The 1,153,433-nt window shown below is 40.8% G+C and overlaps 10 protein-coding genes, 2 long non-coding RNA genes, 3 other non-coding genes and 6 pseudogenes across 46 annotated transcripts; 14 read left to right on the forward strand and 7 right to left on the reverse strand.

Annotated features, from left to right (window-relative positions):
• Positions 1 to 1,173: 1,173 nt before the first annotated feature.
• Positions 1,174 to 58,617, forward strand: ZNF143 (zinc finger protein 143). Of its 6 annotated transcripts, XM_047690575.1 has the most exons (17): positions 1,189 to 1,257; positions 12,115 to 12,190; positions 16,890 to 17,008; positions 17,211 to 17,303; positions 18,145 to 18,228; positions 18,744 to 18,827; positions 20,224 to 20,420; positions 21,202 to 21,276; positions 30,834 to 30,953; positions 32,443 to 32,518; positions 33,441 to 33,566; positions 36,889 to 37,068; positions 41,498 to 41,725; positions 46,643 to 46,791; positions 50,534 to 50,695; positions 56,438 to 56,584; positions 57,621 to 58,617. In XM_047690575.1, the coding sequence occupies exons 3-17, from the start codon at positions 16,897 to 16,899 to the stop codon at positions 57,702 to 57,704; spliced, it is 1,917 nt and encodes a 638-aa protein (XP_047546531.1). In that variant the 5' UTR covers positions 1,189 to 1,257; positions 12,115 to 12,190; positions 16,890 to 16,896; the 3' UTR covers positions 57,705 to 58,617. The 6 variants fall into 6 exon arrangements, with proteins under 6 accessions (XP_047546530.1, XP_047546531.1, XP_047546528.1 ...); XM_047690574.1 differs by lacking the exon at positions 12,115 to 12,190 and having other exon boundaries at positions 1,174 to 1,257; XM_047690572.1 differs by lacking the exon at positions 12,115 to 12,190 and having other exon boundaries at positions 1,200 to 1,257; positions 16,894 to 17,008.
• A 6,899-nt stretch (positions 58,618 to 65,516) lies between these two features.
• On the reverse strand, positions 65,517 to 76,450 carry LOC125078255 (uncharacterized). Its single transcript, XR_007120836.1, has 3 exons — positions 75,963 to 76,450; positions 65,800 to 66,223; positions 65,517 to 65,592 (listed from the first exon to the last, which is right to left on the reverse strand). It is a non-coding gene; the product is annotated as an uncharacterized LOC125078255 (long non-coding RNA).
• LOC125080312 (uncharacterized) lies at positions 73,619 to 73,761 on the forward strand (annotated as a pseudogene).
• A 5,750-nt stretch (positions 76,451 to 82,200) lies between the features above and the next one.
• WEE1 (WEE1 G2 checkpoint kinase) lies at positions 82,201 to 99,212 on the forward strand. Of its 4 annotated transcripts, XR_007120835.1 has the most exons (13): positions 82,201 to 82,939; positions 84,391 to 84,596; positions 85,299 to 85,362; positions 85,564 to 85,736; positions 86,438 to 86,559; positions 90,330 to 90,476; positions 92,607 to 92,702; positions 92,790 to 92,875; positions 93,940 to 94,110; positions 94,207 to 94,352; positions 95,283 to 95,371; positions 98,059 to 98,147; positions 98,976 to 99,082. XR_007120835.1 is itself a non-coding variant. In XM_047690568.1 (12 exons), exons 1-12 carry the CDS (start codon positions 82,364 to 82,366, stop codon positions 99,092 to 99,094), a joined length of 1,995 nt encoding a protein of 664 aa, XP_047546524.1. In that variant the 5' UTR covers positions 82,201 to 82,363; the 3' UTR covers positions 99,095 to 99,212. The 4 variants fall into 4 exon arrangements, 3 of the variants coding, with proteins under 3 accessions (XP_047546524.1, XP_047546526.1, XP_047546525.1); XM_047690568.1 differs by lacking the exon at positions 98,059 to 98,147 and having other exon boundaries at positions 98,976 to 99,212; XM_047690570.1 differs by lacking the exon at positions 98,976 to 99,082 and having other exon boundaries at positions 98,059 to 98,950.
• Positions 99,213 to 142,134: 42,922 nt separating this feature from the next.
• Positions 142,135 to 146,397, reverse strand: LOC125078730 (uncharacterized). Its single transcript, XR_007120971.1, has 3 exons — positions 146,320 to 146,397; positions 143,728 to 143,819; positions 142,135 to 142,906 (listed from the first exon to the last, which is right to left on the reverse strand). It is a non-coding gene; the product is annotated as an uncharacterized LOC125078730 (long non-coding RNA).
• On the forward strand, positions 142,883 to 142,989 carry LOC125080208 (U6 spliceosomal RNA). Its single transcript, XR_007121244.1, has one exon. It is a non-coding gene; the product is annotated as a U6 spliceosomal RNA (small nuclear RNA).
• On the forward strand, positions 145,686 to 210,735 carry SWAP70 (switching B cell complex subunit SWAP70). Of its 2 annotated transcripts, XM_047691803.1 has the most exons (13): positions 145,736 to 145,886; positions 157,289 to 157,386; positions 167,350 to 167,490; positions 182,146 to 182,319; positions 193,485 to 193,712; positions 195,981 to 196,127; positions 197,364 to 197,472; positions 199,868 to 200,049; positions 204,228 to 204,335; positions 205,894 to 206,060; positions 208,003 to 208,201; positions 209,190 to 209,286; positions 209,621 to 210,735. In XM_047691803.1, exons 3-13 carry the CDS (start codon positions 167,458 to 167,460, stop codon positions 209,725 to 209,727), a joined length of 1,551 nt encoding a protein of 516 aa, XP_047547759.1. In that variant the 5' UTR covers positions 145,736 to 145,886; positions 157,289 to 157,386; positions 167,350 to 167,457; the 3' UTR covers positions 209,728 to 210,735. The 2 variants fall into 2 exon arrangements, with proteins under 2 accessions (XP_047547758.1, XP_047547759.1); XM_047691802.1 differs by lacking the exon at positions 157,289 to 157,386 and having other exon boundaries at positions 145,686 to 145,886.
• An 8,096-nt stretch (positions 210,736 to 218,831) lies between these two features.
• On the forward strand, positions 218,832 to 225,372 carry LOC125080130 (uncharacterized). Its single transcript, XM_047693989.1, has 3 exons — positions 218,832 to 219,273; positions 220,256 to 220,518; positions 224,342 to 225,372. The coding sequence occupies exons 1-3, from the start codon at positions 219,172 to 219,174 to the stop codon at positions 224,670 to 224,672; spliced, it is 696 nt and encodes a 231-aa protein (XP_047549945.1). The 5' UTR covers positions 218,832 to 219,171; the 3' UTR covers positions 224,673 to 225,372.
• A 5,173-nt stretch (positions 225,373 to 230,545) lies between these two features.
• Positions 230,546 to 714,312, reverse strand: SBF2 (SET binding factor 2). 2 transcript variants are annotated; one of them, XM_047693702.1, is made up of 41 exons: positions 714,097 to 714,312; positions 611,884 to 611,969; positions 503,068 to 503,205; positions 477,889 to 478,011; positions 476,488 to 476,598; positions 474,430 to 474,535; positions 447,489 to 447,621; positions 446,132 to 446,240; positions 443,909 to 444,022; positions 439,679 to 439,756; positions 438,448 to 438,561; positions 437,331 to 437,459; positions 433,812 to 433,910; positions 422,523 to 422,727; positions 403,194 to 403,303; positions 401,274 to 401,423; positions 332,256 to 332,324; positions 297,307 to 297,477; positions 292,407 to 292,669; positions 290,075 to 290,247; positions 289,179 to 289,252; positions 287,463 to 287,658; positions 284,533 to 284,660; positions 282,918 to 283,093; positions 280,579 to 280,724; positions 278,246 to 278,444; positions 274,388 to 274,584; positions 271,845 to 271,985; positions 270,869 to 270,964; positions 261,987 to 262,171; positions 258,527 to 258,703; positions 255,930 to 256,031; positions 255,045 to 255,230; positions 243,444 to 243,570; positions 241,228 to 241,355; positions 239,324 to 239,557; positions 238,240 to 238,344; positions 236,390 to 236,583; positions 235,219 to 235,306; positions 233,341 to 233,472; positions 230,546 to 232,302 (listed from the first exon to the last, which is right to left on the reverse strand). In XM_047693702.1, the coding sequence occupies exons 1-41, from the start codon at positions 714,149 to 714,151 to the stop codon at positions 232,204 to 232,206; spliced, it is 5,646 nt and encodes a 1,881-aa protein (XP_047549658.1). In that variant the 5' UTR covers positions 714,152 to 714,312; the 3' UTR covers positions 230,546 to 232,203. The 2 variants fall into 2 exon arrangements, with proteins under 2 accessions (XP_047549658.1, XP_047549659.1); XM_047693703.1 differs by lacking the exon at positions 270,869 to 270,964.
• On the forward strand, positions 391,655 to 394,788 carry LOC125078548 (60S ribosomal protein L28-like; annotated as a pseudogene).
• On the forward strand, positions 496,068 to 496,215 carry LOC125080196 (U4 spliceosomal RNA). The gene has a single exon (XR_007121234.1). It is a non-coding gene; the product is annotated as a U4 spliceosomal RNA (small nuclear RNA).
• LOC125079957 (elongation factor 1-alpha 1-like) lies at positions 528,057 to 529,668 on the forward strand (annotated as a pseudogene).
• LOC125079956 (cell division cycle protein 16 homolog) lies at positions 670,602 to 672,774 on the forward strand (annotated as a pseudogene).
• Positions 714,313 to 726,424: 12,112 nt separating the features above from the next.
• Positions 726,425 to 728,768, forward strand: ADM (adrenomedullin). 2 transcript variants are annotated; one of them, XM_047693823.1, is made up of 4 exons: positions 726,425 to 726,585; positions 727,051 to 727,169; positions 727,323 to 727,472; positions 727,680 to 728,768. In XM_047693823.1, exons 2-4 carry the CDS (start codon positions 727,072 to 727,074, stop codon positions 727,993 to 727,995), a joined length of 564 nt encoding a protein of 187 aa, XP_047549779.1. In that variant the 5' UTR covers positions 726,425 to 726,585; positions 727,051 to 727,071; the 3' UTR covers positions 727,996 to 728,768. The 2 variants fall into 2 exon arrangements, with proteins under 2 accessions (XP_047549779.1, XP_047549778.1); XM_047693822.1 differs by having other exon boundaries at positions 726,428 to 726,585; positions 727,677 to 728,768.
• A 5,808-nt stretch (positions 728,769 to 734,576) lies between these two features.
• Positions 734,577 to 735,248, forward strand: LOC125079783 (tubulin beta chain-like; annotated as a pseudogene).
• Positions 735,249 to 784,976: 49,728 nt separating this feature from the next.
• Positions 784,977 to 790,796, reverse strand: LOC125079784 (translationally-controlled tumor protein-like; annotated as a pseudogene).
• Positions 790,797 to 860,310: 69,514 nt separating this feature from the next.
• On the forward strand, positions 860,311 to 907,326 carry AMPD3 (adenosine monophosphate deaminase 3). Of its 10 annotated transcripts, none has more exons than XM_047693298.1 (15): positions 860,311 to 860,424; positions 870,964 to 871,189; positions 881,470 to 881,674; positions 885,215 to 885,377; positions 887,555 to 887,774; positions 889,626 to 889,755; positions 893,849 to 894,043; positions 895,367 to 895,498; positions 896,011 to 896,174; positions 896,946 to 897,072; positions 899,658 to 899,821; positions 900,951 to 901,071; positions 902,438 to 902,611; positions 904,197 to 904,307; positions 905,388 to 907,326. In XM_047693298.1, the coding sequence occupies exons 2-15, from the start codon at positions 870,969 to 870,971 to the stop codon at positions 905,562 to 905,564; spliced, it is 2,304 nt and encodes a 767-aa protein (XP_047549254.1). In that variant the 5' UTR covers positions 860,311 to 860,424; positions 870,964 to 870,968; the 3' UTR covers positions 905,565 to 907,326. The 10 variants fall into 10 exon arrangements, with proteins under 10 accessions (XP_047549254.1, XP_047549256.1, XP_047549255.1 ...); XM_047693300.1 differs by lacking the exon at positions 860,311 to 860,424 and adding an exon at positions 860,606 to 860,629; XM_047693299.1 differs by lacking the exon at positions 860,311 to 860,424 and adding an exon at positions 860,716 to 860,785.
• RNF141 (ring finger protein 141) lies at positions 905,860 to 946,473 on the reverse strand. Of its 3 annotated transcripts, none has more exons than XM_047693306.1 (6): positions 946,329 to 946,473; positions 934,757 to 934,949; positions 932,094 to 932,202; positions 922,654 to 922,835; positions 917,453 to 917,560; positions 905,860 to 906,350 (listed from the first exon to the last, which is right to left on the reverse strand). In XM_047693306.1, the coding sequence occupies exons 2-6, from the start codon at positions 934,897 to 934,899 to the stop codon at positions 906,335 to 906,337; spliced, it is 558 nt and encodes a 185-aa protein (XP_047549262.1). In that variant the 5' UTR covers positions 934,900 to 934,949; positions 946,329 to 946,473; the 3' UTR covers positions 905,860 to 906,334. The 3 variants fall into 3 exon arrangements, with proteins under 3 accessions (XP_047549262.1, XP_047549259.1, XP_047549260.1); XM_047693303.1 differs by lacking the exon at positions 905,860 to 906,350 and adding an exon at positions 908,007 to 912,143; XM_047693304.1 differs by lacking the exons at positions 905,860 to 906,350; positions 946,329 to 946,473 and adding exons at positions 908,007 to 912,143; positions 946,086 to 946,309.
• A 23,126-nt stretch (positions 946,474 to 969,599) lies between these two features.
• LYVE1 (lymphatic vessel endothelial hyaluronan receptor 1) lies at positions 969,600 to 985,772 on the reverse strand. Its single transcript, XM_047693302.1, has 6 exons — positions 985,370 to 985,772; positions 981,280 to 981,451; positions 981,031 to 981,170; positions 974,615 to 974,929; positions 971,748 to 971,826; positions 969,600 to 971,005 (listed from the first exon to the last, which is right to left on the reverse strand). Exons 1-6 carry the CDS (start codon positions 985,449 to 985,451, stop codon positions 970,819 to 970,821), a joined length of 975 nt encoding a protein of 324 aa, XP_047549258.1. The 5' UTR covers positions 985,452 to 985,772; the 3' UTR covers positions 969,600 to 970,818.
• Positions 985,773 to 995,679: 9,907 nt separating this feature from the next.
• Positions 995,680 to 1,119,196, reverse strand: IRAG1 (inositol 1,4,5-triphosphate receptor associated 1). Of its 10 annotated transcripts, XM_047693285.1 has the most exons (23): positions 1,118,802 to 1,119,196; positions 1,101,391 to 1,101,527; positions 1,074,410 to 1,074,566; positions 1,060,440 to 1,060,575; positions 1,056,269 to 1,056,369; positions 1,054,747 to 1,054,817; positions 1,052,170 to 1,052,343; positions 1,051,542 to 1,051,619; positions 1,050,713 to 1,050,765; positions 1,050,475 to 1,050,522; positions 1,048,696 to 1,049,313; positions 1,046,813 to 1,046,891; positions 1,034,018 to 1,034,141; positions 1,027,558 to 1,027,588; positions 1,024,790 to 1,024,930; positions 1,024,179 to 1,024,310; positions 1,022,755 to 1,022,896; positions 1,015,820 to 1,015,869; positions 1,015,176 to 1,015,283; positions 1,012,905 to 1,012,969; positions 1,004,088 to 1,004,207; positions 1,002,590 to 1,002,724; positions 995,680 to 997,581 (listed from the first exon to the last, which is right to left on the reverse strand). In XM_047693285.1, the coding sequence occupies exons 2-23, from the start codon at positions 1,101,431 to 1,101,433 to the stop codon at positions 997,338 to 997,340; spliced, it is 2,850 nt and encodes a 949-aa protein (XP_047549241.1). In that variant the 5' UTR covers positions 1,101,434 to 1,101,527; positions 1,118,802 to 1,119,196; the 3' UTR covers positions 995,680 to 997,337. The 10 variants fall into 10 exon arrangements, with proteins under 10 accessions (XP_047549241.1, XP_047549239.1, XP_047549238.1 ...); XM_047693283.1 differs by lacking the exon at positions 1,101,391 to 1,101,527 and having other exon boundaries at positions 1,060,440 to 1,060,572; XM_047693282.1 differs by lacking the exon at positions 1,101,391 to 1,101,527 and having other exon boundaries at positions 1,050,475 to 1,050,519.
• On the forward strand, positions 1,083,651 to 1,083,794 carry LOC125080193 (U4 spliceosomal RNA). Its single transcript, XR_007121232.1, has one exon. It is a non-coding gene; the product is annotated as a U4 spliceosomal RNA (small nuclear RNA).
• Positions 1,119,197 to 1,153,433: the final 34,237 nt, after the last annotated feature.

Here is a 1,153,433-nt window from a genome sequence, read left to right on the forward strand (position 1 = left end):
CATAATCACCTGAAATCCGAGTCACTAAATCAAACGCCGTCCAGCTCTCCAGTTTTTGTAGGCAGGTCACCATTGTGTTGAAGCGATCAGCCACCTCATTCTCTAATTAACTACCTAATTCTACACCTGGAATACACGACTGAACAAATCTTGTCTCCACACTATCTCACCTTTACTAATTAAGCCTTGTCAAAGCAAATGAACACTTAATGAATATTCCTGAAAAGACTAGTATTTCCAATAGTTTAGAAAAACTCTGAGCTGAAGAGTTTTGCGGAGCCTAACCAAGACAATGCTTTCCCCACCCTTCTCGCTTTTAATTCTCAACAAAAAGAAAAGGGAAAGTTAAAAACGAGGGTGGCGACACCATTTCAGCCCACTTCAAACTTACAACCTAAGCAACATGAAAGCACAAAAGCACTCGCAGTGTCTCCCAGCAGAGACCAAGACGACCGCCCGTTGCCAAGCTCCATCGGAGCTTCGGCAGAGGCAGGAGGCCCACTCCCCAAACAAATGATGTCCCGGCGACTTGAAAAGCCCGGGCAGGCTTGGCAGCCAGTGACCGGCATATAGCAGCTCCTGGGAAAGCAGGGCCCTCTCCCCAAACCAAAGGCCTCGGCTAGCACCGAGAGCCCCCAGGGAGCGGTCAGGCATCTTTTCCTGTCCTAGGCCTCCCTACCACTGTCCTCCCAACGGGGCGACACTCGACAATCTCTAAGCAAAGCCCAACCATTCACCAGAACGCGCTCCAGGAAGCCCACCGGGAGAGCCAAAGCCACCTCCTAGCCCCTGTGGGGAAAATGGCGCTTGTCACCCCATCTCCCTCCCGGCTAGTCACAAGGACCAGCCTCCCTCCCTCGCTACAAAATGGCGCCTCCCGCTGGGGCCCCAGAATCGGCATAAATCACCTGTCAGCGAGGCGGTATCTGTCTAGGATGAGCGGTTCTGCCAACCAGTCATACACAGGAACTTTGATTCCGCACTTTGCACAAGCCATTCAGGCGCTGGCTGCAAGGCCAGACGAGGCTAACGTCACGAAAAGGGGGCGTGAATGAGGAGGTCTCCTTTCGCGTCGCCTAAATTTGAGCCAATGGCAAGCAGAAAGCGTCTCGTGAGTGACGTAATGACCGCCCAATGGAGGCTGGGGGCGGGCCTCAGACTCGCTATGCGGGTTGCGGGGCCAGGGGGCCGGGCGGCTGTTTCCTGTCCTGGTGCATGGTGGTCGGACGAAGGAATTGTTGGAAAATTTTCTCGGAGGTTCGTATATAAATGTGTTTTTACCCAGTGTGCATTATTCTCCGCCCGGCCGCCGCCCTCAGCGCGGCGGCGCGGGCCCGCTTGGGCCCGGGCTCTGACTCCGGCTGCTCAGCCTTCGCCGCAGGCCTTGCCGATCCTACGGCAGGCCTCGGTAGCCGCGCTTGGGCAGAAGCGGAGTTTATTAATAACCCGCGGCCGCCACTCTGGGTTGGCGGAGCTTTTCTCGCTGAGGACGCACCCCCCCCCCCCCTTGTCTCTGCGCGTTGCGCCCCGCCTGTTCCCCTCAGGGGACCGCCGAGGGGAGGGAGTGAAAGAGGGGAGGGTGGAGCCCTTGGGAACCTGGCGGCGCTTCTCCGCTTGACCTCCGCGCGGGGCGAGTCCCCAGACGCCGCCGAGGCAAAGCTCCTCCGGCTGGGGCGCCGGGCCACGGTCCGCACCAGGCCCCAGCCCGACGCCGGCAGCAGAACTGGCCCAGGGCCCGCTCGGGATCCCGTTTGCAGATCGCACCCAGAATTTTCCTTCTATCTATATCGTGCACACATTTCTTGTTTCTCTCATTTTTTTTTTTTCTTTTAAATTTTTAGGTGACTGGGGCCTAACATCGAATATTAGAAGTTGTCAGTTTTACCATTGCCTTTTTTCTCGGTTTTGGCCAGAACTAACGAATCTTTCAGTTGCTTTGTACTGTATTACTGTGGAACGTGAATCAATTTTTATTCCCTCCCCTGTTGCTTTTTAAAAAACATTTTAAGTTTTTTTTTCCGCATTAACGAAGTTAAGCAAAAATAGGAAGAACACCATTGCTAAACCCATTATTTGTTTAAAATCAGCTAAAGCTTTTGCTTTGGAAGTGTCTAATCAGCTGATATGATCTGGTAATGGTGTGATGAAAAATTGTAGGTTCAAGGTTGTGGTCGTCTTTTTCCTGAGTGTTAGTAGAAGATAAATGTTTGCTGAGTTAAAAATCTGTGCAGTATTTAATGTTTGCTCTTACCGGATTCCTAGTTCATTGTTAAAAGTGTTTAGTAAGAGAACAGGTAATAAGGACATCACTAAGATAAGAAGCGTAACTAATTTTATCCAGGCAGATTTTGACTACTTTGGAAAGTAATTATTTGGCAGTTTACAAATACTTGAGTGGCTATTTTTTCAATACCACCCTTTTATTTTTCAAAAATAATATCTGTATTGATAAAATTTATGTACCTTACAATTCACCCATTTGAAGTACATAATTAGGTAGGTTTAATAAATTCTGTTGTGTCCCCATCACCACAGTCCATTTTAAAACATGTTCATCACCCCAAAAGAAACTGCCAGTTAAATTACTCCCCATTTACCCTTAAGCCTGCTTCCTTCTCCAACCACTAATCTACAGATTTGCCTATTCTGAACATTTTATGTAAATGGAATCACACAGTATGTGGGCTTTGTGACTGACTTTTTTCACAGCGAAATATTGCCCAAGTTCATTAATGTTACAACTTGTGTTAGTAACTCATTTCTTTTTATTGCCAAATAATATTTCATTGTATGGACCTAAATTTTATTTAAATATTCATCTATTGATGGACATCTGGGTTTTTTTGGTCTATTCTGCTGTGAACATTTGTGTGCAAGTTTTTGTGTGGACTTATGTTTTCTTCTCTCTGAGATATGTATATATACCTAGGAGTAGAATTTCTTGGTCATTCAGTAACAGTATACTCTGTCTTTTGAGGAACTGTCAAATTTTTCCAAAGGGGCTGCACCATTTTGCATTCCTCTCAGCAGTATGTGTGAGTTCCCATTTCTCCTCATCCTTGCCAACACTTGTTATTATCAGTCTTTCTGGTGGTAGCCATCTTAGTGGATATGAAGTGGTATCTCTTGTGATTTTGATTTGCATTTCCCAATGGTGTTAAGTGTGGTTTTCATGTGATTATTGGCCATTTGTATATCCTTTGGAGAATGGATCTTTTCCCCTATTTTGAAATTGGATTGTCTGTTATTCAGGTGTAAGACTACTTTGTGTAAAAGTCTTTATCAAATAGATGATTTGTAAAATGTCCAGAGCCCTTTGCTGTAAGCTGGGATATTGCAGTGGAATAAGCATTCTTCATGTTCTTTTTTTTTTTTTTTAATATTTTATTTATTTATTTGACAGACAGAGATCACAAGGAGGCAGAGAGGCAGGCAGAGAGAGAGGAGGAAGCAGGCTCCCTGCAGAGCAGAGAGCCCGATGTGGGGCTCGATCCCAGAATCCTGGGATCATGACCTGAGCCGAAGGCAGAGGCTTTAACCCACTGAGCCACCCAGGCGCCCGCATTCTTCATGTTCTTCCCGGAATGATGACCTAGCTAGGTTGGGGAATTATACCCCCACCATTACTTTTAGCTGTTATTATTTATGATGTATATGCAGTGTATTATTTTTTTTTAAAGATTTTATTTATTTATTTGACAGAGATCACAAGTAGGCAGAGAGGCGGGCAGAGAGAGAGAGGGGGAAGCAGCTCCTCACTGAGGAGAGAGCCGGATGCAGGGCTTGATTCTAGGACCCGGATCATGACCTGAGCTGAAGGCAGAGGTTTTAACCCACTGAGCCACCCAGGGGCCCCAATACATATGGAGTTTATGATCATGTTAGGAGAACTAACCAACTTACTTTCTTTATTTCGTTTTATTTATTTATTTATTTGTTTGTTTGTTTGTTTGTTTATTTGAGGAGTGCTTGGTTCGCTCAGATGGTTAAGCGTCTGCCTTCGGCTTAGGTCATGATCTCCTGGTCCTGGGATCAAGCCCCGTGTTAGGCTCCCAGCTCAGCAAGAGTCTGCTTCTCCCTCTGCCTCTACCCCTGCTTGTACTCTGTCTCTCTTAAATTAAGAGAGAATTAAATTAAATCTCAATAAATTAATTAAGAGAATAAATTAAATCTTAAAAAGAAAATAAAGATTTATTTATTTGAGAGAGAGCAGGACCCTGAGATCATGACCCGAGCCAAAGGCATATGCTTAACCAACTAAGCCATCTAGGAGCCCCAGGAGAACTTTGAGTCCCGAGGTTTTTGTGATTATTTAATTTTGAAGCTTTGTTTTGCTTTGTTTTGTTTTGTTTTAAAGCTGAGGTTTTACCTAGTTCTGAGTCTTTTTGCTCCTGGCTTGATTTCAGGACATAATTCTTAGAGTTGTGTTGTGGTGTTTCTCCTTACTATGCTCAGTTTGCATTCATTTTAAGGGATGGCCTTTATAGGACAGTGTTTTAAACTTTACTGTCAATCAAAATGATTTTGTTTGTAAGATGGATTTGGACTGAGAAATCTCTCTCCCCCTCATAGAAAAGAAAAATTAAAAACAGTGATACACTTGTCTACACTTTCCCATAAATCGAATCCCAGTTTAAAACTATGCTACAGGGGCACCCGGCTGGCTGTCAGTAGAGCGCGCAACTCTTGATCATCTTGGTCATGAGTTTGAGCCTCACCTACTTGTGATCTCTGCCTGTCAAATAAATAAAATCTAAAAAAAAAAAAAAATCCATTGCATTAAAAAAAAAGATTTTATTTATTTGAGACAGAGAGAGAGGGAGAGAGAGATCACAAGTAGGCAGAGAGAGAGGAGGAAGCAGGCTCCCCACTGAGCAGAGATCCTGATGCAGGGCTCCATCCCAGGACCCCAAGATCATGACCCGAGCGGAAGGCAGAGGCTTAACCCACTGAGCCACCCAGGTGCCCCTATACATAAAACTATTACCTTCATTATGAACTTAAGTCAAATACCAGAGTTATTATTCAGTAACATACCAGCTTCTTTAACTTCTTTAACTTTTAAAATGTAAGATGTCTGTAGTTCCTAGAAAGATACAGTTGAGTACTGTACATAAGATGGCATAGGAGGGATGTTTTCTGTTATTTATGCACGTCTTTAAATAACAATGCCTTTGGCCTTGTATTGAAAAATAGAGTTTTTTAAAATATAGTACAGATGTAATGGTCACAAGAAGTTGGAATCCTTTAAATGAATGGCGGTTTACATATGCTATATATACACAGTACATAACATATAAAAAGTGAGGCATAATGAAAAGAGCACTGGAATAAAAGAAGACCTAGTCTTAGACCTGTCTCAGGCAGTTAATTTGCCATGTCTCTATACAAATTGTATTCATTTGTTGAACAAATATTTAGTAAGGATACACCATGTGCCAGGCATTCTTGTGGGCCCTGAGAATTCAGGGGTGAACAACAGATGGGGGCTCAGCCATGATGGAACTTAGAGTTCACTTAGAAGTTCTGATAAGTACTATGAAGGAGATGGAGTTCTGTGGTAAAGAATAAGGGGATGGTGGTAGAACGGATATTTTAGATAAGTGACACGGAACAGTACATGCTAAAGCAGGAAGGTCAGCATGGCTGGACGTATACAACGGAGGACATTTGTAAAGCACTCTGCAACAGAGTTATGTTAAATTCATTAGATATTTATTGAATATATAATCTTAGGTATCAAAAATTTTAAAGACTCACAGAACACAGTACCTGCCTTAGGAGGCTGATAGTCTAATTGGGCAGACTGGACATGAGATTTTAAGGATTGGTAAGAGGAGAGAGGAGCAGTAGATATCAGGAATCAAGACTTTCAGCCACAAACGAGGTTTGTAAACCTCATTTTTCCTCACCTGTAGGAAGAAAACTGGCAGGTTTTGAGTACATCTTGAGTGCTGAGGTCTTTATGTACTAACTTCCTTTCTCACAATAGACTTTTCAGGTGGATATTAGCTCATTCTTTCAAAAGAAAAAACGGAAGCTCAGCAGCAGGTTAATTGCCAGGAACTGAGCAAGATTCAAATACAGAGGATACCAGCAAATTACGAAGCCATATAAAGATGAAACCTATGATAATAAAAATGTGATTGGTAATTCCCAGTGATCTAGACTATAAGCCAAATAGCTGCAAATACTATGGGATTTAGGTGATGACTGAGGGACGCCTGGATGCCTCGGTCGATTGAGCGTCTGCCTTTGGCTCAGGTCATGATCCCGTCCTAGGATCAACTTCCATAGTGGGCTCCTTGCTCAGCCAGGTTCCTGCTTCTGCCTGCTGTTCTCCCTGCTTGTGCTGGCTCTCTTGATCTCTCTCTCTCTGATAAATAGAAAAAATAAAATAAATAATTGATGACTGAGATCTGGCTAGTGAGGGAGAGGCACCATGGAAGAGCCAGTGGCAATTGTAAACTGTTTCCTGTGCCTAAACTGCCCCTTCTCCTACCCCTAGGAAATGTTTGTCTTTTTATGCCTAAATTTACATACCATCATCTTTGCATCTCTGAGGCAAAATTAGGTGCTTCTTACTTTCTTAATGCTTCTGTTTATAGTAACTTTTTAAAGGTAGATTTATATATTTATTTATTTTAAAGATTTTATTTATTTATTTGACAGGTAGAGGGAGAGAGAGCACAAGCAGGGGGAGCAACAGGCAGAGGGAGGGGGAGAAGCAGACTCCCTACTGAGTAGGGAGCCTAAGGCGGGGCTCAGTCCCAGGATCCTGGGATCATGACCTGAGCCAAAGGCAGAAGCTTAACCGTCTGAGCCACCCAGGCCTCCCACTACTTGAGTTTTTAAATATAAATACTAGCATGTGCAGGTATTTATATACATTTTTAAAAACATGAATATAGTCAGCATAAATACTCTTCTTGCAGTTTGCTTTTCCACTCCACTTGCAATATATCTTGGATCTGTTTCCTTCCATTTCATATCTGTCCCATTCTTTTTCTTTTCGTTCGTTCGTTTTTTTGTTTTTTTTTTTTAAGATTTTATTTCTTCATTTGACAGAGACACAGCGAGAGAGGGAACAAAAGCAGGTGGAGTGGAAGAGGGAGAAGCAGGTTTCCTGCTGATCAGGCAACGCTGATCAGGGAACGATGCAGGGCTCCATCCCAGGACTCTGGGATCATGACCTGAGCGGAAGGCAGAGGCTTAACGACCGAGCCGACCAAGCCACCCAGGCGCCCCAGTCCCATTCTTTTTCATTTTTGCATGTTTCATTTATGAATGTCATATAATTTATTCTTTTGGGTGCACTTTTAGGTTGTTGACTATTTTTACTACTGTAAATAATACTACAATGAACTTTGCACACTTGAGAGTGTCTAATAAGTCCCAAGAAGAATTACTTGGTTGAAGATTTACATTTAAAATATTGATAGTTTTGGGGCGCCTGGGTGGCTCAGTGGGTTAAAGCCTCTGCCTTCGGCTCAGGTCATGATCCCAGGGTCCTGGGATCGAGCCCCACATTGGGCTGTCTGCCCAGCGGGGAGCCTGCTTCCTCCTCTCTCTCTGCCTGTCTCTCTGCCTACTTGTGATCTCTATCTGTCAAATGAATAAATAAAAAAATCTTAAAAAAAAAAATGTTTAAAATATTGATAGTTCTAATTGTTGTGTGGTCCCCCGCCACCACACATTGTGTTTTAATGATCTGTTTTCTTTTTTTTTTAAGATCTTATTATTTATTTGAGAGAGAAAGAGCACGAGTGAGAGAGAGGGAGAGCATGGCCAAGGGGAGGGACAGAGGGAGAAACCGACTCCCTGCTGAGCGAGGAGCCTGACACAGACTGAGATCATGACCTGAGCCATGACCTGAGCCAGAGGCAGACTTAGCAAACCTTAACTGACTGAGCCACCTAGGTGCCCCCTAATGATCTGTTTTCACTTGTGTCCCACCATGGAATGAGTTTCTTTTTTCTTTTTTTTTTTTTTTTTTAAAGATTTTATTTATCTGACAGAGAGAGATCACAAGTGGGCAGACAGGCAAGCAGAGAGAGAGAGAGGAGGAAGCAGGCTCCCTGCAGAGCAGAGAGCCCGATGTGGGACTCGATCCCAGGACCCTGAGATCATGACCTGAGCTGAAGGCAGAGGCTTAACCACTGAGCCACCCAGGTGCCCCTGGAATGAGTTTCTTAAAGGCAAAGACTTCTTTTTTACCTCTCTAAAAGCTTGTGTGTGCACACATACATACTTAATACATATACATGTGTGTATACACATATTCACATGTCTGTATATACACATACACGTATATATTATGTATACATATACTACTCAAAATATCAGTCCTAGATACTTATCTAACAAACATATTTTTTTTCAGTAGTTGATCATGGTAAATTTAAAGACCTAAAAGAATAATAGGAGATGAAATTTGAAAAGTAAATGGGAACCAGATTGGAAAGTAGCCTGAATGTCAGACCAAGGAACTGGACTTAGACCTCTATATGGTACAACTATGAACGATCATAGGGGAAAATGTTCAAATCTGGAGGATTCTATCTCAGGATTCATTTGCAAGGATCTTAAGTCCTTGCTCTACTTCAGAGTAACCCAAACTTGGGGCACCTGGGTGGCTCAGTCAGTTAAGTGTCTGCCTTCAGCTCATGTAATAATCCCAGGATCCTGGGATCGAGCCCCACTTCTCGCTCCCCGCTCAGCGGGAAGTCTGTCTGCTTCTCCTTCTCCCTTTACCCCTCTCCTTGCTCCTTCTCTCACTCTCTAAAATAAATAAAATCTAAAAACAAAACAAAACCCTTTAAAAAAAATAACCCAAACTAGAATGCATCATGCTAGTGATTTTTGTAAAAAAGTTGATGTTGAATAGATCTACACATCCAATTCTCACAGAAAGGGCCTTGACCTGTCAAATTGATGAATATGTCCAAATATTTAAAATATTTAAAGTATGTATCATTTTCATGCTTCCCTTTAGTCTTTTTGAGTAATCATCCATCTGTTCTTAGAGCTTCTAGTATAATAGCCAGGGCCAGTAAAGATGTGATAAAATGAGCATAGTAATTATGTTACTGGTGACAGTGCAGTCACTGTACCACTTTTATTTTTATTTATTTTCTTAAAAGATTTTATTTATTTATTTGACACAGAGAGATCACAAGTTGGCAGAGAGGCAAGCGGGGCAGGGAAGGGGGGAAAGCAGGCTCCCTGCTGAGCAGAGAGCCAGATGTGGGGCTCGATCCCAGGACCCTGAGATCATGACCTGAGCCTAAGGCAGAGGCTTAACCCACTGAGACACCCAGGCGCCCCCAGTGTACCACTTTTTAAAAAGTAAAGGCAGCAAATTGTAATAGTCATAACAATGCTCATATTTTTTGATCCAATAATCTTAAACCTGGGAATTTAAGGATGTAATCTACTTCATACCTCTAGCCCCAAAAAACCTGTCTTTATTTATAAACATGTCAATTAAAGGAATGCTTTTTATGAGAAAATGACATGTACCTGGCATGTAATAAGAAAAATGCTAAATGTCTTGAGAGGGAAATTAGTTTGTCAAATGTGAATTAAAAGTAATCATTGCGAAGATTATTTGGCAACTTGGAACACTATAGAAATGAAAAGAACTGAATACAAAACATTATGTATACTATAATTACAATGCTGTGAAAATTATGTTTGCATACAATAGGAAGAAGAGTAGAAAACCAGGAAAAAATGAAGATTTGATTTGTTTAAGCTATTGGAAATGATTCTTTTTAACTTTCACATTTATATTACAATGTTGTATGCGATGAAAATTTAATGGTGTACAAAAACAATATAAGACAGTTGGCAATATTATTAACTGGAAGGATGAGATTGGAGCAGAGAGTGGTAAAGATGTTATTGCAATAGTTAATGTGTGAGGAGGTGGAAAAGAAAGGTTTTGAAGTATAAAAGTCATGAAGTTGGCAGTTGCTCTGTTGTGAATTTAAGAGCAGGTTTAGGGGCACCTGGGTGGCTCAGTCAGTGAGGAACTGACTCTTGATTTCAGCTCACATCATGTTCTCAGGGTCATGATCTCAGGGCCTTGAGATCCAGCCCCATGTTGGGCTCCGTGCTCAGCACAGAGCCTTTTGGTCCCTCTCCCTCCCCCTGCTTGTGTGCATACACTGTCTCTCTCTCTGTAAAACAAATAAAATCTTACAAAAAAAAAGAAAAAGCAATCCCTTCTTCCAAAATCTACTTATATTTTTACCTTTTTAACATAAGGTTGTAGTGATGGTTGCTGTTTTGCTTTAAACTACTTTTAAACAAGAGATTGAAATATGTACATAATTATTTTGTGAGAACTAATTGTAGTTTCCTTATGTTGGCTTTTTTTTTTTTTTTTTTTTTTTAAGATTTTATTTTTGAGGCTGCCTGGGTGGCTCAGTCGTTAAGCATTTGCTTTGGGCTCAGGTCATGATCTCAGGGTTCTGAGATTGACACCCCCTCCCCCCACCACCAGCCACTGGGCTCCCTGCTCAGCAGGAGGCCTGCTTCTCCCTCTCCCTTTTCCTCCTGCTTGTTTTCTTGCTCTGTCAGATAAATAAATAAAATCTTTTTTAAATTCTTTTTAAAAAATATTTATTTATTAAAGAGAGAGAGCACAAGCAGGGGGAGCTGCAGGCGAGGGGAGAAGCAGCCTCCCTGCTGAGCTAGGAGTCAGATGTGGGACTCTGATCCCAGGACCCTGGAATCATGACCCCAGCTGAAGGCAGATGCCTAACCACTTAACCACTTAACCAGGTACTCCTGCCCTCAGTCTTTTACAACTGGTGATTCAACTTGAAACATTAACTGTATGAAAGTCATATATGGTGAAGATTTTTTTTTTTAACCTACAGAATGCATACAGTAAAAATTATACTGTTGGGTTTTTTTTTTTTTTTTTTACGATTTTATTTATTCAACAGAGATCACAAGTAGGCAGAGAGGCAGGCAGAGAGAGAGAGGAGGAAGTGGCCCCCGCTGAGCAGAGAGCCCGATGCAGGGCTGGATCCCAGGATCCTGGGATCATGACCAGAGCCAAAGGCAGAGGCTTTAACCTACTGAGCCATCCAGGTGCCCCCCAAAATTACACTGTTCTTTAATGCTGATCTATTTAACTGAAGCATACTATGAGAATTTTAAAAACCTGGTTATCCTCTGAACTAATCTTGTGTAAATTATGATTGTCTTTTTGTTTCTTTTGGTTATTCAGTATACTGGGTGCATAAACCTGCTCTTGGCATATATTACCTTAATTTGAAATTTTCAATTTAAGCAGTCTAATTCTCATTGATTGAGTAAAGTCAAAGGGTTGCACTTAAAAATGTATTTATGGGGCGCCTGGGTGGCTCAGTCTGTTAAGAGTCTGCTTTTAGCTCCAGTCATGATTGCGGGCTTTCTGGATCCAGACCCCTGTCAGGCTCTCGGTTCAGTGGGAGTCAGCTTCTTCCTCTGCCTCTCTTCTGGCTTGTGCTCTCTCCCTCTCTGTCTAATTAAATAGTCTTTTTTTTTTTAAAGATTTTATTTATTTATTTGACAGAGAGAGAGAGAGAGATCACAAGTAGGCAGAGAGGCAGGCAGAGAGAGAGGAGGAAGCAGGCTCCCCACTGAGCAGAGAGCCCAATGCAGGGCTCGATCCCAGGACCCTGAGATCATGACCCGAGCCGAAGGCAGAGGCCTAACCCACTGAGCCACCCAGGGGCCCCTAAATAGTCTTTTTAAAAAATACATTTATGGGGGTGCCTGGGTGGCTCAGTCATTAAGTGTCTGCCTTTGGCTCAGGTCATGATCTCAGGGTTCTGGGATCGAGCCCTGTGTAGGGCTCCCTGCTCATCGAGAAGCCTGCTTCTCTCTCTCCCGTTTCCCCTGCTTGGGTTCCTTCTCTTGCTGTGTCTCTTTCTGCCAAATAAATAAATAAAATCTTTTTTAAAAAATGCATTTATAATAAAATGCTACTTTTAGCTGTTTCTTATATTTGGGTTCGAGATAATATTTAGTTTGAAAAAAGGACCCTAACTGCTAATAAAGATTTAAAATCTTCCATAATATGCACTGAATTTGAAAATAGTGTCCATTTCCCAGACTGAATTGGTGGTTTGGAAAATGAAGTATACCAAGAGTTTAAGTATCAAAACTAAAAATCTGAAGATTCTTCAAGGTGAGCATCTTTTATTTTATCCCTTGTTGAAACTGTATTCCTTGAGGCTGAATAGGAGGACAACCCACAGAATGGGAGAAAATATTTGCAAATCCTCCATCTGATAAAGGATTAATATCCAGAATATATAAAGAACTCTTAAAATTCCACGATAAAAAGACAACCCATTTTAAAAAATAGAGAAAGCAGGGGCACCTGGTTGGCTCAATTGGTAGAACATGCACTCTTCATCTTGAGATCTTGCATTCAAGCTCCACATTGGGCTTGGAGCCTACTTAAAGTTAAGAAAAAAAAAAAATTAAAAACTTAAGAAACAGGCAAAAATAGACATAGGATCTGAGTAGCTATTTCTCCAGAGAAGATATACCAAAGGTCAGTAAGCATATGAAAATATGGTCAACATTATTAGCCATAAGGGAAATGTAAATCAAAACCACAATGAAATACAACTTCATACACACAAGAATGGCTATAATCAAAGACTGATAAACTGTTTGCTAAGATGAGAAATTGAGAAATTGGAAGCTGATACATTGCTAGTGGGAATGTAATATGGTGCAACTGCTTTGGAAAAGTTTGACAGTTCCTCAAAATTTATGCATAGAGTTACCATATGACCCAGCAATTACTTACATACATATCCCCAAGAGATGTGAAACCTATGTCTACACAAAAACTTGTACACCAGTGTTTGTAGCATTATTCATGATGGCCAAACAGTGTAAAATGGCTCAAATATCTAGATACAAACAATTCAAATGATTGGATAAATAAAATGTACATTCATACAGTGGACCATTATTTAGCAATAAAAGAATGAAATACTGATCTATGCTACAACATGGACGAACCTTGAAGACATTATAAGTGAAAGAAGCCAGTCACAAAAGATCCCATACTGTGGAATTCTATTCATGTGAAATATCCAGAAGAAGATCTGTAGAGATAGAAAGTAGCTTAGTGATTGATTGCCTAGAGCTTTAGGGGGTAGGGTGGGAATGAGGCTTTCTTTTTGAAAGTGATAAAAATATTCCGAATAGGGGCGCCTGGGTGGCTCAGTGGGTTAAAGCCTCTGCCTTCGGCTCAGGTCATGATCTCAGGGTCCTGGGATCGAGTCCCGCATCGGGCTCTCTGCTCTGTGAGGAGCCTGCTTCCCTCTCTCTCTCTGCCTGCCTCTCTGACTACTTGTGATCTATCTCTGTCAAATAAATAAATAAAATCTTAAAAAAAAAATATTCTGAATAGGGGCGCCTGGGTGGCTCAGTGGTTAAGCCTCTGCCTTCAGCTCAGGTCATGATCTCAGGGTCCTGGGATCAAGTCCCACGTCGGGCTCTCTGCTCAGTGGAGAGCCTGCTTCCTCCTCTCTCTCTCTCTCTCTCTCTGCCTACTTGTGATCTCTGTCAAATAAATAAATAAAATCTTAAAAAAAATATTCTGAATATAGGTTGTGGTGTTTGCACAACTTTGAATATACTAAAGCCATTGAATTGTATACCTTAAATGGGTAAATATTGTGGTATGTGGATTATACATCAGTAAAGTCATTTTTATTTTGTTTTTTTGTTGTTGTTGTTGTTTTTTTAAACTCAGAGCTCCATCTCAGGACACTTAACTGAGCCACCTAGTTCTTTTTTAAAAAATTACGGTAAAAAAGCAGAACATAAAATTTACATTTTAACCATTTTTAAGTACAATACAGTAGTGTTTATACACAGTGTTGTGCTACAGACCTCTAGAAAGTTTTCATCTTGCAAAAATGCATCTCTTGGGAGGAACAAGTCCCTTTTTCCCCATCCCCTAGTCCCTGGCAACCACCATTCTACTTTCTAAGAGTTTGACTACTTTAGATACCTCGTATTAGTGGAATCATGCAGTATTTCTTTTTTTTTTTTTTTAAGATTTTATTTATTAGAGAGCACAAGCAGGGGGAAGGGCAGAGGAAGAGGGAGAAGCAGACTGCCTGTGACAGGGAGCCTGATGTGGGGCTCCAACCCAGGACCCTGGGATCATGACCTAAGCTGAGGGCAGATGCTTAACCAACTGAACCACCCAGGCGCCCAATGGTATGTTAGTTTTTCTTAGGCTGACCTGCATTATTACCTTCCAGAAAGGCAGGGAGTTTGTGTATTACACACTGTGTCTTCTTGGAGTTTCCTATGGTGCTTCAGGATAGCCTCTTCTGTGTCTGATTTTGGCTCACGATTTATTATTAAAGCACATGAAATTGACTACCTTTCATAAGGTGGCCCTTTCTAAGATATTGTATATATCTCACATGTTCATTTCCACACATCCCAAAAATGTCAGTGACAGAAATGATCAAGAAGACATGATGGATAGGATGTGAGCAACAGCAGAGTGTTGGGTCTGTGGCCCATTTATGCCTTTTCTTCACTGTCCTATTTCCCCCCTATGTGATCGTTTTCTAACAAAGGCCTTTGTATCCTAGTCCTTTCTTTTTAAAAAGAAAATGCCCTGTATACCTGCCATCACTTATTATCTCTGGTAGTTGTGCCATTTGAACTCCTCTAAGCCCTTTCTCCCATCACTCCTTCATGTATTTGCCACCAGTTTGTGTCCAGGAAACAGTTGTCTCTTCTTCCTTCAGTTAATGTAGCTTTTTTCCCCCCATTAGGTTGAAACTGTAGGTGCTGAAGCCTTCCTAAAGAAATTTAACAGTTGACCAGCTTTCAGGCAAAGGAGAATTTTTATTTATTGCAGATGTGTTAGTTACCTATCGATATATATTGTAGTGATTTGGAGATTGTAGGTAACTGAATGAAAATGATAAACCTTGGACATTTCTTAATATCATGACCCAAATTATCTTGTAATCTGCCTTTTAAAAAATTCATCTCCTAGAATACTCCAGAAATCACAGTGCTTACTTACTACATCTTTATAGGTGTTTACTTTCCATTTCCTTATCTTAATTTATTTGCATTACAGAGTGAGAGAACTTCTTCGAAAATTAACCTCTCCCAATCCTATTCTCATCAGGCATCTTCACTGCAAAATACTACTATTACTTTGAGACTTCTCTGTTAGCCCTTAAAGGCAGCAAGGAAGTGTTGAGGTTTCAGATTGCTCCGTGAACAGTTGTGGGTGTGAATCTTTCAGGACTCCGTGAAAATTCAGTCCTTGATTGACTTTTATCACAGTGGTGATTGTTTTCTGTGAGCCTAAACTACTGTTTCTGGCTTTAATCCAAAGGGTTTCTAAAACAAAGTCTTCAAGTAATCATAAATATAATAGCAAATTATTACTTTCTGAACATTGTTTTAAATATTGACATTAAAATCAGATCTTTAGACCTGGAAAGTCCTCAGGAGATCCTCTGGTCCAATTCCTTGGCACGAGGCCGCTAAGTTATCCCATCTCCTGTTTGAAGCAACTCAAGGCCCACAGAGATAATAATGGGACCTGGAAGTAGGAAAAGAGAGGAAGGAGGTTGTGATGGTGACTGGTAAAAGAGCCATTCATCCATTTATTTAGCACCTGTTGTATGTCTGTTATGTGTGAGTCAGCGGTGAGCAAGCTCCCAGTATGTTCTCGTGAGGGAAAAATAGATAAGAAAGGAACTAAATAGGGGTACCTGGGTGGCTCAGTCAGTTAAGCATTGACTCTTGATTTTGGCTCGGGTTATGATCTTAGAGTCATGAGATTGAGCCCCATATTGGCCTCTGCACTAGGTGTGGAGCCTGCTTAAGATTCTCTCTCTTCTCCCTCTGCCTCTCTTCACCCCCTCCCCTTCTCCCTCTAAAACAAACAAACAAACAAAAATAAACAAACTAAATATATGTCATATATCAAATATTAAGTGCTATGTAGAAATATAAAGGAGGGAGGAGGGCTAGGGTATATCATGGTTGGGAGGTGCAGCTTGAAATGAAGTGAACAAGGAAGCTCTCATTGGGGTGACAACAGTAAACAAAGACTTGAAGAAAATGAGGGAATAACAGTGAAGAGACTGTAAAGCATGTTTCGGGCAGAAGGAACATGAAATGTAAAGGTCGCGAGGCAACATCACCCTGTATGTTTGAGCAAAAGGAGGGACACCAGTGTGGCTGAAATGAAATGAATGAGATGGAAAGCAGTAGGAAGTGAGGGGCAAGATCATCGGGCTCCTCGGCCAGGGTGAAGACTTTTGGCTTTACTCTGGTAAGTTATCAGAAGGTTTTGAGCAGCAAAGGGACATGATCTAACTTTTCCCTTCTAAAGGGCACAGTGACTGTTGTGTTGATAAGAGACCGTGGGGAGGTCACAGGGCCAGCAGGGAGACCCGTTAGGATGCTGTAGTATGGCAGTCATGTGGGCAAGAGGTGGCAGTGGCTTGAATTAGGGCAGTGATGGCGAAGTGAGAAGTGGCCAGAAGCAGGGCAGCTCTCTGCAGATCGAGGCAACAGGATTGTGGGAATAAGTGGGAATCTTACGTTAAACCCAAAGTTGTGAACACTAGACATGGGACAAAACCGATGGGCCAGAGTTGTCAGTGTGCTCAATAGTTTTCTGATGGATTATGAAAAGTGTGCTTCGGACTGTGGATGGATGCTCTTACCCTGCATATTAAGTGAAATTTCAGCTTATTTCAAACACTGTTTATTTCTGTAGCACATTTCTGTGGTTCCTAAATATTCTTTGTCGTTTTTGTTTTATTTGCATTGTTCTTTGTTCTCAAGTGCCTGTATTTTTCCTCAAGGTAGAAAATGTTGTTAGCCCAAATAAATCGAGATTCTCAGGGAATGACAGAGTTTCCTGGAGGAGGAATGGAGGCTCAACACGTTACCCTGTGCCTGACAGAGGCAGTAACAGTGGCAGGTGAGTAGTTTCATTTGAGGGGATCATGGGCTTCCCCTGCAGTGGACACTGGGTACAGGAGGGCAGGGAAATATTTTTTGTAAATGCTAGAAGAAATCCCATTTGAGTCTTAAGCAATCTGCCTTATGCCTGATTTTCATTTAAAAAATTTAGACAGCATGTACGTATGACAGCTAAAGAAAATAACTTTTTTTTATAATAGATGGTGACAATTTAGAGAATATGGAAGGTGTAAGCTTGCAAGCGGTAACACTTGCAGATGGTTCCACCGCTTATATACAACATAATTCTAAAGGTACGTGCCGCATACACAGCCCATTGGTTAATACCGGCAATTCGTAAACTCGGAGTTGGAGTGCCTAGCAACTACCCGCCCCCCTTCCTGGCCCATCATTAAGCCTCTGTATTGCATATGTTAATTTTCAGTAGTTTCCGGTTCACTTAAATTTGTTTTGATAATTCGGGGACAACCTGTGAGACATTTGGAATATACTCTGGGGTGTCGAAATTAATGGGGGGTTGTCCCCAACCACTTTCTAGTAAGACCTCTCTTGCTTTTTTACTTCCAAGTTATCATGTAATGTCTTTACAAAATATGCATGGAAGTATAAACGTTTGGTTTTGCTTATATAACATTATCTGTAAATCAGCGTTTACTTTTGCCAAAAAATAGCTCAGTTCTCCCAACTCCTTGTTTTTATGGGAATCTACTGAACGCATGTATACATAGTTGAGGGACGAATAGCACGTAGGAGTGAGAAGGACATCTGGCCTCAGATACACTGATGAATCTGTCAGTCTTCTCAGTTTCAGCTTCCCTGCAGTCAGGGTCACTGTTCCTAAGTGGCTCTGAAAGGTAAAGAGATTCAGCTCCCATAGCTTGCCATGATGAGCCACTCTTCCTCTTGAACTTAATTAATTGAAAATTCGAAGGGAGGAAGAATGGCTGAGGGAGGATTTTCTGCTTTCTGTAGGATCACTGGATGTGTTTTTGAATTGCCTCAACATTGAGGGAAGAATCAAGATGAACATGATCTTAAGTAGTGTATGTTTTTATAGTTGATACCATTTTGAAATTGTATAAAGTTTAAAATGTTTGCTTGGGCTAATTTATTGGTTTAAATCTTTTGTTCCAGATGGAAAACTCATAGACGGCCAGGTCATTCAGCTGGAGGATGGTTCTGCTGCCTACGTTCAACATGTACCCATACCTAAAAGTAGTAAGTATTTGATACTTACACTCCTGATTCTCATCCTTCGGTATTTGCTGCCTCCAGCTACCTTGGTGTAAACTTGGTTCAGGTCTCTAGTCCTCCTTTTGAAAGGGGAGATCAGTAGGTGGCAAAGAGAGGATCTAAAGACCATTTGGACTTCATTGAGACTTTGTCTTAAAAATCATAGAAAAGAAATTACTGGACTGCACTCTGGAGATAAATGGACAGTAGTCCTACGTGAATATTTCTATCACTTGAGCTCACTCCCGCATGTCTCTCATTTTCTTTTATCCCCCTCTTTTTTCAACTCTCCTTACTCACTAGTAGATATTCCTAAAACAAGTATTCTGCTATTTTTTTACTAACACTTACTTAGAGTAAATAAGAGTAAATACTGTAGTGTTCAAGGACTCCTAAAGCACGTGTAGGTTTTTATAATGTGTTTAATGGTTTATTGACTCATTGCTGAGTTATCCGGTCGTTAGGAAACGTGGGATCTAAATGTAATCATTGTTCTTGAGCAGGGGACAGTTTGCGTTTAGAGGATGGTCAAGCAGTGCAACTAGAAGATGGAACAACAGCGTTTATTCACCATACCTCCAAAGGTAAACTAATTTTGCAAATAGGAATAAGGGAGGAGTGTGAGAAAAGTAAGACCTGCCTGTATTTGCTGAAATGCTGTCACGTAAAAGAAGATTTGTACTTGTTCTCTGAAATACAAGATGGCGGATTTGGGCACAGTCTAAGGAAAAACTTTGTGATCATTTGAGCTGCCCAGTAACAGGTTGGAAGGGCAAACCCCTGGTCTCTGATAGACTTTGAGTAGAGGCTACTATTTGAATATAAAATTAAACATTCGAAATTTAAATTATTGATTTTTTTTTCCCTCTTAAATATATATTTTTTAAGATTTTATTTATTTGAGAGAGAGAGTATAAGCTGCGGGGGAGAGGAGGAAGCAGGCTCCCTGCTGAGCAGGGAGCCCAATGTGGGGCTTAATCCCAGGACCCTGAGATCATGATCCGAGCCAAAGGCAGACGCTCAACTGACCGAGCCATCCGGGCACCCCTCGAATATAATTTTTAAGCAAGATCCTTGGCCTATTATGTTGGTCTTTAAGATGAAATAAAAATTTTAAATTTATTTGAAGCCAATGTGGCAAAAATGTTAACGCTTATTAACTTCATGTAGGGAGGCCCAGGGGTTTGAGGTGGAATGCATAGGAGTAATGAGCATAGCTCTGAAGCCAGACTGTCTGGGTTCAAATCTGGGCCTGCTGTCTTTTAGCTGTGTGACCTTGTTCAAATTACTTAACCTGTGCTTCAGGTAAAATGAGTGTTACAGTGAGTATCCACATCATAGGGTAGTTTTGAGAACAAAATGTGCAAACATATGTAAAGCACAGTATTTGTCACCTAGTAAAGGCTTGAAAAATGTGAGCTATTATTACCTTATAGAATATATTATAGAATGACATTACATGTTTTAGAAAGACTTTAGTTGTGAAACCAAATGGGGAAATTTTTTAAAATTTGGAATACTTAAATTTGTAAGTAATTTAAAGTTAAAAAGACGTAAACTGAATTTTTTTCTTTGGCAGGGGGACTTAATCACAGGTTCATTGTGATTGTCTAGATTTATGATTTCACAAAGCTCTATATATGCTTATTTAGAAGAGAAAAAAAGCCCATGGACTTTGGAGTCATCCTGGCATGAGTTTAGATCCTGGTTCCTCTACTGATTTTGACTGTTAATTGTTAGTTTTTTCCATTTTCTGGTTCCTAAGGAAAGTGACTTGACTTCCCCCAGAACTCAGTTTCCCTTTTCCTGAATGAGGGTGGTACATACACCCACCTCACAGAATTGTTATGAGAAACTGAAGGAGAGCACACATGTGAGGCACATGGACCTACTCAGCCAAAGTTCCTTCCCTTCTTCCTTTAAATCTGTAACTCTGTCAGACTACCTATAATTTCATGCCCTTCTCTTCCTCTCCCCCAGACAGTTATGACCAGAGCGCCTTACAGGCAGTGCAGCTGGAAGACGGCACCACTGCGTACATCCACCATGCGGTGCAGGTCCCGCAGTCTGACACCATCTTGGCAATTCAGGCTGATGGGACGGTGGCAGGTCTGCACACCGGAGATGCCACGATTGACCCCGACACCATCAGTGCTCTGGAACAGTATGCAGCAAAGGTACAGCATTTTACAATGTCAAGAACGTCCCAGATATAGCTTCTTTACTTTTCATTAAAATAAAACAAAAAAAAGTCTACTTTATCGAAGAAGAAACTAGCAATTCAAAGTCAAAATCAGACAGCCTTAAGGAGATCAGCATTTATCTTAAAAGAAGTGAAGTGTAGGAAAAATAGTTAAGTACAGATAACAGGAATGGAATAAGAGCTTATAGAAAAGAAATGGGGACTGATAAGTCACAGAAAGATATATTCAAAGATGAGTGCCGTAAAATAAATAATAAAGTATAGATGGAACAGCTTATGAATTAAGAAGCAGAAATTAGAGATTGGAAAAAGTGAAGGAAAGTCTCAGTTAAGTTTTACATCAAAAGTACTGGGTTTTTTCCTTACACGGAACATGTATCTTTCATACATTTAAAAGGTTTCTTTTTCTTTTTTTTTTTTTTTAAGATTTTATTTATTTATTTGACAGAGAGAGATCACAAGTAGATGGAGAGGCAGGCAGAGAGAGAGAGAGAGAGAGGGAAGCAGGCTCCCTGCTGAGCAGAGAGCCCGATTCGGGACTTGATCCCAGGACCCTGAGATCATGACCTGAGCCGAAGGCAGCGGCTTAACCCACTGAGCCACCCAGGCGCCCCTAAAAGGTTTCTTTTCCCCACTTTTTATAGTAGAAAATTTCAAACACACACAAAAATAAATGATAATGAATCCCTGTGTACTTATCACCCAAAGAAATGTCAAAAGGTAAAACTTTTTAAAGCTTTATTTTATTTTTCTAGGTGTCCATTGATGGCAGTGAAAGTGTAACAGGTACTGGGATGATTGGAGAAAACGAACAAGAGAAAAAAATGCAGGTATGTAGAGCTACTTTTTTTACAGAAGAATTTCTTTCCCTTAGCATTTGAAGGCCCTTCTGTGAGTGAAAGTGAGAGTAGAGAACTCACTACCTCCATAGGAAGATTTCCCAGGGAAAGAGTGTACATATTGGGCAGTAGGTTTCTCGAACTACCTCCGGTCTCAGGATTTATTATGGATCCACAGTGGCACTAAAGAAATAGAAGTACCCCAGAAATCCCAATGAAGTTCATGTTCTGGAATCCGAGGCAGTTTTGGAGGCAGGCATGGCAGGTTATGGATCCTTCCTCTGAGGCACCACCATTACTGTGACTAACTCACCCTCCCTGCTTTGCTCGTTGTGTCTTTTTGTTTCCACCTGGTTCCCCATATACTTTCCTTTTCAACCTCCATAGAGAAGGTCCAGCCTTGCTAATCATCCTTGTTCCTACTGGGCAAAGCCGTTTCTGCTTTTTGTACCAGACTGCTTCCCGGGCTTCACATGGCCACGGGTTGGCTATCCTTAATTCAGATGCTCACCCTGGGTCCAGTCATTGGACATCCGTTACCCAAACAACAGCCCACAGCAGCAGTGTCTCTAAAAGTTTTATACTAAGTGCGAAGTAGTCACAGATGCTTTCTGGGAGATATACAAGTCAAAAATCCCAAACTGGCATAATTCAGGATTCTGCTTTGAATTACCTGTTTGTGTGGGGAGTTTGGTAGGTGTTTGGGAGTTATATAATCATTGTAGAATATTCTTTAATGTTGCGCCTTATTTTCTCAGCAGCTACCTCTAATAGTTTGCCGATTGTTCCCTCGTGGCAGTTGTTCGCATTCTTTGACAGTTTTGTCATACTTAACTCCTGTTCTAAAGTGATTCCTTCTGGGCCACAATTTTAACTTGAACGTTAGTATCACCACTTACCACGGAGTGATACTATTAGAAGTTACGGGGGCACCTGGGTGGCTCAGCGGGTTGGGCCTCTGCCTTCAGCTCAGGTCATGGTCTCAGGGACCTGGGATCAAGCCCCGCATCGGGCTCTCTGCTCAGCAGGGAGCCTGCTTGCCTGCCTCTCTGCCTGCCTCTCTGCCTACTTGTGATCTCTCTCTCTGTGTCAAATAAATAAATAAAATCTTTAAAAAAAAAAAAAAGAAGTTACGGAGAAGATTTTACATTTATAATAATAGTAAATGATTAAATGACAGGAATCACTGAAATCGTTGGTAGAAATGTGATACTTCTTTTATTTTATTTTATTTATTTATATGTCAGAGAGAGACACGGCGAGAGAGGGAACACAAGCTGGGTGAGTGGGAGAGGGAGAAGCAGGCTTCCTGGAGAGCAGGGAGACCAATGTGGGGCTCGATCCCAGGACCCCAGGATCATGACCCGAGCTAAAGGCAGACACTTAACCAACTGAGTCACCCAAGCACCCCCAGAAATGTGATACTTCTGAACATTGGTGAAGAGCCAGCATTTCTGTTTGTTTTCTTAAGTGGTATCATGAAGGGGCGGTAGTATGAACAGTAGTTGGCAATTCACCAAGCCCATCACCTTTGATACTGTGTGATTCTTGGTGAAATTTTCAAGTCTTTGAAGTCATAAAATGAGAAATATTTTTTGTACTGCAGTATGTCAAATCCACCGAGTCAAGTTCTACTAAAATGCAAATGGGGTATGAATATACTCAAGAGAGGTAGGTCAGTGCCTTGGAGTCTGTCCCTTATTAGTGACTAACAATTAAGTTTTTAAATAATGGAATATTTTTAAAGAGAGACAGTTGTAGCTACACTTGTAATAAACTAACATAGAATGGGTCTTAAAAAATCGAGTGAATTTACCACTGGACTGTATAACATTATACTGTTACCATAAAAGTCTTTTTGTCTATTACAGGGGCGCTTGGTTACTGTTTCTTTTAACATTTTAAATGTGGTTACTAGAATATATATATATTTTTTTTTTTTCAGTTAGCCAACATATAATTCATCATTAGTAGAACATATTTTTTTAGAATTAGACTCCAAGCCCAGTGTGGAGCCCAACACCGGGCTTGAACTTACAACCCTGAGATCAAGACCTGAGCTGAGATCGAAAGTCGGAGCTTAACCGACTTAGCTGTGCCGGTGCCCCTAGAACATTTTTAACTATATACATGGCTTGCACCTGTGACTCCTATTTCTCTTCATTAATGCTGGACCAGAAGTTCATGAATCCTCCATCCTTTCATGCAATTTAGTACCATAGTTGACGTTGAGAGTCCAGTACATAGTATTAAAAGGTCAAATATCGCAAAAGAACCACTGCAAATAAGCAACACCTCCTCTTGGTACTCCTACTTCTGCCAGAATGCTTAAGAACTTTTAACTCCATGCCTGGCTGAACTTTATTTTTTTTATTTTTTTTTTAAAGATTTTTTTTTTATTTATTTGACAGAGAGAGATCACAAGTGGGCAGAGAGGCAAGCAGAGAGAAAGGAGGAAGCTGGCTCCCTGCAGAGCAGAGAGCCCCGATGTGGGACTCGATCCCAGGACCCCGAGATCATGACCTGAGCCGAAGGCAGAGGCTCAACCCACTGAGCCGCCCAGGTGCCCCCTGGCTGAACTTTAAATAAAGAGATCTGCAGCTAATACAGTAGATTTTTTCTAAGTAGTCTTGTTTCAAAGCTGTAGATTTTTTTTTCATTCTGATGCTTACAGTTTAGAACTCTTTCTTTCATCTATGACATAAACATATATAATTGTGCTGCTGAGTTGTTCTTGCATGAAACCAGATTTCATAAGACAAGAAATACCTAGAGGATCTAAAGCAGCTGTGCTCATGGGGGTGGGCAGAACTCCCCCCCACCCCACCACCACCAGAAGACAGTTAGCAATGTCTGGAGACAATTTTGGTTGTCAAAATTGGGGGAATATTACTGGCATGTAGTGGGTAGATGTCCTGCAAGGCATAGGACAGCCCCCACAACAAAGAATTATCCTGTTCAAAATACCAGTAGTGCCAAATTTTTTAAAACCGTGATCTAAAGTACTTGATTTAAGAATGCCCAAGTGTTCATTTGTGGGAACTGTAAGGCTAATGGGGTAGGTATTTGGGGGAGATTCTGACTGCTGTCATTGCCCTTATGCTGTACCACCCTTAGTTAAGTAGAAAACAGCATGGTATTAAAGTAGCACACCTGTGTAATAAAAAGTCCATGTAGTTTCTACTCTGCCATGTAATAGCTGTGTGACTGAGCAAATCACTTGACTTCTCTGGATCTGAGTTTTCTCATCCGGCAAATGAGAATAACTTGCCTTACCCATCTCATGAGGTTATGAAAACCAAATGAGATTTTCATTTGGTTGACACTTTGGGTAACACATGAGAACATTATTTTTTAACTATATAAGTATTATGTGACATTGTTCATGCTTTACAATATGAATACTAAGAATACTAGAATACTAAGGGTTTTTTTCATGGTAGCCATTAGTTTATTTTAACTTCATTTGAAACTACTTGGAAATATTGGAGATCAAAGTGCTTTGGCTTGGTACTTTTAATCAGATAGATATTAATCAGATAGATATTTAATCAGATCAGATCTGATTTAATCAGATATTACTTTTAATCTAATAGAAGGTACAGAAAGCCAGTGAAGCCAGCTTAGGAAAAAAAAAAAGAGATATTGTAAGGATACAGCAGAGCTTATAAGAAGCCAAAAGCATGAACTGATGGATAGCCAGGCTTCACAGGAACCAGAATTGCAAAGAAGTCACTCCTTTTTCTTCCTCCTCCCCTCTTCCATGGCATCTCTGCTTTCTTTGCAGATAGGTGTCCTGTTTTCGTTGTATTTGCATCTGGCTCATCACAGCCATGCTTTCTCAGGTTTACCACCCACAACTAACTCAAGATTTTCCTTTATTTCTCAGGTCATATTCCAGGGAAGGAAAGTTCATGGACTTAGCTTGATTTTTAAGTTGAGCCGTGTAAGGCATAGGTTACTGGTCAGCCTTATATACACCATCTGTTCTGGTTATCAGGCTCTGTGGCTGGTATGGCAGATCTCCCAGAACATGGGTTGGGTGATTACCCCCAAACCTGTCTGTATATATAGGCAGTTTTAGTGTAGATCCTATTCCATGCGTATTTTCTGTACTTTTCTCTAGCTATGTGATCTTGAGTAAACAAACTTTGCTTTTCTAGGCCTCTTCTTTTCATCTCTAAAAGGAAGGTATTTGATCAGTGGTTATTAATCAGGGGCAAACATGAGATTGAGTTACAGAAGTTTTAAAAATAACCCCTGACTGGGGCACGTGGCTCTGTCGGTTAAGCCTCCATCTCTTGGTTTTGGCTCGGGTCATGATCTGAGGGTCATGGGATTGAGCCCTGAGTGGGCTCCACACTCAGTGGGGAGTCTGCTTCCCCTCCCTCTGCCTCAACGCCCCACTCACACTTTCCCTCTTTTGTTAAAATAAATAAATAAATCTTTTTTTTTTTAAAGATTTTATTTATTTATTTGACAGAGAGATCACAAGCAGGCAGAGAGGCAGGCAGAGAGAGAGGAGGAAGCAGGCTCCCCGCTGAGCAGAGAACCCGATGCGGGGCTCGATCCCAGGACTCTGAGATCATGACCTGAGCCGAAAGCAGCGGCTTAACCCACTGAGCCACCCAGGCGCCACAAATAAATAAATCTTAAAAAAAAAAAAAAAAAAAAAAAACCAGGACTAAGATCATTTTCCAGAGATTTGATCAGTAGGTCTGAGATAGAACCCAGGATTTTTTCAAAAAATACATTTAGTAGTTTTTTTTTTTTAATTATTTCAAAGAAGTACATTGGAAAAAACCAAAATGACCAATTATCTTACTATGTAGGTAGCTACTGCATACTTTTTTTTTTTTTTTAAGATCAGCATGTTTACTTATAGAAAATCCATTTGTTGTCTTATCTTCCATTTCTCTCATCAGTGTTTTATAATTTTCAGACTACAGGTCTTCATCTCCTTGGTTAAGTTTATTCCTAGGTACGTTATTCTTCTTGGTACAATGGGAATGTACCGGTTTTCTTAACTTCTCTTTTTGCTGTTTTATTATTAGAGTATAGAAATATAACTAATTTCTGTGTTTTAATTTTATATCCTGCTACTTTACTGATTAATTTATTCTAATAGTTTTTTTTGGTGGAATCTTTAGGGTTTTCTATATATAGTATCATGTCATCTGCAAGTAGTAACAGTTTTAACTTCTTTCTTCCTAATATAGATGACTTTTATTTCTTTGCTTGTCTGACTGCTATGGCTGGACCACTTTCTTATACCATATAGAAAAATAAACTCAAAATGGATTAAAGCCCTAAATGTGAGGGGCGCCTGGATAGCTAGGTGGGTTAAGTCTCTGCCTTTGGCTCAGGTCATGATCTCAGGGTCCTGGGATCCAGCCCTGCATCAAGTTCTCTGCTCAGCAGGGAGCCTGCTTCCCTTTCTGTCTCTGCCTGCCTCTCTGCCTACTTGTGATCTCTTTCTCTCTCTCTGTCAAATAAATAAATAAAATCTTAAAAAAAAAAAAAAGACCTAAATGTGAGACCCGAAACCATAAAACTCCATAAAACTCTTAAAGAAGAACAAAGGCAGTAATTTCTCTTGACATTGGCTATGGCAACATTTTTTGCAGCCAGATCTCCTAAGGCAAGGGAAACAAAAGCAAAAATTAACTATTGGGACTATGTTAATATAAAAAGCTTTTGCACAGTAAAGGAAACCATCAATAAAACAAAACAGCCTACTGAATGGGAGAAAATATTTGCAAATGATATATTCAATAAGGGGTTAATATCTACGTTATATATTAAAAAAACTTAAACAATTCAAGACCAAAAAACCAAATAATTGGATTAAAATGGGCAGAGGACCTGAAATACTAATTCAAAAAGATATATGCACTCCTATCTTTATTACAGCATTACATACAATAGTGAAGATATGGAAGCAGCCCAAGTGTCTATTGACTGATGAATAAAAGAAATTATGGTATATATAAAATGGAATATTTTGCAGCATAAAATGAAAGAAATGAGATCTTGCATTGGTGACAACTTGGATGGACCTAGAGGGTATGCCAAATGAAATAAGTAGGAGAAAGACAAATACCGTATGGTTTCATTTATGTGTGGAATCTAAAAAAACAGACAACAAAAAAGCAGAATCAGACCTCTAAATGCAGAGAACAAAACGATAGCTGCCAGAAGAGAAGGAGTGTGGGGGGATGGGCAAAAGGGGTGAAGGGGAGAGGGAGATACAGGCTTCCAATTATGGAACGAGTACATTGAGGGAATAAAAGGCACAGCACAGGGAAACTAGTCAGTGTTGCATGATGACAGGCGGTAGCTACATTGTTGTAAGGGTGGCATGTCACATAGAGACATTGAACCACTATGCTCTATACCCATAGCTAATATAACGTTGTGTGTCAACTATACTCAACTAAAAAAAGTTAGATTTAAAAAACCCCTTATCTCATTGTACCCTTAAAAAAAATCCAAATGGGGTGCGCCTAGGTGGCTTAGTCAGTTGGGCGTCTGCCTTCCGCTCAGGTCATGACCCCAAAGTCCAGGGATCAAGCCCTCATTGGGCTCCCTGCTTGGCGGGGAGCCTGCTTCTCCCTCTCCCACTTCCCCTGCTTGTGTTCCCTCTCTCACTGTATCTCTCTAAGTCAAAAAAAAAAAAAAAACAAAAAACAAACAAGTGGTACAGAGAGATAAAAATAAAAAGTGAAGGACCGCTACCCAATAATAATCATTGTTAGAATGGCTGTGGAGGATTTTTGTTTGTTTCTTTAAGTAGGCTCTACACCCAGTGTGGGACTCAAACTCAAGACCCTGAGATCAAGAGTCACATGCTCTACCGACTGAATCAGCCAGGCAGGCACCCCTTTGTTTTTTTAAATCTTCCTGGCAATTCTGATGTGTCCCATGTTCCCTAAAGGTCCCTCTGTTGCCACACTTCTTCGATTAATTCCTCTCTTGAAAGAGAGCATACTTTTGAGAATTCTTCAGGTTGCTTGAATTTTATCCTTTCCCAAGCATATAAATTATTGACATCCTAATATATACAGGTTTACATAAGTCAGATAACAAAAGTCCTATCTTCCGTGTATATCAGACCTTTACAGTAAACTGAATTTCAAGTACTGAGCTAGGCAGTAAAAGCACCAGTTTTCCACAGCCCTGTCAGCTCAGTCACTGCAGCCACAGAAGCTCTGCCATTCAGTTACCGCTGAGCTGCTGCAGCCTGAAGCCCGGTGGCTCACTAGCGTGAACTCTGGAGCTCATCTGCTTCAAGTCCTACTTCCCAGCCTTTGACCTTGGGCAAGTGACATTACTTAACTATCCTGAGCCTCATTTTTCTTATTTGTAAATCATAGGAAATAGTTAATTCATTGGAGGACCAGCAAGGTCGCACACAAGCAAAGCACCCCCCACCACGCAGCACATAAGTGCACCCCCTCAGGGAAGGGCAGTGAACCTCTTTAGTATTGAAGTCACTTTGGAATTCAGTCTTAGGCTCCGCCCTTTATTTAACCAGTGGGATTTGCACCTCCTCAGAACCCTGGAATGTTAAAGCTAGAAAGGAATTAGCATTATCTTCTCCTACCTATGGTGGTTTTCAAACTCTGATTTTTCGGTCCTAGGGTTTCTTTGCCATCCCTCCGGGACAAGCAGAGCTTTGAGCCACCCATACCTGCCTGGGCCAGCAGAGGCAGGAATGCTTTCATCTGTTTTGCACAGTAGAATGCTGTGTAAGATCTCATCTAGCAAAGGAATTTAACTCCTTAAAAAAAAGTTTAAAAAAGAAAAAAAAAAATCACTGATTTAGGACAATGTGTTCTTTATACAGATGAGCAAGCCCTACTGACTTGCCGAAGGTCACACAGTGAATTTATGGCAGAGCTGAGGTTCTCTCTTAATTCCCAGAACATACATTAAGCAAGATAGTAATGAAGTCATTTTCTGTGGATGGTTTTAGAAGCTGATTAGCATTACACTGGTATTAGCTTCTCTGTTGCCCTTGAGACATTTCCCTTACGGTAATACATTAGGCTTTTCTTTCGACAAAGACTATGTCTGTCCTATACTGAAATAACCAATACAGCCGTGCCTCTTCATTTAGCTTTTGAAATTTGGACTCTGTCCACCTTCATCCTTAAAATATCTGCAGAATCATCTATTGCTTTCTATTCCGTGGTCATTGTCCTAGGCTGATTTTCACCACTTCTTCCCTGCATATTCATGATTACACAGACTTTAGTTTCCTTGCGTCTTTTGTCTTTCACTGTTGCACGCCATTACCAGAGTTCTCTTTATAAAACACAGAACTGATCTCGGTCAGTCCCTTACTTTAAAAATGTTGGGTCCCCAGAAGAGCATGCGACTCTTGATCTTGGAGTTGTGAGTTCAAGCTCCACATTGGGTGTAGGGCTTGGTTAAATAAATAAATAAACTTAAAAAAAAAATGTTAATACCTGCCTTTGCATTCATTATCTAGATTTACTCTTCAGAATGGCTTCTAGGGACACCTGGGTGGCTCAGTCTGTTGGGTGTCTGCCTTTGGCTCAAGCCATGATCCCACAGTCCTGTGATCAAGTCACACATCGGCCTTCTTGATCAGTGGGGAGCCTGCTCTCCCTGCTTGTGCTCTCCCTCTCTGACAAAATGAATAAATAAAATCTTAAAAAGAAAGAAAGAAAGAAAGAAAGAAGAATGGCTTCTAAAGCTCTTCCCAAATGTGATCTTCAGCTTCCCTTTCTTTTTCATGTTACTCACTGCCATATAGACATAATCCTCTCATACTAAGTTTCCAGTTCTTCCAGGCACACTTCCATATTTTTGGTCATACTCTTCTTCTGTCTGGACTGCTTGCCTCACTCCTCATTTTCAGCCTTTAAATTTCACTGTGAAACAAGGCACCCTAACCTACAGCTCTGTCAGCCCAGGGCCCACAGAGTAGAAAGTTGTTCTTCCATTTTTATGGTATCTTAATTTCTAAAATAGGTGGTCATCTTTAAAAACTTCTGAAATCAGGAAAATTGTTTGAAGTCTTGTGATGTTGAGTCCCAGAAAAATCTCCTGAATATAAGTACCAGACCTAGGATCAGATGCACTGTACTGTCTCCCGCAGGTGACGGTAACAGCAACATAAACCCCTCTTTTTTCAGTGCTTTGAAAGGCTTTTGAAGTTGAAAATGCGTTTTACGTTGTTTTTAGAACAGATGTCCTATATATATATATATTCCTTGAACCTGTCATGGAATACTTGCATACAATGGTGATGCTTCCTGGATAGAATTCTCTAGAATGGAAATAGATCTGTGAGCTCTAGCTCTGCCCCCTCGTGGAGCTCATCTTTTGACTTCTTCCCAGCTGCTGACTTTAGCTCTGAAACAGAAATAACCTAACTGGTTCAACATGACAGAATCTTTGTAAAATGATAATCTGAATCTGGAAACCCACATTACAGTTTTTTTTTTATTCTGCAAACAGTAATTTCATCTACCTTATTTCTGTATGAATAAACCGTACTTTTTGGTTTCATCTAGATTGTCTTACAAGGACATGCGACAAGAGTAACTGCTAAATCCCAGCAGAGTGGAGAGAAGGCATTTCGCTGTGAATATGATGGATGTGGGAAATTATATACAACAGCTCATCACCTTAAGGTATGTTTAAAGGAAATGCTCTATCTAGGTATGACAATACTGAGGACATTAAATGCCAGCACGATATATTGATAGCATTAAAAAGCCGTTATTTTCCCTCACTTACCAGGATAAAGACACACGCTCATGCTTGAACAGGCCATGCAAAACCCTATGCAGATTTTAGAAACTCTCAGCTGTCCGAGAGCTTGAGCTTTTCCTTTCTATCTCCCTAATGTCTGTTGTTCTACCTGGCACATGGTAGATACTCTGTGTATTTGAATATATTTTTGTCAGATGTGAAATTTATGTTAAGTTTAGGAGAGCTGGTGGTGTAATTCTGTTAACAGTGATTTGCTGAAATCTAGCAGAAGTTGCTCTTAATGTGCCCTGTCTTTCAAATATATGGGCCACATGTTTTGATGGCAGCTACACACAACATACCACAACTCAGTAGCTAACACTCACTGAATAACTTACAGTGTGTCAGGAGGTGGTCACTTAGCCTGTTTAGGATAGCAGTCCCCATTACTCATTGGTGTGTAACCTTGACATGTTACTTGGTGTCTTAGGGCCTCATTTTCCTTATGATAAATCACCTCCCTCACAGAGCGGTTATGAGAAATAAATAAGTAGATTTTATGTACGTAAAATAGCGAAAAAAATGGCGTGGTAGAGATTCAGTAAATGTTGGCCACTGTCGTGATTCTTCATTTGCCACAGCAGCCCTCTACAGTAGATACGGTTATGTCTTGGCTTTACAGAGAGGAGTTGAGGCTTAGAAGGCACCTGCCTTGGCCATCCCACTAGTTCACGGTGAAGCCTTGCCTCGGGGCAAGGCCCCTCTCGCAGCAACCTCCATGCCTCTTAACCTTACGTTGTGTAGCCTTTCCCTACGGTCTGCTCCTAGCTCTCACCATGTCTGTGTTCCATACAGACACCTCTGACCACCTCCAGTACTCCTGTTCTGTAATTAAAATGAGTACTTCTTAACATACAGCATTTAGGTCTGTATTGAGAATTGGTGGGCCATAGTTTTTGAGTAAAGCTGTCTTTTGTTTAAAAAAAAAAAAACACAAACAACAAACTGCAGTTCAGCCTCGAACAACACAGGTTTGAACTGCGCGGTCCTCTTACGTGTGAATTTTTTCAAATACGGTATAGTACTGTAAATGTATTTTAATAACATTTTCTTTTCTGTGGCTTCCTGTATTAGAAGAATATAGTATGGGAAATAACGTGATAACATGATAAACTTTCATTATGCTTTATGCTCTTGGTAAGGGTTCTGTTCATCAGTAAACTATTAGTAGTTTACATTTTTGGGGGGTCAGGAAGTTATACACAGATTTTCGACTGCATAGAGGCAGGGGTCAGCACCCCTAACCCCTGTGTGGTTCAAAGGTCAACTGTAATTCAATGGGGGGAAAAAATAAATAGGTCTCTCTTGAGACCATCTACCTGAGGGATGCCTGAAGAAAATAGACTCATGCCTGCATTTTAATGACAGGTCCATGAGCGATCACACACGGGAGACCGGCCTTATCAGTGTGAGCATCTAGGCTGTGGGAAGGCATTTGCAACAGGTAAAAACATTAATTTTCTTCGTTTCATAGTTTGACTTAGGGGGCAAGCAGGGACTGGCCAGGGGCAGTTACTGGCCAGGAGCAGGAATTGACCGCTTGCCTTTGTCTGAATTAGTAGATGCTCAGTAACCAGGGTTTCGGTCTCTCCCTTAACTTCCTCCTGTCCTGCTTGCTCTATTCTCTCTCTTTCTCTTTCTGCTTCCATTTTTCTCCTCAGGCCTACCTCTGCCTACTGTGGTGTTTCACTCCACACTCTGCTTTCTTTTTGCAGAAAAATAAAGGCCAAGCATTAGAAGCAGACACAGAATTTAACATTAGGACAGACCTGAGGAAACCATGGGCAACTGGGACTTAGCAGGGGTTGGGGCCTGCCTGGGGAGACATCCAGCAGGGCCAGCACTGGGACCAGGCCTCCTGACTTCCACCCTGTTCCTCATTTTTTTTTTTAAGATTTTATTTATTTATTTGACAGAGAGAGATCACAAGTAGAGAGGCAGGCAGAGAGAGAGGGGGAAGCAGGCTCCCTGCTGAGCAGAGAGAACCCGATGCGGGGCTCGATCCCAGGACCCTGAGACCATGACCTGAGCCGAAGGCAGAGGCTTTAACCCACTGAGCCACCCAGGTGCCCCCCTGTTCCTCATTTAATGTCTCAATTCCACCTCAAGCTTTTGGGGTAGGAGTTGTGAACATCTAATAAGATTGGGGCACTTAAAAACAAGAAACACATACAACCTCTTCTAGACAGAGTTGAAACTATGGAATTTCCAGCATGATGACCCTTAGCTGTCATATTCTTGTCCATTGTTGATAGCTGCTCTGTTGTGTTTGCCAGTATTATATCATATTTTTCAATTGTTTAATCTCAGTTGGCATGCTTAGAGGGATCTCAAATAATGAAATTTCTTTTATATTTTTCTTAAAGGTTATGGATTAAAAAGTCATGTCAGAACTCATACAGGAGAAAAGCCATATCGGTGTTCAGAAGATAATTGTACTAAGTCTTTCAAAACTTCAGGAGATCTACAGAAACATATCAGAACTCATACAGGTACTGATAGAATAAATACCATATGTAGGCCAGGATTTGACTGATTGATTTAAGGCCAGGAATTTTTTTTTTTTTTTTTTTAATTTTATTCATGTATGTGAGAGAGAGAGAGAACATATGTGCCCATGAGCTGCGGGGAGGGGCAGAGGGAGAGAGTGAGGGACAAGCAAACTAAGCAGACTCCCCTATGAGTGCAGAGCCCGATGTGGGGCTTAATCCCAGGACCCCAAGATCAGGACCCAAACTGAAGTCAGAAGCTTAACTGACTGAGCCACCCAGGCACCCTGAGGCCAGGAATTCTTAAAAAAAATTTTTTTTTAAAGATATTATTTATTTATTTGACAAAGAGACAGCGAGAGAGGGAACATAAGCAGGGGGAGTGGAAGAGGGATAAAGCAGACCCCCTGCCGAGCAGGAAGCTGGATGCTAGGGGCCCATTGTAGGACTCGGGATCATGACCCCAGCCAAAGGCAGGCGCCCAGGTGCCCCGAGGCCAGGAATTCTTAATCTGTAGGGAGGGGACTTGGGGAAGGAGTCTCTGGAAATTTCAGAGTTAGCTTCAAGGGTTTCTCTTAAACTCCTTGCTGTTTACATCTTTCCAGGATGAAGGCCCATAATTTTGTTAGATTCTCAAAGGGGTCCATGTCCCAAGAAGGATGAGCAATAGTCATAGATACAGTTTGTAGGTATTATAGTCATAGTCAATCGACTATAGTCATAGATACAGTTTGTAGGTATTATCTGAGCAATAGGCTTATTTACCCAGGATTGCACATCTACTTAGTAGCCCAGCTCAGACTAGAACCTAAGGCACCCAGTTCCTTCTCAATTCAGCATTGCTTCTCCTGTGTTAAGTTGCTGCTAAAGAAAATGAACTCCTACAGCCCTACAGAAAAAAAGGCTTATTACTTCCTTGTGATCATCTCTCACCCCCTTTAATTTCCTCCTCTCCTTTTCCTAAAAGGTACTTTGTTTTTATCTCCCCTCCCCCTCTCTTTCTTGTTCTTAATTATCTGTAGAATTGTAAAGGTAATTATTTGCTTTGGATGAGAGCTGGAGGAATCTCAGAAACTGTTGATAAGAGATGCTGTTACAAACTATTGATTAAGCTTATTTATAGCTTAATAATTTAGTTTCAAATTTTACCACAGATGTTTTAAACATAGTCTGATAACTTTGTCCCCAGATACTTCTAAGTATTCTAAAATAGTTCAGCAAATTTCCATTGAGGACTTGCTAGTCATTAAAATTTAGCTTATAATACATATATGATCCCAGATACGCTTTGCTTTACAGTGTTCAGGAATAAAGCTATAGATCTCTGCTTCTATTTTATTCATGTATTTATCTTTATTCATTGTTATCAGATGCAAGTGTTTCCAAATTCCTGCAAATTCTATTTGGATTTGCTGTATAATGCCAACCTGTTATATAAAAGTTACATAAAAACATAATCTAGTTCCATTAATATTTGGTCAAAACATTGGAATTGTGATTCCTTTGATAGAACTCACTTAGCAAATCATATAGTCATGCATCAGTTTTTAAATTGTGAGTATTTTCATTGGTAAGATGCTGGATTGAGTAAGCGGGCTTCAGGGATGTCTATTACAAACAAATGATTTCAGCAAAAACAAAGCAAGGTGCTACAGGGTCAGAGGAGTAGTGTATATAACACCATGGGAATTGCTGGAATGCTAGATTCCTCATCACAGCATGTCAGAGCTGGGAAAATGTTAAGGTCATCTAGAGCCAGAGAGAAGGGACTTACCCAAGATAGACTATTTTCCTTAGGTTAACATATTGGGGGGGGGGGGGACTTTCTCTAAAGAAAGGATCAGAGGTTCCTGCTCCTTTTTAAATGATTTCATACTGGGGCGCCTGGGTGGCTCAGTGGGTTAAGCCGCTGCCTTCGGCTCAGGTCATGATCTCAGAGTCCTGGGATCGAGCCCCGCATCGGGCTCTCTGCTCAGCAGGGAGCCTGCTTCCTCCTCTCTCTCTGCCTGCCTCTCTGCCTGCTTGTGATCTCTCTGTCAAATAAATAAATAAAATCTTTAAAAAAAAAAATAAATAAATGATTTCATACTCGATGTAGAAATATTTTGGAATGATTTTTACCAGCAGGTAAATCATAATTTCACTTGGCCAAAAGAAAAATAACCAACTTTTATATATAGGTAAATATTTGTTTATCTACACACATAGAGATTATTATTAGGATATAAGCTTTTGGGGGATTCTAGGGTTCAGATTTTTTTTTCTAGTTTATTGATTTTTAAATTTATTTTTATTTTTTATTCAAATATTATTCTTACTCTTTTTTAAAAAATTTTTTTAATGATTTTATTTATTTATTTGTCAGAGAAAGAGCAAGAGAGAGAAAGAGCAAGAGCGCTCATGCAAGCAGGGAGAGCAACAGGCATAGGGATAGGGAGAAGCAGGATCCCTGCTGAGCAAGGAGCCCGATGTGGGGCTCGATCCCAGGACCTTCGGATCATGACCTGAGCCAAAGGCAGATGCTTAACCAACTGAGCCCCCCAAGTTTCCCTATAATTCTTATTCTTGACTCTATTTTTCTTTTGTATTTCTTTATGATATTTTTTTCTCTACTTTTCTTAGCTCATTTTTTTAATATGTCCATCTGGATGACTCCATCTTGGAAAGTCATGCAATCAGTGACAAGTTTTTAACAATATTCAGATTTCCTATAGAAATTTAAATTTGGGGGCACCTGGGTGGCTCAGTGGGTTAAGCCTCTGCCTTCAGCTCAGGTCATGATCTCAGGGTCCTGGGATTGAGCCCCACATTAGTCTCTGTGCTCAGCAGGGAGCCTGCTTCCTCCTCTCTCTCTGCCTGCCTCTCTGCCTACTTGTGATCTTTCTCTCTGTCAAATAAATAAATAAAATCTTTAAAAAAAAAAAAAAGAAATTTAAATTTGGAGTTGAAGATACTATTTATAGGGAAAAAAAGGAAAAAGCCCTGAAAGGGAAGCCCTGTACCTGAAGGCTAGGGTCTTTAGTATAATCCTAGGCAGAATTGAAGGATAAGACATTTCAATTTTTGGAGTCCCTGGGTGGCTCAGTCGGTTAAGCGTCTGCCTTCAGCTCAGGTCGTGATCCCAGAGTCCTGGCATCGAGACCCACATCAAGCTCTCTGCTCAGTGTGGAGTCTTTTTCTCCCTCTCCCTCTACCCCTACCCCTGCTTATGCCCTCTCTCTCATTCTCTCTCTCTCTCAAATAAATAAAAGCTTAAAAAAAAAAAGACATTTCAATTTTCTATGTATTTTTGTACCATGTAATTTATTCTTTTTTGTGTTTTCAGGTGAAAGGCCTTTTAAATGTCCTTTTGAAGGCTGCGGTCGGTCTTTTACAACATCAAATATCAGAAAAGTGCACATTAGGACACATACAGGAGAAAGACCGTATTACTGCACAGAACCAGGATGTGGGAGGGCATTTGCCAGTGCAACCAATTATAAAAATCATGTGAGAATACACACAGGTAACTGTCTCCAATTTTTTTTGTCTCTGTCTTTCTTCCATAAACCATTTTCCAGTCATTCCTTCCCTCCTCCTAACACTTGGTATGGTGGAGGGGGATTAAGCAACTTCAAAAAAACCTTCACATAGCTTTTATACATTGATTTATTCAACAGACACTGAACATCTGTTGTGTGTTCCCCTGCCGAGCATCAAAGATACAGAGACAAATACAACATGGTCAAGGGCAATTGAACTGGGGAGAGATGATAGACCTCCAATTGCTACGGAGTGCAGAGTGTCTCCCATTCCTTGAACAAGATGTTTTGGGAGTAGAGAGAGGGAGCAGCCATCTCTGTGGGAAGGGAGAAGCATTCAGGGAAGGCTTTCCAGGGGAAAATTGACTTTTAGACTGAGTCCTAAAATTTGCTAGGTAGAAGACAGGGGGACCGTGATTCCTGACAGGGAAAATGTCACAGTTAAAGGCACAAAAGTACAAAAAGCATGATTTATTTGGAGAATATGGCAGGCCTAGGGCACACATAGAAGACAAGCGTGAAGTGAGGTTGGAGAGGCAGGCAGGGGCCTTGTGTATGTGCTATCATGGTGAGGGTGTTTCTTAAACTGGCCTTTGTGGTGTTTATGGGGCAGAGGGGAAGGGGCAGTCTGTGGCTATATTCTTCTTTAAAAAACAGCTTTAGGGACGCCTGGGTGGCTCAGCTGGTTAAGCAGCTGCCTTCGGCTCAGGTCATGATCCCAGCGTCCTGGGATCGAGTCCCACATCGGGCTCCTTGCTCGGCGGGGAGCCTGCTTCTCCCTCTGCCTCTGCCTGCCATTCTGTCTGCCTGTGCTTGCTCTCTCTCCCTCTCTCTCTGACAAAAAAAAAAATAAATAAATAAAAATAAAAATAAAAAACAGTTTTATATAATTCACATAATATATAATCACTTAAAAATATGATTCATTGTGTGCCAACTCTACTTCAGTAAAAGTGAATAAATTCATTAACTAAAGTATATAATTCACTTTTATTTAGCATAGTCACAGGGTTGTACCATCAGCACGACCCAATTTTAGAGCATTTTCACTCCACCTAAAAGAAACTCCATACTTAGCAGTCTCCTCCCACCGCCACCCACTAACTGTAAGCAGTCTTCGTTCTGTCCTTATGGATTTGCCCATTCTGGACATTTTAGCCACATGGAATCCTATAACCTAGGGGGTTTTGCATTTGGCTTCTTTCACTTAGCACAGGGGTTCGAGGCCCAGCCATGTCACAGCATGTATCCGTAGTTCTTTCCTGTTAATTACTGAATAGTGTTCCATTATATGAATGTGTCACATTTTATTTCTCCATTGACCAGTGGCTTTCACTTTGGCTGTTATGAATAATGCTGCTCTGGGCATTCATGTACAAGTTTGTGCATGGAATTCTATTTTCATTTCTGTTGGATGTATACTTAGGACTGGAATTGCTGGTTCACATGGCAACTCTGTATTTAACATTTTGAGGAACTTCCAAACTGCTTTTTCACAGTCTCTCTAGTGACATGTGAGGGTTCCAGGGCTCCACAATGCAGCTAACAATTATTATCTTTTTGCTTGTAGCCATCCTAGCAGGTGTGAAATGGTATCTGTCTCATTGTGCTTTTGATTTGCATTTTCCTGTATCCGAAAGATGTTGAGCATCTTTTCCTGTGCTTATTAACCATATGCAGGTCTTTGGGGAACTGTCTACTGAGATCCTTTGCCCATTTTTCAAATTTGGTTCTTTTAATTGTTGAGTTGTAAAAATACTTTATTATATTTTGGATACAAGTCCCTTATCAGATACATGATTTACATATATTTTCTCCCATTTTGTGGGTTTTCTTTTCACTTTCTTCTTTTTTCTTTCTTTTCACTTTCTTGATGGTACCATTTGCAGTACAAAGGTTTTTAATTTTGATGCCGCACTTTGCAAATGTGTTTTTAGTGGTTGGAAAGGGAAAGGCAAAAGGGAGGCTAAGGCAGAATGTACATTAGTTTTTCAAGAAGTTGTTTAATACATTGTCTTGATTTCTGGTATTAAGAGTAACTTTGGGGATGCCTAGGTGGCTCAGTTGGTTGAGCAGCTGCCTTCGGTTCAGGTCATGATCCCAGCCTCCTGGGATCGAGTCCACATCGGGCTCCTTGCTCATCGGGGAGCCTGCTTCTCCCTCTGCCTCTGCCTGCCACTCTGTCTGCCTGTGCTCACTCTCTCTGACAAATAAATAAATAGATAGTAACTTTGCATTAATTTAAAATTAAAAGACATTTTTACAGAAGTTTCAGTGTTTCTCTGGCTGCATTCCCCGGAATACTTCCCCTGAAGTCATATTTCTGTACAGTCATGTCTTGTGCTTACATTGTGTAGTATGCGTTATTGCCATCGTGTTCCCTCCATTATTACACTGTTCTCTAAGAAAATGGAAAAGAAAACCATAGATTAGAAGGAAAAATTGTATTTTCCTACTATAATGTGTATTTCTTTTATCTTTAAGATACTTGATTTTTAGATTATAGTATGTTTGTATTGTAGAAGGAAAACAGAATTCCTGTCTGATTCTGTACTGTATCATTGTGTATTACAAATCATCATATACCCACTACTGAGTTCACTGAATGTTAAATAATTAGATAATTGGTGTTTGAAGTGCTTCATATTAGGTAGATGTTCTTGGTGGATTATAACACAGGTGCTTAAGAGCCTTTGTATGATATTTGGGGAAATTGGCTGTTTTTGTTTTTTTTTTTTTTTAATTTTTAAAAGATTTTATTTATTTCTCAAAGAGAGAATGCACAAGACAGGGGAGACGGGCCTAGGGAGAGGGAGAAGCAGACTCCCTGATGAGCAGGGACCCTGGGATCATGACCTGAGCCGAAGGCAGATGCTTAACAACTGAGCCACCCAAGCGCGCATTGGCTGGAATTTTTAGATGGGCTGGGAAAACATTATTTTTCCCATTTAAAGCAAGTGGAATATAGATGCATTACCTAAGAGTTTACTGTTCCACATGTTTAATGGGCAAATTAGATTCCAGTAAGAGGGATGCCTACATTAAGTTTAGAGCTTTGGAACATTTAAATAAAGTCGTGCTCTTGAATGTGACTGTACATTGGATTCACTTTTCTAAAAATAGACTTATTCCCCATATTCTGTCTGCACAAATCTGACATAATTTTATGGAATGAAGCCCAGGCATCGGTATATATTTAGAAAGCTCCAGGTTGTGTGTGTGTGTGTGTGTGTGTGTGTATAAAAATACATAAAGAAATTACCACCCACCTGGTCTTTTATGTGATTGAGAAGCAGTGAAGTAGAGAGATGCAGTACGTAGCTATAATTTTTGGTCTGACCCAGAGGAGGTCTGGAGTGGAAGAAAGATTAGCTAATGATCATCAGGTAGATAATAACAGTAAATGCCCACATTATGCTATAAGTGGGGTGCAAATATTCAGCTATGTAAAATGCAACCCATTCTTTCAGGTTTGGTTAGAGGACCCAGTTGAGGCTGCGCAGATAGCCAGTAGGGAGCGCCAAAGCCCAATTTAAATCCACTTCTGTCTTGCCTGTGGTTTGGTGCCACCTAGGGGCGGTTTCTGTTCCAGCCTGAATATCAATGGAGCAGTTTTTCTGTTTGGAATCGCCTGCCATTTCCCTTCCTGGCCTTGCCCCTACCACATCTGTCCCACAGACATTTACCAAGATAAGAACATTAACCTACCCGGCTTTGGGAACATAGACTGGGCAGAGGAAGGAAGCAGTTTCCAATTACTTTATGCTCAAGCTTATGTTACAGATTACATTGAGATTTTACTGTTTGTGGGTGGTTCTACTGTGTTTAGAACCATGCAAGAAAATGTGATTACAAGGAATGGTACAAATGAGAATAACATAAGACATGTGCGTGTATACACACGTGCATGTGCACATTTTAGAAATTATATGGGTATGTCCTTTTAGATTTCTAAGTGTCTAGACCATGTCTAGTAGACTTTTTAGGCAATCATTTTTTATTGTCCTTATAAAGCCCTTAGGGAAAGATGCATTTGTTTTAAAAATAACTGCATTTATTACTTTTTAGTATAGTATTAATATCTAGCTTGTCTAGTTGTAGTTAACAATGAGTTTTATCAAAGCTTAGCATTAAACTTGGCAACATCTCCGTCCTTTTCTCATCCCTTGAAATTAAGGGAAAAATGGTATTCAGGCATGAGATAAGACTCAGAATTCAGACTACCTTTTGAGCCAAGACAAAAACCATAGTTAAGGGAGTCTATTCTTATGTTTTGTCTTATGGCGGTATAGGAAGAGATCTGAGAACTATCTATTTTTGCTATTAGTTGCCTCCCCACCTCCTGTGGGAGAGATGGAATGATTATGCCTTCATATGCAAAGTTGATTTTTTGTGTGTGTGTTCTTTACTTAGGTGAAAAGCCATATGTTTGTACAGTCCCTGGGTGTGACAAAAGGTTTACAGAATATTCCAGTTTATACAAACATCATGTTGTTCACACTCATTCCAAACCATACAACTGTAACCACTGTGGGAAGACCTACAAGCAGATCTCCACGCTGGCCATGCACAAACGGACAGCCCACAATGACACTGAGCCCATTGAGGAGGAGCAGGAAGCCTTCTTTGAGCCTCCCCCAGGTGAGTGTACTTTCCGGTAAAGCTCTATGTTGGGGAATTAACAGCTATCATAATTTGTGATTCATAGCATTTTCTCAGATCACAGAGTTTTATTCAAATAATCACACAGACATAGAATTTACAACTGTAGTAAGTACTGTCAAAGAAATGGACTTGGTGCTCTGGGATATCTAAGGGAAGTTAGCCTAGTCTGGGAGGTGTTTTTGTTTTGTTTTGTTTTGTTCCCTGTTTGGTTCCCCTCTTGTTAAACAGAAGGATCACAATAGAGTGGGTTTAGGACACACAGCTTAGCTCAAATGGCAGTTTTTCTTTTGTCAGACCTGGCTCCACTTGCATATACGAGGGAGGGTTTTAGCGCTTGACTGTGGCTTCTGTTCAGCAAGGAAAGCTGTAAGTGTCACTAAAGAAGTCCTGGAACCTGCCAGCCTGGAGATTAAGCTTATTTCAAGAGACAGTGGCCTGAGTGGTAGGAGCAGAGGGGTCTGCCACACCGGGAAGCAGAGGAAGGACCCACTGCCTCCCCGATGTCTAGAGCAGTCTCGCCTTGCTTTGAGCTGAGTTTGAGTGACTTCTTTTGCTGCTTAGTAAGTGACCGCTAGGTATAATAGATTGTGAAGGCAAAGAGTTGCAGTCAATCACTTGCACAGGCCATGTGAGCTTCCTGGTTTTGTAAAGTTCATTACAGGTTAGCTAGGCACACTTCTTAAATAGGTTAAAGTGACAGCTACTAGGAGAGATGGGAGAGGGTGGATGGAGGTAAATTTGGTGGAGAGGCAGGGATTTGGCAAGAAGGGGAAATAACGAGCAAAGTCAAGAGGACATTCCAATAGAGGGAAGGGCACGTACAGAAAGCACTCAGGGTGAAGGGAGCAAAGTAAATTGGAGAGACTAAAAGAAGTCTGGCCAGGGGTGCCTGGGTGGCTCAGTCAGTTGGGCAGCTGCCTTCAGCTCCGGTCATGATCCCAGGGTCCTGGGATTGAGCCCCGTATCGGGTTTCCTGCTCGGCGGGGAGTCTGCTTCTCCCTCTCCCTCTGCCTACTGTTCTCCCTGCTTGTGCTGTCTATCTCTCTATCAAATAAATAAATATAATCGTTAAAAAAAAAAAAAAAAGAAGAAGTTGTCTGGCCAGTGGGGCGCTTCTGCCCTAGAAAGGGAGGGAGGAGCAGCTAGGCTATTTGGGTGCCCTAATGATGTTGGCCTTAAGCATTAGAGCGGTGTAGCATTGCCAAATAACTCTTTGTTGATTCATGTGCTATTTAGTACTGTTGTAGGAGACAGAAGCATTCATTTCGATAAGAATAAACTCTTGGGAAAAAACGTTAGAGGATTACATTCTGTAATTATATAGGTGAGGAAGTAGAGTAAGTAAAGGTTTTCTTAAAAAACAAAACAAAACCTAGGTTGTCCTGCTGGTCACCGCATACCTCCTAAACAAGATAGATTTGCAAATGAAAAGAAATCATATTTTCCCGTTCTTAGAGTGAAGCATTGAAAAACTTTTAGGTGAAAAAAGTTGGTTGGAGAATGAGGGGTAGAGCACATCATTTGCTCCCTGCTGCAGTGGTTCCCTGTAGTTCTAGTTTGTCTTTTCAGACGTCTGTCATGTGTCGAAGTAACAGCTCCTTCAGTCCTGGGTGCTGTGTTTTTGGCAAAGCGCTGTGAGTGCACACGGTCCAATAGCCCCCCAACTGCTGGGTCCTTGCAGTTAGAAAGCAGGCTTTGTTTGTTTGTTTGTTTGTTTTTTTAAAGATTTTATTTATTTATTTGACAGAGAGAAATCACAAGTAAGCAGAGAGGCAGGCAGAGAGAGAGGAGGAAGCAGGCTCCCTGCCGAGCAGAAAGCCCGATGCGGGGCTCGAACCCAGGACCTGGGATCATGACCTGAGCCGAAGGCAGCGGCTTAACCCACTGAGCCACCCAGGCGCCCCTGTTTGTTTGTTTGTTTAAACAGGCTTTAATGATGACAAGCTCAGGTTTTTAAAAAAAATTTTTTTTTTTAAGATTTTATTTATTTGTCAGACAGAGAGAGCACAAGTAAGGGGAATGGGCAGAGGAAGAGGGACAAGCAGGCCTCCCACTGGGCAAGGAGCCGGATGTGGGGCTTGATCCCAGGACCCAGAGATCATGACCTGAGCCAAAGGCAGACGCTCAACCCATTGAGCCATCCAGGTGCCCTGAAAATTCTTTTTTTAAGCTTCTTCAGTCTCTTCCTTCGAAGTTGATCTTGCAGATGGTCTGAATTTCTTGTATTCTGGAAATAGTCCGTGAAATACTGGCGCACATTTTGTTAAAAAAAATAATCAACGAAGATTGTTTTTCCAAGAATACCGATGGGTTTGCATTCCTTTCCTCTCATATGATTCTTGAGGTTTTGTAGCCCATTCAGATAATAATATCTGAATGGCTGTGACACAGAACAGACAGGCGTGAAGTAACGACTGCCGTGGAGATTACACGCCCAGGATCAGAGCCATATGCGTGCAAGTGTCAGCCACTACCGTGGAGAAGTACTCTTAAATTAGCATAAGTCCTTCCTCGAAGGGAAAAGAATATCCCATATTTGCCCTTTTTCTGGCTTCGTGGGAGGTAGAAAGCCATAGAAGAGAAGGATCAACAGGCTTCCTGGTTGCCAAGTATAGCAGTAATGGACTGTTGAAATTGCTGTTTACTTGCTGGTTCTTTATGAAATAAAGAAGTGGATGGGGGTTCCCGTTCTGTCCCTCATTTAATGATTAACCTTACCCCAGATAATATGTCATTACCTTGTCTTTACACAATGTGGTCATTGTGTACTGATGACTTGCAATCAGTCACTTGTGTTAAAGAGTGAGTAATTTAGTATTATAGTAGTTTCTGTTGACACCACATTCTGGTTTTGTGGTTAATGTTTATGAAGATTGTCTTATCATTTTTAACAGCTTCTTAAGTGATTGTAAGAACTTCATGCATACTTGCCCTGTTGGAAGGGTTGTCTCCCAGGCAGTCTTCCTGTCCCGTACCCCCCATGCCCTGGCACACGCGCATGGTATCACAGAATGACTCCAAGTAAGAATAAAAGGGGTCTCCCAAAATTAGGACTTTTTTTTTTTTTAAGACTATTTATTTGAGAGAGGGAGAAAGAGAGATCCTGAGCAGGGGGTGGGACAAAGGGAGAGGGAGGAGCAGGCTCCCCGCTGAGCAGGGAGCTTGATGTGGGGCTCCATCCTAGGACTGATCAAGACTTCAGTGGAAGTCTGACGCTTACCCAACTGAGCCACCCAGATGCCCTTGAAATTAGAACATTTAAATTTGATTTGGAAAGGTTTGGTTTGGTCTGCTTTGATTCGTTTTGGCTCTACAAAAGTGGAGGTGGAAGAATTGGAAAGAGGTGCTAGAAGCCATTTTTATGATTTAGAATATAATACATATACACTTTAATCTATACAAGTATTTCTGTCGTGTTTAAAATATTGTCTTTTTTTTTTTTTAAGATTTTATTTATTTATTTGACAGAGAGAGAGATCACAAGCAGGCAGAGGCAGGCAGAGGGAGAAGGAGAAGCAGTCTCCCCTCTGAGCAAAGAGCCCGACGCAGGGTTCAATCCCAGGACCCCAAGATCATGGCCCAAGCCTAAGGCAGACGCTCAACCACTGAGCCATCCAGGCGCCCCAAATATTGTCTGTTTTTGAAATGCAAATCAGAACTACACTGCAACATCACCGCACACCTGTCAGAATGACTAAAATCACACAGGTGTTGGTGAGAAAAGAACCCTTGTACACTGCTGGTGGGAATGCAAACTGGTGCAGACACTGTGGAAAACAGTATGGAGGTTCGTCAAAAAAGTTAAAAATAGAATTACTCTATGATTCAGTAATCGAATTACTGGGTATTTACCTGAAGAATACAAAAACTCAAGGGGCACTCGGGCGGCTCTGTTGGTTGGGTATCTGACTTTTGGTTTCAGCTCAGGTCATGATCTCAGGCTTGTGAGACTGAGCTCTGAGTCGGGCTCCAGCTCAGTGTGGAGTCTGCTTGAGATTCTTACCCTCTCTCTCCTTCTGCCCCTCCCACTCGTGCTCTTTTTTTTTTTTTTTTAAAGATTTTATTTATTTATTTGACAGAGAGAGATCACAAGTAGACGGAGAGGCAGGCAGAGAGAGAGAGAGAGGGAAGCAGGCTTCCTGCTGAGCAGAGAGCCCGATGTGGGACTCGATCCCAGGACCCTGAGATCATGACCTGAGCCGAAAGCAGCGGCTTTACCCACTGAGCCACCCAGGCGCCCCCCCACTCGTGCTCTTATTCACCCTGTGTTTATAGCAGCATTATTTACAATAGCCAAGGTATGGAAGCAGCCCAAGTGTCCGTCAGTTGATGAATGGATAAAGATGTACAGACACCCACACACACACACACACACACACACCCACACACACACACGACGGAATGTTACTCAGCTATAAAAAGGAATGAAATCCTGCCATTTGCAACGATATGGATGGAGGCAAAGAGTACTATGCTAAATGGAGTAAGTCAGGAAGAGAAATACCATGTGATTTCACTCATGTGGAATTTAAAAAACAAAACAAATGAGCAAGGGGAAAAAAAAAGGAGAGACAAAACAAGAAATAGACTCTTAACTATGCCAAGCAAACTGATGGTTACCAGATGGAAGGTAGGCAGGGAGGGGGTGGGTGAAATAGGGGACGGGGGTTATGGAGTATTGTGATGAGCACCGGGTGATGTATGGAAGTGATGAATCACTGTATGGTACGTCTGAAGCCAGTATCGCACTGTGTGTTAATGAACAGGAATTAAAACAAAAATTTAGGGAAAGATAAATAAATATTCAAAGTGACTTAAAAAAGAAAATATAGCCTCTGTTTTCTAAACAGCTTTGTTGGTTGGTCAAACAAATGATTCATTTGTTTTAAATAGGTCAAAGTGAAGATGTTCTTAAAGGATCCCAGATCACGTATGTTACAGGCGTGGAAGGGGATGATGTTGTATCTACACAAGTAGCCACGGTGACGCAGTCCGGGTTGAGTCAACAAGTTACACTTATATCCCAGGATGGGACTCAGCATGTGAGTATCCACCAAAAGCCAAACAAGTTAAATAATATTTCTTTGAACATGGACATGGAAGGCAGGTTCAGCCCCAACTGAGGAAAGCCTTGAATATCAGCTCCTAGGCGGTGTGAGACCTGAAGGTGTTCCAGTAGGCCACTGAGAGAGGCTCCGTACAGGGGCATTAGGAGAGGAAGGATGCCTGTCACTCCAGCATTGGTACTGTTGGAGTGATATTGGTATAGTTACTGGTATAGTAAAGGTCAGAACCACAGTGAAATTGAGGGCTTGAAAAGTAAAGGGTTCATGAGAAATATAAATCAGAGAAGGGCTAGGATTATTTAGTAGCTGATTAAATCCAGGAGGTAAGATTGAGAAACCAGCAGAGCCTTGACTGAGGAGATGAGGATAGGGAAGCAGCATTAAAAGATCCTGGGAGGGGGTGCCTGACTGGCTCAGTCAGTGGGGCATGTGACTCTTAATCTTGGGGTTGTGAGTTCAAGCCCCACATTCAGTGTAGGAATGACTTAAAAATAAAATCTTTTAAAAAAAAAATCATGGGAAGTTAGCAATGGGCAAAACTGTAAAATTTCCAGCATGTGATTTTCTCCCTACCTGGAGTTAATGGGATTTCACTTAACTTACCTCCCAGAATTAATGGACCAAGTATCTTGATTTCCCCGGGTAAAGCAATGTAATTGTTACTCTCCAAACAATTGGTTTCTAGATGCCACTAACCTAAAATAATCCAGACTTGATTTCATTTTTTTTTTTAAGATTTTATTTATTTATTTCACAGATCACAAGTAAGCAGAGAGGCAGGCAGAGAAAGAGGGAGAAGCAGGCTCACTGCTGAGCAGAGAGCCCGATGCGGGGTTCGATCCCAGGATCATGACCTGAGCTGAAGGCAGAGGCTTAACCCACTGAGCCACCCAGGCACCCCACTGATTTCATTTTTAAGCTCCAGTTAAGGTTGTCTTAGTACCTGATAGAAACCTGATATGGGGCTCTTTATCCACCTGTAACTGTCTCCATGGAGAACTCTCTCTTTCCCTGTCTTTCTCAGAGCTTACCTCCCTACCCCATGATGAATCTGCCCTCGTGTTGGTAACTGTTACTATGCTGATGTTAATTAGGAGACGGAACATGTTCAGGATTGGCAAGTTCAAGGTGTTTTTACCATCCCATTCATTCCTTCCCCCCTCACAGCACTACTTTCTCACCATATTCTTTGTCTGCTCATTGCCATGAAAGATTAAATATATTTACTAATGCAGTTTTAATTTAGCATCAAACCCAAGACTTTCTTGAATTAGATCAAACAGACAGAGACCCTCTTGAAGTCGTGGTAGGTAACCTCCCTCCCTCCTGATACAGGAGAATTACCCGCTACAGCAGCCCCCAAACAGATAAGGCAATTTCTTTCGTAAGAGGCACCCTGTTCCATTGTTGGATAATTCTGTTGTTTATCAGACTGGAACCTACTGTTGTCAACCAATCCTGGCTCCTCTCTGACCAGATAAAATGAGTCTCATCCCCCTTCATGTGTTCCAGAACAGCTATTTTCCTTATTGTGAGGTATTTTCTCCAGATGTAGCCTTCCCATTTCCTTCAGGGATTAGATTTTTTCTTCCATTCCTTTAGTCAACTAAATAGTAAACAGTTACTGAATTCTACCCAGTGCCAGATATTTTGATAGATTTAATGTGAGGAGTACAGAAAGTAGGGGTGGGTATCATAGTCTAGTAGGAGAGAACTATTCCTAAATGACCAATGACTTCTTATAATGATGGTCATATGATTGAGGGATGTGTAAAGCGCAGCATCATCCTGGAGGAAGAAGTAAATAATTCTTTTTTTTTTTTTTTTTAGATTTTATTTATTTATTTGACACACAGAGACACAGCGAGAGAGGGAACACAAGCAGGGTGGGTGGGAGAGGGAGAAGCAGGCTTCCTGCTGAGCAGGGAACCTGATGTGGGGCTTGATCCCAGGACCCCGGAATCATGACCTGAGCCAAAGGCAGATACTTAATGACTGAGCCACCCAGGCACCCCAGGAGTAAATAATTCTTCCTGAAGGAATGTTGGAAGCCCTTATGGAGAATGGGCATTTGTTTTGTTTTGTTTTGTTTTTTTAAGATTGATTTATTTATTAGAAAGCGAGCAAGCATGAGTGTGGGGGGAGGGGTAGAGGAAAAGGGAGAAGCAGACTCCCTGACGAACAGGGAGCCCAGAGTGGGGCTCATCCCAGGATTCTAAAATCACAACTTGAACTGAAGTCAGACACTTAACCAACGGAGCCACCCAGGTACCCCGAGAGTGGCCATTTAGTTGGATCTTGAAGAATTTTCATAGTTTGGCAAGCAGAATGAAGGGATGGGAAAAGTCACGACGATATAACAGAATATGACACTCAGGAACTGCAGACGGTTAGTTGTGGCTGGGAATGCCAGATGCTGGTTTTGAAGTAATAGAAGATGAGTCTGGAGAAGCTGTTAAAGGCCAGATTGCGAAAGGTCACAAATGCCATGTAAGAAGTCTGAATTCTGGGGCGCCTAGGTGGCTCAGTGGATTAAAGCCTCTGCCTTCAGCTCCGGTCATGATCCCAGAGTCCTGGGATCAAGCCCCGCATCGGGCTCTCTCTGCTCGGCGGGGAGCCCGTTTCCCCCTCTCTCTCTGCCTGCCTCTCTGCCTACTTGTGATCTCTGTCTGTCAAATAAATAAATATAAATAAAAATCTTTAAAAAAGATGTCTGAGGGGCGCCTGGGTGGCTCAGTGGGTTAAAGCCACTGCCTTCAGCTCAGGTCATGATCCCAGGGTCCTGATCAAGCCCCGCATCAGGCTCTCTGCTCAGCGGGGAGCCTGCTTCCCTTCCTCTCTCTCTCTCTGCCTGCCTCTCTGCCTACTTGTGATTTCTGTCAAATAAATAAATAAAATCTTTAAAAAAAAAAAAGTGAACTCTAGTGATGTGGGGGTCACTGGGGATGTAAGGAGGGAGCAAAATGAAATTTGTGGTTTTTTTTTTTTTAAGATTTTATTTATTTCTTTGACAGAGAAAGAGAAGCAGTGAGAAAGGAAACACAAGGAGGGGGAATGGGAGAGAGAAGCAGGCTTTCCACTTAGCAGGGAGCCAGATGCTGGGCTTCATCCCAGGATCCTGGGATCATGACCTGAGCCAAGAGCAAACACTGAGACACCCAGGTGCCCCGAAATTTGTTTTCTTAAAAAGGTGTCAGGGTAGAGGATGGTTTAGGTAAGGTTAGATTGGATCCCTAGAAAGAAGTTGTATTATTGCAGGAGGTCAGACGAGAGGAAAATAAAGGTCTAAATGGGCAGTAGAGATGGAGAGGAGGAAATGTACTTCAGAAATAGTCAGTTTTGGGGCACCTGGCTGGCTCAGTCGGTAGAACATGTGACTCTTGATCTCAGGGTTGTGAGTTCAAGCCCCACATTGAGTGTAGAGATTACTTAAAAATAAAACCTTTAAAAAAGAAAAGAAATAGTTTTTCTGATTATCTCTTTCTAAAAGAGTTTATTATTATTATTTGCTCCCTCAGAGTAGATTTATACAAGGATCGGGCCTAGTCCTCAATAAGTATTGCCAAATATTTGGAGCACCTGGCTGGCTTAGTCAGTACAACGTGCAACTCTTGATCTCAGGGTCATGAGTCCAAGCCCTACATTGGGTGTAGAGCTTATTTTAAAAACTGGAAAAAAAAAAAAAGGAGACTGATTTGTAAAATGCATTGTATTGTAGGTCAACATATCTCAAGCTGACATGCAAGCCATTGGCAATACCATCACAATGGTAACGCAGGATGGCACGCCCATTACAGTTCCGGCTCACGACGCAGTCATCTCCTCAGCAGGAACACACTCTGTTGCTATGGTTACAGCCGAGGGCACAGAAGGCCAGCAGGTAATGCTATTTTTTTTGGATATGAGTCAGTACATGTGTCAATATCATAACCGTTATGTAGATATGCAGTGTGATATGGTGTTGTGAAGCACACAGACTTGGATTGAATCCCAGCTTTACAGCTCATTAGCCACACAGCTCTGAGTCTCGGTTTTTCTTCCTCTGTAAAAGAGGAGTGATTGTTGCATCCACACCAGAAGGCTGAGATAAGGACTGAATGAGAAAGTGCGTATAAAGTAGTTAATACAAAGCCCGGGTGTATATCAAGGTGTTCGTTAATCTTAACCCCTCCAGTGATCATCATCAGATAGTTAGGAAAAGTTGATTTGCAAAATTTAGTTTATTTAATATTTTGAATATGTAATATAGTTCAGAAATCAAAAAGTATACACAAGTATGCAGTGGAAAGTCTTCCTCCTAGCCCTGCCTCCATCAACCTAGTTCGCTGCCGCAGAGATAATCCACTCTTACTAGCTTCTTGTGTAGCCTTCCAGCAATTCATGAAGTGTATACGAACAAATACGGTCATCTTCTCCCCTTCCTTTCTTTCTTATGGTAGTTAACTATACTGTTCTTCACCTTGTTTGTTTTTCTGTTTAACTTAATTATACATCTAGGTAATATTTCTATTTCATTATACAGACCACTTCCTCATTTTTAAAAACTGTACCATGTTTCATTATATGAACACCATGGTTAAAGACTTCTGCTGTTTCAAACAACATATCACCTCGTGCTCGTGTGATTTGGCACGTGTATAAGTCTGCTAGGCAAATCCTGGAGTGCATTTATAATTGTGATAAGTAGTGCCAAGCTTCCCTTCCTCATGACGGTGCCCAGCCACATGACCACCAGCAGCATTTGAGACCGCCTCTTTCCCTTCTGTAGAGTCAACACAGTGGTATCAAATTTTTGCATTTTTGCCAATCTGATGTATCTCTTTGTAGTTTTAATTTTTCATTTCCCTCAAAATACAGGCTATTAATACATTTTACAGTTGTTCTTACGCTATGCTGAAAGCAGTGTTGAGATTTGCTGCAGCTGCCTTACCGTGTTCAGTGAAAGAGTCGGTCAAAATTAGTAGCTCTCATTCTTCATAAATTCATTTATAAATTCCATAGCCTCACAATCAAAATTCCAGCATGCTCTTTTGAAGATATTAAATAATCTCATTTTAAATTTACATGAAAATGAAAGGACCTTTGATAAATAAAAACCTAGAAAAAAGAACAAAGTTGAAGGTCTTTACATCTTGAAATACAAAACTCAGAATCATAAAGCTTCTGGAAGAAAAGTGAATATTATTGTAACCCTAGGATAAAGATTTCTTAGGATTAAAAAATGCACTACCAATTTAAAAAGATAGATTGGACTTCATCAGAATTAATTCTGTTCATCAAAAGACCTCATTAAGAATGAGATTGAGAAAAATTTCAGATTGGGAAAAATATATTCACACTATATATCTGACACTGGATTTATATTGAGAATATATAACAAACTTCTACATATCAACAATAAAAAGATGAATAGCCCAATAAAAGTGAGCAAAATAAATACAATATTTTATTTAAAGATTTTATTTATTTATCTGACAGAGAGAGAATACCAGCAGGGGGAACAGCAGGCAGAGGGAAAGGGAGAGGCAGATTCCCCGCAGAGCAGAGAGCCTGCCTTGGTGCTTGACCCCAGAACCCTGGGATCATGACCTGAGCCCAAGGCAGACGCTTAACCATATGAGCCACCCAGGCACCCTTATAATTTTTTTAAATGAGCAAATCATCGACTGTTCATTTGAACAGACCTCTCACAAAAGAACATATAAGAATGGCCAGTAACAAGGGCACCTCGGTGGCTCAGTGGGTTAAAGCCTCTGCCTTCAGCTCAGGTCGTGATCCCAGGGTCCTGGGACTGAGCCCCGCATCGGGCTCTCTGCTCAGTGGGGAGCCTGCTTCCCTTCCTCTCTCTCTGCCTGCCTCTCTGCCTCCTTGTGATCTCTGTCTGTCAAATAAATAAATAAAAATCTTAAAAAAAAAAAAAAAAAAGAATGGCCAGTAACAAAAAAGTGTTCAAATCTGTAGTTATCAAAGAAATGCAAATTAAAATCGCAATGAGATACCACCATTTCAGACACAGGAAGATTACTAAAACTGTGAAAAGACTAAGAAAATGGTAAAGATGCAAAGCAACTAGAACATTCATACATGCTAGTGGGAGTGTAAAATGATATAAGCGCTTTGAAGAACTGTTCGGTGGTTTCTTACACCCCACCACCCAGCAGTTCCACTAGAATACGTATCGTATGATTTCATTTACATGGAATCCAAGAACAGACAAAACAAATCCATGGTGATGGAAATCAGAAAATGCTGCTTGCCCCGGGGGAAGGAAACGATGGGATGGAATATGAAGGAACTGTCATCTCTTGTTTTAGGTGGTGGTTCTACAGATGTATCTAACAGCCAGAACTCAACAGAACACCTAAAGATTTGTACATTTTTATTGTCAATTATAGTCTCTGCAAACACAGAAACAAAAGCAAAACCCAGCCACTAGCTTTTAGGCTGTCTTACGGAGTGGTCCTGGTCATTTCCATGAGTGTAGGATCCCTGGATGGCTGCACGGTACAGCGTAGGTACATCCACCTTATGCCAGTTAGAGTTGCAGGTCTGGAAGGGTAGTGACCCTAAAGGAAATAGTCTTTTGTAGTTTATCTGTAGCCTGGGGAGTAGGAAAATTTTCAGGAGAGGCAGCTTTGAGGGCTGGAATGAAGCCAGGCAGCTTCCAGCAACCAGGAATGTTACAACAGGAGTGGGGGTTTCATTGGAGGACCAGATGCCCCCACTGCTTCTGCTGCTGCAATGTAGGCCATTGGGCAAACATCGGCTATCCACTTGTGTCCAGACACTACCTGTGAATTATCTGTAACGCTTAAATTGCCTGGTTCTTCACATGCATGAGAAGAAAGCAAATGGTCCTTCACTGGCTTTTCTTTTTTTTTTTTTTTTATTGTGTGTGTGTATAGAGTTAGGATTATAATTTTGTGCTTGTCATCCATTCTTTGACTCAGTTTTGTAGATGCCTCTGGAAGCCTAGTTAGGGTAGAGAGAGAAGAGTCCATGCTCTCAATCTGTTTTAGTTTGAGATTACGAAAGTAATAAATATTCCCAGTGTAATAGAATAGAAAGTCAGGAAACAAACTCTCACATACAGTCAGTTAAATTTCAACAATTAAAATTTGACCATTCATTGGGAAAGGATGGTCATTTAAACAAATGGTGCTGGGAAAATTATATCCACATAAAAAGGAGTGAAGTTCAACCCTTACCTTATAGCATATATGAAAAATAACTCAAAATATTTTAAAGACCTAAATTTAAGAGCTAAAACTACATAATGCTTAGAAGAAAATATAGATGAGACTCTTCATGACCCGGATTAGAGAATTATTTCTTATGCATGATACCAAAAGCAGAGGCAATGAAAGAAGTAGATAGTCAAACTTGTTCAAAATGAAACACTTCACTCACTAATTAGAATTTAAAGAAAATTTTGAAAAAGAAAAAAAAAATATATATATATATAATAAAAAATTAAAGAGTTTGTGCATCAGAGGCCAGGACCAGGAGAGTGAAAAGACAATCTACATAATGAGAGGAAGGTATTTGCAAATTACATATGTGATAAGGGATGAATATTTAGAATAAAGACTTTTTATAACTCAACAACAAAAAACTCAAAAAACTAAGCCACCCAATTTAAGCCACAACAAATGACTTGAACAGACATTTCTCCATCAAGATTTAGAGATGGCCAATTAAATCATGAAAAGATGTTCCACATCATTAGTCATCAGGGAAATACAAATCAAAACCACACTGACATACCACTTTGCTCCCATTAGGTTGGGCTATTATTCAAAAGTCAGTAACAAGTGTTGCTGAGGATCCAACTCAAAAATTGGAACTCTGGTGCATTGCTCATGGGAATGTAAAATGATGCAATACTATGGAAAACAGTATAGCAGTTCCGGGTGCCTGAATGGCTCAGTCGGTTAAGTGTCTGACTCTTGGTTTCAGCTCAGATTGTGATCTCAGGGTTGTGAGATCGAGCCCCGCCTCAGGCTCTGTGCTGAGCATGGAGTCTACTTGGAATTCTCTCTCTCCCTCTGCCCTGTTCACACTTTCTCTCTCTCTTTCTCTAAAATAAATAAATAGGGGCATCTGGGTGGCTTAGTGGGTTGGGGCCTCTGCCTTTGGCTTGGGTCATGGTCCTGGAGTCCTGGGATCGAGCCCCGCATCGGGCTCTCTGCTCAGTGGGGAGCTTGCTTCCCCCCCACCTGCCTCTCTGCCTACTTATGATATCTGTCTGTCAAATAAATAAATAAAATCTAAAATAAATAAATAAATAAAATCTTTAAAAAAAAAAGTTGAACATAATGGGGTGCCTGGCTGGCTCAGTTGGTAGAGTGTGTGACTCTTGATCTTGGGTCATGAGTTCAAGCTCCATATTGGGCATAGAGCCTACTTAATGGACATAGAATTACATGTGATCCTATAATTCCACTTGTAGCAATAATATATCCAAAGTAATTAAAAATAGAGACTCAAACTAAAAATCTGCTGTAATCGGGGCACCTGGCAGGTTCAGTCAGTGGAGCATATGACTCTTGATCTCAAGGTTATGAGTTCGAGCCCCACAGTGGGTTTAGAGATTACTTAAAAATAACGTATTTTTTAAAAATCTCTATACTCTTTTGATGTTAAAATAACTAGTCTCAACATTTAGAACTACTTAACTACTTACTTTTTGTGTGTGTGTGTGTGTGTGTGTGTACAGAGTTAGGATTATAATTTTGTGCTTGTCGTCCATCTAACACTATTCTGAGCACTTTCTCATACCAATTAAATGGTCTTTTAAAAGGATTTTTATCATTTGTAAAGTAATCCATCAAATGGACCTAATTAACTCATGCCATATACATAAATTGTTGTATAAGACTTTGGTTATATTCATAGGAATAAATTCTAGACATGGAATTATTGAATTAATGGTATAAAGTATTTTAAGCTGTTTGCTACATACTGCCAAATTGTTTTCCAAAAAGTTTTAAAAAATTATGTCATGGGTCTAAAAGCTTCCTGGTTCTTCTGTACTCTTCTTGCTAGTATTGAGGATTTTTTTTTTATATTTGCATAATTCACAAGCAAAAGTTGAATTCTGTTTTTATTGTCATTTGACCACTAACGAGGTTTTTCATATCAGCCTACAATCTGTTTTTTCTTAATTGAGGTAAAATTTACACACAATGAAACATACAGATCTTTTTTTTTTTAAAGATTTTATTTATTTACTTGACAGAGATCACAAGTAGGCAGAGAGGTGGGGAGGGGGGTGGGGAAGCAGGCTCCCCGCTGAGTAGAGACAGCCCTATGGTGGGGGGGGCTTGATCCCGGATTGAGCCCTGTGTGGGGCTGCGTGCTCAGCAGGGAGGGAGTCTACTGGGGATTCTCTCTTTCCCTCTCCCCCTGCTCTGCTGTCTCTATATAAAATAAACAAATCTTAAAAAAAAAAAAAAAGAGTTTAGAATAGACAATATGTAAGTTCCCTTCCAGCTTTAGGCTTCTACAAGTCTGTGGTCAGAAGGGAGTTTTTCCTTTCAGATCCAAAGACAGCCCCTTGCATTAAGCGGAGTTTAATGTACTTAATCATAGCTTTCCTTCTGTGTCCTTTTTGATAAAGGTTGCAATTGTGGCTCAGGACTTGGCAGCGTTCCATACTGCCTCATCAGAAATGGGGCACCAACAGCACAGCCATCACTTAGTCACCACAGAAACCAGGCCTCTAACCTTAGTGGCCACATCCAACGGCACCCAGATTGCAGTTCAGGTGAGTATGGTGACAGCCAGACTCCTTCATAGCTCTCGGCCTCGTACACTGCCCTTTATTCATAACCTTCACAGGAGGCAGGACACAGAATAATGTATGGCACTTAGCTCCTTGAAGAGAACTGCTGTTTGCTGTGCACTCAAAGAGACCGGCACTTTGTTCTCTAGTATCTCTGCATGTTTTAGGGGGTTTATAGCAAGAAAAAAGAAAAGCTTCTGGTAAATATCCCAGCATGCCCCCACCCAGCCATCTTTACTTTCCAAATAAGTCTCATTAGGCGGATTCTATAAAGCACTTAACAGCTCCTCCTTGCAAATGAACCTCGTGTAAATAGAGACCCTAGGTTAATCCCCTAAGAGTCCCTGCACAGCTGTATTTTACATTGGGGGAAAATCAGAAGACAGAAAAAACTTCTTGGGGAAGTCACTGGATTGAAGCCGAGAGTCTAGAATGCTAGGCGCAGATTACCTTTCCTGGGGAAGAGTTGTTTCTCATGTATTTACTTGGAAAAGAGAACACATTCAGGAAAATGCTGACCATTGGTTTTAATTTAATTTATGGGCAAGGAAGCCAAAGGCGCAGGGTGTTCTCAGTGCCCCCATTGGAAAAGATGAGCATCTTTTTTCTGTTGTACGAGTGAAGGTTAATCAAAATCCTACAGAAAGAAGTTACATCATTCTCCTGCAAGGATTTTTTTTTTTAAAGCTCTTAATGATTGGATCAGCAGTAGTGTCTTAAGTCCAGCTATCAGAATTACAGAAAGAAATTTTACTTCTGGGGGCACCTGGGTGTCTCAGTCGATTAAACGTCTGCCTTCAGCCCAGGTCATGATCCCAGGGTCCATGATCCCTCTGCTCAGCGGGATCTTGCTTCTCTCTCTCCCTCTGCCTGCAGCTCCCCCCCTTCTTGTGCTGTCTCTTTCTCTCTCTCTCTATGAAATAAATAAAAGTCTTGATTTTTTTTTTTTTAAACTTCTGGCATATACTATTTCTTTGGTATTATCTTAACTATGCCCATGGGTTTGTTCCTGTTCCAGCTTGGAGAACAGCCATCTCTGGAAGAAGCCATCAGAATAGCATCTAGGATCCAACAAGGAGAAACGCCAGGGTTAGATGATTAGTCCTCGAAACAGTGGAGCACTACATCGGGAGGAGCCTTTCATCTTCAGGCAGCAGACATCCGAGAGCCCGGGCCCAGGAAAATTAGAGTTTTTCCATTCCTGACATACTGTACACATTTTTATGCAAGAGTGGAGAACATTTTATTCTTGATGCTTTTGTGTATATAACTCTTGGAATAGATTCCCAAACTGATTCATTGTGTACAAGGATGTATGAAATTAGGGCAATACGGTAAATTTTCATGTTACTCTTTTATCACTTTGCAAACTCCTAAGTCTACATGCAAGATCAGTGGAGTCTTTCGGGGTCTTATGATGGATTTTTAACTTACTGTGAAAAAATAAAGGCTGTATCTAAAACATCAAAGGTTCTATACTTCAAACAATCAATTCCAAAAGCCATCATGGATAATAAAGGATGTAAAGCCTTCGGATATTTCCCCAAGTTAATAGAGTGTCTGCAGTTTTTGTTCTACTGTATACTTGTATGTTTTTATTTGTACCTCACGGTTTGAAGACTATTCATTACAGTTTTCCATCCCTGTTAAAATACCACCTCTTCAAGCTGAAATGCTAATTATATTGAATTGGATCCATTACATTGGATTATGTATGAAATGACAAAGTTTGGTTATTTAAAATTAAAAAGTTAAATCCAGTGCTTTGGTTTTGTTAAAGATTTTACTTAGCGTTCAATTTTTTGTTACTGTTTTTGAAAAATAATGAACTATCAAAGTTTGACCACAGGCTGGAGCCCAGGATAACAGTGCTGTAATTGAAAATGGCTTTACTCTGAAAATTAGGTTAGTGGGTCGGTGTAAATTATTTATTTTTGCTTATGTACTTTTGTTTTAAAGCTTATTTACCCTAAAGTTTATTATTAATTTTGAATACAGCGATTTTTAAATTGTTACCTTTACCTTTGTTTTATTAAACTGGTATGGGGGTGGGGGGAAAGTGTTGCAGAAAACACCACCAATGGCATCGATTATAACCCAACACACGTATATCGGGAGTTTATTGTTGATCAAGCACAGAATAAGTATTTTTTCATACATTTTAATGTACTTAAAGCAATTTTGTGAGATACAAAGGATTTATTATCCCCCTTTGTACAAAGGGAAACAGTTTCCAAAGAGGCTAAATGTCTTCTGGGGCCTCTGGCTGTGCAGGAGGGCAAAGACAGGGCAAAACCCGGACTTTGTGACCCCTCGTCCCACGAGCCTTCACCACACCGAAACTGTGCCTTCTCAGATGAGAATTTGTGGCAGAGATGATCAAGATGAGCTCTGGTGTTTTCTGATTGCCTAATGACCTGAGCACTTGAAAAACCAGGTCTGATGTCAGAGATTCAGCTTAGGGGCCACCAAGGTCCAAAAAAGGGGGGGGTGAGGGAGGGAAGGTTTGTCTTGCAATAACCACTCCTTCACTGTGGTTCACTGTGCTTTGTTTGCCAGAGAGCTGAAATGGGGTTCTCGTGTTTCATTCCAAGCTTTACAGTAAAAAAGGGAAAACTGTTGTACTTGTTTTCTTCAATATAAATGTTATCTTTGATGAGGTTTCTTTGAAGTCTTGTTAAAAACGGTCATGACTCAGTCATCTGAAGTGGGGGTTGGGCCCGGGACTGGTTGCTTTCCCTTCAAAGCTCCTCACAGATAGTTAACATTAGAAAAGGTCTTAGTCAGACACAGATCCAGTCTTCAGTCTTAGATTGGCATACACATAGAAGAACTGCCAGCTGAGGCCTGCTGAGGCTCAGATAGGGGCTGACATGGGAAAACAGAGGAAGAAGAGGAACTGCAAAGTCCCAGGGTCATGGCCACTGACCGGGAGCTCCTCCGCTGTGCTGCCCAGAACCAAACCCAGGCTCGCAGCCTCCCTGCCCCGCTGACAGCGCCTTTGCTCAGATCCCAGGCTTTCTCCCTCACCCTAGCTCCTTTGCTAGCTGGACTGGACAGGGCAGAGCTGGACTGCACTGGCAGGCCCGATTATCCCTCAGCTTAAAAGAAAATGCCTTCCTACCGGCACCAGAGAAGAGGGCAGAGGGAGGCTGCCGGTGTGTCCCCTGCCTGGCTGCCTGCCTGGGAACAGGACCTCGGGCGCCTAAGGAAGGGGCACATTTCCCCCAAGGGAAGACCAGCTGATGTGCAGAGAGTTGCTAGTAAAGCCGGTGTGCGGTTTCTTCCCAGTGTAGGATGCAGAGAGGAGCCCTCCGAAGTTGAAAATTCCCCAAAGACACTTGATGAAACAAGAGTACTTTACCGATGGAGCTGCTTGGAGCATAACTCAGCAACGTGAGCTGGACAGGCCTCAAGGCAAAACTTCGTCCAAGAAAAACCCCCACTCTCGCAGACACAACTGGAGGCCACTACAAAAAGAAAGGATACTGCCTATGGTCTGCAGTTGTAAGAATTCAGGGAATAGAGTGAGAGAAAGGCTTGGCTTCCTCAACCCTTCAAGCGCTGCAGCTGCCCAGACAGCCAGGGGAGCCCTATGACCCCACCCCCAGGCTGGCTGGGGGCAAACCAGCTTTGGAGGGTCTCCCATGCTACCCATCATGCATGGCAGCTCTGGGACTACGGAAGTAACTTGGGAAACCCCGCACTCAGAGCTGAAATGGACTGGATTCAGGGACTTATGGTCCAGTATTTCCTAGCTCAGGTAAGACTGTAGACCAGTCAACAATTGGCAGATCCCAACAGTGAGCAGGGAGTGAGAGGGTGAAAAGGACAGGGCACAGCTGAGGTCTGCTGGTGAGCGAGAAAAGGGAGCCCAGCCCCCTCTGCTGTAAGCACTCTACCCTTAGGTTTCCTTAAGGAGGAGGAGATCTGGGGCACCTGGGTGGCTCAGTGGGTTAAGCCTTTGCCTTTGGCTCAGGTCATGATCTCAGGGTCCTGGGATCGAGCCCCATGTTGGGCTCTCTGCTCAGTAGGGACCCTACTTCCCCCTCTCTCTCTGCCTGCTGCTCTCTGCCTACTTGTGATCTCTCTGTCAAATACATGAAATCTTAAAAAAAAAAAAAAAAAAAAAAAAAGGATGAGGAGATCTTACAAGGAAGACTCCAGCCAAATACCCTCTCTCTTTGGCCTGAGAATGTGGCTGGCTCATGGATGTGTGACCAGTACAGTTGAACAAGACTTTGCCCTTGGGATTTAATGCACTGTGGTTGCAAATATTGGAATTCTTAATTGTTTTACCTTGGAGTTTGTGTTCTGTGAAGTCTCGTGGAGCAATAGGACACAGTGCCAACCCCCACGTCCGCCCTACATGGGCTCTCTGTCAGTCCCCTACCTGCCCTCCCGTTCTCTCCCTCACCCCGCACCTACCACTGTGCCCTCTTGCTTTTGACAGGTCGGTGTCGGGCACATGCACCCTCTGGAGGCTGACGAGATGGTGGCACCACAGAGCTTGAGGTGGGCAGCTGACCCCAGCCAAGAGGCTCATCCCTGTGCTGAGTGCTTCTCAGTTCGAATTTTGGCTATACCTGGGGGTAACCTGTTTGTTGTGGGCTGGAGGGGTAGGCCTGTGGGAGGTGGTAGGCCTGTGGGAGGCCTGGGCTGTATGGGAGGGGGACCTGGCAGCTGTCAGGTCCAAGATGTACCCTCCTCAGACACCTGTGAAGTCCCATGCCCTGGAGGACTCTTTCTACAGGCTCTGTGCCTGGGTGATCCTAGCTTCCTCCTCCTTCCACCTTTCCCAAGCCTGTCTTGAGTTTGTCTCTTCCAGCCAGCACGAGGTACCCTCTGGGAGCAAGAAAATTTGAATTGCGTAATTTCAGTGATTTCAAATACAAGTTAAATACTTTGATATTTTCATTTAAAACTAGCATTGCACTTGGGGCGCCTGGGTGGCTCAGTCGGTTGAGCATCTGCCTTTAGCTTTGGTCATGATCCCAAGGTCCTGGAATCAAGCCCCACATCAGGCTCCTTGCTCAGTGGGGAGTCTGCTTCTCGCTCTCCCTCTGCCTACCGCTCTGCCTGCTTGTGCTTTCTGCCTCCCTCTCTCTGTCAAATACATGAATAAAATCTTTTTTTTAAAAGATTTTATTTATTCATTTATTTCTCAGAGAGAGAGAGAGGGTACACATAGGCAAGAGAGTGGCAGGCAGAGGCAACAAGAGAAGCAGGCTCCCTGCCGAGCAAGGAGCCCAATGTGGGACTCGATCCCAGAATCCTGGGATCATGACCTGAGCCGAAGGCAGCGGCTTAACCAACTGAGCCACCCAGGCGTCCCAAATACATAAACAAAATCTTAAAAAAAACTAGCATTGTGCAATAAAAAGATGAAGGGTAAAATTCACACTAAAAATTTGAGATTAATTTTTCTTTACTTAGAACAATATTAGATAGCAAATTAAAAAAACTCAAGACAAGTCGAGAGAGAGACCTTGAGAGAAGGAAAAAAACTCACGTATTCCTGTGTGTGTATCTGGGGGGGGGGGAGGGTTGTAAAATATATATAACATAAAATATGCCATTTTAACCATTTTTGAGTGTAAAGTTCAGTATCATTAAGCGCCTTCAAATCATTGTGCAAATATTCCCACCATTCAACTCCAGAATTTTTTCATCTTCCCAAACTGAAACTCTACCCATTTAATGGTACCTCCCATTCCCCCATCCTCCCAGCCCCTGGCAACCACCCTTCTTTCATTTTCTATAAATTTGATTACTCTCAGGACCTCATATAAGTAGAGTCACTAGTTGTCCTTCTTCTTCTTCTTCTTCTTTTTTTTTTTAAGATTTTACTTATTTTTGTGTGAGAGAGTAAGAGCACTCCAGCATGAGCGGGCGGAGGTGGGGGGTGTTGGCCAGAGGGAGAAGCAGACTCAATGGTGAGCAGGGAGCCCGATGTGGAATTGGATATCAGGACTCCAAGATCATGACCAGAGCTGAAGGCAGATGCTTAACCCCTGAGCCACTCAGGTGCCCACTATTTGACCTTTTGTGTCTGGCTTTACATGTACCTTTAACAGAACTTTATTCCTGTTTTTTGACTAAGAGGCTGGCATTTTCTTTTTGCACTGAGTCCCACAGAGTCTGTAGCCTGCCCAGCTGAGGAAAGCGCTTCTCTTAGCCCTTCTCTTTTCACTGCCACACAAGAGGTATGACTTGTGTTTTGGAAATACATTATCTGCTTCTCTTTTTAGAGCATGGGCTCCCTTAGAGTAACTGGGGACTGCAGCTTCCCCATAACTCCCAGAGGCCTCACAGAGAAGCGGGTCCCCTCGAGCTGCTGCCCCCAGCTCTAAGCTCACCTGGCTTGAGGGGTAGAGAGAATCCTCCAGTCCCCATGCAGGGGTTTCATTTAGCTTCTGAAGCACATCTAAAATTGAAGGGCAGAAGGTCACGCTGAGAGCAAACAATGCTCAAGATCTGGGAAAATTGCATAAATAGTTAAAATGAAAATTACCCAGGGAAAGCTTTTTCTTGTTACTTTTCTGCATTCTCATGAAGGAGGATGGGATTCCTGCTCTAATGTCAATCCCAAATGTCTCCCTGGTTTGCCTCACCTCCACAGGGTTTCTCTGGGCCCACTGGCAGCATCCACAAAACAACACTTTTGGTAATCTGTCCCAAAGCCCCACCTGCCCAAGAAAGGGTTGTGGAAAACAGCTCTAATCTTGGTTACAGACTCAGTTCTAGTGACCTCCAAATTCTGCAATTTCTTTTTTTTTTAAAGATTTTATTTATATTTATTTATTTATTTGACAGACAGAGATCACAGGTAGGCAGAGAGGCAGGCAGAGACAAAGAAGGGGAAGCAGGCTCCCCGCCGAGCACAGAACCCGATGTGGGGCTTGATCCCAGGAACCTGGGATCATGACCTGAGCCAAAGGCAGAAGCTTTAACCCACTGAGCCACCCAGGCGCCCCCAAATTCTGTAATTTCTATGGAAAAAACAAAGAGGTAAAATCTCTTTTGCCGCAAAGGGGTTGTCTTATCTTTCTCAGTGGGGAAGTTTTTCTCCAAGCCAGCCACGGGCTTTTGAGCCCATGAGGGCCCTGGGAGCAGCTCTTCACACTCAGAAGATCTCTTATCCAGATACAGTTGATCAGGCAAGCAGCTTCTCCGCAGTCTTAGGGCTAGTTTCTAACATCCTGAAATTGCTTAATGTTCCTTTCAACAGAAAATCAGGAACAGTAGAAAACTGGACCATTTTTTTCTGCAGAAGTAATCTTAGCTGGGGCACCTGGGTGGCTCATTGAGCGGCTTGCTTCACCACATCCTTCTCGAACAAATCAACCTGCTGTGCCTGGGCCAGAGTGGGGGGGGGGGGTGGTGGTCTTCTCTACCTGGAAGGAAATTATTTAATGCTGGGAGAAAACAGGTTGAGTGATGGGGAAAGGACCCCAAATGTCTCCTCAGGTTGCTGGGATGATACTAAGGAGGACGTGCCCACACCAGACCTGGGAGACTGGCTTTGTCTCCTTGCCTGACAGTCACTTTTGGATCTCTAATCAAATTGACTAAAGATATTTTTTCAAGGGTGTCTCAGATTCAGTCCTGAGATGCCAGTGGCAATCTTTGTGACTTGGATGTGCAGAGGACTGAGTATCACTCTTACACGAGCACTGACAGGGCAAATCTCTGCCAGACCTGAGGAGTCCCAAGTCCCAGTCACTTATTCCTAGCAACACTCAACACTCCTAAGGCCAGTCCTAATGGATGGCAGGTTGCTGGCAGTATTTGGCATTCTGCATCACATTACAGTCTCACGGGAAGTGGAAGGTCTATAGGGACACTGTCCTCTATCTCCAGAGTCACTTGCTCACCCAAAGACAGAGCACAGCCCAGGGACCCAGTGTCTACCATGACTGGAGGCAACAGGATGCCCATAGATCCTATTCCATGTTTTTAGACAGCAGCTCTTGGGATAAATGCCCTTTGCTGCCCTGTGCTTGGCTCCAAGTTTAGTAAGTGGGCTCTGACCTTGTTCCCGAGGATTGACTCTGTCTTGGTCACCTCTCCTGGTCCCCATACTTGCTAAACTGTGGCCACTGGTCCAGCCCATCTGACCCAGGGACCAAGGACAGCATCTAAGTGAAGTGCCCACTGAAGGTGAAACCCGTCCTTTGCTGGTTCTCGGTGCCCCCATCCATGCATTGGCATTGGAGTTGGAGCCCAATGGAGTTGACAGAGAAGTCAAACCACCACTTGTCCAGGCCATGAGGAAAGAGCAACCTGATTCTTCTCTCAGAGATTATTTCATGAAAAAGGCATGGAAAGGCCTCCACCCGCACTGGCAGCTCTCACAAGGGCAACTGTATCGACTGGCCCATTGGCATTTGCACCTTCTACAGAGATGTCCTCAGATTCCTGTTCTTTCTGGCCCCTGAGTTTGGATTTTTGAAGCACACAGATGCTCTGGCTTGATGGTCTTCCCGTACTTGCAAGTTGAGTCACGAGGGTCCTTCCCAGCAGGAAGGAGGGCACGCTCTCAAGGAGGACCCTGAGGATGGCCAGGTAATGACTTCCTCCTGGAGAATCACTTCCCCCCGTGACAGTCCAGGAGTGCCAATGCCCTGGTCAGAGCCAGCACAGTGGGAAAGGCCTAGAAGCCCTTCCTCTGTGCTCCACTAGGGCTCTGTTTTTGTTTTTGTTTTTGTTTTTTAAGATTTTTATTTATTTATTTATTTATTTGACAGAGAGAGAGAGACAGCTAGAGAGGGAATGCAAGCAGGGGGAGTGGGAGAGGGAGAAGCAGGCCTCCCACCGAGCAGGGAGCCCGACATGGGGCTCGATCCAGGACACTGGGATCATGACCTGAGCCGAAGGCAGAGGCCTAACCCACTGAGCCACCCAGGCGCCCCTAGGGCTCTGTTTTGATCATGCTGTGTATCTGCCCTTCTCTCCTCCCTGTGAGAGATGAAGAGAACAGGATCCACCTGCTTAGTTTTTTTTTTCTTTAAAGATTTTTATTTATTTATTTGACAGATCACAAGTAGGCAGAGAGGCAGGCAGAGAGAGAGAGGAGGAAGCAGGCTCCCCACTGAGCAGAGAGCCTGATGCGGGGCTCAATCCCAGGACCCTGAGATCATGACCTGAGCCGAAGGCAGAGGCTTTAACCCACTGAGCCATCCAGGTGCCCCCACCTGCTTAGTTTTTGACTGGAGAATTATGGATTTTGAAAATACATATCTAAATGAGGCTATACATTAACAGGAACAGAAAGGTACATAACTCTAGTTTTAACACCAAGGAGGAAAAAAGGGCCAGAGAAAAACAAAAAAATGCTCTAATTTTGGAAGAGCAGATTCAGAAAATAGAAGTTTTATTTGCACTGTATATTCCAGTGTGACATTTCCCCTTCTGGAGCATGAGCTACGGACGGCCGTACATCGGAGGCAAGAGAGTGCTGACTGACTAGAGCTGAGGAAAGAGGCAGAACTACAGCCATCTGATGCTACTAGCTTCGTGCTCTGGACCACAGGACGACAGGGCTACCGCGCGCTCTTCTGCAAGTCTGTGTTCTCCTGCCGTCACCTTCCATTGCGCTCTATGTAAGCCAACCATGGGCTATGAGTGGAACAAGACACACACACTCTGATCAGCCCGGTGACCCTCAGCTACATGCAGGGTACCCGCCCAAGAAAGTGTGTTAGTGAATACGAATAGCTCTGTGCTCTTCTCCCAGGGCAATCTGTAGTCATTGTAACTTAACTACTGATCATCATGACCAGCAACCTTCTGGAGGGAGTGATGCTTGCCCATTCCAACTACTTATTTTGGGGACACCTAGCTGGCTCAGCTGGAAGATCTCAGGGTTGTGAGTTTGAGCCCCATATTGGGTGTAGAGATTAAAATACATAAACTTAAAAATACATAAACTTGAAAAATTAAAAAAAAAAGATTACTCATTTTTGATGAGGAAAAGAGTAAAAGCAAACAGCTCACTGGCAGAGCATTCAAGATCTCCTTCTCACTTTCCAAATTCACAGCAGCCTTGAATGAAATGGAGAATTGTGACTCTTCAAAAGAGAGGAGCAATACTATATAAGGTTTGAAATGCTCTCAACACATTGTCACCATTCCAAATCCTCTCCAGTGTTGTAAAACAAAAGACCATGGCCCCAGTAAAATGAATTAAAATGAATTAAAATGAATTAAACTAAATTAAATTAAAATGAATTAAAAATGAATTAAATGAATTAAAATTAAATTAATTCATTAAAATGAATTACTGAGAAGGAAAAACAGAGTTTAATTAAATAGTTAAAAGATAAATTATAGGCATAAGGAAACTTTTTGGGCTGACAGAAACATTCTAAAACTGGATTGTGGTGAGGGCACATAACTATAAATTCACTAAAAATCACTGAATTGTATACTTTCATAGGTGAATGTTATGGCATGCAAATTTACTTCAATAAAGATGTTAAAAAACTTTTTAAAAAATTATGGTTCAGGGCGCCTGGGTGGCTCAGTGGGTTAAGCCGCTGCCTTCGGCTCAGGTCATGATCTCAGAGTCCTGGGATCGAGCCCTGCATCGGGCTCTCTGCTCGGCAGGGAGCCTGCTTCCTCCTCTCTCTCTGCCTGCCTCTCTGCCTGCTTGTGATCTCTCTGTCAAATAAATTTAAAAAAAAAATTATGGTTCATCTAGACAATGGAATACTATGTAGCCTTTAAAAAGAATGGGGGCATCTAGCTAGCTCAGTTGGTGGAATATGTGACTCTTGATCTCAGGGTCATGAGCTTGTGCCTCCTATGGGTATAGCAATTACTAAAAAAAATAATAATAATAAACCTTAAACAAAATAAAAAGAATGAACGGACTAGTCCTATATATATTAACATGCAGCAACATCCAAGAAACAGTAAATGAAAAAGCAAGGTGCAGAACAGTATGCATGATATGCTATAAGCTCTTATACAAATATTTAAAAGATTTCATATATTTGCATAGACCATTTCTGAAAGGATAGACAAGAAAATAATAATGCTGGTTGCCCCTGAGGAACAGGCTAGAAGCTGGAGTTGAAAGGGAGGCTCACCTTTGACTACATACCTTTTTGTGCCTTTTGAATTTTGTATTATGAGCTTTTTATTACCTAAAAATAGATAAATCTCAGATTCAGTGATAGACCTTTCACCTCTACCTGTAGCACTTCGTTGAAAAGATTGTCTATGTTTGGTCACCAAATTTGTGCTATAGGCCTTCATTAAATATAAGGTTGGCTGGTGCAAGTTGATTATAGTAAAATAGTTTGAATTTAGCCTTCAGCATTAGGTTGGAAGTGTGAAAATGTGACTGGCTTTTAGCAATACTTTTTTTTTTTTTTTTTAAGATTTACTTATTTGAGAGAGAGAGCGGAGGGGCAAAGGGGGAGGGAGACAGTCTTAAGCAGACCCCCTGCTCAGTGCAGAGCCCGACCCAGGGCTCCATCTCATAACCCTGAGCTGAAACCAAGAGCTGGGGTGCCACCCAGGTGCCCCTAGTGATGCATCTTTTAAGGACCAGTGGACTACTTATCTGGTCTCATCCCCGAATATCCAGCCATTCGCAATGTCAGGACTGTAGCCAGTTGTCCCCATACATAGAAAGGGCCCACTGGTCACTGCTCCAGGACAGCCTGAGGTAATGGACATTCAGGGGACATTGCTGTTTGGATCCATGAGAGAAGCCCTGTGCTTTCCTTGACTTGACAAAGGACCCGATTTCTTTCCACTTTCCTTGGCAACTCACAGGCTGACAGCACGACCTCGGTCCCTTTGTCTACCATCTGTGTGTGCTACTACTCTGGCAAAATTAAAAAAAAAACCTCTGCCTGGAGAGCTTAAAAAACCTGTTGCCTTTAACTTTGGCTAACTTCTTTCTTCTTCATTGTGTATCAGGAGAACATGAGGAAGGAATAAATCTCACTGTTTCTTACTATATGTTTTTTTAATTAATTTATTTATTTTGAGAGAGAGTATGAGCAGGGAGAGGAACATAGGGAGAGGGAGAGGGAGAGAATCTCAAGCAGATTGGGCGTGGATGCGGGGCTCAATCCCAGACCCCTGAGATCACGACCTGAGCCTACATCAAGAGTCCCACGTTTGGGGCGCCTGGGTGGCTCAGCAGGTTAAGCCGCTGCCTTCGGCTCAGGTCATGATCTCAGGGTCCTGGGATCGAGCCCCGCATCGGGCTCTCTGCTCAGCAGAGAACCTGCTTCCTCCTCTCTCTCTGCCTGCCTCTCTGCCTGCTTGTGATCTCTCTCTGTCAAATAAATAAATAAAATCTTAAAAAAAAAAAAAAAAGAGTCCCACGTTTAACTGACTGAGCCACCCAGGCGCCTCTCTTACTCATAGGGTACGTTCTATGAGTAAGGACTCACTCATTCAGAGGAAAAAGAGCCTGAAACTAGGCAGTTGGTCCTTAGTCAGCCTGATGCACTCAAACTAGGAAAATTTTCAAGTTCTCTTAAACAACTCTTCGATCAGCAACAAACCAAAACTGAATTACAGACTCATTTTAACTATGTAGCAATGAGAAGGTATGGACTTCAACTACATGTGAAAGTATGGATGATCTTCACAAATATAATGCTGAGCAGTGGGAACTAGACACAGAAGAGCTCAGGCAAAGCTATCCTTGCCATCTGAAGTCAGGAGAGTGGACACCCCTGGCAAGGAGGTGGGTTAGGGATGGGCGGAGAGCCCAGAGGCGTGCCCGCCGGGCCAGCTTCGTTAGTGTGCACACAGGACCCTGTGTTTAGAAAGATCCCATGGTGAGGGATGACTGGGCGGCTCAGTCGGTTAAGTGGCTGCCTTTGGCTCAGGTCCTGATCCCAGGGTCCTGGGGTCGGTCCCCAGTGTTGAGCTCCCAGCAGGGAGCCTGCTTCTCCCTCTGCCTGCCGCTTCCACTGCTTGTGCACTCTGGCTCCCTCTCTCTCTGAGATTTTTAACAAAATCTTAAAAAAAGGAAAGAAAAGAAAGATCCCACAGTGGCTTTAATGATCTGCTGTCATGCATCTTATAGGTCTTAATAAATGTGAACATTATATTTCCATTTCTCACCAGGCCCTATAAATTATGTAGTAGTCCTGGGTATTGGTAATATCCTTTCTTTCTTCCTTTCTTCTCTCTCTCACTCTCTCTTTCTTTCTTTAGATTTTATTCATTTACTTGACAGAGAGAGCACAAGTAGGGGGAGAGGTAGAGGGAGAAGCAAGCTCCCTGCTGAGCAGGAAGCCCGATCCAGGGGATCCAGGGCTGCATCTCAGGACCCCGAGATCATGACCTGAACCAAAGGCAGACGCTTAACCAAATGAGCTACCCAGGTGCCCCAGTTTGTTAATCTAGGTGTTGAATTTGTGAATATTCACTAAACTGTACATATGTTGATGTGTTTGCCTTTCTGTCTGTGTATCATAATTCAGCACAAAATTTTAAAAACTGAATTATAGGCTATTTTAAAACAACTCAATGGGGGCGCCTGGGTGGCTCAGTGGGTTAAGCCGCTGCCTTCGGCTCAGGTCATGATCTCAGGGTCCTGGGATCGAGCCCCGCGTCGGGCTCTCTGCTCAGCAGGGAGCCTGCTTCCTCCTCTCTCTCTGCCTGCCTCTCTGCCTGCTTGTGATCTCTCTCTGTCAAATAAATAAATAAAATCTTAAAAAAAAAAATAAAATAAAAAAATAAAACAACTCAATGAAACACTGTTTATGGAATGCTGCCACAGTTGTATTCACAAGAAAATGGATGGCTCTAAACACTTTAATTGCTAAATAAGAAAAAAGAAAAGTTTATTAAGAAAGCAGACAACACAGGGGCACCTGGGTGGCTCAGTGGGTTAAAGCCTCTGCCTTCAGCTCAGGTCATGGTCCCAGGGTCCTGGGATGGAGCCCCGCATCGGGCTCTCTGCTCTGCAGGGAGCCTGCTTCCTCCCCTCTCTCTCTGCCTACCTCTCTGCCTACTTGCAATCTCTCTCTCTGTCAAAAAAAAAAAAAAAAAAAAAAACTTAAAAAAAAAAAAAAAAAGAAAGCAGACAACACAGGAAATTAGAAGGGGGAAAAAAAAGCCACAGCAGAAAGCGAAATGCAAAGACAGTGAAAGGAGTTAACAAAGACACAAGAAACCTGAACGATTTCAAAATCAGAGAAAAGACATGATTGATGAATAAATCTAAGATCTAGTTCTTTGGGTTAGGAGGAAGCAAACAACAAAACTAATAAGCCACCACCTAACATAATAAAAAAGAAAGACAAAACAGAAATGCACAAATTAGGAATGAGGAAGCGTTTACAGATGGGTATAGAAAAAAATGGGAAATACAAGGGAGAGGGTTCAGTCAGCATTTGTCTGATTCTACCTATGCTAATGTAATTTAAAATCTGAATGAGGGGCGCTTGGGTGTCTCAGATGGTTGGGTCCTGCCTTGGGCTCAGATCCTGATCTCCAGGTGCTGGGATCAAGCCTTGCGTTGGGCTCCCAGCTCAGCAGGGAGTGTACTTCTCCCTCTCCCCTTGCTCATATGTGCTTCCTCTCTGTATCGCTCTGTCTCAAATGAATAAATAAAATCTTTAAAAAATAAAAATAAAATATAAAATCTGAATGAAATGGGTAATGCTCAGGAAATATAAATTACCAATAGGGACTCAAAGAAAAGAGAAAATCTAAACACAAATAATCATGGGCAAAAGCTGTCAAAAGCTATACACCTCCAAAAAAAAAAAAAAGCAGAACCTAGATATGTTCATGAGCAACTTTTTTCAAACTCTCAGGAAATCAATCATTCTTACTATTAAAGCTATTCCAAAGCATAGAGAAAGAAGTAAATAGCCCGGTGTTTCATGAAGCCAAAATTTTATAAATTATCTTATAAAAAATCTTATAAATCTTATAAAATCTTATAATCGAGCCCCACATCGGGCTCTCTGCTCAGCAGGGAGCCTGCTTCCCCCTCTCTCTCTCTGCCTGCCTCTCTGCCTGTGATCTCTGTCTGTCAAATAAATAAATAAAATCTAAAAAAAAAAGATTGTACAACAGAAAAACTAGGGAGCAGTCCTATTTATAAATACAGATGCCTAAATGAAATATATGAATATAATTTTCCAGGGTATTTTGAAAATGACTTGACTAAACACATTTATTTGTTTCAGGAATGATAGAGTAGTATAAGGAAATCCATTAATCCAATTCACAATAGAGATAAATCAAAAGAGGAAAAAGCAGAATAATTAAGAGAAATGCTAAAAATTTAATATTTATTCCTAACAAAATTCTGATAAAAGGAAAAGAAGACTTCTTTAACATAACACAGGTAGAAATCCTGTGCTTGTGTACTCACACACGTGTATACATCTATCAACCAGTATTACTTTTTGGGTGTGTATGTATGTATGCATGTATGTATTTAAGGTAAGCTCTATGCCCAGCATGGAACTTGAACTCACAACCCTGTGATCAAGGGTTGCATGCTTTACTGACTGAAAGAGCCAGACGCCCCCAGCAGTATTACATTTTTTTTTAAGATTTTATTTATTTGACAGACAGATCACAAGTAGGCAGAGAGGCAGGCAGAGAGGGAAACAGGCTCTCTGCTCAGCAGAGAGCCTGATGTGGGGCTCGATCCCAGGACCCTGGGACCATGACCTGAGCCAAAAGCAGAGGCTTTAACCCACTGAGCCACCCAGGCACCCCAGTATTACTCCTAATATTACCATTAAAGTCAGGAGGAAGACAAGGCTCCTCACCACCTCTCCTATTATTAGCACCATGCTCTAACCAACTGAGCTAACTGGCCATTGAAGACCTCTCCTATTATTTATTTTTTTTAAAGATTTTATTTATTTGACAGACAGAGATCACAAGTAGGCAGAGAGGCAGGCAGAGAGAGAGAGGAGAAAGCAGGCTCCCCAAGGAGCGGAAAGCCTGATGTGGGGCTCGATTCCAGGACCCTGGGATCATGACCTGAGCCGAAGGCAGAGGCTTTAACCCACTGAGCCACCCAGGCGCCCCCAAACACCTCTCCTATTATTTAATGTTGTTCTGCAAGTGCTAGTTAATACAATTAGACAATACAACCAAAGAAGTCATAAATACCAGAAGAATTATTATTAATTATATGATTGTCTACCTAGAAATCAGAATAATCAACTGAAGAATTATTAGAAACTGTGTAAGGCCACAAAACATTTTTTTTTTTAAGATTTTATTTATTTGAGAGAGAGAGACACACAGAGAGAGAGAGAGAGAGGGAACACAAGCAGGAGGAGGAGGAGAGGGAGAAGCAGGCTTCCTGCTGAGCAGGGAGCCCGATGTGGGGCTCGATCCCAGGACCCTAGGATCATGACATGAGTCGAAGACAGATGTTTAACGACTGAGCCACCCAGGTGCCTCAGAACATTTTTTGAGTATTTATTTTATACTGGCCATTTTTCTGTGCTGTGTGTTGTTTCTAACAACTGGTTGACAAGCATATGGATACACAGGGCTGGGGGAAGTCAGAGGAGTTTGTTAGTAGTAGTGGGGAGTAAGGGTGGGCACCAAACACTTAAGGGTTAACTACTTCAGAAACCTCGATGGCCATGCAGGTGGTTTAGTCAACAATGGCAGGAACCCATGTGAGCAACCCTATCCCCCAAACTGAGCTCCTGGCTCGGTTATATTCTGGAGCTGGAAACCACGAATGAAGCCTTTTTATTCTGCCCTTAGAAGTGAGCCTATAATAAATCAGAGGGGTCCTGGAAGCCCTCTTCCTTATCAGCATCTCACCACAGACTGCAGCCAGAGCACAAGGTTGATTGTGTGAGAAGAGAAGGAAGACCAGTTCAGATGGAGTAACTGGACTAAGAAAACAGAAGCTCAGGATCCTTTCTCAAGAGCAAAAGGAGAGGGGGGGATAGGGATGTGGGGAACCGAGGAGAGGGGAGGAGGGCTCAGACATCAGCGACCTGAGAGGAGAGCTCCAAGTACATCAGAAAAGGCAAGGGTATACTTCCCTGGCAGTGGAGAGACCATGATCATGAAGGTGGTTTTCCCAGGGTTATCTATTGCACCCCTGTGATTTCCCCAGATGTGGGAAATTCCACTTCATAATTTGTGGTCATGGGCGACTGCATTTGTGCTCTCCCCTGATTGGAAAGAAAAAAAAAAAAAAGGACAAAGGTATGGGTCTTCAGGACTTGTGTCATAATCCTGTCTGCCCCATCTGTTTTTAGAGACTGCAGTAAGGCCTACCTTACTCTTTATTTAGGCTCTTTCTTTAGTTGGCACCTAGGCACTTCGACCTGTTCTCTCATCCAATCCATACAACAACTCTTTAACAGGTGGTTGTTATTTTTTTTTTTTTTTGACACTTTTGTGTATTTTCTTAGATGTCTTCCGTGGGATAAATATATTTGCTCAGGATATTTTTTAAAAAATTGAATCATTCTGCAGTTTTTGTAACATTTTTTTCATCTTATCTTAGCTATCTTTTCATTCTGTACAGACAGCTCTCTCATTATTTTGCAGAGTGTGGTTACTGAGTACTTGACAGACATTTGGGTAGTCTGTAGTTTTTGGTATTAGAAACAGTGCCTAGAATATACGTCCTCCAGATGTCATTTGGCTGATTCCCTCACTTCATGCAGGTTCCTGCTCAATGCTGCCTTCTCAGAAAACCCTTCCTAGATGACACGATATAAAATAGCATTTCCATCCAAACCTCTACCACTTCTTAATCTATTTCCCTTTTTGATGGCACTTATCACTATTTGATTTTTTTTTGTACATTTGCTCACTTATGCATTGTGTTTCTCCACCAGAGGCCTCAAAATTTTCATGAAAGTAAGGACTTTGTTTTATTTCACTCATGTGTGCCCAGAGATGTGCCCAGAGATGTGCCAGGCTCACAGGAGAATCTCCCTAAGTATTCCCTGAATGAACTAATAGAACAATAAACATAATTTTACATATTTTTTGCAAATCTGTACAAACATTTCAGTAGAATTGCTAGGCCAAAGAGTATACATACTTAAATTATAACAGAAACCATCAAAACAATCTTTTTTAAAAAAGATTGATTGATTGATTGAGAGAAAAGTTGGGGAGAGGGAGAGAGAGGGAGAGAATCTCTAGCAGACTCTCCACTGAGTGTGGAGCTGGAGGCGGGGCTCCATCTCACGACCCTGAGCTGAAATCAGGAGTTGGATGCTTAGGGGCCCCTGGGTGGCTCAGTCGTTAAGCGTCTGCCTTCAGTTCAGGTCACGATCTCAGGGTCCTGGGATGGAGACCCACATCAGGCTCCCTGCTTAGCAGGGAGCCTGATTCCTCCTCCCCATGTCCCTCCAAGTTCCCCTCCTCTTGCTCACCCCCTCCCCATCCCCCCTCCCCTCTGTCCCTCTCACCTTGCTAATGCATGCACTCTTTCTCTCTCTCATAAATAAATAAAATCTTAAAAAAAAAAAAGAGTTGAATGCTTAACTAACTGAGCCACCTAGTCACCCCCAAAACAATCTTTTTTAAAAATGGTGGCAATTTATACCCACCCCCCACATAGTAGACAAGAATGCATTTCCCTACACCCTATACAACATAAGATAATATCAATCTTTGTAACATTTCCTCTTGAGTTTAAAATGTAAAATACATGCGGGTTTTATGTAAAACAAAAAAGTAAAAGGTGCAAGTCTAACTCTCTCTGGATCGCACTTCCCTCACACCAGATGAGGCGTGTGGCCTGCTGTCAGAATTCTAGCATCATACTGCATGACTGTCTGACTCACTGGCTGGGGCCAGCAACCTTACCTTCATCATGTCTTTTTTTTTTTTTTTTTTTTTTTAAGAAAAAAGAAGGCACCCACCTTCATCATGTCTTACAGTTAATTCTCATCCTCACCTTACCCCACTCCTGCTGGAGTAGAAAGAGCTAGTCTGAAAGCCAGTAGTAATACAATCTGCAGAATATAGTCTCAGTAGTCCTAGCGCTATGGCTGTGTAGGTAGGCATCGAACCTATCTGGCTTTCATTTCCTTCTGTAAAGTGTGAATAAAGTACTTCTTTCATTAGTACTTTAGAGAGTAAATAAGGGGCGCCTGGGTGGCTCAGTTGTTAAGGATTTGCCTTTGGCTCAGGTCATGATCCCAGGGTCCTGGGATGGAGCCCTGAATCAGGCTGCCTGCTCAGCAGGGAGCCTGCTTCTCCCTCTCCCACTCCCCCTGCTTGTGTTCCCTCTCTCGCTGTGTCTCTGTCAAATAAATAAATAAAATCTTTAAAAAGAAATAAATGGAGTGAATAAGATAAATATGTAAAGCGTCTGACTCAGTACCTACCATATAGCAGGCAGTATACCTACCTTTCCCAGCTCCTTCAAGCACCCTAGATCTTTGTAGCACTTAACACAATTCTCATATTCTAATCTTCATAAAGGTAATGGGGAATGGGTAGAACATGGATGGTGCTTGAACACAGCAGGCACTCAACAGGTGACTGCCAAGGACAGTTGATTTCTGCATTCAGAAATAGTTTCACCCTTGCTGATATGTTTTTTCGACTACATATTTACACCACCAATCAGCTGATTGGATCACACACAACTCAGTCCTCTCTACCCAATGAGCTATCAAACAAGCTCATTGTAGTCCTGTCTGAGCTGAACAAGGCCTTTTACAGAACTTTAAAACTGACTCACTACTGAGTCATCAAAATAGCAATACCCAAACACACTCCTGTTGCTACACAAAAGAGCAGCATGGGACGTCTGCCTTATCTCCTTTCCCTCCCCTAATGGGACTGAACCCCTTGACTCACTGAAGAAGAGTCATCACATCTTTTGTGCTGCAGTAATAAGAACAAAGCTGGCTTAAATAATCACAGTGTGGTCAGCAAACAACAGTAGTCCTTGTGGTTATCCAGGTCATTTCCTGAGCATGTCACTAACCCAAGAGGAGAGGCAATTAATCAATTACTCAAATGTGTATTGAGCACCAGCTTTCTGTTGTGCACTCAAGATTCCTCCTGTTTATAACATTTTTGTGAAGTGACCTTTTCAGTTATTGAAACTCACTGAGAATGTAGGGAAAAACAACCCCTTTGCGCTTCTGTAAAGGGAAAAAAAAGTATTATTGGAGAAAATGGGGCTACTCGGTTCCATCCCAGTAGAAAGGATTTTTAAAATAGCAAAGAGCGCCTGGGTGGCTCAGTGGGTTAAAGCCTCTGCCTTTGGCTCAGGTCATGATCCCAGGGTCCTGGGATCGAGTCCCACGTAGGGCTCTCTGCTTAGCAAGGAGGCTGCTTCCTCCTCTCTCTCTCTGCCTGCCTCTCTGCCTACTTATGATCTCTGTCTGTCAAATAAATAAATAAAATCTTAAAAAAAAATAGCAAAGAGGAAGCATGGTGTTTTGGCTAACTGCTTTATAGAGCTCTAGTTTTGTTTTTTTTTTTTTAAGATTTTATTTATTTATTTGACAGACAGAGATCATAAGTAGGCAGAGAGGCAGGCAGAGAGAGAGAAAGGAGGAAGCAGGCTCCCCGCAGAGCAGAGAGCCCGATGTGGGGCTCGATCCCATGATCCTGGGATCATGACCCGAGCCGAAGGCAGAGGTTTTAACCCACTGAGCCACCCAGGCACCCCTAGAGCTCTAGTTTTAAATATGTTAACTGAGAACTCCTTTCTCATCTAGGACTGATACGGTCAGTGGTCAGTATTTTTTCTTGGGAAAAGTCTTGAAGTTAGTATCATTGCCAGAGGCCTGGCTGATTGCCACGGACTATCAAGTCTTTCAAGATTCTGAGGCCTGTGTAAGGGCTAAGATAACTGGGAGCAGGCCTGAAGGCTTCTTTCACAAATAAGACCTGTTACAGTCACGGTTTTGGACATGTGTGGATACAACTTTTGAGTACCCCAGCAGGACCTCTCATAGCTGAAGACACTAAAGGAAGAACTGAATGAGAATCTTAGGTCCTCAAACTTTTTGTATGCAGACCATATCATTGATATAATCCATAGTTAAAGGATGTAATGAAATGTGCCCTTGATCTACCTGATAGAAATGTTAAAAAGATAAATAGAATATGTGCTGCCGAAGCGAGCACTAAAAAGATAAATAGAAATGGTAGTAGTCGTCTTTAAAGATTAATTAGGCATGACAAGAAATAATATTTATTTCATTAAAATACAAGCTTTCAGCAGGCCACTTTTCCTGAAGTATACTTTTCAATTTCTTATTATAGCAATACAGTTGACCCTTGAACCACATAGATTTGAACTGGGCAGGTCCACTAGTACATGGATTTTTTTCTATTAATACAGTACACTACTGGAAATACATTTTTCCCTTACAATTTTTTTAAGGTTTTATTTATTTATTTGACAGAGAGAGCATAAGCAGGGGGAGCAGCAGGCAGAGGGAGGAGAAGCATACTCCCTGCAGAGCAAGGAACCCGGTGTGGAGCTTGATCCCAGGACCCCAGGATCATGACCTGAGCTGAAGGCAGACACTTAACCAACTGAATCAACCACTAGCCCCTGGCTGCTTCTGCTTCTTCTTTTTTTTAAAATTAGGAATCTAGGCATGCCTGGATGGCTCAGTTAGTTGAGTGTCTGATTCTTAGTTTTGGCTCAGGTCATGATCTCAGGTTATGAAATTGAGCCTCAGGTTGGGCTCTGCGCTCAGCACTTCTGAGTCGGCTTGAGATTCTCTCTACCCCCATGTGCCCCTCCTCCCAGCGCCCACATACTCTCTCTCTCACACTAGAATAAATACAATCTTAAAAAAAAAATTAGGGTGCCTGGGTGGCTCAGTGGGTTAAGCCGCTGCCTTCGGCTCAGGTCATGATCTCAGGGTCCTGGGATCGAGTCCCGCATCGGGCTCTCTGCTCAGCAAGAAGCCTGCTTCCCTCTCTCTCTCTCTATGCCTGCCTGCCTCTCCATCTACTTGTGATCTCTCTCTCTGTCAAATAAATAAATAAAAAAAATCTTTAAAAAAAAAAATTAAAAATCTATCAGAGCAGGCTCTTGTTTAGAGAGAGTTATTGTTTCCCAGAATCAAAAGCATAAACTAGAAAAGATTCAGCTTTGGGTAAAGCCTAGCTATTCTTACGAAACACTCCTACAGACTATGAAAATTAGTTACTAGTTCTGTAGGATCTTTTATTCAAAAGTACAGGCTTATGTTAATAAGAATATGCATACGTATTTATGTGCTTGTATGTATTAAAAGTATTTGGGAGGGTGATTTAGGACTCTCAATTATAAATCTTCAGGGCAGGAATATTGCTTATTTTGCTAAGGTAGGCGAATGTGACAACAATGGTGGTATTAAAGCCTTATACTTGCTAAGTCATCTGTCTAAAGGGATAAACTGGTTAAGTTTGTTCTCCCAACACTTAGAGGCAAGATTTTTACTCAGTTATTACAACATTACCACAAACTTGTGGATTCTGCAAAAGTTGCCTAGCAACATTACAGTTAGGTACAACACTGGGTGGAGAAAGAACAGTAAATTTGAATTAGATATGCCCTGGGGCAGGTGGGCGTAACCCCATCCTTCCAGTACAGTGAGTCCTGTACTTGGAGGAGCCTGAAATTGAAAAAATCAGAACAATCATTTAGAATTTCAGTTAGGACACTGCTATAGTTAAACCATAACACTATGCCATGTTGTCAGCTGGAGGGGGTAAGGCCTGGGTTTCTTACTCATTTTGGTACTTTTGTTTTAAAGAACACCGAGATTTTTATTCCAGAAACATTTATTTAAGTACCTTCCCAGGGGCTAAGGCACATTGCTGGCTCCTGGAACTCTGAAGACAAATAAAACTTGATCTGAGCCCTGGGTGGAAGGGCAGCCAGACAAGTAAACAAAGAGTGTTTACATTGTCCATTACAGGTATGGTGGAAAACCTGGTGCACAGTGTCTCTTTTACCCAGAAGTGGAGAAAGTTAAGGAAAGGCTTTAGAGAAGAAATGGTTTTCCAACTGAGCCTTGTTCCCAACTTTTAAAGACACTCCTTCTTTCCTCTAGTCATTCCATACATTCAGTGGAAATTTACCTTTCCCATTCTGTGGGTGGGCTTAGGTGCCAAGTATTCGAAGTACTGGGGCTGTGTAGCAAGAACGCTTCCCTTCCTGTTCAGAAGCCAGGCCGGTTTGCTCCAGCCTACTTAAAGGACCTCCCAGTTTAGAGAAGCAGACAGGTGGCGTAGTTAAGAGTTGAAAAAAAAAACAAAAAACGTTAAGGGACAGTTTACCTCCAAGAACAGGCTATACTGGGGTAGCTGGGAGACTTCTGTACCAGTTGAATTTATACTGAGAGAGAAAAATAAACCAATCAACAAATATTTAAATAAGGGCTCTATTATCATTCAGAAGATATTGAAGGCCTAAGCCACGCTAGAACACTGCAATAAACAAAATAGAAAAGGTCCCTACACTCAGAGAACTCATTTTCTAGAAGGGGATAGTAGTAAACAAAGAATCAACATACTTTGAGATAGATATAAGTATGTCAGGGGAATAAAGCAAGGTGTTGTGGAAGAGTGAAGGGGGAGGGGATGTGAGTTTGCAGGGATAGCAACAGAGGATACAGAATTCCTACATAGGAGGGGGTTAGGAACAACATTCTAGTTGCAGAAGAGGTTATCTACAGGGCTTTAAAGTTTACTTCGGAAACACTATTTTTACATACAACTCATGTTAAAGATCAATAAAAAGTCATTTTCTCAAGTTATTTTTGTTTACACTCACATGAACTTGAGAAAATCAACTCAATATAGTCAACTAAGCATATCAAAGAATCATATTTGCCATTAGGAGTGAAGGAGAGGAGGTGTTGGAGGGAGAGTGCTAAAAACCATTCCTTGGCTTTGGCCTGCAGGCATCAGAGAATGCCTCTCCTTGAAACATACAAAAGGGTAGATAGAGTTCCTGTCTTGCAGGGAGCTTAACACTGAATTTGGATTAACATGAAAAAAAAAAAAAAGACACATATATCAGTTAGCAAATGTCTGGAGAAGACAGCTGTCTACTATCTACTGCATCTTCAGTTATGTGATCTCAGGGAATTTCCCATGTGATAAGTATTAAAGTATGTTCCCATTATTAAAAATCCAGTTTGAATTTAGCCTTTGAAAAGTGTTAGAACAACATATATGGCAAAGTGTTAGTATTCATAAAGTGCTACAATAAGAAAAAGACAATAGAAAAGTATAAGTGGCCACTGGCACATGAAAACTGTCCAACGATATGTATCAAAACAACAAAATTACATTAGCAAACATTAAATATCCACTTACGTCCAGAATTCATGAGCAGTGTATTCTAATCCACTGTCAATGACAATGTAAATTGTTTTTTCTGGAGGTTAGTTTGGCAGTTTATATCCTTTGACCCAGTAATTCTCACTTCAGTGAATTTCTTTAAAAAAACCAAAACCCAAACCCTCAAAGAACACAGAGAAAAAAACCGCATGAGAAGTTAGAATATTCATCACGGGGCTATTTGCAACTGAAAAATTACAAGAAACTTGTCTGTGTAACGATAAAGGGCAGATAAAATCACTATTTGACAGAGTCCTGGGGGAATTTTTTTCTCAAGTTGCGTTTAAGTTTGCAGAGGGGTGTGCCAATCTTCTTTGCCAACACTTGCCCACGTGCTGACAAACCAATATAAACACCGTGGCTGCGTGGTGGGTGCTGGGTTTTGGGCTGGGGCGGACTACGGTGCTGCTGCTGTTTACTCTGAACAAATGTGGGGGGGGGGGCGGGGGGAAGACTGCAAAGGGGGCCACGACCTAGGGGAAGTTCACCTCGCAGGGGACACACCCGACCCTAACAGCCATCCGGAGGAGAACTGAGGCCTTCCCCACAGCCGGTGCCTCGGCCGCAAGCTCTCGTTGTTCGCTTTCTTGTTGATTACGGTGTCCACCCTAAGCAACCGGCTCAGTTCGGAAAACTGAGGCCCGAGTCACCATTTCTGGCTCAAACCTCTACAGGGGAACGTGACTGCCCACAGCCACGCCCACAACGCCCCAGGCCCGCACCAAAGGGACGCGGGACCCCGAGGCCGGACTCCCTGGGCTGAGCCCAAGGGCCACCGTGGTTCCGCGAACGCTCCGACCCCGCGGGGACCAGAAGTGTTCCCCACCCCCCATCTCAGATCTCAGAGCGCCTGAGGCACAGCGAGCAGGTCGCCTCCAGGCTGGCGTTCGGCTGGGCGCGTACCCTTCGCCCCTCCCAGAGGGCCGCCTCGGCTCTCCCGCCCGGCCCCGACCGGGCGGCTCCCGGCGCCGCTCCCAGAAGTCTGGCTTCCTCATAGGCCCTCGGCCAGGCCCGCTGAGGGGGGGCGGGGGCGGAACCAGCGGGTTCGCGCCAAAATCGCGTAGTTGATCCCTCCCCCGCGGGCTACGTCGCGCCCTCCTTTTTTTTCAAACCCGGGGCTGGGCGGGGATTGGTCCGTCGGGCACTCACGTGGTTAACGGTCGCGGGAAGCCGCGGAGCCCGAACCTGCGGCTGGACCTCCGGAGACCCCAGCCTCGGTGCTCAGGCCGCCCCGCCTCTGCTGGACAGTCCACGCCGCCGCCGCCACCGCCGGCTGCAGCCCCGAGCGCCCCGGAGCCGCAGCCCGCCACCGCGCAGGTCCGCCGCCGCGGCGACTAGGCGCGCCCAGTCGCACGTGGCGGACCCGCCCCCTGGGCCGTACGCGTCCTGGACTCCTCCGGCTCCAGCTCTCCGGTCCTCGGCCCGGGACCCAGGGGCGCGATGAGCTTCCTGAGCCGGCAGCAGCCGCCGCCGCCCCGCCGCCCAGGGGCTTCCTGCACTTTGAGGCAGAAGCTGATCTTCTCGCCCTGCAGCGACTGTGAGGAGGAGGAAGAGGAGGAAGAGGAGGAGGGCAGCGGCCACAGCACCGGGGAGGATTCCGCCTTTCAAGAGCCCGACTCGCCGCTGCCGCCCGCTCGTAGCCCCACAGAGCCCGGGCCCGAGCGCCGCCGCTCGCCCGGCCCGGCCCCCGGCAGCCCTGGGGAGCTGGAGGAGGACATGTTGCTGCGGGGCGCCTGTCCGGGCGCGGACGCGCCGGGCGGCGGGGCCGAGGGCGACTCGTGGGAGGAGGAGGGTTTCGGCTCCTCGTCGCCGGTCAAGTCGCCGGCAGCCGCCTACTTCCTGGGCAGCTCGTTCTCGCCGGTGCGCTGCGGCGGCGCGGGGGACGCGTCCCCGCGCCGCTGCGGGGCGCGCCGGGCTAGCGACGGCCCCTGCTCGCCGCTGCCGGACCACCCAGGCACCCCGCCGCACAAGACCTTCCGCAAGCTGCGGCTCTTCGACACGCCGCACACGCCCAAGGTGAGAGGACGCAGGGCCCCGAGCCCCCAGAGCCCGCGCCCGCCCAGCCTTTTAAAAAGGCCGCGGCGCCGGGAGCTGAGCGCGGCGCTGCCCGGGTTCGGTTACATAACCGCCTGGCCGCACCCCCACTCGTTCCCCTGGGCCGCAACAAAAAGTTGGCAGCCCCTCTTTTTGGCCCTGCCCAGAAGTTGTCCGTTAAGATTATGTAACTGAATAATGGGCCTCTTCTGGAACTTCTTCATCTTTCAAAGGGGTTGATCGGCGCCGTCCAGGTGGCTGATGATTTCACGCCCGTCGAGTGGGGGCCTTCCCGACAGTGTCAGCCCGGAGTGTGGCCCTGATAACGTGGTTTGGAAGGATGTTGGAGTGCTGCTGGCCCGGCCACTTGACACTCCTGAGCGCCGCAGCCATATGGTGCCTTTTAAACGCAGTGATGGGCCCTGTAATTTGGGCGGCGCACGTAGGAGTTCGGTTAAAAAAGTTCATGCGCTTATCGTTTCGTGTCATGTGGCCTTAAGGGGTTAAGTTTGAGGTATGGAGGGGGACTGCGCTTCGACTCCGGAGAAAAGGCTGGCCTTCCAAGCATTTCCAGTCTTAAAAGACTCCTTAACCCAGAGTAGCATTTAAGCTACTGTCCGTACATGGTATTTATTGGGTGAGCGTTTGTTTACACCCTTGGGTTTGCAGTGCCCATGTGTGGTCCCCCTAAAGTGTAACGATTGGGGACATCCAGCTGTTAAAAGCCAGCATCGGTGGAGTTTCTTGGACCCTTGTGCTCTCATATTGCTGATAATATATCACAATGAAGGAGGACCTGTTTGTTGAGTAGCAAGTGAGTATGCAGATTAGTACTTCTGAAACTTTAGATGTAGCGGCAGATTTTAAAAGCGGACCCGTCACGAAATTGAGACAAGTATCGCGTTTATAAGACTCATATGGAAAATGTACCTTTTTGAGTCCCTTTCAGTACCGTGGGTCGTAAACTTAACGAAGAAGTGTGTTTTTGGAGCGTTACTGTTTATTAGGGACTTGCCCAAAACATGATCCCTCTGGAAGTGAGGGGAGGAGTCCGCCGGAGGTGGTTTTCAAAGCCCTATTTGGATGGGGGGAAGGGAGCTTTTATGGGGCTCCCTGACTGCTTTCTATTTTTAGATGGAATGAAAGGTTTTGTTAACTCCTGGACTCTAGAATAAACTTAATTTCAGTCTGCATTCCTACTGTTTTTAGGGTCAGAGACCTATTTTATGTGGCTATCTGTTTTAGAAAGGGTGGTTGGTATTTACCTTTCAGACTGCTATAGTTATCCACGGTTTGTTTTGCTGGAGATGTGACAGAGGCTTGTGTGTTGCTTTGATCTACACTATCAGACCTGTGAAAGGCTTGTTGAAGGTTGGGTTGAGAAGGCTGTCTGTAGGACTGGGAAACTAAAAATTTCATTTTTCCTGTCCTAGAGTTTGCTCTCCAAAGCGCGAGGAATCGATTCCAGCTCTGTTAAACTCCGAGGTGGTTCTCTATTCATGGATACAGAAAAATCAGGAAAAAGGGAATTTGACATGCGACAGACTCCTCAAGTGAATATTAATCCTTTTACCCCAGATTCTGTGTTACTTCATTCCTCAGGACAATGTCGTAGAAGAAAGCGAACACATTGGAATGAGTAAGTTATTTAGTATTTCACAGTGTGGTCCCCAACCACTCACGACTGGTTTGTGGTACTTACCAAATTCAGTTTCACCTGAATTACATGGAAGTTTGTGCTCTGAAATTTTTCTGTTGCTAGCACCCACTTCCCAGGAGAGGTAGGTGGAAAGTAATCAGCTGTGGAAAAGTAGTGGTGTGAAAAAGGAAGGAATAAAAAGCCTAGATAGCTTGTAGAAAATCTGCTGGTGTCAAAAATGAGGCAGGCAGAGAGAGTTGATTTAGACTTTAATTTTGATATGTGTAGTGGTGTTGTTGGCTTGTAGTTAATAAGTATATTTCAGCAGGGACAGCATTTTCATCAACTGAGCTATATCTTGTGATTATAAAATTAAGTGCTTATCTTTTTTTATTTAAGATTTTATTTATTTTGGGGAGAGAGAGAGCATGCGCATAAACACAAGGCTGTGGGGAGGGGCAGAAGGAGAAGCAGAGTCCCCGCTGAGCAGGGAGCTGGACACAGGACTCAATCCCAGAACCCTGGGATCATGACCCAAGCTGAAGGCAGATGCTTAACTGACTGAGCCACCCAGACGCCCTTTCTTGTCTGTTTCTGTTCATTAAAATATAATTTCACTGTACACCTATCAGATTAAGTTTTGGATCTCTAGTTGATGTATCTGTTAGATCTCTTGATGGAAAAATACATAATATTTTTCAGTTCTTGTGGTGAAGACATGGAAGCCAGTGATTATGAGTTTGAAGATGAAACAAGACCTGCTAAAGTAAATATCTTTTCATTTTCTTTTTATTGTTTCTGAGATTTCATTTTCTACTTCTTAACGAGTTACCATGTATACATTTTAAATATCCATTAAAACATAAGATATAATGACTTTTAAGTTTCACATACAGTGCTATCATCATAGCAAAAAATCATTTTTATATCTTTGTATTACGTATATGGATACGCTTTTTTATTACAGAGAATTACAATTACTGAAAGCAATATGAAGTCTCGGTATACAACAGAATTTCATGAGCTAGAGAAAATTGGCTCTGGAGAATTTGGTTCAGTGTTTAAGTGTGTGAAGAGGCTGGATGGATGCATTTATGCCATTAAACGATCAAAAAAGCCATTGGCTGGCTCTGTTGATGAGTATGTATTAAAAATTTTGTCTTTTGCTCTTTTATTCCCTATGGTGTTAACAAACCTTAAGGTTTTACATAATCAAGCACTAAAATTCTTTCACTTTTGAGAAGCTATAATAATTTAAACATATCCTTTTCATTTTGTGCGCCATTCTTATTGGACTTGGGAGAATTATATGAGTAGTCTGATTTTGAAACCTAACTTTTTTTTTTTAAAGAATTTATTTATTTGACAGACAGAGATCACAAGTAGGCAGAGAGGCAGGCAGAGAGAGAGAGAGAGAGAGAGAGAGAAGCAGGCTCCCTCCTGAGCAGAGAGCCCGTTGCCAGGCTCGATCCCAGGACCCTGGAATCATGACCAGAGCTGAAGGCAGAGGCCCCAACCCACTGAGCCACCCAGCCACCCCTTGAAACCTAATTTAAATTTCTTTGTTCTGATAGCATCCATGAATTCAGAGTAAAATGAAGTTTCATTTTTCTCAAGTTCTAGGGCCAGCAAGTTTCCTTATTTGTAACATTCTTCTTTAATGGAATCCTTTAGAAAAATCTGGTACAGAGGTTCTCACCCCCTCTCTCTTAAGCAAGTTATCCTTCAGCATAATGATAGATGACAGAAGTTAAGTTTCTCTTATGAAGTCAGATAAATTTGTTCAGTTTAGGCTTGAACAAAAATGATTTACCATTCTATCAATCTCAAATTTCTCCTAGGCAGAACGCTTTGAGGGAAGTATATGCTCATGCAGTGCTTGGACAACATTCTCATGTAGTTCGATATTTCTCTGCATGGGCAGAAGATGATCATATGCTTATACAGAATGAATACTGTAATGGTGAGTAATATGTTGGTTCTGTTACAGACTTGTGAGCTCAAAAAAATGAACACTGAGGAAATAGTTTTTATTTGAAATCCTGCTCTAATTCTATGTCTCTTTTATCTCTTATAAATTCAAAGAGAGCCTATCTTTTATAAATTGAAGTAGCCTAACCTGAGTTTCAGTGAAGTTCATTGCTTACCTGGATATTAAGTAAAGATTGAAAACCTTGTCCCGGTTACTTCAGTAGTAGAATTGTGCATGATAGTGTGCCTGTTAGTCAAACTGATCTTGAGAGGACAGTGGTCTTGCCATACATATTTTGGCATCCCTAGCATGTAGCATAGTGTATGTAGGGTATGGTAGTTCATAATATAGGTTCAATTCATTTTAGCCTTCCCTTTCCATTTTATGAAATGGAGTTAAAACTGATGCTGGTTAATCATAAAGTGACAGTAACTCTCCATTGTTCCAACTTCAGCCATTTGTTAAAGTATTCTGTAATCTTGCCCCCATTCCCATTTTTCCAACCTAGTTTACCATTAGAATTCTCTCACAATTTTCTATTAAGTTATGCCTTTAGTTCTCTAGCTGTGCCTCTCTCCCTCATTTCCCCCCCAAAACAAGAAAAAAAGCATCTGTAGAGGGTCAACTTTGGACCTCTGGAGAGCTTTCAATTTTCAAAAAGTCTCTCAAGGACCAACTTTGTTCCCCCCTTTGTAATTAAACCTTTATCAAAACCCTAGTCTCAATTCTGATTCTTGTAAATACCTGTTATTAAATAGGTAAATCTTTATATATGCTGGGTTTCCATTTCTGTATATCTTCTGTGAATATTAGAGAATTTGGAATTTAGTGAGCAGTTGGGAGGTGATAGCAAAGGTTTGTTTGTTAATTTTTTTTTTATTCTCGTTATTTTTTCCTTCAACAAGACCAGCCTTCTCATAGCTTGTTAATAAATAAGTGGTGTAGGTGTAGTGGATTCAGGTTTTCAGTATTTAAAAACATTGAACAAAAAGGAAGTAAAAGATCCATTTCTCACACCTAGCTTTTTGTTGAGTTGTCATTATATTAATTCTCTGTACTTGAAAAAACTAAGTGCTCAGTATATAGCATTGGTGCTAATTTGTTTCACACATCTCTTGAAATGTTTCTATTCATATCATCAGAATATTTATGTAGCTATCATGACCTTGTGGACTAATCTATTTCTTAACCTTCAGTTTTCAGTTACTGCACTTAATTTAGGGCAATTTGACCATGTCTTTTCCACTAGATGTTTGCTAGATGCCATCTTCTGTTTTCTTTCTCCCTTTCACTTTGTTGATGTAGTTGGTCCTCTTAACAAGTATTTCAGTAGCAGTCCAGGGATCACACATTTGTAACAATCCACCAAATAAATATGTGGTTGTATAATTCAGATGATTTTGAGAAAACTTTGGGCCTGGGGGGATAGGGAGGGGTGAGTTGATGTCCTACCCTCTCAGATCCTAAAAAACAAAATAAAACAAAACCCTGTCTTGTTATACAGTTAGATTATAAAATAATATTTTGTAACAGTTTATTATTTTGGAACAGTATAAAACACTTAAAGAATACACAGATCTTTAAAAATAAATAGACCTATGTGAAACAGGGTTGCCTCTTAGAATAGTTGTCTTTTCTGTTTAGATGAAAGGAAATGAAGCTACCTAAATACATTCCTAAACTCTTCTATTTCCTTCTGCCATCATTGTTCTCTCCACATAAAGCTTTGAATGTCCTAATAATAGGCCCGATCTTCAGATCGTTTTCCACGGTTCTACGGGGAACTCATTCTATTATTTCATTTATACATGGTGATTAACTGATGTCCTTTATCGTGACTAAGTTTCCTTATTATCTCAAACAGTCATTTTGCATTTTAAGCCTTTTGTCTTGATTTGGTGATAGACTGAAATTTTTACCCCGGTAAACAAGTGTGGGAAAATGTGGATGGGTAGGGGAAGAGAATGTGAAATATCAGATGAGTGTCTTGCTCTTCTTACTTCTCTTTGCCTTTCAGCAGTGAAATAGAAGGAACTGGCCTAGCTATAGCTGGTAGATCCACTAAAATGTTTATTAAACTTAGACTAGGACTTCAAGCCCTTTTATAGACCTCCCTTCTAGAGCCCTTTTTCCTGCAGCTCAATATTTGTTATGAGTATAGAGAACATACTTAAGTCTAAAATACTGAGGCGTGTGATTTATTTTTATTTTTAAAATACATTGGACATTTTGCTACCTAGTCTTATTCAAATTGTATGACTTCCTTTCCTGACTAATGTATACTAATATACCTTCCTGATTTTATTACCCTGGTTCTGATTTCATTATTCCTAACTAAGCTTTAAACAGAAGTGGTTTGTTTTGGTTTTTGATTTTTGTTTTGTTTTACATAACTCCTCTTTTCCTAAGATAAGTTATAAACTTAAAAATGTTTTTAATAAAACTTAGAGTATAAACTTAAAAGCTTTTTTAAAGTGTAAACTAATGAACTGGTTGGTTTGACCTATCCTACAAAAGCAGATTTTATTCTCATTCATAGTAAAAGTAGTGTAAGTTAAAACTATTAAAATACTGGTTTTTACCTATAAAATTTATAGACTGTTGTCAAGGGTGTGGGGAAAACCGTTTTTCTCATACATTAATGATAGGAGTGTAAATTGGTACAGGATTCTCTATGGGGAACTGTGTATGTGTGTGTAAGTGTAAGTAAAATTGCCCCATATTTGTCTTCCAGAGCCCCAAATTCACATAAGGCACATGTTAGCAGAGTTTAAGTACCGGCCATTTTGAAATCAGAAACAGAATACGCTGTTACTTCTTTTATGTGGATTTTCACAGGCCCTGAAGTTTTGGCACTGATGGTGTAAATACCAACCCTAAGCTGTTTTGTAGCAGAATAAACAGAGAAATGTCCCTCTCAGCTATAAATACATATTCTATATATAAGGTAGTATTTCACACACATACTTGAGCCACATATTATCATTGTTTTGTGACTAAGCATATCCTTTAATTTTTTAAAAAAGATTTTATTTATTAGAGTATGTGCATGAGCATGAGGGTGGGCTACAGAGAGGAACAGAGAGGGACAACAGCCAGCCCGAGGAGGGCTCGATCCCACGACCCTAAGATCATGACCGGAGCCAAAACCAAGAGTCAGATGCTTAACCAAGTGCCACCCAGGCACCCCTGTATATACCCTTTAAACCAGCAATTTGTTTCTATAAGATATGTTAAATGTGTGTGAAATGACCAATGTACAAAGTTATTCCTTAGACTATAGTATATAGTAGTAAAAGCTTGGAAATTACTTTAAAATGTTCATCAATTAGGAGACCAGCTGATACATTGCCATTCATTTACACTATGAAATTCTGTAGAGACACAAGAGAGAACAGGGTAGCCTTTGTATGTTAGTAAAGAAGGATCTTCAAGATAATGAAAATATGTTGTCATTTGTGTGAAAAGGAGTTGAGAAAAATATATAAGAAACCAATAACATTGCTTTATTCTGGGAAAAAGAAACAGGTAGGATGCTGGGGTATATGGATGAAAAAAAACTTTACATTTTATTTTGTACCCATGTGAGTATATTACTTATTGAAAGAATAAATAAAATTTAGATTTCACAAGCAGGAAAAAGAATAGGTTGTATAAAATGCTACTTTCTTTCTTGAGTTTGTGGCCACTCAATAAAGATGGAGGGAAGAGAAGTAAGATCTCATGAAGAGGAAATTGCTAATTTTTCCTGTGTTTGTTAGGTGGAAGTTTAGCTGATGCCATAAGTGAAAACTATAGAAGCATGAGTTACTTTACAGAAGCAGAGTTGAAGGATCTCCTTTTGCAAGTTGGCCGGGGCTTGAGGTATATTCATTCAATGTCTTTGGTTCATATGGATATAAAACCTAGTAAGTATTACAAATTCTCTGACCTGTGTTCTTTAGTGTTACAGAGAATAAATTATTTCATTAAAACAATATGAAAACATATACATCTTACTATGTTTTTTTCATTATTGGTTTTAAAAGACCTTTGAGCCACATACTGTTTTATGATTTCCATTCACTTCTTCTCCTGTTATTCCAAAGTATTTGAGGCAATTCATTTTTAATAAAAGTTGGAAAAATTTGCTGAATCTTACGGAAACCCCCCATAGTTATGAAGTGGGACTCTGATGGGAAGACTAAGAACCTATTGTTTAAAGTCCCTCTCTTCTAGGTTATAGAACTATAGTTACAAAATAGTGCTGGTGCTGCTAACAGGGTTGTTAGAATAAAATGAGATATGTGAACATGTTTTTGGAAACTTAAGTGCTATGTAAACATGGTGATATTTCTAGCCTGTATACCATGAAAGTGTTACTGCATTATTCAGAAAACAAATGGCATAATCAGTATGATTATCTTGCATTTAAAAAGGGTGCAAGTGAATGCAGCCATAACAACGTGCACATTCCTCTCATTTTATTAAAATAACCTCATAATGTGTACTTTTAAAAGTTGTAAGTCAACTCTACCTTTTTGTTTCAGTAAATTTTCATCTCTTCTAATAGCTAGATCATATTAAAATTTTTTCCAAGTGACCCAAGTCTTTTTGTCCAAACTAGTATCCATTTTCAGGACCATGCATTCCATCTGCTTCTATTTCCACCCCCCGCTTCAGGTTTTGCCCTTCCTCTTCCTTAAAAAAATAATACTGATACGGACTTTGTCTTATAAGATGTCCTTTCTTCTGGATTTGATTGGTTGCTCCATTGCATCATTTATCTTACTCCTTTCCCCCCTATGTTTCCTATAAATGGGAAGTTAAAACTAACAGATTGATTAATTCAAGTATGAATTTTAGGCTAGGTATTTCTTTCTTTCTTTCTTTCTTTTTTTTTTAAGATTTTATTTATTTATTTGACAGAGATCACAAGTAGACAGAGAGGCAGGCAGAGAGAGAGAGAGAGGGAAGCAGGCTCCCTGCTGAGCAGAGAGCCTGATGCGAGACTCGATCCCAGGACCCGAGATCATGACCTTAGCGGAAGGCAGCAGCTTAACTCACTGAGCCACCCAGGTGCCCCTAGGCTAGGTATTTCTAAGTTGAACTTAATGAAGGTTTTTTTGTTTTATTTTTGTCTATGGAAATATGTGATTCATGAGAATTTAAATCATTTTACACAATTACGTGAAGAATTTATCTGTATGTTAATAACTCACTAAAATTTTTATTTTTCAAATGGGGAAAAAATAATATTTGAATTGATGGCAGTAAATAGAAATTAGTAAGGTTTGTCTATACTCACTCATACTTTATTTTAAGTGTCAAACAAACATAGTAGACCCTTATAAGTACAGAAGTTGAAAATATTAAGATGTGAAGTTTTAAAATTTCAAAATATCATTGAAAAATAAATTATTCCATAAATAAAGTGAAATTGGAAAGATGACTTAAAAAATGAGTGTAACATTTTTAAACTCAGTAGTTTATTTACATTTTACATTTACTTTACATTTACATTACTTATTTATTTACATTGGTAAAACTATTAAAATGAAATCTGTCACTGAAACTTAATGTTAAATCATGAACTTACCTGAATTTGAAGAAGAAAAGTGTGTGTACAGCAGAGGAACCACAGAGCCACATTGGGATGTAGATACAGCCAAACTCAAAAGTTACATTACTTGTATTTTTTATACCAGCCCCTAGCATTAGGTTAAAATTTATGATTTGGAAGCACCACAGATTACTACATTATTGCCTTTTTTGTATTGTTTCTATGTAGTTAAAACTAAAGATCAATGTGTAGATGACAAGAGTCTAAGGAAGTGGTTTCCAGGTGTTCAAAGATCAGTACTAGGCCAGAAAATACGTTCCTTAGAAAATACAACCCGTTTCTTATCCCCTGAGATTCTTATTTGGTTTTAGGGTAGAACATATGAAAATCTATATGTTTGAAAGCTTTTGGGATGATTCTGATGTATGGCCTTGTTTATGAGTTTTGGTTACACTATTTATTGTTAGTGCAGCTGACATACATAACTGTTTGACAGGTAATATTTTCATATCTCGAACCTCAATCCCAAATGCTGCCTCTGAAGAAGGAGATGAAGATGACTGGGCTTCCAACAAAGTTATGTTTAAAATAGGTAAGAAAGAAAGATAACCAGATTATTGCCTTAAAATAAAGGAAGAGCCTATTTAACTTTTGACTCTATTTTTTTCAATACTTATAGGTGATCTTGGACATGTAACAAGGATCTCTAGTCCACAAGTTGAAGAAGGTGATAGCCGGTTTCTTGCAAATGAAGTTTTGCAGGAGGTAGTTTTTTTCTTTAATAATGCTATTTGTTTTGTAACAATGCAGACATATTAAAATTTTAAGCTCTAATAACTAGTAAGATCTTAAAGAAAGCCTAAACCTTCAGCCAGGGATATTTAATCTAGCAGCATTCAGTAAAGGCAAAGATTTATAGCGTTCAACGATGATGGAGTTGTAAAAGAAGTTCTCATACGCTACTGGTGCAACTGTAAAATGGCATAGCCTTTTAGGAGATCAAAGTATTTGTATCTATCAACATTTTAAAATGCTGTACCCTTTTACCCAGAATTTCCTTTCTAGGAGTCTTATCCACAGAAATGTTCATATGCAAATAAATTGAGAACAATGTAAATGTTTAGCAATAGAGAAATGGTTAAATAAATTATAGCATATAGTTAATAGTACTGTTTGAAAAAGTGTGACCTAAAAAAAAAAGTGTGACAAAATATTTCTTGATAAAGAGTTTAGAATGAAAGTAGAACAAGCAGAACAAATAAATTGCATGATCCCATTGTTTTTTCATAAGTATATATGTATTTATAACTTGTCAATGTATGTATGTCTCCTGTATTCATATATGAGTGCCCCAGGATAGGAGTTTATTCTGAGAGATGAATTGGACTAGTGAAAGAGAGAGGGCATTTACTTTTACTCCTCTCCCTGATTATGTATGATTTGTGATATTAAAAATCTCCTCAAATTTAACTTCTTCTCTGAATAGGGTTGTTTTTTTTTTTTTTTAAGATTTTATTTATTTATTTGACAGAAATCACAAGTAGGCAGAGAGGCAGATAGAGAGAGAGGAGGAAGCAGGCTCCCTGCTGAGCAGAAAGCCCGATGTGGGGCTCGAACCCAGGACCTGGGATCATGACCTGAGCTGAAGGCAGCGGCTTAACCCACTGAGCCACCCAGGCGCCCCTCTGAATAGGTTTTAAAGGTTAAATGTGGCATTGGATATTTTAAGTTAGTCTTATTTCTCACCTAAGTCATCACTGAAGTGTAATTCTACTTTATTTTGGCCATTTTTATATTCCCTTAAAAAAATTTTTTTTATAATTTTACAGAATTATACTCATCTACCAAAAGCGGATATTTTTGCCCTTGCCCTCACAGTGGTATGTGCTGCTGGTGCTGAACCTCTTCCCAGAAATGGAGACCAATGGCATGAAATCAGACAGGGTAGATTACCTCGGATTCCCCAAGTGCTTTCCCAAGAGTTTACAGAGTTGCTAAAAGTGAGCATTTTTGGTACATAATGCACTTTTTATTGACATGGTTTTATATTTTTTTAAATTGCATGTCTTTGCCTTATTTTTACTTCTCTTTCTAAGGTTATGATTCATCCAGATCCAGAGAGAAGACCTTCAGCAATGGCACTGGTAAAGCATTCAGTATTGCTGTCTGCTTCTAGAAAAAGTGCAGAACAATTACGAATAGAATTGAATGCTGAAAAATTCAAAAATTCACTTTTACAGAAGTAAGTGAGAGTTTTATGGAATGTTTTGTTTTAACTTTCTCATCTTCATTTTCAAATTTTAATGAGCGATGATTTAGGTTTTCTGTCAATGAAGGCTCTAGTGGTTTGGTATGTTATACAGTTAAATTTTGGGGATTTCTGCCTTAAATTAATTATTTGTGACCTATTACTTGGTATTGTTCCTAAACTTGGAAATTATGGACTTAAAAATTTTTAAGACTAGCACGTATTTGCAAGTGGTATTAATCCCTAATCCTTAACTTGTAGCAAAAGCTAAGTGAGCCTGTACAGTAGACAGGCTTTTTTTTCCCCCTTAAAGGCTCACCGTAGATTAAGTTTCCTTCATTCTTTCTGTTTATTTTTTATGGAGGGATTAAATGAGTATCGGTTAAGTTAGTAGATGAGTCTCATATTTTGAATGACTTTTGACATTTCAGAAAATTGATGGGAATGATAATTCTAATTCATTTGTTTTATTGCTGATTTTAACCTAATAAAAACTGACTTGAAATATAAAAGATTTATTTGCCACTAGTTTGATAGCCATCATAGTTTATACAAATGGGAAGTAGAAGTTTCCTTTCATCTCTATTATGTAATGATATTTTCACAATATGAATTAGAGTTCTGTTTGAAATTATTTTGTATTACAACTCAGTCATTACTAACATCTTTATTACTTAGGTCCAAGCATATATGATATTTTAATTCTGAGAGCACAAAATAAAATCATTTCATAAATTTAAGTTGTTTGAGCACAAGCTAAAGTTACATACTGTAATTTTTTTCCTCAGTGGTATCTTAGAATAATCATAGCATGCTAATAAGATCTCCCAGCTGATAATAAAGTTTGTGTTTGGCCTCTTAGGATCCTTTCCTAGGATTAATACAATAGGTGAAAAGTCTTGTTTCCTATTTTTATGTTCTCAGAGAACTCAAGAAAGCTCAGATGGCAAAAGCTGCAGCTGAGGAAAGAGCACTCTTCACTGATCGGATGACCACTAGGTCCACCACCCAGAGTAATAGAACATCTCGACTTATTGGAAAGAAAATGAACCGCTCTGTCAGCCTTACCATATACTGAACTACTCAATTCCCACCTCCCCAAAAAAACTGTGACAAGAGGAAGCTAGGTTGAAATCACTGCTAGAATCCAGTTTGCAATTACTTTCTCAATCGGTGTCAGTAGTTTTACTGAAATACCTTTTAGAACTTTTATTTGTGAATTACAGTTGAAAGCTGTATCTTGACCAGTGGTATATCAGGCTTTCGTCTAGTCTTGCTAGTGTGTCTTCTGTAGGATATCAGTGACTGTTGGACGTTACACCAGCCTTTCCAGGGTTAACCACTGTGGTGGTGTGCTGCTTATAGTTTGCTGTTGCATTGTAATAAAAGGGGTCTTTCCCTGTAGTGACCTGTAAAAGGGACGCAAGGACTTTATTACAAACATATTCTCCCTTTGAGAAGGGGAATGCTAAGAGACTCAGTACTACTCAGCCTTCAATGTACCTGTGTGTCAATCTTATATTTCTTTTTTTTTTTAATTGTGAATTATACTTGTATATCCAACTGGGAGCACTTTGTAGGCATTGCATGAACCATGGAATGATAATTCTGTGGAAGTATTGCCTTGTGAATTTGCTGCTATTTTAGTTTTGTCTTTGCTGTAAAATTGTAGCATTAAACAATCATTGTTGTTAATAGGCTTTTTTGGAAAACAATTATGTGAAATACATAGCTGCTCTTGATGACAAGCAGCTATTTGCCTTTTTTTCTTTGAACTTTGAAGCTAGTGCATTGGAGTAATGCACCTTTTTTTCCCTTTTGGATTGCTGTATTAATGTAGTATAATTATTACTGGTTTTGTAATTTTTCCTGATAAGCCCTTCCCTGACTCTTTTTTAAAATGTTCCGTCCCTCTACCCAAGTTTTGTACTTGATTGTATTGTTAGTCTGTTTTTAAATGTTTTGCCCGGTTTCTCTTCAATATTTGTGTATATAAACTAATCTTGGTGATAGTGTATATAGCTGTTTGAAATGCCAGAATGACTTCTGACTATTCCAAGCTTTACACAAAATATATTTTATCAATGATAAGCCATTTGACTAATAATACTGGCTAACCAGACATTGCAAAAAACAAAAACAGAATTTGTCTATTGTTTGTTTTCCTATTAATTTTGGTTTACAATTTGTTTGCACTTGTCTGTCTGACTTGTGTTTTATTAACATTGATTGGCATATTAAAAGTCACTCTGAGCTTACCTTAATTGTCTAATTCCTTATGATGCCTGTTTTCTACCATTTTATCTCTAGTATCACTATATTTTAACATTTTAGAGTATAATGTATATAAAATACTAAAAGAGGGCACAGTTTTTGATAGAGTATGGAACATTATTTAATGATGAGTTTTAGGCTATATCAGTTACATTTGGTAATTGGAGGAAAATTTGTCCATCAACCACAAACTTTTTGTCACTGTAAATATTTAATATTTGTGTATCACATTGCATATTATGCATTTGATCTGCTAGAAATGTAAGATAATGTAGTTTTAAATAGCTTTAGATTATTAAGTGGATATAATGACTCAGCTTTCTAATTTAAGCTGAGTCACACAAGAGCTTCAAAGTAAGGCTGTAACTCAACTAGGCCAGATTTTTTAAGAACTGAGAGTGCAAATTTAAGTGATAAACAGTGCTAATTCTATGTGACATCTTTTTCTGATACAGATTAGAACCAGAGTAAGCAGCAAAGGCCTTAGAGCTTAGAGTGGATTTCCCCCACCCCCCAACCAAAAACAAAATAAAACAAAACACCCCAAAAAGGATTTCTCAAGATCCCTATGCTTTTTGATCATGGGTACATAATTTCTGTTGATTAGGGTTTCTTTCTTCCCACTATAAACATTTCTAATAAGCTTAATTACTTCAGCTTTGAAGCTTATGGCATGTTAAAAAGCACATTTTAGAGGTGTGAGAGGAATTAGTGCAGACAGGTAAATAAGATAAAAACTCTGATAGGTGGGGTTGAGGAAAACATACTGCAGAGACTGGAGCAGGTAACACATTTCAGTAGTCACTGAAGACAAAACTATAAAAAGTATAATCAGTGTACATTAGGGTCACTCAAAGTCACTAAGGTGCATTTTTCTAGTGCACTAGCTTCAAAGAAAAAAAATCAGGTGTTTTCCAAGTTGATATTTGCAGTAAATTTTTCATATTGTTTAAGAATATTAGATTAAGTAAAAAAATGTCTGGTTTTCTAGGAAGGAATTCTTAAGCCATCTAAAAGCTGATAGAGTTGGGCTCATATTCACCACAGGATACTTAGGTTGAATGCCTTTTGTGTACTAACTGGTAGACCAAAGACTTGTAAGAAATAGTCTTTGCCCCTCAGTACTCAGGATAAAATAGAGGAGACCCATGTAAACATAAAATGACAATAAAATGTGATAAGTGCTATGTTGGAGGGATTCTGCAGGTAGAGAGTTCAAAGGACAATTACATAGCTTGCAAAGGTGCTGGTGGTAGAGCAGTGATCAGATCCAGGGAATGACATTTAGACTGATTTCAAAGCCATTGTACTGACTCAGGGTAAGAGTAAAGGGCCTGAACTAGGACCCCTGTTGACAAACGAGAATAGGGATTTCATTAGATGGGAGCACTGCACACTAAACAGTTTTTTTGTTTTTATATAATAGAATGAGAACTTGTTAGCATAACATCGAGAGGAAACTACAAGTGCTAATATGGAAGCATTGAAGAATTTTCCAGAAAAGTTAACTAAAATGTAAGGGCCTGTTATTATTTGAGACCGATCTCTAACTACTGTTTTGGAAAGCTGACTTTAGTAAAGAAGAAAAATTTTTACATATTGACTATGTAGGTAGGTAGGAGGAATCATAAATTGCAGTTGACTGCAAATTAAATTGCCTTACCTTTAACTTGACATGAATTCAAGGCATCCCCCTTTAACTAGGGAGCTAATGTCTTGAAGAGCCAGTTCTGAAGCTTTGGTTTTCACTCTGTTCCAGAGGTCAAGAAATAATGGCATTTAAAATATTGCTAACACCTGGATTTGGGTACCGCTTTCAGCTGTCTCCTAATCCTTAAAGCAGCAGCATCCTGACATTAGTTTTCTTCCTCCCCAATTCATCTCCACAAAGCATCTCCCTGACTTTAGCCAACAGATCAAATAAGTGATTGCATCCCTAAGGTATTTTTATGTGTGAAATTTTTAAAGACCAATTAAAGCAATCAACAAAGGATGGATCAAAAAAATTTTTGGATGTGTTTTGGATATTGTGAAAATTGTAAGTGAAGCCTGGAACTAGGAATTTGGAGGAAACTGTCTCATTCAGTATTTTGAGGCATTTGTATAACTGTAAAAAAACATCACCGTAACTGATTTGACCCTGCAGAGTGAGTGGATCTAGAAGTTTCTCCTGCAAACCCAGTTATGTTGTTAGAAACTTGTCAGAAGCTCAGCAAGGTAGATTTTTATAAAAATGGAGGAGTAAGACATCATTGAAACTGCCCCTTTCCCAGCAATTAGCTTTTTAAAACTTTGAGAAGCATTCATCTGAACATCATTGAACTTTTTTTTTCTTTGTGGCAGATGACCCTAATTTTCAATGCAGTTCAAAGGTCTCTGGAATAAGGAAAAATATCTATGTATGCTCTAGGAAGATTTACCAGGAAAAGATGACATATTCTGTCCAAACTTCATTAAACTAAGAGTCTAAGAAACCTCGGCCAGTCCAGCCCATGAAGAAAAATACCTCAAGGAACATTTATATCATAGTTCATATTGTTTAGTTTTATATGGTTAATAAATATTTTGAAGAGCACCTTATTTGAGTTTTGACATTCTTATGATATGAACTGGGTTTCCAGGCCTGGAATTCCAGCTTATGCCTACTAATCCATAATGCCAACGGGAAGTATGGGTTTAATTAAATGGGTTTAATTTCCCACTTAGCTCAGTTTGCTAAGTGGGAAAGCCAGAATTCCAACTCAGATGTTATGGCAAAGAATCCTGCTTTTTCCAGACACGTGAAAGTTGAGGACAAATACTAATTAAGGGAAAGAGTGCAGGCAACAAAGGAGAGTTAAGAAGATGCTGTCTGAATATTAGGAAAACTGGGAAGACTAATGTCATAGTAACCAAGAGAGAAGTTTGAAGAGAAATTAGGTTACGACTGTATACGGAAAAGATTAAGAAGTGACTCAAAGCTCCATGAAGGCATCTAGAGTGGAGATCTTTGGTGAGCAGTTTTAGTGGGGGAAGAGGGGTGTGGGGAACAAAAGCTAGAGTGTAGTGAGTTGGGTATAAATGGGAGATGAGCGAATAGAGATAGCATGTATAAATCATTTTCAAGAAACATGGCTGAGAGGCGCCTGGGTGGCTCAGTCGGTTAAGTGTCTGCCTTCGGCTCAGGTCATGATCCCAGGATCCTGGGATTGAGTCCAGTGTCAGGATCCCTGCTTGGCTAGGATTCTTCTTCTACCTCCTGCCCCCTTGCTTGTGCACCCTCTCTCTCAGTCAAATAAATAAATAATCTGTAAAAAAAAAAAAAAAAGAAAGAAAAGAAACATGGCTGAAAGAGAAGGGCAAGGGAGAAGAGGACTATAGCTAGATGGGAATCTGGGTTTTTCTGTTTTCACTACCACTTATTGATCACCTAGTATGTGCTAAGTGTTTTACATACATAATATAATTCTCATAAGAGCTCCATAGCAAAAAAATCCCCATTTTACATATAGTATTTGGAGGAGAGGCAAAAAGGAATTTCCCAGATTATATCACTACAAAGTATTGGGATTTAAACCTGAACTTTTTACACCACTATCCAAATTCATAGCAAATCCTCTGAGCCTGGAACAGGGGAAGGATAAGTGAAGATGAGACAAGTTTGGAAGTGTTTAGAGGAATGCAGGAAATGGGGGAGGAGAACTCCAGTATGATGGCCCCTTTTCTGTAGCTGGAATTGAGTCCCATGAACTGTATAGTGCCTGAGGACAGTGCATGTGTATGGGAGGAATGCTGACTCACTCCACCACCTTTTTTCCTTCTGAATGAGGTGGTTAAAAAGTTTTCGACTTTTGGGGCACCTGGGTGGCTCAGTGGGCTAAGCCGCTGCCTTCGGCTCAGGTCATGATCTCAGGGTCCTGGGAATGAGCCCCGCGTCGGGCTCTCTGCTCGGCGGGGAGCCTGCTTCCTCCTCTCTCTCTACCTGCCTCTCTGCCTGCTTGTGATCTCTCTCTGTCAAATAAATAAATAAAAATCTATAAAAAAAATATAAAAAAATAAAAAAAAAGTTTTCGACTTTGTGTTGAAATAAAAAGCCATACACACACACACACACACACACATACACACACACACTATAACTATTTAAAGCAATGTTTTAAGAAGTTTTATGGGGAAATGCCTGTGTTATACTGAAGTAAGAATCAGGAAGAAAAGTTACATATATGGGATTTAAAAAAAAATATTAAAACAGAAGGCTAACATGGCTGTCGTTTGGTAAAATTATGGGATATTTCCCACTCCTTTTTCCAGTCCAAACTTTATGTTTTATTTTTTATTTATTTTTTAAGATTTTATTTTATTATTTTTTAAAAAGATTTTATTTATTTATTTATTTATTTGACAGAGAGAGAGAGACATCACAAGTAGACAGAGAGGCGAGCAGAGGGTGAGGGAGAAGTAGGCTCCCTGCTAAGCAGAGAGCCCGATGCGGGGCTCGATCCCAGGACCTGAGATCATGACCTGTGCTGAAGGCAGAGGCTTTAACCCACTGAGCCACCCAGGTGTCCCTAAGATTTTATTTTTATGTAATCTCTACACTAACATGGGGCTTGAACTCACAACCCTGAGATCAAGACTCATGTGCTCTCCCTACTGAGCCAGGCTGGTATCCCTGAACTTTCTATATTTTGAACAATGAGAGGTGCCTGGGTGGTTCAGTCAGTTAAGTGACTGCCTTCGGCTCAGGTCATGTCTCAGGGTCCTGGGATCGAGCTCCATGTGGGGCTCTGGGCTTAGTACAAAGTCTGTTTCCCTCTCCTTACCCTTCTGCTGCCTGCACCACCCCCCCAACACACCCTCACCCCACCCTGTGTTTAGTCTTCCTCTTTCTCAAATAAATAAAAATGAGATTTAAAAAATGAAAAGGTATCTGACATTATTAATATGCAATCAATACAAATTATCAAGTCGCCTAATTGACAAAGATTTGTCCAGTGATCATGCTTGTTCTCCTCCAGATTTCTAGTAATGGAGACCACTCCCTTGAATACAGGTGCACTTACATGATCTCGCCTGAGCCAAATGGAGTTTCTCCTGAAATCTTGTAGATGCCCCAGTTGCTATGTTGGCCAAGATTTCCACTGCCTGGAAAAGGCCTATCCACAGGAGAAGGGAGAGAACAAACACAGAAGCAGACTTGAGAAAGGAGGAAAGTTAAGATCTGACAGTGATCAGTCCCTGAAGCTAATCTTGGTTTGATTCCAAGTGCCTGGGTGGCTCAGTCATTAATCTTGGTTTGATTCCATAACTCTGCAATTTTGCAAAACAGTAAGCTATTTTGAGGTGGGTCTGAGGTGTTGCTTGCAATTAACAGTTTGACTGGTGCAACCTATTTTTCTAAACTGGCAGCCATAGTCTAGATGTTGTATGACTGAGAAATGTATGCCACAGATCCTAAACTTCCTGGATTACTCCTTTGTTGAGCCTCCTGCTCTGTCAAGACTAGCGTGGGACATCACAGACTCCCCAGCATCTCCTCCTGGCCTACCTCATTTTTCTGGTTGCATATGGTAAGAACATAAATTTTCTTTTTCTTTTAATTTATTTACTTGAGAGAGAGAGTGAGAGAGAGCACAAGAATGGGGTGAGGGGCAGAGGGAGAAGCAGATCCCCCCACTGAGCAGAAGTCTGATGTGGGGCTCAATCCCGGGGCCTCCAGCACCACGACTGAGGCTGAAGGCAGACGCCCAACTGACTGAGCCACACAGGAGCCCCAGGAACATAAATTTTCTAATGACTACTTTGTGTAAAGCACCACCACTACAGTTCTAGAAAGAACTCCACGGGTAGAAGTTGATCTCTGCTGAACAGGATGAGACATCACACGGTCCCATTAATAGTTAAAGGGACTTGGGGCTCCTGGGTGGCTCAGTGGGTTAAAGCCTCTGCCTTTGGCTTGGGTCATGATCCCGGGGTCCTGGGATCGAGCCCCGCATCGGGCTCTCTGCTCGGCGGGGAGCCTGCTTCCCTTCCTCTCTCTCTGCCTGCCTCTCCGCCTACTTGTGATCTCTGTCTGTGAAATAAACAAATAAAATCTTAAAAAAAGAAAAGTTAAAGGGACTTATGCAGCTAGAGGATTTGGGCAATAATTATAATATGCAGTTTATTTGCCTGTCCGCCACTACTGCTCTGTCAAAGATGCTATTCATAAAGAAAGAAGATGGAGATAAAAGCCAATGAACAGTCTTGAATTTGTATTTGTATTTGACATAAGAATTTGAAAAAAAGTGCTATTTTTAAATCTCTTCATTGTGAGGAGTGGAGGGAGTAATGGGAAGGCAGAGGACTTAGTTCCACCAGTGCTCCCCAAACAGATTCCTGGCTCCAGCATCGAATGGACTGAAATGTAGAGTGGCACTGTAGCCATGTTCGCTGTGTCGATTGCATTCTTTGGTTCATTTTTTTCAGTCAAGTATATTTTAAGAACCTGCACTGTACTCAGGTTTAGCAGCTTGTGCTAGGCACTAGGATACAAATGCAAACAAGATAATCCCCACCTTCTGCAATATATGGAGATATTAGGCAGAAACAACTAACTATATACAGTAAAACAAGGGCTCTTTGAGGGTTCGCTAAGATCACTTTGGAACAAAATGATAAGCAATTAATCCAGTGGACAAAGGGATGGATATTGCTGTTCCCAGGAGTGGTAACACTTCATCTAGGTCTTAAAGATTTTATTTATTTATTTGACAGAGAGAAATCACAAGTAGGCAGAGAGGCAGACAGAGAGAGAGGAGGAAGCAGGCTCCCCGCCAAGCAGAAAGCCCGATGTGGGGCTCGAACCCAGGACCTGGGATCATGACCTGAGCTGAAGGCAGCGGCTTAACCCACTGAGCCACCCAGGCGCCCCTCATCTAGGTCTTAAAAGACGAGTAAAAGTTTGCAAAGTGGATAGAGTAGAAGGGTTTCCTAGGCAAAGGGATTTGCATGAACAAGGCACAAAGAGTGAACTGCACGGGTATGAGGAAGGCGAGGGCACATTGTGTGTGTTAGAGGAGAAGTAAGCCGGCTGTGCACAGTGATACTGGGAACCCAACTTCATTTTTGCCAGGTTTGTGATTTTCATTTCTAGGTGTCAGTTCTGTGATAAACTGCTGAGAAAAACAGATTTCTGTCTATTCTTATTCAGAGAAGAGTTGAAAATAAATGATGAATGGAGCAAGTGAAAGAAAAATATGTAAGAGGTCCGAGGCCTTGCAATCAAGGACTATGAGTCCTAACAGTTCTAAGAGGAAAAGGAGAGAAGAGTTTCCACCACCATGGAAACTTTCGCCTTTTCCAAGCCCCATTCTCTCCTGGGCCGGGCCCAGAGAATCTGGTCCTACCACAACTTTGCCCCGGCTCTCTGCTCCTTCCGCCGGTCAACCCTGGGCACTGTCCCTCCTGTCCCCTGTGTTCCTGGTGCTGTCTTCCCTGGGCCTGGGCCCTGTGCCTGATCCTTGGGTGTTGCCACCCCTGTTCCCCTTCCTATCTCTTGGTCTCTGAATACTGAGCAGCCCCAGCAAAGAGATAGGACTGGCGGCTGGTGGTGGTGGCAAAGGGCTCTGCCTTGGAGTTGAACATCTCTTCCCTGTTGGTAGGGGCAGCTGCCTCTCCTTTCTTCTTCCTCAGTGCCCAGAAAGAACCAAGAAAATAGTTGCCTCTCTCATCTAAAGACAACATATCTGCTGGTGAGCCTCCACGCTGTTGCCATTGTGAGCTTGGCTGGTGTGCTTGCCAAGTCAGCTGGGTTGGGGCTTTCTGGGTCAAGGCTGAAATTAGAGAGACAGATCCTAATCAAAGTTATTCACCAGAGGCTGAATAAGAGCTAAAATCTTTGGGGGCAACAAGAGCCAGTGCAGAAAACCAAATTCGACTCCAAGTCCAGGCAGAAGGCTCGGATCCTGGCAGGACCCGGAGTAAGTGGGGTGGGGGGCGGCACGATCCCCATCTGCTCTCTCTTAGGTTGTCAGCCGTGTCCAGCTAATGTGGCCAACTGGCTCACACTCTTGTTCACACACATTGGCTCACATCTGGGGGGCCAGGGCATACCTTGGTTTCACCCAGGGAGGGACCCAGACCCATTTGTGGCATCTGCAACACGAATGCTCCTTCCTTGACTCATCTTTCTGCACCTGGCCTTGGAAGGAAATCCTTCCTGGACCACCAGTCTCCGTCTGTGAAATGGGAACATGTGCAGACTTACATCTGTATGCCTTTTTCCTTCTCAGGAAGATGTCAAGTCTCTTTCCCTTTGGGCATAGTAAAGAAAGCAACTCGGAGGCTGCCAGTGAGAGGGAGGAAAAAAACACAGAGGGCGGCCGGGGCAGTCTTGGAGGCTCAGGCAGCTTGGGAGAGGGGCCATGGGCTGCAGCCTTAAAAGGGAGGGTGGCCGAGGGGCCTAAGAGGGAGGAGGACAGAGCAAGGAGACTTGGCTCAGATCATGATCCCAGGATTCTGGGATTGAGCCCAGCGTCAGCAAAGGCTTCAGGATCCCTGCTGTCAAATAAATCAAATCTTAAAAAAAAAAAAGAAAAGAAACACTTATTTAGTAGTGATGTAGTAATCCCTACTAGGGATGGCTGCTTGCATTCCAGTTCCAATATTCTTTTTTTTTTCCTTTAAGATTTTATTTATTTATTTAACAGAGATCACAAGTAGGCAGAGGGGCAGGCAGAGAAAAAGAGAAGGGGAAGCAGGCACCCCGTCAAGCAGGGACCCCCAATGCGGGGCTCGATCCCAGGACTCTGGGATCACGACCTGAGCCAAAGGCAGAGGCTTTAACCCACTGAGCCACCCAGGCACCCCCCAGTTCCAATATTCTAATTCTTTTTTTTTAAGAGTTTTTAATTTATTTATTTGACAGAGAGAGACACACAGAGAGAGGGAACACAAGCAGGGGGAGTGGGAGAGGGAGAAGCAGGCTTCCCACTGAGCAGAGAGCCCTATGCTGGGCTCGATCCCAGAACCCCAGGATCACAACCCCAGGACCTCGGGATCATGACCCTAGCCTAAATGCCCCTATTCTAATTCTAATTCCAACATTCTAACACTTCCTTCTACCCTGGAAAGTATCTTTGTTACCTCAGGCAGGTGCCTAACAGCCAGGCTATACTATTAGACCCTATCCTCGTGGCATAACTGTTTGGTCCAGTGGTAGACACTCAAATCTAGAGGGCTCTTCACAGTCCAGCCATAAATAGTATGGGAGCCAGCCCCAACCCCAGCCAGGCCAGAATCCCTCTTCACAGCAAAGAGAGAAAAGGCGAGCCCCCTCTGCTGCAGGATAGGTGGGATGTGAGAGAGGCCAGAGTATTGGCACTCAGCCACTCCAAGGAGTCCAGTCTGTAGCAAGGACAGTTGAGCCAGCACTGAACGAGACATTGAATCTTCTTGTCAGTTGGATCTAAGGTCAAACTCAGGGTTTCCTCCCCATCCTCCAGTTTAGTTGATACTTGAAACACTCAATTATCCTTCCAGGAAGCCCCACTCTCTATTTTTCTTTCTTAAAGCAGCTGGTTCCCTTTTAGTTTCATGCATCACGCACCAGGAGTTCTCACACAGATGACAAACTAGGGAGATGAAATTAACGCTATCTAAAACTTTGCTTGGGACCCCTGGGGGGCTCAGTCCGTTAAGCATCTGCCTTAGGCTCAGGTCCTGATCTCAGGGTCCTGCGATCAAGCGCTGCATCAGGCTCCCTACTCAGCAGAGAGTCTGCTTTTCCCTCTCCCTCTCCCTCTGCCCCTCCCCACCCCCACTCGTTCTCTCTCTCTCTTCTCTCAAATAAATAAATAAAAATCTTAAAAAACACACACACAACAACTTTGCTCATCCTCAGACCTCAGATTACTCTGCATCTGTCAGAGAAACTGTCAATAGGCCATTTTTGGAATGTTCTGGTACCAGAGCTAGCATTTGCCTTTCTAGGAAACTTCACTTAGGAAAGAGCTGATCCCTAACTCTGGGAGCCCACAGTTCAGGAGAAGAGAGGAAACCCAGAAACCTAGGCCCTTTAACTTGGGTCAACTGCTACATTTGGAGAATGGGATTTTGTCAGAGTATAGCTCTGCTAAACGATGACAAAGTTCAGAGTGTGGGCAAGGGGTAAGTGGCCCAAGTGGAAAGAAGGGTCATTGAAGATGACAGAATCAGAGACTTTAAAATTAAGATAGAGAATGTGTCACCCACAGAAACACTAAGTCATCCAAGATGGTGGCAGTATTTCCCCCTGGGAACCCTGAGAACCAGGGGCCCAAGTCCTGGTGAACATTGGGAGGTAGGTAGATGGTAGTGTCAAGAAACGGAATCTCAAAGAAAGGTGATGGTCCAAGAGAGACAGTGAGGGATGGAAGGATGCTGACCACCCTCCTCCTTGTGCCATGGTAGGCGGGCTATGGGAATGAGTCAGCCTCTCTCAGGATGGTAGCAACAGAAGCCGTGTCCTCAGCGAAATTTCAGTTAAGGCAGAAAATGGAGGAAGCTTCTTTCTATAGGTGAACAAAGGTTCCAGGCGATAGGCTCAGGAGTCTGGGTGTAGTGGTGGGCAGGGCAGAAAGCAGCATCAGCCTAAGAGTGCAGGAGAAGTCAGGTTACTGGACTCACTTGCATTTAGGAGTTTGCCTGAGATGATGGTGGGGAGGGAGTACGGTGGGACTGATTGATCCGAAGCCAAAGGAGACCATGATTGAAATGGCCTCCATGCTGTGCTGTTTAGGGATCTGTACCAGGTTCCCAACAGAAATTTGGTGACATTTTTTGGGAGCCTCTGCAGGGTCTGGCCCTGATGAAGGGTGGGTAATTAGACCTGAGTAAGAAAAGGAGTAGACAGTGGTCCTCCAGCATCTCCAGCTCTGGTCGGGGAGGGGATATGCCTTTGTTGTGGATCCCATGGTGGGTCCCTCATCCATGCCACCCTTTCCTCTAGATGGAGGGGCCCTGCTCTTTAGGTAGGATTGAGTTCACCTCCATCTCCAGTGGTGTGTCTTCAGCCAGTTAGCGAAACCCCCTTCCTGGCCGGTGACTGGTTCAGGGAGGGACCTCAGCCCTCTCGTCCTCCTCTGCATGCTGGCTTTCCTTTGGCCACAGCAGTTGCTTGGGGGTGGACACATGATGGACATTGGCCCCAACAGACTGAAGCCCAGTCATCTGTAAGGATGCTGCGGTGTAAGGATGTACAACCTGAAAAAAACCACAGCTGTTTCTGTACCCATTCGGAGAAACAGAATAAGGTCAAGGCCAACACACAGAGCAGGGCAGAGTTGAGGGAGTCCTGAAAGAGGCCAAGACATTTGAAGACCTTGGGAATTTCTGGATCAAACCATTAGTACCATTAGTCAAGTTCTCATTGCTTCTGAGACAATAAAGGCCCTTTAGTATTTAAACTAATCTGAGTTGAGTTTTCTGTTACTGTCTTAGGCACCCCTTTCTCCCATTAGCTCTGCCACATCCCACTTCAGGGTCAATGTATGTCTGTGGGGCAGGGCATGGCATGAATTCCAGTGTTCTTACCCCTCAGAGGACTGTGATTCTGAAGACGGAGCTGGAGGTATATCAACTAGGAGTCAGGGAGGGAGCCAGCCTCTGCCCGAGAAGAGCTGGCCTCCAGCCTCTATCTTGGTGACCCAGACGCTTATTTCTGTTTTGCAGAGTCTTCTGCACTATTAACCGGTATTCTTAGCAATCTCCCTAAGTGACTACTCTGTTAATGTTTCTCCTCGTCTCTTATCTTTACCACATTGTTATTATCTGCTTTCCCTTCCCCCTCTCATTCAATCAATGAGTATTTTTCCAATGCCGACCAGGTGGCAGGCACTGTTCTGGGCACTGGGGGTACGTCAGGGAACAAAACAGATATATGTCTGGGGGATGCCTGGGTGGCTCAGTTGGTTAAGCCGCTGCCTTCGGCTCAGGTCATGATCCCGGCGTCCTGGGATCGAGTCCCGCATCGGGCTCCTTGTTCTGTGGGGAGCCTGCCTCTCCCTCTGCCTCTGCCTGCCACTCTGTCTGCCTGTGCTCGCTCGCTCTCTCTCTCTCTGACAAATAAATAAATAAAATCTTTAAAAAAAAAATTAAAAAAAAAAACAAACAGATATATGTCTGTATATTTAGATTTAGAGAAAGTGGAAAATCCAAAGTAGGGAGACTTTTTTTAAAAAAGATTTTATTGGGGCGCCTGGGTGGCTCAGTGGGTTAGGCCGCTGCCTTCGGCTCAGGTCATGATCTCAGGGTCCTGGGATCGAGTCCCGCGTCGGGCTCTCTGCTCGGCGGGGAGCCTGCTTCCCTCTCTCTCTCTCTGCCTGCCTCTCCATCTACTTGTGATCTCTCTGTCAAATAAATAAATAAAATCTTAAAAAAGAAAAAAAAAAGAAAAAAAAAGAAAAAAAAGAAAAAGATTTTCTTTCTTTCTTTCTTTCTTTATTTTAGAGAGAGCGAGCGAGCGCAAGTGCGGGAAGGAGCAGAGGGGGAGGGAGAAAGGGAGAAGGAAAGAATCTCAGGCAGACTCTGTGCACTGAGCCCAACTCAAGGATCCATCTCACAACCCTGACATCATGACCTGAGCTGAAACCAAGAGTCCAACTTTTAAGTGGCTGAGCCAACCAGGTGTTTGAAAGCTGGGAGTTTTGTGGATGCTTGCCTCACTGAAAAAGTTGTTTTGTTGCTTTGGCTTCTGAGTAAAGATCTGAAGGAAGGGAGGATTGATCATATGAGACTCTGGAGGGAAAAAGCATTCCGAGCAGAGGGAACAAGTCCAAAGTCCTCTAAGTGGGCTGGTGCCTGGTGTGTTTGAGGAGAAGCAAGGAGGCTGGTCTGGCAGACAGGAGTGATGGAAAGGCCAGAGAAGTAAGTGAAGAGGTCAGAAAGGTTGGGCCGTTAGGGCATAGTGAACTCTTCAGCTTTTACATCTGGTAAGTGGGGAAACAAGAACAGGTTTAAATAGAGGACTGACATGGCTTGACTTAATTTTAAAGGAAAGAGAAGTCGGGGCGCCTGGGTGGCTCAGTGGGTTAAAGCCTCTGTCTTAGGCTCAGGTCATGATCCCGGGGTCCTGGAATGGAGCCCCGCATCGGGCTCTCTGCTCAGCAGGGAGCCTGCTTCCCCCACCCCGCCCCCGCCCTCTCTGCCTGCCTCTCTGCCTGCTTGTGATCTCTGTCTGTCAAATAAATAAATAAAATCTTAAAAAAAAAGAGAGAGAAAGAGAAAGTCAAGGATGACTCCGTGTATTTGGTTTGAGCAAATGAAAGAATTGACTTGCTATTAACTGAGAGGAGACTGTTGGAGTCTTCTTTGTGGTGTGTGTTGGCGGGGTATGTGTGATGGAGGGATGGAGAACAGGTGGTCACTTTTGGACATTTAAGTCCGGCATCCATTTGGTGAGGTCAAGTGGGCAGATGGATGTTTGAATCTGGATGAAGTTCAAGGCTGAGGATCAGGTTAGGCATCTGTTTGAGAATGGTTAGGCTCGTTGATCTCCCAAACTGGATAAACCTACTAAAAAACAACCACATTTTTGTCTTTACTTTGAACACCCTTTCTCTAAATTGTGGCAATACTTTAACTCATATCTTTGTATGCTTCATTTAGAGAAGGGCTGAGTGTGCTGGAAATGAATAAGTAACATTTTATGGAAGATGATGGGGCTAAAACAATCTTTTTGTAATGTCACCTACCATGGGAGCTAAGGTTTTGTTAGTTTAGTGAAGATAAAATAACAGATAATTGACAATACTATATCATTTCAGCTTAATGAATTCATCATTGTTGTAATATGTATATAAAGTAAACCAATTTTTAAAATTTTCCAAGTATTTTATTTAATTTTTTTCCAAGCATTTTATTTTATTTTTTTTTAGTTTCAGAGGTAGAGTTTAGAGTTTGTGATTCATCAATTGCATATAACACCCAGTGTTCATTACACCAAGTGCCCTCCTTAATGTCCGTCACCCAGTTAGCCCATACCCCCCCACCACCTCCTAAAATATTTCAAGTACTACTGCATGATTAAAAAGGAATCAAATGGTGTTCTACTAGTCACATGCCCTTGCCTCAGGGTCGTTGTCCTTTCTGTTCCCTATAACCTGGAGCACTCTTCCCACAAATATGAACAAGATTTGTTCCCTTGCTTTGTTCATGTCTCTGTTCAGATGTTATCTTATCCCAGAGCCTACCCTAGCCAGATTCAAATAGCACATCCCATCACTAGTTGTTCTATTTTTCTCCTGTGGTGTACATGTTTCTTGTCTGTTCTCCTCCATGGCAATGAACTTCTCAACAGCTATTTGCTACACGAATGTAGATCAGTACGTTGCTGTTCAAAAGAACTGTATGAACTATGGTGACTTTATTATTTTACCAATTTGCTAATGTTATACATTGCAATCTTACAATATTTTTGCTACTTTAGTAGGTGTAAGGTACTGTGTCAAGGTTGTTTTGAGTTTAAAATTTTTGATTGTCAAGGACAGCCAACATTTCCCCATGCATTTGTGTACTAATTTTATTTCTCTTGGTGAATTATATTATTTATTACCTTCTTTGTCTATTTAGTTATTGTTATCTTGATTATTTTTACATGTTTAAATAAGCTTTTATACATTTTTGGCGTTTCCTGATACAAATATTCTTTTTCCTCAAGATTTTGTCTTTTCAAAATCCAGTTTAAATTTTTTTTTTTTTTTTTTTTTTTTAAGAGAGGGGCAGAGGAGGGGCAGAGGGATAGAGAATTTTAAGCCCAGGGCAGATCTCCTGCTCCATTTCAGGACCCTGAGATCATGACCAAAGGCAAAATCAGGAGTCCCACGCTTAACCGAGTCACCCAGGCGCCCCGAAATCTTTAAATATTAATCTTTGTTTCTTCTATTGTTTGAAAGCCTCCAGAATGTTGACAATTAGCCACAAAATAAGTGTTTTATCCTACTTAATATAGTGTCTCTAAATACTTAGCATTTCAATCCTTTCGGAGTTTATTTTGATGAATAATGTGGAACTTAGATTTTTCTTCTCTCCAAATTTTCATTCCTAAGTAACCCTTCCTTACAGCGTGTTTGGGAATACTATGCATGTATCCCATGCATACACACTTTCTGTTTATTCAGTCTCGTTCCTTTGCGTTGAGCTCAGCTTCTATTTTTAGCTCAGATCCCAGGTCCGCAGACCGCAGTCCCCCGCCCCCGGCTCAGAAGTACCAAAGGAACATTTCGCCCCCTGCAGGCGGTCGTGGTTTCCCAGAATCAAGGAAGTCTGCGACCCAGCAGCAAGGGCGCTCACAGCTCTGAAACCTGCCCTCCGGACCCCGGAGAGGTGTCACTCTGCCCCCCCCCCCCCCAGGAAGATTTGGGGCCTGCAGAACTCCTGGGGCCTTTAAGTTTCCCTGATCCCGTATCTCTGGTACCCAGTGGAGCCGGACCTGAGCCCTACCGTCGAGTGAGGACCGTCGCCCTTGGGCTCTCCTATTTGTATCTTTCCACCCCGCTGGCCCCGGGGCACTCGGCCTGCTGTTCCCACCGCGGGCGCTGAATTCCGCGACCCCGAGGCGCAGCGCTCGGACAGATTCTGGGTGCAGCTTTTCCTGCGTACCAAGAAGCTGCCTCTGGGCCGGCACATTTCCCTCCACTTCCTCACTCTCCTTCGCACATTACTGACTGTACCCACTCTTAACAGGGGGCTAGCTGTTGGAAGTGTTGAAGCACACGCAGTTCAAACAGGAAAAAGAAATTATTTGCTATATTCAACACATGCACACATATCTACTGTGTGCCAAATACTGTTGTCAGCTGAGTCCCGTCCTGAGCCAGCCCCGCGCTCCCAGAACCAATCGGGCTTGGTGGCCAGAGTTGAAATGGGGTCTTTGAGCATCTCCGGAAAGAAGCAGAGAGCCGGGTGGGGCGATGGTCGTGGCGCTGGCAGCAACGGGGTATGGGCTGGGCTCTGCACCCTTCTACTCTCTCTCTTCCCATGAATCTGCCAGCCGCCGAGATGGGGGGTGCTGTCCAGGGACGCACAGCCCCGGCGCGGCACCGGCCGGCACAAGACCGGCTTGTCTTGTCTGGGGGCTTGTCTGGGGGCTCCCGGCTTGTCTGGGGGCTCCCGGCGCTCCCGCGTCCGCCGCCGCGCGGCAAGCGCCCCTCCAGCAAGAAGGCGGTGGGCTCCCCGGGTCAGGACCTGGCGCACGGGCGCTTCCAGCGGAGGGAGCTCGCGGGCTGGACATCCCGCCCACGCTCGGGCCTCTCGCGGCTCCACCCAAGGGCGCTCACCAGCAGCGACCTCAGCGGCGGCCTCTCGCGGTGGGGGGCCACGCCCGTAAGTCTGGACACGGGCTGACGGTCCGCGTCCGGAAAACCCAGTCGTAATTGGAGAGTAATCGTAAATACATGCGAACCGACCAGCCGCTGCGGCATTTCCGTGAAACACCCCCCCCCCCCCCCCCCCCCCCCCCCCGCTCCGAAAAGCTGGGGTAGGCTTCAGCAGATTCTCCAAGGTCGCGATCTGGAGCCCTGCACCCTCCAGTTGCCTGGGGCCTGGGGCAGGGGAGCGGCCAGCAGGAGACAGCCTTGCAGCAGGGATGAGGGACACCTGGGCTAAGAGGCGGCTTTCCTCCTGCACAGGCACTTACTGTCTCTCTGGAGAACATACCCAAGTCTCTGAACCAAGTATTTCTTTCTTTTTTTTTTTTTTAAAGATTTTATTTATTTATTTGTCATAGAGAGAGAAGCGAGAGCGAGCACAGGCAGACAGAGTGGCAGGCAGAGGCAGAGGGATAAGCAGACTCCCTGCCAAGCAAGGAGCCCGATGTGGGACTCGATCCCAGGATGCTGGGATCATGACCTGAGCCGAAGGCAGCTGCTTAACCAACTGAGCCACCCAGGCGTCCCTGAACCAAGTATTTCTTTTACATGAATTTGTATTTATTCATCACAGTCCTCTCAACAGGCTTGGAAAATAGCGTTCACGTTGTATACCTGTAGGTAAGACATTGTATCTATTATGGCCCAGCGGGGGTTCTTAATCTGGGGGACAAGTAGGATTGTTTAGTCGGATTTGGTGGGGGTGGGGAGGAGATATCTATGAAAAGCATGAAATTGTTTCAAGTTTTTGGGCTGATGTGCATTTTTCTGGAAGGAGTTCTGTAGCTTTTATGCTTGCCAAAGAGCTTACAACCTTAGTTTGGTTAAGCAGGGCCGGTCTAAAGTTAAGGCTCAGTGGGTTTAGGGACACCGAACCGTTTGCGCTAACACTGAGGGTCTGAGCGCCACCAATCTGGACCCCTGTGACAGAGTATGGTTCTCTGCTGAGGGTCGCGGCAGCCTGAATTTACTCTCGCTCCTTACAGAAGGTACTCCCCCTCCCCCCACTAAAACTTAAGGGGCAACTTTGGTTTCCTTTTAAAGGCAAGTTAGGTTCAAGTTGATTTACTTCTGCATTTCTCTAAGCTTAAATAGAAATAACTCTCTGGTGGGTTTTTTTCCCTGGGTTAGTCATGCAAATGCCCTACGCTTCATTTGTACTTGGTTTCGGCCTCTGGGGCAGCCCTCTGCACATGCCCAGCCCAGGACCCCTCCCTCCAGGCGTGGGAGTCTCTGGGGGGAACTTAGGTGCTGACTTCACTGGGCTGGGTTTTCCTCAGCCAATGTGACCAGGGAGTTAAAACGTGTTCCTTTTAAGGAAAAAAGAATGCAAGATTTTTGTGCCTATATGAAGAAAAAAAAGTTAGAAAACCACCCATAAACCCACTAATAGGCCTAACAACAATAACTAATTTTGTTTTTAATATCAGCTCTCCTATGTACACATAGGATTATGTGATTATAGCAGTATCATTATTATATATTAAGAACTGTTCTTGTGGTAGCTGGCTGACTCAGTTGCTGGAGCTTGCGGCTCTCGCTCTCTGGGTTGTGAGTTCCAGCCCCACGCTCGGTATAGAGATTGCTTCAAAATAAAACTTTTTTTTTTAAAAGAAGTTATTTATTTATTTGACAGAGAGTGTGTGTGTGCACAAGAAGGGGGAGTGGCAGGCAGAGGAAGAGGGAGAAAGTAGGCTCCCCACTGAGCAGGATGCCTGAATGGCTTGATCCCAGGGCAGCATATCTGGGATCAGAGTTTCCCACCTTCCCAAACAGCTCTTGTAGGGCTGCTGTGTACACTGAGAGCCTTCCCTTCTCTCCCCACCTCCTGTGAACCGCCTGAGGCCAGTCAAGTCCTGGGGTAGGGTATGTTGGCCCATGGAGGGGGTGCTGGGAAGACCTATCAATTAGAAACTCATCTGAGCTAACCAGCAGGGGTTTCATTCGTGCAGGTTTCTGAAAGGAGTGAGATGATTTGGAATTAGGTTTAGCAGTACCCCAGGAAAGGAACCTACCTGTAGGGGTTACGCACAAAGGTCCTTGGCCCCCAGGATCCAAAAGCCACTGGACACACGAAGGGTGTCGCAGTTTTATCCTTAACCATCCTGAGTGTCTACATTTGTGTATCACTTACTCCACATCATTTCCCACTTGGGTGGTGGTATCATAAAAAGCATCTCATTTTGTAAGTATGGTTGCAGAAATAAGATGGCGCAGGACAAGGCGAAACTTTCACTTTTTATACTTTGGTGTTATTTGAATTCTTAAAATGAGAGCAGGAGTTAATTTTTGTTATTTAAAAAATCGATGGTGGATAGGGCCGGTGTAACAAGATCACTCCGTCTCAAGGGGGGCCCTGCACTGGAGTCCTCAGTAGATTGACTAAATTTACAGCAAGTTATTCTGATACTTTTAAAAGGAAAATAGGAGGGCGGGGGAAGCGCCTGGGTGGCTTAGTCTTTAGGCGTCTGCCTTGGGCTCGGGTCATGATCCCAGGGTACTGGATTGAGCCCCGCATCAGGAGCTCAGTGGAGAGTCTGTTTCTCCCTCTGCCTCGCACCCTGCTTGATCTCTCTCTTGCTCTCTCTCCGTCTCTCAAATAAATAAAACATCTTAAAAAAAAAAAAAAAGAAAAGAAAGGGGCGCCTGGGTGGCTTAATGGGTTAAGCCTCTGCTTTTGGCTCAGGTCATGATCTCAGGGTCCTGGGATTGAGCCCCACATCAGGCTCTCTGCTCGGTGGGGAGCCTGCTTCCTCCTCTCTCTCTCTGCCTGCCTCTCTGCCTACTTGTGATCTCTCTCTGTCAAATAAATAAGAAAATAAAATCTTAAAAAAATTTCGGATAAAAACACAGACACACAGATAAGCCAGTGAGTGTCAGTATTCCTGACCTCTTTCCCCCCATCCCTACCCTCCATGGTCCTGCCTTGATTTAGCCCTCATTCTCTTTCTCCAGGCTCGTGAACTCCAGGAAGGCAAGGCCGGGGTTCCTATCGGGTGTCCGGAGCACAGTACAGCTCCCAGAAGAGTGGCCAGTCTGTCCATCAATAAATATTAATGGTGAATGGGCTATGGCAATGATCGCCTATTGGTCTCCCTGACTCTTACATGTGCTGCTAATTAAATTCAGCAGCCATACACCTGATGCTCCTACAGGCCACGTGTTCCCTGCTATCGTCCTCAGCCAGCAGTCTTTGAACTGTCCAGTTTCTGTGTTCTCTGAAATCAGTTTTGGAATTTGTATTATAAGTTTGAATAATTTCAAAGGACATAATAATTTCTGGCTTATTGTATATATTGACATTTAAAACTGTTATAACATCTTTTAGAAAATGTAGATCTAGTGGAATCTACATACCTGAGTAGAGGCTGATTTAGTTGGTAGAACATGCGACGCTCGATCTCAGGCCCATTAGTTGACCCCGTATTGAGCGTGGAGCCTACTTAAAAAAAGGAGAGAGAGGGGTCACCTGGGTGGCTCAGTCGGTTAAGTGTCTGCCTTCCTCCCAGGTCTTGATCCCAGGGTCCTGGGACTGAGTCCTGTGTCAGGCTCCTTGTGTAAGGGGGAGTCTGCTTTGCTCTCTGCCCCTCCACTAGCTTTTCTCTCTCTCTCTCAAATAAATAATTAAAATTTTAAAAAAGAGAGAGAGAAAGAGAAAGAATGAGAGAAAAAAATAATCTGAATACCTTCATGAATACCTGAATACCTGCCCTTCTTCCCACAATATTTTATCCTGATGTAACATATTCTTATCCTTGAAAGTCTTTTATTGATTACTTTATTATTCTTTTCTGTAATAACAAAATATATAGGAATTAAAATTTTTAAAAATTTCCTGTCATCATTAGGTTTATAGGTGCTGTATTTCTTCTGGACTGAAGAGCATTGCAACGATTATTAGTACACACTTGGTCAAAAAAATACAAGTATATTATAAGTTATAAATAATTATTAAACATCAAAACAAAATTTTAGCGACACTGTCTCTCTTGGGCCTGTGTTTTTATTAGTCCATGTATTGGTGATTAAATGTTATCCTGCTTACAGAAATCAGTAAGTGAGAATGGAAGGAGTTTTGTTAGTTCAGTCTTTCTTATTTAAGCCCCTTCTGAGTTATGTGCCAAAAATCACATAGTAATCTATTATCAAAAATTACTTTTAATAATTGATTGGCTGGTAATTTGATTTTCAGTTTTGTTAAAAGCAAAGGCACTGGAAACCACCTGACTTTCAAAAGGATTTGTTGCCCAGTTAGACTCATTCACTTTTCAATTTCTGGGAAATATACCAAGAAAGGCTTTACCAGGTTTAACAAATTAATGTTACTTGTATCTTTTATTCTTTCATATAGAGACTCTTTCTTTAACCCCATGTACTCAGAATTGGGAACATAACAATATTAATTTTAATATGCCTTGCCAATATAATTTTTACAAATCAAATGCTTTTATCTTATTGTAGGTTTTTGTTTGTTTGTTTGTTTTTAAAGATTTTATTTATTTATTTGACAGAGAGAGATCACAAACAGGCAGAGAGGCAGGCAGAGAGAGAGGAGGAAGCAGGCTTCCTGCTGAGCAGAGAGCCCGATGCGGGGCTCGATCCCAAGACTCTGAGATCATGACCTGAGCCAAAGGCAGCGGTTTAACCCACTGAGCCACCCAGGCACCCCTTATTGTAGGTTTTATGTATAATTTGTCAAAACCTTGGAGCTGCATATGTGATTCATTCAATTTAAGAGAAATGTCTACCATTATGAAAAATTGGTGGGCACCTCAATGGCTCAGTTGGTTAAACGACTGCCTTTGGCTCAGGTCCTGATCTTGCGTGGAGTTCTAGGATCAAGTCCTGCATTGGGCTCCCAGCTCAGTGGAGAGTTTGCCTCTCCCTCCGACCCTCTCCTCTCTCATGCTCTCTCTCACTCTGTCTCTTAAGTAAATAAAATCTTAAAGAAAAAAAAAAGGAAAAGAAAGAAAAGAAAAATCGGCAAAACCAGTGTATTATCAAATCAATCAGCCAACCAGGCTTTCTTTTTTGAGTGTGATAAGCATGTTGTGGTTCTATCAAACATATCTCAACTGAATTCTAGTTCTTTCTTTCTTTTTTTTTTTAAAGGTTTTATTTATTTATTAGAGAGAGAAAGTGTGCATGCACTCATGAGAGAGAGAGCAGGAGTGGGGGGAGAGGGAGAAGCGGACTCCTCACTAAGCAGAGAGAGCCCGATGTGGGGCTCTGTCCTGGACCCTGGGATCATGACCTAGGCCAAAGGCAGATGCTTAGCTGACTGAGCCACCCAGGTGCTCCCAGAATTCTAGTTCTAAATTGACTGGCTGGAGAAGGCAAGAGAGCCTGGCCATGAGTTTGTGTCTGGATGATAAAAGATGTTGCCACTCTCAGTATTTCCTACTCGACTTCCCTTCACTTTGCTCTCACAGAATTCTCTCTCTGCAGCAGAGCTTTCTTTTACAGCAGTGTGAGGCGGGAAGAAGTAATAAAGCTTGTCATTATTCCTTGGACCCATTCGACCATTTACCTAAACTGGAACATTTCAACATGCGCCAAGTTACCCCATTTCCAACATGGTACTTCAGACTTAACAGAAATGTGTATAGGACAGGGGAAGACACAAAGCCTACCATAGGTTTCCTGTTTAAAGAGATGAATTTTTTATATTTTGGGTCAATAATACAAGCTTTAGGATGGGTGAGAGATAAAACTCTTTCATCAAGAGAAGGATTGTGAACAGGGTAGAGGGGAAGGTCAAGAGGCATAATGGTACAACCAGAAGGTCATTTTTCAGCAAAAGTACATATGGAAGTCAAAGACCCTCCCTGAACAGGGGGTCTCGAACACTCCGTGCTGCATCCCCCTTGAAACCCCACTTTTAAGACCACTATCTTCAAGCGCTGTTCTGATCACCAGCTTGCTGGCTGGAAGATGGAGGGGACAATGTGACAGGGATATGGGCAGTTTGGAGAAGATGATAAAGGCTCCGGGCTCACAGCCAGCCAGGAAGTGGGCACCTGAGCCTTACAACTCTGAGGAATGGAATTCTTTTTTTTTTTTTTTTTAAGATTTTATTTATTTATTTGGCAGAGAGAGCAAGAAACAGAGCACAAGCAGGGGAACTGGCAGGCAGAGGGAGAGGGAGAAGCAGGAGGGAGCCTGGGTCTCGTTGTAGGACTCCATCCCAGGGCCCCAAGATCATGACCTGAGCTGAAGGGAGATGCCTAACCGACTGAACCACCCAGGCGCTCCAAGGAACTAAATTCTGTCAACAACCTGAGTGAACTTGGAAGAAGTTTTATCCCCAGAATCTCCAGAGACGAATGCAATCCCATATCTCATGGCCTTTCTGAGAGTCTGAACAGAGGACCCAGTTGAGCCATGCTGACCCTGCATTTCTTTCTTTCTTTTTTTTTTTTTAAGATTTTATTTATTTATTTGACAGACAGAGATCACAAGCAGGCAGAGAGGCAGGCAGAGAGAGAGGAGGAAGCAGGCTCCTTGCTGAGCAGAGAGCCCGATGCGGGGCTCGATCCCAGGACCCTGAGATCATGACCTGAGCCGAAGGCAGCGGCTTAACCCACTGAGCCACCCAGGTGCCCCTGACCCTGCATTTCTGACCTACACAGAACAAGGGGATAATCCACGGGTGTTGTTTTAAACCACCTCATTTCTGGTAATTTGCTATGGCAGCAACAGAACATGAATCCACCATACTGTAATTATTTGACCTTATTATATAAGACACTGATGCCACCACACTATCATTACTGATCAGCCCCCTCATGCCTTTACTTCCCTTCTTTTCCAACTTAGACTCTCTAGTCTGCCATTATAATTATTTCCTTATAAGGATCCTTAGCTCTCTCGTTCTTTCCTTTTATTGCAGTGCTGATCACCTTGACTGGGCATAGCATCAGAATCATCTGAAGGGCTTGTTAAAGCATAGATTGCTGGGCCCTCTTGCAGAGTTTCTGATTCAAGAGTTCTGGGGTGAGGCCTGAGAATTTGCACGGTCTGGAGACCATGCACTGAGAATCACTGCTTTGCTACAACCCCCTGACTGAACTCACTTCTGTCTTCTCAAGAGAAACTACTGAACAGGGTGACTGTTTTTGTTGAAATTCATGATTATTGACCCCAAATGAGTCTTCACTAACTTCCTGGCTATCCTTTCACAGTTCCCTAGGACGGTCTCTATCCGTCTGTACACTCTTCTGTCTCCTCTTCTCAAACTTCCAATCCCCTGCCCACCCCTTAATTTCAGCTGGTAACTTCACCTCCCACACTTGAGTGAGGTACTAGAAGCCAGAAGGGAACTCCCTCATCTTGCCATCAATGAGGCCTTAACCGCTCGATGTTGCTCTTTCCTCCTGTTCAAGGTAAGGGTAGATCTCTGCCCATCACAGTCAATCTCTCCTCCTGGGCTCTGGCCCCTGTTGTTTTCACCTCTCCAAGAACTTGGCTTCTTCAATTTTTCCTTTTTCCTATGCTATTAATATATGTGTCGATCTGGATTATTCCTTGTATCCCCATTGGTAACCCTCCTTTGACCATATAACCTTTTCTGGCCACTATTCCATTTCTTTGCTCCCGTTCCACAGCCAAATTCTTGAAAAAGTTGTTGATGATGTTTTTACCTCCCCATTTCCCATTCACTCTTTTATTTTATTTTTTTTAGAATTTATTTATTTATTTGACAGACAGAGATCACAAGTAGGCAGAGAGGCAGGCAGAGAGAGAGGTGGAGGCAGGCTCCCTGCTGAGCAGAGAGCCCGATGTGGGGCTCAATCCCAGGACCCTGGGATCATGACCTGAGCTGAAGGCAGAGGCTTAACCCACTGAGCCACCCAGGCGCCCCTCCCATTCACTCTTTTAAAAGATGTGTGGGAAGTGGATTTATTTCTGGGATAAATATTACACTGGATATTTGATATTTGTTGAGCACTGCTCTACTCCCGCTTTCATGGAGTTCATGGACAGACCACTAAATATGGCATTTGCAGCTGGTGACAAGTGTTATGCTGAAAACAGAGGGATGTGATGGTTTTCACAACCCAAAAGGACACACAAGGAATACACACGGAGCACCCACAATGCACCAGGAGCTCTAGGCTCTGAGAATGCATCAGTGAAGAAAGCAAAGATTCTGGTCCACACATTTACATTCTAGTGGGAGGATATAGAAGAAACGCAGTGACAACAAAAGGTAAAAAATATATGTCAGTGATGTAAGATATAGAGAAAAATAAAGCAGAGAGAGAGATGCAGGGAGATAATAATTTTCTTTCTTTCTTTTTTAAAGATTATTTATTTATTTGACAGAGAGAGACAACACAAGCAGGGGGAGTGGGAGAGGGAGAACAGGTTTCCCGATGAGCAGAGAGCTCATGAAGGTCTTCATCCTGAAACTCTGAGGTCCAAACAGAAGGCAGATGCTTAAAGACTGAGCCACCCAGGTGCCCGGGATGGTAATTTTCAATAAGGTGGTCAGATAAGGCTCACTGAAAAGGTGCGTTTGGGTAAAGCCCTGAGAGAATAGGACTCTGGATGGCTAACTTGGGGAAGAACATTCTACGCAGAGAAAACAGCAGGAGCAAAGACCTCAGGGCAAGGGCGAGCGTGGCTGGTAGGAGTAACTGTAAGAAAATGCAAGGAATGAGCAGGTGGCCAGTCTGCCTGGAGTTATGTGTGCCGAAGGGTAGGTGAGCAGGGGAGGAGATGAACAGATTCACCAAGGGGCCAGCTGTGCAGGGCAGAGGTTGGCAAATTTTTCTGTAAAATACCAGATAGTAATTTTTTTTAATAAAGATTTTATTTATTTATTTGACAGAGATCACAGGTAGGCAGAGAGGCAGGAGGAGAGAGAGGAGGAAGCAGGCTCCCTGCTGAGCAGAGAGCCTGATGCGGGGCTCGATCCCAGGACCCCGGGATCACGACCCGAGCCGAAGGCAGAGGCTTTAACCCACTGAGCCACCCAGGCGCCCCAGATAGTAAATATTTTAAGTTTCGAAGGTCACATATGGTCTCTGTCATGCGTTCTTCCTCTCTTTTTTATTTTTTTTAATAGCCTGTTAAAAAATAAGTCTGGCAGTACAAAGATTTGGCAAATGGGCGAGAGTTTGCCAGCTCTTGGGATCTTGTAGGCTGTTGTTGTAAAGATTTTGGTGTTCCTCTGAGATGAGAAACATTGGAGTATTGTGAGCAGAGAAGTATACACACACACATACACACGTATATATAGTATATAAATAAATAAATAAATATATATAAATGTATATATATATTTAAGATTTTTTTATTGACAGAGAGAGAGAGGGCACACAAGCCAGGAGGAGGGGCAGGCAGACAGAGAAGGAGAAGCAGGCTCCCCGCTGAGCAGGAAGCCCAATGTGGGGCTCGATTCCAGGACCCCGGGATCATGACCTGAGCTGAAGGTAGAAGCTGAACTGACTGAGCCACCCAGGTGCCCCTAATCTCTTATATTTGAAAAGAATCAATCCAGCTATTATAGAGAGAATAGACTGCAGGTGGCGGGGTGTGAGGGTGGTAGTGAAGGAGGAAGCGGGGACAGTAGAGTTTATGTTATATTTTGTGGCAAAATAAACTCCCCTATAACTTAAAGGCTTAAACAAACAAACTCTTATTATTAGTCATGGTTCTGTGGGTAAGGAATTTGGACCAAGCACAGCCTGGCTAGCAATTCCTCCTGGACCTGGAATGTGCACCACGGCTTCTTCATTCACGTGTGTTCACCAATAGCTGGGGGCTGGCTGCGAGAGCCGCGTGCGCATCAGGTGTCTGGGCGCTTTGCCGTTGCTTGGACTCCCCGGTTTACCTCCAGGTGGTCGCATATGCTCTCCCTCTTCATGTGGCCTCTCCAACAGGATAGCTTCTTACATGGCTGCTCAGGGCTACGGGGCCTTCTTGGATTTTTGTTTTTTTTTAAAGATTTTATTTATTTGAGAGAGCATGAACACGGGCAGAGGGAGACAAAGAATCTCCAGCAGACTGCGCTGAGCACAGGGCTCAGCGTGGGGTTCGATCTCACGATCCAAGATCATGACCCTAGCTGAAACCATGGGTTGAATGCTTAACTGAGCCATCCAGTCACCCCAGGGCTATGGGGTCTTCTTAAGGCTTTGGCTCATCACTGGCAAGCATCAGTTCTGCCACTTTCTCTTATTTAAAGCAGGGTACAGGGCCAGTGCGGATTTGAGGGAGTGGGCCCCTCAAGAACATGAAGACTTTAAAAAAAGGAAAGAAGAAAGAAAAAAGGGGTATGTGGCTGGCTCAGTCGCTAGAGCATGCAACTCTTGATCTCAGAGTCGTGAGTTCAAGTCCTACATTAGGCATGGAGCCTACTTAAAAAAAAGAAGAGAAAGAAAAACAAATATGAATATAGGAGCTGTAGTTTATTGGGGGCACTCAATGATAAGGGACAACAGTGATAGTTCAACACCACTGACTTGAAGGCTAATAATTGAGGCCAAACTTGATGTGGTGTAAACCAAGGTGTTAGCACTAGAGATGGTAAGAATTCACTGGTTTCTGGGTATGTTTCGAAGGCAGGGTTGAGGGGATTTCCTGACAGCATTGAATGCGGGTGTGGCACAAGGAAGAGTCAAGGGTGACTCTGAGGTTTTCAGATCGAGCACATGGAAGGCCATTTACTGAGGAGCGGAAGATGGAGGAAGAGGCAGGTTTACGGGAATGTCAGGAGTTTGGATTTGAAATGTTAAGTTTGAGGTTTCTATTGGACATACACATGGAGGTATCAAGGAGCAGCTGACTGCAGGTTTGGAGAGGTCTGGTGTGGATAAGTAATTTGCTAGTTATCATTATAGATGGCGTTTAAAGCCATGAGCTGGGACGATATCACCAAGGCAGCTTGGGAGCAAGAAAGGGAAATCCCCAGGTGCCAGAAATAAAAGAGGAGCTCAAAACTCATATGGTGAGCAGAATCTGAAGCTGGAACAAAATAGGGAAAAGGCACTGAGGATGGGATTTTAATGTTTACATGGAGGTGAGGCCTTCACCCTAAAAAACTTGAAGCTAGAATGAAGGCTTCATCATGAAGTACGAAAGAGTCCATTAAAAGTCTAGCAGAGAGTAAAAAAAAAGGTGGGGGGCGCCTGGGTGGCTCAGTGGGTTGAAGCCTCTGACTTCAGCTCAGGTCATGATCCCAGGGTCCTGGGATTGAGCCCCTCATCAGGCTCTCTGCTCATCAGGGAGCCTGCTTCCTTTCCTCTCTCTCTGCCTGCCTCTCTGCCCACTTGTGATCTCTCATTCTCTGTCCAAAAAAAAAAAAAAAAAAAAAAAAGTCTAGCAGAGTGAATGAAAATGAAAATAGGTACTCTATGGAGAAATTCCAAAACAGGTGGGCAAGGAGACATTCCTAAAACCTTTTAGAAGGGAAGAACAGTTTTCCACCAAGGCTCAAGGATCAAGGTGCATCTGAATTCTCAGTTTTCTCATGGAAAACTATGAGACAATGGGAAAACGCCTTCAAAATACTGAGGAAGAAATAATTTCCGACTTAGAACTCTAACCCTAACAAGATATCAAGTGAGAGTAAGAAAATATTTTCAGAAGTGCAAAGTCTCAAAAAATGTTCCTTCCAGTGCACTGTTGGGATACAACAGGAGAATTTGCTCCACTAAAAAAGGGGAAAAGGGGCACCTGGGTGACTCAGTTGTTAAGTATCAGCCTTCGGCTCAGGTCATGATCCCAGAGTCCTGGGATGGAGCCAGCATTGGGCTCCCTGCTCGGCGGGAAGCCTGCTTCTTCCTCTCCTACTCCCCCTGCTTGTATTCTCTCTCTCACTGTGTCTCTCTCTGTCAAATAAATAAATAAAATCTTAAATAAAATAAAATTAAAAAGGGGAACAAACCAAGAGGGAAGAATAATGGGACCCAGGAAACTAGGTCTTCATCACAAGACAGAGGTGAAGGAAATCACCAAAATGATGCTGAATAGAAATTCTAAGGTAGGGATGATGCCATAGGCTTTGAGAACAGCCAGTTCATTCTGGAGCAAGTCTGAAGGCTCCAGGAAGAGCTCTTCAAGTAGCTAGAACAGACAGAGTGCCTAATGGGAATGATCCTGGAGAGCACATTTGCACAGCTGTTGGAACATTCAATGGTACATTAAGATAAGTATCTAGAAGACTAAGCAAATAAAAGTCTAGACCTTTCTTTTAAGAGCAAACAAAACTAAAAATAAAAGTTTCTGATTGGGGGCGCGTGGGTGGCTCAGTGAGTTAAGGCCTCTGCCTTCGGCTTGGGTCATGATCCCAGGGTCCTGGGATGGAGACCCTCATCAGGCTTTCTGCTCAGCAGGAAGCCTGCTTCCCCCCACCCCGCCCCCGCCCGCTCTCTCTGCCTGCTTCCCTGCCTACTTGTGATCTCTGTCTGTCAAATAAATAAATAAAAATATTTCTTAAAAAAAGTTTCCGATTGATTGTAATACATATAATGATTTTGGAGGCGTGAACATATAAACAGACGCATGTGTTAGAATCAAAACCCTGTAATTTAGCAAGGACCTGTGAGTAGCAAACATTTCTCAGTTTTTATATGCTGAGCTCCCCCCTGCCCCAACATGTGAATAATAATTTGGCTGAGTATAAATTTCTTTCATTTGTAGGATCTTTTCTTAAATTTTGGGAATAAAAAAACTCAGTAATTTTCTCTTCAAATATTGCTTTTTCTGTTATTTCTTTCAATTGTCTTTCTCTGGAACTCCTATTATATACATATTTAAACCTCATATATTCTGCATGTTTTTAATTGCTGGTTTTTTTTCTTTTAATCTCATGCTGTGTTCTGAGTGAATTCCTCTGTTCCCTCTTCCAATTTTCTAATAAACTCTTTGAAAGTAACTTACTCTAGAATTTCTCCCTTTTATGGCCCTTAGATTTCAACTAGAGTATTTTTCTTTTCTTTTTTAAAAGAATCTCAGCCCCCAAGGCGGGGCTTGAACTCAAGACCCCGAGATCAAGAGTCTCATGCTCTACTGACTGAGCCCAGCCAGGTGCCCATAGGGTATTTTTCATTTCAAGGATTTCTATTGGTTATGGTGCACGTTGTTTCATTTCTGTGTATTTTTGCTTCTCACTTTCCTTTTGAAATGGAAGGTGTACATTCATCTCTGAACATGTTCAACATACTATTTTAAAGCCTCCTTATGCTCTTATACAAATTTCCAGAGGAAATTTCAGAAAATTTCTGATCTGGTTGTTCATTTTAAAGGCTAGCTTTCCCACAAGGAGGTTCTTTCATATGTTTTGGAATTATTATGAATTAGTACTTGGAATTATTACTATTCATAAGCTTTTGAATGAGGAAGTATTTATTTTTGTTTGATTTCTCTCTCTCTCTTACTTTCCCCTCTTCCCTTCCCAGGATGCCTCCATCTGGCCTTCTGGGTGTCAGCCTAGAGCCAGGGCCTCTGCCCGTGGTTCTCCACCCCCAGATATTAGGGAAATGGCGGATCTAGTCATGGCGGATCTAGCCAGCAGATGACTTGACAATTTCTCTTTGTTCCTCACCTCTTCGGGCTCTAATAAAGACAGAGCCCACAGACTGACAGCTATTTTCTTCATTTTTTTTTTTTTTTTTTTTTTTAAATAAGCTGTGGAGCCCACATCATCCTCTGGTATGGAGCTGTGAGCATCAGTCTCCCACAATGAGGGGAGCACTTTATTCCCACAGGAGCTGAACTCTTGACCAGCTGCTGCTCTACAACTTCTAGACTTAGAGCCCCTAAACCTGAGACTTCATACTGTGTTCTATTCCATTTTTGGTTTATGGGGATAGCTAAGAGTTCAGTTACGTCTTTTTAAAAAATCATTTTTATTTAAAATTTTTTTTTCATTTTTACATTTTTAAATGCCATGGCTATATGTTTGAAGCAAAGGGGTTTTTGGAGATATAAATTTACTTCCTTGTGTTGACTTCAGCGTTCTGGCATCTGCTTTCTGTCCTCCACCGCCCCCCCCCCCCCCAACTACTGAAAACATGAAAAACATGAAGTCAGGTTTGCTTGTGATTTCTAGTTTACCAAATCCAATGGACGTTTCTCTGCCCTAATTGTTCTTGACTATTTGGCAGCTTTTTAAAAAAATGATTATTTATTTGTTTATTTGACAGAGAGAGAGAGAGCGAGCGCCCAAGCAGGGGAGCAGCCGTCAGAGGGAGAGGAAGAAGCAGGCTCCCTATTGAGCAAGGAGCCCAATGCGGGGCTCCATCTCAGAACCCTAGGATCATGACCCAAGCCAAAGGCAGATGTTTAACCACCTGAGCCATCCAGGTGGCCCTATTTGGCAGCTTTTGACATAACTAACCACATGTTTTGTTTTTTTTCTTCTAATTGTGATATAACTGACATATAACATCATATTTTTTTAGGTGTACAACGTAATAATTTGAGATATATATATATATATATATAACAAAATGATTACCACAATAGGTTTAGTTAACAACCATTACCATACATATTTACAATATTTTTCTTGTGATGAGAACTTTTTTTCTTTAATGGTTTTATTTATTTGTCAGAGAGACGCCTAACTGACTGAGGTATGTTATATCCCCATGACTTATTTATCTTATAACTGAAAGTTCGTACATTGACCACCTTCACCCATTTTGCCCACTGCTCCAACTCCCAGCTTCGGTAGCCACCAATCTGTTCTCTTTATCTATGAGTTTGAGTTATTTATTTTTTTTAGACACCACATATAAATAAGTGAGATCATACAGTATTAGTCTTTCTCTGACTTATCTCACTTAGCATAATATCCTTAAGACCCATCCATGTTGGGGCACCTGGGTGGCTCAGTGGGTTGAGCCGCTGCCTTCGGCTCAGGTCATGATCTCGGAGTCCTGGGATCGAGTCCCGCATCGGGCTCTCTGCTCAGCAGGGAGCCTGCTTCCTCCTGTCTCTCTGCCTGCATCTCTGCCTACTTGTGTTCTCTCTCTCTCTGTCAAATAAATAAATAAAATCTTTAAAAAAAAAAAAAAGATCCATCCATGTTGTTACCAAAGGCAGGATTTCCTTTTTTATGGCTATATAATATTCCAGTGTGTGTGTTTTTGTGTGTATTACATTTTCTTTTTTAAATTTTTTTTTAAGATTTTTATTTATTTATTTGACAGAGAGAGATCACAAGTAGGCAGAGAGGCAAGCAGAGAGAGAGAGAGGAGGAAGCAGGTTCCCTGCTGAGCAGAGAGCCCGATGCGGGGCTCGATACCAGGACCCTGGGATCATGACCTGAGCCAATGGCAGAGGCTTCAACCCACTGAGCCACCCAGGCGCCCCAACATTTTCTTATCTATTTATTCACTGATGGACAATTAGGTTGTTTCTTTGTTTTGGCTATTGTAAAGAATGCTGTATTACTGCCTGGTTCTTAAAACATCAATCTCTACATGATTCCTTGACACTCTCCTGATTCTCATTCTTGTCTTTTGCAGTTCCATAGATTAGCAGTTTTTTTTTTTTTTTAATTTTTATTATTTATTTATTTGACAGAGAGATCACAAGCAGGCAGAGAGGCAGGCAGAGAGAGAGGAGGAAGCAGGTTCCCTGCTGAGCAGAGAGCCCGATGCGGGGCTCGATCCCAGGACTCTGAGATCATGACCTGAGCCGAAGGCAGCGGCTTAACCCACTGAGCCACCCAGGCGCCCCCATAGATTAGCAGTTTTAAGATATCTCTTTGTCTTCTGGCATTTATCGTTGCTGATGTTGAGTAGCTTGCTACAGTTTGTTAGTCTTTTGTAGGTACTCTGTATTTTTCATAGATTGCTTTTAAGTTTTTTGTTCCTTATAATTGATGTTCTCCAATCTTATTATGCTACCTAGGTATGAATTTGCTTGTATATTACTCAATATCTTGGGACGTACCCCTAATGGATAAGGCACAGGACCTGATGTACCTGTGAGTTCAGGTCCCATGCTGGTCAAAAACAGGTTTGGGGTTCCAGTTTATCACAGACGATTGTTCTCCTTGTAATCCGGGCTAATGGCAAATTCTCTTGCTCCTTCCCCCCGTTGGTTATCAGAGTTTTTCTATCCTCCTATGGGGAGCAGGTAGGACCTCTTTTACCTGTCCACATCTCATCAGGGCACAATACCTTATCTTTTGTTGCCACATCGATGTTAAAATGTCCTTAATCTCTAAGGCCATCCTGTCCCAGATTCAGATTCTGTTCACTGTGCTAGCTTTGGCTTTTATTTCTGGTCCCTGAGAACTTCCCTTTCTTGATTTCAGTCTCAAAGAGGTGAGTCTTGCTTCAGATCCATCATCTTGTCCTAGTTTCACGATACCATTTTGGAACTTAGAGCCAAGAATGTGACTTTTTCTCCTCACTGGGTTCTTTTGAATCTTCTTTCTAGGACCTCATCCCCAAGACCTAGTACAAGCAAGCTTAGCCAAAACTGAGTTCCAGTCAGTTGAGACCAATTCTTCAATATAGTGGGGTTTGGAAATTTCTGACCTTCAGGATAAATTTCAAGTTCCCCAAACATGCTGATCATAAATAAGCTTTCTATTATCTTCTCTTGTCCACCCAAAGCATTGGACAAACTGAAATACTTGCTATTGTCCAGCTACCCCTGAGTTTCTCATACCCATGACCTTGCATATGATGTTTCCTTTACCCATAGTTCTTTTGCTATCAGCTTGGGCGGAATCCAGCCTGTCTTTGACAGTCCAGCTCAGCTGGTACTCTTATGAAGCCTGGCTTATCTCTCCAGCCTAGTTATTTGTGCTTCCTCGGGATTTCTGTGACTGAGGGAAGCAGCTGTGATGTGAAGGACTGAACCGACAAATTGATATCAGGGCTTGTGGGTTCTGGATGGGGCTCTGCTACTCCTTAGCTGGGTTTTTATTTTGTTTTGTTTTTTGTTTTGTTTTTTTGCCTCCGTGACCTTCAATGTTTCTTTTGTGACACAGAGATGGACATATTTATCTCATAGAGTTAGAGCCTTTTTCGTGACTCTTTATGTTTCAAGTAACAGAAAACCCAACCCAAATCAGCTTCTGACAAAAGGGCACTTACTGGTTTACACAGTTGAAAAGTCTAGGGGGAGAGATGGCTTCAGGCATTGGTGAATTCAGAGCTCTGGTGATATTATCAAGACTCTCAGCGCTGCATTTTACTGACGCCTTCAGGCTCAGATTCAAAGAGTGACAAGATGGCTGGCAGCAGTCCCCGAACCCAAGTCCTTCTGCTTCAACTCCAGCAGACAAGCTCGAGAACTTTTGCAGAACTCCCAGCTAAATTTTCGTTGCTCTAACTGGGTCATGTTCCCATCCCTGAGGTGGTCCCTATGGCCAGGAGAATTGGCTGCTTGGATCAGCTGGGACACAGGAGACTTGTCTGACCTCAGACGCTGGGGTGTAGTCTTGGCAACAGCACATGGGATGAGAATGGGTAGGTGGAGCTTCTCCAGTGAGAAGTTAGGGTACATTGATCAGAACGGTGAGAGGATGCTAGAGAAGAATCACAGCAGGTGTCTGACACAGGTGTGCTGAGGAGCAATTGAGATAATATAAGGAGACTGATTTTAGAAAGTCCCATTTAAATATAAATGATGAGTATTATGTGGTTCTCGTTCTTTCTCTTTCTCTCTCTTGTGGTACTTAGCATTTTCTTCCTTCTTTCTACAGCCTTCTAATTCATGCTTTGTCTCCCCTCTACCCCCTGAGCAGCTGGAGAGCAGGATCTGTGCTCTCCTCATTCTGGAGTACTCCCCCACTCCTAGCTCAGCACCTAGAAAGTCAGTTAATTCCCAATAAATGATTGTGGGATGACTGAATGAACCTAAAATCCAAAGCATTCCCCAGAATTCTGTTTTTCCCTAGGCCAAACTCTCAGAAGGCTTTGGAGAGCTTTAACCTTCTGCTGGAGTCATAGATAAGTCAGCTCTGGCTTTTTTTTGTACTGAGTGGAGGGTGGGGTGAGATAAACAATTTCAGGCAGATGTGTCCTTGCACTGATTTATTGACCTGGCCAAGCTACGATCAGTCAGGAAAAAAGAAAAGACCTGACTTATTTTTTTAAGTTTCTGCTTTACTTTTTCTCTCTCCGTCCTTATTGTAGAGCAATGTGCATCAGGAAAGCACAGACCGAGTGAAAAATCTTCCCCCCCAAAACTCTGACCAGTGGGACAAAGTTGGACCTGCCTTCTGATCCTCGAGGCCTAAGCTCCTAGGAAGTTTTGAGTTTAACGGAAGAAACTGGGTGTCAGTTCTAGTAGAACAGCTGGGAACTCAACCCAGTGAGTCTGTTGTTCTGTTTCTCTGTGGTTGTGCTAATTTCTTTAGATTTCCTATTTGAGCACAGAGTCTGGAGTCCCTACAGCCCTCTGGAGTTTGGGAAACCAAGCTGTTAAGAGCACAAACTTCCAGTTATAAAATAAATAAGTCACGGAGATGAAAAGGACAGCATAGGGAAATATGGCCAGTAAGATGGTAATAACGTTGTTTGGTGACAGCTGGTGACTGCATTTGTGGGGAGCATTGGGTAATATATAGAATTGTCAACTCATTAGGTTGTACACCTGAAACTATGGTAACACGGTATGTTAACTGTGCTTTTTTTTTTTTTTTTTTTTTAGATTTTATTTATTTGACAGAGAGAGACACAGCAAAAGAGGGAACACAAGCAGTGGGAGAGAGAGAAGCAGGCTTCCTGATGAGCAGGGAGCCCAGTTGAGGTGGGGCTCAATCTCAGGACCCTGGGATCAAGACCCGAGCTGAAGGCAGATGCTTAATGACTGAGCCACCCAGGTGCCCCAATGATACTTCAATAAAACAGAAGAGGGACCCAGATTACCTCTTAAAATAACGTATAGAGAGTCTTCCCCCCACCCCCGCCCCCGCCCCCGCCCCCTGCAACCAGAGTTGTCTTGGAGCTGCTCTTTGGCTGATTTCACAATACAGATACTAACTCTTTTCAGCCACAAGGGTTAAGTAGGAAAGTCAGTGTGGCTTAACATACCATATACTGGGGCTCTAGGGACCCATTGGTTTCCAACCTGCCCTCTCTTACGTAAGTAGCCATGATGCTATTCCAGGAGCCTGGGCCCTAGCAGGGCAGAAGCAACAGGGCCAGTATTTTAGAGAAGGGAGGTTATACCATTTACAGGTATTCTGAACACAAGCATAAACCCCTGACCACATTGCAAGGCCATTGCTGGAAAGCATTCCAGTTCCTGTACATCAAAGACAACTGCTGGTGGGTGGGACAGTGGGAACAGGAGTTGTCCAAGGGCGCTGTTAGCAAGTCAGGAGTCACCAAAGGAAAATCTGAGCTGGGAGGGTCAGCGGCATCCAGCCTGGTGCTTGGCAGGCTTGGCAGCGCAAGGGGGGTGTTGTATCAAAGGAAGTCCCTGGTCACTATCTTCATTTCCTGGACTGTCCATGTCTGTGTAGACTCATATTCTAAAAGGAAATCCCTTGACTTCCAGGTTCTGAACTTGCCTCCCCTTTGTGTCTCTTTCTCCTCTCCGGTTGGCATCTTATCTCTCTTCCTGACACTGGTTTTCCTTTTTTGGGTCTCAGCAGCGCTCTCACAACTGTTTTGGGGAATATTTTCCTTGCTGGAACCTGCCCTTTGGTCGCTCTTCCCCTAGGTAGTTATGGGGGCTCTGCCAAGGGACCTGCGGCAACATGGTCTTATAGAAGGAGCCTAGGCTTGGAAGTCCCACAGAGGTAGGTTCTAACCCTAACCCTGCCAGGGTGAAGCAAGTTATTTTCATCTCTCTGAAATGAAGTTCAGCTTCCTCATCTGTAAAATGGGGATTATTGGTCTTACAGGGGTTTCTGGAAGGACTTGTTAAGGACCTACAACAGCGAGCATGTTATCAATGGCAGCTCGTACTAAGTGAGGAGCAGGCTGGCAGAGACATCTCACACCAGCGCTGCTGACTTCAGTGATAGCATCTGACCGGCAGAATCAGGCGTTTACCCTCGCAGAAAAGTCCAGCAGAGAAGGAGCCTCTACTTCCTCATTCGTAACCTGCTCTCATGTTTCACAATCTGTTCGTCAGGAAACTGTTCTTAATATCTAACCTAAGTTCCTCCTGTTACAATGTGTCATAGCACACGTATTTTAAAATAACACACAAATAGACCCATGAAAATGAGCAGATTTTTCTATGAGTCAGAGGCATTCACAGACCTTGGGTTTACTCTTAAATCTTCGAGAAACCAGGGAATATTTGTCATGTGACCCCTGCAGACTGCGGACTGTGCTGGGCAAAACTGGGAAGGTCTGGAGATGTGTGATGAGGTTCCAGCGACTAGCAGAATCAGTCTCTGTGTGTGTGCGTGCATGTGTGTGTGTGTGTGTGTGTGTCTAGTTTCTTTCATCTGTGAGTGAATGGTTGATCCTAATTTAGAAAGCCTAGGAACACAAAAAAGGAGTTCAGCAGGACTGATCACATTTGTGGCTAATCACTGTTATGCAGCTTGGATCTGGCAAGGATGGAAATGCAAATTATGTGTCACTCTGCTTTGAAGCAGAGGACAACATTTTTTTTTTTTTTAAGATTTTGTTTATTTGAGAGAGAGTGTGAAAGAGAGAGAGAGAGAGCAAAAAAGAGCGAGAGAGCATGAGCAGGGTGAGGGGTAGAGGGAGAAGGAGAAGCAGGTTCCTTGCTGAACAGGGAGCCCGAAGCGATGTGGGGCTTGATTCCAGGACCGTGGGATCATGACCCCGAGCCCAAGGCAGCTGCTTAACTGACTGAGCCACCCAGGATCCCCAGAGGACAACATTTAAGCAGCCCCACGTGACAAATCATTCACTCAACTCTGCAGGTGCATTTTGCAGCTAATCCTTCTGGCTGGGCTATTGGTATGAATCACCTCTTTTGGGCTTAGTGGCCCCAAATTTAAGTGTCTAAGAAGCACCTGTGGGAGGGAAATGGTGGCCCTACTGGCAGCACAGGACAGATGTCACAGCTGTACACATCTGCCCTATGGGCATGCTGCAAATCTGTGGGGTGAGGTTGCAAGCTGGCAGCCTGTGGGTAGCCTATAGATGTGTTTTGTTTGGCCACACAATGTTTTGTTTTTATTTTTGAAGTTGAATCAGTTGGCTTGATCTAAAAATTCATATGATCCAGGTTTCTGGCTTTTCTTAAAAGGGGACAGTCTGGCAACACTGAAGCTGTGGCTTTTCCTCATAGTAACACCATCTGGGGCTGGGATCCTCTAGGTAGGACCACCATTTCCTGCTGCCTCACTTCCACTCAATTTCAGTCACAGAAATTGCCTGAACCCTAAAGGCATTTGAGTTGGGGACTCTTGGCCTGTGAAGTCTCCTTTGGTCACTGATGGAGAGCATGACGACTTGTGTTTTGTTCCTTTGGGTTCTCTAACTTCTCTTCCTCCACCAGAAACGATACCAGAAGAAGTCAGTATTTGTGATTCGGGCAGATATGTCTTCTCAGAGTTTATATTTAATGCCACGGTTGAAGACATGTGTCAAGTTACCAGTAGGTTTTCATACGAGGATCAAGGGAATGAATCCCTCTTTGAAAATTGTCTGTTGGCGCTGCTTCTAGGTTCTTCAAAGTCCAAGGGGCTTCTGTGTGTGCAGAGGATTTCTCTCTGCAACTCCCAGTATCAAGACAACTGATGCTCAATTTATCAAACTTACACGCTTAGTAAAACTTAGAAAATAAAAATTTCTTAAACATTTTTACATTTAAATCCTGATTATATCTTCTATTTCTTTGGGGGTGACAATAACAGAAAACCCTAACTCAAAGTGGCTTAAATAATAAGGAAATAGCTTTATTATAATAAGGTGAAGCTTTAAATAATAAGGTGAAGCCCCACGGTAGGGTGGGCTGTGGATGCACAACCTCTGGGTTCTAGCTCCACTTTGCTGGGATTCTCTTGGTTCTGCCCTTCTCCGTGTTTTGGCAACACCCTCAGGCTCTTCATGGCGGGGCTGCTGCAATGACATTATCCTATGCAGACACAACATTTCAGATCAGGAAGTGGGACTTTTATTTCCTTGTTGCGGGGTGGAGACCATGGAAACCTTTCCCAGAAGCCCCATGAGTGGACTTTTGCTTACATCTCATTGGTCAGAGTTGTGTCACATGCCTATTCCTAGACCAATCACTGGCTAGGACCATGGGACTGCCAATTGGCTTCTTACTAATTATCCCAGAGTAAATGAGTGTAGGGCAATCCGCCTTAATGATTACTGCATACACTTAGTTAAATTCACTTAAACAATCCAAATTAGATGCACAAACCGATCAATTCTTTGAACGTTTCAAACATCCTAACACACAAAATGGCAGGCAGAAACACGAAAATAAAATAATCACAGGCTAGAACTACGCTTAAATCTAATTTTAAAATATTAAAACCACAGATTTTATTTATCTCTATAAGTAATATTTATTTTGATACTCTTCTAGGGTTACAGTAATTTTAGTAGATCTCTAATTAAAATAATACCATTTCATACTGGCCAAGGTTGTAGGTTACTTATGTTTGGTTGTTTGTGTAGGTTGGAGTTATTTGTAATTGATTTGTTATTTGTAATTATTTGTAATTGGCTGGCAGCAGGGGAGTGGTGGGAACTTCTAAGCCTGAGCTGTCAGACATCAGGCTGCCCTTACTTTCATAACAGCTTTATTGAGATAAAATTCACATATCATGCAATTGACTATTTAAAGTATACAATTCAATGGTTTTTAGTATCTTCAGAGCTGTGCCACCATTACCACAATCACTGTTAGAACATTTTCATGGAGGGGTGCCTGGTTGGCTCAGTCAGTAGAGCATGTGACTGGTGATCTCAGGATCATAAGTTCAAGCTCCACATTGGGCATGGAGCCTACTTAAGATAGAAAGAGAAAGAAGGAAAGAAAGAAAGAAAGAAAGAAAGAAAGAAAGAAAGAAAGAAAGAAAGAAAGAAAGAAGAGAAAGAGAGAAAGAGAAAAGAAAAGAAAAGAAAGAAAGGGAGGAAGAAAGAAAGGAAAAAGAATATTTCCATTGCTCCAATAAGAAACTGGTTAGCATTCACCCTCCATTTCTTCCCTCCTCCAAGCCCTGAACAACCACCGAACTACTTTTTGTCTGTATGGCTTTGTCTACTCTGGACATTTCATACAAATGGAATCATACACTATATAGAAACTTGACTCCTTTAAATCATTAAACTTGGGGCACCTGGGTGGCTTGGTGGGTTAAAGCTTCTGCCTTCTGCTCAGGTCATGATCGTGGGGTCCTGGGATGGAGCCCTGCACCGGGCTCCCTGCTCAGTGGGGAGCCTGCTTCCCCCCCATTCCCCCCAGCCTGCCTCTCTGCCTATTTGTGATCTCTGTCAAATAAATAAATAAATAAAATCTTTTAAAAAAGTTATTAAACTTTACTTGCTCCATCAGTGTTATTTGTCAGGCCTACACCTTTCATGGGGGGGTTCCTGAAATTATGTGTTATTGTTTTTTTTTTTTTTAAGATTTTATTTATTTATATGACAGAAACACAGTGAGAGAGGGAACACAAGCAGGGGGAGTGGGAGAGGGAGAAGCAAGCTCCCCACTGAGCAGGGAGCCCCTTGCTGGGCTTGATCACAGGACTCTGGGATCATGACCTGAGCCGAAAGCAGATGCTTAATGACTGAGCCACCCAGGCGCCCCTGAAATTATGTATTTTGAAAGTTTTACTTGGTATTGTATGATTGGTTGTATTGTCTTTTGTTATGTGTTGACCCAGTTATTTGGAATAACTGGAAATAAAGAGAAATACAAACATGCCATATATATTAGTCACTCACTCCCTTCTTCTCTTTCTCCATGCCTGCCTGCCTGCCTGCCTGCCTTCCTTCCTTCCTTTCTTCTCTCCTACCATCTAACCCTTGACATACCATCCTTCTATGTAATTATCATCATTTATATAAACTTTTCCAGTGGTGGCTGGGTAGCTCATTTGGGTAAAGGTCTGCCTTTGGCTCAGGTCATGATTCCAGGATCATGGGATCCAGTCCCACATTGGCTTCCAGCTCAGTGGGGAGCCTGCTTCTCCCTCTGCTTGTGTGCTCTCTCTCTCTGTCAAATAATAAAAAAAATCTTTAAAAAAATATATAAACTTTTCCATCATGCTGAATTATCTTATTACAATAACAAATCATGAAATATATATGAGTTGCTTTGTTATCAGGTTTCACTTGATTACAACACTAAACTATTCTATTCATTTATTTTATATTTATACCAAGATTCTTACGAAAAAAAGGGTTTGAATTGAAGCAGAACACAGGTCATCTATAAATAACCATGGTATAGACAATAAGAGTTAACTGGAAAATCTTTCTTACAGTTGAGTACTAAATTTATTTTGGGCCAAAAAAGAATACAAACAAATTTGCATCAATCAAGAGACTTCTGAATGGTGATAGGTGATTCAAATAAAGATTATAAAAGAGAAGTCGTTATAATTATAGATTTGGTGAGAGGTTAAAAAAGGAAGTATATGGTATGTTAAGGAAGTATATTTTTGTTAGAACAAAAGGAATTTCCAGTTGGATAAAAATTGAAAGTTTTCTTTCTTTTAAAGAATTATTTATGTGTGGGGCACCTGGGTGGCTCAGTGGGTTAAAGCCTTTGCTTTTGGCTCAGGTCATGATCCCAGAGTCCTGGGATCGAGCCCCGCATCGGGCTCTCTGCTTGGTGGGGAGCCTGCTTCTTCCTCTCTCTCTCTGCCTGCTTCTCTCTATTTGTGCTTTCTGTCTGTCAAATAATAAATATATCTTAAAAAAAAAAAGAATTATTTATGTGAGAGAGAGAGAGGGTTCGAGTGTGTGCAAGAGAGTGCACGTGTGAGTGAGGGGAGGGGCAGAGGGAGTGGGAGAGAATCCCCAGGCAGACTCCGGACTGAGTGTGGAGCCCACCATGGAGCACCATTTGGAAATCAGTTCCATGACCCTAAGGTCTTGAGATCATGACCTGAAGCTGATTATAAGATTATTCTATTTTTAATTTTTTGAGGAAACTCCAAACTGTTTTTCATAATGGTTATACCAGAAGAAAAGATGTTTGATGCCTCTCCCAGAAAGAGAATGGATGGAAAGAGATGTCCTCTTCTCTACTACTCTCTCCATCAGTTTCCTCTATGGAGTCTGAGGACCTAAATTGTTCTGTCCTCCTGAGAGTCAATAAAGGGAAAGAAAAAAGAAGGATATTCAGCCTGAAACTGAACTACACCCAGGACACTACTGTTTGGCTTGTCCTAGTTCCCAGAGTTTCTAGGTATGCATGGCCATCAGTTAGACGTTCCCAGCAGATTCAAACCATGAATGCCCCCCATTAAAAATGGAGAATAGGGCTTCTGGGTGGCTCAGTTGGTTAAGTGTCTGACTCTTAATCTTAGTTCAGGTCTTGATCTCAGGGTCATGAGTTCAAGCCCTGCATTGGGCTCCACGCTCAGTGTGGAGGCTACTTAAAAATTAAATTAAATTAAAAATAAAAATGGGAGGTGGGAAGGAGGGAACCACGTGAGTGTCACTAAATTAGGACTTCAGAGGGAATTCATAGCTGCTTTCAACTCTCTCCTCTGCTTCTCTTCCCCAAGCTGAAGTAAATAGCCAGGGTGGCCACAACTGAAGTTTTCTTTACCCCTCCCAAGTAGGCTGAACGTTTATCCACTGGAGATTAATTTACACTTGGAGATTTATGCTCAAGGATGAAGGTAGAGAAGAATTGGTCATTCAAACCTAAACGTGGATCACTTTGACTCAGATTGCTTTCTCACACTCAGAAGAGGAGTTTTGGTGGAGAGGGTGGACGGCAAAGAATCAAGAATTAATTCAAGAATGAGGGGCATGACCTCTCTGGCTACATTTTTTTAGTCCTTTTCAAGGACTCCTCTTCAAACCATCCCTTAAATTTTGGTGTTCCTGGACTCTAGACCCTTGTTTCATCTTCTGCTTTCTCTAGCTGGTCTCCTCCACTCATCTACTTGTATGTCCCATCTGGGCTAGACATTAACCCGTAAGCCCTCAGGTCAACCTCTTACCTTTGACCACAGGAACCATGTACAAATCAAGCACTTCTTCAGGCTCTGCCTCCCACCCTTGGGTTTGGAGCTTTGGTTTGGCTGCTCTCCCTGATTTCTGCACCACTGCTTTTCTACCCAATTCCCCTCCTCTCTGTGTAGTCCTTTTTCCAGAAGTGAAATCTAGTAGATTTCTACTCATTTGGAGGCCCTGTCTGGCTTTTGCATTCAGTTTCACCTTAAACACACACACACACACACACACACACACCACAAAACTCTTTCTTTGGTCATCTTTCTGACTGCAAAGACCAAGGTGTCTTAACCTATAATTCTGAAACCAACTATGATGTGTGGGTTTTTCCCACACCAAGCAATTCTCCCACACCAGCTGGTGTCAATTCCGACATGATCTACCTGGAGATAGCATCAGATGCCACAGTTTAAGGGCTCAGTCCCACAGGGCAGATGTTAACCACCAGTCCAAGCATGGGTTATTACCAGGGCTTCTGATAGACTAGCTAGAAATCAGAGGTTCCTACACCCCTCTTCCCTGTGTCCAATTGGTTTGTTAGAGTGCCTCACAGAACTCAGGAAACCAGTTCACTTACAAGATTACTGACATACTACAAAAGATTTTAAAGAATAGGAATGAACAGCCATATGAAGAGATACATAGGGTGAGGTACACATGGAAGCTGATTTCTGCTGAGTGTGGGGCCTTGCACATGGGTGTGGGCTGGCTCACCAACCCAGAAACTCTTCAAACCTTGTCTTTTTGGGCTTTTAGGGAGGCTTCATCACATAGACATGAATGATTAAATCACTGGCCATTGGTGATTGATTAAACCTCCAACCCCTCTGCCCTCCCTTGGCGGTCAGAGTGGAACTGGAAGTTCCAACCTTCTAATGATATGGTTGGCTACACTGGCAACCAGCCCTCATCCTCAGGTGATTTCCAAAAGCTCATGAACATAAAAAAGACAATTTAGTCATTCTCATCACCTAGGAAATTCATGGGCTTTCTAGGAATTCTGTGCCAGGGATTGGAAGAAGGCCAAATACAGTTGACCCTTGAACAACACAAGTTTGGACTGCATGGGCCCACTTACATGTGGATTTTTTTGAAGCAGTGGGTACAATAAATGTATTTTCTCTTCCTTGTGATTTTCTTAATAACATTTTCTTTTTTCTAGCTTACTTTATTGTAAGAATTCAGTACATAATACATATACAAAATATATATTGACTGTTTATGTTATCAGTAAGGCTTCCAGTCAACAGTGGGCTATCAGCAGTTAAGTTTTGAAGAAGTCAAAAATTATACCTGGATTTTCAGCTGTGAGGTGGTTGGTGCCCCTCATCTCCACACTGTTCAAGGGTCAACTATATATGTTTCTTATTATAAATCACAACATCATGTAGCCAAAATACCATTTTTTAAAAGATTTTATTTATTTATTTGAGAGAGAGAAAGAGAGAGAACAAACAGGGGGAGGAGGAAGAGGAGTAGAGGGAGAGGGGGAAGCAGACTCCCTGCTGAGCAGGGACCCTTACTTGGCTTGATCCAGGGACTCTGGGATCATGACCTGAGCCCAAGGCAGATGCTTAACCAGCTAAGCCACCCAGGAGCCCTTAGCCAAAATACCATTCTACATTCTTCCTTCTCCTTTATCTCCCTCAAGTTATTTTTTATTTTTATTTTTTGGCTTTCATACTTCTCTGCACATTCACCTACCTCTTTCTGAAATGTCCTTCCTTCTACTCTCCAGCTGTCTGTAACCTTTTATTAATTTTCAAGACTCAATCTCCACTTTTGTGAAGCCTACCCTTATCCCTATCCTCAGTGGGTAATGTTGACATTGACTTTCATGCATTCAGTGGGTCTGTAGATCTGACTTTGGTCTCAACAGAAGATCATTAAGTCAGGATATTCCATAGAACCCTGGGCTCAGCCTAAACTCCAGCTACTGTTGTCTGAGAAGGCTTTAAGAATTAGTCCTGTCACATGGTTCTCATCATTAAAAGCTCAAATTTTGCTCCTTTTGCACCTTGAGCAAACCACCCAACCCTAAAGCCTCAGAGGTTTTTTTCCTTGTTGGCATCAGAACTCTATTATTATTCTCCTTCTTCTTGTTCTTCACTATTGCCCCTACCATTTAGATAGGCTTTAGTGATTATGGGTGCTTTCACAGATGGTATCTTATTTGTTCCTCACAATAACCCACCCCTTTGAGGCAGAGAGGGCTATTGTTTTTCCCAGTGGAGGGGACTGCGATTTCACCTGGCTTTGAGGATGTGGAGCCGGCCTGACTCCCATAACCCGATTTGTGAAATTTCCCATGGAACCAGAAGCCTCCTTGTCCCCAGGAAAGCTGTGGTATGGCTGTAATGGAGATGCTATCAGCAGCCGAGCGGCCAGGGGCTGGACACCACTCCCACATCTGCAACTTCAGGCCGAGCTGTTCGACATTTCTGCTCCTTGTTGCCAGGTAGTGCCACTGATTACGTGGTATTTCAGACCCCTGGGGAAGATAAGAGCTCTATAGACCTGACAGGCCTGGCGCTCCTGGCTTATTTGGCCTCAGATGCCAACCTCTCCAATTTCCTCTCCCATCTCTGCTCTCTCTGTTGTTCTCCACACTCTACTCTGGCCTTCACTTGGGTTTCTTGATTAAACCATACTCTACGTAGGCTCTTATTTGTCTGGAAGTTTCTTCTCTTACATTGGCCCAGTTAGCTACAACTCATCCTTCAGGACTCAGCCTCACTGTCCCTCCTCATTTGCAGCTTTCCCTGTTCTGGAGAGCGTAACATGTTCACCTGTACACACTCGTATCAACCCATACTTTTTCTCTGTAGCACTTAGCAGAAAAACACAGGGTGGTCTGGAATGGGGCCCAAGGGGAGGGAGTGCCCTTTGTAACACTTGTAAGCCATAAGTATTAGCCATAATTAAGCTGGTCCTGAATGAAAGAACAAAGTCTATCTAGCCAAAACTATTTGAAAAGATTTCAAATCCTTTATCTATAACTTTCAAAGGCTGTGAAGCTCATGGAGTCTTCCATGAGACTTGTTAGAATCCCCCCTTTCCTACCCATTGCCTTCACATGCTAGAGCTGCTTTTCTTTTCTTCTCAACAACTGTCCCTTCATCTCTTCCCCCCACACCTCAAATTTCTGCATTGTGGTCTTCTTTCCTTCTTCTTTTCTTCTTAATTCTTCATGACAAAGAACAGCTTAAGAACTAGACTGGGAAGGTAGAACTCTCCTGGAAGTCAGGGGAAGGGAAGAATGAGTAGGCCAGACGAGAATCTTCTTTGGTAGGCAGGGGAAGGAAACATTATCTTGGGAACATTATCTTTTCACTGTTGTTCAGTTATCTAATCCTACATAACAAACTACTCAAAACTTAGTGGCATGAAACAACTACCATTTCATTATACTCATTCAGGGGGTCAGAAGTTTGGGCGGGGCACAAAAGGGATGGTTTGTCTTTGCTTCCCAGCGTCTGGGGGCCTCAGCGGTGATGGCTCAAAAATGGCTGGAGATGGTAGGGACAGCTTGACTGGGGTCATATGTCTGGGATTTGGGTTCTTTTCTATACAGTGTCTGCTGGGGCTAGACGGTCCAAGATGGTTCCTTCATTTATGTCCAGGCTGGTATGTTTAAAACAGCTAGGATATGGCCAGTATTGTTTTTTCTCTTCATGTGGCTTTTCCATGTGACCTTAGCTTCTCACAGCATGGTGGCGAGGTTCCAAGAAGGAACATTCCAAAGTAAGAATTCCGAGAAATCCAGGTGAAAGCTGAAAGGCGTTTTGTCATCTGATTCAGAAGTCCCAAGCTGGTGTTCGCTTCAGCAGCACATATACTAAAATTGGAATGACACAGAGAAGATTAGCATGGCCCCTGTGCAAGGATGACACACAAATTCATGAAGCGTTCCATATTTTTGATTATGCTGAGTGTAATAAGTCAAGCAGAGAGAGTCAATTAGCATATGTTTTCACTTATTTGTGGAGCATAACAAATAACATGGAGGACAAGGGGAGATGGAGAGGAGAAAGGAGTTGAGGGAAATTGGAAGGGGAGGTGAACCACGAGAGACTATGGACTCTGAAAAACAATCTGAGGGTTTTGAAGGGGTGGGGGGTGGGAGGTTGGGAGAACCAGGTGGTAGGTATTAGGGAGGGCATGGATTGCATGGAGCACTGGGTGTGGTGCAAAAACAATGAATACTGTTACGCTGAAAAGAAATAAAAAAAAAAAAAAAAGAAGTCCCAAGCTATTACTTCTGCCACATTCTGTTGGTCAAATAAGCCACTCAGTCCAGCTCATATCCGAGGGGAGGGGAATTAGATTTACCTTTTGATATTTATTTATTTAAGATTTTATTTATTCATTTGACACATACACACACAGAGAACAAGTAGGCAGAGCAGCAGGCAGAAGGAGTGGGAGAAGCAGGCTCTCCGCTGAGCAGGGAGCCCGATGTGGGGCTCGATCCCAGGACCCTGGGATCATGACCTGAGCTGAAGGCAGAGGCTTTAACCCACTGAGCCACCCAGGCGCCCTTACTTCTTGATCTTTAGATCAGTATGGATCCATAGAGAGGAAAAGAGTTAATTGCTGCTATCGTGGAGACCATCCACCATAGTCCTTACCTCATCCCAGCCACTACAATTCATGTACTTTTCATGGAATTGCCTTGAAAGTCCAGGATTGCTTCAGTCACGTCCAGGTGTATGAGGCTCCTTGACTGGAGCTCTATTTCATCTGAAGACCTGTGAATTAAAGAGACAAGTTATGTGTCCCATTCCTCCCACTGGAAAATATGAGATTTTTTTTCTTTTTTGAGATAATGTTTCTTATTGTTTTTTATTTATTTATTTATTTTCAGCATAACAGTATTCATTGTTTTTGCACCACACCCAGTGTTTGTTTATTATTGTTTTAAGCTAAATTTGGTTTAATTGGTTACACAGTACTAGAGAACTAATATGATCTGTTAGGTTCCAAAGCACAGCTCTTTTCATGACATCTATCTGCTTTAAAACTTGTTTGGATTATGAGAATTGGGATTGTGGGAGAAATGGGAATTTGGAAGTTCAGAATATCCTAGTCATGTGATTATATATATGTAAAAAGCTTTGAAATACCTGGTTGGTTCTAACAGATACTGAGAGAACCACCTACTGGTTAAGCTGAACCCTGAGAATAAGGAGTTTCTTTTTTGTCACTGCCTAGGGAAAGCTGAGTTGGCCTTCAGAAATTAAAGGTTGAATCATGTGTTTTTCCTGACTGGCAGATTTAGACTGGAGCTGGGAAGATAAATGATAGAAGTGATACAGGCATGTCAACATAAGTCCTGGCAAATGGTGATAGAGTGAGGTAGGGCCTCAAGGTCAGAGTGAGGGACCAGCAGTCCCTCTGCTTATGCCCCCTCCCTTCACCTAGGTGATCCTTTCCTCTGGCCCACCAAGTTCCCTTTGATCTCCAACTCATTGAGCAGTTCCTTCCTTTTCTGCTTTTTCCCAATCCCCTTTCCTTATGATGCTTTTTTCCTTTTTTATAAGGTACATATGTGTGTATTTAGGAACATAAAAGAGGAAAACAAAAACCAAACTTGATCTGAGAATGACCTTCTTTTGAAAACTCTTGGTATTTGTTCTTCTGTCCATATTGCCCAGATTTAGTCTTGGACTGGAGAGGCAAGGCACTAACTGTGCCTGGTGACTTCATCAGATTGGAGTCAGCCAGCAATCCTTATTATTCCAGGATGTGAACAAGAGAAGAACCCCTCCAGAACAGCTGGTGCAACATGCTCATTTGTATGTGGAGAATCTGAAGCCCAGAGAGCTGAGGTGACCGTCGTTAACAGATACTAATTACACATCTATGATGAAGAGGTTGCTGTTATAGGCTTGGCTGTGTTCGTTTAAATGGTCCGCCCATTCTGACTAGTAAAATAGGTGGAGTGATTTGCTGTGATTCTCTCATAACTCCTATTGTGCAAGCACAGAAGTACCAGGAACAGCACAATAACCGGCGTCAAACCCTTCCTAAATTGTGAACTGACCCTCAAAAGCTGAGGTTCAGGAAGAAAGGGTTGCCTGACTCTGTGGCTTCTCAACCAACCTTAAACCTCGTCTCTGTGCCCCCACGGCCCACGACATAGTGGGCATCAAGGAACGTTTGAGAAGTTAATATAAACCTTCTCCCAGAAGCCCTTCCCTGACTCCCCCTCCCCCCAACATCCTCTCCAGCTAGGAGCTGCGCTTGCATTGGACCCCCTGCTCAGGGACTTTTCCGGCTCTTCTTAGTTCTCCCGAAGACAGTGGCGCGTCCGCGGGACAGTTGCGGGGCTCTTTTTCTCCCACTGCGGTGTGCGGGCTGGAGGTTGCTTCACCCCGACTCTCATTTTTCCTAGGAATGGGGGTCGCAAGCCCCAAAGGTAGCTCGAGTAGGTTTGGGGTACACGAGGACCTGCGGGGCTGTGCTCAGCTTCCAAGTCGGGAGGGAAGACCCGCACGGGTGGGAAGACCGGTGCACTGCCGAGTCCACCCTGCACTCCCACCCCAGCGCGCCCGGCTCGGAGCAGGAGCCGAGGGGGCGGGGCTTACAGGGGGCAGGGCCTGCCACGGTCAGGTGACTGAAAGGCGGGCGGCTGTGGCGGCGGTGACGGAGGGGCGTCAGACTCGCCTTGGGGTCGGCGAGACAGGCTGGCAGTTAGGATAGCCACGCCCGCGGCCATGGGGGGCTTGAAGGACGAGCTGCTCAAGGCCATCTGGCACGCCTTCACCGCACTCGACCTGGACCACAGCGGCAAGGTCTCTAAATCCCAGCTTAAGGTGGGCGCCCCCCCCAACCCCCGACGTCCCAGTCCCCAACCCAGACTCTCCCCGGCGCGCGCTCCACCACCCCCCGGTGGTGGAAGCCGGCCCGGGAGGGCGGTGACCCCAGGGAGGGGTGAGCAGGAATGCGGACGGGCGGCCTGCTCCGCGCAGAGGGGCCAGAGACCGGGGTTTGGCGTTCTGCCTCCCTCTTGCCTTCGGGCGGTGCCCTCGGGCGGGTAGTTAGTCCCCTCAGGGCTTCCCGTGAGCGGTGGCAGGAGGGTTAGGCGGGGCTGGGGTCTGAGGGGCCAGGAGAGCTCCTTTCGGCAAGGTACGGTGGGGGTCCGGTTGAGGGGACGCCCAGAAAGTCTCAGACTCGGAGAGGGCGATGGGAAGCTCCAAATTAGAAGACCCAGGTTACCGCTCTACTCTGGAAGAGGAAGGCACTTACCCAAGGTCGCTGGGCAGAACCTTCTTCAGAGCGCACGCTCCACACCCGGGCAGCCCTCAAAACGGCCAGCTGCACCCGAGGCAGTCTGGCTGTTCAGAGGAGGGAGAAGTGCCCGGCGCCTGGTCTCCAGCGGCTTCCTCCTTTGGGGGCTTTGGTGATGGGGCACTTGTTAGAAACACCTCACCGCCTAGGGGCCTTTAGGTCGGTCACTCGTGTGCTGCGTCCCTCAGGACGGTGAGGAGTTTCGGTGAGTAGCTCTGATCTTTCTGGCAGAGTCTTTATTGTGACTGCCAAAGACCCCATCATTGAGAGTATAGGGTATAAATAAAGGAATGCTTGTAAATTGAGAAACCCCAAGCAGGGAAAGTGGCACTTAGCCAGGAGAAATTGGCAGCTTCTTGAAAGTATAAAATATAGAAACAGACAAGAAGAGCCATTCACAGGCATTTTCTAATATCCACATTTTGGATTTGAATGTCTGGTTTTCTTAGCCTCTTTTGGGAATGAGTTTCTGAAGATTGGATTTGCTTTGTTTATTTTGTGCAGTAATCAGGAGGGTTTTATGAGTGGTGGCTTTTATGTTAGTAGGATTTAGCATTCACTCTCCTCCCATGATCTTCCTTTCACACTCCTTTCTTCTTCTCATTCATAAAATCATAGTCTGGAAGGGTTCACAGAGATCATTCTCTTAATCTTTATTTTACTTTTAAACTCCAGTAAAATTGACTTTTTGATGTATGGTTCTATGAGTTTAAACACATGTACAAATCTCTATGGAATTTAAATCAGGTTTCCATCAGTTCTGTCATGCCAGAAAGTTTCATATTGCCGTTGCACCTTCAGCTGTGGTCAGCCAATAGTGTGTTCTATTCTTAATTGCTATAGTTTTGTCTTTTCCACAGTGTCATGCAAATGAAGCCATTTGATATGTAGCCTTTTGACACCGGCTTCTTATATTCAGGGTAATGCCTAGACATTCATCCATGTTATTGTGTGTATGTATTAATACTTATTTTTAAAAAAATATTTTATTTACTTATTTATCAGAGAGAGAGAGAGAGAGAGAGTGCAAGTACAAGCAGGGAGAGCAGCAGGCAGGCGCAGAAGCAGGTTCCCTGCTGAGCAAGGAACCTGATGTGGAACTCTATCCCAGGACCCTGGGATCATGACCTGAGCCAAAGGCAGATGCTTAACCAACTGAGCCACCCAGGCACCCCAGTATGAATACTTATTTTTTATTTTATTTAATTTTTTATAAACATATAATGTATTTTTATCCCCAGGGGTACAGGTCTGTGAATCGCCAGGTTTACACACTTCACAGCACTCACCATAGTACATACCCTCCCCAATGTCCATAACCCCAGCAACCCTCAGTTTGTTTTGTGAGGTTAAGAGTCACTTATGGTTTGTCTCCCTCCCAATCCCATCTTGTTTCATTCATTCTTCATTCTTCTCCTATCCCCTTAACCCCCCATGTTGCATCTCCACTTCCTCATATCAGGGAGATCATATGATAGTTGTCTTTCTCCGATTGACTTATTTCGCTAAGCATGATACCCTCTAGTTCCATCCACGTCGTCACAAATGGCAAGATTTCATCTCTTTTGATGGCTGCATAGTATTCCATTGTGTATATATACCACATCTTCTTTATCCATTCATCTTTTGATGGACATCTAGGTTCTTTCCATAGTTTGGCTATTGTAGACATTGCTGCTATAAACATTTGGGTGCACGTGCCCCTTCAGATCACTACATTTGTATCTTTAGGGTAAATACCCAGTAGTGCAATTGCTGGGTCATAGGGTAGTTCTATTTTCAACATTTTGAGGAACCTCCAAGCTGTTTTCCAGAGTGGTTGCACTGAATACTTATTTTTATTAACTAATCATTGTATGGATATACCCAAGTTAATCCATTAATCTTTGAACATCTGTGTTATTTCCCCTTTTTGATGATTACGAATAGAGCTGTGTTTTACTTTTTACCTTTTTTTTTTTTTTAAAGATTTTATTTATTTATTCAACAGACGGGAGATCACAAGTAGGCAGAGAAGCAGGCAGAGAGAGGGAGAAGCAGGCTCCCTGCCGAACAGAGAGCCCGATGTGGGGCTCGATCCCAGGACCCTGAGATCATGACCTGAGCTGAAAGCAGAGGCTTAACCCTTTCAGCCACCCAGGTGCCCCTACTTTTTACCTTTTTTTAAAGATTTTATTTATTTATTTAAGAGTGAGAGAGTGGGAGAGAGTGCACAGAAGCGGGGGGGAGCAGCAGGCAGAGGGAGAAGCAGGCTTCCCATTGAGCAGGGAGCCCCATGCTGGACTCAGTCCTAGGACCCTGGAATCATGCATGACCTGAGCCAAAGGCAGACACTTAAGGGACTGAACCACCCAGGTGCCCTTACTGTTTTTACTTTTAATTTATTTATACCACTATATTTAAAGTGGATTTCTTCTAGAAATCATGTAGTTGGGTCTTGTTCTTTAATCCATTCTGACAATCTCTGTCTTATAATTGTTGTGTTTAGACCATTTACATTTAATGTAATTATTGGTATGGTTAGATTTAAGGCCACTAATTTTACTATTTGGTTTCTGTTTTCCAATATTTTGTTCCACTGTTTCTCCTTTCCTTCCTTCTTTTAGATTACTTGAATATACTTCAGTATTACATTTTAATACTGAGTTTTTGTTTTTGTTTTTTTAAGATTTTATTTGTTTATTTGACACAGAGAGAGTGAGCACAAGCAGGGGATGCTGCAGGCAGAGGGAGAGGGAGAAGCAGGCTCCCCGCTGAGCAGGGAGCCCAAAATGGGGCTTGATCCCAGGACCCTGGCACCATGACCTGAGCTGAAGGCAGATGCTTAACCGACTGAGCCACCCAGGTGCCTTGATACTGAGTTTTTTTACTTTATTTTTTTGTATAGTTTCCTTAATTGCAGCTCTGTAGATTATAATATATACCTAACTTTTCAGTCTACTTAGAATTAATATTTTACCACTTTAGGAGAAATGTGGAAAACTTATGACCATTTAAGTCCTATTAACATCCCTGCTTTATAATTGTCATATTTATTAATTTACACACATTGAAAACTTTACCGATGTTAAAATTACTCAGTTACCTTATCCTTAAGAAATGTAAAGTCTGCTTCTCCCTCTTCCTCTGCCCTCCCCCACCACTTGTATGCTCTCTCTCTTGCTCTCTATCTCAAATAAATAAAATCTTTTTTAAAAAGTTTTATTTATTTATTTATTTGACACACACACACACACACCCACACACACACACATCATAAGTAGGCAGAGAGGCAGGCAGAGAGAGGGGGGGAAGCAGGCTCCCTGCTGAGCAGAGAGCCCGATGTGTGGCTAGACCCCAGGACCCTGAGATCATGACCTTGGCCAAAGGCAGAGGCTTAACCCCCTGAGCCACCGAGGTACCCCAATAATTAAAATCTTTAAAAAAAAAAAGAAATGTAAAGTCTGGCGGTTGAGATAAGAAATAAGTATTATTGGATAGAGGATGTTGAGTGGGTTAGAAGAAGGCGCCATTAGACTTTAAAGGAAGAGGTGATTACTTTTTACTGGTGAGATTATTTCATGAAAAAAGCTTCTTTGAAATAAACTCAGAAGATGGGATGTGATTATATAGAAACAAACAAACGCTGGAGGGAGGGGTAAGCCCATTCTAGTCATTCATTCATTCATTCATTGGATATTTGTTGACTGCTGTTAGCTCCAGGGCATCCCTGTGAACTATAGCAGCAGACAGGAATTAATCAGTCATTTATGGGGACTTCCTTTTAATTTATTTTGATTGCAGTATAGAATTTTCTCTTAAATATAGAATATTTAAGAGAGAGTTATTGCTGGTGATAAAGCAATAGAAATAGATTGTGGTTAATGCATGGAAGAGTTTGAGTACTGGGTTAGTGGGGTAGGTGCCATAGAGCCTCCAAGTTTTCTGAGAGGTGATGGGCCATGATAAGAAGTGCACTTTAGGAAGTCACTTGGACTGTACCATGTGACCTGGGTTATAGTGGATTGGGCATATTGGAATTAAGAAACTATTGTAGTAGCCCTAATGAGAGGTTATAGGGCCAGAGGTGGTGAGGATGAACAAGTAGGGGATGGTGGGTGAAGGAATTTTGCTCTCTTGTAGCTGGCTCATGATTGGGTGTGAGAAATGAAAGGGACAGTCAGAAAAGTTTCAAATTTCAACTGTGGATGACCAATGGATAGTAGTGGTTTTTAACAGAAACAGGAAAGCTATGAAAAGGAACTCTTTAGAAAAGAAAGAAAAGTTAGCTTTGAACATGTATAGGGTTTTGTTTACTTTGTTTTGTTTTTGAAGTCCTTGTTGGAGATGATGTCCTTGGCAAGGGTGGGGCTGTCAGTACAGGATCTGATTAGTTGAAACTTGGAAAAAAGAGAGGCGAGATTAATTAATGGCCTTGGGGAATGGCTAGAGTATGTGGTGAGAGGAAGAATAGAAGCGAGAGCAAGAACCACTTTGGAGCAACACTGGAACTGAGGGAGAAGAGATTTCAAGGAAGACATGGTCTCTTATCTTTGAGAGTTGAGTTATTATTATTATTGTTCTATACATATATTTTGGAGATTGTAAAGTAATGAAAGTGTCTCTTCGCTGCTGTAGCTTATAAACTACATATTTCTTCTCTAAAGTGAAGTTGTGAAAAGTTTGAAGTTTTGGCATCGTTTTGGGTATAAATTCATTTTTTTACTTTTAGGAGATTACTTTGTAGTATAGTACTCATTTAGGTAGATGTGTTTGAGTCATTGCTATAATTAGTAAATATTGGGACACCCAGCTGGCTTAGTTGGTTAAGTGACTGCCTTCAGTTCAAGTCATCATCTCGGGGTCCTGGGATCCAGCCCTGTATTGGATTCCCTGCTCAGTGGAGAGTCTACTTCTCCCTCTCCCTCTGTGCTCCACCGCCCTCCCGCCCCTGCCCCGCATGCAGGAACACTCTCTCTCTCAAAGAAATAAAATCTTTTTAAAAAAATTAGTAAATATTTTCCTTCAGGGTCTCCGGTTTAGTACAAAAACTTGTTTTATACATAATTTTTATTAATTAATGGTCTCTTTTTGAGAAAACAAAAATTACTACCTCAATAAATTTGAAACTTGAAATCCAAAGAATAAACAACATATTATTTTGTTTTGCAGCCATAGACTTTCATTAAATTTATCCATAAGATAAAAATATGGAACACAAAATTGGAAAACCATTTGGGACTTGCATAAGCTACTATAGAGGCAAGATGTTGAGGTTGTTTAGTCACAGTGATGCTTCCTTGTTAAGACAATTAGGCATGAGGTCAATGTAGGTCAGTATATTCGTGGTCTTCATTAATGCACCCTTCTCCTCCCCCTGAGCCCCTGTTCCCTGTACCCTCCAAATAAAGGGGAACCACCTCTGCCTCACTTTTCTTACCCTTCATTCTCCTCTTCCTTCCGCATTCCCTGTGATTTCTCAGGCTTCTTTCTTGGAATCCGTGCATCCTCCGCAGGAGCCTTCTCTTTGTCCCCAGTTGTGTTTCTGGCTCCCCACCTGAGCTGCAGATGTACAAGTCTTCATTCCCCACCACACTCAGACTGTGTACTCCCATAGAAGTCATCAGCTGTATTAGTGTAATTTGCAGTGGGATTGTTAGAAGGCAGCTTGTTTTTTTAAATTGTCATATTGATTTGGTATTATTCTGTTTTTCAGGCTGGATACAGAGGGACATTAAACTGAATTATTATTTTATTTATTATTTTAAAGATTTTTATTTGAGAGAGAGAAAATGCAGAGCAAGCCAGAGAGCTCTAGTTGTGGGGGAGGGGCAGGATGAGGGGGAGAATCAGGCTCCCTGCTGAGAAGGGATCCAGATACAGGGCTCTCCATCCCAGGACTCTGTGATCAGGATCTGAGCTGAAGGGAGACCCTTAAATGACTGAGCCAGCCAGGTGCCCCTGAATTACTATTTTAAATTAAGCTTTTCCTAATTGTGTAGTGATTTAGTTGTTGATGGCTGAAGTAGATATAGTGGGGAAGGAAATCTTCAGAAACACATTCTCTACTTGCTTTTAAACTTGTATTTATAGTCTTTCCTTAGAACAAACTATAAGACTATTATTTGTTTTGAATGCAATTTTTTTAAAAGTTTTTTTTTTTAAGATTTTATTTATTTGTCAGAGAGAGAGAGAGAGAGAGAGTGCACACAAGCAGGGGGAGCAGCAGGTAGAGGGAGAAGCAGGCTTCCTGCTGAGTAAGGAGCCCAATGTGGGACTGGATCCCAGGAGCCCAGAATCATGACCTGAGCCAAAGGCAGTCACTTAACCAACTGAGCCACCCAGGCACCCCAGACTTTTTTTTTTTTTTTTTTTAAAGATTTTCTTTACGGAGACGCCTGGGTGGCTCAGTTGGGTTAAGTGGCTCAGCTGGGTTATTAAGCATCTGCCTTTGGCTCAGGTCATGATCCCAGGGTCCTGGGATTGAGTCCTACATGGGGCTTCTTGCTCAGTGGGGAGTCTGCTTCTCTCTCTGACTGCTGCTCCCCCTGCTTGTGTGCGTGCTCACTCTCTTTCTCTGACAAATAAATAAAATAAAATCTTTTAAAAATTAGTTAAAAGTAAAGACTTTATTTATTTATTAGAGAGAGAGATCATGAGCAGGAGGGAGGGGTATAGGGAGAAGCAGACTCCCCGCTGAGCAGAGAGCCCAAAGTGGGCTTGGTCCCAGGACTCTGGGATCATGGCCTGAGGCGAAGGCACATGCTTAACCTACTGAGCCACCTAGGCATCCGTGAACAGACATTTCTGCAAAGAGGACATCCAGATAGCCAACAGACACATGAAAAGATGCTCAGCATCACTTACCATTAGGGAAATGCAAATCAAAACCACAATGAGATAACACCTCACAGCTGTCAGAATGACTAAAATAAAAAACGCCAGAAACAGCAAGTGTTGGTGAAGATGTGGAAAAAAAGGAATCCTCCTTCACTGTTGGTGGAAATGCAAACTAGTGCAGCCACTCTGGAAGCCACATCTGGAAGATGGTATGGAGGTTTCTCAAAAAATAAAGAATTACTGTGTGATCTAGTAACTCTATGACTGGGTATTTATGAAATATGAAAACAATAATTTGAAAGATATATTCACCCCTCTGTTTATTGAAGCATTATTTATAATAAGATATGGAAGCAACCCAAGTGTCCGTGGATAGTTGAATGTATAAAGAAGATGTGGTGTATGCATACAATGGAATATTCCTCAGCCATGAAAAAGAGTGAAATCTTATCATTTGCAACAACATGGATGGATCTAAAGGGCACGATGCTAAGTGAAATAAATTAGGCAAAGAAAGACAAATACCATATGATTTCACACATGTAGATTTAAGAAACAAAACAGATTAAAAAAGAGAAGAAAAAAGACAAATATAGAGAACAAATTGATGGTTACTCAAGGGGAGGGTGGTAGTGCGGGAAGGATGAAATAGGGAAGATTAGGAGTACATGTATTGTGATGGGCACTGAGTATTTTTTTTTTTTTAAAGAATTTATTTATTTGAGAGAGAGGAAATGAATGGGGGGGTGGCAGGAGGGACAGAGGGAGACAGAGAGGCAGACTTCCCCAATGAGCAGGGAGCCCAATGCAGAGCTCAGTCTCAGGACTCTGGAATCATGACCTGACCCAAAGGCAGATGCCTAACTGACCGAGCCACCCAGGTGCCCCAGAGTAATGTATTCTTGAATCACTATATTGTACACCTGAAACTAATATAACACTGTGTATTAATTATACTGGCTTAAAATAACATAAAAATTTAAAAAAGAAAAAAATGCGTGTAATTCAAGAAGGTAAGATAATGAGAGCTATTATGTAAACACTTGTACATCAAAGAGAAACTTTCAAATAATTCATATAGGCACATGGTATAGGATTCATAAAGTTCGGTGTGCCTGGATGGCTCAGTCAGTTGGGTGTCTGCCTTTGGCTCAGGTCATAATCCCAGGGTCCTGGGCTCAAGCCCTGTGTCGGGCTCCCAGCTCTGTGGGGAGTCTGCTCTCCATCTCCCTCTGCTCCTCACCCCCACTTATGTTCTCTTGCTCAAATAAATTAAAAAAAAAAAATTCATAAAGTTCAAAAGGGCATTTACAGAAGTGAAAAGTAAGTTTTCTTTAACCCTTCTCCTACACTATTTTCCTGCTCTGGAGGTAACCATTATTACTAGTTTATTATGTTCCTTCCAGAGATCAAAATGTACCTTAAGATTAATACTCTTATTGCTTTAGTAAGTGTTGTCCTTTTATTTTTTATTTATTGTTATTATTTTTTGAATATTTTATTTATTTATCTGACAGAGACAGAGACAGTGAGAGAGGGAACACAAGCAGGGGGAGTGGGAGTAGGAGAAGCAGGCTTCCCACTGAGCAGGGAGCCCAATGTGGGGCTCAATCCCAGGACTCTGGGATCATGACCTGAGCCAAAGGCAGATGCCTAATGACTGAGCCACCCAGGCGCCCCAAGTGTTGTCCTTTTAAATAGAGCAAAGTCTAGTGATATTTTTTGCAACCTTTATTATAACTTTACTTTGCAATTATGGTTGCAGTGTGAATTACATGTCAGTCCTGGAAATGTCTTGAAATAAGCTTTTTGGTTGTGCACTTTTCTCCTGTTGTTTTTAGAAACACAGGGTTTTGTTTTGTTTCAAATTGTGCCCTTTTGAAGTAAAGCGGAATCTAAGTGGAAAAAAATTTTGGGGAATATGGGTAGTTTGAATCTTTATTCATTTCTCAATGATCATTTTTAGCGAAATATTTTTATTCTTTGCTTTGCAGTTTTTGTATCTTATGAATAGAACATTATATGTTCTATTCCCATGTAAGCATTTAGCCTTAAAATTTTTGAATCTTATTAGTTACAAAAGTAATTGAGCCTGGGCAGTGTGTCAGTTGAAAATACAGTAGTCCCTACTTATCTGCATTTTCAAATTTCACAGTTTCATTTACCTGCAGTCATCTGTGGTCTGGAAGCAGATGATCCCTATTCTGAACATTTTTCAGAAGTTCTCTAATAGCATAACAGTATGTCACAGTGCCTCCATCATTCACTTATCTCATCACATAGGCCTTTTATCATCTCTTATAATTACAGGAAGGGTGGGTATAGGACAATATTTTGAGAGAGATATGACATTCACATAACTTTTGTTACAGTATGTTGTTATAATTATTCTATTTTTTTAAGGATTTTATTTATTTATTTAACAGAGAGAGAGAGAGATTACAACTAAGCAGAGAGGCAGGCAGAGAGAGAGGGGGAAGCAGGCTCCCCACTGAGCAGAGAGCCTGGTGTGGGGCTGGATCCCAGGACCCTGAGATCATGACCTGAGCCGAAGACAGAAGCTTAACCCACGGAACCACCCAGCCGTCTTATAATTATTCTATTTTATTATTAGTTATTGTTGTTAATCTTTTTACTGTGCCTAATTTATAAATTAAACTTGATCATAGTTATATATGTATCTAAAAAATCATATATCTAGGGTTCAGTACTATCCGATAGGGTTTCAGGATTCCACTTGGAATATGTCCACTGCATAAGCAGGACAACTGTATACAGGAAGCAAGTTGTAAAGGGCTTTTATCGTGTGAAACACAATGTAAAAATATGTCTAATTTTTGTGAACTTGGCATGTATAATATTTTTCCCTAATTTTTTTTTAAGGTGTTGAACTTTATTTTTTTAATATTTTATTTATTTATTTGACAGAAAGAGAGCACAAGCAGGGGGAGCAGCAGAGGGAGCAGCAGAGGGAGAGGGAGAAGCAAGCTCTCTGCTGAGCAGGGAGCCCTGTGTGGGGCTTCATCCCAGGACCCTGGGATCATGATCTTAGCTGATGGCAGACGCTTAACTGCCTGATCAACCCAGGCGCTCCTTTTTCCTTAATCTTTAGTATTACGTTTCTGTTAACCTCTGTGGTAAAAGTTCTTTCTGTTGAAGAACTAAAAACTCTAATTAAAAAATGGGATTTGGGAATTGGAATCATGAATAAGCCTATAAAAGTTTTGTAAGTATTTTTTATATTTCACCAAAACAAAATAGTAAAGACAGCTCTCCAAATAAAGAACATGTAAGAGACTTTAAAAATCTTAAAATGGTAATAATGGATTCTGGGTTATTTCCTTTCCTCATTCCTTATTTGATAACAGCTTTTCAGTGAGGAGGGGAGTTGGGAGTTTTGGGTTTTTTTTGAAATAACATGTAAACTTCTGCTTTATTGAAGGTAAACTGTAAGGCGCTGTGTGTGTGTGCGTGCGCACCTCCATCTTAAGAGCCAGAGTGCATTTCTAATCTTATGACTCAGAGTTCTTAACCTTGATCTCCATTTCATACTTCCTTTTGGGTCTGAGGTACATAGTACCTGGAAGCTAGAGACAGAAGAGGCTTTGCGTGACCTTTACTCATTTGCCATCACAGAGTAGCTATGTTCTCACTCCCTCCCGACAAGAGGCTTATTATGTAATCCCCTCAGTGACTAATTAGCACATTGGACCTCGAGGTATTCCAGCTTGCCTCCACAGTTTCTCTTATGTGTGTCTCTGTTCCCGTCCTACAACATAAGTCTAAGGTAGCCCTTTGTCTCTGCTTCCTTTATCTTCCCCAGGGATTCATTTCACGAATCTATTTTTCTGCTCTGCTTTCTGCTTTATTTCCTTTTCATTGTACCTTCAGATTCCTTTTTTTTAAAATTCAAAATCTGTGTTTCCTTGAAACTGCAATGCTCAGCAACTAATTAACTGTAGAAAGGTGTTTAGGAGTAAATCTGCATGTAGTTGAATTTTATAAATGAAGAGATCTTGTGGTTAGGGAGAGATTTCTGCAATATTGGAAAAACTAATTTTTTCATCTTGGGATTCCTCTCTGCTTTCTATACCTTTTGCTTCCTTAGGAATAATTACCTTTGTTTGGTAATCAAGCGTGGAGAGTGGTGTGTATGTGAGCACGGTGTACCAGCCGGACTCCGACACATGCTGAACAGTGTGGAAGGTATTCTATTTTCATTGCGTACGTAGCTGTGGGAGGATGGAGCGTTGCCTTGCCAGGCAGCACATCCCCATCGGTTCTTTCAGCTCATAGGGTGATGGATGTGGGGTTACATTTCCGATGTTTTCATTCCTGTACAGAATAGATGGTTAACATATATTTGTTGACTGGCTACATTAGTGTCAGTACTTCAGAACTGATCCTATAAAGGGGAAGTTACGAAAACTTTTTAGTATTTATGACAAAGGTAGAGTTTTGAGATTATTGTGATGATGTGGGTGTGGTAATTAGAGGTGAGAGGCTGGAGATGGGAAGACCAATTGGGGAGCATCTGTGAAAGTTGATGAGTCAGTTGATGAGTGCTGGACTGGGATGGTGGCCGTGGGAATCAAAACAGGTTTGTTCCTTACCCTTATAGAGCTTTAGTCCTGGGAATGATGGAGACCCAGCAAACTGTCAATTCAAATATAGGGAGATAAAGTACACATTTCACCAAAGGCTTGTGGAATCTATTCATAACACTTGTAATGAATTATTTTATTGTTGGGTGCAATATAGTGATTTTTTTTTAAAGATTTTATTTATTTGACAGAGATCACAAGTAGGCAGAGAGGCAGGAAGAGAGAGAGAGAGAGTGGGGGAAGCAGGCTCCCCGCTGAGCCGAAGGCAGAGGTTTTAACCCACTGAGCCACCCAGGTGCCCCAATATAGTGATTTTTAAGATTAGTTTTATCATTTTTGTCCATTTATTAATTGTCATTCTTGTTTAAAGACAAGCATTCATTTTCTAACTATTTTTAAATTAAACTTTCACCAGAAAAAAAGTGCTGGGTGCACAGAGGAGGAGAACTTATCTAGCTTAAGGGGAGGATTCGAGGAGTTAGGTCAGAGAATACTTCTAGAGGCAGAGGCATTTGTCGTGGACCTTAAGGGATGATGTGTCACACTTGTCTGTAAGAACATCTATGATGAAAGATATAGAAAATAAACCCTCTGGAAAAACAGGAAAAAGTCTCAGGAAAGAGCACTTGTTGGGGAGTCAGGAGACCTGTCTTTGCTCTGATACTTGTGTAGCCATGGGAAGTCACTTCTTGCTGGGCTTCAGCTTCCTCATTTGTAAAATGTAGAGTACCAGATGAGGTCTTTGAGGGTTAGCCTTCTAATTTAACTATGTTAGCTTATTTACCACAGTCATATCCTGTTGAGTGTTTGCTCTGCAGCAGCTCTTTGTTGGAGTCTCAGAAGGGAGGTTGGAACCTGCTGCTGAGGACGGGGAGCCCCTGTTTCACCAGCATTACATTCTCTGGTTAGCCATAAGTTGATAGAACAGCTCATTCAGTGGAGAGAGGAGTTGGCCTTGGGGGGTGCTGAGTTAGATTTAGCAATAGGACAATCTGTAAGTTAAAGAGGTACAAGAAGAGTAGAGTCTATGATTTGTTGTGAAAGGAATGATAGTACCAAAGTTAGCATCAGGGTGGGAAGCCTCTTTTGGGGAAAAAGGTGATGAATTCTTTGGGTTTTTTTGGATGTGAGGTAAATTTAGTGTGGAAATCTCTAGATGTAGGGATGTAAATCAGAGGGAAAGACCAGAAGAAGATGTGAGAGTTATTAAAATAGAGGTAACTTAACATCGTCAGAATAAAAGCACTTTAGAAGAAGAAAATAGGGAGAAAGAACTCAGGGCTGAAAATTGAGCTTTGGTAGAGGTGCCTTTCGGGGATCACCTCCCTCACCCCTCATTTTCCTAAGGAGAAGAACCAGCATAAGTCTAAGAGGATGGGGGTGATCCAGCCTGCCAAGTGCCAGCACCTTGGGAGAATGACTTGTTCAGAAGGTGTCTGTCCTATGATAGGTTCTCCAGGAAGCAGATGGTAAGACAGAGTTGGGATTGCAAAAGGGCTACTGAGAAGAAACACCTAGGGCGGGAAAAGGAGAGAAAGAGGAAGCAGAATTGGGAAAAGGAGGTATCAAACTGTGATACGGACCTGACAAAACTAGGAGCAAATGATATCACCATCTTGCTCGGTCATTGGCTGAGGAGCCTAAAGGTGTCTGCCACAGAATCCTTTTGAAAAAGCAATTTCATGAGATTGATAAGGATGGGAGCCATATTATGGGGACCATAAGGAGACAGAGTGATCAGAAGAGGGGACAGCAGTGATAAACCTGAGATTTGTGATGTTTATCATCACTTTGGGTGTATACTGTGTCTTCAGATTTTCTTTTGGAATAGAGTGTACTAAATTGAACTACCTAACTTTTCTCTCTTCTGTTACAGAGTTCTCTCTCACACTTGTTGATTCTTACTGAGTCCCTTCCTCAAAAATCTCAACTTGAATTTTGAGGAAATGGATTGCTTTACTAGACTGCAGGTCAGATGAATTACGCCTGCTAGTTCTGGTGGCGTGAATAACTAAGGGGGGCATTGGTTTTTACTCTAAAAATGATCTGAGTTAGAGATTCCAATTAAACAAAAATGCTCTCCAGTAGAATATAGTGGTAGTACAATGAAGTAAATTCAAACACCTAGATCTAGATAAAAATGATGGAGAAGCAAAATAAATTAAAGAGAGAGAGACATAAGAAAATTCTTAAATAGGGCTCATTTAGCACACATTTGTTGAACATCAGGCACTTTATTAGGCTTTGGTATTGTACAGTTGGATAAAATATAGATCTTCCCTTTACGGAACTTACAGAGTAGTGGGAGAGATAGATACACTTATTGGAGTTAAATATTTTTATACATGATTTATCTTAAAATATTTGTTTATGCTGTAATCCAGCAGGAGGGAGACTGGAATCTAAGGAAGTTGTCCCAGATTGGGAGACTTTGTTGTCCATCATGTGGCTTCTTTAAGAGGCATGGCAAAGCCTAGTTCTTTGTGATGACTGAACTGAGTTAGTTTAATCAATTCTATATTCCTAGAGTGATCTCTTCATATTTTGTAATTTTTTGTAATTTTATTGGTGTCCCCTGGAACCTCCAGACATACTTAATTTTTAAATTTTCCATAAATATAAGAACTTCACTTTTTCTGATTATATATTCTACATATTATCTTTGTAAAAGATAATATGTAGAATATTCAAACAATGCATTGAAGTATAGAGGCAAAGGTAAAAGTACCCAAAATTCCACCACCAAGGGCAGATGCAGTTAACTTTTCAGTGAATATCTTTCTAACATCTTTTCTGTTTCTTCCACCCCTTTTTCCTCCCTCTCCTTGCTCTGTACACATATACACATGCATGCACACACTTGCATATACACAAACATACATATCCTTTTATATAAATGGGACTGTATTTCATATACTTTTGTAACCTATTTTCTTTTCTTTTTTCTTTTTCTTTTTTTATTTTTTAAGATTTCTTTTGTTTACTTGACAGAGAGAGAGAGACAGCGAGAGCAGGAACTCAGGCAGGGAGAGTGGGGGAAGAGAGAAGCAGGCTTCCCGCCCAGTAGGGAGCCCAATGTGGGGCTTGATCATAGGACCCTGGGATCATGACCTGAGCCAAAGGCAGACACTTAACAGACGGAGCCACCTAGGCACCTCTGTAACCTATTTTCTTAAAGAGGTGTTAGGGTTATCTTTGCATATCACTCCTCATAGATACAGACAGCATTCTTTTTTTTTTTTTTTTTTTTTTTTTTTACAGACAGCATTCTTAGTAATGGCTATAAACTATTTCACTGTGTTGATGCACCATGTTTTATTTAACCACTTTCCTATTCTTAGATATTTGAGGTGTTTAGATGCTTTCAGCCAGTAAACTTGTTTGGTGGGATTTGTATTGTTGGTACAGAAGGGTAGGAAGAAATGCTAGAAAGCTAAAGAGGGCCTGATTTGTCGAGTGGACTTAAATACACGGATGAGATACTTATTTGGTTTTTTACTTCTGTAGGCTTTTTTTGAATTTTAGATGAGGGAATAATGTGGTATAAGCAGCACTTAAAGATTAACTTAGTAAGGGGCGCCTGGGTGGCTCAGTCCTTTAAGCATCTGCCTTTGGCTCAGGTCATAATCCCCAAATCTGGGATGGAGCCTGCTTTGGGCTTCCTGCTCAGCGGGGAGTCTCCTTCTCCCTCTGCCTCTGCTGCTCCCCCATGTGCTCTCTAGCGCGTGCTCTCTCTCTGTCAAATAAATAAATAAAATCTTCAAAAAAAAATTAATTTGGTAAAAGTGTCTAGGATTGCTTTTAGGGCTGAATCAACATTGAGTTGGAGATTTCTGAGGCTGAATACAGTAAAGATAATTTAAGAGAAAGCAAGCAAGATTGAAACAGTGATAAGCAGGATGAAAGGATATTGTCAGGAAAGGGAAAATGACTCTATGTGGTAAGGGGCAGGACTTCTATTAAGACAATGCTCTTAAGGCAGGGCATAATACTGGTAGGAAATTGGTCATTCTGCTTCATTGTTAGGAAGAGTTTTCTGTAATTTGCCATTAGCTTGAAATTTTATAAATCAGAGAGGAATTCTCATGTTTTTTTTTTAAAGATTGCTTATTATGAATTATAATTCTATAATTGTGTTGGTTCATATAAGCTTGTTGGAATAGAGATCCCCACCCCCTTTTTCTTCAGTGCTGAAGTTTGCCCATTACGCACATCCTGTAAAGGGAAACTGTGTGACTTGTGGGGGGGCACATTTCAGAGAACCTTTATAATCTCTACATCTTTGGGAGGGAGGAGGGTAAAGATTATGCACTCATGTGTGTTAAAACACTGCTTAGTCGTTCATAATCCTTGGTTTTGTTTTCATGATAGTTGGAGTAAAGTGCTTAAAAGGGTAAATGGCAAACTACTGAATAAGAACAGACCAACGAACAGGGCTCATGCGGCTAATTAGTCATCTCTCATCAGCAAAGGCCCTGCAGAGGCAATAGTAGATATGAAAGGGCTGGAGAGATGGGTTGTTGGCATGGATATGGATCTTTTATTGTAGTAACAATAATTTATTCTTCAAATCAAGGGAATGAGAGCAAAGTTGCTTAGCAATCATGTGGGCGCTAGAAGAATGGCCTTTGGAAGCAGGCATTTGAAGTGGGATCAATTCAACTTTTTTGAGAAACTTGCAAACAGTCTGATTAGAGTGATTCAGGGCAGTCCTCATGCAAATCAAGAACTTGGAGCCCTCTTGTCCTGATTGCTTTTGTCCTGATCTACTTTCCAGCTTCCTCATCTGGAGAGGCTAGCACTTCTTGGAACTGGTTCCCCCAAAGGTGGGTGCTAGGAGATGGGGGCTCCCTGAGAGAGAATGGTTCTAGAGTTCTAGGCATGTGTAGTTCTTCGCCACTGGATTTAACTTGGCTCCACAAAATAGTGCCAGACATCTTATTGGGTCCTGGAGAACTGACTAGGTAGGGCTAGGCGAGCACCAGTCCATCAGTGCACCTTATCTATAACATGCATACGTGGCCACAGGGTATTGGGCTCTCTGTTCTTCCAGAAACAGAGGGCAAGTGGCAAATGTGGAAGGGGCATCTGAACAGGAGGCTTGGGTTCTGGCCTAGTTTCACTGTACATAAAATTCTGTGATTTGGGGATATCTCCGAACCTCTGACTCAGACTCTTTATCTGTAAAATAGCAATAATACCTACCTTTCTCCGGGGTGACACTAAAACCACCAATGGACAATGCCAGTCTACTCTAAAAATCATAAAGTAATCTACAAGCTTATGGAGTATTTACTTCTTACTAATAGTTTGTATTCTGGCCTTTAAGATTTTGATTTCTTTCTTTTTTTTTTTTTTAAAGATTTTATTTATTCACTTGACAGAGAAAGAGAGATCACAAGTAGGCAGAGAGTAGGGAGGAAGCAGGCTCCCTGCTGAGCAGAGAGCCCGATGTGGGGCTCGATCCCAGGACCTCGAGATCATGACCTGAGTTGAAGGCAGTGACTTAATCCACTGAGCCACCCAGGTGCCCCAGATTTTGATTTCTTTATACATTTTTTTATTAAAAAACTTGAGATACTGTTCAGGGTTTAAAAAAAATTACTGATAATTTTTTTTTTAAAGATTTCATTTATTTATTTGAGAAAGAAAGAGAGAGCATAAGAACAGGAGGAGAAGGAGAAGCAGACTCCTCACTGAGCAGAGAACCCAATGTGGGGCTCTATCTCAGGACCCTGGGATCATAACCTGAGCTGAAGGCAGATGCTTAACTGACTGAGCCACCCAGGCGTGCCACCCCCTACCTTTTTAAAAGATTTTATTTATTTATGCTGATAAAATTTTTTGAAAAGTTTTAAAGATAGCACACTTTTTTTTTCTCTTTTAGTAACAAAACCTTTTCAGTTATCTATTATTCAGTTTGTTATTTTGTTTGATGAAGACTTCCCTATTCTAGGCCATATTAACAATGAAAAAAGCCAATTTATGATCAAATTATAGTGCTTTTGCTGAATTCATAAAACAAGTTTGGGTTGACAGTTAAGGATTGGTCTTTAAAAAAATTTTTTTTAGAAGCAGGTTTAACACCTTATTCTGCCGTGAGTATGCTGAGAATGAGCAAATAGATAGCAAAACATTAAACCATTATAAAATGGTAAGTTGCAAACCACCGAGCAGGAACAGACTGCATGAGCAGGGCTAGCGCTCAGATCTTCTCTAGGGTCATTGTTACTATTAAGTGTTGTCTCCCCTGGTTTGTTTAACTAAATAAAATAAAGAAATTTCGGCAGTTAAGAAAATTCTAGAGAAGATTCTAGAGTTCAAATCTAAATCTTCTTTGGTGGGATCACTGAATTGAACTAAGCACCTACACATACAAAGAGCATTGTTTACTTTAGAGAACTAAAACTATGATGTCCCTAATTACTAGAGAGTGTTGGACCAGGGATTACAAAACCTGAATTCTAGTCTCTGTTCTGCTAAGTAACTTTAGTTAAAAACAAAACAAGAGGGGCGCCTGGGTGGCTCAGTTGGTTAAGCAACTGCCTTCGGCTCAGGTCATGGTCCCAGAGTCCTGAGATCAAGTCCCATATTGGACTCCCAGCCCCATGGGGAGTCTGCTTCTCCCTCTGACCTCCCCTCTCATGCTCTCTCTCACTCTCTCTCCCTCTCTCAAAATAAATAAATAAAAATCCTTTAAAAAAAAAAAGAAACAAGAGAAATTTTATCTCTTTAAGCCAGTACTTATCAACTATAGGATGAGGAGGATGACAATATGGCACCTAAAGCCCCTGCCAGGACTTTAGTTGGAAGATCTATAAAACCTGAAGGCAGAGAAAGAGGGGTGTGGGAGAGATTGGTGTATCCTTTTTGTACCTTTGGGAGTTTGCATTAATCACCTACTTTTCTCATGTTACTCCCCTATCTAAAAGCCTGCTAATTGCCCTTTTCTGTCGAAAAAGCTCTCCTTATTTTAAGGCCTAGGTTACATTTCACTTCCTCTGTGAAGTCACTTTAACACACATTGTTTTTCTTTTCTGAACTCATTGATTGTCCTTACATCACACTCATCTGTTAATCATGGTAATTGCTGTGGAAAATGCCTTCCTTTTATACCTATCTCTAGAGAGTAGATTAATGTGAAAGAAAAAATAGACTTCGAAGTTAAATAGATCTAGCTGTATGATCTTATGTCAGCCACTTTCTAAAAATACATGTTTAATTTCTTTTAATAGAACATTTTTGATTAGATAAAATTTTTTTCAAGCTTAAGAAAAAGAGGAGGTGCAGTGAAAAGTCCTTTTCCTCAGGTCTACCACCAAGCTAGTCTTTTCCCGACTATTATAGTTTTTTATATATTCTGCTAGAGTTTTTAATTTTTTAAAGAAATAGAACCTTTATTTATCTATTTTTAAGATTTATTTATTTGTCAGAGAGAGAGCCCAAGGAGGGGGAGCAGCAGACAAAGGGAGAGGCAGGCTCCCTGCTGAGCAAGGAGCCGGGTGTGGCACTCGGGCACAGGATCCCAGGGCCTTGGGATCATGACCTGAGCTGAAGGCAGACTCAACAGACTGAGCCACTGAGGTGCCCCTCTGCTAGAGTTTCTTATTTTTTCTTTCTTTTTCTTTTACATAAAAGATGGCACACTAAACATAATCTTAAGCATATTGCTTTTTTCACTTAGAGATCTTTTCATATCACTAGATGGTGAGCTTCTTTATTGTTCTTAATGTTTTATGAATGCATCATAATTTAACCAGTGGTTGGGAATTTTTACTTGAAGTCCCAAATGATTTCAGATTTGAATGACCTTTGAGCCTTATCTGAGAAAATCACTCCTTATTTCTCTAAACTCCTATTTCTATGATGCTTTACAGGTTTTAAGCGCTTTATGTACTTGAAGTTGATCTTCACAAAACCTCTTTGGAAGTAGGTAATTTACTCCATAAGTTTTACTAGGTAAATAGAGAAAGGAAATATCTATTTAGGTTTCTGCTGACTGCGGTGCAAGTTTCTTCAGCAAAAGCTCTACCGTGCTCTTTTCATGTGCTCTACTATTGGCAAATAGAGATTTTGTTTGAGAAACACAGCCTGCTTTGTAGGGGCTGATAAAAGTCTTCATTACTTCATTTATAACCATTTGTGAATTTACTTCCTTTACTTTACTTACTTCCTTAAAACCAGTAGAGCATGTTGAAAAGGATCTCCAGATAAAGGAAGCTTTGAGAAACAAAACAAATATAGAGAGAAGATATGCAAATATTCTTTTTATAGGTTACTTTTTTTAATCTTAAAAAATCCTAACTGAAACGTGTGTATGCAGAAAAAAGTGACTTGCTTAATGGCATTGATATGAATGTGGTTCTTCAAGTGATTAAATGTGTAGGGCTGAGAAAAGTAGGTAGTATTTTAACCTGGGATTTAACATTTGGTAAGATTCTCTGTTAAAGTACAGCCAGAGCTCTGTAATTGACCTGTTCAGAATGCACAAATGAAAGTGGGAGGGATTTAAGTTTTACTGTAAAATTTTCATTTAATGCAAAATGAGGTTAGTACTCAGGTAGCCCAAACTGCTTCTTGAACTGCCTGAGTATTAATTATGAGCTCAGGTTATGCCAAAACTAGTAACGCTTTATATATGGAATGCGAATTTTCTACAAAAGTCTTTCAACCATTTTGGTGACTTCTGAGATATTTTTTCAATAAATTTTCTCCTATTTCTTCTAAACCAGGCCCTTGGTTTCTTTTTTCTTTTTATATTTATGTTTTTTATATTCATGCTGAAAATAGTCTAGTATCCTAGGATTTTAGAGATATTTGGACACTTAGAGATTGCTAAATAATGTTTTGTACCTTTGTATATTAGCTTGGCCCTTTGTCTTTTAACAAGTGAGAGAACACTGGAGCCCAGAAAGGTATGATTGGCCCTGGTCAGTCACTTTGTCCAGAACCCTCGGCTGCAGCTGCCCGGTTCCATCTTCTTTCTCATACAGCTCTGACTGACACTGCTCTACCTGGGGAATTTAATTTTGAAAACATTCTTTTGGCCCTTCCCAACCCTTTTTTCTTTCTAATGTGGGCCAAGTAATAAAAAACTCTAAGGAATATTATAGTCACGGATATGTAAACATTTTTGTTTTTAGTAGAGTTGACACACAGTGTCTAGTAGTTTCAGGTGTACAGCGTCGTGATTCAACTTCTCTATACTTGATGCTGTGCCCACCACAAGCGTAGCTCCATCTGTCACCGCCCAGCACTGTCACAGTCTCATTGACTGCATTCCCGTTGCTGTTCCCTTTGTTACTGTGTAGAGTTACAGATCTGGCGTGGAGCCGGCTCATTGTAGGCACGTAAAAGAGACTTTTTGAAGTGAGCCAGAACTGGGGAGGGAAGGAGGTAACAACCAAGTGAGGAGCAGGCAGCCGAGCAGTACTCACCCAGCATTTGTTAGCTCATTTCTCCATCTTTCTCTCCCTAGGGCAGGGAGCAGCCAGTAGTGTTCAGACAGTGAAGCTGCCATGTGTTGGTTTGTGGATGCCTTTAAACGACTTTCTTTCCCCCTTAGGTCCTTTCCCATAACCTGTGCACGGTGCTGAAGGTTCCACACGACCCTGTTGCCCTTGAAGAGCACTTCCGGGATGACGATGAGGGGCCTGTTTCCAATCAAGGCTATATGCCGTATTTAAACAAGTTCATTCTGGAAAAGGTATGCTTCCGATGTCTTCTTGCTTTCAGAGTGGTTTGATTTGCACATTTCAAGTGGGCCCCAGAGCCCCTTGCTGGTGAGCTCACTAAGGAGTTCAGGTGTGAGGCATCAGGAGGATAAGTCAGTCAGAAACGAAAGAAAGAATGGGAGACTGACATTTCCTATTTCTTCCTCTTCACTGTCTTAAAGTTGGTTTGGTAGTTTACAACTTGGCTCATTTTTTGAAATTAAGAACTGTATTTTGTACTAGTCTGTAATGTCTTCTTAGAGTGCTTCCCCCCTCCTTTTTAAATTCTGGTTCCACATGTACTGGCAATGATTGTTAAAGCATGGGTGTGTTAGGGTAAAATGTGAATGCCAAAGGTGATATTAATTATCTTTACTAAATAGCTATTGTACAGCAAAGTTTTCATCATAGACTTTTCAGGGTACCACTCAGATGCTCCCTCTGGGGTATATAATGAGTAAAGATGCTGCAAAAACCTGTTATGTGTTTGGAAGCCAAATATAACCTATTGGCATTGCTGCCATGTTCAGTTTCTCTTCTGGTTTGGATAATTAAAAATTGACAGAAGAAGGGGTTAAATTTAATGTACTTCTATTTCTGTTTAGAAGAAAATAAGCTGGGACGCCTGGGTGGCTCAGTTGGTTGGACGACTGCCTTCGGCTCAGGTCATGATCCTGGAGTCCCGGGATCGAGTCCCGCATCGGGCTCCCAGCTCCACGGGGAGTCTGCTTCTCTCTCTGACCTTCTCCTAGCTCATGCTCTCTCTCACTGTCTCTCTCTCAAATAAATAAATAAAATCTTTAAAAAAAAAAAAAGAAGAAAATAAGCTGATGGCACCTTCAAATTAAAAAAAATCGGTGATTAAAAATTATGAAAGGTTGTATATGCTTATTAAATAGGCAGTTAATACAAAAATACATGAAATAAAAAGTGAATGTCTCTTTACTCTTTCTAGTCTCACTCTCCAGGAGTAACCACCCTTAACAGTTTGGTGAATATCTTTGCCAGTCTTTTTAAATATATGCATGTAAATATCCCTGTACATAATACGTAGTGTTTGTTTCCATAGGGCTCAGATCATGCTATACATAAACTTCTTCAAATTTTTTTTTTAACTGAATGATATATTAGTGTCATTTTTCCATATTGTCTAACTTTGTTTAGGTATGAAATTAATTATATATTCACATGAATGGCTGGGAAATTCCTGCTTTGGCTATTTATAACACCAAGCATGAAATTTTTGGATATATCTTAAAAATGCCTTTCAAAAAATGACAGTGATAATACTTTTAAATTAAAAAGAAAATACATTTAGGGGCACCTGACTGGCTAAGTCAGAGGAGCATGTGACTCTTGATCTTGAGGTTGTGGGTATGAGCCCCATATTGGGTGTAGAGATGATTTAAATAAATAAACTTAAAAAAAATTTAAAAACTATATTTTCCCATCACCTAAATACCACAACTATTTATGTATTTTTTCCTATGGTTTCTTTGGATTTTTTTATTGCTGTATTTGTATACATTTATTACATTCGTTATCTTTTTTTAATAGTAAAGTACAGTAATTAACATTTATGATAATAAGTTAGTAGTTTGGAAAATGTCAAGATGTTGGTGAAGGTTCTTTTAAAAAGTCTCATGTTGGGACGCCTGGGTGGCTCAGTTGGTTGGACGACTGCCTTCGGCTCAGGTCATGATCCCGGAGTCCCGGGATCGAGTCCCACGTCGGGCTCCCAGCTCCACGGGGAGTCTGCTTCTCTCTCTGACCTTCTCCTTGCTCATGCTCTCTCTCACTGTCTCTCTCTCAAATAAATAAATAAAAAATCTTTAAAAAAAATATTTAAAAAGTCTCATGTTTTAGTGTGCCTGGGTGGCTCAGACGGTTGAGTGTCTTGCCTTCAGCTCAGATCATGATCCTCGGGTCCTGGGATTGAGCCCTATGTTGGGCTCCCTGCTGAGCAGGGAGCCTGCTTCTCCCTCTCTCTCTCTGCCTGCCACTCCCGCTGCTTGTGCTCTCTCTCTTTGTCAAATAAATAAATAAAATTTTAAATTATAAAAAAATCACGTTTTTCAGAAATTTTATTGCAAAGGTTGTCAAGATTACAATGTGTTCATTTATGTAGTATTCTTTGTACCTGTGTCTATTACTCCATATCAGCCTCACAATACAATTTTCTTTCTTCTTTTTTTTTTTTTAAAGATTTTATTTATTTATTTGACAGAGAGAGAGAGAGAGAGATCGCAAGTAGGCAGAGAGGCAGGCAGAGAGAGAGAGGGGAAAACAGGCTCCCCGTTGAGCAGAGAGCCCAGTATGGGGCTCGATCCCAGGACCCTGAGATCATGACCTGAGTGGAAAGCAGAGGCTTAAGCCACTGAGCCACGCAGGCACCCCACAATACAATTTTCTGCTCTTTATTTGTGTTTGTTTTATGTGTATATGTGTTATATGTGTTTTAAGTATTCCTTGTAGAGATGATAACATTGCTTTGATCATGCCTAATAATTAGGAAAATAAGAGAAATCTACCATAATGAAATACAAGATTTAATAAGACTCACAGAAGCCACAAATTACGTGATTCCACTTATATGAAATGCCTAAAATAGGCAAGCAAATAGAGATAAAAAGTAGATTAGTGGTTGACAGAGGTTGAGGGGAGGTTGGAATGGTGAGTAACTACCAATGAGCTTGGGGTTTCTTTTTGGAATGATGAAAATGTTCTAGAATTAGATAGTGACGGTAGTCGTAAAACTTTGTGAGTATATTAAAAACTATTGAATTGTACACTTTAAAATGCAAATTTTATGGTATGTGAATTATGTTTCAATAAAAAAAATGTCTAGGGTTGCCTGGGTGGCTCAGTCAGTTAAGTGTCTCCCTTTGGCTCTGGTCATGATCCGGGAGTCTTGGGAATGAGCCCTGCAGGAGGTTCCCTGGTCTGCGGGAAGCCTGCTTCTCCCTCTCCCTCTGCTCTACCCCCTGCCTGTGAACTTTCTCTCTCTCTCTCTCTCTCTCTCTCTGAAATAAATAAATAAATAAATCTTTAGAAATGTTTTAAATCAGATTATACGGAAACTGATTTGTGAGGTCTCAAAATTTCATAGTAGGATGCTGTACTATTTTCTGGAGCTTTTCCTGGGTGCTCTTCTGTTCATTGATGAGGTAGTTCATTTGTGTTCTGTAGTTGTATTATAAGTAAATATGTCTTAAATTCCACAAATATTTGGTGCCCTGCTGTGTGAATGTGTTTAATCTTAAAAATTAAAGATAGTCAGTGGCACCTTGGTGGCTCAGTTGGTTAAGCATCCCAACTCTTGATTTTGGCTCAAGTCTTGACCTCAAGGTTCTGAGATTGAGCTTTACCTTGGGGTCTGCACTGGGTGTGGAGCCTGCTTAAGATTCTCTTCCTCCCTCTCTTTCCGCTCTCTACCCTCCCCCCAAATTAAAAAACAATCAGCAGAATTGTGTCTGTTATTAAAATATAGAATGTACTGGGAAATATTCAGAAATCTGAAAATTGCCTTTTCAGTGCTAGAATTTGTGTGGGGTGGGCCAGTGGATAGGGAAACATGGTTTCATGTCTCAAAGTGTGGTACCCTAATACTGTATTTTGTTCTCCTTGGTGTAACTTTAATTAAATACCTTGAATTTTAAGCTTTAAAATGTTTTTTTCCTTTAGTATTTAGGTGTTTTAAAGTTTTGTAATTGGGGGAGCAAATATAGCAGTATTTAAAAAGTTCAAAATTAGCTACTTACTAATTACTAATACTTACTTGAGAAAAACTTACTCAAAATGAATGAGGATATGATGAAACAGTAAGTTCTTGTTTATTATTGCTTAGCCACCTGGAGTGGAATTTTGCCAGTCCTTCAATCCAAATAAAGCAGCCAAGGTTTCCATGGTGTGGGTTTAAATTGAAAAAGATTAGTGCCTTGTTTTGAAACTTGGTTGAAAAAGTGCCAATAGTGACTGGAGAATGTTAACATAAAGTTTAGAGATTCTAAATGGTTATGCAAAAGAAATAGAAAATAATTTACAATTTGATTAAATTTGCAAGATGTGATACACATATCTGTGTGTGTCATACATATACATAAACATATATGTAAACATATATATATAAATACATATCACACACTATCTCATTTGATCCTCATGTTAATCCTGTAATGCATAACTGGAATTCTTACTTCCATTTAAGTCAGGAGGAAGCTGAGCATAAGGTTGCCTAACTAATAAGGGTTAGAGAGATTTTAAACCTAAGCCATTTAATTTCTAGATCAGTGTTCTTTTAACTGTACTGTTGAGGGATTAATTACTTCCTTTAAGAATTATTGTTTTTCCAATTATGGGGTATATAGGGGAAGGGGGAGAGGCTTAAAAGCTATTCTGACAAATCTCAAACTTTGTCAGCCTCTAGTTCTCTTAGGTTTTTTCTCAAAAGTTTTAACATGAGTCTTTTCTCTTAATTAGTATCTGGTGTTCAAGGTGCCTCCTTAGCGCAGTAGGCAACGCGTCAGTCTCATAGTATCTGGTGTTCTTCAGTGTTCATTCTCATCACATTTTCCCCAGGTGGTTTTAGAGGTTTTTTGCCTTTGCCTAGGTTAATTATTCTGAAGGGGCTGGGACTGAGAGATAAAGTATGTTGAAATTCACTTTCTAAAAACTAATTTTTCCAATTGATTTCTGTATTTGCTTTCAGAGATAATCATATACCTGTTGTTCTTCATGATGATAGGATTCATTTTCAGCTTTCCTGAGACATCAAATGATTAATATGCCTGTGTTCTTGTATCAAATATTTTGCCTTCCCCGAGTGTTAACTTTTATTTTTTTGCTTTTTTGTTAAATTTCTTCTTTAGTAAAGAATGGGATGCTGTGAACATTTAGGAAGAATGTTTTTGTGAGCCTCCCCTCTCTTTTTTTGCAAAGAGACATTATACCTGGATTATCTGACAGTAAATAATTGAAGAAAGCAATATATTTGTTACCTTTTTACTACTGAGCCCCAATAGATTACATCAACAGGTAATTCTGCTTCAGCGTATTTATGTGGCAATCTAATTCTCTTATGAGATTTAATAACTTATTAGGCTTTTGGGTCTGAATCATTTTCAGTTCTTTTTCCTGATTCCACATTTTAAGGGTTGTTCTGAGCTATTTATGACTAAAACTAATAGTAATCTGTTAGCAAGATGCCTAGTCTCATTGGGGAATTTGCTGCTTTCCTAGAAGAATCCTTTTCGTTTTTGCTTTTGGCTTTTTGGAAACATACATACACATGGAAGAAAAGCAAAAAGAAATGTTTTGGTTTAATATAATGTCCTTTCTCGAACAGCTAGTAGCTTCTGCATTCTGTTTCCTAGGCTGACATACCAAATGCTTGCTGTTCATGTCAGTTCTAGTTCTTCCATAAAATGAGGTTTCAGATTTCTGTTGCTTGAATCCGTATATCATCAGCTATCAAAATATCTTCAAATGGGTGCCTAACAACTGTCATTTAGTAGGAAGTCCTACTGCTCTCAACTACCCAAAACCATGTTTTTGTACAGTTCTTTTTATTTATTAGCCTGTGTTATTTTTTCTTTCATAGTTGCTTAAGAGTTATGTAGTATTATTTTGGCATAATGTCCAAGTCAGACTCTATATTTTCATCACATTTGTGAAGTTATACAGCACTAAGGACTTTTTTTTTTAAATTTTTTAATTTTTTGAGAGAGGGAGAAGCATGTGTTTGAGGTGGGGAGGTGGTTGGAGAGGGACAGAGAGAGAGGGAAGGAGAGAATCTTAAACAGGCTCCATGCCCAGCACAGAGCCTGATGGGTGAGGCCTGATCTCATGACGCTGAGATCATGACCTGAGCGGAAATCAAGAGTTGGACATTTAATTGACTGAGCCACCCAGGTGGTGCCCAGCACTAAAAATTTCTGGTGAAAAAAGAGGTTAAATGCTGAAAATTGTGGATAACTTTATGCCACTGAGTACTGTGGCCAGCAATATAAGAGTGACATGGTTTAAAGAAATACTGTTTTTTAAAATAAAAGCCTTATTTAAAGTGTATAATTCAGCGGTTCTTGGTATAACCACTTCTTTTTTAAGATTTTATTTATTTGTCAGAGAGAGAGTGAGCATACAAACAGGGGGAGTGACAGGCAGAGGGAGAGGCAGGCCTCCCGCCAACCAATGAGTCTGATGTGGGACTTAATCCCAGGACCCCGGGATCATGACCTGAGCCAAAGGCAGACGTTTCACTGACTGAGCCACTCAGGCATCCTAGGGACTTTAAAACAAAAAACAAAAAACAGTTATTTGTGTATTTTAGGGAGAAAGCACGAGTGTGAGCAGGGGGAGGGAGAGAGGTAGACAGGTAGACTCCTGCCGAGTGGGGAGCTTGACATGGCTCAATCCCAGGACCCTGAGATCAAATGGCCTGAGCTGAAGCCAAGAGTCTGATGCTTAACATACTGGGCCACCTAGTGTAGTGTAGTGTAGTGTAGTCATCTACATCTGTATGGTGCAGACATCACCGTAGTCAATTTTAGAAAATTTTAGAATATTTTCTTTACCTTCCTTCAAAAAAACTGTATCCATTAGGACTCACTCTCTCCTTCCCCACACTCCTAAGAAACCACTAATCTATTTTCTATTTCTATAGATTTGCCTATTCTGGACTCATAAATATGAGGCCTTTTGTGTCTGCCTTCTTTTATTTGGCATGTCTTCAAAATTCATCTACATTGTAGCATGTAATGGTACCTCATTCCTTTTGATGGCTGAATATTTCATTAATTTTTTAAAAAGATCTATTTATTTTAGAGAGAGTGCATGAGGGGTGGGGAGGGGCAGGAGAGATAGTCTTTTTTTTTTAAATTTATTTTATTTTTTATAAACATATAATATATTTTTATCCCCAGGGGTACAGGTCTGTGAATCACCAGGTTTACACACTTCACAGCACTCACCATAGCACACACCCTCCCCAGTGTCCATAATCCCACCCCCCTCCCAACTCCCCTCCCCCCATCAACCCTCAGTTTGTTTTGTGAGATTAAGAGTCACTTATGGTTTGTCTCCCTCCCAATTCCATCTTGTTTCATTTACTCTTCTCCTACCCCCTTAACCCCCCATGTTGCATCTCCTCTCCCTCATATCAGGGAGATCATATGATAGTTGTCTTTCTCCGATTGACTTATTTTGCTAAGCATGATACCCTCTAGTTCCATCCACGTCGTCGCAAATGGCAAGATTTCATTTCTTTTGATGGCTGCATAGTATTCCATTGTGTATATATACCACATCTTCTTTATCCATTCGTCTGTTGATGGACATCTAGGTTCTTTCCATAGTTTGGCTATTGTAGACATTGCTGCTATAAACATTCGGGTGCACGTGCCCCTTTGGATCACTACGTTTGTATCTTTAGGGTAAATACCCAGCAGTGCAATTGCTGGGTCATAGGGTAGTTCTATTTTCAACATTTTGAGGAACCTTCATGCTGTTTTCCAGAGTGGTTGCACCAGCTTGCATTCCCACCAACAGTGTAGGAGGGTTCCCCTTTTAGAGAGAGAGTCTTTTTTTTTTTTTTTTTAAAGATTTTATTTATTTATTTGACAGAGAGAGATCACAAGCAGGCAGAGAGGCAGGCAGAGAGAGAGGAGGAAGCAGGCTCCCTGCTTCGAGCAGAGAGCCCGACGCGGGGCTCGATCCCAAGACCCTGAGATCATGACCTGAGCCGAAGGCAGCGGCTTAACCCACTGAGCCACCCAGGCACCCCTAGAGAGAGAGTCTTAAGCCGACTTCCTGCAGGTGGAGCTCAATCTTATGACCTGAGCTGAAATCAAGGATCAAGAGCTTCCCTATGACCTTGCAATTGCCTACTGGGTATTTACCCCAAAGATACAGATGTAGTGAAAAGAAGGGCAATCTGTACCCCAATGTTCATAGCAGCAATGGCCACAGTCACCAAACTGTGGAAAGAACCAAGATGCCCTTCAACGAACAGATGGATAAAGAAGATATGGTCCATATATACAATGGAATATTACGCCTCCATCAGAAAGGATGAATACCCAACTTTTATATCAACATGGACGGGACTGGAGGAGATTATGCTGAGTGAAATGAGTCAAGCAGAGAGAGTCAATTATCATATGGTTTCACTTAACTTGTGGAGCATAAGGAATAACACAGAGGACATGGGGAGTTGGAGAGAAGGGTGTTGGGAGAAATCGGAGGGGGAGACGAGCCATAAGAGACTATGGACCCTGAGGAGCTAACTGAGGGTTTTGGAGGGGCGGGGGGTGGGAGGTTGGGTGAGCCTGGCGGTGGGTGTTGTGGAGGCCACGTATTGCATGGAGTACTGGGTATGGTGCATAAACAATGAATTCTTGAACACAGAAAAGAAACTTAAAAAAAAAAAAAAATGGATGCTTAACTGACTGAGCCACCCAGGCGCCCCTCTGCTAAATATTTTAAACAAGTGTTCTGATTAATTCTTTATATCAGCTCCATGGGTTAAGTACCATCATCACTACCACTTTAAAGACAAAGAAACTGGGCTTTGGGTTACATTACTTGCCTCAGGTCACCCAGCTTCTAAGTGGTATTCAATGACTATATGATAATTTTGTCCTGTGGCTTTGTAACTATGCCATTTTTGGTGGGCTTATATTTTATTTTTTTCCACTACTCTTATAAACAATAGTGACTATTCTAAGTAAATCATTATCTGACTCTGATTCTCTTTTTAGGATAGATTATTTGAAGTATAATTATTGATGGGAGAGTATGAATACTTTTTTTTTTTAAGATTTTATTTATTTATTTGACAGAGAGAGAGAGATTACAAGTAGGCAGAGAGGCAGCAGAGAGAAAGGGGGATGCAGGCTCCCTGCTGAGAAGAGAGCCCAATGTGGGGCTTGATCCCAGAACCCTGGGATCATGACCCGAGCCAAAGGCAGAAGCTTTAACCCACTGAACCACCCAGGCTCTCTGGGAGAGTATGAATACTTTCTGAGAAAACAAATTCTACAATCAATTTCCAAAGCATCAAACTGGCCAATTTCCCTATCTTCTGAGGACTGTGTCTGTGCCACAGGAACTTTAGTCTTGAGCTGGTTTGGATGAAAATTCTAGTTTAGAGAACATGTGTGTTTAGTTTTGTAAATACTTTAAGTCCTTTAGTTAGAATTGAAGTCTATAAATAGCATTGCTATCTTGTATGGATTTTAGTGAGAAGGAAATATGTTGAAAATGACAACAACTCTATACATTTCTTTCTAGGATATTATCTTCCATTTGGATACCTTGAAACCACTGGCAGCCATTATCAGTTTTTTAAAAGATATGAGACTTTTGATTATGTGTGATGCAAACTGGGATTTTGGAGCAGTTTGTAATCTTAGATAAGATGGAGTATGGAATCATAGATTTCTTTTATAGTTAGAACAGACCTTGAAATCTTCTCATTGTGTAGATTTATTTTAATCTAGCAAGCATTAAGTATTGAGCCCGTATCCTTCAATGGCTTGTGTTTTTTAGGTGAAGCCCAACATCCTTATCATGGCATGCAGGGCCTGTTTGATTTGGCCTCTGCTGCCTTCTCCAGCCTCCTTTTCTTCCTCTCCCATTCTCGTGCACTTCAGTGCAATTATGTTGGTCTTCTCTCTGTTCCTCATATTACCAAGACCCTTCCTGCCACAGAGCCTTCAGACATGTCGCTTCCTCTGTTGTAAGGCTTCCTCCACCCTTAAAATGCATCTAATTCCTGTTCATCCTGTAGGTCTCAACTTGATTGTTACTTCCTCAGGGAGGTTTCTCCAGGCAGCACACTGCCCTTCCCAGAGCTAACTTGCTGTCTTATAAAGTGTTCTTACACTCTCCTGTGTTTTCCCTTTGTAGCATTTACCAGAGTTTTCATCATGTAGATGGTTAGGTTATTGCTGTATTGTTCGATACTGATACCCCTCCTCCTGGAGTGTAACTTCTGTGATGGGCAAGGACTGGTTCACCATTGGGCAACAATAGAGCCAATTAAAATAATCTATTTTTTACTTTAATTTTGTGCAGAAGTTTTAAAAGTTTGATGTAGTCTTAGTTGTTTTTTTTTGCTTTTGTTGCCTTTGCTGTAATTGTCATATCCAAGAAATCATTGCCCATTTCAGTGTCGTGAAGCTCTTCCCCTCTGTTTTCTTATAGGAGTTTTCTAGTTTCAGGTCTTACATTTAGATTTTTACTCCATTTTGCATTAATTTTTGTATATGGTGTAAGATAAGGACCCATTTTATTCTGCTGCATATGGATACTTAGTTTTCCTAGCACCACTTGTTGAAGAGACTTTATTTTCCTCGTTGTATATTCTTGGCACCCTTGTTAAAGATCATTTGACTACATACATGAGGATTTATTTCTGGGCTCTGTTTTACTGGTCTATATGTCTCTCCTTATGCTAGTACCATACTATTTTGATTTCTGTAGCTGTGATATATTTTGTATAAGTATAAGGTCTCCACTTTTGTTCTTCTTAAGATTATTTTGGCTATTCATGGTCCTTTGAGATTCTGTGTGAATTTCAGCATGATGTTTTCTGTTTCTGGAAAAAAAATGCCATTGGGATTTTGATAGGGATTACATTGAATCTGTAAATTGCTTTGGGTAGTGTGAACATTTTAGCAATAGCAAGTCTTCCAATCCATGAACATGGGAGGTCTTTCCATTTATTTATGTCATCCTTAATTTCTTTCAGTAACATTTTGTAGTTTTCAATGTACAAATCTTCTGCCTCCTTGGTTAAGTTTATTCCTAAGTATTCTTTTTGATACTATGCTAAATGGGATTTTTAAAATTTATTTTTTATTTTTTATTTTTTATTTTTTTTTTAAAGATTTTATTTATTTATCTGACAGAGAGAAATCACAAGTAGGCAGAGAGGCAGGCAGAGAGAGAGGAGGAAGCAGGCTCCCTGCCGAGCAGAGAGCCCGACGCGGGGCTCGATCCCAGGACCCTGAGATCATGACCTGAGCCGAAGGCAGCGGCTTAACCCACTGAGCCACCCAGGCGCCCCAAAATTTCTTTTTTAGATTGTTTATTGTTAGTGTCTAGAAACAGAACTGATTTTTAAGTGTTGATTTGTATCTTGCACCTTTGCCAGATTTGTTTATTAGTTCTCACAAGTTTTCTTTGTGGAATCTTTAGAGTTTTCTACATATAAGAAAGAGCACGTTATCTGCAAACAGGTAATTTTACTTCTTCCTTTCTAATTTGGATGCCCCTCCTTCCTCTCTTCCTTCATTCCTCCCTCTCTCCCTCTGTCTTGTTATGTCTTGTCTTTCCTTTTTCCTTTTCTTTTTTTCTTCTTTCTTTTTTCCCTTTTCTTTCCCTTCTTGCCTGCCTGACTGCCTGCCTAATTGCTCTGGCTAGGACTTTCAGTATTGTGTTGAATACAAGTGGTGAGAGTGGGCATCCTTGCCTTGTTCCTGATCCTAGAGGAAAAACTTAGTTTTCCACTGTTGTGTACGATGTTAGCCATGGACTTTTCATACATGATCTCATTTTGTACTTTTAAAAAAATACGTAAATGCCTTTATTTAGTATGTTTTTATTCTTGAGCATGATTAAACTAAAGAATAGTGCATTAAATTTTAGAGAAAGGAATGAGCCAAACAGATAATTTATTAAAATTAAGTTATATGATGGATTTGGATCAAAAAGCCACTATTTATTTCCTGGGAAAATTTATGGAGAATTTGCTTGGTTTCTGACGTCGTTGCAATCTGATTTTTACCCAAACTTCTTGGCTATCTTGAAGGTAACTAGTAAGCACTAAGTTGCAAAACCAGTGGTCTTTTCTCAAACAACTCCTTTTTAATCTCTGTAATATTTGGCACTATTGATCAAACTTTAACTGTTTCCTCACTCAATTTTCATATCTTTGTGATTCTTCTACCACTTTGATTGTTCTTTTGGTCATCATAATTTCTCTTCCTCCTCTTGCTTCGTAAATGTCTGTATGCCCTGAGGTTTTGTTTTTTGATCCCATCTCTTTTCTCGATTTACGTATTGTGTCAGTGATCTCATTGACTATCATGGCTTCTGTTGTCAACAGCACACAGTTGATTCACAGATCTGCTTCTCCTCTTAGGCTACATTTCACTTTGTTTGTCTTTGGACACTTCCATCTAAATATCTTACCAGACCTTCAGGTTGAAGATGCTCATAATTGGAAACTTTATCTTTCCTTCCATCCTGTGACTATTCCCTAAATTTGGTTGGTGTGATGTTTCTGCCATACCTTTGTTCATGCCATTTCCTTTTCTGTCTTTTGTAATACTTTCCCTTGCACTCTTCATATACTTCAAGGTCTGCCTCAAATACCATCTTTCTGCAAAGTAGTAATCAGGGCAGCTGATGACCTGTTCTCATTCTCTGCTCTAAAACCCTTCAATTGTTTCTTATTGTCTGTTTCTTAAAATTACAAAGCTGTTTGTGATTTGGTTTGTTTGCTTTTCTAGCCATAAGTCTAGCCACTCCCCCTCAGGAACCCTATAATTCATCAGATAATACACGTAGAATCACTTCTTGTTCTTCAGGGTAAGGCTACATGCGTTAGTATACATGTGATTTCCACAAAGTTTTTTTAGGGGTGCAGGTGGATAGAGTTGATGGTGGTGACCTGTGAAACAAGTCCTGTAGAGATGTCTTCTATCACATAGAGGTCTTCCATCTACTGAGTTTTTGTAAGCAGTTTAGCATAGTGGAAAGATACAGCATTTGAGCTTTGATTTAAGCTCTAGTTTTTATATTTACCAACCATGTGAACTTGGTATGCAGTTTTTCTGAACTTTTGTTTCCTCAGATTTACAAGCCATGTGAACTTGGTAAAAGTACTCAATTTTTCTTAACCTCTACTTCCTAATATGTAAAATAGGGGCAATATTTGGCCTTACATGGTTACTATAAAGTTTAAGTCAGAAACTGAATATAAAATGCCAAACATACACACAAAAAGTCTTCATAAATGGTGTTAAAGAAAAAAAGAAAAGAAAAACAAGCTGAGGCAGCATCTACTGCTTTCCCTTCGTGAGATCAATTGTGTACAATTGGGGTGTGGGAAATGGTGTCAGACTGAGACAGGATACTGAAAACAGAGCATAAAGGATATCTTCGTACTCCCGGGGAACTGGTGTGCCCACCACAAATTCTAGGTAGAGATCAAGAGAAATTTCTCACTGCTGTCAGTTAGTGACTTCTTCCTTATGGTCCACATAGCACTTTGTTTCTCTCTTTCCAAAAAGAAATGCTTTGTTCATATTGTCCTGCCACCCATTCTGCCTTCTCTAGTACATTTTCCTTATGGATATGGATTTTAAATGCAGATTGTAAGGGGCACTTGGGTGGCTCAGTCAGTTAAGTGTCTGATTCTTGATTTCGGTTCAGGTCCTGATCGGGTCCTGGGATTGAGATACAGCACAACTTCTTTATCCATTCATCTATCGATGAACATTTAGGTTTTTCCATGTCTTAGCTATTGTAAATAATGCTGCTAGGAACATGGGGATGCAGAAATTTTTTTGAGTTAGCATTTTTGTTACCTTTGGATACATTCCCAGAAGTGGAATTGCTGGGTCATATGGCATTTTTTAAAAAATTATTTTGAGGATCCTCCATTCTGTTTTCCATAGTAACTATAAACTGTTTGATATTCAATGATCCTTTAGGACTCTACTCTGTTGTCATGTCACTTTTTCTGCAAATCTTCCCCCAGTTCTTAAGATTAGATTAGTTTCTCAGTGTTCCCACAGAACCCTCTGCTTACCTCTATTATAGTACTTACCACACTATATTGTAATTGTCTTGACATTACTTGGAGACATGGGCTAGTATTATATTAAGTATCTTTGCATTATCCCTAGCAAATAATAATTACTATCTAAATCTTATCTGTTGAATGAGTAAAAAACTATTGCATTATACATGGTATTATATTAGGATTTGTCTGCTGCATATCTATTTTCCCTAATAAACTGAATATTTTATGAGCAGAGACCAGTTCTTAATCTTTACATCCTTAATTTATAGCATAGTACTTGGCTCATGGTAGATGCTGAGGGAATATCGAATGCATGATTGAATGACTATATGGCAGGGCTGTCATTTTAGAATTTCAATTTAGAAATTCAAAATTTTTAGAATTAGAATAGAATTTAGAACTTCAATTAAAGCTTCCCTTTCCCCCAAAAAGAAATTGTCTTCTTTGATTGTACAGGTAGAGATGAGATATTTGCATATGGCTCATACTGAGTAATTGACATTCTCTACTCCTCTGTACCAGGGTTGGTAGTTTTATTTAGAAGAGAATGTGTACATGCAAAAAAATAACTATTCAACAAGCTAGTATTTTATGTGCCAAGTGAGTGATTTGGACAGGTAGATGTTACTTTACTGTCCCTCTAAATATAACATTCTTAATTGGGCTTTTGAAAGTGTGGTACACAAGCAAGTACTTAGAAAATGCTTATTGGTTAATTGGATTGGTTAAAATGGAAACCTGTATCTGTTCTATTTGGCTTATATCCTGCATATTTTGGAATATTTCCTCACTCATTGGAATTTTTTCACTGAAATTTTAACTCATTCTTTTTTAGGTCCAAGACAACTTTGACAAGATTGAATTCAATAGGATGTGTTGGACCCTTTGTGTCAAAAAGAACCTCACCAAGAGTCCTCTGCTCATTACAGAAGAAGATGCATTTAAAATATGGGTTATTTTCAACTTTTTATCTGAGGACAAGTATCCATTAATTATTGTGCCAGAAGAGGTAAGGTGTGGCTCTGGGAGAGTCTTATGTGGTCATCATAGTACTTAATAGATCTAGCATGGAAGTATTGCTAATTCAGTGTAGATATAGAAGGAGATCCAGGACTAGTGTTTTTGGATCAGAGGCAAAACAGCCCGAGTCCAAAAAAGTCCAAAACTCAGTGATTTGGGGTCATGTCATATCCTGGAGATTTGCAGACAGGGTGGGACTTTTCCTCTCTAAATTGCTATAATTATGGATGACTCCGTCTTCATATCCAGAGTCTTTATTCAGTACAAGTTACAACATAATTTTCTGTCTACTTACATATTCGCAAAACCAGTATGGCATTTTAGGAGAGCAGGGCAAAATTGGCTGAGTGATGCTGTATGGAAAGCATAGACTCCACAGTGTTATTCTCAAGGCTGTTTCGTGTGAGGAAATACTATCCTCATTTCAAAGTCCAGAATGGTGACTTTTTATTGTGCTTTCCAAAGTAAATGAAAAAGGGCATTTGCTTATTCTGTTTTGACTTACTTTCCCTGAGCTTCCAAAGTAAAAAAAAAAAAAGACAGGAGGAGGGTTTCTGTGCTATCTTACTGCCTTAAAAAATTACATATGTAATGCATTCTTATTATAGTAGTAAGTATAGAAAAGACTAATTCACAGAATTTACAATCAGCTGTAGTGCTCCCCTTAAAAGAAATCTGTCATTCCTTAACTTTTTTTTTTTAAGATTTTTTTATTTATTTGTTTGACAGAGATCACAAGTAGGCAGAGAGGTAGGCAGAGAGGGAGAGGTGGAAGCAGGCCTCCCGCTGAGCAGAGAGCCCAATGTGGGGCTCAATCCCAGGACCCTGGGATTATGACCTGAGCCGAAGGCAGAGGCTTTAACCCATTGAGCCACTCAGGCGCCCCATTCCTTAACTTTTGACAAATTATTTCACCTCCTGAGTTCTAATTTACTCACCTATAAAATAGGGCTCATCACAGTGTTTAAGGGTTAGGAGGTTCTGCATTTAAAGGACTTAGCTCAGTACATGGCATGTAGGATGTACTCAGTAAATGCGTCAGCTGCTGGGACTACTGTTGTTGCATGTTTGCACATTAGGCTGCTTATTTCCTTAGGACAAATTTCCAGCAGTGGAATTCTGACTTCTAAAAAACACACTTTCAAGGTATTTGCTGAACAGGCAGTATTGCCTGTCAGAAAGGCTGTACCAATTTATACACCTACCAGCAGTGATTGAGGGGGCCTCTTGTTACCCATCCTGTCAATTCAGAGTCTGTGATTTCTGTGATTCATATTTGTGTTAGGAAAATCTGTTTAAAAGTTCATACTGCAGTACTTTATTTAAAGTTAGCCAGCATTTGTTGACTGCCAACAATAAGCAAGGTGCCAAGAGGAATGCAGAGTGAAAAAGATTACTTCCTGCCTTCAAGGAATTTGTAGTCTACTCAAAGAAAAAAGTAAGTCAAGTGTAATTCGAAGCAAAATAGGCTACCTGTTATAAGAGAGGTGCAAAGGCCATGCAAATACAGAGAAGGGAAAGATTTATTCCAGCGTGGGGAAGTAAGGAAGGAAAGCTTTGTAAGAGGCAATGTAATCGAATGGGCAAAAGTAGAGTCTTAAACTTTTTTTCCATAAAGGACCAGACAATAAGTATTTGAGGCTTTGTGCCCTTTTGGGCCGTACTGTCTCTGTTGCAGCTACTTAAATCTGCTGTTATGGTAAGAAAGCAGCCATAGACCATATGTTGCTGTGCTTTAGTAACACGGACTTTGAAATGTGAATTTGTGAATTTTATATAATATTCATGCGTCATGAAACATTATTCTTTTTTTTTTTTCCCTCCAACCACTTGAAAATGCAAAAACTGTTCTTAGGTCTTGGATGTATACAGACATGCCATAAGCCAGGTTTGGCTGATGGACTAGAGTCGATCATTTGCCGTTCCCTGGTTAAGGGCAGAGGTCTGCAGTCAGATTTCCTGGATGTGAATTGTAGCTCTATCACTGTTCACTAGCCATGTGACTTTGGGTGATATACATTGTTTGTTTTTGCTGTAGTTTCAGCTATAAAATAGGGTTAATGCTAGTATCTGTCTCCTACTGTTCTTGTGAAGATTGGACAAGGAGAATGCCTGGCCTTTGGAAAGTGGTCATTAAATGTTTGCTTTTATGTTTATGGGGAAAGTAGCACTTGTGCTGGGCCTTAAAAGATAGGAAGAATTTTGACTCATGGAGAAGAATCCTGGGTGGAAGAAACAGGGGGCAAGGTCATGTGAGTCAGGAAAGCAAAGGGCATGTTTTGAGGTGAGTGAGGTATTCCACTTGTCTGAAGAGCTAGTCAGGAAGCTTACTGAGAAACAGCTGGACGGACTGAGTGATGCCAGAAAGGATATTGGGTAGCTCACAGAGTGGTCATGATGGCTGAGAAACCAGGTTTGAATGCTATCAGTCTGGATCCATACTTTTCACTCCAGTGAGGAATCACAAGGAAAACGCTGCTGCCTCCAGAGGGTGGGGACTGTACTTGTGCTGTGGGACAGCTCTGGCCCTGCACACTTTTTGTGGCCCAGGACTCCAGTCTTCCTGCAGTTGTTCTTGCTACCAGAGAGAATTCTCTGTGCCCACTTTCCAGTTCAGTCGGGATAACACATCTGATTGGTATGGCCTGTGTCAGGTACCATGAGGTAGCTGCAAAGCAGGCCTGTAAAAGATCCATTTGGATTTTTAGCTTCTATATTGGGTGGTAGGGAATTGCCTAGACATAAGAAGGGGATTAGATGCTAGGCAGTCAAAAAGAATGACACATGCCTTTTCTAACTGGAACATGATGGCTATGAAGAGGAGTGGTACTAGATGAGGCTAGGAAGAGTTCTAACTTTATCCTGTAGGCAGTGGGGAACTCTGAGCCACTGATGATTTTTAAACAAGAGAGTGACGAGTAAATAAATGAAATACGGAGAGAAAGGAGATGGGAAGTTGAGAGAAGGTAACTGGTATCTGAGGACTGAAGTATGGTAATGTCAGTGGGAGTGGAAAAGGTCAGATGGGAGAGATTCGGAGGTGACAGGACGAAGTTCATAGTGCCTGGCTGTGTAGGACTATGGATAAATTTCAGGCCTTGACAATCAGAAGGTAATATAGTGTGGTTGTTTAAAGCATGATCTTTGAGGGGCGCCTGGGTGGCTCAGTGGGTTAAAGTCTCTGCCTTCAGCTCAGGTCATGATCCCAGGGTCCTGGGATTGAGCCCGCATTGGGCTCTCTGCTCAGCAGGAAGCCTGCTTCCTCCTCTCTCTCTGCCTGCTTTCTGCCTATTTGTGATCTCCATCTGTCAAAAAAAAAAAAAAGAAATCTTAAAAAAAAAAAAAGCATGAGCTTTGAAATCAGATTGCCTGGTTTAAATCCCAATTCTACCACTTTTTAATTATGTGACCTTGAAGAGATTACTTAAGCTCTTTGGGTTTCCCCATCTGTAAAATGGGGAAAACTGTTCCATTTATTGGACTCTTGTGAGGACTGAAATATTTGATGATGTGAAGCATTTAGCATACTGTCTAGCCCCATGATAAGTGCTCACTAAATGTGTGTGTGTGTGTGTGCGCACGCGTGTGTGTGTATGAATGAATGACTGGATTATGAATAAATTGGGGATATGGTATCTGATGATGGGTTGGATATATTGGTATTTTAGGTGGAACATATTTGTGGAGCTGTCCTGTATTCAACTGGAAGTGGACTTCTAGGGCTTGTGAGAGGCCTGGACTTTTTTTTTTTTAAAGATTTTATTTATTTGACAGACAGAGATCACAAGTGGGCAGAGAGGTAGGCAGAGAGAGAGAGAGAGGAAGAAGCAGGCTCCCTGCTGAGCAGAGAGCCCCAGGTGGGGCTTGATCCCAGGACCCTGGGATCATGACCCGAGCTGAAGACAGAGGCTTTAACCCACTGAGCCACCCAGGCACCCCAGGCCCGGACTTTAGACAGAGATTGAGAAGCCATGGAAGTAGATTAGATCAGGGAAGAAGAAACTGTTGTGGGAGAAGTGAGGGCTGAGGACAGAACTTTGGGACTGTTTGTAGCAGGAAGAGGAAGTAGATTTGATACAGGAAGCTGAATTGAATAGTCTATAAGGTGGGAGGAGAACTGGGAGAGTGTTGAGTCATGGATGCCAAAGAAAGAAAAAGTTCTAAGAAGCGGGAAAGTAGTTACTGGCATTAGATGTTAACAGAAAAATTAGAGGGTGATGAGTAAGAAGTTGCCTTTGGATTTACTAATTAGGTGGTCATTGGTAATCAGGTAGAACACAGTTTTACTGTAGTGGTGGGAACAGTTTCTTAGTGTTAGTAACAATAATTATGTAATAGTGCATGTATGGTAAAGGAGATATAGGGAATAAAATGTGCTGTAGAGTCTTGCACACCAAAATTGTCTAGCTTAATACAGAGACATATAGAAGGGGATGGAATATTGATAGGTGTTGAAAAGATGTACTGATGGCATTTTAAAAACCTAGCTGTTGCTTGAAAGAATTATGCTAATAAACTTCCAGTATTGCCTTTTAAGACATTTTGTAGTTACTCTGTGTTCTAAATTTGTTTGTGTTTTCTTTGGCACTGGAGGTGGTGTGGGTCTCTTACTTTATCTTTGCGGGCTGATAGTAACGTATTTGCTCCTTTTTCTTTCTTTTCCTTTCCTTTCCTTTCTTTTCTTTTGTCTTTTCTTTTCTTCTTTTCTTATTTTTACCAGATGCTATCTAGTATTTATTTATATAAAATATTTTTTGTTTAAATTAGATTTATATATTATTTTATTCATTTAGGGAAAAAACCAAGCTGTTAGAATGTTTAGATTTTTTTTCCCCTCTGTTCCTCTTTCTAAACAAATTAATCTCAGTTGAAAAGGGAGTAACCTCTCTTTGACTTGTTTAGAATAGGCAGGCAGCATACCTTGTCAGTGATACTATTTGGACTTACTCTGTTTTGACATCCTTAACTCTTCTCAGCATTTCTGCCTAGATCTAGAATTTCTCTGTGGCCTGGAGTACTTGGTGGGGAAAGAAGGAATCATTGGGAGAGATTTATGTGGAATTGCTTTGTCCGGTTGCTGAACCAGCCTCCTGAAGTTTAAAATACAGCTTTGTATTTATTAAGCTCTTAGCACATCTCTTGTCCTTGGACCAAGCACTGTAAACTCAAGGTCACACTATTTTATGGAAAATACTGAATCATAATATTTCTTACGGTGGCCATTGTCTGGGGATGTCTGGGTGGCTAGGTTATTTAACATGTCTGCCTTCGGCTGGGGTCATGATCCCAGGGTGGTGGGATCGAGTCCCACATCAGGCTCCTTGCTCTGTGGGGAGTCTGGTTCTCCTTTTGCCTACCACTCCCCTGCTTGTGCTTGCTCGCTCGCCCTCTCTCTCTCTCTCTCTCTCTGATAGATAAATAAGTTAAAAAAGTGGCTATTGTCTGTTACGTTTTGCTTCCTTCCTAAATACTTTAGTAACATTTTTTAAAAACATGCTTTGAACTAGTTTTAGACTAGTTAATAAATTTATTAATTTTAATTAATAAAAATTAAAAATTATTGGATTTTATTACATTAATAAAATCTAATGTAAAGACAGGCATATTTTAAAAACAAAATTTGGAATATAAGGTCTTAATTTGTCACGAGTGTATGTATGAGTTTAATTTGTAATCTTACCAACAGTTTTTAGGCTTTATACATTTAAGGTAATTTTTATGTTTCTAGTTATTCATCTATCATAATGATTATTTGTATTTTGTTTAGGTCTAGAATTTTTTTTTTTTAAGATTTTATTTATTTATTTGACAGACAGAGATCACAAGTAGTCAGAGAGGCAGGCAGAGAGAGAGGGAAGCAGGCTCCCCACTAAGCAGAGAGCCCAACGTGGGGCTCGATCCCAGGACCCTGAGACCATGACCTGAGCCGAAGGCAGAGGCCCCAACCCACTGAGCCACCCAGGTGCCTCAAGTCTAGAATGTTTTTAACTAAGATTTTATTCTCTAGCTTCGATTAATGCTATAAAAGATATAAATAACAGTGGTAGTTATATGAATGACATAAGTTATATAAATGCTTTTGACTCTGTTTCCCATCACCTAGAAAGTAGTGTTAAAATAGTCAAAAATATTAAATATATATATTTATATATATTAAAAATATATATATAAAATAGTCAAATATTAAATATTTAAGTGAGTTAATCATGTAGAAGTCAAGATACAGTATGTTCCCGTTTAAGATGGTTCTGTAATTTTTGTCAAATGACATTCCTGGAAATGTGTGTCGGTAGTTTTTTTATTAGTATTCATTTTCCACAGAGCCAAGAACAAAACAGGATGTATCTGTTATGGGCTTATTTGGAAGAATTGTCTTGATGCAATTAAATACAAACCTAAAATAGTTTTTAGAGACCCTTAGTGAAATAAAACCTGAGTTGTTGTTAAGCCAATGGAGGCCATTTTTAATGATGACAGGGAAAGAACTTTTAACAAAATAATTTTTGGAGCCAAAGGCCTTAAAAATCACATGCAGCCTGAAAGTTCATTCTTTGTTATTTTTGGTGAAACTTGCTTGGAAGGAGGAAGTAAGCTGCTTCCTGAAACTGAATGAGCTCTTAGAATTGATGCAGGCCACTTGATACTAACACGGTGGCACGTGATTTATTATTTAGTACAATTGAGTAGTTGAGAATGGTAATGTTTGTCTCCCTGTCCCAATATAATGAATTAAGAGGTCCTTCAATTATTTGCTAATGATAAGTATATGATTGCGTTGAAAGTCAGCAGGAAATGAATCTAGATAATTTGCCTGGGACAGTCTAGGCAGATGCTCAGTGCTGATGACAAACTCAAAAGGCTTTGGGAATGCACCTTCAGAAGGTTCAGGAGGAACCTGGGAGGCTGCCTCTAGAGCTGAGTTTCCTACTAATAGGCACTCTGAGTTACTAACATTATAAAAGACCATTCCATATATAAGAGGAACTGAAGCTTGGAGTGGGAGGGACTTGGGTGTATTCACAGTGGTATGTGAGAAAAAGCTGAGGCTGTTTCCTGACTGTAGTATGAATGGTCATTCAGATGCACCATTTTTTTGTCATGCGTGTACACGTGACCATATGCGTGTACGTACCTTCTGTTGGCTTTACTACTAAAACATGTGATCAGACAGCCTGGGCCTTTCTTTGTGCTGCGTTAGGGAGACTGAAGTTCTGTGCATGTTAATTTAATGCCTCTAAGATATTTTACTTTGGGCATTTATTTATCTTAATGTCCTTTTTGACTTTTTCTCTCGTCTCTCTTTAATCTTTTCTTGTCGATAATCTTTCTTCCGTTTCTTTTCTGCCCCATTCTCTCCTCCTCTCTTTTTTCTCTGTCTTGTTGACCATTTTTTTTTCTCTCTCCTCCACTGACTATCCCTGTTACTACTTCTTCTTTTTTTAAAAGATTTTATTTTTAAGAAATCTCTACACCCATCGTGGGGCTTGAACTAAAAACCCCAAGATCAAGAGTTGTATGCTCCACCAACGGTGCCGGCCAGGTGCAAATGAACTTTTTTTTTTTTTTTTAAAGTAAGCTTTACTCAACGTGGGTCTTGAACTCACAACCTGAAATCAGGAGTCACATGCTCTACGGACTGAGATAGCCAGCCCCCCTCTCCCATCCCTATACTTCTATTTAAAAGCCAGGAAAGTAATAACGTCTGATAAGCTTAATAGTACATGATCTGTTTCCAACAAGAGAAAGGAAAGATTTAAGTGTGTTTTTTCTCCAACAAGTAAACATTGTTGATTGTCTACCATATGCTAGATTTAGAAGAGAAGATCATTTCCACACCAGAGGACTTATTTATAGTATTCTATCAAATTAAATCCATAGAACTCTTGATATTTTTGACTCTGTGATATTTTGTGGATGTACATTTCTTTGCAAGCACATTTTTCCTATTGTTGCCCTTCTTTCTCTGCTAAAATACATTATTTCACAGACATCATTACAACCAAATTAGCAGAAGTGCAAAGAAAAGAAAGAAAAATTAACTCACAATCTTATCTGTAACAAATTAGACTTACTGTTTCTATGTTTTCCTCTAGTATTTGTCAAAATATTTGTAGACTCTTTATGCAGTGGAAATTATAAGTAAATTTAATTTTGCATTCTTCTTTATGTTATTTCATAAATGCTTTCTAAAATGTAATTTTATTTTGTTATATATATTTTTAAAGATTTTATTTATTTATTTGTCAGAGAGAGAGCACAAGTAGGCAGAGTGGCAGGCAGAGGCAGAGGGAGAAGCAGGCTCGCCTCTGAGCAAGGAGCCTGATGTGGGACTTGATCCCAGGACCCTGGGATCATGACCTGAGCCGAAGGCAGCCACTTAACTGACTGAGCCACCCAGGTGTCCCCTAAAATGTAATTTTATTTATTTATTTATTTATTTATTTATTTTTATAAAACATTTTATTTATTTATTATTTGAGAGAGAGAGAGACAGTGAGAGAGAGCATGAGCGAGGAGAAGGTCAGAGGGAGAAGCAGAGTCCCCGTGGAGCTGGGAGCCTGATGCGGAACTCGATCCCAGGACTCCAGGATCATGACCTGAGCCGAAGGCAGTCGCTTAACCAACTGAGCCACCCAGGCGCCCTAAAATGTAATTTTAAATGCTTGAATAATACTCAGTGCAAAAGGAAGTAATGTTGATGGGGTACATACTGTGTCAGACACTATACAAAATAATTAGTACTTGTCTCATTTTATCCTCATAGTAGTTCTTTATGACAAGTGTTACTATGTCCATTTCATAGATGAAAAATTGAGGCTTAGCTTAGTTTATTTCAGTTTAATAAACATTAATTGAGCTCTACCACATTCTAGGTATGATGCTGATTTCTGGAGATTCAAAGATGGGTGGGACATGGTCCCTTGTATAAGGAATTCAGAAAATGGTAAGGAAGAAAAGAGATGATTTCAGTATAGTATGATAAGTTTAGTGACGTAGAAGACCACCTGACCTGGATTAGGGTTGGTCAGAGCTGTTTTGCTAGAGCAGTGCTTCTCCAACATCAGTGTGCATGGGGAAGTACCTGGGGTTCTTGTTATAAAGCAGATTTTGATTTTTGCATCTTTGGTAGGGTCCAAGATTTTTCACTTCTAACAGGCTTCTAAGTGGTGCTGTTGCCATTGTTCCACATACCTCACTTTAAGTAGGAATATCCTACATGATACAGATTTTGAATAAATACCAGTTAGCTGGATATAGAAATGAAGAGAGGTATTCAAAACAGAGAGGACAGCATGGGGAAAGGTGTAGAAGCATAAAAAAGTGTGTTAAGTTGGTAAACTCTTTATAATCTATGGCAGGTGTTGGCAAACTATGGCTCATTGCTAAATCTAGCCCATAGCCTATTTTTGTATAGCCCATGTGCTAAGAATAGTTTTTACATTTTTAAAGTGTAAAAAAAACCAACACCAACCAAAACAAAGTAAATTATAATAGAGATGCACAAAGCCTAACACATTTACTACCTAACCCTTTACAGAATAAGCTCGAGACCTCTGATCTGTGTATGGTGAAGTGTAAAGTCTGCCTTGGGCATGGGGGAAGACATGTTGGAGACAGATAGTAAGCCGGGGTGGGGCTGGGAGGGTCGTGCTCACCAAGGGATGCAGAAGAGCTTGGCCTTCATCTTTGAGGTGACACAGAGCCAAGACAGGATTTAAAGAGGGAGGTGACAGGCTCAGCTTGTGTTTTAGAAGAATCTCTCTAACAGTATAGATGCAAGGGAGCAATGCTGGAGTCAAGGATACCAACTGGGAGGCTGAACCAAGGCAGATGGAAGGGATGGATTTGAGAACTGCTGGGACAACGTTTTTCATTCTCTTTTGACTGTAATCTGTAGGAAGATAAGTATTTTATTTCATGACCCAGCATACATAGACACACCACAAAGCCAAACTTATCACAAAACATTTATCTTTATTATAGGTGAACTCAAATATTTTCATTCCATTAAGGAAAATGGTGGTTATTACCTAATACGTCGATTTTATATTGGGTTATAATGTACAGTTTGAAAAACACTGATCTAGGGAAGTAAAAGCAGTAGGTTATTATCACTGATTTTTGGTATAAAGGAGTGGGGAACAAGGATTGGCATGGACGAATGGTGGTGTTCCCAGCTGAAATCAGTAATAGAAGGGGAAGCCATTTGGAAGGTAGAAGTGATTCATTCGGTTATTTTTGGACCTGTTGAATTCAAGAGCGCTGTAGGAAACTCAGGCTTTCTGGAAGATAAGATACCAATTTTTCATTCAGTGAGTATTACTGCCTCACTCTTTTATTCATCTGCTGCTACTTCAATAACAATATTTTCTACTGTATTTCTACACAAAGGTATGTGTTTCAGGATTTCATAAGCTTTTCCAGCGTGGGCTAGAAGTTCAGCCATTGTTGCCGACATTGTCAATGTTATAATGGGAGGAAGCATTATAACTTTCAAATAATTGGTTATGTGGAAAATTTGTAAATTGAGGACTAACTTGTACATTCTACTTTGAAATGCTTATTTAATTTAGTACTTGCATATTAGTTCAGTAAAATCAGTATTCTGGTATATTGAAATACTCATCCAACAGAGAGTAATAAAATCACGTCAGTTAGTTTGTGTATGGTACTGTATGTATGCAGTTTGCATACTGATACACTGTACTTTTAGAGGGTTATCAGTTTTTGAAACCTTTACTTGTTCTATAAGGTTAGTATAAGACCAGTGTATCCATACCTTTCCCCATATTAATATCATGATTATTTAAAGATATGCTTTTGTAACTGGAAAAAAACATTTCCTAAGTTGACCATATCAGTGTAAGTAACACAGATATATATCTAAGTTTAAAAGTTTTTTTTTAAGGGGCACCTGGGTGGCTCAGTGGGTTGAAGCCTCTGCCTTCAATTCAGGTCATGATCCCAGAGTCCTGGGATCGAGCCCCACGTCGGGCTCTCTGCTCAGCGGGGAGCCTGCTTCCCTCTCTCTCTCTCTCTCTGCCTGCCTCTCTGCCTACTTGTGATCTCTGTCAAATAAATAAATAAAATCTTTAAAAAAAAAAGTTTTTTTTAAAACTAGGAATTAATACTTTTACATTTTTCTTTGTACAGATTGAATACCTGCTTAAGAAACTTACAGAAGCTATGGGAGGAGGTTGGCAGCAAGAACAATTTGAACATTATAAAATCAACTTTGATGACAGTAAAGATGGCCTTTCTGTGTGGGAACTGATTGAGCTTATTGGAAATGGACAGTTCAGCAAAGGCATGGATCGGCAGACAGTGTCCATGGCGATTAATGAAGTCTTTAATGAGCTTATATTAGATGTGTTGAAACAGGTAAGAGTCCTGTCTCCTCACCTTTAGAATGAATGTTTGAAATAAGATATTTTCATCGAGTACAAGTCATTTATACTTTTACACTGATTAGAACAGGAATAAAGTTTCTTATTTTCCTAGTCTTGTATAAGGCTTTTTTTTTTTTTAAATTACTGATACAGTTTTAAAGTACACTTAAGCATTAGGAAATTACTATTTTGAAAGGACTGGTTAAGTGAACACATTTCTTACTATTTTTGAAGTACTTTAATGTTATGTGTATAGCCATATTTGTTGATCTGAAAGATCCTTATGGCATATTGTTCAGAGAAAAAAGCAGGTTGTTGAACAGGAAGTATCTTGCAACCCCTTAGATGGTCACCAAAATGTTAAAAGTGATCTGGATTGTGGGATTTCTGTAAATTTTATTTTCTTCTTTATTCCTTCCTTGTTATTGAACTTACTACTTTATATGAGTCTATTCATGAACGTATGTATATGATTTTATATATATATATATTTTAAAGATTTTATTTATTTATTTGATAGAGATCACAAGTAGGCAGAGAGGCAGGCAGAGAGGTGGGGGAGTAGGCTCCCTGCTGAGCAGAGAGCCCGATGTGGGGCTCGATCCCAGGATCCTGAGATCATGACCTGATCCGAAGGCAGAGGGTTAACCCAATGAGCCACCCAGGCGCCCCTGATTGTATATTTTATAAAATCGGAAAAATACCCTTATTTTGGGGAGAAATACCTTTATATAGCAAAATTGCATTTATTTTATAGATTATGACCTGCATAGCATCTGATATACATATGGGAAGCTTAATGTTTAATAGAATTTATATAATTATATATTTTTTAGTGGCTCTTTCAGATTTCTTAATTATTATCTAATTATACTGAATAATAACTCCAAGTTGGGATTTCCTTACCTTGGTCTTTTATTTATTCAGCAGGTGATATTGTTGTCTTTGCTTTTTTTCCCTAATTGATTCCCATCAATAAACATTAATTGAGGTTTCATTTGTCTAGGTTTTTAGGGCTAAAAAGAAGTGTGAGACATGGTCTCTGTCCAAAAAGTTCTAGGCCCACCAGGATGGCAGGATAATCAGACTACAGGTGAATTTCAGTATGAGATAGCTTTTACTTAAATATCCAAGTATTAGGAAACTGAACAAGTATATGATTAGAACTTGGCATAATAATCAAATGATACAGCAAGGTAATAAATATTTAATGATAACGTATAGTCTACTATAGGCCATCAGCCCTTGTACATTTAATACTTAAATGTTAGCTATTCTTGGGGCTCCTGAGTGGCTTAGTCAGTTAAGTGTTTCGCTCTTGGTTTTGGCGCAGGTCATGATCTTGAGGTGGTGAGATTGAGCCTTACACTAGGCTCTGTGCTCCGTGGGAGTCTGCTTGGGATTCTCTCTCCCTCTGCCCGCCCCCTTGAGCACATGAGCACTTTCTCAAATAAATAAATAAATAAATAAATCTTTAAAAAAAGAAAAAAGGTCAGCTATTCTCAAACAACCCCAAAGGGCTTGACCTATAATAATGTCTCATTTTGTTTAAGTAAAAATATGAATTATGCACCTTCGTGACTGCTATCTGGGAAGGAAGTATAGGCCTAGATGAAGTGTGAGTGTAGAAGCTACATTTAGAAGCCAGAATCCTAACTGCTCATTCCTTTTCTGTTCATCTGGAGCAGAGTTCTTCCTCCAGAGTAGTGAGAGAGAGAGGTCGGTAGAAGGCTAGGTTGGTGCCTTTGGTTGAAAGATATATTTGGCCAAGTTTACTCTTTTCATTGATTGAGATTTTATTTACTGAGAATCACTATAAAAAGTTTATATATAATTTTTTATTAACCAGGGGCACCTGGATGGCTTAGTTAGTTAAGCATCCAGCTCTTGATTTTGGCTCAGATCGTTATCTTAGGGTCATGAGATTGAGACCCATGTCAGGCTCCATAGTGGGTGTGGAGCCTGCTTAAGCTGATCTCTGTCTTTAAAAAAAAAGAATTTAAAAAATCACAATGCTTTTAGCACCAGGAGTTCTAAGGCTATATGTATATAGCACTGGAGGATGGGGAGTGGGGTGGACTGTTGTCTCTGCATGTCCAGAATTCTGTGTAAACTTCCATATGCATGTATTTGACTGGATTTAGTGCCCCCGGCCTTCATAGATCCTTAGTGGGTTCAGATCCACAAAGGTCAAGAACCACTGATATTGGCTCCAATAGGTAAAAGGCCAGGCATTTATACCAGATTTAATCTTTCGTAGGGTTACATGATGAAAAAAGGCCATAAACGGAAAAATTGGACTGAACGTTGGTTTGTACTAAAACCCAACATAATTTCTTATTATGTGAGTGAGGATCTGAAAGATAAGAAAGGAGACATTCTCTTGGATGAAAACTGCTGTGTGGAGGTATGAGTCTCTTGTTACCTCTTTCTGATGCTGCCCCCTGCTGCTGAAGTCTTTTATCTTGCTTCTAGATTATAGAACCTTAAAATAATCTTAAAATTAATACTTAGATGTGTAAACCTGGCGATCCACAGACCTGTACCCCTGGGGATAAAAATATATGTTTATAAAAAATAAAATAAAAAAAATTAATACTTAGAAAATAGCATAGGCATACAGTTGCAGATTTTCTGAACCAAAACCAAGATAACCTGACAAAAATTTTTTGTGATGTGAATTTATTTTTTGTCTCATGAATAAAGTATAGGGATTACATCAGATTTATTTGAACATTTAAGGAAACACTTATTGAATAAAATGGAGTTATAAAAAAGAAAACGCAAATATTCAGTAAGACAGTGTTTGAAATCATGAATATATGAGGAAATCTGGGCCATTTTGAGTACAGTAAATAAAATTAAAGAAAATACAAGCATTATCTTTGAATATTTTAGGTGACTTTCAGTCAGGACACCTTATTCATTGCTGTTAATTCTGTAAAGAGTGAAGTCTTCAAGAAACATAAATTTTGAGTTTTTAATTTATATCTGAACTATCATCATATCTGTATTTGATGAAGAACATTTAAATTACCTAAAATCTTGCTCATAAGTGACAGTGTATTTTGATAGATGAAATAGTGTAGCTATATTAATACCCCAGGGTGTGCGCTGTCCACGAAGGGGTCTTCTTAGATTCGGCTAAACATGGAGACTCACAAGATTTACCATAGGCCATACCAGTCTACTTACGGATATAGGACAGGAGCTACAGCTTGCTCTTAATAACAGCCCAAGTGCAAAGATCTGATCTGCATCAGGCGGACATGGGAATCACCCTGGCTTAGTAGTCTAGTAGCGCACTAGGTCAGTACCTGTTGTAACAATGTGGATATACCTTCCAGGGTTCCTGTAAGGGATGTGCTCACATATAAGAGTCCCTGTGCTTAAGAAAGCCAAAGCATGGTGTCCCTATCAGATGTTGGGTGGTTCACACAGTCCAGATCAAGTATCCTAATCAGAGGTCATTGTTACCATAGGTAATGTTGCCTAAAGAGTAGCATTTTGTAAATCAGAAATATGCTCTTACAGACATTTTTCATTGATGTTGAATTTCAGCCGGATTTGTATAAATAATTGAGATTAAATTTAAATGCTTAAAAATAAAATTTTAAAAAACCGATTTTGCTTTCTGTGTTAGTCCTTGCCTGACAAAGATGGGAAGAAATGTCTTTTTCTCATAAAATGTTTTGATAAGACCTTTGAAATCAGTGCCTCAGATAAGAAGAAGAAACAGGAGTGGATTCAGGGTAAGACAGTTTTTATTATTTGTCATGATATAACTTGAAAGCTCGGCCTTTGTATTTTAATCTCATTAAAGATGCTAAAGGCATTGTTCTCTCATTGTTCTCTTTTCTGCCTGCAGCATAGTAGCTGAAAGAAAAACAAATTGAGAAGAGTTCCCAAAGTTTTCATCAGTTTCATTTGTATAATAAGCTTATGGGAAAATTATAGACTGGGTATTTTAGGTTTTATTAACTTTTACTATTTAAAGAGAATGGAACTTCTACTTTTAAGGACTAGAAGGATTTTGAAGTGACCATCCTGAATTTTTAATAAACAGAAAACAAAAGAGGAATAATGCAATCACTTTTGAATATTTCCAGTAATTTTTAAGATCTGTTATTTTCATAAGAAATCACTAGTTTTAAATAATTATTTCAAGAACACAAACTTTTGATTTAATAACTTATAAAGTATTCTAAAATTAATAAAGAATGAAACACTACATATGAGATTTTTTTTTTAGTCATGAAAGGAGCTTCTGAATATGATATCCTTGGACATAAGTATAATTATACTGAAAATTTTGGTCATTTTGATGTGGCTTAAGATTTTGAGGCAAGTGCACCTAGGTTTAAATCCTCTTTCCTAGGTCACTTGAATTATGAATTTTGTAGCTGTTTTTCCTTTTCCATAGAATGGGGATAATAATAGTACCTACGTCTTGGGGCAGCTGGGTGGCTCAGTTGGTTAAGCTTCTGTCTTTGGTTCAGGTCATGATCTCAGGGTCCTGGGATTGAGCCCCACATCAGGCTCCTTGCTCAGTGGGGAGCCTGCTTCTCCCTCTCCTCCCTGCTCATGCTCTCACTACCTCTCTCTCTCTCAAATGAATAAATCTTTCTTTTTTTAACTGACAGAAGTCTTCTTTGTTGTTTCAAGTGAAGTTATACATAATTTTTAAAAATTTTTATTTTTTAATTTCTTTTCAGTGTTCCAGAATTCATTGTTTATGCACCACACCCAGTACTCCATGCAATACGTGCCCTCCACAATACCCACCACCAGGCCCACCCAACCCCTCCACCCCCTCCCCTCCCAAACCCTCAGTTCCTCAGAGTCCACAGTCTCTCGTGGTTCGTCTGAATAAATAAAATCTTTTAAAAAAATAGTACCTACCTCTTAAGGTTTTTGTGAGGGTTAACAGATAATGAAGATACACTTGCACATTTAAAAAATGGCACATCATTGCAGAAATGTGATAGATTATAGATAACCTAAATGTCCATTAATTGCAAATGGTTGAATAAATGATACAAGAAACAAAATGGGGTTCTGTACAGTATGTATAATGTTTTATTTATTTGTTTTACTTATTTTAAAAGATTTTATTAGAGAGAGAGAGAGTGTGTGTGTGTTTGTGTGTGTGAATGAGAGAGAGCATGAGCAGGGGGAGGGGGAGAGGGAGAGAGAGAGAGAAGAAAACTCCCAGTTGAATTGGGAGCCTGATGTCAATCCCAGACATTGGGCTCATGACTCCAGCCGAAGGCAGATACTCAACCAACTGAGCTACCCAGGTGCCCTGTATAATGCTTTATATGTTGATACAGAAAGCTATCTAAGATAAATTAAGTGAAAATAACCAAGGCTCAGAAAAGTGTATTATGTCAAAAGAAGATGGAGGATGCATAAACATATTTATTTGTATATGCTTAAAATATCTCTGGAAAAGATGCACAAGAAACTGTTAACATTAATTGGTAATGGAGAGGGGAAGCCAGAACTTGGGATAGGAGCAGGAGGGAGACTTTTCCTGTATGTCTTTCCATGCTTTTGAATTTGAACAATGTGAAAGTAATAGCTGTTCAAAAAATTAATTAAAATAATCAGGAAAATACATAAAAATGAGATGATGCATGTAAAGATACACATATAGCAAGTATTCAATAAATGGTAGCTACTCTTACCATCTCAGGAAGGGAGTGTATAAGGATATGGTTTCATAAGGCATGGATAAGGGCACACTAAACCCAGCATGTAGCAAATCAGATATCAGGAAGTTTGAATCTCAGCTCTTACTACTTCTTGTTCTTATTTGGCCTTTTAAGAAATACAGAGAAGGGAATTGAAAGTGTTGTAAGTTCTTCAAATGTGTGCACTATTCCCGTATCAAGTATCTGTTTAGGAATAGATACGCAGTTATGGAATTTTAGAGCTAGAAGGGACTCTGGAGATCACATCTTTCATTTCAGAGATGAGGAGACCGATGCTGCAGGTTATGAGTTACGGAAGGGCGGACCAGCACTCAGTGGCAGAAGCAGAAAGTCCACTGGGCCTCTTGTTTTCTTCCCAGTATGCCATCCTCATTTTAGGCTTACGAAGAATAAACAGTCCATCCCTTTTTCTGTCCTACACCTTTTATAGCCATTCATTCTACTATCCATCTGTTGAAGTTGGGCAGCCCCCCACCACATAAAGAAGCCCGCCAGCGTCGGAAAGAACTGAGGAAAAAGCTGCTGGCTGAGCAGGAGGAGCTGGAGCGACAGATGAAGGAGCTCCAGGCTGCCAACGAAAACAAGCAGCAGGAGCTGGAGACCGTGAGGAAGGTGGGCGTGGACGCCGGGCTGCGGGGGCTCTCTCTTCCCTTGTAGGGGCCACAGCTACCTTCCTGACAAGCTTTGGGTCTGCCAAGACCAGGTGCGTGCAGTTTTAGACAGCTGCCTTGGTAAATTATTTTCTCAGGAAGTGTATCTAGATTGCTGAGTGAGACATCCTGGTTTTCCCAGCCTTGAAAGTATGAGGGTCTCAGGTCAGCAAGGCATTTCATTGACTGGACAAGAACATTTATAAGAATAGTGAGCACAGTTGAATTTTGTCAGAGAAAGATGAGAAATTTTATTTCCTCGATGTCAAGGTCACTTTTGGTGACCTGGGCGTGGTGTGTTGCTTTTTTAGCTTTTTCCCCCCTTAGCTTTACTCATGAATACTCTTAGTATAGAACTGTGGGTCTCACTTACCGTTTGGAATCAAAGATGCAGTCTGGGTCAATTTCTCCTTCCATCTCTGGGCTAGGAGATCAAGTACTATTGATTGTATAGGATAATTGACATTCATTGGAAAACCTTGTTGCTCAGCTGTATCATGGTTCTGGAGGTGATGGTCCTCATTGTATGGCCACTCTCCTTGTTTCTGCCTTGAATCAGTGAGCACCCGCTATCCACAAGATCAAAGACCCTTTTGTGTCTCCTACCTCTTTTGTAGCACCTTTGCCGTGGAATATGGGAGATACTCACAGTATAAGCCCCCACATTCCTGGTGGGGTTCTCCCTTTCTAGTCCATGGAGATGCCACACTTTGTGCTGACATCCTCTGAGTTAGATTCACAAAGAATTTTCTAGTACTTTTGTAACCTTGGGAATTAATGTGGGTGTATGAAGCGAGAAAGTTGTTCCCATCCATCATACCTTACTTTTTTAAATTTTTAATTTAAATCCAATTTAGTTAACATGCAGTATATTATTAGTTTCAGTATATTATTAGTGATTCATCAGTTGCATACAACACCCAGTGCTCATTATATCATGTGCCCTCCTTAATGCCCATCACACAGTTACCCCATCCCCACTCACCTCCCCTCCAGCAACCCTGTTTCCTGTAGTTAAGAGTCTCTTATGATTTGCCCCCCTCTCTATTTTATTTTTCCTTCTCTTCCTCTATGTTCATCTGTTTTGTTTCTTAAATTCCACGTACGAGTGAAGTCATATGATATTTGTCCTTCTCTGACTTATTTTGCATAGCATAATACCCTCTGGTTCCATCCATGTTGTTGCAAATGGCGAGAGTTCATTCTCTTTGATTGTCGAGTGTATACACACCACATCTCTATCCATTCATCTTTTGATGGACATCTGGGCTCTTTCCATATTTTGGCTATTGTGGACATTGCTGCTATAAACTTTGGGGTGCAGAATCACAATGTTTGCATCCTTTGCATAAATACCCAGTAGGGCAATTGCTGGGTCATAGGGTAGCCCTACTTTTAACTTTTTGAGGACTCTTCATACTATTTTCTAGAGAGCTTACCTACTTTCTTTTTTCTTTTCTTTCTTTCTTTCTTTTTTTTTTATGATTTTATTTATTTATTTGAGAGAGAGATAGCATGAGCAGGATGAAGGGCAGAGGGAGAAGCGGACTCCCTGCTGAGCAGGGAACCCAATGTGGGGCTGGATCCCGGGACTCCAGGATCATAACCCAAGCTGAAGGCAGGCATTTAACAGCTGAGCCACCCAGGTGCCCCGACATGCCTACTTTCTAAAAGCAGCTTCTCAGGTCTTGTTGCTCTTCCTCCTGAATCACTCTTGCATCTTGCCTTTCTGCTGTAATGTGTTTTCTTTAAAAACTCCCGTAACAGGCTAGGATGAGCACCTGTAGTATGTGATCACTGCTTCCTTCATCCACTGTACACATGGCAGTAGTGGATATTAGAAGAGTGGGGTGGAAATCTGGGCTTGTTGTCCTTCTTTCATAATTTTTAAAAAATTATACAATAGGTCCTACAGAAGAGAGTACAAAAGAGTGTGTACGAAAGCATCACAAAATGAATACCCCTGAAACTATTACCCAAGTTAGGATAGAGTATTGCCAAAATTTGAAAGTTCTGGTGTCCTTTTTTCTTTCGTTTTAATTTTTTGGCAGTTTACAAACAGTAAGATTCATGGTTTATATATAGTTGTGTGAGTTTTTACATGTGTCTGGATTCTTGGAACCAGCACAGACAGAATGCAGAACAATTCTACTGCCCCACAGAATTTCCTCACGCTGCCCGCTGTACTCAGATTGTCCACTAATCCCTAACCCCCGGCAACCACTGATCTTTTCTCTGTTCCTGTATTTTTGCCTTTTCCAAATTGTCATATAAATGGAACTGCACAGTGTATAAGTTTTCAAGGCTGTGTTCTTTGACTTGGCATCATGCATTTGAGATTCACCCATCTGGCATCTTTTTGAGCCTTTAGACTCTTTTAAACTCTGCCTCCCATGAGGATGTAGGTGCCCTGTTCTGCTTTATGTGAATGTATGCCCAGAGCTGGCAAGGCCTAGACCAGACTAGACAGCTCTCCTCCTACCTAGATTTACAGAATTATTTAAGAAACTGATTTGGGATTTGTTAAGTGTTGAGAAGTTATTATAGAGCCTTAATAATCTTTAGTTTTCCTTTTCTCATAAAGAAATAAAATTCATCAAGTTTTTGTTGAAACATATTTAGGGAAAAAACTGCTTAGATGAATATTTTAATCACCTGGAATTCAATAATGTTTGTGGGTTTTGTAAGACTTGATTGGCCTCACTTAATTTGGAAGAAAGAACAAGAAATCATGTAGTTTTTGTAAATTAATATGTTTCTTTAAGGGGGTTGCCCACATTTTTTTTTTGTTTGTTTGTTTTTGAAAAAATGCTTTATTTTTGTAGGGCACTTTTAGGTTCACAATAAAATTTGAAAGGAAGATACAGAGATTTCCCATGTACCTCCGGTGTCAACACACGCACAGCCTCTCCCATTCCAGAGTGGTACATTGGTTAAAATTGATGAATCTGCACTGATACTCATAGCACCCAAAGTCCATAGTTTCTCTTAATGTTCATGCTGGTGTTCTGCATTCTGCGGGTTTGGACAAATGTATAATGCCATGTATTTACCATTACAGTATCATTCAGGCTTATTTTCACTTCCCTAAAAATCCTCTGTGCTCTCCCTATTCATCCCCCTCCTCTCCCAAATAACTTTTATTTCTACTGTGGTTTCTTTAGAAAATATATAATCTTTTTATAGATAATATAATCATATGGCTCAAAAATTTAGATTATACAAAAGAATAAATCCCACTTGATCATGGTATATGATCCTTTTAAAGTATTATTGAATTTGGTTTGCTAATATTTTATTGAGGATTTTTGCATCTGTGTTCATCAGGAATACTAGCCCCTGATTTTCTTTTCTTGTATCTGCTTTTGATATAAGGGTAACACTGGCCTCATAAAATGAGTTTGGAGAGAAAGTTTGAGAAGAATAGACATTACTTCTTCTTTGGATGTGTGGTAGAATTCACTAGTGAAACTGTCTGGTCCTGGGACAGCTTGTTTGTTGGGAGGTTTCTGATCACTAATTGAATCTCCTTCTAGTAATCAAATTGGTTGTATGTTTTTAGGAATCTGTAAATTTCTTCTAGGTTGTCTGATTTGTTGGTGTATAATTATTCCTAATCTCTTTTGATCCTTTGTAGTTTGTGGTATCCTTTGTAACATCTCTTTCATTTATTTGAATCCTCTTTTTTCCTTGGTGAGTCTAACTAAAGACTTGTCAATTTGTTTATCTAACGAGCTTAGTTTCACTGATCTTCTCTATCATTTTGGTCTCTTTTATTTATTTCTGCTCTAGTCATTGTTACTTTCCTTCTACTAACTTTGGGCTTCATTTTTTTCTTTTTCTGGTTCCTTGAAGTGTAAAGATAGGTCTTTTGAGACTTTGTTTTTATTTATTAGCGAGAGAGAACGTGCAAGAGTGAGCAGTGGGGAGGGATAGAGGGAGCGGGGAGAGAGAATCCCAAGCAGACTGTGTCCAGTGGAGCCCAATGTGGGGCTTTATCCCATGACCCTGATAATATGACCTGAGCCAAAGTCAGATGCTTAACCGACTGAGCCACCCACGTGCCACCATTTTTCTTTCCTAATGCACCTTCACTTTAATATTTATTGCTTTTCTGGGGGTGGGTTTTTGATTGGGTAGAAACTGGAAGAAGCAGCATCTCGTGCAGCAGCAGAAGAAAAGAAACGTCTTCAGACTCAAGTGGAACTACAGGCCAGGTTCAGCACAGAGCTGGAGCGAGAGAAGCTTGTGAGTGCCACACAGCTGGGAACCTGGGACCTGCTACATTTGCTCACAGAGCCAGTTTGGGTGAAGAGGGAGGGACCAAGGCCTGGGAGGCTGGAGGGAGGCCAGCTTGTCAGCTGGGCTATGCTTCTGACCTGCAGGGGGCTCATGGGGAAGTTCTGTGTTTCTTCATTCAGTATGGGCTTATTGAGCACCTTCTATGTGCCAGGCACCAGGCCAAGGATATAAAGGTAAAAGACGTAAGCCTTGCTTTTAGTACCCCAGAATAGAAATTCATGGAATGGGGTGATAAGTACTGTGGTTAAGGTGACTATATGTCTTGGTTTGCTGGGCTAGTCCTTGCCATCCTGATATAATTATTAACAGCATTCTTTTTCCTTCTCAAAGAGTCCTGGCTTGGAAAATAAGTAGCTATGGAAAAAGAAAGCACGGGTTCCATGACATTCTTCTTCTGTCATGAGCAAAGTGGGAGGTTCTGAAATCATGAGAACATATAATTCTGGTCTGCTTCTCTTAGCAGTTCTGATCCATCCCCCAAGACACCCAAGAGCCAGGTTGCTGGAGGTGGTTAGCTAGTTCATTGGAACACAGGTCTTACGTGGAGTTGTAATGTATGGGAGAGTACTGAGCCCAGTGCCCATCAAATAGATGCTGGTGACATTTATTAAGTTTTTGTTGCTTGGAGTTGAGATAGATATATTCGTGTTAGGGAAGAAATGTTCATAGGCAAGCAGCTGTTGGGGGAAGGAGTGCTGTACTCACAGCCAGAAGAGCTGGGTTCTTTCCTCTCTGCTCCTGCTTTTGAGCATAAGTTTTCTCTTTACATTGGAGGTGTTGTCATGTGATCTCTCATGACTCTTAGGACGAGGAAGTGAGCAGTGAGAATATTTCATAAACCACGAACACATATGCTGATGTGTGTGCTGTTACATTCAGATATCCTTGTCTTCCAATTTTTGAGATTCAAAACTGTTTAATACAGAAAGGAGAACCCATATACTTGTTAGGGTGCTAACTTGGGTGCTTGAGTCCCCCCAAGGTTGGATGTGTCCCAGGGAGGAAGAAGAGGGGCCTGGAGGCAGCCAGGTAAGAGGAGTCGCTGGCTGCTGGTCAGTCGTCCCTTTCCCCTTTAACCCTCCCTCTGGCTGTTCTAACTGGGCAGAGGTTCATTCCTTTTAGAGAAGACTGTGGGTAAAGAGGTTGTGGTTGTATAATAGAAAGGAATTTAAAGAGAAATTATTCAGGGAAACGATTTTTTTTCTTGACTTGAATCTTAAAGTGTGGAGTGGAAGGGATGGAATGTTCCCTGGGCAGAAAGACAGCATGAGGGCTGTAGCCTGTGGCCCCGACTGTGCGTGCGGTCTCAGTGTTAGTATTGGCTGCGGTGTTCTCCTTGCTCCATCTTTAGTCTGGGAGTACGCGACGGGGCCCTGCCCATCCTGCTGGGCTGTGGCAAGGGCTGGCCATTGGGAGCAGCCCCTTGTGAGCAGCGGGAGCAGCGGGAGACGTTCCCTGGGGATAAAGTCAGCCTGAGTGTAACATGACCCTTTTATGCCATCAGATCAGACAGCAGATGGAAGAACAAGTTGCCCAGAAGTCCTCTGAACTGGAACAGTATTTGCAGCGAGTCCGGGAGCTGGAAGATATGTACCTAAAGCTGCAGGAGGCCCTGGAGGATGAGAGACAGGCCCGGCAAGACGAGGAGACTGTGCGGAAGCTTCAGGCCAGGTGCCAGATCTGTTTGTCTCCTGTGTCTTTATGTGCTTCGCTGGGGCGAATGTCGTTTCTAGGAATGACTAACGTTCTGGTGAAGAGGGAGGCGTGTCTGCCGGACCAGAGAGACCCTGGAGGCCTAGCTAGCCAACTTGTTTACTCTTGGTCTAGGGCCCTGGAAGGCCCTGGCTTCTAGGGCCCTAGACAGGCTTTCCATCTGTGTAGAGCAGGCAGGTGGCCTGGTCTGAACATAGGCATGAACCAAGGCTGAGCAGCCCAGCCAGAGCACCAGCCAGGCTGGGGGAGAGCCCACTGAGGATGCCACTGACGTCAGCACTGGCACCATGTTTTGGTCCCCACGCCTTCTGCTGTCACTCAACACAGGATGCTCACACCTCCAGCAAGATAAAGTCTCCACTGTCTCTGCTCTTATGTGTCGGCTGCTTCGAGTCCACGTTCCAGAGTCTCGTTTCTTCCTAACGCGTCTGCTTAGGCAGGCCCAGCTCGGGCTTCCACTGTGCCCTGGCTGCCAAAGGGCAGGAGGGCAGGGGTCTGGCCTTGGCTTCCGTAGTGGGAGATGGGCCCTGCTTCCCATCAAGATGCCCATTGTGCAGATTCCTTGGACACGTGAAGGGGATTCAGACTGGGCAGCCTGAACACCTGCAAACGTGCATCCCCTTCTATACTCTAACCACTAGGATGAAGAAATAGGCCTTTCCTGTTCTGTGTTGTATCACCAGTGCCTAGAAAAGCACACAGAAGGTGCATCATACATGCACACGTTGAGTGGGTGGACGAACACTGGTCACAGCACATTTGCAGTGTTGTGTTCAGCTGTGGGTCTTACACTCTGGAAGGAGGGAGTGGCCGGTCCTGTGTAGAACTAGGGACAGTAGATGGGAGAGCTCTTCCTAGTCCAGGAAGAACTTTCCACGGCTACCTATAAATAAACTTGCTGGATTCGTGAAGCAGTGGGTGGGCCATCCCTCAGACGGTCGGATAAGTGCCCTGCAGGGTGTTGCAGAGGTAGTTCTTGCGGCAGGGAGGCTGGGGCTGGCGACATGTGGCCGTCTGGTCCGTCACTTTACTCCTTCTCTCGCTGGCTTTGGAAGAGTGTGCTGATGGTCGGGCCACTGGAGGTGTGTTGGTACTGGGCTGGCATCTAACCACACCGTCTGTACTTGGTACAGGTTTGGGCTGTACCTCAGTTTATTTAAACGCCTCTGTAGCTCGATATTTTAGATAGGCAGCCTGTGACTCAAAGATAACCTTTTGGAGTCACACAAACCTTGGTGAAAAATCCACTACTATCTGTGTAATGTACTTACAAGCACCCTGATTTTTTATTGCTTCATCTGGAGGGATGACAGTACCTTGGGAACTGATGGGTTAGCAGTCGAGAAGTCAAGGGAGTGACATACATGTAGTGATTGTTCAGCCGAGTGGGAGCTGATTTAGTCTGCCTTCTGTTGGCTCCTTCTTCCCTCACTTCATTAGTTTGTTAGCGTTGTCCTCTGTCGTAGGTCTGTACGAGATGAGAGCTGTTTTGCTGTTACAGCAGCCCGGGCACATTTCACAACTTGGCTCTACCACCTGCCCGGTGAATGACGTGGTACAGGTCACTTAGCTTTTGTGCCTTTCTTCATCGTTGAACTATGAATGCTGATAGCACTTAAGTTTATTGTGGGGATTCTTTAGGAAAATACACTTAGTTCTTGGCCCAGTTTGTGGCACAGTAAACCTCTCATAAATGTTAATTTGTTTTCAAACAAGAGTGCAACAGAGAGGAGCAAGACAGGCGGCACGGGTCGCCTTATCAGCTTTAGGAATGTGGGCCTCTGTGGCTCGTTTCTTCCTCGTGAAAGAAGAGGGTTGGCTGAGATGGCCTCGGGGGCTCTGGCATCTGCCGGGGTGTGGGCGCCTGGGCAGGTTAGATCCTGAGCCCTCTGTGTCACAGGTTGCTCGAGGAAGAGTCTTCCAAGAGGGCTGAACTGGAAAAGTGGCACTTGGAGCAGCAGCAGGCCATTCAGACGACCGAGGCGGAGAAGCAGGAGCTGGAGAATCAGCGCGTCATGAAAGAGCGGGCCCTGCAGGAAGCCATGGAGCAGCTGGCGCAGCTGGAGCTCGAGCGGAAGCAGGCGCTGGAGCAGTACGAGGTGATGCCTGGATTTCAGGTTTCCAAAACAAACATTTAAGCACCCGAAACTAATCTAGCCCTCTTGCTTAACTAACTGGACTTAAAGTAAAAACTTAAACATTTAGAAAGAACAACAGTTGCTTAGCTGTTAAGAAGCTGTAGTGAGAATTTTGCTTAGCTGTGAGAAGTAGTAGTTTTTATAGGTGGTGAGGGGGATCAGGTCAAGTCCAGTCAAAAGGCACACAGTAATTTGAACAGGAGAGGTCTAATATAAGCAGTTATTAGCCACAATGAGGGGATTGCCTGCTAGGCAGTGAAGACTCTAAGGAGGCAGCAATGGCAGGTACAGGAAGCAGCCCATGTCTCTGCGCCTGAGGCAGGGGACCCAGCTGGAAGAGGGTCCCCCTTGATCCTTGCCCCTTATGCCCGTGGCTGTGATCCTGACCTCCTTGGAGAGAGCATGGCCTTGGCCCCCGGGACGGCAGAAGAGCTATGACTGGGAGGCTGTCCTCTGGGCATGGGTTGAGCCCCTGGGGTGCCCCCTGCCATAGGAGCTGCTGAGAGAGCGGCAGGTTCTCCGCAACCGAGAAGGGTCCAGTGGAACCCGGAAGCAGAGGCCCTTCCTCCAGTGTCCCTTCAGTCCCCTTTACTGACCAACCTTAATGGTGCCCACTGGCAAGGAGAGTTACCTGCTGTCACACGCAGGACAGGGGAGGCGGCGTTTGGAGCCAAGGAGTGGCGAGCCGTGATGCTCACACAGCGGTCTTACCCGTTCATGTGTAGCAGTGTGAGTAGGTCCTCTAGCTGACCTCAGGCAGGTTACTCAAGCTCTCTGCATCTGGTTTCCACATCTGTAAAATGGGGGTAATAAGAGTTCCTCCTCTTGAGAGAGACTGGGAGGATTTCCTGGAATAACCCGCAATCATATAGTAAGCACCCAGTCATTTTTTATTTGGCTCTTGAACTCCCGTTGTGTTTGCATTATCCAAAATCTCCTTGTGTTCCAGGGAGTTAAGAAGAAGCTGGAGATGGCAACTAGTAAGACCAAGAGCTGGAAGGACAAAGTGGCCCAGCACGAAGGATTAATTCGATTGATAGAGCCAGGTAACACACTCCTTAGAGTAATCAGATATTTTCCCAATTTTTTCCTCTGTTTTATTTATGTGTTTGAATTGTGCTAAAAGTCTTCATTAGTCCAAATACATAGAAAGCAAACTGTTTGGGGTCAATTGCTCTTGAGTAACTTGCCCTGTAATAGATAAGAAGACCCAGGAATTCCCTTTGCATTCGTCTTCTGGTGGTTTTGGTGGGTATGACATTGATGGATATTCCTCAGAGGAGAAATAAAGGAGAAAGGGACTGTCTTATCTGTGGGGAAATGGTTATGTTAACTGAAGGGTATGGTACTTCCTATATTTAATGTGTGTTTGTCCCTTAGGTTCCAAAAACCCTCACCTGGTCACTAACTGGGGCCCTGCGGCTTTTACCCAGGCAGAACTGGAAGAGAGAGAGAAGAGCTGGAAGGGGAAGAAGAGCACGGAGTGAGGGGGTGACGAGGGGCAGGGCCCGTTGGGGGCGCAGCTCCGTAGAGCTGGAAAGCTCGATGCTAATGACACAGGAACTGGCTTTGCCGCTTCTGACCTTTTTCCTTTTGCGCCTCCTATCAGGTCAATATACTAAGGAAGCCTTCTGATTTCTCTGCCTGAAAATCAGGGCTCACCTGAAAAGAAAAAAAATTTGACCCTATCAAGCTCTTTATCTACTCTTTCCTTGAAAACTTCAGCTTCTGAAAATTCCCTTTAGCTCCCTCAGGTGCTCATGGGAATTGGGCCACGCACACACCGTGCGGGGGGTCGCCATCAGCCGCCGTCGGAGACAGGGTTGGGCTGTGGCCCGCTCTCCCTCCTCTGTGGCAGCAGGTCCCTGTCTCCGAGCGCAGCCTTCTAAACCAGCCCGCCGGTCTGCTGCGGGTGCCACTGCCCGGGAGGCTTGCGACTGCTGCTCCGGCTGTCCTGGCGACGTGTGACCCTTGTCCCCGCTGGTGGTTCCCAGTGCAGTTGTGCGGGGCTTTCTGCCCAATGCGCTGCCGCTGATTCACGTCCTGGCCCCGGTGGCCCCAACTCAAGGGAGCAAGTGCTTTGGCTGATAGATCCTGAGGAATGAAAGACAGCACAGAGATGAACTAAGCCCCATTGGAGTGGTAATTTGATACTAACTGAATTCTTTCTAATATTTAAAATGGTCTGGAGGGTCAACCTGCTGCCAGACCCCCTTGCTTTTTCTTTTGTAGTTACTGTACAGAAAATTTCAGGAGTTTGTGAATGCTTGTTATAATCAGGCCTTTTCCTTAATAAATAGGGATATGATCATTTATAGGAATTACACATGAAGAAAGTTTTTAAAAATGTATTTTTATGATGTCCTATGTTGAGAGAGAACAAATATTTATAATTTGCAAACATTCTTACCTAAATATTGTACAATGTAATATGCTGAACTTTCTTAATTTTTTGCTAATTTTCTAAGATATATTAAAAATGTTTTGTATGTTTGTTTTTTTTTTGTTTTTTGCGTTTTTTTTTTTTTTTTAGTAAAATGGACTTAGAAAATAAAAACACAAGAACAGCATGCATTTTAAACTGCCTGATTTAATACAACAGGGTGAGGTTTTGTGTATATCTGTATATTTTCACATAATGAGATGGACTTGAATTGAGGGATACTCCCTGAAAACCCTGATTTTGGAGCTTGGACCCGCAGACGAGTGCTGTCACGAGGTGAACTAAGTCCTTATGTTTGGTGTTTGAGTCACTCCTGTGGGAAACCATGGCAGATGTGTGCGCTCACAAACGGGAACTTTTAAGATATCTCCCTCATTGTTGCTCTTACCTCCAAATCCTCTTAACCTCTGCTTTCCTGAATTTTCTTTTTATGCCTTTTGGTTTTTCTTTCAGTTTTACCAGAGTAAATAGTGTGGTTTTTTTGTTTTGGTCTCACATGGTTGCCAAGACTAAAATGCCTACTGTGGGCTAAGCCAGCCCACTCACTCAGGCCAGCTTGATTGTGTCTTGGAAAGCTGATCTTTCCCTTCTAGAAGGAGAGAACACACTCGCTAGTGTTTTCTTAAACATCTTTCTCTACTGTAGTGGTTCTCAACAGGGGACACTTTTGCGCCCCCCTCCCCTAGGGGATATTTGGCAATGTGTGGGGACATTTGTGGTTGTCTCAACCGGTACTGTTACTGGCAGTCTGGTTGGGTAGAGGCCAGAGATGCTGCCGAACTTCCTACAATCACGGGACACCTCCCTGTAGCCAAGAGTCCTCTGGCCTGAGCTGTCGGTGGTGCCAAGATTGAGAAGACCTGCTCTACAGAAAGGCAAGTTCTAGTGCCCAGAACACAGGGTTTTCCCTCAAAGAGTCCCAGGAGTTGGGGTGCCTGGGTGGCTCACTCATTAAGCGTCTGCCTTCGGCTCAGGCCATGATCCCAGGGTCCTGGGATTGAGCCCCACATCGGGCTCCCTGCTCAGTGGAGAGCCTGCTTCTCCCTCTCCCACTCTCCCTGCTTGTGCTCACTCTGTGTGTCTGTCTGTCAAATAAATAAATAAAATCTTAAAAAAAAAAAAAAGTCCCAGGAGTTGTCCTGTTTGGTAGAAACGGGAGGGCGAGAGGCCGCCTGCTCTGGTAGCTGGCAGAGAGCCGGGGGCAGGAGGCCTGGCACAGCCAGCGTGGGATGATATGCTTCAGAAACTCTCGTCATTTTGCCTTTAAAAAAAAAAAAAATTTTATTTGACAGAGAAAGAGATAGCAAGAGAAGGAACACAAGCAGGGGGAGTGGGAGAGGGAGAAGCTGGCCTCCTACACCTGAGCCCAAGGCGGACGCTTAACCACTGAGCCACCCAGGTGCCCTGAGTTTGCCTTTTCCACGAAGATCCGGAGGGAATTGCTTGGTATGTTTTAAAGTCTTTCTGTGTTGCAGGTTGCTGAGGTGTGAAATATGCAAGTTACCATGAGCTTGATTTTCTTTGCATGAAAGAGAGGGTCTCTCACAACCGTTGAGCAGCTGGTGAGGAACGAGTCGTTCAGAGTCACTGCCCTGCATTGCTGGGCCTTGTACTGGCGCCTGCTGCGCTTGGCAGAGCCTCGTACCCTCAGCCGAGGCCTGCAAGGCACGAACGGCCCTCGGAGCTGGGGTCAGGCTAACCTGAGGCCGTGAGCAGGTGCGGCAGACGCACAGCTCAGCGGTCCCCAGTTCACCGCAGGTACTCAAAATGTATCGAAAGGATCAGTCCTGGGAATTGTTTAAGGAATATGTTTCTTTCTCTTCCCTTCTATTTCCTTGTTTATTTATACTCATTTTGAGGCCCATAAAAGTCACGTCCCTGCTTGGGGAAGCTATTTGGTAATATCTACTAGAGCTAAAAACAACATGTGCCTAGCAGTCAGCAGTTCCACCCCCAGGAGAGCTGAGGTCCGTGTCCCCACCAAGACCCTGCGGGAGGGTTGTTCACAGCAGCTTTGCCGGGATGGCCCCAAAGCAGAAACCACCCAGCGCCCACCAGCAGGAGACTGACGAACTGGTGTATTCAAAGGACACTACATTGTAATGAGAAATAACACATCACTGAAGGATGGGAAAACATGAATGAATCTCACAGACATCACGTAGAGCAAAGAAACCGGAGAACATTCTGCGTGATTATAGTAATTTCCAGAACCAGCAAAGCTAATCTGTGGATTTCCAAATCAGAAGTAGAGTGACCTTGGGGTAGGCGGGGTGGTTGATTGCAAAAGAGCCTAAGTGAACCTTCTGGGAAGCTGGAAATGGGCAGCTGTTCTATAAGTAAAATGCATCCACTCGACACACAAGATTTGTACTGTTGACTGTTGGTAACCTTAGTGCCTCTAGAATGCTAGAACTGGCTAGTCCCTAGAGGTCAGGGAGTCCAAACCCCTCACTTTGCAGAGAAGGACCTGGAAGGGGAGGAGCCAAGTCCACACTGGAATGACTCTTCTAGGATGTGGTTCAGTACCCGCCCTGGCTCCCCTTTACATTTGGACATCAAACGTGTTCGTCTCCATGTGTTTCTGTCCCCATCACCAGCCAGTTGCATGTCTATGCCTCACCTTGCTATGGAGGAAAGGCCGTGACCGCTCCAGTCTTATGCTCAGCTTCTGCTGGCCTGAGGCTGCTGCGTCTTCGGCCCCACGCCGTGGCTAAGCTGCGGTGGACAGGGAATGCCAGCCGCAGCTAGCCTCAGATCCCTCCTCCTCTACGCAGACGTAGCACACGGTTTCTTCTGGTTGTGTACCCACAGGAACGCAGGCCTTCCCCCTGTTTGGGTCCACCTCCTCAACAGTGGTCCACAGCGCCTCACTGAGAGCCAGCAAGGCGTGAGGAGGGGGGAGAGGGAGGCAGCCCCCTTTCCTTTCAGCCCCTGAGGCTAGCAGCTGACGCTCCCTCCCCATCCGAACCCCTCATTTCCTGTCCCTGCTACCCTGCCTCTTCCCCTCAGTCAATGCTTTGCTCTGACCTGCAGCCCACACGGGGTCTCTGGGAGCAGGCCTCTCTGGGCCCCATTTTGTACATTCCCCCCCCTCTGATCTCAGGCCCCCTGCCCTCCTGATGGACCATCGTGGGCCAGCTCCCTGGAGAAGACGCCCTGTGAGCCCACAGGCTGGTTTCGGGGCGGGGGGGGCCCGGGATGAGAAGAGGAACCAGCGCTTCTGTTGGTGCTGCCAAACCGGGCTCTCTGGTCCCATTTGGAGGCCATTTGCCTCCAAAATACTCGCTTACCAGGAACACACAGGGGATCCAGAAGGGGTGCAGAAGATTTCACCCCTGAGTCCCGAGGCCCTGTACTGCCCACAGCACGGTGAGCTATAAGATGGCTAAAGGCTAAAGGGACAGGGTGAATGTCTTCTTTCCAGTGTGGCTGCCCTCCCAGCCCGAGATCACAAGGAGTCAATGTCCTTCAAAAGTGCTGAGCTGGAGAGAGGCTGGATTTCAGAGCGACACAGTCCTGGGTTCTACTCATGGTTCTACCTTACTGTGTCACCTGAGTTAGATTCTGTATTCCCAGAGGGGTCCTGCACAGGTCGTGTGTCCTTCTGGGGGTGTCACACCTAGAAGCACATGATGTTCATCTGTCCATCACTGGTGAGGGAATATCAACCCGTTCAGGTTTCTCCACACCGCAGAGATGTGCTCTCCCCCGAGCCCCTGGCCGCCTTGCTTCATCCGGGTGCATTTTCTTTAGAAAGGTGGTGAAGGGGCTTTCCATCTTGGCTGGACCAGGACACAACAGAGAAATTGCTGGTGAACTGGCAGGCTCTGAGAAAATTCTGTAGGTGACTGAAGTAGGTGATCACGCAAAGCCACTGGAGCGCGCTCTCTTTGCATTTCCATAGCAGGCGTCCTGCAAAGGCCTGTATTTGGCAAACATTTGCATGGCAGAGGTCCTAAAGGTGATGGCTCCTGTCCAGCGAGACTCCCACTTCCCAGTCACACAGGCCCTTGGGGGTGGGGGGGCGCAGCCAGGCTCTGAAGTGGATCTCAAGGGTCTGGGACTACCACCTCCCAGGGCCTCCCCCAGCTACTGTTCCTGCTGCCAATTCTGATGTTCTTGCTGATTCTGTCTCAACACCTGTGGGGGGAGGCTCCCCACTGCTCTCTAGCCCTGATGCACTTTCTCAGCAGTGAGCCCAAGGCTCCTTTTCTTTTAAGATTTTATTTGAGAGAGAGTGAGAGCGAGAGAGATCACTGAGGGAGAGGGAGAAGCAGACTTGCTGAGCAGGGAGCCCGATTCGGGGCTCGATCCCAGGACCCTGAGATCATGACCTGAGCTGAAGGCAGCCGCTTAGCTGACTGAGCTGCCCAAGCCCAAGGCTCCTTAAGGGCGGGAGATCCTCCTCATGGCTATATTGACACTGAGTAGGTCCTTAGTAGAGGCTGGCTTTTTAATGGCCCCTTTGGCACAACACCCTTGTCCTCAAATAAGTCCTGGATATAGTCCCCTGGGCCTGTTCAGAGCTCACAGGAGACAACAGTGACTGAGAATTTCTGGTCTGTTTAGAGCATTTACGCCACCCTGTGCTGAGGCTGGGGCTACTTTTTCTTGCCTTTCTTAAGAGAGTTAATGCCAGCTTATGTGAAGGATGGTCCATCATTCCTAGTGTCTCGAGTCCTAGTCTCCATTTCTCCCAATAGAGATACTAGAAAGTCTGTCAAAATTCCCTGATGGACAAGTCAATTAGGCCCCCTCCCTGTTTTTTTTTTTTTTTTTTTTAATAACGTTTGGGGGCTCTTGGGTGGCTCAGTCAGTTAAGCAACCGACTTGATTTCAGCTCAGATCATGATCTCAGGGTAGTGGAATCTAGCCCCGCATCCCCGCATCCTTGAACCCGGTTTCAAGCTGGGTGCAGCGTCTGCTTGGGATTCTCTCTCTTTCCCTTTGACCACTCCCCAAAATAAATAAAATCTTAAAAAAATGTTTGTAGTTTTTTCTCATCACAAAGTAGTACATACCAAATGTGGAAAATGGAGACAAAGGAAGTATGCAGAGAGAATAAAATACCGCTCTAATCCCACCCTCCAGGGACAATGGACCATGGTTGCCTGGGGTCTCAGGCCTACTTTCGGCTGGAAGGAGGGACACGACCACCCCCATAAGAGACGAGCCCCCTATCCAGAGTCTCTCTGGCAGGTCCTGAAGCAGCCCAGACCCGGGAGCAGTGAGCTGTTGGTGCCTTTTGGGGGAATGACCCTGTGTCCCTGCAGCGCGTGGCCGGGCAGAGCCGGGGATGCGGGATGCTCGGCTGGGCGACGCCGCTGGGGGCCGCCAGGTGGCAGGCGTGCGCCGCGGCCACGTTCCTGGCCGCCCGGCCGCCCTGCCATCCCTTGTCGCACCCGCAGCGGGGCGGTCCCATTGGGGCGGGTGGGAGCGCCAGTGGGTGGTGGCTGTGTCCGCCAAGGACTGAGGAAACCCACGGGCACTGAGCCTACCGGAGGCGGCCGTGGGCAGTACCACTGTGTCATCAACAGCCCAAAAAGGTGTCTTTTTCCCCATACTTTACCGACGAGGGGAATGTGGTAATTGCCCAAGGGCAGGCAGTGATGGATGGGGGACAAAACCCAGGTGTCCGGACTCAGAGCCTCTCCCAGCCCTTGGGCATGTACCTCATGCCTGCAGTGCGGGCCTGCAGGCTTGGGGGGCCTGGGAAGCGCCCTGCTGGTAGTTTGAGGCATTCTGGTCATGACTCGCCCCTCCCTGCTGCCCCCAGCACACACAGCCCGGGCCCTGTTCCTGTAAGAGCCTAGGAAGGGACAGTCCTCTCCCCTCTGTGTCCTCTGTGGACAGGCTTGGCTGGGGGCCCCCCAGGACTGGGATGAGCGTGGGTGAGGAGGGAGGGGAGCAGCCAACAAGCAGGGGCCTGTTTCCTGACTGGTCTGACCCTGGCTGTCCCTGCGGAGGCCCCAGCAAACGGAGCAAGGTCATCCAGGGCGAAATTCCAGCCTGAGCCCTGATCAGGAACTTCAGTTTTGCTGATAAGGCTCAAGAAGCGACACCAAGTGGCCTCCCCACGCCCCCACCCTGTCAGCACCTCCACTCCTGCGAAGCCTCCGCTGCAGACAGTCTGCCTCGGAAAGAGACAAAGACAGACCTTTGGGCAGATAAGGAGAGAGACCACCGGGGATAGACAGGTCAAGGAGCACAGAGGAAGAAGATGGGGAGGGACCAGGCGGTGCCATAGCTGAGGCTGGGGGTCTGGAGCCCCAGAGACTGGAAATGCTGCCGGGGTTGTGCCTGCTAAGGCTGCAACTGGGAGGTGGAGAAAGGTGATCATGGCTGAAACGGGAGGAGTTTGGGGTATGGGAGGAAACTGGATGGGGCTGGCAGCTCTGAACCCCTCAGCCTGGTTCCTAATGTGTGCAGACCTGGCACTTGTGGGTGGGGGAGACGGAGGAGTCTGCATGGGGCACAGTCTCTAGGCTCCAGGAGGCCAGGCCGGAGAGGTTGGGATGAGGGCCCTTTGCCAGGGGAGGGGCGGAAGCAGTGGGGCCCGGATCGCTTACTGGAGGCCGCTGACTTGGGACTTTGTCCCTGCACACTCCATGCAGAATATGTGCACCCAGCACTGGCTGTTTGGCTTGGCAAGTGAGCAAGGTATAAAGTCACAGCTGGCCTGGGGGCACCCAGTCACGGAATGCAGCTGAGTCAGTCACAACTGCTTCCCCTACCCCCTGGGGGCAAGGGCTCGCGTGGCACACACAGTCCTATCCGCACAGGTACGGTACAGACGCCGCGTATGGCTGAGTCACAGCTGCCTCCTCGGAGAGCACGTGCCTGCACGCACACGCTCACAGGTGCCCGCAGACGCCGCTGAGCCCCAATCCGGAGTCACAGGCAGCGTGGAACCCTGAGGAGGGTGCTGAGAGGATGTTCTGCCGTCCCCATTTCTACACAGATACCCACATATACTTGCATACACACACGTGCCCACCATACATCCTGCTGTGCCCGGCCCGTCATACGAGGGGATCAGTAACTATGGGGAATGAATCAGTGAGGAACTGAATGAATGAATAAGCAGGTACGTGCGAATGTGAGTGTCGCTCACACCGCTTGGATAGGTAAAATTGGTTGGGGCAGCGCTGCAGGGTGGGTCCCTAGTCTATGTCTGTAGGGAGTTGTCTTGCTCCAAATATAGCCTCCGTGGGCGGCAGGGAGCCAGGGCTGCCTCCCAAACTGTGACTTCACTGGGCCCGAGGCCCAGCCTCTGAGGAGTTGGAGAAAATTAACAGAGAAGCGGCCCCAGCTGTCTGCAGCCCAGGCTGAGCTGTGACACTGGAGTTGGTGGTGACAGTGTACTCTGGAAATGTCACTTGCTCGGGGGCTTGAGCTATAGGGCAGAGGGCTCTGTAGATGGGCCCAGAAAGGACCCTCCTCAGCCCCTGAGAACTGCCTGTCCTGAACTTCTGGGGCCGTATGTGCAGGAGGCGCAGCCCTACCTGAGAGCTGGGGCAAGCATGGTGCCCAGGCCCACCTCGGGGCTGCCAAGCTGAGGCCCATTAGATGGTCCCCCACCTGGACAGGCCTGCTCCCAGGCTGCTCCGGTCTTCTCCTCGAAGCTTCCTTTCCCTAGCCACTCAGTTTCTGCCCGACTGCATCATCTGAAGTATTGGATTATTACCCCAACCAGTCTTCCTGCTTTAGATTTCCTCCTCTAATCCATCTTCTTCACAACCGCCAGTGTTCTATTTCTAAAATACCAATCAGATTATATAACTTTTCTCTCTTCCATAGCTCCGCTGGCATTCAAGACCCTTCATGATCTGGCCCTATGCTACCACGTAGTTTTGAGGGGCTGACGTGCAGAGGGACAGTTGTTTGTTCTATCTGGTAGGTGGCTGGGTGGACTCTGGGCAGGCAGGTGCTCTTGGGGATGAAGGGCCCAGTGGGCTGTTGGACTAGTCATCTAGATGACCAGATGTCTAGATGGTTGGAAGGCTGGATGTAGGGTGACGATGTGGAGGGTGGGTGGAAGGACAGTGCTTGAGTCAAGACTGTTTTGCTTCCAAGGAACAGAAACCTGCATCATCAGGAAAGAGGTGGGAGACAGCGGAGGATAAAATGAGCTCCCCTGCAGCCCTCACCAACACTCAAGTCTCACGCAGATTGGACCTAGCAGGTCTCTCCATTTTTTGTGGATCTCTCAGTCTGTCCTTTCTGATCCTCCCTTAGCTGGCTGGGAGTCCTCCCTGATGCCCAGTGACCATCCTCTCAGCTACTTCTGCTCCTTCCTCCAACACGTTCCTACCAAGTGCTTATTTATGTGCATGTTTGTGCCTAACCATGTTTGTGCCTAACCATGCTTGCATGTGTTGAGAGACTCTGAACAGGAATTACGGCCTTCACAAAGCCTGCTTTCTGAGGGGAGGGACAGGCGGCTGCTCCCTGTGAATGGTGAGGCTCTGGACACACCCAGGATATGCTGGGATGGAGAGGGGAGGAAAGTGAGGGGGGAGCTCAGGGAAGTCTTCGGGAGGAGTGCCCCAGGAAGAGGGCAGGCCAAGTGTGCTCGCTGCTGGTGCTGGTGAGTGTGGGGCCCTTGGGCAGAGACGAGGCCTGGCTGGCAGCAGAGCGAGGGGTCGCCACAGGTTTTGTAGGTGTAGTAAAGTCTTAGAGACTTCCAGTCCAAGGAAGAGGGAACAGCACTGGGGGATGCTGGGCAGAGGATGCCCTGAACTTACATTTATAAGGGCGCCCTTGGCACTGTTGGGTGGAAGCAGGGAGACTGCCAAGGGCGCTCCCGCACAAGCCTAGGTGGGAGGTGGGCCAGGCTGGCAGTGGCGAGGGTGATAAGTGGTGAGGCTGAGGGTGTATTTTGAAGGTAGTGTCAGCTGTGGGTGTGAGAGCAAGGAACATTCCGTGGAGGACGACTCAGCCTGGGGCTAAGGGCAAGTGTAAGGAGTTCCCAGTTCAGAGGAAGTGAAGCAAGCTTTCTTTTTCGGTGGGCAGGGAGTGCAGGGAGAGGAGGTGCACCTGTCACAAGGTCAGGGTGCCTTTGGGTGCTCGGGTGGAGGCGTCTGGAGGCAGCCAGGGCTCGCGAGGAGGTTTAGGCCTGAGTTGCCACAACGATGAAGCGGCAGCAACAGCTCTCCAGGGAGGGGGCAAGCAGAGACAGGGTCCTGGGCGGCTGGGGACAATAGGCAGCACTGTCGGTCCGTGCGGAGTGGACGGGGTGGACGGAGTGGAGGAGAGGCTGGAGGGAAACCACGAGACACTGGGTGAGAGCATGTCTGAAGCCAGAGGGGGTGCTGGCAAGAGCCGCGGAGAGCGCGGGAAAGGCGAGGCTCCCGCTTACGACTGGTGTCTCCATGCCCCAGGGTGCCGTGCCCCACTCAGCTCCGCGGTGCACAGGGAGGGCCGGGGTACGACGTGGCCATCCCAGCTCCGCCTTTCGGCACAGGTGCCTGTGTCTCCGGGGGCCCCCAGGGGCCTAGCGCGGGGACGCGGTTGTGCTGGCGCGGCGCTGGCTCAGCGCTGGCTCAGCGCTGGCTCCTGGCTCTTTCCAAGTAGAGGCGAACAGCAGCTTCGTGGAAAACCCAGGAGTGGAAAACTTAGCGCCACAGCAGCTTGCCGTCGTTCAGGATGGAGCCTGGCACTGGGCGCGACTCGACTTCTCAGGGATGCCCCACACTCCAATGAGAAGTGTGTGTGACCGTAGGTCCGTCACCACTGGGACACACGACCACTACGTCTACGTCCGTCACCTCCCGCACACACGACCTCATAGTGGCCGAGGTCTATGCCGGCTCCCTAGACTTTCAGGCGCGTGCGTACGGGTGCGCGTGTGCGGGGCGGGGCGGGGCGGGGGCGGGATCGGCGGGGAGCCCAGGCAGCGTGGACGTGTGCGCACCTCCTTCGAGCTCGGTCCCTGAGGTGCGGAGTGGCCCTGGCGGAGTCCCTGCAGGCTCCGGGCCATCTTTCTGAGGGTCATCCCTGCTCTCGTGGTTATTATCAACCCCTCGCTTCTCGCTTGCCCTAACACGAACAAGCCAGATCCTGTCTTTGACCCCACAGTCCCCCTGCCGCTGCACAGGGCAGTTCCTCCCCAGGCCGCTCCGCTGCTTACCTCTCACGGCCTCCTGGCCCACTGCAGCCTGCCTCTTCGGCCCCTCACTCACCTAGAATGTGCTCCCTGAAGTCGTCAGTGACCCCAGGACACTGTCCAGTCTTGCGCTTCCCAGTTGTCCAGCAGCCTTCAGCGCTGGCCTCTCCAACTGCCCTTCTCCCTTCCTTGCGGGGCGCAGCATTCTGGGTTGTTCCTGTATCTCCGGCCGCTCCTCGTGGCTCCTTGCGGGTCCACCCCGCACAGGCCGGCCACTCGGCATTACTGTCCTTGGGCGCAGGCTGGCTCTCTCCTCTTCTTTGAACTCTCGCCTGGGGCCCCCTGTCCGCCTCTCAGCTTGGGTTACCATCTACTTTCCTGCCTCCCTAGTGTGCACTTCCGTCTCATTCCTGTCTGTATCCAAATATTCACTAGGGCATCTGAAAGGCACCTTAGCCTGGATGATCCAAGCAAACTGGGGTCCTCCCCCACAGCCCTGCTCAGCCCCTGCTGCTCCCCAAGAGTCTTTGCAACTCAGGAAGCTAGGGGGCCTCACACACCTCACCCTGCAGCCTCGAGGCCAGACTACCACCTGTTTCATCCTGTTGCCTCCATAGCTCTGAACTCTTCAGTTCTTCACAGCCTCACTGCCCCTTCCTAATCCTAACCACCTGCACTCTTCCCCTGGATCACAACAGCCTCTTACATGGTCTCTCCACAGCCCTTCTCACTTGCCTCCCTCCAAGCCAATTTCCATGTTGTAGCCACTCTGCACACGGGCTCTGCCTCAAGCCTCAGACATGGGAACACCAGTCTCCTAGAGAGAGTAGGGCCTGCTTAGGGTCACAGTAGGGCTGGAGTTTCCAGGGCAGGAAGGCGAACCCGCATGCAGGCTGGAGGTTAGACACAGAGCTCACCCAGGCCTCCTTGGGAATGGAGAGGAGGCTCTGAACTTAGCAGTATCGGGTTTCAGAAAACACGGGGTCAGGGTCAGCAGAGCAGCTGGTAGTGGGGAAGGCCAGGCCCAGCTAATTTCCTGTCAGAAAGGCCCAGAGGCCCCAGCCCCTCTCTGGGCTGGCCACAGGGGAGGAGATGCCGGGAATGGCTCACATTCCTCTGGCTGGGGCTGCACTGAACCTCGAACCTCGGGGGAACTGCGGGGAGTGAGGAGGTGGATCTCTGAGGCCAGAGTCGGGGGTTCTCTGCAGGGACCAGGCATCTGGTGTGCAACCCTTCAGCTGGAATGGGGCCAGAGACTGTAGAGCAGACACAAAAGAGTGTCACAGTTGCTGAAGCTTTAGGGTAAATGAGCCCAGCCTCACACTGCAGATGAGGAAACAGGCTCAGACAGGACCAGATCTCACCAGGATCACATGAGCGTCCTTGTTCTAAGCCCTGAACTCTGTTTCTTCTGGCCGGGTGTGCATTTCCTGGAAGGCCCAGCTTTGCTGAGCTGTGTGACAGTGGGGGATGAGCTGGGCTAGGCTTGTGCTCTTCTTGGCAGGGAGGCAGGAACCCTTGCTTCCAGACAGGGGTATATGCTTCTCAGGTGGTCTGTGGGGTGCGTGGCCCGTGTGGAGAGAATGTAAGGGAGCTGAGTCAGTTGTGGGCCCCTCTGTCCTCTCCTGGAGGCCCTAGCTCATTCCACCCACAGAAGAAACTTGATGTCCTGGTCAAGTCCCCAGGAGGACGAGGTCATGGCAGTGTGCTTCTGGCCTTGAATGGCCCTCTAAGTGGCCTGGCTTGGCTGGTTGGGAGGTGGAGGTCAGCGGTCCCTAGTAATCTCCTTTCTCTGGTGCCAAGACTGGCCTGGTTGAAGTATGGATGACTAGGGAGGGCGAGATCGGGACACAGTCAGTCACTCAAGCCTGGGTTCAAGCCTGTCTCCATCAGACACTACCATCTGACCTGGGCATCTGACCTCTCTCTCCAAAGCAGGGAGCCCTCAGCTGCAGAGCAGAGGGTGGCCACTCCAGTTCTCTCAAGTTGTATGGTGTGTCTGTGACTTGGGCAGGGGGGCCACCTGCCTGATGCTGTGGGACACAAGCCCTCCCAGAGCCTGGCAGGGCTGCCCACCCCTCTCTCCAGCAGGGCCTGCCTGGCCATCTTTCCTCCACTGGACTACTCAGAGGCTGCGGCCATTTTCAGGTCTCTCGGGCACCAACCGGATAGTCTTGTCCCTCTCCCCTCTCTCCCCACTGACCCCAGCAGGTAGGCCACCTCAGGAACGTCTCTTCAGCCCCGCTGCCTGCCTTATCAGATCTGAACAACCACAACAGCCCCCAACCGCCCCCCCCCCCCCTTCCCAGTCCCCCTGTGCATCTTCACCAGGGAGATCTTTCTAAACACATGTCCCATCCTGGCTTACCTGCCTTTCCTTGCCCTCCTACCCTTCCCCTTTGCCCAGCTGCCTCCCTCTTGTCCTAAGACTTAGCCTCCATGTCATGTATTCGGGTGTCAACTCGAAAATAAGGAGCCACAACAAGAGGAAAATGAGGGTGTATTTGGGATCCAAGAATTGCAGTGTGCGGAGCACAGACTCTGGCAGTAACCGCGTTGACTGTAACTGATTGACTCTTGGGTTAACAAACGGAACTATTCCTGGTATGCTCTAGAGACCTGCTCTGTCTTTCCAAAGCCCACAAGCAGCAGTTTTATGGCCAAGAAGCCTGCTGTCCACAGACTGTTGAGTCTGTGGACAATTTTGCCTGGTTCAAACACGGGCAGGTAAGGCGGTTTCTCTGTAGTGACCTCCTCCCCGTCGACTCTGTTTTAAAATGACTCCAGTCACGTCAGTTTTTCACGCCGGGAGGTCTTCTCTGATGCCAGGGGCTGGGCTGGGGTCTCCTCCCATAACTGTCCCCACCTGGTCACAGTTCTGATTACGCTAGATAGGTCACCTTGCAGGTGTGGCTAATGGCTTATTTTACTTGGGGTCCAAAGTAGCCTCAACAGGCACCAGCACACAGCAAGTACCAATAAATGTACTGACTGACTGAATAATGAGCAAATGCATGGAAAGAGGGGCTTTCTCATCTCACGGTGGGAGGTTTGGGGGGAACGCACACCCCATCAGGCTTCCCTGGCACCTTGCCTACTGAAGTCCCTGCAGAGAAATGACTTCCAGCCGCCTCGCACTGTGAGGCCTCAAGTGATGGGGTCACAGCAGAGATCCCCAACCCCACCTGTCAAACTCAGCTGCCCCTGGGAAACATGGATGTTGAGAGAGGTCACCAGAAACAGGTGGACTGTAGGTGACAGGTGGGCCTGTGTCTGACAGTGTCTGCATGCAAAGTGCCTGTGTCACCAGGGTGGGCACGTGCAAGTCAGGGCCTGGCAGTAAGCCCCTGCTGGCGCAACCCCCCCAAGCCCACACCTCTCGTGGCACTCAGGCCCTCTACCTCCCTTTCCCCTCTCCCTGGGCCACCCCGCAGCCAGCATCCCTGTCCCGGGCTCCTGTGCCCCACACGCTTCTGTCACTGCGGGTCATTTGTGTCAACCTGTATTTGTTTTCTGGTGCTGTTGTGACACATTACTGCCAACTTAGAGGCTTCAAACAGCTACTGATTGGTCTCTGGGCTCAGACTTCATCTGGTGACATGGCTATGTGCACCAAGAAGGGCAAGGCTGTTGCTAAGTGTGGCATCTGTTGTGGTGCCTCCCTCAGGAAAATGGTGAAGAAAATGGAAATAAGCCAGCATGCCAAGTACACCTGCTCCTCCTGTGGCAAAGCCAAGATGAAGAGACCAGCTGTGGGGATCTGGCATTGGGGATCCTGCATGAAGACGTGGAACGCGTGCCACCTGGACCCACAGAACCACTTCTGCCATCACAGTATAGCCCGCCACCTGAAGACTGAGGAGCTGAAAGACCAGTAGAAGCTTCACCATTTGAAACCTCGCTAGTCTGTAATAAATGGGTTAATTTATGTAATAACAACAAACAAAACCCAGATTTATTATCTTACAGTTCTGAAGGTCTGAAGTCCACGGGTCTCACTGGGCAAAACTCCAGGTGTTGGCAGGGCTGCGTTCCTGCTGAAGGCTTGAGGGGAGGATGTTTTCTTGCCTTACCCAGCTTCCAGAGGCTGCCCACATTCCTTGGCCCCCAACCTCTGGCCCCTTCCATCTTCTAAGCCTGCAGTGACTGGACGTGTCTCTCATGTCGCCCCTCTCTGCCACTCACTTCCGCCTCCATCCTCAGCTTACAAGAACCCTTGTGCGTCAGGATGATCTCTTGAGGTCAGCTGATGCACAGCCTTAATTTCATCTGCAACCTTAATGCTCCTTTGCGGCAGCAGGTAGCACATTCACAAATTCTGGGGGATGTGGCCGTGGATGTCTCCAGGGGCGGTGGGCATTATTCTGCACACCACAGATGGCCTGTCTCTTTCCAACTCTTTGGGCCTCTGACTCATCCACAAACTCCTCAGAACCCAGCCTGTACCGGGTTTATTACATATTTCAATAAATCTGATTCAAATGATATACTGAGAACTCATTTGTGCTGGGTACTTTCGTACGTATTATCACGACTTTTGTTCCCATTCTACAGGTGAGGAAAATAAGGCTCAGAGAAGTTAGGCCAAAGAAGCTGGTATGTGACAGAAACAAGGAGCTTCCGTATATACTCCCTCAGGTGGGAAATGCAGACATCTTTGCTCCTTTGGGTCTAGCGCTCCAATGGAGAGAAACCCCTAGAACTTGGGTGGTGGCCATGAAAATGCACCTCTCAGATTTCGGACTGGCCCTTGTGGCTGCGTTCTCATATCCTCAGGGTTTGCGCTGAGGCCCACAGGCTGCTCTCAGCCAGTGACTAAGATGGGTTCATTCTTGGGAGATACAAGATTTCTCTGACAGGTGGTTTTAACGGCACAAGGGCTCCCCATTGGCCTTGCTCCTTTTAGATCCCACCTGCAGCCTCCGACTCTTCCACCCCGCTCCCGTCCTTCTGTCTCTTGTTCACAGGGTCAAACCTACATCACTGCCTCACGTCCCTCCCAACCTTCCCGACCTGTGCCCTGCTCATCTTCCCTCACACATGTTCCCCCTCTTGCACACAGAGAGTCCTGTCTTTGTGGAACGACCAGAACTAACATAAGTGGTCTGAGGAAACAGTGGCAAGATAGGGATTTGGGCCTGTTGAGAGCGGATGGGGAAGAGGAAGCCGTCCTGGTTGATGGGGGCCCCAGATAGTCCCTTGAGTAAGGTAGCAGCTCAAATGCTAAAGATTTCACTGGTAAAGACCTGGGAAAATTTCCTAGGGGAGGGGAATGTTGGGGTAGGTGCGATCATCCAAACATTTAAAAAATAAGGCGGGGGTAGGGGTGGGTGGGTGGGGATGGAAAAATGTCCGCCAAGAGCTGACTGGTTACCGTGAAGGCAAGCTGATGTTCTGCGGAGGACTGAAGAGGGACCGCGGGCCACTGACAAGTAGTTACTGGGGCAGCGTGGGAGCCAGCAAGCCTCCCTGGAAGCTTACAAAGCAGCACTTATCTCCGGCCATGGAGAACAGATGCAGCTGAGCGGCAGGCTGAAGATCAGAGTTGCACAGATAAGTCTGAACGCTCAGCCAAGCTACTTCTGTGAAGGTCAGGGCCTGGTGGGGAAAGTCTGGAACCCTGCGACATGAGATAAACACATCAGCGTGGATGCCCTGAGGATGTGGGGGCTGCAGCCTTCCTGAGCCTCCGGGCTTACTTATAGAGACGGCCTCCCCTCCTCCTAAGAGCTACCATTTCTGCTGTGCTGAAGGATGCCACAGAGGCCTCACCCCTGCTGGGCAACGGGTACCTTCTAGGGAGTTGCCCCCACTTCTTCCCCTGCTGGCCACGGACGGTGATTAGGGTTGAATTCCAGAATAATCCGGCTGGGGACGTACTGAGCCTGATAGCAAAGGAAAGAGAGTAACATGAAAGAATAGTTAACCATCCCAGACGCTCGTCGGAGCAGAGGAATGGTTCTGGGCTTGGATTTGGGGAACGCTTGATTAAGGGGTCTAGAAAGTAAGACTGGATAAGCAAGAAGTCATGGATTTGGGGGCACTTTCCTGAGACACAGATTTAATACCCTGGATGGGACAGGAGGCGATAGGGCAGATCCTGCTGGGGGTGGCTCTTAGAAGTCTGGAAAAAGCAGTGGAAATACCCGAGTTTTCCTGGCAGATGGCAAAGAAGAAATAAAAGAAGCTGGGCCAGAGTGGGGGTGCTGGAATGGATGTATTATGTAAGGCCAGTAAGGATGGAGGGGTAGGCAAGACGGCTCAACCCACAGAAAGTTGTGGAGAAGGCAGGTGGACCATGGTGTCTCTAGGTACAAAACAGGCAGCCTATAAGGTTCTGCTTCGTAAGTACAATGAAAAAAGCCCACAGGAATGGAGGTGCAGGAGGCAGGCTCAGTGTAAAGTCTTGGTCCCTTGCTCAGTTCCCAGACCTGAGCCAGTCTGAGGATCCGGAATCCGCAGTTCAAAGAGGGGCCAGGGGTGTAGAAGGAAGGACCCTGCAAAACTGCAGCAAGTATATATGGTGATTCCTGAGATTTTCTCCCAAAGGTCTATGGCCATTTATTTGGGTGACTGTTCACTAGAGACAAGGGACTAGTGGATACTGGAGTTCTAGTTCACATGAACCTATGAGACTCAAAGCATCATCATGGGCCCTTTCTTAGAGTGGGGCCCCTGGAGGTCAGGGAAAAGGGGAGTCACAGCTAAGGTCTGACTTGCAGTGGGCTCGCTGGGTCCACAAAGTTGCCCAGCAGTCCCTTGCACCTAAGTGCTCCATCAGAACTCATGTGCTCTGACAGCTGGAGTGACCCCCACATCAGGTCACACTGGCTTACTGGGTGGGAACAGTCATAGCAGAGAATGCCATGTGCAGACTTCTGAACCTGCTGCCTTCTCCCGGCTCCCTCGCCTTGCCCAAAGTAGTAAATGAAAACATCTCATCTCATACCAGGGGATATGGCAGAAAGTAATGCCACCATTAACAACTTAAAGGGCGAAGGGGTGGTGGTCCCTGCCGTTTCTCCTTTTAATTCACCTATTTGACCTCTGCATGAATCTGCTGGATTCCTGAGAAAGACTAGCTAGACTGCCTCTGGCTGAACCAAGGAGGAGCCCTGCTCACAGATGCTGTGCCAGACATGGGATCATTGCTAGAGCAGATTAATAAGGCCGTAGGTATGTGGTTTGCAGTCATTTGGTCAATGTGTTCTTTTCCATTCCAATTGGAAAAGAGGATTGGAAACAGTTCATATTCACATGGGATGGACAACAATATTCATTTACAGTTTGCCTCAGGGTTGTGTAAACTGCCTTGCCCTCTGTCTTAATGTCATGTCAAGAGATCAGGGTCATGTGGTCATCCCACAGAACATCACACTGATCCATTACATCAATGACCTTGTGCTGATCAGGCAGGATGAGTAAGAGGTATCCTGTGCTGAAGGCCATGGCTCAGTCACATGCACTCCAGAGTGTAGCATATAAAACCGATGAAGATTTAAGGAACTGCCACTTTAATGATGTTTTTAAGGGGTTCAGTGGCCAGCGAAAGAAAGTCAAGAATAAGAGAAATTATTGTATCCTCTATCCCTTGCCACTGTGAAGGAAGCACGGTGGATGGCAACTGTCTCTGGGTTTAGGGACAACACAGTGTTCTGGATGATGTGTAGGGCTGTCGGCTGCAGGCGGGTCCCATAGCAGGAGAAGGCTCTGCAACAGGGCCAGGCTACTGTGCTTGGAAGCTGGAGGTGTTGGGAATGTTGGCAGTGGGAAAGGGGAAAGATGTTCTATGGAGCTTACGGCAAGGCTCAGCGGGAAAGTCCCAAAGCAGGCCCCTCGGATGTGACAGCAGGGCCATGTTAAAAGCAACAGCGAATTACACACCATTTTGAGGAACAGTTTCTAGCATGTTACTAGAGACAGAACATTTGACCAAAGTACACCAAGAGGGAATCTGAAACTGTCCATTATGACTTGGGTTCTGTTGGATGCATCAAGTCATAAAAACGGATGGGCCTGGAAGCAGTCCGTAAGATGGAAATAACTACCTCTGGGATTGAGCCTGAGTAGGGCAAAGGGCAATGGGTAAACTGCATGGGGATACAGCATTAATAATTTTTTGGAATGATTACATGTTGAAATAATATTTTTTTATACTGCATTAAGTAAAAATATATTAAAAATAAGATGAAATGTTATTAAAATCAGTTCCATCTGTTTTTTGAAATTTTATTATTTTTTACTGTGTTATGCTAGTCACCATACAGTACACCATTAGTTTCTGATGTAGTGTTCCATGATTCATCATTTGCGTAAAACACCCAGTGCTCCATGCAGTACGTACCCTCCTTAATACCCATCGCTGGGCTCACCCATCTCCCCACACCCCCTTTCTAAAACCCTCCATTTGTTTCAAAGGGAAAAATGAAGGGGGAGAAATTGGAGTGGGAGACGATACATCTGCTTTTTTACTTTAAGAAATATACATTATACGGCTTGCTTTATGTATCTGACAGTGCTGCTCAAAGCCCTCTGTCTGCATCAATACTGCCTTATTCTTTGCTTAACCCATCGCTCCAGTGGCTGCTGCTGAAGGCATTTCCCAGTTATCACCCTGAGATGGTTCAGAAATTCTTTATGGGATGATGGGGTTACTTAATAACTCTTAAGAGAACTCCCAATGAAGTATCTAGAAATATCTATTTCTGTCGAGAAGCAAACATGCTGTGCCATTAGCAGTCTAAGCTCTAGCTCTGGAACAGAGGCTACTGGGCAGAGGGCTTTGGGAAGTGAGAAGAACGAACCTGGGCCAAAGGGCTTGGGAAGCCGGACCTGTACAATGTGCTCCTTTCAGGATCTGCATCTTTCCAGAGCCCAACCATAGAAAGGTTTGTCACAAGCGCCACAGGGGAGGGGTGGTGGCAGCTAAGCTCCTTACACAGTGCCAGGCCTTAATCTTTCTTCCTTGGAATCCAGTGTTCTTCCCCCCCTCATAGCTAAGACCTGAAGAACGAAGGGCATCCGGATATTCTTGTACTCAACCCCCAATCTCAGTAGTTTCCCTTGTGAGTGAATTTCAGTGACAAATCAGGGGCAGAATCCTGGGACCAGTGAAGCCTGAGAGCCCCTGCCTGGATCACCTGAGCCCTCCAGACTGAGGCAACCTGAAGGCTCCAAGGGCCCATTCTGCCTGGCTCAGAGTGGGATCCTGGATATCAAAAGACTGAGAGGTTCAGCCCTGGGGTGAGAACCCCAATTCTGTTGGCTCCATGTTGAGATGTAGCTAAGGTCCCCAAAGTAAACTCAAGGGTTCAACCAGGAGAAACGTTGCCCAGAACGGAAATCACCGATCCTTCATTTGTGCTGTTTCAATGATTTCCTGTAACAGAAAAGCCAGCCACCTGACTACAGTTCAGTTGTTCCTGCCTAAAATTCTCACTAACTGCCACATACCATACATAGGTGGTAAACCTGTGACCCAGAAGACGAAAAGGACTCCACCAATTTCACACAGCCATGAGAGGCACAGGGTGGGAAGAGTGGCTTCTGGTCTCTTACCTAAACTTGGCGGCTGTGTGTCTAGAGCCCAGAAGCTCACGCCAGCATGTCCAGTGCCTAGTGACCACCTAAGCAAGGCATGAAATGGGCTGTTCCACCCTTGAATTTTTAGTCTCATACATAAATCCTGGATGTTGCCTTCTGAGCGGTATGCACTACACAGTGAGTTTTATTTCACAGCAAATGAGGATGCTTTTTCTTAAGAAATAAATTTAATTCAAGGTGGTTAGTGACTGTAAGGCATGGAACACCTTTACGAAAGTTAAAAGAATCCAGTTATAAAAGAAGCACTGTGCACAGTCTCAAATAGCTGAAGGTACAATGGGCTCCATATTTTACAAAGTACAAAAATTATTTCATATACAAAGAAAAAATACAAATAATGTGCAAAAATCATTTTCACAGGTGGCAATTTATAAAATGAAAATGATAGAAAAATCCTTCATTCTTATTTTTCCCCAATTTCTTATATATTAACACAGTTCTATTTCCTAGTGTGTAGATAATTTTAAATTTGAAAATCTGATTTATTTGTAATCTACAAAGACAAAGTGGTTTTTTATCTTTTAAAAAGGGAACTATTTTCATGACTGAAATCTTATGCATGAATCAGTTAATTTTATATTAAATTATAAGTAGGCTATCTGAAAAACAAGGATATAGAAATCATATATACATATTTTTGAAATATTAGTTTGGTATTTAACATATTAACATTCCAAAATGACGCTCTAGCTACCTCTGACTCCAGCCGGCCACAGAGCCTGTGAGCAGGGATTTCGCTGCGGCCGCTGGCGGGGAACACACAGCAGTCCTCAGATCTTCAGCTGAACAAAGACAATATTATCAAAAGTAAAGAAAATCTACCGACCATGCTTACTCTTCATGTGCATAAGTGCTGTTTGGGCACCTGATCAAGCCACCGTGTGACTGCTGTCTACACAGCCTGTCACAGGTGTGCTGTGCTCATGGACAGCTGGCTTCTGTCTTTCCAACATCTTCACTTCATTAAGAGTTCAGTGCAAGGGTTTATTTTGTGAGTTAGTGCATTCGGCTTTTTGCATGTTATTTTGTGTAAGAAGCTGTCAGGGAGCAGAAGAATACATAGGAACACAAAGTCCTGGATCCTCAGGGCACCTTTGGCCTAGAAAATTCAGTGTTTTGGAGGCAATATTTTCCTGCATTGGCCTGGTCATTGTTGCATCATTCCCTGCCATCTTTTTCCTTCAGGAGAATCCTCTGTGTGCCCCCTTTGCCTGCCACTGAGCACTGAGGTTCTTGTGTGATCCCCAGTGGCCAAGCAGGGGTTATGGAAGCACCTTTAGGCAGCACCAGAGAACTGAGCATCTCTAAGGTCAGGCAGTAAGAGTAGGAACTATTCTGCTGGGAAACCTGTTCCAGACAGAATGTAAGATCATCTTGGACAGTTTTGATTTTTGCTTGTCAGAAAGCTCTCCAAGGAAATTATGACCTTGGTAACAAAAAGGATCTAGTTTCATCAAGAAGGAGTCAAGTAAATGGTAGCCATTTTGCTAGGGGATGGATGACAGTTGGCTCAGGAAGCATTCTTCTGGTCCCTAACCACTAAGACCCTGTTAGAACGACCTAGTGCAAGACACAGGGAGTGCCTGGGGCTCTTGGCCAGCCCTCTGGGATGCATTCAATCAGGCTAAGCAGATATAGCAACTGCTCAAAGAGGGCACTGGGTAAGACCGGGCAGGAGAACTTCAGGCCAGGGATGACTCTTTAGAATCAAACAGGAAGCTGTCAGCTCCTCAAGGATTCATGCACTTTGTTCTATCTGACAGCTTGAGTCCTTCCTCCCTCTTCTGCTTGGGTTGACCAGGGACATCAGGCATCAGAGATACAGCTCTGAATCCTGTCCATCCACTGCTGGGCACTCTGTCCATCCTGGGCACAGAAGTTATACACACGTTTGCTGGTCTTGAGCTACAAAACCGAAAGACAAGAAGCACAGATGAAGGGCAGGCCTGTTCTATGGCTTTGGGCAAGTGTGCGAATCAATCCCAGTGAACTCCCCTTCCTGTGCCACCCCAGAACCTCTATGTTCTCTCTCCCCTCCACTACCATACTGTCATTGCCTTGACGGTCACTTTGTGTTTTTGGTCCCCAGAGTCACTGAAGATATTAATAGAAGGGCACTGGCAGAAAAGGAGACATGCTAGGAGAGTCTAACTTTGCATTTTCCTGGGGCCTTCCTTGACTAAGAAGGAGGGTCAGGAAGGGCTGCAGAGTCTCTGGCCTCTCGCATGCACTGCACAGATGCAGCAAAGGTGCCACGGAAGCTTCCTGTGCTCCTCTGTGAAACCTGAGAATCATCCACACCATGAGCAAGTTGCCTTTCCTGTCCTCTTTCCATCCCTTTCTCTAAGGCTTCAGCTGGGGCCACCCTGGAAGCCCAGACTCAGAGAAATGGCTTCATAGCCAGAACAGAGCCCTCGAGTATGACTGTGCTCTTTATGAAGCCCTGCTTGGCTATGGAAACTAGGTAAGAACCCCATCGTGTGGCCCATAAAATGCCCCAAGGCTCACCAAGGGCTGCTGAAGATGTTAGGGCAAACAGTGATCATGTGTGACTATGGACAATTTTTATGGATGGTCAAGCATGAAGAGTGCTGGATCCAAAGGGAAGTAGCATCTGTTCTTGACAGTAGCTGGTGAGTAAAATAACTAACAATATTTAACAGGGAATTCATTTTCCTCCATATGTGGCTGGATACCTGCTGAAGAAGTCCTTTGTGCAAAGTAATATGCAGCCTTTTTGAGACATCTGAACAGCCGGGAGAGGTCAGATTTGGGCATTGAGTGCAGAATTCAAATTCTGTAGCAATTCCCATAGCCAGGGGGTCTGCAACCTATCTGCTGTCTCCATCAATTGGTCTGAGGCCCCATAATTCTTGTAGATGGATGGATTGTAAGGAGTCATGTACAGATAGAGTGAGAAAAAGACAAGTAAGATCAACTTACATCAAAGAAAGCCTTGTCACTCGTGTGCTTTGGGGCTCCCATGCTGGGGCCAGCAGGGATGACCATTTCTACTTCAGCCAGATCAATGTGGCCTTTACAGTTTGTGTCCTCACCTGAGTCATAGTATCGCAGCTGGAACCAAAAGGATACAGATGGGATATAAGACACACAGAAAGGGAAAATGGCATGGCTTTTCAAAATGTATTTGAATACCTTCCTCTGTATCTGGCTAACCTATGCCTAAAAGAATAAATAAGAAAATAAAAACACTGCTTGCTTCTTGGTGGCTGACAGAAAGGAGGAAAAAGACTTATATTTTTTTGAATTTTGAATGGATAAAAATATTACATATTAAAAATAAAATTAAATGTCAACTAATAATTGTAAAAAATATATGTAACATATAAAAAAGAGGTTGTTTAGAATATGTACAGAATTCCTAGAAATTGGTAAGAAAAAGATAAATATAAAAAGCTCAATGGGCAAGTCACAGAAGAAATACAAATGACTTATAAACATCTGAAAAGATGCGCAACCTCGGTGATGTAAAAGGTAATGTAATCAGTAAGATTTCACTTTTCACTTCGATTAAGAAATATTAAAAATGGATGATAATATTCAGGTTGATTGTAAGGCACTAAGTATTCTCAAACATTGTTAGTGGGGATATAATTTGTTAGAAATCTTTTGGACTAAATTTGGCAACAGCAACTCAAATTTAAAATGTTTATGCCTATTGATATGTCCTTCTCACCTCGGCAGAAACACTCCCACAAGCATGCAGAGACACAGAGAAAGAGGTTTCCTTCAGCTCTATTTTTATTAGCTAAAAACGGAAGAGATGTATCTGTCTTTCAGTGGGGGTGTCTGTTAATTAAATGATGGTTAGTTAATTATGTCAGTAATATGAAATACTATAACTTTTCAAAAATGATAAGGAAGATCTTTATGAACTGGTAGGAAAATATGTTCAATTATATTATATAAAAATATAAGTTGCCAAGTTACAGCACGTAGATATAAAATGATTTTTGAAAAACTAGCTCAACATTTGATTGAGTGGTTATTATGTGCCAGGACTGGGTATCACTCTGTAACTTATACAGCACAGAAGTGTCTAGTGCCTCTGTCACTACAGCCTGGCCTCATACTTACCTCTGTTTCTCCAGTCAGGCATGGGTAAAAGTAGGTCGAAAATGGAAAACTGTACGTTTTGTGTTCGACAAATCCAAAAGTTGGTAAGAATGCAAGTATAATTTGGTGTAATTATAAATAACAGAAAAATTATGACATTGTCCTGTGTTATATTTAATGGTTTAATGGAACTTGTCTCCACAGCGTATTCTTTATGATTTCAGAGACATTGTTATGTTAAAGTACAACCTCCCCTAAAGGGCTTCCATTGCATATTTGTAAATAAATTCTCTATATTCTTCCACAAAGATTCTGTAACTTTTATGAAATGCCCTGAGCAGAGGGAAATGTGGTCCCCACCTAAGATCTTTATGTGGAAATGGTCTTCTAGGCGTAGGTCCTACAGAACACTGTATAGGGGTACCAGTTTGTATCTTTCTCAACAGCCTTTATTTTTTATTTTATTTTATACATCTTATCTTAAAGTAGGCCCCATGTCCAGCATGGAGCTCAACGTGGGGCTTAAACTCACAACCCTGAGATAAAGACCTGAGTGAGATCAAGAGCTGATACTTAACTAAGTCATCCAAGTGCCCCTCAAAAGACTCCATTTTAGAGATGAATGTGTTGAGAAACAAAATGGGTTCTCTGCCTCCAGGCTGACTGGTCAGTTCTAAGGTAGAATGAGGCCACAGTCTAGCCTAGAGAGAAGTGATTTTTTGTAGGCTTTGACAGTATTATTACCTGATGTTTTGTTACATCCAACACAAACCAACGGGGTTTCCAACCTTTCAGCAGAGCCCCTCTTTTGTAAAGCGTTCCCTCGAAGGACCTAGAAGAAATGATGACAGGTCAGTTAATTTTGGTTTTTCATTTAAAAAGTGCTATGAAGGGCGCCTGGGTGGCTCAGTGGGTTAAGCCGCTGCCTTCGGCTCAGGTCATGATCTCAGGGTCCTGGGATCGAGTCCCGCATCGGGTTCTCTGCTCGGCGGAGATCCTGCTTCACCCCCCCTCTCTCTGCCTGCCTCTCCATCTACTTGTGATCTCTCTCTGTCAAATAAATAAATAAAATCTTAAAAAAAAAAAAAAAGTGCTATGAAGGGGATGTCTGTTGTTTTTGTCAAGCCTTTCTTTCCCTTGGTAGTCCAAAAAAGCCAATCAGAATTCTCTCCAGAATCTTTTTTACTAGACCTTTGGGGGAAAGACTGCTTCTTTCTGCTGGAATTACCAAACTTGTAAGGTTTGGAGCTCTCAATAGCCATCTTTTGTGCCATGTTGGGAATGATGCAACCACTAGAGGAAAACAGAGCTAGCAAATGAACAGAAGCCTGAAGAAAACTGTGAGAAACTGACACATCCTTGGCCTTCCCAGTGTCTGTGAGTAAATGCCTTTAAAAAAAAAAAAAAAAAAAAAAAAAAAAGATTATTTATTTATTTATTTATTTGACAGAGATCACAAGTAGGCAAGTAGGCAGAGGCGCAGGCAGAGAGAGAGAGGTGGGGGGAGGGAAGCAGGCTCCCCGCTGAGCAGGCAGCCCTATGTAGGGCTTGATCCCAGGACCCTGGGATCATGACCTGAGCCAAAGGCAGAGGCTTTAACCCACTGAGCCACCCAGGTGCGCCAGTAAATTCCTTTTTGCTCAAGCTAGCGTGAGCTGAACTTCTGATGTCTGCCACTGAAAAAGTGCTGACTAACACATACTCTCTCAAACGATCTGACAGGCATGAGATAATAATAACCAGGACTCAACCACAAATCACCATAACCTCTTGGCGTTATTTTAGTTGTAATTTTGACTTCTCCTCTTCAAAGAGCCATCTGACACATTTACAACAGAAACGAAGAATGAAAGCAAATCCATCTCAAGGTTACAGAAGGCTGTTCTGCCCAGGCCCAGCAGCTCAGCACGCCCACCTGTTCTCGTCATTCCTGGACGCGTACTGGCTGTACAGCGTGGCTGCTCTGCGGTCCACGCCATTAGACGGGGAGACACCGGCTCTGTGCTCCTGGCCCACACTGCTGTCTGGGAGGTGCAGCAGAGACCTCTTCTGACAGGAGGTCAGGTTGGTAGACACAATTCCTGGGGAGCCTGAGGGGTGTCTCTGCAGCTGAAAAAGAACCATACTTTGATAAAAAAAAAATAACCCCCCCCAAACTGTAAGATGATAAATTTGCATTTTAAATTAAAGAAAAAAAAGAGCTAGGAAAGCCTTATAAAGATTTTATTGAGCAACTCATCCAGTAATTTCATTTAAAAAAATGTATCTCTAGGAGAAAAATGAATAACTCAAGGAGCAATTAAAAAATACACATACAAAGATGTTTATCCTGAAGTTGTTTATGATAATAAAAAACCAGAAACAATGAAAATGTGTATCATTAGGGAACTGGTTAAAAAAATGGTATTTCCGTAGAGTGGAATTCTAGACAGCCAATAGAACTGCTGTGCTGACATATGTAAATGACAAATGGAAGGTCATGTATGCCTCATATATATTTTTAAAAGATCTTATTTATTTATTTATCAGAGAGAGAGAGAGCACAAGCAGGGGGAACGGCAGAGGGAGAGGGAGAAGCAGACTCCCTGCTAAGCAGGGAGCCCAATGCAGGACCACAGCCCAGGATGCTGGGATTGTGACCTGAGCTGAAGGCAGATGCTTACCTACTGAGCCACCCAGGCGCTCCAGAAAGCTGGTTTTAAAATAGTATGCATAGTAAATCCCTTTCTATGTGTGTTTAGAATGATACAATAAGTTTGACAGCTCGCAATTTATTTCTAGGCTATAAATTGTAGGTGATTTTTATCCTTTGCTTATAACTATCTGTGTATTATCTTACTTAAAAGGATAAATATGTCTCTCATAATCAGAAAAAATGTCAAGAAATGGTTTTATTCTTCTGAGCATTGAAGAATAATGCTTCTGAGAATTAAAGTCAGACACCACCTGCCTGTGGCCTGACAACAGTTCCCTGAGTTGCCATCTGAAGGCAAGAGTGAGTGCCTGGAGGACCCCTTCTAGCATGCTAGAGGCTTTCTTCTGTGCCCCACTCTCCCTGTCCCTCTGTGACATGTGAAGTCCTTTTTAGAACACCCACAGCCGTCCTGACCTCCCTTCCGTTGCATCTGGAGCCAGTCTGAAGTGGGTTTGATGGTGGCTGTATCCAATATGAGGTGTGTGATCTCTGTGCCTATCCCCTCGCATGTGAGCAGGGATGCCACCCCTCCCTGTGGGCTGCAGAGGACACTAAAGTGTGGGTGGGGCTCAGCACGGTCTCTTGCACCTATTCCATGCCTGACAGAAGTTGAAGTCAAAAACAGAAGAGGGGCTGTGAAAAGCAGAAAACAGTGTGTGTTTTTAAAATATTGTTATGATAAATGTTTCTTAATTCAGAAAAAGAAAAGGGGGTGTGAGCAAGAGAAAGTAGCATAATTTGTCTTTTAAAAATATTTTCTTTTCTCTGGCTATTTCTCTGAAGGAAAGATGGTCCTGGGGTTCCCCTCCCCATTCATGTGGTAGAAAATCAGCTGAAACCACAGAGGCGCAGATAGAAAAGAACCCAGTAATTTTCCCTGGATACGGGGCCCTGAAACACAAGTCTTATGTCACTGTGGTAAAGTGAGACACTCAGGAAGTATTCAGTCACTTGGAACCTTCTGCCCTGGACCTCCAGGGCACGACTCCACCCTCTGGCCATAGGCCCCACCTGACCTAGCACGCTCAGAAAGCTCAGAAGTAGCTCCTCACAGGATTTTAGCAACTCACACGGTCTGCTCTGGGTTCTTCCTTAAGGTCCACTGTTACTCTTTCCCACAGCTGCTGCCACTTCTCAGGGGTTTGGTTCAATTTATGCTCCAATTTTTCAATTTCCTGTGAAGTAATTAAAAGGAGTTTTCTGACACTAAGAATTTCATAGAAATCAGAATGTGTCCCCAGAGCCAAATCTCCTTTGTACCGGGCCTGATAAACACCATGGCCAGAAGGCAGAGAAAGTTGGTGGCCTCAGAGGTCTCTCAAGGCAGGAACAGGGGTGGGAGCTCTAGCTGGTGTGACGTACTGTGGCAAAGGTACACCTTCACCTCTGGCCACCCTGCAGGAAATCTGATGGCCACAGTAAAAGGTCAAGCATTGGGCTGGTGTCCAAACCTTAATAGCAAGGTGGAGGTCTGTTCTTGACAGAGGAACCCCCATCTCTGATGATTTAAAACCGGATGTGGAAAAAATGAGCCAAGAACTGCCCAAGAACGGAACTTCCTTTGGCGAGGGATGCCAGTGAGCAGAGCAGCTGCCCTGTGACAGCACCTTCCCTGCAGCACACCTATGCCCCACTGGTCACAAGAAGGGACAAAGACTCTTCAGGAACTGTTTTGTCCAGATCAGGGCTCAAACACTTTCCTCCGGGCTGCTGCTCTCATCAGGGTGGCTACTGCTGGGACTGTTTCACTCCAGAATATTCCCTGGAGAAGATGGTTGGCAGCACGCCCACCAGGCCATCAACTACCCACACTTCTGACCAGAGGAAGCAAAGCACCCACAAAAGCCATAACCCAGGACTGACTCAGGCTGCTGGGCAGCTAAAACAGCTGGGAAGCTGCAAATTGCTCCATTTGCTTGATTGCTTCCTCATAATGCTGGAAAACTTACTTTTTTTACTCTTTTCCAGTAGTTGAGTCTGATCCCCTGCTACTGCTGGGGAGCTAATTCGGTTTCCTCACCCTCCTGGGGTGCCACGTAGAACACTAGCCCAGAGGGAGGAGAGCCATGTCTGGAAGTCTGAGAGCCAGTTTTAACTTAACCTCGTTCCTGAGGCCTCAGGTGTCCTACATGCATGTCTCCGGGCCTGACTTACACCGAAGAGGCTGGTGAGTGCATCAGGCTGAGCACAGCCGACATCGTCATAGCATGGCCACACCGTTCTCCTTTGGCTCTGGGGCCCAGCTCCTCCCGCCGCTTCAGAATCCTCACAGGGGAATTGCTTGGGAGTCAGCATCATCCAGTCATATGAAGGCCCTGTGGAAAGGGTTTCCTCTATGTAGTAATCCCACTTCTTGAGGCTGGAGACATTTACATTGGGCTTCAGGGCCTGTTCAAAGAGAATTCTGAAATATAGTTTCATCTTGACCTCAAAGTACCTCAAGTGCACAGGCAGTCTGGCCCCTAACATCTGCAGGGTCTAGGGCAAGAGCATGAATGGATGTTCAATACCATATTCTAAATATTTAAATGTTATACATCAAGATAAACTATTAGGGGCACCTGGGTGGCTCAGTGGGTTAAAGCCTCTGCCTTTAGCTCAGGTCATGATCCCAGGGTCCTGGGATCGAGCCCCACATCGGGCTCTCTGCTCAGCGGGGAGTCTGCTTCCCCGCCCCCCGCCTGCCTCTCTGCCTATTTGTGATCTGTCTGTCAAATAAATAAATAAAATCTTAAAAAAAAAAGATAAACTATTAAATAAAATATGTCTCTCCTCCTACCTTGATAAATAAAACTTCCTAATGACCTGCAAGACCACGCTCAAAATGAGAGAGCTTGGATTCCTTAGAATTCTACACCAGACAGTGATAGCACTGGAGAAGCTGGGCCCAGCAACCAGACTCCTTGGCCTAAGTCCCTGCTCCTCTCACTCTGGCTCGGTCCTATATTGTGAGGGTCTTTTATGAATGTGTATATATACTCCAACCCACAAGGCTAAACCCTGTTTACTCCCTGCCAAACAGCTATTTCTTAGGCACGCTTGGCACTGAATGAAGGGCACATGAACTGGCTCAGGAGACAGACTGGAAGTAGCCTCGTTAGTAACTTGGATTTGGGTAAGAAATTTTGGGGTAACAGAGCATGGTTTAGATAAAGAAGGAGTATCTAAGCACAAACACTTGGGGTTTTTGTGTTCTGCATCTTATGAGGAAGGGGTTGCTGGAGAAGGGCCAGAGTGGGGTCCTAAGTATGGAGCCAAGGACAAGGGCCTTCTTGCCCCTGAGGAAGGTGGTCCTGCTCATCACACCAGTCTGTCCCATCCCAGAGCTTACTTCATACAGATGTGCATCACACAGCATGGTTGCCCCTGAGATGTCATGCTTCTTGGGCTGGGCTCCAAACATCCCTGCTTCCCATGGCTTTGGTATAAGTGGACTTTAAAGAAATCTTTCCCAAAGTATTTTAGACTTTTTTTTTTTTTTTTTTTAGCTTAGATAACCAGTTGCGGTTTCAAGTTTTGTTTGGTCTTTCATCCTGTGGAAAGTTGCCTTGCTTTGACTTTCTTTAAGTTACCCTTTCTAGATTTGGGGGTCTAAGCTCCTAATTTTTATGGTCAAGAATATGAAGAACAGTTTCCATTCCATCATAACCCAAACCCATGGTGTATCAAACTTTTAAATAGCTTCTGGTATTTTCAATAGCTTCCTAGTCCAATGTTTATAAAAAGCTTAAACAGCTTATATATACTTAAAAGTAACAAAAAACACGGAGGACGTGGGGAGATGGAGAGGAGAAGGGAGTTGAGGGAAATTGGAGGGGGAGATGAACCATGAGAGACAATGGACTCTGAAAAACAATCTGAGGGTTTTGAAGGGGTGGGGGGTTGGAGGTTGGGGAAGCCTGGTGGTGGGTATTATGGAGGGCACGTATTGCATGGAGCACTGGGTGTGGTGCATAAACAATGAATTCTGTTACACTGAAAAGAAATTTTTAAAAAAGTAAGGAAAACTTTAACACTAAACATTCAGAAAATGAAAAATAAATACTTTCTTACTATACCTCTATTTCTACTGGTGAATATAAATAATTAAAGAAAATGGGACTCCTCTTGTGCATTCTATCGATACACTCCCAAATACAAATTCCTTTTTTGGCATGCTTGTCTCCTTTATCATCAAACAAAGTTCCTGTAAATTAAAAAAAAAACAACACAAACAAACCCAATATACAAAAGTCAAATAAATCAACAGTTTGCCTAAAACTCTGATGCATGTAGCAGATGAAAAGTGAACTCTATCTTATGGCTCTCAAAACAGCAATGTATGTGCAGAAACCTTAGGAGGTCACTGCAAAGCTAAGGACAGGAATGAACTTACTGCTATAGGGAAACAAACCCAAATGGAAGGAAAACATCTGATAAGGTTTTCCTAAGTATTTAGCAGCACATCATGACCTTCTTTTAATCCACATCCTATGTCTATATCTAGATTCAAAGAGCTCCAGGCCAGGCGTCATTCTACACAATTTTCAGGAGAAAAGGGAAGGACTTCAAGTTGATGTGATGAAGTTCGGTTAAAAACATAATTTTAGGTTTCTTTTTCCAGTTGTCAGCTGTTCATTATGAAGCTGTTTAAAGTTTCTTCTTGTTTAAATAGTTTATGTATACTGCAAATCGTGGTCATGAAGACGTTGGATGATAGAAGGGTGTGGTCTGTATCTTTGGGTGACTTAACAAAAGCCAAAGGTGGGGGGGTGCTTCAGGCTTTCTCTGATCTTATTCTATACCTATCAAACCCTCAATCTGCCACTCATATAAGCTCACTTTGGTTTTAACAGAGAAGATGTGTAAGGGTGAGGAAGAAGGGTACTTCTTCAAAGGGCCAGGAAGGGTGTCTCTCTTACAAGTGCTGTCTTGCTTTGAATGAAATGACACAGTCGAAAGTCAACAAGCATTTTACCAGTTGATCAGAAAAGATGTTTCAAGCCCAAGGCTGCACGAAATCCTACAAGAGGCCTCCAAGACTAATTATTGTTTCTTGTCTAACTTTTACCTGCAGAGCCCAGTATGGTAGCTCTCAACCCTGGCCACACATCAGAAAAATCAAGGGCTTTAAAAAATCCCAGTGCTTATTAGGTCTTGCTTCGGACCACTTAAATCAGAATCTCTGAGGATGGGTCCCAGATACTAGTCATTTTAACAGCTCTCTAAGGGACTCCAACGTCCAATGTAATCAGTTCTCCTTACTGTCTTTCCAACACACAGTGTTTAAGAAATTAGTTTCTGATTATGACGTGTGGAATGACAATTCTATGAGTCAAAAAAGATCTGGAGTATAAATAAGAACCAGTGCTGTCTCCTTTACCAAAAGTATGAAGCACCCTACTAGACCACCTAATAACATCACTGGAACTGTAACATTTTCAGATTTCATTTTTTAAATTGAGGACATCAGTAAATATTTTTAGCCAGTGAAGAGTTCTCTTTATGAATATCCAGGTACATATATTGGAAATAGCTACTTTTTTTTCTTAACAAGATCCTGTATATCATCCCTTCCCTTCTCCCTAAAACAACAATGAATGTAAGAATGTAAAATCCCTGTGGGGAATGTTTTCATAGAGGCTAACTTTCAAAATCTACTCTTTACAAGTATTACTACTATTAAAAATTATAATAATGATGGGGATATCTAAAATTCAATGAATGATTATTAAAAGCTAAAAACTGTGCTAAGAAATTTATAACTATTTCCTCGTGTGATCATCATGGCCAAAGGGGTAGGTGCTATTATTGTCATCATTTTTAGAGATGAGGACACTGAGGAAACTCAGAAAGGCACCTAACTTGTCCAAAGTGCTCAGCTGGTACTGGAAATACTGGAACTGAACCCTGATCTATTTGCTCCGGAGCCCATGGCCTTTCCTGCTATTCACACTGCCTCCAAGAGCAGGAGCTTTCCCTACTACAGTGAATATACCAGGGATGGAAAAACTAAGTAAAATGTTCTCTTTAAACAGTGATACCACTTTGAGATGTTAAAATGGTAAGCAGATTTCACCTTTGCTATAGGGATGACCACTTGTAGTCCTTAAGAGTTAGCACAGCACATAACCTGAGAATTTGGGCACTCACTCATATCTATTCTACTTTTATAGTTCAGGGTAAAACCCTAAAATGACCTTGCCACACTTGGGGGTAGTATGTTACTAGAAATTTTAATTAAAAACACACAAAACTAACAAAAAAGATGGAACAAGGGAGTGCAAACACATACCATGCTCTAATCTTTCATAGTCTGAATCCAGGAGAAATGTTTTAAAGCGATTAGACACATAGTGGAAAGCCAAGAACTTTAAGTAATAGAGATTGAATTCAAACTCCGTTGGATATTGGTTGTGAACCTGAAACACACATGACAAAGAAAAGAGTAAAAATCAAACTTAACAAAAACTGGATGCTATGCCACTGAATAGTGACCTGAAATCTGTGGGAGACCATATGGTCAATCAACTGAGCCCCTACCATGAGTGGAGGTGGGAAGGGAACCAGGCATTCTCAGTGCCTACTACATGCTAGACACCATGCTAGGGATTTTTATAAACATAATTTCATTTAATCTCCATAACAACATTATAAAATAGGCATTACTCTTTCCTGGCTTTATTGAGATATGACTGACATATAACATGGTCAATTTACGGTATACAATGTGATGACTTGATACACATTATCTATTACGAAATGATTACCACAATAGGATTAGTTAACACCTCTATCCCCTCACATAAATTCATAAGCTTCTTTCTTAGTGAGAACATTTAACATCCCGTCTCTTAGCAACTTTCAAGTAAATAATACAGAATTGTTAACTACAGTCATCAAGCTGTACATTGGGTTCCCAGAACTTATTCTTCTTACAACTAGAAGTTTGTACCCCTTGACCGGTATCTCCACATTTCCTCCAACCCCCAGCCTCTGGCAACCAACATTTTACTGTCTCTATGAGTTTGGCTTTTTTAGATTCCACATATAAATGAGATCGTACTGAATTTATTCTTCTCTGAATTATTTCACTTAGCATAATGCCCTCAAGGTCCAGCCACATTGTTGCAAATGGCAAGATTTCCTTTTTTTTTTTTTTCTCTCATGGCTGAATAATATTCCATTGTGTGTGTGTGTATAAAACATTTTTTGTCCATCTACAGAGGGTCACTTAGGTTGTTTCTATATGTTGGCTAGTGTGAAGAATGTTGCAGTGAATACAGGAGTATAGGTATCTCCTTGAGATACCAAATTCACTCCCTTGGATTCGTACCCAGAAGTGGGATTTCTGGATCATAAGGTCATTCCGTTTTCATATTTTTGAGGAACTACTTTTCCAGTGGCTACACTAATCTACATTCCCACCAACTATGCACAAGGGCTCCCTTTTCTCTATATCTTGCCAATACTTGTTACCTCTTGTCTTCATGATTCTAGCCATCCTAATAGATGTGTGGTGATATCTCGTTGTGGTTTTGATTATGCATTTTCCTGATATTAGTGATGTTGAACACTTTCTCATAATACTCATTGGCTGTCTGTATGTCTTCTTTGGAAAAATCCCTATTCAGAGCCTCTGAAGATAAGCATTATAATTCCCACACCCCTCCTCATTTAGAAACAAAGAAGCTGAGGATGAGTAAGATTAAGTAATTTCCCAAGGTCATTTGACAGTAACCAGTGAGACCAAAATTGAACCCAAGGTTTGTGCCTCATTCACTGCTTTATACTGTGCTAGGTTCTCGACAGACATACATTACCATAAGTTATAACTTGCTTTTCAGGTACTTGTGGTATATAGTAGTGTGTAATAAAACAAAAGTTGTACAGAGAAGTTTGGTAGAGAAAGGAATGAGAAGAGGAGATGGTGGTTTAGAGTACAGCAAGAGATCTTTTCAGGACAAAAGAAATATATGGCTGTCTGAAGACAATGCAGGAGAAGCCAGTAGAGAGAGAACAAATTGTGGCAAAAGATCTGATAACTAAGAGAGCAAGGCCTGTGAAAGCAAGAATGAATGAGGCTAATGGCTCAGATATAGGGAATAGCTTGGAAATGAGAAGGGATAGAAGAGTAGATTAGAAGAAAGAGATGTTCAAGTGCCAAAGGAAAGGGGAAGAGCTTATGCCTTTTAACTTAATTTGTGATCATTAAGTTAGGCAGTGAGGTCACTGGATGTAGGAATAAGGATGAAGGCATGATATGGGAGAGTAGGAGCAAGGCAGAGCTTGGAACGGTCACTGAGCTACAGCGTACTTTAGACAAGCTGTATGCAGACTCCGTGGAGCCTTCTTATGTTCACAGAAGGTGGCTGATGACCTTGTGACACTCCATTCCACCTTGCAATCCCACCTGTATATTGCTCAATCTCTCATGACCATTAGAGAATTCTGTTTGGTTGAGATAAGTTCCAATCACAATTATATTTGCTTAAAAGCTGTTTCAAATGAACATGTTAGGCAGGCTGTCTAGAAGCCAGCTTTTCTCTCCATGTTTAATTTGGCAATGTAGGCCTACATTTGGTCAGCCAAAGTGAGCAGGCATGTGTGTAATATGTTGATGTTACTGCCTAATAGATCAGTGAGAATTTAAAGTCATGAACTGGGTATCATTGATTTATCAAAGTTTATCATCTGGTTAGAAACCTAGTTTTCTGTGATTAAAGGTTTTTTTCTCCCTACAACATTTTCTTATTGACTTTTAAAATGAACTAAAATTTTAGCTCATAAGTAATTAAAATAAAATGGATTTTAGGAAAACATATTAAGAGAGAGTGACTTTCATTCAGTGGGCTTGTATATTGCGGAGCTGCTTCCCTGATCTCAGCCAATTTCTGTTGCATCAGATCTCCATAAGACAGGACAGCTTTCCATGGGACAACTGTGACATGGCCCTGAATAGCCAGGTGGTGTGTTCTGTGTGTTCTGAAACCCTATCTCAGGGTTTGAGAACTGCACGCACTCTAGCCTGAGCTCCTGGTTTGGAATCAATGGCACCACTGCAACAGCCAGTGTTGATAGAGAGGGGTGACTCAGATTGTGGCTGGTAGGACAGAAGGAGACAGACCCAGGATGGAACTTGGTTCCTCTCCATCTGAGAGTCTCAGGGAGGAGGAATCTGCATGTGCTCAAGAAGAGTGAGCTCCAAGAACAACTTTGCCCCAACAGACGTTGGAATAAACCTTGTTAGTCACAGGGGAAGAAAAGTTTAGGGCTATTTCTATGGACCCAGTCCATAACAGGTTCTAAAAACTTTTAAAAAAAACTTTTATTAAACAAAGCTCCAAATAACAAAACTGTTCTCTCAATGACCACTCTCCATAGAAACCACTGCCTCATACATATCTGTATCTTTCCTTGATTATTCTGACACTTTATGTGCTTAAGTATATGATTTTGAAGACCCATTTATGAGGTAAAGTAGAATGGAAATGATAATGAATATGACCTTAAGTTGAACTTACAGGCATTTCAGGGAGATCATATGCTAGGACTAGAAGCAAAACTCCTCTACAAGTGGAAAAATACTTTCATAGCCCGCTATACTGAGTGACTGGGCCTTACCACAAATCCTGGAGCCTACAATTATGTTAGAAAGGTTAGATACTTCTCAAGGCCACTGGCACTCACCCTGCTTGAACTGTAATTGGTGCTTAGATAGCATCATGGTGTCAGTACTTGGGGGCACTGTGTGTGTGTCTGTGTGTCTGCATGCCACAAGGGCACCTGCTGGCTCTAACTGCTTGAGGTCAAAAAACAATCTGCCCCTAAACTGGGGTTAATTATCAGGTCTACTGGAAGTAGAAAAGAAGATATAAGCATTTTTTTTTTAATTCTTTAGCCACAATTTAAGAAAAAAAAAATCAGACTGACCTGACCTGAATGCTGGGTTGATTAATATGTAGAAAGCCACATTTGGAATCTGACATTAAGAAACATGGGAAAAATACCTATTTAGATCCTCTGCCCATATATATATATTTTTAATCACTGAGTTGTAGGAGTTCTTTATATATTGTGGATACTAAGCCCTTAACAGATAGATGATTTGCAAGTATCATCTCCCATTCAGTAGATTGCCCTTTCATTCTGATGTTTCCTTCATGTGCAGAAGCTTTTTGGTTTGATGTAGTCCCATTTGTTTATTTTTGCTTTTACTTCCCATGCCTTTGGAATCTTCTAGGAATTTTATAGTTTTGGGTCTTACATTCAAGTCTTTAATCCATTTTGAGTTAATTTTTGTGTATGGTGTAAGATAGTGGTCTAGTCTAGTTTCATTCTTTTGCATGTAGCTGCCCAGTTTTTCCATTTATTAAAGATTGTCCTTTCTCCATTTTATGTTCTTGGCTCCTTTGTTGTAAATTAATTGTCCATATATGTGTGGGTTTACTTCTGGGCTCTCAATTCTGTTTTCTGAAATGTCTTCTTACCATAATGAGAGACAAAGACCTGACTGTATTTGCATGACAAAATATGGTGCTTAGATTCCCAGTAAAAAAGAAAAATTATACTTTCTCCATTTAGTCCTATCTCCCAAGGACTCAGTTTGTCTACTTCATTGGCATTTTTTCCTCTTTGTCAATGAGACACCTAGATTCTTCTGCTATAAAATACCACAGTGGTCTCCAAAAAAGCACAATCCACATGCTTCCTTCCCCTTCTGTTAAGTATTGTTTTGTCGTTTTAGTATTTTTATTTTTTGTTTTAATTTTTTATTTTTATTTTATTTTTTTGAAGATTTTGTTTTTGCATGTACATGCATGAGAGAGAGAGAGAGAGAGAGAGAGAAAACAAGTGAGTATGCATGCATAGAAGCAGGGGTAGTGAGGGTTGTAGGGGAGGGGCAGAGGGAGAGGGAGAAGTAGACTCCACTGTGAATAGGGAGCGCAATGCGGGGCTCAACCCCAGGACCCTGGGATCATGACCTGAGCTGAAGGCAGATGCTTAACAACTGAATCACCCAGGTGCCCCATCTTCCTATGTTTCCTTTTAGAAATTGTATAATGTTAGGTCTTATATTTAGGTCTGTGATCCCTTTTGAATTAACTTTTATATTGGTGCTAGATTTGGATTGAAGTTGGTTTTTTATTTGTTTGTTTTTGCATCTGGAAATCCAACTGTCTAGCACTATTTGTTGAAAAGACTACCCTTTCTCTATTGATTGCTTTTTCACCTTCATTGAAAATCAGTTTTCCACATATTACATATAGTGTGGGACTATTTCTGGACTCTATTCTGTTCCACTGACCTATCTTTATACCAATTATCACACAATCTTGATTACTGTAGCTTTATAATAAAATCAGATAGTGCTAGTCTTCCAATTTTTGTTATTTTTCAAAGCTGGTTTTTTTTTAATTTTTAAAAAGATTTTAAAATTTTATTTATTTGACAGAGATCACAAGTAGGCAGAGAGGCAGGCAGAGAGAGTGGGGGAAGGAGGCTCCCCGCCAAGCAAAGAGCCCGATGTGGGGCTCGATCCCAGGACCCTGAGATCATGACCCGAGCCGAAGGCAGAGGCTTAACCCACTGAGCCACCCAGGTGCCCCTCAAAGCTGTTTTGGCTATTCTAGATACTTTGCATTTCCATATGGATTTTAGAATGAGCTTGCCAATTTCTACAAAATAGCCCCTGGTAGTTTGACTGTGATTGCTCTGAATCTTTCCATCAATCTGGGGAGACTGACATTTCAACAATATTGAATCCTCTGACCCATAAACAAGAGGTATTTCTTGATTTATTTAGGGCTTTACTTTCTCTCAGTAATGTTTTGTAGTTTTCAGTGTCTAGGCTTTTAACATATTTTGTTAGATTTCTTTCATGTTTCTTGATACTGTTGTAAAGATAATAATTTTTACATTTTAATTTTCCAATAATTCATTGCTAGTATATGGAAATACTAGTGATTTTTGAATACTGATCAGGTATCCTGTAGCTTTGCTAAATCCACTTATTCTAGTAGTTTTTTGTAGATTCCACAGACAACTATGTTGCGTGTTAATAAAGATAATTTCACTTCTTTTCTAATGTGGATGTCTTTATTATCATTATTTTCTTGCCTTATTGCATGGCTAGGACCTTAATTTAGTACAATGTTGAAAAGAAGTGGTGAAGTAGACATCCACATCTTGTTCCTAATCTTAGAGGAAAAGCATTTAGTCTTTCACTGTTAAAACGGAATGATGTTAGCTGTAGGTTCTTAAGAAATAGATACTATTTAGAGTTTGAGGAAATTTAAATATACAGATTTAAAAGACAATAGCTATGTGAGGTATTTTAGTTTTGTTTTCCATTATGGAGTGAAACCTGCCACTTTTACTTATAAGAAAAGGCTCTAAAATGGAATTTGGAGAAACATGAATTTATAGGGTCTTATTTTTTGCTCATGTGTCACTAAGTACTTTATAAAATTTAAAGGCCCATAAAATAAGCTATGACTCAAATCCCAGGAAAGATCAACATTTTGGGAATAAAATATAGTAAGTTAACATTGGATTTTGCTTTCAAGAACTAGAAATGTTAAGCTACAAGAGACCCTATAATAGAATGGTATCAACATTGGAAAAACTGTGGGTATGACAGACACAGCCTAGAAAATAGGTAACTAATGTTAGTTTTTATTATTTCAAGATAAAGATTTAACAAACATTAACTGTGCAGTCTTTACTGTGCCGATCGCTTTACATAAAATTTGTGATCCCTCTGATAGCCATCTATCCACGTATCTATCTAGAAACCAAAGCACAGAGAGGTTAAATAATTTATTAAAGATCAAAAATTAGTAAGTAAGACTGATATGTAGACACAAATTTACTTTATGGGCTCAAAATATTAAAAACTTAAATGTAAAATTGCTTTGATATAAAACATGTTGGGTTATGTCAATTTCTGCCAGTTTTCAAGTGAATGGGAAGTGGCAGACACAGAAACTTTGAATATACCATTAAGCCATTAACTTCAGTTATTTTGCCAGTATTAATGGATAAATTTTGGAGTAACCAAACCATCTGAGGGCAGCTTAGCTTCTCACACGTGTTCACAAGGAAAGTTCCTATCTTCAAGAGATGAATAGTTTTTCTTTTTGGAATATGACCTAGCACGGTGCTGGCATGTGGTAACCGTGAGGAGGACTGTATCACACAGCCAGACCAGAGAGAGTAAATTTACAACTTGAATAAGCTTCAAAGCAAAGTTATAACTGTTACTTGTTTTTCTCAAGGTAGGAAATAATGAAAAAGTTCTAAGAAACACTCAAAGATTTACTCTAATGTTGACATAGAGGAGATACTTTCTTATACTTCATGTTTTCGTTCATATTATACATGTCTGGTCCCCTGGTATTATATTTTAAAAATAAATTTTAGGTAAAAATTTCATTTTGTATTTTGGATGTATTTCTTTTTGAATTTGGTTCAACTATTTTAAGAAAAGGAAGCATCCTGTAATGATATCATTTGAACTATGCCAATTTCTTTTAGAAGCAACAAAAAATTTGCCAGATGTTGTTATTATGAAACAGTGATCTAGCATTTATAATTCATCTGACACCTGGACATACTGGCATAAACAATGGCTTTTTATATGATGAGGCAGTTCTAATTTAAGATCAGTGCTTCATCTGTTTTCTTTGTAACTCTATTAGTACTAATGGACAAGTCTAGGCAAATTTCCATAGACTGCCTTTTGGCATTCAGCATGTTAGAAATGGTTAATAAGCAGTGAACACATTCCACCTGGGAGTTTCGTTTGCTGCTGCGTAATTTCACGGTTTTTTTTTTTTGGTTTTTTTTTTTTTTTTTTTAATGTTGTTGAACCTGGCTCTGTTTTGTGCCCCTGAGAGACTGAGGACAGCAGTAATTCAAATTGTCTGGCAAAAGTTGGAGACATGTAAAGCACTAGTATTCACTTGAAAGGTATTCAAAGAAGGCGTTTTCTAATGCCTAAAACTAGTATGTAGGAGATGATGAAACACTACCTTATAATTAAGTCAGCAAGAGTCAGAAGCACTATTTGTTAACTACAGTCTTCTATAGTCCTCTGTTTTTGAATGAATAAACAATCCCTATTCAGCACAAAGTAATTTGCTTCACCAAAGCTGATACCTATCATGGCCAAGCATCCTTTAAATACTGCAATTAAGGTCATATGCTTGCTTTGCCATGACTTGCCTCCACTCAGGTTTTATGTGTGAGGGTACTAAGGCAAAAGAGGGTTCAGGCAAATTTTTAAAAATTCATACTTTAATTTAAAAAATTTTAATGTAAGGGCACCTGGGTGGCTCAGTAAGTTAGGTGTCCAACTCTTGATTTCAGCTCAGGTCATGATCTCAGGGTTGTGAGATCGAGCCCTGCGGCAGGCTCCATGCTCAGTGGGGAGTCTGCTTTCTCTCTCTCTCCCCCTCTGCCTCTCCCCCCGACTCGCGAGCTCTCTCCAAAATAAATAATCTTTAAAAAAATTCTATAAAAATTTTTAATGTGGCACAACCAGATTTAAATACATACTAAAGGAGTCTTTAGGCCCTGAACAATATTATTTTCTACAGTTTGTGAAGCATTCACCTCAAATCACTAAGCTGTCACTAAGGCTCAATTTATACAGAACATTTGAATTTTAACTCATTATTTAAAATAAGAAGTTACTAGAAATTAAACATACATCCTAAGATGTTTTAGATAACATTATATGGTTTGAGCATCTATTATAATGTATTCTAAAGACAATAGGAAAATAATTTATACTTCACTTTTGTTTATATTAAGTTACTTTGTTTATACCACTTAAGGGGTACTCACAAAATACAGGTTACTTTCCAATTCTAGACTACTCACACTACTCCTACCTATCCCCAACAATAAAATATAAGTATTCCATATCAAGTAATTATTATTATACTTAGGGTAGAATGTTGTTCTCATTTTCAAGAACAATATGTCTTCTATGATAACCTCCCATCTCTTACTGATGGTGAGTGGATTCTTTTCCTGACTCTCATGTTAAGGTATGCAGAACTCTGCAAGTTGAACATGAATACTTAACATATCTATCTATTTATTATTTTAAAAGATTTTATTTATTTATTTGACAGAGAGAGATACAGGGAGAGAGGAAGCACAAACGGGGAGAGGGCAGAGGGAGAGGAAGAAGCAGGGAACCTGATGTGGGCTTGGTCCCAGAACTTGGGATCATGACCTGAGCTGAAGGAAGACGCTTAATGACTGAGCCACCCAGGAGCCCCATTTAACATATTTAATAGTGCACTTAACTTAAGCCAAATTAGGCCATATACACTTAGCTCCCTGCAACTCTCCCTTAATTAAAGGAAAGGAATTTCTGTAAGACAAAAAACCTAAAAGGAGGTGGGGAGAATGGGAAGGGAGATAGTAGCATGTCGAGAAAATTCAGTACATTTATGAACAATGGAAAACAGAAGGAAGAATAGCAATAAATGACAGAAGATGAGAAGCTACATTGGGATGCTTGTAGGATGAAAATGATTTGAGAAGGTAACAGCTTGCCCTGTAAACCCAGAAAGGCTCAGGACTCAGAGGCCCAAGAGTGGAGAAACATATAGAGGGGAGAAATGGGAGCGAAAAATGAGGACTAGGTGTAGGTCTATAGAAGAAGTGGTAAGATCTCCAGGGTCCTTTCCTACTCCAGGTAGTAATGTGACTGCCTCCTTGAAAGCAAGGGATTAGAAGTCTGTCCTCTGGAAAAACCAAACTTGATTGAGCTCTGGACTTGGGAACAGCACGTACAGCTGGGTTAGTGATGAGGCTTGAAACTGAAAATAGCATAGATAAAGAACAAATCTACACACTTAAGAGGGATCTCCCCAGACCTATTTCCTGCCCTATTTCTAAAGAGCAGACAGCCAGGCTTGTAAGTATTCTCTGGGCACCAGACTGACACATTTTCCTCTGGAGAAACTAGATAGCTGCTCTTTTCCTTTTCTGGAACTCCAGTTAACTGAAATGTTAGACTTACTAACTAAAATTTTGTTTTTCAGATTCATTGATATCCAATTTACACATAATAAAATTTCCCTATTTACAGCATACAGGCTGATTGATTAGCTTTGGTCATTTGTGTAATCACCACCACGATTAGGACTGATTAGTTACCTCATCTTAAAAAGTTTGGTCATGCCTCTTCATGGTACCTAACCACTGGTCCCAAGCGACCACTGATCTGTTTTCTGTCACTACAGTTTTGCCTTTTGTAGAATTTTCTATAAATGAAATCATATAGTGTGTAGTTGTTTTTACCTGCCTCCCCATACCTCTGCCAGTAATACTGAGAAATAACTGACATACATCACTGTGTAAGTTTAACACAGACAGCCTAGACAGCCTAGTTAATAAGCAAGACAGTAAGAAGTGCTTTCATGAAGAACTCATATGCTTTCACCCATCTAGACATGAGAAAAAGATGCTTGCTCCTCTCCCTTGGTCTCAGTTAAATTTTCTGTTTCAGAGACAATGGACTCCAAATGTCTCCCTCATCTATCTGCCAAAAGGAGTATGAAAAAAAAGGGCTCATATTCAAATAGTAAACAAATACACCATCTGATGCAAAGATTTAAAATGTAAGCTCAACCTTGTGACCAGCTTCTCCAGATGCTGCTCGGACAGAATTAATTGAAATTACTCAATAGATTTTTTACTTAAGAAGCTCACTAGAATAATCAAAAACAATCACCAGAGTGTGTGAATGTGGGGATGGGGTGGGAGGGGATGGAAAGTCACTGCTAATGGGTATAGAGTTTCTTTTTGGAGGGGTAACATGTTCTAAAATTGATTATGGCAATTATACAACTCTGTGAATATACTAAAAACTACTGAAATGTATATACTTTAAATAAATGAAAAATTATGTAGTGAATTAATAAAGCTGGTCAAATAATTAATAGACTAAAAAAGTGAAACAAAACAAAACCCACACACCAAGCTGGCCTCTTTAGAAGACCCAGTTTCAGTACTGGTTCCTGAAAACATTTCCATCTCTCCTTCCAATATACCTGAGGCCAATTTATTTCAAAGAGGCTCACTGTTCTGACAAATATGCTCGACATGCCAGAACCCATTCATTGTTGTGGTGCAGATGAAACAGAGCTGGAAATGTCAACCTAGCTTTTCTTAGGCCAATTTAGCAAACCCAGTGCCCTGCAATTCTCAAGCCCAATTCTGATTCAGGCCACATTAGGAAGTTTTTACCTGATGTGCCTGAGAGGAGGGTCGGAGGGAGCCTAGAGCATTCGCATCTCCCCCAACCCCTGCTCCCACTGGATCTGAGTGGATTATATACCTGGGTTTCTGTCTGGTCTCTTGATTAGCCTGATTAGGTCACTCAGTAGAACCAAGCCAGTGTTCTCAACCTCACAGGCTTGCTTGATTGGGCCCTGATTCTTTCTCAAGGGTTAGGCTCTACCTTCTATATTCCTAGGCACAAGATAAGGTCCTCCCACACTGGGAAGACCACCTGCTGGATTCCAGGTCCTGCCATCACCTAGAGATTCCAGCTGTTCTACCATAGAGCAAACCTTCCTGGACAACAAACCCAAGTGTGCTCCTCTTCTTGGGAGATGATAATTTAGAGTGCTGGCCACTTCACAAGGGGGCAGCCCAAAAGACAACTCGGCTATCCGAGTTTCAGAAACCAACAAGTTCTTTTCCTTCTCTATTCCCAGGAATCCACTGCTAAGATTTCAACAAGTCTTATGGCTGAGTTCATCAGAGTCATGACATGAAGATATCCGGCACAGCACTGCAATGTGCGATAAATGCTAGTTCTTCTCTTTCCTTCGTATCAAGATCAATTTAAGTTTGCTCTACTTACCTGGTGTACGCAGTCTAAGAACTGCAGGAAGACTGGAGTAAAACCACTACCCTGACAGTTGAGGGTCAAGCTGCTCCGCTGACTGAATTTATGACCAAAAGAGAGCCATTCTTTTTCGACCAACATCCGGAAGCCTTCAAGTGTCCTATAAAAGGGATCACTGAGTAACTGAACCAGGGATGTCACCTAGGGCACAAGCAGGATGGATATTTCATTACTTTCAGTCCTGAAAAAATTTTGTTACTAAGACAGATAAAGTCACCTCAACAGCAGATTTGTTCACTAACTGCCTCAGAAGAGCCAATCAAATTAATTCTGCTAACTTTCCAGTAAAAATGAAAACTCAAATTCATTTTGGCTACATGTTTCCTTTCAGAGAATTATGATTTTAATCTTTACCTGAACAGTTTGCTGACTGTAGCCCTCTCTTACAGGTCAATTAATAAGGCTAGAGGATCAGTTCAAACCTATTATCTATTTTCTGGCAGGTATAGATTAACGTCTTACCTAGTTTATATTTATACTTTTTTTTTTTCCCACTCTGGAGTGGGTAAAGGAGGAGCTTATTGAAAGCCAGGGAAAGGACTGACAAAACCCAGGAAGGATGGCCCATGTCCTACCCTCTGATCAAGGGCTCCATTTGTGTGCTCACACGGTGTGTCTGTCATGTGGGCTCCTGTGGTCCTGGGCCACAGGTCCAGGCTGTGTAGCACCTAGAAGCTCAGGGCACAGAGCTTTCTGATGGACACTAAGTGGTTTTTAACACAGGACTTTCTCTATCTATAAACACATTAGTCATTATACAAAAGATTCATCTGCAGAATTTAAAAACAACTGAATTTAAATATAAATCTAAGTATATAAAACTATGTTTTAATAGTTTACTTGCGCAGTGATGTCCCAGCCTTCCTCCAAACAGACCAAAACTGAGGAACCATTCTCAAGTACTTCTGATACAACCACAGCCAGCTGCATTATCCTGTGAAGCTAAGAGATAAGAAAGGAGGCGCAATTAGACCGGGCACTTTCTGAGCACCACAAACAGACCCATTATCAACCTTAGATAATGAAAGGAGTTAGAATAAAGTACATGGACAAAAGAACCACATAAGTTTTAAATGCTTAAAGTTCTTTGTCAAAATCAAGATGAAACAATGACTTTAAAAGTAGACATGATTTAAAACAATGTGTTCAAATGATAGACAATGAAATAAACTGACCGTACATGATCCCCCCCCAGGAGAAGAGCTAAAGAATTCCATACAATGGAAAAGACAGAGTCTAAGTGACTCTACCAACAGTTACTGGACTTAAAATGTGTTTTCCTATGATGTAGTCAGTTCTAGTTCAGATACTCTTATTTTCCTGTAATTAGATAGGAGGACTATTGCACAACTCTGTGAATATACTAAAAAGCACTGAACTGTATACCTTAAAGGGCTGACTTTTATGACAAATGAATTTTATTTATTTATTTAAGATTTTATTTTTTTTATTTGACAGAGGGAGACACAGCGAGAGAGGGAACAAAAGCAGGGGGAGTAGGAGGGAGAGAAGCAGGCTTCCCGCTGAACAGAGAGCCCAATGCGGGGCTTGATCCCAGAACCCTGGGATCATGACCTGAGCTGAAGGCAGCCACTTCTTGATTGAGCCACCCAGGCGCCCTGAGTTTTATTTTTTTAAGAAGATACTCTTGGGGTGCCTGAGTGGCCCAGTTATTAAGAGTCTGGCTTCCGCTCAGGTTGTGATCCTGGGGTCCTGGGATTAAGCCCTGCATCAAGCTCTGCAGGAAACCTGCTTCTCCCTCTCTCACTCCCCCTGCTTGTGTTCCTTTTCTCGCTGTGTCTCTCTCTGTCTAAAAAATAAATAAAACCTTTAATAAAATTTTAAAAAATATAAAAGACACTCTTATTTGTCTGTACTGTGTAGTCAATGGGAAGAAAACTCGTATTTGTGCTTAGCTTTTTAAGCCATCAACAGACTCAAGTCCCTAATGTACAACTAGGTTGTGAGCAGAGCATATAGATTCAAAACTGATTGTGTATTATAGCTTAAGACTGTATTTTATGTATCATTTGATATAATTTGTAGGATAAATCCAACTGTCAACTAACATAAAACAAAATACCTGCACCCCCCCATCCCATATTTTAAACAGAGCTGGGCTACTTTAAACCCAGGAACAAGGCACATGTGCTCTCCAGCATTGGGAAGCTCCTCACTCACTGTTCCTATAACATAGCTACTGTCTTGGGCTTAGCATTTGCCCTGAGTTAACTTTGTAAATGCCAATATCCTGAGCAGGGCGATATTTTCTGCTATTTTTTGTCACTAACTTCTGGTATGGATTCACTTTGGAGTAAGAAGCAGAACAGAGAATGTACCAGAAAGAGACAGGTTGGGTGGTGGGAACAGTTTGGGGCTAGGGCTCATAGCTGAGGGACAGAATGGAGTTTTGATCAGATCTTCCATGGGCATTCAAAAGTATCTTGAACTGTCATAATAGGCATTAACACATCCTGATCTAGATTTATAGCTAACTGTTTATGTGGCTGGATTTTTTTTTTTTCCTCAATAGTTAGAGTATCTCGAGAACAATCACTGCCCTGGGTACTCCCATTATTTGCTGACTTATGGAAAACAACTCTTTTTCCTCCTTAAGAGAGGTAGGAAGCTTGGAGGCGATAGGAACAGGGGATTAGAGGGGCTGAGAACTCCTACAGGGGGCAAAGGAATAATGGGCATAGCATTAGTGGCCTAAAGACAAGGCTGAAGGATATACTGCAGAGATGCTCTTAGCCAAATGTCTGCATCAGTGTCTAAACCATGCATGTCATAAATACCTCTCTTCTGTGGTTTGGAAGAAAGGAGGGCTATGTTGCTGGCATACCTATTTCTCCTTTATTTCTCAATAACAGTTTAATTAAAAACATCCCAAGCTTGACTGAGCTGAAGAAAGGATATGCAGTTTTTCCTAAACCCTAGGGAGGCTTTAGGGCTTCCAATATGACCTTGGTGGCTGCTCTGAGGGAGAATCTAAAATCTAGACACATGGAAAAGACAGACACACATGGGACGTGAGAAAGTAAGAGGGAAAGGTTCTTGGAGTCATCTAGAAATCACATTCTGTCCTGGATCCTTACTCTGCTGACAACAGAGAAGGATTCCTATAAATATTTGTTGATTAAATTTATTACATACAAAAAATTTCCATCTAACAATAAAGACTTCCTCTTTAGCATCCTATGAAGACCAAGTTTTCAATGATAGAGAGAAGAGAGCCCTAGGATGAAGAATTCTAGACCCATCTTCTAGATCACATGGTTTCCTGGAACTGAAAAGCCTTTATGGAGAGCATACAGTAAGGGGAGAGTGTCAGGTGGTAGAGGAACACAATATATTTTCCCCTCAAATTTCAATTCTGTATATACAATTGGACTTCTCTTTCCTTGAGTTATAAGATAAGCTGTTCCAGACATTACCTGTGGGAACCACTCAGAGTCTCCCAGGGCTTTCAGGAAGGTCACTTCTGAGTCGGTAGGGATGGTGCTTGGGACACAAGCCCTCATCAATTTTTTAAAACTAGCTTTAACTTGTCGGATGTCATGAAATTCAACAGGAACAAACTCACAATTTAAAGCAAATTCTAACTTGAAGTTCTGTGGGTAAAGATGCAGAGAATTAGGCAGATGAAGTGCTAATACGTAAAAGAGCAGTTTTTAACAGGGCAATACTTAATGATGTAGTTGAGGCCAAGTAGCTACAGAGGTTGAAGAGGTGAAGAAAGTCAATCTTGTGTGGCTAATGTGTCAGTATTACTGGAAAGAGCCATTCGGTAAGGTCTTGTGGTTTGACTTGGCTTGCTGTCATTCTGAGAATCTGGAGAGACTACTGGTAGGCTGGAACCTGATGGAATTTATAACAATATATATAAGCCAATTGTAAGGCCATGAACCTGGAAGTCTAAAGAGGAACCAATGACACGTGGACAGCATGATTAATCCAAAACTGTAAACTAAATCTCCCCAAGATATATACTGTAATAAAAAGGTAATATGCTGTTGAGTTCCAGAACTCTACAAATTAAAGTTTGTAGACATACACATATTTCTTATTATGCAAGTAAAACAAAGTCATTGTAAAATGAAAAAGAAAGTAGAGATAAACATTGAGAAGGAAATAAAAATCACTACCTCACTGCCCTAAGACTACTGACATTGTAGTTACTCTTTTAGAGTTAATAATACAAAATTTTACATAGAGTAAAATCTGAAAGATTTTGTAATTTCTAGCTTGGGACAATATTTTATCTACTCAATATGACACATGTATCAATCTATTTATTTGAGTATTTTTATTATTTATAACTTTAATCCATATGAAATTTATTCCACATAAGTTGTATCTACTATTTAAAAATGCTAAACTGATGGCCCTTTGATCTACTTTGTTTTGATAATCTAGTTCTGCTTCTGAAGATTTAAAAGTTCTCAACCTTTTCATGCCTAAGAATGAATTAGTTTTCTCACATTCTCTGTGCTTTCTTCACATTCTGCCAAAATTACTCTATTGGATTATTTGCTTTTCTGAGTAAAACTGCTTTCTGGAGATTGGGTGTATAACAGTGTGAATGTACATAACACTACTGAACTGTGCACATTAATATGGTAAATTTATGTTATTTGTATTTTATCACATTAAAAAAACTGTTGCCAAGGACTTATGCATAGGGTCTGTTTAATGTTTTATACTGGTTATTTTAGAGTATTTTTAAAAAGGTATATCAAAGTTTTAAACTAAAAAGCAAAAACTCCTAATTCTTTTTTTTTAAATAGCATTTCTAATATGTATTAAGGAAAAGAAGTTCCAAGAAAAAAGTTCCTTTGTCTTAATAATTCCTCTTTTAAAAAGGAAGCTACCCTAAAGAAATAATCTAAAATGTAGAAATAAAACCCCACAGAATTGTAACTGAATAAAAAAATAAAAAACTATATGCCTGTAAATGTGACTGCAATTTAACATATAGAAGATAAATGTAAAAATACAACAATATGGGGTGCCATGTCACTACATAAACTAATTATGAAGACTATTATACAACATGGAAACATGTTCTTGAGATAAGAACTTAGAAATATACATGAGTTCTTGTCTGTTAGTCTTTTTAAAAATTTGTAATAGATAAAAGATAGTTTACTTTCCAGGAAAACCTGGTTCCTTTCTATTTCTCAACTCTACATGAACTAGGTATGCTTATCTTATGGACCAGGAATTATCAATCACAGTGTTGACATAAACTACGTTATGAGGAATTTGATTCTAAGTATAAGGTATTAGAGTATGTAAACTGAAAAAGGTAAATAAGGGCAATTCAGGATTAATTAGAAAAGGTCTTTCTCTACTTGCTTTCCCATATGTCTCCTTTGTGGAGAGAGGAAAGTGTTGGGCTGCAGCTAGACAGAATGTGGCACACATCCATCAGTGTATTTGTACACTGTACAGATACAACTGAATAAATAAAAAAGGAAAGCTTGAATGGAATATATAGAAATCCTAATAATTACTGTGCTGAGATGGTAAAATTTTGTTTTTAAAATATAATACTTTATGGATAAAAGGAAGAAAAAGCAAGAAGGAAGAAGAGAGATGGGGGAAAGGGAGGGAGGGATGGAGGGAGAAAAAGGAGGAAGAGTCGCAAGGAGTCAGTCCTTCTTACTCAGATATGCAGGAGCACACAGCTCATCTGAGGACTGAGTGCAAAGGCAATGGCAGAGGAGAGAATTTAGGAGAAAAAGCTTGGAGAGTGATTTAGGTCATGAATAAATGGTGTGCTGAAGTGTGGAAAGCCTGTGCTCTGGGAAAGACACTGGTGCCAAAGAGGCTGGACAGGCAATCCTGGGTTACTGCTGAAAGTGTTCCAACTATTTTCTGGTTATAAAGTTTCCTGCTGTATCAGAAGACACGTGTGCACACTTAAAAATTGAGCATTACCCAGCAGTTTCATGCCCTCTCCCCTAAAGGTTGTGACTAAGTGATTGCAGCAGGCCTGGCAGTGGGAGAAGAGCGAGCAAAGCCAGCTTGCCGGAGAAGAGATGACTCAGTCCCTGGCATCTTGAGAAGCAAGCGTGTGGGATCCTGCTCAGAGCCCTGGCTCCACAGTTCAACTGAAGGTCTGTCTAGATTGCCCAGCGCTGACTGGGGCACCGGGCTAAAAACCAGGAGGGGATTTCTGAATTAACAAATACTCTTATTTCCCACAAACCTATCAGTGGTAGTGAAATTTATTTTGTAATGTAGGCATTGCTAAAACAAACCCGAGGAATAGATGCTTTTGGAGGTAGAGACTATCTTTACAACTGATAGGACCTGAGCATAGTCCTCAGCTCTTCAGCATAATCATTTAAAAGTAAGAAAAAAGTTGATTAGCATCTAATATTGTGTAATTTCTGACTTGCTTTAGGACATGTATCTCTGTATCTATAGCCTTGCAGAGCTTTTAAAAAAAATTTTAGCTTACAAAACAGTCTTGGCACTCCCTTGTCTCCATATGCAGTGCCATAGCCTTCTTTTCACTCTCCTACCTTCCTGTAGCTTTTTTTTTTTTTTTTTAAATCAATAGGGATCTATTTTGCCTGGGGCACAGATTCCTATGGAAGCTGAACTAAGACAAAGGAAAAACACAACCTGAAAGAGCCTCATTTATTTTTTGTACATATACTTCCTAATACTCCTGATGTTTGATTTTTTTTAAGCAATTATGAGTAAGTATATTTAGACTATATACATATATATATGAGCTAAAATTTGTTTGAGTCTGATTATTAACTCCAGGTTAAGAATCTATGCTGTAAAACAAAATTTCTAGAAAAACATGTTTGAGATAAGTTTTATAACTGCCTTCATCTACCTATAAAGCTTCCAAGTGAGAAAAAGAAATCTTACCCTTAGTTGCGACTTTTCACCAAATATATAAAGGGCCGCTTGGCGTTTTGAGAGCTGGTTTTGCAGGTAGGTGCTGTTACTAAAGGAGGCTGAGTGGTCCCTGCCTGCCAGCCGGGCACCAACATCAATGAAACATGTTGGAGAGCTGATCAGGCGAGTGCTAGAGCGAAGACTTGCCCATACACCTTCACAAAAGCCAAAATAATAGAGTGAGATAATCTGATGTGGGAATGCCACTGAATAGGGAAAAAGATGCATGCTCTGTAGGTACAGTTTTAGAGGTAACAGCAAGTTAATTCATCTAAGTAATCATGGATCATATTGGTCATTTGTAGTTTATGTTTGCAACACATAAGCATTATTCAATACAGCATTTTCAAATCACACAATCTTAGGGTTGAAGGGACCTAAGAAATCACCAAGTCAATCCTATTTTTGCATTTTGATATAAAGTCAGTATTTATAAATGAATGCTGAGATCATAAATAGAAAGAATGCATGACACAGGGAAACAAAAAATGTGGGGAGAAGGCAACAATGAGATAACACAGAGTGACTCAATTTCTCAGGGTTTCATGAAAGATGTAAGGAACACTCCTCTGCTTTAGCCAATCAACACAACAAGAAATGTACATTAAGTAATAAATTAGAACTTTACTACACCTACTAAAATCTGAGGCTGGATTTAGAGTTAATATTTGTGTGTCATGCCAAAATGACATAATTTTAAACCAGCAAATATTATATTATTATCTTTTTGTCCCAGTATCCATGAAAAATGGTAAGAAGTTATAAATTTAGTAATTTGTATTTCACTGATACTTAGGAGGCTTTATTTAAAATTTCAGTCAAAAGCAGATGTCTTCTAAGGGAAAGGCCAAAGCTAAGCTGCTAGAAGAATCTCATGTTATAATCTGACCTTACTTATGTTAATTAGAAAAATCAAGAATTTCTACATGCAAGTGAATAGTAAATATTCCATATCCAAATACAAAGGCAAATACTAAGCCTCAAAATTTGACTAACACTGTAGTACCTTCAAAACAACAGATCTTTAGAAATGTCCATATGGTATTCATGCTGGTGATGGGGTCACTGGGGTATAGGACACTGCTACTGCTTCCCTGAAGTGAGATTTCTTCTCTAGATGTAGAAAGCTCTTTGAGAGGCTTTAATATTTGTCAATCATTAAATTAATCCATGTTTCCAGGTGACTGGAAGTCACCATAATAATGTTTATCTCACCTGCTTCTCTCTTTATAAACATTTATAGGGTTAGGAGACCTGTTCCCAAGAAAAGGTTTTGTAGGTGATTTCTGCTTAACACGGATGAATCTTTCTATGTAACCTATGAGTTCATCTTAGATATTATGGCAAGTGTTTATAAATGGAATCACAGAGCAAATTCAGAATGTGGATGAAAATAAAGGACAGAGTTTGACAAATGTGAAAAAGTGACTTGTAACAAATATGCTTTCATATGAAGATGGTTAAAAAGAGTGACACATCAGGACAGATAATACAGTACCTTGATTATGGACTCTTCCCTTAGTTGAAGATTTGGAATTTGACTGAGTAAAACATTTATCTCTGTACCCATGCACTGGTAAGTGAGATTAAAGACAGAAGGAGGAATGAAATGTAGATAGCAGCAAACAGAGCAAATTGAGTAAGAGAAGAATTGGTTATTTAATTTTTGAAATTAAGTTAACATAGGGGGAAAACGTAAATATAATAAAGGTAGAAAATATGATTAACAAAAAGCTGCACAGTCACACAAAAAGGATGAACTGAGCGCCTGTTAAACGAAATGTCAGCACCTGATTATAAATATTATAAGCACAATGAAATGGACAGCACAGCAGAGTGCCACAAACAAATTATACCAAATGGAATAAGCTTTTGAAGATTGTCATTTGGTGAGAAAGAAATTTATATAATAAAATTAAGTAATTGGGGGTGGGGCATAAACATTAGGAATGCATTGGTCCTAGTATTTAAGGAGGCTGATTGGCAAATGCTACGTGTTGTACAACACGCTCATTCTTCGAGCAAGGTCATCACATAAGGAATGAAGCTCTAGTCACCATTTGGAATAACTAAGGGCATATTTTTGCAGTAGAGCATCAAGCATTGCCACACTAGCTTCTTTTTTTCCTTTTCCTTTTGAAATTATGTTTATTTTTAATAGATGGTATGAGCAGCAAAAATTCACGGTCCTGTGACAATCCCCAATGCCACTAAAAAATACAGTTTGGGATGACTGAAATAATGACTTCTCCTAAAATCCCTACTTGCACCAAAATGATAGGCAGTATTAGAGATAATACTTTTGTAATTTGAGTAATATTGTTTTTTCCCTGACAGAAAAAAAGTGCTCCATGACTGTGGCAAAATTCAGCTGGTCGTAATAGTTCTGTTATTTCCTAAGCAAAGGAACTGCTCAAGTAAATTAAGGAAAATGATTCTGCATTTATTCAGGATTGAAAATGTTAACAGCAGTAGTAAGCTATATGTTGCAAAACTGCACATGATGTAATTTGATAAAAGGAAAATCATTAGCAGTGATTTTTCATTTCTGCCTCACTCCTTTCAGAGCAGAAAATGAAGGGCATTAATGTCTTTAGTGGCCAAAGGAATTCAGAAAGCTAAGGGTTGTGGAGGCGCTGGCTGATTGCACACGAGGAATTCTATTGCAAGACAGAACAAAGACCATGGGACAACATGGTAAAGGCACAAGGCCTCCTGTGTGCTGGCCAGCACCTGTCCTTTCTGCTAAGATTTTGAGCTTTCCTAAAGGAATATGGGATCCTAAGTGTTAGGGGGAAGTTTGACTCGTTGGTTCCTGATTCTGAGATATTGTTTCCTGAACATCTACCACTTTTGTATGTCAGTCCCTTTGCCTGGAACTAATTCTCACACTTCTTTACCTGACAAACTCCTTACCCCTCAAAATCCAGGAACAACATGAACTCCTCTGAAAGCATTCCTCACTGTCCCCAGGGTTGTAGAGAGCTCTATTTGAACTGTGATCACACTGCACTATGATTATTTTGCACACTATATGCTACTAGATTTTGTGCTCCAAAGGGTAGGGACCTAATGTATTTATTCTTACATCCATGCTGAGAGCCTAACATATCAGCACTAAACACAGTTGTTGATTATTTTCTTTTTGAAAATTGATACATTTGGAGATGCTGTGGTCCTTCTACTGTAACTTCAACTCTGATTACTTGCCCCCAGAGAATGAAAAAAGGGGTATTAACTAATAAAAAAAATTAAGCACTTCCCCAAATAGAGGCTCATTAATGAAAAACTGCCAAGTGTTCATCACATAGCAGAAAATCAACAATGAGCAAATGGCCTGTACTGATATGGGGTCAGCAGAGGGCTTTGAGAACTATAATCCCATCTGGCAGCCATGTTAACCAAGGGCATTACACCCCGCCTTAGTGGTTTTTATAGTCACTTTACTAGGTCAAGTCGGTATTTTTAAAGAAGTGAAATAGATTAGAATTTGAAAATACTATGTACGCTGCATGTGGTACAGATGAATATTATTTTGTGAAACTTCTGTTTTAGTATATACACATTTTTGCATTGTGCTTAGTGTTACCTGATACTTCTATATTGTAATATAATATTAAATATATTTTTAACTATGAATCATGATCAAAAAAGTTTGTAAGTTGTTGGCCTAGACCTAGAGCAGATGCCTTCTATCTTCTTGTGTGAGGCCTGTAAGGAGCAACCTGGTTTAAGGTAATTTAAATGCAAATGTAGACTTTCCTCCCATTTCAGTGGAGTATTAGGCAACTATGACTAATAACCACCAACAATCATGGAACTAACATTGACTGAGTTCCTAATATGAACCAGTTACTAAGCTAATTGCTTTACATACATTATTTCATTTATTCCTCATAACAACTCTAAAGCTAGATACTATTTACTATTTGTGCTTTACAGATGAAGACATTGAGCACTAAGAGGTTTCCTAAATTGCTTAACGATCACACATTAAGTGGTAGCACTGTGGTCTGAACTCTCAGTATCTTGTCATGTAAGCAGCCATGTGGACCTGGAATTGTCCAGCAGGGTTTGGCTAAGCACACTGCTTCAGGGAAGAAGTGGTATAGCCCATCCCACCGATGGGAATGCACCCGTGTTCAATATGAGTGTCTCCTAAGCACTGGTACTGTTCCCTCCACTCTGTTCAGGCCAAAGAAGAGGAAAGAGATGCTTGGGTTGGATGTGGGGATGGCTCTGAATTTATCAAGGTGGCCTTACGCCTAGCACAGTGCATGAGGTACACGCTGTATTTAGTGAATGTTGCACTGAAATGGACTGAACCATTGCCAGTACCAGCTATGCTATTTGCTAAGTGATCTTGGCCAAGTCACTTCATTTCTCAGAGCCTCTTAAAATATGTATCCTAGAGATTACTATAAGGATAAACTATCACATGTAGAGAAACTCAAAGGGCCATGGAATAATAAAGGATGAAAAATTAAAAGGCTGCCTCCATGTGACTACTTCTTAAATACACTGAACTGTTACATTTTTGTATTTAAGAGGCAGTAGCAATTTTCTTTTTAAAATTAATTAATCAATTTAAAATGGGCTCCACAATAGGCTGGGTTTTAACTGACGATCCTGAGATCAAGACCCAAGCTGAAATCAAGAACTGGACACTTAACTGACTGAGCCACCCAGATGCCCCTTTCATGACATTTTTCTAGTCAACCAAATAATTTATCTAAGTTATATGTGCTTTCTCCACAGGGCTCACAAGTGATTTTAATTTTAAACGAAAAGCAACGTGCTTTATTCACATCTTCACTGTTTCTCAACTGGTTCTTGTGTAAGAGAGGTTGCTTCCCTGCCTTAGGAACTCATCAACAGGCACACAGAATGCAAATCGCCCTGACTGAAAAAAGGGTGATGGAGAAGGTGGAGGTCAATCTAAACTCTTGTTCGTCATGAGTGAGAAAGGCATACGGTGAAAATAACCTAGAAAAAAACCAGGACCCAAGACCATGACAACGAAAGGAATGCAAAGATAGCAAAGATGCAGAGAAGAGGAAAAAAGGAGAAGTTCAGAAGAAAGATTTAGAGCTAGGAGGCTCTTCCCACACAGGATAGATAAGGAACTTACGAAGAAGTGGTGCCGAGCTATCTGGAAAAATGAAGAGACTATCACTGAGCGTAGGTACAAGGAAATGAACTATTTACAGGTTGTGCAAGTGTCTACACCTCATCTTGCCCTGGCCTATCTGAGTGTGTGTCTGCCTGTCATGGTCATGTTAACAGGGAATCTTCTAAGACTCCCAAACTTGCTTGCCCCAGGCCATTCCTGCTACTCTGTGTGAGGAGGAATGATACTGTTGGAAGAGACAAAGGAAGCAGCTCTAGGGATCAGAGAAGAAGTTGAAGGTGCCAGGAAACAACACTATCTTATTTTCCAGTTAACCACTGGGACCCTGGAAGATTTGGGAGGCTTTGGGAGAAAAGAATGAAGAGATGGAATAAAAATATAAGATTTGCGTTTCTGGATCCTAGTTTAAGATGCCAGAATGATGGGCAAAGAAACTGTTGTAAGGGAACATACTAAGTTCACAGTAATTTTCAGAAGAAAATAATTTCAAATTATTACACAAGAACCAGTTAAGGGTGTCAGAAATAATATTATGGCCTCACTATGCATAGAATGGGTCAGAAACAAATTAAAGAGGAGATTTTGACCCTAAGAGGTAAAGATAGCCTTTTAGGTACCTTTGAGAATAGTGAAGAATGAACTCATGACTAGACTGCAACCGTAAATGGGGATCCCCTTGCATAAAAAAAGCTGAGTCAGAGGCCAACATTAAAAAAGAGAAGATAATGTAGGTGAAACTTGGTGAATATCCATGAGCCTTAGGTACTAAGATAGAAGAGATAATTTTGTACCTGAAATTTATATTACAAGTCATCTGGCCAAGTGGAGTAACAAATAATGTGTTCTTGAAGTTTACAAAGGCAAAACTCAAGAGCAGAGTGTGGAATAACTGCTGACATGCCTTGCTGACAATATAAACTTTCAGATGGTAAACAGAACAATAGGGGGAACTGCAACCTTGAGCCAAATTCTGACAGGAGCTCTTGGCAACAGAAATAGCAGGCAGGAAACTTAGGAGAGAGTCACTGTACTATTTTTTAGTTCAAATTCACCAAGAAATGGTAAGAGTGAAGTATGTATCTTAAACTTTAAAACAGTGGTATTTTAAAAATTCAGAAGAAAGCTTTTTATGACTGTTATGGGTTAAACTATATGCCTCTGCTCCAACTCCTGTGTTGAAGTCCTAACCCCCAGTACCTCAGAATGTTATCTTATTTAGAAATAGGGTTATTGCAGATATAATCAGTTAAGATGAGGTCATATTGAGGGGGGTGGGCCCCTGATTTATATGATTGGTGTCCTTATAAAAAGGGAAAATTTGGAGCCAGACACCCAGAGAGAACATCATATAAAGATGAAGGCAGATATCTGGGTGACACTTCTACAACCCAAGGAATGCCAAAGATGGCTAGCAAACCACCAGAAGCTAGGGGAGAGGCATGGAACAGATTCTGCCTCATGGCCCTCAGAAAGAACCAATCCTGAAAACAGCTTGATTTTGAGCTTCTAGCCTCCAGAAAACTGTCAGACAATCATTGTTTAAGACAATCAGTTTGTGGCACTTTGTTACAGTAGCCCTAGCGAACTAATACAGTGACCTTCAGGCCTGAAACACTAATTCAGAAAATGACTGAAGAAGGTTGAAAGCTATTAGGAAATCCTGCATTTGCATGATGTTCTGATGAGGTAGAAAAAAAAAAAAGTATATGACTGCCAGGAGATGTGCATAGTAATCTTGGTCTTCATAAAGGGAAAAAGTGATTTTTGTGAAATAGAACCTTCCTTTATGTTGATTCTGAACCAAATTATAGAATGGATTGCTAATGGATAATTTATGATTACTTAGGAAAAAGCACTAATCCCTATAATGAGTCATGGTAAACTAACCATATAATCTTTTGTGATATAGTTAACAGTTGAGAAAAGTGGAAAATATAGAATTAAAAAGATTGACAGAGATTTAGAAATATGGGTCAGGAGGGTTTAAGTAGGACTTTTAACTAGTATATATTAAAGATAATCTTTTTCTTCAGGGAGGCTTCTAAATCATTTTGATGAAGACTTCTGCCCTTGGGTCTGGGTTGTTCAATATTTTTTAAACAACAAATTACACCACAACAGAGATCAAACTGATGCATGATAAGAGGCTAATATACAGGTAGACAAAATCAGGATCCAGAGCCTAAAATAATAGCCCATATAAAAAAAGATGGAATTTTGTAGGTACAGTCCATAGTATATTTAGGTTCAAAAATCAACCCTCAAGGCTAGTACTATATACTGTTAAGAACAATAGCACAGGCTAGGGAAGGGACTCACTTCTCTAATCACGTACCAGAAGTGGGCCCCTATAGACTGCAAAAGAGAGGGCTGATCTTACTATACCTCCGTCCTGGTCTACAGTAGAGCCCTGGTTTAATGGAGGGAGAGCTGGGTGCCAAGACTGTTTCTTTGTCTGATATACTAAAAATTGCTACATAAGAATGGTGGCACTTACGTTGAGGTGGGAAAATTTCTCAAACGAGAGTGAAGGCAGTGCATATCGTTACATACTAGATACTCAGTGAATATTTTTGGAATAGAAAAAAAAGAACAGCAGCACACGGGAAGATATTTCAAGTGATATTAATGTCAATATGGGTCAACCTAGTGATGGGGCCATCCTCATACCTAACGTAATCTGAGGCTGCAGGAGTTCAAATCAATGGAGCTCACTGGGTGACAAAGATGGTGAAAAGAAGGCAAACATTCGAACTGGGGGTATTTGGAGTTAAAGTTCTCAGAGCGAAAAGATGATACCAGCTTTTAAATCCAAAGGGCTGTGGTGTGGAGATTAAGATTTAGAATTTTCTAACTTTAGTGGGCACAGAGCTAGGGCCAATATGTAAAAGTTACATAGTGGCAGATTTTTAGATCAATATGAGAAAGAACTTTCTAACAATATACAGAGTTGCTTACAAATGCCAGGGACTACTTATAGGAAGAAATGAGTTTCCCATTACTGATGATGTTCAAGTAACTTGGATCATTCACTTGGTATGTTTTCAAGGGGATTCAGCACTGCTGGAGTGAGAAGAAAAGCCCAAGATTCTGTGAATCCAGTGGGAAGTAGATTTTTACAATCAAGATACTTGCTTTGGAATTTCCTCTGAAAAGTAAAAGAATCTCACATAATCTCCAGAGACCAAAATGGACCACCTCTGGAGTTAAAAGAGCAAATACAGGCCTTTCTCTACTTCCTTATGCCAACAGTGAAAGCCCGGAGGAAGAAAAGAGTAACCTGAATATCATTCTCTCTTGTTCCCTAACCTAGTATTTCAGAGAACAGGAGTAAAAATTACAGGCACAGGGGAGGCACAACTCTCTGGGTCTCGTATTACTTCTCTCTAGCTGCTTCTGCTCCGTGATCAACTTTTCTACCCTGCAAACCTGAAGCACTGTAGGTATTTGCAGGGCTGACCATTTAGACACGTTCCCCTTATGTCCCGTGATTTCCAAACTCATCAATACCTAAGATTTCAGCAATTATTATGCCTCTTGTTCCAGGAGGCTAAACTCATCGGTCAGTGACACCAGTAACAAATTCGCTAATTTATTTAGAAAAGGGTAATTAAGAACAATCGGAACCATAATTAGTTGATTTCAAATATGACTATCTAGAGTAAATTTTTTTAATTTTAAGGTCATATCAGTGCTCAGTTATAAAATCAATCTTACTAACCTCCTCGAGCAAAGCTATTGGATGGGTTTACATCCAAATGTCCTGGCACTACCTGCTTAAGCACAGTGGACATTCTTGAAGTCCTCCTTTCAGTCCCTGAAAGTCAGCCAAAAAGAAGAACAAAGACCATGTCGTTCAGGTTAACATTACTCAAATGACAAAGAGTTATCTTCATGTGCAGCATGTCTAATTGCTGCCAAACCCTGTACTTTTTAAGTGCCCACCACTTTAATAGCGATAACAAGGCACTGTCACTATTTCCTCAGAGATACACACATTTGCAAGATTGTAGAGAGTTAGGTTTGGCAAGTGCAATCAGAGAACTTAATGATAAATGAAGCAAGGCATGCATGGTGTTACTTTACAAGAAAAGCCACTTTCTGCTTATGTTGAGCTAATTCAAATAGCTGATTAAGCCAAGGAGACCAACTTTTCAAGTCACATGCTCCTGTGTCTAACACATTAGGGTTACCTCTACATGAACCCTTTGGGGTTCCATCACATGATAACTGAAACAGAATATTAGTACAAGTCTTAATGGTTTCATCCAAATCTAGTGAAAACAAACTGTACTACAAATCATAAAAGGCTGCAGAAATTTCAGGAATTTCAAACTTATACATGGCGATTTACTACATACACATTTCACAATCAGGTGTTCAACTTAAACATTCAACTTTGTAATAATATGTTAAAGTCTATGTAAAACAGATTCTAGGAAAAAAGATGACTTCGTTTATGTTCCCCACTCCTATTATTCTTTTAAAAAGGAAAAAACTGAACCCCCACATTTGGTTACTAGACATTAACAGTGGCATGCTGATTTTTAAGTAAAAGGAGCTAAAGTTATAGCCCCACAGGGCAAAGCTTTAAGGGGTCATACAGAAGGAACAGTATAAATAACTAAAGAGACTAACCCTGGGAATGAATCTGACTTCTCGTGGCTGTCAAGAAGAAAAATATTATCAGATCTTACCTGGAGACAGAGCAAGTGCTGGCCTGACAGTAAGGGTGTTATTGCCACTGAGTTTCTGATGGACAGAAACTGCATTCAGTAAGGCTTGCAGGTATTTTTCTTGTTCTATGCTACTGGAAGAGTCTAAGGAGGAGGTAGGAGCTGTAAAAGAATAAGCGAATAGAACAAACTGTCTCTAAATTAATAAAAGAGATATTTACTGATGTATCTTATTCTTTCTGTATATAATCTTCAAGTTACCACACCCAAATACAGAAACCAGACCCACTTTAAGCTGTAAACTATTAGATGGCTCTTCTCCTTTAATATTGGTTTCACCACACCTATTTCTTGGTTGCCTCATCATCCTCCCAGAAAGAGCCCAGGTCTGGAAAACCAGCACAGGGCTGTCCTTCCAAGCATAGGTGTAGCTTCTCATTATACAAGCAACTTAGAATGAAGAGTCACAAAAGGCAACATCCGCTTGATGATGTCCCCTAAATTATGCTGTCCATGCTACTGTCTGGGACCAGAGGATGGAGTGGGTTCCTTTGGCAACCTGGAATGGGCAGAGGTAAGAATTCCCACACTGGTAGCTTTCTTCTAATTCCGCCACACAGGTCTAACATGGCACACAAACTTGTGGGGGTTTGTTGTAGGAAGAGTAGAGGAAGATGGGGAGAAGGCAGCAACAGCTACTGCCAGATTCCCTGGTCTTTCTAAGAGAGGGGCAGAGGATATGCACAGAGGGAAACAAATGTGAGAGCAGTTCTCAGACTCAGTAGTCTGAGTCTGGTTTGTGTGGAGCAAAGAATCATTGAAATTAGCCTGGGCACTTTATTTTATTTATTTATTTATTTATTTATTTTTAAAGATTTTATTTATTTATTTGACAGAGAGAGATCACAAGCAGGCAGAGAGGCAGGTAGAGAGAGGGGAGGAAGCAGGCTCCCTGCTGAGCAGAGAGCCCGATGTGGGACTCGATCCCAGGACCCTGAGATCATGACCTGAGCCGAAGGCAGCGGCTTAACCCACTGAGCCACCCAGGCGCCCCAGCCTGGGCACTTTAAAGAGGCAGCATTCTGGACTCATTGGAAGGACAAGAGATATTAACAAATTTTTTACATCTTGAATTTAAAAAGTTAGCAAAATTATATTTTATGAACTTTTAAGATGCCATGATTGTATTTTATAAACTCTAAGATGTCATCAATTATAAGATCTAATTATTTTATGTACTAAGAATTTAAAACTCTTCCATTTAAACTATGACAATTCTTTCTGATCACATAAATTTTAAGATGCATCCCAATTTCAAAGATATTAAAATGCAGGCATATGTGTGAGCTCAAAAATATGAAATGTTTTATTTTGTTTATTTTTTTAAATTATTTTTATTAACATATAATGTATTATTTGCCCCAGGGGTACAGGTCTGTGTGAAATGTTTTTATATTATATTAAAAAAATCAGAAACCAGTGGAATAAAATAATTTCAATTTTTTCCAATGAAAAGCTCAGTGATATATTTATCAGGGCTCCTGAAATGACTCCCTCACTTTATGTAACTTCCATATGCCATGTTCTATTATATCTACTTTGTGGCTTGGGAGGATTCCCCAGTGTCAAAATAGTTCAAAGCCAATTGCCTTTAATTATACCAATGCTGAGACTCTAAGACAAGTTGGATAATAATGACAATGATGCTGCTGATGTGTGTGTGTGGTACCCTTAGTCAAGTGAACAGTCAAGGACACACTGGTCAACTTTTAGGAGAAAAGGAGGAAAATGGATGAGAATAAAAAAAAGATATCAAAAGCACATAGTTTTACCTACTGAACCACAGAACTTGACTTACCTCATTTCCAAAGGGTTAAGAACACAGCCAAGCCTAAATTGGATCTGATATCTTGGTGGTCTATTGTTTAATTTTATTGAGCATCTACTATAAGCTAGAAATTATGAGAAAGGTCAGCAAAATACAGCTCCTGACCGACTTCAAGACCTCAAACACAGTGCTTAAAAATATCCTCAGAATAAAAGGACAGCAGTACTGCCTGCTTTCTTAAGCTGGTGTCCCTCTAGCTTCCAAAAATATCGTTTGCTTGAGAGCTTCTTTAAAGGCAGCATTTTGGTCAGTAGTTTGCTAACTTGTTTGTGTGTGTGCATGTGATTTATAGGAATGAGATAAAATATCTCAAATTACGTGGGACAGAGGATCCCTACTTGCTTCGAAAGCTGTTAAGTATTCTTGGATGCTTCCCAGAAGGAAAGAGAAAGATCAGCATAATCTAGTTTTCATCTGTGGATACTTTGGTTTGCTGGAATGAAAACAGCCTAGAACCACAGACTTTATTATGATACAGACAGACATATTAAGCAAAATGTCAAATTCAAGGTGTAACCCCACATTGTCAAGTAGTACATGTTTTATATTGCATTGCAGAAAGCCTGTGAGAGAAGGCTCAATATAAGGGCATGGTTGGCACTCCAAGACATTACCTCCTTTATTTTATTTTCTCTGAAGTGAAATGATCATAACTGTGCTATGGAGAGATGCTTACCTGCCTGAGGGGAGTTCTGAGATTTGAAAAGACCAACTACTCCCTTCCCATGGAATCCTCCAGATCGGAGAAGCAGGGTACTACTTCTTGAGTTCTTCCAACATACAACAGGCAGGCGATTGTGTCGATAGCAGCGGGCGACTCTTGGTAAACTACTGTCTTGTACAGCTTGAGGTACAACTAAAAGGCCAGGATAGCTTCAGGGACATAGAAAGGAGAAAGCGAATGATTTGGGTTGCAGGGGGGCGCGGAGGGGAGGAAGAATGGGAAAGAAATGGGGGGAGAGAGAGAGAAAATATGAGAACATGAACATCATCATATTCTGTAGTTTTCTAAGGCTCAGAAATACACTGGTTGAGGGGTAAGATATTTTTTATTTTTTTAATTTATTTTAATTAATTTATTCTTTGGGGGGTAAGATATTTTTTAAACATGGAACTTAGTTTCAGCTCAGTTCTTCAGGGGTTGAGAAGAAACAGCCAAGATGGTGAAAACAATTAAATGAATCCATTAATCTGTAGTCTTTTTTGAAATAAGCCCCCTTTAGTAATAACTGCAGACTCATGTATAATAACCTAAACTTAGAAAATAAAAATGCTATGTAGCATTACTAAAAAGGCCTCTGTTAAACTGATGATTCTCTTTGCCTTATACACTACTTTCTGTCAACTTGAAATAAAGATTGTAAGATTACTGGATTAATACCAACTTTATGAGGATGACAAGTCAAATTGTCAACTCATTAGTCTGCTGAAATGACAACTGAGCATAGAGTACACTAATATTAGCCTGCCTGACATGTTGAAAGAACTAAAAATCAAAACCAAATGATTTCTGGTATGAGAACAGTACATTCAAATGTCAAAATAAGTTTAAATATTAACACTACATGTTGGTAATTTTTTTAAAAAGGATTAGCTCATAAAGTTATAGGATATGACGCTGGGGAAATACAAAACAGACAGGAGTACTTTGTTTTTATAGACTAGGAAACGCAAGAAGATAGGCAGGTTTCAGAGTCACTTCCTTTAGTTTATTTAGAAATATTATACTAAAGAGATTTCATATTAGTAACCTCCCAACCTCTAATCCCATATATTTACATGTGAGTACATTTCCTGTTCTTCCTCTTTTTCTTTCTTTCTTTCTTTTTTTTTTAAATGTGGGTTCCACGCCTCGTGTAGAGACCAGTGTGGAACTTGAACTCATGACCCTGAGATCAAGACTTGAGCTGAGATCAAGAGGTGGATGCTCAAACCACTGAGCTATCCAGGCGCTCCAAGCTAACTTACTCTTAATCCCTATCACCTATTTCATCCATCTCTCCATCTACCTTCCTCTGGTAACAATCTGTCTGTTCTTTATAGTTAAGAGTCTGGTTTTTTGGTTTGTTTCTCTCCTTTTTTTTCCTTTGTTCATTTGTTTTGTTTCTTAAATTCCACATATGAGTGAAATCATATGGTATTTGTCTTTCTCTGACTGACTTATTTTGCTTCGCATTACATTCTTTAGCTTCATCCACCTTACACTCTAGATCCATCTATGTTGTTGCAACTGGCAAGATTTCATTCCTTTTTATGGCTGCATAATATTCCATTATATATATATTATATATATATATATATTTAAACACACACACACATCTTCTTTATCCATTCATCAATTAGGTTGTTTTCATACTTTTGTTAATGTAAATAATGCTGCTATAAACACAGGGATGCATATATTCTTTTGAATTAGTATTTTCCTATTCTTTGGGTATATATCCAATAGTGTGATTATTGGATCAGAGGGTGTTTTTAACTTTTTGAGGAGTCTCCATACTGTTTTCCAGAGTGGCTGCATCAGTTTGCATTCCCACCAACAGTGACTGAGGGTTCCTTTTTCTCCACATTCTCACCTATATTTTTTCTTGTGTTTTTGACTTTAGCCATTCTGACAGGTATGAGGTGATATATCATTGTGTTTTTCTTTTTAATTTTATTTTAAATTTTTATTTATTTTTTAAGTTAACATTTCTAAAAAAATATATTGTATTTGTTTATTTGACAGAGAGCACAAACAAGGGGAGCAGGAAAGGGATAAGCAAGCATCCTGCCAATCAGGGAGCCAGAGGAAGGGCTCACTATCAAGACTCTGGGATCTTGACCTTAGCCTAAGGCAGAAGTTTAACTGACTTACCCACACAGGTGCCCTAAAGACATTTTTTTTTTTTTAATGCCATAGTTAAACACAGAAAGCAGTACAATTGGGCAAAATTTGTGTTAAAAAAAAAATCCCATCCCTTTGGCCCAACCCAACTCTTCATATATAGGTATGTGCATAGACTGACAAAGAAAGTTTACATTTCTGAATAAAGATGCGAAGTATGCAAAAAACATTAACACTGATGCAAAAAATAAAAAGAAAAGAGAACCAAGGCAGAGGAAGGTGTTTAAGCTCTCCTGGACCCACCGCGGCCTGGACCAGGAGGATCCCAGGGCTGCCTGGAGTGGGGCAGTGTCCCCCCACGGCCCAGAAAGAGCACCACTGCCACCGCCCCAAGCCTGGCCAGCCCTGCGGAGAAGAAGGTCCCTGCGGGGGGGCAAGGCCGCTGAGTCAGGCTGGGCTGCGGCCGCTAACAGGGAGGCCGCCTCAGATGCCTTCTGAACGTATCACTGTGGTTTTGATTTACATTTCCCTAATGATGACTGATGTTGCGCATCTTTTCATGTGTCTGGTGGGCAGGTATTTGTAAATTTAAACTGTCATTTAAAATAAGAGATCTATAGCTTCTAAAAAAAGAGAGAGAAAGAGAGAGAGATCTACGGCTCTCCAGGATCAGAGGAGTTGAAACAAATAGTAACATTAAACCAACTTTCTAAAATATGTACAAGGCTTGCAATATACAAAGTACTCTCATAGCATTATTCTATTCAATCAAACTGGGAATTTATGAATGCAAAGGAAACAACTTACCCAGAGATGAAAATGATTAAACTTGTGGATGGTAGAAATGTAGTTTTAATAAATATAAATATAAAGCATGGAACAGAACTTAACTGACATAGGAAACAGTGAGAGATGGCAAGAACAGAAGAAAACATGTTCATTTACATTCTCTAATATCTGTTGAAAATATTCTAATTAAACAGCATAAGAACACCCTGCCTACACTTGGGTCAACAAATACAGTGTGTGCCCAAACAGGCCCCACCCATTTATTTACTTCCCATCTATGGCTGCTTTTGTGGCAGAGTAGGGGCAATGAGACCATATGGTCTGCAAAACTGAAAATGTGTACTATCTGGCCCTTTAAAGAGAGGGAAAGTCCTATTTTCATTTCAAGTTCATTTATCTTCAGGCATGGTAGAAAAGATGCAAATGCGAGGAGAAAGACAAACAAAATCATAAAAGGGACAAAAACTTTTACCTTTCACCTTTCTCTCTAATCTAGACACTATTCATCGATGTAATTGTACTTCTGAGAATGCCAAGGAAATGCTTGCTCATGCTGTTAAAAAGTGTCCCTTAGGGGCGCCTGGGTGGCTCAGCGGGTTAAAGCCTCTGCCTTCGGCTCAGGTCATGATCCCAGGGTCCTGGGATCGAGCCCCACATCGGGCTCTCTGCTCAGCAGGGAGCCTGCTTCCCTTCCTCTCTCTGCCTGCCTCTCTGCCTACCTGTGATCTCTGTCTGTCAAATAAATAAATAAAATCTTTAAAAAAAAAAAAAAGTGTCCCTTAAACACACATACCCCTGGAGATCTTGCTCCTGATTTTCTGGTATTTTTCTCTCTCTGGGTTATGGTGACAAATAGCCCATTCAAGACAAAATAGAAGAAAGAAAAGGTGTCTTTTTGGAGCCCACTAACAGACTTACCTCCGGCAGAGTGAATACATCCTATTGGAGGCAGTGATTCGAAAATACTCTGGTTTTGAGCGAGAAGAGCTGCCACTTATGGTTCCCAGACCTAAACGCTGATAGTCTCTGAAACATGCTTTTTCCACTAACTGTTCCATTGTAGACTTCTCTGACGCCTTCAGAGTGGTACTTGTGGGGAGTTCACTATCATCTGAAACTGTGAAGGCAGAAACAGATTTTGAACAAGTGATATGGCTCAAAGTAGAGGATTAGAAGCTTCCTTTTGAAGAGGATTCTTAAACCAAGAGAGGTTTGTATTAGGGCTACAGGCGCTATGTTTATCATAAATTAAATCCAGTTAATTCTTTGAAGAATCATTATGTTCAAACATAACTTAAAACAGTAATGGACAGTCAGGAAATAAAATATCAGGAGCTCAAAATGTCAGGGGCATGCCTGGTTGGTTCAGCTGGAAGATGAAGTGACTCTTGATCTTGGGATTGTGGGTTTGAGCCCCACACTGGGTGCAGAGATTACTTAAAGAAACAAATAAATAAACTTATAAAAATGCTAGGGCAATTAACTCAAAATTTCTAAAAATAATACAATTTTGAATTCATTAGCCATATTTTTCTGTTTCAATCAGGCTTGCTTATTAATGCCAAAATATAGTGATTTCTATTAGGACTCTATAAAATAAACATTCAAATTTTGTTAGAGGTTAATCCATAGTAAAATTTATCTTTAATACGATCACTATAAAACTTTATCATCCAGGTTTCAGTTAACTTTTCAGAACATAAACTTTCACTAGAAATTTCTAGATTAGGCAGAAGTTCATTCATGGGAAAAGACCTGTCTTAGAGAGATATCAAGAGGTTATATTTTTTTGGTGGAAAATATTTTTGTCAGAGGATGTGGTATACATGGGAAACTCCCTCATAATTTTGCAATCACAGGTTACAGAATCCCTTAAGATTTTAGATATGGAAGGATTTACCCAATAATCAAGCATTTTAGGGAGGATTTGAGAAAAAAACCCCCAACATTCCTAATTGGTACTGAATGTTGTAACTTCAAAAAAAAAAAAAAATCCATGTTAAAAACTGTCCTAATTTACTTTCTTATTTATTTCTACAGTGAGAGAAGTCTAATTAAGGTTTCAGAATTTTTGGATATGTATTCAAAGTTCTAATGTCAAAGGGAATTATATGGCTCTCTTCCATTAAAAAAAAAAATAAGCCATTTAACAGTTTATCCCTACAAATATAAAAGACTTTGTGTTTTAGTTGTGAACTTCACAATGCAAATACACCATCAGCTATCAGTTTTGTGTTGGCTTTTTCTTTTCAGAAGAGCAAAGAGCATTATATAATTTGGTCTTTTGGTGGAATAAATGTCAAATAATAGTTTTTCGTCCATGATCCAAATTAGAGGAGTCAAATACCCATGGGTAATGTTTTTATGGCTTTCTATGTGACTGTCAGGAGGCCAGGGTTCCAAAAAATGGTCATTCCAGTAATGCAATGGTGGGTCTTTTCATTGCTCTCAGAGTACGTAGGTACACATATTGAAAAGGAGATCTTTAGCCAGTGATCTTTCTAAATATGAGGTTCTTTCTTTAAAACATCCTTTTATTATTAGAAGTAGTAGTATTATAGTTACTGGTGATTGACTCTAAGATCCTGAAAAGAAAAAAGGTACAAAGGCATCCTGCCTCCTATTAGATCAGATTTTTCCCTAGTGTTAATTCCATAAACATACTCCATAGTGTTTTAAGGAACAGAAAACAGTCAATAAGAAATTTTATGACTGGTTTCCTGCCTCTATTTTCCCAACCAAGAGGTATCTCAGCTTCTCAGATTCTGCTCTTTTTTTTTTTCGTACCATCTAAGAATCTCTTCATCTTTGGTCCCTCATTTTGATTCAGAGTACCCACAATGTTCTTACCCCAAACCCAAATCTTTAATTTTGAATATCCAATGTCCTTGTTTCCTTATTCTTACTGTGTAACAATAAGGTACAGGGGATTACTTTCTACCTAAAGTTCCCATGCACTGGGTTTCTTTCTTTCTCCCTTTGATGAGACCCATGTAACAATGGCCAAACAGCTCTGTGGATTTATTAAGAGAAAAGCATAATTTAGCAAAATCTTTTCTGAACAATGGAATCTTGGGAAAATAATTTTTCCCCCTATTTTGAGAAGCTGGTAAGTGCCCTCCACTCTTCTTATGAGATCTAGGTTCTTGTGAGTCAAAGTTTAAGGACAACTACATCTGAGATTCTTATTCTTATTCATAAGAAGAAAGAATAAAACCAATTCATGAAGGAAAAAAGGAGTTCTCACAAACCTGATATATCATCTTCTTCATTCCATCCAGGACGATTCACTCTCTCTTCTACAATTGTCCCTGTCCTCCTCTTCAGTAAATACTGCCGCCCAATTGTCATTTTCCCTGCCCTTTTGGCACCTTTCACAATTGTTTTTGAGAAGGTGCTGTAAGTCATAAAACCAAAGAGACCATCAGTTTAATATGAGGACACCATTTACATTTATTTTTTAAAGATTTTATTTATTTATTTGACAGACAGAGATCACAAGTTGGCAGAGAGGCAGGCAGAGAGAGAGGAGGAAGCAGGCTCCCCACTGAGCAGAGAGCCCGACGCGGGGCTCGATCCCAGGACCCTGAGATCATGACCTGAGCTGAAGGCAGAGGATTTAACCCACTAAGCCACCCAGGCGCCCCACCATTTACATTTTTTGACACCTACACAGCTCAACTTACTCCTTTTCTACACCCATAGCTACTAGGATTATCAAGCCCTTCAGTAAGTCTCTCCTTCTTTAGATCATTTTGTATATGGCAGAGACTAATTTCCTATAAAACACTGTTATCATCAGGACAGCTGAAGGCAAAAAGTGCAAGAACCCAGAGTGGCACAGAAGCTACTTATTCCAAATCTAAACTCAGTTGGACTTTTTGGTCAAACATGCCCCTTAACGCACTCTGGTTACCCATGCCACTGCCTCCACCAGCTCCCACAAACTATGCTGGTAGAAGTCCTCCTTCATGGAGGCCTGTCTGCTCCACTCTCTACTAATTCAAACTCTTTCTACTAACTCATAGGCTTTTCTTTGAGATCATGTAAGAATTATGTTTAGCCAAAAAAAAAAAAAAAGAAAAAAAAAAGAATTATGTTTAGCACCATGTTTAAGTGTGTATGTGTGGTGTCCTGCCTTCTGACACTGTAAACCTTTACATACTCAAGACAATTCTGAGTTGTTTTAAATCTTAAAATTGCTACATCTATCTTGTAGCTGGATAGATTAAGCTCAATACAGAAAAAGTTGATTTTGTGTGTGTGTGTGTGTGTGTGTGTGTGTGTATTTCCTCCCATAGTCCATAGATTCTAAACATAAAATGCCATACAAAGCTTCACATCTTCCATAAAGGGTTGGAATAAGAGATGTCACAGGCTTCCCTATGACTCCATACTGCAAAGACAAGATGTCTGGCTCACTGCTATAAATGCCTAGGAAGCTGCTCATGTTTCAGTGTATCTTTTCTGGATCTCCATGGGCCCCTTCACTTACCAGGGAACTGTGGTACAGGTGGTCAGCTATGCAATTTAATAATGACACACTGTCTGGAACTTCAACTCTTCTATAACCTCCAGCGTACCCCACTTCTAGGCAAAGAAAAGGGCTCTTCTCCAAAGTCTGCAGAGTACTCCCTAGTACGTAATTTGTACTGGCAGATGCCCAAATTCTAAGTGATTAATAATGAATGAACTGAGCTTTTGGCCCCTATATTTTATTACTAATTGAAGATAAATTTTAAGCAATTGTTATTTTGTAATAACCAAAATGTAAAAGTTTCAACATAAATTACTAAAAATTTTCAGAAAACAAGGGGTCCCACAAAGAAATATGACAACTAAATGTAATGTCTGATCCCGGAATGGATCCTGTACTAGGCAGAAAAAAAAAAAAGTAGCTATAAAGGATTATCAGCAATTTGAACAAGGATGCTGGATTAGATAAAAGTTATATACCAATTCAACTTCCTGGTTATATACCATGGTTTGTTCTTAGAAAATACATATCAATATATTTAAGGATAAAGGGGTATTATGTATATAACTCAAATGGTTTAGAAAAAATACATATGTGAGAGAAAATGATAAAAGAAATGGAGCAAAACCTAAACAATTGTTGTATCTAGGTAAAGGGTATATAGGAATTCTTTGTGTTATGTTGCAACTTTTCTGTAAATTTGAAACTAAACCAAAACAAAAAGTTACAGAAAAAGAAAAAACAAAGGCTCCCATCTCTAGATCAAAGCAAAACTGTCTACTAGGTCTGGATATCAAAGAAAACTGAAGGGCCTGCTCAAAGCCAGTTAGAAAGGAATCAATATGGGAAAAAGGGGGAACAGAGTTTCACATTCAAAAAATATATCATGAGCAATGGACATATTGGTCAAAACCTCTTATAGCATTTAGTTTTTGAAACTTGCTCCACACATCAGTGCTACTGCTCTATAACTTTCCGAGCTATGTCCAATGGGCTTCACAGGATGGCAAACAAAAACAGCAGTCACGTATACACTGACACAAAGGAGAGGTCACTTCCCCTGTCGGGGAGTTATGAAAAGGCTGAAATGAAGAAACTTGACTGTCTTCTTACCGGAAGGATGTGTTCTTTTCCTTCTGTTTGGGTAAAATTATTTGTGGGGTAGTTTGTCCAGCAGCAAAAGCAAAGGTGGTGAAAATGGACTGAGGATAACGGAACTTCATTAGCTGTTTCTTAAAGATCTCTACTACCTCTGGACTCACTTCTTCATCAAACGCTACTTTAATCAACTAGAAAGAAAAGAGAGAAAATACCTCAGAAGGATTAATTAAGGATTTCCAGATAACATCCTCTCAAGTTATTGAAATACCAGAAAGTTAATACTAAATGGCAGAAGTCCAGAGGTTGAGGGGACCTTGGATATCATGTAATATAATTTTTTATTTAAAAAAGGGGCTCAAAAAATTTTTTTTAAAAAGGGCTCAGAAAGGTATACTTGTCATAGATGGTTCACTGGCAAGGAAAATCATGTATCTTGAAGTTGGGTTTCTTTAAGACTACCTTTTCTATGATGGGATAGAGAAATTAACTTACAGTGTCTGAATTAGGAAACATGTCTTTCTTTTTTTTCAACTATTGGCTCTAGATGGGGAATTTGGCCTAAGGAAGCTTCTTCTTACCCAGAATTACCATAAATCTAGGAAGAAAAAGTCTGCTTGACTAGAACCTAAGCAATATAGCCAGGCAATATTCCAGTATAGAGTCCTCTGGCAGGTGGACCAGTGAAGAAATCCCTGGGAGGACCCTGCCCTCAGGTGATGGGAGTAGGTCTGGAGCCTAGAGATCAGTAGTAGCCTCACATTTCACACAATGAGCACATGGAGGTCCTAGGGGTAGCAAGAACTGGCGCCCTCAAAAATCTGAGAAGACAGAGACAAGGCATAAAAATAGGAAGAGCAAAATATTACAGACTAAGAACTGTAAAAAGGAAAAACTAAAAGAAGATCACTCTTCCCATGTCTGCTTTTATCAGTAATTCAACAAGTTCTGATATGTTTAAAGCCCCCTAGAAAATCCTCTGCTTAATTAAAAGTTATTTAGTTAGTACCAATAGTACTTTAGCCCTGACTATAATTCTTAGAGTTTTATCTCTTCCACAAAAGTGCCATAGGGCATTTCCTTCTGAAACAGGTGCCAAGAGAATTGTTTTCTCTCTAAAGCCTTTATCAAACACAAAGGTATGACTTGGCAGAGAACAAGAGTCAACTGTATGTGTCTGAATTTCTAAGATCACTAAATATTGACAGATAATCTGTTGGTACTCAGTTGGCCAAGGGGTTCAGGAAGTGAGGGATTAAATACAGAATGATTTGGGTTTACTCAGTTGAAGAGTATCCTCTCAGACCCTCTAATCCTCATCCTCTAACGTCTGAGTCCATTACCACAGAAAGTAGCCACATCATTTGTGGAAAACTTTTAAATAGTAGAGAAATAGCTCCCTTTCTTTCTTTAAAAAAAATTTTTTTTTTTAAAGATTTTATTTATTTGACAGACAGAGATCACAAGCAGGCAGAGAGGCAGGCAGAGGGAGGGGGAAAGCAGGCTCCCTGCTGAGCAGAGAGCCCCATACAGGGCTAGATCCCAGGACCCTGGGCTCATGACCTGAGCCGAAGGCAGAGGCTTTAACCCACTGAGCCATCCAGGTGCCCCTGGCTCTCTTTCTTAATACCTGAAAAGATGCTGATGTAATCTGTAGTCCCTCTTGCATGTTCTGCTGCAGCTGGTTCTGCATGGTAATCTTCTTCTCCTTGGTGATGGAGGCAATAGGAAAACTCCGCACAACTGTCTGCTCACCAACTACAGGAAAGCAGGACACAGACTCAGCAACAGCACTTTATTGCTTATTTAGAGTCTCTGCTTCTCATTTTATCAGCCTTTGCTAACAAAATGTATCAGGAGAGGCTGATGCCCAGGAATGCAGTGAGAAAATGCCATGATTCTAGAATCACATTCATTGATTTTATTGCATGGCAATTCAATCCTGAGACATGATCCTTTCCTGGAGTGAATGAACCGTCACAGTCTGCTTGCCTTCATTCTTTCTACTTCTCCGAACGGCTGTGTGTCACACCAAATCACCTGGTTTAAGGTAATCTTAAAGATTCTTAATCTTAAAGGCATCCATGACATTTAATGTAAGTATAAAGCAAAGGAGAAAAGATTTTTTTTTTTTTTTTTAGGAGAAAAGATTTTTAAAATGTGTTTCCATACATGATAAAAGGTGCTGTATCGTGTATTTGTGCCTTCAGAAGATACAGGACTAAGTGTAAGCTGAAGAGTTTTGGAAATTTAAATATTAAAGCAAAGAAGGGAAAATGTAAATAATTATCAACTACTAGAGGTTGTGAAGATGCAAGCCTAGAAAATAAGTAGTACACGCAAAGCCTTACTTGGAAAGTTCAAAGATCCACCTGGGAGAGGAGAGTCACATGCTGAATATAACATGTCATTAGCTCCTAAGTTTGAGGGAAGAGAGATTTAAATATTTCAGAAAGGGAGAAGATTTCTGCGAGCCAGATGGCTAGAGAATGATTCCTGGAGGAAGTGAGAGGGAAGGTGGGATTTGAAGAGAGCGTAGGCTTGGATCTGCAGAAGGGGAGAGGAGGGAAATTCAGGCAGTGGTACAAGTGAAAGACCAGGAACAGCAATGAGCAAGGCGCCTTTGCTAGTAAGGCAGATGGGTGAGAACTGAACTAGGTTTATGAGTTCACCCATACATCTACTTATCATCATCAGAATTTCTCATTCCCTGGATCTATCAACTCCTAACCTAGAAAATTCTGATTATCCTCTTATGTTGAGCTCATATCCAGAGGCTAAACTAAATTAGGATGTATACAGAATTTAGTCCCAGGATGTATCAAACAACCTATACTTATACAACGCAAATAAAATTATCAGATTTCTAGGTGTCATTAAAGGAGATATTTTAAATTAGAAATTTAAAAAGAGAAATGAAAGAGGCAATAAGAAGGCTTTCTCTGATAAAAATAAGTTCCCTAAAATACAAAATTAACCCCAAAATTGACAGGAAAAAACAAGAACAACTTAAGTGACCAAATATCTTATATATTTATATCCCCAGAATATGTTTGTGGCCACTAAGCTCACAAGCCACAGTACAAAAGAAGTTTTAAGTACTAGATATTTAGTTTCTTTTAAAATTACATTTGCTTTCAAATACAAATATAATTTATATGTGGTGATATGGCAGGAGAGGGCTGAAAAATTTTGCTCCATTTTCTCTCTTTTCTAAATGAATACAACTATGTCCATAGATTCATTTTGTTTATTGAATTTTATGAGATTTTAAAAAATTACATGGTAAGCACTCTTTTATGAATAAGACAATAAACCATCTTGATTTTATCCAACCGAGGAATTACGCAACTGTGAGATTTTAAGGATACTACATTTTATACACCTAAAGTCCACTGTCTAACAAAATGTGCAGCACATATAGTACATCTCATCAAATGTTACTGAATGAAAAATTGCAGATGAGGAAGGAACTTTAGTGACCATTTATCTCAATGGTTCTCAATCCTTACTATGTATCAGAACCACTTCTGGGGCTTAAAAACGCACAGATGCCTGAGTCTTTCCATTCCTAGAATCCTATTCCAGGTATTAATTCAACTGTGTGAGGGTTGGGCCCAGATTGGTAGGTTTTTTTAAAGCTTTCCGACAATTCAAATATGTAGTCAGGGCTGAGAACCACCGAATTGTCACAAATCAAGCCCAATACCCTAATTTTATAAAAGGGGAAACTAAAACTTGGAGAGAGGTCAGGGGACTTAAGATATCACAATTAGCCAACAGCAGTCTGAATCTGAGCTTCTTATTTGGAGAGCAACAGTTGTAGCCCAAATGTTTTACGCTTTTCCCATCAACCAAAAGAGTTTAGAGATTACAGTGATTTAAAAAAGATAATTCAGACTTGATAGGGCATGCTATTCCTTTCTAATATGGAAGAGTGCACAGAGTAGTAGAGTATGGAAATAGAAGTTGAGGGAGTTTAGTGAATGGAAGTTGTCTGCCAAAAGAGAAATGGGGTTAGTAGAAATGTGACAAGAGGAAGTGGGGTTAGTTAGTGCTGTACAACCCTGTGATGCTTAGCATATCTTTCCACAAAAGGTATCATGTGTCTGGAAGACCTGAACCTTGCAGTTAACTACGAACCTTGCAGTTAACTATACGACTCAGAAAGGTGGGAGAAATCAGCAGGATACCTCGTTAGCAGCTTTATACTATGAATATCCCTAAGTCACAATATACTGCCTCATGAAATTATGATTGTTTCAGTGAATAAACCTCATGAAATTATGATTGTTTCAGTGAATAAACCTCATGAAATTATGATTGTTTCAGTGAATGAACCCTTGATGTACTGTTTAGAAGATACCCTTGGTTCTTTAAATAAGACTTTAAAATCCAAATAATCATTAGCTTTGACAGACAAAGGATTCTAAAAACTACTTGGTGACAAAAGGCTTTCTTTGAATCTGAAATGATCTGCAAATTACTGCATACAAATGGAATCAAAACCTCAAGCAGCACATGGATATCCATATTCTGATGGCATAATATGAGTCATACCTAGCTGATCATGGGGAGTCCCCCTGAAAAGAATTCTATATGTGGTGAGGAACAAGGCTCCTTCTGCTGGCAGGAGCTGAGGGCCTCCAAGAAGGCCTCCAGTAGCTTCTTCTCTTCCATCAGGGTCTAGCAGGACTCGAAGACCTTCACAGACGATTTCTTCTCCTGGCAGGAGAGCAGGCCTAAGAATCTTGGGCTAACAACAGAGAAAGTATTTCAAACACAAATCTTGTGGGGTTTCCAACGCTTAGACCAAAGTTATCTTTTCAGTTGCAGATCTAAAAAACCTAAGTCAGACTGCTTAAGTAGCCAAAATGAGAAAACAGATTAGGGAAGAGGCAGAAATGACATTTTTGCATCCAAATGTAAAAAGATCCTTTGTTTATTTATTTATTTTTTTTTTAGATTCTTTGTTTATTAACAGTAAAATCATTGGAAATTACTAAGATGTTTAAAATATCTATTCAATGGAACATTTTGCAACCATTAAAAATATGACCTAGATCTGTATGTGTTAACATACAAAGATATCAAGGGTACACTGTCAAGTAAAGAAAGCAAGCTGTAAACCAGTATGTATATTATAATTCCCTCTTTTTGGAAAAAGGAAAAATGGTGAGAATATGGACTAAACTGTTAAAGGTGGTACTATCATAGTTAAAGGCAGAGGTGAGGTGGAGTTGGAAAGACCATGGAGGACTTTTACCTTGTATAATGTGTATTTCTTTAATAGTTTAATTTTATACAAAGAACACTGTTACTTCTATAAACTTAAAAAACAAATAATTAGAAAAACAGATGCATCTTTGAAAGGATCTGCCCTTCTTGGCCTTTATTGAAGATTAACACAAAAAGTGGCCAAGTAATGAACATTTACACATCTTGGGAAATGCACAACCATATGATACTCTCCTCTGGAGATAACAGTGCTAGGGAAAAAAAATAACCTCTCCTGAAGATCTAATACGCTTACTTTTTACTAAGCGATAAAAACTATATAAATCAGTACTATTCTTCTTGTTGGCTCTAGGAAGCTCAGAGCTAAATGTACAGCCAAAGTTATAATGATCTTCAATTTCTCATAGAAGTATCTTTCCTATCCATCTGCCTTCTGATTTTTCCTTTGAATTTATTTTTAATAGTTCTGTTATAGAGGTAAGTCCCGACACTAGTCCACAGACTGGTGCCAGACTAGCTGCAAAATAATCATCTGGGAGGCTTGTATTTGAAAGTATAGATTCCCAGTCCAAGTCTCAGGGAACTCCAATTCAGGAGGCTGGGGTGGGGTTCAGGACTCTCAATTTTTAATAGACTTCCCAGATTCCCAGATGCTTGTGAGGTATGCTTACAACGGAAACAGATTCAGGAACCTGGTATTTTTATGGTAATTGCCTTAAGTCCTTTTTTTCTGGAAGTGGGCAGGGCATAAAATCTTGGCTTGGGCTTGGAAGTTAGAATGTTCATAATTTATGCCCTGCCTATAAAAATAGACTCAACAAGAGGCTATTATGGCTCCTTTGTTGAATCTACTATTCTCCTTCAGTATCTGTTTTATGAGGATCTACGTGGTTAACTCCTCTGAAAGTTTAATGTATCATTAAAAGTGGAGTCTCTGTAAAAAGTTAGGTGAAGGTGCTTTGTGGGGCACAAAAGTGTATTGTTGCTGTTTTTAAGAAGAGATGTTATAACCCGAAAGCATACAGTTGGAATAATTACCTTCTGTATAGGTGGGAGTCTTCTACTCTCTCGATGTACTGCTTCTAGGGTCTCAATGTGCATAGCTACAATTCCTAGGATAAGTCAGGGTATTCAAAATAAAAGAGAACAAAATAAGCAGAATTAATATAAATTCTGAATGTTTTAGAATTAAAACTAATCACAGTTTGGTGGTTCCTCAAAAAGTTAAACACAGAATTACCATATGATGTAGCAATTCTACTCCTACGTATATACCTAAAAAATCAAAAATAAGCACTCAAACAAATACTTGTATGTGGATATTCATAGTAGCCAGAAGTCAGAAACAATCCAGATGTCCACCAACAGTTGAATGGATAAACAAAATGTGGTATATCCATATAATGGAATAGTATCTGGCCATAAAAATGAATGGCATTCTGATACCTGCTACAACATGGAAGAACTTAGAAAACATTATGCTAAGTGAAAGAAGCCAGACACAAAGGAACATATATTATATGATTTAACTTATAAGAAATATCTAGAACAGGCAAATTCATAGAGATATAGAGCTTACCAGGGACTACAGAGATGGAGAACAGGGAGTTAGGGCTTAATGGGTAGAGTGTGTATTTCAGTGATGAAAGAGTTTTTGGTAAAGGATAGTGGTGATGACTGCACAACACTGTGAATGTGATTAACATCAGTGAATTCTACACTTAAAATAGCTTCAAGTGGCAAATTTTACATTATATATATTTTACCATAATTTAGAAATATTAAAAAAATTAATCAGAACATAAAATGGCATGACTAAACTACATGAAAGACAAGTATTGTAGGTGTTATGCTGAAAAAAATAGATCCCTAAAAACAATTCTTACTCAATTATCTCGAATATTCTTTTTCTCTAATATCTGTAAATTGGTTACCTGGTATCATGCAATGAAGGCTCTTGATGTGATCCTGAGTAACTCCACTCTCTGTGCAAACCTTGTCAATAAATCGGGTAATGAATCGCACAACAGAATTGGCGATGTCATTATTCTCTGAATCTTCAAACCCACTTTCTGTATCATAGCTCTCAGCTACACTTCCTGCAATACTGAGAAAATCAAGGAAAGAAATCATGGTTAGTACTCAAATGTAACAAATGACTATTCTATCACCGTTAATTCTGACAGAAATTTAAATTTGCCTACATTAGGAGATTCTACTTGTCTACATTTGAAAGCTACTGTCGGGCATTGTCCTTTGGACCCAGATTTATTTTTGTAAGAAATACCTCTGTCATTCTCCTAAAAAGGAACTCAGGAACCACAGAAACTAAAGCAAAAACAGACTCTTTCATTTATTATCTGATACTTGAAACTTCTAAAAAAAAAAAAAAAACCTGTTCTCTCAAGTTAATTACCACACAGAACCAGACAAAGTAATATTGCTATCTTTGGCCTTTGACAAGTAGGAGACATGTTCCCTGGTAGGCGAAGTAAAAGAACTTTTCCCAGAAAATAGCATATTTTTTCAAATGGAAGAACCAAACTGTCCTGCGAGCCTTTCTGTTGCCAATATTTGTCTCTTTGAGTGAACCACAGCACTTTCAGACACTTTGAAGCCATCAGTCTTCTGTACGTGATAAAATCATGCAACAGAAGGGAACGAATTTGAAATAGTGGATGTGAAAGCTCAATCCCTATCTTTGCTGCTTATTCAGTTTCCACTGTTTGACACACACTCTGGCCTCCTATGCCTTCTTTTAGACTGCTCATCATGGAAAAGACTCCTTTGTTTGTTCTAAACTACTTAGTTCTCTTTCCTCCAAATCCAACTACATTAGCTGAATCAGTCTTAAGGTAAAGCTAAACTGTGAATATGGCCTCACACCATCCCAGAGCATTAAAGAACTTTAGTGTCTTAGCCATTCACTAGGTAGACTTTCAAGTAGCTTGGTCATCTATTTTTTGAAGCAATGAAGGCCTAGGCTATATTGTTCACATAAAATAACTTCTCTGCAGGAGGAAATAAGAGACCTGTGCAGTTGACTGCATGGGGTAAAAGGCTGACTTTAAAACAACAAAAAGTTGTTTAGCCTGGAAGACTAGAAGCTCTCGGGTATTCTTGACAAAAATAAAATATCTGGGATAGAGAGATTGAGAGGTTGGGGTCAGAGATGTGGGCTGTGGATGAGTTTCTAAGAGAGTATGAAGTGTGTGGAAAAGGGACTAAGAATGGGGGAGAAGAGAAGCTGCCTGAAAGAGCCTGAGAAGGATTTACAAGAGTTAGAAGAACTACCAGCATGTTAGAGTATCACTGAAGACCTGAGAGGTTAGAACATCACTACTGTTGGGTAAGCAGTTCATGAATTCATTCATTTCATCATATGTTCAACCAAATACTTACTGGGTATGTATTACATGCAAAGAGCTGGGGGTACAGCAATGAATGAGTCATACAATAAGCAAATATATGAAAACAAATCAGGTTGTGGAAAGTGCCATGAAAGAAAAAAAATGCAAGGTAGGACAAAGAGTGATGCCTGTGCTACTTAAGATAGGGAAGTCAGGAAGACCTCTCTAGGTAGATGGCATTTGAGCAGAGAATTAAGTGAAGTGAGGGAGTGATTCTTGTGACTGTTTCAGGGAGACTATTCCAGATTGTGGGAACAAATACCAAGACCCCGAGGCAGTATTATGTTTAGAGTGTTTGAGGATTAGCATTAGCAGGGAGACCAGTTTTCTTGACAGAAGAATGACAGGAAATAAAGTCAGAGCAGTCGTCAAGAGCTAAATCCTGTTAGGTCTTGTAGTCCATGGGTTTATTCTTAGTGGCACTGGAAGTCCATGTCGGGTCGGGAGCAAGGTACGGTTGAGGTCATGATTATAGACAAATGCAATGCATACATTGAAAAAAGGAGGGCCCAGAAACAAAAAATAACTAGTGAACAAGAAGTTCATTAGTAATTTTCCAGAGTGCTCTCTGTAAATTGCTATGGCAGAAAGTAACTGAAGGGCTTGATCAGTAGTGGGTGAGATAGTTGAAAAAATTAGGTCATGAAAGAAAAGAGACTGTGGGAGGTGGTTACGAACAATCAGATGAAGTGAAGGTCTTTTATACGGAGTTGGAAAAACGAAAGAGTTGAGCAGCTCTGAAGGTAAGGTAAATGCTTAAAATTTTGAAATATATACAGCAGTATTTGCCCCAAATACTTTATTTAGTCTGTTAAGCAAAGAACAGGAGGGTCTCTGGATGTGCGCTTTTTGGTACCTGTTCGTGACAATGCTGTTGCTTCCACTCTCCCAGTCGCCTGGTGCCGACGTTCTCAGGAGCTTGTTTTTACTCGTATCCAGTGGAACTAGCAGGTTGACCATGAGGTTTGCAAAATGAATGGCCTGACTGAAGACAGTGCTTTCCTCACGCTGCACCAGCTCCTGCTGAGTTGCTTTGCTCAGAGAAGGCCAAAGGCGTAGCTGCTCAGCTGCCAGGTCCATTGCTGTCTTCTCCTGATACCGGTCATCTGGAAGCTTCTCCTAAAAAAATGAAGCAAAACAATGTAAATCCATGACCCAAGTTTCAAAAATCATGGAACATGTCTCAATTATCCATCTATTAAATACCTATGTCACCAAAAAAAAAAAAAAAAAAAAGAAAGAAAATATATAAATAAAACATAACAACAACAAAACAAAATCAACTCTTCTTTTTCCTGCCAGCTCCAGCCGGACTTGAGTGGAACAATGTGCTAAATCCAAGAAAGCAGCAGCAAAGCCTTTTACTTCGAACATTTCATTGCATTTATTTATCTCTATGGCCCTGTTCCTTTCAAACAGCCAGTTATAACAAACTGTCGACGGGAAATACGTATAAATGAATGTAAGTCCAGTAGCATTTACTAATATTCTGATATGTTTCTTCTCTTCTGCTCTTTGGGAGGAGAAGACAGAATCACAAAAGTCACACAAAATAGAGCTAGATATCCTGGTAAATGTGGGAGTCAAATACTATCAGGACATAAGTATAACAATGGAATCTATTTTATTTTATTTCATTTTTTAAAAAGATTTTATTTGGGAGAGAGAGAGTGAGAGACAGCATGAGAGGGGAGAATGTCAGAGGGAGAAGCAGACTCCCCACGGAGCTGGGAGCCCGATGTGGGACTCAATCCCAGGACTCCGGGATCATGACCTGAGCCGAAGGCAGCCACTCAACCAACTGAGCCACCCAGGCCCCCATCTATTTTATTTTTTAATCAAGTTTTTAATTTTATTTTTATTTATGTATTTATATTTTATTTGGGCTGAGAATTTTTTTGGCATATTTAAAAAACATTATTTTTATTTAAATTCAATTAATATATAATGTATTATTGGTTTCAGAGGTAGAGGTCAGTGATTCATCAGTCTTATATAATACCCAGTGTTCACTACATCATTTGCTTTCCTTAATGTCCACCACCTAGTTACCCTATGCCCGACTCCCCTCCCCTCCAGAAATCTCAGTTCATTTCGTATGCTTAAGAGTCTCTTACAGTTTGTCTCCGTCTCTGATTTCATCTTGTTTTATTTTTTCTTCTCTTCCCCTATGATCCTCTGTTTTGTTTTTTTAATTCCAAATGTAAGAGAGATCATTATGATAGTTGTCTTTCTCTGACTGACTTATTTCCCTTAGCATAATACCCTCTAGTTCCATCCATGTTGTTGCAAATGGCAAGGTTTCATTTTTTTGGTAGCTGAGTAGTCTTCCAGTGTGTATATATACCACATCGTTATTCATTCATCTGTCAGTAGACATCTGGGCTCTTCCCATAGTTTGGCTTTTGAAGTCCACTGACCTTTAAAACTCCAGGTTTTAAGCCCTGCTGGTTGTAAGAACTCATGAAATTTGGGCCCTCTTACTTTCTAAGCCAAATGCTATGGGAATTTGTTTTCCCCATGCACTCCCCTGTGTGCTAGGTAATCTCTCACTCTCCTGTGCAACCTTGGCTCCCTCCCTACTGCAGTGGCCATGAACTGTTTCTCTCCCAAACCTCATCTCTGCACTTCCTACCTTCTTTGACATGGCCTTTTCTCTATCTTAGGTTGTGGAGTTGGTTTTGCCAGTCTTCAGACTGATTTCTGGGATACTTAGGATAGCTGGATAGTTACCTAGCTGTATCTATGGGATGAGGCAAGCCTATGACCCTCCTATTCTGCTGCCATCTTCTCAAAATCCTTTATTTATTTATTTATTTATTTAATTAACATATGATGTATTATCAGCCCCAGGGGTACAGGTCTGTGAATCACCAGGTTTACACACTTCACAGCACTCACCATAGCACACACCATCCCCAATGCTCAAAATCCATTTTTCTTTTTTTTTTGAGTCTGACAATAGGATTTTATTTTTATTTTTCAAAAAGATTTTATTTATTTATTTGACAGAGAGAGAATGAGATCACAAGTAGGCAGAGAGGGAGGGGGAAGCAGGCTCTCTGCTCAGCAGAGAGCAGATGTGGGCAGGCCCCTGGGATCATGACCTGAGCTGAAGGCAGACACAATGCAATGAGCCACCCAGGTGCCCCTGACAATAGGATTTTTTTTTAAAGTTTTTATTTTTCTATTAACATGTAATATATTATTAGCCCCAGGGATACAGGTCTGTGAATTGCCAGGTTTATACACTTCATAGCACTCACCATAGCACATACCTTCCCCAATGTCCATAACCCACTCCCCCCAACCCTCAGTTTGTTTTGTGAGATTAAGAGTCTTTTATGGTTTGACAACAGGATTTTGAAGAGGAGTTTCTTAGTAGGCTGAAATGCTAAGAAAAGATAGTATACTAGTCTCACTTGTATCTAATCAAGGTATCACTGAGAGACTTCTTTAGAAGAAAGAACAGAGAAGCAGTGACATGTGTTTGCTCTACAAATGCTTTTGAGATATATCAATGTTAGCTTTATATCTGCTTTAAAAAACTATCAAAAGCACCACACTATCCCAAATATTTCTGGAGCATGACCTCAAACTAATTTGCATCTGTTATAGTTACCCATTACCCAAGTGTATTTGGTGTTTTGAAAGAAAAGTCTGAGTTTTACATTAAATTAAGTAAATAATTCACACTAACAGTGTATAATAATAATTTGGAATACAAGATAAATGTCAGATAGTGGTATTTTTTTATTAAAGTTTCCATTTTTATCATTGTCAAGAATAGACAATATTTAAAATTACAGGAGACATAGAAATATTTGAATAGTACTATGTAGTTTCTAAATTCATTCATCTCACATAATATAAAGTCAATTTAAAATAGCGGTTGAGGCAAGATGCTAAACTGACTAAGCCACCCAGAGGCCTGTAATTTTCTTATCTTAAAATATTTTCTTGATATTTTTCTTAAGTATAATTCATGTTGATAAAATATATGGAAACATTGAATATTCCTAAAAGGAGAAATAGATTTATTGCTGACATACTTTCAAGAACTACTGAATTTTATATTTATTTCAGAGTCATTTTGTTTTCTTTTGTTTTTGTTTATTTTGTTCAAATTCAATTAATTATTATATGATATATTATTAGTTTCAGAGGTAGAGTTTAGTGATTCATCAGTTGCATATCATACACAGAGCTCATTACATCAAGTGCCCTTCTTAACTTCCATCACCCAGTTACCCCATCTTACCACCCACCACCCCTCCAGCAACCCTCAGTTTGTTTCCTGAGTATAAGAGTCTCTTATGGTTTGTCTCCCTCTCTGATTTCATTTTACTTTATTTTTCCCTCTCTTCCCCTATGATCCTCTGTTTTGTTTTTTAAATTCCAAATATGAGTGAAATCATATAAAATTATCTTTCTCTGCTGACTTATTTTGCTTTGCATGATACCTCTAATTCCATCCAGGTTGTTACAAATGGTAAAGATTTCATTCTTTTTGATGGCTGAGTAATATATATATATATATATGTGTGTGTATATACACACACACACACACACACACATATATATCATGTCTCCTTTATCCGTTCATCTGTTGATGGATATTTGGGCTCTTTCCATATTTGTGGCCACTGCTGCTAAAAACATTGGGGTGCAGGTGCCTCTTTGGATCACTATGTTTGTATTCTTTGGGTAAATACCTAGTACTGCAATTGCTGGGTCATGGGGTAGCTGTTTTTAACTTTTTGAGGAACCTCCATACTATTTTCCAGAGTGGCTGTACCAGCTTGCATTCCCACCAGCAGCAGTTTCCCTTTCTTCGCATCCTTGCTAACATCTGTTGTTTTCTGACTTAAGCTTAGCCTTTCTGACTGGTGTGAGGTGGTATCTTATTGTGATTTTCATTTGTATTACCACAATGTTAGTGATGTTGAACACTTTTTCATGTGTCTGTTGGTCACTTGTATGTCTTCTTTGCAGAAATGTCAGTTGATGTCTTCTGCCCATTTCTTGATGGGATTATTTGTTTTTTGGTGTTGAGTTTCAGAAGTTCTTTATAGACTTTGGATACTAGCCCTTTATCTGGTTAGACATTTGTAAATATCTTCTTCCATTCCATTGGCTGTCTTTTGGTTTTGTCGACTGTTTCCTTTGCTGTGCAAAAGTTTTTTATTAGAGTCATTTAACTTTAATTTGACACTTCTTCAAAAAGTTAATTGCACAAAGACATCTGCTCAGGTATTTTCATTTTCTTTTTTCTGTTCAAGTTACTATAATCATTTCCAAAGAATTCCTATTTATTAGCATGTAATAAAACAACTCCACTGCTAAAGACTGTATTAAGAAGCTATTATGGAAAAATATAATACCAGAAATCAACAGAAGAAAGATGATCACCACAGGACTCCCTAAGATGAACCTCAAATACACTGGCAGAAAGTGATTAGATTTTCTTTTGCTCTGGGAATACCTGAATAAGCTTTCCTTGAAGCCACGACACCAGTTTCCACACTAGTATCTTTTTTTTTAAATTTAAAGATTTTATTTATTATTTAAGAGATGGAGATCATAAGTAGGCAGAGAAGCAGGCAGAGAGAGAAGAGGAAGCAGGCTCTCTGCTGAGCAGAGCCCGACGCAGGGCTTGATCCCAGGACTCTGGGATCATGACCTGAGCCGAAGGCAGAGGCTTCAACCCGCTGAGTCATCCAGGCACCCCCACACTAGTATCTTTCTTCTCTTACCTTTCGCTTTAGATGTGGGGCATGATTGTCTTCTGTGGCTGAGAGATACAGGGAGCGCACCTGTTCCTGCACTGCATTGTAGAAGGTTGTCTCCCAAAATTGCTGATTTGTCCAAATGGGGTGGTCCTGAACACAGGTGTAAGCAAACTGGCTGACTCCAGGGGCCAGTTTCTGTGAGAACACACAATACACATCACCACAGGGCTGACAGAGTCATGACAATTCAAAAAATTACAGGGGTCACGGTTAACCACAGATATCATTAAAGGGTTTATCTAAACAATTATCTTAGGGCAGTACAAGCTTAGCAATCAGAAACATTCATTTTTAACTGGCAACTTTGGGCTTGCTATTGAATCCTTCAGGGTCTCAGTCTTTCTATGGACATTTTAGTAATAGCTAGAAATCGAAGTTACCATATGAATTAGAGAATGTATGAAAAGTACCTGGCACTGTACTGTGCACACTGTAGAGCTGGTAGCTCTTAGTGCAACTGGGATATGTAAATGAAATCCATCACAACCTAAACATTAAACTTCAGACAATTTAAATTTTTTCTACAGTACATTTTTGGGGGACACTAACTGAAATGTGAGTGAACCTGCAGCTTGGCCTTACACACAGATTGAGGGCATATCATGCATTCGAGACTCAAGAAGAGTCACACCCTCCCTACTCTAGCTCTTTACCTCCCACCAAGGCTGCTGCCTGCCTCACATACTCCCTAGCAGACTGTCCTGGGCTTTGAGGGCATTTTCTGCCCACCAAATGGTCATGGGAAGGTAATCTCAAACCATACCTTCCCTTCCAGGACTTCTGTTGGGCTTCAAATTAAGAGCAAACCTTACTCTGTGATTTACAGTAGAGAGAAGGAAAACTAACTCTGCAGGCATTTAGGGCACTTCATAAATATTTACACACCTCATTTAATACTAAATATAAGATGCACATTATTATTGCCAATTTACAGAACAGGAAACAGAAGTTCAGGGAGGTTTAAGCGATTGTCTAAAGTCAGATACCAAGTTACATAAGTAGTAAAGCTGGTTTTTAAGCCTAAAGTTTGCTTGGTTCCAAAACCCCTGCTCTTTTTTCTATACCGAATTGTCTTGCAAAAGAGCATCATAAAATAAATACTAATTAGCACTGCTGTTTTTTTCTGCACTTTAGGATTTTGTTTCTCAAAGTAATATTCTGCCCTGAAGATCTGATATGATTTTAATTAACATTGTATTTTTACTTTTACATATGATTCATATTGTCAAGTTTCAGTTAATGATTTAAACCATCTTTCTACCGCTCTTACTTTCATCTCTAAAGATTAAAGATGTTTCAAAACTTTTTTAATCCATCATTTCTCAGGAAACAGCAGGTAACATTCTCAATAAACATCCTTTTTGTCCATTTTATTTTTTTTGGAATTGAGTAGAACTAAAGTTTCTGATATGTTTTCTTTTAAAGCAATTCAATAAACTGACTTCTTTCCACTTGATCTTAGCCAAAAGGCTGAGAAGCAAGTAAACTGACTGACTTCTCTCTTAGAATATCAGGCACTGAAGATTACATTAAGGTTACACATGTTACTGTTATGTACCAAAAGTTGGTTCATTTCTTAGGGATGCTTAACAGATGAATAAGACATTTGGTAAAAATGATATCCTCAATACATGCTAATTTTCTTTTTGGTCTAGAGCAGACTAACCCTAGAACTGAAAATAGGCACCACACATACCATGAAATGTAGTAATTATGTAGTACTTACATGCACTAACGCAAGTGGGATGGCTGTTATTTTGCCTATGAGGGTCTACATATTTCTGCATCCCATGTGTAAGTCCCTTTCAAGACAAGACTATGTACTGCTGCTGAGGTGATTGACTGTAACTCCAATCAGGTGGCTATAAGTTGGGATTGACTGTGATATAAAAATCAAGAGTTCCCCAACGGTAAGCTGCATAAGGATCGCTGTTGATCTTCATATGCCTATATACTCGTTTAAAAATACAGTTCCTACCTCCCAATGGGAAATCATGGGCAAAATGTGGTTCTGTGAGTACGTAAGCAGAAGCCACAGACAAAGTGAATCACATGTTCCTCCTATACTCTGCTTGCAGATATGTGGGATGCAGGTTGTGTGTGTGTGTGTGTTTGCCCCACAGCAATCTAAAGACTAACAATGTTCATTTTGAAAGGGATTTTAAAGATACGAAAGTCAAACAAGACAAAAATAATTCTCAGTTGCCTTTCCCGTAGGTGTAGTCAGAGGCAGCACTATTTCCTACAAATGTGATGTAATAAATACCAGCTCTTCAAATTTTGGAGTTCTGAAATTAATACAGATGGGCTCAGAAAACCAGAGCTTTTAACAAATCCTTATCAGTTTCTCACATAAAGTACTTTTAGGATCGCTGACACACCAAAAAAGCTATTACTAATTATAGATCTTTTATTACAAATTGACAGAGCTCCCCAGGGATCTGAAAGTATAATGAAGTCCTGTCTTTGTTTCTCAGCATTTTTCTTACTGATGTTGCATATTCACTCTCCTTGGCAATTACTTACCAATTATTATCTTCCTATTTATTGACAAACTAAAAATGAATATGCAAAAGCTCACTCCCCTAAATCTTCCAAACAAAAGTGGACTATATATGTTCCAAGGCAGGAACATGGTATAAAACAATGACAGCGGCTCAAAGAGTCAACCACAACGTGTTTACCAAATGAGAAACTGTAGCAGGGGGACAAGTGACTATTGGATAAATACTTTTTGGTGACAAGACAGTCGCACATGGTTATGGCATCTGATATATGCATAAGAAATCGTTAATTTCCAAATACTCAAATATAATTATTTTTCCAAACATGAAATTCACCTCCTTTTTTTGTGGTTTCCTGCTACGTCTTCCCAAGCATAAGCAAGGGACACCATGTCCAAGCATAAGCAATAGACACCGTGTCTGTCAGTGTTGGGATGGGCAGGGCCACTGCCCTGATGGACAGGTGTGTTCTTAGGACCAGCAGAGGGCAGTAGCACATTATTCTGCCTACATCCCATCAAGACTTAAGATGGGAATTACAAAAAAGGAGCATTGTGGTCTGGCTCTCTTGAAAGTAGGTGGTAAGGTGAATACTTCATGTCTTCACTGTATATTTGAGAGACCTTACAAAGAAAATGGATTTACCTAAGGTCATGCAGCAAGGTGGGCAGAAGAGAAAGGAACAGAAATAAGGTTTTCTAGTATTCAACATCATTTCTGTAAGTTAAAAAAAACTGAGATATTCCACAAAAGAAAACTATATTATAATTGTCTAGAGAAAGATGTGATGAGACTGTTTAGGGTTTCTAATGCGCTATATCATATGCTAATAGTTTCAGTCATAAACAAGGAAAATAAACAGCTGTCTATAAAATTATCTCCTGATTCTAATCATCTCTTTGAAGAAAAACCTTTCTTAAAATCAAACTGGCCCATATGCCAACTTCATGACCTTTTATTTTGCTCAAAGGTGAGACTCAATCCCCACAGAAGGTCTAAGGGTAGTGGTGGTGGTGGTGGTAGGGAATGTTGTTGTCAAATGACATCTCTTCCTTTCCCTCCAATTTTGCAACACTATTTATTTTATACTTCCTAATAATTCTTATTATTCTTCCCTAAAGAAACAAGTGATATTTTGGCATGCAATTTTATGAGATGTTAAAAAATATGTTGACTGCCTTCCTTATCTAGAAAAAAATAGCCCTGATGGTACTAGATTAAGCAATGCTATTCATTTTACACAAAGCATTCAAAGGCAACCTCAGCATGAGATAGGATATGGAGAATAACTTAATGAGGTCACCGATCAGCAGGCCAGATTCAAATACAAATAAATGGACACAAATCATCTCAGAGACAAGTTGGTCAAGGGAAAGGTCAAAATACCAGTGTGCGGGGTCTGTCCTAAGGTCTGCCTGGCTAGACATGTTTGGTCTCCAGGCCCAAGGCCCCAGTTAGGGAGCTTAGAGGGAAACCAGATTTCAGGAAAAAAAGTTAGCTGGTAGGACCAATTCCAAAAATACGTAATGGTCTTAAGGAATAATGCAGAATACAAAGATTCATTGTTTAAGTTGCTGGGTATTTCCTATCCAGCTCTGGATACCAGAATATAAGTATACCTCTTTGCATGGTTTGGGGATAATGCCAGCCAGTCCTTTTATGATTCTACACCAGCCTGACCAAGTCCAGATATTAAGTCACTTTAAAAATTTGAGTATTTTTTTGTTTCAAGTTTTTATTTAAATTCCAGTTAGTTAACATACAGTGTCATATTAGTTTCAGAAGTAGAATTCAGTGATTTATCACTTACATCAACACCCAGTGCTCACCACAAATGCCCTCCTTTAACACCCATCACTGCCCCCATCTTCCTCCAGCAACTCTGTTCTCTGTAGTTAAAAGTCTGTCTTACAGTTTGCCTCTCTTTTCTCACCCTCAAATGCTTAGTCTTGAGAGGCAAACTAAAGGAAGACAGGAATAGGAAAAATGTGAATCAAAAACCTGTATTTATCAAATCTTTTTTTTTTAATTTTTTTTTTTAAGATTTTATTTATTTATTTGACAGAGAGATCACAAGCAGGCAGAGAGGCAGGCAGAGAGAGAGGAGGAAGCAGGCTCCCCGCTGAGCAGAGAGCCCGATGCGGGGCTCGATCCCAGGACTCTGAGATCATGACCTGAGCCGAAGGCAGCAGCTTAATCCACTGAGCCACCCAGGCGCCCCTATTTATCAAATCTTAATCAAACCTTAAACAAACCTTAAACATATTGGCTTCATGCATTTTTTAAAACAAAGAATATTCAACATTATAGATATGATTGAAGCCCACCATGTACCTCTCTTGATCCCATCTGCCTCTGAATTCAGAGGTAACAATGATCCTGAATTAGGTATTTTTCATTCCCATTTATATGGCTTTTATACCTGTGTATGTCCACGAAGAATATTTAGGATTATATTGCAATTTCATTTTATCTCTTATTGGTGATACTTCTCAAAGTACACAACTTTTTCACTGATTTATGTTACATTTAATTAAACTATGTAATTAATTGAAGCAAAACACAACGAACTCTATGTAAACATACAATCAAAAGGAGCAGAAAGCGAGTGGCCTACAAGCAAGGAGTATATAGGATACTGTGTGCATTAGTCAGTGTAATTTACAAAACGGCAAATAATCCTAATAGTTAAAAAAAAAGGTAACTGTGAGAATCTACTATAGCTTTTTCTTTTCTACTACCTGATACTCTACGTTTGAACAATGAAAGTAACCTCAAATTCGTAATGGTCTAAACCTCTCCTGAGTTACTTAGAAAATCTTGGCACACAATTCCTACACAAGAAGTATTCATTCACTAGCACTGCCCTGTATTCATTTGATGTGCCATTTCAGTAGCTGGAATGACAGGGTTGAAGTCTTTAAATGACTTATCCTGGTAATGATTCTTTGTATTAAGTTGCTCAGTAAATATTAAGAGATCAGATGACAAATCAGACTTTTTTCCTTTGTGGTCCAAAAATTAGAAGGAATCAAATACAAGCTTGTTGTCAAGTCCTTTGTCAATGTTGTTTTTTTTTTTTTTTAAAGATTTTATTTATTTATTTTAAAAGACTTTATTTATTTTAGTAAGAGAGGGTGAGAGAATGAGTAAGTCAGGGGAGGAGCAGAGGGAGAGGGAAAGCAGCCTCCCCACTGAGTGCAGAGGCCAGAGCCCTGACAGGACCAGCAGATTGATCCCATGTCCCTGAGACCGTGACCTGGACCAAAACCAAGAGTCAGTCACCCAACTGACTGAGCCACCCAGGTGACTCCCTGGGTTTGGCATTCTTAAAATTACAAGACAGGACCCAAATTTCTTCCCTCCCCCACTTTCTGCAGGTTTTTAAACTTTATATAAATGATACCACATTGTGTTTTCTTCTAGAAGTTGGTTTTTCATATATTATATGCTAGACTTACTTAGTTAATAATAACAAATGATAATAATTATTAAAACTAACCTAACTGAGCTTTCACTATGTATATTTATCAACATACTTAGTCTTTACGCAACCAGTGATCCACTGAAATAAGTACTATTATTTAGTCTGGTTTAAACGTAAAGGAATTGAGGTACAGAGAAGTTAAGTAACTTGTCCTAGAGAAAACTGCCAGGAAGTGGTGGAACTAGAGTTGGAATCAAACTCTAGTAGTTTAGCTGTGGAATCTAGTTTCGTAATTACTGCATAATTTAACTAAAGTGTATGGAATTCCATTACATGAATATATAGCATTTCCTTGTTCCTGCTAATGGACATTTTTATTGTTTTCAAATTTTTCCTATTATAAACAGTGGTGTATGAACATTATCAACACATGTCAACTGTCAACTCTGATTATTGGTTTCAGCACCATTTAATAGTGCCTGGAAATGCTTGAGAGGGGCCTAAAAAAAAGATAATTCCCATTGCTTCCTTTACCAATAAACATTTTTGGGTTATTGATAGACTGGCCATATTGTCAAAAAGAAATGATTTCATGCAGATTTTTTCTAAATCCACTATTTAAATAAATTAATCATTCTTTAATATCAAATATCTAGTCAGTATTTGAGTTTTTGATTATCTTATAAATGTTAAATATTTTTGTTTTTTGTTTTTGTTTTGTTGCACAGTTTGTCTGATTCAGGAAGGACCCATATATGATCCATATGGATCAATAGGTTCCTCCATCATCCATCTGTCTCTTTCTGTCTCTCTTATTTTCCCTCCCACTTGTGATCTATTTGTTGAGAAATTGGATCATTTATCCAATAATTTCCGTTAGTCTGGTGGTCGCCAACTGCATCCCAGTGGTACCACATGATATATTCTTTTGTCCTCTGTATTTCCAGCAAATTGACAACTGGATCTAGAAGCTTGATCATTTTCAGGCTTGATTGTTTGGCAAGAATACTTCATGGATGGTACTACTATTATATATGGTTGTCTCTCTTTTTGTGATGTTAAAGACTATTGACCATCAATGCTTAGATTCATTAATTATTAGGAATAATAAAATAGTTATATACTCATTTTAGCATTATTTCCTAACTTACTAGTGAGTTTCTGATTAGTGAGTTTCTCTTTTAGAGAAACTCATCAACCATCTGGTGACCAAACATGTAGCCTGTATTGGATAAATACATGAGATTATCCCTTCATTTATCAGTTTTAAAAACAACATATTGTTTTCTAACATTCATTAGAAATGACCAGTTTTTTTTTATTCATATTTTTATGAGCTCATGGATTTTTTTTTAAACATTTTATTTATTTATTTGAGAGAGAGAGAGACAGTGAGAGAGAGCATGAGCGAGGAGAAGGTCAGAGGGAGAAGCAGACTCCCCGTGGAGCTGGGAGCCTGATGTGGGACTCGATCCCGGGACTCCAGGATCATGACCTGAGCCGAAGGCAGTCGCTTAACCAACTGAGCCACCCAGGCGCCCATGGATTTTTTTTTTAAAGATTTTATTTATTTATTTGACAGAGAGCGAGAGATCACAGGTAGGCAGAGAGGCAGGCAGAGAGAGGGGAGGTGAAGCAGGCTCCCTGCTGAGCAGAGAGCCTGATGTAGGGCTCAATCCCAGGACCCTGAGATCATGACCTGAGCCGAAGGCAGAGGCTTTACCGACTGAGCCACTCAGGCGCCCGAGCTCATGGATTTAAAACATATTTAACTATTCTTTTTTTTTTTTTTTTTTTTAGATTTTTAAAAATTAGTTTATTTGACAGAGAGAGATCACAAGTAGGCAGAGAGGCAGGCAGAGAGAGAGAGAGGGAAGCAAGCCCCCCCCTGAGCAGAGAGCCTGATTCGGGGCTTGATCCCAGCGCCCTGGGATCATGACCTGAGCCGAAGGTAGAGGCTTTAACCCACTGAGCCATCCAGGCACCCCTGTTCTTGATCCTTTTATTCTTATCAGGAAAAAAAATGAGAATAAATTTTTTTTTAATTTTCTTTTAAAGATTTTATTTATTTATTTGACAGAGAGAGAGAGATCACAAGTAGACAGAGAGGCAGGCAGAGAGAGGGGAGGAAACAGGCTTCCCACAGAACAGGTAGCCCAACATGGGGCTCAATCCCAGGACCCTGGGATCATAACCTGAGCCGAAGGCTGAGGCTTTAACCCACTGAGTCACACAGGTGCCCCCATATTTAACTATTCTTAAACCTGTTTAGGATGAAACAAACAAAAAAATCTATCCATAAGTGTTTACTGGAAACTTGCACTTTTCATTACCTCAATAGCAAGTCCTATGGGACTTCTGTCTACAAAGTGCTTATAATCTCTATGGAGAGACAAGACTCCGCATGTGATAACTGATGAGCCTAATGATGTTGTGTATAACAGCACCGTAAAGTGGTACGACTGAGGGCCTGACTGGGAGAACATCCTCAGCAAAGAGGCTAGTAGATATATAACAAGGTGTTTTCTCTGAGATATAACTACAAAAGGAACCAAAGAAGAAGAAGCATCAGTAGGTCCTGGCAGAGGAAATGGAGGAAATTTGGTGAGTCATAGCCCTCACTATGTGTACTTGCAAATGGTGCCAAAGCTCTACAAAAATGTTTATTATGGCATTATCTCTAATAACTATACCCCCCTCCAAAGTTAGCAATTTTAATGTCTAATCATAGAAAGGTTAGGCAAATGACAGAACATTATTAACACAAAAGAATATTATGCTGCCATTAAAATAGTTAATACGATGATGTGTTTATGAATGAAGTAATTATGCTACATTTAAGAAAATCGGCCAAATATGCTATGATTACGTCCATAAGTACACAAAGACTAGGAGAAAAAGGCAAAATGAAAATGAAGTAAAAGTAACAGAATTTTGACAATTTGTTTTCCTTCTTCCAAAATAATTTTAAGGGATTTTTTTTATTAAATGTGGTAGACTGAATATTCTTTTGCCCCTGAACCCCAATGAAATGACAACAAAAGAGAAAAATGGTAAAACATATAAGAGTAAAGAGAATGAGAAAAAAGACAACACCATCAGTGAGGTTAATATAATTTTAGAAGTCATAAAGTGGACTTATAAGCAGTAGCAAATTTTGAAGATCAGATAAAGCTGAAACTCCATACTACTTAGAGAAGGAAAAGCCCTTTACATACTTAAAAAAAGTGAATTTTATGGTATATGAAAGAAATCTCAGTAAAAAAATGGAAACAACTCAAGTGTTCATCAGCTGATAAAATGTGGCACATACATGCAATGTAATATTATGTGGCAATAAAAAGATATGAAGTACTGATACATATTATACCATGGATAAACACTGAAAACATTATGTTGAGTGAAAGAAGTTAGTCATGAAAGATCACATGTTGTAAAATTTCATTCATGTGAATGAAATGTCCAGAATAGGCAAATACATAGCAGCAGAAAGTACCCTGCTTGACTTTAACAGCACAGCAACAAAATACCCATGCTTTTCAAGTGCATACAAAATATTTACCAAGAAAACCTGAATTGTGGGTGACAAAATAAGTCTTGATATATTTTATTTTTTTTTTAAATTTTATTTTTTTTTGAGAGATAGAGAGAGAGATAGTACACTTGCACAAGTTGTGGGAGGGACAGAGAGAGAGGGAGAAGCAGACTTCTACTGAGCAGGGATCCTGACACTGGGCTCAATCCTACAGACATTGGCATCATGACCTGAGCCAAAGGCAGATGCTTAAGTGACTGAGCCACCCAGGTGCCCCAGTCTTAATAGATTTTAAAGGGATTCAAACTATACAAATATATTCTCTGACCAGAATGGAATTAATTTAGAAATCAATAACAGAAAATTATCTGGAAAATCTCCAAATTTGGAAGCTAACTAACTCATGGATCAAAGAATAAATAAAAGGGGAAATTAGGAAGTACTTTGCACTAAATGAAAGTGAAAATATATCAGATTTTGTGAGATGCCACTAACCCATTTCTCTGGCGGAGATTTATAGCACTAAATGCCTGTGTTAGGAAAGAAGAATGGTTTCAAATCAATGACCTCAGCTTACACATAGAAAAATTAGGAAAAAACAAACAAACAGCAAATTAAAGTCAAAGCAAGCAAAAGAAGGGAATTAAGATTAAAGCAATCATTAATGAAAGAGAAAACAAAAATAAAAAAAATCAATAAAACGAAAAGCTGGTTCTTTGAGATTAACTAATAAATTTTTAGTCAGACTGATTAGAAATAAAAAGACAAAATTACAAATATCACAAATGAGAGGTACCATTACTGAAGATTCTACAGATATTTAAAAAACCATAAAGAAATATGAACAACTTTATGTCAACAATATTGACTACTTGGATGAAATGGACAAATTCTTTAAAAGAAAAAACAACTAAACCACACTCAGGAGGAAACATAACTTGAATGTGCCCATATCTATTAGAGAAATTGAAATTGTAGTAAAAAGTCTTCTCACAAAGAAAGCCCCCAAAAGAAATGGCTTCATTAAAAATTCTCTTAAACATTTAAGAATAACTTATACCAATTCAACACAAACTCTTCCAAATAATTAAAAACAGAATACTTCTCAACTCAATCTATGATTGTGTTATCTGATTATAAAACCAGAAGACATTACAAAATTATACCAATGTGCTTCATGAATACAGATGTAAAAATTCTAAACACTATTTTAGCACATCAAATCTAGCATATATTAAAAGGATAATACATTATAACCAAGCAAATGGGACACCTGCAAATTCAAAACAAGGCAATGGCCTAATGAGTGAGGGTGGAAGAGGCAATGATGAACTAATGGTTCCAAAGCCCAGGCCCTTATGCTTGGCAGATTCCAGAGATGAAGCGACAAATAAAAAGAAGCTATATATTTACCCCAAATAGCACATGTTCTCAAATAACTTTAATTCATCCATTGATGAAAATGAATACTGTTCCTAGATAAAACTAATAGATTAGCCACTCTAAAAATAGCTAATATTTCTTAGATTCCACTTTATCAGAGATTAAGGGAACTTAAAGCAATGTTTTAGAACTTAATGCAATGTTTTCAGTAACCTGAAGCGATCACTCTAAAGCAATTTTTATAGTGTGTCACAGAGGTCTAAAGAGGTGGGAATTACAACAGTATAAAAATATTAGGACATTGGATTTGACAATGATTTCTTGAATCTGATATTAAAGGCATCAAAACAAAAGAAACAGAGATAAAATGCACTTCATGAAAATTAAAAATTTTGTGCATCAAGATACTATCTACAGAGGGGCGCCTGGGTGGCTCAGTGGGTTAAAGCCTCTGCCTTCGGCTCGGGTCATGGTCCCGGGGTCCTGGGATCGAGCCCCGTATCAGGATCTCTGTTCCTCAGGAAGCCTGCTTTCTCCTCTCTCTCTGCCTGCCTCTGCCTTCTTGTGATCTCTGTCAAATGGATAGATGGAATCTTTGAAAAAAAAAAAAAAAAGATACTATCTGCAGAGTAAAAAGGCAATCCACAGAATGGGAGAAAATATTTGCACATACGAGAGCCATACTCTGATAAATATTACAAACCACGTATCTGATAAATATTCAGAATATACAGAGAACTTCTAAAACTCAAAAATGACAGTGACAAGAAAAACACCTCTGATTAAAAAAATAATGGTTAAATGACTTGAATGGACATTTCTCCAAAAAAGATAAAAAATGGCCAATAAGCACATGAAAAGATGCTCAACATCACTAACCATAAGGGAAGTGCAAATTAAAACTGTAGTGAAATATCACTTCATACCCATTAGGATAGGTACTATCCAAAAAACCAACCAACCAACCAACCAACCCAGAAAATAGAGTGGGGGGGATGGGTAAAATGGGTGAAGGGGAGTGGGAGATACAGGCTTCCAGTTATGGGGTGAATAGGTCACTGGGATAAAATATACAGCACAGGGAATACAGTCAACGGTATTCTAATAGCATTGTCTGGTGACAGATGGTGGCTACATTCGTGGTGAGCACAGCATAGTGTATAGACTTGTTGAATCACTATGTCATACACCTGAAACTAATGCAACACTGTGTGTTGGCCATACTTCAATTAAAAAATACTTTTAAAATGCACAAATAAAAAAAATTATGCCATGAAAAAGTGCTCCACATCACTCGGCATCAGGGAAATACAAATCAAAACCACAATGAGATACCACCTCACACCAGTCAGAATGGCTAAACTTTTTTTTTTTTTTAAGATTTTATTTATTTATTTGACAGAGAGAGATCAGAAGTTGACGGAGAGGCAGGCAGAGAGAGAGAGAGAGAGAGAGGGAAGCAGGCTCCCTGCTGAGCAGAGAGCCCGATGCGGGACTCGATCCCAGGACCCTGAGATCATGACCTGAGCCAAAGGCAGCGGCTTAACCCACTGAGCCACCCAGGCGCCCCAGAATGGCTAAACTTTAAAAGTCAGGAAATGACAGATGCTGGCGAGGATGCAGAGAAAGGGGAACCCTCCTACACTGTTGGTGGGAATTCAAGCTGGTGCAACCACTCTGGAAAACAGCATGGAGGTTCCTCAAAAAGTTGAAAACAGATCTACCCTACGACCCAGCAATTGCACTACTGGGTATTTACCCTAAAGATACAAATGTAATGATCCGAAGGGGCACGTGCACCTGAATGTTTATAGCAGCAATGTCCACAATAGCCAAACTATGGAAAGAACCTAGATGTCCATCAACAGATGAATGGATAAAGAAGATGTGGTATATATATACAATGGAATACTATGCAGCCATTAAAAGAAATGAAATCTTGCCATTTGTGACGACGTGGATGGAACTAGAGGGTATTATGCTTAGTGAAATAAGTCAATCAGAGAAAGACAATTATCATATGATCTCCCTGATATGAGGAAGTTGAGAGGCAACGTGGGGGGCTTGAGGGGTAGGAAAAGAATAAATCAAACAAGATGGGATTGGGAGGGAGAGAAACCATAAGAGACTCTTAATCTCAGAAAAAAACACTGAGGGTTGCTGGGGGTTGGGGGGTAGGGAGAGGGTGGTTGGGTTATAGACATTGGGGAGGGTGTGTGCTATGGTGAGTGCTGTGAAGTGCACAAACCTGGTGATTCACAGACCTGTACCCCTGGGGTTAATAATACATTATATGTTAATAAAAAAATAAAAAATTATATTTAAAAAATCATGCCAGATACCTTAAAGTTACATAGTTAAGCATGTCAATTATTTCTCAATGACCTGGAAAAAAGCCCCCCCCCCCCCAAAAAAAAAAACAAGGGCTAGTGAGGATGTGAAGAAGAGGGAAGACTTGTGCACTGCTGTTGGGAATGTAAAAAGGTGCAGCTGCTGTGGAAAACAGTACTGTGGTTCTTTAAAAAAAAAATCAGGGGCGCCTGGGTGGCTCAGTGGGTTAAAGCCTCTGCCTTCGGCTCAGGTCATGATCTCAGGGTCCTGGGATCAAGGCCCGCATCAGGCTCTCTGCTCAGCAGGGAACCTGCTTCCTCCTCTCTGCCTACTTGTGATCTCTCTCTCTCTGTCAAAAAAAAAAAGAAAAAAAAAAGTTTAAAAAAAAATCAGGAAAAGAATTTCCATATGATCCAGCTCCTCCACTTCAAAAGAATTGAAACAGAGTCTCAAAAAGGTATGTGTACACCCATGTTCATAGCATCATTATTCAAAATGGCTAAAATGTGGAAGCAACCCAAGTATCCATCAACTGACAAATGCATAAGCAAAATGTGATATACACATACTAATGGAATATTACTCAGTCTTGAAAAGGAAGGAAATTCTGCAATATGCTATAACATGGATGAATTTTAAAGATACTATGCTAAGTCAAATAAGCCAATTACTGAAAGACAAATACTGCATGATTTCACTTACATGAGGTACTTAGGTAGTCAACTCATGAAGACAGAAAGTGTAATGGTGGTTGCCAGGGGCTGGAGGTTAGAAGAGTGGAGAATTATTGTTTAATAGGTACAGAGTTTACAAGTTGAAAAAAGCTATGGGGATGTATGGTGGCAGTGACTCCACAGTGATATGTAGAATGTATTTAATACCACTGAACTATACACTTAAAAATGATCAAGGGGCACCTGGGTGGCTTGGTTGGTTAAGCGTCCGACTCTTGATTTTGGCTCAGGTCATGATCTCAGGGTCATGGGATCGCGCCCTGGATCAGGCTCCGAGCTCAGTAGAGAGTACTTGAGATCTCTCTCCCTCTCCCTTTGCCCCTCTTCCCACTCACACATGCTCTCTCTCCCTAAAATAATCAAACAAATCTTGAAAAAAAAAATGGTCAAGGTAGTAAATTTTATGTCTGTTAATAATGAAAAAGAAAAAAATTAGCTCACAGTCATGAATGGTAGTTGTAGTCATTCATCACAGTCTGATAATTCAGAAGATATATTATGGAAGTAAAGCTACGAAGATTATGTTATACTATGCTAACTTCATTTTCGGGTAGCTCTGCCCCATGGAAGTGGGAAGATGTAAAAATACTCATCATAGTACCTGGCACTTGATATATATTTAGTAAACAGTAGCAGTAGCCGGGCAATCATGGAGATAGTACGGGCAGTAGCATAGTTGTACAGGTCATAGTACAACAGGTGAAAGCCCGTGTGGGAAGGCATGGATATCTTGGAAAAATATGAGCAACTGCCTAAGTAGACAATAGGCAGTTTTAGAGGTCTGCAGAGGCAGCAAGGCAGGCCAGGCACCAAGAAAGCTGCCTATGGCCGTTCACCTCTAAATAACTTGCATGTAATTGGTCACTACTATATTAGGATAAAAAGACAAAGGTGTATCCCCTGGAAGCACACATTTCATTCTTTGTGTGATTAAACTTTAGAGTTAAATCTTCTGATTATATTTGGATACCATCACTACTTGAGAGACTATTCTGATGACGAAGAGAATCCAGAGGAAAAAAACAATTAGCAAGCTCTGATTTTCTTTTTTTCAAGCTCTGATTTTTGAACTTGAATTATATTACCAATAATCTAAGAAAAATGAACTTCTTCCTTATACTATTTTCTGCTTTTTATTAGATGAAAGCAGAAACCACAGTATTATTGAATTACAGTTCTGTAGTACATCTTTTCCTTTCATAGTTTCCATCTACTCAACTTTTCCAGAGACAAAGGGAAAAAAAAAAAAACCAAAACATTAAATTATTTTGTTAGAACTATGAAAAGCTAAGAAAGTCTTGAAGGCATTTCCTATAAACAACAGAATCAACATCTTGGGGCCTACATTTCTGAATTTCACCGAAGTTTTGACTCAAAAATTTAAGGCCTTTGTCAATGACCAAATAAAGACTCAAATTGTAGGTTGCGTCCATGGTACACTCAACCGTGGGTGAAGTAACTGCAACTGTTACTTCAGTGCCTACATTTTCTAAGGGTTTTATTTTGAAACTGTGGTCTTCAGAGAATGAGTGACGGATAGCCAGTGTGATTCACTAAGGTGGTGCCTACGCAAAGTGGAGGCCACAGAGCGGTAAATACTGGGGTTGGACCTTGAACAATTTCTGACTGATAGAATATTCTCAGATGAGTCACCTAAGCTGTAGCTTAAGTTCATTATGAAGATAACACCTTCCTGACCTGGATGTGTATCTGAAAGAGGTAGGCTAACCTATTTTTGAGAAGAAAAACTTAGTATTATAAGTTGACTAAATATAGTGTGGAAAGAAAATATATTTCTTAAAAAGAAATATGCCTGTTTTTGAGGAAAACAATTCTTCTTCAACTTTAGTTCTACTGCGTCTTATTTAGGTTGGAAAGATTCATTAAAACTAAGCCTCTAAAATGAGGAAGAAGTTCTTAACCCAGTAGCCATTTTACAGGAAGAAGAATTATCTACTCAATCATATAGACTGAGTCAAAGTTATCCAAGTGTTTGCATAGGTAAGCCTGCAAGTATACCTAGAATTCTAGAAAATAAGAAAATAGTTGTAATTATTTTGCTAAAAAATAACCAAGACAGCTCCAGAGTTAAGAATAGGTAGTTGTAAAGTATATTAGAGTGCTCTAGGACTGAAGATGGTCTTTAAGCTCCAGGGGATCATTTTTCACTTCTAAGGTTTTTAGGAACACCATAAAATTCACCTCCTCACCCCATCCCTACACTCTATGTCCATTTATTGTCTAGAATTTTACTGTTTATATTTCATTCATGTAGCTTAAGGCCTAGTTCCTGTTAAAAAGGAAATATTGCTTTGAGTCAATGGATTCCTTACCCAGGTGCCTACCACTGACTATGAAAAAAGGCTTTGAGATTAAGTTTCTTTAACAGGGCAAAAAAAAGCAGTCATGAAAGAATCAGAAGCCTAAAACAGGAGAAAATAAAAGAGCCAATGAAGTTGGAAAAGGGCATGGAACAAGGTTGGGTATTTCCCCAATGTGCCTGGTCAACTCTCCCTGGGAAGTCCAGTTGAGTCATGGCAATATGCAGAAAAAAGTTCCCAATTCACACTGAGGTGGGAGGAGTGTAATTCAGGTTGGTAAGTGGCAGCAGATTTTTCTGCCTATCATCAAACACTTGCAGAAGTGTGTATATCTACTGCTATGAGAGCACAAATGTGAAAGTATATGGGCACACAGAAACACATAATACTTGTGAACTTAAATCACTTACTTTTTTGAAGTACAGACTCATTAAAGTAAATGAAACCCCAGGGATAATTTTTTCATTGACACATGGAATGCTGAGACACACAGAAGTAGTGGGGCATAACCAAGGTCACAGAGCTAGTTATAGCAGTGCTGAAACCAGAAAATGATGTTTTATAAAGTACAAAATAATTTGGCCACATCCTTTCCACATCCTCTTTGACTTCCCGAGTATTATTCACTTGTGTAGATGTCATCCTGCAGGTGAAAGAGCTGATTCCCTGTGTGCTAAATTTACTCTTTGCTTTCTCACTGCTGTGACACGGTTAAGCTATTTCCTCCTCTTGGAGTCTCTCCTTCCAATCTCTCATGGTTAAAATCCTACCCATTCTCCAAGAGCCTATTCAAATGCTACCTTTTCCAAAAATGCCTTCCCTAATTGTTTCCTGTTTCCGATCTGTTATAAACTATTTATGTCTCCTAAAATTCATATGTTGAAACTCCAGCCCTCAGTAAGGTGTATTTGAAAGAATTAAGATTAAATGGGGTCCAAAGGGTGGGGCCCTAATCTGATAGGATTAGTGTCTTTCTAAGAAAAGATACCAGAGTGTTCTCTCTCTCTCTCCTCCTTCCCTTTCTTGGTGCATACATGCACTGAGGAAAGGTCATGTAATGACACAGCAAGAAGGCAACTTCAAGTCAGCAAGAGTGTCCTTGGGACGCCTGGGTGGTTCAGTCAGTTAAGTGTCTGCCTTCAGCTCAGGTCATGATCCCAGGGTCCTGGGATCAAGTCCTGTATCAGGCTCCTTGTTCAGTAGGGAGCCTGCTTCTCCCTCTGCCTGCCATTCTTCCTTATTGTACTGTTTCTCTGTCAAATAAATAAATGAAATCTTAAAAAAAAAAAAAAAGAGTGAGTCTTTAACCAGAAACTAAACTGGCTGGAATCATGATCTTAAATACCTAGTCTCCAAAAGCACAAGAAAATAAATGTCTGTTGTTTAAACCACAGTCCATGCTATTTTGTTATAGCAACCCAAGCAGACTAAGACACTGTCTTATACAGAACGTTGTTTATACTTCTCTAATAATTATTTCATTCTATTTCTACATTTAGGACATTTTTTTTAAGCATGTGCTGAAATGATAGATTGGAAGAGTTTTTGACAGATTTTAATTGCCATTATGCTTTATTTAGTAGCAAGAAGAAGTACTGGTATTTTTATTGTAAAAATAATCAAGATACAGAGGGTTTTTAAAAATAATTCTTTACTGTTTTATAAGAAGATATACTATATGAAATCAGTTCCTACAGTATTCTGTTTTTACATGCTCATTAAGAGGATAATAAATACTTATTAAAAAACCAACAATTTACTAGGTTTTATAAACAAAGTACTGAACTATTAATCAATTAAACATAAATAATTTAAAAATTTTGTGTATATATAATCTCTCTCCTAATAGCCTTTGAAAGCAGAAACCATCTCTGGCACATCTTGGCATCTACTCAAATGTCTGGTTAAAGTATCTTAAATATGAGTATTACAGATATATGGAATGCCTGCTGAATTCTAAAAAAGTTAATTACATATTTTCCAGGGGTTTGCTTCTAACATTACAACTTTTATTCTAATTTCATTAGTTGGAAATATCACCTAAGATTATAATAAAACTATCTGGTTTCTCACAGCCATTCCAGATGGTTCTCTGATTTTTTCCTGGTAATCCCCTGACATCAGTATGAAAGCACCCCAGTGACTCAGGGTTCCCCCAGTACTTTCATTTCCCCAATACTTAAATCTCCATCTGAACGTGGTCTATCTTTATGTCTCTCACATCATGTAAAAATCTATCAGTGACAAAAAGGGACGACTGCAAAGCTGAAGAAATTAAAAACAGACCTCATAAGTTAGGTACAACATGTTTCCCTTTGGACATAAAGGGAATTTGCTGAGTCACTGAGTCAAGTATTTATAGCACTACATAATTTATTTTCTGCTGTAATAACTTCTGTAATTCAGCAGCTCCTCCACAAGTCCCCGTCAAATCTATGATTTCTCAGAAATGCCAACAATGCTGACTAATAAGAAGGAAACAATGCTACCTAAGCAAAATTAAGCTAAATGAGCCATCTATTTATAAAATGCTCTTTAGGGACAAGTTGTTAATAAAATCTTGGCTTTTGCTACCCATAAAGAGAGTCATGAGTTTTACATTTTCCATTCTTTTCTCAATTATGTTATCAGGCTGTACTCTACCAGAAATTTTCTAATTCCTGTCCTTAGGTTTTTTTCCCTACTATACTACACAATAAGAATTCACAGCCAGGGGCACCTGGGTGGCTCAGTGGGTTAAAACCTCTGCCTTCGGCTCGGGTCATAATCCCAGGGTCCTGGGATCAAGCCCCACATCGGGCTCTCTGCTCCGAGGGGAGCCTGCTTTCTCCTCTCTCTCTGCCTGCCTCTCTGCCTGCTTGTGATCTCTGTCAAATAAATAAATAAAATCTTAAAAAAAAAAAAAAGAAGAAGAAGAATTCACAGCCAGAGAAGCTAAAAGCTACAGGTTATTAAAACTGGCATTCTACTAGCTGCAGATGTGGGCTGTTTTTGTTTTCATTTGTTTTTTTAGCTGTCTAGAAGTGTTTTTTTTTTTTTTAATTAAGCCAACATTTACAAATGTAGAGATTTCATTTAAAGGCTAAATTTTCAGCTTCTCTTCAAAATTTGAAAAACGTGGTAACAATTGTTTCTGCATTCCTACATGGTGACAACTGATGGAGCTCAGTGGTGGCTGCCCTCATTAGACTTGTTCTTCCTTTGACCTGCTTAACTCATTTGCATTATTTGTTGGCCTCTTTGGTTTGTAACCCCCCCGCTAAAAGCAAACCATGCTCCAGATAACTTTCCATGTGGATTTCTCCCTAAGTACTATAATCAACATTTGTCTGTCATACTAGCCCACTCCATGGCCTCTGGGACCTCTGTTCCTCCAACCTCTAAATCCTCCTGAATCTCTTCCACACCGTTAAGTGTCTGAAACACAACCTTGTCACTGCCTTGTTCAAGAGTATGCTATTGGATACTTCTTGGTGACTAGAGAAAAATATTAGTCTAAACTCCTTAATATGACATTCTGAAACTGCTAGAGAAAAGTAAAGATGGATGGAAATTAAAATGGGACACATAAATGCTTCAGCAAGACTTGACTTTAAATTCAACAAACTTTCTCCTCATTCTCGAAGCCTCCCTCTCCCCTTTTCTTGTTTTTCTGTAGAATCTTTTGTTCCAGGAACCTATATTAAAACTGACATCTCGCTTACCTCAATGCATACTTAGTAATGAGATTCAAGATTCGGATGGTCAGAGCCAGCGCTAGTCATGCGACCACCTTGACAACATAATGAATGTGGCTGGCAGCATGTACCAGGTTCCTATGGAAAATGTCCAGATCCTGTGTTTTCTTATAACACCCCTCAGTCTTTTACCCTGGGAGGGTCTGCAGTTTTGAAGGCGTTAGCCTGCTGCAACCTCCTTTGCCTGGCGAAATGATAACACCACCGTTCTTCTTTATCTCAAAACTCTGTCTTTGTGTTGTGTTGTGTTTTGGCTCCAGAGCAAAGTCTGGTTTTTGAAAATTCTAGGCAATTTGTGATTTGATTCCAAATTATTTTACCCATCACATTTTCTACATCTAATGATTAAATAGAGTGACACTATTCTAAAAAGAAGTGTCAAGTAGTCTGCTATGAAATTCTGCTCTTTCCAACATTTTTATCAATGACTGAGATAACACGAAGTATGATTTTCAAATTTAAGTAGGAGAAGGAATGGGAAGTATTTATAATTATTTACATCAATCCCATGAGATGCATGCCTTGATCCTTTTGCTGCCTTTGGCAAGTGCTCATCATAGGAAACAAAAAGATCTGGAGTCAATGGTATTTTAAGATTACATACATGTCAATCATAAATGTAAAGACACTAATATTCCTTTGCCTTTTATAGCACAGTAAGCATTCCTAAAGCATTTTTGGATTAGAATCTCATTTTTTCAAGACCCAAAAGAAAAACATGATGACAGACAAAAGAATTAAGCAATGATTAAAAAAAATAAGATCTATATTTGGCTAGAAGACTCTGCACAGCCACAGGTACCTAAGGATAAATTATAACTACGAACATTTTTCAGAGCACCAAAGACGCGGCTAGCACTCTGCTGGGGGCTATGATGGTAATTCTAAAACATACTGTCATGTACAAGGTTTAAAACATTGGGATGAAGGGGCGCCTGGGTGGCTCAGTGGGTTAAAGCCTCTGCCTTCGGCTCAGGTCATGATCTCAGAGTCCTGGGATCGAGCCCCACATAGGGCTCTCTGCTCAGCGGGGAGTCTGCTTCATCCTCTCTCTCTGCCTGCCTCTCTGCCTACTTGTAATCTCTGTCTGTCAAATAAATAAATAAAATCTTAAAAAAAAAAAACAAAAAAAAAACATTGGGATGAAGCCACTGGCATGGTATACAGTTCCGTTAGGAAGAACAAGTAACTGACAATTGTGACATAGCACCCCACTAATAGAGTGAATTGTTCTGTAAAAATGTAACGTTGATAAATTCCAAAAAAGGTGATATAGTCCAGATAATTTATTTTTTATTCAATCCTTTGAGAGCATTCAGTTCCATTCCTGGTGGACCAATCTCTCATGATAACACTTTGGTATGGGGCACACCCAGATGTCAGCTACAACGCACTTCCCAGAAGTCATATCAAACTTCAGTTAATTTTCTTGGATGGAGAAGACAACAGATTTTAGTGTTGGCCAAGTATAGTCTCTGCAGTCCCCTCCACCCCCAACTAAATAAATGAATTTATTTTGTAAGAAAAACCAGTAAAGCAAAATGCCCTGTTTTTCCACAGCTTTCCTTGTGATACCATAGATCTTTACAACATAATGAGTCAAGCCATCAAACACGCAATTGGGAAATCAATTATTTGGTAAATAGATAAAAATTCTGGTCTAATACAAATGCCTTCTTAACTTGAGACATAGCAAAAATGCAAACAGCAGCCAGAAAGCCTTTCAGAAACAGCATTCTGAGGTTTGCTTGAACAAAACAAATCTCTTCATTATTTGTTAAACTCAGAATTATAAATTAGTACTTTCATTGTTATTCTATAGAAAATCTAAAAAAAAAAAAAAATTCTCTCTCCTCTCCCTTTGTCTCTCCTGCTTGTACTCTCCCTCTCAAATGGATAAATAAATAAATAAATAATCTTCAAAAAAATCTTCTCTTGCACTAGTCAATATTCCTTTTAAGCCACAATCTGCTATAAAGTTAATAAAATATTATTTAATTAATGTTGTTCCCCTCACCTGAGCACCTATAACAGCCCCTCATCAATCCTATCTGGATGTCAGAACTTGGCATCAAAGATCTACAGAATAATAATAACATCGATATTAGGGGAGAACTTACTATGGGCCAGTATATCTGTTATCTATTGCTGTGTAAAAATAACAGCCCAAAAGTTAGTGGCTTAAAAACAACCATTTTATTATATCTTACTACTTAATTGGTTGATGGATGACTAAGGAGAATGGGTTCTGAACTCAGACTACCTGCGTTTCAATAACTTTGGATAAGTTAATTTTTCTGTGTTTTATTTTCCTCATCTGTTAAATAAAGATAAAAGTAGGGGTTTTAATTTCACACTTCTCAAGGTTATGACTGTGAGGATTAAATAGCATGGTACATGTAAGGTGCTTCATATAGGAAATGTTCAATCAATGCTAGGTATTATTATTATTACTGCATTTACAAGTTCTTTTTTTTTTTAAAGATTTTATTTATTTATGTATTTGTCAAAGAGAGAGAGAGAGAGAGAGAGCGCACAAGCAGGCAGAGGCCGAGAGAGACGCAGGTTCCCTGCTGAGCAAGGAGCCCGATGTGGGACTCGATCCCAGGACCCTGGGATCATGACGTGAGCTGAAGGTAGCGGCTTAACCAACTGAGCCACCCAAGCATCCCTACAAGTTCTTTTTCTCCAACTCAACTATAATAAATCACAAGTTCCTCAAAGAGAGAGGCTAGATCTTTTATGTTAAGGTTCCTCGTTTAGCTTACCAAAGGGTTCAGCTGAATACATACTTTTTGATTTAAATCAATAGGTGCAATTAATTAAAACAGGAATCTTTCATTTTTCATTGACCTGTCTTTCAGAATTTTTAAATTATAGATCTGAAAAAAGGCATGGAGTTATTTTTTGGGCCCTAAAAGCACCATTCCCTCTCCCCATCAACTCTGGAGAGTACTATCTCTACAACAATGTCTATTGGCAAAGTATGTTAATAAGCTATATGAGATAGCATCAGCACTTTCACAAAAGGTAATGACAGACTCTCTGGGTTTTAGGACCCTTAAGGACTTCTGAGTCCAACTGAGCAACTCTTAAGACACTGATGTCCAGACCTTAGCCCCAAGGATTTTTGTCTTTTGATGGGAGTTTTGCACCTGCTGTCTTTACAATCACTCAGGTGAGTAATGTGCAACATGGATGAGAGTCATGGATCCAGGCCAAAGGATTAAAGCAAAGAATTGATCTGGAGTCAATCAAGGGGGACTTGGGCTCTTGTACTGAACACTGGATAATCAATTAAACAAAATTTTTGGTGACATTTTCTTGACCATTTAAAGATGGGAGTGGGTTTCAGGCCTTTTTTGAAAGTGGAGTTTAAGCTTCAAATGAAATCTTATTTGTAAGTTCAATGAGTGTAAAAGACACACAAGATACATGAGTTGGGGTTAGGAAACTCTACAATATTGTATTAGCCTTCCCATTGCTCTTTTATGTAGGAAGTTGACTCTCTAACTCTGCCTTTTCCTCTTACAGTTTTGGTAGCACACTTGCTTCTTACATCAAGGCTGGGAATTTTACTTTTCCTGCAGCACAGCTGAAATGAGGATTAGCAACTGTCACAGAGCTGAGGGTGGACAAAATACTTGTCCAAGAATCCTGGCCCAGGAGGGTCTCTATCTACTCAAGCCCTGTGGAAGGCACTGTACTATGTGTCCAGCTTCCGACTTCTCACCTAAGATGGTCACATGTATCTTCTGAACTGAATTAAGAATTAGACACTTTTTTCCAATTATTCTCTGTAATATTAAAAGAAAACCTAACAAAATAAGCTATGTATTCAATCATGTTGAATGATTGATTCATTCAATCAACATTCCAGTGAAACACCCTAAGGCAGTAAATATAAAAGCCAAAGCTTTGTGGTATCTAGATATTCAAATAGTGTAACATTTTCCCATTACTACACATCATGTCAACACTCCCAAGTGGCTCATGTACTTTTAATTTCATTATTTAAAAAATTAGAAATATTCTCTAAATAATTTAAAATCTATAGTCTAATATTTTCTTCCAACCCTCATGTTGCCCATGAATAAAATCCTATCTAGTCTAGGCCTGTATAATTCATAATCATCTCCCCTACCACAGTACTCCTCCTCATCCAGTTTTGCAATACGTGGGACAGTGGGTAGAAATAGCAGAGATTTTACTGGTTCTAAGAAAAACCAGAGTGTACATTAAAGCTGGCTAGTTCCTTTCTCAATTTGGGGGACACAAAAATTTTATTTTTAAAAAATTTATTTTTATTTAAATTCAATTAAGTAACATATATTATTGGTTTCAGAGGTAGAGGTCAGTGATTCATCAGTCTTATATAATACCCACTGCACATTATATCACGTGCCCTCCTTAATGTCCATCACCCAGTTACCCCATCCTTCCACTCCCTCCCCTCCAGCAACCCTCAATTTGTTTCCTTTGATTAAGAGTCTCTTATGGTTTGTCTCCCTCTCTGATTTCATCCTGTTTTATTTTTTCCTCTCTTCCCCTATGATCCTCTGTTCTGTTTCTTAAATTCCACATATGAGTGAGATCATAGAGTAATTGTCTTTCTCTGACTGACTTATTTTGCTTGGCATGGACATAACCATTTTATACTATATTCTATACATGATGATAGCAAAGTAAGAAGAGATATACTTTTGAGAGAAGTTCATTTTCTCTAGAAGACAGAAACATTCAAATTTTCATGTTTTGATTAAGTTATTCTATAAAATTTTTTAATTTTTAAAAAAAGATTTTGTGTATTTATTTGAGATAGAGAGCTAGAGTGAGCACAAGCACAAGCAGGGGGAACAGTAGGCAGAGGAAGGAGAAGCAGGCTCCTCGCTGAGCAGGGAGCCCGACGTGGGACTCGGTCCCAGGACCCTGGGATCATGAACTGAGTCAAAGGCAGATGCTTAACTATAAGCCACCCAGGTGGCCCTAAACTTTTATTTGTAAATCAATACATCAGGAATTATCTGACTGCCCTGGAATCCTGCAATAGGATCCAGGATGCTAGATATACTGAGTCTGCGGCAGAATCAGAAACATAGCTAAAGAGGACCCACCTCTGCAGCCCTGTCCCCATCTTCTTGTGTGACTCTTCAGCAGATGGGATGCTGCCTCCCTTCAGTACATTTTCAGTATATTCTCTCTAAAAAGAAATCTACTTGGAGGGGCTAATAGAATACATCAAGTTCCCTGTTCCTGTGGAATAAATTAGAGCCTAGCTTCAGCTCATAATTACACTTCCTTTCTCATTGTTTCCTCGTGAAATAAATGATTAGTTGATTTTAACAGCACTACATAACCTACTAAAAGACCGCTCAAATTAGCAACTTGCTTTTAACTTCTATTCTGAAGTAGGAATTCAGCAATTTCTTTTGATCTCCTGTATGTGAACCTCTTGTGCTGTCTCATTCTTTGGCTATTCTTCCCCTTCTCATTCCACAGATTTTTTCCAAGTTTCTGAGCTCTACTATTTTCTCTTCTTTCTCCTCCCAACTGGGCTTGGTAGCCATCTCTCTTTACAAGACTCTCAAATTCGTATTTTTAGGCAGAACTATCTTTCAAGTTAAAGTGCTACAATTCTCATTGTTTCCTACACAGCTCCACACAGAAGTTCTATAGCAGAAGCTACAGACTGGCAGCTTGTACTTCTTTTGTTTTGAATTTTATCATTAATAATTAGGAAAAATTGTAGAAGTGGATGTCCTCTTTGAAAAATGTGGGACCTGGTAATACTGTGCCCACATTTTTGCCTGACAAGAAATGACTGGAACTAAATAGATGCTCCTCTAACACAAAACAAACATTTTCCAGTTCTGTACAATTTCCCCTTCAATCATTTATATGACTTGTCTGGTTTCTTCAAGCATTTGAGTTTGTAATCTTGAAAGAGAGGATAGGAAGAATAGATTGTGGGGTTGGTTAGAACTTTTAGATCCCTTTTATCCCAAAGCATCAAATGTTTAGTGACAGATTGCTTCTAAACACACATATATGACATGATACCATTGGGAAGTTAGTCAGATATTTTGCATGTTTTCAGTTCAAGTAATCAGCATATGACCTTTTAGTAGGGAGTGTATAGGCTGATAAAGTATGTATGTGTGTATGGGGGGAGGGTTGTTATGGAGCTCTTGGAAGTTTATCCCAAAGTTCTCTTGATCCAAGAGCAATATACAAACCATGTCCTCCATGCTTCAACTCCACCCCTTCCCCACATGATAGACACGTTCTTGCCATCAAAACTCAGCACAGACAGAGCCAATTGCACAGTTGGTCTGAATGTTGATTCTTGTGTTAAGACACCCAGGATGTCCACCTATAGGACTTTTCATTGGCTTTTCCCACATTTGTAAGACCTCTTGGGAGAACTGAGTTAACTCGACAAGAGGAAGGGAAAGAGGAAAAAGAGGAGCAAAGGTACAGTAACAACAAAAAAATCAGAAGCAGTCATTGACATTTATGAAGGGCTTATCATTTGCTGGGAGGGAAGCATTTTACATGTGCTATTGCATCCAATGCTCATACTAACCCTACAAGGTAGATATTATTATCATCCTTATTTGTAGTTAATGACACTGTGGCGCAGAGAATAAAATAAGATGCCCAAGGTTACAGAACCATTAAGGCCTTGTCAGTGGAACTCTGATATCCAATTACTAGATAGCAAATTTTGTGAAGGTGGAAGGAAGCTGTATTTTGGAAGCTGTGTACTGTGTAATGGTTAAAGGGATGGATTCTGGAATTAGACAAAATGGAATCTGAAGTCTAGTTTTTTCTTCAAAAAAAAAAAAACACTTTGAGCTGTGTTGATCTTCCTTACTCTATTTTTGTTTCCACATTTCATTAATTTCCTTTAGTCATTATGGAAGATCAATTATGTACCAGATACAATCTAGGAGATGAGGATATACCAATGAACAAATGAAACTTCCTGCTTTCCTGGAACCTATGTTCACATGGCAAGACATCTAGAAAACAAATATAATAAATATATGTGATGCACACACACACACATAAGAGCAGGGAAGGGAGAATAAGAGCATTGGAGAGGGATGGATAGAATTTTAAATAGGGTTATCAGAATAGACCTCACTGAGAAAGTAACATCAACTTAATATAGACTGCTATGTGCATGCAGAAGAGGTTATATATAAACCTAATGGTAACCACATATCAAAAACCCCTAATAAATATACAAAGAATAAAGAGAGAGAAATCCAAATAAATCAATAAAGAAAACTAGCAAACCATGAAAGAGAAGGATCAGAGAAAATCTCCAGAAACAACAACAAAACCAGCAATAAAATGTTAATAAATAGATATTTGTCAATAATTACTTTGAATGTAAATGGGCTAAATGCTCCAATCAAAAGATATAGGGTGAAAGAATGGATAAAATAAGATGACTCATATATACGTTGCTTACTTTACTTATTTACTTTAAAAGATTTATTTGAGAGAGAGAGAGAGAGAGAAAGAGAGAATAAGTGCAAGAAGGGGAGGGGCAGAAGGAGAGGGAAAGAATCTCAAGCAGACCCCAACCCCCCAAAGAGTGTGGAGCCCTAAGGTGGGGCTCGATCTCACAAACCTGAGACCATCACCTGAGCCAAAATCACGAGTTGACACTTAACCAACTGAGCCACTCAGGCATCCCTACAGAGGTGCATTTTAGATATAAAGACACCTGCAGATTGAAAGTGAGGGGGTGGAGAAACATTTTCTCATGCAAATGGATATCAAAAGAAAGCCAGAGTAGCAATACTTAAATCAGACAGACTAGACTTTAAAACAAAGGGGAGGTGAACCATGAGAGACTACGGACTCTGAAAAACAATCTGAGGGGTCTGAAGTGGCAGGGGGTGGGAGGTTGGCGGAACCAGGTGGTGGGTATTGGAGAGGGCACGGATTTGCATGGAGCACTGGGTGTGGTGCAAAAACAATGAATACTGTTATGCTGAAAGTTTAAAAAAAAATAAAAATAATATTAAAAAAATAAAGTGAGGATACACACAAAAATAAGTAAATAAATAAATGAATAAAACAAAGACTGTAACAAGAGATGGAGAAGGGCACTGTATAATAACAAAGTAATAACAAAAGGGATAATCCAACAAGAAGATACAACAACTGTTGAGGTTGAAGGTTTACTATTGGTAACAAATTATCCTTTGTGAATCAATTTCTTTATAACATTAATAAGTGTCTTGATTAGTATGGCTTTCATGTATATTACATATATATTTTAAAGATTTTATTTATTTATTTGAGAGAGAGAGGAGAGAACACACGAGATGGGGGAAGAAGGGGTTAGAAAGAGAGGGAGAAGCAGACTCCCCACCGAGCAGGGAGCCTGGCTTGATCTCAGGACCCTGCTCTGAGCTGAAGGCAGATGCTAAACTGACTGAGCCAGCCAGTTGCCCCAGCTTTCATGTATATTAATGTTGAAGGAAGCTCTAAGACTTGCTGCAACAGAAGCAATAACAGAAAGAGGATTCTGAGAAGGAAAAGAGGAGAGAATGAGGAACAAGTCCAGGAAAGTATGGAGAGTTGATTAGAAAGCCTGGCGGAGAAGGCCCTCATGTGAGGGAGGGAACAAAACTCACACATACCAAGGCCTGAACCCAGAGGGAAAGGGAAGAAGGGGAAACAGTCACCGTAAATCAGTGTCATTATGTAAGGGAGACTACAAGGGTATGAGGTATTTAAATAAAATAGGGTAGTCTCCTTTGTTGTTGGCACATTCTTCAGTACCACAGTTCACTTTGTTTCCTCCTTTTTGTTTACTACTAATGATTTTCATGCCTGCTTGCCCTATAAGATAATCAAGTACTGGATAGCAGAAACCATGTCTTCTGTATCACTGCAGCGCATCCAAGGCCTAGTACAGACTTTTACACAAAGGACACACTCAGCAACCTTGGTAAAATATAATTTTCTACCAGGTGGTTAGTATAACTTCGCATTTATAAGTAACCATGTTCCTTCAGATCTTCAAATTCCATAGTTGCCTTATAGTACTAGCTTAAACAGTGAAGATAAACTAATATTAAGAAAGAATGGTAATTCTAAAGTATTATAATAATTGAGTTTCTCAGAAGCAGAGGTTTTCCAGGACTAGGACGAAAGGAGTAGCCACTGCAAAGAAACACTGGGAGAAGCAAGAAGAGGTTGTGCTGAGAGGGGAGGAGGAAGGAATGCTAAGTTGTCTGAAAGAACAAGAAAATGAAGGGAGGAAATAAAAGCAAGGCACTATCTCTGGCCATTCTAAAATTCTGCTATGCTGGAGGCATCTGCTGTAATAAGCACATTCGTATCTCTCCCAGGCCAAATTTGGATTCAGCCCACTGTCGATGCCTATCTTCACTCTCAAATGTTTTTCTGCTAATTTATTTTCAAGTTTAGTATTTTATTTTATAGCAAAAAAAAAAAAAAAAAAAAAGATGAAAAAAGACCCTTCATCACCACCCCCTGCCAATTTTCCCCAAAAATGTAATCCTTTGAGACTGGCTGTAGGAAATGCAATGTATCCAGATCATGAAGTTTAAGAAAAACAAAATTCTTTTCCTATTTTGTAGACTTCTAAGAACCTCTCTTGTCACTTACCAATAGGGGGAAAAAACGGAATGATGAAATACCATTTTTTATATTATTTTAAGATTTTTCTTCTAGTAACAATCTTAATAACATGAATGTGGGCTCATCTGGATTCCATTGGTTAGAATTACCTATAAGCTGTCATATCTGTAGTAGGACAAGCAGGGTCCATATTAATGACTAATGGGCAAAACCAGTTAGTTATTCAAGGAACTTCTAAATCATCAGAGAAGTACAAAAGTGCATCTGCTGTGATTCTGAGTACTTAGTATGTTTTCTATTAGAAATATGTGGAAGTTAGAGATTTACATATAACGATATGTGATAATTATTAATTGAACATTCAATTAATCAGCATATTCTGATGTTTCCTTACAATTTGCTCACATTTCTCTACTTTTAATGAGTCGATTGTAACTCATGCTTTAACTTATGAAGCCTTTCCTGAAGAAGCCAGACATAAAAGAACATATATCATATGATTCCATTTATATGAAACATCCAGAAAAGGCAAACTTATAGGGACAGAAAGTATATTAGTGTTTACCTGGGAATGAGAAGTGACTGCAAATGTACATGAGATTTCTTTTTGGAGTGATGGAAATGTTCTAAGATTAAACAGTGTGATAGTTGTGTAAAACCAAAATATACTAAAAATTGCTAAAATATACACTTAAGATGAGTGAATTTTATGGTATATAAGTTATACCTCAACAAACCTGTTAATAAGAATGAACCCTCTGTGTGTCTGGACACTAGAGATTTTTTTTACATGTTTAATGAAATGAAAATTTTAAAGAGGAACTAAATCTACTTCTATTGAGAGTGAGAGCCTGAATAATGCTCTTATGAAGTAAGACCTATCCTGAACAGTAAATCATCTGCAAAGTGCCACCTGCTTATGGGGGATCTTTGGAATCTGGGAAGGGCATGTACCACTTCAGGGTGCTTGAATTTAAGATAAATAGGTTATTTCTACTTTTTCCCAGGGTAAACATGAACTACAATGAGTACCAGGAGAGAAAGCTTCAGTTCTTCTGGGGATCATTTTGAGCATCAGTAACCAACCAGTGTGTCTCAAAGAAGTAAAAGAAGGAATCAGTCCTATTTTGATAGATTCTAGGATACTCTCTGGATTACCTGGGTGATTAAGAACTATAAGAGGGTGACTCTAAGAGATATAGATCATGGAAGAGAGGGCATTACACAGTGACTCATAGTGAAGGGACCCATGGCCTTCACTGTTGCCCAAAGGTATCCTATTTTGTTTCTATTTCTGCTCTGACTATTGAGTTTTAGCTTAATCTTTAATTCTTTTTACTCCAAAAGAGTGACATTTACACAAGAACCCCTGCTTTAAACTTTGAGTATATACTTCAGTTCTTTTTTTTTTAATTAATTTTTTATTTTTTCAGCATAACAGTATTCATTATTTTTGCACCCCACCCAGTGCTCCATGCAATCCATGCCCTCTACCATACCCACCACCTGGTGCCCCCAACCTCCCACCCCCCCACCCCTTCAAAATTCTCAGATCGTTTTTCAGAGTCCATAGTCTCTCATGGTTCACCTCCCCTTCCAATTTCCCTCAACTCCCTTCTCCTCTCCATCTCCCCTTGTCCTCCATGCTATTTGTTATGCTCCACAAATAAGTGAAACCATATGATAATTGACTCTCTCTGCTTGACTTATTTCACTCAGCATCATCTCTTCCAGTCCCGTCCATGTTGCTACAAAACTTGGGTATTCATCCTTTCTTTTTTCTTTTTCTTTTTTTTTTTTTTTACAGCTTTATAAACATATATTTTTATCCCCAGGGGTACAGGTCTGCGAATCGCCAGGTTTACACACTTCACAGCACTCACCATAGCACATACCCTCCCCAATATCAATAACCCCACCCCCCTCTCCCAACCCCCTCCCCCCATCAACCCTCAGTTTGTTTTGTGAATTAAGAGTCACTTATGGTTTGTCTCCCTCCCAATCCCATCTTGTTTCATTTACTCTTCTCCTACCCCCTCAACCCCCCATGTTGCATCTCCTCTCCCTCATATCAGGGAGATCATAAAGAAGATGTGGTATATATACACAATGGAATACTATGCAGCCATCAAAAGAAATGAAATCTTGCCATTTGCGACGACGTGGATGGAACTAGAGGGTATCATGCTTAGCGAAATAAGTCAATCGGAGAAAGACAACTATCATATACTTCAGTTCTTAATTTAACAAACATGGTTTTTGATAAAAAGGACCTAAGTAAACAAACGGTAACCCAACGTTATTATTCAGTAACTATGAAATGTTCCTCTGTCAATAACTGATTAATGAATACGAAAGGCCATTAGACAGTTTGTTTCTTCAGGGTAAGGACCCAGGTGCTATTCACTTGCAACTCTGCAACGAAGTTAGCACGGGGCTTGCCATTCCTAATTACTGTTTGCTGAACTAAGAATGAAAGCATCATATAAATGATAAGCATAATATAAATGTAAATGATTACACTGTTTTTCACCATTAAAGTAATCCTTAACTTTTTTTTTTTTAAGATTTTATTTGAGAGAGAGAGCATAGGTGGGGGCAGGGGGAGAGGCAGAAGGAGAAGGACAAGCAGACTCCTCAAGGCGCTTGATCCCAGGACCTGGAATCAGGATAAGAGCTAAAGGCAGATGCTTAACTGAATGAGCCAACCAAGGTGCACCAGTAATCCTTAGCAATTTAAACCTGGTGGATATTCTGCCTAAGCCCAAGAGGTAGTAGCTGCACTCTGTTTCTAATACTGCTCTATTCCTTAGAATTCTCTTTACTTTTTACTTTACTTCTTAGCAGTTAATCCCGTTACTACTTAATAACTTAATAAAATTTTCCTGCTCATATAACTGGTGTGGTTTCTGGCTCCTAATTCATGTGCAAACCAAATCAAATCAAACCAAGCCAACAAGAAATAATTAAATTCATAAGCCCACCCCTACAACGTAAGTTTGAATTATTGTTTGATAATACAGAGAAACAGTATGGCATTTAGCCCAACTTATTAACTACTTAAAAACTCCCACAAAACTAACCAGTATGATGGTTTTGCAGTGTCCTATCTTACTAATCTAAGGTAGGACAACACTTCCCAGAACTTTCTTTCCACTATGATTCTAGGGTTTGGGTTGGCCACAAGAGAAATTTCTCTAAGATTTGGACAAAAATGAAGCAGCAGTCATTACACTCTGAAGGCAACATAGGATGCACTGCTACAGCTCATATGCCTTGTCACTGATCTGCTGGCTCATGTTGATATAGGGAAGGGACTCAGCTCACAGTTCCTCCAGCTCCAGCCGCATCTCCTTCAGCTTCTCCTAGCCCAGGGCCAGGTGCATGTGTAGCTCTGTGGCTAACAGTGCTCCTTCTTTTGCAGGTCATTTGCATTGTGGAGGTTAGAAAAAGTAAGAGATACACACAGATTGCAGTTTGTCCTTGGTCTTCCCTGTGTCATGACTGACAGGGACTTCAGGCCCACAAGTAGAGCCTAATTCAAAGCTTTCTATAAACTTTCCCCCCAGTTTCTGTAACAATATAAGGGCTGGTCCCTTATAATAAGTTACTTAATTATATCACTCATGGTACTTCTGCTATCATGATCAAACCCTCACTAATATATACTGTAAAATGGTTGAATGATTCTCCTTAAAAAAGAATCATAAGCGATGAGTCACTCAAGCAATTGAGTTTCTATTGTCAATTCTTATTTTCCCTATGATTCTTATTTATTTCTACATAGTATTTAAGTTTAAAAAATATTTTAGACATTGAAAGTGGGAAAGATTTAAAATGCCATTTTCTTTAACAAATGCCAGGTGAGGGCCTATATGAAGACAAGTTAGACAGTGGACTAAGTTTTCTAGCTGCTCTGAGATATAGAAACAAATTTCCTAGGTGGTTTAGGATTCAGGACAGCCTGGCTAATTTTTGTAACAGTGTTCTCCATGCTAGCAGGGGAATGAGATGAAGGGATCAGGGAGTTCACAGAAGGTTAGTATGTATGCACTGAAGGAAAAATGGAGTAGGCCTGGAGCTAGGGCTAAGCTGGGGAGGGAAGGTCAAAAGATGATGCACAAGCTCCAGTTAGTCGTCATTAGCGTCTAAACCTAAAATTCATTTGTTTGACTTTTTTGAGATTTGTCCTGTTTCCTGAGCGTGTTCAGTATGACTTGCCAGTTCTCAGAAGTGTGAATGTCAAGAATTCCACTTTCTGTTTTAAAAGAGGGAGGGAGGGAGGGTAAGTAAGAAGAAAGAGGGATATGCAGTGACTTAGAGAAAGAACTTCTGATTACAGAGAACCTTTGGGTTAAGATCTTTAACTGTGGACGGGCTGTTTGAAGTAAAGTTCAAAAAAAAACCCCCCAAAACTGGCCTTATCAATTAATATCTCTGAGAAAATATCCTAGACTCATGGAATTTATTTTCTGTGGTAGGGGAAAATACTCAAACGTAAATAAATGAATATACAATTGCAGGTGTTACAAAATGCTATAAAGAAAAATAAAGTAGGGGCGCCTGGGTGGCTCAGTCATTATGTATATGCTTTTGGCTCAGGTCATGATCCCAGGGTCCTGGCCCTGCTTTGTGCTCCCTGTTCAGTGGGAAGCCTGCTTCTTCCTCTCCCACTCCCCCTGCTTGTGTTCCCTCTCTCGCTATGTCTCCCTCTGTCAAATAAGTAAAATCTTAAAAAGAAAAATAAAGCAAAAAAAAAAAGAAAAAAAAGCAGGGATGGAATGGGTGGAGTTCTATCTTAGGAGATGATTTAGTATTATGTATTAGATTTTTCTACACACAGTACATTTGGCTCTTGAACAATGCGTGGTTGGGGGCACTGACCCCTTGTGCAGTCAATAATCAATGTGTAACTGTTACTCCCCTAAAACTTCACTATTCATGGCTTAGAGTTGACTGGAAGCCTTACTGATAACATCAACAGTTGATTAACACATATTTTATATGTTATATGTACATATACTGTATTTTTACAATAAACTACAGAAAAAGCTATTGAGAAAATCATAAGGACGAGAAAATACATTTGCAGTACTGTACCAGAAAAAAGCCACAAATAAGTGGACCTGTATAGTTAAAATCTGTGTTGTTCAACGGTCAACCGTATGCAATAAATATTATAATAAATATAACCACAGATATATCTTTGATATACAAGTGGAAAAGATTCATGTTGTTCCATGATAAACCAAACTTCATATATTTATATAAATCATAAGGAGCTTACATATAAACCAATGAAACTTACCCTGTAGAAAGCACTGGTCAAAGGGAGCAATGCTGCAGCAATGTTATATTCTTCTAAACTTGAACAATCCTTAAACAAAACAAAGAGAAACGAGCATAATTAGGACATTTACCAGAAATCACAAATATATGGACACAAAAATTTAGGACATACTGTTTACTGTCTTAGGGGGTTTTTACTTTTATTCCAAATTGTCACTAAGTCTTACTTAAGTAAATTTGAAAAACAAAACAAAACAAAACTGTCCTTGAAGCACATTATTTTAGAAAAGAGATGAAAATACATTTGAGATAGACTTTTTAAAAGTTTTTATGTAAATTCCAATTAGCTAACATACAGTGCAATATTAATTTCAGATGTGCAATATAGTGACTCACCACTTCCATACAATACCCAGTGCTCATCACAGCAAGTGTCCTCCTTAATCCCCATCACCTGTTTTCACCCATCTCCTCACCCATCTCCCCTCTGGGAACCATTCGTTTGTTCTCTAAAGTTAAATAAGAATCTGTTTCTTGGTTTCCCTCCCTCTCTGTCTCTTCCCTTTGTTTGGTTGCTTGTTTTATTTTGTCAATTCCACATGAATGAAATCACATGGTAATCGTTTTTCTCTGACTTATTTCACTTAGCATAATACTGTCTTGCCCCATCCATGTTATTCCTAATGGTAAGATTTCACTTTTTTTATGGCTAAGTAATATCTCAATGCATGTGCAATGCATGTAGACACAGACACAGACACACACACCCCACTTCTTTATCCATTCATCAGCCAAAGGACATTTGGGTTTCTTCCATAATTTGTTATAAATAATGCTGCTATAAACATTGGGTATATGTATCCCTTTGAATTAGTATTTTTATATTCTTTGGATAAATACCTAAGTAGTGCAATTGCTGGGTCACAGGGTAGCACTATTTTTAACTTTGTGAAGAACCTCCACACTGTTTTCTGTTGTGACTGCATCAGTTTGCATTCCCACCAACAGCGTGAGTGGGTTCTCCTTTCTCCACATCCTTGCTAGCACCTGTTTTGAGATTTATGTTAGCCCTTCTGACTGGTGTGAGGTAGTTTTGATTTGCATTTCCCTGATGATGAGTGATGCTGAGCATCTGTTCATGTGGCAGTTGGGCACTTGTATGTCTTCTCTGGGGAAATCTCTGTTTATGTCTTTTGACCATTTTTAAATTGATTTATTCGTTTTTTTAAGAAAATTTTATTTATTTATTTGACAGACAGAGATCACAAGTAGGCAGAGAGGCAGGCAGAGAGAGAGGAGGAAGCAGGCTCCCTGCGGAGCAGAGAGCCCGATGTGGGGCTCGATCCCAGGACCCTGGGATCATGACCTGAGCCAAAGGCAGAGGCTTTAACCCACTAAGCCACCCAAGCGCCCCTGATTTATTCATTTTTTAGGAGTTGAGTTTGACAAGTTCTTTGTATATTTTGGGTACTTACCCTTTATCAGATATGCATTTGCAAATATCTTCTCCCATTCTGAAGGTTGCCTTTTAGGTTTGTTGATTGTTTCCTTCACTCTGCAGAAGTGTTTTATTTTGATGAAGTCCCTCCCAATAGTTTATGTTTGCTTTTGTTTCCCTTGCCTCTGTAGACATAACTAGTAAGAAGTTGCTACAACCTACATCAAAAAGGTAGCTGCCTCTGCTGTCCTCTACGATTTTTATGGTTTCAAGTCTCACATTTAGGTCTTTAATCCATTTTAAGCTTATTTTTGTGTATGGTATAAGAAAATGGTCCAGTTTCATTCTTTTGCATGTAGCTGTCCAGTTGTCCCAACACCATTTGTTGAAGAGACTATCTTTTCCCCACTGGATATTCTTTACTGTTTTGTGGAAGATTAATTGACCATATATAGTTGTGGGCTCATTTCTGGGTTTTCTGTTCTGTTCTATTGATCTAAGTGGCTATTTTTGTACCAGTACCATACTGTCTTGATGACTACAGCTTTGTAATATAGCTTGAAGTTAGAAATCACGATGCCTCTGCTTTGCTTTTCTTCTTTTCTTTTTCTTCAAGGTTGCTTTGGCTATTTGGGGTCTTTTGTGGTTCCATACAAATTTTAGGATTGTTTACTCTAGCTCTGTGAAAAATGCTGATGGTATTTTACAGGGACTGCAATTAAATATGTAGATTGCTTTGGGTAGCATAAACATTTCAACAATATTTGTTCTTCCAATCCATGAGCATGGAAAGTCTTTCCATTTCTTTGTGTTCTCTTCGATTTGTTTCATCTGTGCTCTATAGTTTGTAGAGTACACATCTTTCACCTCTTTGGTTAGGTTTATTTCTAAGTATCTTATTGCTTTCGGTGCAATTGTAAATGAGACTTATTCCTTAATTTCTTTTTCTGCTGCTTCATCCTTAGTTTATAGAAATACAACTGATTTCTGTACGTTGATTTTGTATCCTGTGACTTTACTGAATTTGTGTACTAGATCTAGCAGTTTTTGGTGAAGTCTTTAGGTTTTCTAAATAGAGTATCATGTCATCTGCAAATCGTGACAGTTTTACTTCTTCCTTATCAGCGTGGATGCCTTTTATTTCTTTTTGTTGTGTGATGGCTGTGGCTAGGACTTCCAGTACTATGTTAAGCAACAGTCGTGAGAGTGAACATCCATGTCTTATTCCTGACTGAAGAGGAAAAGCTATCAGTTTTCCCCACTGAGGATATATAAGCTGTGGGTTTTTCATATATCTCCTTCATTACATCTAGGTATGTTCCCCTCTAATCCTACTTTGTTGAGGGTTTTTTTTTTTTTTTTTTTTTTTACCATGAATGGATGATGGATGTTGTACTTTGTCAAATGCTTTCTCTCCATCTATTGAAAAGATCATATGGTTCTTATCCCTTTTATTAATGTGGTGTAGCATATTGATTTGCGAATACTGAACTGCCCTCATAACCCAGGAATAAATCCCACTTGATCGTGCTGAACGGTTACTTTAATGTATTATTGGATTTGGTTTGCTAGTATTTTACTAAGAATTTTTGCATCCAAGTTCATCAGGGATTGGCCTGTAGTTTTCTTTTTTAGTGGAGTATTTACCTGGTTTTTGTATCAGGGTAATGCTGGTTTCATAGAATGAACAGAATGAATTTGGAAGTTTTCCTTCCTTTTCTATTTTTTGGAATAGTTTGAGAAGAATAGGTATTAACTATTTTTTAAATGTTTGGTAGAAGTTGCCTGTGAAGCCTCTGGCCCTGGTTTTGTTTTTTGGGAGTTTTTTGGTTATTGATTAAATTTGTTTGCTGGCTATTTGTTCTTGTTTTCTATTTCTTCATGTTTCAGTGTTGGTAGTTTATATGTTTGAAGGAATTATTTTCATATGCTACTGGTGAGCAGCTACCTTTACTTTCCTGTTTTATAAAGTTGTATTAAAAGCTGTGTAATTTATATTTAAAAAAACTTTTGGAAGGGATTTCAGTATATTTATTATATTTCACTGCCTCTAAGATACACATTTTTTTTCATACTTCAACTTCTCCAAGACTTGAATCCCTCTTGCAACTAACTGGAAATGTTTTTTCTTAGTGTTGAATACAAAGGGTATTTTGTTATTGATCAGGCAAAAGAGATGTTATTGATGCCAAAATTCATTGGGTGAAATGTTGGGGAATGGAACAGTCAGAAGATCTCAGTGGGAATGTAAAATGGTGCAGCTGCTAGGAAAACAGTATGGCAGTTCCTCAAAAATTGAAAAACAGAATTACCATATGTTCCAACAGTTCTACTTCTGGGTATATATCCAAAACAACAGTAAATTGAACAGATATTTGTACATTCATGTTCACAGAGGTATTATTCACAATAGCAAGAGGTGAAAGTAACCCAATCCTTAGCTCTGCAAGGAATACTCCTTGGTTCTCCAAGGAAACATACCTAAAAGGTTTCCATAGGAATGCCAAGGGGAGTGTACTCAAACTTGCACAAACACTAGTTTTACAGAGTATTGATAGCTATTATTTGTGGGGAGTTGGGAGTTGGGAAAATGCTGGGTAAACAAAATTAAATGAAATGCCCTTGCTTGTTTTTTAATTTTTTAAAAAAGACTTTATTTATTTGAGAGAGAAAAAGAGAGAAGGCATGAGCAGGCTCCCCACTGAGCAAGGAGCCTGATGCAGGACTTGATCCCAGGAACCTGGGATCATGACTTGGGCCAAAGGCAGACACTTTTTTTTTTTTTAAGATTTTATTTATTTATTTGACAGACAGAGATCACAAGTAGGCAGAGCAGCAGGCAGAGAGAGAGGGGGAAGCAGGCTCCCTGCTGAGCAGAGAGCCAGGTGCGGGGCTTGATCCCAGGACCCTGGGATCATGACCTGAGCCGAAGGCAGAGGCTTTAACCCACTGAGCCACCCAGGCACCCCCCAAAGGCAGACACTTAACCAACTGAGTCACCCAGGTACCCTCTTGTTTTGTTTTTCTTTTTCTTTTCTTTTCTTTCTTTCTTTTTTTTTTTTTTTTTTAACTGTAGGATTTCTCAGGGTTTTTAAACTGTGACTGTATGGAGACAAGTTGGTCGGCAGCATCTCCAAACAGAATTTGAGTAAGAACATTTTTTAAGAAAGTAGTTGAAAATATGGGCGCCTGGGTGGCTCAGTGGGTTAAGCCGCTGCCTTCGGCTCAGGTCATGATCTCGGGGTCCTGGGATTGAGTCCCGCATCGGGCTCTCTGCTCAGCAGGGAGCCTGCTTCCCTCTCTCTCTCTCTCTCTCTGCCTGCCTCTCCGTCTACTTGTGATCTCTCTCTGTCAAATAAATAAATAAAATCTTTAAAAAAAAAGAAAGAAAGAAAGTAGTTGAAAATATATTTTGGAAAAATGATGATTCAATATCATCAAAAATCTGAGAGAATTCCCACCAAAGGATCACCTTAAAACTTGTTAAGGACTTTTACTTTTTTTTTAAGTTGAAGTATAACTAACGTACAATATCCTACCACTTTCAAGGGAATCATAGTGATTCAATATTTTTCTATATTACCAAATGATTCCCATGATAAGGCTAGTTAGTGTCACCAAATAAGTTATTACAATATTGACTAAATTCCCCATGCCGTATATTATATCCCCATGACTTATTTTATAACTGGATGTTGCTACCTCTTAATCTCCTTCACCTATTTTGCCTAAAACCCAACCACTCTCCCTTCTGGTAAGCAACAATTTGTTTCTTGTATCTGAGTCTATTTATGTTTTGTCTGTTCACTTATATTGTTTTTTAGATTCTATACATAAGTGAAATCATACAGGATTTGTCTTTCTCTGCCTGATTTATTTCATTTAGCATAATCTGCTCTAGGTCCATCCTTGCTGTCACAAATGGCAAGACCTCAGTCTTCTCTCTCACACACACACCACATCTTTGTTCATCTACAGAAGGACACTTAGGCTGCTTCCATCTCCTGGCTATTGTAAATAATGTTGCTATCAACAGAGGAGTGCATTTATCTCTTCAGATTGGTGTTTTCTCCTTCTTTGGATAAATACCCAGCAGCAGAACTCCTGGCTCATACAGTAGTTCTACTTTTAATTTTTTTAGGAACCTCCATACTGTTTTCCATAATGGTTGCATTTCCCAACAACAGTATATGAGGGTTTCCTCTTCTCTATATCCCTACCAACACTTGTTGTTCTCGGACTTTTTTCTTGACTTCTGTTAATTTCATATTTGACAGACACTTTTGTTGAACAATTAAAAGATGCTAGATAAAATGTTTAAAAAATTTTAATGCAAAGCAATAAACTGGGAAGGACCTAATGAATACTCAGACCAAACTGTAAGTTAAGTGGAACCTGGAGTGGTAAACAGAGCACTGAAGTAAAATTTTACCTCAGAAGCAGCTTGTGAGCAAAGTAAATCCGAATATTAATTTTGAACAACTAAAGGACTCAAGGGACAGGAAACAAAGCCCAGTGCTTGCTAAAGGTAGGAAGTCCATTAGGAGAGCTACCATAAACCTCGAATCCCTAGAGCCATCTAGAACACCAGATAAGAAGGCTGGGGTATAAAAAAGATAATTACACAAGGAAACTGATAAATATGTGGGTAAATCTGAACACACAGTGATATAAAACAATGATAATTATGTCTTTTGGTATTAAAGAAAATTAATGATACAAGTAACATGTACAACCACAGAAGCACAGAAATTGTGAGGTGGTAGTCTAGAATTGGATATTGATAAATTAAGTGAGCATTTAAAGTTTTCTGTATTACTACCAAAGGAATATAGAATGGGTTATAACTTCTAATCTAATGGAGAAAAAAAATGGAGAGGAAAACAAACACAAAACTTATAACCCAAAGGAAAGCCAGAAAGAGGAAAAGAAACCCCCAAGGAGAAACAATCAGAAAATAACAAAATAAGATGGTAGAAATAAATAAAATTGTGATAGCCAAAATAAACCAAATATTCTGGCTAAAAAGCAAAGACTGTCATTGAGTAAAAAGCTAGAGTCTAAATATTTGTTGTTTAAAACTTAAGAATACACGAAAGGTAAAAGGCTGGAAAAAGATGTACCAAGCAAATACCAAAAGGAGTTGAGATAGCTATAATAACATACAAAATAATCTTTAGGAAAAAGGCATTACAAGAAATAAAAAGAAGCATTACGTAAAATAGCTCAACTTATCAGAAAGATGTAACAATTTTAAATGTGTATACACTTAATTAACTTAGTCTTCGTCTAAAAACACAGAAAACAAAAATTGACAGACATATAAAAACATAAATTCACAATCACACTGAAAGATTTTAATATACCACTGCCAGTACTTAACATCTCAAGCAAGTAGAAAAATCAGCACCAAAAATTTTGTTAAAAGTCAGAGCTAATGGGTATACACTGAATACTATATACAGAGGGGGAGTAGCAAGATGGCAGAGGAGTAGGAGACCTAATCTGGTCCCAGGAATTCAGCTAGATAGTTATCAAACCATTCTGAACACCTACAAACTCAACAGGAGATTGAAGAAAAGAGCAGCAATTCTATGAACATAAAAGTGACCACCTGGGGCACCGGGGTGGCTCAGTGGTTTAAGCCTCTGCCTTCGGCTCAGGTCACGATCTCAGGGTCCTGGGATAAAGCCCCACGTCAGGCTCTCTGTTCAGCGGGGAGCCTCTCCCGCCGCAACCCTCTGCCTGCCTCTTTGCCTGCTTGTGATCTATATCTGTCAAATAAATAAATAAAATCTTAAAAAAAATTGACCACTTTCTGGAAGGTAGGATGTGAGGAGAAGTGAATCTGAGGCAAAATATGGGAAGATAGACCACAGTGGGGAGGGAGCCCCCGTTAGCTGGCTCCCAGCAAGTGACAGAGCAGCAGATGACAAAATCATAACTTTTAGAAGTCTGCTCTTGTGAGGGATGTCGCTCCAGTGGCTAAGGGGGAGGAGGGAGTGAGGTGGAATCCTTGCTGGCATGGTGTGGTCTCAGGACCCTCAGGGTCACAGAAAGACAAGGGGTGCCTGAGTGTGGTGGAGCTCCCAGGTATCAGAGTGGGGAACCTGGCTATAAAGACAGAGATGAGGAGTGGGCTGTCAGATTGGGGTTGCCATAAACTGTGATCCACAGCACAGTTGGGCTACTACTCTTTGAGCAGGGACCCAACAAGCCACTGATCTGGGGAGATGCCCTCCCTTTCCTCCACTGGGAGGAGTGGTGCAGGCTGCAGGACTCTGCTGGGTTTGGAAACTCCAACTGAGGTTGTGTGCCAGAGACAGAAACACTTGGTTTTAGGCTGAGTGAGCACGGAGTGTGGCCAGAGACCAGGGAGACAAAAGTGATTGACTGCTTTTCTCTGAGGACACACTGAGGAGTGGGGCCCCAAGTTCTTGGCTTCTCTGGGGCCAGAGATTGGGAGGCCGCCATCTTCATTTTCAAAGCCTTCATAGAACAAAAGCAGTTGAGAGCAAACCAGAGTGGATTACTCAGCCTGGCCACTGGCAAGGGAGGTGCAATTCCACCTCAGGCAAAGACATTTAAGAATCACAGCAATGGCTCCTCCCCCAGAAGATTAGCAAGAACATCCAGCTAAGACCAAGTTTACTGATCAATGAGAAATGCAAAACTCCAGCACTAGGGGAATACACAAATAGAATTCATGGCTTTTTTCCCCATGATTCGTTAGTCTTTCAAAGTTAATTTTTAAAATTTTCTTAAATTTTTTTTTCTATTTTTTTCTGAAATTTTCTTCTTTCCTTTTTCAACCAACACCTCATATGATCAATTCCTTTTTAAAAATCTTTTTTAATTTTCATTTTTACACTCATATTCAATCCCTTTATTGTATTTAATCTTATTTTTTTTGTATATATGTAAGTTTTTCTTTTTTTAAATTTTGGGATACACTTACTTCTTTTTTATTTTTAGACCAAGATTTTTAATTTAAGACGTGCGGGTAATGCAATTACATTTGCTGAATAACACTACTTAAACAATCAGATGTAGGCTTCTTCTTACACTTACTTCTAACAGACCAAAATATACCCTGAATCTAGTGTATGGCTTTGTTCTAGTTTCCCACCTGATCACATTCACTTTTCTTTTTTTTTTTTTTTAAATTTATTTTCTTTCTTTTTTCAACCAACTTCTTATCAATTCTTTTTTTTAAATCATTTTTAATTTTCATCTTTATAGTCATATTCTATCCCTTTATTGTATTTACCCTTATTTTTGTATATATGTTTCTCTTTCTTTAAAATTTTGGGAGGCAGTTTCTTCTAACAGACCAAAATACACCCAAAATTTAGTGTATGGCTCTGTTCTATTCACCAGCCTAATCATATTCTTTTTTTTTCCCCTTTTCTTTTTCCCCCAGTTTTGGGTTTCTTCTGATTTGTTTAGTGTATATTTCTCTGGGGTCGTTGTTAGTCTTTTAGTATTTGGTTCTACCATTCATCTATTCTTCTCTGGACAAAATGACAAAATGCAAAAACTCACCTCAAAAAAAAAAAAAAAAAAAAAAGAACAAGAAGCAGTACCAATTGCCAGGGACCTAATCAATACAAACATTAGTAAGATGTCAGAACTAGAAATCAGAATAATGAATTTAAAGATAGTAGGCGGGTTTGATAAAAGCATAGAAGATACTAGAGAATCCCTTTCTAAAATCTAACAAAGTCGAAATAAAAAAGGCTATTAGTGAGGTGAGGTGTAATAAAAAAATGGAGGCTCTAACTGCTAGGATAAATGAGGCAGAAGAGAGAATTAGTGATATAATAGACCAAATAATGGAATAAAGAAACTGAGAAAAAGAGAGAAAAACTACTGAATCGTGAGGGTAGAATTTGAGAGATAAGTGATATCATAAGACAAAACAGTATTAGGATAATTGGGATCCCAGAAGAAGAAAGAGAGGGAGGGGCAGAAGGTAAAATGGAGCAAATTATAGCAGAGAAGTTCCCTAATTTAGGGAAGGAAATAGGCATCAAAAAACAGGAGGCACAGGGAACACCCCCAAATCAATAAAAATAGGTCAACACCCCATCATCTAATAGCAAAACTCACAAGCCTCAGAGACAAAAAGAAAATCCTGACAGCAGCTTGTGACAAGAGGTCTGTAACCTACAATGGTAGAAACATTAGATTGGCAGCAGATCTATACAGAGACCTAGCAGGCCAGAAGACTGCCATGATATATTCAGAGCACTAAATGAGAAAAATATGCAGCCAAGAATACTACAGCTAGCTAGGCTGTTGTTGAAAATAGAAGGAAAGATAAAAAGTTTTCAAGACAAACAAAAACTAAAAGAATTCACAAACATCAAACCAGCCCTACAGGAAATATTGAAATATTTGAATATTTGAAATATCTAAATATTGTCCTCTAAGCAAAGAGAGAGCCTAAAAATAACACAGACCAGAAAGAAACAGAGACAATATACAGTAACAGTGACCTTACAGACAATACAACGGCACTAACTTATTATCTTTCAATAGTTACCCTGAATGTAAATGGGCTAAATGCCCCAATCAAAAAACACAGGGTATCACACTGGATAAAAAATAAGACCCATTGATATGCTGTGTGCAGGAGACTCATTTTAGACCCAAAGACACATCGAGATTTAAAGTGAGGGGGTGGAAAACCATTTGCTATGCTAATGGAAATTGAAAGAAAGCTGGGTTGGCAATCCTTACATAAGACAAATTAGATTTTAAACAAAAGACTATAATAAGAGATGAGGAAGGACACTATTTCATACTTAAAGAGTCTATTCAAAATGAAGATCTAATAGTTTTAATTATCTATGCCCCTAACATGGGAGCAGCCAATTATATAAACCAATCAGAAACAAAATCAAAGAAACATATCAACAGTAATACAATAATAGTAGGGGACTTTAACAACCCCCTCACTGAAATGTACGGATCATCTAAGCAAAAGATCAACAAGGAAATAAAGGCTTTAAATGACACACTGGACCAGATGGACTATATTCAGAACATTCCATTCCAAAGCAACAGAATACACATTCTTCTTTAGTACACATGGAACATTCTCTAGAATAGATCACCTCCTGGTTCACAAATCAGGTCTCAACTGGTACCAAAAGATTGGGATCATTCCCTGCAAATTTTTGGACCACAATGCTTTGAAACTAGCACTCAATCACAAGAGGAAATACATGGAGGCTAAAGAGCATCCTGGTAAAGAATGAATGGGTCAACCAGGAAATTAAAGAAGAATTTTAAAAAATGCACGAAAACAAATAAAAATAAAAACACAACTGTTCACCTAACACCCCCATCCACTTTCCCTCCAAAACCCTCAGTTTGTTCCTCAGAGTCCACAGACGTATTGCATGGAGTGAGCACTCTCTGTGGTGCATAAACAATCTTGGAACACTGAAAAACAAATTAAAAAAAAAAACAAAACTGTTCAAAATTACACAGCAAAGGCAGTACTAAGAGGAAAGTATATAGCAATACAAGTCTTAAGAAACAAGAAAGGTCTCAAATACACAACTTAACCCTACACCTACAGGAGCTGGAGAAAGAACAGCAAAGAAAGCCTAAACCCAGCAGAAGAAGAGAAATCATAAAGATCAGAGCAGAAATCAATGAAATAGAAACCAAAAAAATAGTAGAACAGATCAACGAAACTAGGAGATGGTTCTTTGAAAGAATTATTAAGATTAATAAACCCATGGCCAGACATATCAAAAAGAATAGAGAAAGGACCTAAATTAATAAAATCATGAATGAAAGAGGAGAGATCACAACCAATACCAAAGAAATACAAACAATTATAAGAACACAGGATGAACAACTATACACCAGCAAATTTGACAATTTGGAAGACATGGATGCATTCCTAGAGACAAATAAACTACCAAAACTGAAACAGAAAGAAAAAGAAAACCTGAACAGACCCATAACCAGTAAGGAGATTGAAGCACTCATCAAAAATCTCCTAACAAACAAGAACCCAAGGTCAGATGGCTTCCCAGGGGAATTCTACCAAACATTTTTTTCCCTACCAAACATTTAAAGAAGAATTTATACCTATTCTCCTGAAACTTTTCCAAAAAATAGAAATGGAAGGTAAACTTCCAAACTCATTTTATGAGGCCATCAGTATCTTGATCCCAGAACCAGAGAAAGACCCCATAAAAAGGAGAATTACAGACCAACATGCCTGATGAACATAGATGCAAAAATTCTCACCAACATACTATCCAATAGGATCCAACAGTACATTAAAAGGATTACTCCTCACGACCAACTGGGATTTGTTCCTGGGTTGCAGGGGTGGTTCAACATTCGCAAATCAATCAATGTGATAAAATATGTTAATAGAAGAAAGAACAAGAACCATATGATACTCTCAATAGATGCAGAAAAGCATTTGACAAAGTACGGCATCCTTTCTTGATCAAAACTCTTCATAATGTAGGGATACAGGGTACATACCTCACTATCATAAAAGCCATCTATAAAAAACCCACAGCGAATATCATTTTTAATGGGAAGAAACTGAAAGCTTTCCCCTGAGGTCAGGAACATAGCAGGGATGTCCATTATAACCACTGCTATTCAACATAGTACTAGAATTCCTAGATGTAGCAATCAGACAACAAAAAGAAATAAAAGGCATCCAAGTTGGCAAAGAAGTCGTCAATCTCACTCTTTAGCAGATGATATGATACTTTATGTGGAAAACCAAAAGACCCTACCCCAAGACTGCTAGAACTCATATAGGAATTCAGTAGTATCCGGATATAAAGTTAATGCACAGAAATCAATTGCATTTCTATTTACTAAGAACAAAACAGAAGAAAATAAAATTAAGGAGTCAATCCCATTTACAATTGCACCCAAAACCATAAGATACCTAGGAACAAACCTAACCAAAGAGGCAAAAAACTGTACTCAGAAAACTATAAAGTACTCATGAAAGAAACTGAGGAAGACACAAAGAAATGGAAAAACGTTCCATGCTCATGGATTGGAAGAACAAATAGTGTGAAAATGTCTATGCTACCTAGAACAGTCTACACATTTAATGCAATCCCTATAAAAATACCATCAACTTTTTTTAAACAAATGGAACAAATAATCCTAAAATTTATATGGAACCAGAAAAGACCCTGAATAGCCAGAGGAATGTTGAAAAACAAAACCAAAGCTGGTGGCATCACAATTCCAAGCTTCACACTCTATTATTACAAAGCTGTAATCATCAAGACAGTATGGTACTGGCACAAAAACAGACACATAGATCAATGGAACAGAATAGAGAGCCCAGAAATGTACCCTCAACTCTATCGTCAACTAATCTTCGACAAAGCAGGAAGGAATGTCCAATGGAAAAAAGTCTCTTCAACAAATGGTATTGGGAAAATTGGACAGCCACATGCAGAAGAATGAAAGTGGACCATTTCCTTAAACCACACACAAAAATAGACTCAAAATGGATGAAAGACCTAAATGTGAGGGAGGAATCCATCAAAATTCTTGAAGAGAACCTAAGCAGCAACCTCTTCAGCCTCAGCTATGGCAGCTTCTTCCTAGACACATTGCCAACGGCAAGGAAAGCAAGGGCAAAAATGAACTACTGGGACTTCATTAAGAGAAAAAGCTTTTGCACAGCAAAGGAAATAGTCAATAAAACAAAAAAAAAAAACAACTGACAGAATAGGAGAAAATATTGGCAAATGACATATCAGGTAAAGGGCTAGTATCCAAAATCTATGAGGAACTTATCAAACTCAACAACCAAAGAATAAATAATCCAATCAAGAAATGGGCAGAAGGGGGCGCCTGGGTGGCTCAGTGGGTTAAAGCTTCTGCCTTCGGCTCAGGTTGTGGTCTCAGGGTCCTGGGATCAAGCCCTGCATTGGGCTCTCTGCTCAGCGGGGAGCCTGCTTCCTCCTCTCTCCCTGCCTGCCTCTCTGACTACTTGTAATCTCTGTTTATCAAATACATAAATAAAATCTTAAAAAAAAAAAAAAGAAATGGGCAGAAGACATGAACAGACATTTGTGCAAAACAGACACCCAAATGGTCAAAAGACATATGAGAAAGTGCTCAACATCACTCCGCATCAGGGAAATACAGATCATTAACAAGTCAGGAAATGACAGATGTTGGCGAGGATGAGGAGAAAGGGGAACCCTCCTCCACTGTCGGTGGGAATGCAAGCTGGTGCAACCACTCTGGAAAACAGTATGGAGGTTCCTCAAAAAGTTGAAAATAGATCTACCCTACGACCCAGCAATTGCACTACTAGGTATTTACCCCAAGTATACAAACGTAGTCATCCGAAGGGGCACATGCACACCGATGTTTATAGCAGCAATGTCCATAATAGCCAAATGATGGAAAGAGCCTAGATGTCCATCAACAGACGAAGGGATAAAGAAGATGTGGTATATGTATACAGTGGAATATTATGCAGCCATAAAAAATTAGAAATCTTGCCATTTGCAATGACGTGGATGGAACTAGAGGGTATTATGGCTAGGGAAATAAGTCAACCAGAGAAAGACAATTATATGATCTCACTGATATGAGGAACTTGAGAAGTAAGATAGCGGATCATAGGGGAAGGGAGGGAAAAATGAAACGGGATGAAACCAGAAAGGGAGATAAACCATTAGAGACTCAATCTCAGGAAACAAACTGAGGGTTGCTGGACTGGAGAGGGGTGGCAGGAGTTGGGTGGCTGGGTGATGGACACTGGGGAGGATATGTGCTATGGTGAGCACTGTGAATTGTGTAAGACTGGTGAATCACAGACCTGGACCCCTGAAACAATAATATATTTTATGTTAATTAAAAAAAAAAAAGAATACTATATACAAAAACCTACTTGGATCTATTTATACTCTAAACCTGCACCTGTAACTGCTCAGATGCATTCAGAAAACCTGACTTTATACTAGGCCAACAAGTCTCAGGAAACTTCAAAAGATTAATAGATATGGTTATCAGACCACAACACAATAAAGTTAATAATCACTAATGCAAGTAAAATACTTAAAATTGTACCTAGCACAAAGCAAAAACTCAATGTATTTTTTTTTTATTATCACAGAGGTTAGGAAATACTTAGCATAGCACACTACATCGTAATTACCTATTCACTTTTCTGTCTCCTTACTAAACTATTAGCTCTTTGACGGTACTTTTAAGCAGTGAATAAGAAGCATTATCAATGTTTATGGAAAGCTGATGAATGATTTATCCCTTTTCTAGACTTTTACAAAGCAGAAAGATTTGTAGAAACAAATTATCTTGCTAAGCCTTAGATTTCCAGAATGAGGGCGCCTGGGTGGCTCAGTGGGTTAAGCCGCTGCCTTCGGCTCAGGTCATGATCTCAGGGTCCTGGGATCAAGTCCCACATCGGGCTCTCTGCTCAGCAGGAAGCCTGCTTCCCTCTCTCTCTCTCTCTGCCTGCCTCTCTGTCTACTTGTGATCTCTCTCTGTCAAATAAATAAATAAATAATCTTAAATTAAAAAAAAAAAAAAAAGATTTCCAGAATGAGTGTTGAGAGTAGTTCGCAGGATATTCCTTTGAAAACAATTTTCATTCATTCAACAAGTATTATCTTAATGAACTCAGGCAACTATCCCAAGAATGAAAACATATAACAAATAAGAACACATTTTATAGGGCTAAGATAAATCCGTGACTGAATGGAACACATCCTTGAAATACGAGGGACAACCATATTCACCCATGATGTGCCTTTGGAAACGATTGCTGAAGTCAGCTTATGGGTTGGACAGATCTTAACTTAGATCAAGTGATCTTTGGTTTTAAATTCAGGAACATGAATTTTATTTTATTTTATTTTTTAAGATTTTATTTATTTATTTGACAGAGAGAGATCACAAGTAGGCAGAGAGGCAGGCAGAGAGAGTGAGAGGGAAACAGGCTCCCTGCTGAGCAGAGAGCCCAATGCGGGACTCGATCCCAGGACCCTGAGATCATGTCCTGAGCCGAGGGCAGCGGCTTAACCCACTGAGCCACCGAGGTGCCCCAGGAACATGAATTTTAGATACAAAAAGAGTGACTAATAGAACTATTTGAGTAATGTGTTTCAGTCATACTAGTAGAAAAGGGTGTGTATTAGAAGGAGAGGAAGAAAAGGAGGGGAGGAGAGAAGCAAGGAGGAGAGGGGAAAAGGGGGAGAGAGAGAAGGAAGAAAGGAGTAAGGGAGGGAGGGGAAGGGGAAGGAGGAAGAATATGAATCAACTAGAACTCACTTGAAAGACAATGATATAATCAACTAAGAGATGATTTTGAAGGCAGTGACTGCATAACCTTGGAGTCACATTTAGGTTTTTATTTTAAGATATAGTCAGGCTGGGAAAACTAGGTATCTACATGCAGAAGAATGAAACTGTACCCCTTTCTTATACTATACACAAAAATCAACTCAAAATGGATGAAAGACTTGAATGTAAGACCTGAAACTGTAAAACTCCTAGGAGAAAATGTAAGTGATATTGATCTTGGTAATAGTTTTTTGGATTTGTTACCAAAAGCAAAGATAACAAAAGCAAAAACAAACTAGCAGACTACATAAAAAGCTCTGCACAGCAAAGGAGACCATCGATAAAATGAAAAGGTGACCTATGCAATGGGAGAAAATATATGCAAATCACATATAGAGTAAGATGTTATTTTCCAAGCTATTTAAGGAACCCACAAAATGCAATAGCAAAACAAATGGACGAAAACAATAAAACCCCCCAAATAACCCAATTTAAAAAATGCGTAAAGGAACAGAACAGACATTTTTCTAAAGAAGACACACCAATGGTCTATGGCTACATGAGAAGGTACTCAACATCATTAATCATCAGGGAGATGCATATCAAAGCCACAATGAACTATCACTTCATATCTATTAGAATGGCTATTATCAAAAGACAAGTAATTACAGGTGCTGGTGAGTACGTGGAATATACTGCTGGTGGGAATGTAAACTGGTATTGTGGCAATGGAAAACAAAAGGGAGGTTCCTCAAGAAATTAAAAATATAAGTATCATATGATCTAGCAATCCCACTTCTGGGTATATATTCAAAGGAAAGGAAATCCTTATCTTGTAGCGATATCTGTATTTCCATGTTCACTGCAGCATTATTCACAATAACCAAGGTATGGAAACAACCTAAGTGTCCATCAATGGATGACTAGATAAAGAAAATGCGGTATTCATTTACAATGGAATATTGTTCAGCCTTAAAAAGAAGGAAATCCTGCTATTTACAACAACATGGATGAATCTAGAGGGTATTACGGTAAGTGAAATAAGCTGGACAGAGAAGGAAAAATACTGCATGACATTACTTATAGTTGGAACTTTAAAAAACAAAATGTTGAACTCAATAACAGGGTAGAATGGTGCGGTTTCCAGGGGTTGTGGTATGTGGGAAGTGGGTAAAGATTGCTAAAAGGGTTAAAAACTTAATTGTAAGATGACAAGGTCTGAGGATCTAATGTATAACATGGTGACCTATAGTTGATAATACTGTATTGTAGAAACGAAATTTGCTAAGAAAATAGAACTGAAGTGTTCTTACCCCCCAAAAGGTAAATATATGAATATGTGAAGTGATAGATATGTTAACTAACTCAATTGTGGCAATCCTTTCACAATATATAAATAGTCATGTTGCACATTTTAGATATATTACAGTTTTGTCAATTTTACTTCAATAAAGCTGGGAAAAAATATACAGTCAGGCCATGTAGGAAAATATCACACCTTTTTCCTATATGTTATCACCCACTGTATGTTCTCTATCACTTCCACGGATTTTATAAAATAATCCCAGAACAAGTAAAAAGTGTGAATCATCTTTTTCTTTCTTTATCCTCACTCCCTTGCTTAGAACACCGCTATGCACAAGAATGTCATCCCCTGTGTCCTAGCACATCTGAGTTTCTTTAACAGAAATGCCTTGCATGTTTGTGAAGACTGTCATGAGGCCCAAGGCAATAAAATTCAACAGACTTGAGCTGTAATCTTCTCCTAAGGAAATGGTTGGGATGCCAAGATGCCTTTTGACTTTGATTTCACAGCAGGGCTTCATTTGTAATGATGCTGTCCAAACTTTAAATGACAACAGCTGTGATATGAAGCCCCACACACTCATTTATAAAAATTTCCCACAAATTAAAAAAAATTAAACAATGGGGATTTTCAATCCATGACCAATTAGGAGGGAACAGGCAATCATAAAACATTTAGGAGCTATTTATTATCGTACAAAATGTTTACACATTGTAGTGCATGTCTCAAACCTGAGCGCCAGTCAAATGCTGATTGCAAAATATAAAGTTCTTTGCAAATCACATTAGAGACATTCTAAGTTAATTAGGTTGAAAAATGGAAAAATTTTAAAACAATAAGCCTAAAACTATTGACATAGCAATAGCATTCCGGAATAGTGTAGTTATCTATTGGGCAATCAGTCCATAAATACACATCCTGAAGTCCCCTGTGCTTTGGCCACATAATAGCAATGTAGTTGCAGACGTAACAGGCAATTTATAAACTTGCAAGGACTTGAATACTTATACATGTTTTATTCTGAAATTTGTTATGTAGTTTACCTTTAATTTTCTTGCTACAACTGAAGAGTGAGCTCTGCAATCTTAATTTCCCATTACCCACAGTTCCTTCATACTTTAAACAGCATACCTTTGAACTGTTATGGCTCAGCATTCCTATTTCACAAAACTCTGGAATTTCTCAAAAATGAAATATTTAAATATTAAAGAAAAATGAGAACGAAAGGCATAATGTCTGTTTTTTTTTTTAAATAAAGACTTTTATTTATTTACTTGACAGAGACGCAGCGAGAGAGGGAATACAAGCAGGGGAGCAGTAGAGGGAGAGGGAGAAGCAGGCTTCCTGCCGAGCAGGGAGCCTGATGCGGGGCTGGATCCCAGGACTCTGGGACCACGACCCCAGCCAAAGACAGATGCTTTACAACTGAGCCACCCAGGCACCTAAAAGGCATAATGGCTTATAGAACTATTCTTTAGAGTTCAGATATAAACTCAGAAAAATGTTTTGTTTTGTTTTGTTTTAAAGATTTTATTTATTTATTTGACAGACAGAGATCACAAGTAGGCAGAGAGGCAGGCAGAGAGAGAGGAGGAAGCAGGCTCCCCACTGAGCAGAGAGCTCGATGTGGGACTCGATCCCAGGACCCCGGGATCATGACCCGAGCCAAAGGCAGAGGATTCAACCCACTGAGCCACCCAGGCGCCCCACTGAATTGCCCAAAATACTGAGAAATTTATTTATATTTTCTACATAGGGATAAAAATTAAAGCTACCATAGCCAAAAATATCTCTTTAGATCATATTACTCTCCTGTTCAAAAATCCCTGACCATGACAGAATAATGACCAAACTCTTGTGTCAGTCTTGTCAGCCCTCCATGGTGTGGACCTATCTCCAAAACCAACTGACCAAACTGGCCCTCGTACTACAAGCCACAGCTCTAGCCAGTCTGCTTTATTTATCACCTATTCCATATCATAGTAATTCCTACCATATCTAATAGCCTTGTAATATCATCCATGCCTTGCTTTGTCATTTACACTCTTGCCCCTTGGCTCTACATATGATGTCCTCTTATGTTCCCGTACTTTTCAAATACAGTTCTAAGCACAAAATAAACAAAAGGATTCTTACTATAGTTTCAGCCTCAGTTTATATTTTAAATTAATTTACACAACCATAGAGAATGTATCATAATTTTGAACACTGTGGTTATTTAATACGTACCATGACTCCTACTGCAATAGAAGGTTAGGCTAGACAAATATCAATCTTCGTTATAGTTTTTGAGTGAATGTTCCAAGTCTGCTTCAATTTTATATGCCTGGAAATGAGAACACTGCACCTGGCTATAGTAATAATAGCTAACATGTAATGAATGCTTATAAAGTACCAGACACGTTTTAAGTATGAATTTACATAAATTATTTCATTTAATTTTCACATCTCTACAAGATAGACTATAATATGTCCATTTTGTTAATGAAGGAACTGAGGCTTTCAGAAGTTAGAAGGCTACAAATGGCAGAGCTAGAATTCAAACCCAGGTAATCTTACTCCAGGACTTATACTTTAAACCTCTGTCCTCTTTTCTCTCAAATGCAATAAGGTATGATAATGGAATCTAAAAATGGCATCTGTGGAAATATATAATTCAGATTAAAGTAGAAATCTTTCAGTAATTATAAATAATATCCTCAAGAGAGTCTGAAACTATATTACATCTATGAAAAAGCAACTAAAAATTTAAAATGTACTTGCTAAAATTAAAATACAAAGGAAGGACTGGAAGATAATTTTTTTTCTCATGGTATCGTTTTATTCCATCTCTATCTTCAGGAATTTGAAGCAATTAAGAAACAGGGGATTAAGTTTCAAAAATAAACCCAACAGGAGTGCTACAAATAGAAAACCGAGAAAGTAGATAGGAGAAAGTAAAATAAATAATGAAAAGAAAATAATGGCACTGGTGAGTGTCGAATATGATGAAAAAAGATATTCAGCAAAATGAGTAAAATGTGGTATAATGATACAAAGGAATACCACGTGAAAGTGAAAATGAATGAACTATAGGTATACCCACATCATGGATGAGTCTACCAAACAGTTTTGATCCAAAGAATCAAAACAAAAAGAATATATCACCACTATCATCATTACCATCATCAAATTAGTCACTTCTGAAATATACCTTCTTGATTAACATTGGCTTCTACCTCTACTTATCCCATCAAATCACATTATGGTAAACATGTGCCAATAAAATATAGGATGTCATGAAATCTACTATAGTGACGTCAAAGAGTTGCTTAAATCAAATCATACTGACAAAGGAGAATCTAACAAAGTCAGATCAAGTTAAAAAAAGATAATGAGTTAGGATAACTTTATATGTGCATTAAAAGAAAACAATTTGATGTCAAAGTATTAAGGGAGTCCTTTGGGAAAAATAATGAAGGCTTTAAATATTTTTGCAAAAATGATCTTTAGGAAAGTGCTTTATAGCCAAACACAAAGTAAGCCATCATATGATTTTGTTAGAAAAAATATTTTAAATACCTTTCCCTCAACCAAATAAAAATCAGATTTATACTTTGGTTCTAAAATAATCAACATATGGTAAAAATTGTAACCTAAATATTTTTAAAATAAAATTTTATATATTTTTTAAAACCCCTACTTTATTTATAAAATATAAAATATTTTATATAAATATAAAATATTATTTATTTTATTTAGTCCCTATTTTAGATGGATTTACTGGTGGTGATAATGAAACTTAGTTCCACTCTTATGGATCGAAAGAATTCAGGAGTAATGGTCTCTGTCTTACCTCTGTTTAATTCTCCAGTCTGGTGTCTGTAGGAACCAGATGCAGTTATGTAACAAAGATGTGTTGTCCTTGCTAAAGCAGATTATCATAGCCTCCCGTATGCTACATGAAACCATTGATTTGGAAAAAGTTCTTTTCTATCCCTATCAGAGAGGACAATCTGAAACAGTCCACATTTATGTGAAAGGGACAATGGTAAACAGGATTATGGTAAGCAGGATTATGTTAACTAAAACCCCTTCCATTCAAATTCTATGTGAAGATTTTGGGACCATTTGAACATCACACAGAATATTATATTTGTTGAACTACATTGATGACATCATGCTAATCCGGCTGGATAAGAAAGAAGTGGCTATCATATCTGGAACTCTGGTAAGGCATATGTACCCAGAGGATGGGAGATAAGCCTTATGAAGATTCTGGCATTCTGGGACATTTCATTCAAAGTATATGATAATTTGTTGCATCTTATATCTCCCACCATGAGGAAGGAAGCACAACTTCTGATAGGCCTCTTCAGATTATGGAAGCAGCAAATTCTACATCTGGGACTACTGTTCTAGCTCATACCACGTGATGCATAAAGCTGCAGCTATGAATGGGGTTCAGAGCAATAAAGGGTTCTGTAGGAGATCCAGGAATCATAAGCCCTAACTGCTTCTCATTACACATACGGACCCACTTGGAGAATTTGCATTTTCCATTGATATATGCCCTAGGATCAGTAGATAAGAAAAGAGTCATCATTTTGGCAGAGAGAAGTGGATTGAGTTAAAATATTTTTATGAAGTAAAAATCAAGATAACCTGATGTCAGGGATGAGGCTGAAGGTGTCAAGGATGACACAGGTTTTGGTTTGTGTAACTGAATCAATGATGGTAAATTTGCCAAGACTGGGAACAATAAAAAGGGATCAGGTTTTTAGGGCTGAGGAGTAGAGAAAATAGGTATCGTAAGTTCAGTTTGTAACCGAAGTTGAGGTGTCTTTGAGATATGAAAATGAGATATTAGGTAGTCAGCTGGATATCTGGGTGTAGAGCTCAGAGGCAAGGTTTGGGGGAGAGAAACAAGTTTGCAAGTTAAGTTGTGGGTATGGAAGAGATCATCTTTTAAGAGGATACAGAATGAAACAAAAGAGGAATATGAAGCTTTACAAACTAAAAGCCAAGTGGAGAAGGATAAGCTTTCCAAGATGGAAAAGGAATGGCCAGAGAAGTAGGAGGACATGTAGGAAATGTTTCATCATGGAAGCCAATGAAACAGAATGCTTCAAAAAGAAATTCTAAGTAATAAACGACTTCCTCTATCTTCAAAGTGAGGAAAAGCTGGTGGACTTCTCCATGAAGAGATAACATTAATAATTTATATAGTTTACATAGTTTCAAGGTAGCTTTTATACTGTATTTTTTTGTTTGCTTTCCTTTGTCCCTCCTCCCTCCAAAAGAGCATATTTTAAGTAAGTTCCTTTGAGGAAAAAAAAAAAAAAGTAAATTATAAATCTGTCACAGAGTGGCTAATCTGTCATATTTGGAATGGCCAATAAAGAAATAAAACCTATTGGAAAAAAGCTTTCTACATTAGAAAAGCCTTCATGTATGTATGTAAATGTGGTTATAAAGAAAAACCAACAGTTATTTTAGTATTTTAAATCCGTAAGTTACCATTATGCCGCCTTTATAATATTAACAAAAGATAAAATACTTGTATAACTAATTATCATAAATAACTAGAGATAATTTTCTACATGATCTACCTTGTGAAAATAAAAAGATCAGAAAAACCTTACTTAGCTCTTAGTTTCAAGAAGAATATTCTGAAATGTGTAAGACAATTATAATTGCTCAGCAGCAGCATTTACGAAAATCTTTTTGAAAGTCAAAAGCAGATTCCATACAATGAATGAAATACATGAAAGTGAGACTCAATTAACCACATCTAATCTTCCTTAAAGATAAATAGGCAAGGAATTGTCAACTCTGTGGTTATTATTATTTTTTTTCTAAAGCACTGATAAGACAGAAAGTAAAATGTGAAGTGTTATGTAAGGTTAGGATAGTAACATGAAAGCAGCCCTGGGAATCCTAAGAAAACAATGTTCTGCACTTATTTCTTAATGACAACATAAAACTAGACCCTGACTAGAAGATCAACCCCCCTCCAGATTGGCTTTGGCCTTCTGAACCCCTACCCCCACTTTCACTGGCAAAGGTCACCAACAATAACCTCTTACTTGCTAACCAAATGGATTATGTTTAGACATTTAATTTAACCTCTATACCATTTGTTAAAATTAAACACATGCTTTTTTTTTTTTAAACGACTTCCCTTAAACACCACCACCACGACCAAAATGCACAATCTTCCATTTCATTACAAAAGACGTCTGAAATATAGGTAAGTAAAAACAAAGAAAAACATCTTTGTGATAAATCCCACAACCCTTAAACAACCAATGTTAACATTTGGTGTCTATACTTCATATTTTTCCTAATCACAAATTATATGCTTATTCATACAATTTAATTTTTTTTTTAAAGATTTTATTTACTTATTTGACAGAGACACAGCGAGAGAGGGAACACAAGTTCAGTGAGTGGGAGAGAGAGGAGCAGGCTGCCCAAGGAGCAGGGAGCCTGATGCGGGGCTTGATCTCAGGGCCCTGAGATCATGACCTGAGCTGAAGGCAGACGCTTAGCAACTGTGCCATCCAGGCGCCCCTAACGTTTTTTTAAGTAGTAATTTTATTCTTAAACTAATTTCCTTCCTTGGCCTCCATGACTCTTTTTTCCTTTTACATCTTTTCTTCTTTTATATCTATGATCCTTTCATCTCAATATCCTTTATAGGTTTTTATTATTCTGCCAACCCTCTAAATGTATTTCTCAGCTCTTTTTTCATCCTTGGATCTCCTCTCTTACAGTACCTACTTTCCACTGGCTAGCTCGACCATTTCTTTTTCTTTCTTTTTTTAAGATTTTACTTATTTGACAGAAAAAGAGACATGTCACTAATATTTACACAGTATCGAGCCTAAAGAGTTATCCACGATTGCTACACTCCCCTAATACACTTGCCTCCTTACTGAATATTATTTCTGATTTCCTCAGTGATTATAGGACATATAAGACACTAATTAGTGTTCTAAAAGGAATGAAGAAGAAGCTGTTTTAAATCTTGCTGGAAAACCATGTAGCTAGGCTGTCATGACAGCCTCTTAAATTCTTTTTCTGATTTTAATTAAACATTTTAGAGAACTATGTATGTTTCTTCCATAAAACTTCTGTAATGAACACACACACACACACACACACACACATACACAGTCATGGTATTTTCAAAAGTATGTAAGTTTGAAACTAACAATCATCTAGATACTTAATTCTTACTGTTATCTTAGGTAAAAACAAATTACACCATTGGATGGACTTCTTTTAAAAAAAACCAGGCTCTTTCTGGGTGTACTTTTCCTAAATAACACAGAAACACAAAATAGATAGTATTTGGCTAGCTTATAACTACTTCAGAAAAGACAAAAGCACTATAAGGATTGCAAAGGTACTGGACATGAGAAAAGGAGTCACAAGTTTACTAGAAAAAAGAGAGGAATCCTTGTTGGAGAAGGGATATCAGGATTTTTTTTCCCCCATGAAAAGACAGGCAGAATTGTGAAGGAGAAAGAATTTATTCTAAGTAGGTCATCAAGCTTTGGACAGGAGTAGGAGGTTGAAGGTATAGAAGGAAAAGGCAAGAGCCAGGCCAAGCTCTTGTATAGAAGGGAGCTATCAGTTCTGAGTGTAGTTTATAAGACCTAATATGGATACCATAAGAACAAGCATAAGAAAACATATGATCAATTAGCACACATATGCTAATTCCAAAAATAGAAGGGACAGGAACATTTCTAAACTCGTTTTACAAAGCCTGCATTATCCTGATTAACAAAGCTGGATAAGGAAGCATAAGAAAAGAAAATAACAGGTCAATATCCCTGATGAACACAGATGAGAAATCCTGAACAAACTACTAGCAAACTGTATTTAATAATACATTAAATAACCATGATCAGGTTGGATTTATTCCAGGGATGAAAGGATGGTTCAACACTTGCAAATCATTGTGTTACTCCACATTAATAAAATGAAGGACAGGCGTGCCTGGGTGGCTCAGTTGGTTAAACAACTGCCTTCAGCTCAGGTCATGATCCCCCAGGTCCTAGGATCAAGCCCACATCCGTTTGGGCTCACTGCTCAGCAAGGAACCTGCTTCTCCCTCTCCCTCTGCCTGCCACTACTCCTGCTTGTGGTCCCTGTCAAATAAATAAATAAAGTCTTTAAAAAATAAATAAAATGAAGGCTAAAAATCACATTATCATCTCAATAGATGCAGAAAGAGCATTCGACAAAATTTAACATTGGTTCATGATAAAAACTTTTAACAAAGTGGGTATAGAGAGAACGTATCTTAATGTAATAAAGGTCATATAGGACAAGCCCAGAGCTAACATCATACTCAAAGGTGAAAAGCTGAAAGCTTTTCATCTAAGAGCAGGAACAAAACAAGGATGCCCATTCTTGCCATGATTATTTAACATAGTACTAGAAGTCCTAGCCAGAGCAATTAGACAAGAAAATAAGTAAAAGGCATCAGAATGTCTGTCACTGTTTACAGACAACATAATATTACACATAGAAAATCCTAAAGAATCTACTACAAACCGTTAGAACTAATCAACAAATTCAGTAAAGTTGCAGGATGCAAAATCAATATAGAAAAATCTATTGTTTCTCTACAGTAGTAACAAACTACCAGGAAAAAAAGTGAGAAAACAATGCCATTTACAGGTATATAAGGAAGAGTAAAATACCTAAAAATGAACTTAATGAAGGAGGTAAAAGACTTGTACATTGAAAACTATAAGAAAATGATGAAAAAAATTAAAGACAGAACTAAATGGAAAGATATTGTGTTCACTGATTGAAAGAATTAGTATTATGTCCATATAACGCCAAATACTCTAGATTCAATGAAATTCTTATCAAGATTCCAAAGATATTTTTAATAGAAATAGAACAAACAATCTTAAACTTCGTATGGAACCATAAATGACCCCAAGTAGCCAAAGTAATTTTGAGAAAGAATAAAGTTGGACTAATTTCTCTTCCTGAATTCAAAGTATATTATACAACTACAGTAATCAAAACAGTATGGTACTGGTATAAAAACATAAACAGAGATCAGTGGAATAGATGAGAAAGCCCAGAAATAATCCTACACATACAGGGTCAATTAATTTATGACAAAGGAGCCAAGAATATACTATGGGGAAAGAGCAGTGTCTTCCATAAATGATGCTAGGAAAACTGGACAGCCATATGCAAAAGAATGAAACCAAACCATTACATTATAGCATATGCAAAAATCAACTCAAAATGGATTAAATACTTTAATTTAAGAGCTGAAACCATAAAACTCCTAAGAGAAAACATAGGTGGTATGCTCTATGACATTTAGGGCCTGACTCCAAAGGCAAAGGCAACACTGTTCATTGACTGATGAATGGATAAAGAATATGTGGTGTTTACACATACACCCGGGGATGTTACTCAGCTATAAAAAAGAATGAAATCTTGCCATCTGCAAGGACATGGATGGAACCTGAGAGCATTATCCTAAGCAAAATAAGTCAGAGAAAGACAAATTCCATATGATTCCACTTGTATGTGGAATTTAAGAAATAAAACAAATGAACAAAGGGGAGAAAAAAAGAGAGGGAGAGGCAAACCAAGAAAAAGAAGAAAAGACTCTTAACTAGAGAGAACAAACTGATGGTTACTGGAAGGGAGGTGGTTGAGAGGATGGGTTAAACAGATGATGGACTGTAAGGGGTGCACTTGCTGTGATGAGTACCAGGTGTTGTACAGAAGTCTTGAATTGCTTTATTATATACCTAAAACTAATATTACACTGTAAGTTCACTAATTGGAATTTAAATAAAAACATAAAAATTAAACAAAACAACAACTCAAAGGCAAAGGAAACAAAAGCAAAATAAACAAAAGAGACTATATCAAATTAAAAAGCTTCTATATAGGGAAGAAAATCAACAAAATGAAAAGGCTACCTACTGAATGGGAGAAGGTAGTTACAGATCATATATCCTGTCAGGGCTTACTAACCAAAATATAAAAAATTTATACAGTTCAGTAGCAAAACCAACAACAAAAATCTCATTAAAAAATGGGTAGAGGATTGGAATAGACATTTTTCCAAAGAAGATACACAGATTGCCAATAGCCACTTGAAAACATGCTCAACATCACTAATCATAAGGGAAATGCAAATTCAAATAATGAGGTATCATCTCACACCTGTCAGAAAGCCTATTACCAAAAAGACAAGAAATAACAGGTATGGGCAAGGATGTGAAGAAAAGGGAACCCTTAGGTAGGAATGTGAATTGGTGCAGCCACTATAGAAAACAGTATGAAGGTTCCTCAAAAAATTAAAAATAACAGTATTATATGATCCAGCAACTCACTTCTGGGTATTTATCCAAAGGAATTGAAAACACTAACTTAAAAAGATATATGCACCCCCATGTTCACTGCAGCATTATTTACAATAGCTAAAATAGGAAATCAACCTAAGTATTCATCAGTGGATGAATGGTTAAAGAAAATGAAATATATACAAAATGGAATATTATTTAGCTACAGAAAAGGAAGAAAGTCTTGCCATTTATAACAACACAGATGGAACTAGAAGGTATTATGCTAAGTGAAATAAGTCATATGTAAATACTGTATGATCTCACTTACAGGCGGAATTTTAAAAAATCAAAACACCAAACTCACAGACAAAGAGAACAGATTGTTGGCTGCCAGAGTTAAGTATAGGAGGGTGGGTAAAATGGGTGAAGGAGGTAGAAAGGTATAAACTTCTAGTTATAAAATAAGTAAGTCATGGGATCTAATAATGTATTATATAATTGAAAGTTGTTAAGAGAACAGATGTCAGATGTTCTATCACAAGAAATAAAATTTGTAACAGTGTGTGGTGATGGATGTTAACTAGAATTACTGGGGTAATCATTCTGCAATATATACAATATTAATTATTGTATAAATATAATATATAATACAAATTGTTGTATATCTGAAATTAATAAAATGTTGTATGTCAATTACATCTGAATAAAAAATAAAAACAGACAACAAAAGCCCTGCCTGGTCTGTCTTTCACAGCATAAACCTACAGAGATTTTGTAAACAGAATGAAGATGACTGTATTTTCTTCTCGAGTAATGAAATTTTTTTCTTTTCCAAGAAAGAAAAGAGACATTATCTAAAAGCTCTATATGATTCTACTTTTTCTTCCTTAAGATTTTAGTGCTGGGTACAAAGTAGTCACTCAAAGTACTGGTTTTCAAAGACTAGCTACAGAAAGAGGCCAATTTTATGAAACAAAACTGATTGGTTGGCAAAGAGAACTTTTGAGAATGTCTAGTACTTTTGAGAATATCCAGGTGTCAGGGCAGTAGCATCCTAATCAGGGAGGTAAGAAGTGGAAAGAGAACATGTCTTCTTAATGTTTTGGTGTTCGGTCGGGACTCCACAACTCTCCTACCATTAATCTTCTCTCAATGTGTACATTGGTCCTACTTTTCTCTTTCCTTGCTTCAGTTTGCCTCTATTCTTTTTTTAGTCTATTTGTCTGTAATAGCAGTTCACAAAATGTTGGCCAATGGACCAGCAGTGCAGGTATGATCTTACAACTTGCTAAATATGAAAATTTTCAGGCTCTATTCCAGATTTACTAAGTCAGAAATCCAGGTGTGGGGACCAGCAGTTTGTGTTATAACAAGCTCTCCAGTTATTCTTTTTTTTTTTTTTTTTAAGATTTTATTTATTTATTTGACAGAGAGAGAGAGATCACAAGTAGGCAGAGAGGCAGGCAGAGAGAGAAGGGGAAGCAGGCTCCCCGCCAAGCAGAGAGCCTGATGCGGGGCTTGATCCCAGGACCCTGAGATCATGACCCAAGCCGAAGGCAGAGGCCTAACCCACTGAGCCACTCAGGCACCCCTACAAGCTTTGAGAATCACTGGTTTATAGTGAACCAATATTGTCCTTTCTGATATGACCTTGAACCACTCAGAAAAATAGGGCTGTATCTGACTTGATTCTTAGATTCATGTGAATGTGTGAAATATATTGTTATTCAAATTACTCTACATTTGCTTAAAGTAACCGGCACCAACTTACTTAGACTAAAATCCAAGTGTTTAGGGAAGCCTGGGTGGCTCAGTTGGTTAAGTGGCCAACTCTTGATTTCAGGTCTGGTCATGATCTCAGGGTCCTGGGATGGAGCTCTACATCAGGATCACGCTCAGCACAGAGTCTGCTTAAGATTCTCTCTCTCCTTCTCCCTCTGCCTCTCCCCCTGTCTCTAAAATAAATCAATTTTTAAAAAATTAGAATCTAAGTGTTTTTTTAAAAAAGTTTATCTCCATTTATACTTATGACTTCATTTTTCAACCAATAAATATGGGCCTACAACTTACATATGGTATCTATCATTAGAGTTAGTCTGTCTTCAAGGGGCTTACAAACTAATGAAACTAATACACAGGTAGGCCTAACATGAGCTAAAGCAAATCAATGTGTTTAACATGCCAGAAGTAGAAAAAGGTGTTATGGGAGCAAAGAATAGGGAGTGATTGTGCCACAGCAATCAGAGAATGATTTATGAATGAAGGGCATTTAAGCTGAATGGGAAGATGAATAGGCTTTTTGGATTCATTTCTCTCCTTTCACTTCTCTAATTGTTTCCTTCTATGTACCATTAGTTAATGGCTATTAGTTTGCATATGGTTATAGTTGTAGTGTTTTAAATATAAAGCTGGATACAGATATATATGTATATATATATGTATATATAGATTGGAAATGAGGTCCACTGATTTTGATTTTATGAAAAGCATTATGTTTTGCCTCAATAGAAATTTCCAACATTGAGCAAGTTTATGTTTATTTAAATGAATTTAAAAATTTCCTTAAATAAATTTGAAAAAATATTATGGTTATAGACCAAACACTAGTTTATTGTTTAAAGACCATGTGTAGTATACTAGAAAAAGAACAGGGAAGAACATTATTAGACCACATTCTTTTTTATTCCCCCTGTAAGATCATTTATTATTTACACAGAGACATGACTACAGATATTATTAGACCATATTCTTATCCATAGTATGCCACTATCTTCGTTGTGGACTTATGGGGATCATGCTACCTCTCTGAACTTTAGTTTTCTTCACCTAGAAAAGAGTTTGAACTCGTTGATTTCTAATGACTTTTATTTATTTATTAATATTTTTACCTAAATCCTTTTAAGTGCCATTTATGATTTCAACTGGTTCAATTATTAAAATATTCATCAAGAAAGGGAATGCCTCTTTTTGCGGCTATCTAGGCAAATATCTTCTGCAAATAATTTGGCTACAAGGGTAGATTCCAGAAGCTAGTCTCATGAAGTTTACAGAACACAATGTTAGGCTCAAAATGTGCTCATGACAGACTGCGTTAGGAAAGAGTGTCCTTAAAATTACATTACTTCATCTCTAACGAGAAGTGCCTCATGAGGCTAAGGCAGTGGTCAAAACTTTGGCTGAACAACTTTCTGATGCATTACTGATAGAAGAGTCATTCCTCAAACTGCGAAACTTGCTTTAAAACATACCCTAACTGAAAACAACAACACAGATAAGGCCAGAGATGCATCCACAATGGGAAGCCTGAGAAATTTAAATCAAGTGGAAGAAGGTTTGCAACTGTGAGACAGATGGAGATTAGACCCTCTGAAAATATGGCTACGATATTTCAGTCCAAATATAATTTTTTTTAAAAGATTTTATTTATTTATCAGAGAGAGAAAGAGAGTGCACAAGCAGGGGGAGCTACAGGCAGATGGAGAAACAGGCTCCGGGCTAAGCAAGGAGCTGACCACGGCACTTGATCTTAGGACCCTGGGATCATCACCTGAGCTGAATGCAGACAATGAACTGACTGAGCCATCCAGGCATCCCACCAAATATAATTCTTAATGCACAGGAATATAATAGCAACTGTATACTACGGTTGTGAAATTTTGAACCTGTCAAAGGTTCAGTAACCTTGAAGAATGAAAAGTTACTATAAAAGGGGCATATCTTCTTGACTATAAAATAGGTTGTAAATCTTTACCATTTTTATTCTGGCTCCTTACACATGGAGGTCATGCTATGAACTGTAGGAAGAAGGGTGTAGAAGTGACCTTTTGGAATGTACCAACTTACTGGCCAAGTGTCTGTACAAATTGATTTTCTTCACCCTATTAAGAGTGTATCTCTAACTCCTGGTCCCAAATGCCTGCCTAAAGTTCAGCTAAATATTGCAGTAAGATCCAAGTTACATAGATTTCACTAAAGTGTGAAGTGTGAGGCAACACGGAGTTACAGACCAGAAAGTTTAATAGCTTGGGATGAGTTTTGTGCTAATTCCATTATTAAAAAGCATCATTAAGAAATCTCCAGAAGACTTTTGTTGTTCTCAATTATTCTTTTTTAAAACCAGTCTTTAAAATGAATATAGGTAGAGTGAAGCAGGATTAATGTCGTGGGCTGAGGTCTGAGTATGGGATTCTATAGCAATGCCTGACAGAAATATAATATACATGCAAATAATTTTAAAATTGCCTAGTAGTCTAATTTTTAAAAAGTAAAAAATAGGTAAAATTAAATGTAGTAATAATATTTTATCTAACCCAATATACCTAAAGTACAATCATTTCAACTTGTAATCAATATAAATACCATTAATGAGGCACTTTATGCTTTTAAAATGAAGTTTTCAAATTCCAATGTGTATTTCACACTCACAGCCCATCTCAATTTTTAAAAAAGATTTTATTTATTTATTTATTTGAGAAAGAGAGAGAGAGAGAGGCAGAGGGCGAGGGAGAAGTAGGTTCAGTGTGGGACCTAATCCCAAGACCCTGGGATCATGACCTGAGCCAAAGGCAAATGCTTAACTGGCTGCGCCACCCAGGTGTTCCAACCCATCTCCATTTTGACTAGCTACATTTCAGGTACTTGGTACCTAGTTTTATATACCATCTGAAGTAATGCTGCATTAGACTGCAATACATTTCGTATCTGGGTCTTAGAGATCCAAAGTTATGGAAACTGAGTTTTCCTTCCTTTTTTTTCCCACAATAACTTCATCCCTGAGTTTTGAAATATAATTTTTGAAATATAATTAAGGACAATTTATGGCAGGGGATACTAAGCCAGTGCATTAAACTCCCTCTAAGACAACCAAAAGTATCAATCGCTGCAGCTAAAGAACAGGAGATTTTGAACTAGGTAATAAAGTGTTTTTTAAAAAATGAGTCATAGGGGCGCCTGGGTGGCTCAGTGGGTTAAAGCTTCTGCCTTCAGCTCAGGTCATGATCCCAGGGTCCTGGGATCGAGCCCCACATCGGGCTCTCTGCTCTGCGGGGAGCCTGCTTCCTCCTCTCTCTCTCTCTGCCTGCCTCTCTGCCCACTTGTGATCTCTGTCTGTCAAATAAATAAATAAAATCTTAAAAAAAATAAAAATAAAAAATGAGTCATGGAGAAAAGACAAGAGATCAGTCTGAAACTCAAAGAGGGTTCCTTTTCTGCTACATCCTCACCAACACTTGTTGTTTCTTGTGTATGAGATTTTAGCCATTCTGACAGGTGTGAGGTGATATAGTAGTTTTTGATTTGCACTTTCCTGATGAGTGATATTGAGCACCTTTTCATGTGTCTGTTGGTCATCTGTATGTCTTCTGTAGAGAAATGTGTGTTCATGAATTATTTAATTGAATTATTTGGTTTTTGGTGTTGAATTGTGTTCTTTATATATTTTAGGTACTTACACTTTATCAGATATGTCATTTGAAAATATCTTCTCCATTGAAAATATCTTCTCCTAACTTCAGTAGGCTGAATTTTAGTTTTGTGGATTGTTTCATCTGCTGTGCAATAGCTTTTTGTTTTGATACAGTCCCAATGGTTTACTTTTGTTTTGTTTCCTTTGCCTCAGGAGACATATCTAGAAAAATGTTGTTACAGCCAATGGCACAGAAATTAATGTCTCTAATTCTCTCCTAGGATTTTTACATTTTCAGGCCTCACATCACAACCCATTTTTTAAAAAATATTTTATTTATTTATTTATTAGAGAGAGAGAGAACACTAGCAGTGCAGAGGGCATGAAGAGGGAGAAGCAGACTTTCCGCTGAGCAGGGAGCCTGATGCGGAGCTTGATCTCTGAACCCTAGGATCATGACCTGGGCTGAAGGCAGATGCTTAACTGATTAAGCCACCCAGGTGCCCTTAGGTCCTTAATCCATTTTTAATTTTGTGTATGGTATAAGACACTGGTCCGGTTTCATTTGCATGTAGCTGTCCAGTTTTCCCAACACCATTTGTTGGAGAGACTTTTCCCCCCTCCATTGCATATTCTTGCCTCTCTTTGTGTATTTGTTATAGATTAACTGATCATATAATTGACCATATAATTTTCCTCCCATTGCATATTCTTGCCTCCTTTGTGTATTTGTTATAGATTAATTGACCATATAATTGCAGGTTTATTTCTGGGCTCTATATTCTTCTGTTCCATTGATCTATGTGCCTGCTTTTGGGCCAGTACCATACTGTTTTGATTACTACACCTCTGTAATAAAACTTGAAGTCTGGAATTATGATGCCTCCAGCTTTGTTTTTCTTTTTTAAGATGGCTTTGGCTAGTCAAGGTCTTTTGTGGTTCCATACAAATTTTAAGATTGTTTTTTATAGTTGTGGAAAATGCTGTTAGCATTTTGATAGGGATTGTAGTAAATGTGTAGATTGCTTTGGGTAGTAAATACATTTTAACAATATTTGTTCTTCCAGTCTGTGAACATGAAATATCTTTCATTTCTTTGCGTCATCTTCAACTTTTTTTCAGCAATGTATTATAGTTTTCAGAACACAGGTTTTTTACCTCTTTGGTTAGATGTATTTCTAAGCATTTTATTATCTTTGGTACAATTGTAAATGGGATTATTCTCTTAATTTCTCTTTCTACTGCTTCATTATTAGAGTATAGAAATATAATTGATTTATGTACATTGATTTTTGTATGCTGTGACTTACTAAATTCATTTATAAGTTTCTAATAGATTTTTGGTGGAATCTTGCAGGTTTTCTACACAGAGTATCATGTCATCTGCAAATACTGAAAGATTTACTTCTTCCTTACCAGTTTGAATGTCTTTTATTCTTTTTCTTTGTTTGATTGCTGTGGCTAAAACTTCCAGTACTATGCTGAATAAAAGTGATGAGAGAGGACATCCTTGTCTCGTTCCTAACTAGAGAGGAAAAGTTCTTTTTTTCACCATTTACGATGATGCTATTTGTGGGTTTTTCATATATGGCCTTTATTATGTTGAGGTATGTTCCCTCTAAGCCTACTTTGCTGAGGGTTTTTATCATGAGTAGATGCTGTACTTTGTCAAATGCTTTTTCTCCATATACTGAAATGATCATATGGTTCTTATCCTTTCACTTATCAATCACCATTGACTGATTTGCAAATACTCAACTGCCCTCATAGCCCAAGAATAAATCTCACTTGATTGTGGTGAGTGATTTTTTGAAATATATTTTTGGACTGATTTGCTAATATTTTGTTGAGGATTTTTGCATCTATGTACATCAGAGATATTGGCCTGTAGTTTTCTTTTTTTGTGGTGTCTTTATCTGGTTTTAGTATCAGGGTAATGCTGGTCTCATAGAATGAATTTGGAAGTTTTCCTTCCTTTTCCGTTTTTTGGAATAGTTTGAGAAGAACACATACTAACCTTTCTTTAAAAGTTTGGTAGAATTTGCCTCTGAAGCCATCTGGTCATAGACTTTGCTCTTTGGGAGTTTTTGTGGTTTTTTTTTTTTAATTACTATTATTATTACTGATTCAATTTCATTGCTGGTAATCAGTCTATTCAAATTTTCTATTCCTGATTCAGTTTTAGAAGGTTGTATGTTTCTAGGAATTTATCTATTTCTTTTAGGTTGTCCAATTTGTTGGCATGTAGTTTTTAAAAATACTGTCTTAGAATCTTTTGTATTTCTGTGGTGTTGGTTATTATTTTTTCTCTGTCATTTCTGAGTCCTCTCTCTCTAGTTTTTTTGTTTTTGTTTTTGTTTTGGTGAATCTGGTTAAAGGTTTATCAATTTTCTTGATCTTTTCAAAGAACCAGTTCGTGATCTGTTCTATTGTTTTTTTTTAAATAGTCTTTATTTCATCAATTTCTACTCTAATCTTTTATTATTTCCTTACTTCTACCAGCTTTCAGTTTTGCTTGTTATCTTTTTCCAGATTGTTTGGTGTAAGGTTAGGTTGTTTATTTAAGATTTTTCTTGCTTCATGAGATAGGCCTGTATTGCTATAAACTTCCCTCTTAGAATAGCTTTTGCTACATCCCAAAACTGATTCCTTGAGAAATTCAATAAAACAGACAAATCTCTGGCCAGACTAAACATGAAAGACAAAAAAGACAACATATTATTGCTAGGAGAAATAACACAACTATAGATTCTACAAATATTAGAAAGAAAATAAAATGTGATTAGCAACTTTGTGCTTAAAAATCCAACAACTTGGATGAAAAAGACAAATTCCTTGTAAGAAAAAAGATGCCAAAGTTCTAAAAAATCAAACAAACTGAATAGTACTACATCTATGAAATAATTAAACTGGTAGTTAAAAAAACCTCCCCATAAAGAAAAATTCAGGGCTGGATGGATTAATTAATAAATTCTACTAGATATTTAAGGAAGAAACAATACCAATTCTGGACAACCTCTACCAGAAAATTGAGTAGGAGGATACACTTGCCCACTCACTTTATAAGATAGGCAATGCCCTGTTTCCAAAATGAGACAAAGACATAAAAAGAAAACTGGATTAATATCCCTCATAAACATAAATAGAAAACTTCTAAACATCATTTCAGCAAATCAAATTCAACAATGTATTTTAAAGTTAATACATCATGACCAAGTGGAATGGAGAATTGGGTTTCCATATTAGAAAACCAATACAATTCATCATGTTAAAAAACTTAAAAGAGGGTCGCCTGGGTGGCTCAGTGGGTTAAAGCCTCTGCCTTCCACTCGGGTCGTGATCCTGGGGTCCTGGGATCGAGACCCGCGTGGAGCTCTCTGCTCAGCAGGGAGCCTGCTTCCCCTTCTCTCTCTGCCTGCCCCTCTGCCTACTTGTAATATCTGTCAAATAAAATCTTTTTAAAAAAAGCTTAAAAGAGAAAAAAAATATGATCACCTTAAAAAATATTTTTAAAAAAATGACATAGTGCAACATCCATTCTTGATAAAAACTCACCATTGTAGGAATCAAAGAATCTAAAACAGATAGAGTATCAATAAAAAGCCTTTATCTAACATGTAAAATTACATCTACACTTGATGGCATAAGACTGAATGCCATCCTCCTAAGATCAGGAAAAACAAAAGCATATCTGCTTTTACCACTTTCACTCAATGTTTTAATGGAAGAGCTAGTCTGTGCAATAAGGCAGGAAAAAGAAGTAAAAAGCATTTGGATTGGAAAGGAAGAAGCAGTACTGTTTTTATTCATAGACATGATTACCTATGTAGAAAATCCACTTAAACCTATAAAAAAGTCCTTATAGATCTTACAGATCTAAAGGAGTTTAGGAGGGTTGCAAGATAACAAGATCAATATACATACAGTGATTATAAAAAATCAACTTCAGTCCACAATAGCCAAACTACGGAAAGAACCTAGATGTCCATCAACAGATGAATGGATAAAGAAAATGTGGTATATATACACAATGGAATACTATGCAGCAATCAAAAGAAATTAAATCTTGCCATTTGCGATGACATGGATGGAACTAGAGGGTATTATGTTTAGCGAAATAAGTCAATAGAAATAAGTAGCAAATAAGACAATTATCATATGATCTCCCTAATATGAGGAAGTGGAGATGCAACGTGGGGGGTTTGGGGGGTAGGAAAAGAATAAATGAAACAAGATGGGATTGGGAGGGAGACAAACCATAAGAGACTCTTACTGTCACAAAACAAACTGAGGGTGACCTGGGGGAGGGGGGTTGGGAGAGGGTGGTGGGGTTATGGACATTGGGAAAGGCATGTGATATCATGAGTGCTGTGAAGTGTGTAAACCTGGTGATTCACAGACCTGTACCCCTGGGGCTAATAATACATTATATGTTAATAAATTAAAAAAATTTAAAAAAATAACAGTAAGGGGTGCCTGGGTGGCTCAGTGGGTTAAAGCCTCTGCTTTCGGCTCAGGTCATGATTCCAGGGTCCTGGGATCGAGCCCCACATTGGGCTCTCTGCTCATCGGGGAGCCTGCTTCCCCCTCACTCTCCCTGCCTCTCTGCCTACTTGTGATCGCTCTCTGTCAAATAAATAAATAAAATCTTTAAAAAAAATAGTAAAACAAAAAAAATTGCAATTTTACATATAATCAACAATTAGAAACTGACATTTAAAATACTATTTATAATTGAATAAAAATAATATGAAATGCTTAGAAACAAATATGATAAAGATGTGAAAGACTTGTACAATGAAACTACAAAATATTGCTAAAATAAATTAAAGTTAAATAGATAGGTATAGTTCATGGGACAATTCAATATACAAATCCTTATATATATATGAAACATTCAATAAAGGACTTAACATCAAAACTCATACATTTGATAAAAGACTTGTAAAAATCATATATTTGATAAAAGAATTGAAAATAGATGTTAAGACATTAATTTTCCTGAAGTCGATATAAAGATTCAATAAATCTCAAATCAGAATCACAGGAGGCTTTTCTGTTTGTTTTAAGTATTATTTTTAATTATATTTTATTATATATATAAAATATATATTATATAATATATATTATATTTTATTATATTATTTAAGTATTTTTTTAAGCTCATGATTCTTTTTTTTTTTTTAAAGATTTTATTTATTTATTTGACAGACAGAGATCACAAGTAGGCAGAGAGGCAGGCAGAGAGAGAGGGGGAAGCAGGCTCCCTGCTGAGCAGAGAGCCAGGTGCGGGGCTCGATCTCAGGACCCTGGGATCATGACCTGAGCTGAAGGCAAAGGCTTTAACCCACTGAGCCACCCAGGCGCCCCTACACAGCAGGCTCTTTGTCCAAATTGAAAAACTCATTTCAAAAGTCATAGGAAAATGCAAAAAACTTCTTAGTATAACCAAAACAAATCTGTAAACGACAAAGCTGGAGAACTAACTATACCTTATTCTAAGATGCATTATAAAACTACAGGGATTATAAACAGCATGATATTGACTAAAGTAGAAAAATGCATCAGTGAAACAGAATAGGGGGTTCAGAAATAGACTCACACAAATATGAACAACTAACTGGTCTTTCCCAAAAGTGCAAAGCCAATTCAATGAAAAAAGGATAATGTTTTCAACAAATAATCCTACAACAATTAGATATCTATTTGTAAAAAAAACTGAACTTGAATTCCACATCTTATACCATATAAAACAATAAACTCAAAACAGATCACAAACCTAAATATAAAGCCTCTATCTATTTTTAGAAGAAAAAAACAAAGAAAAAAAAAACTTCTGTTACTTTGGGTTTAGAAAAGACTTCTTAGGAATACTGAAAGCATATATATCTTTAAAAAAGAAACTGATAAAATGGACTTCATGAAAAATAAAAACCTAAACTAAAAAGTTCTGATTTTCAAAGGACACGGCTCAGAGAATAAAAAGACAGTATCTGAAAGAAAATATTTAAAATCATATATCTGATAAAGGACTGGTATCCAGAATAGAGAAAAATCTTCTTAAATGCAGCAATAGGAAAACAAGCAACCCAATTAAAAATGGACAAAAAATTTGAATACACACTTGACAAAGAAGATATAACAGATAACAAGTAAAGATGGTCCACTAGTTATTAGGGAAATACAAATTAAAACCACGTTGAGATACCACTACACACCTATTAGGATGGCTAAAACTAAAAAGAATGACCATTTTAAGAGTTAGAAACAATGTAGACCTCTCCCACATTTGTGGTGGAAATAAAAAATGATGTAGCCATTTGAAAAACAGCTTGGCCATTTCTTAAAAAGTTAAACATACACCAACTACAAAATCTAGCCATTCCACTACTGTAATTTCATCCAAAACAAATGAATGTTTATGTCCATTAAAGATTTGTACATGAATGTTCAGAGTACCTTTACCTCAAATTTGAAAGAAATTTGAGGTAAAAGCCTCAAATTTGAAACAAACCAAGTACTCATCAAGAGGTGGATGGATAAACAAACTGTGATAAATCTATGTAATGGAGTATTAGTCACCAATAAAAAGGGATGAGTTACTGACACATGATAAAACACAGATGAATATCCAAATAATGATTTGAGCAAAAGAAAGCAGAAAAAAAGATTGCATAATTCCATACCATAATTCCATTTATATAAAATTCAGAAAATGTTTACTACTCCCTAGTGACAGAGACTAGTGGTTACCCGAGGATGGGAAGGTAGGGTTTAGAAAACAGGAGATAGAAGAGTTACGAAGAGGTACCAGCTAACTTGGGGATGAAGTTCATTATCTTTAGTGTGGTTATGGTTTTATAGGTGTACACACCTATTAAAAATGTTATCAGGGGCCCTGGGTGGCTCAGTGGGTTAAGCCTCAGCCTTTGGCTCAGGTCATGATCTCAGGGTCCTGAGATTGAGCCCCGCATTGGGCTCTCTGCTCAGTGGGGGTTCTGCTTCTCCCTCCCTCTCTGCCGAATTGTGATCTCTCTCTTCAAATAAGTAAAAAATCTTTAAAAAAAAGGTTATCAAATTGTACACTTGAAATATGTTCCAATTATTATGTATCAAGAGTTCAGTATATTATATGTTTAAAATGCTACAAAAGACAATTTCACTGCTATGTTAAGAATTTAAAGGAGATGAGGATAGCAGCCATTTCTGTCTGAGCATGGCATGAAAGATAAAAGTTGAGCTGAGGCTTAAATAATATTTTCGCCAGATCTGGAAATTAGAGGGTAATGGGCATTCCAGAGCAAGAATCCTGGAAGAACAAAGGTACAAAATCAAAACATGGTTTGGTTACTACACTGTAAAAAAGGTGGCTGGGTAGAATTTAAAATAGTAAGATGAGATGTAGTGATAAATATAAGGCTAGAAAGGAAGGTATGGCTTTGTATGTTGTTTTAAGTTATTTTGACTTTACAGTAAATTTTAAATTTTAAACACTTCCAAATTTGCTTTCTCCTAAATAAGCATCTAAATTTGCTTCCTCCTAAGATCCCACTTAAATTACAATGAAGATACTATTTCTTTAAGAAGGTATGCAGTATAACTATATACTTATAAGAATGGGAAGAAATGGAAAGCTGAAAAGCAGATGAATAAATGGTAGAAATGGAAACACTAAATCCTCAACTAAGAATGGGGAAAACCAAGAACAATCCAATTGATACATGAAAATCTTCAAAGGCTCATGAACTGGCATAACTAGCTACTTCTAAAAATGGGTGAAGAAAGACTTTAAAGGAGGCTATTTATAGACATTTTAAATGAAGGTAGACCACCAGATTGTCTCATCTACCCAACATAGCTGGATACTGCCCCTCTCCTACCCCAGCAGACACCTGCGCAAGGTACAATAGAGCATCATTGAACTGAAGCACACCAGACCCAGTTGAAGGTTGATGTACCACACTGAAGATGAGCAAAATTAAGTAAAATATTACACACTGAGTGTTAAAGACACCCAGCCCTCTTACCTACTGGGCTTCTAGAATTCTGGCAGCCAGGTCTTTACACTCGCAGTAAGACACTAGAAGATTATTTTTTGGGAAATCTGAATAGCTCCCTAACACTATCCCCATGCCCCCCCAAAAAGAAAAAAGAATTAAAAATATTGATATTGAGGGTTCCCAAATAAGCAGACAACTAAAGATTACCAGACATCTGAACAAAGCTTCTAATATAAAAGACAAAGACCAAAAGAAAAAAAATGGCCAAAGGAATTATGGAAAGACAGAACCATGCAAGAATAAGAAAACTGTGATCTCTCCCCCCCCCACACACAGACTCTCACACACACACACACACACACACACACACACACACGTGCACACAATCAATATCCTCAGAGAGATATGCGAAATGATTATGTGAAATCATGAAACAAAATCAGAATACTAAAAAAGGGAATATTCAGAGACTAGAAAGTGCTCCTGCACAGAAAACATGATAGCTGGGATGAAAATTCAATAGAAGGGTTAAAAGATAATGTGAGATAATCTCCCAAAAGGTAAAGCAACAAAGCAGAGACTGAAAATAATAGTGAAAATAAAATAAAATTAGAGGACTATTCCAGGGAGGTCAACATCTGAATAGTATATCACAGAGGATTAAATTGAGAAAATGAAGGAAAAGAAATTCAAGAAAACAATTCACGAATCACCCACCATTTAAAGACAGACTGAAAGGGCCTATCAAGTAACCAGCACAACGCATGCAAACAGCTCAATGACATCAGGGAACATTGTGAAATTTTAAAAGACAGGAGTCAAAGAGACAAATTTCCCTAAAAATTTCCACAGAGAAAAACACAAGCTTTGTGTGTAGAGTAAAAAAGTGCAAGCGTGGTTGAATGAAGGAAATTTATCAATTTAATCCATCTTATCAACACATAAAGGAAGAGAAAAACATAGTATTATAATAGATGCTGAAAAGCCATCAAAATATTTATCAACCAAAACACATAATAATTAATTAAAATGGGAATAGAAAAAAGCTCATTATAAACAATTAAGAATATTTAATAAAGCCAAATAAATATTATTTTAAATGACAAAATACTAACCATTTCAATTAGGAATGAGAGATGACTTCTATGAGATTTTTTATTTAACGCTGTCTTAGAAGTTCTGGCAAATACAATCAGATGTGAGAATGAAATAAATGTTATAAACACAGGCAAAGAAGGAATAAAATTTGGGGGGAGTGGTACTGTTGTATGTCTGGAAAACCCAAGATTTAATAGAATACTAAAATTAGTAAGAGAAGTTGGTAAAGTGGACAAATCTACATCAATAGCTTTAGTTTTAAAAATTTTATCTATTTATTCACTTATTTATTTTTGTGAGAGAGTGAGCGAAAAAGCATGTGCAGGAGGGAGGGGCGAAGGGGAGACAGAGAGAAAATCTCAAGCAGGCTCCATGCCCAGCAAAGAACCTGACACTGGGCTCAATATCAGGACCTTGAGATCAAGACTGGAGCTAAAATTAAGAGTCGGATGCTTAGCTGACTTAACCATCCAGACACCCAAATATCTTTGAAAAAGCAACTAGAAATGGAAATGGGAAAAACATTCCATTCATCACAACAAAATGAACTATAAATACTATGGAATACATTTAACAAATCTAAGTATTTATAAGAAAGCTTTAAAAATTTATTAAAAGGAAAATCAAAAATTGAAAAATGTACTAGCTATTGGGGGCAGAAAGGGTTAATATATCAAAATATTAATTCTCCCTAAATTAACATACAAGTTACTTGCAATTTTAATTGATTTGCATTTTCAATTCTAATAGATTTTTACTGGAAACTGAAAATTATCATCTTAATATTTATATGAAAGAATCAATGGCCAGGACTGGCTAACAAAGAACAAAGAAGAATATCAGTGTAGGATAATTTGCCTTATTGGGTATCAGAACATGATAAAGTCCTTTACTTAAATCAATATTAGTTTAGGGGCACCTGGGTGGCTCAGTGGGTTAAGCCTTTGCCTTTAGCTTGGGTCATTATCTTGGGGTCCTGGGATTGAGCCACACATTGCGGGGGAGTGCGGAGCCTGCTTCCCCCTCTCTCTCTGCCTGCCTCTGCCTACTTGTGATCTCTCTTTGTCAAATAATAAATAAAATCTTAAAAAAAAAATCAATATTAGTTTAGATATACATAAATATCCATGGAGCAGCATAAGAAATCTAGAAGTAAATCATAATATGTATAGAATTCCTTATATGATAAATGTGGTAGTTCAATTCAGTGGGAAAGCTATAAATTATTTTATATGTGCTAGAAAGAAAGAAGAAGAAAATAAAATTGGACACTTACAATACACTATGCAATTATAAAAATTTCCAGATGGAATAAAAATCTTAAGAACATTTAGACAAGACATATATCTTGGGAATGAAGAAAACAAAGTGAAAATATACAGAAATTATTTAAAAAACAGCTAAAATCTGAGCAAAAATTTATAGTTTTGCTATGGCAAAAGATAAAATACAGAGCCAATAAATAATGTGTTTGGGGTAAAAATTGTAAAGAACAATATCTACACTAAATAAAATGCTTCTACAAAACGGCTAGAAAAAGCCAAACAACACAAAAGAAAAATGGGCAAGAGGTATGCCTAAGCAAGCCACAAAGAACAACTCTGGAAAGGTCAAGTGAATATCTAAATTGATGATAAAATTCATTTACAGTCAAAGAAGTGCAAATCAAAGAAACAATGAGGCTAGTTTGGTTGATTCATTCATTCCTGATTCATATACTCCATAGATAGTCATCGAAGCTTTCTACGGTCCAAGCACTGTTTTAGGTGCTAGTTCAGAAGTAAACTAAACCAAGTCCTTTATATATACTTTCTGCTATATCATCTTTGCCATCTGGAAAACAGCAAATGTTGAAAAGAACTACTGAAACCTATTTTTGGCAGAGATGTGGGGAAGAAACATACTCTCAATAACTGCTGGCAGAAACATGAATCAAAACAGCTTTTTTGATGGGGCGCCTGGGTGGCTCAGTGGGTTAAGCCTCTGCCTTCAGCTCAAGTCATGATCTCGGGGTCCTGGGATCGAGCCCCACATCGGGCTCTCTGCTCAGCAGGGGCCTGCCCCCCCTCTTCTCTCTGCCTGCCTCTCTGCCTGCTTGTGAGGTCTCTCTCTGTCAAATAAATAAATAAAATCTTAAAAAAAAAAAAAAAAACCCACACAGCTTTTTTGAAAAGCAATCTGGCAATACCTGTTAAAACTAAATATACATATAGCCTTTGATCTAGGAATTCTATTCCTAGGAATCTAACCTAGATTAGAAATACAAAACTACTAGTACATAAAGACAAATGCACAAGCTTGTTTATTGACACTTTGTTTAACCTGGGGAAAAAATTTGACAGACAGTGAATTCACATCAACAGATAAATGTTTCAAAAAATTTGAGTTGCAGTTACATCATGAAATAATAGCAATAATTACAACGGATGCCTTAGAGTCCTGGTTCCTAAACTGTGGGATGACACACTCTGGGGTACTACATCAAAATGACAGGAGTGATATGTTATAATTTTAATTTTTAGGGGAAACAGCATCTTTCAACATCTCTTAACCTTTTATGAACAGTGAGCTTGAGGTAATTCATGGTTTCAACATTAGACAGTGCTGCAACATCTTATCTTTATGAAGCTGGGTATTCAATGGTTGTTGTGAAGTTAAAGCAAGTGCAATGATAAAAGCAAGGTGGAGAATGAATGTAGGTAGTGCAAACCATGGTTTGAACAACTGTTCAGTACTTAACAGCAGCATATGTATTGTTAGCAAGCAATTACATTTATTTAAAAATGAAATAAATGTAGGGGGCGCCTGGGTGGCTTAGTTGGTTAAGCGTCTGCTTTCTGCTCCATTCATGATCCTGGGGTCCTGGGGTCCAGCACCGCATCAGGCTCCCTGCTTGGCAGGAAGCTTGCTTCTCCCTCTCCCACTCCTCCTGCTTGTGTTCCCTCTCTCACTATGTCTTTCTCTGTCAAATAAATAAATAAAATCTAAAAAAATAAAATAAAATAAAACTGAAATAAATGTATTGATTTTTAGAATTTATGTGTATTTTTTTCTAAATATGCATAGCATATTTTCAGTTGTGAGGACATACGGACACAGTAAGTTTGTCCTAACTACTTGTCCTAACAGTGAAACTGTTAGGCATTTCTTTTGGCCCAGGAGGCACCAAGGAAAAAAGTGCTGAGATACTAAGAACTCAGAAAGTTTGGGAACATCTTAAATCTGTAGCTTAACAAGTTAAAAATGAAAGAATAAAACATAAAAGTAGATGAAAGGAAATAATAAAAATAGAGCAGAAATTAAACAGAAAACAAAGATACAAAAGCAAAGGGTTTGGCTAACATTTAGGACAATCAAAGAATGGCACTGGAGTAATAGGACTCTGACCTCCTTTTGTCCCACAAACACAACTGGATAACCATAAAACCATCCTAAATACTCCAGAAATCGACCAGAAGACTGAGAGAACAAACTCTACAACTAAAGAGAGACAAGAGGTTGCATGGAAGAAAATAGAAAGTGAGGAGATGTGGTTTAGGGGAGAAACATTGCAGGTGCTGTGGAGGGGAGGGAGCTGTGGTTGTGGAGAAGCAAGGGGGCGATAGAGAGAGAGGAGCACAGAGGAGAATTCACAGGAGGAAAACATGCTCTCAGTGGGTATTAAAATGATGAACCACTGAACTCTACCTCTATTTATTATACTATATCTATAGTAAAATAATATACTATATGTTAATTGATTTTAAATTTAAAAAAGTAAAATACAATCATCCAGTGGGGGGGGGGGCTGTAGAAAAAAGAAAATAAAGATCAGCAGACTCAGCTGGGATAGAGCGCAGAAGGCACTGCCCTGCTTCTAGAGTGAAGGCAGGCAAACAACTTAGGAGAAGACAGCATGGAAACTGATCTGAGGAATGTTTGGGGCAATACAGAGGGATTATTTGCTCTTCTTGGAGAGTGTCCCTGGGAGGCAATGTTCCCAGTGACACCTCTATGGAACAGAGAAGTTTTTCCTTATGGGAAAAACCCATAAGGCTAGCTGGAGATTTCTCAACAGAAACCTGGCAAGCCAGAAGAGAGGGGCATGATATACTCAAAGTGCTGATGGGGAAAAATCTGCAGCCAAGAATACTCTATCCAGAAAGGCTACCATTCAGAATAGAAGAAAAGAGTTCCCAGGTTAACAAAAACTAAAAGAGCTCATGACCACTAAACCAGCCCTGCAAGAAATATTACAGGGCACTCTTTGAGCGCAAAGGAGAGACCGAAATGACAAAGGCAAGACAGGATCAGAGAAAGTCTCCAGAAACAACAAAACAAGTAATAAAATGACAATACACACATATCTATCAATAATTACTTTGAATATAAATAAATGGACTAAAGGCTCCAATCAAAAGACAGGGTGTCAAAATGGATTAAAAAAAAAAAAAAGACCCATCTATATGCTGCCTATAAGAGATTCATTTTAGACCTAAAGATATGGGCAGATTGAAACCGGGGGTGGGGGGTGCTCCTGGGTGGCTCAGTGGGTTAAGCTCTGCCTTCGGCTCAGGTCATGATCCCGGGGTCCTGGGATCGAGCCCCATATCGGGCTCTCTGCTCAGTGGGGAGTCTGCTTCCTGCCACCCCCCCCCCCCCCCCCGCCTCGCCCCCTGCCTGCCTCTCTGCCTGCTTGTGATCTCTGTCTGTCAAATAAATAAATAAAATCTTTAAGAAAAAAAGAAAGAAAGAAAGAAACAAACAAACAAACAAGGGGGTGGAGAAACATTTATCATGCAAATGGATGTCAAATGGAGGCCAGAGGAGAAATACTTATATCAAATAAACTAGACTTTTTTGCTCTTGTATTGTTTTTATCTTGCTGTGATATCAAGGCAGTACTGGCCTGGTGGAATGACTTTGAGTGTATGCCCTCTATTCTATTATTTGTAAGATTTTGATAAAGATTGTCATTATTTTTTTTGAATGTTTGTAGAACTTACCAGTGAAACTATGTGATCTTGGGCTTTACTGTGCTGTCAGATTTTTGATTCCTAATTCACCATTCATTCTAGTTATTGGTCTAAGAAGATTTCCTAGAAGATTCAAGATTTATGATTTAATCTTGGTAACTTGTGCCTTTTTAGGAACTATCTGGGTTTTTTTTTCTAAGTTATCTGATTTGTTGGTATATAATTATTTATAGTACTCTTTTATCACACAATGTATTTCTGTGATTATCTGTTGTATTATTTACTCTTCCATTTCTTATTTTGGTTTTTGGGTCCTCTCCCTCTTTTTTCTTAGTTAATTTAGTCAAGGCATTACAAATTTTGTTTAGTTTTTTGGAAAAATTGTCATTACTTTCAATGTTATGTTGTTTATTCTCATCTCTATTTTACTTATTTCTGATTTTTTAAATTTTCTTCCTCTACTAAATTTTGGCTAAGTTTCTTCTTTTTCTAGTTCTTTGTGGTATAATGTTAAGCTTTTTATTTTTACTTTTATTCTTAGTACAAGAATTTATAGCATGCATTTCACTCTAACATCTGCTTTCACTGCATCCCAGGTTTTAGAATATTGTGTTTTCTTCTTATTCTTCTTCTTTTTTAAAAAAGATTTTATTTATTCATTTGACAAAGAGAGAGAGAGATCACAAGTAGCAGAGAGACAGGCAGAGAGAGAGGGGGTAGCGGGCTCACAGCTGAGCAGAGAGTCCAAGGACTCAGGGCTTGATCCCAGGTCCCTGAGATCATGACCTGAGCGGAAGGCAGAGGATCAGCCTACTGAGCCACCCAGGCGCCCCTGTGTTTTCTTCTTTATTTGAGATTATTTTGATTTGCTGTTTGATTTCTTATTTGGCCCATTGCTTATGCAGTAGTTGTGTTCTTTAATATTTACATATCAAATATTTAGTATTTATGTTGTAGATTTTCCAGCTTTGTTTTATTGTTGATGTTTAGTTTCATACCATTGTTATTGGTAAATATACGTGGTATGATTTCAATCTTCTTAAATTTGTAATATTTGTCATGTCTCTTTTTATGTAATTTAATCAGGGGATTCTTCTGTGAGTACTAAAAGAAAATGTGTGTTCTATTTTTCTTGGATGGACTGTTTTATATGTATCTTTTATAACCATGTATTCTGAACATGCTTCTGGTAAAAAAATGTTCTTGTTGGAAAAGAACAATAACTCTAACTGAGGGTACTTTTTTAAAATAAAGCATATCAGAGGGGAGGTGAGTGGGGGAAAGAGCGAAATAGGTGATGGAGATTAAGAGTACATATGTCATGAAGTGTACTGAGTAATGTATAGAATTGCTGAATCATTATATTGTACATGTCCAACTAATGTAACTGTATGTTAACTATACCGGAATTAAAATTTTTAAAAAGCAAAGGGTTTGTAAAGTAATAAAACTGGCAAAACCAATTTTAAAAAAGAAGAAATCTACAACAGACAAATTCCCAGGAAAAAATTACTGAATAAACTCAAGGAAAAATTACTAACCTGGATAGTCTATAATTGGAAATTTAAAATATGCCTACAAAGAGAACATAGGTTTAGATGGCTTTACTGCTGAGTTCTAACAAACTTTTAAGGAACATGCTATTTCAATTTAACCTTCACTCTTCCAGATAGGAGATACAGTGGGACAATCTCTACTACATTTTCTTTCTTTCTTAAAAGATTTTATTTATTTATTTGAGAGAGAGAGAGAGAGAGTACATGAGGGAGGAGAGGGTCAGAGGGAAAGAGAGAATCAGACTCCCTGCTCTGAGAAGGAGCTCAATCCCAGGACCCTGAGATCATGACCTGAGCCAAAGTCAGATACTTAACAGACTGAGCCACCTAGGAGATCCTCTACTTCATTTTCTGACACTAAGTATAAGCTTGCTCCAATACCAGTCACAAACATTAAGAGAAATAATAGGATAATCTCAAATAATGGAAACAATCATGGGAAAAAATCCTAACATATCAAGTTCAATAATTCACGAAAACAACTGATATTTGGAGAGAGCATTTCATGAAACTCAACACATATTAATGATAAAAAGTCTTGACAAACCAAGAATGGAAGAGGACTTTTCCCCCACTCTGTATGATATTTAATTAGGTTTCTTTTGTTTTGGAAGAGGACTTTTTTTTTTTAATTTTTTTTTATTTTTTCAGCATAACAGTATTCATTATTTTTGCACCACACCCAGTGCTCCATGCAATCCGTGCCCTCTACAATACCCATCACCTGGTGCCCCCAACCTCCCACCCCCCACCCCTTCAAAATTCTCAGATCGTTTTTCAGAGTCCATAGTCTCTCATGGTTCACCTCCCCTTCCAATTTCCCTCAACTCCCTTCTCCTCTCCATCTCCCCTTGTCCTGGAAGAGGACTTTTTTTTTTTTTTTAAGATTTATTTATTTAGTTGACAGAGATCACAAGTAGGCAGAGAGGCAGGCAGAGAGGGGTAGGGGGAAGCAGGCTCCCCGCTGAGCAGAGAGCCCGATGTGGGGCTCGATCCCAGGATCCTGGGATCATGACCCAAGCTGAAGGCAGAGGCTCCAACCCACTGAGCCACCCAGGTGCCCCGGAAGAGGACTTTTTTTTTTTTTTTAAGATTTTATTTATTTATTTGACAGAGAGATCACAAGCAGGCAGAGAGGCAGGCAGAGAGAGAGGAGGAAGCAGGCTCCCCGCTGAGCAGAGAGCCCGATGCGGGGCTCGATCCCAAGACTCCGAGATCATGACCTGAGCCGAAGGCAGCGGCTTAACCCACTGAGCCACCCAGGCGCCCCCGGAAGAGGACTTTTTAACCTGATATAGGACATTTAACAAAACTTGATGAGCACCAGGTGTTGTATGTAAGTGCTGAATACTATATTGCACACCTGAAACTAATATAACACTACGTTAAAAATAATAATAAATTAAAAATAAGATTGAATAGTAAATGCTGTTAAAAAAACTTTTAGCAAATATAAGGCTCAATGATTAAACTTTAAAAGAAAGGTGCCATCATTTCTATTTAATGTTACACTACAAACACTTGCTACACAATAAGAAAAAGAAATAAAACGAATAAAGTTTGGAAAACAAGGTAAAAAGCACTACTAGATGATATGGATGATACTGGATGATATGAATGCCAATATAAGAACTAAAAAGAACATGTAGACAAATTATTAGATACAATGAAGTCTGCAACATTAATAAACTTACTATATTTCTATACATCAGACAAAAGCAATTAGGACGACTGGAATTTCACAGCCTCAAAGGATCTCATGTTCAGTCAGGGTACTGACTGGGAAGAACAAAGTAGTGACTTGTACTGTATCAATTTTAACTAAACTGGAACTATGTTTTCTAGAATTCCCTTCTCTAGATATTTCTGAGTTAGTGTTGCCAGAGACTTTAAGGTGGAAGTGGAACAGCACTCATGTTTATGTTTAGGGGTCAGTGTAATGTCACCAATTTTCTGGCTTGTCTTGTCAGTCAGGTCTGTAGCTCCACCGAGCTCTTGCTGCATTTTCTTTCAGCTTCTTTGCATTCTGAGCTAGAGAATGTGCAGCTCTGTAGTAAATGGAATTAACTTTTTCTGCAAGTCAATTGCATCATCAGAGTAGAAGGCTTAAATTTAGGCAGTAACAGATTAGCAGGGACTCCAATTTGTCCTTAACTTTCCCTCTCTTCAAAAACAGGCACCTGGGTGGCTCAGTGGGTTAAGCCTCTGCCTTAGGCTCGGGTCATGATCCCAGGGTCCGGGGATGGGCTCTCTGCTCAGCGGGCAGCCTGCTTTTCCCCTCTCTCTCTGCTTGCCTCTCTGCCTACTTGTATCTCTGTCTGTTAAATAAATAAACAAAATCTTAAAAAAAACAACAACAGGTAAACATATGGACTAAATAATTTACAAGCATCAATCAATTACAGATGTATAATAAACCCTATATTTTAATTCACGTATTAAGCAAGGACAAATCTAAACATTGTACTTTATCACAAAGGATTACTAGTAATGCCTTTAAATCCCTCTCCCCTCCTCTCTCTATCCATCATCTATCTAGGACTATTGCTGTCTTAGAGGGTATATACATAGTCTCCTTTTGACTAAGTACCACCTGATTGCTCTCCAAAATAACTATACCTATCTCTGTTCTTCACCAGGAATGCATGAGGAATGAGGAATGAGAAATGAGGATTGCTATAATGCCACATCCTTACCAACACTTTGCATTATTCTACTTATTAAATTACTTATTAAATCTACTTATTAAATTTTGCCAGTCTTAAGAATAAAAGTTATTTTATTATAGCTGAAAAAAAGTTATTTTAATTTACATAACCTTATAGCTTTTCCAGCTCTCTTTTATAAAGAGCCTGTTAATATCTTTTTTCAGTTTTCTTGTCTTTTCTTTTTTAAAGATTTCATTTATTTGAGTGAGAGAGACAGAAAGTATGCAGGAGAGAAGCACGAGGGGCCGGGAAGGGCAGAGGGAGAGGGAGAAGCTCAGTGGGGTGTCCAATGGAGGGCCTGATTCCAGGACCCTGGGATCATGACCTGAGCTGAAGGCAGACACACAACTAAGTGAATCCCCCAGGTGCCCCACTCTTTTTCAATTTTCATTGGGGTTGTTGTTTAACGTTTGGTGATTTAGAGAATTTTTTTTGTGTATTCCAGATATTATTTCCTGGTTGATTTTAGATAGTAAAATAAGTAAGATTTATGGTCTATTAATGAACATCTGTATATTAATTTCATTCATGCTGTCCTTCACTGATCAAAAGGTTTTATGGGCACCTGAGTAGCTCAGTTGGTTAAGCATCTAACATGTGATTTTTGCTCAGGTTGTGATCTCATGGGTTGTGGACTGAACTCTATGCTCAGCATGGAGTCTTCTTGAAAGTCTCTCCCTCTGTCCCTCCCCCAACTCATGTGCACATGCTCTCTCGCAAATAAATAAATCTTTAAAAAAAGGTTTTAATAACTTAAGAAATCCATCTGGTTCTCTATTCCTTGTATTTATATTTACTTTGCATTATTGCATTTGTGTTTTAAATTTTAAGAATTTCTTCCTTGCTTAGGTCACCAAGATACTCATCTTCATTTCTATTAAATTTGGAGTTCCATCATTACATACAGATGTTTAACCTATCTGAAAACATCTTTATAAGTGTCACTATCTAGATATGCTTTATTTCTCTTCACATAGTGATCCATTTCTCCCAACACCATTTATTAAATAAGTTCTCCTTTCTCCACTAATTTGTGATACCTATTAAGTTCCCATAAATACCATAAATAATAAATGAGTAAATGAATAAGTGAATGATATATTATAAATATATTATAAATACCCATAAATACCAGTATGTCTCTACGTACTCTATCATTGGTTTATTAGTCTTCTTGTGTTCTAATACAACACTAATTTTATTATGATGATTTTAAACTATGTACCTATATCTGACAGAAAGTTCCCTCTTTGCTCTTAATGTTTTTTCAAATAAATTTTAGAGTATTACTAAGTTCCTCAAAAATTCCAATTAAACTAATTTAAAAACAGCCAAAGGACTTAAAGAGACATTTCTGCAAAGAACATATAAAAATGGTCAATAAGCACATGAAAAGATGCTCAATACCACCACCATCATTAGAGGAACATATGCAAAGTTTCTTCATTAACTGTAAGGCTTAATGTAGGTCTTTGTTATGTAGGTTTTACCAAATGAAAGCTTTTCTCTAATATAGTTTCCTAAGAACTTTTCTTTTTCTTTTTTTAAAGATTTTATTTATTTATTTGACACAGAGAGAGCGATCACAAGTAGGCAGAGAGGCAGGCGGGGGGCGGGGGGAAAGCAGGCTCCCCACTGAGCAAAGAGCCTGATGTGGGGCTCAATTCCAGGACCTTGAGATCATGACCTGAGCCAAAGGCCCAGGCGCCCCTGAGCCACCCAGGCGCCCCTTCTAAGAACTTTTAAACAAACACACATTGGATTTATCAAATGCTTGTTCAGTACTGATTAAAATAATCCTAATTTGGGGCGGCTGGGTGGCTCAGAGGGTTGAGCCTCTGCCTTCAGCTTGGGTCATGATCACAGGGTCCTGGGATTGAGCACTGCATTGGGCTCTCTGCTTGGCGGGGAGCCTGCTTCCCCCCCCCCCCCCCCCCCGCTCTCTGCCTGCCTCTCTGCCTACTTGTGATCTCTCTCTGTCAAATAAATAAATTAAATCTTTAAAAAATAAAATAAAATAAAACAATCCTAATCTTTCTCCTTTAATCTACTATTGAGGTAAATTACACAAAAAGAATCCTGGGATCAATTCCACTATATCATGTTTTATTTTCTAGTGCACTACTAGAATCAATTAGCCAATTTTTTCTGTATTTCTGCATTTACACTGATATGAAAAAATGGAACTAATTTTACCTTTCCTTTTATTGTATTTTTTTGTTTTTGGTAGTTTTACACTAGGCTAATAAAATGGTAATAAAAAACATAATGTTGACTGACAAAAGAAACAGAATGAAATATATAACACACCATTTACATACATTAAAAATACATGTGCGCTAATATACATTTTTAAAGAACATCTGCATAAAATAATATGTTAAACACATTAAAATGGGGGAGATTGGGAGCATAATGGTTATAAAAATAAGCAAACAAGTAAATAAAACAAGATAGGAATCTTGCACAGACCAAAGATGATTAAGGCGTTATGAATTGAGGACGGCTAGGATTGTTCTTAGTAAGAGAACTATTACTTACTAAGAATATTAAGTAATAAAAAAAGAAAAAGGATCCTGAGATCACGGAATTCAGAGCAGAGGTAAGAGGAATCTTGGGAACATCTAGTCCAATCCCCCTGACAACGTAGGAATCCTTTGTCAGCTTTCCTGAAACTGACTAAAAAGTATTTTGATGCAATGCTCTATCAATGGGGAATACAGATCTATAAAACAATCCATATCACCATTAAGTTTTAAATGTTAGCTCTAATATCACCATTAAGTTTTAAACGTTAGCTCTAATCTACCCCCTCCCAAACTTACCAGATAAGAATCTCTGATAATGGGGCCCAGAAATGCACATTTAAAAAATTTAAGAAAAGTTTTAGAAATGACTGCACTAAATAATAGGACATTAATTATTCAACTCTAGCTACCTATCAAATTTACCTGTGGAACTCTAAAAAAAATACAGATCTTAAGCTTCATCCCTGATGATTCTAACAAACCAGGTATGAACACTTGAGATTTAAATATATCAATGACAGTACTGTCCACCTGCATGTGAACTTCAAGTTTTACTTTTAAACAGAGGTATGAAATAGTAAACTATCCATCTATATTCTCTTACCAAGATATTCCTGTGCATGAGACATAAAAGGTGAATAGAGCCTGGCTTTGGTTGGGGATTAGATTACTAATAGTCACTCCCCTTATCAACAGGGGATGTGTTCCAAGGCCCCCAGTGAATGCCTGAAACTGAATAGTACCAAACTCTACACATATTATGTTTTTTCCTATACATACATACCTATGATAAAGTTTAATTTATAAGTTAGGCACAGCAAGAGAATAACAATAATATAATAGAACTATAACGATATACTGTAATAACAATTATGTTAACGTCTTTCTCAAAATATTATACTGTACTCACTCTTTTTCTGGTGATGATGTGAGATGATAAAATGCCTATGCGAGAAGATGAATTGAGGTGAATGACATAGGTATTATGACACAGAGTTAGGTTGCTGTTGACCTACTGACCTATCGATGAATAACCAGGAGGAGGACCATGGGCTTCTGACTTGTAACTAAAACTGGGGAAAGTGAAACTGTGGATAAGGGCAACCCTGGGTAACCAAGAAGGGGTAAAAGCTACAAACCTGTGTAGGGATGGAAACTGTCTAAAACTGAAACTAAAATTAGCTACTCATATTACATTCACTTATTCATTTACTCATTCATTAAATTTTTATTGAGAAACTACTTCATGCCAGACATAATGGAACATACAGAAAAGTCAAAGCAGGCAGTTTCATTTTTCATTATTTGTAATAAGCACAGTTGCAGGGTCATGATGGATAGGATGCGGGCAGTATAAGATACAGTGGAAGCACACAGAAGTGGCTACCAATCCATAATTAATGGGCTGAGGAAGGTTTTCAGGAGGAAGTGACATCTAAACTGAGATGAAAGGATGAGTAAGAGTTAGCTAGATGAAAGAGATAATGAGGGAGCGGGGACTAGAAAGAAATAGTGTTCCAAACTAAGGCAAAAAGATGTACAAAGGCCAGAAGACTGAAGGCAGTGAAAGATGAAGCTATAGAGGTAAGTCCAGGTCAAGATACGATTAGAATTTACTCTGAATGCAAAGGGGAAGGATTTTAAGTTGGGAAGTGACAAAATCCAAGTCAAATTATTGAAATATCACTTTGGTAAAGAAAGGAAACAGATATGGTAGGGGAAGGGCTCAGGATGGTTGTAGAGAAATCAGTTAAGTCAGTGCAGTTAGCAGGTAAGCAATGTCAGTGACTTAAATCAGGATATCGGAATTTAAGGAGAGAGAAAGTAGGTGGAATTGAGAGATACTTAGAAAGTAGAATATACAGGACTCAGTGGCTGATCACATAGGAGGATAAAGCTAAGAGAAAGTCTAATTCCATGTTTTAGACTTATTGGTGCCATTTGTTAAAATAGGAAACTCAACAGGAAGAGTTTGTGGGTAAAAGATTATTATTTCAGTTTGGAACAGAACATCTAAATAGCTTTGGGACATTCAAGCACAGATGGATAATAACTGGCAAGATATTCAGCTCTGAAACTTAAGAGGCAGATTTGAGCTTGAGACAAATTTGGAGGGCATAAGTAAAAGATGGTAATGGGGATGATTAAGATTGCCCAGGCAGGGGGGGGAATCTTAGACTGGCAGATAATCTAAAAGTGGATCTAAAGATGCAAATGAACATCACTATTTGCAAGGCTGAGGGAAGAGAAGCCATATCAAAATGACTGAAAAAGAAATTCTATAGAAGAAGAAAACCAGGAGAAATATTATAATCAAAGATAATGGAAGAAGGTTTTGTAAAAAGCATCATGAAATGCTACCAAGTGTCAAATAAGACAAGAATTGAAGTTTCCACTATATTTATCAGTAAGTTCTCTTCAATCATCTTGGTTGATTAGTGGTAGGTGGAGATTTGTCCTAAACCTTACAGCTGTTAGAATAATTAACTTCTTAATGAATTCTCTCCTAAATCTGAAACTCAAAATTGTAAACAACCAAGTTAGTTCTTTAATAAGTAACTTAGAAAAGTGGAATCTTATTTCAATAATTACTGCTTCCAAGTCCAAGGACAGTTGTGGTGAAAAAATAGATACCAAAGGTGCTAACTCAGAAGAGCTCAGCAACCCTTGAATCTTAAGCCTTGAACCCTCACCAACCTCAGGAACCATAATATTGGGAAGAAGAATTTTTTTCTTTTTGAAGACTTCTGGCTTCATTTTATACTACTTTGGCATGGGTTGTATTTATTTTCAAAATGGCTTTTTTTGTTTTTATTTTCTTGGCAAGTTTTATTGTGAGCTTTCTAATTATGAAGCAAAATTTTTTTCACCATGCTTTATATGATAGTATTTAAAATCGATGTGAATTATTATGTCAAAAAACTCATTAAAGAAGTAATTTGCCTTCCTGAGCAATTTTTCCATCTTTTGTGGTTATCTTTATTAAAAAATTATACTTGAAAAAATTAATTATATAATCATTTATATATTCAAATATATCTGAATACTTTCTGTGTACCAGGTACCATTCTGGATGTTGGGTGTACAATAATGAACAATACAAAGTCTATTTCAATTCGGTTAGGGTTGAGTTTTTCTATAGCAACTGTTATTTTTAAAAATGAAAAAAAAATCCACAAGTTTCCAGAATACAGGCTTCTGATCTAAATTTAAATTTAGCTAAAGAGCACCTAATTGCCACCTATTGTGTTTTGAAGAACAGAGCACTGGTGAGCTAAAGACACAGAGTGAATAAAAACAAAAAAAACAAAAACTAGATTTTGAACTCACTTCTTTGATTTATGAGCTCTGTGATTTGGGAAAACTATTTGGCCCTATTTCCAGATGGTAGTAGTGATTGTGGCTAACCCACTTTTAGAGCCAAAAGAAAGCTGAGGTTGTCTGAGGCCATCAGAGTGATACACGTACCCAAAAAGGGCAGGACAATTATGGGTGATGACTAGAAGGTTCTCTGACGAGGGAGAATGGGGAGTGAAATCAGAGTTGGGGAACAATGGTAACAACTTTGTTTTGGGGACCCTCCTGCTTAGGTCATATTCCACACGAGTAAAGCAAAGAATGACAAAAAGAATGTGTACATGGTGAAGCTTGTTGACTGCAAGCTCCATTTTAGCATGATCTCGTGGAGCTATTTAGTTGAGAAACTCCTAATCTCAGTATCTTTAGTAAAATCTTTTTCTCTCTGGCTGTTGATATTTCTCAAAGAACTGTTTTCCAATGTCCTGACCTGAGAACAAGTTGCCAGAGTTCTAGGAGCTGAAGGCAGAAAGTCTACTAGTATTCTCAATATTTGGCATTCACTTAGCTCCCTTGTTTGCAGGAAACCAGAATTTCCCTCAGCCAGACCTAGTGTCTCCCAGGGTAGTGATGGCCTCTCTTAAAAATAAATACACAAACAAACAAACAAACCTCTCATCTTCTACCAGAGTAAAGGAGGGGCAGCTGGCTGTTGACACAGAACTGAAAAATGATCTAGGAGGGCAATCCACCTGCATCTTCAGGGGACTTTCAACCAATCCTCGTTTATTGTTTTATACCCCCCCACCAAATCTCCTGTTTTCAGAGATTACTTGATGTCCCCAATCCCTGAGTCTTTTGCAGTTCCGCAAACTAGGCTGCTTCAAGGCTTTTACAACATCAGTTAGGAAAAGGCAGTCTTGAGTCTGCTAAATAAAGTCATTCACCATCAGCTTTCCAGTATCCAAAATGTCATTGCCCTTGTCTCCTCTCCTGTTTTGCCTGTGGGTTTCTATATTAAAAAAAAAAAAAAAAAATCCTTTACTTTTGTTTTACTGGGGTTTTATGTGGTAGCTGAGGTTCAATGTCCATATTCAATCTGTTCACTTTAACCAGAAGTCACTCTACCTACTTCTCTCATCTCCCACCATCTTTCTACCCTACATCTGGCAACACAGAAATATTTTTTAATTTTCAAAAACACAGGCCCTTTCTGTACTTTTTTTTCTGCTAACAAATTCCTCTATCTGGAATACTCTCCCTTTCATTTCTTGTCCAATAAATGCCTTCTGTGACCATGTCCTTCCCACTCAAAATCCGGTAATCCCATAATAGCATTCAGAGTTTTACACAAATCTCTATCAGTGCATATCTCACTATATTTTATTTACCTGTAAGATTTTCCTTCTGGATTGTGAACTCCTTAAGAACCAGGATATCTGGGGCGCCTGGGTGGCTCAGTGGGTTAAGCCTCTGCCTTCAGCTCAGGTCATGATCCCAGAGTCCTGGGATCGAGCCCCGCGTCGGGCTTTCTGCTCAGCAGGGAGCCTGCTTCTCTCTCTCTCTCTCTCTCTCTCTCTCTGCCTCCCTCTCTGCCTACTTGTGATCTCTGTCAAATAAATAAATAAAATCTTTAAAAAAAAAAAAAGAACCAGGATATCTTAATTACTTCAGTATGAAGTGTACCTCCATATCTAGTGTAGAGACTATTATATAGTAGAAATCAGTAAATGGAGGAAGAAAAGAGAGGAAAGAAGTAAAAAACTTACCTTGATTAAGTAAGATGTATTCTACTCATTAATATATTCTTAATGTATTAGTCTGTTTGGGGCTGCTGTAACAAAATACCACAGACTGAGTGGTTTATACAGTGGAAATTTAGGTGGTTGGAAGTTCAAGATCAGGATGCCAGCATGGTCAGCTGAGGGCCCTCTTCTAGGTTATAGACTTTTTATATTCTTACATGGTGGAAAGGACAAAGGGAGCTCTGTTGACTCTCTTTTATATAGGGATTAATCTCATTCATGAGGGCTCTATCTTCATGATCTTATCACCTCCCCATAGCCCCCCTACTAATACCATCACCTTAGGTGTTTGGTTTCCAACATATGAATCTGGGAGAACATATTCAAACCATAGCACTTAACAAAATCCCCAAATCTGCTACCTTGTACATATGAACAGTGCATGAATGTCCTTAAAAATTTCTAGATTGCTGGGGCGCCTGGGTAGCTCGGTGGGTTAAAGCCTCTGCCTTTGGCTTCGGTCGTGATCCCAGGGTCCTGGGATTGAGGCCCGCATCGGGCTCTCTGCTCATCAGGGAGCCTGCTTCCTCCTCTCTCTCTCTGCCTGCTTCTCTGCTTACTTGTGATCTCTGTCTGTCAAATAAATAAATAAAATCTTTAAAAAAAAAATTTCTAGATTGCTTTTCCACCTTCAGCCATGCTAGTGAGTGGAGCTGCCACGATGTCCACCCACCTACAAGGTACGGTCATGGGGAACTGCTCCAGCTTCCAGATCAAGAGAAACAGATTTACAGCACTGAGCCCAGTAATCTGAAGGCTGGCAACTCCTTCTGCTACACAGACTGATTCACTATAAGACTGTGGGCCTATGGCCAAGGGCAAAGGTGTAGTGGTAGTCATGAAGTAGAAATCTCAGTGAAAACCTGCCACCTCCTACATGCAGGCCACCATAAACAAGAATGCCTGGGCCACACTCAGCAGCATCATGCACGTGATCTGCAAGAACAAGTACAGCCCAGTTTTGCACATGGATGCCATTCACAGAGCCAGCACCATTCTGCAGAGCCAGAAGCCTACAATGGTGAAGAAGCAGAATCATCCCACCAAGAGCTCCTGGGCACCTGCCCTCTACCTCCAAAGCAATAAAAATGTTAACCACCTCAAAAAAAAAAAAAAAAATTCTAGATTTAGTCCATCTGATGGGGCAGTTTGGGTTTCTCATACTTCTCAACTCCTATGTGGTTTCCTATATTATTCTGAGTCAACCTAAGAAGCCCAATATAAGAATCTACCCAGCAACAAAGGAAATATTATGAAAACATTTTCTTGGTGTCTGGAATTCTCAGCCTCAACAAAATCTGGAGATTAGATGTTTGAAGGCTCTCTTTAGTAAGGCAGGATCTTTGGTTACTTTCTGAGATACTACCATGAGCTGAAGTCACACTTAGCCCAATGTTTAGTAGCTTGCTTTTTGCTTTTTTTATTCATAGTAAGACTTTCTCAATGCAAACAAAGTCACTGATCTGTATTCGAGCACAAGTTCCTTATCATGTCACAGACTAGCACTTCAAACAGTACTGTTTTAGACCACTTCACTATCTCCTCCTTGTATCTTCTCTTCCATATTTTCCATCTTCCTGTTTCTCTTTGCTCCACTGTGTAACTGCTTCACATATATATTCCAGTTCACTAGAATTCTCTCTTTCTCTGTATCTAGACTGATGTTTAACCTATTCTTTGAGTTGTTTGTAATTATGTATTTCTTTGTTTACTTGTTTAATACCAATACATTTCAAACATATGTCAAAGTTGAAAGAATTTTATACTGAACACCTGTGTATTTACCCCTGGATTGTACCATGAACAGTTTACTAGGCTTGCTTTACTATTTATCTATCCATAAATCCATATTATTTTTAGTGCATTTCAAAGTAAATAGCAGATATCAATTATTATGAAATTATTGGATCATAGGATAGATATACGCTTAGTTTTATCAGAATCTTTCAGACTTTTTTCTGATGTGACTGTACCAGTTTAAATTATCAACAATAAAGTATGAGATTTCCAATTACTTTACAACATTGCCAACATTTGGCATTGTTAGTCTAATCTCAGCATATGGGTGGGTTATACAGTAGTATCTCACAGTGATTTTCATTTGCATTTCTCTGATGACTAATGATCCTGAGACCATCTTCATGTGGTTACTGAGCATTCACATATTATTTTGTGAAGTATCTGTTGAAATTTTCCATTTTTAAAAATTGGTTTGTTCAGCTTAACTTGTAGAGTTCTTTATATAAACACAATACCAGTTCTTTGCCACATATATATTTTGGGAAAATTTTTTCCCAGTTTTGCCTATTCATTTTCATAATGGGGTCTTTTGAAGAGCATAAGTTTTAATTTTGATGTAGTATAATGATCATTTTTTTCCTTTTGGTTATCACTTTCTGTGATCTAAGAAACTGTTGCCCATTCCTAAGTCATGAAACTATTTCATATTTTCCCCTAAAAGCTTTATGGTTTCATATTTTATGTTTAGATTTATACTCTATACCTCAAAGTTATCCTTGTGTTTTATGTGACATAGAGGTTCAGATTCATTTTTCTCCATATGGATATTCAGTTATTTCAATACAATTTTTGGAAAAAATTTCCCTTTCCCTATTGGGTTTTTCTGGGTTTTTCAAAAATCTGTAAATGTGCGTCTATTTCTGGGTGCTCTTTCCACTAATTTATTTGCTGATGCTTATGTCAGTACCACACTGTCTTGATTATTGTGGGTTGATAATAAATCTTGAAATCAGGTAGTATAAGTCATCCAATTTTATTCTTTTTCAAGATTTTTGACCATTCTAAATCCTCTGCATTTCCATATAAGTCCTACAATCCACCTATCAATCTTCATAGAAAAGTTTATTGCAATTCGGATTGGGATTGCATTCAACCTACAGATCAATTTGCTGAGAACAGACACCTTAACAATACTGAGTCTTCCACATCCTCTGAATTTTTAAGTGATTATACAAACTCAGCTGGCCATTTTTGTTAGTTTCTGATTATTGGCTTATTTTGTACTCAATCTTTTATTTATTTAAATATTTTAATTATATATTCAAGTTGGATAATTCCAAAATATTTTTGAGAGTGCAAATCTGTTGTTGCTTGTTTCTGTCGACATTAATTCATACTGGCTCACTTCCTTGGTATTTGGTCATTTTTAAATAGTGAGTGCCTATTTTATTAAATTTAATCTGTGGGAACCCTGACTGCCTAAACTGGAGCTGCATTCTTCCAGAAAGGATTTACAATTGATTCTTTTTTTTTTCTTTTTTTAAAGATTTTCTTTATTTATTTGACAGACAGAGATTGCAAGTAGGCAGAGAGGCAGGCAGAGAGACAGGAGGAAGCAGGCTCCCCACTGAGCAGAGAGCCCGATGCAGGGCTCGATCCCAGGACCCTGAGACCATGACCTGAGCTGAAGGCAGAGGCTTTAACCCACTGAGCCACCCAGGCGCCCCCTACAATTGATTCTTTTAGAGGAAAGGGTGAGGGGCATGTCACTATTGCATAGGGATTATTTTTTTCCTCTTTTAATGTCCCAGCCTAACGCAAAACTCTCAGGTTCAAACAGCTCTCTTTATAGAGGACAATGCTTAATTGTGCTCACAATTTTGGTTTTCCCTATTTGTCCTTTTCCTGAGAGCAGACGAAGGGCCTATTAGAAATTTCCTTTTCTTCTTAGAAAAAACAATGTGCCAAAATCACTATTTTTCTTTTTACTGTTTTTCTTAGATCTATTTCTACTACATTAGTGAGAAGGTTCTTCTAGCATGCAGTTGTTTATGATGCTGAAAATGGAGGACTTCACTAGTTTTTTTTTTTTTTTTTAAAGATTTTATTTGAGAGAGAGAGAATGAGAAAGAGACAGAGAGCATGAAAGGGGGAAGGTCAGAGGGAAAAGCAGACTCCCTACGGAGCAGGGAGCCCAATGCGGGACTTGATACCAGAACTCCAAGATCATGACCTGAGCCGAAGGCAGTCGCTTAACCCACTGAGCCACCCAGGCGCTCCTTCATTAGTTTTTACAATTATAATTTATTGTTAAAAAAATTTTAGCTGTGGGATGCCTGGGTGGCTCTGTGGGTTAAGATCTGCTTTTGGGGGAGCCTGGGTGGCTCAGTGGGTTAAAGCCTCTGCCTTTGGCTCAAGTCATGATCCTGGGGTCCTGGGATCGAGCCCCGCATCGGGCTCTCTGCTCAGTGGGGAGCCTACTTCCTCCTCTCTCTCTGACTGCCTCTCTGCCTACTTGTGATCTCTGTCTGTCAAATAAATAAATAAAGTCTTAAAAAAAAAAAAAAGATCTGCTTTTGGCTCAGATCATGATCTCAGGGTGCTGGAATTGAGTCCTGTAATGGGCTCCTTGCTCACTGGGGAGCCTGGCTGTTCCCTTGCTTGTGTGCTCTCTCTGTCTAATAAAAAATAAAATTCTTTACAAAATTTTAGTTACGATCCTGACATCATGTATCTGCTAAAGTTTTAATCATGTCTCTGCTAAAAATGAAAAGAGTTAAGGCCATGATATTTTTGGAGAGATTTATAATAATCTCAGTTATAAAAACACCCAAAATATGATTAATTATTTGAAATGAGATGATACATAGGAATACTCTATAACCTCTACAAACCAGTCCTTTAAAAAATAACCTTGGCATTGAAAGAACCTAATAAATAAAATAGTCCCCTACAGTACTCATGTTCCACTTAATTTTCCCTTGAGGACAGGGAAGGACAGAATAACTTCAAAATCACGAAAAGCAAAAATTGCTAAAGTTTTTGAATTGCTAGCTAAAAATTAGTTCATTTAGTTAAGGTTTCTTTCTTAAAATACCAACACAGATGTTTGGCCTGCCTTGAAACTCTATGCTTTTGTAAAAAATGTTCAGAATGTCACGTTAAATCCCCACAAGTAACATTGTTGCAACAAGAATATAAATACTAACAAATCCCAAGTTAGTAATAAATAACCCATTAAAATAAAAATATCACATGTGAGCCCATTTATAACTGAGAAGAGCCTCTCTATAATGTTAAACAACAGCGTGTGCTGGAATAAAGATAGGATCCATTTTTATGTACTTATGACATACTGAATGAAAAAATATTAAGTGCCTTGGCCGAGGTGTATTTGAAAGCAGAAACAAATCCATGCCTTTTGCTCTCCAGAAATATGATTATTCAAATGAAAAAGGAAAATATTTGTAGCCTGAGGGTACCTGGCTCTTCTATAAATGACTAATCAGTGTACGCTATAGCTAAGTTTAAAGAAACCTTAAAACTTAATTCCTAAGTTAATAAATAGCACAAAAAGTATTAACGGAAAAAAAGCTTCCTAGAATAATTTTTATAGTTTTATTAGCAATCATAGGGTTTCAAGAAATTACCGAACTTTAGGGCTTCTAGAAACCTTCACCTGTTAATCAAATTTCTTTGTTCTCCATAATTATACTATCTAAGTAATGGCAGCAAAGTAACAAAAGACAAGGCTTTATTCGGGACAAATTTATTGTTTTATTCTTCTTATAAAGGTGCTCAATGATTTCCTTCCTACAAAAAGAAGATCTTTTTTTTAATGTATAAAATGTATGCTTATGTTTTATACAAATTAACTACGTGTGTGTGTGTGTGCCTAATCCATCTACCAGAAGTAACTACTGTTGAGGATTTACTGTAAATATCCTTCTAAATTTTAGTACGTTATAATACACACGTGTAATTTTAGGTAAAAAACAGAATCATATCATATCTACTTTATGTAACTTCCCTTTTGCCTACCTAGTAATATGTAAGTTTTTCCATATGGGCACATATTATAGATCTATGACTTTTTATGTTGTAGCTGAGCGGTATTCCAAATAGTTGTAAATAATTAAATTAATCAATATCCAAATGGTGAACATCTAGGTTGCTTTTAATTGTTGCTATTATTATAAACTATTATAGCTAGTAAATTATACTTTAAAGTAAAAATGTCTTCCAATAAAGGTGAATCATCTCCTATCTTATCAGTATGCTTAAACAAACTACAAAGTGCTTGTTACAAGACTGCATTTTTTTTTTTTTTTTTTTACAAGACTGCATTTTTGATGCTAGATTTTAAGTCAGAATTTCGGAGAAAGATATCCTTCAAAATGCATTTGAAGAGAAAAATATACCCTGCAAAACACCCTAATAGCAGTACCCTAAGACCTGAAGGTTTCTAAGTTGCAAGGTTATAAAGAACAAAGACACAATGAATACTCATACACCTAGTTTAAGAAATAGAGTATTAGCATTACCACTGAAGATCTCTACGTTCATCGACCCTTCCTCTCTGTCCCACTGAGGGTAATTTTTTTCAATATTTTCTTTATTATTCCCTTAATTTCCTTTTTTCTAGTTTTATTGAGGTACAATTAAGAAATAAAATTGTAGTGTATAATGTGATGATTTTGTGTGTGTGTATATATATGTATGTATATATAAAAGAAAAGCAAGGCTATATATCTTTTTCAAGATTTTATTTATTTTATTTATTTATTTGACAGACAGAGCGAGAGAGGGAACATAAGAGTGGGAGTGGGAGAGAGAGAAGCAGGTTTCCTACCAAGCAGGGAACCCAACGTGGGGCTCCATTCTAGGACCCTGGGATCATGACTTAGGCCAAAGACACATGCCCAACAACTGAGTCACCCAGGCACCCTTGCCTTGCTTTTCTTTATGGTTTTACCATATATATTATATTCCTAAATTACATATTTCTAAATAATATGTTACATGCTTTAAATTTTATACCAATGGAACCATATTATAATTGGATTGTTCTTTTATTTTTGTGCAAAACTATCTCCTTTAAGATTCATTGTTCCTTACAGCTACAATTCGTTTTCTCTACTAAAAAATATTCTAATATAAAAAGATACCACAGGGGTGGGGCGCCTGGGTGGGTCAGTGGGTTAAAGCCTCTGCCTTCAGCTCAGGTCATGATCCCAGGGTCCTGGGATCGAGCCCCACATCGGGCTCTCTGTTCAGCGGGGAGCCTGTTTCCCTTTCTCTCTGCCTGTCTCTCTGCCTACTTGTGATCTCTGTCAAATAAATAAATAAAATCTTAAAAAATAAATAAATAAAAAGATACCACAATTTATTCATTCTATTGCTGGTTGACGTATTAGTTGTTTTGTTTTCTGCTATTTTAAACAATGCTCCTATGAACATTTTTGTGCATGTCCCTTGGTATATGGGTAAGAGCTCATCTTAGAGTGGAATCAGTGGGTCATTGAATATATTCCTAATTTAAATGTAGTCAAATTTATCACTCTTTTCTTTTAAGATCAACACTATTTGTGACTTGTTTAACAAATCTATCCCTACCCCAAAGTCAAGGATATCTCCTTTAAAGATTGTTTGAAAAACTGTAGAGATTGGCTTTTCAAATATAAGTCTTTAGTCCACATGAAACTGTTTTTTAGTGTATAGTGTGGTATACATACACCAGTGAGGTATCTGTACATTTTCTGTGTACATGGTCACCTCATTGTCCCAGCACTAATTATTGAATTTTTTATCCTCTTGTCATTGATCTGAAATGACAATTCTGTCATAAGTCACATTCTCATATATGTGTACCTCTGTGTATTATCTATAGTTTATAAACTGTCGCATATTCTGTTCTTTTGGTCAATCTCTTTATGATTGTGCCCAAACCACACTGTCTTAATTACCAAAGTCTAAAACTAAAATTAAAATTAAAAATTGTTTTAAGTTTTATTGAGGTATAATTGATAAATAAAATGGTAAAATATTTCAAGTAGACATGGTGGTGATTTCATATACGCATACACTGTGAAAGGATTCCCGTATATATCTGTTTTGTTGTTGTTATTTGTTGGTGCAAATATTTAAGTTCTACTCTCTTAGCAAATTTCAAGTACATAATACAGTTTTATCAACTACAGTCACCACATTTTAAATTAGATCCTCAGGCCTTAGCCACCAAATAGCTAAAAGTGTGCCCCTTTTACCAACTTTTACTTATTTCCCCCACCCCTCAAGCCATGGCAACCATTTCTTTACTCTCTGTTTCTAAGAGTTTGACTTTTTTTTTTTTTTTTTAAGATTCTACATATCTGTGATTCCACGCAGTATTTATTTAGTTTTTTCTGTCTGGCTTATTTCACTTATCATGATGCCTTCAGCATCTCCATGTTATTGCAAATGGCAACACTTCCTTCTTTCTCAAGGTTGAATACATTCACTGCTTATATATAACACATCTTCTTTTCCTATTCATCTGCTGGTAAACACTTAGGTTGTTTTCATATCTTGGCTATTGTTAAAAATGCTGCGGTGAACACGGGGGTGTAGATACCTTTTCAATATCCTGTTTTCCTTTGGATAAGCTCAGAAGTGGGATTGTTGGATCCTATGCTTGTTCTGGATTTAATTTTGTTTTTTCATAGTGGTTGTATCAATTTACATTCCTATCAACAGTGCAGAAGGGTTCCCTTTCTTCCACATCCTTCACAACACTCATCTTAAATCTTTTTGATAACAGTCATTCTAACAAATGTGAGGTGGTATCTCATGGTGATTTTGATTTATACTTCCCTGATATTAGTGATGCTGAATACATTTTCAGGTACCTTTTGGCCATTTGTATCTTATTTATTTATTTGTCTTCTTTTAAACTAATTTTTTATATCTAACAGAACCAATTCCCAGCTTTGTTGTTGTTGTTTTAGGAGGGCGTTGGTAATTCTTAGGCTTTTGCTCTTCTAGCTGGGATTATGATAGAAATTGAATTGCCTCTATTGATTATTTTGGGGAGAACTGATATCTTCACAATATTGAGTTTTCCAACCCATGGACATGGTATATCTTTCCATTTAATTAGGCCTTTTTTTTCACCCATAAACTTTATTATTAATTATACCTAGTGATTCTCATTTTCTAATCTAACAGAATTTAACATGTATTTTGCTTACTTTTTCTGGAGTCCCACAGATAGGCTTTGAATTCTTTTTTTTTTTTTTTTTTTAATTTATTTGACAGTCAGAGATCACAAGTAGGCAGAGAGGCAGGCAGAGAGAGGGAAGGGGGAAGCAGGCTCCCCGCCAAGCAGAGAGCCCGAAGCGGGGCTTGATCCCAAGACCCTGCGATCATGACCTGAGCTGAAGGCAGAGGCTTTAACCCACTGAGCCACCCAGGCGTCCCTAGGCTTTGAATTCTTAACATTTAATTATATTCTTCTCCTTGTGCAAAAAGTTTGAGAAATAATATTTCTATCACCTGTAAAGAACATGATGCCAATGTCATAAAATAACTAACATGTGAGACAGGATGGGGAAATCAGATTATTTGCTTCTCCTAAACTGCCTTCACTAATTTTTTTAAAGGTTTTATTTATTTGACAGAGAGAGATCACAAGTAGGCAGAGAGGCAAACAGAGAGAGAAAGAGGAGGAAGCAGGCTCCCTGCCGAGCAGAGAGCCCAATGTGGGACTTGATCCCAGAACCCTGAGATCATGACCTGAGTAGAAGGCAGAGGCTTAACCCACTGAGACACCCAGGCGCCCCTGCCTTCTTTATTTTGTTGGAAGTTTATTTCTGTAAGATTTTGCGTGTGTGTGTATGTGTGTGTATGCCAAGTAGAAGTATTTTTTGACCTTTTATGCATGGTGCTTACCAAATACTTAAGTAATTCATTTATAACTTAAATTACCCATCACTCATTATCCTCTATCTTAATAGTACAAATAAAAACTGACTGAAATGAATAATTAAGTAATTATTAAATAATTTAACATTAAGTAACATAAAACTCAATGTTTTGGAAATGACCTTTCATTTTTCATTTTCAGAAAGTTTGCTTAGAGAACAAAATAACAGAGCTTTTTTTTTTTTTTAAAGATTTTAATTATTTTATTTGAGAGAGAGAGCACAAAGGGAGAGTGAGAGGGAAAAGCAGACTCCCCGCTAAGCAGAGAGCCTGACTCAGGGCTCAAGCCCAGGACCCTGAGATCATGACCTGAGCCAAAGCAGATGCTTAACTGACTGAGTCACCCAGGCTTCCCTACCCTAGTATTTTTCAAGAGAAAACAATGGTAGCATGAAAAACTCAATACTTATGTCAACTAATAAATAAGTATTTCTGACAGAAATGGTAAGGATACTGGTTCTTCATCCTATTCACCGTGGAAGACTCAAGGATGTGACATATCAGTAACTACAGAATCTCCTGGAAAAATAAAAAGTATTCTCAAATATTAGGAATAATCTGAAAGAACTGAAAATTACCTGTAGTGTACAGTTCATCATCCTTATTATATAGTCAAACTGTTGATGGTCTAATATAGCCCGGTTTTGCTGGACATGTAAACCCAGCTCATCGGTGAGACACTGTCTTGCTGCCTTTCCCTTAAGGGCTCTCAGTGCAGCTGGAAGGGTCTAGGGCAAGAGAAGCAGAAGTGAACAAAAGATATTAATGGAAAGAAACAACATTTAATCACACTAAAAATTCAAGTGCACCTTATAAACCATGTAACAAAGATATTAGAATTAAACTCCCAGAAAAGAGTTGATTTGCTATTAAGAACAATTATAATAGATGGGTGTATAGTTATTTTTATTTGTAAGTCAGTATGAAAAATAAGTAGAACTGATTTATGTAATAAGTTAAAAAACATTAACTTCACTTAATAAAAAAACTCAACAAAACTTCGGTTACCAAAACACTCATGACATTTAGATACTTTCTTTCAATAACTGGCCACATCTCTGTGGCAAAAATAGAAGGAAAAATTAAAAGGACAAGAAACACAGGTGATTTCATACTTTTAAACTGGTAAGTTATTTAATCACTAGTCAGTTTTAATTTACGATTAGAAAATTCTACATCTCCTCTCCTCATTTCAATATCATAGTGAAGAAGGGAAAAGGACTCAGATCAACAAATAGAAATATCTAGATTTACACATTAAAATTCTTTCACTTTATCACCCAGAAGAATGTCTCTCCCAGTTCACCATTTAGCGCTTAGTTAATGTACTTTATTTAAAATAATAATAGGCTTATTTAACTTTGAAAACCTAAAAAAATACAGAATAAAAAGTAAGAAGGAAGGGAAGAAGTCTGACAGCAGGAGGGCATAATATTGTTATAGGCAGGTATAAGAAACAAGATGTAAAACCTGAAAGCAAGAAAAGCAGAAGTAAGTCTATTACAACACTTCAAGCATAAGAGAAAATGGAAACCAAAAAAAAGTCAAAACCTAAAAAGGCTTGGGCCATTTACTATAAGGGTAAAAATGTTATTCTTTTCATGCTTTAGCCTCTTGTTCAGAGCTATAATGAGTCAATAAGATTACATTATGTTTAATACATTTCTTTTTAAAAATATTTTATTAACATATAATATATTATTTGCTTCAGAGGTACAGGTCTGTGAATCATCAGTCTTACACAATTCACAGCACTCACCATAGCACCTACCCTCCCCAATGTCCATAACCCAGCCACCCCATCCCGCCCCCCATACTTCCCAGCAACTCTCAGTTTGTTTTCTGAGATTAAGAGTCTCTTATGGTTTGTCTCCCTCCCCAGTCCCATCTTGTTTCATTTTTTCCCTCTGTACTCCCCACGACCCCCGACCCTGCCTCTCAAATTCCTCATATCAGAGAGATCATACGATAATTGTCATTCTCTGGTTGACTTACTTCACTTAGCATAATACCCTCTAGTTTTTTCCTGACTTGTTAATTTTAGCCATTCTGACTGGTGTGAGGCGGTATATCACTGTGGTTTTGATTTGTATTTCCCTGATTGTTTAACACAGTTTTTTAAAGAAGGCAAGAAAATGTGCTTTAATGAGGCATATTTAAGTTGAATATCACTGTTCTTATAATTCATTTCTTATTCTGACTAGATTCTTAGCAATAAATAAAATTATATTCAAATTGTTAAATTTCTAAGAAATATGTCTAAATAGGATGTAAAGAACAATGTTTAAAAGTTTAAGGAAAAAAATCGCTAACAATATTTCTCTGGTAGCCATATAACTAGGCATGGCAAAGATTTTAAATCTCAGACACAATTCATTTAAAATGATCAAAACAATGAAAAGAGATGGAATTAGAGGAGAGGTTATTTGGCAAACTAAACATGTAAATCTGAAAGGGGAATGATGAATGCTTACTTGGGAAAGAAAGCATTTTATTACCTTTTCGGTCTCCAATGTTTTATTTTCAAATATGAATGAGATGCAGTTTCTAACAACTTCCAATCTCTGTGCACTGTTGAAAACTGTTGTCACCTTATCCATTATCGAAACTAGCAGAGGAATATAAAGACAACACAAACAAGTTAAACTTCTTTGGCAATTACAAAAGCAAAGGGAATATTAATGTTTACAGTTTATATAGTTGTAACTATCTGCATGACCAACATTTAGAATTTATTCTTTTCCCTGGTTACATGGCACTGAAGGTATTCCATTTCATTACTTTAGATTACAGATTTAGGTTTTGAAATGTCAGGCTAGTCAATGGCTCATTGAGGATAATTGCATGGATAGATTCCAATGATAAACTGAACTCTTCAGCAAATTAATTCATATCGCATAGTAAAACTGTATTAAGCAAGAGTAAACATCCACTTTTAACTTTAATTGTGAACAAACTGATAAATGTTTGGGGTACAGTATCATGACAAAAGTAGCTAATACTTACATGTGAGAAGACTACTAACAAAAAAAGAAACTGATATTTCTAAAACATTACCAAAGAAAAACCACATATCACAAAAAATCACATTCTACAAATTAGAGTACAGGTACTCAATAGTGTTTGAGAAAGCACTGTACAAAAAGAGAAATGTTTATGGCTCAAGAATTACTATATAAACTTGGGAGTGTTTTTTTAGTCCTATAAACTATGTACCAGTCACATTTACCAGAAGATCGAATAATTCTAGTCTAATACACAGGCTAATATATTTATAGGTCTGATTCTGCTTTTTAAGACCCCTTATAATTTTATGGCTGCTCTTGGAATCTAAAGGCATAATCCCTTCACTCCCTGTCATACCTAAGAAGAAAGAGTATCATATCTTACTAATTAACATCCTTTTCACTTCATCAATACAAAATCTTATATCCTTCAAATCATTTTTAAAACTTTCTAATTTTGGTGCTCGCTTCGGCAGCACATATACTAAAACTTTCTAATTTTGAACAATTTTAAGCTCACAAAAAGTTACAAAATAGTACGGATTCATGTACTCATCACTTTAGCTTCCCCCAATGGTGATATCTTACCTAACTATAGTGCTTTATCAGAATCAGGAAATCAATTGGCACCATATAATTAACTAGACAACAGAACACAAATTTTACCAGCTTTCTTTTAATCATTTTTAATCATGCAACACAGATATTCTGCATGACCATGATACTTAATAGATTATTTCACATGACTCTTCTATATGAAATGCTAATTTTTAATTGTGTGCTCTGGGGCTTCTCACACAGGTAGGTCAGCTGAATAGACTGAAATAGAAATCGATCTATATTTAGAATAAGAAACTTCTTAGAGTCTCCAAATAATACCACATACTTTATCGAGCAACATCTTTAACCTGTGTTTATAAACTTTTTAAAAAAAGATTTTATTCATTTGATAGAGTGAGAGTGAGAGAGAGAACACAAGCAGGGGGAATGTGAGAGGGAGAAGCAGGATTCCCACAGAGCCTGATATGGGGCTCGATCCCAGGACCTTGGGATCATGACCTGAGCCGAAGGCAGATGCCTAACGACTGAGCCACCCAGATGCCCTAACATGTGTTTATAAACTTTTAATTCTAAAATCTCTTCAGCAGTGTTTTAAATTTTCTTTAGGGCAAGCTATTAAAAAAAATAACACCTTTTCTGGTAATAAGTCTGTTTACTTTTTTTTTTTTTAAAGATTTTATTTATTTATTTGACAGAGAGAAATCACAAGTAAGCAGAGAGGCAGGCATAGAGAGAGGAGGAAGCAGGCTCCCTGCTGAGCAGAAAGCCCGATGTGGGGCTCGAACCCAGGACCTGGGATCATGACCTGAGCCGAAGGCAGCGGCTTAATCCACTGAGCCACCCAGGCGCCCCTAAGTCTGTTTACTTTTTTGAGAGTTATTTGAGAGTATGACTTAGTTCACTCCCAGAAGAAAGTTCTTCACTTGGAGTTACTGATATTTCAGATTGGCCAAATTCCCAGCTGTGGCATTCTAATACTCACTTTCTAACATCTGATGACAACTCTGTTTTATGAGTACTTAAATTCCCAGGGCTTCCCTTCTAAGGTTTTAGCCTTCCAGTGCTAGTTCCACCCAATCATCATTACTCTGGCTCCTCTGAGGAATGGGTGGAAATTAAGTAACCTCTCAAAATGTGAATGCCCCACAAGGTGTCAGAGCAATTTTACACTCATATTAAATGAGTAAAATGTAAAATGGAACATTTATAACTTTTAATTTTGGTACAAAGAAAATCCCGATTCTGATCAACCAAAATGAACCAGAAAGTTGGACAGAGGTTCCTGTATTCATTCATTCATTCATTCATTCATTCATTCAAGTTTTACATGCACGGCTAAATACTTTGTCATGTGTACCTCTCTCACTGATTACAGTGAGATACGCTATCTACATGTATCTAAAGAAAGAATTCAGAAAAAAATAAAGAATTCGATGCGGATTGAAAATGAGGAAAGTAAAGAGATTATATAAAGATAATATTAAGAATTAAGGTGACAATTCGAGCAAATTGAATTTTTTTTAAATTTTATTTTTTATAAACATATAATATATTTTTATCCCCAGGGGTACAGGTCTGTGAATCGCCAGGTTTACACACTTCCAGGACTCACCATAGCACATACCCTCCCCAATGTCCATAACCCCACCCCCCCACCCCCCTTCCCCCATCAACCCTCACTTTGTTTTGTGAGATTAAGAGTCACTTATGGTTTATTTCCCTCCCAATCCCATCTTGTTTCATTTACTCTTCTCCTACCCCCTTAACCCTCCATGTTGCATCTCTTCTCCCTCATATCAGGGAGATCATATGACAGTTGTCTTTCTCCGATTGACTTATTTCGCTAAGCATGATACCCTCTAGTTCCATCCACGTCGTCGCAAATGGCCAGATTTCATTTCTTTTGATGGCTGCATAGTATTCCATTGTGTATATGTACCACATCTTCTTTATCCATTTGTCTGTTGATGGACATCTAGGTTCTTTCCATAGTTTGGCTATTGTAGACACTGCTGCTATAAACATTTGGGTGCACGTGCCCCTTTGAATCACTAAGTTTGTATCTTTAGGGTAAATACCCAGCAGTGCAATTGCTGGGTCATAGGGTAGTTCTATTTTCAACATTTTGAGGAACCTCCATGCTGTTTTCCAGAGTGGTTGCACCAGCTTGCATTCCCACCAACAGTGGAGGAGGGTTCCCCTTTCTCTGCATCCTCGCCAGCATCTGTCATTTCCTGACTTGTTAATTTTAGCCATTCTGACTGGTGTGAGGTGATATCTCATTGTGGTTTTGAATTGTATTTCCCTGATGCCGAGTGATATGGAGCACTTTTTCATGTGTCTGTTGGCCATCTGGATGTCTTCTTTGCAGAAATGTCTGTTCATGTCTTCTGCCCATTTCTTGATTGGATTATTTGTTCTTTGGGTGTTGAGTTTGCTAAGTTCTTTATAGATTTTGGACACTAGCGCTTTATCTGATATGTCATTTGCAAATATCTTCTCCCATTCTGTCAGTTGTCTTTTGGTTTTGTTCACTGTTTCCTTTGCTGTGCAAAAGCTTTTGATCTTGATAAAATCCCAATAGTTCATTTTTGCCCTTGCTTCCCTTGCCTTTGGTGATGTTCCTAGGAAGATGTTGCTGTGGCTGAGGTCGAAGAGGTTGCTGCCTGTGTTCTCCTCAAGGATTTTGAGGGATTCCTTTCTCACACTGAGGTCCTTCATCCATTTTGAGTCTATTTTCGTGTGTGGTGTAAGGAAATGATCCAATTTCATTTTTCTGCATGTGGCTGTCCAATTTTCCCAACACCATTTATTGAAGAGTCTGTCTTTTTTCCATTGGACATTCTTTCCTGCTTTGTCGAAGATGAGTTGACCATAGAGTTGAGGGTCTATTTCTGGGCTCTCTATTCTGTTCCATTGATCTATGTGTCTGTTTTTGTGCCAGTACCATGCTGTCTTGATGATGAGAGCTTTGTAATAGAGCTTGAAGTCCGGAATTGTGATGCCACCAACTTCGGCTTTCTTTTTCAATATTCCTTTGGCTATTCGAGGTCTTTTCTGGTTCCATATAAATTTTAGGATTATTTGTTCCATTTCTTTGAAAAAAATGGATGGTACTTTGATAGGAGTTGCATAAAATGTGTAGATTGCTTTACGTAGCATAGACATTTTCATAATATTTATTCTTCCAATCCAGGAGCATGGAACATTTTTCCATTTCTTTGTGTCTTCCTCAATTTCTTTCATGAGTACTTTATAGTTTTCTGAGTATAGATTCTTAGTCTCTTTGGTTAGGTTTATTTCTAGGTATCTTATAGTTTTGGATGCAATTGTAAATGGGATGGACTCCTTAATTTCTCTTTCTTCTGTCTTGTTGTTGGTGTAGAGAAATGCAACTGATTTCTGAGCATTGATTTTATATCCTGACACTTTACTGAATTCCTGGACAAGTTCTAGCAGTTTTGGAGTGGAGTCTTTTGGGTTTTCCACATATAGTATCATATCATCTGCGAAGAGTGATAGTTTGACTTCTTCTTTGCCGATTTGGATGCCTTTAATTTCCTTTTGTTGTCTGATTGCTGAGGCTAGGACTTCTAGTACTATGTTGAATAGCAGTGGTGATAACGGACATCCCTGCCGTGTTCCTGACCTTAGCGGAAAAGCTTTCAGTTTTTCTCCATTGAGAATGATATTTGCGGTGGGTTTTTCATAGATGGCTTTGATAATATTGAGGTATGTGCCCCCTATCCCTACACTTTGAAGAGTTTTGATCAAAAAGGGATGCTGTACTTTGTCAAATGCTTTTTCAGCATCTATGGAGAGTATCATATGGTTCTTCTTCTTTCTTTTATTAATGTGTTGTATCACATTGATTGATTTGCGGATGGTGAACCAACCTTGCAGCCCTGGAATAAATCCCACTTGGTCATGGTGAATAATCCTTTTAATGTACTGCTGAATCCTATTGGCTAGTATTTTGGTGAGAATTTTTGCATCTGTGTTCATCAAGGATATTGGTCTGTAGTTCTCTTTTTTGATGAGATCCTTGTCTGGTTTTGGGATCAAGGTAATGCTGGCCTCATAAAATGAATTTGGAAGTTTTCCTTCCAGTTCTATTTTTTGGAACAGTTTCAGGAGAATAGGAATTAGTTCTTCTTTAAATGTTTGGTAGAATTCCCCTGGGAAGCCGTCTGGCCCTGGGCTTTGTTGGTTGAAGATTTTTGATGACTGTTTCAATCTCCTTACTGGTTATGGGTCTGTTCAGGCTTTCTATTTCTTCCTGGTTCAGTTGTGGTAGTTTATATGTCTCTAGGAATGCATCCATTTCTTCCAGATTGTCCAATTTGTTGGCGTAGAGTTGCTCATAGTATGTTCTTATAATTGTCTGTATTTCTTTGGTGTTTGTTGTGATCTCTCCTCTTTCATTCATGATTTTATTTATCAGGGTCCTTTCTCTTTTCTTTTTGATAAGGCTGGCCAGGGGTTTATCAATCTTATTAATTCTTTCAAAGAACCAGCTCCTAGTTTCGTTGATTTGTTCTATTGGTTTTTTGGTTTCTATTTCATTGATTTCTGCTCTGATCTTTATGATTTCTCTTCTCCTGCTGGGTTTAGGGTTTCTTTCGTGTTCTTTCTCCAGCTCCTTTAGGTGTAGGGTTAGGTTGTGTACCTGAGACCTTTCTTGTTTCTTGAGAAAGGCTTGTACCGCTATATATTTTCCTCTCAGGACTGATTTTGTTGTGTCCCACAGATTTTGAACCATTGTGTTTTCATTATCATTTGTTTCCATGAATTTTTTCAGTTCTTCTTTAATTTCCTGGTTGACCCATTCATTCTTTAGAAGGATGCTGTGTAGTCTCCATGTATTTGGGTTCTTTCCAAATTTCCTCTTGTGATTGAGTTCTAGCTTCAGAGCATTGTGGTCTGAAAATATGCAGGGAATGATTCCAATCTTTTGATACCGGTTGAGACCTGATTTAGGACCGAGGATGTGATCTATTCCGGAGAATGTTCCATGTGCACTAGAGAAGAATGTGTATTCTGTTGCTTTGGGATGAAATGTTCTGAATATATCTGTGATGTCCATCTGGTCCAGTGTGTCATTTAAGGCCTTGATTTCCTTGTTGATCTTTTGCTTGGATGATCTGTCCATTTCAGTGAGGGGAGTGTTAAAGTCCCCTACTGTTATTGTATTCTTGTCGATGTGTTTCTTTGATTTTGTTATTAATTGGTTTATATAGTTGGCTGCTCCCACGTTAGGGGCATAGATATTTAAAATTGTTAGATCTTCTTGTTGGACAGATCCTTTGAGTATGATATAGTGTCCTTCCTCATCTCTTATTATAGTCTTTGGCTTAAAATCTAATTGATCTGATATAAGGATTGCCACCCCTGCTTTCTTCTGATGTCCATTAGCATGGTAAATTCTTTTCCACCCCCTCACTTTAAATCTGGAGGTGTCTCTGGGTTTAAAATGAGTTTCTTGTAGGCAGCATATAGATGGGTTTTGTTTTTTTATCCATTCTGATACCCTGTGTCTTTTGATTGGGGCATTTAGCCCATTAACATTCAGGGTAACTACTGAGAGATATGAATTTAGTGCCATTGTATTGCCTGTAAGGTGACTGTTATTGTATATTGTCTCTGTTCCTTTCTGATCTACTACTTTTAGGGTCTCTCTTTGCTTAGAGGACCCCTTTCGATATTTCCTGTAGAGCTGGTTTGGTGTTTGCAAATTCTTTCAGTTTTTGGTTGTCCTGGAAGCTTTTAATCTCTCTTTCTATTTTCAATGATAGTCTAGCTGGATATAGTATTCTTGGCTGCATGTTTTTCTCGTTTAGTGCTCTGAATATATCATGCCAGCTCTTTCTGGCCTGCCAGGTCTCTGTGGATAAAAATCTGCTGCCAATCTAATATTTTTACCATTGTATGTTACAGACTTCTTTTCCCGGGCTGCTTTCAGGATTTTCTCTTTGTCACTAAAACTTGTAAATTTTACTATTAGGTGACGGGGTGTGGACCTATTCTTATTGATTTTGAGGGGGGTTCTCTGAACTTCCTGGATTTTGATGCTTGTTCCCTTTGCCATATTGGGGAAATTCTCTCCAATAATTCTCTCGAATATACCTTCTGCTCCCCTCTCTCTTTCTTCTTCTTCTGGAATCCCAATTATTCTAATGTTGTTTCGTCTTATGGTGTCCCTTATCTCTCGAATTCTCCCCTTGTGGTCCAGTAGCTGTTTGTCCCTCTTTTGCTCAGCTTCTTTATTCTCTGTCATTTGGTCTTCTATATCGCTAATTCTTTCTTCTGCCTCATTTATCCTAGCAGTGAGAGCCTCCATTTTTTATTGCACCTCATTAATAGCTTTTTTTTATTTCAACTTGGTTAGATTTTAGTTCTTTTATATCTACAGAAAGGGCTTTTATCTCTCCCTAGAGGGTTTCTCTAATATCTTCCATGCCTTTTTCGAGCCCGGCTAGAACCTTGAGAATTGTCATTCTGAACTCTAGATCTGACATATTACCAATGTCTGTATTGATTAGGTCCCTAGCCTTTGGTACTGCCTCTTGTTCTTTTTTTTTGTTGTGAATTTTTCCGCCTTGTCATTTTGTCCAGATAAGAGTATATGAAGGAGCAAGTAAAATACTACAAGGGTGGCAACAACCCCAGGAAAATATGCTTTAGCCAAATCAGAGGAGATCCCAAATCGTGAGGGGGGAGAAAGGGGATAAAAAGAGGTTCAGAAAGAAAAAAAAATTTAAAAAAAGAAAACCAATAAAGAAAAAATATAAAAAGGGAAAAAATATATATATATATTAGATAAACTAGTTAAAAAACATTAAAGAAGAAAAGGGTAAAAGTTAAAAAAAATTAGAAGAAGAGAAAAAAAAATTGAAAAAGAAAAAAAAATTAAATTAACTGCAAGGCTAAAGAATCATGGGGAGAAAGCCATGAGTTCTGTGCTTTGCTTTCTCCTCCTCTGGAATTCCGCTGCTCTCCTTGGTATTGAAACTGCACTCCTTGGTAGGTGAACTTGGTCCTCGCTGGGTTTCTTGTTGATCTTCTGGGGGAGGGGCCTGTTGTAGTGATTCTCAAGTGTCTTTGCCCGAGGCGGAGTTGCACCACCCTTACCCAGGCCGGGCTGAGTAATCCGCTCGGGTTTGCTTTCGGGAGAGTTCCGGAGGGCGGGAATGAAGATGGCGGCCTCCCAGTCTCCGGCCCGGAGGAGCCGAGAGCCTGGGGCCCCACTCTTCAGTGCGCCCTCAGAGAACAGCGCCCAATGACTCCCGTCACCCTGGCTCCGGCCGCGCTCAGAGCTGACCGAGCCTGTGACCGTTCAAGGTAACCTCAAGCTTAGAGCTCACTCCTCGGCTCTGTCTCTGTAGCCGGCTTCCCCGTTCTAATACCTGTAAGCTCTGCGACACTCAGACACCCCCGATCCTTCTGTGACCCTGAGGGACCTGAGGCCACGCTGACCCTGCGTGGGCTTCACCCCAGTTAAGCCTCTGGAGCGATGTCCCTCAGAAGAACAGACTTTTAAATGTCCTGATTTTGTGCTCCGTTGCTCCGCCGCTTGCCAGGAGCCGGCCCCTCCCCCCGCGGTCTATCTTCCCGTTGCTTTGGATTCACTTCTCCGCCAGTCCTACCTTTCAGAAAGTGGTTGATTTTCTGTTTCTAGAATTGCTGTTCTTCTCTTCGATCTCCCGTTGGATTTGTAGGTGTTTGCAATCTTTAGATAAGCTATCTAGCTGATCTCCCGCTACCTGAAGTAGTCTCAGCCTGCTACTTCTCCGCCATCTTGACTCCTCCCCAAGCAAATTGAATTTGAAACAAACTTTTCATCTGTTCATGTGGGTATTTAAAGAAAGTCCTCAACTAGCTTATGAGTATTAAAATTACCTAACTCCTTCAAAAGATAGCTATTTACCCTAACATGTCTACCTTATCCATCCTTTTTTCTATGTCAAAGTCCAATCATCATTTAAATAAAAGCTATTAATTCTTAGAATAATAATGACAAGTTAACATTACTATGTAAATATACAATGACTATACTATTATCCATTGATAATAAAATTATACTCACTTCTAGGTATGATGGGGCAGTTTGTAGCAAACTAAAATTCCTACCAAAAATAATTACAGAAGTCAGATAAAATGCAAAAGGATCTATTTAAATATATTAGATTGCTACAGAAGCACAAGGACTGGAGGACCTAAAATTTCAGAGAAGGAAAAAGAAGCTAGAGAGGTGAGTTAACACACACACATCTAGTTTTTCCCTAGGAGATTTGCTAATTTTGGGTACAGACAGAAGGCTGAGAATCCAGGCTTGATTCTGGCAGATGGCGAGGCTGACCTGCAAAGTTTCTGGTGAAAGCTGAACTGGCAAAAGTAGATGTGTGTGAATGGCCCCTAGGTAAACCACTAAAAGAACAATAAGTAAATGTATAAACAAGTTAACAGAGATAAATTATGGAATAAGAAAAATAGTTTATTAATCCAATAGAAAGCAAGAAAGCAGGGGAAAATGTAAAACAGGAAAAATAAATAGAAAAAAAAACCACCCAGAAAATAACATTAAAGCCGTTAATATACCAGTAATTATATTTATGTAAATATTCATAATGCTATAAATAATGTAAGAAGTATAGTAAGATAGACTGGTTAAAAAAAACTATATGTTGTTTATAAGAAGCATTCATAAAATATAAGGCCCTAGAAAGTTTGAAAATAAAAGGGTAAAAAACATAAACCATACAAACACTAAGCAAAGGAAATCTGGTATAGCTATATAAATATCAAAGTATACTTTAAGGCAAGAAGCATTATTAGAGACAAAGAGGAATATTTCATAATGACAAAAAGATTAATCACTGGGATGCTATAATATTTACAAATATATTTGCATCCAATATATCATCCTCAAAATATATGGATAAAAATACGGATAGAACGAAAATGAGAAATAGGCAATTCTACTATTATCACAGGAGACTTGAACACATCTCCCTCAATAGCTGAAGAAGGAAGAAAAGATAAAAATCAGTAAGAAAACCCATAAAATGGGAAAAAATAACTGCAAATTATATTCTCTGATAAGGGACTTGTATACAAAAATATACAGAACTCTTATGAATCAATAATAAAAAGACAAGTAGCCCAATTAAAAATGAACAAACGATCTAAATACACATTTCTCCAAGGAGATATAAAAATGATAAATAAGTACATGAAAAGTTGTTCTAGAACATTAGATGCATATGGAGAAATCAGAATGCCCAAACATTGCTGGTGGGAATGTAAACTGGTGCACATATTTTGGAAAACTGTTTGGCAGTTCCTCTAAACATTAAACATAGTCTTACCATATGACCCAGCAATTTCCACCTAGGTATATACCTGAGAAAATTAAAAACATGTATCCATACAAAAACTTACACATGAATGCTCACAGCAGCATTCTTAATAGTAGCCAAAAAGGAGAAACAACCCAACGATCCACCAACTGGTGAATGGGTAACAAAACGTAAATACATACACACACACACATACATATCCATACAGTAGGATATTATTCAGCCATAAAAAGCAATGGAGGACTAATTCATGCCACATAGATGAACCCTGAAAATAATATGTTAGAGTTAGTCCAAGATGGCAGAGGAGTAGGAGACCTTAGTTTCCTCGGTCCCAGGAATTCAGCTAGATAGCTATCATATCATTCTGAACCCTGTGAACACTCAACCAGAGATCTAAGAAAAGAATAGTTGCAACTCTACAAATAGAAAAGCAACCACTTTCTGCAAGTTAGGAAGAGCAAAGAAGTGAATCCGAGGGGATACATCAGAAGATAAGCTGTGGGGGGAAGAAGCCTCTATAAACCGGCACCAGAAAGTGATACACCATCAGAACCAGAAGTGGGATGTAATCCTTGCTGGGACAGTGTGGTCTCAGGATCCCCGGGATCACAGGCAGACTGGGAGTGCCCGAATGCATTGGAGTTCCCAGGCATTGGAACAGGTAAATTGGCAGCAATCAGAGAGCCCAGGAATGGGCTCTCAGGTTGGAGTTGCCATATATCATGAACCATGGCATGACTGGGTAACAGCTCTCTGAGAAGGGGCCCAGAGAATGGCAGAACAGCACCAAGACCCCATTTCTTCCCCTGGGAGGAGTGGCATGGGTGCACACTGCAGGAGTCTACAGGGTTTTGAGGCGCAAAATGAGGTCACATGCCTGAGCTAGAAACACATGGTTACAGCCTGGGTAAGCATGGAGTACAGAGGGAGACTGGGGAGACAGAAGTGACTAACTGCTTCTCACTGAGGGCACTGAGGAGTGGGGCCGCCAAGCTTTTGGCTCCAGGGTTGCTGATTAGGAGGTCGCCATTTTCATTCTCATCCTCTAAAGTGGCACAGAAAGCCTTCAAGGAACAAAAGCCACACAGAGCAACAAGAGCCCCTTACTTAGACTGGCCACCTGGCAAGAGCAGTGCAATTCCACTGGGGACAAAGACACTTGAGAATCAACACAACATGGCTCTCCCCAAGAAGATCCACAAGAACATACAGCTAAGACTAAGTTTGCCAATCACAGAGAACTGCAAAACTCTAGCACTAGGGGAAAACAGTATAAGAATTCATGGGGTTGGGACGCCTGGGTGGCTCAGTTGGTTAAGCAGCTGCCTTCAGCTCAGGTCATGATCCCAGCGTCCTGGGATTGAGTCCCACATCGGGCTCCTTGCTTGGCAGGGAGCCTGCTTCTCCCTCTGCCTCTGCCTGCCATTCTGTCTGCCTGTGCTCGCTCTCTCTCCCTCTCTCTCTGACAAATAAATAAATAAAAATCTTAAAAAAAAAAAAAAAGAATTCATGGGGTTTTTTTCCCCATGATTTTTTAGTCTTTCAATTTTAATTTTTATTCTTTCCTTTTTCAACCAATTTCTTGTTTTATCAACTTTTTAAAAATTTTTTTTCATTTTCATTTTTATAATTACATTCTATCCTTCTACTGTATTTAATTTCATATATATGTTATATATATTATATATCATACATATGTATATATACAAATGTATCATATATATTAATTCCATATATACATAAATGTATACATAATGTATGTACACATAAATGTATACATAATGTATGTATACATAAATGTATACACACACAAACACACACACACATTTTTTTCTTTTCTTTATAATTTTGGGATGCAGTTTCTTCTCACAGACCAAAATACACCCAGAATCTGTCTGATCACCTGTCTGATCATATTCTCTCTTTTTCTTCTTTTTTTTGGTTTAAGTCTTATTTTAATTTTCATCTTTACAGTTACATTTTATCTTTTCAATGTATTTAATTTTATTTCTGCATATATATGTTTTCCTTTCTTTACAATTTTGAGATGTAGTTTCTTCTAACAAACCAACCAAAATACAATCAGGATATCATGTATTGCTCTGTTCTGTTCACCTGTTCATATTCCTTCTTTTTGTTTTTTTGTCTTTTAATTTTCATTTTTACAGTTACACTCTATCCTTCCATTGTATTTAATTTTATTTTTATACATATATAAGTTTTTCTTTCTTTATAATTTTGGGATCTAGTTTTCTAACAAACACACCAAAATACACACAGGATCCAGGTTATTGCTCTGTTCTGTTCACCTGTCTGATTGTATTTCTTTTTTTTTTTTTTAAAGATTTTATTTATTTATTTGACAGAGATCACAAGTAGACAGAGAGGCAGGCAGAGAGAGAGAAGCAGGCTCCCTGCTGAGCAGAGAGCCCGATGCGGGACTTGATCCCAAGACCCTGAGATCATGACCTGAGCCGAAGGCAGCGGCCCAACCCACTGAGCCACCCAGGCGCCCCTCTTTTCTTTTTTTTTAAATTCTTTTTTCCAGTTTAATTATTTTCCAGTTTCAGGTCTCTTCTGATTTGTTTAATGTATATTGTTGCCATTTTAGTATCTTATTCTCTCATCCATCTATTCATCTCTGGACAGAATGACAGGACAGAAAAACTCACCTCAAAAAAAAAACTAGAGTACAGTACATACAGATTGCCAGGGACCTAATCAGTATGGATATAACTAAGATGTCAGAATTAGAGTTCAGAATAACGATTATAAAGATACAGCTGGGCTTGAAATAGCATAGAAGACACAAGAGAATTCCTTTTTGGAGAAATAAAAGAACTAAAATCTAATGAAATAAAAATTTAAAAAGCTATTAATGAGGTACAATAAAAAATGGAGGCTCTAACTGTAGGAAAAATTAGGCATAGGAGAGACTTAGGGATATAGAAAACAGAATGATGGAGAATAAAGAAGCTGAGAAAAAGGGTAAACAACTACTGGATCATGAAGGGAGGATTCAAAAAGATAAGTGATACCATGAAGTAAAACAACATTAGAATAACTGGAATCCCAGAAGAAGAGGAAAGAGAAAGGGGTGGGGGCAGGCAGAAGGTATACTGAAGCAAATTATAGCAGAGAACTTCCCTAATTTGGGGAAGGAAACAGGCATTCAAGTCCAAGAGGTACAAGAACACCCCTCAAAATCAATAAAAATAGGACAACACCCTCACATATAATAGTGGAACTTGTAAATCTCAGAGACAAAGATAAAATCCTGAAAGCCGCTTGGGACCAGAGGTCCATAACCTACAGGAGTAGAAACATTAGACTGGCAGCAGACCTAGCCACAGAGACCTGGTAGGTCAGAAATGACTGGCATGATATATTCAGAGTGCTAAATGAGAAAAATATGTAGCCAAGAATACTTTATCCAGCTAGGATGTCATTCAGAATAGTAGAGATGAAAAGCTTCCAGAACAAACATAAACTAAAAGAATTTGTGATTACTAAACCAACCCTGCAAGAGTACATTCAGTTACTCTGAATGTAAATGGGCTGAAGGCCCTAATCAAAAGACACATGATATCAGATTAGATAAAAAAGCAAGACACATTGAAATGCTGTCTGCAAGGGACTCATTTTAGGTCCAAAAACACCTCCAGGTCAAAAGTACAGAGGTGGAAAATAATTTTTCATGCTAATGGACATCAAAAGAAAGCTGGGGTGGCAATATTAGATTTTAAACAAAAGACTGTAATAAGAGATGAGGAAGGACACTATATTATAATTAAAGTGTCTATCCAACAAGATCTAAAAATTCTAAGTATTTATGCCCCTAATACGGGAACAGCCAGTTATATAAGCTTTGTTATTAATTGGATAACAAAATCAAAGAAGTACACTGATAATAATACAGCAAGAGTAGGGGAGTTTAACACCCCACTCACTGCAATCAACAGATCATCTAAGTAGAAGATCAACAGGGAAACAAGGGCTTTGAATGACACATTGGACTAGATGGATTTCACAGATATATTCAGAGCATTCCATCCTAAAGCAACAGAATACACATTCTTCTCAAGTGCACATGGAACATTCTTCAGAACAGATCATATCCTGGGTCACAAATCAGATCTCAACTAGCACCAAGAGACTGGAATTATTCCCTTTGTATTTTCAGACCACAATGCTTTGAAACTGGAATTGAATCAAAAGAGGAAATTTGGAAAGAACTCACATACATGGAGACTAAAAGGCATCCTACTAAAGAACAAATGGGTCAACCAGGAAATTAAAGAGGAATATAAAAATTCACGGAAACAAATGAAAATGAAAACACAACCATTCAAAATCTTTGTGGATGCAGCAAAGGCAGTCCTAAGAGGCAACTATATAGCAATACAAGCCTTTCTGAAAAAACAAGGAAGGTCTCAAATATACAACCTAAGCTTACACCTAAAGGAGCTGAAGAACAGCAAATAAAGCCTACACCCAGCAGGAGAACAGAAATAATAAAGATCAGAGCAGATATCAATGAAATAGAAACCAAAAGAATAGGAGAACAGATAAACAAAACTAGGAATTGGTTCCTTGAATTAGTAACATTGATAAATCCCTGGCCAGACTTATCAAAAAGAATACAGAAAGGACCCAAATAAATAAAATCATGACTGAAAGAGGAGAGATCACAACCAATAGTGAAAAAATACAAACAATTATAAGAACATATTACCAGCAACTATATGCCAACAAATTAGGCTGTCTGGAAGAAATGGATGCATTCCTAGAGACATATAAACTACCAAAACTGAAATAAGAAGAAATAGAAAACCTGAACAGACCCATAAACAGCAAGGAATTTGAAACAGCAGTCAAAAATCTCCCAACAGGGGTGCCTGGGTGGCTCAGTGGGTTAAGCTGCTGCCTTCGGCTCAGGTCATGATCCCAGGTCCTGGGTTCGAGCCCCACATCAGGCTTTCTGCTCAGCAGGGAGCCTGCTTCCTCCTCTCTCTCTGCCTGCCTCTCTGTTTACTTGTGATTTCTCTCTGTCAAATAAATAAATAAAATCTAAAAAAAAAAAAATCTCCCAACAAACAAAAGCCCAGGGCCAGATGGCTTCCCAGGGGAATTCTACCAAACATTAAAATAAGAATTAATACATATTTTTCTGAACCTATTTCGAAAAATAAAAATGGAAGGAAAACTTCCTCACTCTATGAGGCCAGCATTACCTTGATCCCAGACCCAGAGAAAGACCCCATCAAAAAGGAGAATTACAGACCTATATCCATGATGAACATGGATACAGAAATTCTCACCAAGATACTAGCCAATAGGATCCAACAGTACATTAAAAGGATTATTCACCACAATCAAATGGGATTTATTCCTGGGTTGCAAGGGTGGTTCACCATCTGCAAATCAATGTAATATGCTACATTAATAAAAGGACAGGAAGCATATGATACTCTCAACAGATGCAGAAAAAGGACTTGACAAAGTACAGCATCCTTTCTTGATTAAAATTCTTCAAAGTATAGGGATAGAGGGAACATACCTCAATATCATAAAAGCCATCCATGAAAAACCCACAGTGAATATCATTCACAATGGGAAAAAACTGAGAGCTTTCCCCCTAAAATTAGGAGGATGTCAGAGATGTCTACTGTTACTACTGCTAGAAGTCCTAGCTTCAAATTTTTTTTTTAAGATTTTACTTATTTATTTGACAGAGACAGCGAGAGAGGGAACACAAGCAGGGGGAGTGGGAGAGGGAGAAGCAGGCCTCCCACTGAGCAGGGAGTCCAATACAGGGCTCGATTCCAGGACTTCAGGACCATGACCTGAGCCGAAGGCAGACAACTCAACAACTGAGTCACCCAGGCACCCAAAGATTTCTTTTCAACAAAAAGAAATAAAAGGAATCTGAATGGCAAAAAAAAGTTAAACTCTCACTCTCTGCAGACGACATGATACTCTATGTGGAAAACCCAAAAGATTCCACCCCAAAACTGCCAGAACTCACAAAGGAATTCAGCAAAGTTGTAGGATATAAAATCAATGCCCAGAAGTCAGCTACATTTCTATACACTAACAGTAAGACAGAAGAAAGTGTAATGAGGAGTTGATCCCGTTTACAATTGCACCCAAAACCATAAGATACCTAGGAATAAACCTAACCAAAGAGGTAAAGTATCTGTACTCAGAAAACTATAGAACACTCATGAAAGAAATTGAGAAAGACACAAAGAAATGGAAAAACACTCCATGCGCATGGAATGGAAGAACAAATATTGTGAAAATGTCTATGCTACCAAGAGCTATCTATATATTCAATGCAATCCTTATCAAAATACAAACAGTTTTTTTTACAGAACTGGAAAAAATAATCCTAAAATTTGTATGGAACCAGAGAAGACCCGAGAAATAAAACCAAAGCTGGAGGCATCACAAGTCCAGACTTCACACTGTATTATTACAAAGCTGTAATCATCAAGACAGTATGGTACTGGAACAAAACCAGACACACAGATCAAGGGAACAGAAAAGAGAACCCAGAAATAGACTCTCAACTTTATGGTCAAGCAATCTTTGACAAAGCGAGAAAGAATATCCAATGGAAAAAAGACAGTCCTTTCAACAAACGGCGTAGGGAAAAGGACAGCCACATGCAAAAGAATGAAACTGGACAGTTTCCTTACATCATATACAAAAATAGACTCAAAATGGATGAAAGACCTCAATGTGAGACAGGAAACCATCAAAATCCTAGGGGAGAACACAAGCAGCAACCTCTTGGACCTCATCTGCAGCAACTTCTTGCTAGAAATGTCCCCAAAGGCAAAAATGAACTATTGGGACCCCAACAAGATAAAAATCTTTTGCACAGCAAAGGAAACAGTCAACAAAATCAAAAGACAACTGAAAAGAATGGTAAAAGATATTTGCAAATGTCTTATCAGATAAAGGGCTAGTATCAAAACCTATTAAGAACTTCTCAAACTCAACACCCAAAGAATAAATAATCCAATCAAGAAATGGACAGAAGACATGAACAAACATTTCTTCAAAGAAGACATCTAAATACCCAAAAGACACATGAAAAAAATACTCAGCATCAGTCAGCATCAAGGAAATACAAATCAAAACAACAACGAGATACCACCTCACACCAGTCAGAATGGTTAAAATTAACCAGTCAGGAAGTGACAGATGTTAACGAGGATGTGGACAAAAGGGAACCATCTTACACTGTTGGTGGGAATGCAAGCTGGTGCAGCCACTCCGGAGAGCAGTATGGAAGTCCCTCAAAAAGTCAAAAATAGAGTTACCCTATGACCTAGCAATTGCACTACTGGGTTTTTACCCCAAAGATACAAATGTAGTGATCCAAAGGGGCACATGCACCTGAATGTTTATAGCAGCAAGGTCCACAATAGCCAAACCATGGAAAGAGTTCAGATATCCACTGACACATGAATGGGAAAAGAATATGCGGTATATATACACAATGGAATACTACTTAGCCATTAAAAAAATGAAATCTTGCCATTTACAATGATGTGGATGGAACTACAGGGTATAATGCCAAGGGAAATAACTCAGTAGGAGAAAGACAATTATTATATGATTTCACTCATATGTGGAATTTTTTTTTTAAGATTTTATTTATTTATTTGAGAGAGAGAGAAATTGAGAGTGAGCACAAGAGGGGAGAACGTCAGAGGAAGAAGCAGACTCTCCGTAGAGCTGAGAGCCTAATTCGGGACTCAATCCTGGGACTCCAGGATCATGACCTGAGCTGAAGGCAGTTGCTTAACCAACTGAGCCACCCAGGTGCCCTCATATGTGGAACTTAAGAAACAAAACAGAGAGGATCATAAGGGAAGAGAGGAAAAAAATAAGACAAAATCAGAGAGGGAGATAAACCATAGGAGACTCTTACTCATAAACAAACTGAGGGTTGCTATAGGGGAGGTGGGTGGAACGATGGGGTAACTGGGTGACAGACATTAAGGAAGGCAGGTGATGTACTGAGCAATGGGTTTAAGACTGGTGAATCACTGACCTCTACCTCTGAAACTAATAACACTTTTATATGTTAACTGAATTTAAAGAATAATAAATAATAAGAAAAAAGAAAGGAAAGAAAATATGCTAAATGAAAGAAGCCAGTTACAAAGTATACAAAGTTATAAAGTATAACTCTATGTATATAAAATGTTAGAGGACAGGCAAATCTACAAGGATAGAAAATAGATTATTGTCTAATGCTAGGGAAGGAGTGGTTTTGGGGGAAAATGGGGAGTGCCTCTACTGGGTATGAGTATTTCTATTTGGCATAAAGAAAACATCCTGAAATTAGATAGTGGAAATGGGTGCGCAGCTCTGGGATATGTTAGAAAACACTGAACTGTGCACTTTAAAGAGTGATCCTTATTGTGTGTGACTTGTATCTCAATATAGCTGTTTTTTTAAAAAGAAAAGATTCTGTAGTGGTAGCAGATAGGTTAATGGTTACCATTAGGGAGAGACAGTGAATGGAACGGTGTTTTGAGTGCTGACAATGCTCCAATTCTGGTTGTGCAAGTTTGTTAACTGGTACACTTTCATTTTTGTGTCTTATATCTTCCTTTTTTTTTTTTTTTAAAGATTTCATTTATCTGACAGAGAAAGAGAGAGAGAGAGAGATCACAAGCAGACAGAGAGGCAGGCAGAGAGAGGGGATGAAGCAGGCTCCCTGCTGAGCAGGGAGAAAATGCAGGGCTCGATCCCAGGACCCTGGGATCATGACCTGAGCCGAAGGCTGAGGCTTAACCCACTGAACCACCCAGTCGCCCCTGTGTCTTATATCTTGATAAAATGTTTACTTTAAAACAAAAGAACAAATACATACCAACAGGTGGACCTGCTGGCACAACGCATTTCTTTTCCACTCGTGAAGCAGGAGGTGCGTTCTGGTTCTTAGCAAGATTTTCTTGTATTAATTCCTGTACCCGAGTTTCATTAATCTTTGGGAAAGGAAGAATATGAACTCGCAAGTGGGATCCTTCTGTCGGGCGTGGAACTTTCTGGAATGCCATATGAGGGTTGGGATTCTCCTGCAACATCAAACGGTAAAATTAGTCAAAAGTTAAAATAACAATGGCAGATTGCCAGGCAGAGTGGGAGCTCAGAGGGCCACAGACTGAAATTAGACAGATGAATGATTACACAGAACTCAGATAAATGCTATAAAGGAGAGTACCAGAATCTTACTTCTTATGTGATCTATCAGCAGCATCTGATACAGCTGATCACTCTTACTCCTCTTCCATGAAGGCTCTCTTCACTAGGTTTCTAGGTCTTCTTGCTACATCTTTGTCTACTTTTCATCTTCCTAATCTCGTAATTATGTGAAAACCGCAGGGCTCAGAGTTTGGGTCTCTTTTTTATTTATACTTATTTCCTTGGTGACAGCTTTCATTCTCAATATTTAAGCCATAAAAACACCAATGATTCACAAATTATTATCCCCTACTGAGCTTTCTCCTAAATGCCATACCCATACATTCAACTGTCCACACACAGTATTTCCATCTGGATTTAAAATAACATCTTAAATATATGTCCAAAATGGAACACTTACTCTTCATCTCTTCCAAATCTGCTTTCTACAGTCCTCCCCACTTTAGTAAATGCCATATTTATTTTTCTACTCAGGTGAAAAGCTTGGAGTCATCTTTAATGCCTTTCTCTAACATCCTATTATCCATTCTTCTACAAACCTTTTGGACTTTGCCTTTCAAATATGTCCATAATCTGACCACTTTTCATTAACACTGTGGTTCAAGCCAACATCTCTATATTACCACAGAAGAACAGTCTCCTGACTGGTCTCTCTGCTTACGCCCTCACTCCCTCCCTTACTCTATTCTTAACATTGCACAGAGTATGTCAAACCATCACCCAACAGCTAATCTGCTATTCAAATGGCTCTTCATCTCACTGAGAGTAAAATCCAAAATTCCTAAAATAATTTACAAGATCTGGCTTTCCTATAGGACTGTGTCCTGCTACTGTTTTCCTTCATTCTGCTCTAGCCACACAGGCCTTCTTGTTCTCACCTCAAGGCCTTTGCACTTAACTGTTCCTTCTGCCTATCCCCCTACAATTTGAACAGCATCCTCTATCCCTTCCTGCATTTCTTTGTTCAAGTGCCACCTTTCTTGGCCACCCTATCTAAAATTATACTCCCTAACACACTCCCTATTCCTCTTAAACTTTTCTCCTTAGCACTTACCACCTTTTCACATACAATAAATTTTATTTAACTTGTTTATTGTCTACCTTTCTCTTACTAAAATGAAACTCCATGAGGGCCAACATTTCAGCCAATCAAAAAAAATATTTTTGTCCTCTGCTGTATTCCTGTTGCATCCAGAAACTGCCTGGCACATAGCAGGTAGCCTAAACTACTTCCTACTCTTTCCTAATGAGTGGGACACAATGTGGAACACATGTTAGGCTTGCAATAATTGAATAAAATGTGTCAGTTAGTATTTTCACAGACACTTAAGGCTGTGAAGGCTTTGAAGACTGTGAAGGCTGTGCTAAATTTTTATCTAATCACCTAGTTAAGCAGGATTATATTTCAAATACTACAGGCAGAATGGAATCCATTTTTCAATTATGTTCTACAGAGAAGGCTTCTTTACCACCATTACCTTTTGCAACCAGAAAATGCACTTTTGCCCCTGAACCTGTTATTCATGTAGTAGACTAAGCTCAATACTACTGCATATGCTCTTCAGACAGTTAAAATGGACATCGCCATCCTCTACTAGAGCTGGTCCCCACAATTCTTCATGGTTATTTGGCCCAGACCCTGATAAAGAAACAGTTGGGTCATGGCAGATGATATACGTAGCAATCTCAGCAACACAATGGAACTAATACTCTTTTAAATGTAAAAAAGCCTGGTTTCTAGTTTTTGTTCTACTCATTATGTGATACTGGGTAAATAACTTTGCCTAAAGGATATACTTATGCTTCTCTTACAAGGTTCCTGAGAGGGTGAAGTCAGATATAAAACTTGTTCTTGCCGAAGTATCCCTCATTACTTTGTATGTTCCCTTTTCATCTTTAGCAAAGGCAGGGGAAAATAAATAAATAAATTTCTCTCCAAGTCTTCATGATCACCACTTTCTAAACTATATGCTGAAAAAGTGTTCTAAAATTATGCCTGGATTAACATCAACACACTTGTCTGTAGTTTCTGAAACTGTCTTTTCAAAAGTAGTATGTTTGTTTTTCTCTGTTCTTTAGGCACAATGTCTAAGATACCTTCTCAAAGTCACGAATATCAATTTTCTAAAACTCATAGGTGATTTTTTCAGGCTGGAAAGGTAATTCATGTGGATTTTGAGGTCTGAATTAGGATCACTTAAAGTACATTCTTCATTACTTCTGCTTCTATTTACATTTATTTTCTTTATAATAAAAACGAAAACTTCAAACTTATTTTCCATGATGTAAATAATATTCACTGTAACAAATTTTAAAACATGGAAAAATAAAAATAGAAAATGAATCATAGTGATGCTAGTATCTTTTCTAACTATATTTTATCTATCTCTCTTACTGCATATTCTTCTATCTTGTTCCAAGAATGACTTAAGGTCATCTAGAAAAATAAGGATACACATATTATTTCTAGTGAAAATTCTGCAGTGTGGTAAGTCCATCCTAAGCTTTATAAGGAAGACTAAAGATACCAAAATAGTCAAGATAATTCCAAAGAAGAGTAAGTGGAAAAGTCAAACTTCCCAGATATCAAAACTTATATAAACCTGTAATAATTAATATAGTATGGCATTTGGTATTGGTGAAGGAGTAAAAAGGCTAATGGAGTAAAGAGCCCCAAAACAGCACTCTATAAGAATGTGAGACAGGTGGCACTACAATTCAGAGGGAAGGGTTAGACAAGTCAAAGAGACAGTAGTACAACGAAGTATTTTTAGTGCCTGGTGTCTGATGTCAGACCTCTGTGTCAAATTCCAGCTTAGCCACTTCCTGGTCATGTGACCTGGTGCTATGTCAATTCACTTACCACTTGTGTTTTAGTTTCCTCATCTGTAATCTAGATAATACTACAGTACCTACTTCATAAGGTTCTTGTGAGGACAAAATGAGTTGTTATAGGAAGGCTTTCAGAACACTCACATACACAAACTCCCCCAGAATAAATATGAAAGCTATTTTCTAAAAATTTAGAGTACATTCATTTGAAAAAATATTTATTCACTGCACATACTATGGTATCACACCATGCCTCTAAAACTTAAACCATATTGTACTCTGAGAATCCCATCATATCACCAGCTACTTACATTTTAACAACAATAATAACTATAGTAAGGCTTAAAACAGAAATCAGTTATTAAAGAAAAGATATTGCTATTAGTCATTAATAGTGTTTTTCTTCTCATAAGCAATTTGAAATATTACAAACCAAATCTATACACAATTAAGATTAAAAAGCATTTTTTAATCATTTTAAAACAAAGTTCAAAGATGAAGCTATCCTAGAGCTGTATAGATAGATATTCCTCATAAAAATTCAGATTATGGGATAAAGTTCTGAATTATATTCAATTGTGTTTAGAAGATGCAAAAAGGGCTCATGCCCCTGAAATACAAGTATTGAGTTTTCCGGCCACTGCGTCTGTATACTGCTGCCCTCTAATGGGCAGTGTGGTAAATATAAAGAAATATATTTGCTACCTTACACCAAACTTGGTCACATAAGGACTTTTTGAAAAGACAAGAAATGAGAAGAAGTTTAAGGCTCAGTGAACTCTGCATATTCTTAGAAACATCTGCTCTTACTTGGAATTTCAACTGCAGTTGGGCAAGTCCCTTGAATATCACTGAGCTCATTAAAAACCACAGCCCAATTGTGTTGTTGAACATCCTTGTGGAAACAAGGAAATTCATTATTTTCAATAGAATAAAGAAGCTGCCAAATTTTCGTCTTTGATTGCAGAGAAATGCAATTATAAATTACTAACCAAGAATTCAGGCAACTAAACACTTAGGGTGAACATGGTAACAATTTTGTCCAAGGCAACCAAGATAAACTGCCCTAAAAAAGCCAGCAAAGCACACTATTGTTTGGAGGGAATTTTAAAATTAGATAATGATTTTCAAGAAATGGGCTCTGTCATCCTGCTTTGAGAATATATGACAGTACTGGGAAGTACAGTGAATTTCTCTGACTTGAAAAAAATGACACACGTACCATCTGGTCTGGAAACATGGATTTTTCTTTTCTTTTCTTTTCTTTTGGCAAGCCAAATGAGAATATGCCTAGGGCTTATGGAAAACAAGGCTGAGAATGCACTTGAAATAAAAGCAAAGCAAACAAAATAAAACAAATGCCCCAAACCCTTCTGGAAATCCAAAGTAGGCAACACTGGGGAAAAAAATTTCTTACTATATGTTGGTCTCAGCAGTCAATGACAAATCAATGTGACCTTGTTAGCAGTTATGAAATTTCCCAAAGTAATTTAGGTTATTTAGTAATTATTTAATGTGCATAAATTACTCATAGAGCTGTATGGGATAGCAAGTTATGCAAATCTTTACAAATACTGCTGAAACCAATACTATCACTAGACTAAGTCATTAAATATTGACAAAATGTAACTGGACTTTTTAAGGTTGCCTAGCTGTGAATACAATATTGATGGAAGGAAACATTCTCAATTTCCATCCTCAGGACTTTCAGTGATTACCCAACTGAATTAAAGTTGCATCCTTAATGCAAATAAATTTGGTGTATGACTTTAATATCGAACGGGCTGGTTGCCCTAAACCAGGGTTTCTGTACCATGGCACTATTAACATTTTGACCTAGATAATTCTAGTTTGGGTAGGTGGGTGGGTGGGGGGTAGTGGGTGTCTTATATATCGTAAGATGTTTAGAAGCAACCCTGGCTTCCACGTACTAGATGCCAGTAGCACACCCTCTCCAGCTGACAAAAAGAAATGTCTCCAGACATTGCCAAATTTCTAGAGAGGAGGGTTTGCCCCTGTTGAGAATCACTGCTCTAATTTATGATTCAAGATAGAGGCTTTGTATTCAAGACAAGTACTCCTTTCACAAGTTCCAAGGGAGCATGTAGTGACTAGGTAGGAGACCTATACTTTCACTCACCTGCTGACATGCAACTTAAAACCATAAGATACCACCACACACCTATGAGAATAGCTTAAAACAAAACAAAACAAAAAAACAACCGAGGATATCAAACGTTGTTAAAGATGTAGGACAAATGGAACTCATATATGTGGCTGGTAGGAATGCAAAATGGTATAGATATTTGGGAAAACAGTCCGGCCGTTTCTTGTAAAGTTAGTATTTTGTTACCATATATCCCAGCATCTTAACTTCTGAGTATTTATCAAAGAGAAATAAAAATTTATGTTCACATAAAAACCAGTGCAAAACCAGTGGTTTTGTTCATAATGGCCAAATTGCCCTTCAGTTAGTTAACAGATAAATACAAGCTTGATACATCCATATAATGGAAAATGACTTAACAACGAAAAGGAATAAACAACTGATACATGCAGCAACACAGTAGAATCTGGAATGCATTATACTAAGTGAAAGAAACCAAACTCAAAAGCTAAATACTGACATTACAGAAAAGGCAAAAACTTCAGAGACAGAAAACAGATCAGTTACTAAGAGTTTGAGGGGGCAGCAGGAAGTGATTATAACAAATTAAGGAACTGTGGGGGAGGGTGACAAAAATGTTCTATGTCCTTATTGCAGTGGTGATGGTTGTATAGCTTCATTCGTCAAAATCTAGAGTACATTTAAAAAAGGTAAATCTTACTATATGTAAATTGTATCACAGTAAACCTGACCTAAAAATGAACAAATAAATCAGGTAAGATAGGGGAAGAAGGTGTGAATTTTATGCTTGGGTTAGAGGCTTCATTTCATCACAATAATCTAAGTAAGTTGTTTATGGTTTGATTAAGACTAAAGATGATCACAGTATTTTACTTCCTTCCTATAACAACAATGAAATCCTTTAATTTACAGTTGGCAAAGAGTACAGATATCAGTGTAGATTAAATTTGCCTGGTAGTGAAATTAACTTTATGCAGAAATGTAAAGGGTATAGACCGTATATGATTTACAAAGGCCATTCCTGTAGGTGGGCTTTAAATCCCATTAGGATTTTAAGCTCTACTCACTGTAATCCTGGGCAATGAAATATTCTTAGGCATAAATAGAAATTTCACATTAATTTATAAGAAAGGCGAAGTCTTCTCATTTTTCCTTCAACTTTTAAGAAAGCTGTCAGACAAATTACACAGTCTAGCAAATATTTACGTACTATTGCATATGCAAAACAAATTAGAAAAACTGTACCATGTAAAATACCAAAACACATGTCCAACTGATTTCTTGATGCCTTGGAATGAAGGTTATATAAAGCTCTTATCTTGACCTATCTTTTTTTTTTTTTAAGATTTTATTTATTTATTTGAGAGAGATCACAAGTAGGCAGAGAGGCAGGCAGAGAGAGAGGGGAGGAAGCAGGCTCCCCACTGAACAGAGAGCCCGATGTGGGGCTCGATCCCAGGATTCTGGGATCATGACCCGAGCCGAAGGCAGAGGCTTTAACCCACTGAGCCACCCAGGTGCCCCTTATTTTGGCCTATCTTAACATATCATTTTGTGTGTAGTTAGTGGTTCTTTATAAATGTGTATGAGAAGCATAGAAACAAAGCCACTAAGTAAATAAACGTGCTCTCTGTCACACAGACATAAAGATTCTGAAAGCCAAAGTGAGCAGACTCAGACCCAGTATTATTAACTGAGAATGGAAAGAAAAGCTGTATAATGAACATTCATAATCTTCATGGTATAAACCTTACCAACACTTACACAATTTGTCTCAAATGGAGTTATTCCCTTCCTTCTCCTTCATATCCCCTTACCATTCCCCTCCTCTACTTACGTCACCAAGTTCTTTCCTTAGTTATTTAGGAAGCTCCAGAAAGTTAAAAGAGCACCTAAACCTAGTTACAATTCATCCTACTCATGTTTCCTCACATTCTGACTCACTAAAAAGCAATATAAAGGAGTGGTGAGAAGAAACTGAGAAATTAAGTTTCATTTTTGAGTACTTCAAAGATAAGTGAAGCAGAAAGACTAGGTACCATACCAGACTTCACTGTAACACAGTATTTACAAACATCTAAGTGGAATCACCAGGTCTCAATTCTAACCCAATAATAAGGAAACAGTCAAATTACATGGCTGGTTCTTGCCTACCATTAGGGAATTTTAGAATGTGATAAAAAAAAAAAACAAACCAACTTCCTAGTTAAAAATAGAATCATTTCGATCATTTTCCTTGCATTGAGACCATCCTCCGTCCCTCCCTAGACTTCCCGCATGCCCCAAGAAAGTAACTTTACCGTGATGCTCTGCTGTTTAACTTTGTAATGTATTTACTTCAGAAATGTTGGGACCATGTGGAGTTTACAATCTTACAACTAGAAGGAATCTCAAAAAGTCTGATGACAATCCATGGGGATATTCTGAAATTCTCACTCATCATGTACATGTATCCTCTTTTGGAAGATATTAGGGGAATCATGTACCTAGAAAATGGTTAGCACTAGTAGACACCTAATAAATACATACTGAAAGAATGGAATTGATCAAATTAAATGGAATAGAATTAGACTGGAGGATAAAAGCCCAATAAGGGTTAAAAAATGTAGAGTACATTTGAAAGGGATTTAGGTCTCCTACCTAGTAATACAGTCCCTCATGGTGATCACTTTAAAAGCATTGTTTTTAGGGGAACCTGGGTGGCTCAGTGTGCTAAGCCTCTGCCTTCAGCTCAGGTCATGATCCCAGAGAACTGGGATCGAGCCCTGCAGCGGGTTCTCTGCTCAGTGGGGTCTGCTTGCTCTTTTCTCTCTGCCTACTTGTGACCTTTCTCTGTCAAATAAATAATTAAATTCTTTATAAATAAATAGATAGATAGAAGCTTTGTTTTTAAAGGATAGGTGTGGTTCATGTTTTACATATACCTTTAAGAAAGTGTCATTTTTAGCTGCTTGTGCCTTTCCCGTGCCAGCCTCCTGCCCACCAGGACTGCTAGTGCCCAGGACCCTCCAACACTTCCCTCCAAATCCAGGCAGGCTGCTAGGGCTGCAGGGAGATGTCTGGGCCACAGGCACCCTCCACCTGTGCCACAGCCAAGTGGTTGCCCTTGCTTCCTCCAGAAAAGAACTAAGCCTTTCCATTGGGAGCACAAAAGGAGAGATTTCACCTCTTGTGGAGGAAACAAGAAGCTCTACTTAGAGACCCATACCTTAGTACATTTACTCAAAGAAAATGGGTTCACAACCCAGCAAGCAGAAATCACTGTCTGTGTGTTGGTCAAGATCAGGGACATCAGCATGGATATTGTCTACAAGGATATGGTAACCAAGATGCAGCAGGAGATGGCTGTTCAGCAAAGAAGGCTTCAGACTGCTAATGTGAAAAATGGTATTATTTTGGAGAAGAGTGAATTTTCAGCCCTCAAAGCAGAAAAAGAGAAAATAAACCTTGAACTACAACAGTTAAAACAAGAAATGAATGAAGTAATCAAAGTCCAAACAGATAGCAAATTAGACTTCAATCTATACACTGGAATAATTATATTTGTTGAATGAAAGGAAGCTTCTGGATATGAGGACAGAAATGGTGTCATTGCATGCGCAGCAAGACGGGGCTGTCACCCAAGCAAACAGGAAGATAGACACTAAGGTCACTGGCCTCAAACCATACTGGGATCGCACAAGCTTGATAACATTAAATGTTAGCAGGGTCTGTATTTATGTGCCTAACAGTAGCTCTGGGATTTTATCACCTGTGGATATAATTGTCTATTTAAAGAGAAAAAAAATAATGTATAATTATTACTTATTTTATTGCAGTTTTCAGTTTTGTGTCAGCTTAGTATAAGCTATGTAATGTAGTATAGCGTGGAGTATGTAAACTATCATAAAACTTAAGTTCTAGGATGGCAAGAAAGGAAATTATTTTTGCATCAAAGTGGCTTGGCATACTTCCTTACATACACTATGTACTCAGTGATGTAACAGAGAGAAACCTGTGTGAGAACCCCAGCTCTGGTCACTTACGGCTATAAAATTTTATGGTTTTGGAATAGTCCTATAAAGATTTAAGAAATAAACATTCAGTTGTTCAAGGGCTCAGTCCCAAAATCTCAAACACTAATTCCCATTTGATGTTTTGCTACTTTTTTTTAAAAATCCATCAATAAATCACTCCCAGTGGGCAAGAAAAAAATTTCCACCTTCAGTTTCCTCACATATCAACATTTGCCCTGTTTATCTCACAGGGTCATTTAGAAGATCAAATGAGAAAGTACGTTAAAGTGCTTTATAAAGAACAAAGTATAAAAGTCAGTCATTGGAAATATCACTATTTTTCCAGATGGAGATGAGCCAGCCTAATGGAGGGAAAGAAAATAGTCTTAGTAATTGGATAGATGAAAGTTTCTGAATTTAAAATCTGGATTCAGTCACTTCATAGGCATATGATCCCGAGCCAACTATAGTTGGTAAAATAGGGATAATGACACCTATTTTAACACTGTGGTTGTGAAGATTACAGATGATGCCTGTAAAGTGCTTAATCCTATGCCTGGTACATTGTGCTGAACACTCAATATTTATTATTACTTTTACAATATGTCAACAGAAATTTCTCATGTGGTCATGCTCTCCATTAGTTCTACACAGTCATCATAAACCACCATAGAACACACATTTTCCTTCTGACAGAACTCTTTTTGTTTAGTGTCAGCATGCTAATCAAGAAATAGATTATACTGGACACAGTTATACATGAAGTGTAGGGTATTAGTCAAAGGGATAAATTTTTTTAAAACTTCAGAAATAAAATTCATAAATAATTGAATAACATGAAACAAACACAATGTAGCATTCCTGTTTTTATCTTACTGGGTCTCAGATTTCAAATGGATGTGACAAATCACTGACTTATGACCCAATGTCCAAAAAGGTCTATCTGTTCAAATAATTAAGTTAAACAGTCACAGTGATACTGACCCTGAATCTTTCTTAAATATATTTCCTGAAAAATGCATCTTCCCTCAACTTTCCTCTGGAAGACCATACTTTCTACTTACTTTCCTTTTCTCAGTAGGAGTTTCAACTCTGAAAAGCTTCCAGGTAGGAAGTATGACTAGTAATCATTAGCCAAAATCCATTTTTCTACATGCACGTAATCTCCCTGTCACCTTAGGTTCTCTTCTGTCTTGGCATCCAAAAGATTACTTCATACTTTATCACATCCCAATCTTTATAACATATTGCATTTCTTCTATATACGGAATATTTCCACCCTTGAATTTCTGTGGTCACTTCACAATCTGCTCTCTTTCTTTCAGCTTTTTACCCCGTCTGCTCAAAACAATACAAACTCAAACAATTTTCCTGATCCAGCTGACAGTCACTACACCATACTGAAGTGGACACATTGGTCAATTCTAGTTCTGGTCTCCAGTAAGTCTAATCTTTATGTCTTAAAAATGAACAGTATGCTCTTAAGAGCACAGGATCCTAAATGAAAATCACAACAAGGTCACAGAACAAACTGGAAAACTGTGACTAAGATGTTTTCATAACATAGGTGATTGACAGGAAAATCACTCTGAAAAATGAGTTCTGTTTTGATGCACAGTACCAACTGTAATATCTTGTAACTTATAATCCGAAAGGTTTTAAGTCAGAGCAAAAAGATCCTTACTAGAAAGATGAAACTTCTTAGTTTTTTAAACAAAATAATTACATACTTTTAAAATTAATGACTGTCTGGGGTGCCCGGGTACCTCAGCTGGTTAAGCATTTGGCTCCTGATTTCAGCTCAGTTCATGATCCCATGGGTCCTGGGACTGGGCCCCCAGTAGGGGAATCTGCTTATCGGGGTATCTGCTTGAAAGATTCTCTCCCTCTGTTTCTCCCCCAACTTACGCACACACCGCTTTCTTTCTCTTTCAAATAAATAAATCTTTTCAAAAAGTAAAATAAAACAAAATTAATGACTGTCTAAAATATACTTACTTACATTTTTGAATAGTTGCTCGGCAAGTTCTCTGACATGCTTTATTATCTTCAATGGGTTATTTTCTTCAACTTTAATTCGCTCTACTTCAAAAGCTACCAACTTGGAAAAAGAATCAAATGGCAAAACATCAACTCCAAAATATGCTAAATTAGAAAGCTATGTGATAATTTCTTATAATTTGCAACTCAAAAAGCATCTAAAATATATGCTATTATTAAAACAAAGTATTTTACATTTTTACTGGGTTTCATCTCTATTCTAGAGTTACAGAATCAGTTGAGTCCTTGGATGGTCTGGTGGTCTATCCTTGATGATTTGGGGCCCTATTTCTTCTTGGAAAAAGTCATTTCTGAAGCTGAGAGAGAACCTCTCGTTTGAAAGGCCTCATTCAGAGGCCTTTCGGAATTCTCTCAGTCAGAGAATTTCAGATGATCAGAAAGTCTCCGAACATTTCCCTAACTCACAAAACATGAACTAAATGTTCAGGTGACTAAGGTCCAGTGACTCAGACTTTAGTCCTAGCTCTGTTGACACTGTGATTTGGAACAAGTCACTAAAACTACTGAGCTTCAGTCTCTTCATCTCTACAATCAGATGGAAAAACAAAATGACCCTTGGCCTCCTTCCAGTTCTCAAATTATATAACTCTAATTCATTTCCCTACTAAACTAATTTACTGGAAGAACTGTGTGAGTGTATCCATTTCAAGCAAAGATAAGAATAATGACAAGAAAAAAATAGTATGGGAAAGAAGAGTAAAAGATGGATTTTTTTTTTTTAAAGGGTATAATATAGGACTTTTCCTTCTAGAAACAGATTCACTGGAGCAGAAAAACATATAAAACTCTGACTTCACCTATTCTAGGCTAGGAATCAGAGGCTGTCAAACAAAGGCAAATATATCTTTCCTTCTAACAGGCCTACGTGATGGGAGTGTGGGGACAAGACAATACACAATGCAGGCTGCCTCTTAAAGGCTCTTAAATCTTCAGTGTGGTAGGCCGCCCTAGGTTAGATGAAAACAAGGATCCCTTCCCCAAGAGCAAATGCTATTTTTCTTTAAAAATGTATTTCAAGCAAATTAAATGACCCAAGAGAAATTACTTAGGTCTGGCATCTCATTGCTTTTAGGCCTTTGACTCAAATACACATATGAACCACTGGCTTTTAAGAAACATCAATTAGACACCAAAAATCATAACTGTAGGCAGAAAACAGAACTGGATGAATGCTAAGGGGATACTTAGTAGAACTTAGTTCTTGCCTTATCATCATTTCCAATCAAGAGGTTATATGTGTATCTTATGTACATAAATGTAGATAATAAATGATAAGTTGCCACATAAAGCTAGAGACCTAACATAAAGCTTTACACAGACCAAGTGGCTTTCAGAGTCATTTACTCTGGAAAAGTTTGGAGGAAGTGGTGAGGTAAGAGCAGAGCATGAAAAATAGGAAGCCATTGGTTAGCCTGAAAGGTAGAGGGACAACACTCCAGGCAAGGGAAGGATTTACAAAAACAGACAGAGATTATGGCAAGCAAGTTTTCTGCAAGCAATCACTCTGACTTAATAGTTGTGATGAAGCTGCCAGAAGGAGTTACTAAGAGAATTTAGATAGGAAAAATGGAGGATATATAAACCAATTTTACTTTTCAGAATGCTTCAGAGACTGATAAAATGTGAGAGCTAGAAAGGTCCTTGGAGAGCATCTAATATAACTCCATAAAACATTATGTATCAATTACTTAGTTCAGGATATAAAAGCTGACATATATTAACATCCGATAGTGATCAATCATATTAAATGTTGGTATTAGGGAATCAGTGATTAGTAATTGAACAGAAAGAACTGCTTACCACAGGCAATCTCTCCTACGTTTTCATATGCTTGGTGTTACTAACTAAAGTTTTTGGTGCAAGTCTCCATACTCAGAACTACAGCATGTGCCCATTCTTTCATTCTTATCTGTAATTACTTAACAGTCTTTGCAGAAAATAAAAGATCCTTCTCTGAACTAAGGATCTTTAATAACTTGACTCCTATCTTCTCTATACAAAATAAAAACCACCTGGAAGTGCCTGGGTCACTCAGTTGGTTAAGCATCTGCCTTTTTGGCTCAGCTCATGATCCTTGGGGTCCTGGGATCTAGCCCCACATTGGGTTCCCCGCTCAAAAGGAAGCCTGCTTCTCCCACTCCCACTCTCCCTGTTTGTGTTTCCTCTCTTGCTGTCTCTCTCTCTGTCAAATAAATAAAAACAAACAAAAACCAAAATAAAACCACCTGCAGGAAAACATAATCACTATTACTATTCTCTACTATCTTGGGTGCTAAGAGTGTTTTCTTTTTATACACTTTACAGTACCCTTTCAGAAATTGCGATGGGAGTAATATTCATTGTTCTACCCACCAGAATGAGCTGCTATAAATGCAGTTAAATGATAAATGGAAAGATGTGTTAAAATAAATGACAACTAACACAAAATAGTATCCTTATTTGGAGTCACATTTAACCTAATTTTCCCTTTATATGGCCAATTCCTTGAAGACAGAAACAAAATCTGCCTCCCATACATTTAAGATCTCCTAAGGGATACAGGCAAATGTTGATTATTGATTAGTATGAATGCCACTGAGCGAGGCTCATGGGATGGGGAGGAAAAAATGAAATAAGATGAAATCAGAGAGGGAGACAAACCATGAAAGACTCTTAACTACAGGAAACAAACAGGATTACTGGAGGAGAGGTGGGTGACAGAAAAGGATAACTGGCTGATAAGACATTAAGGAGGACACGTGATGTACTGAGCATTGGGTGGTACATGCAATTGATGAATAACTGAACTCTACCTCTGAAACTAATAATACATTATGTGTTAATTAACTGAATATAAATAAAATACAATTTTAAAAAAAGAATGCCACTAAGCCAAACTATGGCTCTATGACACTGAAACTAATAATACCTCTGAAACTAGTAATACATTATGTGTTAATTAACTGAATATAAATAAAATACAATTTTTAAAAAAGAATGCCACTAAGCCAAACTATGGCTCTATGACACTAACAGACTAAATGTAACTGCAGTTTGAAATCACATACCTATATATTAAACCTGTATTACTGCCTTCAAAAATAAGAGTTTTATTTATATAATCACTGTCATTTTTTCAAAAAGATTTTAATGAACTATTTAAATTCATTTGTTCAAGATGTTTATGTACTTCTGTGACATCCTATACTTTCCTAATTTTTCAAATCCACATTATAAATACCAAGATCTAATAAGCATAATAATAAATAACATTTAGATTATTTGATATTCAATTTATAATATATTTAGGATTTTGAGCACTGGGTGTTATATGTAACTGATGGTCTTGAACACTACTTCTGAAATTAATGATATACTATAAGTTGTCTAATTAAATTTAATTTAAAAAAACTACTTCTTTACTTTTAACCACTAGTCCAATTTTGACTGTAAATATACATTCCTTTGATAAAAACTATACCTCATCAAAGAGATCACAGGATCTATACGGAGGACCTCTTTCTGAAACAAAACCTGCAAATGCCATTCCATTGAGAACTTTAGTGAGGAAATCATTCTCAACCAAACCACGCTGCCCCAAAAAAGCTGTCTGTAAAGAAAGAAAAAGAGAAATGAATAATTTATCAATTAGTAATAGATGAATGGTCAAAACAAAAATAGAAAGATCAAAGCCTAAATAAATATCTTCACGCATAAATGTGTTGCTATAAAATACATTCTCTCAAAAAGGGCTTTTGATACCTGAAATATTACATGTATTAGAAAGAATAAGAATGAGTTTGTCCATAAAGGAGGGGAGAAGAAATAAAAAATTAATACACGATTTTAAAAGAAAAACCAATTTAGGCATGCGTGGGAGGCCCAGGTGGTTAAGCAGCTAGCTTGCTTTCAGCTCAGGTCATTTTCTCAGGGTGCTGAGATCATAGTTGGACTCCGCACCTGGTGGGAAGTCTGCTTAAGATTCTCTCTCTCTCCCTCTGGCCCCACTGCACCGCCCCCCATGCACTTTTCTTTCTCTCAAAAATAACTAAATAAATCTTAAAAAAAAAAAGAAAAGAAAAACCAATTTAGAATTGAATTATAGTTTTTGTACTTTTAATAACTCTTTCTCCAAAATAACTAAATAAATCATAAAAAAGGAAGAGAAAAAACAACTTAAAATTAAATTAACAAACTCTAAAGAAAAACATGTCAGTTCCATAATGTCATTAAAAATCATCACCTAATCAAAAAGCAGAGACTTAAAAAAGAACCACATTTGGGCGCCTGGGTGGCTCAGTGGGTTAAAGCCTCTGCCTTTGGCTCAGGTCATGATCCCAGGGTCCTGGGATTGAGCCCCACATCAGGCTCTCTGCTCAGCGGGGAGCCTGCTTCCTTTCCTCTCTCTGCCTGCCTCTCTGTCTACTTGTAATCTCTGTCTGTCAAATAAATAAATAAAATCTTTAAAAAAAAAAAAAAAGAACCACATTTGATAAACTAAGGTGAAAATACATGGCTAAGAAAAAAGACAACCAAGTTGTTTTATAAATTAGAGGCCATGTTTTGGACACATACAAGATGGTAAGGTATCATCTTACCTTGTGAAAATGTATTACTGGTTCTGCATGAATTCTTATAAGTTGTAGGCATGATCTATATCCTTGGAAAAGTTGTGCAAATAATCTAAGAAAAACTGCACGTACTTCTTTATCCTGAAAATATAAGAAGAAACAAGTTAGGTAACTGAGTTTCTTTAAAAAAATGAAATATCACAAAGACAAAACATTGAAAAGAACTTGAGAGATTATTCAATCCATCTGTCTGTACTTCCTACACATAAGTCTTACTTATGACAGCCCTGAGTGGTGGGCATCTAGCCCGTCCCACTGTTGAACAGGGTAAGCTGTTAAATAGTTCTTTTTTCAAGTGAACCAAAGAAAACTTGTCTCTAGTATATCCAATTTCCTCTCAGAAAAATTCAGAGTCTCCCCCTTCACTAAGTTAGAGAAGAACACCTTTCCCAAGCCATTTGATTTTTATATCCATCAAATATAAAAAATTTATATATACACATATACATATATATATAATATATAAAAGTCACAAATATAAAAGAAAAAATATCAGAAGACTGTATGTTAAAGCTTATGAAATTCTTCTAAAGTTTATCCAACTTATAAAAATCTATTCCTATATTAATAAGGTATGACTCATTATTGATAATTCAGGTTTTAATAAAATCATAGTTTTAGAAATGAAAGGAAACTTACAGATTTATCTGGTCAATCCTTGGATGAGGAAATGCTCAAGAATGCTTAAATAACTTATCAAAGGTATCCAGTTCTGTAAGGCTCCTGATTGGCCACAAAACTCAACTCCAAGAAATGCATTGGGCAAAACTTTAAAGGGGACTTTATTATATACTAATCCTTACTTACGGCTTCTAATTGGAACTATTTTCATCTACCCCTCAAACTCGACTCTCTCATTGTCAACAATATCTGTTTCCATTTTTTGTAAGCTTCCCCCTTATCCTTTCTTGGCCCTTTTAATTTGATACTTGGCATAGTTTTCCAGGCTATGACCCACACTTACTCTTGCCTCCTTAGGGCAAGTCTTAGCTGTACCCCATCCCAGTCAATGTGCTGCTCTTTGGGCCCTCCGAGAGCAGGTCACAAGATCAGTGAGTAAGAGTTCTAATTTCTAATCTGGTACATTTATTACTAGGCTGTACATCTGACTCTCGCTACACTCAGCCTCTTTAACAACCCTACAGATGACAGTACAGTTCTATTTTAAAATATCACATTTAAATATTAAACTTCTTACCAGCATTTTTGAGTGGGATAAAGCTGTTCGTGGAGGGGGAAAAGCATGATCTGCTACTTCCAAATCTGGATGTAGAATCTAAAGCAAAGAAGTTTGGTTATGTACAAAATCTTAGTATCAATAAAACCTATTATTTAACCTACTTGGAGTACTAAGGTGAAAAAATGTCAGTACATAAATAACAATATATTTCCTTCAGGAAACAATGCAGTTAGCTGAGGCAACTCTGTCTGTACTATTGTAGAAAGATCTCCAAGATAAAATATTTAATGACCATGTTCTAGAAAAACACACATAAGGATGGTTTCATTTGTTTAAAAGTAAAACAAACCTTAAATTGCTCTCTTAGTCTATTGATGTATATATCTCTCCACACACACTAAATATATAAATGAAAATATAGTGTTCTGAAGAATATACACTAAACTATAAAATATTAGTTACCTCTGGGAAGGGAAGAGGAACAGTCTAGGGCAGTGTTATTTGTCTATATTGCTGAAATGTTAAGCAAGCATTTGTTTTTTTAAGATTTTATTTATTTATTTATTTGTCAGAGAGAGAAAAAGAGAGAGAGAGCACACAAGCAGGCAGAGTGGCAGGCAGAGGCAGAGAGAGAATCAGGCTCCCTGCCAAGGAAGAAGCCCGATGTGGGACTTGATCCCAGGACTCCAGGGATCGTGACGTGAGCCAAAGGCAGTGGCTTAACCGAATGAGCAACCCAGGCATCCCCAAGCATTTGTTTTTATGTTTATTAGTGTAATTAAAAATTTGTTAATTAATTGAAATATGATGACCAAGTGAATAAGCTTATGAGCCTCAGAGTCTAGAGGGGTAAAAGTACAAAACAATCTGCAAGTACTATAAATATATAAAGAGTAATATATGAAACATCAAGTATAATTAAGTCAATGTAGGGAAAGCTAAAAAAAAACGGTAACAGTTGAGTTAGGCTTTGAAGAAGAGCAAGCTGGGGAACAGGTAGGTAAAGAAGATCTATGCAAGACTTAACACAGAGAAAAAGATGAAATTTCATCAGTAAGTAGCAAATTTTTATCTTTGCAGAATCATTTTCAAATACTCAGGTTTGGGTAGTATACTTATAACAGATGAAAATACTTTGGTCAACCCCTGGATGAGGGAATGCTCAAGAATGCTTAAATAACTTATCAAAGGTATCCAGTTCCTGTAAAGCTCCTGAATGGCCATAAAGCTCAACTGTAGGAAATGTATTGGGCAAAATTTTAAAGGGGACTTTATTATATATTAATCCTTACTTACATGGATTCGTAACAATACTTAAAATTGACAATAAGATATTGACAGCATTTATAACCCAATTACCCAATCATTACTACAATATAATAATACAGTATAATTCATATCTAAAAAATTATTGTTATTATACAGTTCAAGTACTGTGTTGCCGTTTGATTACAATTATTTAGTAACCAAATGAAGCTCCTATAATTGTGTGTCAAAGCTCCCACTCAGTTCATCGAATATGATTTCCTTTTGGTTCTAGTTTGGTAATATACTATGTTCTCATGTCTTATTTACAAAACTACACTGTACCACAGAATCAACCATTGTGCTTGACAACTACAAAAAACACGTGTACTCATACCAAACTCATTGACCAAATTTAGTGGCACAGGTGCTTCAGGTTAAGATATACCAATGTGCAGCAGAATCTTTACCAGGAGACACTGAGTTTAAGAACTAAAATCTTAGGGGCACCTGGGTGGCTCAGTCGGTTAAGTGTGCCTTCAGCTCAGGTCCTGATCTCAGGGTCCTGGGATAAAGCCCCATGTGGGGCTCCCTGCTCAGTGGGGAACCTGCTTCTCCCTCTCCTCCCTGTTCCTGCTCTCTCTCGCTATCTCTGTCTCTCTCTGTCAAATTAAAAAAATCTTTAAAAAAAAAAGGAACTAAGATCTTAATATTTTTTTCATTTTGGTACTTAATCCCTGCATAGCTATAAACATCATTATTAAGTAATCATATATAAGATTAAGAAATTTATAATTTCTAGAAATATTAAACATTTTCTCAATCACCCAAATACTACCTTCTCAACTTCTGCTGTATCTATATACTACCAATGTAGTTATTTAGTAGTATTTTTCTTTAAATTGTCTTTAAATCAACTCACCTATTTAAATCTAGTATTTTCTTAGATGATATCATAGGTTTTTATGTTATTTTTATTATAATAAATAATTACTAAAATAAAAAAGATTTCCACATGTGACCCCAAATCATCTCTTCACTTTGGTAAACAGTTCTTTCATCATCCTATGCTTTCAACATTCATCCTAGAGATAAAGTCCAGGAAACAGAGGCCTAGAGATAGAATGTGATTTGCTCAATAGTATCAAGTGGAAAGAAGCAGACTGGAATTTAGGTCTCCTGGGTCCTGCACTAGTATTTCCACTCCATCACATCTTGTATTCTAGATTATGTTAGGAAAAGTCAGTCTTCTCTAAATATTCACATCCCATAGATGCCACTATTAACAATATAAAGACTAATACAAATTTGAAAATGTTCTAAGAATAAAATCCTTCCTGGTAATCCTAGACTTCTGAGTTCCTATTTAAGAAGAAATTTTTTTACTAAAATTTTTAGGTTTATTTATTAGTTTCTACACCCAATGTGAGGCTTAAACATATGACCCTGAAATCAAGATCAAGGATCATGCTCTTCCAACTGAGTCAGCCAGGCACCCCATAAGAAGAATATTCTTTTAAACAGCTCAGACTAGACTATTATTCAAGAATATGAAGGCTGGGGTGTCAGGGTGGCTCAGTCGGTTAAGCATCCAACTCTTGAGTTTGGCTCATGTCATGATCTCTAGGGTTTTGAGATTGAGCACCATGTCAGGTTCCATGTTGAAGGCTGCATAAGATTCTCTCTCTCCCTTTCCCTTTGCCCTTTCCCTCAAAACAAAACAAAACAAAAACAAAAACAAAACCCACCAAAACTTAAAGAATATGAAACTTTAGTTCTAGCATGGCTTGAGAAAGAATTCAGAATTTCTAAGTTTCAATTTTCTTTTTATTTTTTTTAAGATTTTATTTATTTATTTGACAGAGATCACAAGTAGGCAGAGAGGCAGGCAGAGACAGAGAGAGGGGGAAGCAGTCTCCCCACTGAGCAGAGAGCCCAATGTGGGGCTCGATCCCAGGACCCTGGAATCATGACCTGAGCAGAAGGCAGAGGCTTTATAACCTACTGAGCCACCCAGGCGCCCCAAGTTTCAATTTTCTGATAATGAATAAATTGGCACCTAAAATTTTGTCAGTAAAATAAAATGCTCTGATTTTAAAAATAAACTAAGGTAAGAGGTGCCTGGCTGGCTCTGTTGGTAGAGCATGTGATGCCATGCTGGGTATTGAGCCTACCTTACAAAAAATTGTAAAAAAGAAAAAAATCAACCAAGATAAAATAGCTATAAAAACATTAAATGTGTCAGTGAGAAACAGCCAAGCTACAGGACTTATTAAAACTTTACTTCGAAGAATGCTGGATATTTAATTTATCAATAAGTTGCAGTTTTCTGTAGTAATTTGAAAACACTGGCAAGACAATATCACACTGTTTGCAAGTAGCACATCTACCAAAAGGGAATGAGATGTCAACAAGAGGGCTGAAGGAAAAGGAGTCAGTACCATCTTCCAATAAAGGATGTTAGGGAAACCAGGGATTTTGAGGCAGTCTGGTCTATTTTCACAGGTGTGTTGGTATTTCACAGGTGTGTGGTAACACAGTATTCGGTATATAGTAACTACTAAATAAATATTCTGAATGAAAGAGTGAATGTAGAACAAATAAATAGAATTTAAAGTATATTCTTCAGATAATATGTAAGGAATTACTCTAAATATTCTGTAAGAATATATTCATGTTTTAAGAACATATAATTCTTGGGGCGCCTGGGTGGCTCAGTGGGTTAAGCCGCTGCCTTCGGCTCAGGTCATGATCTCAGGGTCCTGGGATCGAGTCCCGCATCGGGCTCTCTGCTCAGCAGGGAGCCTGCTTCCTCCTCTCTCTCCGCCTGCCTCTCTCTCTACTTGTGATCTCTCTCTGTCAAATAAATAAATAAAATCTTTAAAAAAAAAAAAAAAGAACATATAATTCTTTTTAAAGTAATTTTACTGCCAATGACATCTAATTCCAATTGCCTGAGTTTATACTTAAATCAAAAGAAAATTATTATTAAAAATGTCATACCAAAGAAAGAGCTGCTTGAGTCTGATGTAGAAGTGGTTCCGGGAGGGAAGAGAGGTGAATACATTCAGGAATTTTTATAGTGCCTCCATCCAAATCTGCTATGATTACATCTAGCTAAAGGAGATAAAAATTAATCAATAATTAATAAAATGTATTTATTGCTAAGCAAATTAATCTGACCTTCATTAATTCAAAATGAGAAGAATCAGGTGTGGAAAAGACTCTTGACTGTCCATAGCAATAGAATACTGGGTTCATGACTTACCAGCTACCATGTATTTCTTAGCTTCCTTTGAAATTAGGTGTGACATGTGACTAAGTTTCTGCCAATGGAATGCCAGAAGTGATGTGTACAATTTCAGGTATTCAAAATAGAGGGGATGGAAGGCTCTCCTGTGCTTTTTCTTTCTTAAGGCTGAAACTATGATTAGCAACAACCCAATCTTGAACATTCAGATGATGCCAATTCCTGAGGCAATTCTGGTGCAGAACGAAGAAAGAAAGAAGCTTGGACCATGAATGAATTCATGGAGTAAGCCGGTCTAGTATAATAATGGAACACCACTATGGACTGCTGCATGAGTGTTAAATAAAATTCCACACTGTATTTTGGAAGCTTTGGTATAGTAGTTTAGCCATATTCTGAATAATATAGTACTTATTACAAGAGTTAACAAACAAAGCAACTGATAGAAATCAAAATGGTACTGTTTGGGTGCTTGAGAAAGAAAATGATTTGTAGCATTTTATGAGTCTACTTAAAAATAACTTACATAAAAATGTAACAGAGAAACTGGCCAAGACTGCTGAAGTTATTTTGTTGATAACAGGTTTAAAAATCATTCTAATTTATTTATCAAAAATTAAGAAACTTGTTTTTTTGAAACATTTGCTTGTCTTACCTCCAGAAACTTTGTATTTAGAGGGACAAAATTACCTGTCAACCAGATGGGTATGCTTCTAATTAGTACAAACTAGGTTTTACTAACTATGTTTATTGATTTACGCATATTTTATATGGTGATATCAAAGTTAAATAGGAAATAGATATCAACATATAAAGGTAGGAAAATAATTAGTATATGAATGAGGGTCTTGTTTATAATTACAATGTTGAACTGTCAGTTTTAATGACACCTATGATTTGATTACAATTATAATTATGTATAAGTACCAACAGAGCTACCTCCATTGGCAACTAAAACTAAAAGTAGAATTTCAGAATCTGAAGACTCTGTGGATCGAAGATGTCATATAGCCCAACCTTTAAGTAAAGCACTTTTCTTAAACTCCCTGAAAGTGTCATGGGATTTGCTTCTTGCACTCCACTTACAGTACTTGAGGGTATATTCCTTACCTAAGGCAACCCATCCTTCACCATTGGGCAGTTCTAATAGTTGGAAGCTTTTCTACTGAGGAGAAATTTGTCTCTACAGCAACTACATCCACCAATTTTCTTTCAGCTTTTCAGAGCTACAAAAAACGAACCTTCCTACAACAGTCACTTCAGTATTTATCTTTAGCTATCAAACAGTATCAGGTTATTACCTGAGAAAATTTCCTTAAGGGTCTCACAGGATATAGTTCCTAAAGTCTTGACAATCCTGGATGTCCTTCTCTGAAGCACAATTTTTTGTGACAGTCCCTCTTAAATAATTTCAGTACAGAGAAGTAAACACATTATTCCAGAACCGGCTTAAATATAGAACATTCCTTTTCTTCTTTGGTATTTCTATTCATATGGCATTAAGAAAAGAATAATTTGGTGGAGCTCATACCAAAGGGTTCATATTCCACTATAACCCTTCACTCTTTTGCAAATGCTTTTGCCTTTTTAGCTACCAGCCACTCAGGACTGACGGTCTCATTTCAAAATATGAATATATCATTGCACTAGTAACAAAAGTATAAACAGAATACAAATTAATGGATTACTTCATCTTCTTTTCTCATATATAAGATGGAGAATACAGAAAGATAAAAATAATATGCCAAAAGAGCATATAAAACTATTAATAAATTCATTTTGTAGATCTTCCATACTTGCTATAAGAAGAAACTAATATATTTGTATTTTTCAATGATGTTTTTTTCTTCCAGCCAATCTTTCCTATTGGGAATGCAACAGATCTGAAAATAATAATTAGTTGAAATGTTATAGGATTCAAAGAAATATGATAAGGTTTTGGACCCAATAACTGTACTTTAAAGATGAATACTTACAAGTTCATGGATATCAGTTTTAAAGATAGAATGTACTCCAATAATGAAAGGTGTTGGGGAACTTAGAACTTCCAGTAGCTGAGCCGGGAGAATGGGAATATAAGGATAACTGGAAATAATAAAAGCATATGTGAGACATATTAGTTTTCTCATAATACAATCATATTTTCTTTCATTTTTATGTGGTACGAATTTCAGAATACCTACATTTAGAAATTATCAATAATGTTCTCATGGCTGTTAATATTAAATTTTTAAAAAGAAAGGTTAAAAAAATCTTCATGTGAAAGAGATGATTAGATAGAAAAAGATAATAAAGTAAATGCAACCCAGGGCAGCTTCTTTATCCCTTATCCTTCTGAAGCAAGAAGTCTCTTTAGGTTTGTCAATCTTGCTTGAAAACATTTTTCCCTTACATGAAAATCTGATATTAGGAGGTAACAATGACTCCCTGATGGGCCCTTTCCCTCAATACTAATAATGATTTGTCTAAATAAAACAATCATTCAAATTCCATTTTCTATACCCGATGTTCGAATTCACTCCAAAAGACAGAGTACAAAAATTTAAGGCCTAGAATGTTCTCTTATCTAGGGGAAAAAAAAAATTTTTTTTAAATAAAATCTGGAAACAGTCTAAATTTTTTTCTAGTTTGTATGAACTTAAGTTTCCAGAATGGTTTGACTATCAAATTCATAAAACAGATGTTAGAAAATATTTTATTCATAACACTATCAGGGCATCACTGTTTAGATATTTTGTTTTTTACTTTTTACAATGGAAAATTTTAACATCCACTGTTCCCCCAGAAAAGAGAGGAAAAAGGAAAAGTAAGCCTCATGTATTCAAAGCAGATTTGGCAATTATCAGTGCAAGGTCTCATATATGTTTCTACTCATTTTTGTTCTCTCCCCTACTGTATTATTTGAAGCAAATCCCTGACATCATATCATTTATACTTAAATATTTTAGTAGGTATCTGAAAAAAGGTAAGGGATCTTTTTTAATATAGCCATAGTACCAATATAACTCCTAAAAATTAATAACTCTTTAATATCAAATAATCAGACAAAACTAACTTAAGACTTTTATCACTAACTATATTCAAAGAGAATTAAATGTTGCTGACAATACTATTCAAGTTATTTTTTTCACTAAATTAATCAACACTCAGTAATGAACAACTTGGAAAATTTCCAAATTCTAGGTTAGATTTCCATCAGAATCATGTGTACAGAATAACTTTGTAAAATATGCCCTTGTGGTTCAAAACTATTGTGCTATGGCACTGCAACTGATCATCAATAAATAATGCAGAATTTGGGAACAAATTAAAGAACCAAGTTAAAAACCTCACCTATATTTAAGAGGAAACATTAAAGATTCCAGGGCTCTGCAAGCATCACTAAGTCTCTGGAAACTTGCAGAATGGAAGAGAACCTTATTTTCTGTGAGAACTGCACAAAAGAGGCTGAGGACATTTTGAATTCCTGAAAACACAAGAGCAAATGCTTACCAAATGCATTTCATTTTATATGTGTTGCCAACAGACAGACAAAGAATGACATGGAATGAAAAAGCCAGTATTTCTGAAATCTCTAAAGAAAACTATTTAGTTAAACTATAAATTCCATATAACCTATGAGTATTTGTTTTCCCAAACTTTCATTTTGTTTGTCTTTATTCTTCAAATCAATGTAACACTCATTGAACATATCAGTTGTCTGGAAATACACTTATTACTTTCCTTTCAACTTTATGTCCATGGACCATACTTAAATTCCTATTTTACATACTGGCAATGTTCAAATAATTTTTCCCCCCCTTAAAGTCCATTTGTCTGATGTTAATATAACCATGCCAATTTTGTTGTTGAAATTTTCCTGGTATGTCTTTTTCCATCTTTTCACTTCAACCTTTCTCTACTTCTTGGAAATATAGTTGACATTTAAAAAAATCCAGTCTGACAACCTTTGTCTTTTAAGTAGATCATTTAATTGACTTATAGTGATTGTTTCAATATATATACATACATACGATATCTTATTTAATACTTTTTATTGGTTCTACCTTTTTCCCCCCTTTCTAAATGATTAATAATTATCTTGGACCTTCTTTTATCTCCTCTCCTAGTACAGAATTTTTAATTCCTATTTCTATTTTTCTAGTGGAAACACTAGAAAATACAGCATTCATACTTAATGAATTAAAGTTAAATAAATACATAGTTTCTTATCTTCTCCTATTTACTACTGAATCTTTTTTTTTTTTAATATTAGTTGAACCTTAATGACGTGGACCCATTACATCAAGAGTCACTATTAGGGGCGCCTGGGTGGCTCAGTGGGTTAAAGCCTCTGCCTTCGGCTAAGGTCGTGTACCCAGGGTCCTGGGATCGAGCCCCACATCGGGCTTTCCGCTCAGAGAGGAGCCTCCTTCCTCCTCTCTCTCTCTGCCTGCCTCTCTGCCTACTTGTGATCTGTCTGTCAAATAAATAAATAAATAAAATCTTTAAAAAAAAGAGTCACTATTAGTCTTCTAAGGTAAAATACTTCCTATAACTCCCTTTACCATGGTTTGTCCCTTCACATGAGGCAAGCAAATTTCTTCTTGGCCCATTATTAACTGCTATCCTCTTTTATCATTCCCAATTTATCTCGTATGATATATCTGAACTCACAATTCATGTTTTTCATTTTACCTCATTTGGATTAATGTAAGAGTTTCATAACTGGTTTCTCTAATCCAGTCCTTATTCAGTTCAGATCTATTCTCCAGAGTCTAGCATAATGGACATAAAATACAAATCTGATTATGCCACTTTCTTGATTCAAACCCTTCAGTATCTTCCCATTTTGGGGGTATTTTCAAATGTATTCTGTTCCAAAGAAGCAATTTATGAAGAGAAGCTTTGCTTCAACCTGTTTTATTTACTAATTGTTGTGGTAAAATGAGGATAAGTTTTTTTTAAGATTTTATTTATTCATTTGACAGACAGAGATCACAAGTAGGCAGAGAGAAAGGAAGGGAAGCAGGCTCCCTGCTGAGCAGAGAGCCTGATGCGGGGCTCGATCCCAGGACCCAGAGATCATGACCAGAGCCGAAGGCAGAGGCTTTAACACACAGAGCCACCCAGGCATCCCAAAATGAGGATAATTTTAAGACCTATCTAATATGGTTGTTATAAAGAAGAAATGAGATAATGCATGAAATTCTCAGCATGGTACCATGGTAAATAATCAAACTACATTAGCTGATATTATGATTATTATTGTAATTATTGTAGTTGCTACCATTAATTTCCTTTGAAGTCAGGGTTTTGATGCTAAAAATGCTTGAAGACACCAGACTACTAGATTAAGGCTGAGCACAATGCCAAAATATCTTTATGGTTTTACATTCATATTTCCAACCCAGTTGCCACCTCTCACACTTGCATGATCAATAGTAAACTACCTGAGCTCTTAGAATACTTCTTTCATTTTGATAACTCTGCTTCTTCTGTTCTTCATTGTCCCTGATATCCTCTTCATTAAAATGTGAGTCCCTCAAAGATAACACTGGGCCTTATGCACTGCTGTATACCCCCGCCAAGCACTGACTATATAGCAGTCACTCAAAAATGTTTCAGTGAACTGACAAGCTCTCTGAAAGCTGACATGAATCACTATAAAGAAATATTAAAACTTTCATTAAACGATGTCACAGAGTATCTCTAAAAATTCAGATAGGAAAAGTGTAAAATACACAGATCATAAATCAAAAGATGAATAAATTCCATTATTTTAAATTGAAAATTTCTATGAAAAAATAACATTAAAAAACAAGGACACATCTCAGACTGAGAGAAACTACATACAAATAAATGTAAAAGGATATTCATCCAAAATATGTTGCCCTTGGCTAAGGAAATGAATAAAAAAAAAAAATACAGCTAAGACCAAAGTGAAAGAACTTACTGCCTAATTTTTCTTCTAGGAGTTCTATGGTTTCAAGTTTTATATTTAAGTGTTTAATACACATGAATTTATTTTTCTATGTGGTGTAAGAAAGTGGTCCAGTTTCATTCCGTTGCATGAAGTTGTCCACTTTTCCCAACATCATTTATTGAAAAGACTATCTTTTCCCCATGTATATTCTTACCTCCATTTTTGTGGATTAACTGACCAAACAAGGATGGATTTATTTTTGGACTCTAGTCTATTCCATTGATGTATATGTTTCTGTGTCAGTATCATATTTTGATTACTTTGTAGCATAGTTTGAAATCAGAAAGCATGATGCCTTCAGCTTTCTTCTTTCTCAAGATTGCTTTGGCCACAATATTATTCTTTAGAAATTTTCCCTATGGTTAGCATTTGTTCTAGGATTAGATACTCCACGTAGTTGTTATGTTTCATTAGTCTCATTCAATATGAAACATTATTACAACCTTAAAATTTTTTTTTACTGAGATAAAACTTGCCTACCATAAATTAACCATGTTAAAGAGAACAACTTATTGATTTGCTTATGTTGAACCATCACTGCATCCCAGGAATAAATCTCACTTGACTATGGTGTATGAACCTTTCAACATGTTGATGAGTTGGTTTTTTGTTTTTGTTTTTGTTTTTTTAAGATTTTACTTATTTAGTTATTTGAGAGAGAGAGAGCACACAAGCATGCACATCCAAGAGCAGGGGGAGGGGCAGAAAGGGAGAGGGACAAGCTGACTTGTGCAGAACCTGACAGTGGGCTCAATCCCATGACCCTGAGATCATGACCTGAGGTGAAGGCCCTGATAAAAAGGAGAATTACAGGCCAATATGCCTGAAGAACATGGCTGCAAAATTTTTCAACAAGATACTAGCAAATCAAATCCAATAGTACATTAAAACAATTCTTCACCACAATCAAATGGGATTTATTCCTGGGCTGTGAGGGTGGTTCAGTATTTATAAACCAATCAATGTGATAAATCACATTAATAAAAGAAAGGGTAAGAACCATACAAGTCTCTCAATAAATACAGAAAAAGCATTTGACAAATAGAGCATCAATTTTTTATAAAAACACTCAACATAGGGATAGAGGGAACATACCACAACATCATAAAGGCCATATACCAAAGACCCACAGCTAATATCATCCTCAATGGTGAAAAACTGAGAGCTTTTCCTCTACAGTCAGGAACAACACAGGGATGTCCACTTTCAACCACACTATTTAACATAGTACTGGAAGGCCTAGCCACATTAATCAGACAACAAAAAGAAATAAAAGGCATATAAATTGGCAGAAAAGAAGTCAAATTTTCACTATTTGCAGATGACATGATACTCTATGTAGAAAACGTTAGACTCCACCAAAAAAAAAATTTGCTATAACTGATATATGAATTCAACAAAGTCACAGGATACAAAATCAATGTATAGAAATCTGCTGCATTTCTATAAAACAATAATGAAGCAGCACAAAGAGAAATTAAGGAATCAATCCCATTTACAATTACACCAAAACAATAAAATACCTAGGAATAAACCTAACCAAAGAGGTAAATGATCTGAAAACTACAGAACACTGATGAGGTAAATTGAAAAGAAGACAAAGAAATGGGAAGACATTCCATGCTCATGGACTGGCAGAAAAAATATTGTTAAAATGCCTATGCAACCAAAAGCAGCCTACACATTTAATGTAATCCTTATCAAAATACCAACAGCATTTTTTGCAGAGCTAAAATAAACACTCCCAAAATGTGTATGGAACCACAAATGACCCTAAATAGCCAAATCAAGCTTGTAGAAGAAAAGCAAATCTGGAGGCATCACAATTTTGGACTTTAAGCTATATTAAAAAGCTATAATCACCATCAAGACAGAATGGTTCTGGCATGAAAACAGACACATGAATCAATAGAACAAAACAGAAAACCCAGAAATGGACCCACAAGTATATGGTCAACTAATCTTTGACAGAATATTCTTTGAAAGAATATCAATGGAAAAAAGAAAGTCTCTTCAACAAATGGTGTTGGGAAAACAGGATAGCCTCATGTAGAAGATTGAAACTGGACCACTTTCTTACAAGATACACAAAAATAAATTCAAAATGAAAGTTCTAACTGTGAGACAGGAAACCGTCAAAATCCTAGAGGAGAACACAGGCAGTAACCTCTTTGACATTGGTCATAGCAACTTCTTACTAGACATGTCTCTGGAGGCAAGAGAAACAAAAGCATAAATTAACTAGTGGGACTTCATCAAGATAAAAAGCTTCTGCACAGGTGAGGAAACAATCAAAAAACTAAATAGCAACCTACAGAATAGGAGAAGATATTTGCAAATGACATGTCTGATAAAGGGTTAGTATCCAAAATCTACAAAGAACTTATCAAACTCAACACCCAGAAAATGGATAACCCAGTTACAAAATGGGCAGAAGACAGGAATAGACATTTTTCAAAACAAGATGTCCAGATGGCTAACAGACACATGAAAAGACACTCAACATCATTCATCATCAGGGAAATACAAATCAAACCTACAATGATATCACCTCACACCAGTCAGAATTGCTAAAATTAACACAGGAAATAACAGGTGTTGGTGAGGATACAGAGTAGGGGAAACATCTTGCACTGTTGGTGGGAATGCAAATTGGTAGAGTCACTCTGGAAAAAGAGTATGGAGGTTCCTCAAAAAGTTAAAAATAGAACTACCCTATCATCCAGCAATTTCACTACTAGATATTTACACAAAGGATAAAAAAAATACTGATTTGAAGGGATACATGCACCCTGATGTTTATAGCAGCATTATCAACAATAGCCACATTATGGAAAGAGCCCAAATGTTCACTGACTGATGAATGGATAAAGAAGAGGTGGTATATATATATATACAATAGAATATTACTCAACCATCAAAAGACTGAAATCTTGCCATTTGTGATGACATAGATGAAGCTAGAGAGTATTTTTTAAAAAGATTTTATTTATTTATTTGAGAGAGAGAGAGATAGCAAGAGAGGGAATACAAGCAGAGGGAGTGGGAGAAGCAGGGTTCCTGCTAAGCAGGGAGCCCAATGTGGGGCTCAATCCTAGGACCCTGGGATCATGACCTGAGCCAAAGGCAGATGCTTAATGACTGACCGACTCCAGGCACTCTGCTAGAAAGTGTTATGTTCAGCAAGATAAGTCATTCAGAGAAAGACAAATACTATATGGTTTCATTCATATGTGGAATGTAAGAACAAAACAAATGAACAAATGGGGGGGTGGAAGAGAGAGGAAGGCAAACAAAAAAAAAAACACTCTTAACTACAGAGAACAAACTGATGGTTACCAGAGGGGAGGTGGGTGGAGGGGATGGGTGAAAAAGGTGATGGGGATTAAGGAGGGCACTTGCTGTGATGGGTATTGTATGGAAGGGTTGAGTCACTGTACTGTACACCCGAAATTAGTATTACACTGTATGTTAACTGACTAGAATTAAAAAAAAAAAAACTTAAAAAAAAAAGGATCAAAATTCTGAGTATTAGGGTAATGTTAGATCATTTTTACTGGGAGTCTTTGTTCCTGGGTCACTTCCGTAGATAGAAATAAGAAATATAGGCATGCACACACAACTACACGCACACATATATATACAAATATGTGAACATATATACATGCATATAAACAGACATGTATAGATGTATACATACACACATATATGAGAAATCCTAGGTTCACACCATTACTTTCCCAATTTTTTTGTTTGTGCCAGTGGGGTGGGGAGGTGGTTTTAGGTGAGGGGAAGAGGAAGAGGGAGAGGGAGAGAGAGAGAGGGAGGATTTTAAGCAGGCTTCATGCTCAGCACAGAGCCTGACACAGGGCTCGATCTCATAACCCTGAGATCAGCTCATGACCTGATCTGAAATCAAGAGTCAGCCACTTAACCAACTGAGCCAACCAGGCACATCTCCACACCATTACTTTCTATTCCTACAGGGTCTCCCCACTGACTCTAATACATATTTGTGTGTCCCTTCTTCCAGTCAGAACACTGGATACTATTAACAAATGTACATTTATTCATTTGCTAAATCTTATATTACATATAAAATCGTTACAAAATTTCTTCAGCCATTCTAACTCAAAACACCACACAAACTAAAAGGAGCTCACTATTTGTTTGAAATTCTCTCCTCAAACCTGTCCAAAACTGAGGTTAGTCAAATACTATGTACATAGGTTATTTTGAGTAGTTTTTCCTCTTCAGTGTGGTTAGGTTTTTCATCCTGAAGATAGTAGAGTTTGCTTCTGTATGCTTTCAGTTTTAATTTTTTTTCTTTTTTTTGTTTCTAGTTTCTTCCCATCATGACTCATCTAGTATATTTCTGATTATGTAAAACTTAATACATACTTTCAGAAGTCAAATCTATATAAAAAGGTCTACTCAAAGAAGTGTTACTTCTTCCTTGAATTAATAGTACTGTGCCCTGGTTCAAGCAGGTTGAATCAATTTTCTGGTTGTTATAATGTACTATAATTACATGAAATATTATTGTTGTATACTTGATTTATAATACTTATGTTTACGTGAGGATTTTCTGCACCAATTTAGCTACTTCTTTTGAGCCAAAGTATTTAAAAACAGAAATTTATGTAAAAAAAACACCATGGTTGTATTAGTTTCCAATGGTTACTATAATAAATTACGACAAACTTGATGGCTTAAAACAGCACAAATATATTATCTTTTATATTCTATTTTTTTAATGTAATAAGTCATTGTCATTAAGTGGTTGTCACTTTGACATGGAGGAAGTCCATATTACGTGCTGTTCTTTTCTAGTAACAAGATGTTCCTTCCTAGCTTTGTCTAGTTTATGGCACCTTAACTATAACTATTCAGAGTTTATCTGGTGAAAGGAAACATCCCCAATTTATCCAGGAGACACTTCTGAAATCTTACCTAAGCTATGTTGTAAGTTTTACTGCAAGGATGTTTCATATTTTAGCCAAATATTTTTACAGTAAGAATCACAGACCCATACACCTGAAACAAATAATATATTATATATTATATATTAAACAAAAGAATTCAGAATTATTTTACACATTAAAATGGTTGTTATAATATGGCATATGTCTCCTACTGAACAGTAGATGTTTATTGTATAGCAAATAGAATTTCATGACATTTGGGGCACCTGGGTGGCTCAGTGGGTTTAAGCCTCTTCCTTCGGCTCAGGTCATGATCCCAGGGTCCTGGGATTGAGCCCCACATCGGGCTCTCTGCTCAGCGGGGAGCCTGCTTCCTCCTTTCTCTGCCTGCCTCTCTGCCTACTTGTGATCTCTGTCTGTCAAATAAATAAATAAAATCTTTAAAAAAAAAGTTAGAATTTCATGACATTTTATGAAGTTCTCATAAAAAACTTTAATAAAAGTGAAAAGGTTTTGATATACTCTTTTCTTTGATACTATTGCATCTACCTATCTTTGACTGTCTACAATTCATGATCAAATGAATGCTTTGCAAAAAACATTAGTGCCTGTGTTATAATAGGTGGTGAGGATAGGGTAGCGAGAGGCTGCTTCTTAAAATAATTACTTTAGGTTAAGCCAGTGCTTAAGAGGGAGTATGTCAAGTACTTATTTATTCCTATTATGATATTAGGCAATATAGGTTTTCTGGAAGTTTGGATCTGAATTTCTTATGAATAAAATAGTAACAGACACTTTATGGGAAGAATTTCAACCTGCTCCTGATCACTTTTTCATAAAAACTCTTCAAAACATGTTAGCCATTAAAAAATGTACAATACTTAGTAGCTCAGTTTTTCTTGGTTTATGGAAATATCTATGTAACTGTGAAAAGAAGTAATTTAGAATTTTGATTAAAGTGAGTATTTGCTTAAAAAACCACAAACACATTATCTTAAAGTTCAGCAAGACAGAAGTCCTATTTTGGGGTTTTCTAGCCTCTAGCAACTGCTGACACTCATGGGCCCCCCCTTCTATCTTGAAAGCTGACAAAAGCCAGTTGAGTGTTTCTCATTTATGTGATGTCAGAATGCATCATTCTGACACTGACTCCTCTGTCTCCCTCTCTCATCTTTTTTTTTTTTTTGAAGATTTTTATTTATTTATTTGACAGAGAGAGATCACAAGTAGGCAGAGAGCCAGGCAGAAAGAGGCGGAAGCAGGCTCCATGCTGAGCAGAGAGCCCGATTCGGGGCTCGAACCCAGGACCCTGAGATCATGACCTAAGCTGAAGGCAGAGGCTTAACCCATGGAGCCACCCAGGTGCCCCCACCTCATCTTCTAAAGGTCCTTGTGATTTACACTGGGCCCACCAAAGGAACTGACCTTTGAGTTAGATTTTGAAGAATAAGCATAAGTTAGTAAGGCAGACAAGAGCAGAAAGGCTTTCAGAGGTGACAGAAAACCGAGTGCAAAGAAACAGAGGACTAGGACAAAAAAGCACTGAAAAACCTGTAAATAGTTCTATCAGGGAATGTTCAAGAAGAATCTGAATACCATGAAAAGGAATCCAGGCTTTCTTTCCTAAGACTCTGGCGAAGAACATTTTCCTCTCCATTTGTATCGGAACCCTATGTAATCTCCCACAAAAAAGAATCCATTCTGATAATCCATCAGAAGATAAAATTCATAGTATAATTTAGTATTAGATAAATTGTGAAGAAGGCAGGCATGTAGTTTTAAGGGACTCTATCCACTTACAGTAGTAAAAACAATTAATTCATGATACCAATGGGAAAATATTATTTTATACTTACTAAGACAGGATTTAAGTTAGGGTTTATATTAGAAATGAGTTAGGGACAATATTCTCATGCTTAAAAGGGAACTTTTCCATTATCCAGAAAATAATATAGTATATACATACAAATAATTTACCCATGCCTAACTGAAGATTACTTAAATTTTGTATTCTTAAATATCACATGCTTTCTTGATTTTCAGATAATTAACAATCTCAAATATTTTAAGAAACTAATGTTTTTTATTCCTGTGTTTATAGCTATGCAGTCATTGAGAAATTCAATTTCTTTGAACTAAAAGTCATAATCAGTTTTCTACATAATCTTGAATTATTTCCTAGTCTTTGGTAGTCAATGTCCATCTAAAGCTGCACAATAAAAGTAGAGAAGACAAACATTCCAGTGATAATTACTACTGATTTCACCACAATGGTTCACACACATCCTGTTGATTATTCAAATAGTAAAACATTCTGAAAAATTACTTCCTGATCTTAACTTTTCTTTAGGGGTTAAAGTTCTAGAATTCATAGCATCACACATTAACAAATGTATTTATTTCCTGTTTTGAAAAAACACCACCAAAATATTTTCTCCAGAATTTTCCCCTTCTCTGAATAATAATGATATGTTGCACAGATACAACACTATGGCCCAGTGTTCAAATGGGCAAATTGAGGAACTGAAGGCCATGGTTTCAAGATAGGATATATATGTTAAGAAGGCTTAAACAACTTATTATACCTCTTTTAATTAATACACAAACAGAGAAAACAATATAATAATGGTCATGACTTAACACAAGTCAAGGAAAAGGAAATTTCTCATTTATTTGATAAATATTTATCAAATATCTACCGTGTTTCAGGCACTAGGAATAAAGAAACAAAGAAAAATAAGATCTCTACCTTCATAAATTAAAGCTTTCTATAGGTTTATATAGTTCAGTTTTATAACTATCACTGAGAGGCAATGTTTAATATGTTACAAATTCAATATGTCATTTCCGTATATGTTAGAAATGGAAATCTTCCAAGTAAAAAATAGTTTAAAAAGGTAACTGAATTGGGCAACCATGTATATTTTAGTGGTTATGAACATGGGCTTATTCCCTTGAGTGTGACATGAATTAAACATACTTTATGGACCTATAAATAAGTGATGTGTGGTAATCTTTAAATATATGAAGTCAATTAACAAATACATATAACTGGAGCGCCTGGGTGGCTCAGTGAGTTAAAGCCTCTCCCTTCAGCTCAGATCATGATCCCGGGGGTCTCTGCACAGCAGGGAGCCCGCTCCCCGCTCCTCTGCCTGCCTCTCCTCTCTGCCTACTTCTGATCTCTTTCTGTCAAATAAATAAATAAAATCTTAAAAAAAAAACGACCACAAATAATTCAAATATAAAATTGTGTATAACCCAAGTAACAATCCAGAAACGGCCCAACTTAACCAAAACTGTGTAAAACAGATACAACATGGGGCGCCTGGGTGGCTCAGTGGGTTAAGCCTCTGCCTTTGGCTCAGGTCATGATCTCACCTGGGATCAAGCCCCGCATCAGGCTCTCTGCTTAGCAGGGAGCCTACTTCCCCCTTTCTCTTTGCCTGCCTCTCTGCCTACTTGTGATCTCTCTGTCAAATAAATAAATAAAATCTTTAAAAAAAAAGATACAACATATTTCTTTTCTTGTTTAACCCTACAATTGATTCTGAGTCTGGGGTAATTACATCAGATTATTCCAATCCCAAATGGCCCAGATTCCTAGTCTGTGCCTATTTTGACTGACCAGGTTTTTAAATCTCTTTAACATCTACATTTAAGCAGGAAGCAAAAGGGGTCTTGGGAATAGAAGAACAAATAAAGGGGAAGGATAATATATTGAGTAACTGAAAAGTTAAAGTAAGGATCAAACAAGAGGGAAGTACCTTGGCAGAAATAACATTTAGTTAAAACTTCTTCACTTTCTTCTCCTCTTTCCTCCTTTCCTCCACTAATAGGCCTTTATCAAGTTGCTGAGATATATAAGAAATATCTAAAACTAGGGATGGATATAAAGAAATGGGTGGCAGGCTCATAGGAGTTCACAGTTCAGTGAAGATGGCAGGTTGGTAAGTAAATAATTAAACACAACAGACTAGAGACACGTACAAACTGCTACAGAGCACAGAAAAAGAGGGTAATTTATCCTGCCAACATCTGTAAGTTGCATACTTCAATAATGGAGTAGCCATATTTTGTAAGAATATTATTCCCTAAGAGCTGAAAGCAAAACGAAATTTTAGACAAGAGAATTTTGTAAGAATGAAGGACAACTCTTGTTTTTTTTTTTTTTTTTTAAAGATTTCATTTATTCATTTGAGAGAGACAGAGAGAGAGACAGGAAAGCATAAGCAGTAGGGACCAGCAGAAGCAGATTCCCCATGGAGCAGAGGGCCTGAAGCCAGCTAGATCCCAGGACCCTGAGATCATGACCTAAGCCAAAGGCAGACTCTTAACCCCAAATGAGCCAACCAGGCGCCCCATGAAGGACAACTCTTAATGGCTATCTTGCCTCAAAGCATTTGAATTCATTAAAAGATAACTCAATACAAAGATAGAGATAACTATTTAATAATAGCATTTAAGCACCAGGAAAGCAAAAGGGAGAAGAAGATAGTTTTGAACCAAGATTCTTCTGATCTGTCCTCAAATTATATCATGCAGCAACCACATGTTTTATTTATGTGTAATTCCAGCTAGGGTAGTACACTAGTCAATAAGCACTCAATTGGTCACCGTCAGTCAGTCTTTGGTATTTTAAAAATGGCTTCCTTTACAAAACTAGCATAAATACTTAATCTTTAATTTTCAAAAGAAAAGCAATGAATTTCTGATCACAGCCTACTTCTTACAACCCTATACTTAAGCTTCATCAAAACTCTTACTATTTTATGAAGACCTTTTATGCTCTACATCATTGCTTATGTTCTTCCTTCTGTCTGTAATGCCCTTTGTCCTCTTTTCTAGCTGGTAAGGTATCTCCCGGTATCTCTCTTAGCTCTTGGTATTTCTAGTATCGCATTTATTACATACTGTAATATAATTTTTAAAATATGTATGTTTCTCTACTAGTTAAAAGTATATCTAGTTAAGGGCTGTGATTTTTCTCATCTTTATACCACTAGTGACTAGCACAGACCTGGCATATGGTATTAGCTTTGTAAACATTTGATTTTTTAAAAAATGCCCCTACAGGTGGGCATTATAGGAAATGCATTCTTTGTGCTATTTATTGCAAAAAAATTAAATTGGAACAGTTTCCCCAAGAGATCTTTAGGTCCCCAGAGTAGAACACAAATGGTAAGCAGTTCCTTCAGAAAAATGTCCTAGAACAGATTAGTGAAAAGTTTGTTTCAAATCCCCACAGAAAGTAGTTGATATTCAAATTATCAAAAATGATTAATCATATATATAGTTATAGTAAAACATTAAATTTCCCATTTCCCCTTTTTCCACCAATAGCACAATATGCCATTCATAGTAATCATCTAAACTCCTGTATGCTCAAATTCTCCAACTATTTAATTACATATATAGAGAAAGAAGATGACTACTTAATTTTTCCCATTATAATTAAGAATAAGACTAAAGCAAGTAAGAATGTTATATGAATAAGCTGAAAAAAATGAAAACAGAAACATGATCCAAGCCACCAGATTTCAATCACTTAATGTAAAAAGACAAAAACTGTTCTACAATTGATGCATTAATCAAATGATTCATAAACTAACCAATCAATATATTCTTCATAAAGGTATTAAGGTAAAAATATTTTCTACCCCCTAAGCCTTCATTATTTCCTCGGGCATCTTTTTATCTTTCTATTTCAGGAACAAAATTATTATTATTATTTTTTAAGATTTTATTTATTTGACAGAGAAAGAGAAATCGCAAGTAGGCAGAGAGGCAGGCAGAGAGAGAGAGGGGAGGAAACAGGCTCCCTGTGGAGCAGAGAGCCCGATGCGGGGCTCGATCCCAGGACCCTGGGATCATGACCTGAGCAGAAGGCAGAGGCTTTAACCCACTGAGCCACCCAGACACCCCAAGAACAAAATTATTTTTTATATTCTTGTAAAAGTTAATGTCACTTCAGGAATAATTATATAGAGTTACAGACAAAAGCTTTTCCAGGAAAAGACAAAAGAGAATACCAATTTTTTTCCATTAAAATATTCAGGAATAAAAGTAACTTCCCAAATTGAAAGTTACAGCTACATTCAACATTTTAAGAATGTTCATGTAAAAAGTAAAAATAATGATAATAAGATAAACTAAAGAAAAAATTCTGGCTGTTTTAGTAATTTTTTTAAATGCATCTATATTTAGTATTAGAGACAATCAACAGAAATATTAATCTAGTAATAGTTAATGAAAAACTGGCTAAAGTTAATTCAAGTAAGCAAAAAGAAAGTATACATATAAAAAAGTTCATACCAAAACTGAATCATGAGGAAACAGAAATTTTGAGCAGACCAATAATGCATAAGGAGATTGAAACAGTAATCAAAACTTCCCAACAAAGAAAAGTTGAGAACTGGATGGATTAGTAAATCCTACCAAACATTTAAAGATGAATTAATACTAATGCTTCTCATATTTTCGAAAAAAGTGAAGAGGAGGGAACACTCCCAAACTAATTTTACAAGGCGAGCATTACCCTGATAACAAAGCCAGATAAGGACACTATAATAAAAGAAAACTAAAGGCTAATATCCCTGATGAACAGAGGCAAAAATTCTCAATAAAGTATCTACAAACTGAATTCAGCATCACATTAAAAGGCTCATACACAATCATCAAGCAGGATTTATATCTGGGATGTAAGGATGGTTCGACATACACAAATTGAACAATGTGATATACCATTAATAGAATGAAAGATTTAAAAATCACATGGTAATCTCAATAGAAGCAGAAAAAGCATTTGACAAAATTCAACATCCTTTCACGGTAAAAATTCTCAACAAATTGGGCATAAAAGGAATATACCTCAACATAGTAAATGCTATATATGGCAAGTCCACAGCTAACATCTTACTCAATGGTAAAAGGTTGAAAGATTTCCTGCTAAGATCAGGAATAAGACAAGGGTGCCATTCTTTTTTTTTTTTTTTTAAACGATTTATTTATTTATTTATTTATTTATTTGACAGAAAGAGATCACAAGTAGGCAGAGAGGCCGGCAGAGGGAGAGAGTAGAGGAAGCAGGCTCCCTGCTAAGCAGAGAGCCTGAGGCAGGGCTCAATCCCAGGACCCTGGGATCATGACCTAAGTTGAAGGCAGAGGCTTTAACCCACTGAGACACTCAGGCACCCCAAGGGTGCCCTCTCTTAACCATTCAATTCAACATAGTACTAGAAATCCTAGTTAGAGCAATTAGGCAAGAAGAAAAAATAAAAAGCATCCACATAAGGAAGGAAGAAGTAAAACTGTCTCTGTAGATGATATGATTTTATATAGAGAAAATCCTGAAGACTCTACCAAAAAGCTATTACAACTAATAAACTATTTCAGTAAGTTGCAGGGTACAAAGTCAACATACAAAAATCAGTTGCATTTCTATACACTAACAAAAAACTATCTGAAAAGGAAATAAAACAATCCCATTTATAACAGCATCAAATATAATTAAAAACTTGGGACAGATGTCTAATAGACACGTGAAAAAATGCTCAACATCACTAGGCATCAGGGAAATACAAATCAAAACTATAATGTGATACCTAATTCACACCAGTCAGAATGGCTAAAATTAGCAACTCCGGAAACAAGAGATGTTGGCGAGAATGTGGAAAAAGGGGAACCCTCTTACCCTGGTGGTAGGAATGTAAACTGGTTCAGCTACTTTGGAAAATGTGGATATTCCTCAAAAAGGTTAAAAATAAAACTACCCTACGACCCAGCAACTGCATTACTAGGTATTTACTGAAAGGATATAAAAATAGTGATTCAGGGGCGCCTGGGTGGCTCAGTGGGTTAGGCCTCTGCCTTCGGCTCAGGTCATGGTCTCAGGGTCCTGGGATCGAGTACCGCATCGGGCTCTCTGCTGAGCGGGGAGCCTGCTTCCCTCTCTCTGTCTCTCTGCCTGCCTCTCTGTCTACTTGTGATCTCTCTCTGTCAAATAAATAAATAAAATATAGAAAAAAAAATAGTGGTTCAGGGGCGCCTGGGTGGCTCATGGATTAAAGCCTCTGCCTTCGGCTCAGGTCATGATCTCAAGGTCCTGGGATAAAGCCCTGCATCGGGCTCTCTGCTTGGCGGGGAGCCTGCTTCCTCCTCTCTCTCTCTCTCTCTCTCTCTGCCTGCCTCTCTGCCTACTTGTGATCTCTCTGTCAAATAAATAAAAATCTTAAAAAAAGTAGTGATTCAAAGGGGGCACAGGCACCCCAATGTTTATAGCATCAATGTCCATGACAGACAAAATATGGAAAAGAGCCCAGATGTCCAATGACACGTGAATGAAAAAAGAAGATGTGGTACATATACACAATGGAATATTACTCAGCCATCAAAAAGAATGAAATCTTGCTATTTGCAATGACATGAATAGAACTAGAGGGTATTATGCTAAGCAAAATAAGTCAGTCAGAGAAGACAAATACCATATGATTTCACTTATATATGGAATTTGATAAACAAAACAGAGGATCATAGGGGAAGGGAAGGAAAAATAAAATAAGATAAAAACAGAGAGGGATGAAAACCATGAGACTCTTAATCACAGGAAACAAACTGAGGGTTGGTGAAGGGGAGGCAGGTGGGGGTATGGGGTAATTGGCTGATGGGCATTAAGGCACTTGATGTAATGAGCACTGGGTGTTATATGCAACTGATGAATTACTAAATTCTACCCTGGAAACTAATACACTATATGTTAACTAAATTGAATTTAAATGAAATATTAAAAAAAAAACCACCTTAGGGATAAGTTTAATCAAGGAGATGAAAGATCTGTATGTTAAAACCCAGAAGACTTTAATGAAAGAACCTAAAGATGACACAAATAAATGGAACAATAGCCTGTGTTTATGAATCAGAAGAATTAATGTTGTTAAAATGTTCACACTACCCAAAACCATCTATAGATTCAATACAATCTCTATGAAAATTCTAATGACATTTTTCACAGAAACAGAAAAAAAATTCTTAAAATTTATATGGAATGATGAAAGACCCTAAATAGCCAAAACAATTCTGAAAAACAACAAAGCTGGAAGCATTACAATTCTTGATTTAAAATTGTATTACAAAGCTAGAGTAATAAAAATAGTATGGTATTGTCATAAAAACAAACACACAGATCAATAGAAGAGAAATGATATCATAGAAATAAACTCACACATACAAGGTCAATGAATATTTGAGCCAGGAATATTCAATGGGAAAGATAATCTCTTCAATAAATGGTGCTGGGGTGCGCCTGGGGGGCTCAGTGGGTTAAAGCCTCTGCCTTCAGCTCAGGTCATGATCCCAGGGTCCTGGGATCGAGTCCCACAACGGGCTCTCTGCTCAGCAGGGAGCCTGCTTTCCTCTCTCTCTCTCTCTGCCTAACTCTCTGCCTACTTATGATCTCTGTCAAGTAAATAAATAAAATCTTAAAAAAAAAAAAATGGTACTGGGAAACTGGATACTCACATGTGAAAGAATGAAACTGGTCTCTCTATCACAAAAAATTACTCAAAATGGATTAAATACATAAACATAAGAACCCAAACTATAAAACTACTAGAGGAAAAGCTTCTTTATATTGGTTTGGCAATGACTTTTTTCAATAAGACACCAAAAGAAAAAAATAAAGAAGTGGGACAACATCAAACTAAAAAGTTTCTGCACAGCAAAAGAAATAGATCAGCAAAATGAAAAGGCAACCTACAGAATAGGAGAAAATATATGCAAGCCATCTATCTGAGAATGGAATAAAACTAAAATATATTATGAATACATACAACTCGGTAGCAAAACAAACACCTATCTGATTAAAAACTGGGCAAAGGACCTGAATGGACATTTTTCCAAAGACATATAAATGCCATGAAAAGATGCTTAGCATCACTAATCATCAGGGAAATGCAAATCAAAACCACAGTGAGTTATCATCTTATATTTGTTAGAATTATTACCAAAAAGACAAGAGGTAACAAGTGTTGGCAAGGCAGTAGAGAAAAGGCATCCTGTAAGCACTCTTGGTAGAAATGTAAATTAGTGCAGCCATTTTGGAAAACAGTATGGAGGTACCTGAAGAAATTAAAAATAGAACTACCATATGATCCAGGAATCCCACTTCTGATTATATATCCAAAAGAAATGAAATCCCTATCTTAAAGAGATAGCTACATTCTCATTACATGTTCATTATAACATTATTCATAACAGCTAAAACAAGGAAACAACCTAAGTGTCAATTGATAAATGAATAAAGAAAATACGTATAATACAATGGAATGTTATTGAGCCACAAAAAGGAAGAAATCCTTTTTTGTGACAACATGGACAGACCTTAAAGGCATTATGTTAAGTGAAACAACTCAGACAGAGAAAGACAAATACTCTATGTTTTCACTTATATGTGGAATTAAAAAAAAAAAAAAAGCTGAATTCACAGAAATAGAAAGTAGAATGGTGGTTAACAGGGACTCAGGGGTGTGAGAAATGGAAGATGCTGGTCAAAGGGCAGGAATTCTAAATATAAAATGAATAAATTCTGGAGATCTAATGTATAGCATGATGATTATCATTAACAAAACTGTATTATATACTGAAAAGTGGTTTAGAGAGTAGATCTTAAATATTATTAGCATACACATAAAAATGATAATTATGTAAGGTGACAGAGGTGTTAACTAACCTTCTATAGTAAACATTTCACAATATATACTTGAATCAAGTCATCACATTGTAAACCTTAAACTTAAATAAGCTATATGTCAATAACACCTCAATAAAGCTGGGGAAAAAAGTATTAAGTACAAATGATACAAGACTACTGTTTATGGAAATAGAGTGACAATAGCTGAAGGTCCAAGATCATTTTAGTCTGTGACTTTAAAAATGTCTAATAAGGGGCACCTGGGTGGCTCAGTGGGTTAAGCCTCTGCCTTTGGCTCAGGTCATGATTTCAGGGTCCTGGGATCGAACCCCACATCAGGCTCTCTGCTCAGCGGGAGCCTGCTTCTCTCTCTCTCTCTGCCTGCCTCTCTGCCTACTTGTGATCTCTGTCAAATAAATAAATAAAATCTTAAAAAATAATAATAAAATAAAAATGTCTAATAAGGGAAACTTGGGCTCAGTCAGTTAAGCCTCTGCCTTCAGCTCAAATCATGATCCCAAGGTATTGGGACTGATCCCTGCATCAGGCTCCCTGCTCAGTGGGGAGCCTGCTTCTCCCTCTCCTGTTCCCCCTGCCTCTCTCTCTGTCAAATAATAAAATCTTTAAAATAAAAAAGGTCTAATAAATAATACACTGTAAAAACTGTGGAATATTCTGAAACTAGTATACTTGCTGTTAAAATCCAAATTATAGCTAAGAGGATATAACAAAACATGTCCTGAATATTTTTTTTAAAGATTTTATTTATTTATTTGACACAGAGAGAGAGAGCACAAGTAGGCAAACAGGCAGGCAGAGGGAAAGGGGGAAGCAGGCTTCTCCACTGAGCAGAGAGCCCGATGCGGGGCTCGATCCCAGGACACTGGGATCATGACCTGAGCTAAAGGCAGTGGCTTAACCCACTGAGCCACCCAGGCGCCCCACAACATGTCATGAATATTTCACAAAATTATTTGGGTTAAGGAGGGACATCTGAGTTAAATAGCTATGGATTAAATGATAAAATGAGATGGGCTATAAAACCAGCCCTATGAATACAATCTTACTAACATTAAAAAACAAAAACAAAAACAAAACTAGTTTTCCACACTTAAAACACAAATCTTCAGGTAGACAACAATAGTTCACATAGACTAAAAGAAACAAATAAACAAGATGGCAAGTAAGAGATGAAGGTGACTGACAGGAAATTATGGTCTGATGGTAGAAGTCCACATAATTATTTCAGGCAAACACAGAGACATCTCAAACTATGAAAAACAAATTCATTCTCCTAAAAATCCTTGGAGAGAAGAACCAAGGAAATGGTATCATTACATTTAGACCTTCCACAGGAAAACTGGTCAAGGCTACAACTTATCTGCTTCCTGTCTGTGTTTTATAAAATCCACCACTACCATCTCACCCCCAACCCAGGTAGTGAACTCTGATAAAAGTCTAATATTGGCCTTCAACAACAGTCCAACCAAAATGACTGGTGATAAGAACATGCTTTTAGTCAGAATTATCAGTACCACATGTTCTGGAAACTACAACTCTGCACATGGCGCTGTTTTAGAGGCACCCTTCTTTTTCCTTCCCTTTCTTATCTTTTCCTTATTTTTTCCCTGAAAAATTAAATTTTGAATATGTAAGCAAAAGAAGTCAGCTCAAACATATTAGAGAGTAAAATAATGAAATGTGATCTTCAAATGACTAATAATCATACATTCTGGCATATTTCATCCATAGACAGAACATCTGATGAAATAATGATTACCATTTTCTTCATTCACTCATTTATTCAAAAAATATTAATGTCTTCTGAGTCCAAGGTACTATACCAAATATAGAGCACACACAGAATACTAAGATAAGGAAGTTCTTAAAGCTCACAGTCTTATTAACTCCTTACTAATAAATAGGGAGAAAGCATGGAGGAGAATTTCCATACCATCCCTGAAGACATCTGGGAATCAACACATCAGTCCTGTACTGCTTCTAGATTTCTATTTCTAGACTTTCTATTATCTGAGGATAAAATCTCTAATTTGTTTAAGCACTGTACTTTTTAAAAAAATAAAAGGTATACATATAAAAAGTTAAAATAGTTTTATAAGTTTAAGATTTTATTTATTTATTTAATTTATCTGAGAGAGAGAGAGAGAAAACACAATCAGGGAGGAGAAGCAGAGGGAGAGGAGTAAGTAGACTCTGTGCTGAGTACAGAGCTTGAGGAGGGACTTAATCCCAAGACCCCTGAAATCACAACCTGAGCTGAAATCAAGAGTCAGGTGCTTAACTGACTGAGCCACCCAGGTGCCCCTAGTTATATAAGTTTTTTAAAAAAAATATTTTCATTGAAAGATTAAACACAAATATAGAAAATCATGCAAATAAAAAGGATAGCTTAAGGAATTATCTTACAAACACTACTTAAGAAAGAGAACTTTGGGGCGCCTGGGTGGCTCAGTGGGTTGAAGCCTCTGCCTTCAGCTCAGGTCATGATTCCAGGGTCCTGGGATCGAGCCCCACATCGGGTTCTTTGCTCAGCAGGGAGCCTGCTTCCTCCTCTCTCTGCCTGCCTCTCTGCCTACTTGTAATCTCTGTCTGTCAAATAAATAAATAAAATCTTTAAAAAAAAAAAAAAAAGAAAGAGAACTTTGCCAGCAACCCTAAAGGCCCCTTCCACGTGCAACCAATCAGAGCTACCTCTCTAGTGCCACGAGTAACCCTTATCTTGACTTTTCTATTAACCATTTTCCTGATTTTTTTCTATAGTTTTATCACCCAAATGTGCATTCCTAGACACTATACACTAGACACCATAATTCAATCTCACTCTATTAAAAAGGGGATTTTTTAAAAAGATATTTGTTTATTTGAGAAAGAATTAGAGAGAGCACAGAGGGAGAGGAAGAAGGAGAAGCTGACTCGCTACTGAGCAGAGTCTGGCTTGAACCCAGGAACCTGAGATCACAACCTGAGCTGAAGGCAGACACCCAACTGACAGAGCCACCAAGAAGCCCCCCAAATAGGACATTTTACAACTCCTTTAATCTAGAGGTTACTCCTCCTTTCCCTTCTTTATAATTTATTTGTTAAAGAACCTGGGACATTTGACCAATAGAGTTTCTATAAACAGATTTTTTTTTTTAAGTTTGTAATTCTAATTCCAGTATAGTTAACATACAGTGTTGTATTAGTTTCAGGTGTATAACACAGTGATTCAACAATTCTATACATTACTCAGTGCTCATCATGATAAGTGTACTCTTAATCCCCTTCACCTATTTCCTCCATCCTCCCACCCCACCTCCCCTCTAGTAAACATCAGTTTTGTTCTCTATGGTGAAGAATATGTTTCTTGGTTTCTCTCTCTTTTTTCCTTTGCTTATTTTTTTTCTTAAATTCCACATATAAGTGAAATCATATGGTATTTCTCTGACTTATTTTGCTTAGCATTATACTCTCTAGCTCCATCCATGTTGTTGCAAATGGCAATATTTTAATTCTATTTTATGGCTGAATAATATTTCATCACATATATACACCACATTGTCTAAGAACCTAATTTTGACAATTGCAATCTTGTGCAGTTCACTATGTTCCCCTATCTTCTATATTTTCTGCAATCAGATTTAATCCCGCCAGCAAAACTACAGGTACTGTTTGGCAAGGCTAGATCTGTCTGTTTTCTTTCCTAACAGAATACTTGTTGATGCTCAGAACTTCATTTACCAAAGAACATAAAATGATGAAGTTCTAGCACTATAATTTTTTTCATTTATTGATAGAATACTTTTAAAAAGAGACAATTTCCCTAATCGACTATTAGGTTATCCTGTACTACAATTCATATAGACAACACAGAATAAATGCTGCATTCTTTTCCTTTATTGATAAGTTTTCAAGATAACAAATCATTTCCCTGTCACATTCTAAGATAATAATTTTTCATTTAATATTATTACAAATTCATAAAAACGTTTGCTGGGGGCAGCTGGATGGCTCAGTCAGTTAGGCATCAACTCTTGGTTTCAGCTCAGGTCAAGATCTCAGGATCGTGAGGTTGAGCCCTATGTTGGGCTCTGCACTCAGTGGGGAGTCTGCTTGAGATGCTCTTCCTCTCCCTCTGCTCCAACGTTCATGTGCCTTTCTCTCTCGCGCGCGTGAATAAATAATTTTTTTTAAATTTTTAATTAAAAAATTTTTAAAAGATAAAATATCTGCTGGGTTTCAAACAAATGCAATTTTCACCATTTATGAAGAAGCTCAAAAAAAAAAAAAAAAAAAAGAAGCTCAAATTATACCATTGTAGATCCATGCAAGTCTCTTCAAGGTAGCTCCTGAATTCCTTTGACAAGGCCCTAATAATTTTTTCTTTATTGAGTTATAATTCATATACCATAAAACTCACCCTTATATAGCATATAGTTCCGTGGGGTTTAGCACAGTCACAGGTTGTAAAACCATCACCAGTCTCTAACTCTAAAACAATTTCATGACCTGAAGAGAAACCCAATTCTCATTATCAGTCACTCCATTTGTTCCCTCCCCACCAGCTCCTGGCACCCACTAATCTCTCTGTCTTGATGGACTTCCCTATTGTAGACATTTCCTATAAATGGAATCATAAAATATTATGGCCCTTTGAGTCTTGCTTCTTTTACTTTGATACAATGTTTTCAAGATTTGTTTCATTTGTAGCATGTAACAACAATCATTCCTTTTTATGGCTGAATATTATTCCATTATGTGGATATACCACCATTTGTTTATCCATTTATGAGTTGATGGACATTTGGATTTTTATTTTTATTTTTATTTTTTAAAAGATTTTATTTGACAGGCAGAGATCACAAGAAGGCAGAGAGGCAGGCGGAGAGAGAGGAGGAAGCAGGCTCCCTGCCGAGCAGAGAGCCCGATGCGGGGCTCGATCCCAGGACCCTGGGATCATGACCTGAGCCAAAGGCAGAGACTTTAACCCACTTAGCCACCCAGGCGCCCCTGGGTTATTTTTGTTTTTTGGCTATTATGAGTAATGGTGCTATGAACATTCATATATAAGTTTTTATATGAATATAGGTTTTCAATTCACTTGTAGAATTTAATATACTTTAACATACGCACACACAGACATACTGTAAATCATCACACAATCAAGATAATGACCACAAACATCCCAAAGTTTCCTCATAACTCTTTGTCATCCCTCTCTTCCCACTCCCAGGGCAACCAGTGACCTGTTTCTATTACTACAGATTAGACTGCATTTTCTTGAACTTTATAGAAACCAAATCATACAGTATGCATTCTTTTTTGTAAGGCTTTTTAAATTCAGCATAATTATTTTCTGATTAATCCATGCTGTAGCATATATCAATAATTCATTACTTTGCATTGCTTAGTAGCATTCCACTGTATGGATATATCAGAGATTATTTATCCATTATCCTCACCATTATCCACTGTCATTGATGAACACTGATCTTGTTCCCAGTTATTTACTATTACAGAAATGTGAATATGAACATTCATGTACAAGTATTTTATGGAAAATGCTATCATTTTCTTTAGGTAAATGGAGCGAAAGCCTTAGGAGTGGAATGGTTGGATTATTTGGTTTATTTAACTTTTTTAGAAAGTTAAACTGTGCTCTAATTCACATTTTCATCAGCAGTGAATTAAATTTACAATTCCTCTATAACTTTGCCAATATTCAGGCAGCACTCTGAAAAGCTGGAATGCTGTTTTCCCTCTCCCTCCCTCCCAAGGGAGATGCCCCAAGTTGTGCACCTTCTGCCAACTGCCACAAGCAGCGATGATACAGCAAGCTCTACCCTTCACTCTTCTTTGTTCTCAGTGGCATCAAAACAGTGCTGATTCTGTCAGTGCTCCAAATGAGACAGTCTCACCCTCGGGCAGCCCTCCATAAAGCTGGTAAATTGCATACATACTCCATTCTTCTCCTTCCCCATCCCCCAAGGAGAGGTGGCAAGCTGAGGTGTCCTCTCCCAGTGTTGAGCTGTGCTGGCTTAGGGGAGAGGCTGACAGGGTAAAGTGAAATTGTTCTTCCACCCATTTTAATGTGTCTGTTCTCAGCTTTGTGATCACCTGGGGTATTGGAAATTCTTTGCTAGATTCTGGAATTCTCATAAAGGTATTTTGGTCAGTATATCACTGTTAAAGCAATGCTTCTGTGGAAGAAAAAGGACTAGGACTTCTTATGCTGCCATCTTGCTGATGTCACTCCTCAAATTCTAACTCTTGCCTGTTTATCTCCTTCACTATTTTAAGCACAATTATTTAAATAAGTGAATTTGTTAACTATTTTTCTGGTGCCCTGTGGGTTTTTATATTATCTATGGTTTCTTCTATATTTCTTTCATATAGGATTAGTCCTCATATTTCTGGTCATTTTTGATTGAGTGATGGGCAAATTTTGTAGACATACTGAAGACCTAGAATGCAGTTACCTTGTTCCAGAGAGGAATTTACTTTTACTTGTACTATATGGCTAGAGACAGTAGCATCAAGGATCATAATAATCATTTCAAGGAATTAAAATGATTTCAAGTTCCACTTCGTTTCCTCAAGGGACCTTGTGTGGACCTTGTTTACTTGTGATTTATTCATTCTTAGGTTGTGGTCCTCAGTAGTCTCAACTCAAAGCATGAGAGCTTTATAAAGAAATCTCCCTTGATAAAACTTGACCTCAGTTTTCCTGCTCCCTGTGGGATATCAATACTGCTGTGATCAGCTTTTCAGTTACTTCTTCCAAAATCAACAGATGCTCTGGGAAAAACTGGTCCCAAATATACGGCTCACTTCTCTAGGTTTCATTTAGTATCTTTACGGCCTCTCATGCTTTCAAGTAGATGATGTTCATATTTACATAGTTTTTCTAGTTGTCATTGTTAAGACAGTTAGTCTAAATTATATAGACCACCGTTACTTGAAGACATGTCCAGGTTTTATAAATCATACTTTATCTACAGTAGTTTTTCTCAGTGGGAGTGCTACCAGTGTTTGTGAGGTAAAAGCTCTTCTGGTACACATACATCATCCATGAGGTATGTTTAATATCCCTAGTCCTGGGCACTAAATGCCAGTAACATCCCTCCCCTCCCCCTGGTCAAGCCATTGTAAAAACTCAAAAACATAACAGGCTTATAAAACACTCATTAAGATAAAAGGCAGATTATTTTATTTGTGTCACTATTTTTCTGTTCCCCTTAATGGTAATCTTTGTTTTTACTGATCCTTGTATGAGGTATATAGTCTCTTCTAAAAGTAAAAAAGTAATGTGAATAGTCCTTGGCTAAAATCAACCAAGTCAATGGTTAGTAGGGACCATGGACAGGCTTCAGATAACCCATAAACTCCCTAAAATTATTTCTAGAAAATTATGGAAAGAGTATTTAATCAACAAGATATTCTTGGGGTGACTGGGTGGCTCAGTGGGTTAAGCCTCTGCCTTTGGCACAGGTCATGATCCCAGAGTCCTGGGATTGAGCCCCGTATTGGGTTCTCTGCTCAGCAGGGAGCCTGCTTTCCCCTCTCTCTCTGCCTGCCTCTCTGCCTACTTGTGATCTCTCTCTCTCTCTGTCAAATAAATAACATCTTTAAAAAACAAAAAAAAAAAACAAGATATTCTTTAGAGAACTAAGTACCACCAGGGAAATTACCTATTTTACATATTAAGAAAAAAAATAGCTTTAATTACATTAGGACTTAGTTGAAATGATTTAGTAAGCAGCAGAATATTTTTGGAGGGGAGAGATGAAGGGATAGGTAATTTTTTAGTGTTTGAACTCCTGACGGGAAGCAGATTAATGGGGGGGAAAACTACTACTTTGGGATTGGTATCACCATTAATCTTTATTAAGATACTATAAAACTGAATATTTACATTTCTTTCTTCTGAGGCTTTCTAAATTTGGCAACTGAAGTCACAGCAGAAGAATAAGGATGGGGCCATTAATGAAAAAGGAGTGACAAATTAGAAAGCTGAGCTAGAAGCAAAATTCAACATGAGACAGAAGGGAAACAAGAGGGTAGAAGTTTTGTGTAAGGTAATAATAATCCCATGGAGAATAACATGAACCCTAGGGAAGGGAAGGTTTCAATGTAACTTAAAAAAGACAAAGACAGATGGAGAACACTGACAAAGACTGAACCAAAGAGAATGGGACACTCATATGCAGGCACATATAAAGGACAAGTAAGAGGTAAGGTAAATAGGAATCTCTGGCAGCCCCAATCAAAAACACCTTCACTTTAAAGTTGTATGATTCCTTAAAGGAAGTACAAGCTGTCCGATGGACAGAGTGCATATCCTCCCTGCAATTCTTGAGCCTTTTCATTGCTAGAAAATTGGTGATAAAGTTCTGATACAGATCATGGATTAGAAGGACAGGACTTTCTGTTTCATTCAACAAAGTTTCTGCAAAAGTAATTCAGTAAAGGAAAAGCAAAATATACCATCTATTCATCTTCTAAAACATAAGGAAAATCTGCCTATTTTCTGTATGTCTAACTGACTCCAGAGCAAAAGAGGCCAGAGTTAAAAAATTTTTAAAAGAATAAGCATCATTTAAGATTAGGACCCACATAATTATCTATTTTATGTATCAGGTATTGAGCTTAAAATAAATCCACAGGAGGACACTGACAATGGGGGAAAAAACATACCCAACTGCTGAAACAGAAGAGCAACGCTAGTGCCTGTGACAGGAAGACTATCATGCAAAGGAGTCTGGATCAGCTGTCTGTCTCCTGCACCCAAGGAAAACAGCTTCTGCAGAATGCAGGAAAAACACACAAAGAAACATAAATGATTTCTTTTCAGACATTTTCTGAAGACAAAAAAAAAAATCCCTTTAAGTTCAAATTTTTAAAATTTTTTGAAGTTAATATTGAGTTGGTGATAACCCTATAAGACCCAATTAGCAGATGCCAAGAATAAAAATGTAACTGAAAACATTCAAGTTACACTGTGCTCAAATGATCATGGTATAAGAAAATTCAGTAATGAGAAAGCTGAAATTTATTAAATGATGAGATATAAAAATCGCTGACAATCACAGTTACCTAAAAAATAATAAAACATTAAAGTCAACATTTTTATGCCAATTTTATGTCAATAAAACTTGGAGAAAGAAATAAAACTATATAATATGAACCATATATGCATTATTTTAAAATTTTTAGTAGCCACAATAAAAAGTTTTTTACTTTTTTTATTATTTTTTACTTATTTGTCAGAGAAATGGAGAGAAAGACAGAAAGAGCACAAAGGCAGGGGTTGTGGCAAGCAGAATCTGGAGAAGCATGCTCCCCACAGAGCCAGGAGCCCGACTCAGGACTCGATCCCAGGACCCTGGGATCATGACCTGAGCTGAAGGCAAATGCTTAACCAACTGAGCCATCCTGCTATCCCCCAACAAAAAGTTTTTTTAAATTAAAAAATAAATTCACAAAATAAAGTCAGCAGAAATCCCACCATGATAAAGGTCCTTGAAACAATGCCACTGCTATCAAATTTAGGTTATTTGTGACCAAACTCATATTTTATATTCTTCCCTTGGAGCGGGGGAGAAGACTGAGGGAATAGGGCACAGGAGGAAAAAAAGGGAATAAAAATTAAAGAAAAACAGAAGATACCAGGTAAGACAAAACATAGTTAAAAGGCAAAGGGCAAAGCAAATGGATGTCCATTTCACTGGAAGTATCATCTCTGTCAGACTGAGGAGGATAAACAATGGAAGTTTTAGAGGTCTGTCCTCTTCCACAGTATTACACAAGAATAAACAAAATACACGATCAACTAATCAGTTTTAGGGCTTAAGGAGAAGAATTTTTTTTTTTTAAGTTTGGTCCTCTAGAAACATTGACACATAGAAGCTGAGGTTCTTATTTTTCTACTGCAGAGACGAAAATAAAAATCTTTGGACAAACAAGATGAAAAACCCATATGACCACTCTGACAAAGTTTTGTTTCAGTAAAATAATTTAATGTTCTCCTTTAAGGCTAAATATATGACAAAATCCTTGGGAAATTTTAAGGAATAGATTACACTTTTTGGAAAAGATCTGTGATTCTGGATGATCATCAACATTATTATTGCTAAAGGTAGCAAACTGAAATAAGAAAAATAAGCCCCCTTCTTTCAAAGCTTACATGTGAGCTATTCTGTTAAAGATTACAAACACAGAAAAATGGCTTTAGGGTCATGTATAATTGCTGTTATCCAGGGAAATGAATAAATAAATAAACCTATTCAGAAGTAGTTATAAGCTCTACAAAAAATTGTTTTGAGAGTTTTCTTAATGTTATCTCCTAATTTTTAATCAATTATAAATTTTTTGATATAAGTTAATAAAATGAGCCATAACTACATAGAGGAGGAAGAAAGGCAAAAAGAATGTATTTTTAAATGTTTAAATATTAAAAAAAAGTGTGTTTCCAAGAAAATGTAAACTAGAGTTCAAGTTACACAAAATATGACTTCTAATTATGCTATGTTAAAGGTGAACCCTGAGTTAAAATTAACCTTGTGACCTAAGAAAAGAATGGAATCTTGGATCTCTCTCTAGAAGGCAGACCACAGGGATAATGGTTAACTAAGATCTTCTTTAAAATGAGAATATTCAAGGACTTTTTTTTTTCCTTTCCTTCATAAATTAAATTAACTGGAGGAGAAGAAAAGAGGAATAGGTCCTCTTCATTTCCCTTCTCAGTCTATTTACCTGAGACCCTCCAGCCGCTGGGACAAGGCATGCACACAGGTTTGCAATGAGACTTTCCAAGGAGACATTCAGACTATCCACATACACAGTGTAGATCAAACCTAGGCAAGCCTGCAAAGAGAAGATGCATGCAGTTTTTTCATGGAAAAAGTAAGCATTGAAAATAAATTGCTGCAACATCTGCTGCTAGGAAATTTCCCTTTGAAGTCAGTAAAGTATATTCTACAATGACCACAGAACAAATTTTTAGCAGCAAATGTTATTAGGTTTATTAAATTTTCTTCCTTAATCAGAAGCTCTAAATGAGCTTCTGAGGTAAGTTTATACAAAACAGAAATCTATAATTTGTAAAACAGGGGCTTGAGCTCAGATAACTACTTTAGCAAATTTGTAGGGCTTTAAAACTGTTTTTCTCTTACTTTACAAAACTCCCAATTTCAAGATAAAAATTAAGAAATTTTATATTTTTGTGATTCTTACAAATTCAGAACATCTGCTTTACAGAAAAATTTTGTGAATTATTACAGAGGTTAGCAAAATAGAGGTAAGATATTATAAACACTTTAAGTTCAGAAGAAGGTAGGTAGTAAAATGGAAGACAAAATACAATCTTTACAGATGATTCAGTTTATTAAAATTTGTGACTTTAAAAAATTAGAATTTGTTAGAAGTTACCCATTATCACTGAAATCTTGAAATGAAGCTAATTTTTATACAATATATAATCTCAATAATATACAAAGTTTTCCAGAAATTCCAAGTCCTTGGGAAATATTAAGGTATATTTTATACCCTTCAAAGAGATCTGTGATTTTGGACAATAATCAACATTACTATTACCAAAGGTAGCAACTGAAATAAAAGAATAGCCCTCTTCTTTCATAGCTTAAATGTATTTACAACTAAATAAAAAATTTTTTTGCATTGGAAAATTCGGAGTGTCTCAAAAAGGAAAATATCTGGAAGTAAAGAATATTCTAAAGCCATCCTGGCAATCAGAACTTTTTGAAATTGCAAATATCCATTCTACTTACTTGGGCCTGGTATTCCTCAAAAGAAGATAAATAAAAACAGACAAAATTGTTATATTACTAATGCATTTTAAATTTGCTACAAGCAATCAAATAATTTCTTTTAGATTCATAAATTTTGGAGTCAGTAGCCATGGGATCTATACTAAAGCAAACACTACATCTTTATAAGTTTAAATAGTCACATTAACTCAGGAATTTATTTTACCCAACATAAACACATTTTTCAGTTCACACTAAATTTGTTTTATTGATGGATCCCTAAATCAATTTAAAGACATTTTAAATACAAAATCATGTTACCACGGTTCACTCAAAATAGATTCACACAATAATACAAATCAATAATGACAACTGTTGAGTTCTTTACCCTAAAAATTTCTGGATAATCTAATCTGGATACCAACACCAGGCTTTTGGGAGCAAACACTTCTGCAGGCTGAATTAAACCAGACACTTCCACTTCACCTTCAATCTCTTCCTTCTTTGTTCCCTAGAAAAAGATGCACTGTAATCAAGAGACAGAATTTCCTAGGTTTATAACTCACAAAAAACAGACATATCACACATTTTCATGTAATTTATAAAATCCAAAATTAATTATAAAATATAATTTATAATATAATTTACAAAACTCAAAAGTAAAAACACAGACTTTGACAGGAATCTAAGAAGCAAGTAAGCAGGCAAAAAAATTATAAAGGAAGGCACGCTTATTTCACTTCTGAAAAGCTCCTTATGCTATAGATTCATACCACAGCTTTACAGGAGCATTTGGTTTCTGACGGAGGTACCAGTAATCAAAGATAAAGAAGACACATTCAAATTATTTAAATTGTGACCCAAACAACTAAAAATGACACTCACTTAAATGGAAAATCAGTTTTTAAAAATGAAAAGATCTGTTTTAGAAGTAAGGCACTAATTTTCATTCTTGTTTTTCTAATTGTTTCAACCTTTCAAACAAAAGTGATGATCATTTAGGATTCTTTTTTTTTTTTTATAGATTTTATTTATTTATTTGACAGAGAGATCACAAGCAGGCAGAGAGGCAGGCAGAGAGAGAGGAGGAAGCAGGCTCCCCGCTGAGCAGAGAGCCCGATGCGGGGCTCGATCCCAGGACCCTGAGATCATGACCCGAGCCGAAGGCAGCGGCTCAACCCACTGAGCCACCCAGGCGCCCCTCATTTAGGATTCTAAGACTGACAGAATGCTTAGTGCGCTTAGAAGTAAAGCCCAACTGGCTCTAAATTCCTTTTGTTAGTAAGCAACAATATTTTTTGAGAAGAGAAAATATCTTTATACACAAAACTAAATTTTGGAATATACTTACTACCAGTGAACTGTACACTTAATAATGGTTAAAGTGCTAAATCGTATGTCCTGTATTTTTTAGCACAATAAAAACATCTATAATAAAAAATATCCTACATTTCAATGACTAAAAATACTAATTAGTGAAACAAGCTTTGAAAACACTATTCTCATTTATGTGTCAACAAATATTTCCTATGTACCTACTGTTGCATAATACTTTATGATACCCTATAAAACTTTCATAGCAATATTTCAAAACAATATTTCAAAGAAAAAAAGACAAGAGAGTAAAGCATTCAGATTTATTTCTAAATGATATCCTAAGATGCCAGGTCATTTTCCCTAACTAGAATCCTCTTCCTTTTCTTTTCCATTAATCAAAGTTCCAGCTCAAAATTCTATCTCCCTCTTGAAACCTTTCCTTTATTCATTTTTCTCCTAATCTTACTTCTCAGCACAGTTTACCAAGATATCATACATCTCCAAACTCATTTCTCCCACCAAACCTCTCCCCAAAATGCCACAAAAAGCCATATCCAACTGCCTGCTTTACAGCTCTACTTAGATGACTAACAGGTATCTTTTTTTTTTTTAATATTTTATTTATTTGACAGAGAGAGACACAGTGAGAGAGGGAACACAAGCAGGGGGAGTGGGAGAGAGAGAAGCAGGCTTCCCGCTGAGCAGAGAGCTCGATGCGGGGCTCGATCCCAGGACCCTAGGATCATGACCTGAGCCGAGGGCAGATACTTAACGAATGAGCCACCCAGGTGCCCCCACTAACAGGTATCTTAAGCATGTCTAAACACAGCTCCAGTGTTTCTCCCTGAACTCTATTCCTCCTACAGTATTTTCAGCTTCTGTTCATGGAAATCCTCTCTCCATTTGGCAGATCAAAATCGCTGATTCCTCTCTCTTTTGTATCTCATATCCAAACTGTCAGCAAATCCTGACTGCTTACCATGTCCACTGCTACCACAATACTATGAGCCATCATCACTGCCTGTCTGCATTATTTTACCAGGCTCCTTCAATCTCTCCCATTCCACTTTAGCCCCATTCTACTTCCTTGTAGCTCTAAAACGTGTGGACATGCTCCCAGCCAAGGGTCTTAATACTGTTTGTTCTTCCTCTCCCTAGAATACTCTCTTCACAGATATTCTAATGATGAGTTTCCTCATTTCCATTAGGTCTTCATTCAAGTGACTTCTGCTGTTAAGCCTTTGCTGGCACCCTATTTAAAATTGGAGTTCTGGGGCGCCTGGGTGGCTCAGTCAGTTAAGTGCCTGCCTTTGGCTCAGGTCATGATCCTGGGGTTCTGAGATCAAGTTCCCCATCAGGTTCCTGCTCTGTGGGAGTCTGCTACTCCCTCTGCCCCAGCCCCTGCTCATGCTTGAGCTCTTGTAAGCGTTCTGTAGCTTGCTCTCTCTCAAAGAAATAAAGAAATAAAAATCTTAAAAATAAAATAAAATTGCAATTCTCTAACATTCCCTGTCTTCTTCCCTTGCTTTATTTTTTCCACGGCACTTGTTACCATCCAACATACTACCCATTCCACTTATTTTTTGTTTGTCTGTCTCTTCCATTAGAATATGCTCCATAAAAACGAGGATTTCTGTCTTGCCTACTGGTAATTTCCCAGTTCCTAAAACAAGAGCTGGGTACATGCGCACATACTTTCTGAATATTTCTTCACTGCAGGAATGAATTTTCTTAGAATAGTTTTCTGGATATTTTACTAAAGGAAGTCTTCTTCCCCACTCATAGAAGCCAAGAACTATATTTTCTATCTCCTTTGGAGCCCATATATTTTCTAATACAGTGAAATATAATCAAGTACTAGATGTCTATGGAATGTATATATCCAAAGGGAACTATCTGTTTACTTTTTGTATGTGTTATAAGGTCCCTATGTCTTGAATGATTTTTATTTGTTACAAAGCAAAAGCTTTGTTAAAGGTTGGTTTCTGAAATCCTTAGAAATAATAAAAATGTGATGAATATGAATTTGCCGAAGATTTCCACACATAATGAATCATATTCTTTGTGGATTACTAACAAATCTGAAATGACAAAAGAATGACTAAAATTCCTCAAAGAGATAAAGCTATTCATTTTATGAGACTGTGATAAATCCCCTAGAGTACCATTAGAAGCCAGCTTGACTAAGGAGATAACCATTTCAATTAAATGACTATTAACCTACTTTGACCAAAACATAAAATAGAATGCATTGGTCATCTTTTTTTTTTTTTTTAAGATTTTATTTATTTATTTGAGTGAGAGAGAGCACAAGACTGAGCCATTCAGGCGCCCTGCATTGGTCATTTCTTAAAGCTATTCTTAAACTAAACATTCTCTAACAGAACAGTTATTAATAAAAAGATATGGAAACTTAAAAATAAGCAGTAAACTTAAAACATAGGGTATGAATCTAATAGATGTTATAATAATGCTTTCAAATTTAATTTTTTTTTAAGATTTTATTTGTTCATTTGAGAGAGAGAGAGGGAGTGAGCAAGTGAGAGAACACAAGCGGCAGAGGCAGAGGGAGAAGCAGGCTCCCTGCTGAGCAGGGAACCCATGCAGAGCTGGATCCCAGGACCCCAGGATCATGACCTGAGCCAAAGGCAGACACCTACGGGCTGAGCCACCCAGGAGCTCCAACATTTAATACTGTGTAGCAGAAAACATTTTCACATATTTTATCTCACGAACAACATCTGCAACCCTTTTCCTATCCTAAGATTATTCCTATTTCTAGTAGGTCTCATTAAAGATACAAATTCATCTTTTTTTTTAAGATAATAAGTTTATCTTAAACACTCTTCACTGAATTATCTCACAAAGTCACCTTATCCTTTGTACCTATCACAAGCACATGCCACAACTTGCCCATTTACAGATTTTTTTCTGCCTATTATTACTATGGACTACACGTACTAGTGGAATTCTCAGCTTCTGTGTAGTTTACATTCTATATAAGTCACAGACTCTTTGCTTCAATAATATGGGATAAGTTAGTACTCACCCTATCAATCTACCTCAAAAATGCTATTGCCCTTTGAACATACCTTGAGACAAAAATGCTAAGAATTATTAGATTACAGATTTAATAGGCTGACTCCATAGGCATATTATTCAGGAAGTTCATCCTATCACTTAGGTTTAATCCATCAACCTCAACTTTGTTGCATTCTTGATACTTGATTCCTATCTCTTCTATCTTCTTGCTGAATACGGTATCACCTCTGTGCCAAGCTCATTTTCAACAATGCTATTTCATACTAAAACTCCTCTTAGAATATTTCTTTAAACATTCCAGTTAGAAAGGAGGTTAAAAGGAGGGCACCTGGTTGGCTCAGTCATTAAGCTTCTACCTTACGCTTGGGTCATGATCTCAGGGTCCTGGGATGGAGTCTGCACCTCCCTCCCCTCTGCCCCTCTCCCACAGCTCCTACTCTCCCTCCCTCTGTCAAATAAATAAACAAATAAAGTCTTTTTAAAAAGAGGATAAAAGGAATTACAGAAATAAAAATTATCAGTTCTACCTTTCCCTTCTGAAATATAAGCAATTTATTTCAGTATGCTACTATATAAAACTGCCTTGGTTATGCAATTTAAGGACTTTAAAATTTTCCAATATTGGAAATAAAAGAGAATAAGTAGTTGCAAGGTTCTGTAAGGTCTATAAATCTCCCCGAAAAGCTACTCTGTTTCTTGTTAATCATGTTGACACGTCCACATGGTAAAACCTGGCTTTTCCTTGCATCAGTCTAGAAAACAATGACTACATGAGAAATACACATATCAGGATAACAAGCCTTCAGACAAATCAGGCCAATGGTCTTCAGTTCAGAATTAAATTTACCTTTAGCAAAAACAATATCCAGATATTTTCCCCCTTCAACATTCCTGGGTTCTATAGTGTTCTAAAGGTAGAACAAATTTAGAATAGTAGAGCTACTATACTTTCACCCAGAAAGCTTTCTAATTTTAAGTGGCACATAGTCCATAAATTATTTTTCTTTTAAGATATACTAAGGAAGCATTTTCCAAAGTGTTTTCTACTGAAAACTAATAAATACTACTTAGCAAAAAGGTTTTCAAATCAAAGAATTTCGCAAACAGTAAGTTAAGACCAAGTTAAACAGCTTTCTTTACTGCACAGTTTCTCAGACTTTGACATGCAAATATTGTTTGTACAATGCCAAGCAAAGGAGATATAAAATATTTCTCAAACTTTTTGGACCAGTGAAACCTCTTTATTACAGAACATTTAGAGGATCTAGTGCCCTATGGAATACACTCTGGGAAAGGCTATCATAAATTATTTTAAAATACAAAATATGTGAAACTGAAGTGTGTTTATGTTCATAGGTTCTATATTCTTAGAAAGTTAGTTAAACAGATAAACAGGTTATTCTAGTTGGTATCTGTTTCATTAATTTATTTCATAAAGTAAGGTAAGCTCAGATGAGAAAACAATGCTGCTGGGAGCCAGGGTACTGCACAGCTACTGCTGGAATATATTTAGCATATCTGTGGTCTCTTCTCACTAAATGAGTTACGAACTTCTACTCTTGATCAACAGTTCTCAAACTTCAGTGTGCATCAAACCATGCAGGGCTTGTTAAAACAGATTTCTAAGTCCCATCCTCAGTGTTTCTGATTCGGTAGATCCGAGGTGGGGATTTATATTTCTTTTTTTTTTTTTTTTTAAGATTTTATTTATTTATTTGATAGACAGAGATGACAAGTAGGCAGAGAGGCACACAGAGAGAGAGAGGAAGGGAAGCAGGCTCCCCGACGAGCAGAGAGCCCGATGCAGGGCTCGATACCAGGACCCTGGGATCATGACCTGAGTCAAGGCAGAGGCTTTAACCCACTGAGCCACCCAGGTGCCCCAGGATTTACATTTCTAACAGGTTCCCCAGTGATGCTGATACTGCTGGTTCAGGGACCACACTTTCAGAATCACTGCTCAAGACTAAATAATATGAAAATACCAATGAAATTAACAACATACACTCTATACTATACTAAGCATCATATCACTGTTAATTAATTTATTTATGCAATAAAGTTTTATTAAATACTATTTCCCAGTAAAGAAAACCAGAACTCCTTGGAGAAATGACATTCTACTATATCTGGGTCAGAAAAAAATGTATACAATGAGTCTATTCATCTTATTATGTCAAGGAATAACAGAATCAAAATGAATAAAAACTGCAGTTGATTGAAACTCCTCAAACACACAAAAATGCATGAGTCCATAATAACAATATTTTAAAGTGGTCACTAGTGATGACTGCTAGGGTACTAATCTACTATTCTGACATTTTTTAAAAAAAGAATAACTAGGGGTGCCTGGGTGGCTCAGTGGGTTAAAGCCTCTGCCTTCGGCTCGGGTCATGATCTCAGGGTCCTGGGATTGAGCCCAGCGTCCGACTCTCTGCTAGGTGGGGAGCCTGCTTCCCTCTCTCTCTGCCTGCCTCTCTGCCTACTTGTGATCTCTCTCTCTCTCTGTCAAATAAATAAAATCTTAAAAAAAAAAAAAAGAAAAGAATAACTAAATTTACTAAACTTTTATATCAAGGTATAGTTGATAAATGTTCTATTTTATAGATGAATTTCATTCAGTTAGTAAGTGCAGAAGGGGTAAGAGAATGAGGAAATCACCTTTTTGCAATTCCTATTGAAATAATGTATTTAGGCAATGATCATCAATAGATCCTAAAACCATCAAGTGAAGGATGGTACTACCCAAACCCACAAATCAATCTTAACATTACTAAAACTAGAGCAACCAGAAATTAAGTTCCTCTTGATAATGATAAAATAGGAAGTATGGCACAATATTTGAATAGTCTTGCTTTAAAAATTGAATGTGGATCTAATTAAGCCTCTAAGTCTAATTATAATTATCACTTCATGGAAAATATGCCAAATAGAAGTACAAGTTAAATAATAATATGGGGAATTAATCAGCCAAATCCAGAATGTAGGGCCTTCCATAGGAGAAATGACCCAGTTTCTCCACCACACACAAGAGTGGGACTGTTACAGAAGAAATTTAAGAAATATCAACATTACAATATGTATAACTTATCTGGAGTCTGACTTAAATAAACCAAGACATTTCTGAGACAATAAGTTAGGTATTAGATGATATTAAGGAACTATTCAAAATTATAATTAATTTTGTTAAATATTATAATGGTAGATTGAGATATTAAAAAAACCCTTACAGTTAGAGACGCATACTAAAATATCTATAAGGGAAATACAGTGTCTGGAGTTTTCATTAAAATGCCTCTCCCTCAAAAAAAAAAAAAAAAGATTTAGATTTTAAAAGACTGACAAATACCGGTAATCTTTATTTTTAAAAAAATTTTTAAAGATTTTATTTATTTATTTGATAGAGATCACAAGTAGGCAGAGAAGCAGGCAGAGAGAGAGGGGGAAGCAGGCTCCCTGCCGAGCAGAGAGCCCAATGTGGGGCTCAATCTCAGGACTGTGGGATCATGACCTGAGCCAAAGGCAGAGGCTTAACCTACTGAGCCAGCCAGGAGTCCCTATTTTTAAAAATTTTAAAAGGTGGATACAGTGTAATGGAGTTCATTATACTATTGACTTTAATTTTCTATATGTTTAAAAATTTCCATAATAGGGACGCCTGGATGGCTCAGTGGTTTGGGCCTCTGCCTTCATCTCAGGTCATGATCTCAGGGTCCTGGGATCGAGCCCTGCATTGGGCTCTCTGCTCACCGGGGAGCCTGATTCCCCCTCTCTCTCTCTGCCTGCCTCTCTGCCTACTTGTGATCTCTATCAAATAAATAAAATCTTAAAAAAAAATTTCCATAATAAAAATTAAAGGAAATAAAACCTTCGCTGAGCACCTGCTATGTGTTGACATGGTTGCAAGTGATGGGAATTTAGAAGTCAACCAAAGAGACAAAGATCTATATTCTTTCCATAGATCTATATTTTTGTAGATGTAAGTATATTATCTCATTAAATCCTTCCAACAATCCTCTGAAGTAGGTGCTATTATCATGACTTACCCATGGTGGAAAAATTTACATAGCGTGAGGTAAAGTAATTTACTGGAAGTTACACTTGTGTAGTAAATTTAGAGAACTAAGGTCTGAATCCAGAGACAAGTCTGTGAAAATTTTTAAAAGGGACCTTAGAAAAACATCCAATTAAAACTTCTCAAAGGATAAGCAAATAGAGATTGAGAGGTTACAATGCTCACACATAAACTATAAAAAATGATTAGTGATATGTAAACTTGTCTGTGCATTTAACGTGTTTTACTGGGTGTCCACCAAGTGCCAAGCACTAAGGCTGCAGTAGAGACAGAGCCCCTGCCCTTATGAAGCACACATTCTGGGAGGGGAGACCAAATGAAAAGATGAATTTAAAAAATGAGCAAAATAATTTTTGTGTTAAGTCCTATGGAGATTTTTTCAAAAGATGAACAATGGAGAGTAACTGGTCAAGGGAGCAAGGGAGATCAGAGAAAGCTTCTCTGAGAAGGTGAAGTTGGAGCTGACATTTGCAAGACGAGCAACTAGTTTCTTGAAAATCTCAGGCAGCACAATTCAGACAGAGACACAGGCAAATGAAAAGGACCTTAGGTAAGAAGGAGTTTGGTATATTTTAAGAAACATAAGAGCAGCAAGAATATATAAAACCCAAGTCATTATAAAGAAAACTATGGCTCACCAGAAGTGTAGCTACGATCTGTCACCATACAACACTATTACAATATCATCGACTGTATTCCCTATGCTGTGACCTTTATTCCTGTGATTTATTTATTCCATAACTTGAAGTCTGTGTCTTCCACTCTCCTTCACCCTTTTTGCCCATCCTCCCGCCCTCTTTCTCTGGCAACCATCACTGTTTTCTGTATTTATAGGTCTGATTCTGTTTTTTGTTTGTTTATTCATTTATTTTTCAGATTCCACAAGAGTGAAATCATATGATAACTGTCTTAGTCTGACTTATTTCACTTAGCTTAATACCCTCTAGGTCCATCCATGTTATTGCAAATGGCATGATCTCATGCTTTGTTATGATTGTGATATTCCACCATATATCTGGAATATTATACACACCTTCCTTATCTATTTGCCTTTTTTTTTTTAAGATTTATTTATTTATTTATTTGGCAAAGAAAGAGAGACACAGAGAACACAAGCAGGGGGAGCTGGAGAGAGAGAAGCAGGCTTCCCGCTGAGCAGGGAGCGCGATGTGGGGCTCAATCCCAGGACCCTGGTATCATGACCTGAGCCGAAGGCAGAGGCTTAAACCACTGAGCCACCCAGGCACCCTATTTGTTTATTGATGTTCACTTAGGTTGCTTCCACATCTTGGCTATTATAAATAATACTGCAGTAAAAGGTGCATATATCTTCTCAAATTAGTGTTTTCATTTTCTTTGGGTAAATACCCAGTAGTGGAATGATTGGATCATATGGTATTTCTCTTTTTATTTTTTGGGAGACCTCCATACTATTTTCCACAGTGGCTATACCAGTTTACATTCCTACTAACACCACACAGAGATTTCATATCCTTGCCAACACGTTATTTCTTGTCTTTCTGATTTTAGCCATTTGAGAGGTGCTTCTCATTGTGGTTTTTATTTGCATTTCCCTGATGATGAGCAATACTGAACATCTTTTCATGTGTCTATTGGCCATCTGTATGTAAGTCTTCTTGGCGAAAAAGTCTATTTAGGTCCTCTGCGCATTTTTTTCAAAAAGACTTATTTATTTGAGAGAGAGAGAGTTCATAAGCAGGGGAGGGAGGTGCAGAGAGAGAGAGAATCCTGAAGCAGACTCTCTGCTGAGCATAGAGCCCAGGGCAGGGCTTGATCCCAGGACCAAGCGATCATGACCTGATCTGAAATCAAGAGTCAGCCGCTTAACCGAACTCAGCAACCCAAGTGCCCCCTCTGTGCATTTTTTTTTTTTTTTAAGATTTTATTTATTTATTTGTCATAGAGAGAGAAGCGAGAGTGAGCACAGGCAGACAGAGTGGCAGGCAGAGGCAGAGGGAGAAGCAGGCTCCCCGCCAAGCAAGGAGCCCGATGTGGGACTCGATCCCAGGACGCCGGGATCATGACCTGAGCCGAAGGCAGCTGCTTAACCAACTGAGCCACCCAGGCGTCCCATGTGCATTTTTAATTAAAACTGTTTCTTGAAGAGTTTTAAGCAAGGAGGGTAATCTCAATTCTGTTTTGAAAAAAATCACTCTAATGTTGAATGGAGAATAGCTTGCAAAAGTAGAAATAGGAAGGCATTGTTAGAAGTCTGGTAGGTGGGTGGATGTTGGGGAGGGTATGTGCTATATGGTAAGTGCTATGAAGTGTTTAAACCTGGTGATTCACAGACCTGTACCCCTGGGGCTAATAATATATTATATGTTAATAACAAATTAAAAATTTAAAAAAAGAAGTCTGTTAGATAAGGCAAGATGTACAGTAGAGTAGTAATGGGAGATAGAAGAAAAGTAGTGATTAAGGATTCAATCTGGAAGTAGAATTGACAGGATTTGCTGATGGCTAGAATGTGCAGGATAAAAGAAAGGGAGGGTGAGTGGTAATTCTAAGTTTTATGTTTGAACACATGGCTGGATAGTAATGACATTTACTAAAGATAGAAAACTAAAGAAGACACAGATAGGGGCTGGAGATGGAAAGAGGAATGGGGAGTAATCAGGAGGCAATATGCCTTGCATATTTTAAAGGCTCAATAAATGTGAGTTCCATTCCTCTTTCAATCAGTTTTTTTTCTATTATTATAAAAACAGGACAGCAAGAAGCTAAAGCTCTGTTTAGAAATAATGACTATAAAGTCAATTATATCTCAATTAAAAAAAACAAAAAAATGGCTATAAAAACTATTTAAAGGTAATCAAAAATATGACATAGGAATATACTAAATGCAACAAGTTTAAAAAGTAGTAAACAGTATATAGGGTTAATTATTTTTACTTTTTAAATAAAGATTTTATTTATTTGACAGAGACACAGCAAGAGGGGAACACAAGCTGGAGGAGTGGGAGAGGGAGAAGCAGGTTTCCTGTCTGAGCAGGGAGCCCAATGGGGGGCTTGATCCCAGGACCCAGAGATCATGACCTGAGCCGAAGGCAGATGCTTAACAACTGAATCACCCAGGCACCCCTATGCTTACATTTTTAATGTGGAGGAGAAAAGGCCTGCAAGGTTATACTCCCCAAAATTAGCATTTTCCTTAGCATATGTCTTTGGTCATAGGATTATGGCTGACACATACCACATAAAAATATACAAATATCTAGTGAAAAATAATCTGCTAAAATATTTACTCTTGTACTATCTTTATAACAAAAAGTTTAAAGTTTTAAAAGTAAACAGTAACGTTTATCAGTAGGTTTATTTAACACAGAATGGTTGGCCATACATAGCAGGTGTCACAGAAGGATAAGGTGTAGTTTTCTGTGTCAGGAAATTTATATTCTAGCTTAAGTGCTAAAACCAACACAGGTGAAATAACAGCAATAAGTGCAAAACAATATTATAACATTTCGAAGTTCATATTTAAAGTGCTTGAGAAACTCTGAGAAGGGAAATCAGTGAGGCCCACAGCAGTGAGCTGGAATTTAAAGGATAAATAGAAAAGTCAGAGATAAAGGTAAAGGGAAAAGAAGAAATCCAACAATGAGACAAGTCAAAGCATCCAAAGAGTCAAACTCAGAAAAAAGCAATATGCTATGTACATGACCAGCTTGAATTTTACTATGTATCTAATCTACCTATTACATTTTCCTAATTTTAGCCCTTATATACCTTTTAAAAATATGAGCTAAACACTAAATTTTTATGCTAGGCATACTTAAGTAAAGTGTGTTGCCTATGTTCACATTATTAGTGGATAAAATAGATTAATTTGTAATATACTTTTTAATGATAATTTGTTGAAGCTTTAATTTTTGACATCTTTTATTTCAGTAATTCTTACTACGTACCTTTTTTTAAACACCCTTTACCCTCCAGTTAATTAATATGCACTGAATAAATCAGTTAATAAGTTAATCATCATTAACTGAAAAATATGATCATTGTTACTATGTTCCTTATCCTTTATCCCCAAGACATAATTAATTCAAATCAATTGTTAGTTATTACTCAAGAATTCTTTGGTATATCTTTTAAGATTATTAAGAGCATCTAGGACTGACTTCAAATGTCAACAATATGACAAATACTATTAAGCTAATCCTTATCTCTGAAGAAAAAGAAATAATTATCACAAACTTTTGTATGAGGTAGGAAAACTGCAAATAAACTTGTTTGTTTCTTTCTAACAAGGTTAACCAACTCCAAATTAGGTTCTCATAAATTCAAGAATATTATTTTGTGAAATACAAAAGTCAATGGGCTCTTTTGAAAGTTCTTTTCCATTATGTGTTAAAATTGGTTAAAAAGATTAGAAATGACAAAACATTAGTTTTTAGATGAAAAATTATATTATTTGGTGAGTTATAAGATCATAGGACTTAAGTTTACAAATTCATAATTTAAGCACAATGTAAATAAAAGGTACTTTCCTGGAATCCCTAATTTAGAAGTTTATAATGTTGGGCACTAAGATCCAAGATTTCAGCATTATTTTTTTAAAGAACACATGTTGAAACTTTAATGATCATGTAACATGGCATAGTGAAACATTCCATAAAGACACAGGACATTTGGTCATATTAAATATATTGGTCTAAAAAGCAGGCTTTTATTCAGATGATGAAATATTCTGTGGATCATAATTTATGTAGAAACTCTATATCTACTTTGAGCAAAATTAATATATATCTCTAAAATCAGAAGTAGTTAGGGGTGCCTGACTGGCTCAGTCAGAAGAACATCTGACTCTTGACCTCAGGGTAATGAGTTTGAGCCCCGCATTGGGTATAAAGATTACTTAAACAAAACTTAATTAGGGGTGCCTGGGTGGCTCAGTCAGTTAAGTGTCCAACTCTTGATTTCAGCTCAGGTCAAGATTTTAGGGTTGTGAGACTGAGCCCTGCATTGGGCTCCCTCCTTGGTGGGGACTTTGTACTGAGATTCTTTGCCTCTGCCCCTCACCCCACTCTTGCTCAAGTGTTGTCCCTCTCTCTCTCTAAGGTGAATAAATAAATCTTTTTTTTTTTAAGATTTTATTTATTTATTTGTCAGAGAGAGAGACAGCACAAACAGCGGGGAGCAGCAGGCAGAGGGGGAGGCAAACAGAGGGAGAAGCAGGCTCCCCGCTGAGCAAGAAGTCCCACAAGGGACTTGATCCCAGGACCCTGGGATCATGACCTGAGCTGAAGGCAAATGCTTAACCGACTGAGCCACCCAGGCGTCTCAATAAATCTTTTTTTAAACAAAGTATAAAATCAGAGGTAGTTAACATGATGGAATAATAAAACAATATAGTACTAGAAGGTAACCACTTCATTTTACAAACAAGGAATCTCATGCCTAGAGACATGAAATCACTTGCTACGATCATACAGCTCATTCAATGTAGAATGGGGATTAATAAGTCAAGTCTTCTAACTCATGGGTTAGTTCTCTTTCAGCTATCTTGTATTCATATACAACCTTTAAAAGAAATAGGTATTAGTTCAAAGAACTGTTTAGAAGACATGACATACAAAAAGTCAAGCTATAAATCTGGGAAGATGTTCACACTTTATTCCATTAAGTATAGCTGCATGTAATAATCCTTCTTGCATTTAAATTAAATAGTAACAACAATACACAGTTCTTGCTGCAGCCCTTCTTATTGTAAAATTGTCCAAATTTAAGAAAAGGCATTTAATATTGAAGGATTTTGGGAACTTGTTCTCAAAAGTTTGTCTTGTTGTTTTAATGTCTCATACATTTTAAGCATATAATACTCATCAGTCATAACTAATTCAATGAAATGTTTTCTCTACAGAATGCATCTGTGATGGATGTCAAGAGGAGTGCTAAGACACAGCATTCTGTGCATTAAGAAATTCTCAGTTTGAAAAGGGAGAGGATGGAGAAAGAACCCTTGCACAAAAAGCATAATCTTCCATTCCTACTACAAAGAGAATCCTATGTGGATATTTGTATATGTTGCAAATTATCAAACGTCAGAATAAACTCAAAATATATGTCCCCCCAATTCTTATGTCTGTCTGAATTATGTTACTTATGCTAGTTTTCACTCGATTCTCTTCATTGAATGAGGTCTGAGGATTAGTCTCTAGGATACCATCAAGTATAATGCTGACTGTGGGGTACCTGGCTGGCTCAGTAGGTGGAGTGTGTAACTCTTGATCTTGGGGTTGTGAGTTCGAGCCCAAAAGGGGGCATAGAGATTACTTAAAAAATAAAATCTTAAAAAAAATGTATAATGTAATTTCTTTTTTAAGATTTTATTTATTTATTTGACATAGAGAGATCATAAGCAGGCAGAGAGGCAGGCAGAGAGGGGGGGAAAGCAGGCTCCCTACTGAGCAGAGATCCTGATGCAGGGCTTGATCCCAGGACCCTGAGATCATGACCTGAGCTGAAGACAAAGGCTTAACCCACTGAGCCACCCAGGCACCCCGGTCTTCTCTAATTTCTAATTTAGTGAGATACATAATCATTGACAAAACCCTCCTTAATAGAATCAAGATTATTCCAAAGAGATATTCATAATCGTGTTGTTCATAATATTGATAAAGAGAGGAATTAAATGCCCATTAGGAGATGGTTAAAGTATATTATATCCATGGTCAATTAATGTGTAGACATTAATTATATCTATAAAGAGTTTTAGTTTTTTAAAAAAATTCTTATTAAAACAAAATACATTTAATTACCGGGTTTTTTTTCTGTTCTCTTTCTTTATTCCCCAATACATTCTAAATTTTCTACAATGAGCACAATTTAAGTGTTTGATAACCAAGTGAGGGAAAAAGAAATAAAGAAAAAATGATTAGGTTATTATTCAGATAAATCAAATGTTTTATGTGATTTCCTATACTGCTCCAAGTTTTCCCAACAAGAGATTAGTTTATAAATCCATTTTTATTACTTCATTTTTCCAGATAAATTGCTCAATCATTTGGAATTGCTGTATTTTACTATGAGCATTTAAATTTATTTTTTTCTCACAAAGTTCAATAACTATTTAAATAACACTTGTTAAAATGTACAGATTCCATTGATTTGTAATGTTTCCACTGTCAGATACTGATAATAATAATAAGACCAATTATGGTATATTCTTGACAATTTTTCTTGAAACAATATACAATGATATAATTTTTGCAGCCTTGTAATATATGTTTTAGTATTTGATATTGATATTTGGTCTCTGGAGACAGACAAATTCAAGCTTTTTGACTTAGTACCAGAACTCCCTGGGTAAGTCTTTTAGCCTCATCCATAAAATGGATGGTTAAAACTTACCAAGTGCTGTTCTTTTTTTGTTTGTTTTTAGATTTTATTTATTTATTTGAGAGAGGGAAAACAAGCTGGGGGTGGGGCAGAGGGTGAGGGAGAAGCAGGCTCCCCGCTGAGCAGGGAGCAGTCAATCCCAGGACTCTGGGATTATGACCTGAGCCAAAGGCAGATGCTTAACTGGCTAAACTACTCAGGCACGCCCCGCCCCAAGTGCTGTTCTTGAGAGAATAAAATAAAATAAACTACCTGTGAGTTAAATAATATGGAATAAAGGTTCTGTAAAACTTTCAGCACAGGGACGCCTGGGTGGCTTAGTTGGTTGGGCGGCTGCCTTCGGCTCAGGTCATGATCCCGGCATTCTGGGATTGAGTCCCGCATCGGGCTCCTTGCTTGGCAGGGAGCCTGCTTCTCCCTCTGCCTCTGCCTACCATTCTGTCTGCCTGTGCTCGCTCTCTCTCCCTCTCTCTCTCTGATAAATAAATAAAATCTTAAAAAAAAAAAAAAAAACTTTCAGCACAGTGCCTGGAACATGATAGGCCTTCAATGTATCATAAACATGATAATCTTTTTTTTTTCTATCCATAGCTTTTTGCCTGGACTGCCCTTTCTATTTCCTCTACTCTAAGCTTTTATTAGCTCTTGTTTTTTAAATGGCCACTGGGTCCTTTAAAATCTGTAAGATTTATTTCAGCTACATGTCTTTAATTATTAACTCCATCACTGAACTGGTACTTAGCATAGGTACGTAGGAGAATCTTTATACTTAAATTTTGATTTTGCCTTACACACCAGATTTTAAGCCAACTGAGATAAAGAAACATATCCTATTCCTTCTATGTACCTCTTTATTCTTCATCTTAGTTCTCCAATGTACCTTCAATCATCACCCCCCATCCTTTGACAATTTATTTGCTGACATACCAAATGTCTTTACTATGAATTGCATCATTACTATTGGTTCATAAACATAATTATAAACACATTAAAAAGACTTTAAAAAGATACAACTAAATAAAAAATTTAGACGGGTCTATCTTTTAGATAAGCCCATAAAAAGCAACCTTATATTTATCTTGTTTAGTGATTACATTTAAAAAATTACAATCATATTGTCTAGTTGAATAATTTTGGGAACACATTTTCAAAAGTTTAATGCAAAGATTTTGCTTGTCATTATTGACAGTGTTACTGTATCCTGGAAAGATAAGAGCCAACATTCTTAAAGTTGCACAATTATACTTTGGATGGTGTGTGTCCCTAAGTTCCTCCTCTTCAGGCTTCCAAATAATGTGTCATAGTATATTTGGTATGAAGTAATTCACACCAAATGAGAATTAAAAGATCTATTTTTGAACTGATGATATGATCCAGAAATAAAAGAAAAACACATTTTTAAAAAATAACAGAGTTAACTTCACACCAAAAATGGGAAAAACATTAATGATGACCTAGAAAGGAACATCATCAGAGTTTTAATACTATTTACTCAAATTCTGCCTCATTGTTTGTGCCATTTTGGGGGACCAATTCCAAACAACATTAACTTTCTGTTATGAGCACAGAAAAGCTATCATACAATACAATTCCGGTGAGTACCTTACTACCTAACTGCAATTCTATAGGAGCCAGAATTCTCACAGCTTATTTTCATTTTCAGAAACTTGGGAAAACTCTTAAGAAGCAGAATATAAGCTTCTGTAAGTTGATTATAAAAACTAAGTAAATTATAATTTTGGGTCCACTTAAAATGGAAAATGGGCAAATATCTAAGCTTAAAAAAAGATTTTTAAACATTGATTCCAAATACACAAGAACCTACATCTTGTTTCTAGTATTATTCTCCACTCAAATGAGCCAAGGAACCTTGGAAAAATGGCTGATTTCAAGGCCGAGGGCAAGGAAGGAACAAGATGATCCTGGATCAGCTTATTATGACATAAAATTTTAAAAATGCTTTAAAAAATGATGGGGCCTTATCACAAGAAAATAGGAACCAACTTGAAGGGTACAAGTCTAGGACAATTTGTGCATGAAAACCATTAATTAAATACTATTAAAGAAAACAGAAAGTGGAATAAATGAGTCTATAGCTCAGACAGACAAGACAGGAAAAGGTCTTCCCTGCTTATAGTAAAATGTCAACTACTGACTAGTAAAGGTAGAAGACGTTTGGAGGTGGGAAATAATCATTTTACAACCATCATAATAAAAATTGGCCCAAGCAAGAATCATCACTAAATGCTAAATCTAGAGGGACATGATTAATGAGTAATGGAAGGTTTGCATTGTTTTAAAGTGTCTTCCCACAGTTTATTTATTAGCTGAAAGCAATAAAACAGCAACTGTAGAATGGAAATATCTGGCCATCACCTGACCAAATTACCAAATTAACATAACAGATGGACACCATTATAAGAAACATACTTTGGGGTGCCTGAGTGGCTCAGTTGGTTAAGCATCTGCCTTCAGCTCAGGACATGATCCCAGGGTCCTGGAATCAAGTCCTGCATCAGGCTCCCTGCTCAGCAGGGAGCCTGCTTCTCCCTCTCGCTCTGCCTGTCGCTCTGCTTACTGGGACTCTCTGTCAAAAAATAAGTAAAATCTTTAAAAAAAAAAAGAAAGAAAGAAAGAAAGAAAAAGAAAAGAAAAGAAACACAGTATTTCAAATGTTGGTAATATTCCAACTGCTGATGTATAAACTGAATCTAAAGATAAGAGACATCAGAAAAAACACAATAATGAATATTCTATTAAAAAGGGACATGAGCTTTGTGCAGTGGCAGTACCGTGGCCAATGAGGTTTATCTGAGGTGCGATTATTGCTAATTAAAAGGGGACATGAGACCTGCATTATTCAAAAATGTCAATGTCATAAAACAAAGGGTGAGCAACTTTTCTAAGATAAAAAGACACGGGGTGCCTGCGTGGCTTAGTGGGTTAAAGCCTCTGCCTTTGACTCAGGCCATGATTCCAGGGTTCTGGGATTGAGCTCTACATCGGGCTCTCCGCTCAGCAGAGAGCCTGCTTCCTGCCTGCCTCTCTGCCTACTTGTGATCTGTATCTGTCAAATAAATAAACAAAATCTTAAAAAAAAAAAAAGACACAACTAGAAATGATAATTAAAAGCCATATGTGATTTTAAACTGCATCCTGTACTGGAGAAGAAAACAAGGGAGTTCTATAAAGAACATAAGCAAATATTATATTTACTTAGGTGCTCTGATGGGTATATGAATATTTACAATTCTTAAATCCTCTTGATGGGTTGACTACTTTATCATTATAAAATGACCTTCTTTGTCAATTATTACAGCTTTTAAAGTCTATTTTGGCAGTGCCCAAGTGGCTCAGTTGGTTAAGCATCCCACTCTTAGTTTTTTGGGTTTTTTTTGGCTCAGGTCATGATCTCAGGGTTGTGAGATCGAGCCCACATTGGGTTCTGCATTCAGTGAGGAGTCTGCTTGAGATTCTCTCTCTCTGACCCTCCCCTCATTTACAAGCAGCCATCTCTCTATATATATAATAAGTAAATTTTTTTTTACTTTTTTTTTTTTTTAAGATTTTATTTATTTATTTGACAGACAGAGATCACAAGTAGGCAGAGAGGCAGACAGAGAGAGAGGGGAAAACAGGCTCCCTGCCGAGCAGAGAGCCAGATGCAGGGCTCGATCCCAGGACCCTGGGATCATGACCTGAGCCAAAGGCAGGAGGCTTAATCCACTAAGCCACCCAGGCACCTCCCCCACATTTTTTTTAGTAAGTAAATCTTTTTTAAAAAGTCTATTTTGTCTGACAAGTATAGCTACTATAGCTTTCTTCTGGTTTTCATTTGCATGCCGTATTTTCTTCTATCTTCAATTTCAGTCTGTATCTACCTTTAAAGCTTAAGTGAGTCTCTCCTAGGTAGCATTTAGTTGGGTCTTATTCTTTTTAATCCATTCAGCCATTCTAAATCTTTGGATTAGAGAACTTAATTTGTTTACAATTAAAGTAATTACTGATCAGTTTATACTTACTAATGCCATTTTATTCCTTGTTTTCTGGATATTCTGTAATTCCATTGTTCCTTCCTTCCTCTCTTGCTTTCTTCCTTTGTTACTTGATGTTTTTCTTTAGTGTTATGCTTGGATTCCATTCTCTTTATCTTTTCTGTATCTACTAGAGGTTTTTACTTGTGGTTACCGAAGTTGCATAAAACAGTTTTTTTTTAAAAGATTACTTATTTATTTATTTATTTGGCAGACAGAGATCACAAGTAGACAGAGAGGCAGGCAGAGAGAGGGAGAAGCAGGCTCCCTGCTGAGCAGAGAGCCCGATGCGGGGGTTTGATCCCAGGACCTGAGATCATGACCTGAGCTGAAAGCAGAGGCTTTAACCCACTGAGCCACCCAGGTGCCCCAGCATAAAACAATTTTTAAAAGTCTACTTTAAGTTGATGACAATTTACATTAGAACATATTCTAGGGCAACTGGGTGGCTCAGTGGGTTAAGCCGCTCCCTTTGGCTCAGGTCATGATCTCAGGGTCCTGGGATGGAGTCCCGCATCGGGCTCTCTGCTCAGCAGGGAGCCTGCTTCCCTTCCTCTCTCTCTGGCTGCCTCTCTGCCTACTTGTGATCTCTGTCTGTCAAATAAATAAATAAAATCTTTAAAAAAAAAAAGAACATATTCTAAGCACTACATTTTTAATCCCCCCTCACCTAATTTATGTTTTTTGAGGCTATAATTTACATCTTTTTAAAAATCTTATGTATCCATTAACATGTTTTTTTTGTTTTGTTTTGTTTTTTAAATATTTATTTATTTGACAGATAGAGATCACAGTAGGCAGAGAGTCAGGCAGAGAGAGAGAGGAGGAAGCAGGCTCCCCGCTGAGCAGATAGCCCGATGCGGGGCTCGATCCCAGGACCCTGGGAACACAACCCGAGCTGAAGGCAGAGGCTTAAACCCACTGAGCCACCCAGGTGCCCCCCATTAACATGTTTTTATACAGTTATTTTTACTACCTTTTCTTTACGATTTTATTTATTTATTTATTTACTTACTTAAGAGAGAGAGAGAAAGAAAAGCAGGAGAGGTTCAAGCAGGCTCTATAACTAACACGGAGCCTGACCCGAGGCTCGATCTCATGACCCTGAGTTCATGACCTGAACTGAAATCAATAGTCAGACACTCAACCCAGCCACCCAGGTAGTCCTCTACTTTTGTCTTTTAATCCCTTCATACTAGGCTTTATAAGTGATTAAATCACCATCTTTACAACATTAGAGATTTTTTACAACTAGGATTTACACTTTAATATGTTTTCCTGTTACTAATTAGTACCCTTTCATTTCAGCTTAAAGAACTCCCTTTAACATTCCTTATAAGGCCAGTCTAATGGTGATGAACTTCTTCAGCTTTTGCTTGTCTGGAAACATGTTTATGTCTTCTTCAATTCTGAAGGACAACTTTGCCAGGTAGAATATTCTTGGTTGAATGCAACTTGCCACTCCCTACTAGCCCACAAAGTTTCTGCTAAGAAATCTGCTCATAGGCATGGGGGAGCCTTGTATGAACAAACTGTTTTTCTCTTCTACTTTCAAGATTCTCTCCTTGTCCTTAACTCTTGACACTTCAATTTTAATGTGTCTTGGTGTTGGTCTCTTTGGGTTCATCTTTATTGGAACTCCACGGGCTTTGTGGACTTTGATATCTGTTTTCTTCCCCATGTTAGATTTCAGCCATTACTTCTTCAAATAAGTTTTCTGCCCTTTTCTCTCTTATCCTTCCAGAATACCTAAATTGTGGATGTTGGTCTACTTGATACTGTCATGTAAGTCCTTAAAGCTATCTTCACTCTTTTTCATTCTTTTTTCTTTTTGTTCTTTTGATTGGGTGATTTCCACTGTCCTGTCCTCAAGTTCACTGATCCTTTCTTCTCCTTCATCTTGTCTGCTGTTAAATCCTTTTTAGTATTTTTCAGTGTGATTATTCTATGCTTTGGCTCTGTGACTTGTATTTGGTACTTTTTTATGTTTTGTGTTAAACTTCTGACCTTATTCATTCTTCTCCTGTGCTAAGGGACCATCTTTATAATCATTATTTTGAACCTTTTATCAGGTAAATTTCTTACCTCCATTTCTCCTTTTTCTGAGGTTTTATTCTGTCCTTTCATTTGGAACACATTCCTATTTCTTCATTTTCCTTGACTTTCTTTGTTAGTTTCTATGCATTCCTAATCTTGAAGGAGTGGACTCTTCTAGGAGGACGAACCTTATCAATTCAATCTTCCACAGTTCTTCGCTATCTCTGAAAACTCTGTGATTGTCAAGCAGACTACCTTATTCTTAGTGCTTCCTGTAGTTGAGGGTGTATCAAGACCTGTCAGTGTGCTAAAGAGAAGGATCTCAGCAACCACATTCTGACTGACTAAAAGCCAGGTCCTGAGGAAGCAGTTTTTAATGTATGCAAATATAGGTCTTTCAGTGAAAGACTTGGAGATGGGTATTTCTGTCTGCTGCTTCTGCACTGAGTCCTGGGTGGGGATGGCCAGGTAAGAACTTTCTTTTTTTGCTTAAGTCCTGTGGGAGCTGACAATTTAAGCCTTCCTGGCTACCAGAGCCAACATATTAAAAGGGTGCATTCCTTAGGCAGCAACTGCAAATCTGAAGTGCCAGACATGGGCACAGATCTTTTCAGGGGAAAACTGGTGAAGTGAAGTGGGCCAGAGAGAACATAGAGATGGCACCTGTTAGCCTCCCTGGTCTCCACTGAGGTCCCCAGAAATATGCTAAATTAGAAACCTGACCCTAAGGCAGGAGCTTTTAAAGTATGCAAATAGGGACATCTGGGTGGCTCAGTTGGTACAGCGCATGCCTTCAGCTCAGGTTATGATCCCAGTGTCCTGCGATCAAGTCCCACATTGGGCTCCCTGCTCAGGCAGCCCTCTGCCTGCTCTGCCTGCTGCTCCCCCTGCTTGTGTTCTCTCTCTGACAAATAAAATCTTTTTTAAAATTTTTTAAATTAAAAAAAAAAAGTATGCAAATGGGACTCTTTCAGGGAAAGACTGGGAGATGGATAGCTCTTTTCTCTTCATCCTGAGCCCTAGGGGGATAGCCACAGTGAATTTTTGTAAACCTATTAAGAACTCTAGTAGTTTGCTATAGACTGGTGGGTCTCATGGATATGAGCCATGTGTCCCTGAGACCCACCAGTCTCATGGACACTGGCTTTCAAAGTTAGGTGTTTTGGATGCCCACTCCTCAGGTGCAAGTCTTAAACATTATCCAGTTGAGGCTAGATGTTGGGTCCAAATGCCTTACACATCAGGAAAAAGCTGGAAGTTGTAAATTCCTTCCCAAAGTCACTGTGCAAGGGGTAAGATTTATGATAAGAGTCTGTCTTAGCCTTCCCTACTCATTTTAGTGTGGGTATTTTTGCCCAGTGTGAGTTGCTCAGCTAGTTCCTGGATTTCTTTCAGAAGGAATCATTCAATGGTAGCAGCAGATTTGGTGTGTCTGTGGGAGGAACTGAGTTCAGGAGTTTGCTATATCACCAATGACAATGGAGGAACCCCCTACATCATCTTAATGTATTAGTTTTCTGTCAGTTATTTTGGGGCAAGAGGGGTTGGCTGTGAGGGAGAAAGAAGGAAGAACGTGAAAAATCACAGTTTCATTGGGCAATTCTAGGGAATTGTGAAGAGATACCATCAGCAATAGAGAAATAAGGGGCACCTGGGTGGCTCAGTTGGTTAAGTGTCTGCTTTCGGCTCAGGTCACGATCCCAGGGTCCTAGGATCGAGCCTCACTTCAGGCTCCCTGCTCAGCGGAGGGCCTGCTTCTCCCTCTCCCTCTGCCTCTGCCTACTGCTCTGCCTACTTGCACTCTCTGTCAAATAAATAAATAAAATCTTAAAAAGGAATAGAAAAATAAAATACTGCATTCTCAGAACTAAATTAAATTCTGAAGATCAACAGAGAAATGAAAGGTCACCTAAAAGAGATAGAGAGGCTTTTGGCTAGAGAACACTTTTAGACTAAATAGATAAAAAATGGGAATTTGATTATTATTTGTTGGCAACATCCACTCAAACACTATCCACAATAGAAATGGCTATTGTCACTGACTTCTAAGTTTTTGTCCCCACTAACAACACAATCTCTAATCTCAAATGGAAACAATGGGCTATGTTAGTCTAATAGGTACTAAATATTAGACATAAAATATTCCTTAGTTTGATTCCACAACCAAAATGCTTCAGATTTTGAAATGGCTTCCCACAAAGATCTGACAACAAAGAGAGAATGTATTGATAATACAGGTGATGCATATTTTGTTCTATGTTAACTTTTAATTTACCACAGTAAATTAATAAACTAGCATGCTGGTTTTAATACATCAGTCTAATGAATGTGAGTAATATAAGTCTGTGTCAAGAAAGGTGACATCTTCTCTTGTACTACAAATTCAGATTTCTGCATCTGGTAACATTCAGATATTGGAGTTTTTTTGTTTTTTTTTTTTTAAAGATTTCATTTATTTATTTGACAGAGAGAGATCACAAGTAGACGGAGAGGCAGGCAGAGAGAGAGAGAGAGGGAAGCAGGCCTCCTGCTGAGCAGAGAGCCCGATGTGGGACTCGATCCCAGGACCCTGAGATCATGACCTGAGCCGAAGGCAGCGGCTTAACCCACTGAGCCACCCAGGCGCCCCAGATATTGGAGTTTTAATTAGAACAACCCAAACAACAAATGCTTCTTTGTGAGGCCATTTTAGAAAGCAAGCCAATCCTTTATTCTGGCAGTGATACTCATTCACCTGCGTGTAGCAGAAAGTACTACAGATAATGCAGATTGGCTTATTCAGTATCCTCCAAACTCTTTCATAGTTTCCTTCTTGCACTATAGAGCTTTGAAAGCAAAACAAACAAACAAATGCATAACAACAAAAAATTTTTCTGATTCCTTTCCAGGGGGGTGGGATCTGCATGGACTCTTGACTTCCTCAAGAAAACAAACCATGTGAGATTTAAAGCAAAAGTCACCAGTGTAAGATTAAACAGGCTGCACATGAGAGGTTAGATGTTTTAGGGCAACATGTAAAGGTTATATTGTCTAGTATGCAACATCATAAGTGCCAAGTGGTCAAAGGAAGAAAAAGTTACTAAAACAGACCCAAGCTAGGCAATTCCTAGTACCCAAAATTGGTTCCCAGCTCACCTATAATCCATGAAATTACATAAGCTGCCCAATACATTGTCATAAATCCTTTTATGCATAAATCAGAGAAAGTAGATTCAGCTGTCTGAAACTAAGAGCCCCAACAAATACTCCAAGAAACCAATATTTTTCATTTCTATGGTTCTAGCCTATGAATTTCAGTCTTCTCATATTGATACTCCCACCACTAATAATAATGACTTGACATTTAGTTGGGTACTTAAAAAATAATATTGAGCATTGTGATTGGTGATTTATAAACATTCTGATTATGCTCTATATTCTGAAAAAAATCTCTCAAGAACAGGACTGACAGGGAATAAACCAATTCATGAATATGCTATTCTTGGAAATACTCAGATTATGATCAGTATTTTAAAAGAAAACAATTAAATTTTACCTTCTTCCTCTCTTCTCCAACAGTAGAGTACCTCAGTCTTTCTAAAGTAACCCAAAGAACTTAAACTTATAGTTCTAACAACAACAACAACAGCAACAACAACAAAAATGGCATTTAAAAAAAGATTCCTAAATGTTGTTCTTTTGGCTAGAAAAGTTGTTGTACCTGAAGATTGATTTCTGCCTCATAGAAGGTTAGGCACGAGCAGTAATGTCGATCTGAGTCAATATCTGTCAGGACCACCACAAAAAATGTTGGCTGCTTCCTTTCTCTGGACAGCTGCCACCCTCCAGGCTGACAAAACTAAATGGGATAGAAAAAATTGTCACATTTTAAAGGTATAATGAAAATTTATTACTTATAAATTTTTGTGAAATATTAAATATCCCTCCATTGTAAAAAAAAAAAAAAAGTCCAGCTAATATGGTATGTTACCTAAGTCAATATATATATATATGTGTACAATAGCCAATATATATATATCTACTTTATATATATTAAGTACATATTTACAACATAGAACACTTTCTTCAATGCACATAAACATTTTAAGAAAACAGCCTAGATTTTCCACAGATGCCACTCATTCTTAGACACAGACTGGCATATGTAGATACAAATCACCATAAATGAAAAACTTCTCCCTCTTTAGAACAGATCATGAAATGAGTTGAAGACAAAGTGCTAAGTATCTATCACTGATGGAAAGGAGAATTATTTAAAAATTGCTTCATTAATCTAAGTCTTCAGTTCAATACAATGAAAAAGATATCTTGTTCATCAAAACAGACCATGTTATACACTATGTAATGTATATTAATGTATTGTAAGAAATAGAAAACATACAATGTATGCTCTTAGGGGAGCATGGGAACATGGCAGTGAACTGCTCTAAGATGCCCCAACAGAACTGGACTAGTAACAGAAAAGCAGTTGAAGAAGTCCCAAAATGCTTGGAGGTTAAACAACACACTTCTAAATAATACATGGGTCAAAGACAAAATCTCAAAAGAAATTTGAAAAATATCTAAATGAAAATACAACTTATTAACATTTTTGGGATTCAGCAAAAGCAGCACTTAAAGGAACATTTATAGCATTGAATGCATATATTAGAAAAGAACAAAGATCTAAAATCAATAATCTAAGTTTCTATCTTAGAAAGCTAGAAAAAGGAGAGTAAATTAAACCCAAAGTAAGCAAGTGAAAAGAAATTTTAAAAATCAGAGCAGAAATCAATAAAATTGAAAATAAAAAATCAACAGAGAAAATCAACAAAACATAGCTGGTTCTTGAAAAAGATCATTAAAATCAATAAGCCTCTAGCCAGTTAACTAAGAAAAAAAAAAGATATGAATTACTAATATCAGAGGTTCATATACAAAAGTTAACTGCCTTCCTATATACCAAGAAATGAACAAGTGTTGTTTGAAATTAAAAATACAGTACCATTTACATTAGAACCTCTCCCAATTAAATAATTAGGTTAAAGTTGACAAAATATATACAAGATTTACATGAGGAAAACTATAAAACTTTAAAGAAAGTAACCAAAGAAGTACTATATAAAAAGAAAGATATTCCATGCTCATGGATAGGAAGACTCAATACTGTCAAGTATCAGTTCTTCCAAACTTGATCTATAGTTCAATGCGATCCCAATCAACATCCCAGCAAGTTATTTTGTGGATAATGACAAACTGATTTTAAAGTTTACAGAGAGGTAAAAGATCCAGAACAGCAAACATAATACTGAAGAAGAAAAAAAATGTCAAAGAATAAAGTCATTATTTGACTTAAAGACTAATATTAAGCTAGAGTAATCAAGACAGTGTAGTATTGGTGAAAGAAGAGACATACAGATCAATCAAATAGAACAGAGACCAGAAATAGTATACCCAAACATAGTCAACTTTGACAAAGAAGCAAAGGCAATGCAGTGGGAAAAAAAAATAGTCTTTTCAAGAAATGATGCTGAAATAACCTGATATTCATATAGAAGAAAATGAATCTAGACAAAGATAGACCTTGCACTCTTCATAAAAATTAGCTCAAAGTGGATCACACACCTAAATGTTAAAAGCACAAAACTCTAAAACTCCCAGAAGATAATATAGGAAAAAATTTAGATGACCTTTGGTTTTGGCAATAACCTTTTAGATAAAACACTAAGTAATTAACCATAGAAGAAATAATTGATAAGCTAGACTTTATTACAATTAAAATTTTTTGCTGTGTGAAAGATACCATCAACAAATGAGAAGACAGTCGGGGCACCTGGGTGGCTCAGTTGAGTAAGTGTCTGCCTTCAGCTCAGATCATGATCTCAGGGTCCTGGGATCGAGCCCCATGTTGGGCTCTCTGCTCAGCAGGGAGTTTGTTTTTCCCTCTTACTCAACCTCTGTGCTCTCCCCTCTCTCTAATGAATAAATAAAATCTTAAAAAAAAAAAAAAAAAGCAATCTTGGCTAACAGCAGCCTGAGCATTAAAAAGAAAACGAAAAAGAAAACAACCCAAGGAAAGACTGGGAAAAGGTTTGCAAAAGACATACTAAATAACGTATAGTCATCCAAAATATACAAAGAATTCTTAAAAGTCAACAATAAGAAAATGAACAACTCAATTAAAAAATAGGCAAAAGATCTGAACAGATACCTCACTAAAGAAGATACACAGGAGAAAAAAAAGCATACGATAAGACATTCAACAACCTATGTCATTACAGAATTATAAATTAAAATAACAATGAGCTATCATTACATATCTATTAGAATGGCCAAAATCCAAAATACTGGCAATGCCAAATACTGACAGGATGTAGAACAACAGGAACTCTAATGCATCGCTGGTAGGAATGCAAAATGGACAACCACTATGGAAGATAGTATGACAGTTTCTTATAAAACTAAGCATATTCTTAGTAGACAATCCAGAAATTGTATTCCTTGGTATTTACCCAAAAACATGTTCACAAAAAAAACTTGCACATGGATGTTTATAGCAGCTTTATTCATAACTGCCAAAACTTGGAAGCAACCAAGATGTCCTTCAGTAGATGAATGGATAAATAAATTGTGGCACATTTGAGGCAATGGAATATTATTTAGTGCTAAAAAGAAGCCATGAAAAGGCATGGAGGATCTTTATATGCATATTACTAAATGAAAGACCTCAATCCAAAAGGGCTACATACGTTATGATTCCAATTACATGACATACTGAAAAAGGCAAAACTACGGAGACAGCAAAATAAGATTAAGGGTTATCTGAAATTGAGGACATTGCAGGGACATGAATAGGCAGAATACAGAGGATTTTCAGGGTATGGAACTTGTATAAGACTATATGCACAATACAGTATAATACCATAATACTGTATAATACCATATACATAAAACTGTGTAATACTATAATGGTAGATACGTGTTATTATACTTTTGTCAAAACCTATAGAATTGTGTAACACCAAGAGTGAATGCCAATGTACATTATGGACTTTGGGTGATAATGATGTCAATCAATGTAGGCTCATCAACTGTAATAAATATACCACTGTAGTTGGAGAGATTGATAATGTGGGAGGCTGTGTGCTTTGAGAACAGAGAGTATATAGGAATTCTTACTTCTTTCTGCTCCATTTTGCTATGAATCTAAAACTGCTTTTCCTAGTCTCCAGAAATATGAGGGGGGGGGGAAGTAAAGTCTATTTTCAAAAACCGGAAGAAAACAAGATTTCTTGATTAGCAGTATTGTTCAAGAAATGGAACAAAAACAGAAATGAAGTGACCAATACAGTAGCTCTCTGTGCCAGATTACCTTCTGTCATTCTGTTCAATAACCGTGTTATCTTGAGCATTTTATTTAAACTCTCAGTGTCTCAATTTCCTCATCTGTAAAAGGTAGTCTCTGAGTACATACCTGCTAGTACTCTTGGGAAGTCTACATGAGTTAATACATGGAAAGTGCTGAGAAAAGCCCCTGGGATATAATCCAGTGATGGAAACATTACTCCCTTGGATCCAACTTTAGTTTCTGTCATCATATCTATAACACTTTCTTTCTCCTTCTGTATCAGTTTCTTCCAAAACCTGCCCCTCCTTTCATTGCCTCATTGCCTCCTTGACTGAGTCTAATGAGACATAGAAAAGGGAGATCTGGATAATTTCCTACATTTGGAGAGAGACATTAATCGTGTTCAGAACTTTTCTACCAGTAGAAAAATTCTATCAGGCCAATTTCTATAAGCAAATGTCATAGGAATAAAGAAATAGCATGAAAAGCTTAAAAATATCACTAATTAGTAAATAAGTGAAAATGTTTTTTATATTTTTATTTTGAAATAACTATTTTTATAAAGATTTTATCTATTTATTTGACAGGCAGAGATCACAAGTAAGCAGAGAGGTAGGCAGATAGAGAGGAGGAAGCAGGCTCCCCACTGAACAGAGAGCCCGACGCGGGGCTCGATCCCAGGACCCCGGGACCATGACACGAGCCGAAGGCAGAGGCTTTAACCCACTGAGCCACCCAGGTGCCCCTATTTTGAAATAACCATTAACAAATATTTATTGAGTACTTGAGTATCAACTGTTCTGAGAACACTTCTCTGTAATTCCCAGTTATCTCCAGCACCCTCCAGACACAACAATCAAGTTCCTCTCCTGTGTTCCAACACCGTTTTTGTACTTTTTTATTATAGTAAGTAATCTTAATAACAACAACCTTTTCTTCTTATGTATCTCCCTAGAACTTATTGTCTATTCTACTAATTTGGTACAGAAAAGTTGACCTGTCATTTTCTTTATGTGTATATTTCTCAACACTCCACCAATCCAAGTTATTATGGCCATGATAAGGATTTTTTATTCTAGAACAGAATAAAAGAATATTTTATTCTGATTCATTGAACAGAATCAAAATGGGTACAGAGATTCAAAGGCATCCCAGTGGTAAAAACTATTTTCATAATAATAATAAAAATTAGTAGTTTCTTTCACTTCGTTGACATTTACATTGATGGTGCTAATGTAATGGCAAATAAAACTGCCACCACCTTAACAGAAATGAAGGCAGCAATCCCCAAATTATACTAGTAGTCACTGTATTCTTCATAGCTGCACATCTGCAGTTTAAAAAAAAAAAAAATCAATTTCAGTTTAAAATGTCCTTGATGAAGCAATAGTTTAATTTCATTATTACTCAACCCCTGAGTATACAACTTTTTAAATATTCTGTGTTTCAAACAGTAAGTAGATATAAAGCACTTTTACTTCATAAAGAAGTAGGATAGTTGTTCAGAGAAATACTACTATTTAACTGTTTATGTTGTAAGCTGAACTAGCTGCATTTCTTTTTTTTTCCTACCATTTTTTACTGGAAAGAATAAATGAAAGACAAATACCCTTATACAGATTTATGTATATGGCAGACATTTTCTCAAAATAATGAAGTGGGCCTGTCATTCTAAGATAAGGATCTGAGATACGCATTACCAATGATAAATGAGCTTTTAAACAATCATGAATCTCATAGCTTTTATATTTCTGATGAATGTGACAGTAACATTAACTAATGTAGTACTTAAAATATTATATATTAATATGTGTCAATATAGGAAAGATCTGTATAACTCACTGATTCCATATTTGCAAAATGACCAATGTATGATGTTATAAAATCATGGATGGATAAAAGACCCACTCAAAGTGCCAAGAGATTTTTTTTTTAAGATTTTTATTTATTTATTTGACAGAGAGAGACACAGTGAGAGAGGGAACACAAGAACAGGGAGAGGGAGAGGGAGAAGCAAGCTTCCCGCCTAGCAGGGAGCCTGACATAGGACTCCATCCCAGGACCCTGGGATCATGACCTGAGTCGAAGGCAGACCCCTAGTGAGTGAGCCACCCAGGCATCCAAGATTTTTTTTTGATTTTTTTTTTAAATTTTAATTTTATTTTTTATAAACATATATTTTTATCCCCAGGGGTACAGGTCTGTGAATCGCCAGGTTTACACACTTCACAGCACTCACCATAGCACATACCCTCCCCAGTGTCCATAATCCCACCCCCCTCCCAAACCCCCTCCCCCCATCAACCCTCAGTTTGTTTTGTGAGATTAAGAGTCACTTATGGTTTGTCTCCCTCCCAATCCCATCTTGTTTCATTTACTCTTCTCCTACCCCCTTAACCCCCCATGTTGCATCTCCTCTCCCTCATATCAGGGAGATCATATGATAGTTGTCTTTCTCCGATTGACTTATTTCGCTAAGCATGATACCCTCTAGTTCCATCCACGTCGTCGCAAATGGCAAGATTTCATTTCTTTTGATGGCTGCATAGTATTCCATTGTGTATATATACCACATCTTCTTTATCCATTCGTCTGTTGATGGACATCTAGGTTCTTTCCATAGTTTGGCTATTGTAGACATTGCTGCTATAAACATTCAGGTGCATGTGCCCCTTCGGATCACTACGTTTGTATCTTTAGGGTAAATACCCAGCAGTGCAATTGCTGGGTCATAGGGTAGTTCTATTTTCAACATTTTGAGGAACCTCCATGCTGTTTTCCAGAGTGGTTGCACCAGCTTGCATTCCCACCAACAGTGTAGGAGGGTTCCCCTTTCTCCGCATCCTCGTCAGCATCTGTCATTTCCTGACTTGTTAATTTTAGCCATTCTGACTGGCGTGAGGTGATATCTCATTGTGGTTTTGATTTGTATTTCCCTGATGCCAAGTGATGTGGAGCAGGCATCCAAGATTTTAATGTAACAGTATGAAAAGTTCATTGATGTGTTTACAGATGTCACATCGCATCTAATTTTTAAGAAATTACTACTTGTTGAGTTTTGGTATATCATTCAAATAAGAGTTTCCATAATTATCTTAAAAAGCTATTAAAGTACTCCTCCTTTTTTCCAACTATGTATTTGTGAGACCTGGACTTTCTTAGTATACTTTAATCAAAACACCATATTGGAAGAGCTTGAATGCAGAAGCAGGTATGAGAATGCAGCTGCCGTTTAGTAATCAATATCAATGATATTTACAAAAATATAAAACAATAGCACTCTTTTCCCTATTTTCTACTTTGGAAAGTATAGTTATTTCTTTACAAAAAATAAGTTATTTAATATGTAATGGCTTATCCTTATTTTAAATGAGTAATAAATCATTTTAAACTTTCTAATTATAATTTATAATATATAAATGAATAGATAAATGACATAAACAAAAGTCTTTGGGGATACTCAATAATTTGTAAGAGTACAAAGTGTGAGATCCAAATGTGTAAGATCTGCTATTTTAGTGAAATAGGTATTAACATATAACTAATCTTGGCTTAAGCTACTTGAATAGCAGAAAGGTATAATCCTTGATAGGACTAGGGAGTTTCATCAGTTTACAAGAAAACCCAGAGGTGTTTTTCAAAACCTTATTCTTTCTCAACAAACTTCTTTCCAGAAGTAGGTACACATCATTTCCTAAGGTGAGTTTCACAAACCAGAAAGAAAACGCCTGAGCTTGGGCTATAAAATATCATGATAGAGCCTGAGTCATGGATTCCATTTGTTCAACAAACATCTCTTCTGATACAAAGTGAATATGTTCTGTGAATTAATAACAAATAATACCATTCTCTTAGAGGTCTGTAATTCATTATTAGCTGCTCATTGGGCTTGGGAAATGGTAAAAGTATTCACTACAGAATACTACATATTTTCACAAAACTTAAATGAAACTATAGGTTTCCAATGAGTATTAAGCTAAATCTCTTTATGTTATTTCTAATTCTATCGAATATACTGACTTCTCAATTCCACGGTACCTGTCATAGAGCAGAGTTCACAAATAACTTTTATAACCAATCACTTAAATGAACAATCAAATATTTTGCTGCTTAAACCAGAAAAAGCAACTCTTATTATGCCTACTTGTCTCAAATATTTTATATATAACAGAATAAAAATATTATAGAATAGGGCGCCTGGGTGGCTCAGTTGGTTAAGCAACTGCCTTCGGCTCAGGTCATGATCCTGGAGTCCTGGGATCGAGTCCCACATCGGACTCCCTGCTCGGCAGGGAGTCTGCTTCTCCCGCTGATCTCTCTCTCCTCTCATGCTCTCTCTCACTCTCTCTCAAATAAATAAATAAAATCATTTAAAAAAAATACCGGGCGCCTGGGTGGCTCAGTGGGTTAAGCCGCTGCCTTCGGCTTAGGTCATGATCTCAGCATCCTGGGATCAAGTCCCGCATCGGGTTCTCTGCTCGGCAGAGATCCTGCTTCCCTCTCTCTCTCTCTCTGCCTGCCTCTCCATCTACTTGTGATCTCTCTCTGTCAAATAAATAAATAAAATAAAATAAAAATATTATAGAATAACCAAAAATGTCCACAGTATTATTGTGATTAATTTGATTGATCATGCAAAAGTGAAATATTATAAATGATTCTCTGGAGAAGAGTCACCCTGAATATTTCCAAGACCTTCATCCACATCTAAAAATTTACAACTCACTGAGACATATCTTACTGTAACTTTAATTTAAAAAATTAATGGGGATGCCTGGGTGGCTCAGTCATTTAGTGTCTGCCTTTGGCTCAGATCATGAATCTAGGGTCCTGGGACTGAGCACCCCATCGGGCTCCCTGCTCAGTGGGAGCCAGCTTCTCCCTCTTCCACTGCCCCACCTTGTACTCCGTCTCTTGCTGTCTCTCTCTCTCTCTCTCTCTCGCTCATTCTGACAAATAAATAAATAAATAAAATCTTTTTTTTTTTTTTTTTTTTTTTTTAATTTTAAAGTGTCTCTTTTAAAAAGTATTTCTTTTGGGACCCCTGGGTGGCTCAGTTGGTTAAGCCGCTGTCTTCGGCTCAGGTCATGATCCCAGGGTCCTGGGATCGAGTCCCACATCGGGCTTCTTGCTCAGCAGGGAGCCTGCCTGTCTCTCTGCCTCTGCCTGCCGCTCTGCCTGCTTGTGTTCTCTCTCTCTCTCTCTCTCTCTCTGACAAATAAATAAATAAATAAATAAAATCTTTAAAAAAAATAAAAATAAAAAGTGTCTCTTTTTAAAAAATGAAGCCTGTAGGAAGATTTATTCTTCTAACAGAAAATAATAAATATAAAACATCCAAAGGGGGGCGCCTGGTTGGCTCAGTGGGTTAAGCCGCTGCCTTCGGCTCAGGTCATGATTTCAGGGTCCTGGGATCGAGTCCCGCATCGGGCTCTCTGCTCGGCAGGGAGCCTGCTTCCCTCTCTCTCTCTCTCTCTGCCTGCCTCTCTGTCTACTTGTGATCTCTCTCTGTCAAATAAATAAATAAAATCTTTAAAAAAAAAAAAATCCAAAGGGAGAATATAAAAGTTTGGGTAGTAAGATCTCCTTAGTTATTTAAATGGCCTCACTGTTTACATTATAAAGGGAATTCTGTTAAATTCTGATAAGAAAAAAAAATATTAAAAATAAAACTTCTAGGAAATTCCAAGGATCGCTTTTCAGATTCAATAAGTACTTCAAAACTAAGCTTAATGTGACCACAGTTAGGATAGTAATGGTGAGTCATGGCAGGCCTGTCAGATATATTTTACGAAATTTTGCACAAGATGCAGTCAAGATCGTCAACTAGGTACTGGTTATACATGAGATCTCTTATATTACATATTAAATTACAGCAGTAAAGGAATTATTTTACATTATGCATTTAAATAGGGGCACCTGGGTGGCTCAGTCAGTTAAGTGTCAGACTCCTGATTTCAGCTCAGGTCATGATCTCAGGCTGTTAGATGGAGCCCTGTTTTGGGCTCTAAGCTGGGCATGGAGCCTGCTTTTATGATTCTCTCTCTCCCTCTCCCGCTGTCCTCTCCCCCCTAAAAAAAATTCCTTATATTTCATAGGAAATTTCAACTGAATTAAATATTCAAATGAAATGAATATGCAGTCAGAAACAAACAGTCAGAAAAGAAACAGTAGCTCACACAATTGAGTTTACAAAAATGTTTTTTCAAAGGATATCAAATTTCAAGAATTTTAAAGGATTTTCAAGGTGTCAATTTTCAAAGGAAAATTGAAACTTCCAGTTAAAATATCTACTTTCCAAATTCACTATATCATATATTTCAAAAATGAAATTATATTTCATTTTATATTCATATATTTATATATATTTATATGAATATAATTAATTCATTATATTCATATATTTATATTCATTTTATGAATTTTAAAGGTATTTAAAGGTTTCAATTTTCCTTTTTTTTCTTTTTAAGATTTTATTTATTCATTTGACAGAGAGAGAGATCACAAGTAGGCAGAGAGAGGGGGAAGCAGGCTCCCCGCTGAGCAGAGAGCCCAACTCGGGGCTTGATCCCAGGACCCTGGGATCATGACCTGAGCCGAAGGCAGAGGCTTTAACCCACTGAGCCACCCAGATGCTCCAGTTAAAATAGTCTACTTTCCAAATTCACTGTATCATACGATTAAGTAATAACAGAATTGGGGGTATCAAGAGATGACCCCACTTTTAATGAGAAGTAAAAGTGGGGCACCTGGGTGGCTCAGTCGTTAAGCATCTGCTGTCAGCTCAGGTCCTGATCCCAAGGTCCTGGAATTAAGCCCCGCATCAGGCTCCCTGCTCAACAGAAAGCCTGATTCTCCCTCTCCCACTCCCCCTGCTTACATTTCCTCTCTTGCTGTGTCTCTGTCAAATAAATTTTAAAAATCTAAAAAAAAAAAAGGATTCCTCATAGGATTTGGACTAAAATATAATAATGCTAACTGGTTCACACACTTCAAATCCTAACTGAAAGTGTGCTAAGGAAGTAATAAACAATGAGGGAGCGGACACTACAATTCTTGAACCTGAGCTCAAGTCACATTTCTGATAGGAATGTGAGAAAATGTTTAGACAGCTGGAAACAGAATAGTCACTAAAAGATAGTAAGCAAAATGATAAGCATTAAACAAACAGGATAAAATCAGGATTTTGCTCTCCCCAGTGTCTTTACTGACAAACAAGAAAAAAATGCTATCACAGGTGCAAATCCTAAACTGTTTAGAAATGACTGTCATAACTGACTGGCCATCATTTTGCCCTCCTTTATTAAGTCACTGAGGAAACACATCTATTTAGAGTGATAGCATCAATGAAAATACTATATAAGTTGACAATATTGTTTTCACACATAAATGAGCGTATTTGCAACAGCTTATGTTTTTGACTATTCCCTTTCACCTGACCCTCATCATTACACACAGATCATGCTCATACAAATTTTACAACATATCTGGGAATAGTCAATATGGGAATTCCTTTTCGGGATGTTATCTTTGTTCAGCTCCAGTTCCCTTTAAGACTTTAGCATAATCTGGAAACAAATCATACCTCAAGGCTGCAAGGTCAGACAGGCATTGCTGGATTCCACACATTAATGCAAACTTTGCTTACTTGCTTATCTAATTGCCCAAATGTGTGAAGTAGATCATTTGGAAATAGCCCATCTATCTGCAAACAAAAGGTAAGTGCCAAAAATTCCTCATATTTGTAAAACACTATACATAATTGTATCCCATAACACTCATCTTATGAATGATGAAACCAAAGCTATTAAATGTTAAGGTCATATATAGCTAGAATGCAACAAAGGCAGGACTAGAATTCAACTCTCAGTACCTTTAGGAACTGTGTCTTCTTACTGCTGAATTATCTTTATAAACCACCTAATCGGTATTATTTTATGTTAATATAAATTCACAGCAGAAAAATGAGGAAAACAATAAAAAGGAACTAAGTTCTTTAATATGCAAACTTTTGCTTGCAACCATTTATCTCTGGATGTATTTTTTTTAAATAAATTATGAGTCCTGTTTTTCTCTATCTTCTGGAACATGTAGACACCATCATATAGATATATACTAGTACCATAACTTAGCTAATCCTCTACTGTTGGTTGCTTAAGGTGTTAGCAATTTTTTCTTAATAACTAATGTTAGGATATAAATGGTATTATATAAATTTTTCCAGGCATGTTTTATTATTTTTTTAGGGAAGGAGAATTGGTTTTGTAAATCATAAACAAAATGGCACAAAAATGTTTAATTATCTTTGAATTCCCTTTTAAAGGTTAAGCAACCCCAGAATTATTTTGTTGTACTGATTTCTCTTATAAAGAGGGTAGAAAAGAAGTGATAACAAATAAATGTTATAATGAACTATATCCTGACCAAAGAAGAACTATTTGAGAAATAAAATAACAGAAACTTCAGGAAACTGACCTCTCTACCAAGCCAACCCACGGAAGCATCAGGTGTATATTCTATCCTTTGGATGGATTATATTTTGAGAGTTCAGAGAAAACACAGTAGTCATAAGACTTCGGATGAGAAAGTAATTTAAGAGCTGGGAAACTCTCTATAAATGTTTTGTTGCCATAAAATAATGGTTATCACATACATGTGCCTAATTTTACTGGGCAACTTTCGATGAAATATACTTTTAGAAAGGCGATCCAAAGAAATTTGCTTCAAATGAAGCTTAATTTAAAATAGGTCACTACTACTGCTTCTAGTAAAAATTTACATTCAGGGGTGCAGGGTGGCTCAGTGGGTTGGGGTCTCTGCCTTTGGCTCAGGTCATGATCTCGGGGTCCTGGGATCGAGCCCCACATCGGGCTCTCTGCTTGGCGAGGAGCCTGCTTCCCCCTCTCTCTCTGCCTGCCTCTCTGCCTACTTGTGATCTCTCTCTGTGTCAAATAAATAAAATCTTTAAAAAAAATTTACATTCAGATGTTTTATTACTACTACACAACATTATGTTGTCCTCAACAGTGTAATAAAACTTTCAGTACGTATAAAATAATAGGATTGTCTGCTTGCAGAATCCAAGCAAACTGATTTAACATTGCTGGAATTAAGAGTTTAGTTATAGGGAGCCTGGGTGGCTCAGTCATTAAGCATCTGCCTTCGGCCGAGGTCATGATCCCAGGGTTCTGGGATGGAGTCCTGCAATCCCGGCTCAGCAGGATGCCTGCTTCTCCCACTCCTTTTGCTTGTGTTGTCTCTCTCTCTCTCTCTCTCTCTCAATCTCTCTGTTAAATAAATAAATAAACTCTTTAAAAAAAAAAGTTTAGGTATATAGGCAGACATAAGAACACATAATCAATAGTTTTCTTTTATATCAGCAATAAATAATTAGAAAAACAGAGCCTATTCATAATTAAGATTATGAATTAATGTGTTATCAAAACCACAGGCTGAGCTAACCTAACCTCTCAAGTTTTAAATATTTTGGCAAATCATTCTCATAAAGAGTCCTACACAATGCTTTAAATATAAAAATTTCAAGAAGCAAACTCCAAAGAGAAAAATGATCATTCAGAATAGATTCTTTCAAGTTTTGAAAAAATAAAACAGCATGATTTACCAATTTAAAACAATTTTAAGATGAAAAGCACAAAAGAAATGTTAATGACTTCTAGTTAAGCAGCACAGCAGATGAAACGAATGTGTTTACTTCTATGACCTCCTGAAAACCCTCTAAAATTGTAATAAAAAAAATACAAACAGGGGCACCTGGGTGGCTCAGTTGTTAAGCGTCTGCCTTTGGCTCAGGTCATGATCCCAGGGTCCTGGGATCGAGCCCCGTATCAGGCTCCTTGCTTGGCGGGGAACCTACTTCTCCCTCCTACTCCCCCTGCTTGTGTTCCCTCACTCGCTCTCTGTCTGTCAAAAAAATAAAATCTTAAAAAAAAAAAAAAAAGCAAAATAATGTGAAAGGAGATAACAGGTATAAGATGTTAACAAGAATTCAGAAGCTGGAAAACTGGTTTACACTACAAATTCCTGGAAAAAATAATGAATGGGAGGTACTAGGTGCGTATGAATGTCACCAAATACAGAGGCAAAACCAAAACAAACAAAAAAGGAACTCCATGACCTTAAAGACAATGTAAGGAGATGCAGAAAATTTCAAACACAGGAGAACGTAAAAGGGATCAAAACATTAAGAAGAGGAGTTCATATATCAGAGAACATTTACAAAGCAGGAGGAATATAATAGGACTTTAAAATAAAGAAACTAGAACACCATCCCAGTCAGTGTCCAAAAAGGACAAACAAATGGAAAAAGAGAGGGAAGGAAATTAGATCACTGCAGGAGTTCTAATTCTTAGGTAATAGGAAATTCAAAAAGAGTACATCCAAAGGAAAAATTTACAACACCCCCCCCAAAAAAATACAACCCTCTCCCCCACAAAAAGGCCCAGAATCTTGGGAAAGGACTACATTTCCATATGCCTAGCATAACTAAGTAATTTTTTAAAAACCCATTAATCTTAGCAGATCATCACAAAGTTTCAATAAATGAAAGGCAAAGAAAAGATCCTAAAGGGAAACCAATAAGTAAAAGAGAAAAAAAAAAAACAAAAAAAAAACGGGTTTGTGTATTTTACAATAGATCAAAGATCAAAATAGGAACAGAAACCTATTATATAATTAATCAAATTAATAGAAAAGAAATAAAATCAACTCCAGAATTTAAAACATAGGACATAATTCAAAATAACATCCATTCTTAAATTATATAATGAGTTCCATTATCATTGATATCATTTACTAGACACATTAGCTGAAGCAGTACACAGAAGAAAGAAATTTAAAAACAATGGAAGGTAAAATTATTATTTCCCAATGACATGACTGTATAACCTGGAAAAATGAAGAGGGCCAACTAAAAAACCACTATGACAATAACAATACAATAAGGTAATTGAATATAAAATTAATACAGACAGAGGATTCTCATTGTGGGACAAGATTTACCATGCAGACTGAAATACCTTACAAAGTTGGACAAAATATATGAAATAATGGTTTGCGAGACTCTGAATATAAGGCAATGAAGGACAAAGATCCTTGAAAGGAGGAAACAACATGAGCCCTACTACTGGCCCTGTTCTATGTCTTGAGAGTTTATAGGCCATGGTGTAGGGAGGAGGAAATGAAAGTAGAGCTGAGAGGACTCTCTAGATGAGGAGACAGAGCACAGACTCTTCAGAGATCAAACACCATAGAGGAGAGAGTCGCACATAGAAAAAAGGTGGGTGATCTGCAGAGTTACTCTTGAGAAGTCAGCAGGACAGTGATCAGTGCATGTGTGTAAAGAAATCACCTGAGGCTGGCAGGAAAGCCATCTACAAAGTTTAGGAAAAACAGTGGCCATTGCTTAAGCGTGGCTGGGAGAAGTGCCCATTCCCATTATCCAGACTGGAAAAATTCATAATTCTCATGAGCTTGGAGAGAGTACACAGAAAAGTCTTGCCCCAGTAGTGGAAATAATTAGTCCTAAACTGGATCTGCTTAGAACTCACATAACAAATCATAAAAGCAAGACCTAAAAAGATAAACTGTTTATAAGTAATTTAACTGCATCTCAGGAACTCAAGAGGATTTAAAGGAATACAAAATATCCACCATCCAACAACATAAAAGTCATGATGTCCCGTATCCTACTAAACATTAATAAGTATGGAAAGAGATAGGGAACAAAACCCATAAGGAGGAGAATAATCAAACAAAACTGACCTGGAACTGACAGAGATACTAGAATGAGCAGAAAAGACACAGAGTTATTGTAACTGATTCATATGTTAAAAAAGTTAAATGGAGACATGGAAAATCTAAAAGAATCAAACTTCTAAAGAGGAAAACTACAATTTTTGAGGTAAAAAACACACTGAGTAGGATTCATAACATATTAAATGTCACAGAAGGAAAGAACGGTAAACTTGATTTGACATTAATGAAAAAAATCTTAAGTGAAATAAAGAGAGACTCCTAGCTGGTTCAGTTGGAAGAGCATGCAACTCTTGATCTCAAGGTCATGAGTTTTAGCCCCATGTTGGGAATAGATAGATAGATAGATGAGAGAAAGCAAGAAAGAAAAGAGAAAGAAAGAAAGAGAGGTAGGGAGGGAGGGAGGGAAGAAGGGAGGAAGGAAAGGAAGGAGAAAAAAGAACCCTTCAAAATGAAATGAACATCAGTGAGCTCTGGGACAACTTCAAGCAGCCTAACATACAAATAATAAAAATCAAGGCAATGAAGAGGAGGAACAGAAAAAATTCATTTGAATTAATAACACCAGATAAAACTATGGATCTATACAAAACAATGAAGAGCTCCAGCAGTGGTAACTACATGGGTAAATAAATATAAAAGATTTTTTTGTATTATTTAAATCTCTTATTAACAAAGTAACACTGCAGCATGGGGTTTAAAGTATATATAAAATTAAAATGGGGGCATCGATCGGGGCACTTGGGTGGCTCAGTGGGTTAAGCCTCTGCCTTCAACTCAGGTCATGATCTCAGGGTCCTGGGATCAATCCCTGCATTGCGCTCAATGCTCAGCGGGGAGCTTGCTTCCCCCTCTCTCTGCCTGCCTCTCTGCCTACTTGTGATCTCTCTCTCTGTCAAATAAATAAATAAAATCTTTTTTTTTAAAAATGGGGGCATCTGGCTCGGTTGGTGGAGCATGTGACTCTTGATCTTGGGATCGTAAGTGTGAGCCCTACTTACAGATTAGAGATTACTTAAAAATAAAATCCCCACTTAGATATAGATGTAGAGATTACTTAAAAATATTAAAAAATAAAATACAAACTATAATTGTATTTAAAGTAAATGCAATTTAAGTGTTTTCATAAAATGTAAATTAAAGAAATGCAAAAATAAAAATTATCTTAAATGTCAAAAAAATCTTTTAAAAAATCATAAGATGATGTCAAAAACTGCACAAGTCAGGAAAGGAAAATGGAACAGTACAGTGGTACTATATGGTTCATATATCAAGTAAAAATGACATAGTATCACTTGAAGGTAGAGTGTATTAAGTTAAATACACTATAAGTTAAAGATGCATAAGCCCCAAAAATGACAAAACAAAGAGTTAAAAATAATAATAATTCAACAAAATAAATAAAACAGAATAACCAAGAAAAATCATTAATCTAAAAGAAAGAAGAAAATAAAGGGGAGGAAACGACCAATGAAATGAATATAACACAAAAAGAAAAATACTCACGACTAAATATACTAATAATTACATTAAATGGAAGAGATAGTGTTCTTGGATAAAAGAGCAAGACTCAGGGCACCTGGATGGGCTCAGTCGTTGGGTGTCCAAACCCTTGATTTCGGCTTGGTCATAATCTCAGGGTCATGAGATCAAGCCCTGTATTAGGCTCCATGTTCAGGGTACAGACTGCCAGAGAGTCTCTCCCTCTTCCTCTCTCTGCCCCACTGCTTCTCCTCCCTACTTTCTCTCTTCCACGCTCATGAATGAATGAATGACTCAACTATATGCTAACTCTAAAAAACACTTTAATTACAAAGTTCTAAAGAAGTTAAAAGAAAAAGGACAGAAAACATATCTAACGCTAACATTTATGAAAACAGGGCTGACATAGCTACATCAGTATCAATGTAGATTGCAGAGCAAAGAATATTAACACAAACAAAAATGGCATTTTATGACATATGGCCAATTCACCAAGGGGACATAAAATCTTAAATATCTGTGTTCCTAATAAATACCTTCAAAATACATTAATCTAACAGAACTGCAATCAGTCAATCAATAAAATGGATTTCCTCTACTTTAGTCAAAGATTTCAAAATCCCTCTCTTGATAATTGATAGAATAAGTGGACCAAAACACAACAAAACAAAAAGTAAGGTTGTGGATTTTAGTAACACTATCAACCAACTTGACCTAATTGATGTGTATACAACCCTTCATGGGGTGCCTGGGTGGCTCAGTGGGTTGAGCCTCTGCCTTCAGCTCAGGTCATGATCTCAGGGTCCTGGGATGGAGCCCCACATCGAGCTCTCTGCTCAGCAGGGAGCCTGCTTCCCCCGCACTCTCTGCTTGCCTCTCTGCCAACTTGTGATCTCTCTCTCTGTCAAATAAATAAATAAAATCTTAAAAAAAAAAAAAAACCCTTCATAAAACAACAGCAGAATATACATTCTTTTCAAGCATACTTATAACATTTACCAAGATAGAGCATATCCTGGGCCATAAAACAAGTTATAATAAATTCAAAAGGATTCAAATCATAAAAAGTATGTTCCTATACCACAAAGGAATTAAATTAGAAATCAAAAACAGATCTTTGGAAATTCTACAATACTTGAAAACTAACTAACAATTCTAACAATTCTAAACAACTCAAGGGTTGAAGGAGAAATCAAAAGGAAATTATAAGGTATGTGGAATAAATGAGAACGAAAAGACCACCTTTCAGAATTTGTAGGATGCTACTAAAGTAGGAGTTAAGGAGAAAGTTATAGCACTAAACACTTAAAATAGAAAATAAGAAAGGTCTCAATGATCTTAGCATCTATTTAAGAATTAGATAAAAAAGAGAAAGTTTAATTCAAAGTAAACAATAAAGGAAATAACAGGGATCAAAACAAAAATCAACGATATAGAGAACAGAAACAATAGAAAAAGATAATGATCAAAAATCTGGATAAACAAAATAAAACAATACGAAACCAGAGAGGGAGATGAACAATAAAAGATTCTTGATCTTAGGAAACAAACTGAGGGTTACTAGAGGGGCGTGGGTAGGAGTATAGGGTGGCTAGGTGATGGACACTGGGGAAGGTATGTGTTGTGGTGAGCACTGGGTGTTGTTTAAGACTGATAAACCACAGACTTGGACCCCTGAAACAAATAATACATCATATGTTAATTTTTTAAAAATAAAAATTAAAAAAACTTGATAAACTTCTAACAAGATTTATCAAAAAAGAGAAGACAGAAATTGCCAATATCAGGAATGAGATATGACATCATTAGAGACTACAGATATTAAAAGGATTATAAGAGAATATTATGAATAACTTTTTAAAAATAAACTTGATAATGAGATGAAATAGACAAATTCTCTGAATAATGCAAACTACCTGAGCACACTCATGAAGAAACAGAATACCTAAATAACTCTGCATTTATCAAAGAAATTGCAATTGTAGTTAAAAACTTTCCGTGAAGAAAAACACAGTCCCAAATAACTTTACCAGTGAATTCTACTAAACGCTTACGGAATCAATAATAACAATTCTACAAAAAAGCTTTCAAAAATTGAAAAGGACAAAATACTTCCCAACTTCATCCTATGAAGCTAGCTAGTATTTCCCTGATACCAAAACCTGGCAAAAATATTGTACACATGAACACAGTTGCAAAAATTCTTTTATAAAATGTTTTTTAGCAAACTGAATCTAACAGTATAATAAAAGGCTAATAATACATCATGACCAAGAGGGATTTATCCCAGGAATACAGGGTATGTTTACATTTGAAAAGCAACTGCTGTAATTCATCATTTAAAAACCTTTACATAAGAAAATATAACAAACTAAAAAAAGAAAAATGATATTTTAATAGAAGCAGAAAAAGCATGTGACAAATTTCAGCATCATTTGTGTTAAAAATCGTGAGTATGCTGGGAGTAAAAGTGAATTTCCTTAACATGATAAAAACATCTATGCAAAATCTGTATCATACTTAATGCTGAAAAACTGAATGCTTTATTGCTAAGATCAAGAATAAGACAGATATGTCTACAATCACGATTTCTACTCTACTTTGTACTACAGGTTCTAGCCTGAGCAATCAGGTAAAGGGAGAGGGGAAGAAATGGTAGGTGTATCACCCAGAAAAGAGATAAAATTGTCCCTATCACTAACACGATTGTCGAGGTAGAAAGACTAATGGAATCTACAAAAAATGTCTAGAACTAATACGTGAGTTTAGTAATAAGATTGTAGGATATGTGATCAGCCTACAAAAATCAACTGCATTTCTACATACTGGTAGTGAAAAATCAAAAATAAAAATATCATTTACAATAACATCAAGAATAAGAAATAGGGATAAATGTCAAAAGATAGGAAAGACCTGTATACTTAACTACAAAATATTGGTGAAAAGCTAAAGAAGATCAAAATCAATAGAAAGATATACCTTATTCAACCTTTGGTCCATTCAATATTAAGATGTCAGTTCTCCAAATTAATCTTTATGTGAATAAATCTATAAAGTCAATGCAATTGCAATCCAAATGCCAGCAGGGACACCTTGGTGTCTCATTTGGTTAAGCATCTGACTTTGGCTCAGTTCGTGATCTCAGGTTCTGGGAGAGAGCCCCATGTCAGGCTCTGTGCTGAAAACTCAGCCAGGAGTCTACTTGTCCCTCTGCCTTTCCCCCACCCCCTCGTGCTTGCTGTCTATCTGTATTGTACTGCAGTCCCTCTTCTTCTAGTGATGATGTGAGATGATATAATGCCTATATGATAAAATGAAGAATGCAAAGGCACTGTGATCTATCTAGCCTTAGGCTACTAATGACCTGATTATCTGTCAGAAGGAGGATCCTCTGCTTTCAGAACACAATGGAGCACATGTAACTGAGATTGTGAACCCAATCCCACAGAAAAAGCAGGGACACGCTACTACAGTTCTATCTGCTTCCTTCCCAATATTGTTGAACCACTCATATACACATTTATGTGAATATACAAATATTCAGGTTTAATTCAAATAGTGCAATCAAACTCATCCATCCCTATCTAGATTCACTGTTAATATTACACCACATATATTTACTTTTGCTTTTTAACATAGGCATTTATCTTAGCCTCCACGGTAGAACTTATTAAGACCATAGTTACTAAAGTTGAAATTTTATAAACCACTTCACTTCTAAGAAAACATGAATCATATCATCAAGACTTTGTACAAATTTTATGGAAAATAAGATTCTAGTGTACTGAAAGCTGACATTTCAAAACCCTTTAGGCCCAACAAATCTGCTTGCTCACTTACAGAAACTCATTACCCTTTATTTTACTTTTGTTAAAGATTTTATTTATTTATTTGACAGAGAGAGAGACAGCCAGAGAGGAACACAAGCAGGGGCGGGAAGTGGAAGAGGAAGAAGCAGGCTTCCCGCTGAGTAGGAAGCTAGTGGTGGGGCTCAATTCCAGGACTCTGGGATCATAACTCAAATGGAAGGCAGACACTTAAGGATTTAGCCACCCAGGTGCCCCCTCACTGCCCTTTACAAGTCAGAAATACTCAGATATAATGGTCCAGGAAACAGTAGTAGATATATTTTTCATTGAAAACCAAAGGTAACAAATGAGAATTCCTTGGTTTTTTAGAATAAATTCAAAATGCAGTGCTTAAATAGAGGAAATAAGGTGAGTTCTGTTTCGATTCTTCTTCTATTCCGGCTTATAAACATTGTTTATAAACACTGGAATTTTACTAATTTCCTGGATAACAAATGGAAGGAATGCTCTCATTTGGGGCTTTTCCACTTATAATTCCATTATCATGATCTCAAAAAACAAATACCCACTGGAATCTTGATTTCAACTGACTCCTTCAAAAGACTTATACATAACATGGCTGATATTACTGAAATTTAAACATAAGAAATTACACCACGTGTGAAACATTCATTTGCATTCTTATCCTTTCAAGTGCTTCATAACAACCCAAGGAACATAAACTTGAGAATTACTGGCCTTCTTCTTCAAGAAAATAATTCAAGGGCCTGCAATCCCCTAACAGCCTCATCTAAAGAACAGAAAGAATGCAAGGTGCCAGACACATCTTTAAGGGAAAGTTTAACAAAGCAGACACTACCTACCCAAGGAAAAATGGTTTACTTAATAGCAGGTCTGAACAGGGAAAAATTGCCCAAAGTGAAACCTTTTATAAAAGTAAAATTGCATGCTGTATATTAAGCTCAGTATACTAAAAACTGGCTTCTAAATAAAGTACATGCAAAAAAAAAAAGTCTCAGTAAAACATTAACAAATGGATTCCTGCAGAATATTAGAATACTAACCCAGAACAGTGGAGTTTATCTAGGCAACTTAAGGTTAGTTCAATATTCAAAAACAAATCAGTATTACCTATCACGTAAGAAAAATCACAGGATACCATCAATAGAACATTAAAAACATTTACTAAAATTTCAATACCCATCAGGATAAAAATTTTCAGCAACCCAGTAATAGAAGGATAAACAGAAGGGTACTTCTTCAACCAGATGAAGGATATGTGCAATAAACCTATAACTATCATAGTAAATGGTAAAAGATGGGATAATTCCACTTATGTGCAGGAACACAAGGATATCTATATTCACCATTCTAACAAGAAAAGATATATACAGAAAGGAGTAAAACTGCCCCAATTTGCAGATAACAAGAATGTCTATGTAAAAACATCCCAGGGAATTTACAAAAAACACTTTTAGAACTAATATGAATAAAATTGCATATAAGGTCAACACACAAAAATCACTTAAATTTTTATATACCAGCAATAAACAATAAGAAACAAAAAAAAATTGTGCCATATAATAGCTCCAATAAAATGGAATTACTTAGGCATAAATCTAACAAAGCATGGCAGAGATGAAAGAAATCAAAGAATACCTCAACATATTAAAGGTGTCAATTTTCACTAAAATGATCTATAGGTTTAATGCAATATCAATCAAAATCCAAGCAGGGCTTTTTTTTTCTTTTTTTTTTGAGACATAGGTAAAGACATAGGTAAGTTCATTCTTAAATATTATGTGGCAGGACAAAAGTACCAGAATAGCTAAAAGAATTTTTGCAAAAGAAAATTAAGTTAGAGGAATCATACTACTGAATTCCATGACTTACTATAAGTCTACGCTAATAAAGACAGTATCATACCAGCTAAGAAATATAAGTAAAAATACTAAAGAGAGCAATGGAACAGAATAGATAGTCTAGAAATAGACTCATACAAATATGGCCATCTGATCTTTGACAAAGGTGCAAAAACAGTTCAACTAAAAAAGAATAGTCTTTTTTCAACAAGTGATGTTGGGAAAACAGGTCATCTATCTGCATGCAAAAAGAAAAATTAACCTCAAACTAAACCTCTTATCTTATACAAAGATTAACTCCAAATGAATCATAGGGCTGAATATAAAACACGAAACCATAAACTTTTTAGAAGAAAATATAAGAGAAAATCTTTATCACCGGGGGTTAGGCAAAAAAGTTCTTAACATCAAAAGCAAGATCCATCAAAAAAACTAATCAGAGTACATCAAACTTTAAAACTTTGTGTCTAAGAAAAATACTGTTAAAATGAAAAGTCAAGTCTCAAGAACATATAAAGAACTCTGACAACACAATAATAAAAAACAACCCCATTAGAAAATGTGCAAAGATTTTAGTAGATATTTCTCCAAACAAGATGCTCAACATCGTTAGTCATTAGGGAAATGGAAATAAAATACATAAGATAGCACTTCACACACATTAGAATGAGTATAGTCAAAAAGACTGATAAAAGTGTTGATGTGGGGCGCCTGGGTGGCTCAGTGGGTTAAGCCGCTGCCTTCGGCTCAGGTCATGATCTCAGGGTCCTGGGATCGGGCCCGCATCGGGCTCTCTGCTCAGCAGGGAGCCTGCTTCCCTCTCTCTCTCTCTCTGCCTGCCTCTCCGTCTGCTTGTGATCTCTCTCTGTCAAATAAATAAATAAAATCTAAAAAAAAAAAAAAAAGTGTTGATGTGGAGAAATTGGAGCCCTCATACACATGCTGGTGGGAATGTAAAATAAAGCAGTCTCTTTGTAAAGCAGTTTGGCAGCTCAGGACAAGGTTAAACACAGAGTTGCCATATGACCCAGTAATTCCAGTACTAGGTACATACTCAAGAGAAATGGAAATGCTTGTCCACACGAAAACTTGCACATGAATGTTCACAGCACATTATTCATAATAGCCCCAAACTAGAAAAAACCCAAATGCCCTTCAGTAAGTGAATAGATAAATATATGGTATATCCACATAATGGAATACTAAGTAAAAAAAAGGAACACACTACTAATAATGGCAACAACTTGGATGAATCTCGAATATATTATACTAATTGAAAGAACCCAGGACCTGAAGGTTATATACTGTATGATTCCACTTATAAGGCATTCTTGAAAAGATAAAGCCACAATAATGAAAAACGTATCAGTGGTTGTCATGGGATACAAGTGATAGGAACGTGACAACAAAGGGACACCATTAGGAAGTTTGCTGAGTGGTAGAAGTGTCCTGTATCCTGATGGTAGTGGTTGTTACTCAGCTCTAAATATGCGGAAAATAGGGCTCTACACTAAACAAATAAAAAGGTCAATTTAACAATGTAATAACTTAAAAAATAAAAAATTTTCAAAGAACAATAGACAAAATTCTATTAATCCTAGCAGCTTCCTATGAGAAGTAAAAAAACCAAACCAAACCAAAACAACAACAACAACAAAAAAAACCCTGGCCAAATTAGGAGTGTTTAAAGCCAAATAAACAGGATTCTTTTTCCAAGGGGGTCTCTGATTATAGTTTCCCTAAAAGCAGACCCTGAAATAAAGAATTTCAGTGCAAGTAGTTTATATGGGAGATAATCCCTGGAAATCGTGGGAGAGGAGCAGGAAAGAGAAGGCAGCCATGGGGTACATCAACAAGCAGGCTACCGCCGGGGGCAACTGGAGCTCAACCATGCTGCGGAGACAGTATAGGACATGCATTCGAGTTATCTCACCCAAAGGGAAAGGGACCTAGAGGCTTTCTTCTCAATTTCTATAAGTCATCAATTGAAGGCTGCTCCTGAGGTGGCAGGCATGAATATTCCGGAACTTCTGGCCTGCCCATGGGCAGAGACAGAGCAGGCTCCAGGGGATAAAGAATGCCCTCAAGCTAAAAATCACGGAGGCTGGCAATCAGATATCGAGACAACATACACAGAAATGGAAGGTGCTGAGGAAAAATGTGCATCGGGATGCTGACAACATTTGCTCCAGAAGAGTAAACATATGTAGTTGGATATTAACAGAATTATCTCTGAAATAAAACCCAAGATACTGCCTCTAGAAGGTCAGAATAGGAAAGCCATTTCACTTTTTATTCTTTTTGAATTTTTCATCATGAACATAAATACAACCTGTTCAAGGCTACTGCAATCATTCAGGGAAAGATGATGACAGCTACAATTGTGCTCATAGTATTAGGGATGGTGAAAATTCATGAATTATTTCAAAAGTGCAGTTAATGGGCTTTTTCGCAACGGGTTTGCCGCCAGAACACAGGTGTCGTGAAAACCACCGCTCAACCTAAGCCAGAATGGGGAAGGAAAAGACTCATATCAACATTGTTGTCATCGGACACGTAGATTCGGGCAAGTCTACCACTACTGGTCATCTGATCTACAAATGTGGTGGGATCGACAAAAGAACTATCGAAAAATTTGAGAAGGAGGCTGCTGAGATGGGAAAAGGCTCCTTCAAGTATGCCTGGGTCTTGGATAAACTGAAAGCTGAACGTGAACGTGGTATCACCATTGATATCTCCCTGTGGAAATTCGAGACCAGCAAGTATTACGTGACCATCATCGATGCTCCAGGACACAGAGACTTTATCAAAAACATGATTACAGGCACATCTCAGGCTGATTGTGCTGTCCTGATTGTTGCTGCTGGTGTTGGTGAATTTGAAGCCGGTATCTCCAAGAATGGGCAGACCTGTGAGCATGCCCTTCTGGCTTACACACTGGGTGTAAAACAACTAATTGTTGGTGTTAACAAAATGGATTCCACTGAGCCACCCTACAGCCAGAAGAGATACGAGGAAATCGTTAAGGAAGTCAGCACCTACATTAAGAAAATTGGCTACAACCCCGACACAGTAGCATTTGTGCCAATTTCTGGTTGGAATGGTGACAACATGCTGGAGCCAAGTGCTAACATGCCTTGGTTCAAGGGATGGAAAGTCACTCGTAAAGATGGGAATGCCAGTGGAACCACATGCTTGAAGCTCTGGATTGCATTCTGCCACCAACTCGTCCAACTGACAAGCCCTTGCGTCTGCCTCTCCAGGACGTCTACAAAATTGGTGGTATTGGCACTGTCCCTGTGGGCCGAGTGGAGACTGGTGTTCTTAAACCTGGCATGGTGGTCACCTTTGCTCCAGTCAATGTTACAACTGAAGTCAAGTCTGTTGAAATGCACCATGAAGCTTTGAGTGAGGCTCTTCCTGGGGACAATGTGGGCTTCAATGTCAAGAACGTATCTGTCAAAGATGTTCGTCGTGGCAATGTGGCTGGTGACAGCAAAAATGACCCACCAATGGAAGCAGCTGGCTTCACAGCTCAGGTGATTATCCTGAACCATCCAGGCCAAATTAGTGCTGGATATGCACCTGTGCTGGATTGTCACACAGCTCACATTGCTTGCAAGTTTGCTGAGCTGAAGGAGAAGATAGATCGTCGTTCTGGAAAAAAGCTGGAAGATGGTCCCAAGTTCTTGAAATCTGGTGACGCTGCCATTGTTGATATGGTTCCTGGCAAGCCTATGTGTGTTGAGAGCTTCTCTGACTATCCTCCTCTGGGCCGTTTTGCTGTTCGTGACATGAGACAGACGGTTGCTGTGGGTGTCATCAAAGCAGTAGACAAGAAGGCAGCTGGAGCTGGCAAGGTCACCAAGTCTGCCCAGAAAGCTCAGAAGGCTAAATGAATATTATCCCCAATACCTGCCACCCCAGTCTTAATCAGTGGTGGAAGAACGGTCTCAGAACTGTTTGTGTCAATTGGCCATTTAAGTTTAATAGTAAAAGACTGGTTAATGATAACAATGCATCGTAAAACCTTCAGAAGGAAAGGAGAATGTTTTGTGGACCATTTGTTTTTGTGTGTGTGTGTGGCAGTTTTAAGTTATTAGTTTTTAAAATCAGTACTTTTTAATGGAAACAACTTGACCAAAAATCTGTCACAGAATTTTGAGACCCATTAAAACAAAAGTTTAATGAGAAAAAAAAAAAAAAGTGCAGTTAATGGGATGAATGACATATGTTAGGGAAAGATGAGAACCTAGAATGAGATTTAGGTTTGGGGTCTGAGCAACTGCAGTATTTAAAACGTGGTCAACAATAGTACCTTCGTCAAAGGGTTGTTGTGAATGTGGCAGTGGGTTAGAACAGTGCCTACCATGTAGTTAAGCACCCAATAAAAGTTACATTAAAAAAAGTAATAAAGTAGGCTCTTACGTATACTGAGTTATATTTCTGTTTCCTACATTCCTTACGAAACGGAAATAAGATTTGAAATTTAAATTATTAACATTTCTTTAATTTTTAAATTCCTTATTAAATTGAAATTAAGAAAGCAATTTCTTTTTTTTTTTTTTTTTAGATTTTATTTATTTATTTGACAGAGAGATAGATCACAAGGAGGAGGCAGAGACAGAGGGAGAAGCAGGCTTCCCACTGAGCAGAGAGCCCGAGGATGCAGGGCTCAGCCGAAGGCAGAGGCTTAACCCATTGAGCCACCCAGGCTCGCCAAGAAAGCAATTTCTTTAACAAATGACTTGCAATGAAAATTAAAGTAATATGTGGATCTTGTCTGGATGTTGATTCAAGCAAACGAACTGCAAAAAGACAGTGAAAGAGCAATACATATACATAAACAAGTGAAGAAATATGAAGACTGTTGCATATTTGGTGCTCTTAAAAAACTCTTAAATTTTTTAAGTATGATAATGACATTGAGATTGCGTCAATAAACAAAAAGAGGTCATCTCTTCTAGAAAGGCAGACTGAAATATTAATGAATGAAAGGATACAAGTTGAACCATATGCAATTATGTTGTAGGTCAAAATGGATGGATATATACACTTTTATATGGCCCAATTAATATGATATCATTTTTTTTTTCTTTCCAAAATACTCCAACTGGAAAAGCATGAGGCTGGTGAATGGATAGGGCTTCCAGGTGAAAAAAAGAATGACCACTGTTAATGATTGTTGTAGCTGAGTGACAAGTATATGGGTGTTCACTATTTTCTATTTTGACATGTTAATTTTTCCATATTTTGAATGATAAAAAACTGAGGACAAAACCCCACCTGATATAACTGCGCCTTCCCCAATGGTTATTAGCACTCTATAGGACACAGAATACATATAAAAAACATAGATGTTGAAATGATGTCTAAATATTCTTCTCAAAAAGGCACATCTGTAAAAAACGATGGGCTAACAAAAACACTGTGTAATTGACAACCTAGAGGGGGACTAAAAACAAAATAAACAAACTAGTGAGATTATCCAAGGAAGATAAAACAGAAAAACAAAAATTAGAAAAAAAATGTTCTTTAAATGTTACCAAACTCTCACATCTAACTTATTATGATAGACTCTCTTAAAGTTTATGACAGTTATATAGTCCTCACATTACAACCCCTTTTACCTACTTTTAACTAGTATTTTATAGTTTCATTTAGGCTAATTAAACACCACCTGCTCTGAATTCTATTACCTATCTCTTTATTAGATATGGATGTAGGTATAGCCCAGGTAAAGGTTACAGAACAATTTAAATATGTTAAGTTCTCTAGAGTCTTTTTTAATATCACACACACACATACACACGATCACAAACCCATCTGAAAGAGATTTCCTGCTTACATATATATATATATATATTTTTTTTTTTAAGTTTTTATTTAAGTAATCTCTACACCCAGTGGGGGCTCAAACTCATGACCCAGAGTTCAAGAGTTATATGCTCTACCAACTGACCCAGCCAGGTGCCCCATACATATATTTTAAACACAGTTTGAGTAAGAATAGACTCATTTCACCTTAGATATCTCTGGAAAAGTTTAATGACATTATAAGTTTAAAAGTTATAAAAACATATATTGTTTCTTTAATATTATGAAAAACATTTTAAGAATTACGGCTGTTAAACAATGAAATTATCTTCTAGAGAATAAGAGCCCCTTACGAGACATATTAAACCAGAAGCTAGATGGCAATTTATTAGATATACTGAAAAACAGGGATGCCTCCGTGGCTCAGTTGGTTGGACGATTGCCTTTTGGCTCAGGTCATGATCCCGGAGTCCAGGGATCAAGTCCCGCATCGGGCTCCCAGCTCCACAGGGAGTCTGCGTCTCCCTCTGACCTTCTCCTCACTCATGCTCTCTCTCACTGTCTCTCTCTCTCAAGTAAATAAATAAAATCTTAAAAAAAAAAAAAAGATATGCTGAAAAACAGATTCATAAAGAAGGCTGAACTTGATAATCTCATAGCCTTTGTCACCAGCTAGAAAGGAACTGAATCCTGAATCTGGGCCTAATTTAGGGCATGATTTTGGTGAATTTCTCTGAACCCCAGTTTTTCTTGAACCTAAAATACTTCACATTTTGCTGATAAGATTAAGTGATATGATGCATTGTTAATTACTTAGAATGGTATCTACGCCATTGCAAATGATTAATAAACCTTATTATAGAATCTGTGGCCTGTCACAAGCTGATACTAGCAATCGATAGAATTTTCATTATTACTGCTATTGCTATAATTATAAAAGGGAATAGGGGCATCTGGGTGGCTCAGTCAGTAAACATCTGCCTTCGGCTCAGGTCATGCTCCCAGGGTCCTCAGATAAAGCCCAACATCAGGGTCCCTGTTCAGAGGAAAGTCTGCTTTCTCCCTCTCCCACTCTGTATGTGTTCCCGCTCTCACTGTCTCTTTTTCTGTCAAAAAAGAAAACAACAAACAAACAAACAAAAACTTTGAAAAAAAGCGGGGGGATGAATAGTATACGTGACTCATGACTAGAACAGAGTAAACCTTCCACCTTAAGGGTAGGATAAAAGAAGAAAGAGAAGGCCAGTGTTGGGGGATAGGATCCAGATCCTCTATGTCAGTAATTTCTATAAGCAATAGAAGCAGTAATGGTAACTCCGAGGCTGGTGGTAATTAATTCAATTCATTTACTGAACAACTACTTTCTGCCAAGCACTAAAATTACAATAAAAGATAAAATCCATGTGGGAGTTCACTTTCTAGTGTTTTTGGTGATTCTGATGATGTGGTATTACTTAAATATAAAGTAACTCAAGAAAACATCTGAACCTACTGTATATGTATATAGTAGCTATCTCCTAAGTAGACCCAGTCAAGAGGGCTAGAAACAGTGATAGCTCTTCAAGACTGGTACTATAAAGTGTGGAAAGGAACGATACTTCAAATTATAGCAGTATCTGATACAGAAGTCACCAAGTAAATAAACCTCACAAAACACCTGTAATGAAATCCTTTGGCAGCCAAGGATCAAATAAAAGTATTTCCCCAAGTCTCAATTCAATCCATGGCTGAGATTTCCATGACAAAAACAAACCAAACTTTACTGTAAATGGTGACTGCTGGAACACTGCACAAAAGCTATCATTCTTCAAAACACAGGATACAGTATAACTTGTGATTTGGAAATAAACCAAAACATACATCTAAAGAAACTGATGAAATAGGATTCAAGCAATTCAAAATTTGTTAGTTTTAGTTCTCATGAGCTTAATGAAAATATGTTTGGTATGAAATGCTAACACTGTTTTTGATAAGACCTGTATAAACAAGATGAGTATTATTTACCAAAACAGAAAAGCAATGTTTTAGCCTGATATGGGCAGTTGGCTAGCTTTAAATTCTATCATCTATCAGTCACCAACAATATTTACTGCTTGTTTACTTAATGCAGCCTTTCTGAGAAAGGCCTTGCAGAATATTCACTGGCTGCTAAATATTATTGTTAGAAGCAGCAACCAGAGATGGTTATCTGTTTAAGCTGTTTATCTTCGTCCTTTAAAGAAAAAAAATTACAGCAAGTAGAACAAAATGTTCTGCTGCAAAAGCCTGGTCTAAATGTATCTGGATAATAGCAAATAGTGTTTCTTCAGAACTTCAGAGGTAACAATCTCTGAATAGTAGCCTGGAGGGGAAAATCTACTTTTCAATTATTACATTATCAAAAAAAATACAACACACAAAGAGAACATTTTTCTCTTGAAAAAGCAACATCTAAATCAGTATTCACAGAAGAGAGAAAGATTGACCACAACACCACAAGAGTATGCCTAGTCCAAACCATCATGACCAATTAAGAACGAAGATTTAATAGCAAGGGCAGACTTACACAACAAACAAAAAAGGTAAAGAAGAAATGGCTAGGGACACCTGAGTGCCTCAATCAGTTAAGCAACTGCCTTCCGCTCTGGGTCTCGCTCAGGTCTCTATCTCAGAGTCCTGGGATTAAGCTCCAGGCTTAGCAAGAGTCTGCTTCTCCCTCTTCCTCTGCCTCGCCCCCACCCTCACTGGTGTTCTCGCACTCGCTCTCTCTCTCAAATAAATAAAATATTTAAAAAAAAAAAAAAGAAGAAGGAGAAGAAGAAGAAGGGGGAGACTGGGTGGCTCTGTTCATTACATGTCTGCCTTTGGCTCAGGTCATGATGTCAGGGTCTTGGGATTCAGCCCCACATCAGGCTCCCTGCTCAAAGGGGAGCCTGCTCCTCCCTCTCCCTCTCCCCGTGCTCACTCTCTCTCAAATAAATAAAATAAATCTTTTAAAAATAAACAAAAAGAAGAAGAAATGGCTAAGTGTTCTCCAATCAGGTCAGCTCATGGGAAAATATTTGGCCTATAAAATAATGTGTATATTATATAATATATAAAATAATAGCATATCATATATTTACATAGCACCTTGGCATTTTTAAAGCCCTAGGGTTTTAAATCAAAGATCAGCTCCTCCGTGAAATTTCTGCTTATTCCTGAAGCCTAAACTGCTTCTTTTTTAGGTTGTCTTAATTTGTTGTGTAATATCTATATTTAAGTATTCATCACAGACTACTCTGTATTATAACTGATTATAAAACAGGCTGTATAGGGGTGTCTGAATGGCTCAGTTAAGGGTCCAACTCTTGTTTTCAGCTAAGGTCACGATCTTGGGGTTGTGAGATCCAGCCCCACATTAGCTCCCCACTCAGTAAGGAGTCTGCTTAAGATTCCCTCTCTCCTTCTCCATCCCCTCCAAAATAAATAAATAAATCTTAAAGAACAAAAACAAAAACAGGCTGTTTGTCCCACTGTATTATAAATAACCACAGACTGTGTTTTATTCAATTTCCCTAGAACCTAGCGATATGACTTTCTCCAAACAGGTGCTTAAGTAAAATTTTGCTGAAATGAACTCTAGTATCTTCTATGATGTTCACAACTATCCCATCAGACAGTGAAAGCAGATATTATACCTGTTTTATAAAGGAGGAAACAAATACAAAAGATTAAATAATGTTCCCAGAATAATCCAGATAAGCTCTAAGACCTCAGACTTCTAGGCTAACAATATCTCTTTGTATGACAGTGTTCAGAAGAACTGATAGCAGAAATTCATGAGAAAATAACTATAGAATTTAGTATTAAACTAAGCAATCACAAGTGAGCAATACTCAATAAAGAAGCCACTTACATATTATCTATTGCAGAGGACCAATAAAAGAATAACATTTGATTTATAATTCTAAGTTTTCTTTGCCTTCTCTTAACAATTAACAATCAGGAGGAATGAGGCCAGGTATATTTATTCTGAAATCTACTGACCTGGGAATGTGACTTCAAATCAGGGTAACATAATGGTAAATCTCTAATCACTAACTGCATACCAAAAACATGGCGAGAACATATAAAATACATGAAAAGATAACACAAAAGATAGAGCCAAGTTCAAAAACAAAATAAAGATTTCTAGCAGCCACTAATAATACAGAAATGGTTAATAAAAAAGTAAAGTTGGCTAAAAGCTCAGACCTGTTGATTATAAGACCTTAAAAAGGAATGAGAATTCTGTACCATGCCAGCCCTGGCCGCCCCCCCACCCAAATGAGCTAGTTCAAGAAAGAAGGCTAGAAGGGACAAACATACACACACATCAATCTTCACCCAGAGCTTTTAGAAAAACGCTTGCCCAAAAAAAAAAAAAAAAAAAAAAAAAAATGCTTGCCTAAGGGAGAGGGTGTTGGTATAACCTGTTAACCAGGGGGCACCTGGGTGGCTCAGTGGGTTAAGCCGCTGCCTTCGGCTCAGGTCATGATCTCAGGGTCCTGGGATCGAGTCCCACATCGGGCTCTCTGCTCAGCAGGGAGCCTGCTTCCCTCTCTCTCTCTGCCTGCCTCTCTGTCTACTTGTGATCTCTGTCTGTCAAATAAATAAATAAAATCTTTAAAAAAAAAAAAAAAACCTGTTAACCAAATATCAGAAACTGAAGCAAAGTACCAAAATGTTTCTATAATATCTTCAATATGTAACTTGTGACAGAATCACTGAAATTCTGGAATAAGACTTGGGTCTGAATTGGGGACAAGGAGGGTTAAGGTGAAAGTTAACTGAATTCCTAGAGACAGATAGGTATGAGTAGACAGAAGGAAGGAGAGAGAAAAACAACAGCAAAAAATAACTCCTGCTCAAAATCAGCCATTAAACCAATATTCAGAAAGTACATGGAGAAATCTAATGCTAAAAATTAAAGCCAGAAAAATCAATAATCAGAACATGACTTTATTCAATATGAAAAGAATTTTAAGGGAATAAATTTTTAAAACCTTAAAAATAAGTTCATACAGAATGTTCATAGACATACATGAGGGCAAAACTTCAACTGAAAATAAATAAGAAATAATGAAAACAAAAAGAAGGGGGGAAATGTAGGTAAGAAAAGAACTCAATTAGAAAATTTGAAAATAGGGTGCCTGGATGGGTCAGTTGATTAAGCATCTGTCTTCAGCTTGGGTCATGATTCCAGGGAGGGAGCCTGCTTTTCCCTCTCTTCCCCACTCTCTCTCTCTCAAATAAATACATAAAATCTTAAAAAAGAAAATTTGAAAATAAAAAATATAGTTATTGATACAAAAAATCAATAGATGAAATAGAATTTCTCTAGATAGACTGAAGGCAGAATTTTTTTTAAAAAAAGATTTTATTTATTTATTTGACAGAGAGAGAGATCACAAGTAGGCAGAGAGGCAGGCAGAGAGAGAGGGGGAAGCAGGCTTCCTGCCGAGCAGTGAGCCTGATGCAGGACTCAATCCCAGGACCCCGAGATCATGACTGAGCTGAAGGCAGAGGCTTAACCCACTGAGCACCGAGGCACCCCTGAAGGCAGAATTCTTGAATTAGAAGATAGTCCTGATGCATTCACTGAGAACTCAGCACAGAGTCAGGAAAAAAAAAAATTATTGAAAACACAGCTAAAAGACAAATAAGGTGCATTGAGAGAATCCACTATTCATGTAATGAGTTCAAGAAAAAGGGACTGAAAGACCTGGTGAAGTACTGGGTATGGTGCATAAACAATGAATTATGGGTCACTGAAAAAAAATAAAATAAAATAAATAAATAAATAAATAACAAACAGCAGGGGGAAAGAACTGGTAAAGAAACAACAACTGGGGGCGCGTGGATGGCTCAGTGGGCTAAAAGCCTTTGCCTTCGGCTCAGGTCATGATCCCAGGGTCCTGGGATCGAGCCCCGCATCGGGCTTTCTGCTCAGCAGGGAGCGTGCTTCCCCCGCTCTCTCTCTGCCTGCCTCTCTGCCTACTTGTGATCTCTGTCAAATAAAAAAAAAAAAATCTTAAAAAAAAAAAAAAGGAAAAGAAAAGAAACAGTAACTGCTGGCACGCCTGGGTGGCTCAGTGGGTTAAGTCTCTGCCTTCAGCTCAGGTCATGATCTCAGGGTCCTGGGATCGAGTCCTACATCGGGCTCTCTGCTCAGCAGGGAGCCTGCTTCCCCCTCTCTCTCTGCCTGCCGCTCTGCCTACTTGTGATCTCTCTCTCTCTCTGTGTCAAATAAATAAATAAAATCTTCTTTAAATTTTTTTTTAATTTAATAAAAGAAATGACAACTGCTGAAAATTCTTGAGGACAAAAGAAAAAAATCAATCTTCAGATTAATAATGACATTGGACATTTGGAGTCAATATCCAGAAAAGACTTTTTGAGATTATTTAACCTACAATTTTCCCATAGATTTCTCCCCCACTCAACATCCTACCAGTCTATCAAATTACACATTTTTATGGAAATTAAGGTTAACTGGACCAGTTGGGTCAGATGATGTCTGGTGGGGTTTTGGGCATAGTTCCAGTCACCTAGCTATAAGAGCTAGAGTTGTCAGATGGGAGTGGAATATAAAAATTCTGTTATCAGGGCTCCAGAGAGAGTTCATTTGACAAGCAGGGGAAATGCAGTAAGATGGTGGCTTTACTCTTCTGCTTCTTATCTTCCTCTTTTATCCAGCTCAAGTAAACTCAAGGAATAAGTCAAATTTGCAATAAGCATTTACTGAGTACAAGGCCCTGTACTACATACTATGAAGGGCGCAAAAGCTGTCTTCAAGAGTTTGCCATTTAGATAAGATAAAAAATTGAAAAGTAAAAGATGGGCCAAGATGAAATAACAGGGAACTATATTTAATGTCCTGAGGAAACAAATTAAAAAAAAAAAAAAATTGGACAAGGGGCGCCTGGGTGGCTCAGTTGGTTAAGCAACTACTTCTGCTCAGGTCATGATCCTGGAGTCCCAGGAATGAGTCCCACATCAGGCTCCCTGCTCAGCAGGGAGTCTGCTTCTCCCTCTGACCTCTCCCTTTCATTCTCTCTCTCTCTCATATTCTCTCTCAAATAAATAAATAAAATCTTTTTTTTTAATGGACAAAATATATATGAGTAACAGTTTTCTAAACACTGGACATTCCCACACTGAGCTTCCATATTACAGCACAGAGAGGCATAGAATCCAAGAGACTCCCTAAATTGAGAAGGCATGGCAGATACCCAGAAGAATCAAAGACCTAGAGTTGGCAGAGCAGAGCACCACAGGAGAGAGAAATGCCCAGAAAGGAAACTCCAGAGATTTGCAGATAATTCCTGGCAAATATCCAAGAGTATGGATCAGAAGCAGAAGATAATAAAGATCGGAGGGATCTTTCCTATAAAAGGAAACAGAAAGACAACAGAGAAAAATCAATGAAACCAAAAGCAGTTTCTCTGAAAAGTTCAAAAGAATTTATAAAACTCTAGCCAGATTGACAAAAGGAAAAAACGAAGACATAAATTATATCAGGAATTTAAAAAAAAAATTACCACAGATTCAACAAACATTAGTATTATAATAAAGGAGTCTTTCAAATAACTTCATGCTCATATACTGAACAATTCATATGAAATTGGTTAATTTTTAAAAAAACACAAAAGGAAAAAAAAAAAGACACAAAAGAAACAGATGTCCTGAATACTCCTATGTCTCTAAATTCTAGTTTAAGACCTTCCAATAAAAAAAAGTTCTAGGCCTTACAGGTTCATGAGCAAATTCAATTAAACATTTCAGCAAGGTACAATATTAATTCTCCATAATAACTTACTGAATATATAAAAGGAAGAAATATTTCCAATCCTATTTTTGACAAAGGTAAGCATTATACTGAGACCCAAACCAGACAAGAACATAACAAGAAAACCACAGACCAACATCCCTTGTGAATACAAATGAAAAACCCCCAACAAAATATTAGCAAATTGTAACCAGTGATGTGTAAAGAGGCTATATCTGACTACATGAAGTTGATCCTGGGAATTCAAGGCTAATTCAGTATTTGCAAATTGACTGCTATAATTCACCAGACCAAGAACTGAAGAAAACTTCCATATGATCAACTTAACAGAGAAGAAGCACATCCATTTATAATTTAAAGCTAGCGAAGGAGGAATAGAAGAAACTTTCCCAATCTGAAAAAGTTTATCAACCTGAAACTTAAAGCTAGTATAATATATAATGGAGCAACACTCCATGTTTTTGCCTGCAAACATGGAACAGGTAAGGATACCTGTCATCACCACTCCTACTTAACACTGTGGTGGATGTACACTAAGTGTGACAAGACAAGTAAAGGAAAAGAGGCCTAAAGATTAGAAGGGGAAAAACAAAACTGTCCCCTCGATTTGTAAGTGACACAACTATCTACATAAAAAATTTCAAAGAATCGGGGCGCCTGGGTGTCTCAGTGGGTTAAGCCGCTGCCTTCGGCTCAGGTCATGATCTCAGGGTCCTGGGATCGAGCCCCGCGTCGGGCTCTCTGCTCAGCAGGGAGCCTGCTTCCTCCTCTCTCTGCCTGCCTCTCTGCCTGCTTGTGATCTCTCTCTGTCAAATAAATAAATAAAATCTTTAAAAAAAAATTTTTTTTCAAAGAATCTACAAAAGCTACTAGAACTAGTAAGTGAGATTAGCAAGGAACAAAACACAAAGACAATATTTTTTATTAAAGTATCATTTACAAATGCATCAGAAAACATGAATTGTTTAGAAAATAACAGAATATGTATAGGACTTATATGTAAAAAACTACAACTGCAAAACAATAATGAAGGAAACAAAAAAAAAATCTCTCAACAAACACTAATTCGAAGGGATAGATGCACTCCTATCTTTTACTAAAACATTATTTACAACGGCCAAATTATAGAAGCAGCCCAAGTATCCATCAATAAATGAATGGATAAAGATGTGGCATATAGGGGCTCCTGGGTGGCTGAGTGGGTTAAAGCCTCTGACTTCGGCTCAGGTCGTGATCCCAGGGTCCTGGGATCAAGCCCTGAATTGGGTTCTTTGCTCAGCAGGGAGCCTGCCGCCCCCCCACCTGCCTCTCTGCCTACTTGTGATCTGTCAAATAAATAAAATCTTAAAAAAAAAAAAAAAAAGATGTGGCATATATCTACAATGGAATATTCTTCAGGCATGAAAAAGAATGAAATTTTGCCATTTGCAACAACATGGATGGAGCTAAAGAGTATAATGCTAAGCAAAATAAGCTAGTAAGGGAAAGACAAATACTGTATGATTTCACTCATCTGTGGCACTTAAGAAACAAAAAAAAAAAAAAAATTGAACAAAGAGGGGAAACCAAACCAAATAACAGACTCTAAACTACAGAAAACAGATGGCTACCAGAGGTGGGATGGGTGAGGAATGGGTAAAATAGTTTAAGGGGATTAAAAGTATATTATCTTTTTTTAAGGTTTTTTATTATTTATTTGAGTGAGAAAGAGAGAGAGAGAGACCGAGCACAAGCAGGAGGAGGGATCAAGGGAGAGGAGAAGGTAACTCCCCACTGAGCAAGAAGCCCAAAGCAGGGCTTGATTCGAGGACCCTGGGATCATGACTTGAGCTGAAGGCAGACGTTTAACCGACTAAGCCACCCAGGCACCCCTAAAAGTACATTATCTTGATGAGCACTGAATAACTGAATCACTATACTGCATACCTGAAATTAATATAAAACTGTATGCTAACTACCCTGGAATTAAAATAAAATAAAATAGATACCATGTGAATGGATCAGAAGATTTAATTTAGTTAATATATCAATTCTCTCCAAACTGATATATAGATTAAACACAAGTTCAATCAATATCACAATAGGATTTTTTGTACAAATCTACAAGCTGATTTTAAAGTTTATATGGAAATGGGACGCCTGGGTGGCTCAGTTGGTTGGACGACTGCCTTCGGCTCAGGTCATGATCCTGGAGTCCCGGAATCAAGTCCCGCATCGGGCTCCCAGCTCCATGGGGAGTCTGCTTCTCCCTCTGACCTTCTCGCTCATGCTCTCTCTCACTGTCTCTCTCTCAAATAAATAAATAAAATCTTTAAAAAAAAAAAAAAAACCCTTTAAAGTTTATATGGAAATGCAAAGAACCTAGTATGGCCAAAATTATTTTGAAAAGAAAAAAACAAAACCTCATAGTACTAGATTTCATGACCTATAAAGCTACAGTAATTAGGGGCACCTGGGTGGCTCAGCTGGGTAAGCGTCTACCTTTAGCTCCCGTCATAATCTCAGGGTCCTGTGATCAAGCCCCGCACCAGGCTCCCTGCTTAGCAGGGAGTCTGCTTCTCCCTCTCCCCCTGCCATTCCTCACCCCCAACCTGTGCTCTCTTTCTCTCTCAAGTAAAAAAAATAAATAAAATCTTTTTTAAAAAAAAGCTACAGGGGCGCCTGGGTGGCTCAGTGGGTTAAGCCGCTGCCTTCTGCTCAGGTCATGATCTCAGGGTCCTGGGATCGAGCCCCACATCAGGCTCTCTGCTCAGCAGGGAGCCTGCTTCCCTCTCTCTCTCTGTCTCTGCCTGCCTCTCTGTCTACTTGTGATCTCTGTCAAATAAATAAATAAAATCTTAAAAAAAAAATAAAATAAAAAATTTTTTAAAAAGCTACAGTAATTAAGAGAGGATGATGTTAGCCAAGATGGACAAATATCCAATAGAACAGAACAATGTCCAGAAATATGTGCATATATTTATGGACACTTGATTTTTACAAAGGCAATTTGACAGAAAAAGAATATTTTCTCCAAAAATGGCATTGGAACAGCTGAACATCCATGTCCACAAAAATAATTCTTGAGCCACAATTTGTATAGTATTATGAAAATTAACTTAAAATGAGTCATAGAGGGCACCTAGGTAGTTCAGTCAGTTAAGTGTCTGCCTTCAGCTCAGATCATGATCCCAGCCAGGGTCCTGGGATTGAGCCCTGCATCAAGTTCCCTTCTGAGCACGGGGTCTGCTTTTCTCTCTCCCCTTCTCCCCTCTCCCACTCTCTCTCTCTCTCAAATAAATAAATAAATATATTTTTTAAAAAATGGATCACAGAACTAAATGGAAAGGACACTATAAAACTACTAGAAGAAAACATAGAAGAAAATCTTTGTTGACCTCAGGTTAGGCAAAGCTTAGAAATGTTGCCAAAAAACAGAAAAGAAAAAATTATAAAGTAGACTTCACCAAAACAAAAAATTTCTGCACTCCAAAAGACGCTGTCCCAGGGCACCTGGGTGGCTCAGTGGGTTAAGTCTCTGCCTTCGGCTTAGGTCGTGATCTCAGGGTACTGGGATGGAGCCCCGCATCGGGCTCTCTGCTCAGCAGGGAGCCTGCTTCCCCCTCTCTCTCTGCCTGCCTTTCTGCGTACTTGTGATCTCTGTCTGTCAAATAAATAAACAAAATCTTAAAAATAAATAAATAAATAAATAAAACACGCTGTCCTGAAAAGAAGACATGAACTACAGAATGGGAAAAGCATAAACACAAAACAGGGGTGCCTAGGTGGCTTAGTTAAATGTCTGCCTTCAGCTCAGGTCATGATTCCAGGATCCTGGTATCAAGCTCCACATTGGGCTCCCTGCAGGGAGTCTGCATGCTCCCTCATACCTACTATTGCTTGTGCTCTCTCTCTCACACTCCCTCTCAAATAAATAAAATCTTTAAAATATATATATATATGGGCGCCTGGGTGGCTCAGTGGGTTAAGCCGCTGCCTTCGGCTCAGGTCATGATCTCAGGGTCCTGGGATCGAGTCCCACATCGGGCTCTCTGCTCAGCAAGAAGCCTGCTTCCCTCTCTCTCTCTCTCTCTCTGCCTTCCTCTCCGTCTACTTGTGATCTCTCTCTGTCAAATAAATAAATAAAATCTTTAAAAAAAATAAATAAATAAAATATATATATATATATATAACATATTCATAAAACATATACATGTGTAGAAAATGTATGAAAATTTTTTCTTATATTTCAATAATAAGGCAACAACTCAATCTAAAAAATGAATGAACACAGGCCTTTTACAAAGAACATATTTCAGATGACAACCACAATAAGAAACCAGTACACACTTATAGAAAGGCTAACATTAAAAAGATTTAATCAACCAAGTATTGTCTAAGACGAAGAAGAGCTAGAAGTCTTATGCCCTGCTTGTAAGAATGTAAATTGGTAAAATTTGTTTGGAAAACAGTCTAATAGTTTTCTTTAAAAGTTAAGCATATACCTAACATATGATCCACTCATTTAACTTTTAGGAATTAACCCAAGAGAAATGAAATTATATATAAACATAGAGAGTTTGTATGAATGTTCTTAGCAGCTTTATTTATAATAATAACTCGAAATAACCAAATGTCCATTAATACGTGAATAGATAAAATTGTGGTACATATATATGAAATACTATGACTCAGCAATAACAAGACAATTTATTGAAACATGCAACAACAAACACCTATCTCAAAATAATAATGCTGAGTGAAAGGAGCTAAATCAAAAAATGCTGCATGATTCTATTTGTATTAAATATTCTAGAAAACACAACTAATCTATAGTGACAGGAGTCAGAATATAAGACGGGGGGAAAAAGCAAACTTGGTAAATTATACATATACATTCATTTTCTTGACTGTGTTAAAGATTTTATGGAAGTACACACGTCACCCAAACTGTATATTTTCAATATATATATATATTATTATATCTCAATGAAAAACACGTGTAAATAAATAATTCCAGAACTCTGAGAACTTAAAATATCTGATCCTCTTAGAGAGTGAAATGAAATAGCCACATGATTTTGTACATATTAAATACCTAACCAATTTTTAATAGCTTCCTTAATTAAATTTTAATCCAAACTCTATCAAAATCATTAAAATAGCTTATTTTGAAAAATAATGAACTAGCTGATCTATTTTCTGTTTATCCAAAAGTTTTACATATAAATCTTTTAAGAAATCAAGCTACAAAAAATTTATAGGAAAGAGAATCTACTTGCAAGATTAAGGCCCTTAAAAGCAAAACTGTAATTTACTCATCCGTTAATAAGCAGAGCCTAGGACACTACCTAGAACAGAGTAAATTATTTATTCAGTTAATGAATTAATATGCTCAAATCACTTTTTGTCCCTGCTCCTTCTCAATAACTCACTGGCAAGGTCTAATGTTAAGGCTCATTATAAACAGAAAGAAATGAATCTTACTATACACTGGATAGATAACATGGTCATGCTAATATTAATTCAAATAATTTTTAAATACTAAGATTATATATTCTTTTTTTAAGATTTTATTTATTTGACAGAGAGAGAGAGAGATCACAAGTAGGCAGAGAGGCAGGCAGAGAGAGAGAGAGGGAAGCAGGCTCCCGGCTGAGCAAAGAGCCTGATGTGGGGCTCGATCCCAGGACCCTGAGATCATGACCTGAGCGGAAGGCAGAGGCTTTAACCCACTGAGCCACCCAGGTGCCCCAAGATTATATATTCTTAATAGAACGTATCTTAAAAGAAGTAGAAAGATATTTTGAACTTAACTTACTAGGTTTATTGCTGGCAGTTTTATTGGTTACTATGTTTCTGAAACTATTTTGTGTTTACTGTATGTTAGTATAAACAATAAAATGATGTTGAGAAACACCCCCCTCCAAAAAAAAATTTATTATAATATGTAATTATTCCACTGCTAAAACCTCAAACTTGAAACTTTTCTTTTTCCCAGTCCCCACATTCTCCTCTTCTCACAATCCATAACATTCCCCAAAACTCTAAAAACCACTTCATAATACCTCTTTGTCTCATAAACCTGCTACTCATCCTAAATCCCAAAGGAACAAGGTCACTGAGTAGAAGAAACCAAATTGCGTTGCCCCATACTCAGACTTCCTTATTCTTTGCTTGCTCCTTATTCCTAAACAACCCATGTGCTAATAAACTTCCACTGTTTTCAAACATACCTGGGACTTCCTGGATTCTCTATCTTTCAAATGTTCCTTCTTTGAATGCCTATCTCATCCTCCAACTGTTCATCAAAATATTACAAATCTTTCAAACCTTAGCTCACTCTCACTTCCTCGGCAAACACATCCCTGGTTTACTTTAATTAACTCTATTGTCTCCATGGATGACCAGAGTAATTTATCTTTATGTCTTATAAGCAAATATTATGTATACAGAGGGCAGTCAGGTACCTAAAACATCTGTAAGTAAGAGAAATAAGATTGTTTTCTTAAGTTAAATTTTAAAGAATCAATACATTTTAATATAATAAAGTCATCTTTTAAAGAGATTCTAGCCCACAGGCCAGGCCAAGATCCAACTAATGGCATTTTGAGTTATTTAAAAACATAATCTCAAAAGAATTGTATTAACTAGAAAGGAGATAGGGAGGGGCGCCTGGGTGGCTCAGTGGGTTAAAGCCTCTGCCTTTGGCTCAGGTCATGATCTCAGAGTCCTGGGATTGAGCCGCATCAGGCTCTCTGCTCGGCGGGGAGCCTGCTTCCTCCTCTCTCTCTGCCTGCCTCTCTGCCTACCTGTGAACTCTGTCTGTCAAATAAATAAATAAAATATTTTAAAAAAAATTTAAAAAAAAGAAAGGAGATAGGGAAAAACATGAAACACATGAACACTAAATTAAAACTTAGTTACTATACCAATGTTCATAGAAGTATTATTCACAAGAGCCAAAAAATAGAAACAATCAAAATGTCTATCAACAGACAAATGGATAAACAAAATATAGTATATACATACAATGGAATATTGTCCAGCTTTCAAAAAGGACAAAAATCTGATACATGCTATAACATGGATGAACTTTGAAGACATTATGTTAAAATTAAGTGAAACAAGCCAGACACAAAAGGACAAAGACTGCATGATTCTACTTACATGAGATATCAAAAAAAAAAAAAATTAAATTCATAGAGAGAAAGTAGAAAAGTGGTTACCAGGGGCTGGGGGAAGGGGAAAAGGAAGAGTTATTATTGAACAGGTACAGAGTTTCTGTAAGGGATGATGACAAAGTTGCAGAAGTGGATGGTAGCAATAGCTGCACAGCAATGTGAATATATTTAAGGGCCACTGAACTGTACTTACAAATGGACAGAATGGTAAATTTTATGTTATACATATTTTGCCTCAATTACATATATATAAATTTGGTGAAAGAAGAGCTGACAGGTATCATTCAAATACTGACTCAAGCAGAAGAGACGTGTCCATCTAGTAGATACAAATTTACTATGAAAAATAAACACACACAGTCATAATCTGATATAATTAAATAATGCAAAGAAAATTTCCTACTTCCTAAGTCCCAAATTTTAGGCAGATATCCTAAATCATTCACCTCCTTTTTTCTCCCCACTTACTGAATTTCCAGCTCTTGAAGCTACGAAAAAGGAGCTTCTATTAAAGAAACCTAATTTCTATGGTACTGCAGTTCTCCTGCAGGAAAATGCAAGAAAGTGGTATCTGAGAAATAATTACTGGAAAGTCATCAACATACCTTCTAGAGATGACGTAACTATGAAACAGCACTGAGTACCTACTATATGTGAGATATTATGCTACAACTACGTATAATGAAGTACAGCAATATCTTCACTTTTCAGAAATATAATAATATAACTAGTTTGGGAGTAGATAGGTAAGTATTAAAAGGTAAACACAGTGAGTGGCACAAACAAAAGATCCTGAAGGAGCTATGAAGACATCTCCAGATCAAACATAACACTCTCCTATACACTTGTGCATGGTTTTCAAGAAGTGCCAGTTCTCTACTTGGTTACTACCCTTGTCTAGTCTTCCCTAATTATTTTAACCTTTCTAAAACATTTGCTATGTTTATATGCCATATTCTGTATTCAATTTCTTATAAGCAGGTTTGCCACACCAAGAGTTATGTGTCAATACATATTGCTTAGCATAATTCTATACATAAAGAAAATTTTCTATAAAGGCTTGAACTACAATGAAGATTTAAGCAGTTAGGAATACTGCCCAATATATAAAATAAATACAAAAAATTATTATTAATGTCTGCCACACAGGCAACTTTGGGGATGGGCTGGGGAGGGCCTATATTTTATCCCTTCTCCCTTCAAAAAGTATTAGCGGTATGGATATGAAAAAGTTCAACACCTGCTTTTATTTCAGGATAGTTTTATACTTTGTAGGTGACCCAGTGCATATTTTTGTGGTTTGTTGTAAGAGATATATTAAATGAAGGATGAAATGACCTAAAACCAAGAAAACTGTCAATTATGATAGAGTTTCAGTTACAGGTTTCTAGGGAGTTTTTGGGTTTTGCTTCCATGTTTCTCTTAAAAGAGGTCCAGAGGGTATTAGCCTAGTTTGAAATACTAAAGTAAAAAGTTTAATTCAGTTTATTTGTACTATAACACTTAGTTACCCTAAACTAATTTAAAGAAACTTAAAAGTTCAAGACTACTCAATTATACTGAAAAATTACATCAAACATGATATGAAGAAAATATCCAAAGAATGTAACTTTTCAAATGACATAGAAAAAGAGAGCAAAAGCAAAGTTAGTAATTTTAACTAATAAAAATTAAAATAATAAATCCCGGGGCTCCTGGGTGGCTCAGCTGGTTAAGCATTCAGACTCTTGATTTCAGCTAAGATCATGCTCTCAGGGCGATAAGATCATGCCCTAGGACAGGCTCTGTGCTGGGTGTAGAGGCTGCTTGGGACTCACTCTCTCCCTCTCTGCCCCTCCCCTTTTCCCATGAGCACACACACTCCTAAAAAAAAAAAAAAGAGTACACCTATATTAATGAGCACTCAGTAATGTACAGAATTGTTGAATCATACTATTCCTATTACTATAGGAATATATGTAATAATACGTACTATTTTATATATTTCCTATAATTATAGGAAACTAATATAATACTGTATGTTAATTATACATCCATTAAAAATGAAAAAATAATTCCAGCAGGATTTTATTTTTAAAAACTGAATAGCAGATTATAAAATTTATATGGAAATGCAGAGGACTTAGACCAGCCAAAACAACTCTGGAAAAAAAGGTGGGGGCAAAGTCCAGATTTTAAGACCCATTAGAAAGACATAATATTGGGACGCCTGGGTGGTTCAGTGGGTTGAGCCTCTGCCTTCATCTCGGGTCATGATCTCAGGGTTCTGGGATCGAGTCCCTCATCAGACTCTCTGCTCAGCGGCGAGCCTGCTTCCCCTCTCTCTCTCTGCCTGTCTCTCTGTCTACTTGTGATCTCTCTCTCTGTCAAATAAGTAAATAAAATCTTAAAAAAAAAAAAAGACATAATATTCAAAATAGTGTACTACTGACATCAAGACAAACAGATCTGGAACAGAATAGAGAATGCAAACACAGATTCACTCATATATAGACAACTGATTTCTAACAAAAGTGCAACAGCAAATTCACTAAAACAAAAATAGTCTTTTCAATGTCTGGAATAACTGGATTTCCATAGACAAAAACTGAACTTCAAGCTATAGCTTGCACTATACGCAGAAAACAACTAAAAATAGGTCATAGACAGGGTGCCTGGGTGGCTCAGTGGGTTAAGGCCTCTGCATTCGGCTAAGGTCATAGTCCCAGGGTCCTGGGTTCAAGCCCTGCATCAGCCTCTCTACTCTGCAGGGAGCCTGCCTCCTCCTCTCTCTCTGCCTGCCTTTCTGCCTACTTGTGATCTCTGTCTATCAAATAAATAAATAAAATCTTTAAAACAAAAATAGGTCATAGACTTCATTTAAATTCTAAAAATAAAAAAGTCTTCGAAGAATCCTGATCACCACTTTGGGTTAGGCAACGATTCTTGATGTAACAAAAAAAAAACCATAATCCATAAAAGAAAAAAGTTTCATGAAATGGACATTATTAAAACTTAAAAATTCGGGGCGCCTGGGTGGCTCAGTGGGTTAAGCCGCTGCCTTCGGCTCAGGTCATGATCTCAGGGTCCTGGGATCGAGTCCCACATCGGGCTCTCTGCTCAGCGAGAGGCCTGCTTCCCTCTCTCTCTCTCTCTCTGCCTTCCTCTCCGTCTACTTGTGATCTCTCTCTGTCAAATAAATAAATAAAATCTTTAAAAAAAAAACAAAACTTAAAAATTCTACTCATCAAAAACAAAACCTACTGTTAGGAAAATGAAAATACAAGCCATACCCCTAAAATTTATTTTTGCAAAGCATATGATAAAGGACTTACATCCATTATATAAAAGACCACTCAAAACTCAAAAAGAGGAAAACAATTAGAAAACTGCAAAATGTGTGAATGGGCACTTCACCAAAGAAAACATCTAGATGGCAAACAGCATGAAAATATGTTCAACATCATTAGTCATTAAAGAAATACACAGGAAAATCATTTGATACTTCTACATATCTGTTAGGATGGCTAGAATGAAAGAATGTGAAGGAACTAGAGTTCACGTACACTGATGGTGAAAATGTAAAATGATATAACCACTTTGGAAACCACGTACACTGATGGTGAAAATGTAAAATGATATAACCACTTGAAAAAAAGGTTTAAACATTTCTTCACTAAGTTAGACATACACCTACTATCTGATCCAGCCATTCCATTAATCAATTTGTATCCAAGAGTAAAAATAGCATATGTCCAGAGAATATATAACATTAATGTCCATAGCAGCTTTATTGGTAATAGCCAAAACTGGAAATAATCCAAAGATCCAGCAACAGGTAAATAGCTAAACAAACCATGGTATATCTAACAATGGACTATTACTCAGAAGAAAGAAGGGGGGAAATGGACTTCTTATACATGATAAAACATGGATGAATGCCAAAATATTATGCTCACTGAAATAAGCCAGACAGAAAACAGTACATAATAGGATTCCAATTTATATAAAACTCTAGCAATTGCAATCTAATCCACGGTGACAGAAAGCACAGCAAATGTCTGGCAGAGGGAGGTAGATGGGGAAAAATTCAAGGGAGAGATTATAAAGAAGCAATAGGAATTATTACAGATGATGAATACATTCATTATCTTTCTGGGTGTTCATACATGTCAAAATTTTCAAGTATGTTTGCTTTTAATACGTATAGTTTAGTCTATGTAAACAACACCTCAGTAAACCTGTTGAAATGAAAAAATTTAAGAAAACAAAACATATTGTACACTGTCTAGACAATAATCTCTGAGATATAACATGCAAAAAAAAAGATTAAAACACTGACAAAATTAGATTTCATTAAAGAATTTCTGTTCTTGGGGCACCTGGGTGGCTCAGTGGGTTAAGCCTCTGCCTTCGGCTCAGGTCATGATCTCAGGGTCCTGGGATCGAGCCCCGCATCGGACTCTCTGCTCGGCGGGGAGCCTGCTTCCCCCTCTCTCTCTGCCTGCCCCTCTGCCTACTTGTGATCTCCATCTGTCAAATAAATAAATAAAATCTTTAAAAAAAAAAAAAAAAGAATTTCTATTCTTTGGAGCACCTGGGTGGCGCAGTGGGTTGAATATCTGATTCTTGGTTTCTGCTCTGGTCATGATCTCAGGGTCACAATATCAAGTCCCACGCCCGGCTCTGTATTCAGCATGGAGTCTGCCTGGGACACTCTCTACCCCTCCCATCCCACACATGTGCGTATGTGTGTACTTATTCCCTCTCTCTCTCTCTCTCCCTGACAAATAAATAAATAATCTTTTTTAAAAATTTCTGTTCTTTAGAGAGCCCAAATATGGACCCTCAACTCTATGGTCAAAATTATCTTCAACAAAGCAGAAAAAAATATCCAGTGGAAAAAAGACAGTCTCTTCAATACATGGTGCTGGGAAAATGGAACAGCTATGTACAGAAGAATGAACCTTGACCATTCTCTTACACCATACACAAAGATAAACTCAAAATGGATGAAAGACCTCAATGTGAGATAGGAATCCATCAAAATCCTAGAGGAGAACATAGGCAGTAACCTCTGTGACACCAGCCACAGAAACTTCTTTCACAACACGTCTCCAAAGGCAAGGGAAACAAAAGCGAAAATTAACTTTGAGAACTTTTTCAAGATCAAAAGTTTCTGCACAGCAAAAAAACAGTCAACAAAACAAAGAGGTAACCCACGGAATGGGAGACAATATTTGCAAATGACATGACAGACAAAGAGCTGATATCCAAGATCTATAAAGAACTTCTCAAACTCAGCACCCAAGAAACAGATGATGAAGTAAAAAAATGGAGAGAAGACATAAATAGATACTTCTCCAATAAAGACATAAAAATGGCTAGCAGACACATGAAAAAATGTTCATCATCATTAGCCATCAGGAAAAATCAAATCAAAACCACACTGAGATACCACCTTACACCAGTTAGAATGTCAAAAACTAACAAGGCAGGAAACAACAAATGTTGTGGAGAAAGGGGAACCCTCTTACACTGTTGGTGGGAATGCAAGTTGGTGCAGCCACTTTGGAGAACAGTGTGGAGATTCCTTAAGAAATTAAAAATAGAGCTTCCCTATGACCCTGCAATTGCACTACTAGGTATTTACCCCAAAGATACAGATGTCGTGAAGAGAAGGGCCATGTACCCCAATGTTCATAGCAGCAATGTCCACAATAGCCAAACTGTGAAAAGAGCCAAGATGCCCTTCCACTGACAAATGGATAAAGAAGATGTGGTCTATATAAAAAATGGATTACTCAGCCATCAGAAAGGATGAATACCCAACTTTTGCATCAACATGGATGAGACTGGAGGAGATTATGCTGAGTGAAATAAGTCAAGCAGAGAAAGGCAACTATCATAAGGTTTCACTTACTTGTGGAACATAAGGAATAACATGGAGGACATTAGGAGAAGGAAAGGAAAAGCGTACAGGTGGAAATTGGAGGGGGAGACGAACCATGAGAGACTGTGGATTCTGAGAAACAAAGAGTTTTAGAGGGAAGGGGGCTGGGGGAGCCTGAGAGTGGGTATTAAGGAGGCCACGTATTGCATGGAGCACTGAGTGTTATACATAAACAATGAATCTTGGAACACTACATCAAAAACTAATGATGTACTGTATGGTGACTAACATAACACAATAAAAAAAATTTCTGTTCTTTGGGACGCCTGGGTGGCTCAGTTGGTTAAGCAGCTGCCTTCGGCTCAGGTCATGATCCCAGCGTCCTGGGATAGAGTCCCACATCGGGCTCCTTGCTTGGCGGGGAGCCTGCTTCTCCCTCTGCCTCTGCCTGCCATTCTGTCTGCCTGTGCTCGCTCGCTCTCCTCTCTCTCTCTGACAAATAAATAAAATCTTAAAAAAAAAAAAATTTCTGTTCTTTGAAAGGTACTTATAACAGAACTAAAAGACATGACACAGAGGGAAAAAAAATTATAAATCACATACCTGGTGAAGAACTTCTATCTAGAAAGAATTTTTTAATCTCTAATTTCAATAAGAAAAAAATCCTTTTTAATGGGATGAGGACTTGAAAACATACCTCACAAATAAGATCTGCACATGGCAAATGAGCACATGAAAAAATGTTCAATATTATAGTTCATTAGGAAAATGAAAATTACAACTATAATGAGATGCCACTGTATACCAGTCCTAGAGCTAAAATTAAAAAGACTGACTATAGGAAGAATTGGCCAACATATGGGGAACTGAAACTCTCATATGCTACTCTAGGGACTGTAAAATGGCACAGTGTTTTCAAAAAACCATTTGGCAGTTTCTTGACAAAGTTAAAGATACTCGGACATTCAACTTCTAGGAATTTATCCAAGGAAAATGAAATCATATGTCCACACAACAACTTGACACAAATGTTCATAGCAACTTCATTTATAATAGCAAAAACTGGAAATAACCAAATGTTCATCAACTAGTGAAAGGTTAAGCAAAATGTGACTCTCTCTCTCTCTCTCTCACACACACACACACACACACACACACACACACCATGGAATATTACTCAGCAATATAAAGTTTCTTTACATGCAATAACAAAGATGGATCTCAAAATAAATATGCTGAATAGAAGAATTCAGATAAGAAAGACTACATGCTGTTGTAACTCTATGTAAAATTCTAGAAAATAAAAACAAATTGACATAAACTTGGTGGCTTAAGACAACAGAAACTTACTCTGTCACAGTTCTAAAGGCCAGAAATCCAAAAATCAAGGTGTTGGTAGGGTTAGTTCCTTCAGTAATTTCTGAGGAAGTATGTATTCTATGCCTCTTCCCTAGCTTCAGGGGGCTGCCAGCAACACTTGGCAGTCCTTGGCCTGTAGATGCATCACTGCACAGTTTCTACCTCCATTCCATCACCTTCTCCTGTTTCCATCTTCGTCCTTTTATAAGGACACTTGTCATTGGATTTAGGGCCCACCCTAATCCAGGATGAGATCATCTGCAGATCCTTAATTACACCTTCCAAATAAGGTCACATTCACAGGTTCCAAGTGGACACATCTTTTAGGAGGCCACAATTCAACCCACCACAAATGTACAGGACATACAGCAAATTAGTGATTGTCTGAAGATGAGAAGGAAGGATTACTAAGGAGCATGAAAAAGCTTTTTAAGGTAATGGATATGTTCATTATCTTGACTGTGGTAGTGACTTTATGGATATACACATTTGTTAAAAGTTATTAAAGTGAACCCTATATAATAACACCTTTATTTCTCATTTCTGAGCCTAAACATATAACCATCAACGGTACAAAAAGAGAAGATGATTAGGAAAGGATATGGAATTGAGAAAGATGAGTAGAATAAACTGAGCTACAAATTATGAACAACAGAGGCTAAGGAAGGAGTTCCGTTTCCTGAAAGCAAAGAAAGGCAAATCGGACAGCTTAAAATTAGTACTCTGTAAGTTGCCTACTATATGTTCCATTTCCTGAAAGCGAAGAAAGGCAAATCGGACAGCTTAAATTAGTACTCTGTAAATTGCCTACTATATAGACCCTCAAGAATACTTTTAAAAGTTATACATACACACACACACACACACACACACACAAAGAGTCAATGTATCAATGAATGATTTGTTCAGAGTGCTCTGGGGTGATGGTAAGATAACATTCATAGAACCATAGAGCAAAAAATAAGGAGCACAGAACATCAAAGAAGGTTGCAAAAGGAAAGGATAATAGATAACTTTTTTTTAAGATTTTATTTATTTATTTGACAGGCAGAGATCACAAGTAGGCAGAAAGGCAGGCGGGGGGGGGGGGGGGGCGGGGAGCAGACTCTGCTGAGCAGAGAGCCCGACATAGGGCTCGATCCCAGGACCCCGGGATCATGACTTGAGCCAAAGGCAGAGGCTTTAATCCACTGAGCCACCCAGGTGACCCCCCCTTTTTTTAATAACTTTTTAAGGTGACTGTATATACCAATACAGCAAACCAGATTTTCTAACAGTAACAACAGTATAAATATGATAAAAAAAATTAATGTTCCATCTTAATTCTCATTTGCCAAGAATAAAATTTTATGTGCCAATGACTAAAGTGGGAAGAAAGGCTAAAAGTAGGAGTTAAAGGGGAAAGAAGTAGAAGCCCTTAAGGACTGGCTCCTTACAAGACACTTATAATACCTACCATTTGATGATGCACTGGAAAATCAGCTGAAACACAAAAATTTTCATCCTATTGTTTAGGAACCACTAAATTAGACACATATGCAAAATGCATTTTTCTATTCCACAGAAATATAGATAAGCCAATAGCTATAGATTTATGTACAAATAAACTTTATTATGTTATTGTATGGAAAATGTATCACATGTTAAAGGGTGAAAGAAGAATTCTTAAAAAAAATCAAACATCCTCTTTAATGAACAACATCCATTTGTTCTAGTGTTATCAAGTTTAATTCACATGACTAGCAGCCTGGTTTGGCAGCCTCAATGCATAATACAAATAATTCATAAATGTTTGACAATGTTATTTTTAGTTCACATGCTTCTTGGGCTGATTGAGCTCACAAATGCTTGTACTTTATGCTACTCCAGGGACTCCATTCAGACACAAATACATTCATTAGCCATTGTGACACTGAGGGAAGAACTGAGTACATAATACCATTATATTTCCAAACTTATAGATTGCATTTAGGCAGATATTTAGAAGTGATTAGAACTTAAAAAGTGATTCTTATTGCTTCTATTTTAAACAGAGTCAAGGAACTGTGACAGTATAATTGAGTCTACACTACACTATGTACAAGAAAGTACATTATAACTAAGTTAGGTCATAGTTAGGGTCACCAATGATCATGACCTGGTAGGCTTAACAATTTAATCTCTTTCATAAAACATTGTTTGAGAATAGTCCCACAAAACATCTCTTAAATGTACAGTGTTTACAAGTACCTTGATATTATGAAGCACAAAACATTTTTATTTTTAATAAGAGAGAAATATATCTAAAATTAGAACTTAACACAAACATCTGAATCAATTGTTTCCCCAACTTCTTCCAAACAAAATATTTCAAATTCCACAGAAGATTCTGCAAACCCATGAGTACAAACTCTAATCTTGACACTGAATTTGGATCATCTCCATGGAGGAAATCCATGAACCAGATGTGAATTTATTTTTCCAGATGTATTTTATATGTTTGAGGAAAAATAAAACATTTCTTCACTGTCTTTTCTGAGCATACAAAAATACACCAAGGTAGAGACAGCAAAAAAGAAAATCCTACAACTCCTGAGTCTTCCCCTACTCTAAAGCAGTAATTGATTGAATTATTATGAAATTACCAAACTACAGGTATAGTTACTATATCATCAATGAACATTAACTCATAACACAGAATAAATTTAACATTTACAGACCTCTATTTTTATGTGTTAAGTAACCATACTAGTTATAACATAAACTGTTTTAAACAATTCTTGTTTTGACATTATATGGAACTTGAGAAAAATATACCTACAGCTTTAACTAAAATGTCATGACTTCAACATCTGAGATAAATTTCTACACATTAAAAAAAAATGAATCACAGCAAAATTTAATAAAATTAATAATATACCTGAATCTAATTGCATGGTCTCAAAGTTTTAAACCATTTTAGAATACCAATAAACACAAATCCCAAAATCAAGAAATTTAATATCACAAAAACCAACCTCCATCCTATTAAGATCTTGGCTAACCAGAAACACACACACAAAAATGGATCTTCTAACACATACATTTCTTCTACCAGACATCCTTTAAGTACTTAACAGCTTCCATTAAAGTACTTACCCAAAAAATGTCTAATCAGGAAAATGGGTAATCTTGCTGAATGTTTAATTTTATCCAGCAAAGGATGTGTACACGTACTAATTTGTTACAATAGTTGTGAATGGGAATAACTTTTTAAGACTTCTATTATATGAAAATTATTTAATACACTAATAGTAGCTAACCATACATAAATGCATGTTACAGAAGTATACATACATAAACACATAAAGCACTTTAAACTTACTTAATTTCTGTCCACCTTATGTTTTCAATGATTTAATAAGAAAGCTAAAGTTATGTTATCCTGGCATAAAATGACTACTTTAAATTTGGTAACCCATTTTAATATACTGTAATATAATTTTACATGATTTCACAGAAATACTCTGTGGTTATTCCAAGAATTTAAATTCTAATCCAAAAGAAGAAACTTTTCCAAGTAGGAAATATTATATAAATAACTAGGTTTTAACCTAAGGGAGGGGAATGATTTCCCATATGCATCAGAAATAAGTGCAAGGGGTGCCTAGGTGCCTCAGGTGGGTTGAAACCTCTGCCTTCGGCTCGGGTCGTGGTCTCAGGGTCCTGGGATCGAGCCCTGAGTCGGGCTCTCTGCTCAGTGGGGAGCCTGCTTCCCCCACTCTCTCTGCCTGCCTCTTTGCCTATTTGTGATCTCTGTCTGTCAAATAAATAAATAAAATCTTAAAAAAGGGAGAGGAAAAGAAAGAAAGAAGTGCCAAGCAGGGTGCCTGGGTGGCTCAGTCAGTTAAGCATCTGCCTTCGGCTCAGGTGACGATCACAAGACCCTGTGCCAGGCTCCCCACTCAGCAGGGAGTCTGTTTCTCCCTCTCCCTGTGCCCCTCCCCACTGCTCATGGGCATACACACTCCCTCTCTCTCAAATAAATAAACAAAACTTAAAAAAAAAAAAAAAGGTGGGAAGTAATAGACAAGAAAAGGCACTGTAGTAAGGTAGAGAGAAACTTAATCCCTATGTTATACACCTGACACTGTGTGTCAATTATACTCAAAAAGTTTCAAAGCAAAACAAAAAAAGAAATACTTAATCATAGACATTTTTCAGAATAAACCACTTTCCAGTGAATTTTGGAGAATATAAAGAGAAAATAAAGACTTTAAATCTATTTAATAACAAGAAAAAGAATATATGCTACGGACGTCAGAAAAACTGCAATAATTCAATCTGAGAAACAATGTTACTTTTCCAAAACTGTAAAATACCAGAAACAATCCTTTTACACCCACGCATATTTATTTAACACAAAATTTTGGTGTTGTGCCAATAACTCTTAGCTTCACTAAGATAGCCTCTTTGGAAGTAAATAACTGTGGTTGGATTTTAAATGCAAATAAATTAAGAACAAAAATTTAACTTAAGTGCTCTTTTACAGACGTTTCCTTCTATTAAAAAAAAAATCTGTCAAGCACAAAAACTCATTCATTTAAGAAGAAACAAGTTACAAGCTTTATTTAATTTTCACATTTGAATTTAAATGATATCAGAAGTTAGTCTGAATCACAGAAAGATGAAAAAACTGATTTCAAAGAACAACACTAGCCATGAATAAAATGTCACATTCCATACATGGCAAGAATGAACCCTTGATTTCTAAAATATATCTGGCTTTTCCTTTATTTAAATTCATGAAATGGGGTGCCTGGGTGACTCAGTTGATTAAGCCACTGCCTTTGGCTCAGGTCATGATCCCGGAGTTCCAGGATTGAGTCCCGCATTGGGTTCCCAGCTACACGGGGAGTTTGCTTCTCCCTCTGACTTTCTCCCCTCTCATGTTCTCTCTCTCTCTCTCAAATAAATAAAATCATTAAAAATAAATAAGGGACGCCTGGGTGGCTCAGTTGGTTAAGCAGCTGCCTTCGGCTCAGGTCATGATCCTGGCATCCTGGGATCGAGTCCCACATCGGGCTCCTTGCTTGGCAGGGAGCCTGCTTCTCCCTCTGCCTCTGTCTGCCTGTGCTCACTCTCGCTTCTCTCTCTATGACAAATAAATAAATAAAATCTTTAAAAATAAATAAATAACTCATGAAAGAAAAAACAAAAAACCTGAGAGTAAGTCTGGCATTTATCATCAGATAAACCTTTAATAAGATTTATTAATCTTTAAAAGGCCGCTAACACATCTTGGGAGAAGATAAAATTTGTAGAGTGCAAGAAACAGAATATACAAGCAAAATGAATAAAGAGAAGAGGTAAGAGGAAGGAAAGCAAAATCATTTAAATCTGACATACCTCTTTAAATAATAAAGTGAATGAAAGAAAAGAATATAAGAAAATGTTCCTGTTAAGACAAAAACATACCAAGTATGTTGAAAACAGGATGAAGAATAAACAAGGAAAAATGCATAAAACTGTGTACTTATGACAGAGAACAGGAAAGAGGGTTTTTTTTTATTTCTTCCACTAAATTATTTTTCAAAGTATCAAAGAATTGTTATATCTCACATACGTCATTCTCTGATAATAAACATGTTTAAAATGTATCCTTTTTGGGGGGTATTCCCCCCCCAGCTTTATTGAGATATAACTGACAAATAAAACTGTAAGGTACTTAAATGTACAACACGGTGATGTGATATATGCATACATCATGAAAAGATTCCCCTATTAAGTTATTTAATGACTCAAAAATGGCATACTTTAAAATTTTTATGTATTTTTATTAAAACCTCAAAAAATACACTTTGTAAAGAATAAATCCTAAAATATCAAAATAAAATAATAATATAAAAACTTGTTTCATAAACTATTTCTCTATAGGAATTATGATAGTTCAAATAAGGAGAACATACAGATTCCTAAATATTTTTAAAATAATCATTACTATATTACTATACTTTTCAGTCAAGAATTTACTGAGAGTCTACCAAATGACAGGTAGTTTATTAAATGCAAAAGGTGCAGTAAACAAATAAACAAGGCATGATCCCTGCCCTTATAAAGGTTATCCTCTTGTAGGGCAGTAAGACATAAGTTAGACATGTGATAAGTGCTAATCAGGAAAATTATTAAATTTTTCATTTTTGGAACATTTAAGACAAAGGATACTTTTTTTTTTTTTTTTTTTGGTCAGAGAAAGTGAGCACAGGCAGAGGGAGAAACAGGCTTCCCGCTGAGCAAGGAGCCCAATGCAGGACTTGATCCTAGGACGCTGGGATGACCCGAGCCGAAGGCAGCCGCTTAACCAACTGAGCCACTCAGGCGTCTCAGACAAAGGATACCTTCTAATATAAATTTTGGTAAAAGTCACAAGTGAAATAACTGGGGCTGGTATTTCTCATACATGCAGTTTTTAAAAACTAAATCAATTTCTTTAATGATTAGAGTTTTTAGGTTTTCTATTTCCTTTAGTCAACTTTGATAATTTACATTTTTCTCAAAAACTAGAAATTCTAGGGACACCTGGGTGGCTCAGTGGGTTAAGCCTCTGCCTTCCGCTCAGGTCATGATCCCAGGGTCCTGGGATCGAGCCCCGCATCGGGCTCCCTGCTCAGTGGGAAGCCTGTTCCCTCTCTCTCTGCCTGCCTCTCTGCCTACTGTGATCTCTCTCTGTCTGTCAAATAAATAAATAAAATATTTAAAAAAAAAAAAACAAAACAAAACTAGAAATTCTAAATTTTATTCAAAATTTTTGTATTTTTAGTTACAAGCCTGCTTAAAGTTGTTATTTTAATTTTTAAAATCTCAATATATACCCTCTATATTATTAACATTATTAGTGTCTACTTCTATTATTTCTTCATCATTCCTGTCAAGGGTGATTCAACCTGTTCAAATACGACTCCATCATTTATAAGTTATGTTACTTTTAACTTCCCTGGGCTCAGTTTCCTCAAATGTTATGTTATGTTATGTTGCTTTATTTTATTATCTTATTTGAGAGAAAGAGTAAATGCAAGTGTGCACAAGTGTGTGGGGTGGTAGGGAGAATCTTTTTTTTTTTTTTATATTTTATTTATTTATTTGACAGAGATCACACGTAGGCAGAGAGGCAGAGAGAGAGGAGGAAGCAGGCTCCCCGCGGAGCAGAGAGCCCGATGTGGGGCTCGATCCCAGGACCCTGAGATCATGACCTGAGCCGAAGGCAGAAGCTTAACCCACTGAGCCACCCAGGCACCCCAGTAGGGAGAATCTTAAGGAGGCTCCATGCTCAGTGCAGAGCCCTAAACAGGGTTTGATCTCACAAACTGAGATTATGACCTGAGCCAAAGTCAAGAGTCGGACACTTAACCAACTCAGCTACCCAGGTGCCCCAGTTTCCTCAAAATTTAAATAGGAATAAAAATAGTAATTTTCCTAAAGGATTATTGAAGAAATTAAGTAAAATATATGTAAAGTAATTAGAACATGCTTGGCAAATATTAAGTGTTCAATATATACTACATGTGGATTTTTTTTTCCAATATCTTATTTATTAGTCAGAGAGCGAGAGAGAGCATAAGCAGGGGGAGTGGCAGGCAAAGAGAGAAGCTGGCTCCCTGATAAGCAAGGAGCCTGATGCAGGGACTCTATCCCAAGACCCTAGGATTATGACCTGGGCTGAAGGCAGATGCTTAACTGACTGAGCCACCCAGGTGTCCCTAAGTGTGGATTTATTTTTTATGCATCTTGTTCAGAATATAGGACACTTCTTTGATCTAAAATCTCATGATTTTCTTTAATTTTGGAAAACATATGGCCTTTATCTTCCTTTCAGACATTATCTCTCTTACTCGTTCTCTCTATTCCCTGGTTCTGAAACTTCTATTACACTTAAGTTGGACACAATCTGTCTTCAATGTTCTTAACATTTCTAATATATATATTTTTTCTCTTTGTATGTCTATGCCATTTTTCTGGTGATATCCTCAAAGTCCTCTTCAAATTAATTCTTTTATAAGTATTATACTATAGTAAGAAACACATTATAGCATATAAAACATAAAAGTTTGTTAACTGAAAATCACTGACATTTTAATTTCAAGTACTGGATTTTTTTCATTTCTAAGTATTATTTGGTCTCTTTCAAATCTTCCTTTTTCCTCTTGCATATTGCTCAAGTTTAACGTTATAGTTCCTATTCCTTCTTTTAATCTCTAATCATTTAAAACAAACTTGCTTTATAGTCTCTTTAAGGTTTTTCTATTATCTCCAGTTCTTGTTGTATTTATTCTCGTTTGTTGTATCTACTTACTCTCTGCCTGGTAGTTTGTTTCCTCCTAAGGAAACAATGTCTACAACCGTTCAGCAGAGGTTGCATTATTCTATGGGACCTGGTTTGCCCTGAACTGTGAAAACACACCCAAAGGACAGGTACATTTCTTCATTTGTTTTTGCCTAGCCGCAAGGAATTTCATTGATCCCTGACAAGGGAGATGGGAAAGAAGTTCATCTGCACACTTGAGTTTGTATGAATTATTTATATATGCATACCTTTTTGTGTATTTTAGATTATTCTTTTAATTATGACATGGATGATTTCATCACTGTTACAGAAATTCCTGACTGCAATAAGCAAATAAGTATAATATTCTCTTAGAATATTTTTTCTGAAATAATAATACATTCAAATCATATCAGAAATGTATATTCCTATCCCAAGTACTAGAAGTTCTAATCTTTTCTATAAATCATCTTTTTAATAAAGAACTGTATTACACAGCTGTGTATTTTTTGAAATAGCAGTGAAAATAATGATAATAAAACCATTTGGGCAGGGATGCCTGGGTGGCTCAGTTGTTAAGCATCTGCCTTCAGCTCAGGTCATGATCCCAGGGTGCTGGGATCAAGTCCTGCATCAGGCTTCCTGCACAGTACTGAATCTGCTTCTCCCTCACCCTCTCACAGTCCCCCTGCTTGTATTCCCTCTCTTGCTGTCTCTATTTTATTAAATAAATAAAATCTTAAAGGAAAAAAAAAAAACATTTGGGCAGTTATGTTAAGAGTTTACATAATCCTTTAAGCACATTTAAAACACAGTGTCTTTCATTTGTTCCTCAGAACCAACCCAACAAGATAGGGCAGGATTTACTACCCTCCATTTTAGAAATTAAAATCAGAAGTCCAAAATTGTTGGTTCATGTATACACACAGAAATATACTGTACTCTCACTTACTATTCATTCACAGTACACATATCTGATTTTCTATTACTGGCAACTATTATTTTTGTTTCCTGCTAATTCTGGATATTAAATCCTACAACATTCCCCATCTATTTTATTGCTTCAATTATTAGTACATAATATTAATCGAGACTCCAAATCTACTGGAGATATAAATCTGCTATGAGCATTATGAAAAGATCATATAATCTCAATTCTAAGACATATCTTTCATACTTAAATGTTTCTACAATCAGGACAGAACTTCCAATTAATGTCAAAAGAAACCTGCTAGTAATTATGCAGAAAAGCAAGTTATGACACCTCAAACACAACTGTGCACATAAAATATCTATTTGTTTATCTCAACATCACACTGGTTGAGGTATTTGGATTTGCAGCCCCAAACGTGGTTGAATTTTTATTCAAATTTGAAGCCCAAGGTGTCTGCTAAGTTTTTTAAAATCTCTATACCCAATGTAGGGCTTGAACTCACAACTCCAAGATCAAGAGTCCGGTCCTAGTGAGCCAGCCAGCTGCTACTCTGTTAAGTTTTGTGTTTTGTTTTGTTTTGTTTTCCCCAAGATTATACTGAGATGCTTCTCTGAATGTAAAAATACATAGAAAGTTGATTTTCATATGCCAAATTTCAGTTACCAAGATAATTCAGTACAGTGGAAAACTGTTAAGTGTTTAGGAATTATGGGGCACCAAAAGGGCGCCTGGGTGGCTCAGTGGGTTAAGCCTCTACCTTCGGCTCAGGTCATGGTCCCAGGGTCCTGGGATCGAGCCCTGCATCCAGCTCTCTGCTCAGCAGGGAACCTGCTTCCTTTCCTCTCTCTGCCTGCCTCTCTGCCTACTTGTGATCTCTGTCTGTCAAATAAATAAATAAAATCTTAAAAAAAAAAAAAAGAATTATGGGGCACCTGGGTGGCTCAGTGGGTTAAAGCCTCTGCCTTCAGCTCAGGTTATGATCCCAGAGTCCTGGGATTGAACCCCACATTGGGCTCTCTGCTTAGCGCGGAGCCTGCTTCCCTCTCTCTCTCTACCTGCCTCTCTGCCTACTTGTGATCTCTGGGAAATAAATAAATAAAATCTTAAAAAAAAAAAAAAAGGAATTGTCAGGGGCAGATGGGTGGCTCAGCTGGTTGCATGTCTGCCTTGAGCTTGGGTCATGATCCCAACGTCCTGGGATAGAGCCCCTCAGGGAGCCTGCTTCTCCCTCTCCTCCTGCCTTGTGCTCTCTCTCTCGCTTTCTCGGTCTCTTTCTCTCAAATAAATAAATAAAATCTTAAGAAGAAAAAAAAAATAATTGATTGCCAAATTCCAATGCTAGGACAGAATACTTGTATCAGGGAAAACTGAGGTATTCTCTCCCAAACATTCCAAGAAAACACTGCTGATAGAGTAATTTTTTAAAACATTCTTTTATCATGTTACTTTCCTGTTCAAGAATCCACACTGCCTTCTTACTGCCTCTTCTAATTCAAATACACATTTCTATACAGCTTTCCTCCATTACTTGGCTTCACACATTTATGCCATTTTAATTTCCACTTTTCCCCCACTTCTATCTCCTTGAGTCTCTGTTTCAGTCAGATCAGTCTGTTACAGGAAATCTCCACCTGTCTTTTTTTTTTTTTTTTAATATTTATTTATTTATTTACTTGACAGAGAGATCACAAGTAGGCAGAGAGGCAGGCAGAGAGAGAGAGGGAAGCAGGCTCCCCGCCGAGCAGAGAGCCCGATGTGATGCGTGGCTTGATCCCAGGACCCTGGGATCATGACCTGAGCCGAAGGCAGAGGCTTTAACCCACTGAGCCACCCAGACGCCCCTCTCCACCTGTCTTAAAACTCTGCCTTGATCTGTTCACTACCTCCTCCCCTCCCCTCCCACCACCCTCTTCTTCCTAGTGACTAAAACCATACTCACCATTTTATCACATTTCAAGTCTTAATCTACTTAATTCTAAGCTTCTGTTGCAGCTAGAGATGCTATTATATAAGTCACCAATGACATTTATCTATTTATTTGTTTCTAAATATGCCTTTTTCCTAACTTAGATTTTAAGAGGTTTGGGAATATGGAAAAATATCATTTATCCCTTCTTTTCTCCATTAGAGAAGAGAAATTCTATTAGAAAGAAATGGAACTCCTAACACAGAGATTTGTCAAATTAAGAAAGAAAAGGAAGGAAGCAAGCAAGCAAGGAAGGGAGGGAGGAAAGAAAGAAAGAAAATTATGACTTAGGGAACTAAACCTCAGAGAAAAAGTGCCCATAACCAAGAGGCTGAATAGTTCAACCAAGTCAAAAGGCCAGTTTAGTGTTCTTTCCCTGCAACACAGGATTGATGTACGTGATGTAAGGGGCAAAAGAAAAGATATGTATTAAATCTAGGTCCTGTGGCACGTGGGTGACTCAGCTGGTTAAGCGACCAACTCTTGATTTTGGCTCAGGTCAAGATCTGAGCCCCATGTGGAGCTCCATGCTGGGAGATTCTCTCCCCCTCTTCCTGATCGCCCATTCCCCTCCCCCAAATGAATACATACATACATTTACTCATTCATACCCAGGTCTTATTTTGCTTTTCAGATTAACACATTTTTTTAAAAAATCACAAACCAGGCCCATTATATACTTCAGTTTCGTCCATGTTAACCTGGTGACATTCCTCTTTCACAAGTAGACTGAAAATTTATGTATTTTCAGTAAAGTTCCAATACAGATTAAGTGTGATTATTCAGAGGGGAGGAGAGAGAGAAAGGATTAGTTATAGACTTGCTCAGAGACACAAAGCTGTATTTAAACTTGGTAAAGTGGCCTTAAGAGTCTCTCTTGGGAGCTATTTACAAATTTTTTTTTCTGATTACAATCACGCAATATGATTCCATTTGGGATTTCGAGTAAAGCTGGAATGCTTTATTCCCTAAAGAATGAAAAGTGTTTGGTTTAAAAAAAAAAAAAAAAAGGAATGTGATACTTCTGGTCAAAAGTTCTGTTTCTGGAATTCATGATAAATGAAAAGAATTTTGGCAGTTCCTATGTCATTCTACATCTCACAAGCAACGTGCAATTCCTCATGTCACTACAATTTGGTTATTCACTGAAACAACTGATCTTATTACAAAACAAGTTAAAGAAACAAACAAAGCCTCCTTCAGTTCCTGCCTTGATTCATTATGAGAATTCACCTTTCCTTTCACCTCACCCACAATCCCAGATATTGAATGCCAAATATTGGTCTCACTGAAAGACAGGACATTAGACACTTTAAACATCAGCGAAATTGAATTCAGCTATCCTTAGTCACTGACTAATGACTCTATTCCTATTTGCACATATTTTAAGTAATACTATGTCCTTCCCGGAAGTTCTTTTTACATTCCAGATTACGAAAGGGACTGAAGAACAACAAAGGAAAAATGCAAAAAGTCAAGTGTCAGGACCAGAGTTAGAAGCATATACACATATGTAGGTAAGTCTGGGTCAAATTCCTGTTCAGTGGGATATTAATCTTTATAAAAGATTTTAAAGAAATATTACCTAATTTAGCCTAAAGAGAATTCTGCCTTACTATCAAATTTAAAATGTGACCAGAAAGTGAGTATTCTAACATAGTTAAGGGGAAAGTATTAACAAAGCATAACAAAGTATTCTAACATAGTTAAGGGGAAAGAATTAACAAAACAAAGTATTAACAAAGCATTTTTAAAAGTTTGTAATAAATAATATTTGACTGCACCATGCATCCTGTTTTTTCTAATGCCACGTGATAATCGAATTTAAGAACTGTTACCACCAATTTTTCATCTTCCACTTTAGAACAGAAACTAAATATATCTGCTCTTCCCCCACATCCAAAATTACAGATCATAGTAATAAAGTAGTTAAAATTTATTTCTAAAATTTACCTAGAGTTTCAAAAAAACAAATGTATAAGAATACTAGAAATTGCCAACATTTAAACAGTTGTACACACAATATACATAAACTGACCAGAGTTCTTTTAGCAAATGACTACTGTCTTTACTTGTACTGCTGATTACCTGCTGGAGCACCAAAAACAAAAAAAAACAAAAAAACAAAAAAAAAACAAAAAAACAAACCAACCAACCAACCAAACAAACAAAAAAAACAGAACAAGAAACAAAACAAAACAAAAACAAAAAAAAAAACCACATCTTCCTCTGTTAAAGTCACATCTGCAGGAAAAAGGCTACTAAAAAAAGAACAGTCTGCTGTTCCAAGTTAATATCCTGCCAGTAGATATTTTGCAATGTTCAAGGCTGGAAAATGTTTTCAAAGAAATAATTTCATATTCTCATATACTTAAGGTAGAAATTCTAGAATTAGAAAATTAAAATGGTAGTTGTATGATTCATTATTATATTTTACTAAATAAGTCTCTCACTTTCGTCTGAGTCTCCAGTTTTCTTTAAAACCCTGGAGAACAAAAATTGTCTCATTCCCTGTTCCTCTTTGTCTTTTGCATCAAATATATTTACCACTTATGATTCATGTGTAAATACTATTATCAGCAACAAACTAGAAAAAATTTCCTTTTTAAAAAACCAAAAGAAGGCACCTCTGCATGGCTCAATCACTCGAGCCTCCAGACTCTTAACTTTGGCTCAGGTCGTGATCTCAGAGTCATGGGATGGGGCCTTGGGTCGGACGCTAGACTGGGTATGGAACCTGTTTGAGATTCTCTCTCTCCCTTTCTCTCTTTCCCTCATCTCTCCCCTGCCCTCAAAAAATAAAATAAAAATAAAATAAAAACCCAAAAAGTGAGAATTTGGACATATGTACAGAAAAAAATGTTGAAAGTATAAACAAGCACAATTCTAGCTGAACTGCACTAAATCTTTCAAATACAGCAAAGGTTTAAGTTAAATGTTATTTAACTGTATGTATGCCACTGCAAAGTTAAAAGTAGATTTAAGGGCACCTGGGTAGCTCAGTCCTTAGGCTCAGGTTGTGATCCCAGGGTTCTGGGATGGAGCCCCACATCACACTCCCTGCTCAGCAGGAAGCCTGCTTCTCCCTCTCCCACTCCCTGTTTGTGTTCCCTCTCTTCCTGTCTCTCTCTGTGTCAAATAAATAAATAAAGTCTTTTTTTTTTAAAGTAGATTTAAAAATTCTTAACCAAGTGATGTGCTATTATATTACAGGCATTGGTGAAAATCGTTCATGAGAGAACTTGATTCATTCGTTTTTACAAATATCTTCAAATTACTATTAAAAGGGTTCTCTGATTTCAACTCCGATGGCTGAATTAATAAATAGTTGCTTAGTAAATCAAAATTTAACAGTATGTGAACGAAAGAATATTTAATTTCCTGGAATGAAATTATTTAGAACACATGATATCATCTACCTAGTAGCTTGTCTTACACTTCCTTATGTGTTTGGGGGTTTTTTTGTTTTTGTTTTAAAGATTTTGTTTATTTATTTGAAGGAGGGAGAGTGCATGCACCAACAGGGGGAGGGACAGAAAGAGAGGGATAAGCAAACTTCCCACTGAGCAGGAAACCTGATTTGGGGCTCAATCCCAGGACCCTGAGATCATGACCTGAGCCAAAGACAGCCACTTAACCTACTGAGCCACTCATGTGCCCCTAATTCCTTATGTTTTTATGCTTAGTTCAGTGATTCTTAAACCTGAGTATGCTGTGGAATCACCCTGGAGGCTTTTAAAATTTTTTAGTGCCAGGACTTCATCCCAAACCATATAAATTGGAATATCTTGGCAGTTCGACCTCAGTAGCAATATTTTTTTTAATTTTTGATCATGGTAAAAACACATAAAACTTACCACCATAACCATTTTTAATTGTGCAGTTCAATAGTGTTAACTATATTCACATTGATGTGCAATAGACTCTAGAACTATATCATCGTGCAGGGCCAAAACTCTATACACACTGAACAACATCTCAACATTTAACCTACCCTACAATTCCTGGCAAATGCCATTCAACTTTTTATTTCTAAGAGTTTGACTACTTTAAAGATTTATGTGAACCTCAAGGTTCATCCATGTTTTATCATGGGATAGGATTTCCTTCTCTTTCAAGGCCAATATTCCATTGTATACATATGCCACATTTTCTTTATCCATTCATGAGTCATTTAACACTTGGGTTGCTTCCACATTTGAGCTATTATGAATGATGCTGCTTTCAACATGGATGTACAAATATCTCTTTGAGACTACTTTCAATGCTTCTGAATACATATCCAGAAGTGGATCTGCTGGATCATATGATAATTCTATTTTTAATTTTTTGAAGAACCACTATACGGCAGCTGTACCGTTTTACATTCCCATCAACAGTGCACATCCACATCCTTGCTAACACTTGCTATTTTCTGGGCTTTTTCAACAGTACTCATCCCCGTCAGTGTGAGGTGGTTTATCACTGTGGTTTCAATTTGCATTTCCCTGTTAGTGATGATTGCCAACATTCAATAAATGAAGGTTATTCTCCAGTCAAAGAAATGGAATTGACATTCAGAAAAGAAAATAATCATGCACAGAGAGATAATCGTTGAAATACACTTAGATAATAGATAAAACTTTCAGGTAAGACTGGTTTAATTCTTCCATCCCACTCAGCCTGCTTCCTTCCTTGAACCTCTCCCATCTCTCCTTTTCCTGTAGCATATTCTCTCTTTTGATCTAATTCTGTTTCTAAGGAAGAATTTAATATGAATTTGGGAATGTTTCTCATTTCTCCCCAGAGAATTTACATAAGACTTAACATTGTTTAGATAGGGAAAGATTTTTTTTTTCCGCATGGTAAAAAGAAGCTTTAAGCCACAACTTCAAAACAGAGGTAACTCAGAGCTGGTACTCTCACAAACCAGTTTTAAAGATGACTCTCCAGTAGTTGGTCACCTATTTTTCCTAAGGCGGATTTTTTTTTTTTTTTTAAGTAAACTCTATGTTTTTGTTTGTTTGTTTGTTTTAAAGTAAACTCTATGTTAAGTAAACTCTATGTTCATGTTCTCATGAACCCAAGATCAAGAACCACATGCTCCACCAGCTGAGCTAGCCAGGTGCTCCAATAGTATTTTTTTTTTTTAACATAATCTCAATGTCCAACATGGGGCTCAAATTCACAACCCCGAGATCAAGAGTCATCTCCACTAACTGAGCCAGCCAGACATCCCTAATGATTTTTAGAATCAAAAACAACCAAAGTCAATATAAGAATATATAGTGGTATACATCAAGCATTTACTTGAACACTGTAGAATAAATTGCATATTTCTTATGTATCTTAGCATGTGGAGCAGAAACTCAAAGCAGGTACTGAAAATGTGCTTGAAATTTGAATCATAAGAATTTTCCAACATCTCATTTGTTCAACACCCTCAATCATGCAGAATATGACCAAAATCCTAAAAATAGGCCAAACAACCAAATAGTTAAAGAGTAAAATTAGACATCAAAAATCCTTGCTAAAAGGCACTTGATTTCCTTTTAAGAAGGGTCCTTTGACTCAGTTACTGGATACTATCAGTTTACACATAACTTTAGTAAAGTATATTATTTTCCAATCAGTAACAAATGCATTTAGACTAGGGATGAAGATGGAGACATGGAAATCTGAACAAACACACTCATTTAGGTGGCCCTTATTTACATATGGCATTCTACTTGCAAGCATCACTTATTACAGCATATTATGAGAACTGATACTCATACTGAGTAGCCTTATGCATTACAGATTAAGTTAATTACAAAAGCTTAGGTGCACAGCTGTAAGTTATATACCTCTGCAGCTGTGGTGTACACATGTGCAGGCACGCACGTGTATGCACACACACTCATACCCCTTTCTTCTCCTTTGGCCAACAGCTACTCAAACCTTGATTTCTTCATGAGTCACCACTTAAGTTACTCATGACTTTGGTTTATCCCTCCCTGCCTAGTCTCACCATTCCAACCACTTGACTCAACTGGAGGAAACCCTCCCTCTAGCTTACATACTGAAAGTGAAGAATTCATTGGGATTAGAATGTCTCAAAATACTATAAAACTGAATCAAAGAATGTTCCCCTTTGAAAGAGAAAGGCAAGGAGAAAGAGTACTGAGGAAAAGAAATAGATATAACAAGTAAAACATGAGGCCCAGCTCACAAATAATTATAATTTATTTGAATAAAAATATCCATTCCTCCACTCTTTTTTTTTTCTTTATTTTTAACAGACACTTTGGAGTATTACATACTATTAACACTTATTTTGCTTTCTTCCTCATTAATATCAGTAAGAAGAACCAAAGGCTTTCCCTAGTAACTGCATAATTTTACAAAATCCCACAATAGGGAATCTTCCAAAGAATGCTATTATTTCAGTTTCTTATTATTTTTAAAATACTATTAAAATCACCTACTTCTACTTGAAAAAAAAAAAAGTAAAATATCTTCTTATGCCACTAACATAAACAAATATTCCTCCATTTCTTCAGACCTACCTATAAATACACACACGTAACAGTTTTTTGGGCACCAGGGTGGCTCAGTTCCTTGGGCATCTGCCTTTGGTTCGGTTCATGATCCCAGGGTCCTAAGATGGAGTCCCTCATCGGGCTCCCTGCTCATCAAATGGAAAGTCTGCTTCTCTCTCTCCCTCCACAACTCCTCCCTACTTGTGTTCCCTCTCTCAAGTAAACAAAATCTTTTAAAAAATAGTTTTACAAGTAAAAATTTCTTATCTGTCCACATCTTCTTTTTCTCACTTAATGGTATGAAGAGCTTTCCAGACAAACCTACCTAATTCTTTTCTGTAAATCTGAAACCTGGTCTCTTTACCTAACTACAAACCTACTGAGAAATTTTTCTGTATTGTTCTGTTACAAGAAATACCAAAGAACATGCTTGTTGTAACAAATTAAAACCTCATCATCAATGTGTGAATATACCTATTCAGTTACCAACACTTACAGACCTTTATAATTTGGCCAGTCTGACTGTCAAACTATTCACTCACTGTTATTTTAATTTGCCTTTTAAAATTATAACTGAGATTAGAGGTAACTTCTCATGGTTACTGGCAAAGTGAATTTCTTCTTCATTGAAAAGACAGTTTGTATTCTTCCTATTTTTTTTCTATTGGGTTTTATTATTCATTTCTAGGTGCTCATTGATTAAGAGTATCAACACTCTTTGTCTTTTAACTCATTTTACAATGTCTACCACAGTATCCAGTGCTAAGAAAATTTATCCAAAACTTGGAAATGAAAAGAGAATATATAGCATATCTTTTCATTGTCATACTGGAGCACAGTTTTAATAAGCCCACCAAAGGATTACTTAATTTTTGAGAATAAACATGTAATAGACTTTCTAATTTATTACTTCATTGAAGCATCTATAACAATATGGAAGAAGCATACTGTACACAAATTTGGCATTCAATGATTAATGCTGATTAATACTGATTAATGAAATGGCTAATATTTTATAAAGTCCAAAGAGTTTACACAGATATTTATATCATTAACAACAACCTCTCTTCCATTCAAAAAAAAAAATTGATTCTTACTTCCTGAAAACTAAAAGCAAGCAAAGGTTATATTTTGGAAAAGGATCACCACAGAAGAACCAACCTATGTTCTAATACCAAGAACAGATGGCCAAGTAAAGAATCTATAGTGGCACATTGGTTAAAGACTTTGATAACTTTGGATTAGATGAAAGTATAGTTACTGAACTTCAATTCTTAAAAAAAAAAAAAAAACTATTGTTGTTTGGACTGAAAATGAGAAATAAGTACATTTTGTCAGTTTTATTTATAAACTCAATTTATAGGAAAAAATGTTCAACAAAATAAAAGATAGTGAATTTATAGAGTTATAAGTCTTTCATCAGTTTAAAACAGGTAGGGGAAATAGCTGTGTTTTCTTTCAAACTGTATTTCCTAATTATTTTATGTAAGTGTTTTCTGTTTGTTTTCGTATCTAGTTTAATTCAGCTATCAACACAGGAATTCTCTTCACCTGGACCAATGCAGATAATATTCACACAAGCTGACAACAAGCTGAGAGTCATGTTTCCCATGGAATACTATTTCTTGCTACTTTGCTATTATTTCCTTGGTGGTAATAAGCCTTGATAAAAGTGGTTTTATGTTACCTACATGCAACTTCTCTCTTCTCCTTTTAACAATCAATAGCTATTAAACACAAGAGCCATGAACTGTGCTTAAGCATTGAGAAAACTAAGAAATTAAATTACAGTTGACCCTTGAACAACAGGAGTTTGAACCCCACAAGTCTGGATTTTTTATTCAATAAATACAGTACAGCACGATAAGTATATTTCCCTTCCTTATGATTTTCTTAATAACATTTTTCTCTTTTTTATTGTAAGAATACAGTATATAATACACAGAACATACAAAATATGTGTTAATTGGCTGTTTGTTATTGGTAAGGATTCAGGTCAACAACAGGCTATTAGTGGTTAAGTTTTGGGGGAACCAAGTCATACACAGATTTTTGACTGAATGGGAAAGGGGAAATGTGGGTGTCCCTAAACCCCATGTTTGTTAAACCCCATGTTAACTGTATATGCTTATAAAAAGAGATCAAAGAAAGGCATAACAGGTAGAAATTTGCTGACTCCCATGATACAATCCTATGTGAAACAATATGCAATGAAAGATACTGACAAAATCTTTTGGAACCCAAACTGGTAGAAAATAATAAGTAATAAACAAATAAAAGATAGATAGAAACAAAGGCTTAGAAACAAAACATTTTCTTAGTTTGTGAATAAAATACTACGATAAAAAATTTTAAAAAGGTCATAGTGACTAACACAGTCACAAATAAGTTACCATGATGTGAAAGTTCAAGACTACTTTCTAAATAAAAATAATACAAAATAAAAGCACTCAAAAAGTTGAACATAAACTCACAGAACTAATAAATGATCTTAGCAGGTTTGTAAGATAACTATAAATCACTGATGAAGGAAATTATAGAAGACCTAAGTAAATGGAAAGTAATTCTGGGTTCCTGGATTAGTAGATTGATATTGTTAAGATGTCAATTCTCCCCGAAACTGAACCATAAATTCAATGCAGTTCCAATCAAATTGCCAGCATGGTTTTTCATAAATATCAGTAAGTGAGAGTTAACAAATTCACAGAAATGTGTATGCCCACTAAATATTTTCTGAATTTAACAACTTCAAGTTTTTTCTACCATAGTCATGGTCTCCATTATCATTATAACTACTTAATATATACACATAGCCAGGATAATTTTTAGTCCCCTACTGAGAGACATAAAAAAAGTCATGGCTAGGTTTCTTACTAGACCCTTATTCTGACTGTATATAATTTCATAAAAATAAGTAAACAAGCCTTCATACTGAAATCAAAACTATGCCCCTGGTCAAAAGTGTAAGTGTGACAAATGTTTGCTGAGTAAACACATATAAGGATAAACAAACCTGAGACACATTCCAATATGCTGGAATGAAGTAAGAGTTCCATTGTCTTTTTCTATGATCTTTTTGTTTGTTTGTTTAAAGGTTTTATTTATTTATTTGACAGAAAAAGAGACAGCAAGAGCAGGAATACAAGCAGGGGGAGTGGAAGAGGGAGAAGCAGGCTTCCTGCTGAGCAAGGAGGCCGATGCAGGGTTCTATCCCAGGACCCTGGGATCATGACCTGAGCAGAAGACGGACACTTAACAACTGAGCCACCCAGGTGTCCCTTCTATGATCTTCTATACTCAAAAAATCTTTATGTTCCCATTGCACACAGAAAAAGTTTAAACCCACTAATGAAGCGTTAAAAAGCCACAAATAATTGGCCCGTACTAGCTTTGCAGCTTTCTCTTCTGTTAGGAACTAACATCCCTCCAAACCCAAAATAAATACTAAGGTTCAGGCAATTTAACATCCTATCTCAGGATTTTTACTAAAGCAGTAAAGAGCCTTTTCTCTAGCATGTTCAAATTCCATTTATCTTTCAATTACTCTTGCTGCATAATAAGCTATCCCAAAACACAGTAGCTTAAATTAAGCACCATTTTATTATGCTCATGGAATCTAGAGGTCAGGAATTCAGACAGTGCAGGGGCAGAGCACTATACTCATTCTCTAAATAAATATCAGCATAGATGATTAAATTCAACAGATTATGATTAGTTATTTCTGGAGAAGAGCATTAGTGATGAAAGAAGGGGTATTAAATGTTAATTTAACAATTTAACATTTAAATTTATTTTAAGTTGACTGAAATAGTTTAAAATGTTTCAAAAAATAAATTTAAGTTTCAGCTACATTGATCTGTTTTGTTAACAAGTGAATATATTTTACTGAATAAAACTAACGAGACTACAAAAGCTAATCTTTTAAGCAATGTAACTGGAAATGCTTCAACTTGAAAATAATTGATCATGTTTTAATTCTATTTTAAAACATATCTCCCACATTTTGCATCTGGATAAAACAGTTCAGACTTAACACTCCAAAGAAAAACATTTGTAAATATAGCAGGTACAAAATGGAGGCATTTAGTTCTTGCTGGGTTTCTTTCCCAAGACTATGTAAAAAGGTCAACTGCTAAGTGAAAACATGAACAGGCATGAATGGGAGGATAAATAACCAAATAAGGATAAAGGCAGAACTGGAGCAATTACCTAATGTATTAAATTCATAATCACATATGACTTACACCTTCTGGAATTGGGATGAAATCATTATAGAAACATAGTCAGCATTTCTTGCAAGACTCCTAGATAACTAAAGGGTTCCTCCCAATCTTCTATACTAAAGGTTGCCATGCACCTTCCTTGGAGGAGAATGCAATTTTATATCACCAAATCTTAGATTCTGCTATACATGATCTCACCTTCTAAAGCCTCAATAACATTTGAAAATGTCTATATTCAATTATACATACACACACCATACTTAATACCACTAAAAATGTCTATGATACAGTCCAAGTAATCCAGTTTTAAAGAGGTTCTGTAACGGTGACAAGAAAAACCTTAGCATATCTTTGCTCACCTGGCTCTCTTTCCTCTGCTTCCTTCCACTGACTAGAAAGAAAAACCACAGATTCCATACACCCAATGACACCTTTCACTAGGATTCCTTTCCTCCCAAGAAACAGCACACCTGAAAGGGCTTTGAAAACAGTAAAGAGCTACTCAAATGTTATTACTGCACAGAGCTTATTTTCTTGGCTATAAGAACAACTGCCATTCACAGAATTCTTTATAGATCACAAAGTATACAGCAGGCAATTAGCTGATTGAACAAATTAGTGAAAGAAGGGAATCACAAAAAAATGAAAAACATCTCTGAATTTTTAACTTAAAACATAAATGTACGTCATTTTATCATATGAGAAATTTTTAGGTTGTTTAGAAGAAATATTATTTCTATTGCTTTATCATAACTTAAACCAAATTTTGAATATAATATGAAATTATAGATTGAATAGTTCTGGCTACCACAGAAGGAATTTCTACCTTTGGAGGTCATTTCACCTCCTCTTCCTGTTCATATTTTGATCCGTCTATCTGTGTTGTAATGTGTATGATATCAACATCATTCATAATTTTGTTTTCCAACTAATCATCAATATTAATTACTACATATCACCTTCACTAAACCTTAGGAACATACAATTTTATAAATGGTAAAGTATTTTCATTTTCTTTTTGCAATTCATTAATTTCTATAGCATTGCCAAACTCACTCACTGGTGATGTCTAATAATTAGTGAAAACTGAGCTAGGATTTTGTTCCATTTGTAAACACTATCTTTAACAGTAACTTATAGATGATGCAGAAAGCCTATAATCATGTATTCTATTCCAAAACACAACTTAAAAATTTTCACTTTTAGTGGATTTCTTGATCCACGTGCAGAATTAAGGATATTAGTTTTATTAGTTTTAAAAAACCTCTTATTACTGTCTTAATTTCCTTACTATTGAGATCTAAAGAAACACTGAGTGCCTACATAAATATGGCATCCCACATCAAAGTATACTGTAAGATATGTATAAACAATGAACTAAAGACATAGTAGACTCTGGCTGAAGAAAGCAAAGAAAATTTCCACAGATGTGCAAAACTGGCATGAATGTTAAATACAAAGTAAGAAGGGAAGAGAAAGATAATTCCAGGAGAAAAGAACAGCTTGATCAAAGGTATATCGATGTAAGAAATGTACTCCATTAAGTATTTTTGGAAAAGAAAATCAGTTTAACATGGTTGGAATACAGAATGTATGAAAAGAGGCAGAAAAGGATGGTAATACTAGATGAGGCTTTCTTAAAATAACTTGTAGCCAAAAAATGAAAGACCTTGTCTCCTCCAATAAAGAAAATGAATTTCATTCTGTAGATAATGGGGCTATTACCAGAGCTTTTGGAAAAAGTAAAGAGTGTCAGAATGAGATTAGTATTTAGGAATAATAACTCTAGAAATAGTGAAATATAAATAGTGATAATGAAGTAAAACTGGATGGGAAATTGTGACAATTACCAAGAAGAAAGATTTAAGAACCTCAAACATAAGTAGTAGAAGTCAAGATAGACCATATTCTGGGCCATGAAAAAGTCATCACTAAACTGGAAATTATTTGAATCACACAACCCAAATTCTCTGACCACAATGGAATTAAATTAAAAACTAATAAAAGAGAGATTATCTACAAAGTCCCCAAGTAGTAAGAAACACAACTCTAAATAACTTATGGGCCAAAGAATAATTTAAAGGTAAGTTAAAAAATAGTTTGAACTAAATGAAAATGAAAACACAATTTATTAAAGTTTGTGAGATGTAGTTAAGGCAATACTTGGAGATTAATTTATAGTACTAAGCACCTTTTATTAGAAGAGAATTAAAGTCTCAAATCAATGAATTCATCTTCCACCATAAGAAATTGAAACAGAAGTCTGGAAAATGGGGAAAAAATCAAAACAGAAGAGGAAATTAAGCCCAAAGTAATCAGAAGAATGAAAATAATAAAGATGAGAAAGCAATTAATGAAATTAATAATAGAAAAGCAAAGAAAAAAACAAGAAAGAGATCAATAAAATTAGTAAGTTTAGTAGACTAATCAGGGAAGAAAGGTTTTAGTTTTAGATTTTACTTTTACATTAATGATCTATTTGGAGTTCCTAAGATGTGAATGGAAGTTCATTTGTTAATAGTTATGCAATTGTTTTGGCATCATTTGTTGATTTTTTTTTTTCCACTAAACCATCTGAAAAATCAGTTGTGAGGCTCCTGGGTGGCTCAGTGGGTTAAAGCCTCTGCCTTCAGTTCAGGTCATGATCCCAGGGTCCTGGGATGGAGCCCCGCATTGGGCTCTCTGCTCAGCAGGGAGCCTGCTTCTTCCTCTCTCTCTCTCTCTCTCTGCCTGCCTCTCTGCCTACTTGTGATCTCTGTCTGTCAAATAAATAAATAAATAAATCTTAAAAAAAAAATCAGTTGTGTAATAATGTGCATTTGTGTCTATACCTTTGTTTAGATTCTTTCTTCTGTTCTACTGATGAATTAATATTGTTTCATTATCTATCTTGACTCCAGTATTAAACTATTTTGATCACTAGCTTAATGTTATGCCTCAAGCCAATTAGTTTAAGTCGTCCAACTTTGTGGAAGTTGTTTTCCTATTCTTGTTCTTTCACATTTCCTTATATATTTGAATTCCAATAGTTCATTATTAATATTCAAAAGCAATTTTTGTATATTGATCTAATTGATCTTTTACAACCTCCCTGAATTCATTTATTAGTTCTACTATTATTTGGTGATTCCTTACAATATTTTACACATTGATTCATTTCATCTACTCATTTCTGTACTTTTTAATCCTTTTTTTTTCTCCTTTACCATGATATAGTTTGTAAGGCAGTTTCTGACCTATCTTCTAGTATACTAATTCTCTCTGTAGCAATGCCTAATATGCTATTAAATCAATCTTCTGGTTACTTACTTCACTTACTGTATTTTTTCAGTTCTTGAATTCGATTTAGTTTTTTCATTCATTACCAACACTCTGACAAAATGCTAATCTTCTATTTTCTTTAAACATATCAAGCGCAGGTTTGTCTGAGTGCCACTATCGAAATCCCTTTTAAGTCTGTCTGTTTCTTGTATCTTAGTTTTTTGCAACGTTGTTTTGTCTCCTTGGATGTCTGATTACTTTCAACTGGATGCTGAGTATTTTATGTTTAAAAAAAAAAAAGGTTGAAATAATTTGAGATTCTGCATGGTATTATCTTCCTCCAACACAAATTTACGTTTTCTTTTAGCAGGCAAGTAGCTGAAAGGCTCTAGAAATAGCAGATAACCTTAACCCAATCAGGAGTTAAAGTAATTCAAAGCTTGGTTGCAGCCCCTATGAGGGCTGATCTCTTTCTAGTTCACCCATACATCTACAATGTAGCCTATTACAACACTTATAAACCCAGAAACTGACTTAAGTTAAAAAAAAAAAAATGGAAGTTACCCACCTTTTGACTCCAACAAAATCACAAAATTCTTACTACCTATTTTATTATTGAAAACTCTCTGAATAACTGAATACTCTTTCTCTCTAAAGCCAGATTTGGTGTTAAACTTTTACCAAACTTACTTTTTAACTGTAATAAACAGACAGCAGTGAGCTACACTGTTGTTCACATGGAAAATAAATGCTAGTCAACTTTATTTTTGCTAATAGTTACAATTTAGTAAATGTTTCACTATCACTCAAAAGAAAATTGTCTTATACCTTGGTCACACTTAATCCACAATTTTATCTCCCTCAAAATAAAAACAGAATATTCAAATGTTAGAAAATATAAAAGCCATTAATAGAGACATTAAATTTTATAACACCAGGGGCGCCTGGGTGGCTCAGTGGGTTAAGCCGCTGCCTTCAGCTCAGGTCATGATCTCAGGGTCCTGGGATTGAGTCCCGCATCGGGCTCTCCACTCAGCAGGGAGACTGCGTCTCTCTCTCTCTCTCTCTCTCTCTCTGCCTGCCTCTCTGCCTACTTGTGATTTCTCTCTGTCAGATAAATAAATAAAAATCTTAAAAAAAAAAAAAAAAAGAAAGAAAAGGGGCAATAACATGCTAAAAGATATACTCCCCATGTATTTGAATTTTTCAAAGGGAGATCTAAAATTGAGACTCTGGGGCAATGACAAAAAAAATTATATATATCTTCATAGTCTAAAAATTCTGTATGTTCTTTTGTTAAAATTGCATTTTATTTCTACTTCAGAAGAATGGTGATATATATTTTATAAGCTCATATGTGTATATGTGTGTATATACTTATATACACACATACATGTATATATACATACACAGAATTAAATTGCTAAATACCCTTCATATTTCTGACAATTTTCACCTCCTTCTTCTCTTAAAATATAGTAACTTTTAAAATGTCTTCTTAATTTTATTTTTCTAGTCCTACCAGTGTTTTCACATTACAGGAACAGTTAGAAATGGAAAAAACTGCCAAGCACTTTAAAATGTTTATATCTGAGGCACCTGGGTAGCTAGTCATTAAGCATCTGCCTTCGGCTCAGGTCATGATCCTAGGGCCGGGCATCGGAATCGGGCTCCCTGCCCAGCAGGGAGCCTATTTCTCCCTCTCCCACTCTCCCTGCTTGTGTTCCCTCTCTTGCTGTGTGTCTCTCTGTCAAATAAATAAAATCTTTTTAAAAAATTGTTTATATCTTTAAAAAGATGAGCAGAAGACATGAACAGACTACAAAGTCTTCTTCTGCAAAGAAGACATCCAAATGGCCAACAGACATATGAAAAAGTGCACAACATCACTCAGCATCAGGGAAATACAAATCAAAACCACCTCACGCCAGTCAGAATGGCTAAAATTAACAAGTCAGGAAACGACAGCTGTTGGCGAGGATGTGGAGAAAGGGAAACCCTCCTACACTGTTGGTAGGAATGCAAGCTGGGGCAGCCACTCTGGAAAACAGTATGGAGGTTCCTCAAAAAGTTGAAAATAGAGCTACCCTACGACCCAGCAATCGCACTACTACTGGGTATTTACCCTAAAGATACAAATGTAGTGATCTGACAGGGCACATGCCCCCAAATGTTTATAGCAGCAATGCCCACAATAGCCCAACTACGGAAAGAACCTAGATGTCCATCAACAAATGAATGGATAAAGAAGATGTGGTACACACACACACACACACACACACACACACACACACACACACGGGAATACTATGCAGCCATCCAAAACAAAACAAAACAAAACACTGAAATCTTGCAACGACGTGGATGGAACTAGAGGGTATTATGCTAAGGAAAATAAGTCAATCAGAGAAAGATAATTATCATATGGTCTCTCTGGTATGAGGAATTTGAGAGGCGGGGGGCGGGGGTTGTGGAGGGTAGGGAGGGAAAAAATGAAACAAGAGAGGACTGGGGAGGGAGACAAACCATAAGAGATTCTTAATGTCAGCAAACAAACTGAGGGTTGCTGGGATGTTGTGGGGGAGGGACAGGGTGGCTGGGTTTTGGACATTGGGGAGGATATGTGCTATGGTGAGTACTGTGAATTGTGTAAGACTAATGATGCACAGACCTGCACCCTTGAAGCAAATAATACAGTATATATGTAAAAAAAAAAAAAAAAATCCAACTGACATGCTATCAGATCATTTACTTTACTGAAAGTAAATGAATATCACAAGTGGCTAGATAAAACCCATTTCTATATAGTGTTCACCTTTCAATTCACTAAAGATATAAAAAAAAAAAAAAAAGCCAAACCTAAATGATTGAAAACTAGGCTCTTTTAATGTTAAAAAACTGCTTCCCACAAGACAAACAAAAATCAGTATTTATTTATATTGATCTAAATATTTTTAGACATAGAATGTCTAAATTTTATCACATATAAATGCAAGTTGTTGAGGTGTGACTGCAAAGCACCAACCATCCACAACTATACCCCTATACTACTATTCTAAAGATAATTTTTTTTAAAAGCCAAAAAAAATTCTTTTATCTGATCTGATCAACTGCTACTTATAAGCAAAACTGATTTAAATGACCTCACATCCTCTGTTTTGACTTTCCCTTTTTCATACATGGCATTCTTCAAGGTATATAAGTCAATTATGTGATACATATCCAATGTCCAAGAACATTCAGAAGCAGGAACACTAGGGAAAGGCTATATATATTCTTGTTTTTTCTGGAAATTTCCTTTGCTCTCTGACTCCTTCCCTAATGACAAGGAAAAGTAAAATGGATGGGTAGAACAAAATTACGAACTTCAAATAAATTATAGGTACCATATAAGGTTTTCATTTTGGTTTTTAAAAAAATCAACTGCATTAGTATATTATGGGGAAGATTATCTTGGTAAGCTCTTGTGTAAACAAAACCTAAGAAAGGGGAGTACCAGGTGTTCGACTGTGACCACAAGGTCAATATGTTCAGTCAATATAGTATAGTTATTATAAAGAAAGGGTGGGGGAAGCAATAATACAACCAAAGCATTAACAGATGTAACATGTATCCTAAAGGGGAAAATACAGTCATTTTCTCTGCATTACAACTTCTACATCTAGTTATGTACAGCACAGTTTTAAAAGTAATAGTGCGGGGGGTGCCTGGGTGGCTCAGTGGGTTAAGCCGCTGCCTTCGGCTCGGGTCATGATCTCAGGGTCCTGGGATCAAGTCCCACGTCGGGCTCTCTGCTCAGCGGGAAGCCTGCTTCCCTCTCTCTCTCTCTCTCTGCCTTCCTCTCCGTCTACTTGTGATCTCTCTCTGTCAAATAAATAAATAAAATCTTAAAAAAAAAAAAAAAAAGTAATAGTGCGGGGCTCCTGGGTGGCTCAGTGGGTTAAAGCCTCTGCCTTTGGCTCGGGTCATGATCCCAGGGTCCTGGGATCGAGCCCCACATCGGGCTCTCTGCTCCGTGGGGAGCCTGCTTCCTCCTCTCTCTCTGCCTGCCTCTCTGCCTACCTGTGATCTCTGTCAAATAAATAAAATAAAATAAAATAAAAAATAAAAAAATAAAAGTAATAGTGCCAAAGTAGAGATTCTGAGAGAAAAGCAACCAGAAAACAAGGAACACTCACTATCAGCACAGAATATATCTGAAGTACTAGAAACATTAACTTTAATATCCTCCTGTGTGATGACTTCCAAATTTATATCCTGACCTGCCCCGGGTTTCAAATGCATAACCACATCCCTGCTGAATATATTTACTTTACTGTTTCACTCACATTTCAGCCTCAGCCTGACAGTACAGTGTAAAGAGCATGAACACTGGAGGCAGACTGCCATGACTTAAAATCCAGAACCTGGATTCCAGGGTGTCTCACAGTTACAGCTAACACAGACCCTGAACAAACTGTGTGACCTCTTTATGCCTCAACTTCCTCATCTATAAAATGGGAATAGTTAATAGTTTATAAGGTTGTCCCTGAGATTTAAATGCATAATTTTTGAAAGCTCTTAAAATAGAACTGGACACATACTAACTGCTATAGGTGTTTATGAAAAAATTTTAAAACATACCTAAAAACCAAATTCAAACTCTCCATCCCCCCAAATTATGCCTCTTTTATAATATTTATTTCAGAAAATCTAAGACAGAACTTTGCCCCTTTCTATAACTTAACCTCCTTTTCAGTGAGTCCTTCACTTAGTTGTCCTATGAGCCAACAAGATCTGGCCAGAAAAAGGTAAAAGAACAAATGAGGGCAGGGGGAAGAAGGAAAAGAGAAGAGAAGAGAAGAGAAGAGAAGAGAAGAGAAGAGAAGAGAAGAGAAGAGAAGAGAAGAGAAGAGAAGAGAAGACAGAAGGGAGAAAAACTGAGGAATTATGGCAGTATATGTACCAAAATGTTAAGAGTCGTAATCTCTATTTATGAAGAGAATACAAGTGATTATATACTTTATTCACTCTTCTGTCTTTCTGAGATCTTCTAAAAGATAAAATGTGCTTCCCTTTTCATCGGAGAGAAAAAAGCTGTTTTGAAAATGTCTTTACTGAGATTCTGGATAAAATCTAAGTTCTCCATCAGCTGGTTCCTACACCTTCTGCCACTCCTTGTATGCCTTGTGTCCTCTTCTATTTGTACCCCTGCACAAGGAGTTGCTCTCTATCCAGAACGTGGTCTCCATTCACCTCATCCAGCTAATTATCACCCACATAACTACGACCATCTTCTCTGCAAAGTCTTATTGGGCCACATCCCGCTCTGTTCAAACCCACTGTTCCAACCTAGGTAACCCAGTAGGATCTACCTTTAGAACCTAGCGTATATGGGGCGCCTGGGTGGCTCAGTTGGTTGAGTGACTGCCTTCGACTCAAGTCATGATCCCAAGGTCCTGGGATCAAGCCTCGCAGTGGGTTCCCTGCTTAGTGGGGAGTCTGCTTCTCCCTCTCCCTCTTCCTGCTACTCCTCCTGCTTATGTTCTCTCTCTCTGTCAAATACATAAATAAAATCTTTTTAAAAAATCCTAGTACATACATACAATACAGCACACATCACAGTAAGTTTAATAAGTACTATTTATAAGCTTATCCCCCTCTTTCCTTGAGATAAAGGAACACGTACTTCTTTTCCTACTCCAACATCTAAAGCAGTACCTGACACACAGTAACGGACCAAAAAGTTTGTTGTGCTAATGACTCCAAAGTCATATTATTTCTATCTTATGATGTTGACTCTCCAGAGCTGTATAAAAGTTGAAAAGGTGAATTTCTAAAATAACAGATTCCCAGTCTGGGAGTATTCAAAGTGAAACAGAATGCTACCATTCTTGTTCTTTCAATCAGTTAGTGATTCACCAAATATTTATTTACTACCCCATATATACCTGATATTGGGGACATAAGTATAATTAAAAATGATGAGTTTTCTTATAATGCTTAGAGGTGGGGAGAGGAGAAGACAAATAATGGCTAAACACTAAAAGCTACTAAATAACCACTAGTGAACTGTCCCTAAAATTGAGAAGTACATTTCTAATAGAACATATAATGAAGAACATCACCATATTTGGAAAGAGCAAAGATTCTGAATTAGAAATGAGATTTGGTTACTTGAAGACAATAATTTTAATTTTTCTTCCTTTTTTTTTTGACTGTCACATACATGAATATATCCAGAGTTATGCATTCTTTCTACAACATACTAAATAACTCCACTCCTAATAAACAAGGCATGAAGCCTAATAGTGCTTACCAGTTATACCATCCCTTCTTTAAAAAACAAACCAAAACAGGGGTGCCTGGCTGGCTTTGTTAGTAGAGCATGAATCTCTTGATCTTAAGATTGTGAGTTTGAGCCCCATGTTGGGGACAGAGTTTACTTAAAAAACAAAAACAAAACAACAACAACAACAAAAAGCAGTTCTTTATGACTTGCAAACTTCAAGAGTTCAAGACCAATCTTAATTTCCTGCCACAAACAATTAGTCCAGGAGTGTCTGGCAAAGTACGCCTTACAAGGACTCTATACTGGAGGACACTACCATCACAGAATATATCTGAAGGTACTAGAAACATGACAGAGACAACTAGCTGCCCACCCAATTCCAATTTTTGCCTTTCCCCGCCCATTAAGAGATTTTGCTGGGGCTGGCAATACTCTCAGCTTTAAAACCAACAAACAAAAAAAAAACCACCAAATTTTTCTGCCTTTCTTGTAGTAGGCATGGTTACATACTAGTTCTGGCCAAGGAGATGTAAGCAGAAGTCACTGGGTACACTTCTGAAAAAGCTCTTCTAAAGAAGGAGGAAGACTCGGCCACATTTCTAATCCTCTCCCCTCTTTCCCTTCTTTCTGCCTAGAATAAGAAAATAAAAATAAGGGTAATATCCCATAAAGGGAAGAAAAGAAAGTTAGAGCTGAGCCTTTAATGAAATCACAAAATTGCTACACCAGCATCAAACCACCTACCTCCACACTTTACAGGGAAGAAAAATGTATCCCCAACTCACTGAAGCTCCTCTTGTGGGTTTTCTGTTATTTGTAGTTGAATCTAAGCCTAATGAATGCTGATGATAAATAATGGAACTAAATTAAACCTCTGTCCTTGGGAGCAATGGAAGAATGTAATTCCCAAATACACAGCCAAGAGTGGAAAGACACACCCTCATGCTGCACACTCAGAGCAAAGTTGCCTGAAATAAGAACTCAGGGTACAAAGCTATCTGAGCAGGTTTCTTCCTTGCTAGACAGAGCATTAACAACAATGGCACTGCTTTCTCTTCTGGGCAAGGATATTAGAATGCAGCTGAGAACAAGATTATTTTTTAAATGACCTTAAATATACTCTTTTAAAAAATTAAATAGAACAGTCACAGGTTTTGATAGATGAATTATCGGAATCAAACTGCTATGCACATTCCATATTCAAACATTTATCTGCATGCAGTTAGACAGGTTCATTAAACATTTATAAGAAATGGACAGAAAACAGTATGTATAGCATAGCTTAAAGTAGAGGGAAATCAAAACTGTATGAATTCCACAGGCCTGAGAATATCTAAGGACAGTCCTGTTTACTTGTGGGCTTCCTCCAGTCTGACAGCTTTCCTTAGACTGTCCCTTTCATCTGTAATTTCTGAAAAACGGCTTTTCCAGATAAATCTTTAAGTTAAAGTTCCTCTGAGAAAGCAATTTGCTTCCTGTAGGTTCCATGAGAACACTAGGAAGTATATGAAGATAGAAGTAAGCAAAAACTATGCAGGATAATCTAAAATACCAGATAAATTCATTGAAGGACAAAGCTAATGCTATGCAGTGAGGTCTAACAGGAAAAAATGAAATCTGACATCCAAGCTATGGATTTAATTGAGCTAAGACAGTGTCCAGACGAGGGTGACAAAAGTAGGAAATAAACATCTTCAATATGGCATTTTAAAAGAATCAAAAAGAATTATAATTACAGTTATAAAATATTTTCAAACACCTTTTCCATCTCAGATTTCCTTAAAATACACAGTAAGACTAACATGATTTAATAATTAAAACTGCACAGCTGGATGCCTGGGTGGCTCAGTTGGTTAAGCAACTGCCCTCGGCTCAAGTCACGATCCCGGAGTCCTGGGATAGAGTAACGCATCTGGCTCCCAGCTCTTCGGGGAGTCTACTTCTCCCTCTGACCTCTTCCTCTCGTGCTCTCTCTCACTCTTTCTCTCAAATAAATAGATAAAATCTTCAAATAAATACATAAATAAATAAAACTGCATAATTAATTTTCTATACCTTGGTTCTATAAATTTGAGAGTGTATAGAGAGCAGGAAAGGAGAGTCAAGTCTCCTGGGATTACTCCAAGTGAAAGAAATCTTTTTTTTTAAATCACTAAGTTTTATTCCAAAATCACAGTATTATTTTGGAAAACATAACCTAATAATGCAATAGTAACAAGAGGTAAGACATAATGATTACTATGTACCATGCACTGTTCTAAGCACTTTACATGTATTAATTCATTTAATCTTCATAATGATTCTATAAGGTAAATACTATTTTACCCCATTAGAATGAATAAAAAAGGCACAGTCTTTAAATAATTTGCCTATGTTCACAGAGTTACTACATTAAGCTGGAATTAAAACTCAAGTTCTAGGGGCGCCTGGGTGGCTCAGTGGGTTAAAGCCTCTGCCTGGGGCTCAGGTCATGATCCCAGGATCCTGGGATCGAGCCCCGAGTCGGGCTCTCTGCTCAGCAGGGAGCCTGCTTCCCTTCCTCTCTCTCTGCCTGCCTCTCTGCCTACTTGTGATCTCTGTCTGTCAAATAAATAAATAAAATATCTTAAAAAAACAAAACAAACAAACAAACAAACAAAAAAAAACCAAAAGCTCCAGTTCTAGAATCCATGCTCTTAATTATTCTACCAAATTGTCTTTCTAGGTGTTGTAACACCTAAATTCGTTTGTAGTCAAATTGGACAGATATGAAGCTATTTGTTTTCTTTTTTAATATTTTATTTATATATCTGACAGAGACTGAGAGAGAGAGCACAAGAAGAGGAAGCATCACAAGGAGAGGGAGAAGTGGGCTCCCTACTGAGCAGGGAGCCTGATGCGGGGCTCAATCGTGACCCAAGCCAAAGGCAGATGCTTAAGTGACTGAGCTACCCAGGTACCCCTGAAATTATTTCTTCTGTTGCACTATCTTGTCAAGGTACTGCTATTCTCCAAGCACCCAAATTTGAATCTGTGTGGTGACTTTTGGTCTCTCAGTGCATTCCAGTCACGTAACAAAATCCTGTCAGTTGAATACCACTCCATTTCCACTCCTACTGCCATCATCCTGGTGATTCCATAGCCAAAAACTGCATCAACTTTTCAAGAAGCCAACAGCTCATGCCAACCTTACTGATAAAACATCTTTTTCACATGAACTACCATCTCTTATATCAGTTTATCATTCTAGCCTATATCTTAACTTTCCCTTCCAGATATATACCAAACACTAGAAAAGCAAAACTTTAAAATAAAAATGTATCAATCTTATTTCCTATTCTATTAAAACACAGAGACTTGAAGACTTCAACACTAGGGGCTTGAGTTATGATTTCAGGGTTGTGAGATCAAGCCCCATGTCAGGCACTGCACTCTGCATGGAGTCTGCTTATTCCTCTCCCTCTGTTCCTCCCCTAACTTGCTCTTTGTCTCTCTTTCTCTCTAAAATAAATAAAATCTTTAAAAATAATAACAATAATTTGGTATATATAAACTACATATATATATATATATATATATATATATATATATGTATTTGGATATATAAACTACAGGGCATATAGTTACAATTTTGCTTGGTAATATCAGAAATATTCAATATTCAAAAGCTATTTAACCTAGCTCATTTGCTTTCCTTAGACTATGTGACAAGCAGCAACAGGTTGCCATGGTTATTTACATATGAAGGGGCCACCACTGTTCGTGTCACTTCTTATTTTTTTTATTGCTTTATTATTTTTTAATAGTGCTTACCACTTCTCACATATTTTAGAATTTACTTATTCATTATGGTTAGTCCCAGTCTCTTTCCACTAGATACTTAAATTCTAAGAAGACAAGGATTTTATCTGGTTCACTGCTGTATCTTCAACACTATGCCTGATAGATAGTAAGTGCTCAATAAACAACTGTTAAATAAACAAAATGGCATTAAATCATAACTAAATTTCAAAATGGCCATAAATTTTAAAGCAAAATTCTGGACAAATGAGCAAAAACTACCAAAAAAGAAATTGTGTTTTTCATAACTATTCACAAGCTTGTTCTTTAATGATCTTCTCTTTAATAATCATGTTATAAGAACTGATACACAAATTCAGTCAAGTCACAGGATACAAAATCAATGTACAGAAATCTGTTGTATTTCGGGACGCCTGGGTGGCTCAGTTGGTTAAGCAGCTGCCTTCGGCTCAGGTCATGATCCCAGCATCCTGGGATTGAGTCCCACATTGGGCTCCTTGCTCGGCAGGGAGCCTGCTTCTCCCTCTGCCTCTGCCTGCCATTCTGTCTGCCTGTGCTCGCTCTCTCTCCCTCTCTCTCTGACAAATAAATGAATAAAATCTAAAAAAAAAAAGAAAAAAAATAAATCTGTTGTATTTCTATACACCAGTAATGAAGCATCAGAAGGAAAAATAAAAAACCAATCCCATTTACAAAAAAAAAAATTAAAAAAAAAAAACTAGGAATAAACCTAACCAAAGAGGTTAAAGATTTATACTCTGAAAACGATAAAACACTTACAAAAGAAACTGAAGATGACACAAAGAAATAGGAAAACATTCCATGTTCATGGATTAGAAAAACAAATGTTGTTAAAATGTCTATATTACCCAAAGCAATCTACACATTTAACACAATGCCTTTCAAAATACCAATAGCATTTTTCACAGAGCTAGAACAACAGTCCTAAAATATGTATGGAACCACAAAATACCCTGAATAACCAAAGCAATCTTGAAAAGTAGAAATACAGGTATCACAATCCGGGCTTTAAATTATATTACAAAGCTGTACTGATCAAGATGTATGGTACTGGCACAAAAACAGACACATAGATCAGTGGAACAGAACAGAGAACCCAAAAATGAACCCACAACTCTATGGCCAACCAATCTTTGACAAAGCAGGAAAGACTATCCAATGGAAAAAAGAGAGTCTCTTCAACAAATAGTGTTGGGAAACTGAACAGCAAGATGCAAAAAAACAGAAATTGGACTGCTTTCTTACACAAAAATAAATTCAAAATGGATGAAAAAACCTAAATGTGAGAAAGGAAACCCTCAAAATCCTAGAGGAGAACACAGGCAGTAACCTCTATGACACTGGCCAGAGCAACTTCTTATTAGATATCATTCCACGGCAAAGGAAACAAAAGAAAAAATAAACTACTGGGACTTCATCACGATAAAAAGCTTCTGCACAATGAAGGACACAATCAACAAAATGAAAAGGTAACCTACAGAATGTGATAAGAAATTTCCAAATGACATATCTGATAAAATCTATTCAAACTTACAACACTCAACACCCAAAAAACAAATAATCTAGTTAAGAAATGGACAGAAAACATGAATAGACATTTTTCCGAAGAAGACCTACAGATGGCCAACAGACATACATAAAGATGCTCAACATCACTTGGCATCAGAGGAAGTGTTTCTTCCTCTACTTCTCTGGCCTGTCAGAAAGTAAAACATTTAAAACAAGAATCCAGGACTCTACTCCATCTTATTTATTAGCACTCAGAAGTCTCAGGAAAAGCTGTCTCCGCCTGGAACCCTTGTGTGCCTTGACCAATGTAAATCACAATTAATTCACAAACTGATGGCACATCTCTGTAAGGACCTATTTAGCAGAGGCTTCCATCAAGGTTAAAACAATAACCTTGTTGTTTAACCCTTAAACTGTCCCTGTTCCCCTTCCCCTAGGGGACTTACTTAAAAACAAGTCCCGGAAACCAGCCCCAGGTAACAAAGCTCAAATACAAGGGGGGGGGGGGGGGTTAGGCCAGGTAGAGACATCCGATCAGTGGGGGGATGCATACTGTCTCCCTAGTTACCAAGGAGTATGTGCCCCGCCCTTTGGGCACCTTTTGGGCGCCAATTCTGACCAAGGTGATAGGCTGGTTCAAATGTCTACTAGGGTAAATTGTAATTCAGTTGGTCACCTAGCATGACTGTGCAGCTTTCTCTGTGTGTTACAGTTTCACTGGCCACCTGTGCATGGCCAGGCCCAACCGCATGGCCTTTGCCCTTAAAAGCTAGTCTGTGAAACAGAGAAAGGTCACCCTCTCTTGTAAGAGGCACAGCCCTGACCAGTCAGTTTGATTCTTGATGTTTGGCGTGAAATAAAGCTTTGCTTGACCTTCGCTTTCTATCAGTCTCACTCCTCTAATCATTGACCCATTTGCGGGGGGGACCTAACAATCTCATATAAGTTTTATATTAGTTTATTTCTCTCCAAAGTACATACTACTGAATTGGAGAAAAATACTTAAGATCTTACTATACTCTCTTTTTTTAAAAGATTTTATTTATTTGACACAGAGAGAGAGATCACAAGTAGGCAGGGGGGCAGGCAGAGGAGGAAGTAGGCTCCCCACTGAGCAGAGAGCCCAATGTGGGGCTCAATCCCAGGACCCTGAAATCATGACCTGAGCCAAAGACAGAGACTTGACCCACTGAGCCACCCAGGTGCCCCAAGATCTTACTATACTCTTAATGAAATCTTTCTGTCAGTTATGAAACCAATAGTGCAATCTAACTTCTTCATTAGAATACCACGGTTGTCATAATCAAAGTTATTCCCAAATTCACATGTATGATAGGCATTTCTTTTAAAAAACAGTCTCTTTTTGGAGGAAATAAAAAACACCAACTCCTTAGTTAGCACAGATTTGTATCATTAGACTTTCCTGATTTTAATGTTGAAACACTTTTCAAGTCCTTCTAATACCACTTAAGCCTAATTAGTATAAGGCCTATCCTGTTAACTTAATCATTTTTTAAAGTAGCAGGGAAAAAAAACTTTTTTTTTTTAAAGATTTTATTTATTTGACAGAGAGAGAGAGAGATCACAAGTAGGCAGAGAGGCAGGCAGAGAGAGAGAGGGGAGGAAGCAGGCTCCCTGCTGAGCAGAGAGCCCGATGCGCGGCTCGATCCCAGGACCTGGGATCATGACCTGAGCTGAAGGCAGAGGCTTTAACCCACTGAGCCACCCAGGCGCCCCAAAACTTTTTTTTTTAAGTAGGCTCCCCACTGAGCAGAGAGCCCAATGTGGGGCTCAATCCCAGCACCTCAGGATCATGACCTGAGCCGAAGACAGAGGCTTTAACCCATTGAGCCACCCAGGCGCCCCCCAAAAAAAACTTTTTAAAAAGAATGAGTTTGTCCCAACTAACACAAAGAATATTTTAATTTCTAAAAGGCCTTAGTAAAAAGTCAAAGGACCAGGGTTTTATCATCTCAGCCAACAGTTAGGAGCTTTATGATCTTGGACAACTTATTAAATCTCTAGATTTCAGTATCTTGTTTTTAGTATGAATGCAGATTAATTTCAGCACTTAAAAAAAATTTAACTTGGGGTGCCTGGGTGGCTCAGTGGGTTAAAGCCTCTGCCTTCAGCTCAGGTCATGGTCTCAGAATCCTGGGATCAAGCCCCGCATCAGGCTCTCTGCTCAGCAGGTAGCCTGCTTCCCTCTCTCTCTGCCTGCCTCTCTGCCTACTTGTGATCTCTCTCTCTCTGTCAAATGAATAAAATCTTGAAAAAAAAAATTTTTAACTTAACCTAAAACTGTCAGTTTTCTCTTTAGCTTTCCAAATCTTGAATTTATATAAATATTCCCAACTTCTACATATATTTCAGATTCTGGAGAATTCCTTTTTTTTTTTTTTTTTAAGATTTTATTTATTTATTTGACAGAGAGAGACACAGAGAGAGAGGGAACACAAGCAGGGGGAGTGGGAGAGTGAGACGGAGGCTTCCCGACCAGCAGGAAGCCCGTTGCAGGGCTTGATCCCAGGACCCTGGGATCATGACCTGAGTCAAAGGCAGATGCTTAACAACTGAGCCTCCCAGGCACCCCAAGATTCCGGACAATTCTTGGCTGAACTTGAATTATCTTTAAGTTAGCCAGAATTTGATGTTTAAAGAAATAAACCTTAAGGACTTATTATCTTTATTATTAATTTATGAAATACTGATACCTATTTTTATCTTTTATTATATTTAAGGAGACATCAGAATTTATTCTTACCATCCCCCTGCATGGACACATCTCAGAACAATTCAATAGTACACTATTGCTACCTAAGTACAAGCTACATAGAAATTATTTCCAGTAAAGATACATGTATATCATTTCAAGGGATTTTTTTTTTTAAGATTTTATTTATTTATTTATTTAACAGAGGGAGAGAGAGTACAAGCACTGAGAGCAGCAAGGGGAAAGTGGGCTCCATGCTCAGTGGGAGTTGATCCGAAGGCCTTTATGCCAGGACCTCAGGATCATCATCTGAGCCGAAGGCAGACGTTGAACCGACTGAGCCACCAAGCAGCCCTCAAGGCATTTCTGAAAAGTAAAGGAAGTCTAATGATGATAAAATTTGCTCTAAACTGGTAGAGACAACCACATCACCGACAGATTCATAATTGACAAATAGATAACTGATTAATAAAATTTTAGTTCTCAGTGATCAAAAAAACTCTTCCTTGATAAATCCACATATATGTGTTTTGTCACCTTAGTAACTCTTTCTCCCTAAAATTTTGTATATTGGTGATATTAGTGACTTTTTATAGACACATAAGTACCACTAGAGGCCACCAAATACTTCACTTTTTAAAACTGGCTCATTTATAACATAAGGAGATGACCGTGTACAGTAATATCTATAACTTGCAAAGTTCCACATGAATACTCAAAGATAATACCAACTCAAGCAAAAATATCTGAACATATTCCATATAATAAATAAGATGTCTAAATTACAGAAGAACTTGATTAGACCAAAAGCTGAGGGTTGGGGAGATAGATAATATGAAAATATCATTCCTTGTACACCTTTGAAAATAGATTATGTGACCTAGGAAATGGATGCTCTCTCTAAATAGCTGTTGTCATTTATATTAAATTATTTATCTATACAGAGGTATATATATACCGATATAGACAGATAAATAAAATCCAAATTTCGCTACTTTTTCTTCCATACCACAAAGTATGGAAGTCTTTCACATATAATAATGTTTTCATATCTAAAGTTGGCTACCATCTATAGCAATTAAAACTTTAAGAAGTTTTGTCAAAGTCGCCCCACATATTTGAATATATCCAAAATTCTGACTTGAAGAATAAAATCTGGCTCAGAATCATAGATAAAACCTGAAAAAACTTTGCCCTGAGTTTCTAGGTAATCTGTTACATGTCCCCTCATTTCTTCCAATGTCTTCCTCCTCACTAAAAGAAAAGAGAAAAAAAAGAACAGAAGGCTCAAGTAGCATCTAAATTCTGTAGATCCACGTGAAATCTATGAGACAAAATGGGAATTCTTGCTATCTGAATATCCACCTTTTTTGCATAATGATATATTCTGCTTCAAAGGTTTCCAGGTACTCCAGAAAAACTTAATGTAGTCATGCTTTTGGTGTTCTATCTAAAGTCTTTCCTTAAGTAAACGTTGCAAAGACATTCTCTTAAGTTCTCTTTTAAAACCTTTTAGTTCCAGCTTTTACAGTTAGTCCATAATCAATTTCAGGTTAATTTTTCTGTGTAGTGTGAGGTATGACTAAGATTCAAGTACAGAAGACTGACAGAATACTGATACTATCGGGCGCCTGGGTGGCTCAGTGGGTTAAGCCGCTGCCTTCGGCTCAGGTCATGATCCCAGGTCCTGGGTTCGAGCCCCACATCGGGCTTTCTGCTCAGCAGGGAGCCTGCTTCCTCCTCTCTCTCTGCCTGCCTCTCTGCTTACTTGTGATTTCTCTCTGTCAAAATAAATAAATAAAATCTTAAAAAAAAAAAAAAAAAAGAATACTGATACTATCACTTTCCAGAGAAAATAAAATAGGCACACACACACACACACACAGGAAGAAAACTGACATAGTGGAGTGCCTGGGTGGCTGGGTGGGTTAAAGCCTCTGCCTTCAGCTCGGGTCATGATCCCAGGGTCCTGGGATCAAGCCCCACATCAGGCTCTCTGCTCCGCAGGGAGCCTGCTTCCTCCTCTCTCTCTCTGCCTGCCTCTCTGCCTACTTGTGATCTCTGTCAAATAAATAAATAAAATCTTAAAAAAAAAAAAAAAGAAAACTGACATAGTAATCAAAATAGTACTAGCAAGAAAAAACACAAGGATTGACACATAGATCAACGGGACAGAATAGAGAGCTCAGAAATAAACTCATGCTTACAAGGTCAATTAATCTATAACAAAGGAGGCAAAAATACCCACTCTCTTCAACAAATGGAGCTGTAAAACTAGACAGCCACATGCACAAGAACGAAACTGGACCATTTTCTTACACCATGTACAAAAATAAATTGAAAATGAATTAGATTTGTAGGTAGGATCTGAAACCATAAAACTCCTCTATAACACAGGCCACAAGCTCTGGGACACTGGTCTTAGCAATATTTTGGGGGGACCAGTCTCCTCAGGGAAGGGCAACAAAAGTTGAGACAAATGGGATTACATCAAACTAAAAAGCTTTTGCACTAGAGGGTATTATGCTAAGCAAAATAAGTCAATCAGAGAAAGACAATTATCATATGATCTTTCTGATATGAGGAATCTGAGAGGCAGAGTGGGGGGCTGTGGGGGTAGGGAAGGAAAATATGAAACAATGGGACCAGGGAGGAAGACAAAACAAAAGAGACTCTTAATCTCAGGAAACAAACTGAGGGTTGCTGGTGGCGAGGGATGGGATGGATGGGTTATGGACACTGAGGAAGGTATGTGCTATGGTGAGTGCTGTGAATTGTGTAAGACTGATGATTCACAGACCTGTATCCCTGAAGCAAGTAATACATTATATGTTAATTAAAAAAATAATAAAAAAAGCTTTTACACATAAAAGAAACCATCAACAAAACTCAGAGGCAACCTAATGAATAGGAGAAGATATTTGCAAATCATACATCTGATAAGAAATTATTCAAAATACATAAAAAGTTATACAACTTATATGTTTATAAAAAATAAAATTAATTTAAAAAAAAGTTATACAACTTAGTACCAAAAAAACCAACCTGATGTTTAAAATGGCAGAGCAGGGGCGCCTGGGTGGCTCAGTGGGTTAAAGCCGCTGCCTTCGGCTCAGGTCATGATCCCAGGGTCCTGGGATGGAGCCCCGCATCGGGCTCTCTGCTCAGCAGGGAGCCTGCTTCCCTTCCTCTCTCTCTCTGCCTGCCTCTCTGCCTACTTGTGATCTCTGTCTGTCAAATAAATAAATAAAATCTTAAAAAAATAAAATAAAATAAAATAAAATGGCAGAGCACTTGAACATTCTTTTTCAAAGAAGACATACAGATTTCCAACAAGCATATGAAAAGATGGTTAACATCACTGATCATGAGGGAAATGCAAAACCACAAGGTAATATTACCTCACACCCGTCAAATTAGCTACTATGAAAAAAATAAGTGTTGGTGAGGCTGTACATAAATGGGAACCCTTGGGCACTATTGGTGGGAATGCAAAGTGGTGCAGCCACTGTGGAAAAGAGTATGGAGGTTCCTCAAAATATTAAAACTAGAACTACCATACGATCTAGTAATTCCACTTTCAGGTTTTATCCAAAGAAAGCAAAAACACCAACTCAAGGGATGCCTGGATGGCTTAGCCAATTAAGCATCTGCCTTTGGCTCAGGTCATGATCCCAGGGTCCTGGGATTGTCCCACATCAGGCTCCCTGCTCAGCGGGAAGCCTTCTTCTCCCTCTGCCTGACACTCCACTGTGTTCTCTCTGACAAATAAATAAATTAAAAATTTTTTTAAATTTTTATTTATTTGACAGACAGAGATCACAAGTAGGCAGAGAGGCAAGCAGAGAGAGAGAGGGGGAAGCAGGCTCCCCGCTGAGCAGAGAGTCCGATGCAGGGCTCGATCCCAGGACCCTGGGATCACAACCTGAGCCAAAGGCAGAGGCTTTAACCCACTGAGCCACCAGGCACCCCATAAATAAATAAAATCTTTAAAAAAAAAATTCAATAAGTTATAATGTACCCTTGTGTTCACTGAGGCATTATTTACCATAGCCAAAATATGAAAGCAACCTAAGTATCCATCAAAGGATAAATAAAGAAAATGTGCCACAAATATGTAGTATATATATGAAACAAACCCTATGAAATTTGTTCATCAAATTAGCATGATGAAGACTGTCTTGAACATTGTCTGACACCAAATGCATGTTTGTTTTTTTTTCCCAATAACAACTAGGTGTCCAACAATTCAAGAATTCTGACACTAACTACCAGTGTTAGCATAGACTCCGCAGGTCAAGGACTCAGGACTCAGGTTCCACAAGAATGCCCTCTCTTTAGATAATAGTTGCAAACTGGGTCCCTAAGCTTATCCACTTCTGCACGCAGAATACAAATCCAAAATACCACCTCTGCCTCAAGTTCAATAATTTGTTAGAAAAAGAGAATTCAAGAAAAAAATATTTGTATTTACCAATCTATTATAAAGAATACAACTGGGGAACAACCAAATAGAAGTATTAGGCAAAGTATGGAGAAGGGGGACCTTCAGAGCCTCCATACCTTCTCGAAGGACACTACCTTCCCACCATATCACCAATACAGAAGATCTCTGAACCCTTTCATTTAGGTGTTTTTATGGTAAATTTTAATAGGTAGTCAAGACTGATTAAATCATTGGCTGCTGGTGGTCTCCAGCCTCTCATCCTTCCCTAGGGAGGGCTGAAATTTCCGAACTTCTATTCACAGGGTTGGTTCCTAAAGCAGTCTAGGGTCCACTAAACCAATCAGCTATTCATTAGTATAGAAAAGACAGAATAGTAAATTCCAAGAGTTTCAGGAGCTCAGAGCCAGGAACTGACACAAAGACTAAATATTAGCGATGTCACAAAATAAAACAGCCAAGGAGAATTACGATAAGGAAAAAGACATTCAAATTCAGCAAGAATACTGTGGTAGAGAAAAGCTAGCTGTTCACTAAATCTGTTTCACTTTTCTCCTGGACACATATCTAGGCTTTATTTGCCCATTAAACTCCCATTATAGTTAAGAGGGTGGGGGGCTACATTACTGACTTCTGATAAATCGAATGAAGTGACACACACACCCTCCCAGGCCTATCCCATGAAAGTCAACCCTATCCTCCATGCTTTTCTTACCACTCTGTCAGTGGCAATACCCAAGATGACCTTGAGAATAACACTCTGATGATGGTAAACCCCACACCCATCTATCCCACGCCATTAATTAGACTTCATGAGTGTAAGAAGAGAAAAACTTCTATCATGCTAGCCACAAAAATCTCAAGGTTTATCTATCATAACAGCTATTATTACCTTCATGAAGTAAGAAAATATTAAAAACTTCAACTGTAATTTCAGATGGGAAAGACATAAACTACACTTCAGAATAAACCCTTGAGATGTGAGTAAGATAGGTGATGAGCTGACAGTGGATGGCAAGAAATCATAACACTATAGCATATTAAAATATTAACAATCACCTGATAATAGCCCTTAGAAGAAGTAGTATTATCAGAAAGGGTAAATGAACTTTCAAGGTTTTAATTCTTGATGCCATATTCTTTCCACTGTACCACACTTGTCTCTCAGAGAAATGGAGACAGCAAATCAAAGAGAATCTTTTGAAACATATTATAATAGAGAAATAGGATAATAGCTAAAAGAGAAAAAGTCAAGAAAAGATTTTTTTTTTAGCTAGTCTTAACGATATACTTGGGATCGATGGAAAGAGAAGACTCAAAAAAGGAACTGGAAGTTAAGAAGAGTAGAATAATCCATAGCAGTGCTACAACAATTATAGGACAGATGAGCAGCAGTACTCCCTGAGGTAATGAGGGCCAGGCTATTTGCAAACAATGGGAATTTGTAGTAGGTTAGGCCTATGTAGATCTACATCTTCCTCAGGAAATTCTCTAGGGCTGTGAACCTTGCCCTATGGTGGCTTGTGAGAGCAGTACTGAAGTAGCAGACCACAGAGACTGGGTAGCTGAAAGATTCTATGGCATAATGGAGATTATCAATACATCAGTAAAATAAAGAGAATTATAAGTAACTGAAAAGTCTAGTATAAGATAATAAGCCTCTTCAATGAGCATAGAGGAATGTGAGAATAACATTAAGACTGAGTATCCTCCACTTCAGAGATGCTGAGGGAGATGCAACCTGCCACGTGGTTTTACTACTTCAAAGGCACAACTGTCTAGGAGTAGAAAACAAAAATGTGAGTTCAAACCACCACTTACCAGCTTAACCTCCATTTATATCTACTTGCTTTGTCATGAACAGAACTTTAAAAGTCCTTTTTGTAGTCCCTAGCATGTTTTAAAAGCCATGCAAAATTGAAAGCCCTTCCACAAATTCTTCATATCATCTTTAAAACTGACCATCAGGAGCACCTGGGTGGCTCAGTCAGTTAGGTTTGGTTTTGGCTCAGGTCCTGATCTCATGCATCTGAGGAACAAGCCACCTGATGGGCTCCCTGCTCAGTGGAAGTCTGCTTTAAGATTCTCTCCCTCTGCCCTTCCCCCAACTCACAACACATGTGCTCTCTAAGATAAATAAATAAATCTTAAAAAAGAAAGGAAGGAAGGAAGGAAGGAAGGAAGAAAGAGAGAGAGAGAGAAAGAAAGAAAGAAAGAAAGAAAGAAAGAAAGAAAGAAAGAAAGAAAGAAACTGAGGGCTCCTGGGTGGCTCAGTCTGTTAAATGTCTGCCTTCAGCTCAGGTCATGATCCCGGAGTCACAGGATTGAGTCCCACATGGGGCTCCCCACTCAGCATGGTATCTGCTTCTCCCTCTGACCCTCCCCCCCTGATGCTCTTTCTCACTATCTAATAAATAAATAAAATCTTTTTTTAAATAAAATAAAATAAAAACTAAATTCATCACCAGTACCCCATATCAGCACAAAGGCTTTGGACACTACCTATAATATCTTTTATAAGTATCTTTTATAATTATATATTTTTATTTTTAGCTGTCTTCATGTATTTCTCAAATCTCTCTGGCTGGCAAATTAACCTGCCTTCTTTATTCTAAATAATTACTCATACAGGTGGCTTTTTATACTCACATGCAGAAACCCACATTTTTACCTTTTGCCATATATTTCATCTTCTTAACTAACAGCCTATAATTACAGCCTCTTAAAATCTTTGTGAATCCTGATTCTATCATCCAATATTCTCACTACCTTTCTCATTCTCCTTTCATGAATACTTCCCTACAAAAAAGGGAGAATATTGGGAGGAGTCAAGATGGCGGAGAAGTAGCAGGCTGAGACTACTTCGGGTAGCAGGAGATCAGCTAAATAGCTTATCTAAAGATTGCAAACACCTACAAATCCAACGGGAGACTGAAGAGAAGAAGAACAGCAACTCTAGAAACAGAAAATCAACCACTTTCTGCAAGGTAGGACTGGCAGAAAAGTGAATCCAAAGCGACGGGAAGATAGACCGCGGGAGGAGGGGCCAGCTCCCGGCGAGCGGCGGAGCAACGGAGCAAAATCAGGACTTTTAAAAGTCTGTTCCGGGGGCACCTGGGTGGCTCAGTGGTTGAGCCTCTGCCTTCAGCTCAGGTCATGATCTCAGGGTCTTGGGATCGAGTCCCACATCGGGCTCTCTGCTCTGCAGGGAGCCTGCTTCCTCCTCTCTCTCTCTCTCTGCCTGCCTCTCCGCCCACCTGTGATCTCTCTCTGTCAAATAAATAAAAAAAAAATTTAAAAAAAAAAAAAAAAAAAAAGTCTGTTCCACTGAGGGACATCACTCCAGAGGCTTAACTGGGGTGAAGCCCAGGCGGGGTCAGCGCGGCCTCAGGTCCCGCAGGGTCGCAGAAGGATCGGGGGTGTCTGAGTGTCGCAGAGCTTACCGGTATTAGAACGGGGAAGCCGGCTACAGAGACAGAGCCGAGGAGTGACTCTCAGCTCGGGGTTGCCTTGAACCGGTCGCAGGCTCGGTCAGCTCGAAGCGAGGCCGGAGGCCAGGGTGACGGGAGTCATTGGGCGCTGTTCTCTGAGGGCGCACTAAGGAGTGGGGCCCCGGGCTCTCGGCTCCTCCGGGCCGGAGACCAGGAGGCCGCCATCTTCATTCCCGTCCTCCGGAACTCTACAGAAAGCGCTCAGGGAACAAAAGCTCCCGAAAGCAAACCCGAGCGGATTACTCAGCCCGACCCGGGTAAGGGCGGTGCAACTCCGCCTGGGGCAAAGACGCTTGAGAATCACTACAACAGGCCCCTCCCCCAGAAGATCAACGGGAAACCCAGCCAGGACCAAGTTCAAGGAGTGTAGTTTCAATACCAAGGAGAGCGGCGGAATTCCAGAGGAGAAGAAAGCAAAGCACGGAACTCATGGCTTTCTCCCCATGATTTTTTAGCCTTGCAGTTAATTTAATTTTTTTTTTCTTTTTCAATTTTTTTTTCTTTTTCTCCTGCTAAATTGTTTTAACTTTTACCATTTTCTTTTTTAACGTTTTTTAAATAGCTTATCTAATATATATATATTTTTTCCTCTTTTTATATTTTTTCTTTATCGGCTTTCTTTTTTTAAATAGTTTCTTTCTTTTTTTTTTTTTCTTTTTGAACCCCTTTTTATCCCCTTTCTCCCCCCTCATGATTCGGGATCTCTTCTGATTTGGCTAAAGCATATTTTCCTGGGGTTGTTGCCACCCTTTTAGTATTTTACTTGCTCCTTCATAAACTCTTATCTGGACAAAATGACAAGGCGGAAAAATTCACAACAAAAAAAAGAACAAGAGGCAGTACCAAAGGCTAGGGACCTAATCAATACAGACATTGGTAATATGTCAGATATAGAGTTCAGAATGACGATTCTCAAGGTTCTAGCCGGGCTTGAAAGAGGCATGGAAGATATTAAAGCAACCCTCTCGGGAGATATAAAAGCCCTTTCTGGAGAAATAAAAGAACTAAAATCTAACCAAGTTGAAATCAAAAAAGCTATTAATGAGGTGCAATCAAAAATGGAGGCTCTCACTGCTAGGATAAATGAGGCAGAAGAAAGAATTAGCGATATAGAAGACCAAATGACAGAGAATAAAGAAGCTGAGCAAAAGAGGGACAAACCGCTACTGGACCACGAGGGGAGAATTCGAGAGATAAGTGACACCATAAGACGAAACAACATTAGAATAATTGGGATTCCAGAAGAAGAGGAAACAGAGAGGGGAGCAGAAGGTATACTGGAGAGAATTATTGGAGAGAATTTCCCCAATATGGCAAAGGGAACAAGCATCAAAATTCAAGAGGTTCAGAGAACCCCCCTCAAAATCAATAAGAATAGGTCCACACCCCGTCACCTAATAGTCAAATTGACAAGTCTTAGTAACAAAGAAAAGATCCTGAAAGCAGCCCGGGAAAAGAAGTCTGTAACGTACAATGGTAAAAATATTAGATTGGCAGCAGACTTATCCACAGAGACCTGGCAGGCCAGAAAGAGCTGGCATGATATATTCAGAGTACTAAATGAGAAAAACATGCAGCCAAGAATACTATATCCAGCTAGACTATCATTGAAAATAGAAGGAGAGATTAAAAGCTTCCAGGACAAACAAAAACTGAAAGAATTTGCAAATACCAAGCCAGCTCTACAGGATTTATTGAAAGGGGTCCTCTAAGCAAAGAGAGACCCTAAAAGTAGTAGATCAGAAAGAAACAGAGACAATATACAATAAAAGTCACCTTACAGGCAATATAATGGCACTAAATTCATATCTCTCAATACTTACCCTGAATGTTAATGGGCTAAATGCCCCAATCAAAAGACACAGGGTATCAGAATGGATCAAAAAACAAAACCCATCTATATGTTGCCTACAAGAAACTCATCTTAAACCCGAAGACACCTCCAGGTTTAAAGTGAGGGGGTGGAAAAGAATTTACCATGCTAATGGACATCAGAAGAAAGCAGGAGTGGCAATCCTTATATCAGATCAATTAGATTTTAAGCCAAAGACTATAATAAGAGATGAGGAAGGACACTATATCATACTCAAAGGAACTGTCCAACAAGAAGATCTAACAATTTTAAATATCTATGCCCCTAACGTGGGAGCAGCCAACTATATAAACCAATTAATAACAAAATCAAAGAAACACATCGACAAGAATACAATAATAGTAGGGGATTTTAACACTCCCCTCACTGAAATGGACAGATCATCCAAGCAAAAGATCAACAAGGAAATCAAGGCCTTAAATGACACACTGGACCAGATGGACATCACAGATATATTCAGAACATTTCATCCCAAAGCAACAGAATACACATTCTTCTCTAGTGCACATGGAACATTCTCCAGAATAGATCACATTCTTGGTCCTAAATCAAGTCTCAACCGGTATCAAAAGATTGGGATCATTCCCTGCATATTTTCAGACCACAATGCTCTAAAGCTAGAACTCAATAACAAGAGGAAATTTGGAAAGAACCCAAATACATGGAGACTCAACAGCATCCTTCTAAAGAATGAATGGGTCAACCAGGAAATTAAAGAAGAATTGAAAAAATTTATGGAAACAAATGATAATGAAAACACAACGGTTCAGAATCTGTGGGACACAACAAAGGCAGTCCTGAGAGGAAAATATATAGCGGTACAAGCCTTTCTCAAGAAACAAGAAAGGTCTCAGGTACACAACCTAACCCTACACCTAAAGGAGCTGGAGAAAGAACAAGAAAGAAACCCTAAACCCAGCAGGAGAAGAGAAATCATAAAGATCAGAGCAGAAATCAATGAAATAGAAACCAAAAAAACAATAGAACAAATCAACGAAACGAGGAGCTGGTTCTTTGAAAGAATTAATAAGATTGATAAAACCCTGGCCAGACTTATCAAAAAGAAAAGAGAAAGGACCCAAATAAATAAAATCATGAATGAAAGAGGAGAGATCACAACGAACACCAAAGAAATACAGACAATTATAAGAACGTACTATGAGCAACTCTACGCCAACAAATTTGACAATCTGGAAGAAATGGATGCATTCCTAGAGACATATAAACTACCACAACTGAACCAGGAAGAAATAGAAAGCCTGAACAGACCCATAACCAGTAAGGAGATTGAAACAGTCATCAAAAATCTCCAAACAAACAAAAGCCCAGGGCCAGACGGCTTCCCGGGGGAATTCTACCAAACATTTAAAGAAGAACTAATTCCTATTCTCCTGAAACTGTTCTAAAAAATAGAAATAGAAGGAAAACTTCCAAACTCATTTTATGAGGCCAGCATCACCTTGATCCCAAAACCAGACAAGGATCCCACCAAAAAAGAGAACTACAGACCAATATCCTTGATGAACACAGATGCAAAAATTCTCGCCAAAATACTAGCCAATAGGATTCAACAGTACATTAAAAGGATTATTCACCACGACCAAGTGGGATTTATTCCAGGGCTGCAAGGTTGGTTCAACATCCGCAAATCAATCAATGTGATACAACACATTAATAAAAGAAAGAACAAGAACCATATGATACTCTCCATAGATGCTGAAAAAACATTTGACAAAGTACAGCATCCCTTCCTGATCAAAACTCTTCAAAGTGTAGGGATAGACGGCACATACCTCAATATTATCAAAGCCATCTATGAAAAACCCACCGCAAATATCATTCTCAATGGAGAAAAACTGAAAGCTTTTCCGCTAAGGTCAGGAACACGCCAAGGATGTCCGTTATCACCACTGCTATTCAACATAGTACTAGAAGTCCTAGCCTCAGCAATCAGACAACAAAAGGAAATTAAAGGCATCCAAATCGGCAAAGAAGAAGTCAAACTATCACTCTTCGCAGATGATATGATACTATATGTGGAAAACCCAAAAGACTACACTCCAAAACTGCTAGAACTTGTACAGGAATTCAGTAAAGTGTCAGGATATAAAATCAATGCACAGAAATCAGTTGCATTTCTCTACACCAACAACAAGACAGAAGAAAGAGAAATTAAGGAGTCCATCCCATTTACAATTGCACCCAAAACTATAAGATACCTAGGAATAAACCTAACCAAAGAGACTAAGAATCTATACTCAGAAAACTATAAAGTACTCATGAAAGAAATTGAGGAAGACACAAAGAAATGGAAAAATGTTCCATGCTCCTGGATTGGAAGAATAAATATTGTGAAAATGTCTATGCTACCTAAAGCAATCTACACATTTAATGCAATTCCTATCAAAGTACCATCCATTTTTTTCAAAGAAATGGAACAAATAATCCTAAAATTTATATGGAACCAGAAAAGACCTCGAATAGCCAAAGGAATATTGAAAAAGAAAGCCAAAGTTGGTGGCATCACAATTCCAGACTTCAAGCTCTATTACAAAGCTGTCATCATCAAGACAGCATGGTACTGGCACAAAAACAGACACATAGATCAATGGAACAGAATAGAGAGCCCAGAAATGGACCCTCAACTCTATGGTCAACTCATCTTCGACAAAGCAGGAAAGAATGTCCAATGGAAAAAAAGACAGCCTCTTCAATAAATGGTGTTGGGAAAATTGGACAGCCACATGCAGAAAAATGAAATTGGATCATTTCCTTACACCACACACGAAAATAGACTCAAAATGGATGAAGGATCTCAATGTGAGAAAGGAATCCATCAAAATCCTCGAGGAGAACACAGGCACCAACCTCTTCGACGTCAGCTGCAGCAACATCTTCCTAGGAACATCACCAAAGGCAAGGGAAGCAAGGGCAAAAATGAACTTTTGGGATTTTATCAAGATCAAAAGCTTTTGCACAGCAAAGGAAACAGTGAACAAAACCAAAAGACAACTGACAGAATGGGAGAAGATATTTGCAAATGACATATCAGATAAAGTGCTAGTGTCCAAAATCTATAAAGAACTTAGCAAACTCAACACCCAAAGAACAAAGAATCCAATCAAGAAATGGGCAGAGATGGGGCGCCTGGGTGGCTCAGTGGGTTAAGCCGCTGCCTTCAGCTCAGGTCATGATCCCAGGTCCTGGGTTCGCGCCCCACATCGGGCTTTCTGCTCAGCGGGGAGCCTGCTTCCTCCTCTCTCTCTCTGCCTGCCTCTCTGCCTACTTGTGATTTCTCTCTGTCAAATAAATAAATTAAAATCTTTAAAAAAAAAAAAAAAGAAATGGGCAGAGGACATGAACAGACATTTCTGCAAAGAAGACATCCAGATGGCCAACAGACACATGAAAAAGTGCTCCATATCACTCGGCATCAGGGAAATACAAATCAAAACCACCATGAGATATCACCTCACACCAGTCAGAATGGCTAAAATGAACAAGTCAGGAAATGACAGATGCTGGCGAGGATGCGGAGAAAGGGGAACCCTCCTACACTGTTGGTGGGAATGCAAGCTGGTGCAACCACTCTGGAAAACAGCATGGAGGTTCCTCAAAAGGTTGAAAATAGAACTACCCTATGACCCTGCAATTGCACTGCTGGGTATTTACCCTAAAGATACAAACGTAGTGATCCGAAGGGGCACGTGCACCCGAATGTTTATAGCAGCAATGTCTACAATAGCCAAACTATGGAAAGAACCTAGATGTCCATCTACAGACGAATGGATAAAGAAGATGTGGTATATATACACAATGGAATACTATGCAGCCATCAAAAGAAATGAAATCTTGCCATTTGCGACGACGTGGATGGAACTAGAGGGTATCATGCTTAGCGAAATAAGTCAATCGGAGAAAGACAACTATCATATGATCTCCCTGATATGAGGGAGAGGAGATGCAACATGGAGGGTTAAGGGGGTAGGAGAAGAGTAAATGAAACAAGATGGGATTGGGAGGGAGACAAACCATAAGTGACTCTTAATCTCACAAAACAAACTGAGGGTTGATGGGGGGAGGGGGTTGGGAGAGGGGGGTGGGGTTATGGATATTAGGGAGGGTATGTGCTATGGTGAGTGCTGTGAAGTGTGTAAACCTGGCGATTCACAGACCTGTACCCCTGGGGATAAAAATATATGTTTATAAAGCTGTAAAAAAAAAAAAAAAAAAAAGGAAAAAAGAAAGGATGAATACCCAAGTTTTGTAGCAACATGGACGGGACTGGAAGAGATTATGCTGAGTGAAATAAGTCAAGCAGAGAGAGTCAATTATCATATGGTTTTACTTATTTGTGGAGCATAACAAATAGCATGGAGGACAAGGGGAGATGGAGAGAAGGGAGTTGAGGGAAATTGGAAGGGGAGGTGAACCATGAGAGACTATGGACTCTGAAAAAAGATCTGAGAATTTTGAAGGGGTGGGGGGTGGGAGGTTGGGGGCACCAGGTGGTGGGTATTGTAGAGGGCACGGATTGCATGGAGCACTGGGTGTGGTGCAAAAATAATGAATACTGTTATGCTGAAAAAATAAAAAAAAATTAAAAAAAAAAAAAAGGGAGAATATTCTCTTCCTTCTTTTCTACACTCAGTTCCCTGACCACCCAGGATTTATATCTTGGTCAAAAGGACAACTGCTATCCCATTTGTTATGCTCGATGTATTCTAAACGGCTTAAAGAATTAGAGCATTACATGGTACTTATACCAACTTCTCTGCACAAATAATATCCCATACTAAGACTACTTCTATGTTAAAACTGCAGAATGTTGCATACACTATTTTTTTCCTCTTTTCTCCAATATATACTCACAGTTATAGAACACTGGATTCATATTGATGGTGGTCAAATCCCTAGTTTATAAATAACTCAACTACTTTTTTACAAACATGAAACTTAAAAATTCTAACTAAACATTTATTACTCTTTTACTCAAGCCACATTTTTTTTATCATACTACTTTAGTCTTCTTAAAAAAAATCAGATAGTTCTACAAATGCCTCAGTGCAGGCATACCAGTGAAGAATATGACATAAAATTTTCTGAATAATAATACAAAAGGATTCACTTCTGAGACTGGGCATCTTTAAAAAGAGCTAGTGCCAGAACAATACTATTTTGCTTATGTCCAAACCCTAGCCAATAAAAATACTTCATCCCATAATCAGAAATAGATTGTTAGGCATAGAATTCCTCTGCAAAACAATTCTTACATTTTCTTTGAAATACTGTTACTAAAATTAACTGTAACTTTATTTATATGACTGTCTGTGGTTTTCATGTGTGCCTAAAAAGCACGAGAAAAAGATAAAAATATCCCAGAATTGGAAAAGTAGTCATTATGTTTGGTTTAGCTTATTTTCATATTTTTATTTTTAAAATCCATCCAAATTAAGTTCAGCATTTCTCAAAAGATGAAAGGGGAAAAGGGGCAATTTTTTACAAAAGATTTTATTTGTCTGAGAGAGAGAGTGACAAGAGGTGGGAAGGGGTAAGGGAGAGAGAAAGAGAGAGAGAGAGCAGGAGCCAGGGGAGGGGCAGAGAAGCAGACTCCCCACTGAGCAGGGAGCCTGACGTGGGACTCAGGACTCTGGGATCATGACCTCAGCAGAAGGCAGACACTTAACTGACTCAGCCATCCAGCTGCCCAAAAACCAAATTCTTTACATAAAAACAGAAGGAACAAATTCAGCATCCTCTAAATTAAATTTGGGTTTTGACTTATTAGTGAATGGATACCTAAAGTCCTTTCCCACAAGTCATAAAGCTTAATCTTCAGGCTAAACACAGTAACTTGTGTCAGAACTTATATACAACAAATATATGCTGATTGAGGAGAGGTGCAATAGAAAATAATTTCAGTATTATACTCTGAATCCATATTTATCCTCAGGCAAAATAAACATGTGAAGTTGGTTTCTATACAACACAGCATTCTCTTAACATTTCTGAACCTCAGGTCTTCAAATTTATAGAACCCTGATTTCAGATCCTGCCCTTACACTGAAATATAAATGCCAACCATAGTTTAAAGTGTCACTCTCAGAATATTCTCAGATTGTGGCTGAGACTAAGAGTCACTACTTCATGTGGTAATGGGTTTAAAACCTAGCTCTGCTACATCTTAGCTGTTAGAGCTTAGTGAATTTGTTTTAACTTCCTAACCCTCAGTTTACTTATTGTAAATTAGATAGACTACCACTATTCAACCAATTTATGTGAGTTCATCATAATCTATCAATCCTATGCAACCATTAGATATTAATATTAATATGATATGCTAAAAGTTGTGACACGACTTTGGAAGGGCTAAGATTTTTTTTTCCCCTGTAAATCACTGGCATAGGGTCACAATCACCCTGGAATCAATGAACCATTTCAGGGGGGTGCCTGGGTGGCTCAGTTGGTTATATGTCTGCCTTCAGCTCAGGTCATGATCCCAGAAACCTTGGATCAAGCCCCACAAAGGGCTCCCTGCTCAGTGAGGAGCCTGCTTCTCCCTACCCCTCTGCCTGCTGCTCCCCCTACTTGTGCTCTCTCTCCCTCTCTCTGTGAAAATAAAAATAAATAAATAAAATTTTAAAAAAAACAAACCACTTAGGGACTGAGCCAGATCACCTCCAATTAGACTAAAATTTTATCAGGCCTATATCTGGTCTAGATACGACAGGAGTTACTTTAAGTTACACAGTATCTCACAGTTATTCAAGTTATTATTATTCAAGTGCAGAATAGTTACATGCCCCTAACACATTAAGCATAGCACAAAGCAATAAATAATAAAAAGACAACAAAAATTTAACAGTTAATGAGTCTATCATGTTTTTAAAATGGGCTTTAATACATGTTAGATCAACAGATTTATTTTGTATTTGACAAAGCACAACAGACATTAAGAGTATCAAAATTGCTACTCAACAAACCCCCCCCCAAAAAATTGCTATTCAATGATGAAAAAATTAAAAAGAAAAACAATTTCCAATGTAATCCAGCAGATAAAATATTTTTTAAATATTAACCCAGCACCAAAAAAAAAAAAAACTTGAAATGCTTTGCTAAGAATCAGCCAAGAGGTCATCTAGGAAAATCTTAGGTGAGGAAAAGTTCTGTCAACCTCTTAGCTCCTCCACTTCACCAGTCAGTGGCACATGACTCTACTTGTTACTGGAGATACACTGATAGCACTTGAACATGGGAGTGTCTGTCACACAAGGGAAAAATACCATTTACTAGGTAGTGAAATCAGTATGTGTCTCTCCCTCCCTATAGGAAAAACACCAGAGACAGCAGGGTATCCATTTCAAAACACAAGAATAACCCCTTCCCAGTCATAGCTAAATAGCCCCAATAATGTCTGTTGTTCTTGAAACTTACAACAGTGGTTTACTGTTCACACTGTCAAAATGATGTAGTTTACATTCCTCCACACTCTGGGAGAACTCACAAAAAAACTTTTCAATGGTCCCCAGCACCAAAATTTTCCCCTTTCAGTCATCACTAGAAAGGATGCTGAAGCAGGGCTTAAAAGCTTTATTAGCGCAAATACCTGCTTATTCATAAGACCAATTACAAGTATATGTATGCATGTGGGGGAGAAGAGAAAGGACTATAGTAAGGAGCTCTCCAGAAAGTTACTTTTCCTGAGATCCTCACATTCTTTCCCCATTTTTTTTTTTAAAGATTTTATTTATTTATTTGAGAGAGGGGGGGGGAGAGAGCATGAGAGGAGAGAGGTCAGTGGGAGAAGCAGACTCCCTGCCGAGCAGGAAGCCCGATGTGGGACTCAATCCCGGGACTCCAGGATCATGACCTGAGCCGAAGACAGTCGCTTAACCAACTGAGCACACAGGTGCCCTCTTTCCCCATTTTTAATACCAAACTTCAAGATTTGCCCTCTCTGTGTTTCTACAGAACACACAGCCCTCTTTATACAGTTGGGTTATAACAAATTAAGCATTCGACAATGTATCTTTTATCCCCTCTAAGCAGAAATGGACAGTCATTAGCTAGAATGAGAAAATTCCCAGTTTTCAACATCAGTTTTATTCCTACTGGGTATTTCAGACCCATGATAACAAGAGAATGAACAATTCTGCTGTGGGGGTTGGGGAGGAAGGGGACATGCTGCAACATGTCGAACAAGCAACAATGACAGCAATCATCATCATCATCATTATCAACAAGCTACCTCATTTGCTGAGCACTTACTTAATGGACGCCGTTGTTCTCAGCATTCTGTATATTTTTTCCCATTTTATCTTTATAAGACCCTATGAGATTGGTACTGTCATTATCCTCATTTTATAGATGAGGACACTGCTGCTCAAAGAAGTTAAGTAACTCGACTAAAGTCATACCATACAGCTGGGATTTCCACCCAGACAGTCTCCTCCATAGCCTACACTCTTCACTATCAAATCATACCAAATGTTCTCTCAACAAGAACTGCTTTAGAGAAAAGTTCTCGTGTGTGTGTGTATGTGTGTGTGTGTATATATACACTCACATGATATAAATACATATAGACACACACATACACACATATCCACACTCCACTATGTTTGAGAACAAAACTTTATAGTCATTGCAAAATACCTTTGTTAAGTATTTGTTTAGTGACACACTACCACTGAAGCCACTAGGCTAAGATTTTAACTAACGAGTCAGGAATTTTTCAGCTTCCATTTACATAAAGATCATCAATTTCTTCTTTAATATTATAAAGAAGTTCAAAAGAGAAAAGAATAGCAAAACAGGCATTCCAGAATCAATATATTCAAAGGATACTGTACTTGGGGACAGGAGGATTATTTCTAGTAACATGTTACGTTAAATCACCAGATTACTTAACAGTAACTATAAAATAAATAGAACCATAAATGTAGCATAAAAAGAAAAGTATCACTATAAAAGCACAATGAAGCAACATCAACTTACCAATTCAATTCCCTGTGGAAAAGGTGTATCATCCCAGTCCTTCTGCGGAAATCTCTGGATTATTTTCCCCAGACCTGCTCCTGACCCTATTAAAATCAAAGTGAATTAGTTATACAGCATAAAAAAGTCTTAATACTTGTTATATTAATACTTATTTATAAATGTGTATTTGTTGAAGAAATCAATATATTAATTAAATATTCTCAAGTTTTAAGAGGCTTAATAAAAGTATTTACCTTCTAAAGATAATATTGAAATACCAAGCAATCCCTACCCTATAGACCCCAAAAGAGTGACACATATGAAAAACTAAGAAAAATAAACAGAGGCATTAATATCTAGAGCCTCTACCATACCATGAGAGAACTACTCCTATTCCTAAATAAGGAAAGCAATCTTCTCAGTATATCTAGTTGAAACCTAAAGAAAACTCTTCTAGGAAGACAAGGTAATCTTAAAGTGACAAACGAAACGGGATTATTAGGACTATGCTTCAGTTATAGGGTACATGGGCACTGTTACAGGTAAAGTAAGGATTTTTAGAGTGGTCTGAGAACCTGACAATTGTGTAAGCAGGGTTTCTCAACATCAGCACTACTGGCATTTTGGGCCAGATGATCCTTTGTTGTGTGCTGGGGGTCAGGGCTGGGCTCGTCCTGTCTAGGTTATTTAGTTTAGCAGCATCTTTAGCTTCAACCCACTATCACCACCAAGTCATTACAACCAAAAACATCTCCAGACATTGCTGTGTCCTGGGAAAAGGGGGCAAAACTGCCCCAGGTAAAGCCACCAACCTATAGTGTCACTGTCTTAAAATTATCCTGTGATTCTAAAGAACAGATCAACTTATAATTGAACACTGGAGATATAATCTGTGGGTAAATTAGGGATGGAAAGTACATGTTAGATCTAAATTACGTTTTGCTATCCATTTTTTTTTTTTTAATTTGACAGATCACAAGTAGGCAGAGAAGCAGGCAGAGAGAGAGAGGAGGAGGAGGCAGGCTCCCTGCTGAGCAGAGAGCCTGATGCGGAACTCGAGCCCAGGACCCTGGGATCATGACCTGAGCCGAAGGCAGAGGCTTTAACCACTGAGCAACCCAGGCGCCCCACGTTTTGCTATCCTTTTTAAAGAGCATTGGGTCCTTGCATATTTTACCTGTTGTCCCAGTTGACTTCATAGCAAAAGCACCACACTCTGGTTATTTGTACACCTACCTTAAAAAATTATCCACCATCATCTATTACTCTTTCCCCGTGAAATCAACTTCCCCCTTGGCCCTCGTGTAGAGTTCAATCACTTTAAGGACAAATTTTATCTTTAAGGGACAAATAAAAAGTTTAATTCATTTAACTGAACAACTCAGTACTGTGTTCTAAAAATGAGGTCACATTTGAAAAGGCAAAATAAAAACATTCTCAATTAAATTAACAACTCTGCAGTATAGTAACTCCTCATATATCCATCATTATAGGGGAATGAAGGATCTCATTCAAGGTAAACCTAAATTAAAAGTGGTTATCACAGGCACTTACTTTTTCAAAATCTACCTCAAACAGAACCACTTCTGACATGGCAAGCAGAGCTAAGTCAGTAAATTGCTAAGTGCTGGGGATAAACAAATGAAAAAGACATGACCCCTATCCTCAAAAAATTCATAATTATTAGGAGAAACAAATAAACTGATAATTTCAGTATATTATGGTAAGTACAAGGATAGAAGGGAATTTAACCCAGCATAACAGAGAATACTATAGAAAACATTCTAGAAAAAACGACAACGAGCTTTTTCTTTCTTTCAGTACCATCTTTGTATCCCCAAGCACAGAGCATCCTAAATACCTGGCATTTAATTCATACTGAGTTAAATGTTAATTTTAATAAATTTGTTAATACTGACATAAATTGTTTTCAAATCACATCTCCCTGTCTTTTCAAACAGAGATAAATGCAAGTTATTTATCTTATGTTTAACAAGGTATCCATATATTGCTTATTCAGTTCTAAGAGTGATATGTAATACATTTTAGGCTCAAGAAATACTTTACACATTTTTTTACACATTTATAAAAATTATAAATGTTAATTGTAGAAAATTTTTTAAATATATAAAAATATAAGAAGAAATCACCCATAATTCCACAGCTAGAGAAAATCACTGTCATTATTTTAGACTATTTTATCCCAAGTTTTTTTGTGAACACATGTATTTTTGTACACATATCTTTTTCTACAGAATTAAGATCATACTAAACTCTAGCTATATCTATTCAAACTCTAGCTATATCTATTCATTTATTACTTGGTATTTCACAGTAAGTCTTTGATGTTAAACACACATTTTCTAGTTACTATTATAAATAATACTGCAAAAAAGCATCTTTCTATATGAATCTTTATCTTCACCTCTGTTTTTCCCAGAAAAATTCTTCAATATATAACTACTGGGTGAAAGAGAATAAAAAATTTTACAACTAGCACAATCCCATAGGGCCCATCAGAAGACATTCAACAGTCTTTTTTACATTCTGTAAATTCTTTAAGCATAAGATCGGCATTTTCACCACATTCTTATCAACTATTCTAAACATTCGTTTGCTTTAATTACTGTCAATTTGAGAGATTAAAAGCTCTTCCTTGGCAGCAGCATAACTTTCCAAAGTTCTCCAGAAGTAACATATTTACTGATTTTAAAATTATATGTAGTGTTTCAATAACATGAAAGCTCAGTTTGAAATACTGATATAACATCTCTAAATGCACACAGAAATATGATTCATGAGTGATATAACTTTCAGTTATATCAGATAATGTTATCTGAAAATGGAAATTATGTTAGAAAATAACAAAAACAGGGGCGCCTGGGTGGTTCAGTGGGTTAAGCTGCTGCCTTCAGCTCAGGTCATGATCTCAGGGTCCTGCGATCGAGCCCCGCATCGGGCTCTCTGCTCAGCAGGGAGCCTGCTTCCTCCTCTCTCTCTGCCTGCCTCTCTGCCTGCTTGTGATCTCTGTCTGTCAAATAAATAAATAAATAAAATCTTTAAAAAAAAAAAAAAGAAAATAACAAAAACGGTAAAATAATATCTCACCACAAATAAAATGCATATAAATTGCTGCAGCTACCAACTTTTAAGGAACTTATGAAGGTATCTTACAAAAAGTAAATGAACATTGTTTCTTGTTTCTTGATTTTTTAAGCATTTAGTCAGAGTATTTAAACTCATTTTCCTGGTTTACATATTTTATCTGACACTTATTCTTATACGCAATACTCTTTGTAGGTAAGAATGCTAAGAAGATGGCATTTTACATTGAGAAGCAAGCCACAGTGAGGGAAGTGTTCTAGAGTCAGATGTCCACTGTGGACTGATCACTATGACTAGAAGCAAAGTACACCATGCCAACCAGAGCGGCTGTAGAAGCAGCTCTTATTTGTACCACATATTAAATGGGGCTGAGTTATTGAGTTGGGGAGGAAGAAATTCCTTAAAAGAAAGGGGACACTTCCTACAAAGGAGAGGTGCTAGGCAGACAAAATTGTGATTGTCCAATGCATTGTATGTAGCTAAACTGGAAAAGGAAGGGCCAGTTAGTAATCAGTGCCTTCATGTTTTCTTTCCAGTCCCTGGTCTCCTACCCCATCATAAAATTAAGAAATAGGATGACTGATGTAGTTAATATATTGAAAGGGGATGTTCAGCAGGATGCCAACACATTTGGAAATGCTTTTCTTTGAAAAAAGTATATATTCTAGACAAACTGTCCAAAACAAATTTACAAAGGGTGAGGAAATACTGATGTGGTCAGGCACACTTTTCCCTCCTTTATGTTTGGTAACCCACTTTCCCCTGGGTCCTGCTAGGGCTGCGGACTACCCAGCTCAGCCACAAAGATTAGCAAATGACCTAGGATGATCCAACCATCCATCACCCCCCTGACAAAGTGACTTGGTCAATGGCCCCAGAAGAGCCCAGCATATTCTCTGGGGTTGCTAACTAATATACTACAGGTATGGCATTGCCAGAAGTTAGAAGGAAGGAGTGTATCTGCAGAAGAACTACTGAATGAGTAAGGAATGAAATACTCTGCTCCGCACAAAACAGGATGCTTGATAATTTGTTTGTACCAATTGACAAAAATCAGTTACTTGAGTGCCTTCTCTGCGTGTTTAGAGTATAGATGTACAAAGTATATACTGCTTGGTTTAATATAGACTCTGAACTTTGAGAGATGCTACTCTAATATATGATTCACTAAATCTTCCTGTGATATGTTTATCTAAAAAACTAGATCAGGGGTTACCCACACTAGACTAGCTATATGATGTCCATCTGTTCACATCATTTTCTATCAAAAATGGCATCACTCACAGTTCAAGAAAGGGCAGCAGTCACATTCAAGAACATACAATCTGGGGCACCTGGGTGGCTCAATGAGTTAAAGCCTCTGCCTTCAGCTCAGGTCATGATCTCAGGTCCTGGGATCAAGCCCTGCATCGGGCTCTCTGCTAGGCGGGGAGCCTGCTTCCTCCTCTCTCTCTGCCTGCCTCTCTGCCTGCTCGTGATCTCTCTCTCTGTCAAATAAATAAATAAAATCTTTAAAAAAAAAAAAAACACATACAATCCTACCACTCCTCTCACCAGCCAGAAAAAAATTACTAAATCCTTTATTTGGTTATTATATTTATTGTTACTTGTCTGTCTCATCTCACTAGGATGAAAACAATGATTTTTGTCCTACTTTGTTTACTGATGTATCCTAGGCACTTAGAATAATTCCTGGTATTTATTAGATACTCAATAAAATATTTGTTGAATAAATAAATGGGACTGTAGGTGGGTAAGGCCATCTATAAACTGGCAAGCAACTTATGACCAGAATGACCTGGCTGTAAAAGGTATGCAAGACAAAACAAATCCTCCAGCGAGGGAATTCTGAATAGGAAAAATGAGACTAAAGCAATAAAAAACAAACAAACAAACATAACAAATGTATCAAAATTTGCGATGATAGGTGCACCTGGGTGGCTCAGTCAGTTAAGGGTCTGTCTTCAGCTTAGGTCATGATCCCAGGGTCCTGGGATCGAGCCCCAGATGGGAATCTCTGCTTGGTGGGGAGCCTGCTTCTCCCTCTCCCTCTGCCACTCCCCCCTGCTTGTTCTTGCTTGCTCACTCACTCTCTCTGTGTCAAATAAATGAATAAAATCTTTTAAATAAAGAAAAAAAAAAAGAAAAAGTCTTGTTATGATGTAGAAAAAGGTCAGGCACCACAAGTGGTCATGTGTAAAACCCAAGTTAAGGAACAACAAAAACTCTAGGCAGACTTGCCAGCAGAAACAAGTGAAGAGTATACACACATAGAAGGAAGCAGAGATGCCACAAGAGAAAGGCTGTACTGTTAAATTCTACCTCCAGTAAACTCTGGCAGCACTATAATGTCTGTCACCAAACTTTAGAGGTGTTGTTTTTTTTTTCTTTAAGAGACAGAGAGAGAGATCACAAGCAGGCAGAGAGGCAGGCAGAGAAAGAGGGGGAAGCAGGCTCCTCACTGAGCAGACAGCCGGATGCGAGGCACGAACCCAGAACCCTGAGACCAGGGCCTGAGCCGAAGGCAGAAGCCCAACCCACTGAGCCACCCATGGGACCCCAGAGGTATTTTTATGATATCCTTCCCTCAAGTTAGAATGAATAGGTCCGTATTACTTGTCACTAAAGAATCCAAACTAGAATACACTGTATCAAGCACCCTGATTAGATCAGCTCCTTCAAACTGGTAAAAGATCTGGAAACAATTACATTAAAAGCTTTAGTCGGAAAACTTAAAAAGAAAAGTAATAGGACCTAAGAGACTATCCTGCTCTAAATACCTGAAGAGCTATTACATAAAAGAAGATGGAGTGAAGCAAACTAGAGCCAAAGATTTAATTCTGATTATTTTTTAGTTATTTTTGAGTCAACATAAAGAAAGAACCTTCTAGGAATGACAATTATTTAAAAAAAAAAAAAAAGAATGATTTGTCACAGAACGCAATGATCATACCTGAAGTTTTAGAACAAGCTACCAATTTTTCTGGTCTAGGAAACCATACAGAATGGTAAGAGAACAAATCCAGAAAAGCTGGCAAGCAAACTATCACATAAATTCATTTATTTTATTTATTGTTATTTATACAATAACACTATGCCAGGTTTGTGTTAGGTGCTGAGAAGACAAGGATAAAACTTGCTGTGAGAATATTTAGAACTTGAATAGAGGTTTTTGAAATGCAAATAAAAGGGCAGATGTAGGCACAGTATAAGACAGTAAAGATTAGGAAAGAAAACCATATTGTTTAGAAATCAGGTCATGAGTCTAATGAAATCAGAGACAGACTAAAAAATTTCAAACTAAAAAATCCACATTTTTGGAACAGAGCTATTTCTTACTTCCATTTTGATGTACTAGCAGCATCATTTAACCCAAAGACGAGAAATGTAAATTTTCAAAAATCCAAATAAAAAATAACTAAGGGAGTATACAAAAGAAAAAGCTTTAAAAAAAAAAAAAGAAAGAAAGAAAGAAAAAAAAAACTTAAAAGCTGACATCCTTTCATGGCTTAAAAGGCAATTCAAAATTGTCTATAAGTGTACGATGCTCACATGAAGACTTCTTCTCACGATGACTTTGTTTTTTTAGATGATTTTTACACCTAGCAAACTTTATACTCAGTCTAGTATTATGCTTTAATACTGCAAAGATATTCATGGAAAACTGTGGGAATTTAAGTATGAACTTTCTGCCTGGCTAACACATTTCAAACTAAATTTATTATTATTTACATGCAAAAACAAAAGTTGCTTTAGTTCTATTAATAATGAAGTGTATTTGTCTTTTTCTGTGTAGCTTTTTCACTTAGCATTATGCTGGGGGGTAGTGGAAAATAGGGAAAGATTAGTCAAAAGGGTAAAAACCTTTAAGTATGAGTTGAGTAAGGTCTTTTCAACATCTGTTTATGATAAAAATTGTTATGATAAAAATTCTTAATAGGTGGGTGTAGAGGGAATGTAACTCAGTATGATAAAGGCTATATATGACAATCCCACAGCTAACATCATACCCAGCAGTAAAAAGCTGAAAGCTTTTTCTTCAAGATCACAAACAAAATGAAGATGCCCACTCTTGCCACTTTTAAAACATAGTATTGGAAGTCCTAGCCAGAGCAATTAGGCAAGAAAAAAAGAAATGAAAGGCATCTAAATTGGTAAAGGGGAAGTAAAACTGTCACTATTTGCAAATGACATGATATTATATACAGAAAACCTTAAAGACTCCACCAAAAAAAAAGTTGAAACTAATAAACAAATTCAGAAAACTTGCAGGATACAAAACCAATACATAAAAATTGTATTTCTATATGCTAATTAGAAAAACTACTGGAAAGAGAAACTAGGAAAATAATCCCATTTACAATTACAGCAAAAAGAATAAAATACCTAGGAATGAATTTAACCAGGGGGATAAAAGACCTGTATACTGGAAACTACAAGACACTGATGAAAGAAATTGAAGACACGAATAAATAGAAAGGTTTTCCATGCTCATTAATGGAAGAGTTTTTCCATATTGCTAAAATATCCATACTACCCAAAGCAATACACAGATTCATTGAAATCCCTAACAAAATTCCCATGGCATTTTTTATAGAAATAGAACGAGCAATCCTAAAATTTGTATAAAACCACAAAAGACCTAGAATAGACAAAGCAATCATTAGAAAGAACAAAACTAGAGGCAATAGACTCCTTGATTTCAAGCTATATTACAAAGTTATAGTAGTCAAGATAGTATGGTATTGGCATTGGTCATGATCTCAGGGTTGTGAGATGGAGCCCTGCATTGGGCTCTGTGCTCAGCAGGGAGTTCGCTCAAAATTTTCTCTCTCAATTTCCCTCTGTCCTCCCCACCCCCTCGCAGCCAGCTCATGCTGTCTCCCCCTAAAATAAATAAATAAATCTTCTTCTTGTTTTTTTTAAAGAACTACAACTTAACAACAAAAACCAAGTGATCCAATAAAAATATAGGGCAGGACATGAAAAGACATTTCTGCAAAGAAGAGATACAAACGGCTAACACCATATAAAAAGATTCTCAAAAAAATAAATAAAAAATAAAAAGATTCTCAACATCACTAAATCATTGGAAAAATGCAAATCAAAACCACGAGATATCACCTCACATAGATTAGGATGGCCACTATCAAAAATCCAGAAAATAAAAAATGTAGGGAGAATGCACAGAAACTGGAACCCTTGTGCACTATTGTCTAGAATATTAAAAAAAGGAAATCTTGTCATACGAATGTTTTGAGGACTTTAGGCTAAATAATATAAATCTGTTACCAAAAAAAAAAAAAAAATACGATTCCATTTACATGCAGTATGTAAAGCAGTCAAGCTCTTAGACAAAAAGTAAAATGGTAGTTGCCAGATGCTGCAAGCAAGGTGGAAAGGTGAGTTGTTCACTTAGTAAAAAGATTTAGTTTTTTTAGCAAGATGAGAAAATTCTGGGGATATGTTATAGAACGATGTGCTATAGTATATGTATAAGAGTTAACGCTACTACATTATATACTCAAAAATGTTTAAGATGGTATATTTTATATGTGTTTTTTTTACCACAATTAAAAAAAAAAGGAAAAAGATGGCAAAACCAAAAACTCATGGACAACATTTCCAACAAAACTAGGTGAAAAGGTGGCCACCTGGGTGGCTCAGTTGGTTGAGTACCTGCCTTTGTCTCAAGTCATGATGCCAGGGTCCTGGGACTGAGTCCTACATCAGCCTCCCTGTTCTGCCTGCTTCTCCCACTGCCAATCTCTCTCTCTCCGCCTCTCATAAATAAATAGATAAAATCTTTAAAAAAAAAAAAAAACTAGGTAAAAAGTTATCCCCCAAAATACTGCAACTGGAGAAAAACTACTAGCAATCACAAAGCCTGCAAAGTATCAGCATCTTTCGTACAAAAGTAAGAAGGAAGCAACAATAATGGCTTGAGACCAGCAGATAAGAAAACAAGAGAACCCCAAATACCCAACAAGTATTCACTGGAAACCTGAATGGCCAACTTAAAAACATCAACTAAACGTGGTAGAGCAAAGACAACATTTCTGCAATAAGAACTAAAATTGCTGGAGTAATCAAGGCCCCCATACTGAAGAAACTATAGGGAGTGGAATCAAAACTGAGCAGGAAAGGACTTATACCACCTGACTTAAAGTCTTTTATAATAAAGCTACAGAAATCAAGAAAATGTTGTACTGCCATTAAAATCAATAAATAAATTATATTAATAGACAATAAAAGGAAAACCTTAGAACTGTCTCAATAAATGCAGAAAAAGCATTTGAGGGGCACCTGGGTGGCTCAGTGGGTTAAGCCTCTGCCTTCTGCTCAGGTCATGATCTCAGGGTCCTGGGATCAAGTTCCTCATCGGACTCTCTGCTCAGCAGGGAGCCTGCTTCCCTCTCTCTCTCTGCCTGCCTCTCTGCCTGCTTGTGATCTCTGTCTGTCAAATAAATGAACAAAATCTTTTTTTTAATTTATTTATCTGACAGAGAGAGATCACAAGCAGGCAGAGAGGAGGCAGAGAGAGAGGAAGGGAAGCAGGCTCCCCACTGAGCAGAGAGCCCGACACGGGGCTCGATCCCAGGACTCTGGGATCATGACCTTAGCCGAAGGCAGAGGCTTTAACCCACTGAGCCACCCAGGCACCCCTATAAATAGGTATCTTTAAATAAATTTAAGTAATTTAAAACCCCAGAGGATAGGACATGTGTTTAGTTTTTAGATACACCAGGTTGAATAGTGTACCTCAAAGATTCGTGTCTACCTAAAACCTCAAAATGAAACCTTATTTGGAAATATAGTCTTAGAAGATACAATCGTTAAGTTGAAGTCATAGTGCATTTAGGGTATGCCTTAATCCAGTGATAGGTGCCCCCGTAATAAAAAACAGAGACACAAGGCACCTGGGTGGCTCAATTGGTTATGCATCTGCCTTCAGCTCAAGTCATGATCCCAGGGTCCCAAGATAGAGCCCCAGAGCCCCATGTCGGGCTCCCCACTCTGGGGAGTCTGCTTCTTCCTCTTCCTTTACCCCTCCCTACCACTACCTCTCCCCCACCAAATAAATTAAATATTTAAAATAAAATAAATAGAGACAAAGATAAATACTCAGGGAAAATATCACTTGAAGACAAAAGCAGAGACGGTAGAGTTGTAACTGTAAGTCAAAGAATGACAAAGATTGCAGGCAACCACCAAAATAGGGGAGAGGCAATGGTATCGACTTTCAGAACACTCCAGAAAAAAACAACCTTGCCGAACACCCTCATTTCAGTCTTCTGGTTTCTAGAACAGTGAGAATAAATTTCTATTGTCTTAAGCTACCACCAATTTGCAGTATTTTGTTATAGCACTCCTAGAAAACTGAAATATTTGGTAATAACCACTTCATTACATTAATAGGTATTTGATTTTGTTTACATGAAAAAAACTTGAGAAAAAAAATCTGTTTTGCTATACTATCCACCTGTTGGTCACAGTCTACCTTCTTGGGATACAGGATAAATTTAGTCCCATTTCTACTTGACAGTCCTTCAAATATTTTAATACAGCTAACAAAAATCTTGTTCCCATGCCTCTCCCCACTGCCCCAATCTTCTCTAAATATTTTCAATTTGTCCCATGGATCCCTATATATATGTATAAAATTATATATATATATAAAATTATATATAATTATATATTATATTTTTTTTCTTTTATTTTTTTACACGGTTAAGAACATGGACTCAGGATCTACACTACCTATATCCTAACTCAGTTCCATAGTCCGTGTCTATTTGCTATGTGACCCAGGGAAAATGACATTACCTCTCTGTGCTTCATTTTTTTCACAGCATTAAAAAGGGATACCTACCTCTTAAGTTCTTTTTTTTTTCCCCTAAGATTTTATTTATTTATTTGACACAGAGAGAGACAGCGAGAGAGGGAATACAATCAGGAGGAGTGGGAGAGGGAGAAGCAGGCTTCTTGTTGAGCAGGGAGCCTGATGCAGGGCTTGATCCCAGGACCTTGGGATCACAACCTGAGCTGAAGGCAGACGCTTAATGACTGAGCCACCCAGGTGCCCCCTACCTCGTCGAGTTCCTATGAAAAACATTTAAGTTAATATACATGTAAAATATTTCAATAAGTGTTTGGAATATGGTAAACACTATATAAATGTTATTGATGATAACGATTATGACAACCATGATGTTACAACAAAATGAGGACGTACAGGTTTGTCTAAGCACGACTCAGAGCTGAATATAATACTGGACATCACTGAGCTGATGTAACTGATAGAATGTAGAGAAATGCCGCTCTCAATAATTGGACCACTAACAGTGAAGCCTAGTGTTGTATTAGGTCTTTTGGTGAGCACAGGACTCTTGATTTATTGAAGTTAGTTTTTTTTTTAAAGATTTTATTTATTTATTTGTCAGAGAGAGAGAGAGAGAGAGCAAGCACAGGCAGAGGCAGAGGGAGAAGCAGGCTCCCTGCTGAGCAAGGAGCCGGATGTGGGACTCGATCCCAGGACGCTGGAATCATGACCCGAGCCGAAGGCAGCAGCTTAACCAAATGAGCCACCCAGGCATCCCTTGAAGTTAGTTTTGAATGAAGTATGTAAATCTTTTTTTTTAACATTTTGATTCTATCATGTATCTACATAAAGGTTTCAGACTCAAGTTATATCTCTGGGAAATTTTTTTAGTCAGCCCAGCACATTCACTTTTTATATCCTATGTCTGTTACCTACCATATTTATATCACCAGGTGTTGTTTGTTTTGTTTTTGTTTGGTTTGGTTTTGGTTTTTAGTTAGGACATATATATCAGAAAATGGGACAACTTTAAGTTAACAGTTTGATGAATACTGACAAAGTCTCAGTAAAAACAATTTCAGTAAAAAAAACAAAAATTGGAAAAAAAATGGCAATGATCTGTGTTATACTAAAAAAAATTCTCAAGGGGCACCTGTCTGTCTTCAGCTCAGATTATGATCCCAGTGTCCTGGGATCAAGCCCCACATGGGGCTCCATGCTCAGCGGGGAGACTGCTTCTCCCTCTCCCACTCCCCCTGCATGTGTTACCTCTCTCACTGTGTGTGTCTCTCTCTCTCTACCAAATAAATAAATAAATAAATAAATAAATAAAATCTTTTTTTTTTTTAAAGATTTTTTTTATTTACCTGACAGAGAGAGATCACAAGTAGACGGAGAGGCAGGCAGAGAGAGAGAGAGAGAGGGAAGCAGGCTTCCTGCCGAGCAGAGAGCCCAATGCGGGACTCGATCCCAAGACCCTGAGATCATGACCTGAGCCGAAGGCAGTGGCTCAACCCACTGAGCCACCCAGGCGCCCAATAAATAAAATCTTTTAAAAAAGGAAAAGAAAAAAAAACTGCTCAAGAAGTTCCTCCAGTGGGGCGTCTGGGTGGCTCAGTGGGCTGAGCCTCTGCCTTCGACTCAGGTCATGATCTGGCAGTCCTAGGTTTGAGGGCCCCCCCCCCCCTCAGCAGGGAGCCTGCTTCCCACCCACCCCCGCCTGCCTCTCTGCCTACTTGTGATCTCTGTCAAATAAACAAGTAAAATCTTTAAAAAAAAAAAAAAGTTCCTCTAGAGAATATTTAAAAAAAAAAAAACTACATTAATATTGGTATAGGTCTGATTAAATTTTTAATTTAACTTACCAACTAGAGTCATAAAGTCAAATTTCTATTTAGAAAACGTCTTGGCCAAACATGCAATAAACACATTACTGATGTTGGTACCAATCCTATTGCATTCTATATCAAAACAATCTGCTTGGAACTTCAGTGATATGCCCAGTACCTGTTCTCTACTTCATTGAGAATGTCATCTCGGGGGGAAATGATTAAAGCAAAAGCACAAGGCTAGAAAATCAGAAATTCTGACGTTTCAGGTACATACAATTGACTTACTCATCTTAATAGGGTAGAAGCTGACCAAGAGAAACTTAATTTACATGTTCATAGGTAAATTAAGATGAGGATCATATTCAACTTGAAGGTCCTAAGCTTCCCAGCCTCAACTGGTAAATTCTGCTTTTGAGCAAAAGATAATTGTTTAAATGTTGTTTACTTGTTCATCAGAAGACTTAAGTTATCGAAGCTCATCAAAATAAGTAGATCTGATTGTGTCAGTGTAGACCAATTTTCAAAGGATAAGGAAAATAAAAACTGTTCATTCACTGAAATGAAAGCATGTAGGAAATTATTCCACAAAAGGCTTTCATATTTGATCCATTTAGTATTTAATCAAAGAAGTATGTTTATTTCAACTGAAACAAGTCTTTTGTGGTTATTCAATAATTTAAGTAGGAATGTAATATGATTTTCCAATTTTCCAGTATAATCTCCTATTATTCAACAGGTTTATTTAAAACACACAAACTATTTTTTTCTGGAGTTAAACTTAGCAAAGAGCCCACGGGCTTTTACAGAAGTGAAAAAGAATGCATTTAAAAGTGAACAGAGGGCTGCCTGGGTGGCTCAGTGGGTTAAGCCTCTGCCTTCAGCTCAGGTCATGATCACAGGGTCCTGGGATCGAGTCCCACATCGGGCTCTCTGCTAGGCAGGGAGCCTGCTTCCTCCTCTCTCTCTCTCTCTACTTGTGATCTCTCTCTGTCAAATAAATAAAATCTTAAAAAAAAAAAAACTGAACAGAATAGAGAACAAAGTATACCATTAAAAATAATAAATCAGGGGCGCCTGGGTGGCTCAGTGGGTTAAGCCGCTGCCTTCGGCTCAGGTCATGATCTCAGGGTCCTGGGATCGAGCCCCGCATCGGGCTCTCTGCTCAGCAGGGAGCCTGCTTCCTCCTCTCTCTCTGCCTGCCTCTCTGCCAGCTTGTGATCTCTCTCTGTCAAATAAATAAATAAAATATTTAAAAAATAATAATAATAATAATAATAATAAATCAACAACAGCTATCCAACTTTTGTCTCTAGTAAACTGAAAATTCATTGATAATGCATGAATTCAATGATTTAGAGAATAAATGTCAGGATTAAGAAAAACAGAAAAGAGGGGCACCTGGATGCTCAGTTGTTAAGAGGCGGCCTTTGGCTCGGGTAGTGATCCCAGGGTCCTGGAATCAAGATCCATATGGGGCTCCATGCTCAGCAGGAAGCCTGCTTCTCCCTCTCCTAATCCCCCTGCTTGTGTTCCCTCAAAAAAAAAAAAAAAAAAAAAAAAAGGAAAAACAAAAAAGAGAACAAACTGAAATTAAAACTAAATGTATAACTTTGCATATTGGGGCGCCTGGGTGGCTCAGTCATTAAGCGTCTGCCTTGAGCTCAGGTCATGATCCCAAGGTCGTGGGATCAAGCCCCACATTGGGCTCCCTTTTAAGCAGGAAGCCTGCTTCTCCATCTCCCACTCCCCCTGCTTGTGTTCCCTCTCTCACTGTCTGTCAAATAAATAAACAAAATCTTTTAAAAACCTGCATATTATGAAGCTCTTTAGAATGCATCTTCTTACTTATTAATAAAATGTTTTCTTTAATAGCAGTAAAGAAAGAATTATAGGCAGTCTGAAATGCTATAAAAACTATACAATTGGGGCGCCTGGGTGGCTCAGTGGGTTAAAGCCTCTGTCTTCAGCTCAAGTCATGATCCCAGGGTCCTGGGATCGAGACCCCATCGGGCTCTCTGCTCTGCAGGGAGCCTGCTTCCCCGCCTCTCTCTGCCTGCTTCTCTCTCTACTTGTGATTTCTGTCAAATAAATAAATAAAATCTTAAAAAAAAAAAAGTATACAATTGCATATCATTATTTTTAAAAAGAAAGGCTTCTCAAGTCTGTACCTCCAAATACCTTCCAAATGTGCCCTCACCCCGAGCACTATTAATGATCACCCCAGTTCACTCTCATCATCTTTCACCTGGAAGACAGCAGCAGCCTCACCACCTCACTCCCTGAGATTCCTGCTTCTCTTCACTCCAACATGTTCAAGCATCTGGCAATATGGAAATAAGCTCTGCAAAGTCAAAATTTATCATGCTAACTTTTTTGATCAAAATCCTTAAATGATTGTCTCAGTGGCTACATAATAAAATTGTCTAAAGTCATTACTTTAGGAACTTCCACATCACCCAAGATGGAAATAACAATGACTGAATTAATCCACCAACCTGTAACAACTAAAAGCCAGGCAAAAATATGTGAAACAATAGTTTTCAGACACTGACATCAGGCAATAGAGGACAGTGAACCCTGAGAGAAAGTAAACAAATAAGTGGGCCCTACAATTGCTCCAGCTTACTCCCTGGTGAGCATTTCCAGACTGCAGGAAGGCGGAAAGGGAAATCCAAGCAGAGTCCAACAGTGTCCCTGAGCTGAAGCAATAGAGTTAGGAGTTCAGGAAAGCCAAGAAGGTTGGAGTTCACAGTGCAGAATACCAAAGAGAAGAGAGAGTCACAGGAAGAGAGACCAGAGATCCATAGATGGTTTCCTGAGTCTTCAGCTAAATACCAATTAGTACTTGAGTATGAGAAAACCACCTCAGAGGCCAGGGAATAAACCACATGAAAGGAACAGAGAAAATGACTCTCCAAAGCTCACAAAAGGCAGGAATAGTTTGTGTTCCCAACAGCCAGGAAGTGGGAGGAGGGGGAAAGACTATTTTAATTCCTTGGGCTTCAGGCAGAAATTTCAGAAGGGTATATTGCCTCAGTAGTGTGGAAAAATCAGCCCTTACACTAAATGCTGCTGTGGGCCCACCTAACAAAAAGGAAAAACAAGATTCAAAAATATCAAACCATTTCCAAGTGATTTAATTATATTTGAGGACAAAGTTCAAGAATATACACAAGAACATAAAAATATTCAGCACTCAACAGAGTAAAATACGCAATGTCTAATATCTAGCTAAAGACTACCAGCCACGAAAAGAAGCAGAAAAATATGAGCCATAATGAAAAGAAAACCAACTAACTAAAATAAACTTCAAATCAACAGAGGTGATGAAATTAGTAGATAAGGACGTTCAAAATTATTTTGAATATAATGCATATTTCCAGGAATAGTGACATGAGGGCACCTAGGTGGCTCAGTCAATTAACATCTGCTTTCCGCACAGGTCATGATAACAGGGTCCTGGGAACAAGCACTACTTCAGGTTCTGCTCAGCAGGGAGCCTGACTCTCCCTCTCCCTGTGCTACCCGCCCTGCTGGTGCATGTGTGTGCACTCTCTTTCTTTCTCTCTCAAATAAATAAAATCTTAAAAAAAAAAAAAAAAAAAGGAATAGTGATAGGAAAAATACACTGAATAGAATTAACAAATTAGACACTACAGAAAAAACAATTCATAAACTCTAAGTTATATCAAGAGAAACTACAAAATGAAACACAGAAACAGACCAAAAAAGTACAGAACAGAGCAGCAATGCCCTGTGGAATAACTTTCAATGGCCTAATATGCATGATTAAAGCAGTACAACAAACTCCAAATACAATAATAATAATAAAGAAAACTGCACCAAGGCATATCATATATTATTTTGTTTTAAAGATTTTGTTTATTTATTTGTCAAAGAGAGAGAGAGAGCACAAGCAGGCAGAGTGGCAGTCAGAGGCAGAGAGAGAAGCAGGCTCCCCGCTGAGCAAGGAGCCCGATTCGGGACTTGATCCCAGGACCCTGGGATCATGAGCTGAGTTGAAGGCAGCAGCTTAACTGACTGAGCCACCAGGCATACCCACAGTATTATTTTAAAAAGATATAAAGCAAAAATGTTGAAAACCATAAGAAAAAAGGCACATCCTATATAGAATAACAAAAATAAGAAAGACGGCAGACTTCTCACAAACAATGCAAGCTGGAACATAGTAGAATCACATCTTTAAAATACTGAAAGGAAAAAATAAAATAAAATACTAAAAGAAAAAAAAAATCAACTCAACATTTTGGGCCCTACAGGCCTGAAATTAATCTCTCCAGCCAAGAAACATCAGACATCTCAGCCTGGGGAACACTTTTGCCACAGTAGGCAGCACCACCTTGAACCAGCAGGAGAACCACATAAACCAAAAAGACCAAAATAACTCTGCAAAAGCTCTGAAAATTAAACTGCCACTAGAACAACAACTCACAAAATTAGACCATGTTCCATGTGCTAAATCTAAACAGAATGACTAATATAATGGCCAAAATGGCCAGGATATAATAAAAAATCACCCATTATACCAGGAACCAAAACTGAATGAGAAAAGACAGTCAACTAATGTCAACACAGACATGAATCAGATATCAGAATATCTGACAAGGATTTTAAAGCAGCTGTTAGGGGTTCCTGGGTGGCTCAGTCAGTTTGGCACCTGACTCCTGATTTCAGCTCAGGTCATGATCTTAGGGTGGTGGGATCTAGCCCTACATCAGGCTTTGCGCTCAGCATGGAGTCTGCTTGTCCCTCTCCCTCTGCTCCTCCCTGCTCTGCTCATGCACACAGACTATCTCTAAAATAAATAAATAAATAAATAAATAAATAAATAAATAAAATCTTAAAAAAAAAAAGCAGCTGTCATAAAAATTCATCAAAAATCAATCACAAATTGTCCTGAATGATGAAAAACAGAAAATATCTGCAAATAGAGTCATAAAAGGAAATTCTAAAACCAAAAAATACAAAATAACCTCCTAAATAAAGAAATTAATAAAATTCTTGAGCATTAAATAACAAAAATAAAAATCTCAATGGATAGGTTCCACAGTAGACTAGTTATGGTATAGGTTAGAATTAGCGAACTTGAGGACAAGTCAGTAGAATGTACCCAATCTAAACTAAGAGAAAATAAGGAAGAGAAAACAATGAACTAAGAGAAATATGAAGAACAGAGCCTTGGGGAACTCACGGGACCATAACAAAACATCTAGTGTTCAAACACTGGAGTATTAGAAGACAAGAGGTGGCACTGAAAGAGTATTTAGAGATAGTAAAATGGCTGAAATACTCCCAAATGTGGCAAAGCAACCAAAAAAATTCAAGAAGTTGAATAAACTTCAAACAGAATAAACTCAAAAGCAATTTACACGAAGACGCCTCGTTATTAAATTTCTAGAAACTAAGAAGTAAAAGCTCTTGAAAGAAGCCAGAGGGAAAGAACACATTAACAACAGAATAACACCAACTGAAATGACAACAAACTGATCATCAGAAATCATTGAAGTCAGAGGAAAATGGTACAACACTTTTTAAGTGTTAAAAGAAAAAACGGTCAACTATGAAGTGTGTTTCCAACAAAACTATTCTTCAGGAGTAAGGGAAAATGAATGTTTTCAGATGAAAAAAACTAAAAGAATTTGTCACTAGCAAACCTACCCTTAAAGATCAGCTAAAGGAAATTGTTCAAACAGAAAGGAAATGCTACAAGAAGCAATATTGAAGCATCAAGCTGAAAGAACAAGGGAAAAAGTAAAAATATTAAGTACATAGAGTAAACTGTCATTCTTATGAGTTTCATCAATCATATTTGATTAAAATAAAAGTTATAACAATTTAATCCAATGTCTGAATACCTTCTAAAACATTGCCAAATACTTGTTCATCCTCTGCCTTAACATCTGAAGTGAAATGAAATCATTACCTCCCAAATTATTAGAAAGTTCTTTCTTCTGTTGAAATAGCTGTTCAGAATCCAAGTCTATCTAGGACTGGGGATTTTTATTTTCGCTCAGGTCAGTCACCCTCAGATCGAGATCCAACCAACACTTTTTTTAAGATTTTATTTATTATTTGACAAAGAGAGAGACACAAGTAAGCAGAGAGGCAGGCGGGGGTACGGGGGGAAGCAGGCTTCCCGCTGAGCAGAGAGCCCAATGCAGGGCTTGATCCCAGGACCCTGAGATCAGGACCTGAGCCGAAGGCAGAGACTTAACCCACTGAGCCATCCAGGCAACCCCCCCCCTTTTTTTTTTAAAGATTTTATTTATCCAACCAACATTTTAAGTACTATATATGAAGCATGTACTCCTAACAACCTATGAAATAAAAATATTAATCTCCATTTTACACATAAATAAATCAGATAATGCTCCCAAAGTCACACTGTATAAATAAGTGGCAGACCACAAATGTGAATCCACGTCATCCTAAATCTACTATTCAAATGCTTCTCAACCAATGGCTAGTGCCCTAGTACCACTGAATCCATACCTCTTCCCAGTGCAATAGCATCCACTCTCTATCCTTATTCCAATAGGCTTCAGGATCACTTAAAATTTCTCTGTCCTTGAAGCTTATTGCTTGCCTGACTTGCAACATTTAGCTGCCGTCCTGACAGGGCAGATGAAGGGGAGCTGCTAGAATCAACTCTTCTTTCAACACAGAACTTAATCTGTATATGACACTAGTAAATATGTCTAGTCTGGCTCTCTCCTATTCCTTCTGTTCTACTGAAAGAAACTAGACCATTCCAGGGCAAGCCCAGAGATATAATAATTAACATTCTTTGTACTCAATGTAAACAAGCTAAAAATAAGCTCAACCATCTCCTACAAGTAATCAACTACTTAAAAGACAACACTGTGTCTTCTCAATTTGCTTTCCATTACCCTTCTCATGTCACTCATTCTCCTAAGTCCAAACACTTCTTTTCTCAAAACACTACCATCGTAAAGACACAACATTAATTATGAATAGAAAAAAACGAAAATGTAAATATCTTCCCACAGTAAATACATTCAAACTAGTTTAAGAAACTCCTCACAGATAGACACATGCACCATTAAGTCTTGATAAAAACAAAACAAAACACTACATCAAGAGCTCTCAGGCCTCTCGGTCTTGGTCTCTCACAGAAAAATGATCTTAGGTCCCTTCTAGATCTAAAACTCTACATATAACAAATACCAGAAAATGTAAAATGTATATATTTTACCACTAGAGGGCATAAAACTATGATTGTTGACAAAAACCTCTTCCAAGTAGACTACCTTGCTAGGAAAACTATACTATTTAAACTATATGAATTTAAACTAAGCCTCAATAATTTGTCTGCTGGCAAAGAACTCCAGGCTACTGCCTAAACATTGTTACTTTGCATAATGTGGAATAAAAGACCACTCTCTGCACTGGTTAAATTTATCTTAAACCAGTACTTTTGTAATACTGAGAAAATAGCAAACCTTGCAAATGAAAGAGAGGTAGAAGAAGAGAAGAAAGAACAGAGGTATAAAGAAAAGAGAAGGAAGGAGGAGGCTGGTGGAGGCAAGGGGTAAATGGGTGATAGGCATTAAGGAGAGCACTTGTAATGAGCTCTGGGTGTCATATGCAAATGCTGAATCACTGAATTCAACCCCTGAATCAAATAATACATTGTATGTTAACTAATTTGAATTTATTTATTTATTTATTTATTTGTTTATTTACTTATTTGACAGAGATCACAAGTAGGCAGAGAGGCAGGCAGAGAGAGAGAGAGAGGAGGAAGAAGGCTCCCCATTGAGCAGAGAGCCCGATGTGGGACTCGATCCCAGGACTCCGAGATCATGACCCGAGCGGAAGGCAGAGGATTAACCCACTGAGCCACCCCGGTACCCCACTAATTTGAATTTAAATACCCTCCCCCAAAAAAAGAGAAGGGAAGAGAAAAGCAGCTTTTTTAAAAAAATTTCTGCAGCATAATACTGTGCCTTTCAAAGCATTTTAGAAATGGATTACCATTATATCACAGAATATCTAACCTCTGTTCATAATATAACAGAAAAAAATATTCCCACATGAACATTTCAGATAAATTTCTTAGAAACAGCTTTAAAATACTAATAAGTTAGCAGTATAATATATCCATCCTTTTACAATGAAATGAGAATAGCAAATTCCTAACAATTCCTGAAACAATTCCTCTCTACTACGACTTGCTGTATCACTTTAACTATGCTTTTTAAGTTTCCCTCCTATTGAAGACACGCTACTATGTGACAGGTATTTAGTTTTAGCATAAGAATCTTAAAATAAGAGTGCCTGGATGGCTCAGTGGGTTAAAGCCTCAGCCTTCTGCTCGGGGTCATGGTCCTGGGGTCCTGGGATAGAGCCCGGCATTGGGCACGCTGCTCAGCGGGGAGCCTGCTTCCTCCACTCTCTCTCTGCCTGTCTCTTTGCCTACTTGTGATCTCTGTCTGACAAATAAATAAAATCTTAAAAAAAAAAAAAGAATTTTAAACTAAGGGGAAACTTTTTAAACTAAGGAGAAAAGTTACTAATTAACGAACAGCAAAGTTTACCATGTTCATTTTTCTCAAACAAGAGATTCCTTTTTGTTGCACAATGCAACCTAGCATTATACATATAAATTTTTTTATTAAAACTCATTCAACATGTCCCTATCAATGGATTCCCTAACCCTAAGTCAGTAAAGAAGGCAGAAAAATCTCCATGTTTTAAAGAATCTCTAGTAACCTGTGCCTTAAAAATCAGTCAGGCTTTTAAAGAAATACAGATGCCAAATTTCTTCTTCTCAAATATTTTAAACATGTCCTCCACCTACAATGTTCTCCCCTTCACAAATCCACGTTCTTCTGCATCTCTTAACTTCCAACTCAAAGTTCACCTTTGAGCAGAAGAACTATAGCACAGATAATCTTAGCCATATATTTTCTGCTCAACCCTTCTCAAACATCAAACTTCCTATTCTGCAAAACAAAAACCAAATTCTAGACCGATTATAATACACTTTACAACAGGCTGTTTTCCTTGAAACTCACCTGAAAACATATATTGTCTTCTCCTATCAGATAAAACAGCATCTTTTTCAAGCTCCTCATGTCATCCATCTATACTCCTCACTGATCACTTCTGCAGACTAGCAAATTAAGACCAAAATGGATTTTCCATCTTTTCTGTAACACCCGTATCTCTCCTCCATTCCCTGTCTCAGAGAGTGGCACTTTATCCATCTAAGCATTTATTGTCTCTGTTAGAATTAGGCTTAGCAGCATATGACAGAAAACATAAAGTATTAGCAGTTTAAACAAAATAGAGGCTTATTTCATTTCATATAAAAGAACTTCATAATTAGGAGTCCAGGATTGACAGATCTATGATCTCAGGAATCCCATTCGACTATCTACAGGGTTTGGCCCTGGTTTAATATGTCTGTTAGAGCTCGAAATAACACATCCACATTTCAAGTAGACACTCAGAAGAAAGAAGAACACAGATTATTTAAGGAGAATTCCTAGAAGAACAATATCACTTATATATCACTGGCTAAACCCTAGTCACATAAGCATACCTAACCGAATGAAAGCCTTAGCTAAGGGCGCCTGGGTGGCTCAGTGGGTTAAAGCCTCTGCCTTCGGCTCAGGTCATGATACCAGGGTCCTGGGATCGAGCCCCACATCAGGCTCTCTGCTCAGCAGGGAGCCTGCTTCCCTTCCTCTTTATCTGCCTGCCTCTCTGCCTACTTGTGATCTGTCACACAAATAAATAAAATCTTAAAAAAAAAAAAAAGCCTTAGTTAAGTGACAACTGTAATACCGAAAAGAAAAAATGAAAAAAAAAAAAAAAAACCCACAGTTTTGTTTCTAAAGAAAGAGAAGAAAAAATTAATATTAGGAAGAAACTGGTAGTTTCTACCAGGGTCTACCCATTAGCCTGACAAAGTGCCAACACATTGTATAGAACCATCTGTTAACCAGACGCATGGGGAACTCCCCAGGAATGAAACATGGGTGTGGAGTTATGAGAGGTACCTCTAGAGAAAGAGCCTTTTCCGTGTGCAATGCACAAGTGCTTTCAGTACCTTCAACTTGTCCCAATCCTAGATAATACCACTTCTTTTGATGATGGCATGCTGCTTACTAGGCATGCCCTACATAGGTAGCTCTTATCACTGGTATCCAGTACTTGGATATTCATTCTCTGTCAGATGTAACAGCAAGCCTGAAGACTTTTTCCAAAGTAAAATATTTGCTTGCCAAAGAGGAGACAGTTTAGCTCCCAAATCAAAGGGCCCTCATGATGACTCTTGTTTCTGAGCCTGCAACAAGTTCCATATAGCAACCTAAGGACAGCTTTACAGATAACTCAATAAAGGAGTCAGAACAGTACACTTACATGTAGTATATTCTGAGCCCAAAGTCAAAGAGGCCCACCAGTTATTGTATGTCCTTTTGAGAGCAGGGGATATAAGACATAGTGGTTTATCTTCTACTTCAGAAGGGACATCTCAACATACCCCAAAACATGATCTCAGAAACTTCATGAAGGTGTCAGATACTAAAAATCTCTGTGTTTCACATACCCATCATCTGGGTCTTTATAAAGGTTCTGGGGGTGCCTGTTGGTTTTCTATTACAAAGTACTGTCAATCAGCATGATGTCATCACCGCATGAGACCAGTGGAATGTACTTTGTGATTATGAGATGAACAAAATCCCAATAGACTAAACTATGGCAGAGAGCTAAAAAGCTGATATAACTATGGGAGGCAATATGGTGACACTATACTACATTGTTGGTTATTTCTAGTATTTTTGTTAAGACAGAATGTGTATGTATGTGTGTGTGTCTAAGGAAAGGCATTTGATAGATCAATAGTTAATCACCAGGTTTCATGGTCTGTTTCTAGTAAACAGAAGATACACGGAGCACCAAAAACAATTAGAGTGTTTAAAGCAGCTTATAATCATACACCATCATTCTCCATGACCAACCTTCCATACAGGCAAAACAAGAGTTAAAAGCAGCCTGAACCTTTCCACCCCTGAACCTTTCAAGTCTTTAAGGGTGGCACTAATCCCTGTAATTCAGGATGTGAGATTGCTTCTTCTTATCTTGGTAGAAAGAGAGAGCTACAGGGGGTTACACTTGGCTCTTCCTACCATAATGGCTCTTAATCCGCAGATATAGAAACCAATTGGGGGAATTCTCCCAGCTATCAAACAAATTTATTTCAGGGGTGTCTGAGTGGCTCATTTGGTTAACCATCTGAAGAGCTCAGGTCATGATCCTGGAGTCCCAGGATCAAGCCCCACATCGGGTTCCCAGCTCAGCCAGGAGTCTGTGTCTCCCTCTGCCCCTCATCCCACTTGTACTTGCTCTCTCCCTTTCTCTCTCTCCCCCTCAAATAAATAAATAAAATCTTAAAAAAAAAAAAAAAACCACATTTATCCTAAATATGCACTAAGAAAGAAGATATAACCACAGGATGAATGCATAGGCCCACTATGAAATAGTTTCAGGCCAAAGTTTCATTCCGTGCCTGATTTCTATAAAGCTACCATTCTGCCTGGTGAGACAAGGTCATATCCTGAGTCACTAGGAACTAGCATTAGCTCAGGTCCCAAAAACTCCTGAAAGGTTTGAGTATTTTCCTTTCCCTGATGCAATTATATTCATAAATGGCCAAAGATCACTTTCTTTAGCAAAGGGTATGAAGAAAAGTAAATCTACTTGTGATATTCCCAAAAAAGAAAAAGTTCTGCCTCAAACAAAGGTACTTTAGTGAGCTGCCCCTACATAACAGTATTAGCGACACCTTAATCAATTTGCCTACCATGATAACCATGCCCACCTTGCCTCTGATGGTTAAGTTGTTACTTACCTCTGCCATTGCAGGATCCCACTGAATTCAGGGGGACCGTCTTATAATTGTATCTCTCATATTCATACCAAGGCTAGACAAGACAGCTACTATAGCACTTTTTAAGGATGCTGCATCCCCCTCATCACTGTATTTTCTTAAAGATAGTAGAACATCCATCTTGGGGGACAAAGCGGGGATAATCAGAGATCCAGGAAGCCAGCCAAACATAATAAATTCACCCCAACATTCCTAACTCCCAGTTCTGGGCATCTCAACTTTATTCAGTGTAGATCACCTGTGAATCAAGGTTTCAATCAACCAAACAAGCAATTAGAACCAGTCCTTGCTCTTTAAGCAATTACCAAATCTGAACTCTCTGATTAAGTAAAGCTACATTAATCAATTCAGCCCAAACTAAAATTAGATTCCTCCTTTCCTGGTCTAACACCCTCAAAATCCAATTTCATACCAATTTCCAAGGTTTTTGCTAAAATAATTGAGTAAAATATTGGCAAGTCTTTTGATCCATAAAATATGTCTTTCATTTTGAAATTGGCACATTGGACTTGCTGGGATCTGACTTTAACTATAGGTCTAAAGACCATGAGATGGTAGGGATGGGAATGAGAATAGCCCTGGCTCTACAAGGTGAGGTCAAGGAAAGAGGGGCTGCTTCTGCTGACAGGGGAGGCTCATTAAAAATTACAGAGTGGGGTCGGGGCGCCTGGGTGGCTCAGTGGGTTGAGCCTCTGCCTTCGGCTCGGGTCATGATCTCAGGGTCCTGGGATCGGGCCCCGCATCGGGCTCTCTGCTCGGTGGGGAGCCTGCTTCCTCCTCTCTCTCCACCTGCCTCTCTTCCTACTTGTGATCTCTGTCTGTCAGATAAATAAATAAAATCTTTAAAAAAAAAAAATTACAGAGTGGGGCACCTGGGTGGCTCAGTGGGTTAAAGCCTCTGTCTTCGGCTCAGGTCATGATCTCAGGGTCCTGGGATCGAGTCCCACATCGGGCTCTCTGCTCAGCAGGAACCCTGCTTCCCCCCTCTCTCTCTGCCTGCCTCTCTGCCTACTTGTGATCTCTATCTGTCAAATAAATAAAGAAAAGAAAAAGAAAATTCAACTTAGGAAAAAGCAAATATTTAATTTATAAACAAATTAGTGTCTAAATAAGCAGTCTAAAAAGTCACAGCGCATAATTTAGGAACTAAAGATAAGCATGAGGTATTCTAATTTCCTTACTTTCCATACTAAGTAATCAGCAGACACACTACACTTGATAACTCAAGGAACTGAAGTTTAGTAACATAATTTAAATATTCTTCTCGACTAACAACATTAACATAGCAAACAAACTATCAGGAAGTAGAGGGACAAGGTAGTTATTAGGTTTACTAAATTACCCATCTTCTGTGTTAGAGAACCAATTGATACTGTCTACTTATTCAATATATTCATTCCTCTATTACGTGTCCACCAACAAAACAAAAACAAACAAAAATGAAGAGGTTTTAATTTAAGAACACAGGAATGAGTATGAGCAAGGTAAGGGAGACTTTCACTTTATACTCTTCAAATTACTAAGTGTCTTGTTTAAAAAACAAAACAAAAACAACCAACTAAAAATAAAAGTTATTATTATATATAACATGAAAAAAAATAAGTAGTTAAACTTGTGATTACATACTCGAGAAAAAAAAAGCAAATGAAACAACCACTGACAAGTTTATTAGATAGTTTCTTTTATTTATTACTTTGGAAGTATCATCACTGTAAAACCACAAAATGCACACTGCCACAAGTCAGAGACAGTGATGCCTCTACCAGAAGCCAATATATGCAGCTACTTCTTGATATTTATGAAGGCAAAAACCTCTAAGCTTTAGAGAGATGTTACCATATTTTATAATAATTTCTGAAAGGTAACTACCAATTACTGGACTTCTTAGGCTTTAACACAGTATATTCAACAAAACTATTACCAAGACCTACAGCTTCTCCTAATTTCTCACTTGAATTCATTCCCTCCTCTACCACCACACTCTTGGGCTTTCATAATTTCTTTTTTTCTTTTTTTTTTTTTTTAAGATTTTATTTATTTATTTGACAGAGAGAGATCACAAGTAGACGGAGAGGCAGGCAGAGAGAGAGAGAGAGAGAGGGAAGCAGGCTTCTTGCTGAGCAGAAAGCCCGATGTGGGACTCGATCCCAGGACCCTGAGATCATGACCTGAGCCGAAGGCAGCGGCTTAACCCACTGAGCCACCCAGGCGCCCCTATAATTTCTTGCCTTAATGTATCCATACCTCCCATTTCTCCCCCTGCTGTGCACGGATACTAAAATAAACATTATAAAACATATAAATCTGATTATGTCACATACACATTTAAAACATGTCAGTGGCTTCCCACTACCTATAATTTAAAGTCCAAAGTCCTTGACATGATCTGGCTCCAGCACAATCTTGCTGGCTTTGTATTTTCACACATCTCCATATATATTCTATAACTCAGGCCACACAAAAACTACCCACAATTCTTCTAAAAGGTTATTCATTCTTAAGATCCTACATATTTATTTATGCTCTTTCTTCTTCCTAAGACGCCCCCTAATCTATTTTTTTAACTTCAATACCCTTATTTCTTATAGATACAATATAGAAATCACTTCCTCTTGAAAGTCTTCTTGGTCTCCTCTCCTCACAACCAGATCAGGTTAAGGTTCCCTTTCTTTGTGCTTTCCCTAGTGTCCTGTTTATGCCTCTATCTTGTCTCCTTTCATTTATTAGTTTCTGTTTGCTTGATTATCTTCTCCATTAGAATATTACCGTTTAAGATCAGGAAGTGTGACTTTTCTCTTTGGGTAAGGCAATTTACAAAAGCAATATTCAAAATGACAATGTCTTAACTAATTAAATTAGCACATGATAGGTCTAAAAGCTGGTATCTACAGTAGGGAACTTAATATTGAAAGGACTTTCCCCACACAAAAAGGAATAAGGGAGAGTTCTGCTTCTGGTACAGCTAAGTAATCACCTACCAGATCAATCCTCACACAGATAACCATAAATTAAAAACAAAATTCAAAACTCAAGTACCTAAAGAAACAAACAAACAAACAAAAACGAAGAGTAACCAAAGAAGGCAAACATCAGAGGGGAGGCAATACTTGGAAAGGAGTATTATTGGGTGAATTTCTCACTTACAGCTTTTTCCTGAGGGTAGGTCCAGTTAGTACCATGGGGATACCTAAAACTCCATATAAACCTCACAACCTTACCATCTTGAAGAACCAGAGGACAGAGTTCAGGGATACCACAGATGGCATAAAGAGAAATCTCAGAAAGAAGAGAGCCAAAGAGGGGCGCCTGGGTGGCTCAGTGGATTAAGCCACTCCCTTCGGCTCAGGTCATGATCCTGGGATCCTGGGACTGAGCCCCGTATTGGGTTCTCTGCTCAGTGGGGAGCCTGCTTCTCTCTCTCTCTCTCTGCCTGACTCTCTGCCTACTTGTGATTTCTCTGTCAAATAAATAAATAAAATCTTTAAAAATTTTTCCAAAAAAAAAAAAAAAAAAAAGAAGAAGAAGAGAGCCAAAGAAACAGAAACACAAAATCTAGGTACAAACTGTAATTTCCTGGCTGATCTCTGAACAGCATATGCAAGGAGTAAACTATAAGAAGCCTAGTTAAGAATAAAAGAACTAAATTAGGACCACCACCCAAGAGGCAGAGCTTAGAATTTGAGTCCAATCAGGTAACTATTTGCCTACTAAATATACATATCAACACTATTTGAAGGAATATAACAGAATTCAAAGACTCCACGACATCATATTCACAATGTTCAGGATACAATTCAAAATTCTTTGACAGGGGCACCAGGGTGGCTCAGTCGGTTAAGCATCTGCCTTCAGCTCAGGTTCATGATTCCAGGGTCCTGATGTCAGGCTCCTTGATAAGCAAGGAGCCTGCTTCTCCCTCTGCTTGCCACTCCCCCTGCTTCTGCTTTCTCTCTCTCTGTCAAATAAATAAATAAAATCTTAAAAAAAAAAAATACTAAAAGAATTTCTTTGGACTAAAGGAAAATGATACTAAAGGGAAACTTAGATCTTCAGAAAGAATAAAGAGCACTGGAAATTCTGGAAATACATTAATTAATTCAACAAATAATTAGTACCTAAAATAATGTCTTTTAGGCAGTAAATGTGTTTTATTAACCTTGTATATAAACCATTTTTATTAATTTATGCTGTATTTTCAGGGATGTTTTATCAGTTCTATACGTTCCAGCCGTAAGTCTCTTTACCTCCTCCTATAGACTGAATGTTTATGTTTCACAAAATTCATAGGTTCAAATCCTAACTTCCTATGTGATTTTATTAGGAGGTGGGACTTTGAGAGGTGATTAGGTCATGTGGATGAAGCCCTTATGAATAGGATTGTTGCTCTTATAAAAGAGACCACAGAGAGCTCTGCTACCCTTTCTGCCATGTGAGCACACAGCAAGATGGCTGCCTATAAACAAGGAAATGTCCTCATCAGACATTGAGTCTGCCAGCACCTTGATCTTGGCCTTGATCTTGAAGTTTCCAGCCTCCAGGAATATAAGAAATAAATGACTATTGTTTATGGGTCCCCAAGTCTATGGTATTTTTGTTACAGCAGACCTAATGGACTAAAACACCTCTACTAAACTGAAGTTGAAAGTTGAAAGTTTTATTCATTTCATGAAATCAAGAATATAAGTAAAAAGTAACACAGTCGGTACACACTGATGAATAAATATTTTTACTTACTGACTGACTATAAAACCTAAGAAGCTAGAAATATGGACATCAGTTGTGTTTCCTCTCTGTCCCATGTTCCTCAATATGTCTTGTCATCTCTGTTCCTAAATATATCTTAAATCTATCCTCTTTCAATCTTTATTGCCTCTACTCAAGCCATTATTTCTTACCTAGATTACTCAAGCCATCATCATCTTACCTAGCTTACTATTTCCCCCCTACCAATCTATTTATTATTCTCACAACAGACAAAAAGTGGATTGTGTCACTATCCTTCATTGCCTCCCCACTGCACTTTGAATGAAAAATCCCTTACTAAGCTTACAAAATATGATCAGACCCCTACTTCTACAACTCCTTCAATCCATTCTAACCTTAACTTCACCCATTCTATTTCAGCTACAGCACCCTCCCTTCAGTTCTTTGAACAAGCCACGATCTTTTATACCTAAAGTTCTTTTTATAGACTGTTCCTTCAAACTGCCTTAACCCCTCTACCTTGCCCTACCCCTATACAACAGACTAAATAATGGAATCCCCCCACAAATTCATACTTGAAATCCTAAACTGCAATGTGATAGCACTGCTGAAGTAAGGACAGATAGGAGATAGGGCTTTTCAGAAGATAATTAGGTCATGAGGGTAGAGTCCCCACAAAGGGGATTAATTCCCTTATAAAGAAGTTGCCATAAAGCTTTCCTGCCTTGTTTCCACCCTGTAAGCATACAACAAGAAAATGGCAGTCTGCAACCTATTAGAAGGCCCTCACATAAGAACCCAATAATGCTGGCTTCCTAATCTCGGACATATTGCCCCCAGAATGGAGACACAAATTTCTGTTGTTTACAAGCCATCCAATCCATGGAACTTTATTAAAGTGGCTGAACTAAGACACCCAGTTTTTTACACAGTTAGCTCCCTCTAATCCTTTACACGTTTGTTTGTGTGTCACCTCCTCGGAGTGCTTATCCTGACCACCTTGTCAAAAATAGGAATCCCCATTACTCTCTACTGCACTATTATACTATCTTTCCCTTTATAACACTTGTCACAAATTCTAATTATGGTGCTATTTTGTTTTGCTTTCCTCTCCTTTGCTTTTTATTGTCTGAGACCCATATAAGACTATAGCTCTATGAAAACAGAAACCATGTCTGCGTGGTTTGCCAGGATGTCCAATAGCTAATACAACAAGAATATTGAAAGTGCTTACTAATTTTTTTTATTTTATTAACTGAAAGCCAAAAATAGGCTAAAATAGTCATACATCTCAAATACCATTTTAATGTTCCATTTTATGGTTCCATTTTAATGGTTTATTTAACATCCCTGTTTACAATCCTGGGGAAAGAAGGTTTGAGGAGACTGACTTAATAAATGTCCATACAAAAATTTTATTAAAAATAAAGAGAACAGGGGTGCCTGGGTGGTTCAGTCGGTTTAGCATCTGACTTCAGCTCAGGTCATGATTTTGGGGTCCAGGGATGGAGCCCCATATTGGACTCCCGGCTCAGCAGGGTGTCTGCTTGTCCCTCTCGCTGTGTCCCCCACGCAGCTCATTCTCTCTCTTTCTCTCTCAAATAAATAAAATCTAAAATAAAATAAAGAGAACAGGGGCAGCTGAATGGCTCAGCTGATTAAGTGTCCAGCTCTTGATTTCAGCTCAGGTCACGATCTCAGGGTTGTGAGATTAAGCCCTGTGTTGGGACTCCACACTCAGCAGGGAATCTGCTTGAAATTCTCTCTTGGGCTCCTGGGTGGCTCAGTGGGTTAAAGCCTCTGCCTTCGGCTCAGGTTATGATCCCAGAGTCCTGGGATCGAGTCCTGCATCAGGCTCTCTGCTCAGCAGAAGTTTTAAAAACATGCAGGCTTTTGGAGTACCCGGCTAGCTCAGTTAGTTGAGCATGTGACTCATGACCTCAGGGTTTTAAGTTCAAGCCCCATGTTAGGAATACAGATTACTTTAAAAATAAAATAAAATCTTTTTAAAAATAATAATTAAAAATAAAATTTAAAAGTGCAGACCTTTATTTATTTTTAATTTATTTACCTATTTAACAGAGAGAGAGGACAAGTAGGCAGAGCAGCAGGGAAAGGGATAGGGAGAGAGAGAAGCAGGCTCTCCGCTGAGCAGAGAGCCCAATGTGGGGCTTGATCCCAGGACCCAGGATCATGACCTGAGCCGAAGGCAGATGCTTAACTGACTGAGCCACCCAGGCACCCCTCAGGTCTCATATTTAGTTCTTAAATCCACTTGAGTTGGGGGTGTTTTTTTTGTTTTGTTTTGATGATTTGTATTTATTTATTTCAGAGAGAGAGAGAGAGTGTGCACGAGCAGGCAGAGGGAGAGGGAGAAGCAAGCTCCCTACTGAGTAAGGAGCCCGATGTGGGGCTCGATCCCAGGACCCTGGGATCATAACCTGAGCCGAAGACAGATGCTTAATCTACTGAGCCACCCAGGTGCCCCTATTTTTATATAAGGTCTAAGAAAGCAGTCTAGTTTGATACTCTGGATGTAGCTGTCCAGTTTTCCTAATGCCATTCATTGAAGAGACTGTCTTTTTCCCACTGTATATTCTTGCTTCATTTTTATAAATTAATTGACCAAATAGGTATGGGTTTACTTCTGACCTCTCTATCCAATTCTAATGATTTATATGTGTATTTTTGTGCCAGTACCACACTGTTTAGATTACTACAGCTTTGCAGTATAACTTGAAACTTGGGATGATACCTGTAGCTTTGTTGTTCTTTCTCAAAATTGCTTTGGCTATCTGATATTTTAGGTGGTTCCATGAAAATTTTACTATTATTTGTTCTCATTCTGTGAAAAATACTGTTGGTATTATGACAGAAATTGCACTGAATCTGTAGATGGTTTGGGGTAGTATAAACATTTTAAGGATATTAATTCTCCCCAACCATGAGAATGCTATATCTTTCCATTAGTTTGTGTTATCTTCAGTTTCTTTTACTGGTGTCTCAGTTTTCAGAGTATACGTTTCTCAGCTCTTTAATTAAATTTATTCCTATGTATTTAGTATTTTTAGTGAAACTGTAAATGGGGCTGTTTTCTAAATGTCTCTCACTATTTCATGATTAGTGTACAGAAATGCAACAAATTTCTTACATTATTTTTGTATCCACAACTTTACCGAATTCATTTACCAGTTCTAATAGTTTTTTATGAAGTCTTTAGGGTTTTCTACATAAAGTATCATGTCATCTGCAAATAATGGCAGTTTTACTTCTTCCTTACCAATCTGGATGCCTTTTCTCACTTTTTAATGTCTAATTGCTGCAGGAAGGAGTTCCGGTATTAGGTTGAATAAATGTGGTGAGAAAGGACACCTTGTCTTGCTCCTGATCCTAGAGTAGAAGCTTTCAGTTCTTCAACCTTGAGGTATGTTCCCTCTAAAACCCATGTGGGTTTTTATCATGAACTAATGTTACATTTCAACAAATGCTTTTTCTGCATCTATTGAGATAATCATATGGGATTTTTTTTTTTTAAGATTTTTAAAATTTATTTATTTGACAGACAGAGACCACAAGTAGGCAGAGAAGCAGGCAGAAAAAGAGAAGGAAGCAGGCTATCTGCCGAGCAGAGGGCCCGATGCAGGGCTCAATCCCAGGACCCTAAGATCATGACCCAAGCCGAAGGCAGAGGCTTTAACCACTGAGCCACCCAGCCGCCCCTCATATGGGATTTTTTAGAAGATTTATTTATTATAGAAATAAAGAGAGAGCTAACAAGAAGGCGGGGGAGGGGCAGAGAGAGGGAGAGACATCTCAGGCAAACACCTGCCAAGCGTGGAGCCCATCACAGAGCTCCTTGACCTGAGCCAAAACAAAGAGTCAGATACTCAACAGACTGAGCCACCCAAGCAGCCCCATGTGGTTTTTATCCTTCCTCTTGTTAATATGATGAATCGAATCAATTGATTTGTGAATACTATACCACCCCTTACACCTCTGGAACAAGTTCCACTTCATCCTGGTGAATGACTTTTTTTTTTTTTTTTTAAGATTTTATTTATTTATTTGTCAGAGAGAGAGAGGAAGAGAGAGAGAGCACAGGCAGACAGAATGGCAGGCAGAGGCAGAGGGAGAAGCAGGCTCCCTGACGAGAAAGGAGCCCAATGTGGGACTCGATCCCAGGACGCTGGGATCATGACCTGAGCCGAAGGCAGCTGCTTAACCAACTGAGCCACCCAGGCGTCCCGGTGAATGACTTTTTTAATATACCCGTGAATTTGGTTTCTAATAATTTTTTGAGGACTATGTTCATCAGAAATATTGGCTTGTAGTTCTCTTTTTTGTAGTATCTTTATCTGGTTTTGAAATCAGGGTAATGTTGGCCTCATAGAATGAATTTGGAAGTTTTCCTTCCTCCTCTATTTTTTGGACTAGTTTGAGGACAACAAGTATTAAGTCTTCTTTAGGGGCAGCTGGCTGGCTCAGTTGGTGGAACATGCAACTCTCAGTCTCAGAATTGTGGGTTTGATCCCCATTCTGACTATAGAGATTTCCTTAAAAAAAAAAAAAAGGGGGCGCCTGGGTGGCTCAGTGGGTTGGGCCGCTGCCTTCGGCTCAGGTCATGATCCCAGGTCCTGGGTTCAGGCCCCGTGTCGGGCTTTCTGCTCGGCGAGGAGCCTGCTTCCTCCTCTCTCTCTGCCTGCCTCTCTGCCTACTTGTGATTTCTCTCTGTCAAATAAATAAATAAAATCTTAAAAAAAAAAAAAAAAAGAAAAAAAAATTTTTTTAAGTGTTTAAATGGTGGGTAGCGTTCACCTGTAAAACCATCTGATCCTAGGGGCACCTGGATGGCTCAGTGGGTTAAAGCCTCTGCCTTCGGCTCAGGTCATGGTCCCAGGGTCCCAGGGCCCTGGGATCAAGCCCCGAGTCAGGCTCTCCGCTCAGTGGGGAGCCTGTTTCCCTTCCTCTCTCTGCCTACTTGTGATCTTTGTCAAATAATAAATAAAATCTTAAAAACAAAAAAAATCTGATCCTAAACCTTCTCAAATTTCTTTTATTACTGATTCAATTTCATTACTAGTAATGAATCTGTTCAGATTTTCTGCTTCTTCCTAATTCAGTTTTAGAAGACTGTATGGTAGGAATTTATCCATTTCTTCTAGGATATCCAATTTGTTGGGCACATAATTTTTCATGATATTCTCTTAAAATTCTTTGTATTTCTGTGATGTCAGTCATTATTTATCCTCTTTCATTTAATTTTACTGATTGTCTATCTTCATGAATCTAACTTTATCAACCTTATCCTTTCAAAAAAAAGATTGGTTTCGCTGATCTTTTCTAATGCTTTTTGGTCTCTATTTCATTTATTTCCACTTCCCTCTACTAGCTTTTTTTTCTTAAGATTTTATTTATTTATTTGACAGAGATCACAAGTAGGCAGAGAGGCAGGCAGAGAGAGGGGGAAGCAGGCTCCCTGCTTAGCAGAGAGCCCGATGTGGGGCTTGATCCCAGGACCCTGGGATCATGACCTGAGGTGAAGGCAGAGGCTTAACCCACTGAGCCACCCAAGCACCACCACCCCCACTAGTTTTTAGCTTTTTTGTTCTTTTTTCTAGTTCATTTAGGTAGAAGTTAAAGTTGTTTCAGATTTTTTTTCTTGATTCTTGTGGTAGGCCTGTATCACCATAAACTTTCCTTTTAGAACTGCTTTTGCTACAACCCAAAAATTTTGGACCATTCATTTACGTTTTCATTTGTCTCCATGTATTTGATTTCCACTTTGACTTTTTTTTTTTTAAGATTTATTTATTTATTTATTTTTAAAGAGTTTATTTATTATTTATTTAACAGAGATCTCAAGCAGGCAGAGAGGCAGGCAGAGAGAAAGGAGGAAACAGGTTCCCTGCTGAGCAGAGAGCCCGACTCGGGGCTCGATCCCAGGACCCTGAGATCATGACCTGAATCGAAGGCAGAAGCTTAACCCGCTGAGCCACCCAGGCGCCCCAAAGATTTATTTATTTATTGTAGAGAGAAAGAAGGGGAGGCAAAAGGAGAGAATCAGAGTGCTCTGAGTGCAGAGCCTTGTCTGGGGCTCAAACCAAGGACCGTGAGATCATGACCCAAGCTGAAATCAAGAGTTGGATACTTAACTGACTAAGCCACCCAGACTGCTGTTCCTCTTTGATTTCTTTGTTAACCCAGTCACTGTTTAATAGTATATCATTCAGCCTCCATGTGTTTGTGTGTTTATAGTTTCTTTTTTTGTAATTGATTTCTAGTTCCATACTCCTGTGGTCAAAGGATGCTTTACATGATTTTGATCTTCCTAAATTTTTGAGACTTGTTTTGTAGCTAACATGTGGTCTATCCTGGAGGATGCTATATGTGCATTTGAAAGAACGTGTATTCTACTGTTTTGGAATAGAATGTTCTATATATATCTGTTAGGTTGATCTGATCTAATGTGTCATTCAAAGGCACTTTTTCCCTTAATTTTCTGTCTGCATGATCTATCTATTGATGTAAGTGGGGTGTTAAAGCCCCCTCCTATCACTGCATTATCATTAATTTCTTCCTTTATGTCTGTTAATACTGCTTTATGAATTTAGATGTTCCTTTATTGGGTGCGTAGACATTTACAATTGCTACATCCTCTTGTTCGACTGATCCCTTTATCACTATGTAGTGTCTTTGTCTTTTGCTAAAAGTATTTGTTTTTAAATCTATTTTATCGGGGCGCCTGGGTGGCTCAGCGGGTTAAGTCTCTGCCTTCAGCTCGGGTCGTGATCTTGGGGTCCTGGGATCGAGCCCTGCATCGGGCTCTCTGCTTAGCAGGGAGCCTGCCTCCCCTGTCTCTCTGCCTGCCTCTCTGCCTACTTGTGATCTGTCAAATAAACAAATAAAATCTTTAAAAAAAAAATCTATTTTGTCTGATATAAGCACTGCTGCCCCAGCTTCTTTTTTCACTTCCATTTGCATGCTATATGTTTTTCCATCCCTCCACTTTCTGTCTGTATTTGTCTTTCACTCTGAAATTAGTCTCTTATAGGCAGCATATAGACATATCTTGTTTTTTTAATCCATTTAGTCACTCTGTCTTTTTGACTACAGCATTAAACCAATTACATTTAAAGTAAATATTTATAGAATGAACTTACTGCCATTTAGTTAATCAGTTCTCTGATTGTTTTTGTAGTTCTTCTCTATTCCTTCTTCTCTTGTTCTCTCAACATGTGATTTGATGGCTTTTTTAAGTGTTATGTTTAAATTCCATTCTCTTTATTTTTTTAAGTAAACTCTACCCCCCAACGTGGGGCTCAAACTCATGACCCTAAGATCAAGAGCCACACGCTCTACCAACTAAGCCAGCCAAGCACCCCTCTATTCTCTTTATTTTTTATGTATCTATTACACATTTTTGATTTGTGGTTACCATTTGGTTCATATATAACATCTTTTGTGCACAGCGGCCTATATTAAGTTGATGGTCACTTATACATGAACACATCTAAAGCACTAAATTATTACTCTCTCCTCCGTGTTTTATGTATATGATGTCATATTTTACATCTTTTTATTTTGTGTATCCCTTGGCTAATTTTTGTAGACATAATTTATTTTACTACTTTTGTGTTTCAACCACCATACTGGCTTGATAAGTGATTAATCTGCTACCTTTAATATATGCGTGCTTTGACCTATAAAATTTTTTCCTTTCATTATTTTATTACTTCTAGTTATGGCCCTTTCTTTTCACTTACAGAATTCCCTTTAACATTTCATGTAAGTCTGGTTTAGTGGTGATAAACTTAACTTTAGTTCACTTGGGAAACTTATTACCTCTCTTTCTATTCTGAATGATAACCTTGCTAGGTAGAGTGTTCTTCATTGTAGGTTTTTTCCATTCAGCACTTTGACTCTATTGTGCCACTCCCTTCTATATTGAAAACTTTCTGCTGAAAAATCAACTGATAGATTTATGGTGTTCCCTTATATGTAACTATTTTCTCTTGCTGCTTTAAAAATTCTGTTGTTGTTGTTGTTTTAATTTTTCTATCATTTCTTGTTCACATTTTAATTTTTATGTGTCCTGGTGTGGGTCTTCTTAAATTCATCTTGATAGGGGCTTTCTATGCTTCCTAGACCCGATTGCCTGTTTCCTGCCCCAGAGTAGAGAAGGTTTAAGCTATTGTTTCCTTAAATAAGTTTTCTGCTCTTTCCTTTCTCTCTTCCTTATGGGATCCCTATAATTTCAATGTTGCTATACTTGATGATGTCACAGAGTTCCCTTAACCTATTCTCATTTTTAATTTTTTTTCCTTTTTTTGTTCAGCTTAATTGTTTTCCATTACACTCTTCCAGACTTCTGGTCCATTTTTCTACATCCTCTAATTGCTATTGACTCCTTCCAGTGTATTTTTTATTTCAGTTAATTAATTTTTCAGCTCTGACAGGTTATTTTCTCTATTTTCTCTTTTTATTGAAGTTCTCACTGAGTTCATCAACTTCTTCCTCAAGTCCAGTAAGTATCTTTATAACTATCACGTTAAATTCTTTACCATGCAAATTGCTTATCTCCATGTCATTCAGCTCTTTTACTGTGATTTTGTCTTGCTTTTTCATTTGGTACATATTCCTCTGTCTCCTCATTTTGTCTAACTCTGTTTGTTTCTACATATTAGTAGGCCAGCTACCTCATCTTGAAAGTAGCAGCCTTGTGTAGAAGAGGTCCTATGATGCCCTACAGTACCTGAACCAGAACCAAGCACTCTAGAAGTGTCCCCTGTGTGGGCTGCATGCACTGTCTTATTGTGGCTGAGTCACAATTATCTTCAGCCTGGCTACAGTAATGCTCTTTGCCTGCTGTGGATGCACTGGGCAGGGCTTGCTCCCTGCATTGTTAAGAGGCATGTGTGTGGCCACCATGGGCTCACTGCTGGTCAGGGCTAGTACTCAGCCTAGCTAGAGGCATTAAACCTCTATGCCACAGCTGCCAGTACAGTGAAGGAAAGGGCTTGCTTTGTGTCCAGCCAGCTAAGCCTAGTATAGACATGCTGCTGTGTAGGATTTCCAACCAACCCTTGCCAGGGGTCAGTTTGGGTCAGCTACAGTCCCAGCCATGGCTGCCTGTTAGGTGTAGCAGGGCAGGTGTCACTCTGGAGGGATGCCTGCCAAGGAGGGTGGGTTGGCTCCTATGCCCATTTTTTAATAGGACTGTTTTGTTTTCTGTTATTAAGTTGTATGAGTTCTTTATAAATTGCAGATAGTAACCACTTATCCAGTACACGGTTTGCAAATATTTTCTCCCACTTCATAGGTTGCCTTTTCATTTTATTGGTTTTTTTGATGTGTAAAAGCTTTCAAGTTGGATATAGTCCCAATTTGTTGGGGAGTTTCTTTTTTTTTTTTTTTTTTAAGATTTTTTTTTTAAGATTTTATTTATTTATTGGACAGAGAGAGATCACAAGTAGGCAGAGAGGCAGGCAGAGAAAGAGAGGAGGAAGCAGGCTCCCCACCAAGGAAAGAGCCCGATGTGGGGCTCGATCCTAGGACCCTGGGATCATGACCTGAGCTGAAGGCAGAGGCTTTAACCCTCTGAGCCTCCCAGGTGCCCCGGGAGTTTCTTCTTATTGTTTGTGCTTTTGGTATCATATCCAAAAAACTCATTGTCAAAACCGATGTTGAGGAGCTGCTTCTCTAGGTTTTCCTTCTATGAGTTTTATGGTATCAGGTCTTATATTTAAGTCTTTATCCATTTTAAGTCAACTCTTGTAAGTGGTATAAGATAGAGGTCCATTTTTTTTCTTTTTTCTTTCTCTGTTTTTCCCCCCATGTGGTTATCCAGTTTTCCCAGCACCATTTGTTGAAGAAACTATCCTTTTGCAATTAAATGTTCTTGGCTCCCTTATCAAATATTAGTTCACTGTATTTGCAGAGGTTTAATTCTGGGCTCACTATTCTGTTCCATTAATCTATATGTCTATTTTTATGTCAGCACCATAATATTTCATTACAATAGTTTTGTAGTATAGTTTGAGGTAAGGAAGTGTGATACCTCCACTTCTGTTTTTCTGTCTCATGATTAATTTGATTATGTGGGGTCTTTGTGGTTCCACATAATTTTCAAGATTGTTTTTTGTTTTCCCTATTTCCTTGAAAAATGTCATTGGAATTTTAATAGGAATTACGTTGTATCTATGGATAGCTTTGAGTAGTGTGAATATTTTAACAATATTAATTCTTCCAATCCATGAACACAAGATGTTCTTCAATTTGTTTGTGTCTTCTTCGATTTCTTCCAACAAAGTCTTGTAGTTTTCATTGCATAAATCTTCCAATCCTTGATTTATTCCTAGATATTTCATTATTTTTTATGATGTTATGAATGGAATACTTTATTTTTCAGATTTTTAGTTGTTACTGTATAGAAATGTAACTGATTTTTGTTTTTGTATCCTACAACTTTACTGAACTCATTGATTATATCTAACAGTTTTTTAGTTGACACTTTGATATTTTCAATGTACAGGACATATCATCTGCAAATAATGATATTTTATATCTTTCTTTCCAATCTGGGTTCCTTTCCTTTCTTTGCCTTCCCTGACTACTCTATCTAGGACTTCCAGAATTATGTTGAATACCAGTGGTGAAAGGGGCACACCTGTATTTTTTCTGATCTTAGAGGAAGCACATTTAATTTTTCTCCATTGAGTATAATGTCAGCTAGGGGTATGCTCCTTCTATACCCAACCTGTCCAGAGGTGGGGTTTTTTGTTTGTTTGTTGTTGTTGTTATTGTTGTTGTTTTAAGTAACCTCTTTGCCCAATGTGTGGCTTTAATGCATAACCCTAAGCTCAAGAGTCACATGGTCTACTGACTGAGCCAGGCAGGTGCCCTGTTAAGGCCTTTATATCATGAAAGGATGTTATATACTGTCAAAAACCTTTTCTGCACCTATTGAGAGGATCACAGGATTTTAATCTTTCATTTTATTAATGTGATGCATCACATTTATTGATTTGCATATGTTGAATCTAAGGCAATATTTTTTTAAATATTGTATTTATTTGACAAAGAGAGAGAGATCACAAGTAGGCAGAGAGGCAGGCATAGAGAGAGGAGGAAGCAGGCTCCCTGCCGAGCAGAGAGCCCGATGCGGGACTCGATCCCAGGACCCTGAGATCATGACCTGAGCCGAAGGCAGAGGCTTAACCCACTGAGCTACCCAGGCACCCCTAAGACAATATTTTTAAGTCAATATTTTCTTTTATCTTTTTAAGATCTTATTTGACAGAGAAAGAGTGATCACAAGTAGGCAGAGCAGCAGGCAGAGAGAGAGAGGGAAGCAGGCTCCCTGCTGAGCAGAGCCTGATGTGGGGCTCAATCCCAGCACCCCAAGATCATGACCTGAGCCACCCAGGTGCCCCAAGTCAATATTTTCAATAAAAGGAGATAAAGGGGTAAATAAGACTTATTTTTAATACTGATTTTCATATCTGTTTATTATGTCTTCTCTTTAAAAGCTTCATCTGGGGCGCCTGGGTGGCTCAGTGGATTAAAGCCTCTGCCCTCGGCTCAGGTCATGATCCCAGGATCCTGGGATCGAGCCCCCGCTTCGGGCTCTCTGCTCAGCGGGGAGCCTGCTTCCTCCTCTCTCTCTGCATGCTTCTCTGCCTATTTGTGATCTCCATCAAATAAATAAATAAAATCTTTTTTAAACAAATTTTAAAAAGTAATAAAAGCTTCATCTTAATGCAAATTGAGCCCTTTAGTTATCCCTTTTAGAGTAGTTACCTTGTCATTCTCTCCATTTTTAACATATTTTGACAGGACTTCTTCACATATGTGACAAGCAATATGTTCTAATCTTTGTTACGACTATATAGAAAGAGCTATTTTACGTCTATATTAAAGCATAAGAACTATGTAGCCAAGCCCCCCTCAAAGAAGAAAATCTTCCTACTGCCAGAACATTGTTCAGATGTTCTTATTCTGAGTAAACTTAAAAAAAAAAATCTTGGGGTGCCTGTGTGGCTCAATGCGTTAAGCCTCTGCCTTCAGCTCAGGTCATGATCTCAGGGTCCTGGGATTGAGCCCAACATCGGGCTCTCTGATCAGTGGGGAGCCTGCTTCCCCCCTCCCTCTGCCTGCCTCTCTGCCTACTTGTGATCTCTCTCTGTCAAATAAATAAATAAAATCTTTTTTAAAAAATCTTATTTATTTATTTGACAGAGAGAGATAGCTCACACAAGCAGCGGGGGTGACAGGCAGAGCGAGAGGGAGAAACAAGCATTCCACTGAGCAGGGAGCCCAATGCAGAACTCAATCCCAGGACCCTGGGATCATGACTGAGTTGAAGGCAGAGTTTAACCAACTGAGCCACCTAGGTGCTCCTATTCTGAGTAATCTTTTTTTTTTTTAAGATTTTTTATTTATTTATTTGACAGAGATCACAAGTAGGCAGAGAGGCAGGCAGAGAGAGAAGGGGGAAGCAGGCTCCCCGCTGAGCAGAGAGCCCGATGCGGGCTCGATCCCAAGACCCTGAGACCATGACCTGAGCTGAAGGCAGAGGTTTAACCCATTGAGCCACCCAGGTGCCCCGTATTCTGAGTAATCTTTACCTCATCATCTTATTTATACCACTGATATTTAAGATTCTCTACATTAAAAAGTATCCATTTATTTTTCTTTAACCTGTGGGTATAATCCCTAGCCAAGAAAAGAAAACATTTTTTATATAACTTAAAATTGCTTTATTATTTTAAACAACCTATGATACTTCTCCAAAAAAGGAAGGAAGGAAGGAAGGGAGGATGGATGGAAGGAAAGAAGGAAGGAAGGAACTATAATTAGTATTGCAGCCAGGGAGATAAACCAGGTCTCCTTTTAAGAAAGAACTTAGGGGGCGCCTGGGTGGCTCAGTGGGGCGTCAGGCTCACTGCTCAGCGGGGAGCCTGCTTCCCTCCCCCCGCCTCTCTCTACCTGCCTCTCTGCCTACTTGTGATCTCTGTCTATCAGATAAATAAAGTCTTAAAAAAAGAAACAAAGAAAGAACGAACTTAGGATTATGCTGCAGAGAAGGTAATTAGTTGTTAGAGCCTTTAGGTTCTGCCTTAGCTTTCCAGCCAAAACCACAATATTCCCAGGCATATCCCAACGAATGACTGTGCATGGTTAAGGTATGACGACCTGGTTATTTCTGCACAACAAGGGACTTCTCTAAAAAGAAATCTTTGCTCTGGAGCTCCCCATTGTGTTAGCTAAGACTTGTCAGATCTGAGTCATGGTCAGGAGACTCTCCTGGCCCTATCCTGCCTCCTTTTAATTTTTCACAGGCATTGTTCTCCAATATTGTATATATCTGTGGTAGGAAATCCAACTCAGCATCTTCTGTGCAAAAAACCCAACAGAGGGGCGCCTGGGTGGCTCAGTGGGTTAAGCCGCTGCCTTCGGCTCAGGTCATGATCTCAGAGTCCTGGGATCGAGCCCCGCATCGGGCTCTCTGCTCAGCAGGGAGCCTGCTTCCTCCTCTCTCTCTGCCTGCCTCTCTGCCTGCTTGTGATCTCTCTGTCAAATAAATAAATAAAATCTTTAAAAAAAAAAAAAAAACCAACAGACACAATTATTTAATACTAATATAGCAGGGGGCACCTGGGTGGCTCAGTGGGTTAAGCCTCTGCCTTCGGCTCAGGTCATGGTCCCAGGGTCCTGGGATCAAGCCCCACATTGGGCTCCCTGCTCAGCAGAGAGCCTGCGTTCCCCCTTCTCTCTCTGCCTGACTCTCTGCCTACTTGTGATCGCTCTCTCTCTGTCAAATAAATAATTTTTAAAAATACTAATATAGCAATTTTATTCATCAAAGATCCAGATATAAAACTATAATTTTAGCATCTCAATACAAACATCTACTTCCTTCATTTATATACTCCCTTGGATTTTTCCATGGATACTCACAGGGTAAGATTTAGAAAATGCTACTTCAGAACAATATGAAAACTGACACTCTTTATAAGTTAAAGTGTTTAATTTTTGTATCAAAATAAAGAATGACCTTCAGGGGGAAAAAAGATTGATATTAAGCTATAAAAACAGATGTACAGAAGAATTTTAATGTTTTATTTGGAAAGTTGGTTGATAGTTCTTTTTACCCCTCATTTTGATCCTGCATATGTTTTACTCTGGTGTATTTTTTTCTGAGCCAATTCCACCAAGGCAATGTCCTAGCTTGATTAATTTTCTGTATGTAAATTTTTAAAAAAAAATTTAAAGACCTTTTTAAAATTTTTTAATTTGACAGAGAAAGAGATCACAAGTAGGCAGAGAGGCAGGCAGAGAGAGAGTGGAAGTAGGCTCCCCACTGAGCAGAGAGCCCGATGCGGGGCTCAATCCCAGGATCCTGAGATCATGACATGAGCCAAAGACAGAGGCTTAACCCACTGAGCCACCCAGGCGCCCCTAAAAAAATTTTTAAAGTAGGATCCATGCCCAGTGTGGAGCACAATGTGGGGCTTGAACTCACAACCCTGAGATCAAGATCTGAGCTGAGGGGCGCCTGGGTGGCTCAGTGGGTTAAGCCGCTGCCTTCGGCTCAGGTCATGATCTCAGGGTCCTGGGATCGAGTCCCGCATCGGGCTCTCTGCTCAGCAGGGAGCCTGCTTCCCTCTCTCTCTCTCTCTCTCTGCCTGCCTCTCTGTCTACTTGTGATCTCTCTCTGTCAAATAAATAAATAAAATCTTTAAAAAAAAAAAAAAAAGATCTGAGCTGAGAACAAGAGTCAAGAGTCAAACACTAAATCAACTGAGCCACCAGGTACCCCAAATCATTTCTTGGAAAAAAAAACAAAACTGTTTATTTGATGAATTGCTAGAGCAACTTCTCAACATGTACATTCTATAATAACAATTTTTACTTAATATTCATATCAAAATTTTTGGAATATTAGCATCTATCATTGTGAATTTGGGGGGGCTCAATTTCTGCCATGAGTTTCCTTTCCCTAACCAATTCTGTTTTTCCCAGGTCATATTTAAAGATCTGAATTTAGTCCAGGGCAAGAAGATTTTGTCACTACCAGATTAATCAGTAACAACATCTTCCATGTGCAGTTATAGCTGGTAGATTTTATTTGTGTTACTTCTTTTTTTTTTTTTTAAAGATTTTTATTTATTTATTTGACAGAGAGATCACAAGTAGGCAGAGAGGCAGGCAGAGAGAGAGGAGGAAGCAGGCTCCCCGCCGAGCAGAGAGCCCCATGCGGGGCTCGATCCCAGGACTCTGAGATCATGACCTGAGCCGAAGGCAGCAGCTTAACCCACTGAGCCACCCAGGCGCCCCTCAACTATCTTTCTAACATTTCTTCACAATTCTTTGGTGACCATCACTGACCACACTCTAGAGACATCATTGACAATACCCTAAAATTTTATTAATCCATGACAGAAAACTTGAATCATAACTACATCTAGATATTCACCACCCAACATGAGTATCAATAACCTTTTCAAGAAGTATGGTCCTCATATGACCAGGAAGGTACAAAAAAAGAAATAAAAATAACCATGAACATTTGAAAAAATGTTCAAATTAAGCAGTGTGACTTTCATTCCTAGTCATGTGAATTCAGTAATTCAGACAAACTTTTTTTTTTTTTAAAGATGTTATTTGACAGACAGAGATCACAAGTAGGCAGAAAGGCAGGCAGAGTGTGTGTGGGCTGGGGGGAAGCAGGCTCCCTGCTGAGCAGAGAGCCCGATGCAGGGCTTGATCCCAGGATCCTGAGATCATGACCCAAGCAGAAGGGAGAGGCTTTAACTCACTGAGCCACCCAGGCGCCCCCAGACTAACTTTTCTTTTCTTTTTTTTTTTTTTTTTAATTTTATTTATTTATTTGAAAGACAGAGATCACGAGTAGGCAGAGAGGCAGGCAGAGGGAGAGGAAGGGAAGCAGGCTCCCTGCTGAGCAGAGAGCCCGATGCGGGGCTCGATCCCAGGACCCTGGGATCATGACCTGAGCCGAAGGCAGAGGCTTTAACCCACTGAGCCACCCAGGTGCCCCCAGACTAACTTTTCTAATGCAAACAATTAGAAAAGTTGAACAAAACATGAAAATCATCTAATTATAGGCATTAAAGAATCACCAAGACAGAAAAAAGAATTATTGGAAACAAATTCAGAAGAAGGAGGAAACCAAGAATGAGCTGTATTTTGGGCCACTCTTTCCCTAGTGCAACTATGCAAATCTAGCGAAAGAGTTAGAAAATAAGCAAGGTTTTTGACAAGCACTTAATTAAAAAGAACAAAAACTAGAGTCCAGAGTCCACTAAGAAAAGGCCTATCGTTAAATACCATGTGTTTGGAATCCATACCTTGAAGGGCTCCTCCCAAGAAAGCCTAAAATAAACTATCTTTGGGATTACAGCCTAGCTTCAAATCATCTCAGTACTTTAAACTGGATTAAGGGGCACCTGAGTGGCTCAGTCGGTTAACCATCTGCCTTCAGCTCAGGTTAAGATTCCAGGGTCCTGGGATCAAGCCCCGCACTGGGATGTCTGCTCAGGAGGACGTTTGCTTCTCCCTCTGCCTGCCGCTTCCCCTGCTTGTGCTCTCTCTCTCTGACAAATAAATAAAATCTTTAAAATTAAAAAAAAAAAACTGGATTATGGTGATACAGAATCACTAATGCCCCTAGTCACCTGTCAGAAGCAAGCATAAATCTTTATACTTAAACTTCAAGCTATTTCTATAACTTTTCTATTTATAATATCCAATACTCAACCAAATATGAGTAGGCATAGGGGCACCTGGGTGGCTCAGTGGGTTAAGCCTTGGCCTTCGGCTCAGTTCATGATCTCAGGGTCCTGGGATCAAGCCCCACATCAGGCTCTCTGCTTGACAGGGACCCTGCTTCACCCTCTCTCTCTGCCTGCCTCTCTACCTACTTGTGATCTCTCTCTCTGTCAAATAAATAAATAAAATCTTTAAAAAATATATGAGTAGGCGTAAGAGAAAGGATTTTTTTTTTTTTTTTAAAGCAACCATACATTCCTCCACGGGGATCTGGAAAATAGAGTTATCAGAAACAGACTGCAAGGAATGCCGGGGCAGCTCAGTTAAGGTCTGAATCTTTATTTCAGCTTAGGTCTTGATTTCAAGATTGTGAATTCAAGCCCCACATTGGGCTCCATGCTGGGCATGGAGCCCACTGAAATAAAATAAAATAAAATAAAAGGAGAGGAGAAGAAAAGAGAGAGAAAGAAAAAGAGAGAGAGGAAAGAAGGAAGAAAGGAAGAAAAGAAATACCCATGGCTTATGCCCATGATACACTTATACAAGAATGTTCCTAGCAGCTTTATTTATAACAGCCCAAAACTGGAAACAACCTAAATGTCCTTTAATAGAACAATGGATCAACAACCTGAGATATATCCATGCATTTGAACACAACTCAGCAGGTGCCTGGGTAGCTCAGTGGGTTAAGCCTCTGCCTTAGGCTCAGGTCAGGGTCTCAGGGTCCTGAGATCAAGCCCCGCATCAGGCTCTCTGCTCAGCAGGGAGCCTGCTTACCGCCCCCTCACCTGCCTCTCTACCTACTTGTGATCTCTCTCTCTCTCTCTCTCTCTCTGTCAAATAAATAAATAAAATCTTTAAAAAAAAAAAAACAAAGAACACAACTCAGCAATAAAAAGAAACTGTTTAATACATACAGCCACAGGGATGAATCTCAAAATAATTATGCTAAGTGAAAGAAGCCCCCCAAAAAGCACATGCAGTATATTTATATAAATTTCTAAAAATACAAGTGATCTGCAGTAACAGAAAGCAAATCAGTGGCTACTCAGGGATACAGGGTAGTATGCATGCTATAATTTAATAAAAGTTCATCAAAAGATAGTTTAGTCCACATTTACTGACATGGAAAACTTTAAAATATATTTCTGAGGAAATTAACTTCTGAGAAAAAGAAACTACTGAGCAGCAGTTTTACCTCCTTTTTATAAAAATATTTTGCATATATACATTATGCTCAAGAGGATTCTGAGAGGATACACAACAAAATATCAATAATAATTCTATCTGGGGCACCTGGGTGGCTCAGTCATTGAGCATCTGCCTTCAGCTCAGGTCATGATCCCAGGGTCCGCCCTTCATCTGGCTCCCTGTTCGGGGAGAAGCCTGCTTCTCCCTCTCCCACTCCCCCTGCTTGCATTCCTGCTCTCACTCTCTCTCTCTCTGTGTCAAATAAATAAATAAAATCTTTTTTTAAAATAATAATTACCATTATTATTATTATATCTGACTGGCATAAGTACAGGTGGCGTTTTTCTTCCCATACAGGTCTGCTTTTTAAATTTACAACAAACATGGAGATCTTACATAATAAATATATTTGATAAGTAATTGTGAAAGAACAATAGCCCTTTTATCCTCTCTATTCTGAAAATAATTCTCCTTCAAAGTGATGGCTGCCAAAGGAAAGGTGGGGTAGGGTTATGGACAAAATGAGTGAATGGGAGAGGAAGTTAGAGGCATCTAGTTATGGAATTAGTAAATCACTGGAATAAAAGTACAGCTTAGGGAATATACTCAATTGTGATTGTATTACATGGTAACAGATGGTAGCCACACTTGTGGTGAGCATAGTATAACCTACAAACTTGCTGAATCACTATGTTGTATACCTGAAACTAATGTAACACTGCATGTCAACTACACTCAAATAAAAATAAAAAATAAGAGATAATTATCCTTGAAATAAAAGATCAAAGCCAAATGGGAATAGAAAAGTTCTATTTTCACTCTGACAATTTACTAATATAACACCACAGTCCAAACTGCAGGACTATTCTTTCTCTTTGTTGTTACTGCTACAAAAACAATTTTAAAAGCTTTTTATGGGGCACCTGGGTGGCTCAGTGGTTAAGCCTCTGCCTTCAGCTCGGGTCATGATCTCAGTGTCCTGGGATCGAGCCCCACGTCGGGCTCTCTGCTCAGCGGGGAGCCTGCTTCCTCCTCTCTCTCTCTGCCTGCCTCTCTGCCTACTTGTGATCTCTGTCTGTCAAATAAATAAATAAAAAACCTTTAAAAAAAATAAAATAAAAGCTTTTTATGTACTTAAACATTTGTTACAAGCTTCATTCCAAGCTTTGGCCTTCTCCACACTATTTTTACACTCTGGTGTCTCGCTTTTATAGTTATCTCTGTTTATATGGCTGTCCTTCCCCTTTCCTTTCCCCCTGCCCCTGAAGATTTTATTTATTTATTTGAGAGAGAGCATGAGCAGGGAGGAGAGGGAGAAGCGGACTCCCTACTGAGCAGGGAGCCCGACATGGGGCTTAATCCCAGGACTCTGGGATCAGGACCTGAGAGCTGAAGGCAGACACTAAACTCCCTGAGCCTCCCAGGCACCCCTGTCCTTCCCCTTTCTATGTCCTTTGAATATCTGCGCTCATCAGCACTCCCACTTTATGTTACCTTCTCTTCTTCTCACAGAAAATACCTCATGATTTTTTAAAAATGTTTTCTTTCCTTCAAAGAGCAAGACACTAGAAGATTAAAATTTCACCAATTCTACCATATCAAAACATCACATTCACATGTCTCTCAGCTCTTTTTTTCACTAAAAGTACATAACTCTTTTATAGCTAACTATAAAACACTGCAAACCCTTTCAATGCAGTTACCCAATATTCAACATTTTATGTGCTCCATTTTGGAGTTTTCCCAACACTGCTTTGACCAAACCTTTAAACAATAAGATAAAATGCACAAATATTTACCATAACAATTTATAATTATTTAATTTTACTTGTATTATATAAAATTTATACATTGAGAGAAAAAAAACACATGTGATTCTACCACACTAACACAACTAATTGTGGTATACTTCCTCCTTTTATCTATTTTCATTTCTTTTTATTTCAGAACTGTAATTACTTTGCATGTATGATTTTGGTATTTTGCTTTTTTCCCCAAATATACCATAATCACCTTTCCATGTGTCTATATATTCCAACATAACTTTTCATTATAATGATCATTATGATATGATATGATATGATCAATGATTTCATTATAATGATCATTATAATGATTCCACTGTTGCTGAAGATTATGGTTGTCTTCAATATTTCAATATTTCACTATAAAATAATGCTGTAATAAACATCATCACAGAGTAAGTTTTGCATATTTTGTATTATATTCTCAGGTTAGATTCACAGTCTTCCCTAAAGTATCACAAAAAAGGTGGAACTTGAAGTGTATTTTTGGTTTTTAGTTTTTTGGGTTTTTGGGTTTTTTAAACAACAGAAATTTATTCTCTCACAGTTCTGGACACTAAAAGTCTGGAATCAAGCTGTTGATTTCACCTTGCCTCTTCCTAGATGCTGGTAGGAGGCATTCAACATCAATCGTTGGTGGTTCTTTTTTTTTTTTTTAAGATTTTATTTATTTATTTCAGAGAAAGAGAGAGCATGCAAGCGGGGGAACTACAGAGGGAGAGGGAGAAGCAGGCTCCCTGCTAAGCAGGGGAGCCCAATGCAGGGCTCCATCCCAGGATCACGACCTGACCAAAGTCAGATGCTTGCTCAACCAACTGAGCTATCCAGGCACCCCAGTATAGAAGATTCTGAATAGAGAGGAGAAAGAACACACAAGACCCTGAATCTGAGCTCTGTGGAAAATTAAAAACAGCTCAGTTTGGGTGCTTTGTATATCTCTGTAAATGAAAACAGTAAGAATAAAAATTGGAAATGGGTTGCAACAAGATAATGAAGGAATTTTATTAAGTAGCCAGAGGACACCTGACTGGCTCAGTTGGTAGAGCATGCAACTCTTCATCTCATGGTTGGAAGTTCAAGCCCTGCAATGAGTGTGGATTACTTAAAAATAATATCCTTGAGGGATGTCTGGGTGGCCAAGTTGGTTAAGTATCTGCCTTCCGATCAGGTCATGGTGCCAGGGTCCTGGGATCAAGCCTCACTTCAGGCTCTGCATTGGGCTCTCTGCTCAGCCAGGAGTCTGCTTCTCCCTCTCCCTCTCCCTCTGTGATCTCTCTCGCTTTCACGCTCTCTCAAATAAATAAAATCTTATAAATAAATAAATAAATAAATAAATAAATAAATAAATAAAATGAAATCCTTGAGTGGTACCTTGGTGGCTCCGTCAGTTAAAAGTCCAACTCTTGATCTCAACTCAGATCTTGATCTCAGGGTTGTGAGTTCGGCCCCCACACTGGGCTCTACACTGGGTATAAAGCCTACTTTAAATAAACAAGTAAGTAAATAAATAAAATCTTTTGGGGTAAAAAAAAGGAGACAATGGAGGGCATATGAAGTGTTTTTCTAATCTGAATAATACACAGGTTAATGTAACTGATAGCTATTTCATAAAACTAATAAAAATCTTAAGTGACTCTGAATGTGTAAATAGTACTTGTGACATTTTTTTTATCTGGAGACCTATCTTAAACTGTTAAGATTATAAAATATCCTGTATATCAGAACTTTTAACTTCCAATCTTTTCAGAATCCCCTTCTAAGAAGTGAGCCAAATTCAAGAGAATGAGAAGACAAGCCATAGACTGGGGGAAAAAAATATCTTTAAGCAACATATCTGATAAAGGACTAATAAAGGATTCACCCAAAATATACAAAGAATTCTTAAAACTCAAAACTGAGAAAATGGACAACCCAATAATTTTTAAATGAGCAAAAAATCTGAAGAGACACTTCACCAAGGATGATATGCAGAAAGGGCAAATAAGCATATAAAAAAATGTTCAGCATGTTATTTTATTAGGGCACTGCAAATTAAAACAATGAAATACCATGACACATCTATTAGAATGGCCAAAATCCAAACACTGACATCAAATACTGACAAGAATATGAAGCAACAAGAACTCTCACTCCTTGATGGTGGGAATGCAAAATGGTACAGCCACTTTGAAAAACACTTTGACAGTTTCTCACAAAGCTAAACACACTCTTCCTATACAATCCAGTAACTGTGCTCCTTGGTACTTACTCAAAAGAGTTGAAAATATATGTCCACACAAAAACCTGCATACAGATGTTTAGAGTAGCTTGATTCATAATTGCCAAAATTTGGAAGCCACTAAAATGTCCTTCAGTAGATAAATGGATTAATAAACTACGGCACATAAAGACAATAAAATATTATTCACATCTAAAAAGAAATGAGCTATCAAGCCATGGAGAGACATACAGGGCCCTTAAATACATATTACTAAGTGAAAGACATCAATCTGAGAAGGCTACATACTACATATACCATAATATCAATTATATGACATTATGGAAAAAGCAGAACTATGGAGACAATAAAAAAGAATAGTGGTTGCCAGAGGTTAAGAAAGAGGGAGAGACAGGGCGCCTGGTGGCTCAGTGGGTTAAGCCTCTGCCTTCAGCTCGGGTCATGATCTCAGGGTCCTGGGATCGAGCCCCATATCGGGCTCTCTCCTCGGCAGGGAGCCTGCTTCCTCCTCTCTCTCTGCCTGCCTCTCTGCCTACTTGTGATCTCTCTATCAAATAAATAAATTAAAAAATCTAAAAAATAAAAAAAAAAAGAGGGAGAGATGAACAGGCAGAATGCAGAGGATTTTTACGGTAGTGAAACTTTCTGTATTTTGTTTTGATTTTGGATGATTATGTGTTAATTTAGGTTCATCAGCTATAACAGATGTCCTGCTCTGGTACAAGATGTTGATAATAGGGAAGACTGTGCATGCAAGAGTAAAGGGTACGTGGGAACTCTGTACTTTCCCTTCAATTTTGCTATGAAACTCAAACTGCGGGGCGCCTGGGTGGCTCAGTGGGTTAAGCCGCTGCCTTCGGCTCAGGTCATGATCTCAGGGTCCTGGGATCGAGTCCCGCATCGGGCTCTCTGCTCAGCAAGAAGTCTGCTTCCCTCTCTCTCTCTGCTTGCCTCTCTGCCTACTTGTGATCTCTCTCTGTCAAATAAATAAATAAAATCTTTAAAAAAAAACAAATTCATAGATCATATATGTACTATTTAAGTTTTAACACACAAATGAATATCTAAGAATATCTAAGGAACCGATATGTAAGAAATGGCTCTTCAAGGGAAACTGTGTAGGTAGGAGGCAAGAATAGGACAATTTTCATCTCAACTTTGGTATCTTTTTAATTCATGAGGCTTCCTTTTCCATTCAAAACAATTTAAAAATGTATATATATAGTCATGACCACTTTTAAAGTAAAAATCAACCCAAAAGTCCTCTTAACTTTAAGCTACCTCAGTTTGAGTGATTAAAGTCTGAATTGATAATTATATCCTTGACATTCAGAAGTGTGGTCCTCGAACCAAGGAGCATTAGCATTACCTGGAACTTGTTAAAAATGCTGTTTTTACAGTGGTTATAACAATTGGATAGATATAGATACATACATACATGTTGAAAGTTGACTTATATACCTAAAATATGTGAATTTTATCATATATAAATTATACCTAAAAAAGATAATTTTTTTAAAAGAAAGAAACGGAGAATATCAGGTCTCACCTCTCACTTACTGAATCACAATCTACATTTGTAACAAATCTCCAGTAAGTTCATATCCACATTAAAATTTGAGATGCACATTTTTTTTGTTTGGGGTTTATTTTTTTAAGATTTTATTTATTTATTTATTTAATTTTTTATTAACATATGTATTTTAGCTCCAGGGGTATATGTCTGTGAATTGCCAGGTTTACACACTTCACAGCACTCACCATAGCATATACCATCCCCAATGTCCATAACTCAACAGATTTTATTTGTTTATTTAACAGAGAGAGACACAGTGAAAGAGAAAACACAAGCAGGGGAGTAGGAGAGGAAGAAGCAGGCTTCCCGACCAGCAGGGGGCCCGATGCGGGACTCCAACTCAGGACTCTGGGATCATGACCCAAACGGAAGGCAGACACTTAACGACTGAGCAACCCAGCCCACCCGAGATGCACAATGTTTTGTAGTATTTGTAAATATTAACATAGTTTGACATTGTAGGCAACCATAACTCAAGGCCTTTTTTTTTTAAAGAAAGAGAGGGAGTCGAGGAGGGGGAAGAGCTTTCAGATGAAGAGGGAGAAAGAGAGTTAAGCAGGATCTATGCCCAACACTGGGCTTGATCTCACGACCCTGAGATCACGACCTGAGACAAAAATCAAGAATTGAATGCTGTACCCTACTGAGTCACCCCCGGTACCCCTAAAAGCTTTTTTTTTTTTTCCCCTGAAAGCTTTTTTTTAATGTCTCTCAAACTGACTATAAACTCCATACTTAAGAGCAGGGGCCATGTTCATTTTGTGCATTACTGGCACATAACAGGCCAGTAAATAATATCAATAAATATTTGCCAGATGAAAGGAAAAAATGGCTCACATTTCCTTACAATTATTACTAAATTTTTTATTTTTACCAGAACCCCTTTCTATTCTGGCTTAATACCTACCTATCTTAACCAACAGGTAGAGCTGAGAGCTTACAGAGAAAAGATTCATAGCATCATTTTGTTATGACTATAATGGAAAAGGAAGAAAAATAGTATCCGCCCTAGCCAATAAAGCAAAGTAGACACATGTACACATTCTTCAGTTGTTTTCTTATTGCAAGAAAGATTATCTTAATTTTAAAAACACCTTTTTAAGGGACGCCTGGGTGGCTTAGTCAGGTGGGCATCTGACTACTGATTTCAGCTCAAGTCATGATTTCAGATCATGAGATCAAGTCCCAAGTCAGGCTCTGAGCTGGCCATGGGGCTTGCTTGGGATTCTCTCCCTCCTTCTTCCTCTGTCCCTCTCCCCATCACAGCTCACACTCTAAACAAAGAAAAAAAAAACCACCTTTTTAAGAGTTGATATCTCATTTTATTTATTTTTTAAGATTTTATTTATTTATTTGACAGAAAGAGAGAGCACAAGCAGGGGAAGCAGCAAGCAGAGGGAGAGGAAGAAACACACTCCCTGCTTAGCAGAGAGCCCCACACAAGACTGGATGCCAGGACCCTGAGATCATGACCTAAGCCAAAAGCAGATGCTTAACCTACTCAGCCACCCAGGTGCCCCTGACATCTCATTTTAACGAAGCAAACAAACCTTGCAAAATAAGTAATATCCAGGAAATTCTGAAATTTTAAAATGATTTTGCAGAAACCTGACTGGGTGTTATAGTCAATAAGTAAAATTACTAGCAAAATTACTAGAATTTCTTTCTGTTTCAAAAGTTTTAAAATAAGGGATGCCTGGGTGGCTCAGTTGGTTAAGCAGCTGTCTTCGGCTCAGGTCATTGATCCCAGTGTCCTGGGATTGAGTGCCACATCGGGCTCCTTGTACTGTGGGGAGCCTGCTTCTCCCTCTGCCTCTGCCTGCCACTCTGTCTGCCTGTGCTCGCTCTCTCTCTCTCTAAAAAGAAAAAAAAAAAGTTTTAAAATAAAGGAGAGTTGCTAGCAAAGAAACAATGATTGGCAATGCAATCACAAAGTTGAAAGGCCGCTGGATAAATTTAGCTGAATCAGCTCACCTCAGAACACTAAATCCTAAGCTATTACGAGGGATGACAGGAAGCTACCTGATTTACATACACTTCAGAACTCTCAACAAGTTCTGCAGTTGGCAGTACCAGATACTTCTAGAAACGAAAGGTGAGAACTGTTTAAACGCCTAGTTAAGAAGCATTTAGATCCCCAGATACTCTCCCCTCTCTATGTACATAAGTGACTGTACTTGCTCCAACCCACCAGAAGAGTTGAGATTTACTATCAGGAAAAGAGAGTATTCTCCTAAGTATTCCTATGTGAATACTTAGCATTTGAGAGCAGGAATATCAAAACTGAAAAGAGAGGGAGTTATATAAAAGTTTACATAGTGAATTCTGCAAACTCAAATCTTCCTCTACCCCACTCCCCAAATTCTGGCAACTAAATCTGTATCTCCCAGCAGGAAATAAAAAGATCTTTCTCTGGCAGCTTCTGGGTGGCTCGGTCGGTCGTTGGGAGTCTTCCTTCAGCTCCAGTCGTGATCCCGGGGTCCTGGGATCAAAGCCCAGGTCAGGCTGCCTGCTCGGTGGGAAGCCTGCTTCTCCCTCTCCCATACCCCCTGCTTGTGTTCCCTCTCTCTCTGTGTCTCTCTCTGTCAAATAAGTAAAATCTTAAAAAAAAAAAAAAAAATCCTTCTCCAGTAACTCTGACAAACCAAAGGTAAAAATATAAAAAACAAGGGAAGTTATAAAATCCAATCCCAGCATGATCACCCATTTTTAACCAATGGTGAACCCAACAGTCCAAAACCTCACAATTAACTACAATATTAGGAGAAAGCTAAAGAAAGCTTCTAACATGAAAGATTAAAACGAAAGTAGGGGGAGAAGCTAGGGAAAAAAGACTTATTCAAGGAAACAAAAGCATTTTTTTTAACAAAAGCATTTTTTAACATCAGTATTATCTTCAGACATAAGAGAAAATACTGCAACCATAAAAAAAAAGAACCAAATGCTATGAAAAGGAACATTAAGAGACAAAAGAGCGTTGAAATAGTTTTAATGACAGTAGAAATGAATAGGAAATGGAAGAAAAAGAGAAGAAACTAACAGAATAGTGAAAAGAATAAGAACAGCAAAACAAAACAAAACAAAACAAAAACCCACAACAGGGACACCTGGATGGCTCAATTGGTAAAGCATCTGCCTTTGGATCAAGTAATGATGGGTGTGGGGGGTGTTCTGGGATCAAGCCCTGCATGGGGCTTCCTACTTAGCTGGGAGTCTGCTTCTCTATCTCCCTCTCCCCTCCCCCTGCCCTCCCCCTGCTCATATTCTCTATCTTGCTTGTCCTCTCTCTCTGTCAAGTAAATAAATAAAATCTTAAAAAACAAAAACCAAAGAAATTAAAACAAGGCTTCCAGAAAAAGAAGAGAAACAGTGGGAATGGAAGGACTTACAATCACAAGCTACCAGTTTGGAAGAGCCTATCATAGGTCTAGAATAATGAATACAAAAAGACCCACTAAAAGCCACAAAGTTTCAAAAACAGGAACACATGTAAGATCCCAAAAGTTCTGTGGGAGGGAAAACAACACCACATAAAAGACTGGGAATCCAAGTAGCACTAGATCCTCTGCAATCTTGAAATATTAAAAAAAAATGGATCAATAACTTCAAACTTCTGAGGAAAAATTATTTATAGTTAATCCAAATTATCAATCAAGAATAAAAACATTTCAGGCATGCAAGGCCTCAGTAATATTACTTCCTTTGTACCCTCCCTTACTCAAGATGCCACTAGAAGAAATACTTTAACAAAATTAAGGGGGGGAAAAAAAAGAAGTGAGATCCAAGAATAAAGAGATCTAACACAAAAAAGAGAAAAAAAAGGCAATCCTCAAAATGATGGGGGAAGATAAATTCCAGGACATCAGTGGTGCATCATACAAAGCAATCAATACAGATTAAAGCATCTCAAAAGGCCCAAGGAGAAAGATCTTCAAGAAGATAAAACTAGTGGAGAGATTTTAGATAACTGGCAGAACTAGTTGAGTTTGAATTAATGATAATAGAAAACTAAGCAAACAGGGGCGCCTGGGTGGCTCAGTGGGTTAAGCCGCTGCCTTCGGCTCAGGTCATGATCTCGGAGTCCTGGGATGGAGCCCCGCATCCAGCTCTCTGCTCAGCAGGGAGCCTGCTTCTTCCTCTCTCTCTCTGCCTGCCTCTGCCTACTTGTGATCTCTCTCTCTGTCAAATAAATAAATAAAATCTTTGAAAAAAAAATAGTAGTAGGATTTCTTTACAGACATGGAGGCATATTCGTTAGGGTTAGGTTGGGCTGCAGGAGACCAGAAACCTCAAGAGCTTAAAATGGAATTTTTTTTGCTCTTCCACATAAATGAAGTAATTTTAGGACTGGTATGGAGAATCCATGATTATCCTTTCATTCTAAATCTTTAACATAATAGTTTGTACTTCCCAGTCCAAGATGACAGCTCAAATTCCAACTATAACATCCACCATTTTTTTTTAAATTTCATTTATTTATTTGCCAGAGAGAGAGATCACAAGTAGGCAGAGAGGCAGGCAGAGAGAGAGGGGGAAGCAGGCTCCCTGCTGAGCAGAGAGCCCAATGCGGGGCTTGATCCCAGGACCCTGAGACCACGACCTGAGCCGAAGGCAGAGGCCCAACCCACTGAGCCACCCAGGTGCCCCCAAACATCCAACATTTTTTTTTAAAAATATTTTATTTATTTATTTGTCTGAGAGAGAGACAGAAAGCACAACCAGGGGCTGTGGCAGGCAGAAGGTGAAGCAGGCTCCCCCTAAGCAAGGAGCTGGACAGAGGACTCGATTCCAGGACCCTGGGATCATGACCTGAGCTAAAGGCAGGTGTTTTAACTGACTGAGCCACCCAGGTATCCCTAACATCCACCTTTTAACCAGCAGGAAAGAAGGTTAATGAAGGCTCTGCTCCTTACTCTTAAAAACACCTCCCAGAACTCACAGGTGACTTACTGTTCAGTACTTAGTCATACCACCACAACTAGCTACAAGAAGACTGCAGCATGTCTACATTCCAGGTAGCAATGTACCCAGCTAAAAACCAAAGGTTCCATTTCTGAGGAAGGGGGACAGCCAGCAGCCTCCGCTAGGAGGAGTAAATATCAAAAGAATCAGCTTTAAAAGTTTCCAGAGTTGCCTCTGGGGATGAGAAAATCAAAAGGGGGTGATGACAGAATAGTGGAGAACAATACTGGGTTTTTTTAATGTGCTTCGGAGAACTATTCGATTTTAAGCTATATGAATATATAACTTGATTTTTTTTTTTAATTTAATTGACAGACAGAGGTCACAAGTAGGCAGAGAGGCAGGCAGAGAGAGAGGAGGAAGCAGGCTCCCTGCCGAGCAGAGAGCCCGACTTGGGGCTCGATCCCAGGACCCTGGGATCATGACCTGAGCTGAAGGCAGAGGCTTTAACCCACTGAGCCACCCAGGCGCCCCATAAATTGATTTTTTAAAATGTTTAAAGAATCATGGGAAAAGTAAGTAGAAACAGAGCCACAACTTCTGTTTCTAAAAACGTGTCTTTTTTTCCTTTTTGGGGGGGGGGGGTGTGCAACAGATAGAGGTAAGAACTGTATAAAATCAAAAGTAAGCCCTATCAGTACAGTAGTGCCCAGTCTTTAAGGCGTGATTTTAACTGTGTAGAATATTTTTTTTTTTTAGGCAACACAAGCTCAGGGCAGGCCTGGTGGGCAGCAGAAAGGAAGGCAAGTTGGAATGTGCTTAGCTGGACGCCACGGCTGCGCAGCCATGAATCTGTAACGGCTGTGGAAGTATACCGGCCAGTAGGTGGACCAGCAACAGTATCAAGGTGCTCTATTCTGCGCAGAAAAGAGGCTTCACTCCCTCACAAGGAACTCCAAGACATATATTGGTTGTCTATGTCTTTATCTGACAGCGCAGTATCACAGAGCAGCTCATACACTTCGGTCACAAAACCAGACAAACCGTATCAGCAGGCTCTTGATATTCTTGATAAGGAGAAGCCAATCAACTAAAGGTTATCTGAGAAATACATGATAAAAGTGGCTGTAAAGACCCCTTTGTCTCTAACAGGGAAAATCTCAGATGCCCTGGATAACCCTGCCCTAGCAACCTATACTTACAAAGACATTTTGAAACTCCATGCCTACTGTTTTGAAACATTTGCACTTCTATTGTCACACTACATGTTGACAGCCTAAGGAAAAAATGAACTGCCTGAGTCACTACCTCTTAACATGCTCTGAAGAACAAGAATTGCTATGCTTCCTATTTGAGAACAAATTTTAGAAGTATAATAATCCTAGTGAAACTGTACTCCCTGATTATGTAGATGGTTTGCAAGAGAATGTGGATGTGATAGTGTCTTTAGCTAAAAGACATTATTATAATTGTGATTTTAAAATGTGCTACGGGGCACCTGCGTGGCTCAGTGGGTTAAAGCCTCTGCCTTCAGCTTCGAGTCGAAGGGTCCTGGGATCAAGCCCCACATCGGGCTCTTTGCTTGGTGGGGAGCCTGCTTCCCCTCCCCACCCCCCGCCCCCACCTGCCTCTCTGCCTGCTTGTAATCTCTGTCAAATAAACAAATAAAATCTTAAAAAAAAATTTTTTTTAATGTGCTACAAACTGGACACCTGGGTGGCTCAGTGGTTAAAGATCTGACTTGATTTCCATTTAGGTCATGATCTCAGTGTTGTGAGATGGAGCCCCACGCAGGGCTCCCCCATGGCAAGGAACCTGTTTAAGATTGTATCTCTCCCTCTCCCCCCTCCTCCACCCACCACACGGTCAGCATGCTCAATGGATGGAGGGATGAATGAATGAATGAATGAATGAATAGTGCTACAAGCTTACTTCTGTAGTAATGGTTAAAGATTCTTTCCATGCAAACTATTTACCTGAACATACAAGGGACACTTGTAGAACTGAATAAAGCAAATGAACTTTTGTCTTTTTCATTAATTGGTGTGCAATCCTGTGTCTTGTTTTGCAGTGGGATGCTATTATCTCATGCTTGGTCATAAATATGAACTTGCCAGAAGGTATCTCAGCGAAATAACAACAGTTGAGAAGATGTACAGGCCAGTGTGGGTAGCATACAGGCACTTGTGTGCAGCTGAGAGTGAGCATGACCAGGCCATGGTTGCTTACTTCATAGGAGGGGAGGTGATGAAAGGGTCATTTGCCAATGCTCTACACTGGATTATAATATGGGACTGACCAATAACTCAAAATTGGCTGAAAGATTCTTTGGCCAAGTGCTAAGTTTTACACAAACTAAGCATTGCACTAGAACATCCTTTTGTTATGCACAAGGTTGGTATGCTTGCATTTCAGAATGGAGAATGGAAAACAGAACAAACGTTTCTTGATACTCTGGAAAAAATTAAAGCAACTGGGAACAAGGTAACAGATGACAGATGGAAACCTTTGTTGAACAACTTGGGACATGTCCACATGAAGTTTAAAAAGTATGCCAAGGCACTGGATTATCACCATCAGGCACTGGTGTTAATTCTTCAGAATTCATCCACCTACTCTGCCATAGAGTATATCCACAGTCTGACGGGCAAATTTGAAAATGCTGTTATATCCACAAAGCCCTTAGTTTTAAACAATATTTTATGTTGCAGTGCTTGCTTATTACATTGAAATGTACACTGGTGATTCTGAAGCTTACACTGGAGCAGACATTAAAGACAAATTAAAATGTTATGAATTTGATGTGCACCACTGAAAACACCAAAATAAGTTACTTCACCTCCACAGGATTTCAGAAAATTTGAAGTAGGAAAACAGACTGCAGAGGAAACGGGCTTAGCACTACTGGAAACCTCAAGGAAAACTCCAGATTCCAGAATTTCCTTGGCAGAAACCTTTGAAACTGAAATGAATTAAAGTGACATGATGTTAAGAGACATCTATGTCAGACCACAGTTGATGATTCCAAACAGGTCTCAATTCCATTTTGTCTTGGGGTAAGTCAGTGATTCCTCACATCCTTGCCATGCCTAAGAACTTCCCGTTTCTTTCTTTTTTTTTTTTTTAAGATTTTAATTATTTATTTGACACAGAGAGAGAGAGAGAATGTGCACAAGCAAGGGGGAGTGGCAGACAGAGGGAGAAGTAGGCTCCTCGCTGAGCAGGAAACTCCATCCCAGCATGCCAGGATCATGACCTGAGCTGGAGGCAGATGCTTAACTTACCAAGCCACCCAGGTACCCCAAATTTCTCACATTTTTAAAAGATTTTATTTATTTATTTATCAGAGAGAGAAAGAAACAGCAAGCACAAGCAGAGGGAGCAGCAGGCAGAGTTGTAGAAGCAGGATCCCCGCTGAGATGGGAGCCCAATGTGGGACTTGATCCCAGGACCTTGGGATCGTGACCTGAGCCCAAGGGAGCCACTTAACCAACTGAACCACCCAGGTGTCCCAATTTCTCACTTTTTAACAGGAATCCAGACTACACCTTTACATTTAGAAATGGAGACCTGCCAAATAGACTAGATTATACACACCTTTGCAACATATATTTCCTGATTCTACAAAGTAATTATACACAGAGGAATAAAGAAGGTAAATTGTCAAAAAAATTTTTTTTTCTTTTTTTAAAGCTTCTGTTTGGGGCACCTCAGTGGCTCAGTCATTAAGCATCTGCCTTCAGCTCAGGTCATGATCCCAGGGTCCTGGGATGGAGCCCCACATTGGGCTCCCTGCTCGGCAGGAAGCCTGCTTTCCCTCTCCCACTCCCCCTGCTTGTGTCCCTGCTCTCTCTCTCTCTCTCTGTCAAATCAATAAATAAAATCTTTAAAAAAAAAAAAAAAAACTTTAAAAAAAACTTAAAAAAAAAAGCTTCTTTTTGTTTCTGTGTTCCTGATTCTATTGAGAAACAGAAAGTTTTAACAAATCTCTAAATCACAGAATCTAGCAATACTTAGATATTAATCTATCGGGGCGCCTGGGTGGCTCAGTGGGTTAAGCCTCTGCCTTCAGCTCAGGTCATGATCTCAGGGACCTGGGATCAAGCCCCGCATCGGGCTCTCTGCTCAGCAGTGAGCCTGCTTCCCCCTCTCTCTACCTGCCTCTCTGCCTACTTGTGATCTCTCTCTCTCTGTGTCAAATGAATAAAAATTTAAAAAAAAAAAAATCTTCAGGGGTGCCTGGGTGGCTCAGTGGGTTAAAGCCTCTGCCTTCGGCTCAGGTCGTGATCCCAGGGTCCTGGGATCGAGCCCCGCATCGGGCTCTCTGCTCAGCGGGGAGCCTGCTTCCTCCTCTCTCTCTCTGCCTGCCTCTCTGCTTACTTGTGATCTCTCTCTCTCTGTCAAATAAATAAATAAAGTCTATTAAAAAAAAAGTTTAAAAAAATCTTTAAAAAAATTAATCTATCAATATTAAGAGCACAGTGATTACTTTGGGGGCAGTCTGCAACTGTTTTTGCTAAAGAGCACTTTTCTCACAAGAGGTAAGAGTTACTACTGACTTAAGATATTACTAATAGTGAAACATAGTATAAATTAGTTTATCAATACTTTTTTTTTTTTTAAAGATTTTATTTATTTATTTATTTGAGAGAGAATGAGTGAGAGAGAGCATGAGAGAGGAGAAGGTCAGAGCGAGAAGCAGACTCCCCAAAGAGCTGGGAGCCCGATGCGGGACTCGATCCCGGAAGTCCGGGATCATGACCTGAGCCGAAGGCAGTCGCCCAACCAACTGAGCCACCCAGGCGCCCCTAGTTTATCAATACTTTTAAGATAATTCATAGATCAAGATTCTCCAACAACTACCCAAAAAGCACATTTGGTCTTTTGCCCCCTTATCAGGTTGACTCTGGATGAAAAGTCTAAAAAAGCACTGCATAAAAGTACAAATCTACTTGTTTGTCAAATTCTTTAGAGGAAATGGTTATAAATATTTGAAATATAAATAAAAGAGAGAAAAAACAAACACACTGTAGCAAAAGCAGACAAGTTAATGTCACATCTATGAAAATATATTATCCCAACACTCCTTTTTCATAAACAAAAGAGAATAATGCTGAATAATATTAGACTTTCCTAGTTAAGCTGCATCAATATTTTAATGTTTACTTAGATTGATATTATTTCCTCTCATTTTTCAATTTTATTGCTATCTATCTGTAACCATTTCTAAATGCTGTGAACAATGACCAATTTTGTTAAAAAGCTGCTTTTCTGGGCACCTGGGTGGCTCAGTAGTTAAACATTTGCCTTTGGCTCAGGTCATGATCCCAGGGTCCTGGGATCGAGCACAGCATCAGGCTCCTTGCTCAGCGGGAAGCCTGTTTCTCTCCCACTCCCCTGCTGTGTTCCCTCTCTTGCTGTGTCTCTGTCAAATAAATAAATAAAATCTTTAAAAAAAAAAAAAAAGCTGCTTTTCCTGGGGTGGGGAGAGAACCAGTTTGACTAATTCAAATTACAGAAAGAAAACTCTGGCCCATGAAATTAAGATAATTATCTAAGATCATACATAGCTAATAGGTAACAGAGCCATAAACCTGGGTCTCTTCACTTTAATACTGGGGCAACTATGTCAAAAAAGGGATGCACAAGCTCTATTAAATTCTCTGGTGAATGATGCCACAGCAAAGTCCCTGTTCTTCCCACCCAGCTAATCAATTAATCCCATTTCCATCAAGTAAGTGAATTATTAAGCTTTACTTAAAGGATGTAGGTGGTAGTATTAAGCCACTTGGGCTCTTTCCAATTGCTGGAACTATATGCAGATTCATTTAAATTACTTCACAACCATAGTTTAGTGCAAGAATATGTGGGGTAGTATAGAAGCTCAAAAGACTCCACAATTAGGTCTCACTGAAAACTGGAACACTAATCAGAATAAAATAAAACTGGTATCCAGGGGTGCCTGGGTGGCTCAGTCAGTTAAGTGTCTACCTTCTGCTTGGGTCATGATCTCAGGGTCCTGGGTCAGGCTCCCTGCTTAGCAGGGAGCCTGATTCTCCCACTCCCTCTGCTACTCCCCCTGCTTGTGCTCTTTGATTGCTCCCTCTCAAATAAATAAAATCTTAAAAAAAAAAAAAAAAAAAAAAGAAAGTAAGAAAAGAAACCACTGGTATCCAGGAAGAACTCTAAACATTGTCATAATTGTTTCCCGATTCTGCCTCTACTATACAGTGGCTATGTTTTATTCTCCACTAGGACTACTCTTCCTACTACATGGTTTCTATTGTCCTGAGCTTCTGCTGTTTTCTCTGGTTCATATTCAAATTCCCTAAGGGAAAGGATTACATTGAGGGAATTCACCATTCTGTAAGACAGAACTACTGTACAGTTCTTAGGTCAGGCTCATTTATAAGCTAATGGCCTACATATATATCACTGATGCCAATCCGTGGTCTGATTAATTGCGGCAAAGTAGAAAGGACTTATGATACAAAATGTAACAACTGATGCAAGCCCTTTTTTGTTGTTCTTGTTGTTTTTGGAAAAGGGCTGCAGCTTTCCCTCACACTTGGAGGATTATGTGTATTGATATACATTTGATTTATAAAGCAAAACCTCTTTAGGTAAATTCAGACTTAAAAATCTAGCCACCCTCTCCAAGGCATGGTCTCTCACCATATTGTCACCCTCTACACACACACTCCTACACAGCAGATCTCAAATGGTAACGACACCCACCTTCTGCCACCCCAGTATTTTCTACTCCTGAGTGCAGAAAAGTTAACAGCCTCTTTGATAATAATCAAATTAATTTAATATATATTTAATATATTATACATATGTGTATAATATGTATATATGTATATGTGTGTAAGTATATATGTACATACATATATGTTTGTATATACATACATATATGTATATGTGTATGTATATTATAAAATGTATATTATATACATATATAATATATATAATATGTATATTATATGTATAACAATATATATATTATTTTGATAATAATCAAAATAATAATACCCACTGATACCTTTTCTCTGAATTGAGATTCTCCTTTGAACCCACATTAATTCCATATTTGTACTAATATTAAGTCTAACACATGAATTATGCTAGATAAAATTATTCAGGTATAAGATAATTTCCTATTATAGAAAAATGATTGCCCTAACTGGTACACCCAAACATCTTCTAATAGAAACATAGGTAGTGGGGCACCTGGGTGGCTCAGTGGGTTAAGCCTCTGCCTTCAGCTCAGGTCATGATCTCAGGGTCCTGGGATCAAGCCCCACATTGGGCTCTCTGCTTGGCGGGGAGCCTGCTTCCTCCTTTCTCTCTGCCTGCCTCTCTGCCTACTTGTGATCTCTGTCTGTCTAATAAATAAATAAAAATCTTTAAAAAAAATTAAAAAAAAAAAAAGAAACATAGGTAGTTTTACAGGTTGCAACTTACTAAGTAGTTACTATGTCAGATACTGGACTAAGCACCCAAAAGGAAATATCACAGATTAGCAAACTGAGACCTGTAAAGATTGTTTTTTTTTTTTTTTTTTTTTTTAGGATTGTATTTATTTATTTGAGAGACAGAGAGAGCATGAGCAGGGGAAGGGGCAGAAAGAAAGGGAGAAGCAGACTCCCCAGTGAACGTGGAACCGGACGTGGGGCGGTGATCCCAAGACCCTGAGATCATAACTTGAGCCAGTCAGATACTCAACCAACTAATCCACTGGCCTACATATATATCACCCAGGTGTCCTAAGACTAAGTTCTTATGTAAAATCACATATGATAAATAGTAATGCTGAAATTAAAATCCTATCTATGTAGGCCAAAGCCCATATTTTCAACAATCATTGGTCTTCTGTCAATGACCGCTAAATAGAATTACCAATAGCATTCTGTAACACTAATCAAAAAAAAGAAAGAAAATTCCTACCTTACTCTAAGGCAATACTTCCCAAAACACTGCTCAATGAGATATTATCTATCATATACTAGGAGTTCTGTGACCAAATAAGTGTAGGAAATGTTATTCTAAAAAGAGCTCATCAAACTTTCATATTGCAGGGATTCTCACAACCACACTATAAATCTCCAAGAAGTAAACACATTAGACAGAATTTTCCATACATATTTCACCAAAGTTACTACTCTTCACAGGCCATTGCCTAGAACTATTTTGTGGAATACACCTTAGAAAATATTTGTCTGGTAAAAAATTCACATGACCTTTTTTTTTTTTTTGATAACTCACCTAAACTAGTCAATCAGTAAGTCTTATGACACCTGCTGACTCATACCCCACTTCTGGTGAAAATGTCATGGCCACACTGAGGGCCAATGGCCATGTTTTGGATAAAGTCGCTTTCCCGCTGTTCAAAAAGTACTCAAAGGGCAACACATTCACTTATGTGGTCTACCTCAAAAACGTGAGAAAAGACAAGATGATTTATCCCAAGAAATGGAAGAGAGCAGAGGGGCCAGCAGAGCCATACAGGGGCAGTAGAACAGCTAGTGGAAGTCACAATGAAACAGGAAACCCTAGAGAACAAAGGAATCGGCAAACAGGAAAAAAAGGGGACTTGGGGGCACCTACGGGGCTCCAGTCTGTTAAGTAACTGCCTTCAGCTCAGGTCATGATCCCAGGCTCCTGGGATCGAGTTCCACATTGGGTTCCCTGCTCAGTGGAGAGCCTGCTTCTCTCTTTCTCTCTGCCTATCACTCTGCCTACTTGTGCTGGCTCTCTCTCCCTCTCTCTCTCTGTCAAATAAATAAATAAAATCTTTGGGGGAAAAAAAAAAAGGGGGGGGGGGGAGTTGAACAGAGAAGACCTGCAGAGATAAGCAACAGACAGGCTATGCACCTGCATTTGGGAGCTAGTGCTAGCTCCTATGAACCAAGTCCTTGGATTTCTCCATCTTTTCTGTACCTCTTATAATAACGTCCCTCTTTTCCTTGGGACCAAACTCATTTAATTTCAAAAAAGGAAAATCTAATTCATTTCAGCTCAGGTGTTAAAAGAATACAGGGGCACCTGGGTGGCTCAGTCGTTAAGCATCTGCCTTTGGCTCAGGTCATGATCCCAGGGTCCTGTGGTGTGGGATCGAGCCCCACATCAGGCTCTCTGCTCAGCAGGGAACCTGCTTCCTCCTCTCTCTCTGCCTGCTGCTCTGCCTACTTGTGATTTATCTCTGTCAAATAAATAAATAAAATCTTAAAAAAAAAAAAATGCCTGGGATTGAATCCCAGGTCCTTCACTATAAGATGCAAAACTCTAGAAAAGTTACCTAAAGCCTCGGGGCGCCTGGGTGGCTCAGTGGGTTAAGCCTCTGCCTTCGGCTCAGGTTATGGTTTCAGGGTCCTGGGATCAAGCCCCGAGTCGGGCTCTCTGCTCAGTGGGGAGCCTGCTTCCTCCTCTCTCTCTCTGCCTGCCTCTCTGCCTACTTGTGATCTGTCTGTCAAATAAATAAATAAAATCTTTAAAAAAAAAATTACCTAAAGCCTCTAATTTCCATTTGTAAAATGGAAATAATTGGAGTATCTCCACATCAGTAAACTATGATTAAATGAGATGTTTGTATTGTGTTTGTATATCTAGCAAGCACTGAATAAATGTTAGCTATTACTATTATTTTGCATGTACTTCTTTTCCTCTCACTCAAAATATGCTGTCCCTTAAGGGCGCCTGGCTGGCTCAGTGAGAAGAAGGTGCAGCTCTTCATCTCAGGGTTGTGAGTTCAAGCCACACACTGGGTGTAGAGATTACTTAAATTTAAAAAAAAAAAAAAAAAAAGGAAAAAAAATCGTATCTTTAGACCATAACTGAGAAAGAAGAAAAGAAAATCTTACTTCTGGATATAAAAATCTGATAAATATTGTTTTTTAGAAAATTACTAGTACAAAAATAAATAACTAAAATAAATAAAAAAATAAAAAATTTACAAGAACACTGTAGCCACAATGCCTTAACTGCAGAGAATCTCTCACCCTCTGTACAATTTGCAGAAATAATAATATCAAATACTCAGAAAATATCTCTGATCCTAATGAAATGATTTTTCCACAACGGGGTAAAAATGTTATATCAATACCAGATATACCTTATCTAAACCATCAACATTTTAAGAGTCCAAAACACAACAACTTTTAAAAGACAACAAAATAAACCCATTTTATAAAATAATAGTTTTTTTTAATTCTAAGATTATTATAACTGGAATCAATTTGTAGACCTACTAAAACAACAAGAAATACAAAGAGAACAAATACATAGTAGCTTCTCCTGAGGACGTTTAATAACAAGCAACTTCAAATCCAGAAACAAGTGATCTCATTACCATTCACTCATTACCATCTCATTACCATAACCCCAATAATACCTGGACCATATTAGATAAACTTCATTATTCAAATAGTTATTTACTTCCTAAGAATAACTCATAGTTTTTTTTTTTTTTAAGATTTAAATAAATCTTTATTCATCTGAAAGAGAGAGAAAATCTTAAGCAGACTGCACTGAGCACAGGGGCCGGATGTGATGCTCAATTCCACAACCCTGAGATCAAAACCTAAGCAGAAACCAAAAGGCAGACACTTCACTGTGCCATCTAGGCACCCCAGTTCATACTTATTTTAAGATGTATCTGTATCATTCTCCTCTGATTTGGATAGTTTGGGTTCTCCAGTTCCATAGCAAATAAATTAGTTAGATCACTTTAAAAATCACATCAAGGAGCACCTGGGTGCCTCAGTCTTTAAGCATCTGCCTTTGGCTCTGGTCGTGATCGCGGAGCCCTGGGAGTGAGCCCCACTTCAGGCTCCCTGGTCAGCTTCCCGGAAGCCTTCTTCTCCCTCTCCCACTCCCCCTGGTTGTGTTCCCTCTCTCGCTGTGTCTCTCTCTGTCAAATACATTTTAAAAAACACTTTAAGGGGCGCCTGGGTGGCTCAGTGGGTTAAGCCGCTGCCTTCAGCTCAGGTCCTGATCTCAGGGTCCTGGGATCAAGTCCCGCATCGGGCTCCCTGTTCAGCAGGAAGCCTGCTTCTCTCTCTCTCTCTCTCTCTCTGCCTGCATCCTCTGCCTACTTGTGATCTCTCTCTGTCAAATAAATAAATAAAATCTTAAAAAAAAAAAACTTGGGGCGCCTGGGTGGCTCAGTGGGTTAAGCCGCTGCCTTCGGCTCAGGTCATGATCCTAGGTACTGGGTTCGAGCCCCGCATCGGGCTCTCTGCTCAGCAGAGAGCCTGCTTCCTCCCCTCTCTCTGCCTGCCTCTCTGCTTACTTGTGATTTCTCTCTGTCAAATAAATAAATAAAATTAAAAAAAAAAAAAAAAAAAACTTTAGGGCGCCTGGGTGGCTCAGTGGGTTAAGCCGCTGCCTTCGGCTCAGGTCATGATCTCAGGGTCCTGGGATCGAGTCCCGCATCGGGCTCTCTGCTCAGCAGGGAGACTGCTTCCCTCTCTCTCTCTCTCTGCCTGCCTCTCTGTCTACTTGTGATCTCTCTCTGTCAAATAAATAAATAAAATCTTTCAAAAAAAAAAAAAAACTTTAAAAATAAATAATCTTTTAAAAATAATCAAATCAAAATATTGCAAGTCCACAATTTCTTTCATAATTTACCCTCACTACCCACAATATGCTAATAACATTAAAAGTCTACATTATTTTTATTTTAATAAGGCTAATGATCTTTTTACAGGTAATTGAATCTGCGTTCACTAAAGGCACACTCTGGTAAGGGAAGAAAAATCTAATATTAGAGTACCACCACATACAAAGTAACAAGTCGATAACAAAATGACGATCCAATGTTCACATGCGCAAATGATTTGAACAAACACTTTACCAATAAGCACAAGAATAACCAATGTTATCCCATCACTGGAGAAATCTAGAAATTAAAACCACAGTGATATATAGAACACGTATTATAGGGACACCTGGGTGGCTCAGTCAGTTAAGTGTCTTGCCTTCAGCTCCGGTTCTGATCCCAGGGTCACGGGATCAAGCCCCATCTCAGGCTCCCTACTCAGCCTGCTTCTCCCTCTGTCTGCCGCTCTCCCTCCTTGGGCTCTCCTTCTGACAAATAAGTAAATAAAACTCTTCAAAAAAAGAAAAAACAGGGACGCCTGGGTGGCTCAGTTGGTTGGACGACTGCCTTCGGCTCAGGTCATGATCCCGGAGTCCCGGAATCGAGTCCCGCATCGGGCTCCCAGCTCCATGGGGAGTCTGCTTCTCCCTCTGACCTTCTTGCTCATGCTCTCTCCCACTGTCTCTCTCTCAAATAAATAAATAAAATCTAAAAAAAAAAAAAGAAAAAAAAAAGAAAAAACACATCACAGAATGGCTAAAACTAAAACGACTGACAATTACAAGTATTGATGAGATTGCAGAATCACTGCAATTCTCATACAGTGTTGGTAGGGAAATAAAATGCTACAATTCTTTTGGGAAAAGATGTGGCAGTTTCTTATAAGATTAAGCATATACCCACCTATGACTCAGAATTCAACTGCTAAATACTTACTACCAAAGAGAAACGAAAATATATTTTCACAAAAGACTCAAGAATATTCATAGCAGTTTTATTCATTATAGCCAAGAAGTGGAAATAGTCCAAGTATCCATCAACAGAAGGGTTAAACTGTTGTATATTACAGCAAAAAATAGAAGAAACTTATTATAGAAATAACAAATTGGATACATCTCAAAAACATATTGAGTGAAAGAATTACATAAAAGAGTATATGCTATATGATTCCACTTATATGAAGTTCTGGAATGGACAAAATTAATCCATGATGGAAAAAAAATAAAGAGTGACAGTGATTGGCCCTAGGAGGACAGAGGCAAGAATGGACTGGAAACAGGCATAAAGGAAAACTTTAAGTACTATACTGTATCTTGATAAGGAATTGGGTTATACAGTGTATAAAATTTCTAAAAATGTAAACTTTAAGATGTGTCTCTCATTAGGGACGCCTGGGTGGCTCAGTGGGTTAAGCCGCTGCCTTTAGCTCAGGTCATGATCCCAGCGTCCTGGGATCGAGTCCCACATCGGGCTCCTTGCTCAGCAGGGAGCCTGCTTCTCCCTCTGCCTCTGCCTGCCACTCTATCTGCTTGTGCTCACTCTCGCGCTCTCTCTCTCTCTCTCTGACAAATAAATAAATAAAATCTTTAAAAAAAAAAAAAAGATGTGTATCTCATTAAACATAAATTTTACATCAAAAGAAAAAAGGTCAAAAGAATATTTCGCTTAGGGGCACCTGGGTGGCTCAGCGGGTTAAGCCTCTGCCTTTAACTCAGGTCATGATTTCGGGCTCCTGGGATCAAGCCCCACAGCAAGCTCTCTACTCAGCGGGGAGCCTGCTTCCCCCCTCCCTCTCTCTGCCTGCCTCTCTGCCTACTTGTGATCTCTGTCAAATAAATACATAAAATCTTTTTTTAAAAAATCAACATAATTTAGGTAGGGACAAAAGGAAATAAGCACATATATCATTCATATTTTATAGTAATTTTAATGATTCTAGATTTTTTTTTCAGAGGGGGGAAGTTAGGGGAAGGGACAGAGGGAGAGAATCTTTTTCTTGGTAACATTGAACAGTAATATTTTGTTTATTTTTTTAATTAACATATAATGTATTATTTGTTTCAGGGGTATAGGTCTGTGTTTCATCAGTCTTACACAACACCCAGCACTCACCACCACATATACCCTCCCCAATGTCCATTACCCAGCCACCCCATCCCCCTTCCCACCCCCAGCAACCCTGTTTCCTATGATTAAGAGTTTGTCTCCCTCTCTGGTTTCATCTTGCTTCATTATTTCCTCTCTTCCCCTATGATCCTCTGCCTTGTTTCCTAAATTCTGCATATCACTGAGATCATATAACTGCCTTTCTCTGAATGACTTATTTTGCTTAGCATAATACCTTCTAGCTCCATCCACACTGCAAGATTTTAAATTTTTGATGGCTGTGTAATACTCCATTGTATATATATATCTTTATCCATATATCTGTTGATGGATATCTGGGATCTTTCCATAGCTTGGCTATTGTTGACACTGCTGCTATAAACGCTGGGGTGCAAGTGTCCCTTCGGATCACTACATTTGTATCTTTGGGGTAAATACCCAGGAATGCAATTGCTGGGTCATAGGGTAGCTCTATTTTCAACTTTTTGAGGAACCTCTATACTGTATTCTAGACTGGCTGCAGGAGCCTGCATTCCCACCAACAGTGTAGGAGGGTTCCCCTTGGGAGAAAGAATCTTAAACAGGCTCCATGCCCAGCACAGAGCCCCACATGGGGCTCGATCTCACAACCTTGAGATCATGACCTGAGCCAAAATTAAAAGTCAGATACTTAACTGACTAAGCCACCAAGGTACCCCTCCACATTTTTATCCCCAAAAGACATGAAGCTAGAAATATCAGATATAGCAAATAAATACTCAAACAAGTTTTTTTTTTTAATTTATCTGACCTATCATCACATAACTCTGAAAGAAACTATTATTTACTTCTATTTAGAGGGGCTGCCCTTGTGCTCGCTTCGGCAGCACATATACTAAAATTGGAACGATAGAGGGGCTGCCCTCACTGTCCTGCATGAATGAACAAAAGAATGATTTTTATACTTTTTTCTTATTAACATATAAATGTATTATTTGTTTCAGGAGCACCTGGGTGGTTCAGTGGATTAAGCCTCTGCCTTCAGCTCAGGTCATTATCTCAGGGTCCTGGGATGGAGCCCTGCATCAGGCTCTCTGCTCAGCCTGCTCCCCCCACCCACCCACCTACCTGCCTCTCTGCCTACTTGTGATTTCTGTCAAATAAATAAATACATTAAAATGTATTATTTGTGGGGCACCTGGGTGGCTCAGTGGGTTAAAGCCTCTGCCTTCGGCTCAGGTCATGATCCCAGGGTCCTGGGATCGAGCCCCGCGTCGGGCTCTCTGCTCAGCGGGGAGCCTGCTTCCCTTCCTCTCTCTCTGCCTGCCTCTCTACCTACCTGTGATCTCTGTCTGTCAAATAAATAAATAAAATCTTAAAAAAAAATGTATTATTTGTTTCAGGGGTACAGGTCTGTGATTCATCAGTCTTACACAATTCATAGCACTCACCATAGCACATACTCTCCCTAATGTCTATCACCTAGCCACCCCATCCCTCCCACCCCCTTCCACTCACGCAACCCTCAGTTCATTTCCTGAGATTAAGAGTCTCTTATGGTTTGTCTCCCTCTCTGGTTTCATCTTGTTTCATTTTTCCCTCACTTCCCCTATAAGTCTCTGTCTTATTCCTCAAATCTCTCATATTTGTGAGATCATATGATAATTGTCTTTCTCTGATTGACTTATTTTGCTTAGCATAATACCCTCTAGTTCTATCCACATCATTGCAAATGGCAAGATTTCATTTTTTGATAGCTGGATAATATTCCATTGTATACGTACGTGTGTGTGTGTGTATCATGTCTTCTTTATCCATTGATTCTTACACTCTTAAAACATTAATGGTAACTATGATTAATTCAAACTACTAAAATGTCAATTACTATTATTAAGAGAAATGCAATAACTTCTAATGGAGTAAATTATGAACTTCGTTTATACATATGTCACAGATTCATACTTTAATAGGGTACATATACACACATGCAGGCATGTGTGCAAAGTTTAGCATACATATCTCTGCCTCTGTGTGGTGGTTTTTTTTTTAAGATTTTATTTATTTATTTGTCAGAGAGACAGAGAAAGAGAGAGAGAGATCACAAGTAGGCCGAGAGGCAGGCAGAGGTAGAGGGAGAAGCAGGTCCCTTGCCGAGCAAGGAGCCCAATGTGGGACTCGATCCCAGGACGCTGGGATCATGACCTGAGCCGAAGGCAGCCGCTTAACCAACTGAACCACCCAGGCATCCCTGCCTCTGTGTGTTTATCAGGTTACATGCTCTATATAAATAACAAATAATGTTCATTTTATTCATTCATTTAATTTCTACAGAATTCAGGTTTTCTAAAATACACAATTTAAAAATTAGCTTATCTCAGGACGCCTGGGTGGCTCAGTTGGTTGGACGACTGCCTTCGGCTCAGGTCATGATCCCGGGGTCCCGGGATCGAGTCCCACATCGGGCTCCCAGCTCCATGGGGAGTCTGCTTCTCCCTCTGACCTTCTCCTCCCTCATGCTCTCTCTCACTGTCTCACTCTCAAATAAATAAATAAAATCTTTTTTAAAAAATAAATAAATAAATAAATAAAAATTAGCTTATCTCTAGAAATTAGTTAGGCCAAAGAACACTGCATGTTCTTTCTCATAAAAAGTTGTTTTTTTTTAATTGAAGTAACACTAGTATATAACACTATGTAAGTTTCAGGGGTACAAAATAACACACACACACAAATTTTTTTTTTTTTTTTTTAAGAGAAGGAGGGGAGGGACGCCGAGGTGGCTCAGTTGGTTAAGCATCTGCCTTCAGCTTGAGCCTGATCCTGGGGTCCTGGGATCAAGTCCCACATCAGGCTCCTTGCTCAGTTGGGAGCCTGCTTCTCCCTCTGCCTGCCACTCCCCTTGCTTGCACTCTTTCTCTCTGAGGAAGGCAGGCAGGCAGGTAGGCAGGCAGGCAGACAGAGAGAGGGAGGGGCAGGGTGGGGTAGAAGCAGACAGAGAGAGTAGGAATCCCAAGCAAGCTCCACACCCAACACAGTGTTCAATCTCAACACCCTGAGTTTACAATACCTGCCGAAATCAAGAGTTGGATGCCTAACCAAGTAAGCCATCCAGGCACCCTAACTTTACTACAGTTTTACATCTATATATACTATAAAGTGATCACCACCAAAAATCTAATTACCAACCACCACCATAAAACTGACCTCTTCATCTATTTTGCTCACCTCCCAACTCCCTTCCCCTCTAGTAACCATCAGTCTCTTCTCTGTATCTAAGAGATTCTATATTGCTTTGTTTGTCCATTTTGTTTTCTAAGATTCTACATACTAATGAAATCATATTATGTTTGTCTTTCTCTATCTAACTTATTTCATTTAGGTCCATCCATGTTATCACAATGGCAAGATTTCCCTTTTTTATGGCTGAATAATATTCCATTCTATGTACACCACATTTTCTTTATCCATTCATCCACTGATAGACACAAATATTTAATAGGGGTCTGTTATGTGCCAGGTACTTTACTAGGGACCAGAAATTTTAAAAAAGAAAGGAAGGAAGGAAGGAAAAGACAAATGAGTAGGATACAGTTCCTTTCTAGAAGAGCATTATAGCCAAATACAAAAGTCAGCAAAATCATCAGCACAAAAAGCATCTTTTTTTTTTTTTAAAGATTTTATTTATTTGACAGAGAGAGAGACACAGCAACAGAGGGAACACAAGCAGGGGGACGGGGAGAGGGAGAAGCAGGCTTCTGGCTGAGCAGGGAGCTGATGCAGGGCTCCTTCCCAGGACCCTGGGATCGTGACCTGAGCCCAAGGCAGACGCTTAACAACTGAGTCACCCAGGCACCCCAAGTATCTGTTTTTTAAATATGTTAAACTACCCGTATCCTTGGACAATTAATATGAGAAGATCCAGGGAACTCAATAAAAACCATATCCAGCTGAAATTTTGTGAAATATGCCTAAATATTATATACATCTAGGTAAAACACATCAATGTAAAAATAACAAATGCCACTTTATTTTTTTTTTTAAGATTTTTTTTTTTATTTATTTGACAGAGAGAGATCACAAGTAGAGAGGCAGGCAGAGAGAGAGAGAGAGAGAGAGAGGGAAGCAGGCTCCCTGCTGAGCAGAGAGCCCGATGCGGGACTCAATCCCAGGACCCTGAGATCATGACCTGAGCCGAAGGCAGTGGCCCAACCCACTGAGCCACCCAGGCGCCCCACAAATGCCACTTTAAAGTACTTTTTCTGCTAGGCAGAAGACCCTATTTATGAGTTCATTTAATCTTCAACAATCTTAGGAAACAGAGACTACCATTACTATTACTGTTACTGTTATTTCATCTCTAATTTCTCAAATTGTGTCCTCTTCTGTTTTGTACTTTTTCAGTGAAGATATGCATGAGGTAATATAACTGGTTGGTCACACCTGAGCATAAATTCTTGAGTCAGACAACCTGAGTTTGAATTTCTTAAACACCTACTGAAGTGTGACTGTACAAATCAATTTATCTTCTGTAAGCCTGGGATAGTAGTAACTAGGGATGTCTTAGTCAAGGACAGAGCACTGAGGCCTTAGAGGACCAGGAGACACCAATCATTGGTAGAGAGCATAGCCCTGTCATGCAGGACACCATGACTGCAGGATAGAGGTAAAGCAGATTTCAGATGTCCTCTGCCAATAACACTTGAAATACCATAAGGCATCCTAGGTATGAATTTGAAGCCAAACTACTGAAAGATTAAACACAGTGACGTGACCATTTTATTGAAGGAAAAAATTACTCTCGTTTTATCTCCAGGATTGTAAGTCTTCTTTAACATATGAAAATCCCTTTAGAAACTTCCTTTATCTCTACCCTACCTCTATAAACAACTTAAAAGTATATAATCAATCTCTCCTCGTAATCACACTTTAGCAATTTTTGCCCATGGGTCCTGTGTCCCGTGCTATAATAAAAGCACCTTTTTGCACCCAAAAAAACTACTCTGGTAGCAGTATGGAACTAGCCAGAAAAGAATTTAACCAAAAAAGAGAAATAAGTACGTTCCTATAGCAGATCACTAGCTGCCTCCTAATAGCTACAATGATAATGGTGGTGGTGGTGATGGTGGTGGTTGACAGAAGCCCCAGTTTTAAGTAGGGATACGGATCACATTTCTCAGTATCCCTTCAGCTAACTTTCAACCAAAGGAGGTGATGTGGGCCTAAAGGGAAGGAGTCATCCCTCTTCTCCACTCGTCCATCCTCTTACTCAGCACACAGATGTGACAGGGTTAAGATGTTAAATATAAAGCTGGAAGCAGCCTATACGAACCCAAAACTGTCTAGACCCAGGACTTTATGTGAAAGAGAAATAAATTTCCATATTGGGCTTTTTTTTATTGCTTTAAGATTTTATTTATTTGACAGAGAGAGAGACGAGAGCAGGAACACAAGCAGGGGGAGTGGGAGAGGGAGAAGCAGGCTTCCTGCCTGCAAAGAGCCCAATGCAAGCTTGATCCCAGGACCCTGGGATCATGACCTGAGCCACCCAGGAGTCCCAAATTTCTATATTGTTGAGGATATTTATATTAGATCTCTACTAAAGGCAGTCAAACCTCTACCAAAACAGAGTGCTCTTTATAGCAATGGAAAAGGACCTGAACTATGGCAGTGACTGTAGAAACAGAAAGAAAAACAGGAATGTGAGAAAAACTTAAGAAAAATAAAACACTTCTAAAAAAAAAATAATAATAAATCTAAAATAATAATAATAATAAAAAAATAAAACACTTCTAAGTGAAAATGAAGGAAAAAAAGGAAAAATGTGGCAAGTTTCTGATTTGAGTGAATGACCAACGTGAAAAGGTTTGGAAGAGCAAAGGATATTTACTCAACAACGCTGAATTTCCAACTCCTCTAAGACTTAGGTGGATGTTTTTTTTCTGTAGGCAGTTCCACCTCCTAGTCCCGACCTACACACCCTTGCTAGTATCCTCTTGATGTCTGAAGGCTGTCCAAAAAGCCTGATTACAAATTTTGTAGGTTTCATACTGATAAGGATGTGAGCTTTTTTTTTTTAAGATTTTATTTATTTATTTATTTGAGAGAGAGAGAGAGAGAGAGAGAAGGTGCAGGGGGAGGAGCAGAGGGAGAAACACACTCCCCGAATGAGCAGGGGAACTCAATGTGGGGCTCAATTGATCCCAGGACCTTTGGATCATGAGCTGAGCCAAAAGCAGATGCTTAACCAATTAAGCCACCCAGATGCCACAGATGTGAGTCTTTTTTTTTTTTAAGGTTTTATTTATTTATTTGACAGACAGAGATCACAAGTAGGCAGAGAAGCAGGCAGAGAGAGAGAGGAAGGGAAGCAGACTCCCCGCCGAGCAGAGAGCCTGACGCGGGGCTCGATCCCAGGACCCTGGGATCATGACCTGAGCTGAAGGCAGAGGCTTTAACCCACTGAGCCACCCAGGCGCCCCAGATGTGAGTCTTTTAAGTAATTTTTCCATTTCTCTGCTAGTGAGACTGATCAAGCATAACAAAATTACAAATTCCTCAAGAACAAGGTCAACATCTACACCCCAACCCGACCAATCACTCAATAGACATTTGACTGACTGGCTTAAAGGAAGCCATTTGACAATTCACTTAGGAAAGTCTGCTAATCTTTCTCTGAAGGTGAAGGGTCTGATTTTTTTCTAAATGCTCTACTCCTATTAATAGAACCTGTAAAAGAGGGTGCCTGAGTGGCTCAGTGGGTTAAGTGTCTGTCTTTGGCTCAGAGAGCCACATGCAGGGCTCAATCCCAGGACCCTGAGATCATAATCTGAGCCGAAGGCAAAGGCTTAACCCACTGAGCCCCCCAGGCACCCCAAAACTAGTTATTTCCTTAAAAAAAAAAACAAAAAACTATTTTCTTTAAACAAAAATCTTCAATTTCAAGTTTTTAAGCCTATATTTTAAAAAAAGTGAATTGATAGCATATTGGCTTAAAGGAGAAAATAAGTTAAGATGTCAAGTTCCCAAACACATTAACTGTTTTTTCAAATCATAGTGTTGACCTTGTAAATTAATAAAATATACAAAGAGCTACAAACAACGGATCAAGGGAAAAGAAGTAATCTACTTCTGATGGTCTCATCAATGGAAAATGGGAAGATACAAATTCTTACTCCTAACTCAGTCTATTAGGGAAATCATTAAAAAGAAAGTTCTAGGGGCACCTGGGTGGCTCAGTGGGTTAAGCCGCTGCCTTCGGCTCGGGTCATGATCTCGGAGTCCTGGGATCGAGTCCCGTATCAGGCTCTCTGCTCAGCGGGGAGCCTGCTTCCCTCTCTCTCTCTGCCTGACTCTCCATCTACTTGTGATCTCTCTGTCAAATAAATAAATAAAATCTTTAAAAAAAAAAAAAGAAAGTTCTATTAATCTATCTACTTGATAAATGCCAACTAAATAATTATTCACCTCTGATTAGGTAAAGTAGTCTGCTAAAACAATATAAGTATCTGGGGCGCCTAGGTGGCTCAGTGGGTTAAGCCTCTGACTTCAGCTCAGGTCATGATCTCAAGGTCCTGGGATGGAGCCCTACATCGGGCTCCCTGCTCCGCGGGAGGCCTGCTTCTCCCTCTCTCACTCCCCCTGCTTATGTTCTCTCTCTTGCTGTGTCTTCTATCAAATAAAATCTTTGAAAAAGAAAGTACACCTATTTTTAAAAATCTTTAAAAAGAAAAAACAAAACAATATAAGTATCTCTGCTGGAAAGGATTTTTTCTCCAGTTTCAAAGATCTGTCTATTCAAAGAATATTGGGATTTATTTGGGCCATGCCCTCAAGGAACTCTCAGTCTAGATAAATCAGACAGATACAAAAGGGAAGAGCTCATAATTTTCAGAACTCAAATTAATAGTTTTAAATATGTTTAGGACATATAAAGGCCAAAGACAAGTAGCAATCTTTAACTTTCAGAGACATAATTTGAGTTAGGTATAATATCTGATATTTCAGCTTCAGTTCCTTAGCATTTTCACCCACTTGAAGCTATTCAGTTTACTCTGTTGCTGCTTAAGCCATAAATCTTATTAAGTGATTTTTTTCTAATTAAAATCCCTCTGAAGAAAATGGGAGTATGAATTAACACAGTCTTTCTGGAAGAGAACTGAGCAATATACCTCAAAAACTATTTTTTTTTTTTTAATGTTCTTTTGGATTTCAAGAATGGCTGGAACCAGAAATTTCCAAGTTTCCAAGTTCTCTCTCTCTCCCTCTCTCTCTCATGCTTTGGCTATCTTTGGCTCTATTCAATATTCAGCCAGACTCTCTAAACACTGTAGGGAAAATACACACCGGAAGCCCCAACTAAGTCACAATCTCCAACCTTAGTCACCCTTGTAGAAAGAGAATGTCTTGTTCCTTCCAAAAGAAAAGATCCAGAGATGGCTCTTATTAGCCCAGTTTAAAATAGGGGGTGGGAGTTAGGACTAGTTAGGACTAGCATTTTCCCTGGGACTAAAAAGAAAGAGAAGACATGCCTCCCAAAGAAAAGGATGTTGGAGGAAAAATTAGCATATGTCCATATAAATAAACATATCCTTTGATCAGCAATTCCACTTCTGGAAATTAAAACTTGCACTATTATTGTGTTGCAATTTTTATTATTTTTTATTTTATTTAAAATCAATTAACGGGCGCCTGGGTGGCTCAGTGGGTTAAGCCGCTGCCTTTGGCTCAGGTCATGATCTCAGGGTCCTGGGATCGAGTCTCACATCAGGCTCTCTGCTCAGCAGGGAGTCTGCTTCCCTTCCTCTCTCTCTGCCTGCCTCTCTGCCTACTTGTGATCTCTGTCTGTCAAATAAATAAATAAAATCTTTTTTAAAAATAAATAAATAAATAAATAAATAAATAAATAAAATCAATTAACATGGGGCACCTGGGTGGCTCAGTTGGTTAAGTGACTGCCTTCAGCTCAGGTCTCGATCCCAGGATCCTGGGATTGAGTCCCACATCGGGCTCCCTGCTCAGTGGGGAGCCTGCTTCCCCCCACTGCCTGTCTCTCTGCTTACTTGTGCTCTTTCTCCCACTGTCAAATAAATAAATAAAATCTTTTAAAAAATTATAAAAAATAAAATAAAATAAATTAACATCGTCTATTACTAGTTTCAGAGACAGTTTAATGATTATATCAGTTGCATATACCACGTAGTGCTCATTACATCAAGTGCCCTCCTTAATGCCAGTCACTCATTTACCCCACCACCCTCACTTTCCCTTCAGCAGCCCTCAGTTTATTTCCTTTACTTAAGAGTCTCTTATAATTTGTCTCCCTCTCTGATTTTATTTTATTTTATTTTCCCCTCCCTTCCCCTATTTCATCTGTCCCATTTCTCCAAAGCCATAAGATACCTAGGAATAAACCTAACCAAACAGGAAAGGATCTGTACTCAGAAAACTACAGCACACTAATGAAAAAAATTGAGGAAGACACAAAGAAATGAAAAAACGTTCCATGCTCATGGATTAGAAGAACAAATATTGTTAAAATGTCTATGCTCCCTATAGCAATCTACACATTCAATGCAATCCCTATCAAAATGCCATCAACTTTTTTCACAGCTGGAACAAATAATCCTAAAATTGGTATGGATCCAAAAAAGGCTTTGAATAGTCAAAGGAATGTTGAAAAAGAAAACCAAAACTGGTGCATCAAAATTCTGATGCATCTACAATTTTCTCATATGTCTGTTGTCCATCTGTATGTCTTCTTCGGAGAAGTGCCTATACATGTCTTCTGTCATTGATTGATTGAATTATTTGTTCTTTGGGTGTTGAATTTGGTAAGTTTATTTTACAGATTTTGGATACTACTAACCTTTTATCTAATGCGTCATTTGCAAATTTCTTTTCCCAACCCGTCAGTTGTCTTTTGGTTTTGTTGACTATTGCTTCCTTTGCTGTACAAGAACTTTTCATCTTGATGAAGTTCCAATAGTTCATTTTTGCCTTTGTTCCCCTTGCCTTCGGAGATGTGTCTAGCAAGAAGTTGCTATAGTCGAGGTCAAAGAGGTTGCTGCCTGCGTTCTCTAGGATTTTGATGGATTCCTCTCTCCCATTTAGGTCTTTCATCCATTTTGAGTCCATTTTTGTGTATGATGTAAGGAAATAGTACACTTACATTCTTCTGCATGTGGCCGTCCAAGTTTCCCAACACCATTGTTGAAGAGACTGTCTTTTTTCCATTGGATATTCTTTCCTGCTTTGTTGAAGATTTCTTGACCATAGGGTTCAGGGTCTATTTCTGGGTTCTCTGTTCTGTCCCTTTGATCTATGTGTCTGTGTTTGTGCCAGTACTATATTGTGTTGATGATTACAACTTCGGTTTCTTGTTTTTTGTTTTTTTAAGATTTTATTTAAGGGCACCTGGATGGCTCAGTTGTTACACATTTGCAAATGTGTAGGATCAAGCCCAATATCAGGCTTCCTGCTCCGCAGGAAGCCTGCTTCTCTCTCTCCCACTCTCCCTGCTTGTGTTCCCTCTCTTGCTGTGTCTCTCTCTGGCAAATAAATAAACAAAATCTTTTTAAGAATAAATAAATAGGAATTTTATTTATTTATTTGAGAGAGAGAGATGAAACATAAGAGAGTAAAAAGAAAGGGATAGGAGGTCCCTTGACACTACCCCAATGTTCTCCTAGCTGCCTGTTGAGCCCAGCAAGCAGCCATGGCTTGTCCCTGGATCAAGCCACTGACTTCCTTGTGGCCATCTTCCACAAGTACTCAGGCAGCGAAGGGACAAGAACACCCTGACCAAGAAGGAGCCAAAGGAGCTAATCCAGAAAGAGCTCACCACTGGCCCGAAGCTGCAGAATGCGGACACTGCAAAGGTGATGGAGGACATGGACCAGAACAAGGACCAATTGGTAAACTTCCAAGAATATGTCACCTTCCTGGGAGCCATTCTGTTAATCTACTAATAATCTAATAATCTAATCTAATGATAACCTGAAAAATCAGGAAGGCAGAGATACTCTCTGTCAGGCCTAAGTCAAATCCAGTGGTGGGTAACTGTACAAAAAAAAATTTTTATTAAAAAAAAAAAAGTGATAGGAGAGCTTTTAGAAAACATTATTTCAGCTTAACTGTACAAATTAAACCGGTCCAGGATTTAGATGTTTGGGGATTTGAACTATTGTTTTTTAAAAACTGCTTCAACAAACATTCATGCTTACTGAGTAATAAAAATGGTATCATTATTTGTTCAGATTAAAATCAAACAGGAAAGATTACAAAGCATTAATTAAAAACAAATATGAACACATAGTTCTACAAAACTTATTTTTCTTTTAAAAGTAACAGAAAATGTGACGCTTGTTTAGCAGCACTTTTGAGTTGTGGGTGAATGTTATGACCATGTTTCTAGGTAACATCAAAGTTTTGTCAATGCTGAGAACATGGGTGGAAAACAGGTACAAATACAAAGATGCCTTCTTCCCACAGTTCTGTATATGCTATATTATTCTTTTCCTATGCTGAATTCTAACAGAGCAGACCAGTTGGTGCTATAGTTTAAGGCCTGTGGTTAAAGAATGAAATGTCTCCTAAAACACAGTCCTGACATAATCATCCAGAAGAGATAGATCCTTGGACAGGAAACTAGAACCAGGAAAGTGTACCTTAAACAGATCTGACAGGAATGGACTATGTGACCCCTATATAAGGCCTAGACTTAAGGAAATCTATTAAAAGAAAAAACAACCTCTATTATCTGATGGCAGGCCAGAAACCAGCTAGGATAGTATCTCTTTTGGAGACCACAGATCAAACAGTATTAAACTATACCTTGCAGACCAGAAGACCGACTTGAAAGTTACTCTCTGGGGCGCCTGGGTGGCTCAGTGGGTTAAAGCCTCTGCCTTCAGCTCAGGTCATGATCCCAGGGTCCTGGGATCGAACCCCGCATCCGGCTCTCTGCTCAGCAGGGAGCCTGCTTCCTCCTCTCTCTCTGCTTACTTGTGATCTCTAATAAATAAATAAATAAATCTTTAAAAAAAAAAGGAAAGAAAGAAAGAAAGTTACCCTCTGACTTTATTATTCCTGTTTTGCTTTCAGCCTTTAGGAAATTCTCATTTCAGAGGTGTCTGGCTGAGCAAATAAAAATGACTAGATGGGAAGGTCCAGAATGTTAAGAAAAAAGTGATATTCCACAAGAACACTAAAGAAACAACCATGTGGTGGCTTTCCTTCCATTGCCAACCTTAGAGGACTGGAGTTTATTGTATTATAAGAAATATATATATACACACACACACACACACAAATAAAATGGAATATTACTCAGCCATAAAAAAGGAATGAGATCCTGCCATTTGCAACAACATGGATGGACACAAAGGGTATAAAGGTAAAGTAAGTGAAGTAAGTCAGTCAGAGAAAGACGAATATGATTTCACTCATATGTAGAATTTAAGAAACAAATGAAAAAAGAAAAAAAGAGACAAAGAGACTTCTAAATGAAAAGAACAAAAGCAGTGGTTGCCACTTGAAAGGGACATAGACTGCTGACCAGGAAGATTAAGAGTACACTTACCATGATAAGCACTAATGTACAGAATTGCTGAATCATTATATTGTACACCTGAAACTGATATGACACTGTTGGTTAATTGTACTTCGGTAAGAAAATAGTAAATAAAAAAGAACTAGAAAATTTTTTTCATATGGTAATTCTATGTTTAATTTTTTTTTACTTTTTTTAAAAATTATTTTTATTAACATATAATATATTATTAGCCCCAGGGGTACAGGTCTGTGAATCATCAGGCTTACACATTTCACAGCACTCACCATATCACATACCCTCCCCAATGTCCAACCACCCTCTCCATACCCCTCTCCCCGCAGCAACCCTCAGTTTGTTTTGTGAGATTAAGTCTCTTATGGTTTGTCTCCTCCCGATCCCATCTTGTTTCACTTTTTCCTTCCCTACCCCCCAAACCTCTGTCTCTCAAATTCCTTGTATCAGGGAGGTCATATGATAATTGTCGTTCTCTGATTGACTTATTTCATTCAGCATAATTCCCTCTAGGACTAGAAAATTTCTATACAAATACCTAGAATGAAATTAACTGTGCCAAGTCTGAAGAGATAGGTACTACAGTCAAGATTCAGCACCCTTCTATAATGTTTAAAATATTTATAATAAGTATGTATTACTGCAGTAAATCAAATATAAAACAATTTAGCAACAGAGAAGTGAGTAAAAGCATGAAAGTGCTGAGTATTAGAACCATGACAGTATGAGGTAAAACCTGAGTAGAAAAATAGATGAGGAGAGTTTCTAATCATCTGGACAAAAGAATTCAAGAGCCAAACAGAAAAAGATCAATTAGAAACTGACTCTGTTTCTCAGTCAGAAATAGGTCTCCAAGTAGGAAAAGTGCAGATGAGTAAAACAAGATGGACAGATTACAAAGGAGACCTGACCACGAGTCTAAAATCAAAGGCAATAACCTGCTTCCTATGAAAGCAAGCACTTTCCCCCAGTTTTTCTAAAGATATAATTTTAAACATTCTATGTAACAGGTTTTCAAATTTTGTTATCCAAAATATCAACTATTTCAACTCCAGAGATAAAATGCAGAAGGACAAGAAAAAAATCCAATGAAAAGTGATTGCTCTACGAAAATAGCTGAGAAAAAAAAAAAAAGTCTTAGCTGCTCTAATATAATTTTCATTTAATACTTATCAGTTCTGTTCAGGCCCCAATATTATTACTTTTCAGTTCTCCTCTTCCAGTCCCACTATTTCAGCCAAATTGAGAATCTACTCATAGTTTATCACTTCAGTGCATTTGCCACTACTACTGTCCCTAACCTGATAATCCCTGCTTATACCTTTCCCTCACTCTTCTTCACTCCCCAGTCCCTACAATATATCTATAAAGAAAAATTGTTATTTAAAGTCAGAAAATCAATTTCAAGTCCCACTTAATCCCATTTACCTCAATTTAGAATCAGTATGAAAGTGAGCAAATTATTTAACTTTGGTGGACCCCAGGGTAGAACTCACCATGTTACTGTGAAGAGTCCATGAGATAATGTATGTGAAAATGCTCAATATTTTTTAACAAATGAACTGAAGATCCAAACAGATAGCCTGCTTATAAAGGAAATGCCTAAAGTAACAAATGTAAGCTATGTGACACATCTAAAGAAAATACTGATTAACTTTACGAAGACAATAACATGGAGAGAATAAGCAGTAAAATTTATTTATTTATTTTAAAGTAGGCTCCATGCCCAACGTGGGGACTGAACTAACCCTGAGATCAAGGGTCCCCTAATCTACTGACTAAACTAGCCAGGCAACCCCGCACAAGTAAAATTTAGAATGAAGAACATACCTCGATCTAAACCTTTTTAACAACTATGTGCAATGTGTGTGTGTGTGTGTGTGTGTATATATATATATATATGCTACATATATATATATATATTCATTCCTATATATTTGTATTCCAAAGAATTCTGACCTTTCTATAGCATATTATTCCCCCAAATATTTAGATTGAATATTGTTTTAATTTGTAATGTTGTGAGAATTTTTTTTACTATATCTGGCTTCTAAAAGCATAATATATTGGGACACCTGAGTGGCTCAATTGGTTAAGGGTCCCAGGGTCCTGGGATCGAGCCCCACATTGGGCTCCCTGCTGAGCAAGGAGCCTTCTTCTCCCCCTGCCCCTCACCCTGCTCTTGTGCTGTCTCTCTCAAATAGTCTTTTTTTTTTTAAAAAGCATAATATATTACAAAATTACTTTTTTTTTTTTTTTGACAGAGAGAGATCACAAGTAGACGGAGAGGCAGGCAGAGAGAGAGAGAGAGGGAAGCAGGCTTCTTGCTGAGCAGAGAGCCCGATGTGGGACTCGATCCCAGGACCCTGAGATCATGACCTGAGCCGAAGGCAGCGGCTTAACCCACTGAGCCACCCAGGCGCCCCTACAAAATTACTTTTTAATTGTCTTATATTTAGCACTACTCTATCCAGACACATTTCCCAATACTTACAAAACCAAGCATTATAAAAACTTCATGAACCATCATGCATACAGAAGGCTGAATAGTGTCCCCCCAAAATTCCACCCAAACCCCAGAATGTTACCTTATTTGGAAATAGGGTCTCTGTTGATGTAATTATTTAAGGATCTCAAGATGAAATCAAGCTGGATTTAGGGTGTACCCTAAATTCAATGATTATTATCTTTTTTAAGATTTTATTTATTTAGGAGCACCTGGGTGGCTCAGTGGGTTAGGGCCTCTGCCTTCGGCTCAGGTCATGATCCCAGGGTCCTGGGATCGAGCCCCGCATCAGGCTCTCTGCTCAGTGGGGAGCCTGCTTCCCTTCCTCTGTCTCTGCCTGCCTCTCTGCCTACTTGTGATCACTGTCTGTCAAATAAATAATTAAAATCTGTAAGAAAAAAAAAAAAGGAAAAGGAGATGTGGACTCAGACACAAAAAAGAAGGCCATCTAAAGATGAGGCAGAGAGCAGAGTGATGCTGTCATAAATCAAGAAAGTCTAGAGTCACCAGAAACTAGAAGACACAAGGAAGGATCCTTCCCTAGAGTCTTCAGAGGGAGCACTGTCTTCCCAGCACCCTGATTTCAGACTTACAGTCTCCAGAACTGTGAAAGAGTAAGTGTTGTTTTAAGCCACCAGATTTGCAAGATGTATTATGGCAGCCTTAGGAAACTCATAATGCTGGAGATCTAAACTGTAGCTATTATAGGGGTGCCTGGGTGGCTCAGTGGGTTAAAGCCTCTACCTTCGGCTCAGGTCATGATCCCAAGGTCCTGGGATAGAGCCCTGCATCAGGGGGCTCTGCTCGAGAGGGAGCCTGCTTCCCCCTCTCTCTGCCTGCCTCTCTGCCTACTTGTGATCTCTGTCAAAAAAATAAATAAAATCTTTAAAAAATAAATAAACTGTAGCTATTACAGTTAAATGTTGTTAAAACATTTATTTTTTTTTTTTTTAAGATTCCACTTATTTATTTGACAGAGAGAGAGAGATCAGGAACACAAGCAGGGGACTGGGAGAAGGAAAGCAGGCCTCCTGCAGAATAGGGACCCCAACGTGGGGCTCGATCCCAGGACCCTAGGATCATGACCTGAGCCGAAGGAAGATGCTTCAGGACTGAGCCACCTTGTTAAAACATTTTAAAAAGTGAAGATTACTTCTCTGATATTTCCTTTTTTTTTAATTTTTTTTAAAGATTTATTTATTTGACAGAGGGAAATCACAAGTAGGCAAAGAGGCAGGCAGAGAGAGAGGAGGAAGCAGGCTCCCTGCTGAGCAGAAAGCCCGATGTGGGGCTCGAACCCAGGACCTGGGATCATGACCTGAGCCGAAGGCAGCGGCTTAACCCACTGAGCCACCCAGGCGCCCCGTTCTTCTCTGATATTTCCTATAAAAGTGTCAAGGCTCCCTTAAAATACAAGTTTTTACTTTCTTAATCTTTTTGTTCCTAATTCCAAAATAATCAATTGTCTGTAGAACCATACATAACATTTTTTTTTTTAAATCTAGCCTGTCTGAAATTCATCTAAACTTAGGCAGTAGTTGTATGAAATATTTACCTAGGCAAAATTACTTTTTCATTCATTTTTTTCAGTAAATAATGAAACATAGTTAAAAAAAAAAAAAAAAACTCTAGGGGTGCCTGGTGGCTCAGATGGTTAAGTGTCTGCCTTTCACTCAGGTCATAATCTCGAGATCCTGGGATCAAGCCCCATGTCAGGCTCCCAGCTCAGCAGGGAGTCTGCTTCTCCCTCTCCCTCTTCCCCTGCTTGTGATCTCTCTGTCTCTGATATTATGAAATGCAAAGATCTTTATTAACTCCACATGTCAGTGATCTCTCTGCTACACCTGACACTGAGAAATGTTCCTTCACTTTCTATGACTCACTTTCTGTGACTCTGGACTTCCAACACAGAAAACTCTAATTTATAGTAGTTTAACCATATAAGGCTATAATCTTTCATGTAAACAAACCAACAAACAAAAAAAACCCCTCAGGACGACTGGGTGGCTCAGTCGGTTAAGGATCTGCCTTCAGGGGCGCCTGGGTGGCTCAGTGGGTTAAAGCCTCTGCCTTTGGCTCAGGTCATGATCCCAGGGTTCTGGGATCGAGCCCTGCACCGGGCTCTCTGCTCAGTGGGGAGCCTGTTTCCTCCTCTCTCTCTGCCTGCCTCTCTGTCCACTTGTGATCTCTCTCTCTCTGTATCAAATAAATAAAATCTTTAAAAAAAAAAAAAAGGATCTGCCTTCAGCTCAGGACATGATCCCAGGATCTGGAATGGAGCTCCACCTCGGACTCCTTGCTCAGCGGGAAGCCTGCTTCTCCCTCTCCCTCTACCTGCGCTATCTCTAATAAATGAATAAAATCTTTTAAAAAAAATCAGAAGACAGTTACGACAATCCCATTATATATCATTAAAGCCCAGGTTCTTTCTAGGGTGTGGGCCCTCCTTTACATGGCCAAGATGCCTACTGGAGCTCCAGTCTTTCTATCAGCAGGCCAGTCTCAGGAAAGAGAAAAACTAGGAAGGTACACCCTTTAAGGCTATTTTTGGGATATTGAGCTCATTTCCACTTATATCAAACTGCCCAGAACTTATTCACTTTTATATTTCTTAGAAACATGAAAATGAGAGGAGGAAAAAAAACGGTGGGGGAACAAAAAGAAACAAAACTTGAAATCTGTCCCTGCATGGCCACATGACCAACCAAAAATCAGAGGTTCTATCACCCTCCAAATGTCTCTCCCAAACTTTCCAATCCTTCTTCTATGGCTCCTTTTACTTTCAATCTTCCTTTCAATAGACTACCCAAAACTCAGTCCTTGGTCCTCTATTCTTCCACTCTACACCAACTTTCTGAGGGCGTTCACGGTGTCATAGCTCTATCATAATGACAAGTCTTTGTGTCCAGCCCCTACCTGTCCCCTTCTCTGAAGTCTCCATTTGGATGGCTATAAAGTAAAACCCCATCATCTTCCAAGCCCACAAAGACAAATAAGAAATGTCAAGAGAGGGGCGCCTGGGTGGCTCAGTGGGTTAAAGCCTCTGCCTTCGGCTCAGGTCATGATCCCAGGGTTCTGGGATGGAGCCCCGCATCGGGCTCTCTGCTCAGCAGGGAGCCTGCTTCCCTTCCTCTCTCTCTGCCTGCCTCTCTGCCTACTTGTGATCTCTGTCTGTCAAATGAATAAATAAAATCTTAAAAAAAGAAAGAAAGAGGGGCGCCTGGGTGGCTCAGTGGGTTAAGCCGCTGCCTTCGGCTCGGGTCATGATCTCAGGGTCCTGGGATCGAGCCCCGCGTCGGGCTCTCTGCTCGGCAGGGAGCCTGCTTCCTCCTCTCTCTCTGCCTGCCTCTCTGCCTGCTTGTGGTCTCTGTCTGTCAAATAAATAAATAAATAAATAAATAAATAAATGAATGAAAGAAAGAAAGGAAGAAATGTCAAGGGAAAAAGATTTTCAACCTATTTAAGTCATGGTATCACAAATATCTCTGACTTTCATGTTTAGAATTTTGACATCACCTCTAACTCCTCTTTCCACTTCCCACAAGCCATGGGAGGCAGGTCATCGTGAGCTTCTAAAAAGATAATAAATTAGATTCTGTGAAGCTTATACAACCTATGACTTAGGATGCAATTTATCAAAATGGCTATGGCCCCCCACAACTCTACTGTAATGTTCTAAAGTCACTATCCTTATTTTCAAGTCCATGAGCCTATTTGCCATAGACTGTGTCCCCCCAAAATTCGTATGTTGAGACCTAACCTCCAGTGTCCTAGCATTTGGACAAATGATAGTATACCAATATAGATACCAAAATGATAGTATCTGGAGGTGACTAGGTCACACGAGCTCTGCTGTCATGAGTAAGATTAGTGCCCTTATAAAATAGGCCCCAGAGACTTCCCTTGCAACCTCCACCATGTGAGGATATGATAGGAAGAATGCTATCATTGCGCCAGGAAGCCAGCCCTCACAAGACCCTGAATCAGCCTGGGCCTTGATCTTGGACTTCACAGCCTCCAGAACTGTGAGAAATACATGTTTGTTGTTTAAGCTACTCAGTTTATGGCTGTTTGTTATAGCAACACAAATGGACTAAGACACTATTGTTAGTCCTCATTATACATGACATCTTGAGACCTTTGACATTCATCATTTCCTCCTCCTCAAAATTCTTTACACCCAAGGTTTCCATGATATCACATTATCCCAGTTCTCTTGCAATACCTCTGACAATTCCTGACTATTACTGCTCTATCTACCCCTTAAATATTGAGTTTTCTCTGGGTTCAATTCTTAGGCCACTCCTCTTTTCCTTCTATACACATTCCTCAAAAATCTCACTTTTTTCTTTATATCTGACAATCACTTGGATATTGGTAATTGCCAAATTAAATCTCTAATTTTCACTTCTCTTATCTCCTGACCCAGAACTTTTCATAATCTTACCTGAACCCACTCTAGCAAAGTTCACTTCAATTCCCATTTACACTATATTTCTCTCCATTCCTGGAACAAGACATTCACACCTTTACATGTTTTTCTCTTTGCCTTTAATCTCCTTTACTATCTTTCCCACATGGCAGAGCTTATTCATCCTACATAACTTGGCTTAAACACCACCTCTCATAAGAAGTTTTATCTTTCTCTCAGTAAAGTGGATCCATATCATTATTTCAAGACCGTCCCCATTAATAACTAAGGTAGGGATAGCATCTTACGCTTATTCTTTGTTTTTGTTCTAGGACTTAGCACAATACCTGGAAAAACAATAAATACTTGTCAAGTCAATGAATCCCAAATGGTGCTTGACAGCTGGCAACAACCAACCAAGAAATCCCAACTACTGTACTTCAATACAGAATGGGGAAGGGGAAGACACCCAGGCTGACTATGAATTACAGTGGTTCAATAATAACCAATTATCAATCTTTAAAATATCTCAAACTGTATTTCAAATATTGTACAAAAGTTTATCTCTTAGCTTAAGTCACTCATACTCCCTAAATAAAACTAACGAAATATCTAAGAAGTACTACAAACCTTCCTCTAGTATACTTAAGTGGGTTGATATGAAAGAATACAAGAATGTCAAATGATTAAGATACTTGACTCCAGGGGCACCTGGGTGGCTCAGTTGGTTGAGCGACTGCCTTCGGCTCAGGTCATGATCCTGGAATCCCAGGATCGAGTCCCCCATCGGTCTGCCTGCTAGGCAGGGAGTCTGCTTCTCCCTCTGACCCTTCCCCTTCTCATGCTCTCTCTCTCATTCTCTCTCTCTCTCAAATAAATAAAATCTTAAAAAAAAAAAAAAAGATACTTGACTCCAGGTTAAATACGATATAGATAAATGGATTAAATTCTAAATGTATTAATGTACAGCAAAAATAAACAAAAAGAGTGGTGCCTGGCTGGTTCAATCAGTAGAACACAAAATTCTTGATCTCAGGGTCATGAGTTCAAGCTCCACATTTGCTACAGAGTCTAGTTTTTAAAAAATAAAAATTAAAAAAGATATTTAAGTTAAAAAAAAAAGTAAAATAAAAAGAAAAAAGTAAAGTCATATAAAGGATTTAACCCATGTGGTCATTATCAATTTTTCTTGGACAAATCACAGTAAAAGTAAAAGAAAGTAAGAACAAAAAGAAAAAGACAAGAATGCCTGAGTAGCTCAGTTGGTTAAGCATCTGCCTTCAGCTCTGGTCATGATCCCAGGGTCCTGGGATTGAGTCCCACATCAGGCTCCCTGCTCAGCATGGAGCCTGCTTCTCCCTCTGGCTGCCACTCCCCCTGCCTGTAGTCTTTCTCTCTCTCTCTGACAAATAAATAAACAACAAAACAAAACAAACCTTTTAAAAAAGTAAAGAAAAATAAAAATCGTTGGAGTTGGGGGGCGTGGTGCACCTGGGTGGCTCAGCTGGTTAAGCATCTGCCCTCAGCTCAGGTCATGGAATCAAGCCCCTGCATCAGGCTCCCTGCTCAGCTGGGAGCTTGCTTCTCCCTCTCCCTCCTCCCCGCTCCCGCTTGTGCTCTCTCACTCTCTCAAATAAATAAATAAAATCTTAAAAAAAAAGAGAGAGAGAGAGAGAGTTCGCCAAATAACTTCACCTCTTAGAAACAAATGACAGGGGCACCTGGGTGGCTCAGTGGGTTAAGCGGTTGCCTTTGGGCTCGAGTCATGCTACCAGGGTCCTGGGATGGGGCCCTGAATCAGGCTCCCTCCTCAGCAGAGAGCCTGCTTCTCCCTCTCCCTCTGCCTGCTGCTCTGCCTACTTGTGTTCTCTCTCCATCTCTCTAATAAATAAATAAAATCTATAAAATTTTAAAAAAAGAAACAAATTATATTTCCTAACTTCCTAAATACTGTGCATAGTCATATACAAAGTCAGGAAAATAAAGTCTTAATTTCAAATTATTAAAATCAAACTGTCATAAAATGGTGTTTGGGATTTCTTTTTAAAATTTTATTTATTTGACAGAAAGAGACACAGTGAGATAGGTAACACAAGCAGGGGAGAGGGAGAAGGAGGCTTCCCGCTGATCAGGAAGCCCATGTGGGGCCCGATCCCAGGACCCTGGGATCATGACCTGAGCTGAAGGCAGATGCTTAACAACTGAGTCACCCAGGCTCCCAAAATCAGTGGTTTTGAAGGTATGTTCTCCTCAGCATGACAGTATATTATAAGAATACAAAACTGGAAATACATTAAATACCCAATAACAAATGATAAAGTTAAATTAATATACCCCTAAGATGTAATAATTCAGCCACTGAAGATGATGTGGAATTTCCCTGGAATTTTACAGAATAACCTTTACTTATGTCAACATTTAGGAAAAAGTAAGAATACTACTAGCATCTTTTTATCTTATAGCTTTATCTTTTTTTAAAAGATTTATTTATTTATATGACACAGAGAGAGAGAAATCACAAGTAGGCAAAGAGGCAGGCAATGGGAGAGGGGGAGTCAGGACTACTGACTCCCTGCTGAGCAGAGAGCCCAATGCGGGGCTCAATCACAAGACCCTGAGACCATGACCTGAGCCTAAGGCAGAGGCTTAACCCACTGAACCACCCAGAAGCCCCTTATAGCTTTATCTTATAGCTTTTCTATTTTACTTATTTTTTTAAGTAGGTTCCACACCCAACGTGGGGCTTGAACTCATGACTCTGATATCAAGTCACATGCCCTACCCACTGAGCCCGCCAGGTGCCCCTCTTACAACTTTTATTTATTTATTTTTTTTTTTAGATCACTGTGAAAACTAACACAGAAATCCCATTTCTCTTTACCCAGTTTCTCCCAATAGCAGTATCTTGTAAAATCATACTACATTATCAACATCAAGATATTGACTTTAATACAATCTACTTCCTTATTCAGAGCCCCCCAGTTTTACTGTATTTATTCACATTTGTTGTGTGTATTTACTTCTATGCAATTTATCGCAAATGAAGACTCATGTATCTGCCACCTAGTAAAGATACAAAATAGTTCTATCACCACAAAAATCCCTCATTATCCTTTCATAACCACACTCCTTCCTTATAGCTTTTTATATTTTCAGCAATTGTGTATTCATTCAAACATCTTTATTAAATAACTACTATGTGCCAAGCACTCTTCTTTGTATACAATTCAAATAGCATGGATTATTTTTTCCAGTTTGTAAATGCAATTTTTCAAAAGACAAGGTTTTTTGTCTTTCAATTCAATTTTATTTATTTTTTTTTTTTAAAGACTTTATTTGTCAGAGAGAGAGGGAGAGAGAGCGAGTGCAGGCAGACAGAATGGCAGGCAGAGGCAGAGGGAGAAGCAGGCTCCCTGCCGAGCAAGGAGCCCGATGTGGGACTCGATCCCAGGACGCTGGGATCATGACCTGAGCCAAAGGCAGCCGCTTAACCAACTGAGCCACCCAGGCGTCCCTTTCAATTCAATTTTAATATAGATATGTAGATATATGGAAAAATTCAACTGAGAAGTATTACTAATGGAAAAGACACTTTAGGAACAAATAATAGACTGCATTGATTGAATAATTCCAGGAATATTGTGGTAATAAGCACACAAAATTTCAGTATCATATTATCATAATCTGATTAGCTTTAGAGAGATTTGGGTAATAAAATCATACTAACTTCCAAAGAAAGCTTTATAATAAAGATTTACAGAATCAATTAGGTTTATTCTTTCTTCATTTACAATTCAAAGTACACAAATTTAGCGGATTTTCTTCCAATAAGTTTTTCAGCAGGCTTTACATAAAAAGGACAACTCAAAGGATACAATTCAAGATATAAAAGTATTCAAATGTTTAAAAAGTTATCCCAAATTAAAACACCTGTTCTTTGGGACACCTGGGTGGCTCAGTGGGTTAAAGCCTCTGCCTTTGGCTCTGGTCATGATCTCAGGGTCCTGGGATCCAGCCCTGCATCAGGCTCTCTGCTCAGCAGGGAGCCTGCTTCCCCCTCTCTCTCTGCCTACTTCTGATCTCTCTCTCTGTCAAATAAATAAATAAAATCTTAAAAGAAAAAAGAAAGAAACAACCAACTTAAAAAAAAATGTGCTCTTCAAAAGACATTTTTTTTAAAGATTTTATTTATTTATTTGACAGACAGAGAGATCACAAGTATGCAGAGAGGCAGGCAGAGAGAGAGGGGGAAGCAGGCTCCCTGCTGAGCAGAGAGCCCGATGCGGGACTCGATCCCAGGATCCTGAGACCATGACCCGAGCCAAATGCAGAGGCTTAACCACTGAGCCACCCAGGTGTCCCCAAAAGACATTGTTAAGAAGATGAAAAGGTTGGGACGCCTGGGTGGCTTAGTGGGTTAAAGTCTCTGCCTTCAGCTCAGGTCGTGATCGCAGGGTCCTGGGATCAAGTCCCGCTTTGGGCTCTCTGCTCAGCAGGGAGCCTGCTTCTTCCTTTCTCTGCCTGCCTCTCTGCCTACTCGTGATCTGTCAAATAAATAAATAAAATCTTTAAAAAAAAAAAAAAAGAAGAAGACAACAAGGAAAAGGCAAACCACAGACTGAAAGAAATTATTTACAAAATACCTGATAAAGACTTGTATCTGAAATTAATTTACCTATCTATCTATCTATCTTTAAAGCAAGCTCCGCACCTGGCGTGGAGCCCAGTGTGGGGCTTGAACTCACAACCCTGAGATCAAGACCTGAGCTGAGACCAAGAGTCCCGTGCTTAGGGCGCCTGAATGGCTCTGTTGGTTGAGCAATCAACTCTTAGTTTCCACTCAGGTCATGATCTCAGGGTCATAGAATCAAACCCACTCAGCAGGGAATCTGCTTCCCCTCTCTGTCTGCCCTCCCCCTGCACACTCTCTGTCTCTCAAATAAATAAATAAATCTTTTTTTTTAAGTTTTTTTTTATTTATTTATTTGACAGACAGAGATCACAAGTAGGCAGAGAGGCAAGCAGAGAGAGAGGGGGAAGCAGGCTCACCGCTGAGCAGAGAGCCCAATGCAGGGCTAGATCCCAGGACCCTGGGATCATGATCTGGGCCAAAGGCAGAGGCTTTAACCCACTGAGCCATCCACGTGCCCCTAAATAAATCTTTTTTAAAAAGAGTCAGATGCTTAACTGATGGAGCCACCCAGGCACCCCTGTATTTGAAATTAAAAAACAAAAACAAAAACCTTAATAATAAGAAGTTAAGCAATCAAATAGAAAAGAAAATTTGATCTTGAGACTTGCAAAAAATATCCAAATGCAATAAATACATGAAAAGCTGACTAACATCATTAGTAACCAGGAACATATAAATTGAACCCACAATGAGATACCACTACATATCCACTAGAATGGCTATAAGTTGTTTTTTTTTTAATTTTAAGTAATAAAAATAAATAAAATGGGATGCCTAGGTGGCTCAGGCGAGTAAGCCGCTGACTTTGGCTCGTGTGATGGTCCCAGGGTCCTGGAATAGAGTCCTACAACAGGCTCCTTGCTCAGCGGGGAGGCTGCTTCTCTCTCTACCTATGCCTGCCACTCTGCCTGCTTGTGTTCTCTCTAACAAATAAATATATAAATAAAATCTTTTTTTTAATAAATAAATAGAATAAAAAGGTTAACTGGAATCTTTATACATTGCTGAAGTATGCAAAATGGCACAGTTTGGAAAATAGTTTGGTGGCAGTTTCACAGCAAGCTAAACAGACACTTATCATATGACCCAGCAATTCTTCTCCCATGTATTTACCCAAGAGAAATGAAACCATATGAACACTCAAAGATCTATATGTAAATGTCCAGAATAACTTTGTTCTCATAGCTGAAAACTGGAAACTCAAATTTCTACCAACCGGTGAATTGATAAATAAATTGTACTATATTCAATAACAAAAAGGAACTGACAATGCATATAAAATGGATAAATCTCAAACATATTTTTTTAAAGATTTTATTTATTTATTTGACAGAGATCACAAGTAGGCAGAGAGGCAGGCAAAGAGAGAGGAAGGGAAGCAGGCTCCCCGCTGAGCAGAGCGCCTGATGCGGGGCTTGATCCCAGAACCCTAGGATCATGACCAGAGCCAAAGGCAGGGGCTTTAACCCACTGAGCCACCCAGGTGCCCCTCAAACATATTTTAAGTAGAAAAAAAGCCAGACATAGAAAACTATATAATTCCATTTAGATGACATTCTAAAAATAAATAAATAAAATTAAAAACAAAAGGACAGAAGACAGATCAGTAATTGCCACAGGCTAGGGAGGGAATGAACTTCACGGGGTCAGGGAGAACTCCTTTTTTTTTTTTTTTTAATATATTTTATTTATTTGAGAGAGAAACAGAGCACAAGCAGAGGATGGGTAGAGGGAGAAGAGGGACAAACAGACTCCCTGCCAAGTGTAGAGATGGAGGCCAGCTCTATCCCAAGACCCTGAGATCACGACTTGAACCAAAGTCAGACATTTAACCTATTAACCAATCATGCCACCCAGGTGTCCCAAAAGAACATTTTGTAGGGACAGAAATGTTCTATACCTATACCTTAATTGTGGTAGTGGCTACATTTATGTATACACCTGTCAAAACTCACTGAATTGTTCAGTTAAAAAGGTGAATTTACTATACGTAAATTATACTTCAAAAAATGTGACAAAAGAAAAATTATCCCAAGTAAAAAAAATATATAATAAAATCATACATTTTACTATCCAGATTGTACAATTTATAAAAGCTTCTGGATTTTGTTACTTAAAAAAATAATCTTCCCTGGGGTGCTTGGCTGGCTCAGTACGGCGTGCGACTCTTGACCTCGGGATTGTGAGCTGGAGCTTCATGTGTGATCCAGAGTTTACTAAAATATAAAAAATAGGGGCACCTGGGTGGCTCAGTTGGTTAAGCATCTGTCTTCGGCTCAGGTCATAATCCCAGGGTTCTGGGATCGAGCCCGGCACTAGGCTCCCTGCTTGGCAGGAAGCCTGCTTCTCCCTTTCCCACTTCCCCTGCTTGTGTTCCCTCTCTCGCTGTGTCTCTCTCTATCAAATAAGTAAATAAAATCTTAAAAAAATAAAAATTAAAAAATAATTAAAAATTTAAAATAGGTCACCCTGGTGGCTCAGTCAGTTAGACGTCTGAACTCTTGATTTCAGCTCTGGTCATGATTTCAGCATTGTGAGATCGAGCCCCGCATGGCTCAAGTGGCTGGGCCTGAGCCGGCTTAGGATTCTCTCTTTCTATCTCCACCAAAAAAAATACATAATAATAAAAATAATAAAATAATCTTCCCTTTCCCTCCTGTGGGATGGTGAGTAATCATGTTAGCCCTGAGTGTGGTGGGGGTTGTCAGAGCCCAAGTGAACCAAGAAAGGAGTCCATATGGGAAGAAGACATATGTTCAACCCAAGCACTGGAAGAGGGTGTCAACACAGAGGGGCAACCTTGCATGGGACACTAGGTCTCACAGAGTGAAGAGGATGTCTTCACATGAAAGCAGTCCAATTTAGGGTATCAGAGCCTAACTGGGGTGAGAAATACATCCAGAAACAGCGAGGAAGCTAACATGGGGTGTTAGAATCAGAGCAGGTTGAAGAAGGTATCCCTAAATTGGGACATCCTAGTATGGGCTGTTAGCTTCTTACAGGGGTAGCAGAATGCAAGGGATATAAGGAAGAATCAGCAGAGAAAAAAGTCATCCAGGAGAGGAGAGGGTGGTAGCAAATATGAAAGTTTGTTTAAATACAGGAAGATATGAACAAATAAGTAAATATATTAAGGATAATGGAAGTCCGATTTCTTACTATGAGATAAGAGTATTATATCTCATAGTATATGTATATGCATATCTATATCTATATGAGTATATATATATATATATGAGTATTTCTTACTATGAGAGACAACTATTACAAATATGAAAAAGAAAAGAACTAGAACTTATACTGAAATGGGAAGTACTAGTGTGAACTCATCATTTACAATATATGCAGATAAATAAATATAGATATAAATGTTTGTGTACATACATCTATATATTCCCAGCTTCGTCCATTAAGAGGGGGTGGGAACATTAACAACCCAACAACAACAAACATATTAGCACTGAGATTGTAGCTTCAAAATGTCCGAGAAACAGCCAACTGCAGGACTAAGGCAGGTACGGTATAGGATAAATCTGTGCGTAAAAGACATGCTCAAGGAATGATGGGGACATGTTATAAGGACACAAAAGCCAGCCTGAATGAGCTCTTATTGGCCAAATGAGGAACAATCTAAACATCAAAATAAATTGTAGGGGTGCCTGGGTGGCTCAGTCACTGGGCATCTGCCTTCAGCTCAGGTCATGATCACAGGGTCCTGGTATCAAGCCCGCCATCCGCATCCCGCTCCCTGCTCAGCGGGAAGCCTGCTTCTCCCTTTCCCACTGCCCCTGCTTGTGTTCCCTATCTCACTGTGTCTCTCTCTGTTAAATAAATAAATAAAATCTTTTAAAAAAATAGTAATAGAATATAATCCACTAAAAAATATTCATACAGATAGAAATACAGGAATACATTAAAAGTTAGGTGAGGAGGGGCACCTGGGTGGCTCAGTGGGTTAAAGCCTCTGCCTTCGGCTCAGGTCATGATCCCAGGGTCCTGGGATCCAACCCCACATCGGGCTCTCTGCTCAGCAGGGAGCCTGCTTCCTCCTGTCTCTCTGCCTGCCTCTCTGGCTACTTGTGATCTCTGTCAAAAAAATAAAATCTTTAAAAAAAAAAAAGTTCTTAAAAGTTAGATGAGAAACAATATATTTACATAGTTTCAAAGTACTCCACACAAAACTATGTATTAACAATTACATATTAACTTTGTAGTGAGGAAGCCCAGCAGGCATTGCTTGTATCAAGTAAGTAATCAAAGTAAAAAAATCACCAGTAATGGGATAAACTGAAATTGTGTACCACCTGATAGACTGCAATGAGCATCACTTTTGTGATTTTTCTACCCAAGTATATAACCTGTATGTATCTAATAAATAAGAGAACAGATAATCCCAAATTGAGGGGCATTCTACAAAATAACTGCCCTGTAATCTTCATAAATGTCAAGGTTATGAAAGTCAAGAGAAGATGGAGGAACTGTTCCAGAATGAAGACTAAAGAGATATAACAAGTAAATGCAACATATAATTCTGAATGGGATCCTTTTGCCAGTAGAAAGATTAACAGCAAAATCAACAAAGCTTGAACCAGTCTGAAAACTAAATGGAGTACTGTATCAGTACAAATTTCCTGATTCTGATAACTGCATTGTGATTATGCAGGAGAATATTCTTGTTTGTAAAAAAAAAAAAAAAAAATGCACACTAAAGCATTCTGCGGTGATAGGGCATCAGGTCAGCAGCTTCCTCTCAAATGGTTCAGAGAAAAAGTTCTTTGTACTTTACTTGCAAGTTTTCTTCAAGTACATGATTGTTTCAGGTTTTTGGGTTTGTTTTTTTTTTTTTAAGATTTTATTTATTTATTTGACAGAGAGAGAGATCACAAGTAGGCAGAGAAGCAGGCTCCCTGTTGAGCAGAGAGCCCAATGTGGGGCTCCATCCTAGGACTCCGAGACCATGACCGAGAGACCACTACCGGAGCCAAAGGCAGAGGTTTAACCCAGGGAGCCACCCAGACACCCCTGATTGTTTCAGTTTAAAGTGAGGAAAAAAACAATTTTGATAAAAGTGAAATAATATTAAAAATAAACTGTAATTCTTCATATTGTTAATCTTGGTTAGACACCAGATTATGCAAAATTACTAGGAAATCAAATGTTGGAGCCAGAAGACACTTTAAATACAGCCCAACCCCTTCTCTTAACAATTGACCTCAATCAGGTTGTGAATAGTGAAAGATTTAAAAATATAAAACCCCACTGAAGGAAGTTATTAGAAGAGTAATAGTGAAAGGGGCAGTTGACCAAGAGTGGGTAGAACAATGACATTCTGCCACTACAAATGGCTCTAACTATCAGCAAAGCACAATCGCAGCATCTCCTCCAAAAGATGAAGGGCTTTGTCTGCCGCTATCTAAAATTCCTTGCAAACGTGCAACTGGAAATACCCTGAAATAGCTCTGCTTCCCAGTTCAGTTTATTACATTCCGCTTAGCTATACAGTAATACAAGGAAATGCAAATACAAAATAAACGTGCATGAACCCTGAACTTTAAGTTGCACAAGTCCATCATGAAACTGAAATACAAAGCATTTGCCAAATTGCTCCTTAGGAAGAAAGTTTTGTGATGAATCATAAGAATAATTAAAACACACATTAAACACTGCATGTCAACTACACTAAAAAAAAAAAAAAACAAACAAACAAAAAAACAAAAACAAAAAAAGCGCTTTTTAATCCAAAAAAAAATTTTAAACCGCAAATCAACGTGAAGCAAGACTTTCAGCGGTCGGCTGACTGTCCTTACTTAAAGATAGTGTTCAGACACTCTGAAATGACTGTCATATCTGTCCTGAAAGAACAGGGAGCATTTCCTAGAAATGTTTAAAAGTGCAAGGATCCTCTCCCCCTCCCCGGTACCACGCGTTCACTGGGGCGGTGACTAGACAGGCCCCCAACAACGCAGGGGTAAAGTAGCACTGGACTCTCTCAGCATTTCCTTTTGGAGAGGACAGCCCCCTGCGTCACTCGTTACTCACTCAGGATGCAGGGCAGAAGTTTATCCCCGACGAACTTAACACAGTTGGCTCCCGCCCTCCCAACCCCGCAGTCCTGCCCAATCTCGCCAGCACCAGGGCGCTGCCCCTGGTACCCGGCCTCCTCCAGCGCGAGGGTCGCGGCACCCAGACTTGCCTCGAGCTGGCCCAGCTGGGCCTCCCTGAGCCCCGTGTACGCAGCCTCCTCCCCCTCTTCTCCCCCCCCTCCCCTCGTGCGGGTCCCTCACGCCCACCGCGAGGCTCAGCCCCGCCAAGAAGGCCGGACAGCCACCGGCAGCTCCGCCGCCGCCCGGCCCGGCCCTCCCCGCCTCCCGGCTGCGATGCCCTGCCCCGCAGAGCCCACTGGACAGCAGCCGGAGGGTGGGGGTTAGGGGAGACGGGGGCGGGGAGGCCTGGGGGCGGCGCCCGCCCCACACCCTTACCTGGCTTCTCGTGGTCGTAGCCTACTACGATGAAGTAGTCAGCCAGCCGGGCCATGGCCGCCGCCCCCGCGCCGGAGAAGCAGGTGCCGGTAGCCGCCCTCGCCGCCGCCGCCCACCCGGCCCGGGAGGGCTCAGCATTTTCCCTGCAGCGGCAGTAGCGGCAGCGGCGGCACTTCAGCCATGTTTGACAACCGAGGCGCAGTCTGCGCCTGCGCCGCGCGGAGCGCCCGCTCCTTCCCCGCCCCCACCCCCGCTGACTTGGGAACCCCTTGCGGGCGGTGAGCCCACTCCGCAGCATCTAGGGCCGAGCCGACCGCTGGTTTGCGGAGTAGGCGGCTGGGGGTATTCCCGCCACCTCAGCCACTCCAGGCGGTTCATTTGAAGCCTGGCTGTCCCTTCGTGCGCCACCTCCGCCTCCCCCTCCCCTATTTTTTCCAAAGCAGGAGCCCTTCCTTCCGCCTTCTCTATTCTTTCTTTCTAGATCTGGTTAGAAGAGACAGGGATGGTTGAGAGGTCTCCTGGAAAGTTTGCTTTTTCCCCTCCCCCGCTCTACTCCCCTCCCAAAGACGAGATTCTCCCGCCTTCGACTGGAGCATGGAATTTGCACTGCCAGGGCTTTTGCTGCACGTTTCCTGTTTATGTTGTGCAGATGGGAATTTAAGGAACATGCCACCGAGCAGGCGGGGGGAGGGAGAGGCTTTTGCGCAATCTTGAGGCGCCTCTTGCTTCAGTGCTGGGTGGGCTGGGGGCGATTGGTCTGGGCTTCCCCGGGAGTGCCCGAAGTGGGAGAGGGCGGGGGGGGGGGGGTGCGAAGGAGGAGGAGCTGGATTCCGTCAAAGAACGGGGCATCACCGGGATCCTCCTAAACTGGCGGGATCCAACGGAGTACGAGGGAAGAGGCTTTGTCTCTCTCTCAAGGGAGACCCTCCCTTCTGCATTTTCTCTGCTTGCAACGTTCCCAGGGCTTTCGAAGCCAGAGCAGGTTGACTTCAACTTCCCTACTCAAGAACGCAATAAAATGAATTAGTGGGTCTCATCATCCAATCTAGGAATTATCTAGGTCATTTTCTTGTTTGCTGTTCGATTTGATCATTTCGAATTTGGCTGGTGAGTCACCCAGATGACTTTGTCTTGTCAATTGTTAGTATCTTAGGAAGTTTTAGTAGTTGGATAAGTTACAGGTGGTAGACTGAAGTTTTGGGCTCTCCATGATTTGTACATATGATCATCTTCGTGGTTACTTACCACTACTCATTAATTGAGGACTTGACCCTTAACATTTATATCTAAGAACTCTGACCAGTGTCTGGTATACAGTAGGTGCTCAACTATTTTTAATGGGTGAGTGTACAATTTCCCCCAACTACCAACAGGAAGTTGCAATAGCTTGAACTCTGAACTGGAAGTCCAGAGGGTTGGAGTTTCAACTTCTGAAAGTTCAATTGATCATTTCCTCTTTCTGTGCTATACTTTCTTCATCTATAAATTGAGAGGGCTGGGCTATGCTAGAACTGAAATTCCCAGGAAGGAATACCTTAACTCTAGGAATTTGTTTGCAAGTTGCCTGCGGTCAAACTGAATCAGCCTAGTTACAGGGGTGGAGGGAAGATAACAGATTACTCTTGAAAATAATTAAATCAGGGCGCCTGGGTGGCTCAGTGGGTTAAGCTGCTGCCTTCTGCTCGGGTCATGATCTCAGAGTCCTGGGATCGAGTCCCGCATTGGGCTCTTTGCTCAGCGGGGAGCCTGCTTCCCTCTCTCCCTCTCCGCCTGCCTCTTTGTCTGCTTGTGATCTCTCTCTGTCAAATAAATAAATAAAATCTTTAAAAAAAAAAAGAAAATAATTAAATCAAAAAAGCCTCAGTCACACGCCTTGTAAGAATCCTCTCTATAACTTCCCTGAAGAGCTCATCATCCAGCTTGATCACTTTCAGTAAGGGGTAACCTTACTTCCTTGGGAGGCAAGGAAGTTTATTTTTATTTTTATTATTTATGTTTATAATTATTATTATTTTAAGATTTTATTTATTTGAGAAAGAGAGAGATCACAAGCAGGGAGGAAGGGTAGAGAAGCATACTCCCCACTGAGCAGGGAGACTGATGCGGGACTCAATCCAAGGACCCTGAGATCATGACCTGAGCTGAAGGCAGACACTTAACTGACTGAGCCACCAGGAGCCCCCCATTCCACTGTTTAAAAGACCTGTTGTTAGAAAGGTCTTCCTCATTTATGTTAGAGTTGTCCTGTAACTTCCCCTAATTTTGCTCTCTAGAACTACCCAGAAAAAAAAAAAAAAACAACAATCTATCTTTCAGATAGAGTTCCACATTTTTAAGGCAGCTGTCATGTTCCTTCCCCATTTTACTTTTCTTTAAATTAAAGCAAAGGGGTACCTGGCGGACTCAGTCGGAAGAGTATGTGACTCTTGGTCTCAAGGTCTTGCGTTCCAACCACATGTTGGATATAAAGATTACCTAAATAAAAAAAACTTTTAAAAAAATAATGTTAGGGGACACCTGGATGGCTCAGTGGATTAAAGCCTCAACCTTAAGCTCAGGTCATGATCCCAGCATCATGATTCCAGGATCTTCGGATCCAGCCCCGCATCAGGGTCTCTGCTCAGCCTGGAGCCTGCTTCCCCCGACCTCTCTCTCTGCAGGCCTCTCTGCCTACTTGTGATCTCTGTCAAATAAAGAAATAAGTAATTTTTTTTTAAATGTGAAATTTACATATCATAAATTTAACCCCGTTAAAGTGTACAATTGGGTGGTATTTAGTAGATTCAAAATGTTGTATAACTACCACTTCTATCTAGCTCCAAAACAATTTTGATCATACCCAGTAAGCAGTCACTCCCATTTCCCCTCCCCCAGCTCCTTGTAACTACCAATTTTTTTTCTCTGTGGATTTGACTATTATGGATATTTTATATAAATGGAATCATACAGGGGCACCTGGGTGGCTCAGTGGGTTAAAGCCTCTGCCTTCAGCTCAGGACATGATCCCAGGGTCCTGGGATGGAGCCCCACATCGGGCTCTCTGCTCAGTGGGGAGCCTGCTTCCTCCTCTCTCTGCCTGCCTCTCTCACTACTTGTGATCTCTCTGTCCTGTCAAATAAATAAATAAAATCTTAAAAAAAAAAAGGAATCATACAATATGTGACCTTTGTAGGTTCTTTCATTTAGTATAATGTTTTCAGATTTCATTCATGTTGCAGCATCTATCAGTATTTCATACTTTTTTATGGCTGAATAATATTCCATTTTGTGTATATACCATATGAAATATAATGTATCTAATTTTTTTCGTTTTCTGTGCTTTTGGTTTCATATCTAATGCCATTGACAAATCCAAGGTCATAAAAATTTGCTCCTGTTTTCTAAGAGTTTCATAGTTTAAGCTCTGGTATTTAGACCATTTTGAGTTTTTTGCACATGACATAGGAGTCCCATTTTACTTTCTAAATGTGTTGAGTTTTATTTTATTAATAAGTGTTGGCTCAGGACGCCTGGGTGGCTCAGTTGGTTGAGCGGCTGCCTTCGGCTCAGGTCATGATGCCGGCGTCCTGGGATCGAGTCCCACATCAGGCTCCTTGCTTGGCAGGAAGCCTGCTTCTCCCTCTGCCTCTGCCTACCACTCTGTCTACCTGTGCTTGCTTTCTCCCTCTCTCTCTCTCTGACAAAAAAAAAAAAAAAACACTATTAAAATAAGTGTTGGCTCAAGTTATTTAAACTTTTTTTTTTTTTAATCAAAGCTTAGTTGTTTTCAAAGCCTAGAATTAAATGCTGTGTGCTGTAAGGCATATTCCATTCTGCTGGGTGGGCTGCCATTCCATTTCCAATGCATGTTCTGTAGCAAAAGGATTTTGACATATCCTAGTTGTATGTATAAAGCACCATATGTTTATATACACATGTGAACATATTTAGCATACACTGGAGCTGTGCTTTGTTTCTTGGCCAACAGCTGCCAGTCTGCTGAAACTGATAAACCCTGACAAGGCCGCTGATTACTGAGGTTGGCTGAAGGCCAGACCATCCCCTTGAGATAACCACCATCACTTTTCACCAAAGAGTGTGGGAGTAAAGCAATCCCAGATTTGTTTTACTGATGTCTGGCAGGAGCAGGAAGGGAAGAAGAATATGCAACACAATGATGATATGTACACAGCAGATGCCTTTCATTCATGCTTTAGAAGAAAAAAGGGCCAATTACTAGTAAGCAAGAATTATCAGTCCTCTCCTCCTACAGTTGGCTGTTGCGGAGGGAGTAGTTGATCTCTGCAGTCATTTCAAGTGCTTCCTGTGGTTAGCCACTACAGTTCAGAGAGGCAGTATGAGAGTTAGACTTAACCAAATGTCCATGGGCGGGGCTGGGGCCTCTTCAAATGGTCTCTACAACCAGTAACAAAGGAGACCACTTAGAAAATTGCCTGATCCATTCCCATATCTCCATCCACTCAGCTGCCTAGTAATAAACTTAATGATCCTTACCCTTAACATAACGCCTCTCTCAGCCCTACATTCATCACTCAGCCCTATTGATCTTACTTCCTAAATGTGTATACTGCTCTCCACCCCCATTGCCATCCCACTCTCTGAGCCACTATGTGAGCCACTATTACTTTCCACCTTAACTATTGCAGTAACTTCCTAACTGATGTCCCTGTTTCATGGGTGGTTCCAGAGTTTCCATGTAGGTAAAACTTAAGGACAGTAAGTGAGCTATGAACCTTGTCTTCAAATTAAATTTGTATAGCAAACACACTGTTTCTACGTTGGGTGTATGTCTGGAGAACAGGAAGGAGACTTCAGAAATGGTTGATGGAAATCAACCAGTTGCTTTTCGTACGTGTGATTATATGAATAGTTGTATCCTGACACACATAATTAGTACCCCTGACATTAGCAGCTATAGTATAAGTATATAAGTGTATGTAAGTGCTGTGAGAGTTTTCAGGCTGCTTTTACTTAGCTTGCATGTTTATTTGGTGAGCAGGACTGGCTACATAATTTGTAGAACCCAATGCAAAATGAAAATGTAGGACCCTCTGTTCAAAAATTATTAAGAATTTCAAAACAAGGGCCTCCTGGGTGGCTCAGTGGGTTGAAGCCTCTGCCTTCGGCTCGGGTCATGATCTCAGGGTCCTGGGATCGAGCCCTGCGGAGCAGAGAGCCTGCTTCCTTCTCTCTCTCTGCCTCTCTGCCTACTTGTGATCTCTGTCAAATAAATGAATAAAATCTTTAAAAAAAAAAAAAGAATTTCAAAACAAGGGGCACCTGGGAGGCTCAGTTGATTAAGTGGCTGCCTTCGGCTAAGGATTGAGCCCCGCATCAGGCTCCCTGCTCAGCGGAGAGCCTGCTTCTCCCTCTCCCTCAGCCTGCTGCTCTGCCTACTTGTGCTATCTCTGTATCAAATAATAAATAAATAAAATCTTAAAAAAAAAAATTCAAAACAGGGCACCTGGGCAGCTCAGTTGATTAAGCATCTGCCTTCAGCTCAGGTCATGGTCCCTGGGGTCCTGGGATCCAGCCCTATGTTGGGCTCTCTGTTCAGTGGGCTCCTGCTTCTCCTTCTCCCTCTGCGTGTCACGCCCCCTGCTTGTGCGTGCTCTCTCTCTGTCAAATAAACAAAATCTTAAAAAAAAAAACAAAAAACACTTCAAAACAGTGACAAACAAACATTAAACCAAGTGTAGGACCCTGTGTGACAGAACATGGTACATGTTCATGAAGCTGCCTCTTTTGGTGAAACTTAGGCAGAGTGTGAGTGTGTATGTGTGTATAGGGGTACATTAATAGAGATTTTAAGGGGAATAGGCCCTCACCTGTCTCTCCAGGGTGCCACCATTGCAACTGTTTCCCTTCTTGTTCTTCTTTAATCCATTCAACACATTAAATAGCCAAAACAGGGACGCCTGGGTGGCTCAGTTGGTTAAGCAGCTGCCTTCGGCTCAGGTCATGATCCCAGCGTCCTGGGATCGAGTCCCACATCAGGCTCCTTGCTTGGTGGGGAGCCTGCTTCTCCCTCTGCCTCTGCCTGCCATTCTGTCTGCCTGTGCTTGCTCTCTCTCTCTCTCTCTCTGACAAATAAATTAAAAAAAAAAAAATCTTAAGAAAAAAAAAAAATAAATAAATAGCCAAAACAGGGGTACTGGGTGGCTCAGGGGGTAAAGCAAGTGACTCTTGATCTCATGGTCATTTCAAGCCCCACCTTGGCAATATAGATTACTTTAAAAAAAAAAGTAAATAACTAGTGGGGCACCAGGGTGGCTCAGTGGGTTAAAGCCTCTACCTTCGGCTTGGGTCATGGTCCCAGGGTCCTGGGATCGAGCCCCACATCGGGCTCTCTGCTTATCCGGGAGCCTGCTTCCTCCTCTCTCTGCCTGCCTCTCTGCCTACTTATGATCCCTGTCTGTCAAGTAAATAAACAAAAATCTTTAAAAAAAAAAAGGTAAATAGCCAAAATGTTCCTTTAAGTAAGTGTGTGTCAGATCACTTCTCTCCCAACTTTAAACCTGTCAATAGATTCCCATGTCATCATGAATAAAGTGCAAAATCTTCATCATGTCCCAAAGGGTCCTATTTGCTCTAATCCTGATGACCTTATTAATTTCATTTCATGCCCCTCTTCCTTCTCACTCAATACATTTCAACTATACTGTCCTCTCCTCATGTACCAAGCACTTTCTTAGCCCTAAGGCTTTGTTCATCCTGTTTCCTCCATTTGGAACACCAGGTCCCCCTAGTTTTGCTTTTCCTTCAGAACACTTACCATAGTTTATAATCATATATTTATTCTTTTGAAGATTTTTTTTAAATTTATTTATTTGACAGATAGAGATCACAAGTAGGCAGAGAGGCAGGCAGAGAGAGAGGAGGAAGCAGGCTCCCCGCTGAGCAAAAAGCCCAATGTGGGGCTCGATCCCAGGACCCCGGGATCATGACCTGAGCCAAAGGCAGAGGCTTTAACCCACTGAGCCACCCAGACGTCCCTCTTTTGAAGATTTATTTATGTCAGCCTACCCCATTATGCTGTAAGCTCACTGAAGACAAGAATGATGTTTGCACTGATGATTTCTGTATGTACAGAGCTAGACATGTAATACATCTTCAGTAAATATTTGTTAAAGGAATAAACGCACTTTCAAATTATGCAAGCCCATGTATAAGAACTGCTTCATTACCGTGTATGGTGGTTCTAATCTGTTAGTATAGGATCCCACTTGGAGGCAGGTAGCATAATTGTTGATCTTGTTAACACCTTTGGCTACAGCTGAAACCCAAATGATCTAATCATCACTTTTTTTTTTTAAGATTTTTTTTTAAATTTATTTGACATATCACCAGTAGGCAGAGAGGCAGGCAGAGAGAGACAGGAGGAGGCAGGCTCCCCGCTGAACAGAGAGCCCGATGTGGGACTCGATCCCAGGACCCTGAGATCATGACATGAGCCGAAGGCAGAGGCTTCAACCACCGAGCCACCCAGGCGCCCCTAATCATCACTTTTATAATCCATTTATTAATGATACACATTGTGTCATCGGTAGTAAATTTCTCTTGAAGTCATCTTGTCTTATTCTGTTATAGCTGCTAGTATAACAAGCTTCCATATGTTTACCTTCTTCTCCATGTTCTCTTTCATTTATCCTATAGCAACTTATGTTCTGTTAAGCTTCAGGGAGGTTTGTCTTCTGGTTTTATCACACACAAGAACTGATTTTTTCTTTTTTCTTTTTTTAAATACATATATAATTTTTTTTTTGTAAACTCTACTTCCAGTGGTTCAAATTGGCCACCCCGAGATCAAGAGTCGCATGCTCTATAGACTCAGCCAGGTGCTCCAGAACTGATTGCTTCTGTCCATCTATTTTGTGCAAAAGCACAAAAATGAGGCAGCAAATTGTATACCTATTTTACACTTAATTTGGTTTATGTACATGAATTATGTACAAGAATTTTTCTGTAAAGGATCTATATTTTATTAGCTCTTTGGAGAAGTCAAAGATCCCAAAAAAGTGCCAGGTTTTGAATCCTGGTTTACCTCTCCGTGTTGAGTGACCAAATCTGCAAAGCCGATTGTATCCTTTCCGTAAAAACTATTTTGTGTTATGACTCCAGGAAGTTTCTTAAACCTTGTTTTCAAATGGACTTTGTAAATAATCCCTCAGCTCAGCAGTGTTGTTTTGAAACATATGAATAATAAATGCATTATAAAACTTGTTTGAAAAAAGAGGCATCTGAGATAATTATGCAATGCACTTAGCTACTCGCTTTTATTCTTATATCATTAATATTATATATTGCTTCTCATTATTTTTCTTCATGACCTGAGTGTGGTCACACTGGCTTTAGCTGAGAAACCACCACCACAATTTTTTTTTTAAACTCCAAACAACTAAGAATAAGGCTTGGGTTGAGGGCCTAAAAATAATGCAGCATGAATGTGAAGAAGAAATGAGACACCAATACAACAAATATTTAGCATATTTGTGTGTCTTTATATAGGATTTCGGGATACATACATTTATTACCCTGCTTTGGGGGTTATTTACAATCTGACCCTTTAAGAATTCTTGGGCACAAAAAGAAAAAAAGTGGATCTTCATTAACCAGCATTTCTTTTTTTGTCTTTCTCTTGACAGTGAGATTTTAAAAATGTTTCTTCCTTCTCCCCTTCCTTCCCTTCCTTCCTTCTACTCAGTGTGAATCTACAATCACTACAACTTGGATGAAACTCCACGTTAACAAATCACCAGAAGCAGAACTCCCGCTGCGGTGTTTCCTTCTAGATCCACCCCGTTTAACTGAAAACTCAGTCCTGTGTGTGTGTGTGTGTGTGTGTGTGTGTGTGTGTGTGTGTTTAGCGATAAGTAAGCGAACACTATGTTACACGCGGGAAAAGCACATGACAACATTTGGCAAATTTTATATACTTTTCCAATTTATACGCCACGATCCCCAAGGGAAACACTCTGGTTCCTGTGAGCCACTTACGCATACGCAGACATACGCGAGAGCGCGCGCGCGCGCGCACGGACACACACTTTCGAAGATAACGCGGGTTCTAGCAAAATCCCGAGCTGCCATTCCAGTACTTTGCTTTAAAAAATAATAATAATAATTGGCGGGGTTTTCAAGAGTCAGATCTCTAAGTGCTAGAGCGACAAGGCACACCTGAGCTGATAAGAAGTGTGCCAAGGCTGTCAGGTGGGAATTCCTGGGGTCGCTGCTATGTCTCTGGAGCAGGCACGCGAGACAGGAGGAGTGGAGCCGAGTCCACTCCTGGGTTTGCTGTGCTTGTTGAAGCAGCCCCAAGCTGAAAGCGAAGTTGCATCTGGATCACGCTTTGCGATCCTGCAGGGGAGCTAGAGCGAATTCTCCGCACTCCCCACCCGCTCCCACGGAATCGTGGGCTTTCCAAAAAGACACAGAGAGGAGGAAACGAGGTACAGCCACAGTACCTCCGCAGTCCGCCCCCTGCACCGCCCCCCCCCCCCCCGGGCTGGTGGGAACTGGAAGGAACGAGTCCAGACCACGGGACCTGCCTCGGCTGTGGGCCAGTGCCCAGCTGTCCTTGACCTCTACAGCAGTTGAGGCGCGCGCGCAAGGGAAATGAAAGTAAAACCTGTCTTGGCGCGGATCCAACTGGAAGCTGGCGACAACTCGCATCCTCAGAGAATGTCTTGGACCGGGTTGGTGCGAAGAGCCTGACTCTCAGGGAACAAACTTAAACGAAGAGACGGGAAGTGGGAGAAAAGCAGACTAGTTTGGCTGAGGGTGGCTCCTGGAAACAGAGCAGGCGCACAGTAATACCTACTGTCGGAGGTGGCAAGAGACTAGCCACCCGATCTGGCCTGCTGCAATGACAGCCCTGCGGACTGCCAGGCGGCCGGAACCCAGACACTACACTGCTGAGCACCCATCTGACCCCGAGCTCTTACCAGAATCAGACTCCGCACCGGGGCCAGGAATCTGCCCCCCACCCTCAGCTGGAACTCAGATCCCTTCAGGTGACCCCCTTAAGGAAAAGTCCCCAGAATAAATAACTTCAGCTTGGGCCATTCCTTCCCCGGGTGCAGTATCCACGGTTCAGTCCTGAGAATGAAAAGCCACTGAACGAGCACTGTGTGGTCCGACTAGGCAAGGTCCCGGCCAACCAGCGCCCAGCCTCCTTTGCACTGGGTCTCAGAAAAAATTTGGCAAGGCAGGTAGGAAGCATAGAGGTCTGCAGGGGTCACATGACAGATGGGGAAACTAGAGGGGAAACGTGCTGTACCCACCTTCACATAGCCCCAGGGTGGGTACTAGAAGCCAGTCCACAGAGTCCCAGTGGCCCTGTGCCCCCCCCCCCTTAGTCTAGGCACCAGTCTTCAGGACTTGAGAGTAGGGTAGGGGGTGATAGGATACCGGAGGCCCGAATACAAGAACTAGGGAGCTTGGTGGGGCTGAGTTCCCTCCCAGTTTGGCCCTCAGAAGGGAAGTAAAGTCAGGAAGGGGTGATGGAGGGCCACCTGGGTGGCTCAGTTGGTTAAATATCTGCCTTCAGCTTAGGTCATGATCCCAGAATCCTTGAATGGAGTCCCACCTCAAGCTTCCTTGTTCAGCGGGGAACCTGCTGCCCCCCCCCCCCCCCGTTTGTGGGCTCCCTCTCTCTCTCTGGCAAATAAATAAATAAAATATTATTTAAAAAAAAAAAAGGCAGTGATGGAAGAACCCAAACGGGTGACAAACGTGCTTGGGGTGATTCATCATGTACAGGCATAAATCCCTGGGCGAGGGCTAGGACTCCCCTTTCCCCCTTGACGGAATGATGACCCCAGCCTAGAAATATCCACGCCTCGCCCAAATCTGCGGTGCTTGCTTGCCAGGCTGAGTTAGGACTTTACTGCTTCCTACTTTGGTGTGACTTTAGTCAAATTCCTCTCTCTCTGAACTTAAATTTCCTACTTGGTGAAATAAAAACAGTACTGCCAACCTCCCGACCCTAACTCAACGGTAGGCGTTAGGGTCAAAGATCAGGAGGTGGCTGTGTTTTGTAAACTCTAAAGCGATTAACATACGTGAAGCATTAGTGTGCTCCCGGGCACACATTTACAATGAGTGAATGAAGGGGTGCCTGGGTGGCTCAGTCATTGGGTGTCTGCCTTCGGCTCAGGTCATGATCCCAGCGTCCTGGGCTCAGGTCATGATCCCAGCGTCCTGGGATTGAGCCCCACATCGGGCTCCCTGCTGGATGGGAAGCCTGCTTCTCCCTCTCCCTTTCCCACTCCCCCTGCTTGTGTTCCCTCTATCCCTATGTCTTTCTCTGTTAAATAAATAAATAAGATCTTTTAAAAAACAACAACAGGGGCGCCTGGGTGGCTCAGTGGGTTAAAGCCTCTGCCTTAGCTCAGGTCATGATCCCAGGGTCCTGGGATTGAGTCCCATGGCGGGCTCTTTGCTCAGCGGGGAGCCTGCTTTCCCCTCTCTTTCTGCCAGCCTCTCTGCCTACTTGTGATCGCTGTGTGGAATAAATAAATAAAATCTTTAAAAACAACAACAAACAATGGGTGAATGAAATCTCCGACAGCATCAAGGCAAACTCTCAGGTTGTAACCTTGTAAGCAATAATTGGATTACAAGGGGGGTGGGGTGGGGAACGAAACAGCATCGTCCGTTCTAATTTTGGTTATTCCCTTATTTCCAAATAGGCAATTAAATTCTGAAACTTCAGATAATTCTCCCCTCCAAATCCCAATTCTCAAATCAGCCTTTCCGAGCCTTGCCCCTATTGCGAAATCTTACTAGCCCATCCCAGAACCTTGGAGTCTCAGCCTCTCTGGGGGTGCTGGTGAGCCCCACTCCTCTAGTCTCTGCTGGGTGTCTTGCCCCTGCGGCTCCGGGGGAGTCTGGGGTCGCGTTCAGGTCAGGCGCCGAGCCGGCAGGGGGCGCGGTCCACTCGAGGCCACCGCTCCCGAGGTCTAGGGCTCCGGCCATCCCCGTGGTATCTCCCGCTGACTCGAAGTTCCGTGCCAGTAGGCCTCACACTCTGGGTTGCATAGGTCCTGAATAAGGACCCCAAGAGGTGTTACCGGCTCTACTTCGCCCTGGTTTATATTCTGAAGTTTGTGCCCTGGGAGTTAGGGTTATGGCAGTTCCTACAACAACCTTTGGAGCTCCTGTCTGAGTCTTCTGGCACGAGGGACCTCCACCCCTCCACCCCCAAACCTTGGGACAAGCAATGCGCGCGCTACAGTGCAGAAGCCCGCGCGCGCCCGAAGAATGGGAGGGTGCGAGGGCAGCTCAGGCCCCGCCCCCTGTGCTCCTATAAAGCCGAGGAACCAGAGCCGGCCACTCAGTGGTTTCTTGGTGACACTAGGCGGAACAACTCGAGCTTTGCCACCTCTGGTTTCTCACCGCAGCTTGGACGCTAAGGTTTTGCCAGTGCCAGAGCGACGTCTCAGACTTTATATTCTCCCAGATCTTGGCAGATCACCCCATCAGCAGGTAGGCGCCGCAGCCTGGGCGGATACGCCGTGTGGTGGTGGGGGGGGGGGGCGCGCGGGGAGGACGGACTTTAGAGTACTGGAAACGAGGAGTGTACTGGTGAGGGTTACAACCCATTTTGTAAGGTCCTCTGTGGATTGCGTCCCATACACTGGGCCCAGCCGTGCACACCACTGGAACTGCAGAGACCCAGTCCTTTCTATATGCCACCCAAATTCCCAGAAGTCGAGCAGGAAACCTCTGGGAGGGAGCCTGGCTCTGGGCAGAGGCCTCCCCTGCGGGCCCGTCACCCGCCAGGCGGGTGCAAATGCCGCTGGCGCCTCTTTGCGCCCGGGCGAGATAAGCGTCTGAGCCCGGCAGAGCGCGAGCTGAGTCGGTCAGCGCCCCCCACCCCCTCCCTCTGTGCCCCGCCCGGGCCCTGCTCCAGGCGGGGTGCTCACGCTCGGTCCCTGTTTCTCCTTCCAGGGTCTGCGCATCGCCGCCAGCATGAAGCTGGTTCCCGTCGCCCTCATGTACCTGGGCTCCCTCGCCTTCTTGGGCGCGGACACCGCACGGCTCGACGTGGCGTCAGAGTTCCGAAAGAAGTGAGTCGCGGATAGCTGCGTCTCCAGTCCTTGCACCTGGGAGACGAGGGAAACTGGCTGTTTGTCCCGAGGAGTGGGAAGTGGATGGGAGCCGGTCAGGACCGGGACCTCGCCTGGATGCATAAGAATCGAGTCTGTCTCTGTTTTTTCTAGGTGGAATAAGTGGGCTCTAAGTCGCGGGAAGAGGGAACTTCGGGTGTCCAGCAACTATGCCACCGGGCTCACGGACGTGAAGGCCGGGCCTGCCCAGACTCTCATTCGGCCCCAGGACATGAAGGGCGCCTCTCGCAACCCCCAGGCCAGGTAACTATGCCCTGCACTGAAGCTGGGTGGGCACGGGGAGATCTCCTCCACTATCCTGGCCCTAGGGGATCATCAGGGCTGTCTGGCGGTTCAGAAGGCGGTAGCAGTTTCCAGTCCCCTCTGGTCCTTGAATGGCTCAGATTCTTGGTGGCTGGGGCCAAAGCCTTGTTTGATAGGGGTCTCATGTTACCTTCCCTTCCCCAGCAGTCCGGACGCTGCCCGCATCCGAGTCAAACGCTACCGCCAGAGTATGAACAATTTCCAGGGCCTGCGGAGCTTCGGTTGCCGCTTCGGCACATGCACCGTGCAGAAACTGGCGCACCAGATCTACCAGTTCACGGACAAGGACAAGGACGGCGTCGCCCCCAGGAGCAAGATTAGCCCCCAGGGGTACGGCCGCCGGCGCCGGCGCTCGCTGCCTGTGACCGGCCCGAGCCGGACTCCGTTGCTCCCAGAGCCACTGGCACGCGGGGCTCCGGCCTCCCGGGTGTATCAGGTGCTCGCCAACCTCCTTAAGATATAAGCGCCTGTGGCAGCAGCGAACTGGCGCGCGTATGCATCTCGCCGGCTTCCCCCAACCCCCCGCCCGGGGCGGAGGGCTTCCCAGGGTCGAGCCCCTCAGCGGATGGAAACCGGGTTGAGACAGCTGGGCAGACACCAGGAGTCCGGGAGGCACGGTCCAGCGGCGAGCCCTCCTGGCTTTGCAGGAGCCCCTTCTTGGAGGCACGGTTCCTTACGTTCCAATCCGGCCCGGGTGCCCCGTGGGGGCTGAGGAATGCGAGGGAGTGTCTGCCAGGCTCACGGAAGGGAGAAACTGAGAATTAAATGCTTGTGAGACCCCCAGGGACAGGGGTCTGAGTCGCTGCCGTGCCTTCCCACAAACTGATTTCTCACGGGGTGTCACCCCATCGGGGCACAAGCCCCACTATTACTTGAACTTTCCAAAACCTAGAGAGGAAAAGTGCAATGTGTGTTGTATATACAGAGGTAACTATCAATATTTAAGTTCGTTGCTGTCAAGATTTTTTTTTGTAACTTCAAATATAGAGATATTTTTGTACGTTATATATTGTATTAAGGGCATTTAAAGCAATTGCATTTCCCCTCTCCCCACTTATTTTAATACGTGAATGTCTCAGCGAGATGTAACGTTTGCTGCGTGAAATGTGTGAGGGTGCGTGAGAGACTGATTACCTCTTTTGGAAGAAGGAAACACCGTGTCTCTGTATAATCTATTTACATGAAATGGGTGATATGCGAATTAGCAAATTAATAAAGTGTCTAGATGCTGATTAATTTTGGGCTCACGAGTCTTGGGAAGGGTCCCAGTACGTCCGGGAGCCCCCGGCTCCCGCCGCCTCGCGTGGGACGGTGGCACGGCTCCGCGTCCGCGCGCGCGAGCTGGCGGGTCCCCCCACGGGCCGAGCTGTCCCGAGCGCTGCTCTCCTTGTGGGACGCGCTCAGCGCGCCTGTCCTGCGAGCGGGTCCGGGCTTTGCGGAGGCCCCTAAGGTCGCAGCCTCGCGTGGCGGCCAGGCCGGGCAGGGTAGGGGTGATCCCTAGTGGGGAAGCGAGCCTGGACTCTCCGCGTTGCGCAACAGAGTCCCAGATTTTACGGAGTTGCTTGCGGAACCCTGCGCAAAAGCGCGCCTCCGAGAGTTGGGGTGGTCTCCGAGGCTTTCTAAGTGAGCAGTTGTTCCAAGTTGCCGCGGTGTTAAAGTTAGAAGATACTCCAGCAAAACGTTCGCACCGCTCCGGGAATTCGGCAGCGGCGCCAGTAACCCCCGTCCTCTGCCAGCCGGGTGTCCCAAGCGAGCCCGCCGGCTCATCAGCGAGGCTGTGGCGCCCCCAGCCGGCCGCCTGGGAGCTGCCCGAGGGCCGTCAGACAGTACGTGCGGTTTAATAAGTCCTCCTACGTGGGAGTCAGCACACAGCCTTAATGAGAGAGGAAAGAAAAAAACAGTTTGCAGATGCCAACCAAGGCCGGCCCCCCAGACCTGCACGGCGGCTCCCTGTTCTGGGACCGTGACTCAGCGCCCACACGCTGAGCAGCGTGCAGCTGCTGGCCGGAGGCGGGGACGGACGGACGTGCCGCCGGAATCGTGCGCCTCTGACGGCCTGAGACCTTCATTGTTCCGCCTCCCCTTGCCGTTCTCCTCTTCCTTCCTCCTCCGCAAGCCTTCTCATTTTTTCTTCACTTCTCTCCAGCCTGCCTTTTGCTCCCTCCTTCCTTCCCCTCCTTGCTTTCTTTCTGCCTTATCATCTCAGAAGTTTGACCCCAGGTCCAGTCATAGAAGCTGGACACTAAGCCTCAGTGAGTGACTAGAAGGTTAGGGGACACGGGAACAGTTAGGACAGAAGGGGAGGCTAAGAGGAAGAGCCCCCCCCCCCCCCATTTTTATTTTCCTGTCCCATTTGTGTCATCCAATATCCTGAAGACCCGGGTTGGAGACCAACAGCTTGACCTTTTCAGAAAGTTTCCCTGGCCTTTCCACTTCAAAGCATGGCTGAAATGTTGGTGCTTATAGGTGATCTCGATACCTGCCTGAGAAAATTTGAGTTTGGGAATGTTTCCAGGGCAGCCCTACCTTCTCCAGGACCTTTTGCACCAATTGTCTTCTTCTGAGGGCCAGAGATAGCTCCTTTCAGAAAAAGCCTGCATATGCAGTAAAAGAGATAGGTCTTAGGTCTGGGGTTCAGACACAACCTTCTGAAGCAGTTTCAATTCAGAAGAAAGTAGATCCTAGCACCTGGAATTTCCTCAAGATCACACAAAGCCTCAGTTTTGCCCACCTGGCCCTTGATAGTGTCCATCTTCATACAGTTCATTGTACTATTTGATCTCCACGATTTTGTGAGAATCATCAGAATTGAGGAGGTTGCGAATGCAGCAAACGACCATCCTCATCTTCAAGGGCCTTTTAATAAATACTCAGAATTCTGTTTCAGGCATTGTTAAAGATACAGGGCATGTATGAATGAAAGAGCAACCAGAAACTCCAGTCATGGAATTTCTATGCCAGTGAGTGGTTCTGGGTGGTCTGAAGGGGTGACAGAAGCTGCAGAGAGGAGCAAACACTTCAGCCTTGCAGACAGTGGTTCAGGATTAAATATCCTTTTCCTTGCACCAAGGTTTGTCCTACAGCCACAGAGCCCTCCAGCCAAACCTCACCCTGGCAGAACTTCAGGCAGCAGACAAAGCTGCCAAAGGCAGGTTGGGCACTAGCTTAAGGCTGGTCTGAGCAGGGAACAGGCATCTAGCCTTTAGCCCAGGGAGTCTTATGACTCCCTTCAGGGAATCCAAGGCAAGTGAAGGGGATGGTTCAGCTTTGAAAGAGGCAGCTGGTCAGCTAGAATCCTTCCCAACTGAAAATTTTGTGATTGGAGACCTGTCTGAACAGATCAGGGACCCTCCTAAGACCAGTGCGGTACAAGTTCTGAACTGACTGAAGGTCACCGTCAAGCCCTGGGACCTTCTCTGTGAGCCATTCAACCTACCTTCTGGATTTTTTTTTTTCATAAGGTGTTGAAGCCTGTCAGGATAAGGCCTCCTGACGCCAAGAACACATCGTTTATCAACAGTGATGAGTCATTTGTGAGCTGATTCGACATGTCCTCAGCTGAGGAGTAGTCACAGCTTTTATCTTTAGCTACTGTAGCTGGCTGTGGGAAGGGTACCATCCATTTGCAATCAGACAAAGAGTACTGGGCAATTTCTTGAGAAGCTGACACCTTGACTGAACAGCCAAGGGTGGAAGGGGGTTATGGAGAGGATGGAGCTTGGTTCTTTTTTTAGCACATTTTGTATCAGACGTCCTCTTAGCCACTTTGTACTTGTTATCTCATTTAATTCTTGTGGCAGCTTTCTCAAGTAGGTGTTATTATCTCTATTTGCTGATAAGAGAATTGAACCTCAGAGACACAAAGCAACTTAGCCAAGGTCACACAGTGAGTAGTAAGCATTGGAGTCTGGCTTTGCACCCAAGCACGACAGGCTATTTTAATGCTATAAAGCCATGGAGAGTAAGTGGGATAATTTTAACATTTGGACTCTTAGGCCAGATGTCCCCAAATGTCCTCTAATATGAGGATGGCTTGGGTAGGTGATTTACACCTGTGGTTCTGGAAGATGTCTTTGGTGGTATGCTCAGTGAGTGCAAAATAAATGAATGAAGTGAGTTTTAAAATTCTTGGTCCGGGTTTGAAGCAGGGGTTATAAATCAGGAATAGCTTTCTTCCCCCCTGAACGAAGCCACTGACCTCTTTGGTTTTCATTGCCAAATATAGTTAGAACATACACTGAGGGCCTCAAGAGCTGGCTTCTGAGGGGGAAGGAAGGCTTTCTGAGCTATTCCTGGCCAAACACAGTCCCACTCTGTAGGTCTTGAGTTGCCTGTAAGAACACCTGTGTCTACAAAGCTACAAATAGAGTTTCCACCCTTGAGGTGGAACCTTTTGTCTTTGTCAATTGTTGTTCAAAACAGCTTTTCAGAGGCTGTTGTAAACTGACTGTTTAAGTTGACTGCTTCCTTCTCTTCTCCCCAACCAAGAAAGAGACGGCCTTGTTTTCCTGGGTCCCACTGAGGTTTCCGCCAAAGCCAGACTGGAGGCTTGATCTCCATTTGCATGGGAAGAAGGGTGAGGCTAGATAGCTATCTGGTGGTCCCACTGGTCTTGTTCCAGAGCTATTTTGGAACATTCTGGAAAAACAAAATGACTGTGACCACAAAGGCAGATGAATTTAGTAGGTTATTGTACATTTATCCAACAGCAGGAAAGTACTTCTGATTATTAAGATGAATTTTTTTTTTAAGATTTTTTTATTTATTTGTCAGAGAGAGAGTGAGAGAGAGCGAGCATAGGCAGACAGAATGGCAGGCAGAGGCAGAGGGAGAAGCAGGCTCCCCGCCAAGCAAGGAGCCCGATGTGGGACTTGATCCTAGGACGCTGGGATCATGACCTGAGCTGAAGGCAGCTGCTCAACCAACTGAGCCACCCAGGCGTCCCTTAAGATTAATTTTTAAAACACACAAAAAAATGCATACTTATTACACAATACTTATTCAGTGCAGAAAAAAAGATTCACCTTTCATACCACTCCTAGAGATAGCCACTATTAATATCTTAGGATAGACCCATTTATACACATACTTTTGAAAATTGAACGCAAGTACACAGAGCTGAATTAAACATACTCCTCAGTTTAAGGCAAACTGTCATTACCAGTCTATTCAGGGCTTCTCTCTTGTTTTATTTTAATTAACTATTTATTTTTTCTCCTTTAATTTCCATACCCCATTCCATCTCCTTCAGAGGAACACTCTTTAACATATCTTTGTGATATTATTATCTCTCTTTCTCTGTTCTTGATCCTTTTTTTTTTTTTTTTTAATTTATTTGACAGACACAATAGGCAGAGAGGCAGGCAGAGAGAGGAGGAAGCAGGCTCCCTGCTGAGCAGAGAGCCTGATGAGGGGCTCTGGGATCATGACCTGAGCCCAAGGCAGAGGCTTTAATCCACTGAGCCACCCAGGCGCCCCTGTTCTTGATCCTTTTATTCCATTGGGGTAATTTTTTTTTTCCTATTGATTTGAAACACTACCTAATGATTAAGAATTTTAAAGTCTGTCATATACAAACATTCCTTTTTTTCCTTTTTGTTTTATTTTTTGCCATATAAAACTTACAGATATTTATATCATCAAAGTTGTCAATTTCTGCCTTTGTTGGCTAGCTTAGGAAGTCCTTCTCTGTCTCACTATTTTAGAATAATCATTTATTTTTCTTCTAACACTTTCATAATTTCATTTTGTATTTTAAACATTTTAATGCAACTGGAATTTATTTTGGTATACAATGTGAGGTAGGGACTTAACTATTTCTTTTCTCCCAATTTGTCAGCCAGTTATCTAACACATACAAGTAGTACACATTTTCTGCAGGATTTGAGAGGCTTTCTTCATCATAGAGTAGAGAAGTTTTCAAGCTGCGTTCTACAGACCCACAGGATTTTCCTGAGTTATTTCTGCGGATTCCTGGGGAGACAAAGAGGAAGCAAAAAAGCCAGACTCTTGCTGCTGCTTCCAGAAGGAACAGTTCTACTCTTTTTTTTGTTTTATACATTGTAGCTCTATTTCAGATTTTATTTTTCATTTTTATTTATTTAAAAGCTCTTGCTTTTATTATTTTTTAAAAAATATTTTATTTGGGACGCCTGGGTGGCTCAGTGGGTTGAAGTCTCTGCTTTCGGCTCGGGTCATGATCCTGGGTCCTGGGATCGAGCCCCGCATCGGGGTCTCTGCTTGGCGGGGAGCCTGCTTCCTCCTCCCTCCCTCTCTTTCTGCCTACTTGTGATCTGTCTGTCAAATAGATAAATAATCTTTAAAATTTTATTTATTTATTTATTTGACAGAGAGGGAGCACAAGCAGGGGGAGTGGCAGGCAGAGGTGCTAGAAGCAGGCTTGCTGCTGAGTAGGGAGCCCCATGTGGGGCTAGATGCCAGGACCCCTAGATCATGACCTGAGCTGAAGGCAGATGCCCAGCTGACTGGGCCATCCAGGTGCTCCTCCTTCAGATTTTATTTGAAGAAGGAGTTCATCTGTTTGCAAATCAGTAATATAACAACAAAAAATTTTAAGTTTCTATTTTGATTGTAGTTAACGTACAGTGTTATATTAGTTTCAGGTGTAGGATTTGTAAAGTTTTTTCCAGCGAGATAAGCACAACACCAAGCAAAGTGGGTGCAAGGCAAGATTTATTAAAGGCCCTCTCCAGCGCAATTTCAGGGCTCAGGTGAAGGAGAGCCAGGAAAGTTGCGACGGGAGGAAGGCACTCTCCGGCGAGGTTCCGCAACTCTGGGAGCAGAGTGGGGGAAGTCGCCCCTAAGGCAGGGAGGAGGGGGCTTTTAAGGGGTCTCGAGGGGAGCGCAGGGGTCTTTTGGCAAGTTTCCCTTATTCGGATATTTCGCCTGCTCGTCGGGGTCCCATTGGTCCACCAGGGCCCGGAGAGGGGTTTCAGATTCCCGCTTGTCAGGGTCCCATTGGTCCATAGGAGCCCGGGGCGGGGGTCTCAGATTCCTGCTTGGGCCTTTGTTCTCCTCTTCTTTGTTCTCAACGCTGACCTGTGCAAGCTGGCTGTGAACATGGTGCCCTTCCCCCGCCTGCACTTCTTCATGCCCTGGCGGTGCCCGAGCTCACCCAGCAGATGTTCGACGCCAAGAACATGATGGCCGCCTGCGACCCCCGCCATGGCCGCTACCTGACCGTGGCCGCAGTATTCAGGGGCCGGATGTCCATGAAGGAGGTGGACGAGCAGATGCTGAACGTGCAGAACAAGAACAGCAGCTACTTCGTCGAGTGGATCCCCAACAACATGAAGACGGCCGTGTGCGACATCCCGCCCCGGGGGCTCAAGATGTCGGCCACCTTCATCGGCAACAGCACCGCCATCCAGGAGCTGTTCAAACGCATCTTGGAGCAGTTCACCGCCATGTTCCGGCTCAAGGCCTTCCTGCACTGGTACACGGCGAGGGCATGGACGAGATGGAGTTCACCGAGGCAGAGAGCAACATGAACGACCTGGTGTCCGAGTACCAGCAGTACCAGGACGCCACGGCCGAGGAGGGCGAGTTCGAGGAGGAGGCGGCCTAGAGCTGTTACCTGGTGAAGCGTATGGAAGCGGTGTGAACGCTTTATTCACTCACAACCTGTTCTCTGTGTGCACTTGCTCTCCTTCCTGTCTTGACGTCACATTGCTGTCCAGACGCCACCATTAAAGCATTTTCTTTTTTCTTTTTAAAAGATTTTATTTATTTATTTGACAGAGATCACAAGTAGACAAAGAGGCAGGCGGAGAGGGAGCCCAGGCTGAGCCACCCAGGCGCCCCATTAAAGCCTTTTCATAGTGAAAATGCTCAGGTCTTGTGGCGGGAACTTTCACCATCTTGGGCCTTTGTTCTCCTGTCCGAGTTCAGGTCTTGTGGCGGGAACTTTCGCCATCTTAAGTAGCCCTTTCTGCCAGCCCAACAGGATTTAGTGATTCAACACTGCCATACAACACCCATGCTCATCAGGACAAATGTACTCCTTAATCCCCATCACCTGTTTCACCCATCCCCACAAGCCCTAAATTCTTAAACAGTAAATATTTGAGGGGTGCCTGGGTGGCTCGGTGGGTTAAAGCCTCTGCCTTCAGCTTGGGTCATGATCCCAGGGTCCTGGGATCGCCGGCATCGGGGTCTCTGCTCGGCGGGGATCCTGCTTCCCCCTCCCTCTCTGCCTGCCTTTCTGCCTACTTGTGATCTCTGTCAAATAAATAAATAAAATCTAGGGGCACCTGGGTGGCTCAGTGGGTTAAAGCCTCTGCCTTCGGCTCAGGTCATGATCCCAGGGTTCTGGGATCGAGCCCCGCATCGGGCTCTCCTCTCAGCAGGGAGCCTGCTTCCTCCTCTCTCTCTGCCTGCCTCTCTGACTACTTGTGACCTCTCTCTCTGTCAAATAAATAAAAAATATCTTAAAAAATAAATAAATAAATAAAATCTTTAAAAAAAACAGTAAATATTTGAATCTGTTTCTGGTCCTTTTTTCCCTCTTCTATTGTTCAATCCGTCTTTTTCTGTACCAGTTTGACAATTAAGAGAATCATTATTCAACTTTTTAAACCTATGCAAAAAAAATAGAGATAATAATGAGCTCCCATGTACCTATCATTAAAATCTAGGGGCACCTGAGAGGCTCAGCCAGTTAAGCATCCATTTTTGGCTTAGGTCATGATCTCAAGAGATGGAGCCCCCAGCTGGGCTCTGCCCTGGGCATGGAGCCTGCTTGGGATTATCTCTCTTTATGCCCTTCCCCCGCCTCTCCTCCTCTTAAAAAAAAAAAAAAAAAAAATCTAACACTTAACCAGGGTTGTCTGGCTGGCTTGGTTGGCGAAACACACAACTCTTGACCTCGGGGTTGTGAATTCTTGCCCTACATTAGGTATTGAGTTTACTTAAAAATAAAATTTAAATTAAAAAAAAAAAAAACATCTAACACCAAGATTTTGCGGCGCTTAATTCTTCTATCCCCTTTTGTTTTGTATCTTGCCAAAGAATCTGGTTTTCTTTTCCTTCCTTCCATCCTCAGACATTGTATCATTTCACCCTCACACACACTTCTGTATACATCTGTTTTTTTTAAAAAACGTTTTCTTACATAACCAAATGCTATTGTCACACTTAACGTTAACAGTAATTTTGTGGTATCATCTCATACCCAGTCCATAATCAAATTTGCCTTATTGCCTCAAAAATGTCTTTTCACAGTGGTTTGTTCAAAACAGGCTCCAAACAAGATTGTTCCATCTCTAAAGTTTCTTTTAATCTAGAGCAACCGCCCTCCCTTTTGTTTTCCGCTGTTGACTTGTTGAAGAAAACAATGTTTTAATAGCTGTCATTTAGAGCTTTTATTATCAAGATAAATCCTGATTCTCCACTTCACTCTGCTTGGGGAAACTCAGCCAGAACATCCTGGCCTGTTCACTTGTCAGGGTGGGGGGGGGCCCTAGAGTGGTCAATGTTGCTGTGTTTCTTATGGGAAGAGAGTATCTTGAAATGTTAATCTCTGTGCTTTTCTTTGCTACAGTCTTTCCACTTGACCTTTCCCCTAGTAAATCCGAGGCATTGCCTGGAGGAGAATTAGGATTGGTACACCAGGAATGCAAAGAGAATGAAACAGTCAACGTTCAGTTTTCTGACTTTTTAAAAAAAAATAGCCTCTTGAAGCCCACATCAAAAACAATAGTTTTGAAAGCCAAAGCCTTTTATTTGCAGAGAACCAGGTTTTGTTGAGAGAAGAAAAAGCCCTTGAGAATCAAAACGAGGCCCGGAAGCAGGAAGGATTGGGTTTTGCCCTCAGGACACATTGGAAAGAGTCTAGCAAGAGAGCCAGACTTCACCCAAGCCTTCCCTAATTGGGGGGAGGGCAGGGACCTTGGAAGTTGGAGGGAGGCCTGGAGAAGAGCCCCACTGAGAAGAGGGCAGGACAGTACCTTTCAGAGACAGCCGGCCATCAGACCCAGGAATCCTGTGAAAGGAGACTGATCAGTGCCCGGAACTCATCTGCCTTTTGAGTGAGTCCCCCTTTGCTGAGCCAAAGAGCCATGTTAATTTTTTTTTGTTTTGGTTTGGTTTTAATTTATTTTTATTTTTATTTTTTACCATTGCTGTTGGTGGGAGCGTCTTTCAGCAGCAGCAGCCATACTCAGGGGCCCAGGAGAAGTGACACTTACCTCTGTCTGGTTATTATTGAGCCCCATTTTGATTGCTCCGTTTAGTAGAAGACGTTAATAAGTCACCCCCAAGTTCTTAGATCAAAAGATGGGTACTTTACACGAAAGGGGGCAGTTAAGAGCTGAAGGGAGAGCCACCCACCTCTGTGTTTGGGAGGGACTGGACACTGGAAGACTCAATGCATTATATTCACAAGTCCCATATGGGACTGGATCTCCCAGTCTACTTCCTGCTGCTCTAGTTTTTGTCTCAATTTGCTGGGTTTCTTTCTTCAGTCGAAGCAGTGATCCTTAACCTCTTCCTGTTAGAATCACTTCGTGGAGGGGCGCCTGGCTGGCTCAGTCGGTGGAGCATGCGACTCTTGGTCTCTGGGCTGTGAGTTTGAGCCCCACGTTGGGTGTAGAGATTACTTAAAAATAAGATCTGTGGGGCTCCTGGTTGGCTCAGTGGGTTAAGCCTCTGCCTTTGGCTCAGGTCATGATCCCAGGGTCCTGGGATCCAGCCCCACGTCGGGCTCTCTGCTCAGCGGGGAGCCTGCTTCCTCCTCTCTCTGCCTGCCTCTCTGCCTACTTGCGATCTCTGTATCTCAAATAAATAAATAAATCTTAAAGAAAAAATCTGTTTTTTTAAAAATCAAATCAAATCACTTGGAGTGCTTAAAATATGTATAGAGAGAGAGAGAGAGGGAGAGAGGGAGAGAGAGAGAGACTAGGCCCCATCCCAAACCAACTGAACTAGATTCTCAATGGGGCATATTGCCATTGTGTGATTGTGGGTAAAATTTTATCTGTGTGAGACCACTTAACTTTATTTGGCCCAGACATTATTGTAAGGACCTATTTAGCCAGAGCGCTTCCATCCGGCTAAACAATAATTTTGTTGTTTAAAACTTGAACTGTTCCTGCCTCTCTTCCCCCAGAGGACTTACTTAAAAAGAAGTCCCCGAAACCAGTCCCAGGTAACAAAGCCCAAATACAAGGGTGGGTCAGGCCAGGTGGAGACATCTAATCAGTGGGGAGGCGCATACTGTCTCCCTAGTTACCAAGGAGTATGGACCCCGCCCTTTGGGCACCTTTTGGGCACCAATTCTGACCAAGGTGATAGGCTGGTTCAAATATCTACTGGGGTGAATTGTAATTCAATTGGTCACTTATGTGTGACCTAATATGACTGTGCAGCTTTCTCTGTGTGTTACAATTTCATTGGCCACCTGTTGTGGCCAGGCCCAACCACATGGCCTTTGCCCTTAAAAGCTAGTCTGTGAAGCAGAGAGAGGTCGCCCTCTCTGTAACAGGTGCGGCCCTGAACGTGCTTGGTGCGAAATAAAGCTTTGCTTGACCTTCGCTTTGTATCAGTCTCGCTCCTTTAATCACGGACCCATTATTGGGGGACCCAACAATTGTCATTCTCAAGCCATTTCAAAAAATGTACCCCAGTGATCATAACAGGCTGAGACCAAAAGTTAGTTTATTTATTTAGTTATTGAGTTGTTAGATTTAGGGTTGTATCCAGTAACACAGCCAGGAATAGAAGGGTTAACTGCAGCCAGCAGGGACAGGTGTTTGGAGAGAAGACCAGCTGCAGGTGATGGGAAGAAGGCCAGCCCAGGGTGAGGTAACAGAAAACAGATGGTTTTGCTGTAAGGAATTGGCATCAAGAAGGAATAGCAGGAAGTAACAGGGCATCAAGAATGGCAGAGAACATGGCAGTGGGCATTCTAGAAGCAAATGATAGGCAGGCCCCAGGGAAGTTCACCTGTAGAAGGCAGAGAGGAGACGCTGCTGCTCGTCACACCTTGTCAAGGGCTGAATTGTGTCTCCCCTCCCCTTCAATGTCATATGTTGAAGCCTTACCCTTAGAATCTCACAAGGTGACTGTCTTTGGAGATAAGACCTTTAAAGAGGTAATTAAGCTAGAATGAGGTCTTGTGCGTGAGTCTTAATCCAACAGGACTGGTGTCTATGCCAAAAGGAGATTAGCACATAGATAATGGGCAGACCGAAGAATGATCATGTGAGGCCAGGGTGAGAAGGCAACCATTTGCAAGCCAAGAGGAAGACCTCAGAAGAAACCGAACCAGTTGGCACCCTGGTGTTGGACTTTCTGCCTCCAGAACTGTGAGGAAAAAAAAAAAATCCATTGTTTAAGCCACCCAATTTATGGCATTTCGTTCTGGCAACCCTAGTAGACTAAGAATAACTGCTGTTAAACAGATTGGCAAGAACAGGGCAGGGCAGTAGTCCCAGAGGGTATCATGTCCTGGGGCTCCACCCCAGACATACAACAAGAGTCAGGGAACCAGCACTGGGTCACTGATTATAAGTGTTAGCACGATGTCATTCATTCAGCCATTCAATCCATCCATCCATCCATCCATCCACAATCTTTTATTAAGCTCCTACTCTGTCATGAACCCTGTTCCAGGCATTAGATATACAGCTCTTACGGTGGTCCAGATGAGAGATGATGTTGGCTTGGATTAGGAGGGTAGCCATGGATGAGGTAATTAGACACGGGAATAACCCAACATGGAGATGATACTCCTTTAAGACTCCCTCACCTGGCAGGAACCTATCTACATAAGGGTTTGAATAACTTCATTTTCAGGGAGAAGGAATGGTGGGAGCAGGGCGCAGGTGTCTTACTTAACTCATGCAGGTAAATGATTTGTCTCCTTGGCAGAAAGGAAAGTTTCAGTTTACACAAGGTTTTCACTGGCACCGAGGTCAACAAACGTGGACACTTCCCCTGAATGTCTCCATCTCATGTTCTTTAATTTAACACATGACATTCCAACTTTATATTAACTTTACTAGTTTTTCGAAAACGTCAAAGTTTCTTTCCCAGCCCATGTTTCAGTGGAAAACTCAAGCGTTTCCAGGCAATAACTCTATCATCTGTGCCACTGTAGACAACCATCAGATAAACTTCCTTAATTCATACCACATCTGCTCTCCCAGCTCTCTATGACCTGGAACAGAAAAAACAACCCTCCAAATTATTTTTTCCCAAAATAAGCATGCATCCTGAATTTCCCCCACCAATTTTCTATTAAATGAGAGAAAAATTGTCAACACTGAATCATCCAGCTTTTATTAAAAGCCGGGAAGTCTTTCAAAAACTTTCAGAATAAACTGTCCTGTCAAACATGACCAGGAGATAGTGGGAAATAGTGACATCTGAGGGTCCCTGTTGATACCTTTGCAGACTCTGGTTAACTGGGGACTGCCTGGATATAGGCATCCTTTTCTACTTTATCACTGTGGAGGACTCATTACTCACCCCATTATTTGAAAAATTAGAGTTATGGGAGAGCCTGCACTGATTTGCACTCTGGCCTCATTTTATTCAGCAGACAGCATGGGGGAAAAGTAAAGGACATAAGCTTTGAAGTCAGGCCACCTTGAATTTGCAAATGGATTCTTTCTCCTCCTCGCCCTGTAATTTTGGGCAAATCCCTTAACCCAAGTCTCAGTTTCATTAGCTATAAAGTGGGGATAATAATATTTACCTTATAGGCTTGTTGTGAGGACAACGTGAATGAAAGCATCAGCCCCGTCCCTGACAGTGTAGTAGATGCTCATTAAATGCCAGCTGTTTTTAATAGTAACAAGGATGTGTTGATGGAGGGGAAAGGAAAAAAAAAAAAAAAAAAGCACCCATCTCTTTCCGTGTTGCCAGAACCCCAGGCTGAAACAGTGGCCCTTACTACTTCACTTTGGACTAATCATTTTTAAAATGAGGAGATGAAATCAATAACCTTAAGTATCCTCGCCTATAGCTCCAACATTCTAAGATTTTCTATTCAGGGGGAAAGGAGCAGTGAAGAACAGAAGGAATTAAAACATCCTTTCTGACTAGTTGCTCTGGAGGGCCAAGCTGTGTTTCACCAGGACATCCGGTTCCGAAGCTTATAGGATTATGTCTTTTCAAGAGAGCTTGGAAGAGGCGGAGGTGGAGAGTACCAGTCAGCTTCATGGCTGCGAAAACACTTTTTTCTTCAGGGTAATAAGATCAGAACAAAGGGACGTTTGACCTTTTCAAGATGTTTTTTAATGCAGAATACAAGGTATGCACATAATCTTGTTTTCTGACCAATCCTTAAAAAAATTTTGGCATATTAATGACTCTACTTAAAAGCACTGAAGAGGAGGAGAGCCAGAAGGAAACTTTTTCTTTCTGAACAATGACTGAAAAGGGAATTCTAATGAATATTTTGGCATACATATCTCATTTTCTGGCTGCTTCAGGACCCAAGAGCCAGTAGGTCATAATTAAAGCCAATAATGGCAACTCCAGACAGTTGTCCAAATATTTTCCTGGTGCTGTCAATTCTCTGCATTAAATGATTTAACATCATATTAGGGGACTGTAAAACATACATGCAGAGAGGGAATTAAATGTTGATAGGAATTCTGGAACATTTGCTGCAAGTTGCCCCCAAAGATATTGTTTATTACATTCAAAGGAATTACAGAATGTTTTCCTGAGTAGATAATTTTAAAGGACCTTTTCCATGCAGAGAGCTGTGAAGTTTGTCCTTAAGTCCTCAGAACAAGAGCATATTTTCTGCAGGAAAGAAAAAATCATGTGCTCGGGCCTGAAACCTGTGTTATGTAAATAAATGAACTTCTCCTACCCCTGCACCTTTCAGGAGTGTTCTCTTTGATCACTAGGAGCTGCTAATGCTGCCGATGTAATTATGTAACTCACAAAAGGCCAAAGCTACTCACTTTTCTGTCAGTTCCACTTCCAAAAAGAAAACCCAAAAATATATCTTGTTTGTATATCTGTTTAGGATCTTGGAACGAGGTCTTCAATTTTGTCTTTTTGTCTTTTTCTTTGGTAGCAAATTTTGTGACTTTAAAAATAATGACTACACCAAATCCTCCAGCCCCATGTACACCCTCCTCCACCTCTCTTTTGATCAGTAAGAGAGTTTCCTCCGGGATGGAAATTAGGCAGCTCATAAAGTAAGTCTGAGAGAGGGGCACCTGGGTGACTCAGTTGGTTAAGCGTCTGCTTTCAGCTCAGGTCATGATCCCAGGGCCCTGGGATCAGCCCCGCACTGGCTTTCAGGCTCCCTGCTGGGTGGGGAGTCAGCTTCCTCCCTCTCTGCTGCCGGCCCCCCCATGTGCTCGCTCTTAAATAAAAATCTTAAAAATAAATAAGTAAGTAAATAAAGGAGGTCTGCGAGAGCACAAAGCACCATTTGGAGATGAAATAAACTGGCCAGTCAATTCTTAAAGACAAAACTGGATTTACTCTGCAAAACAGTTCAGCAAAAATTCGGGCTCCCGACTCCAGTGCTGTGCTGTGGCAATGGAAACTTTCCAGCCACAGCTTGAAGTTGGGAGCCAAGCACAATACTAAGGCAAGGAAGACATTTGAGGCCCAATGAGATGGTGACTTTGGCACCGCCTGCTCTTGAGCCCAGAGCTACAGCGGCTGTAAGGTGGGGAGGTCCCTAAACCTGTAGGTGCCCCAGAGACCAGATTTGAAAGCCCCTTGTCTCCTCCATCTTTCTCCACCCGCAAGTTTCACCCCGTGGATTACATCCTAAGATGTGGTGAAAATGCTGTGAGGTGTATACACGATTCCCAGGCATACTGCCACGTAATCATGCTTGGGTTTCTCTGAAGCCTTCCCATTGAGTGTGAGCGGCTCCTTGACGGTGGTTGGGCAGGAGAACAGGAGACTCGGGGCCACAGTCTGCCTCTGTGATCAGGCGGTTCTGCGGCAGTCACTGTCCTGCCTGACCTACAGACCCAGGCAGGCATCCGGCTTGAGGTTGGGAGACCTTTTTGGATTCTTTTGTCAAAACGCACAGAGTCCATTCAAGAAGGCTCTATATTCTCCATCGGACAAGACGGTAGTGTGCCAGTTTCTGGGCCAGCTGGCTGACTCCGAGATTGGGGGGAGGGGATTATTCCGTGACACTTTGTTTTCATTCCAGGCCAAAGGATAAAAAAATGTGAAACTTTGCTGCCACCTGCTGTTTTTTTCAGAATATTTTCTTGAAATGACTCTAGGATGGTTATGCTTTGGTTTATTTTAGCAAAATACCTTGAAGAATTTGGGGGATTTCAGAATATATGTTTGTGTAGTTGGATACCATCTGGCCTGTCATTTCCTAGGATGGATTGTTGGGCCACACAGGTGGCTTCCTTCTTTTTGGCCATTAAGTCTTATCTGTCTCATCTCTTGGGATAAGCTAGGCAGGGAACAGGAGGGAAGGGCAGATTCCCTGACTGACCCCGGACAACATTCATTCCAAGGGAGTCCACACAGGGCTCTGAGCAATGAGACTTAGGTGTGGAAGTCCTTTCCTCAGGGGGCCATAATGTCATGGAAGTCATAACTGAAGGCACATTCCCCAAGCCTAGACTGTTCTCCCACTGGGGAGTGCCAGTGGTGGTATTCCTTGGGAAGCACTTTCCTCAGCAGAGGTGGCTGTAAACCTTGGGAGGAGATTCTTTTGTGAGGTCTCAGAATGTTTTCTTGGTCTTCCTTGAGGAAACAGAAGCTGATTAAGAAAGTGGGTACCCCAGGAAAATGAAGGTAGTCCAGATTGATTAATTCTCGGAGAGAATTCTTGAGCTCAAGTTAGATGAACAGAGTGAGAAGAACAGGGAAAGAACATGGAAGAGTTAGTAGTCATAAGCTTCCATGGGCCTGGGAAGGGCCTTTAGTCATCTTAGTAGAGGCACCGAAAGCACAGAGATGTCCTAATCTTGACTATATTAGTAGTTGCTTCTGTTCCAAATCAGGAAGTGGGATTTTCCTTTTGCATTCTCCAGGAAGATCCATTTGTATGTAAATGAGTTCTTTTCCATTGTCTTCTAAGAATTCCTTCAACCGGGATCTTTTTATTGGCAGAGATTAATGAATCTATTAAGTGTTTTTTCATACAATTTTAAGTGCCTATTCCTCTTCTTTAAAAGAAAAAAAAAAGGTGAGCTCTGGGGTGTCTGGGTGGCTCAGTTGGTTAAGTGATGGACTCCTCTTCTCAGCTCAGGTTTTGAGTTCAGGGTCCTGAGCTCAAGCCCTACTTTGGGCTCAAAAAAAAAAAAAAAAAAAAAAAAAAAAAAAAAAAAATCCGGGACTACCTAGATGAAGGAAAATGACACTTGATCTTTCTCCTATCAAAGAGAAAAGATGTCTCAGTGTTACTAATAGGCATTGAAGCTCCGTGATAATCTGTTACTCAGTGTCTGGCATGATAGTTGGCATGTAGTAGCACGTTTGTTGAATGAATGATCACACTTACCACCCAACACCCATTTTCTTGCCCGTACATCTGTGAGACCTACTGGGGAGGAATGGGGGTAGCAAGGAGCAGAATGAAGACTTGCAGAGTTAATAAAGTGCAAAGTCAGTGGGAAGAGTAAATCATAGCAACTAGAATGCTATGGTAGGAGCAAAACTAATACCGTATAAGCTTCAAAATATATGTGTATCACTTACAAATTAAATATAATTCTTGGGAAGAAAACCAAACAAGGAGCTGTAATGTACAAAATTCCTCCTTCCTTGTCTCATTTCCCAGACATTACCACTGTTCCTGTTTTGCATAAGCCTGTTTACGTTCCACATATTTTCTTGTTTATGTCCCCACTGGTCTTTCTTAGGATCTCGTAAAGGCTTTGGAAAAGCTCTGGCTTGTCTTCTCTGTGTAAAGCAGAGTCCAGGGAAGGGGCTTACGTACTCCTAAAGAAATAGCAGAAACTCCCAGAGGGGGCTAATGTACTGATTGATGGTCTTTGGAAAGTGCAGTGGAGACCCAAAGCGGAAAGAAAAACTCTAGAGGATGGGATTGAAGTAGCGATTTCAAATTCCCCTCTCCTCCTGGAGATTGTCTATTTTTTTTTTTTTAAGATTTTATTTATTTATTTGGCAGACAAAGATCGCAAGTAGGCAGAGAGGCAGGCAGAGAGAGAGAGAGGAGGAAGCAGGCTCCCTGCTGAGCAGAGAGCCTGATGCGGGGCTGGATCCCAGGACCCTGGGACCATGACCTGAGCCAAAGGCAGAGGCTTTAACCCACTGAGCTACCCAGGTGCCTGGAGATTGTCTATTTTTTAGGTTTTCTTTTTTCTTCTCCCCTTCCCCGAGCTTTATTGAGGTATAACTGACAAAATTGCCTATGCTGAAAGAACACAGCATGATGATGGAATCTATGGGTGTGCTGTGACATGATTACCACAGTTCATGAGCACACCCAGTGCCTCACACATAGTCACTGTTCGGGTCTGGGTATGCTGTGAGAGTGCAGCAGGTTTACCATTGGGGCGAGTTTGCAGTATTTACCACAGTATTGGTAACTACAGTCCTCGTGGCTATACATTCAATCCCCAGAGTTAGTCATCTTATAATTGGAAGTTTATACCCTTTGACCAGCATCTACCATTTTCTTAGCCCTCCCACAGCCCCTGGCCATGACCATTCTGCTCTCTGTGTTCATGAGTTCAGTTCATATTTTTTCTTTCTTTAAGTTTTCACTTATGAGTGGGATCATCCAGTAGGACACAGTATTTGTCTTCTGGAGATTATCATGGTAGTGTTCAGGCCACGAATATTTTTTCCAGGAAGGGAATCAACTTCTCAGGAGAGTCATGAGTTTGGTGCTTACCTGTGTGCTCGATTTGAGTACTATGGGAGCCCCTTGCCCTGTGCATCTGTTGGTCCCTTGCTCCCCGAGAAACTGTGTCCCAGACCAAAGGTCCGCTGGAAACCATAGTCTGGTTCTACTCTCTGGAGTGGGGAAAAGAGTGTAGTAATTGCCAGGAGAACTGAAGACAACCATTAAGGTAGGACAGGTGCTTGGTAAATTCTTTCCTTCATGAGGCTACCAGAGCTTTATCCTGACAATTTTTTTTTAAAAGATTTTATTTATTTATTTGAGGGAGAGAGAGAGTGAACATGCGCATGAGCAGGAGCTGGGGGGAGGAGGGGCAAAGGGAGAAGGAGAAGCAGACTTCCAGCTGAGAAAGGAACTCAACACAAGGCTCTATCCCAGGACACCAGGATCACGACCTGAGCTGAAGGCAGACGCTAAAGCGACTGAGCCACCCAGACTCCCCTTGACAAATGTTATTTTGCAAGAGAATTTACGAGGCTCCTTGGGGATCAGATGAACAAGAGCATTGCTGTTTCTGCAAACCTGTTCTCTGATGAACACATACTCCTGCTGGATGGTGTCAGGACGTGGTTGTTTGAGTGTTTTAGATACCAGTTTTGGCCCTCCTGTTGTGCTTGGTAACTAGGATGCTGTCAAGAAAATACAGCAGGACTTCTATGAACTTAAAAAAAGAGCATTTCAAAATATTATATTAGCCTTTTGTCCCTTCAGTCTGTTTTTCCTAGAACAAACGTAATCTCAGTCCCTACAAATTTTGTTTAAAATAGCTTTTCTGGTGAGTCACCTAAAGTTAAGCTGCAGATATGGTATTGTTTTAGCCATGTCAGGCTTGAAATGTTTGCCGAGTTCTAGTAACTACTCATGGGGGGAGCTAGTTGTATGCTCTCATATGTGTTTTAGGGAAGATCCTAAACTATCCAGACAGAAGGATATGCCTGACATGAGCTGGTCAGTATTTTGCATCTCAGAATGGGCTGCAGGAGCTTCCGAAGCCTATGGGAGAGTTTCAGCTGGCGCAGAAACTCCTCACGGCCCCAGACACGTGAATGCTCTGCCCAGCGTACAGCCGTCCCCACCCCAACAAGTGGACAGAAACTTGGGGAAATCACCAAGAGGCCATGCAGAGGGGTCAGAGGACTTTGCAGATGCTCTGAAGAAGAAATTAAAGCTTTAAACAGAACATCATGCAATGACTTGAAAGGTCATTATCTAGTTCACACTTACATCAGACTCTAAATATTGTCAGAAAAATGGATAATGTTTGCCAGGATCAGGAACCGTAAAATCACTCAAAATAGACCACAGAACTCCTTGAGGGCTGTGCAGCCGCCGCAGGCCCCAGCGCTAAGCCTGACCCTGCCTCATGAGAGACCTCAAAGGGAAGGAGCAAGGGCAGCTGCTTAAAGGAGAATTTATATTCAGTGACCCTCAAAACTTGCAAAAGACTTTTGGGCCACAGGAGTGCCTGTAACCTTGTCTTTCCTTTTTCTACCAAATGGAAGAGGGGTAGGAAGGGGAGATGCATGCTCCTTAAAGTCCGTCATCAGAGACCAGCTGTACTATGGCCTCTGAATGCTCTGCTCTTCTCCCTTCCTGGTAGAGCTTGGTGCCAAGTTAGCACTGAGCGGTAGCTATCAGCTTTACCCTTCTGCTGGATCCACCCTGTTGGCCAAAGCCAGGTCACCTCCTGCCAGGCAACTGCTGGGTGAAAGTCCAGAACCGCCTTCCCGAATAAACAAGTCAAAGAAAGGCACTTCCCAGCAAGGATGGGGCTGTGCTCCAGAGGTCTATTTGCAAATCTGTCCTTTGGAACTTGGAAGACATTCCCAGGAGGAGCAAAGTTATGCGTTGTAGCGAGGTTTCTAGACTAGACCACAGCATTGATTTAACCCAGAATGGACCTGGAAAGCAATGTTCTAGAACTCTCCATCATAGGTAATAGATTTGTAGTCTCTTTTTAGTTTATAGACATTTGATGAGCTACAGGGTACCAGCTGATGTCCCTGCATTCAGAGCTGAGAGATTTGTGGGGTGGGTTGATTCAGTGACTCCTGGGTGCCAGCACAGTGGCCAAGATCTTTCCAGTTTCATGAAGTCCCTGCTCCCCTTTCCCACCTACACGCTTAAGGCTGATTGCTACTCCAGATTTTCTTTAGTTTCATTCCTCAAGATGAACCTCAACCCCAAGGTGATGTTGGGCCAGACAGGCCTGCTTGAGAATCCTGGCTCCCCGACTTACACAGATGCATGGACTCCTTGAGCTTCAGTTTCTCCTCAGCAAAACTGGGATAGAGTATACCTAGGAGAGCCTCGGGGTTGCCTCCCCAACACCTGCTCTTCTCTTGGTAACTACCATGGCTTTTGTTAGGGTATTCACATCTCTGCCCGGCAGACTACTCCACTGTTGAAGGCTCAGGCCTAGTACACTTCCATTTCTAGGCCATTCTGTAGATGTAATAGTGGGTGTGGCCTAATTCAGGTCAATGAGCTTGAAGTTTCCTGGTTCTTCCAAGAAAAAACAAACGTTCCCTGTCTCCTGCTAGATAAGAATGGGGGATACACGTGGCCCCAGTAGCATCAGAGAGCCACTCTGAAGACTGCAACAGGGGCCAGCCCTAGATGGAAGCTCTCACTGAGGCTGGTAGGCTGGAAAGTGGAAAGCGGGACTACCTGAAGATGTTGCTGGACTCCTAAATCAACCCACCCTGAAGTCTGTTCTACTTCTGTTATTTCAGGTGTGTAAACCAGTAATCCCTATCACTTTATACCCTTTTGAGTTGAGCTTTCTGCTCTTGCGATGGAAAAGGTACTAATCAATACATCACAGCACAGGATTTACTGTGGATATTATTTTTTTTTAATATTTTATTTATTTATTTGACACAGAGAGATCACAAGTAGGCAGAGAGGCAGAGAGAGAAAGAGAGAGAGAGAGAGAGGAGGAAGCAGGCTCCCCACAGAGCAGAGAGCCCGACTTGGTACTAGATCCCAGGACCCTGATGTCATGACCTGAGCCGAAGGCAGAGGCTTAACCCACTGAGCCACCCAGGTGCCCGTACCGTGGATATTAAATGAGATAAAGCATTCACGGTGTGAGCACAGAGCCTGACTTAGAGATATGACCTCCACCCCCTCTAGCCCAAGGGCATTAGTCGGACAGACCACAGTTTCTCCGGCCTTTGTTGAGGATAAGGAAGAAGTTCTGGCTCAGCAGATCCTTGGGCATCTTGCCTGGACTGGGAGGTGGCCCTGCTGGACTGGTTTTAGCTTTACGATCAACTCTTTTGGTGGGTGTAGGCCCTGTAAACCTGTGGTTTCCTCAAGCCCCTGGGTAGGTATGTGCCCTGAAGAGGGTTTGGGACAAAGAGAGAAGAAAGGAGAGAACTATGATTTGCTGGAATCATTGCAAAAGGACCTATCTTTGGGATCAGGGTAAATCTCTTTCCTTCTTTCTCTCCTCTTTTTCCTCCTTACCTCCTTACATGTGGCATGTTCCCAATTCTCAGGCCTGGAGAATGAGGAAAGCCAGAGTTGGGAGGAATTGCTGATAATGCAGGGAAGAAGGTATTTATAGGCGGTGGAAAGGAGATCATCCAATACTGAACTTTGATGATTTCTTTGCATTTGACAGTAGCAGGGATCTCCGTTTTCAGACGAAATGGTGGATTTAGACTCCTATAGGGGTTTGGCAGAGCTGGTGTCTTGAAGTCTTTGCATGAAGAATAAGAACTCTAGGCAGGACAGCTGTTTCAAGGACAAAGGTTGTGTTGTGACTGTAGTAGGAGGGAGGAGTCATCTGGGGTGCACGTAGAGGTGTTGTAAGTCAGATTTCTGGTCATTTCATCATCCCCAGATTTAGACCTGAGTCCCTGGGGAGAGGAGGCTGCAATAAAAGAATAAGTCAACACAAAACTGGCACGGCAGACGTGTGTAAGAACCCTGGGTCATGTGACCTCGCTGCTTTATAACCTCACTAGGTAACAAGAGGAGACCTCACTGGCCCGTTTTAGCACACCGCTTTTGAGTATGTGAGGACACAGGACAGAGCAGGACTGGAAGGAAATACTTCTTCACAAAGATGGGTTAAGGGTGCCCTGTTCCAATAGTGAAATGAACGCCTAGAAGGGAAAATAGAACTCCAGTGCTATCCGACTAGAACAAGGTTGAACCGCCAGCCTCTTATCTGGACACTAGATTTATGACTGTGGTCAGGAATTGCCCTGGCCTTTGTTTTTATCAGCCACATTCCATTAATGCCTCACAATGAATCCGCGGTCAGTAAAAAAACCCAGTTGTTTTTTACACGAACTACTGCCAAGGCAAGAATCCCCACGCATCCGAAACTCCGTACAAAACTTAACAATGAGTCTTGTTGGATTTCACGCTGTTCAGGTTCTTTTGCATCTTGCTTCTTTCATTGATTAGCTATTACTCCAAACTTTGTGCTTATCTTCTTCACTGAAGTCATCTAGTCGACATATGCCAGGGTATAAGAGTGACTGTGACTTTGCACGGGAAATTTCCTAATGATGGAACTCTTTATCAACTCTGTATATGCTGTCCAGGCTGCCACAAACCCAGGTCAGTACATTATTGTACCACTCACCTTCCCGACCTCATCCATTGCTGGATCGGGAGACACTTCATCTAACGCTTTACTGAAATCAAGTTACACTGACCCCTAACAGTCTGGCCCTTCCTAATACCTTGTTCCAGGTAAGCTTTCCATAAATGTTTGTTGAATTAAATGGAATTCCGTGAATTATCAGCTTTATAACCATATATTTAAATACAGGGAAAAGAGGCATGGTTAATTGATGAGACACTTGAATGCTAGTATTCTATTTTCGTTGTTCTAAATCAAAAGAGAAAAATGTCACACACACGATAGAAAACTAAAATGTAGACTACACCGGACAATAATCATTATGCTAATTATTATCATTAGAAATACCCATTATTATATATATTTTTTCTTTAAAAAACATAATCACAGGGGCACCTGGGTAGCTCAGTCGTTAAGTGTCTGCCTTCGGCTCAGGTCATGATCCTGGGGTCCTGGGATCGAGCCCCGCATTGGGCTCCCTGCTTGGCGGGAAGCCTGCTTCTCCCTCTCCCACTCCCTCTGCTTGTGTTCCCTCTCTCACTGTGTCTCTCTCTGTTAAATAAGTAAATAAAATATTTTTTAAAAAAGATTTTATTTATTTATTTGAGAGACAGAGATCACAAGTAGGCAGAGAGGCAGGCAGAGGGAGAGGAGGAAGCAGGTTCCCTGCTGAGCAGATAGCCTAATGTGGGGCTCGATCCCAGGACCCTGAGATCATGACCTGAGCCGAAGGAGGAGGCTTTAACCCACTGAGCCACCCAGGCGCCCCAAATAAGTAAATAAAATATTAAAAAAAAAAAAGGGTGCCTGGGTGACTCAGGGGGTTAAAGCCTCTGCCTTCGGCTCAAGTCATGATCTCAGGGTCCTGGAATCGAGCCCTGTATCATGCTCTCTGCTCAGCAGAGAGCCTGCTTCCCTCTCTTTCTCTGCCTGCCTCTCTGCTTACTTGTGATCTCTCTCTCTCCGTCAAATAAATAAATAAAATGTTTTTTAAAAAAACAAACAAACTATAAAAAAAAAAGAACATAATCACAGGAAACTTCATCCTTCCCTTAACCTGTTCTGGCCACCTTTCTATGATGGAGCAGAATTCTATTGTATGGATCGCATTTTTTTTTCTATTTTAAGATTTTATTTATTTATTTATTTATTTATTTATTTTTAAAGATTTTATTTATTTATTTGACAGAGAGAGATCACAAGTAGACAGAGAGGCAGGCAGAGAGAGAGAGGGAAGCAGGCTTCCTGCTGAGCAGAGAGCCCGATGCGGGACTCGATCCCAGGACCCTGAGATCATGACCTGAGCCGAAGGAGGAGGCTTTAACCCACTGAGCCACCCAGGCGCCCCAAATAAGTAAATAAAATATTAAAAAAAAAAAGGGTGCCTGGGTGACTCAGGGGGTTAAAGCCTCTGCCTTCGGCTCAGGTCATGATCTCAGGGTCCTGGAATCGAGCCCTGTATCATGCTCTCTGCTCAGCAGAGAGCCTGCTTCCCTCTCTTTCTCTGCCTGCCTCTCTGCTTACTTGTGATCTCTCTCTCTCCGTCAAATAAATAAATAAAATGTTTTTTAAAAAAAACAAACAAACTATAAAAAAAAAAGAACATAATCACAGGAAACTTCATCCTTCCCTTAACCTGTTCTGGCCACCTTTCTATGATGGAGCAGAATTCTATTGTATGGATCGCATTTTTTTTTTCTATTTTAAGATTTTATTTATTTATTTGTCAGAGAGAGCACAAGCAGAAGGAACAGCAGGCAGAGCTGGCAGAGCAGGCAGAAGGAGAAGCAGACTCCCTGCTGAGCAAGGAGCCCAATGCAGGGCTCTATCCCAGGACTTGGAATCACAACCTGGGCCAAAAGCAGATGCTTCAACTGACTGAGCTACCCAGGCATCCCTGGATTGCATTCTTTTTTTAGTGTTTAACACATTCCCTGAGGACTTTAGGTTCTGATTTTACAGTCAATTGTCTTTAAAATATAGAGCTAATCCGTTCTTCCTAAAGTATACCAAATACCTACCTTATGCTGTACTTTTTTTTAAGTGAAGACTTAAAAAGAAAAATGAGGGGCGCTTGGTTGGCTCAGTCGTTAAGTGTCTGCCTTTGGCGCAGGTCACCATCCCAGGGTCCTGGGATCAAGTCTCACATTGGGCTCCCTGCTCTGTCAAGCCTGCTTCTCCCTCTCCCACTCCCCCTGCTAGTGTTACCTCTCTTGCTGTCTCTCTCTCTCTATCAAATAAATTAAAAAAAAAAAATTAAAAAAAAAAAAAGAAAGAGAAAAGAAAAATAAGCAAAGCTCTCTGGCCCTTCAGAGAAACAGCCGCCCGGTATTAAGGGTTCCTTCAGAGGAGTGTCCCCCCTATTCTGGGGCCTTGGTTAAATACAGAGGACTGTAATTCTCTCTCTCTGTGGGGGCTCCTTGGAGCTTGGGGTAGCAACCAGGAGATAAGCAGGCAGCGGAGGCTCTCATCAGAGCCCGAATTCTCCTGCCACTCTTAGACCTGGGACAGCTGAAACAGAGGGCCTCTCTGCTTTTGGACAGCTCCTGCATGGGAAATGGGCACTAAAAGAGGTACTTGCTCTGAGTGAGGGCCCCATGTCCCTTCCCTGTATCTGTGTTTATCAGATAGGCCCAGGGTCCTGATCACAGAGACCCTAACAGAGAGAAAAAAAAGCCAAGAAAGTAGTAGCCAATGGCCTCAGGCTGACCTTTAAGGTGAGCTCTGAGAACTGTGAGTGTGGGTGTGGCCTCTGACTTCTTTCTGATCAAGAGAATACCTCAAAAGGGATGGAATGTACAATGATCATTGATTATGCATATGATCTTAATGCCAACTTGCTGAACTGCGCTGTTGGCTTTGAGGAAGCAAATGGCCATGGTGGGAGCTCTGTGTGCCAAGAACCTGTGAGCAGCCTTTACGGGCTGAGAGTGGCCGCTGGCTGACAGGCAACAGGCACCTGAAGCCTGGAGTGTCCTGCAGTCACATAGAACTGAATTCTGAGTGAACTTGCTCTCTAGCCTAGCCTCAGATGAGGCCAGAGCCCTGGCTGACACTTATTTTAAAGATTTTATTTATTGGGGCACCTGGGTGGCTCAGTGGGTTAAGTCTCTGCCTTCGGCTCAGGTCATGATCTCAGGGTCCTGGGATCGAGCCCCGCATCGGGCTCTCTGCTCAGCGGGGAGCCTGCCTGCCTCTCTGTCTACTTGTGACCTCTCTCTCTCTGTCATATAAATAAATAAAATCTTAAAAAAAAAAAAAGATTTTATTTATTTATTTATTTGGTAGAGATAGAGAGACAGCGGAAGAGGGAACACAAGCAGGGGGAATGGGAGAGGGAGAAGCAGGCTTCCCGCTGAACAGGGAACCCAACATGGGGCTCCATCCCAGAACCCTGGGATCATGACCTGAGCCGAGGGCAGACGCTTAATGCGTTTAATGCGCTTAATGACGGAGACACCCAGGCGCCCCCTGGCTGATGCTTAATTGCAGCCTTCTGAAACCCTAAGCAGGGGGTCCAGTCAAGTCATGTCTGGTCTTTTGAACCATAGAAGCTGTGAGATAATACTCATGGGTTGTATTAAGCAGTTAAGGGTGTGCTAAATCTGTTTTCTTAGTATGTGTGCTGCCGAGGCGGGCGCTGCGGTAATATTGTTAAGCAGCAACGGGCAGCTAATCAAGGTCTCTTCTGCCTTCCATAAGAACTGCAGGATAAAAATGGCGAGAGGTTAGAGAGGTTGGAAAGGAGACTTAGCAACCTTTAGGAAGAGCAGAAAATAACTAAATGGTGAACTTTTTCTGTAAAGCCCTGCTGTGTTTATTCATTCATTCATTTGTTAAAGGCTCTTACATTGGAAGATGGGCAGACACATCAAGACATATGCCTCAGTCAAGTTTCAGGGAAGGATAGTGTTATAGACTCCATTGGAGTGCCCCCAAATTCACATATGGAAGCTCTAAACCCCACTACCTCAGAATGTGACTACATTTGGAGAGAGGGCCTTTGAAGAGATAATTAAGTTAAAATTAGGATGTTAGAGTGGGTCCCAATCAAATCTGACTGGTGTCCTTGTAAGGAGAGGAAATTAGAGGACACAGAGAGACACCAGGGGTGTATATGCACAGAGGTGTGAACATGTGAAGAGGTAGTAAGATATCAGCCACCTACAAGCCAACGAGAGAGGTCTCAGGAGACCTCTGCCAACACCTTGATCTTGGACTTTCAGCATCCAGAATTATGAGAAAATAAAATTTCTGTTGTTTAAGTCCCCTAGTCTGTGGTATTTGGCTATGATAGCCTGAACAGCCTAATACAGATATAGAAACCACTGTAGATATTTTAAGCACAGAAGGTTTTAATATAAGGAGTTAGGTGCTTTCAAAATCGTTGGAGGAGCTGGAGTACCTAAAGTTAGGGACTACCACCAGAACTAATTTTTTTTTTTTAAAGATTTTATTTATTTATTTGACAGAGAGAGATCACAAGCAGGCAGAGACAGAGGCAGAGAGAGAGGAGGAAGCAGGCTCCCTGCTGAGCAGAGAGCCCGACGCGGGGCTCGATCCCAGGACCCCGAGATCACGACCCGAGCCAGAGGCAGCGGCTTAACCCACTGAGCCACCCAGGCGCCCCAGAACTAATGTTTTCAAGACATTGACAAGACAAGACAACAGCCACAAGCACTGCTGTGGCTGTGTTCTGGGGCTCACAGAGCTGATGCCTCTTCTCTTAACCCTGCCATGAGCATCACAGCTGCTTTGTAACATCCAGGAAGGTGGTGAGCAGACAGTGAAAAGCTGAGATCAGCTGCCCCTCCAGCTTTCTGCACTCATGTGCTCATGACCTTGATTGCCAAGGGAAAATGGCAGTGGGGTGATGCTCTCTATCCTACTTATGCCTTCCTAGTTTCATATGAGGACACTTAATTGAATTTAGTATCCTGGCTGCAGGGGAGTTGTTTTAACTTTTTAGCCTTTAACTTGTTAGCATGGGAAGGCACAGAGAAGGATGTGGGAAGGAATGCGGAAGCCTGTAGACATATCCAGCACCACATGCTAGATGCCAGAGCAAAGAAAGTTTACCAAGACAAATCAGTCTATAGGTGTTAAAAGTAGACACCTGAAACTGATAACAGAATTCACTGGGTGGCTCACTTATATCAGTGGTATAAAATGCATGGAAAAGAGAGGACTTATTTTTTTTTTTAAAGATTTTATTTATTTATTTGACAGAGAGAGATCACAAGCAGGCAGAGAGGCAGGCAGAGAGAGAGAGGAGGAAGCAGGCTCCCCGCTGAGCAGAGAGCCCGATGCGGGGCTCGATCCCAGGACACTGAGATCATGACCTGAGCCGAAGGCAGCGGCTTAACCCACTGAGCCACCCAGGCGCCCCAAAGAGAGGACTTATAAAGAGGATTTCTTTGGGAAAGATGTGCAGTTTGATCACCTACCTTGAGTAACAGAACTGAGTCACTTCAGGGAGAAGAAAGGAAATCAGCAGAATCACCTGACAGCTTCATATGGGTCTCCTTCTCTTGTGGGCATGGCAGGGTTCATACTGGGCTTTTATCTGGTGTCTGCCTTGGAAAGTGCAGAAGGAGACAGCCTGGGGAGCTGCTCAGACCTTGGTAGTGAAGGATGGGTGCTTGATCTGGACAGCTTGTTCTTCTAGAGTTTGTTGTGGCAGAGAATGTGTCTTGTTTCAAGAACTATGGAACGTCACAGGACAAGTGAATTGGAAGAATTTGGGGAAGCACCTGTGTTGAATCATTGAAGAGTTAGCTAAGCTGAAATGGACAGACTATGGCATTCCAGGTGGAGGGAATAGCACATGCAAGGACTCAGAGGCACAAAAGGGCCTGGGATGTCTGTGGATAAGTTAAATGTTCACTGTAGCTGTGGCGTAATTTGGGTGTGTATGGGGTAATAGAAATTGGCTTGGAAAAATGTCCTAAGCACATGTTGTTTCAGAGTTTAACCTTTGTCCTTTAGGAATGAAGGAATTATTGGTAGAATTTTTTCCTTTTAAATGAATACACTTTATTTTTTAGAACATTTTACATGTACAGCAAAACTGAGCAGGTAGTACGGAGTTCCCACATAGCCCCACATAGTATTTCCCCTATTATTAACATCTTATATTAGCATGATATATATGTGTCTGTGCATGTGTATGTATTTTTCAAGTAGGCTCTAGCCCAACCTGGAGCTTGAACTCATGACCCCAAAATCAAGAGTTGCATGTTCTACTGACTAAGTTAGCCAAGCACCCCAGGGTGATATATTTATTACAATTAACTAACCCATACTGATATATTATTATTAACTAAAGTTCGTGGTTTATTCAGATTTCTTTAGTTTTTACTTAATGCCCCTTTTCTTTCTTTTTTTTTTTTTAAGATTTTATTTATTTATTGGACAGACAGAGATCACAAGTAGGCAGAGACAGAGGCAGAGAGAGAGGAGGAAGCAGGCTCCCTGCTGAGCAGAGAGCCTGATGCGGGGCTCGATCCCAGGACCCTGAGATCATGACCTGAGCCGAAGGCAGAGGCTTTAACACACTGAGCCACCCAGGCGCCCCTTAATGCCCCTTTTCTCTGCCAGAATCTCACATTACATTTAATTGACATTTCCTTATGCCTCTCTTGACTGTGACAGTTTCTCAGATTTTCCTCTGTTTGATAACCTTGACAGTTTTGAGGAGTTTGGTCAAGAATATTGTAGGATGCCCTTTTATTGGAATTTGTCCGATATTTTTCTCAAGAATAGACTGGGATTATGGGTACAATGGATTTTCTGTTTAATTTGATGTATGTTTTACAAAAGTGATTTGAAGCTAGCATAAAGGGTGAGTGACAAAGAGTTGGTACACTTTCATCAGCAAGCCCTATAATGGCTACCATCACAATTATATATATTGGCATGTCTTACTCTTTTTTTTTTTTTAAGATTTTATTTATTTATTTGACAGAGAGAGATCACAAGGAGACAGAGAGGCAGGCAGAGAGAGAGAGAGAGAGAGAAGGAAGCAGGCTCCTTGCTGAGCAGAGAGCCCGATTCGGGACTCGATCCCAGGACCCTGAGATCATGACCTGAGTCGAAGGCAGCGGCTTAACCCACTGAGCCACCCAGGCGCCCGCATGTCTTACTCTTAAATATGACTTTTACAGCCTTATGGGATCTGGACCTACCCTGCTTTTCTGACCTCATCTCCTGACACTCTCCTTGCTCTTTATACTTCAGCCCCACTGGCTTCTGTTTCCGTTTCTTTTTTTTTTTTTTTTTTAAAGATTTTATTTATTTATCTGATAGACAGAGATCACAAGTAAGCAGAGAGGCAGGCAGAGAGAGAGGAGGAAGCGGGCTCCCCGCTGAGCAGAGAGCCCGATTCGGGGCTCGATCCCAGAACCCTGGGATCATGACCTGAGCCGAAGGCAGAGGCTTAACCCACTGAGCCACCCAGGCGCCCCTGTTTCCGTTTCTTGAAGGAACAATATTTGCTACCCTCGGGACATTGGAATGATTTGAATGATATTTGCTTTATAATCCAGGTAGAAGAATGGTTGGGCGTGAATTAGAGAAGAGGCAGATTGGAAAGCATGTATATGATAGAATTAACAGAATCCTACTGATTGGAGTATGAGACAAAGAAATGAGAAGATGTGAGCACAGTTCTGAGATCTGTAGTTTGAACAACTTGATCATTGGACTTGACTAATCACTGAGATGGGGAAAGCAGGAGGTTGGGGGCGGGGGACATCATGAGATCATGATGACACACCAAGTTTGGTTTGCTTGTGGGACATTGAGATGTTCTTATCCAGCAGGCAGTTGGAAGTCATGAGTTTTAAATTTAGGAGGGATGTTGGAATAAGAATTACTGCCAAACAAGAGATTGTGGTGGGGGCTCTGATTATTAATTCAACTGGGATAAACCCAAGGGACATATTTGCAGTAATTCAAACCCTTGGCAGCAAATAGTTTAATGTGAACATCAGGTCACTAGAGAAATTAACTTTATTTTGGAGACTATCAGGCAAAAGGAGGCCAGGACTTTTGGGGAGGATTTTGTGGTCATTCCACTCACCAGGCTTAGGCTAATGATTGCTTCTTTTCTACTGGAATAAAACTTTGGGTCTGAAAAGGCTGCTGTATTAGCTAATTAATATAGCCTCAGGGAAGAAAAAAAACCAGCAGAGAATTTTGGACTTACATGAGTGTAAAAGAGTATGATGGACCGGCCAGGTTATCAAAAAATTTATCCCAGATGTGACATTTCCTTATAGTCTTTATACTACAATATTTACATTAAAAAAATATAAAAGTAGTACATTCATGTTTTGCAGACACTGTAGGTTGGCTCACTTAATAATCATTTTAATCACCTTCTACCTCGTCTTCTACCACAGAGTCTGGAAAGCAACACCCACAAATTCCAAGACCTCATTACAACCTGAGATGACCATGAAATATAGTTTGGGTTAATGAGAAGTCCCTGAGGTAGGCTGTCATTTCTGAATAGAAAGACAAAGATTTGGGGTGCCTTGATGGTTCAGTCATTAAGCATCTGCCTTGGGGTCAGGTCATGATCTCAGTGTCGTGAGATGGAGCCCCACATCAGACTCCCTGCTCGGCGGGAAGCCTGCTTCTCCCTCTCCCACTCCACCTGCTTGTGTTCCCTCTCTTGCTGTGTCTCTCTCTGTCAAATAAGTAAATAAAGTCTTAAAAAGAAAGAAAGAAAGAAAGAAAAAAAGAAAGAAAGAAAGACAGGCAAAGATTTGTGACGTGAAGCCTTTTTGCCCTTCTGCCTTCTTCCAGCATGGAACTTAGATCCAATGGCTAGAAGCAACAGCCATCTTATTACCAAGAGAATGAGCAGTAAGCTAAGAAGTTTGGAGTAGAGATAGAAGGAACCTGATTCCTTAATGACATCCTTTAGCAACTATACTGGTTCTGGTCTGCCCAATTCTAGATTTTGTGTTCTGTGGAAGAAAAGCCTTTATTTCTTTAAACCAGTACCCTGGGTTTCAAACTCAGCTGCCCATTAGAATCACTTGTGGAGGCTTTAAGTTTAAGTTTTTCCCATTGTATTTTCAGTCCTTTGTTGAAGATTAATTGACCATATAATTGCGGGTTTATTTCTGGGTTTTATGTTTTATACCATTGATCTATGTGCCTATCTTATTTTATTTTAATTTAATTTTTTAAAAGATTTTATTTATTTGCTAGAGAGAGAGAAAGAGTGAGCGCATAATCAGGGGGAGCAGGCTGAGAGAGAAGCAACAGGCCCTTGGCTGAGCAAGGAGCCCGATGTGGGATTTGATCCCAGGGACTCCAGGATCATGACCAGAGCCAAAGGCAATTGCTTAACCAACTGAACCATGTAGGCTATGTGCCTATTAAAAAAAAAAAAAGGGGGGGCGCCTGGGTGGCTCAGTGGGTTAAGCCGCTGCCTTCGGCTCAGGTCATGATCTCAGGGTCCTGGGATCGAGCCCCGCATCGGGCTCTCTGCTCATCGGGGAGCCTGCTTCCTCCTCTCTCTCTGCCTGCCTCTGTGCCTGCTTGTGATCTCTCTCTGTCAAATAAATAAATAAAATCTAGGGGCGCCTGGGTGGCTCAGTGGGTTAAGCCACTGCCTTCGGCTCAGGTCATGATCCCAGGTCCTGGGTTCGAGCCCCACATCAGGCTCTCTCCTCAGCAGGGAGCCTGCTTCCTCCTCTCTCTCTGCCTGCCTCTCTGCCTGCTTGTGATTTCTCTCTGTCAAATAAATAAATAAAATCTTAAAAAAAAAATCTTAAAAAAAAAAAAGATTTATTTATGTATTTGAGAGAGCGAGAGAGTGGGGTTGGGGGGAGGGATAGAGGGAGAAGGAGACAGGCAGACTCCCTGCTGAGCTAGGAACTTGCCATGGAGCTCTATCCCCTGAGATCATGATCTGAACCAAAAATTAAGTCAGATGCTTAACCAACTGAGTCACCCAGGTGTCACTATGTGTCTATTTTTATGCCAGTACCATACTACTTTAATTACTACCATTTTGTAATATAACCGGCAGTCTGGAATTGTGATACCTCTAGTTCTTTCTTTTTCAAGATCGCTTGGCAATTGAAGGTAGAAACCACTGCTTTTTGTTTTTGTTTTGTTGTTGTTGTTGCTATTCCCAGATGGACACTATTGTTACAATACATGTGTCTAAACCATATTTAAACAATAGAAGCCTATAAATTCCTCCATCTCCAATCAGCTCCATCTCTACTACTATCCCCAGGAGAATCACAATCCTCAGAGTACTGTACCTTTCTTTCTTTCTTTTTTTTTTTTTTAAGATTTTATTTATTTATTTGACAGACAGAGATCACAAGTAGGCAGAGAGGCAGGCAGAGAGAGAGGAGGAAGCAGCCTCCCTGCTGAGCAGAGAGCCCGATGCAGGGTTCGATCCCAGGACCCCGGGATCATGACCTGAGCCGAAGGCAGAGGCTTCAACCCACTGAGCCACCCAGACGCCCCTGCACTGTGCCTTTCAAGATTTTCTCTCTGCATATGCAAATGTAAATCATTTTTCTATTACAAAAATCCTTCCAGAGCCTGTTCAAGTGGGTATGAGAAGTGACATCGCCATATGGCCTGGAAAAATCAGGACAATGCTGATTTCAATTTTTTTTTTTTTATCTCCATTGGCCTCTAGACTCCCTGGGAAATGTCAATCTTTTAGCACCCAAACTCCCTCTCCCAGTTTGCCTTTTGCATTATGAAATAGCAGAAAATGATCTTCCATTGATAACAGTCTCAATTATCTCCTTCAGATGCCATAAAAGTGGCATACAACTCTTTATCTATGAGTAATTACTTAACTATGAAACACAGAAGAGTTGAAAATTATGTTACTGGGCTTGAAGGTAGGGTAACTCTGCCACTGCCGCCCTGTACGGGTGGTTCTGTCTCTGTGTGATTTATTTACCGGAGTGACACGTCAGAGGAGAGTACTCCCTGTACCTCAAATAGGCCAATTGCAATTCCTTTTCTTTTCGAACTCAAGTGGCGTACTGCTTATGTACACACGGGCTGAGACGCAGAGTAAATAGGGTTAGACGGGGAAGAGGGGTGCACACGCATCACCGGTGGGCGGAGCCGTCTGGGACGCTGCTCTGGTCCACCTGCTTCCTGGGGGATGAGCACTGTTTGCTGATTGAGCGCTGTGGCTCACCTGGGCTGGTGTTAGTTCACTTCCGCTGCGCGGTGTCTGAGCGGAAACTCATAGCAAGCGGAGGGTCTCTCTGAAGTCCCTCTTGGTTCCGTTTTCATGTCCATTATGAGGGAGGAGATCAACCCGTACCTGACCTTCCAGGCCTGCATCTGACCTTAGTGGAATCAGGTAGAACACCTGCTATTTCCAGGGGTTTCCAAGTCCACTGGGGTGTGGCATGGAAAAACTGCTCCTTGACAGCTGATCTTATGACGCAGCTGTTCAAAAAGCCTCCTTTTCTTTTGGCACGGTGACAAAGCTGATGCGGCTCTAAGCCTAAGTGACTCCATTTTGTGGAGCAGCTATTTTAAGAGGAGTTACAGGAATTAATAGAAATTACAACAGGATAGTAACCCTCGATGGATAGTAACCTTCTGCGTAGTAAAATCCTCTTTGAGCTCCTTCCTCAAGTTTCAGGTGTTTGAGGGATGGTTCTTTTGAAGAATCATCATTTTCTTTGGTTCATTTTTGTTTTATTTGAAGTTGCATATTCAGGAGACATTGCAACTTGATAACATTTTTAGCAGCCCTGCTACACTTGATAGCATTTCTAAAAAATGTGTATAAAAATATTTCTCTGTTGAAAAGACCTAGTTCCAGAGGGAGGATGCCTGTGCAACAAGTATTAATTTTGTGGCTTTACAAAGTATGTAATATATATGCTAATTTGTTTCTGAGAATCAGCACTGCGTGGCAAATTCTAGAATGAGAAGGCATGGGCTCAAGTGCCAACTCTGCAGATAAGAAAAAACAAGTGTTGGTGAGGACGAGGAAAGAAGGGAACTCTTGTGCACTGTTGGTGGGAATGTAAGTTGGTGCAGCCACTATGAAGAACACTGTGGAGGTTCCTCAAAAAATTAAAAAATAGAAATACCAGATGATCCAGCAATTCCATTTTGGGGTATTTATCCCAAAGAAATGAAACACTAACTCTAAAAACTGCATGTATTCGCTGGTTTAATGAAGCATTATTTACCATAGCCAAGATATGAAAGCAACCTAAGGGGCCACTGTTGGATGAATAGATAAAGAAAATGTGGTATAGGGGCGCCTGGGTGGCTCAGAGGGTTAAAGCCTCTGCCTTCGGCTCAGGTCATGATCCCAGGTCCTGGGATCGAGCCCCACATCGGGCTCTTTTCTTGGTGGGGAGCCTGCTTCCTCCTCTCTCTCTCTGCCTGCCTCTCTGCCTACTTGTGATCTCTCTCTGCCCAATAAACAAATAAAATCTAAAAAAAAAAAAAAAAAGAAAATGTGGTATATATATATATATATATATATATATATATATACACACACACACACACATACACAATGGGATATTATTCAGCCATAAAAAAGAATGAAATCTTGCCATTTGCAACAATACAGATGGACTCTGAGGGCATCATTATATTAAGTGAAATAATTCAGAGAAAGACAAATTGAGTATGCTCTCACTTATATGTGGAATGATAATAGTAATAATAGTAATAAAGAATAAAAAAGAACTCATAGATACAGAGAACAGATTGGTGGTTGCCAGAGGCAGAAGTAGGGTTGGTGGGATGGGTGAAATGGGTGAAGAGGGTTAAAAAGTATAGACTTCCAGCTGTAAAATAAATGAGTCATGGGTAGGTAATGTACAAAATGGTGGCTATAGTTACTAATACTGTTATTGTATACATTGAAAGTTGCTAAGAGAGTAGATCTTAAAAGTTCTCATCACAAGAAAAAGATTTTCATAATTATGGTGATGCATATTAACTAGATTTTTGTGGAGATCATTTTGTAATATATACAAACATCAAATCATTATGCTGTATACCTGAAAGTAATATAATGTTATATACCATTATATTTTAATAATAAAAAAAGGGGGTGGTGTATGGGTGGCTCATTTGTTTGAGCATCTGCCTTTGGCTCAGGTCATGATCCCAGTATCCTGGGATTGAGCCCAGCATTGGGCTCCATGCTTAGTGGGGAGTCTGCTTCTCCCTCTCCCTCTGCCCTTCCTCCTGCTCCTGCTCTCTCTCTCTCAAATAAATAAATAAGATCTTTAAAAAAATTTGAAAATTCTTGTGCCCCTATGTAACTTGGGGTGTTTGACTAAATCTCTATGCTTTATACTTTCCTCATCCATAAAGTAAGGCTATTATTGTGATGATTAAAGGGAATGATACTTGTAAACATTTACAAATGTGCCTAGTATATATTAAATGTCCAACAAATGTTAACCATTATGATTAGTTGTATTAACTTGAAAACTTAATCCTGAATACTTATGATCAAAAGTGAATTCTTTTTGTGGGATTTTTTTTTCTCCTAGACCTTCAGTGAACATGGATTTCTCCTCCCGACCACCCCCTCAATTTCTATTGAATTCCTTTTTGGGATTTGACATTAATATCCTGTTTTCCTCCTCTCACTCTACACATTTTTTCTGAACTCTAGTTATCACCTATACTGCATGGCTCCCACATCTGAAGCTCAGTTTAAATTTTTTTCATATATATTCCAGGCTCCTGTGGCCTTTCACATCTGTCAGACAGCCTGTCATTTGTGTCTCCAGTTTATCCACTTCTCTCACCCCCTTTGTCACAACCCCAGTTGGAGCCATTGTCTTCCCTCTCAACTACAATGGTAGCTTCCCACTCCAGCCTTCACTCTAATATCTCTAAATTGCAATATCTCTAAATTGTAAAATTGTCATGCTGTCCCCTGCTTGAATCTCTTCAATGACTCTCTATTGTCTTCAGCGCAAACCACAAACTCCTTAATGAAGTTTGTAAGTTCATTCATGATCTGGCCCATGCTTAGCCTTCCGGCCTCCTCTCTTGTCCTTCCCTTCTTCACCCTCCGAGGTCCAGACTTACTGAATGGATCCACTGTGCTGTCTGCCATCTCAGAGCTTTGGCACTTGCTGTTCTCTGAACTAGTTCCTCTACTCCTTGCCACCCCAACCCCCTGAACATCTTTGTCCTGCCCCATCGTGTCTGCCTAACTCCTACCAACTCTTCACATCTCAGTTCAAATATCACTTCCTCTGAGAAAAATAATTCCTTGACTTCCACGCTTGGGTTAAGATACCTCCTATTTGCCCTTATAAGACCCATTCTCATCATTGCACTTATTCACACTGTGTTGTAATTACCTGTTTATTTATCTGTATCACCTACTACAGGAGAAACAGATAAAACTTGATAGAGACAAAGTCTGTATAATCAGTATCTATCAAGTACTTCCTGTGTATCTTCTGGGAACAGCATACCTTTTCTTTTCTTTTTTTTTTTTTTTAAAGATTTTATTTATTTATTTGACAGAGAGAAATCACAAGTAGGCAGAGAGGCAGGCAGAGAGAGAGGAGGAAGCAGGCTCCCCGCTGAGCAGAAAGCCCGATGTGGGGCTCGAACCCAGGACCTGGGATCATGACCTGAGCCGAAGGCAGCAGCTTAACCCACTGAGCCACCCAGGCGCCCCCAGCATACCTTTTCTGATAACTCATTCTCTTGTAGTTTCTGGAGGGTTTGGTAGGTTTTTACATGACTTAGATGAAAGGTCCAGATGAGAACAATCATGGTATAAAGGCTGTGGTAGGATAATGGTAAAGCATAATGAATGCTGGATTCAAATTCAGACTTTTCCTTTTAATAGTGTGTGAACATTTTTGTGGTTTGCCTTCTCTTTTCTTTTCTTTTATTTCTTTCTTTTTAAAAATATTTTATTTATTTATTTGACAGAGAGAGAGAGAGAGCACAAGCATGGGGAGCAGCCAAAAAAGGGAGAAGCAGATTCCCTGCTAGGAGGGAGCCTGATGAGGGGTTCAGTCTCAGAACCCTGGCATAATGACCTGAGGCAAAGGCAGACACTTAAGCAACTGAGCCAACCAGGCATCCCTGTGGTTTGCCTTTTCATCTGAAAAATATGTAAAATAATGCCTACCTTGTTATAGATTCATCTTGAAGCATTGACATGAATTATTGTAAATCTAATCAGGTGGTGGTTACAGATGTAGTTTTATCAGTATCAGCACCTGGCATGCAGCTGTTGATCTGAATGCTTTTCCCTACTGCATTTGTTAGTAAAGATTGTCAGGAGTCAAACGATTGCTTTCAATTGGTAGGGCTAGCAATATACCTTCACTATCCTACTTCAGGGGCATATCAGCTCTTCAACCCTATGTCATAATCTTGTTCCAAGAGACCTTAATTGCCCTTCCATTCTGAATCACACTGGTTTATTAGGTTGATGATATCATGCTGATGCTATCACGCTTCCTGGTAAGCAGGCAGGAAGCCACAGCTATGTTAGATATATTAGAAAGATAGATGCATGTAGAGGATGGGAAATAGATTCCACAAAAATTCAGGGGCATGTCATCTTGGTAAAATTTCTAGAGGCCCAGTGATCTGGAGCATGGTGAAATATCTCTTCCAAAGTGAAGAAAAAGTTGTTGCATCTGGCCCTCCTACCACTAAGAAAGAAATACAATTACTGATTGGGCTTATTTAGGTTTTCGAGGCACGTGAAACTCATCTGGGCATGCAACGCTCATTTACTGAGAACACTGAGAAGTTGCCAGTTTTGAGTGAGACCCCCAACAAGAGGAGGCTCTGCCTCAGGTCCAGGATGCCATACAGACTGCTCTACCACTCGGTCTGTGTAATACACAATGATACTTGGAGCACCTGTGGCAGATAGGAACACTGGGCCAACTTCAGCAGGCTCCTATAGGTGACTTCACAGGCCAGACACTGAGGATTCGAGGGCAAAGATTTACTATGCTCTGAAGACACATATTCTTTGAAGAAACAGTTTCTAGGTTGTAACTGGGCCTATTTAGAGACTGAAAGACTGACCATGAGTGACCAAGTTACTGTGTAATATAAGTTTTCCATCATGAACTAGATGTTGTCTAATCTTCCAAGCCATAAAATCAGGCCTTCACAGCAATATTCAATCATTAGACGGAAGTGGTATGTATGAGATCAGACTCAGGTAAATGCTGAAGGCACAAATAAAGTTATAGAAGTAAATGGAATGTGTTCCTATAGTCCATGCTCGTACCACATTGCCTCTTCCCTCTCAGCTGGAATCTGTGGCCTCTTGGGGAGTTCCCCATGACAAGTTGGCTAAGAAGGAAAAATCCCAGGCCTGGTTTGTATCATAGGCTGGTGCTACCCCAAAGTGGATGGTTGTAGTATTGCAGGCCTGCCAATAGGGATGACTTTGAAGGGTGAGAGGGAAGGAAAATCCTCCCAGTCAGCAGAAGTGTGGGTCTATATTGACACATGAGTAGCGGCTAATAGTTTTGTTGGGTAGTCCAGACTTCGAAGGATCATGACTGAAAAATTGGTGATAAGTGTGTGTAGAAATCTCTGAATATGATCAGAGTGTTAAGATATTGTGTCCCATGTGAAAACCAACCAAACAGAAATCTCATCAGAGGAGGATATTAGGCAGAAGAATGACCTGTTTGTGGATATCTGTTAATCTCTTTTTCAGCCAGCCCTTAGGCCAATGAAAATGAAATGAAATTGCCCATGGGAGTTATTTATTAATGGGCTCAGCAACATGGACTTCCAATTATCACTGCTGAGGGTCCAGCCTGCCAATAGCAGAGACCAACAGTGAGCATTCAATATGGCCCCATTCTCTGGGAACACCAGAAAGCCACCTAGTAGAAGGTTGATACAAAAGATCATCTCTATCATGGAAGGGACAGAACTTTGTTCTCAATGAAACAGGCATACTCTGAACACAAATTTACCTTCCCTTTTTGGCTTCTACTAAAACCACTATCCCAGGATTTACAGAATGTTTTATTCACATGATATTTCATAGAACATTGCTTCTCATCAGGGAATTCACTGAAAATGAAGTGTGGTAATGACTCATGTTCATGGAATTCACTGGTCTTGTAATGTTTCCCATTACCTTAAAGCAACTGCTTGATAAAGCGGTGGTATGACTTTTTAGTAATAGTAACAACATTTTCAACTTTGTTATGTTACTAGTTGGATGGAAACATTTAGCGGAGCTAGGGCAAATTCTTCCGGGATATAATATGTGCTCTAAATCAGTGACCAACTCCTATTTTGCTAATAGCCATTTTTTAATGGGTCCAGGAATCAAGGAGTGGAAATGGGAATGGTTCCTCTTACTTCCTGTTGTCCACTAGTAAAATTTTCACTTCCTATTTACACTATTTTAGGCTCTGCTAGTCTAAAAGTCTTAATCCACAAGGGAGGAGGGTTTCCACTAGGGAACACCTCAGTGGTACTATTAAATGCTCAGTAAAGACTACAAGTTGGCCACTTTGAGCTCCTCATGCCAATAAATCAACAGAAAAAGAAGGGGTTATTAACCTGATTGGGAATACTTAGTCATGACTATTAAGGGAAATTTGGATTTTTCCTCAGAGAGGGGCCCTTTAGAGGCCTTTGTGCTCCATGTATAAGGCCAGGTCTGCTGAATCAGACCTGTATTTAGTTAGGATTCTTACTAATTGCAAAGAATAAAATCCCAAATCAAAGCAGCTTGGGAAAAACAAGGAATTTGCTCATAGAATTGTGTCCTGGAACTCAAGGACAAGACTGCAGTTGGCTTTGAGGAATGAAGTAGAACCAGGCTCTCAAATGGTGGCAAGAGCTTTCCATATCCCATTTCTGCTTCTCTCTGCACATCAGTTTCATTCTTTGATTTTTTTTTTAAAGACTTTATTTATTTCAGAGAAAGAGAGAGACACAGAGAGAGCAAGTGGGAGGAGCAGGCTCCTCTTCTGGGCAGAGAGCCCGATGTGGGGCTCTATCCCAGGACCCTGAGATCATGACCTGAGCTGAAGGCAGAGGCTTGACCCACTGAGCCACCCAGGCACCCTGAGTGTCTACTTCAAAGCAGTCCAGTTTTTCTGCCAACTAATAATAACAAAAGTAAATGAAGAAATAAATAATAATTGATATTTACTGAGCTTACTATGCGCTAGACACCAAATACATATATGGTATCTAGCACAACATAGGGTTGTTGTGAGGATTTCATGGGTGTGCATATCTGTGTTTACACACCTATATATCTATATCTATAGTTACATCATAGTCTATAAGGTAAGTTTAATTTTTATCTCCTTTTTTACATATGAGAAAAAGGAGACTTACAGAGTTAAGTACTTAGTTCACGTAAATAGCTGAGCTGGTATTTGAACCCAGACTTAATTGTTTCCAAGGGCCGTTCTTTTTTTTTTTTTTTTTAAAGATTTTATTTATTCATTTGACAGAGAGAGATCACAAGTAGGCAGAGAGGCAGGCAGAGAGAGAGGAAGAAGCAGGCTTCTGAGCAGAGAGCCCGATGCGGGGCTCGATCCCAGGACCCTGAGATCATGACCTGAGCCGAAGGCAGCGGCTTAACCCGCTGAGCCACCCAGGCGCCCCCCAAGGGCCGTTCTTATGGCATGACACCCACACCTCATTCTCCAGAGATGCTGGCTGGGCCTTTGAAACCCTGTGTAGGTCTTACGAGTTACTTTTTCTGGCCTAGATTTTGTCCCTGGACTCCATGTGTCTGATTCTGTGGAATCAATTGACCCTGAATCTTGGTTTTCTTATGTGTAAAAATGGGTCATGATAGGATCACGGAAGCTACATGAAGGCAAATTTTTCTTTTTTTAGAGATTTTATTTATTTGACAGAGAAAGACGCAACGAGAGAGGGAACACAAGCAGTGAGAGAAGGAGAGGGAGAAGCAGGGGGCCTGATGCAGGGCTCCATCCCAGGATCCCCGGAGCATGACCTGAGCCGAAGGCAGACGCTCAACGACTGAACTACCCAGGTGCCCCGAGGGCAAATATTTTTTCTTTTACATTCACCGCTCACGCCTTGCACCCAAAATAGTGCCTCGCACTTGATAACTATTTGTTAAATGAATGAATGAGACAAAATGAGACCCACAAGGGTCCTATTTGAGGAATATTAGGACATTTCTTGTCTTTTGGCTATTAGACTTTTGTGTATGGGTTTAGGCAAGTGACAGGGAGAGATGTGGAAGGGATTTTTAAAGATTTTATTTATTTATTTGAAACAGAGAGAGAGAGATCACAAGTATGCAGAGAGACAGGCAGAGAGAGAGAGAGGAGAAAGCAGGCTCCCCGCTGAGCAGAGAGCCTGATGCGGGCCTCGATCCCAGGACCCTGAGATCATGACCTGAGCCGAAGGCAGAGGCTTAACCCACTGAGCCACCCAGGTGCCCTGGAAGGGATTTTTAAAAAGCAGTTTCTATCTGGAGAGAGAGAGAGAGGGAGAGAGAGGTGAGAGGAATTCTGCCTTCAGGGAGTCAGAGAGGCAAGGGGTGTGGAGTAGAGGAGAGAGAAGACAACAAAGTGTTGGACTCAGATTAATTTCATTTGATTTTTAAAAGATTTTACTTGTTTATTTGAGAGAGAGAGCACAAGCAGGGGGAGCAGCAGAGGAAGAGGGAGAAGCAGGCTCTCCGCTGAGCAGGGAGCCTGATGTGGGGCTCGATCCCAGGACCCTGAGAGCATGACCTGAGCCAAAGGCAGATGCTTAACCCACTGAGCCACCCAGGTGCCCCTTGGACTCAGATTTATTAGTGGTCTGCAATTTAAATGTCTCCTCTCTGTCCCCATGGGATCTGGGGTAACATCTATATTACTCACTGTTGCTGTAGTGGTGGATTTGTCAAGCGATGGCCTCGAGGTGGGGTACAGACACGGGGCTGAGCACACACCGGTTACTATTCAGTGAGATAAGGTAAGGGAAATCTCTGGCCCAGCACCTGGCCCTGGAAGCCACCCAGTGGTTGTTTCTTTCCCTGGGAACCCATGACCTTGGCTGACCTCGGCTGACCTGCATCTACCCGAACACCCAGCGCAGGGCTTGGCATGCAGAGACTTCTCAGAATGTCAGCCTCCCTGCCAAGCAGGTTTCCCGAGGGCTCTGCTGGACAACATGACAACGCACTGAACTACGGAGACTTTTGTGCCAGTTCCCTCTGTGCGGAGTTCCTGCATGCCCACAAGGCAAGAGCACAGCTGACACACGCACACTCACAAAGGAAAACACTCCTTAGCCGGGTTGGGAGACTCCTGGGTAAGCACTGATGTCATTTGTTTTCACAAAAACTCTAACCGGCTTCTGAGTTAAGCATTTGCTCAGCTGGCCTTTGCCAAAAACGACAGTTGCTTTGTGTCATTGCCTGTTGACAATGGTCGTAGTCACACATTGTACCTCAAAGGCCAAAACATTCCAGGGTAACGTGATTACGTGGGAGGTGAGCCACCAGGGGTCTGGAAGGATCCCGTTGGGGGCCCCCCCATCCGGGATTCTACTCCAGCTAGAGAAAGGAAAGGACAAGTTCGGGCTCCTGCCGTCCTGGGGCACAAATGCTCCTCAGGGTGGCCATAGATATTTTAATCAGGATGAAGCTTTCATTTGAATCAGAGGAATGAGAGTTCAGTATTGACTTGTTTGCCTCTTCTGCTAGACTTGATGGCTGAGAGGGCAGGAACTCGACTTGTTCCCCGGTCCGTGCCTGTTGCTTAGCGCCAAGCCGGGCACAAAGGACGCATCTGATGAAACATGGATGCAGTGCCCTCCTTTGAGTCCTCTATTTTCAGGCTCTTCTTTATGTCCTTTCTTTGGCGTGAGTCCCCGCCTACTGCAGGTGTCTCCTAAGAGCTTGTGTCCCTACGTTTCCTTTTCATCCTGGAAACGGAAGTTGATTTTGAAGGTTGTTCTATTGTTTGTACCGCTTGTAATCCCAAGCTGAGTGGGACCAATTTGTTGCACGCTTGGCTGGTCTTCACACAGCATGTTTTTGTGATACGTAACATTTCCTTTGGGACCTAGTGTGGCCTGGTATCGTGGCAAGAACCAGACCGCTCAGGGTTGTTAGTGTTCTCAATTTCAGCTTTCCCACTTTTTGTAATTGTGTAATTCTGACAAATTAGTGGATTTCATGGAACCTCAGTTTCCTCTGTCCATAAAGTGGGTACAAGAAGATGAGCTTAAAAAAAAAAAAAAAGGTGAGCTTGGCTGAGATTGAACCCAAGGATTTTTTGATTTCTTGATGAGTAGAGAGTGCAAAAGAACTGTCATTTAAAAGTCACAAGAAGGGGACGCCTGGGTGGCTCAGTTGGTTAAGCAGCTGCCTTCAGCTCAGGTCATGATCCCAGTGTCCTGGGATGGAGTCCCGCATCGGGCTCCTTACTCACTGGGGAGCCTGCTTCTCCCTCTGCCTCTGCCTGCCATTCTGTCTGCCTGTGCTTGCTCTCTCTCCCTCTCTCTCTCTGACAAATAAATAAATAAAATCTTTAAAAAAAAAAAAAAGTCACAAGAAGGGTCGTGCCTCCTAAAAGAAGAAATATCTAGGAAAATGCTTCCTATGGGTCTTACGCAAATGTGCGTCAAGGATCTTACTCTGAAATGGGGTGGGTTTGATATTGTGTGGCTCCAAGAAAGGAAAATGGTTGGCAAAATTGTGTAAAATGTTGTCCTTATATTAGCAGGACTTAATCTCTCAGAATGGTTTCTTTTAGAGCAGTGTTTATTTCCTAAGTATGCATTAGGACTGCCATCTGTCTCTTTATTATTGTTTTTAGAAAATGGATGAGTCATTTTTCTTTTCTTTTTCTTTTTTTTTTTTAAGATTTTATTTGTTTATTTGACAGAGAGAGAGAGATCACAAGTAGGCAGAGAGAGAGAGGGGGAAGCAGGCTCCCCCTGAGCAGAGAACCCAATGCAGGGCTTGATCCCAGGACCCTGCGATCATGACCTGAGCCGAAGTCAGAGGCTTAACCCACTGAGCCACCCAGGTGCCCCAAGATGAGCCATTTTTTCAACTAGTCAATCACAGAGGTGAGACATTGAGGATGCCTGGAAGACTGTACCAGCTGGTCATAAACTCATGTCAGAAGAGAGAATGTGAAAAAGAACGTGACCTGGCTTGACAGGGCTCAGGATGGGCCAGGCTGCAGTCTCACACACATGCCATCCTATGGTCAGAATGCCTGTTCTGACAGCATTGCAAAGCTGGAGTCTTCCCCGGAATGGACACTTCAATTGTCTAGTCTCTTGGAACAAGATCAATCCGAAAGCAGGAAATAAGGACAAAGGAGATGGACCTTAGATTGAAGTGTGGGGGAAATAACAACCTCCTTTATCTGGACCTACTTGGGGAATCCAGACTATTCCCACTGTGGGAGGCAGTCTGGCCCTTGCCCCACAGCAGCAATAGAGAGGAGTATCAATGTCAAACCCGGGGCCTGGGAAATTGGAGCAATCATACTGGGTTTTAAGTTTCCCTGTGTCGTAATTCTTTTCTCTTCTTCCCAAGTCTGGGTTATCACAATGGGAAATGGATTAAGGGTCTGTACCATTCCTGCTGGGGCCGAGCTGTGGGCTTAAGAAAGTAGTACCGGATGGGAAGCAGATGTTCAGACCTGGGAGTCCTGCCTGGGGATCCAGGTGGCCAGCTGTGGTGGAAAGCACGGGAGAAGTGGTTGGCATGCAGACATGCCCGGGGGAGCTTGGGAAAAGCCTGGATTTCGGGAGATCTCAAGCTCTAATGATTGGGGCATCAAGTAGAAACCTGCGCTCACAACCTGGTGGTGGGACGTGATGCCATCTTCATTCAGGTGTAAGGGACTTGCGGTCGTAGCCAGGTTTTACTCAATGTAGCCGCTGTCATTACTAGTACAAGTGGGATTTGTTGATCTCTGAGATGTCTTCTTGTTCAGAAATTCTGCAAGTCTCAGACATGCCAGAAGCCCCTGTGGAGTCCAGCCTGGCTTGAGTGTCCGTTGGTTCTCCCCACCACATCCTCCTCTACTCACTGTCCTGTTTCTGTTCAACCTGCACAGAGTGTGGGGCAATGCTGGACTGTTCCAGAACGTGCAGCCAGGGCAATGTCATAATTCACGAGGAGTCATTCTTAAGTGGAGAGAATCTTGTGTTTCAGATCGTCAGTCACATTCTTGGAAATGATGGTTCTGAAGTCTCTCTGGTTGCCGGAGGGCCAATTCCCATTTATCTCGTGACATGCTGAGATATGGTTTCAGCATTTCTTGAAAGCAGAAGAGACATCTCAGGAGGAGCATAAACAAAACCTCAGTCTCAAAATAGCAAAACAATATAAATCTTCCTTAAAATTTACACACAAGCGGATCAAGCCATGCTGCGGGATGAGGCCAAAGGGCCATGTGGCAGGTTGTATTTTCCAAAGAGGGCCACACCAGCCTCTCTCCTCCCATGCTGTTCCTATAATGATACCTGGACATTCCTCCTTTGAGAGATGGGATCTATGTTTCATCTTCTTGAATATGGGTAGGCTTGCGACTTTGTGGGAAGTAATGCTTTGTGACTGAGCCTGGGTCATAAAAAAATGGTCCAATTTCTGCCTGGTTCTTGTGGAATGCACACTCTCAGAAGCTATGTTAGATACCTATTGCTGCATAACAGGCCACCCCAAAGCTTAGTAATACAAAACAACACACTCATGCTATTGCAGTTTCTCTGAGTGAGGAATTCAACCTTTTTAAAAAAGATTTTATATATTTATTTATTTATTTGCCAGAGCAAGAGAGAGAGCACAAGCAGGGGGAGAAGCAGAGGGAGAGCGAGAAGCAGGCTTCCTCCTGCTGAGCAGGGATCCCTGCTCGAGGCTTGATCCCAGGACCCCGGGAACATGACCGGAGCCAAAGGCAGACACTTATCTGACTGAGACACCCAGGCGCCCCTACAATCAAGGTTTGACCAGAGCTGGGGGGCTCTTCCTCCCTGGCTTTTGACCAGGTTAACCCTCAATTCCTTGTCATGGGGGTCTCTTCAACATGGAAGCTTACTTCATCAAGTAAACAAAAGAGTGGGTCTGATCCTAAGGCAGAAGTCACCATTTTCATAACCTAATCATGGAAGAAATAACTGCTCAATGTCACCATATTTTATTGGTTAGAAGCAAGTTATTCAAGGGGATGGGATCCAAGAGGTAGGGATCATTGGGGGACATCCCAGAGGCCTCTTACCACAGAACCTAACCACCATACTATGAGAAAGCCCAGGTCGGGAAGCAACCTGTAGATGTTCCAGCATTAAATACATGAATGAAAGAGCCTTCAGATAATTCCAACACTCAGTATTGAGTAAACTCCTCAGCCTTCCCAGCTGAGACTCCAGATGTGTGGAACAGGTATACTGTCCTTGCTCTTCTGTTTCTGAATTCCTGACCCATATCATCCTTGAGAATAATTAAGTGGTTGTTGTCTTATACCACTAAGTAATGACTAGAACAAGTTACATATCTTAAAGCTTCGTTGATCATCTGGTCACCTGGTTTGACCACATGAAACACCCATTGCACAATTTTTGCACCTAAATTGGTATCACATTTCTGCCCAAAGTCTGTAACCTGAAAACACTCTGAGAGTCCACACAGGTTTGCAAAACCTTGAAACTTTCTGGCTGCCCTGGGCACCACTTACTTTTTGGCTCATCTAAAAAAGGTGGCACCTGATTTGGGTGTCTTTCCTAGACCAGCTGTTTGTAAAATATCTTCAAGGGGTATATGACAGACCAAATTTTTCCAGGCTTTCTGGGATTCAGCTGAGCTTTCATGGCCAAGGGCACACTTCTGAATCAGATAGGATGTTCTAAACTTTCTTTTCAGTCAATTTTGAATAGGACAATGATGGTGTTTAGTCTGGGATGAACTATGCATCAGAATAATTCTGCGTGCTTTTGCTTACACATGTGTATTCAGGTGGAAACAAATTTGAATTACTTTACTATCTGGCACTAGAATTCCTCTACAGGGGGGATGTAACTTGTTTGAAAAAGGAGTTGGTAAAGAAGCATAAGGGTGTAAGAATGTGCTCCAACCTCACCTCCTGCCCAGCCTCTCTTCATTGAGATACGGAGAGGAATTTCTTTCTGATTTTAGAGAAATGGTAGGGGAGAGGAAAGAACAGAAGATAGAGAAGGGAGAAGGAAAAGAGAGGAATCAGAAGATTGTGTGAGGGTGGGTACAGTGAGATGTGATTTTTGGGCCAGTAAAGGAAACGATCATAATCGGATGGCTAACAAGGACAGAGAATAACAGGAATGTATAATGATGGTTTCTAGGTTGTCTGTTGTATAGTGAATGATGGGACTCCCCCCCTGTGACACCCCCAACGTTTTTAGCAAAGTCAAGCAATTTCATACTTGGTGTGTTTAAAATTCTTTTTCATGAGGGGCACGTGTGGCTCAGTTGGTTGAACGTCCGACTCTTGATTTGGTTCAGGTCATAATCTCAGGGTCGTGGGATCAAGCACTGCGTCAGACTCTGAACTTAGTGGTGAGTCTGCTCATCCCTCTCCCTTCGCTCCTCTCCCACTTGCTCTCTCTCTCTCTCTCTCAAACAAATAAAATCTTTAAAAAAATTTTTTCCCTGAAAGGGTTAAATTTTGTGCCTGTATTGATTTGGAATGAAACGAAGACTGTACTCAAAGAACATTACCCCTGAGAGATCAGGGTATGAGAATACATGTGTCATGTGCATTTTCAGAAATCCTAGGGAAAGCTTGGGATTTCCATAGGCCGTGCTGATATGTATTTGGAGCAGATGTTGCCTAACCCTCATGACGCATAGAGGTCCCCACTGACCTGGGAGCTACTTGAGCATCTACATGTATCAGGCCCAATCTGGTTTCTGGCTCCTATGTCTTTCTTCTGTTTTCCACCCTTTCTTTTCCCTTGGCTCCTAGACCTAGACCTGTTCCAGGTCTCTGGGACATTCTGGAGATGCAAGAGACGTTTAGTAGACCCAACTGGATGGTCTGGTTCTCCACACAAAGTCAACTTTGCTGCTCATACTTCCTGACTTGATGCTCCTGTTCTGAAAACTAGAACCTATTTTATTCTCAAATCCTGGGGCCTTCTCTTCTTCCTCACCCCAGGATCCTCAGGACTTTGGAATCTGTTCCTAAATTTCTTCTCTGGTATTCCACCAACTCATTTCCTCTTAGGAATGAGAAACCTGGAGCTCTAGGCCTAGCCCTGACACAAACTGGCCATTTCACTTTTGCAAAGTCACTTTTACTCTCTGGCACTTGATTCCTTACCTGTAAAACATTGTGGTTGGGAGGATGATTATTAACTTGGCAGGCTTGAGCACGAATTATGCAGGCTCCTAAGCAACATGGGCCAGATGGGATGGGCCCCAGGGGTTAACCAGTCTTGGCAGGGGCTCTAAAGCTGTGGTGAGTTGTAGCCATGTTGGGGCAAAGACTTGTGACTGCAGGGCTCCCTCCAGGGTGAGGGTGCAGCTGTGGGGGATGAAGTAGAGACAGGCACAGAAGGCTGGTCTTCAATACTCAGGCCGTGGAATACATAAACTCAGCCAGAGGCTGGGGATCATAGGGCAGGGTTTGGCCCCACCGTGGTAGGGTGCTGGTCAGGATAGATGGGGACTTACAAACACAACCAGAACCTGAGCTGAGAGGACTTGGGGTCAGGGCAACACTGAGTTTGCAGGGGGCAGTGGAAAGACAGTCAAGGGGACTAAGGTTGAAAGGCAGGTGTATAGACTAAATCAACATAGTTGGTAGGTTGAGACTAGGAGATCATGGGGGTTATTTCTAGCTTCCCAGTTTTTGTTTGTTTGTTTTTGGTTTTGATAAAAATAAGGAGATTCTTTCTGGACAACTATACCAGCTAGCATATTGCAATTGCTTAGGATCTTCCTTTTCTGGTCAAATCTGTCCTAGAATAGGGTAATCCTACCTAGGAGGAAGATGGATTGCTGATACCAGATCTCTCCAGGCCAGATATTCCAGGGTTCTTTGAAGAGTCTCAGGAGGGGTCAAATGAGGACAGCCCCTAGCACCCTTCACGCTCACAGTGAATCTAGCCAGTGCATACATGGATCGAAACCCTTTGTTTCATGTGTGTTGCATCAGTCCATGAGCAGAACACTACACATCCTTGTGGGGTTCACACTAGTGTGGGGGAGAGAAGTCACAGTGTCTGATGCATGGTAGGCCATCAATATATGTTGGTTAAATGAATGAAAAATGTGAGGAAAGTTGAGTAAAATGAACAGAAGGACTGATGGCTGGGAGAAAGGACAGAATAACTATGATCCTGGGAAATAGTTCTATTGCCCTCATGTGATCCTTTCTCTCAACAACTGAGTCTTAACCTTTCCCCTAAAACAAGAAAAATAATTCTCAAAACACATTTTCAGATTATAGATTGCCAGACCCAGGGAGATGTTCCTACTCTTGACCCAGTAATCCTACTCTTGGGATTCCACCATAAGGAAATAATTCAACAAAAACAAAAATCTAAGTGCACAAAGGTATTTATGACAACATTATCTGAGATAGCAGAAAAATGGAAATAGCCCACATGGCTAACAACAAGGGACAGGCTGAGTGAATTTTGGTACTGCTACCCAATGGAATATTCTAAAACCATTAAAAAGATCACTGTGAAGATTATGTACCAAATACATAATAAATAACTTTATAAAAAAGAAGCATGCAAAATGCTTCTTACATTATTAGTGCAAACGTGTTGGGTACTGTTCCTCCTGTCGACCAGTTAATTTTGTCCCATTTCCTGTTGCTACGGTTAGATTCCAAAAGGAACGTAAAAGGTACTTCAGAATATCTAATGCTCCCCACCTTTCCTCTGATTTAAAAAATGATACATGTTAGAATCCTGGGAATATGGCACAAGTGGGGCAGCGTAGATTTGAATCTTCCTGAATCATCATATAAAACAGAGCAACTGGGTAACCAAAGTAAAAACCTAGTGACAACATTTACAACAAAACTAAGTGGCAAAATACAAACACTGACAACAATGATGTGTTAGGCGTGTCTGAGCAAGAGAGAGCAGGGGGAAGCCACAGGGCATCTGGTGGACCAGAATGATTATGAGGAAATATCAGACATGATGTGAGGTACATAAGGTCAATGTGAGAGTAGCTGCTAAAACTGGAAGGACTTAGCCCATTCCAATCAAGGATGAGAACAAAGGGCTTTAGGGAAAGGCCTAAAGGTACAGGGCACTCTAGCCTCTTTGAACCTGAACTCTTGGAACTGGGTACCCTGTGTGCCACTTAAAGACAAGACCCCACACTTTGGAAAATTTCTATCAGAGGAATGAAAATTGGTAAGATAGGGTAAAAAAACAACAACACCAAAAACCTAACAAAAAAGAACATTCAGCTAAAGTGGGAAGGGTGGAAAAGAATCAAGAACTCTAAGAAAGAAAGTTATTTTTTAAATCATACATTATTTTATTCATTTATATCTATCTACCTATTTATTTATTTTTAATTAATTTATTTGACAGAGAGAGCCACAGTGAGAGAGGGAACACAAGCAAGGGAAATGAGGGAGAAGCAGGCTTCCCACCAAGCAGGGAACTGGACTGGAGGCTCCTTCCCAGGATGCTGGGATCCTGACCTGAGCCGAAGGTAGACACTTAATGACTGAGCCACCCGGGCACCCCTATTTATTTATTTTTTGAGGATTTTATTTATTTATTTGAGAGACAGATTGAGAGAATGAATGGGAGGAGGGGCAGAGGGATAAGCAGACTCCCCACTGAGCAGGGAGCCCGATATGGGGCTCTATCCTGAGACTCCAAGATCATGACCTGAGCTGAAGGAAGAGGCTTAACCAACTGAGCCACCCAGGTACCCCAAGCCGTTGTTTTTAACAACATCTTTAAAGTACTAAAAGGAACATTTGCCAATCTAAAATTCTCTAACCATGAGCAATGTCCTTTAAAAATGAAGGTAAAGTTTTTTTAGACAAGAGCTGAGAGCATCTGTGGCTATTACCTTTACTACAAAAATGTTAAATGAATGTTTTAAAGTATATTATATTATAATTATATATTAAAGTATACATACTATAATTATGTATTAAAGACATATACCATATGGAAATTTGGAGCTACATAAAAGAAAGCAGAGTGGAAACAATGATAAATATGTCAATATTTAGAAAATAATTTCCCCTTATTTTAACAACTTGTTAAAAGATAATTCACTGTTTAAAAATATACACTATACACTATATCATGGTGCTTATAACATATGTAGGGATAAAATGTCTGACCACAGTAACACAAAGGATGGGATGCGGAAATAGAAGCATACCATTGTAAGATCAGTGCTATCCATGAAGTGGTATATTATTTGAAGGTAGACTGTGGTAGACTGTGATATTTTATATATAAAATGTTAAGCAACCAGTTAAAAGCAGAAAAATCAAAAAGCAAAGAACAAAGCAAAAATAAAACAAAAACAAAAGGCAAAAACCAAACAAATCTCTAAATAAGTGTAGCTTAAAAACTCCAAGGAAGTGGAGATAAACTGGAATACTGTAAAAGCTATTAAGTGTTCAAAAAGATGTGAGGAAAATTTAAAAAGGGTCAACAAAGAACAAATGGACAAGTAGAAAACAAGATGATAAACTTAAGCCCATGCATTTTTTTTTAAAGATTGTATTTATTTATTTGAGAGAGAGAGTGTGAGAAAGAGAATGAGAGGGGAGAAGATCAGAGGGAGAAGCAGACTCCCCATGGAGCTGGGAGCCCCATGTGGGACTCCATCCCGGGACTCCGGGATCATGACTTGAGCAGTTGCTTAACCAACTGAGCCACCCAGGCGGCCCCAAGCCCATGCATTTAGAAGTACTCATAAATTATTTAGACATTCGAGTAAGAAATGGAAAAAGATATACCTTGCAAACATTATAAGAAAACTGGAGTAGCTATATTAATATCAAAGAAGGTAGACTTCCCAAAAAGAACTATTACTGTGGATAATAAGGGACATTTCCTAATGATGAAATGGTCAGTTCATCATGAAGACATAATTCTAAGTATATATATACCCAATAAGAGAGCTTCAAAATATATGAAGTAGAAACTGACATAAACGAAAGGAGAAACACCATTCTCAGTTTTTCATGTGACAGGTCAGTAAGAATAAAGAAAAATTTGTGTACCATCCATCTATTGGACTTATCTGAAATTTATAAAACATTAACACCCCACAGCAACAGACACATATTCTTTGCAAGTGCAGGTAGAACATTAACCAAGATAGAACACATTCTGGGTCATAAAATAAGTCTCAATAAATTTAGAAGAACAGAAATCACAGAGAATACATCCTCTAAAAATGAATTGAGTTCGAAGTCAGTAACAAAAAGATAACTGGAAAATCCACAAATATCTGGAAGTTAAATGACACTCTTCTAAATAATCCACAGATCAAAGAAGGTAAATTATAAGATACTTTGAATTGAATGATAATGAAAACACAACAAATCAAAATTGGTGGTATGTAGCTAAAGTAGTGCTTTTATTTATTTTTTTTTAAAGATTTTATTTATTTATTTGACAGAGAGAAATCACAAGTAAGCAGAGAGGCAGGCAGAGAGAGAGGAGGAAGCAGGCTCCCTGCCGAGCAGAAAGCCTGACGCGGGGCTCGAACCCAGGACCTGGGATCATGACCTGAGCCGAAGGCAGCGGCTTAACCCACTGAGCCACCCAGGCGCCCCTAAAGTAGTGCTTTTAAATACATTTTAGCTTTAAATGTTGATATTAGAGAATAATGGTCCAAAAATCAATGATCTCAGCTTCCATCATAAAAAAAAAAAACCTAGAAAATGAAAAGCAAATTGATCACAAAATAAATAGAAGGAAATAATTTAGGTAATTGGTGGAAACCAATGAAATATAACACAGAAAAATAATAGTAAAGAAAATTAAAAGGTTTTTTTTTTAAAGATCAGTAAAATTGATAAACCTCTAATAAGACTAATGAGAAAGATACAAATTACCAGCATTAGGAATGAAAGAGATATTATTATGGACCCTACAGATTTATTGATTGATTTATTGATCTTAAAATTTTATTTATTTATTTTTTAATAAGTGTAAACAGTCTTTTTATTTTATTTTTGCTCAACGGGGATTTAAACTCATAGCCCCGAGATCAAGACCTAAGCTAAGATCAAGTGTCAAACACTCAACCTTTTGAGCCACCCAGGTGCCCCAGATCCCATAGATTTAAAAAAAAAAAAAAAAGGGGCACCTGGGTGGCTCAGTTGGTTAAGCATCTGCCTTCCATTCGGGTCCTGATCTCAGGGTCTTGGGATCAAGCCTGGCATCAGGCTTCCTGCTCAGTAGGGAGTCTGTTTCACTCTCTCCCTCCTGCTCACCTTGCTTGTGCTCTCTTTCTGTCAAATAAGTAAATCAAATCTTTTTTTTAAAAGATTTGATTTATTTATTTGAGAGAGAGAATGAGAGAGAGCATGAGACAGGGGAGGGTCAGAGGGAGAAGCAGGCTCCCACTGAGCAGGGAGCCCAATGCAGAACTTGATTCTGGGACTCCATGATCATGACCTGAGCTGAAGGCAGTCAGTCGCTTAACCAACTGGGCGAGCCAGGCACCCAGTAAATAAAATCTTAAAAAAAAATAATAAGAGAGTCTTATAAACAGCTTTATGCTAATGAGTGAATTCTATCAGATATTTAGAATGAAGTAATACTAATTGTATATAAGCTCATTTTAAAAAAATGGAGGAGGAAAACTACCCAGTTTGTACCTGGGTGGCTCAGTCTGTTGAGCGTCTGCCTTCAGCTCAGGTCAGGATCCCAGGGTCCTGGGATTGAGCCTTGCATTGGGATCCCTGCTCAGCCCAGAGCCTGCTTCTCCCCATCCCACTCCCCCTGCTTGTGCTCTGTCTCTCTCTTTCTCTCTCTCTGGCAAATAAACAAACAAACAAGCAAATAAACAAATAAATAAATGATCTTTAAAAAACCAACCAAACAAAAAAAACCTACCCAACTCATGTTAGGAAGTCATTGTTATCTTGATACCAAAAGCAGACAGAGAAAATACAAAAAACACTTAAGAATAATGTCTCTCTCGAACAGAGATAAAAAATATTCTTAGTGTCCCAGCAAACTGCTACTAACAGTATATGAAAATGATAGTATGTCATGACCAAGTGAGGTTTATCCCAGGAAATGGGAGGTTGACTTAACATTTGAAACAGAAAATCCATCAGTAGCTGAAGATCAGTTAACCATCCACATAATTCACCTAGTTTTTGTGTAGTTTTATTTTTCATATTAAAAATTTAAATAATCTGGAATTTATTTGGGTGTATGGCAGCAGGTGAGAATGTGACTTTTTGCCAGTTATTTTTCCTGTTTGTTGAAAAATTTGACATTTTCCATTAATTGCTTTCCTTCCCTCCCTCCACCCCTCCCTTCTCCCCTTTCTCCTTCCCTCTCTCCCTCCCTACCTCCCTCTCTTCCTCTCTTTCTTTCTTTTTTGTTCCAACTGTATTAGTCTCTTTTTATTCATTTGGTAATCTCTTCCAGAATTAACCACTTCCCGTTTCTAAGTGATGGACTGTGTGAGGAATCTACTTCAAATGTTTGCACATTTGCATGCATGGGCCTTCCCTTTACTTGAACTCAGAATTAAGACATTTGGTTCTTGTTTTTTATATTCTAGTCCCAGAAGTTATTTCCCCTGCAATAACTGGGACAGTTGTCTGCAGGCCTTAAGCTTTCTAGCAATAGTCTCCAGCCAGGCTCTAGCTTCTCCAGGACACAATGCAGGGTGGATTTAAAAATGTATGAAAGTAGGGGCACCTGGGTGGCTCAGTGGGTCAAAGCCTCTGCCTTCAGCTCAGGTCATGATCTCAGGTCCTGGGATCGAGCCCTGCATCGGGCTCTCTGCTGGGCAGGGAGCCTGCTTCCTCCTCTCTCTCTGCCTGCCTCTCTGCCTGCTTGTGATTTCTCTCTCTCTCTCAAATAAATAAATAAAATCTTTAAAAAAAAATGTATGAAACTAAGAGACATTCTTTCAAATGAGTTTAAATGCATTTTAATTTTAGACAACCCACATGACTTTTTTTTTTTTGAAGATTTTATTTATTTGACAGAGAGAGACACACAGAGAGAGAGGGAACACAAGCAGGGGAGTGGGAGAGGGAGAAGCAGGCTTCCCACTGAGCAGGCAGCCCGATGTTGGTCTCAGTCCCAGGACTCTGGGATCATGACCTGAGCCGAAGACAGACGTCCAGTGACTGAGCCACCCAGGTGCCCAACATGGTTTTTTCTTAACAATAATGCCTCTGTTCCAGGGGAGCCAGTGTGGCTCAGTCTGTTAGGTGTCTGCCTTTGGCTCAGGTCATGATCCCAGGGTCATGAGATCGAGCTCCATGTTGGGTTCTCTGTTCAGCGGGAAGCCTGCTTCTCCCTCTCCCACTCCCCCTGCTTGTGTTCCCTCTCTCTGTCAAATAAATAAATAAAATGTTAAAAAATAATGCCTTTGATCCAAATAAATCATGGTCAAAATAAATGAAGAGCTGAAGATGACATCAGTCCCATTTGTCTAAGTCCTGGTGTTGTGTGGATGAAGAGGAGCCAGCCAGTTATGACAACAGGTGATACATCCAGAGTAATAGCCAAATTAATTTTTCCATTTCTAAACCATCCTTAAAGGAAGTCATAGGTGGGGTGTGTGGATGGCCAAGTCCTTGAAATAGGGGGGGGGACTCCTGATTTGGGCTCAGGTCATGGTCTCAGGATTGTGGGATCAAGCCCCACTTCCGGCTCTAAGCTCAGTGGGGAGTCCACTTGAGATTCTCTCTCTCCTCCCTCTGCCCCATCGTCTTGCTCTCGCTCCCTCAAAATAAATAAATAAATACTTCTTAAAAAAAAGAGAGAAAGAAAATTACAGATGACAGTCCAGCAGAGCAACCACACCATCTGGATTCATGTTCTCTCCAATAAAAATCTGGTAGTTCTCAAAATTAGCAAGGTTGTGCTTGATGTGTTCTGCAGTGCCTGTCATAGAAGCCTCTGTTCTTCAAGTTTGCCTTTGATTGATTACATCTTTGATGTAGTTCTTGTGAGCTTCTTTTATGGAGCTGGTTTCCTGCAAGTGATGTATGGTGATGATATTGACACCAGTGGTGGCGGGTGCGTTGGGTACTTTCAACCTCGGGGCTTTCAGCAGAGGCACTTCCACCAGTGAACGAGTCATCAGTGTTGTCTGTCCCACTGACCAACTTTCCCCTCCATCCCCAGGCATGGCGGGAGGCAATCTCCCAGATCTTGTAGGTGTCTGAGAACATCTTGTCCTGGCTGATGAGGTCCGGGTAGAGGGTCACGACAGCGACAGCGCTGGAGAGAGGAGGGCGGCACTAGCTTAGTGGGGGGCTGGGAGAACTGAGCCAGTGAGATGCAGCCAGAGCCACACTGGAGGGGGTGGGGCGGTGGTGGGCGTGGGGCTGAAAAGTTCCCCATTAATTTCCGATGTGTACTTTATCACGTCCAAAATTAGTAATTTGCATGTTTGTCAGTACTTTTCGCCATTACGAAGTTTTGTAACGCTTTATAATAATAGTTTAAATATATTTTCTATCTGGCAAAACAAAGAATCTTAAACATTCTTCTTGGAAACATTTCCCCCAGCTTTTCTTTCTTTATATTAAATGTATTTATGAAGAGGTAAGTATTTACTTGGCTTAAAAGTCAAATCATAGAAAAGGGTATACAAATAAAATAAATGTTGTTATTTAATTTTTTTAAAAATATTTTATTTATTCACGTGACAGAGAGAGAGAGAGAGAGCAGCGGGCAGGAGGAAAGGGAGAAGCAAGCTCCCCCACGGGTGGGGAGCCCAATGTGGCCTGATCCCCGAACTCTGGGATCATGACCTGAGCCGAAGGCTGGTGCTTAACAGACTGAACCACCCAGGTGCCCCTATTTTGTTGTTGTTGTTGTTTTGTTTTTAAGGTTTATTTATTTATTTGAGAGAGAGAGAGAGAGAAAGAGCAGGGGGAGGGGCAGAGAGAGTGGGAGAGAGAAACCCAAGCAGACTCTGTGCTGAGCTGGGAGCCCTACCCTTGACTAGATCTCATGACCCTGAAATCATGATCTCAGCAGAAAACAAGAGGCTACCATTCAATTGGCTATGCCACCACATGTGCCATTGCTAGGTTTTTGTTGTTGTGCACTTATTCATAGATATTTTTACACATAGTTTATTAAATATGTAAATATACATTTTTGTGCTTAAAAAATAATATGTATACACAATTGGTTGTAAACTATGCACAGACTTACGTACTTTGCATTTTCACTTATTACATCTTGGTGGGGGCACCTGGGTGGCTCAGTCAGTTAAAGGTCTGCCTTTGGCTTAGGTCATGATCCCGGAGTCACAGGATTGAGACTCGCATTGGGTTTCTTGCTTGTGGGGAGTCTGTTTCTCTTCCTTCTAACCCTCCTCCCCTGCTCACGCTCTCTCTCAAATAAATAAATAAAATCTTTAAAAACAAACAAACAAACAAAAACCACATTGTATCTTGGCATTCATTCCATTTCAGGACATGAAAGCTTCCCTATCATTTTTTACAGCTGCATATTATACCATTAAGTGGCTACCACAATTTACAGAGCAGTTTCCAATTGATAGATTTATTTCCATTTTCTTTCTTCTTTTTTTTAAAAAAAATTTTTTTTTTTTTAATTTGACAGAGATCACAAGTAGGCAGAGAGGCAGGCAGAGAGGGTGGGGAAACAGGCTCCCCACTGAGCAGAGAGCCTGATGCGGGGCTCGATTCCAGGACCCTGAGATCATGACCAGAGCTGAAGGCAGAGGCTTTAACTCACTGAGCCACCCAGGCGCCCCATCTTTCTTCTTTTTTTTTCAAGATTTTATTTATTTATTTGACAGACAGAGATCACAAGCAGGTGGAGAGGCAGGCAGAGAGAGAGGGGGAGGCAGGCTCCCTGCTGAGCAGAGAGCCTGATGGGGGGTCTCGATCCCAGGACCCCAGGATCATGACACACTGAGCCACCCAGGCGCCCCCATTTTCTTTCTTTCTTCCTTTTTTTTTTGATGTTTCCATTTTCTTATGTGATAACAATAAATAAGAGTAACATTGCAACACTTTTTTTTTTTTTTACATATATACAAGGATAGCTGCAGGATAAATTCTAAGAAAAGGAATTTCGGGATTAAAAGGCATGTGCACTTAAAATTTTTTTTTTTTTTTTTTTTTAAAGATTTTATTTATTTATTTGTCAGAGAGAGAGAGGGAGAGAGAGCGAGCACAGGCAGACAGAATGGCAGGCAGAGGCAGAGGGAGAAGCAGGCTCCCTGATGAGCAGAGAGCCCGATGTGGGACTCGATCCCAGGACGCTGGGATCATGACCCGAGCCGAAGGCAGCTGCTTAACCAACTGAGCCACCCAGGCGTCCCTGCACTTAAAATTTTTAAGTATTACCACATTACTGTCCATAGAGACTGTAGCAATGTATAATACCATCAGCAATGTATGAGAGTATCTGTTTACCCACACACTTGTCAATGACATATTTTCAAATTTTTTGAATGTTAACATTCTAGAGGTTAAAAAAGTTTACATAGTGTATTGGTTTAACTCACATTTCTTTTATTCTGAGTGCTTTTTAAAAAGCTCTACTTAGGGATGCCTGGGTGACTCAGTCGGTTGAGTGTCTGCCATTGGCTCAGGTTAGGATCCCAGGGTCCTGGGATTGAGCCCCACATTGGGTTTCCCAGTCAGTGGGGAGTCGCTTCTCCCTCTCCCTCTGCTCCTGCCTTCCCCTCCCCCTCTCCTGTCTTGTTTGAGCTGTTTCTCTCTCTCAAATAAGTAAGTAAAATCTTAAAAAAAAAGTTCTTCTTAACTATTGTTTCATTTCTGAAAGTTATCTTGGAATTTTAGTACACAGCATTGGTAACTAAGGTACAGCATTGATAAATAAAGACAGTTTCACATTAGCACCTTTTGTTTTTGTTCTATGCCTTTATTGCATTAGCCTTAATTTCTAGAATAATATTAAATAATAACTGTGAAATGAAGCATCCTTTTCTGGTTAACTGATTTTAATGGAGTAGTCTTCAGTATTTCAATTTTATTGTTGCTCTTCATTATGTTAAGAGATTATCCCACTCTTCCTACAAGTTTAAAGGTTAAAAAAAACCCCAGAAATGGATGTGGAATTCTAGCAAATGCTTTTCAGAATCAAGATTTGGGTGATTTGTTTTTCTTACTGATGAACCGTTTAATTTTAATACATTTCCTAACGCCAAACAATTTCTACATTGCTAACATAAACACTATTTGGCTACCATGGTTGATTTTTTAATGTCCTTTAATCCAGTTTGTTCAGGTTTTCTAAAAAATTTTCTGTCCACATTTAAAATTGAGGCACTGTTGTTTCTTTTTGCGTATATGCTGTTCTTGACAGGCTTTGTTATCAGGGTTATGATGACCTCATAAAATGAGCCAGGCAGCCTTTCTTTACTTTTTTTGCCTGAATTCCTCTCTGTTCTCCTGGCTGGCGAGAGCAGGGCTGGCCTGTGTTCAGAGCTACTCCAAGACCCTGGCGACCTCCAGCATGTTCTGGGCCCTCTTCTTGACTCTCAGTGCTGTTGTCTCTGGCATCTTCCTGCTTTCCTTTCTCCTTCAGGCTGACTTCCCAGTGAGCTCTCCTCACAACTGAGCTGCAACCTGAGCTGCCCTCTGTGTGAACTCAGAGGAGGGGATTTCCTTGGCAGATGGTGGTTCTCCATGGGTTCCTCCCACTTCCTCCAGGAGCTCTCTCCCAGCTGCACTCCTAGCTCTCTCCTGAGCTTCTGCTGCCAGCTCTCTGCTGCCCTCACCTGCCCTCTGGCCACCATGTCTGTCCCTGACATGGCTTCCTGCAGTCAGCGGTGTGGAGCATGGGACTCACTTTCATAGGTTTGGTGTTCACAGATATCTTGAAGGCCTTGGGAATTCTCCAGAGCGACTGGTTTGAAGGGGGTGTTGTAGTGAGGCAATGAGTTGTTCTGGCTGCCTCTGGAGAAAATGCTAGAATAGAGCCAAATGGCTCTGACCTTATGGGGGGAAAACAAATCACATTTTATTTTATTTATTTATTTATTTATTTATTTATTTTTTAAAAGATTGTTTATTTATTTATTTGACAGAGAGAGAGAGATCACAAGTAGGCAGAGAGGCAGGCAGAGAGAGGAGGAAGCAGGCTCCCTGCTGAGCAGAGAGCCCAATGTGGGGCTCGATCCCAGGACCTGAGATCATGACCTGAGCTGAAGGCAGAGGCTTTGACCCACTGAGCCACCCAGGCGCCCCGACAAATCACATTTATACCAAAGGGGACCTCTGAGGAGATCTGGTGTGGTATGGCAGGACATGAATCCCAGAGTGAGGAAGGGGTCACATTTAGTCTGGACCTTTGTCCAGTATGAATATAGTGTCCCCGGAGACAGATGTGGCCCAAGAAGTGTCTATGACTTACACCTCTGCACTCTCGCCTGCTGCTCCCGGCCCCCCGCCCCCCGCCCCGCTGCTTCCCTGTCCTTTCCTGCCACCTGAGTCAATTTGTATGTCCAGACTTCTGTTCAGCTGCCAGCTGTGAATGACACCAGGTGGTGAGGCCCAACTATGCAGTGAATTGTCTGGCTCAGGTTGACACTTTTCTTGCCAGTCGCCCCTGATGCCATCTAAGGCTAAGGCCATGGGGAGGCACTTTTATAAGTATGTTATTTGTCACTATTTAATCTCATCTAGTGGTTCAGATTATGGCATCTAGAGTCAGGCAGATTTGCGTTTGAATACTGGGTATGTCATTTACTAGCTGTGTGATCTTGGGCAAGTAATGTGACTACCCTGAGCCATCATTCCTCATCTTTAAAATAGGAATATATGGGACGCCTGGGTGGCTCAGTTGGTTAAGCAGCTGCCTTCGGCTCAGGTCATGATCCCAGCGTCCTGGGATCGAGTCCCACATCGGGCTCCTTGCTCATCAGGGAGCCTGCTTCTCCCTCTGCCTCTGCCTGCCATTCTGTCTGCCTGTGCTTGCTCTCTCTCCCTCTCTCTCTCTGACAAATAAATAAATAAAATCTTTTAAAAAAATAAATAAAATAGGAATATAATATATATTTGTTAGGTTGCTGTGAGATAATAATGCATATAAAGCATTTGGCCTAATGCCTAACCTCGTAAAAATTCTATGTATGTTACTTAAGCTACTTCTTTATTCTTTAAAATTAAAAAAAAATGGGGCGCCTGGGTGGCTCAGTGGGTTAAGCCGCTGCCTTCAGCTCAGGTCATGATCTCAGGGTCCTGGGATCGAGCCCCGCATCAGGCTCTCTGCTCAGCAGGGAGCCTGCTTCCTCCTCTCTCTCTGCCTGCCTCTCTGCCTGCTTATGATCTCTGTCTGTCAAATAAATAAATAAATAAAATCTTTAAAAAAAAAATTATTTATAACCTCTGTACCCAGTGTGGGGCTTGACCTCATGACCCTGAAATCAAGAGTCACATGCTGTTCTGACTGAGCCAGCCAGGTGCTCCTTTTCTGATTATTACGGTATCTCTCCTATGAATCAAGGTAACTTCTTAGCTGACATGAAAGACTCTCTATGATGGGTTTTCAGGCTGGCTTTCCAGCCTTACCTCCACTGCTCCATTGCACTTAGTCTATCAATCAGCCAAAGTTTCACCTCCTTGCTTTTGTTCATGCTGTTCCCTTAAACTAACCTCTTCCCTTCTCATCACCATGTGCTGAGAATCTTCCCAACTGTCAAGACCCACCTTAAATACCAGCTAACCCAAGACGAGTTCCTGGCTGCCCCATTCAGAGGTTTTCTCTGCCTCGTCCTGGATCATTACCATGGTAACTGTTTTCAGTCAAGAACCAGGAGATGAGATTGGTGCCTCAGCATAAAATCTAATGACAAAGTTCATGTGACAAATATCCTGAGTTTCTATGGCTGAGCCCCTTCCTGGACAGTTGATCTCTGAATGCCTTGGGCCTTAGAGGCACTGTTGGCTCTAGACTTTCTCCATTGGAAGGGCTAGAAGGTAGTCTGGTGGAAGGGGAAGCTAGAAATCTTGTTTGTCTGGCAAGGACACTGATTTCACTTGTGTCCTATGCTTATCAGGGATGGCTTAGGGGAGGGGATAAGAGGTTGGGATTGAGTGCCATGGATGTTACTCTTTTTCTTTTCTTTTTTTTTTTTTAAGGATTTTTTTTATTTATTTGAAAGAGAGAATGAGAGAAAGGGAGAGATAGTATGAGAGAGGAGAGGGTCAGAGGGAGAAGCAGACTCCCCACTGAGCAGGGAGCTCCATGCTGGACTCGATCCTTGGACTCTAGGATCATTACCTGAGCTGAAGGCAGTTGCTTAACCAACTGAGCCACCCAACCAACCTACCATGGATGTTTCTTAATCTGTGAGTGAGGGAATGGAGTCCGTAAGCCTGGCCAATAACTAAACAGCGTAAACCCAAGATGTTTTTGGAAGTGAGGATGTAAAGACAAATAAACAACACTTGAGGATGTCATGTGGAGTCTGTCAGGGAAACAAGCCCCAGTGTTACAATGTCTTATTCCCCAGCCACCTCCAGGTCCCTTTGTGAAAGTTCTGCTGGAGACGTGGGACCTTTGCCTGGGTTGGGTGGCTTGGGCTGGCTAGCGGGGTGAGAACTTGAGCTTCTAATCAAAAGACAGAGAAGTGGGGCCTAGGCAGGGAAGGACCTCACTTCTCCAGCGACCTCGCAGGTCTGTTGGGAACTTGTTCTAGATCTATCTGCCAGGAACCATGGTTAGGGGGTTAGGCTTGGGCTAGAGGTATACTCATCTTTAGGGAAGTGCGTTGAGAGCGGTCCCCCGGGACCCCAGGGGTATGACCATGGTTTGGAGCATGAAATTTGGTGGGTGTGTGACCTGGTTTCTAGGCATCTTCCCCTGGGATCAAAGGGCTGGGTGAGGGAGGGCTGCAGTGTATGGGGAAAGCCAGGGAATGACCCAGGCCTGACACAGAGGACTCAAGAGATGCTTGCTCCTTTGGACTGCTGTGTGAGGCAGCAAAGGATGAGTGGAGCCCAGGGGGAATGGAGTAACGGCAGAGAGTCTTTCAGAACACAGCCCTAGAAAAGCCTCATTTTGCCATACCCTAGGCTAGGTCCCAGGACCCAGCCCACAGCCCTTCCCTGACTTACTCTCTGGAAAGTCTGTTCCTCTCTTAGACTTTGAAGAATCATTGAGAATGTCATTTGCCAAATATTTCCAGTTCTCTATTCCAAGCACGTGGTAAGATTGCACTTCCGGGCACCCTTGTGGCTGGCTGGAGCCCAAGTGACCATTTATGGCCAATGGGCTGTGAATGAAAGGCATATACATCACTTCTGGTCCAGAGCATCTCATTGCCAATACAAGACCCTTCAGTGCTCTCTTTCTGGCAATGGTTTAGGTGATGTTCAAGAAGATGACTGATCTACTGGCTTAAGTTCCCAAGTGAAGAGATGTGGAGAAGAGCCTCTAGCCATGGACAGATAGCATAGTGGGAAATATACTTTTATTGTTTTATTTTATTTAAGATTTTATTTATTTATTTGACAGAGAGAGACACAGGGAGAGAGGGAACAGAAGTAGGGGGAGAGGGAGAGGGAGAAGCAGGCTCACCGAGTAGGGAGCCGGATGTGCTCCTTGATCCCACCCTGGGAGCATGAACTGAGCTCAAGGCAGATGCTTAACGACTGAGCCACCCAGGCGCTCCACACCTTTGTTGTTTTAAACCACTTCTTTCTATGAATCTTACCTCAGTGAATGATTAACCCATGGTCCTGTGTATTCCTAGGACTTACTGTTCCACAATATCGCAAGACTTGCTTTCTTTCTTTTTTTTCAAGACTCTTTGTCTCTTGATTTACTTCTGTTCACCTCTGTCTTGCTCTCTCTTTTTCTGGTTCCTTTTCTTTGCAAACGTATCCCTGGATCCCAGTGATACCTTGGCACTGCTTAGCTCCATCCTCAGGGTCCCTAAAGTCCCCTCTTTGACCATGAAGAGAGGAGGGTTCTCAGGCAAGATCGTAGAGCTGGAGCAGAAGCGGGCAGAGGGCGTTTGGTAGCCAGCTTCCAAGATGACTCTGCTGTTACCCACTTCCTGGCATTCACACCCTTGTGTCACTTTCTTCCACCTGGTACCAGGGTAGGTCTGCATGATCGATAGAATGGGGCAGAAGCGGTGGTATGTCACTTCCAACATTAGCTTATAAACAATTGCAGTTTCTGTCTTGGTTACTCTCTCTGTCTCTCTTTTGATAATTCACTCTGAGGAAGACCTGTCTTCAGATACTATGGAGAGGTCCACGCGGCAAAGAACTAAAAGCCTCCTGCCCTGTGAGTAAGCTTGAGGCTCCAGATGCAATCAAGCCTCAACGACTGCAGCCCTCGCTGACACCTTGCCTGCAACCTTAGGAAAGACCTTGATCTAGAACCACCTTGCTAAGCCTCTCCCGAATTCCTGATTCCATAATAAATTTTTGTTGTTTTAAGCTAGTAAGTTTGGAATAACTCATTATGCAGCAATAGATAACTCATCTGGGCCAGATGCTAGGGAGCTTGTGTTTTTGGATATCAAAGCACAGTATGGGAATGATGCTAGATCTCTCCTTGGCCTGGCTGTGTCCCTTGCTCTGGGACAGATCTGTCCCATGTCTTTGTGCTTCATTGCTGAGGAACCTCTCAGGACAGTACCCAACCCAGGGGAGGAGAGGGCAGGACATATGAACACTGCTTGGTGTCTATCACCTAGAAATATCTCTTAACCCAATTCCAAGAGACTCGCTCAAGCCTGTCTTGTGATGAACGGGGAGTTTTAAGCAAACACAGAAGCCATTTGATGAAGAGTGTAAAACATTGGTGTACCAGCCCCATTGCTTTGGGGCATCCTTGTTCACCGTGGAGAGAGTGGGAGAGAGAGAGGGAGAGCTGGTGTGACACCATGAGAAGCACACCTGTGGTGGTGCTTCTTCGGAGTAACGGAAGCCGGAGCTCCGCGGAGTAATGGAAGGAAGAGACGGGTGAGCAGAGATACCCCCTGGGGGACACAGTCCTTAGGATTGAGGGCCCAAGTTATCAAGGGGGCGCATGAGCTGGTGAAATCAGAACTATGACTGTTAAAGCTTCTTCACTCAGGCTTGTAGCCTTGTAGGGCTTGGGAAAATCTGGGGTTCAACAACAGGAACAACTGTTACTGTTCTTCCTCTCATGAAGCACTTGTTATGTCTGACTTCAAAGTAAATGGTTCATGTACATGATCATTTCTGCGCTCTGCAGTAATCTATTAGGTGGACACTATTCCCATTTTACAGATGAAGAAACTCACATTACATAACTTGTTTCCTCCAAGCACTTTTTCCAAAAATCAAAGCAGGCACCACACGGGCAGGCGCCTTCCATTCTTAAAGACGGAGTCCTCTGGTGCCGCCATCTGGCTGGAGGACCCAATTCCGGTTGTGTTATCAGTACATGTAGATCTGTTCCCCATCTGAGACAGGTCCCCTGGAAGAGAGCCCATGCCACAGCCTGGCCTAACGCTCCTGGTGGCAGGAACCGACCTGCTTTTATCCACGGAGTCAGCAAAATGTTCAGAAAGCTTACAAGAGCTATTGACAGAATGCATTTGAGGTGAAACGGGAACCTCCTGCACTTCCTCTCTACACCCACAGCATTCTCTGCTGATAGGAGTCAAATCCCTGGAAGCAATCTAGTTACAATGAATGAGGCCTCTGTCCCTTCAAGACTGAGCTCCGGGTGATGACCAAAAGAGGGGTGGGGAGCAGCAATCTGGATATGCTCACCACCCCTGAAAGGATCCTGAAAAATGGTGAAGACGGTAAATTTTATGTTATGTGGGGTTGTTTTTTTTTTTAACCACAATTAAAATGAAAAAAAAAATAAGCAGGGGGGGTAGGGGGGACTGTCATCAGTTAGTAAATGGAATCTGCTAGAAGGAAGTGACTGGCCTCTGGAGGTTTAGTGTGAGTCTGTGTGGGACGCGGATCAAGAGGCAGAGAGGCGAGTGAGTATGTGATACACGGTCAGGTGGGCAAGAAGACCAGGTAAGCCGAGCCCAGAAAGTCTACCCGGATCCTATACCGGTGAGGAGGGATGAATAGTTAATCTTGAACCCCCGATGTGGCTGGGACTGCTGTACATTAATACACAAACACATACACACACACTATAATGTAATGCGTATTACATTATAATGTAAGTTGTATAACGTATATATGTAATACATATACATGCATATGTATTTATATATATATACACACATACGTATACATATATAATTAATAAACAGGAATATATGGTTGATAACATAGGATGGGTGTTCTTTCAAATGATCCTTTTGTCACCTTTACAAAGTCCTGGGTCATAGAGGCCTTTCAGATCTGCTCCAGGGGGAGGCCTGCACAGGTGGATCCACAGCATGCAGTCAACATTCCAGGGCAGAGGGGGCAAGTCCCAGATGAGCTCTCCCTGTTCCTATCTGTCAGGCCTACACAGTAAACCCACAGAAGAGCACAGAAAGCCAGTAAGACAGGAACAGCCTTGTTCCTGATTATCTAGTGGGAAAAATCTAGCCTCTTTCCTACTACTTCAGGCTCCCTAGCACGTGGGACGCTGACCCAGCTCTCAGGGAGAAGCCCTGTGGGTAATGAGGTAAGTGTTGAGTCTGGGAATAGGTCTGTGAATCTTGGCTTCTGCTGAAAGGTTGTGAGGCCTTGGTGCTGGCGTTGGGCAGTTGGGAGGGGAGCTGTGGCTCTTATTCGGCTCCCCGAGAAACGGCCATCCTTTAGAGAGACAGGGCTTGACTGAGGCGTGAAACTGGAGTGATGTCTGATTCCTAGAGCTTCTGGGCTCTCTCCTTTTTGCCAAGGCCTGGGATGGTATTCTAGAGTATCCCTCCTACCTAGCTAGCTTTCCTACCCCCAGACCAGGGAGGATCTCCACTTTGACCATGCCGCATCTAGCTCAGGATTTGAGAATGGCTCCACACCCCTTTTCTTCCTCAACTCAGACCACAGCTGTCTCTTACCCTAGATTACAATTCCTATGAGCACACACACCATGTCTTATTCATCTCAGGAGCTCCTGGAGCTTCTCTTTCCCTCAGTCTCTCCCGTACCTTCCATATAATATAAAATAGAGGATCCCAATGACCACTGGTTAAAAACCCCTGTCCCCATATGGTCCTCCTGGCTGTGCTGTCTTTTCCTCTTTGCCCTACAAACCAAGTGCTGTGGCATTATAAATTTACACAGTCAGCCAGCGTTCTTAAACTGCACTTTATCTTAGTCTGTGGTCTCTAGATTCTTGCTGGATTGCTCTCTGTTTGGCCATCTCCCAGATCAATCACAGTCAGTCATATCCATGCTGCACCTCTCCCCAGAATATCCAGCGCGAGGGCAGAGTTAGAAGAGCCTTGGGAGGACATCCAGGAAGCCCTGTATTAAAGAAGGGGGGGAACCCTGAGGGGAAAAGGGACTTGCTCAAGGTCATTTTTTTGAGTTTCAACCAGAAGTCAGCTCTCCTGCCTCCTAGGGGCTCCAGGGCTCAGAAGGCTGGCCTGGTGGCCTCCTTCTTCATACCGCCTGACGTTCTGAAGGGGCTTTTCTCTGATCTTCTCCTTTTAGGCATCACATCTGAAGAGGCAGGTTGATAGCTTGGCCGGGCCAAGAGGGTCTGTTCTGGGGCCAGAGAGAAAAGAGCTGGCCCAAGGGAGTGGAGACGATAGCCAGTGGTTCTCTTGACATTCTCTCCGTGCAATGACTTTCTGTCAAATAGTAGTTTGACAATGAACCCAATGAACACATAGTGTCTTGCTCGAATTCACCCTGAATGTGAACTTAGCAAAGCGTTCAGGGCCGTTGGAACTTCCCGCCTATCCCATCTAACTGTCCTCTGGCAGGAGGCCTGTTTTGTTTTTGTGACCTTGTGGTCATGTTTTTCTCATCAGCGGAGGTTGATTCCTGCCTGAGTCCTGCCCAAGGCCACTGGCTGCGTATCGTACTGAGTCCAGGAGGAGAAAGGTGCTGTTGCTGCTTAATAAGGCTCTTTGCCAGGCACTTGTTACTTGGTCCCCAGCGAATCCCTGGGTAACAGGCAGGGAAATCCTTATTGGTCCCTACTCTGTAGACAACATTATGGCCCAGAGAGGATGAATAATGAACCCACAGCCACACAGCCAGTGGGTTACTAATTGGGGAAAACTGTAATGCTAAAATTCTAGCTCTGCTATTTATTAGGAAGATCGTTGGAATCTAGGCTCCCTGATCACCAAGTTGTGGGACCTTGAGCATTATTTAACCACTCTGCCTCAGTTTCCTCGCTTTTATTTATTTACTTACTTAAAAAAAAAAAGACTTTATTTATTTATTTGAGAGAGACAGAGATAGCAAGCCAGGAGGAGAGGGAGAAGCAGGTTCTGACGCATGGCCTGATCCTAGGACCCTGGGATTATGACCTGAGCCGAAGGCAGATACTTAACCAACTGAGCAACCCAGTTAAAATAAAGGACAAAGCATGGCTCTCATTGGAATGTTGGGGAAATTAAATGAGCCAATATATGTAAAGTGTTTACCCCCTGCCAGGCAGTCACTAAGTGCTGAGTAATGCTAGAAATTGTTGTTATTGTCAAGTCTGGCTCTGCTGTGAGACAGGATGCGTTTTCTCTGAGCTCAGATGGGCAAAAGTCACAGTGCTGCAAAAAAGCCTTAGCGATAATCCAGTTTGTTTACTCATTTAATTTTATTATTATTTTAAAGCCTGACATTTGAAGATAATCATATAAAAGTACCTTGTGATGTACAGTAATGAGGCACACAAGGTCAGAGGTTCACATAAATGGTTGAAATTATTATGTTTATGTAGCCAAAAAAATTTGAAATTTTTTTCTTTTTTTGTTATTCTTTGGAGTCTATAATTGACATCCATGTCAACACATTTCTCCATTACATGCACCATTTAATCCTGATTATATGCACTGACAATGACTCACATTAAGAGACAAAGATAGAAAAAAATAGTATTACTCATAATATTCGGGAAGTGGGGGAGAGGAAATGCAAGGAAGTGAAGGGTGTTAATTTCCCTATCTTTCCTAGCAGCCCGTCAATTGATAGATACTGTCTAAAATTGAAGCATGTTTAAAGGAAAATAATGATTCCAGGCTCTTAATATTTTTTATAATATATTTCCTTAACCTTAGAGGTATCTTTGAAAAATCAATCTCTTGTGGAGAATAAAGGAAGTCAAGCAATTCTATTAGCTTTTCTTTAGTGTCATTGTCTTTTGTTACATTCAAGGAAAATTCAATTTTGTACCTTTTTTAATTTTTATTTTTTAAGGGATTACTATATCCAACATGCGGTTTGAACTCATGACCCTGTGATCAAAAGTCACATGTTCTACTGGCTGAGTCAGTCAGGTGTCTCTCTCTCCTTTTTTTTTTTTTTTTAAAGATTTATTTATTCATTTGAGAGAGAGAGAGAACAAGGAAGGGGAGCAGCAGAGGTAGAGGAGAGGCAGACTCGCCGCTGAGCAGGGAGCCTGACACGGGGCTCGATCCCAGGACACTGAGATCACAACCTGAGCCAAAGGCAGATGCTTAACCGACTGAGCCACCCAGGTGCCCCACCAGTGAGATGCCTCTTCTTTTATTAGATAGTATATGAAGTATGATCCCTTTTTAATCAACTATTTCTTTATATTCATTCATCAGTCTATCCTTCCATTCATCAACCCATTCATCCATCCATCTATCCATCCACTCTCCCTTATTGGTTACCTGACTATCTATCTAGCCTCTCTCTGTATGTGGAAAGACAGAACTAGCTGCAATGATGTTCACTTGTACTGGCCACGACTATTTTTTTAAATTAATTAATTAATTAATTATTTTTTATAAACATATATTTTTATCTCCAGGGTACAGGTCTGTGAATCACCTGGTTTACACACTTCACAGCACTCCCCATAGCACAAACCCTCCCCAATGTCCATAACCCCACCCCCCTTCTCCCAACCCCCCTTCCCCCATCAACCCTCAGTTTGTTTTGTGAGATTAAGAGTCACTTATGGTTTGTCTCCCTCCCGATCCCATCTTGTTTCATTTATTCTTCTCCTACCCCTTTAACCCCTCATGTCGCATCTCCACTTCCTCATATCAGGGAGATTATTGATAGTTGTCTTTCTCTGATTGACTTATTTCGCTAAGCATGATACCCCCTAGTTCCATCCATGCCATCGCAAATGGCAAGATTTCATTTCTTTTGATGGCTGCATAGTATTCCATTGTGTATATATACCACATCTTCTTTATCCATTCATCTGTTGATGGACATCTAGGTTCTTTCCATAGTTTGGCTATTGTAGACATTGCTGCTATAAACATTCGGGTGCACGGGCCCCTTCGGATCACTACGTTTGTATCTTTTTTTTTTTTTTAAAGATTTTATTTATTTATTTGACAGAGAGAGATCACAAGTAGACAGAGAGGCAGGCAGAGAGAGAGAAGGAAGCAGGCTCCCTGCTGAGCAGAGAGTACAATGCGGGACTCGATCCCAGGACCCTGAGATCATGACCTGAGCCGAAGGCAGCGGCTTAACCCACTGAGCCACCCAGGCGCCCACTACGTTTGTATCTTTAGGGTAAATACCCAGTAATGCGATTGCTGGGTCATAGGGTAGCTCTATTTTCAACATTTTGAGGAACCTCCATGCTGTTTTCCAGAGTGGTTGCACCAGATTGCATTCCCACCAACAGTGTAGGAGGGTTCCCCTTTCTCCACATCCTTGCCAGCATCTGTCATTTCCTGACTTGTTAATTTTAGCCATTCTGACTGGTGTGAGGTAGTATCTCATTGTGGTTTTGATTTGTATTTCCCTGGTGCCAAGTGATATGGAGCACTTTTTCATGTGTCTGTTTGGCCACGACTATTTTGAAGTGGTGGGATCTTGACGATTCTCAAATATCTTTTTTGTGTTCTTCAACATTGTGTGTATTCTTAATAATAAGCGTGTATCATTTTTTCTCTAAAAAATAGTTTATGAATAAAAAGTCTTTCATATTATAAGAACAATATATTGCCAATGTAGAAAAGTTAGAGAATATAGCTAAATAAGAAAAATAAAAATTACCCACAATCTTATCATTCTTTCCTACCTTTTTTCATATATGTTGGTACACATTTTGTGTATACACATTTTTTTTGTTACAAAGATGGGATTATGGTATATGTAATTAGTTTTTGTTTTCAGTTAGCATCTTGAAAAGCCTGTATCATTTTTATAAGAATAAAGTCTAATCTTTAAGAAAGAGAGGGAGACAATGCTTTAAGGTTTTCCCAACATTTGGAGTTTATTACCCTTTTCACTGTGCCCCCATTATACTCCAGAACAAGGAGTTTTAGGCTCATACAATACCCACGGTGGTCACACCCCAAGCTCTCATTCCCAGAGTTTATGTCAGGGATCCTTAGTGTTGGAGAACTTGAGTGGCAGAAACCTTTTGCAAAAAGGCTGTGAATAGCCTGGTAGGGAGGCATATAACTGAGGGAAGATGGTCAAGGACAAAGAGACAGGAAAAGGGCTCTGATTCTCTTCATATTACATATGATGAGTGCAAGCCTAGAGAAGAAGAGTGACTTGTTTGGAGCCAATCAGCCTGTCACACACATCCAAGGCAATCAGTTGCCCTGTCAATGGCAATCAATTATTTTCTCCAAGTCCTCCAAGGAAGGAGAGATGTTAGGGCCTCAGGTCCTTATTCTTGGAGTGGAAAATGGAGAATGAAGGGGAATTTCCAGGTGTTTTAGAGGGAGGGTATGGGTAGCTCTCCTTCTAGCAACTAGTCCTGTTTTCCTGTTAGGTTTTCCATAATTAGCATCGTAGGGACTGCAAGACCCCCTGGAGGCATCTATAGCAGCTATTGTGCTGAATGTTTAGAATCAGAGGAAAGGTGTCTTGGGCAGGTATGTCTGGATTTGAGTGGAGAAGACTCAGAAGACTCTGGCAACTGATTATTGTCTTCCCTATTTCAACCAGGACACATTGGTCTATGTTTACCTACGTTCTCATAGTGCTTTATATTTTTGGGGGGAGGGAGTGGTGGTAAGGGTGTGGAGGTGTTCTATCACAATTCTTGAGGATGGCAGCCCCTGTCCAACTCCAGGATATTGTCAGCACCTCCTTGGTGGACAGCTCCATAGCTGCCACCAGACTCTCCTCTCCATGGGGCCACTGGGCCACTGGTGTTCTCTGAATGACGGCTTGTCTTTCTCTTGTTATCTCTCCTTTCTTTCCTAAGAAAATTCACTTTGTTGTAAGGGGACTTCAATGCAAATGATTTTATTCTTTAAAATACAAAAATACAAAAAGGTATAAAAAGGAATATCAAGTTGTTCTGAATAAAGGATTCCTTTGGTTAAATATAACAGCCTGAGTGATTGAACTAGAAACAGCTCAGGCATGTATGTGTGTGTGTCATAGCTCAGGAATCTTTTGTAATAGGACTTTCAGATCCAAACCAACATCAAGGACACATCATCTTACAAAAATTGTTTTGGGCTAGTTCCCAGTGTTAATGCAATATGGGAGAAGTTAGTTTGACACTGAAATCTTAGAATTTCAAGGATTTTTGAATATTTTATGGCTAGTGCTTATAATATTTGAAATCTGGGATGTCTCAAAAAACCCCGAGTTATGATTTTCATGCCCATAACTAGCAGTCTAGAATGACTCAGGTAGAAGAGAGAAGTCTAACTGGAAAAGGAGTCTTGGAATTTTGAACACCCTGGGGGGCAAAACTTGATGATGTACAGAGATTTCTCTGCTAAGAGTGGATAGAAAGCTTTGAAAAAGCATGATTCCATCTATTGCTTCACTTCATAGAGGTAGAAGATGGCCACTGAAGCCTGTAGGAAGGTTTGTGTATGTGGCCATGTCAGGTGCTGGCAGGAGAGGCAGGTTGGCTTCCATTAGGCTCCTTATAAAGCCACCTTTACCTGGGAAGTCACCTTGGCACAAAGCCTTGTTACCAGCCTAGTGGTCTTAGAAATGCAATTTTGTCAACACTGAGAGTGGCCTTATTTCACTCACAATGAGGTTTCAATGTCCAAACTTGCAACAGCTTGTTTTGCAAGCTATTTGCCAGCTGTTCATTGGCAAAGAGAAAATAGACTTCCTTGGGGACTGGACCTTTGCTTCTAGTCAGTGTCCCCTCTTTTTCTCTAGAAAAACCATCAGGGAATCCAGGTTGTAATCAGAAGGTTGCTTGGTGAGCTTGGAATCAGAAGATTCCAAGGAATTGGAATTCCAAGGAGTGGTTGATTTATGATGGTGGGGTTTGATGGCAACAGGTCTGATCAGCCATTCCTCTCATATTCAAGAAGGAGGAAAACCTGCCCTGGAGCTGGTTAGGTTTAGGCTTTGGGTCAAGGAACTGACTCTCTTTTGGGTGCCTCTGAAAGCAAACCCTGAAAAGAGGATTTGCATGCAAGTAGTTTATTTGGGAAATGGTTACAGGAAACAATGGTGGCAGAGTAGGGAGGTGAAACAGAGAAGGGAGGGAAGCCAATACAAGTGTCTTTCCAAAGAAGTTATCATCATGGGCAACTGGAACTTAACCTCACAGTGTATAATATGCATCTCAGTGTTAACCTAATGCACCTACCCCCACCCAGTAAGAGATCTTGACTCTTTATCTACCAACCTTCATAAATCATTGGCTGAGTGTTGATGCTTACCACAGCGTTGGGTTGAGTAGTTAATTTGCCAACATATCCACCCACTGCCTATGTAGGTGTAGACCTATGTAGACCGCTCCAGCGGTCAGACAAAGTCCTTGGGTCAAGAGACACAGGTATAACAGTTAGAAGACAGTCTGGTGGGCACGAAAATGAATAGGGCTGAGGGGATAGATTTGTGGTCCCAGGAAGCATATGATACACCCTCTGTCTGTCCTCATATTGTGGATACTATCTTTGTTTCTTTTCATGTTCATCCTTTTTGACAGTACTTGCATCACTGACCAATACCCTTTATGATTGCTTCATTCTTTTTATCTTTAAAGTAAGTTTGTTCAATCCAATAAATTAGATTTTGCTTTCCCTACTTCTGACCCCAGCAATAGTCTAGGAGTATTGCTTTTTACATGTTTCTATTTTTATTTAGAATGTGGGAGTTTTAATAGTTCGGTTAGAATTTTGGGAGTGCCTTGCTAATGACCATATGTACTGCTTCCAGGAGGTGGGGGTGGGGTCGAGGAGAAGCACATCAGCAATCAGAAAAAGAGGAACATTTAGAAACAGATTATTTGATGTGTTCTGAACTTTTTATGGAACTTGACCGCTGACTCTTGAGTTCATCTGGAAGAGAAAGAACACAAGCCTAGCCAAGAACATTTTGGAAAAAACAATGGTGAAAATTTGCCCTATCAAATATCAAAATATACTATAAAGCTACAATGATTAAAACATTGTGGTTTGGGCACAAGAATAGTCAATTCAGTGGAACAGAACACAGTCCAGGAATAGAGTCATCTCTGTGTGGGAGTTTAGTAAGTATATGATGAAAATGGTATTTCGAATGAGAAGCTAATGGAAAGGGAATAAGTGTGAATTGTAAAATGATGTTATTAGATATTCCAAAAATAATTCTTTGGAAAAGAATTGAGTTATATTTTTATACCACACATATATGAAAATAAAATTCAAATGGATTTAATACTGAAGAACAAACTAAAACAACTTGGAACTAAATATATGAAAGTTTTTTTAATCTCATGGGGGGAAGAGGCCATTTTAAGTAAGATGCAAAAATTTAGAAGTCTGATAGAGGCTTGGAGATTTGATTGCCTAATATTTTTGTGCAAGCCAAAACATCATTAATGAGTTACAAACACAAAAGAAACTCTCTGGAATTCTGTCCCCCTCTCTCAAGTTCTTGTCTTTCAATCCTTCTTAGTCCCTGGCCACCTTCCCGAGTCCCTGGCTCTCCCTCTCCAAGGCTCTCCCTTTTCCTCCTTGGGTCCCCCCGCACCCTCCCCCACTTCTCGTCTCTGAGTTTGTCTCTTAGTCCATTTCCTTGAGAAATACCAACAGGTCCCAGACAGACAAACAGTAAAAGCAAAGACTGAGGGGTGCCTGGGTGGCTCAGTGGGTTAAGCCTCTGCCATCGGCTCAGGTCATGATCCCAGGGTCCTGGGATCGAGCCCCGAATCGGGCTCTCTGCTCGGCAGGGAGCCTGCTTCCCCCTCTCTCTCTGCCTGCTTCTCTGCCTACTCGTGATCTCTCTCTCTCTGTGTCAAATAAATAAATAAAATCTTAAAAAAAAAAGCATAGACTGAGAAAGCAATAAGAAAAAAAAAGTTGGGTGGGGGAAAGATTTGCAGTAAATACATAACAAAATATTAAAATTTGCAAAGTACTATGGCAACCATAAATCTATAAGAAAAGCTAAGGTGTTAGAAAATCAGGATATAAAGGAAAAGATCTCCATAGGCAATTCAAAGATCTTAAAAAGTAAGTAGCTTGGGGGGTGCACTGGTGCACCACTGATCCCTCCTTCAGAGCAGGACACCCATCTCCCAGATTCTGGGACTCTTAGCACCTCATGGCTCTCAGCTGAGTTCCCCTACAGGAATTGTCATGTATTTGGAACGAGACATTCTGTGGTTCCTAGGACAGCAGTGACACAGAAGTCTGACATACATGAAAAATGGTGTCATTGCCTGTCATTTATAAATAAAAGTGGTCTTCACAGCTGCCACCACCATTGTCGATTTCCTAAATGTAACTTCAGTCTTTTTCAATTTAAACACTGAATTCTCTCCCCAAATAAAAATGTGAATGACCTAATTAACATTTATGTGGATTACATTTTATTGTCTAAATCAAGCCCCATATTGATATCTGCTGGCTTTTATGTCAGCCTGTGAGATGATTGGGAGATTTGCCCTGCTTTCCCTATTCTCTTGGCAGGAGATCTGACCCCCGTCTGGGCTACCATGCTGTCATACATGTGGGTACCTGAGGGCTAGGAGTGTGCGGCAGCCAAATGCTTCTCTGGGGTCTGACTGTCCTCAGAGCACAACAGCACCCTGGGGACTGGAGCAGAACTGCAGTGATGTGAGTTGGTCAGAGGGAAATGTCCCTGACAACAACAACAGCTGGGGTTGTCATTGTGACTCCTCTGGCTGCCCTTGGAATCCGTGTTCTCATCCTCCAACATCGCCTGCCCCCATTTGCAATGTGATAGGATGTTTACTGCCCACCTTAGGCAGTTGAAGTCCAGAAAGGCCAAGGATCTCAGCAAGGAGGACCAGAAAGGCCAAGGATCTCAGCAAGGAGGACAATAGCAGGGCTTGAACCCCAATGTCAGACTACACATATTCCTGAAGGAGGGCACAGACCCCCTAAAAAGCCCTCCCTTCCTCTGTGCTCCTAAAGGCCCTTGTACATTTCCAGTAACTTCAGATCGGAAGTGTCGCTGTAACACTTGGATTATTCCTGTGGCACATGGGTGGATGTGGGGGTGATTACAGTCCACCACCAGGCTTAACTCTTACTGTCAGGGGGTCATGGACACCTGTAGAGTCCAGAACATGCAGCAAAATATTTGCTAATTTTCTCATCAAAGAATTCATGGGTCCAAACCCCAGTAGCCTTAGATATGGAAATGGGCATTCCCTGTGCTCTCTTCCCTTCCCTTATGGTCTTGATTCTTTTTTCCACTTCTTGACCTCCTCCAGGGTCTGAACTCCATTCTAGAACTGTTGGCATCCTACCCCAAGATCTTTGGGTTTTAATGTCTTTCAAAATTATAAGATAGAAGCATCCATAAAACAAATGATCCTCTGTGTTGATTGTCTTCCGTAACCTGTTTTTTTTTTTTAAAGATTTTATTTATTTATTTGACAGAGAGAGAGAGATCACAAGCAGGCAGAGAGGCAGGCAGAGAGAGAGGAGGAAGCAGGCTCCCTGCAGAGCAGAGATTCGGGGCTCGATCCCAGGACCTGAGATCATGACCTGAGCCGAAGGCAGAGGCATTAACCCACAGAGCCACCCAGGTGTCCCTAACCTGGGGTTTTTATGCTAGCAGAGTTTCTGTTCCTCTACTGGGACTATAACCAGCTTTCCCCACAAGAGATGGTGGGGTTATGTGTACGTAAGAAGTGGAGGAGGGGGAAGGAAAAACTCATGCTGCTACTGTGTCCCTTGGGTTGGTCTCCCTGCCGGATGGTGGGCTTCTTGAGGGCAGGGATGTGTCACAATCTCTCCTACTCTACATGAGGCATGGAATCTGCTGCAAAGTGAAAAGTTCAACGAACATTGGATGGCTAGAGAGAAGCAGATCCCAACAGCATTCTGGAAACCCACACCTCCTCCACATGTGGCTGAGGTGGCTCCTTTTTCTTTACCCATTCAGCGACATTAACAACGCTCTTCACCAGCTCAGGGTCAGAGAGAACAAGGTTCCATCCTTCACCTCCAGGAGCTTCTGAGCTGCCCTGGTAGGAACCAGGTTCCAAAGTCAAATGATCACAATGCTATTTATTATTCCCAGGACTGGGGTTGACACAGGACATGATGGGAGCTCAGAGGAAGGGTCTCCATCCAGATGGGGCAGGGGGAATTGGGGAAGGCTTGACGTTCTTTCTAGAAGCTAAGATGCTGGCCCAGAGGCGGGGAGGGTGAGGGGTCAGCAGAGAGGGAGCTGGCCAGCAATGGGGCCAACAAAATCTTGGCTAGTCCAGGAAGGGGAGTGAGAAGCCTCAAATGTAGCTTTGACACTGTTTTTCTTTCTTCTGGAGAGCTGCCACGTGCCGCCACAGAGAGAGCATTTCACGGGTAGATGCATATTATTGCAATATGTTTATCTAGGAAACCAGAGCCCAGCTCCAGCATCTGGTTTTCAGCACAATCCTGAATGAAGTCCAACTTTCCAGTTGGGTTAATGAAAATAAAACTTGGGAAGTTGTGGGCTGGCTGCAGCAAGGGCCGAGGCCCGGGCTCACGCAGGGTCACGGGTTGCAGTGCCGGAAGGGCTCGGGCAGGTCATGGATTCATTGTGGGCTGGCTGTGAGGCCGGCACCAGAGACAACCTTGCGCGGGGAGGGAGAGCTGCCTGGACTGGCCCCGAGGAACACGCCTCGTGCAGGAATGGCTGTTTGTGGATTCTATCTGTCCTAACCCAACAGAAGTTGACCGAGCACCTACTGGGGCGAAAGGACTGGGCTGGGTGGTGCGGTGGGGGTGAGATGCCCACGTGAAGTTGAGCCTGACTCTAGGCTGCTGGAGCACAGAGCAGTGGGGGAGAGGCCCGAGCAGACGGAGCAGACGGAGCAGACGGAGCTGACCGAGGAGCAGAATCTGACGACAGCCCCCGTCAGCACTCGCCACTTGGAAGCTGTCAGGAGGCTTGGGCTCAAAGAGGGACCTGTTTCTAAAAATCCGGCTTCGAAAGAGATACAGCCAGGCTTCAGAGAGACCTGGAACCCACCCCTGAACGTCCCCGGGCTTTCCCGGCCTCTCCTGTCGGCAGGCTCGCCCATTTGTTTTGTCGTCCTGTCTCGCTGCAGACTGGGTTTCTCTGCTCTCCAGACTGTGTGGCAAGGAAACACGGTTTCTCCATCACTCCTGGATTCCCATGAGCCTCCTCCTCTCTTGCTCTCTCTTCCTTCCCCAATTTCAAATTCCCTGGTTATGAGAGGCTCACTCTTGGTAAAAATCCGCTGTGGCTAGGGAGCTGCGTCACATCTGTAAATGTTGCCAAGGGGAGCCCAACCTGAGATTCCCACGCCCACAGCTTTTTTTCGTGGCAAAGTCCTTACAGTAAGAAACGAATCACAAAGAGCTTCTCCTCTGACCCCAACCCTACCTTCGTGAGGGAGACAGGGCAGGGAAATGGAAGCTCGCCTGTTAGTGTCAGCAACAGGGCTGGACCCACAGCTCCTAACTCCCAGCCCAGTGCTCTTTCCACTACACACTGTTCCTTCGGTCCTGATGTCAAGCCAGCAATTGTGAAATAGACTTTGCCTATGCAGTTTCCCCTCGGGAACAACTGCAGAATGAGCAGTGTTGATTAGAGAGAATGTTGTTGCGGATCTTGGAGTGAGCTTGGAGCCAAACAGCAGTGGTATGGCTAGTTGTGACCCAGAAGGTGTGTGTCATGGGTTCCTGATAGGGTGACCTCACACAGGGGTGTGAGGATCCTGGGGGAAGGATGGCTCCTTGCTCTTATCTTCTTTACCTGGACGCTGCTTCTGAAGACAGAATGTAGGAAAGGCCAGGGCAAGACATGGAGGAGGGGCCTCTTTCTCCTGAGTCCTGGCTCAAACTAGGGAATCAGAGAGTCGTAAAATGGCCTTTGGTGGACAAGCTTTTTCCTGAGGCTACAGAGGAAAGTCTTCAAGCCAGGCCCGAGAGCTAGCTCCTGAAGGACCCCAAGGGGAAGGAAATTTGATGTCTCCTCGTCGTCCTTCAAACCTCCTGGCAACATTTTTCTTTTATTTCACCTCTTGCTATGGGAAGTCATGCTAAAGTTCTCAAGGAAGCTGTCAGTTTTCATGTACACCTCGCTGCTCCTGCTTCAATCTCTCCAGAACTTCATGATTGCAGCCATTGATGTTACCATTTCCAGGCCCGAGCCCATCCCAGGGCCCAAGCCAACACTGATGGGAGCCTCGGTTCTCATTCATGGGGCTTGAAATCATTTTCTTATCAGAGACCTGGGTGTGGGGAGCACCAGGCTGCACCCCTGGTTGGGTTGTTCCAGCCTTACGGTGTTGGTATCTCCATAGACTGGGCTGCTCTCTTGGTCCCTTCTTCCTAGTTCACTTGGTTGTACTTTCCTGAGCCCAAACTGCCTGGGGCGTATACTCGCTTACAAACTTAGAACCTGCTGTCCATTCCTCTGACCACTGATGAATGGACTTCTGTGAGCCATGAGGCAGCTCTGCCTGGTTCCATGTTCCTCTCATCTCTGGCATCTCTGCCTACTGGAAAGGCGGTCTTTAATGCTAGGGCCAAGTAGCAATGCCCTCCGAACTGTGTGCTCGTAGCTGGGCTGGAACCCTCCGCCTCAGCATTAATGAGGAGGCTCTCTCCCTTTTCTCCTGTTCCTCCCCGTGACCCTGCATACTTCAGTGTGTCCATTGTAGTGACACTTGGCACGGGCTGTGCTTCCTGTCCCGCTGGCTCCTGCACTGGTCGTCTCTCCTTTCTATTCATTTCTCTTCTGCTGGTTGCAAGGGTTGCCGGGAGTCAGTGAGCAGCAGACCTTCCCCAGGAGACAGATCTCCGAGTGAACCAAGGATCAAGACTGTCATATAAGTATGTCCCAGGGTATTATGGCTCATCCTACATCAGCTCATCGACTAACAGGATTAACCTGAATATGAATAGCTCTGCTCAAGGAGAAGAAGGAGAAAAGCAGGCTATATTCTTCATTCTTTTGATTTTAATTCTCCTTCCCATGATGTGGGCAGGTATCAGCTGAGCACACTCACAGTTGACCTTTCCTAGCCTCTTTCTCAATGTAGGTACTAAAATGACATTATTTACATCTTTGAACTTGGGTCTAATTAAGTTTCCTGCAGGTGCAGGTTCTGTTCTGGTAATCACTTCCCCTTTCTTAGACATGGTTTCTGTAGCTTTTGCCCAAGGCTGAAAATCCCTTATTCACCTATCCACCCACCCACCCACCCACCAACCCATCCATCCAGTCTTTCAATAAGTGCTTCTGCCAGATTCTGTGCCAGACAATGAGAACACAGCAACAAACAAGCCATGGTTTCTTCCTTCAGGGAGCTTGGTGCCCTGCCTCTGTCTCCCCAGGGCCTCTTAGCTGGAGTCACTGATGTGTCTACCTCTAGGCCTGGGCTCATTCTTCTGGGGATGAGAGACAAAAGTCAGGGAGATGAATTATAAACATGTACACACAGAATTAACTGCTAATTGGGGAAACATTGTGTAGGAAATAAATGGGACAGCCAAAGAAAATAACAAAGAACTAGAGGGAGGACCTATTTAGAAAGGATGTAGAGAGTAAGCCTCCTGAGGATGTGACCTTTAAGCTGAGATCTGAAGGATATTGTGGAGGGATAAAAATGTACATGCAGCAGGATATAAAAAAATGCCAGGGCCATGAGGTGGGAAAGAAAATGTGTTCCAGAAATGGAAAGGCAGTGTGGCCTAAGTGTGCCCGACAAATGAGAAAGTGGAATGAAATGAAACTAGGGGGCCAGGCAGGAGACATATCTTTTTGGCTATGGTGAGGAAGCTGGAGAGAGACATGGCTTAAATGAGGATTGATATGATCTGGTTTACATTTTTTAAATGTAAATTACAAAATATGAATATAAAATATAAATTACTCTAACTGCTATGTGGAAAATAGATTGGAGAGGGATCACGTGGCAACAAGAGACTAAGTAGGAACGACCATAGTCTTTTAGCCGAAAGGTGATGGTGGCTTGATCCGATGTCCTGCATTGAAGACACATTTTGGATACAGAATAAGAAGATCAGATGCGGTAGGTGAGGGAGACTCCACATATGGCTCCTATGTTTCTGGCTTCAGAAACCGGGTGGATAGTGGTGCCATTAACTGGGAGATATGGAGACAGCAAGGAGAGAAGCTTCAGAGACTGGGGGAGGAAATCCAGAGTTCAGACCTGGGCATGTTGAGATGTATTTATTTATTATTTTATGGGAGGAGGGACAGAAGGAGTAGGAGAGAGAGAGAATCTCAAGCTGACTCCCTGCTGAGCACAGAACCCAATGAGGACCTTGATGTGGGGCTTGATCTCATGACCCTGAGCCAAAATCAAGAGTCAGATGCTTAACTGACTGAACCACCCAGGTGCTATTTGGGCATGTTAAGTTAAGACCTCCATTAGACATCCAAGTGGGTCAAGTAGGCAGTTGGATATATGAGACCATCAATCACTCAAGAGTTAAATAAATCGTAATTGTCAGAATATGGAGAATAGACAAGAAATAAATCGTAATTGTCAGAATATGGAGAATAGACAAGACAGGAGGGACACCTTCTGATCTGCTTTCCTTGGAACTTTGCACCAGAGCAAATATCTTTCACGCTGTCTTGAGGAAAGAGGTTAGGGTGGGGGTCCCAGAAGACCCTTCTAATAGAAGTAAGAGCTCCTGGGTCCCTGCAGGGCCAGGACTATGCAGAATGATGATTCAATTGGGGCAGAAGAATTTTCTCTTCTCCACTGGGATAAGCTTTTCCTAGGATTGTTCTAAATTCCATTGATTATTTTTTTGCTTTGCCCTGGAAACAACACTTTTTATGTAAGCCCTCTCAGAAAGTGACAAATCATGGAAAAATTCTCTTGAATTTGGATTCAGCCAAGGCAGAGATGGCACATCTTGCTCTGTGGTGTGGAGGACATCCCGAGGATGGGCCACAGGCAAGAGAGCTGGGAAGTGGATGCAGGTGGCCGGGCTGAGTCATCGCAGTTCTTCACCCCTGAGAAACCCGTGCATAGCTTCACGCAATGTGGAGGGATGGCGGGGTGGGGGTGGGGGGCTCTCGGACATGTCTGATATTCAGGGCAGGAAGGAAAGAATTGGAAAGGAAGAAGAAAATGTTTTCTGTGGGGCAGAAGGACATGGTGTGCTTCTCTAGCCTCCAGGAGGAATGTTTCCTGGCTGGGGCTCTCGTCTCTCCCTATGGCTGAGCCCTCCGGCATAGAAGACTATGCCTGGACCTTGGGGAACCTCTAGTAGAGGTTCCTGCTGCCATCGTTTTTTTTTTTTTTTTTTAAGATTTTATTTATTTATTTGACAGAGAGAGACAGCAGGAGAGGGATTCCGATGTGGGACTCCATCCCAGGACTCTGGGATCATGACCTGAACCGAAGGCAGATGCTTAATCAACGGAGCCACCCAGGCGCCCCCTGCTGCCATCATTCTTAACTTTAGAGGTCACATTTGGGAAAGCAGAGGTTCCTGAGCGACCTCTTCAGGGTGAAGTCTTTAACTCCTCCCTCCTGCTCTTGCTCCTAATTTCTTTGATTTATTTCTCCCTTTCTTTCTGTTTCTTATCCCTTCTTATTGTTTCCTGACTCTTCACCTCATAATGGAATGAAGTAGTGTGTAGGGGGTGATAGAATGGCCATAGCTATAGAATAGTGACAGTGGGAACCAAAAGGGAGGAAGGAGGAGAGAAGCTTCTGTGTGCCCTGACCAAGGAGGAACTTATTCAAGCCTAGGGGCTGCGCAATACTCAGTCATCAAGGAGGAGACGCAGTGGAGAGGAACACTCTAGTGAGCAGGGAGAAGGGGACAGCTGTCTCTCTGACCACATTTGCTACAAGACAGTTTTTTGTTTTTAAAGATCTTATTTATTTGAGAGAGAGAGAGAGAGAGCGTGAGTGTGGGTGGAGAGAGAGAGCAGACTCTTGCTGAGCAGGGAGCCCGATGTGGGGCTCGATCCCAGGACCCCGGGATCAAGACCTGAGCCGAAGGCAGATGCTTGACCGACTGAGACACCCAGTGCCCCTGGAAGAGAGTTTTCAAGGTGGGATTTCGACACGACAAGATTATAATGAAGAAAGTTAGTGGAAGCAATGTTGAAAGCAATAGCATAACCTTGTAGAGATGATCGTCAAAGTGTGGCCCCCTGGTGGTCCTTCTCCCTCACTACCCTTCTCCAGTTGCCAAGTGGTTCTCCCTAAGGTGGAACCAGGTCCCATTTCTGAGGATAACCAGGTCCCATTTCTGAGTCACTGGAGGCAAAGCAATGGGGCATCAAGAATTTAGTCACAGAGGTGCCCAGGAAATTCTGGCACAGAGCTCTGGACAGTAAAACCAGCTCTCCCCTTTCCTTTACTGTCCACCTCTTCTGAATTTTATGGAGTTAATACTATCAACCCTGGACAAACATTCCACTGGCTTCTTCATCTTTCTCAGAGTAAAGTTTAAAGTTCTTATCACAGACTTATGATCCCATCTGACTTGGCCTCCCTCTACTTCTACTATACTCTCTCTCGTTCATTTTACTGAGCCAGACTGGCCTTCTTGCTGCTCAAGGATGTCAGCACGCCGTGCCTCAAGGTCTTTGCATTTGCTGTTCCCTCTGCTTGGAAAGCTCTTCTTTCAAAGATCTGCCTGGCTCACTCCCTCACTTCCTTCGGGCCTCTGTTCAAATGCTACTTTCATGAAAAGACTTTCTACAGGCATTCTACATAAATCAGACACCTCCCTCCTGGGCTTCTCCACTACCCATCCTCTTACCATGCTTCATTGTTCTTGCTAGCTCTTGATCTTCCTGTAAAATATTATACCTATCTGTTTCTTGTCTGTTTTTCTATCCTTGAATGTAATTTTTTTTTTTTTTTGGTTCACTGCTGCATTCCCAAAGCCTAAAATAGTGTCTGGAATGTGTAGAAATTCAATAAATATTTGTGGAGTGAGTGCATGAGTGACTAAATCTGATGAGACCAGAGGTTTGGTGACTCTTCAGCATTGATATGTAATCTGCAGAGGGAATGTTTGTTACACTTATCAACATTTTCTTTAAATTAGATCCATTTTCTCATAATCTTGTCTCATCAGTACAAGGGACCTCCTCAGTGTTGGGTCACGAGCCAATCTATTCCTGGAAGGATTGCAAGGAGCAGGCCAGGCCAGGAGGGTGATGCTCAAGTTGGATCCTTGGTGCCAGAGAAGAAGGCCACAGAACCGCCAGGATCTCCACAATGATCTCACACTTACTTGAATTTCCCCAGGAAGGAAGCCTGGGCCATGTCCCTCCCTGGATGAACTGGAGAGAAGGGTTGTATTAGTCAGGGTTTTCTAGAGAACATAGAGTCAAGAGGATACACAACACACACACACACACACACACACACACACACACACACACACCTGGATGAGTCTATCTATCCATCTGGATCAGAAAGCTGGGTGAAGCAGGCACAAGACCTGGCTAAGACTGGACGGGGGAATCAGTTATAGGGGAAGGAATGGGGGATGAGAGAGGTACAGATTTGAAGGAAGTGAAATTGACAGAGTGCCTGTAGATTGACTGCCCCATCCGTGGAGGAGGTGGAGAGGATATTCATAATACTGAGATTGGCAAAGGATGATTTGGGGCTTGAGGGGAGAAGTGGAGGGCTGCTTGTTGGCTAGAAAACTGGGGAGACCTTGGAGGCTGAATGAGGGTTTTCAGGAAGGCTCCCTGTTAAATGGAGATCATGACTCCACAGTGGGGCTGAACTTCTGTAAGTGACCTTCCTGCAGTCCTCACTGGCAAAGGGTCTGGGATCAGGGAAGAGGGGACTAAAAGTCAGGCAAGCCAGAGGTTGCATGACTGACCTGCCCTGGGAGAACTGGGAGAGGTCCAGAGCCTGGAGTTCACAGGGATGCTCAGGGGCAGGCTGGTAGAAATAAAAAGTAGGGCTGGAGGCTGTGTTCTGGAAGGAGGACTCCAGAGCCGGTGGACATGACAGGTTTCCTCATGGTGACTGTGTCCCCTTTCCCTGTCTGTGCTCTTTCCCAAGTGAAACACCCCTGGCACTGACATATCCTGGCAGGAGTGATGTCATGCTCCCCTTCTTCCCTGAACTCTCAAGGTGCATCCAGTCACCTGGACTTGCCCCCTCCTGGCACTTTTCAGGCTGAGTTGAAGGTGACCTTGTCTTGTCTACCCGCCCCCCCATTCCTCACGGCCCCCAGCCTCGAGATCTGTGACTTTTTGGGGGGACAGGCATGAATCTTGCTCATCTGTGGGGCTTCCGAACCTGCACAGCTTGTCTCCCACAGCCCTCTGTGGGTGTTAAATAACCGTGTTCTGAGGGGGTTCCCCTGACCATGGGATTATGAAGGGGCCTGTTGAGGCCTGGGGCTGGGTCGACTGGACCAACTGAGGGGGAGAGGAGGGGCTGTGCTGCGGGGGCTGGGTGTCTCTTCACCGCCTCCTGCTTTCCCTTTTCTTTCTTTCCTGCCTTCCTGGTCTGGCTTTTCCACTCTCTGTTCTAGGGAAAGGTGATAGAAAGATCTAGACTGGATAGTGGCCTCAGACGTGCCCAGGCAGTCCCTGATGCCCAGCACCCCGGCACATTCAAGCCTGGACAGGCCTGCAGTGAGGGGACCCAAGGCTCCCCGAGGAGGTGGCGGTGGCAAGCGGCCCAAGGGCCCATATGGGATGCCTCCACCCCAGGAGGTACAAGATTGTGTTCAGAGTCCTCAGCATCACGGTTGGGAAGCGAACCCCAGAGGACAAAGAAGCTGCCTATGGTCAGTTCACAGGATGAGAGGAGCCCCTGTGGGCTTGCGCTGCCACTCCTCGGCTGTGTGATCCAGGCACCCACAATCTTACTTGTCACATTCATAAAATGGGGATAATAGTAAGATGATTAAATGTGAAAATGTTCTGAAAGTGCTTTTTCGTATTTGTCCCTGAGAGATCCTGAGCTGTCCCTAGGACTTAAATTTCCTGATTTCTAGCCTGTTACCTTTTGCATCCATCCAACATGTTTAGTGGAGCTAAGGTGACATGTTCTACTTGGGGCGGGCTACTGCTTAGATGGTAAGTTCTCAATGAACCACTGTAAATGCCGTGGACTTGACTCCTGCCAGGCCTTTGTATCAGGTGGTGGGGGTTTGGTAGAGAGGGGATTGTAGGCAGCAAAAAGGGAGAAAAATTACTTCCCCAAACCTTATTGAGTCCATTATTTACTCAACAAATATTTATTGAGCATCTATTATGTGTCAGGCTCTGTTCCAGGCACTGGGGAATATGGTGGTGAGATAGATGCCAAGTTCTTGCTCTTATGGAAATTCTGGATCTCTTTTCACCTTTGAAGTCTAGATTTATCCTGCCTTAGATTAGTTTCAGGCTCCTCTACACCAGGGGCCAGTAGGCTCTTCCCCACCACCCAAAATCCCAGTCCCTGGCCTCTTTAATGGCAGTCTGTGGGGAGCTCTGTGCCTGGTGGAAAAGGCCAGGCTCAGCAGGAGAAATGCCTGCCCCCCATCTCTCCCAAAGCTTCTTCAGAAATTGTACCCCTGTAAGGGTGGTGTGGTCTGAGCTTTGTCAAACATGGGCTGTTCTCAGAGTCTGGACTCACTCAGAACAAAATGTAGCTGAGCTGTTAGCTGGTTCTCTGCCCATCCTCTATTTCACACCCAGAGAATTCACTCACTCAAATTCCCTAGCCTCAGCGTTAAGTGCCAGCTTGTGCCTTCCTGAAGTTTCCCAGTTGCTGGTTCCTGCTGACTGTATCCAAGTTTCTAATCCCTAGGCTCCTGCTCTCGTTCCAAGGTCAGGAGCACAGGTCTAGGGCCCCTGAGAAATGAAACTGTTGGCTGATAATCTTCAGGCTTCCCAAATGGCCCTGCTGGGATGGAGGCAGCTTGGACCCCAGGATGGACAGAAGGAAGCCTGGAGTTTGGTTCTCTTCCTCCTACTTGTTTGCTGTGTGATGTAGGGCAAGTCACTTTCCATCTCTGGTCTAGGTTACTTGTTTGTTCATCTATCCATTATCCATTCAACAAAAGCTTTTGATTATTGTCTATCTGCTGGGATGGTTGGATAAAGTCTCAGCTCCTTCAGCATGGCCTTTGAGACCCTCTACAGTCTGAGCCATCTGGAAGGAAACTGAGTGCTTCCTGTACTGCTCTTATTTGGCCCTGAATTCCCAGTCCTTCACCTACCACACCTGGAGCTGTAGCTGGTCTCCTGGGCCAGGGGCATCTCAAGGCATGGAGAAGCTCTGTCTCTCCCAGAATTTCCTGGGAATTCTGGCTGCCTGCTGCTAAAAGACCCAAGTGTTTTAAAAGAAGTGCTCCCAGTCCCCAGTCTAAATTTGGAGGTGGTGAAGCAGGTACAGAGAAGTAGATTATGAAAAGCAAGGAGGGTCAGCTGACCTGGACAGGCTTCCTGGGGTAGGCCCCTGGGTGGATAGCCCAGCAAAGAGAAGGAAAGATAAGAGGATAAAGAATTCTGTAGAAATGGGGACTTGACCCCAGAAAGTGGTCATGGACAGGTTGTCTTGACCCAGAATTTGGGACTTGAGTTTGCTGCTGCCTTAGGATCCATATTTCAGGGGGGGAAAACAACCTAGACATCCTGAGCTCGTGTTTGGTTCCATCACCTGATGACAGCGTGCAGCTCAGGAGGGCTCAACAGCTGTCTAGCGGGGTGAGATTCCAGGACAGGAGCAGGAGCTTTGGGGAAGAGACTTGTTCTTTCCCCACCGGCCTTTGATCTGGGAAGATGAAGGGCTAAAGTTGCTAGCAGTCGTTCTCCCTTAGATGTGAAATCTGAGATTGAAGTCAGCAAGGAGAGTGGAGCAGAGGCAGAGGAAACTGGATAATGCCATCATTTGAGCCCCGCCATGAGATGCTTTGCCTAAAGTCAGCCATTCCTGGACTTTTCAGCTTCATGGGCCTTCTTAATGCTTGAGTTAGTTAGAAATGTATGTGTGTGTGTGTGTGTGTGTGTGTATTTAATTATTAGCAACAAAAGAGTCTTATCCAGTAGAACCTGTGATAAAATCTGTCTTCAGAAAGAACAGTGTGATTAGGGAAGATTCCTTGAGAGATCATGAGAACTCCGTTCCATGGTGACTGGTGGCAGCCATCTGCCGAGGACTGCCGTCTTGGGTAGGCCTAGCGGGTCCCCGTTAATCCAGAGACTGGCAGCCGGTATGTGTGTGGGGTTCTCAGGAGAGCTGCTTTATGGCTTCAAGTGAGGTATGCCCAGAGCCGGCCCACCTGGACACTTGTACCTGCCTTGTTGTGCCATTTGTATTTGTGACTAGGAAGAGATGGGGCTGATTACTGTCCACCTGCCCAGCCCAAGGTAAGTCTGCTCAGGGACTTACCTTACCCAGACTTACCCAGCCCAAGGTAAGTCTAGGGCAAAGGGAATTATTAGACATCAAGACTGGGATTTAATCTCCTGGCAAGAGCACCTGGGTAGGGAATGTGTGCTTCTGAAGGTCCCACTAAGAAGCAGAGGCTGGGCAAGAAAGCCTGTGGCCTTCTGATGCCCTTCCTCACAGCAGCCGTGAAATTAACACTCCCTCTTCTGACAACCCTTCCCAAGATGGACTTCTGGGTCTCAGCCTGGAAAAGGGGGGAGTGGGGAAGACAAGGAGCCAGGGCCTCTGGCCTGGCTAGAAAATGGATCGGAGGCTAGAGATGGCTCCAAAGATGGAGATGGGCTGGAACCAAATACCAGTACGTGTTATGTGGAATTTGTAGTTTGCTGGATTTGCGTTCACAGTATAACTGAAATAACCCCAGCAGTCAATGGTAGTTCTCATTTAATTTTTTTTTTTAAAGATTTTATTTATCTATTTGACAGAGAGATCACAAGCAGGCAGAGAGGCAGGCAGAGAGAGAGAAGAGGAAGCAGGCTCCCTGCCGAGCAGAGAGCCCGATGCGGGGCTCGATCCCAGGACTCCGAGATCATGACCTGAGCCGAAGGCAGCGGCTTAACCCACTGAGCCACCCAGGTGCCCCTCATTTAATTTTTTTAAACTTACTTTATTTTGGGTGCCTGGGTGGCTCAGTGAGTTGGGCTGCTGCCTTCAGCTCAGGTCGTGATCCCAGGATCCTGGGATCGAGTTCCGTATCGGGCTCTCTTCTTCGTCAGGGAGCCTGCTTCCTCCTCTCTCTCTCTGCCTGCCCCTCTGCCTACCTGTGCTCTCTGTCTGTCGAATAAATAAATAAAATCTTAAACTTACTTTATTTTTTATTTTATGTTACGTTATTTTATTTTTTCATTTCAGAGAGAGAGACAGAGATAGCAGTAGAACTAGCAAGAGAGAGGAAAAGTGAGGAGGAGAAGGAGAAGCAGCCTCCCTGCAGAGCAGAGAGCCCAAAATGGGGCTTGATCCCAGGATCCTGGTATCATGACCCAAGCCGAAGGCAGATGCTCAACAGTCTGAGCCACCCAGGTGCCCTGGTAGTTCTCATTTCAGATGAGCTCTGCTGTCCTCAACAAAGTTTTTGCTACTTGCAAAAATTATCCTCAACTTTTATATGTTCCAAATTTCGTAAAACTTTTATGTAACTTAACTTGATATCTTAAAACTTATGTATCAGTTGATGGATGATGATGCTGTGCTTTTTCTTGGTGACCACTTGCTACCTGCTGCTGCTAGGGCATAAAAGGCCAGGTCCCCACCTAGGCAATGGGGTGGGCATGCAGGAGTGTTATGGTGGAACTGGCCCCTTTTTCCTCAGTGTGCTGAGGGGACCCACGAATCCTCTGGCTACCTGAGGCCAGGAGCTTGCTTGTAGTTATCAGACTGCTGGACAGAGTGGGTGCTATCTGTGGGGGTGGGAATCTGGCGGGTGGGAAGGGGTTCCGAGGCTGGTGGTTCTAGGTGATGGTAAGAGGGGGTCTTCTTGCCAGCGAAGGTAGAGATATTCCTTATGCTGTAGTAGCGGAGGAGATGAAGACAGAGGGAGTAGAAGAATCATGGAATACGAGACCTCTCCTGGCCCCATGCAGCACCAGGGGAATGCCATGAAGGCTTTCACCTGCCAGGACCCAAGGCAGGCATACTGCCTGCATGATAAGGATGCTATCTTTGCAAATATAAAGCCATATATTGAATAACCCTTTACGTCACTGTTTTACTGTGGAGACCCCGCCATAAAGTACATCACTAGAGGGCAGTAGAGACTTCTTTAGCAAAACAAAGGCTTCCAACTCAGGGCACCGGAGTCCGGGCTGTGCTGCCTAATCGTTTTTTTCCGGTCACCGCCGGCTCTCATGGAAGATGAGAGTACGTGTACGGAACCTGGGTAAACTGAAGGGGACTCGGGGACACATATATGGGGCTTAGCGAATGCATAACATTTCTTCATGTTATGTAATTACAGTAAGGTACAAAGTAAAAGAAAATATTAACATTGAATTTGTGTAAAATCCTAAATAAAATCATTTCAAATATTTTGTTGGCAAACATAAGCTTCCTTGCATTAACATAGCATTTAAAAAATTATTTATTTATTTATTTATTTATTTATTTGCCAGAGAGAGAGAGAGAGTGTGCACAAGCAGGGGGAGTGGCAGACAGAAGGAGAAGCAAGTTCCCTGCTGAAGAGGGAGCCCAATGCAGGACTTGATCCCAGGACCCTGGGATCATGACCAGGGCCAAAGGCAACCACTTAACCGACTGAGCCACCTAGATGAATTTCAGACTGAAACGGCAACATAAAATATCTGATCAAGATTTTTAATGATTTTTTCAAATTCTTTGAAGAAAATTTCATTAGTACAAGTTGGTGATAAAAAATAAAAAAAACCTTTATAACCACTCAAAATGTATAGTAGTTGAAGATAATATATTTAAAGAATATAAGTTTCTTTTTTTTGTCCATTGACACATGCGGTGTTGAAGTCTCTTGTGATAAGGCACTGGCTTTAGCATTCATCACCCCCCTCTTTTTTTTTTTTTTTAAAGGATTTTACTTATTTATTTGAGACAGAGAGAGAGAGAATAAGGTGGGGAGGAGGAGCAGAGGGAGAGGGAGAAGTGGACTCCGTGCCAGGCGTGGAGCCGGATGTGGGGCTCAACCTCTAGGACCCTGAGGATCATGACCTGAGCCAAAATCAAGAGTTGGATGCCTGATTGACTGAGTCACCCAAGCACCCCACAACCAGCTTAATTTTGACTCAAAAAGTTTCCATCTTTTTGCAGAAAAGATAGAAACTGCCCACATCCATAGAGTGACCATTGTCCTGACTTGTCCTGAAGGTTCTGACTTATGCGTTATGACCTGACATGACTATTCATAGTACCTTTCACTCAAAAAAGAAAAAAAAAAGTACATCAGTTTGGTGTTGACACATAACATGGATGAATCTTAAAAACATCATCCGGAGTGAAAGAAGCCAGATGCAAAAAGTACATGCTGTAAGATTGATTCATTTGTTTGAAATTCTAGAACAGACACAACTAATTTGTAGTGATGGAAAGCAGATGAGTAGTTGTCTGGGGCGGTTGGCGGGGCTGGAGGGATGACCACAAAGGGGTACATAGGAACTTTGGGGGGTCATATGCTTTCTACCTTGGTTGTAGCCGTGGTATACTGGTAGATAACTCACTCATCGTACAATTTATTTAAAATGGGTACATTCTACTCTATGTAAATAACACCTCATTCAAGTTGATTTGGACAGAAAAGACTGCACCAATTTGGACAATAAATTGTATGGTTCTGTACATATGTGAGGAGAGAGCTTTAGGACTGCCGTCTGATGCTGCCCTCCCCCCGCCTCCCTAGGAGCTCCTTCCGGCTCTCTTTGCCTTGCTTTACCCCTCTGGGTCGTGCTCTGCCCTACCTGTAGAACACAGAACACACACGCCTCCTTGTCCACATGGGATGGAGGGAGCTCATTGCAGCGGGCTGCTGAAGGACATGTCCCAGGGGTGGGGGCCTCCCTCACTGCTTGGGGGAAGATCATTGCCCTGGCTGCCAGAGAGGCCACCTTCTAAGGAGCTGTAGGTGAGGTTCCCCTCAGGAGTCAGCAGCTCATGTGCTCCAGTTGCCCCCTGGGGGAGTGGGGAGGGCAGGGCCTCACCACACCGCCTTGATGCAAACCCATGGCCATTGGAGGCACGCCAAAGCTCTGACTTTGGGAGGGTTCTTGTGCTTGTCCCTCCGGCTTACTTATGAGCTGGAGTCAGAAAGGGGTAAGATCTTACGTAAAGGAAATGAATAAACACCCACTCCTTGGTCCCAGCCAACTGCAGGAGGAATAAGGAGAGGGAGAGGGGAAATGAGGTGGAGAGGAAGGGGAAGAGGGAAAGAAGACAGAGTAGTCAGATCTAGGGGTCGTAAATTTCTTTTCTGGACTTTGGTCTACAGCAGGTGTTGGCACACCTTTCTGCAAAGGGCTGGAGAGGGAATATTTTAAGCTTTTGGATAGTCCCTCTCTGTTACAGTTACTTAACTCTGCACCTTAGTGTGAAAGCAGCTGTGGACGATACAGGTGAATGAAGGGTCTTGTATTCCAATACAACTTCATTTATGGATGCTGGAATTTGAATTCATGTAGTTTTCATGTGTCACAAAATATACTTCTTCTTTTGGCTTTTTTCCCTAACCACTTAAAAATGTAAAAACCATTCTTAGCTCCCAGGCTCCCAGTTACAAAACTGGTGGTGGGCTGGGTTTGGCTGGCTGGGCATGGCTTGCCAGATTTCTAGGGATCCTAGGGGTGGGGCAGGACTTTTGGAAAAGGATGACTTTTGGATTTCTGAGTTTCAATGTAATTAAAGAAGCCATACCCTTCAAGCTTTACTGAGATGGTCTTCGTTTCTATTTTTTTTTTTTTAAGATTTTATTTATTTATTTGACAGAGAGAGAGATCACAAGTAGCCAGAGAGTCAGGCAGGGAGAGGGGGGAAGCAGGCTCCCCGCCGAGCACAGAGCCAAGGAGGGGCTCCATCCCAGGACCCTGAGATCATGACCCAGGACCCTGAGATCATGACCCGGCAGCGGCTTAATCCACTGAGCCACCCAGGCGCCCCTCTATTTGTTTTTTGCTTGGAACCCAGAAGTTCTCCCAGTCCCTGAAGGGGCTAATATATTTTAACTTCCTGCGTTCAACCCCCATCTGTAATATACAAACCTGTTATTTGATTTTCAGTCGTTTGAATTTGACTTTGAAAAAAGGTTTCAGAAATCCTTCAGCATGACATCAGATAAAATAATGAATGAAGGCCATACACTGATATAAAAATGCAGTAAGGAACGAAGGTTATGAGTAATCAAATTCTGTGTTTTGAGGTCTATAAAAAGGTATGTGTGAAGTGAGTACCTGTGCAAAGTCTAGGGCGGGAGCCTCTTCAGAGCCCACTTGACTTTGGTTGAGTGCTCACTCGACCTTGGGTGGAGAGTCCAATGCAGCCACTCCGGTGGTCCCCAGGGGAGGGAGGCCGGGTAAGCAGCATCCCCCCACCCCCATGGGGAAGGGCTGAGGAGGCCTCTTTCAGGGCACGTGTGATGCTCAGCCCCTGCAAAACTGTAGCTCACACTGTGTTCACAGTTATCCATGGCAGCTCAGCCTTTGCTTCCCATCTCCTCCCCCCAGACCTGTGTCTCACCCTCCTCTGCACCCCGGCCTCCTCTCCTGATTCTCTCTTCTTCCTCCTTGTCACCATGCGCAGTCTTGTTGGTTTTACTCCTGGGGGTTTGTGCTGAAATTTGGAATCGGTACCCTAGGATGGAGTTGTGGAGAGGTTTTGGCCCTCCCACCCTGGACACTTGGGGGACTCTCCTGGGCCCACTATTTGTGAATTGAACAGGGAATATGGCTGTTGAGCTTGGGGAATAGTGAAGCTGGAGAGTCTCCCTGGTTCCCTTTACTAGCTCCCCTCTCCGAAGACAGCCTTCAGGGTCCTACTCCTGGGGTGGGGTGGCTACCCTGATTTCTTCCCTGCTCCCTTCCCTTGCCTCTTCTGCCCTTCCCACTCATTAGATGTCTTCTCTGTGTGGTCAACAGATTGTAACTATGGGTTCTTAGGCCTACCTCCCTTCAGGGGCTTGGCTGGGCTGTGTGTGTCCCTCCAGGACCTAGAACAGGTCCTGGTCCCTCCAGGGCCCAGAGTGGGTCTTGATGATGTCTGTTGGCTGGAATCGAAGCAGCAGCTCACTAGTGGGACGAGCTGTCTGGCTGGAGACTGGGAGCTCTAGCCAGTCCCTGCTGCCATGTCCTCAAGGGCCCTTGGCCACTGAGGGTGCCTGCGGGTCACTGTATTCCAGAACACTCTGTGGTGTTTACCAACAGGACATTCAGGGGTGGAGAGGCTGGGGATCAAGGAGGGAGTCCTGGAACAGCACAAGGAGGAGAGGGATGGAGACAGGGACAGGAACAAGGTTAGAGTTACAGAAAGGGACTTTGGCAGGAATGTTGACATGGGATAGGGACAGAGAGAGCAGGAAGGAGAGTGAAGGGGGAGTGTGATCTGGGCCCCAGCCCGGGTTTCCTGCTGGGGACTTGTCCTGCGGGGGAGAGAAGCTAGCTGCCTCTCCTGGGAGAACATGCTTCTCAGTGGGGGTGTGGGAGCGTCTTCAGTTTCCCCGGGGGCCTAGTTATGGGGGCCCAGAAGAAACCCAGGCTTCCCCTCCTCTGGTGCCTGGGCAGAGAGAGAGTTCAATCCCCAGTTTTTTTCTCCTGGGGGCTCCAGAGGGTAACTGTGGTAGGAAAGGGCAATTTTGGGTGGCAGGAAAGGGACTTCTCTAAGGCCCAGTATCTTGTGGATTGAGTGAGGCCCTGTGAGGCCTTGGAAAGTTGGTGGTGGATCCGCACAGCGTGGCCCTCTGTGGCTGCACTGCTCCAGTTGTTGCTGCTGCTTTCCTCTTTAACATGTGTGTTCCTTCCTTCACAGGGGACATGAAAAAGAGATCTTTTAGCATCAGATCTATGTCAGGCACAGACAGAAAGCTCAAAGTCTGGAAAGTGGATGGGGATAGGTGAGAAAGCAGCTGATGTGTCAGGTGACATGCTGTTTAAGAGGGAACTGTACAAAATGATGGGGAGGCACGGGAGGTGTTGTCTGATTCTGCCTGGAGGTGGGGCTCTTTTATTTATTTATTTATTTGACAGACAGACAGAGATCACAAGTAGGCAGAGAGGCAGGCAGAGAGAGAGGAGGAAGCAGGCTCCCCGCCGAGCAGAGAGCCTGATGCAAGGCTCAATCCCAGGACCCTGGGATCATGACCTGAACCGAAGGCAGAGGCCCTAACCCACTGAGCCACCCAGGCGCCCTTGGAGGTGGGGCTCTTGAGGACACTTTCCTAGAGCACCTGGTGCTTTTGTCCATGCAGGGTGGGGAGGCAGGAAGATGGTCATTCAAGTAGAGGGAACAGCATTTGCAAAGGCATGGAGGTGACAGAGAGCTCTGGTCCCTCCCTTTGGGCAGGAAGCTTTGACACCAGTGCTTGGGAAGGTTACCCAGCCTGGACTCCCTCCCAGGACACACACACACACACACACACACACCCCTTCTGCTTAGAACTCCCAAGGAGCCCACCATGTGAGGTATGGTCAGCATTGCTGGGGTGTGGGGGGTCCTGAAAGTGTTAAATACTACGGCTTTCCACTAGAACCTCCAGGAAAGGAAGCCACTGGCTGTCATGCCCTAGGCATGCATTCCGCTATTCCACTCCAGGGGGCCTCTGCACTCCCCCATCTCCCACGACTCCTCCACCCCAAGTGCAGCCCCTAGAACAAGTCTTGGAGTATGAGAGAGAAGCTCAAAACAAGGTTCTCAGGTGCGCCATCATGGTAATGGCTGTCACCAGTCTTCAGTCGTCATTGTCTCTTGGGTACAGATCAGTCTGAAGGAATGTGGGTCTGGTTCCCACTTAACTGGTCTGGTCTCACAGCTTCAATATTGCTGCGTATTCACCAGCATCGACCCTCTGAATCTTGACCACAGCTTCGGTGTTGATTTCTGTTCTAGGAATGGATGGTTTGGGGGATGTTGGCTCCCATACCGGCCAAATGGAGTTGGCACTTGTTGAAGTTTGCCCCATTTTAAAGAACTTTAAGAGCCAACAATTTTCCTAAGCATTCTTGTCCCGGGCTTCTCGAATCGGGATATGTAATGCTATGCCAGGGACAAGCAATGTGGGAATCAATATGGATCATCTTCCTGAAGCATCGGTTTGATGTGAATTATCCGTGGGGGATACTGTTGTTACCCATGTTAATGTTAAAACAAATATACATATAGGAATAAAACCCCCAAATAACGTAAGTGTTTAAATGAATGGGGAGCCCTGACAGAAATCTCCAGTGTCAGAGGCGAAGTCAGACTATCCTCCCAGGCCCTTGGAATCTGCTCCTAGTACTGTCACTCTCCCCACATTTTACACGTGAAGAAATAGGTCCCTAGAGGTGGTCAGTACCGCCTAAGTGGTACCACAGAACAAGAGGAGGGGGAGGGATTAGAACTCGTCGCTGGACTCTGCATGTGGTGTGTTGTTTTCTACACGATGGGGACCCTAAAGTTTCATGTTTTAGTGGTTTGATTTCAGTCAGGCCATGGGAATAACCAAATCCCACCTGTCACAGTCATCTTTGAGCACCGTGGGAGGGGCAAGTGGGGCAGGACCAAGAGTCAGGGACTGAAAGTCGGGAGCCTATACATTTTATCCCCAAGCATTTCCTGCAATTATTAAGCTCTGGGGCTTTAGGCAAATTGTTTAACTCCCCTGTGCTTTACTTTCCGCTGTCTGTAAAATGGCTGGCTACACAAATATTTTCAACAAGTTGGCCTTTTTAGGAGTGGGGTCACTGCCTGCCTGCCTAGAACATGCAGAGCTGTGCTGGGCAGCTCCTGGCCGCGAGTCCCTGAGGAAGGGGTGGCAGGAGATGAGCACCTCTGCATGCCAGAGACCAAGGAAGACGACAAATGGAGCTCGGACAGGGTCTGGAAAAGCAGCCTTATATAGGTGGCCCCTCGTCGTGTTGGAGGAGCATCTGGCTACGAGGGGGAGGTCAGGGCTACTCAGGCTGTTGCCGGAAGGGTGTTTGTGGGAAGGACACACTGGGCAGTGTCACAGCCGGGGATGGGAAGAACTGCCTGCTCCTGGCCTCAGGATGAAACCCAAAACTCTCCCCATTTCCCGGGTGGGGGCCGCAGCATCCTTCATCTCAGCTGCTTTCTCCTCCTCTCATCTTGACTGCCTTCCTTTGCTTGTACACAGCCAGCCTGGCGTGGTATAGTCCACCGCTGCTCAGCTGGCCGTGGAGAGAGAGAGAGTGAGCAAGAGCGAGAGCGAGAGCGAGAGCACCAGCTGTGAGTTTGGCTGGCTGATGAGCCAGGGAGGGTGAGAGCAATCTCACTACTTTCTAAGTGAATTTTACATACCTCCCTGGCTTTCAGGACAATACCTCACCTTTACCTCCCCCATGCCCCTCTGTCTCTTATTCTCAAGTCTCTCTGGATTAATTTCTGCAGACACTAAGCCATATATTTCCCATCAGGTTAGTTTCCGGGCAACGCAGGATTGGGGGTGGGGCTCTGGAGGAGTCAGTGCTTCCTCACAAAGACTTTCTTATCCTCCTGTTCTCACCTTTGCTCAAAGTCATGAGCCTTTCTGGGCTTCGGTGATGGGAATCAGCCTGCCTCCTGCTGGCACCCCCTCCCCCCCCACCTTTGCAGGCTCTTGGTCCGGCTTTTTCTGCGATGCTAAGTTAGTTACCATTACCCAGCTTCTTACCTCTTCCAGGGATTTATGAATTTCTCTGGACCTCTGCCACCTTTGCGTCACACGCATTGTTGTGGGCTCATTCCTCTGTATTTCATCACATTGACTTTAGTGAATGTTGGGAGGGGATGGAGATACACCTGTGTTTATTTTTTAATTTTTTATTAATTAAATTTAGAAAACATTTTATTATTATTTTTTAAGATTTTATTATTATTTTTAAAGTAATCTCTACATCCAATGTGGGACTCAAACTTGCAAACCCAAGATCAAGAGTCGCATGCTGTACTGACTGAGCCAGCCAGGCACCCCAGTTACACCTGTGTTTAAACTTGATGCTCAACTGGAAGTCCCAGTCACCATTCAACTCATCCTCTCATCTCCGTCAGTTCTTTGAGACTCTTCTTGTCAAAGATACATTATATTCATGTCACCAAATCTAATGATCACTTTGCTATCCTCACAGTACTGTCTCTCAGCCCAATTTCTCATCTTTGATCACAGCCTTCACCAATAACTTGCTTCTCTCACCTTTATGGTAACCCGTTCTTCTGATTGGTCCACTTTGTCTGTGGGCTACCTTCATTCTCTTTTGCTCACTCTGGGAATTCCTGTGAGCTCCTTTCTTGGACCCCTTCTCTTCTCTCTCCATATACCCCCATTGATCTGAACTAGTCCTGGGCCCTAATTACCTCCTGAATGTCTCTGACCCCCATATATTCAACCCTGATATTTTCCCTGGATTCCACCTTCCTGGGTATACCCTTTGGATACCTAACAGGCATCTTGAACTTAACACCGATAAATCAGAACTCTTGATTTTCTCCTGAATGTCTTCCTTCCTAGTTTTCATCATCAAAGTAAATGACATGTTCATACATCCAGTTGTTCAAGACCAAACCCAAGGTCATGCTTCCCTCTGCTCTTTCCTTCTCTGCTCCCATTTACTGTATCAGCAAAACCCCATCAGAGTCTCCATAGTGTAATATCCAGTCCACTTCTTTCCAACTCCTCTGCTGATTATCCTAGTCAAGGCTACCCTCATGTCTTACTTAAGTGATGCCAATTACCTCCTGATTGATTTCCCTGCTTCTGCCATTGCTCCCCACATTCCATGATCCACCTTCCACATGGTAACCAAAATGATCCCATTAACAATGTCTATCAGGGGGGTGCCTGGGTGGCTCAGTGTGTTAAAGCCTCCGCCTTCGGCTCCGGTCGTGATCCCAGGGTCCTGGAATCGAGCCCTGCATCGGGCTCTCTCCTTGGCAGGGAGCCTGCTTCCCTTCCTCTCTCTCTGTGTGTGCCTCTCTGCCTACTTGTGATCTCTATCAAATAAATAAAATCTTTAAAAACATTAAAAAATTTTTAAAACATTAAAAAATTTTTTAAAAATTAAAAAAAATTAAAAAAAAAATGTCTATCAGGTATTTACCGATCTACCAGTTCATCTAAAACAGGAGACCAGAAACTGCAGCCCGTTGGCTTAATCTGGCGTGCTACCTGTTTTTATGTTAACCATAAGCCAGGAATGGTGTTTACATCTTGAAAAAAAAAAAAGGAGAAGAATACTTCTTGTCTCTTGAAAATCATATAAATTCACATTTCTATGTTTATAAATAAAGGAGTGCTGGAACACACCTGTAAGCGGTTGCTTGTGTGTTGTCCACGGCAGCTTTGCACGGCAATGGCCGATTTAAGAGCTTGTGACAGAGAACATCTGGCCTCACAGCCTAAACTATTTACTACCTGGATCTTTACAGAAAAACCTTTTTGACCCCTGACCTAATCACAAATATTGTTCAGTACTTAGATTATTTAAAATGTGGTGTTAGGAATAGAGATGGTCAGCTTGTATTTTCCTCCTGAGAGTTAAGAAATTCTTGAAGTGTTGTCTCATTGGGAGAAATTCTAGAGTTGGGCTAAATTTACCACAATTCTAAGTAAAAAAAAAAAAAAAAAAGCAAACAGATTCTTGTATCTCCTTTGAAATCTAAGAGCCAAGATGTACTACTTATCAAAGGTATCTTGGGGCGCCTGGGTGGCTCAGTCGTTAAGCAGTTGCCTTTGGCTCAGGTCATGACCCCAGGGTCCTGGGATTGAGCCTGGCATCCGACTCCTTGCCTTGCTCAGTGGGCAGCCTGCTTCTTCCTCGCGAACTTCCCTTGCTTGTGTTCTCTCTCTTGCTGTGTCTGTCAAATAAATAAATAAAATCTTAAAAAAAAAAAAGGTAACTTAAAAGTTCAGTCTTACTGAACTTTTTATTCAGTCTTACTAAAGGAGTAGGGTGAATAACCCTAACCTTTCTTTTCTTTCTTTCTTTTTTTTTTTTAAGATTTTATTTATTTATTTGACACACAGAGAGAGATCAAAAGTAGGCAGAGCAGCAGGCAGAGAGAGAGGGGGAAGCAGGCTCCCTGCTGAGCAAAGAGCCCAATGTGGGGCTCGATCCCAGGACCCTGAGATCATGCCCTGAGCCGAAGGCAGAGGCTTAACCCAGTGAGCCACCCAGGCGCCCCAACCCTAACCTTTCTTGTGAGCATCTTTTAAAAAAAGATTAATTAATTAATTAATTAATTATAGTGAGTACAAGCAGGGGGGAGGGGCAGAGGGAGAGTGAGAGAGGAAATCCTCAGGTAGACTTCCTGCGAAGCCTGGAGCCTGATGAGGGGCTCTACCCCAAGACCCCAAGATCATGACCTGAACCAAAATGAAGAGTTGGATGCTTAACTGACTGAGCCACCCAGGCACCCCATCACCCCAAGAAGTGACCTTCTTCTTAATTTAGAAATATGTGCACATTAGCAAATAAAATATGAGAGTTTGTATTAGAAAAATGTCTATCAGGTTATGCCATTCCCTTATTTAGGATTCTGCAGTGATTTCCCGTTGCCTTTAAAATAAAACTGGAGCTTCTTACCAAGACTATGGTCTTGGTAAGACCCCACCCTCCCCACCCCACTCTCCCTTGCTGTATAGGCTGTAGCCACATTGGCCTTTCTGTTGCTCTCCCGTTTCCACCCAGGACCTACCCACCTGTTCTTCCTCCTGCCCGCAATGGTCATTGTAGCCACAACTCTTCCTTATTCATGCACAAGCTCATATTTAACTCTTCAGAGAGGTTTTCCTAGTCTATTTTAGCTGGAGTAGACAGCCCTTCTCCAAGTCACTCTCTAGGACATCACTTTATTTGTTTGTGTTTTAGAAATTCACTCAGGGGCACCTGGGTGGCTTAGTGGGTTAAGCCTCTGCCTTTGGCTCAGTGCATGGTCTCAGGGTCCTGGGATCAAGCCCCACATCTGGCTCTCTGCTCAGCGGGGAGCCTGCTCCTGGCAACCACCCCCTCCCCACCGCCTGCCTCTGCCTACTTGTGATCTTTTTCTCTGTCAAATAAATAAATATTTTTTAAAAGTTCATAGCAAGCATTGTTATCTATAGTTATCTTCTTTCTTTCTTTACTTGCAAAGTCATCTAACTCTCTGCACTAAAAATTATCTCTCTAAGGAAGGGCCTTTGTCTGTTTTTTTTTAAAGATTTTTTTTTTTTCATTTATTTGACAGACAGATCACAAGTAGGCAGAGAGGCAGGCAGAGAGAGAGAGGAGGAGGAGGCAGGCTCCCTGCTGAGCAGAGAGCCCGATGCGGGACTGGATCCCAGGACCCTGAGATCATGACCTGAGCCGAAGGCAGAGGATTCAACCACTGAGCCACCCAGGCGCCCCTCTCTGTTTTGTTCAATTTTTATATCTCCACTTACCACACCTTTTGAATATAGTAAGTGCTCAATAAATGTCTATGCAATCAATGGATGAATAACGAGCTAAACTAAAGGGACTAGGAGCAGGGAAAGTTCTCAGAGACAGGCACCCTGAGGTGTGTCTCTTGAACTTGTACTTCCCTTCCTCATCCTAGGCCTGTGTATTACATGACACCAGGCAATTACGAATGGTCAGTGAGCAGAAGTGGAAGGGTAAAGGTGAAGACGAGGAGTGAGGCGCTGGCAAAGATTGTGCTCTGTTCCTCTGCCCTGCTAAGCAGCAGTTTTTCATTGTGACATTTTGTAATTTTCCATGAAACTTTCTTGCCCAGATTTTTTGGGGGTAATTTTCCATGAGGTCAGTCAACTCTATCAAGGGTAACAATGCGGAGGGGGACTGAGAATGGCCGGGAGGCTCTGAGACTGTCAGAGGTACCTAGTGTTGTTGGCGCCTGTGTTGTTGATGCCTAGTACCGACTCCCAGCTCTCCTCAGTGTAGAAGAGTCCAGGAGGGTGACATGCAGGATGTCCCTTTGTGGCTCTTTTTCAACAGAATGGTTAAAAGAAGCCATTCTGCCTTCAGCTTAAAACTGAGATCTGTGGGGGCAGTTTTAAGCTGAAGGCAGAATGGGTCAGTCAGTTAAGCATCTGCCTTTGGCTCAGGTCATGATCTCAGGGTCCTGGAATCAAGTCCCACACTGGGCTCCTTGCTTGGTAAGGTGTGTCCTTCTTCCTGTCCCTCGACTGCTCCCCTTGCTTGTGCTCTCTGTCTCTGATAAATAAATAAAATCTTAAACAAACAAACCCCCAAAATCCCAAAACTGAGATCTGTGGTCTGCAGCTCAGGGCCAGATATTAAGACGCAAACTCTTCCCAGGAGTTTGGGCTATAGTCTGGGAAGTGACTATTCATCACGATTTCCTTTCCTTTGTGTTTCTAGTGGTCCTTGGAGTTTTGGTTTGGGGAAAAACAAAAATAAAAATAAAAATAGCAACAAATATATTTATTTAAAAAAAAAAAGAGAGAGATGGAGAGATAAAACTTTAACCGTTTGAAGAAGGCAAAGAGAGAAGCCAGGCACCTGAGCGTGCTGCCTTTACGAGTAATTGAGGATTCTGATTGAGGCTTGTGATTGAGGCTTGAGAGGGCCAAGAGTGCTCCTGCAGAGTCTCTACAGAAGCACGGAGGGGGTGGGCCAAGCTCTTGAAGCCTGGGCATCCGCCCCCTCCTGCTCTCAGCCTGGGGCGGGCTCTCCCCAAAGGTGAACTGAGGGAGCTGTGGGGGGCCATGGAGAGCACAGCCCATGTGGAGCCCCTGCCCTCCACCCCCACCCCCACCGTGGGCTTCCTCAGAGGACACCCTCCCTCCCACCATGGCTGCGTCCTGGGGCCATGACGGCCCCTCCCTCAGCAGCACAGGAAGAGGCAGCGAGAGAAAAAGGCTCAGTCATCCTCCAGAGACGGGGCATCTCCCAGCAACGAGTTCTTATTGACTTAACAGCGCAGCTGCCTGGCTGGTTCTCAGGGCATGTTCTCAGTTATCTGAGTACTTGTTGTTTCTTGGGCCCCTTCATGTCTGACCCAGTTCTTAGTCCTGACCTTGCTTCTTAATTAATCCATGTGCTTATGTAATGTGGGGCACACCCACACAGTAATGAAGCCTGTTCAGGCCTTGCTCTCGAATGTTCTGGCCTGTTCTACAGTTTCTGAGGAGGTGAGGGGGCAAGGGGTTACCTTCTCCTCCATCTGGGCACTAGGATCGAAGTGGTGACCGCCTGTTGGAGCCTCCTTGTCCAAGGTGTCTTTCTATAATAACCAGTGTCTCTTGTGTTCTACCAGTGTCCCGGCAAGGCCTTGCCCTCAGAGTTCTTCAGGGCAATGAGAACACAGAGGCTGGTTGAGCTGTCACGAGGGGAGGAAACCCACACAGTCGGACTGAAGCAAATGCACACACACAAGAAACCACAAAGGAGATGGAAGCGTTGTTTGCTTCTTGATGCTAATCCCTCTTTGTTAGGGGACTGTGATAACCAGAGCCAGATGGGGCAGAGGACAACATCTGTGTCCTGAATCTGCTGTCCTCCCCTTCATTTGTTGTCTTACCTTCGCCTGGTTTTCTTTCTTAGTCCCCTTCTGCATCTGAAGCTGTCTGCATACCACATTCCCACACTGAAACCACTTACTTCCTTGAAGTCCAGTATCACAAGCGGAGAATTCCCAGGCTCTCCAACAACAGTTGCTCAGAGTTCACGGTAAAGGAGTAAATCTTCAGTGACTGTGTTTTTGAGTTTTGTTGTGTTTCATCCAGTATGCTGACTCTGTGTGAACTCCTTAGGGTACCAGCAACTGCCTTTGGGCTGTGGAGTCATCACCACGTTAAAACAGGTCCCTAAAACATGCCTTCTAGTCCACGACTTTGCACACGATCCTCTTCTGACAGCTTCGCACACTGTGTTCTGACTCACTCCTGATCCTTCTCATTCCTGACCTGGCATTTTTTCACCTTTGACCTCATTTTACCTCTTTGCCCCTGCCATTTGGTCCAGGCTTTTGGGCCTCACCCTGCCAGTGGCCACCTGGGTATAAACTTTCTTTCCAGCCTTGCTTCCAAAGCTCCTCACTGGCCCACATCCCTCTTGGCAGCTTCTGCCAGGCTTGTCCAGTGGAAGAGGAGGACTTAAACCCATCAGAGTGTCTGTCAGCTTCCTGCTGTGCCTAAGGTTGCTTCTCCTTGGCAGTGCCTCATGTTGGGCCGGGGCATGAGCACAGGGTCCAGTGACTGAGGTGTATGCTGACTTGCAAAAGGCTTCTTACTGCCAAAATCATGGATTCCCCATCCTCTGCTCTCCTACCATTAAGCGTCTCCTCTTTGTAGCCACTTGGGGTTTTGGTGTTTAACCATTTCATGACTATGTGCGTGAGCCACACGTTTACATTACCCTCCCGAGAGCACCCTTTTGTAATTAGTAGTCTTCACATTTGTTCGGTGACTTATGGTCAACAGGGTACCGAGTATATTCACATAGAGAATCTCATTTCCATACTTTTTATTTTCTTTTGCAAACATGACTCAGGTTCATCTCACCCATTTGGCTCATTAAGGTCAAAAGTTTTTTTTTTTTTCTTTTCTTTTGAAAGATTTTGTTTACTTATTTGAGAGATAGTGAGAGAGTCTCAGAGGGAGAGGGAGAAGCAGGGTCCCTGCTGAGCCAAGAGCCGGAGGTTGGACTTGATCTCAGGCGCCCTGTTTTAGTTTCTATTAAAACAACAAAAAGGGACACCTGGCTGGCTCAGTCAGTGAAGCATGCCACTCTTGATCTTGGAGTTGTAAGTTTGAGTCCCACATTGGGTGTGGAGATTACTTAAAGATAATATCTTAAAAAAAAAAAGAACAAAGAAAAGAATAGAAAAATAATATATAACAAGGAAGCCAATCTGGATTATGTTTACCTTATACCAATCCATTCATAAAATGCAATTTTAAATATCATCTTATAGAAGAAGTTGTTCATGAAGGCAGAAGTGTTTGGAACTCATGAAAGGCATAATGTGGGCCTGATGGGACTGCTGTTCTACACTTGGCACCAACATTGACTTCTTACGTAAATTTGAAAAAGTTTCTTAACATATTAGAACATATTAGCTTTTTCCTACCAGAAAAATGAAAAGAAAAATTTCTGCCGCTAATCATTTTCCAGGGCTTTTATTAAGACAAAGGATATAACTGGGAAAGTATCTAAACTTTTTAAAAGAAAGGCTTATATAATGATAGGACTAACTCAGCTGCAAATAACAAGTATCCATCTCAAATCAGCATAGGCGGGGCGCCTGGGTGGCTCAGTGGGTTAAAGCCTCTGCCTTAGGCTCAGGTCATGATCCCAGGGTCCTGGGATTGAGCCCTGAATCGGGCTTTCTGCTCAGTGGGGAGCCTGCTTTCCCTTCTCTCTCTGCCTGCCTCTCTGCCTACTTGTGATCTCTGTCAAATAAGTAAATAAAAATTAAAAAAAAATCAGCATAGGCAAAAAGAGAGCATATGGGTTTTCATAAATGAAAACTCCAAGTTTCAGCTTTAGGCATAGGTGGATCAAGAAACCTTCAAATTCACCAGGAATCCATTTCTCTATTTTCCTTTGTCTTTTGGGCTGGCTTCCTTCTATGTTGGGTTTCTTTCTTAGCACATTTTCCCCACATGTTGAAAGTTACTCAGAGACTTCAGGCTTTAATTATCCTTAAGTTTGTGACCTTAAAAGAAGAGAGATTATTCCAGTAACTCAACTAATTCTACAGAAAAACTCTAATTGGTCTTTTTTTTTTTTAAAGATTTTATTTATTTATTTGACAGACAGAGATCACAAGTAGGCAGAGAGGCAGGCAGAGAGAGCGGGGAAGCAGGCTCCCCACCGAGCAGAGAGCCTGATGCGGGGCTCAATCCCAGGAACTTGAGATCATGACCTGAACTGAAAGCAGAGACTCAACTCACAGAGCTACCCAAGCACCCCTCTAATTGGTCTTTGCTTGGGTGTCTCGAGTTTTCTTGTGACCAGGGAATGGAGGGCTCTTTGACCCACTTAATCAGTTGCCTTTCCATGACTTGATTGACAGTCTCATAAGTCTCCTTTGGGAGAGGGAGAGAGCAGTTTCCAAATGAGGAAACTCAGACAAAATATCTTGTCCATTTCTGCACTGTATCAGTCTGTGATATTGTTGTTACTGTTGTTGTTTTTAATTTTTAGTAATTTATTTTAATTAATTAATTAATTTTTAAGTAGCCTCCATGCCCATCATGGAGCCCAATGTAGAGTTTGAATTCATGCCCCCAAGATCAAAACCCAAACTCAGATTAAGAGTTGGATGCTAGGGCGCCTGGGTGGCTCAGTGGTTAAAGCCTCTGCCTTCAGCTCGGGTCATGATCCTGGGGTCTTGGAATCGAGCCCTGCATCGGGCTCTCTGCTTGTCAGGGAGCCTGCTTCCTCCTCTCTCTCTGTCTGCCTGCCTCTCTGCCTACTTGTGATCTCTATCTGTCAAATGAATAAATAAAATCTTTAAAAAAAAAAAAAAGAGTTGGATGCTTAACCAACTTAGCCACCCAGCACCCCAGTCTGTGGCATTGTTAATATTATCTCTCTTGTAGGACATTAGAACTGGCTGAGATTTACCCAGGTTAACTTTCCAGACCTGAGTCCTATGGGAGCCCATCAGAGTTTCATAGAGACAGCATGGATTCATTTAATTTTCATAAATTCTGTGGGGCGATTATTCATTCCACTTTTTTTCCACTTTAAAAAAATTAGTAAGCTTCATTTTATTTATTTATTTTTAAGATTTTATGTATTTATTTATTTGTCAGAGAGAGAGAGAGAGAAAGCACAAGCAGGCAGAGGCAGAGAGAGAAGCAGGCTCCCTGCTGAGCAAGGAACCCCACATGGGACTCGATCCCAGGATCCTGGGATCATGACCTGAGCTGAAGGCAGTGGCTTAACGAACTGAGCCACCCAGGCGTCCCAGTAAGCTTCATTTTCTAGAGAGGTTTTATGTCCACAGAAAAATGAATGGAAAGTGCAGAGAATACCCATATACCCCCTGCTGCCACCCATCTCTCCCACTATCAACACCCCCCATCAGAGTGGTTCATTCATTACAACTGATAAACCTACATTGATGCATCATCATCACCCAAAGCCCATAGTTTAGGGTTCACTCTTGGTGAACCCCACTCTATGGGTTTTGACAAATGTATAAAGACAGGTATCCACCATTATAATATCATGCAGAGTAATTTCACTGCCCTGAAATTCCTCTATGTTCTCCCTCTGCCCAAGCCCTAGGAACCACTAATCTTTTCATTGTCTCCATAGTTTGCCTTTTCCAGAATGTAGTTGGAATCATATAGTATATATAGCTTTTTCAGGTTGGCTTCGCCAGTTAATAATATACATTTGAAAAAAAATATGCATTTCCAGGGAGCCTGGGTGGCTTAGTAGGTTAAAGCCTCTGCCTTTGACTCAGTTCATGATCCCGGGGTCCTGGGATCAAGCCCTGCATTGGGCTCTCTGTTTGGCAGGGAGCCTGCTTCCCTTTCTCTCTCTCTCTGGCTGCCTTTCTGTCTACTTGTGATCTCTGTCTGTCAAATAAATAAAAATTAAAAAAAATTAAAAAATGCATTCCCCCCCATGTCTTTTTATGGCTTAATAGCTCATTTCTTTTTAGAGCTGAATAATATTCCATTGTCTGGACGTATCACAGTTTACTTATATGTTGATCTACTGAAGGACATCTTGGTTGCTTTCTAGTTTTGGCAATTATGAACAAAGCTGCTATAAATGTTTGTGTGCAGATTTTTGTATGGATAGAAGTTTTCAGCTCACGTGGGAAAATACCCACAACTACTGGATTGTATAACACGAGTATGTTTAATTTTGTAAAAATCTGTAAACCGTCTTCCAAAGTGGCTGTACCATTTGGCATTCTCACCGGCAATGAATGAGAACCCTGGTTGCTCCATGTCCTTATCAGTGTTTAGTGTTTGGCTTTGGCCATTCTAACAGATGTGTAGTTGTACCTCACTGTTGTTGTCTTTGTTTTTAAAATATTTTATCTATTTATTTGAGGTGGGGGGAGCACAAAGGGAGAGTGAGAAGCATACTTCCAGTCAAGCAGGGAGCCTGATGGGGAACTCGATCCCAGGATCCTGAGATCATGATCTGAACCAAAATCAAAAGTCAGATGCTTAACCAACTGAGCCACCCAGGCACCCCTCATTGTTGTTCTAATTTGCAGTTCCCTGATGAAATGTGACTTTGAACACCTTTTTATATGCTTATTTGCCATCTGTGTTTGGTGAGGTATTTGTTAACATCTTTTACCCATTTTTAAATTGGGTTCATTTTCTTATTGTTGTTGGGATAACAGTGCTTTATCAGATTTTGTAAATATTTTCTCCCAGTCTGTGACTTGTCTTCCCATTCTCTTATTAGTTCCACTTTTATAGATAATAAATGCTACAAATTACTGGGAGCTTGCCATACACCAAGCACCATGCTAACTACCCCACATATTACCTCATAGAAATTCTATGAGGTGTTGGGTTTATTGAGGTTCTTTGGAATATAAGCAGCAGAAACCAACTCTGGCTCGTTAAAGAAGAAGAAATGTACTGAGAGGATGGATAATAGGATAGCTCATGGAATAGGAGGAAGAGTTGAACAGTCAAAACTTGGAAGGATAGGATCCCACTCTTGTGTGGTTTTGTAGGCTCTTTAGAAGGTGGATTTGGGGATAAACCTGGTGCAATCCTATTGGTTTCTAGTTGCTGCTGTGTTTCAGAAGCCACATTTTTTTGGAGGGAGAATCTAATTGGCCCATCTTGAGTCAAGTGTCTAGCTTTGAACCAATCGGGTTGAAGGGGACACGTAGTACAAGGTCGACCACCTTTTTCTATGGGCAGTTCTCAAACAAAGAGAGTCACTGTGAACCTGTTAGCTGCCCAAAGGTATATCTACTGTAAGCATGTAGTTGTACCAGTCAAGGTCCCAGCACTCAAAAGTGGGTAATTGAAGAACACTTAATAAGGGGGTTAAATAGGAAGAGTTTAGGGAAAGCAAGGGATGTTAGAGTATCCTGGGGCTAGTGATAGTGGGGAAGTGTTCCCATGCCAGGTCTGAAAAGGAAAGAGGAGGAGGTGGTTTTTGGAACCTGTAGAAACAGCTATAAGGAAAAGCCTTCCTGATAAGTAGCTGTGGTGTTTGGGAGAGGGTTACAACCAGCCTGTGGCAACCCACAGTGTGGGATGTAGGGGAATAATACCAAGATTTCACTCTCCTCCCACCTGCACATTTCTTGGACACAACCAGAAACCAGAGAGCAATGGAGTCCCTTGATTCAGTTGTTATGGGCCAGCCTCCTAGGACGTAAGTCAAGGTGTGCAGGGGCAAATAGAAGCCGACCAACAAAATAACATCAATCCCCGCTTATGGATAAAAACTTATAGGTGTAGAGTAGTTAGTGACTAGTTTAGGCTCACACAGCTAATGCAGGGTCGGAGATGGGGTTTGACTCCAAAACCTATGCTTTTAACCACGGGGCTCTACCACCTCGCAGATGAAGACCCTGAATTCAAATATGGGATTGACCACACTCAGCTCAGGTCAGTCCTTTATTTCTCTGGGCTCTTTGTGGATTCAGCTCTTAGCTGCAGCTGCAACAAGAGTCCATAGTCCAGCCTGCTCAGAGGGAAGTCGATAGAGTCACAATCACTGGGCTCCCTCCGGTCCCTCATCCTGAGCTCGGCTGAGCCATGGGGTTTGGAGTATCAGAGGTAGTTGAAGTGGAGTCCAAGTTTCTTGCCACTGTGCTGGCAGCTCTGTTCTTCAGGGAAGGTTGTGATGAGATTTAAATTGTACTCCAATTAAGCTTTTCCACTCTAATTTCTCAGGGAGCATTCACAGGCTTGGACCATGCACTTGCAAGCGCTAATACCATTATCAGATTCCTGTTCATCTCATATAAATAAGCCCATTAGTGCCTTTTCTGTCTGGCCACGTACTTTCCTGCCACTGCTTGGAGCCCCCAGACAAACACATTCCCAATCAGGCAAACAGAGGAAAATATGAACAGCAATAACATTCACTGAAAGGTTTTATTTCCTGTCTCATTATTTTCCAGCTTTTTAACTAATAATCGGTAACATCTATTACATACTTACCATATGTAAGGTACAGTGCTGTTTTACATAGTTTGTCTCATTTCACCTTGACAGTAGATCTAAAAGGTAGGTACTACTTAATCCCCACTTTACAGATGGGCAAACTGAAGTTTACAGGGGTTACTTTGGTGTCTTTGGTGATGTAATTATATTAAGTAGTAGATTTAAGATTTGAACCCAGACATCCTGACTCCAGAGCCCACACCACATAACCATGATACCAACTTCAGTTCTGGATGGCCTAATTTATAAAATAGTGGGTTCTGATCATGCTTCTCCCCTTTCAAAGGTGAAATTCTGGTATGTTTAGGGAATAGGAGTATGGTAGAGACTACTGGCAATCATCAAATATCGATGGGTTCCCATAAAGTTTTCATCTCTGTTGCAATTGAGTTGGGGACATGTGACTATGTCCGGCCCATTAGCTGTGAGCTGAAGGGATATGTGTTATTTTCAAGCTTGGCAATAACCCCCATCCCCACCCCGCACTATCAGCCACTCTCTGTGTCTCATAATGGGTCATAATGAGATGGTAAAATTGCCACCTGTAAGTTGCTCCTTGTTCCTTGGAGAAAGCCATGTTGGACAGTTACCTGACCTGCATTGATTAGATGGTGACATGAGTGAGAAATAAACTTTTGTTAGGTTAGACCACTTAAATTTTGAGGTTTATTTATTATCATATTGTATCTTATCATACTCCAAACAATATAATTATTTTACAGAAGGTTCCTGTCTTATGGTGGTTCAACCTAGAATTTTTTGACTTTATGATGGTGTAAAAATAATACCATACTTTGGATTTTGAATTTTGACCTTTTCCCAGGCTAGCAATATGTAGTACAATACTCTCTCCTGACACTAGGCAGTGGCAATGAACCATAGCTCCCAGTCAGCCATGCAGTCAGAAGGGTGAACAACTGATACACTGACAACCATTCTGTTTTTCACTTTCAGTACAGTATTCAATAAATTATATGAGCTATGTAACACTTTACAATAAAATAGGCTTTGCGTTAGATGATTTTGCCCAGTTGTAGGCTAATGTAAGTGTTCTGAGCACATTTAAGGCAGGCTAAGCTAAGCTGCGAAGTTTGGTAGGTTACATATAGGACATGCATTTTGACTGATATTTTCAACCTACATTGGGTTTATTGGGACAGAACTCATTGTAAGTTGAGGAAGATCTGTACGAATACACAAAGTTAGGTATCTCTAAGGCCACTGCTGTAACAGCTTATTGGTCTGAGAGGAAAACTACTGTTGGAGACTGGAACTATCTCAATGCATGCTCTATCTTAATAAATGAATAAATAAATAAAACTACTTTTTATAAAAGTAGTTTTTTAAAAATTTATTTATTAAAATATTTTATTTATTTTACAGGAGAGACAGCAAGAGAGGGAATACAAATAGAGGGAGTGGGAGAGGGAGAAGCAGACTTCCCACTGAGCAGGGATCATGACCTGAGCTGAACACAGATGGCTAATGACTAAGCCACCCAGATGCCCCTAAAAAAACTACTTTAAAAAAAAGAAGGATAGGGGCACCTGGGTGGTTCAGATGGTTAAGCATCTGTCTTCGAGTCAGGTCATGATCCCGGGGTCCTGAGACTGAGTCCTGCATTGGGCTACCTGCTCAGCAGGGAGCCTGCTTCTCCCTCAGCCTCTCTCTCTCTGTCTCTCATGAATTAAAAAAAAAAAAAAATCTTTAAAAAAAGGAGAAATATATAGGGACTTGAACAACAGCATAAACAAACTAAGCCTAACATAATAGCAAAAAAATCTTCCACTCAACAACATCAGAATATACATTGTTATCAAGTGCACATGGAACATTCTCTGTAATGGGACATATTCATATGTCAAGCCATAAAACAAGTCTCAATAAATTTAAAAGGTTTAGAAGAATGCACATTCCCTGACCACAATAGAATGAGATTAGAAATCAGTAACAGAAGGAAATTTGCAAATATGTGGAAATGAAGCATATTTCTTCTGAATAGTCAATGGTCAAAGAAGAAATCAAAGGGAAATTAGAAAATGATTTGAGATGAATAAAAATGAAAACATAGCATACTAAAGTCTTATGGGATATAATGAAAACAGCGCAAGGGAAATTTATAGCTATAAACACCTTTATTTATTTATTTTTAAAAAGATTTTATTTATTTGACAGAAAGAGAGATCACAAGTAGGCAGAGAGGCAGGCAGAGAGAGAGAGAAGGAAGCAGGCTGCCCGCTGAGCAGAGAGCCCGATGTGGGGCTCGATCCCAGGACCCTGGAACCATGACCTGAGCTGAAGGCAGAGGCTTTAACCCATTGAGCCACCCAGGTGCCCCTATAAACACCTTTATTGAAAGAGAAAAAAGACGTCAAATCAAGAACCTAAGCTTTCACCTTTAGGAATTAGAAGAAGAGCAAGCTAAACTCAAAGCAAGCATAAGGAAGGAAATAACAAAGATTGGATCAGAAATAAATAAAATATAAATAAGAAAAAACAATAAAGAGGGGCTCCTGGGTGGCTCAGTCATTAAGCGTCTCTGCCTTCAGGTCAGGTCATGATCCCAGGGTCCTGGGATCTAAAAAAATATAAAGAAAATTAACAGAACCAAAAGTTGTGTGGTTTTTTGTTTGTTTGTTTGTTTGTTTTTGTTTTTTTAAAGATCAACAAAATCAACAAATTGACAAGCCTCTACCTGGAATGACCAAGAAAAAAAAGAGAAAACTCACATTATTAAAGTCAGGAATGAAAGAGGGGTCATTACTACCCACCTTACAAAAATAAAAAGGAATATAAAGGAACACCATGAACACTTACACGGCAACAAATTAAATTACCTAGATGAAATGAACAAATTTTTAGAAAGGCATAAATTACTGAGACCATCTCAAGAAGAAATAGAAAGCAATTTTTTAAGATTCATTTATTTATTTGAGAGAGAAAGAGCACATTAGCTGTGGGGAAGGGCAGAAGGAGAGGGAGACAATTGCAAGCAGACTCCCTGCTGAACACAGAGCCTGATGAGGGTCTTGATCCCAGAACCCTGAGATCATAATGCTGAGCTGAGATTGTGACATGAGCCGAGATCAAGAGTCTTAACCAACTGAGCCACTCAGGTGTCCCCAAAAGAAATAGAACACCATAATAGACTTTAAACAAGTAAAGAGATTGAATTGGTAATTAAAAAAAAAAAAAAAAAAAAAAACTTGCCACAAAGAAAAACAGAGGACAAATGCTTCACTGGTTAATTCTACCAAATGTTTAAAGAAGAGTTAACCTCAATACTTCACAAATACTTCCAAAAAATATAAGAGGAGGGAGTATTTTCAAAGTCAATTGATGAGACCAGTATTATTCTTATGGCAAAGGCAGAGTAGAGTAAGGTATCCCAAGCAAAGAAAACTACAGACTAATATCACTTATGAATATAGATGCAAATATCCTGAACAAAATACCAGCAAACTGAATCCAGCAGTATGTACAAAGTATTATATACCAAGTGGGATTTATCTCAGGGGTGCAGGATTGGTTCAACATGTCAAATCAATAAATACAATATACCATATTAATAGAATAAAGGACAAATAACATGTAATCATTTCAACAAATGAAGAAAAACATTTGACAAAATCCAACACCTTTTCATGATTAAAAATGCTCAACAAACTAGGACTAGAAGGGAATTTCACAATCTGCTCAAAAGCACCTACAACCATCCACCCGCCCACTGCTAACACAGTACTTAATGGTAAAAGAATGAAATCTTTATCCTTAAGATCAGGAATTAAAAAAAGAATGTCTACTCTTGTAACTTTTATTCAACAATGTACTGTGGGCTCTAGCCAGGGAACTTAGTCAAGAAAATGAAATGAAATGAAATGCAAAGCATCTAGATTTGAACAGAGGTAAAATGATCTCTGTTTGCAGATGGCATATTCTTGAATATAGAAAATCCACAAAAAATCTCTAGAATATAGGGTATAAGATCAATAAACAAAATTAGTTTGTATTTCTATATACTAGTAATGAAAAAATGAAGTTAAGAAAAATGAAATTAAGAAAACAATTCTGGGGTACCTGAGCGGTTTAGTTGGTTAAGCTTCGAGCTCTTTTTTTTTTTTTTAAAGATTTTATTTATTTGAGAGATATAGAGAGAGAGCAAGAGAGCTCTATGGGGCGGAGGGGCATAGAGAGAGGAGAAGCAGGCTCCCTGCTGAGCAAGAAGCCTGATGTGGGGCTTGATCCCAGGACCATGAGATCATGACCTGAGATGAAGGCAGATGTTTAAGTGACTGAGCCACCCATGCACCCCAGTTATATTTCTTTTTGGGGTGATGAAAATATTCTGAAATTAGATAGTGGTGATGGTTGCACAACTCTGTGAATGTACTAAAAACCACTGAATTATGCATTCTAAAATGGGGAAACATTACTGTATGTATAAGATTCGAGAAGCATATCTCAATTTAAAATGAAAAAAGAATATATTTGGCTGTTCTGTCAGCAGAAATTAAATGGTATAGACAAAGTCCAGAATACTGAGGTCAGTAAACTTAGAAAAGCTGGCCGTGTCTAGGTCCCAAATAGTAAGAGATGGAAATTTAAAAGGCTTTGCGTGACAAAGGCCCAAGAAGATGTTTCAGCTGATTAAAGTGAATCATGGAAAATATCTGATTAAACGTGTGTTCTTTGTTTTAGCTAGCTTCAAGAAAATCACTATCACGTTGAAAGAGAAAGCCTGGGGGCAAGAAGGCATAAGAATAAAGCAAATTCGAAGACTGTGTGTTACAAAAGAACACTGAGTATGGATATGGGCAAATGGAATGGTCTGGATGCCAACAGACTAGAAGCTTAACAAGTTTTTGAGAAAACTGTATTGTTAAAGAAACCACAAGTTTGTGTAAAAAGCCTAAATTTATTAGTTAAGCCTTAAAACAACCTCTGGCAGGAAGTTGCACAGTCCCTAGGGACAGCATTCTCCCCATCTCTCTCTTTAGATGTAGCCAAGGAGAATAAGGGTCCAGGAAGGAGCCAAGGATCACAAAGGATGAGACAGCTCGTGCCCCAGGCTAGGCAGCTTTGATATCTGCCTATTGGTATTTCAGAATTTTAATACCAGTGTGTCTGTGGAACAGTGACCTCTGTAGGTCTCTCAGGCTCCCCCTGCCCTTTTTCGTTTTTTTAAAGATTTATTTATGGGGGGGGATTGAGAGCATGTGTGTATGAGTGGGGGGTGGGGGTGGAGGGGCAGAAGGAGAGAGAGAGAGAGAGAATCAGGCTCCATGCCCCTGTGGTCATGGGGCTCAATCTCATGACCCCGAGATAATGACCTGAGCTGAAATCAAGAGTCAGACACTTAACCTACTGAGCCACCCAGGCGCCCTTCAGTCTTCCCCCTTCTGAACGGGAGGGCTTACTGAAGTTATCCTATTCCTGATCCATTATTGTATATTTGTGGGTTGGCATGGGTCTGAGGCAGACGACTTGCCTTTTTAGTTCCCAGGGCTTCAGCCTAAGAGAAGCTGCATCTGATCTTGATGGAGAGGACTACGAGAGGCAATGGCATATTGGACTTTGCATTGTCTTCCACAGGGACCAGTTGAAGGTGTTTTACTTGTAGGAAGAAGAGTATACTCTGGTGGAGACTGTTGTCGCTTACCACATGGGCTCACCATGGACTCCTCTATATTTCCCGGCCTGCAATATTGGCCAATAATTTTCTTTACTTGTAATGTCTTTCTTGATACCAAGGTATCAAGTTTGGCAAGCCTTATAAAAATGAGTTTGGATATTTCTTTTCCTCTATTCTCTGGATGCATTTGTTTAGATCAGCATTATTTGGACTAAATTTTTGTAAAGACGTTTGAATCTGCAGTTTTCTTTGTGGGAAGAGTTTTAGTTTCAGATTCAATTTCTTTGATAGATATAAGACATTCAGTGTTTTTAAATTTCTTCTTGCAGTAATTTTGGTAAATTGCTTTCTAAGGAATTTGTATATTTCACCTTAATCTTCTGATTTATTGGCATAAATATGGGCAGAGTGTCAATTTATTAACATAAAGTTGCTTATGATATCCTCTCATTATCCTTTTAATGTATATAAAATTCATAGTGGAGGGTGAAAATTTCAATATTTGATTTTGGTATCTGTGTTGTCTCTCTCCCCCCTTTTTTTCCCCTCTAGATTTGTCTTGCTAAGGTGTTTTTTTTTTAAATTTTATTTGTTTATTTAATTTAGAAGGAGAGTGAGAGAGAGAGAGAGAGCACGAATGTGATTGGGGGAGGGGGTGAGGGACAGAGCAGTAGGAAGAGGAAGAAGGAAAAAATCCCAAGCGGACTCTGCAGACTCCCCATTGCATGCAGAGCCTCACATGGGACTCAATCTCACAACCCTAGACATCACGACCTGAGCTGAAACCAAGAGTTGGAGGCTTAATCGACTGTACCACCTCGGTGCTCCTTGCTAGGAGGTTTTATTAATTATATTAATCTACTTAAAGATTAAGATTTTGGCTTTGTTGATTTACTCTATTGTGTCTTTTTTTCTTAAATTGATTTCTGCTCTTACCTTTTTGCTTCCCTTCTCCTTTTTTTGGGTTTAATTTGCTGTTTTTTTTTTCTAGCCTTTGAGTTGGAATCTTAGATCATTGGTTTTCAACCCTTCTTATTTTTTAGTATATAAATTTAAAGGTTTATGCTTTCTTCTAGGCACTGCCTTAGTAGTGTCGCTGGCCACACATCAAGTAGTCAGGGGCTCCTAATGGTGGAAATGTAGGATGGGACCTACAGGAATCTCTGAGTCATTGAAGGAAAGCCATGCAGAAGAGCTACCTGACCTTCATTGGCTTGTGATATAAGAAACAACTTTGATGTGTCTTGGCTGCTGAGCTTTCCATCTGGTTTATTTGTTTGTTTTGTATGTGTTTGCTGTAGCTTGGCCCGTCTTGGCGGATACAAGAGGTCTTGTCTTATATCAGCACCTGTGTTGGTCCACATGACAGTTTCCCAAGACCTTTTCTCTTTTACATCCCCAAATATCAATATTAGGAGATTCTTGCTATCAGACAATTTTACTGAAGATGGGGGAGGGTAGTAAAGAAGTATTAATACAGTACAGAAGATAATGGGAAACACTGATAAATTTAACATGCCTCCCCTCCCTTTCCTAGGGATTTTTTCATTGTCTTTTCAGTCTGACCCTGCCCTGTTGTCAGGTTTTGGGGTTCCCTTCTCCGTTTAGACTCTTCCCATCCCTCCTATTCCAGAGCACCCCAAACTCTCCAACTTTTACATATAGCTTTTCCTTACCTTGGATAAAATAAAATTCCTAGTAATGGTGTCTTTTCTACTGATCAAGGCACACCCCGAGGTCTGGGACAGAAATGTGGCTGGGGGCCGCCTGACAGAGAATCAGAGGAGGCACTCTGAGTTGAGAGGACTTTCCCCCAGAACCCAGAGTTGTATTTAAAAAGGTCTTCTTGGGGCGCCTGGGTGGCTCAGTGGGTTAAGCCTCTGCCTTCAGCTTAGGTCATGATCTCAGGGTCCTGGGATCAAGCCCCGCATGGGCTCTCTGCTCAGCGAGGAGCCTGCATCCTCTTCTCTCTCTCTCTCTGCCTGCCTCCCTGCCTGTAAGGGCCTGCCCTTCCCAGAGGAACTTACTTGTAAACCCCGGATATAGGGGTGAGCCAGGCCGGATGGAGACATCCAATCAGTGGAGAGCACATATATTTACTGAGGTGAGTTGAAATCCCATTGGCCACCTGTGTGTGGGCTGGGCTCAACCACCTCTATAAAGGTTAGTTTGTGGGGCTGGGCGGAGGAGAGGGGTGGGGGGTGTGGGAGGGTGTTGGGGGAGAGTAGTAGGAGTAGTAGGAGGAGTTAGAGCCGTTAGTTGGGAAAGCCCTTAGGATAGCTGTCAGAATAGCCGCGGTAGTGATAGTTGTTGGGAACCGCGCCGCCCCTACCACCGGAGAGCAGTCCTGCTGCGAACGGCCTCATCGCCCGGATTGGCCTCGCAGCCCAGAGCAGCAAGCGGCCTCACCGCTCCAAGCCGCAGCCCCGCCGGGAGCAGCCTTGCCGCCCGGAACCGTGGCCCCGCTGTGAGGGGCCCTCACAGCCCCGCTGGGAGCGGCCTCGCCAGAGCCGCGTCATTCCGGGGAGCAGCCTCGTGGGCATGCGGCCTCATCGGGGTGTGGCCTGGTCCGGATGGGTGTCATCCAGAGCGGCCTCGTCTTGGGAGCGGCCTCGTGGTAGAGCGGCCTCGTCTGGAATGGTGACCTCCTCTGGGGAGCGGCCTTGTCAGAGTGGCGTCATGGGGAGCAGAGTCTGTGTCATCGGGGTTGTCGTCCTCGTTGTCGTCGTCGCTGTCGTCGCCTCTTCGTCTTTGGGAGTGGCCTTGTCTGGGGAGTGGCCTCATCTGGGGAGCGGCATTATCGTCCTTGTTGTCATCATCTCTTTGTCGTCGGGAGTGGCGTCCTCGTTGTCGTCACCTCTTCTTAAGAGATGGCCCCGACCGGTCGGTTTGATTTTCGATGCTTGGTTTGATTTTCGCTTTGTGTCAGTCTCTTTCCTTTGATCACGGACCCTAACACTGCCTACTTGTGATCTGTCTGTCAAATAAATAAAATCTTAAAAAAAAAAAAGGTCTTCTTACCACCTTTTTTTACGTGCTCAAGTTTTTACTTATTTCATTTGTTTTATTTTTCACTTAGTTGAAATCCTACCCCGCACCCTACTTTTATGACTTAATGTTCTATCATGAGTATTTACTGTATTACTATATGATCTTGGTAAACATTATTTTACATTCACATTTTTTTCCTATTTAAAAACCCAATGATCAAAAAAAAAAGGGGGGGGGGCATAGGCAGGAATTGGCAACTTCCTGAAATCCCAACCACTGGACAGAGAGCATTTAACAAATTGGGCTGCATGACTTCCACACTGACAGCTGATCAGAAAGAATATTAGAAAGTCTGTGGGACAGGACACCTGAGTGGCTCAGTCGGCTAAGCCTCTGACTCTTGGTTTCAGCTCAGGTCATGATCTGGCAGTTGTGAGATTGAGCCCTCCATCCAGCTCCTGGTGGGACAGCCTGGTGTCCTGAGAACCAGGATTGCCAGATTCAGATGCATCCGGGTATGTCTGGAGCAGTTTTTTTTTTTTTTTTTTTTGGCGGGGGTGGGGGGGGGGGGGGGGGGTGGGGGGTGGGGGGTAGACCAGACAGCAGTCTATTGTCAGAAGGGTTTCCCTAGGAACACCTGGGAAAGGATCCAGCCTGTGAATGTGGCTGGAATGGCCCTGACCCTGCCTCAGAGGGAGGGGCTCTATAATGGTGAGTGAATAAAAGCAGGGAAGCTTCACTAAATTTCTTTGGGAGTATCAAAACTTCTTCCTTGGCGTTCTCTGCAATAGTGACCCACAGAGGAGGGAAGGGATGGTGGAAAGATCCTCCACCCCCAACCCCCACCCCCTTGATGGATAAGCCTGGGAAACAAATTGGACACAGCTACCAAAGCTGTCAACAGAACCAACCTATGGAAAAGGAGGGTCTCTGAAGAGTTGTCTTAAGAACTGGCAGGATAGGAGTGCCTGGGTGCTTCATTTGGTGAAGCATCTGCCTTTGGCTCAGGTCATGATCTCAGGTTCCTGGGATGGAGTTCCCCGCTAAGTGGGGGAGTCTGCTTCTCTCTCTCCCTCTACCCTTTCCCCCTAGCTCATGCTCTCTCTCTCATTCTCTCTCTCAAATAAATAAAATACTAAAAAAAAACCAAAAAAAACAATCAACCAACCCAAACCAAAACAAAAACAAAAAACCAACTAACCAAACTGGCCATGACTTCCAAGTTCAGTCTGATTGAGAACCAGTCACCAGCTAACCAAAAGGCAAGGGAGGTCAGAGGACCAAAGTGGTAACTTAGCACCATTCCCAGATCCTCAGCTGAGGAGGAGGGAGAACCTGGGAGGGGCAGGTGGGCTCAGCCAGGTGCCTGTGGCCCTCAGGTTCATAGGAAGGCTTGAGGTTAGAGGCAGGAAAACCCTGTGCAGATGGGTAACTACACAGGGGTTTAGCGAGGGGTCTGCATACATAGACAAGGCTGTGAGGAGGAGGACCTGGCTTAGAGTCTGGCTTTCCTGGAAGCCTGCCATGTAATTAGTGCCGCTGCTCTTCAGACTTGTCCTTTCAGGCCCAGGAAGGTTAACACCCTGATGTTACTAGCCCTTGAATGTTGTACAAATACTCATGGTTTCCTCCACCCTTCTTGCATCTTTGTCAATAGTCCCTCTATTAAATTATCTGTTAAATCAATTATCCCAATATGAATGTACCATCCATTTGCTACTAGAACACTACTGATACAGGGCTATTTTGTTGATGGCACTGGGAAAGCCCCCTGGGACTCTGGTTCTCAGCAACCAGCTCTGGAGACAGGATGAGGCCGAGGTTTAAGTGGTGGACCCCTGCAGGGGAGTTGTGTGAGGAAGACACAACGGGTAAGGAGAGAGACTGATTTCATTGTCATACTTCAGAGATCCCTGTTAGGAATGGAATTTGGCCGTGCATTTAGGCAGGACACATTGGGATAGGTAGAGATTAGATAGATCCAGTTGGAAGCAGGGTGAGGTGGTGCTCTTAGGAGGCAGTGTAACTGTCCCTCAGAACAACGTACTGCTTAAAATATAACCCATGAGAAACTACACTAGCCATCAAGCATGCTTAGATACAGCCTTAAGAAAAACATGTACTGGCAACAGGCCTCTGGGGGAGAGGACAATAGATGTCCTTGAAGCCAAGCAGCTGGGGACTCCTGGCTCGCTCAGGGTGGAATGCCGCCTGCTTTATTTTCCCGTTATCTCCCCTTCCTCAGAGAGCACCTGCAATTAGTCAGACAATCCTTCCATTTGGGCTTGCTCACTGTAGGTCATGTACTATGTGACCAGACATGTTTTGCCTTTCTTCTTACGTATCTACAAGACTCATGGTCAATGTCTAATTTACTCGGGGTTCTTTGTTGGTTGTTACCCACTTTCTAATAAATATGAGACCGAGGAGTTGTTCGGGGGAAAGACTTTTCTACTGTCGCCCCCTGCTCCCTTTCTCTTGCAGCTGACTTGTTTGTGCCTCATTCTTCTCCCATGCACCTTCTGGAAGTGACAAGGCAGAAAAGCTAATGAAGCAAGACCACAGCCCAGGATCGTTGATCACCCAGATTTTATTCCGCTTGCTCTCTGGAGAAGAGCTGAGCAGAAGGCTAGACTTGGGTTGGATGAGTGATTAAAGTTAGAGCTCTTGAGGAAGGAGTAGGGTGGGATGGCTGCTCCCTGATGCTGGAGTTCCTGCATGGGGTCTGGCACTAGTGGGCCCCTCTGCAGATTTGGCAGAAGAAATGAAGATGCTTAGGGACGCCTGGTTGACCCAGTTGGTTAAGCATCCGCCTTCGGCTCAGGTCATGATTCCAGGGTCCTGGGATTGAGCCCTGCATCTGGCTCCCTGCTCAGTAGAGGGTCTGTTCTCCCTCTGGCTGCTGCTCTCCCTTCTTGTGCGTGCTCTCTCTCTTTGACAAATAAACAGATAAAATCTTAAAAAAGAGAGAGAGAAATGAAGATACTTACAAAACAGCATAGGGAGGACATTCTTCTCCACTGACTACAGAATATACTCTCATGGAAGGAATGTTTGAGAGAGACAGTACTGGAAATACTCAGAAAACCCAAGGGGTTGGGGAGGGTGGGCATGAGGAATTTTAAGACAGCTTTGTTATAAATTTAATAAATGCTGGAAAAGTGACAGGATTTAGGAAAGTTAATTTAAAAAAACACCACCCTGGAGCACTAAATCTGGTTTTATTTACCCAGGCCATGTGGTACTTCCCTTAGTAAACTAAAGAATTTATAGACATTGGAAATTGAGGTTTTGTTGTGTAAACTTAGAACATTCAATCATGAATACATGACAGAAATAACATGGAGGGAAATGGCTGCAGTATTATTCCCTTAAATTCTCCCAGGGCCTTTGCACATGCTGTTCCCAATGTCTGGAACCTTCTCATTCCTCAGGTCGGGGTTTCTTGTTATGCCCTGATATAATTCTTGTACTTTTCCTTTACAGAACTAGCACTATTGGAAGTCATGCTTTTTTTTTTTTTTTAAAGGATTTTATTTATTTGCCGAGAGAGACACACACATACACACACACAGAGCACAAGCAGAAGGAGCAGCAGGCAGAGGGAGAAGCAGGCTCCGTGCCGAGGAAGGGGCCTGATGTGGGACTTGAACCCAGGACCCCAGGATCACGACCTGAGCGGAAGGCAGACGCTCAACCGACTGAGCCACCCAGACGCCTGGAAGTCATGCTTTCGTGGGGTTGTTTGATCAGTGGCATTTTTTACTCCTTAGTCAATAACCTCCATGAAGGCAAGGGCTGTGTTCTGATCACCATTGTTGTTCTAAAACCCAGGGCCTGACACCTGCCAGATGCTTACTAGGTATTTCACAGATAACTGCCTGAAGAACTTTTAAAGCATGCCAAGTTAAGACGGGCTTCCCAAGTAAGAGAAGGTAAAACATAACATAATTTTGGTAACCTGGGCCTATGTTGTCTGCATTTGTCCATGTAAAGACATTCTTCTGACACCATACTAGTAAAATGAGAGCATTTTATACCAGCATGGTAACTGCCTACACTGGGACTTGATGAGGTGGGGTAGTGAAGCCTTTACTTGGGTAGAATCCTGCCCTTGTAGCGTGAAACACAAATAACTCCTTTGATTTCCCCCAAATTGCCAAAAGGCTTTCACTTGACTCAGAGGTCTTGGATCTTGGAATGGCTGCTACAACTATGCAAACATCATGGTGTCCTGACTGACCCGGAGAAGTTCTGAGAAGTTCTGCACTGTGTTGGTACTTTTCCTGCTTTCTTTGATGTGAGATTTTAGATTTAGATGTGAGATTTCAGTTAATCATGAAAGTCTATGGCAGTTATATTTGGAAAGGAAGGCTACGCCTGGGCAGAGTTGTATGTGAGAGAAGAAACACCAGGGTCATTGGTCAGTGATGCTACGAAGCTGCTCAGTGTGGCCCATGGGAGGTAAGTGGACGTGTGATATGGTGGCTTCGTTAAAAGCCATTTGGTATATGCCTTCTGACTTTAACTCTCCCTTCCTTCCATCTCCTTTCCTCCTCCCTTCCCTTCCTCCCTCCCTCCCTCTCTCTCTTTCCTTCTTTCAAGAACACTTACCATGAGATTTATAGTCTTGACAGGTTTTTAAGTGTATAGTACTATTATCTATAGGCACAATGTTGAACAGCAGCTCTCTAGAATTCTTCTGACTTGCATAACTGAAGTTTTATATATGTTGATTAGCAATTTCCCATTTCCCCCTTCCCCTAGCCCCTGGCAACCACCATTCCATTCTTTGCTTCTATGAGTTTGACTATTTTAGATAACTCATATAGGTGGAATTATGCAATATTTGTCCATCTGTGTCTGGTTTATGTCACCCAGCACAGTGTCCTTAAGGTTCATCCATGTTGTTATCCATGTCAGAATTTCCTTCTTTTAAAGTCTGAGTAATATTCCAGTGGATGTGTATATCATATGTTCTTCACCCATTCATCCCTTGATGGACATTTAGATTTTATCCGTATCTTGGCTATTGTGAATATTGCTGCAGTGCTAATATCTCTTGAGATCCTGATATCAATTATTTTGTAGAAGTGGGATTGTTGGATCATTGGTAAAAAACTCAATAGCAACCCCCTCCCCACCACCAATAACCTGATTTTAAAAATGGCTAAAGACTTAAATAGACATTTCTCCAAAAAAGACCTCCAAAAGGCCAACTGGTAAAGTTGCTCAACATCACTAATCATCAAGGAAATGCAAATCAAAACTGGGGGGATTCTCTGGAATGTGATGGAGACATGAAATATGCAGATGGGCCAGTGACCGGGGCTTCTCTTTCAGGGACAGTTGACAGATGATAGATACTGGTGACTTCCAAATGATTTATTTTTCTTTCTCAAAGGCTCAATCTTTAGAAAAATCATGAGTGATGGGAACTTCTGCCCACCTTGAGCTGTAAGGGGCTTGTCCAGTAATCTGTCCAAGATTTCTGCAGGTTTCTGGAAAGAGCTTCTGTGTCATAATGACCTTTGGATTCTCTTTCCTTGTTATGTGCTAAGCCTTTTTTCTTCTGGCAACTGCCTTCTTTTGTTTTCTGGGTCCTTTCAGGGTGAAACAGAACTCTTCCTTCTTTGTTCCCTCAGGGAACCTCTTAAGCAGCTTTGCCTGAAGGTTTGTGGAGAGTCGGAGAGTTGACAAAGAGCCCTTTACCCTGTTCACACTTAATGATGCAAAGCTGTGAAGTAACAGTTTTTTAAAAATTCAAATTTTCACCTATTTTTTCAACTATTTTTTATTGTAGTAAAACATTTGGAACATAACATTTGCTATTTTTAACATGTACAATTTGACATGCATAATTCAATAGCATGAATTAGGTTCACAGTGTTGTGCAACCATCACAATTTTTAAAAATATTTTATTTATTTATTTGACAGAGACACAGTGAGAGAGGGAACACAAGCAGGGGGAGTAGGAGAGGGAGAAACAGGCTTCCCGCTGAGCAGGGAGCCTGATACAGGGCTCAGTCACAGGACGCTGGATCATGACCTGAGCTGAAGGCAGAAGCTTAATGACTGAGCCACCCAGGCATCCCAATCATCATAATTTTTAAGTTTTTGACTTCCCAAATCAAATTCTTTTCTTTGGAAGATTTATTTATTTATTTGAGAGAGAGGGAGAGAGATCGCAGATGAGCAGGAGGAGGGGCAGAGGGAGAGAATCTCAGCAGACTTCTTGTCCCACTTGGGGCTTGATCTCATGACCCTGAGATCATGACCTGAGCTGAAATCAAGAGCCAGTAGCTCACCAACTGAGCCACCTAGGTGCCCCTCCAATCAAATTCTCATACAAAGTCCTCCTTTCTCACCCAAGGTGTTATTATCCCTAGTGAGATCATAGTTAGGCTCATTCAAATGACAGGAATTCAGGAACTGGAAACATCCCTATGCTTCCCTCTGATAAAATTTCATCTACTTCCATTCCTCCAGATGTTCCTGGTAGCACCCACGGAGCTGAGGGTGGGTTGGGTGTTGAGTACTGTCTGGAGTTTGATGCTCAGCTGGTAAGCAGACACTGAGGGAAAGGATAGCTGCACACTCTTGCTCCTGGCTCAGCCTTTGACCCTGTCACTCACTGAATGGTTGGACGGGCAGTTCCAAGCCAGGGATTAGGAAGAGGACAGCCTGAGTTAGCAGAATGCTAGAAGCTACAGGCAGGAGGGATCTTGGGAATGAGTATGACCTAAAGGGTGTGTGTGTGTGTGTGTGTGTGTGTGTGTTTGTGTATGCATGTGCAGGGGGTAATACGGAAGTCTGTATCTCTGGGAGACAGAGGTCACAGCCTCGTCTGAGACTCTATTCTGCCCACCATCCTCTTACTCTTCCCAAATAATTCTAGAGGACCATAGTCATGCTAGAATTTGACATTTGACTTTCAATTTACAAGGTAAAAGATGAAGGGAGTTGGGGGCAGATGATTTGGGGAGTTCCGACAATGGGTTAAATGTGCAAGGCTGTCTGAGGCTGTGACTTTCATTGTAGAAGTTCAACTGCAGAGTCTCACCAGAATGGTGTTATGGCTGATGGGGGAGTTTCGGAGAGTATGAAAGACACACAGACATGGGAATGAGCTAGAGGTGAGCTGGAGCAATAGCTTAAGATTATCTTGTACAGAGTCCTGGAGAGAAGGCAGAGACAACAGGCCATTCTTAGATGGGGAAGGGAACTGATAATTGCCAGAGATCATGTGTCTATGAGCACATAGGCGTGTCCTGGGGAGTGTCAGCCCCCTGACTACTGAGAGAGAGAGAGAGCATTCTGTGGCCATATGCTGGGGGCTCGAGCCTCAAACATCCACTAACTGACCCTCCTTACTGCAGTGCCAACAGGAGTGACTCTAAGCCCAAGGTCTCCAGTTACCCCCAGACTCAACACCAGTCCTACCCCTGAGCTCTCCCCTCTCCCTCTGCTTCCTGTCACAACAGCTCCATTTCTAAGACTGAGTGCATGTGCTCTGGGTCCAGGGCCCAGCTCTCATTCACACTATTTTTTTGAAGTACTCAATTTTGACTCTCTCCTTTCTAGAAAGCCATTTCAGAAAGAAGGAACCAGCTGTTAACTGTAAGGGGACTCTTCTGCCAACTGTCCATCTCCAGCTTGCTCAGGGCTGATTGATGTCCAGAGACTTAAATTCCTGGGGGAAGGGTATGAACTTCAAATTGGAGTGAGAGGCATTGGCACGGCACTGGCAAGTGGCCACAAGCCCCTTCTGTGCCCAGAGCCAGGAGCACTGCCTTGGGCACTCTTCTTCCAGCCTCCATGTACTCCTGATATACCTATTTCTGTCCGTTGTTAGACCATATACCATGATTTCAGTCCACTCAATGAGTAGAAGGCCCCAGGGCACTTTGGTTTGAAAACTGGGTGTATTTGATGAGGCTCTGTTAACGCAGTCAGAAGCAAAGCCCCTTTCTCACTGTTCCCTGGGGGGAGATTTTAGCTTCTATAACCCAGGAGACTATAAAATGAGACAGAGAAATTGGGTATTTGGAGGCTGCTACGGCCATCTTGGATGTGGGTGTACGTTATGTAACAATCACCCAGAGGAGAGCATTAGTGGGGGTGGAAGGTGAAGGATCCCAAACACCTCTGGGTTGCCAAAAATGCTCGAATAACACCCACCCCCAGTGGTATTAGGACTCAGAGCACTGTTGGAGGTAATCCACAGCTCTGATCCCAGTGCTCTCCAGGGTGTTCAAGTCTGAATGACTGGAGCAGATGGGAAGAGAGCAGGAGAGGACTCAGGATGTCTGCCACTGGTGGCGGAAGCACGGAGAGACACTGGTGGTGGGTCTGCTAGGGATGGGAGAGGGGGCTGTATGGGCAGCAACTAGTTATGTGGTATTCACATGGAACCGAGGCAACGACAGGGATGGATTAAATCAATGGTCTTCAAAGTGGGTGTTAGGATGATCCACTGGCATGTAAAAGAAAAATTAAAGCTTCTATTTATATTTATGTTTGAGACTCAAAATAAAGAAATAAAGGTTCACCTTTACTTACTATGTGGATCGACATGGGCGCCATAACTCATCCCTTGCTTCCGGTGTCCACATCATATAGTTAAGGTGTCCTCAGGGAAGAGGGGGGTTCTACTCCCCAGGGGAAGGGGTGACTATGGTGCTCTCACTGGTTCAGTTGCTTTTAAGTGAATCCCGAAGTATGATGAATTATTTGTATCCCAGGTGGTAGAAAGATAGATTATATCATCTAATTATCATTTAACTAAGCTAATTCTCACAAAAGGAACAAGTGGCTTGAGAAGAGTACTGCAAAGACATCCACAGATTGAAAATAACACGAACAGTGTGAGCGAAATCAAACTAAGAAACATGGCAGGGCTAACAGTTTCCAACTACTCCTATGAGATCCATTATGATATCTCTGAGAAGGGAGTAGACCAGAAAAAGCTGAAATTTACAAAAGAGACTGCTTAGAATAGGGATCTATATCACTGTAATTAACTAACCTAAGGGTATATTGGGCCCTGAGGTATCGGCTAATAATATAAATGCTCCATTCATAATCAACAAGACGTGTGAATTCTACACGACCAGAGCTTGAAGACAAATCTTTACGATTTAAAAAAAAAAATTAAAAAAAAATATTTATTTGACAGAGAGAGATCACAAGTAGGCAGAGAGGCAGACAGAGAGAGAGGAGGAAGCAGACTCCCCGATGAGCAGAGAGCCCGATGTGGGGCTCGATCCCAGAACCCTGGGATCACGACCTGAGCCAAAGGCAGAGGCTTTAACTCACTGAGCCACCCAGATGCCCCCATAATCTCTACAATTTTTTGAGGGGGAATATTCCAAGTCCTGCAGCACTTAGTTGTGTAATTTGTGAGCTATCATTAAATGCAATAAACATGTCTAAAAATCTCTTTTGAGCAAAATCCCTTTTACTTAATAGTAAAAGGCAAAATGTCAGTCAGTGTCATTGGAAAAACCTCTGTTGTATTTGCCATTGTTAAGGGGGATGGAATTAGTACAGAGAGAAGAAAGTGATACCAAAAAAATGCGTTCTGTTGAAAGACACACAAGAAAAACTATTGAAGATTTGAAGAAAAGGTTTAGAACACATGATGTGTGTACACATTGCTCACATGTTTCCCCTTACCCTTTTGCCATACTTTTCAATGATGACATTCATAAAAAAATATTTTGTAATCTACTAAAGGAAAGATGTTTACAACCTGAATGGCTTATAACATGCTGTGGGTTTTTTTTTTCTTTTAAAGATAATTTCTACATTTGAGAGAGAGAGAGAGAGAGAGAGAGCACCAGCAGGGGGAGGGCCAGAGGGAGAGAATCTTCAAGCAGACTCCTCACTGAGCCCAGAGCTAGAAGTGGGGCTCAATCCCAGGACCCTGAAATCACGACTGAGCCAAAATCAAGAGTCGGATGCTAAACTGACTGAGCCACCCAGGCGCCCCAATATGCTACGGTTTTTATGTGTAAAAGGAACCACTGAGGGAGTGGCTGCCCTGACTGGAACACAAAACTGGGAGTTGGGAGCAGCGAGGGCCTACACACGAAACTCACCCACTGCATTACACATTCATAAATTCTTGATTGTAATTGAAGTTGGAAGGGCACACAATACTATATGATGTCAATCACATGGCTAATTTGAACAAAATCTTAAGTACAGTAGCATCTTTACAATACTTCGTGATGAAATATGGAATGAGACTATGGAATCCTTCATATTACTCAAAGGTTTACTGATTATCTCAAGGTGAAGAACTTAAACACTGTGGAATTTAAGATGAGCTTAACAGAAGGACCAAGGATTCCAAATGTGGTGACCTCTGACGTGTGCTGGCTTGTGACTGTCACAGATACATGCGTACACATACACACAGAGAGTGTATCGTTTCAGATAAAGGTGATATTTTTGCCATGAATATAATTGTGTTTTAAAGGAATCATGTTATAGGGAAAGACTTTTGAAAATTGACCTTTGGAACTGTTTCCATTATCATGTGATTTTAGTGCCAAAATAGGTGTGTCATTGTCACTGTATAGACTATTGGGTGTTGTATGTTAGTGATGAATCACTGAATTCTACTCCTGACACCAATATTGTATTCTGTGTTAACTAACTGGAATTTAAGTAAAAATTTGAAAAGAAAAAAAGTAAAACAGAATATATATGTAGTCATATATATATATTAGCACAGTGGGCTAAGTGTCCAACTCTTGGTTTTGGCTGGGGGTTGTGATTTCAGGGTTGTGAAACCTGCTTGGGTTTCTTTCTATCTCTCCCCTCTTCCCAGCCCCTCAAATAAATAAATAAATAAATAGTCTTAAAAAAATAGACTGTGTCAGCTATAGTCTTCATAATTAAGAAATACACTTTTAAATCCATTTTACTATCTTCCCAATGAAGAGTTTCAAGAGTTAAAAAAAAAATCCCATCATTAAGGATAGTCACAAAAGTAACCGATGAAAAAACATCATGAGAACGTGGGCTTCACCAACAAAGAAGAGCTTTCTGGTGGAATCTCACATTTGCAAAATCGGTAGATGGAATTTAAATGAGAATTATGATATACTAAGTGTAGTCGAAGAAAGAATTCTCCCATTTGCGTCTACTTATCTTTTGTGCTATCTTTTTTTGGGAGGGGGCAACAACAGCATTAGGACTAAGTATTGACATAAACTGAACTTAAGAACATACTTTGTAGTTTCACAAGATATTAAACTAAGATTTATTAAGACCATTTTTAATCACGTTGCTCTCCCTCAACAGATTTTTGCTAATATCTTAAAAGTGAAAGGAAAAAGGTCTATTGTACCATTCATTAAACATGAAGTATTATCTAAACCACATTCTTTGATATCCGTTTTAGGTATGCTGCATAATATATATTAATACAATTGCATGTGCATATCATTTATAAATAAGTAAACTGTAAATACCAGGCTGTGAGGGAGAAGGAATAAAACTGGGTGCTTAAGGGAGGCCACTTTGTGACAGCAGTTGGCACAGGGAAGACACAGTGGGTGCTCACTAATGACTGGTTCCATCTCCTCCCTTGGTGACAAGTTTGATGGGAGAGATGATAAGGAGGGAGTCAAGGATGGCTCCCCAGTAGGGCCTGGAGAGGAAGGTGGTGCTATCATTCACGAAGACTGGAAACACAGGAGCAGGAGCAGGTTATGGCACGTTCCTGGGAGGAAATTAGGAGTTTGAGTTTGGGACTACAAATCTCCAGTGGAGATGGCCCCCAGGAAGCTGGATTTGCCTCCTGCAGCTCTAGGCCGTTCTGTGTGAGGCTCAAAAGTCATTAGGGAGAAGGAGGTTGCTAAAACCATGAGACTGGGGAGGCCTGCAGAGTGATCGAGGAGACAGGCTGCGTAGGTACCTGGCGGAACACCACAATGAAAAGTCGGGCCTCCAAGGCCAAGAAGGTGTAGTCACCAAGGTATGTAGGAAATTTGGAGAGAAAGCGGCGGCCGCCAACTCTGGAAACTTTTGTACTCCAAGCGATCCAGAAAGGAAGGCGTGGTCAGCAGGCTCAAACCCTGGAGAGAGCAGAGGGGCTACAAGGCACCCGCTGGATTTAGCAACTAGGAGGTCAGTCGGGACTCGGAGGGGCAGGTGTACAAGCTGGAGAGCAGGGGGAAGGAGTGAGTATGGGACTGTGAGCGCGTGTGTGTATGCGTGTGTGTGTGTCTGTGTGTGTGTGCGTGCGCGCGCGCGCGCGTGCTGGGAGGGGCAGGAAGGTGATCCAAGAACTAGGCTGACACCCGGCTGATGCTTGCGGGTTCGTTCAGCTACAGGGAGTAAGTCACCTGTTTGGGGGCCGTGACCCCAGACTCTCACCTTGGGAAACGTCATGGCGAGGGAGGAGGCTCGGGCTGGTCCAACCACGGCGGCGAGCGCTTTCTGGGCCCGGCGTGTGGCCGCGGAGGCGAGTTCGAGGAGTCGGGCTGGAGGCTGACCCCGGGCTGCGGCGGGCGCGCTTCCGGCCGGCGGGGGGACAGGGCGGCCACCGCGCCCCCGGCGCTCTCAAGTTTCCTGTTGGCAGCGCCGCCCGGGCGCCTCAGGTAGCGGCGGGCAGGCCTGGTTGGTGGGTGGCGGGCAGGCAGACCTGCGCGGCTGCAGCGGCCCGGCCCGCGCCCTTCTGCTGCCCGCTCGTCGCCTCTCCGCTTCGCGCCCAGGTAGGGCACCGACCCGGGCGGCGCGCGGCTGGCGGGCTTCTTCCGCGAGGAGGCGGCTCTCCTCTTCCCGGCGGGCCGGCCGGGGGCTCGGGGGTACAGGGGTGCGGGCGCTCAGGCGCCGCGGCGCGGCGCCAGCAGAACACTGGGTCCCCGCCCCCGCCGCGGGCTGCACCGCCGGCGCCCGCTCAGCCGGCTGGGGGCGCGGCCTGGCCCCGGCCCGGCCAGGACTGGCTGTGGTGCGGGGCAGCCCCGCTGCGGTGCGGGGCAGCCCCTCCACAGCGCTTGGGGTGCGCCCTGCCCGGCGTGGCCAACTGCCCTCCAGCCCCGAGGGCCGCCCCCTTCAGGCCCACGGCTGGGCCCTGGCCCCGGTCCCGGAGCCCGATGAGTGCGCGCGATGCTGCGCTGCTGACCTTGGGCCGGCGCCCCGCGGCCCCTGCTAACCAGGACGGGAGCCCGAGCCCCCGGAGGTCGGAACCTTGGCTCTGGGTTTCCCAGGCCACCCTGGCGGCGGCGCCAACCCCGGACTCAGCCCTGCCCTGGCTCTTCCCTGTGCTCCTGCCGCTGTCTCTGCGGTGGCCTGGGCTCCAGACACCTCAGGTGAGCCAGCCTCATCTCATTTCCCTGGCGGCCTACGTTGGATTCGAGAGGTTTATAGAAATTAAGGGACCCGGGACAAGCTGCCCCTTAAGGTCCGGTACAAGTTTCTAGGTGTTTGACGTCCAGCCAGATGCCCACTGCTGAGGTCGGCTTTCCACCTAAAGGCAGGGGGATGGACAGAATGACAGGGTGTGGGTTCATTTGAGGCCTTCATCCTTACCTCTTTGGCTGCCTCCCAGCATGGGAGGTGTACTGGCCTATGAAAGTCTGCTTTCTGCCCTTGAACTTCCTGGTGGCTGCTTTGCCAGCAGAGTTCCTAATGGCTCCTCTCGCCTGGCAGAGGCCTCTGGGGGGAAGTTTCGAGAGACCCTGGAGTAGGAGAGGCTTGCTAACTACAGTGTCATTTCCCCAAACTTTTAGGTCCTTGCATGTGTCTGGAAGCTTGGGGGTGACAAATTAGCAAAGGAGCCAGGTGAAAGCTGGAAGGAAGGAATTTTAGCATGGTCCTGAGCCTATGAGGTGGTGACTAACATTTGGCCAACTTCAGGGCAAAGCTGATGGTGGCTGAAACCCTTATGGGAGAAATTCCTCCCATGGCTGTGAAGCATATTGGCTGAGTGGTAGTTGAGCTACTGAGTCAGAAAGACAAAGCTCCTATTAGCTCTCACCTCTCCAAGTATTGGCAGCAGGTTTGGAGTCATAAGCCTGGGCTGGCTATTACTCTGGGTGAAACTCTGAGGGGCTGGCTTGCTGTGAAGATGATGGAACTGGGCTGCCCTAAGAATCATGGAGTTTGCATGAATGGGTTCCCGGGAGCCTCTTGGATCTCTTGGCCCCAGCCTCAGCACACCCTTAGTCCTTCTGAGATCCGAGATGATGGATGAGTAGCTTTCAGCTAGGTCAAAAAGTTCTTTGAGAGGCGAGGCCTCTTTTTCTTGTCCTGGCACTAGGTAAATACATAGCTCTTCAAATGGCCTCAAAGTCAAACCCAGATCGTGAAAATATCACGGCCAGATAAAATATAGATAAAATATAACCATGGGATGAAGCAGGAAGATATCTTTTCTCCCCTAAAGCTCATTGGCCTTTCTGGTTCTTCTCCCAAATATATTAATCCCTTAGATCTTCTGTGTGCTGGCTGCATATGGAGGAGAGGAGACCTTGTCTTTGGGCTTTGATATATAAGGGGCCTGGGGCGTAGAAAGATGGGCTCATGGCCGGAACGCTGGCCGTGCAAAGTCAGCAAGAAGTATCAATCATGGAGGAGAAGGCCGTTTCTCCTGATCTGGTTTCACATTTAAACATGGTTTCCTTCTCTTTGCTCCCAAATAGGAGCTTGAGAGAGTGCCTGGCACATAATAGTGCTCCGTAAGTAATATTGAATAAAAGGATTCAGTGCCTAGATGAAACTTCACTTTTGGTTTCTTGTACCCGAAACCATGATGATGATGACGTTGATAAATGATACTTATAAAACATATACTACGTGCCAGGTACTATTCTAAGCCTATTCTAGCATATTTACACTTGCTAACTAACTTAATTGCCATGGCAACCTATAAGGTTGGTACTGTTATTATCCCCATTTTATAGGGAATAAAACCGAGCCAGAGAAACTGAGTAACTTGCTCAAGGTCATGCAACTAAGCCGTAAAACAGGATTCAAACCTAGATAGTCTGGCTTGAGCCTATATACTTAACCATATACTGTACTGACTCTTGAGATTGCCATAGATAGATTAATCACTTAACTCGTTCACTCATTCATTCATTCAATGATTATTTACTGATACCTACTGTTTTCTAGGCAGCAGGGAGATATAATAGTGAATGAGGTGGTCAAGGTCTGCCATGAAGCTGGTATTTAGCCATTAAGCCCCTTTGTCCCACTCCCATGAGAGTCATGCACATCTCAGAAAGATGAGAAGGAAAAATGAACCCTTAGAGGCAAACCCAAAGCATCCTTTCAGAGGAAGGGAGAGTATTATCTTCCTCAGTGAGACACAATTCGATTCCAGCCTTTCCTGTCCTGGTGTTTGTAAGGGATACGTAAGCGGTAAAAGTGAATGCAGTTTGGTCTCCTGGGCAGGAGATACAGGCCCTGGGCCTGGTAATCACAGCTTGCCTTAATTTTTGTTCAAAAAAGAAATAAGGCTTTGAGCTTGGGACCCATGCTCCTTAGTCCAAGGATACTTCTAGGCCATGAGGAGCAGTGACATGTTGGGCTCAAGATGGACTTGTGAGGTCATGAGTGAAGTTTGCCCTCCCAAGGCAGAGTTACAGTTGGCTCCTACACTGCCACAGTTCTGGAAGCTCTTCTATCTCTTTGGCTCTAGCAGGACCCTTGGCCATTGTCCCAACCTCTATTTTCTTTTTTTTTAAAATATTTTATTTATTTATTTGACAGAGATCACAAGTAGGCAGAGAAGCAGGCAGAGAAAGAGGAAGAAGCAGGCTCCCTGCCGAGCAGAGAGCCTGATGCAGGGCTTGATCCCAGGACCTGGGATCATGACCCGAGCCGAAGGCAGAGGCTTTAACCCACTGAGCCACCCAGGCACCCCCCAACCTCTATTATCTTGACTGAGCTGCTGCCCACCTCTGTCCAGACCTGATGGTGTAGATCTCACATCCATACCTGAGTGTCAGGAAGGCAGCTTTTTCTATGCTGGAAAATGAAGGCTCAGGTGGAAGGCATTTTCCAAAGCCTGTGCCACAGATATTAATAGGTCTTTTTTCCTATGGTGGCAGTAGTGAGAGGCTTAAGTAAGTATGTTGGGCTCAACAAAGTCAAACAGCTTTCTTTACTAAAGGACTTCTGATGATGGGCCGTCTGGGTGGCTCAGTGGGTTAAGCCTCTGCCTTCGGCTCAGGTCATGATCTCAGGGTCTTGGGATCGAGCCCCCATCGGGCTCTCTGCTCGGCAGGGGCCTGCTTCTCCCTTTTCTCTGCCTGCCTCTCTGTTTACTTGTGATCTCTCTCTGTCAAATAAATAAATAAAAATTAAAAAAAAAAATAAAGGACTTCTGATGTTTAGAATCTGCTAGTAGAAATTGTGCATGAATCCCCATAAGGGATTATGGTATGCAGTATTTTCCAAGCCTTCTGACCTTATATGTTCTACACACCACACTTTGGAAAGTGCTTGTTTAGACTGAAGCTGTCCACGGTCTGGTTACAGGTGCAGAATAGAATTCCCTGAACTGAATCCAGGTAGATTCTCAGATGCATGGGCTAGGATGCTCCCACTGCAGACCCCTATTGTACCTTCCCCTCCCCAAAACATTTCAGCAGAAGGACTCACTTGCCCTTCTTCCCTTCTGGCAGAACCGTACTAAGGACCTGGATGTTTTCCCCATATGCTTTAAGTTCGTTTAGTTATCTAATGAATAAATATTACCCTCCCTCTAGGTTGCTTGTAGCTTGTTGATCTCACTGTTTGTGAAACAGCTGTGAGGACAGGTGGGTTGTAATCTCTGGGTAGCTAAAGCCCAGCGGCAGCCCGAGGATCATGTGTCAACCCTGTAATCCCACTCTGCACACACAGGAATCATTATGTGGGCTTGGGAAGGCGCAATCTCACGATTGGACACGAGGAGGTGACTCAGGTCCAAGTCAGGGCTAGCACTAGCCTCCTGGTAAACAACTGACCCATCCTTTCTGGGCTCTTGTCCCCAGGATGTCAACAGCATCACAGAAATAGCCGTTTTGCTCACGGTTACTTCTCAGACCCACACCATCTGTCTAAGTCATGGTACCGTTCTAAGCCTTGCTTTCAGAGGACTGCTTCTGTGGCTTGCTTGAGGCCACGCCGCCGTCCCCAGGGAGAGCAGCAGCCGCGGTGGCCAGGGGGTCGAGGGCAGCCAGTGCCCAGAAGGCTCCTCAGAGCTGGAGGCCCACGTGGGAGTCAAGAGTGGCAGTAAGAGGAGGAGGACGGGGTGGGGGACGTCAGGTGGGTCAGGAGGGATGGCCTTCCATTCTGGTGCGTGTGTGTGCGTGTGTGTGCGTGTGCATGCATGCGCTGCTGCACTCATGCTCTGGTAGAGCCTGTCAGGCTGCCCAGTCACCTGGGACATCAGGTCCTTTCAGGGAAGAAAGGAAGCAGAGGGACAAGGCATGCCAGACTTTCATCCTAAGCCTGCTCCTGTACCGAGGAGTCTCCTCTCCCGGAGTCCCTGTCCTTTCCTGGGAACCAGGGAGCAGGTCAGAGTCCTCCACTCTTTTAGAGGAGCAGGGGAAGGAGGAACTCTGTTGGCAACTGGGCTCAGCGCCTCCCCGTTGGTCCTGGGGTGCCTCCTGGGAGGCAGAAGGCCTGGGGGGCCTTCTGAGGGAAGGCAGGGGCAGGTTGTGGCCTAGGCCATCCCCTGGGTAAAATGAACCTGGTGGCCAGGCCAGGCCTGCGGCGGGGTTCGAATGGAAGCAGCCGAGGGGACAGTACGGCCGGTTCCTGCCGGGCTGTCAGGGGTCTGGTCTGCAGAGGGAAGCTGTGGCTTATCTTCTGTGTGCGGTCAGGAAGGCCAAATGCTCAGCTGGGTCGGGCGGCCTCGGCTTTAGCTTCTGGCTCCAGAGAGGGCCACGAACCCGGCCAGGACGCCGCACGCAGCCGCCGCGGAGAGTTGGCATCACCTGGGCCCTTTAGGACCTTTGGAAATTTTCCACTTACATTTTGTATTCATGGAAGAATTTCCAGCCCAGACGTTTCCTGCTCTTGCTCCAGGCTGCACACAGATATGCAAAGCAGAGACCTCCCACCCCAGCCGCGGCAGGCAGGACAGGCTAGCTGCTGTCACACTGACTCAGCTCAGCCTCCCGGGTGCACACGGCCCATGGCCCAAGCGTGTCACCCGTATGGCATCCTTGGGGCCAGCCATGGAGACTCCAGCAGCAGGCTCAGGTCTGTGTCATGGGTGCTGACAGTGGGAGTGTGGCAAGAGCAAGAGACGGCTTCTTTTGACAGGAGGGGATTTAAAGAGTCCTGTGCTTCCTTTCTGGAGGGGTTATAGCGCCATGAAAAGCTGTTTCTTGACACTGGTGGCATTCTATAGCTTTCTAACCTTGGGCCACTTCTCCAAGCCCATCAGAGGGTGTCATTTGTAACAACGAGATAAGCTATACCCTAGCTGATTGACTTTACAGTTAAGCCTTCCAAGTCGGTGGCTTCAGCTGACAAATGGTTGACAAACGGTTGAAAACCAGGCTTGAAGAAGCAGCTGGAGCTGAGCCTCTGCTTAGCATCAACAAAGCTGGCTTTCCTGGGCATGTCTGCCCTGCCAGGTGTCTCTGGGTCTGCGAAGAGAGACGAGCCATGGAGGCAGGGGTCAGCAGGTGGGAGCTGTCTGCCCAGGATGTCCAGAAGACAGGGTTATAACTGGCTCCTGAGGCCCACTGACTTAGCCTGGCACCCCAGCTGGGTTCCTTGGTCCATACTGTGGTACGGAATGAAGTCTCCCCCACTTATTTAAGACACCGGTAGTAATTCTACAGGAGATGGTTATGGTTCTGCGACAAAAGGGATCTAGATGGGAAGTGTCCTCGGGCCTTTGATGTGTCTTGGGAATACAGGGTGAGGAACTATGGGATGGAGCATCTCCCTGATAATTGACCACAAGACCTGTTTCACCAGCAACAAGTCGATCGACTTTTCATGGGACCCACTTTGGAAAAGTCTGATTTAAACTATGTAAAGAAAAGGGAAGATCTTATGTAGAAAGATGCCTCCAGGAAAGTAGGTTTAGTTGACTTCAGCAAGGTAAAAATCCTTCGTGGAAAGACATGGCAGGATCTGGCAGAAGAGTCCTCAGACACGAAGGACGCCCCCCCACCCCCGCCCACCAACCCCATGCCCATTTCTGAGGAGGCCTGGTGGGCTGTGGCTGGTTCGTGCCTGGGTGTGTTTGTAGGGGTAAGGGCTAGGGGGTAGGAAGGTGGTGGTGGGCAGGTTCTGTCCAGGGCAAGAGCTAACACAGAGATGGGTCTCAATGGTATAATTCCCTTAGCTGGCCTGTCTCTGATGTGGGTTAAGTGGGAGAAGACCTTAATTACCAAAACCTGGGATGTAGAAGTTCACAATTTTTTTCCTATTTTCCTTTCTCTTTAAGAAACTCTTTAGGCTATTTTCTCTCTATCTTCTTTGTGTTTGTTAAAATGACATTATAACAGTGTTAGGGGCACTTGGGTGGCTCAGTCGGTTAAGCCTCTGACTCTTGATTTTGGCTCCGGTCAAGATCTCAGGGTCCTGAGACGGAGCCCCCTCATCAGGCTCCCTGCTCAGCAGGGGTTCTGCCTCTTCCCACTCCTCCCCGCCCCCTCTCATGCACACACACTCTCTCTCTCTCTCTAAAATAGATAAGTAAATCTTTTAAGAAATGGCATTATAACAACATTAGTGATAAAAATCAGATATTGCCTCACACACAGGCAATCCTGCCATCGGGTCATTTGAGTGTCTGTCCTGCAGTCCTTTATCCTTAAGGGGATATACATTTTCATATCACTGTACTCAAAGCATGGGTAGAGTTTTATGTATTAATTTTTCATGTACTGTCATTTCACAGCATTTTTTATGTGATTGCACTTTCCTCATAATTATAATTTTGGTTGCTTAACTTTTTTTTTGTTTTCAAGTGAGCATGCTCTCATTTGGACATTTTAAAGCTACATACAAATAGTGCAGGTAAACGTCTTTGCACTTTTCCTTCCTGCAGATTCTTTTCTTAGAAGCCATTTCTGGAAGTGGGTTTACTCTATCAAATGGCGTAGATGCTTGATGGCCCTTGCTGTCCCTTGCCTGGGGCCTGTTTGATGTCTACTTCGGAGATGCCCTGTGAGGTTTTGGAATTCTTTTTTTTTTTTTTTAAGATTTTATTTATTTATTTGACATACAGAGATCACAAGTAGGCAGAGAGGCAGGCAGAGAAAAAGAGGAGGAAGCAGGCTCCCCGCTGAGCAGAGAGCCTGATACGGGGCTCGATCCCAGAACCCTGGGATCATGACCTGAGCCGAAGGCAGAGGCTTTAACCCACTGAGCCACCCAGGCGCCCCAGGTTTTGGAATTCTGTAGTTGACCCGGAGCCTTAGGGTTGCGGGGACAGGGGTCCAGCTTTGTTCTCATCTACCAGTTCCTCCTGGCTCTAGTTCTTTGTCTTCCTCTCTATTTCTCTCCCGTCACCTTCCTCTCCAAGCCCCGTTCTGATGGTTTCCAGCTTCCCCTTCTGTCTGCTATCAGGATGTGGACATCTTCACAGTTAGCTCTGGTCCCCTTCCTCCATGCAGGTCAGGCCTTTGCTGTTTTGCGTTTTGCCCCCACAGACCGGCACAGTTGTGTGCCAACTTCCTTCCTCCTCAGCAGTGCCCTCCCATTGAACCCGCTGGAGGGAAGAGAGGCCCAGGAAAAGCATGGCCCTGTGGGTGGAGGAAAGGAGGAAATTGGCTTCACAATCAAGGAGACCACAGATGTACTTTGACAGGTGTTGCTAGCCTGCTTTCTTCTTCCTGTGTTTGTCATGAATGAGGCCCAGTGGCCACAGAGAAGACCAGAGCAGCAAGCCTCCCTGAGCTTTGGAAACCCCTCCGGTACCTAGAAATTACAGCACTTAGAACTGAGAGGGCCTTGGAGACTGCTTAGTCTTTATCTTATAGTGGAGAAAACTGTGAGGCCCAGAGAGTGACTGTCCTAAGGTTGCTCAGTGAGCCCCTCCTCCCCTGTAATTGCTTCCCCTCCTGGCCACACAGCATCTGGGTCCTGCCTTACCCTCAGCTTCCTCTCTCACTAACTAAACCACCTCTCTCTTTAAACCATCCTCAAAGAAACCGTGGTAATAGGTAGACAGGATACTCCTTGTCCAGAGCTGCTCCGAGTGAAGGGGGCTCATTGACGGGATGCAGTATTCACCCATTCCATAAATGTGATGCTGGGGACAGTGAGGAGACCTCCCTGATGCCCAGTGGACAAGGAGAAGCTCCAGGGTGCGGTGGTTAAGAAGACAGACGTGGGAACCAGGTGCCTGGGTTCAAATCCCTGAGCAGAGGCTCAGAGAGGAAAGGGGGGGCGGGGCATGGCAAAGGCTGAGAACAGCACAAGTCTGCCCGCTTAATAAAAATGTTACCCGGGCACATTAGCTCTCTGTGCCTTCACTTTCTCATCTGTAAAATGTGAATAATAGGATTAACTGAATGAATAAATAAAAAGGGTTTGGCAGCGTGTACTTAATACGTCCTATGTACAGGTGGAAAGAAAGGAACCACCCAGGTAATTTAGGCCACCTACTGATAGTAAGAAAGTAGTAGGCAGATAAGGCATGCTTCTTTGAGGAAGTGAGTTTTCAGCTGGGCTGTGAAAGGTAAAGAGTATTCATGACTCTAGACTTTTCTTTTATTTGCTGTGTCTTGTTCAAAGTTCCACCAAGTCTGGGAGATGGTAGAACCATGGCAGTAGACTGCTTCTTTTCAAAAAAAGGCCTTGTTGCATGTGAGGAAGAATGAAGCTATGGATTCCCCTGAGCACTGTTGTCATCTAGTAGGACCTTAGGCTAGCCATTAGACCTTTGGGCTTTAGTCCTCACCTCTGTGCAGGAGGGAGTGAGGTTTGGTCATTGCTGTTCCCAGACGGCCTCTGGATAGTCTGCAGAAGGGGAGCCTAAACTCTCTTCTTCCTTCTCTGTTGTGGAAACAAAGCCCAGAAAGGTGGGACTGCCCAGGTGCTGTGGGTTCCTTGAGTTCTGGAAAAAAGAATCACACATAGACAATTCATTCCTGGACTTCTGAATTTGCTTTCTCATGAAATGTGAGTGGTGCTACCCTCTTCACATCTAATGACTTATGAAGGTAGTTTTTTTTTTTTTTTTTAAGATTTATGTATTTATTTGATAGAGACAGAGAGTAGGTGGAGGGGCAGAGGGACAGGGAGAGAGAATCTTAAGCAGACTCCTTGCTAAGCATAGAGCCCAATGCGGAGCTCAGTCTCATGACCCGGAGATCAGGACCTGAGCCAAAACCAAGGCTCAGAAGTTTAATGGGATGTGCCATCGAGGCGCCCCATGGAGCTAGTTGTTAAAATTGGCCTGTTGAGTTTGTTCTGGGGAATTCTTGAACAAGACAACTGACCCCAAGGGCCAGGCCCTTATTTTAGTACCTTCTCCTCCCCCACCCTGCTGACTCAGGCCACCCAGGAATTCAGGAAGGTTAACGCTTGTCTCTTTCTCTGCTAGCCGAGATGCCGCGCCAGTTTCCCAAGCTGAACATCTCTGAGGTGGATGAGCAGGTCCGGCTCCTGGCTGAGAAGGTGTTTGCTAAAGTGCTCCGGGAAGAGGACAGCAAAGATGCCCTGTCCCTTTTCACCGTCCCTGAGGACTGTCCCATCGGGCAGAAGGAGGCCAAGGAGAGGGAGCTGCAGAAGGAGCTCGCGGAGCAGAAGTCTGTGGAGACGGCGAAAAGGTCTGTCCCCACGGCCCAGCACCCGTGTGCACAGTTGTGCAGGCCCCGCCAGGCTGTGGGTGTGTGCCCTGAGATGAGCTGGCCTCTCCCTGGTTGCTGAGTTTGTTTCTTAACCAAGTCCACTCAATTTACCACTCATTTCTTGAAGAAGGTTTCAGTGCCTGGGTTGAGTTGGAAAGATCAAAACTGCCATTTTCTCTGCTGCTGTTTGAATAACAAATCAGGTGCCTAAACACACACTCATTTGCAAATGATATTTCCATTTTCTTACTGGAAATTTGAGGATTTCTTGGGAAACACCAATTTTACTTCTTTTCATCATTTGACAAATGCTTGGCGTTATTAAATGAGTCCATTCGCTATTTGCCAAGTGCTGTTCTGGGCACTGGGGATCACTAAAGAACAAAATAGATACAGTCCCTGCCCTGTAGAGCTTACAGTTAGTTGGTCTAGACCATAATTAAGTAAGGGGACAAATTAGATAAAATATGGGAAGTTCTGATAAGGGCTGTATCAGTGAGGGTCTAACAAGAAAAAACAGAAGCCATGGAAGAACTGGAAATAGGATTTTAATGCCAGGATGGGTACGGAGGTGGTAGAGAACCGAGAAGACATGCAGAGGACAGAGAGGCGGGCCAGAGACCAGAGATGGTAGGAAGCAACTCCAATCTAGGCTGGAGGGATGATGGGAAGAGGTGGTGTTGCTGGTGCCCAGGGCCCGAGGTGGAGAAGTTGGAACTGTGGTGGCCTTTTCATGGAAAATGAGCTAAGGAGGAGAGGCCACAGCTGCGCAGATGCCTTGAAGACTGGAGATGCTTCCAAGGCGGAAATGGAAGCAGGAGATACCTGGCTTTAATCCTTCTGGCATCTTCCAGTTTCTCCCAGTGGTTACCAGTCAGAAGCCAGCTGACACAGCTGGAAACAGGGGAAGATGAGGAGTGGATCTGAGGACAAACAGGCCTGGTGTGGGTGCTATGAAGTGGATGAACAAGGAGTTTAAGGACAAGAGAGAGAGAGACAGAGAGACAGAGAGAAGGAGGGAAGAATCTCAGGCTAGAGGCAGTGTCAGATTGGCCTTGGGCTCCCTGAGAAGAAGTTTGGATCTTAGTTCAAGGGCGATGTGAAGTCCTCATCCTTTCAGTTTATCTCATGCAGCAGAGTGCGATTAAAGAAGAAAAGAGCTCCGAGAAAGCATCTGGTGGGGCTTTAGCTGGGTGCCTGCCCAGCCTGCACACGGCAGACCTCAGAGCTAACGAACACAGTGGATTTTGAGCCCTACCTGGGACCTCGTCAGCAATCAGGTCCTTCCTAAAATACTTCCTTATTTTTAAAGGCAAGCCCCTTGGTTTCTTGGTAGTTGAGAATTTCAGTCTTACCTTAATGTAAGGTAAAGAAGTGAAAAGTTGAGTACTGGTATAAAGACAAGAACAGAGTTTCACCATGCAAAAGAAGTGCTTTCCTCCCTCTGAGGGGCTCTGAGCCCCCGAACTGAAGGGGTAGAGGGTGCCATCTGTCAGCTGTGAGTGCCAGCCGGTGCTGGGTGAGGGGGGTGGCTGTCAGCCCAGCAGTGTGCTCATCCCAGGAGGGTCAAGAAGAGCAGGACTGTGGAGACCTTCTCCCCCTGCACTGGCTTAACAGAGGGCTGGCTTTAGGAACTGAATGGTGTGCAGGACCCTCTGTGTTTTATGAATCGTGCATTTTAGACCCTTAATAATGAGAAGAGAAGAAGTCCTGGCATTTTTTTGTTATTAGGAATAGTGGGTTTCTGAGGCCGCTTTCCATTACAGGGTGACATCTGCAAAACGAGGTTGTTCTCTTATCGATGCCAGCCTAACAGCAAAATGGAAACCTTCTTACTCTGGTCCCCATGGTGCTCTGAGGTTTCCAGAAATTCTTCTGTAGGCTCCTCTCCAGAAATCATGTTCTGTCCCTCCTTACCAGGATCGGTGGTCTCAGTTTGCATCTCTCTGAAAGTTCCTTGAGATTGGCCTCTGGCTCCCACTGTATCCCCAGGATCCACCCTGGGACTTAGCCATGGTGGCGAGCAGTGGAGGGTGGCAGAGAAAAGATGTCCTGTTCCTTCACTGCTGCTGCAGATACTACATCAGAGCAGCTACAGCTCTCTGGACCCCTGTGTTCTGCCACTCACTAGAATTTTCTGTGACCTTGGAAAATTAGGAAAACTCTCTGTGCTCTAGTCCCTTCCTCTCCTATAAAGTGGGAATGGTAACAGTAGCTACTTTTGTGCAGTGTTGTGAGGAATGAGGGGATTGACATGGAAGGGGCTTAGGACAGTGCCTGGGTCACAGCAAGCCCCATGTCGCTGTTCATGGCTTGCCCGACTCCCTACTGAGGAGACAATGGCAGCAGATGCTCGGTGCTGGGCTGCTCAGTGAGCTTGCCTTCTTTAACCCCCACATCAAGCTGATTAGCTGGATATTCTTACTGAGTTCAATTTTGTAGATTAGGAAACTAGGGGTCAGAGAGGTGAAATTAACCTGCACGAGGATGTGTAGCAAGGAAGTGACAGAGCAGGGACTAGAACACATGTCTTTGGAATCTAGAACCCCAACTTTGATCACGAGGCTCTTCTATCCCTGGCCAGGGGTGAGGTCTTTGTTTCCACCTATAGATGCTGGAATGACACCGGGTACCCCTCGCCAGGGTATAATTGCTGGCTTTTGAATGAAAGGAGGGGAAGCTGGGCCAAAGCTCCTCACTGCCCACTGGCTTTTCTCCCAAAGGTTGGACTGGTCCCTGCACTTACCGGTGGGAGATCCCAGTGGTGTTCAGAGTTGTATGTCCCTAATCGTCTTTCAGCTCGGCTGCTCAGTACAGGCACCGTTATGCAAATATTCATATGCGAGCCGTCCCTGGAGGAACTCTCTCCCCAGCTTCCTCTTTCTTTCTGGTGCCTCCCTGACATTCTGGGGTATAAATGGTCATATGGAGCCATCTTGCAAGGAGCCCACAGGCCCGGAGCCAGCAGCACATCTCCAGATACCCTGAGTCTGTGGTTCTGTGTTTCAAACTGCGGCATGAGAAAGGGCATCCAGTTTGGAAGAAGCCCTTCCTCATTCTGGCTCCTCTGACAAGCCTGAATATTTCTGGCACTTGAGAAGGCCTTTCTTTACAACCATTGCCTTTTTCTCTCTTATTTAAAAAAGAAAAGAAAAGAGAAGAAAAGAAAAGGACTATTGTAGGTCTCATGTAAGGGCACAAACTAAAACCAAGACATAGGGCACCTGAGTGGCTCAGTGGGTTAAGCCGCTGCCTTCGGCTCAGGTCATGATCTCAGGGTCCTGGGATCGAGTCCCGCATCGGGCTCTCTGCTCAGCAGGGAGCCTGCTTCCCTCTCTCTCTCTCTCTGCCTGCCTCTCTGTCTACTTGTGATCTGTCTCTGTCAAATAAATAAAATCTTAAAAAAAAAAAAAAAACCAAGATGTAAACCAGCTTCTTGTAAAAGAAGAAAACCTGGACGGTGAGTAGGAAAGATGAGTAGCTGCGGCCTGGAGGCTGGCTGTCCAGGATGGCAGCAGCTCTAAGAGCAGAGCTGGGTTCAGGCATCTCCCTTCTAGGAGGGGGCCGACTCCAGGAGCCCGTGCTCTGGGCTGCTTAGAGAAGCTCTCCTTTTGCCGGCTAGACCAGATGAGGAGAGCAACAAGGGCAGCATGCCGCAGGGTCCTGCCTCCTTAGGAAGATGACATTGGGACTGTTGGGAGTCCCAGGTCCCTGTTGGGTCTTGGGGGCAGGTCAAGGTGAGATGGTGGGGCGGACAATCTATGGAATCAAAGTTCGGGGGCAGAGAAAAGCAGACAGGAGAAGCAAGAGGTACCCAGAAGCTATCCCTTTGTCCACACGGAATCCTATCATCTCCCTAGTCAGAGCTCACCTACTCTGCGAAAGTACAAAGTTGCAACTTAGGACAACACTGATGGCCACACGAAGACTATGCAACCAAAATGTACATTAGTGCTCCCTAGCTCTCCTGTTTCTTCCTTTTATGCAGCTTTATTGAGATATAATTCCCATACCATACAATCTACCCATTTAAGGTGTACAATTCACGCGTTTCATTTTATTCGCAGACTTAGGCAACCATCCCACAATCAACCGTAGATCATTTTTATCAGCCCCCAAAGAAACCCTGTCGTTTTCAGCTGTGATCGCCCCAATACTCCCATCCCATCTCCTATTTGTTCTTTACAGAGAGTTCTAATAACCTTGGTTGGCTTGTTTCTTATCCTGTGACAGATTTAAGGGGGGAGATTAGAAGTGGGGAGGGGGATCTCCATGGGCAGGGGCGCAGAAGGGGCGTGTGGTGATGTGAGCTCAGGCATGGCAGTCAGTCCTGGGAGTTCAGATGATGGCCTTTCTCTGACTACGGAGTGGCCTCGGGCGAGGCTCTTTACTGATCGGCCCCAGTTTCCTGATCTGCACAATGAGGATAATAAAGCACCTACTTTGCAAGAATTAACTGAGCTAATACGCATGACTACTTAGGACAGTGCTTGGAACATCATCAGCGTTCTCTCGGTTTGGTTTTGTCATCGTTACTACCTGACAGTCGACAGTGAAGGAGGAAGTCATGAAAAGCAACACAAGAATTCGAAGCACAGCAGTCTTGGGACAAAATGCCTCTAAGCTCATGACTGGGTAACACAACGATGACTATGAGTCATCGAGAGAATTTTAAATTGTGTTTAGCATGCATTGATTAAAATATAGGAATTATGAATTTCATTAAAAAAAAAACACACCATAACTGGCTTTTTAAAAAAAATTGAGTTTTTTTGTTTTTTTAAAGACTCCACTTATCTATTTGACAGAGAGAGATCACAAGTAGACAGAGAGGCAGGCAGAGAGAGAGAGAGAGAGGGAAGCAGGCTCCCTGCCGAGCAGAGAGCCCGATGCGGGACTCGATCCCAGGACCCTGAGATCATGACCTGAGCCGAAGGCAGCGGCTCAACCCACTGAGCCACCCAGGCGCCCTTTTTTTTTTTTTTTTTTTAAAGACTCCACTTATCTATTTGACAGAGAGAGATCACAAGTAGACAGAGAGGCTGGCAGAGAGAGAGAGAGAGAGAGGGAAGCAGAAAAAATTGAGTTTAAGGGGATTGGATTTTTTTTTTAAAGGTTTTATTTATTTATTTGACAGACAGAGATCACAAGCAGGCAGAGAGGCAGGCAGAGAGAGAGGAGGAAGCAGGCTCCCCGCTGAGCAGAGAGCCCGATGCGGGGCTCGATCCCAGGACCCTGGAATCATGACCTGAGCCGAAGGCAGAGGCTTTATTTAACCCACTGAGCCACCCAGGCACCCCAAGGGGATTGGATTTTGTCTGAAAAATATAGCTTTCTAGAACAGCTACTTTCCCAAGTCAAATAGATAAACCAGTATTTGTTAGTAATTGAGCGTAGTATAGCTATGGTGTTACTAAATCATTCTGTTTAATGAAATTTCTAAAATCAGGGGGTAGGTAACTTTTTAAATTCAGGGCTGTTAACAAAGGAGCTTCATTTATTTTTTTAAAAAGATTTTTAAAAATTTATTTATTTGAGAGAGAGAGAATCTTAAGCCGGCTCCATGCCCAGCATGGATCCCAACATGGGACTCCATCTCAGGATCCTGAGATCAAGACCTGAGCTGAAATCAAGAGTCCGGTGCTCAAATGACAGAACCACCCAGGTGCCCCAAGGAGCTTCATTTAAAACAGTTTGATTCATTTGTTTTTGATGTTAGGAATAGAGAGTATTAGGTCTATTTTAAAAGATAGTAAAGATTGTACTTCATTTTGACCTCTGAGGTCTGTTGGGAGGAAGGGCAGCTAGGAAGGACTGGGGAGAGGGATGAAGGGAGCAGGCAGGCAATGGAGACCCACATTTGGTCAGGAGGGAGCCAAGGGAGACAGTGACAGGTGAGGGCAGGTTATCAGAGGGAAGTAAAGGGAGAGACGGTCTTTATGCCTGACAGGCTTCAAGTGTGCAAACCAAAGCTACGCCACCTGGGCAGGCCACTGGCCACTTGGTGTGTGCAAAGAGTAAGAGCTGTCCACGGGGCCCAAGGGCCTGGCATCCTTTTTCAGTGCCCGCCCCTCCTGGGCATGCACCATAGTCAACTGTATCTGCTTTCTCCTTTCTGGATAGACTGTGACCTCAGGTCCAAATCATTGCTCCCCTTTTTAGACCATGGGTCCCCACTTCCCCAGGAATCAGTGCAGTGATGGTGGAAGCAATGGGGGACAGTGGGCGATGCCTGTCCACCTAATGGCATTCAGATTCACACTGTTAATCAATCTCCATGTTGTTTGGGACTATTGCCCCAAACTTTTCAAAGGGTAATTCTCATCTGGAGGGGTAGAGGCTGCCAGAGTGATCTGAGTGTGTGTGTGTGTGGTCGGGGGGTGGTTCAAACAAGCCTGCCCATTCTGAGTGTTCTCCTCTCCCTTTGAGAATGAGGTAGGGAGACTTCTCTGTCCCTGCTGCTTCACTGCTCTCACCCCCAGTCTGATCAGGTGTCTCTTGGGATCCCCAAATCTTCAGAGCATCTCACACAGCAACTGTGTTGTGTGATGACAGCCTGTTGAGTGGTCTGGCCATCTATGCCATCATCAGCCAGCCCCTGGAGTCCAGGGTAGAGTTTCTCTCTGTCTACCCCTGGGGCCTGGCACTTGGTACTTTATTGAGTAAAGTGAGGTCTGCATGTGACCCCCTGACTCACTGTACACAATTGAGAGCCTTCGGGGGAAAGTTTGTTCTGCTGACTGGCCCTGCCCGGAAGCCCTCTGGACAGACCACACAGGGCAGCGTGCTTCAGAGCGTCCCTGGAAAGATGCTGGCTGTTCTCTAGAAGATCAAGGAGGCCCTTGAGGTCTTAACTTGGGTTTAGCATATGAACCAAATGTTGTTATAGAAAGGTTTTGGGGTGCCCCGGAGCTGAGAAGGTCTAAAGAGTAGGGCAGAGTAAGGGATGGGAACACAGTGAATGGCAGGGGCAGCCAAGGACCATAGAGCTGGGATAGGAAAGGTACCAGATAGGTGCTGAGAGGTGCTGTAATAGCAGCCCATGCGACCAGTTCACGTCCTTGTGTTGAGGGCCTGTTTGGGCAAGAAGGTCTCTGTGGCCCAGGAGGATCATCCATTTCCAAGAGGACAAAGCTGCTCCTGGCCCTTTGGGCCCTCAGGCCTGGCCTGGAGCTGGTATCCTCACAGTCCCACACCCTGCCAGCTCTTTGGCAGGACTGCGTCTCTGCCAGGTGGATATGTGGGTGGGGGAAGGAGGGGGCCTGCCAGCTGTGACAGAGAGAGCTGGCTCACTCTGGTGCCCCAAGGGCTAGCACGAGGTACAACAGGTGGGACTGTGGACAGACAGATCTTGGCCCATCATAAGGAAGTGCTTTCTAACAGTGACAACAGATCATGTTTTGTTCACCTTGTTTGTGTGCTTAGCACTGGCCTGGCCCAGAGTAAGTGCTTGGTGAATATTTTTTGAATAAATGATTGATGGCTGATGTCTTGTTCAGAAATGTAATGAGCTGTTTGTCAGTGGAGGTGTTTAAGCAGAGGCTGCCTTAGTGAGGGGACTGGGATGTGTAGTTTAAAATCCTTTTCAGCCAAGACCATGGTTCTCTACTTCAGATAAAGCTTATGCCTCCTTCTTTTATTATTGTTATGCATATGGGGCTTCAGATGGTCTTGAGAGGGAGAGAAAGACAGGTGTGGGGACACACACACACACACATACACATTCAGTCACATAGTTGCTGCTCTCCACCTTCGTTGGCTGAGCCTTGGTTGGCTGGAATGGATGTTACATATGGGCCTATGGTAGACAGAATTTCTGAAATGCCCCTGCCATAGATGGTCTTCTCTAATCTCCAGACCCTCTGAACATGATTAGACTATAGAATATGGCACAGCAGCCTTACAGCTGCACAGAGCTGGTTTCTGCCAACCCCATGCATGAGCATGGAAGTGGCTTCTTTCCTCGAGTCTCCAGATAAGAGCTCAGTGAAGCCAAAATCTTGACTTTGGCCTTTCGATCCCCAAGTACGGAGCCCAGCCAAACCCACCCAGACTTCTCACCTACAGAACTGTGAGCCAATTAAGGCTTGTGGCAATTTGTCATGCAACAATAGAAAATAAATACAGGGTCCTCTCCTTGGTCTCCATTTAGCTTTTCCAGTTTGCTGAGATATAAGCTTTGTACTTGGCTCTGGTTACTCTAAGCCCTTGCCCCATCCATTGACAAACCTGTCCCTTGCGCCTATACAGTCGGAGCTCTCAGCTCAGGGATGTTCACCACTTGAAGGCCAAGCAGAGCCATAATGATGTCTTCAAGAAGAGTTCTTTAGGCAGCTAGGGGGTAATGGCTTCCCCACTGTGGCAGAAAAATGTGGATATTCCTAGGACAAGCCTGGTGGGCTCCTGGCTTAGGCAGCCTTCCAACTTCCTGAATGCAGCAGGCTTTATTACTTTTCTTACCTGTTACTCACCTCAGACGTCATCTTGCTTCTGCTTGGTGAGACCAGCCCTTGGGCGGTGTTGGCTGAGGCATGGGGGTGGGGGGTGGGGGAATGTTGGCAAAGAGATAAAACCATGAGCTGGCAGGTATGTGAGTGACACAAACGCCAGAGTCTCATGGAATCCAGCTGAACTGGTCAGAATGTTAGAGGGGGCCCAGAGTAATAGCTCTTCCTGTAGGTGTGAACGTCCAGAAGATGCCAAAGTGCGAGCTTTATTGCTCAAGGTGAATCTTGAGGAAACCACTGAGGAATGATTGACTGGCAAGAGTGGACATCTTCCTTGGGGCAGGATGCTTAGCTCAGCTCTGTGGAGTGGGTGGATGGCAGGCTGGAGAGAGCCTGAGCTGGAGGCTCCTGGAGTTCAGGCAGAGTTTCTGGAATGACTCGGTGCCTCTGTTGTGCAGGGCCATGGGCTGGGCAAAGTACAACTCCGGAAAAGGGGCTGCCTCTACTTTCCAGGTATAAACAGCCTGGCCCCAAACAAGGGATGACAACAGGTGGGCATATAAGGACCAGGGAGCCATGGCAAGTGGTAGGTGTGTAGACAGAGGAGGTCAATGTGGTTCCTGAAAAATTGGCAGTGGGCCTGTGAGGAGACCTGGCCAAGTGTCAGGAGAAAGATAACTGCTTCCAGGTGACTCATAAGGCCTCTTTGGAGATCAGGCAGTTTCCCCACCCCTTCTGGATATCATGGTGTCTGGAGAAGAGAGGGGTTCTACGGGCTCTGATGGGTCTTTGGGTCCTTTTCTGGTGGCTATGGGCCCTGGCTCTCCTGCTGGGCCCTCAGCTCATTCCTGGCATTGGATACTCCTGGGTGGCAGTGTTAGGGGACCGGGGTCATTAAAGACAGGGAGAGGGGAGTGCTCATGGCTTCGCCTCATAGTTTCACTTTTAACTCCCTTCCTGGGGATCCTAGGACTTGGGTGATGTCTTTAGTTAATGAGGAAGGTGAGTTTCATGAATCATTGCAAATAAGCATAAGCTTGTGGCCTTGTAAACCACCTGTGCCCACTTCCCCAAGAGTTGGTGAAATCATCTTTCTGTGCTAAGGTGACAGGTCCAGAGGGCCCTGAACTTGATGCTGACCACTCTCTTTCCCATAATAGAGATACAGGTCTGTGCCTGCCCAGCAGTGGGAGCGGCCAGGATGGCCCATGTCGGGCTTGAGGAAGGAGCAGGGGTGACGGGATGGAGCAAGGTCCCCGGGAGGCTGAGGGCTAGCTGCCACCTTGCCGTGTGACCTTAGGCAAGCTCTCTTCTATTTCTGGGCCTCTGACTCCTTCATGAAAAAAAAGAGGTGGGACTAGTGGGTGGTCATGCTCTCTCCTGGTTCCAGTTTCAAACTTTGTGAACTACAGGGTGGGTGTCGCCTGTGACCCTATTCACTGTCCTTCCTGAGGCTGTTTACGTGCTGGGACTTAGAGTTTGGGTGACTTGACCTGGTCGTTTGGTGTGAGACCCTGGCAGTGTGGTCTGTCCTCTGTCTCCCAAGATAGTTGCTTTCTCCAAGCTTCTGTGTGCTGTCCAAACAGGCCAGGGCCATGCTCAGTGATCCCAGGGAGGGGTGTCTGGAGGGCTGTTCTGTATCTCAGGCGGTGATGTGTGTGAGAAGAAGGCATAATTAGCAACTTCTTATTGGTAGGGCCAGCACCAATGACGAATCAGGGGAAATTCTCCTGCCATGTACATAACAAAGACTATAACTTGCCCCAATTCCTGGCTGATAATTTCCCACTTTTCCTTGTCCTTGGCTTTTAGAAAGAAAAGTTTCAAGATGATTCGGTCCCAGTCCCTGTCTCTGCAAATGCCGACGCAGCAAGATTGGAAGGGCCCCCCGACAGCCAGTCCGGTCATGTCTCCCACAACTCCTGTGTTCCCTGGTGCCACTTCCCAGCCCACGCCGGCGCCCTATGCCATGCCCGAGTTCCAGCGGGTCACCATCAGTGGAGATTACTGTGCCGGGGTAAGGCCTCTCCCGCTCCCCACTCTCTCCCTGCGCATGAAGGCCAGTGTGCCTATGCAGAGGCCAGGGTCCTTGGGCCACTGGGGACATCCCTTGTGCTGAAGCCCGGTCCGTCTGCGGGGGCCTGGGAGGTGGTGGGCAGGAGGCACAGGAGTCTGAAGACAAGGAGGGTCTTAGTGGAGGTTGTGAGGTGCAGGTGTGGCTAGGGCACTGCTCATCCCTGTGAGGGGGGCCGAGGGCTTCGGGCTGGCATGCTGTGCCTGTGGCCTGCAGGTTCCTTGTGTTCTGTGGGTCCAGAAGGCTGTTCTCTGTCCCTACAAGCCACAGAGGAAGATCCCAGCTCGGACCCTTGAGTATTTCCAAATGTTGAGTGGACTCCACGTCCAGGCATTGACTTGTTCGCGTGGAATCAGTCATTGCCGGTTCAGCTCCTCCATGAGATTCGGCTCAGTATCCTTAAATACAGGTTAGACCCTCCCAACCAGGAAGAGGGGGTCCTGATGAGAAAGTGAACACGTAACCAAGTCGGTTAGCTCAGTCACTGAAAATGTGCTAATTTTCCTGGTTGGATGATGCATTTTTATTGCTTCCTTCCTGAAGAGAAGTATCACTTAGTGCAGTTCTAAGTTTGGTTCTCTATTCCTGGCCCTCAACCTGCTACCCGCACCTCCCCCTCACCCCTCCTTCTTCTTCTCCTTCTTCTTCTTCCTCTTCCCCTTCTTCTTCTTCCCCTTCTACTTCTTCTTCTTCAGAGAGGGCGCACACACATGCAAGGTGGGGAGAGGGGCAGAGGGAAAGGGAGAGAGAGTTCCAAGCAGACTCCCTGCTGAGCGTGGAGCCCATCGTGATGCGGGACTCCATCTCACATCCCTGAGATCATGACCTGAGCTGAAGTCAAGAGTTGGACACTTAACTGACCATGCCACTCAGGCACCCCTGAAATATTTTATTGTTTGAGGCTACCCTTGGTTTTGGTTTTCTTATGTGTATCTACAATTAATTGGGCATGTATAATTTGTTTATCTTTACATAAATGGTAGTTTACTATACATATCATACTGAGTCTAGCTTTTTTCACTTAACAGTACATCTGGGGGATAATGCCATATCAATAGATAAAGAACATCCTTGTTCTTGTTCTTTTTTTCTTTCTTTCTTTTCTTTTTCTTTTTTATTTTTTTTTTACAAGTGCCTAATATTCCTCTGTGTGGGTATACCACACTTGAAGTTCCTATGGATGGGAATTTTGTTGGATTGGACACAATCACAATGCAGGCCTTCTCTGAAGTCGCAGCCTCCTGACCAGGAGTCCTTGGTGTCGACCTGGCCTCTGACATGTGGGCAGGATGGGAGAAGGGGGAAATAGAAGCAGGCTGGCAGCCAGCTGAATGGGATGATGTTGGCCTGGTGCAGTAGCTAGCTTCTTTCCATCGGTCCCCTGGCACAGAGCCCCTGAAATGGACAGTTGGTCCCCAGAGAGCTATGAGCCATGAGAGATAGGCTGACCTTGCAGATCACCTTGACTCCCAGTGGGCCTGCTCCCAGGCATGGGGCTCGTGGTATCTATGAGCTGGTTGGTGGCTGCTGGTCCACTGGGATCCTGAGCACCCTTTCTGATACCTTTAGCCATGGTCCGAGCCCCTTGCCCTGCTGAGTCCATTGGCTCTGCCAAATGTTTGGCTTTGTCATCGGCGGGGACATATTTTTGTCTAAGGTTCTAAGATGTGTGTGTCTATTCACCTATTCCTGCTGCTCTCAGAAGCCATCCACCGGAAGGTCTAAAATGGAATTAATACACCCTCATGGGGACACTTGGAAACAGGAAAGGAAAAGCTACTTTCTTTTTTTTTTTTCTTTAAAGATTTTATTTATTTACTTATTTGATAGAGATCACAGGTAGGAAGAGAGGCAGGTGGTGGGGGAGAGGCAGGAAGCAGGCTCCCTGCTGAGCGGAGAGCCTGATGTGGGGCTTGATCCCAGGACCCTGAGATCATGACCTGCGCCAAAGGCAGAGGCTTAACCCACTGAGCCACCCAGGCGCCCCAGGAAAAGCTACTTTCTTAACAAACGCTAGGAGCAACCCTGAGTGAAAGTATAAAAACATGCATGGGAAAGCTATGTACCAACTTCCTTCCTCTGAACCTGGAGTGTGGTGAAAGAGCGGGGAGGGGAGGGTTTTAGCTGTATCTGTGATGATTTATTTATTCAAATATATAAGAGATCTGGAACAGTCATGAAAAACATTAACAGTTTTAGCTCTGGAAGGTAGACACATGGGTGTCTGTTGTATTCTCTTCAGTGCTTGTCTGTGTATTTAAAATATTTTCAAACTAAAAGTGATTTTTAATTAAAGCAGTGAGGAAACTTCCAGGAACCCCTCTCCCCTGCCCTGTGCTCCACCAGCATCTTGGACCTCCCTCTGCTGTGGGTCGCTTGTGTCCTGTTATGACTGTCTGTTTAGCTGCTTGACTCCCCAGACATGTTTGGGTTTCCGCCACACACAACTCCTTCCCAGACAGACGGGGTTGAAGGAGCCCACTGGAAGGTGGGCATATATCTCTCTCTTCCATCATTGAAAAACAGGCAGCTCCGGGGAGACAGACCATGCTTAGGTGCTGGGAGCCAGTCAGATCAGAATCTGAAGTCTGACTTTGTAACTTCCAGCGAGTGATTTATCCTTGCTGGCTCACAGTTTCCCCCTCGGTAGGATGGGTTGCGGTGAAGACCCAAACAAAATCCAACACTTGGCCATACATGCTTGTGAACTGGGTGAATTGGTGATTCACAGACGAAGCAGAAGCCAGGGGATGGCAAAGCAGCAGACTGAGCCTGCAGAGTGTTTATTTTCACCTCTGGGGGACCCCTGGTTTTTCGAAGATGAAAGTGGTGAGCCTCACCCTCATCAGGGATGTGGTCCAGGCCCTTTTCACGCTCAGGGTGTGTCAATGGGGCTGTGGCTTAACCAGCTGCATTTGAGGCTAGTCTTGGGGTTGCAGGCCGGAGCACTTCTGGGTCTCCAGCAGCCTTCATTCTCCACCTGGGCCGGGGGTCCCCGGGCTCAGTCATTCACTAGAAGGACACCTTGGACCCAGCCCAGAGGTGCTCAGGACTAGGATTTATTACAGTGATCGGATGCAGAGTGAAGTCAGCACAGGGAAAAGGTACAGACAGGAGAGTCTGGAGGAGCCCGGACGCCTCTCCCCGTGGCGTCAGCAGAACACACTTCATTCCTTCAGCATCGACTTGTGACATGTTCGAAGTGTCGTCTACCCTGGAAGCTCATCAGAGACTCAGCACCCAAGGTTAATAACCTTGTCTTCCAGACTCCCAGGGAAAACCAGGTGTTTGGCATAAACCGTAGTGTTTGTGCAAACCACTGAGGCTGGATGAGCCACTCCTGTTAGTCAGCGAGTGGTGGGCATGACCCTGAAATGCAAGTTCTCAGCCATCAGCTGAAAGCCAACTTCGCAGGAGATCTTGCTATGGACAGTGGTCTCAGTCCTGCTATGTGGACTCTTCTCTGCCCACCCCCTTCTGCAGATCACTGTGGAGGACTATGAGCAGGCTGCCAAGAGCCTGGCCAAGGCCTTGATGATACGGGAGAAGTATGCCAGGCTTGCCTACCACCGCTTCCCACGGACCACTGCCCGCTACCTGGGTCATCGGCGGGGAGACACTGTGCATCCCGAAGAGGGCCTCCCAGGTAGGGCACTGTGGGTGTGGGGCATGGGGGTCCTAAGGGGGGCACAGCTCAAGAGTTGGTCAGGACTTCTTACTGGCTGGATGTATTTGGCCCAGATGGTGTTTTAAGGAGAGGGCCCTGGTTTTGGTTTCCTACACCCATGTTTGCTGGTTTCTCCCAGCATTGCATCTGCATGCACTGTGTGCTCTGCCCTGGGTAGAATTGAGCTATAGAAGTTCAGAGAGAGGTGAAGGACAGTCCCTGAGCTTGATAGTCCCCCAGAGAGAGGCAGTCTCATCCTGGATATTTACAACAACACCATTAGACAGTAATGCTGAATTTGCCGACGGGGTGGGATGGAGTGGGGGATAGATGCAGAGTGCATGTTCTGGGAGCAGGGAAAGTAGGCTCTGGAGCCGAACACACCTGCATTCTAGTCTTAGCTCCACAACTTTCTTGGGCAAGGTATTTCTCCAAACCTCATTTTCTCAGTCTGTTAAATGGGACTAATATCTCTGTCCTGGGTCTGTTCTGAGGGTTGAATGAGAGAGTGCATGTGAAGTACTTAGTGCAGTACTGGCATGACTGAACACTCTGAGTGAGTGTTCAGTCAATGGTAGCTGCATTTATGCTGCAGAATTGGGGGAAAGAAGAGATCAGAGATAGGCAGGGTGGTTGCTGGGGGACTCTGGCCTGAGAAGGACCTAGGAGCAGTAGAGGCTGTAAGTTGGGTAAGATGAATGAAGACAACAAGAAGCCACCATCTACAAAGGTGGCACCAGAGGATCAGGCAAGGGCCTGCTGGTCTGTGCCTGTGCTCAGGACCCTGGCTGTCCTCTGGGTGTAATAGGTGCCAAGGGGTCTCCTGTCTGGGTTTTCCTTGAAGCTCTGAGACCTGAATGTTGAGCATCTGTGACTGCCTGGGACCCTGGTTAAATCTCAGCCCTTCTGGTTCCATTTCCCTGAGGCAAGTCGATGTCGCCTGCCTTGGTCTTGGCAAGGGCCAACAGAGTACCCAGGGGGCCTGGGAATGAGCCTGGTGAGGCCGAGGCTGTGTCTTCCTGCAGACTCCTGGCACACTTTAGGGATTCCTGAGCTGGCCGGGGGCTGTGCCTAATGTGGGCACATGCTTTAGCCCCTGCGATGCCTCACATCTGCTCTGGGGTGGTCTGTTCCGAGCAGTGCCCTGGGGATACCCAGGCATGTCACTTGGCCTTGGCTGCTTTCTTTGATGAAGAGTCCCAGGCTTCCCCCTGCCTGGGCTGGCAGCTGAGCAGCTAGACCCTGTGGAGGGTTGGCTGGTGTGCAGAGTTGGAGCCCCCAGATCTACTGCCATCTAGCATAACCTCTGTTTCTTGGCCAAAGGCAGAGCTTATCTAGAGTCAGGAGAAGTCATGAGAAGAGTGATGAGAATAATGTTGTCTAACTGATGGGTCAAGAATTACTGTTACAAAGCCCTTCTTATACCTACTTTTGCAGCCTTCACAACAGCTGGTGAAGGCAGGGGGTGTTAGTCTCAGAATGAGCGGGGGTGGGACCAGAGAGGTGAGGTGCTTTGTTGAGTCTCATAGCTGGGAAATGGCCAAGAGGCATTTTCGGCTTCCTGTGGGCTAACAGCCCTGGGGACTGAGAGCTCTGTCCTTGCCATTCCCAGCTCTGTGGGAGGGATGGGCTGCCTATTCTGTGCTTATCTGGGGAGGAGGGGGACCCCCCTTCTATCTAGCCCCTTGGCTGCCCCGGGCTCAGGAAGATGTGGGAGGACAGGGACAATTATTCCCACTGGGCAGTCCCAGGTGCTGCCTGTTATTTTATTACAAGACACAGCGGCCCTTTCTAATGTGCCTGGTGTCCCTGTCATGCCCAGGAGGCTGAAGCTCATTTCAGTTAAATTAAAAACATTTACTGACTTGCCAGCCATGTGCCAGGGGCTGTTCTAGGAAATGGGGATACAGTACTAAACAAGCCAAACAGATAGGTCCCAAGATAAGTAAGTGAAATTATTGCCCATAGTGGCAAATGCCACAGAGACATACAGAGGAGGGAGGGATACAGGTGATGTCAGAGCAGGTAGGGGTGGCCGGGGTGACGAGGTTTTAGCTGAGATGATGAGGATAGTCCTCCCCGAGTAGGTGACTTCTGAGCTCACGTGAGCTCACGAGGTCAAGGGCACGTTGCCATCACTCAATCCTGTTTTGCAGATTTCCACCCTCCCCCTCTGCCCCAGGAAGATCCTTACTGTCTGGACAATGCTCCCGCCAACCTGGACTACCTGGTTCGCATGCGGGGGGGCATCCTCTTCGTGTATGATAACAAGAAGATGCTGGAGCGCCAGGAGCCCCACAGCCTGCCCTACCCCGACCTGGAGACCTACACCGTGGACATGAGCCACATCCTGGCTCTCATCACGGATGGCCCCACGTAAGCCCACTCTCCCTGAGTCCACCTCTCTGCATGGCGGCTGTTCTGTAGGAAGGAGCTGTCAAAGGCCAATCAGGTCCCCCTTTTACTCCCGGCTTTCCTGCACTTAAATCACCCGCTTTCCCCGTGCTTTGTGGGTTCCTGTAACAGTTTTCCATCACAGGCTGGCGTGTTCTTAGAGTCGGTACGAACTATCTCTTCTGCATCCTGGAGCTGGAGCTTCTGCTCATCTGTGCACCTTACAGTGGCAGTTCTCCCTCTCCCCAGGCAGGGCGGCAGCCTTGCCAAGATCCAGCCCAGGGCATCATAGATGGTGGATGAGAGAAGACTGTTGCTTTGGTTGTTGGGTTTTCCGTGTGTCTGGAGGGGAGAGTGCAGGGAGCCTGGGAGCTTTGTGCCTTGACCCCCAAGATGCTCGCAGGCTCGGCTTGAGCTAAGCTGGCAGGCTGTTGTCTCCCTACATTGGGCCCCTCCCTTCTTGGTGAGCACTTCAGCTCATCAGTAAATGAGGTTTGGCAGGCCTGGCGCCTGAGCCAGGGTGTGGCTGTGCTGAGTGCTGGGCTGAGTGCTGGGCCAGGAGTGGGAAGGGGGCAGGGAAAGGGTGCGGTCACCGCCCAGGAACCTCTCTTGCCCTGCCTTCAGGGTTTGCTGGGAAAGCTGTGATGCCAGTTTCCAAGTGAGGAGAGTGGGTCCCAGGGGGTTGGGTAGAGTGGGTCTCAGGCCTCACTCATCTGAGGGCAGAGCTAAGAACTAGGAAGGAAAGAACAGTTTTCTGGAGGCTTGCCTCTGCCGTGTGAGGAGGAGCTTTGCTGGGAAGCCTGGGGAGGGACCCCAGCTATTTTAGGAGGTTTGTGTGTGTGTGTGGGGGGGGGGTTGTTCTATCCAGGAGGTTGTCCAGGCCAGTCCAGCAGGGAAAGGGACTAGGTGAGATGGCCTTTGAAATCCCTTCTGACTGCCTCTTCCTGCTTCCTCTGAGCTCTGCACTGGGGCTTGGCTTGGTCGCCATGATGACACTGTTCCAGGGTGGGCAGCTGCTCCTTATGAAAGGCCAAGTGATTTCATGCCAAGGGAGCTGCTGTTTGTTTGGGGGTCACGGGAAGGAGGGTGGCGTGACTTGTGGTTGAAGGTTCCGTGTGGCTGTAGCACATGGCCAGGTCCCTGGGCTGGGTGTGGGCTTGGAGCTGGCCAGGAGCGGTGAGCCTTCCCACCTTTGGCGGCCTTTGCTGGCTGGCGGGAGCATTAGTCCCTGCAGAGGTTTCCATCCTAGTAACAAACATCTCTACATTCCTCATCTGCTCAGGATACAAACACCTCCTCCGCTTGTCCTGAAACCTCAGAGTTGAAGGGTCTTCAGGTCTTGGGGTTTGGGGAAGGTCATTACATCACAGGATGCTTCCTCCCCATGCCAAGGTGGGACAATACAGTTTGGCTGTATTATTGAGATTCTGGGCAGAGGTGGAATTCCTTTTAAGGACTTAAAGGAAGACAGAAGGAAGGAAGGGATAAGGAGGGAGACCTTTATCGAGCATCCTCTCTGCTCAGTCTTGGGTACTGCCATTTCCATATGTGTTCATGGGAAACAGAGGTTTGGGATAAATTGCCGAAGCTGGAAGTCAGAGAACCTGCACGAGGTCTCAGGGTCAGCTTTGCAATGCCCCGAATGGACCGTCCACTCCTGTCACAGGGCACAGTCCAGCTGGGTCTGCCGAAAGCTGGAATGGCCATACCCCTCCCTGCTGCCCCCTGACCTTCCACCTGAGGGCCTGTCCCCACAGCCACCGGAGGTTTCCGAACTGAAGAGCTCCGTGCGACTTCTCCTCAGCTGTGATTTCTCCCCCTCCCCACCCACAGGAAAACATACTGTCACCGGCGACTGAACTTTCTGGAATCCAAGTTCAGCCTGCACGAGATGTTAAATGAAATGTCTGAGTTCAAAGAGTTGAAGAGTAACCCACACCGAGACTTCTATAACGTGAGAAAGGTGCGTCAGTAGCCCACTACTGAGAGCCACCCCTCCCAGGTCCCCTCCCAACCCAGTGGGATGCCCTGAGTCAGTCTGGGGCTGGTCCCCTATGTGGCCTTCCTTGGCCAGAGGAGTGTGACATGTACGTGTGCAAGGAAGACTGGCGGGTTGCCTGCCTGCTGTCGGGCCATGCCTCAGACTGTACTTGGTGTGACTCTAGGTGGGAACTTTTGTCCGTGTTCTGTATCTGTTGCAGTGGTATCCTGTGACTTGGAAAATACGGTACAGTCTGTTAATTGCTCCTAAGACTTGAGGCCAGGCTCCTTTTAAGGTGGAGGATGTATTCATCATGGAGAGAAAAGGCTGTTAAAATCTCTTTGGACTTGGGAACTTGTGGTTTGCTTCCTTCTGGATTAGGAGTAGGGAAGGATCCCATGTGCTCCTGTCTTGCCCCTCCCCTAGGGTACGTGAGCCGTAGCCTGGGCTTGGGTGGGTGTGTTAAATAGTCCTGGCCTCCAGGTTTTCCATTTTCTTCCACTTAACTAATATCACTGCTAAGCCTGGGGTGTTTGATGTTGAACGGGAGTCACTGCCTGTTCCCGAGAAGTTCCCAGCCCAGTCCTGTCAGTGTGAAGTGTTGTGGCGCGAGTGGCTTCCAGGAAGAGCCTAGAACTGAGCCGACTTGAAGAGTGCATAAGACTCAGCCTGGGCAGGGGCAGAGGGCAAGGGAATGGAAGGGATGGCGTTCCAGGCAGAGGGCACAGCCGAAGACCGAGAGGGAGAGAGTGCTGTGCCATGGGAGAGGACAGACTATGTCCAGTGGTGTGACAGGAGCTCAGGTGTGAGCAACAGTGTGGTGCTGGGCTGTGGGGAGAGTGAGGTGATAGGTATGTGAGGTTCTGGACCATGTGGGGGCCCCTGGGTTTCTCAGAGGAAGCAGGGAGGGGCCATGGTCATACTCTGGGAGAGAAGCTCAGGGTGAAGGGTAGGGATTAGGCTTTGCCTTGTGGCCCAACCTGAGCTGACTCACAGTGGGCTCCTCATCTCTAGAGGGGCCTCTGTTGCAGATGTGACCCTTTGATGACTGCCCCTCCCCGGGGTCAGCTTTGAGAAGGGGGTGTTAGTCCGGGGAGTATATGGCTCATCTGTGGAACCCAGGCCTCCCTGACCTGATTGAGAACACTCAGCAGTAATGAACAGACCGCCTCCCCGAGGGAGGCCCCAGGGTCACTTCTGTTAAGCATCATGGGGTCTGGCATGGACTCCCACTTGGAAGGGACCTTAAGAGGGTGAGGTGGCTTCAGCTCATGGGCTGTGAGGCTTATGGAAATGTCTCAGGCGTTCCAGGTAGAGGTGAGAGGCTGTGTTAGAAATCAGCCACCTGGCATTCTCACCCCCGAGCACTGTTTGCTCCTTCTCTGTGAGGCTTAGGTACTCAGACAGGTAGGTGCTTCAAGGCACCATGCTGCTGAAATGCACCACAGGCCCAGGTGGGTGCCCGGGGAAGTTCCTTGCCTAGCCTGTGCAACCCCACCCTCTGCATGAACACTCTGGTCCTGGCAGCTTCCCGCTTCCTGGGGCTAAAGGGGTCCTTGCTAACTGCACTGGCTCAGACACTGTTTGCTTCTGAGGTGGGGCCCCCGTGGGTGTTCTAGGCCCACTAGCTACTCTCTGGCTGTGATACAGGAGAGAGTCCTGGTTACCTACCCCTAGGTGTTCCCTGTCAGTCTGGGGGTAAATGTGTTCTCTGGATAGGGATGACCTTGACCCCTGTGCTGTGACTCATCGGCCTGTTCTCTGGCACCACAGCAGTCCATAAACATGGGCCCGGATCTGCTCCAAGTCAGGCCTCCGCCTGCCCTTCCCTGCATCCTGGTTGCTGGCTGCTTTATCTGGCCCTGGAAGCTTCTTCCGTGGGAAGAGAGCCGGTTTTCTGAAACTCAGGGTGGGCTGGGATGGTGGCTCCGTATTTCCAAGGTAGCTGTCAGTGTTGGGAGCGCAGGCTGGGGCCGTGCTCAGAGGCAGAGGCTGTGAGTGGCCACGGGTGTGTGGGGCTGGTCTTTGTGAATGTGTCTGTAGCATCACAACATCACAACATCCCATGGCTTAGGACACCACGTGGCCCAGCCGGCGGGACTGTGTAACTGAGACATTTGTTTTTTGCTCAGAGCTAAGAACCAGGGCCGAATGTGTTTACCGCCAAGGACTAGGGTAAGATTGGGCTTTCTTCACGTTGGTTTAAGTGTCATATCAGGCAGAGCAAACCGGCTTCATCTTCTGTGCCTAACTTGACCAGTCGGCCGTGGCTACTCCCACAGCTTAGTGAAAATGCTGCATTTGGTTACTGATGTCTGACATGGCTGGGGGAATGGCCAGTGTTGGCTCAGGGACCAGGGGCCAGGCAGCCCTGTTTGTAAACTGTCCTGTTGTGAAAGCCTGGACCCGATGTGAAAGCAGGAACACATTGGTATCTTCCGGTGAATTGAAAACACGGACATCCCATGACGGGCTCTTTTGCGTGTTCTTAAAATAATCACCTTGGACCTTCTAAAGTTTGGATTGGATGCTTTCTGGATTGTCCAGTTGTTTTTCTCCCTCATCTTGTGACCTGTGGGGGTAAGGACAGCCTGCACCCCCTGCAGTGTGTCACTGGTATGCGAGAGGACGGAACCAGAAAACCCAGAATGTGCTATGTCATGCTGAGGTGGTTGAGTCCAGCTGTGTCTGGCTGAGCTAAGCCTGGCTGGCTACTTGGGCATCCCACAAGAGCCCCGCCTATCCCTGAGGTGACCAGATCCCTACATGGTGCTTTGGGTGATGTTCTGGCTTTTGGTGCTTTGAGTGGTTTTATATCTTTAATGGCTAGTGGCCTGTCTCTCTTGTTGGAAGGGCCGGATGAATGGCAGGAAGGGCCCCGATGAGTCAGTGATGTAGCCAGTGCCATGGGCTGGCTTGTATAATGTTCACAGAGATTCAGTAGATCAAATGTCCAGTTTGGCATGACTTGGAGATGCTGGCCAGCTGTGGACCACATTCTCTGGCCACAGGTCAGCTGCCTGCCTATCCCAGCCCTGGCAGAGTGCCCAGTTGGCTGCAGCAGGAAGGAATAGCACAGTCCTGGCCTGGGAGGCTGTTGCCATCTCCCTGGGGACCTCTCTGAGGCCCCCTGGGCTCAGGCCAGGGGAGTCAGGATGTGCACTTCGACCTTACGTCATCCCTCAGCCTGGCCAGGGCACCACTGCATCCAGGCTGCCTGCTGAAGGGAATGTTCCAAGAGGGGTCAATGGGAAGAATGGCATTTTGTGGGGCATTTGGCGGGCCCTTGGGGTTACATGAGGATGTGGATATCATCATTTGTTCATTTGTCCATCCATTGATTCAACAAATAAGTCATATTAGGCTCTGGTATAGGCTTTAGAGACTTAGACGAAACAGCTGAAGCCCCTGTGCTTTGAGGCCTGTGCTCCTGGTCTAGTGGCAGAGTCTACTAGTCTGTAGACTGAATTGGGAAGACATGTACGGTAATGGGAGCGTGTGTGCTAGCTTTCCTGGCTGGGCGGGGGAACAGCTGGTCAGTGTGCCGGGGTGATCAGGACTGGCTTCCAAGTGGAGGAGGTTGTAAGGGATCCCGCGTAGGTGGATGAGACTGGTGAGGGGCTAGAAGACCTGCCCAGAAGAGGAGACATGTGGGCCAAGTGACACCGTGCAGAGTAGCACAGTGCCTGGGGCCCCTGTTAGTGCTGGGTCATGGCGGGAGCACAGGCTGGGCAGCAGGAAGGAGGGAATTAAGGTTGGAAGTCAGCCTTGAACCCCAGGCGAAGGCATTTGGTCTTTCTCTTGAAGACTTGGGGGCCACTGATGACTTGTTAGCCGGGGAGTGGCCAGATCCCATCTACATTTTAGAAAGATCCCTGGCTGACATAACGAGGTCGAGAGGGCGGCAAAGCTAGAGGGAGGAGCAGTTTCAAAGTCTAGAGGAGACTCTGGGGGGAGGGGTGCAGGTCTATGGGTGCTGAGGTTTCGCACACCACTTTGAGGCTGGGACTCCCCGTCTCCTTGCCAGTGGGCGTGGGGGTGGGGCTGGCTCACGGCTGGTGGCGCTGTGCTGCAGGTGGACACGCACATCCACGCGGCGGCCTGCATGAACCAGAAGCACCTGCTACGTTTCATCAAGCACACATACCAGACCGAGCCCGACCGGACCGTGGCCGAGAAGCGGGGCCGCAAGATCACCCTGCGGCAGGTGTTCGACAGCCTGCACATGGACCCGTACGACCTCACCGTGGACTCCCTGGACGTCCATGCGGTGAGTGAGCCTCCCACCATCCTGGGTGGGTGCCCTGCCCCCAGGAAAGTGGCCCAGTGGCTGTACCTGGGAGACGCTGCAGCTCTGTGGCTTCCAGGCATGGAGAGGTGAAAGGGAATTTGGCCTCAGGGAATCACAAGGCATGGGACAGGGGACAAGGGTATGTGACCTGGAGTCAGGTCCCAGTTCTAACTCCCCTTCTGCCAGCTGGGAGTTATAGGCCCTTAAGCAATTCACTTACGCTTTTATTGCCTTGCTTATAAAATGGGGAATGCCATGTGCCTTGTTGACAGGACGGTTATTAAAAGACTAAATGATGGTGCAGAAGACAGTATGGAGTTTTCTAGGAAAAAGTTAAATACAGAATTGCCATGTATTGCAGCAATTCCATTCCCAGGAATATACCCCGAAGAACTGAAAGCAGGGACGGACACACATACATGCACACCCAGGTGGACAGCAGCATTGTCTCCAATGGCTGAAAGGGGGAAACAACCCCAGTGTTCATCAGTAGGTGAAAGGGCAAACAAGATGTGGTAAATGCTTACAATGGAATATGATTCAGCCCTGAAAAGGAATAAAGTACTGATACTCTGATATGGATGAACCTTGAAAACATGACGCTAAGTCAAAAAAGGCAGACAGAAGAGGGCAGTTAATGTACGATTCACCTGTACGAGGCACGCAGAGTAGGCAAATTCATGGAGACAGAAAGGAGAGTGGTGGTTACCAGGGGCAGGAGGAAGGAGTCATGGGCAGTCATCGTATAATGGGCACAGGGTTTCAGTTTTACGAGATAGAGAGTTCTGGAGACGCAGGGTGGTGATGGTTGCGCGATGTAATGAATGCATTTAATGCCATTGAACTGTACACTTAAAAATGGTTAAGATGATAATTTTGCATTAGGTATATTTTACCACAATAAAAAAGTCTTTGTTAAACAAAGAAAAACAAAAAACCACGGAAGGTGGTGATATGGAGAAGGTGCCTTATGAAGTCCAAGCAGTAACAGACACACTGTGATACTGACTGTTCAGTAGTCTGATGTTTTCTGCTCACTCAACTGGCTGGGCTCCTAGCCATGGTGCCTTGGAGCACGAGGTCCCTTGGTCCCCACAGAGGGCCCCATTAGAGGACCCCCAGGCTGGCTGAGTGAGGACACACGGCCTGGCTCCGGGACTTCCCACGGGCTCATGCAAGAACGGACAAAGAAGACATTGGTCAGCGTGGCCACACATAAGGCCACCTCTTGAAAGCCTGGAGGGGGAGACGCGGGTGAATATGAACAATATGGCGACCTGCCTGGTGGTCTCCTCTCTCCAGGGTCGGCAGACCTTCCATCGCTTTGACAAGTTCAACTCCAAATACAACCCTGTGGGGGCCAGTGAACTGCGCGACCTCTATTTGAAAACTGAGAACTACCTGGGAGGAGAGTACTTCGCTCGGATGGTCAAGGCGAGTGAGCCCTGGGCCTCTTCAAGCCTCCCCCCTGACCCAAGATGCTGACAGCACCTGCCTGCGGAGGGTGGGGGTGCTGCAGGCCTCCTGTTTTCCCCTCCCCGAATCCCTGCGGGTCCACCATCCAGCGGGCAAGGCCCAGGTGCCGAGGGTGCCCTGGCTACCAGCTCCTGAGCATGGGCGGGCTGGTGCTGCAGGGGCCCACCGCAGGCCACAGGAGGGCAGGGTATCCTGGTGCTCACGGTGTCCGGGCTCACCGCCCTGTCTGCAGCTTGACTTTGGCTGGGGGCATCTGGAGATGCTTCTGCTGCCTGGCCTGGTTATGCACAGCACTGTGCAAAGGCCTTCCCTCCCCCAAGAAGGAGCCTCTCCAGGGGTGGAGGAGCAGTTACATGGCAGCTAGGGGGTGCAGATCAGGTCTCCCCAGCCTGGGAGCTGGTGACGGAGGAAGCTGCTGGATCCAGCAGCTGGTGTGCTCTTGGGCTGACCTGAGCTCTTCTTGGTGCTAGGAGGTGGCCAGGGAGCTCGAGGAGAGCAAGTACCAGTACTCAGAGCCACGGCTTTCCATCTATGGCCGCAGTCCGGAGGAATGGCCCAACCTGGCCCGCTGGTTCATCCAGCACAAGGTCTACTCGCCCAACATGCGCTGGATCATCCAGGTGCCCCGGATCTAGTAAGTGAGGCGGCTTGCTGTCTGCTGTGCCCTCTGGGGACACAGCCTATCACTCATGCGCTACTGGGTCTGCACTATTCTGGTGGGGCTGGTGCTGGTACAGGCTTGGGCCTCTCCTCCCTAGACATTGTAGGGAGGAGATGACATTGTCCCATAGCAAGGGGTAGTCGGCAAAGCTCCTTGTGTCACTTCAACCCTTGTTTGTTGACAAACAAGCCTGTGCAAGGCCTAGTAGGAACCACTACCCATCTTCTCACTGGGGTTTGAGTGTGGGTGATCCTTTTGCCTGAGCCCCTGGGTGTGAGCAACTTAGTGGTAGCCTACACTGCTGGCTCTCTCCATGGCTATGATTCAGACGACCACTGGCTTCTCCCATCTGGCTGGTGTGGGGCTCATGGTCCCTCAGTGGGCTGGGATATGCAGTGTAGGGGAAGTGAGCTGAGGGGCAGAGAGTCTGGATACTGATAAATTGGTGAACTCATCTCTTAGACATTGGGTCAGCCTGAGTCCCCAGACCCCACTCCCAGCATGGCCTGTAGCCTGGGAAATCTCTCGGGTGGGCAGGGGTGGATGCTGAGCTTCAAACCAGTGCCTAGTGTTGCAGACCTTGCTGGGAACTAGAGAGGAGAGGAAGGACCTGTGTTCAAGTTGCATCTCTGGCTCTGCTCTGGGTGTTTATATGGGAACACAAGCTGCTTGAGAAAAGGATGGGGCTGTCCTCCCACAGGCCAAGGGGTTCACTTTAATTAGCAAGTCTCTGTTTTCCCCCAGTGACATATTTAGGGCAAAGAAGCTGCTGCCAAGCTTTGGGAAGATGCTGGAGAACATCTTCCTTCCCCTCTTTGAGGCCACAATCAACCCCCAAGATCACCAAGAGCTTCATCTTTTCCTCAAATATGTAAGTGTGGGTGGTGCTGCAGGCGATGTGCACAGCGATGGATGGGAGAGAGGATTCCAAGGGGGGCTGGGTCAGGCTTCCCTTCTCAGATCCTCTCTCTTGTGTGCTCCGGAATGGGCAAGAAACTGAATTTCTAAAATAATGAGTTTGCTCCAGGTAGCGGAAGTCCCCTTCTCGTCAGGGGCAGCCCTGGGGTGTGGGTGGGGTGTCAGGGAGACAGCAGTAGGGAAAGACTGGGGTGGAGTCGGTTCCTGGCCCGGTGGGGCTGGAAAGACTGGTTCCTGTCCCCCGCAGCACCCAGCAGCTGCCCCAGGTCTTTAGAAATGCAGACATTTCAATGCTCCTGCTTTTACCTTGAAATAATGGTTCTCCTGTCTTGTTTGGTTGAGTACAGGAGCCTGACAACATATGTTTTTCTGACTAGTTACGGGAGAGGGAAAGAAGGAATGGAGAGGATACCCAGAAAAGGTATGAGTGGAGCAGGAGCTGATCCCTCCCTCTGGGTTCCCAGAGTGGAGGTGGCTGTCATAGTGAGAAGTGAGCCCAGAATGCCATGGAGGTTTTGGGCGTCTGACGGGGAAGAAGGAGAGAAGATTCCAGAGAGCTAAGTGGATGGGGGAGGGCTGTTGAGTCTGTGTTTGTGTTGAGTCTGCCAGGAATGGTTTAAACAGGCCGGGGGACATCACTGAATTTATGTTTTAGACAAACATCATTCTGGCTGTTGTGTGGAGAAAGGCCTGGAACAGAAGCTGGCTGGCGATGGGTGGAAAGGGGCAAGAACAGAGTCAGGGGCCCCACTCCAACAGTGGGGAGAGATGCTGGGGGCTTCCTGCCGCGATAACAGCTCGTGGTTGTTGAGTGTTTGGTGCCTGCTCCCGGGGTCCTCGCTACAACACGATCTCGCTTCAGTCTCAGGACAACCTTATGTCACATCATTTTGTTGGTGTTAGTGCTAAGCGGAATCCTCACATGCTTGCTGTGTGTTAAGCACTGTTAAGCACTCTCCAGGGACTGTCTCATTTAATTCGCACAGCAGTCCTGTGAAGCTACTAGCGCCCGTTCACACAGGAGGAAAAGACAGGAAGCTAGGAGCTGGCCGAGCGGGCATTTGCAGGCGGGTGTCTGATCCCGAGCAGGGGTATCGTCCATGTGCTGCAGGGCCTCCCACGTAGGAAAAGTGAGGCACATGCGGATGGCAGGCTGGGGTCTCTGGGCACGAGGTGGGCATCGCTGTAGTATTGACAGGGCCTGGGCAAAGCCTGAAGGTGGGCTGGGGGAAGAGTCCAGGGTGCCTTTGGGGGTCACTACCACAAGTGGGGGAAGAGCAGGCTCGTGGAGCAGGAGTTGGGGGTTGGACATATCTTGTGCTTGGGGGCACTGCATCTGTGGGATACAGAGCTCGGGAGAGGGGCTGATGTTACCTCCATGCCAGGTCCTGGAGAGTCCGGATAGGGCATGGGGCTAGTGAGGGCAGGGCGGGGCTCCCCGGCCTCCCTGGCCCCCAGCCCCATCCAGGCCGTGCTGGGAGCTGTGGTGGCAGTCCTCTTACTGCCTTTGACACGTGTTTCTATGACAAAGAAGTCTCTGCCAAGGCCCTCATAGGTCCCTTGTTCCTTGAGGCACCTACTGCCCATATAGGAATGGGAGGGACTGGCAGACCTGGCTGGGGCTCCCCAGTTTGGGCCAGCTGTGGAACAAGGTGGACAGTCTTCCAGAAGCCCCTTCAAAGTGCCGCTGTGGCTGAGAAGCTACATCTTCTGTGGGTTCACTTTGGTCAAGGTCTGGGACCAGGTGACCAGGAAGCCAGTGACTAAAGGCAAAGTTTGGGCCCCAGCTGAGGAGCAGCTGCTATGGAAGGACAGACGGCTCAGAGGGCAGAGCACCTCCCTCCTGGGGATCACAGCTCAGCCTTCCACAGGGCCCTCTTGGGTGGGACCCACCTTGACTTGTTTGTGAGGCATCTAGGCTAGTTTCCTGTGGCCCCAAATGTGCATCGCAGGGGTGTCCTCGACTTACAGCCCCAGAGTCTAGACCTGGAGCCCATTTAGGCTCAGAGCCTGGTTGTCTTGCAAGGGCAAGCTCCCTGAGCATGTTGGGCCTGGTTTGTTCACAGGCAAGACCTCCCTCACAGGGTGGCTCTGAGGGTTACCTTAGCTATTGTGTGGTAAGTGCTTAGGGCCTGGCATATAGTAGGCTGATGGGAAACACCGGTCCCATTCCCCTCATAGCCACTGTCACTGCTGCTGTTGGCTGTTTCTGCTAGCTACCCTGCAGTGCTCCTCCTTGGCACAGCAGAGAGGTGGGTGGTGGGTATGGCTTCCACTGGTCACTTGGTGCAGCCCAAGTTTTCCCTTGCCATCACCACGACCACACCAGGGCTTGGCACTCTCCAGGCTGGCCTCCTGGGTACATTCAGAAGCCATGGAGGGACGGACTGTGGGCTTGGGCCCACTCCCTGTCCTGGGATGGACATGGCCTCAGGCTCCGCAGTCCCCAGCTGAGGTATGAGCCTGGAAAGCTAGGATTTCAAGGCCTCTGGCAGCTCATCAGCCTCAGCTTGAGACAGGACTGCTCCTCCCGCCCAGGTGACAGGGTTTGACAGCGTGGACGACGAGTCCAAGCACAGTGACCACATGTTCTCAGAGAAGAGCCCCAGCCCGGACGTCTGGACCAGTGAGCAGAACCCGCCGTACAGCTACTACCTGTACTACATGTACGCCAACATCATGGTGCTCAACAACCTCCGCAGGTGGGTGGGCCCGGCCCTGCACACGCGCGTGCGCTCCTCGCCTCACACCCCGTGACGCGCCGGCATACGACACGGGACTGCGGACATGATTGTACACAGTGCGGCCAAGCTGTGCCTGTACACACGGGTGCATCCGCGTGCCCCCCAGCTCCTGTGTGTACCTGTCTGTCTCTGGCCTGACACAGACACGAGACGTGCCAACACTCGCCCGCGTTCTTTCCGTGATACCAGCGGTGTTCATGCACGATGTGTGTAACAAGTGTGTACCTTCTATGTGACAGGCGCTGTCCCAGGCACAGGACATGTAATAGGGAACAACACGGACTAAACCCATGCCCATATGGAGCTCCTGGCCAGTGGCCTCACCTGCACAGTCTCCCACCAGTGCGCGCGCGCACACACACACACACACACACACACACACACACGGGGCGACTCTGGTAGGAGTCGGGAGCCGGGGGCAGCCCACACAGACCTGTTCATTCCCCCCTTGCAAGTCTAGCCTCCCTCCTGACCTCTGCTGGGCCATGGGGCCTCGCTGGCTCAGGCTAACCCAGTGTAGTCTGTGGGTAAGAAGGTTCTGGATGGACCAGGATTGAAAGGAGATGGCCCGGTGTTGGGGAGGGGCAGTCCAGACTGAGCTTCTGGAGGTAGGGGCTTGAGTTCTAGCTCTGCTGCTGACCTGCCCAGGGGTTCTTAATGCCTGACTCCACCCTCTGGGTTTAACCAGTTTTATGACCAAGAAGTTGGACTTGACGGTTTCTCATGGCCGTTGCTGCTCTGAAGGTCTGTGAGAGCCTGGGCTCCAAGGCCTGGTGAAGAGCAGAAGGTGAGGAATGAACGGGGACAGAGCAGGGTCTCTTTCCACCATTCCGTCCTTTATCTGTTCCCCAGGGGCGGGGCGGGGGAGGGAGGTGGCATCCTCTGGTTCTGAAGATCCCTGGACCTGGCACTCTATATTTTGGGAGAGGTAGTTTCCAGAGTGCCCGTGACAGCTGTGTTGACTCTGCCATGGGCAAGTCTCTCCCCCTGGAGCAGGCCCTGAGCTAGGGGTACAGGCCCCAGGCCTGTGGGGCCCCTAGTAGGGTGAAGCAGGGGTCCTTGCTGACCAAGAGCCTCACTTCTGCAGGGAACGGGGCCTGAGCACTTTCCTGTTCCGGCCTCACTGTGGGGAGGCTGGCTCCATCACCCACCTGGTGTCTGCTTTCCTGACCGCTGACAACATTTCCCACGGGCTGCTCCTCAAGAAGGTAACCAGACGACTCATGGAAGCCTACCCGGCAAGGCTGGTCCTGCTCTGGCCTCCCCTGGGGAGGAGTGGGATCACCTGGGCTCCTGTCTGCCCCTGAGAGGCTCTGGCCAGTGACGTTAAAAGGCTGGGGCTTTTTTCTGGGTTGGGCTGTCCATTGTCATCTTGGTTTCATATTTAATTATGAAAGGAATATAATCAAACACATTGCAATTTGGATTTTCCAAAAGATGGAGAAATGGGAAAAAAATCCTTATTGCTATTACTTCAAAAGAAATAGCCATTATTAGCTTTTTGGTATTTTAGAATTCTCATCTTTTTTACCAAAGCATATTTCTTTTCTTTTCTTTTTTTAATTAAAGCAGTTCTTTTTTTTTTTTTTAAGATTTCATTTATTTATTTGACAGAGATCACAAGTATCACAAGTAGGCAGAGAGGCAGGCAGAGAGGGGGAAGCAGGCTCCCCGCTGGGCATTGAGCCCGATGCAGGGCTCCATCCCAGGACGGAGATTGTGACCTGAGCTGAAGGCAGAGGCTTAACCCACTGAGCCACCCAGGCGCCCCCCAAAAGCGTATTTCTAACATGCTTGTTATTATGAGCACAGGTTTTTTGTTTGTTTCTGCTCTTTGAATAAGCATTTTTCTGTGCTGCAACATAGTACTTATGTTCATTCTAAAGGCAGTTAGAAGGATGGCCCACAGCTTGGACAGTTTATAATTGATTCAACTAGTCTCCAGTTGTTGGACAGGGTCCATCCAATTTTCCACTTGTGTAAATAATGCAGCTACGAACTCTGCCTATCTGGTCTTCTCCATAGTTTGGATCACTTCCATGAGAAGGATGTTTGCTCAGATTCTTCTTGTGCCCTGATCCTGGGGCGGGGGGTGTCCCACTTCCATGAGCGGCAGGTAGTACATCAGAAAACCACTCTAGCCTGGTCAGGCCTGCCCCTTCCCATCTCTGAGGAGCTGGAGTGTTTACAGACTCAGCCTGTATGTTTATAGTCAAAGCAGCAGAACCACCAAAGTGGGGATCTCTCGGGCCGACCCACTGGGGGAAGTGCCTGGGGGAGGGGGAGCAGAGTGTGGGTGGCCTGGGGGCAGCCTGGGGCCTTTCAGCTGCCTTCCTGCCCTGAGCTGGGTCTTGTTGGGAGCCAAGATGGGGCAGAGGGCAGCCCAGGAAGAGAGGGGAGTGAGATGAACTTGCAGGGAGGGCGGGGTGGGTGGGGTCTGGCTACCCCGCCTTTGGGGAACTCTGGGCTTGGTGAGGGAATTGCACAGACACCACCCAGACTCTGAGGCTCCTGCCCGCCCTTCCTCCCTCCCCTCTCTGGCACTCATCACTGAGTTTGGTGGTTCTTTTGCAGAGTCCGGTGTTGCAGTATCTCTACTACCTTGCTCAGATCCCCATTGCCATGTCTCCTCTTAGCAACAACAGTCTGTTTCTTGAATATTCCAAAAACCCTCTGAGGGAATTCCTGCACAAGGGACTGCATGTTTCTCTCTCCACCGACGACCCCATGCAGTTCCACTACACAAAGGTGAGGATGTCAGGCGCCCCAGCAGGCCCCAGTCCTGGCCTGTCCCCCACACTGCAGGCCCTGGAGCACAAACTCAGTTCTGCTTTTGGGGTGGGGCTTGGTGCCCAGTGAAGGCAAGAGGTAAGCTCCTGGTGAGCGAAAAGTGTTCCTTCCAGGAGCCTTGTCTTTGGAGTTCTTGGACCCTTGAAGGCACAGTTTAATTTTTTGCCCTCTCAATTTTCCCTTTCTTTAGCATTTACTATCTCTGTGATCTTGGTTAAGTTACTTGATCTCTATCTTATTCTTCTTCACCTGTAGAACAGGGATGCAATTGTCTCTATGTCTACCTCTGTTTTATTGTGAGGATTCATAAGGTAATGAACCATAGTCTATTTAATAGAGTGTCTGAATATAGCACATACTAAAAAAGCTAACATTTGGTTAACACTATTATTATTAGAATACTTGGGATCTGCAGGGCAAGGGAAGAGGAAGGGAGAGATGAGGCCATGCCTGGGGACCAGCCATTGACTAGTGAAAATAGAAGTGCCTGAGTCTTCTAAGACAGGCTCTCCAAGCTTTGGGGCTCAGGACCCCTTTATACTCTTAAGACCTTAAAGACCTTCAGAAAGCTGTTGATTACATAAGTTATATCTAGTGATTTTTTAAGTGTATTATAGAAACTAATGCGAAATTGAAAAATATTAACTCATTTAAAAATAGCTTTAATAACTCTATTACATGGTAACATAAAGAGCAATTTTTATGAAAATTAGTCACATTTTCCCAAAACAAACAAACAAAATGGCATTGGGAATGGCATTGTTTCACATTTTTGCAACCCTCCTTAATGTCTGGCGTAATAGAAGACAGTAGGATTGTTGTATCTGCATCTGCATTCAATCTGTTATGATGCCTTGTTTTTATCAAAGCATATGATGAAAATCTTGCCTCACAAAGATAATGGTTGGAAGAGGGATGCCCTTTCAAAAGGCCTCGGGGACCCTGGATCTCACTTTGAGAACCGCTGCTCTCGGTTCTCCCACAGAGGCAGTGGGGTGTCCAAGAGCTTGTGACCAGTGGCAGACATCTCAAATCCTAGGGGATAAAGTGAAAGCACAACTCAAACCTAAATCCCCTTGGATTACTGTCTCACCACCTGATCATTTCTCATTCTCTGCTTGTCATACTTTATTCAGATTAACTTTGATTTTTGGACAATCTTCAGAAAGTGATGTGAAAAAGCAAGGCTACAGAGCACGTACTTAACATGTGCGTGACCAGGGAGACTGTCGCAGGAGAGCAGAGGCAGGCATCCCTATGCCTGCCACAGGGCTTCAAGCATGTGCCGGTCAACAAATCCACGTGGAGGCGTCCTCTAAGACATCTCTCTTGGGAAACCTGCGAATCTGCCAAAAATGCTCTTAGGAGTTCATCATTTAAGGGGGTGGTGGGGTGGGAACGTTGTTCGGTTATCCAGGTGCCAGACTTTAAATTAAAAGTAAAGCTGCAATGTCTGTCTGATGTTTCTAGCTTTGGAGATGTATGAAGGATTGAAAGGGGATATCCTACTGTCTAATACATTTCCTTTCGGGGGGGGATCTAGGAAGCCCTTATGGAAGAATATGCGATTGCAGCTCAAGTGTGGAAGCTGAGCACGTGTGACCTGTGTGAAATCGCCAGGAACAGCGTGCTGCAGAGCGGACTGTCGCATCAGGTATGGGCGGTGACGGTGCTGTCCTCCGTCCCTCCTGTTCAACACACATATGGTGGGCGCCCGTGGCAGGCCTGGCACTTTCTAGGCGCTGAGATCCGTGAAGACAACAAGCAGTGTGTCTGTCACACTGAAACTCATGTCCTAGAGAAACCTGGGGAGACTTCTGAATTTTCAGGGAAGCTCTTTGACCCTTTCAGACTCTCCTCAAATGTGACCTCCTCTGAGAGGCCCTCCCCAACCACCATTCTGCAGTAGCCCCATACTTGCCATTAGTCTCTATCCCTTTGATCTGGTTTACTTCAACATTTATTACTACTGACATTGTAATATGTAGTTACGTGTTTTGTCTTTCCTTCCAGAAGGTGAGTTCCATTACAGTAGTTCCATTGGACTGCTTTGTTCAGCATTATATCCCTCGGGCCGAGAATAGGCACATAGTGCACACGGAAGACACTCGGTCTTTCTTGGATAGTGAATAGTAGTACCTAGATTGAATAAAAAGTTGTAGGGATGGAACCTGGACATCAGTATTTTTACAGCTCCCGAGGGGTTCTGATAGGGAGCCAGGTTTGAGAACATGATGTCTTAGGCTCCCGGGGCCCTTCCCTGCGTGACATCACTGGTACAGGAAGAAGCTGCTTTGGTGCCACTCTTATCGGATGCTGATGCAGAGCAGAACTAATGGTTCAAGATTCAATTGTGCAGACCTGCTTCCTAAGACCGGGCCTCCCCAGAAACACCTGTTTGGCCCCGTCGGCTCTCAGGAGGGACTGAGTCTTCATGCCTTCATCTTGCCTTCTTAATTGCCAGCAGCACTGGGGAGAGGGTCTTATTATTGTCTCCTGATCGAGGAAAGCACATTCAGAAATGAAGGGAATGAATGTGGGTGTCAGGGTGACATCCTTGAGGACACAGAGGCTGGGAGAATTTTTAAGAACCCCATCGGGAACCATGTCCTGGCGGAGGATCAGCTTCAGGGGTACTGGTTTCATTTGGCATGGCCAATGTCAAAGCTGCCGTGTGGTTATAGAAATCAAACCTAAGGTTTATGGTTTCATTTGTACTTTTCTGGTTCCACAGGAGAAGCAAAAGTTTCTGGGACAAAATTATTATAAAGAAGGACCTGAAGGAAATGATATTCGAAAGACAAATGTTGCTCAGATCCGGATGGCGTTCCGATATGAAACCCTATGCAATGAGCTCAGCTTCCTGTCTGATGCCATGAAATCAGAAGAGATCACGGCTCTGACCCACTAGGTCCAGCAGTGGACATGCATCTTAACTTTTTGGTTTAATTTCAAGTCTGCTGCGATTAACAGTGGTCAACATACCAAACTAGGACCACTCTCCACGGAGAGGAGGCCTCTAAAGAACTTTCAGACCAGTGATTTTGGTTGCACCGTTCACTTTAAGATCTAACATGCCCACTTCTGTTAGTATTTCTGAGTAATAGATGGTGACTCCTCCTTGGGGATCTGGGAGCTGGACACTTGTCTGTACTCATTCCAAATTTTCCAAATATTTCTTTTGAAACCGCTAGTGCTTGCACTGTTGGGGCCAGGATCTTCCAAGGTCCAGTGCCTACTGACATAAGGTCTGTGTGGTTTTCTGCCAAAATCCTCTATAGACCCTGCAGGCTGGTTGGTAGTTGTTCATTTCAGCCTCTGGCTGGCTGGCTGCCTTAAACAAAACCAATTTCAAAGCTCCCTTTCATAAAGGAACTACTTTGAAAGAATTAAAATAGAAAACTTCCTTCTTGACAATTTGCATTTTTTATGAATTTCGTACACTGTTTTCTTTAGCCCTCCACCCTCCTTTCTATTTAGGAAGCCAAATGTGCACACCAAACCAATCGCTCCTATTCTGTGTCTTGGTTTTCTTATCTGAAAAGTGAGGATTTGGACTAGGTGAGTGGTTTTCAAATGTTGTTCTGTGAATCCCCTCCAGGGCTGGGGGAGGTTCTGGGTGCTGCCTTCTTCAAAGCAACTCTGCTGTCATCACTGTTACACTGGGCCTTCTACATATTTTCATTTGAACTCAGGACTGTGGAAAACATAGGATTAGATGATCTCAGTTCCAATATTCTGATGGTAGCCCAATTACCATTTTACTTATGAAGAGTGAGGGCCAGGGAGGTGAAATCTGTTTGAGGTCACACAGATAAGTAATAGGAACAGAACTAGTTTCCCCACTCCTTATCCAGTCCTTTCCCACTATTCCATTAGATCTCACAGATGTTAGATTTTTTTTAATCACTATAACCTCTGCTTTTTTTTTTTTTTTTTTTTTAAGGTGAAATGTCTCCCTTCTCTAACATGCAGACTTCTTCAGAAGACATAGATGGTCCCAGGGGCCAGGTAGAAAGCACTTTTTTTTTTAAAAATTTAAAATCAATTGATTAACATATAGTGTATTATTAGTTTCACAGATAGAATTTAGTGATTCATCAGAAAGCATTTTTTAAGACCAATCTGAATTTAAGCTTTACCAATGTACTCTTCATCTGTGTTACTAGTGCCTGGTACATAGTAGGTGCTCAATAAATGTACATTGAATGAATTTCTCTTTTGGCAACTTTTTAAGGACATGTGCTCCAAGTATTCAACAAGCTGCTCAAAGACCTTTCTGTCTATTTCTGTGGGCAAATGCAGATTATGAGAAGCCCTTCTGAATTATTATAGACTTAGAAGAACTCTATTTTTGCTTGTGAAGATGCTTCTTTGACTTTAGATTGTCTTGTCCTGTGACTTTATAATGCTCATCCCTTCCACTGGTTAACTTAGCATACACAACAGTAAATGTAGTCTTTTTATTAGGCAGACATGTGTGCTCTTCCAGCTAATGATGAAATTGACTGAAAACCTAGCATTTATCTTACTCATTATTTTTGAAAAACCCCCATTTGTATACATTTGTCCTAACATAGCAATTATTGTACAGTTTTTCATTGTCATTTTATCTGTACCAAGTATTTATTTTTAATTATTAAATAAAGTCTGTTAGGACTGTGGCTCAATAATTTAAAGCTATTTCAAGTTAATACTATTTAAAGCAAAACAAAACAAATGAATAAACAAACAAAATACAGAATCAGACCATTAAATACAGAGAACAAACAGATGTTTGCCAGAGGGAAGGGGTGGGAGGGTGGGTCACACAGGAAGGAGAGTGGGAGATACAGGTTTTCAATTATGGAGTAAGTCACAGGAATAAAAGGCACAGCATAAGGAATATGGTCAGTGATACTGTAATAACATTGTATGGTGACAGATGGTGGCTGGCTGTACTTGTGACAAAGCATAATGTACAGAGAAACTTAATCACTACCTTGTACACCTGAACTAATGTAACACTGTGTGTCAACTATCTTGAATAAAACATTAGAAAAAAGGGACATCATGAAAAGTTACCAGTAACTACTAACTTATCTTTCACTAAGACTCAGACATGGATGACTTTCACAGTAAATACAAATTTTAAACTGAAGTTCACTAGACCCAGAAGGTAAACCTTTACTATATTTCTCCTCAAACGTCAGCCCTCTTATAGTTCCTGAGCAAAGCCACATGTGTTCCTTTCCCTGGATATTACTTTATTCAGCTAACACTTGTTTGATTTTACCTGTCCTGCAAACTTTTCAGATACCTTTTCAATAGCACTTTGCATTTTTATCACATCTTTATACCTAATTGGCCTTGCAGGGGAGGGGGTAAATCCCTACTTTCTTTTGTGTTCACAGTTGGAATCAAAGGCAAGTGTACACTAGCTCACGTTTCTAGAAGAACAAATTTGGAGGCACGTATCCCTTACTCTAACAGGCTCAGGTTCATGTATGTGTTACTTCAGACTGCACTGTTGAAATGATTGATGATACTGCTCTTTGCCACATGAAAACAAATCACAGCTCCTGGGTTGGTATGTACCGAGGCCTGTCCTGGCCTTTACTTCCTCTTATCCTGGATTAAAACAGAGTTGCAAGCACATCCTTCTGGCTTCCTCTTTATTTGTTTCTGAGCGCTGCCCTGGTGAAACAATATTCATCTTTTTTGGGGCTTTAGACACGACTGAAAGTGGAATGTTGGTAATATACCTAAGCACTTGATGCCTGACTATTATAAAGGACAAGTGTAACTAACTGCAATGAAAGGAACACTAATCAAAAAAAACATAGTTTCTTGGAAATTTTAAAATCCTCAGCCTTTAAATAAGCATTTTATCAGAAAGATCAAGGATGCCGGAGAGTAAGGCTATACAGAGCTGCAAGATTATCAATATATTTCTGAGGAGGCTTTTATGTCTCTTGATACCAAAATGTGTACTTCTTCAAGATGATGTACATCAGCAAATTCAATGATAAACTACCATTCCTTCTTATAAAAGGCTTTCCTCTTCTCAGCACTAAGATTCTACCTTGCTTCTCTATATTCTTTATAATCATTTTGAAAGTGATTTTACAAAGTAAACATTAAAACTAATTCAGGGTGGAGTATTTTATCTATTATTTTTTACTGTCCTACAGGGAAAAAGATATGAGTGCAAATTAAAGTCTGTTGACAACTATTTGTATTATATTGTCATGTTGCCCATCACAATGTAGGTGATCAGCTGACTTCCCTCATCTCCAACTAGTTTTTTTAATTCCTGGGTAGACAAAGTAAGCCTTTGAAGAAAAAAAACATGAAGAAAAAAACAGTTAAAAATGCAAATTCTTCAGACTAACTTTTAATGAATCCAACTTTCCACTATTAAAAATCATGGAACCAAAAGATATTTTCAAGCCGCCTTATAACCCAGATATATATTAGGTGTAAGGAAATTTAATCCAATTTGAAATGAATTTTAAAACATAGCACACAAACATTACAACTCCCCAGAGCACAATACAAAATGGTCCTCTAAGAAATATAAACATTTAGTATATAAGAATGTGAAACTATGTAAGAAAAAAGTTTCTCCAGTAAGCTAAAATTTACTTGCTAAAGATTATTTATTGCACAATATATCAGTTTGTTCTAAGAATAAAGCAGATACTATTATTCTCAACTTCTAAATTCAGTACCTAGTCAAACTAAATTTTCTCAAACTGAAGTTCTATAGCATTACAGTATGAGTAAACTTCTTGTTACTGAGTTAGGATAGGGAAAACTTCATAACTTATAAAACAAATTCCTTATAGTTCATGAAAACATTTCACAGATCCTACAAGGCACACATCATATCTCCTATCTTAGTAAGTGCATTTAAGTACTTCATATTTGGAAAAGACAAAGCTGTACAGAATACAAAAAGTGTACATTTCACCCATTAAACAAATTTACAACTTTTATGATTAGTTATAATAGTAGAACCTACCTAACATTCACATCTAAAGAATTATCACCCAGTTTAATGGAGTGAGCAAAAAACTGTGCTCATTTATTTAATAAGACTAATAAAAACACTTTCTATTTCACAGTAGATCAGTTAGTATCCTGGAGCTCATATTGGAAAGTAAAAAGGTTTGGGCAACATCAAGTCACTGGGCTTAGTGCTAAATAATTCCTCGAAAGGTGAAGGATTCTGGGGGATAAGATCATTGGCTATACCTGGAAAGATCCAAAAACACGTACAGCAACTTTGTTCATTTTCAGAAACATTCTTTAATTAGGCAATCTGAGTTAGACTCAGCAAGTCTAATCCAAAAGGACAATTTAGAATCTTAAAGCTGGAAAAAGATCTCAGACAACATCTACCCTAAGGTTTTCCAAATATGTCCCATGGAATACTAAGACTTCATTGAGGAGAGTCAAAGTTCTACAAATCTGACTTGAATTTAATTAAAACAATTAAAAAAATAATTTAAAAAACAACTCCTATCATATGACTACATTACTCACTAAATTTGAGTATCCTGGATATTGCCAATGCATTAATAAATGTTTTTATTGGTTGACTTTATAATATTATTATGGTATATAAAGTTCACATAAGGAAATTTTTATCAATAAAATATGACTTTCATATAGAGGGGTGGGGTGTGTGTGTGTGTGTGTTCGGGGTACAGCATGTGTGTGTAGGGCTTCTGAGTAAGACTTTATCTGAAAAAAAAAAAAAGAGGCTGTACTTCTGAAATAAAATAAGAAAATACTACGGATGAAATCTCAGTTTCTAAAGGAACCTACAAACCAGCAGAAGGGACTTTTTTAAGGTCACACAAACCATCAAGTGCATTGCCAGGTTGGTATGCTAGAGCCCCTAGTACGCTGCCTGTATAAACATCCATAGTGAGTGTTCATCTATTTGATACCGAGCTGTCCCCATCATAAATGTCAACCAATTAGTTATCAATATTTTTTGGGTAAAATCAAGCTACCTTTGGTCAGACATTCTTTATAGAAATGAATTATTTAATTTGCATGCCTATTAAACTCCTAGTATCCAAAAATTCTGCCATCAATAAGCAGCAACTTAAATCGCATACTTTGGTATTTTGGAAAATAGTATCACAACTTACCAGTAATAAGTCAGAAAAGTTACATGGAATTTAACACACCTTTTAAAGGAGACATCAGGTTCTAGTTTCATTATATGCTAAAATGTTAATGCTTAACATAAAACAAAAATTTTACCTTATAAGCAGAATTTAGTAAAAAAATGAAGTGTCACTGAAAATCATAATTCCATTGTGACTATACTCTCTCTGAGTATTTCAAAGTAGCATGAAACAGCAGAAAGCCAATTTATCTCCTAATTTTCTCCATGTTTATGGTACATATGTTTAAAAGCCTACACCCTATTTTCTCTCTTAATAATATTAGAAATTTGAAGACTTGGAGACCTCAGAGAGATGCCTTCAAGTTAAGAAAATAAAAGCACCATGAACCAATATTGAATGATTTATCATAATTTGGAAATACAAAATTCAGGATCTGAATTGAAGAAAAATTTCCTTCTGAAACTCCAAGGTGCATGAGCATTATCAAAAGCTACAGTTTCCCCGCTGTGGGAAAGCATTTCCAGAATAGCCAAGAAGATTCCCCAGCAGAAATCCATTTACAAGGCAAAATCACGCCTCATCCAAATTATACAGCATGAAAAACAAACAAAAAAGATTTGAGTAACAAACATGTAGTTCCAAACACACTGCTAAAGTTATGAAACAACTGTGGATCATTTCAAGTAAAAATTATTAAAGGAGCAATAATTAACCACAAGGGGGCATACACACTCCTTAGATTCCAGCAGAAAGACTAATTTAAGTAGTAACATGCACTTCGATGTAGTCTACATTTTCAGTCACTTCAAATTTTCTCTCAGATGGCTACAACTTTTTGACATTCAAGGTTTATTTTAACCCTAACTAAATAAATTCCAGAATACTCCTGCCCTGAAAAATAGTGTTTTAGAAGCCTCTGGAAATGTTGCTGTTACCTCAGCAAAGAATTCAAGAGCAATTAGTTCTAATATATATTAGAACAGATAAATAATAGAAAAATATGGTCTAAACAGTAGCAAATTTTAGTTTACTATAAATGGAAGACATGGAAAGTTTATCAAAAGAAATGGAACAAATCGTCAGAATAGCGAAAATACGAGGGAAGGGAAAATTGATTTCTCTGTGTCTGTACCACAATATCCCTGCATTCTTCTCCCATGACCGAAACGTTTGTAGCTCATAATAGCAAAAGAAGACCTTCACCCCAAGGTCATGGCCTATGGGGCTGGCCTGCCTCATCGGCCATGTTAAGAATATAGTTAGCCATATCGTCTTCGGTGGGCGCATCTGATACCACCCAAGATTCATTTGCTCCAGTCATCTGCAGGCGACAAATAGGGCAATTCCTGTGTCGATCACTCCTATCAGAGAAGTCAAATAAAGAACAGTTTGTTTTCTTTTTCTTCTTTTTAAAAAAACCGGTGTTTGAAAAGTAATACACGTACAGTGTACATGGTTTAAAAAAAAGTGAACAGCAATAAAAGTATACAGTGAAAAATAAATCTCTTCTTTCCACCCCGATCTTTAATTCTTATCCCCAGGGGCAACTACTGTTAGTAGTTTCTTACATACTCTTCTAGGAAAAGACTAAGCATGATTAAACTTGTGTGTGTGTATGGGGGGGCATATATATATATATCTGCTTTTTTTTTTTAAACTTGTCAATATATCTTATAGGCCATTATGTAGCAGTACATGTTAGAGCTATCTGTTCTTTTTAAACATAACACTGTATGGACAGGCCACAATTCATTTAATTAGTCTCCTGCAGAGGACATTTCAGTTTTCCCCTATCTTTTGCAGCTACAAACAAGGGAATGGAAGCATTCAAGGTTTTAAAATAGAAGATGAACCTTATATGCAGAATAATTTTTCCAATAGGGAAAGAACTTACACATGATCACTTGAATGAGACTATGTTTTCTGAAGGGATTTTTTTTTTTTGTCTTGACAAATATTATTTTGAAATTTCAAAAATACCACATTTGAGCCAGAAACATGTCATGCAGGGAAAATGTTTTTCTCCTCATTTCTCAGTGAAATCTGAGACCAAAGTAATTAAATTATATCAATTGCTTTGGCTTTTGTACAAAAATTTAGAAATCTGTTCCAAAAACTAAATGTGAAAGCTAGAGCTGGCATATATTATTCAGATTCATTTCTGGTTCCTCAGAGATATTTTATTAAGATAATTATATGTTCTTTTCTGTGCATAAAAGTCACAATTTTGATGGTTAACTTCTGCTTCTGGCCAAAAGGGACCAGATTTATCTTCCCACTTAATTAAAACACTGGAAATAAACATGAAACAAGACTTTCAACACTGGACATCATCGACAACACAGGACAGTCATCCCTGAGGATGAGAAGCAAGAAGGTGAGCCCCAATCACTAGCTTATTGCCTTGAGAATCTTTAGGCTGTGGAGCAAGCAGGAGAAGCCCAGATGGAGCCTGGCAGACTCTCTGAGTTGAAGAGACACAGCTGAGACTCTCAGGAGGCCAAGGCAGCTAGAGTTCACAGGGCAGAGTACTGAAGTACTTAAATGCAGAAACCTGCACAAAGGGAGAATTCTGGAATCTACTGAAGTTCCCCCTAGAGTACATTTGCATGTAAGGAAACTACTTGAGGCTCAGGAACCATCCAAAAGGATTTGAAGGAAGAGTATCCCAAACTCACATACGGTTTGGGATATTGCCTTCTCTCACCAGACAGAGTGGAAAGCCTCCTAACTCCTGGAGCATTGAGCAGAGTGATTCTGAAGGGTCCTGCCTCATTAGTGGGGCATAATTAGCTCTCAACTAAACACTATTCTGGTCCTGCCTAATAAATCACAAAAGCAAGACCCAAAAGGATCAAACTGTTTCCAAGTTACTATATTCCAGAACAAAGCTCAAGGATATTTATAGGAATACAAGGATACCTAGTACCCAAAAAGGTAAAAATTACAATGTCTGGCACCCAGTCAAGAACTACCAGGCATTGGGTGGGGGTGGTGGGGAAGAACTACCGGGCATAAAAAGAAAGAGAGAAATACAACCCCAAATAAAGAGGAAAAAAATCTATCAAAACCAATCCAGAGCAGACACAGATGTTAGAACAAGCAGGCAAGAAAATTAATGGTTATCATAACTGTATTCTCTGTATTAAAAACACTGGAGGAAAGACCAAACATATGAAGTAGAGACATGGAAGATATTTTAAAAGCTGAAATCAAACTTCTTGACATGAAAACTATGTCTGAAGTAAAAAATATATTGGATGGAACTAATGACAAGTTAGACATTGCAGAAAAAAAGACTGGTGAGTTGGAAAAGACAGACCAACTGTAACTATTCAAAATGAAATACAGAGAAAAAGACTTCAAAAAGGAAAATAGCAACAGTGAGCTGTGGGACAACTAGAAGTGGTCTAATATATGTGTAACTGGAGTCCAAGAAGAAGGGAGAGGACAGAAAAAATATTTAAGCAAATAATGGCTGAAAATTTTTCAAAATTGATGTTACAGTAAACCCACCAATCCAAGGAGCTCAATGAACCCTATGCACAAGGAACACAAAGAAAACTACTGGAAGGCATATCATAATTAAACTGCTCAAATCAATGATAAAGAAAAACCCTTTAAAAGCAGCCACAGGAAAAAGGGCAATATTACCGGGGGTGCCAGGATGGCTCAGTTAAGCCTCCAACTCTTAGTTTCAGCTCAGGTCATGATCTCAGGGTCCTGGGATTGAGCCCTACATTGGGCTCTGTGCTCAGCAGGGAGCCTGCTTGTCTCTCTCCCTTCCCCTCTGCCCCATGATTTCTCTCTCCCAAATAAATAAAATCTTAGAAAAAAAAAAAGATAACATTACCTACAGAGGAAAAAAGATTAGTGTGATAGCATATTTCTCATGGGAAACAAGGCAAGAAAAATGAGGGTGGAGCAACATCATTAAAGTACTGAAAGAAAAACAGTATCAGTCTAGAATTCTATATCCAGAAAAAAATATCTTTGAAAAAGGATGTTCAGACATTCAAGAAGGTCCTATGAAATCTACAGAAAAGCTATCAGAACTAGTAAATGGATTTAGTAAAAGTTCGTAGAATACAAGATTGATACACAAAAGTCTAATGTATTTCTATACACTAGCAACAAAGGATCAGGAATTGAAATAAAAAATATATTTAAAATAGTATAAATTTAAAATAATTAAGGATAAATCTGTCAAAGATATGCAATACTGAAAACTACAAAAATTGATGAGAGAAATGCAAGAAGACCTAAATAAATGGAGATGATACTGTTTGCGGACTGAAAGACCCAATATTGTTAAGAAGTCAATACTTTCCAAATTGATCTATTTACTTAATGCAAAACCTTTATAGGTTTTTTTGGTGGAAACAGAGATTGATTCTAAAACTCATTCTGAACGCAAAAGAATCAGAATAAAATGACAAAGAAGAACAAACTAAAGAAGAACTCACAGTCCTTGATTTTAAGACTTAGATCTAGAAAGCTACATTAATCAAGGTAGTGTGGTATTGGTATGAAATAAACAGATCAATGGAACAGAACAGAGTCCAGAAATAGACCTATGTGTATTTCAACAACTGATTTCCAATAAAGGTGAAGGGGCAATTTAGTGAAGAAAAGAAAGTCTTTCCAACAAAACATGCTAGAGCAACTGGATAGCCATAGGCAAAAAAAAAGAAATTTAATTGGTACCTCAAGCTATATACAAAAAAGTAACTCAAAATGGATCATAGACCTAAGTGTAAAACCTAAAACTATCAAACTTCCCCCAAACAGAAGAAAATCCTTGTGACCTCGGGTTAGACAGATTTCTTAGATAAATCACTGTGCATAAATCACAAACTGATAAACTGGACCTCATCAAAATTAAAAACTTTTACTCTTCCAGAGACATTCTTAAGAGAATGAAAAGACAAATTACAAAGTGGGAGAATATATTTGCCAGTCAAATATCTGATAAAGGACATGTATTCACAATACAGAAAGAACTCTAAAACTTAATATGAAAACAACCCAATAAAGAAATGGGCAAAAGATGTGAATGGACACTTCACCAAAGAAGACATACAGATTTAGTATATACAATGATGCTCAACGTCATCCGTCAGTAGGGAAAAACAGACTATAACTACCATGAGACAACACTACACATCTATTAGAATGGCTAAATTAAAAGGACTGACCATACTTACCAGAGAGGTGGGGGTGGGGAATGGGTGAAATGGTGAAGGGGATTAAGAGTACACTTATCTTGATGAGTACCGAGTAAAATATGAAACTGTTGAATTGTTATATTGCACATCTGAAACTAACACTGATGTTAACTATACTGGAATTAAAATTAAATAAAAAGAAAGAAAAAAAAAAGATTGATCCTATTAAGTATTGGCAAAGTTGTAGAGCAATTAGAACTCTCAGACATTGCTGGTGGGAGTGCAAAATGGTACTACCACTTTGGAAACAGTTGGCAGTTTCTTAGAAAAGTTAAACATATACCCACCACATGATCTAGACATTCTACTTCTAAGTATTTAACAACAACAATACCAACAAAAAACCAAAACCCCAAAATATATGTCTGTAAAAAGACTTGTCTACAAATGTACATAGCAGCTTCATTTGTAATAGCCAAAAATTGGAAACAACCCAATGTCCTTAATAGGTGACTAGATAAATAAACTGTGGTAGATCATACAATGAATACTACTCAGCAACAAAAAGGGAGCTTCTGTGGGGCACCTGGGTGGCTTAGTCATTTGAGCATCCAACTTTTGATTTTGGCTCAGGTTGTGATCTCAGGGTCATGGATCGGGATTCTCTCATTTCCCTCTCCCTCTGCCCTCCTCCCACTCATGCTCTTTATCTCTCTCCAAAATAATAAATAAAATCCTAAAAGAAGGGGGAAACTACTGGTAACATGCTACAACATGGATAAATCTCAAAATAATTACACTGAATGAAAAAAAGAGCACATGCTGTATGATTTAATTTATAAAAATTCTAGAAAATCCAAATTAGTTTTGTAGTGACTGAAAGCAGATTAATCCTTATCTGGAGACTGGAAGGAAGGGCTGGAAGGAGACTTTACAGTGAGGCACAGAGTCACTTTTGGGGTGATGAATTTGTTCATTATCTGAATTGTGATTTTTTTTAATGGGTGTGTACATGTGTCAAAATGTATCAAATTGTACTTTAAACATATGTAGTTTATGGTATGTCAATTATAAAGTCATCTAAATGCTTCATTCTTATTTTGTAAAATAATGAACTTGACTAGCTGATCTCTAAAGTTCCCTCCAGGTCCAATAATCAGTATTCAATGATTCATATTATTCCTTTTAATCAAAGATAGAGGAAAAATACAGAAATGAGGAGAAAAACGAAGAAAGAGGGAAACTCGTGATTCTAGACTCAAGTCAGGCACAAATCTTAGACCAACAGTAAACTGCCAAAGCTAAGACACATTGCCACATTTTATAAACTTTAAATATAAAAGTATTTTTAAATAGAGAAGGAAGCATGTCATACAATTCAAAGTACTAAAGAACAAAATCTCTTATACTTAAATACAATATTTTTGTATTTTTTGGAGTTTATTCATATACACTTTCTCATTTGACCTTTGCCTATCCCATGACGGCAGCAGATAACTTACCATTTATCAATGCATTTCTGACAAAAGCTGTGAGCACAAGGCAGGATGAGGTCAGCTCGACCATCCATGCAGATACAACACTCCTCCTCATCAGTCAGCTGCTTCACCCTGCAATGTGAAAGCATAAATCTTCTCTGTTGTCATTATGCTTTAACTTTGTCTCCATTGCCTTAGAAAGGATTATCAAAAACCAATGTACCCTCAATATAAAGCAAAACATGACTCATGCAAAATCAGACTAAATTTTAGTGATAACAAATATATTTAGGGAAGAAGTACTAAGAGGGACAAATTTCATAAAGAAAGGCTGGGTAATAGATAAATACTGTGAAGATCAAAAAGAATATACAAATAAAAACTGGAAATACTCAAGTCTTTCTGAAAATAATAGTCCATCTAAATCATATCACATTTATATAAATGAACTCAACTGACAGAAGATTTACTTGCCATGCAGGATACAAAGCTCTCTAAAATATGGACCTTGCCCTTGGACATTACCATGCTGATGCTGATAATGGGCATATACATGAAAGAATAACTTAGTCTGAATAATTGGGGCTATAGGAAATACAAAAGATAGGAAGTTTGCTTCCTATCTTTCTCTGTCCTTAAGGAGCTCTTTCATCTTGGGAAGAGATATTGAACCTTCTACTCCAGCCCCAGTGTACTGCACCCCCAAGTCAGCAGAGTGCCTTTGCATGTGGTATTTCCTTTTCCTGGAATATCCCTGTGAGTCTGGTAACTCTAACGCTAGTAACTCAGCTCAGAATATCTTCTCTCCGCTCTCAAAACCAATATTTGCCTCAATTAAAGGACTTTAAATATTGCATTAAAGAATATATTGCATTTTAATTGGCTGCTAATTGATTGGTCTAGCTACAAACTCAAAGTTCTTTGAATACAGGCAGTTTGTCTTAGGTTCTCAATAAATGTTCTTAAAGTGATTTTAATTTGCTTTTATCCTTCATGCTGTTCTATAATTTTTAGGTTTTCTTTATCAAGCATGTATCACTTTCATAATTATGCAAAAGCGAAATGTTTCAAAGTATAGTCACTAGACTATAAACTTCTTAAAGGCAGAAGGTATCTCTGACACGTTTTTATTCCCTACTGTGCTTGTACTACTATATACAAGACATTGAAATACCACTGTAGTTGGTGGGAATGCAAGCTGGTACAGCCACTCTGGAAAACAGTATGGAGGTTCCTCAAGATGTTAAGAATGGAGCTACTCTATGACCCAGCAATTGTACTACTTGGTATTTACCCCAAAGATACAGAGGTGGTTTAAAGAAGGGGCACAGGCACCCCAATGTTCATAGCAGCAATGTCCACAATAGACAAACTGTGGAAGGAGCCAAGATACCCTTCAACAGATGAATGGATAAAGAAGAGGTAGTTCATATATACAATGGAATATTATTCAGCCATCAGAAAGGATGAATACCCACCATTTGCATCGACATCGATGGACCTGGATGGGATTATGTTAAGTGAAGTAAGTCAAGCAGAGAAAGACAATTATCGTGTGGTTTCACTCATACGTGGAACATAACCAACAGCACAGAGGACCACAGGGGAAGGGAGGGAAATCCAAAGCAGGGGGTGGTATCAGAGAGGGAGATGAACTATGAGAGACTATTGACCCTGAGAAACAATCTGAGAGTTTCAGAGGAGAGGCGTGTTGGGGGAGGGGATAACAGGGTGATGGGTATTGAGGAGGGCACGTGCTATGATGAGCACTGGGTATTATACTTAACTGATGAATCACTAATACTACATCAAAAGCTAATGATGTACTATACAGTGGCTAACTGAACACACACACACACGTACACACACAAGAAATACCACTTTAAAATTTGTCAATTTGAACATAAAAAAGAATATAAGCAAATGTCAAATATGCAAGTAGTAAGTGCTAAGAAGGAACAAATGAGTATTAATGAGTATTTCAAATTTGTTGGAAAGATGAGGTTGAAAAGTGACATACCTTTGAGAGAGGACATTGTAGGTGAATAAACAAAGTTGTTGAGGTAGGAAAAAAAAAATACTTCTGGAGTGTGGTATGTAACAATCTGATCCCTGAATGTCAAAATATGTTTAAACTTATTCTGATTGGCAAACTAGAATCAGAGTTTGATCAAAAGAAAAGTGAACCCCCACTGAAATTGTATTTAGGAAGACTAATTGGGAATGCAGTATGGGACATTCTAGAGGGAGGAAAATCAATCAGATCCTTACTTCAGCAATTCACTTGGGAGATAGGGCCCAGTAAAGGGACATTACAAAGACACATCGTCAGGATGTGGGTAATAGGTTAAACCTATGGGCAAAAGAAGGAAGACACTGAATCAAAGTGGGGAAACTGAATGAAATGTAGATGGACACGCATCTCATTTTCTAGATATATTCAGTTCAATGTTTCCACATCTCTTAGGTGCTACCTTCTGGATCAGACCCAGATGAACTGGGGTCTCTGCTTTTGAGCAGCTTATAATTTGTCTAAGGATGTGTCAGTAGCAGAGACTTAACTGAATCCAAAACGAGGGACAGAGTTCTGAAGGTTAGAAGGCTGTGAAGAAGAGCACTGCTCTGGACAGAAGTAAAAGAAAGCACAGGAAACACAGAAGCAGCCAGCGGAAGCTGTACAATGTTCACTTGATTTCTTGCTACCTTCCTAGCAGTACACTAACTAGAAGAAGGAAGGAGAAAGGGTCTTGCTCTAGTTGTCCTTGTTACACCACTTGTAGAATGGAATATTGAGTTCTATAGCCTCTACCCTGAAAGATATTTTGACAGATAAAGGATTTTCCAGGAAAGCTTCTGGGATAAGAAAGAGACCCATAGAACAAAGGCCAAAGGAAGTGGGGATGCTCATCGTGTAGAACAAAGGACCAGTGAGAATCTGATTAATGTTTTCAAATATTTGAAGGGCTGAAGAGAGAACAGATTTGTTTGGTGGGATCCAGAGGGCACTGCCACTGAAATAAGTAGAATACAGTAGTAAATTTAAAATAATGAAAAAAAAATAATAACAGTGAACTCTTACATATTATTACATGCCAGGCCCTGTTGTAAGCATTTTACATATCTTGACTCACTTAGTTCTCTCAAGAATCCTATGAAGCAGATACTATTGTTATCATCCTCTCTTAAAAAATGAGGAAAAGAGGGAAAAATAGTTTAATAACTTGTCCAAAGTCACACAGTTAGGAGTAGAGTCATGATTCGAACACAGGCAATTTCGTTCTAGAGTCTGTGCTATGCTGCCTCAAGAGAGTCAGATTTTGGCTGTCCTGAGGAATATAATGTGAAAGGGAACACTTCACAGTGATTAGAGCCATCTGTGTAAGAAAAGGCTTGTGTCTGTGTGGCACTGAGTCCCATATACCTTCAGATGTTCAAGTACAAGCTGGACAAAATGTGACAAGACTACTACTCAAAGTCTTACTGGTGGATCAGCAGCAGTGACTCCATGTGGGAGCTTGACGGACTCTCAAGTTCCTCCTTGAAACCATTGACTACAAAGTTTAAGAAGCTCTGTGGTACAGTCCTTACTCATTGGAGAGTAATAATGCAGAGGTTAGGGGCATGGTTGTATTGCCAGCCTCATCTGAATGTGAATCTCGGCTAGGCTAATTTTTAGCCATGTCATTTATTTGTCTAATCCTCAGATTTTCTGAAATGGACCAGTAATTGTATCCCATGGGGTTGTTGTGAGGATTTAATGAGTTTATATGTAAAGCACTCATCAAAATGCTTAATACACTGTAAGTACTCAATAAATGTAAACCATTAACAAAAACATGTATCAGATATAAGACTAAACCAAATAAATATCCTTTAAAACACCTTCAACTTGAAAAGTCTGTTTTTCTATGAACTAGAGTATCAGGGTAGAACTCAAAACCAAAAAACATACAAAGGCAAGAAGCAGCCCTAATCTACCAACGAGGCACTGAGTTTCCAGGGATAACACCCTTACCTCTTTCATTGAGATGACTACAACAAGAAAAAAGTATTACTTTCATTTGCTACCACACAGTTTAAATATCCTGGTAAGTCCTAGTCTCAGCTTTCAAGATACTTAAAACAAAACAAGACAATAACAACAACAAAAACTGCCATTCTGAACAGGGAGAGGAAGAAAAGCAGAAATCAGACCACCTGTCTGTGAAAGATTAACTTTACAAAATACAGAAAAGAAAACCCTAAACACTGCCTATCATGTTCTAAACTCACTTGGCATTTCAGTACCACTTGTACAGCCCAAACCCAGAAAACCAAACAATTCTATAATGATAACAGAAAATGACAATGGAGATACAGATTTACCACAATATAGTTTTAGAAACCAGTTGGCTAAGAATGGACCAGAAAATGCAACTGTAAATCAAGCAATAAAAGAGAAATTCTTGCTAAGCTATTCTTAATTTTAAGGTAAAAAAATACCTGTTGATACAGATTTTGCTGTCCATTCAGGATGACAATAAGACAGGATGTCAACATGTCTGGACCCACGTAAGACTTTTCCAATGAGGCATTTACAAATTTAATTATGGTCATGGTTGTCAAATGGCAACAGGTGGAAGCTTTCACATGCCAAGAGCATTACAGAGAAGGAAAAGAAAGTTTAGATAGAACAATAATACACTAGGCCTGAGTAAACAAGCGCCATCAAAGAAAACTCTGGCTGACTTCATTTCCTTCTGGTAACTCAGTATATGCAGTTCGTACACCAACTACTTTTTCATTCCTGAATGGTCTGCCAATATTTACAATTTCTAATGCTCCAATTAGTCAGATATTTTAAAGGAAAACTGGAATGATTTTGCCAGATTCTTAGACCTAATTCCCTGAAGGGCTTTGACTGTCTAATAACATAAATACCTGTTATAAGAGAGATATTAATATCCTCTGTTATTAATTGCAAGCATGTAGAGTGGAGAGTGCATTCATGGAACTGGGTTGAAAGGAACATTAGCTGGTGTGAGCCACTTTAATTTTTCTTTAATTTAGCACTCTAACACATCCTGAAGCACAGAATAATCCAAAAGCTTATCTGGGATACAATACAACTGAAATAAAAAGTAATGTGATTCAGAAATCACAAGGGGACCAGCAAAAGTATTACTGTGATTTCAGAGCTCGTGTATTAGAAAACAAGAGAAATATGGTTCTTATGCATTCTATACCTTCCCATCCAAAGACTAGCCTGACAAGATGTTACAGATGATGAGTTTTCATCTTGGTCTTCAGAAGTGGAGCTCTGGGCCAATACTCCTGATGCTTGACTTGTGATGTCTTTATAAAGCTGAATAAACTGGTATAAATTCATGATCCGTGATGCTTCTACAATGCCAGTGCTTTTGTTGATCTAAAATAAAATTAAAAAAAAAAAAAAAGGAAGCAAAGAAAAAAAGTTCATAATTTCTCTGGCCATTTTAAAAAGTTTTTATTTAAATTCCAGTTAGTGAGCATACAGTGAAATATTAGTGTCAGGTGTAGAATTTACTACATACAACACCTGGCGCTTATCGCAAGTATCCTCCTTAATCTCCATCACCTAATTCACCCATCCCTCTTCTCTGGTCAATTTTTTCCCAAAAAGGGGGGAACAATATTTAGTCAAACACCGTAGGAAATAAAGTTTTCAAAGTTTGCAAATTACCTAACAAGAGAAAAAGTCTGAGCAAATGAAGTGGAGTTCAAAGTACTTGCACACATTTATCTCATTTGATGCTCATTTGAATGCTCAAAATAACCCTGTAGGGTTGATTAGGCATCACCCTGTTTAGAGTTGATGAAGTCAGATAACTCTCCCAGACCTAAAAAATGAATTTTAGAGATCAGTATTGACAATTCTTTTAATTTCTTGAAGAATTTAACTAAAAGATTTATTTGAATCCAACACCCACATGCCATTCTAGTATACTTGAAACAACTACTTGTTTTCTGGAATATCTTAAGTTCTAGTTTTTGCCAGAATTTCCAAACTAAAGCAAGAAAATTACCTTAAAGTAAATGTTAACAAAAAGTGGTTGAGTTCTTCCCAGGAGGCTATTTTGCATTTAGGCGAGCACCCCTCTTTGCTTTGGCAAAAAATTCATTTAATACGAAGTGGAACCAGTGGCCTACAGATTGTACCTCTCCTCACTTGAGCTTACATTCTTTTTTTTTTTTTTTAAGATTGTTTTCATTTGACAGAGAGATAGAGTCAGAGAGCACAAGCTGGGGGAATGGCAGAGGGAGGGGGAGAGGCAGGCTCCCCGCTGAGCAAGGAGCCCAATGCAGGACTCAATCCCAGGCCCCTGGGATCATGACCTGAACCGAAGGCAGACACTTAACCAACTGAGCCACCCAGGCAAATCCCTGGAGCTTACTTTTTTTTTTTTTTTTTAAGATTTTATTTATTTATTTGACAGAGAGGCAGGCAGAGAGAGAGGGGGGGAAGCAGGCTCCCTGCTGAGCAGAGAGCCCGATGTGGGACTCAATCCCAAGACCCTGGGATCATGACCTGAGCCGAAGGCAGACACTTAACCAACTGAGCCACCCAGGCAAATCCCTGGAGCTTACATTTTTTTTTTTTTTTTAAGATTTTATTTATTTATTTGACAGAGAGGCAGGCAGAGAGAGAGAGGGGGAAGCAGGCTCCCTGCTGAGCAGAGAGCCCGATGTGGGACTCGATCCCAAGACCCTGGGATCATGACCTGAGCCGAAGGCAGAGGCTTTAACCCACTGAGCCACCAAGGTGCCCCTGGAGATTACATTCTTAATGTGAGAAGATATTGGGGCAAGTGTGAGGTAAGAGGTAAGGAGAGAAAATATTGCTTTCATAAGACTTAGGGAGTCATAGAGTGGGTCATATATTTTCTTTTGAAGTGATCAAAGTAAATAGGGTTCAAAGGGTACTGTTCTTGGAAGAAACTGAAGTAATCAGTGACAGACTAGCAATGTGAAAGACTATTTTTTTTAAAAATTCATCTATATTATTAGATGTAGTATGCTTTATTTATTCTCCTTGCTTACAATATTCCATTGTGTAAATATGCTTCACTTTACTCATTATAATATTCAATTTCATATATATGTATAGTTATATACATATAGGAATGTGTAAGGGTGAAATTATTTCATCATACAGTGTGCATATGTTCAGCTTTATTAGATACTCTCAAGTATTTTTGAAAGTGATAACAAAATATACCCCCAGCAATAGTGTCTAAAAATTTGTATTGCCTCATGTTCTCACCAACACTTTGTGTTATTAATCTATTATTATTATTTATTTTAGCCATTCATCATGTTATTTTATTTTCTTAGTTAACTCACTCCTTTGATCCTCTACTATGTTATTTTAGTAACTGCTATACGGTTTATTGCTTTATGCTTTACAGCCATGCATCTTTATCTCACCAGTCTACACTGATGTGATGGTATGACACTTCAGCTATGATAACCTTAAACAGTACACTTTCATTCTCCCACCCCTTACTTTTATACATTTGTTGGCATACATTTTCCCTTTGTGCAAGTTATAAACTCCGAACTACATTCATGTTATTTTTGTTTAAAAATCAATTAATCTTTCAAAGAAACTTTAATAACAGAAAATATTCTTAAATTTTTGACATAGCTAACATTTTTAGTACTCATTGTCCATTGTGTAGGTATATATTTCCATCTAGCATGATTTTTCTTCTGCCTTAAGGACTTCCTTTTAGATTTCCTGCAGTGTGGGTCAGCTAGTTATGGGTTCTTTCACCTATTATATGCCAAATTTAGTCAAATTTGGAAAATTTTTGGTTATTTCTTCTTCAAATATTTTCTGTATCTTTTTTTTTTTAAAGTGTTTCTTTTTTTTTCCTTTTTAAATTTCTTTTCAACGTAACAGTATTCATTGTTCCAGGTGGTAGGTATTAAGGAGGGCACGTATTGCATGGAGCACTGGGTGTGGTGCAAAGACTTTGTTTTTTTAGCACAGGGGATGGTAAGGAAGACTATGGGAACAGAAGCAATGAAATCTACTAAGTACATATCAAAGTTAACAGAACAAACAATATCAGAAAAAATTTACAAAGAAATGAATAAAAGAAGAGGGAGAGAAGGCCTTAAAATTGTGCAGAGTAGGTTCTGAAATGTGTTCATGGAACTGGGCAAATGGGAAGGTGAAGTAAATAGGTTACATATTAAAAAAATTGTATCAACATTTCAATGTGGAATGAAAATAATAATAGTTGTAACTAACATGTATCACCTGTTTATTATTTGAGAAGGCAGTGAGAAAAAACTAAAAATCAATTATGAATCAGATTCTGTACTGTGAAGATAAATCTCTAAAACTGATGATATTTTGGGAAGGTAAAATCTATATGGAGATGCAAATATGTATGATTCTTTGTAATAAAAGATTATATGTGAGATAGACGACAAAAATAGAGAATCAAAGGTGACAGGAAATCATAGAGGCCATTACAACAGACTTTCAGAGCTGAGGAAACTAGACGAGACTTCCTTTGGAACTGCAGAGTTTGGAAGAAATAAGGGAATAATTCCTATAAACTTGGTATTTAATAGCAAGATTGATCAAACTAAGCTACTATAATCATAGGATTCATGCAACGAATATTTACTGAGTACCCATTATATGGATATTATGCACATAACTATGTACTGTGTGCACCGTTCTAGGCACTGGTGACCTAGTGTGTATAAACAAAATCCCTGCCCTCAGGGAGGTTACACTATAGGCAGGAGAGACAAAGCACAGATCAGGTGAAATGGAAATAAGTGTTATGGAGGAAATTAAATGGAGAAGAAGATATACTGAAGGGTTGTAGGGAAGGCCTCACAGAGAAGGTGATATTTAAGAACTGGAAAAGAAGCAGGAATGAGTCATTTGAGTATCGGGGGAGAGATCATTCCAGGTTGGAAGAATATTTCGAAGTGTGAAGGCTGTCACACAGAAGTGCACTGGTGAGGAACACGAGGAGTCCAGCCAGGAGTGCAGGGGGGGCTAGACTAGAATGAGAGAGGGAATGAGAGTGGTAGAGGATAGGGTCAGGGGACGAGGTGAGACAGAACATATAGGGCTTCGCTAATCATAGTAATAACTTTGGTTTTATTATAAGTGCATGGAAAGTCACTGGAAAGTTCTGAGCCAAGGACTAATATGATTTGATTTCATTTCAGATTATATGTGGAACAGACTGGTTGCTGTGCTGAGATTAGACAGAATTATGGGGGCAAGGGCAGAGCAGGGAGACCAGTTAGGGGTTATTAGCATAAGCCTTGTGAGAGATGATGGTCACTAAGAATAGGGTAGTAGTAGTGGAGATAGTGACAACTGGCCAGATTCTGAATATATTTTGAAGAGAACCCATCAGGATTCATTATGGATTGACTGTGGGATAGGAGAAAAAAGAGAAGACAAGGATGGCTGGCGCCAAGGTTTTGGTCTAAGTAACAAGATGGATAAAAATAATACAATTTATGAAGTTTCTTAATAGCCATCTTTCTTAATAGTCTATAATTTTAATTAACCCATTAATTTTCTAATATTATTCCCACAAAATATTTCATTCGAACATCATTTAGATTATTTTTATAATGAATTAAATATTGTTTGAGGGTAATAATGATAGCCGATGACAGTCAAGAAAAGGTCTTTCTAGGAGAAGGGAGTTGAGGGAAATTGGAAGGGGAGGTGAACCATGAGAGACTATGGACTCTGAAAAACGATCTGAGAATTTTGAAGGGGTGGGGGGTGGGAGGTTGGGGGCACCAGGTGGTGGGTATTGTAGAGGGCACAGATTGCATGGAGCACTGGGTGTGGTGCAAAAATAATGAATACTGTTATGCTGAAAAAATAAAAAAATTAAAAAAAAAAAAAAAGAAAAGGTCTTTCTGTAAATACAGGTTATAGTACAATTGTTTAGTTGCTTAAGATTAAGAAATTAGAAATTTCCTCTCAATCAGGTTTTCACATAGGATTTCAATTTTTTTTCTAATGTTAACATCGACTTCTCATAGATTCTTTCAGTAAGAACCCAGGGAATGCAAATAAAACATTTCTTTGGAGTAGATCTAAAAATCAAGAAAAATTACACAAATGAGAACTCTGCCTGCCTACTGAGAGAGAGAGAGAATCTCAAGTAGACTCTGTCAGCGTGGAGCCTGACGCCAGGCATGATCCCATGACGCTGAGATCATAACCTGAGCCGAAATCAAAAGTCAGATGCTTAACTGACAGAGCACTCAGGCACCCCTGTATAGGTCTTTAATATTTGTGCTTTTCTATTTAGAGTCTTAGGAAAGATGTTTAAGTGCATACAGATGTAATGGTTAGAGATACTGAGGTGAAAGGAATTTGACTAACAGTAAATTAACATCTAAACCATTAAGTCTATGTTTGCCAAAGAGGAGCAACAGAATACCAAGGGATCGGAAAGCCCGATATTCATATTCCCACAGCTCTCTACAGTTTCTACTGGCGTCTTCAACATGGAGCTGAGTACTTTATGAGGTAAGATGGAGAGAGAATGTAATTAGGTAGTATACTGTATCAGTCAACAAGGAAAACTTAAGCCTATCCCAGTCATATTAAAATGAAGTACTTCTACGATTTTTATTCACTCAACATATACTGAGTTCCTACCAGATGCAAAGCAGTACAGGCCATAAGAGATAAAAGGATGAATCTAGACAGAGCTCCTGCCCTCGGGAACTTACTATCTACTAGGGGAGCTTAGAACCTAAATAATTTTATTCTTTTTTTTTTTTTTAAAGATTTTATTTATTTATTTGACAGAGAGAGTGAGCACAGGCAGATAGAGTGGCAGGCAGAGGCAGAGGGAGAAGCAGCTCCTGCTGAGGCAAGGAGCCTGATGTGGGACTCGATCCCAGGAGGCTGGGATCATGACCTGAGCTGAAGGCAGCTGCTTAAACCAACTGAGCCACCCAGGCGTCCCTAATAATTTTATTCTTAATGTGGAATTTAGTTTATGAAGTATAAATAAAATGCTATCGGAGTTTGGAAGAGGCAAGAGAATTTCTATTAAGGAAGACTTTATGGATGAGATGGTATTTGAGTCGGACCTTTAGAGACATTAAGTCTAACCATGCAGGAATAAAAAGATATGGGAGAAACTATCACCTGATTACCCACAAGCCATTCCCACTTTTCATTGCCAGCAGAGCCCTGATTTTGTTTTTGTGTCTCTCACTCCCTGAAATGACTTGAGAGTCAGTCCTGGTTAGTCTAACCTAAACCAATCATGGTAATCGTAGCTCTTTGGTCAATGTATAAGAAGGGGACACGAGCTGATAGTGATCCAATGAACTGAGAAGAGGGATCTGCTAGGTCTTTGAATTAACCAATCTGGGAACCACTTTGTATAAGGATTTCTTAAAAAGTGAGAAAATACATAGTGTTCTTCTTTAAACTAGTGTAACAGGAGTTTTCTGACTTGTAACCGATAGCAATTTAAATGAGGGAGGAATGGACTTTCTAGCTGAAGGAACCAATGAGCAGAGGCTCATTTCCCACCGTGTGGGAAACTAACAGCTATACAGCCTTTAATTAGTTAACCCTGGTGAGACTGGAGTGCAAAAGGTGATAGTGGTAACTGAAACAGAAAAAATAGTCTAGGTTGGTAGATTGTTCAGGACCTTGAATGTCAGGTCAACAAGCTGGGACTATTCTGTTGCCAATGAAGAATTGTTGCTGAGTTTTGGCTAGGAAAGTGATCTGATGAGAGCTGTGCTTTAGAAAGGTTATCTTAGAATTAAGAGAAGAGTCTGGAAGTCTGGTGATTAATCACAGAATCTAAGGTAATCTGGATGAGAAGAGAAGCCTGAACTATAGTTACAGCCCCCTACAGGGCATGAATCTGTCTTATGGATAAGTCAGAAAGTGAAACCTGGTAGAGAGAAAATTGACAAGATCAGAGAGCTAATTACTGTGAGAAGGCAAGAAAAGGAGCCAGAATGTTTGTTTTTCAGAAATAATCTTATGGCTAGAGTTCTTATAAATTCACCCTTGTTTCCTTTGAAGTTGGACTTTCATATATACCTGAACATTATGTGCAGTGTAATTTGCAGTCTGGGGATGATGGGAGTATGGGAGATACTGAGCCTGTCTGAATATATTTTACAGGTTTTTAGCTCAGTTCTTCATTTCTTCTTTACTTTATTCCTTGCAAAGTCAAAAGCTGAGGATTTCCCAGAGTTCTTTAGAGAGTAGGTGCATTAATAACACTGTAAAAAAAAAAACCCTAATGAATTTAACATAAATATAATATAAACCCAGTACCAAAACCAAGCAAAAAAAAAAAAAAAAAACACCCAGAAAATGCACAAAATATGTGGTTGGTATACAAGTTTTGAGTCTAGGAATCCAAGTATAAATAGCAAACAGGATGTTGGATCAAGTTGTCGGTATTTCAATGTGAGTTCTGTTACTATGATTTGTAACATATTATACACTGTATAAAGTTACACTGCTGCCCACACTAGTACCACATTAGCTACCTCTGTAATAAATAATACAAAAATTTTTAATGATGGTTCTCTGACAGCTATCATATTGCTCTTCAACATTGGATTTTTAAAAATAATCAACATAGGAAAACAGCATGGCAGTTCCTCAGAAAGTTGAAAATAGAACTACCCTACGACCCCAACAATTGCACTACTGGGTATTTACCCTAAAGATGCAAATGTAGTTGATCTGAAGGGGCACGTGCACCCGAATGTTTATAGCAGCAATGTCCACAATAGCTAAACTATGGAAAGAACCTAGATATCCATCAACAGATGAAAGGATAAAGAAGATGTGGTATATATATACAACAGAATACTATGCAGCCATCAAAAGAAATGAAATCTTGGGGCACCTGGGTGGCTCAGTGGGTTAAAGCCTCTGCCTTCTGCTCAGGTCATGATCCCAGGGTCCTGGGATCGAGCCCCACATCGGGCTCTCTGCTCCGCAGGGAGCCTGCTTCCTCCTCTCTCTCTCTCTGCCTGCCTCTCTGCCTACTTGCAATTTCTCTCTGTCAAATAAATAAAATCTTTAAAAAAAAAAAAGAAGAATTTAAGAAATGAAATCTTGCCATTTGTGATGACGTGGATGGAACTAGAGGGTATTATGCTTAGCGAAATAAGTCAATCAGAGAAAGACAACTATCATATGATCTTCCTGATATGAGGAAGTGGAGATGCAACATGGGGGGTCTGGGGGGGTAGGAAAAGAAAAAATGAAACAAGATGGGATTGGGAGGGAGACAAATCGCAGGAGACTCTTAATCTCACAAAACAAACTGAGGGTTGCTGGGGGGAGGGGGGGTATGGAGAGGGTGGTGGGGTTATGGACATTGGGGAGGGTATGTGCTATGGTGAGTGCTGTGAAGTGTGTCAATCTGGCGATTCACAGAACTGTACCCCTGGGGCTAATAATATATTATATGTTTATAAAAAATAATCAACATAAGTAAATGTTTAGTGTGGATAGACCGAGCTAAATGGTATTAAACTATGTTGTGTATTCTCTCTAAATCAACTGTAAACTTTAACAAGTGCCATTCACCTTCAGGCACTTAGCCAAATATGGAATTAACATCTCTCTGTCTTTGCTTCTCTAAACTCTTTAAAGTTCTTTTACTACTTAAGTTGATTAGAACATCTAATTTGATCAAATATCCATAATCAATCCTTCTACACTTAAAGCATAGTATTGGCAATTGACCCACTGGGAAAACATGGCATATTATTTGGGTAACCTCCAGGGTCCATGACACTAAAGAAAAAAAAATGTTCTTACCCAGTAGTTCTTTACAGAATGATCAGGAATGGAATTCAGGGGATTCATGAATGCTCAAATTATTATTTACATGCATATGGATGGTTTTATTGTTTGTTTTAGGGCAGGAGTTGGGGTAGGAGAAGGCCTAATAAAATGCATTCCTTCATTTTCAACAAAAGGTTTATGGCCTCAAAAAGATTAATTACCACCTCTCTAATCTACCCATTGTTGGATGAGTCTTACTCATACTCTATGACAGCTGCTATTATGTTTTTTTAGCAATACTCAATCACCTAAGATTTAAAAACCAACTAAAAGACAGTACACTGATGGTGAAAAATCCAGACTGTAACTAAAAATTTCTAAAAACAGAAATGAAAAATCACACAAAAACCAAAACACAAAACTAAAAATACTCAAATCTTTCTAATGGATTTTTAAATTATTAAGTGAATGAAGCTATTCTTCTTAAAAGAAATGATCTCCTAAGATAACTTTAATTTTTAGGGAGTCATCTTAGAGCTAAGTAGGGAATTACCTTAGGATTCCACAGCCAGCTAAAATCCGAAAAGAGAGGTAGAATGGTAAGAGGTTACTACCACCTCCTTTGATTATAAAAATCTCTGCTATATGGCAACTGTATAACCAATGAGATTCAAACAGTTAACTGGGAAGGCAACAACACTAACAAAACTGTGTTTTATAGAGTTTTACAAATAAATGTTAATAATTAACAAATTATTAACATTTATTTCTACTATACTACACTATTAAATGTGGTTCTAATCACCAAAAGAATTTAAGTTCAGAGTTGGAAGTCTCTATCATTCTCACCTTGGTACAGACCACCCGTACAACGACTTTCCAAAAGGCAGAGGAATCAGACCCAGGTTGTACCTCAAAGAGAAGATGTTTTTCCTGGCCAGAAGCTACTTTAGCAGTTCTGCAAAGAGAAAACACATTTGCTAATTTTATGAAAAGTCTTATAAAATAATGGAGCTATGAAACCAGATTCAAGAAACACTTTAAAACAGAGAAAAAAAATTGAAGAAAATACAGAGACAGATAACAATAATGATCATAGTAGATTCTTAAACACTGGGATGGAAATGTTTTGATTATAAACATACAACTAAGTTTTTAACATCAACTGCATAGCTGACAGAATATTTACAAATATTTACAGTAGATTTTTACTTTATTTATTATTAATTCTTATTATTATTTAAGACTTTATTTATTTGAAAGAGAGAGAATGAGAGAGACAGCATGACACCGGGTAGGGTCAGAGGGAGAAGCAGACTCCCTGTTGAGCAGGAGGCCAATGTGGGACTCGATCCCAGGACTCCAGGATCACAACCTGAGCCATAGGCAGTTGCTCAACCAACTGAGCCACCCAGGTGCCTCTCTCAACGGCTTTTCAATGTTTAACAAAGACATCTAGAAAAAACATGCCCAAGGAATCAGGTACTTAAAGAAGAAATTTAGCTAGTTTCACTTATCTACATTTTGACTATTGCCTTAGATGTATAAAGTATGAAAAAATCTTGCTCTTGGTTGAGTCCTAATTTAAACAACACACACCACTCTGAAAATTTTTTTTTACAATTTGGGACTGGATCAAAGCAAATGATTTTGAGACACCTTAAATACAGCTTTGCTGTTTTCCTCTAGCAGAGTAATTTTAATTTAGAGAGCCATAGGATTCTAGCATAAAAATATAACTTTTAGAAGATTCAGTATCTTCTTATTAATGCCAATTTAAATTAGATCAAAGATATACTTAAGTATTGTGGCTCCCTTTTATCATTAGTCACATTTCTTTTTGAGCACCAGTGGCGATATCACCTTTGAACTAAACGATGTACAGCTAACTAGAGGCCACTGACAATGAAGGAACTAGCCCTAGGTAGCAAAGTCTGCCAGTGAAAGTAATTTATCTGCGCTAGTACCCAGCTATTTCTAGCTATCAAGCCATGCTTCTTCTGTATAGATTTAACTTTATAATTCTCAGGCAGCATTGCCCTTGTGAAACGCTCAAATATGACCCATGGAAATCAGTTTTAAGAACTAATTCCAGTCAACGTCCTACGCTAAATAAATAAAAGTAAGATATTCTTTACCATCATTTTTGTACTACACAGTAAGCTTAGCCTGTGTATCCTTTTACATGACATACTTATCTGGCATTTAAAGCCAAAAGGCAAAAATTTAAAGAACAGATGGTTTACGTATGTAAGTTCCAAGACTCTAAAGGGATGGCAAATGTTATTGACTACTCTTCATCAGAATCAAAACAATAAACTTAAAAAAGCATTCCATTCACGATACTATTAAATTCTTAATCCATTTTTACTCCTTAAGAATATGGTCCCAGAAGAAATGCCGCAAATATTACCATTTGGATAATTAAATAAATAAATAAATAAATAAAATGCCAGAGTTTTATGACTATATTTTTATCATAAAAGAGCAGACAATACATAATTATACACAGTAAAATGTACAATCTCCCTTTCCTGCCTCTCTTTTCACCAATTTCCCAGAAACTTAGTGTGTATACTTAAGAGTTCATTTTCTATGAATTTATATGTATATTCATACAAGATCCATCCATATATCCATACAGAATTTCTTTCTTTCTCCTTTTTTTTTAAATGAATGATATCCACTGTTTCTTTTTATTTTTTAAATTCTTTTTAAAAAAAATTTAAATTCAATTAATTAACATTAATGTATTATTAGTTTCAGAGGAAATCTGATGTTTCTAAAAGAAACTATCTTCTAAGATAACTGGCTTTTAAGACATTCTTTATTCTTCATGACTGGATAGTAACAGTAGATTCTATTTTAATAGCTTCTATAGAGATCAGTATAAAAACTGATATAATAAAGGAAAAATTCACAAAGAAAAGGCACAGTTCTATTAGATATGTACTTTTAGAAGGCAGAGAAATTTAAATTCCATCTTAGAAATCTATTTAAGTGTTCAAGAGATTTGAAGATGGTATAGCTAATTGGAAAATATTAATTAAAAATGCCTTAATCCTTGGTGGTGACAAATGAATTACTACTATTTATGTGTTTCTCTGGCAAAAATAATGCTTAGTGAACAAACACAGAAGATTTATTATTAACTAGATGAATTGGCTGATGTATAGAAACCTGAGTGCCCTTTGACTATACCTGGAAGCTTTTTCTAGAGTGGCTAATTGGCTTATTCTCTTCTATTTTACATACCTTTAGTGCTTTCAAATAAGAATCGATTTATAAGCCTGTGTTTAAAATTCAATTTTAAGTTTGTTTGGTTCATCGTTCCTATATATGTTTTAAAATAGCCACATAGCAGGTCTTACAGTAGGTACTCAATATATATTTGCTTGCTGCTACTGAAACATTCAGTCTTACCAATCAATATTTCTGGTTACCTCTTACACAGTCATAGCATGTGGGGCATGTCAGGTAGAAAAAATAAAATGAAAAAGAGCAAGCCTTACATATCATTAAGTTCTGCTACTCTCCCAAGAAATTCTTCATAAGTTAAGGAGCCACTTTCTCGAACCAATATGACATGTTTTGCTACTTTTTCTGGTAACTTGTTAAGAACCAACTGTGTCTGATCTGAAAATTGCTGTCCCATGATGAAAGGATGTCTTGAAATCCAGAAACAATGTTGCTTCACATAGTTATCTGTCAAATATATACAAAAGTTACTTTTATATACACTATAAAAACAGCAATATACTCATCACTTCAAGAAAATAAGAAAAACTAGGAATACCTTTAAGTGAGAGTTCAGTAGACTTAAATGTATCTAAGGTGGAATTTATTTAAATGACTATATATTTATTTTTTAATGATTTTTAAAAAAAAATTTTATTTACTTGTTTGACAGAGAAAGAGAGAGAGAGTATAAGCACTAGCAGGGGGACTGCAGTGGGAGAAGGAAAAGCAGGCTTCTTTTTTTTTTTTGGCTTGAACACTAATGACCACAACCAGTGTTTATTGAACACTTGCTGTGTACCAGGCAGCCCTCGCAGCCACCCTGAGAGGTAGATGCTATCCCTCTAAATGTGGAGAACTGGGTGTAGAGTGTAGGAAACCCACCCAGAGCTGCAGAGAGGAAGTGGCACAGCAGGAACTCCCACCCAGACAAGGGAGCACCTTGCATTGGCAGGGGAACTGGCTTCGGTGGGGAAGCTCTTTCCCCACTCCAAGAAAAGCATAGAGGAGGTATCTTCAGAAACCTGCAGGCACGGGGACTTCCTGCCTCCTGGGGATAAAGGGAGAGGCAGCTCTGAAAGCAGGTGCCCCAGGTCTAAGCTCATAGCCACTATTGTTTTAAAGAGACCACCCCCAGAGACCCCCTCCACCCCCACCTCGCCCCAGGCCTCCCTCTGGGGCTTGATCCAAGGATCGTGGGATTATGACCTGAGCAGAAGGCAGACGCTTATCGGACTAAGCCACCCAGGTGTCCCTAAATGACTATATATATATTTTAAAAAATGCATATATATATTTTTTAAATTAACATATAATGTATTATTTGTTTCAGAAGTACAGGTCTGTGATTCATCAGTCTTACACATTTCACAGCACTCACCACAGCACATACCCACCCCAGTGTCCATCGCCCAGACACCCCACCCTTCCCACCCCCCTCCACTCCAGCAACCCTCAGTTTGTTCCCTGAGATTAAGAGCCTCTTATAATTTGTCTCCCTTGCTGGTCCCATCTTATTTAATTTCTCCCTCCCTTCCTCTATGATCCTCTGTCTTGTTTCTCAAATTCCTCATATCTGTGAGATCATAATTGTCTTTCTCTGACTGACTTATTTTGCTCAGCATAATACCCTCTAGTTTCATCCACATCATTGCAAATGGCAAGATTTCGTTTCTTTTGATGGCTGCATAGTATTCCATTGTGTATATATACCACATCTTCTTTATCCATTCATCTGCTGATGGACCTCTAGGCTCTTTCCATAGTTTGGCTATTGTGGACATTGCTGCTATAAACATTGGGATGCACATGCCCTTTCAGATCACTACATTCGTATCTTTGGGGTAAATACCCAGTAGTGCAATTGCTGGGTCATAGGGTATACTGTTCATATTCTTGACCACTATGATATATGAAGATATATAATCCTATATATTTTCATCAGCCAGATAACATTTGTTGTTGAATTACTTTATTTGTAAATGTGCAGCTTACTTTTGATTGTAAAATATATGCAAATTAAACAGGTTTTTGGTTTGAAAATCTAAGAAAATTAAAATATTAGGTAATTTAAGCACCTCCCATTTTCTGCTTAGGAAAGAAAAAAAGACAGCATTTTTGCTTTTCAACTTTTCCAGGTGTTTTAAACTTAGAGTTTATAAAATTTGTTTTCTAAGTATGAAGGTGATATTCTAGTTAAAAGGCTAGATTACTACTTTAATAATGTACTATCAATATAGATCAATAAGTTGTTGAATTGACTTAAAAAAGTAATCACAAAACATTTATTGAACAACTAAAGTCTTGAAAGATGTAAGTCTATGAATTGTGGCTAGAGAAGAACTGAATGTGTTTATTCTACAAAGTTTTTTCCTTTGGTAAATAATGATTTATCAGAATATTAAGTATTGAGAATATGGTTAAAATAGAAAATAAAGTTTAGTATTTTTGTCTATGCTGACTTATTCTGTAACTTAATATGAAAATCCCTGTTCATCACAATTACTACTACTAATGGTAAAAGCAGCGAATACTTTTGATCACTCCCATTGTGATCTTCTGAAGAGACAATCTTCTAAGCACTTTACATGTATTCATGAACAGTCATTCAAATCCCCATAATTACCATTTCATAGATGAAGAAACAGGATGGTTAAGGAAACAAGCACAGAGAGGTTAAAATAACAAAGTCACATAGCTGATAGGGTTTTTTTGTAATATAAAGTTAGCAGAAGAAAAAAGCAGGAGTGCCTGGGTGGCTCAGCTGATTGAGCTGTGACTCTTGATTTCAGTTGGGGTCATTTTCTCAGAGTGGTGAGATCAGCCCTGCTCCCCAGCGGGGACTCTGCTTGAGATTCTCTCTCCCTCTACCCCCGCCCCTGCATGTGAGGGTACATGTTCGCACGTGCCTTATCTCTCTAAAATAAATAAATAAATATTTTTAAAAAGAGAAGAAAAAAGAATTACAATTAAAATGATCTGATTCCCCTCCCCAAGAAATTCCATTTTATCTATTCACCAAAAACTATCATTTTTATTGCACACAAATTAACGCTCACATAAAGCAGGTTAAATAGTAACAATTTTATAGGAAAAGTTTGCCAGGAAATCTGTGTTATTATTTAATTAAAAAATAATAAAGGTCTAATTATTTTAATGCCCATTCATATTTTATTGATTTATATTTTTATTTATAATTTAGTTACAATAAGTAAATAAATTTATTTATTTATGTATTTTATTTATTTATATTTTATACATATTTATGAAATGTGTTTAACTCTAAAATATAAAACCATTTACAATAAGAGTTTTCAGTAACCATAAATATGTAAATTTGCTTTTGGTATTAAAATTTAAGTTACTGTTCTTGAGATTTATTCTTTCAGTCACATTAAATAAAGGAAAAGTAAAATTATACCTAAAAAAGAAAACCCAACAATTACTGTTTTGAATCTGAACCTACTTGGCAACAATAAATATTACATTACAGACATAAATGAAAGGAAGTCATTGAAGAAGACCCATGTCACCAAAAAAATCTCTAAAGGCGCAATTATGTATTTTAAATATAGCCAAGTGGATTCATAGCAACTGTATCCAAAGAGAAAGATCTTAGTTTAGAGATGGTCTCTAGGGTATTCAACATTAATTTCTGGTTTCATAGTCTAGTAAAATACCAAAGTCCCATGGTTTACACATTTATTTTTATTCTCAGTAAAGACGGTTTCCAAAAATAGACAAAATACCCCAAAACTTAACAAAAAACTTAAAGAGAACCATGTATAATTTGGAAAGTAGAAGAATGTTAAAATAAGTCTTTCCCAAGAAGGCAGTAACTTCCCATTGACATACACCACACATATACATGTGAATTTTGTCCTTATTTTTCTTGTTCTAACTCAAACGTATAAAATATAAATGTATAAAATGTGTAAAAACATCATCAGGAGTTGGGGTTGTAAACTGGTGTTGGAAATGGCCTTTTTAAGGCCATGGAGATACAATAGGGAGCAAAAAAAAAAAAACCACCATGGTTCTTGGCATCATGGAGCATATGATAAAGCAGGGAAGAGACAACAATCACACCAATAAATACATTATAAGATGAAAAAAGCTAAGCCAAACAAGTACAGGGTGCTACAAAAGCCTATAAAAGGGAGGTCTGACCTAGTGTTGTGTCAGGGAAATCCTTAGGCAAACATTTTACTTGAGATCAGTCAGCCAAATAGGGACAAAAGCATGGAGAGGAAAGGACATTTTAGGCAGAGGTTATAGGCAGAAGTCTAATGTATGAAGGAGCATGGTGCCTGAGAGTTAATAAAAAAGGCTAGAGTGACTCAAGTAGAGGGAGAGGGAGACCAGTACCAAGAGATGGCTTTTTTACCGTGTTACTGACGACCTGAAACAAGCCTGCAAGCCTGCTCAGCGCAGTGGATGGCTAAAATTGGTCTGAATGAATAGTGTCCACTGAGTCCTAGGATCAAGATCGAAACGGATAATGATTTTCTGAAATGGAATAAGTTGTGTCATATATGACTAAGAGTTAAACCCTGAATGTTTTGGAAAGTCAAGTGCACAAAAACACACAGATAAGATGTGCTTAAAAGCAATTAAAATATAAAGTCTGAAGGTTTCAGTCAAAATAAGTCAGCAGTAAAATAAGGACAAGATGATGTTAAAATAGCCCTAAACTCTTGCTAGAAGCAGATGTCCAGATCAAGACCCTAGTCCTATTGTGCTGTGTAATGGGTCTATCACAGTGAAGTACTGTAATCAGCCCTAGGCAGTTAAAAGTTTATTTATTTATTTATTTATTTATTTATTTATTTTTTTAAGGCAGGGGCAGGTGAGGGAGGGACAGAAGAGGAGGGAAAATCTTAAGCAGGTTCCACGCCCAGTCCAGAGCCTGATGCAGGGCTTGATCTCACAAACCTGAGATCATGAGCTGAGCTGAAATAAAGAGTTGGCCAACTGGGCCACCCCAGGCACCCCTAGGCAGTCACATTTTTAAAGGGCATTAATCATTTTAACATAATTGGAAGAGTATACAAGATGTTATGGATCTAGAAAAGGGAAAAAAAAAGGGACTTATTCTAGATAATAATTCAGTAACAACCAACAGGTTTGTTCTAACATTTGGAGATATTTCATGTAGAAGAGGAAGAAAGATTTATTTTATATAGTTACAGTGAAAAGAATGGCCAGTAAGTGTGAATTAGGCAAATTCAGGTCAAATAAAAAGTTCCTATCATCCACAATTATCCAGAGGTATTAAGGGCCCTCCTGTATGTCAGTCTGTTTTCATTGGAAGTGTGGACGTGTTTAAAGATTAGAAGTTCATCTAATAAGTAAGTTTTAGAGAAGATTTTTGCTTGGGTGAGAAATAGAGTAGGTGACTTCTAACCTAGTATTTCATTCCTAAAGTGAAACCTAAATTCCCTCTAGCTTTCATGTATGAATCCAATCCAAATGCTGTAAAAAATTCTAACTAACTAGACTGAAAATTTTAAATTACACCTACATACTTAACAAAAAAAAAATTAAACTTTTGAAATACATGATCTTAATATTTAAGAAAACATGTAATAATTTAACCAATGTGCCTACCAGACAGATATTTAAAAAGAAACCATGGTCACTTATTTATTGAGTTAGAAAATAGTCCCTTTGTTTCTGCATTGTTTTGATCTGATGGTCTAACTTTGAATAAGGTTTATAATTTGAGGCAGCATATTAACTTTTTATCCTGTAATTGCAGTTGGTATCTGGGAAACCTAATCACTAACTCCTGTATTAAAAGGTGACACCTATTTAGGCACTAAGAGAGCCTGGGCAGTGGTTCTTAACCTGCTTCAGTGGACAGGGTCTGGAATTTACAATTTATTTTGACTACCATAGAATAATGATAATGATTAATTTTAATATGCATCAGTAGCATAAAAATATGGCTCTGTCATCTATATGTATTATAAAAACAAACCAAGGGGGCATGTTCACAAAAACAGTCTGTTGTGGCACCCTCTAGCCACCCGCCACAGGTTTTCCAGTGTCCCTCTTTGGTGACTCGGCACATTCTTTTATAAAATAGCACATATTATCAGTTAGGTCACTTGACCATCCCTCTCTGTGGGCTTCCTGCGGACAGAAGCTGTGTTCTCTCTTCTGGTAGATACATAAACATACAATAAATGTTTATGAACGGATAAAATAAATATTGTTGACAGTTTTTTTTATTATTGTTCACTTAGTATTCTTTTGACTTGCTAATTTGTTCATTCATCTATTAATCACTTGGAGAGAAGTTGATATTTTAAAAATATAAGAAAAATATAAAATTGAAAAAATGTATCACTAAATTAACATTTATATAAGTTGAGAAATATTCATTATTTGATATTATCAAATAATTACCTCTAGATCATGCAGTAATAGTATAGCATAGGAATATAATTTGCCAATTACTGACATAGAATTCAGCAAAAGATAAATCTCCAGTAAAAAGATTCAAAGAATTAGCAGGTCTCATACTACTATGCCACCTATAATTTTGTACTTTCCGGCAGGATATAAAAGCACACCTTGCTTTATTGCACATGGCTTTACTGTGTTTCACGAATATTGCCTCTTACCCCCCACCCTCAAGTTGAAGGTGTGTGGCAACCCTGCATGGAGCAAATCTATTTGGAGCAAAAGCATTTGCTCACTTCATTTCTTGTAACATTTTAGTAATTCTTGCAATATTTCCAATTTTTTCATTATTATTATATTTGTTATGATAATCTGTGATCAGTGATCTTTGAAGTTACTATTGTGATTGTTTTTGGGTGCCATGAACTGCACCCATATAAAATAGCAAACTTAATTGATAAATGTTATGTATATTCAGATTGCTCCACAGACTAGCTGTTCCCCCATCTCTTTCCTTCTACATTAGCCTCCCTATTCCCCGAGACACAACAATATTGAAATTAGGCCAGTTAATAACCCTACAACAGCCTCTAAGTGTTTAAGTGAAAGGAAGAGTCACTCGTCTCACTTTAAGTCAAAAGCTAGAACTTATTAAGCTTAGTAAAGAAGGCATGCCAAAAGCTGAAATAGGCCAAAAGCTAGGCCTCTTGTACTAGTTAACCAAGTTATGAATGCAAAAGAAATGTTCTTGAAAGAAATTAAAAGTGCTACTCCAGGGAAAACACAAATGATAAGAAAGTGAAACAGCCTCACTGCTGATATAGAGAAAGTTTAAGTGGTCTAGATAGAGGATCGAACCAGCCACATCATTCCCTTAAGCCAGAGCCTAATCCAGAGCACAGCCCTAACCCCTTCAATTCTACGAAGAAGGCTGTGTGTGGTGAGGAAGCTGCAGAAGAAAAGTCTGAAGTTAGCAGAAGTTGGTTCGTGAGGTTTAAGGAAAGAAGTCATCTCTGTTAACATTAAAGTGCAAGGTAAAGCAGCAAGTGCTGATACAGAAGCTGCAGGGAGTTATCCAGAAGATCTCAGATAAGACATGAGGGTGGCGGCACTAAACAACAGACGTCCAGTGTAGATGAGACAGCCTTCTCCTGGAAGAAGATGTCAGCTAGGACTTTCATAGCTAGAGAGGAGAAGTCAATGCCTGGCTTCAAAGCTTCAAAGGACAGGCTGACTCTCTTATTAGGGGCTAGTGCAGTTAGTGACTTTATTTACTTTTTTAAGATTTTATTTATTTATTTGAGAGAGAAAGAGTGCAAGCAGGTGCAGCTGGCAGAGGGAGAGGGAGAAGGTCAATCCCAGGACCCTGGTATCATGATCTGAGTGGAAGGCAGACAGTTAACCAACTAAGCCATCCAGGAGCCCCTGTAGTTGGTGACTTTAAATTGAAGCCAGTGCTCATTTACCATTTCAGTCATCCTACAGCCCTTAAGAATTATGCTCAATCTACTCTGCCTATGCTCTAAAAATGGAACAATAAAGTCTGGATGACAGCACATCTGTTTACAATATGGCTTACTGAATATTTTAAGCCCACTGTAGAGAGGTACTACTCAGAAAAAAAGATTCCTTTCAAATTATTATTGTTCACTGACAAAGCATCTGGTCACCCAAGAGCTCTGATGGAGATGTACAGCGAGATTAATATTGTTTTCATGCCTGCTGACACAACATCCATTCTATAGCTCATGGATCAAGTAGTAATTTCAAGTCTTATTTGTTAACATTTTGTGAGGCTATAACCACCACAAGACAACAGTTCCTCTGGTGGATCTGGGCAAAGTCAAATGAAAACCTTCTGGAAATGATTCACCATTCTAGATGCCATTAAGAACATTCATGATACAGGGCGCCTGGGTGGCTCAGTGGGTTAAGCCGCTGCCTTCGGCTCAGGTCATGATCTCGGGGTCCTGGGATTGAGTCCCGCATCGGACTCTCTGCTCAGCAGGAAGCCTGCTTCCCTCTCTCTCTCTCTCTCTGCCTGCCTCTCTGACTACTGTGATCTCTCTCTGTCAAATAAATTAAAAAAAATAAATAAATAAAAATAAATAAATTAAAAAAAAGAACATTCATGATACATAGGAAGAGATAAAAATATCAATGTGAACAGTAGTTTGCAAGAAGTTGATTCTAGGGGCGCCTGGGTGGCTCAGTGGGTTAAGTCTCTGACTTCAGCTCAGGTCACAATCCCAGGGTCCTGGGATTGAGCCCCGCATTGGGCTCTCTGCTTAGCAGGGAGCCTGCCTCCACCTCTCTCTCTACCTGCCTCTCTGCCTACTTGTGATCTCTGTCTGTCAAATAAATAAATAAAATCTTAAAAAAAAAAAAAAAAAGAAGTTGATTCTAAAGGTCATGGATGATTTTGAGGGGTTCAAGCCTTTAGTGGAGGAGATAATGCAGATGTGGTGGAAAGAGCAAGAGAACGAGAATTAGAAGTAGAGCCTGAAGATGTGACTGAATTGCTCCAATCTCATGACAAAACTTCAATGGATGAGGAGTTGCTTCTCATGGATGAACAAAGGAAGTGGTTTCCTGAGATAGAATCTATTTCTGGTGAAGATGTTGTGAAGACTGTTTAAATGAAAAAAAAAAAAAGAAAAAAAAAAAAAAAGATTTAGAATATTACATAAACTTAAGTTGGTAAATCAATGGTAGGATTTGAGAAGTCAATTTGAAAACTGACTCCAATTTTGAGAACATTACATGCTAGAGAGAAATCATTCATGAAAACAAGAGTCAATCAATGAGGCAAACTTCATTACTGTCTTAGTTTAAGAAATTGCCATAGCCATTCCAACCTTCAACCATCACCTTGACCAATCAATCGCCATCAACACTGACATAAGACCTTCCACTAGCAAAAAAAAAAAAAAAAATTATCACTTGCTGGAAGCTCAGATGATGGTTAGCGTTTTTTAGGAATAAAGTATTTTTTAAATTAAGGCATACACTTTTTTCTTTTAGACATAATGCTTTTGCACTTAATAGACTACAGTATAGCATAAACGTAACTTTTATATGCACTGGGAAACCAAAAAATTCATTTGACTCGCTTTACTGCAGTATTTGCTTTACTGTGGTGGTCTGTTACTGAACCTGCAATATCTCCAAGGTATGCCTGTAATGTGCTTTCAAAAAACCAGGATTGAAGGATTTTCTAAGTAAAGAATAAATGTTATTTTGAAACTCATAAGAATATCAAGAATTCCAAAAATGCCACATTCTCTAGTGGGTGGTAAGATACACTTGATCACTTCTTTTTCTAACAAATGAATTGTTGTAGTTCAAATATTCATTACAAAGATATAAAAATCACATCATGGGTAACTGGCAAAACAAAAAAACGAAACAAAGCAAAAAGCTCCATGAATGTTTAAACCATATCCATTCATAAAAGGATTAAAGCAAAGCTAAGAAGCCTGAAAGTACAGTAAAATGACTAGGTGGCAAGTACTGTAGTACTTAGAAAACCTCTCTGAAACCTGTTCTCCATGAATTTTTGTATCTACTTCTTTATTTACAAAAATGATATTTATAATTGAAATAATCATCAACTACATCCATTGTTAAGTTAGCTTTAACATCAGTGGTAAAAACTAAGTTCTAAATACTAGATCCTTAAGGGTACTATTTATTTACTACTCACTGCTTAATCAAATTCTAGATCTGTAACCAGATATCAGCTGGTCTGCAAGACAAGAAATTAATAGCAGCTATTAATAGGTTCATAAGGAAACAATTAGACCAGTTACTATAGGAGCTGGAATACTTTTTCTGGGCTCAAAGATCTTTTTTTTTTTTTTTAAAGATTTTATTTATTTATGTGACACAGAGAGAGAGAGATCACAAGTAGGCAGAGAGGCAGGCAGAGAGAGGGGGAAACAGTCTCCCCACTGAGCAGAGAGCTCTATGGGGGGCTCCATCCCAGGACCCCGAGATCATGACCAGAGCCGAAGGCAGAGGCTTAACCCACTGAGCCACCCAGGTGCCCCTCAAAGATCTTAAGAAAAAAAAAAAATTAAAGAAAGAAAAACTACCAAAAGAGAGTACTTGAGATTAAGACTATGGATTTCTGATAGTGCTTGCTAAATACATTTCATATTTAGAAAAACACACTAACTAAACTTGTAAGAACTCTCTCTGGACCTCCCCTGCCTTTTTGGGAGAAGGGGAACAGAAGTGTGTTAAGTGTTTAGACATGAAGTAAGAAGGATCAGGCTTATCCCAAATGACAAAGAACACATTTTTGAAACCTAGGATCATATTCTGGAGGAAACCACTTAGAAACCACAGTCAGGGAGAATCAAAGTGAAGGACAAAAATCCATACTACTTTTGAGTTTTCAATTCAGAAAGCATCATTTCTTAGGAGTGACTTCAGTATAGAGGTTACTGATTTAGGATTGTTGATCCATGGCACCTCATAGCCCAGATGAAATTCTGAATGGACAGAGAAGAGCAGAAAAATAACTTTATGCAGAAGATCTAAGACTTACAAACCATAATAAGTGTTGTTAAGGCAGCTTTATAAATATACCAGAGGAAAGAACTAAATCATTTGGCAACATGAAATAGGACAGGGCTGGAATATGAACGTAGACTGAAATTTAATAAAAGGGGTAGGGATAAATTTGAATAACAGCAGTAAATCCACATTTGGTAACACAATACACATAGAAGAATAAATCACTGCAAACGCTAACACAGAAGGCTTCCTTTCCAAGAATAGTTACTACAATTATTAGCAAGATAACTTTTTGTCTCCGATCGGGCCAAGGTAGCTGGTTCGATCAGGCAAGCCCTTTAGGGGGACCGGCAGTGTGAGGTAATTTAGCAACCGGGGCCGGCTAAGCAGACCCACCTGGCCATTTCAGAGCTATCGCCCGAGGCAAGGGTTTCTAATCTGGAGTGCGGCAGGGACACACAGGTTTCTGCAGCATCGGTGTGTTTGCTAAGCACACCCGCCACCCTCTGGCCATCCTAGAAGCCTGTGCCCCTCCTCAAGCGCACCTGCACTTTTAACCAACAGCTACATCCGCTAGCCCACTGACTGCGCCGGCGGCAATATTCAAAAGCGGTTCCCGGCTCGAGGAGGACACACTCTCTCCTGGTTCCCCTGAATCACCCTTCCTACCGGACAAGACATCTGCAGCCCCGGTCACTGGAAACTGGTTGGGGAGATAGCGTCCACGGAAGGGCCTCCCAAGCCAGCGTTGCGCCCTAAGCCGAGGCCTAGGAAGGGTGGCAGGGCCAGGCCTGTTTCCCCAATGAAGCGCCTCTCGGCAGCTGAGGACTGGCGGGTGTCTCTCTTCCCAGCCCCAGGGTCTTGGAGCAACAAGGAAGGGAAATGGCGAAAGGACGGCACTGGGCAGCTCACCCCAGGTTCAAGGCATTGCGCTTCCGGCAGTGGCAGCTCCGCCTCAGCCCGCCGCTCAGACCCGCGAGCGGCGGCGACACTGCCTCGGCCTGCGACCGGGTCGCACCTCAGTGACGCAGCAGCTCTGCCCCCCCCCCCCCCCAGCCTGTTGCCTGGAAACGGTGGCCAACCTCTCAGGACAGTCCTTTGCTCCCGCTCTCTCATGCCGCTTTGTCTGAGAACCTTCGACCCCCGAGCCCCATGAGGCCGTCTGCGTGGGGAGGGTGGCGGCCCAGGAGGGGGCGGGTGAAGCCTCGCCTGGCAGGCTCCTTGAGGCGCGGCCCTGTGAGGTGGACTTGCCTCTGGCCTGGCCAGCTGCCGCGTCTCCTGGAGACATCTCCCCAGCAGCTGTCGAGGGCCCAGCTGTTGACAAAGGCCGCACTGTAAATCCGGATTTGGTCCCGGGTTGGAGTCCAAACCGCGCCTTATTAGGCCTCCAACCTCCCACTGGTCATAGCTACACAAAGGTAATCTTGTTACTTTACCCGGAGTGGGCCGATTATACTCACCTAGCTGCAGCTAAGAAGCGTAGAAGACTAGAAAAAATTAAAATTCTAGAAAACCAATTTATACAGTAGAAGACTGTATGGGAAGTATTTAATACAGGGTCCCCATCTCACAGATGGCATCTTATAGGTGGCAGCGATTATTATGAACACATGCTGGTGATACTGTTGCTGTCCGTTAAGCACGTATAGTATGTGTGTGTGTGTATGTGTATATATATATACACATATATATGTATATGTATGTATATATATGTATATGTATATATGTATATACACACACACACACACACACACAAATAGTATGTTGTGGGCCACACACTATATACTAGGTCACCTTCCAGGCATTGCTCTTGTTTAAATAGTTTGCTCAAAGTTACATAGCCAGTAAACAGCAGAACAAGGATTTAAACTCAGATTTAAACGATTTATGGTAGATTAAACTAAATTAAGCTGCTTAGCAGCTAATTTAAACTATTCATAATTCTTAATGTTTGGGCACCTGTCCTTCAGTCATTTGTAGCTTTATCCTGTGAAGAATTAATCCTACCCTCTAATAATGGATAATATTTATTGATCATTAGAACAAGACCTATTCTAAATACTTTAAAGGTATTAATTTAAACCTCATAGCAATCCTATGAGGTAGGTATTATTAATACCTTCATTTTACAGTTGAAGAAACAGGAAAATCAATTAAATTCTCTGAATTCTAAAACTCATAGACAACAGTATAAGAAAAAAAAAACTCAGTTACTTTGGATTTGGCAAAGATTTCTTAAATATGGCACAAAAAGCATAAACAATAGACGGGAGAAAATTAACAAATTTTACTTTATCAGAATTAAAGCTTCTTTTCAAAACATACTTAAGTAAAAAGGCAAGCCATAGAGTGGGAGAAGGTATTTGCAAAGCATATATTAGATGAGTTCTATCAGAATATATATATACAAGTCAGTAAGCAAAGAACCAAATTTTTTAAATTGGCCATCAAATTTAAACAAGACACCTAATCGGGGCACCTGGATGGCTCAGTGGGTTAAAGCCTCTGCTTTCGGCTCGGGTTGTGGTCCCGGGGTCCTGGGATCGAACCCCGCATTGGGCTCTCTGCTCCGCGAGGAGCCTGCTTCCCCACCTCTCTCTCTGCCTGCCTCTCTGCCTACTTGTGATCTCTGTCTGTAAATAGATAAATAAAATCTTTAAAAAAAAGACACCTTATTGATGAAGATATATTGATGACAAACACATGAGAAGATGCTTAGCATCATTAGTCATCAGGGAAATGCAAAGTAGAAGTACCATGAGGTATCAGCATGCACCCTGGTCACAGAATGGCTAAAATTAAAAAGGCTGATCATACAAATTGTTGACAGCGATGTGGAACAATTGGAATTTTAATCATGTAACTATTTTGGAAAGCTGGACCATTTCTTAAAGTGGAAATTTGGCCATTTCTTTAAAAGCTAAACATAACACCTACCATATGATACAGCCATTCCACTCCTAGGTATTTACCCACAAAGACTATAAATATTCATTTCAGCATTATTTGTGATAGGTCCAAACTAGAAACAACCCAAATACCCATCCACTGGTGAATGGAAACAAATTGTGGTATAACTATACAATGGAATACTACTTGACAATAAGAAGGAATGAACAAATGATAGACTCAGAATAGATTTCTGAGTAAAGAAGCCAGGCAAAAAAGAATACATACTGTGTGATTCCATTGATTTAAAATTCTAGAAAATCCAATTTATAGTGATAAAAGGAGATCAGTGGGATGGGAGGGATGAAAAATGAGGTGTTGAGATGGGTGGGAGGGCAGTATCACAAAGGGGAAACATTTTGTAATGATGGACATGTTAATTTTCTTGACTGTAGTGATGGTTTCACAGATGAATACATATGTCAGAACTTCTCAAATTGTATATTTTTATCATACGCAGTTTATTATATGCAAATGATACCTCATAAATTTAGAAGGGAAAAACAACCTATTTAAATTTTAAAAGGCTTTATATTACAGCCTAATCTGAGCCTGGGAGTCAGAATATCCCTGCATTGCTTTAAAATTCAAGTAGTCCTTTTTATATTTCATAGAGAGCGTAGTGAAGATTGCACTATAGGAGAGATTACAAGATTAAAATATTTTAAAATTAGTATTATTATCAACATCTCTAGATAATTTATTCTCATCATAAGAGCTTTTCCCCCTGAATTTGCCAAAGCATAATGATTTAACTAAAATAATAAAACCTTAAGACAGTAATAAGGATTATCTTAAACATTGTAATAGAAGAGATTAGAAATTCTGAGATAGGAATTACGAAGTCATTTTGTAGCAGGCTAAGGAAACCTTTATTTTTTCTACATATAAAAAAGGTGTAGGAAAGTGTTTGTAGGGAACCGTAAATATAAATAGCAAGAGTTATGGAAGAAGAAACCACTAAGTTAATTCTTTTATAAGAGGAATGGATCCTTTTGCAATGAATCTTATAATTTGTAATATGTATTCAGATTTTCATATTTCCATAGATATTTACCCATTAAAATACAGAGGCTTCAGGATGCCTGGCTGGTTCAGTTGGCTAAGTGGCTATTATTTCCATAGGTATTTACCCATTAAAATACAGAGGCTTCAGGATGCCTGGCTGGTTCTGTTGGCTAAGTGGCTGCCTTTGGCTCAGATCATGATCCCAGGGTTCTGGGATAGAGTCCTGCATGAGGCTCTCTGCTCAGTGGGAAGTCTGCTTCTCCCTCTCCCTCTGCCTGCTACTCTCTCTCCCTCTGCCTGCTGCTCCCTCTGCTTGTGCTCTTTCTCTGTCAAATAAATAAACAAAACCTTTAAAAAAAATACAGAGGCTTCAATAAAATTGTAGTAAACACAGCCCTGTCGTGAAGACCAGGAAAATTTGAGAGACTTTTGAAACTCTTTTTCTAGGAAAGTGTGTTGAATGCTTCCTGCTTTTGTAAGGTTACTAAACATCTGTGACAGGACCGTGGGAAAATATGAGGAAGGCCCTGAGTGATTTTGGATTATAAACTTTTTAAACTTCCTTTATTTATTCATAAAATCGTGAAGTTAAAAGAACTAATACATCATTTAGTCCAACATTCTTCCTTTATAGATGAGGAAAACTGAGCTCCAAAGATGACAAGTGATTCACCTAAGGAGCACAGAGCAAATTAACTAACCTGGATTAGAATCCAGATTTCCTGGCCACTAGAGTAGTGCTTTTCCTCAATACATTATTGCTTTTAATTATATTAGTGTAGAATACAGAGGAAAAACTGGCTACCTGTAATTAAGATTAGAGCTTCATCATATTCTAGGATGATGCATTTTGAACTTTTTAAAAAATTTATTTTTTCTTTTTTTTAAAGATCTTATTTATTTGACAGAGAGAGAGATCAGAAGTAGGCAGAGAGGCAGGCAGAGAGGCAGGGGGAAGCAGGCTCCCTGCTGAGCAGAGAGCCCAATGTGGGGCTTTATCCCAGGACCCTGAGATCATGACCTGAGTCGGAGGCAGAGGCTTAACCCACTGAGCCACCCAGGTACCCCCCTTTTGAGGTTTTTATGTCTTTTCTGGTTGTTTCTTCTCAAACTCTGTCCTCAGTTTTCTGCTTTTATTTTTGAAAATTTGAGGAACTCAGGCACTCATAACTTCAATTATCATCTGTATTCAGATAATTTCCTAATCAACATTGCCTGTTGTTATCCTTCATCAGTGTTCTAATCCTGTATTTCTGTATTTATATAGAGTATCTCCCAGAGGAATGAATATACTACAGTAATGGGCACCTGAATTCAACAACCTCCTTATCAAAGGAGCTTCAGTATTCCTTCTGGTCTCCCAGGCTAAAACTTATGAAGAGATTTCTTTCTGTCTCCTAAAGCATTCTGTCATGCTGTCCTGTACTTTATAATTTCTTCTAGTTTTATTTTTTTATCCTTTTTTTTTTTAGTTCTTAGTGTGTGCCAGGTACCAAAAGTATTCTATATGTATTATCTCATGTAAGCCTCACAATAGCCCTAAAAGATAGATATCAATATCATCTCAATTTTATAGAAAACAGTCCTACAAAGGTTAAATAAATTGCCCAAGGTCACGTAGCTCATAAATGGTAGAGCGGGGATTCAAATCCACTATCTGATTTCAGAACCACAAGTTTTAGCTACTTCATTATATTTCTACTATTGAGCTTAACCCATTCCATATTACCATCTCAATATAAGTTCCTTGGTATCTGACAGATAGATTAGTATAACAACATCTTAGCCAATCAACTTATTCTGAAACATATTTATTTGGTCCATCTTGTATCTTGCTGCCAAACTAAGCAACTTAAAACATTGCCTTTATTAAGTCTATACCATAAAGGTGCTGGTGTTCAGTATTAGGCCAGAACATATCAAGAAAATGGAACCCAGTGTTTGGGAACTTATTTTAAATGGATGATTTTCCATCCCATTGCCTCAAAGATCTACCTGGATCTTGAGGAGAGTCATTCTATATACTGCCTACCCACATTATTACCATGTCATTTCAAACCACCTCCTAACACTCTCCCCCACAATCCTTTATTGCTATGGCCTGTGGTCACTGATCTCTGCAACTCTTTATAGTTCACTCTCCTTTGGCATACCTCATCTTCACTCACTCCAAACTAGCTTCCTCTCTCCCTTAGCTACCTCAGTTTGACCTCAGGAATTCCCATTCTCCTGCCAACAACTCCTCTGTCCTTACTTGCTTTTCCTTTGAACACTTTCTGCCTTACTGAAATCAGAGGAATCTACTTCTCTGACAACTTTTTTGGCTAGGAGACAAGTTAACATTCTCTTCCCTGTCACATCAGTGTTGTAATACTATCAATCGGCCGCCTCTCTCCTTTAAAATCTTCTAGCTGGAAGTCTGTTTTTTTGTTTGTTTTTTCCCTAAGCCAGGTAGGCCTAATAACTGCAGAGCAAAGAAGTCATGTCGCTCCTTATGCAAGTGCAAAACTCAAACCTTACCTTTATCATGTATAACGCAAGGAAAGATCAAGCCAGTGTATACTGACAGGGCCAGGGGAAATGAAGTCAGAAAGTTCAAGAACAACAAAGAGAATACTTGCTCCAAGCCTGGGAGCTATCCACCTTGGTCTTTTGGGTCCTTGTTGCCACAGACAGACCAATGAGAAATGACAAAGTTTTCTCCCAGAGACAAAAACCCGCGTCAGTTTATCACTCTGCCATGGAAAACAAGGACTAGAAGCAGCAAGTTCATAATTATATTTCCCAGCTTATCTAAAATATGTCCTTTACAGGTAATAAATTTGTACTCTCGGGGCGCCTGGTTGGCTCAGTGGGTTAAAGCCTCTGCTTTCGGCTCGGGTCATGATCCCAGGGTCCTGGGACGGAGCCCCACATTGGGCTCTCTGCTCCTCGGGGAAACTGCTTCCTCCTCCTCTCTCCCCGCCTGCCTCTCTTGCCTACTTGTGATCTCTGTCTGTCAAATAAATAAATAAAATCTTTAAAAAAAAATGTACTCTCACTACTTTTTGATTGTTATAGTTGAAATTTCTTTTAATTGAGAATAGTCCTTCTCCCCCTCCTTTTTTCATACTAATACCTTATTGCAGAAACTGGGTGTATTGGGGTTCACCAGAGAAACAGAATAAGTAGGAGATAAATACTAAGAGATTTATTGCAAAGAATTGGCTTACTCAGGGGTGCCTGGGTGGCTCAGTGGTTAAAGCCTCTGCCTTCAGCTCAGGTCATGATCTCAGGTTCCTGGGATCGAGCCCCACATCAGGCTCTCTGCTCAGCAGGGAGCCTGCTTCCTCCTCTCTCTTTGCCTGCCTCTCTGACTACTTGTGATCTCTGTCTGTCAAATAAATAAAATCTTAAAAAAAAAAAAAGAATTGGCTTACTCAGTTTCGAGAGCTGGTAAGACAAGATAGAAATGGAACTCGTGGGCATGAGCTGAAACCACTATGCACAGAATTTTTCTAAACAGTCTCCATTGTGCTCTTAAATTCTTTCAACTGATGAATCAGACTCATCCAGATTATGTAGGATAATCTCCCTTATTTAAAGTCACTTGACTATGGACTTCATTGCATAGACAAAGTACCTTCACAGCAACACTTAGATTAGTGTTTGCTTAAAATAACTAGGGACTAAAGTCTCACCACATTGACATGTACAGACTATCACATTAGGTCAGTTGTTGTATAGACTATTCCTACATTCTGGATTTATGTGTTTTCTTCCTTGTAGCGCCATTTGCTTTGTCCCCCTCACCCCCATTTTCTAGAAATGAAGTTTGGCTTTAGAGGTTTGATTAGATTCAGACTCCATCAGACTCTTCTGGCAAGAATACTTTATAGGTGCTACTGTGTGCTTCATGTTACATCAGGAAGCCCACAATATCTGCTTGTCCCACTTTAAGACTGATCATTGGGGTTCTCATCAATATTTTATCTAATAATTGTATCTATTAGGATGGTAGTCCGAATCCATTTTATTAGGAATTACAAAATGGTGACTCTCTAATTATTTATCAGTGTCATTTCTGTTAAAAAAAAAACAACAAAACAACTTTTCAATGAACTAGGGCTATTTGGTTACCTTGAAATACTGTCCATACAGGAAAGTCAAGAAAAATGCCAAATTCTTTACTTTTAAGGACTTGGTACCTAATTACTAGCAATCATGTCCAATGTGTGGAATTTAAATTTTTTTTAGTGTAACTATAAATTTGTGGGTTTTATATATTTGATCAATTGCACTTAGTATTACTTTTGTTGTGTAGTTCCATCTTTAGCCAACTGTAATCATATCATATTATCTTTTTGACAAGACAACTTTCTTGCATTCTGGTCCCTCCCTGGCTTATCCTCTATCTTCTAGACCTGGAATGAGCCATTCCTTCAAGGAGTTCTGGATCCTTTCAATGAGAAATGATATTTAGAGAATACACTCTGGTTTCTAGATATATTTCATAGTTATTAGATTGTCATTACTTCTAGTCCTTTTCAAAGGACAGAGCTAGGGAATATATGTTTTTTATTTGTTTGTTTTTTGGGAATATATATGTTCGAAAAGAAAATGACAAGTTAGAGTTCATACTGTTATTCCTAAATTAAATTTAATATTATAGGGTTTTAAACATAACACTGATTTTAATAGTTTTATCTCTTTAATCTCACATTGAAAATATTATTACCTAATAACATTAAGTGATTATTTATATTATAAGGTGTAGAAAATAGATTCAAAATAAAATAACAGTATTACTACTGACTATTTGGTTACCGAGTAAAGTTTACATGTACTTACTGCTCTATTTGTCCTTAAAATATGTATTGCTAAAATATAGAGTCAAAATAGCTGTGTTCTAGGCCCTTGGAATAATTCTTTTTTTAGTGGTTCCTCAGTTTGTTTTTTTATTTTTAGAAATTGCTTCTTAAGTTTACTTCACTTTTGAAATGTTAAAGTTTTCACTGTTTCCAAAGTTAGAACTACATAATAAGGCATATTTGGAGAAGTATCATGCCTATTTCCAGTCCTCTACCCTGTTACCTCATTTTCCTATATTTAAACATTTTGGTCTTTCTTTACAAGAGTTTTGCAAATATAAACAAATACATACACACACAAATAAAAATGGAAGTAAAAATATGTTTGTGCTTTCCACACCATTCCTACAGAAAGTATAGTGTTCGGTGACTTCTTTTTTTTTTTCACTTAGTGATATATCCTGAAGATCACTTAGTAATTAGAGTAATTAAAGAATATATATTTTAGGGGCGCCTGGGTGGCTCAGTGGGTTAAGCCGCTGCCTTCGGCTCAGGTCATGATCCCAGGTCCTGGGTTCGAGCCCCGCATCGGGCTTTCTGCTCAGCAGGGAGCCTGCTTCCTCCTCTCTCTCTGCCTGCCTCTCTGCTTACTTGTGATTTCTCTCTGTCAAATAAATAAATAAAATCTTTAAAAAAAAAAAGAATATATATTTTAGAGATTTACCTCATTTTTTGACAACTACATAGAATTCCAACATATGGTTTATCATAGTTTCTTCAACTAAACCCCTTTTGATGGACATGATTGATTTTACCCATTGAGTTGAACAGTGAATGATCTTTTATGTAAGTAATTTCACTTTTTTTTTGCCAGGTATTACCAAAGTGCTCTCTAGGGGAAGAATTCTCAGCAGCAATGTATGAGAGTGCTCTATGCACCTGGGTCGGAAGAATATTCTGTCACATTTTTGAATTTGTGCCAATCTGTAAAATTGGTATAGTAGGAATTAGTTTTAATTTTCATTTTTCTTATTATGAGTGATAGTGAGCTGATTTCTTATGTTTAAGACCCATTTTCATTTTTATTGTGAATTGTCTATTCTTTTGTCTATTTTCCTCAGTGGATTAAATTTTTTTGTGTGTTTAAGAGCTCTTCATGTATTAAATATTTTAGCCCTTTTCTATGTTTTATTTTATTTTTTTTTTAAGATTTTATTTATTTATTTGACAGAGAGAAATCACAAGTAGGCAGAGAGGCAGGCAGAGAGAGAGGAGGAAGCAGGCTCCCCGCTGAGCGGAAAGCCCGATGTGGGGCTTGAACCCAGGACCTGGGATCATGACCTGAGTCGAAGGCAGCGGCTTAACCTACTGAGCCACCCAGGCGCCCCATCCCTTTTCTATGTTTTAAATCACAGGTACCTTTCCCCACTTTATCACTTGTCTTTTGACTTTGGGACTTGGGTCCATGCAAACTTTTTTATTTTTATGTGGTCAGATTTTTCAAAATATATAAATAGTCTAGGCTTCATAAAGATACCAATCATGTCCTTATTGCTTCTGGATTTTGCATGATAGTTAGGAAGATTTTCTTTTCTTCTAGATTATAAAGGAATGCACCCATATTTTCTTCTAGTAGTTATAAGGTTTCATTTTTTACATTTATTTTTTTAAAAGATTTTATTTATTTATTTATTTGTCAGAGACAGCACAAGCAGGCAGAGTGGCAGAGAAAGGCATAGAGAGAAGCAGACTCCCCACTGAGCAAGAAGCCTAATGTGGGACTCAATCCCAGAACCCCGGGACTATGACCCAAACCGAAGGCAGCAGCTTAACTGACTGAGCCACCCAGGCATCCCTCATTTATTACATTTAAATCTTTGACCCATCTGGGATTTATCCTGGCATACTATGTGAAAGGTAGATCTGATTTTATCCTTTTTACTAAGCGATTCTCCATTTGTTCCAATATAATTTAGTCCATCTTTCCCCCTCCTATCTTATTTGTCCCCTTTTAAAAACCATATATTGGGTGGCCCAGTTGGTTAGTCTTCTTCCTTTGGCTCGGGTCATTCAAGTCCCATGTCAGGATCCTTGCTCAGCGGGGAGCCTACTTTCCCTCTGCCTACCAGTCCCCCTGCTTGTGCTCTCTCTCTCTTTCTCTGACAAATAAATAAAATCTTTAAAAAATAAAATTAAAACCATCTATTGCATTCTTATACAAATTTAGGTCTATTTGAGATGTCTATTCTGTATACTGGTCTTTTCACACACTAGTGCTAGTGCACTTGTTTTGATTATAGATATTTTATAAAACATTTTAATATCTCCTAGGGATAACTTCCCCCTCTATTGCTCTTTTTTTTTTCTTTTTTCCTCCTTGGAGGAGAGTTCATCTGAAGGGAAAAGGAAGTCAGGCCATTATGAATGACCATGTAATAAAGCCTCAGATGGGGAGTAAATCCTTAGATGAGTTAAATGGAACAAGGCCATTTTGACTAAATTTTGTCCATGAACCTATTCCCATGAAACTAAATCTAAGTCACAGATTTATAGAGGGATGCTCGTAAAAACTGCAAAGCTGTCTGCACTAAAATGACAGTATATTAGCTTATGATAAGTACTGCTATAGTCCAATGCGGGGCTGGATCCCAGGACCCTGATGTCATGACCTGAGCCAAAACCAAGAATTAGCCACTTAACCAACTGAGCCACCCAGGTACCCCTGCTGTGTCCATTTCTAATGGAGTTAAGTACAAATGGAACAAGAAGTACTAATTCTTATCTTGTCATACACTAGGATTGGTAGATAAAATACATGACATTCAGTTAAATTTGAATTTTAGGTAAACAAATAATTTTTTAGTGTAAGTATGCCTCAAGTATGCCTACTTCACATGTATATGGGACATACTTACAACAAAATATTATTTGTTATTGACTGAAATTCAGACTTAATCGGATTTTTCTGGTATTTTTTTTTCCTGGTATTTATTTTGCTAAATCCCACAAACCTATCTAGACACACTTCTTAACTTTGGGAACTCAAGGATTCCAGTGCATCAGCACTAGTGTCAGGCAATGGTAACTGCAGTAATACCTGGCAGAGATGATGGTGCCTGAAGGTTTTTGTGGTAACTGAAGGGAAAGGCAGCAGTCTCTAGTAGACAAGTCATCATCTGGTGAAGCAACACTGTTACTTGGTAGGTGCGACCTAGAATTTATCCAGGGAAACAACAGAAGAATTTGGCATAGTCAGTGGTTCCTTGTGAGTGTGGCAGTTCCCTGAAGGTATAGAAGAAGGGCTTAGCAGAGGCAGTGGTACCTGGTAGCTGTGGTGATACCTATAGAAGATAGTCATGATGTTTGGTGGGAAAGAAAGTAATAAGCAAATGTAGTGAATGCATCTAGTAGAAGATATGATAGTACTCACTGGAGTGTAATTAGGGCAAGAGCAGTGGGAAGAAACTTAATGCCATGTAAAAGGTGACCATAGTTGCTTGTAAGCACATCCGAGTGTCCTACTTCTGGAATAACCCAGAGAGTTACTTTTTTTCAAGAAGCAGGATTCTGCTTTAACAGACCTAGAGAAATGCAGGTTACATTGGTGCTTCCCAAGTCATCATTCTGGTAAAAGAGAATAAAGGAAATATAGGCATTGCAATAAGGGTAATTATGTTTGACCCTACCCAGACGTGGTTGATATCAGCCAATAACCTCCAGTTCAGGGCTCTCTGTAGAAATTTTGAGCATAGGGCTTTAAACCTGGAGGCTTAAGTAGGATCCCGAAAGAGAAGGACACAATAAGAACCACAAGTCCAGTTATCTAACCACAAATATAAAGTGGAAGTGATAGATGAGGATGGATACCTGGCCTCTAGGGACCAGGCCCTGCCAGAGTCTGAGACAGAAAGCAGACCATTGAGTGCTAGGGATAGTACTGGGCTTTAAAACAAAATAACTCTACCTACCAGTGAAATGTGATCCAGAAGAGATCTTGGCTATTACCAATTGGGTTAGTACCTCCCTTTCCTATGGGGGAGTGGTATTAAGAAGGGGACATATAGAAGTGGGAGCAAGGATGGGAATATTCTCTTGCTTATATTAAAGACTGAGTTGTTCCCCAACTCTGGTTGCCACCACATGACTTTTTCCTCTCACAGATGCAGGGGACCCAGCTTACTCTTAAGTGTTATTAAAGTGAAATTTGACAGAGTATTTTGATACTTTGACCTACCTGCACTGGGGTGTCAGAAACAGGGCAAGATCCCCCACAGGCAAAGCCATGTTTCAGTCCAAATTGGGATCAGGTTTGCTTCTTCAGATACTAGTCAATACCCATGGTAAGTTCACATGGTCTCTGTTGTCTACTAACAGCATACACCTTGTGCCATCTTCTCTAGATTTATAACCCAAACATATTTTCCAACTTGATCCAATTAGATTGAGACATCACCTGCCCATAGCTCTACTACATAGAAATTTCTGTTACATTTTTCCACTTGATAGTATATCTTTAATAGATTTTCTTTGTTTTTGTTTTTTAAATTAAATTTAGAATTTTAATTCTAGTATAGTTAACATACAGTGTTATATTAGTTACAGGTATAGAATATAGGATTTAGCAATTCTATACATTTCTCAGTGCTCATCATGATAAGTGTACTCTTTAATCTCCATCTCCTATTCCACCCATCCCCCTGCCCACCTCTCCTCTGGTCACCATCAGTTTGTTCTCTATAGTTAAGAGTCTGTTTCTCGGTCTCTCTCTCTTTTTTCCTTTGGTCATTTGCTTTGTGTCTTAAATTCCACATATGAGTGAAATACTCTGGTATTTATCTTTCTGACTGGCATTTTCACTTAGCGTTAGACACTCCAGATCCAACCATGTTGTTGCAAATGACAAGATTTCATTCTTTTTTATAGCTGAAAAATATTCTAATACACACACGCGCGCGCACACACACACACACACACACACACACACACACCCCGTATCTTCTTTATCCATTCATCTACTGATGGATACTTGGGCTGTTTCCATAATTTGGCTATTGTAAATAATGCTATAAAAAATAGGGATGGTGCAGGGTGCTTGGGTGGCTCAGTCGTTAAACATCTCCCTTCAGCTCAGGTCATGATCCCAGGGTCCTGGGATTGATCCCCGCATTGGGCTTCCTCCTCGGCCGGAAACCTGTTTCTCCTTATCCCACTCCCCCACTTGTGGTCCCTCTTTCACTGTGTGTCTCTCTATCAAACAAATAAATAAAAATCTTTAAAAAAAAAAAGGGATGGTGTAGGTATCCCCTGAGTTAGTGTTTTTTGTATTTTTGCGTAAATACCAGTCATGTGATTACTGGATATTTTTAACTTTTTGAGGAACCTCCATACTGTTTTCCACAGTGACTGCACCAGTTTACATTCCCAGCAGTGCCCAAGGGCTCCTTTTTATCCACAACCTTGCCAATACTTGTATTTCTTGCGTTTTTGATTTTAGCCATTCTGACAGGCATGAGGCGATACCTCATTGTAGTTTTGATTTACATTTCCCTGACGATGAGTGCTGTTGAGCATCTTTTCATGTGTCTATTGGCCATCTGTGTGTGTCTTTCAGAGAAATATTTGTGTGTGTCTTCTGCCCATTTTTATTTTATTTTATTTTATTTTTTAAAGACTTTATTTCTTTATTTGACAGACAGAGATCACAAGTAGACAGAGAGGCAGGCAGAGAGAGGAGAGGAAGTAGGCTCCCAGATGAGCAGAGAGCCCAATGGGGGGCTCAATCCCAGGACCCTAAGATCATGACCTGAGCCGAAGGCAGAGGCTTTAACCCACTGAGTTTTGTAAATTAAATTGGATTACTTGGGGGGGGGTTTTGGTGTTGAGTTGTGTAAGTTCTTTATATATTTTGGATACTGTTTACTGATATGTCATTTGTAAATATCTTCTCCCATTTAGTAGGTTGCATTTTAGTTTTACTGATTGTTTCCTTCTCTGTACAGAGACTTTTTATTTTGATGTAGTCCCAATAATTTAGTTTTGCTTTTTTCCCCCTTGCCTCAGGAGACATATCTAGAAAATTGTTGCTATGGCCAATGTTAGAGAAAGTGCTGCCTGTACTCTCTTCTAGGATTTTATGGTTTCAGTTCTCACTTAGGTCTTTTTTTTTTTTTTTTAAGATTTTATTTGTTTGTCAGAGAGAAAAAAAGAGAGAGAGAGCGCACAAGCAGAGGGAGAAGCGGGCAGAGGGAGAAGCAGGTAGAGGGAGAAGCAGGCTTCTGATGAGGATTCCCATGTGGTACTTGATCCCAGGACCCTGGGATCTTGACCTGAGTCGAAGGCAGACACTTAACTGACTGAGCCACCTAGGCGTCCCTCACATTTAGATCTTTAATCCATTTTGCACTTATTTTTGTGTATGGTGAGAAAGTGGTCCAGTTTCATTCTTTTGCATGTAGCTCTCCTGTTTTCCCAATACCATTTGTTGAAGAGACTATCTTTTTCCATTGTATATTCTTTCCTCCTTTGTCGAAGATTAATTGGCCATATAACTGTGGGTTTATTTCTGAATTTTCTGTTCTGCTCCATTGATCTATGTGTCTATTTTTTTTTTAAAAGATTTTATTTCTTTATTTGACAGACAGAGATCACAAGTAGGCAGAGAGGCAGGCAGAGAGAGAGGAGGAAGCAGGCTCTCCGCGGAGCAGAGAGCCCGATGCGGGGCTCAATCCAGGACCCTGGGATCATGACCTGAGCCAAAGGCAGAGGTTTTAATCCACTGAGCCACCCAGGTACCCCTATGTGTCTATTTTTATTCAAGTACCATACTGTTTTATTACAGCTTTGTAATATAATTTAAAGAAGAGTGGAATTATGATACCTCTGGTTTTGTTTTTCTAAGATTATTTTGGCTATTCAGGGTCTTTTGTGATTCCATACAAATTTTAGGACTGTTTGTTCTAATTCTGTGAAAAATGCTATTGGTATTTTGATAGGGATTATATTAAATGTGTAGATTCCTTTGGGTAATATAGATATCATAACAATATTTGTTCTTCTAACCTATGAGTATGGAATATCTTTCCCTTTCTTTGTGTCATCTTGAATTTCATCATTGTTTTATAGTTTTCAGAGTACAGGGCTTTTACCTCCTTAGTTAAGTTTATCCCTAGATATTTTATTGGTTTTGGTGAAATTGTAACTGGGATTGTTATTTTATTGCACTTTTTTGCTGCTTCATTATTAGTGTATAGGAATGCAACAGGTCTCTCTACAATGATTTTGTATCTTGTGACTTCACTGAATTCACTTATCAGTTTTAGTAGTCTTTTGGTGGAGTATTTAGGTTTTTCTATATATAGTATATCATCTGTAAATAGTGAAAGTTTTACGTCTTTATTAACAATTTGGATGCATTTTATTTATTTTTCTTGTCTGATTGCTGTGGCTAGAACTCCCGTACTACGTTGAATAAGAATGATGTTCTTGTCTTGTTCCTGACCTTATGGGAAAAGCTCTTAGTTTTTCCCTGTTGAATATGATGTTAGCTATGGGTTTACATATAAGACCTTTATTATGTTGAGGTATAGTCCCTCTAAACCTGCTTTGTTGAGTGCTTTTATCATGAATGTATGTTGTACTTTGTTAAATGCTTTTTTTTGTATCTATTGCAACGATTATATGGTTTGTATTCTTTCTCTTATGGGTGTGATGTATTACGGTGGTTGATTTGCAAACATATACAGATAGATAGATAGATAGATCTATCTATCTGTATATATATATCTATATACAGATAAATATATATATATTTGAAATCAATGGAACATTTTCCAGAACAGATCACATATTAGGCCACAAAATAAACCTCAACAAATTAAAAAATATTAAGTCATTCCATGCATCTTTTCTGACCACAACACCATGAAACTAGATATCAACCATAAGAAAAAAATCTAGAAGAAGCACAAGTACATGCAGGTTAAAAAACATACAACTTACTAAACAATGAATTGGTCAACCAAGAAATCAAAAAAGAAATAAAAAAAATTACATTTAAGTTTAAGTATTGCTACTCTGGCTTTCTTTTGACTACCGTTTGCTTGATAAATGTTTCTCCATCCCCTCACTTTCAATCTGCAGGTGTCTTTAGGTCTAAAATGAATCTCTTGTAGGCAATATATAATGGTTTGTTTTTTTTCCACTCTGTCACTCTGTGTCTTTTGATTGGAGCATTTAGCCCATTTACATTCAAAGTAACTATTGATAGATATGTACTTACTGCCATTTTGTTACTTGTTTTGTGGTTGTTTTTCTAGTTTGTGTGTGTATGTGTGTGTGTGATACTTTCTTGCTCTCCTTCATGGTTTGTTGGCTTTCTTTAGTGATATACTTGGTTTCTCTTCTCTTTATTTTTTTTGCATATCTATTACTGGTTTTTGATTTGTGGTTACCATTTGGTTTGTATAAAGCATCTGCATATAGCAGTATATATTAAGTTGATGGTTGCTTAAGTTTGAACCCATTCTTTACTCCTCTCCTCCCATGTTTTAGGTATATGGTGTCATATTTTGCATCATTTTATTTTATGAATACCTTGACTGACTTTTACATATATACATATGTATACATACTTTTACATATATACTTGCTTTTGTGTTTTTTACATCTCATACTCTCATTTATGGTCTTTCTTTTCCACTCAAAGTCCCTGTTAATATTTCTTATAGGAAAAATTTGCAGATAACCTTATAGATATTTCCCCTTGTATGTAACTGTCTTCTTTTCTCTTGCTTCTTTTTAATAGATTCTTTTAAAAAACCTACTAATGGAGATTAACATAATATGATTTTAAGATATTTTGTTATGATACAGGAGTCTTATGCAATTTGTAATATCTTAGTCTTTGCTATTACTATTATGATTTATGATGTTGACTTTTGCTGAAATGATGATCTTTATAGATAAAGGAATATGTATATGGAGTGTTCTATTAGGACTTTTCATATTCATAGAGATTTTTACTTTTAATTGATTTTTTTCTTTTTTTATGATAAAAAAGACATTGATCAGAATGTCTTCAACTTAGTTAAAGATCAAATCCAAAAAAATAAGAACACAATTGGAGTAGTAAAAAATGAAAGTGTGGAAATATTCCAAAGGGGATCTAACTTCTAGAAAATGATTGTATTAAGTATGTAGAATTCCAGATTGCCAGGAAAATATCCTAGATTTCAAAGACTAAAATAAAAATCTAGAGATCAGGAAACCAATGTTTTGTTAATATTTATTGGCTTTGTGGTTGCTGAGGCACCTCAGCTTTCTTTGACTTGACCACAGTTCAAAACACATTTTTGTTTAATTGTCTAATTTAACTTGTTTAATTGTTTAATTTTTTTTAACTGTTTAATTGTTTAATTTAATTGTTAAATACTAAATGAGATTGCTTATAGCAGTGAGTCAGTAACCTACTCAGAGTAAAGTTCGAATACAATTGCCTTTATGTATTCTTCTGGCTTGTTCACAACTGCATCCTATACTAAAGGTAAAACATCAAGATGAATAATATTTAGGTAGACAGAAGCAGTTGGCCCTATAGTGAATGATCTTAACACTTAGTATAGATAGTTGGATAAAGGTAAGACTCAGAACTCATGAAATCCCAAAGAATATATGCATTCATTCATTTAACAACTTTCACTGAGAGCCAACTAAGTAGTGCTAGCTTAGCATGAACTACACGAGTGCTAGAGATAAGAGGAAAAAATAAAATATGTATACAACTTACAATAATACAATGTAGCATTATATAAACAAATTGCAAAGAAAAGGAATGAGAAAGATTCATTAATGTGTTGGGAGGCAGCCTTCTAAAATGGCTCCCAGTGATCCCTACCTTCTGGTATTTATGGTCTTGCATAATCTCCTCCCCTTAAGTGTGGTCTGGATGTAGTACGGCTTGTAATTGATAGAATAATTGCTAAAGTAATGGGATGTCACATCCAAGATTAGGTCTAAAATATGATTTCCTTCTTGCTGTTACCCTCTATCTTTGGCTTTTTCTCTGGCTGGCTTTGATGAAGGAAATTGGCATTTTCTGAGCTGCCCCAATGGAGAGTTCCACATGGGAAAGTACTGAGGGCAAACTCTGGCCAACAGTAAAAAAAGAACTAAATCTTGCCAACAATAATATGAATGAACTTGGAATTGATTCCTTTCGAATAGATCCTTGAGATGAATACAGCCCTGGCCAATATTTTGATTGCAACTCTGTGAGGCTAGATTCTGGAACTTCGCTGCAGAAAAGCTCATTATCTCCATGATCATGCTTGCCTGTAGCAGTGGCTGGCGTAGCATAAAGTTGGTTCTTCTGTCTTCTTGCTCATGTGGTCATGCATTATTTGGTAGAACTTATTTGATTTCAGAAGTCCAACTGTAGACAGTCTGGGAAGAGTAGTTTCAGTTTTTCATCCTCTCCAGTTTAGGAAGGCACACACTTGATTGAAATGGATGCTGAATGTCAACTCACCATATCTCCTTAGTATAGTAATGTGTTTGGATTTGCTTCTGATAAAAAATGGGGAGCCCTCAAAAGTCCAAGGAATGGCATAATAAGTTCTGCATCTGAGAAAGTTCATTTATGTATTACAAGAGGGTGGACTATAGGTGTGACAGAGAGCTTGCTGAGACTGGAAACAGAGCAAGAATATAGAAGAAAAGTGATAAGAGCTTGAACTCAGGTTTGGGAAATAGCAAGGAAAGGTCAGAGAATGTGTAAGACAAAATAAATTGAATTCATTCCAATACAGTTAATATCTAATGCCACCATTTAAACTCTGTCCCTTAATTCATGTACCCTGAGTGATACTACTCTAGGGATTTTTTTTTTCTAATGTAATGATAGTACTCCAGGAATGATCCTTACTTACTGTATTATCAAATCTAATAATTCTTTATCCTTTATTAAGTTTAATTCTCCATGATTCAGGCTTGGAGTGATGCTGAAGTGAAAGAAATACAGCACAACAACCAAAATTAACTTCAAAATAATCCCGTTTTTCCTGTTTCTCAAAAACTATGATCATACATATGCCACAGCAAAGTTTGTAATAATTTCCTTCCGACCCTATCTACTTCCATCACGCGCCCAATGACTCTGGGGCATTACCTTCCATAAATACCCCCAATCTCTCTTGACATCTACCCTCCTGTGATTCTTTCTTTACCTCATTTCCCTTTTATCCCTGCCTCTTTCTCATTCCTAAGATTAACTTAGATTCTCTCCAGGAAAGTAAGCCTTTCCTTTTTTGAGAGGGAGATGCAGGGAAAATTAGACTGGCAATTGGAGAAGTAAAGTTTGCATGTTAGTATTTGTCTTGCCACAGTTTTCACTGTCAACTATTAGATATTTTTCATCATTTTTTTTACCTCCAAACTAATTTCTCCTTTTTCCCTACCAAAACACTTGCATGTTAATGCCTTTAAAAAACTTTATCTTTAGTCCTGCCTTTCCCCAAATCTAAAAATTTACCTGTCTTCTAGATACTTCCACCCAGATATTCTGTTTCTGTACCAGAAACAACACATTCTCAAGCCAAGATTATTATCTTCTAATCTCAAATATACTTTCTTTCTCCTCATACCCTAACTAGGCTAGTGAAATAACTATTCGTGTAGTTGCCCAAATTGAAAACTCCACTGTCATTTTTGAGTTACTTTGGTATCTCATCAATGAGCCAGTATTTCTGGCTAGTCTCTGAAATATCTCTGGAATCCATTTTCTGTCCTATCAGCGTTGCCATAGTCCAAACCCTTATCATTTCACATTGGCATGCTTTGTCTTACTGTCTCTAATCCCTCTTTTCTGTAGTTCAGCAATTCCCATTCACTGATCCTGGGGCCAGCTAGATCAGAGTCTCTGGGATTTTTTTTGCTTTTATTTGTTTGCTTCAGTACAGCTCTCTAGGTCCTAAACATGAAAAAAAGAAAAAAAAAAAACCACATTGATTCTTTTGGGCTGGGTTGGGGGCCCGTGATTTTGAGCTTTTACAAATCTCCATTGTTTGATGATCAGCTAGGTCTAGGTGTGCCTTAACAATTTCTTTAGTCCATATTTTACACCACTACTACTAGAATCATTTCAGAATCCCCCAAATCTTATTATGTCTCTGATGACTTTAATGCCATGATATTTTCCATTGCCCATCAGGAGCCTAGGAATGAAAACACTGCAGTACTGGTCACTTGCATATCTTCCCAGCTTCATTTTTTCCCCATCTCTTCCCTATTACCATGACACCTTAGCCTGCAGCCATAATATATAACTAGTTATCTGGACCTAAATTATGGCATTTAGTATAGTTAGGTTCAAAGTGCTGTGAGTTGCAAATTGTCTCTCTTTCCTTCCAGATTTGGAACTCTTTCTTTGCTTAATGGTAATGGTATGTGTCTGTAGTGGGCAAGGCTGGGGTAGGGGGATGGAATGTGGAAGGAGAGACAATTGGGAGGGTAGAAGGATTTAGATCCCAATCGTAGGACTTGTTTACTTGCTCTCAGCATGTCTACTTTATCCTAAAAGGTTATCTTAAGTACAGCTCAGAGAATTATTTTCTCTAGTTGATTGGCAAAGGGAACTCCTTTGATTGGTATTTATCAATGAGTAAATCGTCACTGGTAAAATGAGGAAAAAAAGGTCCATGTAGTCAGCTTTTTTAAAAACTAGACTTACTTATTGACTTCTTTATTCTGATTTTTATATCCTTGCTCTTTGCTATCTTTTGTAAAATGATAGAAATGGAAGTATAATTTTCAGTGTCTTTATCTGAAAACATTAAAAAGTTAAAAAGCCTATTTTGACCCCTAACTTTAAAAAAGAATCACTGGTCTATAAAATTAGAAACTACTGGGACTGCTATTGCCTGGGTGTCTGGGAGAGGGCCCAGTAACAATTTTTCTTTGTTCAATGGAGAATAAAGTGAATTTGATTAGGAAGGAGACTTTTAGACCAGGCTGTACTTCTAGCTATCTATGACATTTGCCTTCATTTTTTTTTTTAACTTTGTAAAGAATTTTGAGAAACTTATCTTTGACCCTTGTGAGACTTATATTTTCTGACCATATGAGCTGGGCCAGGTAAGTCTTTGCTGAAGTTGGTGACTACATCAATGAGGGAACAGTTCTTCTTCTTTTTTTTTATATATTTTTATTTATTTATTTGACAGAGATCACAAGTAGGCAGAGAGGCAGGCAGACAAAGAGGGGAAAGCAGGCTCCCCACAGAGCAGAGAGCCCCATGTGGGGCTTGATCCCAGGACCCTGGAATCATGACTTGAGCTGAAGGCAGAGGCTTTAACCCAATGAGCCACGCAGGTGCCCCGAGGGAACAGTTCTTAAAGGTTTTTAGTAGTTCTCCTTTTTTCCTTGTTATTGCAAATGGATTTAAGAAAAATTCCCTGAAGTTGGGATGGGAGTCCTGAGTTATTATTCTTACTTGTTTTTGGCATGTGACTGATTTCAAGCTTACATACTGGAATAGCTGACATCTCTATATTGTCATTTACAGAAGAAGTGTTGTGGTGTAGGGAAAGGAGTATGGGCTCTGTGGTCATTCTGATTTGGGATTAAATCCTACCTTTTGGCACTTAAGTGGACCTGTGACCAAAGAAAAGTGATTTAACTCCTCTAAATCCAATTTCTACCTAATTAAAAAAACGACAATAATAATTCTTCTCAGGGGAAACATAATGATTAAATAGGACAACATGTGAAAATGACTACCATGGGGTGCCTGGGTGGCTCAGATGGTTGAGCATCTATCTGCCTTTGGCTCTGGTCATGATCCCAGGGTTCTGGGATCAAGCGCTGCGTCAGTCTCCCTGCTCAACGGGGAGTCTATTTCTCCCTTTCCCTCTACAGTTCCCCCTGCTTGTGCTCCCTTGCTCTGTCAAATAAGTAAATAAAATCTTAAAAAAAAAAAAGACTACCACTTAGTAGACACTCTGTAAATGTTTTTCCTTTCTTTCCTTCCTCCTTCTTTTCGTTCCTCTCCTTTTTTTTTTTTGAAGATTTTATTTTTTTATTTGACAGACAGAGATCACAAGTAGGCAGAGAGAGAGGGGAAGCAGGTTCCCTGCTGAGCAGAGCACCTGATGTGGGGCTAAGGGAGAGTCTTTAACCCACTGAGCCACCCAGGTGCCCCTCTTCCTCTCCTTCTTTTCTCCTTTCCTTTCTTCCATAATAATGACAATTACATTTCATCAGTATGTTTGCAATGGGCACCTGGGCTATCTAGTGGATAGGTGGTTTTTCTCCTTCCCTCTTCCTCCTCCTGAGTAGAGCATATACCTGTCTAAATTAATAGTAGATGATAATATCCTGACATATAGTAGATGTCCACAAGATGGCAGATCTAGTGTGGAAGATCTGATTACTTTTCAGCTAACATACATAGAAGGAAGGCCATTACTTAGGCTCTTTCTGCTTTTTTTCCTTCACATCCTAAGAACTAGATGAGGCTGATAAAACTTAAGGAACGACAAACCAGAATTTCAGACTCACAGACCTCAGTGCCAGGAAGACTGTCAATGAGTGAAATGGGCTAGATGTGAAGGAACAGGGAATAGTATTACGAGATCCACAGGGCACCTTTAGTTTGGCATGAAGATGCAACAGAGCATGGAAGACTGTGGTAAACTGAAGCAAGTGGAGCCCTCTTAAAGGGGACAGCCACTGCTTAGTCTGAGATAATTATCGCTGTGGGGGAATATGGGTGCTCTATCTCCAGATCTTCCCATTTTTTCAAGGGAACCAGGAATATAAATATGTGAAAACTCTTGACTTTTTAAAAAGATTTTATTTTTAAGTAATCTCTGCACCCAACGGGGGGCTTGAACTCACAACCCCGAGATCAAGAGTCACATGCTCTACTGATTGAACCAGGCAGGCACCCTTTGATTTTTCATTCTTGGCAACTAAGCCAAAATTTAAGATAATACTCTGTGGGCCAACTGCAAAAGACTGTGACAGCAGTTCATCGCCTGTGAGCCTAAAGGATCATGGGGCTAGCTAGCTGTGGTGTCACTGGTGAGGGGAAGATGATGTTAGTGGTCCAAAAGGGAAAACCAGAGAGGGAAAGAGAAAGCTAGAGAAATAGGACAAATAACACTCCTGCATCCTCAGCTCCCTGTGAACTCTGAAATGGATTGTAATGTAGGACCCAAATGCTAAGTAAAGGACTGTTTATGTGTGTGTTACTTGACTGACTTAAAATAAGACCACTTGAAGCAAGAATAGCCCCATATGGTGATATATGTCCTACATGTTTTATAAATATTTGTTTTTCAAAAACCAAAATTGTCCCTCTTTTGTTTTGCAAAAAACAGATTACTTCAGTTTTGTGTGAAACGTACAATGTATCTATGTAAATAAGAGAGCAAAGAAATTTTCTGAATACTTTTATTTTTTTGACACAAATATCTCTGTATCTCTTGGGATTTTTTTTGCTGAAAAAGGAGAGCTGGTGATACATTTGTTAATGACATTTAAAAAATGTGCTTCAGTGTATAGAGGTAATAATGTACTTTTTAGGTATGTTAATAATAAATTAAGGTTATAATGGCTGCCATGTTAGAGAAAATAATGAATAGATGAGTCTTAATAAAAAATTAGTTTTGCAAGAAGATAAGCTAGGGGTATCAAAACTGAAAAAATTAGCTTCATACACTTTACTGTATACAAGTTTTTGATAAATAACATTCAATTATAGAATGTAATACCTTACCCAGCACCTGACATATTCAATAAATGTTTGTCAAATTTTACTGCTTTTTAACACAGTAATTTTCCTCAGTAATTTCTCAGATAAAACTCGATAAAAGTAAAAAATTACAATAGATTTGTTTTGGTTCCTTATAAAAGTGTATACTTCTAGAGGAAATAGCAGCAAGAAAAAGAAAAGAAAAGTGTGTGTGTATTCTAAAAAGTGATTCCAACTCAGATTATTTAAAGATGACTACTTTGACCCTATCTGTTGTTATAGTCCCTGCTGACAATATGCTGGCAACATCCTTGGCCTCATTCTTTTTTCTCTACTTATTTTGGCTTTACAGAGATCAGGTCTCAAATCATGGGAATCTCCCTGGCCTTTAGCTGCTGAACTTTTCTTTCCTTCTTTTGTTCTTGCCTGGCTCAGAAGAGCATGCCAGATGATGTGTATTACGTTTCCAGAGTGAAGAAAGGATCTGGCCTGTGGAATCAATAGAGAAAGCCTTGGTCTAGGTGGTTTCTTGGTTTTCAACTCACCTATTCTCAGCCAACCAAGAAGCCTCTTTATAAATGTGTTCTGATTAGCTGTTTTAGGTCCCTGTGCTTTGCGAAGCTCCTTTCTCCCACAGAGATATTATTAGGACATAGCCAGGCTAGAAAGGCTGTCGGAAGCTTTGGAGGTAGGAGGATAGGATCCAGAAAGGATTGCAGTAAGAAAAAGGGAATTTCATTTGGTGAACTCCATAGTCCAAAGGTAGCCCTGAGTTGATTCCATTTAGGAACCAAGGGTAGACTTTCTTGTTTGGTTCTTCAGCCCTTTAAGTTTCCTCATCTGGGGCCAGGATATGTATCAGGAAAGAAATCAACCTTGGTGTGTCCTCTCATTTCTTTCTCTTCTAAACTTCAGCTTCCAGGCATCGTACTGTAGTTTTGGGTGGACTCTTGGGCTCTTCTGGCTTTTTATCAGTTTTCTTTGATTCCTCATTAGAGTTGCTATCATCAGCCTTCTCCTCCTTTACTACTTTGGTTTCAATCATTTCCTTCTGCTGATTCTTGTTTGTAAAAGGAAAGTTCTTCACATACCTACAGGCATAATTATAAAATTAAAGTGAGAGATTTATATGTAACACATATGGCAATAGATAACACTTTGTCATAGCCCATATTAGCACAGTACACTGGATACCTTTATTTCAGAGAGATTCGAACATATGCACACTCAAATACGTTAATGCATCCCCACTTTAGTGGATTCATTTAGATGAGACAGTAAGTTTGCAGGCCATACTTGAGGCTGACCTCATAACCCTCCCACCAAGAACAAAGAATTGAGAATCAAAACAAAACCTATATTTTCCCTCTAGATGTCAGTCTGTTCTTTTTATCTCTTGATTTTCAAAGGGGTTGCACTGACCTGTTTGTAAAGGCTGGGTGACATGCGTGAGCTGAAATAGTAGGAAAGATTGGGTGGTGGGAGGAAAGGTGAGATGAGGGAGAAAATTTACAATATAAGAAGACCATCATTTCTGTTTTGACCAAGAAAATGCTAACAACCTTAGAAAAACACAAGATAGGGATGTGACATAGATTATAAGGCCAACAATGTGCCAATAAACCCACCTTTTTTTTTTTTTTTTTTGTCAGAGAGAGAGAGGAAGAAAGCAAGCACAAGTAGACAGAGTGGTAGGCAGAGGCAGAGGGAGAAGCAGGCTTCCTGCCGAGCAAGGAGCCTGATGTGGGACTCGATCCCAGGACGCCGGGATCATGACCTGAGCCGAAGGCAGCCGCTTAACCAACTGAGCCACCCAGGCGTCCCTAAACCCACCTTTTGACGTAGCAAATTGCCAGACCAGCTGCAGCTGCAAAGAAGAGGAGTGCGAGCACTAGCAGAGCCGTGGGGACACCTGGAGGAAACAGACACATGGCCTATTGGTCCTTCGCTTATGCATTGTTTTGTGTTGCTCTTCTTCTTTTTTTTTTTTTAATTTTTAAATTTTTAATTTACATAAAATATATTATTTGTTTCAGGGGTACAGGTCTGTGATTTATCAGTCTTACACAATTCACAGTGCTCACCATAGCACATACCCTCCTCAATGTCCATCATCCAGCCACCCCATCCCTCCCCTCCAGCAACCCTCAGTTTGTTCCTGAGATTAAGGATCTCTTATGGTTTGCCTCCCTCTCTGCTTTCATCTTGTTTCATTTTTTCCCCTTTTTCCCCTATGATTCTCTGCCTTGCTTCTCAAATTCTACATACAAATGAGATCATATAATTGTCTTTCTCTGATTGACCTATTTCACTTAGCATAATACACTCTAGTTCCATTCATGTTGTTGCAAATGGCAAGATTTTAATTTTTTGAAGGCTGCATAGTATTTCATTGTATATATATGCCACATCTTCTTTATCTATTCATCTGTTGATGGACATCTAGGCTCTTTCCAAAGCTTGGCTAATGTGGACATTGCTGCTATAAACATTAGGGTGCATGTGCCCCTTCGGATCACTACATTTGTATCTTTGTATCTCCTGGGTAAATATCCAGTAGTGCAATTGCTGGGTCATAGAGTAGCTCTATTTTCAACTTTTTGAGGAACCTCCACACTGTTTTCCAGAGTGGCTGCACCAGCTTGCATTCCCGCCAACAGTGTAGGAGGGTTCCCTTCTCTCCGCATCCTTGCCAACAACTGTCGTTTCCTGACTGGATAATTTTAGCCATTCTGACTGGTGTTAGGTGGTATCTCATTGTGGTTTTGATTTATATTTCCCTGATATTGAGTAATATTGAGCACTTTTACATATGTCTGTTGGCCATTTCGATGTCTTCTTTGGAGAAATGTCTGTTCATGTCTTCTGCCCATTTTTTGATTGGATTATTTGTTCTTTGGATGTTGAGTTTGTTAATTTCTTTGTAGATTTTGGATACTAGCCCTTTATCTGATATGCCATTTGCAAATATCTTCTCCCATTCTGTCGGTTGTCTTTTGGTTTTGTTCTGGATTTTTTTGCTGTGCAAAAAGCTTTTTATCTTGATGAAGTTCCAATAGTTCATTTTTGCCCTTGCTTCCCTTGCCTTTGGTGATGTTTCTAGGAAGAAGTTGCTGCGGCTGAAGTCGAAGAGGTTGCTGCCTCTTCCTCAAGGATTTGAGGATTTTGATGGATTCCTGTCTCACATTGAGGTCTCTCATCCATTTTGAGTCTGTTTTTGTTTGTGGTGTAAGGAAATTATCCAGTTTCATTCTTCTGCATGTGGTTGTCCAATTTTCCCAATACCATTTATTGAAGAGACTGTCTTTTTTCCATTGGACATTCTTTCCTGCTTTGTCAAAGATTAGTTGACCATAGAGTTGAGGGTCCATTTCTGGGCTTTCTGTTCTGTTTCATTGATCTATGTGTCTATTTTTGTGCCAGTACCATACTGTCTTGATGATTACCACTTTGTAATAGAGCTTTAAGTCCAGGGTTATGATGCCACCAGCTTTGGTTTTGTTTTTCAACATTTCTCTGGCTATTCAGGGTCTTTTCTGGTTCTATACAAATTTTAGGATTATTTGTTCCATTTCTGTGAATAAAGTTGATGGTATTTTGATAGGGATTGCTCTAAATGTGTAGATTGCTCTAGGTAGCATAGACATTTTCACAATATCTGTTCTTCCAGTCCATGAGCATGGAATGTTTTTCCATTTCTTTGTGTTGCTCTTCTAATGATTCTTTATACAGATCCAGAACAGATAATGCAGGAGAAAATCCTTCTCTGTGACCACAAAGGGGCTACTTAGAATGTTGGGCCCACATCTGCTTCTTTGCTTCTTGCCTATAGAAATCCTTGGCCTTGCCTCGTATCCTCTCTATATTCTATAAATTGCAATATGATGGAGTCCATTTCCTCTCTGTGACCTTGAGATGATATGTTGGAGCTAATTAAGTGTAAACCCTTCCTTTTAAATAAGACAAACTTTTAAATCATAGGCATTTAAGGTATATATTTTAAAAAGAACTTTGATGTATTAATAGATAGTGATTTATTTTTAAAAGGCTTTGAGTTTTTAAAAGTGAAGCTATTTCATGCTATGCAGCCATCAAAAGAAATGAAATCTTGCCATTTGCAATGACGTGGATGGAACTAGAGGATATTATGCTGAGCGAAATAAGTCAGTCAGAGAAAGACAATATCATATGATCTCTCTGATATGAGGAATTTGAGAGGCAGGGTGGAGGGGTTGTGGGGGGTAGGGAAGGAAAAAGTGGAACAAGAAGGGATCGGGAGAGAGACAAACCATAAGAAACTCTTAATCTCAGGAAGCAAACTGAGGGTTGTTGGGGGGCAGTGGGGGTAGGGATAGGGTGGCTGGGTTATGGACACTGGGGAGGGTATGTGCTATGGTGAGTGGTGTGAAATGTGTAAGCCTGATGTTTCACAGACCTTTACCCCTGGGGCAAATAATACATTATATGTGAACAAAAAAAAAGTGAAGCTATTTTATACTCACGATTTTTTGTTTAATAATTAATGTTTTTTAGAGCCCTCAAGTTCTACGACTTTATGAAAATTGAGTTTGCGTTAAGGTTTTACTTGTATTTGGCAGGTCCTGAGTGCCTACTCTGGAGACAACATGGTTTTTATGTACTGTCTGTTATACATAAACACACAAACACACACATGCAATGCAAACATAGAAAGCTTTTACCTCCAAACCCAATGGCCCCATTCTTGAATGCTGCTTTATTTTCGATATATGACTCAGTTTCTGTTGCTGTAGCTATGGTGCTAGTTTCCATAAAGCCTTCCGTTACACAAATCAATTTTCTTTTCCGTTTAGTAGAAGTGGAAGCCCGAGCAGAAGTAGGAGCAAGAGTAGGTATAGCAGAGTAAGGTACATCAGTAGCTGAAGCGGAGTATGCACTGTCACTGACAGTTTCTGTTGTGTATGTTGTCTCTTCACTATTGAATATGGGATCGTTGGTGGTGATAATTTCTGGAAGGCATGAGTTAATCCAAATATCTGTTGGGGGAGGGAAAAATAAGGTAACAAGTAAGTATTAAAACAGTCTCCTAATTTTTATTCCTGCCTCTAGTCTTAGTCCTCTCTAATCCTCTTACAGTGCAGCCAGAATGATCTAACAAAAATACAGATCTAATCATATCACTTCCTTCCTTAAAATTCTTCAGTGACTGCCTCTATTGCATGACCTATAACGCCCCCTGTGATCTGTCCCCTGCTGACATGGCTAGCCTTATCTGATCAGTTTGTCTTCCTACCTTCTCAGATTTCTTCTGTTCTTTGATACTCTTTCTTTCATATCCAAGGCTTTGACCATGATGCTTTCTTTACCTGTAAGTCTTTTTGCCCCTTCTTTACTTAGCTCTTACTTATCCTTCAAGTCTCAGATTGAATATCTCTTTATTAGGCAGATTTGATGACTAGATTGTGTCCCTAGGCATGTTTTATACCTACATTCTACTTCCCTTGTCAAAGTTCTCATTGCACTGCTCCGTACTGGAAGATCTCCCTGGAAGCAGGAACTCTGCCTGTCTTAGTCATCATGGCATGCTTTCTGTGCCTAGCACAGAGTTCATGCTCAATCAATAATTAATGAATTAAGAAAGAATGGAGAAGCAACAGGATGGAAGGAGTAAATGACACCAAATATACACACACATGACAATATACACTTCAGGACAAAGATTTTAAAAAAAACCAGATTTCTCTGTGCTCTTCAAAATAAAAAAATTTTTTAAGGAGGGGAGCAGAGGAGGGATATAGATTTGCTTTTCAATCTGTTGAATGTGATACAGAGGAAACAACATTTTTTGAGCATCTTATCTGAGTCGATCATCACACTTCATTTAATGATTTTATTCAATTCTCATTTTATAGGAGGAGACTGAAGTTTAGTGAAACTGAATAACTTGCCCAAATTTACATAGCTGGTAAATGACAGAACCATGTAACATATTATAGTATGAGTTTGCATCTATTTTAAATCCTACTTATTTCTGGCAGTAGGTAACATCAGCTGGACTGTTAGTTAAGAAGAAAAAGTTATTCCATTCATTTTTGAAAAATACAATAAATTACCAATCAAGGTCATGGATACTACTGATAAAACATTTTGACTGCACACATTCACAATTTTATAATTTTTTTTTACTTTGAAAACATCTCTATCAAACACATACCATCCTTGACTTTTGCCTTGAAGTTTTAGTTTCATTTCTTATTCTTGAGCACATGCTAAGTTTTTCCTTCAAAAAATGAAAATTTTTAATATCAGGGGAAAGAAATACTGAATACAATAGACCACATTGGGAACTGAAAATATAGAGACATAGAGTAAAGTTTCAATTTCCAGGACAGATGTATTTTGATAAAGGTAAGAGGAAATCACTGGGGATTCACAGAGGAGATGGTATGGTGGGTTAGTAAGTTTGTTCAACAAATATTTGTTGAGCCCCAACTATGTGCCAAACACTGTTCTAAGTGCTAAGGTCATGGTACAAAGAAGGCAGAGTCCTTACTTTTAAGGGGCCTATATGCTAATGGAAGGATATAAAAAAAAAAAAAAAAAGGCCAGGATGCCTAGGTGGCTCAGTTAAGTGTCTAACTCTTGATTTCTGCTCAGGTCATGATCTCAGAGTTTTGAGATTGCTCCATGCCAGGCATGGAGTGTGCTTAGGATTCTCTCTCTTCCTCTCCTTCTGCACCATCCCCTGACCCTCTTCATCTCTCCTAAAAAGAAAAAAAAAAGTCAGAAATTTTAGAGGGTGATAAATGTTAAGAAGAAATTAAAATAGGATAAAGATTAAACCAATAGGGGTGGGGAATATGAGATGGATACTTTGACTAGGATGATGAAAGTGGAGAGGTGATACTTAAGCTGAGACCTAAATGATAAAAAGTAGCCAGTCATTGAAGATCTAGGGCAAAAGCATTCCAAGTAAAGAGAACAGGAAGTTCAAGAGTCCAAAGTTGAATGAACTCAGTGTGTTTGATGAATAAAAGACCACTATGGCTGGAACACAGCAGTAGCTCCTCTAGTATGGAAGAGGGAATAGAACATTCCAGTCAAAGGAATAGCATGATGCAAGAATCCAGAAGTTTGAAAATGTAGTCATACCAAATAATGACAAGGAGTACAGTGTGGTTGGAGAGTAGGGTGTGTGTATGATTGGGAGAGTGAAAGACTGCAAGCAGAAGATGACTGGTAAGATAGACTGGAGCCAGAGTTTTGAGATTCATAATTGCCATGTTAAAGCATTTGGAATGTATTTTGTAGGAGATGGAATTTTCAACTGGGTCCACATATCTCCCAACTAATATATAGGAGTTCTCATACATGCTCACTTTTATGTGTAAAAGGCTTCATAATTTACATCATATTCTCAAATAAGAAGTCACCCAAGGGCTGTGGAGCAGAGAAGTAATGTAATTATCAGTGGAGGCATGTGGAGGATGAAATGCAGTGGGGAGAGAGTACAGTCCGGGAACAAGAAAGGAGATTATTGCAATTGCAAAGAACTAGAGGAATCTAGAAGTACCTGGAATCCTAAAACTTGGATCTTAGAGATCTCCTAGGAAAGAGTGATTTTGAACTCTGGCTACACCTTGGAATCATCTGTGGAGCTTTTAAAAAACACTGATGCCCAGAACCCAACCTGGGCCTGGTATGTTATTGATGTATAGTCATCACCATGGAAGATGCTATGTGGAAGTAGTATGATTCAAGGTTTAAAGCCTGGCTCTTTCCCTTATTGACTATGACCATAGCAAAATACGTGCTAAGCATTCAGTTATTTCTCCTGGAAAATATAAATGATACATTTGTGTCATTTCACTGAGGATTAATGAGATAATAAATGTGTGGGGCTTAGCATAATGTATGGGCATGATAGATAGGCTCTATCTAAGAATTCGTTTCCTTTGCCTCTCTGTTTATTAAATGTAGCCCAGCGAGCCACAGTGTGAGGGAGCAACAGCAGTCTGATCCTGTGATCCCTATTGGGTTGAGGGCACACCTAGAAGTGTTAGGACCTAGCTCTCCTTCCCCTCCAAACTATGAATATAATTTCTTTAAAACGTGCCAAGTACTCTGACATTAAACACAGAGTGTGGTTGGACTCCAAGAGGAAAGATAGGAGTAAGGGGTATGGGAAGGCTTCTTGAAGAGGCTGGCATTTGAAAATTGAGTAGAATAGCAGTTAGTTAAGTGGGGAGGAAGATAGGCATTGTGGCAGAGGAACGGCATGAAACAGATGGTGCATGCCGAGCTGTCAAGGCACTTTGGTCTGGTCTCCCAAAGCTTACAAAGATAGCAATTAAAAAAGACAATTAGGTTAAGGTGTTAGGGTCAGGTTTAGAGTTATTTTAATCCCCAGACCTCACAAGATAGCTATAAAAAAAAGGTTACAAAAACAAAGAAACATAGGATAAGTTTAGGAGTAGAGTTTGGATAAGGGTTAGATTAACTCTGACCCTCACAAAGATGGCAAACAGAAGCAGGTGAGCCCAGTTTATTTGAAAATGATAATATAACCACACAGATTTGTGAATTTTTCTAGTCACATTTGCACATAGTTGTTTGTTTGTTTTTGTTTTTGTTTTTGCACATAGTTTTTTCGACAGTACACTGTTAGAGGGCTATCTTCTGGGGACTGAAAGAAATGCAAAGAAATATCAAATTTCACTCAATAGGTTCATTATTCCTAATAATGTTTGTTTTATAATTTTGAAACTATTATAGGATAAGAAAGTATATTACTATTATTTATTGGGAACTAAGATCTTCTGTGTAAGAGAAAAAAGATGCAGGTGTAAAACAAACTAAGAAAAATTTGAATTGTTAAATTTGAGTTGGAAATATCAATACAAATTCATAATTTTTAGATATATGTATGTATGTGTAAATATATGGTTAGCTATTCATTAAAAATACTGAGAAGCAATGAAAACTCCTTTGGTAATGAGAATTACTTGAATTCAGATCTTGGTTTCTACTTAACATTTTCCATTACAAAGAACCTGGGCTTCTTAGAGAAATAAATGGCTGATTCCACCAGGGGCAGAGAAAGTACAAAGTAAGTCTGGGACATGCTATTATTATGTTAGAAAGGAATTGCTCCAATACTAATGGAATAAAGGGCACAAAGGTCAACTGGGGGGGGCTCCTACTCATCAAATTTGAGACAATTTGAGCATCAGAAAGAATAGAAGGATAATAATTGTAAAGTTGATAACATGTTGAACACACAGAATAAGTAAAATGTCATGTGTCCATAGTAGTATAAGGAGGAGGGAAGTGTGCGTGCGTGTGTGTGTGTGTGAGAGAGAGAGAGAGAGAGAGAGAGAAATTCTTCTTTATCAAAGAATGCCAGCTAACAAATGCAGAAGGAAGATTTAGAAAGTCACAATCTTGTGGCCCTACATATAATGACTGATTCCAGGAATAATTACCAATGGCTGCTTAAACTACTAGGTACAAGATGGTTGGGGTCAGAATATTTGCATGGTGCCAAAATATCACAGTGTAGGTTACCTACATTGCAAGGGGAAAAACATATCTTTATGAGTTCATTTAGAAAGGTCTAGCATCTTATTGAAATGATCAAAGTTAGCATATTAGTAATGGGATATACTGGTATTAAGTGACTTTTGTTGAGAAGTGATCTAAAGTACACAGAATCACCTATGAAGTCTTTTTTTTTTAAATTATCAGTTAGCTACTATATAGTTCATCATTACTTTTTGATGTAGTCTTTTTGCCAAAAATATTGAACAAGAGTTGAATCAAGCCTCCAGATCTAACTTCAATTATACAGGAAATATAGGGGTTGGAAGTACAAGTTAAATGAAACCATGAGGAAACACTCAAATCCAAGTCCTCTTCCTGTGACCCCATTTTGTGAAGTCCAGAGGACTGGGCATCATATCGTCACACTGGCAGGTAGGAGGAAGGCAAGAAAGTTAAAACACCAGGTCATTTGTCAGGCATGAGCTGGCTATGAGTGATACAGGCATGTGAACCACCAATTCCCCAGCCAAAAGTGGTGGGCAGAAGAGGCAGAGGAGAAGAGGATAATGGTGAAGCAAATGTTGGAAGAAGCTTTATGTTCCAGTCTTGACCCTGCCACCAACTGAACAAGCCAGATCTCCAGTCTGAGCTATCATTTCATACATGAAATGAGGAAAGAGGACAAAGTGTCTTTGGAGTCCCTTTCCAGATCAAAGCCTCCTGATTCAGAGAACTGCTTGGACCCTTTGTTGCCTTTGTGCAACATAATGTTGCTAGTGCACATAAGATCTCTTGGATCTTAGAGTATGACTTTGGAATCTATCCTTGTATGTGACCACTTAGCTGTCTGATCTTTAGAAGGTCAGATTTATGAGTAGGTGTGAAGGGTAATAAATCAGCAGAGGATCTTATGATAAACTGAGAACAAGTATTTAGTGAAGGAAAAACTCTCAGAGATGTTCCTTAGGTAGAGCACTTGGGCTAAAATGGTTGTGGTCTCCAAGCAAGGTTAAAAGAACAACTGTGTGACCAAGAGCAAACTAATTCTATTTTCTAGCTTTAACTCCTTCCTTCATAAAATGATCTTAAACCATGAAGATGTCAGGTGTACCATCTGAATTTCTTCTCTAAAAAAAATGAAGGTTAAAAGAAAGAGCATGGTTTGAGAGTTAGACCTCTGTTAAAATCTTCGTAGTAGTGAGAACTTAGACAAATGTACTTATATCCTCTGAGCTTAATTTCCCCCTCTACAAAATGGGGGTGACAAAGTGTACTTTAGAGAAAGATTGTCAAGTTTCAGTGTGATAACTCAGTACATTGCTTTGTCTAGAGTGGATATTTCCTTACCTTATAAGATGGAGGGGCATGGGTAATGGAGCCTCCTGGGATACCCTCTCCCTATATTGCCATTTAGTCATACTTTCCCTAACTTTTTCCTCTGAGGGGCACATAGCCACCTCTAGCTTGGTCACCAAGGCATTCTTGGGAGTATTAAATGACCATCACCATAATTTCTTCAGTGCTGTTCAGGGTACTCTTCTCAGACGGATCATAGAGCTAGAGAAAACATGCAAAGGCTGTAGATTTGACGTACCAGATGAGTTGTAACAGTAGGCCAAAAACTTTTTGCTGACTGAATTTCTCCAAATCAGGACACCTGTCCCATTCTTCCCACACTTGGGGTTCGGCAGAATCCGAGGGATGACCAAGAACTTATCTGCAACCCATCCATAGCTATAACAGAATACACATTATTTGAATGGATACATTTATTTCTATTGCTCAATAAGAACACAGTGCTGAAAGAGCTCCATCAGTGTTTATGAATCTAGTTGTTTCTCACCTGCAAGTCTCAAAGCCAAACCTCCATGCTGCTTCAACCTGGTCTTTACTGGCCAAAGTTAGTCCCATCAGCCTACAGGCCTCCTGGGCTTCTGCAAAATTCAGCTGCTGGGCTGCCCTTTTGTTCACAAGGGTGACCCCCATAATTCTGCATGGCCCTGAGGTGGAAAGTTCTGCAAAGGAATCACAGAAACCCTTAATTTGCTGCTGTCCTTGTTCCCAGCCTTTAGGCTCTTCTTCCTAGTAGAGCATTATTGTCTTGATACAGTAATGAAGCCCTTGTGGCTGAGATTGAAGTTTAGAAATAATGGAACATAAGCCAGGCATTTCCCACAAGGTAAATACTGCTGGGTTAGCTGGGTCCTTGCTCTTGTCCAAGCTATACCTCTCATCAGATTGGAGTCTATCATGCCCCACTGCATAGTTGCCTTGTTCCTTATGTGGAGGCTTTGGTTACCAGTTCCTGGGATTAGGTCTAGGTGATGCAGTTGTGGCAAACCTCTTTGGAATCTATAAAATAAAAGGTCTGAGACTTTGAGAAAGATAGAATTCAGGGCTCTGGTTAATAGAAAACCAATGTGGCTTGGGAATACCACTATTTCTGAGATGGGCTGAAAAATGTTACACTTGGTATAACAGAATGTGAGCCTTCTCAGTCCCAGGTCTTCTCTGACCATTGGGGGGCAGGCTTACTCTGAAGTTCCTGGAGGAACTGGGCAGTAAAACTTGCATGGTGAGGAAACTAAATTAAGAAAGTTGAGTTTTAGAGTTAGACCTGTATTTAAATCTGGCCTATGTCACTTGCTGGCTCTGTGATCTTAGGCTAGTTACTTCATCTCTTTGAGCCTCAATTTCCTTATTTATAAAATTGAGAAAGTAACAGTATCTATATTATAGGGTAATGAGAGTTGAAAGAGTTAATTCAAATAAAAATGTTTAGCATAGTGCCTGCCGCATAGTAGATGCTCAGCAAATCATAAATAACATCATTATGTTCTCTTCAAAGCTTTTTGGTTCTAGTCACCTTATGACTGATCTCCCTGGGGAAGCTGAAGCAGTTGAACGGATATGTTGTAAATATATTTTACTCAAAAGTTAATGAATCCAAGAATTCTTTTGATCCCCTTTCTTGATTCTGGGATTTATAGACCTGTATGAAATTGCAAAGTTGTATCACATTCAGGTACATTATTCCTATCGGGCTTTATCCACAAGAGTCCATAAGAGGACATTACAATCTTCTAAGAAGTTGCTTGTACACAGATCTGTGCATTGGATGCCCAGTTAAATGCTTTGACCACTTTCTAGGTTGGTATTTAAAGTTTCTTCTTGCAAACGTTAAAGGAACATTTCTAAGTCTTCCACTGACCTTGCAATGCTCTGGACCAGGGGGCTGGAAGAGGGGATATGTATACGATGTATAATAATTACAGATGGCTTTATTTGCTTCCAGACCTTGCTCTCGCCAAAAGAGACACTAGAGTGCCAATACCCCATATTAGTGTTTGTGACAAAACAGCCTCTTATGACTATGCACTAACACTAATACCTGTACCAATACTGGTATTAATACTAATGCTAGTATTAATTCTAACATCTATCATCTGTTTATGTTGCTCTGTGCCAAACCCTGTGTCCTTTAATAGAAAGTGGAAGCTCAGGAAGATTAAATAACTTTCCCAAGCCCAAGGATATACACCAAAGACATAGGACAGATTGGGGGCACAAACCCAATTATGACTGACCCTAAAACTGCAGTTCTTAACTAGGACACTATTCTGTTTCCTGCTGTATTATAGGGGAGATGAACACACACCCACACCCACACACGCACACTATACAACTAGAACTGGACTCTCCAAACACACATTTTCCCTGGAATTTGGCTTATTTAGTCCATGAGCTTGCTATTGCTCAAATCCCATGGCTGCAAAGAAGGTTTATTAATTACACTATCAAGTGGTCTTGCTACTTTTTCATCAAAACTTATTTTTACCGGGGCGCATGGGTGGCTCAGTGGGTTAAGGTCTCTGCCTTCGGCTCAGGTCGTGATCCCGGGGTCCTGGGATCGGGCCCCACATTGGGCTCTCTGCTCAGCGGGGAGCCTGCTTCTCCGTCTCTCTCTGCCTGCCTCTCTGCCTACTTGTGATCTCTCTCTGTCAATAAATAAATAAAAAAATCTTTAAAAAAAACAACTTATTTTTACCTTAAAGTTATCATTTAGAGTAATGATAGACCTATTCTGGGCAATAGACCTAGCCTTGATTATTTTGTCTGTTATTAATTGGCTCTGGGACCTTGGGCAAGGTAGTGTTCTCATCTATAAAATGGAGATGGTTATATCTTCTTCACAGAATTTTTGTCAGAATAGATAACTTGTACCTAGCAGGGTCTCCATCATAGGTAGTCAACAAATAGTGGTCATTTTTATGCTTTCCTATTTCATTTAAAGACAAAAAGAAGGAGCTGGAATCCAAGAGCTACTCCACTAATCTCTTCCTTAAGATTTAAAAAATATATATTTTATTTATTTGACAGAGAGATAGAGAGAGAGTACAAGTAGGCAGAGTGGCAGACAGAGGGAGAGGGAGAAGCCGGCTCTCTGCTGAGCAGGGAGCCTGATGTGGGGCTTGATCATGACCTGAGCCAAAGGTAACTGCTTAACTGAGAGAGCCACCCAGGTGCCCCTCCTTAAAATTTTATTTTTCCCTTAAAATTTTTTTAGGAAACAGCAGGCATAGTAGAAATACCCTATGCTTAGGATCAGACAGGGCTGGAATTCAAACCCAAGCTTTATTATTTACCATCTATATGGCATTAGGCAAGTCACTTGGCCTTACTTGAGCCTGTTTCTTCATCTATAAAAGTCTTCTTAGAAGATTAAGTGAAATTTTATATATTACATATATAAAAATTATATATAATATATGTAATGTAAAATAGTTTAATTTCCCTAGGAAATTTTTGCCATCATCAAAGATGGTCTAAAGAATGTGATGGATTGGGGAGGGTATGTGCTATGGTGAGGGCTGTGAAATGTGTAAACCTGATGATTCACAGACCTGTACCCCTGGGGCAAGTAATACATTATATGTTAATAAAAATAATTTAAAAAAAGAAAAAAGAAAGAATGCAATGGAATCATTGTCATAGAACAATTTTGAGTTCTACTTAAACATAAAGTTTGAGTAATGGCAGCATTGTGGGGAAAAGTGAATAATATCTCCAGAGGAATTTCAAAGAGGACAAAACTAACTTGAAAGTAACAGTTCTGGTATTTGAAAAAAATGAATTATATAACTGTAACCTCTCATAAAATTAAATACAGTAATAAATGAAGCAACTCAGGATATCTGATTCCAAAATATTTTATATCACAGAGCATCTTCCAGCATAGGAACACACAATTTTCCTTTTAAAATGCTCAAATTTTCATTTGCCTGGAGCTGTAATTGAGTGATTTGTGGTTACAATTTTTTTGCCTACATTGCACAATGAGGTTACTGGTTGGGCATTTCAAAAGCCCAGAAATCACTTGAAGTTATTCCTTTGGTAGGGAGCTAATGACTAATTTTCAAACCTACATTTTCACAGGCTTTTTTTCCCAGTTAATTGGCTATTTATTTCATATTAAAAACATATATGCAGTATAGTAAAATTGAAATTAAAATAATTATGCTGGACAATTATTGCTGACACTTCCAAAAATATAAAACAGGTCAATATTTAGCGAAAGTTGGCCATTTTCCCCAAGCTTAAAATTCATTACAATCATGGTTTGTTTCTGCAGTGAAACACTTTTAAAAACAAATGATCTTTCCTCAATGTTTTGATTCAAGATATTCCCATTAAAAAAGATTCCATAACCAAAAATGAAAGTCAAGATAACATAAAGGTAAATGTGAATCATTTTGGTGAAGCCAACAATATGATGAAAACATTTCTGGCAGAGCAATCCTACCAACTAGATCTTCCGTTGACATTGAGGATAACCCCTATTCCCAGCACTCCACACTTAAGAATTTGGTAGGCTTAGGACAACTTGCAAGATCTTGCCTTGCCTCAGGTTGAAAATCTGGTAAGAAACATACCTTCTATACGGAGAGATGTGACCAGGAGCCTTGTGGTCCAGATGGAGGCGAGAAGCAACACCAGGCTGAAGCATTTGGCCATTATGCCAACCCTTTCTGAGCCAGAGAAACACCCTGGATGGTCAGTGGCTGTAATGGAAGCAGACAATCACCAGTCTGGATGGAGACTTCTGGAAATATATTGGAGCCCCACTGTTCCACTTCATAACTGAGACATCCGGATTTCCCTGCTTTCAAGCTTCTGACTTGGTCACTGGGGGAAATGAGTGACGTCCCTTAAATGCCCAGGCTGTACTTTGTGGATTGCTTTCTGGAAAATTTAGCTAATGCTGACTCAGAAAACAGACAAATGAGGAAGGCAGATAGCACAGCATGAACTGCTGGAGGTTTCCCCAATTCCCATATTCCCTGCCACCTCCCACTTCCCTCACCAACTCATTCTCACACAATTCATTGTTATTACCTGTGGAGCCTATTCATTTATATACTCCTAGGAGTGTCCATCTCTAAAGGAGATTGAGCATGGGTTGTGCTTCCTTTCTTCCCAAAGTCAGTGATTTTTTTTTTCCTCCAGCTGTTTATCTTTGCGATCTGGGGAGGAATGATGCCAAGGCTCATGAAAGCAAATGCCCATTTAAATACTGAGTGCAGGGTGTTTATGCCTCCCTTTTCTTTTATGCACTTGAAATTTCTACACCACTCTAACTGATTCTTTCTTCAAAAAGCAAGACATACAGTTCATATTTAGAAAACACAGCTGGGGGACAATTCATGAAATTTTAGTCATTTTTCATTTTACAAAAGGGTTTTTGACTTTATAATAGTAATCAGCATAGAGGTCCTTTATATGATAACTTTCTCCTTAAAAACTTCTCTTGTGTTCTGATAGACCAAAATTCAGTTTAGATTTCCCCTTTCTTCTTTGATGAATGTGAGGTTTATCTGTACTACATATGAGCAGACTGCACTCTCTTTCCCAGCTGGATATCCAGTGGTTTGTCTGCTATGGTAATTTTGGAATTCTGGCTTGCAAATAATGCTTTGAACAATGGCTTATGAGTTTTCTCCAAAATGAGTCATTTATAGGAATAGTGTATGGACAACAATTTCTTTTCTGTACAGGTGGTATCAGTCATAAAATTAGATATCTGTACAGAAAATACTCATAATGAAAGAAGAAATTTGCTCTGTACCTAGGTAACTTGCAAGAGACCAGGGGATAACTCTTAAATATCTCTACTATTTAAATATCTATAGACCTCATTACTTGGATGAGCACAAGCTGTAGGCTACAGGTACCTCAGAAACATATGTGATCTATCACCATGGAACCAGGTAGACAAGAAGGCAGGAATCATGTCTTTTTATCATTATCCTTAATGCCTAACACCATGCGTGAAAGAAAGTTAGCCTTCAAGTATTTGATAAAGCATTTCAAAAAGAAAGAAGAAAGGAAGACAGGAAGGGGAAAATGAGTCATGGAAGGCAAGGACCTAAATTCTGGAAACAAATTTCTAGAAGAGGAATTATTAGATAAAGGGAGTCTGCATGATGGTGCTGGTGCTTAATATTGAGTTTCTGGAAGAAGAAAGAATCTTTTTTTTTTTTTTTATATATATATATTTTTTATTTGACAGATAGAGATCACAGGTAGGCAGCGAGGCAGGCAGAGAGAGAGAGGAGGAAGCGGGCTCCCTGCCGAGCAGAGAGCCCGATGTGGGGCTCGATCCCAGGACCCTGGGATCATGACCTGAGCTGAAGACAGAGGCTTTAACCCACTGAGCCACCCAGGTGCCCCAGAAGAAAGAATCTTATTTCATCTCTTTAAATTTTCTAATTCTTCTTGCTTGTTTTGGTAGGTTATTTTTGATATCCATATTGAAAGAAATTAAGCCACCATTGGAATGTGATTGAGAATGCTTGACAGGAATTGTTGCCTCTGTGTTAAATGTGAATATTCTCAATCTTCAGTTGTAGGCCTCACTCCAAGCAAGTTTCTGAAGAGTTAGTCGCCAGGAGCTAAAAGCTAAACTGGAGAGCTATACAGAAAATATTGCCAGCTAATTTCTCTTCACTGTTTTGAGAAACGGTGTTTAAGATATGGAAAACAAGACAAAACAAAACAAAACCCAGCAGCACTATCCACTTCTGAAATAACAGCTTATGCTTACTGTCCTTTAAAGAGGGCACATGGTGTAATGAGCACTGGGCTTTATATAAGACTGATGAATCACTGACCTCTACCTCTGAAACTAATAGTATGCTATGTTAATTAATTGAATTTAAATTTAGAAAAAGAAAAAAGTAAAGTAGCAATCTGCCCTAAAAAAAAATAAAATAAAATGATAGATCATGGTATAATCAAGGAGAATCAACAATTAAAGAAAACATTTGTAGAATTAGAAGGGAAATTTGAAAAGTTATAATAGCAATCAAGTTGCAAAGGAGAGTAGGAAACAGAATATCCAGACCCATTTTCTTTTTTTAATCTGTTTTTAAAATTCCACTATAATATACAGTGTTATATTAGTTTTAGATACACAATATAGCTATTCAACACTTCCATGCATTACTTAATGCTCATCACGATAAATGTACCTCTTAATCTCTATTATGTATTTCACCCATTCTCTACCCACCTCCCCTGTAATAACCATCAGTTTGTTCTCTATATTTAAGAGTCTGTTTTTTTTTAAATCTTCTTTTTTTGTTGTTGTTCATTTGTTTTGCTTCTTAAATTAGACATGAGTGAAATCATATGGTGTCTTTCTCTGGTTGACTTATTTCACTTAGCATTATACCCTTTAGATCTGTCCATTTTGTTGTAAATGATAAGATTTTGTTCCTTTTTATGGCTGAATGATACACCATATCATCTTTATCCATTCATCTATTGATGGACACTTGGGCTGCTTCCATAATTTGGCTATTGTAAATAATGCAGCAAACATAGATGTGCTTTTATCCTTTTGAATTAGGGTTTTTGTATTCTTTGGGTAAATCCAATACTGTAATTACTGAATTATAGGGTAGTTCTGTTTTTAATTTTTTGAGGAATCTCCATACTGTTTTCTGGAGTGGCTGTACCAGTTTGCATTCCCACCAGCAGTGGGGGGGGGGCGGTCCTTTCCCTCCCCATCCTCACCAACACTTGTTGTTTCTTGTGTTTTTGATTTTAGGCTTTCTGACAGATGCGAGGTGATATCTCATTGTCGTTTGATTTGCATTTCCCTGAAGATGAGTGATGTTGAGCATCTTTTCATGTCTGTTGGCTTATCTTTGTGATGTGGGAAACAGAGGCAGAAGAAAAATTATTAAATTTCCTTACCCACTGACAAACCCTTAAAACAGGCAGAGTGACATTCCTGTAGAGACTCAACTGCCTCCATCTTAATACTTTGCTAAGGGCAAAGGGCAGTCATAGCCTGACCGACCCCTACCCCCAACCAGGATCCTGTAAGTCTACTTTAACAATTCCTTTGGAAATTATCTCTAAACCCTCCAAGATGCGGTTAACAGTCATTCCCAAGCATACGGCCCACTGATATACATTTAAAGGGTCTCACCACAAAGGTTTTATTACCATTAATGAGTAACCTTTTCCCCAACAATAGCTAGCACCTCAAGGTCCTGGAAACCTTGCTTCCAAAATTCCTTAGAGACCTAGGCCATCCCTGACCCCCTCCCAGCTTGCAAGCGTATAATAGACCATCCCTCACAGCCCCAGGGCAGCAGCAATTCCTGCACACAAGTCCTGTCCCCGTGCTTTAATAAACCACCATTTTGCACAAAGATGTCTCGAGAATTCTTTCTTGGTCATCGGCTCAGGACCTCACCCCACCGAACCTCACTTATATTCTAAGACTTCTTCATCATTTGTATGTCTTCTTTGGAGAAATATCTGTTTATGTCTTCTGTCCATTATTTAATTGGATTATTTTGTTTTGTTTTCGAGTTGTATAACTTCTTTATATATTTTGGTTACTAACCATTTATTGGATATATCATTTACAAGTATCTTCTCCCATTCCACAGAAGTAGATTGTCTTTTAGTTTTGTTGCTTATTTCCTTTGCTGTTCAGAAGCTTTATATTTTGAGGAAGTCCCAATAGTTTATTTTTGCCTTTATTTCCCTTGCCTCAGGAGGCATATCAGAAAAATGTTGCTACCACCAATGTAAAAAAAAAAATTATTGCTTGTGTTCTCTTCAAGGATTTTTATGGTTTCAAATCTCACGTTTAGGTCTTTAATACATTTTGAGTTTATTTTTCTGTATGGTGTAAGAAAGTGGTTTAATTTCATTCTTTTGCATGCAGCAGTCCAGTTTCCTAACACCATTTACTGAAGACTGTCTTTATCCCATTGCACATTCTTGTCTCCTTTGTTGTAGATTAATTCACCATATAATTGCGGGCTTATTTCTGGGCTCTCTATTCTGTTCTATTGATCTATTCTGTTCTATTGTGTCTATTTTTGTGCCAGTACCATACTGCTTTGATTACTACAGCTTTGTTGTATACCTTGAAATCTGGGATTATGACACCTCCACTTTTTTTTTTTCTTTTTCAAGATTACGCTTGCTATTTGGGGTCTTTTGGGGGTCCATACAAATTTTAGGATTATTTGTTCTAGTTCTGTGAAAAATGCTGTTAGTGTTTTGATAGGAATTGCATTAAATCTGTAGATTGCTTTAGGTAGTATGGACATTTTGACAAGATTTATTCTCCCAATCCACAAACATAGAATTTCTTTGCATTTCTTGTATTATCTTCAATTTCTTTCATCACTGTTTTATGGTTTTCAAACTACATGTCTCTCACCTCCTAGATTATGCTTATTCCTAGGTGTTTTATTATTTTTGGTGTAATTGTAAATGGTATTGTTTTCTTAATTTCTCTTTCTGCTGCTACTTATTAGTATTTAAAAATGCAACAGATTTCTGCATATTGATTTTGTACCCTTTTACTTTACTGAATTCACTTATCAGTTCCAGTAGTTTTTTGGTGGACTCTTAGGGTTTTCTATATATAGTATGTCACCTGAAAACTGTGAAAAGTTTACTTCTTCCTTACTGATTTGAATGACTTTTATGTCTTTTTCTTGTCTGATTGCTATGACTAGGACCTCCAGTACTATGTTGAATAAAAGAGCTGAGAGAGGACCTCCTCTTCTAGTTCCTGATCCTAGGGGAAAAGCTTTCAGTTTTTCACAATTGCATATGTTGTTAGCTGTGGGTTTTTCAAACATGGCCTTTATTATGTTGAGGTATATTATCTCTAAACCTACTTTGTTGAGGGTTTTTATCATGAAGGGATGTTTACTTTGTCAAATGCTTTTTCTGCATCTATTGAAATGGTCACATGATTTCTATCTTTTCTTTTGTTAATGTGACATATCACATTGATTCATTTGCAAATATTGAACCACCCGGGAATAAATCCTACTTGATTATGGTGAATGATTTTGTTAATATATTGTTGGATTTGGTTTACTAAAATTTTGTTAAGGATTTTTGCATCTATATTTATCAGAGATTGGCCTATATTAGTTCTCTTTTTTTGTGCTATCTTTATCTGGTTTTGGTATCAGGGTAATGTTGGTTTCATAGAATGAATTTGGAAGTTTTCCTTCCTCTTCTATTTTTTGGAGTAATTTGAGAAGACAAGGTGTTAACTTTTCTTTAAATGTTTTGTAGAATTTTCCTCTGGAAATTTGGGAAATTTGGGAAAATCTGGTCCTGGACTTTTTTTGTTGGGAGTATTTTGATTACTGATTCAATTTCATTGCTGGTATTTGATCTGTTCAAATTTTCTATTTCTTCCTAATTTAGTTTTGGCAGGTTATAAGTTTTCTAGGAATTTATCCATCTTCTAGTTTGTTCAATTTATTGGCATATTAATTTTTCATAATATTCTCTTATAATCCTTTGTATTTCTGAGGTGTTGGTTTTTATTTCTCTTCTTTTAAAAAATTTTTGATTTAAATTCTAGTTAGTTAGCATATAGGGTAATATTGGTTTCAGGAGTAGAATTTAGTGATATAACACCCAGTGCTCATCATAACAAGTGCCCTCCTTAATACCCATCACTCATTTAACCTCTCCCCCAACCCCCTCCCTCCACCAACCCTTAGTTTGTTCTCTATCATTAAGAGTCGTTTATGTTTTTTTCCCTCTCTCTCTCTTTTTTCCCCCTCCCCTGTGTTCATCTATTTTGTTTCTTAAATTCTGCATATGAGTGAAATCATATTATTTTTCCTCTTTCGTTTCTGATTTTGAGTCCTCTCTCTCTCTCTTTCTGAGTCTGGCTACTGATCTATTAATTTTGTTGATCTTCTCAAAGAACAATACCTTTTTACTGTCTTGGAGTTCTGTAGGTCAGAAGTCTGGGTGGGCTCAACTAGGTTCTCTGCTGTGGTTCTCACAAAATTAAAATCAATGTGTAGGCAGTGGTGTGCTCTTACCTGGAGGTCATGGTAAGGCCCACATTCTTGCTCACTCAGGTTAGTGGCAGAATTCATTTTCTTGAGGCTCTAGGAATGAGTTCCTTGTTTTCTTGCTGGCTTTCAACTGGGGTCTATTCTCTTCTCCAAAAGGCTGCCTGCTTTTCTTTTCATGTGGCTCACTCTATTTGCAAAGCAGCAGTAACACTTTGGGTCCTTATCATACCTCTAATCTCTTTGACTTCTACTTCTATCATTAGCTAGAGAAAGCTCTCTGCTTTTAAGGGCTGCTGTGATTACATAGGACCCACTGAGATGATTTTCCTATTTTAAGGTCTACTTTACTGTATAATATAACAGGAGTAATATTTCATATTCAAAGGCTTCAGGAATTGGGGTGGAACATCTTAGAGGCATGTATTTTAGAAATTCTTCCTACTACAATTACTTACCTTTGATTAGATCTTGAATCTGTTTCCTGGAAGAAACTCCCATGTCCCATGTGTCCACTGATCTCTGTAGGTCTTCATTGTATACAATCTTCTTGGCCACATTTGGAGTAGGAATTAAGGAATATGCCCTCCTGGGGAGTAGCACAGCTTTTGCAGTCCACCTTCTGTTAGTATAAAGCTGAAGATCCCAAAAGCTGTTTTCTAATTTGAACAGTTGAACTTTTTCACCTTGGCTTATGTTTCTTTGTAAATACAATTCCCTCACAAACCTAGATTTCTGACCTATTTTCTTCTATTTGATTCCATGTGCCAATAATCATACCCCAAATCCTTTCCCAGTCATAATTATCAAGATGTATTTCTTTATTTTCTCAGCTCCATTCTTCTCTCTCTTTCTCTAATTTAATGGTGCCTTCATTTCAAACCACACATATCCTTAATCTGGTTTTCCCATAGGCTGAGTTGATCTGAGTTCAACTGAAAAATTTTATTGGTTCTTTCCCACTGAAAGCTCTTTTTATTCTTTCTGTTTAGAGTTTAGAAATAGTCAGGCTTTCTAAGTCTTCAGTCTGAACCCTGTGTATTTTTTTTCTTTCTACTGCCAAAAAGCCAATTCTTTCCCAAGTGCTTCTTTTTCTTACAATATGTGCCAAAGGTTGCCAATAAAGTTTCACATGGATTTATTCCGGCCACTTCTCCTAGGACTATAGGCTGCCCATGGGCTGCCTTTCAAGTTATCATGGGAAATACTTTGCCAAGTTTTTTTGTTTTATTCACCACATGAGTCACCATATTTCTAGCTCCTGAAATTAGTTTTCTTGTTTTCTGCTGCTTGACTGCTAAGCCAGTGCCTTGCATTTTGAAAACTTGTTATTGAAGCACCCCATTATGGTTCAAATCTATGCATTAATCAGAGTAGGCTAACTGCTATAACAAATATAACAATTTCAGTAGCTTAATACACTAAAATTTTATTTCTTGCTCATGGCACAGCTGTATTCTATGAGTGCCCATTCAAAGATCCAGCTTCCATCTAGTGGTTCTGCCTTCTTCTCAGCCCTCAGGTCCTCAACTAAATCCTCTGAATTTGGTAAGAAGTGGGGAAATAAAGACAGTGTGAAATATTGGGCAGGAGAGTCTACTTTAGGGCATTACATCTGAAGGGTCTCCATTCCCCTACATCTAGCTGCAAGAAAGACTGAAAAATATAGTCTAGCTGTGGAAATCGTGTTGGTGAAAATCCAGGTCTCTAGCACAGCAAAGTGCATTAATTTTAAAAATTCAAAGAGACAAAAAAGTTAAATATAGAAAACAAACTGGGGGTTACTAGAATGGTGGGTAGGGGAATGGGTGAAATAGATCAAGGGGATTAAGAGGGCACTATTTTGATGAGCACTGAGAAATCTATAGAATTATTGAATCAGGGGCATCTGGGCAGTGCAGTGGGTTGATTATCATACTCTTGGTTTTGGCTTAGGTTGTGATCTTAAGATTGTGAGCTCAAGCCCTGAATTGGGCTCTGTGCTCAGCAGGGAGTCTGCTTAAGGTTCTCTCTCCCTCTCCCTTTGCCCCTGCCACTCGTGCTCGATCTCTCTCTAAAATTAAAAAAAAAAATCCTAAAAAAAAGAAAATTGTTGAATTATTATATTATATACCTGGAAAAAATTATAGGCTGAGGAGATATAGGAAACTAAGATCAGTCAGGAATGAAGGAGAAAGAAAGGAAACAATCCAACCCCCAAGAGGTAGCCTATAGTACAATGACCCAAGGCCTGGGGACTTTGGGCTTGGTCTGGGAAGCACTAATATCTAAGGGGATCTAATTCAGGTTTAGGGCAAGATTGTGGCTTAGCTCCATAAAATGAGGAGGCATTTGGCTACTGCCAGAGGTTTGGAAATGTGCTTTTATTTTCAAACTCAGGTATGTGACACTATATAGTTCAATGCTAACACACCTGTGTGAGGTTTAACAACATTAAGAACTGACAGCCAGTGATACACAAATCCAGCATCTCCCTCTCCATTTACTCTGCCAGCCTATACACATGGGATCATATATATGGATTTTGTGGCAGCCAGAAGGTGAAGGCCCTTTTAGGAGGTGATATCAACAATGACACAAACTAGACATCACTGAAACTCAAGATAGGCACCAGAGTCCTAGGGCTAAGCAGAAACATCAGACCAGAGGCATTTTGAGGGGAACTTTATTTTAGATCAACATCACTGTTGGAAAGACAGGGCCCATTTCTCTCCATTTCACCAGCCTTGGTAATGTTCCACCTGCTTCTGATCTAACTTTGCTTTTCAGAAAAGAAATGCCAAAGAGTACTTTTTTCAGGAGTGCCCTTGGAAATGTGATTTCTCTTACAGTTCTTCTTTTCTTCAACCTCTCTTACTCATAGTGTACTTTGAGTGAGGGCCTATATCTGGAAGTACTCTTGTAGGCTTTTCTGTGGAGCAGCTGGAGGTTCAGGAGCTCACTGTAGCTGCTCTCCTGGCCTTTGTTTTAAATGGTAACAAAGGTGGGAACCCTGTGGCCAAGTGGACTGTGGGCCAGCTCAGCCTGATCCTTCTTTAAGGGAGGCTGAGACTGGACATTGCCAGGATAAAGTTCTGCCCCACAGCTATTGTCTCTGGGGCCCCATTTGCATTCTGCCTGTGACTCTGAAGGCCTAAAAGATTTTTCAGTGTGTCCAGTCCCCCTTGGTACAGCAGGGAAAACCATTTTCCAGGACCCCAAAGTCCCTCTGCCTTGATCTGTACCTCTTTACCTTAATGGCACATTCTTGGTCAACCCTGACTTGGCCTTCTCTCACAGTGGTTTTCTAGCCACTGTAAAGGATGTCCCCCACCCCACCTTAAAACAACATGCTGTTTTACAGAAGGGCTAATCTAAGTGGGTCTTTTTGAAAGGACTGATTGTATCAAGCCCAGTCCTTGAGCTTGGAAATGGTGTTGCCAATTAGGTCTCATTTCTGCTCTTTCACAGTGTAGGCTGAAAAATAATAGAGTAAGTTGAGGCTAATAAAGATATTTTTCTTATTGAGATAGTAGCAGTGGTGGTGCTGGGACTGAGAAGTGGGCAAAATGTCAGCTGTCTCTAGGCTGCTCTCTACTACCTTGAATTCTCACTTGTTCTTCTGGCCAACATTCAGTGACACCCTCCCATGCATCAGCTGCCATGCTAGGTACTTAACCCAGAGAATGGGTAAGATATGGTTCTTTTCTTTGAGGAAAAATAGTAGGGGAGATAGACACACACACAGAGTTATTGTGATATACTGTCACAACTGTCAATAATGAAGATGTTTAAAAAGTGTCAGAAAGTAGGGTGTGGCCCATTATGTGGAGTACGGTGGGGAGTTGGAGAGAGGTAATCAAAGCCTGTATGGAGGGGATAATTTTTGTACTTGGTTCTGAAGAGTTACCAGTAGAAAAGAGGAGAATGGCAGTAGAAATACTGGTGAGTAGAGGAACAGAACTATGAGAAAATGATTTAGTCTAGGAACCAGAAATAATCTGGAGTGGCTGGAGGGTTACTTGGGGTAAGTGGGACTGAAATGTAAGGCATGCAGTTAGGAGAGCACTGGAAAAGGAAATTTTGTGCAAGCGCCAGTCTGCTTAGATTTGAATTCCAGGTCCATAATTTACTAACTGAATGTACTTGGTAAGTTGTGTTTTTGTGCTTCAATTTCCTTATCTGAAAATGGGAGATTAGTACCCACCTTATACTTTTTTCCTTTTTTTTTTTTTGAGGATTAAATGAATTAATACCTATATAATACCTAGAACAGTGCTTGACTCACAGTAAGTTCTATGTGAGTGTTAGCAACAAAACAACATCAACAACAAAAAAACAAGAGCCCAACAACCACAATAAAAACCTAAAGAAACCAACACCCCCCCCACCCTACACACACAACAGATGAGGGATGAACGAAAACAATGGCTGTAAAGGTGGAGCAAGAAGTCAAATTGGAGAAGGGAAGTGCTCCTTCAGTTTTATGCTAAACAGTTGGGAATGCTCTGAAATATACTTGGGTTGGAAATCCCGCTTGAACTAAAGCACTTAGGTGCGACAGCACATTTGCATATGGGCACACAGGAGCGGAAAGCATACCGTGTCTCCTCCTTCACTTGAGAGGGTGGGTTAACTGCTCTCAATAGGAGAGGACAAATAGGGAATAGACTGTGTTGTACAACAACTTAGAATTAGCACTTGAAATGGAGACCAGCAAGTTCACTGTTGAAATCATGAGTTTTCAGTGTTTTTCAAACATCTTAAATCCATGTGGAGAGCTCATTGAACGGGTGCCTAGTGACTGCCCCACACCTAGTGAAAATTCTGTGGGTTGGCTTTATACAGAACACACACTGAGAGCACATGTTTGGAGGGTTGTTGGCTTCATGCACATGCATGCTGTGTGTATGTATGTATGTGTTGTGTGTGTATACAGATGTATATATATTAACTCATATCTTCCCATTTCATTTTAAGCACTGGTCTAAATTCAGCCTAAATATTTTTCTGAGAAACCTTTCCTACTTCCGTAAAGAGAAACTCTGGTTCCAAAGGGGAGAAGGGGAGGCTGGAGGAGAGTCAGTGAGGATGAGATAGGAAATGGGATGATATTCATGCTGTGACTCCAAATTCTAGGTCTGATCATCAGGGTGAATGTTAGCCTGTGGGCATAATTAATTCTTCTTGATTTCTGACTACAGAGAGGAAAAAAGGGGAGGGAGAGTGAGCTTCTTACTATCTCCTGCAGTGAAGGTGTTTTATTTTCCCTAGCCATCTGAGCTAGGGGCACATGACTTTCCCTTCTGTTCGAGTTCCTTGGTAAAGGTGACTTAATCCACAAGATGCTTTACGAGGGCAGTTTGGTTGATCTTCTGAGAACATCAGTTTTTGTGTATGCATAGCTCCCACATGGGTGCTGAGTGTGAAATAACCCTGCTCATTTCCTGATGGGTTAGTGGCAGCATACCCACACCCGACCTGAAACTCTATGCTTGGGGAAAGGGTAGTCAGCTGTGTGCTGGAGCAGGGCACCGACTGGGTGTCAGGTTTCCTACTGCTCTGCAGGTTGCTCATGCTGGAGTCCTGAGCTCCACCATGAGTCCCTCTGGGCTGCTGAGCAAGTGGATCTCCCAAGAGGCCCATCAGCCTGCTCCACACAAGAGTTATAGGAACTGTAGAGTCCCAGTACAACAGTCAAGACCAGCATCACTGTGGCCATCATCCAGATGACTTGCCAGTGCTGACACAGTTTGGGATACATGACTTGTAAGAAATGAACCAATTCTTCAAGTTTGCTGTCAAATGAAAAAATAGGAGAAGGGTTTAGTATATTAGGAACATTAAAATTTTTCCTCAGGTGATTTTAATGCCACTAGTCCATAGCCTTGATATTGGGAGCTACTGGGCTAGAACCCTCCTTTTTCTTGTTTGATCATTCATTCAGTCATTCACACATGCCCTCATGCATTCATGAGATGTTCATTGATATCTGAACTCTCTCTCAATCCCCAGGATACAAGGTTGGCTGACCCACACTCCCATGCATGCAGATGGGACCAGCATCTTTTCTGTTCTTAGTGGTATTTAGTGATCAGTTCCAAGTTATAATCTGTCCTCTGCCTTCATGTTCTGATGCACATTTTATTGTCTTCAGTTCCATATCTGACTGTGTTCAGAGTAGAAGAACTGTGCTAAACCCTCAGAAGACTCTCCACGTTCAGTGGTAAATGACAAGGAGACAGATCAACCTCAGGAGCTCACCTCAAACCATCCCAGGGGCAACGAGAGAACTAGTAGCCTCCAGCAACCTCTCAGTGGCTTAGTCTGATGTTTTCTCAACCCCAGTAATCTTCACTCCCTATTTTCCCTTCTTCCTTTTTCTTCCCTCTTCACTCTCCCTTTTTTCTCTTTTTCCCTTTCCTCTCTTTCCCCCGTCACCATTTTTTGGCTGCTTCATTCCCCTTTTCCCTCTTCCTCTCTTCCTAACTGCCTTTCAACTTTCCCCTCTCTCTTTGTGGCCTAGTGAAAAGACATTTGGTCATTTGACCTTCTTTGCAGAGTCCATTCTTCTAGCTTTCTAGTGAAATCCTGGACACATTCACTAGGCTGGAATTTTTTCCTATTTCTAATCCCTGATGTATTTTTTAAAATAATATAAGAAGTAAGGATACTGAGGATCACCAAATGGAGGAGGTGAGAAAAATGACAGGAGGGCTTTATGAAGATCTGGAGGCACACATAAACACAGTAATATGCAGGACATTTGCTGAGAAGTAGACAGCTCTAATTTAGTTAGTAGAAAAAAGATTCCTTATGACTGATGGAAAGACTCAACAATACCTTCCTTGGAAAGGGACCAGAGGCTGAGAGTGCCTGCCTCAGATGCTAAGGTTCGGATTGGTTTCTCGTTCTCATGGGAACCATTTGATGGTTGTTTCCGGAACAGTTAGGCAAAGCAAAAAAGTGAGCACATTAGCTGAGGTGCAAATCTAGTTATTTTCACAACAGTTGGGAAGGGACATCTTGGAAATGGAAGCTTATCTTCTTTCAGCCTTGTTTAGATTCTTTAGTTCTATTTAGATAGAAATGGATGCTAAAATGCAGTCTTTCTTTGGGGCTGTATCTCCATGCTCCAAAATAAGCTTCTAGAGTGGGGAGAATCCCACTGTCATCCCACTCTGAAGTGGGACTTAAGAGGAGGAGGTCAACATCTGGCTCTGTGACTCTTAGCTGGTCCCCCGTTTATAGCCTATGAAGGAGTTAGAAATAGAATTAGATTAGAAATAGAATCTCTGTAGAAATCAGCTTTTGATTTTTGACCTTCCATAGGGGAGAATGAGGTGACTTCCCTCTCACCTGGGCCTAGGGAAGAGGGGCTTCAGAGATGCTGCTTGGAGAGCTTGATATGTTGAGGCTTGGGGGACATAGTAGACTGGTGTGTGCCTCAAACATGAGCAGTTAGAAGAGCAAGAATCTTGCTGACATGCTTGATAGCATCAGAGTGGTGGGCCATGATATGGAAAGCTGTCCTTCTACCAATAGTGAGCCAAAGGTACACATTTCACCTCAATTGGATGTAGTCAGGAGAAGGAGAGCTGACATGGGGTGTCACAGATCCTGCCCAGAAATGCTACTTAGAAGCTGAACAGTGAGAGTATACTTCCAGCTGCCCAAGGACTGAGAGGGATTTTGAGTGACTAGTTAGGAGACATGCATTTGACCTCATAAAGGGACCAGCAGCTGAGAGGACCTGGGCAATGGTGTGTATGGTGGGAGATGTGAGGAGTGGTTTTCTCTAGAGGTCCCATAAAGCAACACACTAACCAAAGTCAGCAAGTCAACTTCGAACCCCTGCCAAGCCCTGCAGATTGCTCATAATCCTGTTCAAGTAATACCTTCCCAACCCCTTCATCTCAATTCCCTTTCCTAGCGTTGATCCTAGAGAGGTCAGATGCTACACTGGCAAAACTGGAGAAGGTAGAAGTGCAAGTAGGATAGAGGGAAAGAAGTCACGCTCCCCACGCCTACTATAGGCTTCTTTCCTAAAGCAGATGACCTGCAGGAAAAAAGAAGGGTAAATTTTAAAAGTTCAGGTTTTTTACTATTTTAGAGAACTGGCCATTTTAATTAATGAAATGAGATTATTTTTGGGACTTAAACATGACCAGAGGACTTCTGCTTTCTGAGAGTTACTGGAAAAGTAAAGGAATCTGCCTAATATTGTCTAAACTCCATAGAGCAGATTTGAACAGGCAGAAAGGGCTAAAGTTTTCTGTTGCATTTTGTGAGTCTCTCTTGTTTAATGTATTACTTAATGTATTACTTAAAACATGTTGGGTTGATTCACCCAAAGTTCATTTTAAAAAATAAGCTGATCCTCCAGAAAGTAATATTTACAAGGGATTACATTATTATACAATTGACCCTTGAACAGCACGAGTTTGAACGTGCAGATCCACTTTAATGCAATTTTTTTCAGGAAATATAATATAGTAGTGTAAATGTATTTTCTCTTCCTTATAATTTTCTTAACAACATTTTCTTTTCTCTAGCTTACTGTATTGTAAAAATACAGTATGCAATTTATATAACATACAAAATATGTGTAACTGTTTATGTTATTGGTAAGGTTTCAGGTTACCAGTATACAATTAGTAGGTAAGTTTTTGAGGAGTCAAAAGTTATACTTAGATTTCTGACTGTGGTGGGTGGGTGCCCCTAATCCCCACATTGTTCAAGGGTCGACTGTACGTTATTATAACAGAGGAGAGATTCAGACAAAAAGACTGGTGTTTGATATGGAATCTCTTAAATAAGGAGTCAGCTGCAGCAATGCCAAAATTTAATGGGGGAAAATCATGTTTGAGTGCAGGTGCCTGCAGGCAACTGTGTGTCTATAGAACTCAGGAATGGATGAGGGGATTGCTTGAAATTAAAGACAATAGGCTCTTAGGACCAGCCTGGCTTTGGTGACAGAGGAGGGGACCCTGTAACTGTGAGTGAGAAGTTCATATGTTAGCAGTGTCACTTGTTATTGAGAAGATGATGCTTCACTACTGGGCTTGAAAAGGGAGAGCTACACCCCTGTAATAAAGGACGAGCACCCTTCTAAGGGCTGTGCTGATGTCTGGTATTCACTACCTGAGGTACAGGCATGTTCTCAAAATCAAAAAGTAAATCTGAGAGGATGCAAAGTTTAGGAGAGAGAATGAGGCTTCTCAGGATCCACAGGACCAGGAGGATACTTTTGGACAATGGATGTGAAAGGCAGCCATTGCTACGTGCTGCTGACCAGGAGCTGGACAGAGAGCGACTGAGGCATAGCCTTACTTTCCCTGCGGTTTCACAAAATAGGAGGGAGCTGTGGTTAGCAGCTCGAATTTGAGATCGAATTAGCTAGATAAGGATTCTAGTCTTGTGCTTTGTAAACCAGACTGTTTATATTCCATGTACTCTGTTCAGTTCTCTTTTGTTCTTTCCCAGTATGTGGAAGTTTTAGAAGTCCTAGCCTGTTTTGGCTATATGAAAAGAAGCCAAAGAAAAAGCTGTTGTCCAGGTCTGGGCTTGACTGCATTAAAGGGGAGGAAGACAGTATAGTGACCTCTAAAATATAAGAGCAGAGGACCCCCAAGAGGGAGAGAAGATGTAAGAATAGGATTCAGCTGCTTGGAGTAGGGACTGTACTTTCATTGTTAAAACTTGGGGATTCTTTCATTAGAGGAGGCAGTACATCCTAGCATAGGTTTGCTTTCAACAGTGAAGCATTTTCTCCAGCTCTCCTAGACCCCTCTTCCCTTGGACACTAGGGTTGACCCATGTAGGTTGAGACCTCTCTGGCTGAGTCTTCCTCCAGCTGGGCTCTATTGGCTGTTCCTATGTGCTTTGAAGCATATCCATCTCACTTCTAATCTTCATTTTATTACCTTATTCACTGCATGCATGTGATTTTGAGTCTGCTAGCAATGAAGGACAGACACATACCCTGTTTCAAGTTTAACAGCTGATTAGAAAATTGTTTTGGCTGGGGTCACACTGGACTCCAAGATAGCCTAGGGGTCTAAAAACAAAGATTTCGGTGGTGCTCCAAGTTTTTTATAACCACATTTTAAAAAATCAAAATTAAAAATGAATAAGAGACAATAAGGCAGAATGTATGGAATTGAGGGTATGGTTAAAATCTGAGACACTCATGAGGGCACAGATACGACAAAATTCAGAACGTATACTACCTTTATCTACATGTTATATATTTCCCCCTATTAAGGGAAAAATACACTTGAAATATAAAGTACATTAAAAAAAAAAGCCCAGATATTTCTAATCCAAACTTATCTGGTCAGCATGGAACCTGTTGGAGATTCTCCTTTGCCAACAAGTTGAGTTCTCCCCTACTTTCATATGTTCTCTCTGCCCCTGTTCTTGTAATAAACCCCCTCTAGGGCTTTAGGCCAGCTCCCTTGACCTTGGCTCTTGGCTCATGGGGATAGCTGGGAAATGAGCTAACTGTGGCTGGGCTGGGGGTACTCCAGTAAGGGCCCTTATAGTTTCTCAGTTCCTACGAGCTCTTGATTGCTGTTGGCCTCACTCTTGACCACCTCTGACCTCCCAGATCTTGCAAACATCCCCTCGTTAACTATTTTGGCTCCTTCCTCTGCCTCCTCCCTCAACATGAGTGCCCTCCTTAGTTGCTATTAGATGTTCACTTGGGCCCCAGACCCACTGCTGCCCTGGAGTGGGCACCTCTGGGGATGTTGTGCAATTAAATGAATTGTGACCCATTTCAGCAATGGCAAGGGCTCCAACCTGCTTCTTTGGTCCTTTTCCTCTTCCTCAGTTTCTTCTGCCTCTTCAGCTTCTTCAGGGCTTTCACCCTTCTGTTCTTCTTCCTCCTCCTTCAGGTCTTGAAGCTCTTGGGTCTTCTTTAGACCTTCCTGGTATCTGCAGGGCAAAAAGGAACAATTGAGTCTAGAAAGGCCAGGCACAGAGCATCCTTTCCTGAGTTCCTAGAGGTGGGGACTTGAACACCTCCAATAATTATACACTTCCTGTGGTTCTACACAACAGGAAAAAGCTGGGAGGCTCTACTGAATCCCAAGGTGGCTCATGTCAGTGCAATTTCCCCTCACTCCTCAGTCATCCTTCCTGTTTATATGTGAATGTGTGACAAAACTGACAGGGAAAAAATGTGGGTACAGAGTCCTGAATGGGTTCTTATCCTACAAAATGTTCAGCAGAGAGAAAAATCTGCTTTCTGTGTAACCTGGGTGCTTCAGCTTCTCACCTATAAAGTGGAAAGGGTGGCATTTTGAAATACCCTATTTCACAGGGTATGTGAATGTTCTGAGGAAGTGCCAGGCATGTAGCTTGACCTAGGAAGGGTGACACCCATCACATTGGCTTGTTGGGAAGTTTTATGGAAGTGCCAGTCACATACTAGGCTTAGTAAAGTACTCAGTAAATTTTTGCAAAGCCAATGGAGGTGTTTACTTCTGTGCATGTTTAGTATCAAAGATAGTTGTGAATGAAAAGATAGGTGTCCCAAGAGATAACCTTCTGATGTCCTTTGCCTAAGATCAATACTCTTTTTGCTTGTCCTATAGCTGAATGTTTAAGACAAGCACAGTTTGTCTATGACAGCCTCACCGTAGTATATACGGTTGCTACACAGAAGCCCACAGTTTCTATAATGGGAAGCTGTGTCTCCCTTAGGAGCTGTGGAGAAAGGAGAAGCTCAGGATGCTATGCCTGGTCAGAAATACTTTTCTACCAGTCTAGGCTTGGGCCCTGCTCAGTACTCTTTCCCCTTAGTGACTGGCAATGAGCCAAAGGTGTTATCGAATCTCAATCAGAAAAGGGGACAGTTGGAAGTTGAGGGGGCTCCAGTTTACAGAAGGAAGGGATGGCAGGGGCAGTTCTAAGAAGCAGGGTTACAGCTACTCCTGGGCATTGTTGATAGCAACATCACTCCTCTGAGCATGTGTCAGTAAGCCTTTAGGTACCACCAAGAGGAACCCACCCAGGGGCTTTATTTCCAGACCATTCTGGGCAGTGGCATTCTGGTGGCTTTCTGCCAAAAAAGAGGGCAGTCTAATTATTGCCTAACCACACCCTCTCACCCTGCTGCCTCTTGTCCTTCCTGTGGAACAGTACTGTTCTTTCTTATGTAGTTCTTTACTGAGGTGAGGCGGTCCTAGGGCCACTGGTTGCTTCCTTAAATCCTCTTAAGAAACAGGAAAGGCCCGTGGGAAGGTACCTTCTGAGATCTACCAGGTGACCTCAGGGTGGACGAAGTCTGACTCACCCCTTGTTGTATGCTTCCTCCTCCATCCTGGCCTTGGTCTCCTGGCTAATCTCTTCCAGGCAACTCAAAGTCGGCATGGGAGCAGAGGCTTCACAATCTGGGTCCCCATTTGTCTTTCCACTAGTGAGAAGAGGGAAGTACAGTGTGTCCTTTCAGCCAGATTGGGTGTCTGAAAACCGAACCATGTGTTTGGCCTGATTCCTTTTCAGAAGTGAGGAAACTCATTCTAGGCTGTGTTCATTTCAATCCTTCTACCCTGAGACAAGATCTTTCAAAGGCCCTGGTCCAAGAATCCTCCTCAGACCTCTAAACATCAAATAATATGCTAGCTCTCTTTTTCTTCAGGCACCTAAATCCATATTTATTCTTATTCCAGGAGATCTATGAGTGGACAGGCAGCTGTTGGGAGCTCCATAGCACTAAGATGAGGAAGATGGAGGTGGGCCAAATGTTCAGTCGGAGTCATTCCATTCCAGTAGTCCATCTTTTGCTTCATTCATTTAAGTATCTACTGAGTACTGACTAAGTCACAGGCACCTTGTAATGTACTGGGAATACATTAGATGATGAAAGAAACAGTCTTTGCCAACATGGAGCTTAGCAGGAGAGAATGCCCAAAAAGAGGAAAGAAAATAATATGTAGTTAATTATAAATAGTGATAACTTTATTGAAAGAGATAAACTCTGTGCAGTGCAGAAAGTAACAAAGGGAGGATCTACTTTGATTGAGTGGTTAGAAAAGACCTCTCTGAGGTGGTTTAACTGGAGCAAAGACCTGAAAGATGAAAAGTCAGCTATATCTGTTGCAGAGGGAAGATCATCCTAGGGGGAGGATGCAGATGTGTGAAGACCCTGAGACACAAAAGATGCAGATATATTTGAGGAACTGAAAGAGACAATGAAGCGGGAGTTAACTTTTGGAAAAGATAAATTTTCAATGCCAGTGAAATATCCAGATGGAGATGTCAAGTAGGTAGTTGGATATACCAAAGTGAGTTGGAGAAAAGCTCTAGAGGCTAGAGATAACATTTGCATCATCAGAATATATATGACATTTAAAGCCAGGGGGATGGATAAGATTGTCTAGGGAGACAGTATGAGGAAATAGGAAAAGAAGACCCAGGACCAAGCCCTGGACATCTCTGCCCTTAGCTCAGGTGGAGAAGAAACCTACAGAGGAGTAGAAGCCAGAAAGGTAGGAGGAAAACCAGGAGAATATGGACTCATGGAACCCAAGAGAGGAGAGTGTGTCAAGGAGGAGTTAATTGTGTCACAGTTTCACTTCTGAGAGTCCAAGTCAGATGAGTACAGAGATCTATAGATTATTAGATTTGATAATACGGAGGTCAAGAGGAGCTTTGGTGAAATGGTGGGAGCCAAAGACAGATTAGAATGGATTTAGTAGAGAATGAGAGGCAAGAAAAAGTAGATCTAGACACAGTAATCTGACTGGAAAGGGAAGTAGAAAAGTGTATTCTGGGATACATAGCTGAAGTGGAGGGATGAAAGCACATTTGAATGTGGATAGAAATGATCCAGTAGAGGGGATGAGAGAAAGGGGTGACCAAAGAAACAAATTCTTTGAAAAGAGAAGTAAGGATAGACCTTGGAAAGGTGGAGAAACTTCTCAGTGAGAACAAAGGGGGGATGGAGGTGATCTGGTGAAGGAAGAGGAGGGCTCCTATCTAATAGTGTAAATTTTCTCTTTAAAATGGAAGACAAGATCATATGCTGAGAGTGAGAGGTAGATAAACCTAGGAAGTTTTGAGAAGAGAGGAGAAGGTGTGCATGAGTCAGGTGAAAAGACGGGAAACAAAAATGTTAGAAAATCATAGTAGGATAGCTAGGCATTTCTGGGAATCCATTTGAAGCATGCAAGCATGAGTTTAAAGGAAGGATCCTGATGGCCATGCCTTCCCTGTAAATCCTGCAGCCCACCTAAGGTGTCTGAAATCCCACTGGGAGTCATGCCATGGAGGAGCCCTTGAACAAGGCAAAACAGTGAGAAAAGCTTTTCACAGAGGACTCTGAAAGACTGCAGCTGCTACCCTCTACAACCTCTCAGATAGGCTCTATCAGTGAGCCTTATATTTTCTCTTTCTTGGCATCAGCTTCTCATCCTTTAGTTTTCCTCAGACCTTGTAAAATTTACATTTCATCAGGCTGGAAACCAAAACCCATTGTGAACAAGAAAGATAACACTCTAAAAATATCAGCTATTCATAACATTTCTCCTTTTGCAAATTATATTATCCACTCCCTTCCATGTGACCTTTGCCTAATGTGCAGTTTCCTATTTGTCCAAATGATTGGAACAGAGCAGAAAAACATAGCTATAGCCAAGGGTAGGGAAGCAATTCTTTTATGAAATACATTTATATGTTAGAAATGAAATATTGGTATCAGGCTTTTAGTTTCTTTTATCTATAGCTGATAACCTAAGAGGTTAGTGACAAATAGTATGGAGGACGACAGTGGAGTATAGAGGAAAAGAACCTGCCTGAGGCAAACTAGGGTTCAAATTCCAGCTGCAGTACATGCAAATTCTTAACCCTTCCTGAACTTTAGATTCCTCAACTGTAAAATGAGGGTAATAATATGTACCTGATGATGGTAGTGTAGGAATTAATGAAAAATATAAGTAAATGTTTTGGAATATAGTACTCAACAAATGATGTTTATTACTATTAGTTATGTTGGGGAGCAATCTGAAGTTCTTTCAAACCTGATCCATAAAAAAAATCCAAGCTAATAAATTACCAGGTGATTATTTATATCTTTAAAGGAGAACTTGATTTATATTATTCTGACACTTCAGAATCAGAAGAATCCAAACTTTCACTATCCTCAGGTCACCGCTCTCTAGAGACTAAAACATTTCCTTTGTAGAGCTATTTCAGTGGCCCTTTAACATAAGGATCTTCTGTCCAGGGTCCAACTGTCCCAGGTTGTGCTGATCACCTTGTCCAACTCACTCACCAATGGGGCTTCAGTTCTTAAAGTGCTTTTACATACATTGCCTCACTCGATCCTCCCAATGATAAGAAGAGCTAATATTTATCTTATGTATCAGACTCTGTGGTAAGATTTCACTTAACACTCATGAATGACCCATGAGATAGGCAATACTATTGTGGTCAAGTTAACAGGTGAGGAAACCAAGGCCCAGAGAGGTTAAATAACCAGCCCAAGATTACACAATCTATGTGTGATAGAGTTTGGATTTGACCCTGTGCAGTCTGACACTTGCCCATGCTCTTGACTGCACTAAATGCCACCCAGGCAGGGTGTTACCCCATCTGTGAGACGAGAAACCCAAGCTCAGATTGATTAGGTGACTTGTCTTAAGTTCACATTATTGATACGTAGTGGGCCTGGCTGGGATTCTCACCTTGGTCTTCTAAATTCATGTCAAGATGCATTTTTCACATTTCCTTGAGCCCTCCCTTTCAATAGAAGTCTTTTTCTGGGGCTCTGAGTGGTATGGGGCTCAAGGGTATTTGCTGAGTGAAGCCATTCTGGCCGCTAGGCTGGGCCATGGCTTATGATGCTGCCTTCTTTTAAAGGGTACTTCTTTAGAATGTAAGGTAGGCTGGGACAGCCTTTGGTGTAATACTAGAAGTAGGGTGGGGAAGTAGGGGAAACATAATCTGTAAAATATTTGCTGTTATCTCCTGATCCCTGGACTGAGCGAATAGTTCCTTATATATCATCTCTAACTACCTGGAAGCTTCTTGTGTATCTTTAAGACTCAGCTCAAATACCTTCTCCTCTGTGGAATATTTGCCAGTGTTCTTCCCATTTCCACATCTTCTGGTTAAAGTTGATCACTCCTTCCCATCATGTCCTCATTGCACTCCTCATTTCAGCATAACTCAGAGAGAGGGCATTTTTATGTTTTATATACCTATCCGTCCTTCCATGACTACGATCATAGAGAGAGACTTCTTAATTTATGATGATGCTTAGCATACAGTAAGTGCTTTAAGTGTTTGTTGAGTTACACTGACTTCACTATGGCTTATCCAGTCTGCCTATTAATTTTGTGAAGTGGGCAGGTCCTTTCTGTAAATGGCTATTTCCTGAGGACCCAGTGTTTGGGTTGAGCTGCAGGAATCTCTATTCATGACTATAAACATGGAGCTGAGCACAGCCTGTGCCCACCCTAGAAACTTCTGGGCCAAACACAGATGGATCTTGGCATCTATTCCCAGCCTGAAATCTTGCATGCTTTCTTTCTGGGATGATTCATGAAAATGAAGTTCATTGTTTTCTCATGTCCACCAGGTCAAAATTGTTTGTCATTGTGCTTAGTTCTAACTAATGTGAGGGGTCCTTCAGTCAAAATGTATTGTTTAATTGGGAGTTATGTTAGAGTCTATTTTTTCCCATGTGGTAAACAATATTTGAAAGTGACTGCAATTCTTTCTAGTGGACAGATCTTACCTTTTTGGGTTCAGTGATGTCTCTAAATCACTCCCATTGCCTTGAACCCCTCAGAGAAGTCCAGTCCAGGGGAACTGAGCTAGAAGACCTTCCTTACTCGTGTTACTCAGTCTCAGATGCCTGGGATACACTACTAGTTGATGGAGGGCTAATTAATTCTAGAATATCAGCAAAGGGGAGTTATTTGCTATAAATATTTGATGTCATACAAAGCCTTTAAGCAGTTTACCCTGGCTGCTTCAAAAATGTAGGAAAATCGTGGATGGAACTAGAGGGTATTATGCTTAGCGAAATAAGTCAATTGGAGAAATATGATCTCCCTGATATGAGGAAGTGGAGATGCAACATGGGGGGTTTGGAGGGTAGGAAAAGAATTAATGAAACAAGATGGGATTCGGAGGGGGACAAACCATAAGTGACTCTTAATCTCACAAAACAAACGGAGGGTTGCTGGGGGGAGGGGGTGAAGAGAGGGGGGTGGGGTTATGGACATTGGGGAGGGTATGTGCTATGGTGAGTGCTGTGAAGTGTGTAAACCTGGCAATTCACAGACCTGTACCCCTGGGGATAAAAATACATTATATGTTTATAAAAAAATTTTAAAAAGTAGGAAAATGGTTATTTTAGAGATTATAGTGAAAATTTCTCAGTGATATATCATTAAATTGCCCCTTTTATGAAACCAATACTGTGCATCATTCATATCCATGGCTTTGCTAATTCCTTAGTGCACTGCTCTGTGTACACACGCTGCTTCCATCCTACACTCTGCTTCATGGCGAGCCATGAAGGTCAACAGGTCATTCAAAATAGCTCATAAGACTTCATATAAAAATAGGGCTTAAATGAATCCTCTTGTTTTCAGTCATACTGCACTCCTTTCCTTTCTTCTAGTTGGAGTGTCTATTAAGAGGTTAAGAGCATAAGTTCTGTTACCCAATACTGTGTAACCTCAGGCAAGTCATTTCTCTGAGTTGCAGTTTCTACATCTATAAAATAGCGATGTTAATAGTTAATATTAGTAGTTAATATTGATATTAATACCTACCTCATGGGTATGTTGTAAGGATTAAATGAGAATGTTAATGTAAAGCAATTAGAACAGGACTTGGTATGAAGCAAGCACACTGTAAATAATAATAGAAAGTATCACTATCATCTTATTATTATTTCTTGACCACTCCATACTTTCTTGCTTCAGAGCCTGGAGTTTTGTTAACCTCCAGTTCACCTGGTTAAACTATATAACTTTCAGGTTTCTTTTTATTTTTATTTATTTATTTTTAAATATTTTATTTATTTATTTGTCAGAGAGAGAGAAAGAGAGCACAAGCAGGGGGAGGAACAGGCAGAGGGAGAAGTAGGCTCCTCACTGAGCAAGGAGCCCAATGCAAGACTCGATCCCAGAACCCTGGGATCATGACCTAAGCCAAAATCAGATGCTTAACTGACTGAGCCACCCAGGTGTCTCTCAGGTTTCACTTTAAAAGTAAATTCCTAGAGGAAACATTTTCTGAGGCTCCCCTCCCTCAAATACACCCAGTCTGGGTTAAGGTACTCATTTTCTTCTCTCCTATTGCTTTAACAACCTATACTTCCTTATGCTATCATCCATCACATTGTATTATAATGGGCTGTTTCCCATCTCTCTTTTCCATTACACTGTGAACTCCTGAGTGTATTCTAGATACCTTGGTGATTCTAGATACCTTGGTGATTAATTGTTGAAGGAACGAATGAATAAGTCTATAAATAGCTTTTCCTACTTATGGAACTCATCATGAGCTTTATTCTTTTTTAATCCTTAAGATAAACTTCAAATATTACTCTGCATATTTTCCTATAATTCTAAATATCCCTAGACCTAGATCTAAATATTCCTTGAGTGAAGAACAATTTACTCTGAAGTGACCTACAACAGCAACACTCAGAATTCTCTTAAATCACATTGGGCAATCAGCTCTCAGGTATTTGCTTGAGAACTAGCCACAGGTAATTTGATCTTCTGATCATCTTTCACATGCTTAGCCAGTTCCCTTCCTGCCTAGTCATCATATGTCTAGGGAAATGTGAAATCACTTTAAATCTAGCTAAATATAACAATCTAGAAAGCAATGTATATTAACTTATAATGCATTTTTTTTTCTCCTTAACAGTATGGAGAAGGTAGCTAGAATTTATTGTACTTGCATTAAAACAAAATATGAATTTATTTTAATTCACAGATTGTCTCATTGTTACCCTCTTGGCAATCTATTAATATTTCCAGTTTCATGAATTCAGATGAAAGTCACTTAGTGCCTTTCATAAATCCAGGAGGGGGGAGCTACTGTTAGTGTTAGAATCCTCCTCTTTTGAATATGTCCTCCCCTTTTTGCAGCCATTTTTATAGGCTGGGTGCATTCCCAATAGGCAAGTCAGCCACAGCATGGGTAATATATCATGGTGGTCCCTCCGGGTAGAAAAAAATGAGCTACAGATACCTTCCTTGAGCTTATTCCTTGACTTGTCTCAATCCTCACTCTGTCCCTGTCTCTCCTGGTTCTAAACTCTTGGAATGGTGATGCCATTATTGATCCTCATTCATTGTCACTTCTGATTTGGGGCCAATGCTTGCTGTCCTTAATTTTGTAGCTCACTCTCTCCTACCAAGGATAACTCAGGTTCTTGATAATCTCCACGCCTCAGAGGGAAGCTCTCAGCTGGCATGAGCAATAGTTCTATAGAGTCCAGGCCTGGCTCCATCATGATTAGTCTTTTTCAAAGAGTGAGGACATAGATCTTTGTCCTTGATTTGTTCTGTAGGCCAAGAATAGAGGAAGGGGCTTGTTGGGGGCCTTTTTGAAGAAGGGTTTGAACATCCAAAGGCAGAATTAGAAGAGAGAATTTTAGCATGCTTTTCACTCAGGGCATCAAGTAATCATCACTGGAGAGATTCAGAGATCATGGAGTAGACATTATGGCTCTAAGGACTTGATATGTCTTTGTAATCTTGGTTACTTCCACATGGTTTTTAGTTTGTACCCTTTACAATTTCTTTGTAATGCTTGAAAAAAATAAGGAAACAAAGATAGAAACAAAAATGCCTTTCACAACACGAAGGACCTTTAAGCTTACACAGAGTGAGATGTCAAAGTAAGGAGTTCCGGACAAACTTCAAGACTAAAGTGGGTGAGTCAGTGAGCGATAGGTGGGTGGTTGGATATACTAACAGGTGAGTTAAACAGGCTGAGTCAGGGGGGCAGGGTGGTGGGGATGGAGAGCTTGGGAGATTGTCTCTACTGAAAAGGGACCCACATAGAGTTTCCTGGTCAGGTCAAGCAAAACTATTCTAACAACAATGAAAAATGGAGGGCTAAAGCTGTCTTAAGGCAAAGAAGAAGGAAGAATAAAGGTGTATGTTCTACCAAGTGAGAAAAGACACAAGGTGAAAGTTCTGAGAGGTGACAGCTGTGATCCAGATGTTTCCCAGCAAGCAAATGAAAGAATTTGAAAAGCAAGTTATAAACTCTTCTGAGTATAAAAACAGCCTGCCTTGCTCTGGCTGAGGATGAAAAGACCTACAAATTGCACAGATGCCTAGAAAAATTAGGCATGGCAGACACTATTTATTGCCACTCCAGTACTCAATCTCCTGCCTGTTTCCTTACAGGATTGTAATTTTGCTCAGGAATTTTCTCTTCTTCAGTGTATCACTTTGCTTCATGGGAAGCTGACCGTCTGTCCCCATCTCCAGGGCACAGTTTAAGCCCATGATGACAATCCCATTTCCAAAGTCTGTGTTTGATTTAGAAAAGAATTATGTTCCAAATTTACTAACAAGATAAGGAAGTAAAAAAACAAAAGTTTCTGGGTTTGTTCATAAAAAAGGAGCATGGGAAGAGATAGTCCTCTTCTAAATACTTCATGTCTGGATAGAATACTTGAAAATAGTAGCCATTTGCCACAAGCTGCCGATAAAGTCAACACACAAAGTGAGCAGAAGCAAGCAAGGAAATCGTGGAGGCCGAGCTGGGGCCTTGATATACTATACCTGGGAAAGCCCTACCTCTGGACTTACTATTTAAGACCCTTCGAGTTGGGGCTTTCTTGTATCTGTAGCCCAAAGAATCCTAACCAACAGAGAAGGTGTCTGTCTCCTCTGGGCTCTTCCGAGATTGAGGTATACTTGGACTCAGCCACAGCATCTTCCTGGTCCAGACAGCAAACTGACTCTGAAATCTTTGTGGGTCTCAGAGTCCCTCTTATTTCCTTCCCTTAGAACTTAATTTGCTTTCCATCACATTTTGGGAGTGAGGATGGGAGAAAAAGTGACTTAGGGAAAATTTTCTCAGAGATCCCCAAAGTTAAGAGGAAGATAAACCAACTTACTTTTCCAAAAGTACAGGCAGTGCTGAGGTGACCGGTAGGTTGCCTTTCCCATTGGGTGATTCTGACTAGATGAAAAACAGGAGACAGACAATTGAAGATTAGCTAGGAAGGAAGAAGCCAGAGCTGCTATGTCTCTGATGATATGGGGGGCGGGGGGGGAGGGCTCTGCTATCTCAGCTCTTCCCCCACCACCGTGGTTTCTGATCTGCCTCTGAACCCAGGCGTGGGGCCTTTCCTGTCCTCCATTCCTTAGTGCCCCTTGAGGCCCATACAACCTGCACCTTTTCTTTCCCCTCTTAAGTTTTCTTGAGTGAAGAATTTATATTTTGATGCCCTATTCTCGAGCAGAGCCTCAGTTTTTCCTCAGTCCCAGGTTTACTGACTTGGAGTAAATGCCAGCAGGCCTCCTAGCAAACATAGGCCCATCAATGCCTTTGAGCTGTAGCTCCAAGCATAATCCTCAGGAGAAACCTGTCATTACTAAAACCCCAAGCCATAAGAAATGTCTTTATAATAAATTATATAAATATAACATATAATATTATATTTATAAATATAATATATAAATATAAAAAATAACAATGAGGTACTTTTTTTACAACAGATTTGGTTTAAAAAATGGATTTCAATTCTGGCTGTACTTTAGAATCACTGTGGTGGGGGATTTTAAGTACTGATCCAATTCAGAATCTTGGGGTGAAGCCTGAGCAATGTTTTAGAAGTACCTTGTGTGATTTTAATGTATATTCCTGGTTGCCAACTTTTAGTCTAAAAGAATATACAGTTGACCCTTGAGCAACACAGGTTTGAACTATGTAGGTCTACTTATATATGGATTTTAAATATAGTACAATATTATAAATGTATTTTCTCTTCCTTATGATTTTCTTAACATTTTCTTTTCTCTAGCTTGCTTTATCATAAGAATACAGTATCTAATACATATAACATGCAAAATATGTATTAATTGACATGTTATTGGTACGTTTTCCTATCATCAGAAGTTTTGGGGGAGTCAAAAGTTATATGCAGATTTTCAACTGCCTGGGGGTGGGTGCCCCCAACCCTTGCATTGTTCAAGGGCAACTGCATATTTGAAAATAATATTCTTATATGTAGCATAGTATTGGAGATAGGTCTATCAAACATACTAGCTAGCGCTTCCTAAGCTCCTTTAAAAAAAATTTTTTTTAAGCTGGTTTGTTTTAGTGAGTGATTTGGGAATTTAGGATAATTTCATAGATGATTGAAAAAGAGGTGAGAGAAGCTATTGCTACCTACTGGAACAATAGAGCTTGAATCTACTTTACCTATTGTTTACACAATCAGATTGGCTTATAGAATAGTGCTGCTTATGGACACAGAATAGAGAAGTAACTGAAGAAAGAATTAGAAAAGTTTTAAATAATATTAACCAGATCCACAAAAGCCTGGGATGTAGAAAATATTCTGCTATATAGGAACTGTGTATGTTTAAAATAATTGAAATGAATTTTTTTTGATTTATTGGCAATAGATTCTTATTATAGAAATATAAAAAGGCGTCAGGAAGAAAATAAAAATCACCCGTGGCTTTACCATTGCCCAGAGATAACTATTAATAGTTTTACATATATTCTTCCAGAATTTTCTATGTCTACACATAGAAAAAATACTCTTTAAGAAAACCCTACAAAACAATTCTACTGTATATGCTGTTTTTAATTCCTTTTTATTAATAATAAATTATGGACATTTTTCATGTTATTTTTAACAACTGCACAGAAAGCCCTTTTTAGGGCTGTCTATATTTAACCAAGCTCTTATTAATGGGCAATCTAGTAGTTTCATTTCTAAATGCTGCAATGAATTGATGCAGGGTAACAGTGGGTTTAAGAACTCAGGCCCTGGGATCAGAAACCCTAAGGTTAAAAGCTCAGCGCTACCACTTACTATATACAATGCAACCTTCAGATATTTAAATCCATTTCAGAGTGGGGAAAAAACCCACTAAACCCACCTTGGAGGATTTTGGTTTACGCGTGGAAGGAGATAACATTTTCAAAGAACAGTCTTTGAGATGCCAGCACCTTTCTCAAGGATATTGAGTCTTCTCAGGGCAATGGAAGACATGGGGCCTCGTCTATATTGAGCTTTTTTGAGCCCATATTCCAAAATCTGTGCTGGGATTTTCATCTCCTTGTTGACCCTGCCCCCACCTGGGTCACCCCATAGTAGTGAGCCTGAGGGAGAGGTTGATAAGGTCTGGGAGGTAGGCATCATCATACTCACCATGGCTGGTAAAGAGGGGATGGGTGATGAGCTGGGAGTTTGGCTGGCAATGTTCAGGGCATTAAACTTGGGAACCACTGCAACACTGACCCTCCGGCGGGGCATGTTCTGTGGGAAGAGAAGTGACCAGGCCCACTGTCAGGGAGGGAGCAGCAGCCACAGTTCAGAAAGGTCTGGAAAATGCCTACTAGTTCCTGATGCTATAATTACATTCACTGGATATTTTGGTTTTGGGTTAGTGATGGTGTTGAGGGTTCATGTGAAAACATTGGCCAGAGTTGACCCAAGTTTTCTGTTAGTAGTGAGTGATTTCTCAAAATGTTCTTATTTTACTTATATCTGAAAGAAATGGAACAGAAATGACCCCCAGTCTCTGGGTAACACCCTGGAAAGTATATGAAAAGAGTAGGACTACACCAAGATTTATGCATCATTCCATGTTCATTTTGGGGATGGTATGATCAGGGAAACCATGAATGAGGGAAGGCTGAAGGACGAACTAGCAAGTGTGGTAAGCTATATTAGAGAATCTGTCTAGAAGTTCTCTTGACACCTGTGGATTCAAGGATGAATGACTTTCTGGTGACTATGGAAACTTCTGTTGGAATCCCAGGGGAACCCTGGTATTCCTTGAATATGCATACCTTTCCCAGTGTGAGGGACATGGATCGTGCTGTTCGAGGGACCCCGTCTTCTGCAGCAAGAAGGAACAGAGAAGAGAACTCAGGTTAAGTTTTCAGAGTAGACTCCAACAGAAAACGGATATCCCAAAACTAAGCTGAGATAGTAATTCATCAGAACTGGCCCTCAAGTGTTAGTCCAAGAGCCTAGGTGTTGGGAACACTAAGTTTCCCACTATCCCCTGAGACAATTATCTGCAAAGTGGGCTTTCTGTACTGAACTTTTATCTTAAATCTTCTATGCACTATGAGAAGCCCATCTTGGACCTCATATCCACCTGACACCACTGCACAGTCTCTGGTAATACCCTGGAGAGTGTGCAAAAAACTACTTGTAGCAATACCAAGGCTTATTGGGTCATTTCTTGCTCATTTAAGAGATGTACAGTCAAGGAAATTATGAGCAGGGAAGGTGCAGTATAAGTAGAGAATGGAAACTTGTTGACAGAGTGGTTTCAATAAGTCATCTATAAGACAATTTGGAATAAAGGAAACCAGAACCCTGGGATTTTAATCTCCTTTATGCATACATTAAGTGATACAATTTATATAAAATGTTTTGCAACAAAGAATACATTATGTTTTAATAAAGAAATTTTGCACCACACCTGGAGAATACTGCCACCAGAAAACACCAATATGTACAAAGAAAGGTTTTTAAAAGCTCACTTTCAGTTTGACGAATATCATTTGGCTTATATATCTATTTATCCTTCTTATCCATGTATATTAGATGTGTCTCTTAAGAAACCCATAGCTAGGTGTGTCTGGGTGGCTCAGTTGTTAAGCGTCTGCCTTCTGCTCACGTCATGATCCCAGGGTCCTGGGATAGAGCCTCGCATCGGGCTCTCTGCCCAACGGGAGGCCTGCTTCTCCCTCTCACACTCCCCCTGCTTGTGTTCCCTCTCTTGCTGTGTCTTCTATCAAATAAATAAATAAAATCTTTAAAAAGAAAGGAAGAAAGATACACATAGCTAATTTTTCCCTTTTTATTTATTTCACTTCATTGATTTTTTCCCTTCGCACCCTGCACATTGGTTTAGAAGTTGCATATTTTAGTTCCAATTTTCAATTTTTTACACTAAACTACAATTTTTTTATTTGCTTTGCTTAAAACCGTACAGTAATCACCAATCTTTTATTTACTTTTTAAAATTTAATTTTATTTATTTTTTAATTATGTTCAGCTAGCCACTGTATAGTGTATAATTAGTTTTTGATGCAGTGTTCAGTGATTCATTAAGTATAACACCCAGTGCTCATCACAGCATGTGCCCTCCTTAATACCCAATACCCTGTTACCCCCTTCCCCCATCCGCCTCCCCTCTGAAACCCCCAGATTGTTTCTCAGGGTCCATAGTCTCTCATGGTTCATCTCCTTCTCTGATTTCCCCCCCCTTTGGATTTCCTTCCCTTCCCCTATGGTTCTCCATGCTATTGCTTATGTTCCACATATGAGTGAAACCATATGATAATTGTCTTTCTCTGCTTATTTCACTTAACATAATCCCCTCCAGTTCCATCCATGTCAGTACAAATGGTGGGTATTTGTCCTTTCTGATGGCTGAGTAGTATTTCATTGTTATTACTTAGTTCTAATCTTTAATGTGTCCACTTAAATTTGTACTATGTTATGTGACTTTAAATTTTAAATTAATCAATAACTCCCTTGAATCTCAAATTATATTGCTTTTCAGTATTTTTGTTTCACTTTGTTTTGGTAATCCCATGTTATTATGACTGTTGTTTTATATAGTAAGTGCTTGTTTAGATTTACCCACATTTACAAATGTCTGATCATTCCTTCTTGCATCCTACTCTTTTTTTTTTAATCTTAATTTTTTCCCCCCTAAGTCCATCCTTACTTGTTCTTTTGGCAAGGATTTTTGAGAGGTAAATTTTCTCAGTTGTTCTCAAAATATCTTTACCTAGACTTCAAGCTTGTGTCATAGTTTAGCTGGCTATATTTTCTCTAGGTTGACAGTTATTTTTTTTCACAGCTGCTTGAAGACTTTAACTTCATTCTTTTTTTAATTCAGTTAATTAACATATAGTGTATTGTTAGTTTCAGAAGTAGAGTTCAGTGGTTCATCAGTCTTATTATAATCCTGGTGCTTATTACATCATGTGTCCCCCTTAATGTCCATCATCCAGTTATCCCATTCCCCTACCCCACTTCATTGTCTTTTGGTACTACTATTACTATTGAGAATTATCAGTCTTTTGTAAATCCTCTCTCCTCTCTCTCTGGTTACTTTTAAAGTTTTCACTTTGCTTCAATGTGTTTTTATTTCTTCTTGGAATTCACTGTTCTTTCTGAATCCAATGATTCATGTCTGTCTTTAGTTTTGGGAAATTCTCAGATTTTGGAAAATCTTTTTGAGTATTTTCTCTCTCCCTCCTCTTGTAGATCTGCTAATAGATGCATTTGGAACTTTCTCATTTTATATTCTGTATCCCATATCTTATAATACAACATTTTCTTTCATATTTTTAATCAGTTTATCCCTCTGAACTGCATTTTAGGCAACTTCTGAAAATCTATCTTCAATTAACTAAATTTTCCCCTCAACTGTGCCCAATCTGATTTAAATGTTATACCAGTAAGCTAGGTTATGCTTATTAATAAACGACCCCATAAAAAACAACCCCAAAGTTTTAGTCACTTATAACAATAAAGATTTAGTTCTTCCTTATGTTACATGTCCATTCTGGAGCAGTGATGATTGTCATCTGAAGAGGAAGAAACATGCGGTAATTCGCATACTAGTTCCTTCCTTCCTTCCTTCCTTTCTGAGATTTTATTTATTTGAGAGAGAGAGAAAGAGAGAGGGCACAAGCAGGGGGGCAGCAGAGGGAGAGGGAGAAGCAGACTCACTGCTGAGCAGGGAGCCCAATGATGGGGTTGATCCCAGAACCCTGGGATCATAACCTGAGCTGAGGCAGAGTCTTAACCAACTGAACCACCCAGGTGTCACTGCACACTAGTTTTTTAAAGGCCTCAACTCAAAGGTGACACATGTCCTGCTCACATTTTATTTGCCAAATCACATGGCATCACCTAACTTCAAGGGAACAGAGAAGTGTGCCTGAAAGGAGAAATTTGGAATCTCCACTAGAGTAATTACCACCACTATAGTACCTACCACACCTAAACTACTGAGTTTTTAATTTCCATGATTTTGTTCCTCATTTCTAGTTCTATTTTATTCTTTTTCGATAACTGTATTTTATTCTCATGTTTTGATTCATTGTTTGATGTCTTTAATAATTTTTAAACATACCTTTAAAAAATTATCAGATTGTCTTATTTTCTGCAGTCCTTAGGATATAACCCTATTGTTTAGTGTGTCTGATGATTCTTGTTCAAGGTGGATTGTTTTCTCGTGTATTTTTTAATTCGATACTGTAAAATCACCTTTAGTGAAGTTTCAGTTAGAGGAATCTTGTGTGCCCCAGGTGAAGGGTGTGCCTCTCCAGAGTGGCTTTATGTTTGCTTCTGACAGTGTCCCTACAGACATCATTGTGACGTTCTTTTTTAATTTTTTTTTAAGATTTATTTATTTATTTATTTTTTGACAGAGAGAGATCACAAGCAGGTAGAGAGGCAGGCAGAGAGAGAGGAGGAAGCAGGCTCTCTGCTGAGCAGAGAGCCCGCTGCGGGGCTCGATCCCAGGACTCTGAGATCATGACCTGAGCCGAAGGCAGTGGCTTAACCCACTGAGCCACCCAGGTGCCCCCATTGTGATGTTCTTTACAGAGTCTCTGCATATTGCCCCACAACTTCTGTCATGGCATACATTTTTCCTACGAGAAAGCAGAAAGTATTTTTCCTACGACAGGGTGAAACGGACTTCCTTGATTTGTGTCTCTGCTGTTCGGCAACTGTTTTTTTCTTGTTTAAGTTCTGTCTAAAGATGCAGCCCTTGGAAAATCTTAACTTTCTGTGGGAGTCTCCAGTCAACTCTCTGTCATAGGTGTCCGAGATATCTCAGATTGCATGCAAGTGCAGAAGCTCAGCACCCAGATAACTGAAGCTGACTCGTGTCCCCAAGGAAGCTGCAGGTTTCAGTTCTCTTTTCTTTTCTTGTATCTGAGTATTTCAATTTCTTTTCCTGTAGATTCAGCTATTCTTTTAGACTAAAGTTTGCTTTATTTTATCCAGCAGAAATGTCTAAGTACTTGTGGTCAAGGAGTTTCAAGTTTTCCAGTCAGCCAAAATAGCAGAACCAGAAAATATTTTTTATATATTGTAGCATTCATACAAATGAATAAAATGTCAATTTTACAAGTGGGCAAAAGATATAACTAGAGAATTTATAAAAGTGGAACTACAAATGTCCAGGAAATAATTGAAAAGGTAAAAAAAAAAATTAAAATGTTGAGATAGAATCTTGGCCCATCAAAGTCAAAAATATTTTTAAAGGAAAGGACAAGAATCTCAATGGCACAATGAGCTGAGCACTACTGTTACCCGTTAAATGGAAGTACCAATGAGTTCTTTGAAAATGTTTGCTTTAAGAGCTTTATAAAAATTTCTTTCCCCCAAGCCAGTATTTACATGTCTAGAAATCCATCTTAAGGAAATAATTCAAAGTGTAAACAATCAGTGTTTCATATTCAGGGGAAAAAATGGATATTTTTAAATGTGTATAACCTTTCTTTAAATCAGAGGTATTTTTTTTAAAGATTTTATTTATTTATTTGACAGACAGAGAGATCACAAGTAGTCAGAGAGGCAGGCAGAGAGAGAGAGGAGGAAGCAGGCTCCCTGCTGAGCAGAGAGCCCGATGCGGGGCTCGATCCCAGGACCCTGAGATCATGACCTGAGCTGAAGGCAGAGGCTTTTAACCCACTGAGCCACCCAGGTGCCCCAAATCAGAGGTATTTTTATTTCACTGTAGTCTTCAGAGTCTCAGGCATAGACAAAGGTTACTAGACGTCATGTAAAGGCTTAAAAACTAACATTATTTGGGAATGGTCACAGGATATCCAATGGACACACCTGTTAGGTGGATGCTGGCCCCTCTCCACCAGACCAGGCTGAGAAAGAGTGGTATGGGAACAAATGTCTGAAAAACATTTAGTCACCATTTAAGACTCAGCTACCATCTCCCTATGTATTGTAAGCACTTTCTCATGTCCCCAGACTGAATGTGGGACTCTGTGGTATGCTCCCTATAAAATCTGCTTACTTTTGTCACTGGGCTGGTTATACTCCTCTGCCCTCTGCACCGGTTGGGAGTTCCTTTGGATCTCAGTGACCATGTGCCCTTTACTTCTATATTTAGTATCATGTGGGGGACAGCAAAGGAGTTCAATAAATGTCTTTAGAATGAATGAATGAAACTCATGGGTAACTGTTCCTTTCATGAATCTTGGATAGGGCAGTTTACAGCAGACCTTGTACCTTCCAGAACAATAAAGGAAGAGCCCACCTATTAGGATTTCTTTGGTGGCAACTTCCCCAACTCCCAGCACTGACAGAATCTAGTTTGCTGTAGGCCCAGATGCATATGGGTCAGGAGTCTTGCTGCCAAGATCAAAAGCAGACAGTTGGGAGCATATGTACACTGCCTTTGGACTCTGGAAACTATCACTGATATTCCCCAGGAAACTTGTGAAACCTCCTGTTTATAAAGGTTCCTCCATCTGTTATACTTTCCCTCCTCCTGCTCTTGGTAACACGGATGTTTGCATTCCACAGGGATTCCTGTCACTAAAAGGTCTGTTTTCTCCTGCTAACACCATCCTCATCAGCCAGAGCCTAGACCCTGGCTCTCAAGGAGAGATCCTAGTCCAAGGCACCATCTCCTAATGCTGGGCTGCAGCAAGTGCCTCCTGACCTGTCTCTCCAGACCTCAGTGTCTACGCTCTCCCAATGTATTATCTCTCTGAAGTCAGACAAATCTTCTGAAAATAGAATCTGACCATGTTAGATGGTATAAACTCACCAGTGCTTCCTCATAGCCTCGAGGACAAAGGCCCAAATTATTAGAATGACCTGGCATGTGACCCTGGCTTACCAAGGCTTATCTTCAAACTGTCATCTTCACACTCCCAACACTGTAACCACATCAAATTCTTTGTTCCATACCCTTTCCATTCCAACCCTACTTCCTTGTACACACTGTTTCCTCTACTTAGGGTCTATTTCCCCCCTTGCCTGGAGAATGCCTATTTTTACTTTGAAAAACTGCCCAGATGCCATCCCTCTGTAAAACCTTCCTTGACTCCTTCAGGCAGAATCACCTCTGTGCTCCTATAGCAATTGTATAGAACACTTTTTAAAGAGTATTTCTTTAAAACATTTGTCTTGCCCAAGAGTCTTCTATTTATCTCAGGAATATCTCTTTTAGCCAGGATCTCATGCCATCCCCACTGCCCAGGTTCATCTCTCACCTGGACTATTGTAATAGCAGCTTTGTGGGTTTCCCTTCCTCTGGCTCTATCCCACTAATGTAACTGTCACACTGTAATGAGGGAACATTCTAAACTCCATATGTGAACTTAAATCTTCGGTTGGATCCCTAATACTTTCTAGGATAAGGCCTAAATTCCTTAGTATGTATTCCAAAGCACAAAGACTGTAAGGTCTGGTGCCTGTCCTTCTCATAAAGTAGAGAGAGCTCTTGTAGCCTATGGCTTCATATCAGTGGTCAGCTGCTGTGGTTTATTGTGTCAGGAGTTGCTTTGGGACTATTCTTGTTTCCTGGTTCTTGGTCCCTAGTCTCACCTGAACAGCTGCTGTGAGGCCCCTATGGGCAGCACTGGACAAAGACAATGAGCCTTGCTCAACTAGAACTCCTCAGGTTGCATTGATGGATGTGATCCTGGCCTAGAGCCATCAGGGACCCACACTGTGGGGCCAAGATGGGGGCAGGAGCCCAGTTCCTTACCAGAGGGGCCACAGCTGCGGCTTGAGTTCTGATTTGCAAGTTTTTTAAACTCCATGAGCTCTGCATGGTCTTTCTCATACGTTCTCTTCAGATTCTCCACATACTGCATCATTACCTCTGTTGCCTTTGACATGCGCTTTTCCTGCAGGAAAGGAGAGTGTGAGCACACAGGGCAATTGGAGGAAAGGCTTGTTGGCACTTGTTTGCTCTGAGCTAACCTGTGGGCTGGAAGAATTAAAAGGACACAATTAAAAGATGCAGCTCTGCCCTCTAAGGGTTTGCTGTCTGTGATGTGAGCTGAGAGGGGGATTCAGGCACTTGCACTCACGGAAGACAAGAATAAGCACAGCCACAATGCCTCAGGAGATGAGAGGTAGAAAAGTCCTCTATGCTCAGAGAATGGGTCAAGGAAGCTTCCTGGAGGTAGCCACTTCCCTTGAGCTCTCCCTTTGTTGCTTCTCCCGGCCAGAGTGACTTCCTGGGTGTGCTGCTGAGTCAGGTGCCCTTTCCCCAGAAGAACACAGGGGTGGGACCGCCCAGTGGCTTGTTCTTCCTTCATTCTACAAGAACTGCTCTAGGCTCTGTCCCAGGAACACCCTGCTGATATAACCAGTGCAGTATAACAGGTGAGCACCGTCCTAGCAGCAGTGATAATAACATCTAGGTGCTTTGCAAATATTATGGTAAGCGAATTTGACAGACGCTATCATCATCCGCTTTGGCTGGAGAAGTTGGAACACAGAGAGCTCAATAAATGGCCTGAGGTCACACAGTGAATCCTGATGGAGCCAAGATTGGGCTTAGGCAGTCTGATCTCATGACACCATCCTGGATCAGGGTGGTGCCCTGTGTGTTTTAGGACATCAAAGTGGCTAAGAGGGAGCCAAACCTGGGTCTGCATCCCAGCTGTGCCACACACTAGTGCTATTACCTTTCTGAAGCTTCATGTCTTTGTGGGGAAAAGATATTTATAGAGTTGCTGGGAGGATTAAATGAAACAAAGCAGTTTTTCCTAAAAGCATATTTGCCAAATACTAGTTCCATGGGAGTTGAATAGGTATTTTGTGGTTCTTCAGTCAGATACATTTAGGAAACATACAGGTAGTTTTAAATAGGCTTCTTCACTATAGGTGTTCTCAAAGCCTTGATGGTGCCAATATGTGTCAGAAATCTCCAAGAAAAGAAGGTAGTACGCAGCAGTTCACAAACTTACATGTTCACAGAAAGCTTTTCCCAAAGAACACCTCAAGGATTTAGAGGTCCACCAGAAATACCTTAATAAAACACAATAATGTACACAGGATGTCTGGCACAGAGGAAGCCGTCAGTAAGTGGGATCTGTAGTTGTCATTGCTTACATTCATGCTCTAGTTACTGTGGGCAGAGCTGAGCTAGTCAGATGGCTGGGAGCTGAAGAGGCTCACCTGGCGGACAGCCCCCACCATCTCAGCTCGGCTGGAGAGGCGTGCAGCCAAGCGGTGCAAGACAGCAATATCCTCCAGCAGCTTCTGGTAGGTCTCTCGGTGCTCACAGTGGTGCCAGAGTGAAGCTGAGGACTGGGAAGTGAGAAGGAACATCAGCTGGGTTCCATACCAAGACTTGACTTGAGCTGTCACAAGACAAGCCCTGGTCCTCATCCTGGCTGAAAAGAGTAGCCTCTACAGGGTCTGGGCTACACCTTCTGGGGATTGAAAAGCCCAGTGTGGATACTCTATACCTGACTGACATGAAAGAAGGGAACACATCCAGGTCTCTAGTTCCTAAGGAGCTCCTTTTGCCATCTCAGGTCACCCAGCCTACTCTTGAGAAGCTTCCAAGGAATCAGAGGCCTTATTCACAGCCCCCAAGGTAACCAGGCCTTCAGGTCTCCACCTTAGTTCCTCCAGGAGAGCTCTCTGAGGAAGACTCTCTCTGGCTCAGAGCCTTGGCCTGATTTCTCATGTCAGGATACTCCACTTGTTGACTGAGAAAATCAGGACACCTGGCATCGCCCTGGGAGACAGTCAAGGATTCCCCCATCAGGATCCACAATTACCGTAATGGAAGCTTTGAAGTTTTCCAGTTCCTTCTCTGTGTTCTCCTCTGTTAGGTTGCGTTCCCTTTCAGCCTGGTTAATTCTAGATTCCAGAGTGTAGCTATCATTTCTAAAGGCCAAGGAGAGTTGTACAAACACATTCTGTTGGAACAAGAATGTAGGAGAGATGCTAGGAGGAGTTATTACAGGGAACAAGGTCACAGGTGTGTTTCTTGCATGAGCGTTTTACATCAGCTCCTAGAGCCAGTCACCAAAACAGCTGCGTACAAGTGAAATTCTCCTTTCACAGTAAACTGCACAAAAGATGATGAAATAGTAACCTGAGGTCCATGCTAGGTCCTTTCCAGAACCAGAAGACCAAATGCATTTTACTGAAAAACAATAAAAGAATAACACTTCGCTTTTTCCTGAATTTCAAGAAAATAACATCCTGTATTTAGGTTTAGGTAAACTCAGCCCAACATAGCTGATTGTGAAGCAGTTTCGATTCATGCTAGGATTTATTACACATGCGTTTTGGAGGTTTTGCATGGAACCACTGTATTTAAAGAAACTCCATTTAAAATATAAGCATTGTTGACTTAAAGCAAATTTCAACCAGCATCTTGTCTGAGTATTATAAATCCTGCACAGAAAGCAGCTTTAAGAAGCTGCCAGGAGATTAAATACATCCAGGTATGATTCTGTTAGGAGAAGTTTTCTGGAACAAATATTCCATGCCAAAAATATGGGATGCGGGGCGCCTGGGTGGCTCAATGGGTTAAAGCCTCTGCCTTCGGCTCGGGTCATGATCCCAGGTTGTGGGATGGAGCCCCACATCCCCACACCAGGCTCTCTGCTCAGCAGGGAGCCTGCTTCCTCCTCTCTCTCTCTCTGCCTGCCTCTCTGCCTACTTGTGATCTCTGTCTGTCAAATAAATAAAATCTTTTAAAAAAAAGTTAAAAAAAATACGGGATGCATGAATGAAACTTTGCAAGGTGGACTGAGCAAACATGAAACTCCTGGCATGATAGGAAACTACTGGGGAGGAGAAACAGACAGATGGACTCTACACAGGAAGAAGCAATGGCTTTCATTTTTACACCTTTCGTTTGCCCTGAGTCAAGTGGTAGCAGATTTACACCCTTGGGGTGAGCTAACACCGTCTGATCTTCTGAGTTCATGTGATATGGCCCACAGTGGGTAGACATCTTCAGACAGAACTAAAGGCCTCGAACTGACCTAATAACAACAATGATGGCAACCCTGGAAGCTACTCCTCATTAAGCATGTACGATATGCTAGCACTGCTGTGAGTTCTGTGCACCTTGACTCATTTACCCCCACAAAAAGCATCTGCAATAGGAAGTGTTGTGGCCACTTTGTGGGTAAAGAGACTGAGACCAGAGAGGTCATTAACTTGTTCAAGGTGACATGAAGTAGTAGAACCAGGATTCAACTTTACACTATTTGATTTCAAAGCCTGTGCTATTGTCACCATGCTGAACACTGATTGTGTCAGTATACATCTGCAGATAGAAGGTGGCCATTAAACAAATCGCCCATAGCCTATCTTCACCGGTGTCGGTGGGTGGGGATTTTCTGTCCTACCCAAGCCTCAGTCCAGTCAAGTTTATCAATAATGTTCAATGTTTAATTTCTATACCTGAGTTGTCCCCTTCATGACAGTGTGATATAGAGAGTCCTGTATTTAGTTAGAATATTTGGGTCTAAATATTGGTTCTGCTAAGCACTGGGTCTGGGACCTTGGGTAAATTAGTTCATCACTTGGTTTCCTCCTTTGTTCTAATTCCTGCTCTACCAACTTCACTGAGCTGATTGGAGGATCTGTTGAAAGGATGGATGTGAGTGTGTGATGAACTAAGTGCAATATCTGTGTACAAGGTAATTGTTACTATCTCTGGGAGACATTTCACATTGTGTGTCTTCCTCTGCTTGTCCAGTCCACTGGGTGTCAGAAAGGGAATATTCATCTTGTTATTGTCAGTGGCAAACCATGCTACAAAGACTTTTAAAACCTTTTAACCTCCCAACCTGGAGTAAAAGATTCTGGACTCAACCAGGTTCTTACCCTCTTCCTTCTATCAACTCCAACCTAATTGTCTTAGAAACAAACTAGGTGCTGGCATCAGAGGTCCTCACTACCTTACCACCTCACCTGGGATGCAATGTCTTTGTCCATCTACCCTACCCCTTCACCAGAATGAAATGCAGACAAGTTCCTCTCAGCTCACCCACCAACTCCATTGGGATAGCATCTCTACAGAGACAAGGAGGCCCCAAGGGGAGTAAAGGAGGAATCAGGGAAGGCTGATGAGCTGACAGCACAGCTTCCCACCTTGGCTGAGCTACCTTCCTTATGTCTGGAACCCTCAGAAGGGAAGTACCTTCTTCCTCTGGACCAAAGTTTAAAACTTGAAATCTGACCATCTGTTATTAATTTTGAAATAAATTTGGTTCAATTCTGCAGCCTCTCAGTAACTTTGCATTTCTAAGTCATACTTTTAAAGAGCATAAACCATTCTTGAAGAAATGTAGAATTTCCAGCAAACTTCTCATCTCTGACTAAATTTGCCAGAATCTTCCATCACCTGGGGTGGGAGTCTCAGCATTTCAGTAGGGCTGATCGCAATATCCATATTATCCCACAATCACACATTCTCATTTTTGTACAAAATTGTCAGGGGCAGAGGCTAGAAAATGGAATGTTTTCAATAAACCCAGTCGAGCTCAGGCACTAAATTTCATAAAGCACTGGAATCACTTACCTCAACTTCCTTTTCGGTGAGTGGAGGGGCACTGTGAAAAAGAAAAGACATGCAAATGAACTATATCCAACCTATGAAATAAACCAAAAAGTGACTTTGAACAACCAGCAGACCATGTCTTTCCAGGAATGTAGTAAGAAGAATTGGTGAGTTGGAAAAGATACAGGGTACCCTTTGTGTGAGCTCTGTAATCATAAGACATTTGCCCAGATATTGACTCCTACAGAGGAAGGGTGGTAGAAAATATTAGATCTTGGCATCAGTCCTCCATCAGCACCCACTACTATCTGTGACTTCAGATAAGTTATTTAAATTTGCTTATCTGTAAAATGGGAATAATATCTACCTTGCAGGAGCATTATAAATATGTATACATATGTATATATAGATATATGTGTGTGTATATTCACACATATATGACACACACATGTGTTTATGTATGCATACATGTGTAAATGTGTGTGTGTATACATGACATCCACACTGAATAGGCATTCAGGAGATGCTAGCTGCTATTATGACTAACTCACGGGCTTATTGTGAGGACTTAGTAAGAGAATGCATGTGCTACATACTTTATAAACTGTACACATCTGAGTAGTCTTTATAATTTTTTCAGGCCTGCCCTGGTCTGTAAAGCCTGACCCTTCTCCTGTCTCTGAGAGTTGTGACAAGAGTGCATGTGGGCCAGAGAATACAAGGTAGGAAAGGGTGCCCAGAGTTCTTCTCTACAGTGAGAACCTCCTCTGATGGTTGGAATTAGAGACCAGCCAAGAAAGTCCCAGCCCCTACACAGGTATCATTCTGAGAGGTTCCTCTTCATGTGCGATGCGCACATTTAGCAGTCCTTTTTTCTGCATGCTCACTCTGCTTCTGCTGCTCTTGCTGTTGACTAAAGCTAGTCCTGTTCTGAAACCCAGACAATGTAAATAATGCGCAGGCCCTTTCCTGTGCTGGGGTGGGAGGACTGGGAGGGGTCCTACCAGCGTCATAGGACTTGGCAACAGAGCACGCCATCGATAAGATTCTCAGGAAACACAGCTTCCTCCTTTTGACGGGTGTGAAGGGACCCCAAGAGCAAAGGTAGGGGTCAGTTATCTCTGCAAGGGGCTGGTTCTCACCCCTGACAAAGGACTGTGAGAGCCTTCCTGTGAGGATGAGGCAACAAGACCCCATGGTCATCAAGTCAGCAGAGTACAGAGCATGGAACAAACAACTGCAAAGATGTTTGATGTTGTATTACAATGCTTGTCACAACCCCACCCATCAGGCCCTTTACTCTGTGGGCCAGCCAACATAATCTTGATTGTCATATAGCGCACATATTGCTTAAACGAATTTATCAGATGTTGCTCAGCTTGCCTTTGACTCCTGGCTTTATTTGGATAGTACATGAAATATACATATTTTCATTATTAACCAAACTTACTATTTTGATAATTCAGTTTCTGCTTTTCTTCTATAGAACACATTTTTTTCCAAAATGTGCAAAGACAGCCTTGAGGACTCAAGGAGGTGTGATTTAAGTTAAGAAAAAAAAAAAAAAAGGCCACATAACATGGTCAGCTTCTGATACAGAGAGCTCTATCTTATGAACTGGTATAGACAGCTAGGGGTCAGAGCCATGGGCCTTCAAATAAGATGGAAGCCCAGCAGGTTATGTAAAATGAGATTATTTGGGATGGCAATGCCTGCCTCAGAATTTAAACTCCCTTAAGTAGACCTTAGAATAAAATCAGGATCTTTTGTGAACCAGCCTCTACCAGACTCTCCTTTTCCTATTCTCCATTGACCATTCTGCTCCTCACACTCACTTCAGTGTGGTCCTAGAGGCTTTGCATTTACTGTTTTTTCCTTTTTTTATCCCCACTTTCTTTCATAATAGCTTTATTTGAAATATAATCCACATACCACAAAATTTACCCTTTTATAATTTATAATTCAATAACTTTTAATATATTCACAGAGTTATACAACCATCAATCACTATGGTTAATTTGGAACTTTCCATCATCTTCAAAAGAAACCCTGTACCCATTAGTGAGCCATCTCCCCCAGCCCCATTCCCAGCCAAGGCAATCACTAATCTCCTTTCTCACTCCATGGATGTCCCTATTCTGGAAATTTCATAAAAATGGAATCATACAACATGTTGCTTTTTGTGGCTGGCTTCTTTCACTTAGCATAATATTTTCAAGATTCATCCATGTAGTAGCATATATCAATACTTCATTTTTATGGCTGAATAATATTCCATTATATGGATATATCACAATTTACTTATCTAGTCATTGGACATTTGGGCTATTTCCACTTTCTGGCCAATATGAAAAACACTGTGATTGAACATTTGTGTATAAGTTTTTGTGTAGACACATGTTTTCATTTCTCTTTGTTATACACTAAGGAGTAGAATTGCTGGGCCATATGGTAACTCCATATTCAACTTTTTGAAGAATTGCCACACTGTTATTCCAAAGTGGCTGCACCATTTTACCAAGAACTCTGGTTTCTTCACATCCTCACCAATACTTAGTTATTATCCACCTTTTTTATTATAGCCATTCTAGAAGATGTGAAATGGTATCTCGTTAACATTTTGATTTGCATTTCCCTAAAGATTGATGTTGCACATCCTTTCAATGCTTACTGACCCCTCATATATATCCTTTGAAGAAATGTCTACTTAAATCCTTTATCCTTAAAAAATTAGTTATCTTTTTATTGAATTAGAGAGTTCCAGATATATTCTGGAAATAAATCCCTTATCAAATGTATGATTTGCAAATATTTTCTCACATTCTGTGGGTTGTCATTTCACTTTCTTAGTGGTATTGTTTGCATCATAAAACTTTTGTTTTGATGAAATACTATTCATCTATATTTTTTCTCTAATTGCTTGTGCTTTTAGTTTCATATCTAAGAAACTATGGACTAACCCAAAGTATTGAAGATTTGTTTTTATGTTGTCTTCTAAGAGTTTGATAGCACTAGTTCTACATTTTGCTCTATGGTCCATTTTGAGTTAATTTTTATGTATTGTGTGAGGTTAAAGTTATTCCAACTTTACTCTTTTGCATCAAGTCATCCGCACCATTTGTTGAAATTACTGTGCTTTTTGTCTGGAAATGTCTTCACCAAAATCTTTGCATGGATGACTTCATTTTGTCATTTGCATGTCTCATATTCATTACTACTTTATCATAGAAGCCTTCCTTGACCCTCTACCCAATGTTCTATTCCTATGTTATTCGCTGTATGTGACTATCTCATGGTCTTCTTCGCAGTTTTGCTGTCTGGAATCATACATTTAGTTACTTGAATATTATTTGTCTCTCTGCCTAGAATGTAAGTGCCCTAATAACAGGGACTGTGTCCGTTTGTTCTCCATTCTAATGTCTGGCACATAATAGGCACTCCAATGACTACTTATTGATTAAGTGCCTATTTATTGCTCCTATTGGTTTTTGATCCAGTGATATGTCCTTTTTGCACTCTTGTTAATCAACTACTGACCATATCCATAATTTGGGCTCCAGACCTTACCTTTCTCTCTTTCTTCCTTCCTTCCTTCCTTCCTTCCTTCCTTCCTTCCTTCCTTCCTTCCTTCCTTTCCTTCCTTCCTTCCTTTCCTTCCTTCCTTCCTTTCTTTCTTCCTTCCTTCCTTCCTAGATTTTGTTTATTGATTTGTCAGAGAGAGAAAGAGCATGAGTGAGTGAGCACAAGCAGGGGAGGGGCAGAGGGAGAGGAAGAAGCAGGCTCCTCGCTGAGCAAGGAGCCCAATGTGGGACTTGATCCCAGGGCCCTGGGATCATGATCTGAGTTGAAGGCAGATGCCTAACTGACTGAGCCACCCAGGCATCACCAGACTTGATTTTTCTACTGAATTCATTCAATTTGCTGACTCTCTGAGCTCCTTCTTGGTATGGTCCAGTCCCAATTCACATAGCCCACATAGATCATGAAACCAACTCCTTCATATTAAAACTCAAGTATAATTTCCCCATATTTTTTCTAAGTGAAGGATTCTTGAAATTCTGGCTTCCCCTTCTTCTGGGCAACTCTTTGCCCATCTATCCCAAGCCCCAAAACAGGGGTAGAGAGTTCTGGGCCCAGCCACGAGCCTAAGCTGCAAATAGCCTTTACTGAGGCCAGGAGGAGGGAGCCTGGTTTAGTGGTTGGAGCAGGGAGTTTGGGGATGGGCAATGTAGCTATTGACACAATGCATGAGAGCTACTGACTACAATCTGAGAGCCTGGACCACAGTTCAGAAGCTGATCTTAATTCATTGACCATGCAGGCCCATGCAGGCCCATGCAGGTCCAGCGTGGCCTCAAGGTTTGTAGCTAGTAGCTATTAACTTATAGAAGATAGAACTGCTCAGTTTCCCTCACCCGGGTAAGCTGGGGGAATTTAATTAGCTGGAGGTGAGCTCTAATGACACTAATTATCTTCAGCTTTACTGAGGAAAAAGAAGTCAATAACACTATTCACCAGCCTTGTTCCTTACAGACAAGAGTGCCAGTGCTGGTTTGGGTACTTGTAACAGGCCCCTAGTATAATGGAAAGGCACTGAGTCTGCAACCAGCCCACCCTGAGTTCATATTCCTGACTCTGTCACTTACTCGCATGTTGCTTTGCCTCTTTTCTCTCACTGAAGATAAACAAAATCTTCCTTTCCTGCTTCACTGGGTTGTTACAAACACCAAAAGGCACAGCATGTAAACATGCTCTGTAACCTGCAGTGCGCTGCCAAGCTTCTCCTTTGGTTTCCTGCCTCTGGACAGCCTCTCTCTGCCTTCCCTGAGATGAACTGGCCCCACCCATGCCCTCCTTCAGCTGTGGATGCAACCTGTTTCTTTTTTTAAAATTTGCCTATAATGTATTATAGGGGTACAGGTCTGTGATTCATCAGTCTTACAGAATTCACAGCACTCAACATAGCACATACCTTCCCCAATGTCTATCACCCAGACACCCCATCCCTACCATCTCCTCCCCTCCAGCAATCCTCAGTTTGTTTCCTGAGATTAAGAATCTCCTATGTTTTGTCTCCCTTTCTGATTTTATCTTGATTTTCCCTCCTTCCCCTATGATCCTCTGTCTTGTTTCTCAAATTCCTCATATCCATGAGATCAAATGATAATTGTCTTTCTCTGATTGACTTATTTTGCTCAGCATAATACCCTCGAATTCCATCCATGTCATTGCAAATGACAAGATTTCATTTTTGATGGCTGCATAGTATTCCTGTGTGTGTGTGTGTGTGTGTGTGTGTGTGTGTGTGTGTGTGTATACCACATCTTCTTTATCCATTCATCTGTTGATGGACATCTAGGTTCTTTCCATAGTTTGGCTATTGTGGACGTTGCTGCTATAAACATTGAGGTGCTCATGCCCCTTTGGGTCACTACATTTGTATCTTTAGGGTGAATATCCAGTAGTGCAATTGCTGGGTCATAGGGTAGCTCTGTTTTCAACTTTTTGAGGAATCTCCATATTGTTTTCCAGAGTGGCTGCACCAGCTTGCATTCCCAGCAACAGTGTAGGAGGGCTCCCTTTTCTCCAGAATGCAACCCGCTTCTGACGTGTTTCTGGCACTTTTCCTGATGCTGGCTTAGTTTCTAGGCCCCTCTGAGCATTGCCCTGATGACTGTGTTTTAGGTGATGATAGTGTGCAGTTTGAACATCGCATCGCCTGGACAAAACTTGTTTTCCTTTCCCCCAAATCAGGGAGTTCTGTTACATCTGACTTCTCCTCCTAATGGCCTTTCTCAGGCCCCCAACAATTTAGTCTTCAGGTTACTTGAGCCTGGCAGGATGCCTCAATTGCAGGCACCCACTCAATTCCTAGTCCTTAGTGATATCCTCTCTTATCTCCTCCATTCATTTTTCAATCCAGTTATCAAGGGTGTACCATGTGCTGACATGCCTGCTTACACACTGTCTCTTTTAGCTAGTGCAGCATCCTACCAATGACAGCTCAGTATGACCTTTGTTGTATAGGTGAGGAGGCTGATACTTGGCAAGTGAAGTCACTTTCTCCGTGTGTGGAAGAGCCTGGTAGATTTTCCAAGCAATCCTTCTTCATGTGGTTCCAAATGTTCTACATCTCTGTTTATGCATAAATCAGACCTAGAATCTCTCAATTATGGGTAAATGATAGATCTCAGACTGAAACCATTTCTCCTGGGCCAAAGTCCACCACACTCTGCTGCCATGAGCCTCTGGTGATACCTCATGCCCACCTGTGAAACCCATCTGCTGTTTGAGTTAGAACAACCTTACGTGGCTCTTTATTATTCTTTTTATTTTTTGCTGCATTAGCCCTGTCTGGACCACTAGACTTTGAACTTTCTGGGGTCAAATATCAAGGCCCATGCTGTCCTATGTCCCATCTAGAATCTGACACAGGGCCTACCCAATACAGTGTCTTATGCATCCCATGCCTTCATTTTACCTTCCAGGGAGAGACCTGTGGACCCGCAGTTTGCGCAGCAGCATGTCAGAAATATTAGGCATGACATCCAAGCCAGTCTTTGGTTCTTCTTCCTCAATAGCTGAGGAGAGTTCAGAAGGGAGCCCTGAAAAAAACCAAAGTGCTTAACTTATAAAATGTCTGAAACCACAGTAGCACTGTTGGTACCTTGCTTTAGTTTATAAGAACCTAATTATATGCTAGGGGCTTTATAATTTTTATTTTATCTTCACAATGATCCAATGAGCTAGAACTTAATCATCCTATTTTACAGGTAGGTAAGTCAAGACTCTGCAAGGTTAATAACTTAAAGTCACAAGACTAGTAACTCATAGTCAGATTTCAAATCAATTTCGTCTGCTCTAAATTCTAGTTCTTCCCATTGCTCCCCACAGTACCAAGCAGGCTCCTGTGTCTGGGGTTCAGGGTTGGTTTCTGGCAACTGAAAGCTGGTTGCTCTTTAGATGTAATATTTGGAAAAGACCCCTCTCTTTGGCAGGCTTCTCAGGAGGCCTGTTGTCCAATTATTCTTTCTCAAATGAACTCAGTGATTCAATCACTGATGTCCTACCTAGAAATCTGGTTCCATATCCCCATAGATAGAAATAGAAACAGTGTTTTTCCAGGGTAAAGTTAGGGTCATTAGATCTTTTACAGATCCCAGAAATAGATGCCTCTTAGCCAAAAGAACCAATGAACAGCCTTTTGTTATCTCATAAAACTATCCTGGGTGTGTGCTCTGAGAGCAGAAAGAACCAACCAAGTATTCTCCTTCCCATAAATCTTTCTCCTGTTTGAAGACAGCTCTTGTAGCTCTCTAAAGCTTCCCTTCTCCAGGCTTTACCCTTGTTTTTCCATCTGTTCATTATCACCCACTATGGCCTATGCCCTCTAGATATCATTCCCTTCCTGCACACGTTCTGACTATTGCTGTCCCAGATACGCTCTAACAAGTGCTTAACTCAGGAAGACATGGGCAAATGTCCCTGGCATTGACATTTGTTATTCATGCAACATAGACTCACTGTACCTTACTATGGGCTTACGGTACCTTTAGGATTAAAAGCCTCAAATCTCTTTTACTTGGGTGAAATCAGGTATCTTCATCCCATACAATGGTTACTTTCCATTCACATGCAGGACTTCTAGTCATCCATGTTCTACCCATCTCTCATGGGCAGGTTTCCAGCCAGCTCTTTTTCCAGAATTGTACACCAGGCCAGAGATTGGGACTAGAGGTATACTTGTGGTAGCCATCTAAGTGCAGCTAAGATTGGGAGTCATGTGAATTAGAAGTTTCTCCAAAGGAGAACATGCAGAGAGAAGAGGACTTATATAGTTTGGTTCAAGATAAAGATTATTTAAATATTTTGAGCTTTCCAATAACAGAACAGTGTTCAGGAGTTTGCTGGTACTTAAGGTATCCCAGCAAAGTCTGGAGGGCCATCTGTCAGAAATGGGGGTAGTCAGTGACCCTTCTTTGAATATAAGATTGAACTAGATGTTCTCTTAGCTACCAGTCATCTCGTGGGTTCTGTCTTGGCACTTACTGCTCTCTGACTTTTCAGTGTGATAGATGATAAACCTTGTGTTCCCTCTGGTTTTGCTATACCTTTATGTATCCACAATGCACCCACCACAGAGATAATTAAGCAGTGGATTCCTGAGAAATCTATATGATTAATTGAACCATAGAAGAACTAATAATCAAATGAAAGCCATACCAGGGGCTTTTGCCAAGAGAAGTTGCCTAGGTTGAACCTCCCCTGCCCCACCAAAAAAATAACTAGTGAGGCTTTCTAGCTTGATAAGATGGCTGTCTGAAGGGTGATCCTAGAACTTGTAGATCCTAGAACCAGTCATCCTCCTCGTGAAGTCAACAATTACAAAAATTTTTAAACCATAAATATACCAGCAACTCTCAAATATAAGAAAAAGCAATCATCTTTAAAAATAATGGCTAGACAACAAATTTGACAATCTGGAAGAAATGGATGCATTCCTAGAGACATATAAAGTACCACAACTGAACCAGGAAGAAATAGAAAGCCTGAACAGACCCATAACCAGTAAGGAGATTGAAACACTCATCAAAAATCTCCAAACAAACAAAAGCCCAGGGCCAGACAGCTTCCCGGGGGAATTCTACCAAACATTTAAAGAAGAACTAATTCCTATTCTCCTGAAACTGTTCCAAAAAATAGAAATGGAAGGAAAACTTCCAAACTCATTTTATGAGGCCAGCATCACCTTGATCCCAAAACCAGACAAAGATCCCATCAAAAAAGAGAACTACAGACCAATATCCTTGATGAACACAGATGCAAAAATTCTCACCAAAATACTAGCCAATAGGATTCAACAGTACATTAAAAGGATTATTCACCACGACCAAGTGGGATTTATTCCAGGGCTGCAAGGTTGGTTCAACATTCGCAAATCAATCAATGTGATACAACACATTAATAAAAGAAAGAACAAGAACCATATGATACTCTCAATAGATGCAGAAAAAGCACTTGACAAAGTACAGCATCCCTTCCTGGTCAAAACTCTTCAAAGTGTAGGGATAGAGGGCACATACCTCAATATTATCAAAGCCATCTATGAAAAACCCACGGCAAATATCATTCTCAATGGAGAAAAACTGAAAGCTTTTCCGCTAAGGTCAGGAACATGGCAGAGGGATGTCTGTTATCACCACTGCTATTCAACATAGTACTAGAAGTCCTAGCCTCAGCAATCAGACAACAAAAGGAAATTAAAGGCATCCAAATCGGCAAAGAAGAAGTAAAACTATCACTCTTTGCAGATGATATGATACTCTATGTGGAAACCCAAAAGACTCCACTCCAAAACTGCTAGAACTTGTCCAGGAATTCAGTAAAGTGTCAGGATATAAAATCAATGCACAGAAATCAGTTGCATTTCTCTACACCAACAACAAGACAGAAGAAAGAGAAATTAAGGAGTCCATCCCATTTACAATTGCACCCAAAACTATAAGATACCTAGGAATAAACCTAACCAAAGAGACTAAGAATCTATACACAGAAAACTATAAAGTACTCATGAAAGAAATTGAGGAAGACACAAAGAAATGGAAAAATGTTCCATGCTCCTGGATTGGAAGAATAAATATTGTGAAAATGTCTATGCTACCTAAAGCAATCTACACATTTAATGCAATTCCTATCAAAGTACCATCCATTTTTTTCAAAGAAATGGAACAAATAATCCTCAAATTTATATGGAACCAGAAAAGACCTCGAATAGCCAAAGGAATATTGAAAAAGAAAGCCAAAGTTGGTGGCATCACAATTCCGGACTTCAAGCTCTATTACAAAGCTGTCCTCATCAAGACAGCATGGTACTGGCACAAAAACAGACACATAGATCAATGGAACAGAATAGAGAGCCCAGAAATGGACCCTCAACTCTATGGTCAACTCATCTTCGACAAAGCAGGAAAGAATGTCCAATGGAAAAAAGACAGCCTCTTCAATAAATGGTGTTGGGAAAATTGGACAGCCACATGCAAAAAAATGAAATTGGATCATTTCCTTACACCACACACGAAAATAGACTCAAAATGGATGAACGACCTCAATGTGAGAAAGGAATCCATCAAAATCCTTAAGGAGAACACAGGCAACAACCTCTTCGACCTCAGCCGCAACAACTTCTTCCTAGGAACATCGCCAAAGGCAAGGGAAGCAAGGGCAAAAATGAACTATTGGGATCTCATCAAGATCAAAAGCTTTTACACAGCAAAGGAAACAGTTAACAAAACCAAAAGGCAACTGACAGAATGGGAGAAGATATTTGCAAACGACATATCAGATAAAGGGCTAGTGTCCAAAATCTATAAAGAACTTAGCAAACTCAACACCCAAAGAACAAATAATCCAATCAAGAAATGGGCAGAGGACATGAACAGACATTTCTGCAAAGAAGACGTCCAGGGGGCGCCTGGGTGGCTCAGTGGGTTAAGCCGCTGCCTTCAGCTCAGGTCATGATCTCGGAGTCCTGGGATCGAGTTCCGCATCGGGCTCTCTGCTCAGCAGGGAGCCTGCTTCCTCCTGTCTCTCTGCCTGCCTCTCTGCCTGCTTGTGATCTCTCTCTGTCAAATAAATAAATAAAATCTTTAAAAAAAAAATAAGACATCCAGATGGCCAACAGACACATGAAAAAGTGCTCAACATCACTCGGCATCAGGGAAATACATATCAAAAGCACAATGAGATATCACCTCACACCAGAGAGAATGGCTAAAATTAACAAGTCAGGAAATGACAGATGCTGGCGAGGATGCGGAGAAAGGGGAACCCTCCTACACTGTTGGTGGGAATGCAAGCTGGTGCAACCACTCTGGAAAATAGCATGGAGGTTCCTCAAAATGTTGAAAATAGAACTACCCTATGACCCAGTAATTGCAGTGCTGGGTATTTACCCTAAAGATACAAACGTAGTGATCCGAAGGGGCACATGCACCTGAATGTTTATAGCAGCAATGTCTACAATAGCCAAACTATGGAAAGAACCTAGATGTCCATCAACAGACGAATGGATAAAGAAGATGTGGTATATATACACAATGGAATACTATGCAGCCATCAAAAGAAATGAAATCTTGCCATTTGCGACGACGTGGATGGAACTAGAGGGTATCATGCTTAGCGAAATAAGCCAATCGGAGAAAGACAACTATCATATGATCTCCCTGATATGAGGGAGAGGAGATGCAACATGGGGGGTTAAGGGGGTAGGAGAAGAGTAAATGAAACAAGATGGGATTGGGAGGGAGACAAACCATAAGTGACTCTTAATCTCACAAAACAAACTGAGGGTTGCTGGGGGGAGGGGGGTTAGGGGGGTGGGGTTATGGACATTGGGGAGGGTATGTGCTATGGTGAGTGCTGTGAAGTGTGTAAACCTGGTGATTCACAGACCTGTACCCCTGGGGATAAAAATATATGTATATAAAAAATAAAATTAAAAAAAATAATGGCTAGACAATGATGTGGATAGAACTAGAGGGTATTATGCTAAGCAAAATAAGTCAATCAGAGAAAAACAATTATATGATCTCTCTGATATGAGGAATTTGAGAGGTGGGGCGGGGCGTCGTGGTGGGTAGGGAGGGAAAAAAAAATGAAACAAGATGGGACCAGGGAGGGAGACAAACCATAAGAGACTCTTAATCTCAAGAAACAAACTGAGGGGTGCTGGGGGGATAGGAGGGAGGGATAGTGTGTCTGGGTTATGGACATTGGAGAGGGTATGAGCTATGGTGAGAGCTGTGAATTGGGTAAGACAGATGATTCACAGATCTGTATCCCCAAAGCAAATAATACATTATATGATATGTTAATTTTTAATAAAAAGTTATATGCAGAAAAAAATAATGGCTAGAGAAAGACAGAACTTGCTAGGAATAAATGTAGAGCTCCCACCCTTGATAACCCTTTTTTCTTCCCTCAAAGAATCATTACTGAGGGCAAGATGTTAAGAGGAAGAATTCTGGCAAGAGTGTAATACCACAGAATAAGAAGGGAAGTAGACTGAGGGGGTGAGCAGGCAGCCTCCAGAGGAGATTCAGAAAGTTTCTTCAGAAAGGAAGGATCTCCATGCCACTACAACAATACTCCCAACAAGAGAAAAAACTTCCTGTGTTGCTATTTGCTTTTCTTACTGAGTAAGAGGGGAGAGGAAAAGCAGAATGATTGCACAGCATTCTACCAGAGCTGATTATCTCAAATAATATGGAGGGATTTACCAGAATTTAAGACAAAAGAAAAAAAATAAAACAAGCCCATCCAATAAAGTGTGGGCAGGAGACACATGGAAAGCCCCAGTTGAAGCTGCTCCCTACCCCTGACCACCACTTTTTGAAAAATTGCATAGTGGCCAAACTCCTTGGATTTTGTCTATTTTTCCTTTCCTCTATCTGACAGGGGAGTGAGAATGGCTGCTGGGAATAGTTGAGCCAAGTCTGGAAAATAAACACCTGGGCTGATTGTCTCTACAATTCTACCCTAAATTGGGGAAATAATCTATAATCCACTACTACTCACCTAAAAGCACAAGATATGCCCATACTGCAGTGTAATAAATTCATATGTTGGACTATGAACAAAGTTATAGAAAAAGGGCAGAAACCAATCCTACAAACACCACTACACACAGCTCCATCTGAACTTCCCCTTTTCCCTACCACCAAAGCAGTAATAAAGCAAACATAAAATATCCAGTCTTCAGCTAAGCACTGCAGGGAGGACAGGGATCTCAGATAAGGTTGGAAGGAGTCAATGAAAATTGACCTTCATAATATATTTAGGTAAAGAGAAAATCCAGGTGAAAATGTCCATATCAAAAAGAAATAAAATGAGAACAATGTCATGGCAACTACGTGGCAACTGAGAAAGAAAGACTGAAGTATTTAGAGATTAAATAATGGACCTGTAGTTGAGATACTGGTGAGAAATTTACAGACTGTGGTGTCTTTGAACTAGTGAACAAAAGGAACAATTCATATATACATTTATACATATATACACGTACGCACGCACACACACACGTATGTATAAAGAAGTGCTTCTCCAACTGCTCTTGTGGAAAGAGTAAGCCATCTACAGGGAGAGGTGGAGGTTGAGGGGAGCTGGAAATCAGCTGGTCTCAGACTTCTCTACAACATTAAATACACTGTAGCGTCTACCAAGTTCTGAGGAAAAGAATGACCCAAAATTTAAAACTATGCAAGCTGTCCTTCAAGAAAAAAGATAACATTTTTAAACGTACTAAAATTCAGGAAACAGCACCTTTGAGCCCTTCTAGAAAAACTATTGGATAATAAAATCTAGCTAAACAAAACATAAATCAAAATCACAAACTAGGTAATGGTGAGCCATCGTAAAGGGAATGATGGTCAGCATTAAATCCTTTTACATATAAGTTTAGGGCTAACTAACTATAGAAATTATATTTACAGAATGGAATGTAGATGGTAAAGCCTTGACAGCATAAAAAGTATAATTTATCATTTGTATTTATGGAGATGGAAGGATAGGAAGAAATATGAAGGTGGGAAGAAATGCAGTCACTTTCATCTTTTTCAATAGGAAGTCAATAATCCAAATTTAAAACATGGAATGTAAAAAAAGTACCTCAATGACTCCAAACTCTTAATGCATTTCATAATGTATATTTTAAACTTTAAAAAACTAATCTCTGTTTTCTAGAGGAAGAAAATGCCAAAATTCAGCAATTCCTACAGTTTCACTCTGCTTTAATTCAAGTTCAATTACATTTTCATACTTTTTATCTAAAATAAGTACATCTAGCAATCTAGCATAATCTTCTTCCTTCTTCCCTTCCTCCTCCTGTATTTGTGGGAAGAGGGCATTCGTTAGAAGCTATATTTACTTTCTTTGCATTTTTCACTATTATTTAAATATTTTGATAATATGCAAGAGGCATTTTAACGGTAGAATTATTTTAAACATATCTGCCTGTATTAGCTCATTCCAATGAAAGCATTTGTTTCTGGTAATCTCCAAGACTTAGAAAAATAACTTCTGGGGCTCCTGATTAAAGATGCTCTGAGACTCAGTATGATCCCCAAAAGGCCAAAGCTATTGGTTGGGGATAAACTTTTCTCAGATTGATCTTCTCAAGGAGGACTTTTCCCTATCTGAAATCTGAGGGCTCTGAGCTCAGACTGGGGGTAGCTAGAGGGACTCCCCATATCTTTCTCAACCTCCATGTCCAGATATCCAACTACTTCCTAGATGTTGTCACTTGGATCAAGATGATGAAAACAATTTCAGCAGCCACTATTATCAAACATCAACTTGTGTTAGGTGTAGCTTCTGATTCATTCTTTACAATAGCCTTGCAAGATAAATATTGCTAAGCTAATTTTCTGCATTCTAGGAAACTTAGGCTCAGCTAAGTTAAGTAATTTCCCAGTGTTCCAGCTAATTAGTAGTAGAACTGGGATGCAAAACTAGGTCTGTCAGACTGTGGCATCCAAGCTGCTCTCCGTGAGCATTCAGCATATCCAAATCCAAACTTGATGTCTTTCTCCTCAGGTGAGCTCTTCCTCCTGTTCTCCCCATCCTCATTTATGATGCCATCACCCACCTTAGCCATCCAGACACACATTTGGTGGTCTTTCTGGTCTTCCCCTATACCCTGTCTCCTCACCAAGTGCTGGCAAGCTGACCTCCAGAGAGCTCTCAAACCTCCTGTCCATCTCAATCCACAGTCTTATCACCTCTCACCATGCTGTTTCCATACCCTTTTTACCAGTCTCCCTGCCTCCAGCCTCTCCCATTCCAGGCCAGCTTTCATAATTTGTCAAGAAGAATTATTCTCAAATTCAGCTCTGATCCTGATGCTTCCTTATCTGCAGGTTTCTCTGGCTTTCCAAGGGGTCCTGAATGTAGTTCAAACTCATTAATTGTCCCTCAAAGCCTTCACTCTCCCTACTCCCTACTCATACTCCACCCTTCGTATCCATCTCTCTAGAACACATGATCCACTCTTGGTTCACGTAGGATTACTTCTGTTCCTGAAGCATGCCGAGAACTGGAAGATGCATGTGTGTCTTTGCTCCTGCTGTTGCTTCTGCCTCCAGTGCCTTTCTTTTCCTCAGCTCAAAGCAGCTGCTCCTGGAATCCTGCCCTCACTCACCCCTACTGAGCTGGCTGCTTCTTTCCCTGTGTTCCTAGGTACTTTGTATTGTAAGGTCTTGACACAATATATTATAGTGACGTTTTCTATCCTTGTGTTTCCTCTCCTAGAAGGTGAAGGTGAGCTCATTCATTTATCCAGTATTTATTGAGTGCTTACTATGATTCAGACAATGGGCTTGGAACTAGGGATATCATGCTGAGCAAAACAGACAAGTTGCTGTCCTCTGGGAGCTTGTTACCTCATGGGACAGAGATTAATTACATTACATTTAGATCAAACATTTCATTTCATACAGTGATAGATTTTATAAGACAGAAGGATCTGGAGGTACTGAAGAAGTGTTCTCTAGAAAAGTGACATTTGAGCAGAAAAGACTGAATGAGAGTTCATTAGGCAAAGAGGATGAGAGGAAGAACATTCCAGGTTCTATGCCTATGCCAAGCCAAGGAGAAGGAGTTGCTGAAGGAAGGCCAAGATATTGAGAGTGAGGAGAGTGGCCCTTGAAAATATGGGAAAGGGGAGGAGGGTTAATTACACAGGGCCTTGTACATCCTACTAAGGATTCTAGTGCTCATCTTAAGAGTTGAATAAAGGGCCCTGAAAATGCTGAACCAGATTTGTATTTCAGAGATTTCCTCTGGCTGAGTATAGGCAGTGAATTGAGCTGGGTGAGGAGGTTAGGAGTGCTGAGAGATGGGATGGACGTTGTTGAGGTAACTGAAGGAACCAATAATGACAGCCAAGACAAGGCCCTCTTTTTGAAGGCAGAGCCTGAGTCTTTTTCACCTCTGCATTCCCAGCATGCAGTCTGGGAACTAGCCCACAATCAGCCTCACATCTTTGGCATGAAATGACCTGCAAATGATTAGGACCCAAACATCCTACAAATGGTCTATGAAGAGAACTTGTTGGATTGTTGGAAAGACCAGATGCAGCAGGAAAGAGCCTCCCAATCCTCAGAAACTGAAGGAGAGCCAAAGTTCTTAAGATTCCAGAATGTTCTGATAAGGATCTTTCCCATTTCCCAAAGGGACAGCCAACAATTATCATAAGAGACTCGAGTTTTTCCTATGAGCTCATATACATTGTTGTATTTAGAGCTCCCAAAAAGAGCTGGCCTCTTTAGCTTTCACGGAGACTCCCAGAGTCTTTCATGCTAGATATGAGAGGAGATGCAACATGGGGGGTTAAGGGGGTAGGAGAAGAGTAAATGAAACAAGATGGAATTGGGAGGGAGGCAAACCGTAAGTGACTCTTAATCTCACAAAACAAACTGAGGGTTGATGGGGGGAGGGGGTGGGATTATGGACACTGGGGAGGGTATGTACTATGGTGAGTGCTGTGAAGTGTGTAAACCTGGTGATTCACAGACCTGTACCCCTGGGGATAAAAATATATTATATGTTTATAAAAAATAAAATTAATAAAAAAATGAAGAAGAAAAAAAATAAAAATAAAAATAATAAATAAATAAATAACACCCATAATAAAAAAAAAAAGAAAATAGATTTGCTATCCCAATTAGGGAGAAGTAATGTTTTTATAACAATTTAAATAATGGAAGACTGGGCACCTGGGTGGCTCAGTGGGTTAAGCCACTGCCTTCGGCTCAGGTCATGATCTCAGGGTCCTGGTATCGAGTCCCGCATCGGGCTCCCTGTTGAGCAGAGAGCCTGCTTCCCTCTCTCTCTGCCTGCCTCTCTGCCTACTTGTGATCTCTCTCTGTCAAATAAATAAATAAAATCTTTAAAAAAAAATAATGGAAGACTTCTCAAAAGAAAAGATAGGCAAAGATTATTATAAAAAACTTTACAATTTCTCGGGGCACGTGGGTGGCTCAGTGGGTTAAAGTCTCTGCCTTCAGCTCAGGTCATGATCCAGGGTCCTGGGATGGAGCCCTGCATCGGGCATTCTGCTCAGCAGGCAGCCTGCTTCCTTCTCTCTCTGCCTGCCTCTCTGCCTACTTGTGATCTTTGTCTGTCAAATAAATAAATAAAATCTTAAAAAAAAATTCACAATTTCTCTAAAGTAAAACTTGTTAAAAAGCAAAAAATGATGGGATGAAAAAGCACTAAGAAAAATACAAACCCAACAAGAGGATGTAACATTTGCAAATATTTATGCACCCAATATAGGAGTACCTAAATATAAAACAAACGAAAGGGAGAAATTTTCAGCAATGCAATAATTGTAAGGGACTTTAATAACCCCACTTTCATCAATGGAGAGATTATCCAGACAGAAAACCAATGAGGAAGCATTGGCCTTATATGACGTATCAGACCAGATGGACCTAATAAACATATACAGAACATTCCACCCAAAAGCAAAAGAATACATATTTTTCTCAAGTGCACGTGAAACATTCTCTAGAATAGATAATATGTTAGGAACAAAACAAGTCTCAATAAATTTAAGAAGACTGAAATTACATCAAGCATCTTTTCCAAGCATAATGGTATGAAACTAGAAATAAATTTCAAGAGAAGAATACAGTAAAAGGTTAATGTCTGTAGAGTTTACATATATTACCAACAAAAAATAAACCAACAAAAAACCCTAAGACCCATATGGACACTTGGGTAGAGCGATGCAAATCTACTCTGCCCACTAAGAAAAAACAGAGTAAATAAACATTTAAAATATTTAAATTTGAACTTGCTTGCTAGCAAATTAGTTGAAGTAATAACAAAATGGCATTTATTGATTATCTGATTCTTACTATATTCTTGCCCGTAAGGAGTGAAAGCAAAGCAAAGTCCAGTGCTGGTAGTTCTTAGGAGGAAGACTCCTCAGTCTTTGCCAGTAGCAGTCTACACTGGAGGCAACTTGGTAAATGCAAGTGTTTCTACACTTTGACCCAGTAAATCTTAAGCCTGAGAATTTGTTCAAGGGAATAACTTGAAGGAAGAAAGAAAAAAACTATGAGTACGGAGTTGTTTAGAGCAGGGTGGTTAATCATAGCTAAGAGAACTATAAACATTTGGAATACCCACAGTCAATGTATCAGTGGAAAGGTACACCCATTCAATGATAAACAACAGGACAGGTCAAAATATATGGAATCAGTTATGAAATAAGTTTAAAAAGTAGAAATAAGAAGATATAGCTATACAAATCAATTGTGAAAAAAATTATAAATGCAGGTAAATACTGGAAAGAATAAAAATTGTGTTTTTTTTTTTTTTTTCAGAATTTAGGAGATTGTGGGGCAAATTTTAAGATGAATCTTTTCCTAGTGTTTTGAAGCTGCTTTAATAAGCACATTAAAAATTAAAAGTGGAAAAGTATATCATATTTTTCCCCGAAGTTTTTCTCTAAAGATGGTTAATTTTCTTTAATTAGTACTTTAAAAAGTTGTTGGAAATTTTACTTCTGGGAATCTTGTTAATGTTGAATAGGCAGCTGTTAGTTAACTATATTTCAGATCAGGGCTTCCAACAAAGTTGGTGGCACCCCGGTCCTGCCCATACAACAATCTTTAAGCAGAAGGCTTCTGTGCTATGACTGACCACAGGTAACATGACCCAGAGAAGAGGTGAGCCAGGAGATGGGGGGCAGGAGGGAGGCAGGAGATCCAAAGTCTTATTTTCCAGATGAGTCTGGCAGGGTGGCTGGGTGGGGACTTGCAGGGCCAGGGAGGAAAGGGCTGGTGTCTGGACTTTGTGGTGACAGCAGATTAGAAAGCAAGAGATGACTCTGATGTCTTGAAAAGAGGAACTGTTCTATTTGAGTGACTTCCTGGGTGTGAGAGGAAAAGGAAGTGTCAAAAGTTGAGGCCTGGGTCACCCTTCCAAGCCTTCTAGGTGCTAACAAGGCTCAGGGAGGGCTGGCAGGGTCCGGAAGGGGGTGCTGGTTGGGAGGAGACAAGTTTAGAGGTTCTCTGGGCAGGAAACATGATCTGATTCTCATTTATCTGCAAATATTTACTGAGTGCCTCCTCTGTGTTTGGCACACACTCGCCACTGAGACCAAAGCCCTGACAGAAGTCTCCAGTTTACACATTCACCTTCTTTTATCTGGTAAAAATGAATCCAGCCCTGGCCTGAGGAGAGCATCTGCCCGGACCCCACCTACCTTTTTCCTGCTCAGCTGCTTCACTAAGTTCTGGAAGCTTGAGCCCCACTAAGTTCTGATTTCTTATCAGGATGTGCTCCTTTTTAGGGGAAGAAGAAAACAACATTTCAGACAATAACATCAGGCGGAGCTCTTCTCTTTGTTCTGTTTATGCCTTTGTGACCACCCAGCCTTATGTGGGAGGTACTAGGGGCAGCCTCAAAGGTGGGTGGACAGTCATGACATGGTGACATATGAAGGGCACCTGGAAGACTGCTCCTCTCCCAGCCCATAAAAGTGCCCGAAACCCCACCATTAGCACCACATTTCTTGGGTTAAGAATTGTCCTTGGCATGGTCTGCCTTTTAAGTAAGGCTGGGGGCCTCAGGGCAAATGAGCTCCAGCCACACTGTGGCTGAGAGTTATATGACAAACAGAAGCAGAGCCCAGGGCTCTGGGGACAGGATGGTCACCTGGAGGTGTATGGAGCTTCTGTTGGAAATTTTGTTGAGCCCATGACTGTGCTTCAAGCTGGCTAGAGCTTCCTGCCCTGTTGTTCAAGGCAGTGAATGCCCATTTCTAGGAGTTGTGACCTCTCCTACCCCCAGTTTCCTCAGGGGCTGGTTATGGCACCCCTAAAGTTGTTAAACTCTCCAGACAAATGAAGCCTGAGAATTGCTGCCCAACTATGCTGCTTGGGGCCTTGGCAGTCAAAGCCCAGGAGAGATGGGGATGCTGACCACAAGTCAGTCAGCACCAGACCAGCGCTTCCAACATTTGAGAGATCTCCTCACGCCTTGTGACTTGTGCTTATGAGGGGATTTTCAGTCTCCTGTGTAGCAGGGGCCATTTAATTGTTTTGTCCCCTGGGTAAAGAAGAAAAAGGGAGGGACCAGCAGAGGATGCTCCTGGACCAAATGGAGCAATTGGCCATGGCCCTTTACCTATTTCCTTAGCAGCTCCATTGAGCCTCCAATTCAGAGCATCCGAAAAGTTTCTGAATAGGAATGAAGGTTTCTGAATATGAACATTGCAATGTGTCCCTGCTAGCACAGAAACCTCCTCACTTGTGCTTGACTGCTATCAGGTGCCTCTTTTCCTTCCCCAGCTCACATGCCTTCTGTAGGGGAGCCCGGGGAACCTTGTCCAGTTCTAGCCGTGAGGGTGCCAGGTCCCACCCCATGAAGTCCCAGTTGCCTTGGCCTGTGGCCTGGGTTGGTCCTCCGGGGAAACGGGACTGGATAACAATTCCTTGTCCTGTTCATCTCTTTTCACCCTCACATCCTATCTCGGTCCCCTACATTGCTGGATATTCCCAATCACCCCTTGCGTAGGGTGGCCGCCCCATGAGAGACTACCGTGCCTGGTTTGATGGCCAGTGAAAGATGGGGCCATCATGGACAGCGGAAGAAATTCACCACAGGGGGAGCAGCCCCTCATGGCCATCATTATACTTGAAGATGGACTTGAGGCCCTTGGTTAACAGGCATCAGGAAGGAAAGTTCAGGGGCCTGACAGAGGGAAAAGCTATTCCATCCTTGGCATGACAAGGCACTCTATCAAGGGCTTCCTGTTTATGAGCTGCCAGCTCTGGCTGGAGGGGAAAACACAGCCCAGTACTGAGGGCCCACGTGCCCATCCGTCCACCTGCCTTCCCCTTAAAATGTGACTTTGTGTGGCAACTACATCCCACTGATCTCACCCTAGGAAGTGAGGTAAAAGCACCTGAAACATATGAAGAAGATGCTGCACAGTGGGCCTGATTTATCAGGTGGGGAAGTTTTGGGACCCATAAGGCCCAAATCCTGGCCACAGCTGCACTGCCTAGCAGTTCAGCCCAGAGGTCTCCAGCCCAGGGGGTACCTGGAGTGCACACCCTGCCCAGCTGGCCCCCAGGAACTTACCTCACGGAGCTTAGACAGTTTTTGCATCCGTACTGGTTGCACTTGTATCTGGAAGTCTTTGAGTCCGGGTGCCTTGGCCAACTTGCTGCCAGCTTTGCCTGAAAAACGCTTCTCTTCCTCTGCCAAAGGCAGCTTGGCAAGCACTTTCTGCAGCCGGGGGCCAGGTTCTTCAGGACCGCTGTCCCAGGAGACCCCCCGCTGTAGGGGTGGCCGGGAAGCAGGGGGCCGCAACTCCGCTTTTGAGCCAAATGTTGACCCTGTCGGCTCTCCAGCTGTACCTTTTCCCTGGGGGCTCAGGGGAGCCACGCCTCCAGAGCCCTGGGCTGGACCTCTAGGCAGAGGGTTGCCTTCCTTGGCTGTCTTCAGAAGTGCCTTTCCCAGCTCATTTTCAGCAGGGCCAGGCTGAGGGCTATTCAGGGCCATTTTCCCACCACTGCCTATGCCAGAAGCTGGGCCTTTGGGTGTGGCCTCAGGGTATTGGAGGGGATCACAGTTTTCCTTCTGGTCAATTGCAGTCTCTTTGGATTTCTCAACTGTGGGAGAACGAGGAGTCAGCCTGCCTTGAGACACTTTCCTCTGGTCATTCTGCTTCCGGTCAGCTAACCCTTTGGAGACATTCTGAAAGAGACAAGGTAGAGCTGGGACTCTGGAGGCAGGCTGGAGAGGAAAGAGGTGGGGCCACTTCCACTGTGGGGCCTCTGTCTCCACAGACCCTGCTAAGGTGGCTGTGTGTATGCATGTGCACTGAGTGGAAGGGGAGGGCTTCTCAGTCAAATATAAACCAGTAAAGGGGGATGCACAGACAAGCCTGAGGTCTATAAAACAGATAGGACAAGGGGACCTGTCATTCACAATCTTCCAAGGACTTCCCAAGGGCTAGGGGCTGTGGAAGACAGTGGAATAGTAGACTGGTTGGGGGCAGTCACAAATTTCAGCCTTGACTCAGTTGCCCCAGTTTCTAGTCTTGACTCTTCCTGGCAAGGCCCTTAACTCTTTAGGGTCTCAGATTTCTCATCAGATTTGTGAACCCTCTGAAACTATTGCAAATGTATATGTGTGTTTATGTGTGCATGTTGTATGTATTTTTCTGGGAAGAGAAACCATGGCTTTCAGCAATATCGCAGAGAATTCCATGATCCAAAAACGGTTACGGATCTCTGGATCAGGTGATTCTTGCAAAGGTGATTATCTTACCACTCAGAAGTTCTAAGATTCTGCACTCTTATTTCATTTCTCAAGGGAAACCTTTGTGAGGAGGATTTGTATGGCTATCTTGTGTGAGTGGCGAAACTCTGCCAGAGGACTCTATCCTAGCCCCAGTTCTAGATGAGATTGTATTTCATGCTGCCCTCAACATCACCTTGAGCACTTTGCTCTGAGCAGAGGTGGGACCCGTCTAGTGCTCATCAGCAAAGATGAGATTTTCCAGGCTGCCCCCAAGAGGAATCCCAGTCAGGAACTGGAACTTGACTGTAATTTTTACTAGAGTGACAAAAGCAGCGGTCTTGTCTGACTGTTCCTGGGCCCAGCAGTCCCCCTAGTCTATGGCCAGTGGCCCTAGTGAAGGTGCCAGGTTATAGGGTTAAAGTGAAGGTGAATCCTGCCTCCTTACCCCCCCATACTTTAGACTTCCAGTCATCATAGAACAGAGGAAACTTCTAGTCTCCCCAGCCATGACACTCCACTCACACTCACTTGCAGGCTGCCCAGGGCTAGCCTAGACTTTTGGAACAGTGTCTCCCACCCAAATCACCCAAACTGGACAGAGTTCACACTCACAGGTTCACCAAAGTGAGGTGAAGAGACTTCGGCCTCATCCCCCTTCTGCTGGAGAAAGTGAACACAAGTCAGACAGCAATGCAAAGAGACCATATCTCCTCTTAAATACCCTCGAAGTGGTATAGATGCTTTCCCCTCCCAGCACCGTCATCTCAGTGGGTCATGAGGGCCTCTCAGGGGTTAAGGGATAAGGGGAGAGACCAGTTGGCATAGAAACCCTGATCAGGACCCCTGTTACCTGTGGTGGTGCTCCAGGCAAAGGGGACTGTGGGTCGCTGCATGCATCCAAACCTGGAATAGTCCAGACGCTGGTGAGTGATGTCTAGCCCCTCAGACCATCAGCTGTCCCTTTAGCAAAAACATATCTACCTCCCCAGAATGCCCTCCCTTGGTTCCCCAGGTCTGGTTGCCAGTAATGCCTGACATGTTAAGTACATTTCACATGTCACGTTCTATGGGGAGCCCTCATTTAATCAGCACAGAAACCACATGAGGAAACTGAGGCAGAGGGAAATCAAGGCCATACAGCCAGGAAGTCTCAGCACTGGGAATGGAACCCAGGATGCCTGGTCAGAGCCTGAGTTTGCCCAACATCTCTGACAAGGGCAGGCTGTTCTCCCTGGCACCATGCCCCTTTCCGAGCTGGTTTAAGGGTGTGGCCCTGTACACAGTCTAATGAAAGGGAAGAAACCAAAAAGAAAAGAGTGGCTCAAATAGAGACCTTTTAAAATAAGCTCTGGGATAGCCCCTCTCTGAGTCCTCTCTTAGCAGAGAAAGCACCAGTTGTAGCCCCTTTCCCACAATCTTGCCTCTGTCCTCACCTACCTAGACTCATCCGGGGCAAGGCCTATCTCCCCACACTAGCTCAAAACCCCAACAGAAAGTATATCTACCTCCTCAGAGGCAGCCCGACCAGGCCTAGCTGGGAGTCCTCTGGGGAGGAGGCCAAACAGGGGTTCTGACTAGAAACCCTGCAAGATGGGATGCATCCTGGTCGGACCAGGGGTTGGACTCAGCTGCCACCCAAAGGGAGAAGCCAGGACAGGAAACCTGGTACTGAACCTCACCAGGTGGCGTGGAGACAGTAAACGAGTTGCTTTGAGAGGAGTTCAGAGAAGCTCCGGGGCTGAGGTTCGGGGAAACAGCTGTGGAGACAGACACAAACTGGCCAGCATTCATGAAGGTTTACGACTTCAGCCTAACAAAGATATCCTTTCAGGTATTTCTGACCCCTGGGAACTGGGACTGCTTTGTCAGGTTAGGGGCTGATTCTGGACTGCCATGTGACTACCACAGGAGGACTCCATCCATGCAGGGAGGTCCAAGAGCCTGTGTACGTGGGCCTCACACAGAGATTTCTCTCTATGTAGGATTAAGGGATGGGGAATCCATGTTAAATTCATGGGTATCATAAGGGCTGACATTTCTTGGTGAAACAGAAAGCCACAATAGGTCCCAAAAATTAAAAGCGGAGTTTTCTGGGCTAGAGTTGGATCAGTATTTTAGAGCTTCTGAAATAGAGTAAGATGTCCTCTCTTAACAAGATCTTCACAAGGATCAGTCCTCCTGGCTCCTAGGGGCAGGCAAATCAAAGGCCACCCTTGGAAGCAGGCCTCCCACTACAACTGGATCCTGGCCCTCCCTATCCCCTACCCCACCTCGGAGGGGCTCAGGGCAGCCACCTGTATATCCTACCTGACAGGGAGTCTCCGGGGCCGCTCCTGGACTTCCTCCCACGGCGGGTCAGGAATCGTTCACTCACCAACTTGGCTTCTTCCAGCAGCGCCAGGTTTTTCTTCTTGTCCTCTTCTGAGATGCTGATATCCGGCAGCTGGTCATTGACCAGGTCAATAACGTGCCCTGCAGGGTCTGCAGCGGGAGGGTGAACTCAGGGCAAGAACCACAGAATCCTTGGCCCCTCACACCTTAGCCCAGGGAAGCTGCCCAGAGCGAACTCAGCCCACTGAGGGCTGCCTCAGCAGGTCTGTCATCTGTGGCTGTGGCAGGTCCTCTGTAACAAATAGTCATGAAGCCACCTAGGTTCCCAGTACTGTCCTAAACTCTGCCATTAGGAAGGCCATCAGGAGCTCCTCCTCCATGCGATCTTTCCCTAGAGTGTTGTTCTTTCTGGTCTCTATTTCAACAAGCTAGAGAGCTTAAGGTGTGTGGATAAAGAGCACTCAAAAGATCACGCCCACCTTCCCTCCCTTCTTTCCTCTACTCACACTATCTACCCCCACCTTTCTCCAGAACTGACTCTTCTCCAGCAGCGCTTCTCTGGGTGAATGACACCACTTTCCCCAGCTGCTCAGAACCATGGGAATCACTCCACACTCCTTCCTCGGTCTCTTCACATCCCACCAACTGATCATCAAGTCCTGATCATGATTTGCCTCAGAAATATCTCTGGAACTTGTGCCTCCTCTCCACTCTTGTTCCTTAGATCTTACCTGCACAATTACAACAGCTGCTTCATAGGTCCTCTACCTTCACACTATCCCCTTCCTCCCATCTCCCACTGCCACAGAGTGACCTTCTTAAGAGCCATATCTGACCTTACACTTCTCTGCCTCACATCATCAGGATTCCTCATGGTCCCTAGTCATGTGCCAATGCCAGACTGGACCCAGCATCTTTACCTATCCCACATACTTCTCCAAAGGCCCTTCCCCTCCCTGCTGATGGTGAACAACTTTCATTGTGCCTCTCTAGCCCCCTTTCCCCCTTCTTCCAGTCGTTTGCATTGGGTGAGGTCTCAGTTTGCGTTGGGTGAAACCCCGCTGAGTCTCAATTATGTTAGTTAAGAAGGAGCTAAACCCTATCCCCCAACCTCACCCGAGCCTTGGCAAATAGATGAGTTCAATCCCCCTGTCCACAGTGATTGATTCAGGGATCATCATGGAAGGCCAAGGAGAGGCAAGTCTGGGAATTGTGTTGAGTACACAGAAGAAGCACTTTCTTTCCACTGATGGGATATAAGCCTGGAGTTGCTGGTAGCCATTTGCCAAAAAGAAAGCTAACGTATGAGTGGATATTTGAGAGATGGGATGAGCCGATTGCTAATGATCCAACTAGAGCACCTGGATTCAGCACTCCTTGAAAACACAAACTCTGGCTTTATTTGTATGTATGTGTGTGTGTATGTATTTTTTCTTTCTTTTTTAAAATTAACATACAATTTATCTTTTGGTCTGTGATTCATCAGTCTTACACAATTCACAGTGCTCCCCATAGCACATACCCTCCCCAATGTCCATCACTCAGCCACCCCATCCCTCTCACCCCCTCCACTCCAGCAACCCTCAGTTTGTTTCCTGAGATTAAAGGTCTCTTATGGTTTGTCTCCCTCTCTGGTTTCGTCCTGTTTCATTTTTCCCTCTCTTCCCCCATGATCCTCTGCCTTGTTTCTCAAATTCTGCATGTATGTACTTTTAGTGTAAGATAGTTTGAGTTAGGTTTCTATCATTTGAAAGACTCCTGACTAATTCACGCAGCAGAGCATTCAGTTACTCTGTTATGGTTCCTGCTCCCCTACCATGTTGTTTCTTCCACCCAGAATGATTTTTCTTTCTTTTTCTATCTGTCCAACTTCCTAAGGCACAACTCAAATATGCTGTCTTCTGGACAGCCTTCCCCCTCCCCAGACAGAATTGATCCCCTTCTTGCCTCAGTTTCCCTAACACTTCTTTAAAGGGCCTTATAATATGGTGTTCTGATTATATCTGTTCACTTCTCAGTCTCTTCATAGACTATGAGCAACATGAAGGCAGAGACCAAATCTATAATATATATATATACATATATATATATATATATATTATATCTGTGTTCCAATGGTCCAGAACAGACCCAGAACATTACCCAATCATTTGGGTAATGAGCTGGTGATTGGGGCAGTGACCTGTGCATTCAAACACATGCCGACCTGGATTTGGGCCTTTCTAGCAGGAGGTGGAGGACTCTGCACCCTATGGCCCAGAATTGAGCTTCACCCTGCTGTTCTGTCTCTTTGACTTCCTCATCTTTCTCTTTACCCTCTTGCCTTGTCTTTTTTACAAAAATAAATTAAAATTAGATATCATACTTCTTCTGGACCCAAACACAGAGGGGCAGACTGACTTTGCTTTCTTGGGCTTGTAGGTATAGACCTGCCTGAGAATTAGGAGAGGGGAAGGGGCTGAGCTGCCAGATCTCGGTCTTCCTGCTCAAACATACATTCAGCTGGACCCCTATGTCTGGTTGCAGAAATAAGATAATTAGACTAGCCCTTACCCACAGAAGTCAGTGAAGCAGTGGAAACCTTCAGGTGTCGGTGAGAAAGCCTCCTGTGGGGACTGTGAGCTCTGAAAGACAGAACAGAGTCATCTTGTTAAGAAAATTTGTCCATAGCTTATAAATAGGTAAATAGATACCTGTATATTCTTTCAAAGTCATTCTAGAGCATCATCTTATAAGCCTAAGCTTGAGAACTTGTTAGAAATGCAAATTCTCAGTTTCCACCCCAGACCAAATGGATCAGAAACTCTGGGACATGGGGCCCAGCCATCTGTGATTGAACATGCCCCCACCCCTGCTTGCTAAAGTTTTTGAAAAACTGCTCTAAGGAAATGTAACTTTGGTTATTTACTTTTCATTAGGCCCCCCACTTTGAATGAACATCTAACTGTAGAAAACTGATAAAATATGAATAATTGTCTGGTAGAGATGTAGATGATTTATTTCTGTTGGGGAAGAAAGATAAAAAACAAGGTTTCATTGTCTTATGGAACATTAACCTATTTTATATCAAACTTAGTCGTCTTATTCCAGCATTCTTTTCCTCCCCACAGATTATATCTGTATTTCCATTTCTTGTATCCTCTTTTTTTTTTTAATTTTTTTATTTTTTTCAGCATAACAGTATTCATTATTTTTGCACCACACCCAGTGCTCCATGCAATCCGTGCCCTCTACAATACCCACCACCTGGTGCCCCCAACCTCCCACCCCCCACCCCTTCAAAATTCTCAGATCGTTTTTCAGAGTCCATAGTCTCTCATGGTTCACCTCCCCTTCCAATTTCCCTCAACTCCCTTCTCCTCTCCATCTCCCCTTGTCCTCCATGCTATTTGTTATGCTCCACAAATAAGTGAAACCATATGATAATTGACTCTCTCTGCTTGACTTATTTCACTCAGCATAATCTCTTCCAGTCCCGTCCATGTTGCTTCTTGTATCCTCTTTTGAACTGACTTTGTCATCCTGATGGTTTCCTCATCGATGAGTTAAATAAATCTTTGACACATGCTCACTATATTTTTGTGTAAGAATGATCTTTGTAGCTTTTTGAAAATGGCACTCAGTCTTACTCCAGCCAGACCAATGCATATGTTAGTGCTGGGTCAAACTGAGTCAGGGACATCACTGTGTACATGAGCGAGTGTCCTTCCCAAGGGGTCATCTTCCTCCCAGGACCCACTTTGCCCAGAGGCAGGATTCTTTGGTCAAAGACTCTTATCTCTCGGGTCTGTTTGCAACTATCTGGGCAGTTATTATGGGAAATTACCCTGCTAGGATTTGTGCTTAAAGGCTAGCAATGTACAAGAACCAAATTCAGGAAAAGAAAAATAATTTGGGGGCGGGAAGGGAAAGATAATGGACAAATCTCAAGCTCTTGCTCTCATTTGGAAAAACTGCTTGATTCTGTTTCATCAATAAAATGATCAAGAAAGAAGATTTATAAAAAGCCAACTAATCCTCACATGCTAGGAAATATTATTCTTCACAGTGCAAAGTTTAGGCACATGAGATTTACCTGTTGACCAGGTTTTTGTCAGTTTCTCCTTCCGGTGAACTGGCATCCCCAGTCAGGATGATGGTAGGTGGACTGCAGGATATTCCTGCAGTGTGAGGGTCCTGGTGGTTCAGAACAAAACACAGATGGAGTTAGGCTTAGGATGGTGGAAGCTTCCAGGAGCTAGAGTTGGAGCATTTACTCCAGTATTATGACACTCAAAACCATATTTATAAGGGTTGAATACAGTTTATTTGGATTATTCAGGGGAAAAGAAAGAAAGAAAGAAAGGAAGAAAGAAAGAGAAAGAGAAAGAGAAAGAAAGAGGGCAGTTTCTCCTTCATTCCCCAGCAGACACTCACTGAGCTTAATGTGGTCTACTTTTTATGAACTAAGATTCGGGAACCTCTAACCCATCCCTGGTTAGTCCTCACTAATTATCTAGAAAAAGAATGGTGCAGAGGCCACAGGCTGCAGCCAGCCAGGTTGGGGAAGGAGGAAGACCAGGAGAACAGGTGGTAGCACCCACACACTGGGTAGGTATACAGTGAGATCCCACACTTGGGTAATCGTGACATTTGGATAAAGGTGATGTGTTCAATGGGTCATGGAATATGCAGTTTGATTGTATAACCTTGAAAAATGTTTATCTGAAGAAATACACATTTCTGAAATTAGAACAAATATTATTAGCCAGTCCTTAGATTTTTGAGGTATTTCAAAACCACTAAACAAAACAAAACTACTAATAGCAAACATGAGTCATTCCATTCTAGGTTAGTAAGGTTGTAGTGAAATTGGTGTACTATTACACTGTGATGGCTGTGTGAATGGTAAAACCATATCTGGACTGTAATAAATATTGATTGAATGAGTGAGTGAAAGAATAAAATGAAAGCAATATAGGATATACAGCAAGGTCCATAAAGATGTACATCAACCTGCATTTCCCCACAACTCTGTACAGAGGATAAAAATAGGACTAGGTAATAGTAATACACAGTCTCTCTGGTTCTTTTGCCACCTACTGTTATAGTACATACATTTAAAAATCGTTCCCAGTGTTATGGACGTTGGGGAGGGGATGTGATATGGTGAGTGCAGTGAAATGTGTAAGCCTGATGATTCAGAGACCTGTACCCCTGGGGCAAATAATACATTATATGTTAATTTTAAAAATCACTCCCAGTTATGCCTGGAGTCTCTCTAGGGGTTTACTTATATGTCCTCTCATAATTTTCCTTCTGTTCTTCCTTGCCCTCCTTACTGGTGTGTGTTGTCAGGGCTCTCTGTGAACACCCTAACATCCCTGCCAGGGCCTATCTCCCAGCACTCTCAAGCATGTCACACCAACTCCCACAGTTGGAGTGGTTTCCTGGAGCTTCAGGTCAGTAGGTCCCCATTGCCACTTTCTCTGGTGGTGGACTATGTCTTCCTGGAGCCTCTGGGGAAAGTGTTTTCAATTCTATTGGCCCTGCTAAAGCTGTCGCCTGGGAGCTGCCCTTGCCCAGGGTTGAGCTGTGTTCTTGAGCACTTACTGTGCAAGGTGGGGAAGAGGTCCTCTCTCCTTTTCACATTATTACTTGTTGTTAAGTGGTTCCCATACAGTGATATCTGGGCTTCTTAAATCCCACAATTTTTAGTGAAACCAACTGTTCCTGTTTTCATTTGTATCTCCTCCCTTGCTTGGCCTCAAACATAAGGCTGGGTAAGCCGGAGAAGTGTCTCTGAGTCCCACCAGGGAATGCCAGATCCCTGTGGTCTAGGACCTCTTCAGCTGGAGGGAGGTGCAGGGATTGGAGGAGGGGGAAACATTCAGAATCCCTGGACACATGGAAAGAAAGTTGAAACGGGGACTTTGGCTGGTTAGGAAGCAATAGGAAGCAGCATTGCCTCTTATAAGAATCATACAGAACTGTGCTCAGATTTCTGCTCATCATCCACTAGCTGTGTGTTCTTGAGCTCTCTGGGCCCCATGATCATAAAATTCAATGCACAAGGTTGATGTGAGGATTAAAAATAGTATTGAGAAAGCACCTAGCTCATGACTTGCTGTTTTCAATAGTTATATTACTGTGAGATTACTTTTCTCTCTCATTCAACAGAGACACTTTAGTTATTCATCATGTGTCCGGCGCAGCTTGAAAAACGAAGACCCTCAAGACCTCACAGCCAAGCAAGGAATATAGAGAAGTAATGAAGTATAATAAATTTAAGGTGATAAGCTATGGACCACATTCTGTGAAAGCTCAAAGGAAAGGGAAAAAAATTCCTCAGGGGAACTGGGAAAGACTCTCCAGGAAGACATTTCAGCTAGGTTTTGAGGGATGAATGGGAGCTTGTAAGACAAAGATATTAGGGGAGAGGTTTTGGGCAAAGGGAACAGCATTAGCAAAAGGCATAACTGGGCATTGGGGATTTATCAGTGTAATTGGAGCATGGACTCTGGGGTATGTAAGATAGGAAAGTTCAAGGATGGGTGCTGCAGTATTGTGGTTTATAAGAAAATATATGTATTTGGTCATTCAGATGACCAAAATATGTTTTTCACAGACATTTGGTCTTCATCCACAGTTCCTGGCTCACAGCTTCCAAGATCCTTGGAATTTCCTGAATGATAAAAGCAATGGGAAGATTTTTTGTTATAATACTTGGTCTCTTGTCCTTAGTTCTTAAACTCCCTTCAGAGCCATAAAGGTGAAATGGGTGACTTGTTATCTATAACAAACCCTTTCCACCACAACTGGGTTTATGCTAATAAAGGTGACTTTTGCAAAGCACCTAAGTATGGAAGCTGGTTGCCAGGGGTAACAGCCATGAATAGAGGGTTGGAACTTTCAGTCCCACCCCTTGATTTCCCAGGAGGTGAGAGGGGCTAGAGGTTGAATCAATCACCAATGGCCAATGAGTTAATTAATCATACCTAAATAATGAAGCCTCTATAAAAACCCAAGAGGAGGAGGTTCAGAGTGCTTCCATGTTGGGGAACCAAGACACTTCCACATGCCACTGTGCCACATCCCAAGCTCCACAAGGACAGAAGCTCCTTTATTCAGGACCTCATCCTACATCTCTTCATCTGACTGTTGATGCATATCCTTTAATATCCTTTGTAATAAATCATTAATCTAGTGAATAAATGGGTTTTCCTGAGTTCTATGAGTCACTCTAGCAAATTATCACACCTGATGAGGAGATTATGGGAACCTCTAAATTATAGCCAATCCATCAGAAGCACAGGTGATAACCTGGGCTTGTGACTGGTGCCTGAAGTGGGGGCAGTAGGAAGGAACCCTTTACCTACGGATCCATCTCCAGGTAGATAGTGTCAGAATTGAGTGAGTTCTTGGACATCCTGCTGGTATCAAATAATTGTTTGTTGATGGGGGAAGCCTACAACACATACAAACACACCTATGTTGGACTTAGGTCTGGGAAGCTAATTTAGGGGCAAATAATGGAAGTAGAACAAAAGGTTGAGCCAGCTTCTGTTAACATTGGGCATTACTCCAGTGAGTTTGATTTTTGTGGTTTTGGAGATGGAGAACACTGAAGGTCGGGTTTGGGATTAATTTGACCAACAAAAGAGAGAACATAGAAATGTTGACAGATGTTCCATTCATGGATCATCATGGCACACATTGGTTGAGATGAGGAAAATTTCCAGTTATTACAGCATCCATCATCCTTCTAGGAATTTTGAGGAACTTTCAATAAATTGGAGCTGTATTACTCTCCATCTGGACACCCACAGTTGGCCAGGGTAGAGTGACAGAGAGTCAGCATGATGCTTATGGTTGGAACCAGAACTGGCCAGACTGTCCTTTATAACTCCAGAGCTCCAGTCCCTCCAAGGACACAGATATCCATCCTTCTGTTAAGGACTCCTCTTGTAAGAGATCCTCAGAAAGTATCCCAAAGAAGCAGCAGCTCCTTCGATGGATAGTATAAACTTGATGAACTAGTGATGATCATTCTTGATGGTCACTTGCTTTGTCCTTCTGTTACCTTATCTCTTAGTCCCCATAACTATAAAATGGTCAAAAGGCCTGCTTTGTCTCAGAAGAAGTTTGTGTGAATAAAATGAAATGATGAATGTGTATACGCTTTGATAAGTCTCATATAATATACAAATACCCATTAATCACAATTATCATTAAAATGAACAATGGCTCTACTCAGTTCTCCCCACCTTTTGTCCCCTGGTAGGAGGCCAGCAAGCAGCAGAGAGGCTGGGGCCTTCCAAGGGGCCAGGAGGGAAGCAGGAGAATCTTGGGTCATGATGTGGGTCTTGATGACACACAGTGGAACAGTATCCAGAAGAGCTGCTGGGGTCAAAAAGGGGAATCAGGGTGTCAAAATGGCAGGTCATGGGCTGGAGCTGGGGCAGGCAGGGCCAGGGGCAGGTGCCTCTTTACTTTACCCTAAAGAGGGAGGAATGGGGAGGTTTTCTACTGTGTGGATTCTCCAGTGAGCAGAAAGAAGGGCTGAAGTTTATCCAGAGGCTTCTCTTCATGTCACTACAAGGGCTTGTTATTGATGTGGTTTCTCGGATCTCAACTAGGGAATAAGCCTTTTCTCTGAGCTACAAATTCTCTGTGGTACAAATCAGAGACCTAGAGGGCTGTTTGATGTGAGTAGTGTTTATAAGTTTTTATATTAGTTGCTAACATTCTATAATTGGAATTCCCTAAATTCTGGATTTCCTGCTTTTCCTGAAAAAACCAAGAGACCAAGCAATCTTGGGTCTACATTTCTGCAGAGTAACTTTTGGTCTGCTTCTGCTGGCTTGCTTCAATCATTTGTGCTCCCTGCCTGGCCCTGAAGGCATCCAAGTTACTGTCCCTGTGTGCACAGTTTTTAACCTATCTTGGTTTTCTGGAGCACAGGAGGTTTATGCTTAAAGCCTCCTCCATTCATGACACCTTTTCTTTTCTAAACCACTTAAGGTATGACTGACATATGAAAAGCTATACATATTCCATGTATACAACTTGACGAATTTAGAGCTAAGTATACACTTGTGAAACCCTCATCATAATTTATGCCATAAACCTATCCATCACTTCCCAAAGTTTCTTCCTGCCTTCTTATTTATGTACTACTATTATTATTGTTGCTGTTGTTGTGATAAGAACACTTAAAAGATCGACCCTCTTAGCAAACTTTTAGGTATACAATACAATATTGTTAACTCTAGGCACTAAGCTGTACAGTAGATCTCTAGGACTTAATCATCTTGTATAATTCCGACATCATCTTGATGAGGTTTCTTTCCACACAGCCTCATGGGGGAATTCCATTTGAAACACTGACTGTGATTACAGTATGTTTGAAGTTCCTTCCCTGGGTGGAGTTTATTTTGACCATGACTGTTTGATCTCTAGAAATTACCTTATTTGTGGCTTTCATATTTAGAGAATTTCTATCTGGTATGAATCCACGAGCGAACAGGAAGAAATGCACTTTGGCTAACATATCATTTTCATTTTATAATATCATATGGTTTTTGCCATCCCTTGGGGTAGGCTTTTTTAAATTCCCAGCAGGCATTAATGCAGATGGGGTAGGTCTGCATAAAAGGGGCAGGAGAACCAAACATCAGTTTCTTCATGTTGCATTCTGAAAGAAAATTTGTGCTAGTGCTGAGGGGATTATAATATATACCTCCAAGAATTTTATATATTCAGGCTGCTAAGTAAGTAGAATATAATTAATTTATTGATTAAATTTTCTTGACAGACTGCCTATTTCCCAAAGCAATTTGAAGTAACCAGCAATGAGATCTAAGATTTTTAAAAAGGAGGCTTTTTTGGGAGAAAATTTGATAATTATAAACATCCCTAGGAGATAAAGAGAAATGCATGCTTCTAACTATCCATGGTTTGACTCTGAAGTTAAACTGTTTGACCTGAAACCTAATGAATCTGTGATCCATGTGGTCCAGGCTCTGAGAAAAATTGCTTTAAAGAATTATTCAGCAAATACAAAAAGGCAATAGAAGAAGAACTCCATTCTTCACTCTCACGCCAGCCCTTTGACTTTTCACTTCCTTACCCTCCCCACCTGAAGCCTTTCTTCTTCTCCCTCCCTCCTCAACTTACCCTTCCAGCTCCATCCATCTACTTATTGTACAGATTGTCTAAACTTTCTCCTTATGATTGACTTAGTTTTCAAAAGTCTTAGGGTCTAAGAGAGGTCATTGTGTACACTTTCGCACATTATTACGCTTTATTCTCCCCGTTCATCCAGCAAACTTCCGAATGCTTATTATGTGCTATGATCATGCTAGGGCCTGGGAAGAGAAAAGTGAATTAGGCAGGTCTCTGAAATGCTTCTCAGTTAGCACAGTGGGATGGGGAATGAGGAAAGTACCCCCCACACCCACCCCAGGTAGCGCCCAGGGCCTGGTGCCATTAGTTTTGACTGTGACATAAATGGTCTGCAACACACTGGAGGAGCAGCTTTCTGGTGGAAGTTTTCTCTGCCTCCTGGCTAAAGGCCACTTTCAGCAAAGCTCTCCTGAGGTGGCTGTCATGTATGAGGCTATAGGCACCCTCACTCAGAAAAGGGCAGAGGTGCTCACACAGAAAGGCTGAAACAAGCCACGGGAGGCAAGTGCCAAGCATGTAACCACAAACACACACAATTCAAAGCTGCTTAAAAACCAGGAGGCATAAAGCAATCAGGGAGAAATCCTCTAATCCCCTGACGGAATGTCCTGGAATGCTCCTTGCTCTCTCCTTCCAATGTGTGCAGAATATGCAATAATAAAATCAAAGTGTTCTTTCCCTAATCGGTACAAAGAATAGCTGAACAAGCTCTGGGCAAAACTGTTTTTGTGGGGAACACTCAGTCTTCTGTGAGCTGTTTCAGCTCAGCAAGCTCTAGGGAGACAGGAATCCAGGAGAGTGTGGGAGATTCCAGGGACCCTCTGGAGTGAATTCTGCCAGAGTTTAGTGTGTGCGATGCGTGTAAATACTCCTCCCTGCTCCCACCCTGAGCTGACAAACAGAAGACAGGGCCTCAAGGAAGCTTGCCGTGCAGCATGTCCAAACACAGGCTTCCAGTGAAGTTACTCACTTTAGGACTTCAAGGGCCTTGGGCTTGAGAGTAATTCATGCATGATACAGCTACTCACTTACTAGCTGTGTGACCTTGGGCAAGTTACCTTACCTCTTTGTGCCTTGGTTACCTGTTCTGTAAAAAAAACTATCTCACAGGGTAGTTACAGTAATTAAATGAATTAATACAGAAATAAGATTGCTAGTTAAAATACAAGATGTCCAGTTATATTGGGATTTCAAATAAACAACAAATAATTTTTTTAGTGTTGTGTGTGTCTCAAATATTGCATGGACATAACTGTATTTTCATTTCATTAAATCTATAGCTCAAAGTAGAAAGCTCATAGAAGCACTAGGCACTTAGTAAATTGCTCATTAAGTGTCAGATGTCATATTCTGTTATTGTTACCTTTGTGGCTGAATTAATTACTTTGGAGTTTGGTTCCTAGAAGATTGTTGTTTTTAGTTTTTTTTTTTTATTTATTTGACAGAGAGAAATCACAAGTAAGCAGAGAGGCAGGCAGAGAGAGAGGAGGAAGCAGGCTCCCTGCTGAGCAGAAAGCCCGATGCGGGGCTCGAACCCAGGACCTGGGATCATGACCTGAGCCGAAGGCAGCGGCTTAACCAACTGAGCCACTCAGGCGCCCCTGTTGTTTTTAGTTTTGGGTCTGATCAACCACTTGGAGTTAAGTTAGGAGGGCCTTACCCTCTGGTCATGAAGCCACAGAGCATCTCCCAGGGCATCTGACAACACAAGCTCCAGTGGTCTTGTAATCAATGACTCCCAGAGTGGTCTTGTAATCATTGACTCTCAGAGAAGCCCTTCTCCAAGACCACCTTCACCTGGCTCCACTTGCTCTCTTACCACCTGCCCCTCAGATGAAGTAGAGCTTCCCTGTGTGGGTTAAAGACACAAGAAGCAAAGGGAACAAATGTGGGTAGAAGGCAATGACACTTTCTTAGACCTACTGTGTGGGGGGCCCTGTCCCAGACACTTCTGATATGTTTCCTTATTTCATCCTCTCCAGCAATTCTGCAAATGAACAAGATACCCATCCACAAATTGGGGGTGATAATGCCTCCTGATGTCATCAAATCATGAAGAGGAAAGTGAGGTCCCTAAGCATGGAATAGGCTATGGATATATTTCTTTTCTCTCCCCCTTTTCTCCCCTTCAATCCCCACTTTATCAATGAAAAAACAGATTTGCCCAAGGCTGTACAGCTGGTAAATAGTGGGAAAGAAGGACTACAGACCAGGCCTATTGGCCTTCCCACTCCACCATGCTACTCTTACAGTTGTTCCCCTGGTCTTTTGTCTTACCTCCCCTGTTTCCTGGTATGGGCAGGATACTCTGACACTCTCCTGTTATTCTTCCAAGCTGCTCCCTCCCTTACAAACCCCTTCCTCTAGGAAGCCCTCCAGCCAGCACAAGTTTGAACACACAGCTGGAAGAGAGATGGCAGGGTCATCCCCTTACCTTTCCACGGGCCCAGTCTCCCCAGGGATCCATTTCCCTTCCCTGGAGTCAGCCAAGCACTAGGCGCCTAGGCCATCTCCCACAAGTTCACCATAATAAGCCAGCAGGTCACACTTTGTTCTCCTTAAATAAACCTTATAGAAACATTTAAATGTTTATTTCACTCATAAATTCCCAGGAATGTGCAACAGTTTCCTAACCGCCTGGGTGCAGGGATAAATATAGGCCAGTGTCATAGACGGGAATATTATCTTCCTTTCCCCAATGTCACATGACTAGGCCTGGACTAAGAAGCTCTAAGCAACAGCTCCAGCCCCAGCCCTGGCAGGACTGGGGAGTTTAGTTCCTATACTTGGGCCCTGGCAGACAGCCTGAGAAAGAAGGACCCTACTAGAAGCCAGTGTGGGGAAATGAAGTTGGAGAAACCTAGCCAGAATCCCACCTAGATGACCTTGGGCACTTCACTTAACTTTTCTGAGTTACATATTCTTAAACGTTATGTGGAGCTAATAATTCCTATTTTCCAGACTTATTTTAAGGATTAGACAAGATAAAGCAATAATAGTGATGATGATGATGGTGATGATGATGATGATGATGATAGTGAGGGTGGTGGTAGAGGTTGGGCCTTGTGGTGGTTTGTATCCCCAGGTCCCTCTCTTATAGCCTGGAGGGCAAATAGGGACTGCCTCTGTAGAAAGGGGCCCTGGCCACAGAGAGAAGTTGATCCTCTTGTCATAGGGTAAAAGGACCCTGGGGACTCTCGAGAAAATGATTATTCCAGCAGCAAGTCCTAAGACCATGGGAGAGAGCAGAAATTCCTCTGCTGAAGTCTGCTGGACATGGGGCTCTTCTCTGCCAAGCACTGAGAACTAGTTCCTGGCTCCCCTAAGTTCCTTAGTGCCCACCCTGTGGATCCCCCTGTGCACCCAAGGCCTGCCTTGCCTCTGGTGAATGCTCTTTTCTGCCATTGTCCACTCTATCCCTAGGAGCCTGGGATCAACAACCACTGGATTATCCTGCCTTCTTCATCACTGTTTTCACTCTCATGCCAACAGACACGAGGAGTGTGGAAATACATGCATTGTCTATTAGTCCTACTTAGTGGAGAATGTATACCCAATAAACCATTCATTCATCACCATCTTCTATCCTCTCCTCCTCCCTTCTTTTCCTTTTGTTCCTCCATTTTTTCCTCTCTCCAATCCAGGCATTTAATCATGCCAGTTACCCACTCAACCTACCCACCCAGCCTATCACACATCCATCCATCCACCCAATTATTATCCTCCCAACCTATCTCACACCCATCCATCCATCCATCCATCTGTCCATCCATCCATCCTTCCTTGAGCTCCCACCACTTACTAGAGCCTATGCTAAGAACTGGAGATATACACATAAAAGACACAGCCCGGACCTAAGTAGCTTATGTGTAGCATAAGATAGGAGACAGGAGAATCAGAAAAACAAAAAATAGTAAGCTACTTTTTTGATCACTATAGGAACTAAAGACAAGTAGTTTTAATATACATTCCTGACCTTCTGTAACAATCAAAATTCCCAAAACACTTTCTCTGCTTTTTCTTTGGTCCTTCCACAGCTACAATCTCACATTGTTACTCTGTGACCAGAACCACTAGAAGCCATCCTGGTGGAACTGTCCTTTTGGCCCTTTCCAAGCTTCTTTTCCATAAAGGATGGGATATCAAGCAACTGCCCCCCATATGTGGGGCCTTTGATATTTAGGACACTGGCTTTATTGTCGGGTGGGGACAAGAAAGGAGATAAAGCCAACAGAAACACTTTAGCAGGAAACTCGGGTTTTAATCTCTACACAACCACGATACAACTATGTGGCCTTTGACAATTATTTACCCTCACAGAGACACAGTTTCTTCTTCTATAAAATAAAGATAATAATATCTACCTTAAGGAAATGAGACCACATGGCAGGTGCCCAATAGATGGTTTCAATATCTCATACATTAGCTCCTAATGTTTTACTGATAATTCATTTGAAGATATTTCATTGAAGATTGTAATTGAGGCTGTTCTTGCAAAAGGTAATGATAAATGAAGATAAGCTCAGAGAGGATGAATTCAAAACCCTCAATTGGACATTCAAAGTACTGGCCAGTTTCTAGTGTTTGGAGTGTACTTCCTTACCTGCCTCAGTTTTCTCATCTGTAAAATGGAATAATGATCATACCTCCTTCCTAGAGTTGTTGTGAGGTTACTGCTCATAAAGTGCTTAGAGCAGTGCCTATCAAAAAGGAAGCCTGGCATGAGGGTTCTCATCAAGTGAGGTGAGGGCATGTCCCCACTCCACACAGCTATCACCAGGTTCCCAGGGTTTTATGTGCACTGTCTATTTTGTCTTAATCCCATTCCTTACAGACCATTGATTCTTTGGGTCCCAAACCTTTTTCTCACACATTTCCCAAGGGGTCTATGGGGAGGTATAGACAGAACCCCAGTCTCCTGGCCAGTGAACACAGGGCCTGGACAGCCAAGGGGATAAAATGAAGGGAAAAGCTGGCAATCTACCTTATATGGTAAAGCATGTTGGTAAGCTCTAGATATTTCTGGGGATAGCAAGACCAAGGATCCTCATATTCCTGATCAGAGAAGAGAACACAAAGCAAATTAGATCAGAAAGTAGTTGTCATTAGGTTGTAAATCCACAGGGAGGTAAACTCTTTAAGAGTGGGGCCTTAGGTAGTGCTTAATAAACATTTGTTGAATGAATTCGATAAATGTTTATAATTAATTCTGAATGCGGGTTAGAAATTATATGTGGGGTTTTTTAAGAGTATGGTACTCTAAACGTATTCTCTCTTCTTTATAATTTTCTTTTTTTTTTTAAAGATTTTATTTATTTATTTGAGAGAGAGACAGTGAGAGAGAGCATGAGCAAGAAGGTCAGAGGGAGAAGCAGACACCCCATGGAGCTGGGAGCCCGATGCGGGACTCGATCCCGGAACTCCGGGATCATGACCCGAGCTGAAGGCAGTCGTCCAACCAACTGAGCCACCCAGGCGTCCCTCTTTATAATTTTCTTAATAACATTTTCTTTTCTCTAGCTAACTTATTATAAGAATGTAGTGTATAATATGTATAATATAACAAAATATGTGTTTTTGATTGTTTATGTTATCAGAAAGTCTTCCAATCAACAGTTTTCTATTAGTAGTTAAGTTTTTTAAGAGTCAAAAGTTATACATGGATTTTCAACTATGCAGTAGAGTTAGCGTCCCTAACTCCCATGTTGTTCAAGGGTCAACTGTATTAAGTAAATTCAACTCAATTCCATATTTATTGGGTGCCTATCATGTATGAGTGAATAGTTGTCCCTTTCCTGTGTGCTTAAATTCTTTTATGCTATAGTGGGGTGTTTTCTGGACTAGAAAGAAAAATATAATAATTCTAGCCCTGTTTCCTCAGCATACAGCCACGAGGCAATAGAATCCAGGCATTGCCACTTCCTTGCTATATCCTTTGGACAACTGACTTAACCTCCCAAGCCTGTTTTCCTAATCCATAAACTAGGTATAGCCATAGCTAACTTATAGGACATCATGAAGGTTATCTGAGATAATGAATATAAAGAGTTTAGTTTAGAACATGGTAGGCTCCCCGTGTTTAGCTTCTTTCCCTGCATCTGGATATGATACGTAACTGCTCCAAACTTCCAGTTCCCTGGGGGTGATAATTGCTGTTCTCACAGTGGGGTTAGGGCATTGATTGCAGTAATATATATAAAATCTTTTTAAAAACTGTTTTGTGCTGTATTAGGGACTGAGAGCCTATTATGAGATGAGGACCTTGCTTGGCACTTTATATATATTATTCTGGTAATTAAAGTCAAGCTGCCTGGGGTTTAACTCTAGGCTCAGTGACTTAGCTGTATTAGCTAGTACACATTACTTTGCTTTACTGTGCTTCAAATCTTCATCCCTAAATGGGGATAACAACAGTACATATCCCACAGAGATTTTCTGAAAATCAAATGAGATAAAGTGTCCCACAAACCTAGCACAGTGTCTGGAACATAGGAAAGTTTCCTTAAAGGTTCACTGTTGTTAGCAGCTATTACTGTAAGTCTCAGGTTACAGATGAGGAAACAGGCAAATGAGTAACTTACTCCAGGTCCCACTCAGGGATGTGAAGCCCAGCTCTTTCCACACTGCCATAATACCTATACCTTGCATTCCTATGAAATGGAAACATTTCCTGTCCCTTTTAGAACTCCCTGGCTGCTTGGGGAAGCCCACTTGGTATTTTTCTCTTCTAAAAGGACAGCTGAGTATGCTCAGCTCTGGGTCTGTCCCACTGACAAATGTTGGTAAGCTAGGATGGGTCTCTTACTACACTGACACAAACAGGGAGAGAATTCCAGATTCATCATGGCAGCAGCTACCATGATCCCCAATTCTGAGCCAAAAGAGGAGGCCCAGCAGCTTTGTGGTCAGAGGTTCTAGGAGCTCCACAACCAATCCCTTGCTATTAGGGCCACACACAGAGGGCTGATTCTCCAGAGCACATGCCAACCTAATTTTCAGTTAATTAAAAATTGGAGGTGGGGATAGCGGTGGGAGCAGGGATGCTACTGGTTAGTTGAGTGCTGCAGGAATCTTAAGTCAAAAAGATGCTGCTGTATAACATGGGTAAGCATCAAGTTGTCTAGAGGATCAGAAAATGCAGTACAAAGTAGGCATATAGGGAGATGTACAGAGGGAGTAACTCGTGTGTGGCCAGAACCAGGAATTGCATAGTGATCTGTGTTTTTAGGAGTCAGTGTGCATCGAGTTGGGCTGTTTTATTGTCTGATGGCTGAGAAAGAATGAAGAAGGCATAGGAAGCACAGTTTCTCAGCAGGATGTGTGACACTGAGCTGTATTTTCTGGCCCCATGGGCTCAGGCATTGGAGAGGATGGCAAGCAGAAGTAAGACCCTATAGTGCTTTGGAGTGTGCATGGCAGTGCATTTGCGGGGCCCAGGTTGGCTATCTCAGAAAAGGACTTCAAAAGAACAGGACAGTTCCTGTCCTCAGGCACCCAGGGCTCCCATAGAGGGCCCCAGAGGCAGAGCCCCAGCTGCCAGGCTGTCTGGTTTCAAATCCTGGGCCTGCTGCTTATGAGCTATACAAACTTGAAGGAAGCTACTTAACTTCTCTGTGCTTCAGCTTCCTCAGCTACAAAATGGGGATGATGATACTTACCTCATAAGGTTGATTGAAAGTTTAAAAAGTTAATATAGTAGAATACTGCATGGCATTATTATTAAGTGTTGTGGACAATGGAGATGGGGGTGGGAGTTCGTCAGGGGGTGGTGGAAGGGGAGCTACTGAAACAGACATGAAAGATGGAGGTCTGCTTATGAGTTCACATTGACGTGCACCTGGGGACTTCCAGAAAGCCCTGAAAGAGGATGGGGATTGTCTGGGTGGAAACTAGAGCCAGCTGTTAGAGCTAACCTGAAAGTCTTTGCACATTCAGGTTTACAAGGCACTTTTTTTTTTTTTAAGATTTTATTTGTTTGACAGACAAAGATCACAAGTAGGCAGAGGAGCAGGCAGCAGACAGAGAGAAGAGGAAGCAGGCTCCCTGTCGAGCAGAGAGCCTGATGTGGGGCTCGATCCCAGGACCCTGGAATCATGACCTGAGCCGAAGACAGAGGCTTTAACCCACTGAGCCACCCAGGCGCCCCTACAAGGCACTTCTGAGGAAGCCGTGCTGTTCCAACAAGTCAGCTTTCTGACATGGCTGCTGGTCACAGGCCAGGAAATGGTTGATGTCCTGGTCTTGCTGCCTCTCAGGCCCAGGGCCAGGTCTAGTGCCCCATGATTAGGGGAGACAGGTAGGTATGTGCCCAAAGGAGAGATCTGGGAGCAATGCCTGGAGGAAGAGAGGAAAAGGGACTCTGGAAGGATGCATAAACTGCCTTCCTCCATCGGTAGGTTTTCACCCCACTATAGGCAGTTGTGGAGGGCAGAACTGAGGGGCAGTCACAGGGAGGAAGTACCAGCTTGACCAGCAAGCCAAACTGGCCAACCACAGCACAAATTTCCTTGAGAGGTGGGAGTTCCTCTGTATAGAGCTACTTCTACAAACTCCCAAGATCCAACCCAGAAGACACTGATTTGATAGGCCTAGGTTGGCAGAGGAATCCGGATTTAACAAGCTTCCAGGTAACTGTCTGGGGGGGTCACACTATGCAGAACTTTGCCTGCCTGGGAGGGAAGGGTCTCAGATGAAATCTAGTATTCCTTCTAGCTCTTAGCTCTGATGATCCGTCATTCTGTGGTCCCTTAAGGTCCCAGACTTGTATCCTGACAGCTTTTATTGCTGCCAAAACCTCTTGGCTATAAGCTTATTCATTTGAGCCCCTCCCTGTTCTAGGGCCAACCCAGAAAACACACTCAGGACATAACCTCACTGAGTGCATTGTCCAGAAGCTTTATTTCTTTGTGGGTCTTGATTACAGCTTCTGATTAGGGACCTCAAGGGTGTGGGTGTGTGTGTGTGTGTGTGTGTGTGTGTGTGTGTGTGTGTGTACGCATGCATGCAGAGAGAAAAACAGGATCTAGGTCTGCAGCTTTTGTGTTTTTGTGTGAGAAGTTCTCAGCTAGTGTTCATGTCAGTGATGGGAAATGGGGGCTGGGGTTTGAGGAGCTAGAAGTAGGACTGGACCCGGGGGAGCTGTAAACTCAGAAGGATGCTCTGGTTCTTTGCCTGCTTCACAGAGAAGGAGTTCACACGGTGCTAGGAATTTCAGCGAAATCCTCCTCGCCAACCCGGCTTTCCTGGCTGCCTGATTTCCGCTGCTCCCAGGAACTTGCACTCCAGCCCCTGGAGACTCCAGCCCTATTCACAAGGCCTGACCTTTCCCTGAGGCTGTGGCTGCCTGAGAAGCCCAATGTAGATGTCTGATGGGTCAAAGAGGGAAGTGTTCTTCACTGACAATGCCCATGGACTTCTGGAGCACTCAGGGAGGCCTAGTGCCTATCAGTAAGGGCAGAGAATATAAAGATACTGCATCTGATGTCATCTTCAGTCTAGGGTTTAATCTGCCCCAGCCCCATGGTCCTGCAAGTCAAAAAGGTGCTAGAGGGCTGGGCTGATCAGAGTCTAGGAGGCAGCCCCTAACACTTGCCCAGAGGAAGAGATGAGGAAGCAGAGGCACAAAAAAATTAACAGGCTCACAGGAGGTCTTTTGACCAGGATGTGGGGGAGCCCAGCTTGGTCTGACTCCAGAGCCCACATTCTTAAATCCCGTGTTAATAGTCCTCCCTTAAGGACCTGGGCATTAGCTCACCTGAAGTCCTCATGGGTCCTTCTCCTGCTGGGCTCCAGCAATGTAGAGGCTACGGGTATCACAAACACTTCCTTTATTGTCTTGACTTCCCAAAGGCACAGAGATAGAATCATGGCATTTGAAGACCCTTCAGAAATCATGGGAGTCCATGCCCTCATGTTACAGAAGTCTGGTTCTGGTTCAAGGTCACAAGGAGAATGAGCCTGTGGAAAGCTGGAATCTGGAGCTCCTGCTATTCAGTTAGGGCTCTCTGACCCTCAAGTGTGTGATTAGCTCATGGATTCCCTTCCCTGGTTTGGCTGTGCCTGGAAATTCATGCTCACCTCTGACCCATTGGAGCTGCACCTAGGTGTGATTTGAAGTCGTAATGGTCAAGAGGGCTATCAGGCTTTTGTGCTATCTTGTCTTAGTCTCCTGAGAAGGCTTAAAGGTTATTTAGAGAGATGAGATGATGAACTAAAGGTAAACTAAACTCAGTGTAAAAATATCTCTTCACTAACAGTGGCGTTGCAGCTTTGCCAATTAATTATGCTTGCTTTCTTTCTTTCAGAGCACTTGTATTCTTGGGGAGCATGGCATGACAGCTGTTTGGGGGAGCTGGCTAGGATTCAGGAGCCAGATTTTACATCAGAATCTGGCTTCAGCACACTGTTGTTATTAGTGAGGTGGAAGGGGTCAGGAAGGGCCATGTTAAGAAGGAACCCAGGGCTAGGGAGTAAGGATGCTAAGGGGACAGAACCTGGGAAAGTCATGACTGAGAAGGGGGAGCAGTCACATTTGAATCCAGATGCGATCTCTTGCTTTATGCTGTCATAACCTTCTTTCATCTTCAAACTTTCAGTGTATTAAATTTTTTGTTGGCTAAAACTTATAGCCCACTATTACCAGTGTTTTAAGGGAATTGTCCATGCTTGGTTAGGAGCAGTGGTAGAAAAGCAGCAGCAACAGAGTACCCAGTTTGGGGAAGACCAGACATCACCCATAGGAGAGCAACCTGCCACTGAGACCAACTGACATACAGTATCCACCAGCCCCATGACATTCCTGGAAGAGGTTCAATAAAACACTGAGCTGACTGCTGGTGGCCAAATGCATGGGGGCTTGGCTTACCGCCATTTAGAAATTCAAGGGCTCCCCAAGTGTACCAAGTTCTACAACATCTTAATCCAAGTTTGGGAGAGGGAGATACAAGAAGCCATTCTTTTCTAAGTATTTACTATCTGAGTTCCCACAATTATGACATGCAAGAAAACAAATGTCATCCGAACATGAAAATGTTCGCTGTCTGCCCGCTTACCAAATTAATGCTCACTCATACATCCTTCCCTCCCTTAACAAATCCCTTCAGGCTGAGGTCAGTTCGGACATCTGTCAGATATGATGGGGTAGTACAAGTGCAAACCAACTGCAAAGTTCATAAAATCAAAGAAAACAGAATTGGAAAACTTCACATGCAAGGTCTTGGACCAGTAAAGAGCAAATGGAGCTGGATTAGATAACAAAGAAAAAATTACAAGGATGATGAGACAAGATAGGTTCTTTATGAGAAAATGATTTGCATATTGAAGGATCCATAGAGGTCCTTGGGAAAATGAATGAAGTCCTTAAATATTAAACACATAGTCTCTTAACTGAGGTGCTGTAAAGTAAAATTGTGAGGGATGTGGTTCATGTGAACAAATTATCATGTTGGCATAAAGAATACACCAATGGCAAAATCAACACAATTCTTTTTTCCTTCTAAAAAAAGGAGCACATAATCAATTTTTGTTATATGTACAGCTAAAATAATTTGTTTTCATAATTTCATTTGTACAATGCAATCACAATGAGATCCTTTAAGTTTCTTTTCATCATTTTTTTTTGCAATACAATTTTACTGAAAATCTTTTCCACTATCTAGTATAAAATTTTGATCTTCATTTTAAGTAGACTCAGTTTAAATGGCCTTTTGCTGGTGACCATAATCCTGACATGACAAGGCCCTCTGTGCTGACAGTTCTCCTCCAGGTCTTTCTCCATTCTAGGAGGGTGCCTTCAGGGTTAGGGTGGTTGGACCTCCCAGGAAACTTCAGTCAGACATGGAGGTTCCACTCTCAGGGGGGCTTGGCCAATTCAAATGGACTCTGGGTATTTATTCCTCAATGTGGCAGCCACATACCTTCCCCAGGTGCCCACTGCAGCCTGCACAGGCTGTCAGCAAACTCTCTAGCCAGGCTGAGTGATGTGGCACCAGTCCAGGGTACTTGGCTTGGCCCCTGCCAGACTAACTGCAGGCAAGGAGGGGGCACTTACTTGGCTGGTGGGGCTCTGGGCTGCCTGTGGCTCTCCAGGGGGCTCCTCGTCCTCGGGAATGTGGGGCATGGCAGCCTCCTGGCGGGAGTGGCCGCGTGTGCCCGGAACCTCCACGGCGTCAGCCCCAAGATGCTCCAAGAGGCCTGGGCTCCGCAGGCTGAGGAGACGCCAAAAGGACAAGTCAAATCCACTCCCATCCCTGACCCAGGCTGGATTCCATTTCCAGGAGCCAGGAGCTGCAGAAAAGCCTGCTTGAGTTTGCATCAACACCAGAGTTTGGACTAGGCTAGGAGAGGGCATTTGGAATTGCATTTCCTCCTGTTCATTTGCTCTGTTTACAAAGTCGGAGATGACCTTAGAGATTTTCCATCTAATTTGGTCCTTAGAGTAAACACAGCTATCCCAGAAGGGAGAAAATTCCTTCAAACTCCTCAAAGTCATAGCTAATGGAGAACATTCCATTGGGATCAGATTTGTACTTATGTATCATTTATTAAGCGCCTACTACATACCAGGCACTATCCTAAGAGCATTTCCAACATCACCTAATTAATCCTCATAATGATCTCTGATGTAGGTATTAGTATTCACATTTTATAGAAGAGAGAATGGCTTCAGAGTGTGGTAGCCATTTGCCAAAATAATATAAAGAACCAAGCATTTGAATTCCAATCTTCCAATTTTGCGGCCAAGGCTCTTTTCACTCTACCACATAGCCTTCCTTCCCTGGGTTGAGTAAGAGGAGGTTGTTTCTTGACTTTGTACCCCATGGCTGGCCTCATGTCCATCAACATCTTTTCTGACCCTTGGTATGGGGCTCTCTCACTTGAGGGCAACCCTCAACGGGCCTGTGATTCTGGAGGCTCCGCCAGGGTGGATCTTGTGTACTTTCTGCAGTGTCCACCTGGAGCAGCCTTTCTTTGCTTCCCCAGAAACCAGGCTTATCTTGTCTCATGGTGTAGCAAACTTGAGGCCCAGCTGGTATTGACCCAGTCAGCATAATCTCACTTATCTCACCATAGTGATTGGCTCAGGGATAGAAAATAGGTCCACTGTAAACCAGTGAGCACACTGCAGTGTTCCGGGACCCAGGTGCTTTATCTTGCTTTGGGTGGTAGAACACACAGATGTAAGACCTGATGTTACTGATGCCATTTTTTTTCCATTTGGAAGTCCAGACTAAGGATAAAACTGACACATATAGAGAAGGCAGTAGGGCCAAGACACTTGCAGAAAAAAAGGTTAATCTCTGACCAAAGTTCACCTGAAGCCTGAATTCTTTCTGTACCCACCAGTTATACAAACAATTAAATTTCTTAGTGTTTAAGTAAATTTGGGTTGGTTTTACTTATACCTAGTAATTTATAACTACTTGTCCTAACTTGTAACTACTAACTACTGTTACTTATAACTACTAACTATTTTTTCATGTTTCTCACCAATCAAGAGGTCTAGGATCATGATCTCTCCAACAGACCTGAACCAGTGGGCCTGGCTCCTCTGCTTCTTCTTAGAAAAGGCCAGTAATGTGAGGTTTCAGTCTGGAGACGAAGGATAGCAAGGTATAAAGAACACAGGCCTTGGAACCTTATACCTGGATTTGAGTTCCCACTCTGCCACTCATAGGCTGTGTGGCTTTGAACATTGGCTTTACCTCTGAGCCTCACTTTCCTTGTCAGAGGAATAGAGATAAGAATGTCTCCCATGCAGGAATGTTCTAAGGATGAAATGATATAGAGCAGTGAGCACAGAGTAGGTGCTCACAGAGGCCACCTGATTGGAGATCTTCAGGCCAGGAAGCTCAGCCAGAGTCCATAGGCCTTTACCTAGCCTCCTCCCCTACTAAACACCTCCAGGTCCTCTTTCCCTAATGGGGTGGAAAAAGCCTTCAGGGACCTGCAGAACAAGCAACCAGCCTAGTTCTGTAACTTCAGAGATTTCCTGAAGTCGCTGATCTGCTAGTCAGCAGATGAAAGCCACCAGATGCAGACCCTGCCCTCAGACATAGTCAGGGGCTACTGGGACGCACACGGGAAAAATAAAGAACACTGTCATTTACTGAGTACCTACTATGTCCTAGGTCCTATGTAAGGGTGCTGGCTGCAGGAAGCTACAGGTGGAAGTCAGAAAGCCCTACCACCTCCCATGATACTAGATATTCTTCTGGTCCCACAGGGAAGGCCCGAGGGCCTAGAGCCAGAGGGTTGTGGTCAGGCTCAGATCTGACATCAGCCACAACTCTGACAGATACCCCTATCCAACATACACACCAATGACTGAGCTTCCTGAGGAAGGCAGGGATTTGATTCATCATTGATAACTAGAAGAGAAATTGCTTGTCGACTGGTATTTAAAGAACCAGAGAACTTTAGCCACGGGGTTGGTCAATGTGACCACCATCTTGACTTCTATCAGTCTCGGCAGTGGAATGGTAGCCCCATTCAACTCTCAAACAATTGGGGTGACCTCTGCTGGTCAACTCAAGAAGTCTCATCTCAAGTAGGAAATCCATGAACTAAATCATTCATTCATTCACCACACTGACTTTACACAGGCCCTACCACGCCCTGTGCCAGGTGCTGGTGACTTAAAGATGATGAAGATGTGGTACTCCTTGGGGAGAAGAGTCCAGTGGTTGGAGGCAGGATGAAAACAATGTAACTGTTAAGACTTTGAAAGTAAGAGAAGTGGCAGGATCTCAGAAAAGGATCCCCAACTCTGAAAATTGGAACAGGTGAGATAAAGTTTTAGACTAGATCCATGTTAGAAATGGTGTTTGAGCTGAACCTTGAATACTGAAATGCCGAGGGAAATTTCTCTGAACAGAAGAATAGCTAGAGGAGAAGGTGAGACAGGAAGGGAGAAGCCCTACTGAACAGATTCAACCTGTCTCTTGGGAATGAGACTATAAGACCAGGGCATACTATGTGACTTATCCCAACCAGCCACTGTATGGATGAAATAAGCAATAGATCTACCCAAAGGCTGGCTCTGTGAGTAATTTCTATTACCTTTACTTGGATTTCAGCAGCAGTGGTATCAGTGGTGCTGGACAAAGTATATGGTCAGAGGGGTTGACATTAGCAAAAGGCTATCCACAAACCCCAATTATACTGGGAAAGTTGGTGCACTTCCCTAGAAACCTCTTAAACAATGATGGATTTATGTGAAGGTTCAGCCTGTCTTAATAGTAATATGGTTCCCAAAACATGGGAGGTGACAGTTCTACTTTCTTTTCCACCTTAATCTATACGAAGTATATTGCACTCTGAGTGGTAAGAAGGATTCAGACAAATTGGAGTATGTTCCAAAAAGGGGAAGTACTATGAAGGAAGCAAGAATTTGTCTTTAAAGAACTGAAGATCTTTAGCCTGGAAAATAGATGGTGCAGGGAAAAAATAAAAGTGCTTCTCAGATACTTGAAGTTCATTCCTGTAATTTTGTTGTCCCCAAAGGATAAGTGCATGACCAATGAATGAAAGGTCAGATCAAGGCAAGGGAATCCTCTCTAGTGGTTGGAACTATTTGAGATGAAACAGGCTACTTTTTAAGGTAATAAATTCCCCACTCCTGGGAGAGTTCCAGCAAAGTCCAGGGTAATGGTCATAGGATTCCTAACACACTCCAGGGGCCATTTTCAACCCTAGGTGTCACTGAATTCTTTGACTCTTCCTAGGGACAAGAAACCACGAATGTAATGGTCCCATTTCATACGATTCTGGGATCATGGTATCCTAAAGTCACATAAAAAAATATCTCATTTTCTGTCCCTCCTCCTCTCCTGCTCTTCAAGAAAGACCTTAATTTAAGTCAGTCCCTCGGTCAGAAAGCAAAGCAAAACAGAAACGAATTAAGTGAGACAAGCACTAAGAGATGTAAGTTGCTGCAGGACAAAGTAGAGTGGAGGCTGGCTGTGGCCCCACGTTTGACAAACCGGAACCCCGAACCCCTCAGGGGGAGCCCCAGCAGCCCTGCCTGCCAAGGCCATTCCCACGCTGCTCCTGCCCTGTTTGCTTGCTCTCCCGTCCATTATTATAAACTCTCTGCTTAAAATAGCAAGGTAGCAGCAGAGTCCTTCCCCCAGGGCGACATCTGGGTTCTGCTGGAGCTTGTGGGCACATGGGCCTTGCATCCATCACAACAAAGTTAGGAATATAATCTGCAGGAAGTGGTGATCTAGAGCACCGACCCATAAAAGGAAAAAATATTTAGTAATGTTTGGTCTCTGAGCTGCTCCTTCTTTAACCCATTTTCAGGGCCCTTCTAACTACCTCTTTAGCCTGGTGGGTAAAGGGTTAGACAGGTCGTTGTCAAGAGCGAGTCAGCTTTTTGGATTCTACTCATTCTGTCCCCAGCCAGTGCTTAATAATATAGTTTGGTCCATTTTACAGGAAGGAAAACTGAGGTGCAAAGGAGAAAAACAACCTAACTGGGTCCAGTAACCTTTGTACCTAGTGCAAATTACCTAAGCCTCTGCTGGGATAACGCTCCAGTCATTTGTGTAACTGATAAGGCCAAACGTCTCTAATCCATCTTTAAATATTTTATCTGCCCCCAACCATGCTCATGAAAGAAAGCAAACTACTATACTTTTCTTCATTCTCTCATTCATTAGATATTTCTAGTTTGCCTACTGAGTGTCACATACCATGCTAGGTGCTTTCAAGTGCTATCTTGCTTAACTCCTGTGAGAAGGGTTTTATTATTTCCATTTTACATATGAAAGAAGTAAGGATCAGAGAGGTTCAGTAACTTGCTTGAGCTCCCACAGCAAATAAGCGCCAGGCCAAGGATTATAATGCAGGCTAGTCTGACCCCAAACCCATCATCTCCCTCTCCTGTCCTCTATCTCCTCCACCTGGAGTTCTGCTAAAGTACAGTAGAACCCAACAGAGGAAACTGCCCCACAGAGAACTGGAATGTACATTCCCAGTGGAGCCATGGGTGGTGGTGGGGAGGCAGGGCAGAGGAAGCAGCAGCTTGTCAGGCAGAGGTCTTCTGAGGGCAAAAGTGTGGGCCTACAGTTTGAGGTTGCAGGACTCCCACTGTAGGGTAACAAATGCACCCATTTACCTATCCATCTATCTGTCAGGCTATCCATTCACCCACATGCCTTCTGACTTCTCCATTCATACAACTGTCCGTTTGTTTGCCTTTGAAACTTTCACCCCAGAAAGTCCCACACTTGTTAGATCAGCTGCACAGGCTCTGCCCCCTGGAAAAGCCACTGTAGGGCCCTAGGGGCTGTGGGGAGAGTGCAGGAGGGCAGGAGAGGACTGCTCTGATGGAGTAGCCATTCAAACATAGGCATGGCCATCCACAGCTGGCATCTGCACCCTGCACCTCCTCCTGCACCCCTAAGCCTGTGGGAGGGACACTGGCTTCCTGTGGTGGTTGCCCGTGTCCCTGCAAGCACCATCACAGCTCATGATTTAGCAAGGGCCTTTACAGAAACCTCATAAGCACTATTTTTTTTTAAAGAATGTATTTATTTATTTCAGAGGGAGAGAGAAGGAGAGCACTAGCAAGGGAGAGGAGCAGAGAGAAAAGCAGTCTCCGGGCTGAGCAGGGAACCCAACACCGGTCTCTATCCCAGGACCCTGGGATCATGACCCAAGCCGAAGGCAGATGCTTAACTTACTGAGCTACCCAGGTGCCCCATTACTATTATTATGAACATTATTAATCCCATTTTACAAGTGAGGAAACAGAGCCCTGAAGACTTTCTCAAAGTCACAAAACCCATGAGGTCTGTCTGACTCCCCAGTCCCCAACTGGTCAAGCGCACTAGTTCACGGGTAGTGGTCTTGGCAAGCAGTGGCCTTTATAATGGCCCCAAGAATGCCTCTCCCAGAGCCTTGCCATCAGCCCAGGGGAAACCAAACCGCTCTCTGAATCACAGTGACCCAGGAGCCCAGTCTACAAGCTGAGTGGCTCTCACATTTTCTTTGTTAATCTTTGGGTGTTCGGGGAAGAACCAAAGGCCCTTCTGGAGAAAAAAACGGGTTAACCCAGACTCCACTGACCTTTCTGGAGTGACTCAGAATTCTCAGAAGGGAGGTTTTTTGTTCTTCCAGCTTTGAATTTTTGCTTTCATTTTAGCAACACAAAGAATTTGAAAGAGATTAGGTTGCTATTAATACCACTGGTCTATCTCTAGATGAAGAATTTGATGAAGGAAATTGTTTGGGGTGAGTGCACACACATCTCTCTCAGTCCCTCTGCAAATTCAGAGGATGACGGAGAGGGCCACTGGAGACCAGCCAGTCCTGCCTCCTGCTCCCATCTTACAGGTCCAGACAAGCGCAAAGACTTAATCAAAGCCATACTTGTGAGTGAGGGGCCATCAGAGAAGGCCCCAGAACCCCTATTCCCCAGGACTTGCTACAGACATCAGCTTTCTGCCTCTGATTTTGAAGGTCTTGCTTTTGGTATATGATAAACAAATGTGTCCATGCTGTGAAAGCAGGCATCTTTAGGCAGTGCCTCCCAATCTTCCTCCTCCTGTGGTTACTCTCATGGGAGAGAGAGGGTTCTCCCTGGTTCCCGATCTCACCCCAGGGCAGTCCCCCCAACACAGTTGGAAAATCTGGGGCATCAGAGATCAGGTCAAAGTGCTGAGAGGCACTTCTGTGTGTCCCTGGGCCTGGCTAACTGCAGAACTGGGTCCTAGATCCCACAAGCAAGCCTGAGCAGGGTTCAGCTCAGGAAAACACCATCCTGCTTCCTAACCTTGGGATGCTGCAAGAGGGCTTTGGAACTTGGAAGATTGGATTCTAATTCTCTTCTGCCTCTTCCCTGCTGGATTAGTCTCCCCTGGCCACTGTTTCTTCATCTGTAAAATGGAGACTCTATTAGGGTTGTTATAAGAATTAACTTAGAGAATACAGGCAAGATGCTGGCGCATCGTATGTACTCAACGAGTTCCTTTCCCACTCTCTGAATAGGGCAGTTGAGTTCTCTGAGTCATGGCATCAAAATCGAAGCAGATCCAGAGAGTCTGCCATTAATCCTGAATAGCAGAGTTCAAGCTTCGTCTCTTGCAGGTAAAGGAGATATATTCCTGAACTTGCCAGGACTTCTCTGTACAAACTTGTAGATAAAAGGCAGTTAGACGTGATTGGAATTAAACCCATCAGGGGCTTTACACACTGGCATTTACTCTTGTTGACAAACATACTTTGCTGTTGGGCAACCAGTGGGGTTAGAGAGAGAGGGAAAGTGCTGTGGTCATCCCAGGGCTATGCTGTGGTCAGTTGCAGGTCTGCATTATGGTCAGCCATTGATTTGTGCTGCAGTCATCTCAAACCTGTTCTGTGGTCATCTCAGGTCTATGCTGTGGTCAGCTCTAGATCTGTGCTGTGGTCAGTCCCAGGGAAGCAAGGGTAGAGTATAGAAGGGCAGAAGAAAGATGCAACAGAGAGGGAAAGATGAGGGTCTGGAAGAGACTTCCCAATGACTTCTTGCCCTCAACACAATCTCTCTGGTCCACAGAGGCAGGGGGGACGACAGGGGCTGCAGTCTGGCAGTGCTTCAGGGAGGCTGGTCCTGAGCACTTCCCAATACCCCATGGTGTCTCCACCCTCTAGCCATGCTCTCCAGGCCTGAGGATCTCTTATAGGTTCTGTTGGCTGGGGGTACCTTTCTCCCCCAATTCAGGCCCATTCCAGCTCTAGGGTGAACCAGCTTCTGCTCAGACCAGTGTCATGACCATGTCCAGGAGGAGATGCTGAGCCAGCCCCAATAGGAGGAGTGCAAAATTTGGCAGCCACTGTGCTCAGCAGAGGGTTGGAGTAAGGGACACCTTAGATCTCGAAAATAGTAACTGACCCCTCCCTTCCCCTCACATTGCCTTTCCCCTCATACAAACATGGAGGCCATTCTGTGCTCATTGCCTCGGGGAGAGGTGTAGCAGCAAGGGGTATGGTCTCTGCCTCATATGTAGTGAGGAGCTAGCCCTTAGGGAAATAAAGAGGGCTCAGGGTACAGAAAAGAGATTTGGGAAAAGCACCCCAAGTAAGCATAATTCTCCCCTCACCCCCAGGACTAGTAAGATTATGGGGCAAGGGGCAGACAGGAGAGGCCATGTAAAAGCAATGAGAGTATGGACTCTGGTGAGGTACTGGAAAAGAGCCTATGCCCTGCTTCCCTGGAGAGATGGGGGGAAGTCCCGAACTCTAAGAGCAGAGAGATCTTGGGTCCCGTTTCCCAGTCAGAACCCTGAGGAAAAGACCCCAAAGAGAAGTAATGGTTGTTTGGAATGACTTGATAGACAAGGCCTTCGGACAGCCTCACAAGACTCCTCTCATCCCAGGGGATGGGTGGGTGAGGGCAGAGGGCACATGGCACAATCATTTCTATGTAGCCAGGAGCAAAGTTGCCAGACTTGAAGGTGCCTTGAGAAGTCTGATTCAGGGGTCATCTACTGACCAACGACTCACAGAAAGCATGGTGGATATCTTGTCAAGTAGGCCAGGACGGATGATGTCGGGTACAAGCGCACCCTTCTCACCCTAACTCCCTGGCACTCAGGAAGCTCCTTGGACCTTGGTTACCATTTTGGAGGAAGTGGGTTGGTGAAACCCTCAAATTCCTGGGATCGGGTTCTAGGTAACCTGAAAAATGGTCAAGCCAGGGCCAGATCTCACTCCAGCCGAGCCCAACCCCCAGCCATGACAGGAAGTCAGCCAAAACATTTCCCCAGGTTTCCTCCCCAGCTTGTTCACTTCAGCAATTCTTTTTTAAAAATAAGTCCACTTGAAAAAATTTTCTCTTCTTGGAAGTATGTGCAATTGCTCAATCGGAGGCAGTTCAAAGGCACTGGAAACAGCAAAAAAGTATCTGAGCCTCCCATTTAGCTCCCAGCAGAAATAAATCTTGCCCAGTTCTCTTTGTTCCAGGCCGCCCAGCAGCCTCTTCCCTGAGTCACTCACTCCAGGGTGACATGAATCATCACCCTAGGGCCAAGGACCACACGGTTTTCCCTGGGTCTGTGTGACTGACCAGGGCACTGAGGGGCCATCAGGAAGCATGGAGGACCAAGAGCCTCCTCCTAGGTCCTGGGCCTGAATCTGCCCTCCCAGATGTGTGACCCGGGGGAATCCCTCAGCCTGTGTGACAAGGAGGTAGATTTATAGCTCTTCCAACTTGTCCTTTCTTGGAGCTTCTCCAGTGGTGTACTAATTGTCAAGAATTTTGTGAGCTGGTTTTTAAACGCAGACATCATTAAAAATTGAATTATAGCTTTGTGCTGTGGAAGTATTATAGCCAATGAGGTTTATCCAAGGCGTGATTATTGCTAATTAAGAATTAAGTTACAATAAATGACACTAAAAACGAAATAAATACCCACAATGATCCTAATTATTTTGCTACATCTTATTGTTAAATCATCTCTTGAGAAGATTTAGTTTTATTTTATCTGTTGGGGGAAACACTGTCTAATGATGTGCTACTGTGCATTGCTTTCCAACTTCACATTCAGTGAATGTGGAGTTAGTAGCTGAAATTGGTGATGGTGTCACAGAAATCAGCAAATCAGCAAATGCTCCATGTCAAAGCTTTTTGTCTTAAACATTTACCAGCTCACCAATGAGCCTCTCTGTCCTGGACTCAGCAGATGACTTTAATATCACCCCATGATAGCAGAATTACAGAGATCTGATGGCCAGTTACCTTTGCACAATGCTGCTTATGTGTACCACGTCCCGAACAAGATGCATCATTTCTTCCCCTCCCCAACCCCACCTTCTCCCAAGCCCACTCTTCCAATACCCTAGTGAATGGTACTCAGACTAAAAACCCAGAAGTCATCATAACTCCCCCCTCTCCATCACCCTACAATCATTTGGACTCCGAGTCCTGTCAGTCTTAGTTCAGACATGTCTTTGATTGCTTCCCTGCCATGGATCTGGGTGAACTGTGTCACCACAAAAACCTTCTTTTTCTCTTTCCCTCTGGTCTGGCCCTTTCCAACCACACTCTACATGATGCCAGAGAAGTCCCTCCAACATATAAGTTGGACTGTCCTGCCCCTTCTTAAGGAAGACAGAGTGTGGTAGGCCAGGGAGTACTGGTGCCATATAATGAGAGCAGTTACTATTCAGTTCTGAGGTCTTGAAAAATTATGTGGGAGGCCAAGCCCTCTCCACACAGAAGCATCCCGCCAGTCCACTGGCCATGCCTCTGACAATGTCATCAATTCAAACTCAGCACAACATTTGGTAGCAAGCAAGAGATATGGTACAGTGAAAATAGCAGGGTTTTGGAAGTGATATCTGGAGTTCCAGGATAGCTCTGGCCCTTACAGCTCCGTGAAACTTGACAAAGCAATGAATGTTCTCTGGGATCAGGCTATCATTTGGAAGATGGAGCTAAGATACTTCTCTAAAAGGATTGTTAGGAGACTTAAACAAAATAAAGTATGTGTCCAGCACATAGTACCTATGTACAATACCTAGTACAATACCTAGGAAATGTTCTTTTACTCGCCTCTGAGAAAGAGAATATTGATTAACAAAAGTCACTTTGCTTCATGCCACACAGGGCTTACAATGTAGGTATACTCCTTCCCATGCACTCGAAAGCTCAGTTTTCTGCTTCGCCAGCCCTTAAAAGCAGTGAGAAGGGACTGCAGGAAGGAAGCAGCTACATTCTGAAGAGAAGATATCAGCTCTCAGCTTGGCACACACACTCTGACGCCTTCCTTGTCAGCTGAGTTCAGCCCCAGTTTATAGCCCAGCCGGAAGCTGGCAGGCATGAATGAAGCCAAGCTCTGATGTTGGCTCCCTGGAAAAGACAGGAGAGCAAGTTCCATTTCAGAACAGTTCTATCCAAGATGGTTAAAATGCGTAGTTTGACACTTTAGACATAATCATTTTTGTTCACAATATATTGACTGAGGGGAAAAATAGGTAGTATAATTGTACTTTGAGAGCAGTTACATAAATATCTTTAGTATTTTAATAAATTTCATTTTTAATAAATTTAATTAAATTTAATAAAATTAATATTTTAATAAAATACATAAATATTTTTATGTGAAATAGATATAGATAGATTATGGTTACATATTAGGGAGAGAAGTCTGGAAAGTTAAAACCCAATTGTTAAAAGTGGTCATCTTCAAATGGAATTATGACTAAAATCAATTTAACACCTTTTAAATATTAGTATCTGTATTTTTTTTCATTTTTTTCCCACAATGAGTATGACTTACTTGCATAATAAATGAAGGATTGTTGAAGGTGTTCTGAAAAATTACTTAGGACAGTTTGTGCCTGATCACGGACTACTTAGGCATTAATAGTCCTTGTTTCAGTATGTGCTAGTTGAGGCTCTGAACCTTCTTGTGGACTCTCCCATCTGGGAATTCCCTGGCCAACTCTTGTTCATCCTTTAATACTCTGTTCAAATGTCACTTCTGCCACAAAGCCTCCTAGACTCCGTCTTCTGATGCCACTCTTCTGGACTCCCAACAGGCACATGTTCTCCCTTGCCTCGTGGCTCTTTTTCTTGTCTTGTAATTATCTATTTACTGCACAGGCGGTTCTCAACCTTCCTGCTACCCAGTCCCCCTAAAGCATATGGCAAGTATCTATTAGCTATTAACTGAACTTCAGGGTACAGAAGCATGAATTGTCCTCCAGTGAACTCTGATGAGGGCCCCCCCACCGCCTGCATTGGGCACACTATCCCCTCCACCCCCTACCTATCTTCCCCCTTCTCAGCCACACTTCATTAAGAATCATGTTCTAAACAGTGGGCAGCATATAATTCATCTGCCAGGATTTCTTGAATAGATGAATAAATGAATGAGTAGGTGAGACAGTAGAAGGAAATATGTCACAGACTGATACAGAGTTGTTAAGAGTCCAAACCCTGGTTTTTGAGGAACCCTTGGGAAGTCAAATGACCCCTCCAGGGCTGATTTCGCTTGTGGCCCCATCATGGCCTTGGAGTTCCTCATGTGAGAAGTGGGGAAAACAAGGCCCCGTTTTCCTCTTATTTAAGTGATATGAGCATACATCACCTAGGCGGCTACATCTGCAGGTAGACGGCCTTACGTGCACCGTTCCTACTGAGCTTGCCCAGGTTAACAGCTCAGTTTTCTGTCTTGATGATGTAAGTGGGTTTCCTGTCTTCTCTGACACACAGGTGTGCAAATTTTCCCCTTAGGATTCTACCAACTGAAACATCACAGAGAGCCGGGCCTCTTCCTCTGCCACCTACATGCCTCTGTTTGACCACCCGGGAGTACTTTGCAAAGCCACTTTTAGGATTTACTTATCAACGGGACTTGCAGCTTTCACTTAAATCCTGCAGGAAGCCACAGAGCAGCCCCGCTGGCTCTTCCAGCTCCACTTCGGAAAATGGCTAATGCGGTCCCCAAAGTGCTGCCAGTGGCATGTGCTCAAATATGCCATTACCCCGTGTCTGCTGCCCTGCTGTTCCTGAAACTAGCTCCCCCTGCAAAAGGGTTGAGCCATGAGGGTTGGCAAAATGGTCATAGCCTCGAAGCCAAACCTGGACACGTGTCCCAACTCCTGCTCTGATGAGGGGACAGATGCTGATGTTGGGGGTTCTGGGAATCCAGAACCCGGAATCTCCCACTTCTGTGCGCCAGGCCTCTGGGAACTGTGGTCTCATTTCAGGGAGAAGGCCAGAGGAATTGGGCCAGTTTGAAGGGACCGTGGCAACAGCTAGTCCTGCCCACACTGCACATGTGGACTCTTAGAAGCCAACAGTGGGGCCAGATCTCAGCTGACAGCCTTTTCCTTGGAGCTTCTGGCTTCTGTGTCTGAAGACATTCATTCCTCAGGATGAAGACAAGGATGGAGAGAGACAAGTGGTGTTTTGTCTAAGACATGAGATGTGTCAAGGGCCACCCAGGAGCAGCCTGTCTGAAAAAGCCAGGATCAGAACCCTATTACCTTGGAAACTGTTCCAAATAAAAATAAGACTTTCTTAATTCAGCAAGACCCTTAACCCCAACATAAATGAATGAATTTATGTATTTATTTAGTAAATAGATACTAAATAAATAGATAGATAAATAGATAAATAAATAGATAAATAAATAGATAAATAAATAGATATATATCTATATAAATAAATAGATAAATAATAGATAAATTTATTTATTTATAAATAATAGATAGATATAAATAAATAGATAATAGATAAATAAATAGATAAATAAATAAATAAATAAATAGATAGATAGATAGATAGATAAATAACTATCCCAGTATGCCAGTCCTCTCTTTGTCAGTTCCTCCTTCCCTCTCTCTGTCTTCTCCCCGTCCCTTCCTAGCTTTGTTCTGGGAAGTGACCATAGAAGTCTGAATGTGGGAACTGGTTTCAGAAAGTCCAAAGAATAAGATGGCCTTCATAGTGCCTGCCTAACTCATTCATTCATTCCACAAATGCTTAGTGGGTACCTCCTTAGTGTCAGGTATTAGGCTAGGTCCTAGGCTCTGAGGACCTGAGTCCTTCAGGCTGCCTTTCCAGGAAGCCTTCCCTGACCTCTCCAGGATACTGTGTGCTCTCTGGTCTATGATAGCATGATGCAGCTGCCCCCTATCTACCACACAGTGGTCTCTGTTTCCTGTACATTAATTGCCTCTGCCAAGCCTGATGGCACAAAGTTTTCTTTTGTGCCCCAAGCTATGGAAACATAGCATAGGTCCAGAGCAATTGCTCAGTGTCTGGTGAATCTCTCCTTTGAAAGCAAAGACTCTAGAAATCAAACCTCACTTTTTATATGGCCTACCACACTCCAAGCACATTAAACTCTCTCCATTCTGTGAGGAAGGTATATCTCCATTTTACAGATGAGGTGAACCAAACCTCAGAGAGGTAAAATGACTTGCTCTAGATCACACAGTCAGGAAACAGGGTCAGTACTAAAACCCAAGTTTCCTATACCCAAAATGTCCTTGACCCTGCTTGAGTGAGAAACCATTCTTGTTCTTCTCCAACCTCAGCAGAGACAGAATGAGAATATTGGGAGAGCTCTCCTTATGGAGGATCTTGATTGTTCCAGATCACAGCCCTACCTCAGGGGCAGCAAGGACTGTGGCTGAGGCACAGAACTGAAAGTCTTTCTCACAGCATCCCCTGGAGTCCATAGGAAGCAGCTGCATCTGCTAAGACGAACAGAAGAGATAGCTCTTCCCTGCTGGGATGGAGTGCCCCAGCTCAATTCTTTGGCCCCTATTTATTTTCTGAATCCCAGCTCTCAGAAGCTATGGAAAGAGGCCCAAACCCTGGTGCTGGGCATCAGGGCACAGCATGGCCTAATATGTGCTTCAGGAGGCCAGAGGAAGGATTACAGAGGCTCAGTGACAGGGGCCTTCTGGGGGAGGGAAGAGCAAACTGTGAAGCCATCCACCCGTGTCACAGTGTGTTCCTTTACCACTTAGGCCTCAGTCTTCCCATATCCACAGTAGTGGGTTGGGCTAATTTGCCAGCCTGAGTCCTACTTTCTACCCTATGAGTTTGGGGCCCATGTTGCCTATGGAGAGCAATCATCAATCAGAGTGAGGGGGTCTAACTGGCAACCCCCAGGGCTGGAGGCTGCCTTTGAACATCTTTGCATCACATTCCCCCAGTTACAGTGATTGGTGAGCATTGACCTACCCAGAGCCAATGAGACACAATGTGATTTTGCTGGGAAAGAGAGTCTTAACTGAGATCTTAAACGTAAGATGGTGAAAACAGAATCCTTATTGTCTAAGAATGAAATCAATGTGAAAGAGAAGATAGCAAGAAGATAGAAACTAGGCCCTGAGGCTGTCATCTGATGCCTTGATCAAGCTATGCCTGATATCCCTAGCCTTTTATGTTTCAAGAACCAACAAATATCCCTTTTTGCTTCAACTGGTTTGTGTTGGCTTTTTTGACACTTGCAATAAAGAATTCCTACTGGTACAAAGCTTAGCCTTTGTAAAATAGACTGTACAGGGTCTTTCTGGACACCAGAGCCTTCTCTCACCTTGCTACTCTGCTGCCAACATGAGAGTCTGAGCTGGAATTCTCAGATCTAGAGCAAATGAGCTTGCCCTAAGTTATTCCCTAACTAAATGTATCACCCTGTGCCTTTCTCAGAACCTGCTTCTCCTTCTGCATTCCCAGCCCATATTGATGGAATCAGTGTCCTCCCTGAAACCCTAACCCAAACCTCTGAACCTCCCACCCCTCCAATGCCTGCCCCCCACCCTACCTTCCACTATACATATATACTTTTAAACATCTACTCAGGCTCCAAATGAGGAACTAGCTTTGACCAACCTCCTTGTTCCTGCCTAAAAGATACCTGGTGAATATAAAGACATGTTAATTGAGTTCAATTCCAACCTTCAAATGATTTTCCAACATTGTTGCTTCCTTCCAGATAACTACCAGGAGCTCACTCCACCTATTCCTCAGCTCAGCATTGGATGGGATGGGATCTGACTGCTAACTGTTCCCTGGGAAATCAGGCCCCAGACCAATGGGGGACTTTGTGAACAGGTTTGCTGCCTGGAACCCCAGCGCCACTTTGGAGTGAGGATTCCAGTTTGCAGGACCAGGAAGAAGATTACACCTTGCGCACTAAGACCAGTGGAGGGAATGGGAACAGTTGTGGTTCTTGGCCAGGGTCATCAAGGGAATCTGAACTGAAATGCATTTGCAGTTTGGTCAACTCAGAACTTGGACAGAGGCTGTGGCCACAAGAAGCCGCATGCCAAAGTAAAGTGGACCAGTTCCCTTGGCAACCAAATCTATGCAGATAGCCTCGGGATTTGGGTCTTCAGACACCACTTGAGAACAGGCTATGATAAACAGTGTTGCAAAATGGTGGTGAGGAAGAGGAAGGCAGGAGCTTGGGAATGGCTCTCAACAGCAAACTCTGGTGGCCTGAGGCACATGAATTTCAGTGTGTTCCTCATAAACAGGCTTGTGTAACAGTGGCTACTTGATAATATGAGACAGGAAGTAACCACAGAGGATTTCTCTCCAGGGAGTTGTCATCTTTCCATTATGGAAAGATGGGAAATGCATCAATTTTGAGTATTAGTAACAATTTTGAGGCATCAGAAGAAGAGAACCAATATTTATTATGCCAGGTTCTCTATCTGACTTTTTATATCCTTTATCTTTTTTTTTTAATTTTATTTTTTATAAACATATGATATATTTTTATCCCCAGGGGTACAGGTCTGTGAATCGCCAGGTTTACACACTTCACAGCACTCACCATAGCACATACCCTCCCCAATGTCCATAACCCCACCCCTCCTCTCCCAACCCCCCTCCCCCCATCAACCCTCAGTTTGTTTTGTGAGATTAAGAGTCACTTATGGTTTGTCTCCCTCCCAATCCCATTTTGTTTCATTTTCTCTTCTCCTACCCCCTTAAACCCCCCATGTTGCATCTCCTCTCCCTCATATCAGGGAGATCATATGATAGTTGTCTTTCTCCGATTGACTTGTATCATTTGTCTTATTCGGTCCTGACAATACCCTGCATGGAATTATTATTCCCCTTATACAGGTGAGAAAACTGAAGTTCAGAAAGGATAATTTGCTCCAGGCATCATAATTACTAAGCACTTTCAACAGGATTTGAGTTCAGGGTAGTCTGACTCTAAGCCCAGGTTCTGTTCATCACACTATGCTGAGGCTTTGAGGGCAACACAGAACCCTGCAGCACTGTTGTCAACCACCACCACCACAGAAGAAACATTGACACGGGACCAGAGGACCAGAAGACATTTTTCTGGCTAAGGATTCACCAACTGATTCATCATGGAGAAGGTATTTTCCTTAACATCAGATTCACATATGTTCTACTAAATTGCAGTTTGTTGTTTATATACTATTTCTCCTTAAAGTAACTGTTTGGTCAACAGCATAAAGTTCAACCCAGGGTTTAAGCTGAGTCATTCTTTAAAAGCCTGTGGAAATGCAGAAACTTCTGGAAATTTCTCATCTGCACTTTCAGATGAGAGAAGCTGATAACTAACCAAAAATGGACCTCCAAGAGTGATCATTCTCCTAACAAATAATCTTTCAAGTAGAAATGGCCTTTTTAAAGCAACTTTGGTTATATTTCTCCCTTGATTAAAACATTTTACTGGCTCTTCATGCACTGATTCCTAAATCCAAGAATGCTTACTAGAATCATCTGAGGTGTTTGATAAAATGCATTCTCCTGGTTCCATCCCAGATCTACTGGATCAAAATATCTGGGGACAGGGCCCAGGATCTGTATGGCTAACAGTCCCTCATGGAAGTGTGATACAGCCTATCTAGAAGACTAGAGCTGGAAAATCCCTGGTCCCTAGGTAAAGTCCAGGTTCTCTGGCACATATGCCAGATTTCCTGCTCTGAGCTACCAACTTCTCCTGTTTCTTCTCTAGCCACAATCACCAAGGTATCCCACACCCCAACATCACCTAATGATCCTGTTTCCAAATGTTCCATGTACTTTCAAACCTCCATACCACTCTCTGCCTCAAAGACCTTTCTCTCCCACCTGCCTCCGAGGAAGACATTCCTCACCTGTAGGATGAGGGATCCTCCTGTAGGATCCTCAGGCTCCTCCCCAGATGAACTCCTTCTGCCCATTTCTTTTCAGAGTTGTAAGTGGTTTATTTGAACATAGACTGTAGAGCCAAACAAGATCGGGTTTTACCTTGTGTTTGTCACTTCCTAACTCTGTGATTTGGCTGTTGAATCTCAGTGTCCTCACAAGTTGTTATGAAAAATAAGCAGGCAAATGTATGTGAATTGTAGAGACATTGCCTGGTGTAGGGTCTCTAGCAGAGTTAGCTATCAAAATGGTAGCTTTTATTATTATCACTGTTGTTATTATTATTTGTTTTGGATATTGTCGAGACATTTCTCTAACACAGGGTTCAGCAAACTATGGTCTGTGAACCAAATCTGACCAAATGACTGTTTTTATATAAAGAAAGTTTTACTGGAACATAGCCACAATCGTCCATTTATGTATTGCCTATAGCCGTTTTTGCATTACAAGGGCTGAGTTGAGTAGCTGAGACAGACTTTATCTAACTCATAAAGCCTAAAATACTTACTATTTGGCTTTTTACAGGAAAAAGTTTGCCAACCCTGCTGTAACGTAATAGCAATTATTTGTTTGCAAGTTGGTCTTTCCCACTTGACTGATAGCAACTCAGTAGTTTTCATGAGTGACTTTTACTTATCCTTTAAAACCCAATCTTTCTCATCTTTGTATCCCTGGAACTTGAAACATAATTAGTGTTTGAAAAATGGAACCAAATAATTCCTTAACCCAGCTGAAAGGCACACATCTCCAGAAAAGCCCCTGAAGGGAAAGGGGGCAAGACTTCCTGCAGGACCAGGACTGAGTTAATAGAGATATACAACTTGGAGAAACCAGGTACACCTTGGAAGTAAAATCAGGCCTTCAGGGGATGTGAGATTTTCACTGCAGCCCTGGTTCTGAGTTCCTGGTTCAAGGAGGCCCTGCACTCAGTGTACCATGAACAGTCTCACTGGCTCCTACCACCTGACCCCAGCACTCTGGGCCTTACTGTTGGAATATTTTCACTGATGGAGAGGAGAGGAAACCCCCTTTTAGGAAATTCTCTTCTGAAGGTTTTAGTATAGCCCCATTTTCCAAGAGGGCATAATTGGGTTGGTCCAAATGGTCTGATAACCCTCATGGTCCTTACAGTGGGCAATTTGATGTACTCATTTTTAATAAATGAACTGATGGATATCTTTTCTATGTAGATTTACTGTTTTTTTTTTTTTTTTTTTGTTTTGACTCCCCATGAATTTTCATTTTCTGAGCACAGCTCCTCTTGGAGGAGAACTAGATTTCAAAGCAGTGGGGCTATTTCCTTGTTAGCTGGTTATGAAACCACTCTGTGACCTTGGGCCAGTCATGCCTGTCTCTGTACCTAGCTTTCAGCTTCTGTACAATGACTTTCAGACTTTTGACTCCCTGGAGTTCTGGCTGGAGGGGTGGCCTCCCCAACTCATAGTGATGAAAAGCAGTGGGCTGACAACAGACAGCTTGATGGAGCTTCTTTCTTCCTCCATGCCTCTGTCTTACAGTAACACACTCTCCCAACTTCCCCCATCCCCTGAAAATACAACAATTCATTCCTACTGCCCTTTCTTGAGGCTCGAAGAAGATACTTTAGCTCTGAAGCAGATCCTCAGGAGATAAGAAAATGCCACTGATGTGGTTGGAAAAATCTGAGCTGGATGAAATGGAAACACAGAGCATTCCCCTGAGGCTGGATGAGAAGTGCGTGGATAGAAGCCAAGTCCATCCCTTCCTTGAGCCTCTGGGAGCTGGCAACTCATTGTCTCTCTCAGAATATATGCCCCCCCCTTATCCTTCACCCTACCCCCATGAGTATAACTGCTGAGCCTGTAGGATCTTGGTTATCTGGGGGCAAATCAGTATTACTGTGGATTGAACTGGTTTTTATTGATTTCTCTGTAGGTGATTTATAACTGCCTGCTTCCTAAAAGGGTTTGTGGCCAGATGTCAATAAAAACACTCAAAGGGCAAGAGTGTTAAAAATAAGACTGAAAAAGGGAGCATAAACTGTGCAAAGGAAAGAGGGAGATAAGCGCACCAGCCAAGGTGGGATGATGCCTTAACTCAGATGATCTGGAAGGTAATCTTGATTCTCAGTTCCTACTGATATAATTGAGATCAGTAGCATCTTGCTTTTGGCTACTATAAGAAGTACAGAGCAAAGAATACTTACATCTTGAGCTTCCAAAATGGACCCTTCACTCAAAAGAGAATAAATTTAGAGTGAACATTTTAAGAGGTTTAAAGTTCACTTCACAGGAATCTTTCCATTTAAGAACTTCAAATTTTACTTCACAAAAGGACTCCTCACACAAGTCCATCGCCATACTGTTCATTCACACAGCACAACTTGGAATTAGTTTTGCTTTTTTTTTTTTTTTTAAGATTTTAAGTATTTATTTGAGAGAGATAGAAAAGGAGAGCACAAATGGGGGAGGGGCAGCGGGAGAGGGACAAGCAGACTCCTAAGCCTGACTTGGGGCTCAATCCCAGGACTCTGGAATCATGACCTGAAGTGAAGGCAGATGCTTAACTGACTGAACCACCCAGGTGCCCCTGTTGTTGTTGTTGGTTTTTTTTTTTCCAGTATTCAGTATAAATGGAGGTGCTGTGTGTTCTGTGTCTGATGGCTGGTTACTGACCTTCCTTGATGTGGCTGTGGAGAAGATTGACTGAGTTCAAGGAACATGCAAAACTACACATGAAGATCCTTTATCTTAGGGACTATAGGCAATGCCTTTTAATTCTGGCTGCAAGCCAATGTATTTAGTGGTCATGTGAATGGGTTATTTAAACAAATGCTGGATGTGCTTGCTTCGGCAGCACATATACTAAACAAATGCTGGCTTCCCTAGTTGCAGCTAACCAGAGATCAGATCTCTCAGGGGAACACTTACAAGCCTATTTTTTGGGGGTGAACTGTGTCCCAAAGCTCATATATTGAAGCCCTACTCCCCAGTACCTCAGAATGTGACTATATCTAGAGATAGGTCCTAAAAGAGGTGACTGATTTAAAATGAAGCTGATCACTTCTCAGCCTTTTGGCTAAGATCAAGTGAAGTTAAAATGATGCTCTTAGGGTGAGCCCTGATCCAATCTGACTGGCATTCTTATAAGAAGAGAAAATTTGGACACACAGAGAGACACCAGGAATGTGCCCGCACAGAGGAAAGACCATGTACTGACACAGAAAGAAGGTGGACATCTACAACCCAAGGAGAGAGACCACAGAAGAAATCAAATCTGCCAACACCTTGATCTTGGACATCTCCCGAACTGTGAGAAAAATTATTTGTGTTGGTTAAGGCACCCAGTCTATGGTATTTTGTTATGGGATCTCTAGCAAACTAATGAAGCTATTAATAGAATTTCTTAGCTGTATCAGGTTTGAATTCAAATATCTTTCAAACACTTAATCTTGGGAATTGGGATCAATGAATTTGCAGGAATAACTGCTTTAGCATTTTTAAGACAACCACAAAGCTCCTTGCAGGACTCTCTAAAGAAATAAAGATGCTCTGGACTAGGGCTCCAAAATTCTAGTTTTGAAGAAGTGAAACTACTATTACTTGCAGATGGCATAAACTTGTTTATATAAAATCATATGGAATCCACTAAAAATCTATTTGCGCTAATAAATGAATTGAACAAGATTACAGAATACGGATTGATATACAAAAATCAACTATATTTCTATACACTAGCAATGAACACTTTAAAATGAAATTAAGAGAACATAATACTAGCATCAAAAGCTTAACATACTTAGGAATACATTCAATAAAAGAAATTAAAAATGAATACTATGAAAAAAACCCAAAACATTGTTGAAGGAAATTAAAGAAGATCTCAAAAGATGGAACACCATCCCATGTTCATGGATCAGAAGACTTCTTTTTTTAAAAAAATTCATCTATCTTTTTAAAAGAGGGTAGGGGCAGTAGGAGGGGAAGAGAGAGTCTCAAGCAAACTCCAAGCTGAGTGTGGAGCCTCACATGAGGCTTGATCCCATAACCCTGAGATCATGACCTGGACTGAAACCAAGAGTCAGATGCTCAACCAACTGCACCACCCAGGCACCCCAGGATCAGAAGACTTAACATTGTTAAGGCAGAAATATCCCCCAAATTGATTTACTGATTCAACACAATCCCTATTAAAATCCTAGCTGCCTTTTTTTTTTCTTGCAAAAACTGGCAAATAGATCCTCAATTTCATATGGAAATGCAAGGGACCAAGAATAACCAGAACAATCTTGAAAAAGGAAGGGGAAAAATAGATAATTTACATTTCTCAATTTAAAAACTTAATATATAAAATTACAGTAAGACAGTATGACACTAGATATTATACAAGGATACACATACATATTAATGGAAGAGAATCAAGAGTCCATAAATAAATCCTTCCGTTTTTATAGTCATTGATTTCAGTAAGGGTGCCAAGATAATTCAATGGGGAAAGAATCGTCTTCAACAAATAGTTCTGGAACAACTGGATATCCACATCAAAAGAGTAAAATTGGATCCCTTCCTTATACCATATATAAAAATTAACTTAAAATGGATCAAATGCCTAAATGGAAAAGGTAAAACTGTAAAGCTCTTAGATGAAAACATAGGAGTAAATCTTTGTGTCCTTGTGTTAGGCAATACTTTCTTAGACATAATACCAAAAATACAGGCAACAAAAGAAAAAATAAATTGGATTTCACCAAAATTAAAAACTTTTGCACCATAAATAATACCACTGAGAAGTGAAAATACAACCCGTATACTGTAATAAAATATTTGCAAATGATATCGCTAATCAGAGACTTGTATTCAGAATATATAAAGAATGCTTACAAATCAATAATAAAAGGACAAATAGTTATAAAATGGCCAAAAGAATCAAATAGACATTTCTCCGAAGAAGATGTACAAATGCCCAATAAACATACAAAAAGATCCTCAATATCATTAGCCTTCAGAGAAGTACAAATCAAAACAACAAGATACCATTTCACATCCATTAAAATGCAAAAAACAGAGAAGAACAAATATTGGTAAGGATGTGCAAAATTTGAAACCCCTATGCATTGCTGATGGAAATGTAAAATCATACAGCTACTTTGGGAAACACACTAGCAATTCCTCAACATATTAAACATAGATTTGCAATATGACCCACCAGTTCCACTTCTATGTATTTACCCAAGAGAAATTAAAACGTTTGTTCACACAAAAACATGTACACAATGTTCAGCAGCATTATTCACAATAGCCAAAAAGTGAGAACAAATGAAATGTCCAGGTAATTAACAGATGAATAAAATGTGGTTGAATAATATGGTGGAATATTACTCAGCCACAAAAAGGAATGAAGTACTGATACATGCTAAAATACGGACAAACCTTGAAAACTTTATGATAAGTGAAAAGTCAGTCACAAAAGATCATATGTTCTATGATTTCATAATTGCCTTTATATGAAATGTCAAGAATAGAGAAATCTGTAGAGACAGAAAGTAGATTAGTGGTTGCTTAGGGCTGGAAGAATGGGGGAAATGGGAGGTGACTATTCATAAGTGTACGGTTTCTTTTTGGGTAATGAGAATTTTCTGGATTGAAATAGTGGTGATGGCTGCACAATTCTCTGAATGTGCTAAAAACCATTGAATCGTACATTTTAAGTGGGTGAATTGTAGGACATGTGAACCATAGCTTAATAATCTGTTAAAAATAAAACTTCTTCAACAACAACATAGAAACTACCTTTGGTTCTTACTACATGGTGATCCGTCTGGACTTAGTTTCATCAAACAGAAAATGTGAAAATTCAGCTACCTGATTTCTAAGTTTCCTTCCATCTCTAAAATTCCTGAGTGTATATAATTTAAGAAAACAGGTTGGGGAAAAAAGATGGAGTCTGGGTATATGTTTCTAGGATGGGGTTATGTGGAGAGAAATGAAGGAGGGCAAACAAAAAGACTAAAAGAGATAGAGATGAAGGTACAAGGGACATGAACTCAGAGAGACAGACACATAGAGACAAAGAGGCAAGACTATGCTCAAAGAGAAAAAAAAACTCACCAAAATGCATGGGCAGATCAGTCATCCATTCTTCCATTTAGCAAAAATTTCCTGAGGACCTACAAAGCCAAGCTCTGTATTCAAGAGTAAACCAGGTAGACTGAGGCACTAAGCTCAGCAACTAGAAGTACAGCAGCAATCAGGCAATGGATAATGAGAGCCGAGATGCTGTAGTTCAAGATGCTCTGGAAGTACACAGGTTGCATGCAGGCACATGTGCACACACAAGTACATGCACTCACATCACACCACACTCAACACATGCAACACTCCCAAAAGTCAGATCCGTTTTGCAAGCTGTACCATTTCTCACCTGAGGCATTTCAAATTCTGCTAGTAAAGACATTCATAAAAATATGTTGTGTTTTACAATGATGGGCACAAATGGGAATGGCATATTTTATTCTCACTCTGAAGTCTCTATAAAATGAGGCTCAAGGAAAGGATTCATCCCTCAGTTTTGGAGATTCCTCCTACTCTTTCCCCTTCATCAGAAGGACTGGCTTTGGAAATAGAGAAGAATGTGATCTATTACAAGCACACCAGCCCTACTCCTCTGGGCTTTCAGCTGGAAAGTTCCCAAAACACATTCTGTTCTACTCTGCTTCCATCTCATCCAGACCTGGCCCAATAAAGGCATCATGTGTTGCCCATTTTCCCTGTCTTGTTGCTCCTCTACTGCTGTAAGTATGACATGATAACAGCATGGGAGGAAATCTCAGCTCAACAGGAAAAGTGACTCTGTTTTGTGCACAATGTCTGCAATAAGTGCTTCCGTACGACCACCAGGTTATACTCCATGTCTGGAGAGCCGCACACAAACACACACACCAGCCTCCCACCCCGATCAACCCTGATTCCCAGATCCTTGCCCATAGGACAAGAGAGATGCAGGGCATGAACATCTCCCTCACTTCTCACAGATAGAGACTGACCTCCAATCTCCAAACAATTAAAAGGTCAGGATCTATCACCACTGCACTTTCAGACCGAAATGCGGCTTGAGTGTCTCTCAGCTTATAGATCATGTTCTCATTTTCTTAGCTGTGACCCTTGTGCTGACTTTTGGCCTCTCTAAGAGATTCCCATGCAGAAAATTGTTCAGAGCAGAAAATTGTTCATAAGGTGAGAAGGGAGGACAAGATAGTCTATGCCTCATTTTCCTCCCTGTAAAATGGAGATAATTATTTCTACCTCAGGATGGTTGACGGGAGAAATGAGATGTGTAAATGACTTGGCACAGAGTTAGTGCTTTGGGGGAACACCTGCAGTTTTTGCCTGCTTTGTACCCTGGTCCCCCTTCTTCTGGTAACAGCAACATCTTCATCTTCTCTGTGCTTGGGGTGGGGGTGATTGACCCCACTGTGGGAGTGGGACTGTAGCACAAGGCTGTCCCCTCCGAATCCCCCGTGGCCCTGGTGATCGAGGAATGGGCATATGACCCAGACTGAACGATAAACTCATCTCAGTAACTTGCCGGAATGACTGGGGGAGTTCTTGTTGCCAGGGTTTCTGAGAGGATAGGATGTAAGTTGGGGACAGCAAGTTTTAGGTTGTCACCATGAGGCATAGGCCACCTGAGAAGAGATCCAATACCAAGGACAGTTGGGAGGTAGAGGGGATGAGCCCCACGCATCCAGCTACATCTGAACCTGCACTAGACTTGTCAGTTATGTAACCCAGAAAATTCTGGTTATTGTCTAATCTAATTTGAATAAATTTCTGTTCCATGCAGACAAGAATCTTGGCTAATGAAAAGCTCACCGGATTTGGTTCACCCTTCCCCCTTTGCACTGCCATTGGTCTGGAGGGGCCCTTCTTGAGCCTTGCAGAGATTTTGCCACAGCTCCTCTCCCCATCTTCAGTCTCTTTTCCTTCAGTCCGTTCTTCACTACACTGATCATTCTCAGCACAGGCTTCGTCATATTACTGCTCCGCTTAGAGGACTCCTTGACTCACCACCACCGCCTGGAGAGCAAGTCCTGGCTTCCTCAACTCTACCTTCAAAGCCCTCCACAGTCTGACCCCAAATCCTTTTCTGTTTTCTCTTTTTTAACTGAGGTATAATTGACATATAGCCTTACATTAGATTCAGGTGTGCAACATAACGATTCAGTATTTGTACATATTGCAAAAAGATCTTCACTCTAGGTCTAGTTAATATCCGTGAACATACACAGTTACAAAAAATTTTTTCTTGCAATGAGAACTTTTAAGATCTACTTTTTTAGCAACCTTAATTCCTCTTGAGCTTATCTCTCATGACCATCTCCCATGGCTCTGCACATACTGTGCCTGAGTGACATCAACCCAGTCCCCTGCACCTCAGGGCTTCCGTACTCTCTCACTCTGTGCCTTTCCCCAGAAGACCTTCCACTTCTTACCTACCTACCAGAATCCCACCTACTCAACCATCTTCTCTTCCAAGAAGACTTCACAGATGGCCAAGGCAGAATAAAGGTCTCACTCAGCTGAATGTATTCCCTTGTTATATATAGTACCTGTCAGTCTGTCCTTACATAAGAATAATGTATAAACACTTTGAGAGCGGGGAGCATGTTGTATTTGATTCTGGATCCTCCTGGAGCCCTCACACATGGGACTGCCATAGGACTGACACAAGACCCTAGCTCCCCGCTCACAAATTCTTAATCCCCCACCCTCCCCTCAACTCCACTCTAGGAGAGAGGATCCTAACATTTGAATCGTGTTTCCTCTTCAGCAGGAAACCTTTTTTAAAATAGTGGTAAAATACAAGTAACATAAAATTTACAATTTTATCCATTTTAAAGTGTACAATTCAGTGGCATTAAGTACATTCACAATGTTTTACACCTATTACCATTATCTAGATCCAGAACTTTCTCTTCACCCCAAAAGGAAACTTCATATCCATCAAGCAGTTATTTCCCATTCCTCTTTCCCCCCAAGCCCTGAAAATCATTAGTTTGCCTTTTGTCTCCATGGATTTGCTTGCTCTGGACATTTCATATAAATGGAAGCATGCAATATGTGGTCTTCTGTAACTGACTCCTTTCACATAGCATAAAGTTTTTGAGATTCATTCATGTTATAGCGTGTATCAGTACTTCATTCCTTCTTATGACTGAATAATATTCCATTGCAAGGATAGATCTCATTTTATTCATGTAATCATCAGTTGATGGACATTTGGGCTGTTTCTACCTTTTGACCATTGCGAACGGTGCTGCTATGAACATTCATGTACAAGTTTTTGTGTGAACGTCTGTTTTCAGTTTTCTTGTATATACCTAAAAGTGGAATGGCTGGGTCATATGGGAACTCTGTGCTTACCAGGAAGCCTCCTACACATGCCATCTCCAGCTCTCATCAACATCTTGGATCTGCTTGGCTGACTTCATCTTGGAAGTGTCCATCGGCTTTTTAGAAGGGAGCTATTTCATCTTGATTGTTGTCTCCTGATGGCAATCCTTAAAGGGCATTCCTAGTCTTTAATATTAACCTCTTACTTCTTGGAGTTTTCTATTGTCTAACTATTTCAGATCCACTATTTAGTTTGTTCCTCACAACACTGCTACCTAGGAGATTCTATTATGTCTGCTTTTCAGTGGAGGAGGCTGACAAGGCTGAGACTGACTCCCAGCCCAGTGCCCTTTCCATACAACCACAGAGGCCCTCTCTCAATTAGCTTCTCTGTCCAAGGTCTTTGTAAGAAATAACCACCTTCTGAAATTTATTCTCAGATCCACCATCATTCAGAAATGCTCCTTTGCTAGGTGGCCAGTCAAAGCTGGCACAGACTTCTGCCACACTCCGCCAGCTGGCACTTCATGTATAAGCAAAACAGTTTTTTCATTATATTTAAATATTTGCCTGTACTCAGAAGATCAACTTTTGCCTTTTCTAGGTCTTCAGGAACCTTTTGGAATCCTGAGTTAATACTCCCTTTTGATGTTGATATGAAGCTAAATCTGAACATGTCCCATAAGCTTAACCTCAGTTCTCAAAATTTCCTCCCCTGTTTTTTTGTTCAACCCGAGAGCATTTCCTTTTCCTTCTCAGGAGAAGGCCATCTCTTGGACTGGAGAGTCCCTGACCTTTTGGGAACAGAAAAAAGAAGCACAATGACCCCAACTGCTCCTTGGAAGCCTCCCATCCTAGTGTCCTATGTCCAAGTGGGACTGGAAACCAGCAGAGTCCATGCTGTACCCATTCTGGCCACTGTCTGACCCCCATGCCCCCAGGGAGAAGCTTTTGGGGCTGACCTGGCTCACTTAGAACCTTCACTGGCAGTTCTACAAGCAGTGAGGGCTTTATAGATGCCACATGAACAACCTCATGTACACTCAAGCAAGGATGCCCCAAGCTAGCTTTTTCCAAAGTGTGTTCTCTGCAACCCTTGTTCTGGGTGATTTTGTTAGTAGCTGTGAGAATAAAAGTGCATTTCAGTGCATTTGGGGACAGAGAGGTTTCTGTATCATGGGCTTCTCAGCCTGTAGGAAGCAAATATGCAGGACAAACCTGCAAAAGGAAGAGATAGTATAGAATGTTCCCCAAACTTGGGAAATGAATATTTGACCATGAACGTTTTTTCAAGGAGTAGCTCAAAGTGTTTTCATCAAAGCGCTAGTCAAAGATGCCCCCAGACCCTCTAGGACCCGTGGGACCCAGAGGTGAGAAACAGAGCACTTGTGCACATGGGCTCTGGAGCCGTGCTGCCCGGGATCATATCCCAGCCCTGCCACATAGTACCTGGGTGACCTTGGGCAAATTACTTCAGCTGTCCATGCCTCAGTTCCCCAACTGTAAAATACAGATGGTGATAATCATGTACATTATATAATACATGTAAACTTCTTAGAGAGGGTTTGACACATAATCAGTGCTCACTAAATGTTAGCTGGCATTTTGAATCCTTCACAAGCCTCGCAGAAAGGGATTCCTCACATTCCCTCAGGAGCAGCAGTCCGTGCCTGACACTCCCTACATCCAGCCAACACCAGCCTCTCAGTTTATAAAACCTCTTAGCCAAGATGGCATGAAGCCCCATAAAAGCCAACTGTAGTTCCCTAGGAGTAACCTTTCCTGAACTTGATGGCCCACAAAGACCTCCTTCTACTTCATTTTTAATCCCTTATAGACAGGCATGTAAGATTCAGAAGACCCAGATTCTATACACAACTTACTCATTTTCCAGGGGGATCTCAAGTTTTCTTCCCTATAACATATAACACAGTTTCCTTCCCTATAGCAAGGCTCTAGTCCAAGGACATGGCACAGAAAAGGGTGTGGCTAGAACACTGAGGCAGGCAGAGGGGCTGGAGAGCAAAGTAGCAGGGAGAAGATAGTACCAGTGACAGGGGGTAGTATTCCCCTTTTGAGGAAATGGGAGAGAGTGCCTATGACAAGGGTGCTTGGGTAGTGAATTAGGATAATTAATAGTAGGGATGTCTGGGTGACTAGTAAGTTAAGTGTCTGCCTCCAGCTCAGGTCATGATCCCAGGGTTTTATTGATCCTGGCACTGGGCTCCCTGCTCAGCAGGGAGTCTGTTCTCTCTCTCCCACTGTGTCCTCCCTCTCTCAAGTAAATAAATAAAAACTTAAAAAAAAAAAGGTTAATTAACATTAGCTGCTGCAACAGACCCCAAATCTCAGTGTCTTTGAATGTCAATCCTCCTGAGTTAAGTCTAATGCAAGTTGAGATGCCCACCTCCATCTTGTAGCAAGAAATTCTATAACAGGGGCACCTGGGTGGCTCAGTGGGGTTAAGCCTCTGCCTTCAACTCAGATCATGATCTCAGGGTCCTGGGATTGAGTTTCGCATCAGGTTCTCTGCTCAGCAGGGAGCCTGCTTCCCCTGCCCCCTCTCTGCCTACTTGTGATCTCTGTCTGTCAAATAAATAAATAAAATCTTTTTTAAAAAACCTATAACAGGAAATCCCATGTGGAATATATAGGTGGGTGTGTGGTTGCCAAGAATCTCTGGATTACCCTGGCTGCCAAAGCTGTACTCCTCTGTTGCCCAACCGTGCGCCCTTCTCCTTTTGGAGAAGTAAGATCTGTTTGCCTCTGGGTTGATTCTCCCAGCTTTTCTAGGATTCTGCAACCTCAGAGTCTGTGGTTGCCCACATTGTAGTATTTTAATTTCTCACCTCTGGGAGGAATCAGGCTCTGCTGCTAGCTGCCTCACTAATCCTTATCCTCTGGCAGAGATGGTTAGCAGCCTCTGGGTGTTCCTGTGTTCCTCTGCACTGCCAGCCTCTCTTGCAGTTGACTGGGGGCCCTACCACTACCTCTGGCCAAGAGACTATGTGTCACCTCTGGGTTGAGGCCTGGAGAGTGGTTCCTCCTGCATTCTTCTCTTCCCCCTATTGAGATGTCTCTGGAGGTCACGTGTTTCATAGGAGAGCTAAAAGAACCAACTCAGAAACAAATGCTCCCCCTCCCTAAGTGTCATTTCTCCAATTTGGGAGGGGGGGGAAGGAAAGTGGGAACCATGAGGTGGGTAAGAGGAAGGGGCCTTTGGCAGACAGGACTGTCCAGGAATTCTTGGCATTTATATAGCCATTTAATGATTTAATGTCAGGTATGTCTTCCAGATGGGATTTTCTGTCATGAAACTTCTTGCTGTAATTTGAAGTAACAATGTGATCTGTGATTCAGATACTCCCAGTAGTACCACGGACAGTGCAGCAGGTGGCATGTTTCAGACTGTGATGTGCACATGAATCACCTAGGGGTCTTGTTAAGCTGCAGATTCTGTCTCAGTATGTCTGAGGCAACACTCAGGAGTCTGCATTGCTAACAAGCTCCCAGGTGATGCTGACACTGTTGGTCCCTAGACTGTGCTCTGAAAAGTAGGGTGATAGGGGCAGGGCGATATACAATGCATAAAATTATGAAATCCCGATAATCCATGTGAGGTTACACAGATAACATGGCTGTGTTGTCCTCTGGGAGGATCTCCTGAGATACAGTCTGAGAACATGCTCTGCAGAGAGTAGCTAGCTGCTCAAATCATTTTAGGGGGTCTCCTTAAGTTCCCAAGATCTCCTCCACGTAGGGAGCTCTGAAGGGGTACCCAGTGCTTCCTGGAGGTCCTCAAATTCTGGTGACCCGCATCTCTTCCAAGGGACTTCCAGTCTTTTTGCCTCCAACTCCATTCCATAGTACACACCCAACTGTTCCCAGAGGCTAAGGGATTAGAGCAGCTCACCCTGCAGTGTGAGGGAAGAGGAACCAGGCTCCAGAGGCTGCTTTTGTTAGCAACAAACACAACACATCTCTGATCTGAACAGCAAATGTCCAAAGCATGAGTCAAGTGCCTTGTTAATAAGAAAGAGAATGAATAAGCATTCCCTTCAGCAGTAAATGTTTTCTTATATATACAGCCTTCCATTTTACTCTGGACTGACGCCAGTTCTGACTACCCACAAAGGCCCTGCATGGACTTTTAGAAAACAGACAATAATAGCTGACTCTTCTAACAAACCTGCAGTCCTCCTTGTCACAGATGTAGCAACTAACACAATCAGTGCTCCAATACAGCCTCAGTCATACAGCTATGGAGGTAAATCACTGGGGCTTGGAGAATGAATGGCTCACAGATGAGGAAACCAAGGGCTCAGAAGGCAGAAGTGATTTGCTCAAGGGCACAAAATGAGTTGGAAGCAGAGTCAAGCCTAGAACCTGGCACCCCTTCATTATGTGTTGTCTTCATTTCAGCACCAGGGATGGATATTGGAAGACATTCACTGTCTTCAAACCTAGGAGTGTTTGTTCATTCATTCACTCACTCAGTATCCATCAAGAACCTGCTCTAAACTTGCAAGGTTCTAGCTTCCCTTAATATTGCTCTATAAATCCCTGATGACCTAACCTTTTAATTTTTTAAATTTTTAAAAAAGATTTTATTTATTTATTTGACAGACAGAGACCATAAGTGGGTAGAGAGGCAGGCAGGGGGTGGGGGAAGTAGGCTCCCTGCAGAGCCAAGAGCCCGATGCAGGGCTTGATCTGGGATGGTGACCTGAGCTGAAGGCAGAGGCTTAAGCCACTGAGGCACCCAGGCGCCCCATAACTTTTTTAAAGGTCTTACTGGTACAGCCTCTACCTCCTCCTGGCCTGAGAGCTCCGAGTGTGAGATTCCATCTGTTGTTGGGCTGCATGCACTTTGCACCAAGGCAATTGAGCCTTGACCTTGCCACTTTCCACTGAAATCCCGAGTTAACTTATGAACCTCAGAAAGCTCTAGTTTTGTCATCAAAATGGAGATAATATTATTACGTTCTCACAGGGTGCTACAAAAATAAAAGAGAATATACATAAAGCACTTAACACAGTATATAGCTGGTGCTCAACATATGATAGCTGTTACAGTAACTGATAAGTACATTATTATCACTCTTGTTATTGTCAAGCAAAACAAGCCCCCTAGAAATTTCAGCACGTGGGGTCTTCCCCTTTAGGACTCTAAAAAGGCAAGCTTGCTTTCTTTGTGTGTTGGAAAGCAACTTCTGTGTCTTACGGACTGTAGGAGTCATGGGACAGGGACACCTTGCCAAGTGTTTCTGGGTCTAATTTGCCATATCTCTAAGGTCCATTCCCATACCCCAATTTCTCTGCTGGGCCCAGCTGACCAGAGAACTGTCTGCCTCTCTCAGTGTACAGCTCTGTGAACCCCAGACCTGTCAGAATTGTCTGTACATGGGGAAATAAGGCTGCTTTCCAATACAACCATGTGAAAAACCACATGCAAGGGATATGATTAATTATAAATGGAGGTAACCCAAGAAATTGTCTGTAAGAATGGCTGAAGGGTTTAAAGCCTTGACTGGGGGCCGCCTGGGTGGCTTAGTCAGTTAAACGTCTGCCTTGGGCTCAGGTCATGATCTTAGGTCCTGTGATCAAGGCCCTGTTTCTTTCTTTCTTTCTTTCTTTCTTTCTTTCTTTCTTTCTTTCTTTCTTTCTTTTTTTTAAAGATTTTATTTAAATCTTAAAATTTATTTAGTTAAGACAGAGATCACAAGTAGGCAGAGAGGCAGGCAGAGAGAGAGAGAGAGAGGAGGAAGCAGGCTCCCCGCTGAGCAGAGAGCCCAATGTGGGGCTTGATCCCAGGACCCTGGGATCATGACCTGAGCTGAAGGCAGAGGCCCCAACCCACTGAGCCACCCAGGCGCCCCCAAGGCCCTGTTTCTACTTCTCCCCCTCCCTCTGCCTCCTCCCCTCCTGCTCATGCTCTGTCTCTTTCTCCAATAAATAATTTTTAAAAGATTTTATTTATTTATTTGTTTGTTCGTTTGTTTAAGAGATAGGAGGCATGCACAAGCAGTGGGAGGGGCAGGGGGAGAGAAAATCTCTTATGCAAACTCATTTTGTTCACCCTTAAAATTTTCTATTTTATATGTTTTACAAAATAACTGGCATACTAATGTAGCTCATGAATATGATTTAAAATAAAACAATGCACATAAATCAGAGGTACATGCTAAAATAATTTTTTAAATTGATGATATGAACCATCAAAAAAACCTTTGTCCTAGAGAAAATCTTTGCTCTAGAGAAACAGTTGGCAAGTTCCTGCTATTAGGTCCCTCAGCACTGCCCTGGAGATTATCTTCCTGAGGCCTAGCTGTCTACTTTTTCCTTTGATTCTCTGAACTACTTTCCAGCAAACCCCATCTTTCTACAAAATAAAAGGAGACTCCAGAGAGAAATGCTTATCTAAGGCTTCCAGGACCCTGTGCTCTGGGGAAGTCTCTTCTGTTGTAGGCAGAGATGGATAGCAGACCAGACTATAGCCTGGGTGAAACACCCCTCAGAATTTTCTACCTTCTGAGCATAATCTTCATCTTCCAGGGTTGGTTTGTTTTTTGTTTTTTGTTTTTTTGCCACTGGAAAGGGTTGTCTCTCACCATACATTAGTACACACACATTCAGAATTATATACTTCAGTCTCTTACGAGTTTGATTATCATATCCATGTGAACAATCAACTCCAGGCCACTGACCAGGCTTAGGACCTTGGAACATCTCCAAGATGATGCTCCTTAGGGGGTCCCCTTGGCATCCAGATACAGGTTCCTCCTGATCGTACTTAGCCTCATCACCATCATCTCTCAACCTACATTAGGGACCACTTTGACTTCAGCTGGGGAACAAGAAAGATGTCTTAGATAAGAAGCCCAGGAAGACATTATATTCTTTCTACCAAGGACCCAAGCCTCAAACAGATTGAAAATATCGTGACAAGACAGCCCTTTGAAAAACCCAACCATCTGGGGCCACAAAATAGAGGAGTTTCATGAGCTTGATGTTAACCTGGACTTGAATAACAGTTATTATTCATTAAGTACCTATACACAGAACTTATTTAAATACACCAATCCATTTCATCTTCATAACAAGTCTTTGAGCAAGATATATTGTGGTTATTGTCAGCCCTATTTTGTACATCAGGAAAGAAAGGAGGAAAGGCTAGATCATTTGCCCGAGGTCAGGCAGTAAGTGACAAGGCTAAGATTTGAATTCAGGTCATTTGACTTGAGAAGCTGAGGTCCCAACCACTACCTCACACTGCCTCTGATGCAGACGGGGTGACCATGGCAGGATCTGTGATCTTTTAGGGCACAAATCTTGGTGAATTGGAGAGTGTAGTACATGGCATTTCTTGCAATAGAGATTCTAGACTTGTATTTTCCTACTAGAAGAAGGGGTCTGCCCATAGACAAGGTTATGAGACCTGATCAGGATTGTCACATACTGAAAGAAGACAAAAGAGAGATACAAAACAGAGAAGCCCAAATAGAATAGGTTGCCAGACTCTTGCCCCAAAGCTCAAAGCCTCTGCTCCAAGCAGCCATGCCAGGACCACCTGGGCTCCAACTATAGGAGCAGGGACAGGAGCTGAACATTCTCACTCTGCCCTATGGCCTGGGTGCATGAGCCAAACAGATGGAAGTTGCTGTGGATTAGGGGGTTGATGTTTTTTTAATTTGACTCCTCTTTCTTTTTTTTTTTTTTTAAAGATTTTATTTATTTATTTGACAGAGAGAAATCACAAGTAAGCAGAGAGGCAGGCAGAGAGAGAGGAGGAAGCAGGCTCCCTGCTGAGCAGAAAGCCCAATGTGGGGCTCGAACCCAGGACCTGGGATCATGACCTGAGCCGAAGGCAGCGGCTTAACCCACTGAGCCACCCAGGCGCCCCGTGACTCCTCTTTCTTTAATTACTAGTTACTCTTAGTTGTCTTGAATAAGTGGCCTGAATTGGTTGCTCACAAACATCTTCCTTAGATGGCTATGGTCTGAGTTTAACAAGATAGTATATATAAAATTCCTGGCATGAATAGCATGATCAAACAATGGTAGTTCTGAACCCCTCCTTTCATTATCTATATAAAGTATCCCAGAAGAAGGGGTGATTAGAAGGTCATTTGCTGGGGCGCCTGGGTGGCTCAGTGGGTTAAGCCGCTGCCTTCGGCTCAGGTCATGATCTCAGGGTCCTGGGATCGAGCCCCGCATCGGGCTCTCTTCTCAGCGGGGAGCCTGCTTCTCTCTCTCTCTCTCTCTCTCTCTCTCTCTCTCTCTCTCTCTGCCTGCCTCTCTGTCTACTTGTGATCTCTCTCTGTCAAATAAATAAATAAAATCTTTAAAAAAAAAAAAAAAGAAGGTCATTTGCTGTCTGACTGGAGCTGCCTAAATGGAACTTGCATGAAACCAAATTCACACCACACAATTATGGTTGGATGCTTTTCTTGTCCCCAGAAAGACTGTTCTTCAAACAGGTACCCACTGGGCAACTTGTGAAGAGAAAGGATGGGGTTCCATCCTTTCCATCCCTCGGGGAAAAAGGAGGAGCTGGGGTGCCCACCCCCTTGGGACTACATGGCAGCCCCTGTAACCTGAAAGCTCCCTACCTGTTACGAGGGTGTGACACACCTGCCAAATGTACATCACCTGAGAGACCAGCTTTGCAACAGAGCTTGGGCTAGGCCCTGACTGTGGTCCCATTAGGGGCATAATGCTTCTCCTACATGATTGTTTCATTCACATGGAAAGACCCACAAGAGTGTAAGACTCCTGGCTTCCCCTCGACCTCCACCTGCCAGGAAAATGGATATCTGATAGTAAGTTCTGACAAGAGTCATCCTGACTAGCTCAGCACTTTCCTCTTCCTTTTCTCTTGGGAATGTGCCGCTTGCAGGGGAAACACATTCTACTTGCTCCTCCTTGCTCTATGATTTAAGCGGGACCTGCCCCCACTAAAGGGCACTCTGTAGGGATGGGTAAATTGGCTTAACCTCAACTTTGTCAATTAATCTTTGACAAAGAAAGTAAAAATATGCAATAGGAAAAAATAGTCTCTTCAACAAATGGTGTTGAGAAAACTGGAAGCCACATGCAAATGGAGTATTATTCAGCCATCTAAAAGAATGAAATCTTGCAATTTGCAACAACATGGGTGGAATTAGAGGATATTATGCTAAGCCAAATAAGCCAGTCAGAGAAAGACAAATACCATATAATTTCACTCATATGTGGAAATTTAGAAACAAAACAGATGAACATAGGGGAAGGGAAGAAAAAAAATAAGATAAAAACAGAGAGGAAGACAAACCATAAGAGACTCTTAACTCTAGGAAACAAACAGGGTTGCTGGAGGGGAGATGGGTAGAGGAATGAGGTAACTGTGTGATGGGCATTAAGGAGGGCACTTGATGTAATGAGCACTGGGTATTATATGCAACTAACGAATCACTAAATTCTATCCCTGAAGTTAATAATACAGTATATGTTAACAAAATTGAATTTAAAAAAGAAAGAATGAAATTGAACCACTTTCTAACACCATACACGAAAATAAATTCAAAATGGATTAAAGACCTAAGTGTGAAACCCAAAACCATAAAAATCCTAGAAGAGAGAACAGGCAGTAATTTTTCTGACATTGGCCATAGCAAGATTTTTTCTAGATATGTCTCCTGAGGCAAGGGAAACAAAAGCAAAAAGAAACTATTGGGACTTCATCAAAATAAAAATTCTCTGCACAGTGAAGAGTACAATTGATAAAACTGGAAAGCAACCTACTGAATGGAAGAAAATATTTGCAAATGACATGCTCAATGAAGGGTTAGTATCTAAAATATATTAAAGAACTTACACAACCCAACACCAGAAAACCCCAAATAATCCAATTTAAAAATGAGCAAAAGACATGAACAAACATTTCTCCAAAGAAGACACAGAGATGGCTGACAGACATGTGAAAAGATGTTCAACCTCAAGGAAATTCAAATCAAACCCACAATGAAACATCACCTCACACCTGTCAGAATGCCTAAAATAAAAAACTCAAGAAGAAAGTGTTGGTGAGGATGTGGAACAAAAGGAACCCTCATGCACTGTTGGTGGGAGTGCATGAGGGAGAACAAAGAATTAAAAACAATTGCCATATGATCCACAACTGGGTATTTACCCAAAGAACACAAAAACACTAATTTGAAGAGATATATGCACCCCTATATTTATACCAACATTATTTATAATAGCCAAATTATAGAAGCAGTCCAAGTGTCCATCAACTGATAAATAAGCTGTGATATACATATGTATAAAGAAATATTACTCAGCCATAAAAGAGAATGAAATCTTACCATTTACAACAACATGGATGGATCTAGAGAGAATAATGCTAAGTGAAATAAGTCATTCAGAGAAAGACAAATATCATAGGATTTTACTCATATATGGAATTTAAGAAACAAAACAACCAAAAGAGGAAAAAAGGGACAAACCAAGAAACAGGTTCTTAACTATAGAGGACAAACTGGTGGTTACAAGAGGTGAGGAAGATAGATGGATGGGTGGGGTATACACCTGAAATTAAAACAACACTATATGTTAAACTGGAATTGAGTTTTTTAAAAAATAATAATAACAAAAAAGAAAGCCTACTTGACTGCCGGTATAAGTCCCATTCTCCAATACCAGCCTTATCCATCATAAGGGAGATGTTAGCTTGACTTCTCCATGAAACTTAGAGCTTAAGTGAAGGAATAAGGTGCTTTCGTTGGGCCTCCTTAGAGAACCCACCAGATGCCAATGACAGTCGTCTAGAGAATAAGTCTGCTACTGTCCTTGGGGCATTAATGGAGGTGAGGATAGGACCCAGAATTACGGGCAAAGCCTCACCCCATACAGAAATCTCCCCAATGGAATCTCTGAAAGAGGACAGACAGAGGCTAGCTACAATAATAGCTAATGTTTATTGGGTGCTAATAACAGACTCTGGCTAAGGAATTTGACCCTGTAAATCACCATCATTATCTCCATCTCACAGGAGAAGAAACTGAAGCTCTGCGAGATTAGGTACAGCCAAGATGGACAGATGGCCCATGGTGGAGCCACACGGTTACTCCAGGAGCCACATGTCCCACCAGAACACAGTGCTGCCTCTAGCTCAAGATGACATCTCCCACGATGATAATGAAGGTAGATATAGTTGACACCTCCTGACTGGGGGCCAGCACTCTTGACCACACGTGTATAAGCAACAATAAGGGTGTCTTCAGGCTTTCTCTCCTTCTGATGCCTTGGGCTTCTGGAAATATCCTCCCAGTTAGCCTGTCAGTGGCAGCACCCCGTGTGGTCCTGTGTGTCTCTTTCCAGGGTCGCCGCCATGCCTTCTGCCATGCATGCTAGCCTCTGTGAGCAGTGTATGATCTCGTGCCCCACATCCTGCATTCACTGGTGCCGCTGCTCATAGAATCCTGATTTCCTCCATGACAGTGTTTCCTAAACTTGGGTCACCTGCATAGCACTGTCACATTTTTTGCCATGTCCATGTGCCACCTAAACGTTGATTGGTTTAACATTTTTTAATTTGCCTTAGCAATGAGCTAGAAAACCAGGGTTAAGTCCCAACTCTGCTGTTTCCCAGCTTTGTGTTACTGGACAAGTGCCTTGTGCTCTCTATGCCTCAGTTTCCTAATCTGTATAACAGGGATGATCAGAGCAACTACTTCAGCGGGTTGCCATGTGGACGAAATGAGGTACTGCCAGTAAGGCCTGATCACAGCACCTAGCACAAAGTAAGTGCTCAGAAAGTGTCAGCTACCCTTGTCTTTACATTTATCCTAAAAGGAAACTTTCTATCCCTACCATAAATGGACAACTCTGTCCCACTTATATCACAAAGAGTGGAGTTATAAAAGTAAAGTGAAAACACTTACTAAATACTGGTTATTGCCTGACAAAGTTTCCAGGCCCAAGGCTTGCTCTCACTTTGTCAGGAGGGGAGACAAGCCTGGGTCTGAAAGATGTTGAAGGCACACTCGGTTCAAGCCAGGGTGAATATCTTGTCTTAAGTGGCCTCAGACTTTTGGTTTTAGTCCCGAGAGTCCTGTAAGCCCCCTCATTCCCAGGCTACCTCAGATCCAGGCTTTCTTCTTCATGCAAAGACTAAAAATAACTGACAAGGGAATAACATTCTTGTGATGTGAGTACGTGTGTTTAGGGCTGAGTCAGCACCCCGCTTACTATCATCTTGCGGATTAAGCCCCACCATGGGCCCCACCGCACAAGCCCACCTTTGAGGGCTGAGTTTCCAAACTACATGTACAGAAAAGCCATCATATGTGTACAACTGGGACTGTCCCCAAAGGAAAACCATATTCGTACATGCCCAACAAGAGGAACCATGATCCGTGGCACAGCTAAAATTACTCTGTATTATACAACCATCAAAATATCATGTTTTGAAGTATCTTTAATGAGAGGGAAAAGTGATCATGATAAAATTTCTGGTTTAAAAAAAAAAAGTCAGACCAAGATGTCCTCAGTAAGTGGGTGGATAAATAGACTGTAGTACATCAACACATCAGGGTATTATCCGCTGCTGAAAAGAAATGAGTTATCAAGCCATGAAATGACATGGAGGAGACTCAAATCATGTTGCTAAGTGAAAGACGCCCATCTGAAAAGGCCACATACTGTGTGATTCCAACTATCTGACATTCTGGAAAAGGCCACACTATGGAGAAAGTAAAAAGATCGGTGGTTGCTAAGAGTTAGGGTTGGAAGGAAGGGTGCGGAGCTGGAGCACAGGAGATCTTTAGGGCAGTGAAACTATGCTGCATGATACTATAATGGTGGATACATGTCCTAATACATTTGCCTAAACCCAGAGAATGAACAACAAGAGTGAAACCAATGGTGAACTGTAGACTTGGGGTCATAATGATGTGTCAGTGTAGGTTTGCCCATTGTAACAAATGAACCACTCTAGTAGGGGGTGTTGCTAATGGAGAAGGCTGTGCATGTGTGAAGCAGGGGGTATGTGGGAAATCTCTGTACCTTCCTTCCTGCTGTGAACCTAAAACTGCCCTGGAAGAACTAAGTCTTAAAAAAAAATTTTTTTTTTAAAGATTTTTATTTATTTATTTGACAGACAGAGATCACAAGTAGGCCAAGAGGCAGGCAGAGAGAGGAGGGTGGGGGGAAGCAGGCTCCCTGCTGAGCAGAGAGCCTGACTCGGGGCTCGATCCCAGGACCCTGAGATCATGACCCAAGCCAAAGGCAGAGGCTTTGACCCACTGAGCCACCCAGGCACTCCAAGTCTTAAAAATTTTTAAAGCAGGGACACCTGGGTGGCTCAGTCAGTTAAGTATCTGCCTTTATCTCAGGTCATGATTCCAGGGCCCTGGGATTGAGCCCCATGTTGTCAGGCTCCCTGCTAAGTGGGGAGTCTGCTTCTCCCTTTCCCTCTGCCCCTCCCCGCGCCCGACCCCTGCTTGTGTGCATGTGCTCTCTCTCTCTCTCAAATAAATAAATAAAATCTTTTTAAAAAATTTTAAAGCAGACTACAAAACCACACATAGTAAGACCTTCGTTTTTTAAAATACAGAGAAAGATAAAGAAAGAAATACACCGTAATAACAATTTTGGGGTGCCTGGGTGGCTCAGTCGGTTGAGCATCTGCCTTCAGCTCTGGTCATGATCCTGAGGTCCAGAGATCAAGTCCTGCATCAGGCTCCCTGCTCAGTGGGGAGCCTGCTTCTCCTTCTCCCACTCCCCTGCTCGTGCTCTCTCTCTGTCAAATAAATGAGTAAAATCTTTAAAAAGCAAAAAACAAAACCCAATATTTATCTCTGAGTGGCAGGATTCTGGAGGGATTTTTTATTTCTTCATATTTACTTCTGTATTTCTTATTTGTATCTATTTCTATATTTTCTAAGAAATTTTAGCACAGAACATATATTACTTTCATTACCAGGAAAAGAAGTTGAATAAAAATTATACATCTAGGGGCGCCTGGGTGGCTCAGTGGTTTAAGCCGCTGCCTTCGGCTCAGTCATGATCTCAGGGTCCTGGGATCGAGTCCCGCATCAGGCTCTCTGCTCAGCAGGGAGCCTGCTTCCCTCTCTCTCTCTCTCTCTCTCTCTGCCTGCCTCTCTGTCTACTTGTGATCTCTCTCTGTCAAATAAATAAATAAAATCTTTAAAAAAAAATTATACATCTAAAAAGTACTAGGAAGAAAGTAACCAGAACTGATTAACCCCAGCCTTTGAAAATTGTTATTTACAACTGTGGCGCACTGGGAGGGAGGTTTTCTGGCTGACTGGCTGTCACCTCCTTTCCTTCTCCTCTGGAGAAAGCCCTTGCAGAGAAGGCGGGGCTTGTCCAAGGTCACAGGTTTCTGCTGCCTCTGCATCCCATCCGGTGAGGCTGCCCCTGAGCTGTCCCCTGAACCTCAGGCTCTGACCTCCAGGGTCTATAAGGCAAACACAATATCCCTTTCCCCCTTTTCTTGATTTTTCCATCATTTGGACTGTGGCACCCAATAACTTCCCCAAGACACATGTTACAAACTAGAGGCAGGGTGCCATCTAACACAGGAAGTCCCGGCTTTGGACCCAAACAGCCTGAGCTGGAATCCCTGCTCACCACCTTCTAGCTACACGGCCTTGGGCACACCGCTATAGCTCTTTCCACAACAGCAGCCTCCTCACTATCACAAGGATTAAGTGAAATAACATTCTAGCAGGACATCAAATGGGACTCAATTTCTATCAATTTTTGCATTTACTATACAAGAACTCTTTCTCTATCTCCCTTCCACTAATTCAAAGAACTCCCCAAGTGGCAGGGGCAAAATCTCTCCTCTACCACCCATCTAGGTCTCTGCTCCTCCTTGGTCAAGACCCCTCAGATGACAGCTGAGTCATAGAGAGAACGGCTGAGAGGCAGCCTAGTGGCCCCATGGGGGCTTCCCAGAAGAGGTGGCAAGGTTGGGGGAGGTAGCTAACTTGAGACCCCAGTTGGCCAGGCTAAAAGAATCTGATCATCAGGTATATACACAATAAACTGCCGCACACTATGAGCATCATGTCCATCTCTTCGTAAGGAAAACGAATTGATCCTGAACACTCAGCACCTCCCACCATCATTCTGGATGTGGGACACACAGTGGAGAATGAGACAAGGTCTCTGCCCTCACAGGGCTCAGTCTCCACTCCTGCTGGAGGTGTGAGCGGCATCCATCCACCTTCATTACCAAGACTGGGGGAAGAGGCAGGGCCATTTGAGAAGCTGAGAACCATAAATGTAGTTCAGCCCATCAGGCCAGGCATCCAGCTTCCCCTCACAGAGACTCAGAATCCCTCAGCCTGAAGCTTGGAGCCCACTGGTTCCCTCCCGGAAATCAGTGCCAATAAGAAGGCATTAATAATCCTCATCCAAGATACTAACTTCCCTGCTCTGTCATTTGGTGGCTGGATGACCTTGGACAAGTCATGTAACATCCCCTAGTCCTACTGTCTTCCCTGTAAAACTGGGTAAAGATACCACCCTCATGGCATTACTGAGGAGGGCACAAGAAATCCCGCACGGAAAGCCTTAGACAGAGCATCGGATGACAGTCGTTGCTTCCCCCCTGCCCTCTCAGATGTGGCACCAACTGGAGAAAAACAGAGCATGGTGGTTAGGAACAGAGCCTCCAGAGACAGGTGCCTGGGGTCACCTCTCACCAGCTGTGTGACATCTCTATGCTAAAATGTCCCCATCTACAAGATGAGGACAGTAACAATAATTCCTACCCTAGAGGGTGTTGGATGCTGAATTACTATATGGGAAGTGCTTGGAACAGGGTTCGATGCACATCAAGAATGGTAGTTTGTTTGTTTGTTTGTTTCCTTCTTCCAGAAAACATGTTTATGGGATCATTGATCATGCTGGAGCAATTAGCACCTCTTTATATCTCCCAGATGACCTTTGAGAGTATGCAGGAATGTCCCGCTTACTAGAAACATAAAGAAAGGTGCATTAGATGTGAATATAGTCACCTCCAACATAGACACACAGACACAGACACAGACACACACACACACACACACACACACACACACCCTACTGTATCAAGGATAACCAAACATGACGATGACAACTGTATTGTCCATTTGGTCAGATATCACAGGAAGTGGGAGTACCCTCTCACTCACAGCTATGTTAACTCGGCCTTTAGAGTCAGACCTGGGTTCAAGTCCTAGAACGGCTCTTCCTTAGTGGTCTGACCTTTGGCAAGTCATTTAACCTGTATTTCTTCCCCAGAAAAGTACCGGGTGAGGTTGCAGGGGAGTTAACCCCACCTGTGTCACCAGCATGTCATTGCCCCTGGTGGGGATGATGGAGCCCTTAGAAGACTCTGACTCCCTTAGTGCTTCCAGCCAGAACAGTCCTGGGAAGCTTCCTCCTTTCCCCTGCTGGAGACCCAGCTCGGACAAGCCTGTGGGCTGCTTTACTTCCCCCACCCAGCAGCCCCCAAAGAGCAGTCTGAGAGAGTTAAGAGTACACCAGCTGCCAAGCTCTGGGAGGCAGAAGCACTGGCCAGGGTTCCCAGACCCTACACTCTGTTGACTCGAACTGCAGAGTATCTCCAGGCTTTCACAAATATTTCCTGGGCAAGAGGGAGCAGATATCTAGGCCATTCTCTGCCTTCTGTCCGCTGGCCTTTCCTTTGGAGAAAGCCAGCCTGAGTGCCGTTTATTGTAGGATAGCTTTGACACTGAGCTCCTGGAGGTGAGCGGGGCTAGGGGCACAGTTTGGGCACAGGTACCCCCTCCATGGAAGAGGGAAGGGGCACAGGGGGCAAAGCTGGACGCAGAAAGAGAGATGGAGACAGAGATGAAAACAGGGGCTATGACCAGAACACAGGACAGGAGGAGCAGAGACAGAAACAGGGGAAGGATCAAGGATAGAGACAGGGCTGGGCCTGCACAGGGTCCTAAGTGGACAGGACTGTGGCACAGGGTTGGGGGGGCGGACAGGGGGAGACACAAATAAGCACAGAGCAGAGCTGGAAAGCGGGTAGCAGGCAGTGGGAGGAAAGCCCTGCCCGGGGGGCTTACATAAGCTGGGGACCCTCTATTCCCCAGAGGGGCCTACAGGAAATCTGGGGGTGGGCTCTCCAGTGAGAACCCACATTTTCACCCTAGCCTGTGCATGCTTTCCAACAGCAGCAGACAGAGCACGGTTTAATTAAGTTAGGACTGGCAAGATTCACTTCTTATTTAAAAATCATGACAGCAACAATAAAAATACTCAGCTGAAATGGCACCCGACAAAGCCAACTCCCCTGAAAGTTAAAGTCAAGCGCCCCCGTCCCAGCACCCTGTACCTTTAAGGAGGAGAAGGGTTCCCTTGCGTCCCAGCTGAAGAGCAGGTTATTCTTAGATATAGCAATGACTTACCTAAAACTGAGTTATTCCCCTTTCCTCCTCTGGCCAGCCTCTCTTCACTCTGGGGAGCTTTTACCATTTAAGGTCAATGTTACATCTGGCTCTGGAGCTCCGAGCTGAGAAGCCTCTGGCTGCTGAGCCACGGCCACCGCCTCCTCCTAGAGGGGCTGGGACTTGGAGCCTGGAGCTCCTCGGGGAGCCCCCTCTGGCCCCACTCAGGGGGCTGACGGCAGGGGAGGCTAACCAGGCCAGCCCCAGAGCTTAGGGCAGGCTGGGCCTGTGAGTCAGGAGCTTGCCCTGAGTGCCTCTCACGGGCACCCACACAGTGGATGGCAGTGCCCATGGGCAGCCCATGCTGCTGGGCACTGTCCTGGCCAGACAGGAACCAAAGAAACTGCAGGTCTGCCTCCCAGCCTGGAATCCCCAGCAAGCATGTGAGGCTGGACAAGACCCTGGCCCCAAGCCAGGAGAAACTGGGAACACTTCCTGTCCCAGGGATTCATGGGCGGGGGCTGCTCCCACCTTAAACCCTTGGGATTACCAGAGTGAAGGGCCTAGGAGGTTCAGCTAATCCCAGACCTGGCAGCAGCCCCAGTGGCTTCAATCCCTCTCCTGCGCTCAGCAGTCCTGTGGTCTTTGCATTGTGGAGTTCCAGTCTCCTCATCTCCAAGACAGGGATAACAGTGATAACGCCTAATTCAAAGAGTTGCAGGAAGGCTAAAGGAGACCATAGTGAAGCCTTAGCATAGTGCCAGCATCTCATCGAGTTGATTGGCACAAATTCATTTCCTGACCCTGCCCAGACGCAGGCAAGGACAGGCTGTCTCCCTCCTGGGAGTCCACACGCTGACCCTGATTGCTCCTCACCCACCTTGGGTGCAGTGCCCACCTTGGGCCAAAGTCACAGAGCTCCAGATTCTGTGCAATTCACACGGAGGCTCCAGCCATCTTCTGAAGCTGTAGGCAGGTCAGAGAAGCCCTGGGTAGGTTGCCAGATAAAATACAAGACACCACTTAAATATGAATTTCAGATAAACAACACATAACTTTTGGGGCACCTGGGTGGCTCAGATGGTTAGGCATCTGCCTTCGGCTCAGGTCATGATCTCAGGGTCCTGGGATCGAGCCTCATAGTCGGGCTCCCAACTCAGCAGTGAGTCTGTTTCTCCTTCTCCCTCTGCCTCTCCCCCTGCTTACGTGCGCTCTCTCTCTCTAAAATGAATAAAGAAAACCTTTTAAAAATACATAACTTTTGTATTTATACATAACTTTTTAAATACATAACTTTATGTATTTAAAAAATACATAACTTTTGTAATGTAAGTATGTCCCAAATATTATACAGGACATATTTATTTCATATATATATATAAATAAATATATATAAATCATTTCAGGTAAGATATATATATATATCTTACCTGAAATGTTAATTGAACTGCACATCATCTATTTTCATTTGCTAAATCTGGCAACTCCAGCCCTAGACCATCATTTGCCACCCCAGAAATCATCTACCAGTTCTGAGAGTTATAGGGATTGGTGCTTCAAAGCCTGTGCCCTCAAGCCTGCCTGGTGACCGCTGCCTGGCTGTATACAGTCCTATTCCCAGCTTCTGGCCATGGGTCAGCCACCCCAGCCATGGCAGGCTTTCTCTAACAAACCTGACACCCTGGGCCTCAATCCTAACCCAAACCATAGGCATCTAGTCCTGGTCTCCCTGGTTATTATGAGAAATATTCCTGATGAGAATAGAGTTTGTGCTATTACACCCTTAAAAATAGTATTTTTGTAGATGGAACCAGAAGAGACTGAAACATGTACTAGTTCTGCTTTCCCTCATGTGTCTACACCTATCCATTTGCTGGGTATAGGCTCCCACTAACAAAGATACATCGTGGTAACTACTAAAATTTCAGGTACAGGAACTAGAAGGAATTTAGCAAACTGTATAGTACTATTTCTCTAACTTCACTGTGTGTGTGAGAATCCCCAAGCATGAAGTTCCTTGAATCCCTCTTCCAAAGGTTCTAATTCCATGGATCTACAATGGAAATGCAAGAATCTGCATTTTAATTAAGGCCCTCAGGTGATTCTTCCACAGTTGGTCCAAAGACCCCACTTTGGGGAATGATGCTCCAAGGGTTGATCTTGTGAATCTAGCAGGAGTTAATCCAGAGGTGAACTAGAAACTTAGGCTGAAAAGGAATGGAAGGCATTGGGTACACATGAGGGTGTGTGTGGGACTGAGGTGTGGGTGTGTATACAAACCATACATTGAGCCCCTGCTATATTCCAACCTCTACATTAGATGCTCTACATAAAAGTATGTATGTATCCTCACAAGTGCCTTATGAAATAGGATTACTGTACCTTTCCTTCCAAAAGGAAACTGAGACATGAAGAGGTGAAACCACTTGCATTCCACAGCTGGGAAATGGTAGAGTTAAGGGGTCAACTTAGGTCGGTTGGCCCTAAAACTCTTTCCCCCTCAGCCAGGGTGTCTTAAACTAGGCTTCATGGATAGCCCTCCAGAGTTTCTGAACCAACTGAAATTGTATGTGAAACACTGTATGATTTTGTTTCTCTTGGGTCCAGGTCTGTAGCTTTCACCAGTCTCACAAAGGAGACACCAAATAAATTTTAAAATCACTGCATTAATACAAACATTTCATAAAACATATTACTGGTGGGTGTGTAATATGGAACAAGCTCTATAGAAGACAATTTAGCCTTCTCAAGATGATAAGACTCAGGATATTTGACCCAATTCCAACTCTATGAATTTGTTCTACAATCACACTCTCACGCTTGGGAAGTGACAAATGAACAAGATTATTCATTACTGCTTTGTTTTTAAAAGCAATAGGATTGGAAACAACATGAATATCCATCAATGGGGGGACCATAAAAGATGGTGGGGTGCAGGGGCACCTGGGTGGCTCAGTTGGTTAAGCGTCCGACTCTATTTCAGTTCAGGTCATGATCTCAGGGTCGCAAAATCAAGTCCCATGCTGGGCATGGAGCTTGCTAAAGATTCTCTCTCTCTCTCCCTCTCCCTTTATCTCTCCCCTCCCTCTCTCTAAAAAAAAGATGATGTGGTACAGCCATAACAGACGATAAGAAAGCTCTTTGTACAGTGATATAAAAAGCCTCCAAGATATGGTTAAGTGGGAAAGTAAAATAACAGAACAGTTTATAAATATACACGTGCACAAATAGACTTAAGTTCACACATACATGTTCACAAGTACATGTGTGTATGTATATGTGCACACAATTAGCACAAGAAACAAGTAAAAATAGTTGGCAATGGGGAGAGAAACGGAGTGCCTGGGCCAGACAGTATCCACTGTAAGCCTCATTTATACATTCAAATTTTTGAATCATATAAATAAATCATATGTTGACATTCAAAAATAATAATGAAATATAAGCATTGCTATGAACAGGATTTAATCATTGATCTTTCAGCACTGCTTCCTCTAAGTGTCAGAGTATTGACAAGAGCCTAACTAAAGGCTATTTTTGTTGCTTTTATTTTTTATTTTGGAATAATTACAGACACACAGGAAGTTGCAAAAATAGTACAAAAAGTCCCATGTAGCCTTTACCCAGCTTCCTCCAGTGGTGACATCTTGGAAGGCTGTTGTACAGTATGAAAACCTGGAAGGTGGCACTGGCGTGTTACTATTGACTCAAGTACAAATCTTATTCTAAAGGCTATTTTTTAAATATAGCCTTTTCACAACTCATAAATTCATTTAAAAATGTTTGTTGAGCACCTTTAGTGTGCCAGACCCACACTAGGGACACTTCATACCCATCCCTGGGTAGGGACACCTCAAACCCATCCCTCCCTCATGGGGTATAGACTAGGGAAGGCGACCCTCTTGCTCAAGTGAGAATAATATCACAGAAACCCAGGAGCGAGCAGTACACAGGGAGTAATGACCAAACCTCTAAAAAAGGAGCTGTGTCCCTTGCTGTCCTGGTCATGGAGCTTCACAGCTTGCCTGAAAGCTGACTTTTAATCCTTAAAAGAGCATGAACAATTACTCCGGCTATTTTTATCCTTGTTCCTGGAGCCACACAGGGATTTGGCCTCACTCTACCAAAGTCTTCAGCTCATCACTCATTCCCATCAGGGACAATCATGTGTCCTCAGCATAAAAGCAGTGGCCCAGTAGAGGCACACTGGCACACAGCTGGGGGAAGCTCTCCCAACAGACCATTTGACTCCAGGTCAGGCAAGAGGTTTAAAAGTCCCAGGCCTTTGTCCTGGGACTGAAGGAAGCCAAGCCTGGAAAAGCGGCGTGTTGCCAAAAACACTTCCAGCTCAGGGACTGGCAGCTGGGATGACCACACTGGGAACTGAGACCTCCCTGCCCCTTTTATGCTCGGGGACTCTGGTATGCCCAGCACTTAGTAGGTCCAGGATGAGTAAACAAACAAATAAGTGGCCAATCAGTGGTGTCAGTCAAATGACAATGACAGGTGTCATTTACTGCCCACAGTGCCAGGCACTGTGTCAGCCACTTTACACATAAAGTCTAGATCAGTCCTCACTAAAACCATATAATGTGTGGCTTCTAACCCTCACTTCCTGGAGGAGAAATCTGAGACACACAGAGAAGTCAAAGACCATGCCCATGTCTCACAGTTTGTAAAGCTAGATCTTCCCGACTCTAGAGTCCCCTGGAGGTTGGGGACAGCAGAATGGGAGCATAAGGTGTCTCTTCTCCTTCCCAGAATCCCACTGAAATGATAGCAAAGGACTTCTTAAAAAGGAATAAATCTTAGTTACAAAGAGAATAGGAGGACATTTCTGGAACTGGCAAGAAGAGGGTGGAGGGGAGCCTAATGAAGGTGGAGGGGGCAGCCTCAGTCCAGTGGAGAAGACCCATGGAGAAGGGGGTCTACTGTTCTGGTGCCCCTGAAGAGCCAGGGGTGACAAATACAGAAATGAGATATGGAGCCAAGCAAATGATTCAAGGTGTGTAGAGGAACTACTGGAAAGGAACTACTTCGGGTAACTTTTGTACACAGCGTTTGGACTAAATGCCTTCAGGCTAAGGGAAAACAAGAACTATAAACAAATATTGAGTAGATTTCTTTTTCTTATGGATTAGCAATTCTGAAAGTACTTCCTGTGCATTCCAGGACTGAGCATATTAGTAAATACGTTGTTAATAATGAGAATCAGTCTTAATCTCAGGAAACAAACTGGAAGCTGCTGGAGCAGTGGGGGCCAGGGGAGAATAGGATGGCTGGGTGGTGGACATCGGGGAGGGTAGGGGCTATGATGAGCACTGTGTAAGCCTGATGATTCACAGACCTGTACCCTTGAAACAAATGATACATTATATGTTAATAAAAAAAATAATGAGAATCAAGTTTCTCATTTGCAAGAGGAGGGAGCTATGAATGCAGAAAGGAGGGAAAATAGAATAAACCACATGTGCAGGACTGGAACCATAGGTACTGGCATGGACTGGATTGGCAAGTTGGTAGATAGAGTGGGAGAGAGAAAGGAAGGTCTAGATAGATAAGTGGGTGGGCATGTGTATGTAAATATATGTATTTATATACATACAGACCGATGTGTGTGCATAACGTACATCTGTTTCCTAGCTCTGTCCACTGAGAGGGCCCAGAAATAACATGCTCTGGTTACAATGAGCACACTTTGTACACAGATTGGTTTATAAATACCATTCTCCAATAAAAGGATCTAGAACTCCTTAGAGAAATGAGTACTGGTTGGGCTGGGGTAGGGAAAGTATGAGATGAGCCTGGAATATCTGATTGTGCTGAATAGTAAGGACTGCTTCCAGAATGATGGTGACATGTCAAAGGACAGAGGGCCACCCGAAGGGGCTCTCACTGGCCAAATCAAAGACAATATGAGCATCAGGTGACTAATGATGATAAATGATGATAACCCATGAGTAAAATAAAAACACTCAAGTGGTCCTGGGATGAGCTGGGGAGAGAAAGGGTCCTGGCATCCTGACTTGGCTTTGAGCCGGTCCTAGAGGGAAAAACTGCTGGAAAATTGTCATCCACTTTCCTCACTCTGCCTCAAGTGTGACTTATCCATTGGTTTCAAGGAAGTACACTGCACACATACCTTCTGCTCAGCAGTGAGGTTACAGAAGTAAGCAAAACATGACTCCTGCCCTCTAGAAGCTTATGGTATGAGATTTAAGAGAGCCTCTCATATTTCTACCTGTGATGGAAAGTATGTGAAACTGGTTTGCAAGCAACCCTTTGGTGTACTTACATGAGATGTCATTAGTAAAACTGTTCTATAAGGAGGAACGTGGGTGGACCAGGGTGAGGTCACTGCAGGAGTTCCAAGGAAGAAGTGGGGGCTTTAGGAAGGTTTGCTTCCTAGACAAGTTGGCATTTGAAGCAAAGTCAAGGTTTCAAGAGGTCAAAGTTTCAAGAGGTGGAGAGTGGGTTAGAGAGCACGTTCCTAGAAGAAGAAGTGGTATGGGCCTAAGTATGGCAGTGGCGAAGTGCTCAGGAATACAGGGGCAGGAGTTCTGTCATGGGGCTGGCTGAGTATGTCTGTGAGGAGGACTGTGAAGGAGCCTTAAACCCCAGGCTTCAGAGTTTGGCTCTAGCTGCTGGAAGCCCCAGAGGGTTTCTAAGCAGGGATCGTGTACTCAAAAGTTTTCATCGCAGGTAGAGTGAATGTTGATGTCGCAGAGAAACCGGGAGCCACTTTCAGAAGTGTTTCAGAGAAGCCAGCATTGTTCTTTGGAGAAGCCTAAATGAGTCTGTCCCCTCCTCTGGGCTCCCCTGCACCCCAAGCTCACATACATCCATCAAAGAAGCAGTTCAGGCGGAGGAGAGTCTTCTGGGGCCTGAGGTTGCTCAGGAAGGGCTTTGTGGGAGAAATAGGAAATTCAGCTGGGCATCAAGTGCTGAGTAGAACAGGGAAAGGAGGAATTCCAGGCTGGGCCAATGTGTGTGCAGAATTAATGGCAGAACAGATGGGGTAAGTGTAGGTTTTTTAAGTTGCAAAGAACAGAAACCCATTCTGGCTGGCTCAAGTGCATAAGGGCCTTGTGCCAATGGTAACGGAGCCCCACAGAACCCAAGGACAAGAAAAGGAAGTACATCCAGAACTTGAGGGAGCAGAGAGCCATCAGAACTTGAGACCCCTATTCTGAGTGTCTGTATCCCACTGTCTCCCACAAACCAAGTGATTCTCTCTCTCCCTCTTTCTCCTCCTCTCTGCATGTCTGCTTCATCCTCCTTCTCCCCCCCCCCTTTTTTTTTTCCACACTCTTCCTGCTATGGCTCATACAGCCTCTCAGCTCCAGCCCTCTCCTCTCCACAATCATCTGACAACTCTCTTGTTTCAGAATCTCAAAAGCTTCTGACTGGTCTAGCTTGTCTGTTTAAACCAAGTCTCATAAGTCATTAACTACCCCAGAGGCATGTATACTGGTCTGATCTAGTAGTCATAGCTAAGACCATGTGATAAATACAGTGTCCCTCTTCAGAGACTGTGGGTGGATAGGCAACAAAAGATGTCATGTATAAGAAGTGAGGAAAAGACCACACATGTACCAAGTTCCTGCTATGAGCCCAAACCCAGGCTGGGTGACCTGTGTTTTGTATTCAATGACCTGTGAGACAGCTTTCATCCTATTTTACAAATGAAGAAACTGAGATTAAGAGAAGTTAAGCCACTGGCCCAGGGTCACTAAGGTAGAGGGGAGCTGTGCTAGAATTTAAACCAAGTTCTGTCCAACTCTGAAATCAATACTCTTCCACCAGACCACAATGTCAAGGAATGGGGAGCTAGTTAGAACCAGTAAACTTAGTCTAAGAATGCCACAGATGTCAACCAGTCTTATAGCCTACCCTGCTTAAAGGTATTTGCTGTGACAGACCTTCTTAACCTTTTTAGGGTCCCATAGCTCTGACGATCTGATAAAAAGCCATGGAACATGTCCATTCCATGTTGCTTGACATGTGCTTTCATGGGATTTGCAGACCTCTTAGCCTCCACCTAAGAGTCTTTTCTCTCTAGCACCCTAGTCGGGTGTTGATTATTCACTCCCTTCTTGAAAGCCTCGAAGAAGAGAGAGCTCAGTACTTTCTGTGGCAGCCCATTTATTTATTTATCCAACAATAAAAAGGTCTATATAACTTTCCCTCCTTTACTTCTTCTTGTGCCCTATGGAGAGCTGCAGAGCCAATCTCTGTCATACCCTGGCAGCCCTTCAATATCTGAAGACAATGATAGCTGAGGCCAGAAGCCTGTCATTTGTTCTGACTTTTGTCCCATGCTGGTCCCTCTTGCCACTAAACAGCACAAACTTCGCCAAAGTCTGGCTCACAGTACAAAACCCAGAACAGTATAGGGGGCTATCCAGCCAATAGTCTCTTTATTTAGGGGATTCTGATTTCATATGGCCAGAACACCAGTTTGTTTTGAATTCAACCTACAATCGTATTGGCTCCTGGAACAACCACGTCATTACGTGACTCATAAAAAACCCATGGTCCACTGAGACTCCCAGATCTATATCATGAAATTGATCTATTCCTACCTTGCCCTTTCCTAAACTATCCTGAGTAACACCGTCGTCTCAATCTGTTCTTCAAACACAGGATTTCTGTGCTGCTGCCATGACACAACAGATTGTTTATCTCACCGAAGGAAGAGTCAAACCTTTCTCAGATTCTCCCTTCTGGCCTTACATAGTTTTTCTTTTGGATGAAAAAGGGAAAGGGATGTGAAGCAGAAAAGGATTTTTGAGGTTTTCAAGTTGACATTCCACCATTAAATTAATGCTAACAAAAGCTTGATTTCACTAATCCTAAAAGGAACTTGATCTCCAGATGCACTGGGCTTGCTGGTTCGATGACTGCACCATGAACAGGCCTTCTTCCACATCCCAGAGTTGGGTGTTTTTCCTTTTTAAAAGACTTTGAAGTTGCAAAGAGCATATACCACTTTTTGAACAAACCCAAAATAAATTTGGTAAGCAGCTTTGTTCAAGTGAAGGCTAACTGAATTAAATAGAACAGTTCCCTTTCATAACCATAAAAGAAGAAGAAAGATGAGGTGGAGGAAAGCAGGGGGATGCATTTGTTCCCCCTCACCTCCCCGAAAAGTAATGCAGAGCTGCTCCAGGGCTTAGTTTGCAGACCTGGATTCTCTTCTCCCTGCATTCACTCCCAAGGGGATCTTATCCAAGCTCATGACTTTAAATACTATCTATATTCTGAAGATTTGCAAATATTTATGTCTAGTCTGGACCTCTCCCCCAAAGCCCAAAGTCAGCATCCAACTGCCAGCTCAGTAACTCTTCTTCAGTGTGTCACAGACTTCTCCAGCTTACCCTATCCAGCCTGCACTACCTGCTCTCCCCTCAGCCTTTTCCATCTCAGTAAATGGCAAGTCCATCCTTCAAGTTGCTGAAGCTCAAAACAGGAAACATTCATAATTCCCCACTTGCTGCTCCCCAAATGCCCCACAGGGAAGCCATCAGAAAATTATCTTGAGGGGCGCCTGGGTGGCTCAGTGGGTTAAAGCCTCTGTCTTCGGCTCAGGTCATGATCCCAGGGTCTTGGGATTGAGCCCCGCATTGGGCTCTCTGCTCAGCAGGGAATCTGCTTCCCTTCCTCTCTCTCTGCCTGCCTTTCTGCCTGCTTGTGATCTCTCTCTGTCAAATAAATAAATAAATAAATAAATAAATAAAATTTTTTAAAATGAAAAAAAAAAGCTTGAAACTTAGGAAAAGTTCTTATTAAAAAAAAAAAGAAAAAAAAAGAAAATTGTCTTGGCTCTACCTTCAAAATATGTCCAGAATCTGAGCAATTCTTACTATTTTTATTACTACCACCCTGGTCCCAGTGGCTGCGACTTCTTGCTGTAGCATGAATGCACTGACTCCTAACCACTCTCCTGCTACCCCACAAGGCAGGCAGAGTGATTCTTTTTTTTTTTAATTTTTATTTTAATTCAATTCATTAACATATAACATATAACATATGTTAATGTTATATGTTAAATGTTAAAAGAGTGATTCTTTTTTTAAATTTTTATTTTAATTCAATTCATTAACATATAACATATGTTATATGTTAATTAACATATAATGTGGTGTTGGTTTCAGAAGTACAGGTGAGTGATTCATCAGTCTTATACAATACCCAGTGCTCATTACATTACATGCCCTCCTTAATGTCTATCACCCAGTTACCCCATTCCCCTATCCTCCTCCCCTCCAGCAATGCTTAATTTGAGTCTTAAACTGATTTTCCTATGATTAAGAGTCTTCTATGGTTTGTCTTCCTCTATGATTTCATCTTGTTTTATTTTTTTCTCTCTTCCCCTGTGATCCTGTTTTGTTTCTTAAATTCCACCTACCAGTGAGATCATATGGTAATTGTCTTTCTCTGATTGACTTATTTCACTTAGCATATGAAAACCTCTAGTTTCATCCACATTGCTGTGAATGGTAATATTTCATTTTTGATGGCTGCATAATATTCTTGTGTGTGTGTTTGTGTGTGTGTGTGTGTGTGTGTCACATCTTCTTTATTCATTCATCTGTAGATGGACATCTGGGCTCCTTCTATAGTTTGGCTATGGTGAGCATTGTCACTATAAACATTGGGGTGCACATGACCCTTCAGATCACTACATTTGTATCTTTGGGTAAATACCAAGTAGTGCAATTGCTAGGTCATAAAGTAGCTCTTATTTTCAACTTTTTGAGGCACCTCCATTCTGTTTTCCAGAGTGGCTGCACCAACTTGCATTCCCACCAACAGTGTAGGAGGGTTCCCCTTTGTCCACATCCTCATCAACATCTGCCGTTTTCCGACTTGTTAATTTTAGCCATTCTGACTGGTCTGAAGTGGTATCTCACTGTGGTTTTGTTTTGTATTTCCCTGATGCCGAGTGATGTTGAACACTTTTCATGTGTCTATTGGCCATTTGGATGTCTTTTTTGGAGAATTGTCTGTAGGCAGAGTGATTCTTTTCAATTATCAGTTAGATTGTATCTTTCAAGACTTACTTTGTAATAGGTAACATACACAGAAATTTCTATACATCACTCATTCTCAAAATATACTCTCCAAAAATGTCCAGTCTGCATTTTCCAGTAAAAGAACAAAGCCTTGGCGCCTGGGTGGCTCAGTGGGTTAAGCCGCTGCCTTCGGCTCAGGTCATGATCCCAGGTCCTGGGTTCGAGCCCCACATCGGGCTTTCTGCTCAGCAGGGAGCCTGCTTCCTCCTCTCTCTCTGCCTGCCTCTCTGCCTACTTGTGATTTCTCTCTGTCAAATAAATAAATAAAATCTTAAAAAAAAAAAAAAAAAAAAAAAAAGAACAAAGCCTAGGATATAGAGTACCTTGTGCCTAATCACACAGCTGCTCTGTGAAAGAGCCGGACGTGGGACACCTGGGTGTCTCAGTCAGTTAAGCATCTACCTTTGGCTCAGGTCATGATCCCCGGGTCCCGGGATCAAGTCCCACATCAGACTCCTTGTTCATCTGGGAGCCTGCTTCTCCCTCTGCCTCCCATTCCCTGTGGTTATGCTTTCTCTCTCTCTCTCTCTCTCTCTCTCTCTGACAAATAAATAGATAAAATATTTTTTAAAAAGAAAAAAAGAAAGAGCTGGACCTGGCATCCCAAGGCCATGTTTTTTCCTTCAATCCAGTAGCTGAAGAAGAATTCCATTCTCAGAGCTCCTGGGTGGCTCAGTCATTTAAGCATCCAACTCTTGATTTGGGTTCAGGTCATGATCCTTGGGTCATCCCATTGAGCCCTGCATCAGTCTCTGCACTCAGCAGGGAGTCTGCTTGAGATCCTCTCCCTCTGCCCCTCCCCCCACTCACTCTCTCTAAAATAAATAAATAAAACAAAATCTTTAAAAAAAAAAGGGGGGGGGTGCCTGGTTGGCTCTGTCAGTTAAGCATTTGCCTTCGGCTCAGGTCATGATCCCAGGGTCCTGGGATTGAGCCCCACGTTGGGCTCCCTGCTCAACAACGGAGTCTACTTCTCCCTCTTCCTCTCCCTCTGCCCAGTTTGTGTCCTCTTTCTCTCTCTCTCTCTCTCAAATAAATAAAAATCTTAAAAAAAAAAAAAAGCAGGGGCGGGGGGGGCAGGACACCTGGGTGACTATTGGTTATATGACTGCCTTCGACTCAGGTCATGATCCTGGAGTCCTGGGATCAGAGTCCCACATCAGACTCCCTGCTCCACAGGGAGTCTGCTTCTCCCTTTCAATTCTACCCCCTCTTGCACTCTCTCTCATTCTCTCTCAAATAAATAAATAAAATCTTTAAAAAATAAAATAATAAAAAAAAGAATTCCATTCTCCCCCACCTCTAGGAGATCCCTTTCTCAAAGCTGCCTGATCAAGTCAATACCATCTAAAGTCAAGTTCATGAAAAGGGACTTTAACAAAAATAAATAGATAAGGATGGGAGAAAAGCAGAAATAACACCTCTGTAGAAGATACCAGTCTTCTTGATAGTAGCATACTTGCTCAACTTATTCCATTCAGTCAGTGAATTCATCCAATTTATGAGTTGATATGTCAGAAAAAAATTTTTCAACAAAGTGTCCTGGGACCATAGGAGGATAATACCAACCAGGACCATATTTTCTCTTCTTCCTTTCCTTGGGATTCTGTGCCCTGTACTATCATTTATTTATTTTTCACAGCATTCTGGGTGCAGTGTTCCACAGCCTCAATATCTCTTTTATTTCAACAATAGCAAAAATTGCACAAATATCTGAGCACATCCTCCAAACATGGAGAAATGTCTGTGCTTCAGAATTCACAAATGCCCCATCCAATCCATTTGTTTTTGTAAACTTGAACTTTTACATTTAAAATAAACCATGTACTGGACAAAAGAATTCACTTTGGATCTGAGCCCTTCTTTTGTGTTCTTCCTTCTTTTTTCTGGATTAAAAACCAAAGACAACTTCTTAAAGCATCTAAATCTGTTTTAGATTCTTCAAAAACTAGTTTTGAGCGATGTTAGGGATTTCCTTCATCTTTCTTGGGTAGGAATGTTGCCTGCTTTTTATTTATTTTTTTTTAAGATTTTATTTATTTACTTGACAGACAGAGATCACAGTAGGCTGAGAGGCAGGCAGAGAGAGAGAGAGGAGGAAGTAGGCTCCCCGCTGAGCAGAGAGCCCGATGCGGGGCTCGATCCCAGGACCCTGGGATCATGACCTGAGCCGAAGGCAGAGGCTTTAACCCACTGAGCCGCCCAGGCGCCCCTGTTGCCTGCTTTTTAAAAATACATGTGAGGAAAGGAGGTGGGGGTTAGGGGGGTTAGGTGAGCCTGGTGGTGGGTATTAAGGAAGGCACATATTACATGGAGCACTGAGTGTGATGAATAAATGATGAATCCTGGAACACTGAAAAAATAAAATTAAAAAAAAAAAGTAAATGTGAAAGCATTCTGGGAGTGGAAAACTGCAAGGCAGTCCCCTGGTGGTGGATGTATAGACCCTGCAGGTGGGGAGGTGGGTGATGGCTTACCCAAGATTATCAAGGGCCTCAGTGGAATGGGTAACCCTCTAGAATGCACACAGCCTTTGGCAGCTAAGTTGTCATCCCCTACCCCACAAGTAACCTGCTTGTGCTTTGAATGTGGATATACGATGTTGGAGATTATGGTGAGATTAAAATGTGTTGTGAACCAGAGTGGCCCTGAGAAAAGACAGTATCTAATATTAAATAAGACAGAGCTTTGGACTACCAGAGGTGAAGAAGTGGAAGGCACCAAAGCACAGAATCAGACTCAATGCCAGCTTGTGACCAACCTTTAAAATCCCAAAGATCTCAGGGAAAAATAGATTAGGATCTCAGGGATACAGCCAAAGAGTCCTTCCAAGAAGGGAGAGAACTAGGAATCTATAGGGTCAGTGGAGGATAGTAGGCCGGGAAATGTTTTATTCTTCCAGAAGTCTGAAGACCCACCACAGTCCTTAAGGAAGATGGCACATGCCACAGAGCAGGGACCCAAAACCACAGCTTGATATCCACAGCTTAATATTAATTTATTTATTCATTCACTCAATAAACATGTATCTTTTCTACTTCCCTTAACTAGTCCATTTGTCTCTACTCTTGCTTGTATCCCCAATCCTCCCATAGCAGTCAGAGAGATACTTACAAAGTGCTGTTCATGTTTACACCCTCTGGCAGAGAGAGACAAGATACCAGTGACTGAAAGGATTCTACTCCTTGCACCAAGAAACCTCCCTGAGCCCTGAAAGGCAGCCCTCCTCCTTCCTACTTACAAGATCCAGTGCTGACCTTGGACCCTCACATACCTTCTCTAGTTGTACTAATATCAAATCCCATCACAACAGCCTGAGCAATGTTGCCTTAATTTCATTTTATTTTGTATTGGAATAATTTTTTTAATTCTTGGGGTTCAATCTTATTCTTCAAGTTTTTAGAAGTGGAAAAAGGAAGAGTAGGGAAAAAAAGCTTCCTATGTACCCCCATCTACCCTTTTCTTCTTCCCCCAGACCTTCTCATTGAGGCCTCCATATAACATCTATATGTAACAGAGGGGCTGCTAATGTAGACTTTAAAAAAAAAATACAATCTCTGCTACAGCTAGAAGTGGGAGTAGCAAATCTCACTGGGATAGATGGCACTTACTATGACAAAAAAATCAACTAGTGACTTCTCCTAACAAAGGTAAGGCAAATAGGCATTTATACACAGAAAAGAGATATAACAGAAAACTCCTGAGCCTGACAAAGACTACCTCTCCCAAATGCCTGTAGTATGCCAAATTATCTACTCAGGTAAACCTGCATAGGAGACATGGGCATTGACCCCTGACCGATTCCTTTTGAGGGACATTATTATTAGAACCTCACGGATGTATTTGGTGAGCCCCCGTTGGAATGTGCAATCAGGAAGAGACAAAATTACCCCAAAAGGGAATATACCATGAGGGTCTGGGCTGGTAATCCAGCTTTTAATAAGAGCCTAAGTGTTCATGAAGGAATATACCTTCATGGTAGAGCATGTAGTGAGGCTGGAGGTCCCTCTCAACTAACCTACACTGGCATGGTAATATGCTTTGAATGTAATGCCTGAGTTGAATGAATGAACTAAAACAGCTATAACTATAGAACCTAAATATGAGGCTCTCCTGTGATGCAGGTGTGTATATCAGCCAGGTAAAGAATGTTATGTTATAGTAACAACTCCAAAACCTAGGTGGCTTACAGTAATAAATAGTCTTAGTCATATTACATGCTGGCTATGGTTTGGCCATAGCTCTACTCCATGAACTCTTCACTCCAAGACTCAAACTGAGGGAGTAATTCCTACATGGAACAGTGCCATTTTTGTGACAGAGGAAAAGACAGATTGCAATGGCTTTTAAAGTTTCTGATTAGAGAGCAGAGGCTACTGAGAAGATGGCAGAGTAGGAGGACCCTAGGCTCACTTCTTGCCATGTGGCCACCTAGGTAACACCCACATCAGCATAAATAACCCAGAAAGAAACCTGAAGACTGGCAGAATAAACTCTCCACAGCCAGATGTAGACAAGAGGCCAGAGCAAAGCAGATCCACCCACTCTGTTCACTCTTGGAAAGATCTCATCAAAGCAGTGCCACAAGCCAGGCAGTGTGAGTGCAGCTCAGACAAGGGCCAGCCCCACTCCAAAGTGAGTCCTGTTCCAGGGGGAGAGGAAGAGAACTGTGACCCTAACAGTGGGCTGGGAATAGGCAGCTGTTCTGACTGCAGTGCCCACCCACCAATAAAAACTTCTCAGGAGACAACACAAGTAAAGTGTACTGCAGTTTGGTGCTACTTCATCTCTGGCAAAAACCGGGTCTTACTCAACTCAAGTTCAAGGCAGCCTTGAACCAGCCAACTAACACCACAGGGACCAGACTCTGCCCACAACATGCAGCTATATCACAGATTGGACTGAAGGCAAACACAATGGTAGGACACCCCTGTAGCAATACACATAAGAGACACCCCTCAAGCACCATTTTCTGGTGAAAAGGAGACATTGCGATCCTTCATCCATTTTGAGTCTATTTCCGTGTGTGGTGTAAGGAAATGATCCAATTTCATTTTTCTGCATGTGGCTGTCCAATTTTCCCAACACCATTTATTGAAGAGGCTGTCTTTTTTCCATTGGACATTCTTTCCTGCTTTGTCGAAGATGAGTTGACCATAGAGTTGAGGGTCCATTTCTGGGCTCTTTATTCTGTTCCATTGATCTATGTGTCTGTTTTTGTGCCAGTACCATGTGAGAAAGGAATCCATCAAAATCCTCGAGGAGAACACAGGCAGCAACCTTTTCGACCTCAGCCGCAGCAACATCTTCCTAGGAACATCCCCAAAGGCAAGGGAAGCAAGGGCAAAAATGAACTTTTGGGATTTTATCAAGATCAAAAGCTTTTGCACAGCAAAGGAAACAGTGAACAAAACCAAAAGACAACTGACAGAATGGGAGAAAATATTTGCAAATGACATATCAGATAAAGGGCTAGTGTCCAAAATCTATAAAGAACTTAGCAAACTCAACACCCAAAGAACAAATAATCCAATCAAGAAATGGGCAGAGGACATGAACAAACATTTCTGCAAAGAAGACATCCAGATGGCCAACAGACACATGAAAAAGTGCTCCATATCACTCGGCATCAGGGAAATACAAATCAAAACCACCATGAGATATCACCTCACACCAGTCAGAATGGCTAAAATGAACAAGTCAGGAAATGACAGATGCTGGCGAGGATGTGGAGAAAGGGGAACCCTCCTACACTGTTGGTGGGAATGCAAGCTGGTGCAACCACTCTGGAAAACAGCATGGAGGTTCCTCAAAAGGTTGAAAATAGAACTACCCTATGACCCTGCAATTGCACTGCTGGGTATTTACCCTAAAGATACAAACGTAGTGATCCGAAGGGGCACGTGCACCCAAATGTTTATAGCAGCAATGTCTACAATAGCCAAACTATGGAAAGAACCTAGATGTCCATCTACAGACGAATGGATAAAGAAGATGTGGTATATATACACAATGGAATACTATGCAGCCATCAAAAGAAATGAAATCTTGCCATTTGCGACGACGTGGATGGAACTAGAGGGTATCATGCTTAGCGAAATAAGTCAATCGGAGAAAGACAACTATCATATGATCTCCCTGATATGAGGGAGAGGAGATGCAACATGGGGGGTTGAGGGGGTAGGAGAAGAGTAAATGAAACAAGATGGGATTGGGAGGGAGACAAACCATAAGTGACTCTTAATCTCACAAAACAAACTGAGGGTTGATGGTGGGAGGGGGTTGGGATAGGGGGTGGGGTTATGGATATTGGGGAGGGTATGTGCTATGGTGAGTGCTGTGAAGTGTGTAAACCTGGCGATTCGCAGACCTGTACCCCTGGGGATAAAAATATATGTTTATAAAGCTGTAAAAAAAAGAAGAAAAAGAAAAAAGAAAGGATGAATACCCAAGTTTTGTAGCAACATGGACGGGACTGGAAGAGATGATGCTGAGTGAAATAAGTCAAGCAGAGAGAGTCAATTATCATATGGTTTCACTTATTTGTGGAGCATAACAAATAGCATGGAGGACAAGGGGAGATGGAGAGGAGAAGGGAGTTGAGGGAAATTGGAAGGGGAGGTGAACCATGAGAGACTATGGACTCTGAAAAACGATCTGAGAATTTTGAAGGGGTGGGGGGTGGGAGGTTGGGGGCACCAGGTGGTGGGTATTGTAGAGGGCACGGATTGCATGGAGCACTGGGTGTGGTGCAAAAATAATGAATACTGTTATGCTGAAAAAATAAAAAATTAATAAAAAAAATTTAAAAAAAAATAGAGATCTTTAGAAGATTTAAAGATATCTTTAGAAGAAATAAATACTTAACATGGTGATAATAAAAAAAAAAGGAGACATTGCATTGCGGGGCACTACAGGACTGCTTCTTTATAAAGCCACTATTTTCTTTTTTTTTTTTAAGATTTTATTTATTTATTTGACAGAGAGAGATCACAAGCAGGCAGAGAGGCAGGTAGAGAGAGAGGAGGAAGCAGGCTCCCTGCCGAGCAGAGAGCCCGATGCAGGGCTCGATCCCAGGACCCTGAGATCATGACCTGAGCCGAAGGCAGCGGCTTAACCCACTGAGCCACCCAGGCGCCCCAAGCCACTATTTTCAAGTGCAGGAAACATAGCTGACTTTCCTAATACATAGAAACAGACACAGCAATAGACAAAATGAGGAGACAGAAGAATATGTCCCAAATCAAAGAGCAGAACAAAATCATGGCAAGAGACCTAAACAAAATGGAGATAAGTAATATGTCTGATAGTGAATTTAAAGTAATGCTTATAAAGATATTCACTAGAATTGAGAAAGGAGTGCAGGACCTCCATGACACCCTCCACCAAGAGATAGGAAACCTAAAAAAAGAACCAATTAGAGATATTGAACTCACTAAATGAAAATAAAAATAGACCACCTGGAATAAATAGCAAATAAATCAGCAGCAAACAGATCAGCAACCTGGAGGACAGAGTAAAGAAAAGTAATCAAGTTGAGCAGATGAGAGGGGGGGAAAATACACAAAATGAGACTAGACCCAGGGAACTCAGTGAAACTGTCAAGCATACAGTCACATGATAGGGATCCCAGAAGGAGAAGAGTGAGAAAAGGGGGGCAGAAGATTTATTTGAAGAAATAATAGCTGAAAACTTCCTGAATCTCGGTAAGGAAAGAGAAATCCAGATCCAGGAGTCATGGAGAGCCCCCAGTGAAACCAACCCAAAGAGGTCTGCACCAAGACACAAAGAAAATAAGATGGTCAAAATAGTGATAAAGAGAGAAATTTAAAAGCAGCAAGAGAAAGGAAAGCAGTTACATACAAGGGAAACTCCATAAGGCTACCAGTGGTTTCAGCAGAAACTTAGCAGGCCAAAAGGAAGTGGTATGATATATTCAAAGTGCTAAATGGAAAAAAATCTGCAGCCAGGAATACTCTATCCAGCAAGGCTTTCACTCAGAATAGAAGGAGAGATAGAGTTTCTCAGAAAAACAAAAGATAAAAGCAAAACCAGCTACATTCCCATCACACACAAGGCCATTGGCCTGTGGATCCCAAATTCACTCCAGCCACCCTCCTGCCCATGTCAGCATGCATGGCCTGCCACCTGCTCAATGTCAAGTCAACATGCCTCCACCTTGGTTTGACAAGGGCTCAAACTGACACTCTTTCTCTCAAATTCCAGCCCCTGTGCTCAAGTTTGGGCATAAAAGTGGGCATAATTCTAACAGCAGAATGAAACAGCCCAATAGTGACACTAATCTGTGGAATATATAATGGATAAAGGAGTGTGCTAAGAACAGCTCCAAAAAGCACATCAAAGAGTGATACATACAGCATGATTCAGGTTAGTAAAAGAAACAAACCTGGGAAAAATAAAACAAGATGAAATCAGAGAGGGAGACAAACCATAAGAGACTTTTTATTTTTCTTAAAAGCATCTTTTATTCCTGTTATTTTCATCTGCTCCAAGCCCTAAGTAAATTTCAGACAAATCCATTAGAACAACTTATTTTGTATAGAAGTGTTTCCACATGGAAATAATACGATGGTGTCATACACATAACAAAACATCTCAAATTTGCTAATGTTACACAAAATGAACACTGTTCTGTCTCCAAAGGATTTTCTGTTTTTTGAAAGAGACTGAATTCTTGGGCTTGAAGAAATGGGTTCTTACTAATACTAATACATAAAGAAAGTTGTGTGGTTTTTTTTAAGAGATTCTTAACTATAGAAAACAAAGTGAGGGTTGCTGGAGGAGAGTGGGGGGTGGATGGGGTAACTGGGTGATGGGCATTAAGGAGGGCACTGGATGGAATGAGCAGTGGGTATTATATAAGACTGATGAATCACTGAACTCTACCTCTGAAGCTAATAAGATACACTATATGTTAATTAATTGAATTTAAATTTAAAAAAATAAACCCTTCCCAGAAAAGCTTCTGATTAGAAGTAGCACAAGTTACTTCTACCTCATTGGCCAAAGCAAGACATTGGCCCAACCTGGACTGCAGTGGAGTGAGAAATACAATCCATTCACAAGAAGGGCCCAGTAGTGACAATCTACTACATAGAGTTCTAGACCAATGAGGGCAAAATCGTGGCAATGATCCACAACTACATGGGCCCTGTTTTCAACTACGACACCATAAGATGGCAACAGAAACAGTGACAACACCATCATCATTGGGCCAATGAGATTCTAGAGTTCTTTCTCTAGCTAGCATTTGTCTGTAGGACTATCCCTTTGGACTGGATGAGCCACTGGAGTTATTAGAAAATTCAAGGAAGTGGATATCTCAAGTGGAAAATATTGGACATCCTGCTAAAAGATACGTGTGTGGGTGTTTGGAAATTTTAAGGGTGGTGATTGTAGTTGTACTCCAAGTTGTGGAGGTGGTTCATACCAATGAGAAACTAAATCAAGAAGGTAGACTATGGTTACAACAGTATACAGTCAATCAATAGTGACTATGCCATACAGGCACAGGTAAACTCTTCATATGAGTTACTTTAATCCACACAAGAATTTTTAAGTAGGTAATATTATTACCCCTTTTATTACAGAAACTAAAACTTTGAAAGGTGAAATATCCTTTCTAAGGATACATGGCTAGCAGGTGCCCAAATTTTGACTCAAACCCAAACCTATATAACTCCAGAATTCTCCCCAAATCACATTCACTTGCCTCCCTCTGGGGCTCTTGATCTGATACCTGCCTCCTTAATCTCTTTTCCTCTTCTAATTTGACTCTATTTCCTATTTCATATCTTTGTCCATTTTTCTCTTAGACATTTCCTCTGTTGCTATAGTGCTCAGAGCCTGCCCAGGGAAGGACCCCCATCTTCCATCTCCACATCGCAAAAGTCAAAATGTAAACCTGCCCAGGTCCAGCTCTAGAGGTTGAAGTTGCTCTGGAGTGTCCTGAATTTCATGCCCCTTCTTCATCTGCCAAGAATGGCCACCTCCATGCCTCAAGTCCATTGCTCACTGGGAACTTCCAGCTCTGTTAGAGGAGGAGTGGGAGACCCTGCAACAAGTGCTCCAAACAAGGCCAACTTGTCTAATTCACAAGAAGAGGTCTCCATTTCTAGAAGAAGCAAACCTTGTCAATGAAGAACACAACTCAGGAGTTTTTAAACCCTGAAAACACTCCAGGAGCCAGGCCCAGACTGTCCAAGGCCTTAAGCATCTCCACACTTGGCATCTGGTGCCAGCAATCCCCATTTCATCTGAACAAATGGCATTCTAACATTTAGCCTCAGAAGGGTAACCATATGCTCTGAACCAAAAATTAGAAAGACACTTCGCCAAGGGAGGGTTTCTTTTCTGATTTGTGAATCTACTTAAAGGAAAAGTCTCCCGACAACCTGTAATTCATATTATATTTGGTTTTCATTCAATAAAATCCCTTTATAAATAAAATAGAATGACATGAAATTGGAATTGTGGCCCCCTCCAATTTACTTGTCAAAGCAGGCTTGTATCTGGATGTCTTCTTTTAAAATAGTGAATCTCAACATGTGGTCACCTACTATGCTTTCTTTAAAAATAGGCTTCTAGATTCTGCTCTTAGATTGGAGGTAGTAGAATGTAGACTTCTGTCATTTCTAATGCGCTTTCTAAGAAATTCCCACTGAAATCTGAGAACCACGGTTCTAACTAGTGAAAGGCAAAAAGAAAACAAAACAAAGAACCCCCCCCACACACACACAAACCCAGCCAATTCTAATAAGCTCATGTGAAATGGAAGGTTTGGAATCCCCCAAATGCCTATAACTTCTCTCAAAAGATAGTCTATTCAAGTACTTGCTAAAGATTGATAATACTTCTAAACAAGAAAACAAAGATGAGAATAATTCCTCAAAACATAAGAATATTCTATTGCAAGAAGGAGATGGTTTGTCCTTAGTGCAGAAGTAGGAGAAGAGCTGTAAGGCAGAGATGTTCAGTTTTACCAGGTGCCCTCTCCAGCTGGCAGCTGTAGGAGCAGAATGAAGGTGGGGAAGGAGGCAGCAGCCAGCCAGGATTCTGGACCTGGAAGCAGAGCCACAGTAGTACTCTGTCTGTGCAGGAGATACTCCACTTTGATTTGTGCATCCATGCAGCTTCATGCTTCAGTAGATTCTCACCAAACCCCATCACCAGGGAATGATTCTGCTTCATTTAAGCTGTCACAGATCCCATTCCTCTTTCTAAGTGTGGGTTTAGGCATGTGACCATATCCAGCCAATCAGATGGGAAGGCCACTTTGGCTGAGGGGCTTCTGGGAAAAGTGTCCTCCCTAAAAAGGAAGAGATGTGGGAAGAGAACCACCCCACTCTTGTTCTGCACATTGTGGGGTCTGGCTATGATGCCTGGAACTGCAATAGCCATTTGCTACCAGTCTGAGGCCAAGTTTGGGACAAAACTAAGAGGCAGAACTGGGATCCTGGAGCTTGGAGCCAGAAGCCATCTCTGGCTTCTGATTTTGTGAGATTATAACTGTCTTTAACATTTAGGACACTTTGAATTAAGTTCCCATTAAATTGCACCAACAGTATCCTAATGGCTAGAGGGAACTTTTAAAAAAAACCCACTCGGAGTTTGGTACATGTGAAATCAGACAGTAAGAACTGGCATTAGAATTCCTTCAAGGGTGCGAACTGTTTTGTTGGGAAAAACATGTGGAAAACTCAGGGTAGAATGTGGAGTGTCAAGAATATGAGTGTTAGCTGGAAAAGAAATATCAGATGGTGGGTAGTTCTGCACAGTAAAGGAGAAAGGTAGGGCACCTGGATGACTCAGTTGGTTAAGCATCTGCCTCGGGCTCAGATCATGATCTCAGGGTTCTGGGATTGAGCCAAGCCCTGTGTTGGGCTCCCTGCTCAGCAGGAAGTTTGCTTCTCTCTCTCCCTTTGCCCTTTCTTCCCACCCTCTCATCCTCTCTCCTTCACCCTCACACTCTCTCAAACAAATTTATCTCAAATAAATAAAATCTTTAAAAGAAAGAAAGGAGACTTCTGGATACTTTGGAGAAAGACATGATGGGAATAAGAGAAGGAAGCCAACAAGAAAGTTTTGGGATGTGTGATATGCCCTTTCTCCCTCTGCTAGGTTCACAAATATTCATTGAATGGATCTCTTGTGGACACCAGTGAAAGGCTGAATTGTGTCTGCAGCTTGAATCAGGATGGTTTGCACAGTTGCAAGACCTCAGAGGCAGAAGCACCAGAATTCCCAGCAGACTTACTTTGGACTTGCCTGGACTGTGGAATTGAGGATTGGGAGCAAACTTTTCCAGAGTTCAAATACTAAGGATGCCCCAGCTAACAACTGAGTTACGGAGACCCCAGGAAAGCTTGTGTGAGGAGAAGGCCAAATGCTTAACCAAGACCTCTCTATATTGCAGCTTGTCAGTAGAGCTACAAAAATTCCAGACAGTGTGAAGAAAAAGGAAAAAAAAAAAAAGTAAAACCTGATCCAATGTCGAGCATTTGAGGAGTAGGATATCCCTGCAAAGTGGAGTAGCTAAACGTACTAAACAAGTATAGGGCCATTCCTGCAGAACCAGCAATCATTTAACTAGTAAACATGGGAGAGTGTGAGCCCAGATACCATGGCCTCTGGGAGAAGGGGTGGTTGTTGTTCTCTTGCTCTGCCCTGGCCTGGGCCATGTGCCTGGACCTTGCATCTAGGATGTAATAAGGGTATGCTGAGGTTGTCCAAACCTGCACCCCACTCCCCATTCCTCCTATCTCATGGAAAGTGAGTTAGAAGAGACTGAAGAAGAATCTCTAGGGATATCAAGACCCTAAGGGCACAGTACCAGTACTTTCATATCTTACAAGTGAAGTCTGGGTCTTGGAAAACATGAGAGGCTTTGAGGAAGAATCTCTGGCTTCAGGGATCAGGCCAGAGGGTGGAATTTTCAATTCTTGGACTCTAGTCCAAGGGCAAACATGGAAGGGCAAACACAGAAAGGTAAACACAGAATAAGGGCAAATAAGCGCAAACATGGAAGACAAGCTTGCCCAGATACTTGCTTATCTGACCGAGTCCTGAGTATGGACAAGAATGGAGAAAGTGCCCAGTCAAAACACACAATGAGGCAGGATCCATAACAGAACTCTTGGCTTTAGGGCATCTGCCAAGAATTTCAGCTATTGTAGACTTGGGCTTTCCTGTCCTTATGCTCACCACCAACTTACTTTAGACCCATGCTATTGAAGGACATGAGACAATTGCTGTTTACTCCTTGCTTACCACCTATGCCAGTCAGAATCCTCTGTGTCACTTCCTCCAGCACCTGCCCAGCTTGGGATAGGAGGGGCTTTCCTGGTCCCCAGACTCTCCTGCTCAACCTGGTCTAACTAAGCATTCATCCACTCTGACTTCTAACCTGTGAAACCCGCCCAACCATCTCTTTCCTGGACCGTTGCAGCAGCCTCAGGTTTGCATTCCCCTCCCCACCCCCCTGCACCTGCAACCTCTACCACAAGAATTCATAGCTACAGAAAGCTACCTGATCAGTCTTATTAAGATACAATTTGGATCAGGCTGTTGATTTGGTCTGAGCATCTTCAGTGTCATCCTCATCACTTATAGAACAAAAGCTAAGTCCCTTAGTAAAACATCTAGAATCCTACACAATCTAGATACAACTTTCTAGCTTCATCTCCTATTCTATTCCCAAATAAACTCTCTACCCTATTCTCAGCCACACTTGTTCTCCCATAATGCTCTACATGTTCTGACCTTCCTACATTTTCTCAATCTGTTCTTTCTACTCTGAAGCCCTCCTCCCTCTCTGCATCCATTGAAATTCTAGCCATTCTTCAAAGCTCAAGACAAATACCACCTCTACCATGAAGCCTTTCTAGTTGGAAGTAAATCCTCATTTCTCTCTGCCTCTTAGCTCTTAGCATCTAAATAGCCATCCCTTGTACATATGAATCACATCTTCTTTATCCATTCATCTGCTGAAGGACATCTTGGCAATGTCCATATTGTGGCCATTGCTGCTATGAACATTGGGTTGCAGGTGCCCCTTCACTTCACTACATCTGTGTCTTTGGGGTAAATGCCTAGTAGTGCATTTGCTGGGTCGTAGGGTAGCTCTATTTTTAACGTCTTGAGGAACTTCCCTACTGTTCAGAAAGGATGACTACCTACCATTTGCATTGACAGGGATGGAACTGGAGGGGATTATGCTAAGTGAAATAAGTCAAGTAGAGAAAGACAATTATATGGTTTCACTCATATGTGGAACATAAGGAATAGTGTGGAGGACCAGAGGAGAAGGGAGGGAAAACTGAATGGGAAGAGATAAGAGAGGGAGGAAAAACCATTAGAAACTCTGGACTCAAAGAAACAAACTGAGGGTTAAAGAGGGAGGGGGGTGGGGGGATGGGGTAACCAGGTGATGGGTGGCATGTGTTGTGGTGAGCACTGGGTGTTATATGCAACTAATGGATCACTGAACATTACATGAAAAACTAATGATGTACTATATGTTGGCTAACTGAACATAATTTTTAAAAATAAAATAAAAATAGAAAAAATAGTCATACTTATCTCTGTTTATGTTCCAGTGAATTTTTCCTCTTCTTTTTTTTTTTTAAGACTTATTTATTTGAGAGAGAGAGTGAGATTGGAGGTAGGAACAGAGGGAAGAATCTTCCAGCAAATTCCTGACTGAGCTCAGAACCTGACATGAGGCTTGATCTCACAACCTATGAGATCATGACCTGAGCTGAAACCAAGAGCTGGACGCTTAACCAGCTGAGCGACCCAGGCACTCCTTTGCTTGTCTTTTTTTTTTGAACTCTTATTTGAAGTAAACTCCTTGAGGGATGTACCATGTATTAAATTGCTAGCATGGTGTGTATATTCAAAATTTGTTGAAACTGAGCTGAGCTAGATGATCAGATTAGTAAGGGAATTCTGGCATAGTTAATAGAAAAGAGAAAAGATAGAGACCTGTCCCTGTGTCCCCCTCAAAGCCAGCCTCCCCTCAAGAATGATACTAAGGAGGAAGTTGCAGTATCTCCAGGATTGGCCACACCCCAAGGGCTCACTACTTTCTCCAGCCACACAAATCCTACCACAGTATTCAGAGGCATAGCCTTGACTTTGTAGGAAGCAGACATGACAACTGTCCAAACTAGGTCCCTGGGTTGCTGAGAGACTGAGATGACAATGCCAGAAGTGGGCATCCCAGACACTCAAGCTCCCCACTCTCAGGTCTCACTCTCAGGCCAGAGACTCCCTGAATATGGCTCCCCTTGGGGGAGGGATAGGGAGAATCAGCCATGATACTGGGCTCCAGTGAAGAGCACCAAGATGGATATTTGTGCGGAAGTTATAGAGGTCATGCAAGGTCTTCCATCCCACTCTGCACATGCTTCAACATCCCTCTGCTTTCAGCTTTCCTACTTCCATTGATGTGACATAAAGAAGGCCCAGCTGTGAGCTGCTGGGTACTGCTTATATTCCTGCCTCCATAGGAGTCCAGCTTTTCTACAGAGCAGGGAAGGTGGTGAGCCACCCTCCCCTCCACTTCCTGAGGAATGAATTCCCAGTGATTTTGGAATTTGTTATGAGGCAGGGAGTTCTTTATATTGACTTGGGTTGGAGGTAGGACAAGAGGAAGTGAACAAAGTCAGGATCTGGCCGTGGACCTCAGCCCTAGAGATCCAATACGGACACCAGTTTCAAGTATACTCTGTCTGACACTTGGGACTTTACCATCACTACCCCATGACCGCTGCTTCCACTGGTTAGGGAAAAGGAAAAACAAAAATCTTTTCACAGTTAGCTCCTACACATGAACTTGGAGGCTTGTGAGGCCACCCATAGACCTACCACTTCCAGTGACTGATACAATGGTATTTTAAGTAAACTCTGGTTCAGTGCATAAGCTTGAATGGTCACCATTTAATTCCACTAGAATCCCATCAATATCAGGGCTTTATAAGAGCTCCTGACAAATAATGATAGCTTGCTATTATGGGTTGAATTGTGTCACCCCAAAATTCACATGTTGAAGTCCTAACACCCAAGTACTGCAGAAAGTGACCATATTTGGAAAAAGGGTTGTTGCAGATGTAATTAGTTAAGATCAGGTGACTAGGCTGGGCCCTAATCCAATGACTGGTATCCTTATTTACAGGAAAAAAAAAAAAAAGGAAATTTGGGCACAGAGACACACATGCAGGGAGGGCACCATGTAAAGAGACATAAGGAAAACATGGTCATCTACAAGCCAATAAGAAAGGCCTAAACACCTCCTCCCCGACAAACTGCAGAAGTAACCAACCCCACAGACATCTTGGTTTTGAACTTCTAGCCTCCAGAACTGTGAGACACAGTATTTCTGTTGATTAAGCCATTCACTTTGTGATACTTTATTACGGCAGTACTAATAAACCTATACATTTACCATTTAAAAATTCTCACTATAAATCATGGTTACTAATTTCAGTTAATTCTTAAAACAACCCGATGAGTTAGGTATTTTTATTTGTCTTTATTTTCTAAATGAGGACTCTAAGGCTATGAAAGATTTAATAATTTGCCCAGACTATTCCATTGCTGAGTGAAGATTTGACCTCTGCTGCCTGACTATGAAATCCCTGCTCTTTTCTACACCATCCATCCCTGCCTCACACAGAAGGGATATCCTCATGAATAACATTACCATGTGTCCCAGGCTTGTGTGAGTTATGCCTGGTTATTTTACTGTCTGTGTAAACATGCTCAATTCACTGTTGTCAACACGATGGACTTCCCGCCATGCCACTCGGCATAGACAACACTTGGCAGCTCCCAGATGGCCATTCAGGAGCCAGGATAGTCAATAGGCCAGTAAGCGCTGACAGTTGAGGCCCAGCTGGCAGGAGGCTGAGGGGGAGGCCAGTATTCATGGATCTGGCAGGCTCCTTCACAGTTCTACAGAGTGAGTGGTCCTGGGCACTAAGCGAGGCCCACGAGAATCTAGGATAGGCAGGAAACAGATGAGCACTTATGTGAAATTGAGCCTGGAGAGGAACAAGGACAAGACAGGGGCAGAAATGCAAGATCTGAAACCCATAGAGACCAAGAAGGCTTCAATTCAAAGTCAAAGGGACCCCAGGGCTAGTCAGAAGGTGGGCTGGGGAGTGGTCATAGGAGACCCTAAGGAAAGATGCTGCCCAAGGTCAGAAGTAACTGGTCTCTGAAGCTGATTCCTGTAGGCCTAACTTTAGTGGGAACAACGGAAAAAAGAGAAGAGGCTTCTTGCCCAACCACCAGAAAAATAACTACCCTCATGCAAATGAAGCAAATGGTGGAACATCTCGTGCAAGGCAGTTCACCCAGCCATAGCCATAGAGCCATTCTGGCTTTCATTTGGGTTCCCCCGCCCCTATTATCTCTAATTCAAGTCCAAGGATCACGAAAGGCCTTTAACAGCTCTGAGCACAACATACCTTCCTCTTTTCTGATTCCAGGCCCCAACTTCCTACCAGATAGTGTACCAGCAGGCCTAGCAGATGTGCCCCAGCCACTTCCTGAGTGTTTCCTAGCAACTATCAGCCAGCCACCATTGCTTCCCCAAGTGTCTGGGGCCTCAGATATGAGCTTCTGAGCTCAGCAGATGGGACCAAGCCCGGCCTTCAGGAAGTTGGTGGCAGGGGACTTGCTTCCCTTCTGCTCAACCATCTTTACACCATTTCAGGATATTCTCAAGTGTGCTCATTTACCTTTGGTGGGACATGGATAAGCATTTTAAATGTTATTAGTTATATATTCTAATCTAATACACATTTAAAAAAAAAACGAAATTTCAGAATCCCATTTTAGGTTGAGCTTATAGAAGAGAGAGAAAATATGTCCTGGTCAATCCATTCTAATTGATTAGTAGCTGCCTGGAGGAGCACTGTGTTGAGAAGAATTCTGAAGAAGCACCTGGAATCAGCAAGAAAGATTCATGGTCAGTCATTGGACAAAAGTATGGACATGGGGAGTGGAACATAGATGCCACACATTTGCTACTTCTGGCCTTTGGCTTTCCTAGTGTTCATGGCCACCCTCTGTACACAAGCCCTGACCCCCACACTTGTCAACACCATGGAGCTAGGAACCAGGCTGGATACCTGAGTCAGCTCAGCCTCCTTGCCATCACAGTGTAGCACAAGGACTAGCACATAGCAGGAATCCATATTTATGTGTTGAACTGTCAGACTTTGTGAAGAGCATCATAACTGGCAGATTCTAGAAGTGTGCATCCTAAACTGGGCTTCCTTTCTACCTTCCCAACACACAAGGGGAGCAGCATAGTTCTTACTTACAGCCCTTTGGGATAACAATTTAACAATGTCAAAAGAGCCATAGAGAAATTCCTACCCTTTCACCCAGGAATAGCATCCTTGTGAAGCTGTGCTAAGGAAACATTCAAGAACATATCTGTTCATCAACTTAGTAAACGTGCTAAAGATGTGAGGGCCGCACAGAGGGGTCACTTTGCAGGCCCTCATATTCCATCTGGTCAACACCTCTTACTTCTCCATTCTCACTCTCCCCTTCCCACCTCTCTACCTGAGGTGGCCACAGGCTCCAAGGGCCTCCCCTGCTCCCATAAGGAGCAATTCAGCTCTCCATGACTCACTCCTGACTAACCCTCAACCCACTGGGTGCCCTGTCAACATCCTTGCTCCCTACTCCATGAAGGCTGTGCAAAGTGGTTATTCTTAGCATACTTCCATTTTTCTTCTCACTATGGAGTATTAGATAGCTGTTAGAAAACACAGCGAATTTGATCTGTACATCCTAACATAATCAAAGATGTTGGTGATTTATCATCAAATGAAAAAACAAACAATTTGCAGGGCAATATATAATGTGTGACCCCCACATGAGGTCTGGCAGGCTACATGCCCAACTCTTAGCAGTAGTTAGTTATCTGTGGGGAGGAAATGAGATGAGGTAGGGAGTGGATGGTAAAAGAGAACATTCTCTTTTTTACTCCATATAACTGGAGTAGTTTGAACTTTATTTTGCAATGAAATGTGTTAATTATGTAGGTTTAAAAAGAAAAAAAAGACGTAGAATACCAGCACAAGGAAAGCACACCAAGCATTACCCAAGCCCTGCCTTCTTCAAGAAGCCAATTTTATCCTCAGCTGGTTTGCTTGAGACTAGCTGTTCACGTATCCCCAGCTGCCTCAAGAAGCTGAGAAACAGGCCCCCTGCTGGAGGCATCGCTTGGAGAACTGGCTTAATGATCTTGTATTACTGCTGGGAATTACTGCTGGGTAAGAGCCCCTCTCTCTCCGCTATGCAGAACAGCCTTTCCAGACCCTCGCCTGCACGCAGGGCACAGGGTAGTCTGCGGGGGAGGCAGTGCTGGAAGACCCCTTCTTGAGTGGCTCTCCTTCCTCTGGCAAGAGCTGTGCTGGAAACGGGGTTCACCAGAACGTCAATGAGGAGAGGTGAGGGGGCCTTGAGCTGCAGGTGGTGTTCCTCGCCTTTCTCGGCAGGATGGGTCAGACTCAGCCAAAGCCAACCAGAAACTCTGAGTGAAAACAGGGACCTCCCATTCTCACTTTTACCCTGTCCTCTCTCAATGCCTTCTGTCCACCATGCCCCAACTTACAGGAAATAAGGATGATAAGTCAACAGGCTGTGGTTGTCAACCACTTTAATGGACTGGGGAGGCAAAGTCCTTGAATGGGAGCATCCCACATCAGATGGGAGTCTCCTTCCTAGAAGAAGGAAACACCTGGCAAATTACTGCTGGTTTTTGACAAAGGGCTCGGATCCTTGCCACCTGGACCTCTCCTTTGGGCTGCTTGAGTGTCATCATGACCTTGGGAGCCAGTGATCCAAAAACAATCGAGCCACATCTCTTATGACATAGTCTCAGAAGTCACACATCACTTGCCACATTGTGTTCATTAGGAGCAAGTCAATCTAGTCCAGTCTCAAAGGGAGGAGAATTAGGCTCCACTTTTGAAGAAAGTGGTATCAAAAAAATTGTGGACACAGCTGTTACCTAACAGTCCTTGTATAAGTGCAAGAGATGTACAAAATCCCTCAAGAAATTTTCAGCTTAACAAATGAGAGCAACATTTTACCTAAGCTGTGGGAGCACAGAGAAGGAAGTTTCTACTGGGAGAAGGGGGCCAGTGGGAGAGGAGTCTCTGAATGGAAGAGCATTTGATGTGAGCTTTGGATTGTGAGTAGGAATGTGTTAGATAAAGTGAAACACATTCCAACCTCCTTCCTGTATTTCACAAGCTGATAAGATAAAAACCTCATTTCCCAGTAAGATGTACAAAAGCAAGATTTGAAGAGAAGTCAGGCATGGGCTAAGCTCCCATCCCTTCTGTCATTTCTGCTCACAAAGTCTGCCATGGAAGTGTTCGTTTTTTCCTGAGACACCAATGGCAGTGGCCCCTGTGTTCAGATACTGACTCATGGGTGTCCGGAGAAAAAGTGCTAATGAGATTGTGCCTGGTGTGGGCAGTTATGGGGAGGCAGCTGTGCCAAATTACAGGTGACTTCCTGAGAGTAGAAAATGCTCAGACCTTGCAGAGCCTCTTTTAGAGCTGGGGTAGAAGGACTCAGAGCACGTGGACAGCTTCCTTAAACTCTCCCTCCAGTCTCTCTCCCTGCTGGCTGCCTCAACTTCAACTCTTTTCTGTCCTTAGGCAAAAGAGGGGTCACCCTGTTGCAGGAGCTCAGAGGTGATCTTAATTAGGAAAGGGCCAGGATCTTGGAGCCTTCACTGCAATTTGAGAGCCATTTCATTTTAACAACGAATTACTCCATAAAATCCATAAAATGACAAAATAAACATAGCAGAAAATAAAATAAACAAAAAATTAATCTGGACCTCCCCATATTTTTACTGTTTCCCTCACTGAACACATCCACATACCCACAGGCAAAGCTGTCAGCCATATGGAGGTGTTGCTGGCTTCATTTAAGAGATAAAGATGGGAACTTGAGAAAGTTTATAAACTCCGCAGAGCTGGGAAGACAACTTGGCTTCACTGATATTTGCCTGTGGTTTCTGGGCTGAGATACGCTTGGTTGTACAGACTCATCTGCCACCCACCCTAGGCTGCAAAGACACTGACTTGAGCAGGGCTCTAACTGCTTATCTTCAAGCTTTAAAGCATCAACATCACATGGCAGCCTCCTCCGTCTCTCACTCACCCAGCATCACCCCCTACATACACACCACCCAGACACTCTTTGGAGACTGACATCTCCACACTCAACTTGGTAAATATTTATAGCTTAAGAGACAGCAGGCTGGAAAGCACACAACAACCATGGATCCCACCCCCAGTGGGACTTGCCTGGTGTCTGTCTGGCTTGTAAATCTCTCTGAGTGCAGGGCAAGGTTTATTACCTGAAGAGGTAATAAACACACACTGCTTGGCTGAGCCCCTAAAGGCAGAATCTTGTCCTACTCTACAGAAACCTATTCTACACTTCCTGCATAGCCCCCGAGCCTTGGATCTCCATGGGTGCACACCCTTGATGGAAGACAAGCATTAGGATGAAATGAATTTGATATTTGAAAGATAACTCTTTCTTTTCTTTTGTTAATTTAAATTCAATGTAATTAACATATAGTATATTATTAGTTTCAGAGGTAATTTAGTGATTCATCAGTTGCATATAACACCCAGTGCTCACTACATCAAGTGCTCTCCTTAATGCCCATCACCCACTTACACCATCCCCTCACCCACTACCCCTCCAGCAACCCTCAGTTTGTTTCCTAGAGTTAAGAGTCTCTTATGGTTTGTCTTCTCTCTGTTTTCAGCTTATTTATCCTTCTCTTCCCCTATGTTCGTCCGTTTTGTTGCTTAAATTCCACATGTGAGTGAAGTCGTATGGTGTTTGTCCTTCTGTGACCGATTTATTTCGCTTGGCGTAATACCCCCTAGTTCCATCCATGTTGTTGCAAATGGCAAGATTTCATTCCTTTTGATGGCTGAGTAGTATTCCATTGTGTGTGTACCTATACATATATATATATCATACCACATATATATATGTGCATGCACACACACACACACACACACACACATATATATCTCACATCTTCTTTATCCACAAGATGCCTTTTTCTTGAACAGCAACAATAAAAGGGGGGAGGTCCAAAAAAAGACCCCCCTCACATAGCTTCTAAACATTTTCTAGGTCCTGGACCCCTTTCAGAATATGGTTAAAGCAGAGGTGCCTGGGTGGCTCAGTGGGTTAAAGACTCTGCCTTTGGCTCGGATCATGATCCCAGGGTCCTGGGATCGAGCCCCACGTCGGACTCTCTGCTCTGCAGAGAGCCTGCTTCCTCCTCTCTCTCCCTGCCTGCCTTTCTGACTACCTGCGATCTTTGTCATAAATAAATAAAATCTTAAAAAAAGAATATGGTTAAAGCTCTGCGTAGCCTTCCCCAGGAAAATGCATGCAAGAACACACACAAACACACAACATTATGCATGTAATAACTTCTGAAAGATAAAATTAGACCCAGGCCTTCGCCTTCCAGAAGCTAACAGTTTTATAGAGAAGGTAAACAAACAAAGAAAAAAATATATAAATATAGATTAGAACATGACCAGTACTCTGAAGGACTGTGGTGTGTAAGGACTTTGAGAGTTCCTGGGGGAGACATGAAGCTGTAAGGTAAAGGGTCAAGCAGAATGGAAAGGAACCAGTCCCAGTTGCTACTCGTGTTTACACCAGATGTCTGCTGAGGGTCTCTGCTCCTTGATGTCCAAGTGAGGTGGGCTTGGACTTCTGAATCCCATGGACTAGGGACTTCCACAGCCTCTCCAGTATTTCTACTGGCTCCCTGTGGAGACCCCGGTCTCCTGGCCCTTCTACCTCTCAAAATTCTGGCTTCCTCACACACCACTTCTGTCCCCATACTACATCCTCCTCAACATGAAGTCCAGTCACTCCTTGGGTTTCCACACACAAAAAAATTAAATCACGCCACAAGTTTCATAAACTATAAGACAGGGAGTCTTATAAAAGAGTCATGTTATACAGCACCTGGCTTTCAACCATCCACTGGGTTCCTCTGTCTTCTCTCAAAACTTCTGTCTTTCAGGAACAACTCCTAAAGTTCCTGAGCCTTAGCGTCCTCTACATGTAGGCCCCGGGAGGGATGAGGTGATGGCTGGTGGGGAGGGGACCACACCCTCTCCAAGCGCTTATCAAAGTATCCTTCCAACACATACACACATAGTACTTTCTCCAAGGGGAATTCAGCAGATGAAATCTCTCCGTCCCACTTGTACTGGTTAGTTGAAGAGAACAAAATCCACTCCAGCTAGATTAAGCGAGAAAGGATTTATGGCAGAATATTAAGTGTCTTATAGAACTATTAGGAGGCATTTAGAAAGGACTTTGGGTGGAGCTTTCAGAAAAGCTTCCCATAGAAGATCCGGGCCATGGAGGAAGCTGCTGACTCCAGAACCAGCGCTGCCCCTGCCACAAGGCCACCAGCCTCCCTGAGCCTAATGACAGGACACTAGGATGTCTC

The sequence above is a fragment of the Lutra lutra genome, chromosome 10 (assembly GCF_902655055.1).
Source record: "Lutra lutra chromosome 10, mLutLut1.2, whole genome shotgun sequence".
Lineage (NCBI taxonomy): Eukaryota > Metazoa > Chordata > Mammalia > Carnivora > Mustelidae > Lutra > Lutra lutra.

Bases quoted from the DNA above. Each gene is read 5' to 3' on its own strand.
- ZNF143 (XM_047690572.1), top strand. From the start codon at position 1,216: ATGGTGGTCGGACGAAGGAATTGTTGGAAAATTTTCTCGGAG. The intron at 1,258-16,893 runs GTTCGTATATAA...TCCTCAAGGTAG, and splicing joins GTTGGAAAATTTTCTCGGAG to AAAATGTTGTTAGCCCAAAT. The intron at 17,304-18,144 runs GTACGTGCCGCA...CTTTTGTTCCAG, and splicing joins TATACAACATAATTCTAAAG to ATGGAAAACTCATAGACGGC.
- WEE1 (XM_047690568.1), top strand. From the start codon at position 82,364: ATGAGCTTCCTGAGCCGGCAGCAGCCGCCGCCGCCCCGCCGCCCAGGG. The intron at 92,876-93,939 runs GTAGTTTTTTTC...ATAATTTTACAG, and splicing joins CAAATGAAGTTTTGCAGGAG to AATTATACTCATCTACCAAA. The intron at 95,372-98,975 runs GTAATAGAACAT...TCTTTGTGGCAG, and splicing joins CACTAGGTCCACCACCCAGA to ATGACCCTAATTTTCAATGC.
- SWAP70 (XM_047691802.1), top strand. From the start codon at position 145,788: ATGGGGGGCTTGAAGGACGAGCTGCTCAAGGCCATCTGGCACGCCTTC. The intron at 145,887-167,349 runs GTGGGCGCCCCC...TTTCCCCCTTAG, and splicing joins TCTCTAAATCCCAGCTTAAG to GTCCTTTCCCATAACCTGTG. The intron at 196,128-197,363 runs GTATGAGTCTCT...TTTCTGTGTTAG, and splicing joins ATGAAAACTGCTGTGTGGAG to TCCTTGCCTGACAAAGATGG.
- LOC125080130 (XM_047693989.1), top strand. From the start codon at position 219,172: ATGCTGGGATGGAGAGGGGAGGAAAGTGAGGGGGGAGCTCAGGGAAGT. The intron at 219,274-220,255 runs CTGGTGAGTGTG...CCTGGCTCTTTC, and splicing joins AAGTGTGCTCGCTGCTGGTG to CAAGTAGAGGCGAACAGCAG. The intron at 220,519-224,341 runs GTGCGTACGGGT...CTGCCAACTTAG, and splicing joins CTCCCTAGACTTTCAGGCGC to AGGCTTCAAACAGCTACTGA.
- SBF2 (XM_047693702.1), bottom strand. From the start codon at position 714,151: ATGGCCCGGCTGGCTGACTACTTCATCGTAGTAGGCTACGACCACGAG. The intron at 438,562-439,678 runs GTAAGAAGTTTA...TTATATTTTCAG, and splicing joins TATCCCACTCAAAAATGCTG to GATAAAGAAGTACGTGCAGT. The intron at 433,911-437,330 runs GTATAGTTTTTA...TCTTTTTCCAAG, and splicing joins CCTGTGATCTCTTTGATGAG to TTGGTAGCTTTTGAAGTAGA.
- ADM (XM_047693822.1), top strand. From the start codon at position 727,072: ATGAAGCTGGTTCCCGTCGCCCTCATGTACCTGGGCTCCCTCGCCTTC. The intron at 727,170-727,322 runs GTGAGTCGCGGA...TGTTTTTTCTAG, and splicing joins GCGTCAGAGTTCCGAAAGAA to GTGGAATAAGTGGGCTCTAA. The intron at 727,473-727,676 runs GTAACTATGCCC...TCCCTTCCCCAG, and splicing joins TCTCGCAACCCCCAGGCCAG to CAGTCCGGACGCTGCCCGCA.
- AMPD3 (XM_047693292.1), top strand. From the start codon at position 866,606: ATGGCATCCTTGGGGCCAGCCATGGAGACTCCAGCAGCAGGCTCAG. The intron at 885,378-887,554 runs GTAGGGCACTGT...CCTGTTTTGCAG, and splicing joins TCCCGAAGAGGGCCTCCCAG to ATTTCCACCCTCCCCCTCTG. The intron at 899,822-900,950 runs GTGGGTGGGCCC...TCACTTCTGCAG, and splicing joins GTGCTCAACAACCTCCGCAG to GGAACGGGGCCTGAGCACTT.
- RNF141 (XM_047693303.1), bottom strand. From the start codon at position 934,899: ATGGGACAGCAATTTTCAGATCAGACACAGTTGGTTCTTAACAAGTTA. The intron at 932,203-934,756 runs GTAAGGCTTGCT...TTCTCTTTGCAG, and splicing joins GTAGCAGAACTTAATGATAT to AACTGCTAAAGTAGCTTCTG. The intron at 917,561-922,653 runs GTATAGAATGCA...TTCACATTGCAG, and splicing joins GCTAGTCTTTGGATGGGAAG to GGTGAAGCAGCTGACTGATG.
- LYVE1 (XM_047693302.1), bottom strand. From the start codon at position 985,451: ATGGCCAAATGCTTCAGCCTGGTGTTGCTTCTCGCCTCCATCTGGACC. The intron at 981,171-981,279 runs GTGAGAAACAAC...ATTCTGTTATAG, and splicing joins TTTGGCTTTGAGACTTGCAG to CTATGGATGGGTTGCAGATA. The intron at 974,930-981,030 runs GTACGTCAAATC...CTCCCCCAACAG, and splicing joins CTACTGTTACAACTCATCTG to ATATTTGGATTAACTCATGC.
- IRAG1 (XM_047693281.1), bottom strand. From the start codon at position 1,118,868: ATGGTAAAAGCTCCCCAGAGTGAAGAGAGGCTGGCCAGAGGAGGAAAG. The intron at 1,074,567-1,118,801 runs GTAAGTCATTGC...GCGTCTCCTCAG, and splicing joins GGGGAATAACTCAGTTTTAG to CCTGCGGAGCCCAGGCCTCT. The intron at 1,024,931-1,027,557 runs GTAAGTGATTCC...TTGTTCCAACAG, and splicing joins TCACCGAAAAGGAAGTTGAG to AATGTGTTTGTACAACTCTC.